The following is a 940,416-nucleotide window of genomic DNA, read 5'->3' as shown; positions in this document are numbered from 1 at the left end:
CTCTCCTTGCAAAGATCCGTGATTCTTACAATACTCCGTCCTGCAGGACTCTCTCAATTGATGCCCTGCAGGTCATAGCTGGAGTATTACCTCTGGACTTGCACATTTTACATCGTGCCTTCTGCTACTTTCAAAAACATCGGACCTCAATGGAATTCTATGGAATACAGAATGATGTCCTTGCAGACACCAAAGCTGAAAAAAAGCTTATTTGGTCTGTATTAACGTAAATTTAGCAAGATCGTTGGAATACAATCCCTAAAGGCAGACCTACATATAAATTTAAACCAGACATCTCCTTTACTGCCAACAAAAAAATTCCCTATGGTTCTCTTCAAACCTCTACACATCATTTATCATAACTCGACATGGCTCTTTTAACTCCAAACTCTTTCAGTTCAGAATAAGCAATACTGATTGTTACCTTTGTCTCCAATTGGAAGACTGGAACCACCTACTCTATCACTGCTTTCTTAATGCTGACCTACGGAAATCCCTACAAGACCATATAAACACCTTCTCAGCTGGCAACGAAAAACATCTAGTAGAATCTGCCTCAAACTTTGGAATCCTACAACAATTTGCTTCTGATTTCTTTGCTAGAAGAAAACTTCTGTTGGCCAATCACACTTCAGCTTTAGCTCCTGCGGTGCCTCCAACACCTTCAATAATGTCAGCCTCAACAGTGAGCAGTATCTTGAAAAAGATAAAACATTGTCACCTTGAACAGCTCTTAGATCACATAGATCGTTTTTTTTTTTCTTTTCTCCTCAGGCCTGGGCAACCCGATTACTGCTGATACCCACTGGTATTGCACTGACTCCAGTGGGTGCGGGATATGCTCAATCTTAGACAATTCACTTTTATTTTTTTATCTATATTTTGTTTTATTTTTAAAATATTTATATATATATATATTTTTTTATTATTTTTTATTATTTTTTTATTTTTTGTTATTTTTTTAATTTATTGTGTAATTTTTTTTCTTCTATTTTCTCTAAGAGAAAACAGAAGAAAGTCTAGGCAACTGTGGGTTTTTTATTTTTATTATTTTTTTATTTTTATTTTTTTATTTTTATTTTTTTTATTAACTTATTTTATTTTATTTATCTTTTCATTTTATCTTATTTATCTTTTCATTTTATCTTATTTATCTTTTCATTTTATTTTATATTTACGATCATTACTTCTTTATTATTATTATTTTATTTATTTTTTGTTTTTATAGTTTTACTTCCTCTTCATTTTATTTATTTTATTAGTAATTTCTTTTTTTACTTTGTATCTATATATATTTTTTATTATTTTACTTTTTTTAATACTGTTTTATTTTATTTTTACTTTTTTCCACTCTTAGCTATAAATTTTTATCTTAGTTTATTTTATTTTTTTTAACAAACTTATTTTATTTATTATTTTTTTTTAATTATGATTTTATTTTATTTATATTTTCTCTATGCTGGTACTCTAAGTTTGGGTAGCTGTGGGTACTGGATTTGCTGGCACCCCCTGGTATAGCACTATCTCTGGTGGGTGCGGAACTTCGCCCCCTTCAGGGCAGACAAAGATTATAATGGTCTATCTCCACTTGGCTAAGGACATATCTAGTCGTTGTTTAGTTGTTTCTGGTCTCTTTGCCCCCAAGCAGGCTATCTCCTGGAAAGCGTGCCTTGTGCCCATCTACACGTGTAGATCATCTACAAAATGAAGTCATCTACACGTGTAGATGGGCACAGGGCACGCTTTCCAGGAGATAGCCTGCTTGGTGGCAAAGAGACCAGAAACAACTAAACAACAACACATAATATACACAAACATAACACTACACATGTTTCTGGCCGCTCTACAGAGTTTTGTATCATCACAGAGTAACATGGCAAAGATGACCTTATGTTCCTGGAGCCGCTGTACAGAAGATACTATATATGTCTACATGTGGTTCTGTCTAGCACTTAACCCGCTACCCACCATGCTCAACGGCAGCAAGTATGGATATAACCTCAAAGAAGTAAGGAAGAACCTGAACACCCTCACCCACCTGGTGTATCTGGATGATATCAAGCTCTACGCAGCAACCGAGAAGCAACTCTAGCAACTACTCCGGATCACCGAAGAATTCCATAATGATATTAGGGTGGAATTTGGTCTACACAAATATAAGACCCATGGAATGCACCAGGGATAATTAATCAACCGAAACTACAGCTACAGACTGGTAAAGAAATCGAAGCCAGGGCAGATGGAGACTCCTACAAATAAATGGGGATGCTGCAGGCTAGGCTCAACAGTTACAGCACAAGGAAATTCAAGCCTGCCTAACCGAAAATTACCATCAGAGACTCAGAAGCCTGTTGAAAGCAAAGCTGAATGGAGGGACCACAGTTAAAGCCGTTAAACCTATGCAGCAACTACTAGCACTAGGACTCGGTAGTCCTAGTGCTAACATACTCCTTCGGGGACATAGATTGGAATAATACCGAGCTGGAGATCATGAGAAAGACAAGGACAATGGTGACCAAGAGCCACAAACACCACCCGAAGTCAGCCATGGAGAGACTGACAATTGCTCAGAAATAAGGATGTAAGGACCTGATAGACATCATCAAGCAAAAGAAAACGGCGATTGCTAACATGAAGGATTACTTCCAGAAACACACAGCAGCAGGCCATAAGAAAGACAGACAAGTGATATATCCCACTCAACCAAAGCGAGGAGTCTACTCCCAACCAGGAGGCACAAATGCAACTAGAAAGATGGGGAAAGAAGATACTTCGTGGCAGACACTACAATGATCTCCATCAAGACGAATGGCTTACGAGAGGGAAGCTCTTCCCTGAGACTGAAGGATTCATGCTATCCATCCAAGACCAGATAATCAATATCAGAAACAATAGAAATTACATCTTCAAGGAATACGCAGCGTCCGATGGCATATGACAACGATGCCTCCTGGCCTCAGAAATGATTCAATACATCACCGTCGGATGATGTATTGAATACAAGATGGTCGTCGAGACTGAGTACTGTACACTCATAGACACAACCAGCTAGCCAGGATAGTACGTCAGAAGTTGGCAAGGAAATACCATTTCCGTTCCATTTCCATTTATTTACCCAGACAATTTTATGAACATTCTCATGATATAAACAATTTATATACAAGATTATATACAGTTTTATAGACATTATCATATACAGTAAACCCCCGCTATTCGTGGGAGTTACGTTCCTGAGAAATGTCGCGAATACCGAAAACGCGAATACTGAGTTATGGCTCCCATAGTAATAAAGGGTTCCTTTCCAAAGTATGAAATATATAAGAAAAACTAGTCTAAAATTTTGTCTATGTATGTATTAGATGTACATAGACAGTACATAGTGACATAGTGACATAGTGTTTTTTGACAAGCGGCACCGGTGCTTTCGCACAACTCCGCATTTGAATCTCTTGTGAAGTAAGACAGTACAGTACTGTCAAGGCCAGATATCATATGTTAGTGTATGTTCATGTTTGCTTAGTGCGGGTTATGTTGTTCATCTGGCCGCTTAGCCTAGGGTCTGTGGAACACCACAGACTGCTAGTTACCGTCACTGGCACTGGGAGCCGGACCAGGTATGTGGAAAGAACTCTGGCTGGCCGACCCTGGGGTTAGCCTGAGCTTCCCAGGGAGGGCCGAGAAAAAAAAATAAAAATAATAAAATAAAATAAAAAAGAATAATAATAAAATAAAATAAAAAAGAATAATAATAAAATAAAATAAAAATAAAAATAATAAATAATATAAAAAAATAAAAATAATAATAATAAAAAAAAATTAATAAAAAAAAAATAATAATAATAATAAAAAAAAATAAATAAAAAAATAAAATAAATAAATAAAATAAAATAAACAAAAATAAAAAAATAAATAAAAAAAAAAAATTTTTTTTTTTTTTTTTTTTTTTTTGAAATAGGAGAAGGGGTGAGAGATTGAGGAGAAGAAAGAAGGTAAGCAGAAGAGAGAGGGTGAGGTAGGGTGGGCTCCCCCCGGGGGGGAGCCCACCCTACCTCACCCTCTCTCTTCTCACCCTCTCTCTTCTTCCTGAGGTAGGGTGGGCTCCCCCCTGGGGGGAGCCCACCCTACCTCAGGAAGAAGAGAAAAGGTTGTGAGGTCAAGTTACCCACAAAGTCAGATTGCCTAATAGCATGATCCTGCATTTGAAAGTCAAATGCCAGCCCCACTCCCAGAGGAGTATTTATATGAGTTCCTGCACAAGTAGGAAAATCAGATATTGTCATACACCTTGAAGAGAAGAGGTGCCAGCAAGTGAGTGGGTCCCACAATGGGCAAGGGGCCCAGGGTCAACAATTTAATCTTCTTCATCCAAGGGTGACTTGTAGGCAATGGGCAGTGTCCCACACTGGGACTTGGATAATCTTCTCTTAGGGGATGAGAGGAGGCACATGGATTCATGAAACTCAAGGATTGCTTGGAGTTCTTGTGGCTATTGTAGAAAAGTCCTTTTTGGGTTCGTGGGTTTGTCAGATAGCTTCCTTTGTGAACGTCGAGAGATTCCTGTTAGGTCATGACAAAGATCAATATTCTGTTTGTGTTTTCTTTGATTCCATTCAGGATATGTTCTGTGAATTGAGTTTTGGGTTCATTATAAGATGGGGGTGCGTTGAACAGTTTGCTGTAGGTGAATTTGACGCATTTCAAATACAGTCTGGGCAAAAGTAGTGAAGGCTTTGTAGTTGGTTTCGTCAATTATGTAGAGGTGTTCCTGCCCACTGGGTATATTTCCAGTTTTGGTAATTAGGAGACTTCTGGGTAAATCATAAAGAGGGCAATTATACATGAGGTGAATCCAGTCTTCATTGTCACCGCATGTGCAGAGAGGAGAATCGGTGAGACCCAGGGCATGCAGCTTGGCCCGAAACGATCCATGACCAGTGAGGAAGAACGAGACGTGAAGGCCTGGTGAGTACCACGGAGGAGGTTTTGGTGCAGTTATCATAACTTGTGGAAGAAATCTTTTAGTTGTTTCACCTTTGGTTGTTTGCTCCCAAGATCTTTGCCAATGCTGGAAGAGCTTAGTGTAAATCTGTTTCATTTCGTTTTTTGGATCATTAGCTAGATCGAGTGTTATATCCAGAATGGTGGTGGCAATTCCTCTCTTTATGCGGTATGCAAGGCCGCGACGAATAACCTCCAGGTCCAGAGGAAGAGTGCCTGCTAAGACCTGCAGGGCAGGATTACTGACTGTGCGGCATGCTCTAGTCACAGTGAGTAGGATATTGCGTTGAATTGTATGTAGCTTTGCTTTATTACGTGCAATGATGGCACGAGGGAACCATATGGCTGCACCATAGCACACAGCTGGTAAGAAGATGGTTTTATAAAGTAGCATGAGAGTCCTCCTCTTCAAACCCCAGTCTGCTCTGCTAATTCTTACGATCATGGCAGTATAACGACGTATTTTATTGGAGAGGTAATTAAGATGAGGTAAGAATGTTAATCGGGAGTCAAAGGTTACTCCTAGATATTTTAGTTCTGTTTTGAGTTGCAATGTCTGCCCAGTACACAGTGAAATGCAAGCATATGGCATCGAAATGAAAATAAGAAACAATTTAATATTAAATGTAATATTTATTAGAAATTTCAAACCAGCGCCTTTGCTAGCAAAAAAACTTATCCCCCCAGTGCTATCACAAGTTTCGCTAAAGTGTTGATAAAGGAGTTTTGTCCTTTCACGAATGATGAGTGCACTTAACTGAATTTTATTTTGTGTTCGGTCTTCTATCCACAGATTTAAAGCCTTTTCCATTTTTTCTAATTTAACATCGCGAGTTACAGAGCAAAATTTTTAAGGAATTAGCGCATTTTCACGGACACTACGGCGGATTTTTTTCTTCCGATTTTTTGATTGATCGTACCCTTGACTCATTGATTTTATAATGTTTTGCCAGTGAGGAGCCATTTTCACCATTAGAAATTTTATCTAATAACTCAATTTTATTCGCTAATGTCATCACCTTCTTTGATCTTTTCACATATCCCCTGTTATTCGTAGCCATATTTTTTGTACGGGTTAGAAAGAACTTGTCCACAATAAAGTCAATTTCTTCCATTAAGGAAAAAAGTCTTTTACACTGCAAAACGGTAGATTTATCACTTTTGTATGAATATCAATTTATAAATTTATTCAATTTATAAGCATATAAATTAAAAGCAAACGAAGAAACCTTCCATGACATGCGCATAACACATACTGAACAAGGATTAGCGAGAAACATCCACGCTCGCGATTTTGTCACCCCTCTCCCCCACCCACTGAGCGCTGTTTTGACTGGGAAAGATAATTTTAGCCACGCCCATGTTTTTTTTATGGCGGAAAATGTTCACGGCGCTTTAAAATTCACATTTTTTTAGGTTTCATTTTATATTAAATCAGAGATCGCGAATACGCGAAACCGCGAATACAGATACCGCGAATAGCGGGGGTTTACTATATATATTTCCATTCTATATAATGGTAATCAAGGTATTGTGTGTGTTTGTGTGTGTTCTTATATCGGTGTTATTACCACCAAAAATCTCGCACCTGCCAGAGGTAGGGCAATACTAGCGAGTGCCTGCAATCCTGCTCCCAGGTTGCCATTACCGGGGAACCAGCAAAAAAAAAAATTAGTAGTTATATACATTATGGTCTGAGTATTTCGATCAAACTCTCCTGTTCTTAGGAGATAGGTAATTTTGGTCCTGAGTCATCAAGACCAACCACTCCAAGGCTAGGAGGATGTTCTAGCAAAACAATTGTAACAATCATATTAACATATATACATGATTTCCTAGTCTTAGTCTTTTTTCACCACAGTTCAATTATTCTCAGTACATTTTCTTATTTTCAAATGAAGTCACAAGTTGAACTGTCCAGTTTGATTTCATTCAAGAAACAAGTCAGTCCCAGTAGTCTTCTCCATTCTGTGCCAGCATAAGTCTTAAAACTCTTCTTCAGGTGGTTCTCTTCTAGTTGCTGAAGACTTCTAATTATTCTCTATTTCCCAAGAGTCCTAACTTTTGTATGATTTGGAATTCCAATGACAGTCCATAGGTAAGAAAATGGAGTATTTTCACTTACAAAAGTTCTCGTTGCGAAAAACACGTTTCATTAAGTTCATGTAGATTTCAAGTGTATGTATGCAGTAGTTCATATCTATATGGTCACAGATCTAGACGTCACTTAAGACCACACAAGGTATAACTGCATAAGTTTCAGAAGTTATGCTTGTAAACTATGTTTCCATCTTGTTCCTTAGTTTTTAATTTCAGGTATCACGCCCCAGAACCAATCAACATTCTTATGAGAATCCTGTTAACACCCTAGGGTCCCTGTATATCCTCCCATTACAGTTCTATCGAAGCATCCGATCTGCAACTTCTAACCAGCTGAGAACCTAAACAAATAATCTTAGTATATGTTTCTTTAATAATTCATCTGTACATCCTACATCTAATTTCCCTCGAGGGTGAATAGATCTCATTTCTAGTCTTCTTTTAAAAAGAGTAAAGCATTAAATTTCCTACAGCTTTCTACCAAAGGACTTACATTATCTTCTGTCAGATCCAATACACTGTTAAACAACTCTAAACATGACTGAAGATACTGTGGGCAGTCAAATAAAACATGAGACCAAGTTTCCACAAGTGCAGTAAGGGTCTGGCTCAAGTCCACATTCATGTAACTTGGCTCTGAGGGAGCCATGTCCCATTAATAAGTACGTTGTATTCATCGCAGGAGCACACCAAAGATTTATTTCCTTGGTTATAATTTCCTTGGTTATAATTCTATGGTTATAAATTGCCTCGTAACTATTCCATGTTTGTAACCATTCCACCAATTCTGCCACACACAGATGTCGAATGTTCCCACAATCTTTTCTTTTCTTGTTTGACCTCGTTTACTGGATCAGATGTTTTCCCATTAGTTCCGAAGCCAAACCTTTCCTAAGCCAACTTGTCATCCCCTTGAATACGATATACAGATCCAGGGGAATGGTTCCTGCTAAGACTTGTAATGCGTTCTTTGATACAGTTCTAGGGGAATTTAAAACAGTTAATAACATGGATCCTTGAAGAGAAATAAGTTTCATTTTCATTTTAACCGTTATGACTCTGTGATACCAAATGGTTGAAGCACATGAGACTATTGGCAGAAATATTGTTTTATAATATAAAAACAAGATCCTTTTACTAAATCCTCATTCTTTCCTTGATATTCTTATTACCTAGGCAGTAAATTTCCTTAATTTATCTCTAAGTTTACATACATGTGGCAGAAAGCTTAATTTGTCATTGAAATATTTAGGATGCCTACATATTTGTTTTCGGATACATATGGGATTTCAGAGTTGTCTATCAAGATCTTAGGAGGTCGATTATAGTTAAAATGAGCTTTGAAGGTCATAAATTTGGTCTTTGTTGGTAATATTTTTAGTTTGTTAAGTTTGGTCCATACAAATAGATCATTTAATATAATTTGCATTTTTTCCTCGAGTATCCTCCTTGAACTGCCCTCAACACTAATTACTAAGTCATCGGCGTATGCGATTTTCATAGCTTCCTCATGGTAATTTGTCATCCACTGATCTAAGACTGCATTCCAGAGGAGAGGCCCCAGTACCGACCCCCGAGGGCATCCTCTGGAAACGGTAGCTGAATACACTAGGTGTTTTGCACAAATTCTGATGGATCTGTCTTGGAAGTAGGATGTGATCATGATATAAGTATAGCTGTCACACTCTCCCAAGCACAGTGACACAAGGGCACTCTTCCACCATACCGTGTCAAAAGCCGCCTCAAAGTCAATAAACACTGCCAACACGTACTTAACTTGGGAGTTTTCTACATAGTTCTTGAGGTGGCAATGGCATCTGTTGAAGAACCTTTTTTAAAACTGAACTGATTAATTGAACATAGATGGTTATCCTGTAAAGTTTTTTGTATTCTTGGAGAAACCAGCCTTTCAAAAAGTTTCCCAAGTTTGCCAATAGGGAGATTGGTCTCTATGCCCTGGATTAGATGTCGACTTCCCAGGGTAATGTAAAACTTTAAGTAGGGCAATCTTCCACAGTCTTGGAAAGACTCCCTCGAGACAACACTTGTTCATGAGATTGAGGAGGATATTGGGAAATACAATTTGTAGGTCATAAAATTTGACTATTATCTGGTTTTATATCAGATCCATCCCTGGACATTTTTTAATGTTTAGTTTGGAAACAGCTGTTCCTAGTTCAATAAGAGTAAAAGGATTGATGTCAAAAATTCCAATATATTGTGGATAGTATGAAAATGTCTTCATTTTTACCTAGTTTGGTTCATCTTTAAAGTGAGAGCAGATGCCCCATACTTGTGTCACTGGCTGTATGTGTAAAACGATCAGGAGAAGGATGTGTTTTACTTTCGTTTTCAATTGACACCGCACCAGAGAAAGAGTCGTGAAACATTATGCCACCATTACGTGTCTGCTAGTTAGTAGCAAAAGGCCATTATTTGTGATTGTTGTCTGGAAATAAGTGGAACCGATCAGACATTAGATCTAGTGATTACTACTGGACAGTCTAGAGACACAACCCAATAAAAATATGAAGTTCCCCTTTACCCCTCATGAATTCCATTTTGATTATGTCAGGTCTCCTAGATGACAGGTCCCTGTGTTTTGTCCCACCCGACAAAATTAACCCGTGCAAATGGGAGGGTCGGCTCGAAAGAGGGGGACCTATATATATATATATATATATATATTGAGGGAAGACAAAGAAAGGTGTAATTGTGTTAGGTTGCATATTTTTGATGTCTTAGAGTGGTTGTGGAAAATGGTAGCGAAGTTTTAGGGAGAGAAAGGCATATTGTATGAAGGAAGATGGGGAATATCTGATGGATTATTCTGAGAAACCTAAAATCTCTGAGATGCCTTATATTTACTCCTGCCTCTTGACCATTCTCTAGTTACACATAAGTCACTGAATAAGTTATTGTGAAAGAACCACCATTTGTGGCCGCTCTGGAGTCTAATCATCTGAAAAGGGACCAGAGTGGAAATCACAGCACATCTTGATGTTGCAGTTTACTCTTCTCAGAGTAAATTTAAGAACACAGGATTCAGTCCTAAATAAACCACTAGTCTATCATATAAAACCCAGGTTTCCTGCATTACTAATGTTAGTGAGAGTCCTGCCTGGTAGCTTTATTTTATGGATTGAATGCTGAGTAATTGTATGAGTTGATTGTCTTAATCATTAGGTGAAAAAGGTTATCCAGCAAGCACTCTATAATGGGAAAGCATGTGGGAAAACTGGTGCTGTATCGCGACCTGGATCAAATGCGTTTTTGCGGGATGAAAAACCGCTTTTTGTCAATGCACGTGAATGATTCTGATTGTTGTGGACTGTGGAGCTTACTTCTGTAGTAGAAGTAATAGTGACAGCACTGATATTTTGTGTGTACAGGGAATAGTCATAGGCATTTCCTTTTTTTCTTACTGCAATAAAATAACCCAGACGTCTTCAGGAACAGTCATATTGTACAACAGTCAGCAACTTGTAATGTTTTGACCTAGAAAATTTATCAAAATTAAAAAGAACACGAGTTGCTATATGTTGAAACACTTTTTGTTTTAGAATTGTTGATTTCTAGCGTCATATTTGTGTTTTAGCTCAATGGAAAGGTAAGTCACACAATTTTGGAAAATGGGGTCCCACAAAATATAGATAGGCTCACCCCAGTTTTATCAGACATTAATAGGATTGACTCTAATTTAACATAGACACTAATAAACTCAAAATGGAAGGACAGAGCCCCACAAACTTCAGGTTTAGAGAATTCTGATCCACTTTTTGGAACCTATCAGACACAATCTCCTTCCGAGCCAGACAGACCCCATTTAGCTAATATAGCGGGTTACCTAGGGCTGGTGCCAATATTCTTTGGCAAGCTGGATGACGGCCCATCTGTTCAATCTTTTTTCAAAATGCTCAAAAGCATAGGGGAATTAGCTCTTTGGCGAAATCGCGAGTTAATAATGGTCTGCAAGTCTAAATTTCGGTCTCTTGCTGCAGAATTCGTTGCCCAATCAATGGAGTTACGTAAGGAGAAAAATTATAGTGTATTTAAAAATGTATTCTTGGCTGGGTTTGAGAAAAGTGAACCAATTGTAACACGTTTACACAAATTCTCAAACGCTGTTCAAGGGCCTACAGAAAGAGTTGTCAGTTTTAGTGCCATTATTAATAATTTAACTAGACAGACGTTTAAGACATAAAGTGAATTGCAAGAGGCATTTCTAATTTTGGATCAGGCGATGCTAGCCCAGCTTCTTAGGGGTGTTTCAAATAAAATCAGGAGAATAGTACTTTCCCACAATCTCTTAACTTTCTCCCAGGCAGTGACAATTGTGAAACGCGAAGGGACTAACGATCTTCTTACAGAAACAAAACACAGACCAATTAATGCCATGTATTGTCAGAATGACAATACATGGCATTAATGATGAAATGATGACATGATGAAATCATGACATGATGAAACTCAGGATCAATCATAAAATTATTTTAAAGAAATTATTTAGCCCTTACAAGAACAGATAAGAGACCTACAACAATCGTTATGCACACTATCCGTAAATAATGTTACCCACGATAAGTTAGAAACGCACAGCTAATAATGGGAAAAATTCATGGCAAAACTGTAAAGCTGAAGCTTATGCATCTTCCCCTTTCTGCGACCACATAGCATTCCCTGTAAAGCCCTCACCGTCAAACAGGGCATTGCCAGGATACGCCATGAATGAAGCCAAAGAATGCAATTACAGACGCCACAGAGAACCGACTTATGCCGGGAAGCATGTGTCCGGAATCGCGTAAACACTATGGAACAAGGACGGAATCATTTTGCCCAATGCGGCCTTTCAAGTAACTACCGGCCAGCACCGAATTTTTCTCCTTTTTGGTGTGCGAGGCGCACAGCACATGAATACACTGTGTTACCAAAAATTGAGACGTAACAGACAGGATTACAATTTTAATGCAAATCGAGGTGGAAATGCAAACAGAATGTATTATAATAATCAAAATAGAAATAATATGAACTCGTACACAAGGGGAAGGAGCAGAATACCTAGAAATGAGTGCACTTATGATCAAATGCAACAAAAAGGTATTCTGGGAAGGCCAATAAATTAGGTGGGTTTCAAGCAAAATAGGGATAGATATTTCCCTATTTTGATCAGATGAATGTGCAACATGGGGTGTATATTTTAGATGACGACGTGAAAGTACCTTTAATTAGTGGATTTGTTCAAGGCATTTTGGCCAAATTTCTAGTGGATACAAGAACTAGTGTCACGCTTTTGAGCACAGATTTATTTAATAAAATCAAGAATGATAAATCACTAAATCTCAGGTCTCCAGATCTGAGTGTCACAGGCGTTTCGGGTAATGCTGTTCCAATAGATACCAAAACAACAGCGAATCTTAAGTTAGATAATGCAACTTTTGAAGAAAATATTTTGGTAGCCTCTGGAAATATTAAAGGGCAGTACGATGTAATATTGGGGTTAAATGTTTTAAGACGATTTTCATTTACAATAGATTTAGGCAAATGAATAATCCGCTCAGTTCCATTGAAGGTCTGCTTAAGGGAAGAGGGTACAAGAGAACAAAGCATGCAAGATCAGTATTTGAATTCAAAACCGTCTCTAGCTAAATTAACTTGTAAACATTTGATCCTTGCCTCATCAGAAAGAGTAGTAACGGCTTTCTGTAACCATCTCGCTGCTTCTGCTGAACAGTTAGTGTTGACAGAACCTAGCTCTAACTTAAGTTGGAACGACCTGGCAGTCAGGTGCTCGTTTGTTTGTTTTTTGGCACATTAGCAACTAAGGCCATATTGCTCCGGGATATGCGGTGGTCATTTGCTGACCTTTCCGCATCCGCCATATTTGGTGGTGATGGGCTTGAATCCCGGTCTAATCAAGAAGCATGTGCTACGCATTGTTGCTCCGACCACCTGGCTATGGAGGTACCTGTCAGGTGCTCAATAGACAGAATAGGTCCGGGTGGCAGCGTTTCAGTTCTTGTTGCTAATTTAATGACTGAACCCTTCCACCTTCCCAAAGGGATGAATATTGCTAGTCTTGAGGGTGTTAGGGTTAAGCCAGTTCCTTTTCCAGGTGGATGAGCAGATGATAAAATTGCATTGCCTGTAACTTTGCAAGATTTTGAGTTAGATCACCTAACAGGCAATCATAGACAAAATCACTCGGACCTGTTGTATGAATACAGAGATGTGTTTGCTAATTCACCAGCGCAGTTGGGTGACTCGAAAGTATTTAAACATAGAATTAAATTGACAGATAATATTCCCATGAAGCAAATGGCCTATAGAATCCCTTTCTTGTGGAAGGAGGAGGTTCGAAGACAAGTGAATGAACTTCTGGAATCGAACATTATTCAAACAGTAATTCCACATATTGATCCACACAAAGTCATCGTTGTGCGGATTTTCGTAAATTAAATGCTTACACTATTTCTGACAGATTCCCTATTCCTAATATAGCAGAAATCGTACAAGTTCTCGCACAGGCGAGATATTCACTTCTCTTGATATCCAGAGTGGATTCCACCAAATCGAAGTACACCCAGCAGACCATCATAAAACAGCTTTCACCACCGGTGAAACTTGTCAGTTTTAAAAAATGCCATTTGGCCTGAAAAATGTACCATGCTCGTTTGTGCAAGCCATGTGCTTAGATCTTCTGGTCTAGGGAAAGAATCAATTTTCGCGTACCATGACGGCATTATCGTCGTTTCAGCTGACTTCAATTCTCATCTTGAGGAGCTAAGGAAGGTCTTTCAACGTCTGAGAGATTATGACCGAAAGTTGAAGCCAAAGGAGTGTGAGTTTTGAAAAAAAGTTACGATACCTTGGCCATTTGGTGAGCGGGGACAGTGTTTATCCAGATCCCGCCAATGTCACTGCAGTCAGAGACTGTAGACTTCCCAGAACAATCAAACAAGTCCGATCATTTCTTGGAATGGCAGGTTTCTATGGAAAGTTCATTCCAAATTATGCTGAAATTGCCCGCCCTCTCACACAGCTTACCAAGAAACCCCTTTTGTGTAGGACTGTTCCACTCAGGAGGCCTTTGACCAGCTGAAAATTGTTTTGAAAACCCGTCCTCTGTTGGTTTACCTATATTTCACTAAACCTTTTCTTGTTTTGGCTGATGCCTCATCCTATGCAATTCCTCCGTGTTTAGAATAACAAATGGATGAAAATTTAAGGCAGCTAGTTGTCTATGCTTCTAGACTGTTGAAGAAATCGGAATAGAACTATAGTACGACGGAAAAGGAAGCTTTGGCTATTGTTTTCACAGTAACACAGTTCAGACCTTGTCTGGTATCCAACCCTTTCCCACTGATAACAGATCATCAATCGTTGAGTTCTCTGCTTCATCTGAAAAATCCTTCACCTGTCTTGCACACTTGAGCATGTTATTACAAGAGTCTGATTACAAAATTGTTTACCATCCAGGTAAAGTACATTCAAATGCAGATTTTCTTTCGAGGCCTGTGTTAGAGGCAGAGGAAAAAAATGAAAGGGTCAAAGGAAACAAAAACTACTGTGTTAGTTGCTCCCATATCAGCCGATGTAACCATGGAATCATTAGTGATGCCCCAGCAACAAACCAGAACTTTGATTAAAACCCTGCAGAGAGAAGATCCAATTTTGCAAGAGTTAATTGAACAGTTGGAAGGAATACCCCAGGCATCAGTGAAAATCCCAGATTTCTTCTATCTAACTAAAGAAGGAATACTATATCATTACACTTTATCTGATCCTGGAGCCACACATGAAGAGCCAAATGAACAATTGGTTGTCCCAGTCTGTTTGAAGGTAGAAGTGTTGAAGTCATCCCACGATAATGTTCTAAGTGGATGACATTTTGTGCTACAGAAGACATTGGAGAAAATCGGAAAAGATTTTTTTGGATAGGCATGTATAGAGTGTGTCAAGAACTATGTTGAGTCATGCCCATCTTGTATGGAACGCAAGGGTTACAACCCGAAGGCAAAAGCAGCCCTGATGAGAGTTCCAGTGGACAACTTGCCTTGGGTAAGAATGTCCCTGGACATTCTCGGACCTCTTCCATTGACTTTGCGAGAAAATAAATATTTATTGTTAGCAGTGGATAATTTTACTCGTAATGCTGAGGTGATCCCGTTCCAGACTCAAAATGCAGAGGAAGTTGCTACAGCTTTTATTAATAATGTGATTACGAGACATGGAATACCTAAATACATTCTCACTGATCAAGGTATGAACTTTATGTCTTCCTCGGTCTGAGAAGTGTATGAAAAACTGAATATTCATCAGCTCACACTTCCTCTTTTCACCCCCAGTGCAATGCTAAAGTTGAACGATTGAATCATACTCTAGCAAATATTTTGTCCCATGTGGTTTGCAATGCCCAATCATATTTGGGGTGTGATGGTTCCACTAACAGTCATTGTGTATCATGCTGCAACTCACAGTGCTATTCTGCAATCGCCCAACTTTTTAATTTATGGTAGAAATTTGGTGTTACCCTCTGACTTATGGCAATACAAAGAGACATTCATACGCATCTTTCGAGAATTATTCGGAACAGATGCATGCATGACTTAGGAGAATTTAATGAAATTGTTTCTGAACATTTAGAAGAAGCAGTGCAGAGGCAAGGATAATGAAGCGCCGCAGTGGCAGTAGATAATAACATCCATGTAGGAAGCCTTGTTTATCTGTTCACACCTAAAGTGAAAGTGGGAACTACCAAGAAACTGGCTCGCTTGAGTACAGGCCCATACCGAGTGATCAGTCAGACCTCACTGGTCAATTATGAAATACAGAATTTGTATATCCGAAAGGACAGACAAGTTGTGCATGTAGATAAATTGGCGAAAGTAATTGATAGGAAAGTTTTTTCTGAACTTAGAATAGAAGAATTAGAAGATAGTGAACCACCAGACCGAACATGTGCAGAGACAGTGCCTAAAGTAACACGGATCTTTGATGATCCCATAGTGGAGGAGTGTGATTTGATCCCGCCAATAGACCCCACCCCTGTGATATCACAGTCAACTGTAACTGTAACTATTCCAGTGTCCATCCCTTTGATGTGTTTCCCAAATAGGAATCAGAATAGACAATCAGAGATAGAGCAGTCTGAGGAGTCAGACGAGACTGCCCGTATGCCAACCCAGTCACATGGTTATAATTTGTGCAGTCGCAGTCAGGTGATTCATACCCCCCAGATGTAGTAACCCTTATTCCCCCATCAGAAAATGAAGTGATAATTCCCGAATCAGCTTCTGATAGAAGAGTGGAAACAGAACAGAGTAGTCCCTTTTGTGAAATGGAGATGCAGAGTGACGAACCTCCAGAACAAAGTAGTGAAGAACGAGGAAGTGCAGATCAAGTAGAACAGCCGAGTGGAGTAGAGCAAACAATACAGTGGATGCTAGCCCCCTCGCCTCGAGGATGGCCCACAAAACAGTGATCAAATGTTTGATTTAACTGGTTTACTCAGAGATGCCTGGAGGGATTAAAAACAAAAGGGGAAAAAATTTTTTTTTTTTTTTTTGGAACAGGAAAGGCGCAAGTGTGACAGTTTTTTTATGTTTATAGATTGAATAATGTGTTCTGGGAATGGTGACCCTAGAAATATTTTGCAGTTTTGTCAAACCTATGTTGAACTGTGTCAAGTGAAACACGGGATGTACATCTGTGAAATGACCAGACCCTTCGTGTCGCTGCGTAAACTGAATTCCTCAGAACAGTTGTTTCATTATGAATGGTGGAAATCACTGAGCTCATCAGCTGGGCCATTTCTGCCTAAAAGACAAATGCTTCCATTTCTGCCTCTACCATGTTGACTCTTTATAGATTCACTTCAGGCATTTTTAATATTACAGAACGAACTATCCTACCACCAATTCAAAAACAAGAAGATTTGAGGGTTGCTAAGGTGCAACGCTTCAGTTTGGAAGCCAGGGGCTGTCACTTAGCATTAGCATTAGCATTAGCATAGTAGAGGCATTTGATGCAAGAAAGCAAGCTTATGCAGCATCAGCCAAAAAAAAAAAAAAAAAACCACTTCCACTTCACCCCTCTGTTCGTTCAAAATACCTGTCCAGCTGAGCCTCAAACTTATTTAGGCTATCGACCTCCACTATAAGGGATGGAAATCTGTTCCACCAACCAACCACCCTCTGGCTAAAGGCAAATTTCCGCACGTCTATCCTACATCTGTCTTTCCTCACTTTGAATTTATGTCCTCTCAGGTGATCATTCTGAGCAAGAGGAAGAATCCCATCAGCATTGAGCATGCTCAAACCATTCAAGGCTTTATACACCTCTATCAGATCACCTCGCTGGTGCCTAGTCTCCAGACATTGTAATTTGCAAAACTTAAGCCTTTCTTCGTAAGAGCACCCCTTTGTTCCATTCACTAATCTTGTTGCCCTTCTTTGTACTCATTCCAGCAGCTCTACATCCTTCTTGAAATGAGGCCTCCAGACCTATATACAGTACTGTAGGTGTGGCCTGACCATTGCCTTATACAAGGGAATAATCACCTCCTTATCCCTGCTGGAAAAATTCCTGTATATCATTGACAATACTCCATGAGCTACTCTTGCAGCCTGTCTCCACTGCTCAGAGAACTACATATCTCCCTGCACAACCACCCCCAAGTCCCTTTCATTCTCTACCATTGTCAGTGTAGTACCACAGAGTTGATACGTTGCTCTGGGGTTGCTGTTTCCCATGTGTAGTACTTTACATTTGTCAATGTTAAACTTCATTTACCACCTCTCAGCCGATCGGCTCAACCTTTCCAGATCCTGTTGCAGCAGCATATTGTCGGTAGTGCCCTTGACAACCCTGCCAACCTTTGTATCGTCTGCAAACTTGGACATTAAGCTTGATATACCATCATCAATATCATTTATAAATACAGAAAACAATAATGGACCCAACATGGAGCCCTAAGGGACTCCACTAATAACATTAGTCCAAGACGAGCAGTGTCCATTGATTACCACTCTCTGTCTTCTCCCCCCCAACCACCCCTTTACCCATAGCAGCAATTTGCCTCCAATGTCACACTGCTCCAATTTGTGTAGCAGTCTTCCATGTGCAACAGTATCAAAAGCCTTTCTAAGATCCAAGTATATAATATCAAAGCTATTCCCTGCATCCAGTTCTTTTGTGACTGCATCATAGTATCCAATCAAATTGGTCAGGCAAGACTTCCCCTTAACAAAACCATGCTGTGTCCGAGCTATAACTGAAGTCTTGTCTAAATGATCCTGCAGTGCTTCTTTAACCAGTGCCTCCATTAATTTTCCTGGAACAGAAGTTAAGCTCACAGGTCTATAATTACTTGTGTCAGCCTTTGATCCTCCTTTGTGAATTGGGGTCACATTTGCACATTTCCAGTCTATGGGTACCTCCCCTGAGTCCAAGGAAGCTCTCATAATTATGGCTAAGGGTTTGCTTACTTCCTTTGCTGCCTCCTTTAATATAACTGGATAGATCCCATCCACCCCAGGTGCCTTTCTTGTGTTTATCTTCAACAGTTTCTCCTCCACTTTACCCCCAGTTAATTCAAGATTCTGTAGCTTACTGCTAGAGTTGAATACACCTCTGGCATTCCCCTCACTGAATAACTCCTCATGTGTGAATGTCGATGCAAAATATTCATTTAGTTTGTTAGCTACCTGAGCACGATCATCAACAGTTGAATCATCGATATCAAGTGGACCAATCTGATTCATCCCCTTCCTTCTAGAGTTTACATAAGTAAAGAACTCTTTGCTGTTTTTCTTTGCATCCCTTGCCAAGGATTTCTCTATAATCTGCCTTTGCCTGCCTAACCTCCTTGGTAACTTGGTTGCATATCAACTTGTATCTATCATAGGTTTCTGTGTCATGTGTTAATTTGTAAGTATCCCATGCATTTTTCTTCTCTGCCATATGCCTTGTTAGTTCATCTGACATCCATTTAGGCCTAAACCTTAAACAATATTTCTTAGTTGGTATGTAAAGCCTAGTAGCTTCCAAGATAAGTTCTTTGAATGCTTCCCATTTTGAATTTGCAACTCAACAGTAATTTGCTGTTGGTAACATCATCAGCTGGTCCCACTGTATAGAATTTAAATACTGTCTCAGTCCATCGTAGTCGCCTTTACGGAAGCAATAGCCCTTCCCTTTACCCCTAATGGTAGTTACCTCTTTGAGTAAATCCCACTTCAGCACACTGTGTGATCACTGCCACCTAGTGGTTCATTTATCTGCAGATTCTTAATGCATGAAGAATCACTGCTGATAATCAAATCAAGTGTATTACTCCCTCTAGTTGCCTCCCGAACATGCTGATGTAGAAAACAATCATCCAATAAATCCACAAAAGCCCTGCTAGTGTGTGAGTGACCAGCCCCCAAATTCCAGTCAATATCTGAGAAATTAAAATCTCCCGTTATAAGACTCTCTGATTTACTGGTTTTTTTTTGTTTTTTTTTTTTGATTTGGTAGTTGTTGGCGCATCGGCTTCTGTGGCCATATTGCACCTCCAAAGGTTTTTGCAGTACAGTGATCCAAGCCCGAGGCGGGAATCGAACCCGCGACCTTTGGGTTGCCGGGCAGGTACTTTACCCACTCGGCTAGCCCGGTCGGCTTCTGATTTACTGGCCCCCTCTATTTCCCTGTACAGTTTCTTATTATACTCTTCAGAGTCATTAGGCCTATAGCACACTCCTACTCTCAATTATGATCTCCTAATGCTTATGTCACACCAAACTGACCCAACACTGCACTGTCCAGCGATGTCGACTGGCTTCACTTCCTTGGTTTTTATGTGTTTCTTAACTAATAGCATAACCCCTACCCCCTTCCTATCCTGTCTATCCTTTCTGTAGATGTTGTACTCCCCCAAATTCCAGTTCTGCATCCCTTATATCTGTGTGACACCACGTCTCTGATATCCCAACAATATCTGCCTTTGATGTTTTGAGCAATACCTCAAATTCATCAAATTTATTTACTAAACTGCTAGCATTGGTGTATGTACTAAACTCCTAGCATTTCCCGACCCTTCAGCTCATGGATCAAGCCTAAGGAGAGTTAGACCTTTAAGGGGTAAAGAAAGGATTGATTTCATTAGACTCTATCATTGTGTTTGTCAGAGATTGTGTTTTGGATGATGCAACAAGCACAGCGTATTAAATGATGAAGGCAGAAACACAGAAAAGAGAATTTACTTCATCATAATTATAGCTTTCAGGCAGAAACAAAAGTTATTTTTCAGAAAGCAGAAAAAAAAGAGAGATCAGTACCAGAACTTTTAAACATAATATGACCATTATTGAGCAGACATTATTACTTTTCTCACCTCACACAGTTATATCTTGGGTATACAAACTTTGTCGTGATTATGTAAGGTCAAATGTCAAAAGGAAGAATGCAATTGGTCTAGGACATACCAGGGATTCCCTAGTTAATTTTTGTTTTCTCTCTCTCTCATTGCCTGTCGAAATTAAGGTTCAGGAAAGATGATCCAGAGTGAGAAAAGAAAAGAAAAATAATATTTAGTTTTTTTTGGAGATCATCATCATCAACCGTTTTCAATCCACTGCAGGATGAAGGCCTCTCCAGCAACATTCCAGTTCCTTCTGTTTTGAGCAATGACCATCCATTTACTACCCAAAATCTCATGAATTTCATCTATCCATCTCCGCCTTTGTCTTCCAGGTTTTCTTCTAGCTCCTCTTGGGTACCATTCTGTTATTTTCTTAGTCCATCTGTCATCATGTCTTCGAGCTATGTGTTCTGCCCAAGACCATTTTAGTTCTTTAGTTTTGATAAGAATGTCCTTTACTTGAGTTTTCTGCCTAATCCATGTGTTTCTCTTCTTATCTAACAGTCTGATTCCCAATATAATTCGTTCCATTCTTCGCTGTGTAGTTCTCAGCTTCTCTTCCATTCTTTTGGTGAGTGCCCAAGTTTCACTTGGGTGAGTGCCCAATTTTCACTCGGGCACTCACCCAAGTTTCACTTGGGCACTCACTTTTGTTTTAGCCATATTCATCTTTAGTCCAAAATCCTTACTAGCTGTGCATAATGATTAAGATTTTCCTCTAATTCTTTGGGATCGTGGCTTATAACCACAATGTCATCTGCGAATCGTAAATGGTTTAGGTACTCTCCGTTCACATTGACTCCTTTCTGCGACAAGTCTAATCTTCTGAAACTTCCTCAAGGGCAGCAGTACACAGCTTCAGAGATATTGTAGTGTCCTTGTCGAACTCCTTTCTCGATTTTAAATTTGCTACTCTCTTTGTCTAGTCTAATAAAGGAGGTAGCACTCTTATATATTTTCTTCAAAATCATAATATATGTGGTATGTATGCCTTGTCTTTCCAGTGTCCGAAACATTGCCTTATGCTCTATGGAGTCAAATGCCTTTTCATAATCCACCAATTCCAGCTTGCTCTTTCGGTTGATTCTCATCAAATATTCTTTCTAATCTGTTAGTAATGACCCTTGTGAAATAACAAGCTAATTGGTCTATAATGATAGATGTGGGATAATTGGTCTATTATAATATGTAGATGTGGGATAACAAGCTAATTGGTCTATAATTTCCAATTTCTGATTTAGATCCTTTCTTATGCAGCAAAACTATGATTGCATTATTCCACTTCTTAGGCATCACACCTTTTCTAATGCATTTTGTGAAGAGTCTTGCCGGTTTTTGTGTCATGACTCTTCCTCCCAATTTTAACAACTCTACAGTAACTTCATCATCCCCCGGGGCTTTCCGATTCTTCATTTTCTTCAATGCATGTTCTACCACATCAAGAAGAATATCGGGTGTCGTATGTGTTGCTACTTTGCAATCCATCTTCCCCACGGCTGGTATCATTCCCTCATTCCTTGTATAATTCTCTATAGTAGTCTTCTGCTATTTGAATTATGCCTTCTCTGCTGTTTATAAGTACACCATCGCTATTCTTCAGTTTCAGTATCATTTGTCTTTCTGTATTACTGCTCATGGTTGCTGATTTAAATCCTTTGTTTTCCCTTAATGCTTGTTCTACTTTTTTTGTGTTAAATCGTCTTATGTCCTCTCTGAATCTCTTTCTAATGGCTTTGCATAACTAAGTATACTCAATTTTCTCCCTGTCAGTGTTTTTCTTGCTCTTCATTTGTCGTCTTTGGTTCATCATGACAAGTGTTTCTTGACTAATTTTTTCTTCTTTGGATTTCTGTTTCCCTATAGGTTTCTTGGGCTTTGTCACTTTCAGAAAATTGTAATATTCCTCGTCGATATCTTGGTCCTGAGCAGTCTGCAGAAGCTCAAACTTGTTTTTAAGTTCCAGTACATACTGCTTTTTCTCCTCTTCTGTTATCTCAAAGACCTTTGTATTATTTACTCGAGTCAGTTTTTCCTTTCATTTCCTACATCTATATCAAGTGTACATCTTACCATTCTGTGATCACTTCCAATATTTACCTTATTATGGATGGTAACATCATTCACAATATATCTTCTGTTAGTGAGGATGAAGTCGATTTCATTAGTTGTTAATCCATTTGGACTCTTCCATGTCCACTTTCTGTTCACCATTTTCTTGAAAAAAGTGTTCATTATTGACAGTCCTTGAGATTCTGCAAATTCCACAAGTCTTTCACCTGTTTTATTTCTTTCACCAATTCCAAAATTTCCTATAGTTCCTCTTTCTGCACTGTTTTGCCTTTTTCCAACCTTAGCATTGAAGTTCCCCATAATAATACTGTAGTGGGTTTTCTGCTCATCTAGAAGACTCTCAATTTCGGTTTACATTTCTTCAACCTCTTCATCATCATGGCTCGATATTGGTGCATAAATCATTATAATCTTTAGCTTGTACCTCTTCGAAATCTTGAGTATTAGTCTTAACACCCTTGGTGATGTACTTTTGAATTCCAAAATGTTGTTTTTAAAATCTTTGTGGACCAGAAACCCAACTCCACCTTCACTCCTTTCACTGTTTCCATTGGCGTACAGCAGATTTCCTCTTGATAAACTTATAAGTGATTCATTTCTTCTTCTTGTTTCAGCCAAACTGATGATATTCCAATTCACATTTTCTAATTCCTTTTCCAGCTCAAATATCCTGTCTTCACCGATGAGTGATCGTACATTATAACAGGCCAAATTCTGTTTCCGTGCATGGCAGCCTGGTCGTACCCAGAGATTCTTAGCACCCTCTGCTTCCACTCTGATCCTCTCGCTGCTGTAAGAGGGAGAGTGAAAGCTGCTGTGGACTGAGGGCCATTTGTATTGTTGTGCCCTCATATGCTGGAGGGTTTGGTCTTTTCCTCTTCACGCTGACCAGGCGTCTTGAAGAGAACCACTCTACACGTTCGTTGCCACCTAAGTGACATAACAGTGCTTACCGTCGCGAAGGTGTGCATGAATGGATTTTAGGGAGGCAGGCCAACCGGACTTCTCCTAAATCTTCTGTAATAGAGAGATATTGGATCCATCAGTGTTTTAGGCTGAGTGTCTGATAACACACAGGATACCTGTTCCCCTCTAAGCCCCTTTTGTGGATTTTGGAGATAAGACGAAGCAATTAGCCAGGGGCTGGCTGGTTCCTCCCAGACACTACTTGTTCTTATCATTTCTCTGAAGAAAAGAGTTAAGTGAAAAAGGAGGTAACATCTGAATTTTAAGGATAAGGGTGTCTTTTCCTGTGCTATATTGAAAAAAAAAAACTCTCAGTTTTACTCTCGGATAAGGATTCGAAACAATGTGAATCGATTTCTAGTTCCACAAATAATTTTTTTTAATAGAAATTTACCTATTAAAGAAAGAACTCGATCTAGTTATAACTCCATCACGGATGAAATTAAGGGAGTGATTGATATCGCACCAATGTAGGAAGGTTAATATCGAACAAACACATAGTTAATATCAACCATAATAAACAAAGAAAAACAGAAATGAAACTGCTGTGGTTTTTACTCGTGTTCGTGCCTTCAAAAATCTAGACTGCTGTTTTGAAAACGTTGTGTTAATTATGGTAATCTATGCATATTTTTCAAAGTAAGAGAATGAAAGAAGATAAACAGGAAAAGTTTCTTTATTTTCCAAGACCAAGGAAAGACAGTCTTTGAAGCTGTCAATAATAATTTGGTAAAAAAAGGGGGAGAACCTGATTAATCTCATACACCAACAAAAATCTGAACGAAATCAGTATTGGAATGGAAAGTTTAATCAGAGTGAAATTGGAATCATAAGGTGCCTATGCCATGAGGACATCCGCTTAGGAAGAATCAGGATACTGCTTTTACCCCTAGCGAAAGCTACAGTCATGCGAAGTTACCGTCATCAACACCAATAGAGTTGATGTTATTTATGTGACGTGCAGTGTTATGTATCCCAGTTAGTTGTTTTCCTTGGAGAACAGAAGTGCAGTGTAGTCTCAACTTCTCAAGAGATGGTGAAGGTGAGAAGAACTCTTCCTCAAACTGACTGATGGGAATGATGTACCACCTAACCATCAAATGACAACCAAAGAGGACCACGACATATGGAAGAGTAAGTAGGTAAAGTATGAAAATGGAAAATGGGTAATTTCCACTTGAATGTCAGATATTATTAAGGTTTACAGTATTCAAGTAGTTGTAAAGGTAGACCTGATTTAACCTCCAAACATTCTTGTCAGTTGATTTTATATGTGTGTTACAATGATCCATATTGGTCATTAATGCATTTATATATTATGCTGATATCTAACTATATATATTCAATTTTATTACCTATGTTTGAGGCATGCATAACTAATAAATATTAAGTAAATGTGATATATGTAGTCACTATTATAACTGTTATCAATTATGTTTAGTACAGAAAGAAATGTATCATCTTTCAGAATTAATTTTCCACTGATCAGGTTATTATATATTCTTATCGGGTATTATATTTTCTTTGTTACACGAGCAATCAATTTATCAGTTAATCAAGTATGTTACTCTATGTATTTAATTTTACCATTACAATTGTATATTTCTTCGAACGTTTTTTTTTAAAACCCCAATCCTGTGTTTTCAGATATTTCTGCCCTTCAATGTATTCAGCCAAATTATATAACTAAACAAGTTGTTAGATAGCATTATATGTGTAGTGTATTGTCTTTTGATGTTGATTGTCATAGAAATGATTCATGTCTAGAGTTTAGTATATGTCATACTTTGTAATTGAAGGTCAGAGATAAAGGCAGATATTAACTATTTGTATTTTTATTTGTTTCATGTCATGTTTCTGCATTGAGCGACATCAAGTGAATTGTACAATATGGAAGCTACATACTACATGTTCCAGAAGAAGTAAACTCTCAGTGATCTCTCGGACCTATAATAGACAGTTTCTTCAGCACACCAGAACTATGGTTTTCCAGAATTAACATTCACGAATAGGAGAACATTCTACAACAGACTTAATAAAGAAAACTGTGTGAATCCAAAAGACATTTTCACAACAATCTTGAACATTTGCCGCTTTATTAACAGAACATCTCATAAATTATGTTAATGATTTTTTTCACTTAGCTTTAAAGATCTCGGTTGTAGCAGTTGCTTTGACCAAGATAAGGTCGTTATATACAGAATTGTACCCAGTTGATATCGATTGTCTACACACACCCTAATAACATATTGAAGATTGTTGTATAGAATACATTGTTTTCTTTGGTAATATTTGTAGTAATTGAACTTAACCCAGTTGTGTAAGAGGAGATATATGTATTCTCTTTTTTTTCCAACCTAAGGCTCCATGCTCGATCTTCGAGGTGGTGTAAGGCTTTAAATTTGGAGCCCATGAAACTTTCTTTTCAACGGCCCAAAAATCTTCCTGGGTGGTGAGGAGTGTGAAAATATCTCCATTTTTACTGAGTTTGGTTCATCTTTAGAGTGAGAGCAGATGCCCCATACTTGTGTCACTGGCTATATATGTAAAACGATCTGGAGAAGGCTATGTTTTACTTTCGTTTTCAATTGACACCGCACAAGAAAAGGGTCATGAACACCACCATTACGTGTCCGCTAGTTAGTAACAAAAGGCCGTTATTTGTGATTGTTGTCTGGAAATAACTGGAACCGATCAGACTTTAGATCCACTGGACAGTCTAGAGACACAACCCGATACAAATATGAAGTTCCCCTTTGCCCCTCATGAATTCCATTTTGATTACGTCAGGTCTTCTGGATGACAGGTCCCTGTGTTTTGTCCCCCCCCCCCGACAAAATTAACCCGAGCTAATGGGGGTAGGCTCGAAAGAGGGGGACCTATATATATATTGAGGGAAGACAAAGAAAGGTGTGATTGTGGTTGGTTATTTTTGATGTCTTAGAGCGGTTGTGGAAAGCGGTGGCGAAAGTTTTAGAGAGAGAAAGGCGTATTGTATGAAGGAAGAAGGTGAATATCCGATGTATCGTTCTGAGGAACCTAAAATCTCTAAGATGAGGCAAAGACTTTCCAGTAAGTCTTCCCTAATTGCTTGATCGCATATACCAAACTAAATTGACCAACATCACTCTTACACTTTATTTAAATATTAAGTCCCTAACAGACATTTCTCCTCCTGGGTATACACTATTACGAATGTTGGGTTTTATAGCACTTGAACCTTAAAATGTATTATTAATGCGACCCATTATTAAATGTAATATTGTTAAACTCACATGTTAATTAGACTCTAGCACCCCAACACTTGAAGAGCAAGATGTTTTTCAGTTCCTGAGAATAAAAGCATTTACAAATGTCACACGAAAAACACAGGCCAACCGATATACATGTACCACTTATATTTTAACCCTTAGTACATTGTGTAACTTTCAGTATATAGTGATGAGGTATAGAGTTATACTCTTTTAACATGAAGATGCAATACGTTATCCCTTATATTCATTTAGTGTAATGTGTGTTTATGTTTAATAAATCATGTTTTGTTTGTTTACTCCTGCCTCTTGACCATTCTCTAGTTACACATAAGTCACTGTGTAAATTATTGTAAAAGAACCACCATTTGCGGCTGCTCTGGAGTGTAATCATCTGAAAAGGGACCAGAATGGAAATCACAGCGCATCTTGATGCTGCAGTTTACTATTTACTTCTCAGAGTAAATTTAAGAACACAGGATTCAGTCCTAAATAAACCACAAGTCGATCATATAAAACCCAGGTTTTCTGGAATACTAATTTTAGTGATAGTTGTTCACAGGCTTTCCCGTTATAGTGTGTTCGCCGGATAACCTTTATCACCTAGTGATTAAGACAATCAACTATTACAATTACTCAACATTCAAATGTTTAAAATGGTTTCCGAACAGGCTTACTAACATTAGCATTCCAGGAGGCCTGGGCTTCAATCTGATCGACTAGCGATTTAGTTAGGACAAACTCTCTTATCCTCAAGATCTGCCCCTAGGCATTAAGGGCAAACTCGCAATATAGAGAGGCGCTGTGTTCTCCACTCTTTTCCCCCCTTTTCCAGTTGGCAGGGATTCTCTAGAGTGCCTGCTTAACAATGGTTCTTTTACAAGTTTGCATGTAATTAGAAAGAATGGTCATGACGTAACATATTAACAAACAACAAAAGGTTTATTAAACATATATGTATACAAATGAGTACAATATAATTGGTACATAAGGTAGATTAATCGATATGTAAACTAATTGTTAAGTAAACTAACTGGATGCAAGCAGTATCTTGCTTTAGCAATATTATAATTTTTTAATGTTCTTCATGTGGTTTTACATTAATTCTCTAGCAAGTACAAAATAATTTGTGTTTGTCATAACATAACCTTGTTCAAATACTAGAACAGGGAATTATATTAACTTAATAGTGTAACTAATATTTGACAATTAAATTAATAAGTTGCATTATCGATTAAACTGAGTTCTAAGAAAATAATACAATTGTCGGGGTATATTTACATATATATGTGAGGAGAGATGTCTTATAGATGCATTAAAATGTATGTAGATTGTAGGTTCGGCCTTATGCAATTTAATACAGTTTGTTATTAAACAATAAGGGTTGACTTACCCGAAAATATTCTGCACCGCCTCAGTGGGGGGGGGGGATCTGTATCAGACATCAATATGGTTCTTTTCTCCTCTTTTCCCTAATAATTATTAATTTACCTCTTCTTCATACAATGACAAAAATCGGCCAAAACTATCACTGCTCTTTTCTTCAGTCATGTCTCGCCCAAAGTTAACTGTGTGTGTGTGTGTGTGTCTATGAGTGTGTCCCCTTATTTTTCCCCTTCTCAAATATATACATCTCTGCATCCCTCCCCTCAACTGACATTTCTCCTGACCTTTTACTGATCTCATTCAACAATGTGGGGAAAAGCACTACACTTGTGACTGCCAACTCGTGGGATTTAACACCTATAAATGATATGTTATATTAATGTGTTTATTAGAGTTCTGATTACTCAAGACATGCTGGGTCTTGTTCTCTAATTTTCACTCGTATAACAATCTACTCTGTTCTTAGGATCTTACGTGATCGACGCTCTTGTCCGCTCACAGGAGAACGGGTGACGTCACTGTGGTGTCCCATTACGGCGACCGCACCCCTGGGGGTGATTGAAAACGAAGGTAAAAGCTTAAGCTCTGTTAAGTGACGCTCTCGTTATATCCTTTAGTTGTACAGGTCCTGAAAAAAAGTATTCGGTACTATGAGGCGAAATTACTTCTTGAAAGCAAGTAAAAGGGCTAAAAAAAAATGAAAATATTTGCCTTTTTACATAGTCCTGCCCGGTAGCTTTATTTTATGCATTTAATGTTGAGTAATTGTATGAGTTGATTGTCTAAATTGTTAGGTGAAAAAGGTAACCGGCAAGCACACTATAACGAGAAAGCTTGTGGAACAATTGTCTCTCCTAATTTCTGCTTGTTCAGATCATCCTGGAAATCGTGTACACTAGACCTCAGGGTTCGGTGTTTCCCGTGCTACGAACAAAGTTTTGCCAACATTCAATTTTTGCATGTGCGACGGCTTTATGTAGCCTTTTCCTTAGGTCACTGTATTGTTTCAATCTCTGGACATCAGTGTCTGCCAGGTGCCTGTTTCGTTGGTACGTTTTCCTAGCATTCATGGTTTGGGTTCTTGATGCAGCATGTTCTGAAGTCCACCAGGGGTCAGATGGGCATCTGGATTGTTTACGTTTAGCAGAATAGCTCATAGGAAGGAATAAATGTGAATGAACATAGTTTGAATATTCTTTGGCAGATAAGGAATTTAAAGTAGAAGCCACCTCAGGACGAAAGAACAAATTTAGAAAATTCTTAAACTTGTCCCATTTAATTTTTTCCATGGAATATTTTCTCAAGTTCACCAGCTTTAGATCCGTATTTCTAACTGTGGGTTTGATACCGAATACTATATACTCCACAGTGGCCGCAAGACACGATCTTATGTGTGTAATTTAAAGCTGAATGGCCATCGGCCAGACACTATTAATAAGTGATGGTAGAACATTCCAGTTAGTTATCTGCCCGTCCAGTTTAACAGAGGTGATAGTTGCATCAATGTTTGATGTTCAATTTAAGGAGGAGAATGTGTAAGGTCTGTTTGCCAAATTTTGAACTACTAAATTGTAAGACAATATTAAATCTTCCACAGCAGAACCTCTGTTGTCTGAAATTCTGCTGTGCCAAAAAGATGGTTTGGCATTTAAACCAGCGCATATAATTAAATTCCCTGAAGCCAATTTTGTGCATATACGATCCAGCTGAAGTAAGGACGTTTGAATATTTGCTGACGGAGGGCAATACAGAGAAACTAGATGAAAAGTAATAATCGGAGACGACATCAAAAGACAAGTTACAGTGTCTGTACACTCTCCCGAGATGGTTGTCAACACTAATTCATGATTGCATATTGCTATTGCAGTTTTAGGAGGGGGGTTTCTATAGAATGAACAATTCTGAGGGATAACGGGAATCCCATAACCCTGTGAATCAAGCCTTATTCGAATCTACTTGAGTCGAATAATAAGGTTCTTGAAAACATATAAGATCATAATTATTTTCAATCATTGCCACTCTTACTTCATCCACGACCACTCGTGTACACTGGCAGTTTATTTGCAGTATTTTTATACCCTCAAAATTCACACCCACAACGTTAGAAAAATTTGTAGTGGCCGTATTATTCATTATGAGTTTTTTGGTTTACTTGTTCAACAGCTCGTTTATACTCCGGACAGTTATTGTCTCGGACTGAATGCTGACAATCTCTGTTGCGTCTTTTACAATTGACACACCGAGGGTGGGTTCTTCCCTGTGTGTGCATTCAGCAAACATATGTCCACCGCCTTCACAGTGGCCACAAGACACGATCTTTTGTGTGTAATTTAAAGCTGAATGGCCATCGGCCAGACAGCGGAAACATTTAGTAACCTCTGTGAAACGATGGAATTTATGTGAAGTGAAGCCAAGAAAGATACGATCATTCTGTATATAGTAATCAACCACTCGCTAGCTAAAGGGAAATTTCCGCACACCTATTCTACAACTATTACTCTTCAATTTGAATTTATGTCGCCCCAAGAGATTAATCTGGGAAAGAGGAAGGATCCCATCGGCATCGAGCTTGCTCAAACCATTCAAGAATCTTATTCACCTCAATGAGATTACTCGCAAGTGTTTAGTCTCCGGTTACTGCAATTTGCAGAGCTTGAGCCTTTCTTGGTAAGAGCAACCTTTTGTTCCATTCATCAATCTCGTTGTCCTTATCTGTACTCGTTATGTTAAAATTCAGTTGCCACCTCTCAGTCCAACTGCTCAATTTTTCTAGATCCTGTTGCAGCTGCGTACTATCATTAACAACCATGTCAACCTTCGTATCGTCTGCAAACTTGGACATTAAACCTGATATACCTTTATCAATATCATTAAGAAATAGAGAAAACAACAATGGGCCCAATACCGAACCCTGGGGGATCCACTAGTAATATTAGTCCACGAAAAGCTGTGTCCATTGATTACCACTCCGTCTTCTCTCACTTAATCATCCCTTTATCCATCGCAGCAATTTACCCTTAATGCTATACTGCTGCAGTTTTTACAGTAGTCTTCCATGTGCAACAGCATCAAAAGCTTTCCTAAAATCCAAGTACCGTATATGATATCAAAATTATGTTTTGCCTCCAGTTCCTTTGTGACTGTATTAGAGTATCCAATCAAATTGGTAAGACAAGACTTTTCCTTACAAACTCGTGCTGTCTTGATTATAACTGCATTCTTGTCTAGATGGTCCTGCATTACTTGTTTAACCAGTGACTCCAATATTTTCCCCAGAACAGAAGTGAAACTAACAGGTCTGTAACTGATTGTGTCACCGTTTGTGAATTGGTGAAGGTTGCACATATCCAGTCGATGGGGATCTCCCCTGATTCCAGTGAAGCTCTCATTATTATCGCCACAGACAAGCTATCAACTGAAAAGAAAAAACAATTAGAATAAAACTCTATTCGCCTTATCTCTTCGTATTTTCTAAGAATGTTTCTAAGTTTTCGTTAAATTTAATGACGCTACCTACTTCTGCAACAGGACAATAACTTTCTTTCAACGGTGATTTACTCTCTGCTGAAAGCAAATTTTCGCATATCTAGCATTCTCTTATTCTTTTTTCATTATATGGCCCATTGTGCGTATTGTTTGAGAATACCATCATCATTAAGTGTATCCGGTCCATTTTAAACCCTTCGATCATGTTTCCTCGGAAGTGTCTATTTTACAAGCGCTGCAATTTGAGGAACTGAATTCTTTTTTTGGGTAATAGTAGCTATTTGTATTATTGACTATTGTGATTTTTTTTTTCTGTGCGTCCTTCCAAGAATTCCACAACTTTCAAAATGAACGACTGTTTGACAATATTTGATGAGAAATCGAACACCAGTCATCATCCCTCTGGCGGCATCCACCAAATTTTGAACCCAGATTTTTTTTTTATATATACAGGGTGTTTCAGTTAAACGTTTCAGAACTTCTAAGAAGGGTAGGGTACATCCTGACAACTCGAAATCATATAGCAATGTGGGGTCGGAAATGCTTTCCTGAAGAGGTGTTGTACACAGAAGCACCATAAAGAAAAGAGACCGTAAGTGAGAAATCGTTTTAATAATACATGAAAAGAAGCAAAAGGTACATGGATTAAAGTAAGTGTTCGAAGTTTCTTCCACGGGCTACAATGCACGCCTCACATCTCCGACGCATGGACATCCGAACGTTCTGGAATACTCCAGGCGAATTTCGAATTTCTTCGGCAGCTACTGCGATTCTTGCAACCAGCTCCTCAGCATTGTCAACAGGGGTGTCATAAACTAGCGATTTCATATGACCCTAGAAATAAAAATCAAGACATGATAGGTCGGGTGACCGAGCAGGCCAACGCACGGGACCACCACCTCCGATCCACTGTTGACCAAATGTGACATCCAGGTAGTTACGAACATCTCCGCTATAATGGGCAGGGGCTCCATCGTGTTGGAACCACATTGTCTGTTGCGTCGATGCAGAAATCTGTTCATCTCTCAAAAATTGTGGCAATACTTGCTGCAGAAAGATCAAGTAGATAGGTCCGGTTAGACGACACGGTAACAGGTAAGGTCCGATGAGGTGATCTCCCATAATACCGGCCCATACATTGACCGAAAATCGAATCTGTGCTGCACGACGTCGTATTGCATGCGGGTTCTCGACCGCCCAGATATGGTCGTTATGCGTGTTGAAAATTCCTTCCCTTGTGAAGGATGCCTCATCGGAAAACAACACTTCAGCAGGAAAAAGGGGATTTGTAGCACATTTTCCAAGGTACCATTGTGCGAAAGCAATACGAGGTTGAAGAAACGTCGAACACTTACTTTAATTCATGTACCTTTTGCTTCTTTTCATGTATTATTAAAACGATTTCTCACTTACGGTCTCTTTTCTTTTTATGGTGCTTTTGTGTACAACACCGCTTCAGGAAAGCATTTCCGACCCCACATTGCTATATGATTTCGAGTTGTCAGGATGTACCCTACCCCTCTTAGAAGTTCTGAAACGTTTAACTGAAACACCCTGTATATTTCTTTGTATATGTGTACAGGGTGATTCACTATCAGTGCGACAAACTTGCAGGAAGTGTAGGTGGCACAAAGACGAATCGGAATCACATAGCATTGCAGGGTCCAAAATGCCTTCGTCATGCGGTAGAGGACGTTGAACGGGAGGTCGCTTGAACAGCGATCCCGCTGGAAGTCAGCATTTGCGAACCGTTTCTGTTGAAGAAACCAAGTATCAAAAGTCTTCCGGAGTGGATTATCCGCAGGCTCCAATGATTAGACGCGTTGCAGATGGTATGAACTCATTTGGTTTGTGGACAGTATCCTCCATACAGTGGATTGGGAAATACCCAATCATTGGCCTATCGCTCGAGTACTCGTACTCGGATTGCCTTCTGCAAGACGTAGGATATTCTCCTCATTGTCTAGCGTCCTCGTCGTTCGTTCTCGATTCATGGTACCTCTCGTGAAACAACCAGTCTCACGTAACCTTTTGTACACACGTGCGAAAATCGTATGGTGAGGAGCACGCCTGTGCGGGAAACGTTCCCGGTACAAGCGCAGAGCGGCGCGCCCATTACAGTATGCAGCTCCATACGCGAGGTGCATGTCGGCCAGTTCAACGTTTGAATACTCGTCCATCCTACTGCCTCGGGAACCGGTTTGCAAATGCTGACTTCTAGCGGGATCGCTGTTCACGCGACCTCCCGTTCAACGTCCTCTACCGCATGACGAAGGCATTTCGGACCCTGCAATGCTATGTGATTCCGATTCGTCTTTGTGCCCCCTACACCTCCTGCAAGTTTGTCGCACTGGTAGTGAATCACCCTGTACATGTTTTCTGTATGTTTCACATATATAAAGAACATGCACACAGTAACTTGATTACCATTATATAGAATGGATATAGATATATGATAATGTCTATAAAACTGTATATAATCTCGTATATAAATTGTTTATATCATGAGAATGTACATAAAATTGTGTTTGATAATAGAGAGCTATTAAGTGTTCGATAATTCCTATATTCTATTATATTATGAAACAACAGGGATTACCTTTATTTTAGATCTAGGAAGCTTGATTGGAAAAGAAAATTACTATATCTGAAATAAAGGTAATCCCTGCTGTTTCATAATAAAATTGTGCGTAAATATATGGAAAATCTACATATATGTTTTCTATGTGTTATATGTGCTTCTCTATGTTTTTCTATGCTTCTCTATGTTTTTCTATATATACAATATGTTTCTACTGTATCTCCTGTTTGCCCCGCAACCAAGTAGAATTGCACTGGTGCACAGCGTTTTATTATTGGTGTTTCTTTTGCGAAGTTAAAAGTTCTTGAATATAGTGAACTTTTCTTTTTTGCTAGCATCCGATAAACTGTTCCTTGGAAGTTTCCACATCCGCGTTGTGTGTGGCAGGTGGCTGGCCATTGATACCTGGTCGGCCAAGAGAAGCCTGGTAGTGAACTTACTCCCGAACTGTTCGTAGTGTGGGATAGTATCTTGTTCGTTCGCCAGAGCCGGCCCGAGGGGGTGCGAACGGTGCGAGCGCACAAGGCCCCGCGTTTTTGAAGGCCCCGCGCCGCTGACTGATTTTGCAAAATAAAAATGTTTCATTTTTTGTTTTGTTTTAATACTGTCGCACAATCTAGCGACATCGCCATAAAATGGCCATATTTTTAATATACATAAGAAATAAAATGTCAATAATAATGTTATTAACATTATCTGAAAGCCCGCCAAGAATTCTCCAAAGAACAAGGAAAAATATATTTTCTTTCAAATATCTCTCCTTACAAGTCGCTCAGACGTACGATTATATGTTGCCAGCGTTTGCATGGTTATCGTACTCTAAAGGCTACAAAATAGCGCAGAAAGGGGAACAATAGGAAATTTTGGAATTGGTGAAAGAAATAAAAGAGGTGAAAGACTTGTGGAATTTGCAGAATCTCAAGGATTGTCAGTAATGAACACTTTTTTTCAAGAAAAGGGTGAACAGAAAGTGGACATGGAAGAGTCCAAATCGATTAACTACTAATGAAATCAACTTCATCCTCACTAACAGAAGATATATTGTGAATGATGTTACTGTCCCGAATAAGGTAAATGTTGGAAGTGATCACAGAATGGTAAGATGTACACTTGCTTTGGTTGTAGGAAAGGAAAGGAAAAAACTGACTCGAGTAAATAATAGAAAGGTCTTTGAGATAACAGAAGAGGAGAAAAAGCAGTATGTACTGGAACTTAAGAACAAGTATGAGCTTCTGCAGACTGCTGAGGACCAAGATATCGACGATACAACTTTTTGAAAGTGATAAAGCCCAAGAAACCTATAGGGAAAAAGAAATCCAAAGAAGAAAAAATTAGTCAAGAAACACTTGTCATGATGAACCGAAGACGACAAATGAAGAGCAAGAAAAACACTGACAGGGAGAAAATTGAGTATACTGAGTTATGCAAAGCCATTAGAAAGAGACTCAGAGAGGACATAAGAAGATTTAACACAAGAAAAGTAGAACAAGCATTAAGGGAAAACAAAGGAATTAAATCAGCAGCCATGAGCAGTAATACAGAAAGATAAATGATACTGAAACTGAAGAATAGCGATGGTGTACTGATAAACAGCAGAGAAGGCATAATTCAAATAGCAGAAGACTACTATAGAGAATTATCCAAGGAGCAGGGGGAATGATGCCAGCAGTGGGGAGGATGGATTGCAAAGTAGCAACACATACGACATACCCAATATTCTTCCTGATGAGGTAGAACATGCATTGAAGAAAATGAAGAATCAGAAAGACCCGAGGGAAGATGAAGTTACTGTAGAGTTGTTAAAATTGGGAGGAAGAGACATAATACAAAAACTGGCAAGGCTCTTCACAAAGTGCATTAGAAAAGGTGTGACACCTAAGCAGTGGAATAATGCAATCATAGTTTTGCTGCATAAGAAATGAGATAAATCAGAAATTGGAAATTATAGACCAATTAGCTTGCGATTCCACATCTACAAGTTGTTCACAAGGGTCATTACTAACAGATTAGAAAGAATACTTGATGAGAATCAACCGAAGGAGCAAGCTGGCTTTAGGACAGGATTCTCAACTATGGATCACCTTTATGTAATATCACAGCTAATGGAGAAAGCAAATGAATATAAAATACCATTATGCCTGGCATTTGTGGATTATGAAAGGGCATTTGACTCCATACAGCATAAGGCAATGTTTCGGGCAATGGAAAGACAAGGCATTGATACCCCATATATTATAATTTTGAAGAAAATATATGAGAGTGCTACCTCCTTTACTAGACTAGACAAAGATAGTAGGAAATTTAAAATTGAGAAAGGAGTTCGACAAGGAGACACATTATCTCCGAAGCTGTTTATTGCTGCCCTTGAGGAAGCTTTCAGAAGATTAGACTGGTCGCAGAAAGGAGTCAATATGAACGGAGAGTACCTAAACCATTTACGATTTTCAGATGACATTGTGGTCATTAGCCACGATCCCAACGAATTAGAGGAAAATCTTAATCAGTTATGCACAGCTAGTAAGGATTTTGGACTAAAGATGAATATGGCTAAAACAAAAGTAATGATGAACAAATATGCCACAGAAAGGGAAATAATGATTGAAGGAGCAGTAAGTGAAAAGGTGGAGTCATATAGTTATCTGGGACAAGTCATTAGCTATAATAATGATAAATGGCTGGAAGTCAAGAGAAGAATAAATTTTGGATGGATAGCATTCAGGAAATATAGTCACATACTGAAGAGCAATATCCCAGTTTGTCTGAAACGTAAAATAATGAATCAATGTATACTCCCCACCATGACTTATGGAAGTGGAACTTGGGCACTCACCAAAAGAATGGAAGAGAAGCTGAGAACTACACAGCGAAGAATGGAACGAATTATATTGGGAATCAGACTGTTAGATAAGAAGAGAAACACATGGATTAGGCAACAAACTCAAGTAAAGGACATTCTGATCAAAACTAAAGAACTAAAATGGTCTTGGGCAGGACACATAGCTCGAAGACATGATGACAGATGGACTAAGAAAATAACAGAATGGTATCCAAGAGGAGCTAGAAGAAAACCTGGAAGACAAAGGCGGAGATGGATAGATGAAATTCATGAGTTTGTGGGTAGTAAATGGATGGCCAGTGCTCAAAACAGAAGTAACTGGAAAGTTGCTGGAGAGGCCTTCATCCTGCAGTGGATTGAAAATGGCTGATGATGATGATGATGATGAAAGGCTATATATACCACTGACTAGGTTTTCTCGGCCCTTTTTCGCTTTCTACCTTCGAGAGATCGAGTGAATTCGAAATTACTCAAAAAAGTCGACTTAAATTTTCTTCTGAGAAAATTTTAAGTTAATAATACTGGTTTGACGAAGGCACTTATCCTGCAAAAGAATTCCAAAGCACAGTATATGCCGTGCGGAAGTCATAATTTGAATTTAGTTCTTGTAGACATTTCAAAATTATCTTCTCTTGCAAATTCATTTTTTGGGACTTTACAAAACATATATAATATTTTTGCAAGTTCTGTGATATGCTGGGATATATTAAAAGAGCATGTCAAACATCTTACTCCAAAACCACTGTCAGCAACGAGGTGGGAATGTCGCCTCGAAAGTGCGAAATCTGTGAGATACCAACTACCATAATTTTCTCTAGCTTTGAAATACCTTTAAGAACATAAAGGTATTTCAAAGGTAGCTAGGTAGCTCTAACGCATAATTATATAGAGTAATACGCTTCACTGTTTCTATTATATAGCGTAGTATTGACATTTAATTAATTTAATTTATTTATCTTATTAATTTAAAATAGCATACCCCAAACTAGAGCAGCAAAGCAACGGGCACAAAGTGGCAGAAGTGCTGTGACTCGGGCGAGAACTGAGGGGGGTGATTCTCCAAAGCATTACAGCCTAAAAAATTTGCAACTTGTGAAATGTTTGCCGAACTCTCTGGAACGGAACATGATATTGCCATGGGGGATGTCTTTGTGTGTGCGCAATGTAAGGAGTGTAAGGAAATAAGGCGACAACTCAGCATTGTTATGGGCCTATATGAGAGTTTGAAGGATAGGGTGGATGCCCTCGAAAGATCTAAATTGAGGGCCCATCAGGCTCTCGGCTGCCCACATCAACGCCAGAGCATGCACTTGGTCATCACGCAACACAGCGGCAACCCCAAGGCAGAATGCGCTGGTCCCACAGGAACTAGTAGTTGTTGGTGACTCTATTGTCAGAGAAACAGGGAACATGTTTGTAAAAAGGATAGGTGGAACAGGACCAGGGTATATCTGCCAGGGGCAAAGGTTGATGACGTTGTAGAGCAGATATCATCTTTTAAGAGCAAAAAAGGTGATATAGTTGTACACGTTTGCACTAATGATATTAAGAGTAGGAGACCAGCAGAATTACTTAACAAGTACAGGTCACTGCTGAACAAAAGCCGAGAATTAGGGTTGAATTTGAAAATGTCTGCAATTCTACCCAGATACGATAGGAGGGAGTATACGATGAGCCTTGTCGATCAATTCGGCCCTGGAAAGATTGTATACAAAGGTCAAGGGATAGAATTTTTTTCAGCCTGGTCTGTACTTGTTAACAGGAGAGATAGCTTCTACAGGGATGGGGTACACTTAAATAGAAAGGGTGCAAGAATATTTGCTAATGCTATCGAGGCAGTGTTAGGTGTGTCGGAAAACTGATAGCTTGGGGGGATACAAAGACTAATAGTTTAACAGTAGCCGTAAGCAGAGGTGAAGGTGATTCTTGCACAACTTCTATTAGAATAAGTAGCGACCTGGAGCGAGGGGTGTTAGTGATTTCAGGGACGGATGGCAGTCATCCTGAAACAGGTGAGTATATGGGATGTGTTAGGGTAACTAGGAATAGGAATAGGAGCATGTATGCCAATGCTAGAAGTATAGTAAATAAATTTGATGAATTTGAAGTGTTAGTCAAGACATCACAGGCGGATATTTTTGGGACAGCAGAGACGTGGTGTCACACAGATATAAGGAATGCAGAACTGGAATTGGGGAGTACAATGTGTACAGAAAGGATAGAAAGGGAGAAGGTGTTATGCTGTTAATAAAGAAAAACATAAAATCAAAAGAAGTGCACCCAGTTAATAGAGATGAACAGTGCACTGTTCAGTCAGTTTGGCGTGACATAAGCACTGAGAAAGCAAAAATAAGAGTAGGAGTGTGTTATAGGCCTCATGACTCGAATGAGTACAATAAACAATTATATAGAGAAAAAGAGTGGGCCATTAAATCAGAATGTCTTATAATGGGGGATTTCAACTTTCCAGATATTGACTGGAACTTGTGGGTTGGTCACTCACACACTAGTCAGACTTTTGTGAATTTATTGGATGATTGTTTTGTGCAGCAGCATGTTCGAGAGGCAACCAGAGAGATTAACACTCTTGATCTGGTTATCAGCAGTGATCATTCGTGTATTAAGAATTTGCAGATAAAGAAACCACTAGGTGGCAGTGATCACAGTGTACTGATGTGGGATTTACTTAAAGATATAATTACAATCAGAGGTAAAGGAAAGGGTTTTTGCTTCCGTAAAGGTGAGTACAGTGGTCTCAGAAAGTTTTTAAATTCTGTACAGTGGGATGAACTGACGATGTTACCAACAGTAACTTCTAAGTGGGAAGCATTCAAGGAATTAATCATGGATGCTACTAAAAGTTTCATACCTATTAAGAAATATTATTCAAGGTTTAGGTCTAAATGGTTATCAAATGTACTAATGAGACTCGTAACAGAGAAGAAAAATGCATGGGATGCATATAAATTATCAAGCGACTCAGAAGCCTATGGCAGATATAAGCTAGTCTGTAATCAGGTCACAAAGGAGGTTAGGCAGGCGAAGGCAGATTACGAGAATTCCTTGGCAAAAGATGCTAAGAAAAACAGCAAAGATTTCTTTACTTATTTAAACTCTAAAAGGAAGGGGATGAATCTGATTGGTCCACTTGACATCGATGGTTCGACTGTTGTTGATCCTGCTCAGAGAGCAAACAAACTGAATGAGTATTTTGCGTCCACATTCACACGAGGAGTTATTAAGGTTTGAAAATGCCACAAGGTTATCAAATTGTAGCTGGATACTTAATGATTTTGTAATAACTGAGAGCAAAATGGAGGAGGAATTGTTGAAGTTAAACATAAGAAAAGCACCTGGGGTGGATGGGATCTATCCAGTTATATTAAAGGAGGCGGCAAAGCAACTAAGCAAACCCTTAGCCATAAATTTGAGAGCATCCTTGGACTCGGGAGGTTCCCACGGACTGGAGAAGTGCAAATGTATCCCCAATTTCCAAAAGGGGATCGAAGGGTGACACGAGTAATTGCAGACCAGTTAGTTTAACTTATGTTCCAGGTAAAATAATGGAGTCACTGGCTAAAGATGCATTGGAGGATCATCTAGGCAAGACTGCAGCAATAATTCAGACACAGCATGGGTTTGTTAAGGGAAAGTCTTGTCTGACAAATTTAATAGGATATTATGATGTGGTTACAAAGAAACTGGATGCAAAAAATAATTTTGATATCATATATTTGGATTTCAGGGAAGCTTTTGACACTGTTGCGCATGAAAGACTATTGTACAAATTGGAGCAGAATGGTATGAAGGGTATGTTGCTACAATGGATAAAAGGATGGTTAAGTGGGAGAAGACAGAGGGTGGTAATCTATGGATGCTGCTCTTCGTGGACTAATGTTATTAGTGGAGTCCCACAGGGTTCGGTGTTGGGTACACTGTTGTTTTGTATATTTATCAATGGTGGTAGAAAATGAAAAAGACCTGGGAGTAATTGTGCAGGCTGATATGAAGTTCTCTGAGCAATGCAGACAGGCTGCCAGGGCAGGTCATGGGGTGTTGTCAATGGTATATAGGAATTTTGCTAGCAGGGAAAAGGAGGTGATTATCTCTCTGTATAAGGCAATGGTCAGGCCACGCCTTGAGTACTGCGTACAGGTCTGGAGGCCTCATTTTAGGAAGGATGTAGATTTACTTGATCGTGTACAGAGAAGGGCAGCAAGATTGGTGAGGGGAATGGAGGGATCCTCTTACCAAGAGAGTCTTAAGTTCTGCAATTTGCAATGGCTGGAGACTAGACACTTGCGCGGTGATCTGATTGAGGTGTATAAGTCCTTGAGTGGGTTGAGCACGCTGAATTCTGATGGGATCCTTGCACTTGTCAGATTACGAACCTAAGGGGGCATAAATTCAAATTAAGAAAAGACAGATGTAGAATAGATGTGCGGAAATTTGCCTTTAGCCAGCTGGTGGTTAATTGCTGGAACAAACTTCCATCTCTCGTTGTGGAAGTTTATAGGTTGAATAAATTTAAGGAGGAACTGAAGGCATTTGGAGGGAATGGTGTGATTTTTTTTTTTTTTTTTTTTTTGACTGATGCTGCATAAGCTCATACACATGCTTTCTTGCATGACATGCCACTACTACTGCTACATACCAGTGACATGAAAACGAAATCCGAAATCCAATCAATCGAAAATAAACTTACTTCATTTGAATTTTTATGAAGTTTGGTCATTTGGTATGACATACTGAATGAAGTAAATATTGTGATCAAGATATTTCAAAATTCAAATATAGATATCGGTGTTGCAAATTCACATTTAAAAGGCCTTTTAAATTTTTTCGAACAGTATCGTGAATCGGGATTCAAATCTTCTTTAATAACTGCAAAGGAAATAGCTGAAGAATTACACGTGACATCTGAATTTAAGAATCAGGGAACTGGACGAAAAACAAAGCAATTTTGTTATGAAGGAACCGATCAGCTTATTTCATTAGGCGAAGAATATTTCACAATTCAATATTTTCTAGTCATAATCGATAGTGCGAATATATCTTTTAAGAAAAGATTCGAAATTTATCACGAACATGAAACATCATATGGTTTTTTTTATAATTCGGCTAATATTCAAAAATTGACTGAAAACGATCTTTTTAAATGTTGGAAAGACTTAAATGCGACCTTGCAAGACGATATTGATTGCATTGCATTGATTTATTTAATGAAATTAAAATTTGTCGTCGAGTTTTGCCTTCCAGGATCACAATGTTACAAATATTACAATATTTACTGAAAAATAATTTATTTGAATTGTATCCAAATTTTGTTACTGTTCTGAAAATTATATTAACCTTACCAATTACCGTCGCATCTGCAGAAAGATCTTTCTCAAGATTGAAAATAATAAAAAATTACTTGAGATCTAGCATTAGTCAAGAACGATTTACTTCCTTAGTCATTTTATCTATCGAATCCGATATAGCCAAAAAACTAAATTATGGTGATATTATCAACGAATTTGCTATAAAACATGTTTTATAGCAAATTTACACGCATTAAATGTTAATTTTATTAAAATAATTTAATTATTTATCATTTTCATGTAATCCTTAATAAACCAATTTGTGCAATATAATAAATATCAAAATGCAATAAATTAATTTGTTGTACAAAATTTGTATCAAGGCCCCGCAAGTCAACTTTGCACTGGGTCCCGCTTTTGTTAGGGCCGGCCCTGTCGTTCGCTATTAGTGTGTTTCCACCCAACTTAGTGTTAGGACGTTTTCTGAACTGTTGAGCCGTTGTATGTTATCAGAGTTACATCTTGTAGAGCATCTCCTGATTATGTTTTAGTTTTATACTTTGTTATTTGTTGTTGTGAGCTCATATGGTTGCGCAACCTTCACAAAATATGTCAGTGATGCCGGCAGAAGTCTATATGACCGAAGTCACTCAACTGTAGGGGCCTGACCACACTTCATCTTTGTGTCCTCTCTTTGTAGAGCATCTCCTGATTATGTTTTAGTTTTATACTTTGTTATTTGTTGTTGTGAGCTCATATGGTTGCGCAACCTTCACAAAATATGTCAGTGATGCCGGCAGAAGTCTATATGACCGAAGTCACTCAACTGTAGGGGCCTGACCACACTTCATCTTTGTGTCCTCTCTCTGTGATGTTGCAGAGATTACAAAGTGAGTCAGATGATTCTTGCTCCATTGTGGCGGAGCAACCCAGGGGCTCACAACTGGTGAGTATGGGGTTGGTACGCCCAGTTCTTTTCTTTCTTGGTGATTCCCTTCTCTCTCTCTCTCTCTCTCTCTCTCTCTCTCTCTCTCTCTCTCTCTCTCTCTCTCTCTCTCTCTCTCTCTCGGGATAATTCAGAATTTTTTTTAGCTGGTGCACCATAAGCCTCAGGCCTCTTTGCACCATATTGCTAATAATAATAATAATAATAATAAATGTATCTAATTTTTTCTGAGACCTCGCAAAGAAGCCGAACCAAGAAATTACTTGTTGACAGTGGAGATAAAGATGAAGATTTCTCTGAATACTTCATGGAATTTCGTAATGTGGAAAGAATCTATATGATTTCATGTTTACAGATTCAAACAAGTGAATAGACCGGCGATGTGTTCCATCTTGGAATATACTTGAGTCCAAGGGAATTGATCTCTATGCCTCTATGCAGAAAATCAAGTTCTAAAAGCAAGACTGAAACGGACTGACGACGTTAGCCCAAATAAACCCTTATACTCAGATGCAGTTAAGAGTGGTACTAAGCTGCCTAGTACAGATAAAGCTGAGCAGCATGTGATTTTTATTAAAGCAGACCATGACCGCTATAAAACTAGTGACGAAGTGAAGGAAGAAGTTTTAAAAATCTGAGGACCATTCGAAACAGAGGAGTGGTCATTGAGCTTGATTCTAAAGAAGATATGAACAATATTATGAATTGTGCTAAAGTTAAAGGCAGAGGTCCCTAAGAAGAGAGGCCATCGAATCGGTATTTGTGATGTGTATCATCACGTAGAGCAAGAGGAATTCTTAGATGGGTTTTAAGCCAAGGATGCCTATCAGTTGGGGCTTGATAAGGATCACTTATTAAAGGACATTACTGTGAGGTCTTCAGCCCAGAGTAAGGACACCTAAAATTGCATCTTAGAGGTACCAGAGAGGCTAAGGAATTTTTTTGTGGAAAGAGGTCGTGTTTTTGTTAATCGGAGCTCTCATAAAGTTAAAGATATAGTATTCATAACCAAATGTTTTAAGTGTTTGGCTTATGGTCATGTGGCCAGATCCTGGAAGGCGAAACTGGTATGTGGGCATTGCGCAGAAGAGGTTTACCTCTTCAAAGATTGTCCTAAAAAGAAAGATGCACAAAAGTGTGCAAATTGTAAAAGCAAGAAAGGGAAAGCTGACCATTCTATTCGCAGTAAACAATATAAGATATATATTGATGTTGAGTATAAAAGGTATATTCAACAGTTAAAAATTAAAACTGTTAATGGGTAGTACACCTGAAAATAGTGGTTGCTGCAAGTGCTTGCTCTAATTATACAGCTTAATGGTCAGCGTTCTTTTCAAGTGGCCTTTTTAATTGGCTGGCAAGAAGGGAGAAATGTGATCTTCTCCTGGTGCAGGAACCATATAAGGTGAATGGGTTTGTTAAAGGTCATCCTTTATGTTTTAGGGTTGCACAGCATGAGCAAAACTGCCAGGCTGCTGTTATTATCAGTAATCAGGACTTTGTGGTGACCCAGATTCAAAAACTTACTTTCACACACTGGGTGTGTGCGCGAATTATGGAGCGACTATATGTTGTTTAGTCTTTATTGCCAATTCAGGTATGAGCCTGGTGAAATCTTACATTATATTGATAGAGTTCGTAGTGAACTCAGGGGGAAAAGAATTCTGTTTGGTGTTGACTCCAATGGTAATTCTGTATTATGGCATAGTAGTATGCAGTTAATAAAATTGCAATCTCTCTATTTGTTATTTATCTTCATTATTTCTGCATTTAATATATTAAAAATAAAACTTTCTAGATAACGGAAAAATCGAAATAAGCATCGTGAATCTCCAAAGGTGCCGCTATTCTGAAAGTCTGTATTTACGGCTTTCAGAAAATAAAAAAAATTATAAATTTTAAAAAATAATAAACAATAAATAAATCGAGAAAAAAAACATAAACGGCTAAAATTAAACTACCGGGCCAATGGCAGCCAGAAAGCCGTGTTCGTTGTTTTTATTTTGATTTCGATTCGTTTAAATCCAGCTGTGCAAGAAGTCGGTGCTTGTATTGCGAAGCGGTAATTACAATACCATTGAGCTCAATGTTTAATTTTTATTTTATCTTAGTTTTGGTCGGTATCACAAAAAATGAAGAAGTATAAAAGCGCCCCCTATTTCCAGTGAAGTTAATCGTTGCGCGCGTATTTTCTGCTTATGTTATAATGTGATGTTTATAAAATAATTTAATATTTCAGTTGTTAAGTTGAGAGTGTCGTTCTTATAAAGTTAAATTTTATAGCACAGACATCGATGATATGAATGAAAATAAATGGGATGAATTTTTATACTTATCAAATTTCAGTATGACTAAATACTGAATTGGCAATAGGGGCAAGCACACTTGTCTGTACTATATAGGAAAATGGCCGAAGCTGTGCAGAAAGGCACAGAAGGGGATAAAATGGATAATTGTGATATTCCATCAGCAGAGGTAGTAAAAGCATCTCCTGAGTACTGAACAGTACTTTTAATTTGATATATGTTTTAATCAAGAATGTTGTTATTTCTGGATTTATGATTTTGCAAGTGTAACATTCTTAATTAAAGTGACAGTTGTTTAATTTTTGTTTTATGTTTAAAAAGTACGTCCCATGTTTGTTTACCATGGCGTTAAAATTACTTTTTTATTTAATTTAATTAATTTTTTTCAAATTAAACATTTATTATTTCGAATTCCAAGAATTGTGTGAAGTTAATCACAGTTGCCACGGCTGCTATACATTGTTGCATGTTTGTTGGCCTAGGGGCATAGGCGTCGAATATTGGTTACATGGAACTCCAGTTTTTGGGGTACCATTAAATTTTTAATGAGCGAGGTTGTTGTAAGTTTTTATTTATTAATTTTTTAATGAAAGGGAAACAAATAACGAAGTAAAAAAAAACAAACTCGGATGAGCATTTTTGAGATATATTAATATTTTAATACGAATTAAGAAATATCGAAGATTCAGAACTATGTACAGCAGTGTTTTTTCCCTCTCTGATTATCACCTTTCAAAAAAAAAGAAAAAAAGAAAAGTACTCGTTGTAGTTACAGTTTTTAGACTTCTTTTTTTGTTGTACTGTTTTCAGTCAGTACATTAAGACCAGTCCATTCTGTACAACTAAGTGTTTAATATTTGTTTTAACATTAAACAACTTAGTTGTATTGTCTAGGAAAAAAAATCGCCTATAGACAATAAACTTGCCATCATACTTACAGTTTATGTTCAAGGGCAGTTCAATAAACAATGATCATAATTTTTCATGAACAAAACTGTACTGTTTGTTATTTCTAGCTGAGCTGCTGAATGTAAGACCGAAACCAAGCTGCATCACATAGCAACTGAAAATGGGTGCTGCTGCAGATTTAGATATTTAGAAGGGTTTGGAAATATAAAAAAATTAAAACCTCTGGGCTAGGAATTTTGTCTTTACAATCTAACTTGCTATTTTCCATATTATTTTTTTTTGCATTTCCATTAAGAGCTACTCACTTTTTTGTTTGTTTATTTATTTGTGGATTTATTTTATTCCCATTAAAAGAGAGAAGTTTATATCCAAGAAACTGTGGTTTTCAATTAAATTAAATATTTTTGAATCTTTTAAATTTTATTGCTAATACCTGATATAGTAATCTGGTTGTTTGATTCTTGAAAAACCTGGAATTTTATTTTAATGAGTAACCAGTTCCTCTGTGGTTGAAAGCAAATTTCTGCATATCATTACTGAAATTTTCAGTTTAAATGTATATATCTTCCTCCTGTGTTTGTATAAACTTAGAACAAGTAAAGATGCATCAGCATTTAGTTTATTCAACCCTTTTAAAGCCTTAAATGCTTCAATTAGATAACCATATTGAAGCCTAAATTCCAGATGCTGCACAGAGCCTCAGTCTTGGTAAAAATACCCTCTTGCTCCTATTAAATCTCTCTACTTTTCTCTTTGCCCTTCCCAAGAGGTCATTATTCTTAATCCTCTGTGGTTTACAGGTATTTGATAGAAGCCATTTTTTAAAATAAACTTTGAGAAATTCAGTTTTTTGTTTGGTGTTTAATACAGGGTGGCCACTGAAAGACTAAATGATATAAAACAAAAATAACTTTTATAAACACGTGTTTTTAATTTTTTATTATTTTATTTGGAAATATAATTAATGGATTTTTTTTAGTATTATGTGTGAAAAACAACATCCCTCAAATGACTACCATTTTCTTGCTCACAAATACAGGCTCTTTCCACAGCATTTTCCATGACCATACACAAGGTTTCAGGTCGTAAACGTCGGATTTCGGCTCGAATGTTCTCCTTAAGTTCATGAATTGTTTGAAGTTTATTTACGTAAATCCATTCTTTCAAGTAGCCCCATAAAAAGAAGTCTGGATCTGTCAAATCAGGTGAACGCGGAGGCCAAACAAATTAAGCATTTTTTGAAATTATTCGTTCACTGAAAATTTCTCGCAGGAGGTCCATTGTCGCCCTGGCAGTGTGCGCAGTAGCTCCATCCTGTTGGAACCATACTTCCTGATTATCTTCGACCGCTAGGTGTAAAAAATTTTCAAGCATTGTCCTATACAGGGCCCTGTTGATTCTTCCTGGCTGACCTTCCTCATTTTCAAAGAAATAGGGGCCGTTAATTCTTTCAGCCATAACACTGCACCAAACAGTGCATTTTTGGGATACAATTGATGCTGATGTAATTCTCTGGGATTCTCAGCACCCCAAAATCTGCAATTTTGTTTGTTGGTGTATCTGTTTAAATGAAAATGGGCCTCATCACTCATTATCAAGTTGTTCAAAAAGTTGTTATTTCTGGCTAGGTGTTGAAATCGAATGGCGTACTGCAGGCGCTGTTGAGTATCTTGGGGTAATAAAGCTTGGACCATTTGGATCTTGTATGGAAATATTTTTAAATCCAGTTTCAGAATCTTCTGAAGCGATGTTCTAGTGATGCCTAGTTGAGCAGAGCGACGGCAGAGGCAGATGGATCCTCAAGGACACTCTGCCGTACAGCTTCCACCGGTGCGTCAGTGCGCACAGCGCACTTAGGACCTCTTCCTGGAAGATCGCCGACTGATCCAGTTCTTTCAAACCGGGTGATTAGGTTCCGAATCATATTATCGCTAGGAGATACTCTTACTTTAAAATGTTGCCGGTATTTTCTTTGAGTTTCAATAATTGATCTTTCACTGGAATAGAAAAACCCAATGAGTTTTACTTGTTGCTGGACATCATACGTAGCCATTTTAATCTCCAAAGGGATCTTCTATAACCTGTAAAAAAAGAAAATAAAAAAGATTGAAAACGAACAAGTTATGACTTTTTCAAACCCTTCAGTCTTTCAGTGGCCACCCTGTAGATGTCAGACAAGCAATAGCATCTGTGTTTCCTTTTACTCAATTCCCCACACAGCATTTGTGACGCCAGTGAGAGCTGTTAAAAATTTGGTTTTTGCAGAAACAAAATGTGAATAGCTGACTGAAACACAGGCTCATGTGGATCTGTGTTTCAATGTAAGGGATGAATGATCTTGAAAATTCTAAGACAGTATCATAAAAACATTGTTATTGATTTCATATTTCATATCTTTTTAATTTCACTTTTTTATATTCCAAATATTTTTATTTTGTTTCATATTTTTTCTGTTTTGCATCTTTTTTTATTTTTATTTCAGTTATACTCCAGATTATAGGTACACCTCCGTACTTTGGCATGAAAGAGAGGAAGAAGGCAGCCGTGGCCAGCAACTGGTTTTTTGCTTGAATCCCTCCCGAAGTCGTATATAAAACATAACCTTTTTTCACTAAACAAAAATTACTACTTGAATACAAAGAAAACTTACCCAATCACAGAACTCGACCAGAAAATCACACCATTCTTCTGCCACACCCTCAACGTGATGACAAGGTGTACCCATAAAATGAAGTATAGCCTTTATTTCATAATTTGTTTGTTTGTAATTGAGTTTTGCACGTCATAGGTAAAAAAATACCATTTTCAATTCAGCAAAAAAAAGCTAAAAATAAATGTTTTACAAATAAAAAGAAAGGCATTTGTCAGATAACATTCAGCATATTTGTTCTGTTTAGGATGTGAGTTGCAGAGTATTTAAATGAGCTTTCCAAACTTTTATGCAGTAACAAAGAGGTTATGTTATTTTTAAAGCAATAGTTAAACTATATCATGAATACTTTCTGCTGGCTAAGTTCCAGTATATTACTGACGATCCCATGAGCTGTTCTAGTAGCTTGCTTACAATGTTCAGAGAACTTAAGTCAGACTGTACAGTTACTTATATCCCACTGTAAAGACTGTACAGTGGGATATAAGTCTTTTTCAACTTATATCCCACCTTGAATTTAGTGCTACCTAAATGACATGTTATGTAACCCCTTGCACTTGTCAACGTTAAAAACGTCATTTTCCATTTTTCAGTCCATCTGGCTAGTTTATGGTCTTTAAGTAGCATACCCTGATTGATGTCATTAACCACTCTGCCTATCTTTGTGTAATCAGCAGCTGTAGACATTAAACTTTAAATTCTTGTATCAACATCATTAATAAATATTAAAAAAAGGGCCTAACATAAATATGAAAAAAAAAAAAAAAAAAGTAAAGGGGCTAACAATGAGCCCTGAATCCTATTCATCACATGTAGATAGATTAGTTCATGAGCAGCAGAGGCCATTTATAATCTGTTTATCTCATACCACTTAACCATCCTTTTATCCATAGTTATTAGTTGCTTCCAATGCCACATTGCTCTAATTTATACAGCATTCTTTATGGGGAACAGTATCAAAAGCTTTACTGAAATTTAAGTGTGATAACAGAATTATTCTTTGTATGCAGTTTCTTTGTGGCAACTTCATAGTAGCTAATCAGATTGGCCAGATATTTTCTCTCTTCTTAACCTTTTCTGAAGTGAGCTCCCTGAACACATCTACGTCCTGAGCAGCAAGTTTTCTGTTACTGCTTGGTGTGCGGAGTGACTTTAATTGTGAAATTTTGAAAATTCATGAAAGTGAGAACTTTTATAAATACTTTTATATATTACTGTATATTCTAGTTTTGCATATTGTGTCAATTACTTCAAAGAATATGCTTATGGATGATTTCCATAAAAATACTGGGGACACATAAGGAAAGTATATTGCAAAAAAAAAAATCTTATTGGAAGGGGATTAAATTGTGAAAGATCATTCAAAATAGTAATATACAATTTATAATTTAAATTTGATATGCACTAACTATTACATTCATCAGCCAGAATAATAAAATTTGAAATTTTATTATTCTGGCTATGTGGAATAATGAAGATTAGAGCAGTGGTTTTCAACCTTTTTTTAATAACGGCACCCCTAAGTAATTTATTTTATTTTGTGGCGGCACCCCTACTCAATTTTCTGCCTGTTAGATCCGATTCTCTCTCTGTATCTGTGTGTGTGTATATATATATATGTATATATATGTATATATAATAATGAAAAATATATATGTTATACGATATTTATTACAATAATATAATTATAAACATTACATTTCATAATACAAATTATGTATATACAGTATATAATTTTATTCTTTATCTAGAGGTACTAAGTAAACATCAATTATAGATTACCACAAAATTAAAAAGATACTGTACACCTTTTTATAATGAAATAAACATATAAATTAAAAAATAATAAGTTTAAGTAACTTAAACCCAAATTATGTGGCAAACCTGGAATATTGTTGCGACACCCCGGTTGAAAACCATTGGATTAGAGAATACCCTTGGCTCCATGTTATTTATGTAATTTTAAATGGTTTATTGAGTTCCTGAAGTAGACCAAAAGTCAGATTTATTTCCTGCTGAAAGGCAAGTCCACTGTACTAAATAATATTGCATCCTTATCAATGTTTGGGATTTAGCTTTGGTTATCATTATCAAGACTATCTTGATAATGGATATCCAAAAGTGGACTTGGAGGAAACCTATTACCAGCTCAACTTTATCTTAATACTAGATATCCAAAAGCAAATTTGGAGGAACCTTGTGTTAATTGCTGATAATGGATAACCAAAGTTAATTTAAAGACAACATTTGTGCCTTTTAACTCTAAGCATGTGCCTTCCACTTTAAAGGCAACTGCATGCCTGCTAGAGGGTTACCTTCCAGCCGGCACATCGATATATTTGGTATATTAAAAAAAAAAATTTAATTTAAATAACTGTTAGAATCACATAAGTGTGAGTTTTAATGTTCCTCCAGTAAGGCGCCTCCGTAGCCAGGTGAAAAGGAGCAGCAGTGCATAGCACACGCTTATTGATTAGACCGGGGTTCGAGCCTGTCACTACCTAATACGGAGGATGTGGAAAGGTTAGGGAATGACCACCGCATATTCGGAGCAATATGGCCTTAGTTGCTAATGCTCATAAAATATAACAACAACAGTTCCTCCAGTGTGATATTCACTTTCAATCTCCAACTAACATTTAGAGCAAGTGGATGGGTGAAATAAGGGTTTTTTTTTGGCTGATGCTATATAAGCTTGCTTTCTTGCCTCATGTGCCTTTGCTAATGCTATTTTTTAATCGGAATAGTTTAGTCATAAGAGAATTATTTGCCTCACTGTATATGTTAAAAAGCATCTTTGCTGTTTTGATGGAGGTTTTGATTTTCTCCTTTTTTTTGGGCCACTTAACCTGATTTTTGGCTGTACGGTTTTTTTTTTTTTTGATAACAAGACTGTTGTTTCTAATGATGTTTTTTGATCTTATTATACACTTTAAAGCTTACTCTATCAGAATTGAGAATAAATTGTGTGTTTAAAAACTGATTTGGTGAAGTTGACCACCAAGCAACCCCCCCCCACTAGACAGTTAATTCTATATAATTGGTGTATAACATTACAGTAAAATTTTAAATGATTTTTTTAACACTCTGAAGGTTAACTTATAATGGAATATACAATAATTTGTTTTATATCTTAACTTGGTTGCCCATGTATTAAACAAAATTATTTCAAAAATAAAATGAGAATAATAAAATAAACTTAGAAAAACTGACTTTAAAAATTAAAAAAATAAATAAAAATTCAAAAAATCATTGACAACAAAAAATTTTAAATTCAGCATCACTTATGTTTTTATGTAATACCATTTTATCTTTTTACTGTCATTTAATTCAATTTTATCAACTTCTGGATCTGAATTCCAGAGAATTTTGACTTCTGTAAGCCAAAATTGATAACAGTGGCTAACAGGCATGATTTTTCTCTGATTTTAAGATTTGTTTTTATGCAGACATCTGTTAATCATCAGTCATTAATTATCATTAATTAATCTGTTAGGTGAGAGATGGCAGCACTGACTGAAAGATTTCAAGATAATATGAATTATCTTGAATCAGACACATTATTTGAAATGTAATTGAAACAACCTTTAAAAACATATATACTTATTCTTCAGAGCCCGCGCACAAAAAAGCATATATGTATATACTTCATACACATATGTATATATATATTTTTATGAATCAACAGGGCTTACCTTTGTTTTTGATATAGGAAGCTTCTTTTCCAACTCTCCTTGTCCAACTCGCTACTAATTCATGGGAAAGGTGATATCAATTTTGCAAGACATTGTCATAAAGTTTGATTTTGGAGGTCTAAACTGGCTAATGATTAAGGGTCGATTTTTTCTTTTTGGTGCTGTGGCGGGAATTTTGAGTTAAATTTAGGGGTCTAATAATTGGATATGGGGTGGGGGTTATTCTCTACATAAGTCGGACTAGAACTTTTCGGGGTGTCATGTTCACAGGAAGACAGCTACTCACAATTAATCCGAAACTTTTGTCTTATGTTGTAGTGTTTATTCTTCACGCATGCGTATAAGTGACCAATCGTCGGACAATAGGAATGGCCTACGGATATTGATTGAAGTTGCATGTAGTTTCATCTACAATAGGAATGGCCTACGGATATTGATTGAAGTTGCATGTAGTTTCATCTACATGCAACTTCAATCAATATCCGTAGGCCATTCCTATTGTCCGACGATTGGTCACTTAAACGCATGCGTGAAGAATAAACACTACAACATAAGACAAAAGTTTCGGATTAATTGTGAGTAGCTGTCTTCCTGTGAACATGACACCCCGAAAAGTTCTAGTCCGACTTAAGGAATGTAGAGAATAACCTCCACCCCCACCCCATATCCAATTATTAGACCCCTAAATTTAACTCAAAATTCCCGCCACAGCACCAAAAAGAAAAAATCGACCCTTAATTATTAGCCAGTTTAGACCTCCAAAATCAAACTTTATGACAATGTCTTGCAAAATTGATATCACCTTCCCCATGAATTAGTAGCGAGTTGGACAAGGAGAGTTGAAAAGAAGCTTCCTATATCAAAAACAAAGGTAAGCCCTGTTGATTCATAATAATATAATAGAATATAGGAAATATCGAGCACTTAATAGCTCTCTAGTATCAAGTATATGTATGTATGTACTCTAGAAAATGGTTTAGAAATCTATGTATGATTGCATTGCAGCTCCATTCCTCTTGATGATCTTGCATAAGTTTTTAATTGTTGACTTCATTATTTATTTGACACAGAAGTCAGACTTACAGGTCTGTAATTACTCACTTTGCTATGCGTGTTAATAGGAGAGACATTTGTGGAACTATTATTTCTGGCATTCTTCAAATTTTAGTGCTGCATTTCATAATAATAAGCTAATGTTTGTATTGAGTGAGTATTTGTAGAAACTTCCTTTCTTTGTAGGAAGTGCTCCAGTTTTCTGTGATTCAGGTGGTCAGTCGTGTGTGTACTGATGTGCTTGCAAAAATAACTTTGAATGAGGCTGTTTACTGTTGGATCAAATATATAAACTCAGACTAATACTGGTATTTTTTTAGCACGGTTAAAACACTTCTACTGAGGCGCCTCCGTAGCCAGGTGGGAAGGAGCAGCAGCAGTGCGTAGCACACGCTTATTGATTAGACTGGGGTTCGAGCCCGTCACCACCAAATACGGAGAATGCAGAAAGGTCAGGGAATGACCACCGCATTTCCCGGAGCAATATGGCCTTAGTTGCTAATGCTCTTTAAAACCAAATAACAAACAAACAAACACTTCTACTGTGTTGTTTTTTCCCTTATTTCCTGTACATTTGAAATATCATATTTCATTATTAAGCATTAATAAATTCATATTTTGTTTGCATTTTCGATACCTTTCAAGTTTTGATGCTATTCAGTATAATATTAATTTAGATTAATACAATGAAGTATATCTGCCTGGCAAAATTTTTTACTTTATTATTTATTTATTTATTTTTTAAACATTAATTTAGCCTGAGCACATTACATCCCATTATTTTCTTACCTGTATTTTACTACATCTTTCTATATTTTTTCCCCAGTATTTTCCTACATCTTAATATGTTTTCCTATATATTTGGATACTGTGTTCCGTTTGTTATTTTTAATCATAAGAGTGGGTATAAACAATGTTAATGTTGTTGGTTTAGTTATAACTCTAGTTTTCTGAATCACAGTTTATTTTTTTAATATTTTTTAGGTTTATTCGTATCCATTCATATTTTATGAAAGCTATTAAAGGAATAGCATTTTCCTGGCATCGTTTTTTTTTTTTTTTGTGATACCTGCATTTCTATGTGAGTGGGTAAACTTTCAGCAGTGGTATCTTGTAGTTGGGTATTTTACTATTGCACATTTTCGTTGGTTCAGTTTGACTAGTAGTTGTGCCTCGTAATCTGTTAGGTGAGAGATGGCAGCACTGACTGAAAGATTTCAAGATAATTCATATTATCTTGAATCAGACACATTATTTGAAATGTAATTGAAACAACCTTTAAAAACATATATATACTCTCCCTTATTGATGTCAATTGTTAATCATCCTTAATCAGCACACTGCTGAATGAAACCCTGTTTATTTCTAAGTGTATCTTTTTTTAAGTATGAATGGATGTATTTTTTGGTTGGGTTTTATGTTCACATAATTTCTGTGTATTTGTTTGAATGTGATATCTATGAGTTTCTGTCCAATGTTATCGTAGGATTTTATCTTGTATATATTATGTAAACAAATACATTAGGTAAGTGTATGAGTAGGTGCTGACCTGTCAGGTGTAGTGACAATGGAAAAAATTATTAAAAAGTGCCTGAAAAATAAAAGCAGATTTAAATAAAATAAATGAAAATATACAAATAGTACTTAATGCTATAGATCCTACGATTTTAACTATGTCATCAAGGGCCGGCAGCTAAAATCAAAGGAAATACAGCAAAAAGCAAGACCTCTGTTTCTATTATGATATTTATGTAGCAGAAAAAAAAAAAGTGAGCAGACATAAAATCAAAGCCAACTCGACAGAGACCAAAAAGAAAAGGAATAAAAAACAAAAATAATATTTATTTATTTGTTTTGTTTTTTATTCCTTTTCTTTTTGGTCTCTGTCGTGTTGGCCATTTACTAATAATGTTCCCCTCCATATCGGATGACAGCTATACCATTTTCATTTTATTAGTATTTTGTTGTACTAATTTTACTTTACTGTTACCTCACTTTATATTGGCTTGGCAATTCAGCCCATAATTTACTTAATTCATCATAACCTCTAGGACAGGGGTTATGATGAACATGTAACTGTGGCTTTTTAACTTATAGCCCACATGTACGAGCGATGTATTTCTGCGAGCAAATATTTTCGAACATGAACTATATTAAAAAGAAATCAAGTCTCTCAGCATGTTTAAAGATGAAAATTATGGCATACTTGCCTGATGTTGAGAGACTCGCCCAAGAAGTTCAGTAGCAAAAGGCAAATTAATTCGTACCTAATTGGATGTTTATTACGTTTTTTCAGTATTAATAAATAATATTTCAAAAAATATATTTTTTTAATAAAACACCTTCCCACTCTATTCCATTTCTTAAAAATTCCATGTTGATTCTTCCTTTCATGAACATTTTGACTCCCTTTTAAAAGGGACTATTAAAGTGAAATCAATAAGTAAATCATATCACAAAATAAGGGAAAATAGCATACAGAATACTGTTTACTTACTAAATGTTTCAATTTGGTTTTAAACATTGCAACAATGATTTCTTTTTATTCAGCTGGAGCACTGCTATTTGCTTAATGCATTTTTTAATATTGCTGGCAATTATTTTTTTAAGATGTTGTTATAACAAGATGAAGAATGTACTGAATGTTGATGGTAATTTTTCAGTTATTATAACATTAATAATATTATAGCTTTCATTATATATTTACATAATATCTTATAGCAGAGGTGATGCAACTGCTTCTGAGCCAAAAAAGAAAAGAGAAAATTACGTAGAAAATAAATAATATTGCACCAGAGCTTGTGTTGTAACCCTAATTATGTATGATTTTTGGTTATGTGGCTATTTGTTTCTCGTATCTGTTTTAATAAACCATGCAGTCATTTTTGAAAACAAATCATTTTCTTTTTCACTCTTTAATAATTGTATAAAATTACTTTTTGGATTGTCTTTTTCATCCTTTATAATTTCATTTAGGATATGTACACTCTCAGAAAAAAGAAATTCGTAGAAACAGATAGTGAAACATTTCATAATGCAAAAACAAGGTAAACAAATGTAATCTAGCAGATAGTCAGACAATAAAACTGTCAGACTAAATCATACAGTTGCAGGGAATTTGTTTATTATATTGAGAATCTGTTTATTAATGTGCTATATTTGGTTTAGTACATACTTTATGTATGTTTCTAACAAATCAGTTAATTTAGGCACATTGCATATTCAGTGCTTTATGTACAAGAGGTGAAATGACAAAATTAGCAGAATTCATTCATATTCCTTTCATTTAATTTTTTTTGGTATGTCCTGTTTATACTCTGGCATGACTCACAATTATCATTAACTGTATACAGGGTGATTCAGGAGGAAAGGTCAACACTTTGGGAATGATGGCAGCTGCCATTTTGAGTAAAAAAGGTTCATATAAATGTGTCTGATTCTGAATGGTTACAAAGCTGAATGATGGTTTGATTTTAAAAATGTTATGGAGTTTAATTCTAAAAAAAAAATAATAAGAATAAGCAGACCCTTTTTTGTTTTCTGATTTCACTCTAATAAAATTTATCAATATTTTATGTCAACAATGGGTGCATGATTTTTTGAAGAGTTTCAAATGCTAGATTTAAAATTTCAAATTGCTTATTTATGTAATTAATACAAAGTGGTTGATGAATGAAAAAGATCATTCTTGCAAAGCCTAATAATGCAGCCATTGTTCAGCTGATTTAAGCTCTGTATTAAGGAGCAGTAACTAGTTCAATGTAAAGGTTAAAATTATGAAAAAAACTACATTTTAAATCTTACATGACATGCCACAAGGGAATTCAATTGCAAATGTGCTTCAGTACGTGGCTGAGGCATCTTTAACACTGAAATAATTGCATCGTCATAAAACATTGGCTGCACTTGTTCTGACAGACCTTGAGGTAAAAGTGACAAAAAAAAAAAAAAAAAAAAAAACAGCCATGACCAAAAAATCTGCTAAACTCAGGTGAATCAGCAAAACAGTATCCTTATTATTAGCCAGTTGCTTTACTATCATCAGTTTTCATCGGTCCCATTACGGGACAACTGACTCCAGACAACATTTGCTCTCTTTGACTAAGGCAGTAAAAGAGATCAGAGGTGTTTTAAATTGGCTGTGGTGATTAATTGAAGGGGATTAAGATCATATGTCTGGTAGACATAATTTTTGTTTAAAATTTGTTTAAATTTAATTTCTGTAATTTTTTAAAATTTTATTTCAGTAATTTTGTGAAATTAATTTCAATAGTATTCAGTATTTTGTAAATTTAATTCTTAACTTTTCTAAAGCATTTCTGCTAAGATTAAATTCTTTCTAGTAACTTCTGTAGCTTAATTTTAATTTCACTAGTGGATAAAGTTTTGATTTTTTTTCCTTCTATATAATACTTTGTTAATTTAAAAATTACATAATTTTTATTGTAAATTTAAATTTTGTAATCTTTCTTAAGTTCAAATTTTACCTAAATAATGCTTGTTAAAAGATCCACTTTCATCTTCCAAGGGCATCATGAGTTTACAGAAATGTCTGCAGGTATTTCTCGTGTGAATCATGAGTTTGTAACCTGTATAGGCTGTGGTATGTATTCTTAAGGTTGATCTAATGATTCTTTTCTATGCACCTGTGTAAGGAGTATACTGATCTCAAATTAAAACTTGGTACATTACTAGAAGAATTTGAGTCACTGAAGTAACAAGTGCTTCCCTAGAAACAAATGAAACTGGGAGCTTGTCAGGGACTCAAGTATCTTTTGACTGCCAAGTGATACACCTGATTCATATCACAGAACAGAATACAGGCATACCTCGAATAACGAATAGGATGCGTTCCACGAAATTACTTCGTTAAGCGAAACTTCGTTTTCAGAGGTAAAAATACTATGGCCAGAATAGGGATACGTTCTTACGTAAAGAAAATGAAAAGCTTTTTTTTCGGACAAAGAAAAGTTTTATTAAATAAACAGTCAACTTACATACAAAGTGAAATCACATTTTAAAATACGACTCTAAAGTTGATTGTTTATGCTCTTTTTCTCTTTCATTTAACAATTGCCTATACGGAGTTATTGCATTTAACACTGATCGCTTAACAATAAAACTTCTTCCTAAATCAGGATCATTTTCACTAAAAAAATTTAAAACGTTTTCAATGTCATTTAAGCACCTTTTTAAATCTTTGGTTGTTAACATTTTTCGGCAGGAACTTTAACTTCGTCTTCATTGCTAACAAGGTTTTCTAAATCTTCCACTGAAAAACCATTATCTTCTGCATTCAATAAATTTCTAACATCCTCTTCATCGACATTTTCGAAACCTATTGATTGAGCCATCTGGATAACTTCATTTCCAATTTCTTGGATGTTATTTTCTTCTTCTAGTACAACTTCTGGCCATATTTTGCGCCAAACTCCATTTAAGCATTTCTTAGTGACTTCTTTCCAAGAACTATCAATGTTTTCAATTGCGTTTTTAATGGTGTAGTTTTTCCAAAAAGTTTTAACTGTCATTTCCTCTTTATCCTCTAGTTCAGTTAAATTGCTTAATGTTCGACGCAGATAATAAGCTTTAAATGATGCTATTACTCCCTGATCCAATGGTTGAATCAGGGAAGTTGTGTTTGCTGGAAGAAACACAACTTTGACAGGAATGCATGTGTCCAACGTGTTAAGATCAGTAGGATGTCCCGGAGCATTGTCTAACAACAAAAGAGCTTTTTCTTCAAAGTTGTTTTTTTGACAATACCGTTTTACTTCAGGACAAAAGTGGTTAACAAACCAATCAGCAAATAACTCCTTGGTAACCCACGCTTTTCTATTTGCTTTCCATATTACAGGTAAATTCATTTTTATGTTACCTTTTAACGCCCTCGGATTTTCTGAATGGTAAACTAATAACAATTTTAATTTATAATCGCCAGAGGCATTTGATCCAAAGAGTAACTATAAACGGTCTTTGGCTGCTTTGAACCCAGCAGCTGATTTTTCTTCAATAGAAATGAAGCTTTTTGTTGGTGCCGTTTCCAGAACAAACTGCTTTCGTCAACATTGAACACCAAATTTGGAAAATTTTCACGTTCAATTATTTCCTTTAGTTTTTCTGGAAACTTATTTGCAGCTTCTCCTGTTAATTTTAAACTATGAATCCTGGCCCGTTTTTTAAATTTCTCGAACCAACCACGAGAAGCCCCAAAGGTTTCCGTAATTTCTTCAGTTTGTTTAGATTTCAGGTGATTAAACTGGAATATATTTTTTTTATGTTAAATGGGGCTTGAAATTGCGGACTTCGTTATATCGAAGCTTCGTTATCAGAGGTAACGTTAACCGAGGTATGCCTGTATTACCCTGATTGAAGGAGATTTAGTTTTATTGGGAGACTCTGTTGTCAGGGAAACATGTGACATTTTTTGTAATAAAGATTGGTGGATCAGAAGCAGGGTGTGTTTGCCAGGAGAAACAATTGACATTACCAATAGATTGTCAAATTTTAAGGGAGTGAAGAGAGCATTATTATTCATGTCAGGACTAATGACATTAAATGAACATGATCTGATGATTTGTTGGATGATTATAGGACCATGCTGAAAAAATTCCGCAAGTTAAATCAGAATGGAACAGGCGGATCGCCTAGTCCATGAAGGAAGATAAGATAAGTTAAATCAGAATGTGTATGTACCTGCAATTCTGCCCAGACATGATAGGAGGGATTATATGCTGAAAGCCTTTTGGATTAACTCAAGACTTGAGGGACTCCACACCCTTGCAGAGTCCCTCAAGACTTGAGGGACTCCGCAAGGGTGTGGGGGGGGGATTTTTATTAGCATGGCCTGCATTTGTAAGTAGAAGAGATCTGTTTAGTACAGACTGTATTCATTTGAACAAAGGGAGTGCAACGGTTTTTTTGCAAGTATCTGAGGATACTTTAAGGGTTTAGGGGAACTTATGGTTTGTGGGGGAAAAAGGGTAATATAGCATGCATTTATCTGATGATATGGGTCAGGGTGACAAAAATCAGAATGCTTGCACACATCTCAAGGATTCTTGTTTTTTGCTACAACGGCCAATGTTGACAAGATGTTCTGAGGGTGGTAGCATTTCAAATGAGCAGGAAGCCAGAGGAAACAAGTCAAAATAATTTCAAGGAGTGTGCTAGGATGGTGGTGAATTGTAGAAGAATACTTAGTCTTAACTGTGTTTACAGTAATGCCAGGAGCATTATCAATACTAGAGTATATTTAAGAAAGATAGGGAAGATATAAGGGGTGGTGGTGGGATCATGCTTCTTATCAAGAGCAGTGCCCAAGTGCAAAAAGAGATTTTGCTGAGTCAGAATTTAAACTTGCTAGCATAGAATCTCTATGGCATGAGTTAGTTGGAAGCAAAGGTATGATGAGAGTGGGAGTAATCTACAGACCAGAGGATTGTTTAGAGTATAATGAGTTTCTACATGGAGGTGGATTAAGCAAGTAAGCGTGACTTCAATCTTCCCCTAGTTGATTGGAATAAGTGGGAGCAAAGCTGTTTTTTTTTTTATAATGAAAATCAGACTCAAAGATGTTAGAACTGGGTCAGGCTGAAGAAAAAATGCCCATCGAGAAATCGGAACTTTAGGATCTGATACATGCATATGGGGCCTTAACTTTAGGGCCTCACTTTAGGGCTCATAAGCGGTTCCATATGTGGTTCCATATGTTCTTATATCCCATACAAACTACTTTATATTGCAAACATGATAACTTTATATAAACTTTATATTGCAAACATGATAACTTTATATAAACTTTATATTGCAAACATGATAACTTTATATAAACTTTATATCACAAACTTAAACAGAACAATTACTTATATTTCCTTTATTATAACTCAAATTAACAAATACAATTGATATAAAAGCAAAAAAATAAATAATTCTCTGTTTTTTATTAAATAAACCAGGTACAAAAAACAAAATAGGTACTTTACAGGTCAAATTTCTTACCCCATGTTCGTGCATAAATGTGATTTTATCATTTTTAATATTGAAAATATACATTCCATGCCACTTGTGCTGATGACAGTGTAAATATATATTTATATGCCCTATATAAATTAGAGTATGTGGAAATATGCATATTGTATCATCTAATAACTTTAAATATGTAATGAATGCAACTTTTGCATGAATTATCCCTGTTGTTAAGATACAATTCAGTTTTTTTTTTTTAATTTCTAAATTTTGATAATTTTGACTAAAGTGAATCAATTAATCCCACAGTTCTATATTGTTAACATTAATATTTTGTGATATAGATATAGAAATATATCATGTGATATAGAAATTATGTAGATTTCTTGAATCAAGAAGAAAAAATCCTAATTTTATTTGTTCCAAATCTTAACTCAATACTCATTATTGCATTATTAATTATAATTTTGCAAATTTCTACCTCTTGCTTCTTATAAGGATCTAGTATAAGGTAGTCCTGAGTGACTTCCCCAGGCATTCTTTTCCCTCTTCTGTGCCTAACAGCAGGGTAGTATATTTCAATTTCATTGAGCGATTCAAGGTCTCTTAGATATTTAATAAATTCATCTGTTCGTTGTTTCACTTTTTCAAAATTTTTGAAGATATTTATTATTACAGTATGGTAAGATTGCAACTGTAAATAATTAGATGCTAGTGTTAAACTTTCAAATACACTGGTGTTCAAAGAAAGTGCATCACCTAAGAAGTTCACATTTCTAACCCTTTTTCGCGATGGTATGTTACATTAATGACTAGCATTATATTTATTAATAGTTAAGGCAAAGCTAAGTAATATTTGACATGCTCTCAAAATATTCCAAAATGAGCATTTGAAACCTTTATAGAACAGTTTTGGTAAACACGACAATTATGGCTGAAATGTTATCAGAAGCCCCCAGTTTGCTTCAGTTTGTCATTTTAAATGGAAAGCAAAATGAAAAGTTCACCAGGTGCAAACTAATATTTAGTTTAACTGCCCCTGGCCGAGATGACAGCAGCACACCATCGAGGCATTGACAAGATCAATTTCTGAAGATAATCAACTGATAGTTTGTGGTTCCAAACATGAATTATGGCTTCCTGAAGTTCATGAAGGGTCTTTGGTTTCTTTCTGGCAACTGCAGATTCCACACGATGCCAGCAGTTCTCTATAGGATTCAGGTCCGGGCTGTTTCCTGGCCAGAATTGTAATGGACCGTTCTTCCAACCATTTTTTCACCTGTAACAAATGTAAACATTATTGTCGAACCTCTAATGCAGAAATGAAGCTAAAGTAACTACAGAAGTGCCTACTTACACTTTCCGCCTGATGACAAGGAGCAGAGTCGTCCTGAAAGATGCAGTTACTTGGCAGGTTGAAATGGTCTCTAATGGTTGGCAGCAATTTGCCTTCCAATATAGCCAGGTATTCATTGGCATTTACGGAACCTTTTATAAACTGCAGGTGACCTACTCCGTGATACAAAATGCATCCCCATATCATTTGGCTGGTACGGAATTTCACTGTAGACACCATATAGTCTGGATGGTATTCTTTACCATGTCTACGGCAAATCGTTTGTCTCCAGTCAGAGCCATGCAAGTTGAATTTCTTCTCATCCAAGAAAATAACTGACTTCCACTGCTCGGGAGGTCCATTTGACAAGCTCCTTACACCAAATTAATTGGGCTTTTTTGTGTGAGGAGTGGCTTCTTCTTAGGGCGGCAGGCTACAAGTCCATTTTTGGAGAGGTGTCTTCTGACTGTTACTCATTTGCTACCACTCCGCTCTGTTCTTCCCATTCTCTTTTCAGCTGAGATGAAGAAACTTTACGGTTTTTAAGGCATAAGCGCTTCAAAACCTGGTCCTGTTTTAGCGTAGAGACTCGTTTGCATCCAGTTGCTTTTTTCCTACCAGCATTCTTGAGTTTGGAAAGAAACCTACTCACTGTCGACTGATTATAAAACATTCTATAAGCAATATGATGGGAAGAACATCCTTCCTCATGTAAAGCAACAATAGCACTCTTTCTTCTTGGCGTCAACTGCACTTAACTCACCATCCTGACACATGCAAGGAATCACTGCAACTCTTGGAGAGCATGCTTATATAGTTGAAAGTAACAGCTGATGCAATATTATGTCATCACCTACACATGTCAATCTTATCTGATGCAATCTGTAAGAAATATTGCCATATACTTACGTTATTCGGACGGCAATTACAATTGTAATGGGGGATGCACTTTCTTTGAATACCAGTGTAATTGCAATAAAGTAAAGGAAAGCAACATGGTTTCATATTTTTATATGAAACTGTTTTTATATTGAATATAAAATATTCAATATTTGTAAAAATGAAGATTCTTATTTTTGTCAAAATCGTTACTATTCGATGTTTTGAATACTTCTAGAACTGTGGAATAAATCTAATTTTTTTTATTTTGAAAACAATGAAATAAAGTACAAATTGCCTTACTTTTGCTCCACCATCTTTTCTCAGCAATCTTTTTAAGTCTTTTTTTCTTTATTACCTTTTTAATGCAGTTTTCTCAAATAGAAAATCTTTTATAGGATTCAGAAAAAAAGCATGCTATTTTATTAATTAACCTGAAATATGATTTTATTTTTACAAATTGTGTACTATCACATACAACTATATTTAAAATATGTGCATATCACTATGTATATATGGCATTTGATGACATTTCCTTTATGTGAACTTGAAGGAATTACACTAATAAAGTTTTCTTCTGGTTCATTATTTTGGGCTTTAATATCTCTTTGGTTTCTTTTTTTTTTTTTTTAGTTATGAAACTACAAGTAGAAGTACATTCATTTGTATTGGCCTGACATTTGCAGTACCATCAGAAGTACAGCCAACTGTTTTTTTCATGAAGGTCATGTTTTTTTAAGACATTTTGTAAATCCTAATTTTTAAAGCTACACCTGTTAATTTTTGTATATTTAAAATAGTTAGTAGACATGCTTTTTACTTTTCCTTCACTATCTACATATGTGATTATAGTCGAGACTTCTCCATTACACTAGTATTTTGTTTACTATCTATTTGTGCACTAAAAATACTAGCCTTTCTTACATCAGCAATATGATTTTGTATTTCCTTACAGATAATTGATGTTATTTTATTAATAGTATTTTTACTCAGAAAGGTTACCAGTTTACCTCTGTCTCTACTTTCAGCACTTTCTTATTTGAGATTTTTCAGTTATTTTTTCTAGATAACTTTAAGTAACTCATCATATTTAGCTATAAGTGAAAACAACTATAAAAATTTTCCTTTATTCCTTATTTCGGTGTCATTTAGAAGATAAGTGACTTCATTCTTTCCTCTATAACTTATTCCTTGTTTCACAATAAAGTAAATTTTATCTCTCAGTCTTAATAGAGTTAGCATTAGCATTAGCATTAGTAGAGGCATTTGATGCAAGAAAGCAAGCTTATGCAGCATCAGCCAGAGTTAATCTATTATTCTTTACTTCATCTTAGTTTAGGTCCTTTAAATCTTTGTTAATGAAATTTTATATATTATGATGTGTTTTGGTCCGAAAATAAAAATCTCAGCATATGACCATTAGAATTTTCTTGCTACTTTGCTCTATCTTAAACTACCTTAAAGTTATCGAAACCAGTCACAAAATTTGTTCGCCTGGAATAGTTGTACACCATACATACATATGCTACAAAATACTTTGTTTAAATCAACAGAATATGATCACGATTGTCATGATATTTTATTATTATTAGGCATATGTCGAAAATACAATTTAATTTCAGTGAAAGGAAATTTTTAATTTTAAAAATTTCTCTGGTTTGGTTGTACAGTATGATATAAACATCAATTTTTCAGTTTGTGATTAATTAGGATTTGGTGGGATAAACTTATTTAACACAACATAATAAGTGTCATTGGTTTCACTGTTAATTTCACTTTTCTTGTTCTTTTCTAAAATTTTGTGTTTTTCAGATTTCTCTAAATTATCTTCTTCAACAATTTTGTCATTATGTTGTTTTTCATGATACGTTTTTTGGCTATCCTCTGTATCTTTTCTTATATTATTATTTTTGGTATTTTCTTCATATTCATTACATTCTTTCTTACATTATATTACACTAATAAAGTTTTCTTCTGGTTTATTATTTTTGGCTTGAATATTTCTTTTATTGGTTTCATTTTTTTTTAGTTATGAAACTACAACTGGGAGGAGAAGTACATTCATTTACAATGATGTTAGTTTTTTTAATAAAAAATAATTAGGAGTGAGTTGCCTTGCTGTTTCAGCAACCATTTCTAGTAATTTTTTCATGGCCTTATTTAACTTGTCTCGCTTCTTCATCTTTTCTAATTTCTTGGCATTCCTCAGTCATCTAAAGGAAAATAAAATATATGCTAATTCTGTATTTATATTATTATTAATACATGATTAATTTTAATACCTTTCATTAGTATAATAAAAGAATCTGGATTGACATGCCAATTCTGACACAATAGTGATGCTTTTAATTTTATTAAATATTCTGACAGTACACAATAATAAATATTTGAAATGCAGGATACAAGGACAGATTGCTTAAGCTATATGCATTCCTTTAATAATTTTATAAGTAAATGTGTAAGGATATGTTTATTAGTTATTAATGTATTTGCAAATTATTGTATGTTAAATAATTCACTTTCAGTAGTTATATTCTCTAAACTTTAATTTCAATAGTTATATTCTCTAAACATTAATTTTAGGTACTTAAATTGTTTCGAGCTCCACTAGTTCACAAAAAAAAGGTAACACAACCACATCACTACATTACGTTTTAGTCTTGCAGAACTGAAAGCAATATGTCTGAGCTTTGAGCAGATATACATCTTGGCTGTTGCAAGTAACACTATTATCATTATCACACAACATTTTCTTTGCAGAGCATGAAAATTCAAAGTCATAAACAAAATAATAACTTATGTATATGAATGAAATATATAGAATAATTTTACATGAATATTTAATTTGATCAGAATAGCTCAAAGTAAGTTCTCTTGGGGTCCAAGAGGACATGAGATACTGAGAAATTTCTGAGTATCTCATCTGTCCTGATTAGAATCTGTGGTACTTAGTACTATGCATGTGTTGAAGGTTGAGAAGATGAAAGAACGTACTTGTTGACATTAGATTTGAATTTCTGTAGGTTGTAATTTTTGGTAGATACATGTGAAGGGAGATTGTTCCAGAAAATGGAGGTTGAAGGAATAAATGAGGAAGAAGAAAAGTTGGTTCTGTGGGTTTGAAGTTGGACAATAGAAGGATGCTGACTGATTGTGGCTTTTATTTGGACTGGTTTGGAAGAGAGTGGAAGAATTATAGAAGCCAATTCAGAAGAACAATGCCAATGGGAGTATCTATAGAAAAGGCATGCAGCAGATACAGAACATCTATGAGACAAGAGAGTGGACCTATTTTGAAAGAGATGGGTCATTAATTAACCTAACCTCCCTCTTTGGCATGGAGTCTACTGAGGGAGGTTATGGGGTTACTACCCCGGTGTGGGAATAGTATTCCATAGCTCTTTAGAAGAAAAGTAATGCCGAGAGCTGAAGAGAAAACCCAGTTTTTTATATGCAGAGGAAGCAATATTTGTGATATGCTTATGTCAAAAGAGATTAAAAGTCAGGGTAATCCCTAATAGATATGTGATCTTATCTAGAAATCTGAGTGTTGTTAAAGATAAGCATAGGAGCAAAAGAATCTTTTTTGTGAGATATAAGACGGCTGATTTTAGAACAGTTTAAATTAACTAAGTTATCTTTGCCCCAATGGAGAATTACCTGGAAATCAGCATTTAAGGAACTGGCAGCGAATATTTCAGAAGTTGAAGCTGTGTGTGTGTGTGTGTGTGTGTGTGTGTGTGTGTGTGTGTGTGTGTGTGTGTGTGTGCAGGGTAAGGTTTCTCAAACTGGAAGGTGGGATACAGCATGCTATCATCAGCAAAACTATGGATAGGGTTTCCAATCAGTGGAAGAGTCAAAACGAGATAGTACTATTGTTAGTTCAGCCAAGGATAAAGCTGACTTGCTTGCATCCCATTTTTCTTCCAACTCATGTATTAATGATCTTGGTAAAACACCTCCCGCCATTCCCAACATGCTCTATTCAATGCCTCCTGTGGTCTTCTGTCAAAAGGATGTCAGAAGGATTTTGACGAATCTTGATGCTAAGAAAGCTCCAGGTCCTGATGGTATTTCTCCACTTGTTCTCAAAACCTGTGCTCCTGAATTTACTCCTGTTCTTTGCCGCCTTTTTTCACTTTCTTATTCCAAAGGTGTTTTTCCTTCTGCTTGGAAATTTGCTCATATCCAGCCAGTTCCTAAAAAGGGTGACAAATCCCTCCCATCCAATTATCATCCCATTTCAATTATTTCTACTCTTTCTAAAGTAATGGAGAAATCAATTAACCACCAACTCTTAAACTGCCTAGAAATTTTCCTTCTGATCAATGATTGCCAGTATGGATTTCGTCAGTGTCGATCCACTGGTGATATTCTGGCTTATGTTACCCATATCATTGGAAAAGTTCGGTGAAACACGAGCAGTTGCTCTTGCCATCTCAAAGGCTTTTGATTGTGTTTGGCATAAAGGTCTTCTAAACAAGCTTCCATCTTATGGTTTGCCAACTGTTTTTTGTAATTGGTTATTTAGTTTTCTCTCTGATCGCTCACTGAGGGTGATGACAGATGGCTCTGTCTTCTAACTTCTCCACTAAAGCTGGTGTCCTCCAAAGTTCAGTTCTTTCCCCCACTCTTTTCCTCTTGTATATTAAATGACCTTTTTCCATTGACTGGAAATCCTATCCATAGTTTTGCCAATGATAGCACATTGCATTCCACTTTCCATTTTGAAAAACCTTGCATTGCTCAATCAGCTTCAACTTCTCAAATATCTGCTACCAATTCCTTAAATGCTGATCTCCAGGGAGACAAAGACAATTTAGTTGATTTCAATCTGTCTAAAACTCAGTCCTGTCTTATATCTCACAGAAAGGATTCTTCTGCTGCTCTGCTTATCTTTGGTGCCATTCTGATTTCTAGGCAAGATTTTATATCTCTTTTGGGGATTACCCTGACTTCTAATCTCTCTTGGCATAGGCATATTACAAATATTGCTTCCGCTGCATCTAAAAAACTGGGTTTTCTCTTTCACTCTTGGCGTTACTTTTCTTCCAAACAGCTGTTAACACTGTACAAATCGCAAATCCACCCTACCATGGAATATTGTTCCTACATCTGGTGCGGTGCCCCCTCTCATTATTTACTTGGCTGAAATCCAAGTAAATAATGACTCATCTCTAACTGAGTCTCTCCACTCTCTGTCTCTTAGACATACTGTTTCTACTGCATGCCTTTTCTACATATACTTCCATGGGCACTGTTCTTCTGAATTGGCTTCTATAATTCCCACTCTCTCTTTCAAAACAGTCCGAACACGTGCCACCACCAGCCAATATCCATTTACTGTCCAACTTTAAACTCACAGAACCAACTTTTCATCATCCTTGTTTATTCATTCAACTGCCATTTTCTGGAACAACTTTCCTTCATATGTATTTCCTGAAAATTACAGTCTAATGTCAACAAATATCTTCTTTTGTCTTCTCAACCTCCAACCCAAGCACAGTACTAAGTAATATAGGTTGTAATACCTCTCATGTTTGGGGTTGTTATAAAAAAAAAAAAAAAGCAGAAGAAAAAACACCAGTATGAAATGAACGAGGAGGAACAGTGGAATAAGAAATTGTAAAAAGGCAACACAGAACTGTAGCAAATTCAAGAACACAGGTTTTGAGAACAAGTGGAGAAATACTGTTGGGACCTGGATCTTTCTTGGAAAATTCTTCTAACTTCTTTTTGACAGAAGACTACAGCAAGCATTCAGTGGAATATACTGTGAATGGTAGTAGGTGATTTACCAAGATCATCAATATAAGGATTAGGAGAAAAGTAGGATGCTGCTAAGTTGTCTTTATCTTTAGTTCAGGTGCAATAGAACCATTCAGATTTTAACAGGGGTGGGAGTAGAGGTGGGCAAAAGTTGCAGCTAACAGCTTTGGCAAATGGCTCTGCTACCATTTGGACAAGAAGCAAGTGTTTTACTCTTAGTCTGTTCAGTATCTAATTTGGACTGATTAATAATTGCTTTACAATTGTTCCGATCTTTGGGAGTAGGAAGAAAATGAACTCAGAGATTTGCATGCAAGCCATTTGGATATGCAACATTCTTATCTTGAACAGCTTTAGCATATTTATTGGAAAGCCTAGGTTTCGATAAGGACAAGATTTTAACATTGTGGCATGGAATAAAGGATTTCATCCTTACAAGAATCATTCCACTGACACGATCTGAGAAAACATTGACATCAGAAGATTTAAAACATAATCCAACCGATGAAAACAAGAATAGAAATCTTGCAGGTCATCACATTTTGCATTCTTGTAATACCAAACAACACGAGGTTGAGGATGGCCGAAAGAGAAGAGATCAGCACTAAGTTGTGATCTGAAGTGCCTAGAGACTACCCACCTCAACCTAATACTTGGAAGGGTGTTTGTGAGAAAAAAGATGAAGTGTGTTGGCTGTGTGTTATTCTGGTAGGTAAATGAACAATCTGTTTGAGGCATTAGTAATTGTAAATGCCTCAGCATCTCAACCAGATGGGCCGTGTGACTAGAAAACAGAAGCCAGCTGTAGTTGTGAACATTAAAATCGCCAAGGAAAATTACCTCACTGTTAGGAAAGTTGGACTGGGGAAAGTCAAGTTTCAAAGAAAAAGAAGTAGTAGTTGTAGTATGTGATGCAAGAAAGCAAGTGTATAAGCTTATGCAGCATCACCCAAAAAAAAAAAAAAAAAATTTACAAAACAATTCTCTCTAAATGTTTGTCCAGTTCCTTAAATTTATTTAACCTATCAACTTCCACAACGACAGATGGAAGTTTGTTCCAGCAGTTAACCACCCGCTGGCTAAAGGCAAATTTCCGCACATCTATTCTATATCTGTCTTTCCTTAATTTGAATTTATGCCCCCTTAGGTTCGTAGTCTGAACAAGAGGAAGAATCCCATCAGAATTCAGCGTGATCAACCCATTCAAGGCCTTATACACCTCAATCAGATCACCTCGCAGGTGCCTAGTCTCCAGCTGCTGCAATTTGCAGAACTTAAAAGTCTCTCTTGGTAAGAGGATCTCTTCATTCCCCTCACCAATCTTGTTGCCCTTTTCTGTACACGCTCAAGCAAATCTATATCCTTACTAAAATGAGGCCTCCAGACCTCTACACAGTACTCAAGGCGTGGCCTGACCATTGCCATAAGGCAAGAGGGACAATCACCTCCTTTTCCCTGCTAGCAAAATTCCTATATATCATTGACAAAACCCCATGACCTTGGCAGCCTGTCTGCATTGCTCAGAAAACTTCATATCTGCCTACACAATTACTCCCAGGTCTTTTTTATTTTCTGCCACATTAAGTGTAGTACCATAGAGTTGGTACGTTTTTCTGGGGTTACTGCTACCCGTATGCAATGCTTTGCATTTGTCAAGGTTAAACTTCAGTTGCTACTTCTCAGCCCATCTGCCCAAATTTTCTAGATCCTGTTGCAGTAGCACACTGCCATTACTGTCATTAACAACCCTGCCAACCTTTGTATCATCTGCAAACTTCGACATTAAGCCTGATATACCTTCATCAATATCATTGATAAATATATAAAACAACAGTAGACCCAACGCCAAACCCTGTGGGACTCCACTAATAACATAAGTCCACGAAGAGCAGCACTCATTGATTACCACCCTCTGTCTTTTCCAACTCCTTTTTTCCAACTCAACCATCCTTTTATCCATTGTAGCAATTTACCCTTAATACCATTCTGCTCCAATTTGTACAGTGATCTTCCTTGTGCAACAGTGTCAAAAGCCTACCTGAAATCCAAGTATATGATATCAAAATTATTTTTTGCATCCAGTTCCTTTGTAACCACATCATAATAACCAATCAAATTTGTCAGACAAGACTTTCCCTTAAGAAACCCATGCTGTGTCTGAATTATTGCTGCAGTCTTGTCTAGATGAATCTGCAATGCATCTTTAACCAGTGACTCCATTATTTTACCCGGAACAGAAGTTAAACTAACTGGTCTGTAATTACTCGTGTCACCCTTCAATCCCCCTTTGTGAATTGCATATCTCCAGTCCATGCAGACCTCCTCTGTGTCCAAGGATGCTCTCATAATTTTGGCTAAGGGTTTGCTTACTTCCTTTGCTGCCTCCTTTAAAATAACTGGATGGATCCCATCCACCCCAGGTTGCCTTTCTTATGTTTAACTTCAACAATTTCTTTTCCACTTTTCTCTCAGTTATTACAAAATCATTAAGCACCCTGCTACAATTTGATAACCTTGTGGCATTTTCAAACCTTAATAACTCCTCGTGTGAATGTAGATGCAAAATACTCATTCAGTTTGTTTGCTATCTGAGCAGGATCATCAACAGTCGAACCATCGATGTCAAGTGGACCAATCAGATTCATCCCCCTTCCTTTTAGAATTTATATAAGTAAAGAAATCCTTGCTGTTTTTCTTAGCATCCTTTGCTAAAGATTTCTCGTAATCTGCCTTTGCCTGCCTAATCTCCTTTGTGACTTGAATACAGACAAATAGTTCCATGTAATTAGTGAAGTTGAAAGAAAGATAGAGGCAACAGATGAATTTGACAGAATCTGGTAGAGAAATTTTAAGGCAGAGAAGGTCAAAAAGAGAAGTATTAGATTACTAAGTCTCTGACAGGGAATATCAGAATGGACATATGCACAAGTACAACCCCTTTGAAGTAGAAACAATTGTACAGCAAATAATTAGGACAACTGAGATGAGCAGTGGTTGAATCAACTGTTAATTGAGATTCTGTCAGAAAAAGTAAGTTGAAATGGAGTTCATTGAGATTGGAACTGAGAACATGTATATTTGTGAAATGAAACATGGGAAGTTTAGATCTTTTTGCAGATAAATTTGTTCTGTTAGTTTGACTATTCACGATGTATTCCATAGTAAGAAAAGTGGGAAGGGCACGTTGCACGAAGTAATGAAATTTTTGGAAATGGCATACACATGGGAAGAATATCCCCAGCTTAACATACTCTGGCCTCAACAGTGCCTTCTGCGCGCGGCGTGCGCGCGCGCGCGCGCACACACACACACACACACACACACACACACACACACACACACACACACACACACACACACACACACACACACACACAGTGTACTTGGACTCTCTCCAGTCACATATAAGGGACATGAGGAATGCGGTGCCATCAGGTTTCAGGAGATGGGAACCATTACAACAAAAGCTGGCTCATTTCAATGTTATTCTGTGGTACACCACCACCATACCAAATTTTGTGCCAGACATAAAACCACTGGGAGTGCTGTGCTAAAATGTAAATATGCTTGAGAATGCAGAGCCATTTCTGTTGGGCACAATAAACCCCATCTGGTGAGTATGGGCTTGGCACACCCAGGGTCCTGAGCTGGATATCATCATTCTTCTCTTTCTTGGTGATTCCCTTCTACTTCTCTCTCTCTCTCTCTCTCTCCCCCCCCCCCCTCCCTCTCTCTCTCTCTCTCTTAGGGTGACTCAGGAATTTTTTTTTTTTTTTGGCTAGTGCAGCATAAGCCTCAGGCTTATGCTGCACTAGCCAAAAAAAAAAAAAAAAAAATATGGTGCTTCCTTGCACCATATAGCTAATAATAATAATAATAATAATAATCTGAGATGACAGAGTAGAGGCAGTGAGATTATACACTAGCTAATCTGGATGCCTCCTAGAGAGAGTTACCAGCATGTTCAGTCTGGCGGACTGTCTAGATGCTGGCATGCAAACACTGTTTTAGACATATAATGTAAGGAAGAATGGATGTGGATCTTACCATGCTGCCCCTCATAAACTGAAAAGACATCAATCATATTGCATGATGGAAGAGATGGGGGGGGATTGCCAGTGATTTTTCTCTGTAGACTAAACATGGGTTTAGTCTACAGAACTACAAGTCATGTTGAGGGATATGGACCTTTTAAGCTTTCGCTATTCCTTTCTAGGGATATGGACCTTAATCTTCCATGCTGGTCCAGTGCGGGTTGGCAGATTGTTATTTAGCACTCAGGGGCTTGAACCCTGGTCTACTCAGAGCTTGTGCTATTGTACTCCCATTCTTGACTGCTTGACTATAGAGATCTTATATATTATAATCAATTACATTATAGACAGTTAGCATTTATCTACAAACTGACAGGCTGTAGTGTTGATTGTAATGCAGTTCTGGGGGTTCCTCCAAAGTCTACATCAAGCAATGTGACGAATACAAAACTCTGTAAAGACCAGATTTATATAGGTTAATGAGTGTTCATGCAGTGTTAGTGTGTTGTTTTGTTCATCCGGCCTCTTAGCCTAAAGGCCTGTGTTTTCACACAAAAACCTCTAGTTTACCATCCAGCTTCATGAGGAGGTGGGCCGGGCAGTAAGGAGTGTAAAGCACTGGCGTGGTGTACCCTGTGGTCGCCTAGGTTACAGACAGGGAGAGCCCAGTAAAAAAAAAAAAGTGAAAGATGGTAGTAGGGAGATAGGAAGTGGGAGGGGGATAGCAGTAGAAGGATAGGGGGGAGTAGAGGCCCTCACCTGAGTGAAAGGGGGGACAGAAGGGGACCCCCAGGTCAGGATGCCCATCCTGCTTTAGGTGTGGGATATGATAGTTGGCAGTGAGAAAACCCACCAGGCAAGGGGGTGCACTCAGGTAAAGATAGGGGAGTGAGAGATCAATCAACCCAGGTGGTAGGAATGAAAGACCATAGGGAAAGGATCTCTATGTAGGTTAGAGATCTACCCTCCCTAACCTACATAGAGATCTCTAGTGCTCTCTATCCCACACTGGCTGTGGGGGGTGGCGGCATATATATCAGTTATAATCAATTATAATATTGATTATACTGATATTACAACCAGTGTCAGCACCTTACGCCAGCTAAGTAGCCATGGCATAGTGTCTGCTTGGATTGGCAGGGGGCCTAGGCCATTTGCTCATCATCCTATCCAGGGGATGGGTGGGGGCGACACATTTGCTGCACTCATAATCCTCATTCACGCTACTTCCATTCTATTTTTGCACTTTTATGTTTTATAATTAGAGAGAGAGTTTTATGTAAATTTAAGGAGGAATTGAACAGATGAAACCAGCTGATTTCTTTTAAGGTCAATGCCAAATAAGCCTGGCTTGCTTGCATTAAATAAGCTTGAGAAGGATATATGAGAATACTACTAAGCAAGAATATTTAATAAAATGCACTTCTCCCACATGAAATATTTAATTTATTTGGTATTCAAGGATAAATTGATGCAGTTAGACCCAAACAATCCCAATAACTAGAAAAAACTGACTGCATTTCAGATTTATATGTTAAAATCCAGCTTTAGGTTTGGGTTTTGGGAGTTTAGCTGAAGACCATCATTCATTTGATCCTTGCAGGAAGGGATGGGGGGGGAGAGAGAGAGAGAGAGAGAGAGAGAGAGAGAGAGAGAGAGAGAGAGTGTGTGCTACCATGAAAAATCGCACTGCTTATTGTGAAATGTACTCAAAAACCTGGCTGTGTTTAATCATTAATTCAGTATGTTTGCAATCATAGTGAATATGTAAACTCTTCTGGCTTCAGACATTTTGAGAATAAATGGAAATTTATTTCACCAAACACAGTTGTTAATAAAGAAAAAGACCTGTGGGTAATTGTACAGCCCAAAAAGTTCTTTGAGCATTGCAAACAGGCCACCAGAACAGCTCATGGGATTCTGTCAGCTTTTCAAGCAGGGACAAAGAGGATCATCCCATTATATAAGGCAGTGGTTAGTCCACATTTGGCCTAACTATTTCTGAAACTGTGTGTGGTGGCCACATTTGGCCTAACTATTTCTGAAACTGTGTGTGTGGTGGCCACATTAGGCCACCACCCACAGTTTCAGAAACCTTATTTTTGAAAGGACATAGATCTGTTGGATAGGGGCAACAGACCCATGTTCCTATTAGTTAGGGACACAAAAGGAAATTCTCACCAAGAAAGACTGGGGACTAAGTAAATTATTATACTTAAACACATACATAGAACATATTTTTAAAAATTTTGAAAAATGATGATTGCAGAATAGGTTTGCAAAAATTTCATTCTTCCAGACAGTAATTAATTGTTGGAATAAACTTCCATCTGTTGTGGGTGGGAGTAAGTAGTTTGAATAAGTTATTGTTCAAACCATTGTAATATTTCGACCAACATTACAGGGAATCAGCAAATAAAGTAGCTTTTTTTTTTTTTTTTGTTGGGGGCGTGGAGCTGATGCTATATAAGCTTCTTTGTTTTCTTGTATCATGGTATTTATACTAATATTAAACATTTTCCCATTTAGTGGAAATCCTATCAATAGTTTTTCTGCTGCTGAATAGCATGCTACATTTCACTTTCAGTCTAATAACTTCTGCTGTTCAAACAGCTACAGCTTTTCAAAATATTCATCTCATTCTTTAAATGTTTTACTCTGGGTAATAATTTGGTGGAGAGAAGAACGCTTAGGTACCTTTAGTCTAAAAATTCAGTCCTGGATTATTTTTCACAAAAAAAAAGAGAGAGTATTGAAGAAACAGTAGGTTTTCTTTTTTGCCCTCAGAGGTTCTTTTATTCTAAAACAATCACCGACAGTGATTGCTGCATTAATTTCAAATCTGCCCTACAATAGAATATTGTTATTCCGAGGTAGGTGTACTAGAAATCTGCTCTCACTCTCCTCAAAAAAGGGTGGTCATTTCCATCATTAACAAGTATATATTTTGTCTTCTCAACTGCTTTTCATACATAGTACTAAGTATTGTAGTTACTTAGTGCCTTGCATGTTTGGGATCACGATTAAAAAAAGAAAGAAAAAAGAAAACCCCTTATTCAGTGGATATTTTTAACAAATTTAGCCCTGAAACATTTTGATCTACCTTATACTTTTGTATGCAATTCACTGGGCCAAATCTTGTTTGAGTTCAGCTGTACTCTGTTATGTTGAGGTTGTATTATATGAAAACTAATTACAGTGAAATCCTTGCATTACTTTCATGTGACTTATAATCACGAACAAGAATGCTTTATATTCACTGTATCCACATCTGATTTCAGTGTTTTACAAGTAATGGTGTCTGTATATTGTATCTTTTATATTGCTTTAAAACAGATTTTGTTTCCAAACTCAAAAAGTGAGCCTTGTTTCCAGTTAATGTACTGTATTATTCACTTTCCTAATTTTATGTATAGTGTAATTTTTAGTCATGTTTAATTATTTTATTAATTACCAGTTTGTATTATTCTTTGTTAAATGTGATTAATCCTAGTATCTAAAAAAAATTTTTTTTTCAGAAAATTCAATCAGATGACATCTGTACTGTTGATTCAAAGAATTCGTCTGTGAATAAAGTGATTGCATCATCATCATCATCATCATCAGAAGCTGTTGAAACTGCAGGCAGTGGTTTTATAAGTGAGAGATCAGAAGTTTTTTCTGAGAAACATGATGAAATAATACATAAGGATAGTAGTTTATGTGATAGTGCTAATGAAGTGCTTGCAACAGTTGAAGAAAGTGGACCAACCGTTGATTTCGTTACTGATTTACAAGATGATGTGAGTGAACATTCAAATATCTCTTCTGATAAAACTGACAGCGTAGTGAATAGAATGGAAGATGATGAGAAACAAATACAAAATGCAGTTGATTCTCCTCTCGATAACTCTAGTAATTTGAACTGCAATAGCTCTGAAACAAGTGACACTTCGTGTATTTTACCAACTCAAAAATGTGAGGATGATTTTAGATCAAACCTCACAAGGTTAACAAAGAATAAGGATCAAGTTAATTTTCAAAATGAAAGCTTACCTTTGGACGTTGAAGAAGGAAATGAAAGTGATAACATGTCTATAGGTAAAGTACTTTCTAAAGAAGCAGATTCTGACAGTGTCATTCAGGTAAATCCAGAGACAGAAATAGCCATTGATAAAAAGAATTCAGTTGAGTTTCAAGGTAATACAGAGAATTCAGTTGAAGATGGAGAACAGATGAGTGACTTTTGTGAAGTAGCTGTGCAGGAAGAAAAAATGTTAGATTTAGTAAATGAAGAAACTACTCAACGAAATAAAAATATAAAGGAAGAGGAGGAGGAGGAGGAGGAGGAGGAGGCAATGGAAGTTGACGATAATTCATTCCTTAAAGGTTCACCACATTCCACAAATGACGTTTATGATGAAAATAAAAAAGTGGAGGAAACTGGAGAAGAAGAAGAAGAAATGGATTATTCAGAACATCCATGTCCAGTAGATGAAACAGATAATTCTTTTCATAATGATATAACACCTGATACACAATCATCATCAACAATCAAATTCCCAAATAAATTAACTCTTGAAAAGAACGAAGTCAAAGCCAGTGTTGAGATTGATGAAACTGAAAATAAATGTTCATCAGAACATTTTGTAGAGGATTCCTGTACAGATAAAGGCAAGTGTAAATGTTTAGGTGGTGATACCAAAGAGGACTGTCACTGCAGAAATGTTGAGCACTTTTCTGCTGAAACCAGTAAAAGAGATAAAATGTTGGATATAATTAAGGAGGAGCCAGAGGAGGAAAAGGTATGATATTTGAAGTTAAATATTTTACTGTATTGTGATATCTGATAATTTTAGTTTTTGTGAGTAGTGTTTAGTGAATTTGTGGCATATAGTGTCCTCTGTGTATACCCATGTAATACCCATGTAAATTTTATACCTTGCCTAGTTCCCGTGTCTTATCACTTTTCATTCCTCTGCAGTCTTTTACCACTTTACTTCCTTTGTCTTTTACTGATTTCCTTAAATTATTTTTCCAATTGTTTTTGTGTCTTTATTTCTGTGACTTTTTTCATCATTATTTTATCATGCCGATTTCTTTTCATTCTTTATTGCTATGTACTTTTTAAATGCAGAAAATTCTTACTTATGGATCATGATAGAAAAGGACAGGACTCTCAAATTTTTGATCCACCAGTTTGTTTTCTGCAGTTCTGTTATCGATTTTATTCCACTTGAATGAACCAAGGGTTTTAAATATAATCTGTCCTCCCTCTCTACCCCGTGCTGTTACTCAGTTAGTTGTGTGGGGTTGAAGAAGTCCTTAATTTAAAAACTTGTCAGTGCTAGGATTCACGAAAATTTCATGGTGATTTTTTTCATGGTTGGTATTTTCTATACTTTGTGAGAGAAACTAAAGTCATTATTAGCTGTATGGGAGATTTACACAGTATGTAAAACATATCACTGCACACAGGGCAATGTATTTTCAAGATGAAGGGTAGACTGCATGTGAATTTTAAAGCCTAAACATATCTTTGATGTATAATTAACTGCTAATTTTAATGATTATTTGAGATAACACTGTCTGACCATTTAAATATGAATTTTAAAATATTATAGTGGATTTAGTTTAATATGTTTTATATTTCTGTAATGTTGATCATTAGTTATTTACTGATTTCCTTAACTTATTTCTCCAATTGTTTTTATGTCTTTATTTTGGTGACTTTTTTCATCATTGTTTTATCATGCCAATTTCTTCTCATTCTTTATTGTTATCTACTTTTTAAGTGTAGAAAATTCTTGTTTTTTTTTTTTTTTTCTTCTTTTTTATGAAAACCCCAAACACAAGAGGTATTAGAACCTTAGTACCGTGCTTGGGTTGGAGGTTGAGAAGACGAAAGAAGATATTTGTTGACGTCACTTATGGACAGAAGATAGAAAAGGACTGGGCTCTCAAATTTGTGACCCACCAGTTTTTCTGAAGTTCTGTTATTGATTTTATTCCGCTTTACTGAACCAAGGGTTTTAAAATATAATCTATCCTCTGTCTCTACCCCATGCTGTTACTTAGTTGTGTGGGGTTGAAGAAGTCCTTAATTTAAAAACTTGTCAGTGCTAGCATTCATGTAAATTTCATGGTGATTTTTTTTCATGGTCGATATTTTCTATACTTTGTGAAGTAAAGTCATTATTAGCAATATGGGAAAAAACATATCACTGCACACAGGCCAATGTATTTTCGAGATTTAGGGTAGACTGCATGTGAATTTTAATGACTATTTGAGATAACACTGTCTGACCATTTAAATATAAATTTTAAAATATTATGGATTTAGTTTAATGTGTTTTATTACTGTAATGTTGATCATTAGTTATTTTTCTGTTTTGTCAGAATTTTTATAGCAGTATTATTTTTAAATTTGTTTGTAGTTGATAGTTTATTTTTTTATAAATTGTGTCAGCAATAAGAGAAAACCTAGAAAAAAATTTGTATATGTTGACCTTTTTTTTTTTTTTTTTTTTTTTTGAAAACCCCAAACACGAGATGTATTACAACCTATAGTACTTAGTACTGTGCTTTGGTTGGAGGCTGAGAAGACTAAAGAAGATATTTGTTGACATTAGATTTGAACTTCTGTTGACTGTAATTTTCAGGAAATACGTATGAAGGAAGGTTGTTCCCGAAAACGGCAGTTGAATGAATAAATGAGGAAGATGAAAAGTTGGTTCTGTGAGTTTGAAGTTGGACAGTAAATGAATATTGGCTGGTGGCGACACGTGTTCGGACTGTTTTGAAAGAGAGAGAGAGAGAGAGGGAATTATAGAAGCCAATTCAGAAGAACAGTGCCCATGTTTGTTTGTTATTTGGTTTTTAGGAGCATTAGCAACTAAGGCCATATTGATCCCGGGATATGTGGTGATCATTCCCTGACCTTTCCCCATCCTCCGTATTTGGTGGTCACTGGCTCGAACCCTCGGTCTAATCAAGAAGCGTGTGCTATGCACTGCTGCTCCTGCCAATCCGGCTACAGAGGCGCCTAACAGTGCCCATGGAAGTATCTGTAGAAAAGGCATGCAGCAGAAACAGTATGTCTATGAGACAGCAAGTGGAGAGACTCTATTAGAAGGAAGTCATTAATTAACCTTCTGCCCTCTTCTGAATGGAATCAAGGAGTCTGAAAGAGGTTTTAAGGGCACCACCCCAGATGTGGGAACAATATTCCACGGTAGGGCAGATTTGCGATTTGTACAGAGTGAACAGCTGTTTGGAAGAAAAGTAACAGCGATAGCAAAAAAGATGTGGGAACAATATTCCATGGTAGGGCGGATTTGCGATTGGTACAGAGTGAACAGCAGTTTGGAAGAAAAGTAACAGCGATAGCAAAAAAGAGAAAAAGTTTTTTAGATGCAGAAGAAGCAATATTTGTAATGTGCTTGTGCCAAGAGAGATTAGAAGTCAGGGTAATCCCCAAAAGAGATATATCATTTTGCCTAGAAATCGGAGCGTCACCAAAGATAAGCATAGGCACAAAAGAATCCTTTTTGCGAGATATAAGACAAGACTGAGTTTTAGAAGGATTGAAATCAATTAAGTTGTCTTTGCCCAACTGAAGAATTACCTGGAGATCGGCATTTAAGGAATTGGTAGAAGATATTTGAGAAGTTGAAGCTGATTGAGCAGGGCAAGGTTTCTCAAATTGGAAAGTGGAATGCAATGTGTTATCATCGGCAAAACCAAGGATAGGATTTCCAGTCAATGGAAGGTCATTAATATACAAGAGGAAAAGAGTGGGGGAAAGAACTGAATCTTGGGGGAAAACCAGCATTAGTAGAGAAGTTAGAAGACAGAGAGCCATCTACCATCATCCTCAGTGAGTGATCAGAGAGAAAACTGGATAACAAATTAAAAAAACAGTTGGCAATTGGTTCATGCCAACTGTTTAGAAGACTTTTATGCAAACACGATTGAAAGCCTTTGAGATGGCAAGAGCAACTGCTTGTGTTTAACCGAACGTTTCCACTGAATTTGTCCATAAATGGATATCATAAGCCAAAATATTGCCAGTGGATCGACACCGACAGAATCTATTCTAAGTAGTTTAAGAGTTGCTGATTAATTGATTTCTCCATTACTTTAGAAAGAGTAGAAGTAATTGCAATGGGACGATAATTGAATGGGAGGGATGTCACCCTTTTTAGGAACTGGCTGGATATGAGCAAATTTCCAAGCAGAAGGAAAAACACCTTTGGAATAAGAAAGTGAAAAAAGGTGGCAAAGAACAGGAGTAAGTTCAGGAGCACAGGTTTTGAGAGCAAGTGGAGAAATACCATCAGGACCTGGAGCTTTCTTAGTATCAAGATTCGTCAAAATCCTTCTGACATTCTTTTGATGGAAGACCACAGGAGGCATTGAATGGAGCGTGTTGGGAATGGCGGGGAGGAGTTTTACCAAGATCATTAATACATGAGTTGGAAGAAAAATGTAATGCTAGTAGGTCAGCTTTATCCTTGCCTGAAATAACAAAAGAACCATCTGGTTTTGACAGAGGTGGGAGGAGAGATGGGCAAAAGTTGCAGCCAATAGTTTTGGCAAGAGACCAGAATGCTCGGCTACCATTAGGGCAAGACGCAAGTTTTCTACTCTTAGCTTGTTCAAAATCTAGTTTGAACTGATTAATAACTGCTTTACAATTGTTGCGAGCTTTGGTGTAGAAAATGAAACTGAAGAATTGGAAACAAGCCAATTACGATATGCAACATTCTTCCCTTGAACAGCCTTAGCACATTTATTGGAAAACCCAGGTTTAGATAAAGGACAAGATTTTAAAGTGATTTAATAAAGGATTCCATTCCTACAAGATGAATTTGACACAATTCATCTGTTTGTATGATTCCTTTCACCTTTGAGGTGAAAGGAATCATACAACGAATAATTTGGGCACTGAGATGAGCAGTAGTGGAATCAACCAATAACTGAGATTCTGTCAGAAAAAGTACATGGGAATTTGCAGACTGCTAATGGAAATTGACATCATTGAGACCACACATATTTGTGAAATGAACTAGGAAATATTTGGGAGGTTTAAATCTTTTCGCAGATAAGCTTACCCTGTTAATTTGATAATTCATGGTGTATTCAATAGTAAAAAAAAAGAGGGGGGGGGGTGAAATGTATGATATTTTTGGATATGGCGTATACATGGTAAGAATATACCCAGATCCGTGACATAACATGGCCTCGACAATGCCCCTTGCATGCACACTACTCAGACTCCCTCCAGTCATTATCTGGCAGAGTAGAGGTAGCAGGATTATACACTAGCTGATCCAGAAGCCTCCTAAAACGTTACCAATAGGTTTGGGCCGGTGTACTAACTAGTGGCCTACTTGCGAACACCGTTTTAGAGCTGTACCCTCGAAATGTAAGGAAGATTGGATCTTCCATGATGTTGATCATAACCTCGTCATCAGTCAAATTGCATGATGAAAGAGATGGGGACGGGTTGACTAGAACGTAGTTCTGGAGACTAAACATGGGCTCCACCACTTCAAGCCTCCAATAAGCAAAGTGGTGGTATTGTTCCGATTGATGAGTTATCTACCACCTAGTATTGCCTGGTAACACAGGGGCAGCATTCCTCCAATATGGTGTGGGTGCTACACCTCGACTCCTGCTTACATTGGTTCACACCTGGGTGGTCACCCACAGTGTGCTTATGCATGGAGGTTATTCCCAGGATTACTAACAGTCCCATCATCGTGAAGGTGTGAGCAGAGGATTTGGTTGTTACAGACCATCCAGACTTCGCTGAAATTGGGTTCACTTGACTTGAATGTCACCCGAATATCAGTTCCTTCAGCGTTTTAGATTCCCAGGTAGCAAGTACAGTTTGTCTGGCATATCTGAGAGAATGTCTGTGGCAACCTCAAGGACCAAACAGCCAGGCTTCGCATAACGTGAGTTTAATTAACACATTTTTCAGTTACTGCGATTTGGAAAAAATATACCACTTTTTACTTCACACAATGCAAATTTACAGTTAATGCGATCTTTTTTATGTAATAGTTGAAAAAGATTAGAATCACGTGCTAAGCATCTGAAGGCCAATAAACAAGCATTTGCCCACTGCCTGCCTCAGTGTGTTCCATTAACTATCCTAAGTTAGACGTGTTACTTGTATCCTGCTAATAAAGTCACGTGTAGACGTATTTAAAAATTCTAATTTTCTGCCCCTGTTAATTATGAATAAAAGAAAGAGTGAAAAATAACATGATTGCAATAAAAAAAAAACGAAAAGTTATTACTTTAGCTGAAAAACTTGAAGTTATTAAAAAAAATGAAAGTTGTGCAAATCATGCAAAAATCGTAAGAGATCTAAGATACAGTGTGTCTACCATACAAACTATCTTGAGCCGTAAGGATGAATATAAAGAGAAAGGTAAAGTTTCATCAACTTCTTTTGTTTTACAAAATATCAGAAACAGAACTCCAGTAATGATTGAAATGGATAGTCTTTTATCAATTTGGATAGAATATTTCAATCAAAAAAGAATTCCATTATCTAAGAACAATATTCAGAGCAACACTATTAACATTTTTACTAAGCTCAAAGAAGCAAAATATCAAGGGGAGACTGAAATGTTTGTTGCTAGTTCAGGGTGGTTTAAATGTTTGAAAAATCGGGCAGGACTACATAATGTTAAAGTAACAGGGGAAGCTGCTAGTGCTGATAAAGATTCTGCAGCCAAATTTCCTGCAGAATTTCAAAAATCATTCGGGATGGTGAATACAACAATCGGCAAATGTTTAATGTAGATGAAATAGGCCTATTTTGGAAACAGATGCCAACTAAAATTTACATATTTGGCTGCAAATGAAGCATCACAACCTGGGTATAAAGTCTCAAAAGATCGACTAAAACTTTTATTAGGAGGTAATGCTGAAGGTGATTTTAAATTGAAGCCTATGCTTGTGTGTACCATACACAAAATCCTAGGGCTTTAAAAGGATACAGCCATAGAGCTCTTCCAGTCATTTTGCATTCAAATGAAAAAGCATGGATGACCAAAGTGCTACTTTGGTCATCCAGTTGAAGCCTATTGTAAGAAAAATAATCTTACTTTTAAAGCTCTGTTGCTTTTAGATAATGTTTCTGGACATCCTTCTGCACTTGGTGACTTAAATGAAAAGGTGAAGGTTTTTTTTTACCGGCGAATACGATTTCATTATTGCAACCCATGGACCAAGGGATGATTGCAACTTTCAAGGCTTACTATCTCCTTAGAACATTTGCATAGGCACTTGAAGCTACAACAGGAGACAATGCAATTTCTGTGTCAGAATTTTTGAAAAAATATGATATACGAGTGGCCATTGAAAACATTCATGCAGCATGGGAAGTGACAGCCAGCAATGTGAGAGCAGTTTGGAAGCATCTTTTACCTAATTGCACAAACGATTTTACTGGCTTTAAAGATGCAGTTCAAAAAGTTATTGAAGACATAACTAATATTGGTAATGATCTTGATTTCAAAAGCTTTGATACGGCTAACGTTCGAGAATCACTGAATTCACATTCAGAACAGCTAAGTGACAATGATCTCTTTCAAATAGAGGAACAGTGTGCGTACGAAGAAGCTGAAGAAACAGTGTGAGCCAGATGAAAACGTTACCGCACAGGAGATAACGGTAAAAGAACTAGGTGACCCCAGCGACTCACATTTCGTGAGTATGGGCTTAGCACAACCAGGGCCCTGAGCCAGATATCATCATTCTTCTCTTTCTTGGTTGATTCCCTTCTACTTCTGACTCTTGTTCTCTCTCTCTCTCTCTCTCTCTCTCTCTCTCTCTCTCTCTCTCTCTCTCTCTCTCTCTCTCTCTCTCTCCTCTCTCTCTCTCTCTCTCTCTCTCTCTCACACACACACACACACACACACACACAGGGTAATTCAGAATTTTTTTTTTTGGCTGATACAGCAAAAGTCTTAGGCTTCCTTGCACCACATGGCTAATAATAATAAATCTTTCGTATTGCAGAGAACCTTAAACAAAAGGTAATGGATGTTGATATTAATTTCGCCAGGGCCTAGAGAAGCTTGTTGTCAGCTATCGGAAATTGAATGATTTAAAAAAGAAAGCCAAAACTGTTCAAACAACTGTGTTCAAATCTTTCGGTAGCAAATAGTTAATTTCTTCATTATGTATTTTATTCAATAAACATTTAATTCTATAATTATTTTTATTATCTTTTATATGGTATGCAGTTAAAAAGTTATTTAAAAGGTATTTTTAAAATTCTTTATGGACATTCCTGAAGGTCACAGACCAATTATAATTTTTCTTATTGATTATTATATTCTATTAACCCATTCCTGTTTTGCGCAATGTGCTTGCGGGATGAATTAATCGCATTAATCGAGGCCAGCCTGTACTCTAGTTCTTGAAAGTTGAATTAAGCTTGTTTGCTTAACATGTCAAAGTTTGCAGATGATACAAAGGTTGGCAGGGTTGTTAATGACAGTAAGCTGCTGCAACAGGATCTGGAAAAGTTGGGTAGATGGGCTGAGAAGTGGCAACTGAAGTTTAACATTGAAAAATGCAAAGTACTGCATATGGGTAGCAGTAACCCCAGAGAAATATACCAACTATGTGGTGTTACACTCAGGGCAGTGGAGAATGAAAGAGACCTTGGGGTAATTGTGCTGTCAGATTTAAAGTTTTCTGAGCAGTGGAGACAGGCTGCAAGAGCAGAGCAGATCATGGGGTCTTGTCAGTGATATACAGGAATTTTGCAAGCAGGGATAAGGAGGTGATTATCCCCTTGTATAAGGCAATGGTCAGGCCACACTTTTGAGTACTGTGTACATGTGATATAGGGAGGCTAGAATGAGTACAGAGAAGGGCAACAAGTGAAGGGAACTAAGGGGTGGTCTTATGAAGAAAGGTTTAAGTTCTGCTAATTGCAGCTTCTGGAGACTAGGCACCTGCAAGGTGATCTGATTGAGGTGTATAAGGCTTTGAATGGTTTGAGCAGGCTTAATGCCGAGGGGATTCTTCTTCTTGCTCAGATTTCAAACCTGAGGGGCCATAGATTCAAACCAAGGAAAGACAATTATAGAATAAATGTGTGGAAGTTTGCCTTTAGCCAGCAGGTAGTTGATTGCTGGAACAAACTTCCATCTGTTGTTGTGAAAGTTGATAGCTTAAATAAATTCAAGGCAGAACTAGACAAACATTTGGAATGAACGGATCAGTGAAATGGGAAGGATTTTTTTTTTTTTTTTTTTTGGCTTGATGCTGTATAAGCTTGCTTTCTTGCACATGTACCTCTACTAATGCTAATGGCTTAGACCAGTGGCGCGTAAACTTATTTAGCTTGCGGCCCCCTTTATTAAATATAAAATTGATGCGACTCCTCAATATAAACCCAGAGGTAGGATGACCAGATTTTTAGAGAAGAAAAATGGCATTTTATAAGTTATGTAGTAGAAAATTTAATTTGAGTACTGAGAAAGGAATACAAAAATTGTTTACATTTTAATTTACATATTGAAATAATTGTTTAATATTTTAATTGAATACAGCAAAAACAATAAATCAAATTCTTATTCTTCAATTAAGATTGCAAAACAATAAAGATGAACAATTACAAAACAACACAGTTAATAAGAAGGACGAACCTGGATAACTGATAATATTTGGTCCATATTTGGTGCAATGTTTGAAAATTACTAATCTCATATAATCTTCTGGATTAGGTCTGCAACACTTTTTTGTTTTTACAGCTGCTAATTTCGAGAAAACAACCTCACATAAATATGTAGACCCGAAAGGTAGCAATGTTTGTATTGCTATTTTTGATAATTTTGGCTACTCGTCTTGAAGAGAAGGCCCCGGGTGCCAAGCGATTGTGACTAAGCGATTTCTCAGTACTTCCAGTGCGATTTCCAGAAAGCGATTTACAGTTCCTTTTTGTTCTTATCGTTAAAAAATCTATTCATTTTATAACAGCTCTCGTAACAAAAGTCCCTGTACAGAGCAAGGAAGGAAAGCCACCTTTCTTTTTTCTCATAGTATATTACTAATACCTACTAATCTTCGCTTGGTCACACCAGGCACTGCTCCTGCCTCCCCGTGGCGGGGCCGGAAATCTTGGCAGAAAAGTCTCTCTGCCAAGGGCTAAAAGGAGCAAATATGGACCATACCAATACTGACTCTTGCGGGATCAATGCCCCATCACATTCTAGAGAGCAGGAAGATTATAATCCTTCCTTTGCTAAGAGACAAAAGAAGGATACAGACCAGAATATCTGGCCTCATTTCCTCATAATACATTCTTTGACTGACCAGCCAGTCAGCAAGCTTTCTCCTTTTCTGATCCCGAAAAGTTTAGAGAATGTCGCTGGCTCACCAAAAATGGTTCGCAGACTAAAATCAGGTGACCTGCTTGTTGAAACAACACAATCCAAGCATTCTGACAAGCCACTTAAATTGAAAACACTTGGAGGAACTCCCATAGAAGTGTCACCTCATGCCACCTTAAACTACTCAAAAGGAGTTATAACAGAATGGGATCTCCTACATGTATCCGAGGAAGAAATTAAACAAGAGCTTTCAGAACAAAATGTTATTCAGGTAAAAAGAATACTAATCAAAAAGGATGGTTCACTACTTCCAACCAGAAACATTATACTAACTTTCAACTTGCCAAATCCACCAACATCTGTAAAAGCCGGATATTTGAACTGTCATGTCCGACCGTATATACCGAACCCAATCAGATGTTATAAATGTCAAAAATTTGGGCATTCACAGACAGTATGTCGAGGGACTGCTGTATGTACTTCATGTGGATCTAAAGACCATATCCATACCGAATGTTCTGCACAAACCTTGCAGTGTCCAAACTGCAGAGGCAACCATTCCGCTTACTCCAAAGACTGTGAAACATGGAAAAAAGAAAAAATGATTCAGAAGTATAAAACCGAGCACAAAGTTTCCTACCCTGAGGCAAAAAAACAAATATCACCAATTACAATAACACGCTCATATGCAGCAACTGTCCAACAGCATAAACAGATAACTGCTGTTACCACCGCTACCACTTCAGTTCAAACCAACGTTACAGTCCCACCAAACATCTCTATTTCTGATTGGGCTCGCTCAATCTTAGCTCCATCAGCAAAATCATCTTCAACCTTAACTTCTAATCAAGCCATAAATACACCTGTTACAATCCCGCCAACAATGCCGTCTATGTCACGGCCAATCATGAATACTAAAAACATAGATAAATATGACAAACCCCCTGCCCATGATCATATGGATACATGTGAAAAAGAAGTCCCAGAAGAGCCAATTTTAGAGATTCATGCTGAGGAAGAGATGGAAGTTCGCCCAGTCTTCCCCAGAAAAGAGAAAAAGCCTGAGCGATCCAAGCAGACCCCCACTCGTAAAAAGTCAGAGACAAATACAAACACAAAGCCAATATAATGCGCACAATAATACAGTGGAATTGTCGAGGTTTCCGCAGCAACCTGGATGACATTCGCAACCTAGTTGATAAATATCACCCGGTAGGCGTCTGCCTTCAAGAAACTAACCTAACACCACAAATAAACGCAGCAGTAAATCACTACGGTATCTATAGACAAGACTGAAGATTTTCCGGAGGAGCTCATGGTGGAGTTGCAATCTTAATTGATTCCAAAATTCTGTGTAAACGCCTCCAACTACAAACTCCTTTGGAAGCAGTTGCAGTTCGAGTCTCAATACATTTTACTTTCTCGTTGGTCTCACTCTACCTTCCCCCAAATCAAGAATTTTCATATTCAGATTTGGAAGCATTAGTAACCCAGCTTCCACCTCCGGTCTGTATCATGGGAGATTTAAATAGTCACCATCCCATGTGGGGATCCCGTCATCAAGACAAACATGGTAAATTGATTGAGAAATTACTGGAAGAGCAAAATCTCTCTCTCCTTAATACTGGTACTGAGACATACATCCATTTGCCCACTGGAACAACCTCTGCAATTGACGTATCCATATGTTCACCTGTCCTATACCCATTGATTGAATGGTCAATATTGAAGAATCCACTAAATAGCGACCATTTTCCTGTGGTCTGCAAAATACTAACAAATGATGTTGCACATCACGATGGCCAAAAAAGATGGAGATTCCACAAAGCTGACTGGACTAAATATAAAACAATTGCAGCAATAGATGAACAAATAATCACCACTCAGCCCATAGACAATGCTACAGCTCATGTCACAAACCAAATTTTAATAGCAGCTGAAGCTACAGTTCCTCGGTCATCTGGAAAATGCCATAAACATGACACAGCATGGTGGACTGAAGAATGCAGTATGGCCAAAAGAGAGAAGAATAAAGCTTGGAATCTCTTCCGAAAATATCCCATTTTCATCAATCTCATAAATTTTAAAAAAGCCAGAGCCAAAGCTAGATATCTCCAGTGTAAAAGTAGAAAGGAATCATGGATACGTTTCGCCTCCACAATTAATAAAAATACAGATACCCGTGTCATATGGAACAAAATCAGAAAACTAAATGGGAAATTTCCTTCAGTTCCAACTCCACTAATAATCTGGAATGGACAGGAGATAACAAACCCCAAGGAAATCGCAAACTTACTGGCAACAACTTTTGCAAATATATCAGCAGTATCGGCATATACTCCATCTTTTCAGAAAACTAAAACTGTAGCTGAAAAATACAGACTAAATTTTAAAACCAACCAACAACTCCCATATAACCAACCTTTCAACATAGAAGAATTACAAAAAGTCCTGGCTAAGTCTAGGAAGAGTGCAGCAGGACCTGATGGAGTTCACTATGAAATGATCCAACAACTTAATCAAAAATCTCTAAAGGCATTGCTTATGCTATACAATAGAATTTATACGGAAAACTACTATCCAAATTCCTGGCTTCACTCCCTTATAATTGCCTTACCAAAACCTGGCAAAGATCACACGATCCCTACAAATTATCGACCAATAGCGCTAACAAGTTGCCTTGGGAAAATCCTCGAGAAAATGGTGAACAACAGATTAACCTGGTTTCTGGAAACATATAACGTACTTAACATAACTCAATACGGATTTCGTAAAAACAGATCATCTCTGGACCCCATGATAAAAGCAGAAGCAAATATCCGCAATGCTTTTCTAAGGAATGAGCATCTAATAATGATCAGTCTTGATATAGAAAAAGCCTTTGATACTACCTGGCGATATGGCATTCTTAAAGATCTCCACAATATTGGTTTGCGAGGAAACTTACCACTCTTGGTAAAAAATTTTCTGAAAGTTAGAACCTTCCAGGTAAAATACCAAAATGATCTGTCAAAAATATACACACAGGAAGAAGGAGTACCCCAAGGCTCAGTGCTGAGTGCAACCTTATTTGTCATCAAAATAAACTCTATTATAAAAGACCTGCCAAAAACAGTTGAAACATTCCTTTATGCAGATGATGTTACTATCTCGTGCCATTCACAAAACATGAACATGATAGAAAGACAATTACAAAGCGCAGTGAACAAAATAGAACTGTGGACTAAAAACAATGGCTACAGATTATCAGAACAAAAAACAATAGCTGTACACTTCTGTAGAAAACGAAAACTGCATCTAGATCCAGAAATAAAACTAGAAAACCAGCTGATACCTCTAGCAAATAGTATACGTTTCTTTGGCCTGATTCTTGACAAAAAACTTAACTTTTTGAAACACATCAAATACCTCCGAACAACTTGTCAAAAAAACTAAATATTCTCAGAGTTCTTTCTGCAATGAAGTGGGGAGCCGATCGGTTCACACTTCTTCACCTATACCATGCTATAATCAGATCAAGACTAGACTATGAAGCCCCTGTGTATAGTTCGTGTAGACCAAGTGTCATCAAAGGGCTCGATTCCATACAACATAGTGCCTTACGAATCTCTTTAGGTGCATACAGAACATCACCAGTACAAAGCTTATATGCAGAGACTCATGAGCCCTCATTATATCTCCGGAGGCAAATGCTGCTATTAAACTATGCAATTAAAATCCGAAGTCTTCCTCACCATCCTACTTGGCAGTATCTTTTCAATCCACAGTGGGAAATCCTCTACAGCAATAAACCCACAGTAAATAAACCAGCCGGAATACGACTAAAAGAAACAATCTCAAAATGGGGCCTAAGCTTTGAAAATGTACACGAGGAAAATAGCACAAGTATTCCACCATGGCACACTTTCACGTCAAACTGTGACACTTATTTTCAACAATATGGAAAAAGCACTCTGGCAAATGTCAACATAAAACAGATGCATGCAGCCCACGCATCACAGTTCTCGGAATACCTTCATATATACACAGATGGCTCTAAAACAGACACCAAAGTTGGTGCTGCAGTGGTATCTCCAGACACTGTTCTCTCACAACAACTTCCAAACCAATGCAGTAGCTATTCCGCTGAACTATTCGCCCTAGAAATGGCCTTGAAATACATAGATTCTTCCCCTCTTCTAAAACATCTCATCTACACAGATTCATTGAGTGCAATACAAGCTCTCCAACAAAGACAGACTCCATCACATCCCATTCTCTATCAGATACAAGCTCACCGTGTGAAACTTAAAAGCAAAATGAGGCAAGTAAAATTCTGTTGGATCCCAGGACATACAAGCATTGAAGGTAATGAAAGAGCTGATCAAGCAGCAAAGAATCCTACAAACACAAACCAAAGGTTTTGCAAAGTTCCATATACCGATTACAGACCAATCATAAAACAGTCTCTCCACAATCAGTGGTCACAAATGTGGCAAAATGAATTAAACAATAAACTGTTTCAAATAAAACATGAGCTACAGCCATGGAAATCGAGTCTTCGCAATAATCGGCATGAAGAAGTCATTATATCCAGATTACGCATTGGACATACACATCTTACGCACAATTATTTACTCACCAAAGCAAATCCTCCAGAATGCCTTCACTGTTCTTGTCAACTCACTGTAAAACATTTCCTTATAGAATGTCCACAATACCACATGGCGCGACAATCAGCCTTCCATCTCCCTATAAATTTCCAAGATTCTCTGACCTTATCACAAATCCTGGGCGATAACTCCAACATTGAAAATATATTTACATATTTAAAATTAATAGGATATTTTGACCAGATATAAATCATATTTAAGAAATAGAAACGTCCTTGTCACTAAACATTAATAGATAGGCGCAATATGGCCAAAGTTGCTTTTGCGCTAAAAAAACCAACAACAACCAACCAACCAACCTTGAAGAGAAAGCCAAAATTTTTCATAAGTTGTACTGTTGAAATGAGCATGTAATGCTTCATCAGAAGACAGGTCGATAAGATCTTCCTTTTGCCGAATGGTAATTTCGGGGTATGATGAAATTTCAAAAGCAATGGGATCACGAATCCAATACAACTTTTTTTCTGGAGGTACATTAAATCATTTGGAAAAATTCTTAATTAGCATTGTTAGGTGGGTGGCAGTGATATCCCTAAATAGTAAAATGTCAATATTATAACAAAATCAGAAAAGCATGGGAACATTTCAATATTATTACTCTCAAATTCAGTTTTCCAAGATTAAGCTTCCCTCTGAAAGTTTCAATTTCATCACTGAATATTAATATATTTGTTCTCTGTCCTTGGAGACTTAAGTTTTTCAAATATATCAGCAAGGGAACTAAGTTTTCCAAGCCATTTTTGATTTGTAAACAATCGAGCAAGGTTCTCATTTTTATCGGATAAAAATAATAAAACTTCATGTTTGAGGTCAAAAAGACATCACAACACTTTACCAGTGGACAACCACCTCACTTTCATATATAAAAGAAGCGTTTCATCCCATTTCATTACAAAGCACAGTGAAAAGTCTGCTATTTAGGCTTCTACTTTTTTAATAAAGTTGATCACACTTATCGCATCTTTCAAAACTTCATGCAAAGCAAATCAGTTTGCATTTCCTTTGCTACTAATGCTTCCCTATGTACTGTATAATGTATAATTCAAAACTATATTTGGAATAATTTCCTTTATTTTGCCTTTTAAACTTTTATTTTATCCTGTTAATGCAGCCGTACCATCAGTACAAATTGCAAAGCAGTTGGTTCACGTTAGATTATTTGTTTGAAAGAAAATATTTATAACATCAAAAATCTTTTCGCCTGTTATTCTTCCTTCCAAAGCTTTGCAAATTAAAAAATTCTCTAAAATATCTCCTCGTAGCAGTATGTTGAGCAAGGTTTTAAATATCTGTGAAATTCATCTAACTGTATTGCAAAAATTGGACTTTCTCTCTCAATCGATTTTAATAAACTGAATTTTTTTATGATGTCCATGATAATTGTAATACGCTGCGAGACTGTCTCTGGTTAGAGGAATGGTATTTAAATCGTTGCTGTACTTTTCTCAGTGCGTAATTGAAATAATTTTTATTGCAGCAGGTAGAAAAAGAGATTCAGTAACAGTATGCGATTTCAGTTTTTTTCCTATTAAATGTGAAACTTCCAATGCTGATCCTAAAGCTTTGCAAGGAACTGCCATATGTTTCTTCATGACAGATTTCAGACCTTGTATGTTGTCGGTGTGTCTTTTGAAAAGGATTCAGTTAGGGCTTACAATACCAAGATTCCGGGATCCTGGTAATTTTTTTCCGGTATTCAAATCCTGTTATTGATACAGAAATAGTGGTTTTTCGGTACTAATTTAAAAAATAATTATCCATGATTTATTCACATAAAAGTTATAAAATCGACAAAATAAATTATTAATACTGCTGAATTTGCAAATGAGGGATTGTTATACACAGTACAAATGTGATGGAAACCTGAAAACATGAAACTGTAAGACATAAAATCTTACAAATATATTTCTATTAGTAAGTATAGTGTGTGTGGAAGTAAAGCACTCAAGGAATAATGAAAACATCATTACGAAAATAATTCCATTAGTGGCAGTAGGCCTGGTAGTGTAGTTAAGGAATATGGCGAACAGTGGTATGGCAGGTGCGGAAGGGTTAAAATTAAAAGCTTCTGAAAAATAGTTTAAACCCTCTATTACACAGCTACTCGATGATGGGACACTTAGTGCATTTTGGGAAAGGGTGTTGGTATGGAGCAGTTCAAAGGTATTGTGAACAGGTGATCTTGAGGTAAAAGATGAAATTGTTTTGTTGTGTGGGGAAAATATTTTGTTTTTCCCACCAAAGAATAACACGTTTAAAGAATAACACTTTGATTTGGTCAGGTTTTAATTAGATGTGGGTAGATAGGTAAATGCGTGCAAACCCCTCCGGGCTTTGCACATAAGCTTGCTTTTAAAAATTTAGTACAAGGGGCGATTGTAACTTGCAATCAATTCAATAAATAAATAAATAAGAAGGAAATAAATAAGGTGCTCACACCAAAAGAGGGGTTTGGGGGTTGCAGACTTCCAGTGGTAGAACTGGCCGGCTGTGGTAATTTCCTTCAGTATTAACAGAGAACTGTTCTCGAAATCCCAAAATAAGACAGTACTTTTTTTTTTTTTTTTTTTTTATGAAAACCCCAAACACGAAAGGTATCAAAACCTATAGTACTTAGTACCGTGCGTGGGTTGAAGGAGAAGTATGGGGGATGCCGGAAACTTTGCTCTAGAGACTAAACGTGGGTTTCACCACTTCAAGTCTCCAATAAGCAAAGTGGTGGTATTTCACTGGTTGATGAAAGTCATCCTACCACATACTGATTTATACAGCAGAGATGCAGAGTGCAACTAAGAAGAGAGAGAGAGAGAGAGAGAGAGAATCACCACACTCCGTGGAAGGAACCGCACAAAGGAATCCCACTGTGAAAGAGAAGGAAGGTAAGTCCTGAACTGTGTTGTTTTGGAAATGGTACTTAGATTAAGTGGGAGATTATTTTAGAGTAAGGTTGAAGTTGAAGAAACAAGAGAAATAAGGAAATGTTTCGTATTGAGTTGGTTGAAGTTATAAAGAAAATTGATATTGCTAAATTAAGAGAGATTACACGGGATTGTTAGCATTAAGTTAACGACTTATGGATTGGTGTTGTGAAGAGAATTGATATTGGTGATTAAGAGAAATGAAGAAGTGATTAAGATTGAATTAGTTTAGTGTTTGAAGCTGTAGAGTGAGATTGTTAATTGAGAGAAATTTTATGGAAATGATAGCATGTATTAACAGATTAAATGAAAAAAAAAAATGAATAGATTAGATGTAAATGAACACCAGTTATGTATTGTAAGTAGATTTGTATGGTAAATGACTTTTGTTTTATGTTTGTGCCATTGCTCTTGAGAAACTGACAGCTTACATATAATATATATATATACTCGTGTCGGGGGGGGGGGGATACCCCTCAGCTCCTGGAAATTCCCATTTTTTAATGCAGTCAAGTTAGTGCTTGAGGGGAGCTGCTGTACGAAAATCATAACAATGGCCACTGATGGCAATAATAAGGTACAGGGAAATAAAAATTAATAAATAAATAATAATCTTAAATTATAGGCGAAAACCGCATACCTTTGAGTAGGACTGCTAATCTCTCAACACCCAATCGCGAATGATTATAATATGAATTTACCCCCCCCCCCCAGTGTATTGTCATAAATGAATCAAGTTAAAATAACTTAATTAAAATAAGCATGTATTCAATTCTCACATCACATCAAGGGAATCGGAACGAATCACGGAAAGATACCGGCCACCAACCTCCAAAAACCAGCCAACACCACAAGCCATCATGAGAATTGAAAAACAATTGTCTCGAAATTCTAAAAACAACAACACTAATAAATTAATTCACACATAAGTTTTAAACATTAAAATCATTATTAACTTCTTTTAAGAGACCACCTTATTCAGTTTGTTACCATGTTCACAAGAAGTACAAAAGTGATTCGCGAATGTTATCCCCCTTGTTTTATATCAAATTAATGACACCTGACATGAGATTATTTATATAAACCAATGTATGAATTGCTATTCATGCATGTGCGTAAGAGTCCACAATACATTCATAATTAACAACCCTACTGACCTTTGTATCGTCTGCAAACTTGGACATTAAGCTGATATACTATCATCAGTATCATTAATAAATACAGAAAACAACAATGGCCCCAACACTGAACCCTGGGGGACTACAATAATAACATTAGTCCACGAAGAGCAGTGTCCATTGATTACCCTCTCCGTTTTCTCCCACTCAACCATCCCTTCATCCATAGCAGCAATTTGCCTCCAATGCTACACTGCTGCAATTTGTGCAGCAGTCTTCCATGTTCAACAGTATCAAAAGCCTTTCTGAGATCCAAATATATGATATCAAAATTATTCTTTGCATCCAGTTCCTTTTTGACCACATCATAGTATCCAATAAGATTGGTCAGACAAGACTTCTCCTTAACTAACTGAAGTCTTGTCTAGATGATCCTGCAGTGCTTCTTTAACCAGTGCCTCCACTGGTTAAATTTCTCTGTTTGTTTGTTTGTTAATTTGTTTTTAGGAACATTAGCAACTAAGGCCATATTGCTCCGCAATTTCCCTGAAACAGAAATTAAACTAACAGGTCTGTAATTACTTGTGTTGCCTTTGTTTACTTACTTGTGTTGTCTTTGTACCTCTTTTTTAAGAAAAAAAATTCCTTGGTGAACTCATTAATTTACATTATATTACTAAAGTTTTTGTTATAGAAATCTATCATAAGGTCTCTTTCAAGTGTCTTCTCTGTGATATCAAAAATAATGCTATGAGGGCCCTTTAGATTTCTCAGGAAGTAGGTCGTTTTTCCACCTCTGGGTGATTCTCAATTCTTTTTTAAATTATTCCTATTTGCTACTTCAACCAGGACCCCATTATTTCTGATTTTCAGCATTGGATTTACTTTTTATTTCATTTAGTTTTGTTTCAGTTTTGTCTCAATTGTGGCCTTCAGAGCTTCACTGTTTTAAGAGTGGAGTCACTCTTTGCCTTTAATATAATGATATTAAATGTGCTGCCGTAGCCTAGTGGTCAGGCGCGCGGGTGCATAAGTACACGTGCCTTGAGTGACCGGGATTTAAGCCCATGACTGCTGAATACTGTGCTGTTTATTGTATTCTGTCTATCTTGTGAACTCCTCTGATCATTTGGTCGTCCCGGAGTATAAACAGAAAATTTATTTATTTATTTATTTATATTGCTTTCCTTGCTGGTATTTGCTTGCTTTGTTGGGACTTGTTTGTGTTTGGTAGTCTTGGTCTGTTGTTTACCTTTGCAGCTTGGACACATGTTAATGTATTAATTTTTTTATAATTGTTTTTCTCCTCAATGTTTTCAATACTTTATTTCCAGTTTTCAGCTCAATTAAGCACTATTCAAGCAGTGACCAACCAACAGTTAACTATCTACAATCTTATTGCAGAAGTTATCCTGTTTGTTTGCTTGTGCATATACTCTTCTAGGTATACTCTGGTTTCTTTTGCCCATTTAATAGGATCAGTCAAATTTGTTAAGTATTCCAGTTTTTTCTCTTCTTCTGTTCTTTGGTCTGTTTCTGGGATATCTGCTTTCTCTCTAGTTTTTTTCCCTTTCCTGGCCTTCTTAATAATAAGGGGGCCAGCAGGACAACTCTCTAAATCATCAGTATTTTCTTTGTTGTCAGGGGGGTTTTCTCTTTTAATACTCTTTCAATTCTGGTAAATCTTCCTGGTCTTGTTCATTGTTATATTCATATTTGAATTTTCTGTTATTTTTTCCTTTAAAGCCACTTTCATCATGATATATATGTTACGTCTTAACTGGTCCAGAGCTGTATTATTTATTGAATTTGGGCAGTTTGAATCCCCAAAATATTAATGAACTTATTTTGGGGGATGGGAGTTGGAAATCATGCTCTCATTTAGAATAATTAAGTAACATTTCTTTTATAATAATTCTGGTTTCAACTTATAACTAGGTTCTCCTCCAAAAATAGCATCATTATATTCACTTTTAAGAGTAATATAATCAGTATCTTTCACCTCTGAGCAGTAAAGCAATCGAAGTGTGCAACAGTATGCTCATAAAATAAGCTAAAGCTTCAATAATAATATTCTCCCTGATAAATCTTCCTTTTTTTTCACATGTGTTCTTCTTTGGAACTCCAAAAATCCATAGTGAAGCACTGGTAAAAATGTAAAGTCCAAGATCGTCGCACTTGATCACTGTCTGCGATTTACCATCATGTGGAGCTTTGTGCAGCATGTTTGTTCTCCTCTGCGACCGCAGCACCACCCACCATACAGAAAGGACAAAATGTCAAAATGTGTTTGTGTCATAACTGTCTCCGGGGTTTCCCCATTAGCTGCTGTAGCATCTTATGAGGCATGTGCCATTGCCAGCAGTGTGGGTGTGTAGGATGGTGTGTTTGTTCTGTTGAGCACTGTTTGCCAGTTCCTGGCATCTTCGCAGGCATGGGGCATAGAACGATTTTGTTCATTGTCTCCTACTTCCTTTCCTTTTTAGCCACGTGGAGATGTGCCAGGGTCCACATTGCACTGACAATACACTCAGGAAGAGGTTCCTCTGGAGAAGAGCCTTCCCTGCCCCCCCCCCCCCCCAAAGTGAATGAAAGGAAAATCGTATATCAGTGGGAGAAGTCAGGTTTCAGGGAGGGGAGGGTTAAAGTTTTAGGCATTAGGGGATGGAAGAAAGAGGCATCCCTTGAGAAAAGTAGAGTTAGGACAGTGGAACCCTTTGGTTCTGATAAGGATTCTTAGTCTGGGTTCTGTTTACAGTAGTAAGGATTCTTCATGTGTGTTTGAAGAGGTCACCTGCAAATTCAGAAAAATGAGGTGAATCTTTGAGGATCAGTATATAATCAAGAAAAAAAAATCCCAAAACATCTTTGGGATTTTTTTCTTGATCATATACTTCAGTGAGTATTTGTAGTTGACCTGATAAATGTGGCATTGGAAGATTAAATGATTGACTGTCTCTGGTGATCCTCAGGGGCAGAGAGGTGAGGTATGTTTGTGTCAGACGGCATCTGGTTTTCTCCCATCTCTGCGTGTGTTCGCTGTATCGAGGACAGTACACTGTCAAGCCAAAGACTTGAAAGTGTGTGGGCCATGTCTGTGCAGTGTGATATGTTGTGCCCATTGTTTGTCCGGCTTATTGGCCGCCAGGCCCCTAGTGGGGCCCGACGTTGCCCATACCTTGTTACATGGGGGCTAGCCAGGTGTCCAGTATCACAACAAGTTGCTCTGGCAGGTCCTGCCACCTAGTTTCCTGGGATTTCAGTGGGTAGGACCTAAAAAAAAAAAAAAAAAAAAATTATGCTTTTGATATTAATGCTTAATGGGATTGCTGTTAGGAAATCGCTGGTTGGGGTTGAACACTAGAGAGATGTGTTAAAAGGCCTAATAAGTCGGGAAAAATTTTGATGTTATGAAATTTAGATGTGAGGCTATATGCTAGATAAAAGATAATAGTGTTAGTTGTCTTAGAGATTTACATGAAACCGGTAGAATTTAGACATTGATTAGAATTTGGTAGCATTGTTAAGGGATGTACTCGGTTGGGTTTAGTGAGAGAGGGGAGAGACTGAAGATTGGGGACAGATAGAAGAATAGGGACGATAGAGTAGGCATCCCCAAAGAGGTCAGTGGAGACAAGCTCCACCAGGCAAAGTATGGGGGGAGGCAGGGAGGGGGGAGAGCCAGAGACCTGTCTCCTCCCTCCCCTGCTTTGGGAAGGAGTCTTAAAGGGAGCTGGATTAGAGATGTTGGCAGCAAAGCCACAGTTGTCTTTGTCGGTGATGGTTGTCATGTCCATGTAGTGCCGAATCCGGTAAGGTCAAGCTGCCCATCCCGCTCTGGGGATATGTTAGCTGGCAGCGGGAACCCACCAGGCGAAGGGGTGGATGGGAGAGACACACATTTACTTCATTCATAATCTGCATTCTCACTCTACTTGCATTGTTTTTTTTTTTTTTTTTCTCTCCCAAGTTTTATATATATATATATATATATATAAATATAGAAAATTAATAAATAATTTATGTAAAGTTGACTAAACAAGAACTAATTAATGCCATCTATACATATCTAGATAGAACATTACATCAGTCTTATTATCTATTTTTTGTATAGTTTAAGTACAATTAGTAAAATAGGTAAGATATATTTCATATAGGATAAGCTGGTAGCCACTTAACCCTATAATTAGGAAATCGCTGGTTGGGGTTGAACACTAGAGAGATGTGTTAAAATGTGTTAAACTGGTCCACGAGGTCAAACCTAGTAAAGGATGATCATTAGTCAAAGCAAAAGTAAAAATAAAACAAATAATAAACATAATAATAATATATATCAAGTCAATTATAGGTAATAGGACACATTAAAAGGGACTTTATTGAGGGCTAACCCTTTCAATATGTCCCCTACAATTAACCCGGCTATCAGTTTCTGATATCATCTGCCTGTTTAACACGGTCAAAAGGTAATTCATGCGATAAATGGATAAGTATAATTAACGTTAGACAATAATTTTGTTGTTAACAGGCTGGATGACTTTAGCCTGACCGATAGCTAAGACCGCAAAAGCATATATTAAGGAAGAAGAGAAATAAATGAGAGCCAATATCCAATTAATAAGTACAAAAGGAGCATAAGCTAAAAAAGGAGAACGGATTCAAGGTTTAAGAATAGCAATAGTGCCTCAATCCCCCTCGAATTAATATATACAGGGTGTTTCAGTTAAACGTTTCAGAACTTCTAAGAGGGGTAGGGTACATCCTGACAACTCGAAATCATATAGCAATGTGGGGTCGGAAATGCTTTCCTGAAGCGGTGTTGTAAACAGAAGCACCATAAAGAAAAGAGACCGTAAGTGAGAAATCGTTTTAATAATACATGAAAAGAAGCAAAAGGTACATGGATTAAAGTAAGTGTTCGAAGTTTCTTCCACGGGCTACAATGCACGCCTCACATCTCCGACGCATGGACATCCGAACGTTCTGGAATACTCCAGGCGAATTTCGAATTTCTTTGGCAGCTACTGCGATTCTTGCAACCAGCTCCTCAGCATTGTCAACAGGGGTGTCATAAACTAGCGATTTCATATGACCCCAGAAATAAAAATCAAGACATGATAGGTCGGGTGACCGAGCAGGCCAACGCACGGGACCACCACGTCCGATCCACTGTTGACCAAATGTGACATATCTCCGCTATAATGGGCAGGGGCTCCATCGTGTTGGAACCACATTGTCTGTTGCGTCGATGCAGAAATCTGTTCATCTCTCAAAAGTTGTGGCAATACTTGCTGCAGAAAGATCAAGTAGATAGGTCCAGTTAGACGACACGGTAACAGGTAAGATCCGATGAGGTGATCTCCCATAATACCGGCCCATTCATTGACCGAAAATCGAATCTGTGCTGCACGACGTCGCACGACGACTTCTGTGTACAATACCGCTTCAGGAAAGCATTTCCGACCCCACATTGCTATATGATTTCGAGTTGTCAGGATGTACCCTACCCCTCTTAGAAGTTCTGAAACGTTTAACTGAAACACCCTGTATATGTATATATATATATATATATATTTTTTTTTTTTTTTTTTTCACTCACACTCATTCATCTTTTTCTCACACACCAGGGGGAGATGCAATGATGAGTAATGTAAATTTAAATGCTAATTAAAACTAGGGTTAATTTGTACTTAACTGTAGTATAGTAAACTTCCGCTATTCGCTGTATCTGTATTCGTGGTTTCGCGTATTCGCGATCGCTGATTTAATATAAAATGAAACCTAAAAAAATGTGAATTTTAAAGCGCCGTGAATATTATCCGCCATGAAAAAAACATGGGCTTGACTAAAATTATCTTTCCCGGTCAAAATAGCGCTCAGTGGATGGGGGGAGAGGGGTGACAAAATCGCGAGCGTGGATGTTTTTCGCCAATCCTTGTTCAGTATGTGTTATGTGCTTGTAATGGAAGTTTTTGTCGTTTGCTTTTAATTTATATGCTTATAAATTGATATGCTTACAAAAGTGAAATCTACCGTTTTGCAGTGTAAAACAGACTTTTTCGAGTGTGTTAACGGACGAAAGTGACTTTATTGTGGACAAGTTCTTTCTAACCCGTACAAAAATATGGCTACGAATAACAAGAGAAATGTGAAAATATCAAAGAAGGTGATGACATTAGCGAATAAAATTGAGTTATTAGACAAAATTTCTAATGGTGAAAGTGTCTCCTCAGTGGCAAAACATTATAAAATCAGAGTCAACGGTACGATCAATCAAAAAATCGGAAGAAAAACCTGCCGTAGTGTCCGTGAAAACGCGCTAATTGCTTCAAAAATTTGCTCTGTAACTCGTGATGTTAAATTATAAAAAATGGAAAAAGCTTTAAATTTGTGGATAGAAGACCGAACTCAAAATAAAATTCCGTTAAGTTCACTCATCATTCGTGAAAAGGCAAAACTCCTTTATCAACACTTTAGCGAAACTGGTGATAGTACTGGCGGGATAAGTTTTTTTTTTTGCTAGCAAAGGCGCTGGTTTGAAAGATTTCTAATAAATATTACATTTAATATTAAATTGTTTCTTATTTTCATTTCGATGCCATATGTTTGCATTTCACTATGTACTGTCTATGTACATAGTCATATTATGAAGGTACATATAATAAATAAATAGACAAAATCTTAGACTAGTTTTTCTTATATATTTCATAATTTGGAACAGAATCCCTTTATTACTATGGAAGCCATAACTCAGTATTCGCGACATTTCTCAGGAACGTAACCGCCGCGAATAGCGGGGGGTTTACTGTATTTATGGTTTGTCTTCTTTTTCTCACACACTTACACTTTCATTCATTCTTCTAACTCTCATTTCATTTATTCAACTCTTGTTTTCTGCACTGCCCTCTCTGGGCACCTCAACTTAGGACTAATTAACTGTTATTCTTATAACAGTTAATTAGTCCTAAGTTAATTAATCAATTAGTCCACAACTGAAAAATAACTAACTGTTATTCTTCAGTTGTGGTGCAGGCCTAGCCACAAGTTTTTTTTGCAGGCTGCAGTGATAGTGTTTATGTGGTTAGTAAATGTTTGTTAGTATATATAAAGTAGTATAAGTTATTTTTAACTTTGTATTCTTTTGGCCAATTATATTTTCTCTTCCACTCATTCCCATTCACTTTCTCTTTCCCTCATGCTAGGTCACTCTTTCTTTCACCAAAACTGCCATTTATTCCCTTTTACCATAATTCCTAGTTCACTCAGTGTCCAGCCTATTCATTCTTGTCTTTCATTCTCATTCATTCATTCATTCATTCTTCTTCTTTCATTCTATATTGCATCCCCTTGCTACCAGCTTACTGATATTTTTCAGCTAATCTGCTTCCCTGGCTGCCTGTACATCTCCCTCCCCTACATAGTTATTTATTTGGTGTGGGGGCCCCAGGTTCCTACACATGGCAGGGTAGTCCTGGGGAGTTTTGTCATGTCAGGTTTCTGTCAGGACACAGAATACTGCTGTTCTGAAAGTTTTTAAGTCATCGTCTGGGCATGATGGGAAACTTGGGCAATTTTAACTATTGATTATTGTTTAATTGCTGGGGGGCTGAATTACCATTCTTTGGATTGTTCTGCGCATTTCGAATACTTTCTGTGTAAAAGATGTAAAGACTATCATTTTCCTCTTCTATGATGAACAGATGTTCTTCTCCCCTGGGAAGGGGGCCAATCTGTGCTATTAGCTCTGTTCTCGGGATGTCATATATTATACATTCATATAGAATGTGTGCCCAGTCTTCACTCTCACCACAGGTGCAGTTTGGGTCATCAGTCAGGCCTAAGAAGGTTAGTTTCGCCTTTAGGGAGCCGTGACCTGTCAATATAAATGTTGTAAAAAAGTCCAGGGGCATACCACTTAGGTGGCTTTGGGCTAACCATTGACACCCGTGACAGAAAAACCATTTGGTAACCCGACCTCTGGTTTCCTGCTCCCACTTTGTTTGCCATAGCTCATGGAGCTTTGTGGCTATTCTTTTTTTTTTTTTTTTCATCATTGAAGGTGTTGGTTGTATCAAGGGCTATCCCCAGAAATTCTGTGGGTATGCCCTTTTTAAATCTATAATATAAGCCTCTTTTGGCTACTTCCAGGTAAAGTGGGAGAGCTACTGCCAGCAACTGTAGCACAGGTGTGCTTACTGTGCAACATGCTCTGGTAATAGTGAGTAGTACTGTCCTTTGTATCGATTCTAATTTATTCCTATTTCTTACTGTGGCTGAGTGGGTGAACCACGCACAGGCTCCATTGTGATAACAGGTAGGAACATTGCACGGTATATGATTGCCAGAGTCTTTCTTTTGAGTCCCCAGTCTGCTCAACTGATCGTGGGAATCATACTTGAATAATTTTTCACTTTCTTTGCCAAGTAAATCAAATAGGGGTAAAAAGTTAATTTTGGATCAGAGACCACTCCAAGATATTTTAGTTCTGTTACCATTTTTATAGTGGTTCTGTTAATTTTGATTTGTGGATGTCTTCTTATGTCCAAATTGCCTTTTAGAAGTATTTGTTTGGTTTTGTTTAACTGTTGTCAGTAGGTAGTAATAGTAGTAGTGGCATGTGATGCAAGAAAGCAAGTGTATGAGCTTATGCAGCATCAGCCAAAAAAAAAAAATCACACCATTCCCTCCAAATGTCTGTCCAGTTCCTCCTTAAATTTATTTAACCTATCAACTTCCACACCGACAGATGGAAGGTTGTTCCAGCAATCAACCACCCGCTGGCTAAAGGCAAATTTCTGCACATCTATTCTACACCTGTCTTTTCTTAATTTGAATTTATGCCCCCTTAAGTTCGTAATCTGAACAAGTGGAGGGATCCCATCAGAATTGAGTGTCCTCAACACATTCAGGGCCTTATACACCTCGATCAGATCACTGCGCAAGTGCCTAGTCTCCAGCCACTGCAATTTGTAGAACTTAAGCCTCTCTTGGTAAGAGGATCCCTTCATTCCCCTCACCAATCTTGGTGCCCTTCTCTGTACACGCTCAAGCAAATCTACATCCTTCCAAAAATGAGACCTCCTGACCTGTATGCAGTACTCAAGGCGTGGCGTGACCATTGCCTTATACAGAGGGACAATCACCTCCTTTTCCCTGCTAACAAAATTCCTATACTATATATTGACAAAACCCCATGACCTGCCCTGGCAGCCTGTCTGAATAATTGCTCAGAAGACTTCATATCTGACTGCACAATTACTCCCAAGTCTTTTTCATTTTCTACCACCTTAAGTAGTACCACACAGTTGGTACGTTTCTCTGGGGTTACTTGTACCCATATGCAGTACTTTGCATTTATCAAGGTCAGTTGCCACTTCTTAGCCCATCTGTCCATATCTAGATCCTGTTGCAGTAGCACACTGCCATTACTGTCATTAACAACCCTGCCAACCTTTTTATCATCTGTAAACTTCGACACTAAGCCTGTACAATAGTCTTACATGTGCAACAGTGTCAAAAGCTTTCCTGAAATCCAAATATATGATAACAAAATTATTTTTTGCATCCAGTTCCTTTGTAACCACATCATAATATCCTATCAAATTTGTCAGACAAGACTTTCCCTTAACAAACCCATGCTGTGTCTGAATTATTGCTGTAGTCTTGTCTAGATGATCTTGCAATGCATCTTTAACCAGTGACTCCATTATTTTACCCGGAACAGAAGTTAAACTAACTGGTCTGTAATTACTCGTGTCACCCTTCAATCCCCCTTTCTGAATTGAGGATACATTTGCACATCTCCAGTCCGTGGGGACTTCCCCGGAGTTCAAGGATGCTCTCATAATTATGGCTAAGGGTTTGCTTAGTTGCTTTGCCACCTCCTTTAATATAACTGGATAGATCCCATCCACCCCAGGTGCCTTTCTTATGTTTAACTTCAACAATTTCTCCTCCACTTTGTTCTCAGTTATTACAAAATCATTAAGCACTCTGTTACAATTTGATAACCTTGTGGCATTGTCAAACCTTAATAATCCTCATGTGTGAATGTAGACGCAAAATACTCATTCAATTTGTTTGCCATCTGAGCATGAACATCACCAGTCGAACCATCAATATTAAGTGGACCAATCAGATTCATCCCTTTCCTTTTAGAGTTTATATAAGTAAAGAAATCCTTGCTGTTTTTCTTAGCATCTTTTGCCAAAGATTTCTCGTAATCTGCCTTCCCCTGCCTAACCTCCTTTGTGACCTGATTACAGACTAGCTTATATCGGCTTCTGAGTCGCTTGATAATTTATATGCATCCCATGCATTTTGCTTCTCTGTCACAAGTCTCATTAGTTTATTTGATAACCATTTAGGCCTAAACCTTGAACAATATTTCTTAATAGGTATGAAACTTTTAGTAGCATCCACGATTAATTCCTTGAATGCTTCCCACTTAGAATTTACTGTTGGTAACATCATCAGTTGATCCCACTGTACAGAATTTAAAAACTGTCTGAGACCACTGTACTCACCTTTACGGAAGCAAAAACTCTTTCCTTTACCCCTGATGGTAATTATATCTTTAAGTAAATCCCACATTAGTACATTGTGATCACTGCCACCTAGTGGTTCCTTTATCAGCAAATTCTTATTACATGAATGATCACTGCTGATAACCAGATCAAGAGTATTACCCTCTCTGGTTGCCTCTCGAACATGCTGCTGCAGAAAACAATCATCCAATAAATCCGCAAAAGTCTTACAAGTTCCAGTCAATATCTGGGAAGTTAAAATCCCCCATTATAAGACATCATTCTGATTTACTAGCCCACTGAATTTCTCTATACAATTGTTCATTGTACTTATTTAGTCATTAGGCCTATAACACACTCCTACTCTTATTTTTGCTTTCGCAGTGCTTATGTCACACCAAATTGACTCAACAGTGCACTGTTTATCTATATCAACTGGATGCACTTCTTTTGATTTTATGTTTTTCTTAATTAACAGCATGACACCTCCTCCCTTCCTATCCTGTCTATCCTTTCTGTATTATACTCCCCAAATTCCAGTTCTGCATTCCTTATATCTGTGTGACACCACGTCTCTGCTATCACAACAATATCCGCCTTTGATGTCTTGACCAACAATTCAAATTCATCAAATTTATTTACTATACTTCTAGCATTGGTATACATGAAAGTATACATATATCTATCCTTATTATTAGTCACCCTAACCTGTTTCATGATGACTGCCATCAGTCCCTGAAACCCCCAGCACCCCTCGCTCCAGGTCGCTACTTATTCTAATAGTTGTGCAAGAATCACCTTCACCTTTGCCTGCGACTACTGTTAACCTTTTATCTGTGAATCCCCCCCAAGCTAGCAGTTTTCCAACCCCCCTAACACTGCCTCGATAGCATCAGCAAATATTCTTGCATCTTTTCTATTTAAGTGTATCCCATCCCTGTAGAAGCAGTCTCTCCTGTTAACAAGCACAGACCAGGCTGAAAAAATTTTTACCCCTTGAGCCTTGCACATTTACTCCAGGGCCGAATTGATTGACAAGGCTCTCATCATGTACTCCCTTCTATCGTGTGTGGGCAGAATTGCAGACACTTTAAAATTTAACCGTAATTCACGACTTTTTTGCAACATTGAAGTGGTGCATGGCATCCTCCGTAGAGTTGCCCTGCTTAAAACCATACTGACTGTTGGAATGTAAACCTGCTTCTGTGTAATATTGGATTAATCTGCTATATATTAGTCTTTCATATATTTTCCCTAGTACAGGGAGTAGGGCTATTGGTCTATATGATTTGGGATCAGTAGGGAGATTTTCAGGGTTTTTGAGAATTAATCTTAACACTGCTTTTTTTCCATATTTTTGGGAATATACCTTCTGTCATACAGTTATTATATAGTGCTATTAATTTGTCTGGTGCTATTTCCGCTAATTTTTTGATAATCTCGACCTCTTTGAGGTCGAGATAATAAATGCCCAGGTGTGTACCTGGGCATTTATTATTTTTGGTTTTAGGTAGTGCTATTTCTAAGTTTTGTATAGTGAACAGAGGTTCAATATTGGCATTGTCATATTCAATGTTTTCTTTTATAATGTCCAGCTGGGCGGGGGAAAGATCCCTAGTTTTAGTTTGAATAATACTGTCTAGGATGTTATTTACAGTGCCCGCCCAACACAGGATTAGGGTTCCATCTGGTTTGACAGTAGTTTCTAAGACATCTCCTCTTGACAGCTTGTTGGTCACTATTATGTAGACAACTTCCCAAGAGTTACTGTTTCTAGTGGTTCCCACCAAGTGCCTCCAGCATTCCTTTTTCTTTTCTTGTTTCTTATGAGGGCTGTATACTGATTCTTGAGAGTTCTATAAGAATCTCTGAGCATCCACCTCATTTTGTGGCCAAGATGTTCTGGCTCTTTGAAAATTTTCTCCTTGCCTGGCGCACCTTTCTCCTGAGTATAGTCAGTTCAGGGCACCACCAGGGGACTGCCTGCTTCCTCAGTTTTTTCCGTGGGATAGACAGGTCTGCTGTTTTTGTTAAAATGTTTGTCATAGTCAGTGCTTGCTTGTCCGGGCTGCAGTTGCTTGATCTAGACCACTCATTTTTCTGTTTTTGCAGCCGAGGTGCTGTATGTTCTGCAAAAATCTGCCAGTTTGCCTTTTTGATATCCAACAAGGAGTGTTGGGGTGTTTGTAATTGCCGGTTTAGTTTGAAGGTGATGGCTCTATGATCCAATGTGGTCCAGACCGGCTGGACACACCAGTCTAATTTTATAAGCTATTGAATTGGTGGCAAGAGTAACATCAATGTCACTCTCCCCCAATGTACTGCTAAAAGTTGGGAGGTTATTTGGTTAGTTTATATTTTCAGACTATATAGCCACCATGAGGTGGCTATATAGTCTGAAAATATCTGGCCATTGTGTGTGCCTGTTCTGTCTTCCATAAGGCTGATCGGCAGTTGACATCAGCACACACTATGATATTTGCAGTAGGTAACAAGTCTATGATTGCTTGTAGATATTCAATAGCTGGATTTATATCTTCACCTGGTCTAGAATATAGTGAAATAATGTAAAACCATATCACTTCCACTGGTGATATGGACACACACTGCCACTGGAGAGCAGAGGTGACCCACCTTTGTGACTGTAAGGTCAGTATTTTAACTACTATTGCTGTAGAAGGGATACCTGAGGTGTATTCTATTATTTTATAGCCCCTTGGGTATCCTTGAACCCTACCCATATTTGTGTAGGGCTCTTGGAGTACCAAGATATCAGGGGCTCACATCTGGTGAGTATGGGCTTGGCACACCCAGGGTCCTGGATATCATCATTCTTCTCTTTCTTGATGAACCCCCCCTCTCTCTCTCTCTCTCTCTCTCTCTCTCTCTCTCTCTCTCTCTCTCTCTCTCTCTCTCTCTCAGGGTAATTCAGAAATTTTTTTTTTTTTGGCTGGTGCAGCCTAAGCCTCAGGCTTCCTTGCACCATATGGCTAATAATAATATTTTCTTCCACTTTGTGTTTGATCTGATCTACAATGGCTCTTGCTCTTTGAGCATTCAATTGGACAAGATTTAGGGCCCTAGTCACATTTATGTTTTTAATCTGACCCATAGTTGGGTCAGATTGAAAACATTGGTCCTAGATTGTATAAGTTTTACAATTTTTTTTATAACAGGGGCATTTATCATCCCGGATACTATGTGCATAATCAGTCAGCCGTGCTACTTTACACGTTGCACATTTTGGCTGCTGATTTTTATTTTGGCAGTTCTTGTAATCGTGGCCTGTAACTGCACAGTGGCCACAGACAGGGGAATTCTGAATGCAGTCTCTGGCAGTATGGATATTTTTATGTCAGTTAAAGCACTGCTGTACAGGAAAGAATTCCCTGAATTTATGGCTGGTCCAGCCAGTGTAGACTCTTTGCTGTCCTTGTAGGTTTTTCCAAATTCTGGGTGACACTTCCACAATGACATTGAATTGCCGATTTCTTTTGTTTTTTGTCTCTCTTTTTAGAAGAAATTCTTTGGCAAACTCATCCAGTTCCATTATATTGATAAAGTTTTTGTTGTAGAAATCCAACATAAGATCTCTTTCCAGAGTTGTCTCAGGGATGTCAAATATAATAATGTTGGGGTTCCTGCTCCTTGGCTTTTCTGTTTGCAGTCTCAGTTTTATTATCTCTGGGTTGGTTTCAATCCTTTTAACATCCTCTTTATTTGCTACTTCAATTAAAACTCCATTATCTTTTATTTTTCTTGTTTTATTCACTTTTATTTCTTTCAAATGAGGTTTTAATTTTGTCATGACAGTATCCCTGACTGCCTTGCTGGATTTGTATGTAGAGTCAGGTTTAGCCTTTATAATGATTGTTTGTTTCTTTTGCCTTTGGTATTTCCTTAGTTTTATTGTCAGTTTGTAATGAATCTGCTTTGGTGGCCCTTGCTACTTGGGCATAAGTCAAAGTATTTATTTCTTTATAAATATTCTTTTCAGTCACCGTTTGCTTTCAACACTTTGTTTTTTGTATTAAGTTCAACTACTCTTATGTTCCAAAACAGACCAGCAGTTCACTATCTGCAATCTTGTTGCAGATGTAATCCTCTTTGTCTGTTTATAAAGAAACTCTTCTAGGAACTGTTTCATTTCCACCAAGTAGTTGTTGGTGTCTCTATTGTCAGGGAAACAGGGAACATGCTTTGTAAAAAGGATAGGTGGAACAGGACCAGGGTATGTCGGCCAGGGGCAAAGGTTGATGACGTTGTAGAGCGGATATCATCTTTTAAGGGCACAAAAGGTGATATAGTTGTACACGTTGGCACTAATGATATTAAGAATAGGAGACCAGCGGAATTACTTAACAAGTACAGGTCACTGTTGAAAAAAAGCTGTGAAGTAGGGTTGAATTTGAAAGTGTCTGCAATTCTGCCCAGACACGATAGAAGAAAGTATATGATGAGAGCTTGTCGATCAATTCGGCCCTGGAAAGATTATGCAAGGCTCAAGGGGTAGAATTTTTTTTCAGCCTGGACTGTACTTGTTAACAGGAGAGGTTGCTTCTACAGGGATGGGATAGACTTAAATAGAAAGGGTGCAAGAATATTTGCTGATGCTATCGAGGCAGTGTTAGGTGGGTCGGAAAACTGCTAACTTGGGGGGAGACAAAGACTAATAGATTACCAGTAGCCACTGGCAGAGGTGAAAGAGATTCTTGCACTGCTTCTATTGGAATGAGCAGAAGCCTGAAAAACAAGATGCAGGATATTTCAGAGACTGCTGGAAGTCATTGCGGTACAAGTAAACACATGGGTTGTGTTAGGGTAGCTAAGAATAGAAACAGGTGCATGTATACTTGCGTGTACACCAATGCTAGGAGTTTAGTAAATAAATTTGATGAATTTGAGGTATTGCTCAAAACATCAAAGGCAGATATTGTTGGGATATCAGAGACACACAGATATGAGGAATGCAGAACTGGAATTTGGGGAGTACAACGTCTACAGAAAGGAGAGACAGGATAGGAAGGGAGTAGGGATTATGCTATTAGTTAAAAAACACATAAAATCCAAGGAAGTCAAGCCAGTCGACATCAATGGACAGTGCAGTGTCGAGTCAGTTTGGTGTGACATAAGCATTGGGAGATCAAAATTGAGAGTAGGAGTGTGCTATAGGCCTAATGGGGAATTAGGCCTATAGCACACTCCTGTGCTATAGGCCTAATTCCCCATTAGGCCTATAGCACACTAATTCCCCAAATAGGCCTACAGGGAAATAAATGGGCCAGTAAATCAGAGAGTCTTATAATGGGGGATTTTAATTTCCCAGATATTGACTGGAATTTGTGGATTGGTCACTCGCACACTAGCAAGGCTTTTGTGGATTTATTGGATGATTGTTTTCTACATCAGCATGTTCGGGAGGCGACTAGAGGGAGTAATACTCTTGATCTGATTATCAGTAGTGATTCTTCATGCATTAAGAATCTGCAGATAAAGGAACCACTAGGTGGCAGTGATCACAGTGTGCTGAAGTGGGATATACTCAAGGAGGTAACTACCATCAGAGGTAAAGGGAAGGGTTTTTGCTTTCGTAAAGGCGACTATGATGGTCTGAAACAGTATTTAAATTCTATACAGTGGGACCAACTGATGATTTTACTAACAGCAAATTCAAAATGGGAAGCAGTCAAGGAACTAATCTTGGAAGCTACCAGGCTTTACATACCAACCAAGAAATATTGTTCAAGGTTCAGGCCTAAATGGTTGTCAGATGAACTAATGAGACATATGGCAGAGAAGGAAAATGCATGGGATACATACAAATTAATGGGTGACATGGAAGCCTATGATAGATATAAGTTGGTCTGTAACCAAGTCACAAAGGAGATTAGGCAGGCAAAGGCAGATTATGAGAAATCCTTGGCAGAGGATGCAAAGAAAAACAGAAAAGAGTTCTTTACCTATTTTAACTCAAGAAGGAAAGGGATGAATCAGATTGGTCCACTGGATGTTGATGGTTCAACAGTTGAGGATCCTGCTCAGGTGGCTAACAATCTAAACGAGTATTTTGCATCTACGTTCACACATGAGGAGTTATTCAGGAAGGGGAATGTCGTAGGTGAAGTAAACATTGGCAGTGAGCTAGATGATTTTCTAATAACTGAGAGGAAAGTGGAGGAGAAATTGTTGAGGATAAACTTAAAAAAGGCACCCGGGGTGGATGGGATCTATCCAGTTATATTAAAGGAGGCAGCAAAGGAAGTAAACAAACCCCTAGCCATAATTATGAGAGCTTCTTTGGACTCAGAGGAGGTACCCATAGACTGGAGATGTGCGAATGTAACCCCAATTCACAAAGGAGGATCAAAGGCTGACACAAGTAATTATAGACCTGTTAGTTTAACTTCGGTTCCAGGAAAATTAATGGAGGCACTGGTTAAAGAAGCACTGCAGGATCATCTAGACAAGAATTCAGTTATAGCTCAGACACAGCATGGTTTTGTTAAGGGCAGGTCTTGTCTGACCAATTTGATTGGATACTATAATGTAGTCACAAAAGAACTGGATGCAGGGAATAACTTTGATATTATATATTTGGATCTTAGAAAGGCTTTTGATACTGTTGCGCATGGAAGACTGCTGCACAAATTGGAGCAGTGTGGCATTGGAGGCAAATTGCTGCTATGGATAAAGGGATGGTTGAGTGGCAGAAGACAGAGAGTGGTAATCAATGGACACTGCTCAACGTGGACTAATGTTATTAGTGGAGTTCCTCGGGGTTCAGTGTTGGGTCCATTGTTGTTTTCTGTTTTATAAATGATATTGATGATGGTATATCAAGCATAATGTCCAAGTTTGCAGACGATACAAAGGTTGGCAGGGTTGTTAAGGACACTACTGATGCTATGCTGCTGCAACAGGATCTGGAAAGGTTGAGCAGATGGGCTGAGAGGTGGCAAATGAAGTTTAACATTGACAAATGTAAAGTACTACATATGGGAAACAGTAACCCCAGATCAACGTATCAACTCTGTGGTACTACGCTGACAGTGGTAGAGAATGAAAAGGACCTGGGGGTAATTATGCAGGCAGATATTAAGTTCTCTGAGCAGTGCAGACGAGCTGCAAGAGTAGCTCATGGTGTCTTCTCAATGATATACAGGAATTTTTCTAGCAGGGATAGGGATGTGATTATTCCCTTGTATAAGGCAGTGGTCAGGCCACACGTTGAGTACTGTAAACAGGTCTGGAGGCCTCATTTCAAAAAGGATGTAGAGCTGCTGGAACGAGTACAGAGAAGGGCAACTAGATTAGTGAATGGAACAAAGGGTTGCTCTTACGAAGAAAGGCTTAAGTTTTGCAAATTACAGTGTCTGGAGACTAGGCATCGGCGAGGTGATCTGATAGAGGTGTATAAGGCTTTGAATGGCTTGAGCATGCTCAATGCCGATGGCATTCTTCCTCTTGCTCAGAATAATCACCTGAGAGGGCATAAATTCAAATTGAGGAAGGACGAATGTCGGATAGATGTGCGGAAATTTGCCTTTAGCCAGCGGGCAGTTGGTTTGTGGAATAGACTTCCATCACTTGTTGTTGAAGTTGATAGCCTAAACAAATTTAAGGCTCAGCTGGACAGGTATTTCGAACGAACGGAGGGGTGAAATGGGAGTAGTGGTTGTGTTTTTTTCTTTTTTTTTTTTTTGTCTGATGCTGAATAAGCGTGCTTTCTTGCATCATATGCCTCTGCTAATGCGAAATGCTAATTTCTTAATTTGTCTTATGGGATCCTCTATTTGATTTATAAGCTGAAATTTCCTCTCCTCTGTTTTTGTTACCTGTGGCTGTAAACAGTGGTGGGATTCAAATAATTTAACAACCGGTTCGCTGCTCTAATAACCGTTCGAAGTATAAAAAAACTACATACCGAAAGGTAGTTTATTATTTCATGCAGTTAATACTTAAATAAGAACAATAAAAGAGGTCCACAAAACTAGATTATGTTATCAGAAAAAGTTTTAAAATATTAATGAAAAAATATTAAATAATACCTGACAATAAACAATAAAACTGTTATTTAAGATATTTCCATATTGCTTCTTGATTGGCGTCCTCACTTGCAATTTTCTTCGCTTTTATCCGAGCATCATCGCCTGAGTGATTTATCCTTAACCATCTTTTCACCGTAGGAGTAGGATCCCATTCCTTAAGAGGTAGGCCGATTAGACTAATAGTCATTGTGTTTGATATATTAGAAACAGTTAGGCAACTTCTCTTCTTTGAACATATCATGTTCATCTTTGAAAAACCCCTTTCCGCTTCTGCTGAACTTACAGCAATTGTTCTGACAATATTTTTAACTCTTTGAACACTTTCAGGAATTGCATAATTCTGGGAATTTTTTAAAACGTTTTCCACGAAATCTCGATAATCATTAATATCAATTTGGTAATCAAAAATGCCATTAGATATGAGCAATTGTTCTTCAGCTGCTTTCCATGGAACTAGTACTACTTCAATATTCCAGTAATCTGGCTACAAAAAATTGAGAAATTGTAATTTATTCCTATCTTGAAATTGGCTACAATTTGCTTTTAAATGTTCACAATCCATTAATCTTTTTTTCAAATTCGTTACATTTTCTAAAAGTCCTCCCCGAGGAAGCCCGACAAATCGATGATTTTCTACAAATTTTATATTTTTTGAAGGTTTCTGAAGTAATTAATTCATCAACTTTTTTTTTCGTATGGACCCTTTTCCTTTCCAAGCATTTGAAATGCTTTAATAGATCTTATCACGAGTTTTTCAGCCTTTATTATGTCTATATTTCTTGCTTGCAATGCATTTGAAAGAAGAGAAATTCCGTTTAAAATATCAATCATCGATGTGCCAAATCAGTTATAAAATATATATTTTCAAGACGGGCAGCCATACCTAAGTACTTTTTATTTGAATAAAAATAGTGATATAGCTCTGGATAAGCGCGCCACACAGCTAGGGTTGACCTTAAACTACAGGCAGTCCATCTTGGTCCCAAAACTCTACTAATCTTTATAATTTCAATTCCAAGTTGTTCGGATATTTTGGAAAGTTCAATTTGGTTCTTATTGGATTGATGAAAAATAGTATATATCTTATCAATAAATATTTTAAAATGATTTACTCGCTTTATTTCCTTTATTGAATCATCTAAAACAAGATGGAGGCGATGATTTAAACAGTGCCTTATTATTAACTCTTTTGCAATCCAGTGCTCACTCCACATTTTCTCCAAAGCATAACGCTGGCACCATCAGAACAAAATCTTATTAAATTATTTTCTAGGTAGTTCTTAGTATGCCCAACATTTTTTAAGCTTTCCATAACTGAAGAACTTGTCTCTGCATCTTGTTTTTCCAATTCAACTAGTTCAATGAAAATTGTTGGCGATGTAACTGAATCCAAGGCCAATTCTAATACAACAAATTCTGATTTTTGTTTCTTATTGAAAAAACCTGTCAAACTCTGTTGCCTTTTCATCCTTTTAAGGGCTACTGCAAAAAATTTTAAAAATGTTTTATTTTAATATATTATAGAGCAGGAGCGGATATGTGCCAATATATTTGAATATTTTACTGGTTCTGTCCACGTGTGGTCATATCATAAACTCTTATAAACAAAGCACTATGCATATACCATTGATAAACATCACATTTTCTTCATTTTATCGATACTAAACGAAAATTTCTTGCTGAATTAATAAATGGCATAGAATACCAGGCGCCTACCTTAGAGAGAACCCTGATCACAAGTGCCATTTTAACAACCGGTTCGCCGAACTCAACAAAAAATTAGGTATTGGTTCTGCCGAACCGGTGCGAACCGGCTGAATCCCACCACTGGCTGTAAATTATCATTCTCCTTTTGATCTGTATTTTCTACCTGGTTTTTGCCTTTTCTAGCCTGTTTTACACTAAGGTGGCAAGATTCTAAGTTTTCGTTTATAATTTCTTCATTGTTTAGTACCTCTATCCCACAATCAGGCAGGTCCTTCAAGTCAGGATCGCGATCGATATTTTTAGATTTTTCAGTTTTTTTCTCTTGCGTTTTGGTCTTTGCCAGTTGTTTTGCTGATATTATAATGTTTCTTATATCCAGGGGAGTAATTTAAGTTATATTTTATTGTGGTGGGCCTATTAAAACCCAAGATGCAATGTTTTCCAGTTTTGGTGGGAAAACAGTCACACATAAAGAAAGATACTCTTATATGCAAGAATATGTTTAATCTAAGTGAAATCCACATTTCCCCTCACAAATAACGTGTATCCAGCTAATTTGATTGACAAATTTATACCAATTTTTGGAATTTTGAGGCGTTGCAATATCGAAATCGGCAGTAGTAGGACCACTAACGTTGTAAAAATTGTACTGCATGTAAACGCATTCAAAAAACCAACAATAGCTAAAAACAACTATAACTAACAAGCTTGTCTGAATAATACTAGTTGTTTTCATCTGTACACAACATGAAGAATCCAAGTTATATGGTTTTTGAAGCTGGAAAATCCAAGAAATCTTCTCTGCCACCGTCGGTTCACTATCCGCCGTTTACATCAAGTGGAGTTTTTTGCAGATTCATCCGTTCACCTCCGCAATCACAGAGGTGAGTCTGTTAGTCCAAGAGAGAGTATATCTTTGAGTTTATGCTGTTAGGTTTGGTCACCAAAAACGATAGGTGAAGTCCAGGCCCAAACCATGTAGCGTATTGTTTGTTGAATATTTTAGCTTCTGGTAGGACTTCATATGTATGTATGCCGACCAGGCTAGCCAGGTGGGTAAAGTGCCTGCCTGGCAACCCAAAGGTCACGGGTTCGAATCCCGCCTCGGGCTTGGATCAAAGTACTGCAAAAACCTTGGAAGGTGCATTATGGCCACAGAAGCCGATGCACCAACAACTACAAAAAAAAAAAAAAAAACCCTTCATATGTAGTTCTTACTAGCACTGAGCCATTTATTTTCCACTCATCCAGCATTTCTTTCATTATTCTCTTGTTGTCTTCTTTAGTTGATATGTTCAGGTTTATTGCATAGTCTCCAATTTTCTATTGCGTAGTCTCCATTACTACAGAAGGAAGAACCTTCTGTAGTAATGGAGACTACGCAATACCATCTTCAATACTACAGAAGGAAGAACCTTCTGTAGTATCGAAGATGGTGGAAGGCTACTTCATGTTAGATCGGTAGCTTGCTACAGATGACCTGGAGTGCATCTGTGGACACTTCTGCAGGCTCTCGAGATTATAAGCAGGAAAAATCTTTGGACCTGCAGTAGGCATGTCTTCACAAGGCTGTTGGTGATTCTGTAGCCCCAGGTACCTGCAGCGTAACAAGCAATGGGGATGAAGATGTATTCATAAGATGATATTCATTCCCACTGAAGATGCATTCGAAGGCTTGACACCCTAGACTGCCCTAGTGATCCTGATTAGTTTTCCTGTAATCTGTTTAATCTTTTTTACTATATACTTTGTGTGTGGGTTGAAGCTCAACTTGCTGTCCAGCAAATACCGAGATATTTATATGTAGTCTACATCTTGATGGCCTGATCATTGACTTTGATTGTTGGTGGTCAATTTAGAGTTCCTCTAAATAGCACTTGATTAGTTTTGGGAATAGAGATTAAGTTTGTGAACAGAGCACCAGGTGAAAAAGTGGTACAAGATATCTTTTGATATCTCCAATTCCCCTCCTTGAGCTGCAGAGAAGCAGGATGGCCAGATCGTTCGCATAGGCTACTTTGATGACAGAAAGGACGTAGTGTATAATGTTTCATGTCAGGTAGCACTGGGGGTTTCCCCCAACTCTGTGACGAATACATGACTCTGTAAAGGGCAGATAGTGTGGGTTAGCGAGGGTTTGTGTAAGGTTAATGTTGGGTTATGTTGGTCTGTTGTTCATCCGTCCCCTTAGCCTAGTGGCCTGTGGAATACCACTGACCACTAGTTACCATCCTTCACCGTGGGGAGGCAAACCAGGTAAGGAGAAGTACTCTGATGGGGCAAACCTTGGTGTTGCTTAAGTTTACCAGGTAGAGCCAAAAAAAAACAGAGAGAAGGAAAGGAATGCAAGGGAGATAGTATGGGATGAAAGAGGGAGAGGAGATAGAAGGGGCAGTAGTTGAGGTGTCCACCTAAATGGAAGGTGGTGACCCCTAAGGGAGGAGGCCCATTCTCACTCCAGGAGAGGGATTAGAAATATGTGGTGATATAGGCCACCAGGCAAAAGGTTGGGTAGGAACCACCCAAGTTGGGAGCAGGGAAGGTAAGAGAATCCCCCTAGGGTGGGGAGAGAAAAAGGACAGAGGGAAAGGGATATCTATGGTTGTAAGTTGATGGGGAGGCCTTCATCCTGCATTGAAAATGGCTGATGATGATGACGGTTGTAGATCACCTCTCCAGACAAAGTGAATCCCACACTGGCTTGGAATAGCTAAAAATTCAGTTAAAAATTCATTAGCATTAGGTTGGGTAGGAACCACCCAAGTTGAGAGCAGGGAAGGTAGAGAATCCCCCTAGGGTGGGGAGAGAAAGGACATAGGGAAAGGGATCTCTGTGGTTGTAGGTTGTAAGTTGCTGGCGAGGCCTTCGTCCTGCAGTGGATGGAAAATGGCTGATGATGGTTGTAGATCGCCTCTCCGGATGAAGTGATCCCATACTGGCCTGGACCAGCTAAAAGTCAGTGTCAGCATCCCACACCATGCCAGCTAAGAAAGCATGGCATTAGCAGGGATGATTCAGAAGGGCCCATTGGCCCCCACGGCCTTCAGTCTTGTCTGGTGATGGGAGCTGGAAGCAACATACAATTTATGCAATTTGTTCCATTCACACATCTTCATACTTTTTATTTTAATATATTTTTAAAACCTTTTGTGCTTTTTATACAGGGTGTCTCAAAAATACACGGCATAGCTTCAGGATTCAGGAATGAGTTCCTCATATGTAGACAATAAAAATATTTAATATCAACGTAGTTCCGGAAATGCTTGCTTTCGAGTTTTGAAGGTCTGTCTATGACACTTAACTGTTCACATCACCTTATAGTAATTGTTCAAAATGTCTGCCTTCTGCCTGAATACAGGCCTCACATCGATGTCTCATGGACTCGCAAAGACGATGCCAAATTCCTGGCATGCTTCGTATTGTCTCACAACCTGCCACAATTCGATTGCAGAGCGTTTCCACATCAGCTACCGAAGTCGAATGCACCAATGACTTTAAATGGCCCCACAAGAAGAAATCTAGTGGGTTTAAATCACGTGAATGTGGAAGCTAGGCAGTTGGTCCACCTCTACCTATTCACCAACCAGAAAACCTTCGATTCAGGTAATTGCGGGCTAGGTGGCTGACATGTGTGGGAGCACCATCGTGCATGAAGTGTGCTTGTTGACGAATGATCAGTGGCATGTCGTCCAAGAAATCAGGCATGTTGTTTTCCAGAAAGTTTCTGTACGCATGCTCTGTGAGTTTGTTTGGAAGTACATGGGACCCAAATAACTTATCAGTTATTGAGGCTGAACCGCTGTTGGTGATGTGGGTTTTCCTCAGCCCATACATGCTGATTGTGAAAGTTTTGGATTCTGTCTCGTGTGAAATGTTCTTCATCTGTGAATATTACTAAGGCAGGAAAGTGAGGAGTTGTACCACACTGCTTCAAGAACCACTGGCAGAACATTACTCGTGCAGGGTAATCTGCTGGTGACAAGGCCTGTACCCGTTGCAGATGGTAAGGATACAGTTGTTGTTCTCGCAACGTTCTCTAAATAGTCGCACATTGAACAGCCAGTTGCATTGCTATTCTGCATGTGCTGATTCCAGGAGTGGCATGTACAACATCCAAAATCTCCTCCTCTACTTCAGGAGTCATAGAGCTTGGTTGTCCTCTGTCGGTAGCATGAGGTGTAAAGGTCCCATGTTCACAAAGGCAGCGATGGATACCTTGAAACGTTTTCCTGTCTGGACATCTTTATTCTGGGAACCTTTCGTGGTACAAACGACGAGCCTCCAGAGCATTGCTGTCCGTAAAACTGTTCATAAAATGCATAGCCGCTTGCTCCTGATTTGAGTACATGGTCGGAATGGAAAACCACCAGATTCTGTCAGTACCTTGTGATGAAGGAAATCACCTGCGGGAGATAAGACATTCCAGTTAATAACTCGGGAACCAAGCATTTCCGGAACTATGTTGATATAAAATATTTTTATTGTCTACATATGAGGAACTCATTCCTGAAGTTATGCCGTATATTTTTGAGACACCCTGTATACCGTATTTGTCAGCTTAAGACGCTGCAATGTGGAAGACCTACCCTAATTTTGGAACGGTAAATTTAAGAAAAAAAACTTGAAAAAAAATTTATTGTTAATACAATGGAAATTTAAAATTCAATATTAAATTCAATAAATTTAATAATAGAAGTAAAAAATTTATTAAGTGGCAGGTTAAATTAGTTAAATATACAAGCATACCCTATGAGTTATGCAGCTTACGATTCAGCCCTGCAGGGCTGGCTTACTGATTTGCTGTAAATTTCAAGTTGGAGAGGATGCACCAAAAATCCCACACAGAGTGCTGATAGACCTGGGCTGCTTCTGCAACTCTGCCTGCATGTCATACCCAGTCCCATAGTCAATTCAAGCTAAGTTGGGTCATGTAAGGCTCCAAGGAGCTGTCCATATAGGGGGAAGGAGTAGCGTTATGTATTTTTGTCAGTATGGTGGGGGATCACTCATGGTGCTATTTCATATAGATTTTCTATTGGCAATTTATCAAAGGGATCTCGGATTGGCTGCTTTTAGAGAGTTTTGTAGTTTACTCTGTTTTTGGTCTCAGTGAGTATTTGTGACTGATATTGTTTGGATTGCCTGTTGCTGGGCAGTTCTAATTTGGAAGACTTCCTGTGAATATTGTGCTGAGGCTTTATAATGTCTCTCCTCTGCAATGAACAGATGTTCCTGGTTTCTTGGCAGGGTTTCTTTCTATTTAATTATTAAAATGCTCCTTTGGTTGTCATACATTGGGCAGTCATAGAGTATGTGTCCAGTCCTCAACATTTCTGCTTGTACAATGGCCCCGGATGCCAAGCGATTTTCTGAGCTCTATAAAGCGATTCAAAGCGTTCTCCTTTAAAGGAATCACTCTTCTTTTAAGTTCCCCGTTAGTTTCTCTTAAGTTCTTAAAAAAAGCACTGTAGACTTCATCTTACAAGTTGTAAGTTAAGTCAGGAAAGAAAAGGCAACTTTCCTTTTAATTTTATTAGAGTTACTAACCCAACTAACCTAACAACCGCTTGGCCACTCGTGGCATTACTCCTGCCTCCCCGTGGCGGGGCCGGTAACCTGAGTGGGAAAGCCAACCCTCAGGGCCAAAAGGAGTACAAAATGGACAAAGAAACCTTTCCCTCACTTGATCAGTTGAGATCACCTACTGATCAAGACCAACCCGATCATGACTCTTACCAAAATCAAAATAAAAGACAAAAAACAGACCTATGTCAACAAGATCACCCAGCCTTTCTCCTTATTCATTCTGTTTCAGATTCTCCTGTTAGCAAATTATCCCCATTTCTAATCCAGAAATGCTTGGAAAATGCAGCAGGATCACCGAAGATGGTAAAGCGATTACAGTCTGGAGATCTGCTGGTAGAGACAATGAAGCCAAAACACTCAGAATTCTTATTGAAACTGACAACTTTTGGTGGAATTCCCGTGAAAATAACGCCTCATGCCACTCTGAATACATCAAAAGGAGTTATAGCAGAGTGGGATCTGATTAACATCTCAGAGGATGAAATTGTACAAGAATTGACAGATCAAAAAGTAATACATGCAAAAAGAATATTAATCCGGAAAGATGGAGAATTAAAGCCAACAAGGAACATAATACTGACCTTTAGTACCCCAAACTTACCAACAATGGTTAAAGCAGGGTATCTGAATTGTCGTATACGTCCATATATACCGAATCCCATCAGGTGTTACAAATGCCAGAAATATGGACACTCCCAGGTAGCTTGCCGTGGCACTATGATTTGCCCAAACTGTGGTTCAACAGAACACACTCAAGCAGATTGTACCGTAACCTCCTTCACCTGTCCCAATTGCAAAGGTAACCATCCGGCATATTCAAAAAATTGTGAAATGTGGAAAGTGGGGAAAGAAATACAAAAATACAAAACAGAAAACAAAGTAACGTATCAGGAAGCCAAAAAGCACATCATGCAGTTTATGCCAAAACGCACGTATGCACAAGCAACCAAACACACTCATTCTATTGCTACTCAAACTGACATTGCAGTCCCTCCAAACATTTCTTTTGCAGATTGGGCCAGGTCCGTGCTTAATGTTAAGCCACAACCTGCCAAACACAAGCAACTGGAACAAGCAATTAATACACCAATTTCAGTTCCTCCTAACGTGCCTGAAACTACAAAAAAAGCAGAAAAAATAGTACCTACAGATCATGCTCAGACCAAGAAACAGTTCCCTATACATATGGATGTTGACAATAAAACTGACCAAGAAGAAACTATATTAGAACTTCATGCAGAAGAACACATGGATACAGAGAGACCGGTTTTCCCCAAAAAAGACAGAAATAAATCAGATCGTTATAAACAAACTGCTTCAAAAAAACAGACAGATCAAAACACAACTCCTAAAAGCAAGTAATGCAGCACATACTTCAATGGAATTGCAGAGGCATACTAGCCAATATTGATGATATATATGACCTGATTAATAAGTACAATCCAGTGAGTGTTTGTCTGCAAGAAACAAATTTAACACCACAGGTAACCCTCTCAACGAGAGACTTCACAATGTACAGAAAAGACAGGAATACTGCAAAATCCGCACATGGAGGAGTAGCAATACTAGTTAACTCTAAAATCCCAGTTCGACATATCTCTCTACAGACTGACTTAGAAGCTGTTGCTGTACGTATTGCGCTTGGAATAACACTAACTCTTGTTTCAATATACCTCCCACCAAACAGACTTATCATGCTTAAAGAACTAGAAGATCTTATAGCACAATTGCCAAAACCTTTCTGCCTTTTTGGAGATTTCAATGGGCATCACCCGTTGTGGGGATCTTCAAGCATGGATAAAAGAGGACATATGATAGAGACATTACTGAATCAACAGCAGTTAACCCTGCTAAATACTGGCCATCACACTTATGTCCATCTACCCACAGGCTCCTCTTCAGCAATTGATCTGTCAATCTGTTCTCCCATACTGTTCCCCAGTATGGAGTGGTCAACCTTATATGATCCACACAACAGCGATCATTTTCCAATTATATGTAAAATTCAAACAAAACAATCCCACTCTCCAGATTACAGAGTAAAATGGAAATTCACAAAAGCGAACTGGACAAAATATTCATTCTGTATTAATTTTGATGATCAATTTATTAAAACCAAACCAATAGATAAAGTCACAGAGCACATCACCGCACAAATTTTGGCAGCAGCTTCTGAGGCAATTCCTCAATCCTCTGCAAACCAAAAAAGGCATGCAAAACACTGGTGGAACGAGGCTTGTAACAGTGCAAAACGAGAAAAAAATAAAGCTTGGAACCTATTTCGTAGATTTCCTACAACAGCCAACCTCATTTTATATAAAAAACAAAAGGCAAGGGCACGACAAATCAGGAAACAAGCCAAAAAAGAAGCGTGGATAACATTTGCCAGTACCATCACGAAGGACACCAACAGTCGGCTAATATGGAAGAAAATCCAACAATTAAATAATAAGTACATTCCCTTCTCTGCTCCAATCTTGATTAAGAATGGACGAGAACTGTCCTCTCCAAAGGAAATAAGCGATTTCCTCGGAGAGACCTTCAGTCAAATATCATCAGTTTCTGCGTACGACAATCCTTTTCTGAAAATCAAAACCTGTGCAGAAAAATATAAATTAAATTTCAACACCAACCAATCCCTTCCTTATAATCAACCATTCATCCTAGCAGAACTCCAAGAAGCTCTGAACAGATCAGCAAACAGCTCAGCAGGACCGGACGGAGTCTATTATATAATGCTTAAACACCTAAATAATGCAGCTTTAAGATCATTACTATTATTCTATAACCGGATATTTCTTGAATGTGTTTATCCTTCCTCATGGAATCATTCTGTAATTCTTGCCTTTCCAAAACCAGGAAAGGATCAATCGCTTCCACAAAACTACCGGCCAATTTCCCTAACCAGCTGTTTGAGTAAAACACTAGAAAAAATGATACATAGGAGATTAAAATGGATACTAGAAAGCAAAATGCTACTAAATATCAACCAATATGGTTTCAGACAAAACAGATCCTGTTTGGACCTTATGGTAAGAGCCGAAACTAACATTCGGAATGCATATGTTAAAAATGAGCATCTGGTAATGGTGAGTCTAGATATTGAAAAGGCTTTCGATACCACATGGAGGTATGGCATTCTTCGAGATCTGTATACCCTAGGGTTGAGAGGACACATACCTAAATTCATCCAGAACTTTCTCAAGTGCAGAACCTTTCGAGTTCGTCACCAGAATGTACTTTCACAATATTTTATTCAAGAAGAAGGGGTGCCTCAAGGGTCCATACTTAGTCCCACCCTCTTCGCAATTAGACTAAATACCATGACGCAGAATATCCCCAAAACCGTAGAAATATATATGTATGCCGACGATCTTGCTATATCATGCCATTCACCGACCATTAGCAGCATAGAGAGGCAGTTACAACTTACCATAAATAAGTTAGAGACATGGACTGTAGAAAATGGTTATCGCCTGTCAAAACAAAAGACAATTGCAGTTCATTTCTGTAAAAAGCGCAGATTACATCCAGAGCCTGAACTTAAGTTAAAAAACCAACCAATCCCTCTTGCCAGCAATATCCGGTTTTTAGGTTTAATATTAGATACTAAACTTAATTTTTCCATGCACATCACTTATCTCAGAACTCTCTGCTTGAAAAAACTCAATATACTCAGAGCCATCTCCGCCATGGCATGGGGTGCAGATAGATGCACTCTCCTGCATTTGTATCGTTCGCTCATCAGGTCTCGTCTAGATTATGGTTCAATAGTATACGACTCAGCTAGGAAATCTGTACTTACAAGACTGAATACAATACAGCACAGTGCTCTTCGCACTGCTCTTGGAGCTTTTCGAACATCTCCGGTCCAAAGTCTCTATATAGAGGCATACGAACCACCACTCCATCTCAGAAGGAAAATGTTACTCCTCACCTATGCAGCCAGGATTAAAAGCCTTCCAGATCATCCGAATCAACCGCTGCTTTTCAATCCTGAAAGGGTAACATTCTATAACAATAAACCCACTGAAAATAGACCGACTGGTATTAGACTGCAAGATTTGATGCATTGCTGGAATGTTCATTTTGAAAACACGCTCAAAGAAACCAAAATATCTGATCCGTCCTGGTCCTCAAACCCACCTTACTGTGATACCTATTTCCAACAATGGGGAAAAAAGTCCATGGAAAGCTGTTACATCAAGCAATTGCACGAAGCACATGCCGCTAGCAATGCGCAGAGCTGCCTAATATATACTGATGGCTCAAAATCAGATGATGCCGTAGGTGCTGCAGCAGTCTTTCCCACATTTACAGTATCAGTATCTCTCCCGGCTGAATGTACCAGTTATACTGCAGAACTTTATGCAATCCACCTAGCTATATACAATATCAATATCTGTCTCAACACTAATAGTTTAATTTATACAGACTCTATGAGTGCGCTTTCCGCAATAAGTAACAATTTCTCAACCCCACATCCCATAATAAAAGAAATCCAGTCTCGTCTAAATCATTTGAGGAATCTGAATCATACCGTAAGTTTCTGTTGGATTCCAGGACATGCTGGAATCACAGGTAACGAAACAGCAGACCAGGCAGCTAAGCACCCAAAAAGCAACGCACCTCCATCTTACCAAGTACCTTATATAGATTTATTAAAACATATCCGACGTATCTGTAGGGAACAATGGTTAAACATTTGGAAGACACAGACAAACAATAAATTATTTGAAATTAAACAAGAACCACAAATATGGAGCTCGAGCTTGAGGAAAAACAGGCATGAAGAAGTAATACTGGCAAGATTGCGCATAGGGCACACACACCTGACCCACTTGTTCCTGCTCATGGGCGATGACCCTCCTGTATGCATGCATTGTTCATCACAACTTACAGTTCGACATATTCTGTTAGATTGTTCGTATTACTCCCATATCAGAAATACTACCTTCCTTTCCCTGACACAAATGCAAGAACCTTTATCACTAACCCACCTATTGGGAAACAATGCCAATCTGAATGAGCTTTTCACTTATCTCAAACAAACTAGACTTTATGAATGTATCTAATAACAAATAAGGCAAACTCCAGTACCATTCCAAATATTTGATTAGGCACATTTTGGCCACAGTTGCCCCTGTGCCGAAAAACCTCTACACCAACAACAACAGCTTGTACAATGGGGGTCCTCGACCAGACCCAGACTGTGCAGTTTGGCATTTAGTGAGCCATGTCTGGTGAGTAAGAAAGTTACAAACCTGCTTGAGGAGCACCTCAGTGGGTAGAGGGTTAGGATAGACTAACCTGCTTGGGGTGAGTATTTCCTAGTTACTTCACCATTGGTTGTTTGTGCCCAGCTTGTTTGCCACAATTGTTGGAGAGCTGTGGCTATTTTCTTCGTTTCCTGTCTGTTGTTATTAGTCAGGTCCAGGGTAATGCCCAAATATTGTGTGGGGAATTCCTTTTTTTAGTCTAATGCAGGCCTCTTCATGTAAATATAAGGGCATGATACTGGCAAATATAAGGGCATGATACTGGCTCATACTTGCAGGGCAGGGGTATCGTATAGCAGGCTCTGGTGGAGGCAAGTAGAATAGCTTGTGGGGGTGGGGTTAAAATTAAAATGTTATTAACTTGTCTTTTGTTTTTGTTGAGTTTATTTTGTTTTGACTTCCATCCTACTGAAGTCACAATCCCACCCGAGTGCAAATCTTACTGCAATTCACAGAAAATTCTACATTCTAGGGTGTGTAAAGTGGGTGTTAGCAGAACATTAAAGACACATTTATTTACAAAAAATTTACAACCTTTAATGAACATTATATACAGCATTTACATAAAAGAAACAAATAATTACATACAGGCATACCAATTTCCATATATTTGAACCATACTACACTACACTACTCTCTCTCTGTCTCTCTCTGTCTCTCATCAACTATTGCCAATTTACAAATTATTAACATTAGTTTGTATCAGTTGTATCTTACAAAATATGAATTCTCAATCATTCTCTTACATTACCAATTTTTATCACTTACATCAGTAACTCATTTCAGCTCTTATTGCTCTTTTAGAATATTTGTTTCTAGCCTTTAACACATGAAGTGTATTACAACTGTTTTATCAAAATGTATTACAAATATATTACCTCTTACCTCAATAATGTTCACTATAAATCACTCATTCTACCTTAGTTACTCTCTAGTTACCATCTTAGTCATCCCTCTTTATCCCTAAGGTTTCTCTATTAATGAAATTTCTTTCTCTTTACACCTCATTTGGTATGTTATCTTGTGTTGGCACCTGGCCTCATTTAATGATATAGGTTAACATATCCATACAGTACTACCCCTATAAATATAATTTCTTTACTAATTCCTTTTTACTATCGCTTTCTTTTTATTATTTCTGTACCACCCATTACATTATTTCATAATCATTAACATTCATAACAAATTATCTCAACCTTAGTAACTAACTTGCCTAATACAACAGGAATGTTCCTTTTTTAAAAGGATTATCACTCAATTTCTTACGGAGCTAGGTTATGAGTCCTTCAGTTCAGTTCAGAATTCAAGAGAAAAAAAAAAAAAAAAAAATACAGGAACAGACTTACGTTCCGAAATGGCCGCTACTTCCAATTCCCTTGCGCTCAGGCTTCCTTTGTGGCAGACAGGATTTCTTCCATTTCTTGGGCACACTATCTTCTGATGCCAGACCAGGCTTTCTTCCATTTCTTGGGCACACTCTCTTCCGATGCCGGACTAGGCTTTCTTCCATTTCTTGGGCACACTGCCTTCCGATGCCAGGTCAGGCTTTCTTTCTTGCATGTTTACCTTAATCTTAACCTTAAACTTAACCACCGCCTTCCGATGCTGGACCAGGCTTTCTTTCTTGCACGTTAACCTTAAACTCAAACTTTGCTGCCCTCTGATGCCGGACCAGGCTTTCTTTCTCTCACATTTTTTTTCCTTCTTTCTTCTTCTTCATCTTGCTACCACGAGATGCGAACTCTGTTCACCAAAAAATCTACTTCTACCTGCCTACTCACGACTTTCTCCCATTGACCACAGAGAAGTCAGATACAGAATGCACACTTTCTCAAATTACTCCCCCCTGAACTTTACTCTTTCCCTCAAGTTTGGAATGCCACCTCCAAGGACTCCAACCAATCCCCATACTGTTTAACTTTTTCATTCCTTCCTATTTGCTAAAACAACTCACCCCAGCTGTCTCCCTAGCACACAAACCAATCCTTCTAGAAATTTATTTTTTTTCGCACGGCAGCAGGGTCCTTTTGTGTTTGCCTGTAACCTCCAAAACACTAATTTTCGTGTTCACACCTCTGCTAAATATAGCATTAGCATTAGCAACCACCCGCTGGCTAAAGGCAAATTTCCGCATGTCTATCCTACATCTGTCTTTCCTCAATTTGAATTTATGCCCTCTCAGGTGATTTTTCTGAGCTAGAGGAAGAATCCCATCAGCATTGAGCATGCTTAAACCATTCAAGGCTTTATACACCTCTATCAGATCACCTCGCTGGTGCCTAGTCTCCAGACACTGTAATTTGCAAAACTTAAGCCTTTCTTCGTAAGAGCACCCCTTTGTTCCATTCACTAATCTTGTTGCCCTTCTCTGTACTCGTTCCAGCAGCTCTACATCCTTCTTGAAATGAGGCCTCCAGACCTGTATACAGTACTCTAGGTGTGGCCTGACCATTGCCTTATACAATGGAATAATCACCTCCTTATCCCTGCTGGAAAAATTCCTGTATATCATTGACAATACTCCATGAGCTACTCTTGCAGCCCGTCTGCACTGCTCAGAGAACTTCATATCTGCCTGCACAACCACCCCCAAGTCCCTTTCATTCTCTACCACTGTCAGTGTAGTACCACAGAGTTGATACGTTGCTCTGGGGTTGCTGTTTCCCATGTGTAGTACTTTACATTTGTCAATGTTAAACTTCATTTGCCACCTCTCAGCCCATCTGCTCAACCTTTCCAGATCCTTTTGCAGCAGCATAGTGTCAGTAGTGTCCTTGACAACCCTGCCAACCTTTGTATCATCTGCAAACTTGGACATTAAGCTTGATATACCATCATCAATATCATTTATAAATACAGAAAACAATAATGGACCCAACACTGAGCCCTGAGGGACTCCACTAATAACATTAGTCTACGATGAGCAGTGTCCATTGATTACCACTCTCTGTCTTCTCCCCCTCAACCACCCCTTTATCCATATATCGAGCTTACCAAAATTTATCAGTCACTCTGACACTGTTTCTTTTTGATGCAAACACTGGATGTCCACTCATTTCCTGTTTACTTCCTAAGGGTGGCTTAGATCAAAAGAGGTGCTTCGTAATCCTGTTTCACGGTGCTATTGTTCTTGCCCTCAGCAACCCTTTCATGCCTGTTCTCAGATGTGCCATCTACCTAGTACTGCGCTCTCTCTGTTTGTTCTCTTGTATTATTTAAATTACTTGATTACCTTTAGCTGCTATTTTAATTCACACGTCTAACACTGTCCATTCCTAAATCCAGTGTTTCTTCAAACTTTAACCTTATTTATATTAAAACTAAATATCCAATCTTGATACTTACTATCTTTAACTTAATACCTGGGCATTAATGCTAATTCTCACTTTCTATCGCCCTTCCTGGATTGATTTTAGCAAAACAAATATTTCTATTTTAATTTGTAAGATCTACATCTTACAAGTTCTTTGAATTGTAGGGACAAGTTAAGAGATGGGCAACAAGATTAGTGAATGGAACAAAGGGTTGCTCTTATAAAGAAAGGCTTAAGATTTGCAGATTACAGTGTCTGGTGACTAGGCATCTGCGAGGTGATTTGATTGAGGTGTATAAGGCCTTGAATGGTTTGAGCAAGCTGAATGCTGATGGGATTCTTCCTCTTGCCCAGATTAATCAACTGAGGGGATATAAATTCAGGAAAGACAGTCGTTGAATAGATGTTGCAGAAATTTGCCTTTAGCCAGCGTGTGGTTGATTGCTGGAACAAACTTCTATCTGTTGTAGAAGTTGTCAGCTTAAATAAATTCAAGGCAGAACTAGACAAACATTTGGAGCTAATGGATGGGTGAAATGGGAATTTTTTTTTTGGCTGATGCTGTGTAAGTTTGCTTTTTTGTATCATATGTCTTTGCTAATGCTAATGTCATTAGTCCCAACGTGTACAACAGTATCACCCTTTTTACCCTTAAAGACGATATCTGCTCTACAATGTCATCAACTTTTGCCCCTGGCAGACATACTCTGGCCCTGTTCCACCTATCCTTTTTACATAATATATTTTCTGTCTCCCTGACAATGGAGTCACCGACAATAACTAGCTCCTGTGGGACCAGCACATTCTGCCTTAGAGATTGCTGCTACGTTGCCTGATGCACAATAGTGAGCTCTGGTGGTGAGTTGGGCTGCTGAGAGCTTGATGGGTCCCCAAATTTAAAACCTTCGAGGGCATCTACCCGACTCTTTATACTCTCATAGGTGCCCAGCAGAGCGCTATTTTTTTAAGGCTGTGATGTATTGGAGAATCTGGCCGCTTGGTTCTCCCCGAGTCACAGTACTCTTGTTACTTCGTATCCGTTGATTTGGGCTCTAGTCCAGAGCATGGTATCTGATTGAATACTATTAATTAAAATGAAAATTAATAAGGTTAATCAATTTAATTTATTAATTATCAATACCACACTATCTAGACAGCGTAATACCTATCACAGGCAGTGATATGTATTACGCTGTCTAGTTTTACTTTAGAGCTACCTATATACCACATTTAAAAAATTTGAATTCCCTACCACTAACTCTATATTATAACAATGGCAGCAAGATTCGAACAAAACAACGGTTTTACATATGTTAAGTAGTAACCTACATCTCTATCTAAATAAAAAATAAAAATAACGAGTGTAACTAGGACTATAAAGCTACTTATAAAGTATGATATAATATGACAATTAAATAAAATGGCAAAAGTTTTCAAAAACTTATATTTTTTGGAACTTGAATTCACTGCTTTCACTTATAATGACACTCAGCTCAGTGTATTGATGTGGGATTTACTTAAAGATATAACTACCATCAAGGGTAAATGAAAGGTTTTTTGCTTTTATAAAGAAGACTACAGTGGCCTCAGACAGGTTTTAAATTCTCTACAGTGGGACCAACTAATGATGTTACCAACAACAAATTCTAAATGGGAAGCAAATAGGGAAATAATCAGAGGCTACTAGGTTTTTTATACCAACTAAGAAATACAGTTCAAGGCTTAGACCTAAATGCATATCAGATGAACTATTGAGGTACGTGGCAAAGAATAAAAATATGAGATGTATATGAATTATATGGTGATACAGAAGCCTATGCTAGATATAAACTTGTCTGCAATCAAGTAAAAAAGGAGGTTAGGCAAGCTAAGGCAGATTACAACAAGGCTCTAGTGAAGAATGCTTTTCAAAGCACCAACGACTTCTTTACTTATATTAACGCGCCTCCGTAGCCAGGTGGGAAGGAGCAGCAGTGCATAGCACATGCTTCTTGATTGGCGCCTCCGTAGCCAGGTGGGAAGGAGCAGCAGTGCGTAGCACACGCTTCTTGATTAGACCGGGGTTCGAGCCCGTCACCACCAAATACGGAGGATGCGGAAAGGTCAGGGAATGACCACCGCATATCCCGGAGCAGTATGGCCTTAGTTGCTAATGCTCCTAAAAACCAAATAACAACAACAACAGCTTCTTGATTAGACCAGGGTTCGAGCCCGTCACCACCAAATACAGAGGATGCAGATAGGTCAGGGAATGACCACTGCATATTCCCGGAGCAATATGGCCTTAGTTGCTAATTCTCCTAAAATCCAAGTAACTAACTAACTAACTTATATTAACATTAGAAGGAAGGGGTTGAATCACATTGGTCCACTTGACGTTGATTGTCCTGCTCAAGGTGCTGACGAATTGAATAGGTATTTTCACCTATATTCGTGTATAGGGAGTTTTTTATGGAGGGGGAAATGCAAGAAGTTCATCAAAATCTAACAGTGAACATAATAATTTTGTGACAATTGAGAGGAAAATGGAAGAGAAATTGTTGAAGCTTCGCGTAAAAAGTCTCCCTGAGGTGGATGGAATTTATTCAGTTATACTAATGGAGGCAGCAAAGGAGGTAAGCAAACCCTTAGCCATAATTATAAGAGCATCTTTGGAATCAGGTCATGGACTAGAGATATGCAATTGTATCCCCAGTTCATAAAGGTGAATCAAAAGATGACTTGCGTACAGTTGACCCTTGAACAACACGGGTTTGAACTGCGCGGGTCCAGTTATATGTGGATTTTTTTTCAATAAATATATTGGAAAATTTTTTTGGAGATTTGCGACAATTTGAAAAAACTCGTAGACTAACTGCATAGCCTATATATATATATATATATATATATACACACAAAGATATATATCTTTGTATATAATAGCTTAATTTTTGATGTTTGCACATGAGGCGATTTATGCATAAACTCGAGAGGAGAAAAAAGCAAAAAGTATAAAAAATTGTATTAAGTAACTAGTATGAGATGAATTAACAACCTAATAATTGTATCCCGTTTTAAAAACGGGTAGCCTACAGTTAGTCTATTATAAAAAGTTAAAATTTATCAAAACTTACGCACACAAACACTTACAGACCGTATATGACACCATTCTCAGTCGAGAGAAATGTAAACAAAAGTAAAGATGCAGTATTAAATCATAACTGCATAAAATTAACTGTAGTACGTACTGTACTACTGTAACATCTGCGCGGGTAGCACAGTGGTATCATCACCGTCCTCCCCACACCGGGTAGAAAAGGCCCGGGTTCGAATCCCTACGATGATGTGAAGAACTTTAGTGGGCTTTTTTCACTCCGTGACTGAGTTAGTCGGTCTCAGGTGTAGATAGCAAGGTTTTCTCCCCAGAAACTGGAGTTTTTTTTGTCCAACAAACAGGTAAATCGACCAGAAAACACATGTAATTTACAGACAAATAAATATATGGGTAGATGTAATCATTTTACGGGGGGGGGGGGGTCGGCATCCATAACCCCGCGTTGTTCAAGGGTCAGCTGTAATTATAGGCCTTTTAGTTTATCTTCTGTTCCAGGGAGAATAAAATCCTCCCTGGTGCTGCATTACTTCTTTCTGGTTAAAGAAGTAATGCAGGACCATCTAGACAGGAATGCAGTTATACTGCAGTTCAAGCATAGGCTTGTTAAGGGGTGATCTTGTCTGACAAATCTGATTGGATATTATGATGCAATAAAGGAATTGGATAAAAAAAATATATGATTTGGATTTGAGGAAAACTTTTGATACTCTTGTTCATAAAAGACTGCTTTACAGATTGGAGAATGTGGCATTAAGGGCAAGATAAAGGTGCGCTGAGTAAAGGGATGGTTGAGTAGGAGACAGAGTGGTTATTAGTGGACACAGCTCTTCATGGAGTAGTGTTATTAGTTGAGTCTTTCAGGGTTCAGTGTTGTGCCCATTGTTGTGTTCTGTGTTTATTAATGATATTAAGGCGTATGATTCGTAATGAAACAGCTTGATAAGAATGAAGCCCTAATGAGATCACAGCTGAGATTTATGAGGAAAAGTCTTGGGTTTTAGGTTTGAGAAACCTGGCTAATTACTATGCAGAAGTCAAAGCTATTCTGTATAAATTAGAGTGTTTTGGAATTACTGGAAAGATCCTTAAGTGGATCAGGGGTTGGCAAAGTAAAACGAAACACTGAGACTAATCGGTTCCTCTTGTTGCTGATGTTAATAAGTTTAATCCTTTTAAATGTAAGTTTTTGCATCTGGGGTGAAATGATATTGAGACCTCATTTGAATATTGTATTCAGATCTGGAAGATTAGCTTAAAAAAAAAAAAAAAAAAAACTCAAACTTCTAGAGGGAGATCCAAATAGGAGCAACTAGATTGATTGTTGCTCTGAAGAATTATCTTAGAAAATTCGACTGCATTGCTTGCAGATTAGATACTTTAGATGTGACCTGATAAAGGAGTTTAAGGCCCTTAAAGGAAGCAGTAGAATTCATGAGGGAAGTCTTTTGATGTTGGAAGGTGAAGCAAAGAACAATGGAGCACAGATTTTAAATTTTAGGAAGCAAAAAAAGATTAGACCTTGTGAAGCTCATCTTTGGGCAGTATGTTGTGTTTTGGTCTTCATAATAAGTTGCTTGCCAAGGTAGTTGAACAATTTTTATTTATTTATTGTACCAGGCAGTCCCAGCCAGCTTACCTGGCAGCTCCACCACCTATTTACAATGCTCTTCATATACAACCACTAAACAAGTTCATATACAAGTATCTTAGATTCCCTTGATAAAGGTAAATTTATTCTCAGTGTAATGACCATCTCACAATGCAATACCATCAAGGTATTTGAAACCACAAAAGTCCCAACATAAGGTTGTGAGAGAGTCTGACAAGTTTCTCTCAGAATTTGTTTTTTTTTTTTTAAAGAAATGAGCAAATTGTGATAGACATAAGACTTTATGTATTGGAGTAAAAAGAACGACAGTTAAGTCACTCTTTGTTCAGTTAATCCTCAACAGTTAAGTTTTCATCTTCAAGTATTGGCAACAGTCATTCTCAGAAATTGTAGTCTTATTCTGAGAGTGTAACTGACTACCATTACCTGTTTGCAGCAGTTGTGCATGCCAAGTTTAAAGTCAAAAGTATGAAACTGTAAAATAATGTCTGATTTAGGGTATAAACTGGAAATGGACATTTTCGTTGAAAGTCAGGCAAATGGCAACTATAGTATGATGTGGTCTCGGGATTCAAGACCTCAATTGAAAAAGAAACATAAAGCATCTTACATCATTCATCTGTAATAACTCCTTTTTTCATAATGATAATTAATATTTTCCTTTTTTTTTTTCATTCCCTAAAAACATACTTCTGTTTGCTCTTAGGAAGTACCTAAACCTGAAAAAATTAGTGAACATAAATCCCCTTCAGACCTTACGAATAGTGAGCAAGATGCTGAAAATGGGGTTATTAGGAAGGATAGAAAGAATAGTGAGACTGATTCAGAAATAAAGGTAACACTTCATTTATTTAAAATTTGATCATTTTAAATAAATAAATATATATATGTTATTAATTTAGCCTTAATTGTCTATTAATTATTTATATTATTGTTTGAAGATTTTCAAAAATGATGTGTGTATATACTGGGTGGTTATAAAATACCTTTCCCTATTCAGGAGACCCTAATGTGTCAAAATGGTCAGAAATATTGCTGTGAAAATCAGTGGGTATGTCATTTAGGGTATGGGGAAGCGATTTGTAGAAGAAAAAAAATTAGCTCAAATTTCCACCGCCAGGGGAGAAATTGGCACTCCCATGAGATGGAATACTTAACTTAGGATTAGATTTTAATATCAGAACCTAGAAATCTACAGATATTGTTCTGTGTGCTTTCCTTCACCTGAGATGACATTCTGAAAACGGAGGAATGCATGTGACAGTTTCACGTGGCATCTCATTGGGGATGTTGGCTACATGCTGTTTAATGATTGCTTTCAAATTGACAAGCATCTGTATGCCGCCACGGTAAACTCTGTCTTTCAGGTATCCCCATAGCCAGAAATCACGGGGATTGAAATCTGGTGATCAGACTGGCCAGAACTGCGGCAAGTCTCTAAAAATGATGCGATCATTTCTCCGAATGTTGAACGGAGCAGTTCCTTCACTTGTCAACCAACGTGGGGGAGGGGCATCATCTTGCATGAACATTACGGTCTCCAAGCATTGCTTTTCTTGCAGAGCGAGAATAATGTGCTCTCTTAGAAGAGCAAAGTACAATGAGGTGTATACTTCAAAGAAAAATTGTCCAATTATAAACGGGCGCCTCTGTAGCCAGGTGGGAAGGAGCAGCAGTGCGTAGCACACGCTTCTTGATTAGACCCGGGGTTCGAGCCCGTCACCACCAAATACGGAGGATGCGGAAAGGTCATTCAGGGAATGACCACCGCATATCCCGGAGCAATATGGCCTTAGTTGCTAATGCTCCTAAAAACCAAATAACAAACAAACCAATTATAAACTCTATCGGATTTGTGAATCCACACCATACTGTAATGGTCTTTCATGTACAGCAGATGGATGAGAAGTTCTCCATATTTGGCAGTTTTGTGCATTTGCAGCCTCATGAAGAGTGAAATGTGCCTCATCAGACCACAAGATCATTCGAGCCCACGTGTCGTCAAGTTCCATATGAGCCAGAAATTGTAAAGCAAAGTCTATTCGTTGTTGCTGATCACAAGACTTTAGTTCTTGCACTATGTGAATCTTGTACGGGAACAGTAGATCAAGGAAGGTTCAAGTCTCTTGACACACCTCTGGCACTACTGACTGGTAGTGTTTCTCATTCTGACCTGAAGGCTATTGCAACCGCCACTTCATCCACTACTTCCGTTCTGATATGTGGTCGTCCCCTGCCTGAATTACCTGACTCTCCGGTCACTTCAAATTTCTTTATTAGTTTTCGAAGCCCTACTGACGTCAAAATTCCTTTACGCAAACCTTTAAGTTTCCAATATTCACGTAGTGTTGCATTAGCGTTACTATTATTCTGGTAGAACAGTTTTACTAAAAGAGCACGTTCCTTTATTGTAAGAGTCATAATGGTTATTGGCATTGGCCTTTCTACTTTTATCTAACAGGATGTCATTTGCCTAAGCAGCGTGTCTTGAAGTAAATGACAACTTTTACATATGTGCAGCGCCGTTTTCCCCTGGTGGCGGAAATTTGAACAAAAGTTTTTTTCTTCTACAAATCGCTTCCCCATACCCTGAATGACATATTCACCTGATTTTCACAGTGCTAACTCTAACCTTGACACTAGGGTCTCCTGAATAGGGAAACTTATAACCACCCGGTATATATATGAGGGTGGTTAAAGATTGACAGAATTAGTAAACTTTTTTTGTTAAAAGAAGTTGCATGCACTGTATATGTCCACCATGCATGTGCATTAGTAGCAGTTCAAGATAATGCCAGGCTCTTACAGAATCTGGCATCATCTTAAATGGTGGACATACCTTTGGTTGAGAGATTGACACAGCCATTTCTATTTTAGCACATCTGCTGCTATCTAAACGTGTTTGTTAATTGTGCTGTAAATTACAAAATATTAAAAAACCAACGTTCTGACTACCTCAGCATTCCAAAAATTCATACATAATGGCTGAAAATTAAAAGTTTGGCATTCATTGCGCTGAGTGTAAATCAGAATAAATCTTAATTTTATGAAAAGTTTATTCGTGTACATAAACTAACATCAACTCAAGCAAAAAACATAAAACTGTATGCCAAGCCTTCAAACAAAAGCCAAGTATTATTGAAAAGTGTTCAATCAGTGTGCTAGTACTGAGTAGTTTGTTAATTTCATGTGCCTTTAAATTTACGGCACTTGACAGTTGACCGGTTAAGAATGACTGCACAGTGCCTGGGTGCATTTTGACCTCAGATATGCCATGCAGCTTGTCACTGCAGCATGTTTTACTTATACATGCATAAATGCAGTGAATGTGTTAACTTGCATCTGACAAGATGTACATTAAAAGAGAAAGTGAAATTCTCTACAAGTGGAATGCATAGCATGAGAATGAGGCCCTGTCATGAGCAACTCTGCTTACAGAAAGTTGTTTTAAGGCTGTGAAGAAGTCATTAATCTACTGCACACTCAGCAGATGAACACAGCTGTGGATATTCATCATGCTGAGGAGCTGACTTTGGAAAACAAATTACAGCACATGAATTGGTATAACAATGAATTAATACATAAAATTAAATTCAAAGAATTCTATAGAAACAAGTATAATCAATCTGGCGACAGTCGATACTACGAAATATTCAGCCAACTCCACAAAGAAGTGAAAACACTCATATTAAAATCTTACAGTATGTATACAAAGTCATTCAGGATAATCTACTTATTCACAGAGATATTAAACCATTTTGGAAATTCATGAGGAACAAGAATATAACCAGTAGAAAGTTGCAACTCCATAATGCAGATGGAATTCTCTTGTTGGATGAATTAAGTATTGCTGATGAGTTTGCCAAACATTTTTCCAGAATCCAAACAAATGATACAGTGAGACCTGCCCATACCTGTTAAAGATGATATCTTCATCAACCTCTTTATCACAGCATTAAAGTCAGCATTAAAAAGCATGAAAAAATGACTATGCTAGAGGTCCAGATGACATTCCTTGCTTATTTTGGAAATTGACTGTCATCACTACCTTAAAACCCCCTCATACTTCGAATCTTCAGCTGGTCTCTCAGGCTGGGGAAAGTATCCTAAGTTCTTCAAGCAGGTTAATATAGTTCCAATTTCAAAACAGGTGATAAAAATGATGTAACTGATTACAGACCCATATCCCTGCAAAAACTTATCGACACAGCAGTACACAAACATCTCTTCGAATTCTTCAGGCCTTTCATTGATCAGAATAAACATGGTTTCTGCAGTGGCAAGTCAGTAATCACAAATTTGCTTCCTTTCTGGCAATACACCTCAGAAGTTCTTGATAACCACCTTCAAGTCGATGCAGTCTACACAGATATATCTAAGGCATTTGATAAAGTCCCACATGAACAACTTCTGGAAAAGCTTAAGCTATATGGTATCCGTGACCCTTTGCTCTCATGGCTATGGGGCTATGTTACACATTGTTCCTTGAGCGTTATCATCAATCAAGTGAACTTGGACCATTTTATACCACTAAGTGGAGTACTTCAAGGCTCCCCCCAGGTCCTCTACTTTTCATTGTTTTCATAAATGATCTTCCTTCTTTCATCTGCACCTCCAATGTTCAAGTCGCTCTCTATGCAGATGATCTTAAGATCTCAGCAGTGAAGGAAATTACTGAATCGCAAAAGCTTCAGCTTCAGATAAGTAAACTACAAGCAGACACAATTTGACTTCAGTAGCTCTTGTGCCATTAATCCCAATACCACCACCAACAACATCAACAGCTTCAATACGCCCTCAATAAATTCTCTCTCTGTGGCTATCTCTGAATGGCTTGTCTGATAACTCCTCGAAGTGCAAAGTAATCTTTCTCATCCTGTAGATCTCCACAACTAATAAATATAGAGTACACTATTAACTCTGTGATCATCGAAAGGTGTGACCAAGTTAATGACTTGGAAATTATTCTCCAGCAGTGCTAAATTTGATGCCCATGTCCTTAAAATCACCAGCAAAGCATTCAAAACACTGGGATTTATTGTAGAACACCTACAAGTTCAAAAACTACAGATATGTTAGTATTAGTAATGGCCGCATGGTGCAAGAAAGCCTATGGCTTATGCTGCACCAGCCAAAAAAAAAAAAAAAAAAAAACCCCAATAAAACAATGATAAAAAAAAAATAAATAAAAATAAATAATAATAATTAATAAAATAAAAGGAAATCAAACCTATCGTCCTATGTGCTTCCCTGACCCGAAGGTACTATCCAGATGACCTTTGAATTTCCCTAAACTGTCAGCCTCTACCAACCATGTAGGCAACTTATTTCAGTAATTTATAACTCTCTGGCTAAAATAAAACTTTCTGCAGTCCAATCTAAACATTTCCCCCCGTAACTTGAATTTATGTCCCCTAGTTCTAGCATCATTTATAATCTTGAAAATGTTGTCCTCATTCATTTTACTGATGCCTCTCAGAGCCTTAAACACCTCAGTGTGGTCAAACAAAAGCCTTATATAATGGGATTATCACATCCTTATCTCTACTTGCAAAAGTTCGATAGATCATTGATAGGGCACCATGGGCCTTCCTTGCAACTTGTTTACAATGCTCAGAGAATTTCATGTCTGACCGTATCATAACACCCAAGTCCCTTTCCTCCAGTACTGGGTTTAGTTGAACTCCACCAAGTGAATAAGTTAATTTGGGATTACTGTTACCCAGCTATAATACCTTACACTTTGTTGGATTAAAGCATAGCTGCCATTTTTCTGACCATTCCTGAAGTCTATCTAGGTCTCTCTGAAGAAGCTCAGCTTGACAGTGATCATTAACTACTCTACCAATTTTTAACATCATCTGCAAATTTAGACATCACACCCTCTATCCCTTCATTGATGTTGTTTATGAATATTAAAAAAACAGTGGTCCTAATACTGATCCTTGGGGAACCCCCACTTCTTACATCAACCCAATCTGAGGAATAGCCATTTATCACAACCCTCTGCCTCCTGCCCTGAAGCCATCCTGGTATCCATCTAAGGATGTTGTTATCCTTTATAAAACTATTGCTCTGCCAATTCTTGAATTCAGTTCACCCGTCTGGAATCCTCACACAGACTTTAATTAACAAAATGGAAGCAGTCCAAAAAAATTACGTTCTGTAATCCTCTATTTTATCGCACAGTGTACTATTAATCGTTGTGTGATTACTTTCATCTGAATCCTCTTTATGCTAGAAGAGATTGCTGACATCAACCTTCTAGTCAAAGTAATCACTGGAACTTATAAAGCATCTGATATCCTTAGCAAAATCAACCTCAGTGCTCCTTGTAGACAATTCAGGAACCTTACACTGTTTCGCCTTGACTCTGCGACTACTAACTTTATGAAGTTCAGTCCACTGAACAGAATCAGCAAATGACTCTCTCATTGACTTTTTTGACAACTTCCAATCACTGATTAACTCCATCCACAAGTTTGCCTCTTCTCTTGAACTGCAAAATGACTAGCTCTCATCTAATTATTGTAGTTTATTATTATTATTATTATTATTATTATTTGTTTTACTGTTTTCTATTCTCCAGTTAATTCATTTATTATTTGTTTTACTGGTAACTTAACTTTATGCATACCATACCTCTTTTGTACATATTATTTCAATGTTTGAATCTATATCAATTTTTATCTTATTGTTGGATTCCTTATTATTGCTATCAACTCTGTTCGTTGTTCTGCTCTTAGATGCACTGTTAATGGTTACCTGTTGTGTACCTTGTTATTAATAAAAAATAAATAAATAAAATAAAATATTTCCTTAAAAAGTCTGTATAAGTATTGGAAGTACAAGTATTTGTGTTCTCTATCTAGATGGTTCCTAAGGATTCTCTCATACTCCCACCATTGTGTTTTTATGATGATTAGCAATTCTCCTTAGCTAGACATATACATTATGTAGGTATTGTGCAGCAGCCCAAAAATCATCAAATGCCATTCAGGTCTCCATTCATTCATTCAGGATTTTCTCACTGTCTCTTTCTTGCCAGCAGGGTATAGAATGCCAAGAGGTACCAGCACTATAATCTTGCATTGCCACCATACAGATCTTTCTTGCATTCATGATTCTCTGATTTTATCCTACAGGTGCAATCTTTTATTTATTCACAAGCATTGGGCTTTCTGACACTCATGAATTTGCCCAGCATAAGGCAATACATATATATATAGTGTCTTGTGTTGGGTGGCACCTGAACCAGAGGTTCATCTTTGCCATGATGGGCCGACCGGGCTAGCCAGGTGGGTAAAGTGACTGCCTGGCAACCCAAAGGTTGCCCCAGGGGCTTGGATCAAAGATACTGCAAAAACATTGGGAGGTGCATTATGGCCACAGAAGCCGATGTGCCAACAACTACCAAAAAAAAAAAAAAAAAGAAAGAAAAAAAAAGAAAAAGCCATGATGCTCTGTGATGTTACAGAACTCTGCCAAGGCTAGGTGTGTGTGAAGTGGCTATTTTTGTGAAAACTGTTGAGTTGTTGTGCCTGACGATTTTGTTACTTGGAAGAAGCAGGCAATCATCCGTAATGCTGCTTCCTGGTGCCTAGTACCTGCCATGATGGAGTTGGACCACAACGTGTACATACTTGCCAGTTCAATGATGGTGGGGGGATGAAGAAGAAATAAACTTACTATATCCTGGGTGAAGCAGTGAGAACCCCAGGATGTGAGAGAAGTACTGTGCCATGACAGCACCAGCAGAGGGAACTATCCTATCAAAAAAAAAAAAAAAAAAAAAAAAATGAACTAATGAGACTCTTAACAGGGAAGAAAAATGCATGGGATGCATATAAATTATCAAGCGATTCAGAAGCCTATGGCAGATATAAGCTAGTCTGTAATCAGGTCACAAAGGAGGTTAGGCAGGCGAAGGCAGATTACGAGAAATCCTTGGCAAAAGATGCTAAGAAAAACAGCAAGGATTTCTTTACTTATATAAACTCAAAAAGGAAGGGGATGAATCTGATTGGTCCACTTGACATCGATGGTTCGACTGTTGATGATCCTGCTCAGATAGCAAACAAACTGAATGAGTATTTTGCATCTACATTCACACATGAGGAATTATTAAGGTTTGAAAATGGCAGAAGGTTATCAAATTGTAGCAGGATACTTAATGATTTTTAATAACTGAGAGTAAAGTGGAGGAGAAATTGTTGAAGTTAAACATAAGAAACCACCTGGGGTGGATGGGATCTATCCAGTTATGTTATGTTAATATAAAGGAGGCGGAAAAGCAACTGAACAAACTCTAAGCCATAATTATGAGAGCATCCTTGGACTCAGTGGAGGTTCCCATGGACTGGAGATGTGCAAATATATCCCCAATTCACAAAGGGGGATTGAAGGGTGACACGAATAATTACAGACCAGTTAGTTCAACTTCTGTTTCAGGTAAAATAATGGAGTCACTGGTTAAAGATGCATTGCAGATTCATCTAGACAAGACTGCAGCAATAATTCAGACACAGCATGGGTTTGTTAAGGGAAAGTCTTGTCTGACAAATTTGATAAGATATTATGATGTGGTTACAAAGGAACTGGATGCAAAAAATAATTTTGATATCATATATTTGGATTTCAGGAAAACTTTTGACACTGTTGCGCATGGAAGACTATTGTACAAATTGGAGCAAAATGGTATTAAGGGTAAGTTGCTACAATGGATAAAAGGATGGTTGAGTGGGAGAAGACAGAGGGTGGTAATCAATGGGTGCTGTTCTTCGTGGACTAATGTTATTAGTGGAGTCCCACAGGGTTCGGTGTTGGGTCCACTGTTGTTTTGTATATTTATCAATGATATTGATGAAGGTATATCAGGCTTAATGTCGAAGTTTGCAGATGATACAAAGGTTGGCAGGGTTGTTAATGATAGTAATGGCAGTGTGCTACTGCAACAGGATGTAGATAATTTGGGCAGATGGGCTAAGAAGTGGCAACTGAAGTTTAACCTTGACAAATGCAAAGTACTGCATATGGGTAGAAGTAACCCCAGAGAAACGTACCAGCTGTGTGGTACTACACTTAAGGTGGTAGAAAATGAAAAAGATCTGGGAGTAATTGTGCAGTCAGATATGAAGTTTTCTGAGCAATGCAGACAGGCTGCCAGGGCAGGTCATGGGGTTTTGTCAATGATATATAGGAATTTTGCTAACAGGGAAAAGCAGGTGATTGTCCCTCTGTATAAGGCAGTGGTCAGGCCACGCCTTGAGTACTGCGTACAAGTTTGGAGGCCTCATTTTAGGAAGGATGTAGATTTACTTGAGCGTGTGCAGAGAAGGGCAACAAGATTGGTGAGGGGAATGGAGGGATCCTCTTACCAAGAGAGGGGCGCCTCTGTAGCCAGGTGGGAAGGAGCAGCAGTGCGTAGCACATGCTTCTTGATTAGACCCGGGTTCGAGCCCGTCACCACCAAATATGGAGAATGCGGAAAGGTCAAGGGAATGACCACCGCATATTCCCGGAGCAATATGGCCTTAGTTGCTAATGCTCCTAAAAACCAAACAACAAACAACAACCAAGAGAGGCTTAAGTTCTGTTCATTTGCAGTGGCTGGAGACTAGGCACTGCACGTTGATCTGATTGAGGTGTATAAGGCCTTGAATGGGTTGAGCACGCTGAATTCTGATGGGATCCTTCCAGTTGTTCAGATTACTCTGAACAAGTTCTGAACTTGTTCTGAGTGTTATTCACATAGCTGTGCGGACATTTTTACCGCTCCTGGAACAGAGAAGTTTTTTCTGATTTATTTTCTGTGTTATTAGCTTAAATTACTTAGATTAAAGTAACTTAGATAGAGATTTTGTAGGTATTACTTAGTATCGGAAAGGGTATCAAATCCACCTGTTTACCGTTCGTAAATAGCCGCCATTGCTACGCGATACAAAATATCTCGAAATAGATAGCATAAGCATAATATAGTATAGTATAGTACATAATATTGTCAATTAATCAGATAATTAATCTTGTTGAACTTCATTGTCAATTAAATTGTACTTTTAACTATACATATAACGACTGGGTTACATAACATAAATAATTAGTAAAAAATAAATAATTAATACTTAACTGATACGGAAGTTATATAAAGGGATTTTGTAGATAACACTCGATACTGAAACGTAAATATAGAGTTATAACTGTGTTGAGATATAAGTTTAGGGTTTTAATTTTGTACTGAAATTGAAATTTTATTGAAATTAAATCGAAATCATGACTCTGACCAGAGCAGCAAAGCAAAAGGCTCAAGCTAATGGGAGTGTTGTGACTCAGGGGAGAACTGAGGGGGGCAGTTGCCCTCTGAATCACAGCCTATTAAAATGCACTAATTGCTTGATGTTTGTGGAGCAGTTAGGTACGGGACATGATACTGCCATGGGGGATGTCTTTGTGTGTGCGCGATGCAAGGAGTGTAAGGAAATCAGGCGACAACTCAGCTTTGTTATGGGCCTATATGAGAGCTTGAAGTACAGGGTGGATGCCCTCAAAGCATTAAAAGTGAGGGCCCATCAAGCTCTCAGCTGCCCACACCAATGCCAGAGCTTGCACTTGGTCATCGCGCAACACAGCGGCAGCCCCCAAGGCAGAATGCGCTGGTCCCAAAGGAACTAGTAGTTGTTGGTGACTATTGTCAGGGAAACGGGAAACATGCTTTGTAAAAAGGATAGGTGGAACAGGACCAGGGTATGTCTGCCAGGGGCAAAGGTTGATGACGTTGTAGAGCGGATATCATCTTTTAAGGGCACAAAAGGTGATATAGTTGTACATTTTGGCGCTAATGATATTAAGAGTAGGAGACCGGCGGAATTACTTAACAAGTACAGGTCACTGTTGAAAAAAAGCCGTGAATTAGGGTTGAATTTGAAAGTGTTTGCAATTCTGCCCAGACACGATAGGAGGGAGTATATGATGAGAGCCCTGTCGATCAATTCGGCCCTGGAAGGATTGTGCAAGGCTCAAGGGGTAGAATTTTTTTCAGCCTGGTCTGTACTTGTTAACAGGAGAGACTGCTTCTACAGGGATGGGATACACTTAAATAGAAAGGGTGCAAGAATTAAGGGGGCATAAATTCAAATTAAGAAAAGATAGATGTAGAATGTGTGGAAATTTGCCTTTAGCCAGCGGGTGGTTAATTGCTGGAACAAACTTCCATCTGTTGCTGTGGAAGTTGATAGGTTAAATAAATTTAAGGAGGAACTGGACAGCATTTGGAGGGAATGGTGTGATTTTTTTTTTTTTTTTTTTTTTTGGCTGATGCTGCATAAGCTTATACACTTGCTTTCTTGCATCACATGCCACCACTACTACTACCCATCAGCAGTCATTAAAATGATCGTTCAGAATCCAAGCATGCAGGGTCACTTTGACCCTATGTACTTACATTTGAAAAAATCAGCAAAAAATAATTCAGAACTGTTTATTTATTTATTTTTTTTTGATACCGCCTTTATTTTAAATCTTTTCTACATACAACTGTAAAAATTAATTTTTGAAATTAAAACTCTTTAGACCTCTCAGTAAGCGAAATGCAAATTGAAAAACCTATGGACTTCTACGAGTACATGCAATTGAATGGCAGCCTTATCAATAAAGTGAGTGTCTGCTTAAAAATATATTTAAGTGGTCACTGCACCATGTTTTGCATATTTCAAAAATATACAACTTATACATTATTCTATCCTGTGGTGTTATTGAAAAGGGAGTGCCCATTGGAGGGTTCTAATTATCTGAAGTTTATTGAAGTGTTGTTTATAAAACTTCTCTTTAGGAATCAGTTTCCAGACAAGGAGTTACTTTGAGTTGCACAGTGTTCAGTAGCACCACTCAGCAATGCTGTTTTCAGTTTAGTCTTGGTTGACATATTGTTTGTGCATTTTATGTCCAAATTATTGATTTTTGCGTACTGTCTAGATAGTTTCAGCATTTTTTTAATAGCCTCAAAGAGATCAAGTGAGTTAGCTAGTGCTAACATATTATGTGAAGAAGGTTGGTGAAATGCTATTGGAAAAATCTTTTGTTGGAAACTGAATTGGGCATTCCAAATGGGCTGGATTTGGGCAGGCATTTACAATATTGGTTAACCAAGCCAAAATAAGAACAAATTAATACAGGGTTGTTAAAATTAAAATATCCCTACATAGAGGGCTCTGGAGTGAGTTCTAAGGCTTGTACTGAAGAGAAATTTGGACCACAGGTACAATAAAGAATGTGCTTGCCATTTATTGGAAAAACAAATTAGTTACAAAATTTGTCACTATATGGCACTGTGGTAATACAAATGACTTGAACAGTGCTAAAATTGTTCAATGTGTCCTCCATTTTGGTCAACAACAGTTTCCATTCGAAGAACAGCAGTTTCTACAGCAGAATCTGTAGAAACTCTTGTTCTACAGATTCTGCTGTAGAACATGTCAACCTGAATAGCTAGCACATGACGTCTAATGCTGTTCTTCAGATCTGCCAGAGTTTGACATCCTTCCTGATACACCTGGTTCTTCAAAAAACCCCACAATCAGAAGTAGCATGATGTGCGGTCCAGTGATTGGAGTGGCCAAGATGTCTGGAAAAAACGGCTGATGACCCGTTTGCCTGTAAAATGTTGCCTTAGCAATCTTTGGACACAACGGTGGAGCGACAGGACATCGTAGAGGTCGAAAATGAGTAGACTGCTCTCGTGTTGAAGATGTGGCTATCATCTTGCATGAATATAGTATCCTGAAGGCACCCATGTTGTTGCAGTTCTGGTATTGTGAAATTTGCCAACATTTCATAATATCGTTGTCCATTGATGGAACAGGTGTGGGGGGTCCAGTCGGTGTTACCTGTTCAAAAAAATATGGCCCAATCATGAATGTGGCTGTAAATCCACACCACGCTGTCACTTTTGGAGAATGCAACGGGACCTCTTGGTCACTCAACGCTTCATCGCTCCAAGGGATGTTCCATGGCCGAGCGATATCCACTGTCATTCGCGTCAGAAACTGAGGTGCATATGTGAATCGAATATCTGCATCACCATGCTTTAGCTACTGTAGCATGCATCTTGTAAGGATAGTACCGCAACACCTGATGCATTACTAGCCTTACAGTGGAACATGGCCTGTTCACTTCACGAGAAACAGCTGGCACACTTGCGCTACAAAATGGAGATTGACTTGATAAATTCACGACAGCCATAGCCACATTTTCAGCATGAGAGCAGTCTACTCGTTTTCGACCTCTACCTGGTTGAATACCAAGATATCCTGTCACTTCAAATTTTGCAATCATTTTGCGGACAGCACAAACAGTCATAGGTCCATGTACTACATATTATGTGCTTCTGACGCCGGAATTCTCTGATAGCTGCAGCTGCATTGTTGCTGTTCTGATAGTACAGCTTCACTAATAGTGTCTTTTTCTGCAACGTTGTTGGCATTGCTGCTGTAGTGCAGGCAAACATCTACTGTATGATTTTGAAGAGACTGCTTTGCTGTTATACAGTACAGTAGAGCTGAGTAGTGGCACTGTGGCAGTAACTTATGATTATGCAGATAATGTAAGTTATTTGCATAATTGTAACTAAGATAGTTACGCGCCATACAGTGACAAATTTTGTAACAATTTTTTTTCTCCAGTAAATGGTGAGCGTATTGTACCTGTTGTCCAAATTTCTCTTCGGTATGAGCCTTAGAACTCGCTCCAGAGCCCTCTACATAGGGATACTTTAATTTTAACAACCTTGTATTTAAAAGCATTTATGCACAAGTTTTCATTTTTGCAAATTTTTCAATATATTGATTTTTCATAAAATACAAACTGTAAATTCTTATAAATACAAGATTTAGTTCTAGGGTTAGTTTTTAAAAATATGAAGGATTGTCATTGGTTGAACTGTTATAGCTATTTCTATGTATTCTACACTTTCAGCATGCTAATGAATTCATTTTATTCAGGCTAAAATTTTTATCTTTTAAATATTAATTCTAATAACTGAGGATCAGATTCTCTATAACTAAGTATTTTCTTAAATTTGTAAGCAATATTTTTCATGACTGGAAGCTATAGCCTTAAGGAGGTCATTTCTCAGAGGTGTATGTGTGTGTGTGTGTGTGTGTGTGTGTGTGTGTGTGTGTGTGTTATAAGGACATATCCTAAACTAACAAGTGAGGACTTCAGCATTCTTTTTGGTTTATCTGATGCAAACTGTTCATTCACTGTGGCCAAGGTTCAGTCAGTCCATCCATCCATCCATTTATTTGTTGCCCTGTCCTACCAGTACACTTCTCCCATTCCTTGGACTTTGGATTCTGAAATGGCTAAATAGGATGTTCAGTAACCCATTTCTAAATCCACTCCTCACTTCAACTTTAGTATCCTGTCCTGGAAATTGCTTATATCATCAAATGCCTTTTCTTTCATAATTATTCACACACACACACACACACACACACACACACACACACACACACACACACACACACACACACACACACCAGATACACTTGCCTGCATGTCCAAAATCTTAGGTCTTAATTCTGAAAAGTATTTTCAAGATAAGAACTATATTACTGCTGATTTTTATAAACATCTTATCTTCTACTAGTTGGCTACCAGTAGAAATTTGTAGAAAGACAAAGTACAAAATTTAGGTTTTTTTTTGCAATTTTTTTCCCTTTGGTGTTTATTTAATAACAGTATTTGGTCATTTACTTAAATACTACAATAAAATCTCGTAAATACAAACTCGGTTTATACAAAGTACTCGTTTATATGAAGCACATACCGTTCCCTTGTGAAAGGATAGGCTTTTCTATGCAAATATATTTGTTTATTACAAAATTCGGTTAATACATATTACAAAGTTCTTTTTCACCTCGTGAGAAATAAATGTTGTCATTTTGTATGTTTAATACAAATCTTGCCAGAGCAATCCGATTATTGTCCTCGGCCACCTGGCTCCCTACTTCCTGAAGGATGGCACTGACACTGACTTAGAAATTAGTTTTGTGTAAACAAAAGCGGTTTATGGTAACTACAACGTCAAGTGTACTCTGAAAAACATCTTTCTGAAGGATGAGTTTTTAAATTAACAAAAGAATAAAAAGTTTTTCTAAGTTGTTTACATGCACGCCCTCGCTCTCCATGGGAATAAGGTCAGTTGCAATTGTTACCTCACTTCAAAGAGTCCTTTGCTATCGTATACAGCAATCTATTTTTTGTGCCATTTTATCTGAGCTGATGTCTTTTTTGGAACTTGTGGCTTTAATTAATTTAAAATTTGTTTATATTAAATCTTATCTAGCAGTGTTATGGTGACAAAATGTAGACGGACAGAATTAAGCCTGGAAATTAAACTAAAAATTATACAAGAGGCTTACAGGATGGAAAGAAGCAAAATGGATATTGCAAATACAACATCCCTTTACCTACTTTATCTACAATACTGAAAAACCGAAAAAGACTTGAAGTGCGTGACACTGGAGCAGCGATGAAAAACTGGGAACAAATTTGTGGTGCAAAACACAAGGAGCTTGAAACAAAACTTTTCGAGTGGTACCAACATCTACTTTGCCAATATCAGGTCCAATTTTGCAAGAAAAGGCAAATTATCTAGCTCAGCAACATGGGATTAGCGACTTTAAATGCAGCAGTGGCTGGCTCAAAAGATTTAAAGACAGGAATAACTTGGTTTCTTGAAATGTTTGCAGTGAGTCTGGATTAGTCGACAAAGAAAAGGCTACAGACTGTTTGTGTCTGTAGTCTTTTTAATCTTGTTGAGACAGGTTTAATTTATAATTTGCTGCCAAATAAAACATTTGCTGTTTGAGGAGAGTCTTGTCATGGTGGAAAATTAAGTAAATAAAGACTCACTGTTCTGTTATGCTGCAATTCAGATGGCAGTACAAAACTATACCCACTTGTGATTGTTAAGTTTTCCAAGCCAAGATGTTTTAAAGCAGTTAACCAACATCCCTGTGATTATGAGGCCAATAGAAGTGCTTGGTTTGCGGTTAGAATTTTTCAGTCATGGTTATCAAAATTTCAAAATTGGACAGAAGAATGGCTTCAGAAAAAAGGAACATTTTGATGATTCTAGACTGTTGTACAGCACATTCTGCCAAGACACTTAAGTTGACAAATATATGGCTGTTGTCCCCCCCCCCATACCACCAGTTTAATGCAACCTGAATCAAGGCATTATTTATAACTTCAAGAGAGCATATAGAGCCCGCTTGATAAGGTACTTTATCAGCAACATAGAAGGAGGAAACAATTTGCAGCCAAATTGGAATGTTTTGGATGCTATCCGTAATCTTGTTATTGTATAACAAGATTACATAAAGTGTAATAATCAACTGCTTCAGAAAGAGTGGCTTTGGAGAGAACATCATCGAAAAGCATGGTTCAGCAGACAAATGTGATAGCAACAGTGAGGAATGGAGGAATTTGAAGGAGTATTTGGATTTTGTTGGCAAATCTGAAGAGTTTGTGAAGGTGGATGATGAAGTTGCTACCACTGCAATGCCAACACCAGAAGAGCTGCTGGGTACCAAACAAAACGATGTTTTTGTTACCAGCGAAAGTGAAGAAGTGCGCATACTGCCATCTAAAAAAGATGCCCAAAATGTATTGAACATAATAGAGAATGTGTTGGCCTGCAGTAACGTTGACAAAGAAACTGTTGCATTTGATAATGTCTGTGCTGTAGTTAAAAATGCATATAGGACAAAAACTGTGCAAACAACATTGGATTTTTTCTTTAAATTAGATTAATTTATTAAAAAGTTAATGGTTTGTATGTCTCCTTTTATATTAAGATTGTAATTCTTTTTACTGTGATACTAAAATATTGTATATATTAAAATATATACTGTACAATATTTTCGTTTCCATTAATATAGCTTTTCTCTTAGTTTATCTTACAAATAAAATAAAATCTTTAAAAAATATGTTATTCCTATTACTGTATTGTTAAACAAGGCTTTTGTTTTTATTTTATTGTATTTTTATTATTTTATTTTATTAATTTATTTTTGATATTATTATTATTAGTTATTATTATTCTTAGATATACAGTATGTATCAAAAAAAAACTGTAAAATTTTGACACTTTTGGGGGACCTCGTTACTACAGAACTTGAAAATTTAGGTCCTTTAACTTTGTATTAACGAGATTCCACTGTATATAATACCTTGTCTGTATTCTTCTAGCCCTTATGACTGAATATAAATAAAACTGATAGATATTACTTTTTGACTGTCCTTCATAAAAATAAATGTGTAGGAGGGATGGTGAAAAAATTGAGTTGGAACATAAAAGACATAAGTACTAATTTAAAAAAAAAAAAAAATTTTTTTTTTCAACGTATTCACCCTGCTGTTTAATATGCTTATTGTATTTAATATGCAAAAACTTAATTTAATCTCATTATAAAATAAGCTCTGTAATGATGAGACTTCAGGTTTCTGAAAACTAATAGTCAAATCAAGCCAGATCTGGCTGTTCAAGGTGTGATTTAATTGTTCAAATCCCTGTTCATGAGTTTTAGCCTGTGTAACCTGTGCTTTGTACCTGGGTGCATTTGTCAGTAACCCGGGTTTCCTCGTCTTTTTTCCTGAATTGTGGCTTTTAACTGTGTCATGAGACTGGCATAAAATTCTCCTGTTATTGTGGTTTTAGGCACAAGTATTCAATTAACAACTTTTTGTATCACATAAAATCGAGACCAACACTTTTCTAGCTGATAGTTGGGTTTGAAACATTTAGATCTCCCTTGTTCTTCCAGTTTGGATCCAGCATCATAAAATTGTAGCCAACTTTTGTCACCAGTTATAAAATAGGAAAAAAAATCTGGATTAGCAAGAATTAATTTTAAATTCTCTTTTGACGAGTCCACCCTCTGATATTTATCATGAATGGAAAGGTTTTTCTGGGAACTCATCTTGCACAAACATTGGACATTCTGAAATGCTTATGTATTTGGCTGTAATGATATGTTGAAAAAAAATTTTCTTTGAGGGTGTTATTCATCAAGAAAAAAACTATTCAAACACTTTTTATGCACCATGGTAAATAATTTTAATTAATGAACATCATGTTATAAACCCTTTACTAGGTTCTTGTTGTTCTCTTGCACAATAAATCAGAACAAGTATTATGGTGGGGACAGGTGAGATTAGAATGGTTAATTTGTAAATTCTTATTCTGACTCATTATGCTGTTTGCAGGGTTTGTAATGTGATGCATGTTTATTACAATTATTTATTGTGGTGTATAAAATGTTTTAATAGTTTATTCTTGTTGCTTTTTGTTACCTATTGTTAAAATGCTTCTGCAGGAAATGTTGAGCACTTTTTCAAGTTCAGACACTTTATTCTGTTTTCTAGAATTTTTTTTTCAATGATGGGAACTTTCAGAATTGATTGCTTCAGATGATCAACTAGACCTTGGATCATCCCCAGCTGATTCCTGTCCTGTTTTGAATCCTGTTGACCATCTTGCAACAGTAACTTTTCCTGATACTTCTCCAAACACTCTAGCAATTCTCTCATGGATTTCTCTAGCATTTCTGCCTTCTTTGGCAAAAAATTCAATTACTGAATGATGCTCAATTGCTGGATATTCATTCTTCTTCTTCCTACAAACATAAAAAATAAAATTTTAGAAACTGCATATAACATTGACACAATTTTTTTTTTTCAAGTTATTTTATAAGACATTAAGCTATCAAAATATCATTTTATAATTTACTGATGCGTATGATACAACTAGTTTTCGGAACTTTGACATTCCCTTATAGTTATGGATCATATGCATCATAGCTGCCAACTCTCCAGTTGATAGCTCTGATGCATGTGACAGGTTTATGACATGGTTTGTCTTGTTCTCCGTTTTGTTGTCATAATATAGTTGGCAAACGTTTTCCGCCTTTTTTGCAAAAAATGTTTTTTTCTCTGTCCTTTTATTTTTCTGTTGTCTTTTAATTTTCAGCACAGCACTTAGATTATGGTCCTTGGTGATGATAGTCAATCTCTCAGTTTAGATATCAATAAAGATTAGCAAAATAACTTATATATTTTTTTAAAGTTCATTTAAAACCACTTCCATTAAAGGTTTATTTTCAAAGTAAATAAATTACATGTTTTCAACTTCTGTAACTTGTGTTGCCAATAGTCTAGAAATATGAACCAAAATACTTCCACCCCCATCAATAAATTAGTGAAGGCCACCATTATCACACTTGCAAAAGACCAGTGAGAGATAATATGTGATGTGTGTCAGATTTATGCGATAAACTTTACTCTTCCTAGTTCATTTCACAAATATATGTGGTCTCAATTCTAATTTCAACGATGTCCATTTCCACTTGCAGTCTGCCCCAAACCCCATGTACTACTTCTGACAGAATCTCAGTTATCAGTTGATTCAACTACTGCTCATCTCAGTTGCCCAGATTATTCGCTGTATGATTCCTTTCGCCTCAAAGGTGGTATTTTGCATATGTTCGTTCTGATATTTCCTGTCAGAGACTTGTTAATTTGGAATCTCCTTTTTTCGATCTTCTCTGGCTTAAAATCTCTCTACCTCATTGAGTCAAATTCATCTGTTGTCTCTACCGTTCTCTCAACTCCACTATTCACTTGGAGCTCTTTGACTTCCTCTCTTTGCAACTTGACTTTCTCCAGTCCAACTTTCCTAACAGTGAGGTAATTTTCCTTGGTGATTTTAATGTTCACAGCTCCAGCTGGTTTCCATTTTCTAGTCACACCGATCCAGCTGGTCGAGATGCTGATGCTTTTGCAATTACTAATGACCTTGCACAGATTGTTCATTCATCTACAAGAATACTGGACAATCTTAATCATACAGCCAACACGCTTGACCTTTTTCTCACAAACAATCCTTCTAAGTACATGGTCGAAGTGAGAGGTCCTTTAGGCACCTCAGATCTCAACTTGGTGATTGTCTCTTCTCCAGTGGAGCCTTTATCTCATGGCTATTCCCAACCTTGTATTGTTTGCATTACAAGAGGTGCCTCTGTAGCCAGGTGGGCAGGAGCAGCGGTGCGTAGCACAAGCTCTTGTCTGGGGAATCATTAAGCACTTTCATGTAGCATTTAAATAAAGTCCACATTATTTTGGTTATGAGCCTTTACTGGAAATACCCGTGATGCTGAGTGTGAGAGGATATCCAGCCAGATTAAAAAATAATAATAAATTCAAATCTTCTCTTTCTGGTGAAGCTTTGAAAAGCTTCACCAGTAGTGCCATTGTTAGCTCTGAACTACTGTTCAGATTTGCTGAGTCAAATGATAAGTCAAAAGTTACTGTTTGACTCAAACATAATTAATTTCTGTTCAGACAATCTGAACAGAAATTGACAAACAGAATTATCCTAGGTAAGCTAATGTTTGAAAGCATATTGTACTGGTAAATAATCCAATGGCTGTGTTTTAATATATGATCTGTATGCTACCAGTGAAATATAATTTCTAGTGCAGTGTGGAATTAAAAAAAAAACAAAAAAAATAATAATTTTTGAGATGAACTGCTTTTTACAACAAATCTCCTGTGTTTTGCCTGTTTTGACTAAAACATACCCTGTTTTCCTTCTGCTTACGATTTACCTGATCTTCAGCATTTTGAAAGTCAAGAAGTTGTTAGCTGCATAATGTAATTATTTAGTAAACCATAAAATAACAGTTTTGGTATGAAGATAAATTCCTTACTTGTGAAATAATGGTATGATTTCTTGTACTTTTATAATCCATTCATAACACTTAATTTTCATATTTCAGGGTTACATTACTGATACAATGAATGAGCTATTAGGATTATTTGGTTATGATCAAGTTGATGAAAACACAAAGAATAAGCTGCAGTTAGGTAAACTGGATGCTTCTGCTTCTAAAAGTATTGTTGAGAAAGGTAGGTAATAACAAAAAGTTATGTAGTACAGAGTGATTAGTTGATAATACAAGGTGTAGCCATTAAATAATGAGACTGCACACCAAGTTCCACCTGTGAAACCAAGCCATAGTAGCTGACCTTGAGCCTTTCCTTAGTTGTCTCCCAAGCCAGGTTTCAATATGCTCATTTGCTTTGTAGTGAGACAGGTTTTCATTACCTTGTGTTTTTGCAGTTTCCATAAAAATGACAGACAAAATAATTGAACAACAAATCAACCTCAAAATGAAAAAAAAATGTAATGAAAATACCAACTGAAAGTTTTGACTTGTTACGTCAAGTTTGTGGGGAAGATGCAATGTCAAGGGCTCTTGTTTGAATGCATAAAAGATTTTTAGAAATAAGAGAGAATATGGAAGATGATGAATGATCAGGCTGTCTGGTATCCATTAAACTAATGAAAATGTGGACCAGGTAAGGACATTGATTAGAATTAGATTTCATATCAGAACTCAATATAGACAAAGAAACAGGCAAATTTTAATTGAAAATTTATGCTTGAGTAAAGTGTGTGCCAAGGTGATGCTAAAAATTTTGAATGAAGATTGATGAATCAGAAGACTCCAAGTTTTTGAAGATGTTTTGAAAATAATTGAAGAAGCTCCAGATGTTCTGAATACTGTAATTACTTGCAATGAAAGTTGACTGTTCCAGTACAACACAGAAACTAAAAGGTGGTCAGTACAGTGGAAGACAAAATCCCCCCGCCCCCAGACTAAAAAAAAAAAAAATCAAGAATGGCAAAATCAAAAATGAAAACCATGTTTCTTGTTTTCTTCAATATTAAAGGAATTACTATGGCTGAATACACCCCACCAATTCAGACTATCAATCAAACATTCTACGTTGAAGTTCTGACAGGGCTGCCTGAAAAAATTTGAAGGAAGAGAACTGAATTGTGGAAGAATGGTTGGATGCTCCCTCATGACAATGTTTCAGCACACAGTGTTCTCTCCTTTTGCCATTTTCTTGCTAAAAACAAATTCTTGTGTGCAAACATATACCCTACTTGCCAGACCTAGCCCCTTGTGACTCTTTTCTCTTCCCTAAACTGAAAAGTGTAAAGGGAATCCATTTTAAGTCGATTGAAGACGTTCAGAAAAAAACAACTGAAGTATTAAAATTGCGTATAGAAGATGACTTCCAAAAATGTTTCTGTGCTTGGAAGAACCATATAAACAGTGTGTGCAAGCTCGAGGTAATTATTTTGGAGGGGATAACTTGTAAGGTACAAAATATTTCATTATATTTATTTTATTGCAACAGTCTCATTATTTAATAGCCACACCTGGATAGCATAATGTTGACCTTTTTTTTTTTTATTGGTAATCCTATAGTGTATATCTGGTTCCTGCTAAGAGTAAGGGGAAGATATTTAAAAGTTCATAGAATCATATAGAAATAATGACATTAAAATTGTGCATATAATCTTATTTGGTTATATGGCTCTTTGTATAAACACATGCAAAAACATAGGTTCATAATTTGCAGTTCCCCCCCCCCCCCCATAACAGTCAAATTTAATTATCATGGTCTCATAGCTGCAGAAGACCACATTATAATGATATGGTACATACATTGGGTTTATCTGCTCTATCATATGCCATTGTGAAAAAAATGGAGCATAATACTAATACTAAGAATGGAGCATAATACTAAGGGGAGGGAGGTGTGAGAGAGAGAGAGAGAGAGAGAGAGAGAGTGAGCGAGCGCGCGCATTGAAGAATTCTTGCAGTGGGTGAATAGTGACTAACTGCCAAGAAAATATTGATGCAGGATGGTAGGCCAGCAATTATCAGTCCATGAAATAGTGCAAGGTAACCCATATGAACAGATGCAAAGCATTTTGACAAAGGAAGTGAGTGTATCAATTGTTTTGCAAGCGAGTTTCTTGACGTCTGACATATGATCAAAAATATGGTTTGTGCAAAGTGTACCCAACATTTTTGGCACGTTAGGTCACAATGATATAATAAAGTAACACACTTCTGACATTTGATCAAAGATGTGAGTGGGACCTTTTTAACACCTCCCCCCCCCACCAAGGCAGTGCTCCCTCTCACACAACAGTAATCACAGTGAATGGAAACATTTTTTCAGGCCCTGACAAATCATTCTACATGAATCATATAACTGTATTGCAACATTATGAACAAGTCTGTGCAAATCCAAGGAGTCTATATTGAAAAATGATATACAACCACTGCTTCATTATGAGGTTACATACTTTCAGTATCCCTTTATATGTATGTAATTGTGTGTGCGTGCACATACGTACACACTATCCTTCCATTAATATTTTGACACCTCTCCATTAATATTGCTTACATCCTACTCAAGCATCATGTGTTAGGCATAACTAAAGCTCTGCTTGTAGGCCTTCGAGGAGGCAGTATTTTGATTGTGCATGTAAGATACTTTAATTGATGGAGCAGCGAAGAATGATAATAGGGCGTTCCATTCGGTTTACCTGCTCTACCATATGCCATTGTGAAAAAAATTGAAAGCATAATACAAATCATTTGGCCCGTGTATGTGGCATTTCAGCAAAAACTGGATGATGATCAGTGATTGGTAATGTGATCTGCATTTAGAAGTGGACTTAGTGCTGAAGCCGAAATAACCCAGAAAACCTCTGGGTTATTTTGTGCGTGTGCACACACACACACACACACACAGTCCCTCAAGGATAATTGGAATGCATGTCAGTACCAATGCTGCATGATATGCATCTACAAGCCACTAATCACTCTGACTAATGCCCGACACCACCTAGCTCGATCTAAGGTCTGCTGTTCTTGTACTGTACACCAACGGAATGCTGTGCTCTGCAGTGATGAGTTTTGGTATTTGGTGTGCCAGACTGTATAATCCTGACAGTGAAATCTGGTAGAGGCGGTGTAATAGTCTGGGGCTGTTTTTTTTTTATGGTGTAGCTTGAGACTATCAGTTGTTTTGGGCAAAACCATGAATTCCAGAGGACTGTCTAGATGTCCTGTACAATAATACATTACCTATGTTGTGACAACATGTCGGGGAAGTTGAGAGTGAGGATATTGATGTGTGGGCAAAGAATTTTCAAAAACGGTAAGTTTTTGATAAATTTTAGCTCTTTTATTGACTTAATTGCCATATTAATTTACTTTCTAGAAGTAGCTTTATAGATCTAGTCACGCTCCTTAGTTTATTTTGAATTTAGATAGACATTTTGTAGGTTACTAAGTATATTAAATATATTAGACGAATGCAGAACAGCGTAACTTATATCTCGAATTTGATAGCATAAAGTATAACATAAAACTAACTAGCATAATATGTAGCACTGTATTAGGAATCTGTTAGCTTAGTATAGTATTATCAATTAAATTATTAGTCTTATTAATTTTCATTGTTAATTAAATTGTATTTAAACGTAAATCATTCCCCGACTAGAGCGGCAAAGCAATTTGCACAAAGTAGCAGAAGTGCTGCTAAAGTAGCAGAAGGGCTTGGGGGAGAACCGAAGGGGATAATTCTCCAATGCATTACAATCTAAAAAAATGGGCAACATTTGAAATGCTTGTGGACACTTCTGGAACAGGACATAATCTAGCCAAGGAGGATGTCTGTGTGCGTGCTAGATGCAGAGAGCATGAAGAAATTAGGCACCAAATCAGCATTTTGATGAGAGTTTGAAGTCTAGGATAGCTGCCCTCGAAGGAATTCAAATGGGGACCAATCAAGCTCTCAGCTGCCCAACTCAATGCCAGAGCTCACTTTTGTGCATTAGGCAACACAGCGGCAATCTTCATGGCAGAATGTGCTGATTCTACAGAAGCTAGTTATTGTTGGTGACTCAATTGTCAGGGAAACAGAAAATATATTGTGCAAAAAGGATAGGTGGAATAGGACCAGGGCATGTCTGCCAGGGGTAAAAGTCGATGACATTGTAGAGCAGATATCATCTTTTAAGTGCACAAAAGGTGATATTGTTGTACACGTTGGCACTAATGACATTAAGAGTAGGAGATATGCGGATTAACTTAAAGTACATGTCGATGTTGAAAAAAAGTTGCGAGTTAAGGTTGAATTTGAAAGTGTCTGCAATTCTGCCCAGACAAGATATTAGGGAGTATATGATGAGAGCCCTGGAGAAATTGTGCAAGGCTCATGGGGTAGAATTTTTCTCAACATGGTCTGTTCTTGTTAACAGGAGAGACTGCTTCTACAGGGATGAGATACACTTAAATAGAAAGGGTGCAAGAATATTTGCTTATGCTTTTGAGGCAATGCTAGGTGGGTAGGAAAACTGCTATCTTGGGGGGATTCACAGACTAATAGATTAATAGTAACCACTGGCAGAGGTGAAAGAGATTCTTGTACTGCTTCTATTGGAATGAGCAGCATCCTAGAAAACAAGGTGCTGGGGATTTCAAGGATTGTTGGGAGTAATCGTGGAACAAGTAAAGACATGGGCTGTGTTAGGGTTACTAAGAGTAAGAACAGGTGCATGTATACTTGCATGTACACCAATGCTAGGAGTTTAGTAAATAAATTTGATGAATTTGCGGTGCTCATCAAAATATCAAAGGCAGATATTATTGGGATATCAGAGACATGGTGTCACACAGATATTAGGAATGCAGAATTGGAATTTGAGGAGTACAAAATGTACAGACGGGATAGGAAGGGAGGAGAGGTTATGCTGTTAGTTAAGAAACAAAATCTAAGGAAGTGCATCTAGTTGACATAGATGGACAGTGAAATGTTGAGTCAGTTTGGTGTGACATATGCACTGGGAAAACAAAATTGACAGTAGGAGTGAGAATAGGCCTAAAGACTCTGAGTACAATAAACTACTGCATAGGGAAATAGAGTGTGCGAATAAATCAGATTGTATTATAATGGGGGGATTTTTAACTTTCCAGATATTGACTAGAACTTGTGTGTTGGTCACTCGCACACTAGCAAGGCTTTATTGGATGATTGTTTTCTACAGCAGCATGTTCGAGAGTCAAACAGAGGGAGTAATACTCTTGATCTGATTATCAGCAGTGATTCTTTATGCAATAAGAATATGCAGATAAATGAACCACTGGGTGGCAGTGAACACAGTGTGCTGATGTGGGATCTACTCAAAGATGTAACTACCATCAGGGGTAAAGGGAAGGGTTTTTGCCTTCGTAAAGGTGACTACAGTGGTCCCAGGCAGTTTCTAAATTCTATATAATGGGATCAACTGATGATGTCACTAACAGCAAATTCTAAATGGGAAGCATTCAAAGAATTAATCTTTGAAGCTACTAGACTTTTCATACCAACTAAGAAATATTGTTCAATGTTTAGGCCTACATTAGTAGGTGGTAGATGACTTTCATCAACCGGTGAAATACCACCACTTTGCTTATTGGAGGCTTGAAGTGGTGAAACCCATGTTTAGTCTCTAGAGCAAAGTTTCCGGCCCCCCCTTCCCCCATACTTCTCCTTCAACCCATGCACGGTACTAAGTACTATAGGTTTTGATATCTTTCGTGTTTGGGGTTTTCATAAAAAAAAAAAAAATGGATGTCATATGAATTAATGAGACTTATGGCAGAGAAGGAAAATGCATGGGATGCATATAAACTATCAGGCAATGCAAGCCTATGGTAGATATAAGCTGGTCTGTAATCAAGTCACAAAAGAGGTTAGACAGGCGAAGACAGATTACGAGAAAACCTTACCAAAAATGCAAAGAATTCTTTACTTAACTAAACTCTAGAAGGAAAGGGATGAATCAGATTGGCCCACTTGATATTGATGGCTTGGTTGTTGCTGACCTGCTCTGGTAGCTGACAGACTGAATGAGTATTTTGCATCTACATTCACACTTAGATATTCAGGGAGAGGAATGCCAGAAGAGTATCCAACTCTGGGAGGGAGCTAAATGATTTTGTACTAACTGAGAGCAAAGTGGAGGAGAAATTGTTGAAGCTAAACATATGAAAAGCACTTGGGGTGGATGGGATCTATCCAGTTATATTAAAGGAGGCAGCAAAAGAAGTAAGCAAACCCTTTGCCATAATTATGATAGCTTCCTTGGACTAATAGGAGGTCCTCATGGACTGGAGATGTGCAAATGTATCCGCAATTCACAAATGGCGATCAAGGGTGACGTGAGTAATCACAGACCTGTTAGTTTAACTTCTGTTCCGGGGAAATTAATGGAGGCACTGGTTAAAGAAGCACCGCAGTATCATCTCGAGAAGACTGCAGTTATAGTTCAGACACATCATTGGTTTGTTAAGGAGAAGTCTTGTCTGACCAGTTTGATTGGATACCATTAGGGCTTACGAAACCGAGATTCCTGTAATTTTTTTCCAATATTCAAATACTGGTATTGATACAAAAATACCAGTTTTTCGGTACTAATTTAAAAAATAACTGTTTATGATTTATTCACATAAAGGTGATTTTAAAACCACCAAACAAATATGATAAATACTCTATTTACAAAAGTATACTGCAGCAGAATTTGGCAAATAAATTGTCATGCAATTAGATTCCAAAACTCTTTGGAATAGTTTATTTGCCAAATACTTGAAAGCTTTTTTTGAGTTGAGTTATTTTGTGCAGAAAGCTTTAATTGATTTAGATTCAAGTATTTATTTTTGTGAGGATGAATTTAATGTATTATCTGTGTATTATCATTAATGCCTATAAAGTTAGTGGTAGATTTGCTATGCCGCAAAGAAGCAAATCTTTTAACTGCAGATGCTAACATAAAATTTATGATGAAACTCTTGACAATCAAAATTCTGAAATTACTAGAGAATTGGATACAGCATTAAAACTCCATATTTCACCGAGGCGTACACATTTATCACAAGTTCAGCAGTATTTGCAAAGTGGGACACAATTCAATAGCAAATTATTTAGTATTAGTATAGGCCATATATGGTGCAAGGAAGCCTGAGGCTTATGCTGCACCAGCAAAAAAAAAAAAAAAAGTAAAATAATAAAATTTAATAAAATAAATAATTAATAAATAATGAAAGAAAATCAGATGACCTATGTATTTCCATACTTCCATAGGTAACTATCCAGCTGACCTTTGAATTTCTCCAAACTGTCAGCCTCAACCACCGATGTAGGTAACTTATTCTAGTAATTTATAACTTGTTGGTTAAAATAAAACTTCCTGTAATCCAGCCGAACTTCTCACCCCCCACATAACTTGAATTTATGGCCCCTAGTTCGAGAATTATTTATAACCGTGAAAATTTCGTCCTCATTCACTTCACTTTACTTTACTTTTGCTGGTCAGAGACTTAATACTTCAATCAAGTCTCCTCTAAGGTCCCTAATTTCCAAGCTGTGCAACCCACAATTTCGAAGTCTTTCCTCGTATGGTCGCCTTTTTTCCGATCTCAGCAGGCGAGCCCCTCAATGTGGGCACCTGTACATGGTGAGGGGACCTTCCAGTGATGCTGCTGGTCCTCCAGATTAGCATCACTGGGATCCAACGCCCACAGCCTAGTTTCCAGGCTAACGTCAATGGAATCCGGTGTTTTTGCCGGGTGCTGCAACCCGTGGGAATTTGGAAACGGGATCCTGGCAGTTGAGGGGCCCAGCTTCATTACACCACTTTAGCCCCCTGCTTCGACAAGATGGGTGGTCCTCGAAGGCCTGGTTAGGATCAATTGGCTAGTAGGCTCGCCTGTGAGGGTCAACAGTGTCAATGCCATGCCCCTACCCTCATGGTCCAAGGGATTCAGGCTGGCGGTGATGCGGGTATGGTGTCGGCGTAGTCCTGGCATCCCACTCCCAAGCACATTTATTGCATGCCGGGTAGTGGGTGTCCCTTTGGGCTCCGTGGTGGATGGGGGCACTGAACTACTACAAAACTATATGAATCCTGATAAAATTCTCTCTTCTGTGGCTGCAATGCAGTCCTTATCCGAAAATTTAGATCTTGAACTGCTGATATCACTTCAGCAAAAAGACAAAAAACTGAAACCATATCATGCCCAACACCCCGTTTCCTGATTATGCACTCTACAAGTGAGAAACCTTTAGGGAAAATGTCACCCTTCTTTATCCAGAAAGGTTTGGAAGGGTTGGTAGGCGATTCGAAATCAGTAAAACGACTTCGGTCGGGAGACATCCTTGTAGAGACCAGAAGTGACAGACACTCAGAACAGCTCTTCCGAGCCACATCTATTTGGGGAATGCCTATCACAGTTAGTCTCCAAAGATACTTAATTCATCCCGTGGTATCATTGCCCAGTGGGATCTAATGGATGTGACGGAAGAGGAAATTTGTTCTGAATTGCAAGGAAACGAATATTCATGCATAGGGATGGGAAACTCGTACCTACGAGAAACATCATCCTAACATTCAGTTCACCTGTGTATCCTAATGAGATCAAAGCTGGATATATTAACTGTCTAGTGTGTCCATACGTTCCAAATCTCTTATGGTGCTTTAAGTGCCAAAAATACAGACACTCACAGATGGCTTGTCGTGGTGCCCTTGCATGCACTCAATGTGTGGTGCAAGGGACCAAGAAACAACATCATGTTCAGCTGAAAAACCATCATGCATCATGAAAAACCAACTGCCAAGGAGAGCACCCTGCGTACTTAAGAGTATTCCAGAGGTGGAAAGAAGAAAAAGAAATTCAACGACTTATGTCAGAGCTGAACATATCTTATCAGGAGGCAAGAAAAATGGTGAAACCTATAAATGTTAACAAACCCACCTGAGAAACAGAAGTTGGCAGGGAGGTGTTCCATTGGTTCTCAAACAGAAATGGCTATACCACCAAAAGAGTAATTCACTCCTATCGATCGCTACCTGCAAAGCTTACAAACACCCACAAAGAAAGATCAAACAGCTGCCACTCCCATATCAGTACCTCTTAATGCCCCACCAGTAAAAAAAAAAAAGGAGAGAATAAGAAACCTCAGCTATCTCCCAGTTCCCAAGAAAACATGGATGTCGATTAGACGGAGATACAAGATGGTTCAGTCTTTGAACTCTTTGCACAGGAGGAAATGGACGTGGGACAGCATCCATACTTCCCCAAAAAAGAGAAATCTAAGACTGACAAAAGTAATCCCTCAGCACCTCGGAAGCTGCCTGATGCACCCACCAAGCCAAAATAATGGCTAAATTCCTACAATGGAACCGTCGTGGATTCCAGCAAAACATTGATGATGTCAAGGCCCTCCTGCAAAAGCATGAACCAGTTTGCTTTTGCTTGCAGGAGACATACTTGAAGATAAATGAAAACCCTTCCTTTCATAATACTACCATCATTTGAAGGGACAGAACTGGGGAGAGACCTGCTCATGGGGATTTTGCTATTCTTCTGGGCAACCATACCCTATTTCAACATATTCTGCTTTCCACCAACGTAGAAGCAGTAGCAGTTTGCCTTACAGTAGGGTTTTTACTAACAGTTTGTTCGGTTTATTTGCCACCTGGAGCTGACATCTCTCAGAAAGACCTTGATGATCTCGTTGTGCAGCTGCTTTCTCCCATCTTACTCTTGGGTGATTTTAATGGGCATAACACCCTGTGGGTAGTGCTAACATTAAGGGAAGGGGACGTGTCATAGAGCATATGCTCAGTGACAATGATCTTTCCCTTTTAAATGTGGGAACTAATACCTTTTTCCACATGCCTACCCATACGTCCTCTGCCATTGATCTTACTATAGGCTCTCCTTCTCTTCTTCCTTCACTCACTTGGGAAGTAGAGAACCTCTACAGAAGCAAACACTTCCCCATGATAACCAGCCTAATTAACGGAAGGTCATGTCTACCATTTAGGTTACCGTGGGAAGGTTGATCAGGCTGAGTGGAATGCCTTTCAACATCTGGTAGACTTTGACATCAGTACAGTCAGCTAGGGGACTTCAATGATGCAGTAGCATGCATCACAGAAAGCATTGTCCATGCAGCCGCAACTACAATTCCGAAAACATCTGCCTGCTTTCCACAATTTCTAAAACCTTGGTGAAATGCTGAATGCACAGCAGCAGCAAACAAGGCACAAAACAAAGCTTGGTGGATATTTTGATGATATCCCACCACAGCCAGTCTCTTAGTCTTGAAACATGCATGCGCAAAAGCTCTCTATATTCGTTGTCAGAGCCAAAAGGCATCGTGGATCCACTTTACATCCACTATTACTCAGTCGACCAGCACTAAAGATATCTGGGACAAAATCCGGAAAATGAAGGGGAAATATACATTTCGCCCTTCATTGGTCCTGGAACATAATCGATGTGTTATTGCAGATCAAACTGCAATAGCTGATGCTCTTGGGGAAACTTTTGCTACCGTCTCTTCAACGTCCTCTTACTCCCCCGAGTTCTTGGTTCTGAAAAATAGACATGAAAGGCAGCCTATTAACTTCAATTGTAAGGTTCCTCATCCTTATAATGGACCCTTCACCATAGAAGAACTAAAAACAGCTCTGCTCTTATTCTTACCAAGATAAGTGCTGCTGGACTCGATCTCATCAATTATGAAATGATCAAACACATTGGATTTTTTTCTGGCTCAGGATGACTGCCTTATGCCAAGAATCCAGAAATTACTCTTCTGTAACGATCCTATTGTATAGAAAGAGCAAATGGTCTGTGGATTTAGTTGGCATTAGCATTAGTAGAGGCATACGATGCAAGAAAGCAAGCTTATGCAGCATCAGCCAAAAAAAAAAAAAAAAACTCTCCAATTCACCCCTCCATTCGTTCCAAATGCCTGTCCAGCTCAGCCTCAAATTTATTTAGGCTGTCAACTTCCACAACAAAAGATGGAACTCTAGTTTCACCAATCAACTACCCCCTGGCCAAAGGCAAATTTCCACACATCTCTTCTATAACTGTCTTTCCTCAATTTGAATCTGTGCCCCCCTCAGGTTCTTAATCTGAACAAGAGGAAGAATCCCATCAGTATTCAGCTTGCTCAACCCATTCAAGGCCTTATACATCTCAAATCACCTTGCAGGTGCCTACTCTCCAGGCACTGCAATTTGTGTGGTAACTACACTTAGTGTAGTGGAGAATAAAAGAGACCTGGGTTTAATTGTGCAGTCAGATCTGCAAGAGTTCGTGGTGTCTTTTCAGTGATTATACAGGAATTTTTCTAGCTCGGATAAGGAGGTGATTATCCCTTTGTATAAGGCAATGGTCAGGCCACATCTTGAGTACTGTATACAGGTCTGGAGGCCTCATTTTATGAGCTGCTGGAATGGGAACAAAGGGTTGCTCTTATGAAGAAAGGCTTAAGTACTGCAAATTGCAGCATCTGGATACTAGGCACTTGCGAGGTGATCTGATTGAGGTGTATAAGGTGTATGAGATCTGATTGGGGACACAAATTCAAACTGAGGAAAGATAGTTGTAGAATAGATGTGCAGAAATTGGCCTTTAGCTAGCAGGTGGTTGATTGCTGGTGCAAACTTTCATCTGTTGTTGTGGAAGCTGATAGCCTTAAATAAATTCAAGGCACAATTAGACAAACATTTGGAGTGAATGGACATGTGAAATGGGAAGGATTTTTTTTTTTTTTTTTTTTTTTTTAGTTGATGCCTATAAGCTTGCTTTCTTGCATCATATGTCTCTACTAATGCTAATGCTATGTTGTGGCAACAATTCGGGAAAGGTTTATATCTGTATCAGAAGATAACGTTCCATGTCATACTGTTTGCATTATGATAGACTTGTTTGAGGATACCAGCATGAAAAAGTTGGACCGGCCAGTCGTCAACTGTAGAGAACCCATGGGTTGAATCGGATCATTGTGTGAGGAGAGATCAACCCAAAAAATAGAGGTGAACTGGTTACTGCTTTGAAGGCCAAATAGCAGAAAATATTGGAAGACATAAAAAAAAAAAAAAAACTGATGGAAAGTGTTTAACGGAGGCTATAGGCCTTCATAAAGGTTAAAGGTTTTAGTACGTGTTATTAGCATCGCTGTAGGTAAAGGTTAATTGTAGATATGCATTGGTCCAAGTGTTAATGGTGGGGCAGTGTAGTTTCATCATTTATATAATTCTGTATGAATGATGAAATATTTTTTGAAATAGATAGTTTGATTTAATATATGGATTAAGGGTTAGGGTTATAGCAGTTCCAATTTGAATGTTGCCATGTCTAATGGAATCCACAGTGTAAGATAATAGAGTATTCTAAAATATATATATTTAAAGGATGAAGAATATCTGAAGGAAGTAATGATTTGAAACACTTAGGCAAAATGTTAAAATATGTGGTAAAATTATAAAATATGTAGCACAATATAATGTATAAAAATCAGAAAAATGTATACAAATTCCAAATTATGTTGTATACCTGCAATCTAGGTGACTTTCTTATTGGCCAGGATTGACAGTAAAAGCAATGATATGCAGTTCCTCTGTTTCTGTAATAATAAGTATTCAGGATGGTTATTCCAGAAGTGAATTATACTAAGAATTAAATCATATAGCCTAAAATGGTAATGTATAAATATTATAAATTTAGGTAATTCAAATTTAATGCATAGTTCCTATTGATTATTATTGATCCAGGAAGAAACTATCTGTAGACTAGAAACATTTTTTGCGGAGTGGTGCCCATTAAACATGATAAAATGTCTGATATTGTGCGTAAATTTAACCTTAAATGTACCTGTAGTTGGACACAGTGAATGTAACATAGTATGTTTGGGCACAGTGATATTTAGTGATAGTACAGCGGTAAAATGACTGTACAGTAGGAAAGAAAGACCTTAAATCCCATAAAGGCAAAAAGATAGTGGATTTGTGAGATCCGGGGTTTCTTACTATTTATTTATTATTATTTTTTTTATGAAAAACCCCAAACACGGAAGGTATCAAAACCTATAGTACTTAGTACCATGCATGGGTTGAAGGAGAAGTATGGGGCGAGGGGGATGCCGGAAACTTTGCTCTAGAGCAGGGGTGGGCAACTTTTTTCGTCAGCGGGCCGAATGAAATTTTCGCATCATGATGCGGGCTGAATGAAATTTTCGCATCATGATGCGGGCCGGAATAGATTGAACGATTTAATAAAAAAAATCAGAACCTAAAAAATGTTATATTACTTGAATTACCAAATTATTAATGTATTTTTAAAAAAAGTAAATACAATATTTAAATTTGTCAGAGCTCTATCTGTTTTGACAAAATTTTCAAAGTATTTTGTTGCTTACGCAAACCACATTTTAAATTTTCTGCTTCAATTTTCATTTGTTCCGGTGAAAATAGCTTATATTTTACGAAATGTTTTTTTTGAAAAATGCCTTTTTAGATTATATTCTTTAAAAACGGAAATAGTTTCATTACAAACCAAACAAACAGCTTTATCGTCTATATTTGCAATTAAATATCTGAATGTCCAATTATCATTGAAAATGCAGCATTCGGCATCAATTTTTCTTTTTTTTTAATTGGCTCATTTTATGGTCTATAAATTATATTAAATTAAAAATTGTAATAATTAGAAAAGGCATAAAACATAAAATATCTCGCACCAATATTATTTTTTTAAATAAGAAGTCAAACCCAAAGGAACTTCGTTCGATCGATGCTACAATAATAATTAGGAAATAACTCTTTGACGCTGCGTAGAATCACTTGGTTACTGTTATACTGGCCGCGATTCCCGATTGAAGCAAATTAAGCCGAACGGGTATGGATTTTCTATATTTATGCATTTACCGAGGGGGCAGGATTCAACATCGTCGCGGGCCGGATGTGGCCCGCGGGCTGGCTGTTGCCCACCCCTGCTCTAGAGACTAAACATGGATTTCACCGGTTGATGAAAGTCATCTACCGCCTTATCTGGTTAAGTGTTGTTATACCTCGTGCTTTGGAAACCAATTTAGGTAGTTGTGTATTATCTCGATTAAAACACAACTGGCTCCTCATTCCTCCAAATCTCACAAACTACCTGATTGCTTTATTTATTCTTTCTTCACAGAAGATTCTGGGCACTGAGGATATATTTATTCTCCTTGTACAGGTTTGGACTTAGTGCAAGTTTTTTTTTTAGAGCAGTTTATATTTCTCTTAGAATAATGAGGCACTTATTTGAATTTACAAACATTAACAAAGGTTTATTTCAATATCAACAAAATTTACACATCTTTATCGCCTTGAAGGTTAAGAAACATTATCACCACCTTCCTTCTGGAAATTTTACAAAACTACTTTTAATTAATGTTAACTTCAGGATTAATAAAAGCTTTCCTTCTACATCCTTTATACATATCATACATTTTTTTAATTAATCTAAAAATTTTCTTTCAAATTTTTTTTGTACACACAACACATTTCCTCTAACAGTCTCAGCTAAATCCTTTTAGCCTTACAAAATACTACTCCTATAGCCAATTATCAATCAAATATCTACTCATTTGTTTTTTTTTTTTTTTTTTTTTTTCTTTCACAAACATATACAACTTAGGGATATATATATATTCTCCCTAGAGCACTTATACATAATCCTGAACATATAACATATATATTCTACACAATTCCATTATATCAGAGATAGATAGTATTTTCTCTCTCTCTCTCTCTCTCTCTCTCTCTCTCTCTCTCTCTCTCTCTCTCTCTCTCTCTCTCTCTCTCTCTCCCCCCTCTCTCTCCCTCCCTCCCTCCCCCCACCTAACCCAGTTTCTTGTAATAGGTCTACAAGCTATCCGTCGACAGAGTTAACAATTATCAGTCCTGAGCAGATTCTAACAATTAACCTTTATAATTGTTGGTACTTACTTTTCCTTGCCCTTTCTTTATTTTGCAGCCACCAGTAGATTTATCCTCCACTTCTGGTTTTTTTTTTTTTTTTTTTTTCCCTTCTTGTGGTTGTCTTCCTTGTGCTTGGCTTACAAGTTCCACAGGCTCTCCTTTCCTAGGTTCTCCTTTAGAGGAATCGATGGCAACGGTCTCCATCCATTTACTTTCTTATTATGATGAGGCTTGGGCTCCTTGAGCATTCAGCAGGCCATTCATCAGACACACTTCTCATTTTAGCGACTATCTTCACCCTCCAACCTTTACGTCAAACACAGGCACTTCTGCTTGACCATTCTTTACAACACTGTTTTTCGGACATTCACAAACCAAAATTTTTTTCCCGATGACACCTTTCTCCTTGTGCTTCTGCTTTTTGTCTACACTCTCCCGCCTTCTTCTTAACCGATCACAATCATCTTCTCTTCCAGCATCTCTACTGTAATTCGTTCTTCATCTGAAATCTTTGTTTCTTCCGTGTGCTGTATGGCTGGGTATCTTTCCCCCCTAAGTACAAAGGTTGCGGACCCACTTCCTTCTGGAACTTTCCCCTAACTGACTTTTTCTTAATCAGGTTTGTTCTACTCATAGTCAGAAACAGATGCCCTTCTGTTTCCCAAATGCATTCTAGGGTCAGTTTCATTGTCAGTACCAGAAGCTTAAGTTATTTTCCATTACTCTACACATGCATAGGGTTAATGACTAATTTGGGATGGTGATTTTATTTCTTTCCCAACATATCTTTCCTGCCATTGCCTGCATTCTGAATCATTATTGTTTGAAATCAAACTTTCCATCCATTGTCACATTCCAATTGTTCTGTACTTGCTCACATTGGCATAACTAATTAGCAATCTACTTCAAATGAATATTTGTGTGGATTTAGATGCAAAAGCACTTAACTTGCCCTATCTTAGAATCTTTGTAGTTAACCACAAAGAAGAATTAGAAAATTTTGTTATAATTTTTTTTTTCTAATTAATTAATTTAAAATTATTCCCTCTATTTGTACTTGTAAGATTTGGGCTCTTACAGATTATTTAGGAATAGCTTCTTCTGCCTCCATGGCACATCCTAATAAGTTTGGAGAAATTACAAATAAAGAATTTTGTTTAGGTAACCTTTGAGTTGTAGAGTGGTAGGGAGGGGACAGTAGTCCTCCATCACATTTTAAACTGTTGAATGTGGTTGGTACTTACACCGGTAGTGCAGTGCTGGAGCTCTCAGTACCTTCCTAACTACTCCAATTTATATTTTCCGTGTAAGGTCTGTGGATCAGCAGTCTGGGTAATTTGGGTTAAAGTTCATCTGGAGGACAATAATCCTCCATGCAATCTTTCTTGTTTCAATTCCAGTTTTGATTTCTGCATTACAAAATCACTGATTCTTTTATAATGTGACATTGCAATATATCTCATTGTAAAAGAATTTCTGTTCACTGGATAATCATGAATTTATTTTATTCTGAATTTATTTTATTGAATTTATATGAATTTATTTTATTCTGATCTTATTATTATTATTTTGGTATCAGTTTTTATTCTAGAGCACAACATTGCATAATCAGCATAATCATGCAATTATTTTGTTTATGTGTAATGCCCTTCTGTTTTCCTACGTTAATTCTTTTATAATGAGATATGTTACTATGTCACATTGTAAAAAAATTAGTGTAGGTGATTTTAGTGCAGAATGCAAAATACAACTGTTAGAGTTCATTACCGCATGTATAGATTATAAGCTGAATAGTGGCACAGAAGAGGGGACAAATGATTCAGCTACCTGGTCCTGAATATTGAGTGTGGGTGGATCTCATGCCATGAGTTACAGAAAAAAGAAATTGGAGAAGGAAAGTTAGGCTTAGTGAGACTGTTTGTCCTAGGGCCCGTGCTGGTTTTTGACACTCCTAAAACTAAATTCTGAAGATGAGAGACATTGATGTTGAAGCTGAGCTGATGCTGTTGGATGTAGTGACCATGATTTTGCCATAACCAGATGACAATGGAAAAAGTGCTTTTGTGAATTTTCTCCAACTGTGCTAATGAATCTCCATGTAAATTGTTTGAACATATTGTTCAGTCTATTCAAATTTTATTAAACATATTGAGATATGATTTTGAACTGAAATCAAAATCATATCCTCAATGTTGAATAAATTTCATTTTAAAGATCCTGTTCATCATTCAGTGTGTTTTGTAAATTTTTACTGTCCTAAATGGCTGTAATCATAATATTAGTATTTCATAATGTATCATTTGAAAAAAAAAATTAGTATCTTCCTAGTTTCTGATTTCTGTTTGCCTTACAAATTCTGATTCTGCATTTTTACTAATTTTAATAAAATGAAATGTGGTTATTATTTTAGAAAATGGCAAAAATCTAAGCATTTCAACCTGTATAGAGTGAAATCTGTTTTTTAATTTCTAGAAGAAATGGAGATAATTCTTAGACATTTTGTGGTTCCACTTCCTGTATGATTTCTTTAAGGAATTGCTGTCCTTATTTCTGATTTTTTCCTGGTCATTTCTAATTTTGAAGTGCAATAAGGATAACATTTCATTCACTGAATAAATGGTACGAAGGACTGCGAAATGTCTCAAAATTATCTGTATAACTTCAAAAAATTAAAGACAGCCCTCACTCTCTCTCTCTACTCAGGTTGCAGTGCCTATAATTTTGCTAGTTTTGAATTTCAGTTTACCTGCACACCATAGTACTAAAGCTACTTATTTTTCAAGGGAAATGTTTCTTCAAAATGTACAGCAGTCTTTATTTCTTACTCGCCATAAGTGAAATATTAACATTTTATATTGGTGTTGAGCTCAATTATGTATGAAATTTCATATCTCAAAATATATTTGAGATATGAAATTGGAAATTTGTTGAATACCAATTTACGAGGAGTGATCGATAAGTACTTACCCTCACTTAGAAATATTTTGAGTTAGGAATTTGAGACTTGGCTGCTAATTTCATCTTTCTCTGTGTAGCTACCTTCTATAGCTGTACATTTTTCCCATAGGTGGATAAGCTCTCTCAGACCTCTTGAATAGAATTCCTCACTCTGAGCAGAAAGCAAATCGAAATTTGCTGCCCTGTAATAGTTTATTAATTTTAAGGGCTGGGAAGAAATATGAGGGTTGAGAGGTTGGGAGAATAAGGGGAGTGTTGAAAAATTACAAAACCACACCTGATTGCACACTTGGCTGTAAGAGCAGCCTTGTGAGCAGGAGCATTGTTGGCTAGGAGGCAAACACCTTTGGTTAGCTTTTCTTAGATACTCTTTAGTACCAAAAGACTGACAACATGACCTTGTTGGCAGACATTTCAACCTTTGCTTTTTTTGGGGAGTTGGTGAAGATGAATGTTTCTATTGTTTTTGCTAATCTCTCTTGTTTCCTGGTCATAGTGATAAACCCAGCATTCAAATTTGGGCACAAAAATTCATTCTCTCTCTTTAAAGCTCCAACAATTATGGAAGCACTTTTTCCTCTTCAGCTTTTGTGGAAGTGACAACAATCTTGGAACTCATCAACATGCATGAATTCGTGCATTATGTCGTAAACAGATTCCTGGCTAATGTTCACTTCATTTGCTATAAAATTTCTAGGCATTCCACTTTAGTCACAGTGGCAGGGCCTGTGGCTTAGATGGATCTTCCTTCTCTTGGATCATTGTACATATTGCTTCTCCCATATATTATGCCACTCACATACCCATTCAACTAATTGTTTATTATTTATTCATTATTTATTTAATTGTTTGAATGTATCTGTTGTTATTTCATAATTTAACAATTTGATTATAAAATTTTTCAGGTAAGGTCTGAATCCATTCTAATGCCATGAAAGTTAATCTCTCTCTCTCTCTCTCTCTCTCTCACACACACACACACACACACTTGTGCTGTGTGTGTGCTGTTCTTTCCTATAAAGTCAAAATGGTGTACAGGCATAATGGATATTCAGAAAATTTACCAGTTGTACTTTAGGTGACCTGAATAAAGTGTGAGCATCACATTTTATTTGTACCTAATGTTCAAATAGATAACAGTGCTAGTTGGCCAAAAGGAAAAATTCGGTGCTGTTTGCAATACTCATGGTACAGAGGGAGCCAAAAAACTACGATGGTGACTGTTACTTCTGTGATGCGAATGTATCTGGAGTCTGAGCAAAAAATAATCAAAAAATTGTTTATCCAAGCCTTGATTCAGCAATGAGTCCAATCTCTTACAATGGCAGTATGCCAATTCTGGTATCTCCACAGCACAGACAGTTTTCTTAATTAATCAGACACTCTTCTAAATTAATTTCATTTTTAATATATTCACACTTTGTAATTATGGGTAGCCTTTACTGTTTGAAGTGTGAAATATTTCGTTCTCATTGGAGGCACTGTCTTTGAATACAGTAGAGCAAGGGTGTCAAACTGGCGGCCCGCGACAAAATTTTTGTGGCTCGCGATGTCCAAAAATAAAATGTTAAAGTAAACAATTAAAAAGTATCTATTTATAATTCTAGAATATAAGGATTAAAAAACCTCTGTAATAAATATAAAAATAATTTTAATTGATAATAATTAAAAAAAAAAAGACTGGATCGATGGAGCCTTGATTAGAAAGAACTAAAAATATAAATAGTAATTTCAAATGAAATGAAAATTAAAATTATCTTTAAATAACATTGTAACTTTTTAGTTTATTTCTTTAAAAATAAAAGCGTTACATTTTATTTTTATTCATAGGTAACAAAACAAACGGAACTTTCAGCCACAATAACACATACACCGATGAGCCAAAACATGACCACCTGCCTAATATGATGTTGGTCCTCCACGTCCAGCCAAAACAGCTCGTACCCGGCGAGGCATGGATGCTACAAGATTTCTAAATGTGTCTTGTGGTATCTGGTACCAATATGTAACCAGCAGATCCTTTAACTCGTGTAAGGTCCGTGGTTGAGATGCAGATCGGAGTTGCTGTTCCAACACAAACCACAGATGCTCGATGGGATTGATGTCTGGGGAATTTGGAGGCCAGGGCAATACCTGGAAGTCCTCCTCATGTTCTGCAAACCAGTCTCAAACAGTCCAGGTGGTGTGGCATGGTGCATTACCCTGCTGAAAGACAGCACCGCCAGAGGGGGAAGACTGTTACCATGAAAGGATGTAACTGGTCAGCAATGATGTTTAGGTAGGTGGTAGGCATCAGAGTGCCCGGCACATGGATAACTGGACCTAGGGTATTCCAGCAGAACATCGCCCAAAACATGACACCACTGTCACTGGCTTGTTTTCGTCCCACAGTGCATCCAGGCGCCATCACTTCCCCAGGTAAATGACACATATGTACCCAACCATCCACATGGTGCAACAAGAAACGCTATTCATCGGACCAGATGAACTTCTTCCGATCACTCAAAGTCCAGTTTCGATGCTCGTGTGCCCATTGTAGGCACTGTCGTCGGTGAACCGTGGTTAGCATGGGCATTCGGAGTGGCCTGTGACTACGCAGCCCCATTTTCAGCAGGGTTCGATGTACTATGTGTTATGTCACATTACTCCTGTCACCAGGAATCCAATTACCAATTACTGGCAAGTTGCGCAACAGTCGCCCTTCTGTTGCCACATACCATCTGGGAGAGCCTTTGCTCACCTCGAGCATCGATGAGTGGTGGTTGTCCAACCCCTTTCTGGCGGTTCGTGGGTTTCTCCTCCTCGAACCACTTTCGGTAGGTACTAACCACACTGATCGTGAGCACCCCACCAGCCATGCCATTTCAGAAATGCTCTGACCCAGTCTCCTGGCCATTACAATTTGGCCTTTGTCAAACTCGCTTAAGTCTGCTGCCTTTCCCATCTGAAGAACAAGAGTAACAGTGATTAATGGAGCTCAGTATCAGGTGTTTTTGATACCCCGTGTCCTGACCAGCGAATGTGGTGTAGTTCAACTGCAGTTGCTTCGATTTGCATAAAGACTCGGTAGTCATAATGTTTTGGCTCATCGGTATATGCATAGGCCTTCGATGAAAATAATTACTTATTTTTTGCTGCACCATTTTAAAACTTTATTTTGCCAGATATTTCACCCTTTTCAGCAAGAGTAGTTCAGTTGGACAGTATTCAGCTTGTTATTCATACCTAGCCCTTGCAGGTTGCACAGTTGGTAGAATCACCGTCCTTCCCACACTGGGTGTAAAAGACCTGGTAGGAGGTAGGTTCGAGTCCCTTCAATGATGGGAGGAATTTTTATGTGCCTTTTTCACAACAAGGCTTAGTTAGTCAGTCTCAGGCAAGGGTAGCATGGTTTTTCTCCCCGAAACTCTGGTTTTTCGACCACAGGACATGCAATTTACAGACAGTATACATGGAACAATATGGCCTTAGTTGCTGATGTCCAAGAACCTAACAACAATGACAGACAGCATCTTCGAGGGATGGGTCATTAGCTGTTCTCATAGTTAAAGAAGGAAATACTATGTGCATCCTTCTTGCAGGAGTGTTTTGTAACTTCCCTTTGAAAAGACAGGACATTAGTGACTGAACGATTTTCCCTTTTATTCTTTTTCAGGTATTTTTATTCATTCTTCATTATTCTTCATTTTAAAATGAAATTACATTTAGAATAATAAAAACTGCTAAAAGCATAATGCATTTTACAATAATGTAATGTATTTTATAACTGTTAATTCACACATTTTCTGCATGGATTGACAAATTGTTTATTTTTATAAGTTGCTGCCACTGACTACAGTTAGTGTTTCCCATAATTATACTGCATTACTGTAAAATTCACTTGTGTTTATAAGCCAGTGTAGTACAGCCTTGCTGAGTCCAGTAGTCTGATCCAGGATGTAACCAAGCTGCATTCACTATTTTCCATGGAAAATGATTCCCTGAGATGTTGGTTTTTGCTATGTCATTATTTCTAGGAATATCGTAATCATCTAAGTGAAAGGGATATCTGTTAGAGAAAAAAATATTCCCCCAATGCTTATGTTTCATCCTTCGGGTATGGTGGTTGTCAGATTATGCGGCTGAGTTATTCATTATTTCTTCTTTATGTACTATAATTGTAAATTGGATTCCTGTAAACGCGTGCACACACACACACACACACACACACACACACACACACACACACACACACACACACACACACACACACACACACACACTAACTGTGCATTGTCATTTAAAACATTCAAACCATTTCATCCACTGGCAGCAACATACTAAATTAAAAGAAAAAAAAAGAAAGAAGAGAAATAAAATTTGTTTAATAGGTTGTGTTTTGGTAATTGTGTATTCATGTTAAAAATTTTGCGGGGGGGGAGGGGTTATTTTTTGCTTCGCTTGGAATGTAGGTGTTAATGTTGTTCCCTGATGTGTTACATTCGAGGTTTCACTATATATCAAAATTTATATTGTTACATAACTGTTAGCTTTATCTGCCTTTTCTGAGTTTAAACACAATGCACATCTTAGGTCATTAGAAATAAAAATTACTTATTATTACTATACAAAAAAATTTAAATAATTAAACAGCAGAATCAGAAAGATGTTATTATTTGAGCACACTTATCAGGCACTGCAAATGAGAAAACAAAGGGAATCAGTGTGTCTAAAGCAACCATCTCAAAAGCACAATGCATGAAAGACAAAAAGAGAATGCAACTCTAAAAGTAAGAAATGATTGAATTTGGTTGAACTGAAATAATGTATACTGTAGATGTTTGAATCCCTTCTTAACTTTGTCTTTACTAAGAATTTGAAATTTATGAAAATCTGTTTTATAATATTTGCAGTTTTCATTCCTTTAATTCTTGCAATGTATAATGAAAGAATTGTAGTATTACCATTATAGCAATGTATACGAAAGTAAGAGCTATCCATTTTGTGTTAATTTTCTTTTGATCTGATTAATTGAATTTTTGCTGAAATAACAGAACCTACACCAGTTTTGATGATTTTACTAACCTACATCGAAAATTTCATAATGTGAATTAATCTGCATCAACACAAAAAGTATTATGTGATGCCACAGTATCTTGAAGGACTTTGCAATGTTTGTTTTTAGAATTAGGAGAAATATTTTGCATTTTATTGACTTCTTTCATTGTAAATATAGTCACCAGATGTATACTGTTTTATAGATAATTTGAATAAATATACCAAGCTCCATCAGATGTATTAAACTGTCTTGTCTTTCAAATTGGATGGCCTATTTGTTTATAGATAAAACTTGTTTGTAGTTGTGCAATGTGATGATTTTGGATAATAAAAATTATTTATCAATTTTTTTTATTTATTTTTTTGAATTTTTATTGAAAAGTATACACATTTTTATTTTCAGTAGATAGTCTACAAAATACAAGTTCTCTGAATATTTCAAAAACTAAGTCTGAAACTTCTAAACAGGATGGCTCAAAAAAAGGATCAAGTACAAGAATGTGTGCAGAATGTGGAGTGGTGAATTAATTTTTTGATTTAGTAATATAAGTTTTTGTGTGCTATTTGCAGAGTTTTATTTTATTTTATAAAGTATATAAATGCTTTATTTTATATAAGGTGCATATTATGTATCTATGGACTCCAATTGTGTACTTTATATCAAGTTTTTTTATAAAAGCTAGAGGACGAAAATTTTGTAGCATTGAAAATTTTATAGCCTCATACAGAAATAATTACCCTAAAATTATGAACATAATCCTGTTTGACTATTTTGTCCATAAACAAATTTTAAGAAATGAAAAATATAGGTTTATAATTTTATTTTTTATTTATTTTTATTTTTTTGGAGAGCCCATTTAAATCAGTCTTGTTTTTTAGATCATGGACAGAATTGAATGTTGTACTGTAAAAAGATACCAGAAGGTTTTAATGCTGAAATAAACTCATGGTGATATGGTACATACTTTGGGTGCATCTACTCCATCATGTGAAGTGGTATTAAAAAATGAGCAGCAGAATTCAAATTGAAGTGAAAGAGCATTGCAGATAACGTATACAGTGGTAATCAAAAAAAAAAAAAAATTATTTCTTGCTAATTGGCAAGAAAACATTGACACAATATATAATATGCCAGACTGATGATTATCAATCCATGAAAGTGCAGGCTATAGCCATTCTTGAATTGGTACAAAATATTCTGATAGCAACATCAGTTCTAACAACAGATCTGTAAAGTTTTTTGGCAAGATTTGTAATCATAGGTGATACATGGATCCACCACTATCAGCCTGAGTCATAGCAGCCATCCAAACAATGGGGAAAAAAAAAAAAAAAAAAAATTCCTAGTTCATAGCTTTCTGAGAAGGCAAAGGCAGTTCCATTGTCTGGAAAGGTGGTCATGGCAATATTTTGGGATTCCAAACAGTAATTATGGAAGAATGTTCTAACAGACCAAACTGTATTGATGTATATCATGCTAGCCAGTTGCATCAATTATGCGATGTTATCAAGTCTAAAAGAGAAAGAATGCTAAAAAAAATGATGTCTTGTTTCACCAACACAATGCTCCTGCTTACATGTCAGTAATTTGAATAATTCTAATGTACCCATATCTAATGCGTTGATATCGGTACATATTGCTCTTGCACCCACCTTATTGATCAGATCTGGTCCCATCTGACTTCTTTTTTTGTTTTTAAACTTAAATTTCATTTTGCCAGACAAAGATTCAAGACAAATGTATTATATCAGCTGTATAAGCATTTTTTTTAAGCCTTGATGAATCATTCTGCAAGAATGGGATCACTGAATTGCAAAATCACTGGAACAGGTGAATGCAACTCTTAGGTGACTATTTTTTTTTTTTTTTTTTTATGTAAACCCCAAACACGAGAGGTATTAGAACCTATAGTACTTAGTACCGTACTTGAGTTGGAGGCTGAGAAGACGAAAGAAAATATTTGTTGACATTGGACTTGAACTTCTGTAGACAGTAATTTTCAGGAAATACGTATGAAAGAAGGTTGTTCCAGAAAACGGCAGTTGAATGATTCAACGAGGAAGATGAAAAGTTGGTTCCGTGAGTTTGAAGTTGGACAGGATGTTGACTGGTGGCGGTACGGGTTCGGACTGTTTTGTAAGAGAGAGCGGGAATTATTCAGAAGAACAGTGCCCATGGAAGTATCAGTAGAAGAGGAATGCAGCAGAAACAGTACGTCTATGAGACAGCGAGTGGAGAGACTCTGTTAGAGATGAATCATTAATTAACCTAACTGCCCTCTTCTGAATAGAATCAAGAAGCCAGAGAGAGGTTTTGGGGGCACCACCCCAGATGTGGGAACAATATTCCATGGCAGGGCGGATTTGCGATTTATACCGAGTGAGCAGCTGTTTGGAAGAAAAGTAACACCAAGAGCGAAAGAGAAAACCAAGTTTTTTAGATGCAGAGGAAGCAATATTTGTAATGTGCTTGTGCCAAGAGAGATTAGAAGTCAGGGTAATCGCCAAAAGAGATATATCATTTTGCCTAGAAATCAGAGTGTCACTAAAGATAAGCATAGGAGCAGAAGAATCCTTTTTTGCCAGATATAAGACTGAGTTTTAGAAGGGTTAAAATCAACTAAATTGTCTTTACCACACTGGAGAATTACCTGAAGACCAGCATTTAAGGAATTGGTAGCAGATTTTTGAGAAGTTGAAGCTGATTGAACAGGGCAAGGTTTCTCAAAATGGAAAGTGGAATGCAATGTGCTATCATCGGCAAAACTATGGATAGGATTTCCAGTCAATGGAAGAAGGTTATTAATATACAAGAGGAAAAGAGTGGGGGAAAGAACTGAACCTTGGGGGACACCGGCATTAGAGAAGTTAGAAGACAGAGAACCATCTATCATCACCCTCAGTGAACGATCAGAGAGAAAACTGGATAACCAATTACTAAGAACAGTTAGCAATCCATAAGATGGAAGCTTGTTTAGAAGACCTTAAAGCTTTTGAGATGTCATGAGCAACTACTTGTGTTTCACCGAACCTTTCCATTGAATTAGTCCATAAATGGGTAACATAAGTCAGAACATCACCAGTGGATCAACATTGATGGAATCCATACTGCGATCGTTGATCAGACGGAAGGTTTCTAGGTAGTTTAAGAGTTGGCGGTTAATTGATTTCTCCATTACTTTAGAAAGAGTAGAAGTAATTGCAATGGGACGATAACTGGATGGGAGGGATTTGTCACCCTTTTTAGGAACTGGCTGGATATGAGCAAATTTCCAAGCAGAAGGAAAAACACCTTTGGAATTAGAAAGTGAAAAACGGCGGCAAGGAACAGGAGTAAGTTCAGGAGCACAGGTTTCGAGAGCAAGTGGAGAAATATCATTGGGACCTGGAGCTTTCTTTTCATAAAGATTCGTCAAAATCCTTCTGACATCCTTTTGACAGAAGACCACAGGAGGCATTGAATGGAGTGTGTTGGGAATGGTGGGAGGTGTTTTACCAAGATCATTAATACATGAACTCTTAGAAAAATGGGATGCTAGCAGGTCAGCTTTATCCGTGGCTGAAATGACAACAGAACCATCTGGTTTTGACAGAGGTGGGAGCAGAGATGGGCGAAAGTCACGGCCAATAACTTTGGCAAGGGACCAGAATGCTCGGCTACCACTGGAGCAAGAAGCAAGTTTTCTACTCTTAGCCTGTTCAAACTCTAGTTTGGACTGATTAATAACTGCTTTTCAATTGTTGCGAGCTTTGGTGTAGGCAGAAAATGAAACGGAAGAATTAGAAACAAGCCAATTACGATATACAACATTCTTCTCTTGAACAGCCTTAGCACATTTATTGGTAAACCAAGGTTTAAAATTTAGATAAAGGATGAGATTTTAAAGTGGAGTATGGGATAAAGGATTCCATTCCTGCAAGAATAATTTAACTGACACGATCTGAGCAAACGTTGGCATCAGAAGTTTTGAAACTTCTGATACCAAGTAATCTGACCAAGGAAAAGAAGAAAAGAAATCTCGCAGGTCATCCCATTTTGCATTCTTGTAATGCCAAAAAACACGAGGTTGGGAATAGCCATGAGATAAAGGCTCTATTGGAGAAGAGACGATCACCAAGTTGTGACCTGAAGTGCCTAAAGGACCTCTCACTTCGACTGCGTACTTAGAAGGGTTGTTTGTGAGAAAACGATCAAGCTTGTTTGGCTGTATGATTAGGATTGTCCGGTATTCTTGTAGTTAAATGAACAATCTGTGCAAGGTCATTAGTAATTGCAAAAGCCTCAGCATCTCGACCAGCTGGGTCGGTGTGACTAGAAAACGGAAGCCAGCTGGAGTTGTTAACATTAAAATCACCAAGGAAAATTACCTCACTGTTATGAAAGTTTGACTGGAGAAAGTCAAGTTGCAAGTAGAGGAAGTCAAAGAGCTCCAAGTGATTAGTGGAGTTGGGAGAACGGTAGAGACAACAGATGAATTTTACACAATGAGGTAGAGGGATTTTAAGCCAGAGAAGATCAAAAAGAGTAGATTCCAAACTGCCAAGTCTCTGACAGGGAATATCAGAATGGACATATGCACAAGTACCACCTTCGAGACGAAAGGACTCATACAGCAAATAATTGGGCATCTGAGATGAGCAGTAGTTGAATCAACCGGTAACTGAGATTCTGTTAGAAAAAGTACATGGGGTTTGGTAGACTGCAAGTGGAAATGGACATCATTAAGATTAGAATTGAGAACACATATATTTGTGAAATGAATTAGGAAGCGCTTGGGAGGTTTAGATCTTTTCGCAGATAAGCTTGCTCTATTAGTTTGACAATTCATGGTGTATTCAATAGTAAGGAAAAGTGGGTGGGTCATGCTGTATGAAGTAATGAAATTTTTGGTTATGGCGTACACATGGTAAGAATATACCCAGATCCTTGAGATAACATGGCCTCGACAATGCTCCCTGCATATAAACTACTCGGACTCCCTCCAGTCACTATTTGGCAGAGTAGATGTAGCAAGATTATACACTAGATGATCTGGAAGCCTCCTAGAGAGTTACCAATAGGTTCGGTCCGGTGTACTAACTAGCGACCGCCCTGCGAACACCATTTTAGAGCTGTACCCTCGAAATGTAAGGAATATTGGATCTCGCCACGATGTTCACCATAACCTCAAAAGTCATCAGTGATACTGCATGATGGAAGAGATAGGGAAAGGTTGACCAGAACTTAGCTCTAGAGACTAAACATGGGTTCCACCACTTCAAGCCTCCAATAAGCAAAGTGTGGTATTGCACCGGTTGATGAGAGTCATCTACCACCTAGTACTGCCTGGTACCATAGAGGGGCGGCATTCCTCCATGTGGTGTGAGCGCCACACCTTGACGCCTGCTTACGTTGGTTCACACCTGGGTGGTCACCCACCATGTACTTGTGCATGGAGGTTATACCCAGGATTGCTAACAATCCCACCATCATGAAGGTGCAAGCAGAGGATTTGGCTGTCACAGACCGTCCGGACTTAGCCGAAATTGGGTCCACTTGACTTGAGTGTCACCTGAATATCAGTTCCACCAGCATTTTATACTCCCAGGTAGCAAGTACAGCTTGTCTGGCCTATCTGAGATAGGTCAGACAAGCTGTACTTGCAGAAGTACACTGTTCAGCCTCAATTCCTATTTGCCTCAACTGCACAGGTAGTTACCCAGCCTTTTCTAAATCATGTGAAATGTGGAAAACAGGCAAGAAAATTCAAAAATATAAAATAGAACATAAAGTGACATACCCTGAGGCACCAGACAAGTTATGTTGACTGTGCCCAGTTGTTCTTATCCATCTCACACTCATTCAACAGCAGCTCAAATAGATGTATTAATACCCCTTGGCACATCTCTAGCTAACTGGATTAAAACAACACTATCAAACTCTTGAAAGGACACACCTCAAACTAAAACCAGTGAAGCTATCAACACTCCAATTAACATTCCGGCTGATATTCCAGTGATCTCGCATGATAGTGAAAAATTGAAACCAAAAGACAGTAAGAAAACTACAAAGTTTATGAAGTAGAGGTATGAAGTAGAGGTACCCTCAGATTATGAGGAACCCATACTAGAACTTTGTACGAATGACACTGTGGATACTGGACGCCCCACATTCCCAAAAAAAGAATGAAAAAAATACTTCTCATACAAAAAACAGAAGAATCATCCTCAGTTAAACCAAAATGAGGTACATCATACAATGGAATTGCAGAGGACTAGTCAGTCATTCTGATGACCTAAAGGATTTACTTGCTCAGTTCAATCCCATAGGTGCATGCGTACAGGAAACTTTCTTGTCACCGTATGTTTCACCAAAACTTTGAAATTATATCATCTGCAGACAAGATAGGATCTCAGTCTCCTGCCCGTGGAGGAGTAGCATTCTTATTAATTCTGATACACCGTCCAAGCACATTCAATTACAAACCACTCTAGAAGCTGTGGCAGTTTGTATTGCAGTTGGCATTTCAGTTACTGTTGTTTCCATTTATATTCCACCATCAATACTATTTTCCCATTCCAGACTGGACAACCTCATTACGCAACTCCCAATGCCAATTTGTCTTTTCGGTGATTTTAATGGCCACCATCCATTGTGGGGATCTACTGCAATGGACGCAAGGGGCAAACTAATTGAATATTTGAACAATAATAATCTAAATTTACTAAATACTGGTTCTCCCACCTGTATCTGCCTACAGGATCTATTTCTGAAATTGACTTGTCAATCTGTCCACTCTCCATATTTCCATTCATGACATGGTCAGTATTAACCGATCCATTTAATAGCAATCATTTTCCTATTATTTGCTCATTAAAAACAGAGGTAACTCCAAATCCTGATCAATGATCCACTTGGAAGTTTAAAAAGACTAATCGGGATGGCTATTCTGCCCAAATATTTCTGGACAGGCTTTATGTTGAAAAACAGCCTATTGATGATGTAACCACTTACATCACCAATCAGATTCTAACTGCAGCCCATGCGTCTGTTCCACAATCCAAACCATATCACATTCACTGAAATCACTGGTGGAATACGGATTGCTTTCATGCCAAAAAGGAGAAAAACCGTGCAAGTATCCTGGCCACCAGTAACTTAATTACTTATAAAAGACTTAAGAGAAAAGAGAACACAAATTATACGGAAAGCCAAGTGTGATTCGTGGATTGCGTTTGCCTCAACCATCACAAAAGACACCGACCCGTGTATCATCTGGAGAAGAATGCAGGCCTTAAATGGTAAATTTGTAAGGCTGTCCTCTCTGATATTTCATTGTAAAGGGAAAGATGTGTCTGCTCCTGAGGAAGTTGCTAATGCATTAGCAGAATCGTTTGCCACAATTTCTTCCTCTGCTTCTTATGCATTCTACTTCCAGACCAGCAAAGCAGATGCAGAATAATATAAAACCAACTTCTCCATGCACCACTCCTTCCCGTACAGCCAACCTTTTACATTAACAGAACTCAAAGAATTATTAAATAGATCATCCAAAAGTGCCGCAGGCCCAGATGGTATTCATTACATTATGATGAAGCATTTACTTGAAAAGGACTTGTCCCTTGCTGATTTTATACAATCGGAACTTCTCCGTAAATGCCTATCCTTCTGCCTGGCGCCATTCTTTCATCATCACCATACCGAAACCAGGCAAAGATCCTTCCCTGGTTCAAAATTATAGACCCATATCTCTCATGAGCTGCTTGGGGAAAACTTTCGAAAGGATGATACATTCAAGGCTCACTTGGATCCTGGAGTCACAGAATCTCCTGCCAGATCATCAGTATGTCTTTTGGAAAAACAGATCAACCCTTGATGTGCTCATCAAGGTCGAATCTCATATCCGCAATGCCTTTGTCAGGAAACAACATCTAATGGTCAATTTAGATCTTGAAAAGGCATTTGACACTACCTGGCATCATGGTATCATTATGGATCTTTACCATCTGGGACTTAGGGGCCATTTGCCTAAAATGATTCAAAATTTCCTGCAGTTTCAGGAAAAATTTGCTCTTTTCAAAATTTGCTCTTTTCAGGTCCGATATAAAAACTTGCACTAAAAAGTGCAAGTTTTTATAAAAAGTGTTGCACTACTGATCCCACAGGGATCAGTACTTAGTGCAACACTTTTTGCAATCCGAGTTAGCAGCATGACAAAAGACCCCAAAAACTGTTACAACTTATATGAATGCAGACGACCTTACCATTTCCTGTCAGTCTCAAAGTATCAATACTATCGAACGGCAGCTCCAACTTGTCATAACAGAAATAGGATCCTGGACTTGACGGAATGGTTACCGGCTATCAGAAAAGAAATGCACTGCCACTCACTTTTGCAAGTGTCGGGCCCTCCATCCTGATCCAGAATTGCAAATAAACCATACTTCAATACCGCTTGTTACCACTGTTAGATTTCTTGGACTGATATTAGATAGCAAGCTTAATTTCCAAGCTCTCATCACTCATTTATGAAATATTTGTCTAAAGCATTTGAACATACTTCGGTCGATATCATTCATGTCTCAGGGAGCTGATCGGTATACTTTACTGCATCTTTACAGAATTTTAATCCGTTCACGCCTAGACTATGGTTTTCTGATTTATGACTGTGCCAGAAGCACTACTTAACAATGGCTGAATGTCATCTAGCACAGTGCTCTGAGGACTGCGCTCGGAGAAGCTTTCAGGATTTCTCCGATCCAAAGTCTTTATATGGAAGTGCATGATCCCCATTACATCTTCGTAGAAAAACACTACTGCTCCACTATGCTGCTAAGATTTAGAATCTTCCATTGCACCCCAGTTGGGAGTTTCTTTATAATACTAGGTTTGTTTCCTTCTATGAGAGTAAGCCAAATGAGAATTGACCGGCCTCACCCAGGATTAGAGAGCTTGTCCAGAGTTGGGATACCAACTTAAATGATATTTTTCAGGACACAAGTGCACCTGTTCCTCCTTGGACGTATGTTTCTGCCTCTTACTGTGTACATTTTCTTCAATGGGGAAAGAATGTCATACCTCCCTGCAATATCAGGCAGTTACACTCAGCTCACTCTACTCTGAACTGGCATGCCTGTAAAATCTACACTGACGGATCAAAAACTGCAACTATGGTAGGTGCTGCAGCAGTTTTTCCTTTACTTACAGTTACAGCCTCACTACCACTATACTGCAGTGTCTTCACCGCTGAATTATACGCCATAAATTAGTAAGACTTAGTAAGATTATCACTTAGTAAGATTATGGAGCTTTCCATCTCATCTCCTATAATTTACACTAACCCTCTCAGTGCTGTCTCTGCTATAAGTAAGAATTTCTCCTCCTCTCATCCTACTTTGAAACACATTCACTCTCAGTGCCTCCGTAGCCAGGTGGGAAGGAGCAGCAGCAGCAGCAGTGTGTAGCACACACTTCTTGATTAGACCAGGGTTCGAGCCCATCACCACCAAATATGGAGGATGCGGAAAGGTCAGGGAATGACCACCGCATATCCCAGAGCAATATGGCCTTAGTTGCTAATGCTCCTAAAAAGCAAATAACAAACAATAACATTCACTCTCAGCTATTCTCTTGCAGTGTGTCCAATCAGACAATCAGTTTTTGCTGGATCCCTGGTCTAGCATTCCGGGAAATGAAAGTGCTGACTTTGCCGCTAAACACCCCCAACCGGCTCTTCATATCATTCTCAGGTTCCATACACTGATTATAAGTCTGTGACATGCAAAGTGTGCTACAATAAATGTTCACAGATCTGGATAAGTAACACCAACACTAAACTTTACCAGACAAAGCAAGAACCAAAGCTGTGGCCCTCTGGCTTCTGACAAAACAGATGAGAGGAAGTGGTATTGGCAAGACTCAGAATTGGACACACTCATCATACTCATCGCATCCTATTATTGGTAGAAAATCCACCGCAGTGCTCATACTGGCAAAGACAACTTAGTTCCATCATTTTCTGGTTGATTGTCCTCATTCAAATATCCGATCAACCACCTTTCAGTCACTTTCCACATTGAATATCTCACATCATCTATCTCATTTTATATGAAATGAAGCAAATATAGACGAACCTTTTACATATTTAAAATGTATTGGCGTGTACAAGAGGATATAATTTAACATCTATAACAATATGTTGCCTCTACATAAACTATGAACAGACACAATTTGGCCACAGCAGCCCTTGTGTCGTTAAACCCAATAGCAACAACAGTTATATTAAAGGAGGTGGCAAAAGAAGTAAGAAAACCCTTAGCCATAATTATGATATCATCCTTGGACTCAGGAAAAGTCCCCGTGGACTGGAGATGTATAAATGTATCCCCAATTCACAAAGGAGAATCTAAGGGTGACACGAGTAATTACAGACCAGTTAGTTTAACTTCTGTTCCTGGGAAAGTAATGGAGTCACTGGTTAAAAATGCATTGCAGGATCATTTAGGCAAGACTGCAGTAATAATTCAGACAAAATCCACCGCAGTGCTCATACTGGCAAAGACAACTTAGTTCCATCATTTTCTGGTTGATTGTCCTCATTCAAATATCCGATCAACCACCTTTCAGTCACTTTCCACATTGAATATCTCACATCATCTATCTCATTTTATATGAAATGAAGCAAATATAGACGAACCTTTTACATATTTAAAATGTATTGGCGTGTACAAGAGGATATAATTTAACATCTATAACAATATGTTGCCTCTACATAAACTATGAACAGACACAATTTGGCCACAGCAGCCCTTGTGTCGTTAAACCCAATAGCAACAACAGTTATATTAAAGGAGGTGGCAAAAGAAGTAAGAAAACCCTTAGCCATAATTATGATATCATCCTTGGACTCAGGAAAAGTCCCCGTGGACTGGAGATGTATAAATGTATCCCCAATTCACAAAGGAGAATCTAAGGGTGACACGAGTAATTACAGACCAGTTAGTTTAACTTCTGTTCCTGGGAAAGTAATGGAGTCACTGGTTAAAAATGCATTGCAGGATCATTTAGGCAAGACTGCAGTAATAATTCAGACACAGCATGGGTTTGTTAAGGGAAAGTCTTGTCTTACTAATTTGATTGGATACTATGATGTGGTCACAAAGGAACTGGATGCAAAAAATAATTTTGATATCATATACAGTAAACCTTTGCTAAGCCGGTTACAGTTAATCCGGATGGCAGATAATAATTTGGATTGAAATATGAAAAATTCTATTTGCGTTTGAATACTTTAAATAATACAAATCAGGTCTATGTTATTCTCAAATATATAATGTTGATGAAATGGGCTGTTTTGGTGTGTTCTGCCAGAAAATACACAAGTCTCTCGTACTGAGCAGTCAACACCAGGACGGAGAAAAAGAGCAAGGAAAAGTTAGTAGTAGTAGTAGAGGCATGTGATACTACTACTCTACCTCTACTCTAGCATCAGCCAAAAAAAAAAAAAAAAACCATTTCACACATCCATTCCCTCTAAAAGTTTGTCCAATTCCTCCTTGAATTTATTTAAGCTATCAACTTCCACAGTGACAGATGGAAGTTTGTTTCAGCAATCAACTACCTGAAGGCTAATGGCAGTGGGTAGAAGTTTTCAGTGCTTCTTTGTATACCAGTGCAGATGGAACTAATTGGCTAAAGTTTGTTGTGATCCAAACGCATTAAAAGCATTAAGACTGTATGCACATATTGCCCATTGTCTACTACAACTCGCAAAATGCTTGATTCACACAAGACATTACAAAGAATTGGTTCCATAACCACTTCGTACCCAAAGTCAAGAGGTACCAGAAAGAAGTGTTGAAATTTTCAAATTATCAGATTAAAGTACTTCTAATCTTTGACAATGCCCCACACATCTGGATATTGAAAATATGTCCAGTAAGGATGGTAAAATAAAATGCCTGGCTTTGCCACCAAACACAACTGTCTTAATACAGCCCATGGACCAAGACATCATTATGGCCTGCAAGAGGCCATAATGATGTTTACAAGCACACATTCCTTGATAAGGTGATGGTGGTGTTGGATGACAGAATGGATGAAGATAAGGACACAAGAGGAAGAAGAACTGTGGAAAATATCAAATCATACAATATCAAGTCTGCTGTCTTCATCCAAACCAATGCATGGAGGGACACTAAAAAGGAAACTTTAGTGAATGGCTATAAAAACTCTTGAAAAATGCAGATGGTGATATTGACTTTAAGGGATTAGAGCCAGAGGACTTTCAGACTGTGTTGAGGGCAGCCGGAGACACTAATATAATGCAAGAAAATATCCAAGCATGGCTTGAACTGGAAGGAGATCATGGATTTCAGCTTCTAACAGAGGAAGAAATTGCTGCAGATGTTATTAAGGATTCTGTTATGGAAGGAGAAGCAGATAATGAACTAGATGAACTACAAGAATCTACAATTAAGAAGAGACTTCTTAGCTCCACAAGAGGTGGCATTAATGCAGTAATCAATTATGTACACACTTCAGCAAATAAAAAATTGCAGGGATATTATGAACACCTAAGAAGTAAGGGAGATCCTAATTAAAAAAACAGCAGCAGAGGTCTGTTCAAATAAAACTTGACAATTTCTTCAAACTTGCATTGTTACGTTCAGAAACAAGTGCAGCTTCTGAACCTTCTATTAATGGATGAATGTATTTTATTTTATTTAAAAACTTTTTATAGTTTTTAAATTAAGGCTCTACAGTGATATTTTTTTAAATTTATTTTCATCAGCATGCCTATATCATTAAATTTTCCATTTATTTGTGTTCTAAGTTCTTTTGTTGTTGTTCTGGAGGCTTAATGGCACATAAGCTGCTAAGGCTATAATGTGCCTATTCACTTATTATATTAAAACATGAGTTTTCCCTAAATCAAAAGAAAATCTGAAATCAGAAATAATTGAAAAGCCCAGTTTGCCTGAGAAAGTCAAAAAATTCAGAAATATTTGCCTTATCACCAATGAGATTTTCAAGAGTTATTGGTTTATGGAGATTAACCAGTGAGATCAAGGATGAAGTTCTGGCTTGTTTATAATAGGGGCAGCCAATAAGAATATGTTTTACTGTCAAATTATTAGAACAATGTGTACATTGTGGTGGATCATCTCCTGTGAGTAAATGAAGGTGGGTCAGATGGGTATGTCCTATTCTTGCCCTTGAAAGGACAGTTCTTTTGTAATTTAGGGCTATGTTTTGCTTCACTAATCCGGACTATCGCTTAATCTGGATGACCTCTCGCCCAATTAATCTGGATTAGTGAGGTTTTACTGTACTTGGATTTCAGGAAAGCTTTTGACACTGTTGCACATGGAAGTGTACTGTTCAAATTGGAGCAGTATGGTATTAAGGGAAAGTTGCTACAATGGATAAAAGGTGGATGAGTGGGAGTTAACAGAGAGTGGTAAACAGTGGGTGCTGCTCTTCGTGGACTAATGTTATTAGTCGAGTCCCCCAGGTTTCGGTGTTGAGCCCGCTGTTGTTTTGTATATTTGTCAATGATATTGATGAAGGTATATCAGGCTTAATGTCCAAGTATGCAGATAATACGGTTGGCAGGATTGTTAATGACAGTAATGGCAGTGTGCTTATTGCAACAAGATCTAGAAAAGTTGTGCAGATTGACTGAGAAGTGGCAATGGAAGTTTAACATTTACAAATGCTAAGTACTGTATATGGGTAGAAGTAACCCCAGAGAAATGTACCAACTGTGTGGTACTACACTTGGGGGTGGTAGAAAATGAAAAAAACCTGGGAATAATTGTGCAGTCAGATATAAAGTTTTCTGAATAATGCAGACAGGCTGCCAGAGCAGGTCATGGGGCAATTCCTGTATATCATTATCAATGATATACAGGAATTTTGCTAATAGGGAAAAGGAGGTGATTATCACTTTGTATAAGGCAATAGTCAGGCCATGCCTTAGTACTGCGTACAGGTCTGGAGGGCTCATTTTAGGAAGGATGTAGAGTTGCTTGAGTGTTTACAGAGAAGGGCAACAAGATTGGTGAGGTGAACGAAGGGGTCCTCTTAACAAGAAAGGCTTAAGTTCTCCAAATTGCAGCAGCTGGAGACTAGGCACCTACGAGATCTGATTAATGCCTTGAATGGGTTGAGCATGCTGAATTCTCATGGGATTCTTCTGCTTGCTCAGATTATGAGCCTGAGTGGGCATAAATTCAAATTTAGGAAAGGCAGTTGTAGAATAGATGTGCAGAAATTTGCCTTTAGCCAGCGGGTGGTTAATTGCTGGAACAAATTTCCATCTGTCTGTGGAAGTTGATAGCTTAAATAAATTGGAGGAACTGGACAGACTTTTAGAGGGAATGGTTGTATGAATTTTTTTTTTTTTTGGCTGATGTTACATAAGTTCAGACGCTTGCTTTCTTGCATCACATTCCTCTACTACTATGTGCGAGATCACTAGAAGGATATCATGGGCTTGAAGTGAAGCTGGAAACATTAAACATCCTCCACTTTCAAAATCTCTTTGATAATACAGGTAACACTGGGTAGAAGGGAATAAATATTGTGTTCAGAAGTGAGATGTTGAGAACACAAGTCAGGAGAGGACTGAACCTCTCCAGCACTTCCTGAAGGGCTCATGTCCTACACTAGTGACTCTCAGGTAGGTGCATAAGCCAATCAACTGCTATTTGTGGACTTGTGAGCTGTATTTTTATGTATACAGCACATCGTCAGCATTACTGAAAGAAATATTAAATATCCCCATGCATTTCTTTTCTTCAAAAATGTAATCTCCTGATCGGCCCCATTTATTAAGTAATTTATGAATTTCACAGAAATTTTATACTGTTACATCTCCATTAATATTACCATTTACCATTATTTTCATATAGGTTTAATTGTTAACCTGATACAGTTGATAACACCTGGTGGGACTGCACAATGAAAGTTTGAAGGACACCACTTTGACATCCCTGTTTTTTGGTGGGGTGGGGTTCATTTACTCACTTCCTGAATGTGTCTCATTCATGTACAAGGATACACTGAAAAACTAAGTTTTAATTTCCTTTCACCACAGTTTGTACATCTGGGATATAGAAGAGAGTCATCAATCAAACTGAGCAGATATGGTGTAAAAGATTATCTACAAGAGCAACTGTGGAATACATGTCAATTTAAGCAATGAAGTTGGGACTTACAACTTCATTGCTTACAAGGAAATTGTTATAGCTGAAGCATCCCGTAGGAAGTTGCAGTGGGAGTAATAGGACTGAATAACTTTTATTTTGTAAGATCTACTGAATTCAGTTTGAAAAATAAAACCAGGAAACTGCAGTTAAATCACAATAGGGAATATAATTGCCATGTAATAAAAAAAAAAAAGAAAAAAAAAACCTATGCCATGTTACAGAAGTTGTTTTGTATATATGGAGCCAATTAATATCAAATATTACTATCAGATCTCAGTAATGATTATTTTAAATGCTGCATTTTAGCAATTTAAAATTCACCTCTTTCAAATTTAAAATATATATCAGCTGTCGATATAATTAACAAAACTTCCAGTTTATTTAATGATGTAATGCCTTTTTATATTCAGTAAGATTTATTTAAACCTTTACTCTCTCAGATTACACTTCTGACATGTGATTGATGAATGAATTCTATAAAAAATAGGAAAAGAAATAATAAAAGTCATATCCTTGCAAAAAAGTTATAATGGTGTGAATTTTAACCTATACAAAAAAATTCCAAACTTTCCCAGACTCGTCTCTCCTCTCCAGTCACCAAAATGGTTCAATATATATACATATATTCCTCATATAATATTGTAGTTAAGTTCCTAAAAAATCTTGTGTAGTGCGAAACTGTGTTATACTGGACTAAGAATCGGTATAAAAAGGGGGTTACATTCCAAAATCTAACAAAAATACACCATTTTTTTTATAACTATCAGAAACTTAATTTTTTAAAATAATAATAATAACAAATGTCTTACAAACTGTGATTTATATACATCAGATGATGTATGTTCATTTCATTTTCTTCCTCTTCATTGCTGCTAATCACAATCAAATGAGAAAGTTTTCTCTGCTGCAGAGTATCTTCACCTTCTGAACTTTCTCCTGGAGCATCTAGATTTCATATATCTTCTTTTCTCTTTAAAAAATCAGTAATCTGGGTTGCTTTTGCTTGATAGATCTTTGTAAATTTCATGGTATGTTGCTAAGCATTTTTGAGGCTTCCTTTTGAATTTTGTTCTCCTTTCAGTCGAAGGGCATGCAAAATATAAGATTATAATTGCTCAGCTATGTTTATGGTTTTTAGTGCAAAATTTGGAACTTCAGAATTTTCATCTGCTGTATCATCCTCTGTATTGGTTTGGCTTACCTCCGATGCCATTTACACCAAATGCAATTTGCCAGCCCAGAATTGTGTACAGTTTTCATGATCTGGTAATGAGTGATCGATAACAGTTCTGCATGTTTTCAGCATCTTGGGTACCTCATCTGAACATGTGTACCGCATAATATTAGAGATTCTTCCAACGAAAACGATATAAGGAAAACATGATGGGTCGTCCCGTGGTTGTGGACAGCAGATGAAAAACACAATTATCAAGTGAGTATTGTATTGTTTTCAAGCAGATTCAGAAAATTTCCTTGCAAGGTTTGTGACCATGGATCTGCAGGAATGCATCCACTGCAGCAGCGGCCTCACTGTTGGTGGGAAAATGGATGCTATCCAGGTATTTTTTCAAATAAAGAAATTGATGAAAGTCCGATGGTGCTAGATCTGGTAAAATGGGGGGGGGGGGGCAAGATTCCAACACTACACTCATGCAGTGAAGCCATAGCAGTGACAGACTTGGGAACAGGTGGATCGCCCTCGTGGAACAAGATTCCGGAGTTGAGCGTTTCTCGGCATTTGTCTTTGATGTGTTCATGCAAATGCCTTACAGGGTATGCATAATATGTCCCTGTGAGAAAATCAAAAAAAACCACTGCCATCACCTTTGCCAGCAATAGGAATTGATTTGGTTTTCTGTGGCAGTGGAGAAGAGCTGTTTCCACTGTTTGGGCTGCTCTTTGTCTTTATTTTTTCAAATAAAGAAATAGGTGAAAGTCCGATGGTGCTAGATCTGGTGAATATGGGGGGGGTTGCAAGATTCCAACACTACACTCATGCAGTGAAGCCATAGCAGTGACAGACTTGTGAACAGGTGCATCATCCTCGTGGAACAAGATTCTGGAGTTGAGTGTTTCTCGGCATTTGTCTTTGATGTGTTCATGCAAATGCCTTACAGGGTATGCATAATATGTCCCTGTGAGCATCTAAAAAAAACCACTGCCATCACCTTTGCCAGCAAGAGGAATTGATTTGGCTTTCAGTGGCAGTGGAGAAGAGCCTGTTTCCACTGTTTGTGCTGCTCTTTGTCTCTGGCTGAAACTGATGGACCCACCTCTCATACATGGTCATAAACCTTGCAAGGAAATTTGTTGGATCTATATGAAATGTTCACTTGAACATTTGCATCATTTCGTGTTAACAGCTTTTTCATACTGAGAACCTCTGTTATGTGGTACACATGCTCAGATGCCCAAGGTGCTGGTAATGTAGCAAACTGCTACTCGTCGATTGCTCATCACCACATCATGCACACTGTCAACAACTTCTGGAGCGATGGACATTGCAGGTCATCCATGTTCTCTCTCTCTCTTGTTTAAATTCTGCTGCTCATTTAACTGTGGAATAGGAATGGACACTCTTCCCCCAAATGTTGTAACCATATCCTCACAGATTACCTTTGGCATTAGTTGCCTTTTTCTCCAAATATTGGATGACTGCATGGTGACTGATTTTGTTCATCTTGCTTCATTCACATAACTTTCGTGAATTTAGGACGTGTAAATAAAAAAAAAAGACAGACGTTATGATATTACTTGGTGGATTACTATTTGAAGTGTTATACATGCTTCAAATAGTACAGAAATTTTTAACATTGTACCAGTATCCTTTTGTACTCAGGCCACGAACTTCTTCCCCCTCCCAATCATTAAACTGTTTAAGTCACTGGTTAAGGATGCAATGCAGGATCATCTAGACAAGTCTGCAGTTATAGTTCAGATGCAGCATGGTTTTGTTAAGGAGAAATCTTGTCTGACAAATCTGATTGGATACTATGATGTGGTCACAAAGGAAAACTGGATGCAAAGAATAATTTTGATATCATATACTTGGATTTTCGAAAAGCTTTTGATACTGTGGCACATCGAAGACTACTGTACAAATTGGAGCAGTATGGCATTAAGGGCAAGTTGCTACAATGGATAAAAGGATGGTCGAGTGGGAGAAGAGAGAAAGAGAGAGTGGTTATCAATGGGCACTGCTCTTCATGGACTGATGTTATTAGTGGAGACCCCCAAGGTTCGGTGTTGGGCCCATTGTTGTTTTCCATATTTATCAATGATATTGATGAAGGTATATCAGGGTTAATGTCTAAGTTTGCAGACAATACAAAGGTTGGCAGGGTTGTTAATGACAGTAATGATAGCATGCTACTGCAGCAGGATCTGGGAAAGTTGAGCAGATGAGCTGAGAGGTGGCAACTGAAGTTTAACATTGACAAATGTAAAGTACTGCCTATTGGTAGCAATAATGCATCAACTGGGTGGTACTGCCCTCAGAGTAGTGGAGAATGAAAATGATCTGTGGGTAATTGTGCAGTTAGATATGAAGTTTTCTGGGCAATGCAAAAAGGCTGCAAGAGTAGCTCATGGTGTCTTGCCAATCAGGAATTTTGCTAGCGGGGATAAGGAGATAATTGTCCCCTTGTAAAAGGCAATGGTCAGGCCACACCTTGAGTGTACTGTATATAGGTCTGGAGTCCTCATTTTAGGCAAGATATTGAGCTGCTGGAATGAGTACAGAGAAGGGCAGTGAGATTGGTGTGTGGAACAAAGGTTGGTGTTACCAAGAATGGCTTTAGTTCTGCAGATTGCAGCTTCTGGAGACTAGGCACCTGTGAGTTTATCTAATTGAGGTGTATAAGGCCTTGAATAGATTGAACAAGCTCAGTGCTCATGGGATTCTTCCTCTTGCCCAGATTACTCGCCTGAGGGGGTATAAAGACAATTGTAGAATAGATGTGTGGATCATCAACCATCCGCCTTTAGCCAGCGGATGGTTGATAGTTGGAACAAACTTCCATCTGTTGTGCTAGTCAAACATTTGGAGTGAATGGATGGGTGAAATGGGAAGGGGTTTTATTTTATTTTATTTTTTTGGCTGATGCTTGCTATAAACTTGCTTTCTTGCATCATATGCCTCACTAATGCTAAACAGTTGGATTCATATGATACATATAACAGATAGTTTATGGTAGTGTATGTAGCATCCATGTGGGATGGTTGCTACTTAAAGTAGTATAAGCGGGGATTATTTTAAGCTCCTATGTTAGATTGCAGTCTGGCTGAAAGATAGAAGACTGAGGGTTATCAAAAATGATCATTGGCTGCCATTAAATAAACAATTTAATGGCAGCCACAAGCAGAGGCAAAATTGATTCTTGCTTCTGTTGGGAAATGTGGCAGCCTAGAAAGCAAGGTGTGGGAGATTGCAAGGCCTGCTAGGGCTCATGTGGGACTAGCAATTATGGATACTCTGTAAGTGTAACTAAAAATATGGATAGGCATACATTTACTTGCAAATAAATTTTATGCATTTTAGGAATTAAGTCTTTAAATGCTGATGTTGTAGGTATAGCAGAAACCCCGTATCATTCTGATATTCAGATGCAGAATTTGAGTATGATGATTATAATGTGTACACAAAGGATAGACATCACAGGATTATTATGCCTTTGGTTAAGTAGCGTGTAGATTCCCAGTGAGTGCAACCAGTAATGGATACTGGGTATGTGATAAAAACATTATAGGCCAACTGAATGTTAACACTATTGAAAAATTATATAAAAAAAGTTGAAAAATTATATAAAAAAAAACTTTGCAGATACGTTGGTGCTGCTCACTAGCAGTGAATTCTGAATTTCTGAGTTTCTATCCTGGACGACTTTTTATATCAACGTGTTAGAGAGGCACAAGAGAATGCAATATTGTTAATACGATTATTAGCCGTGATCATTATGTATTATGAATCTTCATGTAAAGGAGCTTTAGGGTGCAGTGATCATAGTGTGATAATGTGTGATTTATTCAAAGAAATAACCACTTTCAAGGGGTAAAGGGAAAGGATTTTGTGTTTTGTAAAGATTATGTGGTCAGATATTTTTTAAACTCTTTTCAGTGGAACAACTAATGTTAAGTGTGAATTCCGCATGGGAAGTACGGGCAACCCTCGTATAACACAGTACTTCTACATCTGCAACACGGTTTTTCTATAACATGATTGATAAATTGTGGCAATCCTCAGACAACACTGTACTTGTACAACAAGTTTCATTCTAACATTTATAAATTTTTCTGGGTATGATACAAATTTTGGATAGTCTTAAAAAAAGGGAAAAAGGTATCATATGCTGAAAAAAGTTTAAATTTAAATGAAGGTACAATCCAGACTATAAAGAAAAATGAACAGAAAATTAGAACTGCTGTTGCAACAGGATCTTTCATATCTGCAAATGTGACAGCTTATCCCCGAGCTCCAATAATTGAGAAAATTTAAAAAGCAGTCAGTATTTGGATTGACGATAGCAGTAAAAAAATGTGTCCCATTAGATGGCAATGTAATTAAACAAAAAGGCACTAAAAATTTATAACCATCTAAAAGAAAATGGAGAATTTTCTGTTAAACCAGAGTTTGTTGTCAGTAAAGGCTGGTTTGAGCGATTTAAAAACTGTTTCTCATTACATAACATAAGAATTCAAGGGGGAAAGAGAAACGGCTGATAATGAAACTGCCAAGAAGTATGCAGAGGAGTTTTTTAAAAAAAATAATGATTATTTAAAAAAAAAATAGAAAACTGCACCAGGTTTTAAGGTATCAAAAGATTGCATAAGTTACTTATGTGCAATAACGCATCAGGAGATTACATGATAACACCTATGCTAGTTTATAGCTCCTCTAATCCTGGTGCAATGAAAAGTGTAAATAAAAACAGAAAATCGTTACAATGGATTTTGTAAAAAAAATTATTCTGAATATATTGAAGTGATGGAGGCATGGAAAAACATTTTTTAGTTGTGGACTGTATCAGAATCATAGCTTTATCGCTCAAAGAAGTAAAACTGTTAACATTAAAAGCATGTTGGCAAAATGTAAGGCCAGGTCACTTCATTCAGGAAATATGGTCGAACTGGCAGAAAACGGAATCGGTGCCGATAGTAGAACTTGCTAAGTCGGTAAGAGGGGAAGGTTTTGATGATATGACTACTGAAGACATTCAAGAATTACTGGTTAAAAAAAAAAAAAAAAAGATGATGACGAAGCGGATTTGGTGGAAATGGCATCGGAGGTAAACCAAACCAATTCAGAGGATGATAGCGCAGATGAAAATTCTGAAGTTCCAAATTTTACACCAAAAAGCATACAAGAATACATAAACTTAGCTGAGCAATTAGATTTTTTGAATGCAAATCCTTCGACTGAAAAGAACACAAAGTTCAAAAAGGGAGCTTCAAACATGCTTAGCTCCATACCATGAAATTTACAAAGATCTATCAAGCAAAAGCTGATAATCCCAGATTACTGATTTTTTAAAGAGAACAGAGGATACAGGAAATCTAGATGCTATATATATATATATATATATATATATAAAATATTTCTAGTATAAAATACATTAATTAAGTGTTTATGCATGGAAATGAACTAATGAAAATATGGTGTACCCTGGTAGCGATATATGTTGTGGACGCAACCAGGTGTATACTGTACGTTCAAAAGTAGGGATAGGCTGGTGAACTTATTAAGTTGAATGTGTATAAGCTGTTCTAGGTGGCGTGAGCTCAACCTGGACAAAGCTTACGATAATAATCATCAAGAACAATACAATAGAGAAGTTATATGCTATAGGGGGAAGCTAATTCTTAATTTTCTTCCTCCTATAGCATATAACTTCTCGCCGACCGGGCTAGGCAGATAGGTAAAGTGCCTGCCTGGCAACCCAAAGGTCGCGGGTTTGATTCCCGCCTCGGGCTGGATATCACGATGGTGCCGAACCAACCGGTTGGATGGATATCCCGGCCACGATACACGAAGGAAGCAAGAAAAAACTGGTTCCTTCGTGTATTGATCACATCATACGAAATAAATAATAAATAAATATAACTTCTCTATTGTATTATTCTTGATGATTTTATATATATAGATATAGAGAGAGAGAGAGAGAGAGAGAGAGAGAGAATGAATGTGAATGTGAATGTGATAAATATAGATGCATTTTTCTTTCTTTTTTAAAAATTTATTAAAATTTTTTTTTTTTAGACAAAAGGATTGAAATTTCAAGTCCTCTTTCAAGGTACCACTCGGTTTCTCTGCTCTGACTCTTGCTTCCAGGTGTTTCGAAATAAACAAAAACTTGCTAAGCCTTCTACAAACTGTTCTGGATCTTCTGTTACCACTGCTGCTACTACTGCCCCTGCTATAAATACAGCCACGACAGTCACTGCAAGTATTACTTCTACCACTAGCCCTGTTACCTCAAAGATAAACAATTCTTCTGTACCAGAAACGTGTACTCTGTGTAAGAATGAAATAAAAAATGGCCAGGGTTACTTTCCTCCAATAGGGGAAAATAAGCCTTTATGTTCTGAAGATTGCATTCAGAAATATCAGCAGGTAACTTTTTTATTATTGTTATATCTGTCAACTTTAAATTCTGTAATCAGCATTACAGATTTACTGTTATGTTCTTTTTAATTACATTCAATTTCTTATTTGTCTGATTTTTTTCTTATAATTTAACAAAATGCAGTATAAAATAAAGAATGCTTAATAAATATTGTTGTAATTGTAATTAAACTAACTAGATGGTATATTTAATCAGCAACATGTATACTTGCCAAATTTTATGAATAATTCTTAAAATTTGTGAAAAATATTAGCTTTTATAATTTTTTTATTATTATTTTTAATATGTTGTCATTGAGATTCTAAATTTGATACGATTTTTCTCTTTCTGGAATGAAAAAAATGATTGAAACTCTGAATTCATTGATGCAGTGCAATGTATGTAATATGAAGACGGTTTCAATGAAAATTCCTAAAACTATAAAAATGTCTTTATCATGTAATAAATGTTGCATTCATTAGCTTAATTCCACTGGATTCTACACGCCTCCTGCAGAACCAGAACAGTATTTGCATTCCAAAAGAGAATTCCTTGTTCTTGGAACAAATTGTACAACAGTTTGTTCCAAGAACAAGGAATTCTCTGACCTCTCATTTAATTAGAAGTATTCTTTTACAAATGATTTGAAAGTGAAAATCTCTCAGTGCTATGCCAAGTTCAGTTTTTTTTCTATTATTTCTGTTTTGTAATGGGTGTATTAGGACATGTGTTAACTTCCTCAGCATTTGTCAGTTGGGTCTAAAATAGCTTTGAGCAATGTCAGTTGGATTGGCACCATTTTTAACACTTGGTCTTTGGTAGCATTCTCAGAATTCATTAGCAGTCATGGCAAGTTCTAAGAATGTTTCTCCTTCCCACTCATAATATTTTGATAAGTGAGAAAATGCATTGCTTCACTTGTGTATTGGTAATTACAACAGTAACTTAACAAGCATACATTTAAAAGGATTTTACTTTTGCAGAGGTGATTACAATGGCCTTAGATAATTTTTTGAATTATCTTCACTTGAATCAACTGATGTCGTTAACACATCAGTTTATCCAATGCCTTGAATGGGTTGAGCACCCTGAATTTTGATGGGATCCTTCCTCTTGCTTAGATTACGAACCTGAGGTGGGGACATAAATTCAAATTGAGGAAAGACAGTTGTAGAATAGATTTGCGGAAATTTCCCTTTAGCCAGCAGGTGGTTAATTGCTGGAACAAACTTCCATCTATCATTGTGGAAGTTGATAGATTAAATAAATTCAAGGAGGAACTGGACAAACATATAGAGGGAATGGATGTGTGAATTTTTTTTTTTTTTTTTGGCTTCTTGCTTTCTTGCATCACATGCCTCCATTACTACTACTACCACCACCACTACTTCCCACAATGGGAAGCAACCATAGAAGATGCTTAACTTTTTATATGAAGGGGGGGGTTATTGTCCAGTATTTAGATTTAATTCAGCGTCAGAATTAATGATTATAATTTTTAGCAAACACTGAATTCTGCTTTAGGTGAAAACTAGTCTGCAACCAAGTTACCAAAGGACTTAATGACTAAGGTAAAGAAAGCCAACACAAGAACCATGGGAAACTTTTACCGGTCAAAAGCAGTTCCTGGTACCGCAGCTTCTCCGTGCATTCTTGGTAAACAAATGGTGCATGTAATTTGGTAGTGACAACAGAAGTCGATAACGATGTATTGATTAGTTTTTTCTTATTATTAAAAGCAGATAATCGGAGTTTATGAGTGGGCTGAAATTTACTTATGGGGTACACCCTCCAGCTGCCTCAGTCTTAGGGTGTTTATCTCCCCTGCTCGCTGTTTCAAACTGATAGTAAAACTACTTCTACAGATGGTGCGTGTTATCTGTAGTTGCAGTAGAAGTTGTTTTCCTATCGGGTTAAAACAGCAGGAAGGGGGTATAAAACACCCTAAGACTGAGGCAGTTTGGAGGGTGTACTCTTAAGTAAATTTCAGCAGCAAAGGCATTACACTCATGAACTCCAATAATCTGCTTTTAATAAGGAGAAAAAAACGAATTAATACATCGTTATCGACTTCTACTGCCATTACTGATGACACTCACCATCTGTTTATTCTTCCCTTCTCCTTCTACCCTGGAGAAACTGCAGGAAACGCATTTGACCGTTAAAAAAAAGTTTCCTGAAGTTTCCTGTGGTTCTCGTGTTGGCTTTCTTTTCCTTCGCCAGAGTTACAAATCCTAAGGCAGATTATGAGAATTTGTTAGATAAGAATGTAAAAAAAAAAAAAAAAAAAGTATTTCATAGTTATGTTAACACTAGAAAGAAAGGTGAATTTCTTTCACCACTGGATATGAATGGTATAACTATTAATGATCGTATACAGGATGCTGATAAACTGTGTGGCATTGGAGGCAAATTGCTGCTATTGATAAAGGAATGGTTGAGGGGAAGAAGACAGTGATAATCAATGGACACTGCTCATTGTGGACTAATGTTATTAGTGGAGTCCCTCAGGATTCAGTGTTGGGTCCATTGTTGTTTTCTGTATTTATAAATGACACTGATGATGGTATATCAAGCTTAATGTCCAAGTTTGCAGATGATACAAAGGTTGGCAGAATTGTTAAGGACACTACTGACAGTATGCTGCTGCAACAGGATCTGGAAAGGTTGAGCAGATCGGCTGAGAGGTGGCAAATGAAGTTTAACATTGACAAATGTAAATTACTACATATGGGAAACAGTAACCCCAGGGTAACATATCAACTCTTTGGTACTACACTGACAGTGGTAGAGAATGAAAAGGACCTGGGGGTAATAGTGTAGGCAGATATGAATTTTCTGAGCAGTGCAGACAGGCTGCAAGAGTAGCTCATGGTATCTTGTCAATGATAACCAGGAATTTTTCTAGCAGGGATAAGGAGGTGATTATTCCCTTGTATAAGGCAATGGTCAGCCCACACCTTGAGTACTGTATACAGGTCTGGAGGCCACATTTCAAGAAGGATGTAGAGCTGCTGGAACGAGTACAGAGAAGGGCAACAATTTTAGTGAATGGAACAAAGGGTTGCTCTTACGAAGAAAGGCTTAAGTTTTGCAAATTACAGTGTCTGGAGACTAGGCACTGGCGAGGTGATCTGATAGAGGTGTATGAAGCCTTGAATGGTTTAAGCATGCTCAATGCTCATGTGATTCTTCCTCTTGCTCAGAATAATCACCTGAGAGGGCATAAATTCAAATTGAGGAAAGTCAGATGTAGGATAGATGTGCAGATTTTTGCCTTTAGCCAGCGGGTAGTTGGTTGGTGGAACATACTTATATCCCTTGTTGTGGAAGTTGATAGCCTAAATAAATTTAAGGCTCAGCTGGACAGGTATTTTGAATGAACAGAGGGGTGAAATGGGAGTGGTTTTTTTTTTTTTTTTTTTTTTTTTGGCTGATGCTGCATAAGTTTGCTTTCTTGCATCATATGCCTCTACTAATGCTAATGCTAAACTGAATAAACAAAATGTTTTGAATCTACATTCTTTCACACTTAATTTTTTTATTGATGATTCTAGATGTAAAAATTATTCTAACTGTGGGAGTTATATAATTTTAATGATTACTGAGTGAAAAGTGGAAGCGAAAAAGGCACCTGAGTGTGATGCAATCTATCAGTTTTATTAGAATCAACAACAAAAGAGGTAAGCAGACCTTTAGCTATGTGAATTTGGTGGCAGCTCCTACAGATTCGAGATGGGTAAATGCCTCTCCTATTCACAAAGGGGTGTCAAAGGATGAAGTTAGTAATTATAGACCTGTAATGAAGTCTGTGCCAAGGAAAATATTGGGAGTCAGTGGTTAAAGAAGTAGTGCAGGATCATCTTGAGAGGGTTGCAGTTATATGGCAATCATACCATGAATTTGTTAAGGTCCTTGAGGTTGTCCCGGACATTCTCTAAGATATGCCAGACAAGCTGCACTTTTGCTACCTGGGAGTGTAAAACGCTGATGGAACTGATATTCGGGTGACACTCAAGTCAAGTGGACCCAATTTCGGCAAAGTCCGGACGGTCTGTAAGAGCCAAATACTCTGCTTGCACCTTCATGATGGTGGGATTGTTAGCAATCCTGGGTATAACCTCCATGCACAAGTACATGGTGGGTGACCACCCAGGTGTGAACCAACGTAAGCAGGCGTCAAGGTGTGGCGCTCACACAACATGGAGGAATGCCACCCCTCTATGGCAGGCAGTACTAGGTGGTAGATGACTCACATCAACAGGTGCAATACCACCACTTTGCTTATTGGAGGCTTGCACTGGTGGAACCCATGTTTAGTCTCTAGAGCTAAGTTCTGGTCAACCCTATCTCTTCCATCATGCAGTATCATTGATGACTTTTGAGGTTATGATGAACATTATGGCGAGATCCAATATTCCTTGCATTTCGAGGGTACAGCTCTAAAACGGTGTTCACAGGCCGGCTGGTAGTTGGTACACTGGACAGAACTTATTGGTAACTCTCTAGGAGGCTTCCGGATCAGCTAGTGTATAATCTTGCTACCTCTACTCTGCCAGATAGTGACTGGAGGGAGTCCGAGTAGTGTATATGCGGGGAGCATTGTTGAGGCCATGTTATGTCAAGGATCTGGGTATATTCTTACCATGTGTATGCCATATCCAAAGATTTCATTACTTCATACAGCATGTCCCACCCACTTTTTCTTACTAATGAATACACCATGAATTGTCAAACTAATAGAGCAAGCTTATCTGCGAAAAGATCTAAACCTCCCAAGCACTCACTAATTCAATTCACAAATATACGCGGTCTCAATTCTAATCTTAACGATGTCCATTTCCACTTGCAGTCTGCCAAACTCCATCTACTTTTTGTGACAGAATCTCTGTTATCAGTTGATTCAATTACTTGCTCAAATTATTCGCTGTATGATTCCTTTTGCCTCAAAGGTGGTACTTGTGCATATGTCCGTTCTGATATTCCCTGTCGGAGACTTGGCAATTTGGAATCTACTCTCTTTGATCTTCTCTGGCTTAAAATCCCTCTACCTCATTGTGTAAAATTCATCTGTTGTCTCTACTGTTCTCCCAACTCCACTAATCACGTGGAGCTCTTTGACTTCCTCTCTTTGCAACTTGACTTTCTCCAGTCCAACTTTCCTAATAGTGTGGTTATTTTTCTTGGTGATTTTAATGTTTACAACTCCAGCTGGCTTCCGTTTTCTAGTCACACCGACCCAGCTGGTTGAGATGCTAAGGCTTTTGCAATTACTAACGACCTTGCACAGATTGTTCATTTACTTACAAGAATACCGGACATTCCTAATCATACAGCCAATACGCTTGATGTTTTTTTCACAAACAACTCTTCTAAGTACACGGTCGAAGTGAGAAGTCCTTTAGGCATATCCGATCACCAACTTGGTGATTGTCTCTTCTCCAATGGAGCCTTTATCTCATGTCTGTTCCCAACATAAGGTTGGGAACAGCCATGAGATAAAGGTTTATCATTTGGCATTACAAGAATGCAAAATGGAATGACATGCGAGATTTATTTTCTTCTTTTCCTTTGTCGGATTACTGTTTCAAAACTTCTGATGTCAACGTTTGCTCAGATCGTGTCAGTGAAATTATTCTTGCAGGAATGGAATCCTTTACCCCACACTCCACTTTAAAATCTCATCTTTTATCTAAACCTTGGTTTTCCAATAAATGTGCTAAGGCTGTTCAAGATAAGAATGTTGCATATCGTAATTGGCTTGTTTCTAATTCTTCAGTTTCATTTTGTGCCTACACCAAAGCTCGCAACAATTGTAAAGCAGTTATTAATCAGTCCAAACTAGAGTTTGAACAGGCTAAGAGTAGAAAACTTGCTTCTTGCCCCAGTGGTAGCCGAGCATTCTGGTCCCTTGCCAAAGCTATTGGCCGTGACTTTTGCCCATCTCTGCTCCCAGCTCTGTCCAAACCAGATGGTTCTGTTGTCACTTCAGCCACGGATAAAGCTGACCTGCTAGCATCCCATTTTTCTTCCAGTTCATCTATTAATGATCTTGGTAAAACACCTCCCACCATTCCCAACACGCTCCATTCAATGCCTCCTGTGGTCTTCTGTCAAAAGGATGTCAGAAGGATTTTGACGAATCTTTATGGTAAGAAAGCTCCAGGTCCCAATGATATTTCTCCACTTGCTCTCGAAACCTGTGCTCCTGACCTTACTCCTGTTCCTTGCCGCCGTTTTTCACTTTCTAATTCCAAAGGTGTTTTTCCTTCTGTTTGGAAATTTGCTCATATCCAGCCAGTTCCTAAAAAGGGTGACAAATCCCTCCCATCCAGTTATCGTCCCATTGCAATTTCTTCTACTCTTTCTAAAGTAATGGAGAAATCAATTAACCGCCAACTCTTAAACTACCTAGAAACCTTCCGTCTGATCAACGATCGCAGTATGGATTCCATCAATGTTGATCCACTGGTGATGTTCTGACTTATGTTACCCATTTATGGACTAATTCAATGGAAAGGTTCAGTGAAACACAAGTAGTTGCTCTTGACATCTCAAAGGCTTTCAATCTTGTTCAGCATAAAGGTCTTCTAAACAAGCTTCCATCTTATGGTTTGCCAACTGTTTTTAGTAATTGGTTATCCAGTTTTCCCTCTGATCGCTCACTGAGGGTGATGGTAGATGGCACTCTGTCTTCTAACTTCTGTAATGCCGGTGTCCCCCAAGGTTCAGTTCTTTCCCCCCACTCTTTTCCTCTTGTATATTAATAACCTTCTTCCATTGACTGGAAATCCTATCCATAGTTTTGCCGATGATAGCACATTGCACTCCACTTTCCATTTTGAGAAACCTTGCCTGTTCAATCAGCTTCAACTCCTTGAAAATCTGCTACCAATTCCTTAAATGCCAATCTTCAGGTAATTCTTTAGTGGGGCAAAGACAACTTAGTTGATTTTAACCCTTCTAAAACTCACTCTTGTCTTATATCTTTCTCAAAACGGATTCTTCTGCTCCTATGCTTATCTTTAGTGACACTCTGATTTCTAGACAAAATGATACATCTCTTTTGGGGATTACCCTGACTTCTAATCTCTCTCTCTCTTGGCACAAGCACATTACAAATATTGCTTCCTCTGCATCTAAAAAACTTGGTTTTCTCTTTCACTCTCGGTGTTACTTTTCTTCCAAACAGCTGCTCACTCTGTATAAATTGCAAATCCCCCCTACCATGGAATATTGTTCCCACATCTGGGGTGGTGCCCCCAAAACCTCTCTCTGGCTTCTTGATTCTATTCAGAAGAGGGCAGTTAGGTTAATTAATGATTCATCTCTAACAGAGTCTCTCCACTCGCTGTCTCATAGACGTACTGTTTCTGCTGCATTCCTCTTCTACTGATACTTCCATGGGCACTGTTCTTCTGAATAATTCCCGCTCTCTCTTACAAAACAGTCCGAACCCGTACCGCCACCAGTCAACATCCTGTCCAACTTCAAACTCACAAAACCAACTTTTCATCTTCCTCGTTTATTCATTCAATTTCCGTTTTCTGGAACAACCTTCTTTCATACGTATTTCCTGAAAATTAGTGTAAAGAAGTTCAAGTCCGATGTCAACAAATATCTTCTTTCGTCTTCTCAGCCTCCAGCCCAAGCACAGTACTAAGTAGTATAGGTTCTAATACTTCTCGTGTTTGGGGTTTACATAAAAAAAAAAAAAAAAACAGTTTTGATTCTGTTTAACCAAAACTAAACTAAAAAATAATAAAGGATCGAACGGTTGATTGATTTGGTTGGAGAAGAAGGTGGTTATTAATGGCCAGTGCTTTCCACGGACCAATTTTACCAATAGATTCCCTCAGAGTTCACTGTTGGAGTTCTTTTTAGTATTTATTAATGATACTGAAAAAGGCATATCAAGTTAAATAAGTAATTTTCCTGATATAAAGGTTGGCAAGGTGGTTAATGACATGAATTGGGTATGCTACTGCGACAGGATCTTGAGGAACTAGGCAGGTGTTCTGAGAAGTGACAATTGAAGTTTAACATTGATAAATAAAATATATGTATTTGGATAGCAGTAATCCCAGAATAACATATCATATGGAAGATGTCACTCTCAAGGTAGTGGAAAATGAGAAAGACCCTAGGGCAGTTATATAGTTCAACATGAATTTTTTGAGCAGTGCAAAAAAATTTTTCCTGCTAAGACAGCTCACCTGCCTCTGTGTTGTATAAAGCAGCAGTGGTTAGAGCTGTATCTTGAGTACTGCTTACAGGAAATAGTTTGGATGATTTGTTTTAGTAAGGATGTAAATATGTCGGAACAGGTGCAGAGATGGAAACAAAATTAGTTGTGGGCAAAAAAGGGTACTCTTCCCAAGAGAGACTTGACTTCTGTTAATTGCAGTGACTGGAAACTACATGTGTGATGACACCTGAAGCAGGTAAGCAGTGATGCACATAAATTTAAATTGAGAGTGATGGTTGCTGGAAGTATTACAGAAATTTGCATTCAGTCAGAGTAATTGATTTTTTTTTTTTTTTTTATGAAACCCCCAAACACGAAAGGTATCAAAACCTATAGTACTCAGTACCATGCATGGGTTGAAGGAGAAGTATGGGGGGAGGGGGGATGCCGGAAACTTTGCTCTAGAGACTAAACATGGGTTTCACCACTTCAAGCCTCCAATAAGCAAAGTGGTGGTATTTCACCGGTTGATGAAAGTCATCTACCACCTACAATTTTGTTGGAATAAGTTTCTACTTGTGTTGTGGAAATGGGTAATTTCAGTGAATTTAAAAGCTTGAATAAATTATTAAAAGCAATGGACAAACAAAGTAGTTAATTTTATTATTATTATTTGTTGAAATCCCCAAACACAAAATCATTAGAAGAACTTGTAGTAGCAGAAGCAGAATATGCTGTTGACATTAGTTTTTGAATTTCTGTTGATTGTAATTTTTGGGTTTGCAGTAAAGTTGTGAAGAAAGTTCCCAAGAAGCACAAGGGATTATGAGGCGGTTGGTTCTATGAGGTTTGAGTTGGACAGTGAATTGAACTAACTGGTTATGATGTGCTTGGACTGATTTGTAAATGAGTTGGGGAATTGGTATCTGTAATTCCTAACTTTCTTAATTAACCTGACTGCCCATGTTTGAAGTCCAGAAGCTTGAGAGGGGTATTGAGGACACAGAATATTGTGGGAACAGTATTCTGTGGTAATGCAAATATGAGATTTATATAGAGGGCATAGTTGTTTTCGAAGAAAATTAATGGCAAGAGTGAACAAAATTCATTTCTAGAAGTCCGGATAATCCCAAATAGAGATATGTAATTTGTCTGGAAATGCGAATATGAACGTAGATGAACTGCTTTTATGTTCAAAGATGAACATAGGAGCAATAAACCCTGTTTTGCTAGAAATAAGACGGGACTGAGTTTTAGAAGGATTGGAGTTTAACAAAGATTTTCTATACCCCATTGGAGAATTACCTGGAAATCAGCATTTGAGGGATTGGTGGTGGATATTCAAGAAGTTGAGGGTGTTTGTTCAGGACAAGGTTTTTCAGACTGGAAGGCAGAATGCTATCTTCATCAAAGCTATGGATAGGATTTCTAGTCAATAGAAGAAGCTTATTAATATGTAAGATACAAAAAAAGTGGGAGAAAGAACTGAACCTTCGGGAACAGCAGCATTTGTGGAGAATTTAGAAGACAGAGATGGCTACCATCACCTGCAGTGTGCAGTCAGAGAGAAAATTGGATGTACAGTCGATAATCCATAAGGTATCAAAACTAAGGTATTCAACCCATCTACTTCCATAATTGCAGTCGAGTTTTTACTGATGGTTTGCTTCATCTATTTGTCATCTGGGTCAGACATTCCCCAGATACACCTTGTGTTCTATGACTAGAACTTTCTGATTGGTTAACAAACTTACTATTTCTCATAGTAAAATAAAACTTTTGTATGATGATCTTCAAAGGCACCCTTTCTCCAACTTGGCCTCCTCTCATAAAAATTAGTGGTAAATCTCTCCCTTTTGTCTATTTAATGTGTCTAAGCTGTTGTTTTTACCAATAACCACTTATTCTACTGCAGTCCAGTTTAGACACATTAAATTGCTTGCAGTTCAATCCAAGAAACTACACTTCGATCCAGTGCAGTTTCTTCCTAGTACTGGTACCAGTTGCAGCCTTTTGTCTATTTCTCTCAAATGCAAAATCTGCCTTTTATTTATTGACATAACAGCAAACTCAAAATATTTTTAAGGTAAATTTTATATATTGCTATTCTCTTATATAAATTAGTTTACATTTACGTCGTAGCAAAAGAACCATAAAAGGCATAAAAATATTGGATAGATCGAGAGAGAAGACAAAACAAAGTGAAGACGTAAAATTATTTATATCAGTAACTGCATAGTTAGTGAGAGGCCTGTCAGTGCAACTCAGTAATTGGTGAACTGGCAACCACCCAATGATTTATGTCACAGGCCTGAGAGCCTGAAAGAACTGTAACATGTTAAAGAAAATGTATGAGTTAAATAAAATCTATGCATTGCCTTTTGTAGTTAAGGAAAATAATAATGAATTATATATTAAAGTAAATACAAAATAAAGCATTTATTCTAATTCACTAATCTTTACAGAATATTATTGTTTCCCATATAGATAATACGGCATCTCTTCCACTGAACTTCATTTTGCAACATTGCCTTTCTTATCAGTGATGACTCTCTCACTGACTGCTATCAGTATCAGTTGATGTTCCAGTCATTCTCCCCAGTTCCATTGGTTTCCAGTGCTTGTTTACTTTAAAATTGATTCTTCAGTCAATCTATGTATTTCATTTTTCATTTTTACTGGTAACCCGATTATGTCAAGAAATAAGAAAAGAGCATTAAAGGAAGAAAAGAGAGTATTCAGTGAAGAATTGGAATTGCAGTATTGCATTGTTGCAGAGAACAATAAAATGATGTGTATACTCTGCTATGCCATATTGGCCAGAATTTCACTGAATTTTCACAGAATGTCAATAAATACAATGCATATCAGCATTATGTGACTCATAAGGACAACAAATATGCTAAACTAGAAGAACCTTGAAAGCCTGTGCTTCAGAAAATGAAAGATGGAAAGCAGCAACAAGTATTCAAAACTGTCAGGACAAGGGACTAACCTCACTAAAGCGACAATAAAGTAGCATATATACTTGGAAGAAGAGGTGAACCATTTAATGATGTGGAAATCATAAAAAAATGCATTGTTTAAGTTGTGGGATGTTTAGATTCAGCTAAGGTTTAAGAAGTACAAACAACTGCCTCTTTTAAGGACGACCATAACTGATTGGCAAAATGAATTAGAGCGTAATATAACAGAACAACTTCATGCAATATGCCAAAGCAAAGCCATTTATTATTCAATTGTCTTGATTGAACCCACTGACATTATTGACTCAGTGCAGGTGTTTTGCATTCGTGTTATAACTGCAAATATTCATTGTCATGAGGGGTTACTGACTATGGGTACCCTTACTGTAACGACCCTTGCAATTGACATATATCACCATTTTCAATGAAAAATGCCGTGAAGCAAAACTGAATGTACATAATTTAGTAAGTGTATGTGCAGGTGGCACACCTGCAATGAGAGGAAAACATGAATGATTTGTTGCGTTACTACAGAAAGAATTGCCAGATCCAGATACTTTGATTTCCTTTCACTATATTCTTCATCATCAGAATCTGTGTTCTAAATCTACTGTTTTAAGTGACACATATAGGTAAACTGCATTCGAGCAAATACAAATAATTTCACGACATCACCAATTTCGCAACATGCTTTAGCTTAATGAAAAAGCATTCAGTGTGGATATGCCATATCATTCTAAAGTGCGCTGGTTGTCCCAAGGATAAATAATGCTTATCGAACTTTTATCTTTGCAAAAACAAATCAAGCTTTTTTGAATGTATGAATTCTGCAGAATTCCACTTCTGCAATATCTCTGCAGAAGTGGAATTCTGCAGAGATATTGAATTTTTCTGTGATATGATGTCAAAGGAAAATGATCTAAATGTTTTTTGCAAGGTAAAACCAAATCTAAATATGATATGTAGCTTAAAATACAGGCATTTCGGAAAAAGCTGACCTTGCTTAACTGGTCGGAACTTTCAGCTGAACACTTTCCTGAACTGGCAAAACTAATTAATGAACAGGATACAAACAAATCATTAAGGAAATGCGACATGAAAGAATACACAGCTGTTCTAGACTCCCTGATCAAGAATACAATGAAAGGTTTGCTGATTTTGAGAAACATGATCTCGTGCTGAAACTAGCTTTTCAACCACACCTGATTGATGTCTCCAAAGCATCTGATGACTTAATTGAGCTCTCAGAAGATAATATTCAAAAGTCTCTATTTGACGCGAAGAAGGATCCTCTTTAAAAATGAAAAATGCTGTTGAATACTCATGTTTACGTCAACATGCTCGTTGAATGCTATCTTGTTTTGGGACAACCTACTGTTGTGAATCAACATTTTCATATATGACACAAATTAAAACAAGATTGAGATCTCAGGTGACTGATATTCACTTGGGGGAACATTAAAACTACTCTCAACAATGTTGGAACCAAATATCAGACTACTATCTGGCATTAAGCAATCGCAAAAAATTCATTAAATGGTTTGTTGTCTAAATTTGTCCATTTTTAGTTTTATCATCATCTTCACTAAACAAATAAATGCCTTTGCTAATTTTTTTGTTTAAATTTCTCATACGATAAAAGGCTGTAATTAAAATTGCAAATATGCCTACAAAAATATAATTTTTTTTGTATATATTTAATTTTCAGCATGCATCCTAATAGTATCTTGGTTAAATAAAATTAGGCCTTCCAGTGAAAAAAGGTTCCCCCATCCTTGGGCTAGGGCATGTAGAACAGCCTCTACCTCTGTCCTACAAGTTCTATCTAGTTCACACTACCTTAAGGCATATTTAATTTACCATGGATTTTCTTACTTCATTCGTAAAAGCCTTCCTGCAGAAGTCAATTGATTGACTTCTGCAGGAAGGTGTCAAAACAATCTGATTTACTGGTCCACTCTATTTCTCTATATAGTTATTCATTGTACTCATCAGAATCATTAGGCCTATAACACACTCCTACTCTTAATTTTGCTTTCCCAGTGCTTATGTCACACAAAACTGACTCAACATTGCACCCATGTCAGCTGGATGCACTTCCTTAGATTTTATGTGTTTCTTAACTAACAGCATTACCACTCCTCCCTTTCTATCCTTTCTGTACACATTGTACTCCCTAAATTCCAATTCTACATTCCTTATCTCTGAGTGACACCACGTCTCTGATGTCCTAGCGATATCCACCTTCATTGTTTGAGGGGCATGTACACCAACACCTCAAATTCATCAAATTTATTTACTCCTAGCATTGGTGTACATGCACCTATTCTAACACAGCCCATGTATTTACTGGTTCTATGATAACTCTCAGCAGTCTGGAAATCCCTAGCACCTTTCTTTCCAGGCTGCTGCTCATTCCAATATAAGCGGAATACTGTTAATCTATTAGTTTATGAATTCCTCTAAGCTAGCAGACTATCTCAGCCATGTTGTGAAAAAGGCCCAAAAAATTCCTCACTTCATTGACAGGACTCAAACTCGGATCTTTTCCACCCATTGTGGGGTGAATGGTGATTCTACCAACTGTGCTACACATGAGAGCCATTTATGAAAAAGAACTTATTTGCAAACAAGGTACAGTATGTAGATATGCATCTATAAGCATTTGGGGGCCATTCAGTGTGTTTTAGAATAAGACAGTATATATATTAAAACTTATTCTCTACTGTAGAAGTAGATGCATAAAGGCTCAATGCTAACCTTGCATGACATCAGTATTTATTGATGAATAAAGCTAAAGAAAAAAAAACAGTTTTGTTAACATCTAAAGGGTAATTCAGTAATATATAGTCTTTTTTTCAAAAATACTATATATTGCTGAATAAGTACTAAGTATTTTTTTATTTAATTTTAAAACTTTATATCTGAGCATGTAATGTTATTATATTAATAATTATTCAGTATTTTCTATATAGAGCCATGGTCCTAAACAGGCTTGTGCCCAGTGCAAAAGCAATATTCAGGGACGTACTAAGTGTTTGACATGGGAAACGATGGAATTTTGCAATGAAGATTGCTTAGGCAAATATCAAGCATATTTGGGTAGTCACTGTACATGCTGTCAGGTTCCAGTTCAGCAAGTATCATTAGGGAAGTATTGTGTTCGATTTGGTTCTGACATACGGCAGTTTTGTTCGGGTCGATGTTTAGAAGAGTTTAAAAAAGGACTAAAGGTAAGTATTTGAAATAGCTACCAATTTTCCTTGAATTTTTTTTTTCTTTTAAATCTCTTTACTTAATAACCATAAATAAGAATAAATTATTTTCTAATACAGTGGCCTGTTCATTTCACTGTATACACAAACACATTCCTTATGCCTCCCATTATCCAGTAGATAACTGCATTACTTAAATACCTGTAATGCGTTTAGTGATCGCACAAGTGGATTCCAGTAAATTTACTGAGTTCACATTCCACTTAGTTTGTGTCATAAGTGGAATGTTGTTATTGTTCTGTAGAAAAAACTTTTCTTTTTCTTCATAAGTTCCTTGCCAGAAAAGCTAAACCAGCTTGCTTCTTCCATTTTCCTAATAATGTAGGAAACAACTCTGTTAAAGAACCCATTTTAACAGAACTGTATGTTCCTCTCTAATCAATCTTTCTTTTATTTTATGATTTTCCAAGTACTTTGGGCCTAATGGGATTTTTTACTTAGTGTTACAACATATTGAAAGATCCTTTTATCTTTTACTGATTTTTTTTACAATTGATTTTTTCGAGAAAATGTCTGTCCTAGTAAAACTCTAGGACAAATATTTGGCATCATTCATGAGTGTTGACTTTTCCTAAACCTAGAAAAGACTAATCAGGTCCTTGAAATTATTAAAATCCATTGCCCCTTTTGAACTTTCTTGTCCATGTTCTTCAGAAAAAGTTTTGCTTTTTTCAAGAACTTTGTTTCACAGCCATTTCACTTGCCCTATTGAAACAAAGAATTTGTTGAATAATACCCAATATATTATTTCCATAAAACAGGTCCTCCTTGGATCCCATCATTAAAGTTAAATGTGACATGTGAAAAAATGCTTTCATTAGAAATGAACATCTGGTAATGGTCTGATGGAGGCCATTATATAACCAATGCTTTGCATTCTTACTCTTTAACTGATGTGCTTGGTGTATTTTATAAACCCAAAACAATGTTGGTGAATTTCAGTATTCTTCTAGTATGATTTTTAATTGGAAATATTTTGCCATAAAAAATATTCTTTCTTTATGACATTTCTTTCTTTACAGCATTGTTATAACCTTAGAATTTTGGTTCCTTCTTTTTACATTCATTTGCTACCTTGAGATTTGGCTGTGCAGTAGTTGGGAAATGGAAAGTTTATTATTGTTATTATTTATTTTTTTATTTTTGGATTACAAGGCTGTTGTTTCTAATTATGTTTTTTGATATTATTATACAATGTAATGTCAAAATTAAGAATAAATTTTTAAGGCTTCCAATTTAGAACTATTTCCCAATTTTTTCCCCTTCTGTTGTTAATACAATGGCAATAACCATTATGTTCTCACCCATGAGAGTACACTCATGACAATTTCACCTTATATATATACACACACCGATGAGCCAAAACATTATGACCAGCGAGTCTTTATGCAAATTGAAGCAACTGCAGATGAACTACGGCATATGTGCAGGTCGGGACACTTTATAAAAAACACCTGATACTGAGCTCCATTAATCAGTGTTACTCTTGTTCTTCAGATGGGAAGGGTAGCAGACGTAAGCGAGTTTGACAAAGGCCAAATTGTAATGGCCAGAAGACTGGGTCAGAGCATATCCGAAATGGCACGGCTGGTGGGGTGCTCACAGTCAGCCATGGTTAGTACCTACCGAAAGTGGTCCGAGGAGGGGGAATCCACGAATTGCCGGCGAGGTGTTGGATAACCATGGCTCATCGATGCTCGAGGTGAGCGAAGCCTCTCCTGGATGGTACATGGCAACAGAAGGGTGACTGTGGCACAACTCGCCGGTAATTTGAATGCTGGTGACGGGAGTGATGTGTCACAACACACAATACATTGAACCCTGCTGAAAATGGGGCTGCATAGCCGCAGGCTGCTCCGAGTGCCTACGCTAACCACGGTTCACCGGCGACAGCATCTACAAAGGCACTTGAGCATCGAAACTGGACCTTGAGTGATCGGAATATGGTCATCTGGTCCGATGAATCATGTTTCCTGTTGCACTATGTGGACGGCCGAGTATGTGTGTATCATTTACCTGGGAAGGTGATGGTGCCTGGATGCACGATGGGAAAAAAAAACAAGCCGGTGGTGGCGGTGTCATGCTTTGGGCGATGTTCTGCTGGGATACCCTGGGTTCCGTAATCCATGTGCCAGGCACTCTGATATGTACCACTTACCTAAACATCATTGCTGACCTGGTACACCCTTTCATGGCAGCAGTCTTCCCCCTCTGGCGGTGCCATCTTTCAGCATGATAATGTGCTATGCCACACCGCCCAGATTGTTCGAGGAAGATGAGGAAGACTTCCAGGTATTGCCCTTGCCTCCAAATTCCCCAGACATCAATCCCATCGAGCATCTGTGGTTTGTGTTGGAACAGCAACTCCGATCTGCATCTCAACTACGGATCTTACAGGAGTTAAAAGATCTGCTGGTCACAAGACACATTTAGAAATCTTGTAGCGTCCATGCCTCGCCAGGTACAAGCTGTTTTGGCTGGACGTGGAGGACCAACATTATATTAGGTAGGTGGTCATAAACATCATTCTGTAATCTAATTACTGTTGATACTATATAGTACCAATTATACCCTTACAATAGCGCACGCACACACACGCACACACACACACACACACACACACACATACGCACACACACACACACACACACAGGACAGAGGCAAATCCGTAGCCAGGTGGGAAGGAGCAGCAGTGCATAGCACACGTTCCTTGATTAGACCGGGGTTCGAGCCGTCACCACCAAATACGGAGGATGCGGAAAGGTCAGGGAATGACCACCGCATATCCTGGAGCAATATGGCCTTAGTTGCTAATGCTCCTAAAAACCAAATAACAAACAAACAGGACAGAAATCATGGGATACCTACCTAGTAACGGATAGGCCCACCTTTCGCCCGGATAAAGGCAGTCACACAGAGAGACATTGATTCCACTAGTTCAGAAAAGCGTTCCACAGGTATTTCCATCCATTCTTGTTGCACTGCTGTCCATAATTCGTCACATTCCTGGGTGGAGGAGACCTTTCCACAGCATCCCAAAGATGCTCCACAACGTTCATGTCCTGTGAACAGGGAAGCCCTTCCATGATGGTAAAATCTGCGGAATGCTTTTTGAACCATGTTCTAGTAACCACGACTCTGTGGGGGAGGCGCATTGTCCTGCTGGAAGAATCCATTGCCCTATGGTTGCATGATGACCACGAAGGGATGCAGATGGTCTGCAAGGACGGACACGTAACCTGGACCATTCAGAGATGGTCCAGGTTACGTGTCCGTCCTGGACCATTCAGAGATGCATCTAGATGTGCCTGATGTCCCAATGTGTGCCAGTTGAACACGCCCAAGACCGTACCGACCGTCCACCTGCCTGAACAGTTCCTTGTTGACATGATGGGTGTATAGCTTCATATGGTTTCCTCCAGATATGCACCCTCCCGTCTGCTCGAAATTACTGGAAACAGGACTCATTGGACCAGGAGACCCGTCTCCAACCATCCAAGATCCAGTGCCAGTGTTCTTTTGTCCAGTCGAGGCATAAAGTCCTGTGTCATGGTGTTTGCAGTGGGACTCTGGTGAGTTGGCAGCTTCCATAACCTATTGTTGCTAATGATCGCCTGATGATCTTGGCGGCTTTGACATCTGTCTTGCATTGTTTCAGCCAACCAGAGAGTGACAGTGCCACAAATCACCCCCGACTTCAACGATGTGAGACAGATGTCGACGGCCGCCTTCATATACCACTTCTCCACTCACAGCGCTATCCACAATGGCATATTCCCGATACACTCTTGATACTGTCGAACGGGGATAGTGCAATTTCAGTATTATCTCTGTGTTAGAGTGACCCATGCATCTGGCACCCACTATCATCCCTCTTTTAAAGTCAATTATCTCATGACGTTTATCCATACTGTCATCGAATTACCATCTACGTGAATGCAGTGATGCAGTTTTTCTATATACCTGCCAGACGGTGGGTTCGTCCTCTAGTGAGAGTGGTGACGATGTCATGTTGCCTGGGAACCAGGTATCCCATGAATTCTGTCCTTTCAGTATGTATGTATATATATATATAATAGGAGCAATTAATAAATATCTTAAGCAATATAGTCCAGATCGGATTAATGCCATCTATTGTAGATAGAACATTACATCCGTCATAATATTATTATTTCATTATAGTCTAAGTAGATAAGGTACGTGCTGTTTAATGGTATATTATGTTCGAATTTTTTATATGGTGTCCGAAAATATAATACTGATACTATATAAATATAATGAAATATGTAAATAGGCTGGCTGCCCACTAAAAATATATATATACCCGTATATCAAAGCACCAAAACGCTATAATTGCCGATACCAGCCCCATTGGCCAAACCTAGTAAAGAAACATCATAAGTAAAATAATAATAATAACAACACAATATACATATTGCCTAAGATAAGTATTGCAATAAGTATAACTATAAGTATTTCTAAGTATATTAAAGTAGCACCGCTTAATTTTCAGCACTCACCTCTTGATGAATCCACTTGGATGTGATGTTATAGAAGACACATATTTAATAAGAGTGAGAGACTTACTTGTACTAAATCATCTACTTTAATATACTTAATCATTATAATGCAGCACATAAGGAGTCATTAAACTTACAGTTAAACTATAAGTATTTCCTAAGATTGCCTAACTTAATTACTATAACTGTTGCCTAAGAATTAAATTCTAATACATTTATTTTTTAATTTTCAGTAAATATTTTAATAATACAGTATTTGTTTTTGCAAATCTTTCAAAAACCAGAAGGTATATCCTATTCAGCTAAAAGAATCCATACAGTATACAGCATATATCTGCATATACCCTCCACTACAGCCCTGCTTATTTGTCCATAAAATAAACCATATGACAAATGAACCCTCCAAAATAGTTAAGAACTTCGTCTGTTCAAATGGTTTTCCATTTTTTGTTGTTTACAACATCCAATGCCGACCGGGCTGGGTGGGTGGGTAAAGCACCTGCCTTGCAACCCAGAGGTTGCTGGTTTGAATTCCGCCTCAAGCTTGGATTGGAGTAGAAAATGCAAAAACCTTGGGAGTTGCAATATGGCCACAGAAGCCGATGTGCCAACAACAACAACATCCAATAGAAAGACAACTTCCAGTATCATTGAGTAACCTACTCTCATTAATAAGAACATAATTGTTATTGCCTGTCTCAACAACAGGAGGGGGAAAAAAAAAGCCAGTTGATAGATGCTTCTGCAGAAAATTTCTTTCTGTTCAGATTTTGAACTTCAAATCCTTGTTCACATAATCCCACTTACCAGTATTGTTCACTTCCTAGGGTATTAACAGTGGCCAGCAAATTTAATCCCCCTTTTTTCGCCACAAAATATTATATAGTGTTGAACATAAACATGCCCTTAATATTGTCATCACATATTTTGTTTGTTTTTTGAGAAACATTAATATTTTTGTTTTAATTACTTATTAACAGATCATTTCACAAGCTTTAACCAAATGTGAATTTTTTTTATTAGTCTAAAATGTTTCTAACCATAATTCTAGAATTATTCCCCCCCCCACTCATTTCTCTCTCTCATAAGCACTTTTTTTTCTCTTTATTTATGAGAACTCCAAACACGAGAGGTATTAGAACCTATAGTACTTAGTACTGTGCTTGGGTTGGAGGTTGAGAAAATGAAAGAAGATATTTGTTGACATTAGACTTGAACTTCTGTAGATTGTAATTTTCAGGAAATATGTACCAGAAAGCAGCAGTTGAATGAATAAAAGAGGAAGATGAAAAGTTGGTTCTGTGAGTTTGAAGTTGGACAGTAAATGGATGTTGGCTGGTGGCGGCATGTGTTTGGACTGTTTTGAAAGAGAGAGTAGGAATAATAGAAGCCAATTCAGAAGAATTGGCTTCTATTAGTCCATGGAAGTATCTGCAGAAAAGGCATGCAGCAGAATCAGTATCATCTGATGTTTGGACTCCACTTGCCTTTATATCTTTTTCTATGCAATAAATGTCTTGGGAAAATCTTTCCACACCATCTCGTCATTAATATATCCAAGTTTGGAGTAGGAGGAGTAAAAACGTAAAAAATGAATTTTTAAGCTCATTACAACTCAGTTCTTTGTATACTTGCAGGGTTGGTCAACAAGCATCTCATAGTTAGCTAAGCTTTGATTTCCAGAAAAGTTTTGGCTGATAGCACTTAAGACATGCTATGCTACATTTAGCCCTATATAGAGGATGTCAGCCCTATATAAAGGAACTGTCTTGCATCGACATATTAGCATTAGTTGAGACATATGACGCAAGAAAGCAAGCTTATACAGCATCAGCCAAAGGGGGGGGGGAAAGGCCATTCCCATTTCACCCATCTGGTCACTCCAAATGTTTCTCTAGTTCAGCATTATATTTATTTAAGCTATCAACTTCCACAACAACAAATGGAAGTCTGTTCCACCAATCAAGTACCCATTGGCTAAAGGCAAACGTCTGCACATCTATTCTACAACTGTCTTTCCTCAATTTGAATTTATGCCCCCGAAGGTTCGTAATCTGAGCAAGTGGAAGAATCCCATCAGAATTCAGCATACTCAATCCATTCAAGGCCTTATACACCTCAATCATATCACCTCGCAGGTGTCTAGTCCCCAGACGCTGCAACTTGCAGAATTTAATTCATAAACGCACCCCTTTGTTCCTCTCACCAATCTTGTTGCCCTTCTCTGTACTCGTTCTAGCAACTTTACATCCTTCCTAAAATGAGGCCTCCAGACCTGTATACAATATTCATGGTGTGGCCTGATCATTGCCTTATACAATGGGATAATCACCTCCTGGTCTCTGCTAACAAAATTCCTATATATCATTGACAAAACTCCATGACCTACTGTGGCAGCCCATCTGTACTGCTCAGAGAACTTCATATCTGACTGCACAATTACCCCCAGGTCTTTTTCATTCTCCACCTCCCTGAGTGTAGTATCACAGAATTGGTGCGTTTCTCTTGGGTTACTGCTACCCATATGCAGTACTTTGCATTTGTTAATGTTAAACTTTGGTTGCCACTTCTCAGCCCTGCTTAACTTTTCTAGTTCCTGTTGCAGTAGCATACTATCTTTAGTGTCATTAACAACCCTGCCAACCTTTGTATCCTCTGCAAACTTGGATATTAAGCCTGATATACTTTCATTGATATTATTGATAAATACCCAAAACAACAATGGGCCCACACCGAATCCTGGGGGACTGTGCTAATAACATTTGTCCATGTAGAGCAGTGTCCGTTTATTACCACTCTCTGCCATCTCCCACTCAACCATCCCTTTATCCCTTGCACTAACTTGGCCTTAATGCCATACTGCTTCAATTTGTACAGCAGTCTTCGATGTGCAACAGTATCAAAAGCTTTCCTGAAATACAAGTATATGATATATGATATCAAAATTATTAAGTGTCCTGAACTTGTGAAAGCCCAAGAGCTAACAAAATTCGGACCGACTTTACTTAACTCTGAAGTGTCTTGTGTTTATACTTTACAGCTAAACTGTCAACGATCTTTATCGGTTCTAAACGACCTTTCTAAGTTAATGGTCCAACACAAACTTCAACTTCTAGGGTTACAAGAATTATATTCCTATAAGGGTGTGGTCAAGGGCCTCACTCTCAGCTGTCGCATTATTTCCTCAAACCCTGTTACAGTCGGCGATCGGGGGAATGCAACTACCAGGGTCTATGCTGCCCTCGTGGTTGCTGACCCCCTCATTACTGTAACAAAAATTTTCAGTCTTTGCTCCACTCATGCCACATGTGCATGCTTGGAAGGCTATTTCGGAAAAATTTTTGTGGTCTCATTGTATGCTCAATGCAGTCAGGCTGAACAGTCCATTGAGCTATTTCTAAATTATTTGGAAGACGTTCTGATCTGTCTGTCTGGTTTTCCCATCATTTTTATGATGGATGCTAATGCCCACTCTCGACTTTGGAATAGCCCTACTACAGATTCCAATGGGGAGCTCTTGGAAGAGCTTATCCAGTCCAATAATCTCACTCTGTGGAATACCCCAGGACATCCGCCAACTTTCGTTTCGTCTCTTGGTCAATCCTATATTGACATTACCCTTTCAAACTCGCTCTTCGTAATGGCATTTCCAGCTGGCTTAGCCATACGTCGTGGTGCTCGAGTGATCACAATGTCATCACCTTTATGATCAGTCATAGCAACAATTCTAGGGCTATCAGGTGGTGTTTTGATTTCCTGCTGTTTAAAACAAAACATGTTGATTGGAATAGCTTTGATGTAAAGGTTAGTGAGCTTACTTCTGAAGAAATAATCATCCAGCTTTACTCTCTTCCTGCTGATATGCAGGTTACCAGGGTCCAAGAGACTCTAAACACAGTCTGTGAGGCCACTCTAAAAAAGAAAAAAAAAAAAAAAAAAAAAAAAACGAAAAATGAATTGTGTTCCATGGTTGACCCCCCCAAATCTCACTATTCTCAGAAGAAACTTACAAATGCTCGTCATAATTTTCAGAGAGCAAAGAGAGCTAACAGGCCCAGGACTGAGATTGACAGACTTGATGAGTTGTATAAATCCAGTAGAAGGAGTTTTTTTCAATACCATCTACCAAGAGAAGAAACTTGCCTGGGCAAGGTTTGTTCAGCACAACATAAATGAAGATCCGTGGGGATTACCTTGCAAACAAGATTCATCCTGGTGATGTTTTCTCATCTATTACTGTAAGTTGTAATGAAACCTGCCGACCAGGCTAGCTAGGTGGGTAAAGTGTCTGCCTGGTAACCCAAAGGTTGCGGGTTCGATTCCCGCCTCGGGCTTGGATCAAAGTACTGCAAGAACCTTGGGAGGTGCATTATGGCCACAGAAGCCTATGCGCCAACAACTACCAAAAAAAAAAAAAAAAAAAAATGTAATGAAACCCTGGACTGGAGTTTGTAAGTTAATGCCATTTTGGACAGGTTGCTCCAGGAGGACACTGTGTCCTGTGAAAACACCGCCCAAACTACAAGATTAGATCATTTATCATACCAAGGGCCCTATGCCGAGGCTCCATTTTCGGATATTGAGCTGGAATCTGCTATCTCAACCTTAAGGGATGGAAAGTGTCCTGGACAGGACCTCCTTGATGTTTCTGTTCTTAAAAGATTTTGGTAAAATTGCCCATTAATAATATTAAATCTTATGAATGCTTGTCTCTCTTTGGGATTATTTCCCTTGCCTTGGAAACAGTCTAGACTTAAAAACTTCTGCTTAAATCCTTTGACAAACCCTCCAGTGATCCTTGCTCTACTGCCCATCCTTGATAAAGTCCTAGAAAAATTGTCTCTCGTTTTCTAAATTACTATTTAGAGAGAAATCTAAGTTTTCCACTTCAATTCGGCTTTACTCGTGGAAGGTCTTCTGTTGCTATTTGTCAAGTTCTGAATGCTGTTCAAAATTTCCTAAATATGTCCTCGGTCTCTTTGTTGACTTCAAAGGGGTATTCAACACTGTTTGGTGGCCGAGTGTCCTGGTGAGGTCCAGAGAGGCCGGGGGTCTCTGCTCCCATTTACCGCCTCCTTTCGAATTATTTTGATTCTCGGAGCATCACAGTCACTTCAGGATTTTGTTCTGTCACAAGATCTGTAACCAGGGGTTGCCCTCAGGTCAAACCCTGGTTACGGTGTTTGCCCTCCGGGCTCTGTTCTTGGCCCTGTGTGCTGGAACATGGTCCTTGATGGGTGGCTTTCAGTTGTTCGTGACGAAATCCTTCAGCTCACTTACGCAAACGACCTTGTTATTCTGATTTTTGCTAATTCCCGCCAGGAACTTGAGCACAGAGCAATTGAAGTTCCCCGAGTTGAATATCTGGTGTTAAACACATAAACTTTAAATCTCGACTAAAAAAACAAACAAATGTTGCTAAAGGGCTTCCTTGACGTGAATAGACCACCTGTTTATTAAGCTAAATGGAGAAATGATTAGGAGTATTAGGCAGCATAAATACTTAGAAATTATAAGAGCATCCTTGGACTCAGGGGAGGTTTGCACGGACTGGAGATGTGCAAATGTATCCCCAATTCACAAAGGGGGATTGAAGGGTGACACAAGTAATTACAGACCAGTTAGTTTAACTTCTGTTCCAGGTAAAATAATGGAGTCACTGGTTAAAGATGCATTGGGATCATCTAGACAAGACTGCAGCAATAATTCAGACACAGCATGGGTTTGTTAAGGGAAAGTCTTGTCTGACAAATTTGATTGGTTATTATGATGTGGTTACAAAGGAACTGGAGGCAAAAAATTATTCTGATATCATTTATTTGGATTTCAGGAAAACTTTTGACACTGTTGCGCATGGAAGACTACTGTACAAATCGGAGCAGAATTGTATTAAGGGTAAACTGCTACAATGGATAAAAGGATGGTTGAGTGGGAGAAGACAGAGGGTGGTAATCAATGGGTGCTGCTCTTCGTGGACTAATGTTATTAGTTGGAGTCCCACAGGATTCGGTGTTGGGTCCACTGTTGTTTTGTATATTTATCAATGATATTGATGAAGGTAATCAGGCTAAGTGTCGAAATTTTACTGATGATACAAATGTTGGCAGGGTTGGTAATGACAGTAATGGCAGTGTGCTACTGCAAAAGGATCTAGAAAATTTGGGCAGATGGGCTGAGAAGTGGCAACTGAAGTTTAAACTTGACAAATGCAAAGTACTGCATATCGGTAGAAGTAACCCCAGAGAAACGTACCAATTGTGTGGTACTACACTTAAGATGGTAGAAAATGAAAAAGATCTGGGAGTAATTGTGCAGTCAGATGTGATGTTTTCTGAGCAATGTAGACAGGCTGCCAGGTCAGGTCATTGGGTTTTGTCAATGATATATAGGAATTTTGCTAGCAAGGAAAAGGAGGTGATTGCCCCTCTGTATAAGGCAATGGTCAGGCCAAACCTTGAGTACTGCATACAGGTCTGGAGGCCTCATTTTAGGAAGGATGTAGATTTGCTTGAGTGTGTACAGAGAAGGGCAACAAGATTGGTGAGGGGAATGCAGGGATCCTCTTACCAAGAGAGACTTAAGTTCTGCAAATTGCAGTGGCTGGAGACTAGGCACTAGCGCGGTGATCTGATTGAGATGTATAAGGCCTTGAATGGGTTGAGCACGCTGAATTCTGATGGGATTCTTCCACTTGTTCAGATTACGAACCTAAGGGGGCATAAATTTAAATTAAGAAAAGACAGATGTAGAATAGATGAGGTCCGGAAAATTTACCGCCGCATCAGTTTATCGCATTTTACTCTAGAAGCAATGAGATGTGTTTGGTCAACATAAAAATAACATAAAAAGTTATGTTTTATTTAAGTTTCTGCCTTAAGCTATGATTAGCATATTTTTTGGAATTCTATGAACTATGAGGGAATAGTACGGAAATAAAAGAAACACATGTATATGTAATTACATGTAATTTAATAGGTAGATTACTTTTAAACTAATCATAAAAAGTTTATTTTTTATTTAAGTTTCTGCCTTAAGCTATGATTAGCATATTTTTGGAATTCTATGAACTATGAGGGAATAGTACAGAAATAAAAAAAAAAAACAAAAAAACACATGTATGGAAATATGTAATTTAATAGGTAGATTATGTATTTTAATAGTTACATGTATCACAAAAATAGTAAAAAATCCATTATTTGAACAATATAACAATTGGTTAATTTTAAAATAAACTAATTGTAACATTTAATTGTTTGCATTAATTGTAACAATTAATTGTAGGCATGTCATAGTACACTGCAAAATTTCAAAATAATGTTTATGCAATCTTCAGAATCAGTCACGTTGGGATAATTAATTACTAAGAAACTGTAATATTTACAACACATTATGTAAATTATTAATAAGAAATATTATGCGCTATACCTCTTAGATAATCAACATCACCCGGTTCATCGTATGCACTAACAAGCCTTTTAATTCGTTCATCACAATCGAGATACTTCTTTTTTTTCGTTGCCTTGATCACTTCCACTTAAATATTGTTCAATGTGCATTTCGTTAATACTTTGTTCTTTTTTAATGCAATCAATAAATTTCCAAATGTTGGGATGGTAAGCAGTGACTTGTTCTTCAAATCCTCTATGCCACCCTTCAACAGAATTATTCGTTCTTGGTAATCCTTTAAGAACAAGCTGGCGTATGTTCCACATTTCATGGGAATACTTTGGTGGTCGACCAAGATGTCGTCTGGTTGGGGTCCAATCCATGTATCCTCAAAATAATCAACAACTTCTTGCGACTCTGGAGGAAAAACACCATTTTCACTCAAATGTTAAAAAAACGACCATCACAATTGGAGTGGGCACAAATGCAATTGCTGCCAAAATTCGCATATTTAAAGCAAAATTAGCATCAGTTTCATAATGTTGTTTCAATCCATTATTTTGAATAGAACGAAAAATACCTTGTGAAAAGTGGAAAAAAGAACCCCGTTGCGAAGCGTCAGGTTAATTAGTTAGTTATTTGTTTAGAGCATTAGCAACTAAGGCCATATTGCTGGGGGATATGCGGTGGTCATTCCCTGACCTTTCCACATCCTCTATATTTGGTGGTGACGGGCTCGAACCCCGGTCTAATCAAGAAGCGTGTCCTATGCACTGCTGCTCCTTCCCACCTGGCTGTGTGTGTGTGTGTGTGTGTGTGTGTGTGTGTGTGTGTGTGTGTGTGTGTGTGTGTGTGTGTGTGTGTGTGTGTGTGTGTGTGTGTACTGGTTCAGGGTGGTTCCCAGGCAAATGCCCATCTCCACCTAAATCATTTAAAACAGAAAATCTGTAAAGTGGACCTGATAAATAAAAAGATAGCTAAGAAATAAGAAGACAAAACATATTTTTGAAAAGAGAAAAGACAAAACATATTTTTGAAAAGTAAAAAAAAAAAAAAAAAAAAAATTTTAAGTTTGTGAATGCACCATGTCAGTGGAATTTTTGAAATCAGAAAAAGGAAAGCTGTAATTGTGCTTTAGTGGACATTTATTTTATCAAGACAGGCAAAATGAAACAAAAATTCATTGGAAGTGTCAATATTACCGAAAAACCAAATGTGCCGCTCGAGTTACTACAGTATATAACACCATCGTTAAAACATGGAAGGAGCACAATCATTGTGGAGATGCAGCAGGAGTTGAGGCAGCACAACTTCTTGATACTATTCAAACTCATGTGCAGAAACAAAAAATAATATGCCTCATAGTATTATTTCAAATGTTTCGAGAATCTGTAGCCAAGCAGCAGCCCCTAAGCTTCCAAGTGTAGATACAATGAAATGAACAATCCGAAATATAAGAAATCGAAATTTTGATGGCCCAGTTCTTCCAATGCATCGTAGAGACATAGTTTTCACAGAAGAATATAAAACATCACGCAATGGAGAATTGTTTCTACAATTTGATTCTGGACCCGAGGACAATGGTATGTTAATTTTCAGTACGAAAAGAAATTTGCAGTTGTTAACACAAAGTGAACACTGGTATGCCGATGGGACTTTCAAAACTGTTCCCTTTTTTTTTTTTTTTTTAATGAAAACCCCAAACACGAAAGGTATCAAAACCTATAGTACTTAGTACCGTGTATGGGTTGAAGGAGAAATATGGGGGGGAGGGGGATACCGGAAACTTTGCTCTAGAGACTAAACATGGGTTTCACCACTTCAAGCCTCCAATAAGTAAAGTGGTGGTATTTCACCGGTCGATGAAAGTCATCTACCACCCTTACTTTTTTTATCAGCTACGTACGATACATGGATTCAAGGACAAAATATCGCTTCCATTAGTTTATGCATTATTGCCTGACAAGTCTGAGGAAACGTATGTATCTCTACTACAGCAGCTGAAAGTATTGGAACCGGCTATGTCCCCGCAATCAATAACCATAGATTTTGAGACGGCGATGATGGCCAAAAGAGTTTTTCCTGACGCTTCGCAACGTGGTTCTTTTTTCCCCTTTTCATAATGTATTTTTCGTTCCATTCAGAATAATGGATTGAAACAACAATTATGAAACTCATGCTAATTTTGCTTTAAATATCCGAATTTCGGCAGCAATTGCATTTGTGCCCACTCCAATTGTGATGGTCGTTTTTTAACATTTGAGTGAAAATGGTGTTTTTCCTCCAGAATCGCAAGAAGTTGTTGATTATTTTGAAGATACTGGATTGGACGCCCAACCAGACGACATCTTCGTCGACCACCAAAGTATTCCCATGAAATGTGGAACATATGCCAGCTTGTTCTTGAAGGATTACCAAGAACGAATAATTCTGTTGAAGGGTGGCATAGAGGATTTGAGGAACAAGTCACTGCTTATCATCCCAACATTTGGAAATTTATCAATTGCATTAAAAAAGAAAGTATTAATGAAATGTGCATTGAACAATATTTAAGTGGAAGTGATCCGGGCAACAAAAAAAAGAAGTATCTCGATTGTGATGAACGAATTGAAAGGCTTGTTAGTGCATACGATGAACCGGGAACTATTGTTGATTATCTAAGAGGTATAGCGCATAATATTTCTTATTAATAATTTACATAATGTGTTGTAAATATTACAGTTTCTTAGTAATTAATTATCCCAACGTGACTGATTCTGAAGGTTGCATAAACATTCATTTTGAATTTTTGCAGTGTACTATGACATACCTAATGTTATAATTAGTTTATTTTAAAATTAACAAATTGTTATAGTGTTCAAATAATTGATTTTTTACTATTTTTGTGATACATGTAACTATTAAAATACATAATCTACCTATTAAATTACATATTTCCATACATGTGTTTTTTTTTTTTTGTTTTTTTTTTATTTCCGTGCAATTCCCTCATATTTCATAGAATTCCAAAAAAGTATGCTAATCATAGCTTAAGGCCGAAACTTAAATAGAAAATAACTTTTTATGATTTGACCAAACGTATCTCATTGCTTCTAGATGGTAAAATGCGATAAACTGATGCGGCGGTAAATTGCTGGTGGTAAATTGTTTATGCGATAAACTGATGCGGCGGTAAATTGCTGGCGGTAAATTTTCCTAGACTCAGATTAGATGTGCAGAAATTTGCCTTTAGCCAGCGGGTGGTTAATTGCTGGAACAAACTTCCATCTGTTGTAGTGGAAGTTGATAGGTCAAATAAATTTAAGGAGTAACTGGACAAACATTTAGAGGGAATGGTTGTGTGAAATTTGGCTGATGCTGCTTAAGCTCATATAGTTGCTTTCTTGCATCACATGCTGTGCAACTACTACCACCTTGATATATTATTATCAGCTGTATGGTGCAAGGAAGCCCGAGGCTTATGCTGCACTAGACAAAAAAAATTTCTTTCTGAGTTACACTGAGAGAGAGAGAGAGAGAGAGAGAGAAGTAGATGGGAATCACCAAGAAAGAGAAGAATGATGATATCCATTCTTCTAGTCAAGAGATTAGAAGCCGGAGAACCCTGGGTGTGGCAAGTCCATACTCACCAGATATCAGATGTGAGCCCCTGGGGTTAAATGTTCTGATTTTGGACAGTGCATGTGTTGCTGTATATCATCACCTGCTTTTTTTTTTTTTTTTTTTTGTTCAACTTTTTATGTTTAGTAATGCAAGAAGCAATCTCTTGTGAACCACTGGATGAAATGGTCTCATCCTAAATGCACACGTAGCCAAGGTTATTTGTGATGTCATGCAAACCTAAATTATAGCAGTACATATTGCTCCTATAGTAGGCCTCAGAAACCAGCCAAGAAATGAACAGCAGTGCCATTTTTATAAAGAAATCTTTGATTCCATATTTCTGCATAGGTTCCAAGTCTGCAACAATACGTTTCTCAAAGCAGTGATAATCAGTTAGTCTTTTTTTTTTTTTTTTATGAGAACCCCAAACACGAGAGGTATTAGAACCTATAGTACTTAGTACCGTGCTTGGGTTGGAGGTTGAGAAGACGAAAGAAGATATTTGTTGATATTGGACTTGAACTTCTGTAGATTGTAATTTTCAGGAAATACGTATGACGGAAGGTTGTTCCAGAAAACAGCAGTTGAATGAATAAATGAGGAAGATGAAAAGTTGGTTCTGTGGGTTTGAAGTTGGACAGTAAATGGATGTTGGCTGGTGGCGGCACGTGTTCGGACTGTTTTGAAAGAGAGAGCGGGAATTATAGAAGCCAGTTCAGAAGAACAGTGCCCATGGAAGTATCTGTAGAAGAGGCATGCAGCAGAAACAGTGCGTCTATGAGAAAGCGAGTGGAGAGACTCTGTTAGAGATGAATCATTAATTAACCTAACTGCCCTCTTCTGAATGGAATCAAGAAGCCTGAGAGAGGTTTTGGGGGCACCACCCCAGATGTGGGAACAATATTCCATGGCAGGGCGGATTTGCGATTTATACAGAGTGAGCAGCTGTTTGGAAGAAAAGTAACACCGAGAGTGAAAGAGAAAACCAAGTTTTTTAGATGCAGAGGAAGCAATATTTGTAATGTGCTTGTGCCAAGAGAGATTAGAAGTCAGGGTAATCCCCAAAAGAGATATATCATTTTGCCTAGAAATCGGAGTGTCACTAAAGATAAGCAGAGGAACAGAAGAATCCTTTTTGCGAGATATAAGACAAGACTGAGTTTTAGAAGGGTTGAAATCAACTAAGTTGTCTTTGCCTCACTGGAGAATTACCTGAAGATCGGCATTTAAGGAATTGGCAGCAGATTTTCGAGAACTTGAAGCTGATTGAGCTGGACAAGGTTTCTCAAAATGGAAAGTTGAATGCAATGTGCTATCATCGGCAAAACTATGGATAGGATTTCCAGTCAAGGGAAGAAAGTCATTGATATTCAAGAGGAAAAGAGTGGGGGAAAGAACTGAACCTTGGGGGACACCGGCATTAGTGGAGAAGTTAGAAGACAGAGAGCCATCTACCATCACCCTCAGTGAACGATCAGAGAGAAAACTGGATAACCAATTACTAAAAACAGTTGGCAAACCATAAGATGGAAGCTTGTTTAGGAGACCTTTATGCCAAACACAATCAAAAGCCTTTGAGATGTCAAGAGCAACTACTTGTGTTTCAGCGAACCTTTCCATTGAATTAGTCCATAAATGGGTAACATAAGCCAGAACATCACCAGTGGATCAACATTGATGGAATCCATACTGCGATCGTTGATCAGACAGAAGGTTTCTAAGTAGTTTAAGAGTTGGCGGTTAATTGATTTCTCCATTACTTTAGAAAGAGTAGAAGTAATTGCAATGGGACGATAATTGGATGGGAGGGATTTGTCACCCTTTTTAGGAACTGGCTGGATATGTGCAAATTTCCAAGCAGAAGGAAAAACACCTTTGGAATAAGAAAGTAAAAAAAGGCAGCAAAGAATAGGAGTAAGTTCAGGAGCACAGGTTTTGAGAACAAGTGGAGAAATACCATCGGGACCTGGAGCTTTCTTAGCATCAAGATTCATCAAAATCCTTCTGATATCCTTTTGACGGAAGACCACAGGAGGCATTGAATGGAGCGTGTTAGGAATGGTGGGAGGTGTTTTACCAAGATCATTAATACATGAGCTCGAAGAAAAATGGGATGCTAGCAGGTCAGCTTTATCATTGGCTGAAGTGACAACAGAACCATCTGGTTTGGACAGAGGTGGCAGCAGAGATGGGCAAAAGTTGCGGCCAATGGCTTTGGCAAGAGACCAGAATGCTCGGCTACCATTAGGGCAAGAAGCAAGTTTTCTACTCTTAGCCTGTTCAAACTCTAGTTTGGACTGATTAATAACTACTTTACAATTGTTGCGAGCTTTGGTGTAGGCAGAAAATGAAACTGAAGAATTAGAAACAAGCCAATTACGATATGCAACATTCTTCTCTTGGACAGCCTTAGCACATTTATTGGAAAACCAAGGTTTAGATAAACGACGAGATTTTAAAGTCGAATGTGGTATAAAGGATTCCATTCCTGCAAGAATAATTTCACTGACACGATCTGAGCAAACGTTGACATCAGAAGTTTTGAAACAGTAATCAGACCAAGGAAAAGAAGAAAAGAAGTCTCGCAGGTCATCCCATTTTGCATTCTTGTAATGCCAAACAATACGAGGTTGGGAATAGCCATGAGATAAAGGTTCCATTGGAGAAGAGACAATCACCAAGTTGTGATCTGAAGTGCCTAAAGGACCTCTCACTTCAACCTTGTACTTAGAAGGGTTGTTTGTGAGAAAAAGATCAAGCGTATTGGCTGGATGATTAGGATTGTCCGGTATTCTTGTAGGTAAATGAACAATCTGTGCTAGGTCATTAATAAAGAAATCTTTGATTCCATATTTCTGCATAGGTTCCAAGTCTGCAACAATACGTTTCTCAAAGCAGTGATAATCAGTTGCTGTCTAACAGATAATCCAAATAGAAATCAATGTACATAAAAATTCTTGTTAAGTTAATGTTTGAAAGCAAACAGTGGAGAGTCCTTTAATATAAAATATAGAGTTTGCATCTTATATTAAATTATAACATATATAATATTTAAAAAATATATAATAAAATATTTTATATTTTTTATTTTGTCTGTCAATTTTAATTTCTAGTCCAGTGTGGATATTACAAAAACCTTCTACTTCCAAAATATCTCCTAGTTGCAAAAAAATAAATCTGTCTTTGGCCCCTTTTTACCCAAATTTCCCTTTCTTCCCCTTTCTGCTGCTCCTTTTTACTTTAAAAAGGCGATCAGGTAACTGATCGCCTTTTTAAAGTCAAAAGTTGACACCTGTGGAACTGGATGCAAAAAGTATTTTTGGTGTCATATACAGGTCGACCAATACCGATCTGGCCACAGGTAATCTGGTTCCACTGCTAATTCGTATATAATTTCCGTGAACGTAATTTCAAATTTCTCAGGTCAGCACACTGACATGCTGCTACTGTTTTGGTGGCATTGGTTGCAGTATCAGCTTTTTTTTTTTTTTTTTTTTATTAACACACAACTGTATATACATTCTCTAATATACATTAATCAATTTATATACAATATTTATATACAGATTTTATATACATACTCTTATATATACTGTAATCTTTCTGTACATTTGATTGTGTATGTTCTGATAAGAAGGGTGGCTCCTAGACATAAGCCCATCTCCACCTTTTACTCCTGTAAAATCTCAGAACGTCTGCAAAACAGGCCTGAAAAAGAGTGTTATTTCAGGCCATTTTGCCACCAGGGATTAACCAACACCTGGATCAACCATTCTCGGAGTGTGCTGTAATGCACAAATCCCGCACCTACCAGAAGTAGTGCTATACTGGTAGGTGCCAACAATCCTGCCCCCAAGGCTGCCCAAACTTGGAGGCCAGCGAAAAAAAAAAAAAAAAAAAAAAATTTCCAACTAAGAACAATGTATACTTGTTGAGACAAAAGCAACATTATACAAATATTTACATGTAAATAGCAAATACATACACTTAGAATGACATTAACTTAACAATAACACTTAGAAACATTAACCTGTTTCTACACCCAAAAGAGAAAGTGCAATACTATCGACATAAAGCTTCCAGGTCTGAGGCTCCCAAGCCCAGATGCAATCAAGCAAAACTCCCAACATACACTGCCAGTTCATTTTCTGATAGGTTCCTTATAATTGATCTCTTAGAGAACACTGCAGCAGCAAAAACCTGCAATGCCTGAAAATTAGACACTCCGTTCACAAACTCATGCACGTTGTTTTCAGCTAGATCGGGAATCAGTTCGAAAAGACGACGCCTCTCAACATTATAAAATGGGCAATGAAACAGTGTATGCAGCTAAGTTTCCGCCTCACCACAAGAACACCACGGATCTGGTTCCAGACCCCATGAACATAATTTGTCTCGAAAGGACCCATTTCCTGTCAGCACATAGTTGGTGAACATTGAAGGACAAAACCATGACGAAACTGTTTTAGAAGTAGCAAAGTCCGCAGCAGGAATAATATTCCTAGTTATTACTCCCACCTCCGACGAAATTCACCGATTCCTCCAAATCTCTATTAGTTCATTCCAGATTCCAAGTTTCTCCTCCTTAACACTGGCATCCAGGTTGATGGAAATGTCCAAATAATTAGCAGGGATTTCCTTTCTCATAGCATATAACATTCCACGATATGCAATGTAGAGATCAAGAGGAATAGATCCAGCAATTACCTGTAGTGCAGCCGTAGATACCGTCCTCGGGGCATGCAATAGGGCCAACAACATAGATCTTTGTAATGACATGAGTTTGTTTTTTATTTTTACTTTAATCACTGATCCCGACCACACACCAGCCGCATAAGCAACAATTGGCAGGAAGATAGTTTTGTAATACAGTGACATCGTTCGTTTGTTAAGTCCCCATTCTTTTTTGGAGATTCTAATCACCAAAGACGTGAATTTCTTGATTTTGTCATGAGGTGTGATACGTGCAAATGGAATCCCAACCTATCATCCAGAATAACTCCTAGGTATTTAGTGCTAGACACAAAAGGAATTCGTCTTCCATTTAACAATACTCTGGGTGGACGCTTATAATCAAAATGTTTTTTAAACACCATGAAGTTAGTTTTCTTAGATGAAATTTTTAATTTGTTTAAGGAGGCCCACTCAGAAAGGTCCTCCAGAACATCTCGTATTCTCTGCTCCAGCATCAATCTAGACCCACCAGGAACTCCAACAACCAGGTCATCCGCGTACGCCACCTGCAGGCATCTTGAGGCACTAGGCCTATTCAGCCACTGATCCAAAACTGTGTTCCAAAATATAGGACCCAAAACAGATCCCTGCGGGCACCCTCGACTGATATATTTTCCAAAACATCAGATGTTTTGCACAGACCCTCACCTGCCTATCACAGAAGTAAGAACGAATTACTCCATATATGTATCTGTCACGTCGAGACATTCTTAAGGATGTTAACACACTCTCCCACCACACAGAATCAAAAGCACCCTCAAAGTCCACAAACACAACCAAGACATACTTCTCAGGAGAAGATTTTATGTAATTGATTAATGTCAAAATAGCTTCCTCAGTTGAGTGACCCCGTTTAAAACCAAATTGACAATCCGAGGTAACATGACCTTCATTCAGCATATCAACAATTCGAGGAGCCAGCAACCTTTCAAACAACTTGCCAAGATTAGCCAAAAGAGAAATAGGTCTGTATGATCGAGGATCCCCCTTAGGCTTACCAGGCTTATGCAGGATCTTAAGCAGAGCAATCTTCCAAGATCTCGGAAACTTTCTCTCGATCAAACATTTGTTATACATTTTTAACAGTATATGCGGACAAAGGTCAAAAAATTTTATCAAAACTTTGTTTTCTATCAAGTCAAGACCTGGGCATTCCTTAACATTCAATTTTGCAATGGCTACTCCAAGTTCCAGGAGGGCAAATAAGACATACAAAGGGTACTAGGAAAGTTTTGCAACACAGCTTTGTTTATTTAATTTTTTCAAAGTAATTTCCTCTACATTTAATACACCTCTCCATCCTCCGAAACCAATCTTTAAACCAGTTCTGCCAAGTTTCACTAGGTAGTAAAGCACACTCGTTGTCCCAAGCCCGTAGAAGGTCCTCATCACTGGAAAACCGCCTCCCTTTTAGCTTCATTTTCACATGCGGGAACAGTGCAAAGTCGCAGGGAGCAAGGTCTGGACTGTAGGGAGGGTGCTCGAGAAGTTTCAGTTCTGTCGTGGTCAAATATTCGGTGCAGGCTTTGGCGTGGTTAGCTGGAGCATTATCATAATGGAGGTACCAGGTGTCCATTCTTGACTTTGGCCGCAGGTTCTTCATAGATCCAATGACTTTAGGCAGGCATTGTTCAGTATACCACTTAGCTGTGACTGTCTTCTGCGTGTCCAAAACGACACGTTCCACAATTCCACTCGATTTGAAAAATACAGCTATCATTTTCTTCTTTACAGATCGGGATTTTCTGACAATTACGGGTGTGTCGTCATCATCAAAGACCCAAACTTTGTTTTGAGCCTTGGTCGGCAGATCGTAATAGTACAGCCAAGTCTCGTCACCTGTCACGATGTTGTTCACATACCGAGATTGTCCCTTATCAAACTTTTTTAACATCTCCTGGCACCAAGTCACATGTCGTGTCATCTGCTCTTCAGTCAGTTGATGCGGCACCCAGAGAGAACAAAGTTTCTTCACGTGCAAATGATCTTGCAGAATCGAATGAATTGCTGGTGCATTTAGGCCCAAAGTATCTTCTATCTGTTGGTAGGTCACTTGCCTGTTTTCGTCAAGCATTTTCCTCACAGCAGTAACGTTTTCCTCCGTAACTGACGTTCGTGGCCTTCCCGGCCTCTCAGAATCCTCCAGAGTGAAATTTCCCCTTTGGAATTCTCTATACCACCTGAATATCGTTGTACGATGTGGACAATCATCATCTAGTGCAAGAGTCATTTCTTCTAAGCACTGGTCTATGGTTAAACCACGCACGAAATTATACCGCAAAACTGTCCTTATCTCATTTCGTGACCACGATGCCATCGCAAGCACTTTACACTCTCACTACTAATGAATAACTGAGCCCATCAACTTGGCACGGCGGCTACTATGCACGTATGAACATGTCTCAACATGCAGCAACAAGCAGCTTCCTGTGATTCATTGTTGCGTCATATTGCAAAACTTTCCTAGTACCCTTTGTATTTCCGACGAACTGACATACTCAGCATTATCCAGCCGGATTGTACATTGATCTTCTGTGTCCAACTCTGACCTGTCCTCGAGAAAAAGTTCCCTGACGATGTGCTCAACGGTATCATACCAGTTGTCAGTTTCCTCCCCATTGGCCACAACAGTGTTATAAATTTCTCCATGTAGAAGTTTATCACGAGATATTCTCTAAATCAGTCCCCAGGGATCTGAATTACCCACCTCTTTGACCAGACTCTGCCAACTCTCTATCTTAGCACGGACGATTTCCCTATGGTACTCTCTACGCAATGATTTATAATTTTCACTGAGCAATTGTACATCCTCCACTGACAAATGTCTACTTCGCTGCAGCACTCTCCTGGCTCTGTTTACCTGAGATCTTCGCTCAGTCAAAACCGGAGACCACCAAGGAACTGGGGCCACTCTAAATTGTTTTCTAATTGTAGTCTGTAGCGTTGCCTGATAAAGATGATATTCAACATGAACTACCAATTCCTCAGCGTTAAAATCGTTCAAAGATATTGCATTGTCATCATTGTAAATAGATTTCAAGTAATTTCCAAATTTTTCCCAGTTTATCTTGTCCATAGAAAATCTTTTCAAATTTCCAATACTAAAATTCCTTCGTACCGGCTCAGGGGCAACATAAAACGAAATAGCGTTATGATCGCTGTTTACCATGTCTGGATTTACATCCCAACTCAGAATCCTCCCATTATACCCCGAGGAAACAAGAGTTACATCAATGTTTGACTCTCCATTGCATGTAGAAAATGTATAAGGTTTATCAGGTAGATTCTGAACACTGAGATTATGTAGCAAAATCATATCCTCCAAGAGAGAACCCCGAGAATCTACCACCCCGCTGTGCCAAAAACCAGATTTAGCATTCAAATCAGCCGCCAGAATCAATCCACGCTCCGCAAACCTCCAGCAAATTTTATCTATATGATGTAATGAAACTTGAAAATCTTCCGCAGGAGAGCAGTATGCAGAAACCAAGCAAAAGGAAAATTCCATCAATGACACTGAAACACAAACAACGTTCGCGGAACACTCCCCAGTAACGGCGATCAACACAATATCCTGATTGAATACCACTATCGCAGACTTGGGAGGGGCATCCGAAGCAGCAACCACTCTACATGAAGTTGGATATCCAATGACTTTAAAGACAAGTCCTCCCACTTGAGCAGAATAATATGGCTCCTGAATGCACACCAAATCAAAGCACTTTTCAATAACAGCCACTCGGATTTCGTCAGCCACAGCTCTAGACCTTTGTGCGTTAATCTGTAAAATTTTTAGACACTTTTGATTTGCAAAATTATCTGTGGTAAATTCCAGATTATTTTTCCTATTCATTGTAAGTTCTCCTGTCTGTCATTTCCACAGCTCTAATGTACTCCGGACATTCGCTGTCTCGTACCGAGTGATCACAACCTCGACCTCTCCTCTTGCAGTTAATACATTGAGGGGGAACTATCCTTGTTAGGACATTCAGCATAAACATGACCACTGTTAGCACAATGACCACAGGACACCGAATTGTGAGAACATGTCTGAGAAGAGTGACCATACCCAAGACAGCGAAAGCACTTATTAACTACTGTAAATTTTCGGAAGCGATGTGATCCAAAGCCCAGAAAAATCCTGTCATTATTAAATAAATATTTGTATAGACGTGGAGTAAATCCGATAATCCAATTTGTTACCTTAGAGCGTGAACCCGAATTAAACCTAAAGGAAACTCCCTGGTTTACGTCTTCTTGAGTAATGTTATAATCCTGGAAGTTTTTATAAAATAAATCCTCCAAGATGTCTTCTTTAGTAAGCTCTTTGGGGACTCTATAAATCAGAATGGTTGGGTTCGAAAATTTAGGCTTCTCAACAGACAATCCTGCCTGCTTTAAAGATAGAGTGTCAGATATTTTACTGGCATCATCCTGGCAAGTTGTCTCAATTAAAACTGCTTTGTTTCTTAAAAGTCGAATGTTTTTGATCTTCATATTTTTATGTTCTTTGTTGATCGCTTCCGTCACAGTAGATTTCACGTCCTGGCTCGAGGCAATCTCAGAGCCCTCGAAGGACGAAAGATGACAATATTATTTGGATCGGATTGACCTCCAGGGACCCTCCGAACAGGCCTGCCAGAGCTCTCCCGACCCTCCGGGGATTCCAATACATCTGGTTCATTGACTTTAGAAGAGCCTCCCTTGACAATGTCTGCAAACGATTTAGAACTAGGAGCCAAACTCCTAGACCATGACTGTTTTTTTCATCAAGCTGTCGAAGTGTGCAGCACGGATCTCAAGCTCCACTGAACGAACTTTCAGGCGTTCATTATCTATGAGTAGTGCTGCGGCTACAGCCTCCAAGTCCGTCCACAGACCATAGATGTGATTTGAATCTGTTTTTGTAATTTTGCTGGAATCAGATGACATAAACTCTGTAAGGGCCTTTCTCATCCTAGATACAGCTGAGTATACCATGGGTGCCTCCAACGATCCTCCCAAATTTAATCCTTCAGTAAATGAGGAACCCAAAACTGAGTCGCCTCCCTGGTTTACACATGCATTCTGATTATTATCTCTGCTTACCCCCTTTGAAGGAGCCTCAACTGCAACAACTGCAACTTCCCCAGAAATGGAAGGCTCTACAGGAAGAACTACGGGGCTAGCTACTCTGTTCTTAGTTGAACCAAGCTCAGGTGTTACTGTTTTTTTTTTGCTTCTATCCTTGTCCCCATAAGACCCAAGCTTAGGGGTCAAAGGAATCTTACGACTTTTCAATGTTTTGAACACTTCTGGAGATTTAGCCACAGGGGACTCAGAGTCAGAAGATGTACCCCCTTCAGAATCTTCTCTTACTTCTGTTACCTTATCAGCTGTTTTATTTGAGTTGTCCTTATCATTTTTATCTGCTACAACAGGTTTTTTATTTTTATGCTTGTGACCCTTAGTGTGTTTTAACAGTACTTTTTCCCTTGTGTTTTTTGAGGGGTTCCGGCTTATCCCCAGACTCGCCAGAAGACACTCCCTCCACTTCAGAATCCTGTGTTAGTTCCTTGTTAGGTTCTGTGTCCATTTTTGTGTGTATATGTCTTAAATGAGACAAAGACCAAGCTACTTAAAATCTAAGTGTCCTCTTCCTCCTGAAATAAAATATCTTATTTTATATGATCCTCTTCTTCTTGACCGTCCTGTTAACAAATTCACTTGCCTCTCTCCTAAAATAAAAACTAATCCAATTTAAATATATATTTCCTCTAGTATTTGCTGAATTAAAATCAGCATGGAAGTTTTGGATTTTACAAAACTCAGGTTTTATAACTCAGCTCCTAATCACTAGATGGAGCTGAAAAATATCAAAAAAAAAAAAAAAAGTAATTGGCCAAAGATTTGACCCTCCAAAGATGAGTTCCTCGATCCCAATAGATAAGGAGATATTCAATTTTAAAGTTTTGCCAAATTCAGCCCAAAACAAGCCCGCAGTAAATCCTATGTTAACCTAGGGAAAATATTCCTCCATAGGAAAACATTAAAAATTCAAATATTTTTGTCAAAATTCCACTTAATATTGTGTAAATGCCACAAGTAGATGTCACTATTCCTGTTATGGGATATCCCTGGACACATAAAAAAGAATTAAAGCCAGGCAGCCATCTTTTCCCATATAAAGTCTATGGGACAATGCTATTCCTATGGGAAAATTCACTATAGGATTTTCACAATGTTATTTCTATGAGGTAATGTTTCATGACAAAATAAATTATTGACAATTTTAAAACAGTTATTTCTGGGTAAATGCACAACCCCAACTGCCAAAACTTAACCTCTAGACTCACCACTAGTTATATTTTCTCAAACACATTTTCTAATGTTGGGGGTTGCTAAAGACAAACTTTTAAATCCAAAACGCAGGAGCACATTTTAATGGCACTATTACACATTAACCACCACCAGGGCACTCTGCAGTATCAGCTGTTGGCATGAACTAGTAAACACTGGCAAGCCATTCCCACTTGTTTTTCTGCATTTATCATTATAACCTGCTCACATTTAGCCCCAGCCATGGTTCCAATGCATAAAAGAAGTGCTTCTCATAGGGTAAAGTGCAAATACCGACATTGTCCATAACAGATCAAGTTGAACTTCTGAAAAAACTCGAGAGCAGTGTGTCTGTGAAAAGTTTAACTCTGTTTAATTGTAAATTCCAGCAGTTTTTCTCAGTTCCTCTTATTTTAGTAATTTTCTTTTAGCCATTCCTTTTTAGATTTTTTTTTTTTTTTTTTTTACAACACACTTGTACAAACTTGGGGAAAACCACAACATAATATGATGGATAATACAGTGCACTAACGAACTTGTTTTCACAAAATCTCTTACAATACTGACAAACTTATTGCTATGTTTGAGAGTATTTTATAGCAGTTAGTTGTATTGCAGCGTTTGCCGTGCATGCAATAAACTAATTACAAACGGCCTTTATATGTATGCTGTAATAGTGTCACACTCATGGCCGACACGGCTTCTCAACAAATAAAGTAACCTACTGGGCCACGTTGGCCACATATATGCGACATTTTTTTTTAATATATTTTATATTTTAAGTGAAAAAACAACAACACTGACATTTCAATATTTATTTTAGAATTACTAATCAAATTATTTGCTAGGTATTTTTTGGTTCCTGGGGAATTTTTTTCTTAAACTAGCTAGTTTAGCTTAGTCAGTGTATAAAAAATCCAGGACCTCAAATACAATCTATCCACAGGAATTTTTGCAGATTTGAAGTCCAACAAAAATTCTAATTTTTGGTGTGTTCTTAAGCAATGGGAATTTAGTGCAAATATGCTTCAAACATATTCCATCTTTATTCAGTTATGGACGAACTTTTCATTAAAAGTTATATGCAGAGGAGGTTTAACATATGCTAGTGGCATGTCTTTAACGTTCTTTTAACCTGGTGTCAGAGACTGCGATTCTTGGATTCTTTATTATTTATTTTTTTTAATAAAAATTTTTTTTAAATTTAAGAATCTGGGAACCAGATTAATTTTTTAAAATTAAAATTTTTTTATTAAACTTTCATTTTAAAACTTTAAAAACATATTTTTGCCATATATGCTTATGAAAATGCCTGCTAGTTGTGATAATTTTTAATCCTGGTTTAATATTAATATATAAAGAAATAAATTAATTAAAATATATATTATTTTTTCTTGTATTTACTGTACTGTCAAGATATTGAATGCATTAAGAAGTGCCTAATTTTCAAACAGTTCCATGTTATCATGGCAAACTCATATGCAACAGGTGGTGTGACTTTTTTATGCAAGCCCAACTGTAGTTTAAAGAGGTAGAATATAGAATTATTTGTGTGTAAACAAATTTGCCATTTCTCAAATGAATACATTTTCTTCCAAATAACATTGGCTATTTATAGTTGCTGAGTATGTTGGTTGAAGGAATATTCAATAATATAGATAACTTTTGTTTTTCATATGGTGATTTATGATTTAAAAAAAAAAAAAAAACATGAATAAGGGATCATTGGACACTGCAGACATGTCATACATTCATGAACTATAGTTTGCATCATAGCTTTACTAAGAGAGTTGCCACTACATATAAATTGGCAGCACATTAGCAGATTACAAGAAATTTTTACCATCATGCTTCTATGGCAAACTATAACCTTGCTGTTTTTGTGCCCAAAAATCAAATCAATCATGCTTGCTCTTTATTTGAATTATTCTCAGATGGAACTAAGCACAAATTCAAAAGTTCATCACTCCTCTCATATGAAGGAAACTTAGCTTAATTTGAAACTACACTTAGGTAATAAAATAAAAAGGATATTAATGTATATCACCATTTCCAATTTCATAATGGTCATGTCCCAGTCAAAGTTTTTAGGGTGGGTCATCTTAAAGTACAGTGAGCTCCTGGTTTATGAATATCAAATTTTTGAAGTTTTGATTACAAACAAAACTTTTTTTCACTGTGCATCTAATTACAAACTCGTGTGTTGATTTTAACAAACCTCTCTAAACTTCATAAAGTATCAGCTTCTGGGAATAAGATTGAGAAGTATTAAATATCTTCAGCCTTTATGTATGAGGAGAGTCTGTAGTATATACTAAATATTTCTGGATCAAAAATTTTAGACCAAAATTTTCACACGTGCACACGCACACTATTTGTCCATCTCCCTCTAATAATTTTCCCAATCTTTCCATAAATTTATTCAAACTGCTACTCATTTCACAACTCCAGATGGAGATTTGTTTCAACAATCAATTACTTTCTTGAAAGCAAATATTTGCACATTGATCCTGCAACCATGCTTTTTTCAAATTAAATTTGTCTCTTTATGTGTATTGTCTGAGAAATAGTAAGCATGCCATCAGCTTTTTGTTTAAAGCCTTAGCCGCTTCAGAATCAGTTCTCCGTGGAGTTGCCTAGATTTCCATGTGCTGCAATATGAAGAACCGAAGTCTTTCTCATAAGATTACCCTTTTATGCTCTTGACTAATCTTGTTGTTCTTTTCCCTACTCTTCCCAACAGATAACATCCTCTCTAAAATGAGGCTTCTAGGCCTGTATGCAAGTTGTATTCAAGTTGCATCATATTCTAGCCAGTATTCAAGTTGCATCATTAACCATTGCCTTTTAAAATGGGATAATCACTTTCTACTCCCTAATGACAAAATCCTTCTGTATCATTGACAGAATCCCATGAACTGTACTGGCAGCCCCCTTTCTCCACTATACGATTACATCTAGGCCTTTTTAGTTTCCACTACATTGAGTGATATGTATCATCTAATTGATTTTTTATTCTGGGATTTCTACTACTCAGATGTAGTATCTGCCATTTTTCAATGTTAAATATCAATTACCGCTTCACTGCCCATCTGCCTAATTTGTTTAGGTCTTGTTGAAGTAGCATACCTTGATTTCATGTATTAATCATTCTGAACCTTTGTGTTAAAATGAAGACATATCAAGCGATTAAATTTATTAATTTATCAGTATTGTAAATGAATATTGAAAACAGTAAATGACCCAGCAATTTTCAGAACTTGAGGGACTCCTCTAATAAACAGTAATTGTTTATATGAAGAGCAGGAGCTATGAACACCATTTCTCCCTATATTTGAGATAACCATTCAATGTGTCATGATTCTTGCATTGTTGAGAAATAACGACATTCCAAAAATTAAGTAATGGTTGAAAAAGTAAAACTAACACTTGCTTTTGGCCTGAACTGCAAATCAGATCAAAATTCTACATTTTATTGTATCTATATTCTATGTACATAAACTAACTTCAACACAAGCAGAAAACAAATAAAAATATGTACCAAGCTGCGTGTGCGCACGCACACACAAGCATTGCTGCCTGTAGCTGAGGGTTCAATCACAGAATCAAGCATTTAATTTTTATGTGCATCCACTTTTACACCACTCGTTATAGTTGTATAATTTTATAGCTGAGGCTTAAAGTACTCTGTTAACTCATTAAAATTTTTTAGCAAAAGCTTATTTCTCAGTACTTGTCTCTTTAAATCCATATTATTGTTTAAATTGTATGGGTAATAAAAGTGAAAGTGAAAAAATTAACTAATTGAGTAAGAATAAGATCATGTTGTGGAGAAGAAGAAGTGCACTGCTTTTTCCCTTGTTGTTGTTTATAAAACTGCATAAAATATGACGTAAAGTCAATAACCAAGAGTCTAACGTAGGACTTTCGATGCATTCATCCCCTTCGATGCGAAGGGGATTCTTTTATACGTAGTAGCTCTAACTCCCATGATGCATTGTGAGAAATGACCCGCCAATCTTTCGTCAATATGGCACCTAATACACCTAAAATTTACATATGTAATGCAATGCATCATGGGAGTCAGAGCTACCATAAAACAATCCCTTTTGCGTATATCTTATTACCAACTGATGATGAATACATCAAAAGTCCTATGTTAGACTCTTGGTTACTGACTTTACATCGTATTTTCTTTTTATATAGTTTTATAAATGACAACTGGGGAAAAACCAGTGCACTTCTTCTCCAGGGCATGATCTTATTTTTACTCATTTAGTTAATTTTTTCACTTTCACTTTTATTTCCTATGCAATTTAAATGATAATACAGATTTTAAGAGGCGAGTACTGGGAAATAAGCTTTTGCTAAAAATTTTTAATAATATCCACTTGTTTTATTGATTGCTTAAGAATGGTTATACATTTTGCTTAGCACTTGTATGCAGTAATGTCTGCATCATTTATAGTACTGTGTGATGCTTATATACGTCAGACACGACAAATGCGTTAATAACCACTCTGTCTCTTGCCATTCAACAATGCCTTTATCCATATCTCTATCTTGCCTTTAATGCTCTTGCTTCATTTTCTACAGCAGTTGTTCTTCTGGAAACAGTCAGAAGCTTTACTGATTCTAAGTAATATGACGTGGCATAGAAGAAAAATGCATGGGATGCATATAAATTATCAGGCAACACAGAAGCCTATGGCAGATATAGGCTAGTCTGTAATCAAGTCCAAAAGAGATTAGGCAAGCGAAGGCAAATTACAAGAAATCTTTGGCAAAGGATGCTAAGAAAAACAGTAAGGACTTCTTTACTTATATAAACTCTAAAAGGAAGTGGATGAACCAGATTGGTCCACTTGATATCGATGGTTCGACTGTTGATGATTGTGCTCAGATAGCTGACAAACTGATTGAGTACAGTCAGTCCTCGTATAACACGTGTTTACACTACATGAATTCGATCATAAACGATTTATAAATAGGGGAACAATATCGTATATAACATGAACCGAATTCACTTATGCACGATTCGCCTTTGTGTTGTCAAGAAATGGCGGTCGAATGCAGAATCACTCCAACTGAACGCAACACGATAGAAATGAAGAGAAGATTCTGAAAATGTGTTTGTTTTTTATATTAGTGAAGGGGAAACGCATTTCACCATAATAAAGTAAAAACCCACACAATTCCAGCTATCGATATTATCGCAAATGTCATTAGATTGAGTTTACTACCAGTTTATAACAGATTCCACCTGCAGAAATGTAGCTGGAAATTGTTTTTATTGTTTTATGGTAGTAACCCCCAGAAATGTGCTTTAGTAAAATGTGAGGTGTTAATCTGTCCTTTACGCTGTTATTTATTCAGTTGCTACACATGCACAGCTGTGTATCAAGCGTGCTTCCTCATTTTGTAATTGCAATCTATTCCCTTAAAAGGTGTGAAAAGGAAGCGTCCTGGTGAAGACACTACAGATTCAGAGAGAAAAAGAAAAGCAGTATCGATAAACAGAGGTGGACTGGGTCAAAAATTCTTTCCCAGGAAAATGTGTTGTGGCCTCATACTATGGTTTATGGTCAAAATCACACCGGCCTCTGGCCCACCAGGGTTTCCCCGGTAAGGCTTATGGCCAGTCTGCCACTGTCGATAGAGAAAAAAATATGAAATTGTGAAACGCTTTGAGAGCGAAATGAAAGACCATGAAATGTGATATTGCACGTGCTACAGACCTAAATGAGGCAACGCCGAGAATTAGAAAGAATGCAGAGAAAATAAAAAATTTCATAGCAGGAACAACTCAAAGTGCAATTAAAATCCATTAGATCAAGATACAAAGAGTTGGAAGGGATGAAACGACTGTCATCTGTTTGGATAGAAAATCAAACAGAAAACAAGTTATTACGATTATTTATTGTGTTTGGTACTGTTTTAGTTACAAATGTGTGTTCAATCTTGGGTGGTTGGCACCTAACCCTAATTTTCCTGTTGTTTATATTGCATGATTTTGCATTGCACGAGGGTTTCTGGGAACAGAACTATCGTGCTATACGAGGACTGACTGTATTTTGCACCTACATTCACACATGAGGAGTTATTAAGAGAGGAAAATGCTAAAAGTTTATCCAACTGTAACAGGGTGCTTAATGATTTTGTAATAACTGAGAGCAAAGTGGAGGAGAAATTGTTGAAGTTAAACTTAAGAAAAGCACCTGGGGTTGAGTGGATCTATCCAGTTATATTAAAGGAGGTGGCAAAGAAAATAAGAAAACCTTAGCCATAATTATAAGAGCATCCTTGGACTCAGGGGAAGTCCCCACAGACTGAAGATGTGCAAATGTATCACCAATTCACAAAGGGAATCTAAGGGTGAGAGGAGTAATTACAGACCAGTTAGCTTAACTTCTGTTTCAGATAAAATAATGGAGTCACTGGTTCAAGAGGCATTGCAGGATCATCTAGACAAGACTGCAGCAATAATTCAGGCACAGCATGGGTTTGTTAAGGGAAAGCCTTGTCTGACAAATTTGATTGGATACTATGATGTGGTTACAAAGGAACTAGATGCAAAAAATAATTTTGATATCATATACTTGGATTTTAGGAAAGCTTTTGACACTTGCACATGGAAGATTACTGTACAAATTGGAGCAGTAATGCTCCAATTTAAGAGTAAGTTGCTTAAGAGTTGCTTAAGTTGCTCCAATTTAAGAGTAAACTTAAGAGTAAGTTGCTACAATAAATAAAAGGGTGGTTGAGTGGGAGAAGACAGAGTGGTAAGAAGTGGGAGAAGACAGAGAGTATCATAAGCCTGATATACTTTCATCAATATCACTGATAAATATACAAAGCAACAGTGGGCCCAACACCGAACCCTGTGGGACTCCACTAATAATGTTACTCCACGAAGAACAGGTATACATTGATTACCACTCTGTCTTCTCCCACTCAACCACCCTTTTATTTATTGTAGCAACTTACTCTCAAAGTTTGCAGATGATAGAAAGGTTGGCAGTAATGGCAGTTTTTTACTGCAACAGGATCTAGAAAATTTGGGTAGATGGGCTGAGAAATGGCAACTGAAGTTTAACATTGACAAATGCAAAGTACTGCATATGGGTAGAAGTAACCCCAGAGGAATGTACCAACTGCGTTGTGGTACAGGGTGGTAGAAAATGAAAAATACCTGGGAATGATATGCAGTCAGATATGAAGTTTTCTGAGTAATGCAGACAGGCTGCCTGAGCAGGTCATGGGGTATATTGTCAATGATATACAGGAATTTTGCTAGCAGGGAAAAGGAGGTAATTATCCCATTGTAGAAGGCAATGGTCAGGCCATGCCTTGAGTACTGCGTACAGGTCTGGAGGCCTCATTTTAGGAAGGATGTAGAGTTTATTAAGCATGTGCAGAAAAGGGCAACAACTTTGGTGATGGGAATGAAGGGATCCTCTTACCAAGAGAGGCTTAAGTTCCGCAAATTGCAGCAGCTGGGGAGACTTGGCACCCGTGAGGTGATCTGATTGAGGTGTATAAGGCCTTGAATGGGTTGAGCACACTGAATTCTGATGGCATTCTTCTGCTTGCTTATGAACACGAGGGGGCATAAATTCAAATTGAGGAAAGACAGTTGTAGAATAGATGTGTGGAAATGTGCCTTTAGCCATTGGGTGGTTAATTGCTGGAACAGGCTTCCATCTGTCATTGGGGAAGTTGATAGCTTAAATAAATTCAAGGAGGAACTGGACAAACTTTTAGAGGGAATGGTTGCATGAAATTTTTTTTTTTTTTTGCCTGATGCTACATAAGCTGATATGCATGCTTTCTTGCAGCACATCTCCCTAGCCGACCGGGCTAGCCGAGTGGGTAAAGTACCTACCCGGCAACCCAAAGGTCGCGGGTTCGATTCCCGCCTCGGGCTTGGATCAAAGTACTGCAAAAACCTTGGGAGGTGCAATATGGCCACAGAAGCCGATGCGCCAAACAACTACCAAATCAAAAAAAAAAAAAAAAAAAACATCTCCCTATTACTATTACTGCACCAGAATTATTTTTTGCACCCATTTCCATCATAACTCCTTTTTTGTATGAATCAAAGTGGTCAAAGATCTCCCCTTAACAAAGACATACTCTGTTTCCTTTGTACTTCCCTTCCTGTCCAGATGATCCTGCAGATGATAGCTTCTTCTTGAATTATTTCTACTCAGTGTGATATATTTGGGAATTTAGGTAGTAGTAATCCTAGAATAACACTAGAATAGTAATCCAATCTGAGAAAACCTCATTTGGGTGTGGATGGAATATCACTTTCTAGGTAGTAGGAAAAAAAAGCTACTGGGACAGCTCCTTGGGTTATATCAACGAAACGCAGGAATTTTTTCAGTCGTACCATTGTGATGGTTAACCCATTGTATAAGGTAATTATTAGGTTGCATCATGAGTACTGTTTGCAGATTTGGAAGTGTCAATTTTTGGAAGGATGCAGATCTGTTGGAATATGTGGAGCATAGAGGAACAATATTAGTTTGCAGTATAGAAGGGTACATTTACCAAGTCTTTGTAAGAGTCTCTAAATTGCTGCGTATAAATGTTGATTACATTATTTCCCTTGGTATAGAAGTAAATCTCATAGGTCTGTGAATGACTTAATTTTCCCTTTGATTCCATTTTTCAAATAGGAGAGAGACTTTCCCATCACTAATGTATATCAGTGTTCTCCCCAGAAAATTTTACCAGCCAGGTGGCATCATGAAGTAGCCGGGTGGAGAAGTGTAATACTTTGCAATATTATAAAATTTTCTGTTATTTATAAATGTGACTTAAGCAATCCAGAGCAAAAATTAATTGCATAATTTAACATTATATGCTCCTGTTGCATTGATCTCGATTGCATGGTATGTCCGAGTTAATATTGATTGAGATCAGTGAGCAGTATCATACAGTATCGCAAGAATCGCTTAAATTTTTGCCGGGTGGTGTGCCCATTCGATAGGTCCTGCGGAGAAAACTGTATAGGGACCTCCTTCAAATTTTAGGATGCTCTCATGGTTATGGCTGAAGGTTTTCTTACCTTTTTTTACTGCTTCCTCAAGTATATTTGGATAGATTATGTCAGACATGTTTTCTTTGTATTAATTATTTTTAAAATTTACCCAGGTTTTCCTCCGCTTTCCTTTCGGTTAACACAAAATCATTTATTTTCTAGTTAGAATTAGGTAAAATTCTCTCCCATCTCCAAAAAAATTCTTTGTACATGACTGTAGTTGCAAAATATTTGTTTATGAACAACCTGAATATGATAACACAACTCTGCATTTAAAATACATGATGTTTTCTCAGAAAAGGATGTTTGTGATCATTTTATAATGCTGATTTCAAAAATGATTTTCATTTATGTCCATCATGTCAAATTTCTTTAAAAATCACGTAAGAAAATTTGATTTTTCATAAATTTTTATTAATTTTTGCAGAATTTGTGGCAAAATTATAAAAATTATAATGAATTGGAATTGTAACAAAATACCTTTTTACCAGAAGTTTATATTTAAATATGTTTAAAAAACTATTAAAAAGGGCAGTGTGCTAAAAAGTCCACTAAACACTCACCTCTCATTTTAAAAACTGATCTATGATCGGTGAAAATTTTGTTTCTTTGATTTTCTTGTAGATCCTTATACTTTAAATTCCCTATTCAGCATCCAGCAGTCGTCAGCCATAATGCTGACCTTCCACCTCCCCGGTACAACTTTTCCATGTCTTTAATGAAACCTCTCGCCATGTCCTTCACTAACACTTCCTAGATTTTCTGAGAAGTTGTTGATGTGGAATTGTAGAAAATGTACCTTGACACTCATGTTGCAACCCAGATTCTTGAAGTTTGCCAACATATTTTTAACTATATTCTTGTAGTCTGGATCTTTATTGTACCCTAAGAAGTTCTTAACAAGAGATCTGAATCTAACCCATGCCTGTGTGTTCTTTCATTCATAGTTCTCTCAAAGTCTGCATCCGTCATTAGTTTGCAGATTTGAGGGCCAACAAAAATACCTTGTTTTATGTTCTCTTTAGTGTTAATTTGGTATAATGGTAGTTGAAGCAGAGATCTTCCAGAGGTAAAGCTTTCTCAAACTGTTTCTCAAATTTATAATTGAAATTAGAATACAATTTGCTTTAAAATGTTACTTGTGTGTGGGGAGAGATGGAGAAAATTTCAAAACAGAAATAACTGATTTTTCGTAAAAAATAAAAATTTGTGAAGTTTATTTGATATTAGTTGGATGAATTATTTTTCTGCTTAATTGCAAGAAATATGTGGTTACTTTTCATTTGGTTCTAAATTATATCACTTAGGTATGCAGTTTTTGCCAGAAAGATCTTTCCAATGGACAAGAAGGTTTTCTAGCTCCAGTGGGTGATAAGGGTCAGTTTAAGGATTTTTGTACCCAGCAGTGCATGGAAAGATATGAAACAATGAATTCTACTACAGCTGCTACTCCCCAAGTATTGCAGTGCTCTTATTGTAAAAAGATGGCTCCTGTGAAAGTAAAGGTAATTATATTTCCTTTTTTTTGTTCCCACCTTTGTATTCACAAATTTGATAACATTGAAATTAAATTTATAATAACTGTATGATTTATATTGTTGACAGTATATTGGGTTTGAACTGCATTGGAGTGTGGAGCAATTCTTAAATCTGGAGTAATCTTAAAGGCAAAAAAAAAAAAAATTGAATGGGGTTGTGAAATGTAATAAAATAAAATTTTTTTGGTTATTCAGGTAATGTGTCAGAATTCCAATCCCCAGTGAGGAATTACTGATGGGATGATGTTTTGTGCAAAGCACTTTTCCCTGTTATCAGCATCTGATAATGCTAGTTTTACTGGATTGTTTATTTTTAATTATTATTATTTTTTTTAATTTATTATTATTATTTTTTTTTTTAGATCTCAATGCTAAAGACCATTAGTTGCATACTGTGATAGTGAGTTATCTAACATGTCTGGAAAAAACAGTTACTAATAAAGTGGTTAGGCTTTTTTAAGGGCTGGTTATTTTGTAATTATTATATTTTATGTGGGGCTGGCAGTGGTTCACATAACAGAAAATTCTCCCTTGGTGTGAACTTTTGCAGTGGGAAAAAATAGCAGAAGTTGCAAAAATTTCAAGAAAGCTAGCCATCTCTTGATTTGAAACATGAGAAAGATGCTGTCAGATTCTGCAGGCACTATTTAGCATTAGCATTAACATTAGTAGAGGCATTTGATGCAAGAAAGCAAGCTTATGCAGCATCAGCCAAAAAAAAAAAAAAAAAAAAAAACCACTTCACCCCTCTGTTCGTTCAAAATGCCTGTCCAGCTGAGCCTTAAACTTATTCAGGCTATCAACTTCCGTGACAAGGGACGGAAGTCTGTTCCACCAACCAACCACCCGCTGGCTAAAGGCAAATTTCTGCACGTCTATCCTACATCTGTCTTTCCTCAATTTGAATTTATGCCCTCTCAGGTGATTATTCTGAGTGAGAGGAAGAATCCCATCAGCATTGGGCATGCTCAAACCATTCAAGGCTTTATACACCTCTATCAGATCACCTCACTGGTGCCTAGTCTCCAGACACTGTAATTTGCAAAACTTAAGCCTTTCTTCGTAAGAGCACCCCTTTGTTCCATTCACTAATCTTGTTGCCCTTCTCTGTACTCGTTCCAGCAGCTCTACATCCTTCTTGAAATGAGGCCTCCAGACCTGTATACAGTACTCTAGGTGTGGCCTGACCATCGCCTTATACAAGGGAATAATCACCTCCTTATCCCTGCTAGAAAAATTTGTATATATCATTGACAATACACCATGAGCTACTCTTGCAGCCCATCTGCACTGCTCAGAGAACTTCATATCTGCCTGCACAACCACCCCCAGGTCCCTTTCATTCTCTACCACTGTCAGTGTAGTACCACAGAGTTGATACGTTGCTCTGGGGTTGCTTTTTCCCATGTGTAGTACTTTACATTTGTCAATGTTAAACTTCATTTGCCACCTCTCAGCCCATCTGCTCAACCTTTCCAGATCCTGTTGCAGCAGCAGCAGCAGCATAGTGTCAGTAGTGTCCTTGACAACTCTGCCTACCTTTGTATCGTCTGCAAACTTCGACATTAAGCTTGATACCATCATCAATATTATTTATGAATACAGAAAACAATAATGGACCCAACACTGAGCCCTGAGGGACTCCACTAATAACATTAGTCCACGACGAGCAGTGTCCATTGATTACCACTCTCTGTCTTCATCCCCTCAGCCACCCCTTTATCCACAGCAGCAATTTGCCTCCAATGTCACACTGCTCCAATTTGTGCAGCAGTCTTCCATGTGCAACAGTATCAAAAGCCTTTCTAAGATCCAAGTATATAATATCAAAGTTATTCCCTCCATCCAGTTCCTTTTTGACTGCATCATAGTATCCAATCAAATTGGTCAGGCAAGACTTCCCCTTAACAAAACCATGCTGTGTCCGAGCTATAACTGAAGTCTTGTCTAAATGATCCTTCAGTGCTTCTTTAACTAGTGCCTCCATTAATTTTCCTGGAACAGAAGTTAAACTCACAGGTCTATAATTACTTGTGTCAGCCTTTGATCCTCCTTTGTGAATTGGGGTCACATTTGCGCATCTCCAGTCTGTGGGTACCTCCCCTGAGTCCAAGGAAGCTCTCATAATTATGGCTAAGGGTTGGTTTGCTTACTTCCTCTGCTGCCTCCTTTAATATAACTGGATAGATCCCATCCACCCCGGGTGCCTTTCTTGTGTTTATCTTCAACAATTTCTCCTCCACTTTACTCTTAGTTATTACAAGATTCTCTAGCTTACTGCTAGAGTTGAATACACCCCTGGCTTTCCCCTCGTTAAATAACTCCTCGTGTGAATGTCGATGCAAAATATTCATTTAATTTGTTAGCTACCTGAGCAGGATCATCAACAGTTGACCCATCGATATCAAGTGGACCAATCTGATTCATCCCCTTCCTTCTAGAGTTTACATAAGTAAAGAACTCTTTGCTGTTTTTCTTTGCATCCCTTGCCACAGATTTCTCGTAATCTGCCTTCGCCTGCCTAACCTCCTTTGTAACTTGGTTACAGATCAATTTGTATCTATCATAGGCTTCTGTGTCATGTGTTAATTTGTATGTATTCCATGCATGTTTCTTCTCTGCCATATGCCTTATCAGTTCATCTGACATCCATTTAGGCCTGAGCCTTGAACAATATTTCTTAGTTGGTATGTAAAGCCTAGTAGCGTCCAAGATAAGTTCTTTGAATGCTTCCCATTTTGCATTTGCTGTTGGCAACATCATCAGTTGGTCCCACTGTATAGAATTTAAATACTGTCTCAGTCCATCGTAGTCGTCTTTGTGAAAGCAATAACCCTTCACTTTACCCCTAATGGTAGTTACCTCTTTGAGTAAATCCCACTTCAGCACACTGTGATCACTGCCACCTAGTGGTTCATTTATCTGCAGATTCTTAATGCATGAAGAATCACTGCTGATAATCAAATCAAGAATATTACTCCCTCTAGTTGCCTCCCGAAAATGCTGATTTAGAAAACAATCATCCAATAAATCCACAAAAGCCTTGCTAGTGTGTGAGTGACCAGCCCCCAAATTCCAGTCAATATCTGGGAAATTAAAATCTCCCATTATAAGGCTCTCTGATTTACTGGCCCACTCTATTTCCCTGTACAGTTTCTTATTATACTCATCAGAGTCATTAGGCCTATAGCACACTCCTACTCTCAATTTTGATCTGCCAATGCTTATGTCACACCAAACTGACTCGACACTGCACTGTCCAGCGATGTCCACTGGCTTCACTTCCTTGGATTTTATGTATTTCTTAACTAATAGCATAACCCCTCCTCCCTTCCTATCCAGTCTGTCCTTTCTGTAGACGTTGTACTCCCCAAATTCCAGTTCTCCATTACTTATATCTGTGTGACACCACGTCTCTGATATCCCAACAATATCTACCTTTGATGTTTTGAGCAATACCTCAAATTCATCAAATTTATTTACTTTATTAAATTTATGAAATTTATTTCAGAAGAATGTGCACATAGTAGGCTATCAGTGGAACATGAAAAAGAAAAATAGTTTTCATTCCAACGATTTCAGGTTTTTTTGATTGCTGATGAATTGACACATGCTGAAGTTGTTTGTGCACTGGTCATTTGAAGAAACATCACATTGAACATTGAACCACTCTTCAATTGCAGTTCAGAGAACACTTCTAATCTAATTTTGCTTTATTTCTCAAAGTTCCATTTCAAAAATATTTCTAAACGAAGAAAGAAAGATTAGTTAGAACAGGTCACTGCTTGAGGACTGATTCCTTTCTTTCTTTTCAAGATCCATTGTGTAAACAGCCAAAGAATTGTATCTTCATTCTTTTGTTTTGTGAAAGTCAGTAAAGTGCCAAAAAAGTAGCAGTGAATAAACTTTCCAATTATTGTATGATAATTGGAAAGTTTATTCACAGCCTTAGAACTGATTGGTAATTTTTCTTTCTTCTTTATGTTGAGCAAGGTCTTTCATGACCAAATGTAATACATATTTGTTTTGAAGATCCAAAAGGAAACATTAAATTAAAAGAGAAATATTTGAAAAATATTTGACGGTTAACCCTGGATAAACAAAAAAACAATAAAACTTAACACGTACTACTCACATGTTCAATATGATGCTTCCCTTTATTTTTTATGATGTCAATTTTAAACCGAATACTTCACTTTATTTTTTACAATGTCACATATGATTTGGTCACCAACATTATAATGGTTCTTTAGAGATTTAATGGATGCACCGTTTTTCAAACTTTTGAATAATTTCAAGTTTCTGTTTAATTTGAAAGCAAGGTGGTTTTTGTTTAATTTTTCGTGATTTCTAAACAAAAAAAAAATCCAACATTCCTGACATAAATAACAAAACGAAATTTGTGATTTTGCAGTGCAACGGAACACAACAATCAGTGCGATGCACTAAATCAAACTAAACATTTGGTCTCTTTTCTTTTTTTGTTTGTTTTGAGCAGTAGGTGAAGACAGCGGCGGCTGCAAGATAATAAGTACACTAATCTCCCAATGACGACTTATAACGCCAGTTCTTGTCGCTTATTTATGAGTTGCAAAATATCTGTTTATACCTATTCTAGTTATTACTTGAATTTTATGATTTCTGGTTGATTTTTTTTATTTTTTATATATTTTTTTAATTTGGAGTCTTTGAAGTCTCCCAGTTAATCCAATCCTGGTAAATCAAGAGTCTGCTGTACTTTATTATTACCGTATTTAATGTTGAAATACGTGTCTTACTGTGTGTTTAATCAATTAAACTTTATTATATGTATGTATGTATGTACAAAATCGCGTTATATATGGTGTCAGCAGGTGTTCACTTATATCCGTGGTTTCAGCCATCCACAGTAGGTCTTGGAACCTGTCCCCCGCAGATATGGGGGGGGGGTCTTACTATATATATATACATACAGTGCATTTTTTGGGACAGTACGCAATGGTATGGCGTAATGGCACTTTTATTAACAGTGACGTGTGACCTTTGGATGTAATGCACTTCGAAATTTGTAATATTCCTTAAATTTGCTATTTAAAAAAGCTTAAAATTATTTAACTAAATTTGCATTTTTCACTGTCTGTAAAAGATATTTTCTATATAAAACTGTATAACCATTTTTATAATTATAAATTACTCAGTCGGACCTCTGTTTAACGAAGTCCTTTTATAGCGAATTATTTTGAATTTCCCTTGGAAATTTCATTTAAAATACTTTCCATTGAGCAAGAAAATTTTCACATAGCGAACACATTAGGAGAGTATATACTAGGTACTCACTGTTCGCATTTCTGACCTTCAGGCAATTTAGGCAGTTAGTGCTGCTGCACGAATTATGAGGGCTAAACCAGTCTACAACTTAGTGGTACCTGGTAAAACCTATTTGACCACCTATCCCACATACAGAGAAGTTGCACTGGTCAGCAGTGAGCAGATTAAGGGATATTCCCAATGGGCTCTGGTCCACATTCTACTGCAGTGGTGTCCAAACCTTTCCTGTATAGGAGCCATATTAAAAAAAAATTTGAAGTTAGATTTCTTTAGTGTGTTCCTTTTTCAATATCTTGTTGCATGTAAAAGTAAAATTGAAAATATTTGAAAATTTTATTAAGTACAATACACAATTACATTTACTGAACAAACATTTAATGAGAAATTTTTTTGATAATTAACAAAATTTAAAATGTTGTTTTAGTTCGAATTTTGGTTTCTACATGACTATGAATCAACTGTAAGCGTTCCGTTCGTGAATTAGGAGAGGTTTATTTTCTTTTACCCCGACAAATAATCATCTGTTGTTTTGCAAAAGTCCGTTATCCAAATTTTTCCTATCTCTGTTTACATGTTCACAGTAAAAAAAATTCAAATTTAAGAACTAGTGACAATACCGATGACGAGAGAAAGAAAACGAGGACAACGAAGGTATTAAACCTTCTAAACGTGAAATGATGGCATTTGGTGAAACTTTAGTTTGAAAATTGTCAATTAGGTTACAGTTAAATGAAAAAAAAAAGAGATACAAATCGTGGATTTTGGGAATACCAAATTGAAAAGATGGTTTCGGAAGAATTGAAGCATTTGATGGACGCTCTTTTGAGTATGATACCAATTTCATAGAGTGAATGTGAACGAGGATTTTCAAATGAATCTGATTGTCAGCCCAACCAGAGCTTCGTTGATGACAAAAACAGTTTCTTCACTGTTTGTAGGCCCACTGCTGACCCGCTTTGATCCAGCAAAATATGTCGATTCGTGGCTACTCCAAAAATGTCATTAAGCAAAAGACACATAAAGAGGAAGAAAAGAAGTCGGCAGAGGGTGTCGGATAAGAACTTAATAAAAATTTGCAATATTCTACAAAAACTTTATTATGAAATTATTTTTATTTATGGTATTTATTTTTACTTATTATTTTTAGGGACCATAGTCTAACGAAGGCCTCTTAATAATGTAACTTGATTGTCTGTCTGTCTGTCTGTCCATCCGTCACAGCATTGTATCTCTGGAACCACTCAACCTATTGACTTGAAATTTTGCATGGAATTGTACATCATGTGGGATAACATAACACCATATTGATCATTGTTGAAAAAAATTTGTCTGAGAAATGGGGGGGGAATAAATATGGGGGAACAAAAATGTAGTCGACGACCTATAGCTTATTATACACTGTTGGAAAGAGCTCAAACGAGTAGGTTTGAAATATTTTTAAAATTAAAAATGGCGGCACCAGACAGGAAATTGTGAGTAATTTTCATGTTCCCTCCCTCTATTTCCATCGCTAATGGAGCTAAAAATTTAAAAATCACTTTAGCTGTGCGTTATTCGATGCTTATCAAGGCAAAGCTATTCCGATTGAAGTCTATCATTTACTTTTTGTGTTGAAATTAAAAAAACAATTTTTATTGCACTTCGATAGCACGCTTCTTTGTATTAAGCTTTTGGTGACAAAAAGGTTGCTAAATAGTTAGTTATAAAGTCATTTATAAATTTTGCAACGAGAAGTAATTTTTAAAGCTGGAGTTGTCCCGGCAAGAAGGTACTCAGAGAGCCAGTGGTGGGAAGGCACCTGCGTGGAGTCCTGCACGGCCCTTACCTGCCAGTCGCTTCTCCCCCAAGATTTTAAAATTGCTTCTCCAGGAAGAAGTCGGAGTCACTTCTCCCACCCCTGTCATTCAGAACAACGTTTTCGTTAGTTCCTCAGTTTAAGGCCAAGCCGGGGTACTAGAAACTTTTTTTCAGTTACCATAAAGCTCTCTATTTGAGATACTACACTAATGACCATTCGTGACTTTGGACCCTTCATCCTGAGTGCCCGGCACTCAGTAGTTGACTCATTTATTTACTTATTTTACTCATATTTCACTTATTTTTTAATATACTTGAACAATAAATTTATGCTTAATAAACTGTGTTAATGTACTAAATTTGTTCTTATTCCAAAAACATTACTACGAAAGTAACAATATAAGGGAAAAAAATAATTTTAGAGTACATTTCATATCCTTTTCATTTTCAATTTTTCCTGATGAGTACTGGCACCTATTTTTTTACAAAAAAACACTGTGTATATATATATATATATATATATATATATATATATATATATATAAAAGAAAGAAAGATTTACAATAATGATAATTTAAATAGATATCTGATTAAAAAATATAAAATCAAATAAAATTATTTCCTTAGAGGAACACAGTTCCCTCTAAGGAAATCCTAGTTGTGCTGTGTCCATAAAACCTATTTAAACAACATAAATGAAAGGTACAAAATATACTTGAATAGCAATCCCCCTCCCCCATGTCAATGCAGCATAGTGCACTGGACAGAAAGAAATGATTTTAGAAACAATATGAACACTAAAGCTAACCGAAAGTGTTTTCTCCTTTGTAGCAAGTGATTGTAAAACTTGTTGGATTTGTAAACAAAAATGAAAAAAGATAATTAAATAAAATAAAATATACAATACACAGACTCCAAATGTCTATATCTACGATGGTGATATCTGCCTTTTTTTTTTTACTCATTCCCCCCCCCCCAAATTAGTCAAATGCCTAATTTAAAGAACAAAAAATAAATACAAGTAGAAGAATTATGATTAAAAAGGAATGGTAACTTCATCCTATTCTTTCCATAATATTGACTTTCAGCACAATAATCCTTCCACTCACTGTGAAAGCAGGATATATAAACTGCTGAAATTTGGACTGACACCCTAAATGCAATATTCTGTTTAAAGTGCCAAAAATAGGAACATTCTCAGAGAGTGCATCGAGGAGATTCTGTCTGGCTCATATGCCAGTCTAAAGGATGTGTTCAAGCAGATTGCAGAGCTTCAACTAAAACTGTCCGAATTATAAAAAAATCATTGTTCCTTTACACTGCCTGTACACCATTTTCAAAATTCTTTTATTTGCTTCTGGCATGTCGTGGCCACCATAAGACGTGTACAACAATTGTTCTGAAATTGAGTATAGACCTTCATTTCCTTCCCATAGTGATGCTGTTTGAAACAGTTCTTCATCCATCTTTTAAAGGCCTTTTTAAACAAGTAGGCGTTTGGATTTGAATGTAGTCTTTCAGTTCTCTAATTGGACTTCAAGGCCCCAACTTTGGAACTTGAACACACTCTTTATGCTCTCTCTCTCTCTCTCTCTCTCTCTCTCTCTCTCTCTCTCTCTCTCTCTCTCTCTCTCTCTCTCTCTGTGTTTTAAACGAACCTGGTGCTACAGCTTGTGAAGCAGAGAAGAAAATTTAGTATCAGGTATATTCAAGTATGTGTTGACTGTAGATATTGGAAATCTGGTTGAACTATTAGATTAAAAAAAAAAAAAGAAAAGGATATTTAAAAGAAATCTTCAACTTTATGTTACTTCAATTGTAGTAATTAATTATGATATAATGAAATGCAAGTATATAATAATAAATATATTATGTTTGATTTTTATTATATAATATGTTATGTCGAGATATTTATTTTTTAATTTTCGTTACAGGTCTTATTTGAAGGAAAAAATTATACCTTGTGTAGCGATCCATGTATTGCTGGTTTCCGTTATACAAACAAGATAAATACCAGTATATGTGATACTTGTCACAAATTTTTTGACTCTGAAAATATTGAACATTTCAGTCTTCAGTTTGAAGGTTCAAGCAAAAGATTTTGTGCAAAAGCGTGTATGAATCTCTTTGTGCTATCGCATCGTAAAATAGTGCCCTGTACTTGGTGTAAGGTATGTTTTGCTACAATAATTTTCTCTGTGTACTCAGTTTTTTTACACAGAAATTGATTATACATTTTTTTTTATTATCGATATATGTACTATAGTCGTGTCTAGGGATACACAGAGAGCACATATCTCTGATGACTATTTAATATTTTTTTATGGTAAAATGTTTCTTATTTGTTAAGTGATGACAAGTAAAATAGTAACAGGAGTTTCCCACCATATAACTTCTGATGCCCCTTCCATCAGGATAATGCACAATGTGATTAAGCCTGCATCATTCATAACAGCTTTTAGGAACACGGCAGTAGTGTTTTCCTGCTGTATTCCTAAAAGCTGTTATGAATGATGGGGAAGGATGCAATTTTTTGTTACTCTGTTTACTTGTGACACATTGCATTTCATGGCTCTCATTCTAAATGGGCAGTTTCAGTAGAGCATTTTAGTGACAAATTCCTGATGTGCAAGAAATAATACGTTTTTTAAAGATTTTTGCCATTTTATTTACTTAATTGTCATATTATGTTGTACTTTATAAGTAGCTTTATAAAGTCCTAGTTACACTCATTATTTTTATTTTTAATTTAGATAGAGATTTTGTAGGTTACTATTTCATATACGTAAAACCATTGTTTCGTACGAATCTTGCTACCATTGTTATAGTATAGAGTGAGTGGTAGGGAATTCAGATTTTTAATTGCGGTAAATAGGTAGCTCAAACATAAAACTAGATAGTGTAATGTATCACTAAAAATATGTATCACTGCATTTAGGAATCTATTAGATAGTGTAGTATTGATAATTAATTAATTAAATTTATTATTAACTTTCATTGTTAATCAATAGTATTCATTCGGATATCATCCCCAGACTAGAACAGCAAAGCAACGGGTACAAAGTAGCAGGAGTACTGTGACTCAGGGGAGAACCGAGGGGGGGGGGGGAGATTCTCCAATGCATCACAGCCTAAAAAAAAAAAAATGTGCGACTAGTGAAATGTTTGCAGACCTTTCTGGAACAGAACTTGATCTAGCCAAGGAAGATATCTTTGTGTGTGCTAGGTGCAGAGAGTGTCAAGAAATTAGATGGAAACTAAGCATTCTGATGGGCACCTGTGAGAGTTTGAAGAGTTGGTTAGATGCTCTCAAAGGTATTACAGTGGGAAACCCATCAAGCTCTTAGTTGCCCAACTCAACTACAGAGTTCCCTCTGTTGCATCTGGCATGGCGCCTCCGTAGCCAGGTGGGAAGGAGCAGCAGTGCATAGCACACGCTTCTTGATTAGACCGGGGTTCGAGCCCGTCACCACCAAATATGGAGGATGCGGAAAGGTCAGGGAATGACCACCGCATATCCCGGAGCAATATGGCCTTAGTTGCTAATGCTCCTAAAAACCAAACAACAAGCATCTGGCATCACAGCTGCAATTTCCAAGGCAGAATGTACTGGTCCCATAGGAGCTAGTTATTGTCGGTAACTCCATTGTCAGGGAGATGGGTTATACAGTCCATTCTGGTTATTTGGGACACATCGGGACTAGTGCATTTTGGCCCGATTAAGTGGCTGCCCCAATTATCTGAAGTTTCACGTAAATAGTTAAAAATACAAAAATACCCACCCCTCCCTTTACAATTGGTTCACTGTACAATCAAATCACGTTACGATGGAGTCATCATAGTAAAGTACCGTTCACTATACGATGTGCAGTAAGCGCCAGTCATTGTGATCACATTTGTGAATTGAATTTTAATTCTATTAAACAGCGATTCTAATTAGCAAAAATAGGAGGAATGTTATCCACAGGCTATAAAAGTAAAGATATATTAAACACAAATTTACCCTTTATTACCTTATCAATTAAAAAATTAAATATGTGAAAATCGGAATAATTAATAAGTACTGTAATATGTACATACGAACTAGTTGACATTTCTGTTCACTGACATTTGTGGGTGGGGGTTAAAATTTAAAACAGTAAAAAGATAAGCAATCGATAACAAAGAACACAGCACACACAAATTGCAAGTAACACAATACAGTCTATCCTCGTATAGCACGATAGTTGCTTTCCTAGAAACCCTCGTGCAATGCAAAATCGTGCAATATAAACAACAGCCCCTATGGGAAAAGTAGGGTTAGGTGCCGACCACCCAAGATTGAACACACATTTGGAACCAAAACATTACCAAACACAATAAATAATCGGGTAATTTTAATCGTTATAAAATACTTACGTATTTTATAACGATTAAAATACGTAATAAAAATAATATTATATTATAATAAAGTATTTTTAGTATTTTTTAATACTAAAAAAGTATTTTTACGGATAAAATACGTATTTTATTCGTAAAAAATTTATTATATTAAATAAAATAGTCGTAATAAAATACTTACGTATTTTATAATACGTAAGTATAAATTATAATACGTAAGTCGTAATAAAATATTGCTAATGCTTTTGCTTCTATCGTAAGCAGACTTGCTTTTTGTTTGATTTTCTACCCAAAGAGATGACAGCCGTTCCATCTCTTCCAATTCTTTGTGTCTTAATCTAATGGATTTTAATTACACTTTGAGTTGTTCCCGCTATGAAAGTTGTTTTTATTTTCTCTGCATTCTTTGTAATTCTCCGCGTTGCCTCATTTAGGTCTGTAGCACGTGCAATATCACACGGTCTTTCATTTCGCTCAAAGCGTTTCACAATTTCATATTTTTTCTCTATCGACAGAAGCGGACTGGCCATAAGCCTTACGGGGGAAACCACGGTGGGCCGGAGGCCGGTGTGATTTTGGCCATAAACCGTAGTATGAGGCCACTACAAATTTTCCCGGGTAAGAATTTTTGACCCAGTCCGCCTCTGTTTATCGATATTGCTTCTTTTTTTTTTTTTTTCTCTCTGAATCTGCAGTGTCTTAGCCAGGACGCTTCCTTTTCACACCTTTTAAGTATTTTACTCATTTTTAGGGAATAAAGCACAATTACAAAACGAGGAGGCATGCTTGATACACATAAACAAAGCTGCGCGCGTATAGCAACTGAATAAACAACACCGTAAATGCCGAGATACACTATTAACACCTCACATTTTACTAAAGCACATTTCTGGGGGTTACTACCATAAAACAATAAAAACAATTTCCAGTTTTGTTTCTGCTAGTGGAATCTGTTATAAACTGGTAGTAAACTCCATCTAATTGCATTTGCGATTATATCGATAGCTGCAATTGTATTGTTTTTTACGTTATTATGGTGAAATGTGTTTCCCCTTCACTGATATAAAACACATAAATACATTTTCAGAATCTTCTTCGTTCCTATCGTGTTACGTTCAGTTGGGTCAGTTGGGGTGATTCCGCATTCGACTGCCATTTCTTGTAAACACAAAGGCGAATCGTGTATAAGCGAATTCGGTTCGTGTTATATAAGATAACGTTCCCCTATTTATAAATCGTGTATGATCGAATTCGTGTAATGCAAACACGTGTTATACGAGGACCGACTGTACGTGCAAATGAAAACGGAGTAACGAGTTACAAAGCTTTAAAAATAGGAATGAAGAGAAGACCTGAAAATTAATTTTTTTATATGATTGAAGATTTTATGGAAGTGTAAACACATTTCACCATAATAACCCACAGAATTCCAGCTGTCGGTATTATCGCAAATTCAGTAACATCGTGTTTACTATTTATGATAGATTTCACTAACAGAAAAGCCCAATAAACAGGTGACTGCTAATTGTTTTTATTGTTTTATGGTTGTGACCTCCAGAATTTCGACTGAACCACGTGGTACAGTCGGAGACAATCGTAGGGTAATCTCCAGTGCTGTGGTCTCCTGCCCCGATTAAACGGCATGCTGTCCCAATTAAGCAAAGTAAACTGGCTATTTTCTCGATTGGTTTCTGTTTTTTAAGATTTGCCCCAAATAAACGGCTGCCCCGATTAACCGCTGGCCAAAATAACCGGAATCCACTGTATATTGCGTAAAAAGGATAGGTGGAATGTAGCGAAGGTATGTCTGCCGGGGGCAAAAGTTGATGATGTTGTAGAGCAGATATCATCTTTTAAGGGCACAAAGGGGTGTATTGTTGTACATGTTGGCACTAGTGGCATTAAGAGTAGGAGAGCTGCAGAATTACTTAACAAGTACAGATCAATGTTGAAAAAAAGTCGTGAGTTAGGGTTATATTTGAAAGTTTTGGCAATTTTTCCCAGACACGATAGAAGGGAGTACATGATGACAGCCTTGTCAGTAAATTTGGTCGTGGAGAGATTGTGCAAGGCTCATGGGGTAGGATTTTCTCAGCACGGTCTGTGCTTATTAACAGGAGAAACTGTTTCTACAGGAATGGGATACACTTAAATAGAAAGGGTGCAAGAGTGTTTTTGCTGATGTTATCGAGGCAGCAGTGTTAGGTTGGTTGAAAAACTGCTAGCTTTGGGGAATTCACAGACTAAAAGATTAACAGTAGCCACAGGCAGAGGTGAAAGTGAATCTTGCACTGCTTCTATTAGAATGTGCAGCGGCCTGAAGGGCGGGGGCTGGGGGTTTCAGGGACTTGTGGCAGTCATCATGGAACAAATAAATACATGGGCTGTGTTAGGGTAACTAAGAGTAAAAACAGGTGCATATATACTTGCATATACACCAGTGTTAGGAGTATATGCAAATTCATCAAATTTATAGTAAATAAATTTGATGAATTTGAAGATCAAGACATCAAAGGCGGATATTGTTGGGATATCAGAGACGTGGTGTCAAACAGATATAAGCAATGCAGAATTGGAATTTGGGGAGTACAATGTGTACAGAAAAGATTGACAGGATAGGAGGGGAGGAGAGGTTATGCTGTTAGTTAAGAAACACAAAATCTAAGGAAGTGCATTCAGTTGACATGGGTGGACAGTTTAGTGTTGAGTCAGTTTGGTGTGACATAAGCACTGGGAAAGCAACAATAATACTAGGAGTATGTTATAGGCCTAATGACTCTAATGCAATGCTTCCCAAACTTTTTCCTTCATTATCCAAAATCACTTATTAGAAAGTCCTTTTTACCCAATGTAGGTAAAACACTAACTGCACAGAAAATATATATGACAAGTGAAGAGAGATCAGTAAAAAATAGGAAACAAACAATATGTTTGATGCAGTGTCTTTATTATTAACATCTCTAAACATTTTAGCAGCCACAAAAAATTTGGTAATTATTCTCCATGAATATTTCATCCCCCAGGTCCCAGCTAATGATTATAATGCCCTGCTCCATCTGATTTACTAGTTCCACAAAATTGGCAGTAATTGGAGACAGAGCACACCACACGTCGTATTCGGGGTCAGCAAACAGTTATGTTTTGTGCTCTTTGTGAAGGCAAGAGTGGAAAATTCTACACACATGTAGGTGCTTGGAAACGGCAGCTATTGCATCATGGCCTCCCCAGCTGCCACAGGTTATTCATTGTGAATTTTTAACCAGAAAGACTCCAAATGGCCCTTCTTTTTTTCAAATAAAATTTTGCACTGACTGCTTCATTTGCTTTGCAAAACCATTAACACTATAGGTGATTCCAGTCAAGTCACACAGAAATGGGTTTACAATCCACTGATATGTAGACCTTTCTAATTCAGGAAAGTATTCCCTGAAATGCAAAGATAGTTTTGTTAAGTGGGCAATCACATCATCCTTGATTTCACTGAAATCAACCCCCATCAGTATCCTCCAAGAACAAAGAAAGGGTGGAGAAGGATGCAATTTTATGTTGCTCTGCCTTTTTTAGCCAATACTTGAGCATTTTCTTGAAATGCATGAGTATTGGCTAAAAAATTTGCTATTTTTCACTTGCAGAAATCCTATTTTCCAAGTTACAGATCAAGTGCATTCACGTTGGAGAAAATATCAACTAAATAACTAAGCTGAGCTAACCACTTCATGGAAATTTTTTCAATGAGAACATGCTTCTTTTCAACCAAAAAATCTCAATTTCAGTCCTCAGCTCCCAAAAGCGATTCAGAACATTCCCTCTTGACAGCCAATGGGTCTCCCCATAGAAAACAAGGTTCTTATGTAATGAATGAGTTTCAGAACACAAGGTTCTGAAACTCATGCACCTGCCTTGATTTAGTTCACTATGGTAATGACGTTTTTCATGACTTCCTCTTGTTCAGGAACAAGACCTTCGACGGCCAGAGTTTGGCGGTGAATCATACAATGTGTTGACAGAATTTTGGGATTGTGTTGCTTTGCATGAGCTATAAAGCCTGAATGCTGACCCAACATTGAGGGAGCACCATCACTGTTAATTCTTTTGGCACACTATATGCCTTAGATGCTGATGCACCATAAAAATCCTAATAACCAACCAACCAACCAACTGTTAATCCCCCACACAGGAATCCAACACACTGCACCTTCTTTGCTAAAAAATGCATGAATAGCGTGGAATATGTCAGTTCCTTTACAGGTCATTTTCAAAGGCTTGCAGCAAAGAAGATCTTGTTCAGTCGTGGTTTCAAACTTATAACAGACATAGACCATCAACTGCGAGTCGTTGGAGACATCCATGGTTTTGTCCAGTTGAATAGCAAACTTACCACTCCGAATGATACGGCAGAATAAGTTCTGCCTTTATGTCTCCAGCAATGATTTCAATTTGGCGGCTAATGGTATTATTGGACAATATCACTGCTGCCACTTTTCGTGCTTGGTCAGACCCACACATTATTTCATTGATGCGAACAGCAGTTGGCTGGATGAGCATTTCCCCTATTGTGTGTGGCATCTTTGATTTTTCAAAGCTTGCCACATCCTTTTGATTATTTGCTTTGGAGTCCTTGTTAGTAAGTCGCTGCTTCTTTATAATCTCTTCTAAATGTTGAAATGATGGAGGCTTGGACAACAATGTTGGATGTTTCCGCTTCATATGGTCTTGGAGCTTACTCTTTTTCAATTACTCATTGCATAGAATGGCAAAGCACCAACAAATTGCAGTTTCATGACTCCCTTGCCTTTGATATAGGTGAAACCTAGCTCAATGAAGTCTGGCATATAAGGACATTTGGTAGCACTCATTCTGGGTAAGAAAAAAGATGAAAATTATGATTTGAATATTCATTATTAAATAAACTAAAAATAATATAATGAAGATTACCTTTTCCAAATATGTACGGTACGATTTATAAACACAGCCAGTGAGATACATACTACCTCACACTGCCACAGCTGGCAACACACTGCACCTAAAGTTTTTAGACTAGGCGACTAGACTCACTCACTTTAGTTTAGTGGGGGACAGTATGTGTAGACGTCTTTTGACAGTATGTGTAGATGTCTTTTGTCTCCACGTGCATGCGAGCACGGCAAAAATGATTGAATCTAATAACAAGCCTATGGCGTATTTATTAAATAGAAAATAAATACTTGTTAGGCTGTTTTAGCATATTGGTGCACATTGACTGATCACTTTTTTCTTTTTCCTTTTTCTTTTTCTTTTTCTTTTTTTTTTTTTTTTTTTCTGAGTACTTCTACACATTACTTCTTCTACCCTATTCTGAGGTGTGTCGTTACCCAAAGAAAAACCACTTTAACCCAAATTTGAGTAATTTACCAAGGTTTGGGAAGCAATGCTCTAATGAGTACAACAAACAGTTGTACAGAGAAATAGAGTGGGCTACTGCAACAGGACCTAGAAAATTTGAGCAGATGGGCTGAGAAGTGGAAACTGAAGTTTAACATTGAAAAATGCAAAGTACTGCATATGGGTAACCCCAGGAAAACATAACAACTGTTAGTACTACACTTAGGATGGTACAAAATGAAAAAGACCTGTGAGTAATTTTGTACTCAGATATGAAGTTTTCTAAGCAGTGGAGACTGGCTGCCAGAGCAGGTCATGGGGTTTGTCATTGATATATACAGGAATTTTGCTACTAGAGGAAAAGGAAGTGATTATCATATTGTATAAGGCACACCTTGTGTCAAGCCACACCTTGAATACTGCATACAGATCTAGATGTCTCATTTTAGTATAAGCACCAACAAGAAAGGCTTAAGTTCTGTAAATTGCAGTGTCTGGAGACAAAGCACCTGCGAGGTGATCTGATTGAGGTGTATAAGGTCTTGAATAGTTGAGCAGACTCAGTTCCTATGGGATTCTTCCTCTTGCTCAGATTACAAACCTGATGGAGCATAAACTGAAATTGAGGAAAAGACAGTTGTTTAATAGAGGTGCAGAAATTTTTTTTATTACTATTGGATAACTTGCCAGGCCATCCAAAAGATAAGTCATCCAAAATGTTGAAGTCATGTTCCTACCACCTAATACAACTTTTTTAATTCAGCCATTAAGCCTTTCGCCAGCAGGTAGTTAATGGAACAAACTTCCATCTGTATTTGTGGAAGTTGATAACTCATATCAGCTCACTCAAGGAGGAAGTGGACAAACATTTAGAGGGAATGGATATGTGAAAAAAAAATTTTTTTTTTCTTTTTTTTTCTTACATTGATGCTTCAAAAGTTGTGTTCTTGCATCACATGCCCTGCTACTTTTGCAACTGTATCAGTGTTCAAAAGCACAATCAGCATGAGTTTTGCTTTGAAATGACTTGGCTTATTCTTATCTGTATCCATCCAGCTGACAGTCACCAGATATACCAGATATATAGCTTCCACTGGTGCACATTCATGGCTAAATATGAGATGTGATTAAAAAGTTTGTGGTCTGCAAGTTTTTATATATGTAGATGCATATTAGATTTGTTATATACGACCACATAGCATCTATTCTGTGTAGTCACCTTTAGCATTCCACTGAAAAGTTATCCTGGAAGTCCAAGGTTCTGCCATTATTGGAAACACTTGTGGAAGCCCTAGGTGCTGTATGCTGTAAGTTCAGCTTGTAATGTTTCCTGGATTGAAGTGATTTCATTAAATCTACATTGTGAACTTCAGTTTCTGTAGAAGAAAAAGCCATATGGTATTATACTTGGTATTGATATACATATGATATTTGATTTTTTTATTTTGTGTTGGAATGTGCAAGAGCGCAGATATGAAAATATTCAAATATTCAATAACATACATAATCAAAGCTTAAAAAAAAAAAAAAACAATAAACAAATTGCTAAATATCATAAACATACATAGTAACACATAAAATAAAATGTCTGGAATAAGTTCTTTACTCAATTCTGCCTAGAAACAGGCTACTTAAATAGCGTTCTCTGTTGCCTCCAAGAGGTCAAGCATGTTTTAAGTTGTAAGTACAAGGTGGCAGCTGATTAGATGTTTTGTTGTTTGGTCAGCTCCATATTCACACAGAGTTGAAATTTGGGGTTGGATGCCCCATTTCTTCAGATTGACCCCGGATCTGTTCATGCCAGTTCTAAGATGGTTGAGTGACCACCAAACTTTCCATCCGTACAAATGTTTTGGGGGGGGGGTTAATTTTTCTTGTGGGGCTATCCAATCTTGAGTTTGTTCACTTCTGACTCTCCATTTAACATTGCAGGCCAAGGATAGTGTAGTAAGCAGTTCATTAGTCATTGTGAGAAATTCTCTTCTTGATTTCAGGTTTTGAACAGAAGGTTGTTGTTTGCATATTAGGTCTAATGGATTTTCCATCACTTTTTCTAGTTTGGTGCTTGCTGTATCTCTCTTCTCACATCCAGAGGGGCAATACCAGCAAGTATAGCCTCTCGACTGGAGTAGCCTTTAAGCAGCCAGTTATCAGATGGTAATTCGGTGGTACATTTACCTTCTTTGTATGTGTGGAGTATTACCAGACTGGGCTGGCATATTCAGCAGCTGAGTAGCATAATGTCAAGGCAGTCATTCGTAAGGTGCACCCCATTTAGAAATTGTCAGTTTTAAGAAGATTGTTGCATGTGGCGGCCTTCTGTTTAATGTTTTCACAGTCTTTTCTGTATGTTAAGGTTCGGTCTAGCAAGATACCCAGATATTTTTGGGCATCGCAATTTTTAAAGTAATTCAAAACACGGTTGGAGATACTTAAGATTAGCACTGGAAAAAGAAATGCGGTTTGGAATAGTAAGACTTTACCATAATAAAGTCATACAAATTACAAAAATAACCATATAACAGTTAATAGATAAATAAAAAGTATTGAACAAAGCGATGTTTTAAAGAATGCAGATCAAAATTAATAGACGGTAGACCAAGTGATAAGGCTACGGTGTATTAAGCTGACAATTAAAGTTGTATAATCTCATATAAGGTAACGTATCTAAGCATAGAAAGAAGGAAATATGTGAAGAATCACAGATTTTTCTGAGATAGAGAGAGAGATTAATAATTATAATCTGTAGTCCATTAATACAAACTTATATATATACTGATGTTCAAAGAAAGTGCATCACCTAGGAATTTCACATTTCTAGCCCTTTTTTGCAATGATATGTTACATTAATGTCTAGCATTGCAAATAGAAATGTAAACAAAAGATATTTATTAATGGTTAAGGCAAAGCTAAGTAATATTTGTCAGGTGCTCTCAAAATATTCCAAAATGAGCTTGCAACCTTTATACAACAGTTTTGGTAAACACGACAATTATGGCTGAAATGTTATCAGAAACCCTCAATTTGCTTCAGTTTATCATTTTAAATGGAAAACAAAATGAAAAGTTCACCAGGTGCAAACTAATATTTAGTTGGACCGCCTCTGGCCGAGATGACAGCAGCACACCGTCAAGGCATTGACAAGATCAATTTCTGAATATAATCAACTGATAGTTCGTGGTTCCAAACTCGAATTATGGCTTCCTGAAGTTCATGAAGGGTCTTTGGTTTCTTTCTGCCAACTGTAGATTCCACACAGTGCCAACAGTTTTCTATAGGATTCAGGTCCAGGCTGTTTCCTGGACCTGAATCCTATAGAAAAGCCAGCTAAGAGTTGTAATGGACCATTCTTCCAACCATTTTTTCATCTGTAACAAATGTAAACACATTACTCAGAAACACAGAAATGAAACTAAAGTAACTACAGAAGTGCCTACTTACACTTTTCACCCGATGATAAGGAGCAGAGTCGTCCTGAAAGATGCAGTTACTTGGCAGGTTGAAATGGTCTCTAATGGTTGGCAGCAGTTTGCCTTCCAATATAGCCAGGTATCCATTGGCATTTATGGAACCTTTTATAAACTGCAGGTGACCTACTCTGCGATACAAAATGCGCCCCCACTTTAAGCATTTAAATTCGGAAAGATACTCTTCTGCCACTGCAACATTAGCACTAGCAGGCTCACCAGACACTTTCACATTGTGAATTTTAGAACGGTTTTTAAACTGATGAAACCACCCATTGCTGGCTGTAAGTGTTTCAGTGCTACCAGACTCCTAACATATTTCGTCACAAAATGACTTTGCTTTGTCCAGAATTACCACCTGTGTAACAGGAATGTTATTTCGGCTCATATCGTCAACTCACAACACTAACAATTTCTCCATTTTTTTCCATTGTCTCACTGCGTGAATAAGTTGTTCTGGAGGACGACACACTTGTCATCGCTGTGCATGCGTGCGTGCGCTTTATTTTATCAACATTGTTCATAATCGTTGATACAGCCTATGATTAGAGCTCATGGTTACACAAAAATGATTATTATTAATGAGAAATAGTACTATAATAACACTGTGTAACCCGTTAACAATTGAGGGAAAATTCACAACGAAGCCAACACGTCGCACCGAACGTAAACAACTCTTGGTATTTATTCATTCCACTATCATTCCACCCACAATGCACTCCGAAAAATCAAAAGAAATGTCTAGTGCATGTTTGGACTCACAGGCATTGCTACAACATGTTACTGTTGTGATTTTTTTTGTTATTTTGAATTTTTTAGGTAATATTTTGAAACAGTCGTTAATGTGAAAAGTCGTAAAATGGACCATCATAAAACAGGACCTACCTCTATATCCCATATAACAAACAATTCGAACATTTCTGCAACCCACAATGCAGCGCAAAACACATTATGCAAAATTCATAAGTCATGCAGTTTTTTTGTCTGCCACTGTTATATACTGTACATACACTGATAAGCCAAAACATTATGACCACCTACCTAATATGATGCTGGTCCTCCACGTGCAGCCAAAACAGTTCATACCTGGCGAGGCATGGACACTAAAAGATTTCTAAATGTGTTTTGTGGTATATCTGGTACCAACACGTAACTAGCAGATCCTCTAACTCCTAAAAGGTCCATGGTTGAGATTCCACAGATCGGAGTTGCTGTTCCAACACAAATCACAAATGCTCGATGGGATCAATGTCTGGGGAATTTGAAGGCCAGGGCAATACCTGGAAGTCTTCCTCATGTTCTGCGAACAAGTCTCGAACAGTCCGGGTGATATGGCATGGCACATTATCCTGCTGAAAGATGGCACTGCAAGAGGGGAAGACCATGAAAGGGTGTACCTGGTTAGCAATGATGTTTTAAGTAAAGTGTAAAACGGAACCAGGGTTTTCTTCCATCTCTGCATAGTTTACATTGTGTGGTGATACAGTTTGCTGTAAAGGCCAGAGGTTTAAAAGTGTATGGATCTTGAAATGTATGGTGTTGTGTACCGTTGTTCTTCTGGCCATTTAGCTGCCAGACCCCTGCAGAGACCCGATGTTGCCCCTAGGCTCAAGTCCCTATGTCAGAGTGCCCAGCACGTGGATGACTGGACCCAGGGTATCTCAGCAGAACATCGCTCAAAGCATGACACTGCCACCGGCTTGTTTTTGTCCCACGGTACATTTTGGCCCCATCACTTCCCCAGGTAAACAACGCACACGTACCCGGCCGTCCACATGGCGCAACAGAAAATGTAATTCATCAGACCAAACAACCTTCTTCCAATCACTTAAGGTCCAGTTTTGATGCTCGCATACCCATTGTAGGCGCTGTCGCTGGTGAACTGTGGTTAGCATGGAACTCGGAGCAGCCTGCAGCTATGCAGCCTCATTTTCAGCAGGGTTCGATGTACTGTGTGTGTGTTGTGACACATTACTTCCGTGACCAGTATTCCAATTATTGGCAAGTTGCGCCACAGTCGCCCTTCTGTTGCCATGTACCATCTGGGGGTGCCTTTGCTCACCTTGAGCATCGATGTGCCGTGATCGTCCAACACTGGGGCACCTCCGTAGCCAGGTGGGCAGGAGCAGCATTGCGTAGCACATGCTACCAAATACTGAGAATGCGGAAAGGTCAGGGAATGACCGCATATCCCCGGAGCAATATGGCCTTAGTTGCTTATGCTCCTAAAAACCAAATAACAAATCGTCCAACACCTTGCCAGCGGTTCGTGGGTTCCCCCTCCTCGGACCACTTTCGGTAGGTACTAACTATGGCTGACTGTGAGCACCAGCTGTGCTGTTTCGGATATGCTCTGATGCAGTCATCTGGCCATTGCAATCTGACCTTTGTCAAACCCACTTAAGTCTGCTGCATTTCCCATCTGAAGAACAAATTAACGGAGCTCAGTATCAGGTGTTTTTTATACTGTGTCCTGACCCATGCACATGCCATAGTTCATCTTGCAATTACTTCTATTTGCATAATGACTCACTGGTCACAATGTTTTGTCTCATCAGTGTATATACTAATGTATACAGTAATTATTGTACATAAGTAATTTACAAATTAATCATACTACACCATACAGCAAATGCAAAATATATAATCTTCATTTTTGGCAATCACCTCCATTTTTTAACTCCTCATATATGCAGTTTTAAGTTTTTAATCTACTTGGAGGGGGAACCACCCTACTTTTAGAACTTTTTCTTCCAATTTGACAGAATGAAAAAACCTGTTATTTTTGTCAAGCAATCTTCACTATAATTTGATTAATTCAGTCATAGGTAGAAAAAGTGTCTCTGCCTTTTCCTGTCCACATTAACTCAATCAATCCCAGGTTAGAAAGACTGTTGAAAAAGCCAGTCGCAAAAATATTAAAGCTGTAGTATATGTTCTGAAATAGATTATTCTGCATTGGATTAAATTTTCAGGGAGATTCACCCCCAGTGTGATCACTATAAAACAGTGCTTTCAGTGAAGCATACAATTTGCAATAGAATGCCAGAATCTCTTCAGCTACAACTGAAGATCCACTAATGCTTACTTCACTTTTGGGCAATAAAACAAATGTCTCAAAGATTTTTACCTTTCTCAAAGTGATCAGTATATACCACATCCTTTAGCTAGTCAAAAATCAGTATCCTGACTCTCGAACCATAAAGAAATAGCATACATACTAACATATGTATGGTGCACTATGCATAGATGCCCATGCGCCAAAAAAAATCCTCAAACAATCATTAAATTTTCAAACTATTCTTTGTTCTTATGCTGATTTTATGAACTATTCATAAAACAACAATTTTTCTCATTTCCCGGGGGGGGGGGGTGCTAATAAAGGGGTTGGGGTGTGGGACCCACACCACATGGAGGAATGCTGTCCCTCTGTTACCAAACACTAGGCATTACATCAAGTGCTGTAATACCACCACCACCACCACCACCACTTTGCTTATTGGAGGCTTGAAGTGGCAAAACCCATGTTTAGTCTGCAGAGAAAAGCTCTGGCAACCCCCCCCCCATATCTTCCATCATGCAGTATGATAGATGTCTTTTGAGGTTATGATGGAAATCATGGTGAGATTCAATCTTGTTTGCATTTTGAGGGTACAGCTCTAAGACAGTTTTCACAGTCTGGCCGCTGGATAGTCTGCCAGACTGAACCTGTTAGTAGCTATCTATAAGGCTTTCGGATCAGCTAGTGTATAATTTCATTGCCTCTACTCTGCCAGATGGTGTGGAGAGAGTCCAAGTAGTGTATACAGGGGGCATTGTTGAGGCCCCATTATGGCAAGGAGCTGGTTTATTTTTACCATGTGTAAGCCATATCTAAAAATTTCGTTTTTCATACAGAATTTTACTCCACCTTTTCTTACAACTGAATACACCATGAATTTTCAGACCAGTAGAACAAACTTATCTGTGAAAAGATCTAAACCGAAACACTTCCTTGTTCATTTCACAAATATATGTGGTCTCAGTTCTAATCTCAATGATGTCCATATCCACTTACGGTCTACCAAACCCTGTGTACTTTTTCTGACAGAATCCCAGTTATGAGTTGATTCAACCATTGTTCATCTCAATTGTCTGAATTATTAGCTGTGAGATTCTTTTTGCTGACGTATCCAAGTGGTCAGGAGCAAGAATACAGTAGCACATGCTGTTTGAGTGGACGGGGGTTCAAACCCATGACTGCTAAATATGATTGTTTATATTGATAATTTATTATAAACTCCACTCATGCTGGTCATGCTGGAGTATAAACAAGAACATACTTGTGCATCTGTTCGTTTTGATATTCCCTATCAGAGCCTTAGTAATTTTGAATCTCCTCTCTTTGATCTTCTCTGGCTTAAAATCTCTCTACCACATTGTGTCAAATTCATCTGTTGCCTCTATCATTCTCCCAAATCCACTAATCACTTGGAACTCTTTGACTTCCTCTCTCTTTGAAATTTGACATTCTCCAGCCCAACTTTCCTAATAGAGAAGTAATATTCCTTTGTGATTTTAATGTTCACAACTCTAGTTGGCTTGTATTTTCTAGTCACATGGACCCAGCTGGTCAAGATGTTGAGGATTCTGCAGTTACTAATGACTTCACAGATTGTTAATTTACCTATCAGCATACCGGACAATCCTAGAAATACAGCCAACACATGCAATCTTTTTCTCACAATTAACCTTTCTAAGTACACAGTCAAGGTGAGTAGTCCTGTAGGAATGTCAGATCACAACACTTGGTGATGGTCTCTTCTCCACTGGAGTCTTTCACTTGTGGCCATTCTCAAACTTGTGTTGTTTGGCATTACAGAATGTAAAATGGGATGATCTAGGAGATTTTTCTTCTTTTCCTTGGTCAAATTACTGTTTCAAATTTTCTGATGTCAACATTTGCTCAGATTGTGTCAGTGAAATTATTCTTGTAAGGTTGAAATTATTTATTCCACACTCCACCTTAAAAGTTTGTCCTTTATCTAAACCTTGGTGTTCCAATAAATGTGCTAATGCTGTTCAAGAGAATGTTGCATATCATAATTGGCTTGTATCCAGATCTTTTATTTACTGGCTACACCAAAGCTTGCAACAATTTTAAAACAGGTAATAATCAGTGCAAACCAAATTTCGAACAGGCTAAGAGCAGAAAAGTTTCTTCCTGTACAAATGGTAGTCGAGGATTCTGGTCTCTTGCCAAAGCTGTTGAATACAACTTTTGCCCATCGCTGTATCCCCCCTCTGTCAAAACTAGGTGGTTCTATTACTACTTCATGCAAAGATAAAGCTGACCTGGTAGCATTCTACTTTTCTTCCAACTCGTGTATTGATGATCTTGATAAACCACCTCCCACAACTCCCAGTACACTCCATTCAATGCCTCCTGTTGTTTTCCATCAAAAGGACATCAAAGGATTTGAAAATGCTAAGAAAGCTCCAGGTCCTCATGGAAATTTTTTCACTTGTTCTCAAAACCTGTGGTCCAGAAGTTATTCCTGTTGTGTTGTGCCTCTTTTTTCACTTTCTTATTTCTAAGGTGTTTGTTTGCCCTTCTGCTTGGAAATTTGTTCAAATTCAACCAGTTCCTAAAAAGGGTGACAAATCCCTCCCATCCAATTATTGTCCCATTGCACTTCTACTCTATCTGAAGTAATGGAGAAATCAATTAACTGCCAACTCTTAAACTATCAAGGAACCTTCCATCTGATCAAGGATCGCCTCGTATGAATTCTGTCAGTGTCGATCCACTGTGATATTCTGGCTTATATTACTCATCTCTGGACAAATTCAGTTAAAGTTTGGTGAAATTAAGCAGATACTCTTGACATTTCAAAGGCTTTTGATCTTGTTTGCCACAAAGGTCTTCTAAATACATTTTATGGTTTGCCAACTGTTTTTTGTAAATAGGCATCCAATTTTATTTCTGACCACTTACCAGGGGTGATGATAGATAGCTCTCTGTCCCCTAACTTCTCCACTAATGTTGGTGTTCCCCAGGATTCAGTTCTTTCTCCCACCTTTTCCTCTTGTATATTAATGACCTTCTTCCATTGACCAGAAATCTTATCCATAGTTTTGCTGATGATAGCACAATGCATTCCACCCTCTAGTTTGAGAAACCTTGCAGTGTACAAACAGCTTCAACTTCTACCAATTCTTTAAATGCTGGTCTCCAAGTAATTCTTAAGTGGGTTAAAGATAACTTAATGAATTTAAATACTTCTAAAACTCAGTCCTGTCTTATTTCTGGCAAAAATGATTCTTCTGCTCCAATGCTTATCTTCAATGACACTCCAATTTCTAGTCAAGATCATATATCTATATTGGGGATTACCTCACCTTCTAATCCTTCTCTGGGCATGAGAACATTACAAATATTGCTTTCTCTGCATCTAAAAAACATGGTTTTCTCTTTTGCTCTTGGTGTTACTTTTCTTCCAAACAGCTATTCACTCTGTACAAATTGCAAATCCGCTCTACCATGGAATACTGTTTCCACATTTGGGGCAATGCCCCCAGAAACGTCTCTCAGGTGTCTAGATTCCATTCAAAACAGGGCAGTTAAGTTAATTCATGATTCATCTCTAACAGTCTCTTCACTCTCTGTCTCATAGACATTCTGTTTCTGCATCATACCTTTTCTATAAAGTCACTCTTGGTGTTGCTTTCCTTCCAAACAGCTATTCACTCTGTACAAATTGCAAATCCACCCTACCATCGAATATTGTTCCCATATCTGGGATTGTGCCACTAACTCTCTCTCTCTCTCTCTCTCTCTCTCTCTCTCTCTCTCTCTCTCTCTCTCCCTCCCTCCCTCCCTCCACTCTGAGTCTTATAGACGTTTCTGCTGCTTGCCTTTTCTATAGATTGTTCCATGGGCACTGTTCTTCTGAATTAACTTCTATAAATCCCGATCTATCTTCTAAAGCAGTCCGAGCACGTGCCAAAATCGATCAACATCCTTTCCCCGACCAACTTTTTTTTCTTCCTCATTTATTCATTCAATTTTTGTTCCCTGAAACAACTTTCCTTCATACATATTTCCTGAAACTTATAATCTACAGAAGTTCAAATCTAATGTCAACAAGTATCTTTTTTCATCTTCTCAACTTTCGATGAATGCACGGTACTGAGTACTATAGGTTCCAATACCTTTCGTGTTTGCGGTTTTCATTAAAAAAAACAAAAGAAAAAGAAACCTAGAGTGTTTATTAATAGAGTATACTCTCGATTTTCCAGGATAGAGGGTACAAAAAAATTCCCGGATTGATTTCCCATTTAATCCAAATATATAAGTCCCCGACATACGTAACAGATATGTTTCAGGGCTTCTTACGTAACTCAGGAATGACCAATAAAATATTGCTACTATATCCATGATATGCCAAAATTACAAAAAAACCCACATAATATCCTTAGAAGAATGAAGAAAAATAGTTATATATTTTTTAATTAGTTCAATTAAAAACTTTATCTGGGGATGGTGGTGAAGTAGCCTGAGTGGCATATAACACATAAAAGGAAGAAAAAATGCATGTTATTGTACTGTAAAAACTGATTTGTATTTCGTAGCCTTGGTTATTATATTTGACTTCATTGGTGCTGATCGCTTCACCGCTTCTCGTATTCTGTCTTTCTCCTTTAGTGTTCACCGTTTCCACTGACCTCCTTGGTTATTATAGTTGACTTCATTGGTGCCGATCGCTTCACCGCTTCTGTCTTTCTCCTTTAGTGTGTTCACCGTTTCCACTGACAAATCTGAATTCCACGCGATTGGCCATTTTCATACATCCTTATTATTTTAATTTTCTTATCCAACTCGATCGCTTTCCTTTTCTTGATAGATATATTAGTATTGCTGTCACTTATTCTCTTAGTCGGCACCATGCTAACACTCAAAATTAAATTTTCTGAAAAGAACTTCACAGGGTTAAGGTGAAAACTCAGTATTACACCCCATGCGAGCTCGCATTTTACTAAAGACATTTCTGGAGGTTACTGCCATAAAACAATAAAAACGATTTGCACTTTCCAGTTTATTGGGCTTTTCTGTTAGTGCATCTAATTATAAATGGGTAGTAAGCTTGATCTTATTGCATTTGCGATAATATGGGCAGGCCACACCTTGAGTATTGTATACAGGTCTGGAGGCCTCATTTTAGGAAGGATGTAGAGCTACTGGAGTGAGTGCAGAGCAGGGTAACAAGATTAGTGAATGAAACAAGCAGTTGCTCTTATGAAAAAAGGCTTAAGTTTTGCAAATTAGTGTCTGGAGACTTTGCACCTGCGAGGTGATATGATTGAGGTGTATAACGCCTTGAATGGTTTGAGCATGCTCAATGCTGATGGGATTCTTCCTTTTGCTCAGAATAATCGCCTGAGAGGGCATAAATTCAAATTGAGAAAAGACAGTTGTAGAATAGATGTGTGGAAGTTTGCCTTTAGCCAGCACGTGGTTGGTTGCTGGAAGAAACTTCCATCTGTGATTGTAGAAGTTGATAGCTTAAATAGATTCAAGTTAGAACTAGACAAACATTTGGAGTGAGTGGATGGGTGAAATTAGGTTTTTTTTTTTTTTTTTGGCTGATGCTCTACAAGCTCGCGATAGATAAAAAAACTTACTACACACTACTCGCTTCCAATACGCGAGTAATGCTTATTAGACACGCATTTATTTTTTACGATATTGATTTTAAATCTAATTACTTCCCTTTAATTTTTACGATGTCGCGTATGGTTTGGTCACCAACATTATAATGGTTCTGTAGACATTTAATTAACGAATGCACCATTTTCAAACATTTGATTTATTTTAGGTTTTTGTTTAATTGAAAGCACAACTCTTGCGTTTGTCCACCATTTTCGTAATTTCTAAGCAAAAAAAAAAGTTACTATAAAAAAAAAATTCCGACATTCCTGACATAAATAACGAAACACAATCTGTCCTTTTGCTGTGGAATGGAACACAACAATTGCAGCAACACTATAAAACAAACTAAACATTTGGTCTCTCTCTCTTTTTTTTTTTTTTTTTTAATCTCCCAATGACAGCTTATAATGCCACTTTTTGTCATTATTTACGACTTTTCCAAAACATCTGTTTATACCTATTCTAGTTATTACTTGAATTTTTTGATTTCTGGTTGATTTTTTTTTTTTTTTTTTAAATTTGGAGTCTTGAAGTGTTCCGGTAAATCGAGAGGCTGCTGTATTTGAGAGGGTATTGCTTTAAAAAAGTATTGCTTTAAAAAAATAAATCTTTAATGCTCTCGAAAGATATTTGTCAGATTAATCAGTGATCTGCTCTTGCTGCCAAACTTGCATTACTTTTTATCATGTATTATAATAAGATGGATGTTACCAAGCAATTGTGCCAAAGCACTTTTCTTACATGATTTGTAGAATGATCTAATCAAATTAATTATGCATTTTGTTTCTGATACCTTTTCTCCTTAAAGGAGTTAATTTCAAATGATTTCTTACTTAAAAGGTTTCTGGTGGGAATCCAGAAAGGAAATTCACCTTTTCTTTCATAGTACACATATCTCTTAACTGTAATAACTAATTTATCAACTGCCTTGTCACTTGTGTCACTGCTCGTAACTCCACGTGGCAAAGCTAGAAACCTGGGAGAAGGTACTTTCCTTAGGTTAAAAGAAGCCACAACTGATTGTGATGTGTATCTACCAATAGAGCCAACAGGCTCTCAACATAGTGAAACTTGTCAGATGGACTATGATCTCTCTCTCTCTCTCTCTCTCTCTCTCTCTCTCTCTCTCTCTCTCTCTCTCTCTCTCTCTCTCTCTCTCCTTCCCCCCCCCCCTTCTGAAAAAGACTGGAAAAGAACTAGAACAAACTAGAACCAACTGGCATTTCTGATGCATTCCTTGTCAACTTAGCCAGTAAGCAAGCTCTCATCTGGTCATCATTTTTTTTTTTTTTTTGACTGCTTCCAATTAGAGTGCACCTGCATTGCAGGTGTGCTTACAGTACAGCATGCTCTGGTAATAGTGAGAAGTCTATTCCTCTGTATTGATTCTAATTTATTCCTCTTTTTTACTATGGCTGATTTGGGTGAACCACACACTGGCTCCATAGGTGATGACAGTTAAAAACACTGCTCGCTATATGATTGGAAAGGTGCTTCTTTTGAGCCTCCAGCCAGCCCAGCTGATCTTAGCAATCATTCCTGCATAGTTTCTCTCTCTCTCTCTCTCTCTCTCTCTGTCTTTTTTTTTTTTTGCTAAATATGCCAAATGAGATAAAAAGTTCCGATATCATTTTTACTGTTTTTCCATTAATTTTAATTTGAAGGGGGGTTTATCCTTAGGTTTCCTTTCAAAAGTGTGGATTTAGTTTTTTCAGAGGATATCATGAGCATGTGCATTTGTGCCCACTGCTGCAGTTGCATGAGGGCGGCATTGGATCTTTCCTCTACTACTCTGGTGTTTCCTTTTACTAGGATAATCAAATCGTCCGCAAAGGCTAGTCTGCCCACCGGACCAAGATCCAAGGCCAGAAATTCATCCAAAACAATCATCCAGAAGAATGAGCCAAGGATTTAGCCCTTTTAGTCATAGGGCTACTCTTGGAACCTTGTGCGAACCTAGACACCTCTGTCAGTGAGGTAGTCTTTAATTACCTGATAGGGTTTTTGTGGGACATTTGTCTGGCAGAGCCTCTAAGGATGCTATGTCACCAGAGTGAATAAAATCCCCCAGCAATGGATATGGCCAACATGTATTTTTCTTGTGTTTTGTACTGTAGTCAGAAGGTGGTGCATGGCATCCTCTGTAGAATTACCCTGCTTATATCCATATTGATAGTCTAGATAGTTCTGTGCTTTGCTGTAATACGTAGATATCCTGTTGTATATCATTCTTTCATATTATTATTATTATTATTATTAAAATCAGTTTATTTCCCAAGAAACCTTGGGTCACCCCGGGACAGCTCTGTGCCAGAAGGGTGTGAATATTTACAGACTAAGGTGCGAGGAACACAATGTACAATAAACAAGAGTACATGCGTGCTCAACCCGAGACTTTTACAGGATTAAATATACAATAATGTACAAAATATACAGTAATATACAAAATATATGATTGCATGAAGACAAAAAGTCTTTGTCATATACAAATAGGCAAGTTTAAAAAAAAAAAAAAAAAAAAAAAAAAACCACAGTCATGTCCAGGAGCAGGCGAATTATAGATTCATTATCTGGTAACAGTTCTTGAGGATTTCCTTCCTGTAGGGCTTGTCTTCACAGAAACTAAGGGTGGATCCTAAATTTATTGAAGATCCGATGACAGTTGGCTGGAAACATTCCTCAGGGAATCACTGCTTGACAGCGTAAGACGCAGAGGGAGACAGGAGTTGGGGTGCTCCCCTCTTGTCCTCCTTGGGCCAGAGATTAATGTGGATACCGATGGAGCATCAGTTTGCCTCGTTATAAGCCGTGCAAGCGTGAGGACATTTTTTGTCATGATGATATGTCTCCAGGGAGTGGTGTCCAGATTTGCTTGTAGGATCGATCTGGAGATAGTTAGGGGAGTGGCCTACCACCCTGTTCATCCATCAAAGCAACCAGTACTCTAAACTGAGATACTTCTGAAGGTATGAGGCAGGGGCAGGGGCAGATGACCAAATTTCTGAAGCATGGAGAGGAATCGGCGTAATATCCCTCGGGATGTGCTGAACAAGCAGCGCTGGCTGATGCACACCAACAAGCTCTTGATGCACTGCCCAAAGAGCTACGTACGTCTTCTGCCTCATCCTGACAAAGTGAGGCTGAAATGTGAGCCCAACATCCCAGGTGAGGCCAAGGTCAGTATGGGAGATCCCTTTTTGCACTGGCTCCCCACTAACAAAGATTTAGATATCATTTTTTGACTCTCTTCTTGGTTATTGTCAATTGCGCTGATTTGGAATGGCTCAGATGCAGCCCAGTTTTGGCAAGATAACTTTCCAAGCTCAATATCTGCCTAGAAGCTTGTTGGTTGATATCATGAATCTGATGATTATGATCTGAGTTCACGTAGAACTTCAGATCGTCGGCATAAGAGACAAAGTTTGGAATCTGAGCAAGGAAAGGCTCCAAAACTGCTGCAAACAGGATAGCTGACAATACTCTTCCTTGTGGGATGCCTCTTGAGAAGTCAATAGTTACTTGAAAGTCATCATGGGTCACAGACAGGTGTCTAGGAAGTAAAATAGACTTCAAAATTTGAAGTAAAGTAAGTCAGAATGGTAAAAAGAGCTGGGAGGTGTATTCTGTCATAAGTTGATTTTATGTTGAGGAATATGATATCAATCTGTGATTTGTTGTTAAGGGTGCGCTGAATTCTGAAGAGGGTATCAAGAAGATTGGTAGTTGTCGATCTCCTTTGTAGAATGGTATGCAGGTACTCAGGCCTGTGTGCAAAGCAATGCTGAGCAATTGTTGGTTGAATTACTTTTTCAAAAATTTTGAGTAAAGAACAACTGATGGAGATTGGTTGCAGGTCTTTAGGAGATTTGGGTTTCTTGATCTTTGGAAACGGCTTAACATGGTAAGTTTTCCAAATTGAAGGAACTATTCCAGATTGCAGGATTTGTCTGAAAAGATGAAGGAGAAGGTGGACTATATATGGGCTGCAAATTTTGATAATAAAGAGTGGGAAACCATCCGGTCCTACAGTGGCTTTGTTGGGTAGTTTATTGATGACATCAATTAGGGTCTCTCTAGTTATTTCTCTTTCAGACAAGTGTGCCCTAGGTAACCAGTTCTCCTGCGAGAGAGCGGAATCAGAGTCAGGAAAATCTGCCTACAGTAAGCTGAACTGTGCCCATTTCTGGACAAGCTTTTTTTTGTCAATGGCTAGATGATGATGATGTGAAAGGATCCTTCTACCACTCTTCAACCTATTGAGAACAGCTTGGTTAAGGACCTGCCTTTTCTTTTTCAAGAAGCAAGCTCTTTCTTTCTTAAAGATGGAACGGTCTGAGAGTTTTTTGCCATTTCCGGTAGGCCTTCTGCTTCTTGATAAAAGCCATCTTAGTTTCCTTATTAAAACCCCGATTCAACCTGTTACCAATCCTGGTGATTCTGGCTGCACCATGTAGTGCAATTAACTTCAGTTGTTCGGGCAAGAGCATAACGGCATCCTCCAGCAGCTCAGAATAGAGACACCCCCCTCCTCCCCAGTCAAACCCAATCAAGCATTGGCGAATGATCTCTGGATTCAGATATTTGGTAGAGATATTTATCATATATTTTGCCCAGTACAGGGAAAGAGCTATTGGCTGGTGTGACTTGGATTCTGCAGGTGGTTTTTTAGGGTACTTAAGTGTCAGCCTGAGTACTGCTATTTTCCATGTCTTAGGGAATTTTCCTTCTATTAAACAATGGTTATGCAATGTGAGCTTTGTTATGGTTATAATTATGTAAACTTTTGTGGTGCTATTTTTGCAAATTTTTAAATAATTTCTGCCTCCAGGAGGTCATGCTCAGGGCATTTATTATTCTTAATTTTGAGTAGGCAGTTTGCAGTTCTGTTGTGGATAATGGTTCTATGTTGACATTTGCATATTCAGTATTTTCCTTGATTATTTCACTCTGAGTAGGAAAATAATCCCCAATCTCAGTCTGGATGATATTACCTAGTATATTATTGACAGTCGCCCCAACACAGGTTTCAGGTTCTGTCTGGTCTTATTGTGGTCTTAATTACTTCTCTTTTTGGCAACTTGTTGGTGACTATTTTGTACACAATTCCCCATGATATTGATGAAAGTATATCAGGCTTAATGACCAAGTTTCCAGACAATACGAAGGTTGACAGGGTTGGTAATGATGTTAATTACAATACACTACTGCAACAGGATCTAGAAAAGTTGACCAGATGGGCAGAGGTGGCAACTGAAGCTTAACATCGAAAAATAAAAGTACTGCATATGGATAGCAGTAACCCCAGGAATACATACCAACTGTGTGGTACTGTACTTAGGTTGGTAGAGAATGAAAAAGACCTGGAGGTAATTGTGCAGTCAGGTATGAAGTTTTCTGAGGAATACAGAGAGTCTGCAAGAGTAGCTCACGGCGTCTTGTCAATGATATACAGGAATTATTGTAGCAGGGATAATGAGGTGATTATCCCTTTGTATATTGGTGAGGGGAACGAAGGGGTCCTTACCAAGAAAGGCTTAAGTTCTGCAAATTGCAGCGCCTGGAGACTAGACACTTGCGATGTGATCTGATTGAGGTGTATAAGGCTTTGAATAGTTGAGCAGGCTCAATTCTGATGGGATTCTTCTTCTTGCTCAGATTACAAACCTCAGGGGGCATAAACTGAAATTGAGGAAAAGTAAGTTGTTGAATAGAAGTGCAGAAATTCGATTGCCTTTACCCAGCGGGTAGTTGATTGCTGGAACAAACTTCCATCTTGTTGTGGAAGTTGATAGCTCATATAAATTCAAAGAGGAAGTGGACAAACATTTAGAGGGAATGGATGTGTGAAATGGTTTTTTTTTTACATTGATGCCTCATAAGCTTGCTTTCTTGCATCACATCCTCTACTACTACTACTGGGACTGTATCAGTGTTCAAAAGCACAATCAGCATGAGTTTTGCTTTGAAATGACTTGGCTTATTCTTATTTGTATCCATTCATCAGTCACCTTAAATAAATTCATGGAAGAACTTGACAAATTTAGGGGAATGGATATGTAAAAGTTACTTTATTATTTTTTTTTTTTTGACTGATGATATTTTGCATCACATGCCTCCTCTTCTACTACTATTTCACCAATGGATTCTTGGCAGATACAACCATCCCACTGCTGCCAAGAATAAGTGACATTAATCTTCTCCATTGGCAAATCGTTGCTTATTGGAGGTATGGATTATCAGGGCAACCCATTGTGAAGGCATCCACAATACGAGATACATGAATATCAAAAATGATGCCATTTCACCTAATTTGGTATTTACTATGAACTAAAACGACTTATCACTAATTTATTCAATTACCAAATGTTTTAAAAACGTATTAAATGGAAAACCATTATTATGATAATACGCTGTGTATTCTTTATCACAAACTGTTTATGCGTGAACACTGTTTACCTGGGAAACTTCTTATGCAGGAAAATAATACATTACAACATATAGAGTTGAAATTGGGACTTAAGAAACCAAACCTAGTACAGGGGAAAACTTCTTATGCAGGAATTTCTTATCTGGGTTCTACTGTATATAAATAATTAAAAGTTAGAGGGCTTTCTATTTACATACTGATCGAATTTCATAATTCTGATGAGGAATTCAAAAAATTATTTTATAGGAATTAGAAATGAAGACTGATGTTGTGATGTCAGTATAATAAAATTTCCTATTTATTTTAAAAAAAAAAGTGTAATTGGAGAGGAACTGTCCACACATGATTACATTTATAATTATTGACATTTAACTTAGCGAATCTTATTGTTTCGAGGTTGTGTTTCTAAAAGATCTTTAAATTTATTGAGAATACCCACTTCCACAGCCATTCTTTTTAATTTAAAAATTTCACCCCCCCTGCATGTGCGGAATAGTAAAGATACTATCAGCATTTGGTTTTCTTAGCTCATTTAAAGCCTTATACACTTGAATTAAGTCACAAACCAGATACGCAGTTTCCAGCAACTTTAGTTTTCAGAATCCCAACCTTTCTTTCTAAGAGTATCCTCTTGTTCCTCTATCTTAATTTGTTAATCTTTTCTGCATCCTCTCTAATGTATCTAAGTACTTTCTAAAATAAGGTTTTCAAACTTGTATGCTTGATCTGCCCTAAATCATTGTTTTATACAATGCTAAAATTGCCTGTTTGTCTGTGTAGGTTGGCAGGGTGGTTAATGACAGTGTGCTACTGCAACAGGATCTAGAAAATTTGGGAAGATGGGCTGAAAAGTGGCAACTGAAGTTTAACATTGACAAATGCAAAGTATGCATATGGGTAGAAGTAACGCCAGAGGAACATACCAGCTGTGTAGTACTACACTTAGGGTGGTAGAAAATGAAAAAGACCTGGGAGTAATTGTTCAGTCAGATATGAAGTTTTCTAAATAATGCAGACAGGCTGCAAGAGCAGGTCATGGGGTTTTGTCAATGATATACAGAAATTTTGCTAGCAGGGAAAAGGAGGTGGTTGTCCCTCTGTATAAGGCAATGGCCAGGCCACACCTTGAGTACTGCATACAGGTCTGGAGGCCTCATTTTAGGAAGGATGTAGATTTGCTTAGTGTGTACAGAGAAGGTCAACAAGGTTGGTGAGTGGAATGAAGGGATCCTCTTACCAAGAGAGGCTTAAGTTCTGCACATTGCAGTGGCTGGAGACTAGGCACCTGTGAGGTGATCTGATTGAGGTATATAAGGCCTTGAATGGGTTGAGCCTGCTGAATTCTGATGGGATTCTTCCACTTGTTCAGATTACGAACCTAAGGGGGTCATTCAAATTGAGGAAAGACAGCTGTAGAATAGATGTGCGAAAATTTGCCTTTAGCCAGCAGGTGGTTAATTACTGGAACAAACTTCCATCTGTCATTGTGGAAGTTGATAGGTTAAATAAATTTAAGGAGGAACTGGACAAACATTTAGAGGGAATAGTTTGTTTTTTTTTTTTTTTTTGGCTGATGCTACATACGCTTGCTTTCTTGCATACGCTTGCTTTCTTGCATCATGTTCCACGATTACTATTATTACTATATCCCTGCTAGAAAATTTTCTGTAATATTTACATACTATTTAATCTGAACTCTTTAATTCAGTTTTGTTTTGTATAGAAACATTTTCATGACCCCCCCCCCCATATTTGTGTCCTCATCTAAATTAACATATATGTTGCTTGATCATCAATAAATTTTTATTTTTTTATTTTTATGAACTTAACTGAACATATTTACAGTTACATTGGTAATTCTAGTTGCACTTTTTCACCTTGTTAGTCAGGGACCTTGTGATTGTGTTGCTTTGAATCACTGAGGTTTTACTGTGAGATATAGTTGTCTGACTTCCACCTTGATCCTCCATATTTGATAATATGGATGAACTAATGAAGCACATTCATGATTAATCTCCCCCCCCCCCCAGAATATGTGCTAGTGCCCCAGCCAATGCCCTTTAAATATTTTCCATTTTATATATTACATAATTGTGCAGCCCATCTCTCCTCTGATCTAGAAGAGTAATCAATCATTAAATTTATTCCTGGTTCACTGTTTTTAATGAAATCCTCTCAGTTGAATAACATATATTACTGTTTTGTGTACATTGTTATTGATAGACAATAGTGGTCACTCTTTGCCCAGCATCATGGTTTCCATGTATATTATGAGCCTAATATACACTTTGTACATCTTAACTGAAACAAAGAGGAAAGGAAGAGGTGAAGAAATGACTGGAGAATATATTTTCCTTTGGTCTGGTGTCGACCAACTTATAAGAGCTACGCAGGGGTGGCTGTACTTATTCATAAGAATCTCAGAAAGTTTATTGAAAAATGGAGTCTTGTTGATGAACTAATCATGACCCTTGAAATTAAAATATACGAAAGAGAAATTACTATTATTGGGGTATATGCTTCTAATAATGAGTCTCCTACAGATATTAAAGAAGATTTCTGGGAAAACCTGAGAGAAGTAATAGAAGCAATTCCACATTGCAGAGAGATAGCCATAATGGGGGATTTGAACTCCAGAGTGGGACAAGCTGCGGACAATGAAGTGGCGGGAAGACACGGCAAAAATGTAAAGAATGATAACGGAGAGAGACTGATAGAACTTTGCTCTCAGTATAATTTGTCCCAGAATCTAGTAACACCTTCTTCCAACATAGAGACATTCATAAGTTCACATAATTCCAAGAAACAAAAGGACTAAAATCAGTAATTGATTATGTGATCACTAACAACAAAGCACAATTTTTGTCTGTGATGTTAGGGCCCAGAGAGGAGCATATTGTGGCTCTGATCACTTTTTGGTGAAGTCTAAGTTGTCATTCCCATGTATGTGCCAAAAAAGGAAGGAGAAAAGGAAGAAAGACCTTGAGAGGAGCGAACAACTTGACACAGAAAGATTCAATGTGACTCACTAAAAGATGAGAGCACTAGGGTCTTGTATCAATGAAGATTAGACCAAGATTTAGATGAAATCTATGGGGAAGAGTGCAAAACATATATAGTGGAACCTTTATATTCGTCAGCACCTATATTTGTCAAATCCAGTATTTGTCACAAAAAGTCACCCACCACATGGTCATCCTAGTCTTGTGCAACCACCCATGCAGTCAGCTAGCCTCGTGCAATTGCCCACGCAGTCAGCCAGCCCTGTGCGATCGTTCAGTGTGCATCATTTGTTATTTTCTCTTTGAAAATTTTTTTTAATTTTCCGATTTTTTGCAGTTATCTTTGTAAAAAAAGTGACCATGGCCCCAAAAAAGTGTAATGAAGAAAAACAACCAAAAAAGGACAGCTGTGAGAACCACAATTGAATTGAAAAAAGAAATCATTTGAAAGTTTGAAAGTGGAACATGTGTTTCCAACTTAGTGTTAGAATTTAACATGCCGAGAACTTTGGTAAGCACCATAATTAAAAATTAAAAATTAAACATAATTAAAAGAAGCAATTAAAGTGGCTGATGTGGCAAAAGGTGTAAAAATTCTTGCTGCTGAAAGATCACAAATGTATGAAGACATGGAAAATCTTTTATAAGTATTGCTTACTGAAAAGCAAATGGATGGTGATAGTATTTCAGAATGTATCATCTGCGAAAAAGCAAGGCAGTTATATGATGACCTGCAGCAAAAGAACCCAAGAACCAGTGGTGATTTCATGGCAAGTAGGGGCTGGTTCGAAAAATTTAAAAGGCGAACGGGCATTCATAGTGTAGTTAGGCATGGAGACGCTTCAAGCTCGAATGCAGAAGGTGCTAAAAAGTTTGTTGAAGATTTCAAAAACTATGTAGACACTGAGTTATTTATCCCTCAACAAGTTTTTAATTGCAATGAGATGGACCTATTCTGGAAAAAAATGCCTAGAAAGAACCTACATCACAAAAAAGGAAAAAGCATTGCCCGGATACAAACCAATGAAAGACAGATTAACACTCTTACTGTGTGGTAATGCTAGTGGAGACTGCAAAATTAAACCATTGCTCGTTTATCATTCAAAAAATCCGAGAGTTTTTAAGAAGAACAATATCATGAAAAGTAAACTAAATAATGTTATGTGGAGGGCTAACAGTAAGGCTTGGGTGACAAGACAGTTTTTCCTGGAGTGGATTCACAAAGTGTTTGCCCCAAATGTGAAAGCTTATCTAGAAAGTTATAATTTACATGTAAAGGCCTTCTTGGTTTTGCACAATGCTCCTGCTCATCCCCCAGGCTTGGAAGACGATTTGGCAGGGGGAATACAGTTTTATTCGCATTAAATATCTGCCACCAAACACAACTCCTCTAATCCAACCCATGGATCAGCAGGTCATTGCCTGTTTTAAAAAACTTTATACAAAAGCCCTGTTTCAAAGGTGTTTTGAAGTGACGTCGAAGACAGAACTTACATTGAGAGAATTTTGTAAAAATCACTTCAATATCGGAGACAGTCGTAAGCCAAGTCCATCAGTAAGCGAAATAAGTAGGCACTGGTTAGTAGAATCAGCTGCTTTATAGAATAAAATTTCAGAAATCAATGCACTACACTTTCATTGTTATCATATGTTCAGTTATAAGAATCAATTTTTGATTCTTATAACCGAACATATGATAACAATTTCAAAAATTGTTGTGACAACTATAAAACAATAAAAACAATTTGCAGTTTCCAGTTTATTGGACTTTGCTGTTAGTGCAATCTAATTATAAGTGGGTAGTAAACTCGATCTTATTGCATTTGTGATAGTATCGATAGCTGGAATTCTGTGGGTTTTTACATCGTTAATTATGGTGAAATGTGTTTTCCCTTCCTCTGAAATCATATGAAAAACATAAATTTTCAGAAGCTTCTCTTCATTCCTATTTTTTAATTTTCTAACTTGTTACTCTGCAATTTGTGTGTGCCATGTTCTTCATTATTGATTGCTTATCTTTTTTACTGTTTTATAATTTACAACAAAAAAAAAAAAAAAAAGCCTGTGGACAGGAATATCAATTAGCATATACATATTACAATATTAATTAAGCTATGTAACTTTATTTTTATTTTGCTAACGTGTGGAAAATATTCTTTCACAAGAATATTTTCAAGTAATCATTTAATTTTGTTAATTGGCAAGGTAATAGTGTTAATCTGTGCTTTATATCTTTACTTCTATAGCCTGTGGATAATATTCCTCCTATTTTTGCTTATTAGAATCACTTTTAATAGAATGAAAATTCAATTTGCAAACGGGATAACTGGCGCTTACCACATATCGTATAGTGAACAGAGAGTCGATCGTAAAGTGAGTTGATCGTATAGTGAACCAATCGTAAAGCGGCGGGGGGGGGGGGTCAATTGTATATTGTAACCAAAGTGCCCGCTGTTATGTTTACTACCATGTACAGAAACAAAATGTTTTCAGTTTGTACATAAAAGTTGTTGCTGTGTGTGTGTGTGTGTGTGTGTGTGTGTGTGTGTGTGTGTGTGTGTGTGTGTGTGTGTGTGTGTGTGTGTGTGTGTGTGTGTGTTATAAATTATAACATTTTCATTGTCACTGGTAACAAAAACATCATTGTTTTGCTTAGTGCTCAGCAGGCTCTTCTGGTGTCTTGGCATTGCCATGTTTGTCGATGATATTCTCTTCTTGGCTTCTTTCTGAAGCAGTTGGTTATTACACTTGATGCAGTACTCTACCAAGCAATAACAAGATTATGAATAGCATCCAAGACATTCCAATTTGGCTGCAAATTGTTCCTTCCTTTTATTTTGCTGATTAAGTACTTGTCAGGCAGGCGCTATATGCTCTCTTGTGGTTATAAACAATGCCTTGACCCAGTGGCTGCATAAAACTGGTGGTAATGTGAGATAAAAATAACAGCTGTATATTTGTCAACTTAAGTGCCGTACAACAATCTAGAATCATCAAAATGTTCCTTTTTTCTGAAGCCATTCTTCTGTCCACTTTTGATTATAAGCCAAGTATTTCTGCTGGCCTCAGAATCACAAGGAAGTTGGTTAATTTCTTTAAAACATCTTGGCTTGGAAAACTTGCCAATCACAAGTGGGCATAGTTGTATACTGCCATCTGAATTGCAGCATAACAGAACAATGAGTCTTTGTTTACTTTATTTTCCACCATGACAATGCTGTCCGAAATTTCCATCATAACACACTGTCCAAACAGAAAATGTTTTGTTTGGCAGCAAATTATAAAATAAACCTGTCTCGTCAAGATTAAAAATATCCTTTGCTTCATATTTTTCAAGAATGGCCATACTGAACACAATCAGTCTGTAGCTCTTTCTTGTTCGACTAATCCAGACTCGCCCCAAACATTTTGCAAAACCAAATTATTCCGGTCTTTAAACCTTTGGAGCCAGCCACTGTTGCATTTGAAGTTGCTAATTGCACGTCGCTGAACTAGATAATTTTGCCTTTTCTTGCAAAATTGGATCTGACATTGGACAAATTAGATGTGCAAATTTGTTTGTACTACTCAAAGTTTTGTTTCAAGTTCCTCGTGTTTTGAACAATGAATTCGTTTCTTGTTTTTTTTATCACTGCTCCAGTATCGCCACTTGTTCAAGTTTTTTTTTTTCTCTTTTACCTGGTATGTCAGTATTGTAGATAAAGTATGTAGGTGGTGTTATATTTCTTTGCAATGTCTGTTTTTCTTTGTTCCCTCCAATTAGCCTCTTGGAAAATTTTCAGTTTAATTTCCAGACTTAATTCCATCCATTTATGGTTTGTCCCCATAACACTGTTAGATGAGATTTAATATAAACAAACTTTAAATTAATTTAGAGGGACATCTTCCAAAAAAGACATCAGCTCAGATAAAATGGCACAGAAAGTAGATTATACTGAAGCAAAAGACTTAGAACTGGCGTAACAGTTGTAACTGACCTTTTCTCAATGAGAGCGAGGGAGTGTATGTATAAACAATTTAGAAAAGCTGTTGTTTTTTTATTCTTTTGTTAATTTAACATTCATCCTTCACAATGATGTTTTTCAGAATGCGCTTATGTTGTAGCTATCATAAACTGGTTTTGTTTATACAGAAGTAAATTCTAACAAGTCAGTGCCATCCTTCGGGAATCAGGGAACCAGGTGGCCAGAATCAATAATAGCAACAGTAATTGGGCAACTGTGCCAAGATTTGTGTTAAACATACAAAATAACAATATTTACTTCTCCTGGGGTGAAAACGAACTTTGTAATACATATTAACCAAATTTTATAATAAACGAATATATTTACATAGAGAGACCTATTCTTTCACAGGGGAATGGTATGTTCTTCACATAAATGAGTACTTTGTATAAACCAAGTTTGTATTAACGAGATTTTACTGTATTACTGTTTGCTAATATGACTGTGTACATTAACGTGACTGACACACCGCGTACATTAACTAACTTGTATTGTGTGTAAAGAACAGTAAACTTAAATTGGTCTAGATTATGTACAAAACAATTTAAGTCTACTGCAGAATAATATATTTTATTTTTCTTTATGACATTTTGTAAATTATTATTATTATTTTATTAGGTCAAGAAGTACAACTTTGATATGATTGAAAGGGTGGACTCAAATAATCATGTTCAGCTGTTCTGCTCTCTCAACTGCTTGTCAATGTTCAGGGTCAGTTTAAATGCATCTTCTTCCCGTAGTATAAGGTGTGATCACTGCAATCAAAATCTTCCTGCACAGTATCATCTTACTATGAGTGATGCTTCAATACGTAACTTTTGTTCATACAATTGTGTCATTCAATTTCAAAGCCAGTTTACTAACATTCCTACTCTAACTACTGCAACTCCTTCAGTCAGGCAGAGCTCAACTAACCAGCCTTCTTCTACTGCTTCTGGTATGTATTTTCTAAAGAATTGAGTCATATGTGGTAAAATTTTGAGGATAAAGCTTTAGGCTATGAGAATCTATATAATTGTTTATTTATGCACTATTTTTATATAAATATAACATAGTTATATAGATTTTCGTAGCCTGAAGCCTTATGCTCTGTAAAACTTTATGAAGTCCTAAATTTTGTACACTTTTGACAGCACTCATATTGTAGAGTCAAGTCACAGTGGCATTATCAGCTCTTATGCTCAGATGCCTACTTGCCCACTGTCTCTGAAACAATGTCATCTGGGCTGGTGCTGAACCAAGGATAAACAACAGTGTCTTCACTATTTGTATTAATTATCACTTATTTGGAGTGTAAGGATCAGAGCAACTTGTGAAGAGATTCAATTTATGAGATAAATTAAATTAAATGCTTGCTTCATCTAATTGATTCCCCTTCAGCAGAAAACAATTTTTTTAAAAAAGGATAGAGATTAGCATGTTTAGGTTTGTCTTTTTAGTGGATCAAACTTTGTAAATTCATTTATAAATTCATTATTTTTTGTGAGACACATTTATCCATCGAGTTTCAGTTCTAATTTAAATCTGCATTTGTTCTCAGTTTCACATATGAAGGAAATTATGGTTTCTAAAAATTAGTACTCAAAATTGTTCTGTTGCAGTTTAAATCAGTAATGACCATTTTAAACTAGGCAAATTATATTAAAACTTCACTTTGATTCTCTTTGCCTTTTCTTATTGGTTATAAACCAGAATGAAGTCATTAATCAGACAAATGCATTTTACTTTCAAGAACTTTAACTGTTTCTTGGCTACTAAAAACAATTACATACTTTCATATTTAGTGCTGTTACATAAAACTACTTCTCTCTCTCTTTTTTTTTTTTTTTGCTCCACACAACAGGCTGTCATAAAACAACATTTTTACACAGTGGATCGGTGGAAGTTTGCTAGAAGAAATTAAATAGGCAGCATTTATAATTAACAATAAACCATTATAGTAAATATTACACTATCTTCATGTTTTCTTCACAACAAGCATTGAGGTAAAAACCTGATATGTAAAAAGAATTACTTAGTTTAACTAATATTAAAATGCTAAAGATTAAATGTTGCTACAGTTGAATTAATTCTTCTATTAACCTTACAACTTATTAAGCCAAATTTTGATGACCCTGAGCATAAATGAAATGTGCATGTTTATTGTTACATGGTAAAAATCTTGGCTTAACCTTTTTTAAAATATGAAAAACATGTTTTTGGCAAAAAAGTACATTTCTCATGTCTTTGTATGTATATTTTTATCTGTATATTGTATATGGACATTTCATATGTATATTATATCTTTATATAATAGACAGACATACTTCAGCGAGTGGTGAAATATTATACCGTTACTGTATACAGGTGAATGGGATTGCGCACATACAGCTACCATTAAAACCTGGACAGACACTTAAATATCTACAAATCACCTATATTTACATGAAAACTAATAATGTATGCTGATATCTATTAGCATTTATGACTGCCTGTGGTCTACATAGAACACTTCATCAGTTTTTGTAAATGTTTATGGATATTTTCTCTTTCCAACTTTTAGAGTGGTGACCAGTTCAGCTCTCTTTCTTGGACAGTCTCGCCTCATGCCCATCTGATGATATAATTTATCCCTCAAATAGGTATGGGCTTTCCCCAGCATGGAGCCATGATGTAGGCAGTGCAATATTGTCCACAATGTCTAGATAGACCTTAGAATTCTTGATTTTGTCCAAAATAACAAATGGGTCCAGTCCAACCTATGAAAAACAATCACGGACTCCCAAACCATCATGCTGCCTCCATCAACTTCATTATTGGGATAATACGGTCTATCAGGCAACTTCCTTGGGGCATCTGTCACACCTAGGCATGATGACTGTCTGGCATGGTAGACCACGTACTATGCCTTATCACTCAAAAGCACAGTTTTTCATTTCTGCGGTCCAAGAATGGTGGGCCTTATACCAAGCCAGGCAGTGAATGGCTGCATGACTGTGATAATTCATATCATGCAGCATCCTGTGCACAGTATAACAGAGCTGACATGAATTCCAGTCATTTCACCGAGAGCTGGGATGTAATGTTGACCTACATTCCAAGTGGACAATTCCTGCAGGATTCTTCTGTCATGTTTCCTCAACTTATAGGGTTTTACTTGTCATTTCATGATGTTTTGGTCCTGATCTGAAAAGTTAATTGGCAACAAGAAATTTAAATCCTTATGGGTGTACTGAAGATGTGTTTGTTTTCATCACTGGGAGGGTGACCTCCCAGTGATGAGAACACAACCTCACAAGGCAGCATATAAATCTGTCTTATTCGCCCTGCTCTGCAACTCATGGAAATTTCGAAAGAGATATGTAGATGATTGAGGGGGAGGCCCCTCCAGCTTTAACCAACTATTTGGCCTGTGGCTTTTCTTGTAACCATGCTGATTATTATTGCTCTTATATTATTTCTCCCTGATTGGGGTTCCACCTTGTGACAGGTATTGCTACCAAGTATACAGGGTGGTTGTTGTTATATCTTGTGTTACTGTTGGTCAAGGAACTCTAACTATCCTACATGTGTTCAGGATTGTGACTTTCTGGAGTTCCTTGTAGGTGTTCGCTGGGAGGCCTATTGCTGCTAGGCTGTTATGTAGGGTGTTTGGCACCACATCTGTGGTTGACACAATGATCAGGATGGTCATTACTTGTTGCATATGTCACATCTCTTTGATCTCCTGTCTTAGGTTCGTGTACTTCCTGATTTTTTTCCCCATGGGTTTTCTGCAGGTTGCCAGTGTTGGGTACAACTGTGTCAATCAGATAGGTAGCCTTTTCCTTCTTGTCCACAAGAGTTATGTCCGGTCTGTTGTTGCGGGATTGTCCTATCCGTTATTATGGCTCGGTCCCAGTACAGGTTGTGGGTTGGTATCTCTAGTACTGCCTGGGGTTCGTACTTGTAGTACGGTACACTTTCTTCGACCAACTGGTATTTCCTTACTAGCCTCTGATGTATTATCCTAGCTACCTGGTCGTGTCTATGAGTGTACTCAGTCTGGGTGATCACCTTGCATCCCACAGTGATGGGTTGGATCGTTTCTGAGGCCAGGTGGCATCGTCGACAGGTGGCATCATTGAACACTCTGGGCTCCTTGGCAATGTATTTTCTATAGTTATTATTATTAGTTATATGTTGCAAGGAAGCCTAAAACTTATGCTGCACCAGCCAAAAAAAAAAAAAAAAAAAAAAAATGTCCCAAGTTATCCTGAGAGAGAGTTAAAGGTTGAAGGGAATTAACCAAGAAAGAAGGATGATGATACCCAGCCCAGGACCCTGGGTGTGCCAAGCCTATACCAGATGTGAGCTCCTGAGGTATTCTATACTCCAATCATCATGGCACCTGAGGAACAAGATTAAGCCTGGATGAAGTGTGGGTATAGTGTATGGCAGCATTGTCATTCAGTTCCCATTGCATTTATTGTTTTCTGGATAGCAGGCATCCCCTAGGACAGGAGTGCGAAATCTTTTTAAGGGTGCATGCCAAAATTGGCTAAATTTAAAAAAAAAAACTACCCTCGCCTGCCTAAATCACGTGCCCAATTTGGCTAAATTTTTAAAAAACTACCCCTGTGTTTCAGAACACAGAATGCATAATGCTTTATTATCCTTCTAATCATCCCAAATCTTTCACACCAAGATTCTTTTAATTCTCTGCTACTTCCTTCTTCATTTGAACATTTTTATTTCTTTGCTGGTTGAGCTGATATTGTAAACAATCTATAAAGGGCAAATGCCAATTAAAATATTTATGAGAATTTATGGGAATTAATGAAGGATAATCTCTAATCTCCACGCCACATACAAATTGTAATTGACACAAAAGAGGCTGCACTAAATACTGAATGTGGATAGTTATCTCACATAACTTTACCAATATGAAGTTTGAAATTTTTTAGGACTCTGAATGCCCAAAAAATTTGTATGCATGCCATTGGTTCACCACCCCTTCCCTAGTATTTAATCCAGCATTGGCATGCCCCCATTAGTGACAAAAAACAAAAGGGTGTGTGGTATCTGACATGTTCCCAAACTTGTTTTTATTTCTGTGAAAACTTTTTTTTTTTTTTTTTTTTTTTTGGCATTTTAAAATGCTGTTTGCAGTATGCCAATGTTGGGACTTTTTTGAATGGATTTTATTAATTATTTGTAACTTTTTATTATTACTTTTTTTTTTTAAATTTACACATTCTCTGCTAGAAACCAAACTTCATCATAATGAACTGCAGTTTTTGTGCATTATTGCACATATGCATCCATATCCTTTCATTTGTGGTCTATGAGTGCTACAAAAGGAAAGCACATGAAATGAACAATTCAGCAAAATTGGCACGGTGATTGAACATTGGGCTATTGCTCAGCATTAGTTGCACTGTCTAGAGAGTGCAGCCGACTCTCTAGACCAGTGGTTTCAACCTTTTTTTTAAATAACGGCACCCCTAAGTAATTTATTTTATTTTATGGTGCCCCTACTCAGTTTTCTTTACATTAGATCTGATTCTCTTTCTCTCTCTGTGTGTGTGTGTGTGTGTGTGTGTGTGTGTGTGTGTGTGTGTGTGTGTGTGTGTGTGTGTGTGTGTGTGTGTGACATCAATTATAGATCAGCACAAAATTAAAAAGATACCGTACACCTTTTTATAATTAAAACATAAATTTAAAAAAATAAAATAAGTTTAAGTAACTGAAACCCAAATATGTGGCACCCCTGGAATGTTGTTGCAGCATCCCGGTTGAAAACCACTGCTCTAGACAATGGTTGGAAGCTGTATACTTGGTTCACAGTTTCATATGTTCTTTGCTTATGTTGAACTTTTCTTTATTTAATTTAGTAAGATTTCTCCACAAGAGGAAAAGGTAAAATTTTGAAAAAATATGCTTACCGAAGTGTAATTCTTTAGTTCATGAAAAGCAAAACATGATCATAGATAAAATTTTGTATCAAATGTGTTCTAAAATTTTACCCTAAAGGATTGTTACAATGGATCCACAGCCTGAGAAATCAGAACTAAAAAGGAAAAGGGATGGACAGTATGTTGAAGCTGATTAAATCGAATCCAGCCCTTTATAACATATAATCTGATACTGAAACAGAATTCTAATAAATTGATGTGGATTCTGAATCTCTTTCAAATGTGTCTATTGATGTTAGAATGCTACAAACAACAGATAATGACATTACTTCAAGTGATGATTCTTCACAGATGAAATCCATTTACCGAAAAGAAGTGCATCGTTGTTCCGGTCACCCAGAGAAGCACCCCATTGCACATAATAAGGATCTTGCAAATAAATATGTGGCAGGAAACATCTTAAAAATTTTTAAGTTTAAAAATCTTGGTTTTTTTTAACAAGTCTTTTTTTCAGCGAACCGAAACTTTGAATTTGTTCTAATAAAAATAAGAAAAAACATCGTGAACATAAAACAAGCATGAAAGTATTAGTTGCATCCATTTTCCAGTTCATAAATCAATTTTACTTATCAATTTTAATTTAGTTTTTAAATTAAACACCCTTATTTCCTTTTCTATATTAACTTGAACAAGAAATATGTAGTAACTTTTATGGATTGTACTAAAAATAAAACAAACTGTATGAATGAGAATTTGAAATGTGAAACCGTTAGTCCTTTTTATTTTATTGTTGATGATATCATTTAGGGCACAAAATGTCGAAATTATACATGCACACATATTTCTGCTCAAAATAAAAAAAAATAAAAAAACTGCATAAATATAAAGAATAAACAAAAAACTATTAGGAGCTTTCATTTTTGAGTTAATAAAATTGTTAATCAAACAAAATTGAAAAATTATGCATTCCCACAAATTTCAGCACATATATTACATATATAAATATTTTTTAAAAATAAATCGTGTGTGTCTATATATATATATATATGTATATAAATATAAACAGGGCCCAGTCACATGATTATGACCACCTACCTAGTATCCAGAATATGCACCTTTCACGGCATGCACTGCAGCCAGCCACCATGAGAGGGACTCAATAAGTCTGCGGAAGGTTGTTACAGGTATCTGTGATCATGTGCAGACTGCAGTGCACCCCGGAGTTCCTGTAGGTTCCTTGGTGGAGGATCCATCCGTCTGATCTGCCGAATCGAGGTGGTCCCATAGATTTTCAATTGGATTAAGATCTGGGGAAACTCGGTCGCCAAGGGAGTAGCTTGAAGTCTTTGTTGTGCTCCTCAAACCACTCACAGATAATTCTGGTGACATGGCTCATTGTCTTGCTGATAGATACCATCACCTCCAGGGAACATTGTCAACGTGTGTGAAGTGTACCTGATTGGCGACGATTGATAGGTAACCATTTGCATTCGGGGTGCCCTCCAGAGGTATTAGCAGCCCCAAGCCCTGTCATGAAAACATTCCCCAGACCATAATGCCGCCTCCACCAGCCTTCCTTCTGCCAACAGTCATGTCCAGATGTCTGTTCTTGGAGATTTCACACCTAATACGACATCATCCACCCACTCGTAAACTGTGACTCATCAGAGAAGGCCATCCATTGCCACTCGGCTGGGGTCCAGGGTCAGTATTGCAGTGCAAACTGACGGCGTTGTTTGTGATGTATGGCTATCAGCATTGGTGCTGTCACCAAGCGTCTGCTGCTCTGGAGTGCAATACGCAACAGGGTTCACTGTGCTGTCATGTCGGAGACCTTTATGGTGACCCCACGGTTTATTTGAATGGCCAGTTGAGCAGCAGTAGCCTGCTGATTGGTCCTGACCAACCGTTTCAACCGACATTCATCTCTTGAATCAATAGTGCACGGGGCTCCACAATCGGCATGTTGGGTCAAAAAAATTGTCCCATTCATCCAGTCTTGATACACTTTCACCACTGCAGCACGTGAGCATTTCACAAAGTTCGCTGTTTCGGAAATGCTGGCACCCCTGGCCTGATAGCTGATGATTATGCCTTTTTCCAGGTCTGATAGGTTGCGTGTTTACCCATGATGGAGGCTGTTACTGCGTTCATGGATGCCAAATATCAGGCCTTATATGCTTGCAGTGTGTGAACTTGACACATGTGTGCTGTTTGATTCGCTAGGCATGTGATGTCTGCATTGAGTGGTGGTCATAACATTGTGACTGTGTGTGTGTGTGTGTGTGTGTGTGTGTGTGTGTGTGTGTGTGTGTGTGTGTGTGTGTGTGTGTACGTCTGTAGGTAGTGAGTAGAATAGGTAAAGGGCTAACGGTACTGAAATTGTAACTACAAAGAACAAGGAAGAGACAGAAGTTAATAAGAAGTAATTAGAAGTACTTAATACTGCATATCCTATGATTTCAACACCTTTGAGGGCCAGCTGCCAAAATCAAAGGAAAAAAACAGCATGAAGTGAGGCCTCTGTTTCTGACAATGAAATATACACAGCACATGGTAGATTTGAAAAGCCAGTATAGAAGATAAGGACTGAAATCTTAAATTATAAGACGTATGTATATTTCATGGCCGACCTGATAGAGGCAGAATGCAAAGACAAAAGGTTAAAATGAAAGAGAATAACTTAATGAGGTCAAGTTGGTGTATGATTGAGGAGAGAGAGAAAAGGTCTGCACTGCAGTGGAAAGTTACGAAAAAGTTTCAACTAAATCTGATAAAAAGTATTTATGATATATGCTAGCGACTCCATGTGTAAGAAATTAGCAAAAAGTTAGTTAAGGAAATAAATTAAAATTATAGTGTATTTTAATAATAAATTAAAATCAATAGTGATTATTCGTGCATTAAGAATTTGCAGATAAAGCAACCACTAGGTGGCAGTGATCACAGTGTACTGATGTGGGATTTGCTTAAACACATAAAAACCATCAGGGATAGAGAAGAGGGTTTTTGCTTTAGTAAAGGTGAGTACAGTGGTGTCAGACAGTTTTTAAATTCTCTACAGTGGGACCAAGTTATGATGTTACCAACAGTAAATTCTAAGTGGGAAACATTCAAGGAAATAATCGTGGGAGCTACTAGGCTTTTCATACCGATTAAGAAATATTGTTCGAGGTTTAGGCCTAAATGGATGTCAGATGAAGTAATAAGACTCATGACAGAGAAGAAAAATATATAGAATGCATATAAATAATGAGGTGACACAGAAGCCTATAGCTGATATAAGCTAACCCGTAACCAAGTCACAAAAGAGATTAGGTAAGCAAGGACAGATTATGAGAAATCTTTGGCAAAGGATGCTAAGGAAAAACAGCAAGCATTTCTTTACTTATATAAACTTTTTTAGAGTTTATCAGATCAGATTGGTCCACTTTGTATCAGTGGTTTGACTGTTGATGATCCAACTCAGGTAGCAGATAATGTGAATGAGTATTTTGCATCTACTTTCACACATGAGTTATTAAGGGAGATAAATGCTAGAAACTTGTTAACAGGGTGCTTAATGATTTTGTAATAACTGAGAGCAAAGTGGAGGAGAAATTGTTGAAGTTAAACATAAGAAAGGCACCTGGGGTGGATGAATCTATCCAGTTATATTAAAGGAGGCAGCAAAGGAAGTAAGCAAACTCTTAGCCACAAGTATGAGAGCATCCATGGACTCAGGGGAAGTCCCCATGGACTGGAGATGTGCAAATGTATTCCTAATTCACAAAGGAGGATCTAAAGGTGACACAAATAATTAGAGATCAGTTAGTTTAACTTTCGTTCTAGGTAAAATAATCGAGTCACTGGTTAAAAATGCATTGCAGGATTATCTAGACAAGACTACAGCAATAATTCAGACACAGCATTGGTTTGTTAAGGGAAAGTCTTGTCTGACAAATTTAACTGGATATTGTGTTTACAAGGGAACTAGATGCAAAAAAATAATTTAATATCATATACTTGGAATTCAGGAAAGCTTTTTGACACTCTTGCGCTTGGATGATTATTGTACAAATTGGAGCAGTACGATATTAAGGATAAGTTGCTACAATGGATAAAAGTGTGGTTGAGTGGGAGAAGACAGAATAGTAATCAATGGACGCTGATCTTCGTAGAGTAATGTTATTAGTGGAGTCCCACGGGGTTCCCTGTTAGCCCCGTTGTTGTTTTGTATGTTTATCAATGATATTGATGAAGGTATATCAGGCTTAGTGTCGAAGTTTGCAGCGGATACAAAGGTTGGCATGGTTAGTAATGGCAGTGTGCTACTGCAGCAGGATCTAGAAAATTTGGGCAAATGGGCTAAGTGCCAACTAAAGCTTAACATAGGCAAATGCAAAGTACTTGGGTAGAATTAACCCCAGAGGAACGTACCAGCTGTGTGGTACTACACTTAGGGTGATAAAAAATGAAAAAGACCTTGGAGTGATTCTGCGGTCAGATATGAAGTTTTCTGTGCAATGCAGGCAACTGCCATAACAGGTCATGGGGTATTGTCAATGATATACAGGAATTTTGCTAGCAGGGGAAAAGGAAGTGATTATCTTTTGTATAAGGCAATGGTCAGGTCACACCTTGAGTACGTGTCTGGAGGCATGATTTTAGGAAGGATGTAGAGTTGCTTGAACGTGTACAGAGAAGGGCAACATGATTGGTGAGTGGATTGAAAGGATCCTCTTACCAAGAAAGACTTAATTTCTGTAAATTGCAGTGGCTGGAGACTAGGCCCCTGCCAGGTGATCTGATTGTGGTGTATAAGGCCTTGAATGGGTTGAGCAGGCTGAAATCTGATACGATTCTTCCACTTGATTAACCTGAGGGGGCATAAATTTAAATTGAGGAAAGTCAGTTGTAGAATATATGTGTGGAAATTTGCCTTTCACCAGCAGGTAGTTAATTACTGGAACAAACTTTCATCTGTCATTGTGGAAGTTGATAACTTAAATTCAAGGAGGAACTGGACAAACTCTTAGAGGGAATGGTTCTGTGAATTTTTTTTTTTTTTTTTTTTTTTTTGTAGGATGCTACATAAGCTCCTATGCTTGCTTCTTTGCATCACATGCGGCCCCGAGTGCCAAGCGATAGTTCCCAAGCGATCTTTCTAGTGCGATTTTCTAGCGATTTTTCCTAGGGCGAGTACTAGTGCTTTAATAATCCCTCCACCGCTCGCAACGTTACTGCTGACCGCTCGCAACGTTACTGCTTCCCTCGCTGAGCAACGTCACTGCTTCACCGCTAGCAACGTTACTGCTAATCCCGCTTGCAACGTTACTGCTATCGCTAGCAACGTACTGCTCTCCTCTTCTGCTGATCGCTTGGTCACTGGTTGGCACCGCTCCTGCCTCCACGTGGCGGGGTCGGTAACCTGGGAGAAGGAATTCCCTCTTCCGGGGCTAAAAGGAGCAGCGATGGATTGCGATGCATATCCATCGCTAGAGCCCGCGGGCTCCAGACCCGTCAACTCTGATTCAGAGCATGACTTGAATCGTCCGAAGAGACTACGGACAGAAAAACAAACAGACATGCCAGCATTTCTGATAATGCATTCCCTATCCACACAACCTATTGGCAAGCTATCGCCTTTCCTAATACAGAAATGTTTAGAATCGGTTGTTGGATCTCCTAAAATGGTTAAACGTCTCCAATCCGGAGACCTTCTAATTGAAGCTTCTAAGCCAAATCACTCAGAAAAATTGTTAAAATTAACAACTTTTAACAATATTCCTGTGTCAGTAACAGCCCATAACACTCTGAACACCTCTAAAGGAGTTATCAGTGAATGGGACTTACTAAATGTGTCTGAGGAAGAAATCATTCAAGAGCTTAGCGAACAAAAAGTGACTCATGCACGGAGAATTATGACGAAAAAAGATGGCAACCTATTACCAACCAGGTCCATTATTTTGACATTCAGTACTCCGAATATCCCATCTTCTGTAAAAGCAGGTTACTTAAACTGCAAGATTCGACCCTACATCCCGAATCCCATTCGCTGCTTTAAGTGCCAGAAGTACGGCCATTCTCAGACAGCATGCCGAGGCGATGCTGTGTGCCCTATTTGCGGCTCCAAGGAGCATTCCCAAGGAGACTGTACAGCTTCCACTCCCACTTGCCCAAACTGTAAAGGAAGCCATCCTGCATTTTCTAAAGCGTGTGACCTTTGGAAAACAGGGAAAAAAATCCAAAAGTATAAAGTGGAACATAAAGTCACATACCCTGAAGCAAGAAAGCAAATAATGCTAACCATGCCTAGCCGATCATATGCATCGGTCACAAAAAATAGCCACTCAGCTGCAACCCAAACAGATGTCTCCATCGAACCGAATATTTCCTTTGCCACCTGGGCCAAAACTGCGCTAACTTATAATAAGAAAACTACAGTCAGTGAAACCAGCAACACCCCAATCAGCATCCCAACTGATGCTATCTCAACCTTGCCAGAAACAACGAAATCAGCTACTATTGAAAACCAGAAGAAATCGAAACCAAGGATTAGCAACATGGAAATGGAGGTTCAGTCAGAGGATGAAGAGACAGTACTTGAGTTACATGCGAATGATACCATGGACACAGGACGCCCAACATTTCCCAGAAATGAAAAATCGAAACTAAGCAGACAGAAACCTTCCCAAAAAAAACAGTCAGATCAATCTTCCTCCAATAAATCCAGCAAATGAATAAATTCCTTCAATGGAACTGTAGAGGATTACGCAGTAATATAGATGACTTGAATGATTTACTAATACAAACTAAAGCAATAGGTGTATGTTTACAGGAAACCTTTTTATCACCACAAGTTTCTCTGAAAATTAAAAATTATTCTATGTTTAGACGAGACAGGGATTCTGACACTCCTGCTCGTGGTGGGGTGGCTATTCTTATCAGAACTAACATACCGTCAAGACATCTCCAACTACAAACCTCTTTAGAAGTTGTAGCAGTTCGGATAGCAATGGGAATATCATTAACCCTTGCATCCATTTATATCCCACCAAATTATCCTTGCTCGCAGACTGAACTTGACAACCTTATCACGCAATTGCCACCTCCAGTCTGTTTGCTCGGCGATTTCAACGGTCACCATCCATTGTGGGGATCTCCCATCATGGATAGGAGAGGCCAATTAATAGAAATGTTCCTGGATAACCATAACCTGACTCTGTTAAATTCTGGCTCTCCAACTCACATCCAACTACCTACAGGTAGTACATCAGCCATAGACTTGTCAATATGTTCAGCATCTCTTTTTCCAAGCATGGAATGGTCAGTGCTAAATGATCCATTCCACAGTGACCATTTTCCTATCATCAATACAATTCAAACACAGACGGTATCATGTCCTAAAGGCAGTACTACTTGGAACTTTCATAAAGCAGACTGGAAAAACTATTCAACTTGTGTTTTACTTGACAAACTATATGTACAACAAAATCATATTGATGTTGTAACTGACCACATTACAAGTCATATATTATCTGCAGCAGAAATTTCCATTCCAAAATCCAACCAGAGCAAGCGGGTACACCAAAATCCATGGTGGAATGAAGAATGCTCCAAAGTGAAACGAGAAAAAAACCGTGCCTGGAACCAGTTTCGCAAATTTCCAACTACTGCCAACCTAATTATGTACAAAAAACTCAGAGCCAAAGCAAGACAAATTAGGAAGACAGCAAAACGTGACTCCTGGATTAAATTTGCCTCAGCTATTAACAAAAATACTGACACTCGAATCATCTGGAAAAAAATTCAAGCTCTCAATGGGAAATTTCTACCGCAGCAATCTCCGATAATACAATGCAATGGGCAGGACTTATCCTCTCCTATTGACATTGCAAATGCTTTAGCCGAATCGTTTTATAACATTTCTGCCTGTTCCTCTTATGCGATCTCCTTTCAACGCAATAAAACTGAATCAGAACGTCATAAGTTTAATTTCTCAACTAGACTTTCACTTCCATATAACCAGCTGTTTACTCTATCTGAACTGAGAGAATCTTTGAGCAAATCTCCGAACAGCGCAGCAGGACCAGACGGCATTCACTACAGTATGCTGAAGCATCTGTGTGAAGCCGATCTCGGCACACTGTTACTCTTTTATAACCGGATCTTCTCTGAACATACATATCCTCTGTCATGGCGTCATTCCTATATTTGTGCTATTCCAAAACCAGGCAAAGATCCTTCTCTAGTTGAGAATTACAGACCGATATCGTTGACAAGCTGTCTGGGCAAAATCTTTGAAAGGATGGTACATAAGAGGCTCACCTGGATTCTAGACTCCGAAAATCTCCTTTCTGATCACCAATATGGCTTCCGTAAAAACAGGTCCACCCTAGATGTACTAGTAAAAATTGAATCCAACATTCGTAATGCCTTCGTGAGAAAACAACATCTAGTGATGGTCAACCTGGATATTCATAAAGCATTTGACACCACATGGCGTCATGGTATTATTAAAGATATGCATCAGTTGGGGCTGAGAGGACATCTCCCTTTAATAATTCAGAACTTTTTAAAATTGCGTACATTTCAGGTCCGATATAAAAACATGCTGTCAACATCTCACATTCAAGAAGAGGGTGTCCCACAGGGTTCCATATTGAGTCCAACCCTATTTGCAATTAGGATCAACAATATTTTGGAAGAACTTCCAAAAATGATTGAAGTATACATGTATGCTGACGATCTCACTATATCCTGCCAATCGCAAAGCATGAATACTATCGAAAGACAGCTACAAATTGCTTTAACGAAAATTCAATCCTGGACCTTACAAAATGGATATAATCTCGCTGAACAGAAAACCACTACCACTCATTTCTGCAAACTTCGGTCACTTCATCCTGATCCAGAGCTAAAGATAAATAACGTGCCAATTCCTCTTGCTCACAATATCCGTTTCCTCGGTCTGATACTAGACAGGAAACTGAACTTTCAAGCACATGTGGCCTATCTTCGTACCATCTGCTTGAAGAAATTAAACATCCTCCGGTGTGTGTCATCCATGTCATGGGGTGCTGATCGTCATACCCTCATCCATCTGTATAGAGCTCTCATCAGGTCTCGCTTGGACTATGCCTCTCCAGTATATGATTCAGCGAGGAAAAGTACTTTAGAACGGCTAAACACCATCCAGCACTGTGCTTGAGAGTCGCTCTAGGTGCATTCAGAACTTCCCCGGTTCAGAGCCTGTACATCGAAGCTCATGAACCTCCCTTACATCTTCGCAGAAAATCATTACTTCTGATGTATTCCGCAAAAATCCGTAGTCTGCCCTCTCATCCTTGTTGGAGATGTCTCTACAATACTGAATGTGAGTCATTTTATATCAGTAAACCTAATGAAAACCGACCTGCTGCACTTAGATTTAAGGAACTGGCTCAATCATGGAACATAGATATCAGCAATATATTTCAGGACAAAACACCACCAGACCCACCCTGGGAAAATATCTGTGCAATATATGATGACTACTTTCAACAGTGGGGAAAGAACACGCTGTCTCCTTCCAATATCGCACAGTTACATGCAACTTACACTCTTTCTAATTCAAACGCATGTGAAATATATACAGATGGATCAAAAACCGAGACCCAAGTAGGTGCTGCTGCAATCTTCCCAACATTTAGCACTTCTGTCTCATTGCCAATTGAATGCAGTATCTTCACTGCTGAGCTCTATGCTATAAACTTAGCTCTGGATCACATTATTGAACAACTAATTCCGTCTGCTTTAATATTCACTGACTCACTCAGTGCTGTCTCTGCCATAAATACTAATACCAAATCCTCTCACCCTGTAGTAAAACAGATTCATTCTAAGTTACTTGCCTGTATGGAATTGAACCAAACTGTGACATTCTGCTGGATCCCAGGACATTCTGGAATATCCGGCAATGAAAGAGCAGATCATGCAGCCAAACAACCAGAAACCACTATTTCGCAGACTTTTCAAGTTCCATATACAGATTACAAACACATTATACGTAAAGCATGTTATAACAGCTGGTCATTAATCTGGAAAGGTTATCCAGGAAATAAACTCTACCAAATAAAACCGGAACCAAAGCTGTGGCCCTCCAGCTTCCAGAAAAGCAGACGAGAAGAAACAATCTTAGGAAGGCTCAGGATTGGGCATACTCATCTCACTCACCTGTATCTGTTAACTAATGAAAGCGCTCCACAATGTCCATCATGTCAAGTACAACTGACCATTCGTCATTTGTTAGTGGACTGTCCTCTCTTTCAAAACATCCGCTTAGACACTTTTAAATCGTTAACTAATATGCAGACATCAATAAATTTAACTCAGATTCTGGGAGATGATCCTAATAAAAAAGAACTGTTTACTTTCCTAAACCGGATAGGGATATATAATAAAATATAGTTATTTCATATTCACCATTAGGAAGACACAATATGGCCCAAGTAGCCTATGTGTCGTTAAACACAACAACAACAACAACAGCATCACATGCCTCTACTGCTACTACCCTACACACATGTGCATGCGCTCGCACGCACACACACACACAGTCACACACTTCCAGTATAATACTGTTATTACAACCTATGTGTTTTAGCACTCTGCCATTCTTACACGCCTGGGTTGCACATATCATGGTGTGAACCTGCAAATGTAATATCCACATTGACTTTAGGTGAATATGGATATTTACCTGCAAAAAATTTCCACAATACTGCAGGCTTGTGGTATGGCAGGCCATGTGCAGTATTTCATCAACAAGTGCAAGAGACATGTTGCACATGTTGATGAGTCATGGTGAATGTATGCTATCCCATGTTGTGTGTGCTGATAGATAGAAATTGGTAGAGCAGGCCTCCCCCCATGGACTTTATTCAGGGGTTGATCAGTGGTTCCAGGGCCACGAAACCCCCCATTCATAGGACCATTATCCACGAAACCCTCCATTTCCGGGACCATGATCCAACAAAACCTTCAATGATGATCCAGTAACACTGCTATTGGACCATCAGTGAAGGATTGGAGTTAGTGGTCCAATAACAGTGTTATTGGACTATTGATGACTGGAAAAAAAAGTTGCCTCCTCTGCTGAATCGCAATTTTTGGTATGCTGTGAGGATATTAAATGGAGGGTGTGTCAAAAAAAAATGTGGTGTGGAATTGCTCCATTGTTCGGATCCAACTGAATAAGCAGGTAACAGTGCTTTGGTATGGGAGATGTTTCCTAGGAATCTCTTGGTGCTCTTCTGGACTGCGCTCCATATGTTAAAAACTACCTATCCATTGCTGCTGACCAGATACACCCCCTCATGATGATTGTCTACCTGTATGATGTAAGTATGCTCTGGCAGAATAATTAACCTGCCACATTGCCGGTATTGTTCAAGAGTGGTTTGCTGAACATGAAAGTGACATGTCGAGGCAGCTGAATTAACTGGATATGAATCCCATGGAATTATGTGGATCAACAGATCCAGCATTTGGATTCTGTTGACAGTCCATGTTGGAGGATCCAAATGTTCAGTGGTATAATGGATATAATGTTATTCTGGTAACATGGTACAATGTTTCCCTCCACAGTGACATATCTAGGTATCAATGTAAGGTGGCATGGTGACCAGATAAGGTAGACCTAGGAACACTTATATGCACATAAATAATTTTGATTAGTTATCTTTATTTGTATATTAGGGAAACATGTGAATAATAATACATATTAATCACATCAAATGACAATAATATATTATTTACAAACATTTGGCAATAAACACATGGAGCAAACAAGGTTATGAAATACGTAAGAAAATTATAAAAGGAAAGAATAATAGAAATATGCATATACACTAAAATTATGCATTCAATTGTATAAAAAAATTGAAAACTAGAAAAAAAAAATTAATTCACAAGTAATCAAAATTCTGAAATTGGTAACAAAATAAACAAAGGAATGAACAATAAGTTTGTGTACACATTAAAATTATATATTAAAATTTACAAAGAAATAAAAAATTACAAAGGAAAAAAAAAGAATTATTTAATTACTTTACCAAATAATGTTTAACTATCTACTCTTTTTTTTTTTTTTTTCCCCTTCAGAATATTAAAATTATCATCAGTATTTACAGGTAATGTTTTGGGAATATACAAAACTGCTAATCCATCCATCCATTCATTCTGTCTTGTCCATACTTTGTAGATATGTTTTTAAATATTTCAGAGTTGAAAATGTTCTTTCTGTGGTTGATGTTGTTACTAGCAGTTTAGTCAAAATATACGAGTTTTTATACACTGGGGAAAATATTTTCATTGCGTAAGTTTAGGTACTCTTTTGCATGACTAGGCAAATCTTTGGACGTGAAAGCTTTGAATTTATCCCTCCACAGTAGCAGTTTGGAATTTAATATATTTACATTCACACTGCACTGCAAATCAGTCTCGTAAATTTTTATTAACAACTCTAATTTTTCTTCATAATTGTCTGGAGAAGGCTTATTGGGTAACAAGATGTTCAGTGATTCCAATATTTATTTGTGACTAGTAAATTTACTGGTTAGCTGTACAATCATTGAGTCTGAAAAGGATATAAATAAGGTGACTTGATAGTGACTCTCTGGAATAGCTGCATGGAAGTTCGGTTGAAATTTTTGGCATTCTGTCACTCTGGGCAAAGGAATTTTGTAATTTCATACTTGACATATTCCAGCAACTTAATAGCTGTATTGTAAATTTTGCCAAACTGCTTCAGTGTCATTATGCGTTTTTTTTTAGTTATAGTTTCAGCTATTTTAACTGCTCCTCCTGAGTTGATTGAAAGTAACTGCGGCCTTCTACTCAACAACATTGTATAAGAATACTATGCTTGCATGGAACGTAATGCAAACTCAATCACGGGATATTTTACTGAATGAAGTAATAAAGCTTCATTTTCTGTTGTTTGTTTATCTGTCTACTCCTCAGTAATTTGTTCCAAAGAAGAAACAACAGGTTTGAATAATTCTACAAATACAGTGATTGATTCATGTCCTTTTGTATCAGGGCTAATTGAAACATAGCTGCTTTAATCTTTTTTTTTTTTTTTTTTTTGTATCAGGGCTAATTGAACATAGCTGCTTTAATCTGTTTTTTTGTTTCAGGGCATAATTTACTAATCCATTCCTGAAGAAGACTGTTTCTTTTTGGTGTAATTAAGAAAGAATAAATGATTCAACTATTCCCATGCAATTTCTTATATATATATATATATATATTTTTTTTTTTTTTTTTTTTTTTTTGGAGCAAGCATGACGTGGCTAGATTCAGACAGTGGGAAGCACAGTGTACATAGAGTGCAGATAGATACTCGTTGAGAACTCTCGCTTTCAAGCCTTTTACTTTACTGCACATTGTGCCAGTGCCATCGTCCTCTTAGATATTTCAGGTTTATACCTATTTCCATCAGTGAATCCAGCATCATGTTGGCAAGTTTTCCCCAGTAGTCGATACAACAGGGATGAGTTACAAAATATTCAACAAGTTTTTATGCCTGGTCTACTTCTTTACTTATTTACTTACTGTTATCTACTGTGATATCCCTGCAATGTCTGCATTCAACAACAACTCATATTCCTAATTCATCAAATTTATTTACTATCTTAGCATTAATGCACATGCAAGTATATGTGCACTATATGTTTTTACTGTATGCAAGTATATGTTTTTACTGTTAGTTACCCTAACAATCCTTAATTCTTGCTCCACAAGGACCCTCAGCAGGCTTTTCAGTACCCGACACCTTTTCATTCTGCATGTTCCAATAGAAGCAGTGCAAGAACCTCTTTCATCTGTGCCTGCAGGTGTAGTTAATCTATTAGTCTGTGTATCCCCACAAGGTATCAGTCTTCCAACCCCCCTAATACTGCTTCGATAGCATCAGCAAATATTCTTGCATGCGTTCTTTGAAGTATATCCTGTCCCCTTATAAAAGCAGTCTCTCCTGTTAACAAGCACAGACATTCTGTGCTTGTTAACAGGAGATAAAAATTCTGTGATATGAGCCTTTTGTAGTCTCTCCAGGCTCTTATCATATATGCTTTTTTATCATATCTGGGCAGAATTGCAGATATTATTTAATTTATAATCAGCATGCCCATAATGAGCAACTCTCAAATTTTGCCCCCGCTTATGAATTTTCCTCAGCGTTGCTCTGTACTTTTTAAGCAAATCCTCAGATCTCTACTGTACATGTACAACAGTACCATCTTTTGTGCCCTTAAAACATGAGATCTGCACTACATCATCAACTTTTGTCATTAGCAGATAAACCTTGGTCCTACTCCCTCTATCCTTTTTGCACAATATATTTCCTGTTTCCCTGCCAATAGAGTCATCGTCAGTAACTACCACCTGTAGGACCAGCATGTTATTATGTCCTCCGGATTGCCATTGTGTTGTATGATGCAAACTGTATGCTCTGACATTCGGGTGTGTATCTGAGAACTTTATGGGTCTCCCATTTTAATTCCTTTCAAGACATAAACCCTATTCTTCAAACTCTCTTAGATGCACATCAGACACTATGAGTTTACACTTAATATCCTTATACTCTTTTCACTGAACACATACAAATACAGTCAATCTGTCAGTCCTCGTTTAACACGTGTTTACACTACACAAATTCGATCGTACACGATTTATAAGTAGGAGAACAATAGTGTATATAACACGAACCGAATTTGCTTATGCACGATTTGCCTTTATGTTTACAAGAAATGGCAGTCAAATGTGGAATCATCCCAACTGAATGCAACACGATAGGAATGAAGAGAATATTCTGAAAATGTATTTGTTTTTTATATCAGTGAAGGGGAAACACATCTCCCCATAATAACACAAAAACTCACACAATTCTAGCTATCGGTATTATCACAAATGCAATTAAATTGAGGTTACTACCAGTTTATAACAGATTCCACTAGCAGAAATGCAACTGGAAATTGTTTTTATTGTTTTACGGTAGTGACCTCCAGAAATGTGCTTTAGTAAACTGTGAGCTAGTTGAGGTGTTAGTGTGCCTCTGCCTTTACGGTGTTGTTTATTCAGCTGCTGCACACGCGCAGCTTTGTTTATGTCTATCAAGCATGCCTCCTCATTTTGTAATTGTTCTTTATTTCCTAAAAATGAGTAAAATACTTAGTGTGAAAAGGAAGCATTTTGGTGAAGACACTACAGATTCAGAGAGAAAAAGAAAAACAATATCAATAGACAGAGGCGGACTGGGTCAAGAATTCTTACCTGGGAAAATTTGTAGCAGTCTCATACTAGCGTTTATGGCCAAAATCACACCGGCCTCCATCATCTTCTGGCTTCCGGCCCACTGGGGTTTCCCAGGGAAAGCTTATGGCCAGTCCAAAAAATATGAAATTGTGAAACGCTTTGACCGAAATGAAAGAACGTGTGGTATTGCACATGCTACAGGCCTAAATGAGGCAATGCCGAGAATTAGAAAGAATGCAGAGAAAATAAAAACTTTCATAACAGGAACAACTGAAAGTGCAACAAAATCCATTAGATCAAGAGACTCAACCTAGTTAGGTGCATTATGGCCTTGCTGTTCTTGCACCTTAAAGCCCTTAAACAAATAGCAGATCAAGACAAAAAGAATTGGAAGAGATGGAACGGCTGTCATCTGTTTGGATAGAAGATCAAACAAAGAACAAGTTTGCTTATGATAGAAGCAAAAGCATTAGCAATATTTTATTACGTAATAGTCGTAATAAAATACGTAAGTATTTTATTGCGATTGCTTATTGTGTTTGGTAATGTTTTGGTTACAAGTGTGTGTTCAATCTTGGGTGGTCGGCACCTAATCCTATTTTTCACATAGGCCTGCTATTTATACAAAGGGTACTAGGAAAGTTTTGCAATACAGCTTTGTTTATTTAATTTTTTCAAAGTAATTTCCTCTACATTCAATACACCTCTCCATCCTCCGAAACCAATCTTTAAACCAGTTCTGCCAAGTTTCACTAGGGAGTAAAGCGCACTCGTTGTCCCAAGCCCGTAGAAGGTCCTCATCACTGGAAAACCGCCTCCCTTTTAGCTTCATTTTCACATGCGGGAACAGTGCAAAGTCGCAGGGAGCAAGGTCTGAACTGTAGGGAGGGTGCTCAAGAAGTTTCAGTCCTGTCGTGGGCAAATATTCGGTGCAGGCTTTGGCGCGGTGAGCTGTAGGATTATCGTGATGGAGGTACCAGGTGTCCATTCTTGACTTTGGCCGCAGGTTCTTCATAGATCCAATGACTTTAGGCAGGCATTGTTCAGTATACCACTTAGCTGTGACTGTCTTCTGCGTGTCCAAAACGACACGTTCCACAATTCCACTCGATTTGAAAAATACAGCTATCATTTTCTTCTTTACAGATCGGGATTTTCTGACAATTACGGGTGTGTCGTCATCATCAAAGACCCAAACTTTGTTTTGAGCCTTGGTCGGCAGATCGTAATAGTACAGCCAAGTCTCGGCACCTGTCACGATGTTGTTCACATACCGAGATTGTCCCTTATCAAACTTTTTTAGCATCTCCCGGCACCAAGTCACACGTCGTGTCATCTGCTCTTCAGTCAGTTGATGCGGCACCCAGAGAGAACAAAGTTTCTTCACGTGCAAATGATCTTGCAGAATCGAACGAATTGCTGGTGCATTTAGGCCCAAAGTATCCTCTATCTGTTGGTAGGTCACTCGCCTGTTTTCGTCAAGCATTTTCCTCACAGCAGTAACGTTTTCCTCCGTAACTGACGTTCGTGGCCTTCCCGGCCTCTCAGAATCCTCCAGAGTGAAATTTCCCCTTTGGAATTCTCTATACCACCTGAATATCGTTGTACGATGTGGACAATCATCATCTAGTGCAAGAGTCATTTCTTCTAAGCACTGGTCTATGGTTAAACCACGCACGAAATTATACCGCAAAACTGTCCTTATCTCATTTCGTGACCACGATGCCATCGCAAGCACTTTACACTCTCACTACTAATGAATAACTGAGCCCATCGACTTGGCGCGGCGGCTACTATGCACGTATGAACATGTCTCAACATGCAGCAACAAGCAGCTTCCTGTGATTCATTGTTGCGTCATATTGCAAAACTTTCCTAGTACCCTTTGTATTGCGTGATTTCGCATACTATACGTGCTATAAGAGGACTGATTGTATATCTGCTTTGGCTATATCACATCCTGTTCCAGATAGTTCCATAGGTAGCACATTTTTAAGGCAATGATGTGTAGAGGAGCTGTTCCCTTTCAGTTCTTCTCTGTGCCACTGTACTCTACTTTAGTCTGAGGCATGATTTCCATTTAAATTCAATTTGATTTAAGAGTACTAAAGTAAGGGCTACCTAAATGCAATAGCATGTATTGCGATACCAAGTTTATATTATTGTGAAGTCTGGTAGTAAAGTTCCCAAACTGGTGTTGTTTTGCAGTCATGTTCATTTTCGATGAGTTTGAAAATTAACAGAGGTGGTATGTTGTAGTTCTAACTTCATCCAATAGTTTGTTCAGTACACTAACAGTTTTCTAATAACAACCAGTTTTGTTACTAGCATTAATGTTCTATGTCACGATTTTGCTTTGAACTGGCAATGTCTGCAACTGAAACATGAAATGTTAAAAACTGTTTTTGGTGATGAAATGTTAAGTAATACCGGTATGTTCGAATGGTATAAATAGCTCTAAGACGGAGCTCCTTAACTTTGGGGGTTCTTTTCATTACCTCCAGTCTGGCAATTTTATTGTCACATGTATTATATAACCAAATTTACATTATTATATATATATATTATGCTGCAACTTTACATTATTATATATATTTCATGCTATCAAGTTTGCGATATTGTTTATATATTACACTACCAAGTTTGCAATGTCCCAAGAAGTGTTGTTTATCAACCTCGTGAAATGAAGAGAGAGTTGAAAAGTAGAGTTGGGAAATTTTAGCAAGATACCATCATTTGACTCTCAGAATGATGGCTGATGAGATCTATATGAATAAGGAGATAATTCTGCATGAAGATTTAACAGAAGGGAAGATTTAACAATTTTTGCCTTGCAGCCTCATGAATGAACAGAAGCACAAAGAGTATCATGCAAACACTTCATCCAGACTTGTCAAAACATTTGTAATTTCCTTGACTGTATTGTCACTGGAGATGAGTGTTGGGTGTTTCATAATAACCCAGAGACAAAGCGTCAAAAGTGTGCATTGGACTTAAATCATCACAACGGACAAGAAACATTCATTGACAGCAATCCACGATCATGATGATGTTGATCATGTTTTTCAATAAACGGTGTGACCTGTATACTTGTACCTCAAAGACTACTGAAGCACATTACTGTATTATATATATATATGTTATTATATATATATATTATGCTAGGTGAGGCTGCAATTTCAAGAGAAAGGCAGTTTGTTCTTTTTGCCTAACAATAACTTGTGCAAGTTTTTGTTGCCCTTGTCTGTTCCCAGTTCCCATGATGAAAACTACGTTCTAAGTAAACAGATTTCAGGATGTTGAGGACATAAGGAAAAATGAAACAGCCGAACTGTACATAATTTCTTTAGATGCCTTTGCTGACTGTTTTCAGAATCTTTAAAATGGTGTAATAAATGCATTAAATCAGTGGTGATTACTTTGAATAAAATTAAAACTGTTTTTAGCCAGGAATCTGTCCAGGAACTTTTGTCAAAACATATTATGTTACTAAGTTTACTATGTACGTATATATATATATATATATATATATTAAGCTACAACTTTATGTTATTATATACATAATATGCTATCAAATTTACATTATAATGTTACACTATACAGTTAAATTCACAATGTTATAGTTGCCTCCGTAGCCAGGTGGGCAGGAGCAGCAGCACGTAGCACACGCTTCTTGATTAGACTTGGGGTTCGAGCCTGTGAACACCAAATATGGAGGATGTGGAAAGGTCAGGGAATTACCACCGCATATCCCTGGAGCAATATGGCCTTAGTTGCTAATGCTCCTAAAAACCAAACAACAACAACAACAACAACAATGTTATAAATTAGATGATAGCCTTACTAAAAACACTAATAATGATAATTACATTCCTGCAAATCTAAAAAAAAGAGTGTACTTTCCACATATTGTGAAACACTGATGTGGAAAGGCATGCAAAATCTAAATGTCATTAACACTTGAGACAATAGTGGCAGAATACCTCCTCTTACTTCAACACTCATTGTTCAGCCATTTTGGAGCAAACTAAGAAAATTTTTACCTACTTTATCAAATTAATACAAATGACAACCACATAACAGGTTTTAAATAAAAATATAGCAAAAGAAACAATAATTGTGAAGTAATAAATTATCTGCTTTGCAGAGTTCAAATAATGATGGCTGGATACTTTCTAGAAATCTTTTTGGCCATAATTCTCTGATTGTACTTAGACATTGTGGTTGAAGAGAAATATATGCCTGTAACATAATACATCTTTTGTCGAATACATAAATAGTAATCACAATAATAATAGTAATAAAAAGAAAGAAATAAATGTATCTAACTTGCATCAGAATAATATCTAGTCATCTGAATAGAAATGACTGAAATGAAATGAAGCAAACAAAGAGACTAGATAAAACATCGAACATGCTATGAATAGAAAGTTATGTTATGAAAACCTTTGTCCAAAAAATGCCACAAGAGTAAATCATGTGTTGTGAAATCATTACTTCGCATAAATATCAGTATGTGACTTCAAGACATTTCTAAAGCTACATGTTGTTGCTGTTGTTGTTATTTGGTTTTTAGGAGCATTAGCAACTAAATCCATATTGCTCCGGGATATGCGGTGGTCATTCCCTGACCTTTCCGCATCCTCTGTATTTGGTGGTGATCGGCTCGAACCCCGGTCTAATCAAGAAGCGTGTGCTATGCACTGCTGCTCCTTCCCACCTGCCTACGGAGGCGCCTTCCTAAAGCTACATAGAAAATAAGAGAAATGGCAGGAACAAATGCAAGATATATTTTATAGGAAAACTAATGAGATACTCTATTGTCAATAAGAAACAGTATAAAATTTGGCGTGAGGGTGGGTTATACCAGCTAGGTTGAACCACACTATAACCCTTGTAAAACAATAAAAAAACAATTCAGAAGACATACCCAGTAAAAATTTGTCTATATTTAGGAGGATTCAAATAGTGATGGATTTTTCAGGCCGTTATTTTCAATACGGACCTCGCATACGTAGCGCCATAGCTGCAGGCTTAAATTAATCTTTTTTTTATTTTTTTTTATTTTAGTTTGTTTTTATGTGATTAATAGAAGTCAAAACTAGACTTATCTTCCTATCAATTATATTCTAATATTATAGCTTTATCAAACACTTAATAAAAATCTAGATTTACATTCTTGAAACTTAAATGTTTAGTTATGATAATATTTATGTTGTATAATATGTATAATTTCTGTTAGCCTTCCCACATTTATTTTTTTTAGCTCTCTTTTGTCTATGTATATTAATTATACATATACAAAATATACATATGTATATTGTATAGTGATATGTATATTAACTAATTATCTCTTTACAAGTGACACCACTTTTGCAAGTCTTACATAATAATGCACACAAAGCATGCACAGTCTGTCTAAAGCTAACAGTGCTGCATTAAAACCAAGTTTAATCTATGAATTTCTTATTTAGATTCAAATTGTATGGAAAAAAGAAATTATAATTGCCAGATTTCTATTTATTTGATTTTAATGAAATGTGGGATGGCTTAACAAATCTTTCTATAAGAACAAAATATAAAATTTCATGAAAATTCATTCATTGGAAGTGAAATTTTTACATGTGGTTGGACAGACATGATGAAGACAATAGTTACTTATTCATATATACTCAGTGATCTCTGAGTTGTGACCATCACATTTTTAATGGACTATGTCACATTACTCTCAGTATAAAAAGCTGAACAGCTTTCTTTTCTAAAGCAGTGGTAATTTGTGTCTGGTCATACAAGTCAGAGTGATAAAGTAGCAGTTATGGGACCCTTTCTTTTTCACTAGTAAAGGTATCACAGAGTTTCAAAAGGGCATGATTATGGGAGCTCGTGTGTTGGGTGCTTCTATATTGGAAACAGCATGTCTTGTTGGTTGCTCATGGTCCATTGTGGTTAAGGTGTACAGAGAATGGTATTGAACAGATAAAACCACCTCCTGCTGACAGCATTATGAAGGATTACACAGGGTGGATATTCATGTCAAGAAGGGTGCATCATGATGTGTGGACTGAATGGCATGTCACTGTGTGACATTTGACATCACAATACAATATGGGGAATGCATGAACAATATCCACATTGACAGTCCGCTACACACTCAGATGTATTAGGTTACACAGCAGATGACCCAAAAGATACCTTCTCCTGACCACTGATCATTGTTGATGGTGAATGCTGTGGTATCATCAACATGCTGGTTGGATACTGGTGAACTAGAAATGAGTGTGTGGTCAGATGAGCCAAAACACCTTGTGCAATATTAATCCATAACCCCATCGTGCATGGTGCCCACTAACCAGGCGGCAGTGGTTATTTAATATGGGCCATGTTTTGCTAGCAAAACTAGGACCCCTGGTGCATATAGACAAACATTCACTGCTGAGGTCTACCAGCTCTTAGTAGACACGTGCACTGTACCATGTTGCACTTTTCCCATAGACAGAAATGGGATCTTCCAAAATGATAATGCACTGTGTCATCGAGCCTGCACTATGCACAAGTGGTTTCAAGAAATGCCGTGAAGATATCATCCATCTTTTGATTGGCTTCCAAATTTGCCTGACCCAATCCAATTGAACACCTGTGAAATGTTTTGGAATGGGAAGTGAAGCATATGGACACGAGTCATTATCTCTTCCAATGCTGTGAAAAGCCTTGTGTCATTTCCAGTACTACTATTAATAATAATAATAATCACTTTGATATATTTTTTTAACCTGTGTGGCAGTATATGTCATAAAGTATTCTATATTAAATCAGCCGTGTAAGACAGTTTGTGGATGTGCAATTTATTTCTTTTCGTATCTATTGCAGTACCTAGTATTATCAGAGCAGTTTACTTCACCCACCTTTTATAGCATTAGTTATTTTTATAACATGGTGGTACTTTTTGCTTATTTGTATTGATCTTGCTTCAAATTCTTTTGAATTTGAGCTGCATTTGGTGTAATATTTAGTTGATATTTTGTCCATTACCTCCACAGAGCTGCTTTCTAATTGTATTTGTACAGAATAATAGAACTTTCTCTTTCGAGAGGTATTGCCATTTATTATTTATTTTTGTTTATGGAAATATATTTTTGTATCACCTAAACTATTACTGAGGGATTTTTTTTTTTTTTTTTTAATTTATTTTTTTTAAAAAAAAAAAAAAAAGCTAAACCTACATCACTTCAAACTACACCAGTCATTTCATCAGTGATGTCTTTGGCTCCAGCACAACCGAAAGTACTTAGCCCATCTTCCACTGTGACTCCCAAAGTATATCCTCAGAAGATGATTTCTGTCCGTCCACAGCCACCACCATTAGCTGCTGTAGCAACCAAGGTGAAGTGACTAGCTAATTTTAATGTAGTCAGAAACATTTATGTTAATTGGGAATGTAATGAAGAACACTTCTTTTCATTAAGAACAAAAGCATGTGTTCTTATGCTTTGTTATTATATACCATTATAGAGATTTAATATTCATTAGTATTTTGATGTGTAATTTCATTTTTATTTAATGAATTAAGCTATTCTTAATATGTAGAAGTTTATTACTAAAATAATTTTGTGAAGGTAACAAAATATATAAATGGGAATGAAATTGGAGCTTAAATCAGAAAATTTATATTTTTAAACCTCAATCAGAGACAGTTTTGATCCAAAAAATGTGCCAAAAGAACTATCAATTGATATTAGTAAGAACTGATTAGATCAGAATTACCCCTTTCTGTGTTTATTATCATTGTTGATAAAGTTATATAATTGATCACCTTAAAGCAAAATAAAGTGGATTGTAGGGGAATTTAAAAGGGGGGGGGAAGTTGGTAACATGCTTCTAGTTAGAAGCCAATATCTTTTGTGAGTTTTGAATGATGTGTAGATGTGCTTATTATTATGTTTTATTGTTAAATATTTGATATGAATTTCCAGATATATGCATTTCCAGCAATTGCTTTGCAATACTTGTCAGTTCAAGTCTGGAAACCTGTGGTATTGTCCTTCATGTGTGTATAGTGGCTTTGTTACTTTTTAGAGAGATGTGGGTTCAGTTCCCATCAGGTTTTGGAGGAGGAATTCTAAGGTCCTCTTCCACTAAGGCCAGTAAGCCAGTCTCTGAAATAGGGAATAGATTTTCCCTGTGAATTATTAGACAAAATCAGCATTATCCCTGCACTGTTTTATTTTAAATATAATTTGAAATTTGTTAAAGTAATAAAGTATTATTCATATATCCAATTCCTAACCTCTAAGCATTTTTCACTCACTGTACAGGTCTTATTGGAGTAATATTCCCAGATTACTGTTGTTTCCAATTATATCCACCCTTTGTATAATCATGCAACTTAGACTTTAAATTTCATATACCTTCATCAGTATTGTTAACAAATATTGAAAGCAATAAGTATGCCAGCAATGAGCCTTGTGGGGTCTCCACTAAACATTGGTCTATGAAAAACAGTGGCTATTAATGAATGCTGTCTCTTGCTATTTCACTATCCCTTTGTTCACAGCAGTAACTTGTTCCCAGTGCCACAGTGTTTGATATGTATGCCATTACATATCTACTAAAAGCCATGGCCATTATTCAAATAAACCATTTTGTCACCCCAGTGCATCCCTGCTGTCTTCTTGGCAGTATTGTGTTTATTTGTAATATATCAGAATTTCTGTTGCTACTCAAATGTTTTTCATCAATCAGTGACACCGCCTGAGAAAAACATGTACAGTCGGTCCTCGTATAACACGTGTTTGCATTACACGAATTCGATCATACACGATTTATAAATAGGGGAACGTTATCTTATATAACACGAACCGAATTCGCTTATACACGATTCGCCTTTGTGTTTACAAGAAATGGCAGTCGAACGCGGAATCACCCCAACTGAACGCAACACGATAGGAATAAAGAAGATTCTGAAAATGTATTTATGTGTTTTATATCAGTGAAGGGGAAACACATTTCACCATAATAACGTAAAAACCAACACAATTCCAGCTATCGATATAATCGCAAATGCAATTAGATGGAGTTTACTACCAGTTTATAACAGGTTCCACTAGCAGAAACGCAACTGGAAATTGTTTTTATTGTTTTATGGTAGTAACCCCTAGAAATGTGCTTTAGTAAAATGTGAGGTGCTAATAGTGTATCTCTGCCTTTATGGTGTTGTTTATTCAGTTGCTACATCCGCGCAGCTTTGTTTATGTGTATCACGCGTGCCTCCTCGTTTTGTAATTGTGCTTTATTCCCTAAAAATGAGTAAAATACTTAAAAGGTGTTAAAAGGAAACGTCCTGGTGAAGACACTGCAGATTCAGAGAGAAAAAGAAAAGCAATATCGATAAACAGAGGCGGACTGGGTCAAAAATTCTTACCCGAGAAAATTTATAGTGGCCTCACACTACGGTTTATGGCCAAAATCACACCGGCCTCCGGCCCACCGTGGTTTCCCCCGTAAGGCTTATGGCCAGTCCGCTTCTGTCAATAGAGAAAAAATATGAAATTGTGAAACACTTTGAGTGAAATGAAAGACCATGTGATATTGCACGTGCTACAGACATAAATGAGGCAACGCCGAGAATTACAAAGAATGCAGAGAAAATAAAAACAACTTTCATAGCGGGAACAACTCAAAGGGTAATTAAAATCCATTAGATTAAGACACAAGAATTGGAAGAGATGGAACGACTGTCATCTCTTTGGATAGAAAATCAAACAAAAAGCAAGTTTGCTTACGATAGAAGCAAAAGCATTAGCAATATTTTATTACGACTTACGTATTATAATTTATACTTACGTATTATAAAATACGTAAGTATTTTATTACGACTATTTTATTTAATATAATAAATTTTTTACGAATAAAATACGTATTTTATTCGTAAAAAATACTTTTTTAGTATTAAAAAATACTAAAAATACTTTATTATAATATAATATTATTTTTATTACGTATTTTAATCGTTATAAAATACGTAAGTATTTTATAACGATTAAAATTACCCGATTATTTATTGTGTTTGGTAATGTTTTGGTTCCAAATGTGTGTTCAATCTTGGGTGGTCGGCACCTAACCCCACTTTTCCCATAGGGCCTGTTGTTTATATTGCATGATTTTGCATTGCACGAGGATTTCTAGGAACGCAACTATCGTGCTATACGAGGACAGACTGTACTACATTGCCTTTAATTATATTGTTCATTAACATAACCCTTTAGTTAGAATTACTTTCTAATAAATTGGCAGGTTATAACTTTACCTTAATTCCGATAGATGACATGAATTATTATCTTAATTTTAACTTTGTGCTTATATTGGTGAACTTATTATTATTATTAGCATATGGTGCAAGGAAGCCTTTATATGTCTATGAACAGCTGAATATACATCCTCCAATCTATATTTTAAATCTCTCTCTCCTCATTTTATTATTTTTCTTTTACTCCTGAAAATGAAACAAGTTGATATGCATTTTCTTCTTTGAAATTTCCACAATTTTTATGACTTCAGGACATTTCTAAAGCTACATAAGAGAAATGGCCAGCAGCAAATGCAAGATATATATCATAGGAAAACTAGTGAGATACACTATTGTCAATAAGAAACAGTATCAAATTTGGTGGGGGGGGGGTTGTACCAGCTAGGTTGAACCACACTATAACTCTTGTAAAACAATAAAAAAACAATTAAGAAGACATACCCAGTAAAAATTTATCTATATTTAGGTGGAGTCAAATAATCACAGGTTTTTAAGGCCATTATTTTCAATATGGACCTCACATACGTAGCGTCAGTCTATGAATTGCTGAATATATATCCTCCGATCTATATTTTAACCCCCCCCCCCCCCCCAATTTTATTATTATTCTTTTTCTCCCGAAGATGAAACAAGTTGATATGCATTTTTTCTTTGAAATATCCACAATTTTTGTTATCATTGCGTAAAATTAAGTTTTCTTAAGTTCATTTAACATAAATGGACAAAATAATTACACCCTAGACTGTAGTCTTCCTATAGATGACATGAATTCTTATCTTAATTTCAACTTTGTGCTTATATTAGTGAACTTATATTATTATATCTTAGGTTTAAACGCCTTATACATCTATGAACAGCCGAATATTTGTAAAATAATAAGGGAAGTTTACTTCAGTATAGTACATTGAAAACTTCCGTATGATACTCTCTAGAAATTAAAGTGAAAAAATTGAAATTCTTAAATTAGAGTAACAAATAATTAAAAATAAATTTAACACACTTAAAAATCAATTTAATGCAGTTAAAAATAAGAAAATTAATTAAAAGAATTTAATGAAAAAAATTGCAAAATGATTTTTTTCCCCACTAAATTCTTTTAATTAATTTTCTTATTTTTAATTGCGTTAAATCGATTTTTAATTATTTGTTACTCTAATGTAAGATTTTCAATTTTTTCATTTTAATTTCTGGAGTGTATCATACTAATGATGTTACAATATTTGTTCATTTACTGACAAAAATACCAGACAGTTACCCTCATTGGTAGCACAGTTGGTAGAATCACTATCCTCCTCACATTGGGTGGAAAAGACCCGAGTTCGAAGCCCGTCAATGATGTGAGAAATTTTTATTGGCCTTTTTCTCAACGTGGTTGAGTTAGTTGGTCTCAAGCAAGTGTAGCATGGTTTTTTCAACTAGAAACTCTAGTTTTTGATGTGAAAATTTATCTTTGGCGGTACCTACTAAATTTCAGACTGAAGTAAAACCAATTTTTCACGATTTTGCGACACGGAAATGACATCATTTGATGTCACTTCTGGTGTTTCATTTGATCGACTAACTGGGAATGAGTTTTACAACACAAATGATGTGTAACAAAGTTGTGATAAAATAGTAAATTCCAAGGGGACGAAATTGAGACAGAGTTGTCAATGACGAAAATCACGGCATTTTACATAATTTCTGTTTTGGCAATTTGATTGACAGACTGAAAATCGCTATTTTGTAAGGAATAATGTCCCTTGATGTTACTTTCGATTTGATCGACAAACTGGAAATGACGATTTATTGACACCTCATTTCCGCGTTGCAAAATGTCAACATGATTTCGTCGATTTGAAGGACCATTCATATGACAAGTCATGAATGGTGCTTTAAATCTACACGTCTGTCGTTTAACCAGCGTTATGTTCTTATAACATGTGAATGTATGTTTGTGAGTTGAAGCTCCCTGAAGCCTCATTAGTGGAGATACATTAACTTGTTGATCTTTGCGACGGTGTCTTCTTTGTTCTTGCCCAAAGGATATTTGGGAGCATTATTTAGCCACAGCAGAGTGTGTAATGTGGACTACTGCGATGTTTAAATTCTGTGCACTTGAAAAAGTTGACCATGTAAAGTTTACCAAACGGGCTACAACATTTTGACTGCAATATGTTCATAATTGCATCCACAATCTTCTTTAAGTATATCACACAACTTATAGCATCATCATTCACTAGCCCCTCGACGTGGGCACCTGTACGTGGTGAGGGGACCTCCCAGTGACGCTGCTGGTTTTCCAGACTAGCATCACTGGGATCTAACGCCCATACCTTGGTTCCAGGGTTACATCGTTGGAATCCGGCGTGTGCAGCCGTGCGCCGCGACCCGTGGAAGCGGAAAGGGGGATCCTGGTGGTTGAGGGGCCCAGCTTCAATACACCACTTTGGCCCCTGCTTCGACGAGACGGGTGGTCCCGGACCGGCTCGACTGGGATCAATCGGCGGGTGGTTTTATACTGCTAGGGTCAACTGCGTTCCAATAAGTCTCCCTCCCTATGGTCCTGGGACGGGATAAAGATTTATTGGTAACGTGGGTATGGTGTTCTAAGCGAACTCGGCGTCCCATTCGTGTACGCAGTACCTGCTAGTTCACGAGTGGGCGCCCCCTCGTAGGGCTCCGTGGTGGGTGAGGTACTTAGGCATCAGACATTTTTTCTTTACTCTCATGAGTAATTTAAATCCTTCTTCTGGGGCCCCAACAAGGCCCCTACCTAACCGATCAGATGAGAATGACACCAATTCTGCCAAAAGAGCCAGAACTGAGGATAAACGACCACCTATTACACCGCTTTTCCTCATACTCCATTCTACCGGAGAGCAGTCAATTGGGAAGATGTCACCCTTCTTTATCCAGAAAGGATTAGAAGGGCTGGCAGGATCACCAAAATCTGTAAAACGGCTGCGTTCTGGCGATCTTTTAATCGAAGCTTCCAGTGCAAAGCAAGCAGAAAGAATCCTGAATGCGACATCCATAGGGGGAATACCAATCAGTGTAACACCCCACAAAACTTTGAACTCTTCACGAGGAGTCATTTCAGAGTGGGATCTTCTTCATGTCTCTGAGGAAGAGATCTGCTCTGAACTAAAAGACCAAGGAGTGACGGCTGTCAAGAGAATATCAATGCGGAAGGATGGGAATCTCGTCCCTACCCGAGTTCTCATCATAACATTTAACACCCCACGGCCTCCAAGTTCCATCAAGGCAGGCTATTTAAACTGCCCAGTGCGGCTTTACATCCCAAACCCACTGAGGTGCTTTAAATGCCAAAAATACGGCCATTCACAAACGGCTTGTCGTGGTAACCCTGCCTGTGCTCGATGTGGTTCAAAAGATCACGAGAGCAAGGAATGTTCAGCTTCTAAACCGATCTGTATAAATTGCCAAGGAGAGCACCCTGCTTACTCCAGAGCATGCCAGCGGTGGAAGGATGAAAAAGAGATCCAAAAACTAAAAACAGAGCTGAATATCTCCTACCCAGAGGCCAGAAGACGCATGCAACCAATAAATAGCGGGAAACCTTCATATGCCCAGAAGGTTTCTGCGAAGTGCACTATCGGTACACAAACAGAGATGACTGTACCACCAAAAGAGTCATTCACTCCGATTGCACGCTATTTATTGAGTTCACAAAAGCCCACCAAAAAAACACAGTCAGCTGCCACTCCTATATCCGTACCTCCGAGTGCTCCACCACTACCAAAACCAAGTGGTAAAGAGCTAACAGATAAAACAGATAAAACAGAAACAATGGATGTCGAGCACAAGGAGGTACCGGATGAATCAGTCTTGGAACTCTTCGCGGAGGAAGAAATGGACACGGGACAGCGTCCATTCTTCCCCAAAAAAGATAAAGCCAAGACTGATAAAATTAAGCCCTCAGCAGTTCGGAAGCCGCCTGATGGACCCACCAAGCCAAAATAATGGCTAAATTCCTACAATGGAATTGTCGTGGATTCCGGCGAAATACTGATGACATCAAGGCCCTCCTGCAAAAGCATGAGCCAGTTTGCTTTTGCTTGCAGGAGACTTATCTAAAAGCAAACGATGATCCCACCATGCATAACATCACAATCTTTCGTAAGGATAGAATTGCGGATGGTCCTGCTCATGGAGGAGTGGCTATCCTTGTGAGTAATCAGACCCCAGTTCAGCCCTTGCTAATTACAACCAGCATAGAGGCTGTTGCAATTCGCCTTACAGTGGGTTTTCTATTAACGGTCTGCTCTATTTATTTGCCACCTGGGACTGACATCTCCCAGGAAGCCCTTGATGATCTTGTAACGCAGTTGCCGCCCCCTTTCTTATTTCTTGGGGATTTTAATGGACATAACACCCTGTGGGGTAGTGCTATCATCAATGGAAGGGGACGGGTCATAGAGCGTATGCTCAATGACAATGCCCTTTCCCTTGTAAATACTGGAACAAACACCTTCTTCCACATGCCTACCCGTACGTTTTCTGCCATTGATCTCTCTATCTGCTCCCCTTCTCTACTCCCTTCACTCACTTGGGAAGTGGAGGAGAATCTATACGGAAGTGATCACTTCCCTGTGATAACCTTGTTACACAGTGGGAGACCATGTCTTCCTTTTAGGTTACCACGGTGGAAGTTTGATCAGGCTGACTGGAATGCCTTCCAACATCAGGCAAATTTTGACCTCAGTACAGTCAGTCAGGAGCCTATCAATGATGCAGTTAAGTACATCACAGAAATTATTGTCCAAGCAGCTGCGAAAGCTGTTCCAAAAACATCTGACCGGTTTCCACCATTTCCCAAACCTTGGTGGAATTCACAATGCACAGCAGCAAAAAAGGCCCAAAACAAAGCGTGGGGGATATTCCGTCGATATCCTACCACTGCTAATCTAATAGCCTTCAAGCGCACACGAGCCAAAGCACGCTACATTCGCCGTCAGAGTCAAAAGGAATCATGGATCCGTTTTACGTCATCTATTAACCAGACTACCAATTCTAAGGTAGTCTGGGATAAAATCCGGAAAATGAAGGGAAAATATACATCCCACCCTTCTTCAATCCTAGATTATAATGGATGCGCTATTGCAGATCCAACTGCAATAGCCAATGCTCTTGGGGAAACATTCTCTAACATCTCTGCAACAGCTTCGTATTCCCCAGAGTTCCTGGTCCTGAAACATAAACTGGAAAGAGAAGCACTTAATTTTAAGTCCAAGGGCCTCTATCCCTACAACGGGGATTTTACTATTCAGGAACTTAAAAGAGCCCTCGCTCTTTCCAAAGCAAGTGCTGTTGGACCAGATGGCATCCATTATGACATGATTAAACATCTTTCACCAAAATCTATGGATTGTCTGCTCCTTCTGTATAACAGAATCTTTATCGAAGGGCAGTTTCCGGATTCCTGGCGCAAGGCAATCGTTCTTGCCTTTGCTAAGCCAGGAAAGGATCCAAAAGTCACTACCAATTATCGTCCTATTGCTCTGACTAGCTGTCTGTGCAAAATCCTGGAGAGAATGGTCAATTCTCGGTTAATTTGGTACTTAGAATCAAATGACCTTCTCTCCAATATCCAGTGCGGCTTCCGAAGGAACCGGTCCACTTTGGACCATCTTATTAGACTGGAAACATCCATCCGGGATGCTTTCCTAAAACGCGAACACTTGGTGTCGGTGTTCTTTGACATGGAGAAAGCGTATGACACAACTTGGAGATTTGGCATCTTAAAAGATCTGCATAGCCTTGGTCTTAGGGGACGACTCCCCATTTTTATTAAAAACTTTTTAGACAATCGATCTTTCCAAGTTCGTGTGGGATCCTCACTCTCTCGTTCCTTTAGCCAAGAGGAGGGAGTACCACAGGGATCAGTTTTAAGTGTCACGCTTTTCGCCATCAAAGTAAATTCCATCACAGAACAACTTCCTCCAACCGTAAACAGTGCCCTCTATGTTGATGACTTTAGCATTTTTTGTCAGTCATGCAACATGAGGGTTATTGAAAGACAACTGCAAAAAGCCATTGATCGCCTTAATTCCTGGGCACTTGCTAATGGCTTCAGGTTCTCGCCGGAGAAGACCGTTTGCGTGCACTTTTGTCGCAAGCGTAATCTTCATCCTGAACCTGAATTAAGGCTCGGACATAATGCTATTCCAGTAGCGGCGGATACAAAAGTTTTGGGACTCGTATTTGATAAAAAGTTAACCTTTCTGGATCACATCCGTCAACTCCGCACAAGGTGCACAAGAGGGCTGAATATTCTGCGCTCTCTTTCCTCTACATCTTGGGGTGCGGATCGATGCACCCTACTACGCATCTACCGTGCACTTGTACGATCCAGACTTGATTACGGGTCCCTGGTATACAATTCGGCCAGAGACAGTGTACTTCGTTGGCTGGACCCTGTCCATCATCAGGCCCTCCGTATAGCTACTGGAGCATTTCGAACATCTCCTGTCCAGAGCTTATACGTCGAAGCAAACGAACCGCCGTTATCGCTTCGACGTAAGCAATTGTCTCTAAACTACGCTCTAAAACTAAAATCCTTGCCAGACCATCCTACGTGGCTATCCGTTTTTGAGCCACGATGGGAAAATTTGTACAACACTCGAAAGACTGCCAATCGTCCTTTTGGTATTCGTCTCCAAGAGCTACTCAAAGAACTTAATATCAAGGTAGACAAAGTTGCTCAAACACCGAAGCAACCCCTTCCACCCTGGCATGCTCATGTTCCGGCATGTGACTTGTCCCTTAGAAATTGGGGAAAGTCGGACACTCCATCGTCTGTCTACCTGCAGCTTTATTCAGCACACCGAGCTGAATATTCTGACTTCGCGCCAGTTTACACAGACGGCTCGAAGTCGGAATCATATGTGGGATCTGCTGCTGTCTTTACAGACAGCACTACATCGGAGCAGATTCCCTCTGAATGCAGCATATTTACTGCAGAGCTGCACGCAATAGAGTTAGCCTTGGATCACATTAGTGAATGCCAACACCAATGGTTCATTTTATATTCTGACTCTCTCAGCGTGTTACAGGCTTTAATAACCGTGAAATATAATTCTCATCCAGTTCTGTCTAGCATTCAGCAGAAGATTCACTTCCTCCGTGAACGTGAATATGACATCCGCTTCTGCTGGATTCCTAGCCACATTGGGATTAAGGGAAATGATTTGGCTGACGCCGCAGCCAAATCAGCAATTCCAAATAATAACCGTTGCCTGTCAGTCCCCTATACAGACTACAGGCAAACAATACAGCAAAAGATACATTCCCAATGGCAGGATTTGTGGAATAGACAGACTGGGAATAAACTATATTGTATAAAGCCTTTAATTGAACCGTGGCAGTCTAGTCTGCGCAGGAATCGTAAGGAGGAAGTTGTTCTTGCCCGGACCCGCATCGGACATAGTCATTTGACTCATTCGTTTTTGCTGAGGGCTGATGACCCTCCTATGTGTGTGTCCTGTGGTACAACTTTAACTATCAGACACCTTTTAATTGACTGTCCAGATTTTAGCAATATCCGTTTTACCGCTTTTAACCATCTGACTGAGCCGTATACACTCAGTCAGATTTTATCTGACAATGACAATGTGTCTGCTGTTTTTAGCTATTTTAAATTAATAAAAGTTTTTAATTGTATTTAATTTATGCTTTTGTTACATTATTATATATTTCGACATGGTGGCCTTACTAATTAGGTCACCGAGAATTTAAACTTTTTAAATATTACCTAGTCTTGGCGCATTATGGCCACAGCTGCCAATGCGCCATAAAAAACCAAACCAATCAATCAATCAATCATTCACTAGCGTCACCTTCTGCATGAAGTCCATGTCGCTCACATCATTCTCACTAATATCCCCCCCCCCTATTCTGTAGCTTGTACAATAGCTGTGTGCCCAACCGATTTCATTGGCACTCAGAGTCAAGAACGTTGTAGGTTTACTGAGCTGTCTAATCATGGCGAATAGATTGTGCTTATGGTTGGAATTGTCTTTAGGAAGGCCAAATTGTTTACGTTACAGCTGTTAATGCATTCTTTGGATTGCACTTAATCGCAGGTCAGTTTTGTATCTTTACCTATGTATTTGAAAGCCACTGTGAAAGAGTTTCTCATTCTTAATCTCATTATCTTCATTGCTAATCAACGGAGATGATAGAGTGAAGCTATATCGGTCAGATCATCTAAGCTCACTCTTTGCTATCACGAACAAAGTCACATGTAAATTCTCTCTGAAAGTTCTGAATTGACCAAGATGGAAAAGGACAGTTCCCCTGCAAGTTCATCAAACAGTAAGCTCCGTGGTACATTAGTTTCTCCTGAGGTAGTTATAAGATATTTATCGTCACTCCACAACAACGACAACATTTGCTGTTGGGCAATGAGACTTTCCTTGGTCGGAACCATTTCGCTTATGTCATCTTTAGCCATATTAATTTCCATGACTGTCATTAAAGAATGACTGATCTATTGTGATTTGATACAATCGATAGAGAGAGGCATGTTGACCTAATATTGAAGCCACACTTGAACCATTCACTTTCTTACTCCCTATCAAATAGCTGGACTTGTGCATTTTCTTGCGTTTTATATGCACAAATAAGGTGCCTGAGAGAGAGAGACACATATGAACAATATGGCATTCTGGGCCAAGTGATCAATGTGCCTGTTTCAGTCAATCTCCCTTGGCAGGCGATGAACCATCATGTTGACTGAAACAGGCACATTGATCACGTGGCCAAAAATACTGTAATGTTCGTATGTGTGTCTCAGGCGCCTTATTTGCATGAATGGTAAGTGCGGAGAAATAATCATCTAAATCTGTCACTAAATCCAACTTCGGTAAATGCAATGGAATTTATGGGTAGACAAAGCTGTCCGACTTAGATAGCAATGGAATTGTGCTGTTCATAAGGTAACCTCTGCAGCTATTACACACAAGTATCCCGTCAACATGGAAATGGGCCCCGGGTGCCAAGCGTTCCGTGGCCAAGCGATCTCAGTGCGTTTTTCCAAACGAATTATCCAAAGAGCTTTTGCCAGTATATATTCTGTTTATTTCTGAATACCGTTTTCTTCATTTGATTTTATATTTCAGTAGCTCTTTCGCCCTACAAGTTGTAGGCAAAGGCCCAGAAAGGAAAGACACCTTTCTGTTTCTTTTTCCTCTATTACTAACACAACTAATAGCCGCTTGGTCACCTCGTGGCACTGCTCCTGCCTCCCCGTGGCGGGCCGGTAACCTGGGTGGTAAAGACAAACCCCCAAGGCCAAAAGGAGCCGACATGGATATAAGTAACTATCCACTGTTAGAGCCCTCGAGCTCAAGGTCAGAAATTCCTGACATTGACCATGACTCCAATCGTCCAAAGCGACTAAGGACGGAAAATCAGAATAAAGATGTGCCGGCATTTCTTATAATGCACTCGTTATCCATGCAACCTGTTGGCAAATTATCGCCTTTTCTTATACAGAAATGTTTGGAATCGGTTTGTGGATCTCCTAAAATGGTTAAGCGTCTCCAATCTGGAGACCTTCTAATTGAAACTTCTAAGACAACTCACTCAGAGAAGCTGTTAAAGTTAACATCATTTAACAGTATTCCAGTGACAGTTACGCCCCATAACACCCTTAACACCTCTAGAGGCGTTATCAGTGAATGGGACTTGCTATCTGTGTCAGAAGAAGAGATAATGCAAGAACTCAGGGAACGAAAAGTGACTCAAGCGCGGAGAATAATGACCAAAAAAGATGGCAACCTACTACCAACAAGGTCCATCATTTTGACATTTAGCACTCCGACTCTTCCATCTTCTGTTAAAGCAAGTTATTTAAACTGCAAGATTCGGCCCTACATCCCAAATCCCATTCGCTGCTTTAAGTGCCAAAAGTATGGCCATTCTCAGACGGCATGCCGAGGCGATGCTGTGTGTCCTATTTGTGGCTCTAAGGAGCATTCCCAAGGTGACTGTACAGCTACCACTCCTACTTGCCCTAACTGTAAAGGAAGCCATCCTGCCTTTTCTAAAGCATGTGACCTTTGGAAAACAGGCAAACAAATCCAGAAATATAAGGTGGAGCATAAAGTCACATACCCAGAAGCAAGGAAGCAAATTCTGTTAACCATGACTAGCCGATCATATGCATCGGTCACTAAAAATAGCCGGTCAATTTCAACTCAAACAGATGTCTCCATAGGACCAACATTTCATTTGCCACCTGGGCCAAAACTTTGCTAACGTACAATAAAAAATCTACAGTTAATGAAACTAGCAACACGCCAATCAGTATCCCAACTGATGCCATCTCAACCTTGCCCGAAAGAACAAAATCTGTTAGTGTTGAAAATAAAAAGACAACGAAACCACGCCATAGCAACATGGAAATGGAGGTTCAGTCAGAGGACGAAGACACATTAGAACTACATGCCAATGATACCATGGACACAGGATGCTCAACCTTTCCCAGAAATGAAAAATCAAAACAAAATAGACAGAAACCTCAGAAAAAACAGTCAGATCAATCTTTCTCAAATAAACCCAATCAATGAACAAATTCCTTCAATGGAACTGCAGAGGACTACGCAGTAATATAGATGACCTGAATGATTTACTCATGCGAACTAACCCATTAGGAGTATGCTTACAGGAAACATTTTTATCACCAAAAGTTTCACTCAAATTCAAAAACTATACTATGTTTAGGCGAGACAGGGATTCTAACTCTTCTCGTGGAGGGGTAGGTATTTTTGTGAAAACTACCATGCCATCAAGATGTCTCCAACTAGTAACCTCCCTAGAAGTTGCAGCAGTTCGGATAGCAATGGGAATATCATTAACTCTTGCATCTGTTTATATACCATCTAATTATCCTTGTTCCCAGACTGAACTTGACAGCCTTTTAACACAACTACCACCTCCTGTCTGTTTACTCGGTGATTTCAATGGTCACCATCCATTGTGGGGATCCTCCACTATGGATAAGAGAGGCCAATTAATTGAAACATTCCTAGATAATCATAATCTGACTGTATTAAACACTGGCTCTCCAACTCATATTCAATTACCTACAGGTACAACATCTGCCATAGACTTATCTATCTGTTCAGCATCTCTTTTTCAAAGTATGGAATGGTTTGTGTTGAATGATCCATTCCACAGTGACCATTTTCCCACCATCAGCTCAATTCAAACACAGGTCGTATCATGCCTGAAAGCCCATTTATCTTGGAATTTCCACAAAGCAGACTGGAAAAACTACTCTACTTGTGTCCTACTAAACAAACAGTATGTACAGCAACAACATATTGATGACGTAACCGAACACATTACCAGCCATATATTATCAGCAGCCGAAATTTCTATTCCAAGATCCAAACAGAGCAAGTGGGTACACCAAAACCATTGGTGGAATCAAGATTGCACCATAGCTAAAGTAGAAAAAAACCGTGCTTGGAACCAATTTCGCAAATTCCCCACTACCGCCAACCTTATAGTTTTCAAAAAACTAAGAGCCAAAGCAAGACAAATTAGGAAAAAAGCAAAACGTGACTCCTGGATTAAATTCGCCTCAACTATTAACAAAAATACTGACACTCGGATTATCTGGAAAAAATACAAGCTCTGAATGGAAAATTTCTACCGTTACAGTCTCCAATAATACAGTGGAATGGGCAGGACCTATCCTCTCCTACTGACATTGCAAATGCTTTAGCAGAATCCTTCTATAATACTTCCGCCTCTACCACTTATGTGACTACTTTTCAGAGAATTAAAACTAATGAAGAACGAAAAAAAATTAAATTTTTCCACCAATCTCCCACTCCCATATAACCAGCCTTTTATTATAGCTGAACTCAAAGAATCCTTGAGTAAATCTCCAAATAGTGCAGCAGGACCAGACGGCATTCACTACAGAATGCTTAAACATCTGTGTGAAGCTGGTCTGTACACACTATTGCTATTTTATAACAGGATCTTCTCAGAAAACACATATCCTCTCTCATGGCGTCATTCATATATTTGTGCAATACCAAAACCAGGCAAAGATACTTCTCAAGTTCAAAATTACAGACCAATATCATTGACAAGCTGTTTGGGCAAGATCTTCAAAAGGATGGTGCATAAGAGACTCACCTGGATTCTAGACTCCCAAAATCTGCTTTCTGACCACCAATATGGCTTCCGCAAAAACAGGTCCACCCTAGATTTACTTGTCAAAATTGAATCTAACATACGTAACGCCTTCATCAGGAGACAACATTTAGTTATGGTCAACCTGGATATTCAGAAAGCATTCGACACCACATGGCGTCATGGTGTTATCAAGGATATGCATCAATTAGGGTTGAGAGGCTATCTACCTCAAATTATTCAGAACTTTTTAAAGTTACGTACCTTTCAAGTCCGATATCAAAACTTCCTATCAATATCTCATATTCAAGAAGAGGGTGTCCCACAGGGTTCCATACTGAGTCCAACGCTATTTGCAATTAGGGTCAACAATATATTGGAAGATCTTCCAAAAACTATTGATGTATATATGTATGCATATGACCTCACAATATCGTGCCAATCACAAAATATGAATTCTATCGAAAGACAGTTACAAATTTCTCTAAACAGAATAGAATCGTGGACTTTACGCAATGGATACCATCTTGCTGAACAGAAATCCACTACCACTCATTTCTGCAAACTCCGGTCATTTCATCCTGATCCTGAGTTAAAGATAAAAAATATGTCAGTTCCTCTAGTAAACACTGTCCGCTTTCTTGGCCTGATACTAGATAGAAAACTGAACTTTCAAGCACATGTGGCCTATCTACGAACCATCTACTTGAAGAAATTGAATATCCTTCGGTGTGTGTCATCTATGTCATGTGGCGCTGATCGGCATACTCTTATCCATATTTATAGAGCTCTCATCAGGTCCCGCTTGGACTACGGTTCTCCAGTGTATGACTCTGCAAGGAAGAGTACCTTAGAGCGATTAAATACCATCCAGCACAGTGCCCTTCGAGCTTCTCTAGGGGCTTTCAGAACCTCTCCAGTCCAGAGTCTTTACATTGAAGCCCATGAACATCCCTTACATCTTCGGAGGAAAACATTGCTTTTGATATATGCTGCAAAAATCCGCAGTCTTCCCTCTCACCCGAATTGGAGATGTCTGTACAATACCGAATGGGAGTCATTTTACAACAGTAAACCAAATGAAAACAGACCTGCTGCACTTAGACTTAAAGAACTAACTCAAACGTGGAATATTGAGATCGGCAATATATATCGGGACATAACACCGCCTGATCCACCGTGGACAAATATCCCTGCAATTTACGATGACTATTTCCAACAGTGGGGAAAGAACACCTTGTGTCCCTTCAATATTGCACAATTACATGAAACTCACTCTGCTTCCAATTCACAGGCCTGTAAGATCTATACAGACGGATCAAAAACTGAGACCCAAGTAGGCGCTCCGGCTATCTTTCCATCATTCACCGCTTCTGTCTCATTACCCATAGGATGCAGTATCTTCACTGCTGAGCTTTATGCTATTAACTTGGCTCTAGGTCACATTACTCAACTTCTAATTTCGTCTGCCTTAATATACACTGACTCACTCAGTGCTGTCTCTGCCATAAATAGTAATACCAACTCCTCTCACCCTGTAATAAAACAAATCCATTCTAAATTACTTGTGTGTAAAGAGTCAAACCAAACTGTCACTTTCTGCTGGATTCCAGGTCATTCTGGGATAGCAGGAAATGAAAGAGCAGATCTTGCAGCCAAACAACCAGATAATTCTCTTCTGCAAACTTTTCAAATTCCATGTACTGATTATAAACATATTATCCATAAAGCATGTTATAATAACTGGTCATTAATCTGGAAAGGCCATCCAGGAAATAAATTGTACCAAATAAAACCAGAACCTAAGCTGTGGCACTCCAGCTTCCAGAAAAGCAGACGAGAAGAAACAATTTTAGTAAGGCTCTGGATTGGGCATACTCATCTCACTCACCTCTATCTATTAACTAATGACAGTGCTCCACAATGTACATCATGTCAAGTACAACTGACCATTCGCCATTTGTTAGTGGACTGTCCCCGATTTCAAAACATCCGCTTAGACACTTTTAAATCAATTACTAATATGCAGAGATCAATAAATTTAATGCAGATTCTGGGAGATGATGCTAATAAAAAAGAACTATTTACTTTCCTAAACCGGATAGGATTATATCATAAAATATAGTTATTATTGAATATTCACCATTAGAAAGACACAATATGGCCCAAGTAGCCTTTGTGTCGTTAAACACAACAACAACAACAACATGGAAATGTGGTGTGTCAACGGGATCCTTTGACGCACTGCATTTCCCGATGACGGCAGGCCAGGACACATTAGGAGAGAAGAAAGCTCTGGTGGGATGAACCCGGGGGTGGCCTAGCATTCAAGGAGATCCCAAAAAAAAAAAGTAAGAAAAAATTTTTTTTATTGGAAAGGAGATAGGAAGAGGGTGGGATAAATGTGGTAGAGAACAGTGGGGGCAATAGTTGAGGCACCTACCTGATTTGAAAGGGAAGACATAAGGGACCCCTGGTACAGGATACCCATCCTTGTCCAGGGGGTGGGAGTCAAAAGTGGGTGGTGGGGGAGCCACCAGGGAAAAGGGGGGGTGGGGTCCACCACGGTGGAGGAAGGGGATTGGGAGAAGGGGAGACAGCCACCCCAGGTGGTAGGAATAAAAGAACATAGGGAAAAGAGATCCTTATGGTGGAGCGTGGTTTTTGTAGTTCTGTCCGACACTGGCCCGGGGGTTACCCAAATGGCCAGTGTCAGCATCCCATACCATGCCATCTAGAAAAAGCTACAGCATGTTGTCAACTTGGATAACCGTGAGGCCCCTAAGGGCCTGCATAGCCGTCAGTCTTTCTGATCAAGAGGCTAAGATAGAACATGCAATTATTAATAACTCTCATTCATTCAACATTTACACAATTTTACTTTTTACAGTTTTTTCGTACAAACTTTCTATTTTCTTTTATACATTATATTAGATATCAATCAGCGCGTTTCGACAGGGGTGTCGAGAATATTTTACTTACTCCATCATAACTCTACTTATTATGTAGAAAAGTGTGCGCAGGAGTTGGCGAGAAAAGCAAGCAGGGGGCAGAGCCCCATAGTTATTATCATCATTAGCCATATAGTGCAAGGAAGGCTGAGGCTTTTGCTGCACCAGCCAAAAAAAATTTCTGAGTTACCCTGAGAGAGAAAGAGAGAGAACAAGAGTCAGAAATAGAATGGAATCATCAACATTTACACAATTTTACTTTTTACAGTTTTTTCGTACAAACTTTCTATTTTCTTTTATACATTATATTAGATATCAATCAGCGCGTTTCGACAGGGGTGTCGAGAATATTTTACTTACTCCATCATAACTCTACTTATTATGTAGAAAAGTGTGCGCAGGAGTTGGCGAGAAAAGCAAGCAGGGGGCAGAGCCCCATAGTTATTATCATCATTAGCCATATAGTGCAAGGAAGGCTGAGGCTTTTGCTGCACCAGCCAAAAAAAATTTCTGAGTTACCCTGAGAGAGAAAGAGAGAGAACAAGAGTCAGAAATAGAATGGAATCATCAAGAAAGAGAAGAATGATGATATCCAGCACCAGTACCCTTGGTGTGTCAAGCCCATACTCCAGATGTGAGCCCCTGGGGTTGGAACAATATTCAATGGTTGGCTGGATTTGCAGTTTGTACAGAATGAATGGCTGTTTGGAAGAAAAGAAGCGTTGAGAATGAAAGATAAAACTCAGTTTTTTAGACACAGAAGAAGCAATATTTGTAATGTGCTTATGCCAAGACAGATTAGAAGGCCCGATGATAAAAGAGCTAATCCCCAATAGAGATATATGATCTTGACTAGAAATTGAAATGTCATTGAAGATAAGCACAGGAGCATACAATTCATTTTTGTGAAATATAAGACAGAACCAAGATTTAGAAGGATTGAAATCAACTAAGTTATCTTTATCTCACTGAAGAATTACTTAGAGACCACCATTTAAAGAATTGGTAGTGGATATTCGAGAAGTTGAAGCTGTTTGTACACTGCAAGGTTTCTCAAATTGGAAGGTGGAATGCATTGTGCTATGATCAGCAAAACTATGGATAGGATTTCCAGTCAATAAATGAAGTGATTAATATACAAGATGAAAAGAGTGGGAGAAAGAACTGAACCTTATGGAACACCAAAATTACTGTAAAAGTTAGACAAAGAACCATATACCATCATCTGCAGTGGGCAGAGAGAAAATGGGATATGAAATTACAAAAAAACAGTAGGGACACCATAAGATGAAATCTTATTTAGAAAACCTTTAGGCCATGAACGATCAGAAACCTTTGAAATGTCAAGAGCAACTGCTTGAGTTTCACCAAACTTTTCCATTGAATTTGTTCACAGATGAGTAACATAAGCCAGAATATCGCCAGTAGATTCACACTGACAGAATTCATATTGGTGATCCTTGATCAGTTGGAAGGGTTTCTCAATTAACTTGTTAAGTTGGCAGTTAATTGATTTCTCCATTTCTTTAGATAGAGTAGAAGTAAGTGCAATTGGGTGATAATTCAATGGGAGGAATTTGTCAACCTTTTTAGGAACTGACTGGATAAGAGCAAATTTCTAAGCAGAAGGGGAATAAGAAAGAACCTTTGGAATAAGAAAGAGAAAAAAGGTAACACAAAACAGGAGTAAGTTTAGGAGCACAGGATTTGAGTACCTCCTTAGCCAGATGGGAAGGAGCAGCAGTGCGTAGCACACGCTTCTTGATTAGACCGGGGTTCGAGCCCGTCACCACCAAATACGGAGGATGCAGAAAGGTCAGGGAATGACCACCGCATATCCCGGAGCAATATGGCCTTAGTTGCTAATGCTCTTAAAAACCAAATAACAAACAACATAACAGGATTTGAGAATAAAGGGAGAAATATTATCAGGACCCGTAGCTTTCTTATCATCGGGATTATTCAAAATCCTTTTGATGGCAGACCACAGTTGGCATTGAATGGAGTGTACTGGGAGTTGTGGGAGGTGGTTTATCAAGATCATCAATACACAAGTTGGAAGAAAAGTAGGATGCTACCAGGTCAGCTTTATCTTTGCATGAAGTAGTAATAGAACCACCTGGTTTTGACAGAGTGGGATACAGCGATGGGCAAAAGTTGTATTCAATAGCTTTGGCAAGAGACCAGAATCCTCGACTACCATTTGCACAGGAAGCAACTTTTCTGCTCTTAGCCTTTTTGAAATCTGGTTTGGACTGATTACTAACTGCTTTAAAATTGTTGCAAGTTTTGGTGTAGGCAGTAAATGAACCTGGAGATTTGGGTACAAGCCAATTATGATATGCAACATTCTTCTCTTGAACAGCTTTAGCACATTTATTGGAACACCAAGGTTTAGATAAAGGACGAAATTTTAAGGTGAAGTGTGGAATAAAGAGTTTCATCCCTACAAGAATAATTTCACTGACACAATATGAGCAAATGTTGACATCAGAAAATTTGAAACAGTAATCCGACCAAGGAAAATAAAAATCTCCTAGATCATCCCATTTTACATTATGTAATGCCAAACAACACGAGTGTGAGAATGGCCATGAGTGAAAGACTCCAGTGGAGAAGAGACCGTCACCAAGTTGTAATCTGAGTTGTGATCTTGAGGACCAGTCACGTTGACTGTGTACTTATAGGTGGTTGTTTGTCAGAAAAAGATCAAGTCTGTTGGCTGTGTGTTTAGGATTGTCTAGTATTCTGGTAGGTAAATGAACAATCTGTGTGAGGTCATGGTCATTAGTAATTGCAAAAGCCTCAGCATCTCGACCAGTTGTGCCTTCCTAACATCAGCAGTCCATAGTCTCTATATTGATGCACATGAACCTCCATTATCCAAAAGGATAATGGAGGTTCATGTGCAGCAACATATAGACTGTGGACTGGTTCATCATCTGTACATTAACCTCCATTATCCTTTCGCATAATGGAGGTTAATGTACAGATGATGAACCTCCATTATCCTTTCGGATAATGGAGATTAATGTACAGATGCTTTTGCTGGATCCATGTGACTAGAAAACAGAAGCCAGCTGAATTTGCAAATATTAAAATCACTAAGGAAAATTACCTCACTTTTAGGAAAGGACTGGAGAAAGTCAAGTTTCAAGGGAGGAAGTCAAAGAGTTCCAAGTAATTTGTGGAGTTGGGGGGAAGATAAAGGCAACAGATGAATTTGACACAATGTGGTGGAGAGGTTTTAAGCCTTAGAAGATCGAAGAGAGGAGATTCCAAATCACTGAGTCCCTGACAGGGAATATCAGAATGAACAGATGCACGAGTATCACCTTTGAAGCGAAAATAATCATACAGCTAATAATTCAGACAATTGAGATGAGCAGTGGTTCAATCAACTGATAACTAGGATTCTTTTAGAAAAAATGCATGGGATTTGGCAGACTGTAATTTGAAATGGACATCTTTGAGATTAGAACTGAGACCACATATATTTGTGAAGTGAACGGGGAAGTGTTTGGGATGTTTTTTTTTATTGGTTTGACAATTCATGGTATATTCAGTAGTAACAAAAGGTGGTGGGACATGCTGTTTGAAGTAACAAAATTTTTGGAGTGGTAAGAATATACTCAGCTGCGTGACATAATGTGGCCTCGACAATGTTCCCCACATACACACTGCTCCGACTCCCTCTATTCACTATCTCGCACCATAGAGGCAGCGAGATTATACACCAGCTGATCCAGAAACCTCCTAGAAAGTTACGAATTGGTTTGGTCTGACGGACTATTAAGTGGCCAGCCTGCGAACTGTTTTAGAGCTGTACCCTTGAAATGTAAGGATGATTGGATTTTGCCATGGTGTTTATTGTAACCTCAAAAGATATCAGTTATACTGCATGATGGCATGGATATGAGAGTTGCCGGAACTTTGCTCTGGAGACTAAACATGGATTCCAACACTTCAGCCTCCACAAAGAACAGTGGTGGTATTGCACCAGTTGAAGAGTCATCTTCTACCTAGTATTGCCTGCTAACACAGAGCGGCGACTCCATAAAGGTGGTGTGGGTGCTACACCTCGACCCCTGCTTACTTTGGTTCAGCACCTAGCATACCTCTAGTATGCTAGGTGCTGTATTTCAGGACTTGCACATGGGCATTATAACTTGAATTACTAACAGTCTCCACATTGTAATGGTGAAAGGAGAGGATTTGGGTGTCACAGACCACCGGACTCTGCCGAAATTAGGTCCACTTTACCCAAATATCAGTTCTATCAGCATTTTAGACTCACAGATAGCAAGGCTAGCTTGGCAAACCTGAGAGAATGTCTGTGACAAACTTAAGGACTAGACGTGCTTAAACAAAACAGTGAGCTCTTTTGATCATTAAACACACTTCATCTCTATCAAAATCGCCCTCTTTTCTGTTAACCAATGCATGTTATTACAGCCCCGGGTGCCAAGCGTTCTGTGACCAAGCAATTTCTAGTGCATTTTGAAAAGCATTTTCTATGAAGAACATTTGAGCAAACATATCCTAATTTTTGTTTCAAAAACTGTTTTCTTGATTTCATTTGTATATCAGAGTAGCACTTTTTCTCTACAAGAAGTAGGCAGAGGCCCAGAAAGGAAAACCATCTTTCTGTTTCATTTTTCTATGCATACTAACTTACTAACTCAGCCACTTGGTCACCTTGTTGCATTTCTCCTGCCTCCCCGTGGTGGGGCTTGTAATCTGGGTGGTAAAGATAAACTCCCAGAGCCAAAAGGAGCCATCATGTTAACAAAACTCGTCAACCTAAAAGGCTTCGAACAGAAGTACATTGTCCAAACATTTTTAATTTTCTGGTGATACACTTTCTGTCCACCCAGCCTGTGGGCAAGTTATCACCATTTATGATTCAAAGACGTCTGGAATCTATTGCAGGATCACCAAAAATGGTGAAGCGACTACAATCTGGTGATTTGATTGAAACAGCCACCTCCAAACATTCTGAGTGGCTGTTAAAGAAACGACATTTGGTGGGTTGCCAGTATCTGTTACTCCGCACAATACCTTAAATTTATCAAAAGGCGTCATGACAGAATGGGACCTAATTACAGTGTCTGATTAGGAATTAGTTCAAGAGCTTAGCAATCAAAAGGTAATCAGTGCTAAAAGAATAATGACAAAAGAAGATGGAAATCTCAGTACAACTTGTTCCATTATTTTAACTTTTAGCACTCCCGCTCTGTCATCCTCAGTAAAAGCTGGATATTTAAACTGCCGAATTCGCCCATACGCCCTGAATCCTCTTCTCTGTTTTAAATGCTAGAAATATGACCACTCACAGAAGGCATGAAGAGGTGGCGCCATCTGTCCTATTTGTATTTCAAAAGATCATACACAAGCAGATTGTTCAGCCACAGTTCCCATTTGTCCCAACTGCAAAGCCAGACACCCTGCCTTTTCTAAATCATGTGAAATGTGGAAGACAGGTAGGAAAATCCAAAAATTAAAAGTAGAACATAGCCTCATACCCAGAGGCACACAGACAAATATCTTTGACCATGCCTAGTCTATGTTATGCCTTTCACACCTGAAGTTTTTATAAAACTGCAATTCAAAAAGATGTGCCAATACCACTCAATGTCTCACTAGCTAATTGGGTTAAAGCAACTTTATCTTTTACAATCTGGAAAAGATAATTCTAAAACGAAAACCAGCAATGCTACCAACACCACAATTAGTATCCCAACTGATACTCCAACGGTGCCGAATGACACAGAAGAATTGCAACATACTAAAGAACGTAAGAAAACTGAACCACCCACCAACACTATGGAAGTGGATATACACCCAGATTTTGAAGAAGCTATCTTAGAACTCCATGCCAATGACACTATGGATACTGGATGCCCCTTATTCCAAAAAAAATGACCAGAAAAAATTCCCTGCATACAAAAAACAGTTAGTTGAATCAGCCCCAGCCAAACCAAAATAATACCTAATGTCTGATGACTTAAGGGATTTAATCTCTCAATTCAGTCCCATAGGTCTACAGGACTATATCTACATTCTTGTCACTTCAAGTTTTGCCAAAATTGTCAAATTATATGATGTATAGACAAGATAGGAGCCCAGAGTCTCCTCCAGTGGAGGAGTAGCTATTCTTGTAAATTCTAACATACCATCCAGACCGATCCAATTAAGAACCACCCTAGAAGCTGTGGCAGCTTGGATTGCAGTTGGTATTTCAGTTTCCATTGTTTCCATTTATATTTCACCATCTCTACCACTTCCCCATTCAGAACATGACAACTTCATTACACAACTCTCAAATCCAATTTGTCTTTTAAGTGACTTTAATGGATACCATCCATTGTGGGGATCAACTAAAATGGACAGAAGAGGCAAATTGATTGAGGAATTTATGAATAATAACGATCTGAATTTATTAAACGCTGGATTTTCTACCTACATCCATCTACCCACAGGATCTACTTTTGCAATGACTTGTCAGTTTGCTCACCATCCATCTTTCCAATCATGGTATGGTCTGTATTAAACGATCCCTTTAACAGTGATCACTTTCCAATTATTTCTTCCTTACAAACGGGTAACTCCAAATCCTGATGAATGATCCACTTGAAAGTTTAAAAGGGCAAACTGGGATGGCTATTTTGCTCAAATACTTCTAGACTGACTTTATGTTCAAAAGGAACCTATTGATGATGTAAATACTTACACCACTAATCAGATTCTGACTGCAGCTAATACCTACATTCCAAAATACAAGATATATCACAATCACTGGCGGAATAAAGATTGCTTCATTGCCAAACAGAAAAAAAAACTGAGCTTGAAATAATTTCCGAAATAATCCACCACTATTAACCTCATTGCTTACAAAAGGCTAAAAAACAAAAGCAAGGCAAATTAGACGGAAAGCGAAACGAGATTCGTGGATTGCTTTTGCTTCAACCATCACAAAAGAGACCAACACACAACTCATCTGGAAAAGAATACAGGCTCCAAATGGAAAATTCACTCATCTGCCCTCTACATTACTTCATTAATGATAGTAGGTGCCTCAGTATCTCTGCCAATTGTATGACAATTGAAGTTAGGAACATTAAAATCAAGAAAGAAAATGACTTCACTATTGGGAAAAACTGGAAAAGTTAAAAATGTAGCATTTAATTTTTTAGACACCTTTTCTTTCAATTCCACCCCTTCTGCTAATCTGCTGACATTGTTAAATATCAGTCTGAAGTACATGCTAGAGAATTATTCCTTATAATGATTGTTTCATGAAGATATATGGTCCAAAAAAAAAAAAAAAAAAGGAAGCTAAGGTTTAAGGTTTAAATTTATAATAAAAGCCTTAGCTTTTATTATAAATTTGGCAAACAAAAATCCACGAACCTATAAAACATGTGCATTTGTAAAATAACACAAGAGGTATTACCAGAATATAATACGTAGAACACTTCCGTATGATATTCTCCAGCAATTAAAATGAAAAAAATCGAAAATCTTACATTGCAGTAAAAAATAATTAAAAATCAATTGAACACAATTAAAAATAATTAAAATTCAAATGAGCACAATTAAAAATCAATCTAATGCAATTAAAAATTAAATAAATCAATTAAAAGAAATTCAGTGAAAAAATTGCAAAGCTATTTTCCTTCTCGAAGCTGACGTTTTTCCACCGTATGTCATGATCACAGGAACGAAAATTACCGAATAGGGGTGAGCATCAAACTTAAATAGGGATTATTTGTCTTCGCACCTGCACGTAAACCCATGAATCGGAGATTAGAAATGGCCAGCAAACGTTAACAGAATTCTCATGTAATTTAATTGACTGTTTCTGCAATTATTAGTCTGGTATAATTACGTTGGACACGTTGGATAAGTATTTTGGCCTTGATAAATCAAAAAAAGTATGTTTTTCGTTAACCGCATGAAAGGCTAATTCTGATGCTGCTGAACATGTTGAACTGAGGCCACGTGTTGATTAACACGAAAATTCAGAGGAAATCGCGTAGAACCTTGGTACGATGAGTTGCAATCTCCGCAAGAAATGTTGTATACCAGATCTAGGGATTGTCTATTTCCTGGATTTCGGTAATCCCGGGATCCGGGGATAAAAATGTTCTTTTCCCGGGATTATTGTAGGTGGAATTAAAACTGAAAATTTCACACCATTTTATTTATTCACACACACACACACACACACACACACACACACACACACACACACATATATATATATATATATATATAAAAACTACAAATTGAAATGAATTCAAAACTTACTTTTCAGAAACTTAACATGTTCTTTTTAAACCTTGACAGACTAGTGACCACATTCTTAAACAAAAATTTATTTCACTTTAGTGTATTTTGAAACTGATTTGGCAATTGACATGTAATATGAAAGTAAGAAACACAGGCAATTTACACTTTTATTGCTGAGTCTAGTTCTAAGTTTGGTTATAAATAGTCTTGCAGCCGAAAAGGACCTTTCAGTTTCTACACTTGCTGGTTGTATGGATTCGAGAGCGTCCATTAATTTTAATACATTTGTTGTTTTTTCACCAGTTGCCTCAAAGATTCCGAACTCCTTGGATATATTCTTTGCAAGTGATTGACCTTCAGCTTCATGTTGAGGGTCTTTAGAAACACATTCAGTTTGTTTTTTGATTTGACGCGCCAGTTTCTCACAAAGCATCTGCTGTCTTTCGCTCTCACTGTCACACTCTTTCTCTGAGTCGGAATGTGACGAATCAGATTGCGATGATTCAGAAGAGGAAAACCCAAGACGAGTTATTATTCATTTTGTTGTAACCAACAAGGCTGACTTGCTTAGAAATGGTTGCAACTCGGTTTCTACTATTTTTCTATTTCTTTTATATTATGTTTTTCCAGTTTTTTATTTGGGCCGCATCGGGACTAGTGCATTTTGGCCCGATTAAGCGGCTGTCCCAATTATCCGAAGTTTCACGTAAATAGTTAAAAATACAATGTACTCCCCCCCCCCTCACAATTGGTTCACTGTACAATCAAATCATGTTACGATGGAGTCACCATAGTAAAGTACCGTTTACTATATGATGTGCAGTAAGCGCCCGTCATTGTGATCACGTTTGTGAATTGAATGTTAATTCTATTAAACAGCGATTCTAATTAACGAAAATAGGAGGAATATTATTCACAGGAATATTATTAAAATTAAATGATATGTGAAAATCGGAAGAATATACCTGATAATCGGATTAATTAATACGTACTGTAATATGTACATACGAACTAGTTGACATTTGTGGGTGGGGGTTAAAATTTAAAAAGTAAAAAGATAAGCAATCAATACCAAAGAACCCGGCACAAACAAATTACAAGTAACACATTATGCAAGTGAGAACGGAGTAACGAGTTACAAAGCTTTAAAAATAGGAATGAAGAGAAGAGCTGAAAATTTATTTTTTTATATGATTGAAGATTTCATGGAAGTGTAAACACATTTCACCGTAATAACCCACAGAATTCCAGCTGTCGGTATTATCGCAAATTCAGTAAGATCGAGTTTGCTGTCTGTTTATAATGAATAAATAAATTTTCTGTTTATACTCCGGGACGACCAAACGGTCAGAGGAGTTATGATAATTTCACTAACAGAAAAGCCCAATAAACAGGTGACTTCTAATTGTTTTATGGTTGTGACCTCCAGAATTTCGACCAAGCCATGTCGTACTGTCAGAGACAATCGTATGGTAATCTCCAGTGCTGCAGTCTCCTGTCCCGATTAAACGGCATGCTGTCCCAATTAAGCGAAGTAAACTCTGGCTGTTTTCTCGATTGGTTTCTGTTTTTTAAGATTTGCCCCGATTAACTGGTGGCCCAAATAACCGGAATCCACTGTACTTCAATAATCAAACCAGAGCTTTTTGCCTTCTCTCGTTTATCCTTAAAATTAGTGTTTCCTGAACTTTTCTTGAAAAGGTAGAATTTTGCTCAGACAGTTCTTGTATGATGAAAGAAAAAATTCCCTCTGCAGTAAGAAGTGTCGCATCACGACTGCAAAGGTTTTGCGATCCAATTTCGACGGGGTTCAACGTACGCACAAGGTCATTAAGAGCTGTATACCTCTGCTTCACATATTGGATTTTTCATGTTATAGTCAATCGTTGTTTTTTCAATTTGTGATTTTAACTAAGAATTGTTCTAACATCGCTACCAAACTGTTCCATCTAGTTTTAGAATCGAGTATTAGGCTTAAATTTTCTTGCTTGAAAGAAGATTTAACATAATTCTGAAGAGTATCATTTTTAAAGGGAGACTTTCGAACCATTCGCACAATTGTTCTAACTTTATTAATGATATTAGCTATGTTTAATGCATCGGAGAATAGGTTATCTCTGAAATCACATTTTTGTTCCTTATCAGGATTGTTTTCGAAGCTTTGATTTGAATTGTAATTTTCCGTTTCATCCTCTTCTAAATCTTCCTCGTTGTCTTCAGTTGTTTCTACCTCAATTACACCTTCTGAATCATTCCGTCTCTTGTATAGAACATCGCATATTGCAAGGTGTATACCGTGGGCATAGCAAAGCTGATGTTCACAATCTATCAACTGTCTGAATTTCACCATAACACTCGCCCCATCCGATACGCATGCAACTGTATGATGCTCTATTAACAATAACTTCTGTTTTACTTCTTCAACCATTTCTTCGCCATGTATTCTACCATTAATAGCAATCATTCCTAGATTCCAAAATTTGTCTTTATCTTGATGAACATTGATATTTAAATAATGTTTGTTTTTAAGCGACGAATATTCGTCTAGAGAAAGGCTGAATCTCTTACCATTTTTTAATGATTGTTCAATTTCTTTTATTATATTTTCTTTTATAATATTATACTGTTTATATGCTAATTGCATAACATGATTGGGATTTTTAGGAAGAAGCAAACCTTTTTCACTGAATGCTTGCTGAATAAATTCACTTTTACATATGGCACTGATAGGAAATCCATTTACAGCTATAAGCTTTGCAATGATTTCTTCTTTTGTGTCTTTCTTTAAAAAACTAAACATTGGCTGAGAATGAACACTTTTTAAACATTTTGAAGAGCTTTCTACAGATCTATCCCCTGCAGAATGTTTGAGGTTACAATCATTTGCCGACGTAGGCTTCTTGATAGAATATTTAGTTTTTAAATGCCGAAGCAAGCCACTTGTAGAAAAACCTCTACATTTCAGTATTGCACTACAATGACTACACTTTGCTTCTTCATTATTATTACATTTAATGAAGTACTGCCAGACGAATGTTTTTGATCTCTCCATCGTCACAAAATATTAAAACAATAAAATATAAAGCAGCTTAACTGCAAGAGGATCTTTCTAGGACAAATGACATATATAATCGAGAAGACTCGAGAAATGATGACGATGATATTACAGAGATATGTAAGAAAGTGCTGGCCTTTCACTTTCTGCTTTATATATATATATATTGCAAATGTAATGTATGAAAATAAATATTTTTCTAAATTAAAATAATACATATCTTTATTGCTGACGATATCTCAAATTATGAAGAAACTATCTTGCCAGCGCATGATGATCGCATATATACATATATATATATAATGTGTGTGCAAGACTGTTAGTATTGATTATTAAAGTTAGTAATTCAGACCGGGAAATCCCAGGATAAATCCTGCAGCAAAAATCAACCGGGATCCCGGGAAACAATACCTAACCAGGTCATTTATTTGTGTTGCAAACGAGGAAAGGACTGAGCAATTATTCAGTATAGTGAGTAGTTTCTGTATTGGCCTGGTCACAGTTTTAAATTTGGTATCTTTAAAGAAGCTGTTAAACTGTTTGTGCCACTGTTCAACAAATGGGACAGATATAAATTATTTTTTAATATTACAATTGTTGGTTGATGTAGTATTTTGTATCCTATCCCTAGCTTTACCCTAATTTGGTTTATTATAGCAAGGGGATAACCTCCGTTTAAGAATCTGCTGGTTAATATTTGTATTTGTGAGCCCAAAGCAGATTACATCGTTGAATATTTATGGGCATTTAGAAATTGATTAAAGATAATAGATCTCTTGTAGGAGAATGGGTTATAGCTGTTATAATATAGAAGCATGCCGGTGTTTGTGGGTTTATGATAGATGTTGAATTGGATTTTATTCGAATCCCGGGTAAGCTTGAAATTTAGAAAATTTAATGACTTTGTATCCATACCCTCCTTTCTAATGTAAATTTGAGTCTAGAGTGAAGATTATTAAACGGATGTAAAATGTCTTTGATAGTACTACTATCAGTAATAATTAGAACATTGTCTAAATACCTCCCATAGTATGTGATACGGGGTAGAAAAGGCGTCAGATGTAGGGTTTATACCAAAACTGACTTTTGAAAAAAAACTGTTTTTGAATTCCAGTATTTCCAAAAAAACCAATTAAATCGGTTTTTGAATTTTTACAAAAAAACAAAATATAATTAAAACAATAAGAAAATATTTATACTTATTTAAAAAATTTTTCAGTTTATTTAATATTTATGGAGCTACAAAAATATAACAAAATGAAATATACTCTAAACAAAACTAAATAAATAAAATAACTAAAATCTGTACAAAATATAAATTATAAATTTTTATTTCAAATTTTCTTCAGGAAATATGATTTCAAAAAACATAATGTCCACTGAACGATTAGTTAATCTCGTTCTTATTCTAGATACAAAATTGCCTGAAATAAATTACTCTCTCACTGGCTACTGAACTTGGTTTTATCATTTTTCAGGGCATCAAATAATAAATCTAAATTCTTTGTTCTTTTATTGATTCCTCAAATACCGAAAATTAGGTCTTCGGATTTGATATTATTTCTTCAGGTTCCTCAAGAAACTTATGAATTGATTTTTCCATGGCTTCTTTTAGAGCATTGCCCTGATTAATAGTTTCTCCCTCTCCAATATATTCATCATCGGAATCTGTTTTCATACAAGAATTTGGATATATTCTAGACAATATTTTTCCAGATAACTTAATAATATTGAGTTTTGAAACTAGTGGAAATACACTAGATTTCTTTGTTGAAATGTTTTATGGATTTTGCAAATATAGCAAAAGGGTTACCAATCCATCTTGTCTTCTTTCTTGAATTCATACTTCTAAAGCATTTAATAATTTGGAACTAATTTCAGTCTTCAAATTTTTTAGTTCATTTAACAGAAATTCAAATATGCCTTCACTTGTTAATAAATTGGCATCTCGCCACCCTAAGGTCTCAGCTGCTAGACATACTGGTCTCAACACTTTAAGAAGCACCAGTATCATTCAAAGCTAAAACAACACGTTCTTTTAATGTTATAAATCTTTCAATCACGGCCTCTAAACTATTCCATCTCATTTGGCAGTCAAGAATCAGACTTAATTCCTTTCCTTTTTCTTGTTTTACGTAATTCAGAAGGATGCTATCTCTTACGGGAGATTTTCTAAAAAAGTTGAAAATTTTTCTAATTTGGGAAATTGATTGTTTGTAATTGTCAGCAACATAGGGAATCCACAGTCGTTATCTAGATCAAGGGAATTTAAAAAATCCTCGCCATAGTCATCTGCACACTCTACGTCATCTTCCGGTTTCTCACTTGTAACATATACATTTCGGTTTCAGAAATTTCTTTATTTTTATATAACACATCAGTAACTGCTAAGTGTATAGCATGTGAATAGCATAGTTGATTAATTATGGGTAATAATTGGCCATATTTTTTCATAACAGCGGCACCATCATTTGTTGCTGCATTTATGTCAGTTGCAGTGACATAGTTGCATGTAGATAATTTCTAGGATGTAGAAATTATCCACGTTCTAGTGATTGGTCTGTATTGAAGACTGCCATAGATTTGCGATGTGAAGCACAGGCATCAGAAATAAAAAAAAATCAGACACATTAACAAATTGAATATATTATTGGGAGGGTCAAAACATGTTCGTATGAATTCTAACACATTGTTGCGGGCTTGTAAGCAAGTACATGTGACTTGGGTGATGACCCCCCCCCCCTCTGCATACACACAACGTGCTACCACAGAATACGTCAGCTAGTTCGCGAACACCCTCTTGCTCAACACTGAACGGACCGACACTAACAGGTTACAAATCTTGTATACGCTATCACAGGACCAGATTTCACTTTTATCCAAAAGATTAAATTATAATTTACCACCTTGAAAACTATCTAAAAAACAGTGCGTAATTGATATTGAATTTGGACTTATTAACGTAACATAAAATAAATGCGACTTCCTAAATTGAATACACATGACAGTTCAGCTTTTGTGAACTTGAGAAAATAAAGACATTATTATTCAGAGAGCTGAAAAAGGAGATACAGTGGTAATACTCAATAAACCTGATTATATTAATAAGTTAGAGTCAGTTTGTATCAGATACCTCCACTTATCTTGAAGTAGACCCTGCTAAATACAATAAAACGTTAACCACATCTTTCCTTTCCAAACGAATAGGAAAGACCGGCTTTCCTATTCAGCCTATTATTTCCTACAGAAAATCAGCATTTTCATCCTTGGCCACACATGTATATAGCATTATAAGACCCTTTAGACAGGCGATAGAATTTGGGATTAAGAACTACGATACATTATTTAATAATCTTAAGGACTGTAGACCTTACAATAATGATAATTTATTCTGTTTAAGATGTTACCTCGTTATATACGAATGTAAACGCTGAATATTATTTGGGCTATGTTAAATGATAACTCTATACCGATTAATTATACAAAGCTTCCTATTAAAGAAATTTTTCACTTAATTAAACTCTTTCACTTAATTAAACTCTTAGTTGTGGCCAACTATATCACCTTTTGAGACAAAGTATACAAACAAATTTTTGGTTTGCCAATGGGATTGAGCTTGAGTGGCTTAATATCGGAGGTATATCTCTCACCGATTGACCGTATACATTTCGTGCCTTTTCTACCCCCATAGACATGCGCAAAGACAAATAACCCCTATTTAAGTTTCACGATCACCCCTATTTGGTAATTTTAGTTCCTGCGATCATGACATACGGTCGAAAAGTGTTGCAGCTTCAGGAAGGAAAATATTTTGCAATTTTCTCGTTCAATTTCTTTTAATTAATTTATTGAATTTTTAATTGCATTGATTGGTTTTTAATTGTGTTCATTTGATTTTTAATTATTTTTTACTGTAATGTAAGATTTTCGTTTTTTTTATGAAAACCCCAAACATGAGAGGTATTAGAACCTATATTACGTAGTATTGAGCTTGGGTTGGAGGTTGAGTAGACGAAAGAAGATATTTGTTGACATTAGTCCTGAAATTCTGTGGACTGTAATTTTCAAGAAATACACATGAAGGCGGTTGTTCCAGAAAATGGCAGTTGAATGAATAAACAACGAAGATGAAAAGTTGATTTTGTGAGTTTGAAGTGGGCAGTAAATAGATATTGGCTGGTGACGGGACGTGTTCGGAATGTTTTGAAAGATAGAGAGCTCGAATTATAGAAGCCAGTTCAGAAGAAAAATGCCAATGGAATTATCTGTAGAAAAGTCCTGCAGCAGAAACAGTAAGTCTATGCAACAGCAAGTGGAGAGACTGTTAGAGAGGAGTTATTAATTAACTGAACTGCCCTCTTCTGAATGGAATCTAGAAGCCTGAGAGAGGATTTGGGGGCATCACCCCAGATGTGGGAACAATATTCCATGATAGCGCCAATTTGCAATTTGTACAGAGTGAACAGCTGTTTGGAAGAAAAGTAATACCGACAGTGTAAACCAAATTTTTTAGATGCAGGGGAAGCAGTATTTTTAATCTGCTTGTGCCAAAGAGAGATTAGAAGTCAGGGTAATCCCCAAAAGAGATATATCATTTTGCCTAGAAATCAGAGTGTCACCAAAGATAAGCATAGGAGCAGAAGAATCCTTTTTGTGAGATATAAGACAAGACTGAGTTTTAGAAGCTTTGAAATCAACTAAGTTGTCTTTGCCCCACTGGAGAATTGTTTGTTGTTTGTTATTTGGTTTTTAGGAGCATTAGCAACTAAGGCCACATTGCTCTGGGGATATGCAGTGGTCATTCCCTGACCTTTCCGCATTCTCCGTATTTGGTGGTCACAGGCTCGAACCCCGGTCTAATCAAGAAGTGTGTGCTACGCACTGCTGCTCCTGCCCACCTGGCTACAGAGGTGCCTAACTGGAAAATTACCTGGAGATTGGCATGTAAGGAATTGGTAGCAGATATTTGAGAAGTTGAAGCTGATTGAGCAGGGCAAGGTTTCTCAAAATGGAAAGTGTAATGCAATGTGCTATCTTCGGCAAAACTATGGATAGGATTTCCAGTCAATGGAAGAAGGTTATTAATATACAAGAGGAAAAGAGTGGGGGAAAGAACTGAACCTTGGGGGACACCAGCATTAGTGGAGAAGGAAGTTAGAAGACAGAGAGTCATCTATCATCACCCTCAGTGAGCGATCAGAGAGAAAACTGGATAACCAATTACAAAAAACAGTTGTCAAACCATAAGATGGAAGCTTGTTTAGAAGACCTTTATGCCGAACATGATCGAAAGCCTTTGAGATGTCAAGAGCAACTGCTTGTGTTTCACCATTACCCATTTATGGACTGAATTTGGCTGATGTATTTCCACTGGTGATAATCTGGCTTACGTTCCCCATAAATGGGTAACTTAAGCCAGAATATCACCAGTGGATCTACACTGATAGAATCCATACTGGTGATTATTGATCAGACAGAAGGTTTTTAGGTAGCCTGTGAGTTGGCGGTTAATTGATTTCTCCATTACTTTAGAAAGAGTGGAAGTAATTGCAATGAGACGATAATTGGGTGGGAGTGATTGGTCACTCTTTTTAGGAACTGGCTTAATATGACAAAATTTCCAAGCAGAAGGAAAAACACCTTTGGAATAAGAAAGTGAAAAAAGGAGCAAAGAACAGGAGTAAGTTCAGGAGCATAGGTTTTTGAGAACAAGTGAAGAAATACCATCAGGACCTGGAGCTTTCTTAGCATCAAGATTCGACAAAATCCTTCTGACATCCTTTTGACGGAAGACCACAGGAGGCAAAGAATGGAATGGTGGTAGGTGGTAGGTTGGGAATGGTGGTAGTTGTTTTACCAAGATCATTAGTACATGAGTCGGAAGAGAAATAGGATGATAGCAGGTCAGCTTTATCCTTGGCTGGAGTGACAACAGACCCATCTGGTTTTGACAGGTGGGAGCAGAGATGGGCAAAAGTTGCGGCCAATAGCTTTGGCAAGAGACCAGAATGCTCGGTTACCATTAGGACAAGAAGCAAGTTTTCTACTCTTAGCCTGTTCACATTCTAGTTTGGACTATCTGCTTAACAATTGTTGCGAGCTTTTGTATAGGCAGAAAATGAAACTGAAGAATTGGAAACAAGCCAATTCCAATATGCAATGTTCTTCTCTTGAACAGCCTTAGCACATTTATTGGAAAACAAAGGTTTAGATAAAGGACAAGATTTTAAAATGGAGTGTGGGATAAAGGATTCTATTCCTACAAGAATAATTTCACTGACACAATGTGACCAAATGTTGAGATCAGAAGTTTTAAAACCGTAATCCGACCAAGGAAAAGAAGTAAAGAAATCTCGCAGGTCATCCCATTTTGCATTCTTGTAATGCCAAACAATACGAGGTTAGGAATAGCCATGAGATAAAGGCTCCAGTGGAGAAGAGACAATCACTGAGTTGTGATCTGAGGTGCCTAAAGGACCTCTCACTTCGACCGTGTACTTAGAACGGTTGTTTGTGAGAAAAAGATCAAGCGTGTTGGCTGTATGGTTAGGATTGTCTGGTATTCTTGTAGGTAAATGAATAATCTGTGCAAGGTCATTAGTAGTTGCAAAAGCCTCAGCATCTCGACCAGCTGGGTTGGTGTGGCTAGAAAATGGAAGCCTGCTGGATTTGTGAACATTAAAATCACCAAGGAAAATTACCTCACTGTTAGGAAAGTTGGACTGGAGAAAGTCGAGTTGCAAATAGAGGAAGTCAAAGAGCTCCATGTGATTAATGGAGTTGGGAGAACAGTAGAGACAACAGATGAATTTGACAGAATGTGGTAGAGAGATTTTAAGCCAGAAAGATCGAAAAGAGGAGATTCCAAATTACCAAGTCTCTGACAGGGAATATCAGAATGGGCGTATGCACAAGTACCACCTTTGAGGCGAAAGGAATCATACAGCAAATAATTTAGGCAACTTGAGATGAGCAGTAGTTGAATCAACTGACAACTGAGACTCTTTCAGTAAAAGTACATGGGATTTGGCAGATTGCAAGTGGAAATGGACATCATTGAGATTAGAATTGAGACCAGGTATATTTGTGAAATATACCTGGTCTCAATTGAGCCATTCCCATTTTGAGCTTTTTTTGAAAATAAAGAAAAAATAGTTGTAACCTGCTGAGACCACAGAGAGAGAGAGAGAGAGAGAGAGAGAGAGAGAGAGAGAGAGACACGGCCTTCGGTAAAATATCATTGTTCAATAATAAAAAAAAAATGCTGTAAAAAGTAATCAAGACTTTTTCTGGTTAGTCCTGGAAACTTATATTCCATTATTTTGAAATTCCTTCAATTATTCTGGTGGCAATAGCACTGTAAGCTGTGAGAGGCCATGTATTAAAATGTCTGATCTCCTATTCACATAGTATCAATTCACCAGAGACAGTTGCTGTATTGGATCATTGGGTTTACAGCAATGAATCCTGCGTTTTAATCTCTCCCCTTTAATCTATTTTTTTTGTCTTCTTTTCCATCTCACCATCTTAATTAGTTGCTTGCAAGACTTTCTCTTTATTCTTTTACTTTTCACAAAAAAAAAAAAAAAAAAAAAACCCCAAGCTCAATTGCATTAAAGTTGTAATATTTTAAAAAATCTTTTGCAAATTTCTGCTTTTTTGGCTTTTTATTATTATTTTTTCTATTTTTCCCTTTTTGGGGGGGGGGTCCAACTTGTGATGGGTATTGCTACCAAGTACACAGGGTGGTTGTTGTTATGTACTATTACTGTTGGTCGAGAAACTCTGCCTATCCTACAGGTGGTCAGGATTGCGACTTTCTGTAGTTCCTTGTAGGTGTTCACTGGGAGGCCTATTGCATTGACACCATACCTGTGGTTGATACGATGATTGGGATGGTCGTTACTTGTTGCATATGCCACATCTCTTTGATCTCCTGTCTTAGGTTCATGTACTTCCTGATTTTTTCCCCCATGGGTTTTCTGCAGGTTGCCAGTGTCGGGTACCGCTGTGTCAGTCAGATAGGTAGCCTTTTCCTTCTTGTCCACAAGGGTTATATCGGTCTCTTGTGCGAGATTGTCCTATCTGTTATTATGGTGCTGTCCCAGTACAGCTTGTTGGTTGGGATCTCTAATACTGCCTGGAGTTCGTACTTGTAGTACGGTACACTTTCTTCGATCAACTGGTATTTCCTTGCTAGCTTCTGGTGTATTATCCTGGCTACCTGGTCATGTCTATGAGTGTACCAGTCTGATTATCACCTTGCATCCCGTGATGATGTGTTGGATTGTTTCTGAGTCCATGTGGCATCACCGACATGTGTCATCGAACACTCCGGCTCCTCGGCAATGTATTTTCTATAGTTCCTGATGTTGATTACCTGGTCTTGGATTGCGAGCATGAATTCCTTCAGTCTCGGGGAAGAGCGTTCTGCTCGTGAACCATGCATTGGAAACAATTTTATCTGTGATCTTGATGGAGATCATTTTAGTGTCTGCCCTGGAGTGTCTTCTCTGCCCATCTTTTTAGCTTCGTTTGTACCTCCTGTTTGAGGAGGTACTGGGTGGAGTGCTGCTGTGTGTTTCTGGAAGTAATCCTTCAGGTTAACTATCGCTGTCTACTGTTCCTCAATGAGGTCTATCAGGCCCCTTCCTCCTCCTTCCCGGGCAGTTGTCAGTTTCTCCACGGCAGATTTTGGGTGGTGTCGGCAGCTCTTGATCATCATTGTCCTTGTCTTTCTTGTGATATCATCCTCCAGCTCAGTGTTAGTCCAATCTGTGACACCGAAGGAGTATGTTAGCACTGGAACTGCATAGGTGTTTATGGCTTTAACTGTGTTCCCTCCATTCCGCTTTGCTTTCAGTAGGCTTCTGAATCTGGTATTTTTCGGTCAGGCATGCCTTACTTTCCTTGTGCTGTAACTGCTGGGCCTGCATCATCCCCAAGTATTTGTAAGCCTCTCCCTCTGCCATGGCTTCAATCTCTTTACCAGTCTGCAGCTGGTCGTTTCGGTTGCTTATTTTCCCTGGTGCAATCTGTGGGTCTTGCATTTGTCTAGAGCAAATTCCATCCTAATATCATTGCTGAAGTCTTCCGTGATCTGGAGTAGTTACTGGATGTGCTTCTCTGTTTCTGTATAGAGCTTGATATCATCCACGTACATCAGGTGGGTGTAGAGGTTCTTCCTTCTTTGAGTTTATATCCATACTTGCTACTGTTGAGCATGGTTGATACCAGGTTAAGTGTTAGCAGGTTAAGTGTTAGATTGGCCTGGTTGTGATGTTTTCGACCTTAATGGTGGTACTCCATTTCTCCATCGTATCTCCTAGGAAGATTGTCACTATCGGATTGACTTTGTATATGTTCAGCACCTCTATTACCCAGTGATGAGGCACGGAGTCGAACGCCTTGTGGAAATCGATGTAGGCTGTGTGCATGTTGCTGCTCTTCTTTTAGGCTTGCTCCACAACCGTGGCATCTATGATTAATTGCTCCTTGCATCCTTTCTGCTGTTCAGCCACTAGGTTCTGCTCTCCAAGTGGTCTGATGTCTTCCTGGTTACGCAGCTGGTGAGGATCTTGTACATTGTTTGTAGGCAGGTGATTGGCCTATATTTCGCTGGGTTTCTTCTATCTTTGTCTTTGGGCTTCAGATATGTGATTCCTTGAGTGAGAAATTTTGGGATTGTCTCTGGTGCATTATCATTTGGGTGAACTGCTCTGCCAGGTGCTTTTATGTGTGCAAGTGAGCTTCTTGTACCAGTAGTTGTGGACATTATCTATTCCTGGAGTTTGCCGGTTGTGGGTGTTTTGATCGACCGTTTTACTTCTTCTCGAATCTCCTATTGTACGTCCTTGGTTTTCTTCCGTTCTGCTTCTATCCAGGAGGCTCGACTATTATGTGTTACTTAACTGCTCCAGATATTTCCCTAGAACTCCTCGATTGTCTTCTCAGGTGGTCTGTTTCCTGCTTTCTCATCTTCTCCCAGTTTCCTGAAAAAGGCTCTTTGGTCCTCATCGAAGATTAGGGTGTTTATTTTCCTCTGGGAGCTCTCTTTATATCGGCCTAGTCTCTTGCTGAGTGCAAGGAGGTTCTGCTTGAATGCGTTCAAATACTCTCCTATTCTCTAATTTTTTTGTTTCATGTTTGCTGTGGACGCTATCTCTCTTGAGGATGTTCTTCACTTTTCCAATTAATTTCTTACTCCTATTGCTCTGTTGGTACTGGATCAATTGGCCTATCTTGACTCTTAATTCTTCTATCTTCTGCTGAAGTCTTCTTTCCTAAGCTGGTTGTTCCTTTTGTTTTCGGTTCTGCTGCTGGTCTCACGCTTCTCTTCCATTAATCTCATGGCTGCTACTGCAGCACAGTACAGGGCTGTGTGGATGGCCTCCAGTGTTGCACCATTGCTGTCGAGGTAATGCGGTATTATATGCCAATTGAGGTGGTCTGTGACTCGCCACAAGGTTCTATTCGGTTTCTGCTTCGGTATCACGTGAGTCTTTGTGGGGTCCATTCCTTCGAATTCTGTTAGGGCCTTCTTCCACTCGTCCTCTGTTCTGGATATTATGAGCTCCTTTCTTTCCACTTCAGCTGCTGTGGGTTGTATTTCTTCTTGGTCTTCCTCCTCTGGTTCAGTGGTGGTATAAGGTAAGTTCATGCAAGAGAGCACCTGGGATTTCTCCCATCTCCGCTGTGGTGGTATTTTCTTCCTCCTCTTGGTCCATATTCTTTATCCTTTGTAGTTGATCGCTGACATCCTGATTGATTTTTTCAAAATTGCAGGAGCTATCAGGATCTATCTTCGTGATGACGGTCCTTCTCTGGTCCACTATTCGCTGTTTGGTGACCTGAATATCCGGAAATTGTTCCAGCCACTTAATATGTAGTCTTGCCCTGTGAGTTGTCATATCTGTCTCCAGCTTCGTTATTTTGTAGTATGCTTGCATGATGCACGTATGAATTCATTTCATACGTGCATCATGCTCCACTTCATCCATTGGTATTTTCCAATGCTCCACTTCATCCATTGGTATTTTCTCCCTTCCACTGTGGTCAGTTGCACAGGAAGCCCTTCCAGTTTTTGGGGCTGGATGGTCTTGCCCTTCTCTTGTGGTAGCCAAAGGTGGGACAACGCCACTCGCTCCACTGTCTCTCCTCAGGATACCTTCTCTGGTTTTTTGAACCGACCCCTCTGCCTAAGACCTGAATGCGAGTGACTTAATCCTGCACCACACTCGATGCAGTATGATTAATATTTCTATGCGACATCATCCATCTATGGAGGTGGACCTGTTTACCTCCGGCTTATATCCAGTAGTAGTTCTCAGAGTGACACCAGATGGCGCCACATTCTGCCTTAGCCACCACTCCGACCGTGGGGTAGCTAGGTCCCTTCGAGCAACGTTCACGATGTTTATTTATTCATTAATTTTCATTACTATTAATTTATTATTATTATTATTAGCCCCGTGGTGCAAGGAAGCCTGAGGCTTATGTTGCACCAGCCAAAAAAAAAAAACAATCTGAATTACCCCGAGAGAGAGAGAGGAGAAGGAGGGAGGGAGGGAGGGAGGATCACCAAGAAAAGAAGAATGTTGATATCCAGCTCAGGACTCTGGTTATGCCAAGTGCGTGCTCACCAGATCTGAGCCCCTGGGGTTCTAGTTGTACTAATCCAATTGCAAAATAGAAACATGAGATGATAGCAATTTCAGCTGTTCCTCTCAGGTGGGAAGCCCAGAATTTCAAGCATGCAACAAAAAATAATAGAGATATGTATTTGAATGTTCTTCAATAATGAAACCTTTTTTTCCTTTCTTTTTTTTTGTATGCACGAGTTGTTCAAGTCAGATTTCTTTTAATTCTGTCATGAACAATATGCATATATCCAAAAATGGTGTCATTGATTTAAATTTATTTCATAATACCTTATAATTTCAGCCAATGTAATAGCTTTAATTTTTCTGCTTTGCCTTTCCAAATATTCTAATGATATTTATTTTATGTCCTTCCCCACTGCTCCGGAAAGTGGGGAAGGAAGTTAGGATACACATACAACGCATTGAAAAATAAAATTTAATAAATAATATGATAAATTATTTATTAATACCATCGATTCCGGTTAATTGGGACATATCGGGACTAGTGCATTTTTGGCCCGATTGAGCGGCTGCCCCAATTATCTGAAGTTTCACGTAAAAAAAAGTTAAAAATACAATGGACCCCCGCTTTACAATTGGTTCACTATATGATGTGTAGTAAGCGCTGTTCATTGTGATCACATTGTGAATTGAATTTTAGTTCTATTAAACTGCGATTCTAATTAGCGAAAATAGGAGGAATATTATCCACAGGCTATAAAAGTAAAGATATATTAAGCACAAATTTACCCTTTATTACCTTACCAATTAAAAAAATAAAAGATACGTGAAAATCGGAAGAATATAAGTGATAATCGGAATAATTAATACGCACTGTAATATGTACATACTAACCACTTGACATTTGTGGGTGGGGGTTAAAATTCAAAACAGTAAAAAGATAAGCAATCAGTAACAAAGAACACGGCACACACAAATTGCAAGTAACACGATACGCACAAGTGAGAACGGAATAACAAGTTACGAATAAAAATAGGAATGAAGAGAAGATTATGAAAATGAATTTTTTTACATGATTGAAGATTTCATGGAAGTGTAAACACATTTTACCATAATAACCCACAGAATTCGAGCTGTCGGTATTATTGCAAACTCAATAAGATTGAGTTTACTATCCATTTATGATAGATTGCACTAACAGAAAATTATTGTTTTATTTTTAAATTATTTTATTGTTTTATCTTTTGTGATCTCCAGAAATCGGACCGAACCACGTGGTACGGTCCGAGACAATCGTAGGGTGATCTCCAGTGCTGCGGTCTCCTACCCCGATTAAACGGTATGTCATCCCAATTAAGTGAATTAAAACCTGGCTATTTTCTCGATTGGGTTCTGTTTTTTAAGATTTGCCCCAAATAAATGGCTGCCCCGATTAACCGGTGGCCCAAATAACCGGAATCCACTGTATTACTAAATTAAGAAGCTTCACCAATTAAGAAAAGAATACAAATCAAATAAGTATGTTATTACAGCAACAATAGAGGTGGATGAGGGTGGAACAAACTAAATTAAGAATAAGATGGTTATTGAAGGCTGTTCCTAAAATAATTTAGAAGTAGTTGATTAAAATAAGTTTTGTAGAACCCCTTGATAGCATTCAAATCTGAATTATGGGAAATATCACTATTGAATGAAACTGAAAATGTACTACATCACTGTGACCAATAATTAAGAAGCAAAAATAAATTCAGATAGATTCACCGAATACTGATTCTCCATGTCATTGGAAGGCCACAAGGTAAGAATGGTTGTGGAATTAAAAATACAGAATGTCTTTTCTGTTATTTTACTTTTATATATTTTTATTTCATAGTTTGAATTTTTTACCCTCCCCCATGTGTGCATGTGTGTATGCGCTTGGTGGCATGAAAATGTCACCTCTTCAGCAATTCCTTTAACGTGATATTATAACGTTTATTATTATTATTTGATCACACCAAGTTTAATTTACATTTTAGTGAGTTAATATTTCTGTAGTTTTTGAGTATCTTTATTTATTTATTTTTCTTTTTATACTTTTTCTTTGAATTAGGTTGCATCGTCTGCTACTACAACAACTACACAGTCTACTGCATCCTCACCATCACCATCTTCTTCATCCTCTCAGGTTATCCGCGAGGTTATTGTGAAACCACCTGCTCCCAAGTCACTTAGAAACAAGACTATTTTGTGTAAGCCAATCATGCAGACCAAAGGCGTATCATGTAAACCTCATCCTTGCCATAAGGCTGTTCAGACTGGTATGTATTCACTGTTTTTCCTTTAAGTTTTCTCATATAGTTCCTGGTTTGTGTTTTCATGATAATATTTTTATTATTACTATTCACGAAGGTGTTTTTGTGTTATGTAGCTAGAGAGAGAGAGAGAGAGAGAGAGAGAGAGAGAGAGAGAGAGAGAGAGAGAGAGAGAGAGTCTTTAACTTAGGATATCTTCTAATTTGTTTTCTATGGAGAAAGCTAACTATCAAAGCTATATGTTGTTTAATCTGATATTTATATACTATCATGCAGTGCCAGGACAGTTTATAAAAGTTCATTTGTATTCAAATAGAAATTTAGAAAAAGAAATAAATTATAGGGCTTGAATTGAACTATCTACAGCCTTATCTAGCTGCAATTTTTTTTATTATTATTAGTATAAACCATAGTACAAGGAAAACCTAGGCTACATTCCTGCACAGTCCCCATTCTGCAAAAAGAAAATTCACGTGTGGATTTCCTTTCCATGCTCTAGTATTATTTATAATCCTGAAAATTTCACCTCTATCCATTTTATCATTATCTCTTAGAACCTTATACACATTGATCATATTCCTTTGGGGGTATGTAACTACCAAGCCTTGTAATATATAATTAAAGTCATTCGCATTAGCAGAGGCATATGATGCAAGAAAGCAAACTTATACAGCATCAGCAAAAAAAAAAAAAAAAAAACTTCCCATTTCACCCAGTCATTCACTCCAAAGGTTTATCAAGTTCTGCCTTGAAATTTTTTAAGCTGTTAACTTCAACAACGACAGATGGAAATTTCTTCCAGCAATCAACCACGAGCTGGCTAAAGGCAATTTTCTGCACATTTATTCTCCAACTGTCTTTCCTAATTTTGAAATAATGCCCACTCAGGTGCTTAATCTGAACAAGCAGAAGAATCCCATCAGCATTTGGCTTGCTCAAACCATTCAAGGCACACTTCAATCAGATCACTTCGCAGCTGCATAGTCACCAGACACTACAATTTGCAAGAACTTTTTCTTTGTAAGAGCAACCCTTTGTTCCACTCACCGGTCTCGCTGCCTTCTCTCTACTCATTCCAGCAGCTCTACATCTTTCCTTAAATGAGGCCTTCAGACCTGTATGCAGTACTCAAGATGTGGCCTGACCTTTGCCTGATACAAGGGGATAATTTAACCCCGGGGGCTCACATCTGGTGAGTATGGGCTTGGCAAACCCAGGGTCCTGAGCTGGATATCATCATTCTTCTCTTTCTTGGTGGTTCCTTTCTACTTCTCTCTCTCTCTCTCTCTCTCTCTCTCTCTCTCTCTCTCTCTCTCTCTCTCTCTCTCTCTCAGGGTAACTCGGGAATTTTTTTTTTTTTTTTTGGCTGGTGCAGCATAAGCCTCAGGCTTCCTTGTACCATATGGCTAATAATAATAATAATAATAATAATAATAATAATCACCTCCTTATCCCTGCTAGCAAAATTCCTGTATAACATTGACAGGTCCCGTGAGCTACTCTTGCCGCCCGTCTGCACTGCTCAGAAAACTTCGTATCTGACTGCACAATTAACTCCAGGTCTTCTTCATTCTCCACTACCCTCAGTGTACTACTGCACAGTTGATTTGTTACTCTAGGGTAACTGCTAACTATATGCAGTATTTTGCATTTGTCAATGTAAAATTTCAGTTGCCACCTCTCAGCCCATCTGCTCAACTTTTCTAGATCCTGTTGTAGTATCATACTGTCAATAACAACCCTACCAACCTTCGTATTGTCTGCAAACTTGAACATTAAGCCTTATATGCCATCATCAATATTATTGATAAATACAGAAATCCACAATGGACCCAACACTGAACCCTGGGGAACTTCGCTAATAACATTAGTCCACGAAGAGCAGTGTCCATTGATTACCACTCTCTGTTTTCTTCCACTCAACCATCCTTTTATCCACAGCATCAGTATGGCATTAAGGGCAATTCTAGCTCCTTTGTGATCACATTCTAGTATCCAATCAAATTGGTTAGAGAAGGCTTCCCTTTAACATCCCCATGATGTGTCAGAAGTATAGCTGCAGTCTTGTCTATATGATCCTGCAGTGCTTCTTTAACCAGGTTTTTTTTTTTTTTTTTTAAGGAGCATTAGCAACTAAAGCCATATTGCTCCGGGATATACGGTGGTCATTCCATGACCTTTCCACATCCTCCGTATTTGGTGGTGATGGGCTCGAACCCTGGTCTAATCAAGAAGCGTATGCTACGCACTGCTGCTCCTTCCCACCTGGCTACGGAAGCACCTCTTTAACCAGTGACCCCATGATTTTCCCCAAAACAGAAGATAAACTAACAGGTCTGTAGTTACTCGGATCACGTTTTGATTCCCGTTTATGAATTGGGGGATACATTTGCACATCTCTCGGATAGAATAACCGCTGAGAAACATACCAAGTGTCATACTACACTTAGGGTGGTAGAAAATGAAAAAGACCTGGGAGTAATTGTGCAGTCAGATATGAAGTTTTCTGACAGTGCAGACAGACTACCAGAGCAGGTCATGGGGTGTTGGCAATGATATACAGGAATTTTGCTAGTAGGGAAAAGGAGGTGATTATCCCTTTGTATAAAGCAGTAGTCAGGCTACACCTGAGTGCTGCTTACAGGTCTGGAGGCCTCATTTTAGGAAGGATGCAGAATTTCTTGAGCAAGTATAGAGAAGGGTTATAAGATTGGTGAGGGGAACTAAAGGGTCCTCTTCTGCAAATTGCAGTGTCTGGATACTATGTACATATGTGGTTATCTGATAGAGGTGTATAAGGCTTTGAATGGGTTGAGCAGGCTCGTTTCTGATGGGATTCTTCTTCTTCCTCTTGCTCAGATTATGAACCCCAGGGGACATAAATTCAAATCGGGCAAAGGCAGTTGTAGAATAGATGTGCTGAAATTTGCCATTAGCCAGCGGGTAGTTGATTGCTGGAACAAATTTCCATCTGTCGTGGAAGTTGATTGCTTAAATAAAATCAAGGAGGAAATTGACAAAATTTTAGAGGTAATGGATATGTGATTTTTTTTTTTTTTTTTTTTTTTTCTCTGCTGATGCTACATAAGCTTGCTTTCTTGTATCTCATGCCTCTACTACTACCACTACTACTACTACTGCTGCTGCTACTACTATCTCCAGTCCATGGGGACCTGGTTTCAGCCCGTGACTGCCAAATGCGGAGGATGCAGAAAGGTCAGGGAATGACCACCGCATATCCCCAGAGCAATATGGCCTTAGTTGCTAATGCTCCTAAAAATCAAATAACCGCAATAACAACAACAACCATGGGGACCTCCAATGATTTGAAGAATGTTCTCGTAATTATGGCTAAGGGTTTTGCTTACTTCCTTTGCTGCCACCTTTAATCGAACTGGATAGATCCCGTCCACACCAGGTGCCCTTCTTATGTTGAATTTCAACAATTTCTCCTCCAGTTTGCTCTGATTTTTTACAAAATCATTAACTCACTGTTGGTGTTTGGTAAACTTCTGGCATTTCCCTCCCTAACGTTACAAACATTGCACCAGGTTTGAAAAAGACTGACATATGTGTTGGGATGATGGCTATTTTATTATAATCTAGATACTAGAGAGGGCATAATTCTTGAAAACATCTGATAATTTCTATATTGATGTTCCCATTTTTGAGTGTAAGAGGGTTTTAAAACCAAGAGATATTCTAAACAGATAATCCTGGCTGCATAGTTTAATAAAAGTATCTGTCTATAGAGACATGATGTGGGGGAAGTGTGCATAGGCTTCTGTATAATGGCTTTGAACTGTTGAGGCACAAAAGGCTCCTGTTGTAATGCTTAACAAACATGGTGCCTGTTGGCTAACTGTTTCAAAACACTTGACCTTAAAAAATTATATAAATAAATTGGAGCATCAATGAGAATAATACCTATTAATCTTGGTAGCAGAAAATGATGCAAGGAAACAAGTTTATGCAGTATCAGCCAAAAAAAAAATAAAAACAAAAGAAAAGTGTCACGTCCCTTCTCCATCTGCTAGACTAATTCATTTAATCCTTTCCATTCATTTCAATTCATTTAATCCATCTAATTTTGTTTACCTGACATCATTCTGTTGTTATTCAACAAAACAATCATTGAATAACAATGATTTAGAAGCCATACTACTTGCGATCAGTACGGCTTCTAAATCGATTTCTCTCGTCATAGCAAACCAACATGCCTTCGTTCTAGCAAGTCAACCCACAGCAGGTTATCTTGGAAATTTCAACCAAAGACCTTTAATACAATTGGTCTCTTTGTCATATTCAATACATGCCAGTTTTCCTAAAGCTCCATTAGACGGACCATCAGACACGTCACTATTAATGGTTATCAAGTATTGTTTGCCAATATGTAAAGTAACTTAATACAGTAATCCACCGGTGTCTGATACTGCCGTTTAATGAAGTTTTTGTCGTACACAAGCCTTTTTCTGTTTTGAGCCTCGAATCGGGTGTGCATCACTTGGTAGATTGCTGGAGTTTTGAGTCCCTGACGAGCTCCCAGATGCATTATTTTCGAGGGCAAGCACTCGTTTTTTCAGGGACTCAAATTGTTCCATCAGTGCACCAAATTGTAATTTAAGATCGGTGCACTCCTTACATCGATCACAAAGAAAAGAATCCCCAGGTGAGGTAGGATTAGTCACCAGGTCGACCTTGGAAAACATTCCACAGGTTCCACAACAGATTAAACCATGACTCACCCGTAAATCGCTATCTCCTATTTCCGTGTGAGTCACGATACCCTGTGACGTGTTTAAGGCAGATCTCGTAACTACCATTATAAAATTAAATAAATATCAATGAAAGTAACTTTAAAAAATTATATCTATAATATTATTAAAATCAAACAGTTACAGGAAAACCTATAACAAAATAATCCAACAATATCTAAATAAATCAAATATTTAAAAGCACTCCAAAAGTAAACCACTTAACTGAGGAGCCCTGTCTAAGCGTGTCCGCTCACCTCGAATGCCAATGTAAAGTCCCCATATAATATGATTCAGAATGAATGCGATTTTCTTTAAAGAAGTGATCAATGCCAGTATATTCGTTTTCCTCTAGATTCTTCCACAATTTCTTGTATTCAGCATATTTGATTCGTCAAGTGTCTGTTTTTGGCATGGGAATTAAAATTATTGTAGGTCGTGATACTATTAATGGAGCTTCAAAACGACAAACTTGTTTGTTGGTAGCTTGGATCCTTTTGTAACTGTAAAAGTATGTTTATAAGTTTGGTGTCTGTGATATTATCAGAGGCTTTTGCTGTAGTAACAGACACGAGCTGATTTATCATAGCTATTCTTACCATTTCCCATAGGTTCTTTCCTATGGGAAAGAACCCATAGGAAAGAACCTGTGGGAAATTGTTCCATTATTAAGCCACAAAAAAATGTGAGCATGTGGACTGCCACAATGTTGAAATTCAGTCAGTTTAAAATAGTTGACGTAATTTTGTCGAAATGGATTGAAACTCTTAGACTGAAGTAAAGTTAAAATACAATCCACATGTTTATTAAAATGAATTGCACACGTTACCACATCTTCATTAACTAATGTCGCCTTTTCTATTAAACGAAGAGTTTCTGCTTTCTCATCAGGGATATCCAGACCATAGTGTTTTAATTTGTATAAAATTTTTGGCAATTTAGGCCAACCAATTTCATTTGCCCTCAAAGTTAAGAAGAACGTAGGTTTACCTAATTCCAATAAATGATTTCACGCTCGACTACTGTTCAAACCTGTGGAATGTCTACAACAGGCGATTGAGCTGAAACATGATTTTCTTCTTTCTGGATGATGGAATTAAGCTTGTTGTTGCAGTATACTCTGTCCTGCCGGTTCAGGAATCAATTCCTCTAGTTATTCATTTGAACTCAAATTTTCTGAATCAAAATCTTCAGGAAGTTCTTGAATATAATTTTGTGATGTCGATGGTCCAGCTTTTTGATGAGAAGCTGACGTTGATCAAAATCTTGAGAAGCAAATTTTATTAATCTTCATTTTTTTTCGTTCTCTATGTTTTTGAACTCGTTCTTTTGTCGACGTGGGAGGCTTTTTGGGTGGCTTTGAAGCTTTTATTCTTGCATAGGCTGAAGGAAGTGAAATATGATTTTGTTTCTTTTTGGATGATGCAATTGAAGCTGGTTGTTGAGGCCCATTGCACTGCTGCCCATCTTTGGCAAAGACTTTTGGAAAAATTAATTGTTTCTCGTCTTCTAAATTACTATTTAGACAGAAACCTAAGTTCCCCACTTCAATTTGGCTTTACATGTGGAAGGCCTTCTGATGATGCTATTTGTCAGGTTTTGAGGTCTGTTCAAAATTCTAATTCTAAATATGTCCTCAGTCTCTTTGTTGATTTCAAAGGGGCATTCGACACTGTTTAGTGGCCAAGTGTCCTGGTGAGGTCCAGAGAGGCCAGGGTCTCTGCTCCTATTTACCATCTCCTTTCGAATTACTTTGATTCTCGCAGCATCACAGTTTCCTCAGGATTCTGCTCTGTCTCTAGGGGCTGCCCTCAGGGCTCTGTTCTTGGCTCTGTGTGCTGGAACATGGTCGTTGTTGGGGGTGCTCTTGGATGATTGAGACAACATCGTTCAGATAAAGTTCTAGGGGACTTGAATATCTGGTGTCAGACACATAAACTTCAAATCTCGACTAATAAAACAAAACAAATGTTGCTAATGGGCTCTCTTGATGTGAATAGACCACCTGTTATTGAGTTGAATGGAGAAATGATTAGGAGTACTCGGCAGCATAAATACTTAGGAATTTATTTTGATGACTGTCTTAATTTTAATTACCATGCAAAATATGTACTTCAGAAAATAAAAGCTATGACCTATAAAATTAAGATTACCAGGAGTTCTTTTGGTGTAAAGAAATCTTCCATTAAATTATGCTACTCTTGTATATTTATACCAGTTGTGTGTTATGCGGCTGGGAAGAATTTTAATGGAAGAAATCTTCCATTAAATTATGCTACTCTTGTATATTTATACCAGTTGTGTGTTATGCGGCTGGGGCCTGGGGATATAGAATCGGTAATTACCTTATTCAAAAATATCTTACTCAAGCACAAAGATTTTTTCTTCTCGCTGTAAGCAGAGCTTGTTGAACTGTCTCTACAGCTGCTCTCCAGGTCCTCAGTCATCGACTGCCAATCCAATATGAAGTAATGTTATACTATCTTTTATATTGTAGGAGAAAAAACGTTCCTGCAGTTGTAAATGGTATAATATATAATATTGACTTGTAAGAAAACGTAGACATTAAAAGAATGAGAAATGAATATTGTAGATCATGGCAAAATACTTGGTCTACCTCTACTTTGGTTAGGGAGACCTTTTAAGTTTTTTCCCAAGGTTGCTGATTATGATAAGAAAATTGACTGGTTCAATCCTGGCTTATACGTTACATTTTTATTTGGAAAATTAAATGCACTAGGCATAATCCTTATGGGTTTTGATAATTAACTATATAATATCGGTGTAAATACACCATAATTAATTTTCCAAATACATTACCACCACACCCTTCTGGCATCTCTCATAATGTGGATATAACTTCGCAACTGAGATGGCGTATTGTATTACCTACCCGCCCACTGATGACGAAGCCAAAAAGCTTCGAAACGATTATCTGGGTGGTGGTATGCTGAAAATAAATAACAGTAGACTTCTCTACTAGAGAAGCGTTATTTATTTGAAGTAATTCAATAGTAGCTATCTTGTTGTGAAGGCAACCACATTATGAGATACAATTAAAACGATGCCTTCTACGCTACAATCGTAGCTCAAATCTATGGGTTACCTATGGTGTATTTACACCGATATTATATAGTTACATTTTTATATACCGATCATGGCAGTCTTAACTTTAAATTGTTCTCACTAGGATTAAGTATCACTCCTCTCTGTAGTTGTGGTGATCAAGAAATTGTTGAGTACCTCATCTTTCATTGTCCCCGGTACGATGATTTAAGACTGGACTTTCAACTTCTCACAAATGTATTTGACTGCTGTGAACTGCCAAGATTGGTTAACTGTTCTGAATATTATACTGCCTCCTCCACCTATGCAGAGAAATTGTTTAAATGGAGAAAAAGAATTCTTACTCCTGAGGTTCAGTAAAATGCTAAACTGTTTCTGTTTCTTTGGATTACTCTTACCTGATGTTATTGATCAGTCTGCTCCGAAGCCCATTTATGTAACATCATTGTATATAGTCTTTTTATGTATAATTAATCATTGTACATAATTGTTATAAATTGTACACAATGTATAGATTACTTTCAGTGGCAAATAGGGGAAACCCTGAAACCTGCCAAAAAAAAATAAAATACTTTGACTTTTGACTTGAATTTGTTGATATATACTCTGTCTAGCCAGTTCAGGAATCAATTAAAACTCCTCAGGAAATTCTTGAATATAATTACATGATGTCGATGGCACAGCTTATTGATGAGAAGTTGATGTAGAAGGTTGACTGACGTTGATCAAAATCTTGAGAGAAGCAGATTTATTAAATACTGCATTTTTTTTTTTTTTTTCATTCTCTATGTTTTTGAACTCATTCTTTTGTCGACTTGGGAAGCTTCTTCGGTGGCTTTGAAGCTTTTATTTTTGCATACTTCTCAATTTCGCTCAGCTGAAGTTTTAGCCATACTTCGAAATACTTTTATAGATATTTTTAAAAATTCAATAGTTAGCAAAATCCCTTTTGTAGATTAGTACAACGTCATAACCAAAAACTAATGCAAGAAGTTGTTTGTTGAAGTGATTGTTTTATTGTTGTGTTCTTGAATCTAAACCTTTTAAATTTTTAAACGGTTTGATCGAAACTTACTTCCACTACTTAGAAAGCTGATGTTGATCAAAATCTCGAGAAGCTGATTTTATTAAAGTGCATTTTTTCGTTCTCCATGTTTTTGAACTCGTTCATTTTCGACACGAGAGGCTTCTTCAGTGGCTTTCGAGCTTTTATTCTTGCAAAATATTACTAACCGCTGCTTACTCTACTGAATCAATGTTAGTGACTGAGTTAGTGTCATTTAGGAAGTGATGTCATTTCCCCATATCTTAGCATGAACTTACTCTACTGAATCAACTACTTACCCTACCAAATCAACATTAGTGACCGAGTTAGCATGATTAGCGCAATTCAGGAAGTGATGACATTTGCGTCATTTAAAATCCAACAACCACCTAATAGAAAGTGACGTAAATTGCGTCATTTCTGTAAAAAAATTTCGTTACCAATCAATTGTGTCATTTCCATTACTGTAAGAAAACTTTGTTACCAATTGATTTTATCCTAGTGAAGCCACAGATGTTTTCACATTTAAAAAAAAAAAAATTCTTCTCACATCACCATCCATACCCTCCAAGAATTGTCTGGTTCTTCCTTGGAATTCATTCAAATCAACCACGTCCACAACAATAGATGGAACCCAATTACAGCAATCAACCACCCACTGGCTGAAGGCAATCTTCAACTCATCTATCCAGTAACCATACTCCCTCAGCTTTAATTTTTGCCCCCTCATCAGTGTAGTCTCAGCAAGAGGCAGAATGCCATCAACATTTAGCTTTTGCCTTAGACATCTCAGTGAAAACACCATGTAGGTGCTTAGACTCTAGCTGCTGAAGTTTCAGAAGAGGGACCTTTCTTGGTAAGACCACTCCTTTTTTCACCAATCTCGTTTCCCTGCTTCGTACCCTTTCCAACACATTGCTCAAACAAGCCTTCCAGTCCTGTATGCAGTACTCAAGGAGCCACCTAACTATTACCTAATACAATGGGATAATCATCTTATCAGTGCTAGCAAAATTCCTGTATATATCAATGAATAAACGTCATGTGCTGGCCTTGCAGTGTGTCTCCTCTGCTAAAAGAACTTTATATCTGACAATTACCACCCAGGTCATTTTCTTTACCACTGATAGTGGTACCAAATAGTATGTTATTCTGGGCTGTTCCCCATATGAACTACCTTGCATTTGTAATTGTTTTAGCTTCAATTGCCATTTCATAGCCCATCTGCCACATTTTTTTAGAACTCATTATAGTAGCGTATCTTGATTACTGTGATTATGATGAACATTCTGGCGAGATCCAATCTTCCTTCCATTTCAAGGGTACAGCTCTAAAAAGGTGTTCGCAGGCCGGATGTTAGTTAGCACACCGGACCAAACCTATTGGTAACTTTCTATAAGGCTTCTGGATCAACTAGTGTATAATCTTGCTACCTCTACTCTGCCAGATAGTCACTGGAGGGAATCCGAGTAGTGTGTATGCTGAGGGCATTGTTGAGTCCACGTTATGTCAAGGGTTGTCATCGTTGTCATTGTTGAGTCCACGTTATGGGTATATTCTTACCACGTGTACGCCCTATCCAAAAATTTCATTACTTCATACAGCATGTCCCACCCACTTTTTCTTACTATTGAATACACCATGAATTGGCAAACTAATAGAGTAAGCTTATCTGCGAAAAGTTCTAAACCTCCCAAACACTTCCTAGTTCATTTCACAAATATACCTGGTCTCAGTTCTAATCTCAACAATGTCCATTTCCACTTGCAGTCTGCCAAATCCAATGTACTTTTCTGACAGAATCTCAGTTATCGGTTGATTTAACTACTTGAGCAGTAGTTGCCCAAATTATTGAGCAGTCTCAGTTGCCCAAATTATTCGCTGTATGATTCCTTTCACATCAAAGGTGGTATTTGTGAATAAGTCCTTTCCGATATTCCGTCAGAGATTTGGTAATTTGGAATCTCCTCTTTTCGATCTTCTCTGGCTTAAAATCTGTCTACCTCATTGTGTCAAATTGATCGGTTGTCTCTACCATTCTCTTTGCTCTTTGACTTCCTCTCTTTGCAATTTGACTTTTTCCAGTCCAGCTTTCCTAACAGCGAGGTAATTTTCCTTGGTGATTTTAATGTTCACAACTCCAGCTGGCTTCCATTTTCTAGTCACACCGATCCAGCTGGTCAAGATGGTGAGGATTTTGCAATTACTACAAGAATACCGGACAATCCTAACCTTACAGCCAACACGCTTGATCTTTTTCTCACAATGAACCCTTCTAAGTACACGCTTGAAATGAGAGGTCCTTTAGGCACCTTAGATCACAACTTGGTGATTGTCTCTTCTCCAATGGAGCCTTTATCTCATGGCTATTCCCAAACTCGCATTGTTTGGCATTACAAGAATGCAAAATGGGATGACCTGCGAGATTTCTTTTCTTCTTTTCCTTGGTTGGATTACTGTTTCAAAACTTCTGATGTCAACGTTTGCTCAGATCGTGTCAGTGAAATTATTCTTGCAGGAATGGAATCCTTTATTCCACACTCTACTTTAAAATCTCGTCCTTTATCTAAACCTTGGTTTTCCAATAAATGTGCTAAGGCTGTTCAAGAGAAGAACATTGTATATTGTAATTGGCTTGTTTCTAATTCTTCAGTTTCATTTTCTGCCTACACCAAAGCTTGCAACATTAGTAAAGCAGTTATTAATCAGTCCAAACTAGAGTTTGAACAGGCTAAGAGTAGAAAAATTACTTCTTGCCCTAATGGTAGCCGAGCATTCTGGTCTCTTGCCAAAGCTATTGGCCGAAACTTTTGCCCATCTCTGCTCCCACCTCTGTCCAAACCAGATGGTTCTGTTGTCACTTCAGACAAGGAGAAAGCTGACCTGCTAGAATGCCATTTTTCTTCCAACTCATGTATTAATGATCTTGGTAAAACACCTCCCACCATTCCTAACACGCTCCATTCAATGCCTTCTGTGGTCTTCCATCAAAAGGATGTCAGAAGGATTTTGTCGAATCTTGATGCTAAGAAAGCTCCATTTCCTGATGGTATTTCTCCACTTGTTCTCAAAACCTGTGCTCCTGAACTTACTCCCGTTCTTTGCCGCTTTTTTTCACTTTCTTATTCCAAAGGTGTTTTTCCTTCTGCTCGGAAATTTTCTCCTATCCAGCCAGTTCCTAAAAAAGGGTGACAAATCCCTCCCATCCAATTATTGTCCCATTGCAGTTACTTCTACTCTTTCTAAAATAATGGAGAAATCAATTTACTAGCAACTCTTAAACTACCTAGAAACCTTTTGTCTGATCAACGATCACCAGTATGGATTCCGTCAGTGTCGATCCAATGGTGATATTCTGGCTTATGTTACCCATTTATGGACTAATTCATTGGAAAAGTTCTTTATTGTACCTGTTGTCCAAATACTTTTCAGTACGAGCCTTAGAACTTGTGTAGAATTCTAAGGCTCGTACTTAAAATTAAAGTATCCCTATGTAGAGATACTTTAATTTAACGGCCCTGTATATATATACACATATATATAGGGCTGTTAAATTAAAGTATATATATATATATATATACATACACGAGGTGCTACCCAAAACTTCCAAAATGTATTTTTAATATAAATTAGGCTCACCCTGGGTCTTATTCGACATTGTGACCTTTGAAGTAGTCCCCTTGAGAGTGTAAATAGTGATCCCAGCGCTTCTCCCATGATTTGGACATCTGAAAGTCTTTCGTCATAGTGTTCACTGCCTGTGATTCATTTTGAAAAGCCTCTACTCTGTCAAATTGTTGACCCTTCAGCTTGATTTTCATTCTTGGTAAGAGGAAGAAGTTGCAGGGGGTAAGTATGGCGAATAAGGGGGCATGGGAATAATTTGCATGTTGTTGGATGCCAAAAACTGTGCCACAGTGAGAGATGTGTGGGCTGGCACATTGTCATGATGGACCCAGTGTTTTGTGCATCACTTCTCTGAACGTTTCCTCCTGACAGCTTGGCATCTCCGTAGCCAGGTGGGAAGGAGCAGCAGTGTGTATCACACGCTTCTTGATTAGACCGGGGTTCGAGCCCGTCACCACCAAATATGGAGGATGCGGAAAGGTCAGGGAATGACCACTGCATATTCACAGAGCAATATGGCCTTAGTTGCTAATGCTCCTAAAAAAAAAAGCCAAACCAAATCCTGACAGCTTTCCTTAACCGCCTCAAGACGTTGCAGTAGAACTTTGCGTTGAAGTTCTGGCCATGAGGCACGAATTCCTTATGGATCCTCTCAGCATCCAAAAAACATAAGTATGGACTTCACATTGCTCTTCACTTGTCGGGCTTTCTTTGGCCAGAGAAAAAAATTGGCTATTCCGCTGGGATCATTGTTGCTTGGTTTCTAGGTCATATATCCAACTGTCGTGACTAGTGACGACTGTAGAAAGGAAGATTTGATCACTCCTGGCCTATTCTTGAAGATCTCTGCTAACTTCCCTGCGATGCTGCTTTTGGTCTTCACTCTGTAACCATGGCACGAACTTGGTCACAATCCTTCTCATGTTCAACTCGTTTGACAAAATCCACTTACACATGTCGTACGATAGTCATACAATACCACGAATGTCGTAGATGGTCTGCCTGAGGTCTTCACAGAGCACTGCCTGAACTTTTGCGACAATTTCTCGGATGGTTCTTGGTAATGGACACCCAGAGCGATCATTGTCATGAACCGACATTTGACCGTTTTTAAAATGATTAAACCAGTAGTAGGTCTGAGTATGGCCTACAGCATTGTCAGCAAAAGCTTGTTTCAACTTCTTGTGGGTTTCTGCTGCTATATCATTAAGAAAGAAACAAAATTTGATGCAAACACACTGCTCTCTCTCACATCAGCCATTGCAACAATCGCCAAACACACTTCCAAAGAACTGCGCATAAATATTCAATGACTAACCAGCCTGATGGCACATGGCACACTGATTCACAATGGATGCATGCAATGTTACCTAGCGCCACAAGACTGTACTAGACGTTGTTCCCACGCAACGGGCTCCTCTGTAGCCAAGTGGGCAGGAGCAGCAGTGTGTAGCATACACTTCTTGATTAGACCTGGGTTTGAACCTGTGACCACCAAATACGGAGGAGGCGGAAAGGTCAGGGAATGACCAGCGCATATCCCCGCAGCAATGTGGCCTTAGTTGCTAATGCTTCTAAAAAAAAAAAAACCCAAATAAATAATTCCAGCGCAACATTCAAATTTCTAGAATATTCGGTTAGCACCTTGTATATATCTGTAAGGGTATCCGATCCACGTGTTGGACAAGATTTTGCAGCTCCGGTGAATGCCAAGTTTTTAATTATATTTAGCCGTTTTATCGACTTAATTTTTATATTAAATTATTTTCTATAAGTAGCTTATAGACTGAGTCAAGCCCCCTGGTTTATTTTGAATTTAGATAGCGATTTTGAAAGTTAATACCTACTGTCCGTACATTTACCATTCATAAATTTCCACCATTGTTATATGATACGTATATCCCGAATAGATAGCATAAGGCTTAACGTAAAACTAGTTAGCGAAACACATAGCACTATATTAGAAATCTGTTAGCTTAATAATAATAATATTATTATTATTATTAGCTATATGGTGCAAGGAAACTTGAGGTTTATGCTACCGCAGCCAAAAAAAAAAAAATCAGGAACCTGGGCGTGCTAAGCCTAGGTTCCTGAGCCAGATGTGAGCCTCTGGGGTAATATAGTAGAGTATTATTAATTAATCAGTAAAATTTATTAATCTTATTAAATTTCATTCATAATTAAATTTTACTTTTTAACTAGATACAGATAATGATTTAGATTTTACAAACATAACATTATAAATTAATACTTATAACTTGGCTTATATAATGTCATATAATTTAACTCGCACATAATACTCGATACTGAAATATATATATAGTGTTATAATTGCATTGGGATATAAGTTTAAGGTTATATTGCAATTGAAATTTTATTTGAAATTGAATCAAAATCATGGCCCAGACCAGAGTAGCAAAGCAAAAGGCTCAAAGCTGATGGGAGTGCTGTGTCTCAGAGGGGCATTGGGGAATAGGTTGTCCTCTGAATCACAGCCTTTTGAAATGTATTGCTTGTCTGATGTTTATGGAGCAATCAGGAATGAGACATGATATTACAAGGACATTGTCTTTTTGTGTGTGTGTGCACCTTTTGAAGTGTACTGCAGTCAGGAATGGGACATGATATTGCCAAGGGGATTTGTGTGTGTACGATGTAAGGAGTGTGAGGAAATCAGGCACCAACTCAGCGTTGTTATTGGCTTATATGAGTGCCTGAAGGACAGAGTGTATGCCCTTAAAGGATTTAAATTGAGGGCCCCATCAAGCTCTTAACTGCCCACATTAATGTTTGAGCTTGCACTTGAACATCACGCAACACAGCAGCAATCCCCAAGGCAGAATGCACTGGTCCCACATTAACTAGTTGTTGGTGACTCTATTGTCAGGGAAATGGGGAACATATTGTGCAAAAAGGATAGGTGGATTTAATGGAATAGGAACACGGTATGTTGCAGGGTTGAAATTGAAACTGTTTGCAATTCTGCCCAGACATGATAGGAGGGAGTATATGATGAGTGCCTTGTCGACCAGTTCGGCCCTGGACAGGCTAAAGGGGGTAGAATTTTTCTCAGCCTAGTCTCTGCTTTTAACAGGAGAGACTGCTTCTATAGGGATGGGATACACTAAAATAGAAAGGATGAAATAATGTTTGCTGATGCTATCGAAGAAGTGTTAGGTGGTTCGGAAAACTGATAGCTTGGGGGGACTAATAGATTAACAGTAGCCCCTGTTATATACATGGACTAATAGATTAACAGTAGCCCCTGGCAGAGGTGAAAGTGATTCTTGCACTGCTTCTACTGAAATGAGTAGCAGAGCGAAAAACAAGGTGCAGCAGATTTCAGAGACTGCTGGGAGTCAATGTGGAACAAGGAAATACATGGGCTGTGTTAGGATAGCTGAGAATAGAAACGGTTGCCCCCAAGGCAGAATGCACTGGTCCCAAAGGAACTAGTAGTTGTTGGTGACTCTATTGTCAGGGAAACGGGAAACTTGCTTTGTAAAAAAGGATAGGTGGAACAGGACCAGGGTAAGTCTGCCAGCGGCAAAGGTTGATGACATTGTAGAGCGGATATCATCTTTTAAGGGCACAAAAGGTGATATAGTTGGCACTAATGATATTAAGAGTAGGGGACCGGCGGAATTACTTAACAACTACAGGTCACTGTTGAAAAAAAGCCGTGAATTACGGTTGAATTTGAAAGTGTCTGCAATTCTGCCTAGACACGATAGGAGGGAGTATATGATGAGAGCCGTGTCGATTAATTCGGCCCTGGAAAGATTGTGCAAAGCTCAAGGGGTAGAATTTTTTTCAGACTGGTCTGTACTTGTTAACAGGAGCGACTGCTTCTACAGGGATGGGATACACTTAAATAGAAAGGGTGTAAGAATGTTTGCTGATGCTATCGAGGCAGTGTTAGGTGGGTCGGAAAACTGCTAGATTGGGGGGATACAGGGACTAATAGATTAACAGTAGTCACTGGCAGAGGTGAAAGTGATTCTTTTGGTGCTTCTATTGGAATGAGCCGCAGCCTGGAAAATAAGATGCAGGATATTTCAGAGTCTGCTGGGAATCATTGGGGTACAAATAAACACATAGGTTGTGTTAGGGTAGCTAAGAAAAAGAACAGGTGCATGTATACTTGCGAGTACACCAATGCTAGGAGTTTAATAAATAAATTTGATGAATTTGAGGTATTGCTCAAAACATCAAAGGCAGATATTGTGGGGATTTCAGAGACGTGGTGTCACACAGAAGTAAGTTTACTTATGTAAACTCTAGAAGGAAGGGGATGAATCAGATTGGTCCACTTGATATCGATGGGTAAACTGTTGATGTTCCTGCTCAGGTATCTAACAAAGTAAATGAATATTTTGCATCGACATTCACGCATGAGGAGTTATTCAGCGAGGGGAATGTCAGAGGTGTATTCAACTCTGGCAGTAAGCTAGAGAATCTTGTAATAACTGAGAGTAAAGTGGAAGAGAAATTGTTGAAATAAATACAAGAAATGCACCTGGGGTGGATGGGATCTATCCAGTTATATTAAAGGAGGCAGCAAAGGAAGTAAGCAAACCCTTAGCCATAATTATGAGAGCTTCTTTGGACTCAGGGGAGGTACCCATAGACTGGAGATGTGCAAATGTAACCCCAATTCACAAAGGAGGATCAAAAGGCGACACAAGTAATTATAGACCTGTTAGTTTAACTTCTGTTCCCAGAAAATTAATGGAGGCACTGGTTAAAGAAGCACTGCAGGATCATCTAGACAAGATTTCAGTTATAGCTCAGACACAGCATGGTTTTGTTAAGGGGAATCTTGCCTGACCAATTTGATTGGATACTATGATGCAGTCACAAAAGAACTTGATGCAGGGAATAACTTTGCTATTATATACTTGGATCTTAGAAAGGCTTTTGATACTGTTGCACATGGAAGACTGCTGCACAAATTGGAGCAGTGTGACATTGCAGGCAAATTGCTGCTATGGATAAAGGGGTGGTTGAGGGGGAGAAGACAGAGAGTGGTAATCAATGGACACTGCTCATCGTGGACTAATGTTATTAGTGGAGTCCCTCAGGATTCAGTATTGGGTCCATTATTGTTTCCTGTTTTTATAAATGATATTGATGATGGTATATCAAGCTTAATGTCCAATTTTGCAGACGATACGAAGGTTGGCAGGGTTGTCAAGGACACTACTGACACTATGCTACTGCAACAGGATCTGGAAAGGTTGAGCAGATGGACTGAGAGGTGGCAAATGAAGTTTAACTTTGACAAATGTAAAGTACTACATATGGGAAACAGCAACCCCAGAGCAACGTATCAACTCTGTGGTACTTCACTGACATTGGTAGAGAATGAAAAGGACCTGGGGGTGGTTGTGCAGGCAGATATGAAGTTTTCTGAGCAGTGCGGACGGGCTGCAAGGGTAGCTCATGGTGTATTGTCTATGATATATAGGAATTTTTCTAGCAAGGATAAGGAGGTGATTATTCCCTTGTATAAGGCAATGGTCAGGCCACACCTAGAGTACTGTATACAGGTCTGGAGGCCTCATTTCAAGAAGAATGTAGAGATGCTGAAACGAGTACAGAGAAGGGCAACAAGATCAGTGAATGGAACAAGGGGATGCCCTTACGAAGAAAGGCTTAAGTTTTGCAAATTACAGTGTCTGGGGACTAGGCACCAGCGAGGTGATCTGATAGAGGTGTACAAAGCCTTGAATTGTTTGAGCATGCTCAATGCTGATGGGATTCTTCCTCTTGCTCAGAATAATCACCTGAGAGGGCATAAATTCAAATTGAGAAAAGATAGATGTAGGATAGACGTGAGGAAATTTGCCTTTAGCCAGCGGGTGGTTGGTTGGTGGAATAGACTTCCATCCCTTGTCGTGGAAGTTGATAGCCTAAATAAGTTTAAGGCTCAGCTGGACAGGTATTTCGAACGAACAGAGGGGTGAAGTGGAAGTGGTTATTTTTTATTTATTTATTTATTTATTTTTTTTGGCTGATGCTGCATAAGCTTGCTTTCTTGCATCGAATGCCTCTACTAATACTAATGCTAACTGCATCATAGTATCCAACCAAATTCGTCAGGCAAGACTTTCCCTTAACAAAAGCATGCTGTGTCTGAGCTATAAGTCTTGTCTAGATGATACTGCAGTGCTTCTTTAATCATGCCTCCATTAATTTTCCTGGAACAGAAGTTAAACTTACAGGTCTATAATTACTTGTGTTAGCCTTTGATCCTCCTTTGTGAATTGGGGTCACATTTGCATGTCTCCAGTCTATGGGTATCTCCCCTGAGTCCAGAGAAGCTCTCAAAATTATCTCATAATTATGGCTAAGGGTTTGCTTACTTCCTTTGATGCTTCCTTTAATATTACTGGATAGATCACGCCCACCCCGGGTGCCTTTTTTATGTTTATCCTCAACAATTTCTCATGCACTTTCCTCTCAGTTATTACAAATCATCTAGCTCACTGCCAGACGTTACTTCACCTCTGGCATTCCCCTTCCTGGATAATTCCTCATGTGTGAATGTAGATGCAAAATACTCATTTAGTTTGTTAGCCACCTAAGCAGGATCCTCAACTGCTGAACCATCAATATCCAGTGAACCAATCTGATTCATCCCTTTCCTTTTAGAGTTTACTTAGGTAAAGAACTCTTTTCTGTTTTTCTTTGCATCCTTTGCCAAGAGTTTCTCTTAATCTGCCTTTGCCTGCCTAATCTCCTTTGTGACTTGGTTACAGACCAGCTTATATCTATGTCACCCATTAATTTATATGTATTCCATGCATTTTTCTTCTCTGCCATATGTCTCATTAGTTCGTCTGACATCCATTTAGGACTAATCCTTGAACAATATTTCTTAGTTGGTATGTAAAGCCTAGTAGCTTCCAAGATAAGTTCTTTGAATGCTTCCCATTTTGAATTTGCTGTTCGTAACATCATCAGTTGGTCCCACTGTATATAATTTAAATACTGTCTCAGACCATCGTAGTCGCCTTTACGAAAGCAAAAACTCTTCCCTTTACCCCTGATGGTAGTTACCTCTTTGAGTAAATTCTACTTCAGCACACTGTGATCACTGCCACCTAGTGGTTCCTTTAACTGTAGATTCTTAATGCATGAAGAATCACCACTGATTATCAGGTCAACAGTATTACTCCCTCTAGTTGCCTCCCGAATGTGCTGATATAGAAAACAATCATCCAATAAATCCACAAAAGCCTTGCTAGTGTGTGAGTGACCAACCCACAAATTCCTTTCTATAACTGGGAAATTAAAATCCCCCATTATAAGACTCTCTGATTTACTGGCCCACTCTATTTCCCTGTACAGTTTCTTATTATACTCATCAGAGTCATTAGCCTATACCACACTCCTACTCTCCATTTTGATCTCCCAATGCTTATGTCGCACCAAACTGACTCGACACTGCACTGTTCAGCTATGTCGACTGGCTTCACTTCCTTGGATTTTATGTGTTTCTTAACTAATAGCATAACCCCTCCTCCCTTCCTATCCTGTGTATCCTTTCTGTACACATTGTACTCCCCAAATTCCAGTTCTGTATTCCTTATATCTGTGTGACACCAAGTCGCTGATATCTCAACAATATCTGCCTTTGATGTTTTGAGCAATACCTCAAATTCGTCAAATTTATTTACCAAACTCCTAGCATTGGTGCACACGCAAGTATACATGCACCTGTTCCTATTCTTAGCTACCCTAACACAACCCATGTGTTTACGTGTACTGCAATGATTCCCAGCAGTCTCTGCATCTTGTTTTCCAGGCTGCTGCTCATTCCAATAGAAGTAGTGCAAGAATCACTTTCACCTCTGCCAGTGGCTACTGTTAATCTATTATTCCTTGTATACCCCAGTTTTCCAACCCACCTAACACTGCCTCGATAGCAACAGCAAATATTCTTACACCTTTTCTATTTAAGTGTATCCCCTCCCTGTAGAAGCAGTCTCTCCTGTTAACAAGTACAGACCAGGCTGAAAAATTCTACCCCTTGAGCCTTGCACAATCTTTCCAGGGCCAAATTGATCGACAAGGCTCTCATATCAAGGATATCATATCTGGGCGCAGACACTTTCAAATTCAATCCTAATTCACAGCTTTTTTTTTCAACAGTGACCTATACTTGTTAAGTAATTCTGCCGGTCTCCTACTCTTAATATCATTAGTGTGTACAACTATATCACCTTTTGAAGATTCTTATAGAACTCTCAGGTATCAGTACACTGCCTTCATAAGAGACAAGAAAAATGAATGCTGAGGCACTTGGTGGAACTACTGGAAACTATAACCCTTAAGGGTTGTCTACAGAATAGTGACCAACAAGCTGCCAAGAGGAGATGTCTTAGAAACTACTGTCAATCCAGATGGAACCCCAACCCTGTGTTGAGTGAATTCGGTAATTAACATCCTAGACAGTATTATTCAGACTGAAACCAGGGATCATTCCCCCCGCCCAGCTAGACATTATAAAAGAAAACACTGAATATGACAATGGCAATATAGAACTTCTGTTTACTGTACAAGACTTAGAAATAGCACTATCTAAAACCAAAAACAATAAATGCCCAGGTTTTGATCTCTTAGAGGTTGAGATTATCAAAAAATTAGTTGAAATAGCACCAAATAAATTAATAGCACTGTATAATAACTGTATGATAGAAGGTATATTCCCAAAAATATGGAAGAAAGCAGCATTAAGATTAATTCTCAAAACCCCTGAGAAACTCCCTACTGATCCCAAATCATATAGACCAATAGCCCTACTCACCGTACTAGGGAAAATATACGAAAGACTATTATATAGCAAATTAGCTCAATACTACACGGAAGCAGGTTTACATTCCAAAAATCAGTAGGGTTTTAAGCTGTGGAACTCTACGAAGGATCCATGCTACACATGCTGACAACAGTTAGAAACTCAGGAGAAATATATGTTGTCCATCTCCATTGACTTTGCTAGAGCACAGTTCACTCTGGTGGACTAGTGTCCTTAGGAGACTCCGCCAGGCAAATGCCCCACAAACCTCTATAAGGTAATAAACAACTACCTAACAGACAGAAGTGTCTCAGTACACACAAGGTCCCAGGAATTGACACGCCCTGTGAATAAAGGCTGCCCACAGGGTTCAATCCTTTCTTCTGGAATATTGTTCTGGACGAATTTCTGACATTGGATCTGGGCTCTGTGGAAAGCTTGGCCTTTGCAGATGACATGATTTTCCTTGTAAAATGAAACACGAGAGTGGTTTTAAGCAAAGATCAAATGCGCCCTCTTGCAGCTGCAGCTGTGGGCACAAACGCACGTGCTCAAAATATCACCAGAAAAAATGAAAAACAAATACTTCTAAAAGGCAATTTGGACATTAAAAGACGTCCACAAATCAAAATTAACACAACTACTACAAAAATGGTAACAGAACTAAAATATCTTGGAGTAGTCTTCGATTCAAAATTAACTTTTTATCCCCATTTGACCTACTTGGCGAAAAAAGAGAGAAATTATGCAGGTATGATTGCCAGGGATCAGTCGATCAGACTAGGGGCTCAAAAGAAAGACCTTAGCAAACATATACAGCACAATGTTACTACCTATTATAACCTATGGATCCGGTGTGTGGTTCACCCGCTCGGCCATAGTAAGAAATAGGAATAAATTACAATCGATAAAAGGACAATACTTCTCACTATTACCAGAGCATATCGCTCAGTAAGCACACCTATGCTACAGTTGCTGTCCAGAGCCCTCCCACTTTACCTGGAGGTAGCCAAAAGAGGCTTGTATTATAGACTTAAAAAGGGCATACCCACAGAATTTCTGGGGATAGCCCTTGATATAGCCAACACCTTTAATGCTAAAAAAAAAAGAATAGCCACAAAGCTCCATGAGCTATGGCAAACAAAGTGGGAGCAGGAAAGTAGAGGCATGGTTACCAAAAGGTTTCTGCCATGGGTGGCAATGGTTAGCCCAAAGTCATTAAATGGTATGCCCCTGGACTTTTTGCAACATTTATGCTGACTGGTCATGGCTTCCTAAAAGTGAAACTAACCTCCTTAAGGCTGACTGATTACCCAAACTGCACTTGTAGCGAGAATGAAGACTGGGCATACATTCTATATGAATGTATAATTTATGACACCCCCAGAACAGAGCTAATAGCACAGATGCCCCCCTTCCCAGGGTAGAAGAACACCTGTTTATTATAGAAGAGGAAAAGTATAAAGCCTTTACATCCTTCACACAAAAAGTATTCGAAATGCACAGAACTATCCAAAGAATGGCAATTGAGCTGCCCGGCAATTAACCAATAATGAATAGTTAAAATTGCCCATGTCTCCCACCACACCCAGACGATGACTTAGAAACTGTCAAGATATCAGTGTTCTGTGCCGTGACAGAAACCTGACACGACAAAACCGGATTGACTTGGGTACCCCCAGGTCTACCTGCCATGTTTATGAACCTGGGGTCCCACACCAAATAATTATTTATTTAAGGTAGGGAGTGTAGAGGCAGCCAGAGAAGCAGATTAGCTGAAAAATATCAGTAAGCTAGTAGCAAGGGGATGCAACGTAGAGTGAATGAGAATGAAAGACAGAATGGACAGGCTGGGCACTGAGTGAAAGAGTGAATTAGGAATTATGGAAAAAGGGAATAAATGTCAGTTTTGGTGAAAGAAAGAGTGACCCAGCACGGGGGATAAGAGAGAGCGCGAATGTGTGTTATAGTGAATGGGAATGTGTGGAAGAGCAAATGTAATTGGCCGAAAAAATACAAAGTAAATAATAACTTACACTACTTTATATATTCTAGCAAACATTTACTAACAATACAAACACTATTACTGCATTCTCCCCTGGCCTGCAAAAAACTTGTGGCTTGGCCTGCACCACAACTGAAGAATAACAGTAAGTTGAGGTGTGCAGATAGTGCAGTGTAGAAAGCAAGAGTCGAACATATGAAATGAATGCCAGCAGGATGAATGAGTGTAACTGTGTGAGAAAAAGAAAACAAAGCATAAATGTTACAGTTCAGTCATTTATATTCTTACTTATTTAACTATTATGCATTAGTATTAAATTTACATTATCACCATTGCACCCCCCCCCCCCAGTGTGTGAGAAAAAAAGATGAATGAAAGAGTGAAAAAAAATAAAAATAATATATATATATATATATATATATAATTAAATTTAAAAAGGTAATTTAATTGGTGTAATATTGGTGTAAACACACCATAGACAACTCTTTAAAAAAAAAAATTACGTTAGTAGTGTGAAGTGCATCATTTTATTTGTATCTCAATATTGTGCTCTTCCTTAACGAGTTATCATGTATTGCACTGCCTCGAATAAGTAACACTTCACTAAAAGAGAAGACTATTGTTACTTATTCTCAGTGGGCACCACCATCCAGACAGCACCATTTCAAGGGTTGGTGGCCTTTCATCGGTGGGTGGGCAGGTACCCTGGTATTGCAGACATGACAATCCAGTTGTGAAGATAATCCCACAATATGAAAGATGCCAAAATGTATACGTGATAATATTTAAACAAATTTAAATGCAACAAGGCATCATACCTTTAAGAGTATAATTATCTTTGTAATAAAGATTATTATCTATAATCTATATTTATAAATAGGCCTTGTCATTGAAATACTTGAAAATTAGGTGGCAGGGCCTGGCACAGTACGTAAATAATCTACTGGGTACCTGACCTACCTCCTTGTGGCAAAGTGTAGGCAACTGTGGGTCCCAATAGGGGACCAATGGCTAAATGGTCAGAGAAACAACAGAACATAATACTACACGTAATACAGAACATAATACCACTCCCCACACATTTTTTAAATCTCTGGCCTCCACAGAGTTCTGTGTCACAAAAACAGAGTACACAACACGGAGAAGGGGAAACCCCTGGTGCCATCAGACAATTAACACACATAATACACTACATTGCATTCTACAAAGATATTAAATAGGCTTAGTAGCATTCATTAGCTTATTTTTTAAATTTAACTAGTGATTTTTTAAGTTACAACTCAATGCTCGTACCAGTGTTGGAGCCAATATAACTGAACTTGCTGCCATTGTCACAGTCGATATGAAATAGCGTGGCCGACCGGGCTAGCCGGGTTGGGTCAAGTGCCTGCCTGACAACCCATAGGTCATGGGTTTGAATCTTGCCTCGGGCTTGGATCAGAGTACAAAATGCAAAAACTTTGGGAGGGGCAATATGGCCACAGAAGCCAATGCACCAACAACAAAAAAAATGAAAAGAAAAAAAAAAAACCAAAAAAAAAAAACCGAAATAGCGTAATGTATATCACGAAGTGAAAGCATAAGTTATAACGAAAAACCAGGTAGCGTAACACTTAGCACTGTATTAGGAATCTGTTAGCTGAGTATAGTATTATCAATTAATCAATAAAATTTATTAATCTTATTAAATTTCATAGCTAATTAAATTGTATTTAAACAAAATTCATGACCCAGCCTAGAGCTGTGAAGCGACGATCACAGATTAGCAGGATTGCTGTGGCTCGGTGGAGAAATTAAGGGGATGATTCTCCAACACATCAGTCTCTAAAGATGTGCGAAGTGTAAAATGTCTGTGGACATTTCTAGAACAGAACACGATCTAGCAAAGGTGTGTGTGTGTGTGTGTGTGTGTGTGTGTGTGTGTGTGTGTGTGTGTGTGTGTGTGTGTGTGTGCGTGTGTGCGTGCGCGCGTGTGCGTGTGTGTGTGTGTGTGCGTGCGTGTGTGCGTGCGTGCGCACATGCGCGCAGTGCCTAGAGTATCAAGAAATTAGGTGCCAACTCAGCATTCTGATGGGCATCTCTGAGAGTTTGAGGTATTGAGCATATGTCCTCGAAAAAAATTAATAAGGGGCTTAACAAGCTCTCAACTGCCCAACTCAAAGCTAGAGCACATTCCTGTGCATCGGGCAACACAGAAGCAACCTCCAAGGCAGAATGCACTGGTCCAACAAGGGTGACAAGTCCTACCTATCCAATTATCATCCCATTTCAATTACTTCTACTCTTTCTAAAGTAACGGAGAAATCAATTAACCACCAACTGTTAACCTACCTAGAAACCTTCCATCTGATCGACGATCGCCAGTATAGATTCCATCAGTGTCTATCCACTGGTGATATTATGGCTTATGTTACCCATTTATGGACAAATTCAACGGATAAGTTCAGTGAAACACAAGCAGTTGCTCTTGACATCTCAAAGGCTTTTGATCGTGTTTGGCATAAAGGTCTTCTAAACAAGCTTCCATCTTATGGTTTGCCAACTGTTTTCTGTAATTGGTTATCCAGTTTTCTCTCTGATCGCTCACTGAGAGTGATGGTAGATGGCTCTCTATCTTAACTTCTCCAGTAATGCTGGTGCCCCCAAGGTTCAGTTCTTTCCCCCACTCTTTTCCACATGTATATTAATGTCCTTCTCCCATTGACTGGAAATCCTATCCACAGTTTTGCCGATGATAGCACATTGCATTCCAATTTCCATTTTGCTCTGCTCAATCAGCTTTAACTTCTCGAATATCCACTACCAATTCCTTAAATGCCAATCCCCAGGTAATACTCCATTGGGGCAAAGACAGCTTACTTGATTTCAATCCTTCTAAAACTCGGTCTTGTCTTATATCTCACAAAAATGATTCTTCTGCTTCTATGCTTATCTTTGGTGACACTCCGATTTCTAGGCAAAATGATAACTCTTTTGAGAATTACATTGACTTCTAATTTGTCTTGGCACAAGTACATTACAAATATTCTTCCAAATACTGAAAACAAACATTGTTTTCTCTTTTACTCTCAGCGTTACTTCTCCTCCAAACAGCTGTTCACTCTGTACAAATCGCAAATCCACCCTAACATGGAATATTGTTCCCACATCTGGGGCAGTGCCCCAAATCCTCCCTCAGGCTTCTAGATTCCAATCAGAAGAGGGCAGTCAGGTTAATTAATTAACTCCTCTCTAACAGAGTCTCTCACTCACTGTCTCATAGATGTACTGTTTCTGCTGCATGCCTTTTCTACAGATACTTCCATGTGATCTGTTTTTCTGAATTGGTTTCTATAATTCCCACTCTCTTTTTCAAAGCAGTACAAACACGTGCCGCCACCAGCCAATATCCATTTACTGTCCAACTTAACTCACTGAACCAACTTTTTCTCTTCCTCGTTTATTCATTCAACTGCGAACAACCTTCCTTCATATGTCTTTCCTGTAAATTACAGTCTACAGAAGTCCAGGTTTAATGTCAGCAAATATCTTCTTTCATCTTCTGAACCTCCAAACCAAGCACTGTACTAAGTACTATAGGTTCTAATACATCTCGTGTTTGGGGTTTTCATTAAAAAAAAAAAAAAAAAAAAAAACTTGAATTTCAGGAAAGTTTTTAATACTGTTTCGCATGGAAGACTACTGTACAGATTGGAGCGGTATGACATTATGGGCAAGTATTTGCTACAAGGAATAAAGGGATGGTTGAGTGGAAGACGACAACGAGTGGTAATCAATGGACACTGCTCTTCATGGACTAATATTATTAGTGGAGATCCCCGGGGTTTGGTGTTGGGCCCATTGTTGTTTTGTGTATTCATCAATGATATTGATAAAAGTATATCAAGCTTAATGTCAAAGTTTGCAGATGATACAAAGGCTGGCAGGATGGTTAATGACAATAAAGACAGTATGCTACTGCAACTCGATCTAGATAAGTTGGGCAAATGGGCTGAGAAGTTGCAACTGAATTTTTAACATTGACAAATGCAAATTACTGCATATGGGTAGCATTAACTGCAGTCAGATATTAAGTTCCCTGAACAGTGAAGATAAGCTGCCAGATTCTTGTCAATGATATATAGGAGTTTTGCTAACAGGGAGAAGAAGGTGATTATCCCATTGTACAAGGCAATGGTCAGGCCACACCTTGAATACTGTGTACAGGTTTGGATGCCTCATGTTAGGAAGGATGTAGAGTTGCTAGAACGAGTACAAAGAAGGTCAACAAATTGGTGAGGGGAAAAAAGCGGCGCTCTTACCAGATAGGCTAAGTTCTGCAAATTGCAGCACGTGGAAACTAAGCACATGGGAGGGGATCTGGTTGAGGTGTATAAGGCCTTAAACGGGTTGAGCAAGCTCAGTGCTGATAGGTTCTTCCTCTTGATCAGTTTAAGAACCTGAGGCAGCTTAAATTCAAATTGAGGAAAGACAGATGTAGGATAGATGTACGGAAATTTGCCTTTAGCCAGTGGGTAGTTGGTTGCTGGAAGAGACTTCCATCTCTTGTTGTGGAAGTTGATAGTTTAAAATTTAAGCTAACAACTGAAGCTGAGCCAGACAAGCATTTGGAGTGAATAGACGGGTTAAATGTTTTTTTTTTGGCATGATGCTGCATAAGCCTGCTTTCTTGCATCGTATGCCTCAACTAATGTTAGTGCTAATTTGTAGCTGTTATTGGCTTCAGTACTTTTTATAGCTCTGTAACCTTTCCATGTCATCTTATTCTACTGAGGTAATCTGGCAACTTCATTATTCATCCAACTTGGAATCCTCCTCAATGAGTATTGTTTTTTAAGGTATATATGCCTTGAATGCTTCTGTGATTAATGCTTTAAAGGTATACCATAATTCAGTTGTATTTGCTTTCTGTGAGGTATCTACTTACTTAATACAGGCCATATTATTTGGGGAGAACAATGGGTACAAGATGGATAGACAAGATATATGAAGGGAGGAGGGGTTATGCTATTAGTTAAGAAACACACAAAATCCAAGGAGGTGCAGCCAGTCAACATCGCTGGCCAGTGCACTGTCGAGTCAGTTTGGTGTGACATAAGCAATGGGAGATCAAAATTGAGAGTAGAAGTGTGTTATAGGCCTAATGACTCTGATGAGTATAATAAAAAACTGTACAAGGAAATAGAGTGGGCCAGTAAATCAGAGTCTTAATAACAGGGGATTTTAATTTCCCAGATATTGGCTGGAATTTGTCATAGCAAGGCTTTTGTGGATTTATTGGATGATTGTTTTCTACATCAGCATGTTCAGGAGGCAACTAGAAAGAGTAATACTCAATCTGATTACACTGGTTTACAGTGTATCTGGGGTTTGAGTAAAAGTATGTGGCAGTTATTTATGCATGTTTACTGATTACTAAACCGAAGTCCGTTTGTTTCTTTCACATAAAATTTTTCACAATTCATTAACAAAATATTACCTAGGTATTATATGTAAATGTGTATATAACTATAGTTTCTGCAATGGTTTACAAGTTTTATACCCCTATATTCCTAATCAGTATCAAGTATTTGCCCTAAATATAACAGATTGTGCATGTTTAACCAGTAACTACACACACTGCAATATAGCCTACCTTGACCCAGGACAGTAGGCGCCCCCCCCCCCCACACACACACACCGCTCTTCCGGGCCATCTGTGATTCCCAGAATTTTATTTTCTGAGTGGAGTCTGGGAGACTCCTGTGTATAATTACAGGTTAAACTTGTCTGAGCATGCAGTCACTTGTTTGTACAGTCCTCTCAACCCTTATGCGGTCACAGTGCTCCTCTAAAAGCTGTCGTGAGCTCTCATTGTGTCTTAGTTTTCTTTTAATATGGCAACCAGAAAGTGTATAAACAGTCCTGACATATTTTGTTACATATGTGGTTGTTTTGTTCCTGTAAAGCAGAGGCAAAATATTACCGACTTTGTAAAAAAACTGTATTATGCCTACTTTGACATAAAACTAGGTGATCAGGATAAATCATTGGCACCGCACTACTAAATACAATAAAGTCATAAAAAACAATACTTTCTTTTTATTTCTTAAACTGTGATGATGTGGATGTGATAGAAAAAAATCAAAGTCATATCTGAAATCACAGCAACATATTTCGGCAGTAGGACCTATTGAAATTCAAACCAGAGTGAACAAACTTAAATTTGTAAACTAGTGTTATCAGTAGTGATTCTTCATGCATTAAGAATCTGCAGATAAAGGAACCACTAGGTGGCAGTGATTACAGTGTGCTGAAGTGGGATTTACTCAAAGAGGTAACTACCATCAGGGGTAAAGGGAAGGGTTTTTGCTTTCGTAGAGGTGACTACGGTGTTCTGAGACAGTATTTAAATTATATACAGTGGGACCAACTGACGATGTTACCAACAGCAAATTCAAAATGGTAGGCATTCAAAGAATTAATCTTGGAAACTACTAGGCTTTACATACCAACTAAGAAATATGGCACCTTATTGATCATAATTTACTTTCCTGAAATTTTAATCTATTCCTTTGCCTTTAACTACTGCTACCTCTCTCTCTCTCTTCATCGTCCACCATAGAACTCCGTGATCACTTCCTGCTACTTGTTCCTCTACAGTCAGCCCTATTTTATGTTGAAAAAAAGCCGTGAATTAGGGTTGAATTTGAAAGTGTCTGCAATTCTGTCCAGACACATAGTAGGGAATATATGATGAGAGCCTTGCCGATCAATTCGACCCTGGAAAGATTGTGCAAGGCTCAAGGGGTAGAATTTTTTTCAGCCTGGTCTGTACTTGTAAACAGGAGAGACTGCTTCTACAGAGATGGGATACACTTAAATAGAAAGGGTGCAAGAATATTTGCTGATGCTATCAAGGCAGTGTTAGGTGGGTCGGAAAACTGCTAGCTTGGGGGGATACAAGGACTAATAGATTTAACGGTAGCCACTGGCAGAGGTGAAAGTGATTCTTGCACGGCTTCTATTGGAATGAGCAGCAGCCTGGAAAACAAGAGGCAGGATATTTCAGAGACTGCTGGGAGTCATTGCAGTACAAGTAAACACACGGGTTGTGTTAGGGTAGCTAAGAATAGGAACAGGTGCATGTATACTTGCGTGTACACCAATGCTAGGAGTTTGTGGCAGTGATGGCAGTGATCACAGTGTGCTGAAGTGTGATTTACTCAAAGCAATAACTACCATCAGGGGTAAAGGGAAGGGTTTTTGCTTTCGTAAAGGTGACTACGATGTCCTGAGACAGTATTTAAATTCTATACAGTGGGACCAACAGCAAATTCAAAATGGGAAGCATTCAAAGAACTTATCTTGGAAGCTACTAGTCTTTACATACCAACTAAGAAATATTGTTCAAGGTTTAGCCCTAAATGGATGTCAGACGAACTAATGAGACATATGGCAGAGAAGAAAAATGCATGGGATACATATAAATTAACATGTGACACAGAAGTGTATGATAGATATAAGTTGATCTATACACACACATATATATATATATATGCACACACACACACACACGGCCCCGGGTGCCAAGCGTTTCCGTGGCCAAGCGATTCTTGCGAGTTTATAAAGCGTTTTTCCTCCAAGTGACAGAGTTTTCCTTGTTTTTCTCTTAGAATTAAAATTTTCTGTTAAGTAGCTCTACTTACTTAAAAACACTAAGAAGAGAGCCCAGAAGAAGGCAAGTACCTTTTTCTTTAATTTAACTAGCCGTACTAACTTACTAACTCTACGCTTGGCCACCAAGCGGCACTGCTCCTGCCTCCCCGTGGCGGGGCCGGTAACCTGGGTGGTAAAGGCAAACCCCCAGGGCAAAAAGGAGCAAGCATGGATAAAAATCATTATCCAAACTTAGAGCCTTTGAGCTCAAGAGCGGAAGATTCCAACCCTGACCATGATTCAAGTCAACCTAAAAGACTGCGAAGAGAAGCAGAATGTCATGACGATTGCCCAAACTTCCTGGTGATTCATTCCTTGTCCGCCCAACCTGTGGGTAAGTTGTCACCATTCTTAATTCAGAAAATCTTGGAGTCAATTGCAGGATCACCAAAAATGGTTAAAAGACTGCAATCCGGAGACCTTCTGATAGAAACAGCCACCTCTAAACATTCTGAGCGGCTGTTAAAAACAACAACATTTGGTGGGTTGACAGTAGAAATTACTCCCCACAAAACTCTAAATTCATCAAAAGGTGTCATCAGCGAGTGGGACCTAATTACAGTCTCCGAAGAAGAACTACTCCAAGAACTCAGCAGTCAGAAAGTAGTAAATGTAAAACGGATCATGACAAAAAAAGATGGAAATCTTACTCCAACAAGATCCATCATTCTGACATTTAGCACTCCAGACTTACCATCCTGTATTAAAGCTGGTTATTTAAACTGCCGGATTCGACCATACATCCCGAATCCTGTTCGTTGCTTTAAATGTCAGAAATACGGCCATTCCCAGCAGGCTTGTCGCGGGGAAGCCACATGTCCCATCTGTGGCTCTAAAGATCACACCCAAGCGGATTGTTCAGTCAAAACTCCTGTTTGTCCAAACTGCAAAGGAAGCCATCCAGCCTTTTCCAAAACTTGTGAGCTATGGATAACAGGAAAGAAAATACAAAAATACAAAATTGAAAATAAAGTCACGTTTCCTGAGGCACGTAGACAAGTTATGTCGACCATGCCTAGTGGTCGTTCTTATGCAGCTCGAACTAGAAACTTTGTTTCTACTGCAGCTCAAACGGATGTATCAGTTCCGCCTAACACCTCTCTAGCGAATTGGCTTAAAGTTACACTTTCAACCTCTAAAAAAGATAATCCTCATAATCCTCCAAAAAAAAACTAGCGAAGCCACAAATACTCCAATCAGTATCCCTACTCATACCCCATTGGTCTCGATTGAAAAAGAACAATTAAAATCTCACTCAGTCTCAAAAAAAATGGAAGCGCCTACCAATAATATGGATGTAGATGAGCCGCTACGTAATGAGGAGCCCATTCTAGAACTCCATGCAGATGACACCATGGATCTTGGACGCCCCACATTCCCAAAAAAAGACCGGAAGAAATGTCCCACGAACAAAAAACAGTCAGACGAATCATCCTCAGCCAAAACTAAATAATGTATAACATCATACAATGGAACTGCAGAGGACTAAGTAGTCATTCTGATGACTTAAGGGATTTACTAGCTCAATTCAATCCCATAGGTGTATGCCTACAGGAAACTTTCTTGTCACCCCAAATTTCACCAAAATTCTCAAATTATGTGATATATAGACGAGACAGGAGTTCAAACTCTGCTGCTCGTGGCGGAGTAGCTATTCTTGTTAACTCTGACATTCCATCCAGGCCGATCCAATTGAGAACCACTCTAGAAGTTGTCGCAGCTCGTATTGCAGTTGGTATTTCAATTACCATTGTTTCCATCTACATTTCACCCTCTCTACCACTTCCTCATTCAGAACTTGACAGCCTGATTTCACAACTCCCAACTCCAATTTGTCTCTTTGGTGACTTTAATGGACATCATCCATTGTGGGGGTCTGCTACAATGGATAGAAGAGGCAAATTGGTGGAGGAATTCATGAACAATAATGGTCTTAATTTACTAAATTCTGGATCTCCTACTTACATACACCTAGCAACAGGATCTGTTTCTGCCATCGACTTATCAATTTGTTCACCCTCTGTCTTTCCAATCATGACATGGTCAGTATTAACTGATCCCTTTAACAGTGATCACTTTCCAATTATTTGCTCACTACAAACAAGAGTAACTCCGAATCCTGTTCAACGATCCAACTGGCAGTTTAAAAAGGCAAATTGGGAAGGATATTCTGCCCAAATACTCTTAGACAGATGTTATGTTCAAAGACAACATATTGATGAAGTAAATACTTATATAACCAATCAGATTCTCACTGCAGCTAATGCTTCCATTCCAAAATCCACGCCTTATCACAAACACAGAAATAATTGGTGGAATACAGATTGTTTAATTGCCAAACAGGAAAAAAACCGTGCTTGGAATAATTTCCGCAAGTATCCCACCACTAGTAACCTAATTTCTTATAAAAGACTCAAAGCGAAAGCTAGACAAGTTAGGCGGAAAGCGAAACGGGATTCATGGATTGCTTTTGCCTCAACCATTACCAAAGACACGGATACACGGGTCATCTGGAAAAGAATACAGGCATTAAATGGCAAATTTTCTCGGCTGCCCTCTCCGATACTTCATTGGAGAGGGAAAGACATTTCTACTCCTGAAGAAGTTGCAAATGCATTAGCAGAATCATTTGCAAAAATCTCAGCTTCTGCCACCTATGCGTCTGCCTTTCAGAACATCAAAGCAGGTGCAGAACGGTACAAAATCAACTTCTTCACGCGCCGCTCACTGTCGTACAACCAACCATTTACATTAATAGAACTGCAAGAATCATTAAACAGATCTTCCAATAGCGCTGCAGGACCAGATGGAGTTCACTACGTTATGCTAAAGCATTTACTTGATGAAGACTTGAGAACTCTATTAATTTTTTATAATCGGATCTTCACTGAAAATGCCTATCCTTCTTCATGGCGCCATTCGTTCGTTATCGCCTTACCAAAACCAGGAAAAGATCCTTCCTGTGTTGAAAATTACAGGCCAATATCTCTTACGAGCTGCATGGGAAAAATTTTCGAAAGGATGGTTCATACTAGACTCACCTACATCCTGGAGTCAGAGAATCTTCTTCCAGAACAACAATATGGCTTTCGGAAAAACAGATCAACACTGGACGTGCTTATCAAAGCCGAATCTCATATCCGCAATGCCTTTGTCATGAAACAACATCTAGTCATGGTCAATTTAGATCTTGAAAAGGCATTTGATACAACATGGCGCCATGGTATTATTAGGGACCTTTACCATCTGGGGCTTCGGGGCCATTTGCCGGAAATAATTCAAAATTTCCTGCAATTGCGCTCTTTTCAAGTCCGGTACAAAAACATCCTCTCTACATCTCACATTCAGGAAGAGGGAGTCCCACAAGGATCAATACTCAGTCCAACACTGTTTTCAATCAGAGTTAGTAGTATGACACGAGATATCCCAAAAACTGTACAAACGTATATGTATGCAGATGACCTTACCATTTCCTGTCAATCTCAAAGTATGAATACCATTGAACGGCAGCTACAACTTGCCATAACCAAAATAGAAACCTGGACTTCACTGAACGGTTACAGACTGTCAGAAAAGAAATGCACTGTCACACACTTTTGCAAGAAGCGAACTCTCCATCCCGAACCTGAACTGCAAATAAACAATACTCCAATCCCGCTTGTTAATACCGTTAAATTTCTTGGACTACTATTAGACCGCAAACTAAATTTCCAATCTCACATCACTTATTTGAGAACTACTTGTTTAAGGCATTTGAATATACTTCGTTCTGTCTCATCTATGTCATGGGGAGCTGATCGGTGTACTTTGCTGCATCTCTATAGAAGTTTAATCCGTTCACGACTAGATTATGGTTGTCCAGTGTATGACTCTGCCAGGAGCACTACATTAAAACAGCTAAATATGATCCATCACAGTGCTCTGAGAACTGCGCTGGGAGCTTTCAGGACTTCTCCGATCCAAAGTCTATATATTGAAGCGCATGATCCCCCATTACACCTGCGTAGAAAAACACTACTGCTTCACTACGCTGCTAAGATCCAGAGTCTACCATCGCACCCAAGTTGGGAGTATCTCTATAATACTCGTTGGGATGCCTTCTACGAGAGCAAACCAAATGAAAATAGACCCGCCTCTCTCAGGATCAAAGAACTTGTTCAGACTTGGAATATCAATTTAAATGACATTTTCCAAGACACAACTACACCTGTTGCTCCTTGGACATATGTGTCTGTCTTTCAAGATACATACTTCCTCCAGTGGGGGAAAAATATACCTTCCTGCAATATCAGACAGTTACATTCAGCTCATGCTACGGACAACCATGCCTGTAAAATTTATACGGATGGTTCAAAAACTGAGAGTATGGTAGGTGCTGCGGCAGTTTTTCCTTTATTTACAATTTCAGCCACATTACCGCTTGCTTGCAGCGTCTTCACAGCTGAATTATATGCTATTAAGTTAGCGCTTAGTAAGATAATTGAGCTCTCCATCTCATCTGCCATAATTTACACAGATTCTCTTAGTGCTGTCTCTGCCATAAGGAAGAATTCCTCCATTTCTCACCCTACATTGAAACAGATTCATTCCCAGCTATTCGCTTGCAGTGTGTCCAATCAGTCAATCAGTTTTTGCTGGATCCCTGGCCATTCAGGCATTCCGGGAAATGAAAGTGCTGACTTTGCCGCTAAACATCCCCAATCCCCTCTCTCACAACATCCTCAGGTTCCTTTCTCTGATTTTAAGTCGGTCATACGTAAAGCCTGCTATGATAAATGGTCACAGACCTGGAAAAGTGACCCTAACAATAAACTTTATCAGATAAAAGAAGATCCAAAGCTGTGGCTGTCTGGCTTCCGAAGAAATAGACGAGAGGAAGTGGTACTGGCAAGACTCAGAATTGGACACACTCACTATACTCATCTCTTCCTATTATTGGGGGAAAGTCCACCGCAGTGCTCATCCTGTCAGACGCAACTTACAGTCCGTCATTTCCTGGTTGATTGTCCCTTACATTCAACCATCCGGTCAAACACTTTTCAGTCACTCTCTACATTGAATATATCACCTGATTTATCTCGCATCTTAGGAAATGAAGCAAATATTGAAGAACTTTTATTATATCTAAAACATATTGGTTTGTACAGAAGCATATAATTTAATCTCTCTAACAATACGCTTTTGTGAATTAACGATGAAGAGACACAATTTGGCCGTAGTAGCCCTTGTGTCGTTAAACCGAACAACAACAACAACAACAACACACACACACATATATATACACTTATATATATTAAAATATGATCAAAACATGTGAACCAAGAATGAACTGACTAGTGAAACCACTCCAGTCATGAAGGAAGTTTAATGAACATAATGTGGGTTTAATTCTGACAAAATGGCAAAATTTCATGGGTTCCCACCATCGACAGTAAAGCACACAGCCGAACTAAAGAATCCGTTACCCCTGGCCGATGAATAGTGGAAGTGGAGGATGTGATTGGTCCTGTCAAAGTGAAGGACTTGATTGCTCCTTCCTACCGTATGTTACGTGATGTTTTACAGGGAAAGGCTATGTGACAAACAGAAGGTCACGTGAAGAACATGAACTGAAAACAATAGTAGCAATTGTAGAAAGAAAAAAAAAAGCACTTATAGAAAGTCATGTTTTTAATCAACTTTCATTTTTGTTTAGTGAAAAAAGAATAAGTTAGTTAAGCCACTAATTCAGGACAGATTCAAGCAGAAAAGGTGTGGGTTTTTTAATAGAATTTCATTTTAGTAAAAAAAGGATAGTTAATTTATGCCACTAATTCAGGACAGATTCAGGCAAAAGGATTGTGGGTTTTTTAATAGACTTTCAGTTTAATTTATTAGTTCGTCCTTCCCTTCTACCATTACTACCTTGTTTTTGGCAATTAGTCAAGAGTATGTTACTGAGAAATGTCAGTTGATTAAGAAAAGGGTCATGTGATGTTATTGCTCTCTTTTTGGCTGATTATTGGGAATGCGTAGTTCATTTTATTTGCATTTTTGATTATCTGCTAATATGCATGCAAGTTTAGCAGGAAGTTCATTAGGTTTTCTTTGGTTGCTTTTTATTCAGGCGAAGGTTTTTCAAACTGGAAAGTCGAATATCATGTGCTGTGATCAACAAAATTGTGGAGAGGATTTGCTGTCAGTGGAAGAAAGTGATTAATGTACAAGATGAAAAGAGCTAATTCTTGGAGAACAGTTGCATTACTGGAGAAGTTATAAGATGGAATGCCAGCTACCATCACTTGCAGTGGATAGTCAGAAAGTAAACTTGATACTCAGTTGCAAGAAAGAGTCAGCAGGTCATAAGATGGATAAAAGGATGGTTAAGTGGGAGAAGACAGAGGGTGGTAATTAAGTGGTGCTGCTCTTCATGGACTAATGTTATTAGTGGAGTCCCACAGGGTTCGGTGTTAGGTCCACTGTTGTTTTGTATATTTCGACATTAAGCCTGATATACCTTCATCAATATCATTTATCAATGATATGATGAAGGTATATCAGGCTTAATGTTGAAGTTTGCAGATGATACAAAAGTTGGCAGGTTGTTAATGACAGTAATGGCAGTGTGCTACTGCAACAGGATCTAAAAAATTTGGGAAGATGGGCTGAGAAGTGGCAACTGAAGTTTAACCTTGACAAAGGAAAATACTGCATATGGGTAGAAGTAACCCCAGAGAAACGTACCAACTGTGTGGTACTACACTTAAGGTGGTAGAAAATGAAAAAGACCTGGGAGTAATTGTGCAGTCAGATATGAAGTTTTCTGAGCAATGCAGACAGGCTGCCAGGGCAGGTCATGGAGTTTTGTCAATGATATATAGGAATTTTGCTAGCAGGGAGAAGGAGGTGATTGTCGTTCTGTATAAGGAAATGGTTAGGCCATGCCTTGAGTACTGCGTACAGGTCTGGAGGCTTCATTTTAGGAAGGATGTAGATTTTCTTGAGCGTGTACAGAGAAGGGCAACAAGATTGGTGAGGGGAATGAAGGGATGCTCTTACCAAGAGAGGCTTAAGTTCTGCAAATTGCAGTGGCTGGAGACTAGGCACCTGCGTGGTGATCTTATTGAGGTGTATAAGGCCTTGAATGGGTTGAGCACGCTGAATTCTGATGGGATCCTTCCACTTGTTCAGATTACGAACGTAAGTGGGCATAAATTCAAATTAAGAAAAGACAGATGTAGAGTAGATGTGCGGAAATTTGCCTTTAGCCAGCGGGTGGTTAATTGCTGGAACAAACTTCCATCTGTCGTTGTGGAAGTTGATAGGTTAAATAAATTTAAGGAGGAACTGGACAGGCATTTGGAGGGAATGGTGTGATTTTTTTTTTTTTTTTTTTTTGGCTGATGCTGCATAAGCTCATACACTTGCTTTCTTGCATCACATGCCACTACTACTACTACAATCGTCTCATTTCCTTTTCTTTTCTTGTATACATATTAATTACTAATCTCCCACTGCTTGGTCACAGGATGGCACTGCTCCTGCCTTCATATGGCAAGGATGGTAACCTGGTAAAGAAAAGCTCTCTCTTCCAGGTTGAAATGGAGCGATCAACTGGGTCCACGGATCTGAATATAACTGATCCAAGATATGAACGCTTTAGTTCTCTCAGAGATACATAAAAAATAATTAGGGAAAAACCTGACAACAATACTTTAAATGCCCAGCATATCTTATAATACATTCAAATACTCAGAAATCGGTAGGCGAATTGTCACCCTTGTACAAAAGAATCTTGAGAGTTATGCCTATGCTGTTACATTTTCTTCCATGGATGTATTTTGTACTTATTTTCATAACACTCTGAAGATATTTGTGGCCGACCGGGCTAGCCAGGTGGGTAAAGTGCCTGCCTGACAACCCAAAGGTCGTGGGTTCGAATCCTGCTCGGGCTTGGATCAGAATAAAATGCGAAAACTTTGGAAGGTGCATTATGGCCACAGAAGCTGATGTGCCAACAACTAACAGAAAAAAAACGACCATATTTGTTATACAGTACAATAAATTAACAAATTTATTTTACCCTCTATGATGAAGTAATTTTGTTTCGTAATGTCTGAAAGTTGAGTGCATGTCTATATGTAATCTGGACATCCATCACCTTTTTGTTTTTGTTTTTTTTTTATTGTATTGTCAACCTTATGATCCTTTATATATGTTGTATAATTGGAAAATGAAACTTTCGATTTATTTTTAATAGGACTTTGGTCTTGCCATATTCAATTTTGACAAACATGGTACTTTTCAAGAACGTTTCTCCTCTGTTGATAATTCCTGTATTTTTAATTTAATAATATCACTCGGTGAGGTGGGGGGAGCAATCCCTATATTAATTTAACACCTGAGAGCACTACCTGTAGTTCAAACCCTGTCACTGCCACTAAAGGGATAGTAATGTTTTTAGACAGCATAGACAAAAAAAAAAAAAGTCATGCACGGTAACATTCTTTTCTCAAACTACTTCAGTGCTAGATCAAAATAGTACCCAACTTCTGTACTAATTTTATAAGTAATTTATATTTAAAAAATTGACTATGATTGCCATATGTATGTATTTCTCTCTGAATGTTCTTTGGTGCTAAACATCAAAAATTGACTGGTCTGGATATACTTTTAGTTATGATCAATTGCCCTACATTCCTGTTACAAAGCAAATTTCTTCTAATACAGGAGGGAAAGGAAAAAAAAACAAAAAACTAATTGTTATCACCAGGTTAGATTTTTCTATTCCTTTTTTATCTGGAGTCATTTATACCTGATGTAGGTGTATAATGAAAGTTTTGCTAATTCTGACACTGCTGGTTGGGGTTGATATCATTGTTGCTTTGCTGCTGCTGTAAAAGCACAAGTCTCACAGATCTCAAGATGAAATATGCTGTGTCTTTTAATCTATCATTGTATTGGCTGGTGGGTCTGTGTTGGAAACTGGAATCACAGGGTGCAAGTTCATTCCTGGTGGAACTTCAGAATACCTGCATCTAAAGTTGGGGAATATATTTTTGTAAATGTAAATTAGTTATCCAAGTTTATTGAACTGAGTGTTATATGCAGCAAGATATATTCATCTCCCACATCAGAAATAAAATATTTTATAAATTTATAGAAATCATAAAACTAAATTTTTTTTAAAATTATTTATTTATTCAAACATCTCAGTACTCTGCATTGCATTTTAGACATCTTGATTTGTGAGTGTGGAGATGATTAAGCAGCTACTAATCTTGCTTGTGATTAAGTTTGCCCAGAAAAGTAATTTGGGTGTCCACTAAATGCTGAGACCTTGAGTGACTGTTGCTTCACTTAAGCTTCAGTCCACTAATGCCTTGATAGGCATTCTTGAAATTCATTAAGCTCTTAATTATTTTATGTTTTCAGTGAATTATAAAAAAAAAATAAAGTTGTTGTTATTGATACCATTTTTATCTGTTTAGTTGCGCTTGAAATAAACAACTTCTGCTGAATTGTATGAGCTATATATAATTTCACTGTTCCTTGGGTTCATTGTATGTTTCCTTTTTCTATAGATGATGATCATCATCACGATGGAAAATCTGTAATGGTGCCTATACCTGTACCTATATATATCCCAACACCGATTCATATGTATTCTAGGCCCCTACCATGTCCATTTCCATTTCCCTTGCCTATACCTGTTCCTGTATTCATACCTACAGGTGTGAATTCTCCAGATCAAGTTCTGAAACAAATAAAAGAAATACAAGTAAGTTTTAATTAATAGTTTTGTGTATAATTGTAAAGGAAAATAGTCTTAATATAGAGTTGAAAGATGAGAAAGGGTAAGACACATCCTGAAGTAGCATCATAATCCGTTTGAATTTACAAAGTTCTGCCAGTGGTTCGTGCTTGTAAAAAGTATTAAAAAAATTATATTAAAATACAAAAATATTATATTAAAATACATTGTACTGTACTTTAATACAAGATTTGTACTAATTATACTCTCTTGTGTTTTTTTTTTACAACAAGTTCTAACCAGATATATTGCCATTGTTAAAAGAATGACAATTTATTAGGTTATAAACTGTATAAAATATTAGGGCTTTCCTTTTGTTATTGCTACTGTCTGAAAGCTGCCTTCCAGCAGAGGGTCCTGGAAGTAGGGTTGATTAAAAACTTCAGAAATAATAGAACTCCTGGGGCTCACATCTGGTGAGTATGGTCTTGGCACACCCAGTGTCCTGAGCTGGATATCACCATTCTTCTCTTTCTTGGTGATCCCCCCCCCTCTCTCTCGCAGGGTAACTCGGAAAATTTTTTTGGCTGGCGCAGCATAAGCCTCAGGCTTCCTTGCACTATATGGCTAGTAATAATAATAATAATAATGATGATAATAATACCATTATGGCTGAAAGGTGGAGATCAGTACTGAAATGAATACATATGACAATTACATTGGCTAACATGATTTTTACCTCTATTAATGTTTTAGTTATTTGGTCAATTTTTATGCATAGATTTAAAAAATAATTCAAACTTTCACATCATGTCACAGTTTCCATACAGGATGTCTCAAAAATACATGGCATAACTTCAGGAATGAGTTCCTCATATGTAGGACAATAAAAATATTTTATATCAACATAGTTCTGGAAATGCTTGGTTCCCAAGTTATTAACTGGAATGTCTTATCTCCCACAGATGATTTCCTTCATCACAAGGTACTGACAGAATCTGGTGGTTTTCCATTCTGACCATATACTCAAATCAGGAGGAAGTGGATATGCACTTTATGTATGGTTTGGTGGACGACAATGCTCTGGAGGCTCGGTGTTTGTACCACGAAAGGTTCCCAGAACGAAGATGTCCAAACAGGAAAACGTTTGAAGATATCCATCACTACCTTTGTGAACATGGAACCTTTACACCTTGTGCTGCCAACAGAGGATGACCAAGATCTATGACTTCTGAAGTAGAGGAGGAGATTTTGGATGTTGTGCATGCCACTCCTGGAATCAGCACATGCAGAATAGCAGTGCAACTGGCTGTTCAACGTTCGACTATTTGGAGAGTGTTGCGAGAATACCAACTGTATCATTACCATTTGCAATGGGTACAGGCCTTGTCACCTGTAGATTACCCTGCGTGAGTAATGTTCTCCCAGTGGTTCTTGCGGCAGTGTGGTACAACTCCTCACTTTCCTGCCTTAGTGATATTCACAGATGAAGCACAGTTCACACGAGATGGAATCCAAAACTTTCACAATCAGCATGTATGGGCTGAGGAAATGCCGCATGGCATTCTTCCATCACATCACCAACAGCGGTTCAGCCTCAACATCTGGGCGGGTGTTTTTGGTGATAAGTTATTTGGGCCCCATGTACTTACAAACAAACTCACAGGGCAGGCGTACAGAAACTTTCTGGAAAACAACATGCCTGATTTCTTGGACGACACGCCACTGATCATTCGTCAACAAGCACACCATGCACAATGGCGCTCCTGCACATTTCAGCCACCTAGCCCGCAATTACCTGAATCGAAGGTTTCCTGGTCGTTGGATAGGTAGAGGTGGACCAACTGCCTGGCCTCCACGCTCACTGATTTAAACCCACTATGTTTATTCTTGTGGGGCCATTTAAAGTTATTAGTGTATTCGACTCTAGTAGTTGGTGTGGAAACTCTCCGCAATCGAATTGTGGCAGGTTGTGAGACAATACGAAACATGCCAGGAATTTGGCATCGTCTTCGCAAGTCCATGAGACGTCGATGTGAGGCCTGTATTCAGGCAGAAGGTGGACATTTTGAACAATTACTATAAAGTGATGTGAATAGTTAAGTGTCAGAGACAGACCTTCAAAACTCTTAAACCAAGCATTTCGAGACTTATGTTGATATGAAATATTTTTATTGTCTACGTATGAGGAACTCATTACTGAAGTTATGCCGTGTATTTTTGAGACACCCTGTATATACAGGTTTTTAGCCATTATATGTATATCTTGCTTCAATTTAGGGGATAGATGTGAAATTGTTCTGTTGTATTACCTGCAAATAATAATGTTTTCACATACTCATAGATGGTGGTACTGTTGGGGAGGGTCGACACGTTCAACCTTTTGTGGCCTTCCAACTCTCTCTCTCTCTCTCAGTAACTATGTTGATATAAAAATGAAAGACAGTTGTTATTGAATTATCTGCATATCTATTGCAGATCCCTGTTTGTGTCTTCTGTTTTTTTGCTTAAAAAACAGACTACCAACCTGAAAATTATAGTATGCCATACTTAATTAAGCAAGAAGAGTTGAAGTACTTACTTGTGATTTAAACTTATCTAAAGAGCAAGCAAAACTTCTTGGTGTAGGTTATAACAGTGGAAGTTACTTTAAGAAAGAATTAAAATTATTGAATATATTATTTTCAAAAAAATTTTTTATCGAAGACAGTGTTTCTGTAAAGATGGAATGGCATGTCATATATTCATTGAAAGCAGTTTTGCTGCACAATGGAAATGCATCCCCATCAGTTTTTCTGCTTCATGCTGTTGGTTTGAAAGAATAATATCGAAGTATATTAAAGATCCTGAATGCAGTAAAGTACCTTGACTTTGCTTGGAATGTCATTGGTGATCTTAATGTAATTAGATTACTGACTAGTCTGCAGGAAGGTTTCACAAAATACTGTTGTTTTCTATGTTACAAAACTTTTGCATTAATCCAAACTTTGGATGGTGCCTCCGTAGCCAGGTGGGCAGGAGTAGCAGTGCGTAGCACACTCTTCTTGATTATAACGGGGTCGAGCCCATGACCACCAAATACGGACGATGCGGAAAGGTCAGGGAATGACCACCACATATCCCCGGAGCAATATGGCCTTAGTTGCTAATGCTCCTGAAAAAAACCAAATAACAATAACTCCAAGCTTGTGTGCATAGGTGGAAGATGAAACTTTTTTGGCCAGTGAAACATATTTTATTTTACTCATGCAACATATATAGTCATGCAACAGATAAACATCATATTGTGCAGTAGTGCGAAAAGGGATGAATTTTTACCAGGGAGAAGTAATATAAGATATGTTTCACTGGCCGGAATAGGTTCCCTCTTTCACCTTTGTACATAAAGCTTGGATTAATGCAGAATTTTGTTAAATCTCTGGATTTAAAAAAAAAAATGGAAGTGTATTGTTGCTACCTATTAATTTCCTAAATTAAGAGATGCAATTACTATCTACCATTTTCAAACAGCTGGTGGTTATTTTTCTCTTTAACTTTTCCCCTCATTGAAATTATAATTTGATTTTTATTTTTTAAAATTTTTTTTTAAAAATAGGCACAATTTACCATCTTATCATTCTGAACAAATTCATAATGAACAATCGTTCAAACATTTTGTGGATAGGGTGAGTTTGGTGACTAACACACTGGGGTCATATCTCTATACCCATGTTTTCTGATTGAATTAATGTATTTGAAGAAATGAGGCTACAATTCTTCTGTTCTTATCACCTACTTACATAGTTCTTGAGAGTGAACTTTTTAGTCATCATTCAGTAATCTTGGAACAGATTTTGCTGATACTCAATGCAGGCTCAGATTTTCAATTAAAATCACCTGCCTCTTCCATAATTGAATGTGCACCAGTTTTCTTATATTGATTGTTGTATTATATTGATTAATTATATTGATTATATTGGGAGGGGACCATTGGTTTTCACAAGCAAAATGTATCTGCAAACAGATTCCCTTTGGTTGAATAGTTCACCATTGAATATAAAATAAGATTTAGAGTATATTAGTACTGTAGTCTGATTCATAGTTCCTTAGCCCCAAGTACCAATTGATTTCCACTTTCATAGAGCTGCTCATGAGGTAGACTTTGTTTGATGTGTAGTTATTTTTATTTAGGCGCTCACATATCAGTAAATAAAAACCCCAAAGGATAACTGCCTTTCTTCTTTACCCCCCCCCCCCTTTTTTTTTGATATGTTACTGACCTAATTTTAAACCCTAGCTTGATCATCAAATGTCATAGTTCCTACCCCCATATTACATAGCGGGCTTTAACTGAGAGGTAAAAAAAGTATATTGACACTTTTCCTCCGCTTGAGTTCCAAACTCATCAAAGACCAACATCATTGTTATGACCATGTATATCTTAGTGCACTTGCATCATTTATACACAGCCAATTATAGATTAGCATATTTGCCATGACATTGCACTACTTTGAATAAGTAACGCTTCACCTGAAGGAGAAGACTGTTGTTACTTATTTTCAGTGGATACCACCACCCAGACTGCACTGTTTCAGGGCTATTTGGCCCTTCTTCGGTGGGTGGGTGGGTATTCACAATATGAGATGTAACTTAAGCGATGCCGCTATTGCAAATTTGCTAATCTATAATTGGCTGTGTATAAATGGTGTAAATGCACTAAGATATACATAGTCTAACTCTTTCGCAGCTTGAGGCATAAGCCCTTAATGCATTAGAGTCCTAACTTATGTCATACACCATGACATAAGTTAGGACTCTAGGGCATCTCTCATATTATGAAGATTTACTTCACAACTGTTTTGTCATCATTAGATCACTTGGGTACCTACCCACCCACCTAAGAAGGGCCAAATAGCCCTGAAACGGTGCCCTCTGGGTGGTGGTATCCACTGAGAATAAGTAACAACAGTCTTCTCCTTCGGGTGAAGCGTTACTTATTCGAAGTAGTTCAATGTCATGGCAACTCGTCATGAAGGTATTCATAATATGAGATGTAACTTAAACGATGCCGCTATTGGAAGTGCACTAAGATATACACAGTCTAACTCTTTCGCAGCTTGAGGCATAAGCCCTTAATGCATTGTTATGACCATAACACTACTTGCAAAGCGGTATAAGGAGTGTAATCATTCTAAGGATGAAGCATGTGATTCACTATCCTGATTTTCTTTCTTCTGTGCGGGTTTAAAATAGCTATCTAGCTTTTGTTGCTTTTCCTGCCTCCTTCTTTCATACAGTCACTGCCAATATGGTTCCAAATAATGCTACCAAGCACTACCCTATTATGTTCAGCATTACAATCATTATCTTCAGTCCACTGCAGGTCCACTTCAGTCCACTGCAATTCCACTTAAAGCAGCTGATAACTCTGCTGTTATAAGTTCTCGTGGGGATCCTGCTGGACTTTGTCGTCATCCTCATCTTGGCTTTCCACTTAACTGGACTGGCTGCAACAAGTTTTTGCAAGTCTTCAGTAGATAGATCCTCATTGTCGAGACCCTAGAAGCTCTTCTACATCTTCATTTTCTACTTTCTCGAAACGAACTTCTTTTGCAAGAGCAACACAACCTGCTTTGATTTGTTTTATTTGCTTTGAAGATTCAAAGCCTTCAAAATCGCTAATTAAATGAGGGTAAGTTTCTGCCACAGATTAGTCAAGCAATCTTTTATAACATCATTCCAAGCTTGTACAGTCATACCAATGGCAACTTTGATGTTAAATCTCTTCCAAAATTCTATTACTGTTTGCACCTTGTCACCTTCTGTAGCAGCAGTTAACATCTTGAATGTTGCCTTAAATAGTAAGCCTTAAATGCTGCTATCACACCCTGGTCAAGGGGCTGTAGGGAGGTTGTGTTCGGAGGTAAAAAGATGAATTTGATATTCGGATAGAGTTCAGCAACAGTCTGAGGATGGCTTGGTGCGTTATCAAGAATTATTAGAATTTTAGAATCTGAGTTCTTGTTCTTGTAATAGTTCTTGAAAGCATAATGGTAAGCTTTAACTAAAATTTCAGTGAATATCTGCCCAGTCATCCAACCTTTCTTGCTAGACCTATAGTGAACACCATGGTTGGATTTCACAATTCCTTTTAAAGTTCCCAGATTGGCCGAGTGATAAACCACTGCTGGTTTTAACTTCAAGTCTCTGCTGGTATTGGTGGCGAACATCAAAATTAAGTGAACTTTTGCAGCCTTAAATCCTGAGGCATGTGCTTCTTCCTTAGAGATGTAGGTCCTTGAAAGCATACGTTTCCAATAGAGGCCTGTTTTATCCAGATTGAAAATCTGATCGAATGTGTTACCACCGCCTTCAGTTATTTTCTGTGCCACAGGTGGAAATGCCTTAGTGGCTTCCTCATCTGCACTTTCTGCTTTGCCAGACAGTTTAACCTAGCAAAAAAGAGTAGTCGTTTTTGGAGCCACTTCTGCAGGATTTGGTGATTTCTTTTTAAGGTCTTCATATATAGCTAGTGCTTTCTCTTTCACTGTGAGAAAGCTTGCTCCCAGTTTTTTTTTTTTTTTTTTTTTGTTTGGTCTTCTATCCATATGCTTAGTGGCTTTTCCATTTCTTCTATTTCTTTAGGTCTTGTTCTAATTGGCTTTGCAGTACTTGGAGTTGTTCCGGCTATATATGTAGCTTTTATTTTTGCGGCATTGTCTCTGCTGGTGTGCAATGTGGATTGACTTAAGCCTGTTGCTCTAGAGATATCACATGTTCTTTGATTTCTTTCAAAACGTTTTAATATTTCAAGTTCCTCTTCTGTACTTCATGCTTTCCTTTTGCACTCATTGGAACCTGGATGCTTACCCATGTCTGGGATGCTATATGAATATACTTTTTATAACAAAAAGTTACCAAATGTAGGAGAAAAGTTGAACACACACACTTGTAGGATAATGCACACAGATTAATTTACATGCACACACACGAGGTTCGTGTGTGTGCATGTAGGTGAGAATATGTAGTGTGTTTCTGCCTTTAAGATGGAAACACTATTATCATCTCATACATTGAGCTCACATGTAAACATGTTAAACTTCAAATGTGTGAGACCTATATTTTCCATTTAGTTGTATTGGTTGGAGACTATGTATGCTTACATACATAGCTTAATTATTACTGTAATATATATACATACTAATTGATATTTCTGTTCACATACTTTTTTTTTGGATTGTACAATTTAAAACAGTAAAAAAGATAAGCAATCCATAATAACACAAAAGAGAAGATTCTGAACATTTATTTATGTTTTTTATATGATTGAAGAGGAAGGGGACACGTCTCACCATAATGTGGAAACCCACAGAATTCCACTTATCGCAATTATTGCAAATGCAATAAGAGCGAGTTTACTACCCATTTACAATTATACTGGATTAAGAGAAAAGCCCAATAAAATGGGAACTGCAAATTGTTTTTATTGGTTTATGGTAGTGACCTCCAGAAATGTGCTCCTTTGCTCACATTATCCCATCTCACGGAATTGCTGTTCGAACAAAAAATCTTGTGAATACGAAGAACGACAAGTGTCTCTGACCAATACGGTTACAGTAAATGGGAAATATAGCTCTTACCCATTTGATGTTTGACATTTTTTAAGCTTCGCAAACTTGTATGTATTGCTGCGCAGGTCGCTATATTCAGCTTGGTGCCGGATTTTATGTTCACCTGGTGTTACTCGCAGACAAAATCGTGCATGAGCCAACACGAAAATCGCGTTATAGTCGCATTGTTCCCTAAAATAATCACGTTGGAGCAAATTTGTGTTATAGCAGAACAGACTGTATAGATAACTGTCTTTTATATAAGTGTGTTGTAGTCAATAAGATGGTAGTATCATTGGTTTATATACGTTGATTTAATTATGCACAGCTGTATTTACAATATAACATGCTCAGAATTTGTATGGTACAAATTGCTGTCTCATTTCTAGTGTTACAAAGATCAGTTGGTTTATAATGACTATCTCATCCCCCCCTACACACACACACACACACACACACACACACACACACACACACACACACACACACACACACACACACACACACACACACACACACACACACACACGGGAGTGTGTGTGTTTACTATAGCAAGGTTTTTGCCTATGGCCAGCCCTGTGGTGGTGTTTTTTTTTTTTAATTTTTAAAATGAAAACTTTTCTACCTAAATAATTTTAAATATTAATTTTTTTATTTATTTTGATCCCGTTGTCCAGTAACAACCAAAAATCAAATCAGAATTTTTTTTTTAATGCAGTTTTATCTTCTGTATATGTACTAAAAGGAATAAACGCACAAGGCTTACAGGCTATGGATTGGTAATCCACTATAAGAATATCAGTGATATATCACCTTATTTTTTTCCGATGCTATTTACACTACAGAAGTAGTGTAAATGGCATCGATTTAATTGTATCTCATATTGTGACTACCTTCACGAGTTACCATGTGTTGCACTACCTTGAATGAGTAACGCTTCACCAATGGTGTCACTGCACTCATATCTTGTCACTGCACTCATCTGCCTATTGTTGAGTGCAGTGTCTTTTACATCTGCCTATTGTTGAGTGCAGTGACAAGATATAAAAGACACTGCACTCAACAATAGGCAGATGTAAAAGGATTATTTACCAAACTCCTAGCATTGGTGTACATGCAAGTATACATGCACTTGTTCCTATTCTTAGGTAATCTAACACAACCCATGTGTTAGATTACCTAACACATGGGTTACTCATTTGACATGGGACAGTTGTTACTCATTTTCGGGGGATACCACCACCCAGATGGCACTGTTTCAAGGCTTGTTGGTCTATCATTGGTGGGTCTTCTATATGTGTTTATTGTTTAATTCAGTTTCATCAATTCCTAAATCTGAATTCCAGAGAATTTCAGCTTTTAAACCCAGATTAGGCAACAACTGCCAACATGTCCGATTTCCTCCTCCTTTGATTTTTAGAGCTAATTTCCTGCTGTCCTATTAAAACTACTTCTACTCTTAGTAATAAACACAAATAAAATATGGAAGCACACACTGGAAGGTTTCAAAACAGTTTGTACATTTAAGGATGCTCTTTTTGAATCATATGAAATACCTGGAAAATTCAGCTGCTGGAAAAAAAAGCATAAAAATAGCTTTACATATATACTAGTACCTGAGCAGGTTAACAATAAATGAAATCCATGTATTTGCACATCCCTGCACCACATTATCACCAGATAATTATAGTTGAGCTGTATTAAATGATTCTGAATGCTTATAATTAATGTATAATTTTCTATTAGGAAAAAATTCCTGATAATCCATTTGAAGCAGAATTGTTAATGATGGCTGAAATGATCGCTGAAAATGAAGGAAAGAAACCATCTCATGAAGGTAAATTCAGTGTATAGCTATGCAAAATAATTGTTCTCTAATTTATTGATAATGCAGTGAATTATCAGCAATTCTGTGCATTATCAATTTTTACTCCCCCCCCCCAATAGCAACCTATAAATGTACTATAACCATGACATCTTGACAATAATTCAACAGTTAAGCTGTTAGTTTTTCTGAAAGATAGTTCTACATAAGATAGGCAACAGCAGCAAATAGTAAAAATGTTATAACACTCATTATCTACATTTAACTTAAGTGAACTAAAAATTCTTGAAAAGTTGCAGACAGTGATTTTTTATTCAATCTTAGATCATCTACATTTATTGCTTTTTTCCTCTTCAAAATACTATCTTGTACTGAACTTGGTTATCAGTGTTACAATTTTATTGTAATTTTAAAGTGTTGCATTTTTACTTATAAGTAAGAAAATTCAGCAGAATTTCATTTTTGCACACATGTGCATATTTAAAAATAATTATAATAATAACTAGGGAGCTTCCCCCCCCTGCTAGTAGTTTGCTAGTAGTACTCAATGAACAATTGGATCCCTGTGTAACAATAGACTCAACAACTTGCTATATATGACTCTCTTAAGGATAATGTTGAGTGGGTCCATGAAGCACAGCTGTTTTTATGATCCATGTGTCACATTGGGTAAAACTTGATTTCTTATCACTGCCCATTTTTACTTGAATGCAGTATATTTAAATTTTTATAATATAAAAATATAGTGCTGATGCAGATGTCATTTTTTTTTTAACTTCAGTGATTACTTGATAACAATGTTTTATAGTTAAATTTTGTGACATGGAGAGTGATTAATTTATTTATAAGTAGGTCATCTTTCTTATAAGATTACCCCAGGAGTAAGCCGTACTCATTAATTTTTTTTCAATGTAGTAGGAATAAAACCTCTAAAATTACGAAGCAGCAGTGAGGTACATATTTAAAAATAATTATAATAATAACTAGGGAGCTTCCTCCCCCTGCTCACTTTTCTCTCACATCCCTGCACACACTTTTCTATGTAAAATGTTTATACTGAGTGAGTCAAATTATTTTCTATGTAAATGAGAAACGCATTGTAATAATGTACCTGTGCATTTATAGTGATGCAATTACCCCACCGTGCGTTATTTTCAAGGTGGAATAAATATCACTATGTAATTTTCCTAAGTGACCTATGTAAACCTGCATTTACCGAGGTAACTTAAGAAAAGGCCTTTTGCTTTGGGTTCCATAATGCATGAAGAAAAAGAGCAGGACTAAAATATTTACAAACTATACATATATTTAAAATATTTACAAAATAATATACTATTTATAAATATGCAAACTATATCAGGTCCCTTCACTGGCGCCGACCGGGCTAGCCGAGTGGGTAAAGTACCTGCCCGGCAACCCAAAGGTCGCGGGTTCGATTCCCGCCTCGGGCTTGGATCAAAGTACTGCAAAAACCTTGGGAGGTGCAATATGGCCACAGAAGCCGATGCGCCAACAACTACCAAATCAAAAAAAAAAAAAAAAAAACCTTCACCGGCTAATATTACAATAGAACATCAAATGATGCCATAATGTTCACCAACCTTGTGCACAAGGTTGGTTGTTGTTATTTGGTTTTTAGGAGCATTAGCAACTAAGGCCATATTGCTCCGGGGATATGCGGTGGTCATTCCCTGATCTTTCCGCATCCTCCGTATTTGGTGGTCACGGACTCAAACCCCGGTCTAATCAAGAAGCGTATGGTACGCACTGCTGCTCCTGCCCACCTGGCTATGGAGGCACCCACAAGGTTGGTGGATGTTATGAAGGCAGTTGTCTTTCAGTGCAATGAATGTTGGCATGCATCCCACATACACGCTCTACATTGTCAACAGTAAGTGTTTGCCCAATAACCAGTTTTGGTTTCCTTCTATGTAATGTTCACCAGTGTAGAGGTATGATTGTTAATAGTTTAATATTTTGTAAATATTTTAGTTTTTTGTAAATATTTGTATAGTTTGTATTGTATAATCATAATAACATTATACCAATATACTAACATTATAACTCACTGATTGAAATCTAATTAGGAAATGACCTACGTAATTAATTACATTTGTAGTGACTTAATTTCACTGCCCTCTTCTCCCATTGGCGCAAATAAAATCACTAGGAGGAAAATTTTTTTAATGTGTAGAGAGATAAAAAAAAATTGTATGAATGAGTGAAAAGTTTAGAAAATAAACAGACCAGTATAGAAGATCTGCAGTTATAGAAGACAGGAAGCACTGTTATAGATGACATAAAGAAACTGAATTTTTTAAAATGAAGAAACATATCTGTGTGCAAACTAGCTAATACATGAAAATAAATGTTGGAAAGTATGTTTATTCATTCATGCAAACATAACTCCAAGGATGTTTACTTGCCCTTAATGGGTTCTAGAGTTTTCACTAAGCAACAGATACAGACAAAACAATGCTCAAAACATCAAAGGCAGATATTGTTGGTATATCAGAGACGTGGTGTCACACAGATATAAGGAATGCGGAACTGGAATTTGGGGAGTACAATGTGTGCAGAAAGGATAGACAGGATAGGAAGGGAGGAGGGGGTTATGCTATTAGTTAAGAAACACATAAAATCCAAGCAAGTGAAGCCAGTCGACATCGATGGACAGGGCAGTGTCGAGTCAGTTTGGTGTGACATAAGCATAGGGAAATCAAAATTGAGAGTAGGAGTGTGCTATAGGCCTAATGACTCTGATGAGTATAATAAGATATTGTACAGGGAAATAGAGTGGGCCAGTAAATCAGAGAGTCTTATAATGGGGGATTTTAATTTCCCAGATATTGACTGGAATTTGTGGATTGGTCACTCGCACACTAGCAAGGCTTTTGTGGATTTATTGGATGATTGCTTTCTACATCAGCATGTTCGTGAGGCAACAAGAGGGAGCAATACTCTTGATCTGATTATAAGTAGTGATTCTTCATGCATTAAGAATCTGCAGATAAATGAATCACTAGGTGGCAGTGATCACAGTGTGTTGAAGTGGGATTTACTCAAGGAGGTAACTACCATCAGAGGGAAGGGTTTTTGTTTTCGTAAAGGTGACTATGATGGTCTGAGACAGTATTTAAATTCTATACAGTGGAACCAACTGATGATGTTACCAACAGCAAACTCAAAATGGGAAGCATTCAAGGAACTAATCTTGGAGGCTACCAGGTTTTACATACCAGCTAAGAAATATTGTTCAAGGTTTAGGCCTAAATGGTTGTCAGATGAACTAATGAGACATGTGGCAGAGAAGAAAAATGCATGGGATACATACAAATTAATGGGTGACATGGAAGCCTATGATAGATATAAGTTGGTCTGTAACCAAGTCACAAAGGAGATTAGGCAGGCAAAGGCAGACTACAAAAAATCCTTGGCAAAGGATGCAAAGAAAAACAGAAAAGAGTTCTTTACCTATTTAAACTCAAGAAGGAAAGGGATGAATCAGATTGGTCCACTGGATATTGATGGTTCAACAGTTGAGGATCCTGCTCAGGTGGCTAACAATCTAAACGAGTATTTTGCATCTACATTCATGCATGAGGAGTTATACAGGAAGGAGAATGATGTAGGTAAAGTAAACATTGGCAGTGAGCTGGATGATTTTGTAATAACTGAGAGGAAAGTGGAGGAGAGATTGTTGAGGATAAACATAAAAAAAAGCACCTGGGGTGGATGGGATCTATCCAGTTATATTAAAGGAGGCAGCAAAGGAAGTAAGCAAACCCCTAGCCATAATTATGAGAGCTTCTTTGGACTCAGGGGAGGTACCCATAGACTGGAGATGTGCAAATGTAACCCCAATTCACAAAGGAGGATCAAAGGCTGACACAAGTAATTATAGACCTGTTAGTTTAACTTCTGTTCCAGGTAAATTAATGGAGGCACTGGTTAAAGAAGCACTGCAGGATCATCTAGACAAGAATTCAGTTATAGCTCAGACGCAGCATGGTTTTGTTAAGGGCAGGTCTTGTCTGACCAATTTGATTGGATACTATGATGTAGTCACAAAAGAACTGGATGCAGGGAATAACTTTGATATTATATATTTGGATCTTAGAAAGGCTTTTGATACTGTTGCACAAGGAAGACTGCTGCACAAATTGGAGCAGTGTGGCATTGGAGGCAAATTGCTGCTATGGACAAGGGGATGGTTGAGTGGCAGAAGACAGAGAGTGGTAATCAGTGGACACTGCTCAACGTGGACTAATGTTATTAGTGGAGTTCCTCAGGGTTCAGTGTTGGGTCCGTTGTTGTTTTTGGTGTTTATGAATGATATTGATGATGGGATGTCAAGTTTAATGTCCAAGTTTGCAGATGATACAAAGGTTGGCAGGGTTGTTACGGACACTACTGATGCTATGCTGCTGCAACAGGATCTGGAAAGGTTGAACAGATGGGCTGAGAGGTGGCAAATGAAGTTTAACATTGACAAATGTAAAGTACTACATATGGGAAACAGTAACCCCAGAGCAACATATCAACTCTGCGGTACTACACTGACAGTGGTGGAGAATGAAAAGGACCTGGGGGTAATTGTGCAGGCAGATATGAAGTTCTCTGAGCAGTGCAGACGAGCTGCAAGAGTAGCTCATGGTGTCTTGTCAATGATATACAGGAATTTTTCTAGCAGGGATAAGGAGGTGATTATTCCCTTGTATAAGGCAATGGTTAGGCCACATCTTGAGTACTGTATACAGGTCTGGAGGCCTCATTTCAAGAAGGATGTTGAGCTGCTGGAACGGGTACAGAGGAGGGCAACAAGATTAGTGAATGGAACAAAGGGTTGCTCTTACGAAGAAAGGCTTAAGTTTTGCAAATTACAGAGTCTGGAGACTAGGCACCGGCGAGGTGATCTGATAGAGGTGTATAAGGCTTTGAATGGTTTGAGCATGCTCAATGCCAATGGGATTCTTCATCTTGCTCAAAATAATCACCTCAGAGGGTATAAATTCAAATTGAGGAAGGATGGATGTCGGATAGATGTGCGGAAATTTGCCTTTGGCCAGCGGGTGGTTGGTTGGTGGAACCGACTTCCGTCACTTGTTGTTGAAGTTGATAGCCTAAACAAATTTAAGGCTCAACTGGACAGGTATTTCGAACGAACGGAGGGGTGACATGGGAGTGGTGTGTGTGTGTGTGTGTTTTTTTTTTTTTTCTTTTGGCTGATGCTGAATAAGCTTGCTTTCTTGCATCATATGCCTCTACTAATGCTAAATGCTAATGCTAAAGTTTAGAAAATAAACAGACCAGTATAGAAGATCTGCAGTTATAGATGACATAAAGAAACTGAATTTTTTAAAATGAAGAAACATGTCTGTGCTCAAACTAGCTAATACATGAAAATAAATGTTGGAAAGTATGTTTATTCATTCATGCAAACATAACTCCAAGGATGTTTACTTGCCCTTAATGGGTTCTAGAGTTTTCACTAAGCAACAGATACAGACAAACAATACAGTAAGGCGTCAGTTGTCTGGAATATAATTAATGTCAGACCTCTTCCAGGTAGCCAATTTTTCTGGATAATCGAACGTAAGTAAGATGAAATAAATTCTGTTATAATGTATTAAGATTAAAAAGAAAAAGACTTTAAATATTGTGAAAAAAAACGAATTTTTTAATTTAAAAAATAATAATAATAAAAATTTGCACATTTACATATGTATGTATATTCAGATAGGCATTTTACTGAAAATTTTATCTGGGAAAAAAATTTAAAGTAATTTTTTAAACTAATGTTTGATTGTTTTTTTGTTTCGTTTGTTGTTACTTTTTTTTTTATACTAAATATCTAAAGTTCCTTAACAATATCAAATTGAGTATACTGCATTCTTACTGATTTTTGTACATTTCAGTGCAGTTTCTTTTCATTTACATTTTATCATAAAAAAAACAGAGAAAAATAATAAATTGCACAGTTTTGGGCAGATATTATTCTTACTGAACCTGCAGCTAAAATGAAGAGGAAAGAAAATATGTCATGGAAAATGGGGTTAGTATTAGTATTAGTAACGGCCGCATGGTGCAAGAAAGCATATGGCTTATGCTGCACCAGCCAAAAAAAAAAAAAAAAAATCCGAACAAAACACAATGATAAAAACAAAAAAAAAAAAAATAAATAACTAAATAATAATAATTAATAAAAAAAAAAAAAGAAAAAAAAAAGGAAATTAAACCCATCATCCTATGCGCTTCCCTTACCTGATTGATTGATTTGGTAGTTGTTGGCGCATCGGCTTCTGTGGCCATATTGCACCTCCCAAGGTTTTTGCAGTACTTTGATCCAAGCCCGAGGCGGGAATCGAACCCGCGACCTTTGAGTTGCCGGGCAGGTAGATTACCGACTCGGCTAGCCCGGTCGGCTCCCTTACCTGAAAGTACTATCCAGATGACCTTTGAATTTCCCCAAACTGTCGGCCTCTACCACCCATGAAGGCAACTTATTCCAGTAATTTATAACTCGCTGGCTAAAATAAAAAACTTCTTGCAGTATTTTAGTATAGAGTTGCATGTAATATTCATTTCAAGCAGCTTTAACCAGTTTATTCTGAATAGTAATTTAGGTGTACAAAATAGGAGAAAACACTTAACTCCATACAACTAGGGTACAATTTCAGAACTGTAATAAAACATTATTTTAGCTATATTCAAAAATCAGGCATATTCTGTCTACAATTCTCAGCTGTTCTAAACTTATGCCAAACTACTGGCTCACTTATTAGCATAGAGCTTGTAGATATCAAACTGTATGGCTAGTAGTGGTGCCAAAAATGAAATTTAGCAATCTTACTATTACGTGTAAGGATTTACTCAACTTCTCCTCAGCACATTTTTTCTTTCTCATTAATTAATATCTTAACTGCCTATTCATGAAGTCTAACACAATGAAACTAAGAGATAATTAATATTTTAAATAAGAATTACAAAAATTCAGCAGTGTTAATACGTAACTGATTAAAAATTTCTCTTTATTAACAAGCCAACATGTTCTGATTTTGTACAGATACAGTGAACCTAATTTTAAAAAAAAACAGCATATTTTGGTACCTTGAATTTTTGAATTCACCGGGTTTTACTGTAGTCAGTAAAACTGAGCGAATCCCACATTATATAATCGTATCAAATCACTTTATTAAAAATCAATGACTGTAACAAACTGAACCCTTTACACAATGATAATGTATTTTTCTAATTCCACTCATTTTCCAATTCAAGAGCATCCTGTAATGCTATACAGTAGAGTATCGAAAATCTGAATGCCAATAATTCAAAACATCAATAATCTGAACAAGCCAGCATTTATTTATTTTTATGTTGTTGCCATAAAATAATTACAGTAAGCACCAGTTATTGTGAACACTTTTGAAAATTAAATTTTTGTTCTATTAAACAGCAATTCTAATAAATGAAAATCGGAAGAATATTTTCCACAGGCTATAATTAACAAGATTAAATGATACTTGAAAATTAGAAAAATATTATGCACACATTAGTAAAATAAAAATAAATTTACACTTACATACATAGCTTAATTAATATACATACAGTACTAACTAAATATAACACTTTGTAATCTGTTATTCAACACTTTGTGTTCGGATATTTCTGTTCACTGACATTTTTTTTGGGAGTTATAAAAAGCTAAAACAGTAAAAAAAATAAGCGTCAATCAATAACAAAGAACATGGCAAGCAGAAATTGCAACTAATGCAATACTCATAAGTGAGATACGGAGTAAAATGATTCTGAACAGTTCTTACAGAGTTTTATTTTACCGTACTATAGTTTTCTTCATTTTCTTCCTTAAAAAGAAGCAGAAATTTTTCACGGAAGTGAATGATAAGCTCTATCACTCGTGGTTTCCTATTCCAATGTTTCACCAGATATACGAAGTAAAAAAAAAAAAAAAAAGACAGACAGAAATAATCTCATAACTTAATAAATATTTGTCTCAAATACTACCATTAATTAAAAAAAGAAGAAGAAAATTCAGCCTTTTAAATTATTCCAGATAACTGACTTTCTGAATAACTGATGTTCCACTGTACTTGTAAAAATGTTCTGGAATTTATATCGTATTCTTAATGGTTACCCTGAAAAATTTGGTTCAACATTAATAAAGAAAAAATTTTAATAGAATGAAGCTGTAAAACTGTATGGCCAAAGGCAGTCAGACACAACACACAAGTAGTTGCAAGAAGGGTTGTTAATTTCATGCAGAGGCCTCCTTTCACCTGTATGCCTAGAATCTCCTAAACATACATTGTACCAGCTTCTAATACACATTGAATTTATCTTCATTCTTCCTGCAAAGCATCTACTACAGCTGGGTTGGAAGACGGACACCGGCTGTGGCCTAATATAATGATCCAGTTTGTCATACAATTGTTCAGCTAGGTTGTTATCCAGGCACTGAGCGAGCCAGTCCAACTTTTGGACATATTGGCCAAAAGCCTATCCTGTATGACATGGAGTTGTCTGTATCCTGCTTATACAGATAGGACCCATTTCTGTAGTACTGCCATAGTAGCATATAATTGTACAAAATATTTGGATGGGTCATGGACTTCATGGTGTCTGCCACTGACCAGCATATTAAGTCCAAACATGCTGGAATAGCCCCATATGATCAGGCTATCTGCATCAAATTTCATGGTTGATGTACACTCGATCAGGAAGTGCTCTCCAGGCATTCTTCATACTCAGACTCCCTCCCCCAGAACAAAATGTTTAGTAAAATTTATCATACCTTTCTGCCTCTGTTCTAGAGTCCACAAACATTGGAAACTGTGCACTCCAAATGATATTTTGCATGACAGTGATATTAGGTTTATGTACAGCTGTTCTGCCATTGATTCCAAGGCTGCATAGCATTCTTATGAATGTGTGTATGCTAACACCTTTGACATCCCTGTGTTGATCTCTTGGACTTGCTCTGATGTTTTCTGCTGATGGTAAGCACAAGGCAGCAAGTACTTGCTTTCTAGTTTGTGCAATATGCTTCATGAGTTTCTGAGCCACTCTAGACCTTTTTATCATTGAGGTATCTAAGTAAACATTGTGGTCTTCCACCTTTGAATAATATCTGCCATGGTTCCTTTGTGGAGATCCAGACAGGTTATAGTTGCAGGACCGAAAGATATGAATGGGACCCTTTCAAGAAGCTCAATGTCTTTATAGATACATTTACATACACATAAATGGGCGCCTCCGTAGCCAGGTGGGAAGGAGCAGCAGTGTGTAGCACACGCTTCTTGATTAGACCGGGGTTCAAGCCCGTCACCACCAAATACAGAGGATGCGGAAAGGTCAAGGAATGACCACCGCATATCCCGGAGCAATATGGCCTTAGTTGCTAATGCTCCTAAAAAAAAAAAAACTAAACTAAAAAATACACATAAACCATTCAAATGTGCCTATTGTCTTCACCCTGTCCATCTGCCCACGTGTAATAATTTAACTGCCATTGAAACAGTGAAAGGATTTTTGTAAAATTTTATCTTTGGCCCTTACTTTTAATGAAATTTGGGATGGCCCAAATTTCATTAAAAGAAGACAAATAGAAATTCAGTATTTATTATTTTATCATTATTTTTTTTTCTTTTTTCTTTTCTTTTTTCCATACAATTTGTGTGTAAAAAGGAAATTCCTAGATGATATCTAGCTTTAATGCAGTATTTTAGCTTTAGACAGCCCATGCACAATTTACTGTGTGTTCTTACATAAGAGTTGTGAATATGGTGTTGCTTGTGAAGAGAGACATATACAGAAAGAGAAGAGAGACAAAAAAAATAAAATAAATAAAAATAAAAGATTAATAAGCATTAGACAGCTGTAATTAAACTGAATGGCTAAGTTCAGAGAATATAAAACTATAGAGTTTATTAAGTATCCTATAAAATCATAACCTTAATAATTAATTGATAAGGAGATAACTGAATTTACTTTTACCTTTTCAAATACCATCAGTGATGTGAGGAACTTTAATGGGCTTTTTTCCACTCCATGGCTTGGCATGCTACACCTCACTGTAGCATGCCAACACATCTTGGTCTTGGCGCATTATAGCCTTAGATGCTAATGCGCCAATAAAACCAAACCAAACCAAACCAAACCAACACATCTTTTGACAGCTTTCCCTGTCTTTTTTCCTTTTAGAGCAACACATAGCTTTATGAGGAGTTAGTCAGTCTTGGGCTTAGATAGCAAGGGCTCCCCCAACCCACCACAAAACTCAGGCTTTTAGTCCAGTATATAGGCAAATCGACCAGAGAACATACACAATTCACAAACATAATACGCTTGGGTAGATGAATGAATATTTTGGGGCCCTAGTGTGACATTTATTTTTAAATTAATTTTCACTTCCATTAAACACCGAAAAAGAAAACAGTACTAATTTAACAAAAATAATGAATGCACCTGAAATGTAATGCACTATATACATCAACTAACTTGTTTTAGGTTTGTTCTCCATGCCCGGACACAATATTCCAAGGCGCCTCCGTAGCCAGGTGGGAAGGAGCAGCAGTGCGTAGCACACGCTTCTTGATTAGACCGGGGTTCGAGCCCGTCACCACCAAATACGGAGGATGCGGAAAGGTCAGGGAATGACCACCGCATATCCCGGAGCAATATGGCCCTAGTTGCTAATGCTCCTAAAAACCAAATAACAAAATAACAAACAACACAATATTCCAAGTTTGATCTTACAACTGCCTTATGCAGTGCTATTATGACCCCCTTATCTCTACAAGCAAGTGTTTGATAAATTATCAGTATGACACCATTGGGGTTTCCTTTCCACCCCTCCACACCTTGGAGAACTTCTTTGTGTTGATCATATCGTAACTCCGAAATCTCTTTCTTCCTCTACTTTTTTTTTTTTTTTTTTTTCCAACCCCAAAGTGTGTAAGTTGTTTTGGGGTTGCTATCCCCCAAGTGTAAGACTGCATTTTCCTGCATTGAAGGGTGGCTGCCACTTTACTGCCCATCTCTGAAGTCTGTCAGGTTGTCCTAAAGAAGCTGTGGTTTTTGCTGATCGTTAACCACTGAAAAATCTTCATATCAGCTACAAATTCTGAATTGCAGATGAATTGATGTCACCCCATCTATTCCTTTCTTTGCTGATATCATTTAAGAAAATCAGAAACAATGGTGATCTCAGTACTGATCACTGGGCGATCCCACTTCTTATGCTAGCCCACTCTGAAGAATAACTGTTAATCGCAACTATCTGCTTCCTGTCCTAGAGCCATCCTATAATCCAGCTACAATTGTCCCTGTGATTCCTATTTTTCCAAAATTGCATGGTTTTTCATGTTTTACAGATTTTAATTGTCTTGTTGAATTTACCCTCAACCAGGTTTTAGATGACAGAAACAATATGTCTGTTTTTAAATTATCACATTTCCTTGAATTATATAGATAATTTTGAATTGGCCTCTTTATATTCTTTGTTATTTATTTATTACTTTTGATGTAGTAACCTGCTTGTAGGTAACTAAACATATTTATTGATGTTTTTATTTTGACTTGGCACATTACAGCTTAAGCTGCCAATGCAACCTTAACAACCAACCAACCAACCAACCAACCTCTCTGTATATAGTCGTTTTTCACAAAATTTCATCCATATTCATGTTGAACTTGAAGTTTATGAGAAAGGTCATACACAGAACTTGATGTCAGCCCATTTTTAGATTTCAACATCCTGGCATCTTTGGAACAAAAGCATCTTACTTTGAAAAGCCAGTACTTATTTCTTCTTCCCAAAGCTCTTCAAATTGGAAGGAAAAAAAAAACACTTGGCAAAAAATTTTCAGTAACAGTGCCATTAGTGTTGGTTAGTACATATCATCTTTTTCATACAACACTCATTGAATCTCCATCCCGTCCTGTGAATTTAAAATGTTGCCTAAATTTAGAGCTTCCCTGATTAAGTTTTTACAAATAAAAGTTACTGGGAGTTAGATCTCGGCTATGGGGGGGGGGGGTCAAAAAAGATTTATATTCACCAAGCAGTTGTGATAGAAGATTGAAACAAACCATGTATTACACTTTTTTGACCTAGCCACCAAACAAAATGACACATTTTTGACACCTCTCAGTACAGTTCTACAGACCAGTTTTATAGAGGTCCTCTGCCTGTCCTTCAAACCATGACCTGGCAGCAGATATCACCTCATCATCAGCAGCAAAGTATTTTCCACAAAGAATGGACTTCAGGCCAAGAAAGAGGAAGAAAGCCGAGGGTGCAAGGTGAGAGGAATGAGCAGGATGTAGCAACATTTCAAATCCACATTCATGGGCACACCTCACTGTAGCATGCCAAGAATGTCCAGGGGTCTTTTCTTGGAGTAGGCACACACCTTTTGACAGCTTTCCCAGTCTTTTTCCTTTTAGAGCAACACATAGCTTTATGAGGAGTAATACTCCTCATAAAGCTATAAGGAGTATTCCTCCTCGCAGTATAGCCCCTTTCTCTACGTCACAATATGGCCCTTTAAGGTAATGCTAGTATCACACAATGCTGATCCCAAAATTCTAACTTGCCAGAATTTGGATGCACTTTGCCTTCTTTTTTTTTGGGAGGGGAGAGGGGTTCTGCATGCTTTCATTATTTTGACATTTGTTTAGTTTCAGGATCATACTGATGGATCCAGGTTTCATCCTGCTTTTCCTGGCACATTGTGCCCTTTCCTTCTTCTGATAAGGGGTCAAAAGTCTAGTAGACACTTTACTCATATGCACTGTTGATGGATAATCTTCTCCACAGACCCTACACCAATTTAGAGCTCTGCTGCTAGTTCTTTGAGGCTAATATGGCAGTATTCTAGGATTAATGTCTTGATTTTTCCAACACTCTTTTCTGTTATAACATCTACTGGACACCCTGAGATTTCTTTATCACTCTCTGAGGTTCTTCCACATTTGAACTGTTTATACAAATCTACAACAACACTGTAACCTGAGCAGTCTTGTCCTTAAACAGCGACCATTTCTTCGTGTTTTGGATGTTTCCCTTGCAGAAAGAGGAACCAAAATCATTGTTTTGTATTCCACTTTATGGTTGAGGCTCTAAACCACTAATGGTTTAGGCTCTCGCTGTAAAGTTTTCTTGTTTATACTCTGGTCAGTACAATCACTAATCTTATAATTGTATCTTGCATTCGTGCAGGTTTGGACTACAGTCCAAACCTGCACGAATGCTAGCTAGATACAGTTAGTGCACTCTTGCACTTGAGCACTTGGCTACATTGAAACCAAGGAAATGAAGAAATTGTACAAAATCTAAAAAAAAGTGTTTGGTCAGTTTTTATCTTTTCACAGTTTAATTTGTTCTAATAGTTTGTCTATTTGTGATGTACTCAATAGTAGGGGGTGGGGATATTGTATGGAGTAATGAAATATTCTATATGGCGTATATGCAGCAAGAATATACTTGGCTCCTCAGTTTAACATGGCTTCAACAGTACCCCACCATATAAACACTATTGAACTCCCTCCAGTCACTTTCTGGCAGAGTAGAGGCATATACCCTAGCTAATCCAGATGCCTCCTGGAGAGTTACAAATATATTCATTTTGCTGGGACTGTCTAGCAGCTCACCTGAAAGCACTGTTTTAGAGATTTTTTTACCATTGAAATGTAACAAAGATTGGATCTCATCATGGTGTCCATCAAAGGAGATCAATCATACTGCATTATGGAAGAGATTGGGGTTGCTCGAGCTTTTTTCTTGAATTTAAACATGTGTTTCACCACTTCTAGTGGTATTGCGCTAGTTGATGAGAGTCTTCTACCACCTAATATTGCCTGATAAAACAGAGAGACCACATTTCTCTGTCTGATGTGGACTTCACTCGACTCCTGCTGATGTTGGTTCACACTTGGGAGCATTACTTCCAAGTATAACAAGTGTAGTGTTCAGAACTTGCCCATGAATAGGGTACCTGAAGTAACCAACAGCCCACCATCTTGAGGGTGCAAGCAGTGGATTTGGTTGATACAGAACGACTTGACTTCACTTTAAATTCATCCATTTGACTAACAAGTGTTACCTGAATTACAGTTCCATCAGCATTTTATATTCCCTAGTAGCAAGTCGTAGCTTGTTACATCTGAGAGAATGACGGAATTTATGTTTCGTAAGTGCTCCTGAATTATCATCGAAGTCCTTCTTGACAGTACTTTATACTTCAATAACAGTACAGTGGTTTTCAACTTGTGACTGATTTTAAGACGTTTATGATCAGAATATATCACTGATTGGGGAAACTTTTACAGGTCTCTCGAACTGGACTGTAATTATCCAGTCAAGTAAGATTTAATTTACTTCATTGATTACTCACATTATGCAGCTACTTTTATCTCCAGAAGAGAAAAATACTGCTGTAAAAAAAAAAAAATTCCTTCTTGCTGGTTATTTATGATCTTTGGGACAGTTGTCTAACAGATCTTCTATGAGAAAGGTAAAACCAGATTTCATTCCTTGAACCAAAAGCATTTTATGCATCTTGTAAGTTAAATATACTAATATTTATATCTTTATGGCCATTTTATTTCAGTTTACTGTCTACCTGTATCATTATTCAGTGCTTTGAGACTTAAAAAGTTCATCTCTATTTTGCTGTATTTGCTAATTGCTATTTTGCTTTTACTTTACTGTGAAATCATTCTCTTCATTGTGGAGTAACTCTGCACTCCTAGGTAATATTTTGCACAGTTTTCTCTATTAATAATTCATGAAATCTCTGTTCGATAGGTTGAAAATTTACTGCAAAATTGGCAGTATATGGTATGTGATTTAACAACTTCCTGTCGGCTGAAGCCAAAAGACTTTCAGTTAACGTGGTATTGAAAGATGACTAGACAATGAAGGAGGATATTTACTTGTTAAAAACTTCAGGATCACAAACGTAGCTATTCTTAGAATAGCCAAGTGTTAGTTTAATTAACACTTGTTAAATAAATCATGACTTTCTCTTTAGAAACCCTGATGTGTTTCCTTCAGAAGTCCATTTATCTAAGCGTTCTCATATTGCACTCTTGATTAAAGCTTTAAGATTTTTCCCACCACAGAAGTCACTACCTGTTTGAAGTTACCCATTTCATTCTTAGAGCCACATTTATCTACTCGTGTTATGCTGACACTTCTTCAGTCCAAAGGAATCTCTTGATTTCCATGCGCCCTCAGAGCCTCATTCAAAATTACAGGAAATAGGGATCAACTCCAAAAGCATTATTTTCCTTTAAATCAAAGTTATGTTTATACTCCAGCATGACCACATAAGCTACAGGAGTTTACAATCAATTATATAACAATTAACACAATTATTACTATACTTGGCTATTGTATCTCCATACCAACTATACGAGGACTGACTCACTACAGTCAGTCCTCGTATAGCACGATAGTTATGTTCCTAGAAACCCTTGTGTAATGCAAAATCGTGCAATATAAACAACAGGGCCTATGGGAAAAATAGGGTTAGGTGCTGACCACGAAAGATTGAACACACATTTGTAACCAAAACATTACCAAACACAATAAATAATCGTAATAAAATACGTAAGTATTTTATTATGACTATTACATAATAATATATTACTAATGCTTTTGCTTTTATCTTAAGCAAACTTGTTTTTTGTTTGATTTTCTATCCAAACAGATGACAGCCATTCCATCTCTTCCAATTCTTTGTGTCTTAATATAATGGATTTTAATTACATTTTGAGTTGTTCCTGCTATGAAAGTTGTTTTTATTTTCTCTACATTCTTTGTAATTCTCGGCGTTGCCTCATTTAGGTCTGTAGCACGTGCAATATCACATGGTCTTTCATTTTGCTCAAAGCGTTTCACAATTTCATATTTTTTCTCTATCGACAGAGGCAGACTGGCCATAAGCCTTACCGGGGAAACCCCCGTGGGCCGGAAGCCGGTTTGATTTTGGCCATAAACCATAGTATGAGGCCATGCTTTTCTTTTTCTCTCTAAATCTGTAGTATCTTCACCAGGACGCTTCCTTTTCACACCTTTTAAGGATTTTACTCATTTTTAGGGAATAAAGCACAATTACAAAACGAGGAGGCACGCTTGGTACACATAAATAAAGCTGCGCGTGTGTAGCAACTGAATAAACAACACCGTAAAGACAGAGATACACTATTAACATCTCACATTTTACTAAAGCACATTTCTGGGGGTTACTACCATAAACCAATAAAAACAATTTCCATTTGCATTTTTGCTAGTAGAATCTGTTATAAACTGGTAGTAAACTCGATCTAATTGCATTTGCGATTATACTGATAGCTGGAATTGTGTTGGTTTTTACGTTATTATGGTGAAATGTGTTTTCCCTTCACTGATATAAAAAACAAATACATTTTCAGAATCTTCTCTTCATTCCTATCGTGTTGCGTTCAGTTGGAGGTGATTCTGCATTCAACTGCCATTTCTTGTAAACACAGAGGCGAATCGTGCATAAGCGAATTCGGTTCGTGTTATATAAGATATTGTTCCCCTATTTATAAATCGTGTAAGATAGAATTCGTGTAGTGTAAACACGTGTTATACGAGGACTGACTGTACTTGGATATGAAGGCCTAAAACCATCCACTTGTACTCTGGCATGACTACTACACCAGAGGAGTTTGCAACTAAACATTTTGACAATGAATACAACAATTAATCATATTTAGTAGTCACGCGGGCTTGACATTAGGCTAAAAAGTTTTCTAATAAACAGTCTTCTGTAATTTCAATGTTTCTAATTTCATATAGTTCAGTTTCATTTAACACAGTCTCTCTCCCTCTCTCTCTTCAAAATTAGGGGTTTTTCACCTGTAAAGATCCATGCAAAATACAGTTCACATTGTCGGCACCATTAGCACAAAGCTTAGCTCTAGCCAGGCAAATACTGGTTCTAAATCTGTGTATCTTTATCTCAAAAAAAATTGTCATCTGTTGCCCTAATAACAAAATCACCTAATAAAACTAGTTAGACTAGAGCAATGTCCACATAACCATTCTCTCCTGAGACCTGAACTGGAAATATATCACCCAACAGTTCACTAGATAACCGAGTCCTTGATGAGTTCCAAGTTTTTTACCTAATGGGACTGAACATGACATCTCATCTTCTATTGCTACCTAAAATTTTATATTTATTGTTTCACCTTCCAACATAACAAAAACTCAAATTCGTTCTGCCTATTCCTTTTTGGGCCTTAAATGCTTTTACCTTTTGCCCTAACAATATGAGTCCCCTAATAAAACTAAATTCTAGACAAGAACAATCAGCATATAACCATTTCTTAAGAAAAACTAATTCTTGGCTATTCTGAAACAACAAATACTTCATTCGTTGCTTTATTCTGATAGGTGGGAAGCAACATTATTTATGAAACAATCTGATAATCTTTCAGTAATGTTTTAATGATTATGATCCAAATTTTTATACAGGCATCAATATTTTTAGTTACATTATCCTAAAATAATTCTTGTAATAAATATTATGATAATTATTCTTCCAATTTAGTTGATAATGGTAATGGACCAGAACCATGTACTGATGCCACTAATTCTCTGTTGTCCTCAAATGATGTACCTGAACCAGTTATGGATTTAGAAGCTGTGTTGCCTGCAATAGCATGCTTTCCTTCCAAAGGTTTGTTAATATATATCCTACCTACTTTGTGCAATAGAAATTAATTCAACTATTATCACTTGAGTATATTTGAAAATTTTTGTTATTTAAAAAAAATAAATAAAATATCTAAAAATTATTCAAAGTTCCATGTTTAATTGATTGGCATTACTTTGGTTATTATAAGTTATATATAACTTTGCCATTGCTGCTTCCCTGTGTGAAAAATGTGATGTGTCTCTTATTAGCTACAACTAATTGACGTGGCTGCTTGTTCTGATAGGAGTAACTTGGAAAGTAGGCAATTTTTCCAGTGCAATCACAAAAATTGCTTTATTATGTGTGCATTTCTTGGTTTGTAGGCGTGACAGTTTATCATATCACTAAATTGGGGAGAGTGGGATTGCACAATTTAAATAACAGCATATTTTTCTCTAACTTATAGATAAATGTGATTGGTCATAAAGTGAGAGATGTTATAATTATCGTAATTGCAAAGTTGCTTTATCTATCCATCAGAATATTGCCTAATTTTCCTATAGCAGGGAATGATTTTTTTTTTTTTTTTTTGTATATTACTACCAATAACAAAATTACTACCTGTATAAACTGTACAGCATCATATCAAGTTTCAAAAATCTAGCAAAGGTTAAGTCTCTGTATTTCAGATTTATAAGGTTTTGCTGTGTTTCTCTGTGGAAGCCAGAGAAATTATATAAGTAAGTAAATTGTTTCCAGTATGTAAATCCATTCTAGTTACAATATCTGCCTAAATGACTGGTCACAGCATGAACAATGGTGCACGAACAAAGGACTGTTGTTATGTTTACTCATCTAGATAACTGTTGTTATCTAGATGAGTAAAACTAGTGATTTAGGATAAGAAAGATTTAGGAACTATGAAACAGACAGATTTGAAATTTCCTTATAGTATAAGCAGGTGACCAGAAAGGAACAGGGTGTACTCTTGACGACCAACAGGGTCTTTGCCATTAGGCAAGAAAATGTTTTAATATATCTAAATTACCACTCTTATACCATGTGGGGTTTTAATATACAATAAACACCGCTATTTGCAGTATCTGTATTAAATTGAATTAATATTTTATATCAATATTGCAATTTAATATTTGCGGTATCTGTATTCACAGTTGCTGATTTAATATAAAATGAAACCTAAAAAACAAATGTCAATTTTAAAGCTCCGTGAACATTTTCCGCCATAAAAAAACATGGGCGTGGCTAAAATCGTCTTTCCCGTCAAAACAGCGCTCGGGGAGAGGGGTGACAAAATTGCAAGTGTGGATGTTCCCTGCTAATACTTGTTCAGTATGTGCTTGTCATGGATGGTTTCATCATTTGCTTTTAATTGATATAATTATAAATTGAATAAATTTATCAATTTATAAATTGATATGCTTACAAAATTGAAAAATCTACTGTTTTGCAGTGTTAGCGTAAACAGACTTTTTCGAGTGTGTTAACTGTTAAAAGAAAGTGACTTTATTGTGGACAAGTTCCTTTCTAACCGCTACAAAAATATGACTACGAATAACAAGGGAATTGTGAAAAGATCAAAGGTGATGACATTAGTGGGTAAAATTGAGTTATTAGATAAAATTTCTAATGGTGAAAGTGTCTCGTCAGTGGCAAAACATTATAAAATCAATGGGTCACGGTACGATCAGTCAAGAAATCGTAAGAAAAAATCCACCGTAGTGTCCGTGAAAATGCGCTAATTGCTTCAAAAATTTGCTCTGTAACTCATGATGTTAAATTATAAAAAATGGAAAAGGCTTTAAATCTGTGGATAGAAGACCGAACTCAAAATAAAATTCAGTTAATTTTACTCATTATTCGTGAAAAGGCAAAACACCTTTATCAACACTTTAGCGAAACTGGTGATAGCACTGGCGGGATAAGTTTTTTTTAGCTAGCAAAGGCACTGGTTTGAAATATTTGTTTGAAATTTCTAATAAATATTACATTTAATATTAAAATGTTTCTTATTTTCATTTCGATGCCTTATGCTTGTATTTAACTCTGTACTGTCTCTGTATATAGTCATATTATGAAGGTACATATAATACATACATGTATGGATATAGAGAAAGACAATGCAATTAGTGAAGGGGAACAAAAGGGCACTCTTACCACGAAAGGCTCTTCAGTTCTGCAAATTTCAGCATCTGGAAACTAGACACCTGTGAGGAGATCTGAGTGAGGTGTTTAAAGGTTTTAAATAGATTGAATTAGCCAAATGCTGATTGCATCTTTCCTCTTGCTCATACAACACACATGAGAAATGTAAACTGAGGAAAGATGGTTTCAGAATAGATGTGCAAAAATTTGTTTTCAGCCAGCAAGTAGTTGATTTTTGAAACAAACTTTTATCTGGTGACAAATTATTAGACAGATTGGACAGGTGATGTGGGAAGTGTTTTCTCTCTCTCTCTCTCTCTCTCTCTCTCTCTCTCTCTCTCTCTCTCCATTTGTCACTACTAATATTACAGCAAAATGATTTGTGCACCAAGAAGTTTGTGTTTCTGGGAAATGCCGTGAATACTGAGTTATGGCTCCCATAGTAATGGGTTCTGTTCCAAAATATGAAATATATAAGAAAAACTAGTCTAAAAGTTTGTCTTACTTTGGAATGGAATCCTTTTATTACTATGGGAGCCATAACTCAGTATTCGCGGCATTTCTCAGGAACTTAACCCCCGCTATTTGTGGGGGTTACGTTCCTGAGAAATCAGAAGTTGAGTAACGTTTCAGGTATCTTGCTGATACCCATCATTAGACCTTGCTGCTGACTGAATCCACCTGTCGGACGCCCAGACCTAAAATGGATGTTATTATTCCTTTCTTAAAATGATTATAAGACCTCATTAAATTATTGCATTCAGTTGTGGAGGCTTCATTCAACAAATGAAATTGAACTCAAAAGGCAATTGGATTGCTCAGGAATACTAAGGATTGTCCTTATGAGTAATGCCTGAGACAATGTGAATCACAGAGCATGGAGAATAACCACCTCAAGGGTGACCTGTTAAAATCCAAATGGTTATATGCTGGTTGCTCTTGTCTAGACTTTGATTTTATTCAGGGATTCATATTGTTGACATAGATGGACAGTGCAATGTTCAGTCAGTTTGGTGTGACATAAGCAATGGGAAAGCAAAAATGAGACTAGGTGTGTGTTATAGGCCTAATGACTTTGATGAGCATAATGAACAGTTGTACAGAGAAATAGAGTAGGCCAGTAAATCAGAATGTCTTATAATGGGAGATTTTAACTTCCCAGGTATTTAGTGGAACTTGTGGGTTGGTCATGTTCACAATAACAAGACTGTGGATTTATTGGATGATTGTTTTCTACAGCACTGTGTTCGAGAGACCAACAGAGGGAGTAAACTCATAATCTGATTATCAGCAGTGATTATTTGTGCATTAAAAAATAGCAAATAAAAGAACCACTCGGTGGCACTGATCACATTGTGCTGGTGTGGGATTTGCTTAAACATGTACTGTCTCTGTATATATAAAGGATAAAGGGAAGGGTTTTTGCTTTCGTAAAGGTGACTACCGTGGTGTCAGACAGTTTTTATGTTCTATACACTGGAACCACCTGTTGATGTTACCAGCAGCAAATTCTAAATGGGAAGCATTCAGAGATTTAATCTTGCGGTATATTTGCGGTATCTGTATTCAATTTAATGCAAATATTAAATTGAATACAGATACCGCAAAGAGTAACATGAGTAATTCAGATATTAGCTTAACCTCTGTTCCAGGAAAAATAATGGATTCCATGATTAAAGAAGTAATGCAGGACCACCTAGACAGGAATGCAGTTATACTTTAGTCATAGCATGGGTAAAGGGGTGATCTTGTCTGACCAATTTCATTGTATACTGTGATGCAGTAACTAAGGAACTGTGGTTTTCAACCTTTTTTTAAAAATGGCATCCCTAAGTAATTTATTTTATTTTGTGGCACCCCTACTCAATACTCAATATTCTCCTTGTTAGATTCTCTCTCTCTCTCTCTCTCTCTCTCTCTCTCTCTCTCTCTCTCTCTCTCTGTGTGTGCACGCTCATATATATCTAATATTAAAAAATATATGTTATATGATAGTTATTGCAATAATATAGTTATAAAAATTAAATTTCATAATACAAATTATATATATACAGAATAAATGTACAACTGTCAACTAGCAACCTTATTTATGCCCAATGAAAACAGTATATCCAACAATGCCGGACTCAGTGTGGCTCAGAGAACTTTGGAAAACAAGTCACAAGAAGTAGAATTAATACATGATTCCAACGTTCAAAGGAATCATATTCCCCAATTTATGAATAATGCAATGCCTCATATGCCTGTCACCCTTAGCCCAATGACAGCCGTAACACAACAAGATAAGAATCAGCTTGATAACAGAGATGCAGGGCTCAATGACGGTAACTCTCCCAAACCTGTGTCTAACAACACCGGGGGGGGGGGGGGGGGGGGGGGTAGCCACTCAAAGACCTCTCAGATGGCCCTCTCCACAATATGACATATGACAATTATGTTTTAAAGCAGCAATGGCTAAAAAATGGTATGCCCAAGATGGCATTTTCTGGTATTTTAAACAATTGATGGGTGGTAGCATGCCACTGTGCTTTGATGTATTGTGTGCCATACCATTTTTTAGCCATTGCTGCTTTAAAACATATAATTGTCATAAATTGGTTGTGAAAACTAGATATAGGAAATAATTGGCTAAAATGCTTAAAAGGGGGGAGATTTTTTTCTCATATGTTTTTGGAATTTTTGAATTCTGCTTGTAGTATACCAATATAACATCATTTCTTAAACGATTTCCTTAATTAATTTATCTGAATTTTTTTAATTCTTAATAAGATAATTAAATATTTAAAAAATGCTTTTTTACACTTTATTGTATATTTTTAAAATATATATTAATTCTACTGGTGGACAAAAAAAAAAAAAAAAAAAGTTACACCCCTGAAACATAAATATGAAATTAATATTCTCATCCATTTTCCAGTACTGACAATGGTTAATATTTCATTTTTAGTTAATAGCCTGTAATTTGAAAGTTGTGCTTGTGCATGTATTTCTGCTTAAAATTAAGAAAATAATTACAGCCATAAATAATAAATGGGAATTTATTAGCCACTTTGATTTTAGATTTGAGAAAGTCATCCAAGGTGCGACAATTCAAATTTGAGTACACAGCATAGTTCTGCCTTGTAATTATGCATGCAGACTTTTTTACAGCTTAGTGTTTTGTTTGGAAGATATTATCCATAATATATTTTATGAAATAAGTATATAAATGATAAATAAAAACAATTTTATGTAATTAACAAAACATAAAATGATTAGAATTTGACTTACCAAATAAAAAGGTTCTTTTTATCAAACAATGTGCTCTTCACAAAAATAATTACAAGAATGATTGTGGAAAAATAACAAAGCTTTCCATAGTGCTCACATATTTTTTAGTCACGTGTTTTTTTAGGTAGTTATTCTGGGAAAACTTAAAATATTAGAAAATATATTAGAAAGAAATCTTAAAATATTCTATACACTAGGACCAACTGATGATGTGACCATCAGCAGATTCTAAATGGGAAGCATCTAAGAAAATAATCATAGAAGCTACTAGGCTTTTTCATACCAACTAATAAATACATTTCAAGGTATAAGCCTAAATGGATGTCAAGTGAACTGGTGAAACTCGTGACAGAGAAGAAAAGTGAATAGGATACATATGTGAATTATCGGGTGACACAGAAGCCTATGGTAGATATAAACTACCATAGGCTTCTGCAGACAAAAACAGCTAAGATTTCTTTACTTATATAAACTCTAGAAGGAAGGGGACGAATCAGATTAGTCCACTTGATATTGATAGTTCGACTGTTGTGATACTGCTCAGGTTGCTGACAAACTGAATGAATATTTTGCGTCTGCATTCACACATGAGGAATCCTTTAGGGAAGTGGAGGCCAGAAGTTTATTAAACTCTAACGAGGAACTAAATGATTTTGTAATAAGTGAAAGGAAAGTGGAAGAGAAATTTTTGGAATTTAATGATAAGAAAGGCAACGAAGGAGGTAAGCAAACCCTTAGCCCTAATTATGAGAGCATCCCTAATTCAGGGGAGCTCCCCATGGACTGGAGATGTGTGAATGTATCCCCAATTCACAAAGAGGGATCAAAGGGTGACACAAATAATTACAGGACTGTTAGTTAAATTTTTGTTCCAGGGAAAATAATAGTCACTGGTTAGAGAAGCAATGCAAAATCATCCAGACAAGACTGCAGTTATAGTTCAGATGCAGCATGGGTTTATTAACGGGAAATCTTGTCTGACCAATTCTATTGGATATAACAATGTGATCACAAAGGAAATGGATGCAAAAAATTATTTGGAGATCATAAATTTGGATTTCAGGAAAGCTTTTCATACTGTTGCAGATAAACGGCTGCTATACAAATTGGAGCAGTGTGGCATGAAGGACAAGTTGCTGTTGTAGATAAAGGGATGGTTGGGGTGGGAGAAAACAAGAGAGTGGTAATCAGTGGGCATTTCCCTTCACGGACTTCACTTTAGTTTGGAGTGAACAAATGAGGGATAATAGAATGTGTTTAGAGACGAAAGCATCTATGAAGGAGCGGCGGCGCCATCTCTTGCTTGCATCCTTTGATGGCTGTGGCCTTAAAGAATCATGTAAAGTCAACCCCCAGCATCAGGGCATAGAGGACGGTACCAAGCTGTTGTCCAGCCATGCATATATTGACCTGATTAAAACTAGGATCAATGCTCTTCCTATCCTCTCCAGAACATATAGAGGTCATAGTATATAGAGAAATTGTAGGGCTGGGTGTTTGGCTACTTAGTCTCTTGCCTGTTGCGTAATGATGCCATAGGACACACAGGGTAAGGATAAAGAGGCATAAATACTATTCAAAATAGGCTCAGCCAGAAAGGATGGGAAGTGTAAAAGGAATGTGATATCAACACTGAGGAAGTTCTCTTCTGACCTTCCTCAATGCTAGGAATGGCTCCCTGTTCATTCTAGATGTACAAGTAATTGGTAGGGTTATGACTTCGAGACCTGTGACAGATTGAAAACGAGATACTATGACCAGAACAATAGTCCTAAACAAATAATTGAAAATCAGTATGGCAAAAGTCCATTAGTTTTATCTGTGACAGTGTCCTACAAGGGTGTCTGGTGCAGGTCATGTGCAGCCCTTTTAACATCTCTAGGTTTGACTGAATCAGACATTAAGATCATAGTAATCTGAGCTTTTCAAAGCATGTTTAGTTACTGGGGAGTTCGTGTGACTTCTGTTCATTCAGAATGATATCCCTTAACATGTAATAGAATTTGTCAGGCATATTGTTGCCATACCACAGCTGTCTTGTAATTATGGGAATTAAATAAATAAAAAAGAAAAGAAAAATAATAAAAAATATTAGTGGGGCCCCCAGAGGTTGGTGTTTGGCTTGTTTTTTATATTGATGAAGGCATATCGGGCTTAATGTTCAAGTTTACAAAGGTTGGCAGGGTTGTTAATGACAGTAATGGCAGTGTGCTACTGCAACAAGATCTAGAAAAGATGGGCTGAGAGGTGGCAACCGAAGTTTAACATTGACAAATGCAGGGTACTGCGTATGGGTAGCGGTAACCCCAGAGTAATGCACCAACTGTGCAGTACTACACTCACGGTAGTTGAGATCGAAAAAGATCTGTAGTAATTGTGCAGTCAGATATGAAGTTCTCTGAGCAATGCAGACAGGCTGCCAGGCAGCTCATGGGGTTTTGTTAAGGATATACAGGAATTTTGCTAGTAGCAATAAGGAAGTGATTATACCATTTTATAAGGCAATGGTCAGGTCACATCTTGAGTACTGCATACAGGTATAAAGGCTTCATTTTAGAAGGATGTTGAGGTGTTGGAACAAGTACAGAGAAGGCCATTAAGATTGCTGAGGGGAACAAATGGTTGGTCTTACCAAGACAGACTTCAGTTCTGTAAATTGCATTGTCTGGAGACTAGGCACTTGCGAGGTGATCTGATTGAGGTGTTTAAGACTTTGGATGGATTGAGCAAGTTCAGTGCTGATGGAATTCATCCTCTTTCTCAGACCACACACATGAGGGGTCACAAATTCAAGTTCAGGAAGGATTGTTGCAGGATAGATGTGCACAAGTTTGCCTTTAGCCAACACGTGGTTGATTGTTGGAACAAACTTCTGATGTTGTGGAAGTTGATAGTTTAAACAAATTCAAGGAAGAATGAGACAAACTATTTAAGGAATGAATAGATGATATGAGGTGTTGTGTATTTCCCCCCCCCCCCCCGATATGCTTGCTTTCTTGCATCATTTGCTAATGCTAATCTGTCTCCCAAGAATGAGACTATACGTTAATTAGTAATTTATACCAGAAAGATTACAACAGGGTGGGACTGGCATATTTCCTTGAAATAAAGTGGCTTGAACACTATTTTTTTTTTTAAAGCCAGTTAGGTTTTACTTTTTTTTTTACTTTAAAAAGCAGATTATGCTAATAATGCCACTTCCATGAAACAGATGAACTAGAAGAATGGCAATCATTCATATCAAATAAAAAGTGGGAGTGTTACCTGTTGGGGAATGTGCACAAGTTAAAAAAATAATAATAATAATTGGCAGGGGCATCTACCCCGGGTCTTTCACACAATTATTCTATGAGAAACAAAATATCACTTCAAAATCAATGCTAGTAAAACTACATGTATATTTAGAAACAGAGAGAAGGTTTCTGTCATTAAAATACCCAAGACTCACCTGACAGGTACAGTGCAACCACTCAAGAGATTAATAACATCAACTGTGTAATTTATTGAAATTGAATTACTGAATAAGGCAGAGTTTTGGAAATAGAAATTTATTTTTTACAGAAAGTATAGTTTTTAAATAATTCTTTTGATTCTTCTATCAAATAATCTTGACTGATCACACTGGATAAACTAGCTTCTTCACTAAACTGTATAATGAATTTTTCCATATTGTCATCAATAGCTGGTTGATTGATAATTTTTCATCTTCAATCTAATTAGCATGTTTATAGTATTCTTCCGTATATCACTGTCATCAATTATCCAAAGTTTCTTAAATTGACTTAATGATCTTAAAGTAAGAGATCTGCAAATTTACTTAACAAGTACCAGTCAAAGTTGAAAAAAAGTTGCAAGTTAGGGTTAAATTTGAGTATCTGCAATTCTGCCCGGACACGATAGGAGGGAGTATATGATGAGTCTTGTCAATCAATTTGGCCCTGGATAGATTGTGCAAGGCGCAAGGAGTAGAATTTTTCTCAGCCTGGTCTGTGCTTGTTAACAGGAGAGATTGCTTCTACATGGATGGAATACACTTAAATACAAAGGGTGCAAGAATATTTGCTGATGCTATCGAGGTGGTGTTAGGTGAGTCGGAAAACTGCTAGCTTGGGAGGGTGGATTGACAGACTAAAAGATTAACAGTAGTCACAGGACAGCCAAAAGTCAGTCTTGCAATGCTTCTATTGGAATGAGCAGCAGCCTGGAAATTAGGTTGCTGTGGATTTCAAGAACTACTGCGAGTCATCATGGAACAAGTGAATACATGGGCTGTGTTAAGTAACTAAGAGTAAGAACAAGTGCATGTATACTTGCATTTACACCAGTGCTAGAAGTGTAGTAAATGAATTTACACAGATATAAGTAGTACAGACTTGGAATTTGGGGAGTACAATGTGTACAGAAAGAATAGACAGGTTAGGAGGGGAGGAGGGGTTATGCTGTTAGTTAAGAAACATAAAATCAAAAGAAGTACATCCAGTTGACAATAGTGGACAGTGCAACGTTAAGTCACTTTGGTGGCGCCTCCGTAGCCAGGTGGGCAGGAGCAGCAGTGCGTAACACATGCTTCTTAATTAGACTGGAGTTCGAGCCCGTGACCACCAAATAGAGGATGCGGAAAGGTCAGGGAATGACCACCGCATATCCCCAGAGCAATATGGCCTTAGTTGCTAATGCTCCTAAAAAAAAGCAAATAACAACAAGTCACTTTGGTGCGAGAAAAGCACTGTGAAATGGAAAATGAAAATAGGAGATATTATAGGCCTAATGACTCTGATGAGTACAAAGAACAGTTGTGCAAAGAAATAGAGTAGGCCAGTAAATCCGAATGTCTTGTAATGGGGGATTTTAACTTTCCAGATACTGACTGGAACTTGTGGGTTGGTCACTCACACGCTAGCAAGTTTTGTGGATTTATTGGAAGATGGTTTTCTACAGCAAGTTCAAGGATCAACCAGAGGGAGTAATACTCTTCATCTGATTATGAGCAGTAAAGTGTCACAGTGATTACAGTGTACTGATGTGCAATTTACGTAAAGAGGTTACTGTTTGTTTGTTTGTTTGTTATTTGGTTTTATGAGCATTAGCAACTAAGGCCATATTGCTCCGGGAATATGCGGTGGTCATTCCCTGACCTTTCTGTATTTCGTGGTGACGGGCTTGAACCCCAGTCTAATCAAGAAGCGTGTGCTACGCACTGCTGCTCCTTCCCACCTGGCTATGAAGGTGCCGAGAGGTTACTAGCATCAAGGGTAAAGGGTAAGGTTTTTTCTTTCGTAAAGGTGACTACAGTGGTCTGAGATAGTTTTTAAATTCCATACAGTGGGATCAACCTATGACGTTAAAAATAGCGAATTCTAAATGAGAAGCCTTCAAGGAATTAGTCTTGGAAGCTTCTAGCTTTTCATACGAACTAAGAAATACTGTTCAAGATTTAGACCTAAATGGATGTCAGATGAACTAATGAGACCTGTGGCAGAGAAGAAAAATGCATAGCATGCATATAAATTTTCAGGCAACACAGAAGACTATGGTAGATATAAGCTAGTCTATAATCAAGTTAGAAAGGAGGTTAGGCAAGTGAAGGCTGATTGTGAGAAATTCTTGGCAATGAGTGCAAAGAAAAACAACAAAGACATCTTTACTTATGTAAACTCTAGAAGGAACAAGATGAATCAGATTGGTCCACTTGATATTGATGGTTCAACAGTTGATGATCCTGCTCAGACAGCTGACAAACTGAATGAGTATTGATTTTCTAATAATGGAGAGCAAAGTAGAGGAGAAATTGTTGAAGTTAAAATAAAAAAGGCTCATGGGGTGGATGGAATCCATTCAACTATATTGAAGGAGGAAGCAAGGGAAGTAAGCAAACCCTTAGCAATAATTATGAGCGCATCCTTAGATTCTGGGGAGGTCCTCATGGACTCGAGATGTGCAAATGTATCCCCAATTCATACAAATAATTTTAGACCTGTTAGTTTAACTTCTGTTCTGGAGAAAATAGCGGCGTTGCTGGTTAAAGAAGTGTTGCAGGATCATCTAGACAAGACTACAATAGTAGTTTATACACTAAGGGGAGTTAGCAGGTAGTGTAGTGCTGGCCAATTTGATTGATTTCTATGATGTGTGCTTACAAAGGAACTGGATGAAAAAAATAATTTTTTTATCATATACTTGGATTTCAAGAAAGCTTTTGATACCATTGCACATCGAAGACTGCTGTACAAATTGTAGCAGTGTGGCATTAAGGGCAAGTTGCAACAATGGATCAAAGGGTGGTTGAGTAGGAGATGACAGAGAGTGTTAATAATAATGGACACTGCTCTTCATGGACTGATTTTATTAGTGGAGTCCTTTATGGTTGAGGTGCCTCCGTAGCCAGGTGGGCAGGAGCAGCAGTGCATAGCAAACGCGTCTTGATTAGACCAGGGTTCGAGCCCGTGATCACCAAATATCGAGGGTGTGGAAAGGTCAAGGAATGACCACCGCATATCCCTGGAGCAATACGGCCTTAGTTAATAATGCTCCTAAAAACAAACAACAACAAAAAACCTTCATGGTTCAATACTGGGCCCATTGTTGCGTTTTGTATTTATCAATGAAGGTATATCAGGCTTAATGTCCAAGTTGACAGTAAAGACAGTATGCTACTGCAACAAGATCTAGAACAAAAATACCCGGGAGTAGTTGTGCAGTCTGATATTAAGTTCTCTGAGCAGTGCAGCCAGAGCAGGTCATGGAGTATTGTCAGTGATATATATGAATTTGTCTGCAGAGACAAGGAGGTAATTATCCCTTTGTATAAGGCAATGGTGAGGTCCCACCTTGAGTACTGTCTACAGTTCTGGAGGCCTCATTTTAGGAAAGGGTGTAGATTTGCTAGAACGAGTACAAAGAAGGGCAACAAGATTGGTGAGAGGAAATAAAAGGTGCTCTTTTACCAAGGAAAGCTTAAGTTCTGCAAGTTTCAGCATCTGTGGTCTAGGCACATGCGAGGTGATCTGATTGAGGTGTATAAGTCCTTGAATGGCTTGAGCAGGCTTCATGCTGATGGGATTCTCCTGCTTGCTCAAATTACCAACCTGAAGAGACATAGATTCAAATTAAGCAAAGTTAGTTGCAGAATAAATGTGCGGCAGTGTGCCTTTAGCCAGAGGGTAGTTGATTGCTGGAACAGACTTGCATCTGTTGTTCTGGAAGTTGATAGCTTAAATAAATTTAAGGCTGAACTAGACAAACATTTGGAGTGACTGGATGGATAAAATAGGAAGGTTTTTTTTTTTATTTGTCTGCTGCTGTGTTGTAAGCTTGCTTTCTTGCATCATATGCTTCAACTAATGCTAATGTGCTAATAATTTTTTCACATAATCCATTTTAAAGGTAGCATTATTGAAGTGACACATTTGGTTTTCTACAATATTAGTTCTTTTCGATTAAAATTTACATTTTATGGAGATTTTAATCCCAAAAAATATAAATATAAAATTAAAAAAATATTCAATTTATATTTTTTTATGCAGTGGCTTATATAACTTAATTAAGGTGTACATGTCTGAAGTGAATCGTATTTCGTTTTCGCAAAGCTGCTCTTACATATCCTACATTTTAGAATTTGATGTTACCCATTTTCTCACTTAAGGAGCATTGTGAACCACTAACACTGTTAGATAGCATGTTTGATATTAAACTGCTTCTTACATATTTCTTGAAATTAATCCAGTTAATTTCTTCCTTATAATCTGTTGTTTGGTAAGGATTATATTTAGGAGCCCATTTTCGACAATTGTCATACAGGAGGAACTTGTATGGCATTGAGTGGGTTCCTTTTCATTCAGGGATCAGCAGTGGTCCTTTGTCTTCAACGTTTGTTTTGTGTTTATTAATCATGTGAGAGCTATTAAACCATATTTAATCAGTGCAAACAATTGTCCCCTGCTTTCTCTACATGATACCTACATGTCTTATTCATCAGCTTAAAATATCACTTTTGCTTTTAAAACTAGACAGTTGGATTTATATTTAATCAATCTAGATTCATCTTTTATAAGCATTAATAAACTTGTGGCACTTCCATTATATATTTTGTCTTCTTTTAGTGTTTGCAGAATTATCTCTAATAGTATTAGCATTAGTTGAGGCATATGATACAAGAAATAAAGCTTACACACCATCAGCCAAAAAAAAAAAATCGCATTTCAACCATCAAGCCACTCCAAATGTTTGTCTAGCTTGGCCTTAAATTTATTTAATTGTCAACTTCCACAACAACAACAACAACAGATGGAAGTCTGTTCCACCACACATCTATTCTTCAACTGTCTTTCCTCAATTTGAATCCCTGCACCCCCCCTTCAGGTTCTTAATCTGAGCAAGTAGAAGTATCCCATCAGCATTGAGCCTGCTCAAAGCATTCAAGGCCTTATACACCTCAATAAGATCACCTCACAGGTGTCTAATCTCCAGATACTGCAACTTACAGAATTTAAGATTCTCCTGGTAAGAGAGTCCCCTTTGTTCCTCTCACCAATCTTCCTTCTTTGTACTCGTTCTAGCAACTCTACATTTTTCCTAAAATGAGGCCTCCAGACCCGTACACAGTACTCAAGGTGTAGTCAATTGATTATCAATGAATAATCACCTCCCCTTATAAAAGGGGAGGTGATTATCCACTTATAAAAGGGTTTTCCACACTGCAAGCAAAATTCCTTTATATCATTGACAAAACTCCATGACCTACTCTGGCAACCCATCTGCACTGCTCAATGAACTTCATATCACTGCCAACCCCAGGTCTTTTTCATTTTCCACCTGCCGAGCATAGTACCACACAGTTGGTACATTTCTCTTGGGTTACTGCTACCCATATACAGTACTTTGCATTTGTCAGTATTAAACTTCAGTTGCCACTTCCCAGCCCATCTATCTAACTTTCCTAGATCCTGTTGCAGTAGCATTCTGTCTTTACTGTCATTAACAACCCTGCCAACCTTTGTATCATCTGGAAACTTGGACATTAAGCCTGATATACCTTCATCAATATCATTAATAAATACACAAAACAACAATGGGCCCAGCACCGATCCCTGGGGGACTCCACTAATAATATTAGTCCATGTAGAGCATTGTCCATTTATTTCCACTCTCTGCTATCTCCCACTCAACCATTCCTCTTCCCCTTAACAAACCAATGCTGTGTCTGAACTATTACTGCAGTCTTGTCTAGGTAATCCTGCATCACTTCTTTAACCAGTGACTCCATTATTTTCCTGGAACAGAAGTTAAACTAACAGGTCTATAATTATTTGAATCGCCCTTTGAACCCCGATTATGAATTGGGGATACACATGTCCAGTCCATGGGAACCTCCCCTGAATCTAAGGATAATCTCGTAATTATGGCTAAGGGTTTGCTTACTTCCCTCGTTGCCTCCTTCAATATGACTGGCTAGATTCCATCTGTGCCAGGTGCCTTTTTTATGTTTAACTTCAAAGAATTCTCCTCCACTTTGTTGTCCATTATTACAAAATCATTTCGCCCCCTGTGAGTATTTAGTAAACTTCTGTCCTCCTCTTCCTTACAGAATTCCTCATGTGTGAATGCAGTTGCAAAATACTCATTCAGTTTGTCAGCTTTCTCAGCAGGATCATGAACGGTCGAACCACCAACATCAAATGGACCAATCTGATTCTTCCCCTTCCTTCTTGAGTTTACTTAAGTAAAGAAGTCTTTGTTGTTTTTCTTTGCATCCTTTACCAAGGATTTCTTTCGATTTGATTATAAGTCCCAAGAAATCCTTGGTAAAGGATGTCTCCTCCTTTGTGACTTGATTACAGACTAGCTTATATTTGCTATAGGCTTCTGTGTCATCTGCTAATTTATATGCCTCCCATGCATTTTTGTTCTCTACTACGAGCCTCATTAGTTCATCTGACATTCATTTATCTATTCATTTACCAAAATCTTGAACAATATTTCTTAGTTGGTGTGAAAAGCCCAGTAGTTTCCAAGATTAATTCCTAAGGCCTCCCATTTAGAATTCACTGTTTTTAACATCATCAGTTGATCCCACTGTATAGAATTCAAAAATTTTCTAAGACCACTGTAGTCACCTTTATGAAAACAAAAACTCTTCCCTTTACCCTTGATAGTAGTTACATCTTTAAGTAAATCCCACATCAGTAGACTGCGGTCACTGTCACCTAGTGGTTCCTTTATCTCCAAATTCCTAATGCATGAGTCATCACTGCTGATAATCTGATCTAGAATATTACCCCCTCTGGTTGCCCCTCGAGCATGTTGCAGTAGAAAACAATCCTCCGATAAATCCACAAAAGTCTTCCCAGTGTGTGAGTGACCAATCCACAAGTTCCAGTGTATATCTGGAGAGTTAAAATCCCCCATTACAAGGCATTCTGATTTACTACCCCACTGTATTTCTCTACACAGTTGTTCGTTGTGCTCATTAGAGTCATTAGGCCTATAACATTCTTACTCTCATTTTACCTTTCCCAGTGTTTAATTCACACTATACTGGCTCAACATTGCACTGGATGCACTACTTCGATTTTATGTTTCTTAATTAACAGTATAACCCCTCCTCCCTTCTTATCCTGTCTGTTCTTTCTGTACACATTGTACTCCCCAAATACCAATTCTGCACTGCTTATATCTGTTACACAATGTCTCTGATACCCCAACAAAATCTGCCTTTGATGTCTTGATCAGCACTTCAAATTCATAAAAGTTATTTACTATACTTCTAGCACTGGTATACATGCACCTGTTATTACTCTTAGTTACTAGCACAGCCATTTATTTACTTGTTTCATGTCACCCATCAGCTCTTGAAATCCCGAGCAACTTGCTCTCTAGGCTGCTGCTCATTACAATAGAAACAGTGCAAGAATCGCCTCTGCCTGCTGCTACTGTTAATTATTTAGTCCGTGAATCTCCCCCCCCCCAAGCTAGCACTTTTCTGCTCCACTTAACACTGCCTCGATAGCATGAGCAACAAACATTCTTGCACCCTTTCTATTTAAGTGTATCTCATTCCTGTAGAAGCGGTCTCTCCTGTTAGCAAGCACAGAACACATTGAAAAAAATTCTACCCCATGAACGCTACACTAACTCTCCAGGGCCAAATTGATTGATAAGGCTCTCATCATATACTTCCTCCTATCGTGTCTGGGCAGAATTGCAGACACTTTCAAATTCAACCCTAACTCACGGCATTTTTTCAACATTGACCTATACTTGTTAAGTATTTCTGCCATCTCCTACACTTAATGTCATTAGTGTACAACAATATCACCTTTTGTGTCCTTGAAAGCTATCTGCTCTACAACGTCATCAACTTTTGGCCCCTTGCAAACGTACCCTGTTCCTGTTCCACCTATTCTTTTTACATAATATATTCCCAATCTTCCTGATAATAGGGTCAACAACAATAACTAGTTCCTGTGGGACCAGCGAATTCTGCCTTGGAGATTGCCGCTGTGTTGCCTGATGCACAGGAGTGACCCCTCGCATTGAGTTTGACAACTGAGAGCTTGATGTGCACCTCTTATTAATATCCTCGAGGGCATCTACCCTACACCTGAAACTTATAGATGCCCATCAGAATGCTGAGTTGGCGGCTAATTTCCTCACAGCCTCTGCACCTAGAATACACAAGGACATCTTCCTTGGCTACGTCATGTCCTGTTCTAGATAGATCCGCAAACATTTCATAGTTTGCTCTTCTTTTTATTGCAATTCTCCAATACTGCGATGTATTGGAGAATCGCCCCTTTCGGTTCTCCTGTGAGCCACAGCACTATGGCTAATCTGTGAGCATTGCTTTGCTGCTCCAGTCTGGGTCATGATTCTATGTAAGTACATATTTATTGACAATGAAATTTAATAAGGTTAATAAATTTTATTGATTAATTGACAATACTATACTAAGCTAACAGATTTCTAATACAGTGCTATGTGTTTCGCTATCTAGTTCGGGATATACGTTGCATTGTATAAAAATGGCGGCAAGTTACTAATGGTAAATCTGCAGACATTGAGCATTAACTTTCAAAATCGCTCTCTAAATTCAAAATTTACCAAGGAGCTTGGCTATTACTATAAGCTACTGATAGAAAATAATTTAATATAACAATAAGCCAATGAAACGGATAAATATAATTAAAAACTTAGCGTTCACTAGAGCTGCAAAATCTTGTCCAACAGATGGATACCCTTACCAATACTAAGTAATATCCTTCAAAATCTCTATCTACGTTCAAAATAAACTAAATTTCATAACTAGGAATATAAAGGTACTTCTAGAAAATAAATTAATATGCAAATTTAAGTCAATAAAATGGCAAAACCTTTAAGAAAAACGTTTCTATTAGCTGGAGCCGTAAAAACTTCACCCGCATGGAGCTGCTTGATTTGCCACATGGAGTTTATGGCTGTACATATTACGCATTTATCAAAACTGTCCAGTAATCAGATATATATGATTACGCTTTTTAGGAGATATAAAAGCCTAAAAAATGTAATCATGTTCATCTAATTTTTTCTAATTTCTGCTCCTTAAACTCAGTAAATCTTTATAACATATGACATAATTCAATATTATATCACCCCTTTCAAAATTAATGGACTGTATTGTAAATGTAATTTTCATTGGATGAACTTTTGTGTGAGCAAACTTTGCAAAGCTGTAAATCACTGGATCTCAGCTGATTTAACTGAATTGAATGGGCTTTGCACTAATGATTACAGATGAAAGGCCATTCACTGTGAGGCAAATCTATACTATTATATATTCACTGTAAAATCGGCAATATGAAAATACAGAGCATAATTTATTATAAAAACTTGATTCAGAAAGCTCGTGAAATCAGTTTTCTTTATTAAAACCAAAGCTGATTTCCTTGGATTGGAGAAACACTAATGTTGTTGCCAGTCCATGAAGGCAGTTCTGTGAATGTAATCAGTAATTTCAATCTGGTCAAACTGGATTTTAATTGTAGGAAAAATCATGAAGGCAGTAATTGATAATGCCTCCATACCACAAGTGATATGGAGGCAAGAAAACTTTTAAAAGAATCAGATGCTGTTTGGACAATAGTGTCTGATTCTCAGCCTTTCATGGATATAACTCTTAGTTCAATTAGAGAATACCACTTTTGGTTGTTGGCAGCATCTGCGGTTTCCCTCATATCTGCTTTGTGTCTTAAGATTGTGCATGCACCAAAGCTAGCTGTGCATCCCATCTGGGTGTCGTATAATTGATAGTGTTACTTCCTGGTTGCCAAGAGACAACCAGAAAGAAATAATGCAAAGAAGCCTCTTCTCTTTTGTGCTATAGAATTACAGAGGGATATTTCAACAAAGTAGTTCAAATCATATAAATTTGTGTGCTTTACAATAAAAATCATGAGAATTTTATACATACTATCATTCTATTCGAATGAGCAGCAGCTGGGAGTCATTGCGGTACAAGTAAACACATGGGTTGTGATAGGGTAGCTAAGAATAGGAACAGGTGCATGTATACTTGCGTATACACCAATGCTAGGAGTTTGGTAAATAAATTTGAAGTATTGCTCAAAGCATCAAAGGTGGATATTGTTGGGATATCAGAGACGTGGTGTCACACAGACATAAGCAGTGCAGAACTGGATGGGGAGTACAATGTGTACTGAAAGGATAGACACGACAGGAAGGGAAGAGGGGTTATGCTGTTAGTTAAGAAACACATAAAATCTAAGGAAGTGAAGCCAGTCGACATCGCTGGACAGTGCAGTGTCAAGTCAGTTTAGTGTGACATAAGCATTGGTAGATCAAAATTGAGAGTTGGTGTGTGTTATAGGCTTAATGACTCTGATGAGTATAATAAGAAACTGTACAGGGAAATAGAGTGGGCCAGTAAATCAGAGAGTCTTATAATGGGGAATTTTAATTTCCCAGATATTGACTGGAATTTCTGGGTTGGTCACTCACACAATAGCAAGGCTTTTGTAGATTTATTGGATGATTGTTTTCTACCTCAACATGTTTGGGAGGCAACTAGAGGGAGTAATAATCTTGATCCTATTATCAGTAGTGATTCTGCATACATTAAGAATCTGCAGATAAAGGAACCACTAGGTGGCAGTGATCACAGTGTGCTATAGTGGGATTTACTCAAAGAGGTAACTACCATCAGGGGTAAAAGGAAGGGTTTTTGCTTTCGTAAAGGTGACTATGGTGGTCTGAGACAGTATTTAAATTCTATACGGTGGGACCAACTGATGATGATACCAACAGCAAATTCAAAATGGGAAGCAGTCAAAGAATTTATCTTGGAAGCTACTAGGCTTTACATACCAACTAAGAAATATTGTTCAAGGTTTAGACCTAAATGGATGTCAGATGAACTAATGAGACATATGGCAGAGAACAAAAATGAATGGGATAGATATAAATTAATGGGTGACATTAATGATAGATATAAACTGGTCTGTAACCAAGTCACAAAGGAGATTAGACAGGCAAAGGCAGATTATGAGAAATCTTTGGCAAAGGATGCAAAGAAAAACAACAAAGAGTTCTTTACGTATGTAAACTCTGGAAGGAAAGGGATGAATAAGATTAGTCCACTGGATATTGATGGTTCAACTGTTGATGATCCTGCTCAGGTGGCTAACAAACTAAATGAGTATTTTGCATCTACATTCACACATGAGGAGTTATTCAGTGAGGGGAATGCTAGAGGTGAGTTAAACTCTGGCATTGAGCTAGATGATTTTATAATAACTGAGAGGAAAGTGGAGGAGAAATTGTTGAAGATAAACATAAAAAAGGCACCTGGGGTGGATGGTATCTATCCAGTTATATTAAAGGAGGCAGCAAAGGAAGTAAGCAAACCCTTAGCCATAATTATGAGAGCTTCCTTCGACTCCGGGGGAGGTACCCATGGACTGGAGATGTGGAAATGTGACCCCAATTCACAAAGGAGGATCAAAGGCTGAACAAGTAATTCTAGACCTGTGAGTTTAACTTCTGTTCCAGGAAAATTAATGGAGCTGGTTAAAGAAGCAATGCAGTATCATCTAGACATCATTTATAGCTCGGACACAGCATGGTTTTGTTAAGGGAAAGTCTTGCCTGACCAATTTGATTGGATACTATGATGTGGTCACAAAGGAAGTGGATGCAGGGAATAACTTTGATATATATTTGAACCTTGTATTAGGAAGGCTTTTGATACTGTTGTACATGGAAGACTGCTGAACAAATTGGAGTAGTGTGGCATTGGAGGCAAATTGCTGCTATGGATAAAGGGATGGTCAAGTGGGAGAAGACAGAGTGGTAATCAATGGACACTGCTCATCGTGGACTAATGTTATTAGTGAAGTCCCTCAGGGTTCAATGTTGTTTTCTGTATTTATAAATGATATTAATGATGGTATATCAGGTTATATATGGTTATATGTTTTTTAGGAGCATTAGCAACTAAGGCCATATTGCTCCGGGAATATGCGGTGGTCATTCCCTGACCTTTCCGCATCCTCTGTATTTAGTGGCGACGGGCTCGAACCCCGGTCTAATCAAGAAGAGTGTGCTGTGCACTGCTGCTCCTTCTCACCTGGCTACGGAGGCGCCTATGGTATAACAGGCTTAATGTCGAAGTTTGCAGACAATACGAAGGTTGGCAAGGCAGGGTTATTAAGGACACTAATGACAGTACGCTGCTTCAACAGAATCTGTAAAAGTTGAGCAGATGGACTGAGAGGTGGCAAATGAAGTTTAACATTCACAACTGTAAAGTACTACATATTGGAAGCAGTAACCCCAGAGTAACTTATCAACTCTGTGGTACTTCACTGACAGTGGTAGAGAATGAAAAGGACCTGGGGGTAATTGTGCAGGCAGATATGAAGTTTTCTGAGTAGTGCGGATGGTCTGCAAGAGTAGCTCGTGTTGTCTTGTCAATGATATACAGGAATTTTTGTAACTGGGATTAGGAGGTGATTATTCCTTTGTATGAGGCAATAGTCAGACTACACCTTGAGTACTGTATACAGGTGTGGAGGCCTTATTTTAAGAAGGATGTAGAGCTGTGGAACGAGTATAGAGAAGGGCAACAAGATTGCTCTTGTTGAGCAATTCGAAAGAGCAACAAGATTGCTCTTTCGAAGAAAGGCTTAAGTTTTGCAAATTAGTCTGGAGACTAGGCACCTGCGAGGTGATCTGATTGAGGTTTATAAAGCCTTGAATGGTTTGAGCATGCTCAGTGTTGATGGGAATCTTTCTCTTGCTCAGAATAATCACCTGAGAGGGAATAAATTCAAATTGATGAAAGACAGATGTAGGATAGATGTGCAGAAGTTTGTCTTTTGCCAGCGGGTAGTTGATTGGTGGAACAGACTTCCTTCCTTTGTTGTGGAAGTTGATAGCCTAAATAAATTTAAAGCTGAGCACAGGGTGGCCAGATTTCAAATTAGGTGTCACGGGACAAAAATGAAAAAAAATGCGGCAATTTTTCTCAAGAAAATGTTTTCACAATTAACGATTTTGACATATCATTTTTAATTTCTAGACTTTATTTTGGCCATTTAAAAATGTATCTAATAAAAAAAAACAACAAAAATAATTGAGTTAAATTTTTATTTATACTATAATCCTAAAAATTATTCAATATTTATCACTTGATTTCACTTCATTAAGAATGACTAAACCTTAATTTTTCAAAAAAAATTGGAATTCCGAACAATTCATTCTGAATTTCTGTTTTATCATCAACTCAGCCTCCAAATTTTTTAGAATCAACCTATTTCTATCTTTATGCCAAGCACTCATCATTAGACTAAAAATTTTAATTTTTAATTTAATAAGACAAATTCAAACAAAAATTAAATTAAATTTACCTTATATAGGTAACAATTCCTACAGCAGCTGAATTGATTAGACAGATGTCGAAATAATTTTTATTCTTTTTATAATGGAAGATAAACACACACACTCGAGATAGACCTAGCTTAGACCACCAGACAGCACTGACATCGTTGATCGCACTATTTGCGCAGACGCTTACATCTAAAAATCCCCGAGCTGCTCGAGGGGATTCATTGACATCTATAACGTCCTGTGACCATTAGCGTGCAACTCACCCGCCAATGTCCGAAATTCATTCATATTAGGAAAGAAAACGTTTCATAACAGCATCCATCACTTTTTATGGCATTATTTTATTATTTTACAGTCAAAATCAGGCGCCTCCGTAGCCAGGTGGGAAGGAGCAGCAGTGCGTAGCACATGCTTCTTGATTAGACCGAGGTTTGAGCCCATCACCACCAAATACGGAGGATGCGGAAAGGTCAGGGAATGACCACCACATATCCCGGAACAATATGGCCTTAGTTGCTAATGCTGCTAAAAACCAAATAACAAACCAACAGTCAAAATCTGTTAATTTTTTACCTGCGGGAAATTTAAATGTTTATGCGGGGCGTCTGGCATACCTGGCTGAGCTTGACAGGTATTTGGAACAAACGGAGGGGTGAAATGGGAGCAGTTTTTTTTCCTTTTCTTTTAGCTGATGCTGCCTAAGCTTGCTTTCTTGCATCATATGCCTCTACTAATGTTAATCACTCCAGTGAAGACCAAAACTGCAACTCAGCTGGCAGGTTGTTTTTATTGAAATAGACTTTCTGCCAATGTTTCAAATTTTTAAATGTGCCATGGATTTACCTGTTCAGATGATGCTGCACAATTTAGAATGATATTAACAACTTTGGCAGAACCATGGATAATGGTATTTGTCTCTGAGTTGAACATAAGCCCAAGCCTTACTGCTGAGTACTTGGCCTTATTCTTCACTGGGAACAAAATAAACTCAGTGATTGAAAATTTAACACCGTAACGTTTATAAATTTATTTTATGCTTTTCCTAGTTTCCATCATTCCAACCTGGTTTTTGGAAAGATGGAAGGACAGATCTAGTAGAAGTTGGATTGGGTTGGTCTAGTTGAGCTGGGTGGTGATATACAGCAACAGAAAGTAGAGGGATGGACATAAGAGGCTCTCCGTCAGAATAAGAAAGGTCAGAAGAGAAATCAGCAGTGTATATAATTGGGGAAATAGATAGATGCAAAAGAATGGAAAAAGAAAATCGATAGTCTCCTTCAGAATCCCATCCCTGAAAATCTGTGTTCATCAGAAAATAGTACTTTGACTCAGTGAGTATGAATGGGGTTATCTACAAATACAAGACACGTACAGATCAAAGACAATCCAGTCCCATTCATGTCTGAGATCCATAATCAGGTCCAGCAAGCTGAGGCCAGTCAAGGATGTCTGCTGAATAGGAAGTAGTGGATTGCTGAAGGCACAAGTGCGGTCCCTGGTTAATTGGTGTAGGGACTGCAACTCTTTCAGATATTTATAAATGACGTTGATAAAGAAATACAGGACACGATACTCGCCTTAGTTATTCACAAACATGATACAAGAAAGCAAGTTATGCAGCATCAGCCAAAGCCAAAAAAAAAAAAAAAAAAAAAAAAAAGGCAGTGTCCAACCCCTCTGGTTCTTGCTTGATTCTTCAAACTGGAGAAGGCAAATCTGTGTGCATTTACCTTGCAACCATCCTTAGTTTGAATTTATGTCCCTTTTATGTTGCAAAATTTCAATCTTAAGGCCCTCTTATGTGGCAAGCGTTGAGTTTACTCAATGCCTTAAACACCTCACTCAGATCCCATTGCAAGTGTCTTTCCTCCAGGTGCTGCAATTTGCAGAACTGAACCATTTCCTGGTAAGAGCACATTTTTTATCCTCTCACCAATCTTGTTGCTCTTCTCTGCACCTGTTCCAACAGATCCATCCTCAAATGAAGCTTCCAGACTTGTATGCGGTACTTGAGATATTTTTGTATCATTCCCTTACAGATCCACATCCATCCTCAAATGAAGCTTCCAGACTTGTATGCAGTACTTGAGGAATGGCTGAATCATTCCCTTATATATTGGGATTATCCTCTTTATCCCTGCTGGAAAAATTCCCATATATCATTGACAAAACCACCATGAGCGGTCCTGGCAACTTGTCTGTGCTAGTCAGAGAACTTCCTATATGACTGCAAAGTTACTTCCAGGTCTTTTCATTCTCCACTACCCTCAGCAGTGACTCACAGTTGGTATGTTAATTTGGAATTACTGCTCCCAACATGAAGTATCTTGCATTCGTAATACTGTTAAACTTCAGTTACCACTTTTCAGCCCATCTGCCTAATTTTTCTAGATCTTGATACAGTAGTGTACATTATTTGCAAACTTAGATGTTAATTGCTTCATAAATATTATGCAATAAAATCAGATATATATGCTAACAGAGCAGGCTGCTGCATCTTTCATGTACATCCACTTTTTTTTTTTTTGTTTTTTTTATGAAAACCCCAAACACAAAAGGTATCAAAACCTATAGTACTTAGTACCGTGCATGGGTTGAAGGAGAAGTATGGGGGGGGTGGGGATGCCGGAAACTTTGCTCTAGAGACTAAACATGGGTTTCGCCACTTCAAGCCTCCAATAAGCAAAGTGGTGGTATTTCACTGGTTGATGAAAGTCATCTACCACCTACTAACTTGAATGTTACCAAACATTATAGGAAGTAACGACATACATTACAAATAATATAATGGCTGTTATTTACTTCATTAATCTGACATTTCATTTGAATTATGTAATTTTTACTAACAATCAGAGAGAGACCCCTAAAATAATACTGTAGCCATTGGAAATCTTCATTTCTTTCTAAATGAGGGGTAAATTTTGAAGAGTAGTGTTTCTTTCTCTTATTGAAACAATTTCATAGTGGCTGTGTGGATTTAGTAAAAATCAATACATACGACTCTGAAAGAGATTAATTATAATGAGCTATAAAGGTTGCTTTGATGGTACCAGAAGTTGGCATGGAAAGTTTTATAAAATGAAATAAACTGTCTTAATTTTAATAATCAAGTATATACATGATATTTACCACTTCCATCCATTCCAAGCCAAGAATAATGTTAAATACTTTTCACTCTCTCTCTCTCTCTCTCTCTCTCTCTCTGTGATGAGAAATTTGATCAAAATTAGTTGTTGTCAGCCATGATTTATAAAACTAATCATAGACATTCACATTGATTGAGTGTAGTCTATTGGACTGATTGTGTGACAAGTACATATGCTAGACCAATATATTTATTACTTTCTCATGCCAGATCTGCAGTTTCACTTTTCTAGCTTAAATAAAAGTAGCTGTTATCACACTGTGATCATAAATGTAACATTTATACATATTGGCAGTTGCAAATGATTTTAGTTATGTTCTCAGTCTCTCTGAACATGTTTGGCAAGCACAACACAACCATTTCACATATTTTGTAGGCAATTTATAAGATTAAAATTGCTACAGAAATCGTTTAGCTTATTTGAAGTAAGATTTACAGTGAATACCCTCATCTGAAGGCCATTTTTATTTACTGCTGGTGCTGTGCATGCATATTCATAGTTTTACAGGATGTTGACTGACGGTGAGACATATGCACAGGTGAATGTTAATTACAAATTTCATGTCTTTTGCATTCTTTTACTCAATATTATTCACATTTTCATGATTTATCATTTAAAATTGTCCTTGACGTTGTCACAGACATTCTCTCAGATATGCCAGACAAGCTGCACTTGCTACCTGGGAGTCTAAAACGCTGATGGAACTGATATTCGGCTGACATTTAAGTCAAGTGGACCCAGTTTCGGCAAAAGTTCGGATGGTCTGTGACAGCCAAATCCTCTGCTTGCACCTTCACGATGGTGGGACTGTTAGTTTGTTTGTTATTTGGTTTTTAGGAGCATTAGCAACTAAGGCCATATTGCTCCGGGGATATGTGTTGGTCATTCCCTGCCTTTCCGCATCCTCCGTATTTGGTGGGCACAGGCTGGACTGTTGTAACCCTGGGTATAACCTCCATGCACATGCACACTGTGGGTGACCACCCAGTTGTGAACCAACGTAAGCAGGGGTCGAGGTGTGGCACCAACACCGTGTAGAGGAATGCCACCCCTCTGTGTTACCAGGCAACACTAGGTGGTAGATGACTCTCATCAACCAGTGAAATACCACCACTTTGCTTATTGGAGGCTTGAAGTGGTGGAACCCATGTTTAGTCTCCAGAGCTAAGTTCCGGTCAACCCTTCCCCATCTCTTCATCATGCAGTATTACCGATAACTTTTGAGGTTATGATGAACATCACGATGAGATCCACTCTTCCTTATGTTTCGAGGATATAGCTCTAAAACAGTATTCACAGGCCGGCTGCTAGTTGGTATGCCGGACCGAACCTATTGGTAACTCTTTAGGAGGCTTCTGGATCAGCTAGTGTATAATCTTGCTACCTCTACTCTGCCAGATAGTGACTGGAGGGAGTCCGAGTAGTATGTATGCGGGTGAGGGGGCGGGCATTGTCGAGGCCACGTTATGTCAAGGGTCTGGGTATATTCTTACCATGTGTACGCCATAGCCAAAAATTTCATTACTTCATACAGCATGACCCCCCCACACACTTTTTATTGCTATTGAATACACCACGAATTGTCAAACTAATAGAGTAAGCTTATCTGCGAAAAGATCTAAACCTCCCAAACACTTCCTAGTTCATTTCTCTAATATACGTGGCCTCATTTCTAATCTCAAAAGTCCATTTTCACTTCAGTCTGCCAAGGGATGGGATACGCTTAAATAGAAAGGGTGCAAGAATATTTGGTGATGCTGTCGAGGCAGTGTTAGGTGGGTTGGAAAACTGCTAGCTTGGGGGAGACCAAGACCAATAGATTGACAGTAGCCACTGGCAGAGGTGAAAGAGATTCTTGCACTGCTTCAATTAGAATGAGCAGAAGCCTGGAAAACAAGATGCATGGTATTTCAGAGACTGCTGGGAGTCATTGCGGTACAAGTAAACACATGGGTTGTGTTAGGGTAGCTAAGAATAGAAACAGGTGCAGGTATACTTGCGTGTACACCAATGCTAGGAGTTTAGTAAAAAAATTTGATGAATTTGAGGTATTGCTCAAAACATCAAAGGCAGATATTGTTGGGATATCAGAGACGTGGTGTCACACAGATATAAGGGATGCAGAACTGCAATTTGGGGAGTACAACGTCTACAGAAAGGATAGACAGGATAGGAAGGGGGGAGGGGTTATGCTATTAGTTAAAAAACACATAAAAACCAAGGAAGTGAAGCCAGTCGACATCGCCGGACAGTGCAGTGTTGAGTCAGTTTGGTGTGACATAAGCATTGGGAGATCAAAATTGAGAGTAGGAGTGTGCTATAGGCCTAATGACTCTGATGAGTATAATAAGAAACTGTACAGGGAAATAGAGTGGGCCAGTAAATCAGAGAGTCTTATAATGGGAGATTTTAATTTCCCAGATATTGACTGGAATTTGGGGGCTGGTTACTCACACACTAGCAGGGCTTTTGTGGATTTATTGGATGATTGTTTTCTACATCAGCATGTTCGGGAGGCAGTTAGAGGGAGTAATACTCTTGATTTGATTATCAGCAGTGATTCTTCATGCATTAAGAATCTGCAGATAAACGAACCACTAGGTGGCAGTGATCACAGTGTGCTGAAGTGGGATTTACTCAAAGAGGTAACTACCATTAGGGGTAAAGGGAAGGGTTATTGCTTCCGTAAAGGCGACTACGATGGACTGAGACAGTATTTAAATTCTATACAGTGGAACCAACTGATGATGTTACCAACAGCAAATTCAAAATGGGAAGCATTCAAAGAACTTATCTTGGAAGCTACTAGGCTTTACATACCAACTAAGAAATATTGTTCAAGGTTTAGGCCAAAATGGATGTCAGATGAACTAATGAGGCATATGGCAGAGAAGAAAAATGCATGGGATACTTACAAATTAACACATGACACAGAAGCCTATGATAGATACAAGTTGATATGCAACCAAGTTACAAAGGAGGTTAGGCAGGCAAAGGCAGATTACGAGAAATCCTTGGCAAGGGATGCAAAGAAAAACAGCAAAGAGTTCTTTACTTATGTTAACTCTAGAAGGAAGGGGATGAATCAGATTGGTCCACTTGATATTGATGGGTCAACTGTTGATGATCCTGCTCAGGTAGCTAACAAACTAAATGAATATTTTGCATCGACATTCACACATGAGGAGTTATTCAGCAAAGGGAATGCCAGAGGTGTATTCAACTCTAGCAGTAAGCTACAGAATCTTGAAATAACTGGGAGTAAAGTGGAGGAGAAACTTTTGAAGATAAACACAAGAAAGGCACCCAGGGTGGATGGGATCTATCCAGTTATATTAAAGGAGGCAGCAAAGGAAGTAAGCAAACCCTTAGCCATAATTATGAGAGCTTCCTTGGACTCAGGGGAGGTACCCATAGACTGGAAATGTGCAAATGTGACCCCAATATACAAAGGAGGATCAAAGGCTGACACAAGTAATTATAGACCTGTGAGCTTAACTTCTGTTCCAGGAAAATTAATGGAGGCACTGGTTAAAGAAGCACTGCAGGATCACTTAGACAAGACTTCAGTTATAGCTCAGACACAGCATGGTTTTGTTAAGGGGAAGTCTTGCCTGACCAACTTGATTGGATATTATGATGCAGTCACAAAAGAACTGGATGCAGGGAATAAATTTGATATTATATACTTGGATCTTAGAAAGGCTTTTGATACTGTTGCACATGGAAGACTGCTACACAAATTGGAGCAGTCTGACATTGGAGGCAAATTGCTGCTATGGATAAAGGGGTGGTTGAGGGGGAGAAGACAGAGAGTGGTAATCAATGGACACTGCTCATCGTGGACTAATGTTATTAGTGGAGTCCCTCAGGGCTCAGTGTTGGGTCCATTATTGTTTTCTGTATTTATAAATGATATTGATGATGGTATATCAAGCTTAATGTCGTAGTTTGCAGATGATACAAAGGTTGGCAGGGTTGTCAAGGACACTACTGACACTATGCTGCTGCAACAGGATCTGGAAAGGTTGAGCAGATGGGCTGAGAGGTGGCAAATGAAGTTTAACATTGACAAATGTAAAGTACTACACATGGGAAACAGCAACCCCAGAGCAACGTATCAACTCTGTGGTACTACACTGACAGTGGTAGAGAATGAAAGGGACTTGGGGGTGGTTGTGCAGGCAGATATGAAGTTCTCTGAGCAGTGCAGACAGGCTGCAAGAGTAGCTCATGGAGTATTGTCAATTATATATACAGGAATTTTTCCAGCAGGGATAAGGAGGTGATCATTCCATTATATGAGGCAATGGTCAGGCCACACCTAGAGTACTGTGTACAGGTCTGGAGGCCTCATTTCAAGAAGGATGTAGAGCTGCTGGAACGAGTACAGAGAAGGGCAACAAGATTAGTGAATGGAACAAAGGGGTGCTCTTACGAAGAAAGGCTTAAGTTTTGCAAATTACAGTGTCTGGAGACACTAGGCACCAGCGAGGTGATCTGATAGAGGTGTATAAAGCCTTGAATGGTTTAAGCATGCTCAATGCTGATGGGATTCTTCCTCTAGCTCAGAAAAATCACCTGAGAGGGCATAAATTCAAATTGAGGAAAGGCAGATGTAGGATAGACGTGAGGAAATTTGCCTTTATCTAGCGGGTGGTTGGTTGGTGGAACAGACTTCCATCCCTTGTGGTGGAGGTTGATAGCCTAAATAAGTTTAAGGCTCAGCTGGACAGGTATTTGGAATGAACAGAGGGGTGAAGTGGAAGTGGGTTTTTTTTTTTTTTTTTTTGGCTGTGCTGCATAAGCTTGCTTTCTTGCATCAAATGCCTCTACTAATGTTAATGCTAATGCTAACCCCGTGTACTTTTTCTGACAGAATCTCAGTTATCGGTTGATTCCACCACTGCTCATCTCAGTTGCCCAAATTATTCGCTGCATGATTCTTTTCGCCTCAAAGGAGTCTCTACCGTTCTCCCAATTCCACTAATGACTTGGAGCTCTTTGACTTCCTCTCTTTGCAACTTGACTTTCTCCAGTCCAACTTTCCTAACATGAGGTAATTTTCCTTGGTAATTTTAATGTTCATAACTCCAGCTGGCTTCCGTTTTCTTAGTCACACCAACCTAACTGGTTGAGATGCTGAGGCTTTTGCAATTACTAATGACCTTGCCCAGATTGTTCATTTACCTACAGGAATACCGGACAATCCTAACCATGCAGCCAACACGCTTGATCTCTTTTTCACAAACAACCCTTCTAAGTACACGGTTGAAGTGAGTGGTCCTTTTGTCACCTCCGATCACAACTTGGTGATTGTCTCTTCTCCAATGGAGTCTTTATTTCATGGCTATTCCCAACCTCGTATTGTTTGGCATTACAAAAATGAAATGGGACGACCTGCAAGATTTTTTTTTTTTTTTCTTCTTTTCCTTGGTCGGATTACTGTTTCAAAACTTTTGATGTCAGTGTTTGCTCAGATCGTGACAGTGAAATTATTGTAGGAAAGGAATCTTATTCCACACTCCACTTTAAAATCTCATCCTTTACGTAAACCTTGGTTTTCCAATAAATGTGCTAAGGCTGTTCAAGAGAAGAATGTTGCATATCGTAATTGGCTTGTTTCTAATTCTTCAGTTTCATTTTCTGCTTACACCAAAGTTGGCAACAATTTTAAAGCAGTTATTTATCAGTCCAAACTAAATTTTGAACAGGCTAAGAGTAGAAAAAATGCTTCTTGTCCTAATGGTAGTCGAGCAATCTGGTCTCTTGCAAAAGCTATTGGCAGCAACTTTTGCTCATCTCTGCTCCCACCTCTGTCCAAACCAGAAGGTTCTGTTGTCACTTCAGCCACGGATAAAGCTGACCTGCTAGCATCCCATTTTTCTTCCAATTCTTGTATTAATGATCTTGGTACAACCCCTCCCACCATTCCCAACACACTCCATTCAATGCCTCCTGTGGTCTGATGTCAGAAGGATTTCGAGAAATCTTGATGCTAAGAAAGCTCCAGGTCCCGATGGTATTTCTCTACTTGTTTTCAAAACCTGTGCTCCTGAACTTACTCTTGTTCTTTGCCTCCTTTTTTCACTTTCTTATTCCAAAGGTGTTTTTCCTTCTGCTTGGAAATTTGCTCATATCCAGCCAGTTCCTAAAAAAGGGTGAAAAAAAGTTCCTAAAAATCCCTCCCATCCAATTATTGTCCCAGTGCAATTACTTCTACTCTTTCTAAAGTAATAGAGAAATCAATTAACTGCCAAATTTTAAACTACCTAGAAACCTTCCATCTGATCAACAATCACCAGTATGGATTCCGTTAGTGTCGATCCACTGGTGATATTCTGGCTTATGTTACCCATTTATGGACAAATTCAATAGAAAAGTTTGGTGAAACACAAGCAGTTGCTCTTGACATCTCAAAGACTTTCGATCGTGTTTGGCGTAAAGGTCTCCTAAACAAGCTTCCATCGTATGGTTTGCCAAATGATTTTTGTAATTGGTTATCCCATTTTCTCTCTGATTGCTCATTGAGGGCGATAGTAGATGGCTCTCTGGCTTCTAACTTTTCCACTAATGCTGGTTCCCCCAAGGTTCAGTTCTTTCCCCCACTCTTTTCCTCTTGTATATTAATGATCTTCTTCCATTGACTGGAAATCCTATCCATAGTTTTGCTGATGACAGCACATTGCATTCAACTTTCCATTTTGAGAAACCTTGTCCAGCTGAATCAGCTTCAAGTTCTCGAAAATCTGCTGCCAATTCCTTAAATGCCGATCTTCAGGTAATTCTCCAGTGAGGCAAAGACAACTTAGTTGATTTCAACCCTTCTAAAACTCAATCTTGTCTTATATCTCGCAAAAAGGATTCTTCTGCTCCTATGCTTATCTTTAGTGACACTCCGATTTCTAGGCAAAATGATATATCTCTTTTGGGGATTACCCTGACTTCTAATCTCTCTTGGCACAAACACATTACAAATACTGCTTCCTCTGCATCTAAAAAACTTGGTTTTCTCTTTCGCTATCGCCGTTACTTTTCTTCCAAACAGCTGCTCACTCTGTATAAATCGCAAATCCGCCCTGCCATGGAATATTGTTCCCACATCTGGGGTGGTGCCCCCAAAACCTCTCTCAGTCTTCTAGATTCCATTCAGAAGAGGGCAGTTAGGTTAATTAATGACTCGTGTCTAACAGAGTCTCTCCTCTCGCTGTCTCATAGATGTACTGTTTCTGCTGCATGCCTCTTCTACAGATACTTCCATGGGCACTGTTCTTCTGAATTGGCTCCTATAATTCCTGCTCTCTCTTTCAAAGCAGTCCAAACACATACCGCCACCAGCCAACATCCATTTACTGTCCAACTTCAAACTTACAGAACCAACTTTTCATCTTCCTCGTTTATTCATTCAACTGCCATTTTCTGGAACAACCTTCCTTTGTACGTATTTCTTGAAAATTACAGTTCAAGTCTAATGTTAACAAATATCTTCTTTCGTCTTCTCAACTTCCAAAGCAAGCATGGTAGTGAGTACTGTAGGTTCTAATACCTCTCATGTTTGGGGTTTTCATAAAATAAAAATAATAAATAAATAAATAAAATGATCACCCTGTGTATGTATTGGAAATATAGTAGGTAGTGTAAATGAAGAAAGTTGTGGTTTGTTTTTTTAGCTGGTGCTGTATAAGCTTGCTTCCTTGTAACATTTTCCAGTATTACTACTAATAATAATAATCATACATGATATCCAATTCAAACATTCCTCAACTTACAGAAATCTTGACTTGCATAAACTCAACTTTGTATAAGGTTTGAAATAGCAAAAAACAAGCCATGTGTAAGGGTTAGAAAGATATCAAGTTAAACATGACAGTGTTGACCATTAAGTCAGTTTTAAGGATAAGCAATGAAACATATGAGAGGATCTGTATTCACGAGATTAATGGTAACAACGAAAAGAAGTAAAATGAAGATATATTTACAGCTTTGAACATGAAGTTCATAATAATAATATTAATATTTCTTATGTAAAAAAATTATACAGCACCAAAACACAATATTAATGAGATATGAGTACAGAAGTGAAAAGTAGTGCAAGTTCGTATTTTTAGTATGGGACCCTTATGTAAGTTGGGGAGTGTCTGTACAATAGCTAGCAATCAGCTACACTATACACTTTCTCCTCCCCTTCACCCAATAAGAAAGGTGGCCTTTCTTTCTTATTGTATAGCTTTATTATAAGAAAAAGTTGTACAGTGAGAAAATCATTTGATATTCTGTTTGAAAATGAAAGTAAAATTAATCCAGTTGAAATTAATATGGATATCACCTGTACATAAACTTTTTTTAAATTTTAGTACATGAAGAAATAAATAGTTGTGCATGAACAAAAGATTTTGATAACTATTTAAATAATAAAGAGTTCATAATTATTTATTTCTGGTAGATTATTGTTCTGTCTCTTAAAAATAATATATTTATTTCTGGATCCTTAGAACAGGAAAATGGCTCAGCTGAGGACAGTTTAGTTTCTGCACGTGGTTTACGTGCTCGTCATCGAAGTCAGAAGCGACCTAATGCTGGTTCTGGGAGAGGTCGAGGAAGAGGTAGAAAAAGGGCAAGAGTAGAACCAATCTCTGTAGATGATTCTGATTCATTAGTTGGTGTCGAAGGTGAATCGAATCCTCCAACCCCTATAACACTTCATGATAGTGCTCCTGATGCTACAATGTGTTTAAAGGTAATAAATAAGGCACAAGTTATTTACGTATACTTTGAATAAACATATAACAGTAAAATACTACAGCCAGATCTCTCTCTCTCTCTCTCTATCTCTCTCTAGTTGTAGTTACTTTATTTATACTAGAAAGCTTTTTCTTTTTAGGATTGATACATTTTGTATGTGCATTATTTAATGTAGTGTGAGAATTGAGTTTTAAATGACATGTACAATAAAACTAATAAATCTGCCACTTAAAATTCCAACACTTATTAAAAAATATTGAAATAATAAAAACAGTAATCTAGAAATCACACAAGCCCACACTTTAGATTGGAGTGCTGTTGCTTCAGTTATTATATATTAATACAACTATGGGAAACTTCTGTGGCCTCCTTGGGTATGTTTTTCAGTGTGAATCAAACTCCAATATGTACATCCCTCATTGTTTGCTTCTAATCATTAGACAGCCACTATATTTAAAAAATATAGGCCAACATGTTTATTTATTTATTTACTTTTATAATGTGATGCTTCGTTTTGTATTATTTTCCTGGTACTGCCAAAATAGTGCTCATAGGAAAGTTTCTCAATCTAGGGGTTTCGGGAGTGGAATACTCACTTTAAAAGATAAATGAAGTAGAGTTTGAATTATCATAGTTGTCATCATCAGTTCTTAGTTGTGTTGTCATCATCATACAACACAACATCCATATCTCCCTGCTTACTTCCCTCCTTTTATCCACCATCCCTCTCAATCTGCTAGTCATAAATTTCCTCAACCTCCCTCTGGGCCTCTTCCACTCAACTTTTCTCTTTTGCCTTCTGACTATTTCAGTCAAATTTATAATTTCAACAATCCTCTCAAAACTTTCCAATCTTCTAATATATTCTGTTCTCAATGTCCATGTCTCTGCTCCATAAAGTACCACATTCTGTACCAGACATCATACTAGTATTTCCTTAAACTGCTTCCTAGTCTGCCCAGTTCTTTTTCTTTTTTCTCTTCTGCTCTGCCTTCTTCCATCATTAGACTTCCCAAAATACCTATACTCACTTATCTGCTCTATTCTCTCTCTCCTCCTATTTTAATTAACTCATTCCTTTCCCTCCACTGTTATAACCTTTGTCTTTTTATGTAGCTTTTACATAGTATTGAAGGACAATTAATTGTCCTCCAGTACTGTTCCTTTTTTTTTTTTTAACACAAGGCTTAGAATGTGATGCTTAGGATAGTTTTCTGAAGTGAGAGATACGCTGTAAACTTTTAAGAGGCAAAATTGTTTAACCCTCCTTCAGCCAGCAACAATGCATAACTTTTTATGTAGTTGATGATTCTTGTGCCCCGGGTGCCAAGTGACTGCCTGAGAAATTACAGTTTTCAACTGAAAAATTGTTCCTTTAAAGTTATATTAAGGTACAATTAGCTAATCATTTGGAAAGAAATTCACTTTACTAGATTAACAAAGAAAGTAAATGTTTTTTTTTTTTTTTTTTCCTTTTTATGCATACGTTGATTGTTGTGATTCACTTCGGGACACAACTAAATTGATAATTGATGAAACGAGAATGCAGCTATTCATCATTGTTTGTTGATACAGAGTGGAAAAGTGCACATAAAAAGATGGATGTGGATAGCAAGAAGGCATTAAAATCAAGCTATATAAAATACTTTAATTTGGCTGTCCAGTATTTCTTTGAAAAATTCATCAGTAAAAATGAATCTGTCATAATATTTTTAGAAATGCATGCAAACCATTAAAAAGAAATGAATAAAAATTAAAATCAAGACAGAAAAGGGTGAATGCTCTACAATAGAGCAGTTACATTAGTTGGAGTATAGATGCAGTACTTTCTTTCATGGAGTAATGACACTGACAACTGTAAAAACTACAAAGCAATATCAGTAACTAGCCATGCTACGTGGTGAAGTTCGAGAAAAAATTGGGATATGTAAACACTTCCGCTGGGCATGCAGAAACTGTTAAAGGGAAAAAGAACAGGAACAAAAACCAAAGCATTGATATTACAGTTAAAGTTGTTCTTTCCCCCCATATATTAGTATACAAGATATAACTATTAAATAACAAGACTGCATGCACAGCCACTACCTGTGAAACAAAGGCACAACGGTGGACCTTGAAGCTTTCCCTAGTTGTCTGCAAAGTCACTTTCCAACATGCTCATTCACTTTGCAGTGAGATAGGTCTTCATTCCCTTGTGTCTTTGTGGTTGTTTGCTGTAAAAAAAAAAAAAAACAAAAAATTGAACAATGAATTAACCTCAATTTTTTAAAACTAAAGAAAGCACCAACTGAAAGTTATGAGTTGTTACATCAAGTTTATGGGGAAGCTACTATTTCAGGAGTTTGCCTGTCTTAATTGCCTAAAAGATTTTTAGAAATAAATTTGAGTGTGGAAGATGATGACCAGGCCATCCAGTATCCATGAAAACTAATGAAAATGTGGGCCATGTAAAGACAGAACAATGCTTCAGCAGTTAATTCAATATCTAATATCTGTTTACCAGTTTCTGGCCAAAAAAACAAATCCCTGTGTATGAACATGCACCCTACTCGCTAGGCCTCACCTTTTGTGACTTTTTTTCTCTTCCCTAAACTGAAGTATACTTAAGGGAACCAATTTTCAGTCCATTGAAGAAATTCAGAAAAAAAATGACCAGGGTGTTCAAAGGGCTTATAGAAAATGACTTCCAGAAATGTTTCTGTGCTTGGAAGCAATGTGTTGATGTGTGTGTGCAAGCCTGGGGCAATTATTTTGAAGGTGATAACTTGAAAGATACCAAATATTTCATTATATATATTTTATTGTAACGGTCTGATTATTTAATAGCCACACTTTGTACTTCTGTGTGGTTCTTCATAAAATTGTTAACATTATCTGTGATCACAATAAGCAGAGTACACTGTAATTACTGTTAACCTTCTCTACCACTTGCTTGTAGGGTAAATTGCTTCTCCTCCATATGATGGAGCCAGTAACTTGGCTAGGAATAGTTCTGCACTCAAGGGCAAAAAAGGTGTTCATTCATGGAATAATGTCACTGATATTTCTGAAGCACTTTTTTCTCCCCCCCCCCCACAAAATAATACCATACATCTGAAGTGGTCTCCATAAAAGTGATAACATTACACAAATGATAACATTATCTGTGATCACACTAAGCGTGCTATACTGTATACTTACTACTAACTTCCTCTACCACTTGGTTACATGATAAATTGCTCCTGCCTCCTATGATGGAGCTAGTAACTTTGCTGAATGACAACGAATGTGCTGACTCTTAAATTAACTCGAAAATGATTAGATTCACAAATTCAAACCCAACAGGATACAGAAATACACCACCTATTTCCCTCATAGCCAAATATAAAAACAGTAATGAAATTACGTACTCTGCAAAGCCAAATTTGGCAGTTATGCAGTTTTCATCACCCGTGTAACTTAAAAAAAAAATCAGTTCTTTTTAAAAATCATTGTGAAGTTAACTGTGAAATGAAATAAATGACTTATTACATGACTGAAAATCGGAAAGCGAAATGTACTGGATCAACGTCAGTTAGCAATGGTCATTCAAACATACCAAATACATGGACATATTATCACATACAGTTTTAAAAAGCGAAGATGGACAGTCCTAACTTTCAACGCATGTAAAAAAATAGTTTGCTTGCCTCTGTTTGAATCGGTTTGCAATTGGGAGATAAGACTCCAAATTACAGTGACAAGCAAAAGATTTTACTCGTGTATGAGTAGAATCTTTTGCTTGTCATTGGCCATTCTCATTAAGTTGCAGAAGTCTTTGTTGGTCATCAAGTTTTTGCATGTCTTTGCAATTGTGCTGAGTCGGTTGAGCGTGGCGAGCTTTAGATCTTCATTCATCCCACCGTTTGGATGATTGTAAAAGTTTTGAAAGGGATCTTCTCGCAGTCATGTTACAAAGCTATGCAGGTCATTACCGCATACTTCATGCAATTTCTGATCTAGTATAAGGTCTTCATTGTCATCGTAGATCTTGGCATATTTCATCTCTGACAGTATCTCTGTTTCCTCATTGCGAAACGGAATGTATAGCATTACCATCTCTTGCTTGTGCTCATTGAGATCCTGAGCCAAGTCATAGTTTCGATAGGTATTAAGCATGGATGCTGTCGTTTCTTGCAGATCTTGTAGCGCTATATGTGTAATTTGCGATAAAGCATGACAGAGTAACATGATAGTATGATTGTAACAATGCAAATACTTTTATTGTTGCAATCATAATATTCAACAAATGGCTACAATCAAATAGGTAATTAGGCTATTGGCCTAACCTCTTCCAAACATTAATTTGGTAGAGTAAGTGGCGGGCATGTGTATCCTATTTATCGCTAACATTGATTTGGTAGATTAAGTAGTGGGCATGAGCATAAATTACATCATTCATGATTTCGGTTCTAGCTGTTTGAAATTTAGTAAGTGTCATCGAAGATGTTTACACATAGAACATCTTTCATTACTACAGGGTACACACACAATTTTTATTATTATTTTTTTTTTTTATGAACACCACAAACATGAGGTATTAGAACCTATAGTACTTAGTACCATGCATGGGCTGAATGGTGAGAAGATGAAAGAAGATACTCTTGACATTAGACTTGAACTTCTGTAGATTGTAATTTTCTGGAAATACATATGAATGAAGGTTGTTCCAGAAAACTGAAGTTGAAGCAATAAAGAGGAAGAAGAAGAAAAGTTCTGTGAGTTTGAAGTTGGACAGTAAAAGAATGTAGTAGTAGTAGTAGTGGCATGTGATGCAAGTGCATAAGCTTATGCAGCATCAGCCAAAAAAAAAAAATTGCACCATTCCCTCCAAATGCCTGTCCAATTCCTCCTTAAATTTATTCAACCTATCAACTTCCACAACAGATGGAAGTTTGTTCCAGCAATTAACCACCCGCTGGCTAAAGGCAAATTTCCGCACATCTATTCTACATCTGTCTTTTCTTAATTTGAATTTATGCCCCCTTAGGTTCGTAATCTGAACAAGTGGAAGGATCCCATCAGAATTCAGCATACTCAACCCATTCAAGGCCTTATACACCTCAATCAGATCACTGCATAGGTGCCTAGTCTCCAGCCACTGCAATTTGCAGAACGTAAGCCTCTCTTGGTAAGAGGATCCCTTCATTCCCCTCACCAATCTTGTTGCCCTTCTCTGTACACACTCAATCAAATCTGCATCCTTCCTAAAATGAGGCCTCCAGACCTGAACACAGTACTCAAGGCATGGCCTGACCATTGCGTTATACAGAGGGATAATCACCTCCTTTTCCCTGCTAGCAAAATTCCTATATATCATGGACAAAACCCCAAGACCTGCCCTGGCAGCCTGTCTGCATTGCTCAGAAAACTTCATATCTTACTGCACAATTATGATGTTGACTGATTGTGGTACATGTTCGTACTGCTTTGGAATTATAGAAGCCAATTCAGAAGAACAGTGCCCATGAAAGTATCTATAGAAAAGACATGCAGCAGAAACAGAATGTCTCTGAGATAGAGAATGGAGAGACTGTTAAAAATGAGTCATTAATGAATCTAACTATTCTCTATTGAATGGAATCTAGAAGCCTGAGAGAGGTTTTTGGGGTACTGTCCCAGATGTGGGAACAATATTCCATGTTAGAGAGGATTTGCGATTCGTACAGAGTGAGCAGCTGTTTGGAAGAAAATGAACGTCAAGAGTGAAAGAGAAAACACCGTTTTATAGATTCAGAGGGAGCAATGTTTGTAATGTGCCAAGACAGATTAGAAGTTGGGGTAATCCCAATAAAGATATACGATCTTGCCTAAAAATTGGAGTGTCATCAAAGATAAGCATCAGAGCAGAAGAATCCTTTTTGCGATATTTAAGACAGGACTGAATTTTATGAGGATTGAAATCAATGAAGTTATATTTGCCCCACTGTAGAATTATCTGATGATCAGCATTTAAGGAATTGGTAGTGGATATTTGAGAAGTTGAATCTGTTTGTGTCGGGAAAAGGTTTCTCAAACTGAAAGGTAGAATGCAATGTGCCATCATCAGCAAAACTATGGATAGGATTTCCCATCAATAGAAGAAGTTCATTAATATACAAGGGGAAAAGAGGGAGAGAAAACTGAATATTGGGGAATACCATATCGGCATTACTGTGCAAGTTAGAAGACAGAGGGCCATCTACCATCAGCGGCAGTGAGCAGTCAGCGAGAAAACTGGCTACCCAATTACAAAAAATCAGTTGGAAAGCCATATGGTGGAAGCTTATTTAGAAGACCTTTATGCCAAATACGATCAGAAGCCTTTGAAATGTCAAGAGCAACTGCTTGAGTTTCACCAAACTTTTCCATTGAATTTATCCATAGATGGTTAATGTAACCCTGATTATCTCCAGTGGATCGAAACTGATGGAACCCATACTGGCTGTCCTTGATCAGATGGAAGGTTTCTAGATAGTTTAAGAGTTGGTGGTTAATTGAATTCTCCATTCTTTAGAAAGCGTAGACAGTAAGTGCAATGGGACGATAATTGGATGGAAGAAATTTAACACCTTTTAAAAACTGGCTGGATATGTGCAAGTTTTCAAGAAGATGGGAAAACACCTGTGGAATAAGAAAGTGAGAAGAGATGACACACAATGGGAGTAAGTTCAGGAACAGGTTTTTTAAGAAGTGAGAAAACACCATCAGGAACTGACGCTTTCTTAGCATCATGGTTGTTCAAAATCCCTCTCACTTCCTATTAGCATTAGTAGAGGCATATGATGCAAGAAAGCAAGCTTATGCAGCATCAGCCAAAAAAAAATCGCTCCAATTTAACCCCTCCGTTCGTTCCAAATACCTTTCAAGCTCAACTTTAAATTTATTTAGGCTATCAGCTTACACAACAAAAGATGGAAATCTATTTCACCAATCAACTACCTGCTGCCTAAAGGCAAATTTACACACATCTGTCTTTCCTAATTTGAATTTATGCCCTCTCAGGTGATTATTTTGAAAAAGAAGAAAAATCCCATCAGCATCGAGCATGCCCAAACCATTCAAGGATTTATACATCTCAATTAGATAACCTCGCCGGTTCTTGTCTCTGCAAAACTTAAGCATTTTTTGTAATAGTAACTGTTCGTTCTATTCGCTAATCTTGTTGCCCTTCTCTGTACTCGTTCCAGCAGCTCTACATCCTTCTTAAAATGAGGCCTCCAGACCTGTATACAGTACTCAAGGTGTGGCCTGACCATTGCCTTATACAAGGGGCTCTAATGCATTAAGGGCTTATGCCTCAAGCTGCAAAAGAGTTAGACTATGTATATCGTAGTGCACTTTCATCATTTATAACAGCCAGTTATAGATTAGCAAATTTGCAACAGTGGCATCGTTTAAATTACATCTCATATTGTGAATACCTTCACTCGTCGTGAAGAAGGGCCAAATAGCTCTGAAACTGTGGTGGTATCCACTGAGAATAAGTAAAACAGTCTTCTCCTTCAGGTGAAGCATTACTTATTCGAAGGTAGTGCAATGTCATGGCAACTCGTCGTGACGGTATTCACAATATGAAATGTAATTTAAACGATGCCGCTATTGCAAATTTGCCAATCTATAATTGGCTGTGTGTAAATGATGCAAGTGCACTAAGATATACATAGTCTTATACAAGGGGATAATCACCTCCTTATCCCTGCTAGAAAAATTCCTGTATATCATTGACAACACACCATGAGCTGCTCTTGCAGACCGTCTGCACTGCTCAGAAAACTTCATATCTGCATGCACAATTACTCCCAGGTCCTTTTCATTCTCTGCCGCTGTCAGTGTAGTACCACAGAGTTGATACATTACTCTGGGATTACTGCTTCCCATGTGTAGTACTTTACATTTGTCAATGTTTAACTTCATTTGTCCCCTCTCAACCCATCTGCTCAACTTTTCTAGATCCTGTTGCAGAAGCCTACTGTCATTAGTGCCCTTAATATCCCTGCCCTGCCAACCTTCATATTGTCTGCAAACTTGGATATTAAGCCTGATATACCATCATCAGTATCATTTATAAATACAGAAAACGACAATGGACCCAACACTGAACCCTGAGGCACTCCACTAATAACATTAATCCACGAAGAGCAGTATGCATTGATTACCACTCTGTCTTCTCCCCCTCAACCATCCCTTTATCCATAGCAGCAATTTGCCTCCAATGCCACATTGTTCCAATTTATGCAGCAGTCTTCCATGTGCAACAGTATCAAAAGCCTTTCTAAGATCCAAATATATGATATCAAAGTTATTCCCTGCATCCAGTTCCTTTGTGACCACATCATAGTATCCATTCAAATTGGTCAGGTAAGACTTTCCCTTAATAAAACCATGCTGTGTCCGAACTATAACTGAGTCTTGTCTAGATGATCCTGCAGTGCTTCTTTAACCAGTGCCTCCATTAATTTCCCTGGAACAAAAGTTAAACTAACAGGTCTATAATTACATGTGTCGCCCTTTGATTCTCCTTTGTGAATTCGGGTCACATTTGCACATCTCCAGTCCATGGATACCTTGAGTCCAAGGAAGCTCTCATAATTATGGCTAAGGGTTTGCTTACTTCCTTTGTTGCCTCCTTTAATATAACTGGATAGATCCCATCCACCCCGGGTGCCTTTTTTTGTGTTTATCTTCAACAATTTCTCCTCCACTTTCCTCTCAGTTATTACAAAATCATCTAGCTCACTGCCAGAGTTTAATTCACCTCTGGCATTCCCCTCCCTGAATAATTTCTCATGTGTGAATGTAGATGCAATTTTGTTAGAAGATCACAGGAGGAATTGAATGGGGTGTACTGGGAATGGTGGGAGATGATATACTAGGTCATCGATACATGATTTGGAAGAAAATTAGGATGCTATCAGGTCGGCTTTATCTTTGGCTGAAGTGTTAACAGAACCATCTGTTTTTGACAGAGGTGGGCAGAGGTTGTGGCCATTTGCTTTGGAAAGAGACCAGAATGCTTGACTGCCAATTTGACAAGAAGCAAGTTTTCTATTCTTAAGCCTGTTCGAAATCTAGTCTAGACTGATTAATAACTGTTTTACAATTATTGCAAGCTTTGGTGTAGGCAGAAAATGAACCTGAAGATTTGGATTCAAGCCAATTACGATATGCAATATTCCTACCTTGAAGAACTTTAGTGCGTTTATTGGAAAATCAAGGTGTAGATAGAGGGTGACATTTGTAAGGTGGATTGGGGAATAAAAGATTTCATCCCTAGAGAAAGAAGAATTTCACTGACCCGATCTGAGAAAACATTGAAACTGCAATTCCAACAAGGAAAAGAAGAAAAGAAATCTCATAGATCATCCCATTTTCCATTCTTGTAATTACAAACAATACAAGGTTGAGGATGGCCCAGAGAGAAAAGCTCCATTGAAGAAGAGACCATCATCAAGTTGTGATCTGAGGTGCCTAGAGGACCACTCGCCTCTACTGTACATAGAGGAGTTGTTTGTGGGAAATGGTCATGCCTGTTGGCTGCGTGGTTAGGATTTCATGGTGTTCTGGTAGGTAAATGAACAATCTGTGTGAGGTCATTAGTAATTGCAAAAGCCTCAGCATCTTGACCAGTTGGGTTCGTGTGGCTAGCAAATGGAAGCCAGCTGAAGTTGTGAACATTAAAATTACCAAGAAAAATTACTTCACTCTTACGAAAGTTGGACTGGAGAAAGTCAAGTTTCAAAGAGAGGAAGTCAATGGGTTCAAATTGATTAGTGGAGTTGGGAGAACAATAGATGCAGCAGATGAAATTGACAATGTGGTAGAGAGGTTTTAAGCCAGAGATGAAAAGAGGAGAGTTCAAATTACTAAGTCTATAACAGGGAATAACAAAACGGACATAAGCACAAGTACCACCTTTGAAGCGAATGGAATCATATAGTGAATAATTTGGACAACTGAGATGAGCAGTGGTTGAATCAACCAATAACTGGTGGGATTCAGTCAGAAAAAGAACATGGGATTTGGCAGACTGTAAATAGAAATGGACATCATTGAGATTAGAACTGAGACCATGTGCATTTGTGAAATGAACGAGTGGAATAGCAAAGACAGCTGGGATTTTTAGTGAAATTGAACAGAAAAGGAAAGAAATAAATACAAAAAGCAAAAAAGTTTTAGTTAATGCATGCAGCTGAAGTGAAAAAGTTCAAAGCATGAGTACATGTTGTCTGTCTTTGGGTAAATATTTTTCTAGGCTGGTATAACAGTGACCAGCCTGTAAAGAAGAGGTTAGAAGTGCTGGGGAAGGCCGTACAAGAACTTTCTCCATTATCACTGTTAAAATGCAATGAACAGCCACTAGTGAATGACATGGCTCATGCCTATTTTCAGTTTATGAAATACAGATTAACTGCTTGTGGAAAAGAACTTCTGAATGATACTTCTGTTGCAAGAAAAATCAACAATTCCATCCAAGTTGCCATGATAAGTTCAGTTATCCTTATATTTGCAAAGAAGGTTAGTTATGCTTCTTTGTTCTTGCTTGAATAATGCAGTTTGCTGGTTTATTTGTGTCAATAGGAGAAACTTTTATTAGCTTTTTCTTGATTGTGACCGTATCTGTTGTGAACGTGTAAAACAAGCAGCTCCCACCCTGGAGAAGCACCAAACAGTTTACTAGATTCATAGTGTCAGTTGAGTTGGCAGTGGATAATTTTCAAAGTTTGTATTTATGTGGACAATTTTCCAATATCACTGAAGATAAAGAAATAGATGATGCAATTGATATTTTGCAGTATTTGTTATGTCAATTTCAGTGTCCGTGTGTACATGTGCATCAATGCATAGATGTTGAAAGAAATTGAATTAAGATTATTAGATGCCAAATATATATAGATATCACATCTTGTGCATGCAGCAGCATCTATATTACAGCAAGCAAAAGGGACAAAGAAAGCAATAAAAGTAGAGATGAAAAGTGATGTGGTGAGGGAGGCAACAACTTTCCTTCTCTTAATTTTGCTTCACGTTTGAGAAACGGTTAATAGTGGTTACAGGAATAATCGTTTAAAAAGTTGAGACCTTTCATGACTAAAGTTCTACCAGATGGTGCAAAATATGAATGAATTGGAAAATTACAAAACATTACATATAATTTTCAATTATTTTAAACAAGGTAGATTTGATTACCATCACACTGATGGTGAAGATGATCAATCCGTTGTCTCTTGTTTAAAATAACTGGAAATTGTTAAAGTATTTTGTAAATCTCCCTCTAGGCTCCTATTCCCCTCAGTTACATTCTTCTTAAATCTCTCACCCTGCAGCATGTGTCCAATTCAACTTCTCTTCCACACATTATTTTAGATACACACACTTCCCTTCTAATCTACCCTTCCTGAAACTTCATTTCTCATTTTATCAACCCATCTTAACTTTTCCATGCTGCTCTATACCTACATCTGAAAACTTTTCCAATCTTCTAATATCTTCTGTTATCATTGTACCAATCCTTTCCTTAAACCAATCCTAATCTCTCACATATTCTTCACTTCTTGAAACCTTTTTAAATATTTCTTTTCTTTTCCTTACTTCTCTACTGATCTTTGCTTCTTCCACTATTAGGCTTCCCTTATACTATATTTGTTCTTCTACCCCCTCAATATGAGCGCACCTGTATGTGGTGAGGGGACATCCCAATGATGCTGCTGGCCTTCCAGATTAGCATCACTGGGATCCAACGCCCAGAGTTACATCATTTGAATCCAGCGTGTGCAGCCGTACACCACGACCCGTGGAAACTCGGGAAGGGGGATCCTGGTGGTTGAGGAGCCCAGCCTTAATACACCACTTCAGCCCCTGCTTTGACAAGATGGTCGTGGACCGGCCCGACTGGGGTCAATCGGCGGGTGGCCTTACTGCTAGGGTCAACTGCATTCCAATAAGTCTCCCTCCCTTTGGTCCTGGGAACAGGATCAAGGCTTATTGGAAATGTGGGTATAGTGCTCCGAAGCGAATTTGCTGCGCCATTGTGTACGCAGTTCCTGCTAGTTCACAAGAGGGCATCCCCCTCGTAGGGCTCCGTGGTGAGTGAGCTACTTATGACATCAGAAATTTTTATCTTAATCTTACGAGTAATATAAATCCTACTTCTTCTGCGACCCCAACAAGGCCTCCACCTAATCGATCAGATGGGAATGACACCAAGACTGTTAAAAGAGCCAGAACTGAGGATAAAATACCATCTGTGATGCTGCTTTTCGTCATTCTCCATTCCACCAGAGAGCAGTCATTCGGGAAGATGTCACCCTCCTTCATCCAGAAAGCATTAGGAAGGTTGGCAAGATCACCAAAATCTGTAAAACTGCTGCGTTGTGGCGACCTTTTAGCCGAAGCTTCAAGCACAAACCAAGCAGAAAAAATCCTGAAAGCTACATCCACAGGGGGAATACCAATCAGTGTAACACCCCACAAAACTCTGAATTCTTCACGACAGAGTGGAACCGTCTTCATGTCTCTGAAGAAGAGAGCTGCTCTGAATTGAAAGACCATGGAGTGACGGCTGTCAAGAGAATATTGATGCAAAAGGATGGGAATTTTGTCCCTACCCGAGTTCTCAACCTAACATTTAACACCCCCTTGGTCTCCATGTTCCATCAAGGCAGGGTACTTAAACTGCCCAGTGAGGATTTACATTCCAAACCCACTGAGGTATTTAAATGTCAAAAATATGGCCACTCACAAACAGCTTGTCGTGGTTACCCTGCCTTTGCGAAAGACCGTGAGAGCACGGAATGTTCAGCTTTCAAACCGATCTGTGTAAATTTCCAAGGAGAGCATCCTGTCTATTCTAGAGCATGCCAGCGGTGGAAGGATGAAAAATAAATTCAAAAACTAAAAACAAAACTGAATATCTCCTAGCGGGAGGCTTTTATATGCTCAGCATATGAAAGCCTCCCACTATTGGTACGCAAACTGAGATGACTATACCACCAAAAGAGTCATTCACTCCAATTGCACACTATTTATTGAGTTCACAAAAGCCCAACCAAAAAACTGCCACTCCTGTATCCATACCTCCTAGTGCTCCACTACTACCAAAACCAAGTGGTAAAGAAAAGCCAAAAAGATCGGAAGAGCCACCTGTAATACTAGAAAAAATAGATGTGGAGGTTGAGGTACCAGACAAATCAGTCTTGGAACTCTTTGCGGAGGAAGAAATGGACACTGGACAGCATCTGTTCTTCCCCAAAAAAGATAAATCCAAGACTGACAAAAGTAAGCCCTCAGCACCTCTGTAGCCACCCGATGGAACCACCAAACCAAAATAATGGCTAAATTACTACAATGGAATTGTCATGGATTCTGGCGAAATACTGATGACATCTAGGCCCTCCTGCAGAACACATGACAGTCCGCTTTTGTTTGCAGACTTCCTTAAAGGCAAATGATGAATCCCACCTTGCATAACGTCACAATTTTCATATGGATAGAATTGCAAATGGTCCTGCTCATGGAGGAGTATCATGGATGAATCCCACCTTGCATAACGTCACAATTTTCATATGGATAGAATTGCAAATGGTCCTGCTCATGGAGGAGTAGCTATCCTTGTGGGCAACCAGACCCCAGTTCAACCTGTGCTACTTACAGCCGGCATAGAGGCTGTTGCAATTTGCCTTACAGTGGGATTTTTGTTAACCATCTGCTCTATATATTTGCACCTGGGAGTTGACATCTCCCTGGAAGACCATGATGGTCTTGTAATGCAGTTGCGTCCTTCTTTTTTACATCTCAGGGATTTTAATGGATATTATTATTATTATTTTATTATTATTATTATTATTATTATTATTATTACTAGCCATATAGTAGTGCAAGGAAGCCTGAGGCTTATGCTGCACAAGCAAAAAAAAATTTCCATGTTACCCAGAGAGAGAGAGAGAGAGAGAGAGGGGTAGAAGGGAATCACCAAGAAAGAGAAGAATGATGATATCCAGCTCAGGACCCTGGGATAACACCCTGTGGGATAGTGATACCAACAATGGAAGGGGATGAGTCATAGAGCATAGGCTAAATGACAATGACCTCTCCCTTCTAAATGTGGGAACAAACACATTCTTCCTAGTGCCTACCCGTACATTTTCTGCCATTGATCTGCCCCCTTCTCTCCTCACTTCTCTTACCTGGGAGGTGGAGGAAAACTTGTATGGAAGTGATCATTTCCCCATGATAATCTGCTTACACAGCGGAAGACCGTGTCTTCCTTTTAGGTTACTGCAGTGGAAGATTGATCAAGCTGACTGGAATGCCTTCCAAGATCTGGCAAATTTTGACATCACTACAGTCAATCAGGATCCTATCAATGATGCAGTCATGTACATCACAGAAAGTATCATCCAAGCAGCTGCAATCGCAATTCCAAAAACATCTACCTGGTTTCCACCATTTCCCAAAGCATGGGGGTATTCCGCCGATATCCCACCACAGCCGATTTAATTGCTTTTAAACATGCACATGCCAAAGCACGTTTTATCCGACATCATAGCAAAAAAGAATCCTGGATCCATTTTATATCATCTAGCAACCAGCTGTAAGGTAGTCTGGGAAAAAAGTGCAGAAAGTGAAGGGAAAGTACAAAGCACACCCTCGTCGGTGCTGGAACGTAATGGATGTACTATTGCAGACTCTACTGCAATAGCCAATGCTGTTGGGGCAACGTATTCTACCATCTCAGCAACCTCATCTTATTCCCCTGAGTTTCTGGTCCTTAAACACAAAGCTGAAAAAAAGGCCCTTAAATGTACAAAATGGCTCATACTCATATAATATGCCTTTTACCATCTACAAGCTAAAAACAGCACTTGCACTCACAAAAGGTAAGCTGTTGGACAAAATGACATCCATTATGAAATGATCACACACCTGTCACCAAAATCAGTGGACCACTTGCTCTTCCTATACAACAAAATCTCCTTTAAGAACTGTAAGGCAATTATTCTTGCTTTTGTTAACCAGGCAAGGAGCCTAAATTTCCTACCAATTACCACCCTATCGCTCTAACTAGCTGCTTGTCTAAATTATTGGAGAGAGTGGTCAATGCACGTGTTTTTTGTTATTTAGAAACAAATGACCTTCTCTCCAGATATCAGTGCGGTTTTCAAAAGAATAGTCCACTTTGGACCATTTTATTAGAATGGAAACATCTATTTTTGATGCTTTCCTTAAAAGAAAGCACCTAGTGTCAATCTTCTTTGATAGGGCAAAAGCATATGACATAACTTGGAGATTTGATATTTTAAAAGATATTTACGACCTTGGTCTTAGAGGCTACCTTCCTGTTTTTATTAAAAACTTTTTATCATCTTATTTTTTCCAAGTTCGAGTAGGGTCTACCCTCTCTCGGCCTTTTAGCCAAGAGAGGGTAGACCCTGCTCGAAGAGGAGGGAGTTACGCAAGGATCCGTTTTAAGTGTTACACTTTTTGCCATTAAAGTTAATTCTATTACTGAATAACTTCCTCCAACTGTAAAGAGTCCACTGTATGTTGATGATTTCAGCATTTTTTCACAGTCATGCAACATGAGAGTTATAGAGAGGCAAATACAACAAGCCGTTGATCGTCTTAACTCCCGGGCAAAGGCCAATGGCTTCAGGTTCTCATCGGAGAAGCCCATTTGCATCCATTTTTTGCCGCAAGTGTAATCTTCACTCTGGACCTGAATTATGACATTGATAAACTACCATTCCAGTAGTTGCAGAAACAAAATCCTTGGGACTCATGTTTGACAAAAGGCTGACATTTCTCCATCATATCCGTTAGCTACTCACCAAATGCACAAGAGGACTGAACCTTCTCTGTGCTCTTTCGTCTACCTGTTGTGGTGCAGACTAGTGCACATTACTCTGTTGGTAACATGCACTTCTGTGGTAAAAATTAGATTATGGGTGTGAAGTGTATGCGTCTGCCAGGAATAGCATCCTTTGGTGGCTTGATCCCATCCACCACCAGGCTATCTGCAATGCTACTGGTGCATTTAGAATGTCTCCTGTCCAAATTCTTTATGTTGAAGCTTATGAACCATCTTTGTCCTTTCACCAAAAACAGTTGTCTCTGCTGTATGCTGTCAAGCTTAAATCCCTGCCAGACCATCCAACATGGTTATCTGTTTTTGAGCCACGTTGGGAAAATCTGTACAACACTCGTAATACGGCCATTCGTTATTCTTATCCAAGGCCTATTCAGAGATTTGGACATCACGGTAGGTGGTAGATGACTTTCATCAACTGGCGAAATACCACCTCTTTGCTTATTGGAGGCTTGAAGGGGTGAAATCCATGTTTAGTCTCTAGAGCAAAGTTTCCGGCACCCCTCCCCCCATACTTCTCCTTCAACCCGTGCACAGTACTATAGGTTTTGATACCTTTCGTGTTTGGGGTTTTCATTAAAAAAAAAAAAAAAAAAGACAAAATTGCCCCATCAGTAAACACAAGTGATGGTGTTGGGATGAAACACCCACACTATTTTAAATTGTTTATCAAACAGCTAGTTAGATTTTTCTTGTTAATCCCTCAGTCAATAAAGTATTTTTAATTTGTAATGTTAAAATAGTTGTAATAGTAGTGTGTATACATGCACACTACTACTACATACAACAACATTTTTACAATACTCTAATCATTTCCTTTGAAATAAAGAGAAGCATACACAGACAACCCTTTCTAACAGAAAGAAAATGGGTAAATTTAACTTTGCTGATGGCAAAGATTAGTATATCTCAAGAAACATAAAACCCTGTGGTTTTATGTCTTATTCATTGCATAGCAGGACACGTTATCAAAGTCCTTGACAAAAAGTTGTTTGATTTATTTTTTAGTTGTGTTGGAGTTGGATGGAAACCTTTCCATGGGGCATTTTAATAGTTTCTCTGTGATCAGTTGCTGAAATGGATTTTATTGCTTTGGCCTGATGTTTTGATCAGCAGCAGGATTGTCTTTTTTTTTTTTTTTTTTTTTTTTATGTATGTTTCTGTAAAAACCTGAAATCCAGTAAATACTAATTCTCAAAGTGATTTATCAGTTCACCTTGGTAAAAGCCCAAAATACAGGTTATCTGGATAACATATTCACTATGTTCAGAATATGCTAATTTTTTTTGCACTGGTTTCAATATTCCAGGCATAAGGAATATATACACACTGTGTTCATATTTAAAAATCAGAAAAGTGATAATGTGACAGTACATAAGAACAAGTAATCATAATTTCCTGAGTAACATATTTACTATATCTGGAGAACAATACTTCAGTCATAATGGAAAACAGTTTGCAAATGCAATTATCATATGGACTTTTACCAAAAAATCAAATGTTAAATACTAGGATTTATTGTATAAGAACATTGATAATTTGTAATTATTTTTACAGTACTTCAGTCAGATAATGGAAAAGATTCCGACTCTTACTAATTCTCTTTGTTAAAAATTTGGACTTTTACAAAGATGAATTAAATCCTAGGATTTGCTACATTTATAATAGAATTCTTCAGTAACACATGCCCACATACATATGTGAATTAAATTAAAGTAAGACATTAAAAAGGGAAAGAAACAACCACTACAAGAAACAAATACAATTAAAACCAAATATAAAAACAAAGTAAAGGGGAAGAGGAGAATTGATAAAATGATTAATGTGGAAAGAATACATACCGAAAATTTTTAATATTTTAAATAAAATGCAAATATACCATAAATTTAAAAGCAATAAAGAATAAATTTAGACCTCTTGATAACACCAAGGTTAAATAAATTAAATAACAAAAAATAGAGAACAGACAACAATCTCACAACAAATGTGAGAACCTTATCATCAGAATGCCACAATGGTCGTGGAAATTACTGCATTAATTCTTTAAGTTTATCTTACAGGAATAGCCAAATCATTCTATAAAGGCCATTATCTGTTGTAATGTTGCCGTTGAGAAGTTGGTTGTGTACTTTAATTGTGCATGGTGTTTTTAGCATGGTAGGTTAATTTGTCCAGGAGTATATATGTAATTTGTGTTTTTGAAGGTCATTTCATGTACATTTCAAATAAAACATTCGTTAAAGCACATACAGCGCTTCCAGTATGTGCTGCTATTTCATATTTATGTATTTCGACTAATAATAGACATTTTTAATAGATTGAAACACGAAAATGGCTTTGAAAATCAAAGGAGATTGCACCTTTTAGCCATTATCGTTTCGTTTGATTTAGAAAAAGTTTTGTTGAAATTGAGTTAAATGATAAATAAATAGTCATAGAGGATATTGCTGCAGTAGAAAATAACAATAACAATGGGGGGTTTTTTGGTTTTTTTTTTTACTAAATATTTTTACAATCTTTTAAAATATTTTTACTCTAATTGTGGAATCATATCAAGGTAAGCATACATATTTAAATGTACTTGGATACAGAGTTTAAAAATCAAAGAAGATTGCACCTCTTGGCTCTTATTGTCATTATTGTAAATATTATTATAAAGTTTTTTTATTACTTTTGTAAAAATTTCACTCCACAGTGCCAGCTGTAGTGATACCATGACTGCCCATGCATTGTGTGTAATACAAGTTTTAAGACAATAGTTATGGGTATGGCCTATAAATGAGAGGTTTACTGTATTGAGAATTATTATTGTACAAGCAGTCTCCAATTTCCATAGTTCCACGTTATTTTGATATAACAGTATTTTTTATTTAAAATTATATTTTTAAGTTAAAAATTATTTAAATATAAAAAAAAAACCTTTGCTTCTTTGCCCCTTTATCATGAAATTTTGCGTGGAACAAAATCTTGAGAACAGGGCCGTACTTATTTTTGACAGTGTGCTTAGGTATTCTGTTATTAATATTTGATGACCGGGTTGACAGGAGACAAATCGTTTTCATGCTAGCAAATACTACCTCTTTGTTTTGACTAATGGAACAAGGAGCAATAGTGACATTCAGCACCTGTTATCTCTGGGGGACATAAGCTGATCATCAAGAGAAATGTGAGAACCATCAGTTTGGACTTTTAGGAAGAGATGGAATATTAAGAAGTTTGTAGACAACATCATGAGGAAGTCACTTGGCTTCAATGAATGACGGTAGACAGAATGTATGGCCCAAGTGCATTCACAAATATTTTTCTGGTGTTTTCCAAATTCAGTTAATGATTGTGGTATTGACAAATGAGATTGGCCTCAACAAAGCAAACGTAAGTAATATGGTGGAGATGGTGAAATTGCACAATGCTAAGCTGCCTAAGTAGGATCTGAATGAGTTGGAGGAACAAAGGATAAGAGGGTTGGACAAAAGGTAAATGCAGTGAGCACTGCAAGTAAAACAGCACGTGGTTAAAAAAAAAAAAAAGAATGATTCTTCAGTTTGCTTGGGAAAGGGATGCTGTTCTTGTTAAATATGATTAAATATGAAACAGCAGTAAGTTCGTTCAAGGATTGAGTGATCTTTTGCATTGCTATAATAAACTACATCAAAAGAAGCACAAATTTCTGTTCAGACTTTTATCTTTGACTTTTTAAAATGTGAATAATTTTGAAATATGACTAATGTGCTACTATGTGCACGTGTAAACACAGATGTTTACATATACAGCACAATATGTATGTATGTTTAATTTTTTGATTTTGGCTCTCCTTGAGTATAAACAGAAAAGTTTTCTCTTATAGTAAATATTTTGTGGTTATAACAAATAAAATATTTAAATCCATAAATTTTATTCTAACAAATGCTTTAACCCCAAAATGGTAACAATGACCATATCTGCATAAATACTACCAAATAATAATTTATTAATACTATTCCATATTATTCCAATATGATTGTTTATTTACAAAAAATATGCAGTATATGTATTATTATTGTATAAATTGTTATTAATACAATAATAATAATACATATATTTCATATTTTGTTAGCATTAAAAAATATTACCATAAAAAAAAGTAATGCTGTGAGCAAAGCTTGCTTTTTTCCTGATGTTCTCTAAAAATGGGTATTCAGCAATTCCAGCAATGGCAGAATTGCCATAATGCATTCATACAATGACTGGCATGCTGACCTGTACCAGGTAAGGTCTGAAGTTGGATTCAACTTTCAGTGCATTTAATTAACTTCAGGTCTAGCCTTAATTTTTGTCTTTTTATCCTGTTGTTGTTGTTCTTGCTGCTGCTACTGCTGCTATATAGTTCCTTGTGATATTCTAACTTGAATTTTAAAAACTTGCCAATGAAGGTGTCGGTAAAATAAATAAGAGCCTTACCAGTTTTAATTTGTAAATTGTAGACCACAATGGCAAAATGACTGGCAACTCTGAAGTCACTTTACTAAGTGAAGTAAGGTAGTACTACCAAATGGAAAGGCTGTCATTGATCGTTCCTTGAAGAAATGGTCATTGTTTTGCACTACACATCAGATTTATGCAAATTATCGTTACAGGGTTAGGTAAACTACTGCAATAGTCTAATTTTTCTTCTACTGTTTTTGCAAATTTAAATTTCTTGTTTAATTTTCACTATTGTTGATCCAACTTGATGTTCTATTATGTTTCCACTCTTCAGAGTTCTGGAAATGAACTTTATTTACATGATTGGAATCAATGTTTAGAGTGTGGGAAAGCATGTGTTATTGTTCTTTTATTTTCACTTTTGAAGTTTTGTAAATGTGAACATGTTCATTGCAAAGTGAACTGCTTGCAAATGTACAATACTTGACAAAATTCTGTTGGAGTTATTTTCTGTGGGGAAAATGCATAAGGTATGTTTTAAGTTAAAACTTATTGGGATTCAAAAGAAATGTGGGAGATAGTATAACATTTTTGTGCAAGATATCACTTCAGCTGTATTTATTTATTGTCTCCTTTGTTTGATTGCAACAAAGATTATTATTTATAATGGAGAGTAGAAGTGAGTATACAACAGATTTTCTCAATTTCTTGTTTTCTTCAGCATTTTATGCACTTTTTAACCTGTAATTTGGATATAATGTGAATCCGTTATAACGAGTATTTTTTCTGATTTTCTCAGCTCTCATTATAGCGGACTTTCACTCTATTTAATCCGGAATTAATTGCTACCCAGCACTCATCGCATCAATTTACAGGTCAGTGCAAATCATTATTAAAACTTGCGAGGTTGTTTAGGCCTAGCAACATGGATAGCAGTACCTATATAATGTGATGTAATGCACTCTTTTTTGAGGGGCTTTTAGGTTTTACATGATAGTGAAAATGGAGTTTGGAGTGTTGTGTATACAAAAAGTTATGCCTTTTAAATTGATAAGGATATATTTCACCCAAAGTATTTTTTTCTGCATGAAATTACTTGCAAGTGCAATTCACTGTTTCTCTAAATTAGTTTGATAAAACTTCGGAAACTTTGTTTGGCCTGCAATATCCATCGTTTTCTTCATTGTGACATGCAGTACTATGTACCATGTCAAGGGATGAATTAATAACATTACTTGCCATGTCTTGAATGAATTGATATTAGTTTGTTTAAAGGTGTTTCAAGAAAAGTTGTTGAATCATGATTGAAATTTTAATAAATGTGGTTTTAATTGCAGCAAGGAACTATTGTGGTTAGAAATTGCTTTGTGTTTTAAGTTTCTCATAGTTTCAGCACTCTCTCTCTCTCTCTCTCTCTCTCTCTCTCTTTTATATATATATATATATTTTGGTTTTTTTTTTTCCCTTTTTATAATACTTTAGCAATATAACCTTTTTAATCTTGAATTGCATATTTGCATTTTGTGTGTCCAGGGTAATGTAGGAACATCTGTTGATATTTGTAATGGTAATGATGGAACAACCGTTGTTATTGTGATCAATGATTAAAATATGATCCTTTTTCGGAGTTCACATGCACCATTGTTTCTTCGAAGAAATAGTACTTGTGAGCTTCCTGTTTCTATTTTGTGGTATTTTATATTATTATATAAGTTACATCCATTCTTTAGTGGTTGGCATGTGTATATTTGAGTGTGGAACCCTGCATTCACTTCTCTGGAATGGGCATTGCTTTGGTCTTTTCTTTCCTTTTTATATTTATAATGTTTATATTTTTTAAAGCATTAATTCGTTATATTTATTTCATGGATAAAGCATTCTGTATATATTTATTTTGATAGCTTTAGCGATATAGTCATGTTTTTTTCTCCCATATCAAATGCTTTGTTATGATAAATTAATATAAACATTTTTTCACCCAGTTATTTTTGAAAGACCTTTTACTCTAGTATATGAATATTTTAAAAGAAAATCAAAAACATCTTTTATAGTCTACGGTAGCAAATACTCATAAAATGATATCTATAGCACTATTAACTCCTTCTTTAACCTTAGAATGCACCTAAAAATGTAAATATAAGTTGTGATCGGGCACACCACTGTAATATAATTGTTTATTAAAATACATGAACTAAAAGTCCTTATTTTATTCCTTCTGTTGAATGAAGCTGTCTGTTTGTTTAGGGTTCAAATTCAAAAGTTGAGCACTCATCTTCCTCTGAATTCATTTGATGATCACTGCCAAATATTCCCCTCCCCCCATTTTAATTGCTTTCACAGTTTTTGTTTATCTATGCTATTGTCCCCCCTGCTTATTAAATTCATAAGGTTTCCATTATAGATGACCACTCCTCAAAGCCCCCCCCCCCCCCCCCCCCCCCCCGAATTGAGCTGCTGTGTGGATGATTGGGGATTCCTTCAATTATGGCATCTCTCAGTAGCCATTTTCGAGGCCTCTCAGACCATAATGTGAAAATCAACATGTGAATACCTGGTTATTTATACAAACATAATACACAACAAATATTACATTTAATATCATATGAACTTGTGCACCATTCCCAAAATTATCAATAGATTGAGGACCTCAAAAAAATAATAATAATAAAACCCTAATTTCTACATCTTTCAATAACTAATAATCTGTTTCTCCCCATTCCATCTTCTTGCACATTGTTCTGACAATAACAGTCAAGTGGGAGTATTTAATATTCTGCAGTTCCGATATCAGTCACTGTAACAGAATTGCGCGGGGGGGGGAATGATAATTACCAATTAAAAATTATATGATGTCGAGAGCCCTGCAAAACTGTTTCAGGTTTTATAAAATAATATATATTTATTTATTTATTTATTTCTGGAAAGGTTTTTGAATTCTGTTTGAAGTATATCAGTTTTTGACATTTTACTAATGGATTGCGACAATGAAAAATTTGACTATTTAAAAATATTGTATTATTTTACACCTTAATTTCAATGAAACAAAACTTGTATTAATTCTACTGAAAATAAATTAATTAAAAAATTATAGACAAAATATAAACATAAATTATTAATCTAATCCATTTTAAAGTTTTTAAAACTATCAAAAACTTGAAAATGGATTAGACTAATAATTTTGTTTATATTTTGTCTATAATTATTTCAGAAAATTTCAAAACTGCGTTCACTCACATAAAATAATCAATTATTGAACTAGTTCAAAATATAAAATGAAGAAAAGTAAAGTTAAGCAATGCAATGTAAAGGAAAATAACTTAACACATCAGACTAAGCAATCAAGAATTACTTCAGCCTGTAATAAGAAGAATATATGTATATATGTTTATAGAATTAGAGAAGGAGAATATAATAAATTCTACAAAAGGCATGAAGGGAGAACTTTATGCGAGCCTAAGATGCAAATAGCACTTGACTGAGTCAAGCAAACAAAGAGCTATTATAAGAGAAAAAAATGTAAGCTAGCCACTTAAGCAATGTGGAAAAGTAAGTGCGCCATGAGATGAAACAGTGCTTTGAGCCCTGCCAAAAAATGCATTATATGTACATAAATTCAATACATTAAGAGTGATTATTAAAAACTGAATAAATTAGGTAGTATTCTCTCAGTGGTTAGCTGCATTCAATATGCCAAAATAATAATTAGCTGTTTCCGAATGTTATAGCTATCCCCCCCCCCCAGGGCCATAGCGTAAATAAGTAACACATTAGAATATAGTAGTTTACTGCCAGAATAACAGCTGTTATTCTATCAATAAGTAAGAATAATTATATATGAACAAAAGATAAATTTTATGCATACAGGAAGCAATGGTAGAAGCAGGGAAGTAGAGATGTTATAAGCAAATATCACCCCAATCTCCTCTGCTCCAATTGCTGTAATAGTTCATGGGGGTTTCAAAAGTTATAAATTAAAAGTAAAAGGCATAGAGGCAAAAGTTACAGTATCTGACAATGGGGGAGGGAGGCATAACAGTCCATTCCATGAGGTGGAGGTGCTTTTATATCAGTTAGGCAGAACTAGAAGAATAGCAATAGAAATAAACAGAATATAAAACTCAGAAGTAGAAACAGGCACAAGGTAACACAAACTCGTATGAATATTGAGAGGTAGACTTACAGGTAAAAGAATGCCAAATCACTTAATAGTTAAAATTAAAGGAAAAGAATGTACAGTTTAAAACAAAAGAATACTAACTTTGAAAAATTGTTCCTTACATTCTTTAGTGTTAAGCACTCCTTTAATCTTGCTCTTGAAATTACCTTTTTTTTTTTTATCCTCCTCCTTCCCCCCCCCCCCCCCAATTATCTGGAGATTGGCATTTAAGGAATTGATTCTGGTTATTCAGAAGTTGAAGCTGTTTGTGCAGAACAGAATTTCTCAAACTGGAAGGTGTGTTAGCATAATGCTCTATACTGGGGGGGGGGGGGATTTGAACTCCGATTAAATCATATTTAAATTACATAGTCAACACATTTAAAATGTAATCCTAGGATCGGGGAACTCAAAATTCCAGATGTAACTTGGATTTTTATACTTTACATATATAAGCATTCTTACATGGGATTTAATCTAAGAATATAATTTATTAAATCTAACTCTTTATATTATTATGTTTTATAACTAATAAATATAAATAATGTCAAGTCGGTGCCTCCATAGCCAGGTGGGCAGGAGCGGCAGTGCGTAGCACACGCTTCTTGATTAGGCCGGGGTTCGAGCCCATGACCACCAAATATGGAGGTTGCAGAAAGGTCAGGGAATGACCTTTCTGCATCCTCCGGGTAGTTGGTTGGTGGAACAGACTTCCATCCTTTGTTGTGGAAGTTGATAGCCTAAATAAATTTAAGGCTCAGCTGGACAGGTATTTTGAATGAACGGAGGGGTGAAGTGGAAGTTTTTTTTTTTTTTTTTTTTTTTTCTGGCTGATGCTGCATAAGCTTGCTTTCTTGCATCATATGCCTCTACTAATGCTAATGTCCACCGCATATCCTCGGGGGCGCCTCCGTAGCCAGGTGGGAAGGAGCAGCAGTGCGTAGCACACGCTTCTTGATTAGACTCGGGGTTCGAGCCCATCACCACCAAATACGGAGGATACGGAAAGGTTAGGGAATGACCACCGCATATCCCGGAGCAACATGGCCTTAGTTGCTAATGCTCCTAACAAACAAACAACAACAGCATATCCTCGGAGCAATATGGCCTTAGTTGCTAACGCTCCTAAAAACCAAATAACAACAACAACAATGTCAAGTCATGCTAATGAACTTAAGAATATACCAAACTGAAGGGAATATATGGCAAGCACACTTTTTTCGTGCATGCTAGATCAGTTCATATCAATTGGTTTATTTATGTTGTTCCTTTTGGAACTAAGTAATAAACATATCTCTCTCTCTCTCTCTCTCTCTCTCTCTCTCTCTCTCTCTCTCTCTCTCTCTCTCTCTCTGTGTGTGTGTGTGTGTGTGTGTGTGTGTGTGTTGGGCACCCTTCTTTTAAAATTTTTCTTTACCCTGTAATTGTATAGCTTGTGCAGCCAGAGAAGTGCATTTTTTTTGCCAGTGTATATATATCCCAGAACCGAAACAATGCTTAAAATTTCACCCATCCATACTCTCAAAGAATTTGTCTAGTTCGTCCTTGAATTTAATCATAATCATCCACTTCTGCAACAATAACCTGCTGCCTGAAGACAAACTTCCACACATCTTCCTTCCTCAACTTAAATTTATAACCCCTTCATGTGCGTAATCTCAGCATGAGGAAGAATGCCATTCACTTCAGCTTACTCAATCCATTCAAGGCCTTAAATACCTGAATCAGGTATTTAAGGGAAACACTGAAACACAGAACTGAAACACTGTCTAGGTAAAAGTGGTCTCTTATTCCCTTCGCCTATCAAGTTGCCCTTCTCAGATCTACATCCTTCCTAAAGTGCATCCTCCAGACCTGTATACAGTACTCAAAATGCAGCCCCTGCTAGCAAAATTCCTGTATATCATTGAAAATATGCAGCCTGTCTGCAATGCTCAGAGAACTTGAAATCTGACTGCAAAATTACCCCCAAGTCTTTTTCATTTTTAACTACCTGAGTGCAGTATAGTTGGTACGTTACTGTGGGATTTATCAATGTTAAACTTCAACTGCCGTTTCTCAGCCTATTGACTCAATTTTCCTAGATCTTGTGTCAGTAGCTCACCCTGATTACTATTGTTAACCACTTTGCCAACCTTTGTATCATATGGAAATTTAGATTTTAAGTCTGATATACCTTCATCAGTATCATTAATATATATTGAAAACAACAATGGGCCCAGTACTGAACCCTGGGGGAACTCCACTGATAACATAAGCCCATGAAGAACACTGTCCATTGATAGCTACTCTGTCTTCTTCCACTTAACTATCCCTTTATCCATTGCAGTAAAGTGCCTTTAATGCCACATTTCTCCAGATTATTCTGAACATATCTAGAATAATCTGAAATGTGTAGCAAACCTGTGATTACAGTAACTTTAAAAATGATTGCCAATTGACTTTTATTAATATATACTTACAAAACTTCACCTTCCACACACACACACACACACACACACACACATGGATGCTACCTGTACAGTTCAGTAATGGCGCCTCCGTAGCCAGTTGGGAAGGCTCAGCAGTGCGTAGCACACGCTTCTTGATTAGACCAGGGTTCGAGCCCGTCACCACCAAATACGGAGGATGCGGAAAGGTCACGGAATGACCACCGCATATCCCTGGAGCAGTATGGCCTTAGTTGCTAATGCTCCTAAAAACCAAATAACAACAACAACAGCTCAGTAAACTGCAGGCCAACCGGGCTAGTCGGGTGGGTAAAGTGCCTGTCTGGCAACCCAAAGGTCGCAGGTTCGAATCCCGCCTCAGGCTTGGATCAAAGTACTGCAAAAACCTTGGGAGGTGCATTATGGCCACAGAAGTGGATGCGCCAACACCACCAAAAAAAAAAAAAAAGAAAATAAACTGCATTATAAATTGTTCAGAATTTTTAAACTTAATCTGCTTCAAAATAACAAAATGGTTGCTCTTTAAACTACAGTTTTTTTTTTTTTAAGGATAAATCGGATTTTGTCCACAAAATGACGTATAATACCGTTTAAAAAATTTTCTTGCAAGGATTTCTGCACCAGTTCTTTTCATGCTCTCACCTATGGCCTCTAATTTTTTTGAATGTATGTTAATGTATATGTACTGTACTTTTACTACAACCATAAAATGATGTAAATTCATTTTTACAGAAGGTGTGACCATTCAAATGTGTGAAATATCACCACAAGCTTTGGGCCTTTGTGCAGTACGATTTACCCCACCCCCAGGGCCGGATTTACAGATAAACTAAACAAGCTACAGCCTAGGGCCTCGCTTCATTTTAAAAAATCCCCCCCCCCCAATATTGTCACAGGTGAACTTTAAGAGAGAAAGGCCTGATACATGTTATAGCTTAGGGCGACAACAAATTTAAAGCCAGTTAATCATCCCCCCCCCAGTTCAGGGCACTGAACCATAGGATGGGATGATATGACACCAAGTGATAGCTTGAACACTGCTATAAAGGTCGGTAGTGAAGATGAAGGAAATCACAAAACTATGACTGATAACTTTCTTTTATTTATTTTTCTATGAAGAGTCACTGGCACTCATTTTACGCTATGTTGCTTTTAGAATGTGAAAGGTTACTGCAGCAATGGCAGGATCAATTTGTTGGTTTTCAGAGCTTGGCCATGGCCATCTCAGCATGCTATCGATTTCCTTTCAGCTGTTTCAAGTGATTCCTTCTTCTGAATTTCAACCTTCATTCTATTAATAGTGAAAATGAAACATCTTAAATCTGTATCTAGGAACAATGATGGTGGTTTATCCAGTATTTTTTTTTTCTTTTTTTCTTTAATTTATAGAATACATTTTAGCAAACTTAAGCAGCTGTAGCATGACTTGCCAGGGTCTATGCACACTGTGTGTTTGGAGTAATATGGTAACTATTTCATTATCAGAGGTATGTATGTGGCTTACTATAGACATACCATGTTCAGGTTAAGTTTGTCCCCAATTGTATTGTTTTATATACTGCAGGGTGATTCAAAATTTGTGCATCCTAAATATCAGTAATTATAATTTTATTGATTGTCTTCCTCTCAGATTATACAATCAAGTAATTATAAATAAATGTTGAAAATGTCCAACTTCTTGAAATATTAAAAATGTCCACCTTATGTGCATGTACTGTTTTAGTCATATTTAATGACACCTTTTAAAGTGGGAATGTGTCATGTTTGAACATCAGCATTTGCAGTCGTTTTTTAATTTATTTTAGCTTTCAGTTTTCCCATTGTGTGGCAATTATTTTTACACTCCTTCCCTTTCATCTAACCATGCAAATGATAACCTGGCAATATTAAATATGGGATCTTTTGGTTATGATAATGCAGTTCTTTTAAGTACATGCAAATTATATGAATGTGACAGAAATTGAGACCTAACTTTTTAACAGCCCATTACGTAATCGAGTAAGACATCCCTTTTGCGATCTGTCTTCGCAGTGATTTTTTGAGCACCAGTGCTAAATTTACAACACTGTTTGCTTAGCAGTGAAGAGCATCTTCACTTTTTTTTGTTGTTGTTACAAATGTTACCTGTTTCACGAAAACTGGTTACTAATTGCAAAGGTGCTGATTTATTTGGATCAAGATAATTTTTTTGAAATCTAGCTGTAATGTTCACATACAATTTGGGGGAGGGGCCATATTGTTGATAGGAATATGCCTTGGTGGCTTTATCACAAAACTGGTATATGGATGAGTTTGTATAAGAATAACCTAACAAACAGTTCTTCATGTGGAAGTATGCAGTTATCACCAATGTGTTTTGCAAAAATTGCATATTAATACCAAAATGGAAGAAATTGGCTCTCTCATTTTGGATTAAGTAAATTTTTAATCACTTTGTAAACAATGATATGTTTAACTAGTTCAAGTGTGAAAGTGTATGCAACTAAAAACATATGCACATTCTCTGCTACCAGCAAAAAAATGCTTAATACCAACAAGGATTATTTTGACTTCTTCCAACCTCTGTCCAGTAGAAAATTGCTTCCTATTATTTCATAAGAATATATTTTTTCATTCTGTACTACTCTGAGTGTAGTACCGAGTGATATCCCCTCCATGAGCCTTTGGTATGATACTTCTCCTTCACTCTGTCACACACCCATTCTCTCTTTCTTTTGCCCAGCAATAGTTACAAACCCATTTATTTCTTTTTTATTTTTGGAATAATGTTATTTTTAAAATTCTGCTTGCACTACACCAATGCTTAACATCTTCCTAATGATTGAAAATAATAAAAAATATAATTATTTTTTAATGAAAATTTAAAATCCTTACATATGTTAATTTAAAAATTTTGTGAAATTAAGTGAAATTCTGCCAATTTCACTTAATAACCCTGCAGAAAAAACACATATCAGTAATGTGTGTTCTTTCTGCAGTTAGCCACTTTCCTCCACTAATGAAATAGTTACTGTATACAGGCAGTTCTCACTTTATGGGTTCCCAGGTTTATGGTTTCTTTTTTTCAAGTATCAGGCATCAACAAAATCGAAAATATGAACATTAATTGCAGTAAATAAATGCTAAACATTGTAAATACGGCATTTCAAACCACGCGCTTAGTTATACAAGATAATGCTACTATGTGTGTGTTTGTTCAGTCAGATGAGAGTGTCTCACTGACATTACAAAGAGTGGTTGTGTTGCTCTTCATTTTCACTGTCTTATTTCAAATTTATCCTCCTTATTAAGGGGGCTGAATTTGAAGGGTGTTTGGAATAAACTCTGTCCTCGGCTTATTGATAATTTTGAAGGATTTCAACAACCAGCAGAGATTATACAAAATGAAACAGAAGCAGTCATTAATATTGCTAACCAATTGCAGCTTGAGATTTCTACAACTATCACTGATCTTCTTCAAGCACGCAATAGAGAGCTCACAAATGAAGACCTCCTTAAAATAGCAAAATGTGAAGAAGCTATGGAAGAAGTAGATTTAACATCTGAAACTCCTGTTCATTCACTCCCAAAGGGGCTTGATGAAGCTTTTCAACACATTTTTGCAATTGAGATTTTCGAGTCAGATTCAAATTTTGAGCGCACTGGAAAAGGTGCTACAGATTTTAAAAAAATTCTATAGTAGTAGTAACAGCAATGGCAAATGTTGCAAGAAAGCAAGCTTATATAGCATCAACCAAAAAAAAGAATTTGTCTAGTTCTTGATGATATCTAAGCCTAGCCCTTGAATTTATTCAACCCATTCACTTCCACAACAGATGGAAGACTGTTCTAACAATCAACCATCCACTGGCTGAAGGCCAGTGGGGGGTTGATTCTGCATATCTATCCTGCAACTATTCTTCCTCAAAATGAGTTTATGCCCCTTCATGTGTGTAGTCTCAGTAAGTGGAAGAATACCATTAACATTCAGCTTACTCAATCCATTCAAACCTTTAAACACCTCAGTTAGATCTCCCTGCAGGTGCCTAGTTTTGAGAAGCTGAAATTTGCAGAACTGAAGACATTTTCTAGGTATGAGCACTTTTTTGTTCCCTTCACCATTCTGCTTGTCGTCTGCAAATGTCCCAGCAAATCTACATCCTTCCTAAAGTACTTGAGCACTTTAGGAAGTTGTCAAGATGTGACTTAACTATGACCTTATGTAAGCAGATAATCACCTCCTTATCCATGCTAGAAAAATTCCTGTATATCATTAACAAAACACCATCAGCTGTCCTGGTAGCATGCCTGCACTGCTCAGAGAATTTCATGTCTGATTGCACAATTATTCCAAGATCTTTTTCATTCTGTACCACTTTGAGTGTAGTACCACACAGTGGATAAGTTATTTTGAGGTTACTGCTATGCAAATGCAGTACCTTACATTTGTCAATGTTAAACTTCAACTGCCATTTCTCAGCCCACTGATTCAATTTTCCTTGATCTTGTTGCAGTAACTCACCTCGATAACTGTCATTAACCTGCCAACCTTTGCATCATCTGCAAACTCAATATGTTGTTTTCAATATTTATCAATATCATTGATAAATATTGAAAACAACAATGGATCCACCAGTGAACCCTGGAGAACTACACAAATAACACGAATCCACGAAGAGGAGTGCCGACTGATAACCACTTTCTGTCTTCTTCCACTTGACCATCCCTCTATCCATAGCAGTAACTTGCCCTTAATGGCACATTACTCCAGTTTGTACAACAGTGTAGTATTAATAGCCTTCCTAAAATCGAAGTATATGATGTCAAAATAATTGTCAAAAATTATTTTTTGCATCCAGTTTCTTGGTCACTGCATTACTGTAGCCTATCAGATTGATTAAGCAAGGCAGCCCCCTTTCAAATCCATGCTGTGATTGCAGTATAATTGCATGCCTCTCGGGGGGGGGGGGGGCTGTCCTGTATTGCTTCTTCACCAGTGATTCCATTATTTTCCTTGGAGCAGAAATTAAGCTAACAGGTCTGTAATTACTAGTGTCACTTTTTAATCCCCCTTTATGAATTGGGGGATATATTTGCATATCTACAATCCATGCTAGCAAAGGAAGGGGATGGCACCTGGGATAGATTCCAGGTGCCTTTTTTATGTCTATTCTCAGCAATTTCTCCTTCACTTTCCTTTCTAAATAACGAGGAGCTAAAGTCATTTAGCTCCTCGTTATTTAGATTTTGATAAACTTCTGCCATCCCCTTCCCTAATATGCATGCTATCCTGAAATTTATAAAGAAAAGAGAAAGACTGTCTTGGAAACAAACAACTCTTGAAGCATTTCTGAAGAAAAAGATGACTCGTGCATCCGACAAACCAGTGAGTGATGAAGAACCATCAAGTGATGAACCATCAGCAAGTGGGCATTTAGTCAATAATTGTGAAGAGTAAACATTCTTTAACATTTGTATGACATAAATAATTTTTTTATTATTATAATTTGCTTGATTTTAAAGGTTTTCATTTCTTTGGATAAATAAATCATTGTTTAAGCTTGTTGACTCGTACATTACTATGGTCAAATTTCATTGTTGCGAATGTAACCCTTGTTTTTAATATTGCGTCTATGGGAAATAAATTCCCGCTTCATGAGTTGCGAATAAACTCATAAAGTCTGGAACTACCTATTTATGTAATCTGGGATCACATAGTGTATAGACCCTGGCAATGATCATGCTACAGCTGCTTAAGAAGTTTGCTAAAATGTATTCTTTTACAGTGAACCACCATCATTGTTCCTAGATAGAGATTTAATGTGTTTCATCTTCCACTATTAATAGAATGAAGGTTGAAATTCAGAAAAAGCAATCACTTGCAACAGCTGAAAGGAAGTGGATATCATACTGGGGTGGCCATGGCCGGGTTGTGAAAACTAAGAAATCGAAGCCACCATTGCTGTAGTAACTTTTCACGTTCTAAAAGCAACATAGCATGAAATGAGTGCCAGTGACTCTTCAGAGAGAAAAATAAATAAATAAAAGAAAGTTATCAGTCACATAGTTTTGTGATTTCTTTCATCTTCACTTCCCTGTTTAAAGCTGTGTTTGAGCTTGCATTTAAGTGTCATATCATCTGACAACACATTTGACATTAATACTGTCTGAGTACCCGATGACAGTATGAACGATGTGAGGTCTCGCGTTGTCATGATACAGCATCCACCCACAAAGTGTGCAGTACAGTTTTGTAGCAAGGTCCCATAACAGTCGTATGTTGTAGCACAACATGCTGGTAAACCATTCCTTGAATGTCTACAAAAGAGATGACCATAACCTTTTCTGTAGAAGCCACATCTTTTTCTTGTTTTCAGTGTTGGCAGTGACATAACCTTCCAAACAGATCTTTGTTGCTTACTCTTTGGATTAAAATGATGAAACCATGTATAAGTAATTATAGACCTGTGAGCTTAACTTCTGTTCCAGGAAAATTAATGGAGGCACTGGTTAAAGAAGCACTGCAGGATCATTTAGACAAGACTTCAGTTATAGCTCAGACACAGCATGGTTTTGTTAAGGGGAAGTCTTGCCTGACCAATTTGATTGGATACTATGATGCAGTCACAAAAGAACTGGATGCAGGGAATAGCTTTGATATTATATACTTGGATCTTAGAAAGGCTTTTGATACTGTTGCACATGGAAGACTGCTGCACAAATTGGAGCAGTGTGGCATTGGAGGCAAATTGCTGCTATGAATAAAGGGGTGGTTGAGGGGGAGAAGACAGAGAGTGGTAATCAATGGACACTGCTCATCGTGGACTTATGTTATTAGTGGAGTCCCTCAGGGCTCAGTGTTGGGTCCATTATTGTTTTCTGTATTTATAAATGATATTGATGATGGTATATCAAGCTTAATGTCCACGTTTGCAGACGATACAAAGGTTGGCAGGGTTGTCAAGGACACTACTGACACTGTGCTGCTGCAACAGGATCTGGAAAGGTTGAGCAGATGGGCTGAGAGGTGGCAAATGAAGTTTAACATTGACAAATGTAAAGTACTACACATGGGAAACAGCAACCCCAGAGCAACGTATCAACTCTGTGGTACTACACTGACAGTGGTAGAGAATGAAAGGGACTTGGGGGTGGTTGTGCAGGCAGATATGAAGTTCTCTGAGCAGTGCAGACGGGCTGCAAGAGTAGCTCATGGAGTATTGTCAATGATATACAGGAATTTTTCCCGCAGGGATAAGGAGGTGATTATTCCCTTGTATAAGGCAATGGTCAGGCCACACCTAGAGTACTGTATACAGGTCTGGAGGCCTCATTTCAAGAAGGATGTAGAGCTGCTGGAACGAGTACAGAGAAGGGCAACAAGATTAGTGAATGGAACAAAGGGGTGCTCTTACGAAGAAAGGCTTAAGTTTTGCAAATTACAGTGTCTGGAGACTAGGCACCAGCGAGGTGATCTGATAGAGGTGTATAAAGCCTTGAATGGTTTGAGCATGCTCAGTGCTGATGGGATTCTTCCTCTAGCTCAGAATAATCACCTGAGAGGGCAAAAATTCAAATTGAGGAAAGACAGATGTAGGATAGACGTGCGGAAATTTGCCTTTAGCCAGCGGGTGGTTGGTTGGTGGAACAGACTTCCATCCCTTGTAGTGGAAGTTGATAGCCTAAATAAGTTTAAGGCTCAGCTGGACAGGTATTTTGAACGAACAGAGGGGTGAAGTGGAAGTGGTTTTTTTTTTTTTTTTTTGGCTGATGCTGCATAAGCTTGCTTTCTTGCATCAAATGCCTCTACTAATGCTAATTCCCACTGTTATCACCTTGTTCAGAACCTGAACACCTTCAGTATCCATCTGTTTCATATTTTAACAAAACTCTATGCAAACTTTCTGTTGCTCAGATGTGAGTAGCCTTGGAACCCAGCTTTAAAGTGGATGTGATTCATTTTGTGATTGAATCACATCCATCTTTAAACATTATAAACCACCAGCAAGATGTGATATATGGAAGTGTATATTCACCATAAGCCTCTTTTAACATTTTATAAGCTTCAGCTGATATTTTCTTGAGATGAAAACAAAATTTGAGAGAAGCTTACTGTTCCTTGTATATCATGTCCATCGTTACGAATGTCCTTTACTTGAGTTTGCTGCCTAACGCATATGTTGCTCTTCTTATTCCACATGAAACTGAACAGGCAAAAGCTTGACCATGTGCTCAAGTCATCTGTGCAGTTGCTATGTGATACAACTTAGTTTGGTCATAAATTCCCCAGCTCAGCTAGAAACAGCAAGCGAAATGGTTGTTCATGAAAAATTGTGATCATTCTTTATTGAACAACCCTCGTAGGTATAATTTAATATGTTTTTAAAAAATATAAATAGAACATGCTAAATTATATCTATTTAACTTCTGTTTGTGAATTTGCATGTTTCAGTATGCAACCTGTGCATATGTATGTTAGTTATCCCTTCTGTGGATACTACATGTCATCATGCCTTAGAAATTCCATTCTGTTATAGATTCGGATGAGAGTTTATAAATTTTTTATTTTTATTATTATTATTTCAATAGTTTTGGTATTTTTCACAGTCAAAAAGGGTGATTAATAGAATACATGTTATTGCCCTAGTTGGGTGTCATCATCATCAGCCATTTTCATTGCACTGCAGGATGAAGGCCTCTCCAGCAACTTTCCAGTTTCTTCTGTTTTGTTCAATGGCCATCTGTTTACTGCCAATGACTCTTGAATTTCATATGCCTCTCCGTTGTTGTCTTCCAGGTTTTCATTTATCTCCTCTTGGTACCATTCTGTTATTTTTTTTTTTTTTTTTGCCCATCTGTCATTGGGTCTTCGAGTTATGTGTCCTGCCCAAGTCCATTTCAGTTATTTAGTTTTGATAAGAATGTCCTTTACTTGAGTTTGCTGCCTAACGCATATGTTGCTCTTCTTATTCCACATTTTGATTCCTAATATAATCTGTTCCATTCTTCTCTGAGTAGTTCTCAGCTTCTCTTCCATTCTTTTGGTGAGGGCCCAAGTTTCACTTCCATAAGTCATGGTGAGGAGTATACATTGATTCGATATTTTGCATTTCAGACAAATTGGGATATTGCTCCTCAGTATGTGATTATAATAATAATAATTCTTGACTAGTGCTGCCTACCTTAAATGAAAGAACTAATCGTTAGGATTCTATTGCACTGCTCTCTCACTATATGTCCCCACATTGCACACACAAGCTCATACAGTCATTGCCACTTGTTATATTTAAAACGTTCAGAGCTCATTATTTTATTATTGTCAACTTCGAGTTTATTTGTTTTTTGTTTTTTAAGGTGAGAATTATGTCACAGTCAAGAAGACATGTCCACCGCCATGCTACTATGATTGGTTGTGTTGGACATACCTTGCAGCGAAGAAGATACGTGCCTTTTCTTGTTTCTGCAACTGTATTCAGGATTGGTCTGAAATGGTGAAATCAAAGAAAATTTATATAAGTTTCCTCAGATACAAGAAATGACAAAGGATTCGATGCGTACAGGCTTACCTGCTTATGACATAAGGATTTGATGTGTACTGACTTACTTGCTTATGACAAAACATGCACTACATTTCTTTAGAACAGCTAGAGAAAACTTTAAATTTGCATGCTAATGAGGGAACGAAATTTAACAGAGAAATTCAGGTATGAATTAGTTTCAGGTCTGTGGGTGAGAATTTTTTAGAGAACAATAAAGATCCAGACTACAGTTTAAAATATGTTTGCAAACTTCAAGAAATTGGGCTGCAACATTATTGTCACATTACATATTTAGACTTCCCCACTTGGAAGTGTAAGTGAAGAACAGGGTGAGAGGTTTAAACAGGACGTTAAATACATGGAGATGAGGTATCAGGGGAGTTGAAAAGTCAACATCAGGGCTGATATTTGCTGGATACTGAAGAGGTAATGTAAAGTAGAGGCATCTGCAAGAAAACAAAACACTAATAATGAAAGTTTGACTGAGTTTTTAAAGTGAAATGTAGGATTTTAGTGTACTTTATCATATTTTGCCCGTTTCGGTAGTATTTTTTTGAGGTTACAATGAATTGTCCAAAAATTTTCAGGAAAATATCAGGCAATAAAAACTGTGCTACCAATTGCAAAATTTTACCAAATGCTCTAAGGTAGGCAGGCTTACTGCATGTAGATTTGACTCCATCCGATTCATCTTTGCCATTCTCATTTAAGAGACTGCAATTTCCTATTTGACTGGCTCTAAGTAAAAATCAAGGGCAGATGTTTAATAGAGTCAGAATTTCTCTTACTAGCCCCTGTATTTAATCATGGCCAATTGTATGTAGGAATGTCTCAGGTCAAATCATTCCAGCACGTTAAGATAGGTTACCAGAAGGACACAAGAATATAAAAAATTTTCAAAGAAGTATTATAGAGAGTGTACCACATTTTGTATGTGTGAAATTGTTATGCAATGTGCACATTTTGGATAATCAGAAAGATGTTAAAACGAAAGAAAATTTATAAGTTTCCTCAGATACAAGAAATAAGAAAAGATTCGACGCGTATTGGCTTATCTGCTCACGAGAAAATATGTCCTACATTTCTTTTGGACAGCTAGGAAAAAACTCTGCTACCAATTGCGAAATTTTCGCAGTGGGTACTACTAGTTCTCTCTAATCTGTTAGTAATGACCCTTGTGAACAACTTGTAGATGTGAGACGACAAGCTTGTTATTATTTGTTATTGTTATTTGGTTTTTTTTTTTTAGGAGCATTAGCAACTAAGGCCATATTGCTCCGAGAATATGCGGTGGTCATTCCCTGACCTTTCCGCATCCTCCGTATTTGGTGGTGACGGGCTCGAACCCCGGTCTAATCAAGAAGCATGTGCTACGCACTGCTGCTCCTTCCCACCTGGCTACAGAGGTGCCCATGAGATGACGAGCTAATTGGGCTATAATTTCCAATTCCTGATTTTTCTCCTCCCTTATGCAGCAAAATTATGATTGCATTATTCCACTCCTTAGGCATCACGCCTTTCCTAATGTATTTTCTGAAGAGTTTTGCCAGTTACTTTGTCATGTCTCTTCCTCCCAATTTTAACAACTTTACAGTAACTTCATCTTCACTTGGGGCTTTTGGTTGTTCATTTACTTCAGTTCATGTTCTATCTCATCTGGAAGAATATCAGGTTGGTTTGGGTTTTTTTTTTTTTTTAGGAGCATTAGCAACTAAGGCCATATTTTTTTTTTTATGAAAACCCCAAACACGAAAGGTATCAAAACCTATAGTACTTAGTACAGTGCATGGGTTGAAGGAGAAGTGTGTGTGTGGGGGGGGGGGGGGGGATGCCGGAAACTTTGCTCTAGAGACTAAACATGGGTTTCACCACTTCAAGCCTCCAATATTGCTCCGAGATATGCGGTGGTCATTCCCTGACCTTTCCGCATCCTCCGTATTTGGTGGTGACGGGCTCGAACCCCAGTCTAATCAAGAAGCGTGTGCTACGCACTGCTGCTCCTTCCCACCTGGTTACGGAGGCGCCGGATATCAGGTATGTCATATGTGTTGCTAATTTGTGATTTATCTTCCCCACTTCTGGCATCATTCCCTTGCTCCTTATATAATTCTTTGTAGTAAGCTTCTGCTGTTTAAATTATGCCTTCTTTGCTATTTATAAGTGCACCATCACTATTCTTCAGATTCAGTATCATTTATCTTTCCGTTTGTATCATTCAGTATCATTTGTCTTTTCTGCTGATGACTGCTGATTTAAGTCCTTTGTTTTCCCTTCATGCTTGTTCTTCTTTTCTTATGTTAAATCTTATGTCCTATCTGAGTCTCTAATGGCTTTACATAACTCAGTATACTCAATTTTGTCATTGTCGGTGTTTATCTTGCTTTTCAATTTTTGTCTTCGGTGCATCATGACAAGTGTTTCTTGACTAATTTTTTCTTCTTTATATTTCTTTTTACCTATAGGTTTCTTGGGCTTTATCACTTTCAGAAAGTTGTATTTCTTGTCAACATCTTGTCCTGAGAGGTTTGCAAAAGCTCAAACTTGTTCCTAAGTTCCAGTACATACTGCTTTTTCTACTCTTCTGTTATCTCAAAGACCTTCATATTATTTACTCTAGTCAGTTTTTCACTTTTGTTTCTTACAGGTAACCAAATGCTTAAGTGACCACAACTGGGACAGAATGAGTTTTAAATCAGGAAGTTTAAAAAATAATAATAAAAAAATAAAAAATCAGAACTTCTCCATGTTTAGGTAATATATGTTCTAAAAATGAAACATATTTATAAAAGAGAAAATGTGGTTTAATATATTGTAAGCCGACCGGGCTAGCCGGGTGGGTAAAGTGCCTGCCTGGCAACCCAGAGGTTGCGGGTTCGAATCCCGCCTAAAATGATTAGGCGGGATGTGCAAAGAAGTTCAATAAAATTATATTTTATTGAACTTCTTTCTGCCTTAATCATATTTTGATCAATAAAAATCTTTATACATTAAATTTACATAACATAATGGTTTTTACATCAAAGTGGGTTTGTCCATCTCACCTGTAAGGTCCCGAGTGCCAAGTATTATTAGTGACTACAGTGCCTTTTCATAAAGATTATCTGGTATGCTTAACTGTACATATGTTTCGCAAGTCCATTAACTTTTAGTATTAGAATTAAATACATCTATTCAAATACTATAACCTAGAAAGGAAAGGCACCTTTTTACTCTTTTTTATTTTTAATTTATACTAATGCTCTCATCTTCGCTTGGGTCACTAAATGACACCACTCTTGCCTCCACATGGGGGGGTGGGGAGACAATCTCCCAGGGCCAAAAAGATCACATCATGAGTAACTCAAATTCTGGTTTATCTAGGCTGCCAGATGCACCCCAGACATCTTTTAAAAAAACCATTATCATTATCAGCATCAGCCATATCATGCAAGGAAGCCTGAGGCTTTTGCTATACCAGGCAAAAAAAAAATTCTGAGTTACCCTGACAGAGAGAGAGGGGGGGGGGATCACCAAGAAAGAGAAGAATGGTGATAGCCCATACCAGATGTGAGCCTGGTATGGGCTTGTGGGAACTGCCAAATGCCAAACTGAGTGAAGACCTATCCAACTCCACCTTTCTTGATCATCCACTCAACTGGTGAAAATGCAGTTGGCAAACTTACACCATTTTGAGTACAAAAAGAATTATAAAGTACAGCTGGATCTCCCAAGTCTGTAAAAAGACTCAAGTCAGATGACATTCTTGTCGAGACTAATATTAAACACTCAGAGAAACTTTTGAGCATTAATCTCTTTGCAGGACTGCCAGTAACTGTGATGCCCCCACAGATCACTGAACACCTCTAAAGTAGTGATCTCAGACTGGGTTTGATTATATGTGTCTGAAGAGGAGATGCAAGAAGAGCTTAAAAATCAAGGAGTTATTCAAGTCAAGAAAATCTCCATCAGAAAAGATGGCATTCTGACCCCTACACAAAATCTTATCTTGACCTTTAACACATTACATTGTCTAAGCTCCATTAGGGCCAGTTATTTGGTATGCAACTTCAAACCCTCTACATGTTTCTCTGCATGTTTCTGATGTCAGAATTACGGTCATTCCCAGGAAGCTTGTTTGGGAACCCCTACTTGTGCAAAGTGTGGGTCAGTAGAACACAACTGTGATGCTTGTACTGCTCCTCAACCATATGGCCAAATTGCAGAAAAGATCACCCCACCTATGCCTAGAACATGTGACCGCTGGAAAAGTGAGAAACTTATTCAGGAATATAAAACAAATCATAATGTTTCCTAATATGAAGCAAAGTGAATCACCTAGCCCCCAATTGTTGTATTGTGGACTAATGTTATTAGTGGAGTCCTTCAGGGTCCAGTGTTGGGTCCATTATTGTTGCAACAGGATCTGGAAAGGTTGGGCTGAGAGGTGGCAAATGAAGTTTAACATTGACAAATGTAAAGTACTACATATGGGAAACAGCAACCCCAGAGCAATGTATCAACTCTGTGGTACTACATTGACAGTGGTAGAGAATGAAAAGGATCTGGGGGGTAATTGTGCAGGCAGATATGAAGTTCTCTGAGCAGTGCAGACGGGCTGCAAGAGTAGCTCATGGTGTCTTATCAATGATAAACAGGAATTTTTCTAGCAGGGATAAGGAGGTGATTATTCCCTTGTATAAGGCAATGGTCAGGCCACACCTTGAGTACTGTATACAGGTCTGGAGGCCTCATTTCAAGAAGGATGTAGAGCTGCTGGAACGAGTACAGAGAAGGGCAACAAGATTAGTGAATGGAACAAAGGGTTGCTCTTACGAAGAAAGAGCTTAAGTTTTGGAAATTAAAATGTCTGGAGACTATGCACTGGCGAGGTGATCTGACAGAGCTGTATAAAGCCTTGAATGGTTTGAGCATGCTCAATGCTGATGGGATTCTGCCTCTTGCTCAGAATAATCACCTGAGAGGGCATAAATTCGAATTGAGGAAAGACAGGTGTAGGATAGATGTGCGAAAATTTGCCTTTAACCAGCAGGTAGTTGGTTGGTGGAACAGACTTCCATCCCTTGTTGTGGAAGTTGATAGCCTAAATAAATTTAAGGCTCAGCTGGACAGATATTTCGAACGAACGGAGGGGGTGAAGTGGAAAGTGTTTTTTTTTTTGGCTGATGCTGCATAAGCTTGCTTTCTTGCATCATATGCCTCTACTATCAAGAGAAAAATACCAATCATTACACCATAAACGGAACTAACAGTACCCCCAAAAGAATCTTTCTCAAATTACGTCAAAACCCTTTGCAGTGCAACTCAAACTCAAGCAGTCAATACACCAATTTCCATACTACGTGAAAACCTCCATTTCCCAGACCAAGGATGCATAGAAAAATAGTCATCAACAGGAAATGTATACTAATGAAAAATCTACAGATGATCCTATCCTAGAACTTTTTATTGAAGAAGACATGGACACACAGGAAAGCTTTTTTTTCCAAAAAGATAAAAACAAGAGTGAAAAACAGAACTTCAGCAACACAAATGTTCTGACTGCATATTAATAATAAACACAATAATTCAATGGAATTTTCGTGGTTTATTTAAGATCTATAAGATCTTACCTCTAAATAAATACCATTATGTCTCACTAAGTATGTTTCAGTATAATATATTTAGAAAAGACAGAAACCATCTAAACACTGCACATGGTGGTGTAGCTATATTAACAAATCACTTGCTCCTACCAAGCACGTTCTACTGAACTCTCCCCTTGAGGCAACAGCAGTGTAATATGTGGGCATCATATTACAATCTGTTCCCTACCTGGGGAAAAAAACTCTTCCTTTTTTTGCATACCAACATTTCATGTGCATAGTGTGCCCTTTCCTTCTTCTGGTAAGAGTTTAGAAGTTTGTTTGTTATTTGGTTTTTAGGAGCATTAGCAACTAAGGCCATATTGCTCCGATTTTAGAAGTCTAGCAGACACTTTACTCATATGCACTCTTGATGGATGATGTTCTCCCCATCCCCTATGTAATTTAGAGCTCTTCAACTAGTTATGTGATGCTAATACGACAATCTGCTAGTATTAATTCCTTGATTTTTGCAACATTCTCTTCTGTTACAGCAGTTGCTGGGCATCCTGGGATTTCCTTAACCTTGGACTGGGGTTCTTCCACATTTGAATTGTTTATACTAATGTGCAACAACATTGTAACCTGGGTATTCTTCTCCATAAACAGCAATCATTTCTTTGTGGATTATTTTGGATGTTCCCCTTGCAGAAAGAAGAATCAAATCACTGAATTGTATTCCATTTTTATCTATTGTGACATTTCACTTCATTCAGTGCTGCAAAGAAAAAATATATATACATATTGTCGCATAAAATTTGTGTGGTTGCTATAGAGATTACAAGGAAGCAAACAAAAAAATTTAATCTTTCTATCACAACTACTGGATGAATTGAAATATTTTTGAAACCCCTGTACTATATAGTTCATCACATTTAACTTTTGGTATTCCTTCTGCAGTAAGTAGTTCTGTTGTGTTGGGAATTATGGGCAACCGACATGAAAAATACTGTTGTTTTATATAGTAGTAGCAGAGCACCAATTATCCAAATTGATAATTAATTCGTGACAAAGGTGGTTCGGACAATTGGATTAAGGTGGGGGAAAACACTTTTATCTGCAAAAAAAAATATTAATTATTTTACACTTTAAAGATAAAATTAAATAAAATTTTCAAAATGCTCTATTAGAAAAATTGCAACAGTGATGTTTCTTGTTTCCAAGCTTCTAAATCTCGCAAGTGTTTCCACTAAATTTATTTTGTCAGCGTTGAAAATAAAATCGAGATCGTACTTCCCAATTAATAAATGCGGCCATTTCAAAATGGGTCCAGTCCTGAAATTCTGTCCAGCTGATTTTTTTTTTTTTTTTTTGCATAAACCATTTGTATATTGCTTCTTCTACTTACTCGTTGTTAGCCTTTTTCATTGTTTTCCACTTTCTAATACAGGAAGAAACTGAAGAATCGACTCTATTCTTTTTAATGTCAAATTGTGGCTGCCCCAACACCATATCTTTGACGATTTTCTTCCCTGTTTCCCCCTTTTCAACAAATTAATTATTTCCACTTTGTCTACCATTGTCAGAACATGTTTTTGTTTATTTGACACTAAATTTTTAGCATCCATGAAAATTGGAATGGGGTTGAAAAGTCAAACAAAAAACAGCACTAAACACTGACATGTGATTACTGCAAAGGCTGGAATAATAACCATGTGGGCTGACTCATTTTGGGGGGAGGATTCTTACATCAAAGGCCAAGCCCGCATTCCTTGGTTGTAGTGATTTGGTTAATTAGCAATTCGAATAATCAATGTTCTGCTGTATATGAAATACATAAAGTTGTTTAGAAGAAAACGTGGTCAGGTAAATCATCTTATTTTAGTATATATATTTTAAAATGTAAATTTTACAAGAAAAGTCCTTCTTGAGCAACTGAAATAAGCCCACCCTTCTTCCTTAAACAGTCAAAGTTAAGATGGTAAAGGCAAATAGTAATGTTTCACTGAAAAGAAGAAGCTTCAGTGCATGTTACACTGTAAGTTGTTTACCCTCAAATTGTATTGAGAAATGTGGTGGTCTATTTCATAAAGGAGAAAGAAAATGGAGTACCTCCACTAAACATTGCATCCATTTATGAAAGATTAGCACAGACCTTAAGAATTTCTCAAGCAACTGTTGCAAAATATCCAGTGACCGAACAAAAGCCATCAACACCAGGGAAAAGTAGACTCAAAAGACTTGCATGCATGACCAAAATGGACAATTTCAGTTCCTATGAATGAAAACATTCTGCCGTATACAGTGTAATTTTTTTTACTGCGTTAATACTAATAGTCAAGTATGCTATCTGGGACTATTCCCAACATCTGACAGGGGAATATGAGCTGATCTTTTATTGATATTTTGGTCACCTGTGAAAATTTTAAATTTCCACTGATTTTTCAATTTCTGTAATTCTTGAATATGGGAAGCTGGAAAAATTTCGTACTATATCTAAAATATTCCTTAATTGGAGATGTGACAAGTAAAGGTATTGAATCAGCTGTTTATTTATCTCTGCTTTTCATTAATAAGAATATATTTGGACGTAATCTGTTCTGCATTTTAGTCATTTTTATGGAACACTTAAAATCAACCAAAAGAAATTTAATATTTAAATTTAAAACTTCATTAAAAGTTTAAGAAATCAAAAATGCTTAGCTACCAGATGGTGCCAGAAATGATGTACTCTTATGCTTTGACCTAGTTTGCTGTCCCTGTCCACACACCATTCATGTAGTATGGTAAGTGATATATATAAATCTTATTTAGTGCTTACAAGCAACAGTAGCAACTTTCATAAAGAATTGATATAATTAATTGCTTATAGTTTGTGAATTTAAGAAAGTTTACATAATATGCCTTTTAAATATTTGCTTCGTACAGATGCAAAAGTTTAGCATTCTTTTTTTTTTTTTTTAACAAGACCATGAAATCCATTAACACTATGCAAAAATTTTCATAAAGATTCCGCTTAGATATATTTCTGGTATTTCTTGGTAAATTCAAGAATATATTTGGAATTGATTGATATGGACTGTGGTCATGTTTGAATGCCAATTTTAAATATGACTGCAGTTTCTACATAGCATCAACCCAGAAATGAAAGAAAAGTACTTATGTAATAATACTGTATCATATTTATTAACAATTTAGACAGAATATCATTTTTTGATAAAATAAACTAATATACAACAGGCTATAAAAAAATCACAAATAAAAAAATAGAAACCCTTTTTTCAGTTTAATCAAAATAATAATAATAAAACCTTAAAAACGTGTATTTGAACAGCTGTCTTTTGTGGTCATTGTGATCATTCTGAACCAAGAACACCAGATATCGTTATGCATCATAGCTTCATCCCACCTTCCTTGGTACCTCTTTTCTATTGTTTGTATGTCCTAGTAAATTCTCTCTTTACACTTCTTTAACATTGCCCAGATTTAGGCTGAAAAAGGTCAAGGCAAGAGTGAAAGTAATGGAGTTTAAGTAACATTCTGCATTCCATTTTTCTGTAATTTTCATTCAGCTTGTCAACTAGGCCTTTGTAATTTTCACTCTTAATGTTACCTAGAAAACTATTCACTGCAAGGCATTTCACTCTGTAACAGGCATTGTCTTCCATTTCTTGGGTAGCCAGTATCTACTTTACATGTGGACCAGTAAATATGCCACGTATTAGGCACCTCTGGAAATACAGGTTATATACTCCTGAAGATGTCATCTTGAGGATCCATTGTTCTAACAAATTTCTTGACCAGTCCCATTATAGAAATATAAACTGATGGAATCAAGGGTTTTTTTTTTTTTTTTTTTGAGATAAGGGATTATTTACTACATTATGTGCACCAGGCTGCAGATCAGTTCTGGTAGACCATTATCTTAAAGGCCAATAAAATCAGCAACAGAAAACGATATTATTTACATGCGTAAATGATATATCTTTTTCAGATTGCTGCAGTTCGGAACAGGAGATTTCACATTTTATAAAAAAAGATGTCAGAACTTTGTATTGGATTTGGTTAGACCCAGATGCCTCTCTAAATCATCCAGTTCTTTCTGATTAATGAAATGTGTTTTACTTGAACTGAGGTGTTATTCCAATTATCCTGCTCATCAGGTTTCATCATCCACTTTCGAAGATTCTTCTCTGGAAGGCAGATTGGAAATTGGCCAGCCTTTATTGTGTAGCACCATAGCAATAGAAGATGGTATGTTGGGTGCAGTACAGATTTTCAATCCATAGACCTTTTTAAATATAAAAGTAGGACTCGTCATGATAGCTTGTGTTCACTTCATATCCAAGGTAAAGGAGAAGGCATACACTTATGTCTACCCCAAAGCCATCCCTCTAATATTGACTTCTTCATCCATAGGTTTCTCCAAAATAGGCTTCATATACACTGAAATGAAAAAACCTTGATCCTATTAAGAATTTTTTACTTCACCTGCTTTTGAACTAGTGTACTCATTCTGTTGTCTACAAGCTGAAAAAAACAGCCCACACCTTCATTTGGTAGCCACAGGGGCAGAAACACTTATTATATTAATACTACAGGCTCTTATATACAGTGGAATCTTGTTAATACAAAGTTCAAGGGACCTAAATTTTCATGTTTTGTAATAACGAGGTTTGTAGTAGCGGAGGTCCCCCAAAAGTGTCAAAATTTTACCGTTTTTTTTTGGTACATACTGTATATCTAAGAATAATAATAAATAATAACAATATCAAAAATAAATTAATAAAACAAAATAAAAACAAAAGCCTTTTCTAACAATACAGTAATAGGAATAACATTTTTTAAAGATTTTATTTTATTTGTAAGATAAACTAAGAAAAGCATATTAACGGAAATGAAAATATTGTACAGTATATATTTTGATATAAAAAATATTTTAGTATCACAGTAAAAAGAATTACAATCTTAATATAAAAGGAGACATACAAACCATTAACTTTTTAATAAATTAATCTAATTTAAATTTTAAAGATTTTATTTTATTTGTAAGATAAACTAAGAAAAGCATATTAACGGAAATGAAAATATTGTACAGTATATATTTTGATATAAAAAATATTTTAGTATCACAGTAAAAAGAATTACAATCTTAATATAAAAGGAGACATACAAACCATTAACTTTTTAATAAATTAATCTAATTTAAAGAAAGAATCCAATGTTGTTTGCACAGTTTTTGTCCTATATGCATTTTTAACTACAGCGCAGACGTTATCAAATGCAATAGTTGTTCCTTTATCAACGTTACTGTAGGCCAACATATTCTATATTATGTTCAATGCATTTTGGGCATATTTTTTAGATGGCAGTGTGCACGCTTCTTCACTTTCACTGTTGCTGGTAACAAAAACATCATCGTTTTGTTTGGTACCCAGCAGCTCTTCTGGTGTTGGCATTGCAGTGGTAACAAGTTCATCATCCACCTTCACAAACTCTTCATATTTACCAACAAAGTCCATCATCATCATCATCATCAGCCATTTTCAATCCACTGCAGGATGAAGGCCTCTCCAGCAACTTTCCAGTTACATCTGTTTTGAGCACTGGCCATCCATTTACTACTCAAAAACTCATGAATTTCATCTATCCATCTCCGCCTTTGTCTTCCAGGTTTTCTTCTAGCTCCTCTTGGGTACCATTCTGTTATTTTCTAAGGTCCATCTGTCATCATGTCTTCGAGCTATGTGTCCTGCCCAAGACCATTTTAGTTCTTTAGTTTTGATAAGAATGTCCTTTGCTTGAGTTTGCTGCCTAATCCATGTGTTTCTCTTCTTATCTAACAGTCTGATTACCAATATAATTCGTTCCATTCTTCGCTGTGTAGTTCTTAGCTTCTCTTCCATTCTTTTGGTGAGTGCCCCCCAAGTTTCACTTCCATAAGTCATGGTGGGGAGTATACATTGATTCATTATTTTACGTTTCAGACAAACCGGGATATTGCTCTTCAGTATGTGACTATATTTCCTGAATGCTATCCATCGAAAATTTATTCTTCTCTTGACTTCCAGCCATTTATCATTATTCCAGCTAATAACTTGTCCCAGATAAGTGTGCATAGTGTGCATAGTGTTAGGGTCGGGTGCCACCTGTGGTTTCCCACATCTGCGCCATATGTACACTGTGAAGAAATACAGAACACTGTAAATGCCAGAAAAAGTGTAGTGTGTTGAGTGTGTAGTTTTGTGTTGGGTTCTGTTGTGTGTCCTGGCATTTGGCCGCAGGGCCCCTGGTGGAACCCCACGTTGCCCGCACACACCACTAGGAGGTAGCCAGGCTGCCCATTATTCTCTGGCAAGTCTCCGTCAGGGTCGCCTGAGCTTCCTGAACGGAGACCAATTAAAAAAAAAATAATAATAATAATAATAATAAAAAAAAATAAAAAAATTTAAAAAAAAATAATAATTAAAAAAAATAAAATAATAATAATAATAAAAAAAAAATAAAAAAATTTAAAAAAAAATAATAAATAAAAAAAATAAAATAATAATAATAATAAAAAAATAATAAAAAAATAAAAAAAATTTAAAAAAATAAAATAAAATAAAATAATCATAATAAACAAAAAAAAAATAAAATAAAAATAAAAATAAAAAAATAATAATAACAAATAAATAAATAAATAAAAAAAACCCATGATAATAAAAATAATAATAAAATTAAAAAAAAAAAATAAATAAATAAAAAATAAGTAAATAAATAATAAAAATAAATAAAAAATAAGGTAGAGTGCGGCAGTACAGGGTGTACAGAAGAAGATGGGGGATGACAGTAAGAGTAGGGGGATGTAGGTAATTGCATCCCGTAAATTGACAGTGGAGCATATGCCCCACCAGGAGAAAAGGGGGAGGGGATAACTCCAGAAGGGTAGAAAAACCACTCAGCAAGAGTGCTGAGTGTGACTTATATTTTGCAGTGGAGTGGTCAAGACCACTGGAGCCTACAAAACCATATGAAAAGTTAGCAGGTAATCCTACTTTGGATGTTCCAGGGTTAGCAAGTCGATGCTGGTAAAACAGTCAAGTACAGATTTTTTACTTCAAGTTTGAGTAAGTCCTTTTACAGGTTTCTATCCCTGGCTTGAGTTGGTTGTAGAGTCCTGCGCCTAGAAAAGAGATTCTGTGCGTACTCTGTTAATGATTTATAATATTGTTCTTCAGAAATTAGCAGGTGCTCCTGTCCTTGAGGTATGTGTTGTAGCCTGGTGTACAGTGTTCCTCGAAGATCGTTATAAATTGGGCAGTTATAAAGAAGATGGTCCCAATCTTCAATTTCTCCACATGTACAGTAGGGATTATTGATGATTCCCAAGGTAGTCAACTTATGATTTATAGAGCCGTGTCCAGTTATAATATATGTACAGTAGAGGCCAGGAGAGAACCAAGGCGGCGACTTTGGATAAACTAGTTTGACATCCGGGATCAATTTCTTAGTTATCAGGCCCTTGTCCGTCTCCTCCCATCTTGTCTGCCAGATTTGTAGTAGCATGGCAGCTAGTTTTTTCTTTTCTTGCTTGCAGTCAGTGCGGGTGTCGATGGTATGTCCAAAGATGGTAGCTGGGATTCCCCGCGACAGGCAGTAGTGCAATCCTCGACGGATAACCTCCAAGTCAAGGGGGAGGACACCTGCAAGAACCTGTAGGGCCGGAGAACTTACTGTGCAACAGGCCCTTGTAATGGCAAGCAGTATACTTCGCTGAATTGTTTCCAGTTTGCATTTATTGCGAACAATTATTGCTCTATGGTACCAAATCCTTGATCCGTATGTAATAACAGGGAGGAATATAGCGTTATACAGGAGTTTGAGTGTTCTCCGGTTCAGACCCCAGTCACACCTGCTTACTCGGATGATTAAGGCTGCATAATTTCTGATTTTTACTTGAAGGTATGAGAGGTGCGGGAAGAAGGAGAGCTTTGAATCCAGGATGATACAAAGCTCTCCTTCTTCCCGCACCTCTCATAGTCCCAGATAAGTATGTGACTCCACCTTTTCAATTACTGCTCCTTCAATCATTAGTTCCCTTTCCGTGGCATACTTGTTCATCATTAATTTTGTTTTAGCCATATTCATCTTTAGTCCAAAATCCTTACTAACTGTGCATAACTGATTAAGATTTTCCTCTAATTCTTTGGGATCGTGGCTTATGACCACAATGTCATCTGCAAATCGTAAATGGTTTAGGTACTCTCCGTTCACATTGACTCCTTTCTGCGACCAGTCTAATCTTCTGAAAGCTTCCTCAAGGGCAGCAATAAACAGCTTCGGAGATATTGTGTCTCCTTGTCGAACTCCTTTCTCGATTTTAAATTTGCTACTGTCTTTGTCTAGTCTAATAAAGGATGTAGCACTCTCATATATTTTCTTCAAAATCATAATATATGGAGTATCTATGCCTTGTCTTTCCAGTGCCCGAAACATTGCCTTATGCTGTATGGAGTCAAATGCCTTTTCATAATCCACAAATGCCAGGCATAATGGTGTTTTATATTCATTTGCTTTCTCCATTAGCTGTGATATTACGTGAAGGTGATCCATAGTTGAGAATCCTGTCCTAAAGCCAGCTTGCTCTTTCGGTTGATTCTCATCAAGTATTCTTTCTAATCTGTTAGTAATGACCCTTGTGAACAACTTGTAGATATGGGATAACAAGCTAATTGGTCTATAATTTCCAATTTCTGATTTATCTTCTTTCTTATGCAGCAAAACTTGATTGCATTATTCCACTGCTTAGGCATCACACCTTTTCTAATGCACTTTGTGAAGAGCCTTGCCAGTTTTTGTGTTGTGTCTCTTCCTCCCAATTTTAACAACTCTACAGTAACTTCATCTTCCCCCGGGGCTTTCCGATTCTTCATTTTCTTCAATGCATGTTCTACCTCATCAGGAAGAATATCAGGTATGTCGTATGTGTTGCTACTTTGCAATCCATCTTCCCCACTGCTGGTATCATTCCCTCGCTCCTTGTATAATTCTCTATAGTAGTCTTCTGCTATTTGAATTATGCCTTCTCTGCTGTTTATAAGTACACCATCGCTATTCTTCAGTTTCAGTATCATTTGTCTTTCTGTATTACTGCTCATGGCTGCTGATTTAAATCCTTTGTTTTCCCTTAATGCTTGTTCTACTTTTATTGTGTTAAATCTTCTTATGTCCTCTCTGAGTCTCTTTCTAATGGCTTTGCATAACTCAGTATACTCAATTTTCTCCCTGTCAGTGTTTTTCTTGCTCTTCATTTGTCGTCTTTGGTTCATCATGACAAGTGTTTCTTGACTAATTTTTTCTTCTTTGGATTTCTGTTTCCCTATAGGGTCTTGGGCTTTATCACTTTCAGAAAGTTGTAATATTCCTCGTCAATATCTTGGTCCTCAGCAGTTTGCAGAAGCTCAAACTTGTTCTTAAGTTCCAGTACATACTGCTTTTTCTCCTCCTCTGCTATTTCAAAGACCTTTGTATTATTTACTTGAGTCAGTTTTTTCCTTTCCTTTCCTACATCTATATCAAGTGTACATCTTACCATTCTGTGATCACTTCCAACGTTTACCTTATTCAGGACGGTAACATCATTCACAATATATCTTCTGTTAGTGAGGATGAAGTCGATTTCATTAGTTGTTAATCCATTTGGACTCTTCCATGTCCACTTTCTGTTCACCCTTTTCTTGAAAAAAGTGTTCATTACTGACATTCCTTGAGATTCTGCAAATTCCACAAGTCTTTCACCTCTTTTATTTCTTTCACCAATTCCAAAATTTCCTATAGTTCCTCTTTCTGCGCTGTTTTGCCTTTTTCCAACCTTAGCATTGAAGTCCCCCATAATAATAGTGTAGTGGGTTTTCTGCTCATCTAGAAGACTCTCAATTTCAGTGTACATTTCTTCAACCTCTTCATCATCATGGCTCGATGTTGGTGCATAAATCATTATAATCTTTAGCTTGTACCTCTTAGAAATCTTGAGTATTAGTCTTGACACCCTTGGTGATGTACTTTTGAATTCCAAAATGTTGTTTTTAAAATCTTTATGGACCAGAAACCCAACTCCACCTTCACTCCTTTCACTGTTTCCATTGGTGTACAACAGATTTCCACTTGATAAACTTATAAGTGATTCATTTCTTCTTCTTGTTTCAGCCAAACCGATGATATTCCAATTCACATTTTCTAATTCCTTTTCCAGCTCTAATATCCTGTCTTCACCGATGAGTGATCGTCTGTTATAACAGGCCAAGTTCAATTTCCGTGCATGGCAGCCTGGTCGTACCCAGAGATTTTTAGCACCCTCTGCTTCCACTCTGATCCTCTCGCTGCCGTAAGAGGGAGAGTGAAAGCTGCTGGGGACTGAGGGCCATTTGTATTGTTGTGCTCTCATTGCTGGAGGGTTTGGTCTTTTCCTCTTCACGCTGACCAGGCGTCTTGAAGAGAACCACTCTACACGTTCGTTGCCACCTAGTGACGTAACAGGGCTTACCATCGAGAAGGTGTGCATGAGTGGATTTTAGGGAGGCAGGCCAATCGGACTTCTCCTAAATCTTCTGTAATAGAGAGATATTGGATCCATCAGTGTTTTAGGCTGAGTGTCTGATAACACACTGGATACCTGTTCCCCTCTAAGCCCCTATATGTACAAATTCCATATGTTCAATACAAAGTCCATATGTTCCTTCAAATTCCTCTATTCCTCACTGTTGCTGTCAAATTCGTCTGCTGGACCATGTTTTTCGATGATGTTCTCTCCAAAGCCACTCTTTCTGAAGCAGTTCATTATTACACATAATGTAATACTTTCCCAAGCAATAACAAGATTACAGATAGCATCCAAGACATTTCAATTTGGCTGCAAATTGTTCCCTCCTTCTACGTTTTGGATCAAGTATCTTATTAGGCAGGCTCTATGTGCTCTCTTAAGGTTATAAATGCCTTGATCCATTGGTTGGATTAAACTGATGGGGGGTAAAAACAACAGCCGTATATTTGTCAGCTTAATTTCTTGGCAAAATGTGCTGTACAACAGTCTAAAATCATCAAAATGTTCCTTTTTTCTGAAGCCATTCTTCTGTCCAATTTTGATAACCAAGACTGAAAAATTTTGACTGTAAGCCAAGCATTTCTATTGGCCTCATAATCACAGGGAAGTTGGTTAACTGTTTTAAAACATCTTGGCTTGGAAAACTTAACAATCACAAGTGAGCATAGTTTTGTACTGCCATCTGAATTGCAGCATAACAGAAGAACAGCGAGTCTTTGTTTACTTAATTTTTCACCATGACAAGACTCTCCTCGAATAGCAAATGTTTTGTTTGGCAGCAAATTATAAAATAAACCTGTCTCGCCAAGATTAAAAATATCCTTTGCCTCATATTTTTCAAGGATGGACCCTACAGAACACAACCAGTCTGTAACCTTTTCTCTGTCGTCTAATCCAGACTCACCGCAAACATTTCGCAAAACCAAGTTATTCCCATCTTTAAATCTTTGGAGCCAGCCACTGCTGCATTTGAAGTCGCTAATCCCATGTTGCTGAGCTAGATAATTTGTCTTTTCTTGCAAAATCGGACCTGATATTGGTAAATTGATAAATTGGCAAATTAGATGCATGCATTTGTTGGTACCACTCCAAAAGTTTTGCACCATGAATTCATTTCCTGTTTTTCATCGCTGCTCCGGTATCACGCACTTCTTCAAGTCTTTTTTGGTTTTTCAGTATTGTAGATAAAGTAGGTAAAGGGATGTTGTATTCCTTTGCAATGTCCGTTTTGCTTCTTTCTATCCTATCAGCCTCTTGTATAATTTTTAGTTTTATTTCCAGGCTTAATTCTGTCTGTCTACGTTTTGTCACGATAACACTGCTAGATAAGATTTAATATAAACAAATTTTAAATTAATTTAAAGACATCAGCTCAGATAAAATGGCGCAAAATATAGATTTCTGTATACAATAGCAAAAGACTCTTTGAACAGGGGTAACAATTGCAACTGACCTTATTCCCATGGAGAGCGAGGGAGTGCATGTAAACAACTTAGAAAAACTTTTTATTCTTTTATTAATTTAACAATTCATCCTTCAGAAACCTGTTTTTCAGAGTGCACGTGACATTGTAGCTACCACAAACTGCTTTTGTTTATACAAAACTAATTTCTAACATGTCAGTGCCATCCTTCGGGAAGTTGGGAGCCAGGTGGCCACAGGTTGCCACCTGGCTCCCAATAATCGGATTGCTCTGCCAAGATTTGTATTAAACATACAAAATGACAGTATTTATTTCTCATGGGGTGAAAAAGAACTTTGTAATACATATTAACCGAATTTTGTAACAAATATATTTACATAGAAAAGCTTATCCTTTCGCATGGGAATGGTATGTGCTTCATATAAACGAGTACTTTATATAAACCGAGTTTGTATTAACGAGATTTTACTGTATCACTGTTAGTGCACATGCATGTAATATTTATAAACATAACTCCTTCAATTGCTATTAAAATATTGAAACTAAAAAAAATCAATGATACCACTATATTAATCACACAAAGTACATCTAAAGAAACAGTTTAAATATAAATATTAACTTTTTTTGTTACTTAGTGTTATTAATAATATAATTAAATATAGAATTAATTCAAAATAATGTTCTTTATTGCCTAAACTTTAAATTGTACTTAATGAATTTAACAACATTTATTAGTGGAAAAGTGTGTTTTGCATGAAATTATTTACTACACTTAAATATAGTTTAAAGCAGTCTGATAAAATTTCTTTTTCTCGAGTTGCGATGAAATTGTATTCGCTGAGTCCATTACTTTAGACACAAAATCTAGTTAATTGGGTTTTGTCAGGTTCCAAATAAATCTTAAAGTAAAATGCATATAATTGAGGAATATCAGTAAATGGTTATTTATATAGTTTATAATGTAAGCTATCCCACCAGATATATATTTGTTTTTCAGTGAAAGAAAGTTATATTTTTCCTCAGAACTCTTGTTATTTATTTTACTCTTCCCTTATTATGGTTTCTGTGTTAACAGTATTGTTGTTTAACATTAAATTCTAAAAGTTACCATAACTTTGCTTCCTAATGTTGTCTTACTAAATGGTTGGTATAAAAGTTTAATTGCGCATGAGATGTAGTTTCTTATGTGTGCTGTAGTATGTACTTAAAGGATGTACTTCTGCCACTCACTCAAGTGGTAGTATGTATGGCAAAGTGAATAATTACAGACCCCCCAGCTTCATTTGTGTTCCAGGTTAAATAATGGTTAAAGAAGAAATTGTAAGATCACTTGACAAAAATGCAATTATATGGAAATGGAAATCACATCTTGAATTTGTTAAGGTGGTGGGGTGGATCTCTTCTGACTAATCTAATTTGCTATTTTGACACAGTCGGCAGAACTGGGTGCAAAAATAATTGTGATATCATATACAGGTAGCCCTCTTTTTGCGTTGATTCACAATAGCACCGATCACTAACCACAGTGCATTTTTATTTATTTATTTTTCAACTTTTTTATAAATTGAAAGTTGCAAATCATTAAAAAAAATTTAGCGACATCATACTGTGCTATGTATCGTGCACTGTTCACATGATTTAGGACAATCTGAGCCAATCAGCAATTAGTACATTCATATCAAATGAGAAAGATTGCCACCCTCAAAGTAACCACTCGTGGATGCGAGCAGTAAAGGCCATGTGGTGAATCATTCAATTGGTTGTTGTTTACGCTATTGACACATGTTGGAAATTTATTACGCTAACATTTTTTTATAATTGTGCTATTAATAAATTAAATAATAATAGAGATAGCCGTGTGCAGTTTTTTCCAATTGTGTTATAAAGTTTTTGATTTAATGGAATAAAGACAAGCCATGTCTGGTAAAAGTAGTTAATTGAATCCTAGTGCAATATTTGGAGGATAGAATCTGATGAAAGCTGCCCTAATGTGTGCTTTGAATATGCCTCCGTTGACTATTACTACAACCATGAAGAATGCTAATAAAATAAAACAATCGATGCAAAGTGGTAGGTAAAATATTTGGTGCCCGGAACCTAACCCTGTGCTTTGCGATTGACTCCATTTGTGCCTGCCCCCCCCAGGAACCTAACCCCGGCATAAATCGAGGGCTACCTGTACTTATATTTCAGTAAAGCTTTTGACACTGTTCCACATGAAACAGTGCTTTACAAATTGGAGTAGTGTGGCATTAGTGACATGTTACTGCTATGCATAAAGGGATGGTTTGAGCACAGAAGACAGGGTGGTTTATACATTGGCAACCTGTTGTCTGTTTATAACACTCCTTGTACTACTGTAGACTGGGGTCCCTCAAGGTTTACTGCTGGCCCCTGTACAGCTTTCACTATTAATTAACAACATCGAGGGAGACATATCAATCTTTTTGTGTGAATTTGCAGGAGATACAAAGGTTGGTAGAGTGGTTAATGACAAGAATCTAGACATATTACTGCAACGACATGAAGAAAGAGTTAGCAGATTGGCTGAGAAGTGGGGATTGTGGTTTAACATTGATAAATGTTAAAGAACATTTATCAATGTTCTTTAATCAAGAACATGCGTTGATAACACAACGCATGTTCTTGCAAAACAGTACATTGACCAAATTTTCCATATGAACTCATGTAACTTGTCAAGATACGTTCCCAAAGATTTACAAATCTTTGGGAACATATTGTGCATACATTTTTCATCAATCTGTATTCTTAAAAAAATCTTTCCACTTCATCTGTTATGCTGTTGTGCAGATGAGTAGAAGTAATTCACTGCCTGCTCAAACCCATTTTTACTTTTACATGTGCCATAATATGCTCTTTATCCTTCACTATTTACTTAATGTTAAACCACATTTTCCCTTCTACTTCTGCTGTTCTCATTCCTAAAAACTACTTCACATGTGACTGTAGATACAATATATAAGGGGTGTTTGTAAAGTTTGTGGCTCTGAGTGCGAAAAAGTAGTTATACAGTGTTAAAATTTTCTACACTTAATGTATAACACTTCAAATATTAATCCATCAAGTTTGATGCAGTTTCAAAAAAATTTTTTTTTTAATTACAGGTCCTGAAGTCAACAAAGTTTTGTGTGCAAAAAAAACCATGCAATCATCCAATATTTGGGGAAAAAGGGGCTAACACCAAAGGTAATTCATGTGGATATGGTTATAACATTGGGGGAGTATGCCCCTTCCTATTTCATGGTTAAGAAGTAGACAGCAGAATTTAAACAATGGTGAGAGAGCTTGGATGATGACCTGCTCTGAAAGACCTGCAGAAGTTCACAGTGTTCACGATCTGGTGAAGAGTGGTCAGTGAGTGACAGTTCAGTACAATGGTAGGATCTTGGACATCCCATCTGAATGCATACCACATAACAACAGAGGTTCTCACTATGAAAAAAGTGTCAGCATGATGAGTGCACAAGAGTTGTCAAATCAAGTGAACATTGCATTATTTTTAAGCAGATCCAATAAAAAAATTTTTGCAAGTTTATTATTATTATTAGCTATATGGTGCAAGAAAGCCTGAGGCTTATGCTGAACCAGCCAAAAAATTCCCAGGATACCCTGAGAGAGAGAGAGAGAGAGAGAGAGAGAGAGAAAGAAGTAGAAGGAAATCACCAAGAAAGAGAAGAATGATGATATGTGACTATGGTTGAGATGTTGGTCCCCCACTTTTAGTCAGAGACAAAGGAGCAATCCAAACAGTAGAAACAGCTGTTCTCCCCTTCCAAAGAAAGCTAAGTCAATTTTTTCTGCTGGCAAAGTTTTTTGGGATGCTGATAGAATTTTGATAGTGGATTACTTTCAAAAAGGCTTGACAATCACTGGGACATATTATGCATATCTTGTGAGGCATTTGGTGAAAACATCAAAGAACTGCTTGAAACGTCACTGCACTGCTTGAGTGCTGCTTTGAAATCGTGGACCATCCCTCATATTCACCAGATCTAGCCTCATCGGAATTTCAGTTATTTCCTAATTTGAAATACCTGGCTGGCATCCATTTTTCCCACTGCACTGACAGTGATGTCATTGCTGCAATGAATGCATTCCTGGGGGCCCCCAGAGTAAATTTTCTTTGCTGCCGGAATGCTCCCAGGTGCCAAGCATATTTCGAGGTCAAGTGATATTTCTGCGATCTATAGAGTGCTCTTCAAAAGCGGCTAAAGTTATTTCTAAGTTCCTACTTTTCTCTTAGCAATCTTATTTTTAAAATCATTCTATACTTGAAAAGCCACAAATTAGAACACAGAAAGGAAACTCACCTTTCTTTATTTATCCATATATTTCTAGTTCCACTAACCAACTAGCACTTCAACCGCTTGGCCTCCTCCCCTGCTCCTGCCTCCCCGTGGTGGGGGGCCTGAAACCTTGGCAGAAAAGTCCTCTTGCCAAGGGCTAAAAGGAGCAAACATGGCAAATACAGACCATGTAGACATGGAAAATGATATCCAAAGAGACAGAAGACTGATTGGATGGAGCAACCCTGCCCATCATTCTTAATCTTCCACTCTCTGAGCAGTCAACCTATGAGTAAATCGTCTCCCTTTGTTATACAGAAACATCTGGAGGGTATTGCAGGATCTCCCAAGACTGTGAAGTGACTGCAACCAGGAGACCTACTAATAGAAACCACGAAACCAAAGACATTCTGAAAAACTTTTATAACTAATAAGCTTTCTTGCATTCCAGTAAAAATATCTTCTCACACAATCCTAAATTCAGGGGTGTCATATCTAATTGGGATTTATTAAATGTCACCGAGGAAGAAATAACCCAAGAACTGCAAGGACAAACGTAATTGAAGCAAAAAGAATAATTATTAAAAAAGATAACAACTGACACCTACCAGAAATATTATTCTTACCTTCAATATGCCCCACTTGCCCTCTGTAAAAGCAGGTTATTTACTTTGTCGCATATGCCCTACATTCCAAACCCTTGTTATAAAGGATGTTATAAATACCAAAAGTATGGCCAATCTCAAACTGTATGTAGAAGTATTCCTGTCTGCCCCAACGGTGGGTCCTCAGGCCACATACAAAGTGACTGTACAACTACAAAAATGACCTTCCCAAATCCTGCATATTCCAAGACATGTGAAAAGTGTAAAACGGAGAAAAAGATAGTAAAATACAAGGTTGAGAACAGTCAGTTACAAAGAAGCAAGAAAACTAGTTGCACCTACTATAAACAAAAATATTACCTATGCAAATGACATAAAAAATATCAAACAGTCTCCGTTCAAACTGTTATCACAGTTCCCACTACTAAATCAATCTCTGATTGGGCTAGGAATGTCCTCTCTGAGCTACAACAAAGTGTACATAAGCAACAATCCAGGACCTCAGACCAAGTAAATAATACTCCTCTGACAATACCAATGGCATCTCCTCCTCCTCCAGTGATTGCTACCACATCCTGCATTACAAACTCAAATGCTATGAAAAATATTCAGGATACAACCCTGGACACAGATGGCATATCTATATAGGAAGATCCTATTTTAGAAATCTATGCAGAAGAAGAAGAAATGGACACTGGTTGGCCAGTATTTCCAAAAAAAAGATAAACAAAAAATTGAAACGTCATAAACCAGTCGCCTTCCAAAAGCAAGTCATATTCAGCTCCATCAACTAAACGCAGATAATGCCTTTCTTTACAGTGGAATTGCAGAGACTTTCGTTGCAACACAGGTGATATCCAACCATTATTCTTCAGTTGCCCTTTGTCTTCAGGAAACTTACCTAACCTCGCAAAGTTCTCCTTTGATAAAAAAAACTATTGCCTTTATCAAAGAGATCGAAATACAGTTAATGCTGCCCATGGCAGGGTGGCAATCCTAATAAATTCAAAGATCCTAACTAAATATATCCCATTTCAAACTGAAATAGAAGCAGTTGCTGTTCGTATAACTCTCCATATTGCAATAACACTAATCGCACTCTACTTACAGCAAACCATACTTACTCCTTAAAAGATCTTGAAGACGTCTTCATACAGATACCTCCACCTCTCTGTATATTAGAGGACTTTAATGTGCACCACCCCTTATGGGGCACCCCACTAAATTAGGTAGACAGGGTTGACTTATTGAAAGCATTTTAGTGGCACTAAATCTCACCAAACCCAGTACTGGTGCACCCACACATGTACAACTCCCAACTGGACACCCCAGCAATAGCTCTCTCAATTTGTCCCTCAATACTAGTCCCGACCATAGAGTGGTAAGTAATAAATGATCCAATGGGCAGTGACCACTTCCCAATAGTATACAACTTTTTTGACAGCACAGACTCCTTCAACTCAAACCTGCAGAAAATGAAAATTTGTGCAGGACAAAACTTTGTCGTCGAGATGACAAAGTTTTGTCTGAGCAAACTGGGCAAAATTTCAGTTATCAATCGCTCTTGATGAGGAAAAAATTCACTTCCAGCCTATTCATTAATATGACAGATTACATCACATGGCATCTTCTAAACATGGCTAAAGACATTACAACTATCAAATCTTCCTGGCTGAAAGCATTATATATTGGTGGAATGAGGATTGCACCAAATATGCACATAAATATTGGTGGAATGAGGATTGCACCAAAGCAAAGAAAGCCAAAAATAAAGCCTGGAATTTATTTTGGCAATGTCCAACCACACCAATCTCATTAATTATAAGAAATCAAGGTCAAAAGCATGTTTCATACAAAGGCAAGGCAAACCAATCCTGGACCCGTTTTGCATCAAGCATTAACAAAAAAACTGACCAAAATAATATGGAAAAAAATTAGACCTCTTTCTGGTAAGTTTCCTACCATACTTTCTTCAATCCTCTCCTGGAATCGGTGAGATCTATCTAGGCCTTTAGATATCGCAAATGCTTTGGGCAATGCTTTTGCTGAAATCTCCACAGTATCAGCTTATACTCCATCATTCCAAAGAATTAAAAACACTGCAGAACAGCATTCTATTAACTTTCAAACTGCCCTCCTTCTGCCCTATAACGAACCTCCGCAATATTCTGAACTTTTGTGTGCCATTGCTACCGCCCACGATGGTGCTGCCAGACCAGATGGAATTTATTATGTCATGCTACAACATTTTGATGAAACCATATTTATTGTCATGCTACCATATTTTTCTTGAAAATGTTTATCCAGCTTCTTGGCATCATTCTACTGTTTTGGCATTCCTAAATCCTGGAAAGGATCCAACCAGGCCCCATAGCTAAGTCCAATATCCCTCTCGAGCTGCCTCAGCAGAATCCTTGATAAAATTGTCCACAGTAGACTCATCTGGATCATTGAGTCAAAAGAGTTAGTGAGCCATAGTCAGTATGGCTTTCATCAAAACAGGTCATGCTTGGATCTTATGGTTAAGGCTGAATTTGTCATTCGTAATGCCCTTATTAAACACGAACATCTAGTAATGGTTTCAATAGAGAAGGATTTTGACACCGCCTGGCAGCATGGCATACTTGGAGATCTTTACTTTCTTGGTCTAAGGGGCAACCGTCCTATATTTGTGAAGAATATTCTACATACTAGATTGTTTCAAATTCGATACCAGCATTCCCTTTCTGCAACATTCATTCAGGAAAAAGGTGTTCCACAGGGATCAGTACTGAGTGCCACTCTTTTTGCTCTTAGATAGATTCTATCAACTAAACAACTTCCAAACACTGTAGAGACTTACCTTTATCCAGATAAGCTTTCCTTCTCCTGTCATTCCCAAAATATGAGATCCATTGAACAACAGCTTCAGATATCACTAAATAGAATAAAGCAATGGGCCAGCATCAACGGCTATCGACTTTCGCAGGAGAAAACAGTTGCTATCCATTTCTGTAGACAACGCAAGTTCCATCTGGATCCTGAACTTTAATATCTCCAACCCAGTCACTATTAACATCAGGTTTCTAAGATTAAATCTGCCACAATGTGGGTTGCAGATCGACCTTCCTATTTTGATTATACAGAGCATTAGTCAGATCCCTTCTTGATTATGGAGCACCCATCTATGATTCTGCCAGAATGGTGCATTATGCTGGCTTGATCCAGTTCAACACAGTGCATTGAGGATTGTTATATTATATTATTATTATTATTATTATTACTGTATTTATATTATTTCTCCCTGATTGGGGGTTCCACTTCGTGATGGATATTACTACCAAGTAGTGGTTGTTGTTATGTGTGGTGTTACTGTTGGTCAAGGAACTCTCTGGCCACCTTGCAGGTGTTCAGGATTGCAACTTTCTGGAGTTCCTTGTAGGTGTTCGCTTGGAGACCTATTGCTTCTAGGCTGTTATGTAGGGTCTCTGGCACCATACCTGTGGTTGACATGATGATCGGGATGTTTGTTACTTGTTGTTGCATATGCCACATCTCTTTGATCTCCTGTCTTAGGTTCGCGTACTTCCTGATTTTTTCCCCATGGGTTTTCTGCAGGTTGCCAGTGTTTGGTATCGCTATGTCAATTGGATACGTAGCCTTTTCCTTCATGTCCACAATGGTTATGTCCTGTCTGTTGTGTGGGATTGTCCTATCCGTTATTATGGCTACGGTCCCAGTACAGTCTGTGGGTTTGGGTCTCTAGTACTACCTGGGGTTTGTACTTGTTGTACGGTACACTGTCTTCGATCAACTTGTATTTCCTTGCTAGCTTCTGATGTATTATCCTGGCTACCTGATCGTGTCTATGAGTGTATTCAGTCTGGGTAATCACCTTGCATCCCGCGTTGATGTGTTGGATTGTTTCTGAGGCCAGGTGGCATCGTCGACATGTGTCATCGAACACTCCGGGCTCCTTGGCGATGTCTTTTCTATAGTTTCTGGTGTTGATTACCTGGTCTTGGATGGCGAGAATGAATCCTTCAGTCTCGGGGAAGAGTATCCCACTCATGAGCCGTGCATTGGAAGTAATTTTATCTATGTGATCTTGATGAAGATCATTGTAGTGTCTTCTCTGCCCATCTTTCTAGCTTCGTTTTTACCCCTGGTTGGGCGGGGACTCCTCGCTTAGGTTGAGTGGGGTATACCGCTTGTCTATCTTCCTTATGGCCTGGTGGAGTGCTGCTGTGTGTTTCTGGAAATAATCCTTCAGGTTAATTATCACTGTCTTCTGTTGCTCAATGAGGTCTATCAGGCCTCCTTCTTCCCGAGCAATTGTCAGTCTCTTCATGGCCTTCTGCCATGGCTTCAATCTCTTTACTACTCTACAGCTTGTAGTTTCAGTTGACTAATTTTCCCTCGCGTAATCCGTGTGTCTTACATTTGTCTAGACCAATTCCATCCTAATATCATTGCTGAATTCTTCGGTGATCTGGAGTAGTTGCTGAAGGTACTTCTTGGTTCCCGTGTAGAGCTTGATGTCATCCATGTACATCAGGTGGGTAAGGGTGTACAGGTTCTTCCTTCCTTCTTTGAGGTTTTATTCGTACTTGATGCTGTTGAACATGGTAGATAGCGGGTTAAGTGCTAAACAGAACCAGAATGAGCTCAGGGCATCTCCCTGAAAGATTCCTCTCCTAATGGGGATTGGTCGGGTTGTGATGTTTCCGACCTTAATGGGTACTCCATTTCGGCATCGTATTCTCTAGGAAGTTTGTCCCTATCGGATTGACTTTGTAGATGTTCCGCACCTCTATTAGCCGGCTATGAGGCACAGAGTCGAAGGCCTTGCGGTAATTGATGTAGGCTTTGTACATATTGCGTCACTTCTTGTAGGATTGCTCCATAACCACCGCATCTATGGTTAATTGCTCCTTACATCCTTTGCTCAGCCGCTTGCATCCTTTCTGCTGTTCAGCCATTATGTTCTGGCTCTCCAAGTGGTCTGATATCTTCTTGGTTATGCAGCTGGTCAGGATCTTGTACATTTTGGGAGGCAGGTGATTAGCCTATATTTTGCCATGTTTCTTGTGTCTTCATCTTTATGCTTCAGATATGTAATTCCTTGAGGGAGAAACTTCAGGATTGTCTCTGGGTGCCTTATCATTCAGCTGAACTGCTCTGCCAGGTACTTGTGTGTGCAAGTGAACTTCTTGTACCAGTAGTTGTGGACATTATCTTTTCCTGCAGTTCGCCAGTTGTTAGAGTTCTTGGTCGTCTGTTTTACTTCTTCCCAAATCTCCCACCTTCTCATTTCTTGTACGTCCTTGGTTTTCTTGTGTTCTGTTTCTGCTCAGGTGGCTCGGCTGTAATGTCTTTCTTCCCTGCTCCATATATTTCCCCAGAACTCCTCAATCGTCTTCTTCTCGGGTGGTCCGTTCCCTTCTTTCCCATCTTCTCCAAGATTCCTGTTGAAGCCTCTTTGGTCCTCATCGAAGATTCTGTTGTTTATTTTCCTCTGGGAGCTCTCTTTGTATTGGCATAGTCTCTTACTGAGTGCAAGGAGGTTCTGCTTCAATTTGTCCAAGTACTCTCCTATTCTCTGATTTTTTGCCTTAAGTTTGCTGTGGACGCTGTTTCTCTTGAGGATGCTCTTCACTTTTCCAATTAATTTCTTACACCTATTGCCCCGTTGGTACTGAGTCAGATGGCCTATCTTGACTCTTAATTCTTCTGTCTTCTGCTGAAGTCTTCTTTCTCAAGCTAGTGATTCCTTCTGTATTCGGTTCTTCTGCTGCTGGTCTCTCGTTTCTCTTCCATTATTCCACGTGGCTGCTACTGCAGTACAATACAGGGCTGTGTGGATGGCCTCCAGTGTTACACCATTGCTGTTGAGGTAATGCGGTATTATGTGCCGATTCAGGTGGACAGTCTGTGACCCTCCACAAGGTTCTATTCGGCCTCTGCTTCGGTATCACGTGAGTCTTTGTGTGTTCCATTCCTTCAAATTCTGTTAAGGCCTTCTTCCACTCATCCTCTATTCTGGATATCATGACCTCGTCTGTTTCCACTTCAGCTGCTGTGGGTTGTATTTCTTCTTGGTCTTCCTCCTCTGGTTCAGTTGTGGTATGTTCTTCCTCCTTTGGTTCCATATTCTTTATCCTTTCTAGTTGGTCGCTCATATCCTACTTGATTTTGTCCAAGATTGCAGGATCTATCAGGTTCTTCTTGATGATGGTCCTTCTCTGGTCCACTATTCGCTGTTCGGTGACCTGAATATCCAGGAATCGTTCCAGCCACTTGGTATATAGTCTCACCTTGTAAGTTGTCATATCAGTCTCCAGCTTCGTTATTTCGTTGTATGCTTGCATGATGTTCGTATTCATTTCGATGCTCCACTTCATGCGTTGGCATTTTCTCCCTTCCTGGGTGGTCACTAACGCAGTTGTGCAGGAAGTTGGTGGGGCTGGATGGTCTTGTCATTCTCTTGTGGTAGCTATATGGGGGACAGCGCCACTCGCTCCACTGTCTTCCTCTGGAGACTGATTTTTCGAAATGACCCCTCTGCCTAAGGCCTGAACACGAGTGACTTTATCCTGCGCCATAATCGATGCAGTATGATTAATATTTCTCTGCGACATCATCCATCTATGGAGATGGACCTGTTTAGCTTTGGCTTATGTCCAGTGGTAGTTCTCAGGAGAGGCGCCTCCGTAGCCAGGTGGGAAGGAGCAGCAGTGCATAGCACACGCTTCTTGATTAGACCGGGGTTCGAGCCCATCACCACCAAATACGGAGGATGCGGAAAGGTCAGGGAATGACCACCGCATATCCCGGAGCAATATGGCCTTAGTTGCTAATGCTCCTAAAAAAAAAAAAAAAAAAAAACCAAATAACAAGTTCTCAGGAGTGATGTCAGATGGCACCACAATCTGCCTTAGCTGTCACTCCGACCTTGGGGTAGGTAGGTCCCTTGGAGCAACTTTCACGATGTTTATTTATTTTATTAATTTATTTATTATTATTATTCTAATTCATTACTATTATTATACCGGACTCCCAGTGTGATGGAGCCATGTTCGCTTCTGCCAAGGCAGTACTCGAACCCAGGTCCATCAGGCTGTTCAGTCCAGTTTCATAACCACTGTTCCATCACACTCATTATTATTATTAGCAGCCATATGGTGCAAGGAAGCCTGAGGCTTATGCTGCACCAGCCAAAAAAAATAATTTCCACATTACCCTGAGAGAGAGAGAGAGACAGAGAGAAGGGAATCACCAAGAAAGCAAGAAAGCGAAACATTGATGCTCAGAGCCCCCATTATCTTTATGTAGGAAATCACTATTGCTAAAGTATGCTGTGAAGATATAAACATCTGCCTCACATCCCATTCAGTCAAACCTTTTCAAGCCACCATTAGAAAACCTCTAAAGAAATAAACCTAGCATAGTAAAAGCTAGTCTTTGCCTTCTTGAACTGATGCAGGTTTGGAATGTTTCTATCCATTCCATACAATAGGTAGCAGTTTGCACTCAGTGAATTAGGCGCCTCCGTAGCCAGGTGGGAAGGAGCAGCAGTGCGTAGCACATGCTTCTTGATTAGACCGGGGGTTCGAGCCCATCACCACCAAATACAGAGGATGCGGAAAGGTCAGGGAATGATCACCGTATATCTCCAGAGCAATATGGCCTTAGTTGCTAATGCTCCTAAAAATCAAATAACAAACAAACAAACAACAGCACTCAGTGACCATGGGTTCCTCCTCTTCCTATACCGATCTGTAGTGGGAAAAGAATATTTTTCAAGCTTCAAATGTCAGACAACTTCATGCTGTTCACAATCAAAGATATATTGATTTTTCTCCAATACACACAGATGGCTCTAAATCTAATTCAAACATTGGAGTAGCCGCATTGTTTCCGAATATCATTATTTCAGCATCCTTTCCATCTGAATGCAGTATCTTCTCAGCTGAATTACGTGCAGTTAAATTAGCTTTAGAAAATCTCTGTTCTGACTGTTCTTTAAAATCTTTTATTTTCACAGATTCCCTTAACTCAGTCATGGCATTATCTATCAACTTTAGATCAACTTCACCCTGTTCTTAATAAAATTAGAAGCGTATTACTGCAAATTGAAAAACGCTACCAACTAGTCACCTTCTTTTGAATTCCAGCACGTTCTGGTATTTTAGGCAGTGAACTGGCCAACAAAGCTGTATAAAAATCTAACCTCCTTAGATCCAGCATCAGACTATGCACTAATCATTCATGCTGCATGCCTATCAGAATAGACAGCAGTCTGGCACTCTCAAACTAATAATAAACTCTGCAGCTTAAACAGGATTCAAAAATTTGGCACTCCAGTGTCTATACTTCAAGACGAGGAAAAGTAGTTCTTTCAAGGGCAAGAATAGGTCATACTCATCTGACCCATCTCTATTTATTCACAGGAGATGATCCACCACAGTGTCCACATTGTTCTCTAAATCTGACTGTTAAACACATTCTCATTGACTGCCCCCTACTATAAAAAGGCAGAATTTCAACCCTGCTATCACTGGTAAATCTTGATAAACCTAAATAGTTCTAAATAACTTTAGAGAATCTCATTGGTGAAAAGACAAATATTTCCGAATTTTTCAACTACCTCAAACAAACAGGACTTTTTAATCATTTCTGATTCTACGAAAATTTCTTATTTTCTTATATTATAAATGAATAGGTGCATTGTAACCAAAGCAGCTTATACGCCATCAAACCCGCATAACAACAACAACTGCTGCTGGAATCAGTGTATTGCAGCATTGGTGGGAAAAGTGTATTGACTCTGTGGGGGGGGGGGTCTATGTTGAAAGTAACATGTTACTAGACTGCTCAAATAAACCCTTCATACTCAAACTGTGAACTTTTCAAATGCCCCTCATAGTTTGTAATCAATCTGAACAGGATCATCAGTAGTTATTCCATTCATATATAAAGGCACTGATATTCATCCTTTTCCTTCTAGTGTTAATAAGCAAAGAAATCTTTTCTTGTTTCTTTTCATTTTTAGCCAAGGATTTCTCATAATCTGCCTATCTTACTTGCCTAACCCACTTAGTGATTTCAGATTAGTTTGTACTTGCTACAATATTCCCTGTTTCCTGCTAATTTTTAATCATTCCATGCATTTTTCTTCTCTACCACTAGTCTTATCAGTTCATTTGACATCCATTTAGGTCTAAACCTTGAAACTATCTCTCTTAGTACAAAAAGCTTGTACTCGCTGTATTCAAATCTGCATTGCTTATTCTGATTGTCACCATGTTTTTAATATCACTAATTGTTGACTTAATCAGTACTTTGGATTCATCAGTATTTTTTACTATATATCCCTAGCACTAGTGTGTAAGAAAGTTTCCATGCACCTGTTTTTGCTTATCACATGGAGGTCTCAGCTGACCTCATAATCTCTGACTCCTTGCTTCTCAAGCTGCTGTATGTTCCATTAAGAAGCAGTACAAGAATCACTTTCAACTCTGCCTGCCTCTGCTGTTAATCTGTTAGTGTGTGTGTATTCCTCTCCCCTTTCCATCAAGTTTAGCAGTTTTCTGACCCAGCTAACACTACCTTGATAGAATCAGTAAATATTCTTGCACCCCTTCTATTTAAATATGTATCCCATTCTTGTAAAAACATTCTCTCCTATTAACAAAAGCTCAGACCATTCTAAACGTATGTACCGTGAGATATACATTAACCGAATATCCTGTAACCAAGTGTTAGGTGTATTTAAGGCTTTGAATTGATTGAGTAAACCAAATGTTGATGCCATTCTTACTCTTTCTTGGATAACACACACACGGACTAGACCAATATGGCCTCAGTTACTGATGCTCCTATAACCCTACTACTACTACTACAACACAAAGGGACATAAATTTAAATTGAAAAAGGATGGCTGTGGGACATGTGCAACAACTTGCTTTCATCCAGAGAATAATTAATTCTTGAAATAAGTGGATAGTGAATAAATTTAATGAACCATCAGACAAATTATATCTTTAGAGGGGGGTGACTGATGAGTTTCTTGAATTAGATACCCAGTGTATCCTGGGTATAATGCATTTGTTGGGTGATGACTTTTACATTCCACTTTATAAGCAAATCACATTACTGACAAAACTAAAAAAAAATTTGTATATAAGTACACTGATGAAATGATATGAAACACTATGGATGCATATTTGCTGTATACAGTCAGTCCTCGTATAACATGTGTTTACACTACACGAATTGGATCATACACGATTTATAAATAGGGGAACGATATCTTATATAACATGAACCGAATTCACTTATGCACGATTCGCCTTTGTGTTTACAAGAAATGGCAGTCGAACGCAGAATCACCCCCAACCGAATGCAACACGATAGGAATGAAGAGAAGATTCTGAAAATGTATTTGTTTTTTATATCAGTGAAGGGGAAACACATTTCACCATAATAACGTAAAAACCAACACAATTCCAGCTATCGGTATAATCGCAAATGCAATTAGATTGAGTTTACTACTAGTTGATAACAGATTCCACTAGCAGAAACGCAACTGGAAATTGTTTTTACTGTTTTATGGTAGTAACCCCTAGAAATGTGCTTTAGTAAAATGTGAGGTGTTAATTGTGTATCTCTGCCTTTACGGTGTTTATTCAGTTGCTACATGTGCGCAGCTTTGTTTATGTGCATCAAGCATGCCTCCTCGTTTTGTAATTGTGCTTTATTTCCTAAAAATGAGTAAAATACTTAAAAGGTGTGAAAAGCAAGCATCCTGGTGAATACACTGTAGATTCAGAGAGAAAAAGAAAAGCAATATCCAGTATGGGCTTGGCAAACCCAGGGTCCTGAGCTGGATATCATCATTCTTCTCTTTCTTGGTGATGCCTTTCTACTTCTCTCTCTCTCTCTCTCTCTCTCTCTCTCTCTCTCTCTCTCTCTCTCTCTCTCACACACACACACACACACACACACACACACACACAGGGGGGGGGGTAACTCAGGAATTTATTTTTTTTTGGCTGGTGCAGCATAATCCTCAGGCTTCCTTGTACCATGTGGCTAATAATAATAACAGAGGCGGACTGGGTCAAAATTCTTACCCAGGAAAATTTATAGTGGCCTCATACTATGGTTTATGGCCAAAATCACACGTCTCTGGCCCACTGGGGTTTCCCTGGTAAGGCTTATTGCCAGTCCGCCTCTGTCGATGGCGAAAAAATATGAAATTGTGAAACGCTTTGAGCGAAATGAAAGACCATGTGAAATGAAAGAGCACGTGCTACAGACCTAAATGAGGCAACGCTGAGAATTACAAAGAATGCAGAGAAAATAAAAACAACTTTCATAGCAGGAACAACTCAAAGTGTAATTAAAATCCATTAGATTAAGACACAAAGAATTGGAAGAGATGGAACGGCTGTCATCTGTTGGGATAGAAAATCAAACAAAAAAAAAAAAGTTTGCTTACGATAGAAGCAAAAGCATTAGCAATATTTTATTACGATTATTTATTGTGTTTGGTAATGTTTTGGTTACAAATGTGTGTTCAATCTTGGGTGGTCGGCACCTAACCCTATTTTCCCATAGGGCCTGTTGTTTATATTGCACGATTTTGCATTGCACGAGGGTTTCTAGGAACACAACTGTCATGCTATACAAGGTCTGACTTTATTGATTCACCTAATAAGTATATTACATATTGCATAAAATTTAAGTATAATACTTCATAAATAATCCTGCATGTACTTTACATGTTGAATACATTTCAGTCCATTTTTTTATATCCAGAAGATCATTTTCTGAACCTCCCTCCCATCCAACAGCAATTCTAAAATTTATATCAGCAAAATATTTTTACATATTTGCTTAGAGATGGCAACTCCTGTAAATCACATTGCCACTAGAATTTATAAATGCAAACCAAAGCGCCCCGCCTCCTCTCAGTAAATTATTAAAGACAGTCATCCTTGTTAATTACAGTCGTAAAAGGCAAGTGTGAAATAAGTACAGAGATAACATGAACATCAAAATAGGTTGATCACAGCATTCATAGTGTACTTTACCATAAATGCATATGCATACATTGTGCATATGCAACATTGTGCCTTTGAGGTGATCTGTGTGCTAATGCAGTCTGACAAAGTTTCAAATGTTGAATACACTATTAACAGAAGCTATGTCTTTAATGAATAAATTTCCTAAATTATGGACTTAATTGGCAGTCAGCTGACCTTCATTGTGAATTCCTAAGATGAAAAAATGTTTCCTTATGGAAGTTGAAAGTTTGCTGGCTCCAAATGGAATTCACGAACTGAAAGTTATCAACTTAATTTTCAGAAGTATTGAGTTAAATATTATTTAATATCAACTTAAATATAATCGTGCTTGGAGAAATAATTTATAATCCAGTACAGTTATTTCGAAACAAACAAATGAATTTTGTTTATGTTTTCAAACAAAAGTAGTAGTTGTAAGTAGACATAAACTTTATGGTACTTCTTAGTACCATAAAGTTGTACACGTTGGCACTAATAATATTAAGAGTAGGAGACCGGCAGAATTACTTAACAAGTACAGGTCACTGTTGAACAAAAGCCGAGAATTAGGGTTGAATTTGAAAGTGTCTGCAATTCTGCCCAGACACGATAGGAGGGAGTATATGATGAGAGCCTTGTCGATCAATTCGGCCCTGGAAAGATTGTGCAAGGCTCAAGGGGTAGAATTTTTTTCAGCCTGGACTGTACTTGTTAACAGGAGAGATTGCTTCTACAGGGATGGGATACACTTAAATAGAAAGGGTGCAAGAATATTTGCTGATGCTATCGAGGCAGTGTTAGGTGGGTCGGAAAACTGCTAGCTTGGGGGGAGACAAAGACCAATAGATTGACAGTAGCCACTGGCAGAGGTGAAAGAGATTCTTGCACTGCTTCTATTAGAATGGGCAGAAGCCTAAAAAACAAGATGCATGGTATTTCAGAGACTGCTGGGAGCCATTGCGGTACAAGTAAACACATGGGTTGTGTTAGGGTAGCTAAGAATAGAAACAGGTGCAGGTATACTTGCGTGTACACCAATGCTAGGAGTTTAGTAAATAAATTTGATGAATTTGAGGTATTGCTCAAAACATCGAAGGCAGATATTGTTGGGATATCAGAGACGTGGTGTCACACAGATATAAGGGATGCGGAACTGCAATTTGGGGAGTACAACGTCTACAGAAAGGATAGACAGGATAGGAAGGGGGGGAGGTGTTATGCTATTAGTTAAGAAACACATAAAAACCAAGGAAGTGAAGCCAGTCGACATCGCTGGACAGTGCAGTGTGGAGTCAGTTTGGTGTGACATAAACATTGGGAGATCAAAATTGAGAGTAGGAGTGTGCTATAGGCCTAATGACTCTGATGAGTATAATAAGGAACTGTACAGGGAAATAGAGTGGGCCAGTAAATCAGAGTGTCTTATAATGGGAGATTTTAATTTCCCAGATATTGACTGGAATTTGGGGGCTGGATACTCACACACTAGCAGGGCTTTTGTGGATTTATTGGATGATTGTTTTCTACATCAGCATGTTCGGGAGGCAACTAGAGGGAGTAATACTCTTGATTTGATTATCAGCAGTGATTCTTCATGCATTAAGAATCTGCAGATAAATGAACCACTAGGTGGCAGTGATCACAGTGTGCTGAAGTGGGATTTACTCAAAGAGGTAACTACCATTAGGGGTAAAGGGAAGGGTTATTGCTTCCGTAAAGGCGACTACGATGGACTGAGACAGTATTTAAATTCTATACAGTGGGACCAACTGATGATGTTACCAACAGCAAATTCAAAATGGGAAGCATTCAAAGAACTTATCTTGGAAGCTACTAGGCTTTACATACCAACTAAGAAATATTGTTCAAGGTTTAGGCCAAAATGGATGTCAGATGAACTAATGAGGCATATGGCAGAGAAGAAAAATGCATGGGATACATACAAATTAACACATGACACAGAAGCCTATGATAGATACAAGTTGATATGCAACCAAGTTACAAAGGAGGTTAGGCAGGCGAAGGCAGATTACGAGAAATCCTTGGCAAGGGATGCAAAGAAAAACAGCAAAGAGTTCTTTACTTATGTAAACTCTAGAAGGAAAGGGATGAATCAGATTGGTCCACTTGATATTGATGGGTCAAGTGTTGATGATCCTGCTCAGGTAGCTAACAAACTAAATGAATATTTTGCATCGACATTCACACATGAGGAGTTATTCAGCGAGGGGAATGCCAGAGGTGTATTCAACTCTAGCAGTAAGCTACAGAATCTTGAAATAACTGGGAGCAAAGTGGAGGAGAAACTGTTGATGATAAACACAAGAAAGGCACCCGGGGTGGATGGGATCTATCCAGTTATATTAAAGGAGGCAGCAAAGGAAGTAAGCAAACCCTTAGCCATAATTATGAGAGCTTCCTTGGACTCAGGGGAGGTACCCATAGACTGGAAATGTGCAAATGTGACCCCAATTCACAAAGGAGGATCAAAGGCTGACACAAGTAATTATAGACCTGTGAGCTTAACTTCTGTTCCAGGAAAATTAATGGAGGCACTGGTTAAAGAAGCACTGCAGGGTCATTTAGACAAGACTTCAGTTATAGCTCAGACACAGCATGGTTTTGTTAAGGGGAAGTCTTGCCTGACCAACTTGATTGGATACTATGATGCAGTCACAAAAGAACTGGATGCAGGGAATAACTTTGATATTATATACTCGGATCTTAGAAAGGCTTTTGATACTGTTGCACATGGAAGACTGCTACACAAATTGGAGCAGTGTGACATTGGAGGCAAATTGCTGCTATGGATAAAGGGGTGGTTGAGGGGGAGAAGACAGAGTGGTAATCAATGGACACTGCTCATCGTGGACTGATGTTATTAGTGGAGTCCCTCAGGGCTCAGTGTTGGGTCCATTATTGTTTTCTGTATTTATAAATGATATTGATGATGGTATATCGGGATTAATGTCCAAGTTTGCAGACGATACAAAAGTTGGCAGGGTTGTCAAGGACACTACTGACACTATGCTGCTGCAACAGGATCTGGAAAGGTTGAGCAGATGGGCCGAGAGGTGGCAAATGAAGTTTAACATTGACAAATGTAAAGTACTACACATGGGAAACAGCAACCCCAGAGCAACGTATCAACTCTGTGGTACAACACTGACAGTGGTAGAGAATGAAAGGGACTTGGGGGTGGTTGTGCAGGCAGATATGAAGTTCTCTGAGCAGTGCAGACGGGCTGCAAGAGTAGCTCATGGAGTATTGTCAATGATATACAGAAATTTTTCCAGCAGGGATAAGGAGGTGATTATTCCATTGTATAAGGCGATGGTCAGGCCACACCTAGAGTACTGTATACAGGTCTGGAGGCCTCATTTCAAGAAGGATGTAGAGCTGCTGGAACGAGTACAGAGAAGGGCAACAAGATTAGTGAATGGAACAAAGGGGTGCTCTTACGAAGAAAGGCTTAAGTTTTGCAAATTACAGTGTCTGGAGACTAGGCACCAGCGAGGTGATCTGATAGAGGTGTATAAAGCCTTGAATGGTTTAAGCATGCTCAATGCTGATGGGATTCTTCCTCTAGCTCAGAAAAATCACCTGAGAGGGCATAAATTCAAATTGAGGAAAGACAGATGTAGGATAGACGTGCGGAAATTTGCCTTTAGCCAGCGGGTGGTTGGTTGGTGGAACAGACTGCCATCCCTTGTGGTGGAGGTTGATAGCCTAAATAAGTTTAAGGCTCAGCTGGACAGGTATTTTGAACGAACAGAGGGGTGAAGTGGAAGTGGGTTTTTTTTTTTTTTTTTTTTTTTTTGGCTGATGCTGCATAAGCTTGCTTTCTTGCATCAAATGCCTCTGCTAATGCTAATGCTAATAAAGTTTGTCTACTAGGCCTTATGTAATAAGAAAGAACTGATATACAGTGGTCCTTGGTTAGGGAGCTGATAAGTGCACAAAGAAACTTGGAATATAACTAATTATTTCAATTGCATTTTAACAGTTCCTCATAGCAATGCTAACTGTGATTGGGAGAGAAAATCCAGCCAGGCAAAAAAAAAAAAAAAAATCAGAATTCAGATCTCTTTCTGGTGAAGCTTTGGAAATATTCTTGACTGACAATTCCAAAGAAAAGTGGCTTTATTATAAACATAACTTTCACTCAGCATCTCTGAAGAGAGCAAAATTTTGCAACAGTATGTTTCTTGAAGCAATCAATTCATGTCCAACAGAATTCCACATAAAAACACTAGGTAAGCTAAGCTTTGAAAGCATAGTGTACTGATAAGCAATTCTATGTCTGCCTTTTAATTTAAAAAAAGAAAAGATTGGGAGAAATACCTAGCCTTGTGGGACACCAGCCTTAGTTGAGAAGTTAGAAGACAGAGACTCACTGACCGCTTGCTTGGAAATGTATCATCACTCTTCTGAAACCAAGGACAGTCAATGCATTTCCGTTTTCAGATACAACTGACTTATTCAAATAGCTTATACTAACAGTAAATATTGTTCTTAATTGGTGGCTCAATTCAAAACTGTGTATGGAACATCTGTTGCGCCACTGCCACACACTTTGTCTTCGCAGGATGCAGAATGCCTTTTGTTATGGAGTTGCAATTTTCATAACATCGTCCCATGTGGAGAATGAGTGAAACACTTCTTGCCTCAATTTGAATCAAACTTTGAGAATTTTTTTTAATACTTTGTACTTATTACATGACTGTACTCTTCCTGGTTACTTCAAAATAAACATATGAAAGAATATCTTTTGAATTGTCCTGTATTTTTTTTAATTATACCTTTATTTGAGGCAAGGTAGAGAGATAAATAGTAAATCTACTGTAATTAATTTCAAGTTCTGGTTTTTACAGAGCAAGGTTATAAAACCTTGCTCTGTAACTGAATATACTGCAGAAAAGAATAGCAACAATTTTCCCTACCACTAGTAATGTACATATCTTTATTGGCATACATAGTTTTTAATATATGTCTTGCAGACATTCTCTTAGCCATATCTATTGAATTGAGCAGTTTTACAACTGAAATGTTAATATTTGCTAATGAAATCAAACTAAAATTATATTTTTGACCCTGCAGTAATAGTGTTAGACTTGTGAGGGCTTACTTAAAAGTAACAAGCCTATGTTACTCGTTGGATGAAGATAAAAATCTGATTTTCTGTACCTTCCTAAATATAGGCAATTTTTTTTTTTTTTTTTTTCTCTCTCTCTCTCTCTCCCAGAGTTAGTGTGAGAAGACCTGTCAGGTCTAACACTACCATGTTTATTGCATGTTATTTCACAATACCATGGGAATCATTTGTTTTCTACAAAATATTTCTTGTGTGTTTGTTACTAACTATTTCTCTTACTTTCCATTTAGTCTTGAAGTGATATATTAGTTTGTGCAAAAGTTTTTTTTATAACTATTCTTTCAGTGATTTATTCAGATTCACTAAGTTAGATACTGTGTTTTCTTCTGTCCTTTATTATTAATTTTTATATATTACAAAAGATGTATTATTTTTTTGATTACCTCTTCAGTTAGTGTATGAACACATATTGGAAAACGGTAAGAACAAAGAAATGATAATACATGAACTTATATTTCATATCTAACTTCTTGTGTTATCATCTTTTCTTTCTGTTTGTTTTTAATAAACAGTAACAGAAATTATACTTTGCCATGTCCAATGTGCATGCAGTCATTTTCTATGAAAACACAAAAGGTGATATTCATGTGGGATAGAGAGGTAGCAACATTCAAATTTGTGGTGATAGAAATGTGCAAAATCGTTAGAAATTTTGAGAACATTTTAAAAACTATTTATGCATGTAATAAACAGAAATATATGTGCATGTGCACATTTAGAATTTTGCCTGTTGAATGGTTTTTTACACTTGAAAATGGAAGAGACTAACAGTTTCATCTTTATATTTTATGCCTATTAATTACATCATTTTTTAATTTTCAAAAAAAAAAAATCTTTTTTTTTTATTAAAAACTAAAAGAATTGCATACAATAAATATCCCACGTAATCCAATCATCTTAAGAAAAGATGAAATATTTGTATACTCCAAGCAGAATTAAAAAAAAAGGAAACCCACAAACTTTTTCCATAAATTAAAATTCTGTGGTGTATTTACACCAATATTATATAGAATATTTACTCTTAAGCATATGATGCTGTGTTGCATCAATCTTCATTTAAATATTATCATATACACCTTCTGGCATCTCTCATATTGTGTGGTCTTCACAACTGGATTGTCATGTCTGCAATACCAGGGTGCCTGCCCTCCCACCGATGAAAGGCTAACAAGCCTTGAAACGGTGCTCACCTAAAATAAGTAACACTAGTCTTCTCTTTTAGTGAAGCGTTACTTATTCGAGGTAGTGCAATACATGGCAACTCGTTGTGAAGAAGGAGCACAATGAGATACAGATAAAATGATACCCCTTCAAACTACAAACGTATTTTTTTCATTTAAGAGTTTTCTATAGTGTATTTACACCAATATTATATAGAATATTTACACTCTTAAACATATGATGCTTTGCTGCATCAATCTTTATTTGTAAATTAAAAAGAAAGTTTAGTTACAACTAGGGACTCTACTACTGCAGGGTTAAATCAAAAGCTTATCCAACACATGCAAACATTATATACCAGCTATAATTATCCCTGAAATTTAGATTCAGTTATTAATGATCTAACTTTTACAATATGTTACCAGAATGACATTCCAACCCAATTTGGTCATAATATTCTCTTAAAATTGGTGTAGGGAGTAAGATTTTCTGTGTTGCACACACAGACATTTGCAGTTGAAAACTCATTTTTTTTTTAAATCTGAACTAAAAAAACTCTTTAACTTAGCTGTAAATAATAATTATACATGTACACTGATGTAATCGATGCTGTAGCTATTCTTTTGCTCTGTAGCGATTTATATAATTTTTAAAAAAAAAAGTGTCAATTTTTCTGCCTATATTCAAACAAACATTTTTTTTTATGAAGAAATCTCAATTTACATAATTTTATTTCATGCCTCTGAATATTTATGTATTGTTTCTGAGGCATATCTTCCTTGTTTGTTCAAGCCAAACTCCAATTAATTTGATTAATGAGACTCTTTTATGTGCACTCATGTGGCTTTCATTGCTGCCAGGGAAGTTCACAACCTCAGTGTATTGGTTTTAAAACATCTGATGTACCCTCGTCACAGTTTACAATGAAACTTGTAATCCTGCTAGGTCATAGTGTGAAAAAAAACATATGGAGTGGTTGTGCAAGTTAACTGGAACTTGTAATCTTTTTAAATCATAATACAGTAAATAATGCCTTAACAGACTTCAAATAAGAACAAATTCTTTTCATCTATATGTGATCCAGTTACATAACTATCTCAGTTAAAATAGTTTCACAATAAAGTGGGGTGCCAGGGTTCCAGAATTTTCCTCGGCATCACCTTCCACAGTCACTTGATGTGTCTGACATCAGTAGGGAATTATCTGAAACTCCAGCAAGGGTAGTTGAGAGCACTTTTGACTCAACATATTCCTTGAGCATAGTTTCCACTGCCACTGTATGACAGATAATTTTCAAAGTTTTTCTAATTCATACAAGAAGTACAAATACAGTATTACAACATTTATTGTTTCTTATTTAATATTCCTACACAACAAAATCTTTGGAAACTTCATATATTTTGTTTGAGATAATTTCATTTAGTTGATAGGCAGTTAGATTTAGATGACAGGACCATCCCCTTGACAGGTTATATGTGCATGCACACACATGCACATATAGCTTTTGGTGATCCACAACTTCATTGTAAATATTTTAGGTACTTCTCAGCTTATTCACTCGTTCAAGCTTATACTGCATCAGCAAAAAAAAAAAAAAACCCTTCCCAAATCCCTCTAACAGTTTGTGTATATCTTTCACACCATATGAAAGTTTTTTTCTAACAATCAACTACCTGCTGACTGAAGGCAAATTTCCACACATTCCAACCATCCTTCCTCAATTTGAATTTATGCTCCCCTCATGTGTAATCTGAGTGGGAGGAAGGATATTCCATCATCATTGCGCTTACTCAATCCATTCAATGTCTTAAACGTTTCAATCAGATCTCCTTGCAGGTGCCTAGTATCCAAATGCTGCAGTTTGCAGAATCAAAGCCATTTCTAGTAAAAGCACCCTTTGCTCTCCCTGATAATCTCATTACTCTTCTTTGCCTCCATACCAACAGATCCACATCTCTTTCCTAAAATGAGGCTTCCACATCTGTATGTGGTAGTCAGGATGTGGTTTACCCACTGCCTTATACAACAGAATTATCACCTCCTTATCTATGCTGGTAAAATTCTTATATATCATTGACAGAACTCCATGCTCATCTGCACTGCTCACTTTTGCCTCTGCCTGCAACTACTATCAATCTGCATATCTCTCCTTAGTTAGCATTTTCCTACACACCTGATACTGTCCTGATAGCATCAGATATCCTTGTCCATTCTCTATTTAAGTGTATCTGCCCTTGAAAAAACAGTTTCTCCTCTTACTTCTTGTATTAATGATTTTAAGCATAGGTGATTATAGTATTACTTCACAGGTATGTAGCAGTGTTTCCAAAAAGCCACAAGTTAGATTTAAATTTGGAAGTGTCCAGAATTTTGTTCTAGCATGTTTAGGAGGGAATTCATGATAAAGGCCTTGGCAATGAGTTTTGTCCTAGAGAGAGAGAGATTGTGTAAGGCTCATGGGGACAGTTTTTCTCATTGTGGCTTCAATTTGTGCAAGTGTCAACAAAGTATATTGATTGTTGTGGGATAACTGATTGTTAATTAAAAACAGTAATCATGAAAACAGCTTAAGGTTTGGGTTTATCTTTTCAGACAAGTTCAACTGTTTAATCTCTCATATCAAATAATCAAGTGTAATTCTGCAGTGAAGGTCAAAGAACATGCAATAACAAGGAGAGTTCTTATAATTTCAATTTCAGATCACTATATAAAACAAAACAATTCTCTGTGCATAATAAGCATCTTTTCTTGATCTGCTTGCAAACATGTAAACCAAATGTTAAACCTCTCTCAGTTAATTTAGTATAAATGTTAACTTTCCATTACTGTTTTAATATCTAGTTTTTTCTCATTAACTTAGTTTAAAAAAAAAAAAATATATATATATACAGGCATACCTCGATTAACGAATAGGATGCGTTCCACGAAATTACTTCGTTAACCGAAACTTCGTTTTCAGAGGTAAAAATACTATGGCCAGAATAGGGATACGTTCCTACGTAAAGAAAATGAAAAGCTTTTTTTCGAACAAAGAAAAGTTTTATTAAATAAACAGTCAACTTACATACAAAGTGAAATCACATTTTAAAATATGAGGTTAAAGTTGATTGTTTATGCTTTTTTTCTCTTTCATTTAACAATTGCCTATACGGAGTTATTGCATTTAACACTGATCGCTTAATTATAACACTTCTTCCTAAATCAGGATCATTTTCACTAAAAACATTTAAAACGTTTTCAATGTCATTTAAGCACCTTTTTAAATCTTTGGTTGTTAACACTTTTTCGGCAGGAACTTCTTTAACTTCGCCTTCATTATCTTTGTCTTCGTTGCTAACAAGGTTTTCTAAATCTTCCACTGAAAAACCATCATCTTCTGCATTCAATAAATTTCTAACATCCTCTTCATCGACATTTTCGAAACCTATTGATTGAGCCATCTGGATAACTTCATTTCTAATTTCTTGGATGTTATTTTCTTCTTCTAGTACAACTTCTGGCCATATTTTGCGCCAAACTCCATTTAAGCATTTCTTAGTGACTTCTTTCCAAGAACTATCAATGTTTTCAATTGCGTTTTTAATGGTGTAGTTTTTCCAAAAGGTTTTAACTGTCATTTCCTCTTTATCCTCTAGTTCAGGTAAATTGCTTAAAATTCGACGCAGATAATAAGCTTTAAATGATGCTATTACTCCCTGATCCAATGGTTGAATCAGGAAAGTTGTGTTTGCTGGAAGAAACACAACTTTGACAGGAATGCATGTGTCCAACGTGTTAAGATCAGTAGGATGTCCCGGAGCATTGTCTAACAACAAAAGAGCTTTTTCTTCAAAGTTGTTTTTTTTGACAATACCGTTTTACTCCAGGACAAAAGTGGTTAACAAACCAATCAGTAAATAACTCCTTGGTAACCCACGCTTTTCTATTTGCTTTCCATATTACAGGTAAATTCATTTTTATGTTACCTTTTAACGCCCTCGGATTTTCTGAATGGTAAACTAATAACAATTTTAATTTATAATCGCCAGAGGCATTTGATCCAAAGAGTAACGTTAAACGGTCTTTGGCTGCTTTGAACCCAGCAGCTGATTTTTCTTCAATAGAAATGAAGCTTTTTGTTGGTAGCCGTTTCCAGAACAAACCGCTTTCGTCAACATTGAACACCAAATTTGGTGGAAAATTTTCACGTTCAATTATTTCCTTTAGTTTTTCTGGAAACTTATTTGCAGCTTCTCTTGTTAATTTTACACTATGAATCCTGGCCCGTTTTTTTAAATTTCTCGAACCAACCACGAGAAGCCCCAAAGGTTTCCGTAATTTCTTCAGTTTGTTTAGATTTCAGGTGATTAAACAAAAATAATGCTTTTTCTTGAATGACCATTTGACTTAAAGGCATATGACGTTGTGACATATCATCTATCCACAAACTTAACATTTTCTCCATTTTTTCTAAAATTGGATTCCTTAAGCGAGTTAATTTTGCCGCTGTAACATCTGTACAATTCTGAGCAGACTGTTTTATTTTTTCTGATTGACTTAGTATGGTTGTTAAAGTTGATTGCGCTAATCCTAAAGAATGTGCCACATCGGATTTTCTTTCGCCGCTTTCAACACGTCGTACGATATTTAGTTTAGTTTCCAAAGAAATTGCTTTTCTTTATGTTAAATGGGGCTTGAAATTGCGGACTTCGTTATATCGAGGCTTCGTTATCAGAGGTAACGTTAACCGAGGTATGCCTGTATATATATATATATATATATATATATATATCACTAATTCCGTTTAAAAAATTGCAGTTTTTTTTGGTTATTATGCTTCAAATTATCAGAGAAAATCTAACCATGTTACAGTATATTAATTTTGGTTTCATTCCATTGTTCATCCAACAGCTTTGAGCAATTTGCAATGGTACAAGAGTTGAGCACTGCTCTCAGTTTATTTTGGCTTTAATCAATTACCTTTGCTCTACATGTACAACTCTTACTGTACCATATGTCTTATTCAAGTAACTTTAGACACTTTTTATGGAATCCCAAACTTTAATTATAACAAATTTTTAATTGTATAGACCGGTGTTTCCCAACCTTTTTTTTACCATGCCCCACCTAAGTCTTTCTAAACTTCTGATGCCCCCCTATGTAACGTTGGGAAACACCGATATATATATTTTTTATATTCAAAAATTGAATTATTCCCTAAATGAAGCCTAATTACAACTTGTTCAGGACACGAGACTTAGGTTTTAGGAAGAAATCATTAGGAAAAATTAAGAAAAAAATAGGAAATAAATTTTCAAAACATATAATAGACATTGGGATGTCCAGTCGATTTCTTTTCTTTAGTAACAAATCATTTATGGAACTAAATCCACATTCAGCTAAATATGAAGATGGAAACGGTAACAATAGCTCTCTTGCAAAGTTGGTTGAATTTGGGTATTTTATTTCTGTTTCATCACAAAGCCATGCCATCGCTTCTTTTATATTGAATAAAGTTTTAACTGACTCATCATTTTGCATTTCTGAGAATTCTTCTTGGTACTGCATTGATACATCAGACAAATCCACTAACATTGGTTGCATCATCCAGGTTGGAAAATCAATTTGTTTTAAATCAAAAAACCTTTCTTTTAAATCATCGGACAGAATTTTCAGCTGATCAACAATAACAAATACAGCGGTATCAGTCACTTCACATTTTTGCAGACAACGAAACTGTTCAAACTTTTTTTACAAATATATTTTTGACATAATTTAATAAATGTAATGAAACCAAATGTCTTTGCTTTTGCATCGACTAGAGTTTTATTTGTTCCTTGAAGTTGTTTATTTAATATATTTAGTTTTTCAAAGATATCGGCTAAATAACTCACAAATGCTTTACCATCGACCGTTAACAGATGCTTCATTTTAGGTTTGTCACTTAAAAAGTCACTAATAGTATCAAATAGTTCCATAAATCTTTTCAAGCAGTTCCCTTTCGAGAGCCACCTTACTTCAGTGTGAAGTAAAAGTCTCACATGGTCTTCATTTTGTTCTTCACAAAAAAGCTTGAAGAGACACAAGTTTTCCCTAACACAATGCACAAGAAGCATTTCTGGATTCTCATCTTTCATCAATTTTAAGCACCATTTTTCTTGCCCATCATATTAGGAGCACCATCTGCAGCGCAAGGTTATATTTTTCATTGGTATATTATTGTCATCTAAGTAATTTTTTAGCTTGTTATATATATCTTTGGAGGTAGTGGTGCTCTCTAACGATTTACAGAATAACATTTCTTCAGCAAAATTACCTTTATCAATATATCTTACATAAGTTATCAGTACGGCTTCACTGTCTCTCAAAGTTGAGTCATCCATTTGCACTGAGAATTTTCTTGTTTTCAGCTTTCCAACAAGTTGTATTTCAATATCTTCACTCATTTCATCTATTCTTTCGCTAACAGTATTGTTATTGAGTGGCATAGCTTTCACGTCTTTGTCATCTTTTTCAAGAACTGTTTTAAGAAATGCTGATATTGATGGTTTGATTAAATTCTCTCCTATAGTATGATTTTTCCCAGATTTAGCAATGAGTAAAGAAATTTCATAACTAGCCTCAAGAGTACGATTGATAGTTGCAGTATGAGCAATAAACAGAGACTTTACCAACAATTCTTCTTTTGTACAAGTTAAATCATAGTAGGCGGTTGTTTTAAACTCTAGACGAGCAATTTTTGAATTGCCCCCCTGAACAATCAAATTTCCCCCATGTGGGGCGTGGGACCCACGTTGGGAAACACCGGTATAGACAATCTAAATATTGTTAATGTCTCTCATATATCCAAAATCTTTCTGTTTTCATTCATGACAAGGTTCTTGTCATAAAATGTATCAAAAACGTTCGTACCCTTACCTAGAAATAATAGCTCTAGAAAGGTGAGACTTTACAGGAACGTTAATCCTTTTCTATGTACTCTCCACAAGTAACACATTTCCCCCATCTATATGCTTATTATCAGTTGTTTAATACTATGATCATAGAAGTCTGCACTTTTTGTCTGAAACAATAATTCCATGCAATGGTTTCTTCATTTCTCGAAACAAGAAATAATCTGATGTTGCTAGGTCAGGAGAATAGAGTGGGTGCTGCAGTAGTTCAAAGCCACACTGGTCAGCAAAGGCACCAGCGGTCTTGGAACCCATCGTGCAAAGACCTTAGACTTGTGCAGATGGTCATGTAAAATGCTATTAGCAGACCCATAACTAATTCCCACTGCATTTGCGATGAAATGAATTTTCACATGTCTGTCACTGAGCACTCAACCTTTGCATTCATCTAACTGGATGTTGATGGCCTCCCTTCTCTTGGCTCATCAAAGACACTTGTATGACCGTACTGGAACTCCCGTTTCCACTTTTTTTACAGTGTCATAGGATGGGCGATTCTGCCCATACACAGCTTTCATTTCTTCATCAATTTCCTGAGCTTTCTTGCCCTGAAAATGCAGGAACTTGATCACTACTCGATACTCCATTTTGTTAACCATAGTGGCTAAGGTAAAGAAAGCCAACACGAGAAAAACGAGAAACATTGAATAACTTACGCGAAAAATTAGTTTCCCGACACCGGACTCTAGTGCTGCTCGCTCAGTAAACAGACAGTAGGTGTTATCGGTCTGGAGCCGAAATTGAGAAGGATATACTGATTGACAGGTAAGCGTGGCGAACAATGAAATGATTGGTGGTGGGTGCTACAGATGACAAGCTACTGTGTAGTCATTGGTTGGCATTATAATATGTATTTATGAGTAAAGAACAGTGCATACTAGTTTTGTGATGAACGGTAAACTGGCAATAGTAGCGATGAATCTTTTAAAGATGGAAGAAATTTGTAAGGAAAATGAAACAGTTGATTTTTTGATGAAAACTAAATAAGTTTCGTTCTGTTCATTTTTATGTTCATCATTGTTTTTTTTTTTTTGTTTGTTTGTTTGTTTTTTCCTCATTATTAAAACCAGATTTTTGGAGTTCATGAGTGTGTTTACTATACTGTTGATTTAGGTTTGGTTATGAAAAAAGAAAAAAGTTTCTTTATTTTTCATTATATTGCATAACCTGACCTTAAAAATAAAAGTACAGTAATAAAAAATTAATATTTTGTTAATAAACAATTCATCTGCTAGTCTACCCATGATTCTAAAGAAAAATGGTTAGGTTACCCTCTCCATTTTGGGAGGGATTCAAGCTCCCATGGGATTCAAGTGGGTCAGTTAACCTAACCTTTTTTCACCATTAGGGTATATCATTGAACAAAAAAATAAAAATACAGTCAAAAAAATTTATTTTTTTATGAATGTATTTCTAAATATAACTGAGATTCTAAAGAAAAAAAGGTTAGGTTACCCCCTCTACTTCGGGAGCATGTCAAGCTCCCATGGGATTCAAGTGGAAGTAACCTGACCTTTTTTCATCATTATGAAAGGCATTCATTAGGGCAAGTTACCATTAGTGCTACTAAACCGACATTATCGTGTGTGTTGTGTTCGTGCAACAATCAGCACATCGTTTGCCATGCCTACCTGTCAATCAATACATCGTTCTCGACTTTGCTCCAGACTGATAACACCTACCGTCTGTTTACCGAGCGAGCAGCGCTAGAGTGCCGTATCAGGAAACTAATTTCCCGCGTAAGTTTTCTGATGTCTCTCGTGTTGGCTTTCTTTACCTTTGCCACCATAACATCCTTTCTCAGATTCCAGGCTCCACCTCTGCAATCGCCTACAGGAATGAAATTTCACATGTTAATTATTGAATATGTAGACAACTTGTATTAAAAATGGCATCTTCCTACTAATGTTTTATCTAGGCCAGGGTACGAACGTTTTGATAACCCCTCGTATTAAAGGTTATATCGTTCTCTTTACATTCTACCGATTGGCTTTTGGACTTACATTTATGCATCAATTTTGAATTAGGCATGTAATTTAATTTGCCAGAACTGAAGACAGTTTTTTTCAGTACATCTTAATAGTTATTAGATGCAATAAATGAAGATTTTTCAAGCACTTTGTTAATTCCTGTTTCTCTTTCATCCACATTATCTTCTTCATCACTCCTTATTTCACTGGCCTTCTCTTTATCGATTGTCTTTCTACTATTCACAGGGGCTGCAATATTTCCCCACCCAGGTAATGTGCAGCTGTTGCTCCCACATCCACCTGAATCCATACAGCAGCATAATTTCTCCAAGACTGCCACCAAGTACCATTACAAGCAGCCTCCGCTTCTTGTTCTGAAAATGCTGCTAATTCAAGGTTATTGGCGAGCTTGTCTTTTGCAGTACATTTTTCCAGCAGTTTTCAGTTGCTGTTGAGCTTGCTTACTCCTACTCTAATTCTATATTATATATAACATCTTTCGCTACAATTTTTGAAAACATTAAAAAAATTTCTGAAATTATTATCCTCAAATTTCTTGCATAAAAACTGTCAAACTATGAGCAAGCCAAATCAAATTTCTGAGTTCACAGCACCAGCAGATAACTAACCACAATAATGGGCTTTGAAAGTTTGATTAATGCTGAATTAGTAAGTTGTGTTTCTTGGCAGAAACATGACTGTGATCTTGCTATCTTTTGATTTCAGGACATCAGCTGAAGGATAAGCTGGGCAGTAATCCCACAGTAACAGAGCCCTTTCTTCAAGTGTTTTGTTTGGAAAGCAAGTGGCATCTCACCAATGGTACAAATTCACTTTTAAACCATGAAACAAAAATATCACTCGTTATCCAAGTGTTGGAGCTATTTTTTATAAATCACAGAGATTACATGTTCACATGCTTAAAACACTGGGGACTTTTACTGATGCTCATTGCCTTTAGCTTGTTATTTCCAGTCTTGTTTGCACATAATAACACATTAATTCCCTCTTTGTTAGTTTGAATGCCTGCTTTGTTGGGTGCCTTTTTAATATCCAATGACAATTTGAAAATTGTAGATTTCTTAAAGTACCATTTATAACTGACACAATATAATAGCGTAGCTTAATTTAATTTAATTATGGTACTCACCTTTTTATAATCTGCATTGATGTTAGAATTAAGTGGATGATAATTTTAAATTTAAGTTAGTGTGAATAAGTTAGGATTTAAAAACAGAATTAAAATATGCGCAAGGAAGTAGAGGTGCACATCTTCGTGCACAAAGACGTGCACATCTACACTTTGCAAATACAAATACAGTCCATTCCGGTTATTTGGGACACATCGGGACTAGTGCATTTTGGCCCGATTAAGCGGCTGCCCCAATTATCGGCGCCTCCGTAGCCAGGTGGGAAGGAGCAGCAGTGCATAGCACATGCTTCTTGATTACACCGGAGTTCGAGCCCGTCACCACCAAATACGGAGGATGCGGGAAAAGTCAAGGAATGACAACCGTATATTCCCCGAGCAATATGGCCTTAGTTGCTAATGCTCTTAAAAATCAAAAATAACAAAATAACAATAACAAGCCCCAATTATCCGAAATTTCACGTAAATAGTTAAAAATACAACGTACCTCCCACCCCTTTTTTTTCACAATTAGTTCACTGTACAATAAAATTCAATTAATTACTATTTTTTTTTATTATTATTATTTTTTTATTTTATTTTTTTTATTATTTATTATTTTTTTAGGCCCTTGCCACTGAAATCTTAGGAAATTAGGTGGCAGGGCCTGCCAGAGTACTTACTTCTAATGCGATCCCTCTATGCCTGACCTGCCTCCTCGGGGCTAAGTGTGGGCAACGGGGATCCCACTAGGGGCCCAACGGCTAAAAGATCAGAGGAACAACACAACACAACATAAACCTTACACTTTTTAAAATCTCTGGCCTTCACAGTGTTCTGTGTTTCACAAACAGAGTACACAACACGGAGATGGGGGAAACCCCTGGGGCCGTTAGACAATGAACACTTTACACTTTGTACAATCAAATCACGTTACGACAAACTCAACATAGTAAAGTACCGTTCACTATACGATGTACAGTAAGTGCCGGTCATTGTGATCATGTTTGTGAATTGAATTTAAATTTTATTAAACAGCGATTCTAATTAGCGAAAATAGGAGGAATATTATCCACAGGCTATAAAAGCAAAGATATATTAAGCACAAATTTACTCTTTATTACCTTACCAATTGAAAAATTAAATGATGTGTGAAAATCGGAAGAATATACGTGATAATCGGAATAATTAATACGTACTGTAATAAGTACATACGAACTAGTTGATATTTCTGTTCACTGACATGTGGGTAGGGATTAAAATTTAAAACAGTAAAAAGATAAGCAATCAATAACAAAGAACATGGCACACAAATTGCAAATAACACGATACGCACAAGTGAGAACCGAGTAACGAGTTACAAAGCTTTAAAAATACGAATAAAGAGATCTGAAAATTTATTTTTTTTATATGATTGAAGATTCCACAGAAGTGTAAACACATTTTACCATAATAACCCACAGAATTCCAGCTGTCGGTATTATCGCAAATTCAGTAAGATCGAGTTTACTATTTATGATAGATTTCACTAACAGAAAAGCCCAATAAACAGGTGACTGCTAATTGTTTTATGGTTGTGACCTCCAGAATTTCGACCGAACCACGTGGTACCGTCAGAGACAATCGTGGGGTAATCTCCAGTGCTGCGGTCTTCTGCCCCGATTAAACGGCATGCTGTCCCAATTAAGCGAAGTAAACCCTGGCTATTTTCTCGATTGGTTTCTGTTTTTTAAGATTTGCCCCAAATAACCGGAATCCACTGTACTTACACTTTGAATTGCATCATCCCCTTAACACAAAAAAAGCAGTCCTTTATAATCAAATTTACAATGCTATAAAATACAGTTCCACACATTACGACCTTAATAATAAACTTCAATATCTTACAAGTAAATTCATATCTAGGAAATATCCTATTCAATTAATCAAACAAACTATTATCACAGTCCAAAATGATATTAACAACCCACCCAAACACATTTTCAATAATAATTCACGTATTATCCTCCCTTACCATAGTAATTTTGCCAATCAATTCCGCCGTTATTCAAAGGCACCGATATCACCCTTACGTTCTCATCTTATAATAAACTAGGGCCAACCGGGCTAGCCGGGTGGGTAAAGTGCCTGCCTGGCAACCCAAAGGTCGCGGGTTCGAATCCCGCCTCGGGCTTGGATCCAAGTACTGCAAAAACCTTGGGAGGTGCATTATGGCCACAGAAGCCGATGCGCCAACAACTACCAAAAAAAAAAAAAATAAAAAAATAAAATAAAATAAACTAGGTTCATTATTCAACTCATATAAAGACGCACACAATTACCACATTAGTGACATGAATAATATTGTCAACTTAATAAAATGTCAACATAACTGTAATGCTTGCTACATCAGTAGCACCACCACAAAATACGGTTCCATCAAAACATCAAACACACATGTATACTACCACTACAATAGCTTTAGGAAGGGACAGTCCAATATCGAATTAGCAACACATGTTCAATCCCACAACTGCACCCCCTTAGTAGATTCAGCCATTCCTATTATCAAATTAAAATCCAGTTTTAAAATTTTCCAATACGAAGCCCTAGTTATAGAATGGTTTCGCCGCCATTCCACTCTCCGAGTATTAAATTCCAAACTACCCTATAACATAGCACCGGTCTGGAATCTCATGCACCTGAGATTCCCACGTGTATCCAGGAGCATCACGGGAACTTAGTCTTTTTAAATACACACATTCACTCTCATTCTACCATTGCCAACTGAAGACGTGTAAAACAAAAGCCACTTGTTATGGCTATTGGCCTTCTGTTTTCAACAATATAACTTCGATTGTTCCAATTTCAACATTGACAACCAAGGACGAAGACATGCACTTTTAATTCTGTTTTTAAATCCTAACTTATTCACACTAACTTAAATTTAAAATTATCATCCATTTTATTCTAACATCAATGCAGATTATAAAAAAGGTGAGTACCATAATTAAATTAAATTAAGCTATGCTATTATATTATATCCAATGACTTGTTGAGGAGAAGTTTATAGTAGAGGACTGTTTCATCACTGTTGTGCAACTGTTCATCTGTGAATTCACCATCCTGAATCACATTACACAGAAATTCAGGAAATGCTTCTGCTGCCCCATAACAAGCTTTCCAGCTTTGAAAGCCACCCTTAAGAAGCTTTAAATGTGTCATCATCTCCACCAAGTAGCCGGAGGATGCGGAAAGGTCAGGGAACGACCACCTCATATCCCCGGAGCAATATGGCCTTAGTTGCTAATGCTTCTAAAAAACAAATAACAAACAAACCAAATAGCTTATGAAATTTAAGTGCTTATGCTGTCAAAATTACCGTATTTATTGGTATTCCTTCTCTACACTTCTGTAGAAACCACTGATATAAACATTGGTCCACGTCATTATTTTTTAGTTTCTTTCTTTGGAGGCCTACTTCATCTTTTATGAACTCTATGAATGAGTGCAATTTTTCTTCCTCTTTCATCAAACCGCAGGTTGTTTTTACTGGAATTCCACACTTGCAAAATATATTGCATTTGTTTCACCACTCTTAACTCTTTCAATAATCTTTAACTTTTCTTCGACTGTATATTATTTATTTCTTTTGGTCGCCATTACTTTACTTCTACTGATTTATTAATTTTGCTATGTATTTATTTCTGATAACCTAGAATTTACCATGTTTTGAGAAAACTAAATCATAACTAAACTGTCTCCACATTGTGCCAAAGTGAAGTTGTGTGATTTCTCCATAAATCAATTGTAAGTTTGCATATATTTTTGTCTAGTGAGGCCCTTAGCAGTTTTGCTATCCTAAGTGTAAGTTATCGTCGAAGAAAGAATGTCGTGCTGTTATTTACAAAATTTTACTTTGTAACTAATGTAACGCACTTGACAAAATGGTAGCCATATAACCTCCAGAGGTAGCTGTTTGTAATTAGCATTCCACTGATATACTCTTTTATTGTATATCTGGCTGAAGGGAGAAACGAAGTGTCTACAGTAATTAGTCTCTAACAACTCCTGTTATTTAAAAAAATTGCTCTCCAACTGAATGCATTGTAGCAGATATACAGCCAATTTTTAACTAATTTCCCCTCTTGGAAATATGATAACAGGATATATACAGTAGATACGAGTATATACCGTATTCAGTTTTTCTAGTTTCCAATATGAAATTGCTAGTTCTTTGAACAGACTACTTTTTTTTTTTTTTTTTTCATAATTCATTTTGGGGACATGATCATACTTGCTGTATATCCAAAACTGCAGTATGAAAAGGCACGTTATTTAATGATTGCACTGTACTGTTCAGAACTTTTGGATTGGTGACACACTCAGCAATAGAACACATCCAAATTTATTGAATGACTATATCAGCATGTTAGAGAAGCAACAAGAAAAAATCACTCTTGATCTGATTTCCAGTAGAGACTCTTCATGCATTAACTGTTTTCAAGGAACCAATCGGTGGTGGTAAAGTTTATTCATTGGGATTTGTTTAACAATATATTTATTCTCAAGGGTAAAGGGAAGGGGTTTTTACTTTTAGACATGGCTCTATAACAATTTTTAAATTCATATTAGTGGAATCAACAAATGCCATTAATAAATGCAAATGATAAATGAGATGTGTTCAGGAAAGTAATTGTAGAAGGCATTATGCTTTTATACAAACTGGGAGATATTGTTTAAGATTTAGATCTAAATAGATGTCTGAGCTGATGAGGCTAGTGGCTGAGAAAAACATGAAAGGGATGAATACACCGTTTTGCATTTTAAGAAAAGTTCTTTGGTGTTTTACTGCTAATGAGAAACCCAAACAATATTTTTGATTGAAATTTGAAAGATCCTGAAAATTTGTTCTGTCACATTAGAATTTTTTATAAATAAAAAATTTAAAAAAAAAAAAACAAAAAAAATGTTGCGTTTATTTTGTATTTTATTTTATTTATTTATTTTTTATTTATTTATTATTATTATTTTTTTTTTTTTTTGATTTTACAAATAGGTTTTTTGTTTTAAAATACATAAAAACAAAGATAACAAAAGTTGCATCCTCCCACTAAGCATAGATAGCCACAAACTGGATTTCTTATATACTAAACTAGGTTAAACTTGTTTCTCTTTTGCATCTAGCTGTAGTCAGCCAACGTATTTACATTTCATACCCCCTTTGCTACTCTTTCCTTTCTTTCTTTCTTTCTTTCTTTTTTTTTTTTTTTATATTGTGTTGGAATCTTTCTCCCTGCTCTTTGCTTAAACTGCCCAAATTTTCTTAGAAATAGTTCATGTGAGAGTGTAAGAAGTGTACCTTAACAATCATATTGCAGCCTAGTTTTCTGAACTTCACCAGCATGTCACTCACTGCCTTCTCATAATCTTGGTATTTATTGTTTCTAAAAAAATTGCATAATACTGTTTTTTAAGGCCTGTCTAAGTATCTCTTTCAGTTTGTGTCAAGGATTCTTCAAATATTGAATCTACAACTGCTTATAGATTTGAGATCCAACAAAAATTCCTGCTTTTTTTTTTCCCTGTGTAAGCCATAGGAATTTAATGCAAACATACAATTTCCTTCTTTCTTTTTCTGAATAAAGAAGAAACAATTTCCTTGTTTCGTTAAACCTAGCTTTATATGTAGAGGAAGCACCAGTAGTTTATTTCAATCTTCTAGTGGCTCAACTTTAATTTTCTTGAACCTGGTGTCAGAGACTGTTTTGGTGGCCACACTCCTTTCTCAGTGTTCACTCCTTACTCAACTATCCCAATTGCACAGAAAGCAAGGCATTTTTGTGTATCAAGTTGTTGGCCAAGTAGCAGACCAATAACTTACGAATCTCCACACTAGCCAACCATGATCCTTGTATTGAGTTGTTTCCAAAAGAAGTTTAACATTTTCATAGTTTTCTTTTAAGTGTGCCGAATGGAATTCAGGAATGGATGCATACTTATTTCTATTTTGACTACTTGGTGGCCTTGCTTCAGTGAGTCATTGAGCCATTTTCAGAAAAATGGGTAGCCAGTTCTTTTTCACAGTGAAACCATGAAAAGACTGTTACTGTGGCCAGCAAATTCTTGAATTTCAGTCTTGAGCCTCCTCAGATTCTTTGAGTAGATTTAAATGTCTCATGAGATTGAGTGTTGTGAAAGAATTAGTGTAGTCCAGCTTTTTACACCTAGTGATGAAGTTCACTTTGTGTAAAACAGATATGGTCCAGAGTTGTGAATTGCTTTGTCACAATAGTATATATTTGTCATCCTCTAGATCACAAATCTCAGATTTGAGACCTGATAGTATATATTCAAGAACAACTGGTGGAGTCAGCACCAGTAGTTCAGGTCTGTTGGTGATTGGCCTTACAGCTGAAGTAATTTTGTAGGGGATGCACAATTCTCCGCTCATTCTTCATGTTATAACCTGCTACATTTGCACAATATGTGGTATATACATTTTTCACAAATTGTTATATCCTGCCTTTGTTTCAACACAACGTAGACGAGTTGCCATTGTCAAAGACGTAGAATATGAAAATCATTTTAGAAGCAGATACTAATTAGCATAACTGCACCAGGAAACATATGAATACATGAAATGTGTATCTAAGAAAACAGTTCTTACTGTTTGTAAAAAAAAAAAAAAAAAAAAAAAAAGTACTATGTGATAGTTAAAAACGGTTGGGATTTTTAGAATTAGCACTAAAAATTATATCCAGAAACACCATGAATTTTGGAAACAACTAAAAATGCAGAGACGTGTATTATGAATCATTAGGAAACACAGATATCTGCAGTAATTATAAACTGGTAGGCAATCAAATTACTCAAGGTTAGATATGCTGAGGAAAATGGCAAGGGCTTTGACTGAAAATCGAATGAAAAGTAGCAAAGAATTCTTTGCTACTTTTCCCGGTTATGTTAACACTAGAAAGAGAAGGTGCCCTAGATATCCATAGCATTAATGCTTAACAATAAATATTTTGTTAAGCATTAATGCCATGCTTCATATTTTTCATGCAAACAACACCATTACTCTATAGAGATTCAATATATCAATAAACCAAAGAGTGAACAGATTACGATGTCTTATATTATAACAAGGAAGGTTTATCAAAGTTATTGCATATCCTTAAAAAATTCAGCTCAGCCACCATCACCAGACACCCACTACTGTTGATAATCCATTATTATATGCACACAGGGTCACTGTGTGGTATGCACTCTCTGCATTTGTCATTTTTGCACCAGTGTTTGTCAATGGAAATGTCATAGTGGGGTCGCCTTCCCTAATTGTTGCTTATTGTCATTAGGGACAACTTTCTGCCTGATTTGTGTATGATAATCAAATATTTTCAATGCAACTGACTGAATGGCATTTCCATGGAAAATATTTAATTGCACAAAATAGTGATTTGACCTTTGCATTTAATTTTCTGGCCATCAAAATATTTTACCTCCATAAGCTCTGGCTTCTAAATATATAGCACTACTGTGGTTTATGATCATTTTGCATATTTTATGCATTATTTTATGCATATTGTTACCCCATCTAGCTATAACTGTACAGTACAGGTCAGAGCATGGTGCCCATATCCATTCCACATATTTCCCATATAATCTTTTGGGAGGGGACTGCATAATCTTATGCAGTACCCTCCCAAAGTCGTTAATAATCCCATGGTTCTTTACACTCAGACAGGTGCATGGTGTCTCACTACACTGAAATCTTCAATTGTTCACAAACTTCAAAAACTAAGGCAAAATATAGTAAAAACCATGTCTAATTTTATTCTTACTATTCTTAATATAATTTCATACACTTTCATACTTTTCAGCATAACATCTAATAGGATTTCTTACATACACGGAGCTACCATTAATATCCTGACACATATGCAGGTGTCAGGAGCTACCATTAATATTCTGACACCTGCATATGTCAACTAACCATGATTTATAGGAAAATTAAGGACATGAAATCTTTAGCCTTTATGACAGCCTCTAGTCTTCATGGAACATTCTCTCCACCCAGTTTTTTGTTAACGTTCTCCTGATATTTTCTGCCATTCGAGCTTCAAAGCGGTGACCAGATCAGCTCTGATTTTTGGGTATTCTCTCCTCACACATACCCAAAGAGCCACTTAACTCCAGATGTTCTTTATAGGATTGAAGACAAGGCTACGGGCTGACCAGTCCATCACAAAGCAGGCAATGTGACATGAGTCTTTCTGATATAGGTATGGGCCTTTCCTGACATGCTGCCACAATATAGTTAATGCCTTATTGTCAAAGACATCTAGATATACAGCAGCATTCATGGTTTTGTCCAAACCATGAAAAACAACCCCAGAATATCATGCTGCCTCCACCAAACTTCATTGTTGGTAGAGATACAGTCTGGCAGGTACCTTTCTCTGGGCATTTGCCCACTCAGGCATAATCATAAGATTGGCTGACCAGGTACCATGACTAGTCACCCCAAAGTACAGTTTCCTGTTGTTCTGTGGTCCAAGAGCGGTGGGCCTTCCAACAGTCTGAATGGCATCTGGTATTGGTCAGAGGGAATTTAGTGTCATCTGACACTAAATACACCTTACGTAAACCTTAACAAAATTAAATAATACGTGAAAATTGGAAGAATATTTTACATAGGTTAGCAAAGTAAAAATAAATTTATGCTTACGTACATAGCTTAATTAATACATACTGTAATGTGTACATACTAATTAGTTAATATTTCTGTTCACTGACATTTGGGGTGGGGGGTTAAGATTTAAAACAGTAGAAAAAATAAGCAATCAATCACAAAGAACATGGCACACACAAATTTCAACTAACATGATACACACAAGTGAGATACAGAATAACAATTTTATGAATTTTAAAAAATAGGAATGAAGAGAAGATTCTGAAAATTTATTTGTTTTTTATATGATTGAAGATTTCATGGAAGGGGAGACACATTTCACCATAATAACATAAAAAAAACCACAGAATTACAGGCAGTCCGTATTATCACAAATGCAAATGATCTTTAGAAAGATCGAGTTTACTACCTGTTTATTATAGATTGCACTAACAGAAAAGCCCAATAAACCCGAAACTGCAAATTGTTTTTATTGTTTTATGGTAGTGACCTCCAGAAATGTGCTTTAGAAAAATATCACAAGGATGTTCAAACTTGATTCTTATAAGTGGAACATAACATAACAATGAAAATGGAGTGCATTTTAATGATTTTTTTTTTTTTTTTTTTTTTGAAATTAAAGCATCTGATTCCATTAACCAGTGATCTTGTTAACTGACACCTACTTATTTCACTTTACAATGGGATCGGCTTACCATTGTCTCTGACTGAACCACATGGTCCTTCCTCTCAGCCAATAGCAGCATTTGTAAATGTGTTGGCTGTGTGTTTTGTTTTTGCATCCTTTAGTTGAATCGATTTTTTTGTGTTGTGCTTTATTCAATATATGAGTTTTAATCAATTTTTTTTAATCAATATGTACAATTTCCATTGTAAAAATCACCTTTTAGAGAGATAAATAATTATATAGCAAAAATTTCAACTTCTGGGGTCTTGGAATGAATTACCAATGTGTAATTGGGTTCACGTTATGATATTTTCGTGATACGATGGTGTCTCTGGAACGGATTAATTTCATAAAGGGGAGTCCACTGTATGTTGCTACTAAAGTTGGCCCTTGGGTGCACATATTCTGTATCAGCTCCATATATGCTTAATCTGCTTAAAATGGAACCGAACAATTTATCTGATGTTACATAATTTCCAATCTGCATATAATATGTATTAGTTTAAAATTATACATATCATATTTTATGTGCATATAATGACTAATTGTAGACAATAACAGTAGCATGAATGCTACATACGAGGCATAGCAATAAATTCCCCAGATGATACTGTTGCAATTATTCTCAATGAGTTAGAAAATAAACGGAAGTGGTGGGTTGTATTTCAAGCTTCCTCCAACAGATGGTGGTACTGAGATTGTCCAGTAGGCTGACAGGTTGTAAGTAACAACCACTTCCATTAGTAGTGGTTAACATTCTGTGTCACGATTTTGCAATAGAGCAACGAACAAATATCAGATTTTGCTTTAAACGAGAAAAACTGCGTGTGGTGATGAAATGTTGTCATACCAGTGGTTTGAATGGTGTAAGCAGTTCGAAGATGGACATGAGGATGTTTGCAATGACCTGAGAAGTGAGCGCGCCAGTTAACCAACCTCTCAAAATGAGGACAGGGTTGCAAAAGTTCATTCAACTGTGGCAAGAGATCATCATTTGACCCTCAGAATAATGCCTGATGGGTTGCATGTGAATCCTGCATAAAGATTTATGGAAAAGGAAGGTCTATGCAAAATTTGTGCTGCACAGTAGAAACAATGAAGAATGTCATAATGCAAAGAATTTAATCAAGATTTCCTTATTTTCTTAACTATACTGTCATTAGAGATGAGTGTTGAGCGTTTCTGTTCGTTTTTGACCCAAAATGAACTGTAAGAGCAAGCAGTGGACCTCAAAATCATCACCAAGGTCCAAAACGTTTTGTTTACAGAAGACCAGAATTAAGACTATGCTGATCATATTGGAAAATATGAGGAAAAGGGCACCTCCGTAGACGGGTGGGCAGGAGCAGCAGTGCATAGCACATGCTTCTTGATTAGACCGGGATTCGAGCCCATTACCACCAAATGCGGAGGATTGAAAGGTCAGGGAATGACCACCGCATATCCCTGAGCAATATGGCCTTAGTTGCTAATGCTCCTAAAAACCGAATAACAAACAAATAATGAAAAAAAGAGAGGGGCAGTGCTAGTGCTGTGTACAGGTGTTTCAAAAAATCTATTTAAGAGCATTTCTGCATTTGATCCTGCCAATTCCACACCTGCGAAAGCATTTCTGAAGCATGCCATTGTACAGATTGACCATCCACCATACTTCCCAATATAGCACCAGCAGACTTCCTCTTTCCCAAGAAGAAAAGGGAAAGATTTCAGGATGTTCAGGACATAAAGAAAAACGTAACCACTGAACTGAACATCATCTCTTTAGAACTTTTGCTGACTCTTTTTCAGAAAATTTTAGAATGGTTTTATTAGTGCATTCAATTAGATGGTACCTTGAATAGACTGCTGTAATATTAAAATTATTTTGCATGCATATATATGTGAAAACGCGACTTTTTATCATATGTGGACTCTTGTGATATGTATGCATTTTGGGGATCATTTTAAATTTTTATCTGTTTATATAAGGATTCTTACAGATTATATCTTTGCTAGAAATAATTATTGACACAATTTATAATAAATTATGGTGATAAAATAGCTTTGAAATTCAGAAGAAAAGTTCTCTTAGTTCATGCATGTATGCATGAATATGTTAGTTCAGATAGCATCATCACTAGTAGAGGCATATGATGTAAGAAAGCAAACTTATAAAACAAGTGCAAAAAAAAAAAAAAACCTTCCGATTTCACCCATCCATTTGCTCCAAATGTTCGTCCACTTCTTACTTGAATTTATTTAAGCTGTCAACTCCCAAAACAACAGAGACAAGTTTGTTCCATCAACCAACTGCTGGCTAAAGGCAAATTTCTGCACATCTATTCTACAATTGTCTTTCCTCTATTTGAATTTATATCCCCTCAGGTGATTAATCTAGGCAAGAGGAAGAATCCCATCAGCATTGAGCTTGCGCAATCCATTCAAGGCCTTATACTTCTCAATCAGATCACCCACAGGTGCCTAGTCTCCAGATGCTACAATTTGCAGAACTAAACCCTTTCTTCTTAAGAGCAACCCTTTGTTCCCCTCAACAATCTCATTGCCCTGCTCTGTACTCATTCCAGCAGCTCTACATAATTCCGAAAATGAGTCATCCAGACCTGTAAACAGTACTCAAGGTGTGGCCTGACTGTTGCCTTGTACAAGGGGATAATCACCTCCTTATCCCAGCTAGAAAAATTGCTGTGTATCATTGACAAGACACCATGAGCTACTCTTACAGACTGTCTGCTGCTCAGAAAACTTCATATTTGACTACACAATTACCCTCAGGTATTTTTCATTCTCTACCACCCTGTGTGCAGTGCCACACAGTTGATATGTTACTCTGGGGTTACTTCAACCCATCTGCACAACTTTTCTAGATCGTGTTGCAGCAGTGTACCATCGTTACTGTCATTAAAACCCTGCCAGCCTTTGTATCATCTGCAAACTTCAACATTAAGCCTGATATACCTTAATATGTACAAAAAAACAACAATGGGCCCAGCACTGAACCCTGAGGGACTCCACTACCACTAAGAGCAATGTTCATTGATTACCACTCTCTGTCTTCTCTCCAGTCAACCACCCATAGCAGCAATTTTCCCTTAATGACACACTGCTCCAATTTGTATAGTAGTCTTCCATGTGCAACAGTACATGGAAGACTACTAACGAAAGCTTTCCTAAAATCCAAGTATATGATATCAAAATTATTTTTTGCATCCAATTCCTTTGTGACCACATCATAGTATCCACTGAAATTGGTCAGACAAGACTTCCCCTTAACAAACCCATGCTGTGTCTAAACTATTACTGCAATGTTGTCTTGATTATCCTGCAGTGCTTCTTTAACCAGTGCCTCCATTAATTTCCGCAGAACAGAAGTTAAACTAACTGGTCTGCAATTACTTGTCACCCTTTGATCCCCCTTTGTGAATTGGGGATACATTTACACATCTCCAGTCCGTGGAGAGGTTCTCTTGAGTCCAAGGAAGCTCTCATAATTATGACTAAGGGTTTGCTTACTTTCTTTGCTGCCTCCTTTAATATAACTGGGTAGATCCCATCCAACCCAGGTGCTTTTCTTATGTTTATCTTCAACAATTTCTCCTCCACTTTGCTCTCAGTTATTCAAAATCATTTAACTCCCTACCTGAGTTCAATAAACTTCTGGCATTCCCCTCTCTGAATATCTCCTCATGTGTGAGTGTAGATGCGAAATACTCATTCAGTCTGTCAGCTACGTGAGCAGGATCATCAACAGTCGAACCATCAATACGAAGTAGAGTAATCTGATTTGCCCTTCTAGAGTTTACATAAGTAAAGAATTCTTTGGTGTTTTTCTTTGCATCTTTTGCCAAATATTTCTCGTAACCTGCCTTCGGCTGTCAATCTTCCTTTGTGACTTGATTATAGAGCAGCTTATATCTACCATAGGCTTCTATGTCACTTGAGAGTTTATATGCATACCATGCATTTTTCTTCTCTGCCACATATCTAATTAGTTCATCTGACATCCATTTAGGCCTAAACCGAACAATATTTCTTAGTTGGTATGAAAAATCTAGTAACTTCCAAGATTAATTCTTTGAATGCTTCCCATTTAGAATTTGCTGTTGGTAACATCATCAGTTGGTCCCACTGTATAGAATTTAAAAACTGTCTGAGACCACTGTAGTCACCTTTATGAAAACAAAAACCCTTCCTTTTACCCTGATGGTAGTTACATCTTTGAACAAATCACACATCAGCACACTGTTGATCACTGCCACTAGTGGTTCCTTTATCTGCAGATTCTTAATGCATGAAGAGTCACTACTGATAATCAGATCAAGCGTATTACTCCCTCAGGTTGCCTCTGAAACATACTGCTGTAGAAACCAATCATCCAATAAATCCAAAAAAAAGCTTTGGTAAACTTGCTAGCGTGTGAGTGACCAACCCACATTTTCCAGTCAATATCTGGGAAGTTAAAATCCCCCGTTATAATACAATCTGGTTTACTCTTCCACTCTATATTTCCCTGTGCAGTTGTTCATTGTACTCATCAGTGTAATTAGGCCAATAACACACTCCTACTCTCAACTTGGTTTTCCCAGTGCTTATGTCACACCAAAGTAACCCAACACTGCACTGTCCACCCATGTCAGCTGGATGCACTGCCTTAGATTTTGTGTTTTTTTTTCTAACAGCATAACCCCTTCTCCCCTCCTATCCTGTCGGGCCTTTCTGTATACATTGTACTCTTCATATTCCAATTCTGCATTTCTTATATCTGTGTGACACCACACCTCTACTATCCCAACAATATCTGCCTTTGATGTTTTGACCAGCAACTCAAATTCATCAAATTTATTTACTAAACTCCTAGCATTGGTATACATGTACACCAATGCTAGGAATATATAAATTTCTATTCTTACTCTTAGTTACCCTAACACGGTCCATGTATTTACGTGTTCCGCAATGACTCCCAGCAGTTGTCCAATTTCTTCGTACAGAAGCCAGAATTTTGTCTTACTATAGCCTGAAACTGGATTTTTGATCTAGGAATTTTGAGATTGAATGTAGCAATACATAAATAGATAGAATGTATATCTCTTTATGTATCACTACATCAGAAATAATAATAATACATTGGCCATTTTAATTTTTCATTATTTTTTAACGTTTTTTATTATGTTCTAATTTGATCTTGTTAATTAATTTAATCAACATTAATTTCACCAATGATGGACAGTCAGGTCAAAATAAGAATAAGTTAGTATTTAATCTTGCATTGCCTGATATGCTATTTAATCCTGGTGACTTGTTAATTGAGGATCAGTTGTTATTTTTTGTATCCCTCCCCCCCCTTCAGCCACCTAGTGAGTGATCAGAGTGATATTCAAAGCAATCTCAAAGCATTTTCTCTCACAATGCAATCTATTGTAGAAAGTGTTAAAGCCTTCTAATTTTATAGTTATTTAATTTTGGACTTCTAAAGAAATTAAAGTAGTCCACCTGAAAGGAAGACAACAGAATCAGCCCCAGGAAGTGTGGACCCTATTTGGGATAGTTTTGCAGGACCACTTATTATGAACATATTTTATTTTATTATTATTATTGTTATTGAAGATATGTGCAATTTGTATCATAATTTTCATATATTGTACATGATAAATGTGATAAACAACTATTTTACCCTAGACAGTTACTGTTAAACACACATTTCCATGTGTATTGCCATAGTGTTTGTCTTCTTGCACAAATGCACATTTAATTTATTTTATAACTGTAGCATTTCTGTTTATACGTAAAGCCTAATCTCAAACTGCAGACCAAGTAAAAAATAAAATAAAATAAGGTGCAGAACCCAATTTGGTCTATTAAGGCCAGTATGGAAGAGAAGACATTCTCTCTCTCTCTCTGTTTGTGTGAAACTGCTAACCTCTCCTTATCACTTGGGCACTGGTGGCACCACTTCTGCCTTCATGTGTTGGTTCTAGAAACCTGGGAGAATAAAGATATTTTCCTAGAGATAAAAGATGCCGAAATGGATCACAAAACTTTTCCTTCTCATGTACCTCCATGGTCCAACTCTGAAAATGACTGAATAAGCTATGAGGAAGAATGTTGATGGCATTCTTCCTCTTGCTCAGACTATACAAACAAGCGAGCATGAATTCCAATTGAGAAAGGGTGGTGGCAAGATAGATGTGCAGAAATTTGCCTTCAGCCAGCAGGTGGTTGATTTTTGGAACAAGCTTCCATATGTGGTTGTTAGAAGTGGATAGTTTGAATAAATTCAAGGAAGAATTAGACAAATTATCAGAGTAAGTTGATATCACAGGTGATTTGGAAGGTTATTTTATTTTATTTTTTTATTTTGGCCGATGTGTTATAAGCTTGCTCTCTTGCATCATTTGACACTGCTAATACAGCTGCTGTGGAGCCCATACCCCAGGGGCTCACATCTGGTGTGTATGGGCTTGACACACACCCAGGGTCCTGAGTTGGATATCATCATTCTTCTCTTTCTTGGTGATTCCCTTCTACTTTTGACACTCTCTCTCTCTCTCTCTCTCTCTCTCTCTCTCTCTCTCTCTCTCTCTCTCTCTCTGGTACAATAACTCGGAATTTTTTTCTTTTTTTTTTCTTTTGCTGGTGCAGCAAAAGCCTCAGGTTTCCTTGCATCATATGGCTAATAATAATAATAATCTACAGCTCATGCAGATCAGGTGTTGTTAAATGCAGAGTCTATATTAGGCCTAGACGAACCGGGTATGTGTCTAGGGCCAAAGGTATGTACTTTGAGGGGGCCCATAATGGACAATGGACAGCCAAAATCGGCGATGTCCAGTAGCGTAATGACTAGCATGAGTACTCATGTTCCCTATAAAATTTGCAAATAAAATATACAGTAGAGCGTCAATAATCCGAACAAGCTAGCATTTATTTATTTTTTTATGCTGGTGCCATAAAATAATTACAGTAAGCACCGGTTTTTGTGATCATGTTTGCAAATTGAATTTTAATTCTATTAAACAGCAGTTGTAATAAGTGAAAATTGGAGGAATATTATCCAGAGGCTATAAAAATGAAGATATAAAGCACAAATTTACTTTTATTACCTTACCAATTCACAAAATTAAATGATATGTGAAAATCGATGAATAAACTGAACAAAAGACGATCAACAAACCGAATGCTATTCAAACTCTCAACTGCTCTTGCTGAAATGAGAGAGAGAGAGATGTGGCAGCAAAGAAAGTTCGAAAATTGTGCAGCAAAAATTAAGTAATTATTTTCGTTAAAAGCGTATAGATATGTTATTATGGCTGAAAGTTCCATTTCTTTTGTTACCTATGAATAAAAACGTAAGTACCACTTAGTGTTTTTATTTCTAAACTTACTATACCTTTTTTTTTAGTCTCCAGAACAGTATTTTTCATAAGTTCGAAAATCCGAACAAATCGGAAGTCTGAACTACCCTGAACTATCCCAATTAGGTAGGATTATCGACGCTTTATTGTACTTTCAAATTGTAATGTAGCTTCTAGTCAAATTGCACATGATGTTCAGATTTGTATATATTTCCTTAGAAATATATGCAAATTTATTTGCTTTACATTTTTATATTGACTGATCTAATCCTAATTTAATCCTAATTTTGGATTATTTCGTATTGTCAATAACACTAATGGTGGATTATTTTTGACTGTGTAATCCTAATTTTCTGAGGGCCCCTATTTTTTTATTATTAAAGTAGAGCATAGGGGCCCTTGGAAATATTTTGCCTAGGGATGAAATACTACAAAGATAGGCTCTGGTTAAATAGCTTGACACCATACATTACAGTGCCTTTCAAATTGTTTTAGATGCTTACAGACCATTGCCTGTACAAAGCTTAAATGCAGAGGCGCATGAGCCACCACTATATCTCTGGAGACAGTTGCTATTATTAAACTATGTCATCAAAATCCAAAGCCTTCTTAATCAAACTACTTGGCAATATTGTTTCAATCCACAGTGGGGGATCCTTTACTAAAAAAAACCTATAGTAAATAAACCAGCTGGAATACGACTACGAGTACTAGCTTCAAAATGGTATCTAAGATTTGACAACATACATGATGATATTAGTATAACAAATCCACCATGTTCAATTTTGATTGATAATTGTGAAATTTATGTTCGACAGTGGGGAAAAAGAGCTCTGGCAAACAGCAGCATATGAACAGATGAACACAGCCAGTTCTCTAAATATTTTCATATATATCTAAAACAGATACCCAAGTGGGCACCACAGTGCAGTGGGCCTTCTGTACGTTGTCATCTCACAATTGTTCCCAAACAATTGTAGTAGTATTAGTAATGACAAATGATGCAAGAAAGCAAACTTATAGAGCATCAGCAAAAAAAAAAAAAACTTTCCCATTTCACTTATCCATCTCCTCCAACAGTCTGTCTAGATCTTCCTTGAATTTATTCAAGCTATCCACTTCCACAATATCCGATGGAAATTTGTTCCAACAATTAACCACTCACTGGTTAAAAGAAAACTGTGCATCTATTCTGCAGCCATCCTTCCTCAGTTTGAATTATGGCCCCTCATGTGTGGTCTGAGAAAGAGGAAAAATCACATCAGCATTGAGCTTGCTCAATCCATTCAAAGCCTTAAACACTTCAATCAGATCACTTCACGAGTGCCTAGTCTTCCGTTGCCGAAATTTGCAGAAATGAAGTCGTTCTTGGCAATAATACTCCTTTGTTACTCTTACCAATCACTTTGCCCATCTTGTACACCCACTCCAGCTGCTCTATATCCTCCTAAAGTGAGGGCCCCTGACCTGTATACAGTACTCAAGATGTGACCTGGCCATTGCTTTAGACAATGCGATAATCACCTGCTTATCTCTTCTAGAGCAGAATTTCTGTTTATCATTGACAAAACCACACAAACTGTCCTGGCAGCCTGCCTGCACCTTCAGATATGACTTTTCATTTTCCACTACCCTGAGTAGGCACATTATAGCCATAGTAGCTTATGCGCCTTTAAACTCCCATAACAACAACAACAACAACTACTACTACTACCCTGAGTGTAGGGTAGTAATCCCTAATCTGGGATTACTGCTAGCTATATGCAGTGCTTTGCATTTGTCAATGTTAAACCTCAATTATCATTTCTCAGCCCTTCCATGATTACTGTCATTATCCACTCTGCTAACCACCATATCAGCTACAAACTTAGATATTAAGCCTGATACCATCATCAATAAATACAGAAAACCACACAAACCCAGCACTGAACCCTGGGGTATTTCCATTAATAACATTAGTGCACTAGGAGCAGTGTCCATTGATAACAACTCTCTGTCTTCTCCCACTCAACCATCTGGCGCACTGTGGCCATAGTTGCCGATGCGCCTAATAAATCCCAAAACAAACAACCCACTCAACCATCTCTTTTTCCACATAAGTAACTTGCTTTTGGCCTTCTTGCCACAATGCTCCAGTTTGTACAACAGTCTATTCTGTTCCACAGTATCAGAAGCTTTCCTGAAATCACAAGTACAGTCGGTCCTCGTATAACACGTGTTTACATTACACGAATTCGATCATACACGATTTATAAATAGGGGAACGATATCTTATATAACACGAACCGAATTCGCTTATGCACGATTCGCCTTCGTGTTTACAAGAAATGGCAGTCGAACGCGGAATCACCCCAACTGAACGCAACACGATAGGACTGAAGAAGAAGATTCTGAAAATGTATTTATGTGTTTTATATCAGTGAAGGGGAAACCCATTTCACCATAATAACGTAAAAACCCACACAATTCCAGCTATCGATAATTTGCAATTAGATTGAGTTTACGACCAGTTTATAACAGATTCCACTAGCAGAAACGCAACTGGAAATTGTTTTTATTGTTTTATGGTAGTAACCCCCAGAAATGTGCTTTAGTAAAATGTGAGGTGTTAATAGTGTATCTCGGCCTTTACGGAGTTGTTTATTCAGTTGCTACACGCGCGCAGCTTTGTTTATGTGTATTAAGGGTGCCTCCTCGTTTTGTAATTGTGCTTTAAAAATGAGTAAAATACTTAAAAGGTGTGAAAAGGAAGCGTCCTGGCGAAGACACTGCAGATTCAGAGAGAGAGAAAAAAAAAAAAGCAATATCGATAAACAGAGGCGGACTGGGTCAAAAATTCTTACCCGGGAAAATTTATGGTGGCCTCATACTACGGTTTATGGCCAAAATCACCCCGGCCTCCGGCCCACCGGGGTTTCCCCGGTAAGGCTTATGGCCAGTCCGCCTCTGTCGATAGAGGAAAAAAATATGAAATTGTGAAACGCTTTGAGCGAAATGAAAGACCATGTGATATTGCACGTGCTACAGACCTAAATGAGGCAACGCCGAAAATTACAAAGAATGCGGAGAAAATAAAAACAACTTTCATAGCGGGAACAACTCAAAGTGTAATTAAAATCCATTAGATTAAGACACAAGAATTGGAAGAGATGGAACGGCTGTCTTTTCTATTTGTTTTTCGATTTTCTATCTGTTTGGATAGAAGATCAAACAAAAAACAAGTTTGCTTACGATAGAAGCAAAAGCATTAGCAATATTTTATTACGTAATAGTAATAAAATACGTAAGCATTTTATTACGACTTACGTATTATAATTTATACTTACGTATTATAAAATACGTAAGTATTTTATTACGACTATTTTATTTAATATAATAAATTTTTTACGAATAAAATACGTATTTTGTTCGTAAAAAATACTTTTTTAGTATTAAAAAATACTAAAAATACTTTATTATATTATAATAAAAAATATTATATTATTTTTTATTACGTATTTTAATCGTTATAAAATACGTAAGTATTTTATAACGATTAAAATTACCCGATTATTTATTGTGTTTGGTAATGTTCTGGTTCCAAATGTGTGTTCAATCTTGGGTGGTCGGCACCTAACCCCACTTTTCCCATAGGGCCTGTTGTTTATATTGCACGAGGGTTTCCAGGAACACAACTATCATGTTATACGAGGACAGACTGTATATGATATTAAAATTATTATTTGCATCCAGTTCCTTTGCTGTTGCATTGTAGTATCTATGAAACTGGTCAGACAAGATTACCCCTTGACAAACCCATGCTGTGAATGAAATATAACTGCACTTACTCCTGTCTACTTCTTTGCTGTACTTCTTTAACCAGTCACTCCATTATTTTCCTTGGACAAAATTAAGCTAACAGGTCTGTAATTACTTGTGTCATTCTTTGATCATCCTTTATGAATTGCGGTACAGTCTTATATCTGTAGTCCACAGGGACCTCCCCTGAATCCAAAGTTGCTCTCATAAATATTGCTAAGGGTGTGCTAACCTCCTTTGCTCCTTCCCGTAATATAATTGGATAGATCCCATCCACCCCAGGTGCATTTCTTTCATTTAAATTCAGCAATTTCTTTTCCATTTTCTTCTCAATTATTATTACAAAATCATATAGCTCCTTAGAGTTTGGTAAACTTCTGGCATCCACTTTGCTAAAGAACTCATGTGTGAATATAGATGTAGAATCAAAATTCAGCGGCGCCTCCGTAGCCAGGTGGGAAGGAGCAGCAGTGCGTAGTACACGCTTCTTGATTAGACCGGGGTTCGAACTTGTCACCACCAAATATGGAGGATGCGGAAAGGCCAGGGAATGACCACCGCATATCCCGGAGCAATATGGCCTTAGTTGTTATTGCTCCTAAAAACCAAATAACAAACAAACAATCAATATCAAATGGGGCCTATGTGATTCATCCCCTTCCTTCCTTCTTGTGTTTATAGAAGAAAAGAAGTCATTGTATTCTTTGCCAAAGATTTCTCACAATCTGCCTTATCTTGCTTAACATCCTTTCTGACTTGATTGCAGTCTAATTTATATGCATCCCTTGAATTTTCCTTCTCTGGCATGAGTCTCATAAGCTCATTTAGGTCTAATCCTTGAACAGTATTTCTTGGTTGGTATGAAAAGCCTAGTAGCTTCTATGATTATTTCCTTGAATGCTTTCCATTTAGAATTTTCTTTGTGCATAATAGCCACTGCTGCTAATGCGCCATTAAAATTTTAAACCAACCAACCATTTAGAATTTGCTGATGGTGACTTCCTCAGTTGATCCCACTGTATGGAATTTAAAACTTGTCGAAAGCACCATAGTCTACGGAAGCAAAAGCCTTTCCCTTTACACTTGGCAGTAGTTATGTCTTTAAGTAAGTTCCACATCAGCACAATGTAATCACTGCTACCCAGAAGACCTTTTATCTGCAGTTTATTAAGGCATGAAGAGTTGCTGCTGATAATCAGATGAAGAGTACTGCTTCTTGTTGCTTCTCTAACATGTTCTGTAGAAAACAGTCATCCAGTAAATCCATAAAATCTTGCTAGTGTGTGAATCACCAACCCACAAGTCAATATCTGGAACCCCCTCCATTATAAGACCCAATCTGATACTGGCCCATTATTTCTCATTGCAGTTGTTCATTGTACTCATAAGGGTCATTATGCATATAACACACTCCTACTCTCATTTTTGCATTCCCAGTGTCACACCAAACTGACTCAACATTTTACTTGACCACCCATATCAACTGGATGTACTGCCTTTGATTTTATGTGCTTCTTAACTAAAAGCATGCAAATTGCAGCATCTGGAAGAAATTTAATAATAATTAAAGTATTTTTGATCAGTAATACTGATATTTTTATTGTATATAAATAAGTTTTTTTTTTTAAATTCACATATTTGAAGTCTTTCCTCATATGGACACCCTTTTGCCGATCTCACCAGGCAAATTAGTGGCAGCTCAATGAGAAGCTCAATGTCTTTTTTTAGGTGCAGTAGCCTTATATAATGGATTATGACATTCAGATGATTTCAGTTGAAAATTTATGATCTTATGTACATTATTCAATTGGTCAAGAAAGGAATAAAGCATCTTTTACTCTTTCTCCATACTATGAAAACATCATCCATAAACTGAAGCCATGGTTGGTGGGGGGATTACCATGTTGTGTTTCCCTTTTATGTTCATTATTATTATTATTATTAGCCATATGGTGCAAGGAAGCCTGAGGCTTATGCTGCACCAGCCAAAAAAATATTTCTGAGTTACCCTATGAGAGAGAGAGAGAGAAAGTCAAAAGTAGAAGGGAATCACCAAGAAAGAGAAGATTGATGATATCCAGCCCAGGACCATGGGTGTGCCAAGCCCATACTCACCAGACGTGAGCCCCTGGTTACCAAATATTTGAAGTAAACTTGCCTATGGTAAGTTCTGAATCTACTTTGAGATCATTATTGCTTGGGGGTTTGGAAAATATCAGCCATATGGGGGGTATTGATTTTGAGGAGGATGTTAGTCACTTCAAGAAGAGGGAAGTAGTAGTAGTGGCATGTGATGTAAGAAAGCAAGTGTATGAGCTTATGCAGCATCAGCCAAAAAAAAAAAATCACACCATTCCCTCCAAATGCCTGTCCAAGTTCCCTCCAAGTTCCTCCTTAAATTTATTCAACCTATCAACTTCCAGAGCAACAGATGGAAGTTTGTTCCAGCAATTAACCACCCGCTGGCTAAAGGCAAATTTCCGCACATCTATTCTACATCTGTCTTTTCTTAATTTGAATTTATGCCCCCTTAGGTTCGTAATCTGAACAAGTGGAAGGATCCCATCAGAATTCAGCATACTCAACCCATTCAAGGCCTTATACACCTCAATCAGATCACTGCGTAGGTTCCTAGTCTCCAGCCACTGCAATTTGCAGAATTTAAGCCTCTCTTGGTAAGAGGATCCCTTCATTCCCCTCACCAATCTTGGCGCCCTTCTCTGTACACGCTCAAGCAAATCTACATCCTTCCTAAAATAAGGCCTCCAGACCTGTACTGTGTACAGGTCTGGAGGCCTCATTTTAGGAAGGCGTGGTCAAGGGTCAAGGCGTAGCCTGACCATTGCCTTATACAGAGGGACAATCACCTCCTTTTCCCTGCTAGTTGGCAAACATCATACCAACATCAAAACTCCAATGTGTGACCTTCCTGGAATCGAATTTAACGGGTTTTATTAATAAACTGTTGTGTGTTCTTTACAGTGGCAGAAGATTAGCTAACCAACCACTTTGTCTGGGATTGACTATGCCATACAAAATGTGTCTCACTGGATGTTTAACTTTATGGGCTGTAATGTTAGCAATTATAAAGGGGCTATAACTAGCAGGGAAACTATGCCACTATCAAAAAATCATAATTTACAATAAATACATTGAAAAAATCATTAAAAGAATGAATATTGAAAGTAAGGAATTCTTCTCCCTATCTCTAACAATAACCATAACTATCTGTAATTTAGTGACGAATGGGCCTGGAGTACTGGGGTCCATAGTTTCAAATACAGATATATACAGTTATACCCAGTTATTTATTAACAAATAAAGTACAAATAAAATAAAATAAAAGTACAAAACCAGTAGCTTTCGGAACACGTGTCCCTTTATCAACTGATAAGTTAATATAAAATTTGAATACATTACAAGCAAAGTGTGGCACGTTAATCATGCGTCATTGTTGTAGCACGGACGTGTGCTGCTTTACGCCAGTGATCATCCATCAATAAAACGGTTGTTTCTAGGATGGAATGTAGACGCATGCCTTTCTGGCGATTTAATGCCTTAGGATTGTTTATTATGTTTAGTGACTCTAGCCATAGGCGGTGGCGAAAGTGTCGCGCGTGGTCCACTATCTCAAAGTCGCTCTTGGGGTCAAGATCGTGGTTGGTAGCCCAAAAATGTTCTGCGACCGCGGACTGGTCAGTTTCGGCAAGCCGGATTGCTCTGTCGTGTTCCGTGAGGCGATCCTGGAGACGTCTCGATGTCTCACCTACGTAGCAACTGTTACAGGCCCTACAGGTGATACGGTACACTACATTGCTGCGTAAGACAGGTGTGACAGGGGTCTTCACGCTGGAGACAAGTGAACGTAGGTTCCTACCGGGTAATTGCACACATTTGATGTTGTAACTTCTAAGGACCTTCGAGATACGTCCTGACACTCCTGGATAGTACGGAATGTAGGCGGACGATATGCCGACTTGCTTCGGAGGTCTTGGGTTGGATGTAAGTTCTTCTGCCTGTAACAGGCATCTGTTTAGTACATGGGATGGATAACCGCATCTGGTTAGGTCCGCCTTCACACGGGAGATCTCGTTACGTCTAATTGTGTCGGTGCTGGAATGGCTCCAGGCCCTGGAGAATAGGGTGCGGGCAGTGCTATTGAGATGGCTTGGAGCGTGGTAATTGCACACATCAAATGTGTGCAATTACCCGGTAGGAACCTACGTTCACTTGTCTCCAGCGTGAAGACCCCTGTCACACCTGTCTTACGCAGCAATGTAGTGTACCGTATCACCTGTAGGGCCTGTAACAGTTGCTACGTAGGTGAGACATCGAGACGTCTCCAGGATCGCCTCACGGAACACGACAGAGCAATCCGGCTTGCCGAAACTGACCAGTCCGTGGTCGCAGAACATTTTTGGGCTACCAACCACGATCTTGACCCCAAGCGCGACTTTGAGATAGTGGACCACGCGCTACACTTTCGCCACCGCCTATGGCTAGAGTCACTAAACATAATAAACAATCCTAAGGCATTAAATCGCCAGAAAGGCATGCGTCTACATCCCATCCTAGAAACAACCGTTTTATTGATGGATGATCACTGGCGTAAAGCAGCACACGTCCGTGCTACAACAATGACGCATGATTAACGTGCCACACTTTGCTTGTAATGTATTCAAATTTATATTAACTTATCAGTTGATAAAGGGACATGTGTTCCGAAAGCTACTGGTTTTGTACTTTTATTTTATTTTATTTGTACTTTATTTGTTAATAAATAACTGGGTATAACTGTATATATCTGTATTTGAAACTATGGACCCCAGTACTCCAGGCCATTCGTCACTATTCGATCACTTTATGGCCATAATACCTACAACGATCGTGTGCAGTTACAAAAGTCCTTCCTCTCAATAGCCCGCAACAGGCAACATTTACGCTTCGCACACAGATGCAAAAGCAATCGAATCATACCTAAAGGGTTCCGCTACAAAGCCCCGTTCCACAATTCTCACATGGATCGTGCCTGCTTTAACTTCAGCCTACGCACATTAAATTTGTGGATATCCCATCTCCACTGTGAAATCAGGAACGCTGACTACAACAAGTCCAGACTGTTACAACATCTACAAGGTAAGGTCTCGCCTATCGTATTTACAAACCTTATACATACCATCTGCCATCGGGCTAGTCAGACCTCGGATACCTACCGTTTACGCCAACAGCGCAAGTTCATAAACTTAAGCATAGAAGCTAACTCCTTAAAGGCGAACACTCGTTCAAACGACACGACTTCTTTCGTCTTGAATCTAAGTAACAAACAACTGTCCAACGAGCAGCTGAATGTTTTATCAAACGGTATGAAATTCGCCGTTATACCATCGAAACCTCCCATCACAGAGCTCGCTATGGGTATAGAAGCCAGTATTACCAACCTTCCCGAAGAAACTGCCAACGAGATCCGATTCAAGACTGCCGCAATCCTCCGCAACACTCGAAAAACGTACTCAAACCTCATCCACCGCCAGCGTGCCGCCCTGTCATCTATAAGAAAAGACAACTCCATCGTTGTACTTCCTGCGGATAAAGGGCGCCGGACTGTTGTGTTGGACCGATCAGCCTACCGAGAGAAAGCCTTGACCCTATTACTCGATCCTAACGTATATGAACCTCTACCTGATCCTCCCGTTAAAGTCTTGAAACGTCTGGAAGCAAATGTTAATAAACTTGTCGACGCATGGCTTAAAGATAAGAGGATCCCGACCACGACTCAGCATCTTCTACGTGCTACTGGCTGCCAACTACCACAATTCTACAGATTACCAAAGATCCACAAACCGGGTATTCCTCTCAGACCTATAGTGTCTTGCTGCAGTGCCCCAACGTATGAACTGTCCAAACATATCGCGAGCCTCCTCTCGCCTCTTATAGGTAATACATCTCACACCGTTAAAAACAGCAGTGAATTCATTAACCTCATTAAGGACCTTTCAATCCCTGACAACTCTGTCATGGCATCATTTGACGTGGTTTCTTTATTCACCTCGATTCCAGTCCAACAGGCCGTGCACCGCGCCAGAAGGCTCCTTGAGGGCGACTTAAGCCTCCAATCCAGGACGTTACTATCCACTGATGACATCTGTACCGCCCTCAACCTATGCCTCTCTAGCAGCATCTTCACCTTTGAAGACTCACTGTACAAACAAGTACATGGCACTGCTATGGGTGCCCCTGTCAGTTCCGTAGTAGCTAACATCGCCATGGAAGAACTGGAGGAGCAGATACACCAGAACCCACCTACACCTATTACAACGTGGTGTAGATACGTCGACGATATTTTTACCATAATACCACGTGGTTCTGAAACGGTACTACTAGAACACCTCAACTCCCTATCCAATTTCATCAAGTTTACCGTAGAATCAGAGGTGAACGGTTCGCTCCCGTTTCTGAACGTGCTAGTGCATTGCGTAGGCCCACGTCTAGAGACCTCAGTATACTGCAAACCCATGTGGTGCGGTCAATTCACCAACTACGGGTCCGGCCACGCTCCAAGCCATCTCAATAGCACTGCCCGCACCCTATTCTCCAGGGCCTGGAGCCATTCCAGCACCGACACAATTAGACGTAACGAGATCTCCCGTGTGAAGGCGGACCTAACCAGATGCGGTTATCCATCCCATGTACTAAACAGATGCCTGTTACAGGCAGAAGAACTTACATCCAACCCAAGACCTCCGAAGCAAGTCGGCATATCGTCCGCCTACATTCCGTACTATCCAGGAGTGTCAGGACGTATCTCGAAGGTCCTTAGAAGTTACAACATCAAATGTGTGCAATTACCCGGTAGGAACCTACGTTCACTTGTCTCCAGCGAGAAGACCCCTGTCACACCTGTCTTACGCAGCAATGTAGTGTACCGTATCACCTGTAGGGCCTGTAACAGTTGCTACGTAGGTGAGACATCGAGACGTCTCCAGGATCGCCTCACGGAACACGACAGAGCAATCCGGCTTGCCGAAACTGACCAGTCCGCGGTCGCAGAACATTTTTGGGCTACCAACCACGATCTTGACCCCAAGCGCGACTTTGAGATAGTGGACCACGCGCGACACTTTCGCCACCGCCTATGGCTAGAGTCACTAAACATAATAAACAGTCCTAAGGCATTAAATCGCCAGAAAGGCATGCGTCTACATCCCATCCTAGAAACAACCGTTTTATTGATGGATGATCACTGGCGTAAAGCAGCACACGTCCGTGCTACAACAATGACGCATGATTAACGTGCCACACAACTTATCAGTTGATAAAGGGACACGTGTTCCGAAAGCTACTGGTTTTATACTTTTATTTTATTTTATTTGTACTTTATTTGTTAATAAATAACTGGGTATAACTGTATATATCTGTATTATCTGTAATTTATATTTCCCTTCCATCCTGGGATAGGGAACACTGTTAAGAGGACTGCCAGAAGCACTGACAACAAGATCTCAACAAAACTACTCTATTTTCTGCAATACTACTCTATTTTTTTTTTTTTTTTTTGTTTGTTTGTTTCTGGAAAAAGATTTTGGTTTTTTAAAATTTTGCTTGCAGTATAATAGTAACAATATTTATTAATAGATTGCATTATTTTATTTTTTATTTTTTAAATTTTAATAAACGATTCTAAATATTTAAAAATGTGTTTTTACACATGTTATTTTAAACAAAATTAATTCTGCTGAAAAAGAAGAAACAGTTATAGTCATAAAATATAAACAAGAAAAACCAACAGTCATTTCCATTTTCCAGTTCGGAGAATTGTTGAGCACAGAATTTAAAACTTAGGTTTACATACACATTAATGTGTATGCAAACCTAAGTTTTAAATTCTTCAAATAAATGAAGGAATAAATAAATAAATAATAACAATATTTGAAGGGGGGGGGGGGGGGAACACATTTTGTGCAACAGTTAAAATAAAACAAGAACTGCTTTCCATAGCAGATCCATGAGGCACTTCTTGTTTACAAGATAATGAAAGCATAAATAGCACATTAACTAAGACAGAGGTCAGCAACCTGTAGCTCTTTAACTTTTAGCCCACATGAAGCAAAGTTTGAAATGGAGTTAGAGGACTTAAAAATCAAGGACATGTGGAGTTGTAAGACTAAAATGCCTTAAAACTGAAATTGAGGATTTGGAGAGGCAAAAGGCTGCCCTTGGAATTCTACATAAATGGATGCCAATAGACGAGTTGAAAAAGCAAGACCAAATTGTGTTCAATGCATGGTGTAGCTTACCAGACACACATAAATTTGAAAATATTTGTGTTTGGACTTCTCAGTTCGACAAATTTCTGCTGGTAAATATTTTTGAACGTGAACTATATTAAAAATAAATCAAGAAACCATCTGAACAATGCAAATCTCTCAGCATGCTGAAAGATGAGAATTACGGCATACTACCCTGATGTTGAGAGACTCGCTCAAGAAGTTCAGCAGGAAAAGTCACATTGATTAGAAATATTATTAATAAATAATTTTTCAAAATATGTATTTTTTTAATAAAACACCTTTCCACTCTATTCCATTTCTTAAACTCCTCCACCCAGCTTGAGCTAAAGTGAAAAAGAGAGAATCCGACTCTTTGGATTCTCTCTTTTTTTTTTTTTTTTTTTAATTAGATGAAAATCACTCAAAAAGGTTGCAACCCCTGAACTAAGAGAATGTTTGCTTTAGAAAATTAGAGAGCATAATTAGTGGATAACCTTGACCCTGAGTGGAAATCATTTAACATGCAATTGCAACAGAACCTGTAAGGCGTGGTGTGATTACAAATTGCATAAATGGTCACACAAAACTAGTCGGGTTCATTGAATTTTTAAGTAAACAATTCTTCACTTCCAGAACATCTTCAATAAAAGATTTACTATATTTAGGGAAGTAGCAAATCAGATTTTTAAGCATTGAATAATTAATTCTAATTTAATTAATATATAATGCTGTTTTTAATGCAGTACCTTTTCAAGTGCTCATTAAAAACAGCATTATGCATTAATACCCTTCAAAAATATCAACAGATATTTTCAAAAGGTGACTGTCAGGTCCTGCATGATTCCCAACCAAAAATGGCACAACTTTAAAAGCATTCCATCTACTAAATGATTACAGCAGAACATTGGCATAGCTCCCCTTGTTCGAAGTTAGAGGAAACCATCTCACAGCAGGATTTACCAATCCTCCCAGAGGCTCCATTAGAATTTATTTAAAATAACCAATCAATTACACCTATCGACAATAATAACAGTGTATACACAAATAACATCAACTAAGAGTAACAAGAGCAGATACTCAGAACATCACTTTGTCTCCTTTCTCCAGCAGACACTCAAGCATCTACCAGACAGTGGTGTACAATGTGAGACCCTTCCATCACACAAGCCACCCAGGGTCCTTTTCAGTCTCTTCATAGGGCACTTTGTGGTCTTTAAATGATGTGCCTTCTCACTGGAAACATTGTTTTATTGTTAAATATATATATCTACAGGTGACCCCCGCTTAACGCTGATCATTCGTTCCGGAAAAACAGAGCGCTAAGTGAATCCGCGCTAAGCGAGCGCCGCTTTCCCATAAAGTAACATATGTATTTGTGAGCTGCGGTCGGTGCCATAGGATATTTCCTAATCAACAATAAACGGTAATGAAAAGATGCACAAATGTCGGTCAAAATATTTAATATTCAAATATTTGCACATAAAATATTTTGCATTACATACGTATAATTATGTAGTAACTACTTGCGTATCAAAAGTAAACTTAAAATTCCATTAAAATAATGAATTTAATTGATTTAATTTAATGGATGAATTTAATCATGAAAAATGTGTGGATTTTGAGTTGAACTTTGGCCCTCTTCCAAATAAACTAAAAGGGGTATTAATTTTAAATGGCCCGCAGTTTAATTACCATCCAACAATAAAGTCAACTGATCCTTCGCCGCTTTGAAATTTGGCATATTTTTTGTTCTTTCAATATGAAGCTTCTTTTAGGCATTCGTTTCCACAAAAGTCCCGCTTCATCTATGTTAAAAACTTGTTGAGAAGTATAACACATAATACCCCTCTTCAATAATTTTAACAAGTTCTTTATTGAAAGTTTCGGCTCCTTGATCTGCACTAGCGGCTTCTCCCTGGATTTTAAATATATTCTACCAGCCCTTACCAGTTTTAAATGGTTCCACATTTTTTTTTTTTTTTTTTTTTTTAGGCGAGTTTTCTTCGGATCATCATATTGGCTAATCTCTCTCTCTCTCTCTCTCTTTTTTTTTTTTAAATATTTAACTTAACTGACTTCTGCATTGGAATATTATCTTCAATAAAATTAGTCTTTCCATTTCAATCCTAATAGCCGGCCTAGCCCTAATTGCTTGCAGTGGAACAGCTATCTTTCCCGCTGATAAAATTAATTTTTTATAATTGTTCTTACAGTTAAACTTGCAAGTCCTAAATTACGGCACACATCCGCTTGTCGTTGACCAGAATCGATTCGCTTCAAAACGTGTAATTTAATTTTCAAATTCAGTCTTTTTCTTACATTTATAGTCTTCGTACTGCGCCCAGACGTTGTTGCTTTTTCATTCCTGTCGGTCATTATTAGCTCTTCGAAAATATAACCGCGTTGGTTGAATTAATTATGATACAATGTTCAAGTAAACTTTCCGTTACGCACGATGTCTAATACTGTACTGAGTGATGACTAGACTTCGGATAAATGCATATAACCCAAATATTACAAGCAATATATTTGATCATTTTTTAAAATGTTGATCTCGGAACTACGTAACAAGTCACTGTACTGCAATTAAATTAGCGTGCGAGAAAATTTCACTGAGCGTGGGAAAATTCCTCAAGTCGGCGTGGGAAACGTTTTAATGCTGTTTTGCTATTCATTTTCAAGCTATTGACTCCATCAAATGAAACGATTTCGTTAAATATGTCAAAAAATGTAATCTGTAAAAGAGCGTTATAGTGATCTGTGGCAGCGTTATAGTCAGATACGGGTTATAATATAAGAACAGCGTTATAGCGAATCAGCGTAAAGCAAACCGCGTTATAACGGGGGCCTGCTGTATATATATATATCTGATAATTAAAATAAATATGATATTTAAAATAAAAACATCAGCCAGTAGTACGGCAATAATGCAGAGCGAAACGAAACGTAAAATAATATAAAATAAACAAACAGGGAAGGGAAAGTAGCGGTAGTAGGACAAAAGGTAGTCGATAATCCCCTGTATAATTTAGTCAATTAAGTCATTAAACCCAATTAATAAAACATTATGTAAATTTTTCGCTGCATAAGGACCACCGCCATGCAAATCCTTTGCATTGGTTGATCTATCGGAGAATGGAGGTGTGGTTTGGTTCTTCGATATTTCTGCCTTTGCGATGATTTGTATGACGATTGAAATGCAGCGATTCCATGACCATTATTGGCCTCGTGGTCCTCTGTCGATATGGGGCATGATGGTCAGTCTATTATTTTGATATTTTAGTTTTTTGGTAGTTTCTTTAACCCTTTTTTGGTGATATTTCACGTCTTTTGGAAATGGTACCTTCGAGGGGGTTCCGCTAAATTATGTATAATTGGCATTATTTTAAATTTACATCATGTTTTATTAATTGGGTTTAATGACTTAATTGACTAAATTATACAGGGGATTATCGACTACCTTTTGTCCTACTACCGCTACTTTCCCTTCCCTGTTTGTTTATTTTATATTATTTTACGTTTCGTTTCGCTCTGCATTATTGCCGTACTACTGGCTGATGTTTTTATTTTAAATATCATATTTATTTTAATTATCAGATATAATTAGGCATCGTGTTGGAGGATGTGCATTTGCTGCCTCTAATGATAGCTACATAGCCATATTTATTTATTTTTATCACTTTTGCCTAATTTTTACCTCACATAATATATATATATATATATATATATATTTTTTTTTTTTTTTTTTTTTTACCATGAAAGATGCCCCAGACCCTCTTCTTCCATGGTTTAATACATCATTAAATTTATTAAATTGATCTTAATTGCAGAAAAAAATGCGCTGTAGTGATTATTTATGATATTGTTATTCCTGCATTCACCATTTATGTCCATTTTAATCTTGTGTTTATTATCGCCCTTTGCCTCAGTTTTATACATTTAAATTTCATTTAAATCACATAGTCCATTTTAGAAGCATCCCCAACTCATTTTTCTCAGTAATGTTTGGACAAAAAAAGATTATTCTTAATACAGATTGGCACTTTCCACATAGTTCCTGGGTAACTGGTAGTAGAGATTAGGAATGTGTCTTGGCTGTTTTGCTAATACAGTAGGGCCTAGACTTACGATGACATCGCCATCCAATATTTTCAGAAACCGATATACCATCTATACAATCTTTTATTTTAAGGATCAATGATATTTGCAGGTACTGATGGCTTTCCGATATAGCTGGAATGATACATGAGTGGAAATTTTCAGATGCATGGCGCATGGAACATCACCCGTACAATTGTTCTCAAACCAATTAGCATCTTTGTTATTGTTCAACAACATTATCATTCAACGTGTGGCATGCAAAACATCACTGATACGATTGTTTCAGATCTATGAAGATCTAAAACTTCAAGCTCCATCAACCAGTGGCAGTGCTGTGCTCTTTGAAGACTTTAAAGCCAGCAGAGGCTGGTTAGTTCAAACGCTTCAAAAAAAAGGGAGCAAATATCAAAAGTGTTGAAAGGCATGGGGAGTCATTCAGTGCTGACAATAAAGCAACTGAGCCCTTTAAAATTGAATTCCAAGAGTTAGTTGATCAGGAGGGTTATCTTCCCCAGCAGGTTTTTAACATTTACGAACAAAATCGGCCTCTTCTGGATGCGAATGCCCAGGAACACTTACATCACTAAGGATGGGGCTAGTTTACCTGAACATAAACCTATAAAAGATAGGCTCACTGTTGTTGTTGCCAATGCCTCTTGAGATTTTAAGCTGAAGCCTTTGCTTTATCACTCTAACCCCCATAGTATTTAAACAACAAAAGGTCGACAAATGCATGCTGGGTTTGTTTTGGTGCAGCAACAAGAAGGCCTGGGTTACAGGATATGTCTTCAATGAATGGGAGTTTGAACTTTTCTGTCCTTCAGTGAAAAGTTATCTTCAGAAAAATAAGCTTCCTGTTAAGGCACTGCTCCTGCTGGGTAATGCGCCAGGCCATGATCCCAACCTTGTTCAATCTCTTCAGGCACAATTTGACTTTATTCAAGTCAAATTTTTTCCACTCAACACCACAAAAATGTTCGCAAGTTGCTTTGCTCTGGTGAAAATGCTCTCACTCTCAAAGATTTTTGGAGGTGGAAGTTCAACATGCTGGACTGTGTGAGGCTGATTGTAAGTTCTTGGAATGATCTTTCCACCGGGTGCTTAAATTCAGCCTGGAAAAAGATCTGGCCTCTAATTATTCATAATGTTGATGAATTTGAAGATGATGGTGCTTTGACAAATGATAGTGTCAATGGATCTGGAGGTTGGTGAAGAGGATGTGGAGGACCTTATTGATGCTCATGGGTGTGAGCTGACAACAGAGGAGCTAAAAGAGGTGGAGAAAATTACGGAGAGTGACACCGGACTTCAGGAAGCTACAAAAAATTGTCAAAATCAGTCCGTTTGGACAGTTTATTTGCCAGTAGCAACAAAAGACTGAAAAGACGTGTGCCGCTTGATATAGTCCCACCACCACTACGCCACCATCATTGATTTCATTAGCTCTTCACTTCAAGTCTATTTTTTGTTGCTTTTTTTTTATTTTAAGATGTTTTATTTTATGACTATTTATTAAGTAAGCTTTATAAAAAAACTAATTTTTAATCTAAAAATGAAGCATGCAAGAAATACCTATTTTATGTGTTGTTGGGGAACGAATTGCAGGAAATCAATGTATTATTGGTTTCAACTTACAATATTTTCAACATACATTTGGTTTTGTGGAATGAATTACCATTGGATGTTGGGGACCCACTGTATTTTACATTTCATCCTTTCATAGCCAGCAGTAGAGGCAAGACTATCTTGAGAATTTTCTGACTTTCATCCTGTGCTTTATACTATTGGTTCAGTAATTAATAACTTCTTTAAGAAAAATGTTTAAAAATTTATTCAGCTTTATGCTGTGTCAAGCCCTAGCATGAATAGCTTTTCAGGCCTACCATATCCTATTCCTGGCTCAGCCAAGAGCATAGGCTCCAGGTATCTGGAGCCTATGCTCCAGATACCTGGAGCCTGGTAGATTTTGTTTTAGAACTAAAACTAAATTATATATTTTATTTTATAATAAAAATAAAATGTCCTGTTTCAAGTAGAAGTATCCCTCAATTTATGTTATCTTGATTTCAGTCTTCACTTATACATCCAACAAAATATGATGATTACTCATTGTATACTGGGGTCACCCATAAAAAAATAGAGAAGATCATGATATGTGCACTACACTATAAAGATATTTTCATTTGTGAGTGTCAGAAAATACATCAAATTTGATTTCTTTCTCCTACCACTGCCAGAACATTACAGTTTTAGAAGGACTTCAACACCTCCAAAGCCATAAATATTATTGATGACATCAGTAATGAAGCTTCTTCCAACTGTATGAATAGTGATTGGAGAAAACTATGGCTGGCAAGAATATTGTTTTATTTTATTTTATAGTTTACTGTTTGTATTAACTTTAGAGCAGCCATTGTGATTTTTTTTTTTTTTTTTGGCTGGTGCAGCATAAGCCTTGGGCTTCCTTGCACCATATGGCTAATAATAATAATAAATGATGATAGTACAGTGGTTATGATAGCTAGCCTCTCACAGTATGTGAGAGGCTAGTAGTGGCATATGATGCAATAAAGCATGCTTATACAGTATCAGACAAAAAAAAAAAAAAACGCCATCCCCATTTCACGTATTCATCCCCTCCAATAGTTTTTCTAATTCTTCCTTGAATTTATTTAAGCTAACAACTTCCACAACAACAGATGGAGAAAGTTTGTTCCAGCAATCAACCACTTGCTGGCTAAAGGCAAAATTCTGCACATCTGTTCTGCAGCTGTTCTTTTACAAAATTTTTTGTTAAGATTTTCATTCTGTGGCTGACTAGTCTGTCTTGGGTAAGATTTGCATGGTTTTATCTCCCTGAAACTCAGGTTTTTAATCTCTGCAAATAAGCAAATCCAAGCGGAAAAGTGCAGCTAGGCAGTTAGTTGGCTTTTCGAAAATTGAAGAAAGACTGTGTTGATCAGTTGTCTCCTATGGTGAGGTCATTCAGAAGGAAAAATGAAGACCACAAGAAAATGGAGACTGAGTAGAAACCCTTTCTATAGATCTCTTACAGCAAAGGATTTTGAGTTGGTTGTCAAGCAATTAAAGGTAATAAAGAGATTATTCAAACAAATGGTCCAGTCCCTGTGGTAAAATGAGTTGAGGTTTGGAAAATTGTATAAAATGATAGAGGAAGCTGGGGAGGAATTTGACTAGTGACAAATATTCCATCCTCAAGAAAACTCGAGCACTGATAAGTTATAGGAAACTCCACAGATGAGTCCATCAATAAGAAGGCTAAACAACACAGATTTGAATTGTTGATATGAATAATTTTTAAAGCCTGTTCACATATGCAAGAACTTCAGGTGAAGGTAAGCCCTACATTTTAATTGTTCACTGAATATTTTTTACATTCTTCTAGTGATCAAAACTCTGTATTTTAAAGTACTTGATGTGGGCAGGAGCTATTGTTACCAGTAATGCTTAACATAGGGTATTATCAAAATATGGTCTGATATTATATATGTTTGGGAGTGAATAGGTAAATAAATATGATATTATAAATAGGTATTATGAATATTACCTATTTATAATATCGTGTTTATAAAAACTGAACCTCAACATCATTTCTGCACAGTCTGCACAGAATCAATCATGGACATAAATTGAGGGGTGCCTGTATTCCTGCTAAACCAATTTTTATGAACTATCCATGTTCCACATTTATTTATTACGGTCTTATTTATTTATTATTATATTATTCTATTGAGAATTTTTCATATTTTTCCCTTCATATTTTCCCTTCCACAATGAACAAAACTCTATATTTGGCTGGAATTTATTAGGTTTATTAAGTTTATCTTTTTTACTATTACTTGCCAGTTAATTAGGGTGTCCTATTTAACTGGCAAGAAAAAGTCTTGGCAGATGTCTTGGACTCTTCTGTTATTGGTTTTTATTTTATTTTTTAAAATTTTCACTCTTCAGATGTGCTAGTTGGAAAAGAGACATAATCTTAGGAAACTTTTTTTATATATATATTGGTACCTTATAAAATATTCTTTCAAAATAAGTGCATTATAACAAACACATCAGCTGCCTTTGTGCAAATGTCGAACACTTTTTACTATACCTGACATTACTAGCATCAAAGTCAGTCATACAGTAGTTTTGACTGGTTTATCAAGTTCTGTCAATTACATAACTGACCTGAAGTTAGTAAATAAAACTAATAATACAAATACATAGAGTAAAATCTCATTATGGTTAACCTTATCAGGAATACATGAATTATTTGTACTAAAATTTTGTTTTAATGAATATTGCTCAAAATTATTCTGACTTTATCATCAAAATTTTTAATAAAACTGATGTTAAACAAATAAAAGAACAGAACAGGTACTGCAGAAGTAAATATACATGTCCACAGTTTATCTTGTTATTTTTGAAAGCGTATTTTATTATTTATCAAAAGTAAATAAAAATCATAATAAGGTTAACCATAATAAATTTTTAATAAACCACATAATTAAGAAATACTGTAAACTACAATAGAAATAAATTATCATTAATTTTTAGATATTAATATGTTAATTTTGTTTTTAGTGTTTAATGTTATTTTTTGTGTATTTATATGAAATCTGAGTTTAGTTCTGAATTCTAATACAGTACAGTCAGTCCTCGTATAACACTCGTTTACACTACATGAATTCGATCATACATGATTTATAAATAGGGGAACGATGTCACATATAACATGAACTGAATTCACTTATGAATGATTTGGCTTTGCTTTTACAAGAAATAGCAATCAAATGGCAGAATCACAACAGCGCATCACTTACTGTGTTGTTCATGCAGTTTCTACACATGCGCTGCTTTGTTTGTCTGAATCAAACTTGCCTCCTCAGTTTTGTTCATTTTATACTGTAATTGTGCTTTGTTCCCTAAAAATGAGTAATGCCTCATTGAAAACGGTGTGCAAAAGGAAGCGTGCTGGTGAAGATACTGCAGGTTCATTTGTATTTTTGTATGGGCGGCTCCTAGAACAGAAGTTCATCTCCGTCTCGTTACTCTGTTCAGTTTTTACATACTCTGTCAAGGTAATCCCAGTGTGTGTCGTGTAATAAAAAAAAAAGAAGAAATCATCCCACACAGGATGGAGGGTTTCTGTACCAGTTGAACTGGGATATAGGAAAAGGAAGTAAAGAGAGGGGAAAAAAAAAAAAAAAAGAAAAAGAAAGTTTTTCATCCCGCACAGGAGGAAGTAATAGGACAGAAAAATTTTGGCTGTGAGCTTGTGTGTGTGTAGTGTAGTATGGTGATGTGTATTGGCCTTTTGGCTACCTGGAAGCAGTGATCACCTAGACTTCTGCTTCCAGGTACCTGTCCTTAGTCGCAGGAGGCAAGGCCTCCTCTACTATCTGCTTGCCCTCCTCCCTGGGAAACTTGTTTCCCAGGGAGGAAAAGAAAACTAATGTAAGGTGAAGAGGGGGAAGGACATTCAGAGAAAAAAGAAAAGCAGCTAAGGTAAAGAAAGCCAACACAAGAACCACGGCAAACTATGGAAAACTTGCCAGACAAACTGGTTTGCCATTACCTCAGTTTCTCCCTGCATTCTCAGTAAACAGACGGCGTGTGTTATCAGTAGTGGCAGTAGAAGTCAAGAACGATATATTGATTGATATGTCAGCGTGAGAGACGAAGTTAGGAAACCTTATTATTTCCTAACTTACTTTTAAGGTTATGAAATAACATAACCTAGCTGCTGAGGACAATTAGAAAGAATTCAGAGAAAATAAAAGCAACTTTTGTAGCAGGAACAATTCAGTGTAACAAAATATGTTAGATCAAGACACAAAGAATTGGAAGAGGTGGAACGTCTGTTGTCTGATTGGACAGAAGATCACACAAAGAAGAGATCAGGAACATGTTTGCTTACGATAAAAGCATTAGCAATATTTTATTACGTAAAATTCAAAATAAAATACATAATTTATTGCAATTATTTATTGAGTTTGGTAATGTTTTGGTTACAACTGTAACCAAATTGTATATTCAACCTTGGGTAGTCGGCACATAACCCTATTTTTTCCCATAAGGCCTGTTTATATTGCCCAAGGACTGACTGTACTTTGAATGCAATACAGTGCTGAACAAGGTCACTTACCGGTGTTCTTCGGTGTTATTAGATTTATGCACCATAGTTAACCAATAAATTTGAACTATGTATGTAGTGTAAAAGGCATAGTTTCTCGTATTGTGGGTGCCTTCACAATGAGATAACTGGTATTGCACTACTTCAAATAAATAACGCTTCTCTAGTAGAGAAGAGTACTGTTATTTATTTTCAGAGGATACCACCACCCAGACGATTGTTTCGAAGCTAGTGGGCTTCATCATCAGTGGACGGGCAGGTACTCTGGTAGTGCAACATGCCATTACAGTTGCGAAGTTATATCCACAATATGAGAGATGCTAAAGGGTAATAATGTATTTTGAAAAAGAAATGCACAAGGCATAATCCTTATGGGTTTTGGTAATTAACTATATAATATCAGTGTAGATACACCATAGTTAACCCATAAATTTGAACTACTTATGTAGTGTAAATTATTACCAACACCCTTTGGCATGTCTCATATTATGGATATAACTTCGCAACTGTGATGGCACGTTGCACTACCAGAGTACCTGTCTGCCCACTGATGATGAAGCCCACTAGCTTCGAAACAATCATCTGGGTGGTGGTATCCTCTGAAAATAAATAACAGTAGTCTTCTCTACTAGAGAAGTGTTATTTATTTGAAGTAGTGCAATACCAGCTATCTCATTGTGAAGGCACCCACAATACGAGATACTATTAAAACGATGCCTTTTACACTACATACATAGTTCAAATTTATGAGTTAACTATGGTGTATCTACACTGATATTATATAGTTAATTACCAAAATCCATAAGGATTATGCCTTGTGCATTTCGTTTTCAAAATAGATTTATGCAATATTCTCCCCACCTCCCATCCTGCTAGTAATCCTGCATGTTTGACTATTGGTAGTTCCTCCCAATAAAAAGATATTGGTATTGCACCACTATGCACTGCTGGGAGTCACTGGATGATCATTCAGCATGAGCTATGAACCTGAATCCTTTTTCTGCATCTTTTAAAAACCTGCTCTCTCTCCCTCCCACCCTTACTTTCACTGGTATTTATTTATCCTCCTTCATCATATTTACAATATTGGGTATACTCACTCAACACGTTATTTCCTAGAATGAATTCCAGGTGTGACATGAAACCAAACTATAGTTTATATGTCCTTATACTAATCACACTTTTTGCATTCAGTTTTTCTTTAATAGTAAACCAATAATACAGTTTAAGCTTAAATCGACTTTGAAAATAATTCATTGTACTGAATTTTTCATTGGAACTAATTGGTTCAAATAAGAATTACAAAGGCTGATATTAAAGGAAGTCACCCAAGACCTGAAAGTATAATTTTTGCTATATTAAAATTTTTAAAATGGTGTTTATTGTAATGGGATTTTACTCTACTTAATTGTAATCAGAAGGATTACCGGGAATTTTTTTTGGAATGGAAAGGTCAATCATGTCAAAACTTGAAAATAAATTGGAAAGTTATTAGAATCTGCAGTACCCTAAGAAAAAAATTGTAATATCAGGCATACCAGTGCCTGAGAGAGAGAGAGAGAGAGAGAGTGAGAGTTTCGTAACTTGAAAAGAAGACTTTCAAACAAAATTTTGTGCATTTCAAAATTTTGTTAAATTTTGAAATGCACAAAAAATCTGAGAAAGGCTACCAATTTTCTGTGAGGGATTCAACATTACTGTCTTTGTTTGTTTGTTATTTGGTTTTTAGGAGCATTAGCAACTAAGGCCATATTGCTCCGGGGATATGCAGTGGTCATTCCCTGACCTTTCTGCATCCTCCGTATTTGGTGGTCACAGGCTCGAACCCCAGTCTAATCAAAAAGTGTGTGCTACGCACTGCTGCTCCTGCCCACCTGGCTACGGAGTTGCCTCTGTCTTTGTTAATCACAAGAATAGATATTTTGAAAACATACAGGTGTTCAGAATGATTACGGGGTATACCACTAAGTAAAAAACATTAAAGTTGACACAGATATTTTCTGACATAGGTACTCTATTTAAGTTGGACTAGGAAGGGAGCTTGATAATTGTGTTGTCCATAGAATCTAGTGGATGTGATTTCTTCCCAATATTTATAGATACCAAATATCTATTCCAGAATAGATATTTGAAAACATACTGGTGTTCAGAATGCTATGGAGTATACCCCTAGGTATAAAACATATTCAACACACCTCAGATGGTTTTTTTTTTTTTTTTTGACATAGATGCTCTTTAAGTTGAACTATGAACGGAGCTTCTTAACTTAGACTAGGAAGAGAGCTTGAGCCCATTGTGCACAGAATATAGAGGATGATTGCTTTCCACTATTTAAGTGTGTACTTGTGTATAAAGCTGCTAAAATATGCTTCTGTTGATTTTAAATCATTTTATTTTCTATTTTTCATCTACTAAAGATGTTTTTTTTTTTACCCATTTATCTTTACATAGTTCACATTTGGTGTCAGTGCTTGGAAACATTGGGTTTTGGAAAAGAATGCACAATTAGAAAAAGGTTCACAGTCATCAAGGAAATTAAAATTGTTCAAAACAGATTTATTGCAGTTGCCACCAGATGAATTAAACTATTCACTCTGTCTGTTTGTTAAGGAGGTTCGTAAACCTAATGGAGAAGAATATGCTCCTGACAGTATTTATTATCTTTGTTTAGGTAAGTTTTGTGTTGTAAGTTTCCCATATATATTGTTATTAAGTTCAAAACTTACTGTGAACCATTTGTAGCCCTTTGGTGGTTTTATGCAACTTTGTTGAGGTATCATGTAGTCTTCATTCACTAAATGTAGTAACATCTACTGCTGTAATTTTAAGAGATTCAGATGAGTTGCAGTTACATGCACAGAAAGATTACTGAAATATCATCCAGCCACCACCTCACTTTGAAAGTCTATAAATACCAATACACAACCCATACTGGTTGATAAAATCTGCTGCTGCATAGCAGGTCCACAATTTTAATGTTAAGACCAAAGTTAATTATGCAAAAGTTGAGTGAAACTGAGCTAAAGTTGAGACTATTAAAAAGTAGTTTCAGTGAAACAGAAACTACTTTAGCTTTACAGGAACTTTTTAGTTTTACCTTTTAGTAGGGTTCCTGGTGATACAGTAGATAGTAATAGTGTGATCTTTGAAGAATTTGTGAAATTCCAGATGTAATATATTACAGAAATCCAATAAAGAATAGAGAAATACCGGATGTATTAAATTAATAATAGAAGTGTTTAGAATAAAATAAGATAGTAAGCATAAAATTCAACTTTCCCGAAATAGCAAATAAAAATTAGATTTTCTGAAATAATAACAAATAATAAATCAACCTAACAGAAATAGTAGATCAAACAGAACCAATAGAACATGAACATTACCTTCATTCTGTGAAAGCATTGCTAAAGTGATTTATAAATCAGAATGCTGCCTAAATAAGATAAAGAAAGATAGCAGCACCCTCTCAATTTTAGTTACTTTGTGACCAATTAAATAAATAATAAATTAAATAACTGACAATTTTAGAAAACTGCAGAAAATTAAGGAAAAATTGAAATAATTAATTAAATGACTGACATTGTTAGAAAAATGCTGAAAATTGTGGAAAAACTTTTTAAAAAAGTAGCAAATAGAAAATAAATAAATAAATAACAGACAAAAGCATATAATAGTAGAATGTTGTGAAAATATAAGATAAAGAAAGATAACAGTGCCCTCCCAATTCTGGTTACTTTAAGACCAATTAAATAAATAATTAATTTAATAAATTTAGAAAACTGCTTCAAATTGTAGAAGAACAGAAATAATTAAATAACTTACAGTGTAAAAAAAAATTGCTGAAAAATTGGGAGAAAACTACATAAGGTAACAAATAACAGAAAATAAATAAATAAAAAGAAACAACCAATTGCATATAAATGTAGAAAATTATGGGAAATACAGGAACTCCCCAACATGCAAATTTGACTTTGTGCAAGTTTTGCTGGCCAGTGCAAACTGAAAAAAAAAAAATGGAAACATTTTGCATCTGTTGTGATAAATAGAGGTATTGTGAAAATGTTGTAATGTGAACCCAATAACACGATTATTTATTTTTATTTTTTGGTAATTTGTTCCAGGTCCTTGGAAGTTGAAAACTTTGCTATGTTACTAAACTGTTTATCTCTCTAAAAGGTCTTATTTATAATGGAAATTGCACTACCCTTTCATCGTTATCATGAAAGTTCCCGTTATAACAATCAATTTTGAATGCCTTTTCTTAAGCACATTTCCGAAGGTCACAGCCATAAAACAATTTGCACTTTCCGGTTTTTGGACTTTTCTGTTAGTGCATCTAATTATAAACAGATAGTAAAGTCGATCTTATTGAATTTGCGATAATACCGATAACTGGAATTGTGTGGATTTTTGTGTTATTGTGGTGAAATGTGTTCCTCTTCACTGAAATCTTCAATAACAGGTAGTTCTCGACTTTGCGAGTTAATTCTTTCCTAGCATGTGCTCTTAAAGCGGGAATTTATTTCTCATAGACATAATGTTAAAAATAGGGGTTATGTTATCAAGAATGAAATTAGTTAGCTAGTTAGTTTGTTTAAACAATGATTAATTTATCCAAAGGAATGAAAACGTAGCCTGTAAAATCAAGCAAATTATAATAATAGAGAAATTATTTATGGCTTACAAATGTTAAATAATGTTTATTCTTCATCACCATCGACTAAATGCACACTCGTTGATCACTCATTATTGGCTTGGCACTCATTGGTTTGTTGCACAAGGAGTTGTCTTCTTCTGAAATGCTTCAAGAGGCGTTTATTTCCAAGATAATCTTCTCTTTACTTTATAAATTTCAATAGCATTCATAAGCATTTTTTAACAGAATGCACAAATTGCAACTAACAAGACTTGAGGGGAATAACAAGTTTACAAAGCTTAAAAAAAAAAGGAATAAAGAGAAAATTCTGAAAATTTTTGTTTTTTATACGATTGAAGATTTCAGTAAAGGGCAAACACCTTTCACCATAATAACTTAAAAACTCACAGAATTCCAGCTATCGGTATTTTTACAAATGCAATAACATAGAGTTTACTACCCATTTATAATTGCTTGCAGTGACAGAAAAGCCCAATAAACCAGAAAGTGCAAATTGATTTTGTTTTATGGTTGTGACTTCCAGAAATGTGCTTTAGAAAAATATCACAAAACCGTTCCAAAATTGGTTCATATAACAGAACATATAATGATGAAAGTGTAGTGCGTTTAATGATTTGAATTGGTAACCAATTTACACTATAAAAACGACCCTTTTAGGGAGTTATATAGCGAAAATTTGAACTTCCGAGGTCGTGGAATGAATTACCAAAAAACAATGTGTTATTGGGTTCACATTACGATATTTTCACGATACGATGGCAACGGATTAATATCATAAAGCAGGGTACAGTGTATTGTTATAGCTATGCACGTGGTTTGAAATGCGGTATTTATGAATGTTTAACATTCATTTTTTGCAATTAATGTTCATATTTTCAATTTTGTTGATACTTGAAAAAAAAAGCTCGTTAACCCAGAAACTCGTAAAGTGAGAACTGCCTGTACAGGGGACCCCCGCTTAACGTTGATAATTCATTCCCTAAAAACAGAACGCTAAGTGAATCCGCGCTAAGCGAGTGCCGCATTCCCATAAAGTAACATATGTATTTGTGAGTTGCGGTCGGTGCCATAGGATATTTCCTAATCAATAATAAATGGTAGTGAAAAGATGCACAAACGTCAGTCAAAATATTTAATATTCAAATATTTGTACATATAAAATATTCTGCATTACATATGTATATAATTATGTGGTAACTACTTACGTATCTAAATTGATTTAATTTAATTGATGAATTTAATCATGAAAAATGTGTCGATTTTGGGTTGAACTTGGGCCCTTTTCCAAATAAACTAAAAGGGGTATTAATTTTAAATCCCCCGCACCATTACCACCAACAATAAAGTCAACCGATCCTTCATCGCTTTGAAACTTGGCATGCTTTTTTCTTCTTTCAGTATGTAACCTCTTTTAGCCATTCGTTTCCACAAAAGTCCTGCTTTATCTATGTTAAAAACTTGTTGAGAAGTATAACATATAATATCCCTCTTCAATAATTTTAACAAGTTCTTTTTTGAAAGTTTCGGCTCCTTCTGCACTTGCAGCTTCTCCCTGGATTTTAAATCTATTCAACCAGCCCTTACTAGTTTTAAATGGTTCCACTTTTCTTTTTTTTTTAGGTGAGTTTTCTTCAGATTATTATATTGGCTAATCTCTCTCTCTCTCTCTCTCTCATTTTTTAAAATAATATTTAACTTAACTGAATTCTGCATTGGATATTATCTTCAATAAAATTAGTTAAAGTCTTTCCATTTCAATCCTAATAGCCGGCCTAGCCCTAGTTTCTTGCAGTGGAACAACTATCTTTCCCGCTGCAAAAATTAATTCTTTATTTTTTTTTATAATTGTTCTTACAGTTAAACTTTCAAGTCCTAAATTATGGCACACTTCCGCTTGTCTTTGACTGGAATCAATTTGCTTCAAAATGTCTAATTTAATTTTCAAATTCAGTCTTTTTCTTACATTTATAGCCTTCGTAATGTGCTCAGACATTGTTGCTTTTTCATTCTTATCGGCCATTATTAACTCTTCGAAAATGTAACTGCGTTGGTTGCATTAATTATGATACAATGGTCAAGTAAACTGTCCGTTTCGCATTATGTCTAATACGGTACTGAGCGATGACTAGACTTCGGATAAATGCATATAACGCAAATATTACAAGCAATATACTTGATCATAATTTAGAATGTTGATCTCGGAACTACGTAACAAGTCACTGTACTGCAATTAAATTAGCGTGCGAGAAAATTTCACTGAGGTGGGAAATGTTTTAATGCTGTTTTGCTATTCATTTTCAAGATATCGATTCCGTCAAATGAAACGATTTCGTTAAATATGCCAAAAATGCAATCTGTAAAAGAACGTTATAGTGATCTGTGACAGCGTTATAGTCAGATATGGGTTATAATATAAGAACAGCGTTATAGCGAATCAGCGTAAAGCGAACCGCATTATAACGGGGGCCTGCTGTATATAAAAACAAATTTTCAGAATCTTTTCTTCATTCCTATTTACATATTAAAATGATGAAAGGAAAAGGACCAATGGAAAGTGCAAGTGGTGGTAATGCCAGGAAACAAAACAAAATTGATTTAGAAATGTAAGATGAAATGATTTAGAAGTACGAAGCAGGGCAAAGTTCGTCATCTATTGCAAGGCAATTAGATCCCGCTGATTCAACAGTGAATACTGTTTTAAAGGACAGTGCACATATAAAAGAACATGTCAAAGGATCAACCAGGGACGATCCTGGGGTATGTGGCACCTGGGTGCCAATTGAAATCTGTCATCCTCTTTGAAATTTTCTTCATATATGTAGGTAAATTTCAGGTTTTCAGGCACCCCTTGAACAATGCCGCCCGGGTGCAGTGCACCTTTTGCAACCTCGGGACCTTGCCCATATGATCAACACACTTAAGATCAGCAGTGATCACAAAACAGAGTTCAGGTGCTATATCAAAGATGAAAAAGCTATTAATAATATGAATGGAAAATCAGATTCAGAAGCAAGTGCCCCTGAGTCCAATGGCCAATCAAACAAAAGCAAAAAGTATTTATGAAAATATTAAGGATGAATACGGCAAACCCCAAGTCAAGTTTGTGGCAAGCAACAGATGGTTTAATAGGTTCAAGCATTGCACTCGTTTCCACAACGTTAAAGTATGCAGTGAAGTCGCCAGTGTGCTGATTCTGCACCCATGATTGCCATTCCTACAACTCAAAATTCTCTTAGCTTGTATGACCTTTTGATCTTGCACCACAACTTTTCTTCTGTTACATTCAACAGATCCCACTCAGAGATAATATCTTTGGAACTATTTAGGGTTGTATAGGGAAAGATTTTAACAGGAATTCCCCCAAATATTGTAAGCTTTAACAACAGTTCTGAATGTTTGGACTGTGTTGTCTCAATGAGTAAATCCCCTGACTGTAATTTTTGACCATTTTAGGTGATCAAGCAGCATTTTCTAGAAATCTCTGTATCATAAATGGAGAGAGTTTGTTCACTGGTTGACTAGTTAAAGAATGGATAATGAGGAAAGTTGATTACTCTGGTGATTATCTTTTTTAAGCTTATTTTGTGCATTTCCTTGATCCGAGTTATACCAATCTGTGGTATTTGAGCTCAGGGGCTCTAATGCTAGATAATTTACTTTATCCATGGCAGCTTATTTTCACCCTGGGGGATTAGCTTTTCCACAAAAGTTACCAGCCCCCGCCACGGGGAGGCAGGAGCAGTGCTGCTTGTGGCCAAGCGTAGGAGTTAGTACAGTTAGTAAACTAATAAGGAGTAAAGAAAAAGGTACTTTCCTTTTCCTGGATGCGCCTCTTTAGTCAAGTGGGAAAGAGCAGCAGTGCGTGGCACGCGCTTCTTGATTAGACCAGGGTTCGAACCCGTCGCCACCAAATACAACCGCATATCCTGGAGCAATATGGCCTTAGTTGCTGATGCTCCTAAAAACCAAATCACAAACAAACAATAACAATCCTTTTCCTGGCTCTCTTTTTATATTTTTAAAAAGTAGAGTTAATAAACAGAAAGACTTATAAAACAAGGAAAAACAGCAGGGCTAAGAATTACAATAGGAATAGCATGGAAGATCGCTTGGCACCCGGGGGCCTTTGGACTGTTGATCTTCGGTTATCCTGTGGACCTGGTGGTATGCAACTTCCCTCAGTGCTCTTCATAAATATATGGAGGATCTTTGATCCTCTTCACCTAAACATTTTATATTTCACCTTTGTACACTGACCAGGTGTCAAAAGATTTCACCATTAACTTAAACAACCTTAATACCTGAAGTACACAATGTTCGATCTAAATGGACTTTTCTTCCTTATACAAGTCCTGCTTGCCAAAAAAAACAAAAAAAACTGAACTCTCAAATTTAAAAATAAAAAAAAAAAGTATAAAGAGCAATATCGAGTTTTGTGTTCAACTGGGTAAAAGTGTTACGGAAATGTTTCATGTGATGAAGCAAGGATACGGACAGAACTGTCTGTCTTCTGCATGTGTGTTCAATTGGCATAAATGTTTCACCCCATGGAAGAAAATGAACATCGAGCCCCTGCAAATACGATTCAAATACCAGAGTTGATTGAAAAGGTGTGGGAAATCATTAACAATGACCGGTGTGCAAATCTCCGAATGATTTCAGATCTGTGTTATTAAGGAAACCATTTGACAAATAATAACCCAGGATTTAAAGAAAATAGAGGTCTGTACACAGTTTGTTCCACATTTATTAACAGAGGGTGAATCACAGGTGTAAGCTGAACACTGAAGAGAACTTATTGAGGTTGCTTAAAGCAAACCCAACTTCCTAAATTCGATCGGTATGGGCGATGAGATGTGGTGTTTTCGGTATGACCCCGCAACAAAGTGTAAAGTGGAAGTTGGCAAACTCTACCAAAGCCAAAAGTTCATCAAGAAAGGTCTAAAATCAAAACCATGCTCATCACTTTTTATGACAGCAAAGGAATTGTGCACAAAGAGTTCGTTCCCCGTGGCCAAACTGCTGCTTACTTACTATCTCGACATTTTGAAATTTTTGTTGCAGAAAATCTGCAGAGTGCAGCCTCAGTATGGAGAAGACAACAGTTGGTTCCTCTTGCACAACAATGCACCAAGCCACAAGGCTCTCATTGTTTAGTATTTTTTGGCTAGCAAAGAAGCCCTTGTACTGTCACACCCACTGTATTCACGAGATGTAGCCCCATAGGACTTCTTTTTGTTCTCTGAAACTCAAGGTACCAAGTGAAACTCAAGATACCAAATGAATCTCAAGGTACCAAATGAAAGACTGTTTTGATGAATTTTGATGATGTCAACACCATTCAGTTTTGTGAAGAGAACACTGAACAGTATAGCTGTCATTCCAGCCACTTTGTGATTGTTGCATGCAGTGGACACATGTGAATAAACAAAGGTTAGTTTACTCATACAAGGATCATCATTTTTTTTTTTTTTTTTTTTTTTTTTTTCCTAGTGTGTCATTTTCCAATTGCTGCACTGGTTATATTAATTTCAGACAAGCTGAGGTTTCCAACTTATCTGTAAACTTCAAGCAATAAATAAGGAAAGTAGAAGGAACATAGTAAAAGTAGAGTATTTGGTGAGGGAGGAAAAAGATAGAAATGGGGGAAGAAGAAAGAGACATCCCCAGAAACTAAGTGAGAAGTACAGGGTTGTTAAAATTAAAGTATCTCTATGTAGAGGGCTCTGGAGTGAGTTCTAAGGCTCGTACTGAAAAGATTTTTGGACAACAGGTACAATAATAACTTATGTTATTTGCATAATCGTAAGTTATTGCCGCCACTACTCAGCTCTACTGTACTGTATAAAAGCAAAGCAGTCTCTTCAAGTGGTTGTTCGCTTGCACTACAGCAGCAATGCCAACAATATTGCAGGAAAAGGCGCTATTAGTGAAGTTCTACTATCAGAACAGCAACAATGCTGCTGCAGCTATCAGAGAATTCCGGCATCAGAAGCGCATAAGGTGTGTACCTGTGATTTTTTTGTACTGTCCGCAAAATGATTATATTGGTGTTCAACCAGGTAGAGGTCGAAAGCGAATGGACTCCTCTTGTGTTGAAGATGTGTGCGAGCTGTTTCTCATGAATTGGACACACCGTATTCCACTGTAAGGCTAGTAATGCGTCAGGTGTTCGGTACTATCCTTACAAGATGCACATGCTACAGCAGCTAAAGCATGGTGATGCATATATTCATTTTACATATGCACTTCACTTTCTGGCGCAAACGACAGTGGATATCACTTAGCTATGGAACATCCTTTGGAGTGACGAAACTCACTTCTGCTTAAATGAATAAGTGAATACAGACAACTGTCAAATTTGGGCAACAGAAAACCCTCGAGTTATCAGTATATATTACTATTGGTAATGTGTACTGATACATGAGCTAGCAATAGGCAGTGCAAAGTTACAATTCATTGATAATATGTTCAGTATGAATATTGTCCATAACTAAGTTTAGAAATTTGAAATTGAGATATTCTTTGGTGACTAAGGATACATTACCCAATTTGAATTTAAATATATCAATCAATAAATAATTTAATTGTAGATTATTATAGTGATCTACAATTAAATTAAATCTACAATTACTGACTCACATAGCTAGGTGATACTTAATTTTAATAAGGACCTTAGCATACCATTTTTTAAACCAAAAACAATGTCATGGATATGCTTGATATTTATAATTGGATAGTCCTGTGATTTTAACAGTTCTGAAAATTTACCAATATTACTAGCTTTATGTGTTTTTTTATCAGTATTTTTAACAGTAATTTTGATTCATATTGTTGGTCTTTTTACCAGTTGGAAAATTTTATAAACGCACTGGTCTTGTTTAATGCTGGTAAAACAGTGTCCATTGAATTTGTTGGTGAGCCCATAAGGATAAAGTGGTTTATACTTTAAAATGTTAAGGTTTTCTAAACCCAATATTTTGAGTATATATGTACAGGCAGTTCCCACTCTACGAGTTCTTATTTTCAAGTATCAACAAAATCGAAAATATGAGCATTAATTGCAATAAACAAATGCTAAACATTCATAAATACGGCATTTCAAACAACGTAGTACCATATCGTAGCTATACGATATGGTACTACTACTATGTGTGCATTTGTTCAGGCAGACGAGAGCATCTCACTGACTCACATAACATAAAATGGTTACTGTGCTGGCTGACATTACAAAGAGCGGTTGTATTACTCTTCATTTTCGCTGTCTTGTCTTATTTCATATTTATCCAGTTTAAGGGGGATAAATTTGAAGGGTGTTTGAAATAAACTCTTCCTCAGTTTACTGAAAATTTTGAAGGATTTCCAGAACCAGCAGAGAACATACAAAATTAAACAGAAGCAGTCATTAATAATACTAACCAATTGCAGCTTGAGGTGGCTACAACTGATGCCACTGATCTGCTTCAAGTGCACACTGGAGAGCTCACAAATAAAGATCTCTTTGAAATGGCAAAATGTGAAGAAGCTGAGGAATAAGATTTGACAGCTGAAACTCCTGTTCGATCCTTCACTCTCAAGGGGCTTGATGAAGCTTTTCAATACATAGGAAAACAATTGAGATTTCAAGCGCACTAAAAAATTTGCTACAGATTTAAAAAATGCTTATGCATACTATCGTAAAATTTATAAAGAAAAGAGAAGACTTTGGAAACAAACGACTCTTGAAGCATTTCTGAAGATGATGACTCCTTGTGCTTCAAACAAACCAACAATGAGTGCCGAACCATCAAAGCATGCGTTTAGCCAATGATGATAAAAAATAAACGTTCTTTAACATTTGTATTACACAAATAATTTCTTTATTATTTTAATTTGCTTGATTTTAAAGGCTATGTTTTCATTTCTATGGATAAATAAATCATTGTTTATGCATAAACTGTTTTTTTTTTTACCATTATTTAACATTACTATGGTCAAATTTCATTGTTGTGAACGTAACCCCTGTTTTGAATATTGTCTATGGGAAATAAATTCCTGTTTTACGATCACGCGCTAGGAATGAATTAATTGTAAAGTTGGGAACTACCTGTGTGTGTGTGTGTGTGTGTGTGTGTGTGTGTGTGTGTGTGTGTGTGTGTGTGTGTGTGTGTGTGTGTGATTTAATAAATCTGATAAATTTTGATGTAGGTGCAAAGATGGGAGTGAAAATTACACAAGGTGCCAAAAACTGGATAGCAGGAAAAAGTATTGTAGGTTTGTAAAAAGAAAGAAAGAATGAATGTGAATATCCAATATGTTATGACGAATTAAGAGAATTATAGGCTGAATTGCAAAGCAAATTAGAGGTGAGGGAACTGTAAAGTAAATACAAAATGGTTGGGCAAATTTAGTTATAGGTCGAAAAAGGGGTGAAGCAAAAATGCAAAAAATCTGATGATAGCTAAAGTAAATATTGATACATGGTCAGGTATTTCATCAGTAAAGTGATGGCATAATATTGCATCAGCTGTTACTTTCAGCTATATAAGCACGCTCTGCAAAAGTTGCAATCATTCCTTGCTTGTGTCAGGATGGCGAGTTACATGCAGTTGACACCCATCATAGAGTGTTTTGTAATCAGTGTCGACAGTGAGTAGATTTCTTTCATCAAAAACTGCATTTCTATGCTTGTCCATAACTGTGGAAGAGTTTCTTTTTTGGCTTGTCTTAAGGCCCGTTTTCAATTTATATGTTTTTTTTCTTTTGCTTTCCCTTCATTACAAGCATTTGGTATTAGTCTCCTTTTTATACTAACACTCACAAAGCCAGGGGCCCTTACTATTAGGTTGGGCTTTACAAACCTATCTAGCCCATTATGTTTAATATCTTTTTCTATACTTTTTATCTTTTTACTTTCTACTTCTACCTTTTTCCTGTTCATAAAGCTGTTAGTGCAATATGAGGATCCTCATTCTATTGCTATTTTTGTCTTTATGTAATTACTCTTTTAGCCCTTCCCCATTCTCAATTTAATACCTTGCCCTATACCATTTGCTTGTTTTAAATTTTAATTCCAACACTATACACACACATACACTGATGTTCAATGAAAGTGCATCACCCCTTAAAATTGTAATTGTCTTCCGAATAACGTAAGTATATGGCAATATTTCTTACATATTGCATCAGATAAGATTGACACTCGTAAAGTGATGGCATAATATTGCATCAGCTGTTACTTTCAGCTATATAAGCACGCTCTACAAAAGTTGCAATCATTCCTTGCTTGTGTCAGGATGGCAAGTTACATGCAGTTGATGCCCATCATAGAGTATTTTGTAATCAGTGCCGACAGTGAGTAGATTTCTTTCCAAACTGAAGAATACTGGTTCTGCTGATAGGAAAAAAAGGAACCGGATGCAGACGAGTCCCTGCACCAAAACAGGACCTTAGGCCTTAAAAACCGTAAAGCTTCTTCGTCTGAGCTGAAAAGAGAATGGGAAGAACATACAGGAGTGGTAGCAAGTGCAGTAACAGTCAGAAGGTGCCTCTTCAAAAATGGACTTGTAGCCCGTCATCCTAAGAAGAAGCCCCTCCTCACAGAAAAAATGAAAAAGGCCCGATTAATTTGGTGTAAGGATGTCAAATGAACCCCAGAGCAGTGGAAGTCAGTTATTTTCTTGGATGAGAAGAAATTCAACCTGCATGGCTGAATTGTCTGATAACATTTCAGCCATAATTGTGTGATGGGAGACAAACGATTCTCCGTAGACTTGGTAAAGAATACCATCCAGACTGTATGGTGTTTACAGTTAAATTCCCTACCAGCCAAATGATATGTGGGTGCATTTCGTATCGCGGGGTAGGTCACCTGCAATTTATAAAAGGTTCCATAAAGGCCAGTGGATACCTTGCTATATTGGAAGGCAAATTGCTGCGAACCATTAGACCATTTAAACCTGCCAAGTAACTGCATCTTTCAGGACAACTCTGCTCCTTGTCATTGGGCAAAAATTGTAAGTAGGCATTCTCTGGTTACTTTCACTTCATTTCTGCATTAGAGGTTCGACAGTAATGTGTTTATATTTGTTACAGGTGAAAAAATGGTTGGAAGAATGGTCCATTACAACTGTTAGCTGGCTAGAAACCAGCCCGGACCTGAATCCTATAGAGAACTGTTGCATCCTGTGGAATCTGCAGTTGCCAGGAAGAAACCAAAGACCCTTAGTGAACTTCATAATTTGTGTTTGGAACCACGAACTATCAGTTGATTATCTACAGAAATTGATTTTGTCAATGCCTCGACTCTCATCAGGGCCAGAGGCGGTTCAACTAAATATTAGTTTGCACCTGGCGAACTTTTCATTTAAAATGATAAACTGGAGCAAATTGAGGGCTTCTGATAACATTTCAGCCATAATTGTCGTGTTTACCAAAACTGTTGTATAAAGGTTGCAGATGCTCATTTTGGAATATTTTGAGAGCACCTGTCAAATATTACTTAGCTTTGCCTTAACTATTAATAAATATCTTTTGTTTATATTTCTATTTGTGATGCTAGTACATAACATAGCGAAATGTGAAATTCCTAGATGGAGAACTTTCTTTGAACACCTGTGTGTGTGTGTGTGTGTGTGTGTGTGTGTGTGTGTGTGTGTGTGTGTGTGTGTGTGTGTGTGTGTGTGTGTGTGGGTGGGTGGGTGGGTGGGTGGGTGGGTGGGTGGGCAGTAACCCTTGTATAACACGGTTATTAGGTTTCTATAAAATGTTGTGTTGGGCGAAACCGTGTTATACAGGACTAAGATAAAGTAGAAAGGGGGGTTACGTTCTAAAGCTAACAAAAATACACTATTTTGTTAACAAAAATACACCATTCTAGATTTCATGTATCTTCTGCTCTCTTTAAAAAATCAGTAATCTGTGTTTGTTTGCTTTTGCTTTATAGATCTTTGTGAATTTCATTGTATGGAACTAAGCATTTTTTAAGCTCCCTTTTGAACTTTGGGCTCTTTCAAAAAATAAGATTCTAATTGCTTGACTAACTTTATGCCTTCCCATGTGTTTTTTAGTGTAAAATTTGGAAGTTTAGAATTTCCATCTGCACTATCATCATCTGAAATGATTTGGTTTTACCTCCGATGCCATTTGCACAAAATCCACTACGCCGCTTCTTTTTCTACCAGTAATTCTTAAACGTCTTCAGTAATTAGATCTTTTTTTTTTTTTTAATTTTTTAGGAGCATCAGCAACTAAGGCCATGTTACTCTGTGTATATTGCTGATAAATTGTGTGTCCTGAGGTCACTGGATGAAAAATCAGAGTTTCTGGAATAAAAAAACATACTACCCTCGCCCGATCCTGACTAACTCAGTCACGTTGTGAAAAAGACCCATAAAATTTCCTCCCTTCATCGATGGAATTCAAACTCAGGTATTTTCCAGCCGGTGTGGGGAGGAGGAGGGCGAATCTATCGACTGTGCTACCTACGAGGGCTTCAGTAGCCATATGATCAAAACCTTCCCCTCCTATCGACGTAGCAAGTTCTACTATCGCACCATTCCATTTTATGCCACTAAGATGGAATATGGAATATTTCCGATCATATTTCCTGAATGAACTGACTCTGGCCATACATTTTGCCACACGCATTTACGGTTTTACTTCTTTCAGTGATAGAGCTACAACTCTGATACAGTGATAGAGCTACAACTCTGATACAGCAACTAAGGCCATGTTACTCTGTGTATATTGCTGATAAATTGTGTGTCCTGAGGTCACTGGATGAAAAATCAGAGTTTCTGGAATAAAAAAACATACTACCCTCGCCCGATCCTGACTAACTCAGTCACGTTGTGAAAAAGACCCATAAAATTTCCTCCCTTCATCGATGGAATTCAAACTCAGGTATTTTCCAGCCGGTGTGGGGAGGAGGAGGGCGAATCTATCGACTGTGCTACCTACGAGGGCTTCAGTAGCCATATGATCAAAACCTTCCCCTCCTATCGACGTAGCAAGTTCTACTATCGCACCATTCCATTTTATGCCACTAAGATGGAATATGGAATATTTCCGATCATATTTCCTGAATGAACTGACTCTGGCCATACATTTTGCCACACGCATTTACGGTTTTACTTCTTTCAGTGATAGAGCTACAACTCTGATACAGTCCACAATTGAAAAATGTTTCCATGCCTCCATTACTTCAATAGATTTGAAATCAATTTTTTTGCAAAATCCATTGTCATGATTTTCTAATGTAATGAGTTTTAAAGGTGGATATAATGCCTTTATTTAACAACTGAATGAAAGAAGTTGTATTAACCCAGTACAACTGTGGCGGTAGGAACATAACTTCAATGTGTGAATGACTTAAAACTTTTGGATGGCCTGGTGTGCTATCTAATAGTAATTAAACTTTGAAATCTATATTTTTTCACAAGTTCAATATCACAGAATGTAACATGGGAATTTGCCAACAATTTTTCTTCTTTGACTAGCGAATAAACAGCAGGGATTCAAAAAGAGTGGAAATGTTGAAAAATTACATTCAACATAATAGCAGGGTTTTTCCTGCACAAAAGCTCAAAAATACCCTGTTATGAGAGGTTTACCGAAATTCTCTAACCGTGTTAGAGTAAAATCATGTTATATAAGTACAGTTGTGCGAGGATTTCCGCAATTTATCAATCTTGTTGTAGAGGTACCATGTTATGTGGGAGTTGCCTATATATATATTTTTTTTTTTTTTATTTATTTATTATTTATTTTTTTTTTTTTTCAAAATTATATAAATTCCAATTTTTTCCCCCCTACTCTGAAAACATTTATATTTTATTTTAGCTTTATCATTAATTTTACTTTTCATATTACTGACACTGTGTTGGGACTACCTGATCCATACTGTGTGAGAATGGCCTGCCTTATTTCACTTCTCTTCCATAGTTGTGGACAATGGGGCGCCTCCGTAGCCAGGTGGGAAGGAGCAGCAGTGCATAGCACACGCTTCTTGATTAGACCCCTTTCAATATATCCCCCCAATAATTAACAGAGCTATCAGTTTCTGATTGCTATCTGTCTGTTTAACTAACTACAATTATTAAATATAAAGACTAATTTGATTATAATTTAAATTTATCAGCAAACAAGCAAGATAACAGTTTGCTGCTAAATTTAAATTATAACCAAATTAGCCTTTATGTTTATGTTATTCAAGAAAATAATGACAGACATGTCGATTTGAAGCACTATTCGTTCCTTGTCACATGAATGCTGCTTCAAATTGACAAAATCATGTAAACTTGTGATTTTGGGACACGTCATTTCCATCATTGATAACTCTTTTGTCCCCTTAGAATTCTGTTCCATCATGATTTTGCGACATGTCATTTCCATGATGCAAATCTTCATTTACAGTTTTTAATATAACCAGAAATGCTGTCATTTCCGTGTCGCAAAATCAGGATAGATTGGTTTTAGTTTAGTCTGAAATTTAGTATGTGCCACCAAAGATGTTTTCATATCAAAAAGGATAGGGATGGGGAAGAAGTTATGCTCTTATTTAAAACAAACTTAAAATCTAAGGCAGTGCATCCAGTTGACATTGGTTGCTATTACAATGTTGAATCAGTTTGGTGTAACATAAGCACTGGGAAAGCAAAGTTGAGAGTAGGAGTATGTTATAGGCCTAATGACTGTGATTAGTACAACGAACAGCTGTACAGAGAAGTAGATTGGGCCAGCAAATTGGAATGCCTCATAATGGGGGATTTTAACTTTCTAGATATTGACTGGAACTTGGGGTTGGTCCCTCCAATATCCTAGCAATACTTTTGTGGATTTATTGGATGACTGTTTTCTACAGCAGAATGTTAGGCAACAAGAGAGAGAGAGAGAGAGAGGTACTCTTGGTCTAATTATTAGCAATGATTATTCATGCATTAAGAACCTGCAGATAAAGGAACCACTATGTGGTAGGGATCACAGTGTACAGGTGGGGGATTTACTCAAAGATGTAATTACCATCAGGGAAGGGTTTTTGCTTTCGTAAAGGTTACTACAATGGTCTCAGGGAGTTTTAAAATTCTGTACAGTGGGACCAACTAATGATGTTACCAACAATGAATTCTAAATGGGAACCATTCAGGGAACTAATCATAGGGGCAGTAGGTTTTTTTCATACCATCTAAGAAATCATCTTGAGTTCAAGGCTTAAACCGAAAAGGATGTCAGATAAACTAATGAGACACATGACAGAGAAGAAAGGTGCATTGGATGCATATAAATTATCAGTTGATAGAGAAACCTATGATAGATATAAAGTAGCCTACAATCAAGTAACAAAGGAGGTTAGGCAAGCCAAGGCAGATTATGAGAAATCTTTAGCGAAGGATGCAAAGAAAAACAGCAACGAACTTCTTTATTATGTAAACACTAGAAGGAAGGAGATGAATCACATTGATAGACTTGATATCATTGGTTTAACTATTGGTGATCCTGCTCATGTGCTGACAAACTGAATGGGTACTTTGCATCTACATTTACACGTAAGATATCGTTGCTGCAGACCTCGCTTGCAACATTACTGCTACCTCCACTAGCAATGTACTGCTCTCCTACTCTCCTGATCACTTGGTCTTTGGTTGGCAATGCGCCTACCTCCACATGGTAGGCCAGTAACCTGGGAGAAGAAACTCCCTCTCCCAGGGCTAAAAGGAGCAACCATGGATTTAAATAACTTTCCACCTTTAGAGTCTTCAAGCAAAAGACCAGAAATGTCTGATGAAATGACTCTAACCAACCTAAAACTCTTCGAAAGTATGGCAGTCACATTCCAAACTTTCTGGTGATACACTCTATCCACCCAGCCTGTGGGCCAGTTATCTCAATTTCTTTTCCAGAAATATTTGGAATCCATTGCTGGATCACCAAAAATGGTGAAATGACTACAATCCAGAGACTTCCTGATTGAAACAGCCATCTCAGAACATTCCGAGTGGCTGCTCAGAACAGCGACATTTGGTGGGCTGCCACTATCCATTACTCTCCACAATACTTTAAATCATTGAAAGGGGTCATCACAGCTTGGGACCTACTTACAGTTTCTGGAGCAGAATTATTTCAGAAATCTAGCAATCAATAGGTAATTAGTGCCAAATGAATAATGACAAAAAAAGATAGAAATTTCATTCCAAATCGATCTATCGTATTATCTTTCAGCACTCCAGATTTGCCATCCTCAATACAAGCTGGCTGTTTAAACTATATTACATCATGAATCTCATTTGTTGTTTTAAATGCCCAAAATATGGCCATTCCCAGCAGGCATGTAGACGTGAATCCATTTCTCCTATTTGTGGTCCCAAGGAGTATACACAAGCAGATTGTTCAGCCTCACCTCCTGTTTGCCCCAACTGAAGGAAGCCACCCGGCCTTTCCTAAATCATGTGAAATGTGGAAAACTGGAAAGAAAATTCAAAAATACAAAATAGAACATAAAAGTCATATACCCTTGATGCATGCAGACAAGTTAGTTGACCATGCCTAGTCATTCTTATGCAGCTCACACTGAAAGCTATCATTCAACAGCAGCTCAAAGAGATGTATCAATACCCTACGAGCACCTCTCTAGCTAACTGAGTTAAAGCTATGCTGTCAACCTCTGGAAAGACACACCTCAAACTAAAACCAGCAAAGCAACGAACACTCCAATTAGCATCCCAACTGATATTCGAATGGTCTCACATTTATTTTATTTATTTTTTTATTTTATTTTATTTTTTTTTTTTTTCACTGACATAAAACTATCAAACATTGCTAAAGTAAGAAAATTGAATCACCCACCAACACTGTGGAAGTGGATGTACATTCAGATTATGAGGAAACCTTACTAGAACTGCATGCGAAATACACCATGGATACTGGATGCCCCGTGTTTCCAAAAAAAAAAAAGGCAGGAAAAAATGCTCAACGTACAAAAAACAATCAGATGACTTATCCTTAGCTAAACCTAAATAATGCAATGTCTACATTTTTTGACTTAAATCGGTACTTTAAATTCATGAAATTTATTTACTATGCTCCTGGCATTAGTATATATGTAAGTATACAGTAAAGATAGAAATTTTTCAAATTCTGCAATTGGGGGCATTATGATTTTAGTTAACTGTAAAATACCTTCTAGACATTCTGCTTCAGATCCACTTAGAAGCTGTTAATATATGTGTAGCAGTGGGAAAAATGCTTTGTCTGATCTATCTAATGGTACCTACATGTTGAAAGAAGTAAAAGACCTTATAAAAGAAATAACATCTCCCTTTTGTCTCCTTGGTGACTGTGGTGGACATTATCCACTTTGAAAATCTGCCCATGAATTGTATAGATGACAATTGAAAGAGAAACTGCTAGACCATTACATTGCTAAACACGGTTTATAATCCTTACATTCACCTGCTCACAGGGTCTGTGCCTGCAATTGATTTGTCTGTCTATTCCTCTGCATTGTTTCCCAGTATACAGTTGATATTTTAAATGACCTACACAACAGTGATCATTTCCCAATTTTATGCAGAATTCAAACTCTACAAACCCCATGCCCTGATTATCGGATAATATGAAAATTCTCCGAAGCAGATTGGGCAAAGTATTCATCCTACATTTCCTTTGATAACTAGTTTATCAGACTACAGACCATTTATGATGTCACTGAGCATATTCTGGCTGCAGCTTCTGAAGCAGTGCCTCAGTCTTCTGGATTCAAACAAAAAAAACATTAAACACTGGTGGAATGAAGCTTGTACCAAATCCAAAAAGGAAGAAAATTTCCAATCAATCTCCCTCATCATAAACTGCATAAGTAAAAACACTAGAAAGAATGATACAATAGTGGCTTATCTGGGTGCTTTAAACTAAAACATTGATAAAAAGGAAGAAAATTTCCAATCAATCTCCCTCATCATAAACTGCATAAGTAAAAACACTAGAAAGAATGATACAATGGTGGCTTATCTGGGTGCTTTAAACTAAAACATTGATAAACAACAATTAATTTGGATCTCATCACCAAAGCCAAGACATAAGTATTACAATACGTAATACTTATGTCAAAAATGAACACCTTGTAATGGTAAGTCTGGATATTGAAAAGGCTATTGACATGACCTGAAGGTATGGCATACTGTAAGAACTTTATGCCCTGGGATTGCAAAGACACTAACTACAGTTCCGTTATCAAACTGTTCTTTCTCAGTGTTATACTCAGAAAGAGAGTATCCCACAGTGATCGATATTTGATATTATCCTTTTTTCACTTAGACTAAACACTATCCCCAATTCACACATGGTGACACGAGTAAGTACAGACTTGTTAATTTAACTTCTGTCCCGGGAGAAAATAATGGAGTCACTGGTTTAAGAAGCATTGCGTTATCATCTAGACAGGACTGCAGAAATAATTCAGGCAGAGCATGGGTTTGTTAAGGGGAAGTCTTGTCTGACCAATTTGATTGGATACTATGATGTGGTCACAAAGGAACTGGATGCAAAAAATAATTTTGATATCATATATTTGTATTTCAGGAACGTTTTTGATACTGTTGCACATGGAAGACTACTGTACAAGTTGGAGAAGTATGGCATTAAAGACAAGTTGCTACAATGGACAAAAGGATGGTTGAGTGGGAGAGAGACAAGTAATCAATGAACACTGCTCTTTGTGGACTAATGTTATTAGTGAAGTCCCCCAGGATTTGGTGTTGGGCCCATTGCTGTTTTGTTTTATCAATGATCTTGATGTAGGTAGGTATATCAGACTTAGGTATGTCCAAGTTTGCAGATGATACAAGAGTTGGCAGGGTTGTTAATGACAGTATGCTACTGCAACAGGATCTAGAAAAGTTGGGCAGATAGGCTGAGGTGGCAACTGAAGTTTAACATTGATAAATGCAAAGTGCTGCATATGGGTAGAAGTAACCCCAGAGAAACTTACCAACTGTGTGATACTACAATCAGGGTGGTAGTAATGAAAAAGGCCTGGGGGTAATTGTGCAGTTAGATATGATTTCTGAGCAGTACAGACAGGCTGCCAGAGCAGGTCATGGGTCTTGTCAATGATATATACTTTAATTTTCCTAGTACAGAAAAGGAGGCAATTATCCCTTTGTATAATGGAATTGTCATGACACACCTTGAGTACTGCATACAGGTCTGGAGGTTTCATTTTAGGAAGGATGTACAGTTTCTGGAATGAGTACAAAGAAGCACAACAAGATTGATGAGAGGAACAAAGCCCTTACCAAGAATGGCTTAAGTTTTGCAAGTTGCAGCATCTGGAAACTAGGCACCTTCGAGGTGATCTGATTTGAGGTGTATAAGGCCTTGAATGCATTGAGCAAGTTCGATGCTGATGGGATTCTTTCTCTTGCTCAGATTATGAGCCTTGGGGGGGGGGGGGGGCATAAACTCAAATTGAAAATGAGGAAAGACAATTGTAGAATATAGATGTGCAGAAATTTTCCTTTAGCCAGCGGGTACTTGATTGCTAGAACAAACTTCCATCTGTCATTGTGGAAGTTGATAGCTTAAATAAATTCAAGTAAGAACTGGACAAACTTTTAGACTTTTTTTGTGGCTGATGCTATATAAGCCTGCTTTCTTTCATCACATGTCTCTACTAATGCTATTACACTGAACATCCTCAGTACTGTAGAACTATATATTTATTGTGCGGATCTTACGATATCTTGTCATTCACAGTTCATACTATGAAGAGAGCTACAACTTCTTTAAATAAGTTACTGATATGGACACTGCAGAATAGCTATTGTTTATCAGAAAAAAAAAAAAAAACAGTTGCAACTCACTTCTGCACAAAAACCCAAGCAGTGTCTATAACCAGAACTCGGGTTAAAGAATTTCCTGATCCATTTCACCAGTAATTTTCATTTCCTAGGTTTAATGTTGGTTGCCGAACTATTTGTCTGAAGAAATTTAACCCTCAGATCCAGTTCCACCATGATATTAGGTGCTCTTCTACAAATGTACAAGAGTATATGTATCTTCTACATATGCTCTTCTACATTTGTATCGTGCTCCCATCAGTTCACATATAGGTTGTTGTTCTGTTGTCTGCGACTCAACTAGGAAAAGTGCGCTCGCTGACCAGGCTTAATACCATTTAACACAGTGCCATTTGCACTGCTCTAGGGCATTTAGAACCTCCACTTGACTTCACCTTAGAAGGAAAATGCTGCTCCTCCATTATGCAGCCACATTTCAATGCCTTCCAGCCCAACCCGTCTGACCATTAGTTTTTCAACCCTCAATTGACAATATTCTATAACAGTAAACCCACTGGCATTACTAAAAGATTCTCTCTCTCTCTCTCTCTCTCTCTCTCTCTCTCTCTCTCTCTCTCTCTCTGTGTGTGTGTGTGTGCGCGTGTGACCTATTTTCAACATTCAACAGTGTGAAAAGAAATCCCTGCTGGCAGGTCAAAATATTAAGCAACTTCATAAAGGCCATGTTCTTAACAATTCTCATAGCTGCCTGATATATACAGAAGGTTTGAAAAACAGACTCTTCCATTGGTGCTGCAGATGTCTTTTCTTCTTTTACAGTCTCCATATCACTACTAGTTGAATGTCTCTGTCATAAGCAAAACCTTGGAACACCTCCTATGACAACGTATTGATATACACTACAACAATGCTGGCCTCTCCTCTGACAAACAGTATGGCTTCAAAAAGGGCAAATCCACAACAGATGCCCTCGATAATGTAATCAGCATTTGCAACCAAAAATACTTCCTAATTTTATCCATTGATTTTGCTGGGGCATTTAACACCCTCTGGTGGCCAAGTGTCATTGGCAGGCTCAGAGGGGCTAAACTACCAAGCAACTTATAAAGTTGCATAAAACACTACCTCTCCCAAAGGAGCATCGAAGTAAGGGCGACCTACTGCGGAGTAAACCAACAAGTCCATCGAGACTGCCCGCAGGGCTCCATTCTTAGTCCCCTTCTTTGGAGCATAGTCCTTGATGGGTTCCTCAACTTGGACCTTGGCAAAATCAAAACCCAGGCTTACACCAATGATTTGGTACTGATGCTAGCTTCAGATAACAGGGTCCAATTGGAGGCCTCTGCCAATACGGCAGTCTCCACCCTGCAGGACTGGGCAATGCACCACCATGTAGCAGTCTACCCTACCAAGACCCAATCAATCCTCTTGAAAGGCCAACTTGACTTGACTTGAACAGACCACCACAAATCAAGATCCACAATAAAACGATCAAACTCGTAGCACACCTAAAATATCTTGGCATATACCTGGATAAAAACCTCTCTCTCCTTTCAACCTCACCTGCTCGACATACAAAAGAAGATGAAAAGCTACACCTCATTAGTTGCAAAAATAACAAGACAGGACTGGGGGTTAAAAAGGAGAACCCTCACCATATTCTACAGAGCAGTATTTATACCAACTGTCACCTACACTACACTGCTGCGGTTTCATACAGAAAAGCAACCACTACGGTCAGCCAAAGGAAGCTGGACACGATACATCGTTCCATGCTGCTCACTACCACATGCGCATGCCCTCCAGGTCCTTGTGGGCGCCCTCCCGCTGGACCTTAAGTTTATCTGGCGGGGCATGCTGGCAAACCTGTCAATGGGAAGACTGCTTTCCTAAACTATACCACAGATAACCAATGACTGACTGACGGAAGAAAGACGACTCACCATCTAACTACAAAAGGTTTGGCAGCAAAGATTGGAGACCTCTGGAAAAGGGTCAGTAACCAAGAAATTTATACCGGATGTAGGCAAAAACCTTTCTGAAATCCCCAACCTGGCTGTCACCAGGGCTTAGGATCACATACCTGTTAACTGGCCACGATGCAATGAGAAACTTACCACACTGGTGCTCATGTGGATGGCCCCGAGTGCCAAGCGAGTGATCATAGCGATATTTCCAAAGTGATTTGAAAGCGTCTTTTCTCCAAGCGACAGATTGTAGAGATTGTTAAAACCCTCTTTATTTATAAAATTATTTAATTTTGGCTTTTTCTAAATAAAGAACTTAGCTTCTATCAAGGAAGGAAAGACACCTTTCTTTTATATTTATATATATATATATAACCAATTTCTCTAACACACTAACCACTAATCTTTTATCGCTTGGTCACTGGTGGCACCGCTCCTGCCTCCACGTGGCGGGGCTGGTAGTCTGAGTATTAATCTAATACTCAGGGCGAAAAGGAGCAAATATGGATCCATTAATATCACCAACTGTAGAGCCTACGTGCTCGCATGAACTTGAGTCATCTCAAGCAAAAAGAATCAAAAAAGATGATTCTTCACATGACCTACCTGCTTTTCTAATTGTACACTCGTTATCAACGAAACCTCTTAGTAGCTTATCGCCATTTCTTGTGCAGAAAAGCATAGAGGCTGTAGCAGGTACTCCCAAAATTGTCAAACGCCTTCGCTCAGGAGATCTTCTTATAGAGACTTCCAATCCCAGTCATTCTAGACAACTCCTGAAGCAAACGACCTTCGGAGGCCTTCCCATTTCGGTAACCCCTCACAGAACTTTAAACACCTCAAAGGGAGTCATCTCGGAATGGGACCTCCTTAATGTTTCTGAGGAAGAAATTGCCGAAGAACTTAAAGCACAACGTGTTGTCGGAGCTAAGAGAATTATGACCAAACAAGATGGTGTCCTTACACCCACAAGAAATGTTATCCTTACCTTCAGCAGTCCGAATCTCCCAGAATCAGTAAAAGCTGGCTACCTTTCCTGTAAGATCCGACCCTATATACCAAATCCACTTAGATGCTTTAAATGCCAGAAGTATGGCCATTCTCAAACAGCATGCCAAGGTAAGGCAATCTGTCCCCTGTGTGGCTCATCAGACCATTCCCAAACAGAATGTACAGCTGCAACGCCAAAGTGTCCCAATTGCCAGGGTACTCACCCCGCATATTCTAGAACTTGCGAATTATGGAAAACGGGAAAGAAAATAATGAAGTACAAGGTAGAGAAAAATGTATCTTACCAAGAGGCACGTAAACAGATATTAAATGTGATGCCTGCCAAAACATATTCCAATGCAGTCAAAAACTCTAAAGAATTTTCTACTCAGACGTATATTACTATTCCTCCTAAATTATCTCTTATTCAATGGGCTAGATCCATCCTTGCAGATGGTGAGACACTAACAGCAACAAAGACAAAGAGTCCATCAAATTCTACTAATACAAAGCCATCCAAGCCACAACAAGACGTTCCAAACTCAGGCACGTTATTAAAGGAAAAAGATGTTCATCGTACACAAAATAAACCAACTGAACGAACCATGGAAACCGATGAGAAATTAGACAATGATGATGCTGTTCTCATGCTTCATGCTGATGATGAGATGGATATTACTCGCCCAGTCTTTTCAAAACGAGAGAAATATAAACAGGATCGAGGGAAAAACAAACGATCAGACCAATCCATCTAACCTAAACCCAAGTAATGCAGAAAATTATTCAATGGAATTGTAGAGGACTAAGAAGCAATCTTGACGAATTAAAATACCTAATGAACCAGCATGATCCTGCATGTATTTGTCTACAGGAAACTTATTTATCATCAAATTATAGCCCACACTTCTCACGGTATACACTATATAGACGTGACAGATGTTCTGATTCTCCAGCAAGAGGAGGAGTAGCAATATTAGTTCGTGCTAATGTACCATCGAAACACGTTCAGCTTTCCACTAATATAGAAGCAGTAGCCGTTCGTATTGTCCTTGGGATTAATCTCACTCTTGTCTCCATTTATATTCCACCAAACGTACCATGTTCCACTGCAGAACTTGATAATTTACTTAATCAACTACCCCAACCTATATGCTTTCTAGGTGATCTAAATGCTCATCATCCTTTGTGGGGTTCCCCGAACATGGATCGTAGAGGGAGGATGATCGAAACTCTACTTGATAACCATCACTTAACACTACTGAATACCGGTGTGCATACTTATATCCACTTGCCTACAGGTTCTAGCTCTGCTCTAGATCTGTCCATATGTTCCTCGTCCTTGTATCCTAGTGTTGATTGGAAAGTATTAACTGACCTTCACAATAGTGATCACTTTCCTATAATTTGCAAAATACAGACGGATACAAACTATACATCTAACCAAAGAATTACGTGGAATTTTCACCGAGCTAACTGGGAGAAGTTTTCCAAAACAGTGCAGTTTGATAACCAATTGATTCTTACTGCATCAATTAATAATGCCAATAGACACATAGTAGAAGAATTACTCCGAGCTGCTGACAGTGCAATACCTAAAGTTAACATTACAAAACAAAGGTATAATAGTTGGTGGACAAGGGACTGCTTTCTTGCCAAAAGGAAACAAAACAAAGCTTGGAACATTTTTCGCCGAAATGCTACAATGGAGAATCTTATAAATTATAAACGGCTGAAAGCTGAAGCACGCCGAATTCGTAGAAAAGCTAAACAGGATGCGTGGATTCGATTCAGTTCTACCATCACCAGAAACACTGACCCCAGAATAATTTGGAGAAAGATCCGTATCCTCAGTGGAAAGTATCAACAGACCAAAGCCCCAATCCTGTCCTGGAAAGGAACAGATATTTCCTCTCCAACTGATATTGCAGAGGCTTTAGCAGAAACATTTGCAGTCACTTCATCATCTCAATCTTATGAAGACTCATTTAGACGCAAAAAAATGTCCGTGGAAAAATATAAAATTAACTTTGCTACAAAACAATCTTATTCTTATAACCTTCCGTTCACAATGAATGAACTTAACGAAGCTCTCCAGAATTCTAGAAATAGTTCTGCTGGACCAGATGGCATTTTCTACATAATGATTCGACACCTCAACTCAAACTCAAAATCTTCACTACTGAAATTTTACAACAGAATCTTTGAGGAGAATGTTTATCCTGATACATGGCATCAGTCAGTTGTAATAGCCATAGCGAAACCTGGGAAAGATGCTTCCTCCCCCAATAGTTATCGTCCTATATCTTTGACAAGCTGTTTAGGAAAGGTAATAGAAAAGATGGTTCATAAGAGACTTGTCTGGATTGTTGAAGATCAAAAAGCTATATCATGCCATCAATTTGGTTTCCGCCGTAACAGGTGTACAACTGATGTCCACATCAAGGTTGAAGCTCACATTCGAAATGCTTTTCTTAAGAAACAGCACATGGTAATGATAACGTTCGATATTACCAAAGCATTCGATACAACCTGGAGATATGGAATCCTCCAAGACTTATACAAACTTGGACTGAGAGGTAACCTGCCTAGATTCATTCAGAATTTTCTTCACCTCAGGACCTTTCAAGTAAGATTCCAGAATGAGCTGTCCAAAATTCACACACAGGAAGAAGGAATACCTCAGGGATCGATCTTAAGTGCCACACTCTTTGCATTACGTACCAGTAGCATTATAAGAGACATCCCAGCCACGGTAGAAGTTTATATGTATGCAGATGATCTTGCTATTTCCTGTCAATCATCGAACATGGCTACCATTGAAAGACAACTACAGATAGCAATAAACAAAATTGAAACTTGGACAGAAAGCAACGGCTATCAATTAACCGAGGGGAAAACAGCAGCAATACACTTCTGCAAATTACGATCGCTTCATCCGGAACCTGTATTAAAACTGAAAGGCAGAGAAATACCGATGACAGACTGCATAAGATTATTGGGTCTGAATTTAGACACCAAATTAAATTTTCGTAAACATGTGACCTATCTACGAACTACGTGCCTCCAGAAACTAAACATCCTTCGTGCAGTATCCTCAACATCTTGGGGTGCAGACAGACAGTCATTGCTGAATTTGTATCGTGTTCTAATCCGGTCACGATTAGACTATGGAGCTATAGTATATGCATCAGCTAAAAACAGCATCTTACGGTCTGTGAACACCATTCAACACAGTGCCCTTCGATCAGCACTAGGCGCCTACAGAACCTCGCCTGTACACAGCTTGTATATAGAAGCACACGACCCTCCGCTTTATCTTAGAAGACAACGCCTACTCTGCCAATACGCTGCCAAAATAAGAAGCTTTCCAACTCACCCTTGTTGGGTATACCTCAACCAACCTTTATGGCCAACACTTTATGAATCTAAGCCTAATGAACCCAGACCTGCTGGGATTCGTCTTCAAGAAATAATAAAAAATTGGAAACTCGATCTCAATAAAATTGCGGAAAATGAAAATATGCCTTTACCCCCATGGAATAGACATCATATAAACATTGATCTTTATTTCGCTCAGTGGCCAAAAAATACCATTCCACCATGTAATATCCGACAGTTGTATGCCAACTATACTTCGCAACACACTGGAAAACTCATAATCTATACGGATGGATCTAAGAGCCAATCACATGTAGGTGCAGCAGCCGTGCTCCCATCGCATGTAATTTCAAAATCCCTTCCAGTTGAGTGCAGCATTCTATCTGCAGAACTATATGCTATACAGCTTGCATTAAGTGAAATATGTCAACAGTCGTCCCTCTCTGTCCTAATATACTCGGATTCACTGAGTGCTATTTCAGCCATACAGGGAAAACGACATTCTCGTCATCCTTTCCTACAAGAAATTGACTTTCTAATCAACAACTGTCAAAAGAAACAATCTGATATAACTCTTTGCTGGATCCCAGGACACTGCGGAATAGAAGGCAATGAAAAAGCAGACATTGCAGCTAAGTCAGCATCAGAACTGCCAAACAGAACAATGCTAGTTCCACACACTGATTTTAGTTCAATAATTATTAGAGAAAGTGAAAATGAATGGGCCCAAATATGGAAAAATGAAATCAACAATAAACTACATGAAATAAAACCTAATCCAGAAATGTGGAACTCAAGCATTAGAGAGAGTCGCAGAGAAGAAGTAATACTTGCGAGACTGAGAATTGGCCATACTCATCTTACTCATTTTCATCTATTGTCAAACAAAAATCCCCCACTCTGTTTTCAATGCCAAGTTCAACTTACAGTAAAACACATTCTTTTGGTATGCCCTCGATTCAGAAATTCCAGATTCCTTTGTTTTCAGAGTTTATGCAATAACCAGAATCAAGTTACTCTTCAACAGATCTTAAACAATTCTGCGAATATAGATGAATTATTTAAATTTATTCGGCAAATCAGATTTAATAAACAAATCTGAAAAAAATGTTTGATTTACATTAAAAACTTGGAAAGACACATCTTGGCCATTGATGCCCTTGTGTCTTTAAACCCTTAAACAACAACAACAACAACAGCTCATGTGGACAACTGGAGACATGGGATCATCTCATGCACCACTGCTCGCTCTACGAGGATCTCCTCTCTATCTTGATTACAGAAATACAATTTATCCCCAGAGACCAAGAGCACTACCTTCTGGAGTTAGAAGAAAAATATACAGCTTTCTCAAAATTTGCCCAAAATCTCTTTGTGAGACGCTGGACTATCCCACCGAAACAACAGCAATGACCAACATAAAACATAACTGCATCCCAGATCAACTGGCCCCTAGACAATGAGTGAATGACGTCACTCTGTAGTAGTCACCAAACATGTGCAATGCGCATGACCGAAGACATCACACGTAACCACGCTCCCAAATGGCTATAGAAGGAACTGAAAAGAAGACACCTACATCAAGAACTAGAAGACAACATCCCAAACTGAGACCTGTGTCCTAAGCATGACAAAATACCAGACTCTCCTGCCAAGTTCCCCTTTTAACTCCTTTCCTTTGGCAGGGGGGAAGACAGTCCCCCGTCTTTAAAAGTGTTAAAAAGGGGTAGCCGGGGGAAGAGATGGTCTCCCATCTCCTCCCACGGCCGTCACCTCCTTTTGTCTGGTGTGGCATGGGCCTGTCGCCCCCCCCCAGCCTTCTGTCCACCCACTCTGTCTCTATGCCAATGAATGCCCTACGTGTCGAAATTTAACTACAGTGTACCTGGTCTGCTTCCACGGGGAAAAGTGGGCAACATCAGGCCTCAGCAGAGGTGAGGTAGGCTCAATAGCCAGAGGAACAATGGTACGCAACACTACACGTAAACAATACCCATATACTTTTAAATTTCTGGCCTTTACAGTGTTCTGTATCAAAAGACAATATATACAACGTGTACATGGGGAAACCCCCTGGTGCCATTTGACCCTGAACACACTTTACCAGTTGAATATAGCAGTTATACTGCAGAATTGTTTACAATAAAATTAGCCTTAGAGAATATTAACAACTTTCAAAATGCACAACATCAGCATTTTAATATAGATTGATTCTGTGAACACATTTGAGTACATTTGACAATAAATTTTTGTTCTATCCTCCCACCATAAAACCAATCCATTCCTGTTTAGCTCATCTATGGAATAAGTAATTTTTGTGGCGCTGTGGTCGCGTTTTGTATCAGTTTACATTTTACTTTTGTGAATTATTAATTATAGATTAATTATTTTACAGCCTATTTTGCACTGTAACGGTTGTTTCTACAGGAACTGTTTCTCCCAGCCTTCGTGATCAATGCTTTACTGATTGTCAGTTAAGTGTTTTTATCTTGATTATACTGGATTTATATTCGTTAGGCCTAGTTGCCTTCCACGTCACTTACATGCCTCGATTGTATATTTTATTTGTAGTTATTAGATGTCAAATCACTTTGTGCGAAATATTATAAAATTGAAGTAATATCGTTTGGGCTGCATCATATCTTTCAGTATTTATTGAACATTTCCTTGTATATCATTATTCTGTATAAATGGAGCTGCACATTTGTATTATCTATGACTCTGTGCGATGAATACCTATGTTGTAGCATCTGTTCGCACTTCTACCGTTTTAGCTGCATTCCCTCCAATTGCAAGCTAATTAGAAAAGCCCGCAAGCATTGGAAGCGTAGGGACCGCCTCCCCATCTCTAAATCTTCCACCTACTCTTCCAGTTTTCGTTCATCTAATACTGATATCACTTCTAATGATGGTTCTAAAAGATGTTTAGTCCGTCGCATTGATGATCTGAAGCTTGTCTTTAATGAATTTAATTCTGTCAGAGAATGTTGAGGCTATAAATGCTGCATCCAGCAAACAGTTTCTAAGCTTGCAAGATCAACTAACAGAAACATCTGAAATGAGTTTTCTGTCAATTACAACATAGTAATTGTTTGTTATCTAGCCTTCTTGAACGGCAAATTGCTGTAACAAGTAATCTCTTAGGATCAATAAATAGTCTACTACAAAAGGTGGAAAACCTATTGTGAATGCACAGTAAGGATTCTATGCATGATGCTTCGACTTACCCACAACTTATTTCCAGTTCAGCTGAAATTGAAGACTGTACATCTGCCATTTCAAATTGTTTGTGTCTGCTGTTCTGACAGTGTTTTTAACTGCAGTCCAGTGCACACTCTGTGAAAACTATATATGTCAGCGTTGGCTCAACTTTCTGCCTGATGATGTTCGTACACACTAGAACCCTGGATGTCACATTTCCCTTAAGTGCTTCTTTACTTCTCCATCTACTGTTGACCCTCTGAGTATCTCCCATTCAGCACCAATCTCTAATGGGCGCCTCCGTAGCCAGGTGGGCAGGGGCAGCAGTGCATAGCACACGCTTCTTGATTAGACCAGGGTTTGAGCAGGGCTGGATTGCGGGGGGGCCCCTAAGCACAAATCCCCCCCAAAAGTTTAATTTTAAAAAATCTAAAAAATACACTTATTATTATCTCTTTATATATGATAAATATAAATATATATGCGACAAAGAAAAAAATTACTTACAAAGTTGAAAATATATATTATATTTCAGATTTAAATACATTCATTCACATCAAAATCATTATAACATTTTTTTTCTACTTTTGACGGTGGAAAATTGTTCGATTATATTGTTGAAGCAAAGAGTTCGCAGGTTATCGTGTTCCATACTCAGAATACTTAAGTCGACTAATTTTTCCTGAGACATAGTCGTGCGCATATAGTTTTTTATACTTTTCAGTTTACTGAACAATCGTTCTCTAGTGCAGTTCAATATCATCAAACTTAAATACAAACGTAAAATCGTTTTAATGTTTGGAAATGCTAGAAAAATGTTGTCCTGGCATATAAGATGGTACAGTTCTTCATGATTGAACTTGGTATTAGGGTATGTCTTTCTCATACGTAAAAAAATTTTAAATTTCAACAGTAAAATCAATATTTAGATCTTTTGGATATTTCTTAAGCAGCTGATTTACGTTATTTCTCACAACAGATTCTTTTGTTTTCAACTCAGTCAAAAATGAAAACGTCCGAAAACTTTTGTAATCTACAGACTGTGTTTTCAAGTTTACCAATAACAAATCTATTATCAGAATGAAAGATGTTATTCGAAAGTTTTCTTTTGGGGTTATATTTTCAATAACATCAGGTGCGTTGCCATCATTGACTTGTTTCTTCCGTCGCTTTCTTCTAGATGTCGTCTTCCGTCGCTTTCTTCTCCTAACTAACAGACAATAAGCTGTTAGTTAGGTTATAAAACTCAACGAGAAACTAACATAGGTGACTGGCAACCCGCCTTAACTCAACTATAGTTCCTAGTAGCGGCACGAGGGCGCTGCCAAACCTTGCCATGGATCAGTGGCATTTCTAGTTACTTTTTGTTTTATGTGTAGACGCTAAGCTACTTCTGAATCGTTATGTCGGGAGCTAAGTCTTGTAATTTTGCCAAACAAAATCTAAAGTAATCGACATCTTTTCGTGGGAAATTATGGGATTGTTTGCCGGGGCCCCCAATGGATGGGGACCCCCTAAGCTACTGCTTATTTTGCTTATATGTAAATCCGGCCCTGGGTTTGAGCCTGCGACCACCAAATACAGAGGATGCGGAATGGTCAGGAAATGACCACTGCATATCCCCGGAGCAATATGGCCTTAGTTGCTAATGCTCCTAAAAAAAAAAAAAAAAAAAAAAAACAACAACAATCTCTAATCAATCGTTGTCTCATCTTCAATCTGTATCAAGTTCTGATGGGCCTCCTGTCTCTACAGGTTGATCTTTCTCACTCCCCTGCTTAACAGTATTGAGTATCTCTTCAAAATTCTTCTTTCCAGGGCTCCCAGTAATGAACCAGAAACCAATCCTGAAATTATGCAAACTTCGGTCTCATCCTCTTCCTGCACAAACTGTCACCCTTCAGATTCTTCTATGCTACGGTCTAACACTATGCCTACTGGAAAATCCCAAGGCCTTTCTCCACTTCATGACGTACAAAGTAGTGTTCCTAGCTCGTTCTTCACATCCTTTAACTGTGGGACTACTGAAGTTCATAAGCCTCACCCAACAAATAATATCAATCAGTCTTCCATTGCTGATGCTTCTGATTGTGAAAGACTTCATCCAGAATGATTGCACAGAACCTATTCCAATTCCTCCTGTCTTACATCCTAAGCAGGTTTCCTTTAGTGATTCTCATCAATCAGCTGAATCTATAAGTCCTGTCACATCATTATCATTGCATTTAAATGGTAAAGCTATTTCCAATCAAGTTGCTCACCTGTCTTTAGATGCTGCACAGTTACCTAGTCCTATGTCTGACAATATCAAATTCTCCACTAAGCCTTCAAATATATTTCTCGATTCTACTTGCTCTTTTGGAGTACTCATGCCGACTAATGTGAATGACCCATAAAAGCACCTCAGCCCATCGCTTTGAGGTCAGTTTTTATCCTCAGTGCTTGCAAACAGTCTTTGCCCCATCAATTATAATTAGCATCTATCTAATAAACGGTCCACAATATCAGCTGTCGTATCTCGTTCTTCATCCAACGGAAGTAGAGTGCCCCTATTTGCCTTCGGAACTAATAAGAGCTCAAGATTTCAAGCTGTTTCTTGCCAGGTCTTTCATCAGTCAGCTTGCTCCTTCCACAGATCCTTCAGATATTGAGAATTTTCTCAACATTGAATTAGGTCTTCACACCTCTGTGAGGAAGTTATCCACCCGTTATCCAGACTCTGCATAGTTTCCAATTTTAAGTGATCCTTCTGAGCAAGCACATACATTAGATGCTGATATATGGCCAGTCGACAATATTATTAAGCCATACAGTTCATCTTCTGGCACTGCTGCCCATCTTGTCGGACCTAGTCATACTAGCTAGCAGTCATGTTCCCAATGTTTATCAAGGTCATCATCATTATCGTTACTATTTTATGTAAATTGTAGAAATGTTGTAAAAAATATCACTGCTTTTCGTCTCTTCCTTTTGCAATAGTCTCCCTTACTGAAACCTGGTTACCTCCACATGTACTTGACAGTGAAATTTCATCTCTCTCCTATTCTGTCTTATCATTTGGATCGAGACTCGAAGGGTGGTGGCGTTGCTATCTTTACCCATCACTAGGTCAAAGTGCTGCAGTTCACTAAACATTCTTCCATTGAAGGTATCTCTTTACTAGTTAATCATGCAGGAAAGCTTCTCCTGCTTATGCTTTTTTCCCTTCCTTGCCCAGTTTCTTTAGCTACCATTCAACAATTAGAGGATATTATATATGCAGCAATCTTTTTGAAACCTCCGAAAGCAATACCACTTATTCTAGGTGATCTTAATGTCCCAACTGCTTTTGTTACCAATTGTTCACCAAATTCACTGGTTAAGCAATTTTGCACCAATTGGCTTAGTAATGCCCTAACTCAAATCTGTAACTTTCCCACCTGGAACTCCTCTTACCTTGATATTAGTTTTACTCATGAATCATTTCTCCTCTCAATTTCTAAGGGTGATAATTTTATCCGATCAGATCACTTCCCTATTGTCGTAGATTTCCTTTCTTTTATTTCTGAACCTTCTTTTGATAGATACTTTTTAAGCTTTAGGCACACGGACTGGACTTCGTTAAATCAATTTCTGGGCAATCATTACGTTGATTATCTGTTCTTAGTCCTCCATTCTGTAATTTCTAAGTTTGTTGCCATTAAATTCTCTTCCCCTAATCGTAGTAACTTCCTTCACTGGATGTCGAACAAGCTTGTGTATTTAATTTGTTGCAAAAATTACTTCCACAAAAGGTATTTAAAACTCAAAACTAACGTTAGCTACTTTTCCTTTTCTTCTCTTAGATGGCATGTTAAGAGAATTACTAAATCTCAATATTCTCATTATCTTCACTCAGTTGAAGCTGAACTTACTCAGAATTTCATTTCGAGACCATTGTGGTCCTATCTCAAACAGCTGTCGAGATCTTTTAGAATTCCTATGCTAATTAATGATTCAAATAGCTCTATCATCGATCAATACTGCTAATAGTTTTGCTATGCACTTTTTGAAACTTTGTTCTTCCGAACAGCGACGTTCTATTCCCTGTTATCCATTTGAATATAATAGTAATGACAGTTTTAATAGATTAGTTCTCACTACTAATGACTTCCAGTAAGCCATTTCTCGGCTTAAAAATTTCACTTCTCCTGGTCCCGATATCCTCCCTGCTCTTTTTTTCAAGAAAAGTAGTTTGTCTTTAGCTCCAATTCTTACAAATCTCTTCAATTACTGTCGTCCTCTTCATGGCTGTTAGCCTTCATCGTTCAGTGGCTTATATCATCCTGATTAATAAAAAAAACAGGGTGATAAAGCTAAGCCTAATAACTACCAACCTATTACTATACTGAATGCAATTTCAAAAATTTTTGAACTCCTACTTTATAGATATCTTAGTTCCTATCTTCACCATTTTATCAATAATCCTCAGTATGTTTTTCTTTCCAGAAAATCAACTGTTTCAAATCTTGCCCTGTTTTCTCATTTCCTACAAACTGATTTGGACAAAGGGAATCAAATTGATTCGCTTTTCCTTAATATTTCACATGCATTTGACTCTGTCCACATCGATCTTTTGCTGTTCAAGTTGTCATCTTATGGTCTACAATCCCCTTTACTAGATTTGCTTGATTTACTGCTTAGAAGTCGTAAACTATCTGTAATAATTGATGGTACTTCATCAACTCCCTTTACTGTTTCACAAGGTGTTCCTCTAGGCTCACCATTGGGTCTGTTCTTCTTTATTGTTTATACTAATGATCTGTCAACCTTATTTCAGTCCATTATGTGGAGTGGCAACTCTATGCAGATGATATTAAGCTTTACAAAGTTATTTGTTCTTCAACTGACAGCGCTGAACTCCAGTCCTGTCTTGATTCCCTCTCGCTCTGGCTCAATAAAAATAACTTGTTTCTAAACCCGTTAAAATGTAAATTATGTCACTTTCGCTCAAATCGTGTAGTTAGACCCTCCGTCCTTACTGATTAGTATATTGGAAACTCTTTAATTGCAAGAACTGATATGTTCAAGGATGTAGGTGTCCTATTTCGATCTGACCTTCATCTTCCCAAGTTGATCACGTAATATCTCACACTTCTAAAATTCTTGGATTAATCAAGCGTTCTTCATCTGTTTTCAAGAGTGACAAAGTTATAATTCTTCTCTACAAGCAGTTTATACTTCCCATTTTTCATTATTGTGATATTATCTGGTCCCCACAACAGGAATATCTTTCTCACAGACTTGAGAGAATTCAAATTAAATTCTTATGCTACTGAAATCATATTGCCTTTCACTGTCGAAATTATGGAGCTCTTTGTGGTCGCTTCAGAATCATTCCTCTTCACTCTAGACAACTCCATGGATTTCTTTTTGTCAACAATATCATAAACTCTGTTATCGATTCTTCACCTCTCCTTGAACAAATACCTTTCGCTATACGCCGTTTGAATTCTCGTTATTAAATTAATTTCTCACTGCCTGTTCCTTGTACTCATCACTTACTTTGATAGTCCTCTGTTTCGTTTTCTTCTGGTAACGAATAACTACAATATTGATTTACTCTGTTTTCTTAATGTAAATTTTGTACATTTTAATTCTTGTTTTGTATTGATTATTACAGTTTTGTATTTTCTGTAACTCCTAGCGTTCTCACCTTTATTTAGGGTCTGTGTGCCCTGTGTGTGAGAAACGTGTGTGTGTGTATATATATATATATAAATAAATAAATAATTCAGTGAAGTTTTGCTGGATCCCAGGGCATGCTAGTATCACGGTTAATGAGAGTGCAGGTCAGGCTACCAAACACTACAGTTCCAGCAAATTTCTAAGTGACATATAAAAAGGATCTGTACTTCTCACTGGTCAAAAATCAGGAAGTCTCAAATGAACAATAAATTGCTACAAATCAAACAGGACCACAATTATGGAACTCCAAACGATTTCTCCAAAACAAACAGAAAGAAATATACTAGGAAATTACAGTCGGGCATAACGCACCCCACCCACATCTTTCTTCTCATGGGGGGATGGCTCTCCTTTATGCATGTATTGTCAAATATCACATAGAATCACCATTTCGCAATAGGCACATTTTGCCCTTAGTTGCCCTTGTGCCCTTATGGATATTTAATCCATACCTCTACCCTCTCCCCACATAGGTGGGGAGAGGGTAGTGGTATGGATTGAATAGTGCTATTCAGCTGAGCTTTGAATTTCTCCAAGATGCCAAGGTCAACTATTCATGGAGGCAGTTTATTTCAATAATCTTGTTATATCAAAATCATTTATCATTAAATTAAATTAAATTAATTATTTGTGTATTATTTATGTTAGTAAATAATTAATTATAAAATTAATTAATTATTTACCAAATGTTTTATCAAACATAGTAAAAGTACCTATACTGTCTGGAGGTACGTTTATCAAAATTGCTTAAAATCTTAAGATATGCCTATGATGTTGTTACCACCATGAAGTTAATTTTAAATTCATGTGCTGCAATCAATGCACATGAATTTAAAATGAATAAATATTAAAATCACTTCTGTAATCACACTGTACATGTCAGAAAATTATAATAGCAGTTAAGTTAAATGCACCACTTGCTTGTTTAAAATGTACTACTTGCTTGATATTTGTGGAGCAGTCGGGTACGGGACATGATACTGCCATGGGGGATGTCTTTGTGTGTGTGCGATGCAAGGAGTGTAAGGAAATCAGGCGACAACTCAGCGTTGTTATGGGCCTATATGAGAGCTTGAAGGCCAGGGTTGATGCCCTCGAAGGATTAAAATTGAGGGGCCCATCAAGCTCTCAGCTGCCCACACCAATGCCAGAGCTTGCACTTGGTCATCAAGCAACACAGCAGCAGCTCCCAAGGCAGAATGCACTGGTCCCAAAGGAACTAGTAATTGTTGGAGACTCTGTTGTCAGGGAAACGGGAAACATGCTTTGTAAAAAGGATAGGTGGAACAGGACCAGGGTATGCCGCCCAGGGGCAAAGGTTGATGACGTTGTAGAGTGGATATCATCTTTTAAGGGCACAAAAGGTGATATAGTTGTACATGTTGGCACTGATGATATTAAGAGTAGGAGACCGGCGGAATTACTTAACAAGTACAGGTCACTGTTGGAAAAAAAAAAAAAAAAAGCCGTGAATTAGGGTTGAATTTGAAAGTGTCTGCAATTCTGCCTAGACAGGATAGGAGGGAGTATATGATGAAAGCCCTGTCGATCAATTCGGCCCTGGAAAGATTGTGCAAGGCTCAAGGGGTAGAATTTTTTTTCAGCCTGGTCTGTACTTGTTAACAGGAGAGACTGCTTCTACAGGGATGGGATACACTTAAATAGAAAGGGTGCAAGAATGTTTGCTGAAGTGTTAAGTGGGTCAAAAAACTGCTAGATTGGGGGGACACAAGGACTAATAGATTAACAGTAGCCACTGGCAGAGGTGAAAGTGATTCTTGCACTGCTTCTATTTGAATGAGCAGCAGCTTGGAAAATAAGATGCAGGATATTTCAAAGACTGCTGGGAATCATTGGGGTACAAGTAAACACATGGGTTGTGTTAGGGTAGCTAAGAAAAAGAACAGGTGCATGTATACTTGCGTGTACACCAATGCTAGGAGTTTAGTAAATAAATTTGATGAATTTGAGGTATTGCTCAAAACATCAAAGGCAGATATTGTTGGGATATCAGAGATGTGGTGTCACACAGATATAAGGAATGCAGAACTGGAATTTGGGGATTACAATGTCTACAGAAAGGATAGACAGGCTGAGAAGGGAGGAGGGGTTATGCTATTAGTTAAGAAATACATAAAATCCAAAGAAGTGAAGCCAGTCGACATCGCTGAACAGTGCAGTGCAGTGTGGAGTCGGTTTGGTGTGACATAAGCATTGGGAGATCAAAATTGAGAGTAGGAGTGTGCTATAGGCCTAATGACTCTGATGAGTATAATAAGAAACTGTACAGGGAAATAGAGTGGGCCAGTAAATCAGAGAGTCTTATAATGGGAGATTTTAATTTTCCAGATATTGACTGGAATTTGGGGGCTGGTCACTCACACACTAGCAAGGCTTTTGTGAATTTATTGGATGATTGTTTTCTACATCAGCATGTTCGGGAGGCAACTAGAGGGAGTAATACTCTTGATTTGATTATCAGTGGTGATTCTTCATGCATTAAGAATCTGCAGATAAATGAACCACTAGGTGGCAGTGATCACAGTGTGCTGAAGTGGGATTTACTGAAAGAGGTAACTACCATTAGGGGTAAAGGGAAGGGTTATTGCTTTTGTAAAGGCGACTACGATGGACTGAGACAGTATTTAAATTCTATACAGTGGGACAAACTGATGATGTTACCAACAGCAAACTCAAAATGGGAAGCATTCAAAGAAGTTATCTTGGAAACTACTAGGCTTTACATACCAACTAAGAAATATTGTTCAAGGTTTAGGCCTAAATGGATGTCAGATGAACTAATGAGGCATATGGCAGAGAAGAAAAATGCATGGGATACATACAAATTAACACGTGACACAGAAGCCTGTGATAGATATAAGTTGATCTGTAACCAAGTTACAAAGGAGTTTAGGCAGGCGAAGACAGATTACGAGAAATCTTTGGCAAGGGATGCAAAGAAAAACAGCAAAGAGTTCTTTACTTATGTAAACTCTAGAAGGAAGGAGATGAATCAGATTGGTCCACTTGATATCGATGGGTCAACTGTTGATGATCCTGCTCAGGTAGCTAACAAACTAAATGAATATTTTGCATCGACATTCACACGTGAGGAGTTATTTAGCGAGGCGAATGCCAGAGGTGTATTCAACTCTGGCAGTAAGCTAGAGAATCTTGTAATAACTGAGAGTAAAGTAGAGGAGAAATTGTTGAAGAGAAACACAAGAAAGGCACCTGGGGTGGATGGGATCTATCCAGTTATATTAAAGGAGGCAGCAAAGGAAGTAAGCAAACCCTTAACCATAATTATGAGAGCTTCCTTGGACTCAGGGGAGGTACCCATAGACTGGAGATGTGCAAATGTGACCCCAATTCACAAAGGAGAATCAAAGTTTGACACAAGTAATTATAGACCTGTGAGTTTAACTTCTGTTCCCGGAAAATTAATGGAGGCACTGGTTAAAGAAGCACTGTAGGATCATCTAGACAAGACTTCAATTATAGCTCGGACACAGCATGGTTTTGTTAAGGGAAAGTCGAAGTCTTGCCTTACGAATTTGATTGGATACTATGATGCAGTCACAAAAGAACTGGATGCAGGGAATAACTTTGATATTATATACTTGGATCTTAGAAAGGCTTTTGATACTGTTGCACATGTAAGACTGCTGCACAAATTGGAGCAGTGTGGCATTGGAGGCAAATTGCTGCTATGAATAAAGGGGTGGTTGAGGGGGAGAAGACAGAGAGTGGTAATCAATGGACACTGCTCATCGTGGACTTATGTTATTAGTGGAGTCCCTCAGGGTTCAGTATTGGGTCCATTATTGTTTTCTGTATTTAAAAATGATATTGATGATGGTATATCAAGCTTAATGTCCAAGTTTGCAGACGATACAAAGGTTGGCAGGGTTGTCAAGGACACTACTGACACTATGCTGCTGCAACAGGATCTGGAAAGGTTGAGCAGATGGGCTGAGAGGTGGCAAATGAAGTTTAACATTGACAAATGTAAAGTACTACATATGGGAAACAGCAACTGCAGAGCAATGTATCAACTCTGTGGTACTACACTGACAGTGGTAGAGAATGAAAGGGACCTGGGGGTGGTTGTGCAGGCAGATATGAAGTTCTCTGAGCAATGCAGACGGGCTGCAAGAGTAGCTTATGGTGTATTGTCAATGATATATAGGAATTTTTCTAGCAGGGATAAGGAGGTGATTATTCCCTTGTATAAGGCAATGGTCAGGCCACACCTAGAGTACTGTATACAGGCCTGGAGGCCTCATTTGAAGTAGGATGTAGAGCTGCTGGAACGAGTACAGAGAAGGGCAACAAGATTAGTGAATGGAACAAAGGGGTGCTCTTACGAAGAAAGGCTTAAGTTTTGCAAATTACAGTGTCTGGAGACTAGGCACCAGCGAGGTGATCTGATAGAAGTGTATAAAGCCTTGAATGGTTTGAGCATGCTCAATGCTGATGGGATTCTTCCTCTTGCTCAGAATAATCACCTGAGAGGGCATAAATTCAAATTGAGGAAAGACAATGTAGGATAGATGTGTGGAAATTTGCCTTTAGCCAGCGGGTCATGGAAGTTGATAGCCTAAATAAGTTTAAGGCTCAGCTGGACAGGTATTTCGAACAGAGGGGTGAAGTGGAAGTAGTTATTTTTTATTATGTTTTTTTTGGCTGATGCTGCATAAACTTGCTTTCTTGCATCAAATGCCTCTGCTAATGCTAAGTTCATTTTAAAATTCAACTTAAGTTTTTTAATCTTGATATTCTTATTTTCAGGCATTCAGCAATATCTCTTTGAAAATGGTCGAATTGACAACATATTTACAGATCCTTATTATGAAAAATTTACAGAGTGCTTGAATGAAGTTTTGCAAAAACAAGATGTTATAATCGACACTGAAGGTATGTACACCAATTTAATTTGTGGGTAGTCATTGATACCAATTTTTAACTTTTATGTTTAGGCTGAGTATAATTTCTGTTCAACTTACACATATATAGTTTTATTGCAGTATTAACTGCCTAGTTGATTTTGGTGTCCAAAGTATACCAAAAACAGTGAAACAGCTTTAACTGTCATTTGTTAGAATTTTAGCATTATGGTATTCACTTTTGATCTTCGTCACTAATTATTTTTAAGCAGACAACTTATGTCAGTGGTTTTCAACCGGGGTGCCACAACAACATTCTTGGGGTGTCGTGTAATTTGGGTTTAAATTACTTAAAGTTATTATTTTTTTTTTTTGAAATTTATATATTTATTTCATTATAAAAAGGTTACGATATAAAGTGTACATTACAATATCCATTGTACCGTATCATTTTAATTTTGTGCCGATCTATAATTGAACTTTATTTAGTACCTCTATATAAAGAATAAAATTATTGTATAGGTATATTAAAAGGTCGAAAACCACTGTGTTAGGTGTATATTTTGGCCTAGGGCTGCCATGAAAAAATTACTGGGACACTAAGGGCGCCGTGAATCGAGAAAGTTTGGGAACCTCTGACTTATGTGATCAAGACCCGCTAATATTTGTAAAATCAGACAGATACTATACTATTGTGATTTTCTCTTGTAGAGAATCTGAGTCCTCATTTTGAATTTAAATCAATGTTTTGAAATACTGCCTTTACTTTGAAATTTGAAATTGTATAGGGTAATCTTCTCCCATTATACTCTCAATTATTAGCCATGCATGGATTTATGGTAAAAGCTTATTTTTATTCCTGTCTTGTTGCAAGGTTTTTCTCATCCTTTAAGCAGGTCTTTGTAACAATTTCCATCTATTTTGATTACATCTTACGTGGATGCAGTTATTCCTGGAAAATATCTCAGGTAAGAGATTTCCTGACTTAAAATATAATCTTAAGATCCCATTTATTATATTTAGTATTCTATTTTTATTTTTGATTTGGTAAAATTTCAAAACATTGATTTAAATTCAAAATTAGGACTCAGATTCTCTACAAGAGAAAATCACAATAGTATAGCAGCTGTCCGATTTTACGAATATTAGCAGGTCTCGATCACATAAGTTGCTCGTCCTCTAGTAAAGTTTCGAGACAACAGGATTCCCTTAATGTTTTTATATAATTTTTAATTTAGAAAAGAAAAGGCATAAAAAAAGTCTTTACCAACACCATGTTCTTAAAAAAAAAAAAAAAAAAAAAACGTTGCCTTTTAATTTTACATAGATTTTTTTTTTTTTTTTTATGCCTGCCTTACATCCTAAAATTTGGCTGTGAAATAGTTAAGAAGTTTTTTTTTTTTTATAACAAGATTTGTTTTATGATTAAGTCTTTTTGAATTAAGAATAACCTTTCCAGCTTTCCCATTTTAAACTATTTGTCACTTTTTTTTTTTTTTTTTTTTTTCACAAAGTAACTTGTGGGTAAATAAAATATATCAAGCACTTGCTGTTAGTTTTTGTTTTTTAGTGCACTGAGGTTTGTCATAGACATTCTCTCACATATGACAATCTACTACTTGGAAGTCTAAAACACTGATGGAACTGATATTTGCATGACACTTGTAAGTCAACCAAATATATTCAGTCCGCTTGATAAATATCAGTGAAGCCTGGCCATTCTTCATCAACCAAATCCTCTGCTTACACCTTCACAATGGTGGGTCTGTTAATAATCCAGGGTTACTAACATTCCTTATTTCTAATAGTCTCGGGGATTATATGCACGGTAATCTTATATTATATATCACGGTATGCACGGCTATTAGAAGTCATTACCCTGATTTCTTATCTCTCTTGGAATAAGCACATAACAAATATTGCTACCTCTACATCTAAGAAACTGGGTTTTCTTTTTTGGTTCTCAGCATTACTTTTTTTATTCAAAACTGCTACTCTCTATACAAATCTCAAAATCAGTTTTATCAGGCAGTGTTATGCCCACATCTTAGGTGGTGTTCCAAAAACTTCTCTCAGGCTCTTAGACTTTCAAAAGAGACAGTCAGGTTAATTGATGGTCATCTCTTACAAGGTCTCTCCACTTTCTTTCTTATAATGTTCTGTTTCTGCTGTATGCTTTTTCTATAAATACTTCTATTGGCATCTCTAATTTCCCCACTCTCTTCCAAACTAGTTCATATGTGTGCTGCAACCATTCAGCATCTATTCACTGTCCAACTTCACTTTTCTCGATTTAAAACAAAAAATGCAGATTGGAACAAATTTGATCAAAAATTTTGTGCTGCTGTCACTAGAACTTTATAGAAAGTCTTGAAGGAAAACCTGTTCAACAACAGGTTGAGGAAATTACCAATGTAATTATTTCTGCTTGCAGTGAGAGCTTTGCAAAGAAGACAAGGGGTTAAATGCAGTCCCTTGGTGGGCACAGTTGACTGGATTGAGAAATGAGTTAAAATCTGCCAGGTGAGATTACCAGTGTTCTAGAAGGATACAATAGAAATGAGGCTGAAACAGCTCGGTTGGTAGAAATCTATAATGCTGCTAGGAGACAATATTTTAACTCCATTCAAAAGGAGAAGCATTTGGCTTGGGACAGAATGGTCATGACAACAATGAACCGTGGGAGCTAGCATATAAAGTTATAGCTGAAAAATTAAATCCTGAGAAACTTTTACCTTTGTTCTTAAAGCTAACCACGCTGAGACCCTGTCTTGGAAGGAAACCATGAATGTAATACTTGACGAGATTATTCATCAGGATATCTCTCTTCCTGAAAGAACTATGCAGACTAATATGCATATGTATGCTGGCCTAGCCACTGAGGAGCCATTTACTCAGAACAAACTCTCTGAAGCAGTGATTTCAATGCAGGACGGTAAATGTCCCGGGTTGGAGTTGATTGAAATTTCAGTTCTTAAAAAGAGTATGGCGACTGAGACTGCAACTGATTTTAAATTTAATGAATTCATGTCTTAGTGCTGACTGTTTTCCAGATTCATGGAAACAGGCCAATTTAAAAATTCTTCTGAAATCTCCTGACAAACCTGCTAGTCCTGCAGCATGATATCATCCCATTGCACTTCTCCCTGTCTTTGGGAAAAGTATAGAGAAACTCATTGTAGTAAGATTCAAGGAATACTGTGCCTCTAGAAACCTAATAGTCCCTTTTCAATATGGTTTTACTAAAGGCAGGTGCACTGTTGATGCAATTAACTTAATTTTAAATACAGTTAACACTTCTAACTCTTGGTGTTATGATTGATGATAGGTTGTCCTTTATTCAAAACTGTTAAATATATTTTACAAAAAATCAAAACTGTGGTGGGAAAAATACTAAAAATTAGTATTTGGGGCTTAAAATCCTCATCATTAAAGTTGTATTACAAATGTCTTTTCTCACCCACCATCTGTTATGCGGCTGGTGCTTGGGGGTTACAGGGTTAGTAATGTAACCATTAAAAAATATTTAGTTCAATCACAGCGACATATTATGTCCCAATATATTATAACATTATCTTATGATACTTGGGCATATCATCGAAGAAGATAACGTCCTGCTATTGTAGATTACTATAATTTGAATTTAAATCTGTCAGAAAAGGATGATGTTGCCAGGTTAACATCTGAATTTCTCAGGGATTGGCAAATTCAATGGAGCACAGTTCTTTTAGGCAGAGTTATTTATAGTTATATACCCAATGTCTTTGTATAAACCAGACAAATGAAATGGTTCAGCCCGGTGCTATGTGTTACCTTTTTACTTACGGGTCATGGGAGTATCAACTCCAAATTACATATGCTTGGATTGTCCACTTCTCTCTGCCCTTGTGAAGCTGTTCAGACAGTGGAATACATAATCCTACAGTGTTATCATTATCTTGACTTAAGAAACCCATTGCAGATAATAACTAATGTATATAGTGTTGATGATTTCCTAAGTTTCCAATTTGTGGAAACAAAGATGAACTTCTTGTTTCTCTCCAAATTTGTCAATAAAGTGTTCAGGAAGCAAATACATATTATAAATGCAACAACATAACCTTGTTGATGCAAAGATATTGTGTGGAAAATAAAAGTGTTTTAGTTTAAAGTAGTGTGTGGATAGGACTGAGTTTGTAAAGCTGATGATTGGCTTTGTGGATGGGATGAAGACCATTATGTCAAAATAATCTAAATGGTTGTGCTGCTGCCTTGGTGGACAGTGTTTGTTGACGTTTATATGTTGTACTCTGCTGGATTTCAATTGAATGGGATTTTATTTAGAAGGACGCAGAACTATTTGTAGCTGTACCTGGATTCGTTCTTACAAGAATATTGGAACTTACTTATCTGTGCGATATATAAAAAGATAAATTCTGTGGGACCTGCAGACTGTGGTACTGTTAACACAGATACTCTTGTTCCTTGGTGTTATTTGCTGTACTTGTATTTGCTGTTTTCCAGTGTGTTGTTTGGATGTAGTGGTCTAAGATTTAAATTGATAATTCCTGGTGAAGCATGTAATCATTTTTCCCACATTGTGGGTTGTAAATTGTGTTCTTTAGCTATGTAATTATCGTGTACATAGAAAAGTTTTCAGCTGGGTCAGGTTTTGTGCTAGCTGTCGATATTTTTACACCCCAAGGTTGAAGTAGTGTGAGGTGACTTAAAAGAAATTCTAGGTTATGTTGATTTGTGGTTACAGATTTGATTTAATTGGTAATGATTGGTTCCTTATTTTTACCTGGCCTGAAAGGGTTCTAGGCTATTCATAACTCACAAATGTAAATAGGAACTATGATAGTTGCTACTTCTGAGTTTAACTGATTTGTTAGGTGGGTCCTGAAGTTTTGTTAGGCGGATTTGTTAGGTGGGTCCTGAGATTAAGTTGATCTCAGGTCTCGTTTATATTTTGTTGAGCTGATTGCTCTCTTCTCTTTCTGTGCTGCAAGATTCTGCAGCACAGAAATCTTGCGGCCACTCCCCAATTAATGTAAGGGTTGCGTGCCGCAGAACTCTACGTAAGTCGGAATTTCTCCAATGCTTGTGCAGCACTCACAACTGTTCTCGCTGAATTGATTGAATCAAAAAAGAAATGTTCGGCAAACGTGAATAGAATTATTTATTGTATTTATTCAATTTTTTGTCATGCGCAGAGAAAATTACAAAATTGTGCAATTTAAAAATTGTGAAATTACAAAAAACTGAGGAGACAGGCATATAACAGTAAGTTTTGCCTTCGAGCATTGTTGCCAGAATCGACCTCTTCAGCTACTAAGTATGCTGCTGTGGAGATTTAGAAGCAGTCGGCCGCTCAGCCTTACAAATGAACATATTAATGGATGACTGGACGGTGGCTTTTTTCTTTTCATTGTAGATTTCTTTGTAACAAGCAAGCATATCATTCACCCCTCTGTTAACTTTTAAGAATCATTCGCTGTCAGGATCCATCTTCTCAAACCTTGCCATTACCGATGCAATTTCACGAAGTGCCATTGCCATCTCTCTGGTGATGAAGCATCTCGACTCCTCATTTAGTTCGTCTTAAGCTTCGTCAACATTTTCTTCTTTCACTAAGATATTAAGAGTAGGAGACCGGCAGCATTACTTAACAAGTACAGGTCACTGTTGAACAAAAGCCGAGAATTAGGGTTGAATTTGAAAGTGTCTGCAATTCTGCCCAGACACGATAGGAGGGAGTAAATGATGAGAGCCTTGTCGATCAATTCGGCCCTGGAAAGATTGTGCAAGGCTCAAGGGATAGAATTTTTTTCAGCCTGGTCTGTACTTGTTAACAGGAGAGACTGCTTCTACAGGAATGCGAGACACTTAAATAAAAAGGGTGCAAGAATATTTGCTGATGCTATCGAGGCCGTGTTAGGTGGGTCGGAAAACTGATAGCTTGGGGGGATACAAGGACTAATAGTTTAACAGTAGCTGTAGGCAGAGGTGAAGGTGATTCTTGCACAACTTCTATTAGAATAAGTAGCGACCTGGAGCAAGGGGTGTTGGGGGTTTCAGGGACGGATGGCAGTCATCCTGAAATAGGTGGGTATATGGGATGTGTTAGGGTAACTAGGAATAGGAGTAGGAGCATGTATGCTTGCATGTATACCAATGCTAGAAGTATAGTAAATAAATTTGATGAATTTGAAGTGTTGATCAAGACATCCAAGGCGGATATTGTTGGGATAGCAGAGAGTGGTGTCAACAGATATAAGGAATGCAGAACTGGAATTTGGGAAGTACAATGTGTACAGAAAGAATAGACAGGATAGGAAGGGAGGAGGTGTTATGCTGTTAATTAAGAAAAACATAAAATCAAAAGAAGTGCACCCAGTTGATATAGATGAACAGTGCATTGTTGAGTCAGTTTGTTGTGACTTAAGCACTGCGAAAGCAAAAATAAGAGTAGGAGTGTGTTATAGGCCTAATGACTCGAATGAATACAATGAACAATTATACAGAGAAATAGAGTGGGCCAGTAAATCAGAATGTCTTATAATTGGGGCATTTTAATTTCCCAGATATGGACTGGTCACTCACACACTAGCAAGGCTTTTGTGGATTTATTGGATGATTGTTTTCTAAATCAGCATGTTCAGGAGGCAACCAGAGAGAGTAATACTCTTGATCTGGTTATCAGCAGTGATCACTCGTGTATTAAGAATTTGCAGATAAAGGAACCACTAGGTGGCAGTGATCACAGTGTACTGATGTGGGATTTACTTAAAAGTGTAACTACCATCAAGGGTAAAGGAAAGGGTTTTTGCTTCCGTAAAGGTGAGTACAGTGGTCTCAGAAAGTTTTTAAATTCTGTACAGTGGGATAAACTGACGATGTTACCAACAGTAAATTCTAAGTGGGAAGCATTCAAGGAATTAATCGTGGAAGCTACTAAAAGTTTCATACCTATTAAGAAATATTGTTCAGGGTTTAGGCCTAAATGGTTATCAAATGAACTAATGAGACTCGTAACAGAGAAGAAAAATGCATGGGATGCATATAAATTATCAAGCGACTCAGAAGCCTATGGCAGATATAAGCTAGTCTGTAATCAGGTCACAAAGGAGGTTAGGCAGGCAAAGGCAGATTACGAGAAATCCTTGGCAAAAGATGCTAAGAAAAACAGCAAGGATTTCTTTACTTATATAAACTCTAAAAGGAAGAGGATGGATCTGATTGGTCCACTTGATATCGATGGATCAACTGTTGATGATCCTGCTCAGATAGCAAACAAACTGAATGAGTATTTTGCATCTACATTCACACACGAGGAGTTATTAAGGTTTGGAAATGGCAGAAGGTTATCAAATTGTAGCAGGGTGCTTAATGATTTCGTAATAACAGAGAGCAAAGTGGAGGAGAAATTGTTGAAGTTAAACATAAGAAAAGCACCTGTGGTGGACGGGATCTATCCAGTTATATTAAAGGAGGCGGCAAAGCAACTAAGCAAACCCTTGGCCATAATTATGAGAGCATCCTTGGACTCAGGGGAGGTTCTCACAGACTGGAGATGTGCAAATGTATCCCCAATTCACAAAGGGGGATCGAAGGGTGACACGAGTAATTACAGACCAGTTAGTTTAACTTCTGTTCCGGGTAAAATAATGGAGTCACTGGTTAAAGATGCATTGCAGAATCAGCTAGACAAGACCGCAGCAATAATTCAGACACAGCATGGGTTTGTTAAGGGAAAGTCTTGTCTGACATATTTGATAGGATATTATGATGTGGTTACAAAGGAACTGGATGCAAAAAATAATTTTGATATCATATATTTGGATTTCAGGAAAGCTTTTGACACTGTTGCGCATGAAAGACTATTGTACAAATTGCAGGAGAATGGTATTAAGGGTAAGTTGCTACAATGAATAAAAGGATGTTTAAGTGGGAGAAGACAGAGTGTGGTAATCAATGGGTGCTGCGCTTGATGGACTAATGTTATTAGTGGAGTCCCACAGGGTTCGGTGTTGGGTCCACTGTTGTTTTGTATATTTATCAATGATATTGATGAAGGTATATCAGGCTTAATGTCGAAGTTTGCAGATGATACAAAGGTTGGCAGGGTTGTTAATGACAGTAATGGCAGTGTGCTACTGCAACAGGATCCAGATAATTTGGGGAGATGGGCTATGAAGTGGCAACTGAAGTTTAACCTTGACAAATGCAAAGTACTGCATATGGGTAGAAGTAACCCCAGAGAAACGTACCAACTGTGTGGTACAGTAATACCCCGAAGTTACGCGATAGGTTGGTCTGACGAAAATTGCTTAAGTCGAATTCGCGTAAGTCGGGGTACAACTTTGCATATAAATACATATAAATTTTGTTTAATTGGGGCCAACGACTAACAAAAACACTAGTTTAGAAGAAAAATATTAATAAAATTGCAGTTCTTTATACATGTTAATAAAAAATATGTATTAAAAAAATAAATGACTTACGTAAAAAAGTTATTTCGATGTCGATGGCTTCATAAAATCTAACAAATTCGTCTGACGACACAGACTTATTTTTTTCATGCAGAATTTCTTCGTAGCAAGCTAATAATTTTTTTATTCCTTGCTTTGTAGCTATAACGCGTTCTTCGTTGTAGTCTATGTTTTCTAAAATTTTTAAGCCCTTTTCAATTGAGCTGAGACCTGTCAAGTTTGCAATTGTCATGTGCTTTTCGCATTGCCTCATTTAGGCCTGTAGCACGTGCAATATCACATGGTCTTTCATTTCGCTCAAAGCGTTTCACAATTTCATATTTTTTCTCTATCGACAGAGGCCGACTGGCCATAAGCCTTACCGGGGAAACCCCGGTGGGCCTGTGTGATTTTGGCCATAAACCATAGTATGAGGCCACTATAAATTTTGATCCAGTCCGCCTCTGTTTATCGATAATTGCTTTTCTTTTTTCTCTCTGAATCTGCAGTGTCTTCACCAGGACGCTTCCTTTTCACACCTTTTTAAGTATTTTACTCATTTTTAGGGAATAAAGTGTAATTACAAAACGAGGAGGCACACTTAATACACTAAACAAAGCTGCACGCATGTAGCAACTGAATTAACAACACCATAAAGGCAGAGATACACTATTAACACCTCACATTTCTGGGAGTTACTACCATAAAACAATAAAAATCCAGTTGCGTTTCTGCTAGTGGAATCTGTTATAAACTGGTAGTAAGCTCAATCTAATTACTTACCGATAGCTGGAATTGTGTTGGATTTTACGTTATTATAGTGAAATGTGTTTCCCCTAAAGCAAATACATTTTCAGAATCTTCTCTTCATTCCTACCGTGTTGCGTTCGGTTGGGGTGATTTTGCGTTCGACTGCCATTTCTTGTAAACCCAAAGGCGAATCGTGCATAAGCCAATTCGGTTTGTGTTATATTATAAGATATCATTACTGTATTTATAAATAGTGTATGATCGAATTCATGTAGTGTACACACGTGTTATACGAGGACTGACTGTATACGGCTCGACCGACGTGATCCATTTCTCTCGTGAAAACGATGTAATTTCCGACAAACGTTGAGCACGAATTCGAATGCACACATATAAATATGACAGTTGGAATACAAATTCTTGTATATGAATTCAGCTTCAGCTTAAACTTCAGCTCATGTGCAGTAAAGTTGAATTTTGTTCATCTTTCGCTCTCACTCTCCTCTGTCACGCCGTATATCGATAACATATGAAAAACGACCTTGAAGATAGTGGGCGGGCAGTGTTGCCAAACGAAAAAATCAAGAACCGCGTAACTCCGAGTTCGCGTAAGTCGGGGTATTACTGTACTACATTTAAGGTGGTAGAAAATGAAAAAGACCTGGGAGTAATTGTGCAGGCAGATATGAAAGTTTCTGAGCAATGCAGACAGGCTGCCAGGGCAGGTCATGGGGTTTTGTCAATGATATATAGGAATTTTGCTAGCAGGGAAAAGGAGGTGATTATCCCTCTGTATAAGGCAATGGTCAGGCCACGCCTTGAGTACTGCATACAGGTCTGGAGGCCTCATTTTAGGAAGGATGTAGATTTACTTGAGCGTGTACAGAGAAGGGCAACAAGATTGGTGAAGGGAATGAAGGGATTCTCTTACTAAGAGAGGTTTAAGTTCTGCAAATTGCAGTGGCTGGAGGCACCTGCACGGTGATCTGATTGAGGTGTATAAGGCTTTGAATGGGTTGAGCATGCTGAATTCTGATGGGATCCTTCCACTTGTTCAGATTACAAACCTAAGGGGGCATAAATTCAAATTAAGAAAGGACAGATGTAGAATAGATGTACAAAAATTTGCCTTTAGCCAGTGGGTGGTTAATTGCTGGAACAAACTTCCATCTGTCGTTGTGGAAGTTGATAGGTTGAATAAATTTAAGGAGGAACTGGACAGGCATTTGGAGGGAATGGTGTGTTTTTTTTTGTTTTTTTTTGGCTGATGCTGCTTAAGCTCATAAACATGCTTTCTTGCATCACATGGCACTACTTCTGCTACTACTATCGCTGCCTACAAGTCAAGTTCTTCATTAGATAATTCCTTCTTTTATTCCTCTATTAACTCCATGTCTTTGGCAACAACCTCCAACTGAAGTAGTTCTGCAACCTTTACAATCTTATCTGTAACCTCTTCATATCATTCATCTTTGTGAAACCCTTCGAAGCCTTTTACGTGCCGTGGGCATATTTTCTTCCATGCTTGATTTAAACAATTTTTAGTAATTTCTACCCAGGCCTTATTAATGTTTAAGATGGTATGATAAATTTTGTAAGATTTCCAAAAGTCACTTAACGTAATATTTTTCTCACCGTCTACTGAAGACAATGCCTGAGAAAATGTGCATAAATAGTATGCTTTTAAATCCAAAATAACACCCTGATCCATAGGTTGGATGAGTGAAGTTGTGTTTGGTGGTAGAAATATGACTCTCACATTCAAATTGAAATCATCTAGATGTTCAGGAGAATTATCTAATAGAAGCAAAATCTTGAAAGGAACATCGTTGTCTTTACAATATTTTTCTACATCGGGAAAGAAGCAACATTTAATCCAATCCTCAAAGAGAGATATTGTTATCTATGCTCTCTGATTGGAGGCCGACCGGGCTAGCCGAGTGGGTAAAGTACCTGCCCGGCAACCCAAAGGTCGCGGGTTCGATTCCCGCCTCGGGCTTGGATCAAAGTACTGCAAAAACGTTGGGAGGTGCAATATGGCCACAGAAGCCGATGCGCCAACAACTACCAAATCAAAAAAAAAAAAAAAAAAAAAGCTCTCTGATTGGATCGGAAATGCACAGTTAGGGTGGCTTTATTGATGCCCTTAAATGCATGAGGATTTCCAGAATAGTACACAAGCAGTGGTATTAATCTGTAATCTCCTGGAGCATTAGCCCCAAGCAAGAGCGTGGCCCTATATTTTGAAGCCTTGAAACCTGACAGTGTCTTTTCCTCTTTGGCAATGTACATTCAATCTGGCATTTTTTTCCAATACAGAGCAGTGTCGCCAACGTTAAAAATTTGCTGCGCTGAATAGCCGCCTTCATCGATAATTTTTTTCAAACACATCACAAAATTTCTCTGCGTGCAGAAACAGTACAGATGACTTCACCACAAACTTTAATGTTTTAGAAACAAGCGCGATGCTTTAACCTATTAAACTACCCATTGCTTGCCACAAACTTGGCTTGCGGTTCGCCGTACATCCTTAATCCTTAATATCTTCGTAAATACTACTTGCTTTTGCTTGAATAGCCATTGGACTCAAGGGCAGTTGCTTCTGAATCTGGTTTTCCATCCATATTATTAATGGCTTTTCCATTTTCGATATTGCACCTGAACGCTGTTTTGTGATCACTGTTGATCCTTTGATGTGTTATTTTATACAAGCACTCTCCTTTAAAATAGTATTTACTGTTGAAGCAGCGTGATCTAATTCCCTTGCAACAGATGACAAACTTTGTCCTGCTTCATACTTCTTAATCATTTTCATCATTTCTAAATCAGTTTTGTTTCGTTTCCTGTTTTGAAAGAAACAAAACAATTCTGTTTTGTTTCTTTCCCTTCATCATTGTAATATATAAATAGGAATGAAGAGAAGTTTCTGAAAATTTGTTTTTTATACAATTGAAGATTTCAGTGAAGGGGAACACATTTCACCATAATACCGTAAGGTAAAAACCCACAGAATTCCAGTTATCGGTATTATTGCGAATGCAATAAGATTGAGTTTACTACCTGTTTATAACAGATTGCACTAACAGAAAAGCCCAATAAACCGGAAAGTGCAAATTGTTTTAATTGTTTTTTTGGTCGTGACCTCGAGAAATGTGCTTTAGAAAAATATCACAAAAGCTTTCAAAATTGATTCTTATAACATATGATAACGACGAAAGTGTAATGCAATTTTCATTATAAAAATGACCTATTAGAAAGGTAAATAGCTTAGTAATATAGCAAAATATTCAAATTCCAAGAACTTGGAATGAATTATATATAAAAAAAATATATATATATATGTTATTGGGGTCGCATTGCGATATTATCACAATACCTCCATTTATCCATGCAGATGCAAAATACGTTTCCATATTTTTTTCAGTTTGCACCGGCCAGAAAAACTTATGTAAAGTTGAATTTGCATAAGTCGAGTATTATGTAAGTCGGGGAGTTCCTGTACATAGTATATATGTTTGTTTCCACATTTCTACTAATATTCTATACTATGTTCTTTTTTTGCTGTATTGTACTTCTCACTTAGTTTCTGAGGATATCTCTTTCTTCCTTCCCTACTTCTATCTTTTTCTTCCCTCACCAAATCCTCTACTTCTACTATGTTCCTTCTATTTTCCTTATTTATTCCTTGAGGTTTCCATACCAGCTGAAAACCACAGCTTGTCTGAAATTAATATAACCAGTGTAGCAATCGGAAAATGACATACTAGGGAAAACAAATGATGATCCATGAATAAGTAAACTAACCTTTGTTTATTCATCTGTGTCCACTGCATACAACAATCACAAAGTGACTGGAATGACTGGTGGAAAATGTCCAGATAGTAAGCAGCAGTTTGGCCACTGGGAATGAACTCTTTGTGCACAATTCCTTTGCTATCATAAAAAGTGATGAGCATGGTTTTGATTTTAGACCTTTCTTGATGAACTTTTGGCTTTGGGAGAGTTCACCAACTTCCACTCTACACTTTGTTGTGGGGTCATACTGAAAACACCACATCTCATCACCAATACTGATCAAATTTTGGAAGGTTGGTTTGCTTTCAGCAGCCTCAATAAGTTTTCTTCAGTGTTCAGTTTACACCTGTGATTCACCCTCTGTTAATAAATGTGGAAGAAACTGTGTACAGACCTCTATTTTCTTTAAATCCTGGGTTGTTATTTGTCAAATGGTTTTCTTATTAACACACAGATCTGAAATCATTCAGAGCTTGCACATTGATCATTGATAATGATTTCCCACACCTTTTCAATCAACTCTGGTATTTGAATCATATTTACAAGGCCCGGATGTTCATTTTTTTCCAGTGATTCTCTTCATGGGTGAAACGTTTATGCCACTCAAAGACATGCAGAAGGCAAGACAGTTCTGTCCATATCCTTGCTTCACCATATGAAACATTTCCATGACACTTTTACCAGAACAGAAAACTTGATATTGCTCTTTATACTTTTTTTTTTTTTTTTTTTTTTAGCAAGCAGGACTCGTATAAGGAAGAAAAGTCCATTCAGATCGAACACTGTGTACTTCAGGTATTGAGGTTGTTTAAGTTAATGATGAAATCTTTTCACACCTGGTCAGTGTACAAAGGTGAAATATAAAATGTTTAGATGAAGAGGATCAAAGATCCTCCATACATTTATGAAGAGCACTGAGGGAAGTTGCATACCACCAGGTCCACAGGATGCCTGAAGACCAACAGTCCAAAGGCCCCGAGTGCCAAGCGATCTTCCATGCTATTTCTATTGTAATTCTTAGCCCTGCTGAGTTTTTCCTTGTTTTGTTTTATAAGTCTTGCTGTTTATTAGCTCTACTTTTTAAAAATATAAAAAGAGAGCCAGGAAAAGGAAAGTACCTTTTTCTTTACTCTTTATTAGTTTACTAACTGTACTAACTCCAACATTTGGCCACAAGCAGCACTGCTCCTGCCTCCCTGTGGCGGGGCTTGTAACCTTGGTGGAAAATTTAATCCCCAGGGTGAAAAGGAGCTGCCATAGATAAAGAAAATTATATAGCATTAGAGCCTCCAAGCTCAAATACCACAGTTTGGTATAACTCAGATCAAGGAAATGCTCAAAATAAGCTTAAAAAAGATAATCACCAACCACTTTCCTCAATATCCATTTTTTAACTAGTCAACCAGTGAACAGACTCACTCCATTTTTGATATAGAGATTTCTAGAAAATGCTTCTGGATCACCTAAAATGGTCAAAAGATTACAGTCAGGGGATTTACTCGTTGAGACAACACAGTCCAAACATTCAGAACTGTTGTTAGAGCTTACAACATTTGGGGGAATTCCTGTTAAAATCTCTCCCCACACAACCCTAAATAGTTCCAAAGGTGTTATCTCTGAGTGGGATCTGTTGAATGTAACAGAAGCGGAGCTTGTGCAAGAACTGAAAGATCAAAAGGTCATACAAGCTAAGAGAATTTTGACTCGTATGGATAGCAATCTCATTCCAACCCTTAATGTAATGCTCATGTTGAGTACTCCAAACTTACCAATTACAAGCAGTTCTCGCTTTACGAGTTCCCAGGTTTACGAGTTTTTTTTTCCTCCCTTCCAAGTATCAACAAAATCGAAAAAATTAACATTAATTGCAAAAAATGAATGTTAAACATTCATTTTTTGCAATTAATGTTCTGTACTGTATTGTATAGCTATATACAATATACAATACAATGCTATATACCAGGAGTGGCCTATTTAATTTGTGATGCAATCTACTTTTTTCTTTCAAAATATGCCGCAATCTACCATCTCAAAAATTACATTGCACAAGGTGCACAAATCGAGGGATGACGGTATATTTAAAATTCGTCATGATCGACCAAAGTTAAATCTACAATTGACTAGTTGGCCACAATACTATACTTGTACTGTACTGTATTGTATAGCTATATGCTTTACGATATTAATCTGTTCCAGACACACCACCGTATCGTGAAAATATTGTAATGTGAACCCAATAACGTATTGTTTTTTGGCAATTCATTCCACGACCTTGGCAGTTGAAAATTTCGCTATATAACTCTCTAAAAGGTCGTTTTTATAATGCAAATTGTATTAGCTTCCAATTCAAATCACTAAAATGCACTACACTTTCATCGTTATCATATGTTCTGCTATAAGAACCAATTTTTAATGCCTTTGTGATATTTTTAAAAAACAATTCTGGAGGTCACGACCATAAAACAATTTGCACTTTCCGGTTTATTGGGCTTTTCTGTTAGTGTAAAAAAAAGTGCAGCCATTATCAACCCACTGCAGGATGGAAGCCTCCTCAACAATTCATGTTGAGGGAAATGGGCCATAATCTGCCACGCTGGTCCAGTGCGGGTTGGCAGATCGACCGTATTCAGCAGTCAGGGGCTTGTACCCCCGGTCTACTCAAAGAGCGTGTGCTACTGCACTCCCGCTCCTCCCTGCCCACTCAGCTACGGTAGTCTATTATAAACTAGTAGTAAACTCGATGTTATTGCATTTGCGAAAATACCGATAGCTGGAATTGTGTGGTTGTTTGCATTATTATGGTGAAATGTGTTTCTCCTTTACTGAAATCTTCAATCGTATAAAAAAAAAATAAATTTTCAAAATCTTGACTTCATTCCCTTTTTTTTTTTTTTTTTTTTTTTTTTTTTTTTTTTAGCTTCATAAACTTGTCACTCTGTGCAAATCATGTTATTTGCAATATGTGCGTTCCATTAAAAAATGCTTATGCATGCTATTAAAATTTATAAAGAAAAGAGATTATCTTGGAAACAAATGTCTCTTGAAGCATTTCTGAAGAAGACGATCCCTTGTGCATGCAGCAAACCGAGTGCTGAGCCAATAAAGAGTGATCAACGAGTGTGCATTTAGCCGATGATGAAGGTTAAACATTCTTTAAAATTTGTAAGTCATAAATAATTTCTTTATTATTATAATTTGCTTTATTCTACAGGCTGTGTTTTAATTTATTTGGATAAATCAATCATTGTTTAAATATAAACTAATTAGCTTACTAATTTCATTGTTGAGAACGTAACCCCTATTTTTAACATTATGTTTATGAGATTTAATTCCCACTTTACGAGAGCGTGCTAGGAACGAATTCACTCGTAAATTGAGAACTACCTGTACTGGTAAAGCTGGTTACCTAAATTGCCATATCCGTCGCTATACACCAAATCTAATACGGTGTTAGAAGTTTGGACACTCAGACAACATGTCAAGGAAACCAATATGCCCAAAATGTGGATCCCAGGATCACACTCAAACAGTCTGTACTGCAACACATCCAGTTTGCCCTAATTGCAAGGAAGATCATCGTGCATATTCTCAAAATTGCGAGTTATGAAAACTTGGAAAAAAAATACAGAAATTTCACGTTGAACACAGTGACCTATCAGGAAGCGAGATGACAAATAATGAAAGATACTCCTGCACACACATATGCAAATGTTACAAAGAAATATCGTTCAGTTGCTACACAAACCAATGACTCAGTTCCACCTAACATATTGCTTGCTGAATGGGCTAGGGCTCGGCTTTCAGTTTCTCAGCCATCTTTGAAGCAAAACAACAGAGACCAGACATGTAATATCCCAATTACCATCCCCTTTACTAGTTGCATCAAGTCGCAAAGTGAGACCAGAATGGCAAAAGCTGAATCTTCTGCTAAGAGTCAAATTAATACTTCAGAAATGGATATAGATGACAAAACTCAAGAAGAACCTTTATTAGAAATTTATGCTGAAGAAGATATGGACACTGGACGACCTACCTTTCCTAAAAAAGATAAAATTAAAATAGATCGCTATAAGCCTACTGCCTCCAACAAGAACCCAGATCATCCTACTACTAAAACTAAATAATGCATTGCATTTTACAGTGGAATTGTCGAAGCCTGCATACAAATACAGATGAACTTTACGACCTAATCCAAGATTTCAATCCATCAGGCATTTGTTTACAGGAAACATTTTTAACTCCACAAGTGACCCCCCTCAATAAAGAAATATACTTTGTATGGGTGTGACAGGAATGCAGCACTGTAGCCCATGGAGGAGTAGTGGTTTTGGTATCCATTATTAATCTGTCTAGACAAATCCCTTTAAAAACTAATTAAAAGTTGTTGCTGTAAGAATAGAACTTGGAATAACTTTTTCTCTTGTTTCTATTTATCTTCCACTGAACCAAACATATGTACTCAGAGACTTTGATGAGCTCCTTGCCCAGATTCCACCTCCAATTTGTTTGATGGGTGACTTTAATGGACACCACCCATTATGGGGGAAGTCTACATATGGATAAAGAGGGCAGGTAATATTAACATTACTGGACACACACACACACACACACACACACACACACACACACACACACACACACACACACACACACACACACACACACACACACACACACAATCTAACTTTACTGAACACCGGTGCACATACTCTGTGCATTTTCCCATTTAAAATACTTCTGCTATAGATCTCTCTGCTCCTCTGCTCTGTACCTATGTATTCATTGAGCAGTATTGAATAATCCCCACAATAGCGATCATCTTCCAGTTACTTGTAAATTAAACCCAGGGGCTCACATCTGGTGAGCCCAGGTCACACCCAGGGTCCTGAGCTGGATATCATCATTCTTCTATTTCTTGGTGATTCCCTTCTACTCTCTCTCTCTCTCTCTCTCAGAGTAATTCAGATTTTTTTTTTTTTTTTTTTTTTGACTGGTGCATCATAAGCCTCAGGCTTCCTTGCACCATATGGCTAATAATAATAATTCTAAACTACCTTCTCCTATCCAGAAACTTGCAGATGGAAATTTACAAAAGCAAACTGGATACAATTTTCCTTAAGTAGAGTTTTAGATAAAAACTTCATTCTGAACCAGTCAATAGATAAAGCTAATGATCATATCACTAAAAAGATACTAGCAGCAACTGACAAAGCTATTCCTCAGTCGTCGACTCATCCGCGCAGTTGCAAAAACTACTGGTGGAATGATGAATGTAATAGAGCAAAAAAAAGAAAAGAATAAAGCTTAGAATATTTTCCGCAAGCATCTCACTACTATCAACCTTATAAATTACAAAAATCTTAATGCTAAAGCACAACAAATAAGAAGGAAAGCCAGAAAAGATCCCTGGATATAGTTTGCTTCCATTATCACCAAAAACTCCAATACTGGATTAATCTTGAGGAAAATGCAACATGTGAATGGCAAATATCCATTGTCATCCTCTCCTGTATTGATCTGTCTTCCCCAAAAGACATAGCAAATGCTTTTGCTGAAGCATTTGCAAAAATTTCAGCAGAAAATTCATATGATGCTCCATTCCAACAAATTAAAGGGGTGGCAGAAAGGTATAAGTTAAATTTCAAAACCGGTCTGTCTCTTCCATATAATCAGCCTTTTTCAATATCAAAGTTAATGGAAGCTCTTAACGGAGCACCCAATAGTGTAATTGGCCCTGATGGTATATTTTATATTATGTTAAAACACTTGAATGATACTGCTTTACAAACTCTTTTAATATTTTTTAACAGATTTTCAGGAACATGTTTATCCTCACTTTTGGAGACATTCACTTGTATTAGCCATCCCTAAACCAGGAAAAGACCTCTCTAATCCAGGAAATTATCGTCCAATTTCCTTAACTAGTTGTTTGTGGAAAACACTGAAGAAAATGGTTCTCAAGTGCCTCACCTGGTTTCTCGAGCCACATAACATCTTACATAAAAATCAGTCTCGGTTTTGGCAAAATAGATCTGCATTGCATGTGATGACCAAAGCAGAATCAAACATCAGAAACGCTTTTGCAGGAAAGGAGCACCTAGTTATGGTAAGTTTCGATTTAGAAAAGGCCTTTGATACAACATGGAATTTCGGTATTCTACAGGATCTTCACTTTTGGACTACGAGGCAGGCTTCCCTTGTTTATTCAGAGCTTTCTCCAGGGCCAAAACTTTCAGGTTTTTTTTTTTTTATGAAAACCCCAAACATAAATGGCATTAGAACCGATAGTACTTAGTACCGTGCTTGGGTTGGAGGTTGAGAAGATGAAAGAAAATAATTTTCAGGAAATGCGTATGAAGGAAGATTGTCCAGAAAACGGCAGTTGAATGAATAAACAAGGAAGATGAAAAGTTGGTTCTATGAGTTTGAAGTTGGACAGTAAATGGATGTTGGCTGGTGGCGGCATCTGTTCAGACTGTTTTGAAAGAGAGAGTAGGAATTATAGAAGCCAGTTCAGAAGAACAGTGCCCATGGAAGTAACTAGAAAAAGCATGCAGCAGAAACAGTACATCTATGAGATAGTGTGGAGGGACTCTGTTAGAGATGAGTCATTAATTAACCTAACTGCCCTCTTCTGAATGGAATCTAGAAGCCTGAGAGAGGTTTTGGGGGCACTGCCCCAGATGTGGGAACAGTATTCCATGGTAGGGCGGATTTGTGATTTGTACAGAGTGAACAGCTGTTTGGAAGAAAAGTAATGCTGAGAGCAAAAGAGAAAGCCAAGTTTTTTTAGATGCAGAGGAAGCAATATTTGTAATGTGCTTGTGCCAAGAGAGATTACAAGTCAGGGTAATCCCAAAAAGGGATATATCATCTTGCCTAGAAATCGGATTTTCACCAAAGATAAGCAGCATAGGAGCAGAAGAATCCTTTTTGCAAGATATAAGACAAGACTGAGTTTTAGAAGGGTTGAAATCAACTAAGTTGTCTTTGCCCCACTGGAGATCGACATTTAAGGAATTGGTAGTGGATATTCAAGAAGTTGAAGCTGATTGAACAGTGCAAGGTTTCTCAAACTGGAAAGTGGAATGCAAAGTGCTATCAATGGCAAAACTATGGATAGGATTTCCAGTCAATGGAAGGTCCATTAATATAGAAGAAGAAAAGAGTGGACCTTGAACTGAACCTTGTTTGACACCAGCATTAGTGGAGGAGTTAGAAGACAGAGAGCTATCTATCATAACCCTCAGTGAGTGGTCAGAGAGAAAACTGGAAAAACAGTTGGCAAACCATAAGATGGAAGCTTGTTTAGAAGACCTTTATGCCAATCACGATCAAAAGCCTTTGAGATGTCTAGAGCAACTGCTTGTGTTTCACCAAACTTTTCCATCGAATTTGTCCATAAATGGGTAACATAAGCCAGGATATCACCAGTGGATCAACACTGATGGAATCCATACCGGCGATCATTGATAAGACAAAAGGTTTCTAGGTAGTTTAAGAATTGGCAGTTAATTAATTTCTCGATTACTTTAGAAAAAGTAGAAGTAATTGCAATGAGACAATAATTGGATGGGGAGGATTTGTCACCCTTTTTAGGAACTAGCTGGATTTGAGCAAATTTCCTATCAGAAGGAAAAAGACCTTTGGAATAAGAAAGTGAAAAGAACAGCAGTAAGTTCAGAAGCACAGGTTTTGAAAACATGTGGAGAAATACCATCAGGATCTGAAGCTTTCTTAGCATCGAGATACATCAAAATCCTTCTGACATCCTTTTGATGCAAGGCCACAGGAGGCATTGAATGGAGTGTGTTGAGAATGGTGGGAGGTGTTTTTACCAAGATCATTATTACATATGAGTTGGAAATAAAATGGAATGCTAGCAGGTCAGCTTTATCATTGGCTGAAGTGACAACAGAACCATCTGGTTTTGACAGGTGGGAGCCGAGTTGGGCAAAAGTTGTGGCCAATAGCTTTGGCAAGAGACCAGAATGCTCGGCTACCATTAGGGAAAGAAGCAAGTTTTCTACTCTTAGCCTGTTCAAAATCTAGTTTGGACTATATAGTTTGTCTCTATCACATAATAATCCTATCTTGCTTGGATTATGGAGCTCCAGTCTATCACTCTGGAAGGAAAAGTGCATTCACTCGACTAAACACTAACCATCACAGTGCTCTAAGAACTGCTTTAGGAGTCAGCCAACTGGGCTAGCCGGGTGGGTAAAGTGCCTGCCTGGCAACCCAAAGGTCGCAGGTTCGAATCCTGCCTCGGGCTTGGATCAGAGTAGATGCAAAAACTTTGGGAGGTGCATTATGGCCACAGAAGCCGATGCGCCAACAACTAACAAAAAAAAAAAAAAAAAAAGGAGCATTCGGAACATCCCCCCCGTACAGTCTATATATAGAGGTACACGAACCTCCACTCCATCTTCGGAAGAAAATGTTATGCAGCAAAAATATAGAGCCTTCCATTTCATCCTATCTCGTCATGCTTATTTCAGCACAATGGGCCACCTTTTCTCAGAACAAACCTAACGAAAACAAGCCATTTGGGATAAGGTTACTCCATATAACAAAATTGTGGCATTTAGACATGGGTAATAAGCACATATGACCCTCTGTGGTCTGATTATACACCGGTCTGTGATTTCTCATTCCAACAATGGGGAAAAAGCAAGCAGCAGATCTCATCATCAGGAAACTCCATGCTGCACATATAGCTAAAATTTCTTGAGTGTTTTCAAATATATACCAATGGCTCAAAAACAAGTACGACACGACAGTGGGCGCAGCTACAGTTTCTTTTTTTTTTTTTTTTTTTTTTTTTCCTAGTTCTGTGTCCCTTCCAAAGGAATGCAGCATCTATTCTGCTGAACTGTGGGCAATTAAAATAGCTCTGGATCACATGATTAATCTGTCCAGTAAGGAAACTGTGATCTACTCTGATTTTCTGAGTGCAATAACATCATTTAAAAATCCATCAAAGCCAATCCACCCCACCTTGAAGCAAATCAGATCACAGATAATTGCATTACAAGCTGTTAACCAGTCAGTCACTTTCTGTTGGATACCAGGTCATGTAGGCATCAAATTAAATGAATATGCAGATCAAGCTACTAAACATCAAATCACTGCATGCCATATACAGACTATAAATCAGTCAAAAAAAACTTGATGCAAGTTTTTTTTTTGCAACCACTGTCAAGAGCAGTGGTTGCAAATCTGGCAGGCTCAGGCAGCAATAAGCTGCTTCAATTTAAACATGTGGCCATCAAGCATGCAATCAAATAGACAAGAGGAGGTGGCTAGGACACGTATTGGGCATACGCGTCTAAGCCATATTTATCTACTCGTGGGGAAGTTGTGCCTATTTGTACATTTTGTCAGTCTATACTTATGGTGAAGCATATTCTAATAAATGAGATATAATCGTCATACTTGATTGGTTATTATTCCAAACCCAGATCCAGCAGACTTTACATTTTCTTTCTGAATGTTCATTCGACATCCCTGTGGGATCCAAGGCCATATTGGGATATCAAGGATAATGAACTGGCAGACACTGTTGCCATATCACCACCTTCCAAAGCCTGTAATCAAAAACTGCTAGTCTAGTCTGCCCAGAAATCATAGAGAGGAAATCATTCTTGTCTCACCTCCATATAGGACATAGTCACCTTATGCATTCATTCTCACTGAGAACATCACTATCCTATGTGAGAACTGTGATGACACCTTTTTAATGAGTAACATATTTTATATGATAAAGACCACATGTCAGCAACTTTCAGTTTTTTGAAAGCGTCAAACCTTTTTTCTCTTATTTAAAATACACGCTTTATACCTTTTTGCATATTTTTATCATTATGTTTTTAACATAGTGGCCTAATTCATTAGAGATTACCGAAATCTTTTAGTATTAGTATTAGCAAATGATGCAAGAAAGCAAGCTTACACAGCATCAACAAAACAAAAAAAAAAAAAAAATCCTTCACATTTTGTCTTTCCACTCCATCCAATAGCTTGTCTAGTTCTTCCTTGAATTCGTTCAACCCACTGGCTGAAGGCAAACTTCCACACATCTATCCTGCAACCATCCATCCTCAACTTGTATTTATGCCCCCTCATGTGTGTAGTCTCGGCAAGCAAGTGGAAGAATACTGTTAACATTCAGCTTACTCAATCCAGTCAAGGCTTTTAAGCACCTCATTCAGATCTTGCTGCAGGTGCTTGGTCTCAATATGCTGTAATTTGCAGAACTGAAGCCTTTCTAGGTAAGAACACCCTTTTGTTCCCTTCAATAATCTGGTTGCTCTTCTCTACTCCAGTTCCAGCAGATCTACATTCTTTCTAAAGTGAAGCCTCCAGATCTGTATACAGCACTCAAGATGTGTCCTAACCATGGCCTTACACAAAGGGATAGTCACCTCCTTATCTCTGCTAGCACAGTTTCTGTATATCATTGACAGGGCTACCGAGACTACGGAGTACACGCATTCTCGGAAGCCGCTAAGTGGAATTTTATTTATTGATCTGAAATTATTGTTTTTCTCTAATTTTGGTTTAAAATTAGTAGTGTAGCATTTGTTTGTGATTTCCTGCTTAATTTCGTGTATTTGTTCTTTACTTGGCCTTTTAATTTCTTAAAAAAACCACAGTCAACTTCTGCCAGCATTGTGTTGTATCAATAGGAACGTTTGTATTTTGCCACTTTGTTCTAGTATTGAGATTACAATATAGCGGATACTGGAGAGTTTCTATGTAGCTTGTAGCAATGTAATCAGTATCAGAAGAGGCTTATAACCTATAATTATACCACTAGATACAGTTTTAATAACTTAAGTTTATCACATGGTCCATAACATACAAAATTAATATTCATAGAGCTTTTAATATCAGTGATTTCCTGTAGATATAGTAATGCAAATAGATCACTCGAGGGGTACTGGGCTGGGGAGGGTTGTCTGCTGAATTGCAGCCTTAAGTAATGTTTGAGGAGCTATCGGAAATGGGCCATGATATTGCAAAGCAGGATGTCTCTGTGTATGCTTGATGAGTTGGAGGATGTTAGGTGCCAACTCGACATTATTGTGGGCCTTTGAGAGCTTCAAAAATAAGATTCGTGCCCTTGAAGCATTTAAATTCGTGGACCCATCAAGTTCTCAGCTGCCTACATCAACGCCAGAGCTTGCATGTGATCATCAGGCAAAACAGCAACAATTGCCAAGGTAGAATGTGCTGGTTCCACAGGACCTAGTTGTTGTTGGTGACTCTATTTTCAGGGAGACAGGAAAAATATTGTGCAAAAAGGTTAGGTGGAATAAGACCAGGGTATGTCTGCCAGCAGCACAACTTAATGACGTAGAGCAGATATCATCTTTTAAAGGCACAAAAGGTGATATTGTTGTACACGTTGGAACTAATGATATTAAGATTAGGAGGTCACAAGATTAGGAGGAATCATAAGATTAGGAGGAAACACAGAAGCCTATGGTAGATATAAGCTAGTTTGTAATCAAGTCACAAAGGAGGTTAGGCAAGCGACAGCAGATTATGAGAAATCTTTGGCAAAGTATGCAAAGAAGAACAGCACAGATTTCTTCACTTATGTAAACTGTAGAAGAAAGGGGGATGAATCAGACCGGTCCAGTTGATGTCGATGGTTTCACTGTTGATGATCTTGCTTAGGTAGCTGACAAACTGAGTGAGTATTTTGCATCTATCTATATTCACACATGAGGAATTCTCTAGGGAAGTGAAGGACAAAGTTTATCAAACTTTACCAGGGAGCTAATTGATTTTATAATGACTGAGAGCAGTGGGGAGGAGGAATTGAATCTAAACATAAGAAGGGCACCTGGGATGAATGGGATCTCTCCAGTTATATTAAAGGAGGAAGCAAAGGAATTAAGCAAACCATTAGCCATAATTATGAGAGCATCCTTGGACTGGAGATATGCAAATGTATCTCCAGTTCACAAAGGTGGATCAAGGGGTGACATGAGTAATTACAGACCTGTTAGTTTAACTTCTGTTCTGGGAAAAATAATGGAGTCACTGGTTACAGAAGCATTATATGATCATCTAGACAAGGCTGCACTATTAATTCAGACACCGCATGGGTTTGTTAAGAGGAAGTCTTGTCTGACCAATTTGATTGGACACTATGATGTGTTCACAAAGGAACTGGATGCAAAAAAATAATTTTGATACCTTATACTTAGATTTACAGAAAGCTTTTGGTACCCACATGGAAGACTACTGTACAGATTGGAGCAGTATGGCATTAAGGGCATTTTGCTACAATTTTGGATAAACGGATGGTAGAGTGGGAGAAGACTGATAGTGTTAATCAATTGACACTGCTCTTCGTGGACTAATGTTTAGTGGAATCCCCTAGGGTTCTGTGTTGGGTCCGTTGTTTTCTATATTTATCAGTGATATTGATGAAGGTATATCAGGCTTAATGTTGAAGTTTGCAGATGATACAAAGTTGGCAGGGTTATTAATGACAGTATGCTACTGCAATAGAATCTATAAATGTTGGGCATATGGGCTGAGAAATGGAAACTGAAGTTTAACATTGACAAATGCAAAGTACTGCATATGAGTAGAATCGGTATCCCAAGAGAAATGAACCAACTCTGTGGTACTACACTCAGCGTAGTGGATAATGAAAAAGACCTGGGAGTAATTGTTCAGTCAGATAGGAAGTTTTCTGAGCAGTGCAGACAGGTTGCCAGAGCAGGTCATGGGGTCTTGTCAATGATATACAGGAATTTTGCTAGCAGGGATAACGAGGTGATTATCCTCTTGTATAAGGCAGTGGTCAGGCCATACCTTGAGTACTGCGCATAGGTCTGGAGGCCAAATTTTAAGAAAGATGTAGAGTTGCTAGAACAAGTACAGAGGAGGCCAACGAGACTGGTAATGAGAACAGAGGGGGTGCTTTTATGAAGAAAGGCTTAAGTTCTGCAAATTGCGGCATCTGGAGACCTGCGACGTTATCTGATTGAGGTGTATAATGTCTGGAATGGGTTGAGCAAGCTCAATGCTAATGAAATTCTTCCTCTTGCTCAGATTACAAACATGAGGGGGCATAAACAAATTGAGGAGGGACAGTTTTAGAATATATATGTAGAAATTTTCCTTTAGCCAGCAAGTAGTTGATTGCTGGAACAAACTTCCATCTGTCGTGTAGAAGTTGATAGCTTAAATAAATTCAAGGAAGAAGTGGACAAACATTTGACACAGATGGATGGGTGAAATCGGAAAGGGGTTTTTTTTTTTTTTTTTTTTTTGCTGATGCTCTGTAAGCTTGCAATGCTAATGCTAAAAGAAAACTTCCTACAATCTAGTTTAGACCTTTTTCCCTGAATTTGAATTTATGACCACGAGTTCTGGAATTCTCCATAACAGGGAAAAATTTGCCTTCTTTCATTTTACTAACCCCTCTTGGGCCTTATAGACCTCAATCAGAACACCTCTGAGGTGCTGGTTGCAAAGCTCTGTAGCCCACATATATGGAGTCACTCAGCTCCTTTTGCCAATCTCACCATATGAGTTGTAGGCTTTGAACAGCAACTCACAGTAAGAAGCTCAGTGTCTTTTTTTTTTTCAGATTAGGTTTTCATACTTCAACCCGGTATTCCAAATGTGTTCTTACAATTGCCTTATACAATATGAATATGATCTACATATCTCTGCAGGATAACGTTCAGTAAATTATCGATAGGTGCCATGGGCTTTCTTTGCTGCCTGTTTACACTATTCAGAATACTTCGTATCTGCCCATATTATAACTCTCAGACCCCTTTCTTCCTTTACTGTTTTTAATTCAACTCCACCAAGTGTATAATTTATTTTGGGGTTGCTATTTCCCAAGTGTAATACTTTGCTTTTAGCTGCATTAAAACATAGGTGCCACTTTTCTGACCATTCTTGTAGCCTGTTCAAGTCATCCTTAAGGAGAGCTGCTTTGTACTGATCATTAACTATTCTACTAATTTATATATCATTGGAAAATTTAGCATCAAGCTTTCTATCCCATCATCGATGTTGTTTTTGAAAATCAGAAACAACAGTGCTGCCTGTTTACACTACTCAGAATACTGAGTAGTGTAAACAGGCAGCACTGTTGCCCACACATATGGAGCTGAGTAAACAGGCAGCACCATATATGGAGCTGAGTGACTCTGTATATGTAGGCTACAGAGCTTTGCAACCAGCACCTCACCATTCCAAAAACTGATCCCTACGGGACCCCACTTCTCACTTTGCACCAATCTGAAGAATATCTATTAATCACAACTCCCTGCCTTCTGTCCTGCAGCCACCCAACAGTCCAACTCAGAAATTTTCCAGTAATCCCAACATGTTCCAGCTTATATTATTATTATTATTGTTATTATTAGCCATATGGTGCAAGGAAGCCTAAAGCTTATGCTGCACCACCCAAAAAAACATTCCCGAGTTACCCTGTGAGAGTCAGAAATAGAAGGGAATCACCAAGAAAGAGAAGAATAATGATACAATAACCTCTCATGAGGGACTGAATCAAATGACTTGCTAAAATCCAAATTGACTATGCAAATTGTTACCTACATCCTGCTCATGTGTAGCTGTGTCAAAATAGCTTACTAATTTAGTTGAACATGATTTTCCCTTAATAAATTTATATTGCAAAATTATTCAGAATGCCAGATCTATCTAAATTTCTATGGGTTGCACTCTTAATCATTGTTTCTAAGATTTCCCATATCACTGAAGCCAGACTAACCAGTCTGTAGTTACCAACTTCAGAACCACCTTTATGTATTGGTGATACGTTGACACTTCTCCAATCCAAAGAAATCTCTCCAGAGTTTGAAGATGCTCTCATAATTAATTTCAATGGTTCTGTACACCCATGGTGGCCTTCCTCAAAATTACTGGGTATATGCCATCGATTCTGCAGTTCTTATATCTGTATAACCTTGTATCGCATAGATATAAGCAGTGTAGAATTGTAATTTGGGGAGCAATGTGTACAGAAAGAATAGATGGGAGGAGGGGTTATGTTGTTAGTTAAGAAGCACATAAAACCTAAGGAAGTGTATTGAGTTGATATGTTGTGCAACGCAATGTTCAGTCAGTTTGGAGTGTGCTATAGGCCTAATAACTCTGATGAGTACAGAGAAATAGTGGGCCAGTAAATCAGAATGTCTTGTGATGGGTGATTTTAACTTTCCAGATATTGACTGGAACTTGTGCATTGGTCACTTGCACGATAGCAAGACTTTTGTGGATATATTGGATGATTATTTTCTACAGCAGCATGTTCGAGGGGCAACCAGAAGGAGTAATACTTTGATCTGATTATCAGCAGTAATTAATCATGCATTAAGAATTTGCATGTAAAAGAACCACTGGGTGATAGTGATCAATCACAGTGTAGTAATGTGGGATTTACTTAGATGTAACTACCATCGAGGGTAAAGGGAGGGGTTTTTTCTTTTGTAAAGGTGACTACAGTGGTGTCAGACAGTTTTTAAATTCTATACAGTGGGATCAACTGATGACTTTAACAACAGCAAATTCTAAATGTAAGCATTCAAGGAAATAATCATAGAAGCTACTAACTAGGCTTTTCATACCAGGTAAGAAATACTGTTCAAGATTTAGACCTAATTGTATGTCAGATGAACTAATGAGGCTCATGGCAGAGAAGAAAAAGGCATGGGATACATATAAATTATCAAGCAACACAGAAGCCTTTGGTAGATAGATACACTGATGAGGCAAAATGTTATGAACTTCTGCCTAATATAACGTTGGTCCTCCACGTGCAGTCAAAACAGCTCGTACCTGGTGAGGTATGGATGCTACAAAATTAATGTGTCGTGTGGTATCTGGTACCAACACGTAACCATCAAATCCATCATTTAACTCCTGTAAGGTCGTGGTTGAGACACCGCAGGTTGGTGTTGCTCTTCCAACATGAACTGCATATGCTCGATGGGATTGATGTCTGGGGGATTTGGAGGCTAGGGCAATACCTGGAAGTCTTCCTCATGTTCTGCGAACCAGTCTTGAAAAATCCGGGCGGTGTGGCATGGCACATTATCCTGCTGGAAGACGGCACCGCCAGAGGGGAAGACCATTGCCATGAAAGGGTGTACCTGGTCAGCAATGATGTTTAGATAGGTAATAGACGTCAGAATGTCTGGCACATGGATGACTGGACCAGGGGTATCTCAGCAGAACATCTCTGCCACCGGCTTGTTTTTGTCACACGGTGAATCCAGGCACCATCACTTATCTAGGTAGACACACACATACCCGGCCGTCCACATGGTGCAACAGGAAACATGATTCATCGAACCAAACAACCTTCTTCCAATCACTCAAGGTCCAGTTTAGATGCTCGCATGCACATTTTAGGCACTTTCGCCGGTGAACCGTGGTTAGCATGGGCACTCGGAGTGGCCTTCAGCTAAGCAGCCCCATTTTCAGCAGGGTTTGATGTACTGTGCATTGTGACACATTACTCCCGTCACCAGTGAAGGCTCTCCCACCTACCATCTGGGAGAGCCTTCACTCACCTTGAGCCTCGATGAGCCATGGTTGTCCAGTACCTCGCCACCTGTTCGTGGGTTCCCCCTCCTCGGACCACTTTTTGTAGGTACTAACCACGGCTGACTGTGAGCACCCTACCAGCCGTGCCATTTCAGATATGCTCTGACTTTGTCATCTGGCCATTACAGTTTGGCCTTTGTCAAACTTGCTTTAGTCCGCTGCCTTTCCCATCTGAATAACAACAGTAACACTGATTAACAACTCCTCTGGTTGCTTTTAGTGGGAATCGTGTCCTACATTTCTATGAATAAAGAATTTTATTATTATTATTATTATTATTATTAATGGAGCTCAGTGTCAGGTGTTTTTTCTAACATGTCTCGATTCGCTGGTCATAATGTTTTGCCTCATCGGTGTATAAGCTAGTCTGTAATCAAGTCACAAAGAATGTTAGGTAAGTGAAGACTGATTATGAGAAATTTTTGGCAAAGGATACAAAGAAAATCAACAAAGACTTCTTTACTTATGTAAACTCTAGAAGGAAGGGGATGAATCAAATTGGTCTACTTGATATCAATGGTTCGACTGTTGATGAGCCTGCTGAGATAACTGACACCCTGAATGAATATTTTGCATCTACATTCACACACGAAGAATTCTGTAAGGAAGGGGAGCACAGAGGTTTACTAAACTAAGAGGGAGCTAAATGATTTTTGTAATAATGGAGAACAGAGTGGAGGAGAAATTTCTGAAGTTAAACATAAAAAACAAACTTGGGTCCACATTCATAGATGATACAAAGTTTGATAGGGTTGTTAATGACAGTAAAGGCTATGTGCTACTGCAGCAGGATCTAGAAAGGTTAGGCAGATGGGCTGAGAAGTGGCAACTGAAGTTTAACATTGACAAATGCAAAGTACTCCATATGAGCAGCAGTAACTCAAAAGAAACATACCAACTGTGTAGTGTTACACTCTGGGAATGGAGAATTAAAATGACCTGGGGGTAATTTGCAGTCAAATATGAAGTTCTCTGAGCAGTGTAGACAGTTTTCCAGAGCAGGTTTACCTATCAGGCCACACCTTGAGTACTGCGTACAAGTCTGGGGGTGTCGTTTTAGGAAGAATGTACAGTTTCTAGAACAAATACAAGGAAACACAACAAGATTGGTGAGAGGAACAAAGGGGTGCCCTTACCAGGAAAGGCTTAAAATTCTGCAAGTTTCAGTGTCTGGAGACTAGGCACCTTCAAGGTGATCTGATAGAGGTGTGTAAGGCCTTGAATGCTTTGAGCAGGATCAGTGCTGATGGGATTCTTCTGCTTGCTCAGATTACGAAACTGAGAATGTATAGATTCAAATTGAGGAAAGACAGTCGTAGAATAGATGTGCAGAAGTTTGCCTTTAGCCAGTAGGTTGTTGATCACTGGAACAGACTTCCATCTGTTGTTGTGAAAGTTGATAGCTGAACTAGACAAACATTTGGAGTTGACCTCTTGATGGTTGAAATGTGGTTTTTTTTTTTTTTTTTTCGCTGATGTTGCTTGCTTTCTTGCATCGTATGCTTCCGCTAATGGTAATGGTAACTCCAGAAGCCTTTATCCTCGAATGTTTTTATAATAAACAGTCATCTGTAATTTCGAAATCACTAATTTCATGTGACTCAATGGTAACTCCAGAAGCCTTTATCCTCGAATGTTTTTATAATAAACAGTCATCTGTAATTTCGAAATCACTAATTTCATGTGACTCTGCCTCACTTGCACAGCCTCTTCTCAACATAAAGCGTCTTTCTTCAGTAAAGACAGATGCAACATCAGCTGGGTTGTAATACTTTCTCACACCAACTAGGTGACTTTCTCAAACAGACTAGGTGAGAACGTCTTATCTAATTCATTGATTAACCAGATCGAACCAGAAAGTCTTATCTGGTTCAGTCTGATTCACTTTTTCCTTCCTTGTATTGACATGTCTGAAAAGTTCCTTATCCCCATTATTTGCTTTCTTAACCAGTGCTTTCTCATACACAGCCTTTGCATCTCTAACCTTATTTTTGGTATTATTCATTGCTCTGTAACTATCCCATGGTATCTTTTTGTGATCTATTTGAATTAGCAGGTTTACATTCATCCGTTTCAGCATCCTCCTGCAATATTTTCTTAATGGTATACCATTGTATAAGGCAATGGTCAGGCCACATCTTGAGTACTGCATACAGGTCTGGAAGTCTCATTTTAAGAAGGATGTGGGGGCTGCTAGAATGAGTACAGAGAAGGGCAGCGGGATTGGTGAATGGAACAAAGGGGTGTTCGTACCAAGAAAGTATTCAGTGCTGCAAATTGCAGCATTAGCTTGCTTTCTTGCATCATTTGCCACTGCTAATGCTAGGCATTCACGGCTTCCTGTGATATTTTTCTTTAAAGATGTTCTAGAATTCAAGTGTATTTACTCTCATTCTGCAGTTTGCCCAAATAATAGATGGCATATATATAGCATCTTAAACTGCCCAAGTCCCTTCTTCTGTAATTAAAACTGTCTTTACCTTTAGGAACTGCAACAACCTTCTTCGTCTTCCAACTGAAAACTGTGTGATCACTACCTGCCAATGGTACTTGTATTTTAAATGCTGTGATGACATATAATTTGTGAGGAATGATGAGGTCAAGAATATTCTCACCCCTTATATTATCTCTGACATGCTGGTAGAAATAATAATTGCCTAGTTTATTTAGAAAAAATTTTCCCCAAGATGAGTTTCACTCCCACTTAATCCAACCAGCCTGAGACATATTGAAATACTCCTACTTAATCCAACCTGCCTGAGGCATATTGAAATCACCCATAATAAGATATTTGCTCTTGCTTGCCTATTCCATTTGCATGTAAAGACCCTCATCATATTCTTCACAGTTTTCTGGTCTGTAGATTATTCCCACTCTCATTATACCTTTTGCTTTCAACTAAGTCACACCAGAAATTCTATGCTGGCAGACTTAACTTCAGACTCAGCACAAGCTCTTTTCACTCTCAAGCTGCTTTAGATTAAAAAAACATGACATAATCACCCCTCCTATCTTTTCTAGATACGGTATACATACCATAGGAACTGGTCATCCCCAATTTCCAAGTGGCACGAAATTTCTATTAGATTTATTATGTCAGCATTAGTTTTCTTAATTGGAAGTTGAAATTCAGCCGTTTTATTGATTTCATTACATTTTGTTGTGGCAACAAACAAGAATTCTTGAAGTGAGTGCACGCATTACTTAGACTCATATGATCAGATAAACATGGATCTGTATTACCCTCCCCCTACCTAACTAGCAGTTTCCTTGAACCCTTAAGGTATACTCAATTATACTAGCAAATATCCTTGCACTACCTTTGTTCAAATGAATACCATCTCCACAAAATAGAGTCCTTCTACCTACAAGTGCAGGCTACACTGATTTAAAAAAAAAAAAAAAAATCTCCCCCCCCCCCAAACTCTTGCAGATTCTGTCAAGTGTTGAGTTAATCCACCAGAATTTGAGCATGTAATCCCTGCTATCGTGTGTGGGCAGAATTCCAGACACACACACACACACGGTTTGACCTAACTCGCAGCATTTTTTCAGCTGGTCCTATATTTAACCAGCAATTGGTCAGGTCATGTTCATTTAATATTGTTAGTGCCCACATGAATAATATTGCTCTCTCTATACCCCCCATTAATATCTGACAATCTGTGGGTAACATTATTAATTGTAGCTCCCAGCAAATGCACCCTGGTTCTGTTCACCTATCTTTCTTACAAAAATATTACCCGTTTCCCTGACAATAGTCTCCCAATAAAACTAGATCACCTTCAACCCGAGCAATATGCACTTGACTATTCTTATCTGGACCTGTAACAGGGGTACATCACTTGACCAGGTTCAAACATTACTTTAACTCATATGATCAGATTTGTTTTTGTTTCTAGGCAAGTTCTAATTTGTTATCTGTAAAAAACACATTACATTACGCCTTACATCGGGTGCAAAAAAAAAAAAAAAAAAAAAAATCATCAGTTGAACTATGCTTGTCCACTATAACTATCTTAGAATTAATGCCACAGTCATGTACAAATGACAGACTCATGACTTGCACTGGAAATGTCCCATGATATCACCTATGAAGTTGAAGAGTGTAGTAAAAGGGTCAGATGACACCTCTGAATAGCTTACCACATTTCTTCAACTTGATAGCCTGCCTTAATTTTTCCAGGAGATTTCTTTAGTACTCCCCTGAGTACTACAGAAACTGATTCTGTAGTACTGATTAATAACTGCTTTACAATTGTTGCATGCTTTGGTGTAGGCAGAAATTATCCTGGAGATTTTGGTGCAATCGAATTGCAATATGCAACATCCTTATTATAAACAGCTTTAGCACATTTATTGGAAAATCAGGGTTTAGAAAAAAGATGAGAGTTTAAGGTGGAGTATGGAATAAAAGATTTCATCCCTATAAGAATAATTTTGCTGACATGATCTTAGTAGATGTTGTCATCAGAAGATTTAAAACAGTAATTCAACCAAGGAAAGGAGAAAAGTAATCTTACAGGTCATCCCATTTTGTATTCTTGTAATGCCGAGGTTGAGAATGGCCACAAGAGAAAGGCTCCATTAGAGAAGAAATCATCACCAAGTTGTGATCTGAGGTGCCTACATGACCTCACCTCGAACATGTACTTGGAAGAGTTGTTTGTGAGAAAAAGATCAAGTGTTGGCTATCTGGTTAGGATTGTCTGTATTCTGGTAGGTAAATGAATAATCTTCGCAAGATAATTTAGCTGGAGTTGTGAACATCACCAAGGAAAATTACCTCACTATTAGGAGAATTGGACTGAAGAAAATCAAATTTCAAAGAGTGGAAGTCAACAGAAGAATTCCAAGTGATTAGTGGAGTTAAGAAAATGATAGAGGCACCAGATGAATTTTACAAAATCAAGTAGAGACACTTTATGCCAGAGAAGATCGAAAAGAGTGGATTCCAAATTACTAAGTCTCTGATGGGGAATATCAGAGCAGGCATGTGCACAAGTACCACCTTTGAATTGAAAGGAATCATACAGCAAATAATTAGGACAACTGAGATGAGCAGTGTTAAATCAATCGATAATTGGGTTTCTGTCAGAAAAAGTACATGGGGTTTGGCAGACTAAGTTGAAATGGACATCATTGAGAAGTGAGACCACATATATTTGTGAAATGAACAAGGACGTTTGGGAGATTTAGCTTTTTTCACAGATAAGTTTGTTCTCTTAGTTTGACTATTCGTAAGAATGCCATTTCTATCTTAATATCTCTGGATTGCACTGTTAATCATTATCTCTGAGATTTCCTCTACCACTGATGTCAGAATCACTGGTCTGTAGTTACCAACTTCATTTCTAGAACCAACTTATATATTGACGATATGTTAGCACTTCTCCAATCGAAAGGAATCTTTCCAGAGTTCAATGATGCCCTCACAATTAACCCAAATGGTTCAATACACTCTCTCTCTGGCTGCTTCCCTCAAAATTACTGGATATATGCTGTCAACTCCAGGAGCTTAATGGCTGATATTGAAATAACATTGCAAGAAATTGTGATGGTAACCATGAAAAAAATATGACTCCCCTTAGTTTGATAGCTGGTTAGGATTAATATGGTATGCATTTGTGAATACGGTATACAGTTACATCAATGGTGTTGAGCTGAAACCACATCAGTGGTTTCAGTGTGAGAACCTACCAGATGCTATTACAAAGGAAAAAAGAATTGATGTACAGTGATTTTTGGTTATGGAATTGAGAGGGAGCTCTCAATTGGTTTGTTTTTTGCTTAGAAAAACCGGGAAGCCTATGCTGTATAATTAAATGTTGTTTGCTGGGCTGCTAATTATCACTAATTACAACAAAAGTGAGGTTAGTTTGTGACCTTTTTAGAAGGGATTCAAGTGGGGAGAACACATACACACAATTAATGTGGGGGAGGGGTTACACTAGACTAGTCTTCTGAGACAGTTGTACAACATAACCTAACATTTTTTTTTTTTTTTTTTTTTCCTTCTTCTTCTTCTTCTTCTTCTCTGACTTGAATCCCTCCCGAATAGCCATATAAACTAACTTTTTTTTTTTTTTTTTTTTTAACTATATTTATACACTAACCTAAGTGGATGCCATATACTAAAGATTAACCAAATAACACATGATTTGAAATTTTATTTTATATTTAATAACTGAACAACTTTACTATATCTAAAAGATATTTCTTGGCTAAATGCCTAAGAGTATGAAGGAATTTACTAATGCACACGCATCATTTCTACTACCAAGGTAGTTTTAATGCATCATTTTAATTATATCTCATATTGTGAATACCTTCACAATAAGTTTTGCCATGTTATTGCACTACCGCAAATAAGTAACACTTCACCTCTGGAGAAAACTATTGTTACATATTCTCGGCAGATACCATCACCCAGACAGCTCCATTTCAAAGCATTTTTGGATCCTTTTCGGTGGGTGGGTAGGTACCCTGTTGTTGCAATAGTGACAACCCAGTTATGAAATATAATTCCACAGTATGAGAGATGCCTGAAGGTGTGCATGATTTAATCTAAAAGATATTTCTTGGCTAAATGCCTAACAGTATGAAGGAGTTTACTTATGTGGGTAATGCGCAGTTACAGTTTTATTTCTACTACCAAGGTAGTTTTAATGCATCGTTTTAATTACATCTCATATTGTGAAAGTTTCAGTGTTAATTATAATTTATTAGTGTTAATTATTTCAGTTTTAATTATATCTCATATTCTGTCAGTTTCAGTGTGAGAACCTACCAGATGCCATTACAAAAGAAAAAAGAATTGACGTACGGTGATTTTTGGTTATGGAACTGTGAGGTGCCCAAGGAAGCTTGGTATTTTGATACTGAAGAAGCTTTGGAAATGCTCTCGACAGCTGCCATCTCTCTCTCTCTCCCTCCCCCCACCCCCACTTTCTTATTGACTCCTGCTGATTTCAACCTCCATGATAATTTTACCATCATTTATTTTGTATGCACCCTCTAAGCCTTATAAATCTTGATCAGATCTCCAAGGTACCTAGATACCAAGCTCATAGACCACACATTCAAAGTCTCTCTTCATATGGACACCCTTGTACAGATTTCACCAGGAGCTTTGCTGTCTTTTGAACCTTTACAGGAAGTGCATTTTTTTAAGGTATAACCTGTATACTTAGAAATAGTATTCCAATTGTGGTGTCTCAACTGCCTTACATAATGAACTTGCAGAGTCCCTATTTCTACAAGCAGTTGTATGATAAAGCATCAAGAGACTCTCCATCCTGCTTGTCTGCACTTCACAGAGAATTTAAGCTGACAGGATGATAACCCACCAAATCTATTTCCTCTGCTACTGTTTTTAATTGAACCACTCAGTGTGTGCAAGTTATTGGGTGGGGGAGGTTTTTATTTCACAAGTCTAATGTTGCAATATTAGATCATACAAGGTGTAGCAATAAAGTTCCCAGACTGGTGCTGTTGTGGTCATGTTTGATGAGTTTGAAAATAAATGTAAGTGGTATGTTGTAATTCAATCTTCCTCCAACAGATGGTAGTACAAAGCTTGCCCAGTTGGCTGACAGGTTGTAAATAACAACCAGTTTTATTAGTAGCATTAATATTCCATGTCACAATTTTGCAATGGAGCAACAAACGAATATCACATTTTGCTTTAAACTGCGAAAATCTGCAACAGAAATGTATGAAACGTTAAGTTGCACCTGTGTGTTTGAATGTTATAAGCATTTCAAAGATGAATGTGAGGATGTTCACAACAGTGACCCAAGAATTTTCCATCTGTATACCTCTCAAAATGAGAACAGAGTTGCAAAGCTTCAGGAAATTGCCTTTCCATGTAGCTCTTTCTGTAAATCAGTACTGAGAAAAAAAATAATGACATCCATCATAAATGCATGATTTTGTTCCACAACTTCTCAATGTTCCTAAGAATGAAAAATTCCTTGAAAGGATTTTATTTGGAATTGATTGTATTGTCACTTTAGTATTCTCTTCCATAAAATAATTTTCCAGCATTGTTTCCAGTCTTGGCAGATAGAATGGGCTATGTATTGTCACTTTAGTATTCTCTTCCATAAAATAATTTTCCAGCATTGTTTCCAGTCTTGGCAGATAGAATGGGCTATGTATATAAAGTCAGAAAGAGAATACTAAAGTGACTACACACTAAAGTTTAGTGATATATTTTTATAAGATATATTTTTAACAGAATTATTCCAATTACTTTATTATCAGGCCCTGTTATACATGTTTTCATGTGTATATTGATTTCTTAAAGCACATTGTCCTTTTTAAACACCTGTACTTTAGGTATTCTGGTATCAGCTGATTCTACAAGCAGTAGAATCAGCTGATACCAGAAATAGTGTTTACCCATTGCAAGGGTAAACACTATTGAAAAATAGCAGCTGCACTTTTGACAGCTGCTTTGTAGATGATAATTGTTGTTGTTACTTTTGTTTTAAATATCAAGGATTCTTTTAAGAATATTAATGATTCTTAAACAGCCTCTGAAATATAGCACTAAATTAGAATAAAAATTTAAATTATAAAACGAAGTAAAATAAAGCATCATACATATAGCATACCTTTGTATATTATGTATTTGCAATTGTATATTTTTTAAAACTAATGCATAATATTCATTTCTCTTTTCAAGATATTTTTCTATATAGAATAGATATGAATAAATACAGGCTGTATATAATGTATATATACATATACACTGATAATCACTTAATTATGACCACCTACCTAATACTGTGTTGAACCATCATTCACATGGATAACAGCAACTGTTTGCCTAGGAATTGACTCCACTAGATGTCAGAAAATGTCTGTATGGATCTGTAGCCATGCTGTCTGCCGAGGCTCTCCACAGTGTTGGAAGAATAGATGATAGTTGCATTTCCACGTGCCTCCCTTCCCACTCCAGAACATCACACAGGTGTTCAATTATATTGAGTCCAGGTAAATTTGAGGGCCAATCAAGGTGTGTGTGATAGCTTCACTGTGTTCCTCAAACCACTTGTGCACAGTATAGGACATGACAACACGCATCATCGTCTTGGAAGATCCTGTTTCTGTCCAGAAAAAAAATGAAACATGACAGGATGACATGGTCTCTTAAGGGCTTCCAGTAGACCTTGCTGGTGAAACATTGATCCATGCGAACCGGGGATCCTAGTTCTTGCCAGCAAAACATACCTCATATTAAGCATCCATCAGCTGCCTGGATAGTAGGCACCATGCACAATAGATTCATGGACTTGTGTTGCTTGGACCACACACGAAGGCATCTGTCTGTGTTGGTCAGATATTTGGACTCATCCGAAAAGTAGACTCGTTTCTGATCCTTTGGTGTCCAACCAGCATGTTTTTGACCCCCCCCCCCCCCCACACACACACAGCATTCACTGTCGACAACTGGTGAGGGGAGGGTGTCCCTTGGGTCATCTGCTGTGGAATCCCATATGTTTCAATGTGCAGTGCAGCATCATTTGGGATATTGTTCTTACATTCCACATTGTATTGCAGTGTCAAATGTTGCACAGTGACTTGCCACTGAACCTGTACAACATGCTACACCCTTTGCTTACCACAAATATTCCTTGTGTAGTCCTTTACACTTCTGTTGGCAGGAGATGGTTTGACGCATTTGATACCAATTTTTGTACACCACAGTAGGCTGTGCAACTGACAAGACATGCCTTTTTCCAATATGGAAGTACCCGACACAAGCTCCTACAATAATGCCCTTTTGAAACTCTGTGTCTTTAACCTGTCCAATAACTGTTACTTTATCACTTTGACTTGCACAACCAAATACAAATTACCACTGCTCTAGCATAGGAAGCTGTTCAGCTTTTTATACTGCAAGCTATATGGCATGGTCCATTATGGATGGGGGTGGTCATAATTCAGTGATCACTGGGTGTATATATCTAATACATGTAAATGTAGGATGATTATAATTAAACTGTCACTTGAAAGCCTGTAAATGGAAAATACCCATTATAGACATGCACAGAGCTGAAATTTAGATAATAGGTGGGCAATATGAAATGGAATGACAAAAAAATAATAATAAAATAAAATAAAATTGCTACCCAGAAAAATTACACTGAGTAGAAGAATTATACAAATTATATTCTAGTAAAATGTTTATGAAAAAACTATAAAAACAAGTAATAACATAATGAACAAGAAATAACTATGAGGCTTCTGTTGAAGGATCATGGTTTATTAGTTAACTCTATTACCAAAACAATAGTGATTTTTGGATGCTCTTTTAAAATACTTGTAGTGCATCTGTCACAAAATTTGTCATTTGGTGTGATTAAAAAAAATTTACAAGGTATTTATCTTTAGGCTATTGTAGAGGAAGATGGTCAGTTTCTGAAGACGTTTACTGATAAGATTGCTGTTATTATGAACAAGAATATAGCATTGTAAGTTGTATTCTCCCACTAGTGTGGTAGAGCTTGCTATGCAAATGAACCTTTCATGGTCAACTGTTCACAAGGTTCTTCAAAGAAGCATTGTACACCAGTACTCATATAAACCCATGCTGCCATTACATATCATTCCTTCCATTGCTGATTCTAAGTGTTCCTAAAAAATTTTTACGATTTTACTGTTCAGCTCCTGGTTAAGATGACGCTTAACGTTATAGGTAATTTTCCTTGGAACATTCTTCAGGCCAACAAGATACACTTCCAGCTGAAAGGCACTCTCGACACCCTGAATTATCAGATATTGGAAATATCATGTCCATGTGTCATTGATGAAATTCAACTGCATTCCAGGTGTGGTACTGTGTAGTGTGGTTTTATTGTTACATTCATTATAGGGTCCTTCTTTGAAGAAGTTCAACTGCCTTATCCTCTGATACATACTGTGATTGATGTATCAGTCGTGCAAACCCTTACCCAATGTCTTATTTCCAGCACTTCAAGCTAGAGCCTGTTTAAACACAATGGCTTTCATGCGAGATGGAGCACCAGTACATTTTGCTTGTTCAGTAATACAGCTGTTTCTTGACTAAGGCTTGCTGAGAACATTCTGACATAAATGTTAAAAGAGTCACTTCACCAGTAATGGGGTGCTATAATTCCAGCATATTGCTGATATCACTTGACATTAGGAATGGTTTAAACATTATATTTTGCATAGCTATTCATGCTATGCACTCCTATGCTTGCACATTGCCATCACCCCCACCTCAGGTTCCACATTACAGAACTATCGGGTTTTACATATCATTCCTTCCCTCATTTCTCCTGCTGTTATCCATTCTAAATCTCAGCTACGTGTGATTTGCATAATTTGTGTAGAGACCTAATTATTTGTATTTCAGACCCAAAGAACATTAATATTTTTCCTTTAGGATATTTTATATCCAGGATAGAGGAAGAAATTCTTTGGGAAGCAAAACAACTTGGTGCACATTCACCACATGTGTTGCTGAATACTTTAATGTATTTTAATACAAAATATTTTCTGCTGAAGGCCATAGAAGAGCATACACATCTCTCATTTTCTCATATCACCAAACACTGGCGCAAGACTACTACTATTCCTAAAGGAAATACAACAGCACGAAATGTAGTATTAAGGTACTTTCCTCCATTCAACAAAGGTGAGCTTTATTTTTTGCTTTCATATTATTTGTTCTTTAAAATAAAAAAATAAAAAATTACGATACTCGAACATTAACTTAGCATTAATGGTGTGGAACACAAATTACAATACATTGTAAAAAGCAACCATTTTATTATCACTAACAGTTTCAGAAATAGTTACACATTTCCATCTTTAGAGTGGCTGCAGGATATTCAGAGTTGTAACCTGCCTTTATAATTGCTATTATAATTAGAGTGACATCACAGTTCCACCCGAGAAACATGTGACAGTAAACACCAAGAATTTGATGTGAATAAAGTATGTTTTCAGAGAAGAAAATCTCTAGTAGATGGAAGGAACTTATACGAAACATGAGACTTCAGATGGGCCTGTGACTCAAAAGTCTGAGAAACAAACATTTCACTGGAAGGATATAACCACTAATAGTTATTACAGAAACCAACTTGTGCTAAGGAAAGAGAAAGTTATATCAGGCATCCTACGAATCTTCGGGTGATTTATCCTTCCAAATGAAATGTATGGTTTTTCTCACCACCATGGTTCACGTTGAATTTTGCACCATAGGTCCAACCAAAATTTCGTGTTGCATAGTTCCCACTCTTGCTTCCCTCCTACTAATAGAGCAATTTTCATCTATCTCTAAAAATGTGCTTTGTTTATATTAAATTTTTGTATTCTGTGTCATATTTCTTGGGTGGAATTGTGATATCACTCTGAGAATGGAAACGTGTAACTATTTCTGAAAAACCATCAGTGTTAATTAAATTATTGCTTTTTACAACATAGTGTAATTTTTGTTACTTATTGTTAATGCTAAGTTAGTTTATATGTGATATCTTGAAATAGTTTTGTCAGATCTTAATACTCAAACATTTAACACTTTATACCCCAGAGAACTGCTTCATTATTCACAAGCCATCAGTATTTCATTAATTAAAACCATTACTCTCTGATGAGAGACCAGTAAGTCTAGAAATAGGCTGTGGTGTCTTGCAGTTTGAACAGATTACAGAATAACCTTTCAGTGATATTATTTTTAAAGGTAATGCTTCTTGAGGTGACCCATAAATGTTACTTGTGCCAGTTTAAATCCTGCTTTATCACCAAATACATAAGACAAAATAGTGCTTACTAAACTAAATACCTGAAGTTAGAGGGGCTTCTATCTCAAACTTCATGCTCTGAAAATTTTCTCATTTGTTTCTTTTAAATCATTTCTGTAGTGTAAATCAACACAGTTTGAGAAGTATTCTTGTAAATAATTTTTTGGAAATAGGCTAGATTATTGTGCAATAAAAAAAAAAAAAATTTTTTTTTACTGTAATTGATAATCTGAGAAGAATGGGGCAAAATGTACATAGAAAACATGATAGTATATAACAGAACTGTGATGCTCAATATGTTCTACGTTTATATCAATATTTGTAGAAGAATAAGAGAAATTTACAGGAAATTACGGCGTATGTAAGCTGTCATTATTTGTCTTCGTGCATGTGCGCAAAAGACCACAAGTCGGAGATTAGATATGGACTGAGAATATTAATAGAATTCTTATGTAATTTAACTTAGAGGGTTTCTGCAATTAATAGTCTCATATAATTACGTTAGACACTAAGTATTTTGGCCTCATTAAATAAAAATGTATGGTTTTCATTAACGGCATGGAAGGAAGGCTAATTCTGATGCTGCTGGACAGGAAGCACGCACAGAGAATGCATGCTGTTTTACTCGAATATTCAGCGGGAATCATGTAGATCCTTGGTAAGACAAGGAATGTTCCAGTCACTGCAAGGGTTGTTGTTTACCAAGTCATTTATTTTTGTCGTGAAAGAGGAAAGGACTGAGTGATTGTTCATTATAGCATGTAATTTCCATATTGGTTTGGCCACAAACTTAAATTCAGTATCTTTAAAGAATCTGTTAAGCTGCTTGTGTCACTGTTCAATGTATGGGAAAGAAATCAACTATTTTTCGATATTACCATTGTTGGTTGGTGTAGTTTTTTGTATCCTATCCTTAGCTTGTACCCGAATTTGATTTATTGTAGCAAGAGGGTAATCCCTGTTTACAAATCTGCTGGTTAATATCTGTACTTTTGAGTCCAAAACAAATTCCATTATTGAATATTTATAGGCATTGAGAAACTGATTAAAGATAATAGATCTTTTTTAGGTGAATGGGTTGTAGCTGTTATAATGTAGAAGCATACTGATGTTTGTTGGTTTATGATAGATGTTAAATTGGATTTTATTCGTGTCCTGAGTAAGCATGAAATTTAGAAAATTTATTCACTTAGTATCTGTATTTTCCCTTTCCAATGTAAAATTGAGTCTAGGGTGAATATTATTAAACAAATGCAAAATGTCTTGGTAGTGCTACTATCAATAATAACCAGAAGATTGTCTAAATACCTCTCATAGTATGTGATGTAGGGTAGAAAAGGCATCAAGTGTATACACTCAATTGTTCAGAGATAGACCTTTGATATTAAGCCGCTTAGACTCATTCCCATTGGCAACCCAAAAATTTGTTTGTGTACTTTTGTCTTGTTGTTGGTGATATAGGTGGCCTCAACTAAAAGTTTAAGTGAAAAATTTCCTTAATAGGCAGCTTCATATAATTAATCGTTATATAGTTATAATTTAACATATCCCAAAGAATATTATTATTATTATCAGCCATATGGTGCAGGAAAGCCTGAGGCTTATGCTGCACCAGCCAAAAAAAATTTGGGAGCTACGTTGAGAGAGAGAGAGAGAGAGAGAGAGAGTGAGTGAGTGTGTCAGAAGCAGAAAGGAATCACCAAGAAAGAGAAGAATGATGATATCCAGCTCAGGACCCTGGGTGTGCTAAGCCCATACTCACCAGATGTGAGCCCCTGTATTCAACGTTTATATTCATATACTGTATAATGAAGTACACATAATACAGCTAATGGAGAAAGCAAATGAATATAAAACACCATTATGGCTAGCATTTGTGGATTATGAAAAGGCATTTGACTCCATACAGCATAAGGCTATGTTTCGAGTACCTGAAAGACAAGGCATAGATACCCCATATATTATGATTTTGAAGAAAATATATGAGAATGCTACCTCCTCTATTAGACTAGACAAAGACAGCAGCAAATTTAAAATTGAGAAAGGAGTTCGACAAGGAAACACAATATCTCCGAAGTTGTTTACTGCTGCCCTTGAGGAAGCTTTCAGATTAGACAGGTCACAGAAAGGAGTCAATATGAATGGAGAGTACCTAAACCATTTAGGATTTGTAGATGAAATTGTGGTCATAAGCCACAATCCCAAAGAATTAGAGGAAAATCTTAATCAGTTATGCCGAGTTAGTAAGGATTTCAGACCAAAGATGAATATGGCTAAAACAAAAGTAATGATGAACAAGTATGCCACAGAAAGGGATATTTTAATAGTGAAGATGTCAAGGGAAGAAGCTAATCTACAAAAATAGGATTAGCATTAGTAGAGGCACATGACGCAAGAAAGCTTATGCAGCGTCAGCCAAAAAAAAAAAAAAAAACTGCTCCCATTTCACTGCTCCGTTCGTTCCGAACTGAGCAAGGCATGCTCAGTTCCTGATCCAAAAGTAGTTTTGAAAATAGAAAATCAGCAGACTCCTCAAGGAAAAGATCTTCATATTTTTAGTTTCTCAGGAGTGTTGAGTATGAAAGGATATTCAGACAGGTTAAAAAAAAAAGTTCAAGCTTGTTTAGTCATATCTCTCTCTCTCATGATGACCACAAACATGAAATCAATAAGCATCTACATTACTTAAGCACTGCATATGGCTTTAAGGCTGAGAAAAGACAGAAGATACTTGTTGGTATTATATATGAATTCTTCTAGATTACAGTATATACCGAATATCATAAAGATATCTGTATGCAGATGATATAGGTATTTTGTGCCATTTGCAGAACATGGCAACCATTGATGACAATGTCAGACTGCAATTAGCAAAATGGCATCTTCAATGAAATATAATAGTTATCATCTATCAGAACAGAAATCGACAGTAATTCACTTTTGTAAAAAAATGCATCATACAGCCTGAATTTAGATGCCTGTTGAATGCCCAACTCCTTCCGGTCAGCAATACTGTTTGCTGCTTAGGATTAATCCTAGATAGCAAACTTAAATTTTCTGCACATATAACATATTTACAAACCATTTGTATGAAAAAATTAAACATTTTTAGAAGCCTGTCTGTGTCTGTAATTTCATAGGGTTTGGTTTGTTATATGCCTATTACCATTTATATCATGCCTTAATGGGATCCCACATAGATTATTATTATTATTAGCCATATGGTGCAAGGAAGCCTGAGGCTTGTGCTGCACTAGCCAAAAAAAAATTCCCTAGTTACCCTGAGAGAGAGAGAGAGAGAGAGAGAGAGAGAGAGAGAGAGAGAGAGAGAGAGAGAGAGAGAGAGAGAGAGAGAGAGAGAGAGAGAGAGAGAGAGAGAATGGTGATATCCAGCTCAGGACGCTGGGTGTGCCAAGCCCATACTTGCCAGATATGAGTCCCTGGGGTTATGGTTCCCCAGTTCATTACTCTGCTAGAAAAAGTATTCTTATAAAGTATAAAGCTGAGTACAATAAAACATAATTCTCTGTGAATTGCTTGGGAACTTTCAGAACTTCAATTAAAAATGTATACATAGAAGCTGATGAACTCCCACTTCATCTTAAGAGGGAAAAACTATTACTGCTGCACACTATGCAGAAAAAATCTACCGTCTTTCTTTCCATCTAGTTTGAAAATATCTTTTTAAACCACAGTTTCTGCATTACTACAACAGAAATATATAACAAGAAATAGATGAACCAGATCCACCTTGAAATACAGAAACACCCACATGTGATGACTACTTTCAGCAATGGGGCAAAAACTCAGTAGACACTCAGCATATGGCAGTTTCATGCAGTCCATTCCCTGTACAGCTCAGAAAGTCCAGATATACACTGATAGATTTAAAAGGGAAACTACCATGTGAGAGAGAGAGAGAGAGAGAGAGAGAGCAGTAATATCTCAATCATATGTTGCTATTGTTCTTCCAGTAGAATGCAGTGTTTATATTGCAGTATTATATTCAATTCAGCTAGCATTGGAACATGTTAACAACTTATCCATCATTTTAAGATAATAAAGCACTCAAAACCTACATTGGTATTATTGTTTATTTCCAAATTGGAAATATGTACATAATGGTGTCAAACTTTTCATGATATTTTCTTACCACTTCTTCAGTGTAGCTGTCTCTGCAATGTCACCATCATAAAAGATCAATTCGGTTACGTGAACAAGTTTTCATGACCGAAGATTTTGCATTACTTCATTCTCGCAACCAAAGAAGTTGGATTACTTTGGTCACGAGAACAAGTTCTTGTCACCAATGTAATCCAACAAGTTCTTGTGACTGAAGTGATATTGCAGAGACAGCTGTCATCAAGGAAGTGTTTAGAAAATACAACTGAAAATCGTTAGAATGCGATTCCATTTATAACCGATGCAGGCATAGCTCCCATTTTTTGTCAGTTGAAACATGTTTTTAGTTGCTGAAGATCAACATTTTGGATTCCCTCTGAACACGTGCCAATATTTTCAGTTTAATGCAAATCTGCAATACGCATTATCTTTTGATTTCCATAAGAGCAATAATAAATAACTTGTAACTTTACCTCAAAGTGTTTCAACATATACAGTATTTTTTTAAAAACCTTCACTGGATGCATGTAAAATCACAGAAGTTATTTGCATACAAGGCACAATCCTTTTGTTGTTTCATACCAGTGACAATCTGATCGTTTTGTATTTCAAATGAACAACCTGACAAGAAATGTCTGAAACTTCAAAAAAAAAAGGAAGTTTACTATAGAAGAAAAAATTGCTGCTCTTGATAGAATCAAGTGTGGAGTCCAGCAAACTGATGCAGCCAGGTCTATGGAAAAAAGCAATGGACTGCATTGAAAATGCTTGCAGCAACCTCAAGACGAAGAATTGGATAAAGTTGTGTTTTGGTGGTTTGTTCACGAATGATCTGAAGGCACACCTTTATCTGGACCCCCATTTGCAAACCCAAGCTAAAAAATTCCACAACGATCTTCATGGAAATCAGTCCACAGCATTCACTGTAAGAAATGGATGGCTTAATACATTTTAAAAAGTGGCATGGGGTAACCAAAATTGCTATATCAGGTGAGATGCGTTCAGCCGGTGATGAAGTTGCGTGCTCTTACCCTGCCCAGCTTAGGAGTTCAACAATGGCAGTTAGCTGTGATGGTTGTTGTTATATGTGCTCTTGTTAAAAGTGTTTATAAATATAGTTTTAAAGTGTTTACTTTAAATAATTTTGTGATACATGGGTATAGTCTGATAAAGTCTATCAGGTTTGACGATTTCTAATCAAGAAAAATAATATTCAATCTAGATTTATAATAAGTCTGTTTGGCAGTTAAAGCATTCTCTGTTCTGTCAGTTCCAGCTGCCTGTGCTTTAGCATACCACTGGTACTTCAAAATTTGAAGAGCTATTTTTTAAAATCTGAAGGGGACTTTAAATAGGTGGAAGGGTATATCTGGCTGATTAGTTATATTGTATGTATTCATGTGAAGGGGAGCGGTTCCCAGGGTTTCTCCCATTGACCACCGTGTAACACCTTGTGGAGAGGCAATAAGCCAGTGCCGGCCATTTTTATTTCACATGTTATGTATGTATGTGTAAAGTAAGCGTTCTGTTGTAATGAGGCGACGAGCCCCTGGCTCTCTGCAAATGGGAAGCAGCAACACCTGGCTGTCGTGCGCCACCCCCATCCCCGCCACAAGAAGGTGGCCAGGATCTACAAAAAACATCTTGCCTACTTCCACCTGAACAAGCCATGTGGAAGGAAAAAAGTGGAAAGAAAATCGGATCAGTGAAGATCGATAAGGGAAAGGTAGGGAAAAGATGAAAGCAGTGAAAAATCACAGACGGATTTTTCAGAAGGAGAAGACAGTAGAAATTAAGCAAAATAAAAGATAATGGAGAATGGTGTTGCCTGCCACACCCAACGAGGTTATCATTATTCATCTAATTTACAAGGGGAAGTTTAACTAATAAAACTCTTAATTATTAAACCACAAGGTTCAAACAGCAATATATACAAAATAAATCAGTTATATATACAGAATACACAAAAATGTGGTCATGACATGAAGCAAAGCAGATTATATGGGTAATAGTATTAATACACATATGCAATAAAAATTCAAATTAATAAGTACATACAGAGATATAATACAAGAATACAGGCAGTTCTCACTTTACGAGTTTTCGCTTTACGTGTTCTCGGATTTACGAGTTTTTTCCCCCAAGTATCAAGTATCAACAAAATCGAAAATATGAACATTAATTGCAAAAAATGAACGTTAAACATTCATAAATACTGCTTTCCAAACCACGTGCATAGCTATACAATACAGTGTACCCTGCTTTACGATATTAATCAGTTCCAGAGACACCATCATATCGTTAAAATATCATAATGTGAACCCAATAACACATTGTTTTTTGGTAATTCGTTTCAAGATCTCAGAAGTTGAAATTTTCGCTGTATAACTAAGCTATTTATCTCTCTAAAATGTAATTTTTAAGGTCACGAGCGTGACCTTAAGGCCATATAAAAGGTTGTGAGCGTGGTTTGTAAATTGTATTAGTTACCAATTCAAATCATTAAAATGCACTACACTTTCATCGTTATCATATGTTCCCTTTTAAGAATCAGTTATAAACGTCTTTGTGATATTTTTCTAAAGCACGTTTCTGGAGGTCACGACCATAAACAATAAAAACCATTTTCACTTTCCTGTTTATTGGGCTTTTCTGTTACTGCAAGCAGTTATAAACGGGTAGTAAACTCAGACTTCTTGCATTTGCGAAAATACCAATAGCTAGAATTGTGTGGTTTTTTTTTACATTATTATGGTGAAATGTGTTACCCCTTTACTGAAATCTTCAATTATATAAAAAACATAAATAAATTTTCAGAATTTTGTCTTCGTTCCTTTTCTTTTTTTTTTTTTTTTAAGCTTCCTAAACTTGTCACTCTGTGCAAATCATGTTAGTTGCAATTTGTGCATTCCGTTAAAAAATGCTTATGCATGCTATTGAAATTTATAAAGAAAAGATTATCTTGGAAACAAATGCCTCTTGAAGCATTTCTGAAGAAGACGATCCCTTGTGCAACAAACCAACGAGTGTGCATTTAGTCGATGATGAGGAATAAACATTTGTAAGTCGTAAATAATTTCCTATTATTATAATTTGCTTGATTTTGCAGGCTACGTTTTCATTTCTTTTGATAAATCAATCATTGTTTAAATATAAACTAATTTCATTGTTGAGAACGTCACCCCTATTTTTAAACTTATGTCTGTGGGAAATAAATTCCCGCTTTACGAGCCCGCACTAGAAATGAATTAACTCGAAAAGTCGAGAACTACCTGTATACACAACAGCTCAGAACAATTAGGAAAATTAAATTGTGAAACAGCTCAAAGTAGCAACTGATTACACAAGGGGGTTAGAAAGAAGATTTAAAAAGGGTGAGGCAGGAGCAACAAGTGGAAATAAAGCAAAACAAAACAATCAATGCTAATAAACACAACAATCAATACTATCATACTGGAACCATTGCAATTCAGAATGATGCATATTTTACAATTTATATATTGCATTTCTTAGATTCAACATCAAGACAAGAAGTACCACTCATTTAAATATCTGTGCAATTAACATATGAACATATAAACTATTAACATATCAACGTGTGATCTGTCAGCATACAAAGACAGAGGCTTCCAAAAGACAAAAGTTCTCAGTTCACATAAAAACTATTAACATATTAACAAGAAAACTGTTAGCATCCAAAAACAGTGTATGAAAACAGGATTTCAAGAGGTGAAAGTTCTCAGTTCTCAAGGTAGTAAAAGGCTTCCAAAAGTGAAAATTCTCAAACTTTAAAAGGTGATAAGGATCTCACAGAACAAACTTGACTTTTAGTGAGGCAGTATTGAGGCACAAATAACACTTCTTCTTTTGAAGGCCCTGTTGGCATAAGAAACAGAATAAAAACTCCTTAGTTTGAATAATCAGTTCCTTGTGTTCAATAGAGAAGTTTGGAATGGCACAGTGTAAATCAAGTCGCAGGTCACAATAGAAAAGGCAGTCAAAGGACATGATCTGCAGTTGCAGCAGCACCACAATGGCATAGCGGTGTGTCCGAAAAACCAAATGAGAAGAGTTTGGAGTTTAAGCTCCCATGTTCAGTAAGGAGAAAAGTAGCAGAAAGGCTAGGAGATAACCAAAGCATTTCTTTCTTCTGAAATTCCTCAGCAATGGGGAAGTAACATCTAGTAGCAGCACCAACAGAAGAATTAGACCAATCCTGTTGCCACAAATTATCAAAATGCACTCTGATCCTCTTCTTTTCAGAAGAAAAATGATGAATCTTCATCATTCAAGAAAAATCTTGAATCTTCATCAAGATTCAAGGTAAATCCACTAATGGTAGCAGGGTAACATCTTTTTAGATTATATAGAAGGTATCGATATTGCACATCAAAGTGTATTGGGAGTCGACCTAGCATTACCTGAAGAATAGATATAGATGTAGTTTTGCATGATCGAGTTAGCAGGAGAGCAGCTCTTTGAGCCTGCAGAAGTTGTTTGATAATAGCAACCTTATTTGCACGGTAACCCCAAGCACCGTACCGTACAAAATGATTGCTAAAAAGATGCAATTATAATATAGTCAAAGCGTGTGTGCTTTGATACACCAGTCTTGTTTAGCAATTTTTTTTAATCTAACCATTAAGATTTTACACTTATCCTTAATGTACCTGACACGATGCAAGAAACTACCCTGGTCATCAAGCCAGATACCAAGATACTTGACAGTAGAGTTGAAGTGAATGGGGAGACCATTGTATTTTATAGTTTGTGACCGATCTGGATCCAAATTACCCTTAAGCAGCATCTGACATGTCTTGGCAGTTGACACTTGTAATTTATGGATGGATGGATGTCTAATTAAAAATTCTTTCATTACGAAGTTAGCTCTATCTTCCAGGCGTTTTTCTAGATTTTCCATTAATGATGATAGTCAAATCGACTGCATAAGCAACCATGTTAACATTATCAAAAGATTTTGAAAGCCAACTGTCAAAAACAATATTCCAACACAGGGGCCCAAGAATAGACCCCTGTGGGCAGCTGCTAGTAACATAGTGAGTAATCTCTTCAAAGTCAGAAGTGACTTTAATATGACAGTCCATAAAATAATTCTTTATGACATTATAGATAGGCATTGAAACCTGGACCTCCCGGGACCTCTTGAGGACACTTTGCCACCAAAGTGTATCAAAGGTCCCCTTAAAGTCCACAAAGAGACCCAGGACATATTTAGAGGGGGAGAGATCACGATATTCCAACAACTTATGAATAGCGAGTTCAGTACCACAACCTTTAACAAAGCCAAATTGAGCATTGAAGATAAGTCCTCTAGATTAGCAGACATAAGACGTTTTGCAGTAAGTTTTTCAAAAGCCTTCCCAAGAACAGGCAGTAAGGCAATAGGTGGGTGCCTCCGTAGCCAGGTGTGCAGGAGCAGCAGTGCGTAGCACACGCTTCTTGATTAGACCGGGGTTCGAGCCTGTGACCAGCAAATACGGAGGATGTGGAAAGGTCAGGGAATGACCACTGCATATCCCCGGAGCAATATGGCCTTAGTTGCTAATGCTCCTTAAAAAAAACCAAATAACAATAACAAAGGCAATAGGCCTATAGGAAGATGGAGAGTCAGGTGGTTTATCAGGTCCCTTAATTAGTATTTTAAGTATAGCAATTTTCCAAATAGAAGGGAAGATTCCATCACAAAGACAGGTGTTAAAGAGATAGATAAAGCCATCAGGAAGTATTTTCCAGGAATGCTTAATGATCTCAACTTCCAAACCATCAAAACCAGGACACTTATCCTATTTTGAAGACATGATACCAGTGTTAACTTCATCTTTGGTAAAACCTGGTTCATCAGGAGAACCAGAATATCTAAAATTTTCTTCTATAATACTGGATTGATCAGAGGATAATTCAGCATCAGCATCTTGATGAATGATGACATCGGGAATCTTGATAAGGACGTTTGCCTGTATTGTTTGCAATTGATTCTAATACCAAGAGTTCACTTTGGTTCAGTTCCACTACTGATGATAGAGGGAAAGCTTTAGATGATATGATAGCAGTGCAGAAGCTTATAGTTCACAATCAACCCAGGGAGAAGTCCACCTTTTGGACAGTAAATGGTGAATCAAACATAATGTAACTCTTACTAACTCAATTGCCACTAGATTTGTCTCTGGGTGGAAAGTCAAAGCTGACTGGGTATTGAGTGATAATCGTGTGATATATTATGAAATCAGTACACATAGCGAAAACAGTGTTAGCTTGATTCAGTTACGGCACTTTGCTGTTAAGTATGCAAACTGGGATAACTTTGAGAAAAATCTTCAGCAGGCCATGTTCGCAGTCTCTGAGTAATCTGACACGACAGGTGAGAACTCTGGAGTTTTTGCAAAAAATTATCTGCCGACCGGGCTAGCCGGGTGGGTAAAGTGCCTACCTAGCAACCCAAAGGTCGCGGGTTCGAATCCTGCCTCAGGCTTGGATAAAAGTACTGCAAAAACCTTGGGAGGTGCATTATGGCCACAGAAGCTGATGCGGCAACAACTACAAAAAAAAAAAAAAATTATCTGTGATGCGTGTGCAATTGCTATGAAACGGAAACAGATAAAACATAAGACTTGTTAAGTGGTGTACACATCAGTTACTCTATTGAAAAAACAGGTTAATTGGTCTGGAAGCAATTTCAGAAGAGCAAACATCGGAAAAAGTGCCTTGGAAATTATTCGATTAAAGAAGACTATCAAAGTCTTCATAACAAGCATGTCCATGCAATCACTAAACAGAAATATAACCGCTGGAAAACGGTGAAAACAGCAGGAAATCATCCCAACTCAAAGCCTTCTGCACACAATCCAAGCCATGGTCAATGGGTATACATGTGAACAAAGAAACAACATCGAAAGATGCCATAATCTCACCCTCTTCTACCTCCTGAGCACGGACAAACTGCACAAACTCCCTGATGTTTTTAATGGTATAAATCATTAACTTGTATCCCCCCTACTATGGGGGATACAAGTTCAGCCAAAAACCTGGACAGCACATGCGTTGCACTTCCCACAAACAACACAATGTGCCTGAGAGGTACCCCAGCCTTGTGCACTTTAGGCAGACCATAAAATCTAGGCACATAGCAGCCCGACTTCCCATTTGCCTAAACAGAAGACCGTACTTCCCAAAAAGAAAATCTGTTCACTATAAGCCAACACCCCCTCGGACAGAAGCTGAGGATCACACTACTGGCCAGTAGTGTGATCCCAAATAATGGCCAGTTTCCTTCAATCGAATTGTAGAGGATATCACAGCAACCTTGATGACATTCGGGATCTTCTTCTCCCGTATAACCCAGTTGCCTTTTGCCTTCAAGAAACTAACTTAACCGCTTCTGTTACTACCTCACTTAAATATCATGTTATCTTCAGAAAGGATCGAGTTTCTCGTGTAAGCAATTTTGGTTCATGAAGGGGTTGCACTTGTAGTCAGGTCCAATATCCCTTCCTGACCATCAATGCTACAAACAAATTTAGAAGCAGTAGCTGCTCGAATGTTCTTTTGATATAAGGAGAGAACATACCTTCGAATGTTCTCTCCTTATATCTTCCCCCTAACCAAGACATCTCTTACAGCGATCTTGAAACTCTTGTATCCCAGCTCCCTCCTCCCTATTGCATCATGGGAGATTTTAATGCACATAACCCTTTATGGAGTGTTAGGATACATTATAAACGTGGAAAAACATTAGAAAAGTTTCTAGTTAAGCTAAATTTGACACTATTGAATACCGGATTGTCCACTTATTGTCACCTGCCTTCTGGGTCAAGCTCAGCAATTGACCTCTCCATTGCTCACCAGCCCTTCTTCCACTGTTTGACTGGTCTGTTCATGATAGCCTACTGGGTAGTAACCACTACCCAGTAGTCTGTCATATAGAAGCAAACTTACCACATTGCCATAATCAGACAGCCAAATGGAATTTTGCTAAAGCTGATTGGATAAAATATAGGCAGCTAGGAATCCTAGAAAAAACATTGGTTCATATCAGTTAACGCTGCTATTACTTATATAACAAACCAAATATTGCAGGCCTCCGAAGCAACAATTCCAAGAGTGTCCATAAGCCATAAAATAAGACCAAAACCCTGGTGGAACAACGAATGCAACCAAGTCAAACCAGAGAAAAATAAAGCCTGTAATAAATTTCGCAAAAACCCTACTGCTGCTAATCTAGTGCAATTTAAAAAAAATCCAGAGCCAATGCTAGGCACATTCAGCGAGCAAGCAAAAGAGGGTTGTGGAAACACTTTGCTTCAACGATTGCGAGGTCCACCAAAACGCAAACCATCTGGAAAAATATTAATAAATGTATAACAAATGTCCTGCTTACATCTATCGATACTGAATGTAAATGGGAATGGCATTTCACTGCCTCGAGACAAAGCTAACACCCTTGGAGAATCTTTTTCTCAAACCTCTGCCGTATCCTCATACTCACCAGACTTCCAGAAATTAAAGTTCCATGCTGAAAAGCAGGCCCTAAATTTTAACACTGACCACCACCAATCATACAACTGTCCCTTCAAAATAATTGAACTACGGCTTGCGCTTAACAGCTCAAGACCTAGTGCTGCTGGACCTGATGGAATTCACTATTCCATGTTAAAAGAGCTGAGTGAAGAGTCGCTTCATGTCTTACTCCTGCTATATAACCAGATTTTTACAGAAAATGCTTTCCCCTATACCTGGCAAGGACTCAATGAATCCACATCACTATTGGCCTATTTCCCTCACCAGATGTATGGGCAAAATAATGGAAAAAATGGTAAACTCTCGCCTTACCTGGTTGCTGAGCAAATACAACCCTATCAATTCATTGCAATGTGGATTTCATACAGGAAGATCAACCTTAGACCTCTTGATACAAATGGAAAACCAGATTCGCAATGCTTTCATTAGGAAGGAACATTTGACTACAGTTTATTTAGACATCGAGAAAGCTTTTGATGCAGCTTGGCGGTACAGAATTCTGCGTGATCTCTATTCATTTGGCTTCAGGAGTAATATGCCAAAGTTTATACAGAACTTTCTGAAGCAGCGGTCTTTCCAGGTCCGCATTCAATCCACTCTCTCTCGTAACTTCATCCAAGAAGGTGTTCCACAGGGCTTAGTTTTAAATGCCACACTATTCATTATAACACTATTCATTATAAAACTATAAATTCATTATAAACTCAGTAACTAAGCTCATTCCAGCCACTGTATTTTCTACTTTATATGCAGATGATTTTAGTATATCTTGTCACTCCCAAAACATGAGAAAGATTGAGAGACAACCAAGGTGCTCGTAATAGGATTACAACTTGGGCTGCAGATAACGGTTTTCGCATATCACATAAAAAAACTGTCGCAGTTCATTTCTGTAGAAGACATAATCTCCATCCTGACCCATTTCTAAAGCTGGATAACCACGACATACCTATTGTGCGTACTATCCGATATCTTGGGTTAACTTTAGATAAAAAATTGACTTTTCTTGACCATATCAAACAACTTAGACCACCTGTTTTCAAGAAATGAAACATTTTGAGAGTATTATCAGCTACACCATGGGGTGCTGACTGTCATACACTCCTTCATTTATATCATGCAATCATAAGATCAAGATTAGACTGGATCGCCAGTTTACAACTCTGCTAGATCCAGCATCTTGAGGTTTTTGGACCCTATTCATCACAGTGGCCTGCACATTGCTCTCGGAGCTTAATGCACATCTCCTGTGCAAAGCCCGTACTTTGAAGCTCACGATCCTCCACTCTCTCTCTATGAAGACAGATTTTACTGCTTAATTATGCTGTCAAAATCAAGAGCCAATCCCTACATCCAGCGTGGAAACATCTATTTACTCCAGATTGGGAGAACTTGTATGTCATTTATCCATCAATAAATCGACCTGCTGGCATACGTCTTCGCTCATTACTTGACAGTTAGCAGCTAGATCTTTCTAAAATAGCCGCCACTAGTTCCACTGCTCCTCCATGGGCTCTCTGTCCTGCAGCATGTGACCTCTCCCTGCAAAAATGGGGGATTCTTTCTCCACAGAATATAAAACAACTTAATAAATCTCTAATTGAAAAATATGAATCTTGTACCCAGATATACACTGGTGGCTCCAGAACTAACCATGTCGGTGCTGCTGTCACTCTTCCATCATCCACAATCTCTAATCAGTTACCCTTAGAATGCGGTATCTTTACTGCTAAACTACATGCCATACAAATGGCCCTAGAAACTATAAAATTACACCAGTTTACCAGAAGTGTTCTTTTTACTGACTCTCTCAGTGCCCTTCTCGGCTTAGAGCAACAAAGAAAGCATCACAACTATCTGCTTAGTAACATTCAAAACTTGCTCTAGCTACGAACACAAAAGTAGTAAAATTTTGTTGGCATACCTGGCAAAGAGAGTGCTGACCATGCAGCCAAATCTACTGTGGAACCAGTTGATACTTCTTTTAATTCCCTTTCACCGACTATAAAAGTGTTATAATAAGGCAAAGTATGAATCACTGGCAAACTATCTGGTAAAACCAAGAAGGCAGCGAACTCCTTCGGATTAAACCGGAACTCCAGTCTTAGCCATCTAATTTCCGCTCGAACTGAAAAGAAGTCACACTTGCAAGAGTGCGAATAGGACATACACACCTTACTCACTTTTATCTTCTTTCTTCCTCAGATCTGTCTTTCTGTCCGAACTGCCAAGCACAAATCGTAGTCCAGCATATTATAGTTGGCTGCCCTCTCTTTAATGGAGTACGGCAAACCACCTTATCAAACCATGCAGCCCAAATCACACCTACTTTGCAACAAATATTAGACGACAGATCTCATTAATGCAGTTTTCAATTTCCGAAAAACGATAAAATGCTATGACAGAATATAAATCCCACATAATACGTATATCTCACATTTAATAACACCTGAAATGTCATACCATTGTTTGGCATATAATGGCCTTTAGCTGCCATTGTGCTGTAAACCCTCTACCAACAACAATGAAAATATTGTGGTTAAAGCCTTAATGGGAAGGGTGGAGGCTGCTCTTCATCTGAGGAGAGGGGTGACGAGACTAAACGGGTTAAGGCTGACCTAGTAACGTGCAGTTATCCCCAGAGCATTATTGAGGGGTGTTTAAGAAATGTGAGTAGCAGTCGCAGGGATGCTTTTGTACCTGTTGCCACACATACATCCCCTACTATCCAGGCATTTCAGAACCCATTTCCCATATTTTACGTTCGCGTAAGATACGGTGTGTGTGTGCAGCTGCTGGGTCGGAGACGGCACACAGTAGTGTCTGCAATCAAAGATCCTATTGCAGGTAATGACACTAGTGGGGTTGTATATGAAATTGAATGTCCGGATTGTGTGGGGGGAAGCGAAACGTAGGCTGTGTGATCACCTGGGGGTACACAATATGGCCCTCAAGACAGCCAATTACATGGGCTCAGCCGTAGCTGAACATGCCTGGGAAACTGGGCATGGCATTACAGCTAAAGAAGCCGTGATCGTGAATAGAGCGCATGGCTTTTGAAACCAGAAATGGCTAGAGAGTTTAAGGATATGTTTGTCTGGGCACTATAGTCTTATTAGAGATAAGGGCTGTCGCATTCATCCACTCTTTGAAGTCTTTACCCTAAGGAGAGACGAACGGTTTAGAATGGTTCGTTCCATTTCCGGTTCCAACACACAAGAGGTGGACCGTGCACAGGTGCCATAGTTCATGCTGCAGACCTGCTGGGGCGATATGTGTACATATATAAATTGTCGGATAACCTGCAACCATTATTGCTGATGAAGATGGCTGCTGCTGCTGCCGAAAGCTCCTCTTTTAGTGGTTTTTAGTGATTTTAAACATCTTTTTAGTGATTTTAAACATCTTTTTAGTGCTTTTAATTTTTATATATTTTATCGCATTTTATTCTTGTTATATACCATTTTATTTTATTTTAATATTCAGTTTATACGTACAGTCAGTATGTGTATTTTTATTTTATTTTTATATTTTTTGTTTAATAAAGGTATTTTATCGATTTCAGTCAACGTTTTGGTAGCATCATAGACCTCCTCTTGTAAGGTTGAATGGTATTTCCTGATAACAGGTGGTAATGATTAAATACTTGGGAATATGTATTTCTAGTGGTTTGAACTTTATCTCACATATTAACTATATATCAGAGAAGGTGAAGAAATTTATTGCAATGATCTCAAGAGTAATGTGGGTGGAATGGGGGATAAAGGGGAAAGCACCCCATTTGATTTATGATTGTATTTTTCTGCCAATTGTTATGTATGATGCATCAATCTGGGTTGACCATGCAATCAAAGTAAGCAACACCAGAAAGCTCTATCCTATACATTGAGTTATGTCACTCAAAATGGTTTTGGCCTGCAGAATGGTTTCCACAGAAGCTTTGTAAGTGTTAGCTGGCAAGATATCACTTGATTTACAATTAGTATTTAGAAGTCTGTCTTTTTATTTGAGAAGTAGTATAAAATCTGAGTTGTTGGGCATCGAAATTAACACTTTAAATGATTTAAGAAATGAAAAAAGAGGATTTGGGAGCTCCTTTTACAAAAATGGCAAAGCAAATGGAATTGTTTGGGAAAAGGTAGAATAATATTCAAATTTTCCTTATGTAAATGGTGTAAATTATATTAAAGCAATCTTGTTCGTACCAAAGCTATGTTGTACATTCTTATTAACAGGTCACGGGTCATTTTTTGCTAAATTGAATAGTCTTGGAATTATAGAAAGATGCATCTGGCCGACCGGGCAACCCAAAGGTAAGTGTCAAGTGTATTTAGTGTCAAACGGCAACAGAGGTTCCCCCCATCTCCGTATTGCCTTCATTGTAGGCGTACCAGTTCACTGGGAAGACCAGAGATTTAAAAGTGTATGGATATTATATGAGTGTAGTGTTGTGTATTATTGTTCTTCTGCCCATTTAGCCGCTAGACCCCTGCTGGAGCCCAACATTGCCCACACTTGGCCCCCGTGGAGGCAGACCAGGTACACCAATATTGAGAAATCATTTATTCTGGCAGGCCTTGCCACCTAGTTTCCTAAGATTTCAGTGGCTAGGGCCTATGGAAAAAAAAAATAATAATAATAAAATAAAATAATAAAAAATAGGGTGTGATGGACGCTAGAATCTAGTTAAGATAAAAGGAGTTCACATATGTGGTGAGAATTTGGACACTTTTAAAAATTTTTCATTGTGTGAGGCGTCGCTGGTGATATAGGCAAGGTAGGGAGGGAGACTAAAAACTGGTGGGGAAGACAGAAGTATGCGGATGATAGAGAAGACGACCCCAAGGCAGAACAGTGGGGCACGCCTGTGCCCCACCAGGAGAAAAATAGGGGGTGGCGAGGAGAGGATGGGACAGGAGCACTGTTGCCTCCCCCTGCCAGAGAAGAGAATGAAAGTGTGTTGGGTTAGAACCCAGCACAGGTCGCATGTGGCAGCAATTGCTGCTGTTCAGTTCAGTTGTGATGTTTGGATTTCCAGTCCACTTGATTGGCTTGTGTTTTGTTTTCTCAAAGGTTATTTCAGTCAGTTTCAGGATCAAGTCTGCTTATCTCAGTTCTAGATATGAGCCCGAGTCGAACCCTGTGTCCCAGTGTGCATTTGGAGGATTGAAGTTTGCACTCCGTCCAACATCATTTGGGGATATCCTCCATTCACTCTTGTCCTAGTGGATATGTTTTCTCATCAGTTTGGGTTTTCTCCTGTTCCTTTCAGTTTTGATCAGGTAAAGTCCTGTTCCTTTCAGTTTTGATCAGGTAAAGTCAATGTCCTGGTTTGCCGGTCGTTGTGGAAGGCAAGTTCAATTCTTCTTCAGCTGTAGGCATTTTGCGCATATTGGCTGAATGGTGTGTGCTCATCTTCTGTGTCCAGGAGATGATGTTCTTGGTGGTGGCAGCAGAGCTGCTGTCTTAGTCAAGTCGCGGGAGGTCTAAGGATGAAGTCAGCCTAGCATCTAAGTTATAAGGTGTTAATTATCTTGTTTTAATTAGTCTGGTCCATGAATCGCAAGTAGTGTTCTTCTGGAGAACAAGTCTTGTGCAAATCGCAGAAGTGCCCTGTATTCCTCCTCTGTGTCTAGGAGATATAGCTTCTGGTCCTGCAGCGTATGTCTAATTCTGGTAATTAGGAAGCATCGTAGATCCTCGTAGTATTCGCATCATGCAACAAATGATGTCAGGTCTCTGCCTCTCTAAAGAAGCAGAGAGGGCTATCAACCAGCCCAAAGGCTGTCAATTTGGCATTAAAAGGGCCATGTCCTGTTATCAGATAGGTTGTGTTCAGTCCTGGGAGGAACCAGGGAGGAGAGTGGGGGGTGCACCCTGTCAATGTGCTGGTTTGCTTTTGCTGGTTAATATGAGTAACTTCTATTGAACTTTCTGATTGCTGGTGGATGACTGTCCGTTGAACTGTTTTTATCTTTTGGAGGATACTAGAGATGGTCAGTCTCTAGGATGTAATCCTCATGCTCATCTGTGGACAGTGTCTCTTCATCGATTTCTGTTGTAGCTTGCTTGTCCGGCTCATTCTGCTGTAGCTGGGGGGGGGGATGACCATTGCACAATATAGTGATAATTAAATTGATTGATAATATACAATGTTTCGTGTATAAAAAATAGTGTTAATATTGTATACTGTACCACGTCTATATGTATGACAGATTTGCCAGATTTTGTTGGCTAGGAGCCGCTTTACTCAATAAATCAAAAAATTACCCTGCCCAGCTTCAGAAAATAATTGAAGATGGTGACTATACCGTAGAATAGGTATATAACTGTGATGAGGCTGGACTTTGTTATAAAATGTTAACCAATTCCACTCTGCCAATCCCATCCTCCTGCCAATAGCCTAATAATCAGAGATGGTAAAATCAGGGTGAGCTACTTACCGAAAAACACCACATCAAAGATACAGCCTCTGGATCAAGGGATTGTACCAACATGAAGCCTGATTACAAGAAATCCTTGGCAAGGGAAACAAAGAAAAACAAAAAAACACAACAACTCTAGAAGGAAGGGGATGAATCTGATTGGTCTGCTCGATGTTGGTGGTCTGACTGTTGTTGATCCTGCTCAGAAAGCTGACAAACTGAATGAGTATTTTGCCTCTACATTCACATGTGAGGAATTCTGTAAAGAAGGGGAGGACAGAAGTTTACTAAACTCTAACAGGGAGCTAAATGATTTTGTAATCACAGAGAGCAAAGTGGAGGAGAAATTGTTAAAGTTAAACATAAAAAAGGCACCTGGAGCAGATGGAATCTATCCAGTTATATTGAAGGAGGCAGTGAGGGAAGTAAGCAAACCCTTAGCCATAATTATGAGAACATCCTTAGATTCAGGGGAGGTCCCCATGGACTGGAGATGTGCAATTATATCCCCAATTCTCAAAGGATGACACAAATAATTATAGACATGTTAGTTTAACTTCTGTTCCGAGGAAAATAATGGAGTTACTGATTAAAGAAGTTATTTGGGATCACCTAGACAAGACTGCAGTAATAGTTCAGACACAGCATGGGTTTTTTAAGAGGAAGTGTTGTCTGACCAATTTGAGTGGATACTATGATGTGGTCACAAAAACTGGATGCAAAAAATAATTTTTATATCATATACTTGGATTTCAGGAAAGCTTTTGATACTGAAGACGTCTTGTACAAATTGGAGTGGTATGGCATTAAGGGCAAGTTGCTGCAATGGATAAAGGGATGGTTGAGTGGGAGATGGCAGAGAGTGGTAATAAATGGACACTGCTCTACTTGTACTAATGTTATTAGTGGAATCCTCCAGGGTTAGGTGCTGGGCCCATTGTTGTTTTGTGTATTTATTAATGATATCGATGAAGGTGAATTAGGCTTATTTCCAAAGTTTGCGGATGATACCATGGTTGGCAGGGTTGTTAATGATAGTAAAGATAGTATGCTACTGCAACAGGATCTAGAAATGTTAGGCAGGTGGACTGAGAAGTGACAACTGAAGTTTAATATTAACTTAAAAAAATGATGGAAACATATTTTGCATCCCGTAGGAATAAACAGAGGTATCATGAAAATATCGTAATGGGAACCCAATAACACATTGGTTTATTTATTTTTTTATTTTTTTTTTTTTTGGTAATTCTTTACAAGACCTTGGAAATTGAAATTTTCGCTATATAACTAAGCTATTTATCTCTCTAAAAGGCCATTTTTATAACGGAAATTGCACTACACTTTCATCGTTATCATATGTTCCCGTTATTAGAATGAATTTTGAACGCCTTGGGGATATTTTTCTAAAACACATTTCTGGAGGTCACGACCATAACAATAAAAACAATTTGCACTTTCCACTTTATTGGGCTTTTCTGTTAGTGCATGTAATTATAAATGGGTGGTAAACTCCATCTTATTGCATTTGCGATAATACCAATAATTGGAATTGTGTCAGTTTTTACATTATCCCCTTCACTGAAATCTTCAATCATATAAAAAACATAAATAAATTTTTGGAATCTTCTCTTCATTCCTATTTACTTATTACAATGGTGAAGGGAAAGGGACCAACAGAAAGTGCAAGTGCTGGCAGTGATAGGAAATGAAACAAAATTGATTTAGAAATGAAGATGAAAATGATTAAGAAGTAAGAAGCAGGGCAAAGTTTGTCATCTATTGCATGGGAATTAAGTCTCACTGCTTCAATAATGAATGCTATTTCAAAGGACAGTGTGCATATAAAAGAACATGTTAAAGGATCAATGCATTTAAGATCAACAGTGATCACAAAACAGCATTCAGGTGCTATATAGAAGATGGAAAAGATATTAATAATATGAATGGAAAATAAGATTCAGAAGTGAGTGCCCCTGAATCTAATGGCTATTCAAACAAAAGCAACAAGTATTTATGAAGATATTAAGGATAAGTATAGCAAACCCCAAGTCAGGTTCATGGCAAGTAACAGGTGGTTTTATAGATTCAAGCATCGTGCTGGTTTCCACAACGTTAAAGTATGAGTGCAGTTGCCAGTGCCGATTCTGCAGCAGCTGAGAAATTTTGTGATGTTTTGCAAAAAAGCCCTTCTAAATTTCCATAGCCCTCAACCTCTGCAGCGGCATACTTATCTGCTGGAGGTGTTGATTCTGGCAACGATGCTCGAAATGTAAAACTTGCTGATGTTATGCCTATTTCCTCTCTCTCTTTTTTTAATTTTATAACTCTATACACTTTTGTAATTTTTCCTGTGCATGAGATAAAAAAATTTAATAATTCTATTTACATGTTTGTCGAACATTTCTTTTTTGCTTCAATCAAATTTGCAAGTGCTGCATAAGTATTTAGAGAAATTACGACTTACGTAGAGTTAAGTGGAACGCAACCCTTATGTAAATCGGGGAGTGGCTGTAGTCTTCTCCATTGGTGAAGCATTACTTATTCGAGGTAGTGGAATACATGATAACTCGTTGTGAAGGTAGTCACAATATGAGATACAATTAAATCGATGCCATTTATTGCAATTGACTATTATAAATGAAGAATAGTGTGTTTTCACTGAACTTTCTATTAGTGTATTTTCACTGAACTTTATATTAGTGTATTTTCACTGAATTTTCTATTAGTGTATTTTAAACTTGTAAAGTATTATTTTTATTTTATTATTTTATTTATTTTTACTAAATACGTTATAAATACCATAGTGGAACTTGTTATCACCAGTTTCCGGGTGGCACCATGTTTCTGTTAGCCCTATTATATCAGCATTAGTTTTCCTAAACGGGAGTTCAAATTCAGCTAGTTTATTGACAACACTCCTGGCGTTACTGCAGACACAGTGGAGACTAAGTCATCTTTTATAGTTTACTACCCTAACACATCCCTTGGTTTGTATCCCAAGCTATATATTCCTCCTCATTTGAAACATTGCTACCCTCAGAACATCTTATCAACATCAGCTGTTGTGGCAACAAACAAGGATTCATGAGGTGAGTGAAAGCATTGCTTTGACCCACATCATCAGATAAATGCAGATCTAAATTACCCTTCTCCCAAGTGATTAGCAGTTTCCCTGAATCCCCCAGAGTATCCTCAGTTATACTGGCAAAAATCCTTATACCATCTCTACAAAATAAATTCCTACGAACTACAATACAGGCCATGCTGATAAAAATTGTTTCCCCCCCCCACCTCCCATGGCCTTGCAGATTCCCTCGTCTCGAGTTAATCTACAAGGCTTTCATCATATAGTCTCCCCTGTCGTGTCTGTGTAGAATTGCAGACACACACATTCTGACCTAATTCTCAGCATTTGTTCATGAATGTTCTTGATTGTTCACAGATATGAAAACTGCTAGTTACGGCTGCACCTTGGGAAGGCCTGGCTGTAACTACCAATACTGTAACTCTAAGGGCCTTCAAATTTTTTTTTTACCATAAATATCCTCCTCAAACGCTGACTTTATAATCCAGAAAACTGTCGTGAAAAGCAAACTGGGAATGGCACACACTTTAAAATAATGGGAAAAATAAATAACTTTCCACTTGAGTTAGAAAATATATAGGAGCAGGTTGAAAAGTTTTTAGCCCAATACAGGTGACCCCTGCTTAACGCTGATAATTCGTTCCTGAAAAACAGAGCGCTAAGTGAATCCACACTAAGCGAGTGCCACATAACATATGTATTTGTGAGTTGCGGTCGGTGCCATAATATTTCCTATTCAATAATAAACGGTAGTGAAAGGATGCACAAATGTCGGTCAAAATATTTAATATTCAAATATTTGTACATATAAAATATTCTGCATTACATACGTATATAATTATGTGGTAACTACTTACTTATCAAAAGTAAACTTAAAATTCCAATTAAAATAATGAATTTAATTGATTTAATTTAATTGATGAATTTAATCATGAAAAATGTGTCGAATTTGAGTTGAACTTTGGCCCTCTTCCAAATAAACTAAAAGGGGTGTTGATTTTAAATCCCCCACAGCGTTACCACCCAACAATAAAGTCAACCAATCCTTCGCTGCTTTGAAACCAGGCATGTTTTTCCTTCTTTCAATATGAAACTTCTTTAAGGCATTCGTTTCCACAAAAGTTCTGCTTCGTCTATGTTAAAAACTTGTTGAGAAGTATAACTCATAATACCCCTCTTCAATAATTTTAACAAGTTTCTTTTTTTGAAAGTTTCAGCTCCTTGATCTGCACTATCGGCTTCTCCCTGGATTTTAAATCTATTCAACCAGCCCTTCCCACTTTTAAATGGTTCCACATTTTTTTTTTTTTTTTTTTTTTTAGCTAATCTCTTTCTCTCTCTCCCTCTCTCTTTGTTTTTTTTTTTTTTATATTTAACTTAACTGAATTCTGCATTGGAATATTATCTTCAATAAAATTAGTTAGTCTTTCCATTTCAATCCTAATAGCCGGCCTAGTCCTAGTTGCTTTCAGTGGAACAGCTATCTTTCTCACTGCTTAAAATTAATTCTTTATTTTTTTATAATTGTTCTTACAGTTAAAGTTGCAAGTCCTAAATTATGGCACACATCCGCTTATCGTTGACCGGAATCAATTCGCTTCAAAACGTGTAATTTAATTTTCAAATTCAGTATTTTTCTTACATTTATAGTCTTCATACTGCGCCCAGACGTTGTTGCTTTTTCGTTCTTATTGGCCATTATTAGCTCTTCGAAAATGTAACTGCGTCGGTTGCATTAATTATGATACAATGTTCGAGTAAACTGTCAGTTACGCACGATATCTAATACTGTACTGAGTGATGACTAGACTTCAGATAAATATTACAAGCAATATACTTGATCATTTTTTAAAATGTTGATCTCGGAACTACGTAACAAGTCACATTTGAGCATGGATGAGACAGTGTTAAAGATGCACCGTGTAAAGTGTTTTCGGGTCAAATGGCACTGGGGGTTTCCCCCATCTCCACGTAGTATACATTGTCGTGTGATACAGTACACTGTAAAGGCCAGAGGTTTTAAAGTGTATGGATATTGTGATGTGTAATGTTTTGTACCGTTGTTCATCTGGCCTTTTAGCCGTTGGGCCGCTAATGGGACCCACCATTGCACGCGTTGGCCCTGTGGAGATAGACCAGGTACAACCAGTATACTTATATTTACTCTGGCAGGTCCTGCCACCTAATTTCCTGATATTTGCCTTTAGCCAGTGGGTGGTTAATTGCTGGAACAAACTTCCATCTGTTGTCGTGGAAGTTTATAGGTTATATGAATTTAAGGAGGAACTGGGCATGCATTTGGAGGGAATGATGTGATTTTTTTTTTTTTTTTTGGGGGGGTGATGCTGCATAAGCTCATACACTTGCTTTCTTGCATCACATGCCACTACTACTACTACTATTTTAGTGACTAGGACCTAAAAAAAAAAAAAAAAAAAAAGTTAATATAATTTATGCTGAATGGTAATAGGGTTGTTTCATGGCTGACTTAAGTTTTTGAGTGTAGCTTTAATTTTGGTTTCATTAGATGTGGTCGCAAAGTTAGAGAGAAAGGGTGGGGAGACTGAGTGGGAAGCCTGTTACCATGTTGACACCTGCAAATGTGGATGCTATCCATGATGTGATCATGCATGACTACAAAATAATATTCAAGCACATTGAGATAACATTCAACATCTCCAAAGAGCTAATTCACAAGGTTGTGGGGAAAGAGTGAGTTGTTGTCATGAGATTGTGCAGCATTTTGAAGCTCAGTTTTGGGAGCTGTATGCCACTATGGACAAAATGTGGGTGCGCCACTTAAGCCCTGAAACAAAAGAATAATCAAAACAATGGAAGCATCCCTCTTCTCTTCCTCCTAAAATGTTTTGAGTGCAGAAGTTGGCTGGGAAAGTCATGCGTCTCTTTTAGCATTAGAATTAGCATTAGTAGAGGCATTTGATGCAAGAAAGCAAGGTTATGCAGCATCAGCCAAAAAAAAAAAAAATAACCCACTTCCACTTCACCCCTCTGTTCGTTCAAAATACCTGTCCAGCTGAGCCTTAAACTTATTTAGGCTATCAACCTCCACCACAAGGGATGGAAGTCTGTTCCACAACCAACCACCCGCTGGCTAAAGGCAAATTTCCGCACGTCTATCCTACATCTGTCTTTCCTCAATTTGAATTTATGCCCTCTCAGGTGATTTTTCTGAGCTAGAGGAAGAATCCCATCAGCATTGAGCATGCTTAAACCATTCAAGGCTTTATACACCTCTATCAGATCACCTCGCTGGTGCCTAGTCTCCAGACACTGTAATTTGCAAAACTTAAGCCTTTCTTCGTAAGAGCACCCCTTTGTTCCATTCACTAGTCTTGTTGCCCTTCTCTGTACTCGTTCCAGCAGCTCTACATCCTTCTTGAAATGAGGCCTCCAGACCTGTATACAGTACTCTAGGTGTGGCCTGACCATTGCCTTATACAATGGAATAATCACCTCCTTATCCCTGCTGGAAAATTCCTGTATATCATTGACAATACTCCATGAGCTACTCTTGCAGCCCGTCTGCCCTGCTCAGAGAACTTCATATCTGCCTGCACAACCACCCCCAAGTCCCTTTCATTCTCTACCACTGTCAGTGTAGTACCACAGAGTTGATACGTTGCTCTGGGGTTGCTGTTTCCCATGTGTAGTACTTTACATTTGTCAATGTTAAACTTCATTTGCCACCTCTCAGCCCATCTGCTCAACCTTTCCAGATCCTGTTGCAGCAGCATAGTGTCAGTAGTGTCCTTGACAACCCTGCCAACCTTTGTATCATCTGCAAACTTGGACATTAAGCTTGATATACCATCATCAATATCATTTATAAATACAGAAAACAATAATGGACCCAACACTGAGCCCTGAGGGACTCCACTAATAACATTAGTCCACGATGAGCAGTGTCCATTGATTACCACTCTCTGTCTTCTCCCCCTCAACCACCCCTTTATCCATAGCAGCAATTTGCCTCCAATGTCACACTGCTCCAATTTGTGTAGCAGTCTTCCATGTGCAACAGTATCAAAAGCCTTTCTAAGATCCAAGTATATAATATCAAAGTTATTCCCTGCATCCAGTTCTTTTGTGACTGCATCATAGTATCCAATCAAGTTGGTCAGGCAAGACTTCCCCTTAACAAAACCATGCTGTGTCTGAGCTATAACTGAAGTCTTGTCTAAATGATCCTGCAGTGCTTCTTTAACCAGTGCCTCCATTAATTTTCCTGGAACAGAAGTTAAGCTCACAGGTCTATAATTACTTGTGTCAGCCTTTGATCCTCCTTTGTGAATTGGGGTCACATTTGCACATTTCCAGTCTATGGGTACCTCCCCTGAGTCCAAGGAAGCTCTCATAATTATGGCTAAGGGTTTGCTTACTTCCTTTGCTGCCTCCTTTAATATAACTGGATAGATCCCATCCACTCCGGGTGCCTTTCTTGTGTTTATCTTCAACAGTTTCTCCTCCACTTTACTCCCAGTTATTTCAAGATTCTGTAGCTTACTGCTAGAGTTGAATACACCTCTGGCATTCCCCTTGCTGAATAACTCCTCATGTGTGAATGTCGATGCAAAATATTCATTTAGTTTGTTAGCTACCTGAGCAGGATCATCAACAGTTGACCCATCAATATCAAGTGGACCAATCCGATTCATCCCCTTCCTTCTAGAGTTTACATAAGTAAAGAACTCTTTGCTGTTTTTCTTTGCATCCCTTGCCAAGGATTTCTCGTAATCTGCCTAACCTCGTTTGTAACTTGGCTGCATCCCTCTTCTGGGATGCAGAATGAATAATCATGGTTGATTCCGTGGAATAAGGTGCCACTGTTGATGTCAAGTATTATTCTAACCTACTGAGACGTTTCTGCAAGGAATTGAAGCTCAAGACATGCAGGAAAGTGGGAAGTCATCTTGTATCAAGACAATGAACTGATGCACACAGTGTTTGCAACTCAGGCAACACTGCATGACTGTGCATTCGAGCTATTACAAAATCCACCCTACTTACCTCATTTAGCCCTATCAGACTATTTTCTATTTCCAGCTCACAAAAACAACAGAAATTCGAGCGTGAGAATGCTATGATGGATGCAATAAACAATAGGTTTGATTCAAAATCTTCTGAATTTTATTTGAGTGTGTTATGAAAATAGTGGATCATGCCAGAAAGTGTTGACTTGGAGGTGGAGGGGGACTATGTTAAAAAATAAAGGAGTTTTCACCACTTTCCATTATTCCTTCTATGAGATGCTAGAAACTTTTAAACCTCTCTTTCTATTTCCAGCTCAACTGGAGTGTCATTTTTCTGTTATTTCAAAGTATTTCCAAGAAAATAAATGTACAAGGCGTAATACATTACAAATTAGAAATTCACTACAGAACTATTAGTGATATTTCACAATACACGAATGCCCCGAGTTACGTAAGGATTGTGTTCCGCTGAACGCTGCATAAGTTGGATTTTTGTAAAAGAATAAGAGAAGTTTACCTCAATATGATATGTAGAACACTTCCGTATGATACTCTCCAGAAATTAAAACGAAAACAATTTTTTAAAAAATCGAAAATCTTACATTACAGTAAGAAATAATTAACAATAATAAAAATCAAATGAACACAATTAAAAAAAAATTAATTTAACGGGGAAAAAATGCAAAACGATTTGCCTTCCTGAAGCTGACAATGCTTTTCAACCGTATGTCATGATCACGGGAATGAAAATTACCGAATAGGAGTGAGCAGGGAACTTAAATAGGGATTATTTGTCTTTGTGCAATCGCGTAAAGGACCACGAGTCAGAGATTAGATGTGGCCGGCGAGCGTTAACAGAATTCTCATGTCATTTAATTTCAACAGTTTCTGCAATTAATAGTCTCGTATAATTACGTTGGACACTAAGTATTTTGGCCTCATTAAAAAAAAGGTATGTTTTTCATTAACAGCATGAAAGGCTAATTCTGACGCTTCTGAATGAGAAGCATGAGCTGAGGCCGCATGTTGATTAACACGAAAATTCAGAGGAGACCGTGTAGAACCCTGATAAGACGAGTCGCAATCACCGCAAAAAATGTTGTATACTAAGTCATTTATTTGTGTTGCGAATGAGGAAAGGACTGAACAATTGTTCAGTATAGTGTGTAATTTCCATATTGGCCTGGCTACAATTTTAAATTCAGTATCTTTAAAGAATCTGTTAAGTTGTTTCTGCCAGTGTTCAGCATGTGGGACTGAAATAAAGTATCTTTTGATATTACTATTGTTGGTTGGTATAGTTTTTTGTATCCAATCCTTAGCTTGTACCCTAATTTGGTTTATTGTAGCAAGGGAGTAACCCCTGTTTAAGAATCTGCGGGTTAATATTTGTATTTCTGAGCACAAAGCAGATTCCGTCATTGAATATTTATAAGCATTTAGAAATTGATTAAAAGTGATCAATCTTTTGTAGGTGAACGAGCTATGGCTGTTATAATGTAGAAGCATACTGGTGTTTGTAGGTTAATGACAGATGTTAAATTGGATTTTATTCACGTCCCGAGTGAGCATGACATCTAGAAAATTTAATGACTTAGTATCCGTATTCTCCCTCTCCAATGTAAATTTGAGTCTGGAATGAATATTATTAAACAAAGATAAAATGTCTTGGATAGTGCTACTATCGGTAATGACTAGAATATCGTCTAAATACCTCCCATAGTATGTCATATGGGATAGAAAAGGCATCAGATGTATACGTTCAATCATTGAGAGGTAGATCTCCGATATTAGGCTACTCAGGCTTAATCTCATTGGCAAATCAAAAATTTGTTTGTATACTTTGTCTTGAAAGGTGATATAGTTGGCTTCAACTGAGTTTAATTAAGTGAAAAATTTCCTTAATAGGAAATTTGACAATGTGTGATGCTACACATTGTCGTACTACAATGCCTGGAAAATAGTCAAATGACTTTAAAGGGGACATATAGTATTATTTCACTGACTGTTGTAGGTGCAAATTACTTATTCCAATATACTTCATTTTGCAGTGCACTTAACAATGGGTCGCATTATAGCCTTAGTAGCTAATGCGCCAATAAAACCAAAACACCCAGCACTTAACAATGGGGAATTGTGTTTGCTAGAACCGATTGAGCTTCCGGGGACTGATTTGTTAATTCTGTATGTGCTTGTGGCTGATGATGCATTTCCACTTACAACTCACATCTGAAACCTTTTCTGCATATTCACCAAAAGGATCTCCAAGAAGTGTATATAATTATTGATTGTCAAGAACACGTATTGTGAAAAATGCATTTGGTTTGTTGGCGTCAGTGCTCAGAATTAAGCCATTAGCAATTAAAACTTCTACAGCTGAAGATGTTGTGCTTACCTGCATATACACAAATTTTTAAGAATAAAATTGGCTTTAAGACAACTGTTCAGCCTACCAAGAACATTAGCCTAGGAAAACACTGATGAGAGCTCACTGACAGAAAGTTATTCAGAATGACACTGGGATGAAAAATCTACAGAGAAACCTAGTAATGATCCTAAAATTATTCGAAATAATATCATGAATTATTTTATGTCAAACAAAGAACGTGTTTTTTACCACAGTATTATGTGTTGTTTCTTTTCCAGTGCTTAGCTCATCTCCCTCGAGTATAAACAAGATATTTATAAGTGAACCGGCTGATTTACAAAAGATCCACTTTTTTCTTAATCACTGTCATATGTTTTCAGTGAAAATAAGAACTTGGGCTTTTAATTTTATTTAAACGCCAATTTTAAATCCATTGAGTACTTAGACTCTAACTGCTGGAGAGTGTCTCATCTCATTTCCTTATTTTTATCAGTTTTATCAGCAGAATGCCAAAGCACAGAATTTTCTATAATCTTCCACAAAATTTGCAGTTTATTCTGGACTCTACTCCATAATATCAGAATTCCTGAATAGTACAAAAGACCTAATTTTCAAAATTATTCACCTGTTGATCTGAAGACTAGTATTGCAAAATATTCCCATCTGCACTTAGGAAAAAAGTGCATCCAGCCATGTGCACAGGTTTGATGCATGTGGTGTTGCATGAAAAGGAGCACTGTATAAATGAGCCATTAGTGTTACTCTTGGGCTGCTAATTGCTTCTTTTCTGTAAATTACAGAAATTTTTGATTTTGAAATTATATATTTGTATATTATCAGTTTAGTTTGGCCGGGGTTTTTTTTTTTTTTTTTCATTCCATAAGAAATTAAATTTTTAAGTGCACATTTAAATATAAATATTCAAAGATATTAAAATGTTGTGCAGATAATGAAAGAAAATATATAAGCATTGAGATATAACTAAGAACATAAACATTTAAGGATGCTTGCAATTTTTTTTGTTAGAACCAATACGCCGGCGGCGGGATGATGTGGTTTATGAGCAAGAGGAGAATATAGATAATCCTTTGCGATGCCCTGTCAAACTGTACGAATTTTATCTCTCAAAATGGCAAGTATTACTTTATAATTCCAGTTTCTGTAATAATAATATTAGTATCAAAATGGCAGAATAACACAAGGATGAAAATCTTACGTAGCATGTCATCAATAAATAATAATGTACTTTTACCAAAAGAGTAACTGTAACATGCATGTCTCAAAGCACCTTTTGTTGATACAGTATTTAATAGTATATCTCAGCCCACTTTTCATGTTAATTGCACACTGTATTCTCATCAATACACTCCAGCTTTTGATAATAGCAAGGCAGTATTTTTGTCCATTCCTCCTTCAACATAATACTCGTTAGTTTTTTGTGGATGTGTTGGCGTGATCCAGATCTGTCATTCCAATTCATCCCAAAGATGAACAGTGGTGTCAAGGTTGGGGCTGTGGTCAAACCATTGAAACTTTTGGGTGTCCATATTGTCAAACCAAATCACTATAGATGGTGAAGTATGACATGGCATATTGTCATGCTAAAACAGAAAAGGGTCCTCCCCATACTGTTGCCACAACATAGGAAGATTGGAATTGTACAGAGTGTAAATGTACTGTATAGCATTTGTTCCAGAAACATGACAAATAGTCCAAGCTCAAAGCTGAGAAAAAATTACAGTGGCAACAGCAGTTCTACCAAACTTCACATTTGGGATGACACATTCTGATAATAACTTTGGTTCTCTGGTCATCTGTCAGATGCAAATATGTATCAGCATTCCAGGAACCAATTACAATGGATTTTGCATCAGGAAGTTGACACCATGCATTACTTGCACTGTGTCAACTTGCTGTGATAGAGGGTTTTTTTTTTTTTTTTTTTAAATGTAAACCCCAAACACGAGAGGTATTAGAACCTATAGTACTTAGTACCGTGCTTGGGTTGGAGGTTGAGAAGATGAAAGAAGATATTTGTTGACATTGGGCTTGAACTTCTATGGACTGTAATTTTCAGGAAATACGTATGAAGGAAGGTTGCTCCAGAAAACGACAGTTGAATGAATAAATGAGGAAGGTGAAAAGTTGGTTCTGTGAGTTTGAAATCGGACAGTAAATGGATGTTGGCTGGTGGCGGCACGTGTTTGGACTGTTTTGAAAGAGAGAGCGGGAATTATAGAAGCCAATTCAGAAGAACAGTGCCCATGGAAGTATCTGTAGAAGAGGCATACAGCAGAAATAGTACATCTATGAGACAGTAAGTGGAGAGAGAGACTGTTAGAGATGAATCATTAATTAACGTAACTGCCCTCTTCTGAATGGAATCAAGAAGCCTGCGAGAGGTTTTGGGGGCACCACCCCAGATGTGGGAACAATATTCCATGGCAGGGCGGATTTGTGATTTATACAGAGTGAGCAGCTGTTTGGAAGAAAAGTAACGCCGAGAGCGAAAGAGAAAACCAAGTTTTTTAGATGCAGAGGAAGCAATATTTGTAATGTGCTTGTGCCAAGAGAGATTAGAAGTCAGGGTAATCCCCAAAAGAGATATATCATTTTACCTAGAAATCGGAGTGTCACTAAAGATAAGCATAGGAGCAGAAGAATCCTTTTTGCGAGATATAAGACAAGAATGAGTTTTAGAAGGGTTGAAATCAACTAAGTTGTCTTTGCCCCACTGGAGAATTACCTGAAGATCGGCATTTAAGGAATTGGTAGCAGATTTTCGGGAAGTTGAAGCTGATTGAACAGGGCAAGATTTCTCAAAATGGAAAGTGGAATGCAGTGTGCTGTCATTGGCAAAACTATGGATAGGATTTCTAGTCAATGGAAGAAGTTCATTAATATACAAGAGGAAAAGAGTGGGGTAAAGAACTGAACCTTGGGGGACACCGGCATTAGTGGAGAAGTTAAGACAGAGAGCCATCTACCATCACACTCAGTGAGCGATCAGAGAGTAAACTGGATAACCCAGTATCCAGTTTACTCTCTGAAAACCTTAAGTTGGAAAACCTTAAGTTGGAAGCTTGTTTAGAAGACCTTTATGCCAAACATGATCGAAAGCCTTTGAGATGTCAAGAGCAACTACTTGTGTTTCACTGAACCTTTCCATTGAATTAGTCCATAAATGGGTAACATATGCCAGAACATCACCAGTGCATCGACACTGATGGAATCCATACTGGCGATCGTTGATCAGATGGAAGTTTTCTAGGTAGTATAAGAGGTAGTGGTTAATCGATTTCTCCATTACTTTAGAAAGAGTAGAAGCAAATGCAATGGGACGATAATTGGATGGGAGGGATTTGTCACCCTTTTTAGGAACTGGCTAGATATGAGCAAATTTCCAAGCAGAAGGAAAAACACCTTTGGAATAAGGAAGTGAAAAAAAAAGGTGGCAAAGAATAGGAGTAAGTTCAGGAGCACAGGTTTTGAGAACAAGTAGAGAAATACCATCGGGAACTGGAGCTTTCTTAGCATCAAGATTCGTCAAAATCCTGCAGACATCCTTTTGACGGAAGACCACAGGAGGCATTGAATGGAGCGTGTTGGGAATGGTGGGAGGTGTTTTACCAAGATCATTAATATATGAGTTGGAAGAAAAATGGGATACTAGCAGGTCAGCTTTATCCTTGGCTGAAGTGACAACAGAATCATCTGGATTGGACAGAGGTGGGAGCAGAGATGGGCAAAAGTTGTGGCCAATAGCTTTGGCAAGGGTCCAAAATGCTTGGCTACCATTAGGGCAAGAAGCAAGTTTTCTACTCTTAGCCTGTTCAAACTCTAGTTTGGACTGATTAATAACTGCTTTACAATTGTTGCGAGCTTTGGTGTAGGCAGAAAATGAAACTGAAGAATTAGAAACAAGCCAATTACGATATGCAACATTCTTCTTTTGAACATCCTTAGCACATTTATTGGAAAACCAAGGTTTAGATAAAGGACGAGATTTTAAAGTGGAGTGTAGGATAAAGGATTCCATTCCTGCAAGAATAATTTCACTGACACGATCTGAGCAAACGTTGACATCAGAAGTTTTGAAACAGTAATCTGACCATGGAAAAGAAGAAAAGAAATCTCGCAGGTCATCCCATTTTGTATTCTTGTTATGCCAAACAACACGAGGTTGGGAATAGCCATGAAATAAAGGCTCCATTGGAGAAGAGACAATCACCAAGTTGTGATCTGAAGTGCCTAAAGGACCTCTCACTTCGACCGTGTAGAAGGGTTGTTTGTGAGAAAAAAATCAAGCGTGTTGGCTGTATGATTAGGATTGTCTGGTATTCTTGTAGGTAAATGAACAATCTGTGCAAGGTCATTAGTAATTGCAAAAGCCTCAGCATCTCGACCAGCTGGAGTTGTGAATATTAAAATCACCAAGGAAAATTACCTCACTGTTAGGAAAGTTGGACTGGAGAAAGTCAAGTTTCAAAGAGAGGAAGTCATAAAGCTCCAAGTGATTAGTGCAGTTGGGAGAACGGTAGAGACAACAGATGAATTTGACACAATGAGGTAGAGAGATTTTAAGCCAGAGAAGATCAAAGAGAGTAGATTCCAAATTACCAAGTCTCTGACAAGGAATATCTGAACGGACATATGCACAAGTACTACCTTTGAGGCGAAAGGAATCATACAGCGAATAATTTGGGCATCTGAGATGAGCAGTAGTTGAATCAACCGATAACTGAGATTCTGTCAGAAAAAGTACATGGGGTTTGGCAGACTGCAAGTGGAAATGGACATCGTTAAGATTAGAATTGAGACCACATATATTTGTGAAATGAATTAGGAAGTGCTTGGGAGGTTGAGCTCTTTTCGCTGATAAGCTTGCTCTATTAGTTTGACAATTCATGGTGTATTCAATAGTAAGAAAAAGTGGGTGGGACATGCTGTATGAAGTAATGAAGTTTTTGGATATGGCATACACATGGTAAGAATATACCCAGATCCTTGACATAACGTGGCCTCGACAGTGCTCCCCGCATACACACTACTCGGACTCCCTCCAGTCACTATCTGGCAGAATAGAGGTAGCAAGATTATACACTAGCTGATCCGGAAGCCTCCTAGAGAGTTACCAATAGGTTCTGTTCGACGTACTAACTAGCGGCCAGCCTGCGAACACCGTTTTAGAGCTGTACCCTCGAAATGTAAGGAATATTGGATCTCGCTACGATGTTCATCATAACCTCAAAAGTCATCAATCATACTGCATGATGGAAAAGATAGTGCACTGATTCCATGTTTCTGTTCTGTTTCCTCCGATTACTGCAGTCTACCCAACTGTAGTAACATTGCGATGTTTCCATTTATTGATTATGCCAGTTAGCATTGATCCAGGCTGTTGCTGTTTTGCTGCATTCACTATCATCGGATTAATTACTGATGCGGCATCGTATTTGGGGGGGGGGGGGCATCAGTGGTTTTTTTTTTTTTTTTTTTTTCTTACTCAAACTCAAAGTTTCAAAACAAAATTAAAATGAGAGAATTTTTCAGTTTGGTTTCCCTCTGTCTTATGATAGTCAACAGTGATATGGCTGAAAACACTGTAGACCTCTACTTCTGATAAACATGACATCAATATATAGAAGGTAGAGAATAACCATTTGCAGAGAACAATTACAAAATATAATTCAAGTCTAGAAAATGGTGATGCTCTTAAATCTAGATAAAGATTTAAGTATTTATAAATGAACAGGCAATTAACACATAAATTTAAGCATTCTATTGTGACTGCTCAGATCTCCTCATCTACACAGGTCTATTAAGTTTCACCTGGGTATCTTCTGGATCCCTATACTTGTATTTTATTTTTGAATGCAATTAAATAAAAGAAACGAAGATTCAAATTAATGGAATCAATCTTTAGTTTTTTTTTTTCTTTATTATTATTATTATTAGAGCTTTCAAATTTATAAAAAAAAAAATCAGTCTTTTCACAACACAAAATTTCTGTTATTCTCATATTAATACCTTACATATTTATTACAACAGTCATCAGTTTGTTACTAAACTTTTAGATTTGTAATATTGGAGGATGGTCAAAAAGTTCTGAAAACAGGGTATATAAAATGGATCAATAAATTATAGAATATACAGCTAGGCCTTGCATAATGCGAGTTCGATTAACGCGATATTCAGTTAACGCTATTTGAAAAATGATACCACTTTTCACTTTACACGATCCAAATTTCCAGTTAATGCAATAGTTGAAAAAGATTTGAATCGCGCGTTAAGCTTACCGCGAGTTGTACGGTCAATAAACAAACGTTTGCCTGCTGCCCGCCTCGGTGTGTTCATCAACCATCGGAAGAAGACGTGTTTGTCTCCTGCTAATAAAGTCAATGCAGACTTGCATTTAAAAATTCAAATTTTTAAATGAGCCAGATGAAAATGTTACCGCAAAGGAGATAACGGTAAAAGAATTAGATGAAATCTTTCGTATCGCATAAAACCTCAAACAAAAGGTTTGATGTTCTCTGCGATATTTATTTCTTCAGGGCCCAGAGAAGATTGTTGTCGGCTATCAGAAATTGATTGATGAAAAGAGAAAGTCAACACTGTTCAACAGTAATTTCTTCATTGTGTATTTTATGTCAGGGGTTCCCAAAGTTTCTCGGTTCACGACGCCTTTAATGTCTCAGTAATTTTTTCAAGGCGCACCCAGACTAAAAGAAATACCTAACAGTTTCGTTTAGTAGGTAGGTCCCAGCAACTTAATAAGAAATGCTGAAACTGTGAACTACCTCGAGCTAGTAGTTCGTGCGGTGTCCGACAGATGTTGAGTATCGCTGTGTTTTCCTCGAAAATATTAAATATTCCGCGGCGCACAGTTTAAGAACTGCTGTTTTATGCAATAAACATATAATTCCATAATTATTTTCATTATCTTTTACATTATATATAGTTAAAAAGTTATTTAAAAGGTATTTTTAAAATTCTTTATGGACATTCCAGAAGGTCAAGGACCAATTATAATTTTTCTATTGGTTATGATATTCGATTAATGCGTTTGCACGAGGCCCGCCTGTATTATGTTGATAGATGGAAGAAGAATAAATATCCAACAAATCAGAATCACTCAGTAATAAAATTTTTGACCAAAGAGGGCAGAAATATTAATAAAAGAATGACTACAGTGTTGGCTACTGTTTCAAGAAAATGGGCAAATTTCAACAGAGTAGGGGAATCAGTTGAGGATGATCCAAGTCTGAAGCAGTCAATTTTGAAACATTTGCCATAGTTAAAGAAAAACAATTTAGAAAGCAGATGAATTAAAAGTGTCTGAACTTGGAAAAGTACTTAACATTTCCCATTGAGATATTTTAAGAATAATAAATGAGCATTTGGGAATGACCAAAGTTTGTGCAAGATGGGTTCTTAGAAACTTCTCCATTCGTAACAAACATCAGAGGGTGGAGTCATGAAAAAAGAATTGAAAATTAATCCTTGCTTATCCAAATAGATTTTTAATTCCCTTTGGTGACTAGTGATGAAATTTGACTACTTTTTTTTTGTGATCGTAAGTCCAAATTAGAAAACACACATTGGAATCAAGGTTTATGCAACCCAAAAAAAACTTGAAACCCAGCTATCAGTTGGAAAAGTGTTGGTCTCAGTTTTCTGGCACATGGAAAGATTGTTGTTAATTGATTATCTTAGACCTAAAGCCACATTGGGTTTGCTTCTCCACGACAGTGCACCTGTGCACAAAGCCCAGGTTACACAGGCTATGATTCATGAATGTTAATTTGAACAATTAAGCCCCATATAGCTCAGAACTGGCCCCAAGTAACTATTATGAGCACACTGGGGAAAAAAATAGAATTTCATTCCTGTATTTTTTATACTCCTTTCTCAGAACTGTTTGGCAACCCTGCCTCTCATATAATCAAAGCATTGCAAGTAGCATTCATGGAATGTCTTCTTAGCCTTATTTTGCTTTAATACTTTTATAATATGAATAAACTGATATATGATAGTGCTTGTGAATGAACATAATGACTATACAGTAAACCCCCGCTATTCGCGGGGGTTACGTTCCTGAGAAATGTCGCAAATAACAAAAACGCGAATGCTGAGTTATGGCTGCCATAGTAATAAAGGGGTTCTGTTCCAAAGTATGAAATATATAAGAAAAACTAGTCTAAAATTTTGTCTATGTATGTATTATATGTACCTTCATATTATGAATATGTACATAGTGAAATGCAAGCATATGGCATCAAAATGAAAATAAGAAATAATTTAATATTAAATGTAATATTTATTAGAAATTTCAAACAAATCTTTCAAACCAGCGCCTTTGTTAGCAAAAAAACTTATCCCGCCAGTGCTATCAGCAGTTTCGCTAGTGTTGATAAAGGAGTTTTGCATTTTCACGAATGATGAGTGAACTTAACGGAATTTTATTTTGAGTTCGGTCTTCTATCCACAGATTTAAAGCTTTTTCCATTTTTTCTTTTTTCTAATTTGACATCACGAGTTACAGAGCAAATTTTTGAAGCAATTAGCGCGTTTTCACGGACACTACGGCAGGTTTTTCTTCCGATTTTTTGATTGATCGTACCGTTGACTCATTGATTTTATAATGTTTTGCCATTAGAAATTTTGTCTAATAACTCAATTTTATTCGCTACTGTCATCACAACCTTCTTTGATCTTTTTACATTTCCCTTGTTATTCGTAGCCATATTTTTGTAGGGGTTAGAAAAGAATTTATCCACACTTTCTTCCGTTAACACACTCAAAAAAGCCTATTTTACACTGTAAAACGGTAGATTTATCATTTTTGTAAGCATATCAATTTATAAATTGATAAATTATTCAATTTATAAGCATATAAATTAAAAGCAAACGACGAAACCTTCCATGACAAGCGCATAACATATACTGAACAAGGATTAGCGAGAAACATCCACGCTCACGATTTTGTCACCCCTCTCCCCCCACCCACTCACCGCTGTTTTGACCAGGAAAGATAATTCTAGCCATGCCCATGTTTTTTTATGGCGGAAAATATTCACGGTGCTTTTAAATTCACATTTTTTTATGTTTCATTTTATATTAAATCGGCGATCGCGAAACCGCAAATAGCGGGGGTTCACTGTATATATCAGTGGCATTACAGTTCACTTAGGTGGTTCCTCTTTTTTTAAAGAAAACTTTTTGACTTCAGTTAACTCGTGTTTCTTTAAATTAATTGAAAACTTGCCCACCTTTACAGAATTAGAAGATTCCAGATTCTCTTTTAAATCCAGTGGTATATTGTGGTAGAAATGATTATAAGAACACAAGTCCTATCTTATTTTTTCAAAAACTTTTTTTTATTATTATTATTAAAGTTAAGGCTTTGGTGCTTTTCTCTTGATGTGATAATATATACCAAAAGATGAACTCTCTTACGTAAAGCACATTTAAAGCATTATTTTCAAACTTCAGATCTAAGTGTTATGATTAACTTTGTAGTGAATACATGTATCTGGACTTACCAGTCTTTAAAACATTTTAATGGAGGATATGCTTGCATATCCTCCATTAAACTTTCAAAAACCTTTTAGAACTAACACAGCATATCCTTATTAATTTGATATGAACTTATTCTAAATACATCTAAAAAATTTGAAATCAGAGTTTGGCCCATGACTTAGAAATAGCTTGTCTAATTTCCAAAAGGCTGTCAAAACCACAGACTTATATCATTATAACAAAATTGAACAGAGTTGTAATGAAAATTTGCTTTTTTTTTTTTTTTTTTTTTTTTTGCTTTTTTTCTTTTAATTTTATAGGCTGATATACTTATTTAATAAAATGACATTTCTTTTATTTATTTAAGGCATTACTACGTTCAATAAACCTGTAAGTTACCAAATGGAACTGAATGAAATGAATTTTATACACTATTGAAGCTCATTCTTCCAGTAGAGTATTTTGCAAATTCCTGCCATCGGAGCTGTTTCTCTTAATGCATATGTTATGGCTATGTTACTTTTTAATTTTTTTGAAGTCCACCTCAGCAACCATACTGTGTGGTTTCTGACGTGGGCTTCAGCAACACAGAGTGTGCAAAACTTTTACCAGTGGCATAAAAGAATAGCTAGCTTTTAACATTTGTTTCTCTGTGCAGGATTGTTGTTAAAAATTCTAATTTCTAAAGAAACAGTCTCATGGCATATCACAGGTACCAGTTTCCATTTTAATTTCTGGAAAATGTTTTGGGTGTTTTTTTACATTCTGCTTGGACATTACAAATATTTCATCTTTCTAGAATGGATTGGATACTTATTTTATATAACTTATTAGTTTTTATTAAAAAAATTAAATGTTTAAAAATCAAGTTTTTTTTGCACCTTTTGTTTTTTCAAAAATATTAATTCTGATGAAAATTTAGACAAACATTTTAGACATAAGATATAAACACAATTGTATTTGTCTCTTCCATTTTTCAGTTTAAAAGTGATGTGTGCAAAAATTTAAACTCGTGCATGCACACATTTCTTATTATGTGTAAAATAATTTTTAAAAAAATTTTAAGAAATATATATTTTAGATACTGTTATTTGTTTCAAATTTGGCACACTTCACAGTGTGCTGCTAAATTTAAAACATACATATATCATTTCTCACAGAATAATAGACACGATATAACTAGTTGTAGAGGAGAAGCAAATAAAATTACTCTGTGTAATACAAAACTTCGTATCATCAGCAAGTGTGAGATGCCTTGCTACTCGGACTTCTCTCTTAGGGTTGCAAAGAGCATAGCAGGGCACCTGACAGGTTCTCATACTCAGAGTTACTCTGCAAAAATTTTATATCGGCAAAAATCCCTGCACAACCTTTGTTCAAATGTATTTTGTCTCTACAAAATAGGTTCCTTCTACTTACAAGTGCTGACAAATCTGGTAAAAATTTCATCCTCCCCCACAAAAAAAAAAAAAAAACCTTGCAGAGCATATAGTCCCTCCTATAATACAGATGGAATTGCAGACATAAGTACATTCTTACCAAATGACACTTTTTCAAGCATGGATCTTATATTTATCCAAGATATTAGCAGTTTTTGTACATTCTATATCAGTAGTCTTCACATGAATAATAATGCTAATAACACCCCTTTCCAAAATCTGAAAATCTGGATGAGAACAATATGCAGTTGATTATTGTGTCCTGTCAGGGGTGAATCACCTGGCAGGTTAGTAGAATCTTGAATCCCTGATGAGTTCTCAATTACATTTGTCACTAGGGAAAGCACTTTTTTTTTTTTTTTTTTAATGAGTCAAACTTCTAATAATGGACCAAGTTTTAATTTGAAATTGGTATAGTTCTAAATTAATTAAGCCTTCCAAAAGATGATGGTTTTGTGATTTGAATGTTATTATGGCACATACATAATGTACAATTTGTTAGGCCTAATATATTATACATATGAGACACATTATTATCTTTGAGTTACGTGAATTGAAAATAAAAAGGATGTAAATGTTATTACCAAATTGTTGGCGCCTCTGTAGCCAGGTGGGAAGGAGCAGCAGTGCGTAGCACATGCTTCTTGATTAGACCGGGGTTCGAGCCCGTCACCACCAAATATGGAGGATGCGGAAAGGTCAGGGAATGACCACCACAAATCCCGGAGCAATATGGCCTTAGTTGCTAATGCTCTTAAAAAAAAAACCAAATAACAACAAATTACCAGATTGTTACTTTGTTATATTTAGAGCTAACTATTCTTTTTACTTGGGTTGTTTTGGTATATAAATTTATTTAGTAGAATCACTCTACACTGTTGTAAACCACATTGTACTTGATGAATAATAAAAGGACTGCCTATAACTAAAAAAAAGTGCTGTTCAAGTGATACAACTGAACATATGATTTTTCTACAGCACTACTAGAATGCATTGCAAGTTTCCACCTGCAAACAGGTGTTATGATCAGTGGTGCTGCTTTCCTATGTGCCACCAGTAAGTAAAATAAAATTTGCCCCCCCCTAAATGTTGAATACTGATAAGCGTTAATCAATCAGAAAACAATATCAAAAAAAAATTTCGGCACCCTCTTGAACTGCCATCCGTAAGCGATGCTTACCTCACCTACCCACTTGTGGCGACCCTGGTTATGATGGATATACAGAGGTTGGATAAATTTAAGAGATGAAAACAATTGTTTTAGAAAGAAGCAGTTGGTTGATTGTCTGTGAATTTGGATGCCACAGATTAATGTGAATACCAATTTTTATTTGTGAGATATGTGTAGGTTCACTTTTATATTTTTTTGTTGAGTTCTGCTAAGTTTTTATATATGTATATGTGGAAGAGATCCCTGTTTCATATATTCTCTGTAGAAGAAATATACAAGTGTTCTGAAGTGTTATAATATTGAGTACTTGCATATTGCAGAATTTTTTCAGGAATGGATCTCACCAGTGATAATTAAGACAAACAACTCTCATTCTCTCTCGGGAGAACTGTTTTTATTTATATGAATGAGAAATAAAGGTTTGATCTACAATATACGTACACATAAATCTACAGCCACAAATTATTCTGGCCCAGGGTGCCATGCAATCTTCCCTGCGACTTCTACTGCAATTATATTAGAGAGATAAGGTCTTCACTTTGAGTTCACACATTTTTTCTTCCGTTATTCAAATATATAATAAGAGTTCTCTTTCTTAAAGCATAAGGAAGAAGTATCAGAAAGGAAAATAACCTTTCTTAATTTTTCTGTGTACTAACCTTCTATTTTACTCGCTTGGTCACTTGGTGGCACTACTCCTCCCTCCCCATGGCGGGGCTGGACCTGGGTGAAAAGACATCACCCAGGACTAAAAGGAGTTGAAAATGGACCAAAAAACTAACAACACAAGATTGGAGAAAGTTAACTCCAATAAATGTGATGACTTACAGCTGAACATGTTTTTTATACATTCTCAGGCTAAGAGAATGAAAATAAACAGCTCTCAGCCTATTGTCCCTTTTTTTTTGGTGATACATTCGTTATCATCACAACCTGTTGGGAAATTATCCCCATTCTTAGTTCAGAAGACTATAGAGTCCATGGTTGGATCACCAAAAATGATAAAACTATTACAATCAGGTGATCTCTTAGTAGAAACCTCACTAAGTCATCAATCGGAAAAATTGCTAAAAACAAAAACTTTTGCAGGACTACCAGTTGAAATTACCCCATATAATTCACTGAATACATTGAAAGGTGTTATTACCGAATGGGACCTTTTGACTCTTTCAGAGGAAGAACTACTGCGCAAGCTAACAGAACAACAAGTGATACATGTTAGGTGGATAATGATGAAGAAAGACGGAATTCTCATTCCAACCCGATCAGTAATTCTCACCTTTAACAATCCGTCTCTTCCCCATTCAGTTAAAGCAAGATATTTAAATTGCAAAATCCGACCATATATACCAAATCCAATAAGGTGTTACAACTGTCAGCGATACGGACAATCTCAGGCGACATGTCGCAGTGATCCCATGTTCACTCTGTGGATCAAAAGACCACAATCAAGCAAACTGCACATCTGCTACACCACTCTGTCCCAATTGTCACGAAAATCATCCTGCTTTTTTGAAGACATGCGAAATGTGGGTATTGGGAAAGCAAATTCAAAAATACAAAGTAGAAAATAAAGTGTCTTATCCGGAAGCAAGAAAACAGATACTTGCAACCAAACCTTCACGTTCCTATGCTTCAGCAGTGTAACAACAGCAAACTATAGCCACTCAAACGGAGGTAGTAATACCTCTAAATCAAATTATAGACTGGAGTAAAGTAATATTGATGACAAAAACAGTTTCACAAGAAACATCCAGTGCTAAAGAGCAGGATACTTCTGTGCCTGGAAAGCAGAAATCAGAAGTAACATCTTCAAAAACAAAGCAAACAGCATGTAGTAAACTGTGTGAACAGAAACAAACAAACATAGACCAAATGGATACTGATGAACAGAGAGAGAACGTACTAGAACTACACCCTGCAGAAGATATTGATACACCTCGTCCTAATTTTCTGAAGAAAGATAGATCCAATGTGATAGATGAAAAAACTCAAAAGCGCAGTCAGATTCAACAAATCGTCCTGAGACCTAAATAATGCAATATATTATTATACAATGGAACTGTCGTGGTTTACGTGGAAAATTGGATGAAATAAAAGATATTATTCAGCAGTATAAACCGGCCTGCATTTACCTTCAGGAGACCCATCTAACATTTCAATCTTCACCCACATTTCAAAATTATACACTTTTCCGGAGAGACAGGAATGATAACAAACCTGCCAAAGGAGGGGTGGCAATTTTGGTGAATACTCATATACCAGCTAAGCAAACAACATTAAGAACCAACTTAAAAGCAGTATCAGTAAGAATAGCCATCAGAATTTCTATCACAATCTCGTCCATTTATCTTCCACCAAATATCCCTCTCTCCAGATCGGAATTAAACGATCTTACTATGCAGCTTCAATCTCCCTATTGCCTTATGGGAGATATGAATGCCCATCATCATTTGTGGGATCTGCTCACACAGACAGTAGAGGTAACATAATCGAAACTTTCATAGATGATCAACAACTGAATTTACTGAATACCGGATCTCACACTTATATCAGTTTGGGTGCAGGTATCATCTCTGCAATAGACTTAACAATATGTTCCCCATCAATTTATCCTAGTATAGAATGGTTCATGTTGAATGATCCTTACAACAGTGATCATTTTCCGATAGTATGTTCCATACAGACACAATCGACTCTTACAGAAGGAACTAGAACAGTATGGAATTTTAAAAAAGCTAATTGGAGTAAATATATGCAATTAATCAAATTGGATAAGCAATTAATAGAATCCCTGCCAATAGATGATGCCGTCTTATATATCAACGATCAACTATTAGAAGCTTCCAAAGCTACAATACCTCAAATAAGTAAGGCAAGGCAGGCACGGTACAACTCTTGGTGGAATGCAGAATGTGCAACAGCAAAAACGAAACAAAATCGTGCATGGAATAGATTCCGAAAATATCCAACTACCCTCAATTTGATTGCATATAAAAAAGCTAAAGCGAGGAGAATTCAGAAAAAAGCAAAGAAAAATTCTTGGATCGTATTTGCTTCCACACTTACTAGGAACTCGAGTTCTGGTTTCATGTGGAAAAAAGCAAAGAAAAATTCTTGGATCGTATTTGCTTCCACACTTACTAGGAACTCGAGTTCTGGTTTCGTGTGGAAAAAAATTCGGATTTTAAGTGGAAGATATCCAAGCACACAATCTCCAATCTTCCATTGGAAAGGGCAGGACGTTTTTGCAACAGAGCAGATATCAGAAATTCTGGCTGACTCTTTTGCTTCCATATCAGCAGTTACAAGCTACAACACTGACTTTCAAAAATATAAAGAGCAAGCTGAGCGGAGTAAGTTGAATTTCTCTACCAAGACATCTCATCCCTATAATCTACCATTTCTAAAAGAGGAATTACTTACAACCATTAAAAAATTGCCTAATAGCGCACCAGGTCTCGATGGCATTTATTATACTATGATCCAACACCTAAACTCTGATTGTCTGGAAATCCTACTAGCTCTATATAATAGTTAGTTAGTTAGTTAGTTATTTGGTTTTTAGGAGCATTAGCAACTAAGGCCATATTGCTCCGGGATATGCGGTGGTCATTCCCTGACCTTTCCACATCCTCTGTATTTGGTGGTGACAGGTTCGAACCCCGGTCTAATCAAGAAGCATGTGCTATGCACTGCTGCTCCTTCCCACCTGGCTACGGAGGCGCCTCTATATAATAGAATTTTTCTGAACAGCCTGTATCCATCCATATGGCGGCATGCAATTGTCCTTGCATTTCCCAAACCTGGAAAAGATCCTTCCTATACATATAATTATCGCCCGATTTGACTGACCAGCTGCTTAGGGAAAATCCTTGAACGAATGGTGCATAATAGACTTACATGGTTGCTGGAAAAAGATAATGTTTTATCACCCCATTAATTTGGATTTAGAAAAAATAGATCGACACTTGATCTACATGTCAAAGTGGAAACAAATATTAGAAACTCATTTATAAGAAAGCAGCATATGGTGATGGTAAATCTAGATCTTGAAAAAGCTTTTGACACAACATGGAGATTCGGAATTCTACGAGATGTATTTCAATTAGGATACAGAGGACAACTTCCTCAATTTATAGAAAAATTCCTTGCTGACAGAACATTTCAGGTACGATATAAAGGCTATTTATCTACAATATATATACAGCAGGAAGGGGTTCCCCCAGGGCTCGGTATTAAGTGCAACCCTGTTTGTACTGAGTGTGAACAATATCACAGAGGCTGTACTACCATCATTGGAAATCTATATGTATGCAGATGATCTTTCCATTTCATTTCAATCACAAAGCATGAACACAATAGAACGACAGCTCCAATTATCCATAAACAAAATAGAAGTATGGACTAAAAATAATGAATATAGAATATCTAAGAAAAAATCAGCTATTATACACTTCTGTAAAATGCGTGGTCTTATACTTAAATAAAATTGCTCTACCTGTTGTTCAAAACTTCTCCTTCTTGGGCTTAACATTAGATAGAAAACTAAACTTTCATGAACATATACTAAGACTTCGAACTAGTTGCCTCTTAAAACTTAATATCTTGCGCACAGTATCTTTAATGGCCTGGGGAGCCAACAGGTCCACATTATTACTATTATATAAAACTTTGATTAGATCTCGTTTGGATTATGGATCTCCTATATATGCTTCAGCAAGAAGGAGCATCTTACATCGCCTAGATACCATTCACCATAATGCTCTCTGCATAGCTCTAGGAGCATTTAGAACTTCACCAATTTACAGCCTGTATGCAGATGCATCGGAACCCTCACTGCACCTTCGACGAGATTATCTACTGTGCATGTATGCGGCAAAAATATACAGTCAGCCATCACATCCAAATTGGCCCATTATTCACGATCCACCATGGACAAGGAATTATGATTCCAAGCCAAATGAAAATAAACCAGTAGGACAGCGTCTCAGCCACTTAGCTCAATTTTGGGAAATACATTTCCAGCACATTTCTGCAGTAAATATAAACTCAGAACCTCCTTGGATTCCGACTGTGCCTTTGTCCATATCACATCTTACAAACAGGAATAAAAAAGAGATCTCTCCAATTGTTATACAGAAGCTTCATGCACTGCACAGTTTTGAAAATAGAAACAATCATCAGATTTACACGGATGGTTCAAAATCGAACAACTCAGTAGGTGCCGCAGTAGTTTTACCGGAATATATTATATCTGTCTCCTTGCCTCATGTTTGCAGTATTTTCACAGCAGAATTATATGCTATTAAACTAGCACTGGATGATATTACCAAGCATCAACTTCTACCTGCTCTAATCTATACTGACTCCCTTAGTGCAGTAGCAGCTTTACAGAACAGCAAATATTCCTCAAATTCCTTGATTCAGCATATCAAAAAACAACTCTGAGTTTTGCATAAAGCAAGAAAACAAGTGTCTATCTGTTGGATTCCCAGCCATGCTGGAATCCTAGAAAATAATCATGAAGGCCAAGCTGCAAAAAATCCAGATCTTAATATACAAGATAACTTTCAGTTTGGTACTTATAATTTGATAATTTAAATGGTACTTATAATTTGTACCATTTACAGATTATAAGGATGTATTTCATACCAAATATACTTCCATCTGGAAACAACTTTGGAGGGACCAATCGTGCAATAAACTTCGCAGAATAAAAAAAGATCTATGTTCGTGGCATTCTAGCTCACGTACAAATAGACAGGAGGAAGTTATATTAACAATACTGCATATTGGGCATACCTTCCTCACTCACAAACATTTACTTGTAAGAGAAGATCCCCCGCTCTGCTCTGTCTGTCAGATACAACTTACAGTAAGGCACATCCTGGTTGATTATCCAACCTATTCAGCTGTTCGTACTACACCCTTCCAATCATTAGCAAACTTGCAAGCTCCTCTAACCCTCTCTCATGTACTTGGTGACAAAGCAAACCTAAGTGAGCTCTTTATATATATATTAAACATCTCGGAATAATAAATACACGTAATGAACGTAATGACGCTGACAGATACATATTGGCCACAGTTGCCCTTGTGTCGTGAAACTTTCATACCAACAACAACAAATAATTATTCTTTTCATCAAAAGGAAAGGTAATTCACTTTTGTTATTCTTTGAGTCAAGAAAAGCCAAATTGGAAAACAAATTGTGTGCTCTTATTTAGAAAGAGAAAGTTAGTGATTTGAAAGAGATGTTGTTTGCTTTAGCACTGTATTGCACTTTTTTTCTTTCTTTTTTTTTTTTAAAGAAAACCCAAAATGTGAAAGGTATTAGAACCTATAGTGCGTAGTACCATGCATGGGTTGAAGTTTGAGAAGACAGACGATACTTTTTGACATTGGACTGAAATTTTTGTAGATTGCAATTTTCAGGAAATACATATGAAGGAAGGTTGTTGTAGAAAACAGAAGTTAAAGGGATAAATGACGAAGAAAAAAAGTTGGTTCAGTGAATTTGGTACATTAAATGGATACTGACTGGTGGCATCATGTGTTCGGACTGGTTTGGAAGAGCTGGGGGGAAGGAACACTTCCTGTGGAAGTATCTATAGAACAGAGTCATGCAGCAGAAACAGAATGTCTATCAGACAGAGACATGATTAATTAACTTAATTAACCTCTTTTGAATAAAGTCTAGAAGTTGGAGAGGATTTGTTATTTGGTTTTCAGGAGCATTAGCAACTAAGGCCATATTGCTCCGGGATATGCGGTGGTCATTCCCTGACCAGCTGGAGAGGATATGGGGGCACCATCCCAGATGTGGGAACAATATTCCATGGTAGGGCAGATTTGCAATTCTTACAAAGTGATAGCGGTTTAGAAGAAAAGTAATGCTTGAGAGAGAGAGAGAGAGAGAGAGAAAACCCAGTTTTTTTAGGTGCAGAGGAAGCAATATTTGTGATGTGCATATGCCAAAAGAGATTAGAAGTCAGTGTAATCCCTAATAGAGGTATGTGACTCATCTAAAAATCTGATGAACGTTAGCAAAGATAAGCATAGGAGCAGAAGAATCCTGTTTGCAAGATATGACAGGACTGTGCTAGGTTTCTCAAATTGGTAGGTGGAATGCAGTTTCCTCTCAGCAAAACTATGGATGGGATGGCCTCTCCATGGAAGAAAGTCATTAATATACAAGAGGAAAAGAGTGGATGAAAGAACTGAAGCTTGGGAAATACTAGCATTATTGGAGAAGTTAGAAGACAGAGTCATCTACTATCACCAGCAGCAAGCAGTCAGAGAGAAAAACTGAATGCCCAATTACAAAAAAACAGTTTGCAAACCATAAGATGAAGCTTATTTAGAAGACATTTACACCTAACATGATCAAAAGCCCTTGAAATATCAAGAGCAACTTCTTAAGTTTCAACAGACTTTTCCATTGAATTTGTCCGTAGATGGGTAACATAAGCCAGTATATCACCAATGAATCAACACTGGCAGAATCCATACTGGTGATCATTGATCAGATGGAAGGTTTCTAGATAGCTTAGGAGTTGGTGATTAATGGATTTCTCCATTACTTTGGAATGAGAGGGATTTTTGATCCTTTTTGGGAACTGGCTGGATTTGAGGAAAATTTCAATTGGAAGGAAACACCAGTGGAATAAGAAAGTGTGAAAATAATACACAGAACACGAGCACATGTTTTGAGAACAAGTGGAAAAATACCATCAGAACCTAAACCTAGAGCTTTCTCGGCATCAAGATTTTTCAAAATTCTTCTTATGTCCTTTTGACAGATGACCCCAGAAAGCATTGAGTGGAGTATACTGTAAATGGGAAGCGGTAGTTCACCAGTAGGTGACAAGTAGGATGCTGTTAAGTTATCTTTAGCTGAAGTGGGAATAGAGATGGGCAAAAGTTGCAGCCAATAGCTTTGGAAAGACCACCATTTGGACAAGAAACAAGTTTTCTATTCTTAACCTGCCCAAAGTCTAGTTTTGATTCATTAATAACTGATTTACAATTGTTGCAAGCCAATTGTGATATGCAACATTTTTATCTTGAATAGCCTTAGCACACTTATTGGAAAACCAAAGAGATGAAGAACAAGATTTTAAGGATATATGAAGTGTGGAATAAAGGAATTCATCCTTACAAAGAATCATTTTACTGACATGATCTAAGTCAGTGGTGTCCAACCTACAGCCCCCGTGCCGGATCTGGCCTGCAAATAATTTTTATAAGGCACGTGCGGAAAGTGAACTAAAACAGCATCGATCGTAAGTGCGTGTACAGGCAAGAAAGCGTCCAGCTCGACTGTATCAAACATGTACATGTGGTTCAGTGCAGTCATATGTACACTAAATACAGTTATGTATTTTGATATAGCTTGTTCATTGCATTGAATTAATTATTAATTTGTATTGAATTTAAAAAAAATCATTCTTAAAAATGTTCCAAAAGGGGAAAATTGATTTCGAGTGTCGTGTTTTTGATCCAAGGTGGACTGAAGACTATTTCTTCATTGATTACCACAAAAAAGCAGTGTTTTTGGTGTATTAGGAGACGGTGTGAGTTTTTAAAGAATATAACACTGATTCCAATCATAAATCTCATGATCAACATAAAGGAGTGCTGCGAAAAGAAAACTGTTCAAAGTTACAAAACAAATTAAGAAAACAACAAAACATACTGAAAACGTATCAGTCAAGAAATTTATCTGCTGTACATGCCAGTTATCAAGTTGCACATTTGATCGCTTTTGAAAATAAACCATTTAACAATGGTGAATTTGTTAAGCGTTGTTTGTTAAAAGTTGTATAAGAAATTTGTCCGAAGAAATGAACAATGATACAAGACATTAGTTTGTCTCGACAAACAGTTATGCAAAGAGTAGAAGATATTGGAAAGAATTTGTTCGAACAACTTTTGGAAAACTTTCTAAACAAATGAAATATTTTAGTGTGGCACTGGATGACAATACTGATGTAAATGACACAGCCCAACTCCTCATCTTCATACGTGGAATTAATGATAATTTTGTACCAGTTGAAGATTTAACTGATCTACAGAGTATTCCCGGGACAACTACAGGTGAAAATCTTTTTGAAAATTTTTGCCAATCTGTCGAAAAGTTAGGATTAAAAACCTGGTAGGAGTCACAACTGGTGGTGCAAAAAATATGATTGGTAAAAACATTGGGCTTATGGGTAGAATAACCAAGAAAATTATAGATATCAGAGCTGAAATTCCAATTGGAATACACTGCATTGTGCATCAAGAAGCTCTTTATTGGAAAGTATTGGATCTCCAACACGTTATGAATGTGGTTATTTCAACTGTAAATTTTACAAGATCACATGGCCTTAATGTGGCTGTTGAAGCATCACCGAATGTTTCACACAGAAAAGGGGAAACCAATAAAACTATCAAATATGGAGTGGCTGTTTGTTGCAATTCATACATACATTTCTAGTCATTTAAATGCTCTTAATTTAAAACCACAAGGGAAAGGAAAATTGGTCTGATTTGTTTGGTGACATCAAATCATTTCAGAATAAGTTGTTGTTATTCAAATCCTAGTTGAGCAAGACAATTTAGTTCATTTTGAATGTTGTATGGAACTAAAGGAGAAACACATTTCCAAAGACTCGTTGCCTTTCGTTATTACAATTACTTTTTGACAAGTTTGAAAGTCGATTTTCTGATACAAAATACCATGAAAAAACATAAGCTTTTGTTTGAGAACCCATTTACTTCTATGGCTGAAAACTGCAATCCCAGACAACTTGAAATTATTGATCTTCAAGCCAAAATATGATTCGAAAAATAAGTATATAGACTGCAAAAATAAACTATTTGAATTATACAAGGCTTTCCCATCTGAAGATTTTCCGCTAATAAAAGAAAATGCGATGAAAATAATAATAATTTTCTGTTTATACTCCGGGACGACCAAATGATCAGAGGAGTTTACAAGATACACAGAATATAAGAAACAGCACCGTATTCAGCAGTCACGGGCTTGAACCCCGGTCACTCAAGGCACGTGTACTTATGCACCCATGCGCCTGACCACTAAATGGCCACTTTGTTCGGATCAGTGTATGTTTCCAAGCAATTTTTTTCAATCGTAAAATCAAATAAATATTTAAAAAGAAATACAACAGATGGGCTTTTTTTTTTTTTTTTATGAAAACCCCAAACACAAGAGGTATAGTACCATGCATGGATTGGAGGTTGAGAAGACGAAAGGAGATATTTGTTTACATTAGCCTTGAACTTCTGTACAGTACACTGTAATTTTCAGGAAATACGTATGAAGGAAGGTTGTTCCAGAAAACGGCAATTGAATGAATAAATGAGGAAGATGAAAAGTTGGTCCTATGAGTTTGAAGTTGGACAGTAAATGGATGTTGGTTGGTGGCAGCAATTGTTCAGACTGTTTTGAAAGAGAGAGCGGGAATTATAAAAGCATATTCAGGACAGTGCCCATGGAAGTATATGTAGAAAAGGCATGCAGCAGAAACAGTATGTCTATGAAACAGCGAGTAGAGAGAGAGAGAGAATCTGTTAGAGATGAGTCATTAATTAACCTAACTGCCCTCTTCTGAATGGAATCTAGAAGCCTGAGAGAGGTTTTGGGGACATCACCCCAGATGTGGGAACAATATTCCATGGTAGGGCAGATTTGCAATTTATACAGAATGAACAGCTGTTTGAAAGAAAAGTAATGCAGAGAGCGAAAGAGAAAACCAAGTTTTTTAGATTCAAAGGAAACAATATTTGTAATGTGCTTGTGCCAAGAGTGATTAGAAGTCAGTATAATCCACAAAAGAGATATATCATTTTGCCTAGAAATCGGAGTGTCACCAAAGAAAAGCATAGGAGCAGAAGAATCCTTTTTACGAGAAATAAGCCAGGACTGAGTTTTAGAAGGATTGAAATCAACTAAGTTGTCTTTGTCCCACTGGAGAATTACCTGGAGATCGGCATTTAAGGAATTGGTAGCAGACTTTCGAGAAGTTGAAGTTGATTGAGCAGGGCAAGGTTTCTCAAACTGGAAAGTGGAATGTAATGTGCTATCATCAGCAAAACTATGGATAGGATTTCCAATCAATGAAACAAAGTCTTTAATATACAAGAGGAAAAGAATGGAGGGAAAGAACTGTACCTTAGGGGACACCAGCATTAGTAGTGAAGTTAGAAGACAGAGAGCCATCTACCATCACCCTCCTTGAGTGGTCAGAGAGAAACTGGATAACCAATTACAAAGAACAGTTGGCAAACCATAAAATGGAAGCTTGTTTAGAAGATCTTTATGCCAAACACGATCGAAAGCCTTTGAGATGTCAAGAGCAACTGCTTGTGTTTCACTGAACTTTTCCATTGAATTTGTCCATAAATTGGTAACATAGGCCAGAATTTCACCGGTGGATCGACACCGATGGAATCCATACTGGCGATCATTGATCAGATGGAAGGTTTCTAGATATTTTAAGAGTTGACGGTTAAGTGATTTCTCCATTACTTTAGAAAGAGTAGAAGTGATTGGATGAGAGGTATTTGTCACCCTTTTTAGGAACTGGCTGGATATGAGCAAATTTCCAATCAGAAGGAAAAATCCTTTGGAATAAGAAAGTGAATAAAGGTGGCATAGAATAGGAGTAAGTTCAGGAGTGCAGGTTTTGAGAACAAGTGGAGGAATGCCATCAGGACATAATCTTCATTATGTATTGAGATTGGCATCACAAATTTGTAACCAAATTGTGAACAATTGTTTAAAGATATCCAGCCTCAATCATCTCATTAAATGTTAAGTTTTGTCCAGTAAATGTTATTGTGTATTGTACTTTATAAAATTTTCGAATATTTCAATTTTAGGTTTATCATTATATTTATTTATTCACCTTAATATTGAAAAGCAGTGATCCTTTTCAGGTTGTAAATGTTCTAAAATGAGCATTTCAAAGCAAAAGTAAAATATTTTTTAAAAAAGTAAGTCATTTTTATAATTTTAATAAAATCTAAAAAATAAATCACTGACATAGATTTGTTGCACATAAAAGTGCTGGGAATTTGCATTTTTTTATATATAGCTTGAGAAGAAAAAACGGGAACATGAAAACAGAAAACTTCCTTTTACGAATAACAAGATATAGAAAATGTGACACGATTTTTTCTCAAATCATTCGGTGTGGCCAGCGAAACAAATCTAATTTTGAATACAGCCCCCATACTGGAAAAGTTGGACACCCACTGATCTAAATAAACATTAACATCACAAATATTTAAAACGGTTAATGTAACCAAGGAAAAGAGTACAAATCTCACAGATCACCCCAAAAAGAATTCCAAACAACATGAGACTGACGATGGCCAAAAGAGAAAAGCTTCATTTGGGGAATAGACCATCACCAAGTAGTGATCTGTGGTGCGTAGAGGACCATTTATTTTGAAGCATTGTTTTTGAGAAGAAAAGATCAAGAGTTTTGGGTGTGTCATTAGGACTCTGTTATTCTGATAGGTAGATGAACAATCCATGTGAGGGCATTAGTTATTGCAAAAGCCTCAGGCATTGTGCCCAGCTGGGTCCATTTTACTAGGGAACTGAAGCCGTCTTGACTTGTGAACATTAAAAATCACCAAGAAAAATTACCTCATTGTTAGGAAAGTTGGACTGAAGAAAGTTGAGTTTCAAAGAAAGGGATTCAAAGCATTCAAAGTGATTGTTGGAGTTGAGAGAACAATAAAGGCAACAGATAAATTTGACAGAATGGGGTAGAGAGATTTTAAACCAGAGAAGATTGCAAAAAGGAAATTCCAAATTTTACTATCTTTGACAGAAAATATTAGAGCAAACATACGCACAAGTACTACCTTTTAAGTGAAAGTAGTTGTACAGTGAATAATTAGGACAATTGAGATGAGGAGTGGTTAAGGCAGCCAATAATTGTGATTCTGTTAGAAGAAGTGAGTGGGGCTTGGCAAGCCTGTATGTGGAAATGGACATCAATGAGATTGGAACTGAGACCACATATATTTTTGAAATGAATGAGGATGTGCTTTGCAGGTTTAGATCTTCTCACAGATAAATTTGTTCAATTAGCTTGACTATTCACAATGTATTCAGTCGGAAAGTAAAATTAGAGGGCTGGGAAGGCGTAGGTATTAGCAAAATTTTTGGGTATGGCATACACATAGTAGGAATATACCCAGTTCCTTGACATAACATGGCTTCGATGGTGCTTCCTACATACACGCTACTCGGACTTCCATCAGTCACTGTCTGGCAGAGTAGAGGCAGCAAGATTATGCAATAACTGATCCCAATGCTCCCCAGAGAGTTACCAATAGGTTCAGTCCTGTGAACTATCTAGCAGTTAACCTGTGAACACAGTCTTCGAGTTGTAAAATTGAAACGTAAGAATGATTGGATCTTACCATGATGTCCATCATAGCCTCAAAAAAACATCAATCATACTGCATGATGGTACAGTTGGGGTTACCAGAGCTCTGCTCTGGAGCCTGAATATGGGTTTCATCACTTTGAGCCTTCAATAAGCAAAGTGATGAGAGCCATCTAACACATGGTATTGTCTAGTGACATAGGGGATTGGCATTCCTCAGTGTGGTGTGGACATCTTACCTTAACCCTTGCTTATATTGGTTCACACATGGTTTGTCACTTCCAGTATACCAGGTGCAGTGTTTCAGAACTTCCACACAGGGGATATACCCAGGATTACACCACCGTGAAGAATGTGTAAGCACAGGATTTGATTGTTGTAGAACAAATGCAACAATGCTCGTTGCCATTGCTATCAGGCAGTGTTATGTGGGTTGGAAAACTGCTTGCTTGGGGGGGGATACACAGACTAAAAGATTAACAGTGGCTGCAGGCAGAGGCAAAAGTGATTCTTGCACTGCTTCTATTAGGATGTGCAGCAGCCTGGAAAGCAAGGTAATGAAGATTTCCAGGAGTATTGGCAGTCATAGTGAAACAAGTAAATACATGGGCTATGTTAGGGTAACTAAGAGTAGGAACAGGTGTATGTATACTTGCATGTACACAAATGCTAGGAGTATAGTTAATAAATTTGATGAGCTTGAAGTGCTAGTCAAGACATCAAAGGCAGATATTGTTGTGATATCAGAGCCGTAGCGTCACGCAGAATTGGAATTTGGGGAGTACAATGTGTACAGGAAGGGAGGAGGGGTTATGCTGTTAGTTAAGAAACACATAAAATCTAAGGAAGTGCATCCAGTTGACACTGGTGGACAATGCAATGTTGAGTCAGTGTGGTGTGATGATATAAGCACTGGGAAAGGAAAAATGAAAGTAGGTGTGTGTTTTAGGCTTAATGAATCTGATGAGTATAATGAGCAACTGTGCAGAGAAATAGAGTGGGCCAGTAAATCAGAATGCCTTGTAATGGGGGATTTTAACTTTCCAGATATTGACTGGAACTTGTGGGTTGGTCACTGGCACACTAGCAAGAATTTTGTGGATTTATTGGATGACTGTTTTCTACAGCAACATATTCGAGAGGCAACCAGCGGGAGTAATACTCTTGATCTGATTATCAGCAGTAATTATTCATGCATTAAAAATTTGCAGATAAAAGAATCACTGGGTGACAGTGAACACAAAGTACTAATGTGGGAATTACTTAAAGATGTAACTACCATCAATTCTAAAGGGAAGGGCTTTTGTTTTCTTAAAGGTGACTACAGAAGTCTCTCACAGTTTTTAAATTCTGTTCAGTGGGATCAACAGATGATGTTACCAACGTTAAATTCTAAATGGGAAGCCTTCAGGGACTTAATTTTGGAGGCTACTAGGCTTTTCATTCCAACTAAGAACTACTGTTCAAGGTTTCGGCCTGAATGGATGTCAGATGAATTAATGAGGCTCGTGGCAAAGAAGAAGAATGTATGGGATGCATATAAAGTACCAGGTGACACAGAAACCTATAGCAGGTATAAACTAGTCTGTAATGAAGTCACAAAGGAGGTTAGGCAGATTACGAGAAATCTTTGGCAATAAATGCAAAGAAAAACAGCAAAGAGTTCTTTACTTATATAAACTCTAGAAGGAAAGGGATGAATCAGATTGGACCACTTAACATAGATCAGTTGACTATTAATAATCATGCTCAAAAGTAGCTGATAAACTGAATGAGTATTTTGCATCTATATTCACACATAAGGAGTTATTCAATGAGGGGAGTGCCAGAAGTTTATCAAATGTTAACAAGGAGCTAAGTGATTTAGTAATAACTGAGAGCAAAGTAGAGGAGAAATTGTTGAAGTTAAACATTAGGAAGGCACCTGGGATGAATGGGATCTATCCAGTTATATTAAAGGAGGCAACAAAGGAAGTAAGCAAACCTTAACCATAATTATGAGATCTTCCTTGGACTCATGGGAGGTCCCCATGGACTGGAGGTGTGCAAATGTGTCACCAATGCACAAAGGGGGGAGGGTTCAAAAGGGGACATAAATAACTACAGACCTGTTAGTTTAACTTGTATTCCAGGGAAAATAATGGAATCATTGGTTAAAGAAGCATTGCAGGATCATCTAGACAAGACTGCAGTAATAGTTAAGACACAGCATGGGTTTGTTAAAGGGGGATGTCTTGTCTGACTAATTTGATTGGATACTATGATGTGGTCACAAAGGAACTGAATGCCGAAAATAATTTTGATATCATATACTTGGATTTCAGGAAAGCTTTTGATACTGTTGCACATAGAAGACTGCTGTACAAATTGGAGAGGTATGGCATTAAGGGTAAGTTGCCACAATGGATAAATGGATGGTTGAATGGGAGACGACAGAGAATGGTAATCAATTGATACTGCTGTTCATGGACAAATGTTATCAGTGGAGTTCCCCAGCGTTTGGTGTTGGGTCCATTGTTGTTTTGTATATTTATCAATGATATTGATGAATGTTTAATCATCAATATGGACAGGTTTAATGTCCAAGTTTGCATATGATACAAAGGTTGGCAGGGTTGTTAACGACAGTAAAGACAGTATGCTACTCCAACTGGATCTAAATAAGTTGGGGGAAATGGGCTGAGAAGTGGCAACTGAAGTTTAACATTGACAAATGCAAAGTACTGCATATGAGTAGCAATAACCGAAGAGAAACGTACCAACTGTGTGGTGGTACTACACTCAGGGAAATAGAAAGTGAAAAAGACTGAGGGGTAATTGTGCAGTCAAATATGAAGTTCGCTGAACAGTGCTGATGGGTTGCCAAAGCATGTCAGTGGTATATAGGAATTTTGCTAGGCTTTGCTAAGGATAGGGAGGTGATTAACCCATTATACAAGGCAATGGTCAAGCCTCATTTTAGGAAGGATGTAGAATTGCTTGAATGAGTACAAAGAATTGCAACAAAATTGGCGAGTGGAACAAAGGGGTGCTCTTACCAAGAAAGGCTTAAGTTCTGCAAATTGCAGTGCCTGGAGAGTAGGCACCTGTGATGTGATGTGATTGAGGTGTATAAGGCCTTGAATGTGTTGAGCAAGCTGAATGCTGATGTTTGCTCAGCATTCAGCTAGCTGAATGTTTGCTCAGACTAAGAACCTGAGGGGTCCCAGTTTCAAATTGAGGAAAGAGTTGTAGAATAGATGTGCTCAAATTTGCCTTTAGCCAGCGGGTAGTTGATCGGTGGAACAGGCTTCCATCTTTTGTTGTGGAAGCTAATAGCCTAAATAAAGTTAAGGCTGAGCTGGACAGGCATTTGGAATGAACGGAGGGGTTTTTTTTTTTTTTTTTTGGCTGGTGCTGCATAAGCTTGCTTTCTTGCATCGTATGCCTCTGCTAATGCCAAATGGACCACCAAAATACTGTCCACTTAACTCTCAGGTAACAAGCCCTTGCTTGTCGTACCTGAGAGAATGTCTATGACAGGCCTCAGAGATTAGATCTATAAGAAAGGTACAGATAGATTTAATGCCTTTTATTTATGCTGTTTAATACAAGGTGTATAAAAAAGTTCGTACCCTTACCTAGAAATAATAGCCCTAGAAAGATGAAACCTCACAAGAACTTTAATAATCCTTTTCTTTGTACTCTCCATGTATAGTAACACATTTCTCCCATCTGTGGATCAGTTTTTTAATGCTTTGATCATAGAAATATTTTTGCCTGAAACCGCAATTCCACTTCATTGATGCCTTTTTTGTGGAAGAGGTGTGCCTCCGCTGCTTTGACTTCTTTAATCTCCAGATCATACTGGTACACCCAGCATTCGTCATTTGTCACCAACCTGTAAAAAAACTTCAGTAAAAAAGTTCTCAACATCCTCATTACACAAATCCAAGAGTTGGCGAGAACATTGCATTCAACATTGCTTCTGCAAAGGTGTCAGCAATCTTGGAACCCATCATGCAGAGACCTTAGGCATAGGGCTTACAAAACCGAGATCCCGGTAATTTTTTTCTGATATTCAAATACCAGTATTGATACAAAAATACCAGTTTCTCGGTACTAATTTAAAAAATAATTGTTTATGATTTAATCATATAGAGGTGATTTTATAACCACCAACCAAAAATGATAAATATTTACAAAAGTATACTGCAGCAGAATTTGGCAAATAAATTGTCATGCAATTAGATTCCAAAGCTCATCGGAACAATTTATTGTCCATGCTTGAAAGCTTTAATTGATTTAGATTTAAGCATTTATTTTGTTAGGATTAATTTATTATCTGCAGCTATATCTACATTAATTCCTATAAAGTTAGCAGTAGATGTACTATGCCGCAAAGAAGCAAATCGTTTAACTGCAGTTGTTAACATAAAATTTATGATGAAACTCTTGGAAATCAAAATTCTGAAATAGCTACAGAATTGGATACAACATTGAAACTCCGTACTGCACAGAGGCATACACATTTATCACAGGTTCTTCAGTATTTGAAAAGTGGGACACAATACAATTGGAAATTATTTAGTGGCTATCCAGCTGATCTCCGAATTTCCCCAAACTGTCAGCCTCAACCACCGATGTAGGTAACTTATTCCAGTAATTTAAAACTCACTGGTTAAAATAAAACTTCCTGCAATCCAGTCTAAACTTCTCCCACCTGCATAACTTTAATTTATGGCCCCTAGTTCTAGAATCGTTTATAACTGTGAAAATTTCATGCTCATTCACTTTACTGTTTCTGGTCAGAGACATAATACCTCAATCAAGTCTCCTCTAAGGTGTCTAGCTTACAAGCTGTGAAACCCACATATTTGAAGTCTTTACTCATGTGTTCGCTTTTTCCAATCTCATCAGGCGAGTTATCAGTCCTTTGGACCCTTTCAAGAAGCTTGATTTCTTTTTTTTTTAGGTGCGGTCTCCATACTTGAATGCAGTATTTCAAGTATGGTGTAACAATAGCTTTATATAATGGGATTATGACATCCTTATCTCTCCTAGCAAATGTTTGATAAATCATCGATAAGACACCATGACCTTCCTTGCAACCTGTCCACAATGCTCGGAGAACTACATGTCTGACCATATCATAACTCCCAAGTCCCTTTCTTCCACTACTCACTTTAGTTCAACTCCACCAAATGTAAAAGTTATTTTGGGGTTGCTCTTCCCCAGATGTAAGACCTTGAATTTTGCTGAATTAAATCATAGCTGCCACATTTCTGACCTCTATCCCTGAAGTCTATCTAATTCACCATGAAGAAGCTCTGCTTGGCAGTGATCATTAACTACTCTACCGAGCTTTACATCATCTGCATATTTAGTATCACGCCCTCTGCCCCTTCAACAATGTCATTTAAGAAAATCAAAAACAACACTGGTCCCTATACTGATGGGACCATATTCCTTGGGGAACCCCCACTTCTTACATTAACCCAATCTGAGGAATAACCATTTATCTCAACCCTCTGCTTGATCCCCTCCTGCTACCCATCTAAAGGTTTTCTCTTTGATTCCAACCTGTTCCAGCTTATAAAGTAACCACTCATGTGTGACTGAGTCAAATGCTTTGCTGAAATCAAAATACACAATGTTGAAATTATTCCCCAACTCCAACTCATGAGTGACCATGTCAAAATAGCTAACCAGATTTGTTAAACACGATTTTCCCTTTACCAAACCAAGCTGTGTATCCTTCAGAATTCCATTTCTATCTAAATGATCCTGAATTCCACCCTTGATCGTTGCCTCCATGATTATTCCTGCTACTGAAGTTAGACTGGCTGGTCGGTAATTTCCCACTTCACGCTTAGAACCGCCTTTATGTATTGACGATATATTGGCAGTTTTCAAATCCGACGGAATCTATCCAAACCCAGTGATGCTCTCATTATTAGCCTTAATGGTTCAATATCCACTTGCCACCTCCCTTAAGATTATAGGATGTATGTCATAAACCCCAGGAGCCTTACTCACCTGTAGGCATGGTTATTAAATGAAACATGATTATTTAATGAAAAGTTTTTTCATTAAATAATCGTGTGAAATTTCAGTATCATTAATTACATATTTTTACACTTCATTCCCATATGTGATCATTGACATAAAGGGGTTTTTTTCTATAAATATGGATGCAAAGTAACTGTTGAGTTCATCTGCAACATAATTGTGGTATCTATACCATCCAATACAATTATATATGGGACAGAGCTGGCATAAACCAGCTGGTTCCCTTCTCTTCTTTACATTTATATATGTGAAGACTTCCTTATCTTAGACCGGGGTTCAAGCCAGTGACCACCAAATACGGAGGATGCGGAAAGGTCAGGGAATGACCACCGCATATCCCCGGAGCAATATGGCCTTAGTTGCTAAAAACCAAACAACTACTACAAATTCCTTATCTGCATTCTTTGCTCTCTTCTTTATTTGCTATCCCCCACTCGTTGCTTTCTTCTTTATTTCTTATCTCCACTCTTTGCTCTCTCCCAGACTCAGTAAAGATACTATAGTGAAAATTATATTTCGCTTAATAAAATGTATTTTTCCTTCAGAAAAAGACTTAAGTATTATTAAAAAAGTTCAAAGCCTGGAAAATATGGACTGAGATCGTATATGACTATCTTAGTACATCATCCAGCATAGAACCTGAAAGAGCGTTCTCTGCCACTAATCAAATATGTACCAAAATTAGATCCAGTTTAAACGATAACTCTATTGATTGCTTATGTTTCTTCAGAGTTCACTTTATTCGGACTGGTAGTATGGATGCGTAAACATAACGAAACTTTGTAGTATCAAAGTGTAATTTTTAAGTGTAAACTTATTTGGCAGCACCTACTGAATTTCAGACAGTAATAAAATCAATTTGTCACAATTCTGCGATGCAGAAATGACTTCATTTGATTTCATTCTCGTTTCAAAACAAAGAAAAACGGAGTCGGGAGAGGCAATCATGCAAAGGATCATGGGAGGTGATCTTGGACATGCTCAGAGCTGGCATAAACCAGCTGGTGACGGAAAATGTTTATGACTTGGGCATACCACTTAGGTGTCTTTGGGCTAACCATTGCCACCCACGCCAGAAACCTTTTGGTAACCGGAGAAATGGATATCTTGCAAGATTTAAAGTAAAGCAAAGGATCGTGAGAGGTGATCTTGGATGTGCTTCGAGCTGTCATAAACCAGCTGGTTGTAGCACACCACTTAGTGGCTTTGGGCTGACCATTTTACCCATGGCAGAAACCTTTTGATAACCAGAGAAATGGATATCTTGAGGGCAGTGATCTTGGGTGTGTTCAGAGCTGTCATAAACCAGCTCTGAGCACATCCAAGATCATTACATTACATGCACTTCAGCCTTACCAGTTGAAGTGCATGTAATGTAGGCATTACAGTACCCGTCTGTATTACTGAAACAGTTGTACAGTTCCACAAAGTGGTGAATCATAAACATTTTTCTGCAACCAGCTGGGCCGGTCAAGATTATTTGAATCGGTTCGCAATTGGGAGATAACAGACCCCAAATTACATGCATTGGTAGAATCTTTTATTTGTCATTCTCATTAAGTTGGAGAAGTCCTCGTTGGTCATCAAGTTTTCGCCTTTCTTAGCGATTGATTTGAGTCGGTTGAGCAGGGCAAGCTTTAGATCCTCATTCATCTCACTGTTTGGGTGATTGTAAGTTTCAAAAGGGTTTTTCTTCGTGCAGTCGCTTTACAAGGCTATTCAGGTCATTACCCCATGCTTCATCAGGGTAACTGTTGTCTTGACACATCATCTTACATATTTCAATCGTTTTGCAAATGTCCAAGTCCGATTCATACAATTTATGATCTAGTATGAGCTTTTCATTGTCATCGTAGACCTTGACATATTTCATCTCTGACAGTATCTCTGTTTCCTCATTGCAAAATGGAATGTGCAGTGTTACCATCTCGCACTTGTACTCATTGAGATCCTGAGCCAAGTCATAGTTTCGATAGTGTATTATGCATGGATACTGTCATTTCTTGCAGATCTCGTAGTGCTGCATGTGTAATTTAGCATTAGTAGAGGCATTTGATGCAAGAAAGCAAGCTTATGCAGCATCAGCCAAAAAAAATAATAATAATAATAATAATAATAAATAAATAAAAAATAACCACTTCCACTTCACCCCCCCCCCCCCCCCCCCGTCCATTTGAAATACCTGTCCAGCTGAGCCTTAAACTTATTTAGGCTATCAACTTCCACGACAAGGGATGGAAGTCTATTCCACCAACCAACCACCCGCTGGCTAAAGGCAAATTTCCTCACGTCTATCCTACATCTGTCTTTTCTCAATTTGAATTTATGCCCTCTCAGGTGATTATTCTGAGCAAGAGGAAGAATCCCATCAGCATTGAGCATGCTTAAACCATTCAAGGCTTTATACACCTCTATCAGATCACCTCGCTGGTGCCTAGTCCTCAGACACTGTAATTTGCAAAACTTAAGCCTTTCTTCGTAAGAGCACCCCTTTGTTCCATTCACTAATCTTGTTGCCCTTCTCTGTACTCGTTCTAGCATCTCTATATCCTTCTTGAAATGAGGCCTCCAGACCTGTATACAGTACTCTAGGTGTGGCCTGACCATTGCCTTATACAAGGGAATAATCACCTCCTTATCTCTGCTAGAAAAATTCCTATATATCATCGACAATACACCATGAGCTACTCTTGCAGCCCGTCTGCACTGCTCAGAAAACTTCATATCTGCCTGCACAACCACCCCCAGGTCCCTTTCATTCTCTACCACTGCCAGTGTAGTACCACAGAGTTGATACGTTGCTCTGGGGTTGCTGTTTCCCATATGTAGTACTTTACATTTGTCAATGTTAAACTTCATTTGCCACCTCTCAGCCCATCTGCTCAATCTTTCCAGATCCTGTTGCAGTAGCATAGTGTCAGTAGTGTCTTTGACAACCCTGCCAACCTTCGTATCGTCTGCAAAATTGGACATTAAGCTTGATATACCATCATCAATATCATTTATAAATACAGAAAACAATAATGGACCCAATACTGAACCCTGAGGGACTCCACTAATAACATTAGTCCACGATGAGCAGTGTCCATTGATTACCACTCTCTGTCTTCTCCCCCTCAACCATCCCTTTATCCATAGCAGCAAATTGCCTCCAATGCCAGACTGCTCCAATTGGTTCAGCAGTCTTCCATGCGCAACAGTATCAAAAACCTTTCTAAGATCCAAATATATAATATCAAAGTTATTCCCTGCATCCAGTTCTTTTGTGACTGCATCATAGTAACCAATCAAATTGGTCAGGCAAGACTTCCCCTTAACAAAACCATGCTGTGTCTGAGCTATAACTGAAGTCTTGTCTAGATGATCCTGCAGTGCCTCCATTAATTTTCCAGGAACAGAAGTTAAACTAACAGGTCTATATAAATTGTGTCGCCCTTTGATCCTCCTTTGTGAATTGGGGTCACATTTGCACATCTCCAGTCCATGCGTCCATGGGTATTTCTCCTGAGTCCAAGGAAGCTCTCATAATTATGGCTAAGGGTTTGCTTACTTCCTTTGCTGCCTCCTTTAATATAACTGGATAGATCCCATCCACCCCAGGTGCCTTTCTTGTATTTATCTTCAACAATTTTTACTCTCAGTTATTACAAGATTCTCTAGCTTACTGCCAGAGTTGAATACACCTCTGGCATTCCCCTCGCTGAATAACTCCTCATGTGTGAATGTCGATGCAAAATATTCATTCAGTTTGATCAACAGTTGACCCCATCGATATCAAGTGGACCAATCTGATTCATCCCCTTCCTTCTAGAGTTTACATAAGTAAAGAACTCTTTGTTCTTTTTCTTTGCATCCCTTGCCAAAGATTTCTTGTAATCTGCCTTCGCCTGCCTAACCTCCTTTGTAACTTGGTTACAGATCAACTTGTATCTATCATAGGTTTCTGTGTCACGTGTTAATTTGTATGTATCCCATGCATTTTTCTTCTCTGCCATATGTCTCATTAGTTCATCTGACATCCACTTAGGCCTAAACCTTGAACAATATTTCTTAGTTGGTATGTAAAGCCTAGTAGCTTCTAAGATAAGTTCTTTGAATGCTTCCCATTTTGAATTTGCTGTTGGTACCATCATCATTTGGTCCCACTGCATAGAATTTAAATACTGTACCCCTAATGGTAGTTACCTCTTTGAGTAAATCCCACTTCAGCACACTGAACCTCCTAGTGGTTCACTTACCTGCAGATTCTTAATGCATGAAGAATCACTACTGATAATCAAATCAAGAGTATCACTCCCTCTAGTTGCCTCCCGAACATGCTGATGTAGAAAACAGTCATCCAATAAATCCACAAAAGTCTTGCTAGTGTGTGAGTGGCCAGCCCCCAAATTCCAGTCAATATCTGGGAAATTAAAATCCCCCATTATAAGACTCTCTGATTTACTGGCCCACTCTATTTCCCCGTACAGTTTCTTATTATACTCATCAGAGTCATTAGGCCTATAGCACACTCCTACTCTCAATTTTGATCTCCCAATGCTTATATCACACCAAACTGACTCGACACTTCACTGTCCAGCAATGTCGACTGGCTTCACTTCCTTGGATTTTATCTATTTCTTAACTAATAGCATAACCCCTCCTCCCTTTCTATCCTTTCTGTAGACATTGTACTCCCCAAATTCCAGTTCTGCATTCCTTATATCTGTGTGACACCACGTCTCTGAAAGCCCCACAATATCTGCGTTTGATGTTTTGAGCAATACGTCAAATTCATTAAATTTATTTACTAAAATCCTAGCATTGGTGTACACGCAAGTATACATGCACCTGTTCTTTTTCTTAGCTACCCTAACACAACCTATGTGTTTATTTGTACCCCGATGATTCCCAGCAGTCTCTGAAATATCCTGCATCTTATTTTCCAGGCTGCGGCTCATTCCAATAGAAGCAGTGCAAGAATCACTTTCACCTCTGCCAGTCGCTACTGTTAATCTATTAGTCCTTGTATCCCCCCAATCTAGCAGTTTTCCGACCCACCTAACACTGCCTCGATAGCATCAACAAACATTCTTGCACGCTTTCTATTTAAGTGTATCCCATCCCTGTAGAAGCAGTCTCTCCTGTTAACAAGTACAGACCAGGCTGGAAAAAAATTTGCGACAAAGCATGACAGATTAACATGATCTAACATGATTGTAACAATACAGATACTTGCATTGTTGCAATCATACTATTCAACAAATGGGTAATTAGGCTATTGGCCTAACCTCTTACAAACATTGAATCGATAGAGTAAGCAGCAGGCGTGTGTATCCTATTTATCACTAACATTAATTCGGTAGAGTAAGTAGTGGGCGTGAGCATAAATTGCATCGTTCGTGTTTTCGGTTCTAGCTGTTCGAAATTTAGTGGTGTCTTCAATGATGTTTTTCATGTAAGACACCTTTTATGCGTATGGGTACAAGTGCGATTTTTTTTTGTTTTTTTTTAGTTTAACTGTGTTTTTAATAATTTTTTCAGAATACAGTCAGTCCTCGTATAACACGTTTACACCACATGAATTCGCTCATACACGATTTATAAATGGGGGAATAATATCGTATATGACACGAACCGAATTTGCTTATGAATGATTCGCCTTTGTGTTTACAAAAAATGGCAGTCGAATGCAGAATCACCCCAAGTAAACACAACACGATAGGAATGAAGAGAAGATTCTTAAAATGTATGTGTTTTTTATATCAGTGAAGGGGAAACACATTTCACCATAATAACATAAAATCCCACACAATTCCAGCTATCGTGTTATCACAAATGCAATTAGATCAAGATTTACTACCCGTAGCAGAAACACAACTGGAAATTGTTTTTATTGTTTTATGGTAGTGACCTCCAGAAATGTGCTTTAGTAAAATGTGAGTTAGTGAGGTGTTAATAGTGTGTCTCTGCCTTTACGGTGTTGTTTATTCATTTAGCACACGTGCACAGGCTTTGTTTATGTGTGTGGGGGGTGGAAATCAAGATGATTGTTTATATATTTAGTTATTGTTTTATTGTTCTTATTTCGTTTTGTTCCCTGTTATGTGTTTGTCCACTTTATTCTTATTTCCCCCACTTACGCATCTGACTTTACTTCCTAGGAGAATTCCGGATTCGTGGGAACTTCTCAATTGTGTATAATTCCCTTCGGAAAGGCTGAGTGTTCAGGAATGACAAACAACACACACATTAATATATAACATAACATAGTTTATTTACACTTATATATACAACATAATATACAATAAAAAAACATGTAATATGCATGTAGTTAAATCAAGGATACCTTGCATAAATTATTCTTATTTTAACAATCAATATACTACTTTCATCATTATACTCTGTGTTCTCGCCATTCTGTTACAATACACTGAAGACCAATCTTAACTTTCCTAAAGTCTCTATTTGTTATTAGTCTTTCAGTTGGACCAACAATTCTTCATTAATACAAACACTATATTCAATTACCTATCCTTAAAACATAATCAAACTTCTCATAGGATTCAATTAACTGTGCTTAAAACATTCAGTTTTTTTTATATAGTTCAGTTATTCTTCTAATATATTATAATCATCTGAACAAAAATTTAATCTATTACTTATCTTTCGTTTCTCTTGCATTTTACAATAACCTTTTTGAATTAATTAAACTCTGTTAGTATATATATAATTTACTTAAGAGATAATTTATCTATCAATTTACTTCTAGTGCTATCTCTGTTTTCCATTAATTAATCACTATACTGTTTCACTAACAGTCTTTGTTAACTTACAGTACTTACTATTATCTTTTTTCTTTCCTTTGCTTTCCGGGGCAGTTTCAAACTTCCATTTTTGGCTCACTGAGGATCTCCTTCATCTGCTTTCACCTGCATTTGCTACAGATAATTTTTTTAGGAACTCTTGGCTGCATGGGACTGGCGTTCTTTCTCCACCTTATTCGGGCTACCATCCATTCGCTGCTTCCTTCCTTCTTGTTGAGCTACTAATTTTTTTTGGCTTCGTTCTGTCTAATCGGCTAGCGCTTTGCCTTCACCACCTGTTAGCTTCGATATAGGGTCTGCTTCCTCCTGTCTGGGACATCAGGACTCGATGCCTTCATCAAAAGGGACTTCCTCCTTTCCTAAGCACTTACGCCTTCGCTGATTTTTATCACTCCATTCTTTTACTTTCTCTTTATTTTTGTTTTTCCACCTTGTTAAAAATACCTTCTCAATAAGGAAACCTCACAGACTCACCTCTTCCACTCCGGTTCTCTCTTTTTGTTCATCTCAATTTCTGTACCGCCTACATATGTCAAATCCGCCCTAGTTTTTCAGTTTAACCAATCTTACTCATTTTATCAACTTTCTCTCTCTTCTTATTCGCCCATTTTATTTTCTCAAGCTGATTCCTTGTTGCTCGATCTAACTTCTTATTTTAAGAAATTTGTAAACTTTCTCAGGCTGTCAGTACCTTTGAAGTCAGCCGCTTATAGTTATACTGTAGCAGACTAATTTCCCATGATCTAAAACTTGCCATCACCGACAGCCAGACAGACTTAAATCTAATTCCCAGCATTTGTTCCGTTTTCACTACCTTGACTCTCCTCGAGGTGTCACAGATTAAAGAAGTGTCCCGACAGCACCTGGTCCACCGCGCTATTGTTTACCAGAGTTGACACCTTCTACTAATAGCCGTTGCTACTGGTTTCTATTGTTCTGGTTTGCCTGTGTGAGCTGAGAGTCGAAGTGTCCCTAGGTTGCTAATAGCTTTTCACTTACCGCTCCCCTTGTATAGACGTTGTCTAATTTAATCCTTGCCAGTGATCTTAGTAATATTCTTGACGTAAGGTTTCGCTCCCCCATATTGCCATATTATAAGTTTTACTTTAAATAAATCTCACTTTTCTATAAAATAATATATTTGTAAGATTTTACATCTTACATGTGTATCAAGCATGCTCCTCATTTTGTAAGTGTGCTTTATTCACTTAAAGTTGGTAAAATACTTAAAAGGTATGAAAAGGAAGCGTCCTGGTGAAGACACTACAGATTCAGAGAGAAAAAGGAAAGCAATATCGATAGACAGAGGTGGACTGAGTCAAAAATTCTTACCCAGAAAAATTTGTAGCGGCCTCATACTAGCGTTTATGGCCAAAATCACAACGGCCTCCATCGTCTTATGGCCAGTCCACCTTTGTCGATAGAGAAAAAAATATGAGATTGTGAAATGCTTTGAATTGAATGAAAGAATATGTGATATTGCACATGCTACAGGGCTAGATGAGGCAGCGCCAAGAATTAGAAATAATGCAAAGAAAATAAAAACAACTTTCATAGCAGGAACAACTCAAAGTGGGTTGTTTTTTTTTTTTTTTTTTTTTTTTTGGCTGATGCTATATAAGCTTGCTTTCTTGCATCATGTGCCTTTGCTAATGCTAAAAATACATTAGATCAAAACACAAAGAATTGAAAGAGATGGAACGGCTGTCATCTGTTTGGATAGAAGATCAAACAAAGAACATGTTTGCTTATGATAGAAGTAAAAGCATTAGCAATATTTTATTACATAGTATGAACCAGAGCTGTAATGCTCAATATGTTCTACGTTGATATCAGTATTTGTAAAATAATAAGAGAAATTTACCTCAATATAGTACGTAGAACACTTCCATATGATACCCCAGAGATTAAAACGAAAAAATTCAAAAACTTACATTAGAGTAACAAATAATTTTAAAAATAATGAAAAATCAATTTAACACAATAAAGCTCAATTTAACACAATTAATATTTTGTTAAATTGATTTTTAATTATTTTTTAAATTATAGTGTCTCTCTGCAAGTTTTTCAATTTTTTTCGTTTTAATTTCTGGAGAGTATCATACGGAAGTGTTCTACGTACCATATTGAGGTAAACTTCTCTTATTATTTTACAAATATTTTATTACGTAATAGTCATAATAAAATATGTAAGTATTTTATTATGATTATTTATTGCATATGGTAATGTTTTGGTTACAAATGTGTGTTCAATCTTGGGTGATCGGCACCTAACCCTATTTTTCCCCATATGACCTGTTATTTATATTGCATGATTTTGCAATGCACGAGGGTTTCTAGGAACACAGCTGTCATGCTATACAAGGGCTGACAGTATTTATTGTTGCGATAAAAGTTTTAAATAAACATGAATTCAAGTAATTACAGTACTTGTTTTTTTTTTTTTTTTTTTTCCATACTTTATTTCATCTAATTGTCGTCAAAATTAATGGAGAAAAATGTTTGTCTTTGGAATACCGGTATTAAGATTTTGCCGGTATTGTAAGCCCTACTTAGACATGTGCAGATGGTCGTGTAAAATGCTGTGGGAGATCCCTAACTAATTCCTACTGCATTTGCGATGAAATGAATTGTCACACGTCTGTCACTCAGCACCAACTGCTCAACCTTTGCAACTGTCTCACTGTCTGTGGATGTTGATGGCCTTCTCTTGGCTCATCAAAGACACTTGTACACCACACTGGAACTTCTGTTTCCACTTTTTTTACAGTGTAATAGGATAGACAATTTTGCCCATGCACAGCTTTCATTTCTTCATCAATTTCCTGAGCTTTTAAATCTTGCCCTGCAAATGCAGGAACTTGACACTGCCCGATACTCCACTTTGTCAACCATAGCGTCCTTCCTCAGATTCCCTATCAGAACTGTTTAAATATCTAAAAATGATAAACATATACAGTAAACCCCCGCTATTCGCAGGGGTTACGTTCCTGAGAAATGTCGCGAATACCGAAAACGCGAATACTGAGTTATGGCTCCCATAGTAATAAAGGGGTTCCGTTCCAAAGTATGAAATATATAAGAAAAACTAATCTAAAATTTTGTCTATGTATGTATTATATGTACCTTCATAATATGACTATGTACATAGACAATACATAGTGAAATGCAAGCATATGGCATCGAAATGAAAATAAGAAACAATTTAATATTAAATGTAATATTTATTAGAAATTTCAAACCAGCGCCTTTGCTAGCAAAAAAAAACATCCCGCCAGTGCTATCACCAGTTTCGCTAAAGTGTCGATAAAGGAGTTTTGCCTTTTCGCGAATGATGAGTGAACTTAACAGAATTTTATTTCGAGTTCGGTCTTCTATCCACAGATTTAAAGCCTTTTCCATTTTTTCTAATTTAACATCACGAGTTACAGAGCAAATTTTTGAAGCAATTATCGCGTTTTCACGGACACTACGGCGGATTTTTTCTTCCGATTTCTTGATTGATCGTACTGTTGACTCATTGATTTTATAATGTTTTGCCACTGAGGAGACACTTTCATCATTAGAAATTTTGTCTAATAACTCAATTTTATTCGCTAATGTCATCATCTTCTTTGATATTTTCACATTTCTCTTTTTATTCGTAGCCATATTTTTGTAGGGGTTAGAAAGAACTTGTCCACAATAAAGTCACTTTCTTCCGTTAACACACTCGAAAAACTCTGTTTTACACTGCAAAACGGTAGATTTATCACTTTTGGAAGCATATCAATTTATAAATTGATAAATTTATTGTTTATAAGCATATAAATTAAAAGCAAACGACGAAACCTTCCATGATTAACACATACTGAACAAGGATTACCGAGAAACATCCACGCTCGCGATTTTTTCACCCCTCTCCCCCACCCACTGAGCGCTGTTTTGACCGGAAAAGATAATTTTAGCCACGCCCATGTTTTTTATGGCGGAAAATATTCACGGCGCTTTAAAATTCACATTTTTTTAGGTTTCATTTTATATTAAATCGGCGATCGCGAAACCGCGAATACAGATACCGCGAATAGCGGGGGTTTGCTGTACAGTCACTTCTAGAACAATTCATTTCATATATTGACCAACAATCTTAAGTTATAGGCGCATTTTGGCCAAAGCAGCCCTTGCGCCAATAAATTCCACTTCAACAACAACAACAACCTTCCTCAGATTCCGAGCTCTGCCTCTGGTGTACAGAAATGATATTTTACATGTTAATTATTGAATATGTAGACAACTTATATTAAAAACAGCATTTTCTTACTGATGTTTTATCTGTGTCAGGGTATGAACTTTCTGTATCCCCCTCATATATATACACACACTCATACATGCTACTTAAATGGAAAATAAACTTTATACTTCAGTTAATTTTTAATACTTGTCATGTTATTCATTTATTGTTTGGATGATCGTGGTATGATTTGCAATTGGAATGTGGCAAGAATAGTATATTTTACATGTGTTGTATTTAATAGGGTGGGAATTTAATGTAAAACGGTTACGCATAAGTAGAGCTTCTCATAGTTAATACTTACACATGTCAGTTAGATCAACCTTTGAATACGTGCCACAGGCTATGCAAGAAATGAACTTATGACTCTTGGGAATCTCTTATGGTGATTTCCTTCTGTGTCATGATATCTTTGGACAAAGTAAAGTAATCAGTATGTATCCTGTAACTGTCACTATTAAAGTACTGAATTAATTTTTTTCTGAATTAAAGTTACTGAATTACATTATTAAATTAAAGTACTCTACTGAATTTAAGTTGGCATAATATTATAGTAATTAAGCAGTTACCAAAAAAATTTTGGTAACTGCTAAATTTAAACTTACAATTTACTAATTAATTTAAGTTTACAAGATACTGAAAAGAATTTAACTAAGCAGAATTAGTTTCAGTAATAATAAGAATTGAATTTACTTCACAAAATTACCAAAATGAAATTTATAAAATTACAAGATATTTAAACAAATTAATAGGGTAATAGTAAACCTCATCACACATTGTTACACTCCTAAACACCCCAGACTGGTCCCTGTTTCATCCTCTCATTCCACCCTGTTATTAGCACCACTGCTAACAAGATAGAAAAGTTGTCAAAGTTCATTTCACTGTGTATAAAGTACCAAAACAACTCCTTTGTTCTTCTGAGTCACTATATATCCTCCCCCAAGGTACTGCATAAACTACAGAAGAGCATATACAACCCATGAAAAGAGATAACATACAACAAAGCTACATAGCTTACTATTCTGTCACAAAGAACCATCAAAAGATGAATTGGTGATTTTCTGAATGCTTTTTACATTCAAGAAAACACTCATTTGCCTGATGTTTCTGTTAACTGTATTTACAAATACTTTCCTCATTCTTGAATACCATCAACAGAAATATCAGGCAAATGACCACCCCCAACATGACTAAACCCCAGATGCACAACTGGAATAGCTGTCTCCCATGGTTTTCATCCTCCTCACCCAAGCAATAAGCATGAATAGCAGTTAAGTAAAGCTGCTAGTCATAGTTCCTTAGGCATAATTCATCAAGAATAATAGAACAAAAATCCATTTCTTCTCACATAATCTGGCTTCCCAGGATTCTGACATGAAACTGTAACAGTTGTACTCCATTATTATATTGTTAATATTTGAGTAGTTTTTTAGAAGTAGAAGACAGTCTTCCAAAACATATGGTTATTTAATGGAATTGTTAAAATTTATTAATTGAATTATAGATATGCAATGCAGTATAGTATGTTTTTCCAGCAAATTATTATTTCTTTCATTAGTCATCATGTCCTTCAGTTGCTATATTTCAGACTGAACTACTTTTAGCATGAATGCAATTGCTTTTATACCTGTTCCAGACACATAGATGCTATGGTTAAATTTTTTTTTTAAATCCCAAAGTTTTCCAGATACTGTTAAATACAGTCTGTAATAAAAATAAAATTAACTGAAATACAAAGGGTTATAGGAAAGTTTTGCAATACAGCTTTATTTAATTTTTTCAAAGTAATTTCCTCTACATTCAATACACCTCTCCCTCCTCCGAAACCAATCTTTAAACCAGTTCTGCCAAGTTTCACTAGGGAGTAAAGCACACTCGTTGTCCCAAGCCCGTAGAAGGTCCTCATCACTGGAAAACCGCCTCCCTTTTAGCTTCATTTTCACATGCGGGAACAGTGCAAAGTCGCAGGGAGCAAGGTCTGGACTGTAGGGAGGGTGCTCGAGAAGTTTCAGTCCTGTCGTTGTCAAATATTCGGTGCAGGCTTTGGCGCGGTGAGCTGCAGCATTATCGTGATGGAGGTACCAGGTGTCCATTCTTGACTTTGGCCGCAGGTTCTTCATAGATCTAATGACTTTAGGCAGGCATTGTTCAGTATACCACTTAGCTGTGACTGTCTTCTGCGTGTCCAAAACGACACATTCCACAATTCCACTCGATTTGAAAAATACAGCTATCATTTTCTTCTTTACAGATCGGGATTTTCTGACAATTACGGGTGTGTCGTCATCATCAAAGACCCAAACTTTGTTTTGAGCTTTGGTCGGCAGATCGTAATAGTACAGCCAAGTCTCATCACCTGTCACGATGTTGTTCACATACCGAGATTGTCCCTTATCAAACTTTTTTAACATCTCCCGGCACCAAGTCACACGTCGTGTCATCTGCTCTTCAGTCAGTTGATGCGGCACCCAGAGAGAACAAAGTTTCTTCACGTGCAAATGATCTTGCAGAATCGAACGAATTGCTGGTGCATTTAGGCCCAAAGTATCCTCTATCTGTTGGTAGGTCACTCGCCTGTTTTCGTCAAGCATTTTCCTCACAGCAGTAACGTTTTCCTCCGTAACTGACGTTCGTGGCCTTCCCGGCCTCTCAGAATCCTCCAGAGTGAAATTTCCCCTTTGGAATTCTCTATACCACCTGAATATCGTTGTACGATGTGGACAATCATCATCTAGTGCAAGAGTCATTTCTTCTAAGCACTGGTCTATGGTTAAACCACGCACAAAATTATACCGCAAAACTGTCCTTATCTCATTTCGTGACCACGATGCCATCGCAAGCACTTTACACTCTCACTACTAATGAATATCTGAACCCATCGACTTGGCGCGGCGGCTACTATGCACGTATGAACATGTCTCAACATGCAGCAACAAGCAGCTTCCTGTGATTCATTGTTGCGTCATATTGCAAAACTTTCCTAGTACCCTTTGTATCACCCAAATTTTGTATTTTAAGGGCTATACTAGACAAGCACTTGTTTGTTAGCACTTAACTAAGCAGAATTAGTTTCAGAAATAATAAAAGTTGTTAATGCTCCTTTTTAGGAGCATTAACAACTAAAACTCCGTATTTGGTGGGCACAGGCTCGAACCCCAGGCTAATCAAGAAGTGTGTGCTACGCACTGCTGCTCCTGCCCACCTGCCTACGGAGACGCCAAAGACAAGCACTTAAAGTGCTGCATTAGAAGTGCCTTCAAGCACCCAGTTTTACAAGAACAGAGGGAAAAGCAATGCAAACTAGACTTCAGTGGTAGGGAAAATCATGGAGATGACAATAATCGCCGACTGGGCTAGCCGGGTGGGTAAAGTGCCTGCCTTGGCAACCCAAAGGTCGCGGGATCAGAGTAAATGCGAAAACTTTGGGAGGTGCATTATGGCCACAGAAGCTGAAGCGCCAACAACTAACAAAAAAAAAAAAAAAAATGACAATGATCAGGGATGGAATTCAGGATCGTTTAGATAGAAATGGAATTCTGAAGGATACTCAGCATGGTTTGTAAAGGGAAAATCATTTTTAGCTAATCTGGTTAGCTATTTTGACAGGGTCACTCAAGAGCTCAATTAGGGAATAATTTCAACAATGTTTATTTGGATTTCAGCAAAGAATTTGACTCAATCCCACATGAGCGGTTACTTTATAAGCTGGAACAGGTTGGAATCTTGGAAAATTCTTAGATGGATAGCAAGATGGCTTCGCTGCAAGAACCATAGTGTTGTGATAAATGGTTATTCCTCAGATTGGGTTGATGTAAGAAGTGGGGTTCCCCAATGATCAGTATTACGACCACTGTTGTTTTTAATTTTCATAAATGACATCGATGAAGAGATAGAGGGTGCGATATCTAAATTTGCAGATGATGTAAAGATTGGTAAAGTAGTTAATGATCACCGCCAAGCAGAGCTTCTTCAGAGTAACCTATAGTGTTACAATACAGTCAGACATGAAGTTTTCTGAGCCTTGTAGATGGGTTGCAAGGAGGGCCTATAGTGTCTTATCGATGATTATTGAACACTTGCTAGTAGAGATAAGGATGTCATAATCCCATTATATAAGGCTGTTGTTAGACCACACTTTGAATACTGTGTTCAAGTATGGAAACCGCACCTAAATAAAGACATTGTGCTTCTTGAAAGGGTCCAAAGACGAGTAACTCTCCTGGTGATATCGGCAAAAGGGCGTCCATATGAGGAAAGACTTCTAATATGTGGGTTGCAAAGCTTAGAGGAGACTTGATTAAGGTGTTTAAGGCTCTGAGAGGCATAAGTAAAATGAATGACAAAATTTTCACAGTTATAAATGATTCTAGAACTAGGTGCCATAATTTCAAGTTAGGGGAGGTAGATGTTTAGACTGGATTGCAGGAAGTTTTAATTTAGCCAGCAAATTATAAATTACTGGAATGAGTTACCTACATGGGTAGTAGAGGCTGGCATTCTGGGGGAAATTGAAAGGTCAGCTGGATAGTTACCTATGGGAGGATTGAAATGCATAGGTTGTCTATTTCCTTTCTCTTATTAAGTATTTATTTTTATTTTTTTAATTTTCTTCATTATTTTATTTTATTTATTTATTGGGTGGTGCAGCATATGCCATAGGCTTCCTTGCACCATATGGCCATTGCTAATACTAATACTAAACGGGCTTTACAAATAGTGGGTTGGACGACGTTAGCTGGTGTTGATGTTTTGTTTATTATTTGGTTTTTAGAAGCATTAGCAACTAAGGCCATATTGTTCAGGGGATATGCGGTGGTCATTCCCTGACCTTTCCGCATCCGTGTTTGGTGGTCACAGGCTCGAACCTCGGTCTAATCAACAAGTGTGTGTGTGCTACGCACTGCTGCTCCTGCCCACCTGACTACGGAGGTGCTACTGGTGTTGAGTGCCAGCTAACACTGTCAGAAGCATTGTGAATGCCAACAGCTTGACGTTTCTCTAGCCTGCGGAGAAATTCTCCCCATAAGCCTTCATTAATTTGTTTGTTGCATTTTGGGGAGGATGGTGTTTGACACGAGTTTATTCGTGAAATGGAAAGGGGACCTACCTTACACAACACTGCATTAAAAGGCTACTCCAACAAAGAAATAAAAGCAGTGTTGGATAGAAATTGGAAAAGATGTTTCCGAATTGGGATGAACTTGTAATTAGCATTAGTAGAGGCATATGATGCAAGAGAGCAAGCTTATGCAGCATCAGCTAAAAAAAAAAAAAAAAAAAATATGCTCCCACCCATTCGTTCCAAATTTTTGTCCAGCTCAGCCTTAAATTTATTTAAGCTATTAGCTTCCACAACAAAAAAAAATGGAAGCCTGTTCCACCAATCAACTACCCGCTGGCTAAAGGCAAATGTCCACACATCTATTCTACAACTATCTTTCCTAAATTTGAAACTGTGCCCCATCAGCATTCAGCTTGCTCAACCCATTCAAGGCCTTATATACCTCAATCAGATCACCTCGCAGGTGCCTACTCTCCAGGCACTGCAATTGGCAGAACTTAAGTCTTTCTTGGTAAGAGCACCCCTTTATTCCCCTCATTAATCTTGTTGCTCTTCTTTATACTCGTTCTAGCAACTCTACATCCTTCCTAAAATGAGGCCTCCAGACCTGTACACAGTACTCTAGATGTGGCCTTGTATAACAGGATAATCACCTCCCTGTCCCTGCTAGAAAAATCCTATATATCATTGACAGGACTCCATGACCTGCCCTGGCAGCCCGTTTGCACTGCTCAGTGAACTTCATATTTGACTACACAATTATCCCCCCCCCCAAGCCTTTTTCACTTTCCACTTCCCTGAGTGTAGTACCACAGAGTTGGTACGTTTCTCTTCAGTTATTGCTACCCATATGCAGTACTTTGCATTTGTCAATGTTAAACTTCACTTGCCACTTCACAGCCTATTTTCATAACTTATCTAGATCCAGTTGGAGTAGCATACTGTTTTTACTGTTGTTAACAACTCTGCCAACTTTTGTATCATCTGCAAACTTGGACATTAAACCTGATATACCTTCATCAATATCATTTATAAATACAGAAAACAATAATGGACCCAACACCGAACCCTGGGGAACTGCACTAACAACATTTATCCACAAAGAGCAGTGTCCATTGATTACCACTCTTTGTCATCTCTCACTCAACCATCCCTTTATCCATTGTAGCAACTTACCTTTAATGCCATACCTCTCCAATTTGTATAGCAGTTTTCCATGTGCAACAGTATCAAAAGCTTTCCTGAAATCCAAGTACAGGCTGGCCTCGATTAATTCGTCCCACAAGTGAATTGCGCAAAATGGAAAGGCATTAATCGAATATAATAATCGATAGGAAAAATTATAATTGGTCCTCTTGACCTTCTGGAATGCCCATAAAGAATTTTACATAACTTTTTAACTGTATACAACTATATAACTAGAATCTTCCTGTAATAATATCTCTTTCCCCTCTAATTTCCTTCTTGAAAGGATACAAAAGTGCCCTTTCAAGAAAGTCAGTATATTTTCTGAAATAAGGTCTAACCATTGATTTGTATAGCAGTATTGTTCTCTATCTATCTCTACTAACAAATATCACAAATGATCTTAACCCCAACCTGGCACAATGTACAGGTGTCCAAAGCGGTGCATATATATACTCTCTGCCAGCTATCCCAAATGTAAGTTACGGATATTATTATTAGCCATGTGGTGCAAGGAAACCTGTGGCTTGTGCTGCACCGGCCAAAAAAAAATTTCTAAATTACCCAGAGAGAGAGAGAGAGAGAGAGAGAGAGAAGTAGAAGCGAATCACCAAGAAAGAGAAGAATGATGATGTCCAGCCCAGGACATCATCATTCTTGTGCCAAGGCCATACTCACCAGATGTGAGCCCTTATATGAGATTATAAGTGTTTTAATATTAATCATGTCAATGATTATTTCTTGCTGTGCAGTAAACTTTACCAGCATCTACTAAAATTGAAAAAAGTATCACTTACAAAGTGCATGTATAATATAAAATTCTTATGGTGGTGGTTCTGCATAAAGTAGCACTGGTAGGGAAAAAAAAAAAAAAAAAAAAAAAAACAGAACATCTGTTTTTGGTGTACCAGCTAAATTATATTTCTAAATCATGTAATGTAAAGGTATACATGTTTTTTTGTAATTTCCACAAATTCAAGTAATAAGGAAATTAGAACATTGTTCTGTTCTTCTTTCACTATTATTTTCACCTGCTGAATTTCAAGTTATTTTATTTTAAAATGAACTTGTACTGTCCTTTCATATTTTCACAAATCCTCTTCAAAGGAAATTAAATGAACAGAATGAAGTAAAGCAGCATGCAAGCACCCAAGTGCTTGCATACTACTTTAAAACCTGATATAGAAGAAATGAAACTTTGTTTTAAATATATATTTTAAATGTTTATTTAGCCATACTTAAAATTCTATATAGATGCAAATTGTTTCGTCTTTTTAAATTTCAAAAATGTGTAATATTTGTTTATTACTACATATTTATATATGTACTATCAGCTGAAGTTGTTATTTTACTTACAGTCCCGAAAGTGTGAAGACCAGAAATGATGTTTTTTACCTCTATCCTGAGAGATCCTGTGTGCCCGATAGCCCTGTATGGTACTCAACACAAGCTTTAGGAAGGGAAACTGTATGTAAAATGCTTCAGAGGATCAAGATGGTGCGTGAAATTACAGAAGCTTTCCAAGAACAAGATTTGTAAATTGAACCTTTAAGTCAGTGAGCAGAGTGACTGTGGCTTTCTTTTCCCCCACATTTCTTCAGAACTATAGTGTCTGTTATCTCATGTGCCATTGTGTGCAAGTACGTCTCTTAAATATCATACACAGACTGTTGCAGATCTTTGTTACTGTGACCATGTTTTTTTTTTTTTTTTTTGTAAGTATTTGTCTGTAACATCTGTTGCAGAATGAAGGAATATCACATAAAATTTATTCCATTGCATCTACTTTGTTTCATTTTATTTCAATATATTTTATTTGTTTTTATTTACAGTTATGCATTATAAATGAAAAAGTATTTCATATACAATTGTTTTATACTTAAGCATTCGATATCCACCAGGGCATCCTAGAGATAGTTGCATGAAATGGTCCAGTATTTAAATTTTATCCAATAAATTTATTCCTAATTAAGAACTTCTTTAATATTAGCCCCTCCTTATTTAAATAGGAATTTTACTGTTGGCTCCCAGCACGTTTTTTCAGGCACTGGGAGCAGAAACATAGCTGCAATTTTTCAGCTATTTTTTATTAGTTATTCTTCATTTGGGCGTTCTTTTGAATTGTCTTATAACAGTTTGAAGCAAGAACGTTAGAATGAACTTCCATGTGGTGTTGTGGAAGTTGGTAATTTGAAAAAGTTTTAAGTAAAAATTAGGAAAATTATTAGAAGAAGATGAATAGATGAGGTAGGTTTTTTGGCTGATGTTGTATAAGTTTGCTTCCTTGCATCATGGCCCCAGGTTGCCAAGCGATTCTCTGATCAAGTGACTGCTTTGAATTAGCGCTCTTTCTTGAAATACAGATCCTTGTTTAAAGTCTTCATTAATACACAATTAACTAATCTATAGTAAAGAAAGAAACTTTACTAAATTAAGAAGGAAAGTAACTTTCTCTTTTCCTTTTCTTTTCTTGTATATATATATTAATTACTAACCTCCTAGTGCGTGGAGGCAGGGCCAGGTGGCACTGCTCCTGCCTCCACATGGTGGGTTCGGTAACCTGGAGGGAAAAGCTCTCCCTTCCATGGCGAAATGGAGCAAACTGACTCCAATACCCTGGAATTCACTAGGTCAATGTACCCGGATAGAACTGATCCAAGATATGAGAAATCGAGTTCTCTTGGAGATACTTCTAAAGGTTACCACAATCAAAGCGACTAGAAAAGGCAATAGAAATGACTCTATCTCCACAAACAGACTAAAAACCAACATAAATGCTTTAAATTCTTCAACATATCTAATAATACATTCAGACACTGAGAAATTGGTAGGCCAGTTGTCACCCTTTCTCTTACAAAATATTCTTGAGGGTTATGTGAGCCCACAAAAAAATGTTAAGAGATTAAAATCAGGTAATATTTTGCAGAAACAACCAATGCTAAACACTCCAAAAGATTGTTACAAATGACAACCTTTGCAGAAATACCAGTAACGGTATCCTCGCACAATAAATTAAATACCTCGGAAGGTGTCATTATGGAATGTGAGCTTCAGAAACAAGGAGCCATCGGTGTAAAAAGAATTGCAATTAAAAAAGAAGAGATAATCACCCCCACCAGAAATCTGATACATTTAACACACTGAAGCCACCCAGATCAGTAAAAGCAGGATACCTACACTGCAGTATTAGACCTTACATCCCAAATCCCCTCCGCTGTTTCAATTGTAAGAAGTTTGCCAATCACAGACTGTATGTAGAGGTAAATGAAATGTTCAAACTGTGGTTCTCAAGAACATGCCACTTCTGTTAGCACAGATGGAAACCATAAATGCACAAATTGTAAAGAACATACTGCATACTCAACAGACTGTGAAATCTGGTAGAAAGAAAAAAGAATACAAAAATACAAAGCAGAAAATATAGTTTGATATCAAGAAGCTAAAAAAGCAACTGCAATAAACATAGCAAACAACCCTTCTTATGCTCAGGTTACCACAATCAAAAGGACTACAGAAACAAAACTGCCTAATTCAAAAGGTTGCAGAACGCAAACAGATGTTGCAATTTCCCCAAGAGAATCAATCTCAAAATGGGTGTGTCAGTTTTACAAATTATCTCTACTACAAAACCAACAAGAAAAAATGATCAGTACACCTCTATCATTCCCACCAGATAATGCAGAAAGTGTAAGAAGAAAAATAAACAACGATAGGAAAGGAATGGAGAAACAAAGATGGTAGAACAAATGGATATAGAGGTAAGAAATCAGAGGGAAGATCCCATTGTCAAAATTTTTGTTCAAGAAAAAATAGATACAGGAAGACCCTACTTTCATAATAAAGACAAGGCCAATGCACACAAAGCGAAAACAGCTCCAGGGAAACAATTAGCTTTAGTACAGGCATACAGTGCAAGAAAGCAAGCATATGCAGCATCAGCCAAAAAAAAAAAAAAAAACCTCCCATTTCACCCCTCCATTCATTCCAAAATGCCTGTCCAGCTCAGCCTTAAATTTATTTAGGCTATCAACTTCTACAACAAAAGATGGAAGTCTTTTCCACCAATCAACCACCTGCTGGTTAAAGGCAAATTTCCGCACATCTATTCTGCAACTGTCTTTCCTCAATTTGAATCTATGTCCCCTCAGGTTCTTAATCTGAGCAAGAGGAAGAATCCCATCAGCAGTCAACTTGCTCAACCCATTCAAGGCCTTATACACCTCAATCAGATCACCTCTCAGGTACCTACTCTCCAGGTGGTGCAATTCACAGAACTTAAGCCTTTCTTAGTAAGAGCACCCCCTTTGTTCCCCTCACCAATCTTGTTGCCCTTTGTACTCATTCTAGCAACTCTACATCCTTCCTAAAATGAGACCTCCAGACTACACAGTATTCTAGGTGTGGCCTAACCATTGCGTTGTATAACGGGATAATCACCTTCCTGCCCCTGCTAAATTTCTATATATCATTGACAAGACTCCATGACCTGCCCTGGCAGCCCATCCACACTGCTCAGCAAACTTCATATTTGACTGCACAATTACCCCCAGGTCTTTTTCACTTTCCACTTCCCTGAATGTGGTACCACATAGTTGGTATGGCTTTTTTTTTTTTTTTTTTTTTTGGGTTATTGCTACCCATATGCAGTACTTTGCATTTCTCAATGTTAAACTTCAGTTGCCACTTCAGCCCATTTGCCCAACTTATCAATATCCAACTGGAGTAGTTTACTGTCGTTAACAACCCTGCCAACTTTTGTATCATCTGCAAATTTGGACATTAATCCTGATATACCTTCATCGATATCATTGATGAATACACAAAACAACAATGGGCCCAGCACCGTACCCTGGGGAACTCTACTAATAACATTTGTCCACGAAGAGCAGTGTCCATTAATTACCACTCTCTGTCATCTCCCACTCACCCATCCCTTTATCCATTGTAGCAACTTACCCTTAATCCGATACCTCTCCAATTTGTACAGCAGTCTTCCATGTGCAACAGTATCAAAAGCTTTCCTGAAATCCAAGTATATGATATCAAAATTATTTTTGACATTCAGTTCCTTTGTGACCACATCATAGTATCTAATAAAATTGGTCAGACAAGACCTCCTCTTAACAAACCCATGCTGTGTCTTAATTATTACTGCAGTCTTGTCTAGATGATCCTGCAGTGCTTCTTTAACCAGTGATTCCATTATTTTCCCCAGAACACAATTTAAACTAACATCTCTATAGCTACTTGTGTCACCTTTTGAACCCCCTTTTTCGAATTGGTGATACATTTGCATACTTCATGGGATCTCCCCTGAGTACAAGGAAGCTCTCATAATTATTGCTAAGGGTTTACTTATTTCCTTTGCTTCCTCCTTTAATATAACTGGATAGATCCCCCATCCACCCCAGGTGCCTTTCTTATGTTTAACTTCAACAATTTCTCCTCCACTTTGCTCTCAGTTATTACAAAATCACTTAGCTCCCTGTTAGCATTTGATAAACTTCTGACACTCCCCTCATCGAATGACTCCTCATGTGGGAATGTAGATGCAAAATACTCATTCAGTTTATCAGCTTCCTGAGCATGACCATCAATAGCCAACCCATCTATGTTAAGAGGTCCAATCTGATTCATCCCTTTCCTTCTAGGTTTAGACAAGTAAAGAAATCTTTGCTGTTTTTCTTTGCATGCTTTGCCAAAGATTTCTCGTAATCTGCCTTAGCTGCCTAACCTCCTTTGTGACTTGATTGCAGACTAGATTATACCTGCCATAGGCTTCTGTGTCATCTGATACTTTATATGCATCCCATACATTTTTCTCTGCCACGAGCCTCATTAATTCCTCTGACATCCATTTAGGCCTGAACTTTGAACAGTATTTCTTATTTGGAATGAAAAGCCTAGTAGCCTCCAAGATTAAGTCCCTGAAGGCTTCATATATAGAATTCAACGTTGGTAACATCATCAGTTGATCCCACTGTACAGAATTGAAAAACTGTGTGAGACCCCTGTAGTCACCTTTACGAAAGCAAAAGCCCTTCCCTTCAGTCTTGATGGTAGTTACATCTTTTAAGTAATTTCAGGAACCACTGTCACCCAGTGGTTCCTTTATCTACAAATTCTTAATGCATGAATAATCGCTACTGATAATCAGATCAAGAGTATTACTCCCTCTGATTGCTTCTCGAACATGCTGCTGTAGAAAACAGTCATCCAATAAATCCAAAAAAGTGACCAAACCACAAGCTCCAGTCAATATCTGGAAAGTTGGTTTTTTTTTTTTTTTTTTTTTTAATGTAAACCCCAAACACGAGAGATATTAGAACCTATAGTACTTAGTACCGTGCTTGGATTGGAGGTTGGGAAGACGAAAGAAGATATTTGTTGACATTGGACTTGACCTTCTGTAGACTGTAATTTTCAGGAAATACGTATGAAGGAAGGTTGTTCCAGAAAATGGCAGTTGAATGAATAAACGAGGAAGATGAAAAGTTGGTTCTGTGAGTTTGAAGTTGGACAGTAACTGCATGTTGGCTGGTGGCGGCACTTGTTCGGACTGTTTTGAAAGAGAGAGCGGGAATTATAGAAGCCAATTCAGAAGAACAGTGCCCATGGAAATATCTGTAGAAGAGGCATGCAGCAGAAACAGTACATCTATGAGACAGCGAGTGGAGAGACTCTATTAGAGATGAATCATTAATTAACCTAACTGCCCTCTTCTGAATGGAATCAAGAAGCCTGAGAGATGTTTTGGGTGCACCACCCCAGATGTGGGAAGAATATTCCATGATAGGGTGGATTTGCGATTTATACAGTTTGAGCAGCTGTTTGGAAGAAAAGTAACGCCGAGAGCAAAAGAGAAAACCAAGTTTTTTAGATGCAGAGGAAGCAATATTTGTAATGGGCTTGTGCCAAAAGAGATTAGAAGTCAGGGTAATCCCCAAAAGAGATATATTATTTTGCCTAGAAATCGGAGTGTCGCGAAAGATAAGCATAGGAGCAGAAGACTCCTTTTTTCGAGAAAAAAAAATCAAGGCTGAGTTTTAGAAGGATTGAATTACCTGAAGATCGGTATTTAAGGAATTGGTAGCAGATATTCGAGAAGTTTAAGCTGATTGAGCAGTGCAAGGTTTCTCAAAATGGAAAGTGGAATGCAATGTGCTATCATAGGCAAATCTATGGATAGGATTTCCAGTCAATGGAGCAAGGTCATTAATATACAAGAGGAAAAGAGTGGGGGAAAGAACTGAACCTTTGGGGAACGACAGCATTAGTGGAGAAGTTAGAAGAGAGAGCCATCTACCATCATCCTCTGTGAGCGATCAGGGAGAAAACTGGATAACCAATTATTAAAAACAGTTGGCAAACCATAAGATGGAAGCTTGTTTAGAAGACCTTTATGCCAAACACAATTGAATGCCTTTGAGATGTCAAGAGCAACTATTTGTGTTTCACCGAACCTTTCCATTGAATTAGTCCATAAATGGGTAACATAAGCCAGAATATCACCTGTGGATCCACACTGACGGAATCCATACTGGCGATCATTGATCAGCTGGAAGGTTTCTAGGTAGTTTAAGAGTTGGCGGTTAATTGATTTCTCCATTACTTTAGAAAGAGTAGAAGTAATTGCAATAGGACGATAATTGGATGGGAGGGATTTGTCACCCTTTTTAGGAACTGGCTGGATATGAGCAAATTTCCAAGCAGAAGGAAAAACACCTTTGGAATAAGAAAGTGAAAAAAGGCGGCAAAGAATAGGAGTAAGTTCAGGAGCACAGGTTTTGAGAACAAGTGGAGAAATACCATCGGGACCTGGAGCTTTCTTAGCATCAAGATTTGTCAAAATCCTTCTGACATCCTTTTGACGGAAGGCCACGGGAGGCATTTAATGGAGCGTGTTGGGAAGGGTGGGAGGTGTTTTACCAAGATCATTAATACATGAGTTGGAAGAAAAATGGGATGCTAGCAGGTCAGCTTTATCCTTGGCTGAAGTGACAACAGAATCATCTGGATTGGACAGAGGTGGGAGCAGAGATGGGCAAAAGTTGTGGCCAATAGCTTTGGCAAGGGTCCAGAATGCTCGGCTACCATTAGGGCAAGAAGCAAGTTTTCTACTCTTAGCCTGTTCAAACTCTAGTTTGGACTGATTAATAACTGCTTTACAATTGTTGCGAGCTTTGGTGTAGGCAGAAAATGAAACTGAAGAATTAGAAACAAGCCAATTACGATATGTAACATTCTTCTCTTGAACAGCCTTATTACATTTATTGGAAAACCAAGGTTTAGATAAAGGACGAGATTTTAAAGTGGAGTGTGGGATAAAGGATTCCATTCCTGGAAGAATAATTTCACTGACACGATCTGAGCAAACATTGACATCAGAAGTTTTGAAACAGTAATCCGATAAGGAAAAGAAGAAAAGAAATCTCGCAGGTCATCCCATTTTGCATTCTTGTAATGCCAAACAGTACAAGATTGGAAATAGACGTGAGATAAAGGCTCCATTGGAGAAGAGACAATCACCAAATTGTGATCTGAGGTGCCTAATGGACCTCTCACTTCAACCGTGTACTTAGAAGGGTTGTTTGTGAGAAAAAGATCAAGCATGTTACCTGTATGGTTAGGATTGTCCAGTATTCTTGTAGGTAAATGAACAATCTGTGCAGGTCATTAGTAATTGCAAAAGCCTCAGCATCACGACCAACTGGGTCGGTGTGACTAGAAAACGGAAGCCAGCTGGAGTTGTGGACATTAAAATCACAAAGGAAAATTGCCTCACTGTTAGGAAAGTTGGACTGGAGAAAATCAAGTTGCAAGAGGAATTCAAAGAGCTCCAAGTGATTAGTGGAGTTGGTAAAATGGTAGAGAGATTTTAAGCCAGAGAAGATCGAAAAGAGGAGATTCCAAATTACCAAGTCTTTGACAAGGAATATCACAACAGACATGTGCACATGTACCTTTGAGGGGAAAGGAATCATACAGCGAATAAATCCCCCATTATAAGACATTCTGATTTACTGGCCCATTCTATTTTTCTGCACAATTGCTCATTATATTCATCAGATTCATTAGGCCTATAACACACACCTACTCTCATTTTTCCTTTTCCATTGCTTATGTCACACCAAACAGACTAAACATTGCATTGTTCACCAACATCATTTGAATACACTTTCTTAGGTGTTATGTGTTTCTTAACTAACAGCATAACCTCTACTCCCTTATGTCCTGTCTATCTTTTCTTTACACATTGTTCCTCCAAATTCCAATTCTGCAGTGCTTATATCTGTGTGACACCACATCTCTGATATCCCAGCAATATCTGCCTTTGATGTCTTGGCTAGCACTTCAAGCTAATCAAATTTATTAACTATACTCCTAGCATCGGTGTATGTGCAAGTATATATGCACCTGTTTCTACTCTTAATTACCCTAACACAGCCAGGGCTGCTGCAACCCTATGTGCCTCCATTAAACAAATTCTAATTTGCCGCCCCAAAATATTTGGATTAAAAAATAAAATGAGTAAATAAAATAGTACTCATTTATTGAAAAAGAAAAGAATTACAACACATCTCACATATAATATAATGAAACAACAAACAAAAATAATTAAATCATTCTGAAATTCTCGAAATAAACTTTAAATTTTAAATCACAATAATTGTACTCTGTCACAATAATAAAATAAAAGGAAAATTATAATGTTAAAAAAATTATACAAATTTATGTTTCCTTGCTTTAATAGATTTGAATTTATTATTATTTCATTTGTTTATTTGTTCCACATGATCATTTTTCATTGAAATTATTGCAATTAGAGATTCGTTGTTGATACACCGTCAATCATAAATAATTTTTGATTAATTTAATTTTGAAAAACTCCGTTCACCTGAAGAAACTGAAACTGGTAAAGTTAAAAAAAGTCTTAGTGCAACTGGTACATTTGGAAAAGTATCTGTAAAATCATTTTTAAAAATATATTGTAACACTTCAGATGGAGTAATATCATCTTTATTATAAACCTGAAGTACTCAGTTCTTCAAGGAATCAGATAATGCTTAACTATCAATATCAAACTTATTACGATCAATGTCCCCTAATTTAATATGCAAATCTTTGCAATGATTTAATAAATCGTCATCTGACCATTTTTTTTTTTTTTTTTTTAATTCAGAAATATTATAAAAGTTTTTAAATATTTCTACACGTTCTTTCATATTTGTAAACCTTTCAGTTAATGTGAAAATTGTGTCCATAATTTGAAAGAAAAAATTAATTTTGAAATTTTGTTGCAGATCCTGAATAGCTTCATCTCTACTTTCATAATCGAAATTTTCAGTCTTTTCCTTACAGTGCTTACTTCTGGAAACGAAGCTTCAATGCCAATGATAGTAACCATATTATTAGCCGAATCGAGAAATTTTTGGACTGCTTCCTCTGTTCTATTTAATTTAAAGTATTCCGTGATATTTTGTGGAAATGCAAGAGCTTCGTGTATATCAAAATTTGTTTTTTACTTACTGGATTAATTGTATTTAAAATATCATGCCAAATTATAATTGAACAAAGAAATTTATAAGATATTATTTTTAAGGCTATTGATTTGGCATGATTCCCTAATGTATATCACCAAATTTGGATCCACTAAAACTGCAAATGACAGAGCTTATATCACCAAACCAGCCTTCGTGCTAATTATTCAGCCACAGAACTCAGTCAACATTCGTATTCAGACATTTATAACACTCTGATTTTTCAATAATATTAACAAAACTGAATTCCAGTTATAAACTATTATTAATACATGAAGCTTTAGCCATTGAATGATTTTCCAACTGAACCTCGCAGGATAACATCCTTAAAACGTTAAATTTCTGGCATGCGCTAACCATGTACCACAGAGCCAGAGTTAACTTTTATAACACGCAGAATTTCTTTCCCAATTAAAGGAACCAACTGATGACGGAACTGTGAAAGTCCAATGTTAGGACTCTTGGTTCTTCTCTTTTTTTCCCCTCGGGGAATTTTTTTATATTTTTTAATTTTCCATTTTAATTTCTTCATTGTATTTTAATCATACAGATTAGGAGGTAAGTTTCGTGATATTTATAAACAATGGTATAAAATTGAAATCATATAAAGAATCGAAGCTATAAGCATATGCTAACAAATTATGCTAACAAATAAGTTGCACATGGTAACACAAAAAATACTTACCCTGAGAAAAAATTAAAATACAGCATATAGTACTGTCAGTCCTCGTATAACATGTGTTTACACTACGTGAATTCGATCATACACGATTTATAAATAGGAGAACGATGTCATATATAATATGAACTGAATTGGCTTATGCACGATTCACCTTCATGTGTACAAGAAATGGCAGTTGAACTCGGGAATCACCCAAACTGAATGATGAAAAGTTTCTGAAAATGTATTTATCTTTTTCATATGGTTGAAGATTTCAGTGAAGGGAAACACATTTCACCATAATAACAAACACCCACAATTCCAGCTATCGATATCACAAATGCTATTAGATCAAGTTTACTACTATCCGTTTCTAACAGATTCCACTAGCAGGAATGCAACTGGAAATTGTTTTTATTGTTTTATGGTAATGACCTCTAGAAATGTGTTTTAGTAAAATGTGAGCTAGCATGAGGGTATAAGTGTGTTTCTGTCTTTACTGCTTTGTTTATTCAGTTGCTACATGCGGGCAGCTTTGTTTATGTGTATCAAGCATGCCCCCTCATTTTTGTCCTTTTTATAATGTAATTGTGTTTTATTCCCTAAAAATGAGTAAAATACTTGAGAAATGTGTGAAAAGGAAGCATGCTGGTGAAGATACTACAGATTCAGAGAGAAAACGAAAAGCAATATCTATAGACTGTCAAAAATTCTTACCGGGGAAAACTTGTAGCGGCCTCATACTAATGTTTATGGCCAAAATCAAACCAGCCCACCAGGGTTTCCCCGGTAAGTCTTATGGCCAGTCTGCCTCTGTCGATAGAGGAAAAAAACGAAATTGTGAAACGCTCTGGGCAAAATGAAAGAACATGTGATATTGCATGTATCGCTAAATAGAAAATTTCGCTATAAAGAAGTTCATTAATTAAACATAGGTTCGACTTGTATATGTCAAAAGTTTTTTTGGCGCCCTCTTGAACTACCCCCCGTAAGCAATGGTTACCTCACCTACCCACTTGCGGTGGCCCAGAACACAGCCCATGTATTTATTTCTTCCACTATGACTTCCAACAGTCCTGGAAATCTCCATTGCCTTGCTTTCCATGCTGCTGCTGATTTAATAGATGCAGTGCAAGAATCACTTTTGCATCTGCCTGCAGCCACTGTTAACCTTTTAGTCTGTGTATCCCCCAAGCTAGCAGTTTTCGGACCTACCTCGATAGCATCAGCAAATATTCTTGCACCCTTTCTATTTAAGTGTACCCCATCCCTGTAGAAGCAATCTCTCCTGCCGAATTGATCGACAAGACTCATCGTATATTCGCGACTTTTTTTTTTTTTTCAACATTGACCTGTACCTGTTGAGTAAATCTGCAGATCTCTTACTCTTAACGTCATTAGTTCCAACATGTACAACAATATCACCTTTTGTGCTCTTAAAAGATGAAATCCAAGAGATCGTCCAACCACAAATGACAGATACAATTATCCAGTGGAACTGTCGAGGTGTTCGCCCAAACTTTAATGATAATATAGACCTCATTACCCAGTACCATCCACTAAGTATCTGCCTACAACAAACTTATTTAAAACTACAGGGCAACAGCACAATCAAAATTATACCACGTATAGAAAGGATCACATATCGGATGGAACAAAGCCAGGAGGAGGAGGAGTCGCAATATTAGTTAACAGGCATGCGCCTTCCCAAACCATATCATTGAACATGCTTTTAGAAGCAGTTGAAGCTCATCTAGCACTAGGCTTCAATATTACCATAACATCTATATATCTATCCCTAGTCAAGGATTCTCGCTGAAATATTTCAAAGCTGCTTGCTCAGCTACCATCTCTGTTTTACATTTTAGTGGACCTAAATGGGCATCACCCACTGTGGGGCAATCTCAGAATAGACCAGAAGTATGCAAATTGAAAAATTAGTAGTTGAGAACCTCCTCATGATTTTGAATGATGGCACACACATGTATTTCAACCTTCCATCAAAAAGCAGCTCTGCAATAGACTTATCAATCTGTTCTCCAACACTGTTCCTGATGACACAATGGAGTGTGCATGAGAATCCATTGAGCAGCAACCACTACCCCATAATTTTGAAAATCATGAAGAAAACCCCATGCCAAACCAGTAGGCACAGCAGATGGCAAATACATGATGCAGATTGGAAAACATTCAGGACGCTAGCCAAGTTAGACCACAGCTTTATTAAGTTGTGGTACCAGGCATGAAATTGACTTCATCAATTAAATTTTCTTGGTAAACTGACATATGGGCCTACTGTGTGTGTGTGTGTTGCAACCCTCTCTTTAACATCCCAGCACTTTATAATGACCTATGTGTTCTCTGCAATGACCCAAACATTTCTGTCACTCTATTTTTTTTTTTTTTTTTTTTTTTATTACAATATTCACAATTCAAAACAAAAGAATATTGACATTATGACTAGCTTGAAGGTTGACCAGGAGAAATTACTGTTGGTGATTTCCAACTCTTAATTTCTCATGCCCATTGGAGTAATGAAATTAACTCTGACTAGAAGTTCATTTCATTGTAGTTTGTTTATTGATACAGCTCCTATGAAGTAGGTAGCCTTGCTAATAACAGCAACAATTAATACTTTACAAGCTTTAAGATAATGGCATGCATTCTAAAACCAATGTCCCTAAGAGTGGACTGTTCACCATTATGAAAGATCAAAAAAAAGATTGAAAGCATAGACAAATCTAGCACAGTGTGTAGGGTCAGAATACGATAGGTGAACTATCCAGAAGTATGTTTATTGATACAGCTCCTAAGAGACAGTTGGCTTTGCCAGTCACAGCCACAATTGAGGTTTTACAAACTGTGTTACATGAAAAATCCTAATTAATAAAATAAAAAAGAATTTGTATGTTTGTAGCATACACCACTTTTGTATCATTCTAATTTGAAATTTTTTTTTTTTTTTTTTTTCATTTATTAATATACTGTACTGGCATCAACTAATAGACCACAGAATACTTTATTTTGGCAGGCTTTGCATAGAGAAGTATGAGTAGACGTAATGACATCTACGAAAAAGTAGCAATGTAGTGATCTAATATGCCATTCAGCCTTGAAGTACACAGGTTGAAGGAGAGGGGGAAATGAACCGATATCTTGCATGTTTACACAGGTGCTGGTGGTGCAGACTGTCTTTGCAATTACGAGATTAGTTCTGTTGTAGTGCAGAAAACTAGTAAGTATAACTGAACTCACTTCTTTGTATAAATATTTTTTTGATAATTATCAGTATTTTGAAATATTATTATTAAAATAAATGACAATGTATTTGTGATTAAAAAAAGGAACTTTAAAACAAGAAGCAAGTAATTCTAGTAGTGCAACTGTGGTTGATCAAAACAAACACAATATTGTCACACTTCAAAGTGAGGATGAAGAATCGCAGCCTTTTGTTCCCCAAAAATCCACAAGTGAAAAAACAGTAACCAAATAATAAAAGACTGAAAAGAAAATTTTGGCTTTACATGTGTTGGAAATAAAGATGCACAGTGCATCGTATGTAATTAAATATTTGCAAATAGTTCTTTGGCTCCCGCTAAACTTGTGTTCCATAAATATGTGTGTTCCACAAATATATTGTGAGATGGAACGTGTTCTGTGTCTAAAAAAAAGTTTGGGAAATGCTGCTGTAGATAATGCCATGTATTTAAAATCCAACATCCCAAGAGTGGATTGTTCAACCATTCTGAAAGATTGAAAGTGTAGAGAAATCTACTGCACTGTGTAGGATCAGAATAAGATAGATGACATATCCAGATCTTGAAAAGGTACTCTTATAATGGCTAATGAAAACGCATGCAAAAAAGACTCCCATACACAAAAATATTTTAAAAACTAAGGGTGTATTGTTTGTGCATTGAATGAATATTAAAGATTTCAAATCTTGCAGTGGAGGTTCCAGAAATTTAAGACTCATCAAGGCCTTTTTTTTAAGAATATGAGAATCATATTCTCATATTCTTTAAAAAAGTGCGGCAAAAGTAAAGTGTGAAGGAATAGAAAGAGAATCTTTTAAAAAATTTTTTTGTTGATATACATCCAGAATGACATCTGCAGTGCTTGTTTTTTTTTTGTTTTTTTTGTTTTTTTTTTTTAAGTTGCTACTAGATAATATGCTTACATTTAAAGGTGAGAATCATATTTTCAAAAAGAAGGCAAAAAAATGAATTACCATTCTTCTAGTAGCAAACATGTCTTACAGTTTTCTCTCTTAATCATTGGAAAAACTCAGAGGACCAATGCTTCAAAGATTTGAAGACTATGCATCGAACAAACCAAAAGGCTTGAAGACATCAAAAACCTACAAAGAATGTATCGAGACTTAGATTGCAAACTGAGCAGGAAAAATAAAAAAATTTTGCTGTTTGTTTGTAACTGCAACCTTCATTGGCAAATGAAAGCTCAACATGCAACCACTGTTCAGTACCTGCCACCTAATATGACATCAGTTCTCGGCTACTTAATTAAGGCATCTTCCAGTGAAGGTTCCAGAAATTTAAGACTCAAGGGCTATCTTTAAAAAAAGCATGCAGTAAAAGTGAAGCTGTGAAGGAATGGAAAGAGAATCTTTTAAAAAAATTTTTATTAATATACACATGTTGATTAAGAAAAATTATTGAAGAATGCTATTAAACAAAATTGTGCTGTCTCAAAAAAAAAATGCAATTTGAAATTAGCATGGTGTTGCAAGTCCACCTTTAGATATTGAAGTAATAAACAATTTTTAATATTCTCATTAATTTATTGAAACATTCAAACAATACAAATTCTACAAAAAAAAACCTAAAATATTAATTCAAATAATTTATTAAAACAACGAAATTAAAATAACTCTTGCAAAACAGAATTATACCCCGTTAATTTTCGTCATTATCTTTAAAAAAAATTGCAATCTTCTTGGCTTCTCTGCAAATATAGTTTGATATAAGGTATAAGGTATGTTCGTGTCAGACGGCGCCTGATTTCTCCCATCTCCGCGTATGTTCGCTGTATCAAGGACAGTACACTGTCAAGCCAGAGACTTGAAAGTGTGTGGGCCATGTCTGTGCAGTGTGATCTGTTGTGCCCATTGTTTGTCCAGCTTATTGGCCGCCAGGCCCCTGGTGGGCCCGACGTTGCCCATACCTTGCCACGTGGAGGCTAATCGGGTGTCCAGAATCATGACGAGTTGCTCCGGCAGGTCCTGCCACCTAGTTTCCTGGGATTTCAGTGGCTACGACCTAAAAATAAATAAATAAATAAATAAATAAATAATAAAAGTAAAAAATAAAATAAAATAGTAGTAAAAAAAAATATATATATATATTTATACATATACATATATATATATATATATACATATACATATATATATATATACATATACACGTTTGACATTAATTCTTAAGGAGATTGCTGTTAGGAAATCGCTGGTTGGGGTTGAACGCTAGAAAGATGTGTTAAAAGGCCTAATAGAATTTTGTTGTTATTAAATTTAGACGTGTGGGCTATACGTTAGATGAAAGATAAAAGTGGGGGGAGGCTGAAGACTGGGGGGATAGAAGTAGAAGTAAGGGGTCGATAGAGGAGATGACCCCTGCTAGACAGTATGGCATGCCCATGCCACACCAGAGGGGAGTTTGGATGGCGGGTGGGGGAGACGAAGAGTTATCTCCCCCTGCCATGGATAAGGTATACAGTAAGAGTGGGGGAAGAGACTGAAGACTGGGGGGAAAGGCAGAAGCATGGGGACGATAGAGAAGGCGACCTCAGGTGGTCAGTGAGGCAGGCGCATGCCTCACCAGGTGAAGAGATGGGTTGGCAGGGGAGGGAGGAAACAGAGCATGTCTCCTCTCCCTCCTGCCGGGGATAGGGAATTTAAGATGAATAGGGTAAGGGTACCCCATTTAGCTCGCCATATAGCATTTGGCAGCGGAGCTGCTAGTTGCTTTCATAAAATCTTCATTGTCGATAACGAAATTTCGCACCTTTTTCTTTTCCACTCTGCTCAAATGCGCTCACAGTCTGCACAGTACTTTCTCCCACTGATCATGAAACGTTGGCTCAGCTGTACATTTAAATCAGTCAAACTTGACTTAATTAAGATATCGCATGTATTTGAAAATTTGTTGAACAAACCATTTATTCCCACATGCACCACCTTCAGTCTGCACAGGTAACACACCGGTATCGTCACAGTTCTGCCCACACTGGGTAGAAAAGGTACGGGTTCAAATCCCATTGTTGACACAAACTTTTATGGGCTTTTTTTACTCTGTGGCTGAGTTAGTTGGTCTCAGGCATAGATAGCATGGTTTTTTCGTCCAGCAAAACAGGCAAATTGACCAGAGAACATGCACAATTTACAGACACAATACACAAGTATATGCAATAACTTACCAGGTGACCCTAATGTAATACAATAGAACGTCAATTATCTGAACTAATTGAGACCAAAGTTGGTTCGGTCAACATACATAAGAATACCCAGTTTATTAGCATTAGCATAGGCATATGATGCAAGAAAGCAAGCTTATTCAGCATCAGCCAAAAAAAAAAAAAAAAAAACCACTCCCATTTCACCCCTCCGTTCGTTCGAAATACCTGTCCAGTTGACCTTTAAATTTGTTTAGGCTATCAACTTCAACAACAAGTGATGGAAGTCGGTTCCACCAACCAACCACCCGCTGGCCAAAGGCAAATTTCCGCACATCTATCCGACATCCGTCCTTCCTCAATTTGAATTTATGCCCTCTGAGGTGATTATTCTGAGAAAGATGAAGAATCCCATTGGCATTGAGCATGCTCAAACCATTCAAAGCCTTATACACCTCTATCAGATCACCTCGCCGGTGCCTAGTCTCCAAACTCTGTAATTTGCAAAACTTAAGCCTTTCTTCGTAAGAGCAACCCTTTGTTCCATTTACTAATCTTGTTGCCCTTCTCTGTACCCGTTCCAGCAGCTCTACATCCTTCTTGAAATGAGGCCTCCAGACCTGTACACAGTACTCAAGATGTGGCCTTACCATTGCCTTATACAAGGGAATAATCACCTCCTTATCCCTGCTAGAAAAATTCCTGTATATCATTGACAAGACACCATGAGCTACTCTTGCAGCTCGTCTGCACTGCTCAGAGAACTTCATATCTGCCTGCACAATTACCCCCAGGTCCTTTTCATTCTCCACCACTGTCAGTGTAGTACCGCAGAGTTGATACGTTGCTCTGGGGTTACTGTTTCCCATATGCAGCACTTTACATTTGTCGATGTTAAACCTCATTTGCCACCTCTCAGCCCATCTGTTCAACCTTTCCAGATCCTGTTGCAGCAGCATAGCGTCAGTATTGTCCTTAACGACCCTGCCAACCTTTGTATCGTCTGCAGACTTGGACATTAAGCTTGATATACCATCATCAGTATCATTTATAAATACAGAAAACAACAATGAACCCAACACTGAACCCTGAGGAACTCCACTAATAACATTAGTCCACGTTGAGCAGTGTCCATTGATTACCACTCTCTGTCTTCTGCCACTCAACCATCCCCTTATCCATAGCAGCAATTTGCCTCCAATGCACACTGCTCCAATTTGTGCAGCAGTCTTCCATGTGCAACAGTATCAAAAGCCTTTCTAAGATCCAAATATATAATATCAAAGTTATTCCCTGCATCCAGTTCTTTTGTGACTACATCATAGTATCCAATCAAATTGGTCAGGCAAGACCTGCCCTTAACAAAACCATGCTGCGTCTGAGCTATAACTGAATTCTTGTCTAGATGATCCTGCAGTGCTTCTTTAACCAGTGCCTCCATTAATTTACCTGGAACAGAAGTTAAACTAACAGGTCTATAATTACTTGTGTCAGCCTTTGATCCTCCTTTGTGAATTGGGGTTACATTTGCACATCTCCAGTCTATGGGCACCTCCCCTGAGTCCAAAGAAGCTCTCATAATTATGGCTAGGGGTTTGCATACTTCCTTTGCTGCCTCCTTTAATATAACTGGATAGATCCCATCCACCCCAGGTGCCTTTTTTATGTTTATCCTCAACAATCTCTCCTCCACTTTCCTCTCAGTTATTACAAAATCATCCAGCTCACTGCCAATGTTTACTTTACCTACATCATTCTCCTTCCTGAATAACTCCTCATGCGTGAATGTAGATGCAAAATACTCGTTTAGATTGTTAGCCACCTGAGCAGGATCCTCAACTGTTGAACCATCAATATCCAGTGGACCAATCTGATTCATCCCTTTCCTTTTCGAGTACAAGTATGTAAAGAACTCTTTTCTGTTTTTCTTTGCATCCTTTGCCAAGGATTTTTCATAGTCTGCCTTTGCCTGCCTAATCTCCTTTGTGACTTGGTTACAGACCAACTTATATCTATCATAGGCTTCCATGTCACCCATTAATTTGTATGTATCCCATGCATTTTTCTTCTCTGCCACATGTCTCATTAGTTCATCTGACAACCATTTAGGCCTAAACCTTGAACAATATTTCTTAGTTGGTATGTAAAGCCTGGTAGCCTCCAAGATTAGTTCCTTGAATGCTTCCCATTTTGAGTTTGCTGTTGGTAACATCATCAGTTGGTCCCACTGTATAGAATTTAAATACTGTCTCAGACCATCATAGTTGCCTTTACGAAAACAAAAACCCTTCCCTTTACCTCTGATGGTAGTTACCTCCTTGAGTAAATCCCACTTCAACACACTGTGATCACTGCCACCTAGTGGTTCATTTATCTGCAGGTTCTTAATGCATGAAGAATCACTACTGATAATCAGATCAAGAGTATTGCTCCCTCTTGTTGCCTCACGAACATGCTGATGTAGAAAACAATCATCCAATAAATCCACAAAAGCCTTGCTAGTGTGCGAGTGACCAACCCACAAATTCCAGTCAATATCTGGGAAATTAAAGTTCCCCATTATAAGACTCTCTGATTTACTGGCCCACTCTATTTCCCTGTACAATATCTTATTATACTCATCAGAGTCATTAGGCCTATAGCACACTCCTACTCTCAATTTTGATTTCCCTATGCTTATGTCACACCAAACTGACTCGACACTGCCCTGTCCATCGATGTCGACTGGCTTCACTTCCTTGGACATTATGTGAAACAAAGTGTAATTAGGCCTACAATTAAATTATTGCACGCAAGGTTATTGCTACTGTATTTTGAAATATAAAGTATTATAAAAAAATAATTGATTTAGGAAACGGTTTGTAAATAATAACCAAAACGTTTTGAAGAAACAATGTATATTATATACGAAATACATTTATTTTGAACTTACCTAATTATTGTACATGGTTTCAACTATAAATCATTCTTTTTTTTTTTTTTTTTTTTTACATAAACAGAAATAAACACAAGTAATTGCACACAAATAAGAGTATAATGAATCTTGTGAAGGTTGTCTTTTTCATGGCAAGGTCTCTCATCCTCTTTAATAGCAATATAGAACTGCATTCAGACAGTTGCTCACACCATGCCACTGCACTTTCTAGCTAGTGAAGGCCTCCGCATGAGCGGGCCTGCTCCCTCCTCATCTTCATCATCAGAATCACCTTGGTTAAGGTCAGTGCATTCTTCATCCTAGACTAATGCAACAATTTCTTCTTCGGTTAAAATATGGATAACTAGGATCATCAGCATCGTTGTTTAACCATGCCTTTGCATCAACTTGCCCACACTCGGAAAACCCGGGAACCCCCTTGAAATAAAGTTAGTCTCACCTACATCTTCATTCAAATCTTGCACATGTGTGACCGTCTCTTCAGCAGCACCCCAAAGTTTATGCCATGCCTTTTTCAGATTTCTGTCTAACATATTCCAGGCATCTGCTAGCATGCAACAATAATCAGCCCCGAGTGCCAAGCGATAGTGACAAGCGATTTTTCTCTGCAATTCATAGAGTGCTCTTTGAAAGTGATAGTTTTATTTTGTTGTGTGATTTTCTTCTGTTTTGTTCACTTAAAGTGGTTCTTTGCCGAAAAAGTCTGACGTAAGAACCCAGAAAGGGAATCTATCTATCTATCTATCTATCTTTCTTTTTTAGTATTTATATTAAATACTAGCTTACTCTACTAACTTTAATAACCACTTGGTCACTGGTGGCACCGCTCCTGCCTCTATGTGTCGGTGACGGTAACCTGGGAGAAGAAAGTCCCTCTTCCAAGGCTAAAAGGAGTAAACATGGACACTAATGACTTCCCACAATTAGAGCCAAAGAGCTCTCAACATGACAACCATGAAACTGATCACGACTTCTCAATGTCGAAAAGACTAAAAAAGGATGCAAATAAGCAGGAATCTCCAGCTTTCCTGATCATCCATTCTCTGTCATCACAACCTGTCAGCAAGCTCTCCCCTTTCATAATACAATGATGCCTTGAAAATGCAGCAGCATCTCCAAAAATGGTAAAACGTCTTCAATCTGGAGACTTGCTAATAGAGACCTCTCACCCAAGATACTCTGACCTACTGTTAGGACTTACATCTTTAAGTGGAATTCCAATTCAAGTCACTCCACATAACACCCTGAATTCTTCCAAGGGAGTGATCAGTGAATGGGACCTATTAAACATTTCTGAGGAAGAAATAATCCAGGAACTAAAGGATCAAAATGTAACTCAGGCCAAGAGAATCATGATGCGAAAAGACGGCACCTTAGTCCCAACACACAGCATAATTTTAACCTTTAATTCACCGAATCTACCATTCTCAGTGAAAGCAGGTTATTTAAACTGCCATGTTTGGCCCTTTATCCTGAATCCTCTAAGATGTTACAAATGTCAGAAATTTGATCACTCTCAGACAGAATACCGTGGAGATGCAACATGTCCAAACTCATACTCAATCAGAATGCAAGGCACAGACTCTGCATGTCCTAATTGCAGGGGCAATCATCCAGAATACTCCAAAGATTGTGATCTCTGGAAGTTGGGGAAAAAAAAAAATACGAAATACAAGATTGAAAATAAAGTATTTTTTCAAGAAGCTAGAAGACAAGTAAAATCAAACAAAATACCAAAAAGCACTTGTGCTTCAGCTACCCATAGTCACAAATCAGTAGCGTGTCAGTCAGTACTACATCAGCCTACACACAGTTGGTTGACCAAAGTAATAACATGCCACTCACAATTCCAACTCAAAACCTAACCCACAATAAAGTGGCAGAAAAATTGTGAAAATCAGATCCTGTGGAGGTGAAGCAACCACAACTATCAAGCATGGATACTGATGATATACCCAACGAAGAAGATTTTCTTGAATTACATGCAGATGGTGATATGGAAGATAAAAATGATTCAGGACACCCCAATTTTCCCAGAAAATAAAAATCTAAACCTGACCGTTATAAACAACCCATGCATAAAAAGCAGACAGATTCATCTTCCTCTTACAAACCCAAATAATGGAACTGTAAAGGTCTTCACAGTAACATTAATGATATACATGAATTAATTCACCAATACAAACCTCTTGCAGTGTACTTGCGAGAAACTAATTGACATCTCTGGTCTCAGTTTCAATCAAAAATTACACTGTATTCAGGCAAGACAGGGCTGACTCCAAAAGCACTCATGGAGGAGTAGCGATACTCGTGGATTCAAGCATCCCCTCCAGACACATTCCATTACAAACATCCCTAGAAGCCGTTGCCACACGTGTTGTTAGTGGTTATTACTCTGACATTGGTTTCAATTTATCTTCTGCCTAATCATCAATATACTATTCAGGAACTCGAAGATCTTGTTATGCAGTTACCATCTCCATTTTGTTTACTAGGAGACTTTAATGCACATCATCCATTATGGGGTTTCCCCCACCTCAGGCAAACGAGGTAAGCTTATCGAAATGCTGATCGATAGACAGAATTTAACGTTACTAAATACTGGATCTCCTGCATATGTGCATCTCCTTACAAGTTCAACATCTGCAATAGACCTTTCCATTTGTTCCCCAATCCTCTTTCCAAGTATATATTGGTATCTCTGAATGATCTTTATAGCAGCGACCATTATCCGTTAACCTGCAAAATTCAAACATCCTATTCCTTCCCAGCAGAAAATCCAATTAAATGGAAATTTTCACGTGCTGATTGGACAAAAATATCATTCAGTCCGGTTCAATCAACAGTGTTACCAAGCACATCACGAATCAAATACTGGCAGCTGCATCTGCCGCCATTCCTCAATATCAAGTAAAAAATAGACGAAAAATAAATTACTGGTGGAATGATGATTGCAACAATGGAAAAAAAGAAAAAAACAAAGCATGGAACCTTTTCTGCAAATATCCAACCACATCCAATCTTATTAACTATAAACGGCTTAGAGCTAAAGCTGATTACATCAGATGTAAAGCAAGAAAAGAAAGTTGGATTAAATTTGCCTCATTAGTTAATAAAAATACCGATATCGCATTAATCTGGAGAAAAATAAAATGTTTGAACAGCAAATTTCCACCTTTATCCACCCCACTACTGAACTGGAATAGACAAGGGCTCTCTACTCTTACAGATATATCAAATGCACTAGGAATTGTATTTTCTCTGTTGTCTTCTTGTAACGCTTATGATCAAACATTTCAAAAACATAAAACCAAGTGCAGAGAAATGCAGACTGAATTTCACTGACAATTCTGCTTTATCTTATTATCAAGGATATATTATGTAATGCTTCAAAATCTGTATCAAAGATCACTCTCTTTACTACTCATATTTTACAGTTGAATTTTTTCTGAACATGCCTTGCCAAGTTCCTGGCATCATTCTCATGTACTTACAATTGCAAAACCTGGTAAAGATCATTCTGTTCCTCAAAATTACAGGCCAGTATCCCTTACGAGCTGTCTCAACAAAACTCAAGAAAATGATACATTGCCATCTCACTTGGTTCCTCGAGTCTCAAAACTTGATTAACAACAATCAATTTGGATTCTGGAAAAACCGATCTTCATTGGATCTCATGATCAAAATCAAAGCCGCGACAAATATCAGAAATGCTTTCATCAAAAAGGAACATCTCATCATCGTATGTCTTGACGTTGAGAAAGCCTTTGACACTACGTGGCATTTTGGTATCTTAAAGGATCTACGTTCTCTTGGCCTGAGAGGTAATTTACCATATTTTATCCAAAATTTCCTTCAACAGAGATTCAAGTTCATTATCGGGGAACCCTCTCTAAAAATTTTATCCAGAAGAAGGAATTCCACAAGGGTCTGTTCTCAGTGCCACTTTGTTTGTGAAAACTTGGATTAATATCATTTTGCCAACAATCTCACAATCCTGTCATTCTCAAAACATTACAAGCCAGTATCCCTTTTTCTATCAGGGATAAGGAGGTGATTATTCCCTTGTATAAAGCAATGGTCAGACCACACCTAGAGTACTGTATACAGGTCTGGAGGCCTCATTCCAAGAAGGATGTAGAGATGCTGGAACGAGTACAGAGAAGGGCAACAAGATTAGTGAATGGAACAAAGGGGTGCTCTTACAAAGAAAGGCTTAAGTTTTGCAAATTACAGTGTCTGGAGACTAGGCACCGGCGAGGTGATCTGATAGAGGTGTATAAAGCCTTGAATGGTTTGAGCATGCTCAATGCTGATGGGATTCTTTCTCTTGCTCAGAATAATCACCTGAGAGGGCATAAATTCAAATTGAGAAAAGACAGATGTAGGATAGACATGAGGAAATTTGCCTTTAGCCAGCGGGTGGTTGGTTGGTGGAATAGACTTCCATCCCTTGTCGTGGAAGTTGATAGCCTAAATAAGTTTAAGGCTCAGCTGGACAGGTATTTCGAACGAACAGAGGGGTGAAGTGGAAGTGGTTGTTTATTTATTATTTATTTATTTTTATTTATTTTTTATTTTTTTTGGCTGATACTGCATAAGCTTGCTTTCTTGCATCAAATGCCTCTACTAATGCTAATGCTAACATGCATTACATTGAACACCAACTACAAATATCAATCAATCGCATCCTGATGTGGATAACACAAAATGGTTATAGACTATCCAGCCAGAAATCTACTGCCATTCACTTCTGTGCCAGACGTAATATGCATCCTGAACCCGAGTTCTACTTGAATAACCATCCTCTTCCCATAGCTAATAGTATTCTTCTACTAGGATTATTCTTTGACAGTAAGTTAAATTACCAAAAGCACATTGAACATCTCCGGACTGCTTGTCAAAAAAAACTGAACATACTCAGAGTCTTATCAGCCACAGCATGGTGAGAAGATCGTTACAGTCTGCTTCATTTATATAGATCCATAATCAGATCACACCTGTCTTCGATTCTGCTAGGGAGTGTTTTTTCTCGCCTCAATGCTATTCAACATTCAGTTCTTAGAACAGCATTAGGTGCATTCAGAATATCTCCAGTGGCATAGTATTTAGGGTTAGGTGCCACCTGTGGTTTCCCACATCTTTGCCGTATGTACTCTGTGATGGAATGCAGAACTACTGCATAAGCCAGAAAAAAGTGTAGTGTCTGGTTTATGCAGTATTGTGTTATGTTCTGTTGTTGTGTCTCTGGCTACTTGGCCACAAGGCTCCTAGTGGAACCCTACATTGCCCGCCACCACCACTGTGAGGCGAGCCAGGCTGCCTTCATACTCTGGCTGATCTCCGCCAGGCTTGCCTGAGCTTTCTGGACGGAGACCAAACAAAAAAGGGGGGGGGGAGATAGTAGAAGTGGTGGTCAAAGTAGGCAAACGGGGGAGGATGAGGAAAGAAGGCATCCTCCAGCGGAAAGAAGAGGTGGGAAGGGAGAAGTAGGAATCACCCCTGGTCTGTGAGCCCACCGAAGGGAAAGGAAGACAGCTTGCAGAACAAGGAAGGTCTGCAAAGTTAGGAAGGTGCAACGGGAATTGTCTGAGTTTGATTTATATCAGTTCAGTGCTGTCATTCCATGGAAGATGTCCAATTTAGTGTTCATTCAGTTCTGATAGTGGCCGGTGATGAGGGAAAAGAAGATCGACCGAGGGGAGATCATAGTGGTTTCAGGAATGTCCAGTGTGGATGTCTATGTTGTGGGATCAGACGTGGAGAGAGATGATACCAACGCCTTTTGAAGACTGCTGAGGCATACCTGCTAAAAGCCAAAAACACTTCTTTTGATTTTAACAGGTTGCTTTCTGGCCTGAGTGAGAGTCAATTTATATCCAGTAACAGTTGATTATGTAGGTCCAGGTAAATGTTACACGAGTGCATTATGTGGTGCCAGTTCTCCACAAACACAATGGGCATCGTTTACAAGCCCAAAGTCCTGAAGTTGCTTTTTGAATGACCCATGTCCTGTCAGAAGAAAGGTAGTGTGTAAATTAGGGAAGAACCAGCCAAGTCTTTGTTTGTTGAAGTAGGAGACACTAGGTATTTCGAAATAGCTTGGTAGTACTGCCTTTGGTGGAATCATCCCAACGGATTTGCCAGAGGGAAACAAGTTCTTGCCAAGTACACTGGAGTTCTTTCGGATCTGCATCGACAATAGTTTTTATCCCCAGGAATTCAGTTTCTTTGTTCTTTCTGATGGAATGTGAAAGCACTGTGAAGGCTGTTTGGAGGTCCAGGGGGATACAACCTGTGAATACTTGTAGTGCTGCTGTTGAGGTCGTTCTACAAGCCCAAGTCATTTTTAATAACATCAACCACTGTATCTGCAGAATAATGTTCCTAGTGCTAATGATGGACAAACGATGGAACCATACGGCAGCGCCGTATGTTAAGAACAGTACAAAAACAGCTGAATAAAGAAGGTGGAGTGCAGGTCCCTTAAGACCCCAGTCTTTGCAGATGAAGCGAGCAAGCATATTGATATAATTTTTGGCCTTCTCCTTCATGGACTTTAGATGTGGCATGAAAGTTCTGCGATCATCTAGGGTGACACCTAAATATTTGAATGAACATTGATTCTTGAGTGCATGTCCTTTATAACAAATGGTTGGTGGTCTGTTGATGTCAAGACGACCTTTGAGAAGCAGGGTTCTGCTTTTATCTGTAGAGATTTCCAGCTTATTCTCTCATCTCCAGTGCAAAGTTTGTACGTTGAAGCCCACGTACCTCTAAATATATTAGGAGAAAGAAGTGCTGAACTATGCAACCAAGATCCAAAGTCAAGTGACCCATCCTAATTGGTCAATACTTTATAATCTGCAGTTTATGACGTCTATAGAAACAAACCACAGACAGTTCGACCTGCTGTTATTAGGCTAAAGCAACTAGCAGAAGATTGGGATATACACTTCAGTAAATCTTGCAAGATCCTATAGATCCCAAACCTCCATGGTCTGTTATCATGCCCTCTTTTGACAATTATTTCCACCTGTGGGGAAAACACTCTCTATCAGACATCAACATCCAAAAGCTACACATTGCGCATACTCAACATTATCCTGACTTTGCTAAAATATATACAGATCGATTGAAGTCTGAGAGTGGATTGGGTGCTGTAGTAGTTACACGACTGAATTATATGCCATAAAACTTGCTTTAGAAAATATTTTCCATATGTCAGTTCAAAAGAGCATAATATACACAGACTCGCAAAGTTCCTTATTAGCATGCAAAGCAATTCCCCACCTAATCACCCATTTTATTAAAGCTCGTTAGAACAGAGTTGATATGTCTCAGAGAGCATCAACAAAAGGTTATCTTCTGCTGGATCCCAGGCTGTACTGGAATACCAGGAAATGAAATTGCAGATCATGCTGCCAAACATCCATCCAGCTCAGCCCCAACGAATTCCCTAGATTCAGAGATTATCAAATTCAGAGATTATAAAATAAATATACAAAGTATATGTAAATATCGATGGACTCTTCAATGGCAAGTGCAAATTCATAATAAACTACTTCAAATTAAACCTGTACCAAAATAATGGGCTTCCAGCCTCATTGCAAACAGACAAGAAGAAGTAATTCTAGCTAGAGCCAGAATCGGTCATACTCATTTAACCCATCTGTTCCTTTTGTCGGGGAATGACCCTCCTCAGTGTAATCATTGTCATACACCACTCACAGTCAAACACTTATTTCTGGAATGTACTCTATATAATAATGCTCGACTAGTGTCATTCAGTTCTCTGGCAAGCTTAAGGGGACCTTTTTCACTTAATCATATCATAGGCAAAAAATCAAATCTCAGAGAAATCTCCTTCCTAAAACGAATAGAACTGTATAGCTGTTTCTAACTACTTCTACATCAACCAACAAAGGCAGTATGAACTACTTTCATAAGTGCAATAAGGCCTAAGTAGCCATTGCCTTAAAACTCCATCAACAACAACAGCGGCAGCAATCCTTAATGTTAAGCTTCTTTGAAAACTCAACCATGCCCTCCTCATCTCCCTCTGGTAGCAGCAAGCAATGCAAGGCTTGTTTTTTGTACATCTTTTTTAGTTTTTCTATAACACCTTTATCCATTGGCTGCAGCAGGGCTGTAAAATTTGGCGGTAAAAACCTGACAATGAAATTCTCGTCAATTGAATTCATTTTTTGAAGAGAAGAGGGGGATGGTGTATTATCAATAACAAAACTTTACCAGCTTTACCCTCATTTTCTCGATGCCTCTTCACGCTTGGAATAAAGTCTTGGCTAAACCAATCCAAAAAAAACATTGGAATCCATCCAAGAATTTTTCTGTCCTTTATATTGTACTGGTAGGCACTTTACACCTATTAAGCATCTTGGATTCTTGTATTTCCTACTCACCAACAATGGTAAAACATGCTGTCCACTTGCATTTGCACACACCATAACTGTAACGCGCTGTTTGTTAGCTTTTAAACGAGAAGCAGCTCTTTAGCATCGTGATTCAAGTGATTTACGAGGGAGTGACTTCCAATTAAGACCAGTTTCATCTGCATTATAAACGTCATCCTTGGAAAACCTCCTTCCTTCACCATTTTCAGAAAAGACTTTAAAAGCTTCTGCTTCCGGGACATCAACTGATAAAGTTTCTCCTTGAATTTCAAGCTCCCTTATACCATGGCGAGATTTGAAATTTTTCAGCCATCCTGTACAGCTTTTAAAATTTTGATTCAATTGTAATGCTTTTTCACATAACATTTCTGGGGGGGGGGGGATTATAAAGAGCTTTGACTGTGCGTGTGTTTGTTTAATATGTGAATAGAATATATCAGCAGAATAACAAGCCAAGTAAGGCATGCATACAAAGAAAATTAGTAATGTAATAACTACAGGAACAAAGGGGGGTACGTTCCTAAATTAATTTAAAGTCAATAAAACAGCAGCTTTCCAATGGGATAGGGTTCAGTGGTCAGTCTTCAATTTTCTTTTATTTCACAGTAATGGATATGTTATTTAGTTTTCAGTTTCCATTTATAGTGACTTTTTTTTTCAGTTCATCCTTCCTTTCATGAAGGGAGCGATGCTAAATTCATGTTAAATAACATTTTAGAAACATATTCTTCCTACTTATTTTTAATTTACCCTTCCCCTTCTTTTCTTGGGGGGAGACAAAGACCAATAGATTGACAGTAGCCACTGGCAGAGGTGAAAGAGATTCTTGCACTGCTTCTATTAGAATGAGCAGAAGCCTGAAAAACAAGATGCATGGTATTTCAGAGACTGCTGGGAGCCATTGCGATACAAGTAAACACATGGGTTGTGTTAGGGTAGCTAAGAATAGAAACAGGTGCAGGTATACTTGCGTGTACACCAATGCTAGGAGTTTAGTAAATAAATTTGATGAATTTGAGATATTGCTCAAAACATCAAAGGCAGATATTGTTGGGATATCAGAGACGTGGTGTCACACAGATATAAGGGATGCAGAACTGCAATTTGGGGAGTACAACATCTACAGAAAGGATAGACAGGATAGGAAGGGGGGGGGGAGGGGTTTTGCTATTAGTTAAGAAACACATAAAAACCAAGGAAGTGAAGCCAGTCGACATCGCCGGACAGTGCAGTGTTGAGTCAGTTTGGTGTGACATAAGCATTGGGAGATCAAAATTGAGAGTAGGAGTGTGCTATAGGCCTAATGACTCTGATGAGTATAAGAAACTGTACAGGGAAATAGAGTGGGCCAGTAAATCAGAGAGTCTTATAATGGGAGATTTTAATTTCCCAGATATTGACTGGAATTTGGGGGCTGGTTACTCACACACTAGCAGGGCTTTTGTGGATTTATTGGATGATTGTTTTCTACATCAGCATGTTCGGGAGGCAACTAGAGGGAGTAATACTCTTGATTTGATTATCAGAAGTGATTCTTCATGCATTAAGAATCTGCAGATAAATGAACCACTAGGTGGCAGTGATCACAGTGTGCTGAAGTGGGATTTGCTCAAAGAGGTAACTACCATTAGGGGTAAAAGGAAGGGTTATTGCTTCCGTAAAGGCGACTACGATGGACTGAGACAGTATTTAAATTCTGTACAGTGGGACCAACTGATGATGTTACCAACAGCAAATTGAAAATGGGAAGCATTCAAAGAACTTATCTTGGAAGCTACTAGGCTTTACATACCAACTAAGAAATATTGTTCAAGATTTAGGCCAAAATGGATGTCAGATGAACTAATGAGGCATATGGCAGAGAAGAAAAATGCATGGGATACTTACAAATTAACACATGACACAGAAGCCTATGATAGATACAAGTTGATATGCAACCAAGTTACAAAGGAGGTTAGGCAGGCGAAGGCAGATTACAAGAAATCCTTGGCAAGGGATGCAAAGAAAAACAGCAAAGAGTTCTTTACTTATGTAAACTCTAGAAGGAAAGGGATGAATCAGATTGGTCCACTTGATATTGATGGGTCAACTGTTGATGATGCTGCTCAGGTAGCTAACAAACTAAATGAATATTTTGCATCGACATTCACACATGAGGAGTTATTCAGCAAGGGGAATGCCAGAGGTGTATTCAACTCTAGCAGTAAGCTACAGAATCTTGAAATAACTGGGAGTAAAGTGGAGGAGAAACTGTTGAAGATAAACACAAGAAAGGCACCCGGGGTGGATGGGATCTATCCAGTTATATTAAAGGAGGCAGAAAAGGAAGTAAGCAAACCCTTAGCCATAATTATGAGAGCTTCCTTGAACTCAGGGGAGGTACCCATAGACTGGAAATGTGACCCCAATTTATAAAGGAGGATCAAAGGCTGACACAAGTAATTATAGACCTGTGAGCTTAACTTCTGTTGCAGGAAAATTAATGGAGGCACTGGTTAAAGAAGCACTGCAGGATCATTTAGACAAGACTTCAGTTATAGCTCAGACACAGCATGGTTTTGTTAAGGGGAAGTCTTGCCTGACCAACTTGATTGGATACTATGATGCAGTCACAAAAGAACTGGATGCAGGGAATAACTTTGATATTATATACTTGGATCTTAGAAAGGCTTTTGATACTGTTGCACATGGAAGACTGCTACACAAATTGGAGCAGTGTGACATTGGAGGCAAATTGCTGCTATGGATAAAGGGGTGGTTGAGGGGGAGAAGACAGAGAGTGGTAATCAATGGACACTGCTCATCGTGGACTAATGTTATTAGTGGAGTCCCTCAGGGCTCAGTGTTGGGTCCATTATTGTTTTCTGTATTTATAAATGATATTGATGATGGTATATCAAGCTTAATGTCCAATTTTGCAGATGATACAAAGGTTGGCAGGGTTGTCAAGGACACTACTGACACTATGCTGCTGCAACAGGATCTGGAAAGGTTGAGCAGATGGGCTGAGAGGTGGCAAATGAAGTTTAACATTGACAAATGTAAAGTACTACACATGGGAAACAGCAACCCCAGAGCAACGTATCAACTCTGTGGTACTACACTGACAGTGGTAGAGAATGAAAGGGACTTGGGGGTGGTTGTGCAGGCAGATATGAAGTTCTCTGAACAGTGCAGACGGTCTGCAAGAGTAGCTCATGGAGTATTGTCAATGATATACAGGAATTTTTCCAGCAGGGATAAGGAGGTGATTATTCCATTGTATAAGGCAATGGTCAGGCCACACCTAGAGTACTGTATACAGGTCTGGAGGCCTCATTTCAAGAAGGATGTAGAGCTGCTGGAACGAGTACAGAGAAGGGCAACAAGATTAGTGAATGGAACAAAGGGGTGCTCTTACGAAGAAAGGCTTAAGTATTGCAAATTACAGTGTCTGGAGACTAGGCACCAGCGAGGTGATCTGATAGAGGTGTATAAAGCCTTGAATGGTTTAAGCATGCTCAATGCTAATGGGATTCTTCCTCTAGCTCAGAAAAATCACCTGAGAGGGCATAAATTCAAATTGAGGAACGACAGATGTAGGATAGACGTGCGGAAATTTGCCTTTAGCCAGCGGGTGGTTGGTTGGTAGAACAGACTTGCCACTCAACCATCCCCTTATCCATAGCAGCAATTTGCCTCCAGTGCCACACTGCTCCAATTTGTGCAGCAGTCTTCCATGTGCAACAGTATCAAAAGCCTTTCTAAGATCCAAATATATAATATCAAAGTTATTCCCTGCATCTAGTTCTTTTGTGACTACATCATAGTATCCAATCAAATTGGTCAGGCAAGACCTGCCCTTAACAAAACCATGCTGTGTCTGAGCTATAACTGAATTCTTGTCTAGATGATCCTGCAGTGCTTCTTTAACCAGTGCCTCCATTAATTTATCTGGAACAGAAGTTAAACTAACAGGTCTATAATTACTTGTGTCAGCCTTTGATCCTCCTTTGTGAATTGGGGTTACATTTGCACATCTCCAGTCTATGGGTACCTCCCCTGAGTCCAAAGAAGCTCTCATAATTATGGCTAGGGGTTTACTTAATTCCTTTGCTGCCTCCTTTAATATAACTGGATAGATCCCATCCACCCCAGGTGCGTTTTTTATGTTTATCCTCAACAATCTCTCCTCCACTTTCCTCTCAGTTATTACAAAATCATCCAGCTCACTGCCAATGTTTACTTTACCTACATCATTCTCCTTCCTGAATAGCTCCTCATGCGTGAATGTAGATGCAAAATACTCGTTTAGATTCTTAGCCACCTGAGCAGGATCCTCAACTGTTGAACCACCAATATCCAGTGGACCAATCTGATTCATCCCTTTCCTTCTTGAGTTTAAATAGGTAAAGAACTGTTTTCTGTTTTTCTTTGCATCCTTTGCCAAGGATTTTTCGTAGTCTGCCTTTCCCTGCCTAATCTCCTTTGTGACTTGGTTACAGACCAACTTATAACTATCATAGGCTTCCATGTCACCCATTAATTCGTATGTATCCCATGCATTTTTCTTCTCTGCCACATGTCTCATTAGTTCATCTGACAACCATTTAGGCCTAAACCTTGAACAATATTTCTTAGTTGGTATGTAAAGCCTGGTAGCCTCCAAGATTAGTTCCTTGAATGCTTCCCATTTTGAGTTTGCTGTTGGTAACATCATCAGTTGGTCCCACTGTATAGAATTTAAATACTGTCTCAGACCATCATAGTCGCCTTTACGAAAACAAAAACCCTTCCCTTTACCTCTGATGGTAGTTACCTCCTTGAGTAAATCCCACTTCAACACACTGTGATCACTGCCACCTAGTGGTTCATTTATCTGCAGATTCTTAATGCATGAAGAATCACTACTGATAATCAGATCAAGAGTATTGCTCCCTCTTGTTGCCTCACGAACATGCTGATGTAGAAAACAATCATCCAATAAATCCACAAAAGCCTTGCTAGCGTGCCAGTGATCAACCCACAAATTCCAGTCAACATCTGGGAAATTAAAATCCCCCATTATAAGACTCTCTGATTTACTGGCCCACTCTATTTCCCTGTACAATATCTTATTATACTCATCAGAGTCATTAGGCCTATAGCACACTCCTACTCTCAATTTTGATTTCCCTATGCTTATGTCACACCAAACTGACTCGACACCGCCCTGTCCATCGATGTCGACTGGCTTCACTTCCTTGGACTTATGTGTTTCTTAACTAATAGCATAACCCCTCCTCCCCTCCTGTCCTGTCTATCCTTTCTATACACATTGTATTCCCCAAATTCCAGTTCCGCATTCCTTATATCTGTGTGACACCACGTCTCTGATATCCCAACAATATCTGCCTTTGATGTTTTGAGCAATACCTCAAATTCATCAAATTTATTTACCAAACTCCTAGCATTGGTGTACACGCAGGTATACATGCACCTGTTTCTATTCTTGGCTACCCTAACACAACCCATGTGTTTACTTGTACCGCAATGACTCCCAGCAGTCTCTGAAATATCCTGCATCTTGTTTTTCAGGCTTCTGCCCATTTCAATAGAAGCAGTGCAAGAATCACTTCCACCTCTGCCAGTGGCTACTGTTAATCTATTAGTCCTTGTATCCCCCCCAACTAGCAGTTTTCCGATCCACCTAACTCTGCCTCGACAGCATCAGCAAAAATTCTTGCACCCTTTCTATTTAAGTGTATCCCATCCCTGTAGAAGCAATCTCTCCTGTTAACAAGTTGCTGAATATTCTTTCCACATCAGCATTGGATAATAGCAAAATTAAAATACCCGATGCAAATTGGCTAATTTCTTTAATTAATATCAAGTTCGGTATATCGGATTTCAAATGTGTATAAACGCTGTTATTAACTCCAATCATAACGCTAGCATTATCTGTCCCATTGCCACAAGATTATTTAAAGGAAGTTTAAAATTTTCCAGCGTTATTTCGATTGAATTTGAAATATTTTCAGCGTTAAATTGATCTAATTCTACAAGAGCTAAGAATGTAGAAACTCTTTTATCGAATCGCTCATCATAACACACAATTGCAATACCTAATAGTTTTGTTACACTAATATCGTTTGATTCATCTAGTAACAAATTATAATTTGAAAAACCATTCAGCACTGACTTCAATAAATCTTTCTGAAAGTGGGGGTGTAGGATATATTTTATAATGCCGATGCATTTTGTTCGTTGTTGTTGTTATTTGATTTTTAGGAGCATTAGCAACTAAATCCATATTGCCCCGGGGATATGCGATGGTCTTTCCCTGACCTTTCGGCATCCTCCATGCTTGGTGGTCACGGGCTCGAACCCCAGTCGTCTAATCAAGAAGTGTGTGCTACGCACTGCTGCTCCTACCCACCTGGCTACAGAGGTGCCGCATTTTGTTCGGTGAATTTTTAAAGTTTTGGCTATTTGATCTTGGAATGCACTCTTACATAATTCACCAAGGTGGTCTATTGCCAGTACAGTATTGACGAGTAAGCACAAACAAACAAACTTAACTTTGCTTCAGCTTCCACTGTTTGTAAATTCTTGGTGGGAAAATTTAATTTAGATTGGTTGCCTGATCTATTAGGTGAAAATGGTTCTGCTGACTTAATGTTTGAAACTTTTTAAATGACTTTTAATGTAAAATCTGACTTGCAATATTTACATCTTGCCCGAGTTGGATGTCCTGGAATCTCTACTAACCAGACTTTGAATTGTGTAAAAGCTAACCATTCCTTCCGAAAATTTTGGGTATATTTCGTTTTGTTTTTGTCCGCCATCCCTAGAAAAAAATTTTTATCTATATTTTAATAGTAACCCGGATAAAAATTATTATTATTACTATTTTAAAGTCATATTAGATATACAAAATTCTTTGAAAAATATGATAAAAACAGTAAAGAATTATATATTCTTTATAATATTCTTAAATATCTTACTTTAGTTTTTGAACAACATATTATTTAAATTTAATGAATATATTTTTAAGTAGTATTAAAACTCACCTGTGAATAGTTATTAGAAGTGTTGAACTTAATTATTAGCACAGAGTACTAAGATATTATTACTCTGTGGTTATCAGAAATAATTATTACTTATTACTTATTGCTCTCTGTGGTTTTGGAAACCTTGAAAGAGAAGTTAAGTCGGTAATTCGGATCGCATTTCTTGGAAACCAATCAAATACAATGAAGAAAAATTATCCAATGCCATTCTTTCGCGGTTTCAAAAAAAGGCGTCATTAGAATTTTTCCCACATTTTCGATTTGATTGAACAATTTAAGGCTATGACCCAACGGTCAGGTCGTTTGACCGTGAGCGTAATATAACCAGAATCAGAAGCGGACCGTTAACTTTGGGGTCCTACCCAGTGAACCCAAATTTGGGTTAGTTGTGGCGACTCATTCGCCATTTTGTCGAAAAACTGTTTTTTTTTTACCCTTTTTTAAAATAGGCAACAGACATTCAAGAAATTTTTTTATTTGATTTGATGCACTTGGATATACAAACTTTTATATACAGTTATAATGAAAAAAGGTTTTGTGTACATAACAAACATCAAACATAAATAAAAAAATAAAATGTATTAGATATTAGTTTTAGTAACAAAAAAAAAAACGAAACAAATTCTCAGGTCAAGAATAAAGGCTAAAAAAAAAACAAAAATAATACTTATTCTTAAAAATAAAATAAAACATTCTAGGAGTTATATAATGTAAGTATTTTTAATACATTAAAGACATTTAAAGAGTAACTCTTCTGCATTTTTTCGCTGCAAATTCTTTTATTTGATCACCACATTGTAATTCTTTGGTTAAATCACAGTTTATGGAAAGAATTGATAAATAATTTAATCTTTCATTCGTCATTGTTGTCCGATATTTGTTTTCTATATAGGACATCCTGGAGAAGGATCGTCCGCCTCACAGCTGGTGATTGGCAACGCCAGAAAAATTTTTAAGATTGTATAGCAATTCGGAAAAACATTGACAAGTTTCTTTTCATAAATTAGCTTGAATATATCACCGTATGAGTCTGGTTTAGTCTGTAAGTAAGATTTTAACTGAACGCATTCATTGACTAAATGTTCGTCTATGTCATCCGAATAATAATCAACAACATTATGTGCACTTTCCAAGTCAATATTTTCGATATTGTCTTGCAAATTCATTAAAAATTTGAATCTTGCTAAATTCCCTATAGACATGGCCTCTTCTGTATAAATCCATAATCAACGTATCTAATGCAACGTTTAGCATATCCCGTTTAAAATTTTCTGCTCCATTTAGCGAAACTTTCTCAGCAGATTTATCCGAAAATTTTGAAGTAATACGTCTCTTTATTCTTTTTTGGCTGTCTCCTTGTATTCGTTTAGTTTCTGAACTGATTGTTCTCATATGTTTCTCACGAACGCTTCTAATGACGTAATTAATTTCTCGCCTTCACATATGTCTAAGCCTGGGGTCTGCAATTTTTTGTTAACTAAATTGAATCTCTCTAAAATTTCTTCCCAAAAACAGTTAAAATCGCAGTTTCAAGTTTCGCCAAATTATTATATGAATTCTGTGCCTTTCGAAAATCAAGTTTCTCATCCATATTGTCACTAAACGTTTTTAATATGTTCATGATATCACCGTAACTATTTTTTAAACTCTATAACAGCATCATAGTGACAAGACCATCTAGTCTGGCTTAAACTTTTTATCGAAAATTTTAGTTTTGTTTCACGATTTGGAAGCTCCCACCTATGGGTAGTTGCAGGTAGTTGCAGAAAAGAAAATACATGTATATATTTGTTGCACTACTCCAAAAAAGTTCACAATTTGCAACTTTAACAGCTTAGGAAATGCGCAGCACACGGCACATAATCAGCACATTTATTTTTTTTGTTTAAGATGTGCTTGCATACCATTGTATGTGGGCCGGACATATTTGCAGCGTTGTCAAAAGACTGTCCTCTACAATTATCCAGTGGCAGTCCATTTTTTTCTAGAAATTCTTGTAAGGAATTGAATAAAGATAAGCCACTGTGACTACTAATTTTGATGAAAGATGCACATCTTTCATACACTTTTCCCTCAAAACAATATCGTACTATAATAGCTAGTTGGTCATTGTGGGACACATCTGGTGTCCAGTCCATCACAATTGAGTAGTACTTTGCATCGTCACTTTATTTCAGCTATAATTCTTTTTATTACTTGTTTTCCCCTAATCTCTATTATTTGTTCATAAACTGTTTTTGATAAGTATGAAGTGAAAGGCTTTGGTCGCAGTTCTCGTTGTTGGATATGTTCGCGCATGAATGGATCGAATTCTGCTAGTAATTCCAGAGCCCCCATAAATTTACCAGTGTGCGGAGAGCCAAATATTTCCTCGTGACTTCTGAATGCTAAGCCCCTTACACTTAAATATTTCACCACTGCAATAACACATTTTAGTACATTGTGGTAATATTCCGTATCTTTTCTTAGTTGCTCCTGCAACTGCTTATCAATAACAGACTTATTGTCTTTACGTGTTAACCATACTAACAATGATTTCTTATGTTCATTAGAATTTTCGTGACTTTCTAAACAAGGTCCTATGTGTTTCCAGTAAGAGAATCCTGTTGTGCATTGAGAAGGGACTTTAGAGAAAAGTTTGCAGACTAGACAAAAAAACACTTCCCATACTGGTAGAATAGCACGACCAAGATCTTACCAGTAATTGACCATTTTTAATTTTTTTCGTAAAGTACTTATTTGAAAATTATCTGTTTTGTTCTTTGTAATTCCTTATTGAAACTGGATATATATTTTTTTGCATCTTTATTTTGGAAATAAGTCATTTCATATGAGAGACTGATTAATAAAATTATCATTTAACTGTGTAGGCCACAAACCTACGTCAACATATTTAGCAAGCAACTCTGCAAAATCTTAATCCTCTTCTGACTCTTTATCACTATCTTCTTGCAAAACAGCAACAGAGACTTCAGAGAACTGGGCCTCGTCTAGGTCTTGTATATTTTTGTCTGGTACTGAATGTCCGTCAACGCCAACATTGTTTTTAGAGGTTCTCGGTTGTGATTCTAGTTCTAGTAACTCTTCGTTATTGTTATATACATTTTGTTGTTTTTTCTGTTTCTCTTCGGTTAAGTTATTCTCTCTTTCGCTTATTACTGCACCTATATCGTTTAGATTCTCATTTTTATTTTACAATACAAAAAAATTTAGAAATTTTGCCACATTTACTTTCTTTTTCTCTATTTAATTGTATTTTTCGTTTTTCAGCTCCGCTTTTATATTTTCTACGAGACATTTGTTTAGTTATTTATTTAATCTGAAAAGAAATTAAAAAAAAACCTAAAAAAAACAATCCACCACCATATTAGGTTAGTTGTTGTGTGTGGGGGGGTTATTTTTTATTATATTATTTTTATTATTTACTTAAAAATTTTCTTATTAACTATCTAAAAATTTGCAATTCGCTGAACACCCTATTGACCTCTTTATCACCCCCACCTACGCAAATCTGACTACAATTTTCAGAAAATTCCAATTTCTAGGGTGTGTAAAGCAGTTGTTAGCAGAACATTAAAGCCACACATTTTGTTTACAAAATTTAACAAACTGTTAATGAGCATACAGCATTTACATAAAAGAAACAAATAATTACATACAAGCTTCCTAATTTCATATACATATGTAAACCATGCTACAATACACTACTCTCTCTCTCTCTCTCTCTCTCTCTCTCTCTCTCTCTCTCTCTCTCTCTCTCTCTCTCTCTCTCTCTCTCTCTCAGTTATTCTCAATATGAGAATTATTAACATCAGTTTGTATCAGTTGTATTTTACATAAAATTTACTCCACAATGATTACTCAATCATTCTCTTACCTTACTTTTTTTTTTCTTTCTTTCTCTTACATCAATAATATTTACTTCAGCTCTTATTACTCCTTTAGAATCTTTGTTTTAGCCTCTCACACATAAAACGTATTACGTCTGGTACCCTCTTATCTCAATAATATTCCTTATAGGTCACCCATTCTGCCTTAATTAATATCCTAACCACCCTAGTTATCACCTTAGTCATCCCTCTTTACTCATGAGGTTTGTCTATTAATAAAATTTATTTCTCTTTGCACCTCATCTGATATGTTGCCTTGTTTGGCACTTGGCCTAATTTAATGGCATAGGTTAACCTATCCTTACAGTACTACCCTTATAAATATAATTTCTTTGCTAGTTCCTTTACATCATTACTTTGATTTTGCTACTCCTGAACCACCCTTACATTTTTTCATAATCATTAACAACAGGAATGTTCCTTTCTTTTACAAGGACTATCACTCAATGGCTTACAGAGCTAGGTTATGAGTCCTTGAGTTCAGGATTCAATAAAGAAACAAGGAACAGACTTACTTTCCGACTTCGCCGCTACTTCCAATGTCCTCGCGTTCAGGTTTCTCATGCGGCTGACAGGCTTACTTCAGTTACTTGGGTTCTCCGGTTTTCCTTCGAGGCAGACAGGCTTACTTCAGATCCTTGGGCACTCCGGTTTTCCTTCGAGACTGCTGGGGGCACTCCAGTTTTCTTTCGAGCCTAACAGGCTTACTTTCACTTCTGGGGCACTCTTGACGTGATGCACCTTCTTGTGTAGACGATATATTCACAGGTGTACATACCTGGCTCATTGTCTTTACAAGGGCCTACATTACCAAACGCACCTACCTTCACTTCAACCCACACTCATGACCTTCTTTCTCCTCTTTGACCACATCACACAGAAGTCAGACACAGAATGCTCTTTTCTCTCAATTTTTCTTTCCCCGAACTTCACTCTTCCCCTCAAGTTTGGCACGCCACTCCCAACCAATTCTTCCCATCTGTTTAAATTTACGTTTCTTTCCATTTGCCAACACAATTCTCCCAAGCTGTCTCCCTAGTGTGCAACCCAACCCTTTTCTCGAACTTTTTTATTTTTTTCTCACAGACCGTAAGACCCTTTCGTGTCCACTGGCAACCTCCTAAAACACTCATTTTCGTTTCACACCTTTCTCTCTAAAAGTATCCCAACACCCAAAAATCACTCAGCCTGACGTCGTTTTTAATTTGACGCGAACACTGCACGTCCACTCATTTCCTGTTTTGGTTCCAATGGTGTCATAGATCAAAGGAGGCGCCTCGCATAATTTCGCTTCACGCCCGTTCTCAAATGGCACCCCTTTACTTAGTCCTGCTGTCCCGGTTTGCTTTCTCATATTATTTGAATTACTTGTTTACCACTTTGCTACTATTCTCAATTCTCACGCTTAAACTATCCCATCACTAAATCTAGCGTTCTTCAAACTTTAACATTACTTCTAGCAAAACAATTATTTTTATTTTAAATTTGTAGGATCTTACATTGTCATTGTCAAGTAGGCAAGCTTATAGCTTACGCCGCTTACTAGTGCCTACCGGTGTCCAGCTATTTTTATTATGGCTCATTTCGAGGAAATGCAAAAAACGATTGAATTTACGTGCTGACAAAAGATTTCCGGAAACTGATTTAACTTATATTTATTTAGTAAACTTTGCCAATACTTACCAATGAAGAAACGAAGCACCTGCACTTCACCGAACGAATGACTATTTAATATTCAACTACACTGTAGTTGAATATTAACTACACTTGAATATTCAAGTTGAATATTAACACTACACTATACATAACTTCAAATGTCAAACGGTGAGAGTTACAGTAAGTTAACACGCTTTTAGAAGGGCTAGACTTGCACTCCCATTCCGACGTTGCCACATTATTTGCATAACTGACAAATGACAAAGTATATTTTGATTTTACCGACTACCGACAGAGGCGACAGAAGACAGAGCCATATTTACTGTCATCTAAAACATTGATATTTGATATTTTACTCAAATCCAATAGTGTTGCAAACCAACGATTTAAACTTTATCTAGGTACGAAAAAATTCTGTATAATTTATTTTTTCTTAAATTTTAATTTAATTTATTTATTGTTTTTATTTATTTATTATTTATTTTTTTTTTTTTGAGCGGGAATGGGCCCTTTGATTGAACGGGGCCCTGGGTTGCAGCCCATAAAGACCATGCCTAAATCTGCCCTTGACCAGAATAATATAAAACCGATTCTTTGCGTTATAAAAAAAAGCTATGAAATAAGATATTCCTACTATGTTTACGATGTATATCAATAAAACATTTCAGTTATGAAATATTTATATTGTTAATTAAATAATTAATTTAACAATTAATTTAATATTTGTTAAATAATATTTCTTAATTTAAATGTTACATTGCCAAAATATATAAAATGCTAAACATATTTTAAAATTTTACATTTATACTCTTTCCGCTAAAAAATTCGCTATCCGCTATTACATATTTTAATCCACCTGAAGCAATTTCCCTAAATCTTCAAACTTTAACATTACTTCTAGCAAAACAATTATTTTATAGTTCTGGGTATTAGATAATAGTTCTAATACCAGATAATAGTTCTGGTTCTGGGGCTCCACCATACATTTCAGTGCGACTTAGCAGAAGTTTCCAAACTGTCTAAAGAGAATGGAGGAATATGCTATTTGTTCCGTTTGTATAGATGCATTTTCACAATACGCCTGGGTGAAAGTACTTAGAAATAAAACTTCAAAGCAAATGGTTTTTGGTTGTTTTTTTTTTTTTTTTTTTTTTTAGCAGCATTAGCAACTAACGCCATATTGCTCCGGGATATGCGGTGGTCATTCCCTGATCTTTCCGTATCCTTTGTATTTGGTGGTGACGGGCTCGAATCCCGGTCTAATCAAGAAGCCTGTGCTACATGGCTACGGAGGTGCCACAAAAAAAAAAAAAAAAAGCAAATGGTAAAGGCATTCGAATCAATTTTCAAGGAAGAAACACCATTCAGTATTAATAGCGATCAAGAAGAAGTAAGAGCCTTATTTAAGTCTCTTATATAAGAAGTAAGAACGTTATTTAAGTCTCTTAACATTAATTTCTATACTACTAGATTGGGATTAATACGTTAAACAAATAAGTAACAGAAAAATATTTTCATTATTTTTTAAAACTATCACTAAAAAGCCAAGTTGTCAAATCCAGATTGAAAGTTACACTTTGTTAACGAATGCAGAGATATTGAGAGGTTAAGCATATGCTTATATTGATATCGCATACGAATCACAGACGAAAATTCAACAATGAATTTAAAATAGTGATTTTTATCGTAAAGAATGTTTCGTGTTTTTTGAGTAGAGACAGTATGGAATTGTAATCCGATAAACAAGTTTTTAGTCTTACTATGACGCCACTTTCTCTATTCTTGGTGATTTTTTTGGATTACAGACGAATACGATTTTATTTCCGAATTAAAAGTATATATTTTCATTTAAACTCAAAAATTGAAAAGTCAAATGCTTTTGGGAACATTTCCCTTTGAGGTGCGACTTGAAAGCTGTGAGGGGGGAAAAAAATCTCTGGCATTTCCAGTAGACTGGCGCACCCATCACAATGCAAGCAACGTGGAGATGGGAGAAACCCCTGGTGCCGCTTGACACCAAACACACTTTACACCATGCCGGTGAACGGCAGTTAACATCAGCGCCTATGATGATTCTTGCATTTGGAAATTCTGTACGGATGGTCTGCTGGTAGGTTATGGCCGGGATGATGTCAGCTCCAGGCCGAATGTAGAGTGAGACTGCATAAAATTCTCCTAACGCCGTAATTATGTGGGCACATGCAGCCCAAGGGAGACAGTAGTTTGGAAGCTTAGTTACTGTGTAATCAGGGTTTCTTATCAGGATGGCTGCCCATGGGATTTCGCCATCAGTCTGAACTATCTTGTATCCCCTGACCGCCTTGCTGTGAGTATATGGCTCCTGTATAAGCATGATATCGATGTTTTCTTCTTTGGCTTTCTTCACTAGTTGTGCAGCAACTGCCTTAGATCTTTGTGAATTTACTTAGGTGAATTTTACCTTACTTTTGTTAAACTGTTTAGGGTGTACTTCCATTATCAAGCCATAGTTGGTATGTTCCCTTTACTTTGATGTATACTGGGCACTTGTTCCTGTTTAAGTGAGCAGCTTGCATTTTTTGTGCTTTACAATTTGCACATATTGGTGGATCTTCTTTCTTGGGGCATGCCTTGAATTCAGGGCCTATCGCAGCACAGTGCCCGCATGTTGGCTGAGTTTGGGCACGTGTGAGTGGTGTGTCCAAAACGCCCACACCGGAAACACTTGGGGACAGTCACGTGCTCGTAGCGATGGCTGCCCTAGTTTATAAAAACCCTGTTGTGTTGATTGGTGATCCTCCAGGCGGCTGGCGACAGCTCTACAACCCAGTTGGTGGTACTGCCTGTTCGGGATTTGGTTTGGTATCTTGGGATTATTAGTATTGTTGGGTCTGCATCTGGGTGTTCCTGCTGAAAATTTCTTGCATATAACTCATCTCGTAGCGTGGTTGGTGTCAGGTCATTTTCAGTGTTATATATAATTATGCTGGGTCCTCTTTTTTGGGGGGGATGCAGCTTTCAGACCAAGGGTTTGCATTCTTGGGTTTGCGATTATTTTTTGGGCATCTTCCTGTGTTAGGGTTTCAATTATTATGCCTGTGTTGCATGTTTACCGGACAGATTTAATTTTGGTCGTCTTGAGGTCCTCTGCAAGTTTCGTTATGACTGTTTTTTTACCGCTTCACTAGTGGCGTGTCCTTCTGTGGAGGTTGGTTGGAGGATGACCAAGTGCGGAGTTGGCAGTAGTGTCTATCGTTTGGATACAGTTTCATTTTCATCGTTGGAGGTCCCTGTGTTTTGGTCCTCAGCACTTGAGCGTATGTGGGTGCGCACTGTGGCATTTGGTTTGCCCCACATTCCATGTATGCTTTGAGCCGTGAAGTGGCTCTTTCATTCTCTAAACAGGTATCCACGAGAATGGTCTCCATTTTGTTAAATATAGTTACTATCTGGGTTCTGAGTAGAGTAGAAATTCTGTTCAGGTGTTCTTTGAAAATATTTTCCAGGGCCGTTTTGAAGAAGAGAGACTTCTCATGTACATTGCTCTGTGGTAGTGTAGGATCCAGGGGTGGGTCCTGCTGTTCCTTTTGTGTTGTGTTTATCTCTTGTGGCTCCCTCTCCTCAGTCTGAGAACTGGTTTCCCGTTCCAACATGACAACCATCGGCGGCTTCCAGTTCTTTCGTTTGGTCGAGAGGGCCGCGGACCGGGTGTCTTCGAGGTCATTCAGTTGATCCGTTAAGATCTGAATGTCTTCGGTTTGTTTTGATTGCTGGGAACCCTTGATTTTTTCCCATTTTGCCCTCCATTCCATTACAGATCGAATTAGCGAGACTGTTCGAATGAGCGAGAAACTATTGATAGGGTTGGCTGGGGTTTGTAAAATACTGGCAAATAATGCCCGCCACAAGTTCGTGGGTGTATTTGGTGGTCACTAGTGTGCGTTTGAAGATATGGGCTATCCCCCCTCTATCACTTTGGGGGGGGGACAGACAGGTGCTGAAATGCCCTTAGAGTGGTAGAGCTAGTTCTCTATGGGCTTTCTGGGGGATGCAGAGATGATGGTGACATTAAAATTATTGTAAAATGCACCAGAAAGAAGTTTGGATGACACTATGGAAAGTTTATGATGAAGGGGGGGGGGAACCACTAAGTTCATATTTCACAGCTTTAGAATCGCAATTTTGATCACAGTTAGGTTGGAGCAGTAGTCTATTTGGTTTACACAGATGGGGCACCCTCCCCAGTCAAGGGCCAGATCCTAGCGCGGCTGCCGCGTTATCTCAGTGCTTCTCTATTTCCCTCCTGCAAGCCACATGGTGACCATGCAGTCTCGCAAACAAAGGAGAACAGAAAATAACGCTAGTGTCGGGTGTAAATCCCAATGATTAACTAAAAGTTACTCACCACTAGACTCTTGCAGTTGATATATTCTTATGGGAGCACTTTTTGAAACTTAGACCATAATATAAACACATCTTATTAGGCAATATTTACGGAGCGATGTTTCACGTGTCCGACTATAACGGCGGACATAATGCGATCTTCACGTCAAGTAGTGAGACACATTATCGTTGGCGTTGAGTAATTAATGCGTTGAAACACACTAATAGACCCATAAATCAAGAGACAAATCTCGCTATGTTGTTCTTTGTCCTTAAAAGCCTTGTTATGTAGAAAATCCAAGCTGTAGCACAGATTAAAATCACTAATTTATACTGAAATTAACAGAGCGTAAATTAGCACGTGCACACTGAACGGCAGCCATATTGGTGATCCGAAGTATTAGGTAGGTGGTAGATGTCAGAATCTCCAGCACATGGATGACTGGACCCAGGTATCCCAGCAGAACATCGCCCAAAGCATGACCCCACTGCCAGCAGTTTGTTTTCGTCCCATGGTGGCATCACTTCCCCAGGTAAACGACGCACACGTACCCGGCCGTACAAATGGTGCAACAGGAAATGTGATTCGTTGGACAAGACGACATTCTTCCGATCACTCAAGGTCCGGTTTTTCGATGCTCGCGTGCTGATTTTAGGCGCTGTCGCCGGTGAACCGTGTTTAGCATGAGTACTCATATAGGCCTCCGGTTATGCAGCCCCAATTTCAGAAGGGTTCGATGTACTGTGTGTTGTGACACATTACTCCCCTCACCAGCATTCCATTTACCGGCTAGTTGCACCACAGTCGCCCTTCTGTTGCCATGTGCCATCTGGGAGCGTCCACGCCTATCTCGAACATTGATGAGCCGTGATCGTCCAACACCTCACTGGCGGTTCGTGGGTTTTTCCTCGTCATACCACTTTCGCTAGGTGCTGACCGTGAGCGTCCTACAAGCCGTCCCGTTTCGGCTATGCTCTCACCCAGTCGTCTGGCCATTACGATTTTGCCTTTGTCAAACTCGCTTAAGCCCACTGCCTTTTCCATCTGAAGAACAAGAGTAACACTGATTAACGGAGCTCAGTATCAGGTGTTTTTTATACCGTGTCCCGACCGGCACACGAGCGTAGTTCGCCTGCAGTTGCTTCGATTTGCATACCGACTCGCTGGTCATAATGTTTTGGCTCATCGGTGTATACCCTAATAGCCAAAGCACTAGAAAATACCGATTACAGCTTTTATACGTATTCACCAAAAGAAAACAGATGCTATAGGGTTGTATTGCGAGATGTACATCACTTAACAGAATTAGATGATATAGAAAAACACAACCATCAGGTTGTCAGGATATATAACATAAAACACAAAGTATCCAAACTGTTTCTATATATGTTTTTCATCTATCTAATGCCAAAAGCAAAAAATAAAGACCAAAACAATATGGAATATATCATTAAGTCCCCAATTCACAAAGGTGGATCGAAGAGTGACACGAGTAATTACAGACCAGTTAGTTTAACTTCTGTTCCGGGTAAAATAATGGAGTCGCTGGTTAAAGATGCATTGCAGGATCATCTAGACAAGACTGCAGCAATAATTCAAACACAGCATGGGTTTGTTAAGGGAAAGTCTTGTCTGACAAATTTGATTGGTTATTATGATGTGGTCACAAAGGAACTGGATGCAAAAAATAATTTTGATATCATATACTTGGATTTCAGGAAAGCTTTTGACACTGTTGCGCATGGAAGACTACTGTACAAATTGGAGCAGAATGGTATTAAGGGTAAGTTGCTACAATGGATAAAAGGATGGTTAAGTGGAAGAAGACAGAGGGTGGTAATCAATGGGTGCTGCTCTTCGTGGACTAATGTTATTAGTGGAGTCCCACAGGGTTCGGTGTTGGGTCCACTGTTGTTTTGTGTATCAATGATATTGATGAAGGTATATCAGGCTTAATGTCGAAGTTTGCAGATGACACAAAGGTTGGCAGGGTTGTTAATGACAGTGTGCTACTGCAACAGGATCTAGATAATTTGGGCAGATGGGCTAAGAAGTGGCAACTGAAGTTCAACCTTGACAAATGCAAAGTACTGCATATGGGTAGAAGTAACCCCAGAGAAACGTACCAACTGTGTGGTACTACACTTAAGGTGGTAGAAAATGAAAAAGACCTGGGAGTAATTGTGCAGTCAGATATGAAGTTTTCTGAGCAGTGCAGACAGGCTGCTAGGGCGGGTAATGGGGTTTTGTCAATGATATATAGGAATTTTGCTAGCAGGGAAAAGGAGGTGATTGTCCCTCTGTATAAGGCAATGGTCAGGCCACGCCTTGAGTACTGCATACAGGTCTGGAGGCCTCATTTTAGGAAGGATGTAGAGTTGCTTGAGCGTGTACAGAGAAGAGCAACACGATTGGTGAGGGGAATGAAGGGATTCTCTTACCAAGAGAGGCTTAAGTGCTGCAAATTGCAGTGGCTGGAGACTAGGCACCTGCGCGGTGATCTGATTGAGGTCTATAAGGCCTTGAATGGGTTGAGCACGCTGAATTCTGATGGGATCCTTCCACTTGTTCAGATTACCAACCTATGTGGACATAAGTTCAAATTAAGAAAGGACAGATGTAGAATAGATGTGCGGAAATTTGCCTTTAGCCAGCGGGTGGTTAATTGCTGGAACAAACTTCCATCTGTCGTTGTAGAAGTTGATAGGTTAAATAAATTTAAGGAGGAACTGGACAGGCATTTGGAGGGAATGGTGTGATTTTTTTTTTTTTTTTTTTTGGCTGATGCTGCATAAGCTCCTACACTTGCTTTCTTGCATCATGTGCCACTACTACTACTACTATTAACGCCAAAGTAAAATTCTAACCACCTCATAAAAAAGGGAACTAGTGCAGTGTAAAAGATGTCAACAATATGGGCACACCAAAACATACTGCCAACGTCCATTCCATTGCGCAAAATTTGTTAAAAACCACCCGACAACCAGTTGCCCAAAAACTGACAGACAAACTCCAGCTAAATGCGCTCTTTGTAGAAAAGCATATCCAGCCAACTATAAAGGACGTATTGTTCAAAAGAAGATCCAAGCAAGAAGACTTATTCTGAAGTCTTCTTGCTTGGATCAACTTGAAACAACTGGGAACAACAACCCAACCAGCAGCAACAACAGGCAATGCAGAACAAGACATAAGGCAACACCCTCAGCCAGATCAATCTTATCCTATGCTCAAGTAGTGAAACAAAGATACCAGCAATTACAAGAACAGAACAACCTCAAGAAAAGCATGCCAACACAAGTGCAATATTCTCTCTTCAGACTAGAACAAGCTCTAATTAGACAAGCGAAAAATCAGGCAAGGTTGACATAAGAACGATCCTCAACCTGCTAACAGCACTTGCAGCAAAACTTAAATAATGATAAAATCGTTAAAAATTGTTCTTTTGAATGCAAATGGCCTGGATGGACATAGCCAGGAGGTAAAACATTTATTATCGAAAATAACTTGGATATCATGTCGATTACAGAAACACACTTTACAAACAGAAACCACTTTAAAATGATGAACTATAGCTACTACGACACAAAACATCCTGAAGGAACAGCTCGGGGAGTTTCAGCAATAATTGTTAAAAACTGTATAAAGCACCATGAGCTAACCAAGTACAAAACGAATTCTACCCAAGCAACGAGTATTGCAATTGAAGATTGGAGCGGCTCTATCACGGTTTGTACTGCTCACCAAGCTGGAACAAGCTATAATAGACAAGCGAAAAATCAGGCAAGATTGACATAAGAACGATCACTGCTAACAGTTATTAGTAAAAATGAATTCATAACCCTATTTCAATCTTTTGGGAATAGACTTATCGCAGGAGGAGATTACAATGCCAAACATGTACAGTGGGGTTCAAGAAGAATAACACTGAGGGGACGAACACTACAAAGAGTAATTCAAGCAAATCATTACGAACATTTATCTGCAAGCGAGCCAACATACTGGCCGACAGATAGAAGAAAAGTTCCAGATATATTAGACATCTTCATAACTAAAGGGATTGCGCAAGACTATACAGATAAAACATGAGTTTAGATCAGGGGTGGGCAACTTTTTTCGTCAGCGGGCCGAATGAAATTTTCGTATCATGATGCGGGCCGAATGAAATTTTCGCATCATGATGCGGGCCGGAATAGATTGAACGATTTAATAAAAAAAATCAGAACCTAAAAAATGTTATATTACTTGAATTACCAAATTATTAATGTATTTTTTAAAAAAATATCTGAATGTCCAATTATCATTGAAAATGCGGCATTCGGCATCAATTTTTCTTTTTTTTTTAATTGGCTCATTTTATGGGCTATAAATTATATTAAATTAAAAATTGTAATAATTAGAAAAGGCATAAAACATCTCGCACCAATATTATTTTTTTCAATAAGAAGTCAAACTCAAAGGAACTTCGTTCGATCGATGCTACAATAATAATTAGGAAATAACTCTTTTGACGCTGCGTAGAATCACTTGGTTACTGTTGTACTGGCCGCGATTCCCGATTGAACCGAATTAAGCCGAACGTTTACGGCTAGTGTAGTCAGGTATGGATTTTCTATATTTATGCATTTACCGAGGGGGCCGGATTCAACATCGTCGCGGGCCGGATGTGGCCAGCGGGCCGGCTGTTGCCCACCCCTGGTTTAGATCTATCTTCTGATCACCCTGTAGTAGAAAATTTGAACTCACATATCATAATCAGACAGAAAACACCATTTCTTCATAATAAACACACGGATTGGGAATACTTCCAAGAACTAATAATGAGAAAGTAAACTTAAAAATACCACCTCTTAAAACATCTAACGATATTGACCTAGCTGTAGAAAACCTAATAACAACAATAACTGCTTCCTGGAAAGCTACACCAGAAATAAAAATACAGGGAAAAACAGAATTTGCAATCATCACAAAAACAAACTATAGCAGAAAAACGAAGGCTAGGACGAGTTTGGCCACTGAGTAGACACCCTGAAGACAAAAGAAATTTTAACAATGCAGCAAGAAATTTAAAAAGAATGCTCTATGCAATAAAAAAATGAGTAAATTCAGCAACATCTGGAACAGATAACTACAACTGATGTCACTGACTATGCCTTGTGGAAAGCCACAAAAAAAGATAAAACAGCGAACACAACCAGTACCACCAATCAAAAAACCTAACAATGACTGGCCAAAAAGTGACTCAGAAAAAGCCAACACTTTGCTGAACACTTGGCAAAAGTTTTTCAACCATATACCTCTGAATCTACAGCAGAAGAGGAAGAAGAAATCCATCATTATCTTGAAGCTTCTTATCAACTGTCTCCACCTGTAAAAGCCTTCTTGCCAGCTGAAGTAAGGAGTACCATACAAAGAGAACTGAATTCTGAAAAAGCTCCCAGATACGATTTGATTACTAGTAAAATACTCAAGGACTAATGCTACTAACGCACATATACAATGCCATAATATGTGTGGGCTATTTCCCAGCAACAGCATGGAAAGTTGTCCAAATAATAATGATGCTAAAGCCTGGAAAACCCTCCAATGAAGTAACATCATACCGGCCCATCAGTCTACTACCAATGTTATCAAAAATAATAGAAAAGCTAATATAAAAAAGGCTGAAACCGATTCTAGAAGAAGAAAACTTAATTCCGCCACATCAATTCGGATTCGGACAGCAACATTGCGCTATTAAACAAGTGCAATTTTATCAACAATTGTCTGGAAACGAAAAATAAATAATTTTTTTTTAAAAAATATATATATACTCGGCTGTGTTCTTAGACTTCAACTAAGCATTCGACAAAGTTTGGCATGCAGGATTACTATACAAAGTGAAGCAGATACTACCTCACCAATTATATATTATATATAATTATTAAATCATACGTCACAGAAATATATTACCAAGTGAAACTATCAGGTGACACAGAAGCCTATGATATATATAAGCTAGTCTGTAATCAAGTCACAAAGGAGGTTTGGCAGGCGAAGGCAGATTACGAGAAATCTTTGGCAAAGGATGCTAATAAAAACAGCAAGGATTTCTTTACTTATATAAACTCTAAAAGGAAGGGGATGAATCTGATTGCTCCACTTGATATCGATGGTTCGACTGTTGATGATCCTGCTCAGATAGCAAACAAACGGAATGAGTATTTTGCATCTACATTCACACATGAGGAGTTATTAAGGTTTGAAAATGGCAGAAGGTTATCAAATTGTAACGGGGTGCTTAATGATTTTGGAATAACTGAGAACAAAGTGGAGGAGAAATTGTTGAAGTTAAACATAAGAAAGGCACCTGGGTTGGATGGGATCTATCCAGTTATATTAAAGGAGGCAGCAAAGGAAGTAAGCAAACCCTTAGCCATAATTATGAGAGCATCCTTGGACAGGGGAGGTCCCCACGGAATGGAGATGTGCAAATTTGTCCCCAATTGACAAAGGAGGATCGAAGGGTAACACGAGTAATTACAGACCAGTTAGTTTAACTTCTGTTCCAGGTAAAATAATGGAGTCACTGGTTAAAGATGCAGTGCAGGATCATGTAGACAAGACTAGCAATAATTCAGACACAGCATGGGTTTGTTAAGGGAAGGTCTTGTCTGACATATTTGATTGGTTATTATGATGTGGTTACAAAGGAACTGGATGCAAAAAATAATTTTGATATCATATATTTGGATTTCAGGAAAGCTTTAGACACTGTTGCGCATGGAAGACTACTGTACAAATTGATGCAGAATGGTATTAAGGGTAAATTGCTACAATGGATAAAAGGATGGTTGAGTGGGAGAAGACAGAGGGTGGTAATCAATGGGTGCTGCTCTTCATGGACTAATGTTATTAGTGGAGTCCCACAGGGTTCGGTGTTGGGTACACTGTTAGTATGTTTGTATATTTATCAATGTTATTGATGAAGATATATCAGGCTTAGTATCGAAGTTTGCAGATGATACAAAGGTTGGCAGGGATTTTAATGATAGTAATGGCAGTGTGTTTGGATCTCCAAAATTTGGGCAGATGGTCTGAGAAGTGGAGTGGCAACTGAAGTTTAACATTGAAAAATGCAAAGTACTGCATATGTGTAGAAGTAATCCCAGAGAAACGTACCAACTGTGTGGTACTACACTTAAGGTGGTAGAAAATGAAAAAGACCTGGGAGTAATTGTGCAGTCAGATATAAAGTTTTCTGAGCAATGCAGACAGGCTGCCAGGGCAGGTAACGAGGTGGTGTCGATGATATACAGGAATTTTGATAGCAGGGAAAAGGAGGTGATTGTCCCTCTGTATAAGGCAATGGTCAGGCCGCGCCTTGAGTACTGCGTGCAGGTCTGGAGGCCTCATTTTAGGAAGGATGTAGATTTGCTTGAGCGTGTACAGAGAAGGGCAACAAGATTGGTGAGAGGAATGAAGGGATCCTCTTATCAGGAGAGGCTTAAGTTCTGCAAATTGCAGCAGCTGGAGACTAGGCATCTGCGAGGTGATCTGATTGATTGAGGTGTATAAGGCCTTGAATGGGTTGAGCACGCGGAATTCTAATGGGATTCTTCCACTTGTTCAGATTACGAACCTAAGCGGGCATAAATTGAAATTGAGGAAGGAGAGATGTAGAATAGATGTGCGGAAATTTGCCTTTAGCCAGCGGGTGGTTAATTGCTGGAATAAACTTCAATCTGTTGTTGTGGAAGTTGATAGGGTAAATAAATTTAGGGAGGAACTCGACAAATATTTAGAGGGTTTGTTTTTTAATTTATTTTTTTCTTTTTGGCTGATGCTGCATACTCTCGCTTTCTTGCATGACATGCCACTGCTACTAAAAAAAAAAAAAAAAAAAAAAAAAATTATTCTTAGGCCATCCGAATAATTAAATTCATCTGCCGTGCTGTGTGTCTTATGTCTGTTAATTTCGTGTGTTCTATGGTCCATTTGTCAGTTTTGCTGGAAGAAAAATCCCAGTTTCTTGGGAGAAAAACTTTGTTATCTGTGCCTGAGACCGACTATGTCAACCACGGAGTGAAAAAAGTCCACTAAAGTTCCTCGCGTCATCGACGGGATTCGAATCCGGGCCTTTTCCACCCGTTGTGGGACTACTGAAACTACTACTAAAAACTATTATATTTAGGCCACCCAAATAATTAAATTCATCTGCAGTGCTGTCTGTTAATTGTGCGTGTTCTATGGTCGATTTGTTCTGTTTGCTGGACGAAAACCCCAGTTTCTGGGGAAAAAACCTTGCTATATACTCTTGAGACCGACTAATCAGCCATGGGGTGAAAAAACGCCCATTCAAAGTTCGCGAGGAACCAAAGTTCCTCGCGTCATCGACGGGATTCGAACACGGGTCTTTTGACGATACCACTGTGCTACTGACTACGCAGACTGACTCTAGTGAAACTGAAAGAACAAACCCAGTTATACCCAATACTCTCTGGAGTGCCACAGGGGAGTATCGTGGGGCTAGTATTGTATATCCTGTACATCGCTGACTTCCAAGTTAACGATAATACTCTAGTAGCAACATTTGCTGATGACACAGCAGAACTTGTAACTGATGAAAATCCAATAATTTCAAAACAAAGGTTACAAAGAAGAGCTTAACCAGACACAAGCTTGGCAATAAAAATGTCGTATAAAAACCAATGAGACGAAATTTACTCATATTACATTTACAAAGAGAGGAGACATGCCTACCAGTGAAATTAAATGGCCACGTCATTTTTATAGGAATTTTCCTAGCAGGGATAAGGAGGTGATTATTCCCTTGTATAAGGCAGTGGTCAGGCCACACCTAGAGTAATGTATACAGGTCTGGAAGCCTCATTTCAAGAAGGATGTAGAGATGCTGGAACGAGTACAGAGAAGGGCAACAAGATTGGTGAATGGAACAAAGGGGTGCTCTTACGAAGAAAGGCTTAAGTTTTGCAAATTACAGTGTCTGGAGGCTAGGCACCAGCGAGGTGATCTGATAGAGGTGTATAAAGCCTTGAATGGTTTGAGCATGCTCAATGCTGATGGGATTCTTCCTCTTGCTCAGAATAATCACCTGAGAGGGCATAAATTCAAATTGAGGAAAGACAGATGTAGGATAGACGTGAGGAAATTTGCCTTTAGCCAGCGGGTGGTTGGTTGGTGGAACAGACTTCCATCCCCTGTCGTGGAGGTTGATAGCTTGAATAAGTTTAAGGCTCAGCTGGACGGGTATTTCGAACGAACAGAGCGGTGAAGTGGAAGTGGTTATTTTTTATTTATTTATTTATTTATTATTTTTTTTTTTTGGCTGATGCTGCATAAGCTTGCTTTCTTGCATCAAAGGCCTCTACTAATGATAATGCTAATGCCATACCGCAAGCAGACGGTGCTAAAGCACCTTAGCATCCATCAAGACACTTAAAATGGAGAAAGCACATTGGATAAAGAGCAAACAACTTGGGCTAAAGGCTAGCAAGTTGTATTGGCTAATTGGAAGAGATTCCACGTTAACATTGGTAAACAAGCTACTTATATACAAAGTCATACGGAAACCCATGTGGACCTATGGCATCCAGCTTTAGGGTACCACCAGCACCTCAAACATAGAAATACTACAACGCTTTCAATTAAAGATGCTGAGAACCATTACCAACTCGCCCTGGTATGTCACCAATAAAATGATACATAGAGACTTGAACATGCAATGGTAAAAGACGGAATATCAACAACGACTAGAAGTGCATCCAAATTACCTGGCGATGAATCTTTTGGATAACAGCGAAGTTCCCAGAAGACTAAAATGCCAACATCCGCTGGACTTAGTGTAGGGCTTAATGTTTTAATTAAACTAATCTATTCGGTGTGAATGCGGTCTTTAGTGATTAAGTAAACTCAATAGAAGTGACGTCTCCTTCATTCAAGACAATCCTACTGACATTTGTCATACATCAAATTTATTTAATGTTCGTTATCTGGAACAGATTGTAAATGAGCATTATAGTAAAAAAAAAAAAAAAAAAACATGTAGATGCGTTACTGAAGGCCGAGGAGCCTGATCAGGAATCTTTGAACGAGAAATGTATCAAAAAGGAAATCACTACTCTTCCCCCAACTACAAAGACTAGGACAATGAAAAAATCACACAAGTCTGTTTTCCAATCCTCCTCTGCCAGAGATGAGACAATCGAATAGCATGAGAATTACCTTCCACAAAAAATAGAAGAAATTGATCTTAAAGATGACAATCGTGGCGTGCTTCCCACTCTCTTAATTAAGAGCCATAATCTGACGAAGCCACAAAATCTAGAAAAACATCAACAAGATGTAGAAGAAATTGAAGGTGCTAATGCCCAGGGCGAGGGCTGCCAGGCTCTTTCCTCTGCCAGAAAGCGGTCTAAAATAAAAAAGAAGATCGCAAGAAATAGAAGAATATAATCTCGAAGATGACAATCGTGGCGAGCACCCCACAGAACCCAGAAGAACATCAACAATTGTAGAAGTTGCAGATGCCCAGGGCGTGGGCTACCAGGGCTCCTTTCTCATCTTCCAGGAAGGGGTCTAAAATAAAGAGAATGTCGCTGTAAAATCCAAAAAGGCAAAATCTCCAACTTAACAACATCGGAGTAAAGACGTTGAATACACCCCCCACCTAATTTCCCTTGAATATACCAACTCCTCTTTGCTGTTTCCAGAGTGTTTCATCAGCTTGTGATGTGTTGGAAAAAACCCCTTCTAAATCTCCACAGCCCTCTCAACTTCCGCAGCGGCGTGCTTATCAGCTGGAGAGTTAATTCTGGCAATGATGCTTGAAAGGTAAAACTTGCTGACGTTATGCCTGTCTCGCTCAAAAGACTTTATTTACACCAAACTGATATAACTGTAATTTTATCCAAGAAAAGATCAACATACTTGTTACTTTTAAAAGGAAATTTCACTGACTGAAGTTCGGTAATGGGAAAACGAGGCATGGAAGTGGTTTTGACAGACAGAGAGATTTTTGCTGAAATTTTTTCCAATGTTTATTAACGAGATATACAAAAAATTACATTGACGGAAATATTATACTAACTCTGGGTCTGTATCACTGCCGTTCATATATCTGGATAAGTAAGAAAACCACAGGTTGTAATTTCGTGCCACATCTCATATATAAGAATTCAGTGGGTTCTGTAAACTGTTCTAGCCATACCCTCCCCTTCTCCCCAGCATCTTTGAGTATATCTGGAATATTAGAATAAAAGCTCTGAATGTATAAATTTCATTAATCAAGAAAAACGCATGAGAGATTGTCATTGACGAAGAGCTAAATTATTCTAACCATAAGTCAGTAAACAAAGTAATATCGGTTAATTCTATTTAATCCGCTAGGGTCACCGGGTTTTAGAGGTTCAAAAAATGGAAGTGAAAACTTATGTTGCAGGGATGAATTTTGCTATCGTAGTTTTCGCAAATATCTAATTACGATAATGGAATATGAGATATCAGGTGCAGTTTTGTTGCTTTAGGTAAGTAGTAAATCAAGTAATAATTCTTATATATATATATAAATTGCTATTCGCTATTGCTTTCAACGTATGTCTTTTTACAGAAGTATAGCGAAAACAATTGACTGAAAAGCTGATTTTGTGTATCCTGGGCAGGCCCAGGATTTTCTAAGGCAATGTTCTGGGGAATCATTAAGCTTCAATCATGTAGCAGTAAAAAAAAAAAAAAAAATCTATATTATTTTGATCATAAAGGGGGGGGGGTGGCTATGGTAACAGGAAAAAATATCCCTTTTTCTAATTATTATAATACTTAGCCTAAAAATATCCCCCGATAACAGGCGTTTTCTTTCTGATTGTTTTATGTCTACGAGGAGGGGTAGTGCTTAGCTGAAGTAGGGTGTTTAAAATCAGCGTCAAATGGGGGGATAAACACCCTAGGACAGTGGTGGCCAACCTTTTACATACCATGCGCCAATTTTTTCACCTACGAGTTCAGATGCGCCATACAACTCAAGCACCTTTTCTACCTTCTTACGTTCATGGTTGGGGTTGGAAAATAGGGATAGGGGGAGGAAAAAGAATAACTCAAACACGCACATAAATGAAATAATGTACGCCAGTTCAAAAGACACACATTTATTGGAGCACCAATCTACAATAGTGAGAGATGATCTCTTGGACAAGAGGGCAACTGCTGATGGTGCTACAGCTGCCGGAGAGTCTCGTTTGGTGAAGATAGCTCTGTACCACAGTTGTTGGATGTGATGAGAGAGAAAGCTCTGAGCGAGATGGAGCACTGAGAGCGAGATCAGGTTGGAACTGGGAGTCGTCTTTTTAATAAAAGTATGTTTATGAACATAATTAACATTTTTAAATGATTTAATTATTGTATGTAAAGCAATTTCTATTACAGCACATAAACATTACTTACCATTAATGAGACTTTTGAGCCTGTTTGGATTTTGCCAGTCTTTCAATGTTTGGTGTTAAATTTGTTACTGAGAGCAGCAGAGAATTCTTCAAATTTGAATCAGTCATTCATGACCTCGTTTTGCTTTTGATCAATTTCATGGATGAAAATGCTTGTTCACATCTGTATGTCGTTCTGAAACGACATATATAATTTTTTGCAAATTTTCTTAGTTCTGGGAAATGTTCACAGGGTAATGAACGCCAGAAATTAATCATGTCAGAAACATTTTGATCTGAAAAAAGCTCATCAAATTTCATTTTTAATAATGAATTTGTTTTTAAATCAATAAGTTCCATTTGTATATTACTAGGCATCTCAATTATGTTTTGTTCACTAAGTAAAAATGGGTTTATAAATGCGAGCATGTAGTTTTCTTCTTTAGCCAAATCATGAAAACGACTTTCAAATGACACTTGCAATAACTTGATTTTTTCAAGATATTTGGTCCAATTGCTATCATCCACAGCACATTCATTCTGCTCTTTCAATTGTGGAAATTGACTTAACAGTTTTAATTTCATTTTAAATGAATTGATGCTATTTACTAAGCTAGGAAATAATTTATTCATGCCTTGTAGTTTCGAATTTAGATCATTGAGATGACTAGTAACATCAACTAAAAATGCCAAATCAAATAGCCAGCTGTTATCTAATAATAAGGTTCTTTCATCAGGTAGTTCATTTTCCTGTTCTAAAAAATTATAAACAGCATTTTTCAATTTCCAAAATCTACTCAGAACCTGTCCTCCAGAAAGCCAGCGCACCTCACAATGAAGGACAAGTTCACCATATTCCAAATCTAACAACTCGCAATATTCTCTGAATTCTCGTCTGTTTAATGCTCTTGCTCTAATTTTATTCACAAATTTCACAACCGGTAACATAACATGCTGCATATTTAAAGTTTTTCCACACAGTGCCTCTTGGTGTATAATGCAGTGATATTTTAGTACAGGACGATTTAAAAAATTTTCAAGCAAAGTTGTAGTGCCATTGGCTTTACCTATCATTGCCGGCGCTCGGTCAGTACACTCACTCACTGATGATCTAATTACTATAATCTAATTTTAGATTTTCTAGGCATGATTTTACTTTTTCAAATATGTCTGATCCTCTTGTTTTACCATGCAATGACTCCAGACTGGCAAGTTCTTTAAAGACATTAAAATTATCATCAATTCCTCTTATAAAAATGCTTAACTGGGCTACACCACATATGTCCGTTGATTCATCCAAAGCTAGAGAAAAGAAAGTACAAGGTCTTCCAGTTGCTGAGATACATCCTGAGAGAGTTTCTTGATATCTCTTGTAACTGTCTGCCTTGATGTAGCAATTTCGTCTGCTTTCCTTTTAATACCTTTATTACCAAGATGGTGTGCAAATATTTGAAGACAAGGCTTAACAATTTCTTCTCCGTCAGAAAAAGGTTTCTTTTTTTTCGCCAATACTAAAGCAATTTCATAGGACGCTTCTAACATCGCCAAGTCTTCACAACTTACTTTAGCAAATATATTTTGTCTTCTTCTGATTTCTTCCTTTTTCTTAGTCACATATTCTTTTTGTAGCTCAGACCCAAGAACGAGCTTCATTTTTCCTTCTATGTTAGTCTGATGCTGTGATTTATAGTGTCTATTAAGATCATGTCTTTTATTATGTGAAAGAGTACTTTTACAAACAATGCAAAACGGTTTTCCTGATGAACTTGCTATAAATAACAACTAATTTTCCCACTGTTCATTAAATTCACGTTTAATATCACTTTCTGTTTTTCTTTTGCTCATTTTCTTTTGCACTGTGGTGGATAGAAGGAATAAAAAAAAAAAACAGAAAAGTACAAAACTCAAAAGTCTAAATGTTGAAAAAGAACAAACAGATCACAAGTATGTACGTCGTATCACACAGAATATCAATTGTAAACTGTCAAAAAATTTCGACGAACTGATGAGCAGGCGCGACCGGTGGGGAGCTCCCCCCTACTATTTCTGGAGTTGGCAAAATGCGATTTGGAAATGCGATTGATGGAACTTTCTTGTAGATGAAAATACCTCAAATTTATCATTTCATTGTTTCCTTTTAACTTGAAAGACTTCCGACAAAGGATCTATTTGTATATTATCAGTCCCCTGAAAAAGTCATGTATTGCATTTATTTTCCCACGTGCATAGAGTCGGGTGCCGGAGGCAACGGCCATACAAAAGAATGGACAACTAGGTGCTCAATATATTTTCATAGCCATAGATCACTTACGGTCAAAATTCAGAAATGCATTTTTTTGGAGACTATTTAATTTATTTCTTTTGCTGAAATTGAGGGAATTGACACGTTTATGTGCGTGTAAGTGGAAAGAAGGTGGTGTGCATCTTAAGCCATATGCGGAAGGACCTGAAATGAAAGGAAATAGAACCAAAGAATCGGCAATATGGGCTTTGGGTACTTGAGAAATTTTATGATGAAATGCGTCACTTGTAATCTTCCAAAGTGCCACGTTTGGCGCATGCGCCATAGGTTGGCCACCCCTGCCCTAGGAGGACAGTGGGCAGGGAGAGCAGTGAGATGCACCTGTCTATAACTGCTTTGTTTCTGACCATTACTCGAAATATGGACTTGTACCCAAGATCTGGAGTTTTAGCTACATAAATAATCTTATTATAATAATAACAAGAAAATGGGATATTTTTCCGGGATTCGGTGGCTATAGCCCTTTAGAACCTATTTGGGACTGCCCCCGAGCATGTTTACACTAAGCTTAGGTTTTATTTTAAGTTATGTTTAAAACCACTACCTATTACCTCTTCTACAAGTTAGATATAACTATTATTCTAATATTACTTTGAACATTTCTCTCCCTACTCACTCTCCCAGCTCTACTCCTAGTTCAGCCTTTGCAGCTAGCACAGTGGTTGCAGTCCTCCCTGACCATGGGTTTGAGACCATCCAGCTAGTCATCTCTCTCACAGCTAGCAATGATCACTGCCCTTTCATGCCATGTGGAAAAGGTATCGGTTCAAATTTCTTTTCCTTGGGAGTCGATTTTAGGAGAGGAATGGAATTCCCCCCCCCCCCAAATAAGTAAATTTACCATAGGATAAACAATTTCAGATCCTCAACTTTTTTGCGAGCCACATTTAAAATTCATATCTGGCAAGCTGCCACTCAGAAATTTTATGATGAAATGCGTCACTTGTAATCTTGAAATGAAATGAGTCACTTGTAAAGAACTGTATTTGGACTTTAATTAATACAATTATAATGTTCTTTAATTTTTTTAAAGTTTAATCGTTCTTATCTCCCAGAACAGAACTGCTAATATATTAGACAATAATGCACACTTCCTTGAACTGAAACCTCTGCCCATTCATACTGTAAGTCAAGAAAATTAACACCTTTAAACCCTAAATAGTCAACAAATGCTTCAGATGACTCTATAGCTTGTGAGTTAGATTTTTGGGACCTCTGATATGTTGGCTCTTTGTGCACTTAGTTATGAGGCAAATTCAGAACAACCACCAAATGGTGGTTGTTCTGAAGTAGTATATACACTCAATATACCAATGCCCCATTGGTATATTGAGTGTACCTTGCCTTGGTTCCCTAACCTTGGTGGTTGTTTTCTGCTATTTGTTTGTTGGTGAATCGTAAAGTAATCTCATGCTTGTAAAAACCATCCATTATCAGTTTTCATAACTTTTGTGGTGCCCTATTTCTCTTCAATTGGTAAGTAAAATTTTAGTGTTGCTTATTATATAGAACAGAATTCTTATTTTTAAACATATGTAGCATAAAAAGTTTTGAAAATGGCATATTAGACAAATAAAGAATGCAAAACAAAACATCCAGACTACTAATAGTAGTAGTAGTGGCAAATAATTTAGAAAGCAAGCTTATACAGCATCAGCCAAAAAAAAAAAAAAAAAAAAAAAAGCACTTCCTGTATCACTTGTCTATCTCCTCTAAGAGTTTTAGTTCTTCCTTCAATTTATATTATCCACTATCCACTTCTACATCACAAGATGGAAGTCCATTCCAACCTATCCACTGTCTGAAGGCAAATTTCCACACAATATATCCTGCAACCATCCTTATTCAGTTTGAATTCATGCCCAATCATGTGTAATCTGAACAAGAAGGATTCCATTGACATTGAGCTTACTCTGTCCATTCAAAGCCTTAAAACACCTCATTCAAATCTCCTCTCCAAGGGCCTCAATTTGCAGAACTGAACTTTCCTGGTAAGAACACCCTTCTATTCCCCTCACTAATCGTCTTGCTGCTCATTCCAACAGATCCACCTCCTTCTGCAAATGAACTTCAAGACCAGTACTGAAGATGTGGCTTGATTATTACCTTATACGGCAGGATAATCACCACCTTATCCCTACTGGCAAAACTCCTGTATATCATTGAGCTGGCCTTGCAGCCTGTCTCCACTGCTCACAGAACTTTATATCTGAGTGAACAGTTATCCCAACATCTTTTTCATTCTCCAGCACCTCCGTAGCCAGGTGGGCAGGAGCCGCAGTGTGTAGCACAAGCTTCTTGATTAGACCGGGGTTCGAGCCCGTGACCACCAAATACGGAGGATGCGGAAAGGTCAGGAAATGACTACTGCATATCCCCGGAGCAATATGGCCTTAGTTGCTAATGCTCCTAAAAACCAAATAATCTCCACTACCCTCAGTGTGGTACCAGTTATTATGTTAATCTGGGATTACTGCTACCTGATATAACGTACCTTGCATTTGTCAATGTTAAACTTTAATTGCCACTTCTTTCTAGTCCATCTGCCTAATTTTTGTGTTTCTTGTTGCAGTAGCATACCCTGATTACTGTCATTAACCACCTTGCCAATCTTCATATCATCTGACAACTTAGACATTAAGCCTGATATGTCTTCATCAGTAACATTAATAAATATTGAAAACAACAATGGGTCTAGCTCTGAACCTTGCATGGGGAGAATTCACTAATAACATTAGTTCAAGAAGAGAAATATCCATTGATAACCACTCAATCATCCCTTTATCCATAACAGTAAATTGCCCCTAATGCCACACTGCTCTAATTTGTATAGCAATCTTTTATGTGGAACAATATCAAAAACTTTTCTGAAATCTAAGTATATGATATCAAAATTATTTTTTGCATCAAGTTCTTTTGTTACTGCATCACAGTATCCAATCAGATTGGTTAGCCAAGGTTGTCCCTTAACAAAACTATGCTTTGACTGCATTATAATTGTATTCTTGTCTAGATGGTCCTGCATTGTCTTTAACCAGTGACTCCATTATTTTCCTTACAACAGATGGTCAAGCTAACAGGTCTATAATTACTCTTGTCACCCTTTGATTCCTCTTTATGAATTGGGGATACATCTGCATAACTCCAGGCCATAGAAACCACCCCTGAATCCAAGGATACTCTCATAATCATGGCTAAAGATTTACTTACCTCTTTTGCTGCCTCCCTTAATATAATTTGAGAGATCTCATCCACACCAAGTAGCTTTTTTTTTTATCTTCAAATTTTTCTTCCTCTTTCTTCTCAATTATTACAAAATCATTCAGTTCCCTGTTAGAATTTGATATCTGTCATCTCCATTCATAAAAAATTTGTTTTATGTGAACAGATGCAAAATTCCTATTCATTCTGTCAGCAACCTGGGCAGGATCATCAACAGTTAAGCTATTCATATCTTGTGGACCAATGTGTTTTGTCCCAATCCTATTGTTAACTAAAATAAAAAAGAATCTTTCCCACTTTTCTTTTGTAGCTTGCACAACTCCACATTTGTGACTTGATTCAGGCTGGTTTATACATAATGGGGTTTCTGTGTTTCCTGATAATTTGTATGCATCACATGTAATTTTCTTTTCTCCATGGGTCTCATCAGTACATTGGACATCCATTTAGGTCTAAGTCTTGAATGGTATCTCTTAGTTGGTATAAAAAGTATAGTAGATTAAGTGAATGCAGTCTTGCATTCACTTAATCTCCAAGTAAGATCTTAGCAGTTGCTTTTCTAACTTCATGATCATATGTATTCGTACCTTCTGGTTGTTATTATCATAAAAGCAAGAAATCAGCTATGGCATGCAGCATATGATGCATTAGTTTTGTAAGTACACAATATAGTAGGATGAAATATGGATTTGATTCTTTTTGAAAATCCACTTTTTTTTTAAGAGAGGTTAGTTGGTCCTTATCAAGTTTCTTTGGGTTGAATATTACCAGAATTTTATTTTGGCGATATTCACAAAATATGCAACAAATGCTTTAGATGACTCTATAGCTTGTGAATTACATTTTTGGGACCCCTGATATATTGGTTCTTTGTGTACTTAGTTGTTATGTGGGAAATTCAGAACAACCAAATGGAAGAATTTTTATGGGCTTTTTTCCCCATAAAATTATGCAAAGATCTTTGATTCTGTGATTCATTGTGGTACATTCAAAGTAACAAAAAACAAAATTTTTAAAAATGTAGTGCTTCATTTATTAAGGAACTAATTAACAGAATCAAAGATTTGTCCTCCATTGTACACAAAAGTCCACCTTGCAAAACCTAATGAAGTGTGATACCATTTTTGTGGATTCTCTTGATTCCAGTCACATCTCAAAGATGCCCTCACAGCATGCATAGTGGTTTACCATACTGTGGAAACACTGTTTCATTCCTATTCAGATAGGTAGAAAACAATAACTGCATCCTTATTCAGACATACCCAAATTTTTCAAGGAATTCCCATGAAGCATACTATTAAATTTCTTGGTGTACTACGAGGAGCGGTACAAAATAATATCTCCTATTTTTTTCCTCAGAAAATTTAATTCCTATAACTATGCTTCTTACATCAATTAATCCTCAATCATTAATAAACATTATTTTTCCACAAAGTCACCATCATTTTCAATACATTTCTGCCATCTCTGAATCAGATGCTGTGTTCCAGTCCTGTAAAAGTCCTTACTCTTGCTCTGAAGGGCTTTGCGAACACTGTTCTTGAGCTGGTTGTCATCTGCAAAATGGGTTCCATGGAGTGCATCTTTCAGCAGGCTGAAGAGGTGATAGTCAGAAGGTGCAAGATCTGGGCTATGAGCGGGGTGAGGAAGAACAGTGCACCCCAGTTTTGCATCATGTACAGACTGGTTTGGGGTTAGCATTAGTAGAGGCATTTGATGCAAGAAAGCAAGCTTATGCAGCATCAGCCAAAAAAAAAAAAAACCCCCACTTCACCCCTCTGTTCGTTCAAAATACCTGTCCAGCTGAGCCTTAAACTTATTTAGGCTATCAACCTCCACTACAAGGGATGGAAGTCTGTTCCACCAACCAACCACCCGCTGGCTAAAGGCAAATATCCGCACGTCTATCCTACATCTGTCTTTCCTCAATTTGAATTTATGCCCTCTCAGGTGATTATTCTGAGCAAGAGGAAGAATCCCATCAGCATTGAGCATGCTCAAACCATTCAAGGCTTTATACACCTCTATCAGATCACCTCGCTGGTGCCTAGTCTCCAGACACTGTAATTTGCAAAACTTAAGCCTTTCTTTGTAAGAGCACCCCTTTGTTCCATTCACTAATCTTGTTGCCCTTCTCTGTACTCGTTCCAGCAGCTCTACATCCTTCTTGAAATGAGGCCTCCAGACCTGTATACAGTACTCTAGGTGTGGCCTGACCATTGCCTTATACAAGGGAATAATCACCTCCTTATCCCTGCTGGAAAAATTCCTGTATATCATTGCCAATACTCCATGAGCTGCTCTTGCAGCCCGTCTGCACTGCTCAGAGAACTTCATATCTGCCTGCACAACCACCCCCAAGTCCCTTTCATTCTCTACCACTGTCAGTGTAGTACCACAGAGCTGATACGTTGCTCTGGGGTTGCTGTTTCCCATGTGTAGTACTTTACATTTGTCAATGTTAAACTTCATTTGCCACCTCTCAGCCCATCTGCTCAACCTTTCCAGATCCTGTTGCAGCAGCATAGTGTCAGTAGTGTCCTTGACAACCCTGCCAACCTTTGTATCATCTGCAAACTTGGACATTAAGCTTGATATACCATCATCAATATCATTTAAAGTAAAAACAATATCATTTATAAATACAGAAAACAATAATGGACCCAACACTGAGCCCTGAGGGACTCCACTAATAACATTAGTCCACGATGAGCAGTGTCCATTGATTACCACTCTCTGTCTTCTCCCCCCTCAACTACCCCTTTATCCATAGCAGCAATTTGCCTCCAATGTCACACTGCTCCAATTTGTGTAGCAGTCTTCCATGTGCAACAGTATCAAAAGCCTTTCTAAGATCCAAATATATGATATTAATGTTATTCCCTGCATCCAGTTCCTTTGTGACCACATCATAGTATCCAACCAAATTGGTCAGGCAAGACTTTCCCTTAACAAAACCATGCTGTGTCCGAGCTATAACCGAAGTCTTGTCTAGATGATCCTGCGGTGCTTCTTCAACCAGTGCCTCCATTAATTTTCCAGGATCAGAAGTTAAACTAACAGGTCTATAATTACTTGTGTCGCCCTTTGATCCTCCTTTGTGAATTGGGGTCACATTTGCACATCTCCAGTCCATGGGTACCTCCCCTAAGTCCAAAGAAGCTCTCATAATTATGGCTAAGATTTTGCTTACTTCCTTTGCTGCCTCCTTTAATAAAACTGGATAGATCCCGACCACCCCGGGTGCTTTTTTTTATGTTTATCTTCAACAATTTCTGCTCCACTTTCCTCCCAGTTATTACAAAATCATCTAGCTCACTGCCAGAGTTTAACTCACCTCTGGAATTCCCCTCCCTAAATAACTCCTCATGGGTGAATGTAGATGCAAAATATTCATTTAGTTTGTTAGCCACCTGAGCAGGATCATCAACAGTTGAACCATCAATATCCAGTGGACCAAACTGATTCATCCCTTTCCTCTAGAGCTTACATAGGTAAAGAACTCTTTGCTGTTTTTCTTTGCATCCCTTGCCAAGGATTTCTTGTAATCTGCCTTCGCCTGCCTAACCTCCTTTGTAACTTGGTTGCATATCAACTTGTATCTATCATAGGCTTCTGTGTTATGTGTTAATTTGTAAGTATCCCATACATTTTTCTTCTCTGCCATATGCCTCATTAGTTCATCTGACATCCATTTTGGCCTAAACCTTGAACAATATTTCTTAGTTGGTATGTAAAGCCTAGTAGCTTCCAAGATAAGTTCTTTGAATGCTTCCCATTTTGAATTTGCTGTTGGTCAGGCAAGACTTTCCTTTAACAAAACCATGCTGTGTCCGAGCTATAACCGAAGTCTTGTCTAGATGATCCTGCAGTGCAGGATCATCTAGAATTTAAATACTCTCTCAGTCCATCGTAGTCGCCTTTACGGAAGCAATAACCCTTCCCTTTACCCCTAATGGTAGTTACCTCATTGAGTAAATCCGACTTCAGCACACTGTGATCACTGCCACTTAGTGGTTCATTTATCTGCAGATTCTTAATGCATGAAGAGTCACTGCTGATAATCAAATCAAGAGTATTACTCCCTCTATTTGCCTCCTGAGCATGCTGATGTAGAAAACAATCATCCAATAAATCCACAAAAGCCCTGCTAGTGCGTGAGTGACCAGCCCACAAATTCCAGTCAATATCTGGAAAATTAAAATCTCCCATTATAAGACTCTCTGATTTACTGGCCCACTCTATTTCCCTGTACAGTTTCTTATTATACTCATCAGAGTCATTAGGCCTATAGCACACTCTCCTACTCTCAATTTTGATCTCCCAATGCTTATGTCACACCAAACTGACTCAACACTGCACTGTCCAGCGATGTCGACTGGTTTCACTTCCTTGGTTTTTATGTTTTCTTAACTAATAGCATAACCCCTCCCCCCTTCCTATCCTGTCTATCCTTTCTGTAGACGTTGTACTCCCCAAATTTCAGTTCTGCATCCCTTATATCTGTGTGACACCACGTCTCTGATATCCCAACAATATCTGCCTTTGATGTTTTGAGCAATACCTCAAATTCATCAAATTTATTTACTAAACTCCTAGCATTGGTGTACACGCAAGTATACCTGCACCTGTTTCTATTCTTAGCTACCCTAACACAACCCATATGTTTACTTGTACCGCAATGGCTCCCAGCAGTCTCTGAAATATCATGCATCTTGTTTTTCAGGCTTCTGCTCATTCTAATAGAAACAGTGCAAGAATCTCTTTCACCTCTGCCAGTGGCTACTGTCAATCTATTGGTCTTTGTCTCCCCCAAGCTAGCAGTTTTCCGACCCACCTAACACTGCCTCGATAGCATCAGCAAATATTCTTGCACACTTTCTATTTAAGTGTATCCCATCCCTATAGAAGCAATCTCTCCTGTTAACAAGTACAGTCCAAGCTGAAAAAAATTCTACCCCTTGAGCCTTACACAATCTGTCCAGGGCCGAATTGATCGACAAGGCTCTCATCCTATACTCCCTCCTATCGTGTCTGGGCAGAATTGCAGACACTTTCAAATTCAACCCTAATTCTCGGCTTTTGTTCAACAGTGACCTGTACTTGTTAAGTAAACAAGTACAGGTAAGGGTTGTGCATTGTCATGGAGAAGAACCTCGTTAAGGTTTTTGTCAGGTCGAACTCTACGCATGTAGGTTTTCAATGTTTCCACATATAGAACTGAGTTGACTGTGGTGCCACACTCCAAGAAGTCCACAAGCAAGACTCCATCTTTGTCCCAAAACTCTGAACACGACTTTACCGACAGAAGGCTGTCTTTTGAACTTCTTGCACTGTGAATTTTTATGTTGCCACTCCATCGACTGTAATACCAAGTCATCTAGAAACAGTGAGTTTTCTTTGGAGAATTTAGCTTGCTTCGGTAAGGGGAAAATCTTGTTTAACAACCTGATAAATTATTTTCCCAGTGTTACGCATAAGTTAGACATGACAGAGGAAATTATTTTATTTATTATTTATTTGGACTTTAGCAAATCATTTGCTGTGAGACATGATCTGAAACATATTGGCTGGGATCAGAGAGTAAGATCCTTAGTTGGATTATGGGGTGAATACGTGACAATAAGTTGTAATTGTACTCTTCACAGAGTTATGTGGGGTCCCACTTTTGTTAATTTTCTTAAATAATATTGATGAAGGAATTTGGTCAGATAAGTGACAACTATGTTTTAATGCTGCAAAATGCAAACTTTTGCACTTGGGAAATAACAATACCAAAATGACTTTACACTTTGAGGGTGCTGAATTAAAAATGGTAGTAGAAGAAGGAGGGTTTGGTATTTGAGATACAAGCAGACATGAAGTTCTCTTTGCAATGTGGCCGGGTGACAAGGAGAGCCCATGGTGTCTCCTGTCAGTGATTTATTGAACAATGGCTTGTATGGATAGGGCAGTTACAATTTCATTGAGACAAATTTCCATAAGGAATACTGTGCCCAAGTATTGAAGGCTATGTCTAAAAAAAAAATGTTATTAACCTTCTTGAAGAGGTCCAAAGATTGGCAGGTGTGTCTAACAAGATTAGCTAAAAGGCATTTGTATGAGGACAGCCTTCAAATAATGGACTACAGGGCTTGGTAATTAGCTATCTTAGAGGGAATCTAATTGAAGTTAAAAAGTCTCTGAGAGGAGAGGGGTAAAATGAATGAAGGTGAAATTTTCATGGTGTTAAATAATACTAGAATTGGGCCTAAATTTAAACTAGGGGAGAAGAATTGTAAACTGGATTGTAAGAATTTTTTCTTTAGCCAGGTTATTATTATTATTTATTAGCCATATGGTACAAGGAAGCCTGAGGCTTATGCTGTACCAGGCGAGAAAGAGAGAGAAAGTAAAAGGAAATCACCAAGAAAGAGAAGAATGATGATATCCAGTTCAGGACCCTAGGTGAGCCAAGCCCAAACTCACCAGATGTGAGCCCCTGGGGAAGTTGTTAGCCATTAGAGTAATGTTGCTTGCTCCAGTACCTACAGGAAGAGGGGAAACTTTTTTTTTATTATTTTTTAACTGGTGTAGAAGCCGCTGGCGCATTCCTTAGTACTACATGACTAATGCTAATAGTGAAACAGGGGCACATTCAAAAGCAGACAGACATTAAAGAAACTATCAAGTCAAATAAAATAAGTAAAAAAAAAAAAAAAAAACTTAATGCATGACGTTCTAACATACTTCTATGTACCAGCTGTATGAGTAGTGAATTCTGATATCAAGGCCTGCTAAACTTCAAAGCACAGTCTGTTCTTAGATTACATTATATTGAAAAGTTGAAATTAAAAACTATAGCTAATAACAGAGAAAATCATTACTAGCATGCTACAGCCTTAGAAGCCAGTGTGCCAATAAATTCTTAGCCAACCAACTAATCAATGTTGTTGGTAAAGAAGTCATCTTTGTCTCAGAACTGGATTACTGCCTTAAAGGACCACTGAACAGCAACAGAATACCCTGACAGCCAGAAATTTACGTTTAATTTAATTTAATTTTTAATTTTTTCAACCATAAATTTGTGCTTGTAGAGGTATTTCTGTTTTTTTTTTTTTTTTTTTTTTTTCCCATTTCAGCAAGTTGGTCCAGCAGAAGAATGATGGAAATTGATGACAAGGAGTTGCCTTGCCACTAATATTCTACCACTATATTTTACATTCCTAGCTATGGTATTATCCAAGTTGTATGATTTAAAAATTAGTACCCAAATTCTGTAGTATTTAAGATTATAAGCATAGTAAAAACAAAAATTTAACTAAAGTTCCTAGACATGCAGGTGTTTAAAAATAATTGGACACCTGTATGTTCCAAAGAAGTGTATACTGATAGAATATTTAATGTGCCAATCCACCTTTGGCCTTAATTACATACTGAGTCCTCAGTGGTTCTTAAAATTTGGAAGATATTTTAGATAAGCAATTTACCCCCCCCCCCCCAAAGTATGGCTTGCTTATTTTACTTTGCTGTTATTTGCACTTTTTTAAAATATAAATTTAGATTTTTTTTTTTTTTTTTTTTCTCTTTTTACCAGATATCAAAGAACAAACGTTTCAAAGGATTGAAATGAAAAGTAGGTGAATAACCCATGCTGGCTTTGCAAATTTTTGTAAGAAGTAGTATTGTAATATGAAGGTAACTGTAATGTTATTAAAAGATATATTCTGATAGCATTAAACACAGTTTACATTTAGTGAGAATGAAAATTCTTCAGAATGATAGATTCAAATGAAGAGCCAAAAAATTTTGATAATTTGGTAAGACAGATTTTAGAGAACTCTGAAGCACCTTTACAAAAAGTAAATAATAAAGATGATAAACCACATGTCTGTGATACGTGTGGGAAGAAATTTTTACATAAACGAAGTTTGGTAGAACATAGAAAGATTCATACTTGTGAAGTGCCATTCACTTGTGAAATATGTGAAAAGAAATTCTCAAGAAGAAGTTATCTGACCATACACAAAAGGATACACACAAATGAAAAACCTTTTAAATGTGAAACGTGCGAGAAGAAATTCATATTAAAGGAACACCTCGTTGTTCATAGAAGGATACACACAAATGAGAAACCTTTTAAGTGTGATACATGTGGGAAAAATTTTTCAGCATCTGGAAACCTTGCTCGTCACAGATGGATACATACAAATGAAAAGCCTTTCATATGTGAGACCTGTGGGAAGAAAGTTGCAACACGAGGATTGCTTGCTGTGCACAGGAAAGTTCATACACCTGAAAAACTTTTTATCTGTGAGGTATGTGGAAAAACATTCATGTCCTCAGGGCATCTTACAAGACACAGGAGTATTCATACAAAAGACAAACCCTATATGTGTGACATCTGTGGAAAGAAATTTTCACATTCAAGTGGCCTTTCTGAACATAAAAAGATTCATACAAATGAAAAACCTTTTGCTTGCAAGATCTGTGGCAAAGCATTTTTGCTTTCACAACGTCTTGCTGTTCACCAAAAAGTGCACACTGATGAAAAACCATTTAGCTGTGAAATTTGTGGTAAGAAATTTAAACATCAGGTGAGTATCGGTTTACATATGAGAACACACACCAATGAACGGCCTTACGAATGTAAAGTTTGTGGGATCAAGTTTCGTTACAGGGAAAATGTTGTAGTACACAAACGAAGGGCTCATATAAGTGGTGAATATATTGTGCCGGAATGTCTGGTTCAAGAAATTGATCCAGAGTCACTGAAGTCATAATTAATTGCTAGAGAAACTGAATAGTGAAATTTCTGTTATGCTTTAAGTAATTTATTTTAAGATAATATGGATATATTTTACCTCTCCTCTTATAATTTCTAAAATCAGCATTCTAGTTACAAATACATGTATAATAAATTTTAAGTAATTTTAATAAAATTTAAATTAAGACAGTAAACTAGCTCCAGAATAATATATTTGTCACCATAATTTATTTTTGAAAATTGTTAAAGCAATGGAATTTAATGGTGATTATAAAGCAATTTGACTAAACTTGGGTTGGACTATCTCAATATCTGTTTATGTAGGCTTTTGAAATACTTAGGTTACTGGAACGATACACTCAGAAATAGCGATAGGTAGTTTTTCCAATCAGAATCAATAGTTGTTATCCTATACACTGATATGATTATATTTCATAGTGTTCTTGGGGGGGGGGGTATTAGGCCAAACATTAAGAAAATATAGCATGAGGAAGATGCTGAGATGTACGAATATGGAGCTGGCCAGTCTAATAGAGCAGAAAAGGTTAGCATGGGAAAGTTACAGAATGAGGAAAGTACTGAAGCTTCAACTTGATCTGTAATTGTACCACATAAGGTTAGGGAGGCTATCAAGTGGCTACGAGAGGGCACTGGCTAAGAGGGCAAAGAATGGGGACAAGGAGTTTTTCATGGCATGTGAATACAAAGAAGAAAATGAATCAGACTGAGTGTGGCTGAGCCATATGAAGTTATGATTTTAAATTATAATGACTGTTTATTAGAAAAACTTTTGAACCTAAAGGCAAGTGATAGAGAGGGATAGAGTTTATAAGAGAAGTTCATTAATTAACCTGACTTTCCCTTTTGAATAGAGCTTAGAAGCTTGAGAGAGGTTTCAGGAGAAGAAACCCAGATGTGGGAACAGTATTTCACGTGAGGGTAGATTTGAGGTTTGTGCAGAGCTGGTAGCTGTGAAAAAGAGTGAAAAAGAAAACCTAGTTTTTTCAATGCAAAGCTAGCAATATTTGATTAGCTTAGGACAGGAGAGAGAGAGAGAGAGAGATTAGAAGTTAGGGTAATCCCTAAATAGAGATATGTGACATTGTCTAGAAATCTGAGTGTCATTGAAGATGAACATGGAAACAGTAGACTTTTTTTTTTTTTTTTGCAGGAAATAAGACAGGACTGAGTTTCAGAAGGATTGAAGTTAACTAACTTTTCTTTGCTCCGCTGGAGATTGGCACTTAAGGAATTGGTAGTGGATAGTCAAAAAATTGAAGATTTTGTGTAGGGCAGGGTTTTTCAAACTGGAAGGTGGAATATGGTGTGCTATTGTCAATAAAACTATGAATAGGATTTCCAGTCAGTAGAAGGCCAATCAAGAACAGAGCCTTGAGGAACACGCATTACTTAAGTTAGGTGGGGAGCCATTTAACATCATCAGCAGGGTGTGGTCAGAGAGAGAAAATTGGCTATCAAATTGTAAAAAATGGAAGACAAACCATAAAATGTAAGCTTTTCAAAAATCCTTTATGCCAAACACAATCAAAAGCTTTAGACATGTTGACAGCATTTCTTGAGTTTAAAACTTTTGCATTAAATTTGTCCAAGGATCAGTAACAAACTAGACAATATCAGTGGCAGATCAACACTAATGGAATCTATTTTGGTGAATCAATTGGATGATTTCAAGGTGGTGTAAGAGTTTGTGATTGATAGATTTCACCATTACTTTGGAGAGACACGAGAGAGGTAAGTGCAGTCAGACAACAATTGCAAAAGATTAGAGCAAAAGTAGGATGGTAATAAAATAAGTCAGCTTGATTTAAGGATGCAGTAGACTATCAGGATGTATCAGGGGATGGAAGTATGGATGGGCCAAATTTGCTGTCAGTATCTTCATCTAAGAAAGGAAGGTACCCAAGCTGTATTACACTTTGCTACTGAGCTACATACAAAAAGATTGCCTATTACATGCAACTGAAGGCAAGAGAAATTGCCAAATCCCTCAGGATATATGAAAAAAATTTCAAAGTAACAAGAGACTAGTGTGACCAATTCATGTCATGTAGGACTACCGTTAAAGGCGTTAAACATGGATCTGACAAAAAACTTTTTTCTGACTTTCAACAGAAACTGCTTAACTTCCAGCGACACGTAAATGAATTGAGGAGAAAACGAACCTATGATTTCAGTAAACTAGGAAATGCTGATGAAACCCTGGTATTCTTTTATATGCCTCGAAATGATACTGTTGATGCTAAAGAAATCAAGATCAGTAGTATGGGTTACAAAAAAGTATAATATCACTGTGGTGTTATGCATAACTGCCAACGGCCAAAGGTTGCCGCCATATATAATTTTAAACTGCAAAACGATGAACTCTGCACTTTTAAAAGATGTTATTTTGCATTGACAAAAAAAATGGACAGATGACAGCTATGCTGATAGACGACTGGCTAAATGTCATTTGGAATAGACATCTGGGTGCTCTACATAACCCACCTAGTACGTTAGTTCTTAATGTGTTTCATGGACATTTATCTGAACAGTTAAAGAATAAGCTGGCTGAAAAGCGTAGTGACTTTGCTATTCCTGGTGGCATGATTAGCCAACTGCACTCCTCGACAGTTCAGTCAACAAACCATTTAAGGACTGTTTGAGAAAGGAATATGAGTCCTGGTTATTGACTGAAAAACCTTCAATTATAATACACACAGCAGCTCTGATATAACATGAGCTTGGAAGTGCCCCCCCCCCAAAAAAAAAAAAAACACGCACACAACACCACTTGTGACTTCCTCTAGTCACAGCTGGTAGGATAGAGGCAGCAAGATTGTCTAGTAACTGACTTCCTAAAGCATTACCAATAAGTCTAGTCTAGTCTGGTGGACTAGCTAGCCTGCAACAACCATTTTTTTTTTTAACCCTTGAAATGTAAAGTAATATTGGAACTCGTTATGATGCTCATCATAACCTCAAAAGACAACCTCACTGCATGGTACAAGAGATGGGGAAAGTGCTCCCCTTCATTATGCAGGGAGGCAGTAGCAGCTATATGCATATCACCTATATACTTTTAACTACCCTACCAAATAATATCTCTGAGTTACAGAATTCTATTGTCATTGCCATGATATAATGAGCCTTCAGATCTCAAAAGATTGCGAGATAAGAGAATTGTGGGGGGAGAACTTCTTTTGGAAAATGTCTGGAAATTACTCCATCCTGAAAATGCTGTCTTAAAGTAGCCTTCGCCTCTTTTCACATTCAAGGACAATCTTTATTCAAAAATGCACTGTCTTATGTATAGATTGTTATGCCTCATACCTCCTTGTGTAGTGGAGGTTGAATGGCATGTCATGAAATCAGTATACAGTACTGTTCAGCCATCATGCACAATGCATTCCTGCTGCTGTTGTCTCTTCAAAGAAGAATGATATAATTTTTAGTCTCCTGTGAAGCAACATCATACAGTGACTTTAGTTTTGTGTTTTGTCAGTGCTTTCCAGCAGTTGTATGTAGGTTTGTCTGCACAAGTGATAAAAATTTTGCATATTGAACCATAAGTATGACTGAAGTCTCATCTGTCCACAGAATATTTTCAGGCTGCTGAATATCCACCTTCAATTGTAATAAGAATTGTACTGTAAAGTGATCCTGTTTCTCTTGATCCATAAGCTCAGGTTTACCTTGAAATCTGAGGAGCAACATCTTCAAGTGGCACATAGAATTTTGTACTGTTGAGGACTGGCAGATCAAGATGGCTGTTGACAATCTGAGTACTAGTTCTATCTCTTGTATTTACAGTTTTATCATCATTTGCAGTTCGATGGATCACGACGACTGCATTACAGTCAATATTTCTTGAAGCTACCCCACTATTTGTGTATTGCAAGTGCTGCCCATTGTTTCAGTTTAATGTATTCCATGTAGATGGTGATACTCTGAGTTCTGCTGCGCTTGCTTTCATGTACATAATGCTTTTTATGACTCAATATTTTGCTTGCCTATTAGCAGTATGATTATGATGTACCAAAGCTATTAATCAGATATTTATTTATTTAATCTGTAAGGAACATACCAATTAAGTCACAAAGTTCCCCACTAGTGTCAAACCTGGAATGCCTGCATTCCTGAGTGTATGGTTTCAGTGGGGAGGGTAGGTGGAAACATTACCTCCTTTTTTTACATATGAGATTTCAGAAAATGACAACTCAGCCCTTAGTCAACTTGGAAGCGGCTGTGTTTCTTTATATAGCCTTTGACGAATTTATATGAATTTAAGTGTTTTTGTCAAAGCCATAATATTGTTTAATCTGCAAGCAGACATATTACATTTTGTAATGTAGGTGGGCACATTAGATCAGCTTTCACTGATGTCAAAGATATGAATATTATTAGTTTTCCTGTTTGTACTTGGAGCAGGGTACAGGAAAATCTCTACAACTCTACTTGAAACTGGTTAACTCAAACATAAGTGAAAAGACCTTCAAAAATTAGTCCAGTCTGTGACAGAACTTGAACCTAGACCTTTCCAAATGAGTTATGCAGTGACTAAAGCACTATGGGGTTAAATTGGAAATATATTATTAATATATTTGGAGGAAAGTATGTGTTATATGATTTAAGGATTTAATTAAACAAATGGTAAAACTCCAGTTTATTAAATTTTTAAATAATTTAAATATCATGTTACCATTTGACAGTAAAAGCAAGGTAAATGAGTGGAAAATGACTGTAATAGTTCTAATCACTTTCAAAAAAATGACTCAATTCAAAAATTTGCTTCCAGTTTTACTCTCTAAGCCAATTTTTAGCTATTTTTCAATGCCACCAATGCCCTTATGTCATGGCATCTATAGGACTGCCGCTTGGCTGCATGTAACTGTAGCATAATACTGAAGTTTGATAGCTTACTGCACGATGTCTCATGAAAATACAGACATTTAAATGCAAAATGTTTTCATCTGTCCTCCTTTCGTAGCATTATTAACTTCTTGTTAAAAAGCAAGAGTCTTGGTGTATTATACATGCATCTCTCTCTCACAAATTTATATGAATTGTGTCATTGTATACTTCTTTTCACAAAGCCATCAACATCATATTTCAAATTTTAAAAAAAATTCTCAATGTTCGTTTTGTTTTGGGTTATAGAAAATACAAACATTGGGATTAAGATTATAAAGATAGTAAGTCATAAACTGGAAAATGGTTTATCATATTTGTCTGGTTTACCATACCTTAATTCAGATGACGTTGGAAAACACTGCCATTTTAAATGGTGGCAACCAATATAGTAAAATTATGTGATTAATCAGTGGGCACAGTGTTCCTCATAATATATAAGAAAGTTACTCATTTAAATTAACTTGAACCAGATGCATGCAATTATCTCATAAGCATTGAATTCTAATTTTTATAAACAGTAATCAGTCAAATTTCTGTCTGTGAAAATATTGATAGATACTTATAGAAATTAATTCATTGAACAGATAAGCATTGAAACAATAATAGATTATTAAAACAAGGCAAATTGAAAAAAAAATATGATTTTGTAAAACTTGTTTTGTTATAATTAAATTTGCATATATAAATAGTGCTTGTCAATAATTATATAAGTATTACATTGTATTTTATATTAAACAATTTAAATAAATTTTATATTTATTCTTTGTTTCTCTGTATTATTAACTTTGCCCTCTTCCTCTGAGATAGTGCCTTCACAAGGCACTATATGCCCAAAGGGATTTGATATGTGCAGAACATATGCAGATAGTTGCAAAAAGGGCTCTTATTTCAAAACCCTAATATGTAGTAGGCTCACCATTAGCCTCTATGACAACTGCTTGGGTATACTTTCTACTACCTTACAGGATGTGTCAGCCTGAACTTGCTTCTGTTTCCTCCCTGCAAAGCAGCTGCCAGAGCCAGTTTGGAAGAAAGCCAAAATGGCTTTCTTACAAACTGGAATGACAGTCTAATCTGTCATTCTAGTTCATCCTGTAGGTTGGGGATGAATTGGAATGCGTGTTGAAATTTTGTCTCTAAGATAACCATTTCAATTTTTCAGTATCATTGTTCATGAACCAGTGCTGTAATAAAACTAATAATACTAATACCCTTGCTGTATTATATGGATCATTGTCATGTTAATACTAAGGGGGCCCATTTCTATAATACTACCACAGTGTAGTATTATAGAAATATAATTTACAGTGCATAATTATAGTACATAATTGTCCATAACATCCAAGTAGGTGGTGGTGGACTTTATCATATCAGACACTACCCCAAACAGATCAAGTCTCTAACAGCTCGATTCCTTCACACTTCCCAAACAGGAATATGTCTCGCTGGACAATCTCTGTAACCAAAAACTTCTACTGGAACAAAAGATTGTATAGTGCATCTTTTTCACTCCATAGCCCCTTCTGCCACTGTTCCAGAATCCACAGACATTGGGAATAACATAATTTCACATGGCTGTGATATTGGGCTTACCTGCAGCTGCCCTACCTACCTACCTACCTGTGTAAGGTTGATGTACTGATGGCTATAACTGCAAATGATTATTGTACTTTATGGAGCAAGTCCAAAAAGCCAGTGAGCTCTTTATGATTTATTGAACATGTTCTGTGAGTTTGTAAAGCCATCTAGATTATTTCTGATATACAGCCTTCCATCTTTGAATAACATCTGCCCACATTGAATTTTGGAGAGGTTCAGATAAGTTGCAGCTGCATGCACAGTAAGTTTATTTATGTGGCATTCAACCACCAGACCACATTGAAAGTCCACAGGTTCCAGTTCATAACCATACTGGTTTCTGATTTGCTGTTGTACATGCAGACCTGCAAGATTTATAGAGGTATGTCTGAGCCATATGCATGCATGTGGGATAGTACACAATATTTGTGGCAGGCTGTCCAAATACTTTTGGCCATATAATGTGCATTTAGTGTTTATGGAGGTAGGTCAGTTACCTACCTACTACATTATCTGCTGTTTAATCTCATGGCTAGTTGAACTGTGAAATAATTAAATTTCTTGGTCAATTTTTTCCTACCTATGGTTTATGATTACTTTGAGCTGTTGACCTTTACTTGTCCTTGAAAGTATTCAAAATAGAACAGAATTCATGGTGCAATGTTTGAATTCACATCTACTGGAAATACAGTAATGTTATCGTGCTCTCTATCTGGTAAACTCCTCTGACCCGATGTGGCCGTCCTGGAATGTAAACAGAATATCTGTTTTAATTTAGGGGGGGGGGGTTGCACTTCACATGTATTAAAATTTAATACATGTGAAGTGCATGAATTAAATTTTTAATTCATGTTTTCAAAACACATTTCTGGAACAGCTGACTGGTTCATATGGTAGGAATGAATTAAATCATCAATTGATCCATGCCCTCACAAAACATGATATGAATAGCTTGTGGGAGTCAGCTATCCACCCCTATCTAATCTGTGAACTAAAAATTATTAATCCATGGGAGGGGGAGGCAACACATTAAACTATTGCTTTTCCATTTTCAAGTTTATAAAATCATTTAACCCTCCAAGTGGATGATGTTGAAGTGGATCCTGTTGAAAGAGTCCAATGCCATCTGGATACACAGTCACCGTGCAGGGCAAAAATTGGTCCAAAACAATGTTGAGAGAGAGGATTTGGCAATGAGGATGTATTCAATGGGGATAAGTGGACCCAGTGATGTCCATGAAAACATCCTCGAAACTATGATACCACTGCCACCAGCCTGTTTTCATCCAACCATGCAGTCAGGTTGCAGCCATTTACCTGCTTGCCATGAAATATCCAGCTCCATCATGAACGAAATTGGCATGATGGAGCTGGAACCTTAATTCCTTAGACCAGGCGACTCCTTTCCATTTTCCAGAAATGGGGCTCCCATGCCCTCTGCAGATGGAGGTGTCAGTGACAGTTGATCAACATAGGTACATGAACAGGTTGCCTACTCCATGGGCCTATCCACAAGAGAGAGAGTCTGCTGGATGGTGTTCTTGGAAATGTTTCTCTGTGCACCCTGGTAGTATAACGCCATTAGTTGAAGGATCATGAACTGTCTGTTTTCCTGGACAGTACATGCCACTGTTCATCTTCACAATCAACCAGTGATGGTCTCCTTGTCCCAGTTGTTGTATGTGTCCATATTTGGACCAATCCCATTACATGGCTGACATTGCCTGTGGTTGTTCAGATGCTGGTCCCCACCTTCCTAGCACTGCAAATCATTCCCTGTTCAAACTCCATCAGGAAAATCGTATTACTTGAGTTAGAATATTAACCATGCAGATAATTATATTTTCCATTTTTGAGATTTAAGTTATTACTAATTATTTTCGGACTAGTCATTCATTATTCTTCCATAGCCTTGGCCACTGCTAAAAATTAGCATATAGAACTAAGAGTGAAGATAGGCCAACTGACCTTTTTCCAACAGGGTAACAGAAAGAAAAGCTGAGCAGAAAAGTGCAGACCATCCTCAAGAAAGACAACATCCACAGCAAACATGAGACCTATAATCACAATGACACATTAGCATATGTGGCAAGAAAGCAAGCTTATACAGCATCAGCAAAAAAAACAAACTTCCCATTTCACCATTTGCTGAAATATTTGTCCAGTTCTTCCTTGAATTTATTTAAGGAAGAACTTAATTTATGTCATTAGTGCCAATGTGTACAGGAATATCACCCTTTGTGCCCTTAAAAGATGATATCTGCTCTACAGCATCATCAATAACTAGCTCCTGTGGGACCAGCGCATTCTGCCTTGAAGATTGCTGCTGTGTTGCCTGATGCAGATGAGTGAGCTCTGGCATTGAGTTGGGCAGCAGAGAGCTTGATGGGTCCCCACTTTTAATTTTTTTGAGGGAATTACCCGATTATTCAAACTCTCGTAGACATTCATCAGAACACTGAGTTGACACCTCTGTAGCCGAGTGGTCAGGAGCGGGAGTGTAGTGGCACACGCTCTTTGAGTAGACCAGGGTTCAAGCCCCTGACTGCTAAATATGGTCGATATGCCAACCCGCACTGGACCAGCGTGGCAGATTATGGTCCATTTCCCTCAGCATGAATTGTTGAGGAGGCTTCCATCCTGCAGTGGGTTGATAATGGCTGCAATTTACTTTTTTTTTTTTTTTTTATATTGACACTCTCTACACCTAACACACACAAAGACATCCTCCTTAGCTAGATCATGTCCCATTCCAGAAAGATCCACAAATATTTCATAAGTTGCACATTTTTTTAGGCTGTGATGCATTGGAGAATCGTCCCCTTTGGTTCTCCCCCGAGCCACAGCACTCATGCTACTTTGTGCTCATTGCTTAGCTGCTCTAGTATGGAGCATTATTTCCATTTTAATACAATTGATTAAAAATGAAAATTAATGAGATTAACAAATTTAATTGATTGTCAATACTACACTAATCTAATAGATTTCTAAATGCAGTGATACATATTACGCTATCTAGTTTTACATTATACCTTCCCTAATAAGTTTGGAATATACATTACCTACACCATAACGACCACAATGTTAAATTAGTTATATCTCTAGCTAAACACAAAGGTATATAACCCAACAAGTGATTTGGAGTTATAAGTTAATTATAATATATAACAAAATTATCCAACTAATGCCAAACTAAATTGATTTGAACTTTAGATCTACCTATTTACCCTCCAGCACAACGAAACAAAAGGCCCTGGGTCCCCAATGGCTTTCACTCCCCGTCTTACAGCAGCGAGAGGATCAGAGTGGAAGCAGAGGGTGCTAAGAATCTCTGGGTACGACCAGGCTGCCATGCAGGGAACTAAACTTGGCCTGTTACAACGTAAGATAGCTCATCGGTGAAGACAGGATATTAGAGCTGGAAAATGAATTAGAAAATGTGAATTGGAATATCATCGGTTTGTCTGAAACAAGAAGAAGAAATGAATCACTTATAAGTTTATCAAGTGGAAATTTGCTGTACACCAATGGAAACAGTGAAAGGAGTGAAGGTGGAGTTGGTTTTCTGGTCCATAAAGATATAAAAAACCAACATTTTGGAATTCAAAAGTACATCACCAAGGGTGTCAAAACTACTACTCAGGATTTCTAAGAGGTACAAGCTAAAGGTTATAATGATTTATGTACCAACATCGAGCCATGATGATGAAGAGGTTGAAGAAATGTACGCCAAAATTGAGAGCCTTCTAAATGAGCAGAAAACCCACTACACTATCATTATGAGAGACTTCAATGCTAAGGTTGGAAAGAGACAAAACAGCGCAGAAAGGGGAACTATAGGAAATTTTGGAATTGGTGAAAGAAATGAAAGACTTGTGGAATTTGTAGAATCTCGAGGATTGAACAGTAATGAACACGTTTTTCAAGAAAAGGGTGTACAGAAAGTGGACATGGAAGAGCCCAAATGGATTAACAACTAATGAAATCTACTTCATCCTCATTAACAGAAGATATATCATGAATGATGTTACTGTCCTGAACAAAGTAAATGTTGGAAGTGATCACAGAATGGTAAGATGCACACTTGATATAGATGTAAGAAAGGATAGGAAAAAACTGACTCGAGTAAATAATACGAAGGTCTTTGAGATAACAGAAGAGGAGAAAAAGCAGTATGTACGAACTTAAGAACAAGTTTGAGCTTCTACAGACAGCTCAGGACCAAGATATCGATTAGGCCTGACGTAGCCAAGTGGTCAGGAGCGAGAGATCATAGCACTCGTTCCTCGAATGGACCGGAGTTTAAGCCCGTGACTACTAAATACGATAAATATTTGTATTGACTGTAAACTCTACTGACTTGGTTATCATGCCGGAGTATAAACAGAAAATTTATTTAAATTTATTTATTGAATATCACAACTTTCTGAAAGTGATAAAGCCCAAGAAACTTATAGGTAAAAAGAAATCCAAAGAAAGAAAAATTAGTCAAGAAACACTTGTCGTGATGAACCGAAGATGACAAGTGAAGAGCAAGATAAACACTGACGTGGAGAAAATTGAGTATACTGAGTTATGCAAAGCCATTAGAAAGAGGCTCAAAGAGGACAAGAAGATTTAACACAAAAAAAGTAGAACAGGCATTAAGGGAAAACAAAGGACTTAAATCAGCAGCTATGAGCAGTAATAAAGAAAGTCAGATGATATTGAAACTGAAGAATAGCAACGGTGTGCTTATAAATAGCAGAGAAGCATAATTCAAATAGCAGAAGTCTACTATAGAGAATTATACAAGGAGCAAGGGAATGATGCCAGCAGTGGGGAAGATGGATCGCAAATTAGTAACACGTATTACATACCCAATATCCTTCCTGATGAGGTAGAACATGTGTTAAAAAAAATGAAGAATCAGAAAGCCTTGGGGGAAGATGAAGTTACTGCAGAGTTGTTAAAATTGTGAGGAAGAGACATGGCACAAAAACTGGCAAGAATCTTCGCAAAATGCATTAGAAAAGGCATTAGATGCTTAAAGAGCGGAATAATGCAACCATAGTTTTGCTGCATAAGAAAGGAGATAAATCAGAAATTGGAAATTATAGACCAATTAGCTTGTTATCCCACATCTACAAGTTGTTCACATGGGTCATTACTAACAGATTAGAAAGAATACTTGATGAGAATCAACCGAAAGAGCAAGCAGGCTTTAGGACAGGATTCTCAACTATGGATCACCTTCACGTAATGCCACAGCTAATGGAGAAAGCAAATGAATATAAAACACCATTATGCCTGGCATTTGTGGATTATGAAAAGGCATTTGACTCCATACAGCATAAGGCAATGTTTCGGGCTCTGGAAAGACAAGGCATAGATACCCCATATATTATGGTTTTGAAGAAAATATATGAGAACGCTGCTTCTTTTATTAGACTAGACAAAGACAGTAGAAAATTTTAAATTGAGATAGGAGATCGACAAGGAGACACAATATCTCCGAAGTTGTTTACTGCTGCCCTTGAGGAAGCTTTCAGAAGATTAGACTGGTCGCAGAAAGGAGTCAATGTGAATGGAGAGTACCTAAACCATTTACGATTTGCAGATGACATTGTGGTCATAAGCCACGATCCCAAAGAATTAGAGGAAAATCTTAATCAGTTATGCAGAGTTAGTAAGGATTTTGGACTAAAGATGAATATGGCTAAAACAAAAGTAATGATGAACAAGTATGCCATAGAAAGGGATATAATGATTGAAGGAGCAGTAATTGAAAAGGTTGAGTCATATACTTATCTGGGATAAGTCATCAGCTGTAATAATGATAAATGGCTGGAAGTCAAGAGAAGAATAAATTTTGGATGGATAGCATTCAGGAAATATAGTCACATACTGAGGAGCAATATCCCAGTTTGTCTGCAACGTAAAATAATGAACCAATGTATACTCCCCACCATGACTTATGGAAGTGAAACTTGGGCACTCACCAAAAGAATGGAAGAGAAGCTGAGAAGAACTACACAGCGAAGAATGGATCGAATTATATTGGGAATCAGACTGTTAGATAAGAAGAGAAACACATGGATTAGGCAACAAAATCAAGTAAAGGACATTCTTATCAAAACTAAAGAACTAAAATGGTGTTGGGCAGGACACATAGCTCGAAGACATGATGACAAATGGACTAAGAAAATAACAGAATGATAGCCGAGTGGTCAGGAGCAGGAGTGCAGTAGCACACGCTCTTTGAGTAGACCGGGGTTCAAGCCCCTGACTGCTGAATACGGTCGATCTGCCAACCCGCACTGGACCAGCGTGGCAGATTATGGTCCATTTCCCTCAGCATGAATTGTTGAGGAGGCTTCCATCCTGCAGTGGGTTGATAATGGCTGCACTTTACTTTTTTTTTTTTTTTTTTACCCAGAGGAGCTAGAAGAAAACTATGTGATATTGCAGAGGGTGGTACAGGATGGGGTCAACTGGGTTTGACATAAACTGGAGTACCCACCATAATGCCCTCAGAAATTAAGGCCAAGACTGTGTATACTGATATTTATCCAGTGAACCTTTCACCGATGATTGCTTTTACTGCTTCTGCACACATGCACAGTTATACCAAGACAGCAGATGTGCATGCCACTGAGATGCTCTAGGAAGTTAAGTTATCATATGGAGTCTTATGACTCCATATGGTAAGTTATCTTCCTTATATAACAGAAACAGTACTGCATTGTCTGTCTCCTTCCATTCAAGATAGTCTAGCTATAGCCCTGATTGCAGAAACTTAAAAAGTTCATTCAATGGGATTCAGATCCACACCTCTTCAAAAGGAATAAAAAATGATGAACACAGTATGCTAATGACAATATTTGAATTATTTTACAAAAACAAGATAATCAATTTTTAAAGTTACTGTCTGGAAGTTACTGTAGCTTCTATAGGCTAGTGCATTAGTGCATATTTTATAGCTCTTCTCAGTATGAGGCTTTTTGTCTTAAATTTGTGCAAGTGTACACTGCACTGTATACAGTTATTTTTAAAACTGTCAAGAAAAATATCAAGAATTTGATATACCAAGAATTTGTTAGTTCTCCCTTGAATTTATTCAACCCATCCACTTCCACAACAGATGGAATCCTGTTCCAACAATCAACCACCCACTGGCTGAAGTTGCATATCACTTCTGCATATCTATCCTGCAACCATCCCTCTTCAACTTGAATTTATGCCACCTTGTGTGTAGTCTCAGCAAACGGAAGGATACCATTAACATTCAGCTTACACAATCCAAGGTTTTACACACCTCAATAAGATCCCCCCCCCTGCAGGTGCCTGGTCTCAAGATGCTGCAATTTGCAGAACTGAAGCCTGTCAAGGTAAGAGCACACTTTTGTTCCCTTCACCAATCTGGTTGCCCCTATCTGCACCTGTTCCAATAGATCCACATCGTTCCCAAAGAGAGGCCTCCAGACCCTATATACAGCACTCACGATGTGGCCTTATACAAAGGGATAACCTCCTTATCCCTGCTAGCAAAGTTTTTGTATATCACTAACAAAACCCCATGAGCTGTCCTGGCAGCATGTCTGCACTGCTCAGAGAATTTCATGGCTGACTGCACAATTACATCCAGGTCTTTTTCATTCTCCACTACCGGAGTGTAGTACCACACAGTTGATAAGTTACTCTGGGATTACTGCTGCCCATGTGCAGTACCTTGCATTTGTCAATGTTAAACCCATTTCTCAGCCCATGAAGCCAATTTTCCTAGATCTTGTTGCAGTAGCTCACCCTGATGAATGTCGTTAACCACCAGGCCAACCTTTGTATCATATGCAAACTTAGACATTAAGCCTGAATGCTTTCATCAATATCATTGATGAGTATTGAAAACAACATTGGACCCAGCACTGAACCCTGGGAACTCCACTAATAACATTATTCCATGAAGAGCAGTGCCCATTGATAACCACTCTCTGTCTTCCATTTAACCATCCCTTTATCTATAGCAGCAACTTGCCCTTAATGCCACATTACTCCAGTTTGTATAGCAGTCTTTTATATGCAATAGTATCAAAAGCTTTCTTGAAATCTAAGTATATGATATAAAAATTATTTTTTGCATCCAGTTCCTTGGTCACTGTATCATAGTAACCTATCAGATTAGTTAGACAAAACTGCCCCTTGACAAATCCATGCTATGATCGCAATATAATTGTAAGGTATTACACCTGGGAAACAGTAATCCCAAAAAAACTTATTCACTTGGTGGAGTTCAACTAAACCCAGTACTGGAGGAAGGGACTTGGGTGTTACGATACGGTCAGACATGAAATTCTCTGAGCATTGTAAACAGGTTGCAAGGAAGGCCCATGGTCCTATCAATGATCTATCGAACTTTTGCAAGTAGAGATAGGGACGTGATAATCCCATTATATAAGGCTTGTGTTAGACCACACTTAGAATACTGTGTTCAAGTATGGAGACCGCACCTAAAGAAAGACATCGAGCTTCTTGAAAGGGTGCAAAGAAGGGTAACTCGCCTGGTGAGATCGGCAAAAGGGCGTCCTTATGAAGAAAGACTTCGAATATGTGGGTTGCAGAGTTTGGAAATTAGACACCTTAGAGGAGATTTGATTGAGGTGTTTAAGGCTGTGAGAGGCATCAGTAAAATGAATGAGGACAAAATTTTCAAGATTATAAATGATGCTAGAACTAGGGGGACATAAATTCAAGTTATGGGGGGAAATGTTTAGATTGGACTGCAGGAAGTTTTATTTTAGCCAGCGAGTTATAAATTACTGGAATAAGTTGCCTTCATGGGTGGTAGAGGCCGACAGTTTGGGGAAATTCAAAGGTCATCTGGATAGTACTTTCGGGTAAGGGAAGCGCATAGGATGATAGGTTTAATTTCCTTTTTTTTTTTTTTTTTTTATTAATTAGTATTATTTAGCTATTTTTTTTTTTTGTTTTTATCATTGTTTTGTTTGGATTTTTTTATTTTGGCTGGTGCAGCATAAGCCATAGGCTTTCTTGCACCATGCGGCCATTACTAATACTAATTGCATGCCTGTCCAAATGGTTCTGCATTACTTCTCTAACCAGTGATTCCATTATTTACACTGGAAGTGACGTTAAGCTAACAGGTCTGTAATTACTCATATCCCCCTTTATGAATTGCGGATATATTTGCACTTTTCTAGTTCACTGGGGCCTCCCCTGAATCAAAGGATGCTGTCATAATTATGGCTAATGGTTTGCTTACTTTCTTTGCTGCCAGGTGCATTGGATAGGTTCCAGCTGCCTTTTTTATGTCCATTCTCAACAATTCACCTCCCTTTCCTTTCAGTTATCACAGTCATTTAGCTCCTCATTAGAATTTGATAAAATTCTGGCATCCTCGCCGACCAGGCTAGCCGAGTGGGTAAAGTACCTGCCCGGCAACCCAAAGGTCGCGGGTTCGATTCCCGCCTCGGGCTTGGATCAAAGTACTGCAAAAACCTTGGGAGGTGCAATATGGCCACAGAAGCCGATGCGCCAACAACTACCAAATCAAAAAAATCTGGCATCCTCTTCCCTAAAGAATTCCTCATGTGTGAAAGTAGATGCAAAATACCTATTCAATTTGTCTGTAACTTGAGCAGGGCCATCAACAGTTAACCCATAGACATCAAGTGGTCCAGTGTGATTCAACCCCTTCTACTATTAATATAAGCATAGAAGTCTTCGCTGGTTTTTTTTTTTTTTTTTTTTGGCATTCTTCACCAGAGACTTCTCATAATCTACCTTAGTTTGCCTAACCTTCTTTGTAACTTCATTACAGATTAGCTTCTATCTACCATAGGCATCTGTATCACCTGACATTCATTTAGGTCTAAGCCTTGAACAGTATTTCTTTGTTGGTATGAAAAGTCCAGTAGCTTCTTTGACTACTTCCCTGAATACTTCCCATTTAGAATTTGTTGTTAGTGACATCATCAGTTGGTCCCACTGCATAGGATTTAAGAACTCTCTGAGACTACTGTAGTCGCTCTTATGAAAGCAAAAATCTTTTCATAAGCTTTTTACAAAAAAAAGCTTTTCATAAGAGCCCCTTTACCCTTGACAGTAGTTATGTCTTTAATTAAATTCCACTGTGATTGCTGCCTCCTGGTGAGTCTTTTACCTGCAGATTCTTAATGCATGAAGGATCAGTGCTGATAACCCTATCAAGAGTATTGCTTCCTCTTGTTGCCTTGGTAACATGCTTCTGTAGAAAACACTCGTCCAAGAAATCCACAAAAGTCTTGCTATTGTGTGAGTGGCCAATCCACAAATTCCAGTCAATGTCTGGAAAGTTAATATCTCCCGTTATGAGACATGATTTGCTGGCCCGCTCTATTTCCCTGTATAGCTGTTTGCTGTACTCATCATAGTCATTGGGCTATAACACACTCCTACTCTCAATTTTGTTTTCCCAGTGCTTTGCTGGCTACCCAATATATCCTATGTAATTTGTGTAACTTAGCAGTTCTGCAGTTTCTTCTAATTGCTTTTTACGGATCTGTTACAGAAACTAAAAACTGCAATAAGTCAGGGATCAATTTCCTCAGTTCATGGCATTATTTTAGACCACCAGTTCCCAAACTACTGAGATCTACAGACCCCTTCAAAATCAAAAAATGTTTATGACCCCTATATATATATATAATATTTTGTATAATATTGAAGATAATAATATAGAAGGTAATTCAAGCAGCCAATACCAAGCTGGATTTAAAGAAACGCAAGGGATATAAATATAAAAATATATATATATACATAAAACTTATCGTTGTCTACCCACAATCTAGATGACTTCAACTGGGGCCAACCACCCAGACTGAAGGCAAAAAACGACAAGGAGTTCTCTGTTTCTGTAATGATCAATATCTACTAAGATATATAAAATATAAAAAATCCAGAGATTAAGTAATTTGAATCTAAACCAATTGAAGGTAGTTAAAAATTTTTGAATCAAAAGGAAGATATTATAAATGCAAGCATATATTGAACATCGTTGACCCGACAGAGAACATAATTTAATAATTAAAATAAATGTAAAGTATAAGGCATATCTACCGTATCCAGGACATAATGTAACAACTAGTCGTTATGAAATAATAATCCCTCTAGTGAGTATATATGTGGTGACCCCTATGTGATGGATATGGTAAAAATAAATAACTAATTAATTAAAGTTAAGTTAACGCAAAGAGAAACATGAAGATAGTAAGAAGAATAAAAACTAATAGAGTAGGAATAATAGAACCTGAACTCCATAAAGGCGAAAATATAGTAGTATAAATAAGAAATAGTTTCTCCTACATCCTCGGATTACCCTAATAATTTCAGAGAAATAAGAACAAAGAATGTAGGACAGCTTAAAGACAATACAAGATAAGTTGTAGCTCGGGTATGCCCGGGATCGCAAACCCTATAGTAGGACCCTGAGCTGAATTTGCATGTCACCTTAGCATGAACTTAAGTATATACAGTGTGATTATAAAATGAGATAAGATAAGATAAAATAAAATAAAATAAAATGAAATATTATTATTTGTTACAGCTTGTTACAATTTATTAACTTTCTTTCCATATTACTCGTGTGTGTGTGTGTGTGTGTGTGTGTGTGTGTGTGTGTGTGTGTGTGTGTGTGTGTGTGTGTGTGTGTGTGTGTGTGTGTGTGTGTGTGTGTAAAACACTGGGTTTTCTGAAAAGAAAAAAAGAAAATTCAATGTGTTATGTGTGAAACAACTCAACTTTATTCTTATTTCTATATAGATATATAACTTTATTTATCATTTGCTATACATAGAACAAATGATTTGAAATATGTATACAATTAAAAGTAAAAAAAATATATATAAATTACATATACTAAAGGTATGCTTCTGTAAGTCATAGAAAACAGATTGTAGAGTTGTTCTTAACATCTTAACATTTTGGATTTACGCGATCAAGGATACGATAATGGTGCAAATATTCGCGGTAGACATAACAGGATAAAATAAAAAATTATTGAAGCTAATTCTAGAGACTTATTTGTACCATGTTCTGCTCATTCTTTAAATTTAGTAGTCAATGATGCAGCGAAAATTTCGTTTGAGGTAGTTGATTTTTTTGGCGTGATACAGGAATTGTACAAGTATTTTTCCTCATCTACTAAGTGTTGGGCTATATTAAAATCCCACGTTCAAAATTTAAGCCTAAAATCACTATCGAATACAAGATGGGAAAGTCGAATAGAAGCAATAATGCCTCCAATTAACATTTTGGAAATTTATCAGGCCCTCTTGGATATAACTGGTGATAATACTAAAGATATCAATTCAAGAGCTCAGGCTAATAATCTTATTTCAAAATTAACTTCATTTAAATTACTTGGCTCAATCATTATTTGGCATGATATTTTAAGCCAAATTAATGCCATCAGTAAAATGATGCAGAACCAGTCATTTAATACAGAAACAGTTACTGAACATCTTGTAAATCATTTAAAAGATTACAGAGCAGAACAGACCAGAATTTTGAAAATGTTATTAATTCTGCAACACAGAGAATATTTTGGATATTGATCCTGTTTTTCCCGAGGTTCGAAAAAGACCTAAGAAAAAAATGTTTGCTATGAAGCAAGGGATGAACCCAGTGGCATAGCTACCATGTAGGCAGGCAAGGCAATTGCCCCTGGGCCCTTTAGGGGCCAGATGTCTGGTTGTCTCCTCTTTTTGCAATTTTCATTAATTAAGTAGGGGCCTGAACATGTTCTTTGCCTCCGGGCCCGAAAAAGGGTAGCTATGCTACTGGATGAACCTATAAAAACATGCCAAAGATAATTTCAAAATAGACTTTTTTTTTTTTTCTTGATACTTGACACTCCTCTGTCATCTCTTACTGGAAAGGTTTATGCTGTTGAAAGAGAATGATGAAGTGTTTAAAATTGTCCATAATATCAACGCGTTAAAAAAGAATGGAATGAGGAAGATATATTAAAAGATTGCAAAGATTTGCACATGAAATTAAGCAACGACAAAAATTTGAATGATTGTGATATTGATGGCATAACTCTTTTTGAGGAAATAAAATCCTTACAATGTTTTATAAAAAAAGAAATGTCTCCTCACAATGTATTAAATTTTATATACGAGAACGATTTAGAGGATGCATTTCGGAATATTTCAGTAGTTCTAGGAATTTTTCTGACACTACCAGAAATTGCTCCAGGGGAAAGAAGTTTCTTGAAGCTTAAAATTATAAAAAATTATTTATGATCAACTATGGAACAGGAATGTTTAACAGATTTATTATTATTAGCTGTGCGGTGCAAGGGAGCCTGAGGCTTATGCTGCACCAGGCAAAAAAAAAAATTTCTGAATTACGACGAGAGAGACAAAGAGAAGGGAATCATCAAGAAAATGAAGAATGATGATATCCAGCTCAGGACCCTGGGTGTGCCAAGCCCATACTCACCAGATGTGAGCCCCTGGGTTCTATAATATCTATAGAAAATGATATTATGGATAATTTGGACATTGGTGCATTAAGCAAGAATTTTGTAGCAGCAAAAGCCCGAAGATTACAAATGATGTAGTTATTTTAATTATAATGTGCGTGATTATATAAAAATATAATACCAATTTACATACTGCTAAATATTAGTGCAATAGACTGCTATTTGATTATAGTTATTACATATTATATAAGATTAGAATATTAGACTAATAGTTACTTATATATGTAATCTTTTTGTGCTGCCGAAAAAATATTTTTTTACCTATTTATATATATATCGAACGATAAGTTAAACTGAATGTACTCTGATTACTAAAATAATATGTAGTCTTTTGTTACACACACACACACACACACACACACAATATATATATAATAAATTTTTTTATTATTTTTGTAGAGTTGCTAGAACAAGTACAAAGAAGAGCAACAAGATTGGTGAGGGTGCTCTTACCAAGAAAGGCTAAAGTTCTGGAGAGTAGGCACCTGCGAGGTGATCTGATTGAGGTGTATAAGGCCTTGAATGGGTTGAGCAAGCTGAATGCTGATGGGATTCTTCCTCTTGCTCAGACTAAGAACCTGAGGGGGCACAGTTTCAAATTGAGGAAGGATAGTTGTAGAATAGATGTGCAGAAGTTTGCCTTTGGCCAGCGGGTAGTTGATTGGTGGAACAGGCTTCCATCTTTTGTTGTGGAAGCTAAAAGCCTAAAAAAATTTAAGGCTGAGCTGGACCGGCATTTGGCATGAATAGAGGGGTGAAATGGAAGGTTTTTTTTGGCTGATGCTGCATAAGCTTGCTTTCTTGCATCGTGTGCCTCTACTAATGCTAAGTAACCCCTTTCTAGTACAGGGCAGTCTTATGAAAGTTGGCACACAGGTGGCTGACACCCATGTGGCGGTCCTGGTTATCTGCCTTTAATTTCTTAAAGAATTACAGAATTCTCAGACGTTTCGCAGTACTTATTATTAGCTGTCTGCGTGGGTAGCACAGTGGTATCATCACCGTCCTCCCCACACCGGTTGGAAAAGGCCCAGGTTCAAATCCCATTGACGCGAGGAACTTTAATGGGCTTTATTCACTCCGTGGCTGAATTAGTCAGTCTCAGGCATAGATAGCAAGGTTTTTCTCCCCAGAAACTGGGTTTTTGTCCAACAAAACAGGCAAATCGACCATAGAACACACACACGCAATTTACAGACACAAATACGGGTTAATATATTCAATTACAAGCAACCCTAAAATAATAATTTGATTATTATTAGCTGTATGGTGCAAGGAAACCTGAGGCTTATTCTGCACCAGCCAAAAAAAAAAAAAAATTCTGAATTACTCTGTGAGAGAGCGAGAGAGTCAGAAGTAGAAGGGAATCACCAAGAAAGAGAAGAATAATGGTATCCAGCTCAGGATCCTGGGTGTGCCAAGCACATACTCACCAGATGTGAGCCACTTCAGTGAACCCTTTTAATGGTGTCATAATGACAGTATCACAAGAGTTCACTGAAGTGAATTCTGTAATTAAATGTAGATTTAAGTGCTCATTATTTCACCAATTTCCAGTTCTTGATATACCTAAGCACCATGCCACTAAAAGAATATTAAAAAATATATATATATATTTCAGATTGGATTCAGAAATTTAAAGTGACTGGTTCCATTAATGATAAGCAGCAAACTGGAACACCCGGATTAAACGAGGAGACTCGTATCTGCAGAGAAAGCTTTTCAGCAAAAGCCAGTGGCATCTCTGGAAGTGGATGTTCCTAATACAATAGTGTACAAAATTCTTAAAGTGAAATTACACATGCAACCTTATGCGATTCAAGCACATCAAATGTTGCTGCAAGAGGACCACCATGCAAGATTAGCTTTCTGTCACGAGTTTAATGAAAAAGTTGAAAATGGCATCTTATCCTTTGACAATCTAATGTTAAGTGATGAAGCAACGCTTCACTTTAGTGGCAAAGTTAATTGCCATATTTGGGGGGGGGACAGAGATGCTACGAGAAGTCTGGGACAGTGTTGAATGCAGAGCGTTTGCACCTGGGGGGGGGGGGAGAATGTAAACTTCCGGAGGTAAATGTAGTATATTTTATTATTATTATTTAATATTTATAACATATGTATATGTTAAAACAAATTTGTATAAGTGAAGAATAAATTAGCATTGGCACATGATACAATAAAGCAAGCTTATATAGCATCAGCCAAAAAAAAAAAAAAAACACCCTTCTCATTTCACCCATCCACTCACTCCAAATGTTTGTCTAGTTCTGCCTTGAATCAATTTAAGTTATCAATTTCTATGACAGATGGAAGTTTGTTCCAGCAATCAACCACCCGCTGGCTAAAGGCAAACTTCTGCACATCTGATCCTACAACTGTCTTTCCTCAATTTGAATTTATGCCCTCTCAGGCGTGAGCAAATTGGCATGGGAGTAGAGGCATCCTTAGCCAACCTCCCTGAAGAGACTGCTAGTGACATCTGCGAATGGCCTCTGTTCTTCAGCGTGAACGGCCTGCAAATTCCAACCTCAATCGACGGCAACACACTGCTCTTAACTCCGTCAGGAAAGACAACACCATTGTCGTGCTTCCCGCCAACAAGGGACGTCGCACAGTTATACTGGATCGTTCGGAGTATTTGAACATGGTCCTAACCCTCCTACAAGATTCCAACGTTTAAGAGCCTGTAAATGACCCACCAATCAAAGTCTTAGGGCGACTAGAATCAAATGTTAACAAGTTGATCTAAGAGTGGTTCAAATCTGGGAAGATCTATATGTTAACAAGATTCTTCCCCCACCCCCCACATACATATTGTATTCCTATTTATAAAAGTACAGCTTGTGAAGATTTGAAATAAAATTAAATGCCGAAAAGAGAAACAATGAAGTTCACTTCTCTCATTGTTTGCCTTCCTGCATGGTACATACTACTATGTAAATTTCGGAGCATCTTGTCACTGTGAACAGTGTACTATGTAGTCAAGTAGAGATCGCTAAGTTGAAATTTTAGCACCTTTATCATGTATAATGATGAGCTGAAGTTTTTGTTCAGTAGGAAGAAGAACAATCCTTCTGCGATTTAACATGATGGATGCGAATATCAACACTCTCTTCAAAAATTATGAGATTTGTGTACCATTACGCTAGGAAACTACAAATCACCAACTGGGCAGGGAGAAGTAGGCATTAACATGGAAATAAGCAACAGATAATGTATTTTCAGAGGCCATTTTTAAAAATACTTACAAAAATTAAACTTGGGCACATGCAACAGGCATTGCAGAACAAAAAAATAAATAAAAATATTAAATCGATTTCAATAATCAAACTCAGATGTACAGTCCTCACAAAAAAGCAACAGAATGTGCCTTAGAAATCGCCTTCAACCACTCTAAATTTGATCTATTTTTCCTGTTCTCTTTGCTTGAAAAATATTGGAAACATTTATAAATGCATGGGGTAAATTTCACCCAGGCAATCAACAAATGCATTTACACGGAAGTTCCCAGGGCTACTAAAGAAACCTCCTCCCCCAGTGTGGTATAGATGGAAATGTTCTTGAAGAGTATAATGAAGAATGGGGAAAGTTGTATGCATGTTTCGAAGTTGTTCTGTTTCCAAGAATCGTGGAGCAATTTTTACCCCTAGTGTGTACATGTGTTAAGAAAAAACCAGAGAAGCATGTTAAAAGTAACTATACAGTAGTAAAACTGAAAGATTACTAAAATGTGATTAAAGTGAGCCATCAGAAAGCAAAGTTGAGGTGTCTGAGTAATTCAATGTTTGAACATTCATTACAAAATGCAAACAAACAACACCAGCAATAAGGATATTCTATGTATTCCTTTTTATTATCCAACTTACAAGGGGAGTTTATGACATTTTATCTCTGATCTATTTTAAAAATCATTAGGATAAAGTATTAAATGAAGCAAAATGATCACACATGATCCCATATTCAAACCCCATGAGAAAATCGAGAGATGTTGGCCTTACCCCATTTCAGCAGTAATATGGAGCAAAGGATGTTAGCCTTGCCCTATATAACTGCTAAACACTCCTGCTGTTATCAGCTTTTGTGTCTTCTGGGTTAAGACAAAAGCTTCCTAATCCAAAGGTTGTGGGTTTGGGGCCATGGTATTTTTCAAATTTTTTTATTTTTAATTTTATATAAAACTAAATATACTTTGAACAAAGCCTAGATTATTGACCTAAAACGTGGAAACAAGTTTTTCACTTCTCATATGTTCATTTTCATATACAGTTTTAAAGAGTTTATCCTTAAAATCAGGAACTATCAGGAATTTAGAGGTGCCAAATTTTAAGAGATATATACCTAGTGAGTGTGCAGTTCTGGAGAAGCACTTTTCAGTGAATGCTAACACTAACAACTGAACTTTCATATTGACTAAAAGATAGTAGTAATGGTTAAAATGTAAATAACATTTCAATTTGCAAATGACAATAAACAGTCAACAAATTTTGTTAGAATATTAATGGATGTGCTTCAGAGAAGAAATATTTTTGCAGTGAAGAATAAAAAAAAATTAACTATTCTTCAGGAATGATTATTAAAAAGCATCTTTATCAGTTTGCATAACATTTTGCTTTTAATAATGTACTGTGAAGAAATTCAATAAATTTCTCACACGTAATAACAAATATCATGTAGGTTTCACTTTTGTCACCATTATAACTATAGCAGAGAAGGAATCAAAGGCAGCTCAAGGTCATTCATTTGGCCTTCTCTTCCAAGCCATTAGTATGGAGTGGGAAGCCAAGTGAGTAACATTGAACTGCCTGTTTTTTCTCCTTACTTTAGTCATGCATCAATGAGCTGTATAATGGTGGTAACAAAAAAAAAAAAGCAGCAACTTATTGACGCAGTTATGCATGTCAGTAAGTTGCCATTTATGGAAGAGTTAACCACAATTTAATGAAGCATATTTTCCAGCTGTACATTTTCCCATTTACCCATGCTGGGTAAATGGGAAAATATATAACTGGAAAAATATGGAAACAAAGGGATATTTTCAATATATCCCTTTGTTCTCAGCTGCCCTAAAGTGAGATCAAAGTCACCAGATCACACACTAGTGCTGTATGACAAGTCAAAAAAGAGATAACACTAAAAGAGAGAAATTCAAAGTTATAATATTGCTAAAGTTATGTAGTCTCAGAAAATTATAAGATGTTCACAGGACTACCCTGTCTTTTCATCTGCTTTTGCCAGCCAACAGGATTTAAACGACATTGATAATAAAATGGTCTTAATTATTGCAGCAGAACAAACTTGCCTTTGTAATGAGTTTCCCTGGTACTGCAATACTTTCAAACAGATGGGCTTGCCAAAGGTTTAACAGACTATTTGTTTAAAGACTGCTCTGAGAGTGTTTCAGAACCAACTGGTCACTCGTGACCACATTGAGACAAAGACAATAATTTTATCTGCATCACAACCTTGATAACTCCAATTTGTATCCTGTGTTACAACTCACATTGAACAACTTCTTTACAACTGCTTTGTCTGCACATTGCCACCACAGCCTACCTGCTATCTGATAGGGGACTAGTTTGTCCTGAAACACTGTCATAGCTGGCTTATCTTTTTAACAAATGGCCCATTAGACTTTTGGCAAAACATTCTTTTTATAAGTAATGTGGTATCAGGGCAACTTATTGCAAGGTCAAGTTTGTTCTAGTGTGAGAATTAAGACTGCTGCAATGGATGTGCAGTTTAAACTGTTTTTTTCAGCCAGCAAGATCTAATGGACAAAACAGTACTACAGCATCAAATAAAGAGATATATGTCATCTTTTTTTTTGCATAGATTCTTAAAGACAAATGCAATCTTTGATACAAGGGCTGAATTTTTTGTTAATATTTCTGGATCTTAAAATGTTGAATTTTTTGTAAAATGTGCCAGATTTTAAAGTATTCTGAATTGTAAAATGCCAAATTTTACAGAGTTTATTGCATATTTAGTTGGATGTAAAGTTTGAAATAACAGTACACTGTGTGTGTTTTTATTTTAGTTTTTACTTTTGTTCCATTTCTATTTTTTGTTTTCCTTGTTTATAATATTTCTATAATTTGTTTAAGAATTATGCAGCAACCATTTTCATTATTGGACTCAAAAGTTCCACCCGTAATGCCTGTAGTCCCATGCACGTTTCATACTTCATTGTTTATGAACTTATGTAAGAGTGAGTTGATAAGAAATTAACATATTTATTGCTTCCTTGTGGAAATATGGCAGCAGATTTTTAATTCACTTGGAAGGGAAATCACCCAACTTTTAGAACTTTTTCTTCCAATTTGACAGAATAAAAACCAGATATTTTTGTCAAGCAACCTTCACCAGAGGCTGATTAATTCAGTCACAGTGAGAAGAAAGCCCGAGAATGTCGCTGCCCTTTTCAATCTGGATTGATTCAGTCCCAGCTCAAAATAGTAAAAGATGGCAGTGAAAGTATTAAAGTTAGATACATAGCAAATCTATTGTCAGGAAAATGGGAAATATATTGTGCAAAAAAGGATAGGCAGAATAGGACCAAGGTATGTCTGCCACTGGAAATGCTGATGATGTAGAGCAGATATCATCTTTTATGTGCACAAAAGGTGATATTGTTGTTCACATTGGCACTAATGACACCAATGAGTAGGAAACTGGCAGACACATAACAAGTACAGGTCAATGTTTAAAAAAAAAATGTCATGAGCAATGGTTAAATTTGAAAGTGTCTGCACTTCTTCCCAGATATGATAGGAGAGGGTATATGATGAGAGCCTTGTCAATCAATTTGGCCCTGGAGAGACTGTGCAAGGCTCATGGAGTAGAATTTTTCTCAGCATGGTCTGTACTTGTTAACAGAAGAGACTAGTTATATAGGAATGGGATAAACTTAAATAGAAAGGATGCAAGAATATTCGCTGATACTATCAAGGCAGTGTTAGGTGGGGTGAGAAAAATGCTAGCTTCGGAGGGATACACAGACTAACAGATCAACAATAGCCATGGGCACAGATGAAATTGATTCTTGCACTCCTACTGAAATGAGCAGCAGCCTGGAAAGCAAGGTACCAGGGATTTCAATGACTGCTGAGAGTCATCATGGAACAAGTAAATACACGGGCTGTGTTATGGTAACTAAGAGAAAGAACAGATGCATGTATACTTGCGTGTACACCAATGCTATGAGTTTAATAAATAAATTTGATGAATTTGAGGTGCTGGTCAAAACATCAAAGGCAGATACTGTTGGGATATCGGAGATGTGGAGTCACACAGATATAAGCAATGCAGAATTGGAATTTGGGGAGTACAATGTGTACAGAAAGGAGAGACAGGATAGGAAGGGAGGAGGGATTATGCTATTAGTTTAAGAAACACAAAATCTAAGGAAGTGCAGCCAGTTGACATAGACAGACAGTGCAATGTTAAGTCAGTCTGGTGTGACATAAGCACTGGGAAAGGGAAAATGAGAGTAGGTGTGTGTTACAGGCTTAGTGACTCTGATGAGTACAACAAGCAATTGTACAGAAAAGAGTGGGCCAGTAAATCAGAATGTCTTATAATGGGGGATTTTAACTTCCCAGATATGACTGGAACTTGTGGGTTGGTCATTCACACACTAGCAAGGCTTTTGCGGGTTTATTGGATGACTTTCGTACAGCAGTAATTTTGAGAGGAAACCAGAGGGGGTAATACTCTTGATCTGATTATCAGCAGTGATTCGTGCATTAAGAATTTGCAGATAAAGGAACCACTAAGTGGCAGTGGTCACAGTGTACTGCGATCACTGTAACTACCATCAGGGGTAAAGGGAAGGGATTTTGCTTTCATAAAGGTAACTATAGAGGTCTCAGATAGTTTTTCAATTCTATACAGTAGGACCAACTGATGATGTTACCAACAGCAAATTCTAAATGGGAAGCATTCAAGGAATTAATCTTGAAAGCTACTAGGCTTTTCATACCAGCTAAGAAATACTGTTTAAGGTTTTGGCCTAAATCAGGGATTCTCAACAGGAGTGATATTGCCCCAATGGGTGCAAAAATTCTTTTTTTTGGGGGGGGGGGGCAAAAAATCTTGGATATTACAATGGTTTGTGGCCCTCCAAAGTTCAACCCTACCCGGTGACATTGTATTCCTTAATATTTAATTTCTCTCATTGGGTTTTCTTTTCCCCTGAGACAACCGATTTTTAACATATAGGTATATTATATTAGGAGTGAGTGAGAAATTTTGATAAAAGGAAGATAGTGGGTGGCTTAATTCAACCACCTTTGCTTTTCATAGGCATTAAATGCCTAAGTGCTTTCAGAGGTAATGTCTCGCAATCCTTGGAGTTTGCGCCTTTCCGACAGTTGCGACAGCATGGTGGGCATGGTTTATTTATTTATTCTTTCGTTTCATTAGTCAATATAGGAAGCCTGGATGGGATGAGGAAATGTTTCAGTCTATTGTTTCTACTTTCTAAGCAACAATTAGTATTGATTTATTGTTTCCTTGTGGAAGTGTTTAATTTTGATTTGTTTCCTTGTGGAAGTGCTTTTGTGAATTACATGGGCTATGAGAGTTAAATCAAAATAGTTTGTATTTTATTATTTAATTCTTTGTTATTCAACCCATCATCAATCATGTCAAGTGCTGAAAAGAAAAAGTGTTGACAATATCTGGATGAATATCTAGCTTATGGTTTTGTTGAAAGCCCATTCGACTCAAGATAGCCTATATGTCTTATGTATAATAGTTTTTTTTTTAATGAGGCTATGAAACCATCAAGACTTTTAGATCACTTAAAAAAAGGAAACATCCTGATAAAGTTGATAAACATATTGAATATTTTAAAAATTTAAAACAGAATTTTGAGCAACGTAACACTGTTACTTCCTTATTTAAGAAGAATACACACACAAACAAATGATGATGGAATGATTGAGTGCTCATACTTGCTGAGACTGTTATACAACCCGCATTAGAGACTTTAATTTCGACAATGATACATCAAAATCTTTCCAGTATTTTAAAAGCATTGCCATTGAGCAATGATTCAATTCGAAGATGAATAGATGAGATGTCAGTTAACATTGAAGAGCAGCTAATTGACAAACTAAAAACAAAAACATTTTCAATTCAGATTGATGAATCCACAGTTATTGACAATAAGGCCCTTCTAATGAATATGTTCGTTATTTTGACGAGGATTGTAAATTGCAAGAAGAGATGTTTGTAAAATCTATAGAAACTGACTGTACTGGAGCATCCATTTTTGCTGCTGTAAAAACAGTTTGATGAAAAACAAGTACCATTGGAAATTTTGGTATCCTGTGCCACTGATGTTGCTACCTCCATGGTTGGAAGACAAAGGTTTTATAGCCCACCTAAAGGAAGTATGTTCTGAAGTTCTTGCAATACACTGCATTGCACACTGACATTATCTGGTTGCAAAAAATATCAGTCCAGTTCTTTATCAATCTCTCAGTATAAAAATTTCATTAAAAATCAGTAAAACCAATTTTGAAAAAAAACTTAATTTTCAAATTAATCTTCAAGTAAAGTTCATTGACCTTGGCAGGTAGAAAGTTCAGTTTCCAGTAAATATCATTTAAAATATATTAGTAAAAAACAGCAATGAGAATAGGAAGTGATGTAATTTGTGTCCATATCACTTCAACAAACAATAACTTCCTGCTGTAGTTTTTGGTTATGAAATCATTTCCGTTACAAGAAAATTTCGTTACCAATCAATTGTGTCATTTCCATTACAAGAATATTTCGTTACCAATCATTTGCATCAATTCCGTTACAAGAATATTTCGTTACCAATCGATTTTATTCTAGTGCTGTCATAGATATTGTCACATCAAAAAGCCACCTAGGGTGGATGGGATCTATTGAATCATATTAAGGAAGGCAGCAAAGGAGACGAGAAAACTCTTAGCCAAAATTATGATAGCATCCTTGGCTTCAAGGAGCTCCCTATGAACTGGAGAAGTGTGAATATATCCCCAATTCATAATAGGGGATCAAAGGGGGACATGAGTAATTACAGACCTGTTAGCTTAATGTCTCTTCTAGGGACAATAATGAAGCCACTGTTTAAAGAAGTAATGCAGGACCACCTGGACGGGAATGCAGTTATACTGCAGTCACAGCATGGATTTATTATGGGGCAGGCTTGTCTAACCAATCTGATAAGTTACTATGATGCAGTGACCAAGGAACTGGGTGGAAAAAAATAATTTTGATATCATATACTTGGATTTCAGGAAGCCTTTTGATACTGTTGCACACAAAAGACTGTTGTGTAAACAGGAGTAGTGTCGCATTAAGGACAAGTTACGGCTATGGATAAAGGGATAGTTAAGGGAAAGAAGACAGAGAGTGGTTATCAATGGGCACTGCTCTTTGTGGTCTAATGTTATCAGTGAAGTTCCCTGGGGTTCAATGCTGGGTCTATTGTTGTTTTCAGTATTCATCAGTGATTTGGATGAAAGTATATCAGGCTTAATGTCTAAGTTTGCAGATGATACAAATGTTGGCAGGGTGGTTAACAACAGTAATGACTGTATGCTGCTGCCAGAGCAGGCATTAGGCCATTTTTTTTTTTTTTTTTTTTTTATGTTAACCCCAAACACGAGAGGTATTAGAACCTATAGTACTTAGTACCGTGCTTGGGTTGGAGGTTGAGAAGACGAAAGAAGATATTTGTTGACATTGGACTTGAACTTCTGTAGACTGTAATTTTCAGGAAATATGTGTGAAGGAAGGTTGTTCCAGGAAATGGCTGTTAAATGAATAAACGAGGAAGATGAAAAGTTGGTTCTGTGAGTTTGAAGTTGGACAGTAAATAGATGTTGGCTGGTGGCTGCACGTTCGGATTGTTTTGAAGGAGAGAGTGGGAATTATAGAAGCCAATTCAGAAGAATAGTGCCCATGAAAGTATCTGTAGAAGAGGCATGCAGCAGAAACAGTATGTCTATGAGATAGCGAGTGGAGAGACTGTTAGAGATGAATAATTAATTAACTTAACTGCCCTCTTCTGAATAGAATCAAGAAGCCTGAGAGAGGTTTTGGGGGCACTACCCCAGATGTAGGAACAATATTCCATGGTAAGGCTGATTTGCGATTTATACAGAGTGAGCAGCTGTTTGGAAGAAAAGTAACGCTGAAAGCAAAAGAGAAAACCAAGTTTTTTTTAGATGCAGAGGAAGCAATATTTGTAATGTGCCTGGGCCAAGAGAGATTAGAAGTCAGGGTAATCCCAAAAGAGATATATCATTTTGCTTATAAATCAGAGTGTCACCAAAGATAAGCATAGGAGCAAAAGAATCCTTTTTGCGAGATATAAGACAAGAATGAGTTTTAGAAGGGTTGAAATCAACTAAGTTGTCTTTGCCCCACTGGAGAATTACCTGAAGATCAGCATTTAAGGAATTGGTAGCAGACTTTCAAGAAGTTCAAGCTGATTGACCAGGACAAGGTTTCTCAAAATGGAAAGTGGAATGCAATGTGCTATCATCGGTAAAACTATGGATAGGATTTCCAGTCAATGGAAGAAGGTCATTAATATACAAGAGGAAAAGAGTGGGGGAAAGAACTGAACCTTGGGGAACACCGGCATTAGTTGAGAAGTTAGATGACAGAGAGCCATCTACCATCACCCTCAGTGAGCAATCAGAGAGAAAACGATAAACAATTACAAAAAAACAGTTGGGAAACCATAAGATGGAAGCTTGTTTAGAAGACCTTTATGCCAAACATGATCGAAAGCCTTTGAGATGTCAAGAGCAACTACTTGTGTTTCACCGAACCTTTCCATTGAATTAGTCCATAAATGGGTAACATAAGCCAGGATATCACCAGTGGATCGACACTGATGGAATCCATACCGGCGATCATTGATCAGACAGAAAGTTTCTAGGTAGTTTAAGAGTTGGCGGTTAATTGATTTCTCCATTATTTTATTGCAGTGGGATGATTATTGGATGAGAGAGATTTTTCACCCTTTTTAGGAACCGGCTGGATATGAGCAAATTTCCAAGCAGAAGGAAAAACACCTTTGGAATAAGAAAGTGAAAAATGGCGGCAAAGAATTGGAGTAAGTTCAGGAGCACAGGTTTTGAGAACAAGTGGAGAAATACCATCGGGACTTGGAGCTTTCTTAGCATCAAGATTCATCAAGGTCCTTCTAATATCCTTTTGACGGAAGACCACAGGAGGCATTGAATGGAACGTGTTGGGAATGGTTGGAGGTGTTTTACCAAGATCATTAATACATGAGTTGGAAGAAAAATGGGATGCTAGCAGATCAGCTTTATCTTTGGCTGAAGTGACAACAGAACCATCTGGTTTGGACAGAGGTGGGAGCAGAGATGGGCAAAAGTTGCAGCCAATAGCTTTGGCAAGAGACCAGACTGCTTGGCTTCCATTAGGTCAAGAAGCAAGTTTTCTACTCTTAGCCTGTTCAAACTTTAGTTTAGACTGATTGATAACTGCTTTACAATTGTTCGAGCTTTGGTGTATGCAGAAAATGAAACTGAAGAATTAGAAACAAGCCAATTACGATATGCAACATTCTTCTCTTGAACAGCCTTAGCACATTTATTATTGAAAAACCAAGGTTTAGATAAAGGACGAGATTTTAAAGTGGGGTGTTGGATAAAAATATTCCATTCCTGCAAGAATAATTTCACTGACACGATCTGAGCAAATGTTGACATCAGAAGTTTTGAAACAGTAATCTGACCAAGGAAAAGAAATCTCGCAGGTCATCCCATTTTGCATTTTTGTAATGCCAAACAACACGAGGTTGGGAATAGCCATGAGATAAAGGCTCCATTGGAGAAAAGACAATCACCAAGTTGTGAGCTGAAGTGCCTAAAGGACCTCTCACTTCGACCGTGTACTTAGAAGGGTTGTTTGTGAGAAAAAGATCAAGCATGTTGGCTGTATGATTAGGATTGTCCGGTATTCTTGTAGGTAAATGTACAATCTGTGCAAGGTCATTAGTAATTGAAAAAGCCTCAGCATCTCAACCAGCTGGCTCGGTGCAACTAGAAAACAGAAGCCAGCTGGAGTTGTGAACATTAAAATGACCAAGGAAAATTACCTCACTGTTAGGAAAGTTGGACTGGAGAAAGTAAAGTTGCAAAGAGAGGAAGTCAAAGAGCTCCGAGTGATTAGTGGAGTTGGGAGAACGGTAGAGACAACAGATGAATTTGACACAATGAGGTTGAGAGATTTTAAGCCAAAGAAGATTGAAGAGACTAGATTCCAAATTGCCAAGTCTCTGACAGGGAATGTCAGACAGGGAGTTTCGTCTCAAAGGTGGTACTTGTGCATATGTCCAGACATATGCACAAGTACCACCTTTGAGACGAAAGGAATCATACAACAAATAATTTGGGCATCTGAGATGAGCAGTAGTTGAATCAACCGATAACTGAGATTCTGTCAGAAAAAGTACATGGGGTTTGGCAGACTGCAAGTGGAAATGGACATCGTTGAGATTAGAATTGAGACCACATATATTTGTGAAATGAATTAGGAAGTGTTTTGGAGGTTTAGATCTTTTTGCAGATAAGCTTGCTCTATTAGTTTGACAATTCATGGTGTAGTCAATAGTAAGAAAAAGTGGGTGGGACATGCTGTATGAAGTAATGAAATTTTTGGATATGGCGTACACATGGTAAGAATATATCCAGATCCTTGACATAACGTAGCCTTGATATATGTCAATGCTATATAGGAATTTTGCTAGCAGGGAAAAGGAGGTGATTGTCCCTCTGTATAAGGCAATAGTTAGGCCACACCTTGAGTACTGCATACAGGTCTGGAGGCCTCATTTTAGGAAGGATGTAAATTTGCATGAGCATGTACAGAAAAGGGCAACAAAATTGGTGAGAGGAATGAAGGGATCCTCTTACCAAGGGAGGCTTAAGTTCTGCAAATTTCAATGGCTGGAGACTAGGCACCTGCTCGTGAGGTGTATAAAACCTTGAATTGAATGGGTTGAGCACACTTAATTCTGATGGGATTCTTCCACTTGTTCAGATTACGAACCTAAGGGGGCATAAATTCAAATTAAAGAAAGACAGATGTAGAACAGATGTGCAGAAATTTGCCTTTAGCCAGCGGGTGGTTAATTGCTGGAACAAACTTCCATCTGTCATTGTGGAAGTAGATAGGTTAAATAAATTTAAGGAGGACCTGGACAAACATTTAGAGGGAATGGTTGTGTGAATTTTTTTTTTTTGGCTGATACTACATAAGCTCATGCACTTGCTTTCTTGTATCACATGCCACTACTACTACTATAAAATCATTTTGTAGTAAATGTTTTTTATTATATGGTGCATTGATAAATATGGTACATATTTATCAATATCATTGATAAATATGCACCAAGAAAAAGTGCATATTTATCAATGATACTGATGAAGGTATATCAAGCTTAATGTCAAAGTTTGCAGATGATACAAAGATTGCCAGGGTTGTTAATAACAGTAATGACAGTATGCTATTGCAACAGGATCTGGAAAAGTTGTGCAGATGGGCTGAGAAGTGGCAACTGAAGTTTAACTTTGACAAATGCAAAGTACTGCGTATTGGGTAGCAGTAACCTCAGAGATATGTACCAACTGGGTGGTGTTACACTCAGGGTAGTGGAGAATGAAAGAGATCTGGGGTTAATTGTGCAGTCAGATATTAAGTTTTCTGAGCAGTGTAGACGGTCTGCAAGAGTAGCTCATGGTGTCTTGTCAATGATATACAAGAATTTTTCTATCAGGTATAAGGAGGTGATTATTGCCTTGTATACAGCTAGAGTACTGTATATACAGGTCTGGAGGCATCGTTTTAGGAACGATGTAGAGCTGCTGGATCGAGTACAAAGAAGGGCAACAAGATTAGCGAATGGAACAATGGGTTGCTCTTACGAAGGAAGGCTTAAGTTTTGTAAATTACAGTGTCGGAAGACTACGCACCTGTGAGATGATCTTATTGAGGTGTATAAGGCATTGAATGGATTGAGCAGGCTCAAATCTGATAGGATTCTTCCTCTTGCTCGGATTACAAACCTGAGGGAGCATAGATTCAAACTGAGGAAAGAAACACAGTTGTAGAATAGATGTGCAGAAATTTGCCTTTAGCCAGCAGGTAGTTGATTGCTGGAACAAACTTCCATCTGTCATTGTGGAAGTTTATAGCTTAAATAAATTCAAGGACGAACTGGACAAACTTTTAGGGGGGATGGATGTGTGAAATTTTATTTTTTTTATTTTATTATTATTATATATTTTTTTATAAATTTTTTTTTTTGGCTGATGCTGTATAAGCTTGCTTTCTTGCATCATATGCCTCTACTAATGTACTTATAGCCCAAGCTAACTTGTAAACTACTAGAGAAATACATTTCTTTGACATGATATGCATTGTTATTTGTATAAAGTTAAACTAAAGCTGTCTCAAAACAAAAATGCAAATTTGTAGTTAATGTTGTCTGACACTAAGCCCTCGAAATGTCCCTGACAATTAGATACATCTCCAACGAACATTGCCCATTACACCAGTCAGTGTGTATGAACAGTTCATAAAATTTATCAATATAGAGAGCAGTACTGGAGAAAATTTGTACAATGTGCTGAAACAGGTACTTGAAATATTAGGATTAGACATAACTAATATCCGAGATTAAGGTTATGACAATGGGATTAAATATGAGAGGAAAGTTTCAGGTGTTCAGGCACAACTTTTACGGGAAAATTCAAGGATTTTTTACACTCTTGCAATTACAAATCTAATTCTAGGGGATATAACCAAAACCTGTCCTGATGCAGTGACCTTTTTTTAGGGGACACTTCTTCAATATCTGTATGTGCTCTTTTCAGCATCAACAAAGAGATGGTCAGTTTTCCTAAAATATGTGAAGGGTCTTTCTGCAAAGCCTCTCTGTGAAAGGAGTGTCGAATGCAAAGTGTGAAGGCTTTAAGGTATCAAGTTGGTGATTTCTATGATGTGCTTTTGGAAATAGTAGAAACATCAGAAGATGCCCAAGCAAGAAGTGAAGCTGAATCACAAGCTAACCAGATCATGGAATACAAGTTTCTTGTTTCATTAGTATTTTGGCATGATCTGTTGTTTAAATTAAATTTTGTTAGTAAAGAACTGAAAAGTGATTCTACAGATCTTGCTATAGCTCTTTCTTCATTTAAAAACCTTCTGCGCTAGATGTCAAAGTATAAAGAGACTGGCTTTAAACAAATCTTAGTTGGTGCCACAGAACTTGCGAAAGAATTGGGAGTATCTCCACAATTTCACACAAGAAGATTACAAAAAAAGAAAGAGACACTTCAATTATGAGCCTGCTGATGAACCTATAACTCCTAAGGAAGCTTACAAGGTACACTGCTTTAATAAAATCGTAGACGAGGCTTGTCTACAATTTGATTAAAGGATGATTTAAGAAAACACACTGCAGATTTAGAAATTGCACTTTCAGATGCCAAAATCATTGAGGGCAAAGAATTAGTAAAGTCTGTGAAGGTAGCAGATATTAATAGCCATATGCTAGTGGAGGAAATGGAAGCACTGAAATCAGTCCTTCCAGAATCGTGCTTCGAAAATCCTTTAAATACAAAATTTTGTATTTTAAAATTTCTCGCAACTAATGAAAGAGCCACTAGATTTACGAATTTATTGATATTGCTAAGAATATTTTAAACAATTCCAGTGACTGTAGCGTCAGGAGAAAGAAGCTTTTCCCAATTAAAGTTAATTAAAATATATCTGCCATCGACAATGCTTCAGGAAAGACTCAACAGGCTTGCAATTTAACTACTGAAAGAGAAGCAAGGAATTTAAATTTTAATAGACTTCAAAGATATTGCCAATAAAAAAAAAATATATATCTTTCTGATTAGTTTTGTTTATATTATCATAATGTCTGATCAATTGTTAACAAATTGTAATAATATAAAAATAATAAAGAATTATTAATAGTTTTAGTTTTTCATTATTTCAAAATATTGAGGTGTTAATATTGAATTTTTCAAGGGGCCCCCTGCAGCATGCTCCAATCGGGCCCCACATTTGCTAGGGCCGGCACTGCCTGCTACAACAAGAATTAGAAAAATTGGTTTGATGGGCTGAGAAATGGCAGTTAAAGTTTAACACTGACAAATGAGTATGCTCAATGCCGATGGAATTCTTCCTCTTGCTCAGAATAATCACCTGAGAGGGCATAAATTCAAGCTGAGGAAAAACAGATGTAGGATAGATGTGCGGAAATTTGCCTTTAGTCAGCGGGTAGTTAGTTGGTGGAACAGACTTCCATCCCTTGTTGTGGAAATTGATAGCCTAAATAAAGGCTCAGCTGGACAGGTATTTCGAACGAATGGAGGGGTGAAATGGGAGTGGTTTTTTTTTTTTTTTTTTTTTTTGGCTGATGCTGCATAAGCTTGCTTTCTTGCATCATATGCCTCTACTAATGCTAATGCTGTTATTTGGTTTTTAGGATCGTTAGCAACTGAAGCCATATTGCTCCGGGGATATGCAGTGGTCATTCCCTGACCTTTCTGCATCCTCCATATTTGGTGGTCACGGGCTCGAACTCCGGTCTAATCAAGAAGCGTGTGCTACGCACTGCTGCTCCTGCCCACCTGGCTACAGAGGCGCAAAAAAATGCTAATGCTAAATGCAAGGTACTGCATATGGGTAGCAGTAATCTCAGAGTAATTTATGGGTTACTTGTATCAACTTTGTGGAACTACACTCAGGGTAGTAGAAAATGAAAAAGACCTTGTGGTAATTGTTCAATGAAATATGGAATTCTCTGAGCAGTGCAGATTTGCTGTTAGGACAGCTGATGGGGTTTTGTCAGTGATATACAGAAATCGTGCTAGTAGGAATAAGGAGGTGCGGTGATTATCCCTTTGTACAAGGCCACGGTTAGGCTGCACTTCGAGCACAACGAAGCATAAAGGAAGCCTTACTTTAGGAAGGATGCAGATTTGCTGGAATGGGTGCAGAGAAGGGGGAGCCAGATTGGTGAACGGAACAAAAGGGTGCTCTTAACTAGAAAGGTTTCAGTTCTGCAAATTGTAGCGTTTGGAGACTGGGCACATGTGGGGTGATCTAGCTGAGGTGTTTAAGACCTCAGTCAGATCACCCCACATGAATAAGCTGAATGTGAATGGCATTCTTCTGGCTGAGGCTACACACATGAGAGGATATAAATTGAATTTGAAGAAGATGGTTACAGGATAGACGTGTGGAAGTTTGTCTTCAGCAGGAAGTTGTTAATTGTTGGAACAGGCTTCCATCTGTTGTTGTGGAAGTGGTTGGGGGGGGCAGAAGGGAGAGAGTGTTGATTGATGCTATATAAGCTTGCTTTCTTGCATCATTTTACACCACTACTACTACTAACATACTTCCAAGTCCATCACAACATGGAGGATATTCAAGAGTTCATGGCGGGGAGGAATTTGTAGTTTTTTTTTTTTTTTTTTGCTGCTTGATTAATTTAAATACATAGTTCACTATGCTCTTGTTTTTATAGTGAATTAGTTCTAAACTAATATAAAAGAAAGAAAAAAAAAAATCTTAAAATGTAGAAAATTAGAAACAAGAAATATTTTACCTATTTATGCATTGAACCTGTATCCTCTGGAATGGTGAAACCCTTAGACCATGAGGCATGATCCAAGATGTAAACTACAAATATTGATAAGGAGCAAAGCAAACTTTTTTCTCTCTCAAATTTTTTTTGTATTTCTGAGAATGGGGTCATACTGCTAGATTATTTTGCTTCATTTAAGGAATACTTTATCTACATTAAATTAAAATAAATCAGACATGACACCATTTTGTGCTCCCCTTGTTAGGCTTTCATGAGGGGTCCATCAAGCTCTCAGCTGCCCACATCAATGCCAGAGCTTGCACTTGGTCATCACGCAACACAGCGGAAATCCCCAAGGCAGAATGCACTGGTCCCACAGGAACTAGTAGTTGTTGGTGACTACTGTCAGGGAAACGGGGAACATGCTTTGTAAAAAGGATAGGTGGAACAGGACCAGGGTATGTCTACCAGGGGCAAAGGTTGATGACATTCTAGAGCTGATATCATCTTTTAAGGGCACAAAAGGTGATATAGTTGTACACATTGGCACTAATGATATTAAAAGTAGGAGACCGGCAGCAGTACTTAACAAGTACAGGTCACTGTTGAAAAAAAGCCTTGGATTAGGGTTGAATTTGAAAGTGTCTGCAATTCTGCCCAGACACAATAGGAGGGAGTATATGATGAGAGCCTTGTCCATCAATTCGGCCCTGGAAAGATTGTACAAGGCTCAAGGGGTAGAATTTTTTTTTAGCCTGGTCTGTACTTGTTAACAGGAGAGACTGCTACTACAGGAATGGGATACACTTAAATAGAAAGGGTGTAAGAATGTTTGCTGATGCTATCGAGGCAGTGTTAGGTGGGTTGGAAAACTGCTAGCTTGGGGGGATGCAAGGACTAATAGATTAACAGTAGCCACTGGCAGAGGTGAAAGTGATTCTTGCACTGCTTCTATTGGAATGAGCAGCAGCCCGGAAAACAAGATGCAGGATATTTCAGAGACTGCGGGGAGTCAATGCGGTACAAGTAAACAGATGGGTTGTGTTAGGGTAGCTAAGAATAGGAACAGGTGCATGTATACTGGCATGTACACCAATGCTAGGAGTTTGGTAAATAAATTTGATGAATTTGAGGTATTGCTCAAAACATCAAAGGCAGATATTGTTGGGATATCAGAGATGTTGTGTCACACAGATATAAGGAATGCAGAACTGGAATTTGTGGAGTACAATGTGTACAAAAAGGATAGACAGGGAGGAGGGGTTATGCTATTAGTTAAGAAACACAAAATCCAAGGAAGTGAACCCGGTCGACATTGCTGGACAGTGCAGTGTCGAGTCAGTTTGGTGTGACATAAGCAATGGGAAATCAAAATTAAGAGTAGGAGTGTGCTATAGGCCTAATGACTCTGATGAGTATAATAAGAAACTGTACAGGGAAATAGTGGGCCAGTAAATCAGAGAGTCTTATAATGGGGGATTTTAATTTCCCAGATATTGACTGGAATTTGTGGATTGGTCACTCCACACTAGCAAGGCTTTTCTGGATTAATTGGATGACTGTTTTCTACATCAGCATGTTCGGGAGGCAACTAGAGGGAGTAATACTCTTGATTTGATTATCAGTAGTGATTCTTCATGCATTAAGAATCTGCAGATAGAGGAACCACTATGTGGCAGTGATCACATTGTGCTGAAGTGGGATTTACACAAAGAGGTAACTACCATCAAGGGTAAAGGGAAGAGTTTTTGCTTTTGTAAAGGTGACTACGATGGTCTGAGACAGTATTTAAATTCTATACAGTGGGACCAACTGATGATGTTACCAACAGCAAATTCAAAATGGGAAGCATTCAACGAACTTATCTTGGACGCTAGGAGGCTTTACATACCAAGAAATATTGTTCAAGATTTAGGCCTAAATGGATGTCAGATGAACTAATGAGGCATATGGCAGAGAAGAAAAATGCATAGGATACATATAAATTAACATGTGACACAGAAGCCTATGATAGATATAAGTTGATCTGTAACCAAGTTACAAAGGAGGTTAGGCAGATTAAGAGAAATCTTTGGCAAAGGATGCAAAGAAAAACAGCAAAGAGTTCTTTACTTATGTAAATTCTAGGAGGAAGGGCACGAATCAGATTGGTCCACTTGATATCGATGGTTCAACTGTTGATGATGCTGCTCAGGTAGCTAACAAACTAAATGAATATTTTGCATCGATATTCACACACTCACACATGAGGAGTTATTCAGCTAGAGGTGTATTCAACTCTGGCAGTAAGCTAGATAATCTTGTAATAACTGAGAGTAAAGTGGAGGAGAAATTGTTGAAGATAAACACAAGAAAGGCACCTGGGGTGGATGGGATCTATCCAGTTATATTAAAGGAGGCAGCAAAGGAAGTAAGCAAACCCTTAGCCATAATCATAGAGCTTCCTTGGACTCAGGGGAGGTATCATAGACTGGAGATGTGCAAATGTGACCCCAATTCACAAAGGAGGATCAAAGGCTGACACAAATAATTATAGACCTGTGAGTTTAACTTCTGTTCCGGGAAAATTAATGGAAGCACTGGTTAAAGAAGCACTGCAAGATCATCTAGACAAGACTTCAGTTATAGTTCGGACACAGCATGGTTTTGTTAAGGGGAAGTCTTGCCTGACCAATTTTATTGGATACTATGATGCAGTCACAAAAGAACTGGATGCAGGGAATAACTTTGATATTATAAATTTGGATCTTAGAAAGATTTTTGATACTGTTGCACATGGAAGACTGCTGCACAAATTGGAGCAGTGCGGCATTGGAGGCAAATTGCTGCTATGGATAAAGTGGTGGTTGAGGGGGGAGAAGACAGAGAGTGGTAATGGTAATCAATGGACACTGCTCATCGTGGACTAATGTTATTAGTGGAGTCCCTCAGGATTCAGTGTTGGGTCCATTATTGTTTTCTCTATTTATAAATAATATTGATGAAGGTAAAAGTAAAGTAAAGTGCAGCCATTATCAACCTACTGCAGGGTGGAAGCCTCCTCAACAATTCATGCTGAGGGAAATGGACCATAATCTGCCACGCTGGTCCACTGCAGGTTGGCAGATCGACTGTATTCAGCAGTCAGGGGCTTGGACCCCGGTCTACTCAAAGAGCGTGTGCTACTGCACTCCCGCTCCTGCCCACTCGGCTACGGAGGCCGGATGAAGGTATATCAAGCTTAATGTCCAAGTTTGCAGACGATACAAATGTTGGCAGGTTTGTTAAGGACACTACTGACGCTATGCTGCTGCAGCAGGATCTGGAAAGGTTGAGCAGATGGGCTGAGCGGTGGCAAATGAAGTTTAACACTGACAAATGTAAAGTACTACCTATGGGAAAACAGCAACCCCAGAGCAACGTATCAACTCTGTGGTACTACACTGACAGTGGTAGAGAATGAAAAGGATCTGGGAGTAATTGTGCAGGCAGATATGAAGTTCTCTGAGCAGTGCAGACAGGCTGCAAGAGTAGCTCATGGTGTCTTGTCAATGATATACAGGAATTTTTCTAGCAGGTATATGGAGGTGATTATTCCCTTTTATAAGGCAATTGGTCAGGCCACACCTTGAGTACTGTTTACAGGTCTGGAGGCCTCATTTCAAGAAGGATGTAGAGCTGCTGCTGGAATGAGTACAGAGAAGGGCAACAAGATTAGTGAATGGAACAAAGGGTTGCTCTTATGAAGAAAGGCTTAAGTTTTGCAAATTACAGTGTCTGGAGACTAGGCACCGGCGAGGTGATCTGATAGAGGTGTATAAAGCCTTGAATGGTTTGAGCATGTTCAATGCTGATGGGATTCTTCCTCTTGCTCAGAATAATCACCTGAATGGGCATAAATTCAAATTGAGGAAAGACAGATGTAGGATAGATGTGCGGAAATTTGCCTTTAGCCAGCGGGTAGTTGGTTGGTGAAACAGACTTCCATCCCCTGTTGTGGAAGTTGATAGTCTAAATAAATTTAAGGCTCAGCTGGACAGGTATTTCGAACGAATGAGGGGGGAAGTGGAAGTTTTTTTTTTTTTTTTTTGGTTTTTTTTTTTTTTGGCTGATGCTGCATAAGCTTGTTTTCTTGCATCATATGCCTCTACTAATGCTAATATTGATAAGGAGCAAAGCAAAATTTTTTCTCTCAAATTCTTTTTGCATTTCTGAGAATGGGGTCGTACTGCTAGATTATTTTGCTTCGTTTATGGAATACTTTATCTTCATGAAATGAAAATAAATCAAAGATGACACCATTTTGTGCTTCCCTTGTTAGACTTTCATGAGGCATCAATAATGAGCCCAGTTAATCTGCCCAGAGTATAATTGAGAATCTACTATAACATAAATATGGGTGATTTCAGAAACTGATGAATGCAACTTTGGCATCTGTGACAGAATGAAAAGTTCACAATTTGCTTCACTGAAACATATAATAGTGACTGTTAACTTCTACAGATTAGATGGCCTGTATTTTTTTCTTTTTCTGCACTGTGAAGTAGCCTCTGATTGTAATTTGGTCTTGCATGATTGTCTTTTGAATATGCATGACTAACATCTCAGTTTAATTAATTATAATGTATGTTTTGCTTTTTGTAGGGTGCCTATTTAGTTTATGTAAATAACATGTAATATGTCGCATTTTTTGAAATCAGTTTGGTGGCAGCAGCAGCAAAGTTTTCAGATTACAGTGGAACTGCTCAAATCAAAGGGACCTTTGCACCTTATTTTTTCCACTTCTTGGAATTTTCCAGATTTGGTGGTCATACATAAAAAAAAAAACTGCATTTTCCATACTGCATCTTATTATATATAGTACTGTGCACAAATAATAATAAAATAATAAATTATTTCCATAAATGGATTTGCAGGTGCAGTGGTACAGTTTTACTGTATGTGTAAAGCAATTTCTCAGATCTAATCTTAATATCATTAGTATCAATGTGTATACTAACGTCACCCCTTGTGTCCTTAAAAGTGTTAGCTGCTCTGCATTATCAACTTTAGCTTCAGATACCCTGATATAGGTCACATTGCAGTCTTCACATGGTATACTGTAAACTACCCCACTACTTTCATGTCTGGTATAAGAGTTTTTAAAGGGGATATACAGTTTGTAGTTTCGTACCAGGAACTTGCACCATGTTAATATTGTAATGGTGCAAAATACTGGCAATGTGCTGAGATATACCTGGGTAGAAAAGTAAGCGAGCCATACCAGAAGCTCAGTTCAAGTCCAATCAACATTTGTTTCCAGGTTAAAAGTAACTTCCAGTAATTTAACTTTTCTTCAGGAGAGTTACACATCTGTAGGGCCATTCTGGCTCTATTTCTTCGTGTCTTTCTGTTTCTGATTTACCATTTGGGCATGCTGTCTCCATGATTGTGCAATTAATGCTGTTGTGGTGTAAAGGAGCCTGATATTACCTGTAATTAGTATATTGGCCCATGCACATTGGTTTATGATATACTGAAGTTGTAATGTACAAACTTTGGTTTGTCTAAAACAATTAAACTGTGTAGTAATGATGTAAATGCACTAACTAGTATCACAGTTTGAGCCTTTCTGCCCTAAAATATTATTAGTCTTAGAAGCACACCTTTTGGCATATCTCATATTATGTAAATAAGGCATAACTGGGATGTCAACCTTTATACCTCTGGGTACGTACTGGCTCACTGATGATAAGGCCCCTCTGTAGCCAGGTGGGCAGGGGCAGCAGTGCGTAGCACACGCTTCTTGATTAGACCAGGGCTCGAGCCCATGACCACCAAATACGGAGGATGGGGAAAGGTCAGGGAATGACCACCGCATATCCCCAGAACAATATGGCCTTAGTTGCTAATGCTCCTAAAAACCAAATAACAAACAAACAAACTGATGATAAGCCAAATAGCTTTAAAACACTGCTGTCTGAGTGATAAAAATAGTAGTCTTCCCTAATGGGAAAGCTTACTTATTTGAAGTATAAGGAGGGAAACTGGTTGCAAAGGATTTCACAATGAGATGCTACAATAATGATGACAGTGTACAAACTTCAGTTTGTCCACTGGCATCATTACTACTATGTAGTAATGATGCAAATGCACACAGTAATGTCATACTTACATTGAAGTTGTTAAATATGAGCCTACCCTCTTTACAGTTACATCAAGGAAGGGCAGGGCATGGTCATTCTCAATCTCTATTGTATATTAAAAAAAAAAAAAAACTGGTACATTGAGATGTGATAAAAAGGTTATTTCATATCCCCCAGGAGTGGAGATATATCCCTTCCATAGAGTAATAGTGAAGGGGAGAAACAAAGAGGACTTCAAGTTCAAAAGTGTCCACAACAAAATGTAATCTGTGGACTAACTGGTGAACCCACAGGTAAGGCAATCAAATACAGGAAACCCTTGATTAGTGCGGTTAATGAATCCGTGAAATATACCGCACATATTAAAACCGCACTAATCAAACTTAAGAAACAATGGGAATAATTATAATGAATCCTTGAAAATTATGAAATTGTAAAAATATATTTTTTCTTACTCAATACGTACCTATAATGCACTGCATAGTTCTTAAATTATTAAGGAATAAATTTAAAAAAAGATAGTATGATTTAAATTTTATTTTTTGCAAAAAAAACTTATCTAACTTCAATTGAACAGTGGTGGCTTTCTTCCTTTCCTCCATGATTTTGCGATAACAATCAATTTGCTTATCTAACCCTCAACGAACGTTCATGCTTCTCTCTGCATCTGGATCAATCTCTAGTATGAGTTCTTTTGCTTTTTAAAGTGGATTAAATAGTTCAAGTTTTTTGAATGAAATTTCTTTGGGAGCAAATTGCTTTTCTTCTGCTTCATTTTCGTCTTCTTCCTCGTATGCATGTTGATGCTCAATTTCAAGAAGATCGTCGTTTACTTAAGTCTTTTGAATGCGATTCCAATAATTCTCTAACGTTTTCTGAATCTACTTCCTCAAAGCCGAGGTCTTTTCCAATTGTAGTAATTTCATCAATAACTTTGCTGACAGGATTAATGAAACCGCAAAAATCATTTGCGCATTCAGGCAAAAGATTCTGCCAGACAGCTCTCATGCAGCTGTTCATCATTTCTTCCCACGATTTGTGTATGTTCTCAACTGCTTCTTTAATATCATAATATTAAAGAAGTTTAATATTAATAATAAAAGAATATGAGTTACCAGAGCAAATTTCAATTTTAGAGTGGTATGGGGGTGCTGCTGTCGAGCATTTTGGAGTCGATTCCCATTCATTTAAGTTAGAAGACCCTGGTGAGTGCATGTCACGTATTTGCCGCTTTAGGCGCCGTTGTGAGTTGCCAAGCACCGCAAGAAAAAAACAGCGCACTAATCAAATTTGATAACGCATATATTAAGGGGATAGTATCAAAAAAATTTTGCGCACTAATTAAAACCGCATTAATCAAGGATTTCCTGTACAAGCAAATTTGTGGCTTAGCTATGGATTCACCAGTTAGTCTGCAGATTGACACTTTAGTTTAGTTATGTCACTCCAGTCTTCTCTTTCACGTTCTTCTCTGCAGCCTTCCTCTCTTTCTTTTGAGTAATTTGTGAGTGACTCAAAGTCATGCTTACTTCGGAACAGTCAGAAATTCCTCTCCTCTTTTATTCTATGTGACATTTCTATTTTTTTTCTCACGTATTTATACTTACTGTCTCTCTTTGTAAATTTACAATTGATAAAGGCAACATACATATGCCAAAAACTCCTGTCCCTTTTAATTTTTTTTTTTTTTTTTTAAGATTTTGTTTCATTATATTTTATGGTATGTTTAATTGAAATTATTTAAATTTTATTTGTATATTTCTAATAGTAAATAAATATATTCTGAAATCTGGCTGGAGCATTAAAAATTTTTTCATGTAACTACAGCAATACCCCACACAGCACTGTTAATTGGTACCAAAACTGTTCCATGTTATGTGAAACTGCTGATTGAGGTTGAATGCATACCAGAGAAACAGTCTATAAACAAATTATAATAAATCTATAAACTTTTGCGCTTGATAGCCAACTAAAAGGATTTAAAATAAAAATATTGCAAACATTTTATTAATGAAAAGGTAACATCATGAGAGATGAGAAAAAGCTTTGTTTATTTAGGTATTTCAATAATGAAGTCAGGTGAAGTTGTCTCTTCTTTTTCTTAGCATAAAAGTCTTTGTAGCCTTATCTTGATGCTACATTCAACATTCAGATCTCCATTCATAATCTCCTCGCAAGCCATGTCAACCTCCTGAAAAACTTTCTCCAATTCTTCTGTTGAAAATTCTTTTGGTGCCACATCAGAATTGTTTTTCTCTTCTTCATATGCAGTTTTCTCGGCAATTTCAAGGAGAGTTACATCATCTAAGTCATTTGCATATGAGTCAATGCAGTCATATACACTGAGAGGAGAGAAATCATGGGATACCTACCTAGTAACGGGTAGCCCCACCTTTCACCCGGATAAGGGCAGTCACATGGCGAAGCATTGAGTCCACTAGTTCATGAAAGCGTTCCACAGGTATTTCCATCCATGCTTGCTGCACCGTTGTCTATAATTCCATCACATTCCTGGGTGGAGGATCCAAAGCGCGAACGGACCTTTCCATAGTCCTAAATGTGGAAAGATCTACAGGGTTCATGTTTGGTAAACGAGGAGGCTATTCCATGGTGGTAAAATCTGCGGAATGCTCTTCGAACCATGGTCTAGTCAACGTGGGTCTGTGGGGAGCCGCATTGTCCTGCTGGAAGAGTCCATTGCCCCCAAGGGTGCATGATGACCACAAAGGGATGCAGATGGTCTGCAAGGATGGACACGTAACCTGGACCATTCAGAGATGCGCCTGGACATACCAGAGGTCCCAACATGTGCCAGTTGAACACTCCCCAGACCGTATTATCGACCGTTGACCTGCCTGAACAGTTCATTGTTGACATGACAGGTGCATAGTTTCATTTGGTTTCCGCCAGATAAGCAACCTCCTGTTCACTGGAAATAGGACTCATCGGACTAGGAGACACATCTCCAATCATTCAAGGTCCAGCATCAATGTTCTTTCGCCCAGAGTCCTGTGTCACAGTGTTAGCAATGAAACTGGTAGGTCAGCTGCTCCCATAACCTATTGCTGCTGATGATCTTGGTGGAGAAGTTTCTGGCACCTCCCTCGTTGAAGTGGGCAGTGATTTGCGCCACTGTTGCTCTCCAGTTGGCTGAAACAATGCAAGACAGACATCAACGGCGACGTTCATCCATCACCTTTCTCAGTCCACAACGAGATGTTATTCCAGAAATGGTGTATTCCCGATACACTATTGAGTGGGGATAGTGCAATTTATGTACCGCTTCTGCAATAGAGTGACCATACGTTGGGCACCCACTATTATCCCTCTTTCAAAGTCGGTTAACTCACGTCTATCCATACTGAAATCGAATTACCATCTACGTGGATTCAGTGTACCTGCCAAGCGGTGGAGTCATCCACCAGTGAGAGGGGTGACAGCATCGCATTGCCCAGGAACCATGTATCCTGTCCTTTCAGTGTACATTGGCAGTGTCCAAAGTTTCGAATCCCAAGTCTTTGCCACTCTTCAAAATGTCTTCGACAATTGTATGAACTTGCAATTCAAAACCAGTGAAATAATTTTCCAAATGGGGCAAAACATGCTGCCAAAAGGAATGCATGTTGTTAGCAGTGATTTCTAACCAAGATGCAGATATATTTTGAAAAGCTACCACGTCATCTCGTCAGGACGGAATTAAGAATACTGAACACTGTTGCACATTGCCACTGACTGCCTGTGAGGAGCTATTGGCACCACAGCATATATGTATGCGTACCTAGGCTATGACACCGCAGCATATATGTAGAGTACATGTCTAGGCTATAGAATGGGTTTTAATATGTACAGTAAATTTTCGACTTAAACTTAAAAGCTGTGCTAAGTGAGGTATTGCTGTATATGAATAAGTAGAATGATTATTAGTTTCTATGATATAAATGGAACTATGTGGAATAATTATATGCAATAACTAGAATTGATATAATAGGAATAATTAGTGAAGAATGCAGTTCATCCTTTTCTTTCTTTCTAGTAATGTATTATGCCTTGTGCATTTAATTATTTTAAATTTTGTCTTATACACCTTTTGGCATCTCTCATATTGTGTGATTATCTTCACAACTGGGTCGTCATGTCTGCAATACTAGGGTACCTGCCCACCCACTGATGATAGGCCAATAGCCTTGAAACATGTCTGGGTGGTGGTACTCACTGAGAATAAGTAACAATAGTCTTCTCTATTAGTGAAGCGTTACTTATTTGAGGTAGTGCAATATCATGGTAACTCATCGTGAAGGCAGAGCACAATATGAGAAAGAGCAAATGATGCCCACAACAACTACTTTGTAGTTTTTTAAGAGTTGTCTATGGTGTATCTACACACTGATATTATATAGATATTAAACTCTTAATGTATTATGCCTTGTGCATTTAATTATTTTAAATATTTCTTTCTAGTACATAAGCAAAGATTATTTTGCTACTTTTCTGTGCACTCTTACAGAGAGAAAACTATAAATTCCTGCTCCCCCAGCCAAATTGTCCAGTGGCCCCCACATGATCTTTAAAAACTATACAAAACCAGCATTGGATCCCTGGCTCCTCATAGTCATGGTGGCTGGTCTGGTGGTATGGTAGTTTTGCCACCACACCCTTAACCATACAATTTTTACTTAATGAGGGATTTGACCTTCCCTGACAATTTATAATCATGCCATGCATTTTTTTTTTTACTCTGTCACTAAACTCATCAGTTCATCTGACATCCATTTTGGTTAAACATTAAATGGATCTCTTAGTTTAGATATAAAAAGCTTATTAGTTTCTATGGATATTTCGCATTTGGCATTTACATTTGTTAACAACATCAGTTGATTCCACATAAAATAATTTAAAAATTGTCTGTGAACCCATTGTGATTTCCTTTTCTAAAACAAACCCTTCCTTTACCCTTTACAGCAGTTATTTCTTTGAATAAATCCCACATAAGTAAATTTTGATCACTGCCAACTATAGGTTAATTTACTTGACTATCTTGATACATAATGAATCTGTTAGTGTCAAACAATGTTAACTACAAAACTGCATTTTTGTTTTGAGACAACTTTAGTTTTACTTTATACAAATAACAATGCATATCATGTCACACAGCTGTATCGCTCTAGTAGTTTACGAGTTAGCTTGGGCTATAAGCACATTTCAGGTAAACCAAGAAAATGTCAAATGACTTTTCCTTGCTTAATTACAAAATCATCAACCACAAAATGTAGTTGACGTACAAGTTGGTGCAATTGCATCATTTTGTACGTAGCCAACTACTTAAGTAGTTATAAATTGGCATCAAGTTATACTTCGCAACTGGGTTGTCATCATTGCAACACCAGGGTACCTGCCCACCCACTGATGAGGAGCCAATAAGCTCCGAAACAGCGTTGTATGGGTGATAGTATCCGCTGAGAATAAGCAACAGTAGTCCTCTCCTATGGTGAAGCATTACTTATTCGAGGTAGTGCAATATCACGGCAACTCGTTGTGAAGGTATTCACAATATGATATACTTAATGTTGCCAATTTATAACTACTTAAGTAGTCGGCTACGTACAAAAATGATGCAATTGCACTAACTTATACGTCACGTACAAGTTAGTGCAATTAACGTGAGCCTCTAAATGAAGGTTAGAAGGCTACCTTCATTTAGCCCTGAACTATTCTATAATCTACAAAATGTAGTTAACGTTGTTTGACACTAAACCCTCGAATCATTGCTGATAATCAGATCAGGAGTATTGCTTTCTCTTGTTGCATCTCTAAATGTTAATGTCATGTTGCAGTCATATAGCAGATCCAGAAATGCTTTGCTACTGAATGTCTTGATTAGACCGGGGTTCGAGCCCGTCACCACCAAATACGGAGGATGTGGAAAGGTCAAGGGAATGACCATCGCGTATTCCCGGAGCAATATGGCCTTAGTTGCTAATGCTCCTAAAAACCAAACAACAACAACAACAGCTACCGAATGAGCTGCCAACCCACTAATAGAATTTATGAGCACATTGTTTGATGAGTAGAACTTTGGGTTATTTTTACTTCTTAATAATTGTCTTGTCTGAAAGTTTAGATGGTCAAAACCATGGAGATGGAGATTTTAGTATATATTCTTTAATTAAGCTTGATGTGGAAAGAGCACTGATATACACTATACTAAAAAGTAATAATTTTCATGATGCATTTTCACAAAAAAATTTCATTGTTTGAGACTTTCTGCCCTAAAATTTATTAGCCACTAATTTATTATGACTGATGTTTTATAAATAATTATTTCATTTCAGTTTTATAACTTCCATTATGTTGTGGAATACTTATGTATTAAACATCTTATAATATTAACTTTTCTGAATTAGGTCTTTCCAAAGTTATCCCATGTCCTTATCTGGAATTCAAAAAATATTTGCTATAAGTTAGATTTATTTGTTTTAAATTAAGAGCTGTCCTTCTAAAGAAGTTTCCTCGAAATTGATTTTTTTTTTTTTTTTTTTTTTTGTGTGTGTGTGTGTATTTTTCAGATGAAGATATAGCTGATCGATCTGGTCTCAAACAGTTGACATTACACAGTTTCTAAATAACATTCTCTGTATATAGTGTTGATTTAAAATGGCATAATAAGGAAGACTTTAAATAATTTAAAGATATAAGAATTGAGCATTGAATATTGAAATTGGTTGAATTTCCAAAATAAGAAAATGATGGCCTTACCTGATATCAATGTCTGTAGTTGTTTTGAGATACCTTTACAAGAAATTCCCATTCCTGTCACTGTTTTACCTGATCCTGTTATTTATGATTCTTATGATTGTGCAATTTCAGCAGATTGTTTTCTTAGTGATCATGCTATATCTGATAAAAAAGATGAAATTGTAGCAGAAGCCAACATAAGGAAACAAACTTTTGAAACAAATTCATATTGATAAAAATGAAATTCTTTCAAATGGCAGTTCTTTTGAATGTCAAATTTATCAGATAACATTTCCTTGTAAAGCAGCTATTGATCAGCACAGAAAGTACCATCAAAGTGAGGAAAAATTCTGTTTCAGAACCTGTGGAAAACATATTTCAACAAAAGGAAATTTTTAAGTGTATAACAGGATTCACACAAATGAGAAACCTTATATGCGTGAACCCTGTGGGAAGAAATTTATATAAAGGAGAAAATATTTGTGTGTGACAAAAAAAGTTCTCTCAAAGGAAAACTGAATGTTCACAAAATAACTCACATAAAGGAGAAATATGTGACATGCAATAACTGTGGTTGTAAATTTTTGAATAAACAAGTTCTTAATGCACATCTTCATGCTACAGAGAAATGTTTCATGTTTGTTGCCTCAAGAAAGAATTATGTATGTAAATTAACCTGCATAGGAAATCTGAAACAAGTAAAAAAGAATTTTTATGCAAGACATGTGGAAAAGGCTTTGCATATAAAATAAGACTTGATATGCACAAAAGAATTCATAAAAATGAAAAGCCATATATGTGTGAAACATGTGGAAGTTCATTTACTCAGTCATATAATCTTAGTGAGCACAAGAAGATCCACACACACGAGAAAACATTTAGTTGTGAGATCTGTGGAAAAAAGTTCTTACGGGCTAGAGAAGTTAGGGTACATATACGAAGTCACACTAAGGAAAAGCCATATTCGTGTAATGAATGTGGAAAGAAATTTTCAACGTCAAGTTACCTTAAAGTTCATAGGCGAGTCCATACTGATGATAAACCTTTCATTTGTGAGATTTGTGATATGAAATTTAAATGGAAAAAGTGCTTTAATAAACATGTCAGGAAACAGATAATTCTACTTTTGTGTGCACATCTGGTGCTTGGGAGGAAGGTGTTTCTGTGCAGGAGGTAGATGCAGATAATCATTGTTTCAAATGTTTATTATGTGAAAAGACATTTCAGCACATTAGAAGCTTTCATATACATAAAAGGAGGCACGTAAATGAAAAACCCTTCTCTTGTGAAATGTGTGGTAAGAAATTCTCAGCAAAACACCGACTTGGAATACATTTAAGAGTCCACACAAAAGAAAAGCCATATATGTGTGAAATTTGTGGAAGAACGTTTGCTCAGTCAAAGCATCTTCGAGATCATAGGAGAGTGCATACCAAAGAAAAACGCTTAATATGCCATATTTGTGGGAAGAAATTTTTTGTATCCAGAGATGTATATGAGAAAAGAACAGATGATGATCAAATGTTTAAGTGTTGTCATTCGTGTCGTCAGAAATCCTGTGATTGGCAAAAGAAATTAGATCACTGCAATTTTCCAAATGGGAGACGTTTTATGTGCGAGATCTGTGGGAAAAAATTTCCCCTGCCACACCATCTTACCGAACATTGCAGAGTACACACAAAAGAGAAACCTTACACATGTGAAACATGTGGTAGACAGTTTTCTCAGTCAGGACAGCTTTCTCAACATAGAAAACGTCACCAACCTAGTAAATGATTTTTTAAAGTATGACAAATCAATGGTACTGTATTAGTATTAATGAAAATAAAGTCAATCTCTCTCTCTTTTAAGAAAATCTCAGAGAAAGAGTTTCTGGAATAGTTTTTTTGTTAGTGGTTTGTCTAAGAAATAGTACTGGAATTAATTAAGTGAAAAATAACACCGATCCCATGTGAAATTGAGTAATTAGTTTACTGAATACATGTACTAAATGACAGGTTAATTACAAGAATAATCAATTTGTCTAGTGATTAAACTAATTAAATTGCAGACGATGTTTCAGCCACTCAAAACTACTGTTTGGGGAGTATAAAAATTTACAAGACTGATTTAGGTGATTAATAGAACATCTTAAAGTACCATATATGAACTAGACTAAATGGGGATGTAACATAAAGGCTTAATTGTCGGTACTCACTGACAAGGCAGAATAGGATTAAAACTAATTTAGAATATGGATTAAAAATTCTTTTAAAAATAATAAATAAGGCTTATTTATTATTTTTTAAATTTATTTTATTTATTATTTTTAAAAGAATTTTTAATCCATATTCTAAATTAGTTTTAATCCTATTCCACCATAACATCATGTAACAGAGCAGATCAATTGAGGTGAGTACCAACAATTAAGTCTTTATATTATCATCCCCATTAAGACTGATTTATTAATTTAGAAAAATAATTAAGTTCAGGGCAGAATCCAAAAGATATGAAAGCTATAAAAAGTCTTTGTATATATTGGGTATAACCTCTATTTCTGTACATAGTGGGCAAACTGGGTTTGCTACTTAGTGCATCAGTATAAAATTGTGGAGATAGTTCACCACAAGATGCCTTGGTATTGCACTACTCTACATAGAAAGCACTGCTCCAATGAAGAAGTATATTTATTTAATATACAATTGCATGCACTTTTTATTTAAAGTGTACTTAAAGTTAAAAAGCAATATACTTCTCCATTGGAGCACTGCAGTAGAAAGGCAAAGTGCCTCCACAATTTTATATTAATGCACTTAAGCAGTAGCTCCAGTTGCTCACAGCTGTGTACTGAAAGGCTATGCCCCACATGTACAAGGAGAGAACTTTTTCTAATTTAGAAAAGTAATACACTAATTAAAAGTAAATTTGAAAGTAGTAATTCATTTGTGAATCAATTAAAAATGTAATAAACAGTTTGCACAACTAAAGAAAAATGTGTTCTATGATCAGCATGTACAGCACAAAAATATTGTATCTAGCCGGCACCAAAGTAATGTTGATAAAACATCCCCTCAGTGTAAAATCAATTCTTGTATTGTTTACAAATAATAATGTGATTTGTAATTGGGATGCATTCATTGCTCATCATTTCACCATACTATAACTTGTGTTGTACCCACTGAAAACAAGTAATACTTTGCATATGGCCAGGCTGTAGCTACCTTTTTTGCCACTGCATACCCCAGCAACCCTGGGGGCTCACATCTGGTGAGTATGGGCTTGGCACACCCAGGGTCCTGAGCTGGATATCATCATTCTTCTCTTTCTTGGTGATTCCCTTCTACTTTTGACTCTCTCTCTCTCTCTCAGGGTTACTCAGGAACTTTCTTTTTTTTTTTCCTGGTGCAGCATAAGCCTCAGGCTTCCTTGGATCATATGGATATTAATAAAATAAAATAATAAATCAGGGTATAGATGGGCCATTATAAATGAAACTATCAATAAGACAGATGTATACAAAGGTTAACCATCTGAGTTTTGCATAATAGCACAGTGCAAGTATACTGTGGCCATGTGTATTTCCTAAACTGTGTATAACTATATTGTGGATGGGGAACAGATCAGCTCAGCAATCAATATTCGCTACTCAGACAGGGAACTGCAACAGACCCTAGCAAATGACAGTTTTATGCTGTTTTCAGTAAAATGCATATAATAGTAAGCAAAAATTTCTATTAAAAAGATAAATGGAAAGTGCTTTTAAGTTAGTTAGAAATTTGAAAAAAATTATTAATTTCCTTTGAAGTAATAGTTGTATGAAAAGAATATAATCCCAAACTACATTATACCACCAACCAATCAAACTATGACAAATTTATGGAACAAATAACAGACAAAATACAAAAAAAAGTCTCCACTAGTCGGCAAACACTGCTTGTAAAATTTAAAAAAATACTCGGAAAGTATTTTAAAGGCAAGTTTCATTACAAGTTCTAAAAAAGTCAAACCATACTCATAATGCGAGTTTATTAATTTATATTTTTGGATATATATATATTCTGAAATTGTTGATATTGCGTATCTGGAAAAGAAGCATATTTTCAAAAATATATTAATTTACTTTGAAAATTTAAGGCGTATTAATATCTCAAAAAATTTTAAAATATCGAATTTAAGAGTTTCAATACTATTCGAAAAAAAATAATAAAAATAAAAACGCAAACAAACTGCTCAATTATCTATTTTTATTTGAGAAATTGATGTCTTTTAATTACGGGCAGTGGTGAGCTGTGAATATTTTAACAATGGGCTCTCAGTTCTGCCGACTTTTTTGACGTGAAACTTCTTTGGGGGTTCCTGCCGCCGATAACTTCACTTCCGTGACGTCATCCGCCGCGGAAGGCTTCCGCCGGAGGCGCTTCCCACTAGTAGTGTGCTTAGAATGCGTGAGGCATTTTCCGTGACCAGTATGATCTCAAGTCAGTCTGGTAATCATGTCCTCCCCCGCCCTCTTTACTACTTGGATACGATAGTATCTCGATTTATAACTTTTTAGATTTTTTTAGTAGTATAACATCACAATCATACTTCCTGAAGTATGTCATTGTATTGTTGCAGTCATGACTGCAACAATACAAATATTTGTCAACAATTTATTTTTTCGTCTCTCATTTTCGTAACATTCCATTGTTAGGTGCCCCGAACAGCTGCGTATGTCGTTTCAACTACAAGGTCGGTACTTCAATCAACGCTGTTTTCTAGACATTTAGACACGTTGCAATTGCAGGTACACATCAATTACTTTAGTTATCATAAATCCATTGTATTTTTCAGAAATTGCAAAAATTTGCGAATGTTCAATAAAATATTTACAATACAATACGAAATAATACAATTATTTCGTAATCAATATCCAAATCAAAATACCTAAAATAAACACGAAGGATTCACATAAAACCATCTAACGCGCGTGCTCGGTACACGCGCCACTTTTTTATTCGTCTCTCTTTTTTTAACAACTAGAGAAATATAATGGATACATTTTTTTTTTTCATAATAAAATTTTAATATTGCGAATAAAAAATAACACGAAATATTTCCCATATCACAAAATATTCTACAATATAAAAACAAATATTACATAAAAAACAAACTCTTCTAGAAAAAGTACACAATAATCACAGATTACATAAAAAAATTATTATACAAATATTCAAGAAAAATTTATTCTAAAAATTGCCATATACAATTTACTTCTTTATTAAAATTTGTTGTCGATCTTCTGCTTTGCTCAATAGCTGAGCCAAGATTACAGAGGAATGATTTGACATAACGATCCGGATCAAATTGAAGCAGTGGTTTTCCATTTAGATATATGGTCAACATAATCTGCAATGCATCAACATTGTCAACATTATTCATTCATTTAGACAATATTATTCATTACGTTGAAAGCACTGCTAATCGCAATGGTTTCAAAGATATTTATGGATTTTATAATTGAAGAGGGTATTTCACTCGATTTTAAAGATTAACTGTCTTTGACAAAATCTCTAAAATCATTAATTTTTATTTCATATTTTATCAGAAAACTTAAAATTTCTTATTCGTTTTTCACCTTCTTGCCACGGAGACGAAAGTTCTTTTATATTCCAGGTAGCATATGTTTAAAATTTCTTTCAATTGCTAATCGTCAATAGTATCATTATTTTCTTTATTTAATTTAAAATTACTCTGTTGCATTAATCAATAACTTATCCTTAATAACGTGTCACGAGGTAATTTTTTAAATGTGTTCTTTCCATTCCTTCAAATTCTTTCAACTTCAACATGCTCTCAATTTTAGCTTCATAATTTCCTTCAGAATTTTTCAAATTAGCGATAGCATTGATAGTTAGAATAATTAATTTATCTGCTTTTACCCTAGTGATTCTGAAAGGTAAGAGCTCCTGCAGGATGTCGATCTTTAGTGCTAAATCTTTTTAAGAAATTCCAGATTGAAAAGTCGGTTTAATAATCCAGAATATTTAATTAACTTTCTGATTCAAAATGTTTGCATAAAGCAGGATAATTCCTCCAACCCCCTCAATTCCCGTCCGTAAGCTACAAGCTGCCCACCATTGTGGCCCAAACACACGACCGATCTTTATAGTTTCCACATCATGTTCTTTAGCAATCATCCTTAACTCGCGCTGGTTTTTTGGAGAGTTGTGATAGTTTTTTATTATTATTATTATTATTGCCTGTATGCCATTATATTTTAGAACAGTGGTCTCAAAGTGGCGGGCCGCATCCGGCCTCCGAATACATTTCAATTATGTATTTGTTGTAAATACGGTGCTCATAATTTTAGAGACACAGAGATATGGACTGGGGCTTATGTGTGCGACTGCTATTGAAGGAAAAAGAGAGAATGAATAGGTTGGGGCTTTGTCACTGTATGCTTGTATGCCAGGCCACATGATTCGATACAATCAGTAAATTTAGTTCGCCAGCCGACAGTTGGTGGCGTTTCAGTATTCTCGTGTTTCCGATTTTTTCTATTGAGTTGGTACTTCTGATATATATTTTCCTTGAGTCAGTCACTAGTTGGTTAGCTGGATGCACAGCTGCGCAGTTCATATTGCTATATAGATGGAGACAAACCAACGTACGGCACGTCAGCTGCTTTCAGATCGTGCATTCGGCCCGCATGCAATTTGAGTTTGAGACCACTGTTTTAGAACATTTTCTTCACAGTGAAGGCCTCGACGCGGTTTTCAAATCTGCCAACATTTCATCTTCGGAAAGTTTCTTAGTTGCCTTATCCCCGCCAGACGTTGCTACTGTCACTAGTTCTTTGAATACTGTACAAAATATCGGAATCACTCAGATATTCAGCTACTGTGATCATGTAAACATAGACGGAGAAATTTACTGAAATGCGTGTGTTTCAGTAAAACTTTAATTTTTAATTTTGTTTAAAACAAAATTAAATTATATTTTACGGACACCATTAACGTTGTGGGACAGTAATCCCTTTCACCCTTAATTCGCACTTTCTAATTACATAAAGGCCAGAGGTGAGAACGATGCGCACAAAGTTGTATGTCCCAATCCGTTCGTTCTACGGAAATTATTTTAAACGTTTCCGTAGAAACCAAGGAGAATTCAAAAAAAAAATTCCCTATGAAGAAGTTCGTTAAACATGGGTCCGACTGTAATTAACTCAAAAACGTAGCAATTTTAAAATACATAACTGGTCGATTGTGCCATTCAAATGCTGGGGATGGGGGCCCGCTCGCCCCACCGTAGTTCCAGCTACGGTGGGTGGGGATACTCAATAATTAAATTCAGGATTTCGTTTGTAAAATAAATAATCGCTTCAACAATGGGCTCGCAAATTAAAAAAAATAATAATAATACAGTAATAAATAAATAAACAAAGGGCGCTCGCTAGCCCATATAGCTCACCACGATTACGAGGCATGGATCTTTGAACCAAAAGGTGTTTTTTTTTGGATTAGAAACTCATTCTAATTGTACATGCACACTGCCGGAATCGTGGGATCATATTTTATTTGATTGCCTCATATATGAGGAGAACAGAAGGGAGTTAATGCTTGTTGTGCCACACCTTGTCAGAGGACAAGAGTACGTGAGTTAAGATAATAAAGAGGTCTTTCAGGCCTTACAAAATTTTGCAAGATTAGTTTTTAAGAAGAGGAGAACTCTTTTCTGTTGCTTACAGTTCATAAATGCTGTACACTCTTTTTTTCTCCCTGGCTTAATTTGGCCTTGTGGAGGGGGAGGATTTTTATTTTATTTATTTTTAATTGTTATTATATATATATATATATATTATTTATTTTATTTATTTATTATTTTTTTTTTTTTGCTGGCAATCTAGTGAGTTACTAGAACGCCGAATGCTAGCATCAGGATAATTAGTATTGACTACTTGGATTGCAATGTGTTTTTCCATAAATGGAATGGCAGGTTGTTTGTGTATTTTATTTATTTATTTTTTTTTTCCCTGGAGTACTTGGGCTATGTGGGGAGAAATTTAATTGGATTTTTTTTTTGGTTGTTTAATTATTATTTTTTTAATTGATTTTTTTTTTTTTGCTGGCGCTCGGGTTTTGGCACCCTGACTGCCCACCTATATAGCACTACTTCAGAGGGTGCGGGATTGGTGCCAATTCCCACAATAAGAACTTCAGTAGACCCAGGTTGGAAAACGTGCCTGGGACAGGCACCAGGAAGCAGCTGCCCAGGTGTGACTGCTTCCTGGTGATGAGGTGGCCTGAACATTATATTCAGGCCACCTGTAAAATTCATAGAGTACATGTTTGACTATAATTCCAGGTGGATTTGATTTGGACGAGAGTCTTGGGGCCACCATAGAACAGAAACAAAGATGATGGAGAAGGCCTTATTACTGCGTTGGTGACGTCATCATAAGTGGGCCATAAGAAGTACACAAATCTACACCGCTGCACAGAATTGAGAAAAGTGAAAGCAAGAGTTGAATGTAAATCTACTTTATTTTCTGCGCATAATGGAACGAATGTATGTTGCAAGGGTCAATACGAAAAAAATAAATAAAATAATCAGTTTTGCCACTTATTTTTTCATAACATTCTGAAAAAATGAAGACAACACATTTTATAGTTAACTATTAAGTAATTTTTTTCACGGATAAAGTATAAATGACATCTTTGTAATTTTAAAATAAGCTTCGAATCATAAATACACATGCATTTGTAGCTGCGTCAGTACTATCAAAAGACTTTCCTAGTACATTTCCACCTTTGCAATCAATATAACGTTTCAGATGAATTTCATCAATCATTAAACCAATTTTGCGTTCTGAAGAATTTAAAAAAGTCAATTTCTGTTTAGCATACATCAGAAAATGATTCTCTTGCTGGTCATCTGGAATTTTTGGGTTTAGAGAAGAGCAGAGCCCATGAATAGTACTTTGATGAGGAAGAAGTAGGAATGCAGAATTCTGTAAAAATTTGTAAGCACGTGGAGATATCGAAAACACCAAAGATATTAATACTTCGGTGGAATATCTGTATGCATTCTTTTCACATTGTAACAATCACATTTAACAAATGTAATTCATTGTAACAATTGTTCACATGTGAATTTAAACACTGATGCTCTCTCGCTATTAACGTTTCCCGCAATTGAATTAAGTAAACTACAAGCAGCATTAAAAAAATAAAAGAAATATTAACATCACTGCTATATCTTCAAAAAGGCCTACCAGGTTGGGAAAGTTCATATTCATAATGACACTCAACACCAACCATGGAATTAAATAATATTTAATTTTAAAATATAATATGAAATATGTACATGTAAAATAAAACTGGTCTATTTACAATAATAAAAGCACTAAAAATTATTAAAATGCTGTAACTAAAATCCTTCAAATACTAAAACACTGAAATACCGGTAACCGTAGCTTTCGAAAGTGACCGCCTCCTTCCTCAACAGTGTATTACTATTGTACAGCACATCCTTTAGTAGCAGGCTCACAGCACTCACACACCTGGTTCCACAGGAACATGATCGGTATTCTCCACCTGCGTACTGGGACCGGAAATGGCTCGGGAGTGTGTTATACAAAACAAAACCGATCGTCCTTTCGGAGGACAACGGCCTCAAAAAGGGGATGCAAATGAACACCCCCTATCTCTATTAATAATGTTATTAGATGAACTAATTTGCAAGCTCTCGAGCCACTTGCGTTCCCAGAACCCATGCGCACGGTCCACAATGACCGCTCCTTCTGGGGGATATCTAGTGTTGCTTCTCCCAAAAATTGCTCCGCCACAGCAGACTTCCCATAATTCGCGGTCTTTATAGCATTCATGTGCTCCCCCAGACGATCCTTGAACGGCCACCCCGTCTCACCAACATAACAATCCCCACAATCCGGACACTTAATCTCATTTCTATCCCACTACTAGCCTCTTTTGTTATGGGGTATTTAACTTGGGACACCACCGTGTGCAACCTCCATCCCGGAAGCTGCACACATCGGGTCTGACACTCACGTAATGCTCGTGCAATACGTTCAGTAAGGCCCGGATAGTAGGGAATGTATGCAGTGGTGATTGGTGCGGACGGCTCACTAGCATTGGACACCACCCCTCTATTGTATTTGTCCAAGACCCTCTGGGGGTAGCCGCATTTTCTGAGGTCTGCTGTGACTCTACTAATTTCCTTTTCCCTAACCTCGTGTCAAGATGCCGTTTGATAAGAGCTACTGAAGGTTATCAAAAAAGGATTTTGCATATTTGGATTTGCAAATTTCATGATGATTTTAAGAGATATCAAAAGATGTATTTGTTGGGTTTTGGAATATATTAATGGTAGTGTATCTTCAGTTCATTTATCACTAATAATGAGATTAGTGTTAGATGGAGTAACCAGAATTTGGTATACCTACAGGCGGAGACAAATCAGTTTTTTTTGGTAGTTGTTGGCGCATCAGCTTTTGTGGCCATAATGCACCTCCCAAGGTTTTAGCATTAGCATTGGCATATGATGCAAGAAAGCAAGCTTATTCAGCATCAGCCAAAAAAAAAAAAAAAAACCCACTCCCATTTCACGCCTCCGTTCGTTCGAAATACCTGTCCAGTTGAGCTTTAAATTTGTTTAGGCTATCAACTTCAACAACAAGTGATGGAAGTCGGTTCCACCAACCAACCACCCGCTGGCCAAAGGCAAATTTCCGCACATCTATCCGACATCCGTCCTTCCTCAATTTGAATTTATGCCCTCTGAGGTGATTATTCTGGGAAAGATGAAGAATCCCATTGGCATTGAGCATGCTCAAACCATTCAAAGCCTTATACACCTCTATCAGATCACCTCGCCGGTGCCTAGTCTCCAAACTCTGTAATTTGCAAAACTTAAGCCTTTCTTCGTAAGAGCAACCCTTTGTTCCATTTACTAATCTTGTTGCCCTTCTCTGTACCCGTTCCAGCAGCTCTACATCCTTCTTGAAATGAAGCCTCCAGACCGGTATACAGTACTCAAGATGTGGCCTTACCATTGCCTTATACAAGGGAATAATCACCTCCTTATCCCTGCTAGAAAAATTCCTGTATATCATTGACAAGACACCATGAGCTACTCTTGCAGCTCGTCTGCACTGCTCAGAGAACTTCATATCTGCCTGCACAATTACCCCCAGGTCCTTTTCATTCTCCACCACTGTCCGTGTAGTACCGCAGAGTTGATACGTTGCTCTGGGGTTACTGTTTCCCATATGCAGCACTTTACATTTGTCGATGTTAAACCTCATTTGCCACCTCTCAGCCCATCTGTTCAACCTTTCCAGATCCTGTTGCAGCAGCATAGCGTCAGTATTGTCCTTAACGACCCTGCCAACCTTTGTATCATCTGCAAACTTGGACATTAAACTTGATATCCCATCATCAATATCATTCATAAACACCGAAAACAACAACGGACCCAACACTGAACCTTGAGGAACTCCACTAATAACATTAGTCCACGTTGAGCAGTGTCCATTGATTACCACTCTCTGTCTTCTGCCACTCAACCATCCCCTTATCCATAGCAGCAATTTGCCTCCAATGCCACACTGCTCCAATTTGTGCAGCAGTCTTCCATGTGCAACAGTATCAAAAGCCTTTCTAAGATCCAAATATATAATATCAAAGTTATTCCCTGCATCCAGTTCTTTTGTGACTACATCATAGTATCCAATCAAATTGGTCAGGCAAGACCTGCCCTTAACAAAACCATGCTGCGTCTGAGCTATAACTGAATTCTTGTCTAGATGATCCTGCAGTGCTTCTTTAACCAGTGCCTCCATTAATTTACCTGGAACAGAAGTTAAACTAACAGGTCTATAATTACTTGTGTCAGCCTTTGATCCTCCTTTGTGAATTGGGGTTACATTTGCACATCTCCAGTCTATGGGTACCTCCCCTGAGTCCAAAGAAGCTCTCATAATTATGGCTAGGGGTTTGCATACTTCCTTTGCTGCCTCCTTTAATATAACTGGATAGATCCCATCCACCCCAGGTGCCTTTTTTATGTTTATCCTCAACAATCTCTCCTCCACTTTCCTCTCAGTTATTACAAAATCATCCAGCTCACTGCCAATGTTTACTTTACCTACATCATTCTACTTCCTGAATAACTCCTCATGCGTGAATGTAGATGCAAACTACTCGTTTAGATTGTTAGCCACCTGAGCAGGATCCTCAACTGTTGAACCATCAATATCCAGTGGACCAATCTGATTCATCCCTTTCCTTTTCGAGTTCAAGTATGTAAAGAACTCTTTTCTGTTTTTCTTTGCATCCTTTGCCAAGGATTTTTCATAGTCTGCCTTTGCCTGCCTAATCTCCTTTGTGACTTGGTTACAGACCAACTTATATCTATCATAGGCTTCCATGTCACCCATTAATTTGTATGTATCCCATGCATTTTTCTTCTCTGCCACATGTCTCATTAGTTCATCTGACAACCATTTAGGCCTAAACCTTGAACAATATTTCTTAGTTGGTATGTAAAGCCTGGTAGCCTCCAAGATTAGTTCCTTGAATGCTTCCCATTTTGAGTTTGCTGTTGGTAACATCATCAGTTGGTCCCACTGTATAGAATTTAAATACTGTCTCAGACCATCATAGTCGCCTTTACGAAAACAAAAACCCTTCCCTTTACCTCTGATGGTAGTTACCTCCTTGAGTAAATCCCACTTCAACACACTGTGATCACTGCCACCTAGTGGTTCATTTATCTGCAGGTTCTTAATGCATGAAGAATCACTACTGATAATCAGATCAAGAATATTGCTCCCTCTTGTTGCCTCACGAACATGCTGATGTAGAAAACAATCATCCAATAAATCCACAAAAGCCTTGCTAGTGTGCGAGTGACCAACCCACAAATTCCAGTCAATATCTGGGAAATTAAAGTCCCCCATTATAAGACTCTCTGATTTACTGGCCCACTCTATTTCCCTATACAATATCTTATTATACTCATCAGAGTCATTAGGCCTATAGCACACTCCTACTCTCAATTTTGATTTCCCTATGCTTATGTCACACCAAACTGACTCGACACTGCCCTGTCCATCGATGTCGACTGGCTTCACTTCCTTGGACTTTATGTGTTTCTTAATAATAGCATAACCCCTCCTCCCCTCCTGTCCTGTCTATCCTTTCTATACACATTGTATTCCCCAAATTCCAGTTCCGCATTACTTATATCTGTGTGACACCACGTCTCTGATATCCCAACAATATCTGCCTTTGATGTTTTGAGCAATACCTCAAATTCATCAAATTTATTTACCAAACTCCTAGCATTGGTGTACACGCAGGTATACATGCACCTGTTTCTATTCTTAGCTACCCTAACACAACCCATGTGTTTACTTGTACCGCAATGACTACCAGCAGTCTCTGAAATATCCTGCATCTTGTTTTTCAGACTTCTGCTCATTTCAATAGAAGCAGTGCAAGAATCACTTCCACCTCTGCCACTGGCTACTGTTAATCTATTAGTCCTTGTATCCCCCCCAACTAGCAGTTTTCCGACCCACCTAACACTGCCTCGACAGCATTAGCAAAAATTCTTGCACCCTTTCTATTTAAGTGTATCCCATCCCTGTAGAAGCAATCTCTCCTGTTAACAAGTACAGTCCAGGCTGAAAAAAATTCTACCCCTTGAGCCTTGCACAATCCCTCCAGGGCCGAATTGATCGACAAGGCTCTCATCATATACTCCCTCCTATCGTGTCTGGGCAGAATTGCAGACACTTTCAAGTTCAACCCTAATTCACGGCTTTTTTTCAACAGTGACCTGTACTTGCTAAGTAATTCCGCCGGTCTCCTACTCTTAATATCATTAGTGCCAACGTGTACAACTATATCACCTTTTGTACCCTTAAAAGATGATATCCGCTCTACAACGTCATCAACCTTTGCCCCTGGCAGACATACCCTGGTCCTATTCCACCTATCCTTTTTACAAAGTATGTTCCCCGTTTCCCTGACAATAGAGTCACCAACAACTACTAGTTCCTGTGGGACCAGCGCATTCTGCCTAGGGGGCTGCTTCTGTGTTGCCTGATGACCAAGTGCAAGCTCTGGCGTTGATGTGGGCAGCTGAGAGCTTGATGGGCCCCTCAATTTATTTCCTTCGAGGGCATCCACCCTGTCCTTCAAGCTCTCATAAAGGCCCATAACAACGCTGAGTTGTCGCCTGATTTCCTTGCACTCCTTACATCGTGCACACACACAAAGACATCCCCCTTGGCAGTATCATGTCCCGTACCCGACTGCTCCACAAACATCAAGCAAACAGTGCATTTTAATAGAGGGCAACTGCCCCCCTCAGTTCTCCCCTGAACCACAGCACTCCCATTAGCTTGAGCCTTTTGCTTTGCTGCTCTGGTCAGAGTCATGATTCCGATTTAATTCAATAAAATTCAAAACAAAAATTAAATCCTTAAGTTATATCCCAAAACAGTTATGTTATATATATATTTTTTTCGGTATCTAGTGTTTTCTACGAGTTCCCTTTATACAACTTCCGTATCACGTGTACCACTATAGTTATGTATTAATTATTTGTTACGATTAAGTCGTTTTATATATATATATATATATATATAGAGTTAAAAGTACAATTTAATTGACAATAAAGTTTATCAAGATTAATAGATTTACTGATTAATTGACAATATTATATTATGCACTATACGACACTAAGCTTATGCTATCGTGTAAAAATGGCGGGAAATTCACGAACGGTATTTCTCCGGACTCGTAAGTATTGATTAGCTTCCAAATCTCGCTATCTCAATTTAGAATAAACTAAGGATCCTGACTAGGTCTATAATCTACTTATAGAAGATAATTTGATATAACAGTTGGTTAATAAATCGACTAAATTTGGTTAAAAAAAAATTTGGTTTGTGACACGTGGATTTGATACCGTAGTAGTAGTAGTAGTAGTAGTAGTAGTGGCACATGATGCAAGAAAGCAAGTGTAGGAGCTTATGCAGCATCAGCCAAAAAAAAAAAAAAAAAAAAATCATCACGCCATTCCCTCCAAATGCCTGTCCAAGTCCTCCTTAAATTTATTTAACCTATCAACTTCCACAACGACAAATGGAAGTTTGTTCCAGCAATTAACCACCCGCTGGCTAAAGGTAAATTTCCGCACATCTATTCTACATCTGTCCTTTCTTAATTTGAACTTATGTCCCCGTAGGTTCGTAACCGATACTAAGTAATATCTACAAAATCTCTGTCTAAGTTAAACTTTAAACTAAGTATCGTAACTAGGAATATAAAGCTACTCTAGAAAATAAGTTAATATGACAATTTAACTAATAAAGCAGAAAATAAATCAGGAAAAACTTCTCTGTTTGAAGAGCTTTAAGGAGCAATGTCCGCACAGGCAAAATCTCGCACCCAGACTCCAGTACTTTGATCCAAGCCCGAGGTGGGATTCGAATCCGCGACCTTTAGGTTGCTAGGCAGGTTCTTTACTCACCCGGCTAGCCCGGTCGGCGACAAATCAGTAAATTTAACAAGTTATTAGAGGAGGCAGCGGTGTTACGCATATGGCAGATATTTATAATCACTTAATTCTTAATCAGTACAATGCAAAATCGAATGGTAACCTACATATACTATAGATTAATGATCAGAGGAGATCGGTGGCTGATGAAGTTAGACTAGTGAGCTTGTTATTGTTTGTTTGTTATTTGGTTTTTAGGAGCATTAGCAACTACGGCCATATTGCTCCGGGGATATGCGGTGGTCATTCCCTGACCTTTCCGCATCCTCTGTATTTGGTGGTGACGGGCTTGAACCCCGGTATAATCAAGAAGCGTGTGCTACCCACTGCTGCTCCTTCCCACCTGGCTACGGAGGCGCCAGACTAGTGAGCAGCAGAGCGACTATTGATATAGTCTCCATACAGGAATCATACTTAGTGAAAGATTGGCCTACAGGATATCCACTTTCATCACATGTACTCTGTGCAGATGAACCAGACTTAAGGGCTGCAATTGTAGTGTTTAATAAGGATATAGCTATAAATTCGTTGTGCTTTTCATAGATGGTGTGCATAGGGGTGGAGTCAGATCTTGCATCATTCTATTTATGTTGTAGTATTGTTATCACTCAACAGACAATATCTACATCAGGTACATGGAACTGGGTCAAAATCGCTTGGGTAGTAATTCAGTAATATTTGCGATGGATTCTAACACAAGATCAGCATCTTGGTTTGATAGAATTACAAATGATCGTTGTCATCAACTAGATGAATTCTTGGCTTGTTGTGGATTGCTTATACAAAATCTACCAAGTTCAAATAGTACTTTCTTCACTGTTAATGGAGAATCAAATATTGACTTGACAATCTGTAGTGTAAAGGCAGCTAATACTGTGGACGATTGGCGATTAAGAGCAGTTGGGTCTGCTCTGATCATCGGGCCATTGTATTTTCTGTCAGGGACTTAACAAAACTAGCTCCGTCTTAGGAACAGTTACAACGATTTGCTATCAAATATGCTAAGTGGAATAGATTTGACGAACATATATATGTCCGACTTGGGAATCTGGGCATCCAGTTAGACGTCTGGAGAGAATGTAGTGGAGTTACTTGAGGCTTCCAGCACATCTATAAAGCAAAAGAACTGGAATAGGATTTCAGTTAAATGGTGGTCGGGTGTATTAAGCCAACTTCCAAAGCAGATTCATAAAGCGCAGAAAAGGTACCAAAGAAGTTGGCGTAACAATGAGGAGGAGGAAGTTAATGTACTTAAAGTAGAGTATCAAACGATACGTCCGTATGACATCTAAAATCAAATTTAACTGCCTGGAGAACGTTTGTTAGAACAGTGGGCAATGAGATCCCATGGGGAATTGTATATGTACTGGCAAGACTAAAATATATAATGGAGATACAGCATACTCTATTGGAGGTGCTGACGAGGAAAGTATGAGTTGGAGAGAAACTATGTCTGCGATTTTGGATCATCTGATTGGAGATACTATCTCTGAGCAAGATGATGAGGAACAGATGTTGATGAAAAGGCTTAATCATGCTTGCTCTGGGGTACATGACAAGGATCCCTACTGAACTCTGTGATGCAGTACAGCACATAAGGAACAAAAAATGCCCAGGGACAGACCTCATTGAAGGAGAGGTCGTTAAACAGGCTCATCGACTGATATCAGGGATCCTTCTTGAAGTTTTTAATAGCTGACTGTGTGACGGGGTCTTTCCATCACCATGGAAGGATGCCTTATTAAAGCTGATACTGAAGAGACCATCTAGGCCAAAGATTGATCCACAATCTTATCGACCTATTGCCCTCCTCCCTAGATTAGGAAAGGTGTTTGAAAGAATGCTGGCGAGATGGATTACTGACTATACTGAAAAGAAATTAGGCTGGTCTGGCAGACAATATGGGTTTACTCCAGGTCGTGGAACAGAAGATGCACTTTGGGCATTGCGAAACTATATATTAGGCTCGAACAGTATGTCCTTGGAGTCTTTATTGACTTTGAGGGAGCTTTTGATTCAACGGAGCAGTGTTCTTATGATGATGAGACTTGCAGGCTGTTCAACTAATATCTTTAGGGTGGTAAAGGCACCGTACAATGACTGTTAAGTCGTCAGTTGGTTCTTTTGTATGAGAGATGACCAGGGGATGCCCACAAGGTTCGGTTTTTGGACCACTAATGTGGAATATAGTTTTGAAGGACTGGTTGCGTGGGGACTTCGAGCATACAGAGATGGTGGCACATGCTGATGATCTTGTGCTGCTTATTGAAGAAATTTCACGGATGCAACTAAAAACCAGGTCACAGCAGGTTTTGCTTGAACTTAATAACTGGTGTACAGGGTATGATTATCCATTAAGGCAATGAGGCACGTGCCTGGGGGCCGCAAGCTTTGGGGGCCCACGAGCCAAGACATTTCATATAGTGTTCTAAAATAGATTAGTTTTCAGTAAACATTATAAAAATCTTGATTATTTTAAGCGAAAATTTTTTCAAAACAATTATTACGCTTTAATATGTATTTTGAACAGCGCGGACTATCTACGTTTTAAATAATGCTGCCATACCAATGGCTGTAATGAGCCAAGAGCGATTAAATGCCTTATCCCTAATTTCCATTGAACATGGGTTTGCCAAAAAAATAAATTTTGAAGACATAATCATCATAACATGATGATTTGAAGACAAATATAATTTGCCTAGGGGTCCCAACTATCCTTAATCTGCCACTGCACGATGTACAGTCCCAAGTGTGACCACAATCAGGCTCGCTGGACTCTGAAAAAGAAGACAGGATGGGACCTTCGTCCCAGGTATGACACTCCACCAGCACAGCTCAATTGCTGCCATTAAGCTTTCCTTACCACGTTCCCTTGCGTGCTCCTTTTCCTCCACCACACAGGCAGGGGGAGATTACCCCCTGCCTCCCCTCTTTTCCCTCTGGTGGGACATGGGCCTGCTCCACTGTTTTGGGTATCATCTTCTCTATGGACCCCTTTTCTCTGTCTTTTCCCCCCAGCCTTCAGTCTCCCTCTCCTTCTCTAGCTTATAACCAGCATCTGAACCATCTCTTAATTGCTTGAGCCCTACACCCAAAAACTTAATAACAATATCAAATTGCATAACCAGTACTCCTTTTAGCTGACCCTTATTTGTAGCATTTTTTTTTTTTTTTTCCTAGGTCCTAGCCGCTGAAATCTCAGGAAATTAGATGGCAGGACCTGCCAGATAAATAACTATAATACTGATGTACGTGGTTTGCCTCCACGGGGCAGAGTGTGGACAATGTTAGGACCCATTAGGGGCCCAGCGGCTAAATGACCAGAGGAACAACGGTACATGACACTACACTTATACAAAATCCATATACTTTTAAACCTCTGGCATTGACAGTGTTCTGTTTCACACCCACAATCCACTACGCAGAGATGGGGGAAACCCCTGGTGACGTTTGACACTAAACACACTATACACTCTACCCATCAAATTTTTCAACATGTGAGGAGCTACCCCAATTACCCAATTATTAAATCTTACCTTGGAACTGTTACTAAATCTAAAAACAATTCCCTCTCTGACCTCTTGCTCCTCATATCCATAATCTTGAAGATTTTTCTTATATAAATCCCTAATAATATCCTCCTGAGTTAATTCCTTAGGTACATCATATACTAAGATGGTAGGGTTCTGTAACTTAACTTTATCCTGCTTTATACCCTTTTGAAAAAATACCTCTGCCTTACTGAGTTTATCCAAATCCTTATCATTATCTGTCTCAACTAAGACTCCTTTATTTCGTACAGCTCTTAGATTTCTAATTTTTAATTCTTGAAACTTTTCCTTTAATGTGTTAACAATAACCTCTTTAACTTCCTGGCTTGACTTATACTGTTCTTAGGACTCCTCAGCCCTGAAAATAACCTTATTATTTAATCTTGCCACTTTGCTCAGCTTCCTGTTATTATCAACCATACAGATATAATTTAATATTACCTGTTCACCTAATTGGGTTGTCCGCATAAGTCCCCTTTTGTTCTGCAACATTAGATAGGAAAGGCTGCCCTCTTACAATGTCATCTAATAGACTGGCACATACCTCCATTTCCTCTACCCTTGTTTTAAGATGCTTATTGTCAATGACTAATGCTGTTGATATAGTCTCCATGTCAATCCATACGTCAAGTAAGAAATTAGTTGCAGCTTTAGTCACTTTATTATTCTCACTAGTCATGTAGTCAATGACTTTTTCTTCAACTTTGTTACAAGCTCAAAAATAGTAGACACGTCAGGGTACCTCTGCCTTTGCTCCTGTATGTTAGCAACAATTATTTCACTCTAATGCACATTTATGCCTGTACTTTTCTCCCCGATTCCGAAATAAAAAATATCTATATCAGAAACCATATTATCAGGCTGAATATCCAGAAAATCAGTTATCTTAACATTTGACAAATCATTTGTCAAATCTGTTATGACATCATCTTCCTCAAACTGCAGCCCCCGTTCAACCGTGCAGCCAACATTAACTACGTTTTCCACACCACCTACTTGAATATGAGAATCAGCATTGCCAGATGTCTCAGGATTAGTATTCACACTAACAGTACTCATTGCACCACTACCTCCACTACTTAAAACACTACTTGCTTTAATATTTTTAACTTTAGATGATTTCTCAGAAGCCTTCTTTACAGAATCAGTATTGTACAATGTGGGAACTCTGGAAGTAAATGGGGGAAAAGCTCCAATCTTTTCTTCCTCCCCCCCTCATTTACCGACCTTCTTACTATGAATTCTGCCTTCCATTAACTATAATAGGCAATCTGGTTCAAAGCAACAATATTATTTGTATTTACAGTAACTTTCTCGATCTATCAGCAAAACACAAAAAAAAAAACCCTAATGATGATCGTTACCACATGGCAGCCATATTGGCTCTGCCAATGTGGTAAACTACACACACTTAACCAAATAGCTATATCACAAAAGCTAAGTAATATTTAACCTTGAAACTATTAATAACATCTAAAGAAACTCTTTTACAGTTAAATTACACAAAATAACAACCCGTTTAACCACAGTAAACTGCAAATACACTTCAGTCACCAGACATACAGTCAATGAAGGTTTGTTTGTTATTTGGTTTTTAGGAGCATTAGCAACTAAGGCCATATTGCTCCGGGATATGCGGTGGTCATTCCTTGACCTTTCCGCATACTCCGTATTTGGTGGTGACGGGCTCGAACCCCGGTCTAATCAAGAAGCATGTGCTACGCACTGCTGCTCCTTCCCACCTGGCTACGGAGGCGCCCAGTCAATGAAGGCAACAATTATAAAGATATTATTAGCATTGGCATTAGTAGAGGCATATGATGCAAGAAAGCAAGCCTATACAGCATTAGCCAAAAAAAAACCACCAATTCCCATTCACCTATCCATTTGCTCCGAAGGTTTGTTCCAGCAATCAACCACTCACTGGCTAAAGGCAAATTTCTGCAAAGCTATTCTGCAACTGTCTTTTCTGAATTTATGTCTCCTCAAGTGCATAATCTAAGCAAGCGGAAAAATCCCATTAGCACTGGGCTTGCTCAAACCATTCAAAGCTTTATACACCTCAATCAGATCACCTCGCAGATACCTAGTCTCTAGACACTGCAATTTTCAGACCTTAAGGTTTTCTTGGTAAGAGCACCCTTTGTTTCACTCACCATTCTTACTGCCTTTCTCTGCATTGGCTCCAACAGCTATACGTCCTTCTTGAAATGGGGCCTCCAGACCTGTATGCAGTACTCAAAGTGTATTACCTTATACAAAGGGATAATTACCTCCTTATCTCTGCTAGCAAAGTTCCTGTATATCATTGATAAGACCACATAAGATGCTCTGGCAGCCTGTCTGCACTGCTCTGAAAACTTCACATCTGACTACACAATTTTACCCCCAGGTCTTTTTCATTCTCCACTTCTCTGAGTGTAGTACCGCACAGTTGGTATGTTACTCTGGGGTTACTGCTACCCAATGCAGTACTTTGCATTTATCAAAGATAAACTTCAGTTGCCAACACTCAACCCATCTGCCCAACTTCTCCAGTTGCAGCAGTGTACTGTCATTACTGTCATTAACAACCCTGCCAACCATTGTATCATCTGCAAACTTGGACATTAAGCCTGTTATACCTTCAATCATCATTATCATTGATAAATATAGAAAACAACAATGGTCCCAACACAGAATTCTGGGAGACTTCACTAATAACATTAGTCCATGATGAGCAGTGTCCATTGATTACCACTCTTTGTCTTCTCCCACCCAACCATGCTTTTATCCATAGCAGCAACATTCCCTTTATGACATACTGCTCCAATTTGTACAGCAGCCTTTTATGTGCAATAATATAAAAAACTGTCCAGAAATCCAAGTATATGATATGAAAATTATTTTTTGCATCCAGTTCCTTTGTGACCACTTTGTAGTATCCAGTCAAATTGGTCAGGCAAGATTTCCCCTTAACAAACCCATGCTGTGTTTGAACTATAACTGCAGTCTTGTCTAGATGATCCTGCATTGCTTCTTTAGCCAGTGACCCCATTAATTTCCCTGAAACAGAAGCTAAACTAACAGGTCCGTAATTATTTGTGCCACCCTTTGATCCCTCTTTGTGAATTGGGGATACATTTGCACTTCTCCAGTCGATGGGGACCTCCCCTCCCCCGAATCCAAGGCTGCTCTTATAATTATGGCTAAGGGTTTTTGTACTTCCTTTGCTGCCTTCTTTAATATAACTGGATAGATCCCTCCACCACAGATGCCTTTCTTATGTTTAACTTCAACAATTTCTCCTCCACTTTCCTCTCAGTTATTACAGTCACTTAGCTCCCCATGAGTTTGATAAACTTCTGGCATCCATTTCTCTATAGAATTCCTCATGTGTGAATGTAGATGCAAAATACTCATTCAGTTTGTCAGCTACCTGAGCAGGATCAAGTTGAACCATCAATATCAAGTGGAACAATCTGATTAACTCCCTTTCTTCTAGAGTTTACATAAGTAAAGGAATCTGTTGTTTTTCTTTGCATTCTTTGCCAAAGATTTCTCGTAATCTGTCTTCGCCTGCCTAACCCCCTTTTTGCAGTCATCTTTTCTGCCACAGTCTCATTAGTTCATCTGACATCCATTTAGGCCTAAACCTTGAACAGTACTTTTAGTTGGTATTATTATTATTATTATTATTATTATTTATTATTATTATTAGCCATAAGGTGCAAGGAAGCCTGAGGCTTATGCTGACCAGCCAAAAAAAAAAAAATTTTGAATTACCCTGAGAGAGAGAGAGAGAGAGAGAGAGAGAGAGAGAGAGACCAAGAAAGAGAAGAATGATGATATCCAGCTCAGGACCTTGGGTGTGCCAAGCCCATACTCACCAGATGTGAGCCTTTGGGGTGGATTTTTTTTTCAAGGCCTAGTAGCTTTCATGATTAATTCCTTGAATGCTTCCCATTTAGAATTTGCTGTTGGTAACATCATCAGTTAGTACCACTATATAGAATTTAGAAACTGTCAGAGACCACCACAGTCACTTTTACAAATGCAAAAACCCTTCCCTTTACCCCTGATGGTAGTTACATTTTTAAGTAAATCCCACATCAGCACACTGTGATCACTGCCACCTAGTGTTTCTTTTATCTGCAGATTCTTAAAGCATGAATAATCACTGCTAATAATCACATCAAGGGTATTACTCCCTCTGGTTGCCCCTTGAGCATGCTACTGTAGAAAACAGTCATGCCAATGTGTGAGCGATCAACTCATAAGTTCCAGTCAATATCCAGTCAAAGTTAAAATCCCCAAATTATAAGACATTCTGATTTACTGGCCCACTATTTCTCTTTGCAATTGTTAGCATTAGCATTAGTAGAGGCATACGATGCAAGAAAGCAAGCTTATGCAGTATCAGCCAACCCCCCCCTCCCATTTCACCCCTCCATTCGTTCCAAATGCTTCTCCAGCTCAGCCTTAAATTTATTTAGGCTATTAACTTCCACAACAAAAGTTGGAAGTCTGTTCCACCAATCAACCACCTGCTGGCTAAAGGCAAATTTCCACATATCTATTCTACAACTGTCTTTCCTCAATTTGAATCTATCCCCCTCAGGTTCTTAATCTGAGCAAGAGGAAGAATCCCATCAGCATTCAGCTTGCTCAACCCATTCAAGGCCTTATACATCTCAATCAGATTACCTCGCAAGTGCATACTCTCCAGGCACTGCAATTTGCAGAACTTAAGCCTTTCTTGGTAAGAGCACCCTTTGCTTCCCTCACCAATCTTGTTGCCCTTCTTTGTACTCATTCTAGCAACTCTACCTCCTTCCTAAAATGAGTACTCTATACAGTACTCTAGGTATGGCCTGACCATTGTCTTGTACAATGGGATAATTACCTCGCTGTCCCTGCTAGCAAAATTCCTATATATCATTGACAAGACTCCATGACCTATCATGGGCTACCCTGGCAGCCCATGATTAATTTCACTTGTTTCACTTAATTTTATTGTTTGTCGTACTCATCAGAGTCATTAGGCCTATAACACACTTCTATCAATGACCCATCTCTTAAAAGTCTCTCCACTATGAGACTGTAAGGGATGGGTCATCAATTAAGTTGCTACTAGGTGGTAGATGATTCGTCAACCGGTGCAATACCACCACTTTGCTTATTGGAGGCTTGAAGTGGTGGGACCTATGTTTAGCCTCCAGAGCAAGCTCTGGCAACCCTTCACCCTCCACATTTCTTTTCTTCCATCATGTATTATGATTGATGGATTTTTGGGTTATGATGGACATTATGGCAAGGTCCAATCTTCCTTACATTTTGATGGTACTGCGCTAAAACAGTGTTCGCAGGCTGCTCAGCAGATAGTGCACTGGACTGAACCTATTGGTAACTCTCTAGTAGGCTTCCGGATCAGCTAGTATATAATCTCGTGCCTCTGGCAGAGCAGAGGCAGTGAGATTATTCTGATTCTGTCAGCGAGATTTTTCTGACAGAATCCATTTTATCAATTGATTCAACCACTGCTCATCTCGGTTGTCCGAATTATTTGCTGTATGGCTCATTAGCTCCAAAGGTGGTAGTTGTGCATATGTACCATTAATATTCTCTGTAAAATTTAGTAATTTAGAATTTCTTCTTTTCAATCTTCTCCAGCTTAAAATCTCTCTCTACCACATTCTGTCAAATTCATCTGTTGCTTCTATCATTCTCCCAACTCAACTAATCACTTGGAACTCTGACTTCCTCTGTTTGAAACTTGATTTTCTCCAGTCCAACTCTGCTAACAGTGATGTAATTTTCCTTGGTGATTTTAATATTCACAACTCCAGCTGGCTTTCATTTTCTAGTCACATGGACCCAGGTGGCTGAGATGCTGCGGTTTTTCCAATTATTAATGATCTCGCACAGATTGTTCATTTACCTAGCAGAATACCAGACAATCCTAATTACACAGCCAAAAACACTTCATCTTTTTCTCACAAACAATCCTTTTAACTACATGGTTGAGGTGAGTGGTCCCCCTCAGCACCTCAGATCACAACCTGGTGAATCTATCTTCTCCAATGGAGCCTTTCTCTCGTGGCCATTCTCAACCTCATGTTTGGCATTACAAGATGCAAAATGGGATGATCTGTGAGGTTTTCTATTCCTTGGTTGGATTAGTTTCAAATATTCTGATGTCAACATTTGCTCAGATTGTGTTCTTATAGGGATGAAATCATTTATTCTACAACCATAAAATCTAAGAAATGTGCTAAGGCTGTTCAAGATAGGAATGTTGCATATCATAATTGGCTTGAATCCAAATCTCCAGGTTCATTTTCTGAACCAAAGTTCGCAACAATTATATAGTAGTTATTAATCAGTCCAAACTCGATTTTGAACAGGCTAACGGTAGAAAACTTGCTTCTTATCCAAATGGTAGTCGAGCATTCTGGTCTCTTGCCAAAGCTATTAGCCACAATTTTTGCCCATCTCTATTCCCTCCTCTGTTGAAACCAGATAGTTCTATTGCCACTTCAGCCAAAGATAAAGCTGATCTGTTAGCATCCGATTTTTCTTCCAATTCATGTACTGATGATTTTGGTAAACCACTGCCTACCATTCCCAGTATACACTCCATGTGAAATGGCAACTGAAGTTCAACATTGACAAATGCAAAGTGCTGCATACGGGTAGCAATAATAAAAGATGAGATTTTAAGCACAATTCCAGTGTAGTACACTGAAGTACACTGAAGATAGTGGAAAATAAAAATACCTGGTGGGGAGGTATTTCTGCACTCAGATATCAGGTTTTCTGAAAGCGCAGACAGACTGCCAAGATAACACATGGGATTTTGTCAATGATATACAGGTAATTTTATAGCATGGATAAGGAGGTGATTATTCCATTGTATAAGGCCACATCTTGGATATTGAACACAGGTCTGGAGGCCTCATTTTTGGAAAGATGTAGAGCTGCTGGAATGGGTACAGAGAAGGACAATGAGATTGGCAAGGGTAACAAAGGGGGGGTGCCCTTACCAAGAAAGGCTTCAGTTCTACAAATTTCAGCATCTGGAGACTAGGCACTGCAAAAAGTTGAATAAATTCAAAGAAGAACTAGACAAATTGTTGGAGGGGATGGATAGGTGAACGGGAAGGGATTTTTTTTTTTTTTGATGGTGTATAAGCTTGCTTTGTTGCATCATTTGCCAATACTAATATTAATACATTTTTATAACATGCATAATCCAGATCCTCAGATACATTTACAGGAGTATATTATCTCTTTATAAGCAGGTAGTAATTCAATGGTCAAATACTATATAAAAACTTAACTTCCTAGCACGCATAAAGGAAATCTGGACCCACACTCTGAAAAAAATAAATTTTCTTTGAGCAGAATCTTCCAAAAACTGGGGCACTGACCGTGCTAGTCTTCTCAATCTTTGTCAATCTCTAATCAGATAAGTCTGTATTATGTAATCAGATATGTCTGATTACATAGTACAGACATCTTATTCAGAGACATATCAACCAGATATGTTTCTCCATTTATAACTCTATGAAGAAGAGTGCACTGGCATGGCTTGAGACTATCCAGCACAATGCTCTCTCTCTCTCTCTCTCTCTCTCTCTCTCTCTCTCTCTCTCTCTCTCTCTCTCTCTCTCTCTCTCTCATAATTGCTTTGGGAGTCTTTAGAACTTCCACAGCTGAAATTCTATAGGTAGAAACCATGTGAACATCGTTACATTACAGAGTGAAAACGTTACTGATAAACTCAAAGTTTGGAGCCTGCCTGCCTGCCTGCTCATTCTATTTGGCCACAGCTCTTTGAACATCACAGACAGAGCTATATAAAAGTAAACCTCAAGCTAAAAACCTGCAGAAATTAGACTTTATGAGATCACTTCAAATTGTTCGACCCTCCATGTTGTACAATTTTAGTCAAATGTGACAGTTATTTCTGCTGATGAAGAAGACATTAGCTGAAATGCCTAAAATGGAATGCCTAAACACAAGACAACTTCGGGCACGAAGCTTTGAATTGATTGAATAAGCTAAATTGATGACATTTTAATCTTGCTCAGATAACACACATTACGAGGCCATAGATTTAAATTGAGGAAGGTTGGTTGCAGGATAGATGGGCAGAAATTTGCTTTCAGCTGGCGAATAGTTTGAATAAATTTAAGGAAGAACTAGAGAAATTAGTGTGGATAGACAGGTAGTGTGGGAAGAGTTTTTTTTTTTTTAGCTGATTCTGTATAAGCTTGCTTCCTTATATCATTTGCCACTACTAATACTAACTTCATGCTGCCTACATCCTGAATATAATGAGATATACAATGATACTCAATATAATAAGATATACAATGGCAGCTTGAAATCAGACAAAACAGTAGGTGCTTCTGTGATCTTATCTGCTTTTACTGTTTCCAACGGAATTTAATTTCTTAGCAGAACTTTTGGCATCTACTTAGCTCATTAGCACTTAGAGTTTATCAATCAATGCAGAAAGAAACACATAATTACCATCTCCTGCAGAAACAATCAGATCCAAATTGATCCACTGCAAGACAGACCAACCATTGTGGTATTCTGTCCAATCCCAGCCCATTCTGGAATAATCAAAAGGAAAATGCAGATCTGGCAAAAGAAGAACCAATAAATTCAGATGTGATAGGAAGATCCCTGTTCAAGACTACAAAACCATCATACAAAAAGCCTATTACTCCACTGGAAAAATATAGGACAAAAATATACTAACAACACCTCATGGGAATTAAGATTTGAAAACCCTTCTGGGCTTTCAGCAATAGAAGTGGTCACATTTGTTGGCCACCAATTCAGAACTGGAGGGCAGTTCTGGAATTAAAATAACCATGTTCTAACACTTTACAACAACAAAAAAAGTTATTTATTGATATTTTTATTATTCTGTTTCTTAACAATTATTGCTGAGAACAAATTTTAGATTATAATGATGGGCTGGCAACTTTTTTAGTAATGTTTGATATATGATGCAAGAAAGCAAGCTTATGCAGCATTAACCAAAAAAAAAAAAAAAAAAACCCTTCCATTTCCCTCATCTATTCACTCCAAATGCTTGTCCAGCTCAGCCTTAAATTTATTTCAGCTATCAACTTCCACACCAACAGATGGAAGGCTGTTCCAGCAATCAACCACCCGCTGGCTTAAAGCAAATTTAAGCACATCTATTCTACAACTGTCTCTTCTCAATTTGAATCCATGCCCTCAGGTTCTTAATCTGAGCAAGAGGAAGAATCCTATCAGCACTGAGCTTGCTCAACCCATTCAAGGCCTTATACACCTCAATCAGATCACCTTGCATGTGCCTCCAGGCACTACAATTTGCAGAACTTAAGCCTACCTTGGTAACAGCACCCCTCTGTTTCCCTCATCAATCTTGTTGCCCTTCTTTGTACTCGTTCTAGCAACTCTACGTTCTTCCTAAAATGAGGCCTGTAGATCTGTACACAGTATTCAAGGTGTGGCCTGACCATTGCCTTGTACAACAGGATAATCAACTCCTTGTCCCTGCTAGCAAAATTCCTATATATCATTGACAAAACTCCATGACCTGCTCTGGCAGCCTGTCTGCACTGCTCAGTGAACTTCATATCTGACTGCACAATTACCCCAAGGTCTTTTTCACTCTCCACTTCCCTGAATGTAGTACCACACAGTTGGTACATTGCTCTTGGGTTACTGCTACCCATATTCAGTACTTTGCATTTGTCAATGTTAAACTTCAGTTGCCACTTCTCAGCCCATTTGCCCAACTTATCTAGATCCAGTTGGAGTAGTATACTGCCTTTACTGTCATTAATAACCCTGCCAACCTTTGTATCATCTGCAAACTTGGACATTAAGCCTGATATATCCTCATCAATATAATTGATGAATACACTAAACAACAATGGGCCCAGCACCGAACCCTGGGGAACTCCACTAATAACATTAGTCCATGAAGAGCAGTGTCCATTGATTACCATTCTCTGTCATCTCCCAATCAACAATCCCTTTATCTATTGTAGCAACCTGCTCTTAATGCCATACTGTTCCAATTTGTACAGCAATCTTCCATGTGCAACAGTATCAAAAGCTTTACTGAAATCCAAGTATATGATATCAAAATTATTTTTTGCATCCAGTTCATTTGTGACCACATCATAGTATCTAATCAAATTGGTCAGACAAGACCTCACTTTAACAAACCCATGCTGTGTCTTAACTAATACTGCAGTCTTGCCTAGATGATCATGCAATGCTTCTTTAACCAGTGACTATTATTTTCCCTGGAAGACAAGTTAAACTAACAGGTCTACAGTTACTTGTGTCACCTTTTGAACCCTCTTTGTGAATTAGGGATATATTTGCACACTTCTAGTCGATGGGGACCTCCCCTGAGTCCAAGGAAGCTCTCATAATTATGGCTAAGGGTTTGCTTACTTCCTTTGCTGCCTCCTTTAATATAAGATCCTATCCACCCCAGGTGCCTTCCTTATATTTAACTTCAACAATTTCTCCTCCACATGGGATGAAGTTGTTAATATATGTATGTTAATATATGTAAATTTCTCCTCGACTTTGTTCTCAGTTATTACAAAATCACTTAGCCCCCTGTTAGAGTTTGATAAACTTCTGGCATTCTTCTCCTTGAATAACTCCTCATGTGTGAATGTAGTTGCAAAATACTCATTCAGTTTATCAGCTACCTGAGCATGATCATCAACAGTCAAACTGTCTATGTTAAGTGGACCAATCTGATTCATCCCTTTCCTTCTAGAGTTTACATAAGTACTCTTTGCTGTTTTTCTTTCCATCTTTTGCCAACGATTTCTTGTAATCTGCCTTCACTTGCTTAACCTCCTTTGTGACTTAATTACAGATTAGCTTATATCTGCCATAGGCTTTTGTATCATCTGATAATTTATATGCATCCCATGCAATTTTCTTCTCTGCCACGAGCCTCATTAATTCATTTGACATCCATTTAGGCCTAAACCTTGAACAGTATTTCTTGGTTGGTTAGCAAAGCCTAGTAGCTCCAAGATTAAGTACCTAAAGGCTTCCCATTTAGAATTCACTGAAAATATCACAACCAGGCCAATCCCCATCAGGAGAGGAATCTTTCAGGGAGATGTCCTGAGCCCATTGTGGTTCTATCTAGCACTTAACCCGCTATGCACAATGCTTAACAGTAGCAAGTACGGATATAATCTCAAAGAAGGAAGGAAGAACCTCTACACCCTCACCTATCTGATGTACAGGGCTTTCCAATAGTAACGCTCGATTTTTGTAACGCAATAAAACAAATTGTGAGAGTGATAGTGATCTATTTTTATTTTTATTATGAAGTATATGTGTTAACATTATGTTTTAAAAATTATATCAGATAAATGTCCGCCGCGGCTTTGTCTGGTTTGGTTAATCCTGGATACCCAATTGGTGATGACGTTATCGCATAAAAGTGGCCCAATTTCAGCAATAACGCGCCTAATGTAACTTTTTCAGAATGTAGTGGGACCTCATGAATCTCCCATGGGTTTTCGTCGCTCCAAATTCGGCAATTTTGCTTGTTAACAAAGCCACTTAACCAGAAATGAGCCTCGTCACTAAACATTATTTTTCGCCCAAAATCAGGATCGACCTCCAACTGCTCTAGCGCCCAATCAGCGAATGCACGCCGCTGCGCATGATCGTTGGGCTTTAGTTGTTGGGTTAATTGCACTTTATAAGGGTGAAGCCCTAAGTCCTTATGCAGGATTCGCCAAGTTGTCGTCGAAGACAGGCCAAGTTCTTGAGCCCGACGCGGAATGGACTGTTGCGGATTCTCACGCACACTTTCCCGGACTGCAGCAATATTTTCAACGGATCTTGCGTTTCGCTGACGTACAGGCACTTTCAGATTTGCCACAGACCCAGTTGCTTCGAATTTGTTTATTAAACGGCGAATTGTGGATTCTGAAGGACGTTCGTCGACACCATAAACTGCACGGAGTGCACGAAACGTTTGACGAGTAGAACATTGGTTTTGATTTTTTACAATTTCGACTCGTTGCTCAGTCGTGTAACGCTCCATAATAAAATGCAGAGACTAACTGAATACGGCTACCAAAGATACCACCTGTGTGACTGTCGACTTCGTCATGCGCTGTTGCCAAACATCGAGCGTTACTATTGGAAAACCCTTTACATGGATGACATCAAGCTCTATGCGGGAACCGAGAAGCACCTCCAGCAACTACTCCAGATCACCGAAGAATTCAGGAATGATATTAGCATGGAATTTGGTCTAGACAAATGCAAGACCCACAGATTGCACCAGGGAAAATTAGTCAACCAAAACTACCAGCTGCAGACTGGCAAAGAGATCGAAGCCATAGCAGAGGGAGAGGACTACAAATACTTGGGGATGATGCAGGCTCAGCAGTTATAGCACAAGGAAATTAAGGCCTGCCTGACTAAAAAAAAACCATCAGAGACTCAGAAGCCTGCTTAAAGCAAAGCTGAATGGAGGGAACACAGTTAAAGCCATAAACACCTATGCAGTCACAGTGCTAACATGCTCCTTCAGGGTCATAGATTGGACTAACACCGAGCTGGAGGATATCATGAGAAAGACAAGGACAATGATGACCAAGAGCCACCAACACCACCTGAAATCTGCCGTGGAGAGACTGACAATTGTCTGGAAAGAAGGAGGAAGGGGCCAGAAGACAGTGATAGTTAACCTGAAGGATTACTTCCACAAACAAATAGCAGCACTCCAGTAGGCCATAAGGAAGATAGACAAGTGGTATACCCCACTCAACCTAAGCAAGGAGTCTCCCCCCAACCAGGAGGCACAAACGAAACTAGAAAGATGGGCAGACACTACAATGATCTCCATCAAGATTACATAGATAACACTGCTTCCAATGTTATCTATGCCCACGAGCAGAACACTCTTCCCTGAGACTGAAGAATTCATGTTTGCCAACCAAGACCAGATAATCAACATCAGGAACTATAGAAAATACATCGTCAAGGAGCCTGGAATGTTCAATGACACATGTCGACAATGCCACCTGGCCTCAGAAATGATCCAACACATCACCGCAGGATGCAAGGTGATCACTCGGACTGAGTACACTCATAGACACGACCAGGTAGCCAGGATAATACATCAGAAGCTAGCAAGGAAACACCAGTTGATCTAAGAAAGTGTACCATACTACAAGTATGAACCCCAGGCAGTACTAGAGACCCCGACCAACAAGCTGTACTGGGACCACGCCATAATAAAGGATAAGACAATCCCGCACAACAGACCAGACATAACCCTTGTGGACAAGAAGGAAAAGGCTACCTATCTGATTGACATAGCGGTATCCTACACTGGCAACATGCAAAAAACCCATGGAGAAAAAATCAGGAAGTACGCAAACCTAAGACAGGAGATCAAAGAGATGTGGCATATACAACAAGTAACGACCATCCCGATCATCATGTCAACCACAGGTATGGTGCCAAAGACCCTACATAACAGCCTAGTAGCAATAGGTTTCCCAGCGAACACCTACAAGGAACTCCAGAAAGTCGCAATCCTGGACACCTGTAGAATAGTCAGAGAGTTCCTCGACAATAACAACAACCACCCTGTGTACTTGGCAGCAATACCAGTCACGAGGTGGAACCCCCATCAGGGAAAAATAATATATAAGAGCAATAATAATAATAATGATGTTTTGAAGACTCATTGACATGCAGCCTGGCAACAATGTTAAGGAGCTTTTCATTCCCATTGGAGAAATCAACAGGAGAGGAATGCGAAGACCTTGTTGAACCTTCCAGCAGTGATGAGAACAAGAATGTGTTATTACAGTAAAACAAATGATGGCAGCATTTAACTCTGCTGAACATTTTACACAAATAAATCCAATTACAATATAGGGCTATGGTAAAGAAAGTCAACACAAGAACCACAGAAAACTACGGGAAACTTTCTGGACAAACTGGTTTGTCAATATACCACAGATGGCATATGTTATCAGTAACGGCAGTAGAAGTCAAGAACGATATATTGATTGACACATAGGTGTGACACATGATGTAATGATTAGTTTTTTCTCATTATTAAAAGCAGATTATTGGAGTTCATGAGTGTTTTCACTATTAGAAAAACCATATTACTGATTTCTTTGTACATTTTTAAGATTAGGTTTCCTAACCTAACCTTAAAGATCATTAAGTCAGGAAAAAGTTTCTTTATTTTTCGTTATATTTCATAACCTGACTTTAAATGTTAGGTTAGGAAATAAGAGGAAAAGAAAGAAAGAAATAACCTTTAGGTTATGTTATGAAATAACAGAAAAAGAAAGAAAGATTCTTTATATATAAAAAAAGTCAATTAATGCTATGATGGTATCTTCTGTTGTGTTTGCACACCAATCAGTACATTGTCTGTCATGATTACATGTCAATCAGGTCAACCCTTGCCATCTTTTCCATCATGCATTATGACTGTTGACTTTTGAGGTTATGATGGACATCATGGTGAGATCCAATCTTCCTTACATTTCGAGGGTACAGCTCTAAAATGGTGTTTGCAGGCCGGCCGCTAATTAGTACACTGGACTGAACCTATTGGTAACTCTCTAGGAGGCTTCGGGATCAGCTAGTGTATAATGTTGCTACCTCTACTGTGCCAGATAGTCACTGGAGGGAGTTCGAGTAGTGTGCATGCGGGGAGCATTGTCGAGGCCACGTTATGTCAAGGATCTGGGTATATTCTTACCATGTGTACGGCATATCCAAAAATTTCATTACTTCATACAGCATGTCCCTCCCCCACACTTTTTCTTACTATTGAATACACAACGAATTGTCAAATTAATAGAGTAAGCTTATCTGCGAAAAGATCTAAACCTCCCAAACACTTCATAGTTCATTTCACAAATATACGGGGTCTCAATTCTAATCTCAAAGATGTCCATTTCCACTTGCAGTCTTCCAAAACCCCAGGTACTTTTTCTGACAGAATCTCAGTTATCGGTTGATTGAACTACTGCTCATCTCAGTTGCCCAAATTATTCGCTGTATGATTCGTTTCACCTCAAAGGTGGTACTTATGCATATATTCATTCTGATATTCCCTGTTAGAGATTTGGTAATTTGGAATCTGCTTTTTTCTATCTTCTCTGGCTTAAACTTTCTCTAACTAATTCTGTCAAATTCATCTGTTGTCTCTACCATTCTCCTAACTCCACTAATCACTTAGCATTAGAAGAGGCATATTTTTAGCATTAGCATTAGTAGAGGCATTTGATGCAAGAAAGCAAGCTTATGCAGCATCAGCCAAAAAAATTAAAGTAAAATAAATAAATAAAAAATAACCACTTCCACTTCACCCCTCTGTTCGTTCGAAATACCTGTCCAGCTGAGCCTTAAACTTATTTAGGCTATCAACTTCCACGACAAGGGATGGAAGCCTGTTCCACCTACCAACCACCCGCTGGGTAAAGGCAAATTTCCGCACATCTATCCTACATTTGTCTTTCTTCAATTTGAATTTATGCCCTCTCAGGTGATTATTCTGAGCAAGAAGAAGAATCCCATCAGCATTGAGCATGCTCAAACCATTCAAGGCTTTGTACACCTCTATCAGATCACTTCGCTGGTGCCTAGTCTCCAGACACTGTAATTCGCAAAACGTAAGCCTTTCTTTGTAAGAGCACCCCTTTGTTTCATTCACTAATCTTGTTGCCCTTCTCTGTACTCGTTCCAGCAGCTCTACATCCTTCTTGAAATGAGGCCTCCAGGCCTGTATACAGTACTCTAGGTGTGGCCTGACCATTGCCTTATACAAGGGAATGATCGCCTCCTTATCCCTGCTAGAAAAATTCCTATATATCATTGACAATACACCATGAGCTACTCTTGCAGCCCATCTGCACTGCTCAGAGAACTTCATATCTGCCTGCACAACCACCCCCAGGTCCCTTTCATTCTCTACCACTGTCAGTGTAGTACCACAGATTTGATACGTTGCTCTGGGGTTGCTGTTTCCCATATGTAGTACTTTACATTTGTCAATGTTAAACTTCATTTGCCACCTCTCAGCCCATCTGCTCAACCTTTCCAGATCCTGTTGCAGCAGCATAGTGTCAGTAGTGTCCTTGACAACCCTGCCAACCTTCGTATCATCTGCAAACTTGGACATTAATCTTGATATACCATCATCAATATCATTTATAAATACAGAAAACAATAAAGGACCCAATACTGAACCTTGAGGGACTCCACTAATAACATTAGTCCACAATGAGCAGTGTCCATTGATTACCACTCTCTGTCTTCTCCCCCTTAACCACCCCTTTATCCATAGCAGCAATTTGCCTCCAATGCCACACTGCTCCAATTTGTGCAGCAGTCTTCCATGTGCAACAGTATCAAAACCCTTTCTAAGATTCAAGTATATAATATCAAAGTTATTCCCTGCATCCAGTTCATTTGTGACTGCATCATAGTATCCAATCAAATTGGTCAGGCAAGACTTTCCCTTAACAAAACCATACTGTGTCCGAGCTATAACTTAAGTCTTGTCTAGATGATCCTGCAGTGCTTCTTTAACCAGTGCCTCCATTAATTTTCCGGGAACAGAAGTTAAACTCACAGGTCTATAATTACTCGTGTCAGCCTTTGAGCCTCCCTTGTGAATTGGGGTCACATTTGCACATCTCCAGTCCATGGGTACCTCCCCTGAGTCCAAGGAAGCTCTCATAATTATGGCTAAGGGTTTGCTTACTTCCTTTGCTGCCTCCTTTAATATAACTGGATAGATCTCATCCACCCCAGGTGCCTTTCTTGTGTTTATCTTCAACAATTTCTCCTCCACTTTACTCTCAGTTATTACAAGATTCTCTAGCTTACTGCTAGAGTTGAATACACCTCTGGCATTCCCCTCGCTGAATAACTCCTCATGTGTGAATGTCGATGCAAAATATTCATTTAGTTTGTTAGCTACCTGAGCAGGGTCCTCAACAGTTGACCCATCGATATCAAGTGGACCAATTTGATTCATCCCCTTCCTTTTAGAGTTTACATAAGTAAAGAACTCTTTGCTGTTTTTCTTCGCATCCCTTGCCAAGGATCTCTCGTAATCTGCCTTCGCCTGCCTAACCTCCTTTGTAACTTGGTTACAGATCAACTTGTATCTATCATAGGCTTCTGTGTCACGTGATAATTTGTATGTATCCCATGCATTTTTCTTCTCTGCCATATGCCTCATTAGTTCATCTGACATCCCTTTAGGCCTAAACCTTGAACAATATTTCTTAGTTGGTATGTAAAGCCTAGTAGCTTCCAAGATAAGTTCTTTGAATGCTTCCCATTTTGAATTTGCTGTTGGTAACATCATCAGTTGATCCCACTTTATAGAATTTAAATACTGTCTCAGTCCATCGTAGTCGCCTTTACGAAAGCAATACCCCTTCCCTTTACCCCTAATGGTAGTTACCTCTTTGAGTATCTCCCACTTCAGAACACTGTGATCACTGCCACCTAGTGGTTCATTTATCTGCAGATTCTTAATGCATGAAGAATCACTACTGATAATCAAATCAAGAGTATTACTCCCTCTAGTTGCCTCCCGAACATGCTGATGTAGAAAACAATCACCCAATAAATCCACCAAAGCCTTGCTAGTGTATGAGTGAGCAGCCCCCAAATTCCAGTCAATATCTGGGAAATTAAAATCCCCCATTATAAGACTCTGATTTACTGGCCACTCTATTTCTCTGTACAGTTTCTTATTATACTCATCAGAGTCATTAGGCCTATAGCACACTCCTACTCTCAATTTTGATCTCCCAATGCTTATGTCACACCAAACTGACTCGACACTGCACTGTCCAGCGATGTCGACTGGCTTCAGTTCCTTGGATTTTATGTGTTTCTTAACTAATAGCATAACCCCTCCTCCCTTCCTATCTATCCTTTCTGTAGACATTGTACTCCCCAAATTCCAGTTCTGCATTCCTTATATCTGTGTGACACCACGTCTCTGAAATCCCAACAATATCCGCCTTTGATGTTTTGAGCAATACCTCAAATTCATCAAATTTATTTACTAAACTCCTAGCATTGGTGTACAAGCAAGTATACATGCACCTACTCTTCCTCTTAGCCACCCTAACACAACCCATGTGTTCACTTGTACCCCCATGATTCCCAGCAGTCTCTGAAATATCCTGCATCTTATTTTCCAGGCTGCTGCTCATTCCAATAGAAGCAGTGGAAGAATCACTTTCTCCTCTGCCAGTGGCTACTGTTAATCTATTAGTCCTTGTATCCCCCCAATCTTGCAGTTTTCCGACCCACCTAACACTGCCTCGATAGCATCAGCAAACATTCTTGCACCCTTTCTATTTAAGTGTATCCCATCCCTGTAGAAGCAGTCTCTCCTGTTAACAAGTACAGACCAGGCTGAAAATAATTCTACCCCTTGAGCCCTGCACAATCTTTTCAGGGCCGAATTGATCGACATGGCTCTCATCATATACTCCCTCCTATCGTGTCTGGGCAGAATTGCAGACACTTTCAAATTCAATCCTAATTCACGGCTTTTTTTCATCAGTGACCTGTACTTCTTAAGTAATTCTGCCGGTCTCCTACTCTTAATATCATTAGTGCCAACATGTACAACTATATCACCTTTTGTGCCCTTAAAAGATGATATCCGCTCTACGTCATCAACCTTTGCCCCTGGCAGACATACCCTGGTCCTGTTCCAGGATATGATTCAAGAGAGCAAGCTTATGCAGCATCAGCCAAAAAAAAAAAAAATGCTCCCATTTCACCCCTCCATTCGTTCCAAATACCTGTTCAGCTCAGCCTTAAATTTATCTAGGCTATCAACTTCCACAACAAAGGATGGATGTCTGTCCTTATTGGATGATTGTTTTCTACATGGTGCTTTTTGATTTCCTGTCTTTGCAACTTGACTTTCTCGAGTCCAACTTTCCTAACAGTGAGGTAATTTTCCTTGGTGATTTTAATGTTCACAACTTCAGCTGGCTTCTGTTTTCTAGTCACACCGACACAGCCGGTCAAGGTGCTGAGGCTTTTACAATTACTAATGACCTCGCACAAATTGTTCATTTACCTACCAGAATACCAGACAATCCTAACCATACTGTCAACACGCTTGATCTTTTTCTCACAAACAACCCTTCTAAGTACATGCTCGATGTGAATGGTCCTTTAGGCACCTCAGATCACAACTTGGTGATTGTCTCATGGCTATTCCCAACCTTGTGTTGTTTTGCATTACAAGGATTGAAAATGGGATGACCTGTGAGATTTCTTTTCTTCTTTTCCTTGGTCAGATTACTGTTTCAAAACTTCTGATGTCAACATTTGCTCAGATCATGTTAGTGAAATTATTCTTGTAGGAATGGAATCCTTTATTCCACACTCCACTTTAAAATCTCGTCCTTTATCTAAACCTTGGTTTTCCAATAAATGTGCTGTTGAAGAGAGGAATGTTGTATATAATAATTGGCTAGTTTCTAATTCTTCAGTTTCATTTTCTGCCTACACCAAAGCTTGCAACAATTGTAAAGCAGTTATTAATCAGTCCAAACTAGATTTTGAACAGGTCATGAGTACAAAACTTGCTTCTTGCCCTAATGGTAGCCAAGCAGTCTGGTCTCTTGCCAAAGCTATTGGCCACAACTTTTGCCCATCTCTGCTCCCACCTCTGTCAAAACCAGATGGTTCTGTTTTTATTTCAGCCAAGGATAAAGCTGACCTGTTAGCATCCCATTTTCTTTCCAACTCATGTATTAATGATCTTGGTAAAACACCTCGCACCACTCCCAGCACACCTCATTCAATGCCTCCTGTGGTATTCTGTCAAAAGGATGTCAGAAGGATTTTGATGAATCTTGATGCTAAGGAAGCTCCAGATCCTGATGGTATTTCTCCCCTTGTTTTCTAAACCTGTGCTCCTGAACTTACTCCTGTTCTTTGCCACCTTTTTTTACTTTCCTATTTCAAAGGTGTTTTTCCTTCTGCTCGGAAATTTGCTCATATCCAACCAGTTTCTAAAAAGGGAGACAAATACCTGCCATCCAATTATCGTCCCATTGCAATTACTTCTACCGTTTCTAAAGTAATGGAGAAATCAATTAACCGCCAACTCTTAAACTACCCAGAAACCTTCCATCTGATCAATGATTGCCAGTATGGATTCTGTCAGTGTCAATCCACTCGTGATATTTTGGCTTATGTTACCCATTTATGGACAAATTCAATGGAAATTTTTGGTGAAACACAAGCAGTTGCTCTTGACATCTCAAAGGCTTTCGATCGTGTTTGGCATAAAGGTCTACTAAACAAGCTTCCATCTTATGGTTTGCCAACTGTTTTTTGTAATTGGTTATCTAGTTTTCTCTCTGATTAAACTTTTCTCTCGGAGAGCAATCTACCTCACTGAGGGTGATGGTAGGTTGCTCTCTGTCTTCTAACTTCTCCACTAATGCTGGTGTCCCCCAAGGTTCAGTTCTTTCCCCCACTCTTTTCCTCTTGTATATTAATGTAATGTAATATACTGTAATATAATAATGTAATATACATTACATTAACATATACATTAATATACTTCTTGTATATTTACATTGACAAATGTAAAGCACTACATATGGGAACCAGTAACCCCAGAGTAACATATCAACTCTGTGGTAATACACTAACAGTGGTAGAGAATGAAAAATATCTTGAAACAGGCCTATGGGGCTGGGAATTTCCATACTATAATAATTAATGATAGACACCAGCCAGGAATTAAACTAAAAATTTACTATACAATGAAATAATATACAATGAAATATGATGCAAATAAAATAAAACACTGATTAAATTATAGTTAAAATATAGTTAAAAACAATAAAATTAATTAAAATAAACTAGGTTAAAAGCGATAAAACATACAATCTGGAGCTTTCGGAGAACTGCCGTCTCCTTCTTCAGCATACTACCAGTGCTACAACACATCCTTAAGTAGCCGGTCCATGGCACTCATGCACGTGATCATCAGACACATGATCTACTTTCTCCATGCGCGTATCGGAAATGGAAGTGGCTCGGGAGCGTGTCAAACAGAAACGGTCATCCCTTCTGAGGACAACTGCCTCAAACAGGGGGTGTAAACGGATCCCCCTGTCCCTATTAATAGTATTGTGACTGGATGAACCGATTCGCAAGCTCTCGAGCCACTTGCGTTCCCAAAATCCATGGGCGCGGTCGGTAATGACCGCGTCTTCAGGGGAGATCCGATGCTGCTTTTCCCAGAAATGCTCTGCCACAGCAGACCTCGCATAGTTAGCAGTCTTGATAGCGGTCGTGTGTTCCCCCAGACGGTCCTTTAAACGTCGGCCCGTTTCCCCCACATAACACTCCTCACAATCCGGGCACTTAATCTCGTAGACCACATTGCTAGTATGGTCCTGGGCTACGGGATCTTTAACTTGGGATATCACTGTGTGCAACCTCCGACCCGGAAGTTGCACACAGCGAGTCTGGCACTCCCGCAATGCCCGTACAATACGTTCTGAAAGGCCCGGATAGTAAGGAATGTATGCAGTAGCCACAGGGGCAGGCCACTCCCTACGATTGGACTCAACCCTATGAATATATTTGTCCAAGACCCTCTGGGGGTATCCACATTTCCTGAGGTCTGCCGTGACTTTGCAAATTTCTATTTCCTTTTCTTCAGGGGTACTACAGTGGGTCCCCACCCTATTCAACAATGCCCTGGCTACACTGTTCTTATGATGACAAGCCTGTGCTGAGCTATAATGAACAAATTGGCCACGGCACATAGGCTTTCTATAGATCGTTGTTTTTAATCTAGATCCATCTCTGCTCACCAAGACATCCAGAAACGGGAGGGACCCAGCTTCTTCCACCTCCGAGGTAAATTGTATAAATGTGGAAAAGCTGTTGAGCATATTGAGCACCTCATCTTCCTTTCCCTTTTTTAAAATAGTGAAGGTATCGTCCACATATCTCCTCCACTCGCGCATGGGGAAATTCAACTGATGAAACACCCTCGTTTCCAGTTCCTCCATTGCCAAATTGGCCACAATGGCACTGATGGGGGAACCCATGGCCGTGCCATGGACCTGCTTATACATAACTTTTTGAAACACCATGGTAGTGCTTGCGAGGCAAAATTCCACACCTTTACAAATATCATCAATGCTTAGTAAAGATCTAGCACTAAAGCAATCATCTCGTTCCAAGGCCGATCTTACACAATGCACCCCATGTTCAATGGGGATACATGTGAACAAGGATACCACATCAAACGAAATCATGAGTTCGTCTTCACCTATAGATTGGCTTCTTATAAAGTTCACAAATTCCTTGCTGTTTCTGATTACTAAACTGGAGCGTCCCACTATAGGAGAGATGACTCCAGCTAAAAATCCAGATAAAGCATAAGTGGGACTACCCACAAATGATACTATAGGTCTCAGCGGAATGACCACCTTGTGCGTCTTTGGGAGGCCATAAAACCGAGGTAATCGACAACCTGAGGCATGAAGAGACCAATAAACTTCTTTGGTTATTTTACCAGCCTTATGCCATCCCTGTATAATGTTGTTGACTTGTCTCTCCAAACCAGCTAACGGATTTCGATGGGTAACTTTATATATGTTGCTGTCCTGTAAAAGATCCAGAGCTTTTGCACAATAATCATCCTTATTCAGTACCACTGTGGATCTGCCTTTGTCGGCAGGTAACATTATGATATCCTCATCTTTTCTGAGTTGTCTTAATGCTCTTTCATGTTTATGACTGAGATTAGAATGTGCTGTCCTGGTCTGACTCAAAATAGCCGCAACCCTAACCCGTATCTCATCAGCTTGGGTAACAGGTAACTTGTTGATGGCTTTTTCCACTCCCATAGCTATCTCTGCAATGGGAGGTCTGGCAGGAACCAAAGCAAACTTTGGACCCAGGCTCAATACTTCCTCCTGTTCTCTAGTAAATTGTTTGCCACTAAGATTATGAATAAAGTTGCCAGTATCCCTGTTACGCACCACCACGGATTCCTCTAACAATCTATTAAATTTGTTGATTTGCCTGCGCTTGTAAACCTCAGCAACCCTAGTTGCTTTATCTGCCACTACTCTCAAGACCAACGCACCATGCACTGGGGTTAAATTGGTACTGATGTATTCCAACTTCAGTCCAATACGACTTCTAATACCTCTCAGATCATTATGTAATTTAGAAATCCAAATACTTAGAACTTTTCTTTGATAGATCTTAGTAACTCTCCCCAGATGGTCATCATTGAAAGGCATTCTCACCCGAAAGCCATGTGGAACCAGCTCATGTGTTTTGCACCTATGAGCAAATCTCAGATGTTGCTTCTGTTTAGCTTCAGGGATGGCATACAGGGATGGCATAAGGCTGGTAAAATAACCAAAGAAGTTTATTGGTCTCTTCATGCCTCAGGTTGTTGATTACCTCGGTTTTATGGCCTCCCAAAGACGCACAAGGTGGGCATTCCGCTGAGACCTATAGTATCATTTGTGGGTAGTCCCACTTATGCTTTATCTGGATTTTTAGCTGGAGTCATCTCTCCTATAGTGGGACGCTCCAGTTTAGTAATCAGAAACAGCAAGGAATTTGTGAACTTTATAAGAAGCCAATCTATAGGTGAAGACGAACTCATGATTTCGTTTGATGTGGTATCCTTGTTCACATGTATCCCCATTGAACATGGGGTGCATTGTGTAAGATCGGCCTTGGAACGAGATGATTGCTTTAGTGCTAGATCTTTACTAAGCATTGATGATATTTGTAAAGGTGTGGAATTTTGCCTCGCAAGCACTACCATGGTGTTTCAAAAAGTTATGTATAAGCAGGTCCATGGCACGGCCATGGGTTCCCCCATCAGTGCCATTGTGGCCAATTTGGCAATGGAGGAACTGGAAACTAGGGTGTTTCATCAGTTGAATTTCCCCATGCGCGAGTGGAGGAGATATGTGGACGATACCTTCATTATTTTAAAAAAGGGAAAGGAAGATGAGGTGCTCAATATGCTCAACAGCTTTTCCACATTTATACAATTTACCTCGGAGGTGGAAGAAGCTGGGTCCCTCCCGTTTCTGGATGTCTTGGTGAGCAGAGATGGATCTAGATTAAAAACAACGATCTATAGAAAGCCTATGTGCCGTGGCCAATTTGTTCATTATAGCTCAGCACAGGCTTGTCATCATAAGAACAGTGTAGCCAGGGCATTGTTGAATAGGGTGGGGACCCACTGTAGTACCCCTGAAGAAAAGGAAATAGAAATTTGCAAAGTCACGGCAGACCTCAGGAAATGTGGATACCCCCAGAGGGTCTTGGACAAATATATTCATAGGGTTGAGTCCAATCGTAGGGAGTGGCCTGCCCCTGTGGCTACTGCATACATTCCTTACTATCCGGGCCTTTCAGAACGTATTGTACGGGCATTGCGGGAGTGCCAGACTCGCTGTGTGCAACTTCCGGGTCGGAGGTTGCACACAGTGATATCCCAAGTTAAAGATCCCGTAGCCCAGGACCATACTAGCAATGTGGTCTACGAGATTAAGTGCCCGGATTGTGAGGAGTGTTATGTGGGGGAAACGGGCCGACGTTTAAAGGACCGTCTGGGGGAACACACGACCGCTATCAAGACTGCTAACTATGCGAGGTCTGCTGTGGCAGAGCATTTCTGGGAAAAGCAGCATCGGATCTCCCCTGAAGACGCGGTCATTACCGACCGCGCCCATGGATTTTGGGAACGCAAGTGGCTCGAGAGCTTGCGAATCGGTTCATCCAGTCACAATACTATTAATAGGGACAGGGGGATCCGTTTACACCCCCTGTTTGAGGCAGTTGTCCTCAGAAGGGATGACCGTTTCTGTTTGACACGCTCCCGAGCCACTTCCATTTCCGATACGCGCATGGAGAAAGTAGATCATGTGTCTGATGATCACGTGCATGAGTGCCATGGACCGGCTACTTAAGGATGTGTTGTAGCACTGGTAGTATGCTGAAGAAGGAGACGGCAGTTCTCCGAAAGCTCCAGATTGTATGTTTTATCGCTTTTAACCTAGTTTATTTTAATTAATTTTATTGTTTTTAACTATATTTTAACTATAATTTAATCAGTGTTTTATTTTATTTGCATCATATTTCATTGTATATTATTTCATTGTATAGTAAATTTTTAGTTTAATTCCTGGCTGGTGTCTATCATTAATTATTATAGTAGAGAATGAAAAAGACTTGGGGGTAATTGTGCAGGCAGATATGAAGTTTTCTGAGCAGCGCAGATGGTCTGCAAGAGTAGCTCATTGTGTCTTGTCAATGATATACAGGAATTTTTCTAGCAGGGATAAGGAGGTGATTATCCCCTTGTATAAGGCAATGGTCAGCCCTCACCTTATGTACTGTATACAGGTCTGGAGGCATCATTTTAAGAAGGATGTAGAGCTGTTGGAATGAGTGCAGAGAAGGGCAACAAGATTAGTGAATGGAACAAAGGATTGCTCTTACAAAGAAAGGGGTATAAAGCCTTGAATGGTTTGAGCATGCTCAATGCTGATGGGATTCTTCCTCTTGCTCAGAATAATCACTTGAGAGGGCATAAATTCAAATTAGAAAGACAGATGTAGGATAGATGTGTGGAAGTTTGCCTTTAGCCAGCAGTTGGTTGGTGGAACAGACTTCCATCCTTTGTTGTGGAAGTTGATAGCCTAAATAAATTTAAGACTGGGCTAGACAGGTATTTGGAACGAATGGAGGGGCGAAATGGGAGAGTTTCTTTTTTTTTTTTGGCTGATGCTGCATAAGCTTGCTTTCCACCTATCCTCATTGTTGCTTTCCCAGTGCTTATGTCACACCAAACTGACTAAGCATTGCACTGTCCATCTATGTCAACTAGATGCACTTCCTTAGATTTTATGTGTTTCTTAACTACCAGCATAACCCTTCCTCCCTTCCTATATACATTGTACTCCCAGCTCACATCTGGTGAGTATGGGCTTAGCACACCCAGGGTCCCGAGCTGGATATCATCATTCTTCTTTTTCTTGATCATTCCGTTCTACTCTCTCTCTCTCTCTCTCTCTCTCTCTCTCTCTCTCTCTCTCTCTCTCTCTCTCTCTCTCTCTCTCACACACACACACACACACACAAACAGAGGGTAACTCGGGATTTTTTTTTTTTTTTTTGGCTGGTGCAGCATAAGCCTCAGGCTTCCTTGCACCATATAGCTAACTATAATAAAATAATAAACAATAATTCCAATTCTGCACTGCTTATATCTGTGTGATACCACCTCTCTGATATCCCAACAATATCCGCTTTTCATGTCTTGACCAGCATTTCAAACTCATAAAATTTATTAGCAATACCATTAGTAGAGGCATACGATGCAAGAAAGCAAGTTTAAGCAACATCAGCCAAAAAAAACCCTCCTCCCATTTCACCCTTCTATTCATTCCAAATGCCTGTCGAACTCAGCCTTAAATTTATTTAGGCTATCAACTTCCATAAGAAAAGATGGAAGTCTGTTCCACCAATCAACCACCCGCTGGCTAAAGGCAAACTTCCGCACATTATTCTATAACTGTCTTTCCTCAATTTGAATCTATGCCCCCTCGGGTTCTTAATCTGAGCAAGTGGAAATATCCCACCAGCATCGAACCTACTCAAACCATTCAAGGGCTTATACACCTCAATCAGATCACCTCGCAGGTGTCTATGCTCCAAGTGCTGCAATTTGCAGAACTTAAGCCTTTCTTGGTAAGAGCACCACTTTGCTCCCCTCACCAATCTGGTTGCCCTTCTTTGTACTCGTTCTAGCAACTCTACATCCTTCCTAAAATGATGCCACCAGACCTGTACACAGTATTCTAGGCATGGCCTGACCATTGCCTTGTACAACAAGATAATCACCTCCCTGTCCCTGCTAGCAAAATTCCTATATATCATTGACAAGACTACATGATCTGGCCTGGCAGCCTGTCTGCACTACTCAGCAAACTTCATATTTGACTGCACAATTACCCCCACGTCTTTTTCACTTTCCATTTCCCGTTAATGTAGTATCACACAGTTGATATGTTTCTCTTGGGTTACTGCTACCCATATGCAGTACTTTCACATTCAACCCTAACTCGCAACTTTTTTTCAACATTGACCTGTACTTGTTGAGTAAATCTGCAGATCTCTTACTCTTAATGTCATTATTTACTATACTTCTAGCATTAGTGTACATGCACCTGTTCTTACTCTTAGTTATCATAATACAGCACATGTAACACATTTGCTCCATAATGACTCCCACCAGTCCCTGAAATTCCCAGCACCCCACCCTACAGACCATTGCTCATTCCAATAGAAGCAGTGCAAGAAGCACTTTTGCCTCTGCCTGCAGCTACTGGTAATCTTTTAGTCTGTAAGTGCCCTCCAAGCTAGCAGTTTACTGACCCACCTAACACTGCCTTGATAGTATCAGCAAACACTTTTGCACTCCTTCTATTTAAGTGTATCCTGTAGCAGCAGTCTCTCCTGTTAAAAAGCACAGAGCATGCTGAGAAAATTCCATCCCATGAGCCTTGCATAATCTCTCCATGGCCGAATTGATTGACAAGGCTCTCATCACATATTCACTCATATCGTGTCTGGGCAGAATTGCAGACACTTTCAAATTTAACCCTAACTGATGACTTTTTTTCAACACTGACCTGTACTTGTTAAGTAAATCTGCAGATCTCCTACTCTTAATGTCATTAGTGCCAAAGTGCACAACAATATCGCCTTTTGTGTCCTTAAAAGTTGATATTTCCTCTATAACGTTATCAACTTTTGCTCCTGGCAGACATATGCTGGTCCTATTCCGCCTATCCTTTTTACACAATATATTACCCGTCTCCCTGATAATGGAGTCACTGACAATAACTAGCTCCTGTGGGACTAGCGCATTCTCTCTCTGTAAGTATTTACTTAGTAAGGTAAATACTTACTTACCAATAAGTAAGTGAGGCATGGCAAATTGTAGGTGGAAATGGACATTACTGAGATTAGAACTGAAGTTACATATATTTGTGAATGAATGAATGTTCTAGTGAATCGATTCATGAATCACTAGTATGACTATTCATGCATCATGAATAGTCAGACTAATAAATATGACTATTCAGGATGCATCCAGTAGAATAAAGTAAAATTAAAATGGGGAACATGCTATATGAATTAATGAGATTTTGGATATGGTGAACACACAGCAAGAATATACCAGCTCCTTGGTATATTGTGGCCTTGACAATGTTCCCTCACACACACTACTTAAACTCTCTCCAGTCACTATCTGGTAGAGTAGAGGCAGCACAATTATTACACTAACTGATCAAGGATAACTCCTAGAGATTTACCAATATGCTAGGTCTTGATCTAGCTGCCAGCCTGCAAACACTGTTTTAGAACCGTATCCTCAAAATGTAAGGAATACTGGATCTCACCATGCCTGTCATAATCTCAAAATATTATGACAGGCATGACATCCTCATCTCTTCCAACATTCATACCACATGATGGAAGAGATGAGGATGTCAGAGCTTTACTCCTGAGACTAAACATGGATTTAACTATTTCAAGCTTACAATAAGCAAAATGGTATTGCACCGGATGATAATCACCTACTACCCAGTACTGCCTGGTGACACAGCTGGGTGGAAAAGCATTACTCCATGTGATATGGACATCATGACTTGACAACTGCTTATATTGGTTCATTCCCCCAGGGGCTCACATCTGGTGAGTATGGGCTTGGCACTCCTGAGCTGGATATCATCATTCTTCTCTTTCTTGGTGATTCCTTTCTACTTCTCTCTCTCTCTCTCTCTCTCTCTCTCTCTCTCTCTCTCTCTCTCTCTCTCTCTCTCTCAGGGTAACTCGGGAATTATTTTTTGGCTGGTGCAGCATAAGCCTCAGGCTTCCTTGCACCATATGTCTAATAATAATAATAATACCTGAGTGGCCACCTCCAGTATACTGGGTGCCATGTTTCATAGTGGGGGATGGGGTGTACCAGAATTATTACTAAGTCTCACCATTATTAAGGTGAAAGCAGAGGATCTAGCTATTGCAGAATAACTGGAGACTCCCCAAACTTTGGTCCACTCGACTCACAAATGAACCTGAATATCAGTTCCATCAGTCTTTTAGACTACCAGGTAGCAAGCTCTGGCCTGTCATACTGGGTAGAATGTTTGTGACAAGCCTCAGGTATCAAAGAACATAATAAATGTATACAATACTGTTTGTTTTGTGATATGTGCTGTACACATAGCCATTTCTAATGTACAAATACCACTGCATTTCTGCATTATGCCATTTCTGATGATGAAAAATAATGGACTAACTTCGATAGAGATGAATAATTCATTTTTTAATGAGTTTTTTGGCTCTTGTAAGTATAACTCTTTTGGCTCTTCTATCATGCCATTACGATAAATCATACAAATAATATAGAATCACATATCTGTGAGAAAGTTCAAGGAGCAGCCAGTTCAAGAAAAATGTGTATATAAAAATAGGCAATACATCATACCATATCAAGACAATTACTGAGATTTTTTATGGTATTATCATTTGACAAAAAGAGAATATTCCTATGCAGGCCTTTTTTTCAATATCTGGATACCTCAATATCTGTAGTTTGGGTTTGGGTGTAAATGATAAATGAGCTAGAGTTTGATAATAAACACTACAAAAACGTGCAATGGATATTCAGTTATATTTATTGCAATAATAAATCAGTTGTAGATTAGGCATTTAAAATTATTTCTTGTCTATTTTTTTTTTAATATATCTTTTAGCATTAGTAATGGCAAATGGTGCAAGGATTTATTTTTTGGCTAATGCTTATGCAGCATCAGCCAAAAAATAAATAAATAAAAACATACCCCATATCATCTGTCTATCCTGCTCTAATAATTTGTCTATCCCATTGAATTTATTGAAACTATCCACTTTCACAACACCTGATGGAAGTGTGTTCCAATAATCAATTCTTTTTTTGGGCAAATTGTATGTTAAATAATTGAATGTCATAAACACCAATACTGATAATTTGCTGCTGATAAGAATTTTTATAATAAATATTATATTCTTCTCTCAAAAAAAAAAAAAAAAAAAATTACACACACACATACACACACAGTGATTCGGGAGGAATAGTAAATATTTTGGGAGGTTATAGTATCGATTATTCTGAGTAAAAAAGTTCATATAAACGTGTCCAATTCTCAATGGATACGGGCAGTGGTGGGATTCAGCCGGTTCGCACCGGTTCGGTAGAACCGATACCTAATTTTTTGTTGAGTTCGCGAACCGGTTGTTAAAATTGCACTTGTGATCAGGGTTCTCTCTAAGGTGGGCGCCTGGGCAGCCACCCAATGTGGAAATCACAAATTTACATTCCTTACTCTTTTTTAACGTTCATCTACGCAACAGCGTATTCCAAGTGCCCGTAGTAATGTTCATTCCGTCCATAGGTGAAAAAAATTAGACAGAACTATGCTTGTAATATTTATTTATTCATTTCATAAAACTCATCATACTTTTGATGAAATACTACATTTTTATTCCCTCGCGTTTGTAACTTAAGTAAACGAATATATAACGTAGGGAGAAAAAGTGCCAAACAACCAGGGGGGGGATGACACACTGTCATTTGTTTCAGCTTTGTGTTACGCCCTAAATTCATACGAGATATTATGAGTGCGTTGGTGTTCCCCGATCAATAAAAACAATAGGAAGCTAGGACACAACGAACCAAGAGAAATATAGACAATAAGAAACCAAAATCAGAATTGGCCTTGGATGGTACAAAACAGTCACAAGCACAACCACTCCAGAAAGCAGCACGTCAATTATTGAAATAAAAAAACAATAACAACTCCAAAATTGAAAATAATCTTCCTGAATGCTAGACAGTGCAACAATATAACAATTTTAAAGAAAAATATGACGGACTGGTAATTTTTAACAAAAAGTTAGGTTGTGAGTATTGTGTAAAATATGACTTTATAAAAGAGAAAAGTGTTCATGTGTCAAAAGAATGGAAAAGAATGGCATCAGGGAAAAATAAAGAGGTACACCAGGCTTCTCTAAGGAAAAAATATGAAAGAACATTTTTCATCAAAAGCTCATAACATTTTTAAAGCGAACTTAAAACAATGTGAGCAGGAGTCAATAACAAAAGTAATAGATACGATGAGTGAAAAATATTAAAGTGCTACTTGTAGAGTATTTAATACAGTTTACAGGCTGGCAAAAAGATGTAAACCGTTTTCAGACATAGAAGATGAGATAGAAGTGCAAATTAAAAATGGATTAGATATGGGAATAGGAACACATTCTCGTAAAACTGCTGTGAAAGTAGTCGATTTCATTGCAAAGGAAATTAAAAAAGAAATATTTAATAAAATTATTGAAAATAATCTGAAAATATGTTTGATTATTGACGAAGCTTCAACGATATCCTGCAAACTAGTTATTATACTTTTCTTAAAAGTTTAGGATTCAGTTACATCACCAACAATTTTCGTTGAATTAGTTGAATTGGAAAAACAAATGCAGAGACAATATGTTCTTCAGTTATGGAAAGTTTAAATGATGTTGGGCTTACTAAGAACTAATTAGAAAAAAATTTAATAGGATTTTGCTCCAATGGTGCCAGCGTTATGCTTGAGAGAAAATCTGGAGTGAGCACTAGGATTGCAAAAGAGTTTCCAAACATAATAATATGGCACTGTTTGAATCATCGCCTCCATCTTGTTTTAGATGATTCGATAAAGGAAATAAAGCAAGTAAATCATTTTAAAATATTTATTGATAAGATATATACTATTTTTCATCAATCCAATAAGAACCAAATTGAACTTTCCAAAATATCCGAAAAACTTGGAATTTAAATTATAAAGATTAGTAGAGTTTTGGGACCAAGATGGGCTGACTGTAGTTTAAGGTCAACCCTAGCTGTGGCGCGCTTATCCAGCGCTACATCACTATTTTTATTCAAATAAAAAAGTACTTATGTATGGCTGCCCGTCTTGAAAATATATATTTTATAACTGATTTGGCATCGATGATTGATATTTTAAACGAAATTTCTCTTCTTTCAAATGCACTGCAAGCAAGAAACATAGGCATACTAAAGGCTGAAAAACTCGTGATAAGATCTATTAAAGCATTTCAAATGCTCGGAAAGGAAAAGGGTCTATTCGAAAAAAAAACCTGATGAATTAATTACTTCAGAAACCTTCAAAAATATAAAATTTGTATAAAATCATCGATTTGTCAGGAAAGACTTTTAGAAAACATCGTAACGAATTTGAAAAAAAGACTAATGGATTGTAAACATTTAAAAGCAAGTTGTAGCCAATTTCAAGATAGGAATAAATTACAATTTCTCAATTTTGTGAAGACAGATTACTGGAATATTGAAGAAGTACTGGTTCCATGGAAAGCAGCTGAAGAACAATTGCGAGTATTTATTGACATTTTTAATTACCAAATTGATTTTAATGATTATCGAGATTTCGTCGAAAACGTTTTAAAAAATTCCCAGAATTATGCAATTCCTGAAAGTGTTCAAAGAGCTAAAAATATTGTCAGAACATTTTCTGTAAGTTCAGCAGAAGCAGAAAGGGGTTTTTCAAAAATGAACATAATATGTTCAGAGAAGAGAAGTCGCCTAACTGTTTCTAATAAATCAAACACAATGACTATTAGTCTAATCGGCCTACCTCTAAAGGAATGGGATCCTACTCCTACAGTGAAAAGATGGTTAAGGATAAATCACTCAGCCGATGATGCTCGGATAAAAGCGAAATTGCAAGTGAGAACGCCAATCAAGAAGCAATAACAGTTTCATTGTTTTTTGTCAGGTATTATTTAATATTTTTTCATTAATATTTTAAAACTCTTTCTTATAACATAATCTAGTTTTGTGGACCTTTTTTATTGTTCTTATTTAAGTATTAACTGCATGAAATAATAAATTACCTTTCCATATATAGTTTTTTTATACCTAGAACGGTCATTAGGGCAGCGAACCAGTTGTTAAATTATTTGAATCCCAACACTGCATACGGGGATACAGCTGTTTGGCATGCACAAAGCCATTATGAGAGGTATTAAAGAACAATAAATGACTTGGTGTTTGTATTTATTGACTGTTTGAATGATACAAAACACAAATAATTGACAAATTTTTTACTGTTCACAATAAATGTTCGAAAATCCCACCACCAACCTCAATGCACTTTGCAACTATTGTGGTAATATGAAGTGTTGTCCTTCTGAGGTCGTCTTGGCATTCCTTTATGAGGGCAGCAGTATCCAAATTGCAAGCAAGCAATTTGTCTCTTGTATTCACCTTTTCTTTGTATACTGCACTTTGCATCCATCCCAACAAACAAATATCTAATGGAGTGAGGTCTGGAGACCTTGGTGGCCAATGAATGGGACCACCATGGCCGATCCATCATTCAGGGGGAAAGTTCGATTTAGATATTGTATCACCAGGTAGGTATAATGTGCAGGAACTCCGTCATGCTGAAAGTAAATATCAATCCTTGTAGCCAAGGGAACATCCTCCAATAGTAGTGGAAGTTCGTTTTGCAGAAATTCTAGGTAAATGGGCCCTGTAAGACAATTTTGTAACACAACAGGCCCAATCAACTGATTGTCGATGATACCGCACCACACATTTACAGAGAAGCGATGTTGAAAAATTTGTTTCTACAGTGGCATGTGGATTTTCGTCTGACCGCTTATGACAGTTACGGGTATTGTTGATACCGTCACGGGTGAAAGTAGCTTCATCGCCGAACAGTATCAATGGAATTAATTGGCAATTAGCATTTACCCACCGACAAAATTCCAATTTCTGGGCGTGGTCACTTGGCTGAAGGTGTTGCACCCATTGTACGTGAAATGGATACAAGCAGTGCTCACATAATGTTCGCCATACTCTTGTCTGTGGACCACTGATACACGTAGAAATTCTTCATGTGCTAATAGTAGGACTACATTCTACTGACTGAAGAATGTGCTCTATTTCATCCACATTTTGTTCATTTGCACATTCAGAAGAAATATGAGCGCTGGGAACTGTACCAGTTTCACGCAGTTTGGGGTAAATACCAGTAAACGCTTTTGAATCTGGTATTCTGTGGTTAGGAAACCGTTGATGGTATTCTCTACAAGCAGCAGTAGCACTTCTACCACAAAAATTGTGGACAAACACCATATCGGCATGATGTGTGCGAAGATGTGTGCCATTCTTAACAACACTTCTAACACCAAACAGCGTTAGGTTATAACTGCTTCTTGGTCACATCTGATTCAGGGAGCTGTGCACGCAAGTTTCAAACAGCTATATCTCCATATCCATTGAGAATTGAACACATGTTTATATGAACTTTTTTACTCAGAATAATCGATACTATAACCTCCCAAAATATTTAATATTCCTCCTGAACCACCCTGTATATATAACAACACAAAAATGCATTCTGACTTGTATAACTTTGCAATATGCAATTATTAGTCTATGAACGTGCTAATATTGTTTTAAAAAGTAAATTATAAATTGAAAAGCTGGCTTACAAATTCCAAAAAAAAATTTATTTGATTTGGCATCTCTCAACACTTTTGCTAATGGCATACACTGATTTAAATTGATGTCTAGTACATAATCTTCATTTGTGAATTTTTTTATGCCTGGTTAATGTACCTGATTGAGTAAACTTTTTCCCACAAGTGTCACAGATATATGGTTTATCTTTTGTGTGAGTTCTTTTGTGCACTGAGAGTTGGCTCGACTGTGAAAATTTTCGTCCACAGGTTTCACACATAAATGGCTTCTCTAGTGTGTGGATTCTTCTGTGCTCAACAAGGTGATGAGGCAAAGGAAAATTTTTCCCACATATTTCACACATGAAACGTTTTTTATTTGTTATTTCCAGTACAACACCTTCAGAAATTTTCTTTTGACAGGTATTGCAATTATCTGGTTTTTCAACTGGAATACTGCTGCTTTCTTTACAATTTTTTAGAACAAAAAATTTCTTTCCACAAGTTTTGCATTGCAAACGCTTTTCACCTGTGTGGATCATTCTATGTTCAAATAAATGCTGTGAACGCAAAAATCGTTTCCCACATGTTTCACAGGAAAAAGGTTTCTCACCTGTGTGAACTTTTCTATGTATTGAAAGATTAGAAGACTGTAGAAATCCCTTTCCACAAATATCACACATAAAGGGTCTTTCGTTTGTATGACTTCTCATATGAGTAATGAGACTTTTATTGTGTAAATATTTCTTACCACACATTTTGCATACAAATGGTTTCTCTCCTGTATGACTTCTCTGGTGTATAATTAACCTCCTTACATGTGAAAATTTCTTCCCACAAGTTTCACAAGTAAAACCACCTTGCTGATCAGGATGGCATATTTTGTGCACTGAAAGATCATATTTTCTAGGGAATGCCTTCCCACAAATATCACAGGCAAAATGTTTATCATGGATCTTGCTGTGCAGTGAAAGATAATATGATGTTGAAAATTCTTTGCCACAAGTACTGCATGTATATTTTTTATCTTTATGCAAATCCCTATGTATAACAAGAGAACTTCTCCAAGAAAATCTCTCTCCACATAATTCACAACTGAAATACTGTTCATTTGTATGTATTCTTTTGTGTACAGCAAGATAGCTTGATGTTGAAAACTTCTTCTCACATACTTCACATCTGAAAGGTTTTTCCTTTGTATGAGATCTCTTATGCACAACAAGACTTGATGATGTTGAACATTTTTTTCCACAGATCTCACAAATGAAGAGTTTTTCATTTGTGTGAATCCTATTATGTACAACAAGATTACCTAACTCTCTAAACTTCTTACCACAG

General features: G+C 37.6%; 3 protein-coding genes across 6 annotated transcripts; 2 read left to right on the top strand and 1 right to left on the bottom strand.

Annotated features, from left to right (window-relative positions):
• The first annotated feature begins 45,579 nt into the window (after positions 1–45,579).
• woc (zinc finger protein without children) lies at positions 45,580–762,896 on the top strand. 4 transcript variants are annotated; one of them, XM_090381483.1, is made up of 21 exons: positions 45,580–45,800; positions 77,443–78,708; positions 136,829–136,957; positions 156,960–157,089; positions 180,258–180,370; positions 202,302–202,655; positions 216,777–217,034; positions 253,994–254,191; positions 263,263–263,499; positions 297,280–297,598; positions 325,030–325,199; positions 368,278–368,485; positions 409,044–409,240; positions 418,549–418,639; positions 436,237–436,365; positions 470,276–470,520; positions 599,243–599,462; positions 640,261–640,386; positions 681,393–681,644; positions 713,305–713,410; positions 762,567–762,896. In XM_090381483.1, the coding sequence occupies exons 1-21, from the start codon at positions 45,732–45,734 to the stop codon at positions 762,745–762,747; spliced, it is 4,998 nt and encodes a 1,665-aa protein (XP_090237609.1). In that variant the 5' UTR covers positions 45,580–45,731; the 3' UTR covers positions 762,748–762,896. The 4 variants fall into 4 exon arrangements, 3 of the variants coding, with proteins under 3 accessions (XP_090237609.1, XP_090237608.1, XP_090237610.1); XM_090381482.1 differs by having other exon boundaries at positions 180,255–180,370; XR_016547396.1 differs by lacking the exons at positions 640,261–640,386; positions 681,393–681,644; positions 713,305–713,410; positions 762,567–762,896 and adding an exon at positions 491,591–491,666 and having other exon boundaries at positions 180,255–180,370; positions 599,243–599,343.
• A 56,759-nt stretch (positions 762,897–819,655) lies between these two features.
• On the bottom strand, positions 819,656–820,486 carry LOC150080810 (general transcription factor II-I repeat domain-containing protein 2A-like). The gene has a single exon (XM_090380827.1). It carries the CDS (start codon positions 820,484–820,486, stop codon positions 819,656–819,658), a length of 831 nt encoding a protein of 276 aa, XP_090236953.1.
• Positions 820,487–832,807: 12,321 nt separating this feature from the next.
• Positions 832,808–833,824, top strand: LOC150080809 (uncharacterized). Its single transcript, XM_090381624.1, has one exon. It carries the CDS (start codon positions 832,808–832,810, stop codon positions 833,810–833,812), a length of 1,005 nt encoding a protein of 334 aa, XP_090237750.1. The 3' UTR covers positions 833,813–833,824.
• Positions 833,825–940,416: the final 106,592 nt, after the last annotated feature.

Source organism: Mastigoproctus giganteus, chromosome 9 (assembly GCF_048544385.1).
Source record: "Mastigoproctus giganteus isolate SK-2022 chromosome 9, ASM4854438v1, whole genome shotgun sequence".
Lineage (NCBI taxonomy): Eukaryota > Metazoa > Arthropoda > Arachnida > Uropygi > Thelyphonidae > Mastigoproctus > Mastigoproctus giganteus.
This window is presented reverse-complemented; position numbering and strand designations above follow the sequence as displayed.

Excerpts from the sequence above, each read along its gene's own strand:
- woc (XM_090381482.1), top strand. The coding sequence starts at position 45,732 with ATGGCCGAAGCTGTGCAGAAAGGCACAGAAGGGGATAAAATGGATAAT. Across the intron at positions 325,200-368,277 it reads TAGCTGCTGTAGCAACCAAG|GTTGCATCGTCTGCTACTAC; the intron begins GTGAAGTGACTA and ends TCTTTGAATTAG. Across the intron at positions 640,387-681,392 it reads TGTTATAATCGACACTGAAG|GATATTTTATATCCAGGATA; the intron begins GTATGTACACCA and ends TTTTTCCTTTAG.
- LOC150080810 (XM_090380827.1), bottom strand. The coding sequence starts at position 820,486 with ATGCAGCATGTTATGTTACCGGTTGTGAAATTTGTGAATAAAATTAGA.
- LOC150080809 (XM_090381624.1), top strand. The coding sequence starts at position 832,808 with ATGATAGATTCAAATGAAGAGCCAAAAAATTTTGATAATTTGGTAAGA.